General features: G+C 38.7%; 11 protein-coding genes across 28 annotated transcripts; 7 read left to right on the top strand and 4 right to left on the bottom strand.

The window, feature by feature from the left end:
* The first annotated feature begins 48,164 nt into the window (after positions 1 to 48,164).
* Positions 48,165 to 52,791, top strand: irx1a (iroquois homeobox 1a). The gene is made up of 4 exons (XM_041793854.1): positions 48,165 to 48,671; positions 49,862 to 50,969; positions 51,260 to 51,335; positions 52,355 to 52,791. Exons 1-4 carry the CDS (start codon positions 48,429 to 48,431, stop codon positions 52,428 to 52,430), a joined length of 1,503 nt encoding a protein of 500 aa, XP_041649788.1. The 5' UTR covers positions 48,165 to 48,428; the 3' UTR covers positions 52,431 to 52,791.
* Positions 52,792 to 362,660: 309,869 nt separating this feature from the next.
* On the top strand, positions 362,661 to 451,430 carry LOC121514073 (A disintegrin and metalloproteinase with thrombospondin motifs 16). Its single transcript, XM_041794151.1, has 24 exons — positions 362,661 to 362,750; positions 362,890 to 362,980; positions 367,292 to 367,635; positions 384,922 to 385,339; positions 389,873 to 390,075; positions 395,514 to 395,597; positions 396,368 to 396,527; positions 400,673 to 400,778; positions 403,898 to 404,035; positions 410,855 to 411,008; positions 416,804 to 416,899; positions 420,318 to 420,466; positions 421,860 to 422,032; positions 422,163 to 422,293; positions 422,569 to 422,692; positions 422,886 to 423,130; positions 423,296 to 423,431; positions 426,892 to 427,018; positions 446,206 to 446,410; positions 448,109 to 448,303; positions 448,431 to 448,487; positions 449,915 to 450,130; positions 451,045 to 451,192; positions 451,307 to 451,430. Exons 1-24 carry the CDS (start codon positions 362,661 to 362,663, stop codon positions 451,420 to 451,422), a joined length of 3,906 nt encoding a protein of 1,301 aa, XP_041650085.1. The 3' UTR covers positions 451,423 to 451,430.
* Positions 451,431 to 459,988: 8,558 nt separating this feature from the next.
* Positions 459,989 to 477,788, top strand: ice1 (KIAA0947-like (H. sapiens)). 2 transcript variants are annotated; one of them, XM_041793654.1, is made up of 20 exons: positions 459,989 to 460,190; positions 460,371 to 460,429; positions 465,467 to 465,578; positions 465,698 to 465,774; positions 465,856 to 465,893; positions 466,005 to 466,087; positions 466,187 to 466,263; positions 466,450 to 466,487; positions 466,610 to 466,692; positions 466,793 to 466,829; positions 467,805 to 467,861; positions 467,951 to 468,034; positions 468,761 to 469,122; positions 470,706 to 473,126; positions 473,853 to 474,021; positions 474,845 to 475,005; positions 475,845 to 476,035; positions 476,157 to 476,257; positions 476,357 to 476,455; positions 477,127 to 477,788. In XM_041793654.1, exons 1-20 carry the CDS (start codon positions 460,101 to 460,103, stop codon positions 477,306 to 477,308), a joined length of 4,521 nt encoding a protein of 1,506 aa, XP_041649588.1. In that variant the 5' UTR covers positions 459,989 to 460,100; the 3' UTR covers positions 477,309 to 477,788. The 2 variants fall into 2 exon arrangements, with proteins under 2 accessions (XP_041649588.1, XP_041649589.1); XM_041793655.1 differs by lacking the exons at positions 473,853 to 474,021; positions 474,845 to 475,005; positions 475,845 to 476,035; ... (1 more) ...; positions 476,357 to 476,455; positions 477,127 to 477,788 and adding an exon at positions 473,310 to 473,461.
* A 1,310-nt stretch (positions 477,789 to 479,098) lies between these two features.
* Positions 479,099 to 498,999, top strand: LOC121513726 (terminal nucleotidyltransferase 4A-like). Its single transcript, XM_041793663.1, has 12 exons — positions 479,099 to 480,026; positions 481,579 to 481,702; positions 484,797 to 484,843; positions 488,799 to 488,919; positions 489,057 to 489,164; positions 489,245 to 489,373; positions 492,975 to 493,188; positions 493,612 to 493,738; positions 493,923 to 494,026; positions 494,135 to 494,319; positions 494,517 to 494,654; positions 496,614 to 498,999. The coding sequence occupies exons 1-12, from the start codon at positions 479,335 to 479,337 to the stop codon at positions 497,052 to 497,054; spliced, it is 2,430 nt and encodes an 809-aa protein (XP_041649597.1). The 5' UTR covers positions 479,099 to 479,334; the 3' UTR covers positions 497,055 to 498,999.
* A 27,549-nt stretch (positions 499,000 to 526,548) lies between these two features.
* Positions 526,549 to 660,185, top strand: adcy2a (adenylate cyclase 2a). 5 transcript variants are annotated; one of them, XM_041793298.1, is made up of 26 exons: positions 526,549 to 526,663; positions 541,725 to 542,337; positions 551,106 to 551,303; positions 578,680 to 578,841; positions 602,231 to 602,380; positions 605,422 to 605,570; positions 605,789 to 605,900; positions 607,802 to 607,929; positions 610,274 to 610,432; positions 610,586 to 610,718; positions 610,804 to 610,980; positions 611,076 to 611,119; positions 611,297 to 611,377; positions 611,720 to 611,789; positions 612,025 to 612,122; positions 613,804 to 613,888; positions 619,300 to 619,437; positions 620,817 to 620,936; positions 621,040 to 621,224; positions 641,710 to 641,794; positions 647,653 to 647,811; positions 650,790 to 650,936; positions 651,190 to 651,300; positions 651,440 to 651,554; positions 657,622 to 657,746; positions 658,967 to 660,185. In XM_041793298.1, exons 2-26 carry the CDS (start codon positions 541,792 to 541,794, stop codon positions 659,117 to 659,119), a joined length of 3,630 nt encoding a protein of 1,209 aa, XP_041649232.1. In that variant the 5' UTR covers positions 526,549 to 526,663; positions 541,725 to 541,791; the 3' UTR covers positions 659,120 to 660,185. The 5 variants fall into 5 exon arrangements, with proteins under 5 accessions (XP_041649232.1, XP_041649231.1, XP_041649233.1 ...); XM_041793297.1 differs by having other exon boundaries at positions 541,667 to 542,337; XM_041793299.1 differs by lacking the exon at positions 641,710 to 641,794 and having other exon boundaries at positions 541,667 to 542,337; positions 647,670 to 647,811.
* A 3,153-nt stretch (positions 660,186 to 663,338) lies between these two features.
* Positions 663,339 to 836,300, bottom strand: dnah5 (dynein, axonemal, heavy chain 5). Its single transcript, XM_041793296.1, has 87 exons — positions 836,211 to 836,300; positions 820,541 to 820,675; positions 817,709 to 817,793; positions 817,313 to 817,482; positions 815,159 to 815,377; positions 814,803 to 814,940; positions 810,063 to 810,236; positions 809,727 to 809,840; positions 809,412 to 809,519; positions 808,792 to 808,914; positions 807,972 to 808,187; positions 806,583 to 806,690; positions 806,357 to 806,442; positions 805,310 to 805,517; positions 805,065 to 805,178; positions 804,676 to 804,882; positions 804,400 to 804,480; positions 802,935 to 803,025; positions 802,567 to 802,712; positions 801,954 to 802,131; positions 801,539 to 801,793; positions 800,026 to 800,222; positions 799,832 to 799,925; positions 798,354 to 798,496; positions 797,966 to 798,042; positions 797,760 to 797,884; positions 797,337 to 797,572; positions 796,783 to 797,001; positions 796,553 to 796,615; positions 794,497 to 794,735; positions 793,543 to 793,690; positions 793,368 to 793,460; positions 792,295 to 792,494; positions 791,948 to 792,101; positions 790,914 to 791,077; positions 790,571 to 790,727; positions 790,079 to 790,291; positions 789,236 to 789,460; positions 788,130 to 788,302; positions 783,731 to 783,801; positions 783,117 to 783,224; positions 782,689 to 782,876; positions 780,652 to 780,846; positions 779,967 to 780,101; positions 779,630 to 779,737; positions 778,064 to 778,217; positions 777,753 to 777,899; positions 772,064 to 772,305; positions 769,460 to 769,636; positions 768,652 to 768,856; positions 767,324 to 767,466; positions 765,206 to 765,340; positions 764,795 to 764,917; positions 764,282 to 764,495; positions 763,783 to 764,006; positions 760,580 to 760,778; positions 760,296 to 760,468; positions 759,146 to 759,276; positions 756,127 to 756,280; positions 742,578 to 742,845; positions 740,855 to 740,978; positions 740,367 to 740,474; positions 739,376 to 739,490; positions 738,904 to 739,080; positions 728,973 to 729,176; positions 724,961 to 725,140; positions 720,773 to 720,910; positions 718,409 to 718,544; positions 717,270 to 717,451; positions 716,889 to 717,023; positions 715,427 to 715,582; positions 710,403 to 710,585; positions 708,478 to 708,582; positions 706,599 to 706,737; positions 706,132 to 706,246; positions 701,640 to 701,830; positions 697,468 to 697,589; positions 692,032 to 692,181; positions 690,958 to 691,203; positions 690,496 to 690,715; positions 688,469 to 688,674; positions 683,818 to 684,021; positions 678,608 to 678,823; positions 675,491 to 675,703; positions 673,449 to 673,601; positions 666,052 to 666,283; positions 663,339 to 664,083 (listed from the first exon to the last, which is right to left on the bottom strand). The coding sequence occupies exons 1-87, from the start codon at positions 836,298 to 836,300 to the stop codon at positions 663,932 to 663,934; spliced, it is 13,962 nt and encodes a 4,653-aa protein (XP_041649230.1). The 3' UTR covers positions 663,339 to 663,931.
* A 392-nt stretch (positions 836,301 to 836,692) lies between these two features.
* On the top strand, positions 836,693 to 1,010,233 carry triob (trio Rho guanine nucleotide exchange factor b). Of its 4 annotated transcripts, none has more exons than XM_041793001.1 (61): positions 836,693 to 836,735; positions 858,267 to 858,320; positions 908,132 to 908,206; positions 910,697 to 910,811; positions 914,365 to 914,557; positions 915,663 to 915,767; positions 916,324 to 916,794; positions 917,749 to 917,871; positions 923,700 to 923,891; positions 928,528 to 928,659; positions 928,981 to 929,211; positions 930,661 to 930,783; positions 931,560 to 931,751; positions 934,990 to 935,159; positions 935,617 to 935,791; positions 944,291 to 944,486; positions 945,914 to 946,080; positions 949,262 to 949,381; positions 950,398 to 950,496; positions 950,585 to 950,677; positions 952,544 to 952,693; positions 952,805 to 952,919; positions 953,139 to 953,254; positions 956,127 to 956,249; positions 956,588 to 956,782; positions 957,188 to 957,303; positions 959,523 to 959,589; positions 960,141 to 960,250; positions 960,351 to 960,420; positions 960,674 to 960,763; positions 961,002 to 961,094; positions 961,238 to 961,349; positions 961,661 to 961,851; positions 966,862 to 966,963; positions 968,044 to 968,183; positions 968,433 to 968,532; positions 976,374 to 976,626; positions 990,873 to 991,159; positions 991,245 to 991,415; positions 992,949 to 993,044; positions 995,110 to 995,258; positions 995,433 to 995,499; positions 995,584 to 995,687; positions 995,863 to 995,932; positions 996,264 to 996,353; positions 996,446 to 996,538; positions 996,647 to 996,697; positions 996,866 to 996,943; positions 997,197 to 997,388; positions 997,571 to 997,748; positions 997,960 to 998,861; positions 999,836 to 1,000,086; positions 1,000,181 to 1,000,310; positions 1,000,424 to 1,000,451; positions 1,004,012 to 1,004,174; positions 1,005,450 to 1,005,571; positions 1,005,740 to 1,005,818; positions 1,006,237 to 1,006,437; positions 1,006,545 to 1,006,683; positions 1,006,824 to 1,007,010; positions 1,007,519 to 1,010,233. In XM_041793001.1, the coding sequence occupies exons 3-61, from the start codon at positions 908,152 to 908,154 to the stop codon at positions 1,007,920 to 1,007,922; spliced, it is 9,327 nt and encodes a 3,108-aa protein (XP_041648935.1). In that variant the 5' UTR covers positions 836,693 to 836,735; positions 858,267 to 858,320; positions 908,132 to 908,151; the 3' UTR covers positions 1,007,923 to 1,010,233. The 4 variants fall into 4 exon arrangements, with proteins under 4 accessions (XP_041648935.1, XP_041648934.1, XP_041648937.1 ...); XM_041793000.1 differs by lacking the exon at positions 836,693 to 836,735 and adding an exon at positions 839,076 to 839,316; XM_041793002.1 differs by lacking the exons at positions 836,693 to 836,735; positions 858,267 to 858,320; positions 908,132 to 908,206; positions 910,697 to 910,811 and adding an exon at positions 913,834 to 913,920.
* A 7,749-nt stretch (positions 1,010,234 to 1,017,982) lies between these two features.
* On the bottom strand, positions 1,017,983 to 1,026,313 carry cabz01093075.1 (C-C chemokine receptor type 5). 2 transcript variants are annotated; one of them, XM_041792802.1, is made up of 3 exons: positions 1,026,200 to 1,026,313; positions 1,024,382 to 1,024,485; positions 1,017,983 to 1,021,624 (listed from the first exon to the last, which is right to left on the bottom strand). In XM_041792802.1, exons 1-3 carry the CDS (start codon positions 1,026,275 to 1,026,277, stop codon positions 1,020,544 to 1,020,546), a joined length of 1,263 nt encoding a protein of 420 aa, XP_041648736.1. In that variant the 5' UTR covers positions 1,026,278 to 1,026,313; the 3' UTR covers positions 1,017,983 to 1,020,543. The 2 variants fall into 2 exon arrangements, with proteins under 2 accessions (XP_041648736.1, XP_041648737.1); XM_041792803.1 differs by having other exon boundaries at positions 1,024,382 to 1,024,463; positions 1,026,200 to 1,026,307.
* Positions 1,026,314 to 1,029,686: 3,373 nt separating this feature from the next.
* Positions 1,029,687 to 1,038,066, bottom strand: si:cabz01093077.1 (C-C chemokine receptor type 4). Of its 3 annotated transcripts, XM_041792852.1 has the most exons (5): positions 1,037,913 to 1,038,066; positions 1,037,223 to 1,037,289; positions 1,034,114 to 1,034,262; positions 1,033,852 to 1,034,024; positions 1,029,687 to 1,031,987 (listed from the first exon to the last, which is right to left on the bottom strand). In XM_041792852.1, the coding sequence occupies exons 3-5, from the start codon at positions 1,034,256 to 1,034,258 to the stop codon at positions 1,031,277 to 1,031,279; spliced, it is 1,029 nt and encodes a 342-aa protein (XP_041648786.1). In that variant the 5' UTR covers positions 1,034,259 to 1,034,262; positions 1,037,223 to 1,037,289; positions 1,037,913 to 1,038,066; the 3' UTR covers positions 1,029,687 to 1,031,276. The 3 variants fall into 3 exon arrangements, with proteins under 3 accessions (XP_041648786.1, XP_041648785.1, XP_041648784.1); XM_041792851.1 differs by lacking the exon at positions 1,037,223 to 1,037,289; XM_041792850.1 differs by lacking the exon at positions 1,037,913 to 1,038,066 and having other exon boundaries at positions 1,037,223 to 1,037,903.
* A 6,782-nt stretch (positions 1,038,067 to 1,044,848) lies between these two features.
* LOC121514058 (CX3C chemokine receptor 1-like) lies at positions 1,044,849 to 1,050,901 on the bottom strand. The gene is made up of 3 exons (XM_041794128.1): positions 1,050,814 to 1,050,901; positions 1,048,209 to 1,048,379; positions 1,044,849 to 1,046,032 (listed from the first exon to the last, which is right to left on the bottom strand). The coding sequence occupies exons 1-3, from the start codon at positions 1,050,818 to 1,050,820 to the stop codon at positions 1,045,140 to 1,045,142; spliced, it is 1,071 nt and encodes a 356-aa protein (XP_041650062.1). The 5' UTR covers positions 1,050,821 to 1,050,901; the 3' UTR covers positions 1,044,849 to 1,045,139.
* A 2,804-nt stretch (positions 1,050,902 to 1,053,705) lies between these two features.
* cobl (cordon-bleu WH2 repeat protein) lies at positions 1,053,706 to 1,152,800 on the top strand. 7 transcript variants are annotated; one of them, XM_041793256.1, is made up of 19 exons: positions 1,053,706 to 1,053,806; positions 1,054,054 to 1,054,179; positions 1,077,672 to 1,077,869; positions 1,083,155 to 1,083,365; positions 1,084,958 to 1,085,186; positions 1,087,093 to 1,087,137; positions 1,087,786 to 1,087,874; positions 1,088,235 to 1,088,303; positions 1,099,309 to 1,099,485; positions 1,123,254 to 1,123,860; positions 1,133,500 to 1,133,652; positions 1,139,889 to 1,140,201; positions 1,142,768 to 1,142,886; positions 1,143,080 to 1,143,271; positions 1,143,441 to 1,145,026; positions 1,145,124 to 1,145,357; positions 1,145,529 to 1,145,645; positions 1,149,110 to 1,149,412; positions 1,150,372 to 1,152,800. In XM_041793256.1, exons 2-19 carry the CDS (start codon positions 1,054,151 to 1,054,153, stop codon positions 1,150,447 to 1,150,449), a joined length of 4,749 nt encoding a protein of 1,582 aa, XP_041649190.1. In that variant the 5' UTR covers positions 1,053,706 to 1,053,806; positions 1,054,054 to 1,054,150; the 3' UTR covers positions 1,150,450 to 1,152,800. The 7 variants fall into 7 exon arrangements, with proteins under 7 accessions (XP_041649190.1, XP_041649189.1, XP_041649193.1 ...); XM_041793255.1 differs by having other exon boundaries at positions 1,053,722 to 1,053,941; XM_041793259.1 differs by lacking the exon at positions 1,087,093 to 1,087,137 and having other exon boundaries at positions 1,053,722 to 1,053,941.
* The last annotated feature ends 633 nt before the right edge of the window (positions 1,152,801 to 1,153,433 follow it).

Raw genomic sequence — 1,153,433 nt, 5'->3', positions numbered from 1 at the left:
TACAGGTGCAAGGCTCACAACAACAAGTCACCCTGCTGTTTAAAGCCGCTCCTAAGACCTTCTTCCACAACTTATAGCAATAGTAGCAATAATACATTAGAAATTGTTTTATTCATGGAAAACTTTGGATTAGATAAGGTTTTGCACACTATTATTTACAATGTTATTTTAAGGGATTTTAGGTGACACTTTTATGTGAATATATAACTTTTATGCTTGTGCCTGTAACAATTAGCACATTTATCTTTGTGCAGCAAGTTTTGTTGGAGGACTTACAGGACAAATATGTGTACTTATTAAAACATTCATAAAAAATCAAATTTGTTTTTAACCAGAAGTTTTAGGTTCAATCCTTAGCTCTGATGAGAGTTACTAAATATTTAAACCTTTTGAGGATGTTAATTCTCTAAATGCCAGTTGGGATGTCAATGATGTTTCTCTTTAAAACACAAAAAAAAGGAAAAAAGAAAAGACGGAGACAATTTCCACACAATTAATAATGGAGGATTTTTTTTCAAGTCCTGACACATATGTCAGAGATTTGTGATGAATTTGATTTTGTTGTGTTCTAAGTGCTTATGTAGTTTCTGTTTAAAATTTACAAACTTAATTCCAAAAAAGTTGGGGAACCATAATGTAAATAAAAACAGCAGGCAATTATCTGCAAATCTCATAAACTTGTATTTTATTCACAATGGGACATTAACAACATATCATATTATGTTGAAACAGAGACATTTTACCATTTATGGAAATATTAGTTGGAAGTGACTTTGACAGCAGCAGCACATCTCAAAAATGTATGGATGGGGAAACAGGGCAGTATTAAAGGAACATATAGAGAGGAAGAGTCTCTCAGAAGTAAAATTGGGCAGAGGTTCATCAATCTGTGAAAAACTGTGTCTAAAAATTTCAGACAATTTAAGAAAAAGTTCCTCAACATAAATTTGCAAATACTTTGAATACCCCACAACCTACAGTACATTTCCTCACCCAGGAATCTGAAGATTTTGGAAATTCTGTGGTCATGGGACAAGGCAAAAAGTCAATGTTGGACTCGTGATCTTCGGGCCTTAGGCATTAAAAACAGACATGATTCTGTACTTGAAATCACTGCATGGGCTTAGGAACACTTCCAGAAATCATAGTCTGTCAACACAGTTCATCATGTCATCCACAAATGCAAGTGAGAGCTGTATTATGCAAAGAAAAAGCCATATGTGAACATGATTCAGAAACAAAGCTGTTGTCTCTGGACCAAAGCTCATTGAAAATGGACTGATGCAAAATGGAAAACTGTTCTGTGGTCAGATGAATAAAAATGTAATATTCTTTTTGGAAACCACTGTGTCCTGTAGATTAAAGGGGAGAAGGACCATCCAACTTGTTATCAGCACACAGTTCAAAAGCCTCCAACTCTGATGGTATGGTAGTGCCAATGGCATGGGCAGCTTACACATCTGGAAAGGCGCTATCAACGCTGAAAAATATAACCAACATACACTCGCATGTCTCACAATGCCTCTTGTGAATAATCTGGCAAAGAAGACCCAGGATTGTTGAAAAGCTTAAATACTATGTCAGAAAAGAATTTTACAACACTGTTCTCCTAAAACTTTTGGTCTCCTCACTTCCTAGATGGTTAGGGACTGTTGGTAAAAGAAGAGGGGATGCTACACAATGGTAAACATGATGCTGTCCCTACATTTGCTGCCATTAAAATCAAACTAATATTTTTTAATGTGATTTTTTGACTTGACTTGAAAATCATTGCACTATGATTTTATGTAAATTTTTCACAGTACCCCAACTTTTTTGGAATTGGGGTTGTACTAGAAGTTTGGGCATTTATGGACCAAAAAAAAAAAAAAAACCTGCAAAAAAGACAGAGAAATGTCCTCTATTAAAAAGGGAGAACGACACTGAAAAGTTTCTGTTTAATAAAATTGTATTACAGCATTAGTCTTGTTTTTTAATAGCCATACTTCATAAACAAAGTGATTAATAGGCCCATTACTAAAGAATAAAATCAGAATTTCTAAATCTGTCAATGACATAAACCTCCTTACAAAACATAATGCTATTTGCAGCATTTAGATTGCAAAATAAAAAAAAAAAAAAAAAAAAGACTCATTTTGACAACAATTTCCATAACAATACCTCAGGATTAATCCTTCATGCTGAAATAGGTACGTCCTGTATAACGTTTTAGCTTGGACAAGTTATTTCTATGCTGCATGGCTGTCTGTAAATTAAGTGTTTGTATTTCTGCCTCATGTTAGTTTGTCTTCCTTTTGCATGTATACAACCTCCAAACATAAAATGCCCTCTTATGATTTTGTTTTACTTTTTGATGGCGCTCTTTTATCTTCCATAGACTTGCAGTCATTTCATCATTTTTTCTAAAGCAACGCGCTGCCAAGATCGCCGTGCAAATGAAAACACACATACCTGCTGTCCAGTGGGCTTTTGCCCTCACCCTGAGGCGATTTTGACCTCATCCCAACCACTTGCATAAACACAGAGCCCGATCAGGCTCGCATTGCGCACATTCTCTCAGTCCGGGGTGTGTGAGTTTCATTAAGTCCATGTTTGAATAGGCAAAATAGACTTTTTCCATCACTCCAAACATTGAGCTGTTAAGATAACAAAATGAGGTGAATGCTCCTCTTCTTTCTCACTGTAACATGAACTTTGGCACTGTAGTGGCAAGAGTGGGCTTCTCAAGTTCTACCTCATTTCCTGAAGTTGGAAGTTTGGTCATAGTATTTAGGAAGCACACAGTGTAAAGAAAAGCTAACAGGCTCTGGACGCCATAAAAGAGAAGTTTGTGATAGAAAGTTTGTTCATCCTGTTCTGTTCAGTGTGTTTCCCTCACCTTCCTGCTGAGAGTGTGTCACACTACATCGCCACTTCTTAAAGTAAACCTACAGAGGCTGTGCATCATTTTATCACCTCGGTGTTAGGTATGTACGCACTTCAAGTCGAATCAAAGGCTTTGCTTGTGTTTCAGTGGTGTGCAAGTTTCAGTGGGTAGAAATAAACCCTTAATAGGAAATCTCACACAATCTTGTAAGTGGGCTAAAGGACACGCAGCCTGAGAGAGGCGAGTTAGAAGTGAGGAAAAGAAGAAAAAAACAGCGTCTTTAAATGACTTCGATCTCTGGTGTGATGAATCACAGAGTTGCAAATCCCTTTTTAGCTAATTGCTACCAGCATGTGAGATTTCTCCCCTTCTCCTCCTCCGTGTTCAATATCAATTTTCAGGGCCGGCAGAGAGAGATAGCCCTGCTCTGTTCCCCTGAGTCTCGCCAGTGGCCTCGCTGATAAAAACTGCACTAACAGCACTTAGCCATTTCAGAGACTGGGGAAACAGACAACCACACACACAAGCACACACACAGACTCTCTTATTCACAGCTGTGTGCGGTAATGAAGGAGAAAAGATGGGCCAATCGAAGTGAAACAGGGAACAGGCTGGTGTCATCTGCTCTGTGACCTTCTGAGAAGACTGTGTGAGTGTGTGAGCGCTGCTCAAGAAGTCTGGAGGTCAGACCTGTGCTCACTGAAGGGAATTAACATTTGTCTGCCTCGCTAAGGACAGGCTGTCCCCCACGGAGGATGCAGGAAGTGTGTGCAGATTGGCGAGCTTTAGCCTGTTTTCATTTCGGGGTGCTTAATGGTCATGCACTGCCATTTTCTACTGTGCAATTAGAGCAGAAGACTGTGCATGTCAAATGTGTCCATTATACATTTTTTTTTATGGAAATTACATTCTAGATATTAAAAGTGTTTATTGTAATATTTAGAATAAAGGGAAATACGCTGATAGTCAGAAATGAAAGGAAGAAGATGCAATAAAAAACCTAATATTGGAAAGGCGGCATGCTTTTTAGTTGGTTATAATGAACTAAAACAGTCTAGAAATATGTGAAGCAGTAATATACATAGCACTAATGCATGTCTGTGTGTATGTAAGAGGTTTCAGCATCAGTTTGCCCTTGACCATGCTCAAGAGGAGAGGCGACACGGCACAACTCCCCTGACACCTCCTGCTCCACTCAGGCAGCTGCCTTCACAATTAAAGGAGCACCTCCACCTCAGAATCCATCATGGAAAAGTGTGAACCCGGTGTTATCCAGTCAATAACAATAGCCATGCACTTTACAAGAATGTGTGTCGGTGTGTACAATCCTGCGTGTAAGGGAGAGTGTAAACTAGAAACCTTCAAAATTGTCAAAGCCAAGGTGAATTGGTGCCCTGCAGAGGCTGATGAAAAATTGTTTATTTGAAATTACAATGTGGATTCAAAATTCCATATTCCTCTAAAGTTGTCTTACCTTGTGTTAAAGGGGCCTAACAGTGTGCTTTGTGGCCCCCAGACCGCCAGTTTACGATCACTGCAATACAGGCAAGGAAGAAAGGGTTCAAAACAGCTAGCTTTCTACCTTTGTTAACAGCATATCCAACAACAAACTGTCCACAAACTTGAGCTACATTGAACAGAGCATGGATTTGGCACTACCAGGCAGGGTAAAGATTGTTTAATGTCGATTTCTTCTGACTCTGACATTTCAGTTCCTGCAAGCAAGAGTCAAATTCAAGATTCAAGAAGTTTTCTGTCACACCTAATGTGATCACAAATGTGAAAAATCTTTTTTAGCTTGGCTTAAAGAGTATTTATTAAATATAATCATATAAAATACAACAGCAACAGAGTAAGCTGCAGTGAAAATAATGTTCAGCAGGAATGAAATGTGAAAAAAAATTTACATCAGAAAATATGTAGGAATATAAAGAAATACGCTTTTTAGCAATGCTGGAACTTTTTTAATGTGTGAAATCTGAATATTTGTTATGCTGATGATTTACCAGCATTGCTTGCAGAAAGTTCCCAAAGCTAGTCAGCCTTCTCTCTTTTAGTTTTGCCATCTATAGATGGGTCTTGAAAAGCTGTTTTAGCTTCCTCTGTATTGGTTTCTAGGGCTGTTAGTGTGATTCTAATTCAAATATAAAAACTAGTTGTGCTTTAAAATAACTGTTGACTGATTGTCACACTGTTCAGTAACTAGCAGAGTGAAACTGAAGGGGCTACATGGAGTGATATGAGAATGCAATTGGAGCAAACTGCTCCCTTTCTAGTCAATCTATGGGTTTCCACAGCATGTGCTGTGGTCCGTCTCTGGCACTTGCCTGAAGTTCCACTCTGCTCTGCTTTATGATACATGCCGAGTCTGTTTTGAGTGAAGCCTCCTTCCAGCATGCATCAATTTGTGCAGAGCAGACCCATACAGGCACACGGGACTGAACCGAGCATCTGGTCAGTTCCAAAATAAAACACCAGCAAATCAATGGAGCCACTATTTAAAGCAAAGCCATGGGGAAGATGGAACACTGCTGACAAGGACCCCATGTAAATTGCAGGTAAGACTGAAATTTCTAAATCAAAAGTGTATTTAATTTATTATTTGACTGAATCCTTTTTATCTGTTTTGTTTTTTTGACAAATATTAGGCTAAGGGTTGAACCCCTCTGACCTACAAATTGCTATACTAAAACTTCCCTGTGGTCCTTATTGCCTCTGTGTTGTAAAACACTCAATTTCTTATGTCACTGAGTAGTTGGGGTGGGCTCAAATTACAAATTAACATTATTTTACAGCTAGAAACCATAGTAGACACCACAATTTTCCTTTACCACCCTTTCATCCCATTCATGTTTTTGTTTCATCCTTTGCTAAGAGGCTTTTTTGGGGGGCTAAAGTCACCTACTCCCCTCCCTGATTATGCAAAAAGCTTTCAAAAGAGACGAGGTGGAGGGAGGTTTGAGAGATCTGTGGCCTTCGCACCCTGCTCTCTCTCACCCTGTCCTCTCTTCTTTACTCTAATCTGATTTCTAGCAGGCATCTTTGATCTCGGCCTGTGCCAGAGGAAAGCAAGCTGCCGGGGCCCTTGCCTCTACATATGAAGTGAGTATGGAGATTAGCAGCCTTCCCTTACAGCTTTAGTGGCTAATACCTGATTAGGGCCCAGAGTCAGCCAATTGTCTCAATGCTGGCTATCAATGCTAGTGCTGGCTCTGGGGTGAAGGCGGGGGATGGATGGATGGATAGATTGAGGAAGAAAGAGGGATGGAGTGGTAGTGGTGGTAATATCTGGTTGAGAGGGTTGGGATGAAGGTTGATTCCGTAATGGATACTTATTTTATCCCACCCCACTAAGAAGATTAGGCCTTGGGGTGTCATATTAGCCGTGCTCTCTGGGCCTTTGGTGGTCCATGCTGCCTTCTAATGGTGCTAGCTAGTCCATGTCACTGCTGGTTCCTTTCTTTTCTCCTTTTTTTCTTTCTTATGTTGTTGAATAGTGTTTTGAATTACTGTACAACCGGATCTCAAAGGCTCAGACTGTTAAATGCCTATCTTTCCCTTTTTGTAAGAGGCAAGGTATGATCTGCTGTAAAGCACAACATCTGTTTCAAGTTAGGGAGAAATCCACCCACCTTTCAAGGAATAAGCTTCACCATGCATGCTTTTTAACGGGAGATTGCAAGCCTCATTTGATGTATGAAGTGAGATGCAATGCAAGTCCACTTCAACTCCATCTGTTGATGCCTGCCAACAAATGACACAACACTTGGTTCGTTTTGCAAGTCTTGCTTGCTTTTTCTCTCCGCTGTACATTTTGTTTAGGGAGTGTTGTGTCTTGATTAATTAATGTTGTATCATTTATTCAAGACCAACACAATCTTGAGTGTTCTCTTACAGCGGAGTGCTCCGAGACATAGCTGGCAGAGAGGCTGAACAGGAGGCCATGAAAGTTTAAAAAATGTGTCGAGATGGGCTGTAGACATCTCGTTCCAGTAGAGGGTTGTTGCTCTCTCTCCATAACTCTCTATCTCTTTAAATCTGTCAGTTTAACAAAGACAGAGCAGACCTCTGAGAACGGCAAGCTCGGCCAATTAGAGCACTTGAGACAGGCAAATGCCTCTTTACTTTATATGTGGGGTTTGCAGCTCTGCTACAACTGGTGCAAATAATTGGTTATTAACACAATGGACGACTACGGAGGACAGTTTCTGAAGCATTTAAGCCTGTAGGAGAATTTGTCTAATTTGCAGTCACTTTTAAAGCATTATACACTTCAGTGGGGAGTTGAGAGCTTCTAATTTCTATAGCAACATGTCAAATTCTGCAGAAACAGTTATACTGCAATGACATATTTACCCTTTTTTCTATTATTCATAGCTGAAAAAGACCAAAAAGAAAAAAGTGCAACCCTATACAAACGCACAATGTTCTGAAAATAGGACATGAGCATTTTACAGGCATTGCATATTTTCTTTAAGCGAGCTACACTTGAGACAAAAGGTTGAAAGGGGCAGAGAGGAAGAGACAAAAACACAACATCAGTGGAGAGGTGAAGGAGGAGGATGATGAATAAGAAGAAGCTCCTCCAGTAAAGCCTCAAATGCCTCATTATCCTAAGAGCTGCATCTCCTTATGAGTATACTCTTTATCTACTTACCATCTCCTTCCTCTTTGTTCTGCAGTCCATGCCTCATAACACCTTTTAATCTTCCTGTGTGTGAAAGGTGGGGGCTAGATTGCATTCCTGCATGGTTGTGTGAGTGCGGCTTATTAGTGGCGTGCTGTTGAACCTCTGGATGGGAAATTAATAAGTAAAAGGTGGAGATTAGTTCCATGTGTGCGCTACTTTGTTTTTAGGGAAATTAGTGCCTGATGGACTTAACTGATGCAGATGATTAGTCGCTCATTATCTGAAGCCTTTATCTCAGCTGTGCTAGCCAAAGTAGCCTATTTGTCTGCTAACATTCTCCAGCTACCTGGTAGTTTAATGACAGAGGGTGTGAGATTAATTAACTAAAGAGTATAATCACATTTACTGAACTTCTTTAGGAGGTGGGATTGTTGTGTTTTTTCATGAAACATGTGGGCACTTGGGTGTTCTTAGATTATATTAATATGCATACCGACTGGAAATGCTCCATGTACACAGTTAATTCAAGCTATGGTTGTTATGACTGGGCTAGTTAATTGGATTTCTGTCCTTTTGCTGGTAAACAAGCACCAACATTGACTGACTGAAAGAGGTATATCTGACCCTGCAATGGTAGGTTGCAATAAGCCCCCTCTATGCTTGTTACTATTGAATGTTCTTATGTTAAGTCACTTAGTAAACAATTATCCACATGTTCCTTCCATACGCCTACTCCTTCCTAAGCTGACACAACATAAACTGTATCCTAGCCTGTCCAAAAAAGCATGGTTCTCCCTCTAGCACTCACCATGATTCATATTAACATTAGACTTCTTGGTGGAATCCTCTAATCAGAGCTGGACAGGCAATCTGGCATACTACATTTTCCAAGTGGGCTGATGCACTTTGGGGCAAATACAATTTATCTACCTTGTTTTCTTTTTTGCTAAGCACTGGCCGCTGCCCTGGCCCATTGGTGTTTTTGTTATAATGGCACTTTACTGATCCAATCAGATCTCCTAAAAATCTGTTCTTTGTGCACTGGGGCACAGTCATGTTTGAAGAGAAAAGGGCCTTCCCCAAACTGTTGCCATATATGGGGCTTTTCCATTACATGGTGCAGCACGGCTTGACTCGGCACAGCAGTCCAGAGCAGCAGGGGATTTGCTTTTCCACCACAACCGAGCTACCCATTTGAGGGCGTGTCTTGAGCGGATGATGCAGTGTTTTGAGCCCTTCTCGATCTCTCTACACTGTCTGGTCTGAATGACTTCACATCGTGTCAAAGCAAAAATCAAACTGTAGACTGACAGCGCTGCAAGCTGCTCTTTTTACATTCTCTCTCTCTCCCCCATCTCTCTCTCTCTCCGTGATCAATAAACAAATTATTAATTCGCGCTTTTCACCAAAAGGAGAGGATTTTCCTGCATATAATTTAAAGAACAGTCTCCTTATTTTTGAATTGAGCATCTCTAAAGAGCAGAAAATGAACACAATCATATTTTTGGAATGGGCAGTGACAACAGCATGCTTTACTGTCACCAGAATAAACTAAAGACAGACTCTGTCATGGGCTAAATGTTACAAACATCTCCAGCATTTTATTCTTTATAAGTCTAAAAGTCATTTGTCTATAAGAAGGGGACAGGGTCAAACTTTTATTATCAGCAGGTGTAGAAGTTAGTGTGAGAAGTCATGCACAACTGTCGGACCGTAGTATGCACAGAAATCTCAAGTTTAGGTTTTGGGTCATAAATATTTAAGTCATATAGTGAATACTGATACTGCTGTAAAAGAGTTATGGACAGCTGGAGCAGAGGCAGGGATAAAACGTAACTCCCCTTCTCCCCGTGGGGTGAAACGTTATCATGGAGGGGTTATCAGTAGCAGAGGGGGTAAACCCCCCAGCAAATCAGACCTCATGAAGCGCTTCGACGTCAGCGCAGCGCGCTTGAAGGTGGGGCTGGCCTGCATTTAAGCGCAGTTTGGCGTGGACCAGTGTGGCCAAATTGGTGATGGAAATGGAAATCAGCAGGGCTTGGTTTGGCTCAGTGCAGCCAAAACCCATAGTGGAAAAGCCCCAATAGTTCGAAGCATAGCATTGTCCAAAATGTCTTGGAATGCTGAAGCTATAACCCTGATAAATAGCCTCATACAATTATCCCTCTTACAACAAACTTCACTGTTGGCACAGTGCAGTCAGGCAGAGCAGCTGGAAAACACACAAAAGCCTGCTTGGCTTTCACGTGGAGTTTTTTGCCAACTCAAAGTGAGATTTTATGGGTTTTACTCTTAGGAGAGTCTTCCAACTAGCCACTCTGCCATAAAGCCCAGATCTGTGGAGGGCTGCAGTGATGGTTGTCCTTATGGAACTTTGTGGCGACTGTAGACATGTCAGTACACAACTTTTGTCATTTTTGAAAAGAAAACAACTCACTGCTGTTCTTTGTTCTGCCTTTAACAAAGAAATTTCATCAAGGTCTGATAAAACTGGCACTTTAGCAGCATCCACCCTAATGTCTCTTCCACCATAATTGCACCAGTCTCTTGTTGCTGCTTGCACATGTCATGACTCCGCCGTGCCAGAAAGTACTGCCCCTTGCCGCTGATTGGTCCTGTCACATTCTAACCGGGCCCATGATGGATTCACCAGTGAGAAACACGGAAACGGGTGTATCCATCTGCCATGCAAGGTTAGGTGGGCTCCAATCAAGGTGTAGAAACATCTCAGCAAAGGTCAAGAGAAATAGGAGGCACCTAAAGTGAGCTAAATTTTAAGTGTTTTTTCAAAGGGTCTAAATACAGTATGTCAATGTGAAATTTCAGGTTTTTTATTTTTCAGAAATTTGCAAAATTCCTGCAATTCTGTTTCTGCTTTGTCATTTGGGGTACTTAGTGTAGATTGATGATAATAAAATTGTCTTTTGCAGACTGTAGCATCAGGCTGCAACATGAAAAAACTGAACAAAGGGAAGGGGGTCTGAATACTTTCTGAATGCACTGTTTCCCTTGTAGGCTGCCATTTTTGTGAAATGAATTCTGGGTGGTGATTCAGTCAGGCTGCATTTTCTTCTCTTCACATTTATTGTAATGAACTCACCTGGATCTATATTAATTGTCTTTATTGTCCTCTTCACTAAAACCGGGCTCAGTTTTGAAGTCAAAGATGACGCAGGAAGGGTAATGATGTCAATTTGTGGCATTGTCCCTCTTTCTTTTGAGTTTCATTCCTTTTAAAACTACTTCTCATATAATTAAGTCAACATAGAGTTCCTTTAAACACATCAAACACCACAGGAAAATCTGGCAAGATAATCTTAAGCACCATCCAAATCAATGGGCTTCTGCTGTCTGTGATCACAAGAATCTAACCCAAAATTAGCATGGTTATCTTATTGTACGTGCCCCACTTTAGTGTGACTTTTATCATGTGAACATATATGTTAAGACTCCAGTATCTGAAAAACACAATAAATCAACTTCACACTACTGTATTAAAGGATTCACTCTTTTTGTCACCCTATCCGATTTCCATTTGGCAGCCCTTTAGCTGCCTAGCTAGTCTGCTGAAGAAAAACAAACTAAGCTTAACTCGGTATTGAACCCAGCTTTGTTGTCTTGAACTCCCCCCTCCCCAATCAGCAGTGGCCCGAGACCCATTTAGAGTCCCGAAGGAGAAGCCAAGTTAACGCCTCCGCTCCCCCATGGTCAGCTAATGAGAAGGGGCAGAATGTATCACCACAATCCTCTTTTCTCTCTGCCTCGCTCAGCCCTCTCAGAGCAGAATCGATCCTTGATGTCAAAGGCCTAACATTTCTGGCCTGCTCAGCCAGGAGTCCTGCACTCACCCCCTCCTCCCATTAGCACACTCTCAACACATCAGAGCATGAGTATGATAAAGATAATTAAGGCCATTTTCTCTCACTTTTACCCATTATTTTAGGTCAGACTACCTAAGAGTGCAGCTAACTCTAAGGCGTGCTAGATTTTACACATGTTGTACAGCAAAGGAGCCGTTCTTATCCATTTAGCTGCCGAGTGCCATTGATACCGCACAGGATGCAGCTGACACAGCCTTTGTTATTTTCAAACTCCATTAATAATCTATGATCTCCTTGTGCTCCTCGCCCCTAGAATGGTCGCAGGCTGTTTACATAAATTGACAAGGACGCCAAAAAAGCACGCTGTGATTTTTCAAAAGCATTTTAGCCCCCAGAAGACACGATAAAAATGGTATTTATTAATTGGATGCTATCCAGGCTATGTTTACGTATTTCATATTCATTTATTATGTTTTCCTTACCCGGCTATAGAACGGCATTTGACTGACACAAATACATTATTCTATTTGTGTGTTATGTCCCACGGGGCTTTTAATTATTTGTTTTTCTTGAGTGGGGAAGCTTAAAGGAAATACATCACAAGTCCAACACTCGAGGATGATGTCTGTTTTTTGGGGAGGGGGGTTGCCTCCTTTTATGCTTCCCTTTCCTTATCATCTCATGTTTGGATACCATGGTACAGTTGAATTCATTAATTAAATGCATGGATGATAAACAAGGCTCATAACAGTGGAGAGCATTTCAGTTTATCCTTTTAGGTCAGGTTGCAGTCTAATCATTCGTCGAAAGTGAAATACTCTGAGTTTTGTCAACAGCAGTCAGATTGAAATTCATTGTTTTGGAGACAAAATATGGAGCAAAAGAAATGAAAAGATTAAACAATCTATTTTGCCATTATTATCCTGAAATAATGAATTCACCACAGGAAAAATTGAGCTCTGTATTTAGCTGTCAAGACCATTTTGGGTGAAGGATGACTGACATTTTCCTGCAGCTGACAAGCAGTGATTTGACTCTTCATATTTACTCCATCACTTGACAGAGTGTGACTGAGATGATGCTTCATGTGCAGTATGTAAATGTACTCTTTATATAAGAAGAATGCAAGGACTGTCACTGATGCAGAAGAATTATTTCCTTACTTTATAGACCATAGAAAATCTAGATTTCTCTTTTTTGCAATGACAGAAAAAAGTATCATAAGTTAGATGTAACTTCAACACAAGAAACTCCAACTACACACATTCCGTTCATCTCCACTAAGGTAGTTGTAAACAGCATTCGGTACAGCAATTTCTGCAAGAGCTCCTGTTAACACCGGGCTTGTTCTTTCATTCGCCAAGGTTGGCGTGTCAAAAAAAGTGTGGGAAAGAATCTCCAATTTAGTGAGCACAACCTGAGTCATTATTAGAAATGACAGTTGAACCTGATGAAATTGTATTCCCAATTGGAAAACCAAATTGCTATCAGACCGACATGATTTCCTTGTGCTAGGACCATGCTAATTCTGCGTCAAAACATCGGTAAATGTATTTAAAAGCCATAATAGCATATTACCATGCAGTCCTCCATCGCCCTCATGCGTGGACCCCATTAATCTGGAACTTCGATTTGCATGTAAATGTGGTCAACTTTCATATCATCAAAATACATGAGTTCTACACCAACAGCAGGCCAGCGAGCCATGTTTGTGTTTGTGTGCAGGGAAAACCGGGCCTGCAAGCTTGTGCATGAATGCATGCATGTATATGCACATGCAATTATAGATTTATATTTATGTGTGTTTGCATGAGAGAATGTATATAAATGCAACTGTGCAGGTGTGCTTGTGCAAGAGTGTGTGTTCTATATTGGAGAGTTTGGGGTTGAAATAATGCATTGGGGTTTGATGTGCAATTACTGGCATATATTAGGGATTTGGAAGAGGTCAAACAAGCATGGCAGAGAGGGTGACGAGATATGAGGAGATAAAAAGAAAAGGCATTTCAATATTGAAAGTGTGAACCTGTGAGTATTTTTCAGTAAAGCAGCAAAGGAAAATATGCAGGGGTGTGGCTAGATTTTTCTGACACTGGAAGCTCAACTATAATACTAAGGGAATGATTAACATTGATGAAAATGTGGATGAATAGCATTTAACAATCATTCACCGTTTTAGTTGACTTAACATAATAATTATATTAACCACTGACATTCAGTAACTGTACTCAGGCCTGCACATAGAATTGGCTGTGCCCCTAATATACCTAGTGAGTGGGCCCTTCCCAGTTGGGATTTATTGATGATATCAATGCATTTGTGATGGAGCAGTAGCATTGGTGCTAGCACCCTGGCAAACAGTTACCTCATTTTGGAGCTGAAAAGTGTGTAAGGTTGTTACTTGGATCTAATGTTGAAATTATTTATTTGTGCCTCTTTTTAACGCCTTTTCACCACTGTTTCGCTCATTTATGCAACTTTTCCCACTTTTTGCAACAGTTAAACCATATTGGCCAATTTTTGCCCATTATCACTACTTTATCTGGCAATTTGTCCAACATTCTGCCAGTTTAAATCCATTTTTGATTTTTTTTTTTTTCCTTCTTGCTGCTTTTAAAACCTTCTGATACAATGACTGAGACTTAGGGCGCTTTCACGTTAGGCCCAGTTGTTTCGAACTACACTGCAGCACAATTCCTCCCCCTTCCTCCCGCTTGGCTTGCTTTCACACTAGCATCATCAATCCGTGCCCGGGCGTATGTATTCAGTCTGAAACAGCAGGTGGCTGATGTAACCGGTTTAAAACCCCGCCAAGGAGGAGAAAGAAGAAGAAGCTACCATGGAAACCGCTCGGGTCATGACCTGAGTGAAGATTGTTTTTGGTTTAACCTGGCAAAAAAGTCCATCCTGCAGCCATGGATGATTTAAAATCACTTTAAAAGATGCCAGCAATGTCGCTCTTTGTATCTGCACATCTATGTGCAGCTCAGAGGATTAAATGTGCTTGCGCTGTGCAGATACAGCTGTTTTTGAGGTGACAGGAGACTTTTATTGCCTTTGTACTTCCTCTCACTGACTCCAACTCGTGGTCATCTGTAGGGTGAGTCTCAACAAACCATTTATTTACTGGATTATGATGATTTCCGCCCTTTATTGCGGAAAAATGTGAATAAATTGCCGCACTGTGGAAAGAAGTTTAGTTTTTACGATGACGTCATGAAGCTGAAACAACGCTCTATCCTGTATCTGGGCGCGGATATATTCACATCTAATCCGAACTGTGCCGGAGTCCACTTGAATCACGCTCAAGACCACCTCCCAAAGTGGGCCTGGGCCCATTGCCCGAGCGCGGTTTGTTTGCATTCACACAAAACGAACCGAACTTTGGGCTTAAGTGCACTCGGATCTGGGACCAGAAAGCACCGTAAGAGATAGTTACTAAGTGATAGATACTGATGGAAAATTTAGAACAGGGAAAGAGAGAGTGACTGAACAATTAATGTATGGGGCAACAGCTATTAATGAGGCTGTTTAGGATTTTGGGATGGCAAATCTGATTTTGGGTAGGCCATAGTTGGCCCTGGTAATTGTATTTCTACTGACAAAATGTTTCACATTTATGCTGTCATTTTAATTTAGTCATGAAAAATCCTACCAACTGATAACTTTGTAAAAATGTTTGTTTACAGAATTGCCCACCAACGCTGCCTAGTCAAAACTAAGCACTGTAGTGTCAGGTACAGGCTTCATGTTTTGATGCTTTTTATTTTTAGCATTTGTTGTAGGATGATTACAAATGGGCCACAGGCTGCAGCAGTAGTTTGGACACCTCTGATATAGTTAATATGCTAAATATAAGACAGTCTTTTCAAACATTGGTGAGAGTCTTATGAAACAGTATGTGGCATGTCTGATGCTAAGCTGGCTGTTGGAAGGGAGAGTAATGCACAAGCACAAGCAAACAGTTGGCAAACAACAACCTTCCATGGCAGAACTTTTACAGTCATGTCAGTTAGGATGGTTCTTTGGCTTTTACAATGTCTTTGCTAGCATTGCCACTCTCCGTCTATAAATACATTTTGTCTATGAGGGTGTAGCATTAGCAATATGTGTGTTCCATGACAGTGCAGTTGCACAAAGTAACCTTAAGTGGTTGCCAAAGCACACCATGCCAAATTCAGTAATAATGCTTTGATTTTTTTCTAAGAGGTTATTTCAAATGGCAGGTTTTTACAACACAGCCCAACATCTTGGGCAGTTTGGAACCTATATCACACCTCTGACAAGACATGTAATTAAACATCATCAAGGTTTGTTGGGTTGCACCTGGGGTGGCCAATCAAATTTTAGGGCCCCTATGCCCATGCCTGACTTAAATGTGCCTAAGTCCAAGTGATGGTGTCAAATAGTGGGACTTTGTGAGCCTTACTTAGAAAAAACATGAACAGATCATAATGGCCACTGCTTTGTTTTGACAGTTTCATCATCATAAACAGTGAATAAAGGTTAAAAAAAAAGAGGATTATATGAATATTTCCAAATGTTTTCTTATGTCATATACTCCTAATTCTGTTTACAAGACAGTCACGTTGTGAGAACATAATCTTATATGATTTGTCACTGCAAATGTGTTACCAATGATGAGAAGGAAGTCATACAGCTATTTCTAGAAGATTTTGCAGGCATCACCTGTTGCTGGAAATGGAGCATCTGAGCCATTCTAATACCAACAATTAGCATACATCAGCCCATCATCTGCCTTACCAGATCAATCTGATTTTAAGCCTATTAAAGTAAAATTTTTGTGTTTTTAAGAGATTAAAAAAAAAAACCTCTCAGATTATTATAACGTTTTTTATTCATAACGTGGTATTACAATACTCCATTTTGAGTTGTTGCGTAGATGCTAACAAGAAAGGACAGTGCTCAGAGCAGCACCCTGGCATCTTGTAAACCTCTGATGTCAGTGCCTCGGGTGACGCCTTAGGAATGCTCCTAAAAACATCCTCCCTGGCCCTCCTTTCTCTCCTCGATTTCATTCTTCACATTCAGCTATTTGGCTGCGTAACAAATCTTTTACCTGTTCAGGTTTCCCACAGTGCCTACCATGAGGCCTCTGAGGTAATCCATCCTAGAGTGACACAGCACAGCCAAAATGCCTTCTGTCCGTATGCCTGGGAAAGGATGTAAAGATGGGACGATCATTGGGAAAAAGACAGAGTTAAGATTAAAAGTGGAATTAGGAGGCATGGGTGGCAGGAGGCATGGCAAGAGATGATGGTGAGAGGGGTCAGGTGGGTGGGGGGAGATGGCAGAGCTTTGCAGGAAGCTGTAATTGGTCCCTCTATTCGTGGATTCATCACTATTTCATGTGCTGTTTAACCTTTGTGAAGCCGACTTACCACAGGCTTCTCCAGCTGTTTGATTCAGTAAAGGAGGGAATGATTCATTTTATGATAGTTCTGTTTTAGAGCCAGATTGGTGTGCACAGAAAACGGCATTCAGAATGTAAAGAATTTAAACAAAACAAAACAAAAGATTAGAGTAAGTATTTTTTTCTGTGCTTAACAAATACAAATAAGTAAATAAATAAATAAAATACAGGTGTGATTAAATTGAGAAGAAGCGATTTCAGGGTCCAGACCAAATACATCTCTAACCTGAGGTGGCTGTGCATTGTTGAGGATAATGCCTTAAAATGCATATATGAAAAGCTAGCTCGTATTATAAGATCATAAATTTTGAAGGGAAGGCAAAGAAATGCACTGACAGTTGTACTTAGAGACATTTTGCTCTGTAAAGTGAATTTAGGGACAATTCTTTTTATTGCTTTTTATTGATGTGCAATCTTAGAATTAGAGCATTCACATGACAAACAAACATTCCTTGACAGGCCGAAGTGTGGTAAAATCTTTGTCCCTGAAGCTTGGCACAAGGATTCAGTTTTTAAACTTTTTTAGCGACCCCTGCTGCAATGGCCTGACAGATGTTAATGACAACTCTACTCTCATTTTATGCCAGATAACATGCCAGATAGCTTTGGGGCACACTCACACACTGAAATTTGTATTATGAACACACACCGTTCACACCCAAAGTTTATTCATTTATATTGTTTTGTCTAGTGTGAGTGCTCTGCGCCAAGCCGGCCCACAGACTTGTCCAGGCCCCTGAAAATCCCAGTGAATGGGCCCTCTCCTCTTGTGATATATCTGATATATCAATACATGTGTCTTGGATCAGTAGCGTTGGTGCTAGCGTTCTGGCTAACAGTTACTTCATTTTGGAGTTTTTTTCCCCATGTTTTTCCACTTAGATCCCATTGCAGCCAAGTTTTAACCACTAATCCCCATTTCCCCATCCATTTTTTGCCCCTTTTTGCCTTTCTTGACCCATTTTTCCCTCTTTTATCCCATTTTTGCTACTTCTTGACCATCTTCCACCATTTTCCCACCCAATTTTTGCCTTTCTTGAGCCATGTTTGCCTCGTTTCACCAATTATTGCCATTTTTCACCATTTTCCCATCCATTTTTCACCTTTTTTGACCCATTATTGCCTCTTTAAATTAATTTTGCCTTTTTCCCAATTCTTTCTTTATTTTTCCCTTAAAGTTATTTCAGTTCCCTCTGCTTTATTCTCTGGTATCCTGAGGTTTGTGCACATCATTGCTTAGCTGTGAAATCTGACATCACTTTCTAAATATTTAAGTCAATTTTCCCATACACAGTCTTAACATAGGAAAAAAAGGGGGAATTTCAGTTTGAGAAAGGGGGTTTACATTTAATTAGGCTACATTGTACTACAGCAAAAAAAAAAAAAAAAGTTTGTTTTTTGTTGTGGCGATAAGAGTGGTCATTATTAAGGTAAAACAATACAAATAAAATATGGTTATTGCAGCTTAACTTTGCAATGGACCCTGATTTTCTTGACTTGAATGGGCCCACTATCTGTCTGGGCCCCAGCTGAGTCCTAACATCATTCAAGTGAAGTCAGAACAGACTTAGAAAAATAGGGGCACATCAGAAAGGCATTCCTGATGTATTCATGATAATTTAAGATGCTGTACGATGGTTTAGAAAGGAAACAATGACCCAAAGCTGGGGACTCTGCTCATGGCTCTGCTCTAACTGTGTGTGTGTGCAGTCATAGAACCAAAATATCAAACTTACCAAATACCCATCCAAACAGTCAGGAGCAGCTGGTCGGGCTGTGGCCGGTGTCCCCCTGTACTCTCCATGACAAACAGCGTATGATAACGCCAAAAACAGGCACAACTTCCAAGTGAGTCGTGTGCTTCAAGATTTGTGTCTGAATCAGTTGAAAATCACAGAGCTTAACTCAGTCAAGTAACTGATGCTGGAGTGTTTGATAAAATAGAGTGTTATATAAAGTATAAATACAACCTGCACCTCCCTTTACAGATGTTGCTGAGATAATAATGATTTTTTTATTTTTTTAAGTCCAGTTTTCAGGGTGTAACACAAAGTTACTGTTAAATCTATTTAAGCATTCAATATATCATTAGCAGACAAACTGCACATGTGAAAAAAATGTGACAAATGACTTTTTTAAAATATATATTTTTGAGCTTTTATGCCTTTATTTAGAGAAGACAGTGGGTAGAGTTGGAAAGATTGGGGGAAAGACATGTGGGAAAGGACTTGAACCCAGGCTGCCCTCATACATGGAGTACAACCGAACTACTAGGCCATAAACTGAAAGCAATTCTTTTTGCTGTGGAAACACACCGTGAATGACATCCCTGGAGTTAAATGTTTAATTGTGTATCCAAGGCTGTTACATGAACTCTTCTAGAGCACATGTGTTCAGAAAAAGATGTTAGAAACTCTCAATTTCAACAGATAAAATCTTCCTTTGTTTGTTCAAAGTTATTGACTATTGAGCCTTCTTCTTTTTTGTATTCTTCTAATGATGCTCTGGAGGCTGTACACCTGTTGAACCTTCTACTTCTGCAATGTTTTCCCCACTTCTTTTCATGAGTGGTGCCAGCTACTGCTCAATGTGCTGACTCTTAATACTTGCACAACAGTAGTGGATGGAAACATGCTGAAATTTGCATTTTTTTGCCAGACATCTAAACTTTTTTTTTTTTTTTTTGTTTTTCAATTTTGCAATACATTTGAATAGAAACCCAACTGATATGCAAAAGAGATGTGTCTTTAGCAGTTATGTAGGGTTGACTTGGGCTGTGGTGGTGGGTCCTGGTGTGACAGCTTTCCACAAGGCCCTGAACTGCTGGCGTTACCCCTGTGCAGCATAGTCACTAGGACTATTGCAATTCATTGTACATTGGTTTTGATCAGTCCACTGCAGCCCTAAGTCTTCTTAATGGGGAAGAGACAACATGATCATATCACAAGTGTTTTAGCTTCCCTGTACTGGCTTCCTGTCAGCTTCAGGATCCAGTTTAAGAATATTGTACTGTTTTTTTAAAACATTGCATGGGCTAGCCCCACAACACTTGTCTGAGTTGTTGCACCATCATGCTCCAGTCAGAGCATCATCCAATAATCTTAGATGTTCCCAGGTGCAGTCTTAACATCCAACATGACAAAGCGTTTGCCATGGCTGCTCCAAGACTGTGGAACAGTTTACCTGAAAATCTGTAAGCCTGTGCAGCACTTTGGCCAACAGAGATTGTTTTAAAAATGCCATAAAAAAAATCCTTGACTTGACTTAACAAAGTTTAAATGGAGGAATTCTAATTTCTGCAATAGCCACTAGTTATCAAAGGCATTACCAAAATATGAATAATCATAAAAAAGAAAGGTTTCCCTTATGTTCAGTACAATTTGTTTTGAATAAGATTCAAATCTTACCAAAGATAACACTGCATATCTCAATAATAGTCTGTGATAAATGTTGATTTCTTTCAAAGATATCACTCCTCATAGATTCTACCCTACAGCATAAAAGATAGGGAAGGTAAAAAGAGAGTAGGAAGGAAACGATAGGGGCAGAGAGAGAGAGAGAGAGAGAGAGAGAGAGAGAGAGAACACCCACTAAGGAGGCAAAGCTACTTTCCATCATTATCCTGTAAAATATCATTTGATTGGCTGCTCGGTGGCAGGGGCCCCTGGTGGCTGCAGCTCTGTCGTCGGGCTAAGGAGGGAAACACACAGCTTTTCACTTTTTCTGTCAAAACTAGCTTTGCCCAAATGCTATCATTTTAAATGCCATGACAGTGGAAGGTGGAAGCAAGTGTGATGGGCCTAAGGGTATACATAGACCCCATATGCTAGTGACACTGATACAAGTGTAATTCTAGACTATTAGAGTGACACGGGAGATCCTCCCAACCCTGCGCCACACGCACAGGCACATGCACACACACAACCCAGAGCAGGAAGCAGCTGAAGGGGGGGGAACAGGCTGTCATGCCATGAAAATTTAAGAAATTCTTTAACCTGGCCTTGCCTGATCCCCCCTCCTTTGAATATTTTATAATGCCAAAATGATTTATTAACTTGAGACAGGTACAGCTCAGGAGGGCCAGGTAGAGCCACGGGGACAACAGCGGGGTAAGACCCACAGGGGCCGCATCGATCAAAAGACAGAGGGGGAAGAATCATTCCTACTTTATTTAACTGGAGATATTTTTAAATGATGCTCCATTTAAGGGTGGAAGAAAATACATTTTTTGCCCAGATATTTTATTATTTTTGACAAGGACTGCAGGTGCACATGGTCAGACTGTTTTTTTCTGTATGTTCCAATACATATAGCCATACCATTATGCCTGCAGCAATGTCGACAACAAAATCACAACATAAACCTGCAAATACACACTTTTAAAAATACACTTTAACCTCCCCCTTTCTCTGTGGATCTTTTTCTGAAAAATACAAAGCACACAGGGTACTTCTCAGCAGTGCTTTTGACAGGAAAACAAGGAAATAAAAGAATTTAAAACTCAATAATTAGTTGGATAAAGCACAAATTAATGATGAAATGAGGGGAAGAATCACATCATAGATCGGACAGTGTTGACAAGGGGTGTAACGGTATTTGTTGATGTTTGAATGAAGAAAGATGGTAAACACGGATGACAGCATTACCCACCAGTAGGTGGCAGTAACACTCGTAACTGTTAACTAACCATCAAACAAAGAAGAGGAAGAAACAGGCATAACAAAAAAAGTATTTCCTTTTCATTATATGTTGTATTCATTTTGTCATTCTCAGGAGATATTCCACTGTTAATTTCAATGTTGCTATTTATTTTACATTTTTTTAAATCATGTTTTTTTTTCTCTTTTTCTCATGTTTAATTCACCACAGGCTGCACCAACTATAATAGGCAGTTCTAAATAGCACAAGATAAATTTGACACCTTATGTTCCTGATTTTACCAATGAAACAAACCCAACCAAATCATGACACCAAAACCGAGGAACAAACGGATCCGTGACCTCTATGAACATTACACCCCTAGTGTTGACTGCTCAAATCTGGTTTCAGTTATTATATGTATATCATGAGAACAGTGTAAAAGTAAAAGCACTGGTCTATAAATCTACTCAAGTAAAAGTGAAAAGTAATTAATTTAAAGTTTACTTTAAGTACTGAGTAGCTACTCAGGTGGAGTTGTAGAGTAAAATATAAGAACAGATCTCCAACCAGGTTGCCCAAGGAAAGTCACACTTCTATGATAAAGAAAAAGCACAGCAAAATTGACAGTGTTCATTTAACTCATGTAGAGTTACATTTAACACTTTACAAGTGTATATATGGGTCAACACTACGTACAGTTAAATTACACTTTTAAAGTATCACTATTTTACAACACAACAGAGCTGTAGTCATTCCTGAAACTCTGTTGTAAGGTGGGTCTCTTATGACAAGAACAAAGCAGAGAGTCATATCTCATACCAAGGCAATGCATACTGATGCCTCGTGCGTGCTTTAGGAACGCCTAAAGTCACAGGCAGGAACTCTAACTCAGTGGATAACTTCAATCATGGTGCAAATGTATCACATCAAAAACAACAATCCATCAGAAACAACAGATCTCCAGCAGTGAACACTGTACAACAGGCAACATATAAAGACATCTAAACACGTATAAAACGCATCTAAACACTCCAAAAGCATCATGGGGAACTGTGCCCACACATTTACCCAGATAGCCTTGAGATCGCCATACTCCAGTTTTTTGCACAGCACAACAGCTGTTTTTAGATGTGATGTGGAGTCATTCTCTCTTTTTGCGCTACTGTGTAGTCAGCGTAGGTGGAAAAAGTACAAAAGTATAACACTAAAGTAAAAGTACAGTTACTCACTTACTTAAGGAGAAATAAAGTACTGATTTTAAAATGTTACCAAAAAAGTACAAAAAAAAACTGTTCAATAACAGCAAGTTGAGTAAAGTAAATAGTTACTTTCCACTCCTGAATGACTTTGGTGCAGGAGATTGGGGATTTGTATCCTGGTCTGGGCACAATCAATATGGTGCATTCATGTTGTAAAACAAGATTCTTAACTAAACTAAATCACATTGCAACTGCCATGTACATGACATACCATGTACAGTGCTTAACAAATTTATTAGACCACCTCCCAAAGTAAGGTTTATGCCACGGCTGTCCTAAATTAACAGCGCTGGTAATTACCAAAATCATTTATTATGTTTCTGCAATGATTAAAACACCAATATGTAGAAGCTCTTTAACCCCAATGATATTTTTATTGCTAAATATAATTTTTACTATCAATGAATTTTCAAATTTACTGATTTAAAAAAACATGAAAAAAAAATAGTAAAACACATTATTATTTCTTGATTAATATGTCAAATTATAGTTATTGACTTGCATTCCTGAACAGATAAATTAGTTTCAGTGCTTGGATGTTATGCTTGATTCATTTCTGACTTCTCAGAGAAGCCCAGTGAGCCGGCTCAAATTTGGGTATAAAAAGGTGAATTCAGTTTGAAATTCCTCATTCCTGTTCAAAATGGTAAAACGTGGAGAGCTGACTGAAAATGAAAGAGTCCGCATTAAAGCAATTCATGATGCTGGATGGTCCCTGAGACAAATAGGGAAAGACATAAAGTGTTCTCACAGCGTGGTCAAGTATGCTCTGGAATCAATTGCCAAGACTGGTACTTACAAAGTGCGCCAAGGAAGAGGCAGGAAACGAAAGTTAACTGAAGCAGATGTCAGACGCCTCAAGATTTGAAGTACCAGAGACAGAAGGAAGACCACTGCTGATCTTCAGGCAGAGATGAATACTTCTAGATCAGAGTCTGAGAAAGACTCCAGAATGACCATAAGCAGACGACTGACGGAACAAGGCTCAAAGGGAAGAATAGCTGCTAAGAAGCCATTATTGAGGCCTGCAAACATCCAGAAACGCCTCAGATTTGCCAGGGAGCACAAACACTGGTACTCTGGACGGTCAGCATCTCTTAGGTCAGCATCGTCGTGTTTATGTCTGCAGAAAAGCTGGAGAACGTTTTGATGCCAGATGCATTGCACCCACAGTGAAACACGGTGGAGATTCCATTATGGTATGGGATTCCATTTGTGGATACGGCGTGGGCGAATCAGTGAAAATCGATGGTATCATGAACAAGAACGTCTACCACAACATCTTAGTGCATCACGGAATCCCTTCTGGACTGAATCTGATTGGTCGTGGGTTTATATACCAACAAGACAATGACCCCAAGCATACTTCAAAGCTGTGCAGAGACTATTTGAGCAAGAAAAATGAATCTGGAGTACTGGAACTGATGGACTGGCCAAGTCAAAGTCGGATTTGAATCCTATTGAACAAATTTGGGATTTAGTAGATTCAAAGATTGATGGCACAAAAGTTTCATCTAAAGCAAGTCTGTGAGAACAGCTAGAAACTATTTGGAACTCGGTAACAAAAGAGACTGTGGAAACATACATTAAAACAATGGCAGCAAGAATGCAAGCTGCTATCAAGGCCAAAGGAGGCCATACAAAATGTGAAGTTTTTTGGTTATTATGTGTGAAAAAGGATATTTAGTTGTTTTAGTTTATTTGCCACATAAATAACAATAACATTTTTAGTTTTAAACATTTAAAGTTTTTGAAAGATTTCTAAAATATTTATGTTTTCTCATTTCTATGACAGGTGGTCTAATAAATTTGTCAAGCCCTGTACATTGCATATATCATTATCATGCATTGATATCATTATCAATACTTACAAGAGTTATGTGGAGTTTTATTGCAGTGCTTGTCTTGGTAGGTCAAAAATGTCTCCCTGGGGTGCTTTGAGTAGAACTACATTTAAAATATTCTAAATTTCTTCTTAACACTAAAACAAGATGTCATTAGCAGTAGTGACATCTAATGGCAGTTCATAGAGCATAGAGGACCTTCGCTGATACCATGCTTTGTCTTTTGGGGAGAAAACAAGGCATTAGCTATGGGCGGGGTTTAGTTGTACTATCCCATTACAATGGCTGCCTCCAGTGTGATTAGCTTGGATAACTACAGCATGATGGTAGTTTTTTCAGAACTGGATTATATTTCTGTGTCAAATAAGGAGAAAAACAACACTGAAAGCTTTTCATGATGAAAAGATGCTTGTTGCTCTTCTGTCAACCTGCTTCAGCATAACTTTTTGAATGTTACAGGGAGGGGTTAGTTGTACTGTGAGTGGTTGAATACAACAGCTGTTAGTGGAGTGAATAGCTCAGACATAGCGGTAGTTTTGTCAGAACTGAACATTTCTTTATTAAAACAACAGGAAAGAGCAACAATGAAAGCTTTTCATGAAGGACAAGAGGATTTCGCTCTGCTTCAGCATAGGTTTGCTGTTGTTATGGATGGGGTCTGCTGGTGCATCCGATGGCTGCTGCCGCGGTAGCTTTTAGCTCAGGTGCAGCTGTAGGAAAGAGGTAGTTCAATAGGTACTGGACACATTTTATTTGGAATTAAAAACTAAGAGTCACATGGAAAGCTTGTGCAGACAGAGACAATATTTTTTGCACGTGTACTGACCTGCCTTGAGATAAATTCATTAACTGAAGAGCACCACCGTTCACAACTACAGCAGCAATGGCCTGTCTGCTCAGGAGAAGCACATGTTTAGAACCTTACTTTGTCTTGTTGCTCTGATTGGCCCGTCACAAATGCGACAGATGGAATGTTTCTTCAGTTACCTTTTGAGAATTTTTTGGAAAGTTCTGCCCTTCCCAAACACTTTCTATGGGAGCTTTCCCCCCATAGGTGGAGCTACTCCTCTCCCCTGTCCTTGCATCACTCTGCCAAAACACACAATTCAGTCAGGCATTCAACAGGCATCCCAGGTAGTTGCGATCAGCCATATACTAGGTTTTAACCTTGTCTTGTTTCCTCTTAACTTTCTTTGTTGGATATTCATGCTATATTCTAGCTTTCATAATTCAAATCTCTGTCACCAGCAAGATCAGCTGACTTAGTAATTGGTTTCATGTATAATATCTATCACTCTCTCTATGGTTTGATATGAAAACAAACAGCCTAAAAAATTCTGCACAAGTCAACGCACACAGGCACAAACACACAGCTTGTTGACTTAATTTGCAGCCCGCTGTTTACTGTTTGCCATTTAGACTGATTGCCGATGTTTATGATACAATGTATCAAAGTCTGTCTGGGAATATTCACCCATAATTCCATCTCTCTTTATGGCTCATGATTGCCAGAGACACCGTTTGGCCAACAATGTCACAGAGGTCAGTGAGTGAGGGGTAGGGGGGGGGGTTCAGAGAAGAAATATAGCAGGCTGACACTCGATACCTCGGAGATGAAGAAGGAAAGACTAGCAGGAAGGATGAAAAGAATGTGATGGAGAAATAAAGATAGAAATAAAAGAGGGCATGGCGAAAGAATGAAACAAAAGAAATGACACAAGCAGAGAGATATAGAGCACCGTGAGCGAATAAATGAGAGAGAAAGTGAGAGGCATGGAGAGAGAGCGAGCAGTGAAGCAGATAGGGCCCATGGGAGCCAGTGAGAGAACAAAAGCAGGCCCTTCTGCTAATTGACTGCAGAATTAGCCCCATCTCCCCCAGTGGGACCGCGGTGAGGCAGTGGCAGATGGAGGCAGACTGGACACCGGAGCAGAAAAAAGGCCCGCAAAACCTGCCGTGAAGCTGCACACAATCGTGGGTCACAACACCGCAACACTGCAACACGTTCCTTGTTTAACAGGACATGGGCGAGCACGGAGAGGGGCTGGGGGGGGGTTAACAAAGGTCAAAGAGGAGGTTGGGGCGATACTGGACGAGTGAGGGGAGAGAGGGAGGAGTGTACAATAAGGGAGAATATTATTATGATTTCATGAATCCTTAGGGTGACTTTACACCCTTGAAGTATAATGGGCGATTTTAAGCAGTTCTTCCAAATAACAGTTCAAAAATGTGCACATAAGATGACATGTGATATTATTTTAATATATTATGATAAATAAAATCATTATTTAATGGTTTCTAAGAGGAACTGTCCAATTCATGTACTCTGGTAGACAATGTAACTAGGAATGTTACCTGTTTTTTTATCGAATTATCACTTAACAATGTTGATATGACTTGTCACAGTCCTTTTTTCTTTTTATGTAATGTGTGAACTTTGTTGGTTTCTTCAGTATTTAATAATGATAAACTTTTGGGGTAAACAGGTTTGCTACTCCATCACAAGAGGAATTTTTTTAGAATTTTTAACAGGCCAATACGTTGAACATTTACTTGTTAGTAAATGACCACAAAGTCTCAGAAATTACTTGTAAGTGCTGAATGTGTCTGTTGTGAAATTTACAGCAATTATACACAATTTCTAAAGGAAAAAAAAGGTTAAAATTGCCAAACCACATATAAAGATGATGACTGACTGTAACTTTTTTATGAAACATAAGGGGAATGTTTAAATTTGTTTGTGTGCTTTAAGTTTACCCAAACACTTTTTAAATTTATATATCTGTATAAAACTAGGCTTAACTCATAGAAAACTTCTAAAGAAAATCTTCCAATTAAGCTACAATTAATTGGGCTAAACCTTTAACTAACTGTTTACTTACCTACTTACCTACTTACCTTCTATCTATCTATCTATCTATCTATCTATCTATCTATCTATATATCTATCTATCATCTATCTATCTATCTATCTATCTATCTATCTATCTATCTATCTATCTATCTATCTATTTAATGCTCATTGCAAATGGCTGTGTGTTGCTTATTCCTAACAAAAAGTTCCTAAAGTTCCTAACAAGCTGCAACCATGGCCAATGGAGAGGGGAATAGTGGTACTAACTACACATGGTCCCATTGGGGAAGTGGCTTTTAATGGGGCCTGAAATAAATATATATATATATATATATATCGTTGTGATGTTTCTAACTAAGCCAGAGCAAAGTTAAAACTGGGTGAAAATAATGAGCATGACTCTTGACTCTTTCTCACTCTTAAAGTAATATGATAAGGCATTGGCTTTTTAATACTAATGATCAATATCAATAACAGATGTTACATCATTTTCAAATGCATGAAACTGGAATGTTTTGTGACCTTCGTGTATAGCTTTTATCAGCTGTAATAGAGCTGTGGTTATTTCCGGGTAGACTGAGGCTGTCATTGAGGGGCCCAATCTGTAACCTCATGGAGCCAAGACCTCCTGAAGACACCCCTGCTAGCAGCAACCATACATGGAACATTCGCTCAAATGTACTCATCATTATGAATACATTAATATTGCTTTTTTGTGCATGATGTTGTGTAATTTAACTTCTCAAAAATCACTTTATAGCCAGCTATCAGTCATAAATGATTAATTATTCATTCATGTCAAGTTTCAGAGCTTAAATAAGTTATTAAATTCGGAATCAATAACTCCACAGATGCCAGGTTTCCAAAAACCTGATAAAAGGATGGATGACAGCGCTACACCCAGACACTCTTTACGCTCACACTATCCTGCATAACCAAGTAGCCACTGTTACTATGAAGTTGAATTACATTGCTCAAAGCACTTTTTTTAAAGTGCCAAAAGCAGCCGTTGCTCTTTCTAGGGATTACTCTGAGGAATGTATTTACAGTCTCTTTCTCTCACAGAGAGCCTGTATGGAAATCAGAGGACTACAGACACCACTCATGGGCTGTTTTGAAATTCAAAGGAGGTGGGGAGTAAAACTATATTGTCCTTTTGAGGATGCGGGAGGATGCTTTCCATTCTGCGCTGCACCATGACTGTCATAGTAATCTGATATGACAAATTCACATACAGTGGATTAGCTGCCGGTGGTGAAAGCCAGAGCGGTTAATATTTGTTGATGTTGCTTTTATCCAGCAGGTCTGGTGTCCCTCCTGGGCTGTGGTTACCCCTGATGCTGAGGAGAGGAAAGAGAGAAGGAGAGGAAAAAGGAAAGGAATCTTTATTATCTGGCTACTAGGAGAAGTTAAAAAAAAATCCTGGGGCAACTGGGCCCGCTCATCACTTTGTATGCTGTCAAAATCTTTGATGTTCCCCGACTCTTGATGTCGCGGGCTATGAAAAATGCTTAGCTCAATTTAAGCCTCTCGCAAAAAAGGGCTAACAACTGTAATTAAATCATTAAATTCTTGTCTACGCTTCACAGAGCATAGAGAAAATTAACTTCCCACCAACCTCATTTTCTACTTGAACATGAAATAATGATTTTTTTTTTCTCAAGCTCATATAATTACAAAGCTAACATCTGATAGAGTCAGCATCCAGGGGGGATTATCACATGCATGAGTATTAGACCTCATTACCAGCTTGACTGCAAAATTATTACATCTTGTAATTGGATGGTGAGATTTATACACAGATTGGCCGGGTTTCTGTAAGATTGTAATTACAAGCTTCATTGGTTTGCTACTTATCGGAACTTCACAGAGAAAACAACTGGTAAAATGAAATGAGCATTTCATTAACCTATCGCCTTATCAGGGGAAAAACCTGTGTAACGTTCATGTATGCATTAACATAAATAGGATCATTCATTCTGCCGCCAGATAGCCTGGGCTGGAGTTTTATTTTTTTATTTTTTTCCAAGGCAATGAGGTTGGAGGGGAGGAAGGGGGGAGAAAAAAAAGGGGGTGGCGGTGCGGGTTTGATTGCAGGAGGGGAGGAGGTTGGTGGCGATATTCATTCATTTTCACAGAGTTTATTTAACCTTCATAATCCTGTGTTGATGGGAGACGGAGAGGAGGAAAAAAAGGGGGCACGGAGGGAAAGAGAGACGAGGGAGGGAGGGGGAAAGGCTGCCAGGGGTGAGTGGGAAAAAGGAAAAAATAATAATAAATTAGTTGTCCAACGTTACAAGGGATGAACTCAATATATCTATTACTTAAAGACTAACTGACTGTGAAAGTGCTCATTTCACGAGAGACGAGGCAGTGAGCTGCTGGGTACTCATGGGGCTCTGAGGCGGCTGCGGCTGCCCCCCCCCACCCCCTCCTTCTTTTCTCTCCCCCTTTCTCTCTCAGCTTTGAAGCCCCCCCTCCTTTCCCCTTTCACTGTTAACAAACTCTGGCCATGTTCCCCTCTTGCTCAAACACAACGGCAGGTGCAGATTGGATGCCCACATAAATAACCTCCTCACACAATGACACCAGGGGATCGATCCAGATTTTGATGGGTGCTGCTGCTCATACAAAAGGAGTGTGTGGTGAGCGGGAAATAAAAACAAATAGGGACGAGCAGGATGGGACAAGACGGAGGGGGGAAAAAAGGGGGTAACAAGAGTGATGGAGGAGGAAGAGGAAGAGGAGGGTGGGGGGGTGTAAAATGGTTCAATTACAAGGCGAACACTATTTCTCTCTTCTTAACAAGAGATTTCATGGTGTGGCCCGATGTTTGGTAGAAACAGCTGAGTGCCACTAATGCTAAAGCATTACACTCCACCAGATCAGCTGGCTCCCCCTTTTGAGATGGGAGACAGTTGTTATTGAACTTCATTGTCCAGATTGCTTTTCTTTCTCTCCCCTTTTTTTCAGCTGGGATCAATGATGCTTCAACAAGGGCGTGATGTAAAAGGGCGTGCTGCAACCTGCCACCCACTCTGAGTCACACTATCACGGGGATAGAAATCGAAGAGAGCACCCTTGTTTTTGATTTGTCCTTGTGTACGTTAACTGTTCACAGTATGTGCTGTCTTGTTTCTCCTGCAAACATACTAGCTGCCCACAAATGTAACACAAATCTACAGTTTTTTTTTTTTTTTTTTACAAAATGATCCCACAAACACAACATATACACATGTCAAGCAAATGTAATAGCAGTTGCCTACTGCACACATAATGAATACGAAAAGGAGAGGATTTCTGAGACGCAGATGGCCGGTGGTTAGATAACGCCCCATGTAAGCGAGTGGCTCAGGTTCAAGTCCAGCCTGCAGCTCCTTTCCTGCATGTCTCTCACCCACTCTCTCCTCTTTGTTTCCAACTTGATCCACTCTCCTTCTTTATGGAAATAAAGGCATAAAATAGCCCAAAATATATATCTTCAGATGGCCTAGTGGGTAGTTCGTGCCCCATGCACAGGAGCTGCCCAGTCTGGCCTGTGGCTCTTTCAGTGCATGTCCTTCCCCTCTCTCTCATCTTTGTTTCCTGCTCTACCCACAGTCTTATCTCTCTAATAAAGACAAAAAGCCCCAAAAGAAGTCTTAAAAAATAATCCAAAATTTCTAAAAATCTCTTTGCCTTTAAAAATCTTCATCATTTCCCACAAATGTAATATTTAGCCTTCATGAGAACTATATGTTTGTGGTCATTGATTTTTTTTTTTTTTTTTTTTTTTTTTTTTTGGCCTTTTACAACTGCCAGTGCAAGTCACCTTATGCTCAAGTAACATCAAAAAATGTACATGTGGCAATTTTTTGTTCACCATGAAACAGGAAGTAGTTTTTTTTACAGAGTCTTGAAACACTAGTACAGCCATAAATCTTAGCAGCGGACTGAGGAAATTATAAATAATGTGCAGAAACTCTGTTCACTCTGCCACTTTTATTGTTTAACAAACTAATGTCACATAGAAAAATGTTCGTATGGCAATTTTTGTTAGTCATGAAACAGGAAGTAGATTTTTCAGAGTCTAAAAATACTGGAAGAGCAATGAATCTTAACAGAATGGCCTAAAATGTGTCAAAATAGCACTCTGATAAAATCATAAATAATGGAAACACTTTTCACCCAGCCATTTGTATTGGTTGGCATTAACTTATCAAGACTTCTGTCTACTCAAAATTTGTTTTTAGTCTCAGGAAGTTTGCACCTTGTATGCCTAAGGCACAGTAACTTACTCGCCTGTACAGAAAAAAGTTGTATTTTTTTCAGTTCAGTATTAACTTTAAATTATTTATATTTGGATCAGGTGAATTCATGAAGAATTCCTTGGATTTGCAGAATTTTGATATTGATTCTCTCCTTTTCTCATTCAAAAATGTGCTAACATTCATGGCTCTACTAGTTTTTGAAGACTAGAAAGAAACATAATTTTTCATGGCAAACAAAAAATGTTTTTGATGTGACTTGAGCTGAAGCTGACTGAACCTTCTGGCAGAAGTTAAAGGCTACAACAAACAATGACCACAACTTTCATTTTTTATGCTCACATTACATTTGCTGAAAGATAATACAGTTTGAGAGACATTGGTTTGTACTCTCCTGGAAACATAATAAATCCCTGCAGATGTAATAGTTATTTCATTTGCAGTAGGAAACTGCTATTACACTTAAGGGAAATGTATTACATTTGTGGGATTATTATATGAAAAGCTGCAGATTTGTATTATGTTTGCAGTTTATTGTGTTTGTAGGCAGTTGTTATGTTTTCAGGTGTTATAAGTCTACAGCCAGTTTTGTTTTAATCTTTAATCAGTCTGCTTCAACATGTTTGAGGTGTTACATTTAAGAGGCTGTTAGTCCTCAGACTACTCGCACCTACCTTTCACACCTTTTCATTTTATTCACTCCACAATAGAGAGCTGGCAGTTAGCTAATGCCATTCATACACATCCATACACATCTTCACCCCACGGATGAAGTGCTGGGAGAAGTTATTAATACTGTCTTGTTAGGTTTCTTGCCCAGGGACACGCCAGAGCTGGGGATCAAACCCACAACCTTCACAATGTGGGAAAACTGACTCTACCTACTGAGCTACCTGTACATGTCAGTTGCTACATACAGCAGTGAATTCAGTACTTATGAACCATGCATGCAGCCAGATTTGCAGTTTTATAAACTTCTTAAAAGTCATTATTTTCAGATTTAGGTTAATGATTTGTTGTTTACAACTATGAAATTCAGCATTGACGTTTCACATACGCACCAAAATAAAAATTTTAAAAATCGTACATTTTCAGGGTGAGTTGTGTGTGTGGAAACAAATGGCCCAATTTTCACCATGATTATATTCAGCATTCTTCAAACTTATCTTTATAGTAAATGGTCTGCATGAGTAAGGCTCCCCTGATGGCACGTTTCCACGACTCTACAGTCCAATACAGTGAGTTTTACACTACTCCATGTGACACTTGGCATTGCAGCTTTTCAGTAATGGAAACCCATTCCGTAAAGGTCCTACTGCACAGTTTGTGTGCTTACATTAATGCCAGTGGAAGTTCAGAACTCTTCAGCTATGGAATCAGCAGAGTGTTGGTGACTTTTCCACATCATGCGCCTTAGCAGTCATTGACCCTGCACTGTGATTTTACTTGGTCTTTCACTTTGTGGCTGAGTTGCTGTTGTTCCTAAATGCTTCCGCTTTCTGATAATATCACTTACAGTTAACAGTGAAATATCCAGCAGGGATGAAATTTCACAAGCCATCTTATTGCAAAGGTTGTATCCATCCCAGTACCATGCTTGAAGTCACTGAGCTTTTCAAAACGACCCAGTCAGGATCACAAATGTATGCAAATGGAGACTGCGTGGCTAGATGCTTGATTTTATACACCTGTGGCAACGGGTCTGATTGAAACACCTGAATTCAGTGATTAACAGATGTGGCCATATGCTTTTGCCTATATGGTGACTTAAAATTCATTGCAATTTCACAAGAAAACTGGGCTAATGTAATGCCTCAATATTTTGTAAAGATTAAATCACACTAAAACGATTTAAATGAAAATATCTCAGAGCCAAAAGGTTGTATCTTTTCAAAAATTTGAAATTAAGTCAACAACAAAATAAAAGAAAAGAAAAGTGACAAAAAATGTCTGCTGTCACGGCAGATTAAGAAGGTCTGTGGTCCATCTTTTAAATAACCTCATTTATAACAGTGTAGTATGGATAGTGTGGGGCTGATAGAAAACATTAGGTCAAATCTTTTTTTTGCAACAATCTCCTAGCTTTAAAAAATAGAAACCCTCATCATCACTAGATAAATTATATATCTGGGGTTTTATGGTCTTTGTCACTGCCTGATTCGTTCCTCAGCTCATATCCAGCTCAGTCATGGTTGTCTAAACACAGAAAAAGAGGACCTCATGTAGTTTGTCCCTGCTCAGCTGCAAAGTGAAGATCTAATCTGTACCACAAAGAGCTAATCTACATCAATAACCTGTGAACCCCTTTGGAACCCTGTTTTTTTTAGGGTGTTTGCCCTCTAACACAAACCCTCCCCCTCACTGATCGCTGTGTTTATAACTCATTACTGCATAAGTGAATCTGACAGACCTCTGCTTTCATGTGTGACCTCGTAACACCAGAGGCTAGAGGGTGGGACTGATGGTTAGCCTGCTCATGAGCGGTGATGACTTCAGTCATGTGGATTTAAAGGGTAGTTTCTGGTCCCCAAATGTTTAGATTAAGACAAAATTCAGCTCAAGGAGGTAAAGCAAAATCTGTGCTAGTTGTTTATTTTTCATAGAATTAATATAAGTAAGGCGCATCTCATCCAAATTGTCCTATTTAAGAAAAATCTGGAAACTCAAGCTCATTTATCCTCTTCTTTTTGTAAGCCTGAGTGTTTAAAACCAGTTCAACACTCCAGGAAATGAAACCCCAAAGCAGCTAAAACAGAGCGAGTCTGATCAGTGATCAAGGTGATCGCAGTTTTGTGAGGAGTGAGAGGCCGATGGCGTCCCGGGGAGCATGTCCAGTTACATAAAAACAGCAGGTTTCAACTACTACCAATAGTTAGTACAAAGACTCAGCAAAGCCAAAAAAGCAGCACAACATGATAAGAGATGAAAGAAAAGCGCCTCATTAAAATTCCATTTGTCATGCTTTCGGTTGATCATTTATCTATAAGTCTTTCCTTTACACCACTATCAAAGGGTGTAATTTCAAAAGAATACTTCAGCGTACAAAAATCTTTTTTCCCCACCAAGGCCCTTCCTTAAAATTCAATTAACTGTGTAGATAAATAAACGTGGGAATTGTATCATCTGAAAGCAGATTTGCATGCTCTCTTTTTTTCAACCATTTCTGAGGCAGCAAATAAACATCTGAAATGGGAGACTTATGAATATTTCTAAGCTTGTGTTTCAATGTTTCAGTCCGCTTTATTCAGATTTAGCATAAAATCATGAGAAGACTTTGATACCGTTGTTCTCCAAAGTCCTTTTTCTATATATTACACGTTGCTGTACTTTGCATACATCTGCAGCTGAATGTATGAAGTATGCCACTAAATGTATGCATATATCCTCTCTCAGCTTATTGGCTCATTAAAAGTCTGTTGATTATTCAAAGGCAGCTAAATACCAGGTAATGGAATTATTTAGTGCTCTGCCAAAATGTGAGCCTCTGCTGAACGCTGACACCAGCACTTTTTGTGAATGTGTAGCAACAGGTTTGAAGAAGAAGAAAGGGCTGGTTTTACAATGGAGGCCAAAGTACTTAAAGCTCATCTGTTTATAAAACAGACAGGGTTTTATATTGATGTCTCTGTCTTAGTTACAAAGCAAACAAGACCAACAGCCAAAAGATTGTTCATTTCTAAATTGTTATTTTTAATGTCTAAAAATGCTGCAGGGTTGGTGTTACAGGACTGCACCCTGCAGAAAAAGATTTATTTACATTTTCCACAGCAAAGATTCTCAACAAGTGAAGCATTTTAAAAAAGCAGCATTACATGTTATTAAATAAATACCATTTTATCCCTAGGGGCAACCATAACCTAAGCACACAATGGTGAGTCCATTACCCAGCCCATCTACTCCCCCTGAATAACATCAGCCCATTCACAAAAATAGTAACATTAGCCATCACGGTGGCACACATCTAGCAAGTAATAATATGGACACTGTTGCTAACAAAGGACTCCTTTTGTTGATTAAGTTTTTATTTCCCTTCATTCAATGTGAACCTGAAATGCCAGATGGCCTGTTTCACATATCCATGTCATGGGATATGTTTCCCATCCTCATCAGGGCACCACCCTACAGAAAGCATTTGGGAAGGGCAGAACCTTCAGAGAAAGAGTGATGGGACAAATGTTCTGGCCAATCAGAGCAACAAAACATATGATGTAGTAGGTGTGTGCCACTGTGCATGCTGTTCTTGAGTCATATAATGCAGAAAATGAGTGAGTGTAGCTACGTAGATGACAAACATGGAATCCAGCCAATCTATTGGCCTAGCATGGTTAATTTAATGTATCTAGGTACTTTTAAAGGTCACATATTATGCCAAATACACTTTTTCAGGCTTTTCTAAGCACCGCCTCAAGGTTCAGTTGGCCCTCCCTGCTTGGAAGAAAGTTCCACCCACCTCTCCTGATCCTCCTCTCAGCTGGCAGCCACATCCATTTCCTTCAAGGGGCGTGGTCAGGGGCGGGGTCAGACAGCTCAGTAACGTTTAAAGGCACAGACACAGAAACAGCTCGTTCTAATCAGGGCTGAAACAGAGGGGTTTTTAGATATGCAAAAATCCAACACTGGAGTGTGATTCAGCAACAAACTTCATAGGCATGTTTTGGGGACCTCTGAGACCAATATACACATGTCTTAAAAGGGTTAAATATGTCCCCTTTAATAGGCATTACAATTACCCTAAATCTGAAAAGGGTTAACTTAAAGCATTGCGTTGTCAGTTGAAATACGGACTGCTTCTCTAAACTTTTGAAACAGCTTACAGCTGCCCATAAGGGGGCAAGAGATTTCTGTTGGGCTAAGAAAAATTTATGTAATTTTGACAAGGTTTTCTTTTGACCTTCCTACTTGCCATTTATAACCAGTAACAACAATACATATTTATTTCTATATAATACAGCCTGTTTGAAAATGTAAACCATATTTTCTTAAATTGATATGGGCTTTTTCATAACATTAAAATTGTGCAGAGGCCAATTTAATTTAACTGCTGGACTTTAAAGCCTATCCAGAACCCACAGAAAAGGCATGATGTGATGCTGTGAAAGAAAAGAGAAGAAAAAGAGGTAGCTAGTTTGGGCATTTGACTTGGAAAGTAACATGTTAACAAACTCCAAAAGCTGAATGAAGTTTGGCCGAGGAACTGATGTTAGCCAGGGGTGGATGTTAGCTCTACTGTTCCAGCAAATGTTATTATTCAGGAGCCCAGAGATTTATATGGGTGACACTGTGAAACTGATTTGATCTATTGAATTTAACATTCAAGTTAAAGCACTTAGTTAGTTTTACTTACTGAACTGAATGATTTATCTTGATGTATTTTATTTAAAGCTGCTCTAGGGAACTTTTATTATGTGTTGATTCTTGCGCTCCCTGTGAACAAAGCAGTACATGAAGTCTTCAAGCTGATGTGGTTTGGGACATTGGGTTTTCTGTCAAGGACTGTCACTGTGCTTTAGTGTAAAGGGATAGCTTGTTTTATTTCTAAGTTTAGTTGGTCCATACTAAGATGATGCCACCATGGAAGCTATTCATCATAGCTGCTGAGGCCATTTGTACAACAGGATTGAGCTAATTTTAAGTAAAAATGGAAAGTGAATGCCTAGCTCTTTATTTCTCAATCAGAAAGTCACCTTATTTGATATATTTTACCACATCACAGCACATATGTGTTAATCTGCTTGTAGCACACTGAACTGCTTACTTCAACATTGTTTTCAGTCATTCTGTTGTAAAATTAATTAAAATATACAGTGCAATCGGTCCAGTCTGCTACAATATATAGCATAGTTTAATGCTATGGCCCGATCTGGTGCATGACAGTTAAAACAGACATTAAAGTTAACTATAGAGATGATGTCAGCCTTCCTCCTGACGGTCTTGTGTACTGTTATTACACATACTGATGCACCAGTATTACATTCTCTCTGTTTAAAATCCAGTTAAGGACTCCTCTTGGTAGATTTAAGTTGCATTAACATTAAATACAAGAGTTAGTTCTGATACTTCAGGGAGATATATATATATATATATATATATATATATATATATATATATATATATATATATATATATATACACACATATATGTATGCTTAAAAGAACAAAGTTAAAGAACAGATGATTTAAAGCAGTCGGTCTCCTTACACTTTTTCAGTAGAGCTAACTTATCTGGTTTTACAGTGCAGAAACAGCTGTGTTGGCTGGATGTTTTTAAAAAAAAAAAACACATTTCATCTAAAAATGCTTTTGAATACTTTTATGTGTTCATGTGTTCTAAATAATAATCCTCTTAGGTTCAAACAGCAATGAAACACTTGACTAAACTGTTAAAACCTTTGATTGGCCAGTAAATACTTCATCCTCCTCTCCCTCCCTCTCCCCATCCCTCTGTCTCTCTCTGTCTCTCTCTCTCTCCCTCTCTCTCTCTCTCTCTCTCTCTCTCCCTCTCTGGCTAGCCATAGCTATTCATTAGCTGCAGCCCCTATGGCAATGAGAGTCTTTAACCTCCATTAGATCTAATGTTGATATGTTTCCCCAGCAAAGAGCCAAAACAATTAACACCCCTTCTCACATTTCTCTCCCCTCGGCCCCTAACCACATCAGAATCTGGGCCCACCCGTTCATTACCCACCCCTGAGAATGCCCTTGGGGAGGAGAAAAGTCAGATCCCTGGCTGTTGTCTTTTGTATGGTATGCAGTTAGAAGCCAAAATGAGTTAAAAGAAACTTGTCAACAATAATGAAGTGCCGTGTTTTCCCTTCAACTTTGTCTCAACGTGGTAGCAAGTGACACTTACTTAATCATGATAGATAACACCCACTGTGCTCTGCGTTTGTTCTTGTTTTTATATATCCATTATTTAATATATCATTATCCTATCAGGAACAGTAGTGATAGTAGTGCTTGTGCTGCAGCAGCCAGTCATTATTGAATTACAGAGTAGAACAGTGTGCTCTGAAGAGTGAGAGTAACATTCAATGTAGTTTGGACCTTTTCATCCCTTCACTCACTCTAAAAACTGTGGTTATGTGCAAAGTGTGCTGTTCTCAACTGTAGCCACTCATATTTACTGAATTAAAAGATGGCCAATTTGGTTGGAAACAGGACAAAACTGACCCCCTTTACTCAAATTTTACATGAGAATGTGGAGATTGTTAGTAATATTCCAAAGATTTTGAGAAATGAGCTTTACATTGGGAAAAGGCTTCCTTCCAGATAAACATTCAAAAATCACTGAAAACAGTTCCGTAACCCACCCCAACCCAACCCACCTGTTGAGAACCACTGCCACAGGTAGATTTTAGTAACTTAGTGATTGCAGTAACAAAATGGTCTCAAATGCTACAAATTTCTGCAGATCATTCACTTTCTAAATTTCTTTGGCTCTGTCTGTCGTTGTTTTTGTCCTCTACAGCATTGGTTCCAACCTGAAGTCTGGGACGTCCTGAGATGGCTCTAAAGATCTCAGGGCTTTATCTGCTCTGAGGTGGTCAAAAATTAGATTTGCACATATAAATAAAATTATGACAAACACATTTTTACTATTTTTACAAGCATCTTTTGATTGAAAAAAAAAAGGTAGAGAATTATTCATAGGGTTTTATCTATTAAATCATTTCAATCAATGCCACTTTTTAGGGGGGTTCCAAGTGAAAAAAAAAAAAAACAAAACAAACAAAAAAAAAACAAAAAAAAACATTGAGAACCACTGCTCCACAATGACTTTCTTTATAAGTGGAGGTCTCGATTTTTGTGGAATCACCATGTGTTGCTGGGATAAACACAGAAACTTGGGAGGAAGAGGGAGACAAAGTGAAAAATGAAAAAGAAAATGCTCACAATATTATCTTTGATTAGAGCATTTAAAATTATTTTAATACATTTTACAAATCACTGCATATGTTCATTTTTATGCAGCGTTTTATTCAAAAAATCAACATAAAGTTTATCTTCACCCTTTGTGTTGATTACTATTAAGACAGAAATGTTAAAAAACTGTTTCATGAAAAAATAAAACAGTGAATTGTTGATTGTTAGTAAAAAGAAAATAAGGAGACATTCATAAATTGTATATTTGATTCTTGATCTTCACCATCATATTGTGCTAGGATTTAAATCACTTGTGCAAGACTGGATCCTCTTCCAGAAACGCATAGAAACTAAAGCATAGTGTCACTTTTTAATGTTTTGGCACCAAAGATTCAAAGTGAGTCAGGGTGAAGTTGCTGGTATATAATAAAAACACTAACATAAACTTGGTTGCTTTATTAACATTTAAAGGAGCAGTGTGTTATATTAAGCCTAGCTGTATTTACTGGAACAAACTTTATAAAATGAAACATACCCAAACAACTTAGTGTTTAATCACCCGAATTTATAAATATATTTTTTATAAACTTAGAATAAGCCTCTTATTTATATCTTTCATGTTTCTACAGTACCACTGACGGGTCAGAATAACATAAACCCATTTTAAAAATTTCACTGTTTGCTATGGTTACCATCAGAAGTGAGCTTTGCAATCTGGAATCTGCCTTTTAGATGTCACTAATATTCCCCAATTTTAGATACTGCACTTTAAGTAAAACCACAATCTTTCCTCAACTTTCCAAAAACAGCATGCATAAGTCTAAAGATCAGGGGCAGAGCTAGAACTGCTACATAACAGTGCTTAGTCAAAAACTTAGCATAATCCAGGGGCATGTGTTTCTATTTTTTATGTATTTATTTATTTATTTTGCTTAAAGGAAGTTTAATGCACTGTTCCCAATGAATCTAAAATACAAATTTAGATTTAAAATGCAGGCAAAAATCATTTTGGCAAATATGAGGTGGTCTAATTTTTTAATTTCATCATGTCCTGATCATTCTGAAATCAAAATACAACACAGTGAAAGTTAAATTTTCCCATCTGCCACTGACTTTCAAGTTTAGGAATTAAGTGTAGAAATACAATTGGAACAACTCATTGAAAAAGGACATGAATGTAGGATATCAGGTATAGATGTATTTATGAAAATGCAGAAAAGTTTCATTTTTAATACAGTTCTTAAGTATTTTTATGCCACGAGTACGTGAGCTCCTAGAAGTTAACAAATAGTTTGATTCTTTTTTTTTTTTTTTTTTTTTTTTTTTTTATCGGCAACATGAATGAATTGTCTTTGTGGTGATCAGCAGGATCCACTTTTTTGCATTGATTTATCAGAACACTCAGCAGAAGCATTCCTCTTTCAAACCTGAGAGATCTGAGATCCTTGAGAAAACATCTGGGGCTAAAGCCCTGAGACCCCACCACCACCACCATGTAGAACTTTAAGTGACAACCTCAATCTGTAGTGGCAACAAATGCACAATGAAAGATGTAAAAAGGCAGGGTCAAAGCCTTATAGATGATGTATTCAGTGTTAACTAATGCTCAGCTGTTCCTTCACTAATGTTGAATTGCATGCAGTTGTAAATTGTTACCTAATGTTTTTATTTGATCAAAATAGAAATGTTGATTAATTTAAAAGTTTGTTTTGGATAGTTATCCTTCGACTCATCTTAAATTGCTTTTGGTATTATGTATTCACATGGTTAAATCTGACTAGAGTTGATGTTAGGTATAATTCAGGGGTGCCCTGTCCTTTCAAAAAAGCTTCAAAGTAAAGGATGATGGATTTATTGCACAAAGAAATTGATTGGACATGATACATTGTGAGAACAGCTGACTGATGCAGGAATATTTGCATAAAACTAAGAACAGCATGACTATTTATAAACTTCATATCCATTAGGAGCACAAGAGGACAAATATTCCTATGTTTTTCAAAATAAAAATCCTGGTCATCAGAATATAAATCATCATTATCATGTACTTGTTGAACTGAGAGAAACTGCACTGCAATGACAGCAAAGCACCTTTAAATTTAGCAACAATATGAGCTCTGAAGCTCTTTGTCACATCAACACTGGGGGAACAGCACCCCTCCAAGTGTTTAGCTGTCAAGTGCACAACGTCTTGACCTTCTAATACCCAGAATAGACCTCTTTTATTATCCAGGAAATTCCTAGTTTCCTTACCTATAGGTGTGGTGCAGTTGTCTGTGTATCAGATGTCTCACAGTAACACCAGTGGTCCTCTGACGCTAACCCAGAGCTAAATACTTTAGTTGCTCTGACGCAGTTCAGGGAGTTCTCTGGAAACCGTGCGTGAGTGTACATGTCTGCCATGTTAAAGGGAAGACGTCGAACAGTTGTGACGCTCCGTTGATATCAACGATATTCATCTAATCTCTTCAGGGGGAAAAGGAGTTTTGGTTTCAGCACTTAATTTGATAATCTGTGAGAAAAGCACAAAAGGGACATTCTGCACATTCTTAACCTTTCTTCAACTTTGGCACTCCCAGAGGCAGGAAAGGAGGATCTTTCAGCACAGTTATTAGTTCACAGAGACACCCCTGACCTCTGCGCTGGTAGCCAACTGTCAACAGAACCGCTGTTATTGTAACACAGGTTCAGTCTCTTTGACTTCTGCTGGACTCACTCAGTGTGGGCCTCATCATATACAGGCCTGGGCTCAAGTATGTAGAGGCTTTTAATTAGACTGAATCAGGTGTAAAGAATAGGACGGTATTTCCATTTGCCCTCCATAGAGTATCAGTTTGATTACATTTTAATGAATTTATCTTGGATGTTAAAGCTCAGCAGGCTTTTCACATGAAATTCTGTGACTGATATTTTATTTTAAAAAGATGATGTGAATATTTGATGCAACAATGAATATAACTTTGCTAATTTGCAGTAAAATTTAACATTTTTATGTACCTTAAGGGTTCTTTTGACTCTTTTAGAGCAAATGCACCACTTCTGTGTATATACCTTTGAAACCTGAGTGTGTTTTGGATGATCTTATAGTATTTAAAACATGTCACCAACTGCAACACAATTTTCCAAAAAACAGAAGTAGAAGAGAGATAGGATAAAGAAAAAATATCTGCTTTAGCCTCCTTAGCCACCACATGGGAAAGCTGGCAGACAGACAGTTTTTTAAACTTAAGCAGTGATCACTTTAGCACTACTGAAGCAGACTGCAGCAATATTTTAGACATCAAGTCGAGAGCAACAATTAATTTTGCATCGTGACGTGAGTGGGCATCCTCTAGACAGGGCTTCAGTGGATCAGAGACTTGTTTGGAAGAGGAGGAAAACATTGTTTTTTATGGTTTTTAAAATGTTAACTAAGGTAAGGGCAATAGCAGTTATTTAAGGTTAAAGCCAAGGGTTGAAGCATCCAAATGTTTTTATTTCATGTCTCTAATTGCTGATATGGTCAAGAAATAAAGACTTTAGTGAGTGCTAAATTAAGCGCAGTTTTGGAGAAAACTATGGTTTTGGAGGCTTTTCAAAAACACTTGGGTTTCAGAGGCTCTCTTTTAGGCAGCCCTATGTCTAAATAGGTTAATAAAAGACTTCAAGAACAGTTGTGAAATTAGTTGTGCACTTCTGCCATGTTGGCTTTAAGACTAACTTTTTACTGTTTTCATTCTGTTTTCTGTATTCAGAATAAGACATTCCTATTAATTGTGTTCCTTGATCATAACTGGGTAATTCAGTGTACTTAATTGCATATAATACAGTGTTTAATAAAGGCAGTGTTTCCCAAAGTGTGGGCTGGGACCCACTGTTGGACCATGGGGGTACTGCAGGCAGCCCGCTAGAGGCCTTTTACCTCCAGCAAAAACACTAAACATAATTTTGAAAATTAAAATAGAGTTTTAAATGAGTATAAAATACTCCATTAAATGTTAAAGAGCTTCTTTAAAGTCCGACACAGATTTGACTAATGTGTTACTTTTATATCTTTTGTTTTGTCTGATCTACATGACGGGTGTAACGGTTTGACTGGTGCTGAATTTACTGATGTTTCATTAAACATGCTAAGCTGAGTTTATGTTAAAGAGTTTATTGAATCATAACATACATTTGAAAAGATTAATATTACACTGTAAAATAAGATGACTTGAGACTTGTTTCCTCAAAAATAACAAGTGAACTGAACAGGACTTTTGTGAGTTCAGATTACTTGTTTTTTTCTAAAGTGCTGTAATTACATAAAGGCAATATTTTTGAGTAATAAGTACTGATGTAAACTTTTTTATTTTAAGTTTGCTATTCTAGTTTAAAATTTGGTATTTCAAGTGTTCAAAATTGAGATTTAAATCTTAATTTGAGTTTGCATGATTTGAGTGAAATGATCTACTTTGAGTGTACAATATTTCTAATTCTATCATTATAAAACACTAAAACCCTGATAAGTTCATAGAACTCCAATTACTATAACACATCTGAGTAGTACTCACTGAAAACAAGTTAGGAAAAAAAATTCCTTGAAGTTGCCATTCCATATAAGGTAAGCTAATGTAAACAGCCATATGCAACAATGGCTGTTAGGTGCATGTCAAGGGTCATCCTCCCATCGGCAGGACTTCTTTAATTGAGATGGTAACTTCACTAATGGTGCAAAAGGGTTTGATACCCAAAGGCATTCTGGGAAAACTACAAATTAAGGGGTGATAGTCCCATAATTTGAGTACAGTGATTAAAAAAAAGAAAATTTTTGAGTACTTTTAACTTAGACCAAAAAGTGTGCTCTATCAACTCATATTTGCTATTTAAACTAATAAAGTTGAAATAGCAAGTAAACCTTAGTGAATCAAGTTCTGTAGCTTTTATAGCCAAGGAGTAGCTACAAGTAACTTGTTTAGAATACGTTTAGATAGCAGGTTTTACAAAGCTGAGTTAGTTCAACTCAGTATTTCTGAATTGAATTGATGTTAGTTTTAACAGTGTAGAAAGGCAGGGGCGGATTTAGCAATTTTGGGGCCCTGGGTACACACAGGCATGGGGGCCTTCACATCCATTGTTCTCCCCCTTTTAAATTCTAATTTATCAAATAATGGCCTACTTGTAACTCGAAATATATTCAACCATAAAGGACTGTTTAGCAATGTTTTTGGATCAAAAGGCGGATGTTTATTTGTAAACTCTAAATGGACAAACCTGTGTTCCATTTTGGATTTTCTTTTTCTTTTTTGGTCACATTTTACCAACTAAAACCTCTCAAAATGTAGCCAAATATTTGATTATAAAATTTGTTCAAATGTATTTGTAAATATTTGTTAAAGTAACAAAGCTACACCAGATGACTTGGTTCTGGGGGGGGTTTAAAAATGAAAACGTAAGAAGAGTTGTCATAATTCACCAAAGTATTTACATTTTATTCACATTTTGTCATGTACAGCTGGTTTTATGTCACTATAACATGACTAGGGATATGTAATATTTTGTGCTTTTAATCTGTGTCTTCACCCTTTAAATCTTCAAACAGCCAGAATACAGGCCAGTGCTGGAGAAAGAGTTGAGTAAATAATTTTTTTATTTCTCTGCTTATGAAATAAAATAAAGAGATTAATACTTTGAGTTTCATGCTACGGTGAAGAAAGGAAGATTTCCAGGTGTCAAGCTGGGCTGCAGCACGTTTGACCTAAGAAAAGGCACAGAATTTTCTTTTCTACCTTGATCATTTGTAAATCTGTCCTGTAAGTGTTACTGAGAATATAGCTGTTAATTTTAAAAGCAATATAGCATCAAACAAAAGCTATTAGAGATTGAAATCTATCAGTTTACTACAATTTCACATCCTAAGAGATGAAGTTCTTGCAATAAAACACATAAATATAAAAACTGCATTGACACAGGGGTCTTAGTATTACATTTTCTTTCAGAAAGCATGTATTGAGAAAATAAAGGTATATCTGAATCCATCAGATAATGCAGAGTGTCACTCTTCTATTAAAAAGACTCTATCCAGTGTAGCTGAGTGAGTGATGAGAATGAGTCCATTAAAGCAGAGCAGCTTATGAAGAGCCTCCTGTAGATTTACATGATAAAACTCTCTCAGATACACGAGCAGCATAAAGCAGGGTTATTTCTTCTGCTTTATTTTCAATGAAATTAGTATCTAAGTTATGACTGTGTGCGCGTGCGTGGACATGACATGTGTATGTGTGCGTAAAGGCTCGTGAGTGCGTCATATGGCGACTTATGCGGATGGTGTGAGCCCATCTGTTTGGAGGAGAGAAAAAAAAAAACATTTGAAGAGAGAGCGTGTTGTGGACGAGTTTGAGAAAAAAAGGAGGGAATGGACGAGGAGAGGATCCGGAACAAAGTTTTTCCTCTCTCTCTCTTTCTCTCTCTCTCTCTCTCTCTCTCTCTCTGAGTGAGTGAGTTAAAGCTGAAGAGCTGCTTGTAGAGCTTGTGTGTGTAATGAGAGTTTAACAAGACCCAATAAATCAGTTAACCGTGCTGGTTTACTGCCCTCAACACGTGTCATTGTTTACCAAGAGTCAAATTTCTACGTTCGTAGTAAACGAAAATTAAAGAAAAAAAAAACAGCTTTTATTTTGAAGGAAAAAATAAGACAATCTAATTTAAAAGCTTGAATAATTACAAAATTAAATTTTCTTGTTGTTGCTTTTATTTGATTGTCTTTTATTTTTTTAAATAAACCCATAATTACTTGAATTAATATCAATAACCCGCTATCTTTCTTAACTTTAATGTTATCATCAGTCCTTTTAGGTCTTTTTTTCTTGTTCTCCTAACAATTCTCTTATTTTTCCTCACAGATATTTTCTCTCTTCTGTTTCCCAGCACCCCCCTCCTCCTCCTCCAGCACCCCCCCCCCACCCAGCCCAGCACGACCATCATATTTAGCCCCCTGCACACATTTCCAGCGGGTTATCACAATTGCCATTCCTCCCCTCCTTTCTGATGTGTTACCCAGATTACCATCAGTGCCCCTCAGATATTTTGAACAGATCCTCGGCGCGCGGCAATATCCACTCGGAGCCATCTGGTGCAGATCAAAATCTACTGACTTCTTGGGCTTCAGTCGTTAAGGCATTAAATCTAGATCTACAGAATCCCCCCCGTTGACTCGGGAGGTGGGCGATATAAGAATCAAATCAAATAAAAATAGAAGTGTTAAAACACGAAAAGCTCCCCCCAACCCCGTGAGCCACATGGCTGTGCGTGGACAGCTGAGGAAAGTGGAGGTTAAAGTCCGAGTCTTTTCTTTTTCTGACATGGAGAATGGATTGGAGGAGGTGACCAAAACTACAGCAGATTTTTTTTTTTTAATTCATTTTTTGTGCCATTACATATTTTTAAAAGCCTTTTTAAGAGAGAAAACAAAATCACAGATTTTTAAGTGTGTGCTTTTTAGGGGTGCGAAACATTTTTAAGTGAACAAGTTTCAAACTTCTGACGCAAAATTCCTCCTTTTTCCTTACATATTTAAAACATAAACTGTTAGAGAGAAAAACAAGAAAGTTAAATTTAATTAGGGGGCTGAAAATGTGCTTGGATGTTATTTTTTTTTTTTGTGGCGCGTGCAGGGACCTGCAGACTTCACAGCCCGGTGCCTCTCGGTGTTTGACTTGTCCCCTGGCTTTGCCTCATTCCTTTCCACTCAAAACAAGGAAAACGTGAAGTGGCTCTGTTGTTACAAAGGACAACAGCAATCTGGTTAAAGTCCACGCATACACACAAACAGACGCGCGCGCATGCAGATGGAAAGTGGGTGAGCAGAAGAAAAAAAAAAAAAAACAGAGAGAGGGAGAGGTAGAATTTGGCTGATTAAACCTTTATGAAGAAATCAAAGAACAGCCAAACAGAAGTCAATAAAAGCATACATAATTAATAAATGATGTGGAGAGATTTGTGCGCTTTTTTCTGGGGATGCTTTGACTTTTGGAGGGAAAAGGCGTAAAAAGTATTTGACGCAAATATAAATGGTAAAACGCAAATATTTTATTTAATCGTTTTCTTATTTTATTAAAATATTTGAATCAGAATTTCCAGCCATAAAAAGCACAATTAAAACAAGGTGAAATAGTGCGCAAGTTTGGGAACAATACACTGTAAAAGGAAGATCAAACTTTCAGAAAGGAAGGAGACACTTTAAAGTAAATGAATGCCTCAGAATTAAATAAAACGCACCAGCAGCCCGTGATAGCAAACACTAGCTCCTCTGCGGAGTTCTACTTTCCTCCATTAATTACAATTTAAATCTATTCAACCAAGTTCCTTCTTGTGACGGGTTTACTTCCCCCTGTGTCGGACAGCTGTAAAATCGTGTAGACAGGTTGTCATACAACAATCAAAGCCTTCGGTGAATGGACTCTAATGCTTGAACATTTAACATACAATAAGTCCAAACACTGAGGGAGAGAGAGAGAGAGAGAGGCAGAGTCAGAAAGAGAGAGAGAGTGAGGGAGAGAGAGAGGGTAAAGAGAGAGAGGGAGAGAGAGGCCCCAGCCAATGTGCTCACTCTATATTCACATTATCCACATTGCTCCAAACGAGGAGGAGCTTGCAGGCTCAAGTAGGGGATGCCAATCAAAGCATCAACTTCAAATTGTATCTGAGAGATCAGCCTGGAGACCTCAGGGCCAGGCGCGTCAGTCGGAGCGCAATTGTTGATCAGATCACATCCAGCGGACTTTGCGCGAGAGAAAAAAAAAAGAGAGAGGAAGCCGAGATTTAAGAGCGGATTGTTTTGACTGCACACAACTGTGTATGTCTGTAGTAGCTGTGACTTTGGCTTGAACACTTTCCCTTCACTCCTGATTCCCCTTGTTTTTTTCTTCTTCTTCTTTCTTCTCTCGCACACATTTTTTTTTTACGCACAGTTTGTCGGACGGTGCAGCTGTGCGCTGAATTCGGCGTTGGACATGTCTTTCCCGCAGCTAGGCTACCCGCAGTACCTAAGTGCCTCCCAGGCGGTGTACGGGAGCGACAGGCCGGGAGTGCTTACGCCTTCGTCCCGGGGAGGGAGCACCGAGATCGGGGGAAGTCCGTCTGCTACAGCAGCGGCGGTCACGTCGGTGTTGGGCATGTACGCCAACCCGTACGCACACAACTACAGCGCTTTCTTACCGTACACCAGCGCGGATCTGGCTCTTTTCTCACAAATGGTAAGGAGAAATGTTTTTTTTGTTTACATGGGAGTTGGGAAGACTGTTGTTTATGCTCCGTGTTTCCACTGCTGACTGAAAAAAAAAATGCAGGGCAGCTTGCTTTTGCTTGTGAAATCTTTTGAAATGCGCCATAGTTTCTCAGAGTCTCAAAATACTGCTTTATAAAGTGAAATAAACGCTTTAATTTCGCAAAATTGGTGCCAGATTGTTGGGCTCAGTAAAGGAGTTCGACTTGTGTTTATTAAAAAAAATAAGCTGTCTCAGGATTATTTATTATCCTGTGAAGGAAAATGTGTCGAAGTGATGTTTATAACACCATCAAAACGGTAAATTTCGCTTACTGTTGGCAAGATTTGAAGATATAAGGAAAAATAGACTGGCGTTTTGGAATGAGACGTGGAAGAAAAAGTCACTTTTCTTTTGCAACTTTGACCAGATTTTTCTCATAAGACTGTTAAAAATATTTTCTGTCGTGCGTAAACGCAGAATATAAATGCGCAGTGAATTTGGAATTTTTTTTACTGCAAAATCCTGTGAAGATATTTAGGAGATATAGACGAAGAATCGTCACAAATGTTTTGCCTCAAATACACCTGATAATAACAATAAAATTGCCCTGTGTTAATGTGTCTACCAGTGTGTGTATCAGAGATTCACTTCATGCGTAAAAGCTTCAAAATAAACCCCTTTATGGAGAAAAATCTCACAATATGCGTTTCAAAAACTGGTCGATGTGTTTTGATTGCTGTATCCAAAGCAAATGTAAGCGAGGAAGAAGGATTACTTTCGGCACTAAAGTGTGAGTGTGGCACGCTGGGAAAACTTCACTCAGGCCTTCAAAGTGCTCTGACAGACTTGAGGAGTGTGGAGAGGAGTTTGGCAGGTCCACGTGAAAGCTGTGGGGATTTGCATGTGCGTTCATAGTGATGCAACGAACTTTCTCTTATCCTGTTGACTTTATACGTTCCGTTATTAGGCTGTCATGTATGAAACATGTCTGCTAATAAAGTGGGCAGGTGCCGCAGGCCTAACTTTGCAACTTGAGGTGCAACTGAAAATCTTAAAGGCCACTTATTTTTCCTCCATTTACACAAAAAGCTTTCGAGCCACAAAATAAACATTGTTTTTATAATTCGGACATTTAAAGTAACTTAATTATATTTTAAATCTATCCTTTTATTTTGAAGGGATCCCAGTATGAGCTGAAGGACAGTCCTGGTGTCCATCCTGCCAGCTTTGCGGCCCACACCTCTCCGGCCTTCTATCCTTACGGTCAGTTTCAGTATGGGGACCCTGCCAGGCCCAAAAACGCCACCCGGGAGAGCACCAGCACCCTGAAGGCCTGGCTCAACGAGCACCGGAAGAACCCTTACCCCACCAAAGGCGAGAAGATCATGCTGGCCATCATCACCAAAATGACGCTGACGCAGGTCTCCACCTGGTTCGCCAACGCCAGGAGGAGGCTCAAGAAGGAGAACAAGGTGACCTGGGGCAGCAGGAGCAAAGAGGACGGGGAGGACGGGAACTTGTTCGGCAGCGGGGACGAGGGGGAGAAAAACGAAGATGAGGAGGAGATCGATTTGGAAAGCATTGATATCGACAAGATTGACGACAACGACGGGGATCAGAGCAACGAGGACGATGACGATAAATCCACGGAGGGGAGCAGGGAGCACAGGGGCGGTGTGGGTGCGGGGGGAGAGCTGGACAGCTTGGAGAGAAGACGGGCCTTCGCACTGCAGGCCCACGAGGTGTTTGACAAATCTAAGAGCACAATTTCACTTCACCCAGGGAGTAAGGAGAACTCAGACGGCAACAACAACACGACACGAGTTTTATCCCCGGATAGACCTGGGAGCTTTCCCCTCCCCTCCAACAATAAGCCCAAAATCTGGTCTTTAGCCGAGACTGCCACTAGCCCTGACAGCTCCTCTCAGAAACCCACGTCCCCTTGCGCGCCAACGGCCACCACGCACCCATCAGCGCCCCACCACCAGATCCAAACCCACCCAGCCTTCCTCCCCAGTCACGGACTGTACACCTGCCAGATTGGGAAGTTCCACAACTGGACAAACGGGGCTTTCCTGGGCCAGAACTCCCTTCTGAACGTGAGGTCTTTTCTGGGAGTAAACCAGCACCATCACCACCATCACCACAACCACCACGCGCCGGGACAGCAGCAGCAGCAGCAGCAACAACAACCGACGTCAGTGGTGGTGTCGCCGGTAGCAGCTGCAGCAGCACTCAGCAATGACAGCAAGGCCCCATCAGAGACCCACAGCCCCAAACACATAGGTAGGGGGGGAAGTCGTGCACGCGCGTAAATGTCATATACAGCTGTAAAAATGATACATAACTGAAATAACGAGCATGAAATTAAAGGTACAATTTAAGCCTGTTTATTTTATCATACACATTATCATCACAGATGATTGTGTGAAGGCAACACACTCTTTAAATCTTTGTGGTCACAAACAGCAATTATAAGGTTTTACATTTATGAATAATTATGTCAAAAAATAGCACAATATGGCTGCATTTTATTTACATTACAGTGCTAAGGAGTGATTTTATTTTCTTTTTAGAACATGAAAACGGTGTAAGGTCTGTTTCACCTCCAACACAGACCCTGAAGTCTTCCTTTCGACCCATCATCGACAGGTGAGACAATGTTCCTTTTATCCATTCACATATTAATTATTTATTCATCATTTATTTTGCATTTGCGGATTTTTGCTGGCTTATGTTGTTGTCCAATAGCCTAGAAACCCCAGCCTTGAATAAAAATCTAAACCTTTTTCATTTAGCCTTTTTTTAAGCTCAAAATAACTGAAATCAAAGCTGAACGTTTAGGAAGGCCCAGACACCATATATAAAAGTATAATACCTATAATTCCCAGCAAATAACTGTGGCTGAAAAGGATGCAAACTCCATCTTCATTTCTTATTAAATCCCAGCAGTTTATCTCTGGCATTATTATCTTTTTAATTCCACTTTTTCTATATCTAAAATAGCAAAAATAAGACTTCAAAATAAAACAAAGATAAATAAAACTCAGTTTGCTTTGTGGGTGACAGAGGTCTTGACTCTCATCCCACTCCCCCTTTAATTCCTCCCCTCTGGGGAGAGTGTGGCTACTTATCAAGTCACCGAGTAAAACGGGCTCTGTCTGGGCTGTGTGCTTTCCCTAAAGACCCCTGGGAGAGCCGGAGCCCAGGGGAGCGCTCTGAGCGAGGGCGAAAGAAGAAAGTTTACCTCACTTTAAAGCTTTAAAAATCCACATTTGTCCCTCTAGGAGTGTGGCATGAAGGTAAAAAGCTGTGTTATTGAAATTAAAAGGATATTATTTCAGTGTAAGTGTCGATAATTTACGTGCGTAAAAAGGCAAATCCTTTTTACGCACGTAAAAATATGATAGTTTTGTAAATTAATTAAGCTTACAACGATGTAATCACATTATTATAATCATTATTATTTCTATTATTATTATTTTTATTATCATTGTTGTTATTGTTATCATTATTATGGAATAGAGTGAGGGAGGGATTGGAGAGGGAGAGCTGCAGTCTGTTTCAAATCAAATCCGTTCAGCCTGCAGACACTTGAGATGCATATTGAGAGCCGCTGTCCAAACACTGCGGGGTTATTTATCTACCTCTCTGTATTATTCTTTATCCAGATCCTCTCTGCCTTCCAGCGCCAGGAGTCCGCAAGACGCCACGCAACGGGTCCTCACCGCTCTCTCCTCGGCTTGATCAACACACTTTTGTTTCGTGCTTGAAAAGAGTAAAAAAAACAAGAAAATAGAAAGATAAAGACTTTACACACCCTGAAAAAAGGACAATGCGGAATAATAATGCAGCGTAGCATTCAGTCGGTACAGAACAAATGGCGTAATTTGGTAATATCCTGTGGATGGATGGATTACTTCCTCTATTGTTGTGTAGCCTATAATCGCGCCTATAATGTTACTCTCTCTCTCTCCACTCTGCACAGGCAGGCTGGGACATTTTGGTAGGCTTTTTACTTTGTTATTATTATAATAATTATTATTATTTTGTCTCTATCTTGTGTTTTTGGTGTCTTTTCTTTAATGTAAATACCAAGTGATTTAAATTTGTAAATAGGAAGCGTTGAAGGAATTTGTCCAGATCGTATATTTTGCCTAATAAACTAAATGAAATTATAGAGAAACTCACGAGAATCATCAGCGTATTATTATTATTATTATTATTATTATTATTATTGGGGAAAGGGGCGAGTTTTTTTATTCCAAGAATGGTGAGAAATGCAGAACAAAAATATACATTGGCAGTCTGCACGCAGGCTTAATTTTATTCACGTTGTAGAGGGAAGCAGCGTGGATGCATTGAGGTGCTAATAAGTGTCCAGATGGTTGCTGGTGACAGAAAATGGACAGGAGCAGCTGGGAAGGTCATTAAGTAATAATATGGGAACGCCCAGTCCAAACAAAATCAAATGGTTAAAATCTAATCTGTCAGAGAGAGAAGTCGATTCGAAGATAAATTATTAATATTTTCGTTTTTTTTTTTTTTTTTTTGGAAGGGGGGAGAGAAAGGGGAAAGGAGGAGGTAGAGAGGGAGGAGGGGGCCCGTGTGGAGCAGGGTCAGTGTTTTGGGGTCCTGTCTGTTCCTGGCTGATAGTGATCATTAGCCTACAAAAGCAGCGTCTTTGCTCCTCAATCGGTGACCAAAAGCTAATATTGATTTAGCACAACAGCCTAATGGGGTTTGAACATAGCTAAGGGGGGTATAAAGTGTCATAATTAGTTGGGATGGGAAATTATGTCAGCATTTGCCCTTTTAATGTATTTTCAGGCCTCTAATTTTAATGAATGCTGCCGGAATACGTAACTTTTCTTTTTAATATTTCCATACTTTTATTGCCTCAGACTTATTGTGTTTTCATGTTTTGTTTTGTATTTTGGTACCTCCATACATTGTGATTTTCCCCTCAAATCTATCCTGGTATAATTCCAGTTTTATAATAATATTCCTTGTTTGAATTCGGACGTGTTTGTAAATGACAGTAGGCTGGGAAGTGAGCTGTTCCAGAGGATGAAATATTATTTAAGTGGCCTGAACCTGTAGAGTGGCATCTGTTTTGCAATATCACAGCGACCTCTATAGGCGAGTGATATATTGCCTGAGCTTAACACCCCTTTAAAAGAGCTGTAAATCACATTGAAATACTCGCACTATAACTGTATTATCACACAGACGCTGCACTATGCTTTATGGCTTGGTTTAAACGTTTCCACTCTATTGTTTTATCACGAATTGAATGAGGAAACAGATATAAAAGAAGAGAAATGTTTTATATATGGGAAAATTATGACAGCTGGTAAAAAAAAATGAAATTAAAGTAAAGCCTGGATATGTTTCGTTAGGGGCCAAATAATCAACCATTTTCCTGCAAAATATACATGTTTGTCTTTATTATATTCTGTTAATTTTGCGCATGTTCCAAATATCAAAATCACACAATTCCAGCTGATTACACGTTGTGCAAAGGGGCAAAATGATTTCTTTTTCCGAATATGTGTGAAGGGGGCAAAGGATGACGTCTTTACGCATAAATCAGTGTCACTTAATAGTCACTAAAGAGTCACGCAGTGGAGGAAAAATTAACAAAGGTCAGAGAAACTTTTGTAACCAGAACGGGGTCATTTTTGCTTCTGCAGCTCCATGCGCACAACTTTTACGCACAGCGCCCTTACGTCATATATTGAAAGTATCTTCTTCAGGCCCAAGTGTAGTAAAAGTAGAGAAAATATACGTCAATTTATGACGTTTTGGTGCCAACCATGAATGGTTAATATTTCTATAACAGCGCATATTTTCCTTATAACTTTATTGGTATAAAAAGTATAGATAAAACGTGTTCTAAAAATTTGGAAATGATTATATTGTGAGTTTCTCTCCTTCTGCAGTACATGCCTTGGCAGTAATGATCTTAATAGCGCTGTGTAAAAAGGGCAGGTGTGTAAATTTTCTCCCCCCCACCCTCCTCGCGCGCTCCATTTGCACATGACATCCTCTCACGAGCTGCTTTTGGGGCTAAAATTAAATAACCTCTCGGTGTCCCATTTATTCCTTTTGTACTCAAACAGCGTGAGGTGGGCGCAAAGGCGTTAGCTGCAGGCCATAATATTGTGTTCCCATAATATATACAAAATTATTCATTTAGTAAGTGGATGTACAGTGGATTGTCTAATGGGTAATGAGCAGAGTTGGAGCTGATAATTAGGCTGTCACTTGCAGCCATTTCTTCCCGGCATGCCCTGGGCCACTATGTAGGGGAGGGAGAGGAAATAAGGAGCATGAAATTAGAAAAAAAAAAGAAGAAAGATAAATGAATTAAATGTAAATATAGAGCGTAAGAATAATGCTCTTTGGGATTAAAGAGGTAAATACGTTTTAGTATCTGGTTTTTAACTAAGTAACCATTGTTAGGCGCAGTAAACACTGCTTATATTATGGTAATTGCACTAAAGTGAGATATGATTCAAATTAATAATTACAATACATTAGTGTTTAGTCATTGCCAGACTAAAAAGAGTTGCTTTGCTGTTAAAGAACAAAGAAGAAAATCCCAACTATTTCCGAAGACTGCAGCAGGAGTGCTGAAACCTTCTCGGGAAATATGTAAATTGTGTCTCTTGCAAAGACAATAAGTTGTTGACCCTAAAACAATTTAGCATTCTGTCGCAGGCTGTGGCCCCCCCATAATACCACCGCCTTTTGTTGGGTGAACAAGGCCCATCTCCCCCTGCAACTGAGACATGTCACACTGTGGCAATCCATTCATTTTAGTGCTGAATTGTGTGCCGTGACAGTTTGTGCGAGTGTGAGAGAGGTGACTGCATGGGGAGGAAAGTTTATCACTGTCTTGTCTTTTTTGGCAGAAGCAGTCTACTCGTACAACAGACTCGACCCCCTTGTTGTCCGACAACACAAATGTCTTTCCTCTCTCGCCTTTGCAACTCCCCCCCCTGTTTCCCTTCTCCGTTGTCTTTCCCCTCAAAGATGCCCGCCCATATCTGCACCCCTCTAATCCATTTATCTAGTTTCATGAGTGCAACGCTGGTCGAAAAACGATGACACAAAAGCTTGGCCTTGGCTCTCCTGGCCCCGGCTGAGAGAAACACACAACAACAAGCAACAACAAGTCAGCAGAGGCCGGCAGCGGCGGCCACAGCGGGGCCACCATGGAGTCCCCCCCTCGCTCCACCATGTTTAGCTGCTTCTTGTTTCAGACACACAATGGCAGTGAAAGGGACGGATGCCTTGGTCACAGGCTTTTCTTTCCGGGAGCGATAGGCTGCTGTACGACACGATTCTTGCCACAGGAAGAGGTTGGAGGATTCGGATGGGAAAAAGGGGGGAAAAAACTGGAGAGAGTGAAGGAGGGAGGCTCTCGGCACGGCTACACTCAAACACAAATAGCAACAAGGAGCTGCTACTCGCCTGACAACTGGCTGGCTGACTGACTTGCCGCCGGTTCAGCAACAACTCAGAACATACACTCAACAACCCATGCAGACCCCTGCTGACACAAAAACCTGGCCTGGCTCGGAGATAGACTCGAAATAAACACGGTCTCTCGCTCATGTTTGCCTGCTTTTCTTTCATTTGGCCACTCAAAGCGACATCCTCGCGTTTTGATCGGCAAAGAAAGACTGAAAGGGATAACAAATGCGAGGCGGGGAGAGCAGGCGAGTAAAGTTTTCTCTGTCTCAGTCGAACATTCTTTCAGACTCTGAGTGAAGAACACAAAAAAACACATTTTCACTCCTCCGCAAAGAGGACAATATGCTTATTTGGAGCTCTGTCAAAGTGAAGTTGCCAACTATTGGGGCACTAATTAGCTGGCCTAAATTGGAAATATTATCCTCAAATGTGATAGTTGAAATAGTCTATTTTAAGAGTCCTCGGCTGAACATGGAGGTTCATTATTATCTCCTTGTTTGCTACATGTTTGTTGATCAAAGTTATTTCCATGTGTCTGTTGTTGTTTAAAGGCCATTGACAGGGTCCATGCACATTCCCACTCCTCTTCAAACACTCTTGTTCTGGAGTTGTGCTTCTGTTTTCATTAATGACACCAACACCAATTAAAAGTGGGGTTCTCCACAAGTATCCGAACATAGCAGCTCTCCCAGAACACAACTATATTTAGTGGAGAATTCCACTCACAATGCGCGTGCTCACATTCCTGATGGAGGATCCGAAATATTTCGCCTTAATTATCCTCCAGTATGGATCATGTTCTTCAGGAGGGACTGGTAATGATGGGGGTATTTATAGTCATTCATTCTCTGCCTGTAATTATACACTCCTCAAAATTGGGGTTTTTACATTTGGCATGTGCTTGAAAACGTAAATTAGACAGACAGCACTGTTGTTGGGAACTCTTTGAAGTGAATCCCCAAACATGATTTGATGGAAAGTTTTATTCTCCTCCATACTTCTTCTTTGTTAGCAGAGTTACTTCCTAGTCAAACGCTGTGTCTCAGTAAGAGCTGCACAAATTTCTCTGCAGGAAAAGAAGTTTATTGCTACCTGCAATCTTTAAAAATTATTGTTTTTATTGCCTTCAAATACGAACCATTAGAGAGGGAAAATGAGCCGTGTTTACATTTCACCGCTGTGCCAAGCCATCCCTAAGTACAGGTATCATAACAGTGGGTTAGCTGACACTTATCTGAAGACAGTTGTGGCTGTGTTTGTATTTTCAATAATAAAATCCAGGCAGACATGGCAGGGAAGCCAAGGGCCTCGTGCCCTCTTTTTCCTCCCTGCACAGATATTTCCACAGCGACAGATAATAAAGTCTGATTTTTTTTTTTTTCCTGCCGTCTTTTCTGATGTGATGCCATTGTGGTTTGGGCTAATTCCAGGGGGCTGTACAAAGGGAAGCGCGGCCATCTGAAGTGTCACACTGCAGCTGTGGCTGAAGCACAGGAATTTCCATTTAGTAAGGGGGATGCTTTTCTCTCTCGCTCGCTCGCTCGCTCTCTGAACGCTCGCAGCACATGTGCAGTGCAGAAGGTGATATCAAATGCAGCTCACCATCTTCGGCCTTGCTAATGTGGAATCCTTTCTTTCTCTGTGACCAACTCTCTCTTTCTCCCACGTACTTTTTCACTGCGGTCAAAATGTCCAAAAGTGCCAAATCTGTGCAAAATGCATTTTTGTGTTTTTATTTTCACATTTTAACAACTATGGGGAGGGAGATGTAATGTCTAAAGTCCAATGTTTTTACTTTTTTTTTTAATTTATTCTAAATTGGGCAAGTTTAGGGGGCGTTGGCTTAAGAAATTATGATGTGAATAATTATAGTAGTGCTTCTTCACTAAATACTTTTTCTCCTATTATTGCAGTAAATTAGGCCTATATAATTCTTTCTCTCAACACTTAAAGACATGCCCGTTAAGGGAAAAGGCCTCAGCCCTCAGATCTCACCCTGCAAAATAAAATCATTTGAGCTTACTTTGAAAAAATGTGGAAATTTGTTGCCTCAAAATTATCAAGTAGACTTGGCTATTGAGATCAAATAGCTTATTTAAATATTACTTATTATTCCTGAGATTAAATAGGGATGCTAACTTTATTATTTTAAGTGTGTGATACGGGTTCAAATTTGATTAAAGTGTTCAAAACTAAGATTCACGTGCTTGTTTTCATGTAACTCTTAATCTTAAACATTTACCTTCACTCAGTTAGACCATCTTAAGTGACTACAAGTGACAATAACTGAAGGTGCAGGCTGAACCAGTAAGACTCCTTAAATGGTGTCCAGTATACAATCCATTCTGTATTGTGGTTGCTCCCCATAGGCTGTTCTCATCTAACTTAGTCAGTAACTTCACTCATGGTGCAGAGGGTCTAATGCCCAAGGGCATTCTGGGAAACTATGCAGAGTAAAGGATGATAGATAAATAGTTTGAGTACAATGACTAAACACTTAAATTGTTAGAGTACTGTTAGTTTCAAACTAAAAAAATGGGTTCAATCAACTCGGAAAATTAGAGTTGAAATAGCTGTTTCTGATTTTTAAGTAAACACAACTCAAAATTTTAGCCACCTTTTATTCTTCGGTTGCACAGTGCACCCAAAAACTACTTTTAGCATGATAAACTTTTTTTTTATATATTTATTTAGGAAGTAATGAACTTACCCTGAATCCTGATATGATATCAGTGGAAGACTAAGCAATTTTGGTGCCCAAGGTGAGCACAGGCATGGGGGCCCTCCTCATACCGTGCTCTTATCAGTGAAAGAGCCCCTTGTAACTTCTTTTAATCAGTCTTTACACAGCAAATGATGCAAAAAAAATTGTTAAACAAATATTTTGGGGTCAATATTTTGTTTAATGTTCTCTAGTTATGGCTGTGGTATTTAAGCTTAAAAATTCAATAGAGTCATTGCCACATGCTCTCTCACACTCATGTTGGAATGTCATGCCAAACGAACCAAAAATGACTGACAGTGTTTATGTACAAAAATATGCAGGTGGATTCTCTAAATGGACAGCACCTGGGTGAGTATGGATGATTTTATTGAGTGATGTGAAGATTGGTGTAGCCTCTCATTAGGAGATAAAAAAGAGGTTGGAACATATTGTTTGGGTTGCTAGTGAAATCATTGGTTTAAAATTACCTGAGCTGTCTTTAACTTTTTAGAAAAGGGTAAAATCTACAGCCCAGGACATCATGTAGTGTCCTGATCATCCTCTTCATGATGAATTTGAGCTCCTTCCCTCTAGTAGGAGATTTAGATTGCCAAAGGTGAAATCCAACAGGCTGAAAATTTGTTGAAAACTCCAGCCAATATACAACTAAATTTAAAAAATGAACAAATATGATGCACTTTATTTTTATCACAGATGTCTGAAGATGTCTTTTAATGATAGTTTTGCCTTCAGTTGTCCTTTGATGTATTTTTGTGTTGTGTGTCTGAATTTGTCTTATTGTGTCTCCAAGTTTAATGTTTTTACCTGGCTGCAGGGGACGATAAAGGTTTTTTTTTTTTTTATAAAGATTTATTTTTGGCCTTGATTTGATAGGACAGTGGATAGAGTTGGAAACAGGGAAGAGAGTGGGGAGAGACATGCAGGAAATAGTGCCACGGGCCGGATTCGAACCTGGGTCGCCTGTGCACATGGCGCGCGCCTTAACCACTCAACTACCCACGCGCCCAGGAAACGATAAAGTTGAGGTTAAAATGGACATAGAGCTATATGAATGCTGAGTTTGCATATTTATTCATGAAAAAACATCTTCTAGTTTGATTTTTTTTTTTCTTTTTGGTCATGTATTACCAAGTAAAATCTCTTAAAAAGTCGCAAACATTACTCAGCCAAAACAGACCACAGCAACATGTGGGTGTGCTTGTTTTGTTGCTTGGAGTCTCTGAGACACAGAGAGGGTCTTAAATACACGGCCCCTGTCAAATATGATGAACAGAAAACCAAGCACACAATATGTCGAATTGAAGATAAGCTGTGATTTGTAGTATCTTTTATTAATGATTTTTTGAGTTTGCATGTTTTGTGGACTAAATGTAGATGTTACTTTTGTTTGTTGGACCCTTACCTTCATCTGGACACCAGGAATAACAGGATTTGTACTGATTTTTGGACTAGATTGTGACAAAGAAGGCAGGCAGCACTCACTGTGAGTTTGATTGTTTTTCCTGTGTTGTCTTCGCACAAAAGTGGTGTAGTTTCTGTTTCTGTGTATCTGTGAGATGTTACAGCTGGATATTGTCAGGCCCCGTCCACAACGATATGTTGCTGTTTCGTTTTGACAAAGTTTTCCGTAAAGACGGGATCGTTTCATGAAATATTTTTTTTTGTGAGAGAAGCGCCATTTTCCATCTTAAACATGGTGTAAAAACTGAATATTTTGCAGAACAACATGAACAATCATAGACTTTCATTGGCTGTAAAGGCACATATTTAAAAGTAAGCCCCTTTATATTTTGAGCAGATGTCGGATCAGAAGTAGGCCCAGATAACTTAAACAACACTTCCAGAATTTTCCTCCAAACCTAAATTACCATCATCAATCAAGTCTAGCTTACCCAGGTTAGTGATACCAGCACCACCTCTCAGCTCCAGTTATCAATAATTTCCACAGAAAGGAAACATAAGCTGTATTACACCCTCCGTCCCCTCGCCCTGAGCAGACAATTACAATGTCAGAAGCTGTCACCCGGTGTACAGTAGCCAGTACATCCAGTGGCAGCTCACCTGCCAAAGCTGAAACAGAAGAAGACTAGAACAAGAACACAATGTGTTGGAACTATCACTTCACACACACGCAAACCTGAACTAAACAGAGCAGGCCCGGCCACCTCGCACTGATACCTTTCCCCTCTGATTGAACCGGAGGCTCTTTCTTCACGCACGTCGTTCCCCTGCACAGAGCCCCATGCTGTGTTAGTCGGGACACACTGAAGCTGGGAGGTTATCTGTGTCACATATTAACTACAGAACTATCCAATGTAGATAAAGACACTGATGTGGTATGAATATTTATGTTTGTCATGATGTGGCTGATTCTCTTTAATCTTTATGATATAAAAGTTTAGAGCAGGAACAGACTGGGGTCATAAAAAGGCCCTGCCACTGGCAACAGACCTGCCCTATTTCCTAAAAACTAACACCAACCTAAAAAGAGAAAAGACCAAACAAGGAACACAAAAGTCACATTAGTTATAATCACTACATTGGTCGGTGTATGCAGACAAAGTTAAATGTTATGGTCACATAAAAGAAATGCTCAGTGTAAACACAAGTAAAACAGTAATGTGTTGATCAAAACTTTGAAACACAAGTGTTGCCACATCAAACTCAACCCAATATATGTAAAAGGTACAAAAATTTTTATCACAATTCTTCAGTCTCAGAATGGATTTAATTTACTTTTCAATGCTTAAAATTATGTTTAAAATCTATGACAGGATTTAACACAATGTTGGTATTGGGATTTTTTTTAAGTTCACTTGTTAAAGCTGATCAAGTCTGCTGAATCTTTTAAACTTGGCTAAAATATCAGTCTGCATCATTTTATATATATCCTGGATTAAGGATTCTTTGACTTTTACGCTTCATACTGAGCATCTTGTAAAGTAGATAAAGCTGAGATTGGGCTTTCATTTCAGAAACAAGTGTTGTTTTTCTTTTGATGTAAAGAAAAGACTTGTTTCTGCCACTTTTATGGCTCTGATTGATTATGGTGATGTTGTACATATGCATACTTTGGTTTCAGGCTTATCTGTAATGGTGTCTTGTATGCCTCTTTGGCCGGCCATATTGTTTATGCATGGCACAGGGATAAAATCAAAAAATCAATCATATTTGTTGTACAAAGAAGCAGAAGATTTCCCCATTCTGAGAACAGTCAAAAAACAGATTCTTATGTATGCCGCCATTTTTGTGCAACACTCTTGGAGTAGTGATGTTGGACTATGTTAAGCTGTGAGTCACAAAGGACAGAAAGTTTGAACAACATTTGAAGAAAAACACTCTAAATCAATGGGTTAATAAGTAATATTAATTCGACATATTTTGGACTCTTAAAAAAGGAAGTATATTCTAAAATAACAACAATATGATATCAAAAGGTTTAATTTTGTTCTGCTGCATGTAATTTAAGCCTCCACAACAAATATTGTCTTTCTACCCCAAACTGACAAAAAAACTGGGATTATTCCTTTACATATTTACCTAGGTAGAGGGGCATTATTGGGATAATTATGTAAAGGATTGGGTTCCTGTTAAGCTCAGCTGATAAAGCATGCACAAAGGTGATGGTCCTTGTTGCAAAGGTTGCAAGGTGGACTCACAGACCTGATGTTATTTGTTGAATGTCGTCCCTCATTTTTTCCCCTACATAAGCTGTCTCTCTACAGCTTCCCCATAAAGAGAAATGCATTAAAACATGACAATTAAAATCTAGAGCAGTGGTTCTAGTGATGTGCGGATTGATACTGAAATAGCGATCCGTCCAATACCAGAGATTTATGTTCTAGAATCAATTCTCAAATAAAAATATTGATATTTTAATAAATTTGGGTAAATGTATAGTTTACCATTTACAGTAATACAGTGAAAAGTAACAATACTGTCACGTTTTTGTCGTAATGATTCCCAGTTGGTAGGAACTACATCTTCTTCCGCCGTCATGGTCATATGAGTAATACGGCTGTATTAAGAGCATCACAGGCTCACAGTGTGCTGCTCACTCACCCAGTCCAGTTGGCAATGATGGCCGAACGTAGGCGCAGTCACGTGTTGAGCTATTTCAGCTCCACAAACAGCAACGATGCAGCGTGTGATGTGTGTGGGAAGACAGTTAAGTATTGTGGCAACACCGCAAACTTTGATAAACATCTGAGAATAAACTGTAAAGTCCTTTGGTGCTGCAGGCAGGCACTATGGAATCCTATTCTATTCAAATGCACATTAATAAATATGGCTATTAAATTAGTAATGAAATAAATAAATACATGCCAAAACAAACAGCTGCATGAGTTCCACTTGAAGTAAAATTATATGTCCCTGAAATCACCTCTCATCCATTCAGTAGGCCTAGATTTAGTCAGGTAAGGTTACCTGTAGAGTAAAACATTTAAAGTGGATTGCATCAGCTAGGTGTTATCAAAATTTACAGAATGCTTGCAAAAAAACAGCCATTGTGGGATTTCTAAAACAAAAATACAACTGAAAAAAATCATTAAAAAGATACAGTAGTGTGACATTTATTTTATTTTAATTAATTTGTGTATTTTACTGGCAATTTCAATTTGAGTCGCGGTATGGGATCAGTATCTGCGATACCAGCCTTGCACATCACTATCTGGCACCAGGACCCAACACCTCGTCCTGCAGAAATATCAATTTCAAATCAAAATTGTTTTTAAAATTCTAACCACTCAAATTTATTTTATGAAAATGTCCCAGCTAATGCCATAAATGGGAAAAACAGCATAATTGAACATACAGACAGAAAAAAAAAATGTTTCAAAAGGTCAAAAGGACAAGCATGGATACACCTAATTTTACTCAATTTTTCCAAGAAAGCAGGGAAATTTGTAAATTATTGAGGACTGTCCTCACTGTATTGGGAAAACAAGCTTCGTTATCCGAAGAAAATAAGATAAATATGTAGAGTATCTTGAGACAAATATTGAAATCTACTTGTTTTCATATGAAAACTTTTGGGTCCCAACCCACCAGTTGAGAACCACTGATCTAGAGGATCGTAAGAATATTGACCACATTCATGCAAACATTGTCATTTAAATCCATCTAAGTTTAATACTCCCTTTTTCTTGTTTTCTAAAATTTCTATGATTTTAACTATTTCTTTAAACTTTTTTTCTGAAAATCTTGGCACACTTTGGAGGGGAAAAATGTTCAATTTGTCAGCAGCAGTACTGACACCCCAAACAAGGTCAACATGGATTACAAAGTTGTTTGGTGGGGAAAAAAAACTTATAAAGACAAAGAACTTTGAGTTGGCTGTCAACAAAACTATCCATCCATACAGATGTTGCATGTGTACAGCAGGCTTCAGATTTTAACATCTGTTTGATCACAGTTTATTAAATCACACTGTGGCTTTTAACTGCCTGAATAATGTATTCAAAGAGGAATCAGCACAGAGGACCTGTGGCCATACACAACCTCAAAGTGAAGAAAATAACATCGTGTTGTTGTAGCCACGATAGCAACTGTCTCAGGCACTGACATGCTATCCCTGTAATCCCTGTCGTCAAAGTAATATTCCAGCACGTGCACCTTTGTTTCTTTCCCAGAAATCTCATTCTGCATGCTGCTAAATGTCCTGAGATCAACATACCCTAATACTGAGATCCAAAAAACTCCTGGATGGGCATACAATATGTATGAGCTCTGTTATTGAGACCATGTGAATCACGCGAACAAAGCATTTTTTCATGGCAAATCATGTTCACATCAAAGTTTAAAAATACACATCCACATCTTGAGGAAATGCCATCACGTTTTCTCTGTGATCTGTCTGGGCACATCTGTGGCCAATACTGTGTAGCATGTGGTCAGCCCAGTTTCTGCTGCTTTATCTCTGCTTCAGTCTGCAGAAACAATGGCGGAGGACCCTCGGCTGCTTGTGTGCACTGCACATTCACGAACGTATGCAGCCATTTAGATATGGACATAGTGTTTGTACTCACAAACATGCAGATTATGGACATGTTTGGACATTTGTGCATACATGCATATGCAGTATGCGTGCAGCCATGCAACCAATACACAAAGGGATTTGTCAAATATTATCTAGCGTGCTGCTCAGTTAGCCACATATGTCTCCTGTATGTCACAACAGCAATGAACACTGGGATCTTCATGCAATGAGGTTAAAATTACACCTATCTCAGAATGAAGTGATGTATTCGTGCTATGTAACTTCTCTGGTTCTAATCACTACAAGTTTAATTCAATATTGCAGAATTTGCTTGCAACAAACTATGACTTAATTACATGGAATGGGTAAGTAATGGCTAAAAAAATCTTTTTCTGACCAAAGTTAGGAGTCTGCATCTGTATACACAGAGAAACCAATATATATGTGCCGGGTTTGAAAATTTCATAAGCCTGTCGATCCGTGCACAGCTTGTGTGTCCTTCCATCCCAGCAATTTGCAGCGTGTGCTGCTGGGCCTCTACGCTGGAAAAAAAACGGTATATGGTTCTTCGCCTTTTAACTAAGATTAGTACAGTTCTGATGCACTGCAGCTTTTAAAATATGTATCAAAGCTGTTCAAATGCCAGCAGTTGGTATGTGGCAGGCAGGGGTGGCGGTGGCTTGGACGACGATTGGAGTTATCCCAACTTCCAAGTCCTCAGCAGGCCAACCCCCTGCCTGTCGTTGGCTCGCCCACCATCGCAATCACTGCTTCTTCACATGAGGAAAAAGAGGTGGATGAGTGTAGTCAAGGAGGAAGAGATGGAGAGATAGAGGGGCAGAGAGGGGGATGAAGGCAGGAAGCATGGTGGCTCTATCTTGTCTCTGAGCAAGGTCTAGCCCCCTTGATTGCCCAGCTTGCCCTCCCTCCTTCTCTCTCTCTCTCTTTCGCTGTCTCCTTCCTCTCATCTCACTCTCCTTCCTTGGGAAAGCACTTGCTGAGAAAATCTTTATGAACTCCTGGGCCTGTCGGCGATGCTGGGGCTGCTTAAAAACCTGCCAGTTTAACAGCTGTGTGTATGGGCTCGGCCCCGGATAAAGCACTTGGAAGTGGCAAGGCTTACACCATAGGGTGAGTCTTTATGAGGGGCCCTCCTGTGTGGCGGCCGCTGCTGGGGCTGTTAATTGGCACACTCTGAAGTGCTGTATATCTGCCCTTCATAATCCAGACACAGGCGGGGGCAGCGGGGGAAACCAAACGTTTATCCAGCGCACAGGCCCCAAGCTCACTCTCTGGCCCCTCCACTCAACCAGTTGTTTTTACAGTGTACTTGTGCATGCATTATAGGACAGGCAAAATGTACCTATTTATTGCCTGCAACAAAATGTTAATAAAAAAAAAAATAAAAACCCTCTAACACATTTTGAAACTACTTCTTTTTATTGTTACAAAATAAAGAGAATAGGTCACTGCATTGCATTACTGTTAGATACCTATCAAATATGCACACATGGCTGCAAATAATAACCCACACATACTGTATACAGAGCCCTACAGCCTTGCGTTAAGCAGCTTGACCCTGGTGCACCATGGGAGCAAAGTAAACACACTGGTCCAGCTAAAGACCCCAGGATGCCATTTCCTCCTCAGCTGTGTTTTCTCTTGTGTGTGAGTGTGTTAGAGTCAGTTAGTGTAGCTGTGTCACCTGGTGCTGGTGTTAGTGGTGTTTACTGAGCCCTGCAGTGAGATCAAACAGTTCTTATGGCACCCTGATTAACATTCAAGCATGTTTCCTCTTGGAGCCACTCACAACATAAACTTTTAGACAGTAGATTTATGTAACCACCTAATTTCACAGGAAGACAGCAGTTGCCTGTTTTGACCAATAAAAATTTAGCAATCAGTAACTTTGTGACCTCATTCAACATGCACCATAGCTGTTTCCTTTCAGTAAAATCTTAAAGTCCCTCTGTTACTGTCCTTTTTCACCTACTGGCATGCACCTGAATGCAACATCAGGAAGCAATGTCAGACAGTCTTTTTTACTTTAGTTCATGTGTATGTGGAGTGAATTACTGCACCCAGGTGGAAGGGTAGAATAACATGATTTTTATGTTAAACTGGAAAAAGAAGCCTGTTCCCATCAGAAGAATGGAGTTATGCCATGATAAGGTCTACTAAAGTTAGAAGATAATGTCTCTGAGTGCATGTGAGTTGTCAATCAAGCATATCCTGAGCTCTAGCAGGAGTCTTTGTTTCACTGAGCAGTAAGGGACTCTAAAGGGATGATATAATTTGACTTGTTATAATGTTACTGTTCATTAGAAGTTAACCTGACACACCAGATGGACTGTTTCATATATCCATTGTATGCATATATTTCATATTCATCTGAAAACCAACCCATATAAAGTGGTTGGGAAGGGCAGGACTTTTCAAAAAATTCTCAGAAGGTAGTTGGATGAACATTCTGTCTCACATGGATTAAGAGCCAATCAGAGTGACAAGACAAAATGAGGTAGTCAGGCATGCACAGCTCCAGTTGTAACCCGAGCTTGACAGACAGGTGCTGCGGTAGTTGATGAACAGTAGAGCTTGTCGGTGGATAAAACTCGTGCCGAGGAGAAGTGCAAAAACATATTCTCTTCCAAGAGAAACTGTCAGTGTTGCTCTTTGTTAAATTAAAAAAAGAAGTGTTTCAGTTCTGATTAAACTGTTGCTATACTATAAATATCCAAGCTTAATGCTAAACCGGTGGCAGCCATTGCTACCCTAAACTAAATCCCGCCCATAGCTACTGCCTCATTCTCCTCAAATAACGCTGATTGGTAAGATCATGCATATCAGGAAAAACAAAGCCATGAGATCAAAGGAACTGCCACCAGAGCTCAGAGACAGGATTGTTGCAAGGCACAGATCAGGGGAAAGCAACACAAATTTCTGCTGCACTAATGGTTCCCAGGAGCACTTTGACCTCCATAATTCTTAAATGGAAGAAGTTTGGCACAGCAAGGATTCTTCCTAGAGCTGGTCACTCAGCCAACCTGAGCTGTCAGGGAAGAAGGGCCTTAGTAAGAGAGGTGACCAAGAACCCAATGGTCACTGTGACTGAGCTCTGGAGGTCCTGTGTGGAGATGGTACAAAGTTCCAGAGAGACAATAACATGGCAGCCATCCACTGATCTGGGTGTATGGCAGAGTGGCTAGACAGTAGCCTATCCTCAGTGCAAAACCCATAGGATTTTTTTTTCTTTTGAAAGATCTTCCCTTTCCAAACACCATGGGGTGTTGCCCAGATCGATGTGAAATCTATTCCATGCCGTGGGTATGTGAAAAAAGTCTACACCACTGGTGTGAGATTATGTATGAATTGACGGATGTACGTGTGAATAGTTAGAAAACACAAAATCATAATGCCATCAGTTCTCTGCTATCTACAGTAGGTCTACAGTGGACTGCATCCTGGCACTTCAGGTCCTCACTGAGCACTTCCAGATTTCAATAGAGGGTTGCTTCCAGCCTATGTCCACTTCCAGAAGGCTTTCGACTCGGTGAGTTGACTTGACGTTTGCTCATCCAGTTAATGTCTCCCTATATTCTGGTACAGAGTGTGGTGGCTCCATCCCCGACTTCCTCCCAGTTGATTCTGGGGTGAGGAAGGCTGCATCTCAGCCCCTACACTTTTCAGTACCTTTATGGACTGGATGATTGAGGGGGTAACAGGCACAGTGAACTGTGGAGTGTCATTTGGTGATGATGCTGTGATCCTTGCAGAGACTGTAGATGTCCTTGTGGGGGCTCTTAACTTGCTGAGTGAGGAGGCTCAAGTGTTGGGAATTCCTACCTCCTGGGCCTAACAAAGATTCTTGCATTTGAGGATGCCTCGGATGCTGCTTTCGAATCCGTGTCTGTGAATGTTGAGAGCGCAGAAGTTGTAAAGCAGTTCACCTACCTTGGCAGCATAATCAATCGATCTGATGACCGCGAGGCTGAGATCATCCGCAGACTTGGACTCCCGCATGGGGTGATGGGTTTGCAGGGCAAGACAGTGTGACGTTCTGGTATCTGAGCATACAGATTAAAGTCTGAGTCTTTAGGTCCTTAGTCTTTCCAGCCTTACTATGCTCTTTTTAGGCCTGGATGTTGATTGATGGCCAGAGACAGTGACTGGACTCCTTTGTGACAACTTCTCTTTGGTGTGTCTAATGCTGACATGTTAAGGAGAGCGAAGAGGGGAAGGATCAGCTGTTTAATACAGGAACATCAGCTGTGCTTTTACATGCACCTGGCACATTTTCCTAGGCCTGACACAGCTCAGCACATACTGGGTGCTCAGAACGTAGAAGGCTGGTCCAGACGCTGGAGGCGCCCATGTCCATCATGGAGGGGGCTGCTGGGAGGATACCTGGAGAGATGGGGCATGGGCCTGGTGCAGGCCTGGACAATGGCCATAAGGAGGCCAGAGCAGCACAAGACCAAGGTTGATGTGGCAAAGTGCCGAACCAGCACCATAGGTGACCTGAACTGACCTCTGCTATAAGAGTCATGGAGAGAAACATCTAAATACACGTAGTTCTGAATTAAAAACTGAGCATTCAACAAAACCATATTGCAACCTCCATCTCAACTACTAGCAAGGCTGAAATGGTAAGTTGGAAAGTTGGAGTAAAGATTTTTGAAGGAGGAATTGCTCCAACTAAAGGACAGGAATGTATAATAAAGATAGCAACGGCAAAGATCCTTTTAGCTGTATTATTTAAAATATGAATTAGTATGTAAATGTATTTTCCTGCTTTTCATAATGTGCTATGCAGAATTTTTTTGTAGTGTATCTCCCCAGAATCAGAAATCCTAAAAACTGTTGAAGTATAGTGTGTTTTTACAGAATTCCTTCCTCAGCAGCACTGCTAGCTAGCAGTCAAAATTAAATTGACATCACTTGCTCTGGGGTTATCTGATGGGCTAGATGGGGCTTCATATATAGGCCAAATGTTTGTATCTGAATGGGAACTCATGGTCCATGGATGTGTTTTTTCTTAACTGCATTACAATAGTCCTATGCCATGTTCTTGTTGCACATGTCTTAGGCACAGTGACAATAATAGAAAACATAATGACCGTGTTTTTAAAGGTATAGGGACCGCCAGCTTTTGTTATTGATGAAGCAAATACGAGAAAACAATTTGACTGTTTTACAGCTTTCTATTTAGGCCCAATCTTAGCACACAGTACATGAGAATATGCTTTCACCATGAAGTGAACTCTGTGTAAATATGGATTTGCTAAACCTGATGCAGCTGGAGGGGGAGAATGAACCCAAGTATAAAGCTGTTGAGCAGTAAGAGTTAAATCTGGGGTAAAACTGGGCCAAAAAGAAATGTTTTTGGCTAACCTAAACCCAGAGTTTTTCGTCACGGTTAAAGAAGAAAAAACTTCAGCTAAAAATGATAACTTACCGTAAATAAAATCATCTTATGAGCTGATTCCCAAACTGGGGAAGCTGAAACAGATGCTGATGCATTGCCACTGACTGAACTTCACCCAAACCCCGCACCCTTTCCATCTAACAAAGTAATGCTGTTCCCTCAGCTTAAATTCACTCACTTCGGCTTTTGTCGTTTCCTCATGTTCCATGTGTTGCTGGAGGTAAACAGGAAATAAACTTCATTTTTGCACATTACGAAGTTCATGTTGCATAATGTCTGATAGCTTTTCTGCAGCCTTCATTTCAGATCACCATCTACAAGCACTTTCAGTCTATTTTGCACAGTAGTGACGCCAGCAGGCATTCTGTGTCAGTTGGTGTCATTTTTTCCAAAGGGGAAATTTATCAATTTGGAATGAAAGGCTCCACTCATATATTTCATCTAAAAGTGACAATAGTGCTGAGTCAGACCTCTACGTCAGTTTAGCATAGGACATATTATGATGGTCTAAAATTAAACTTAAAAGCTGTTAAGTAAGAATTTTAAAGAAATATAAGTAATGCTGATATATCTACTTTTGAAATGTAATACAGATGTGGATTTGGGGTCATCTGGGTGTAACAGAGACTGTGATGGAGAAGAAGGCATAAAATGAGCCACAAAACCTTCTCATGAACCCCTGAACTCAGCAGATTTTACTCATATGACAAACTGATTTACTCGACTACTTCCCATTCCAACCTTTTCTTTTCTACACATGATGCACACATGAAAGAGCTATAGAAGCCAGACATCAGCACATACCAGCACATGACTTGTATGACAAGAGACAGCTGATGCTACAAGATGAAGAAAAACAGAGAAGATGTGTCGAAAGCAAAAAAGGGAAGAGGGACTCAAGTAAAGAAAAACTGGAAATCAGAAGAGGAAAAAGAGGATTAAATAATCATGAGATAATAGAAAAGATTTTTTAAAAATTGAAAAGGAAGTGTGGAGAGCAGGAAAGGACAGGAGAGAGAAAGGCATGAGAGCTTTGGAGTGGATGAGCAACTCATAAGGTTGCCAGATGAACTTCAGCTTAACCACAATCCTCAAAACGGAGACAAACATACACCAGTGTCTCCTGTATGCCTTCCACGGACGGCCCTAAATGATTGTAAACATTAGTTCTGGAGAAAAAGAGAAGGTTCCTCGGGGCCACTTCTGTGCATTGGATCGCAACGCCTCAGCAGTGGTAATCACCAACAGATAATGTTTGGTTTGTACAGACATTTCTGAGGACTGATTTCAACACTGATCGTGATGGCAGCATGCTTCAGAGTAGCTTTGGCAAACACAAATACTGTCTTTGTTAGTCTAGAACTTGGCTGACATCGGCCTCCGGTTGCTGGTGTGACTGCTGGTGTGTCTTACTGCTAGCTTACGTCCAAGGTTTAATGGCATAAACATAGAGAATGTGACAAATAGATGCTATTTCACCATGTCCTGGTTTGATAGAAACTGAAAGGACAGGTCAGCAAAAATCTGGTGGTAAATTTGGACATATTTTAAGATTAAAAACCTCTTCAAAGCAAAATTGCTGCTGTTACAGGACTGTAACTGTATGGGGATTTAGCCACTTAATAGCTAGACTTAAGTCAGCTATAAGTAATGCTAGAAGCATGCAAACAGAGTAGCCTTAAATTAGTCACCAAAGGTAATTTAGCTAAGAGTTTAAAATTAACCTGCAAGTATGAAGGAATGTTAACTATGGGAATAGCTACGTAGTGAGCCCAAGTGCTAACTTTGTATAGTTTAATATTCGGTGTGGTTTACATAACAGCATCAGACAGCAATCTTAACCTACAAGTGGTTGATGCAAAGTTGCAGAGATCATATTCACTAAATATTTTTTTCACATTTTTGTCATATTTGGGCAACCGATACTAGCCTACATCTGATACTAGATGCATTAGCATGAGCTAACAAATGCTAGCATGAGCCAAACTAAACTATAACTGTAGTTCAATAGTGGTAAATCCAGTGAGTTTATGGTAAATCTTGAAATGTGTTTGGTTTCACCCCAAAAACACAGATGAGGGCTGATCAGACGACTTCATTCCTGCATTAGCTAAGAGACTAACAATGCTAGTGTTATTGGAAGAAAGAAATATAGCAGGTTATAAAGAATTATAACAAGTTTTTGTGAACTTGTCTGTCAAAATAATAGACATGAGAGTCTTATCGGTAACTACAGGCTAACTAAATATATTGTTTTAATATGAGGCACGGTCAATTATCATTTCAGATTACACTACCACTTTAGATAAAGTTAATATTTAGCCACCTATGCTCAGTGCAGATAAGGTTAGACTTAGATAATGGAATAAATTTCAGGTTTTTAAAGATTTTTTTTCTTTTTCTTTTAATTAGAAAGTAAAATATGACTCACTGGACATGCACAAAAATGACTGCTTTTTAGTGGAATAAAATTTATTATTTGGCAAAACTAATTGTTCAGATGCATTCATATGCAAAAAGGCTTCAATTCACCACCACAAGGCATTTCTTGCTAGTTTCCCTCTGCCTCCAAAACGTTCATACGCATTGGTCACAGTTTGCTTACAGATTTTACCGTCAGGACTGTTTTGTTTAGATCCTGCGTAGGAAGTGGTGCACACATGCACACTACAAGCCCCATTGTGTGCATGTACAGAGTTTATTAATGAGTCTTTTTAAGCATTAAAATACAAATGATGAACATAGTAGAGCCTGAAAACGAGCCATTGTATGAGGTCAGTCTGTGTTGACATCACAAAGTGAAATATATCAATGTTAGACCCTTGGGTCAATATTTTTAAAGCCACAGATGGCTTCCTTCATACATGCCTACACAAATATGTTCGGTTTGTATAACTCTGAAAAGTCATAAATAAAAGTTAAATTTGTTTTGTCAAACAAAATCGGTTGTCAGATTTATTGCATAATTTATACACAAAGGATATTAGGTCATTTCAAAGGGAACTGACAAACCGGTTGTATTTTACTCCTTACTGAGTTGTAAAATTATGAAATTTGAGGTTAACATGCTGAAACTGTATAAAATGTCATTAACTATCATTAGTAGAATGAACAGGAAGTTATTGTGGATGGTAATGAATTAAAAATGTTATAAAATTTGATATTTTAAGCGTTCTAGACAGTCAGCCATTGCCATAGTTGTTTATATCTTAATGTTATTCTGGCCTTGAGGTTAGGTTTCTGAAGAACGCCACATTGCTCTGAACCAGCTAATTATTTACTCGACTTGACACCAAACAAATCCAACCTCTCTGAGTGTATGTTAAACAGGCCGCGGCTCTCTGCTGTTCCTCACAGATGAAACATTGCGTATGTCACACAGAGTGCGTCTCCCTTTGTGCCTTGTTTTCATCCCTGGAGGACTACTTTACTGTGTTTGAAGTCTCATTTATTTTACCTACGTATCAGCTTCACAATTGATTAGGCCTCTCGTACAAACACCCACAGCACTCTGTTGGTTTTTACATGGACGTCAGAGGTAAGCCCCCCCTCCCCCCCCCCCGCCTGAGCCATTTAAGACATAGCACGTCCTGACATTATTACCATTTCCAAGCTTCCCCAAAGGAATACAAGAGGAAACCAAATGTAAACAAAGCAGACATCTGAAAGGAGATATTTGATTCAAACTTTCACATCCTCTACTCTGAGGTTTGAAAATGGAAACCTGGAGTTTGTTTGGCTTTGAATCCCGTGGGATTGCGCACATTTGGCCCCTAAGTATTAATTGGTGAGCTAGCAGGATATCCACAGCTGTTTAAGTTCAATTTAAGACCCCAAGAACTAAACTTTAAATGTAATTTACACTATGGATAGTCTTTTTTTGCACATGGATCTTAAAGAACCTCTACAAGGATTTGAAAAGCAACCAGACCCAAAAATGACCGTCTGACCCCCAGTATGATTGAGATCCCCTTTCTGTAGAAACATTCAACTTCAATTAAACATCCGTCTAATTAAATTACACCCTTAACGTGTGACAGTGAACACGATCTCTCGTGTATTTTTCTTGTTTCCATTTATGTTATTTAGCCCACAGGTTTATTGTGCTAAGAAAAAACGCACTCAGAGAGCAGGATCAAGTTAGCATTAGAATTTGTCACTTATATTTACAAAAATAAGAGCACTTTTTATCAGGTTGACCTTGAGCCGGAGAATTAATATCATGAAGTATTCTCAAACGTCAACAAGTCAAGATTGGGACCGTCTGGAACAGTGGCCTGTCCAAACAATGAGAACATTGTTATTTTCGTAAACCTGTTGACACGAGTCACTGAGGAGCGTATTTTATGCCAGACAGCTGTTTGGACATGAACCCTGGGGCAAAGATGGGAACAAGAAAAGGAGAGAAACAAATGTGTGAAACCTCAATGTAGAGTGATTTCATTATCCAATATCCCATGCAGCGTACTGTAATCAAACAATTAAAAGGGAACAATGGGCTGTTTGACTACTGCTCTACCAGGCTGGTGGTGTCAGTAGTCACTTTGTCACATGTGGTATAAACAGAACAATTAGCGTTAATAAAGGATGTGATCTAGTTTCAGACTTTGAGCCTTTAAAGTGCATTGAAGTGGACTTTCACAAGGAATAAAAAGAAGGTGAAAGGTCTCAAGAAGGTCTCTAAGATCTGAAATCAGAAACCTGGTGTGCCAAATGTAAAACTGACAGCATAATCTTTCTTACAGCTTATTTTTCTTTTAAATCACAGTTTGATTTGATTTGATTTGAATTGAAGGTATTTTTTTATTCACAAAAAGGACGGTGCAATTTAAATAGATTCAGTACACAATATGAAGCTGTTGCATTGAGAGATTATAGCTTTTGCTAGTTTCCTACTCCTGTCTCTAGTTGGGCCATAACGGTGTATAAAAATGCACAAAATTCAGCAGCAAAGTACTTAACAAGATACAATACATACAAACACCTCAAAAACACAAAACATCAATTGTACAAACAATTACAAATAGGAAATCTGAATCGCAATAATCTAAAAATAAGCACAGCTCTAGTTAAGTAGTTTTATCTAGTACTTGACCTTTGTTGTAAATGATTTTAAATCTGTGGTTTAAGGCTGTCAAAAAAAAAAAAATCCTAGAATTTCTGTCAATCATGATAAACTGCATCCTGAGTCAATTTGGATTTTTCTGTTTTCTTAAACTTGGGGAAATTGACTTCCTGTTTGGATAAAACCTGCTTTTATATGTAGATTGAAAATAATAATGTGAATCAACTGTGGAAAAAGGAACTTGTTACTGATTGAAAAGGAAATACAGGTAAGAAGGTAAATGTTGCATAACTGAGCTGTCAGTGAGCTTTTTTTTTTTTTTTTTTTTTAGTGAAACAAGACATCAAGAAGAAGTGGTGGACTTACTTTCACTTTGGCTGTAGGGGGACTTAATCAAAGTGTGTTGAAAAAGACAATAATGCATGCAATTAATCAAGACTAAATACATTTAATGCACTAATTATAGATCTTAGTAAATTGTGATTAATGTGATTAATCCTGACAGCCCTACTGTGATTGGTTCTACTTCAATGCCATGGATTCCAGAGATTGCAGCAAAAAAGGGAGAAAGCTTCTTCTCCAAATGCAAACCTGTGATGTCGTAGGTCATAGTTTGTGCTGTATGTGCTGTGTATTTCTTAACAGACAGCTAAACGCTTTCCTAACTTCAAGACTCTGAAAACCTTGTCAACAGTTTTATTGAAGACATAGAAAAATGTGAAACAAAAACACAGAAAAGCACAAATGAGTCGTATGCTCACTTTAACGTGTACATAAGCTCAACATAAATATACATCACCATAAGAATTACATCTTTTTAACCTTACTGCATTTATAGCATTTTAATCTATTTGAATTCTTGTTTTTTTTTTTTTTTACTTCTTAACCATAATGAACTACAGAATGTATTTCTATTTGTTGTTGTGTCCTCCTGATAGCTAATGAACCATAATCCACCAAGCAAAAGGCATCTTAAATAACTGTGACATCAAACAAAATGAAATATTCCTCCTGAAAATACACCTCAGAGGATAAAGACTGTGATCTCACAAATTATACATACCCACTATGCTATTAAAAGCTTAAGACAAACGGCAGATGCTACAGGATTCTCACATGCCATGATACACCTCCATGTTGGCATTTTCTCAATAATTCCTGGTCTGGTCACATGACATCAATACCTGTGGCTGGTTTCCTGAGCTTCTTAAAGCAACAGCACAAAACAGAAACCTAACTTAAAACCAGTCTAGAATGGAACTTAATGTAGACAGTATGCACCCTAACATTTTATTTTTACTTTATTTTCTTGTGGTTTCCAGTAAATTTTGGTTGTTTCCTCTTGATCAGAGGTTCTTGGGACACAAAATGAGAATATGGAGCTTTTTGAAGAGTGTCACGAGTTGTAGAAAAAGTCTACGATGTAAAAGCTTGTACAGGTTACACTTAACTATATTCTATTTAACACAGGTTTCCTGTGACAAAATGTCAAGTTTGGTGTTTTCTAAAGATCTTGACACATTTTGTCATTATCTCAAGATTACAAATTTGGTTTTCTTATGATTATATGTCAGTTTGTATGGATTTCTAGAAATCAACCAAACTTCTCTTTTTTTTTTTTTCTTTTTCGAGGTTTGTGTTGGGATTCATTAGCAAGGAGAAGGTGGTGAGTCCTGAGGCTGGACCAGCTGATAGCCACTGCTCCAGATTTTGACTGAGGCTACATTCACACTGCAGTTTAAAGTGACTTGAATTAGATTTTTTTTTGCTCATGTGACGCGTATCTGACTTTTTCTGACAGCACCAACAGCGCAAGTCACATTGAATCTGCTGTAGACACTGTCAGAAAAAAATCAGATATGACACATATGAGCAACATGATCAGATTCAGGTCACCTCTAATTGGAGTGTGAACATATGTGGTACTAAACTAGACTCAGATCTGATGTTTTGGAATTTGACTGCACTGTGAACAGCCAAACAAAAAAAATTAGTTCAGAGAAAAAGATCAGAATTGAGTATATAATCCTGCCTCATTTATCTTGTCATCACAGCATTTCAGCCACTTCCTGGAAATCTCAAGAAATTAACTTGTCATTTTAAAACAATCTGGAAAACCAGCTTTGTTAGCTACCTGATAAAATAAGATTAAGAAGTCAAGAACTTGAGAAAGCAATAAATGTTATCAATTCAAAATTACAGATGCGCGATATTGGATTTTTGCTAATGTCCAATATGCTAATATTAAATCAATTTTAGCCAGTACTAATATTGATATTTAGATCTTAAACCACAGTTCTGAAAACACTATTTAAAAGTTTGAGGATGAACAAATTCACAAACGCCAATCTTTAAAACACACCTTTAAGTGTAAGGAATGATGATGAATAAAGAAAAGGACTTCAGATGATGTAGATCTGTTTATCCAAACTTAAAATCCACTATCTTATTTGCTCATTTACTATTTAGGGATGATATAGGCAGGTTTTTTCAACCAGGTTATCAGTTCTAAATATCAGCATTTTTCTTGCCTGCTGATACCGAAATCATGCAGATGATATTCCTTTAGGACTTCTTTATATTATCATCATTATTAATAACAATAAAAGTTGCTGCAAGACTATTTGCAAGTCCAGTCAATCAACTCATATTACTATAATATCATTTTCTCTACTTTGGCTCCCAGAAATTCTGGAAGCATTTTTAAATCTTTGTTTAGGTTCATAAATCTTTGTGTGATCAGATACTATGGTATATTACTGACCTGCTTCATCCCTACCTAACCAGCTGTTGGCACAGGTCCTTGACCAGGGTCTTTTATTTACCCACGTAAAATGTAACATGATCAAGCCTTTGAAATCATGGTCAGAACAATCTGGAAAACTCTTGTAATTGACATACACTCTTCAGCTGCGACCAAACCTTTAAAAGCATCAAGACAAAAAAAGGGAAGGGAGGAAGGAAGAAGAGACAAAAGGTAGTGAGGAGACAGTGGAAGGGGGGAGAATTTCACTGTGAAAGAAAGTGAGGGAGCTGCTGTGGACCCATCATGTTGCTTTTAGTTCAACACTTGCTTTGTTTGCCTTTAAAGAGAAAGAATGACAGAGAAAAAGACAAGAAAAGAAAGGAAAAAGGGTGAAGCTGTGGAAGAAGAAGAAAAGTAGAAAGTTGCACCCCTCCTGGCAGCCCAGCGCTGTCCGACAGACATGCTTTAGGCCTTGCATTGGTGGCATTCTGGTCGGGGATCAGGGCTGCATTCATCCGAGCATGCCACACTGAGTTTCTGTGGCCAATCCACGCTGGAGGCCCGAGGACAGGGAGTTTGTGCAGCTGAAAGCTTGGGACAACACAGCTCGACAGCATCACACACGCACACAAACACACACACAGCGAGAGAAAAGACAGGCTGGTTTCCCACAGGGCAGGGCTGAAAGCTACACCATGTTCAGCTGGTACAACATGATGAAAGTGAACTGGAACACATTGTGCTGGACTGCCACCGAAGGGACATCGCCTCGCCGGTGATCTTTTTTAAGCATGAAGCATATTTTGTGAGTCTGTGTGTAAACCCTGTAATGTCAACCGGAGCTGTTGGAAATCCTGCTGCCATGTAGCCATCAATCGATTACGTGACTTAAAGTTGTGAAGCAACTGTTGGGCAGTGAAAGATTTCTGTAAGTCTGCTGTAAGCAAGAGCCCATGCATCCATAAGTCGGACATTTTTACAGCAGTGAAGAGATTCAAATTGACTTTAACAGCGCTAACGTCATACAGAGAACAGATACAGCCAGCAGCTAGCTGTGCACATCCCTCACTCAAATGCAAACAACTTTGTGTCAGCCATGTTTGGAGCAAGATGCTCTGTTAGGGTCAAAGGCGACCTCTTGACATGGGGAGTTTATACATGCTAATGAGGGCTGCTCTCTAACCTCAGCACAAAGTGCATATGGTGGGCTGAAGGCTTGTGTTCATGTGGGATCAGCATGTCCATCATTGAGCTGAGTAGTGATGAGCTTTGAGGCAAAGATCCCGAAAACAAAAAAGCATAAAGATGAGGAGGAGGAGGGTGAATTGTGCTGTAATCAAAGGCATTACGTGATTTTTGAATTCCAAAATAAAAAATAGGTTGTTCAGTGTCGGGCAGTTTCAGATTAAACTGATCAAATGTACGTAACAAAAGTCTTAATTATGCTGTTTTCTTTTGCAAATGTATAGTGTTCTCATGCATCTAGACTGACTTTTATTCAAAGAGTAAACTTTCTTAGTTTCCCTTTCGTACGCAAGGACTCAAACGAGGAAAAGAAAGTAGTATGCTTTGGAAAAAGTTGCAGCTTTGAAAACTCACTTTTCTCAGCCCCAAACTTCTTATACATATTTGCAAGGAAATCAAAGCCTCTTTGTGGGGCTGGCCCTAATCCTTTCTCCGGCACATAAAGGATGTACCTTTAAACTGGCTTTCACTCCTCTGACAAGCGTGCAAATTGGTGAGAGGTAGGATGCCATCTCATTGACATTGTTTGTTAGAATAACACAGCGCAGGGGGAAAGGTCCCGTCTCAGGCATTCCACTGCAGCCCTCCCCTCTGTGAAGTCGCCTGATGAATTGTCACAAGCTTGTTATTTGCCATTAGTTTCGAGCATTTCTGCCTTCTGTTTGGCCCAACTAATTCAATCTTTTTCAGCAGGGTGATCTCACTGAATGCCCCAGGAGGCTTTGGGGAACTTTTCTACTTTTTTTCCACTTTTTTCTTCCTCTGTTGAGCCTTACCTGACCCAGTTTATACAGACACTTGTGCTACAATCTTATTTTTATCCTGGATTTTTACTGTTACTTAATTACAGATGCTAGATCAAATATTGTACATCTATTTTGTGGCTGTTGTGGCTTATGCATGATAAAAAAAAGTAAAGTTAAGACACTATAGGTAAGACTCCATTTCAAATTTTAACAGAGCACTAACAAGACAAAAAAACATTTTTCTTATGCAAACGTTTCAAGATATTGACATCAAAATACAATAATACAACAGTTAGAGAATCTATCAGTGATACACGGAGTTGAATTTTCACACATTTTTTACTACATTTTTCCAGAGCAAGGAAAAAACAGTTCCTCTTCATGCAGAATAATTAACACATTTAAAATGAACGAAAGAATAGAATAAAATCCCCAAAGTAGTATTTCTTTCATGAATATTGACCAATGCATGCTCCCGTAGCTGCTCTACAGCTGCATTAATTCTTGAATAATACCCCCTGATTTCACATCTCCCCTGTGACAGCCTCTTAAAAAGGACAGGAATATGTATGTTTACTCACAATGATCCACCCTAAAGGGCATCAATCAGAAGTCACATTGTAATAAGATCCAGAAGTGTGCTCAGATCAGAGCAGGCCACTGCTAACAGCCGTATCCTTTTGATAGCACTGTGACTAAGAGTTTAATTTGGGAGCAGCCATCACTTCAAAGGGAGATGTGAGTATTTTCCTGCTTATTTGCACCCCCAATGGGGCCTATACATTATAGCAGAAGCATGCCTGGGTCCTCCGCTCGTGCACTAATGCCATCCTGATTGCCTAATTTCTCATGTCAGCAACTTCTTCTGGGGAGCGAGAGGAGGACAATTAGGGGACAATTGAACATGATTGTGATGGGAGTGTTCTGTGCTGCAGCAGGCAGCCCGCAAGCCGCCCGCACTGTGGGCTGCTTTTGGTTAAGATGAAGATGCAGTTTTTTTTTTCAGACCGTGTTTTTCTCAAAGTTCATTCTCGGGACACATCAGGAAGTGAGTGTGATGGGCAGGCGGTGTAAGCAGTCACAGAGGGAACGCCACAACTTCAGGCTAATTAAAAACATTTAGACACCCAGAGCAAACGGGGGGGAATCATGGGTGGTTTGGTTTGTTTGACGATCCATGTGGCTTTGTGTATGCGTGTGTCACACCTTACATTTAACTCGTTTATTTGTAGAAATCATTCAGTGAATTTGCACATTACCAGAGATTGAATTCCTATAATTTATGTTATTACTGAGTACTCACTTCTTGCCAATTATTGCGTTGTAAATCTAACACTGCAGCTCATTCAAAAGCCATTTGATTTGATCTTTATTTATCTCATGACATGATCAGAGAAAAAAAGTTCACCAGGGTCAAATCAGAGTGGTGCTCATATGTTTAAGACGTTGTAGCATGTAGAAATCTTTGCTAATGTTCCATACGATTAAGTAAATTAACTACTAAACAAAGCAATCTGAATTTAACCCAGAAATAAACGTTAAATGGTGTTTATGCATACTGAATTCTGCATGTGTGTGGTTAAAGCAAAAATATGCTTACAATATTGCAGAACTACATTTTTTTTAGTTAAAAAAGATTAATTTTTTTCAGCCAATTTATAAATCTGTGCTCACCCACATCTAACAGATATATTTTGTAGTTTTTACTAAACTAACTAAAGCCAGGTTTATCTTTACCAGCCCATGCTAAAACAATTTATACAGTGATGCATCAGTAAGTATAAGTATAATTTCCTTGCGTTATTTTGCTATTCTTTATTCAGCATAAGATAAACAATTACTCATTTTTGGACATATTTCAATGCTGATGTTGTTCTCTCTATCTTTTAATTAACTCTTAAATGCAGGGATTCAGCTTGAAACACTTTGAAACTATTTATAAAGGACACAGTTTCTCCTTAATAAATAGTTGCAGTCCTATCTTTTGAACCTAACCTTTTGGGTAATTTCCTCTACTATATGACATGAAATATCCTTTAGAATTTAATGTTTTATTTGTCATAATCTTTTAATCTTTCAGGTTTAATATATGGCACATAAGTTTGACATTGTTGTGATTATTACTCATGCTTTATTGCAACTAGCATCTTGGAAATTAAAATGTAGTTACAAAATACCTGCCAGCAATCAATAGCTAACATGACAGAGTGCTACCACCTGAGTGAGGATGGCTAATATCTTAACCTGGTGCTTGATGCTCATCCTTATAATACTTACTACTCCCTGTTATTTCTGTGTCTGTTTACCTGCTGATGTATATTTTGGACGAAACCAACTAGAAGGAGAGGGAGGCACATATTTTTGGCATGGTAGTAAATATTACTAAGCTTTAGTTAAAGAGATATAGTTGTTTTTGAAGTTAGGTTGTATAAGGTATTTGGCAATGGTTGTGGCATTAGCCTCCAGAGATTTCAGTGAGCGTTGTCCCTTCACCCAGAAAGACTCTGTGTTTGGCAAGCTTCAGCTCCTAGCTACATGCTCTTCTGCCCAAGCTTATCTGATCAGCTGTTTGGGTCTGTGGGCTTCAACAGAGACAATAACAACCATCTAAGCTGAAACAAAACTAAAATAAGCTTCTTCAACTTGAATGACAATGATTGGATGTTTACTGTTCATATGAGATGTTCCTTTATGAGCCAGAGGGCACAAAGAAAATTGTGTAGATAAAGACTCAGCGGGAAGAAAGAGAGAGAAGAAAAAACTTGAGAAGGCTGATTAGCATGAGAGATTCCGAGTTACCTGGTGGTGTAGGTGTGGATACTATGAGGCCAAGCTTACAGACACAGAACTACTGCTGTCATAAGTGGGACGCAACATTCTTTAGGACTTTTCTGCTTGAGGATAGTGGCTCATAGATGCCTGCAGCCTGCATCACTACCCATCCAGAGTTCCCTGCCTCACTGAATACCAGTGTTTTACAGACCTTTTTCAACTTTCTGTAGATAAATTGGAAAAACTGGCCCCGACCAGAAGAACTGAATGGAAATTTGTCATTCAAGTAAGTTTATGGTTGTCACTTTATTCTTCTAATAGCTGATAAGAAGACAAACTACTGTCTGCACAATGTTTACTTTATGAAAAGAAAGCTTAAATAGAACATTTTTACTTCTACCTCGCTAAATTACATTGAACATCTGTACCTGTTCATAGTGTTGCCGTCTAGCCTCCCCATGTGTAAAGGAAAATTTACACTGAAATCTCAGGGGCTAATGCCACTACAATTGCCAAATACCTTGTGCAAGCCAACTATATAAATAATTGCTGAGGAAAAAAAAGACAAATACCCATCAGATCTCAAAAATCTAGTTCAAGTTATTTTTTTAGGGGTGCTGAGATGTTTTTAGGAGTTTTAGGGGGTCTAAAAGGGGCTAAAATAGCCTTTGTAGATCAAAAATAAAAAATATATATGCAGAAGACTCTTCATGGACAATGCATCAGACAGTCAACATGTAGGAAACATGTTAGGCTTTCAAGAAGGGGGGGTGAAGGAGAAGACCTGTCTAGTCCTGCCCCTTCCTTATAATATTTCCTTACTATAATATGAAACGTCTCCCTCAACACCTACATCAGCATATACATCTACATAGTAAACAATAAATAGGCTGCATATATGCTAGATGTAAAAGCACATGCATCAAACACTCAACAGCCAAAATACATCACTGTAGATTTAAACATTTCCAACAAGGTTAAGAGTGTCAAAATTACTTTATTTTAAAGTCCCAAAGATCACTGGCAGGATATCAGAGTATAAACACTTGTACAGATTCAATTCCCGAAAAGACAAATTTGATCTAGCGGGCTTACAAAGTAACCTAATGTGACTGTGGCTGCACGCTTTGATTAGTTAAGTGTAGTCATGTGGCAGGGGGAAAGAGAAACTGTCATGTGCTGTTTCAACCCAAGCCAAAAAGTTGGCCTATGGGTGTCTTCAAGTTTTGGAACATGTGGTTTTCTATAGAAGAAAACACTGTTCAGACTGTACTGTGGACCAAGTCTCTGCCAAAAAGACTTAAATCTACCAAGTTCAGGACTGTGGAAGTTAAGACAAGATGGATTAGGGTACTCTAAAGGCACTTTATTAAAGTGAGAGCTGAAGTGATACACTTAACTTTATAAGTGCTATCTCATTTCCAACATGTCAAAGCAGACAACAAATCCATTCCAATGTAGGGATCTCTGGTTTCACTGGTGCAGTACATCTTGGTTAGCAAAGTGATAAAATCCCTGTTAGCAATGCCAAAAACCACAGCATCAAAAAGCAGCTCAGAAAAGAATAAAAAAAAGTTAAGCTGAATATTTCTTGTCATAGCTCGACTGTGGCATTATCTGCTCTGGAGGCCGTGTATGCATTATCTTGTGTTATTGGACTATTTGTCATAAGAGAGCACTTCCCTTTGTTCAAACAAACCAGTCAGTGTTGCAGGTCTGGAGATTTATCTTACCTCTGCACAAATAAACCATAATGCTGACTAATAACTGGCCTGGAATGTGAGCAGAGCTTAACTCTCCACTCAGTGTGTTGTTAAGTGTAATGAATTTTACCGGCCCCTCTGTATACAATGCCAAGGGCTTGGTTTACTTTACTACACATGGCCGAGGCCTTTAACTGCACATTGACCCCAGAATGAGACAAAAGAATTCACCTAGGCATAAATAACAGATGTAATTAGCATCATGACAGAGTGGGCAGCTCATGAGAAGCCTTTTAAACTTTAAGTGTTGTGAAATGTCATGTTGAAGAGAACAAAATCAATGTTAAACAAGTACAACACATTTGCTGTATGATTAAAATAAATGATGAAGGTGATGAAGCAGATATAAGGGAACAGATTGAATGGGAAAAGTAAAGCACATTATGATGTGATTCTAAAATCCTAACCTTTTGAAATAAGGTTGTAAGATATCTTGAAAAAAAGTCTTGTTTATAGAAGGTGAAAGGATAAACTTCAATAGATATTAAAGCAAAATATTCATATTGGACATGAACATGTTCACAAAGTGGACTCCTCAAGATGACTGAAGTAGAGATGATAATTCAAGCTCAATGTGTGAGGTATATGTACCATGCTCTAAATTTACCATAATATCAATGAATCCAACATTCATGGTACCCCTAAAATAATCTATACTCTTGGGGAAAGGTTAACATGATGTTAAAGCGATACATACTGAATAGCTGACTACAGATGTAGTTTGGAGTTCATAGAATTGGATGTTGGATCAATTCAAGCCCAGACTTTGACAAGACCGCACCAAAACGTTCATTTTTTTTTCATGGATTTTTTTTAAGCCACTCAGAGGTGGACTTGCTTGTGTTCAGATGATTGTCCTGCTGCATAACCCAAGTGTGCTTGAGCTTGAGGACATGAAGTCATGGATGACATTCTCCTTCAGGATTTTCTGGTAGAGAGCAAAATTTATGGTTCCATCAATCACTGCAAGTCGTCCAGGTCCTGAAGCAACAAAGCAGCCCCGCCACCATGTTTGACTGTTGGTATGATGCTCTTTTTAGGGAATGCTGTGTTAGTTTTACTCCAGATGTAAAAGGACCCACACCTCGAAAAAGTTCAACTTTTGTCTCGTCAGTCCACAGAATATTTCCCTAAAAATTATGGAAGATAAACTTTTGTGTTCTTTTTGGTCATCTGTGGTTTTGGCCTTGGAACTCTCCAATGGATGCCATTTTCACCCAGTCTCTTTCTTATTGTTGAATCACCAACTCTGACCTTAACTGAGCCAAGCGAGGCCTGCTGGTCTTTAGATGTTGTTCTGGGTTCTGGATAAGTCCTCAATGCACTCTTGGTAGATCAGACACTCATGGGAATGTTCACTACTGTTCCAAGTTTGTGGGAAATAGCTCTCACCATGTTTCACTGGAGTCAAAATCCTTGGAAATGGATTTGTAACTCTTTCCAGACGGATCGATGTCAATGAATATTTTACGCTTGTTTCCCTTTCCTCGGATGATGCAGTGTGATGTGCTTTGTGAGGTCTTTTTATACTACTTGACTTTGTCAGACTGGTTCTGTTGAAATAATTCTTGATTTAACATACGTGGCAGTATCAAAACTGAGTGTGGCTTGGGGAATTGAACACAGCTTTCAAAAAAATGTGGTTGATTACAGTTAATTCATGATGTAACACATAGGGCCAGGTACGTTTTGATGTCTTTTTCCTCTAATAAATAAAATAATTTAAAAACTGCATTTGTATTTTCTTGGGTTATTTTTTACCAATAATGAAATGTGTTGGACGATCTAAAAAATTTAAGTGTGACAAATATGCATAAAAAGTTTAAATGAACTTTAAATTAGTTTTAACTTTTAATAAACAACAGTTCACATTCCAGTTATTTGTACATTTACACTGGGGTCAACATTTTATAATATATATCCTTTTCATTAATATTCTTGACTTCAATTGAATATTTTTTGTAAGTTTGAACGTCTGACAGTAGCTTAGACACATAAAATACTGGATTATCACATTGATGCTAACTTCAAGTTAATGTGACAGTGGATTATAAATTACTTTTTACAGTAAATGTAAATGGGAAACCATCTAATTACAACAAGAACCACACATTTTGAGTGAAAATAAGCAGAAAGAAGAAGCTGATTAATTATTGTTGATTTTAAAAATATATGTTATTTTTAGGTGGGAAAGGGTATGCAAAGATTTAGATCATACATTTATTGCGATAATTTGCACGTATTTTTATTGGGTTCTGCTGTTGAAATTATTTGTTCATGCTACTTTTTTATCCCAATTTTACACTTTGTCTGCCCATTTTGCCACTTCTTTTTGCCATTTTTACCTGCCTTTTGCCATGTTTAACCCAGATTTTGCTCTTTTTGACCATTTCTGTAACTTCCTACCACTTCTAACCAATTTTTACTGCTTTTTGCCCTTTTTTTCCCTGTTTCTGCCTCTTTTGGGGCAATTTTACCAATTTTTGTCACTTCTTTATGCCATTTTCACCCATTTTTGCTACTTTTCACCAATTTTGTCTCGCTTTACAAATATTTAAGTCTTTTCCATTAAACTTGTCTCAGTGTCTTCTGCTGTATTTTCTGGTATCCTGAAGTTTGTGCACATTATGGCCTATGAAGTCTGACATTACTTTGCTGATCATTTAGCTCAGTGTGCCCATCATCGTTAACATTACCAACTAGAAAGGCACTTGAAGAGCACAGACCTCCGCCATTAGCCCTATCTCTCAAGAGTGAAGAATCCTTAAAAACATTGCTGGATCCATCCCCATGTGCCCTGCACCACAGCATTCGCTGATTACTCCCTCCCAAGTGGGGTGGAAACATGGTGAGGCAAAGCATTGGCTTCCCTCTGTCATTGTGGAAGCATTGCCTGCTGGTGCCAACAGATGCACTGACAGTCTCACCCATGGTCTCACTGGACGACTGGAAGTCATGGCAGAGGGTAAATATTCCTCTATTCCTCCCAGCATTGTGAGTATTCTTGCTACAATTCGATGTCTTTTCCCTTTGTTACTCTCCGACTCGTCTCCTTGACCAGGCGTGTGTCTTCAAACTGTATAAACTCCAAAACTTTGAATAAAACACACCCAAACTGCTGCTGGGATTGAAGTTACTCATGTTCGCCATCACCTGGTGTAAAGTGGTAACAGCGCAGACCTCCACCATTAGCCGTATCTCCCAATAGAACAGAATCCTTAAAACAATTCCTGAATCCAGACGGTGATCCAGATCACTCCCAAAATCTAATCACTTCGTCCTTATGCCATTTCTGACATTTCCTGAAATTTTCATCAAAATCTGTCCACAACTTTTTGAGTTATGTTGCTAACAAACCAACAAACGAATAAACCCACCCGATCACATAACCTCCTTGGCAGAGGTAATAAAAATAATATGGTTTAAGAAAAGGGGTTTACATTTTTAAAAAGCTGTATCATACTACAGCATGAATAACTACTATTCACTTCTTGGTTTTTTTTTTTTTGTTTGTTTTTTTTTTAATAAGACTGATTATTATTTAGATTAAAAATAAAATATTATCACATCTGAACTTTATAGTGGACGACTTTGCTGACCTCCTTGGGCCCCCAGTTTGGCTGGGCCCCAGAAAGCTCTCCCCTTTATTCCCCCTTGACATGGACCATATAAATATTTTTAATTTTTTCATATTTCTTTGTAAAACTCGTCCTTAGTTTGAAATCTTTGGGTTCTTAAGATCAAGAGCAATTCAAAATACAATTCAGCAATTCACTGGTTTATTCTAGATTTTAAGTCTTAAGGAGTTGTAATGGTCTGTAGTGGGGTTATTTTTTTATTACTTAAGAATTTTTTTCTTGTTTAATTCATTTCCATAATTCATATGCTCCTAATCATTATCAGTGATTTAATTTCACTTTTAACACCCAAAAAGGGCATTTTGTCCATAAATAAGCAGGCAGAAAGGTTGATGCCACTCTGTGTTATGAGAAGAATAATAGCGGAGCGGCATGGCTGTCCCGCCTGTCTGTCGTTAACAGCAGAAGACACAGCAAGGCCACTCACTGCCTCAGCCGGCTGGAGCTGTCAGACTCTCCAGCTCGACAGCCCGAGTGATAAGACCACTTTAAAGGAGAAATATCCCCGTTTCCTCCCCTTTAAGAGGAAATCTGCTTAAAATACCATGACTGTCTTGTATATGGCTTATAGAGGGTGTGATCATTGGCAGCTGCTTTAGGAGTAATAAACTCAATACACTGTCTCCCCCTGGCATCAAAAACACGGTCTGTCACTGTTTTGCAGCCACATATCTGCCTTGATGCCCTCAACGCTGGATAAGGAAGCTTTACTGTAGCATATCATCTGCAAGTGGGCGATCAATACAATGAGAGCTGAAAAGTCATGTGACGATAACGTCCTTCATGGAGGGTTTCTCCTACATTTTTATATGGAAACCAGACTTTGTGAATACTAGCGACAAGTACTGAGACTGACAATGAGATCAAGGTGGAGAGGATCAGAACGGTATCAGGGGTGAAGTCTGAAGGACACTCGATAGGTTACAGTTTGAAAGAGTGTTTCCTGTCGTGGCAGTGTACAACTCCAGCTTAAGAAACACAGCCCCGACTCCCCTGAGCCCCTCCGTCTCACTCCAACCCCTCCGTGACCTAATTCCCCCGAGGTTTCCAACTGCCTGTCAAACTTTTGCACCAACTATCCAAATGGGGAAGGGGGTTTCTGCAGCGTGAATACCCTCTACGATCAGTCGAGTTGTGGGTATCTGTTTTGCTTGGAGTTGCAGAACTGAGGCAACATTCTGATGAGGACGTGTGGAGGTCAACACCTTGCTGAAAACAATGACAGATGCAGTAGCACGATAGAAATTCACCGTGGCATCCAGCCTCGGCTCCAACTGTCAGCGGCATCAGAGGGCATCAGGGGAGCCCTCTGCAAGAAAAAAAAAATGAGGAGAGAGGGGGGGAAATGAGGGGAAGCGAGAGGCAGCAGAGTTTGTAACAGTGTCTATTACGCTGCAGAAGAATTTGCCTGGGAGCTCGGCTTGACAGATTAGTCCAGCGCCCAGATGGGGCAGTGCATCGGTGAAACAAGAGCTACTTTTATGAGGTACGTAACACAAGCCCGGGGTAGCCGCGGCGAGGCCCAGTAAGCGATCCCTTGATGAAAGTGAGGGCAGTGCTCCACCTTTCATGTTTCCATAGGTTTTATTTGGAGCGCACACAGACGGGGCTGCAGACAGAAATGACAGACAATTAAGATCGCACAAAAGGCAAGGGAAATTCAGTATCGAGCTACATGACCCCTGCTCACCGGCAGTTTTTCAATGCATATGGCTGCCTTTTGTAATGAAATTCTTAGGGAAAACCTGTGTGAGAGAGACAGACAGAGAGAGAAGGAAAAGAGAGGCCTGAAGCTGAAGCGATGGCTAAAACATGCAGTTATATATACCTGGCAGATTCCACTTTCTAAACCCACCTTCATGCATCAAAGAGCCACAGCAATAGACGGGTGTGGGGATTAATGTGGAAATAAACCTTGGGCTTTCTACATATCAAAGACCAGATAAGCTTATGAAGTTTAATTCATATGTTTTATTCCGCTGAAAAACGGCCATTTGTGATGATGGCTGGGCTGTCCCGGCGGAATGATAGCATGCCGATAACGATCCGGCGCCAACACTTCAACTGAATCCATTTCTAAAGGAAGAGCGAACAGGTTTGAGAAATATAAATTAACCTCACCTTGCTGAGAGTGAGAAAAGGAGGCGGCGGAGGGGAGGGGATCTTCCCTTGAATGTCCACTGACAGGGATTTCTTCATCCCAATAACTAAGACATCTAGTTTGAGCCATAAAGGAGCGACACTGCAGACAGGCAAGTCTGTGGCTCTAGACAGAATAGAGCATTTTTTTTCTCCTGGTGGCAAGAGATGTCTAAATCTGGGAATGGATTTTATATTTCCAGCGTAATATCAAGGGCGAGCAGGTGAGCTTGCTGGGTTTTCATTCTGCAGACGCCTAATCTCAATCTCCCTGCACATGTGGATGAGGGAGTGGAGTCAGACAGCATTGAGGATGTGGAAGAATCAGAACAAACTTGGCATTTTTTTTATTAAGGTTTCAGATGATTACCCCAAACTACTGAAAAATAGGTATTACCTGTGCAGACAAGAAAGTTGAAATGCATGTTTTAATACATGCATTGCACCTGCATGTTTTAGCTTTGATTTCAAACATTTTACTACATACAAGGTATGGCTGTCAAACAATGAGACTGCACAAAGGATAAAACCATGTGGTGTACAGTCACACTGAACATTACATATTTTAAAGGCTTGGTATTGACACAAAACTGCTGTGAAATTTCCTGTATTTGACGTCTGTAGTTCAGTGCTAGCTATTGATTAAAGTGTAAATGATTTTGCTAAGACGTAGGAAAATGATTAGCTTAAAAGTTGAGCAATGCATACATTTTGGTGAAATTGTACCAAACATCAGCCCAGTCTTTTAGTACATTAACTGAGGTGTTTGAGGAACAATGCATGTCACATGCATGTGTGTCAGAATGGCACGAAAGATTTGAGAAAGCAGAGACGATGTCCAAGATGTTGAACATTCTGGGAGCCCATGCAAGGCCATCCATAAAAGGGGATAAAAGGGAGAGCTTCTGGAGCCCAGCCAAATGGGGGGCCCAGGGAGGTCAGTAAAATCAGGGTCCATTTTAATGTCAAGCTAATAAGCATGTTTCTTAACCACGGCAATCAAAGCAACAAATATTTTTGTATTAAGTTATACCATAGTATATAGCCTTCCACAAAACAAAAACTCCTTTATTGTAAATAATGACAAATAAGTTAAAACTAGCAAAAATGGGCAAAACAGATAGAGAAATATGGTTATCAAGTGGTGAAAAGGGGGTTAATAGAGACAATAGGTGGAAAGTAGCAAAAATGGGTTAGTAGTGGCAGAAACAGGGATAAAACATGGTGGAAAGAGTTTAAAATATTGCAAAATGGCTTATGTGGCAACAATTGGTTAAAAATTGAGATATTAATAGAAGCAACAACAAAAAAAGATCAGAAAGTGGACAAAATATGTCAAAAGATGTAAAAATGGCCAGCAAAATTAGTTAAAAGGGGTTTAAAAGTGACACTTGATTAAAGCTGGTAAACTTGGTGAGAAATGTAGTGAATGGGATTTTAAAAGTAGTAAATATAAGTTGAAAGTGGCAAAAAAGTCTTTAAAGTGGCACAAATGGGAGGGAAATGGTGATGAAAGGGGGTTGAAATGTGGCAAAAAGTTTCAAAAGTGATCAAAACTGATGAAAACTGGCAAACAACAGTGGCAAATCAATGGTTAAGAGGTTAAAAGGTGTTCTGACTCCTGAACAAAAGGAAAAACGCAACCAAAACCAAAGCAAGTCCAAATTCAAGACCATGTTGATTTTCTTTGACATTAACCCAGAGACAGATGTCGTATACAACAAGAAGAGGTGGTTTATCAAAAGTTAAATAAGTTTTGAACCATAAATTGTAGCCTTTTGTTTTTCATTTCCCCTGGAAGCTCGTTGTTCCACCGTTCTAATGATGGTCTCCATGCCTCCGAAGCTCTTACAGTAGCTTTTCTAGTGAGTCTGGAACTCTGGTGACTCTCCAGGGTCTTTAAAGATTAAATCCACACCAGTAACTCTGTTACTGGATGTCTTTTCATCCATTTTTTTACCCATACCCATATTTCTTTGGTTAGTTCAACATTAGCCACCATGTTGCGTTCCCAAAACAGATATCACATGGGTTGTGGCAACCAATGGCAGGCTGTTCCGTTGTCACGTCATGGTTTGCAGAACAACGCATGTATAAACACTTTGAAACTGAAGCAGAGAGCCAGATTGACTCATAATGGAGTGAGAAAGAGACAGACAGCCTGAGATGGGTCCCTCTGTTTGCAAAAAAACCTTTGTTATTATTGTTTACTCCGTGTCAAACATCTTTGAATTTAAATTTTTATTTTGCTTTTTTTGTGTGTGTTTATAGTCCCATAACTTAACTTTATAAAAATTTAAGTGACATTACAGCACACATATTCTCAAAGCCAAGCTGTTTAAGACAATAAGTCCAGGCGAGACAAAATAGTCAAAAAAAAACAAAAAACTTAGAGCTCAGAGGGTTTAGAGTATAATTTTGGAAGCATGGGTGGGTTCCAGAGGGGTCAGAGTTAAATCAACACCACTACAAACAACAGGACAAACCAGATGATCAGTGGAAAACCTGAATGCAGCAGTGTGTTGATGCAGAAGGGAAGTATATTGAGGGAGAGGGACTTGGAAAAATGTTCAATACAATTGTATTATAGCATTAGTCTTGTCTTTTAACAGCTATACCTTTTACACTGGTATTTCACCCATTTGCAACTGTGAGAAACAAGAGTCTCTTGTGGTTCCCCTCGCCATATGGTTTCATTTTCAGTGTATATATATTTTTAAAGAGCAGTGTAATGTAATGCCACATAACTACGTTGTACTCTGCTGTGGCTACATATGCCACTAACTTAATATTCGCCATGTAAAATGTAGAAGAACACTCAAACAAACACGACTGAACACATAAATAAAATAGCTCCAGTGCTTATCATGGAATTAGACCCACTTTTGGATTATCACCATGTACCGGTATTTGTTTTGTTTTTGTGAGGCTAAGAATGAAGAAACAAATTGATCATGTTTGAACAATGAAGCTAAGCCAGTTTTGTTACTACAAAAATACTGGGGGATCAGGTACAGGATGTTTCCCTGCAGAGCGGCCACCGCGGCTGGAGATATTTTTCTCATTCTGCATGCAAATTAGTACAAAATGTTCCTTTTGCGGCCACTTTTCAACAGCATGCTGAAACTCCATGAAAATGTTCCTTTATTTCATTCATTCATAGCAGAATTCCACCCAGGAGGTTTTTACAGGATTGTTCCCTTTAATGAGGCCCTGCGAAAGCTTATTTTCCCATCTGTGGCCTCTCTCATTCCCATTCAGTTAATCAAATTACACGGCATCTTTAATCTCGCCTTATGAGCCGGTATATTAACTTAAATTCTTCAAACCCTGCAGCAATGAGTGGGTGAGATTCAAAAGAGATCTATATATGCAGCGCAGGGAAATGCTGCATCTCCCTCTTTCTGACAGCCAGGCGCAGCGATGATGACACCTCTGATGTATTTTTCACCACAAACAGCACTCAAAATTGATATTTACTCTCAAATAGAAGAGTAAACACATTTCAAAATCACAATCAACAAATCTTTATTAATTTCCCCCCAAAAAGGCTGTGATGTTAGTGCATAAGCAGCATGCGTTCAGGGACTGCTCCAGCCCCATAGGGTGGAGTTATTAATGGATGCAACTGTTCTGCCAATCCGTTAATCGCAACCACGCTGAACCACATCGTATATCACACAGCCTCAGTCAGACAGCCAGCCAGCCGACTGATCAGTCAAGCAGCCAGGCTCTGAGGCAGCGAGCCAAACGGTGAATAAAGCAGCTGATCAGGCTGCAAGGCGGTCACTCAGTTAGGTAGCCATTCAGCCAGCAAGGTAGCCAAAGTGACAAAGTCAGCCCCAGTCAGCCAGCCAGTCTGCTCTAGAGAAAACAAGCAGTCTGCAATCTGTACGCCATAAACACAATGTGACACTTAGCACCGGGTTGAGAAAGATTTATCACACACATTCTTGGCTCTTCGGTTAATATACTGCACTGCTGTGACCCAACTTTCACTCCAGGGCTCTGCAGGCAACGAGCCCATGACACCTCCCTGCCCCCATGCCATTAACATCTCCCTCGTTCACTTACCAGAATACTTTCCAAATATCTTACAAGTAGTAAATCTGTTTTTGGGATTAATACTGAGCAGCATGGCATTTGAGCCCTCTCAAAGTAAATCTCTCCGAAGCACAAATAAGTAATGGTTTAAAGCTCGCCACTCTTGAAACAGTAGGTTGGCATTAACAGGGGAGTAGAAACAGGTTGAATGCATAGTTTGTCAAGTATGGAGGGCAGGCAGGGTCGTATTTCTGTGTTGTTATGGAGCTGGAGATTATTTTTAGGTGCACATATTAAAACGTTTATGTTTCACTGCAGCAAATGAAGCTGCATAGTCTTATTTGGTTGGACATCTGTAGAGCAAATGACGTCTGCTAGGGTTTCTTGTTTTAAACTTTAACACCTTTACAATCCTAGTGTGTGAATAAATCAACAAATACCAAATGTCAGCAGGCAGAAAATGATGACATGCCTTTCTAAACAGGATGCACAAAAGTTTGAAGAATCTGCTCTCAAAGAAATCTAAACTCAACCCCTCTGCTTTGCTCAAACTCAAATTTGTCCATGGAAGTGGCAGTTGTGTGACAGGTCAGTGTCATATATTTGAGAAACAGATTGTGAACACATGTTTGGGCCTTCTGTGTTCAAGAATTTGTCTCACGCTGGAATTTAAACAGCATATATATTTTACTAATTTTGGAGCCTTTCCAAAATAAGGACAGATCCCATTCCAAATATCGTTTCCCTTTCATTTTATTATTTGCATTTCCCTTCTCTTCCCTTGATCTATGATAGCTGCATGCTTTAGCTGCTTCAACTAGAATAATGTCAGTGTCCTGGAGAGACTTGGCATTTACAAGTGTCAACTGGTCCATGTAAAATACCAACATCTTCAGCTTGAAGGCAGCTGTGTTTATTCACTAAACTGAGCTATTTATAAAGGAATTAGAGACAATCACAAGTTAAATAACAATAAAAGTGTGTTTTTTTACATTTATGTATGATATGATCCCTATGTATTTGCAATGACAAATTCAAAATAAGTAAGGTACAGTGCATGTAAAAAATATTCACCCCCTTTGATGTGTTATCCTTTACTTGATCTTGTCAGTCAATCATGGTCAATATAATTTGGCTTTTTTGACTAAAAAACCCAAAACAAATACATCTCTTTAATGCCAAATTGAAAACACAATTCTACAAAGTAATGAATATTAAACAAATATATGTGAGATAAAATAAGTGACTGCATAAATGTTCACCCCCTTTAAAGTGACTGACTGAGTTCATCAGAGGTCCAGCCAGTTGGTGCTATAATCTCACAAAGTGTGAAACTGGAATCACCTGAGTGCAGTGAACGTGTCTCATGTGATTGTGATATAGAGACACCTGTGTCTAGAAGGTTCAGTCACTGGATAATCAGTATTCCTGGCAACCATTACACCATGAAGACAACAGAACACTCTGAGCAACTCAGAGAAAAGGTTATTAAAAAGTATTAGTCAGGGGATGGATACAAAAAAAAATCCAAGAAACTGAACATCTCCCAGAGTTTAGTTTAATCAGTCATCTAGAAATGGAAGGAATATGGCACATGTGTAAATCTGCCAAGATCAGGCCATCCTCACAAACTGGATGACCATGCTAAAAGGAGAGTAGGGAGAGAGGCCATCAAGATTTAAAATTTGTACCTTAATTAAATGGATACTTTAAGAATAGGGGGAGATGTTTGCTTGTAGAAATGTTAGAAATTGGGTTTTCTGTATTCTACATTTATCCTTGCCCTGAGAACAAAAGTATGAACCTTCTGTTTTGTCTGTGAAGTGGAATTTAAATTGCATTCAGTAGAAATCTCAAGCAGCTTCCTGTTTAATACCCAAACAACTGTGACAAGATCCTTCTGCAAACAGAAGACTGCTGTATCATAAGGGAAATAAAGGCGTAGATTCATTAGACAGCTTAGTGATGTTAAGATGATCGTTCAAACACTGCTCTACAGAAAAAAAGATCAGGTAAATGAGAGAAGCTTGTGCTTTGTAATGTTATTCATAAATAACAGGAAATTTGATTATACATTTAAAAGTACATCCTGTCACTTTGATAGTGGGGAACAGAATCAATTAAGTACATGCAGGGAGGAAAAGAGAGACTTGTAATGGCAATTAAAGGACAGTTTAAAAGGCACTTTTAATTTGAATTTCATAGTATCTGTTCTTCATTCCCGTTCCCAAATAATGCAGTATGTACATGACTAAATAGCATGACAATCAGAAAAAAACAGTAAAAATGACAGGACACACACATGGTATATGGTTAATGCTTTTAAAAAGTTGAAGTCGGATCACATCACACCAAAAACAACTAGGTTAGGTTTGGGAAAATGTCATGGATTGAGTAAGAATATTGATGTTGGTAAAATTACATATTTTGCTTTATATACACGATGGAACTTAAACCAAGTTTTGACCTATAAAGCAAACACAAATAAACTTGCAAAGCAAATGGATTGGCCAGATTACACATTTATCATCAAGCAAATTCATCTTGCAATGCTCCAATCTGCAACATTTGTGCAAGGTCTGAAAGTAAACCTAGCCAATCAGCATCATTTGGGGAGAATAAGGCAGGAGCTATGGGCAGGGTTTAGTTGTACTTGAAGCTGACGGCATTGATTGCTGACAGTGTATTAGCTTGGATGTAGTTACAGTTTAGTGACAGATTTATGGGATTTGGGCAACATTTCATTATTAAAACAAGAGCAAAGAGCCAAACTGAAAGCTTGTTATGACAGAGAGATTGTACTGCTGTTCTCCTTTTACTGATTGTTACAGGTGGGGTTTTTAGTTGTACTGTAAGCCAATTTATACAATGACTGCACCCAGGTAACGATTAGCTCAGATGCAGCTACAGTATAACGTCAGTTTAATCAGAGCTGGATTTATTTATTAAAACAAGAGCAAAGAGCCACCCCAGTAACTTCTCTTAGCAGGAATGTTTTCTCTGGACCAGCTTCTGCATGAATTAAATCCACCAACAAGCAGCATCATTCATAAACTAAAGCAACGCAAGCATGTAGAGCTCAGGTTAGTTCTGGAGCTGTGGATGACTACTACCTCATTTTGACTTGTTGCTCTGAGTAGCCCGCGATAATTGTGACAGAACATTCATCCAATCACCTTCTGAGAATTTTTGAGTAGTGAATTTCAGGGTAGGTGTCAGAAAAGTGATGACAGGCACGCTGCAGAAAATGCCTTAGTTTCTATTTTACATAGCCAAGATTCTTTAGGAAAAATATATTAAACTGTGAGCAACAGAGCAGGGTGAGACTTCTTTTCAAATAAAACTGCAACACAAAACCTGCAAAGAAACAGGAGTTGCTTAAATCGACACCTGCGTAAAGTTCCTCACATGTGCTTTGAACAATATACAACACATCTCATTTTTCCCCAAGTTCAACTTTGTTACATATAATACAATTCAATTATTAATTTTCTCTCCAGTTTAAATAAATCAGTAGACTAACACAACACTTGGGTATTAACCAGTTTGTGAGTATGAGACTGTGACAGAGAGGACTGAGCAGCTTGCTAAACTCAATGCTCCATACAAGACTGTTGACAGGCTGTAAATACACAGTTAGATTTGGTGTAGATGTTTAGTAGCACGATTGATTACTTAATATACTATAAAAGACACTAGCATGATCATCTTCACCTATGACAGAAACCAATAGGAGAAAAAGGTATTTTTGGCCTTTTTACTATTAGACCTCTTCAGATACTTGCCTTATCTTGTCTTTAATGTCTTCTAGAAACTCTCAAACACCCCTCTATGTGCCAGTCTGTGCCTCTGTGTCCAAAATATACCTTAACTCCTGTGTTGACCCGAGATTTGTTTCCCACAATGTCATTTGAGAGCAGCACGGAAAGAGTATCGCTGTGCTGTTGATACGACAAATATAGAGTGGAAGCTTGAGAACGTAGCACAAAGGTCAGCCAGAGTCCAACCGATAAGACAGTATACATCCAAAACCGACAAAGTGCTTTCAAGATGCCCTCTGTATGGCAACATGTTACCCAAGCTGGTGGGGATACAGTTTAGCTAATGCTAAGCTATTCTCCTGACTTCTGGGAAAACAAACATTAGTAATGTGATACTTTATTAGAGTCGCCTTGTTTACTTATCAGTTCTTGAGGGTCAGGAGGGCAGTTCTTGTTTTAATGACCTTTGAAAAATGTCATCCTCATGGAAGTCAACATAAGAGCTCACAGGATAGCTTAGCATTACCTTGACTGTGGAGCTAACAGCTTGGGAATCTTGTCTTTCCTGAGGGCATTTTGGTGTTACATCCATTGAAGGACAAATCTATTCAGACATTTTTATTCATCTGTTTTTCAGAGGTGACTCAAAATTGATAAAATATTAGACAGTTTGTTTGAATGAGCCTCATTTGACTGCAGATCTCAAAGTCAAACACACCTGCTATGAAACAAAGGACCACTCTATTCCAGCTAAATGTAGATTTGCCTTTTTTCTCAAAAAACAAAAAAGAATGTCTCATAGCCTATCTTGGTATAATACTAACGTTTTACTACTTACTGCAACACTTCTAAAATAACTATTGTGCTTTCAATCAATCTCCTCTGCAACAAATGGCCTATAAAAAGAATTCACTCCATTGGATATTTTACCCTTTTTTGACTTTACAAATCAATCACGTTTGATAAAATCTGGCTTTTCTGACAAGAAATAAAAAAAAAACATCTTTAATGACAAACTGAAAACAGATTTCTGCAAAGTAATGTCAATTGAATAAGAATATGTAATCTAAAATAAGTGACTGCACATCTAGACACTGCAAATTTCTAATCCATTCCTTTCTGCAAAACTGCCCAAGCTCTATCAGGTTGCTCAGGCATGAACAGCCCTTTCAAGTCCAGCCACAATTTCTCAGTTAGACTGAGGTCTGTACTTTGACTCAGCCACTCCAGAACATTCACCCTCCACACCTGATGAGAAGCATCCCCACAGCATAATGCTGCCACCACCGTGCTCTGCAGTGAGGATGATGTGTCTGTGGTGATGTTCAGTGTTTTATGTCCTCAAAACACAGCATCTTGTCTGATGGACAAAAAGCACCATTTTGGTCTAATCAAACCACAGACCTTTCTTCCACTTGACCATGGAGTCTCACCTTTTGCCAAACTAGTTGGGATTTCAATTTTCTTAAGGGTTTTCTTCAACAGTGGATTTCTCTTTGCCACTCTCCCATGGAGCTTTGACTGGTGCTTTGTTGAATGCAGAGTCTCTTCCTTCTCAGCTGCTGAAGCTTGTAACTCCTTCAGAGTCATCATAGGTGTCTTGGTGGCCTCTCTCACTAGTCTCCTTCTTGAACGGTCACTCAGTTTGTGAGGACGGCCTGATCTAGGCCTGATCTTACACATGTGCCATATTCCTTCCATTTCTGAGCCCTTGGCGATGTTCAGTGCTTTTCACTTTCCTTTTCTCTGAGTTGCTTGGAGTGTTGTTTTGTCCCCATGGTGTAATGATTGCCAGGAGTACTGATTAACCATTGACTGGACCTTCCAGACACAGGTGTCTTCAGACTGCAGTCACTTGAGAGACATTCACTGCACTCTCGCGATCCCCATTCCACTAATTGTGAGACTACTGGCACCAATTCGCAAGGGGGCGAATACTTTTCATAGGCACTGTACATGCAGGGACTTGGGAGGTTAAGTTAAGAGGGGCTATGTTGGTTTCTTAGCATGTCTACAGTCTGTAATGCTACAATTGTGTCAAATGATCAACAAATCAAAGTGACTATGCCATGACACCAGTCTCATTTGCACAATGAAAGTGGATTAAAAAAGTTCCTGCATTGCTTGAGCTGTAAAGAAATAAGACTATTTAGAGGTATTGTGTATTCCTTAAGTAAGGATGCTAATATTGGTTCCTTCACATTTAAAATAAAATGTAGCATTTGAAGAACAATTTTTCTAGTCTTTGTAGTGTGAAAGAGAGGTGCTACAACATGTCCATTTCTTTCAGCCGTCCCTGATTTGTAACCACATCTTTCCCAAACATCTTTATAAATAGCCATTTTGGATTAAGATCACTTTAAACTGAAAGAATGAAAAGAACATTTTGTTATTAAACCAAAAGAGAGCATGATTATTCCTCAGCTATTTCCATATAATAAAAAGAAAGAACAAAAGAGGGACTGTTTTCTGTCCATTGAAGATGCAGGAGAGCGAACAAAAGCTTCCCCAGGCAAACATATGGCAGTAGAGTGCCAGGATGGAAATTATGCCAGAATTATAATAATATTTGTGGCCAGGAGCCTTCAGAGTGCGTCTGATACAAAGCTGGTAAATAAATGTATTTCTCAGGTAGGAAAGCGCTGCGGTATTTATTTCATTCAAATGAGCCGTCGTACAGTTGCAGCCTCTCGTCTCATTTGTTCTTCATACAGTATGTTTGTACACACGCTGAGCTGGTCACCTGGCCCACAGGATTAGAATGCTAACCAGTTTACATTCTGCCCACAGCTTTTGAAATGATTCAATTTTCCTAATCTTGTTTAGCTTTAGAGTATGTGGCTTTGAGGCAATATGGCATCCTTTTTCAATCGTGGATGCTTTGAGGACATTTGCATATCTAAATTTTGTACTGAAATTCAGGACAGGCTCGGCTTTGCGGCCCTCTGAAAAAAAAGCTAAACCAAGAAGCAATGCCGGGTCAACCTGGAGGCTTAATATATGTTTGATGTGTAGAGATAGCCACCTGCTTTTTTCCTCTTACTCCAGTCTCAGAGAAATGCTAAACTGCCTCTTGATGTTAATGGGATAGTCTGCTATTCTTCATCATTCACATCCTCTGATGTAGAAAGGACATTGAGTTTATTCCTCCAAAATGGATGACATGAATAGTTCTTTTGGCTTGCAAGTTAAAAAAATGTTTGAGGTATTTTGCTTCTGTACTTGTTTTCCTTCTCTTTCCTTATCCATTTTAATGTGACTGGATGAGATTTCACAAACATTGAAAATACAATATTCTCCTTATTTTATAACCAGTGGTTGCTCTGCATGATCCAAAAATCTGTCTTTTTCTTTCACAAATCAATATAATACATGTGCCTTTTAGCAACCAAACTGTGCTGCAAAATTGCACACTCACGTCCTTCATTGGTTTTTACTCACAGTCCCAGGTTTCCTGCAATTACCTGCAAGAGTTAACGTGCACTGATCTGTAAAATAATTGTGAAGTGCTGAGAGGTTTTCCATTCCAAGTGCTCCCCAATGAATTGAGTGTTAAGTCCTCATGGCACGATGATGCCAGAGACATTTGTTCCTCAGATTTAGCCAGCAGGGTAGCAGCAGCAGACTAAATGAAAGCAGATTTCCTCCTTGTATTTGTGCAACTGCTTGGACATCAAGCTACAGCTATGCAGTGGAACTGAAGAGACTGTTGTGATCTAGTTTTGTAACATCACCAACTTTCAAGTGTCTTGTTAGTCTACTGATTCATTTAAACTGGAGAGAAAATGAATAAATGAATTGTATTATATATATATATATGTAACAAAGTTGAACTTGGGGAAAAAATGAGATGTGTTGTATATTGTTTAAAGCACATGTGAGGAACTTTATACTGTAATATTCTGATAATGAAAGGTTTCATCTGTGTCTATTATGGAGGATGACATAAGTCCACAGGAATGTCTAATATGATGGGTAATACACACTAAAATTTGTATTTTAGTAGAGCTGTCTTTGATTTTCTTGTGCGAATGTTGCATTTTTATAACAAAGCAGGTAAAGAATTTATGTAAAAGGTTAGTGCAAGGGTGGTCAAAATTTTTTTATCTTAAATCATGATAATTTCAGAATTTATATAGTTAACTGCAGTAATAGTAGTATAGTTTTTATTTAGTCATCACACAAAATCAAATTAATTTGCAATCCTGCTATAATATTCATTCTTGTTATATTGAGCAGTACTTTAATAGGTGCATAGACACAACAACAGCTAAATTAAATACATTTAAAGCCTCAAAAAATAAAAGAATAAATTTGAGACCTTATAATTTATAATATTTTGGGATGTATACAGTATTGCTGTGGATTATGAGATTTTTCTTAAAAAATGTTCAGTATGTTCTTTCTATGTTACCTTATCATCTATTACAACCCTGAGGAATATGGTCTCAAAAACTCTTTCAACGTCAACTACATAGATTTTTAGTTTAACATTACCATCGATTTAATTTAGATTTCCCAAAAACAAATAAATTCAGTTTTCTTGATATTGAGAGACAATTTGTTAACATCAAACAAATCTAAAGATTGTCCAGCTCCCCTTTAACCTGACTTCCTGTGGACACAGATGTGCCTTTATTTTGAAATTGGGTACTTATGTTACAATGAAGATTATATCACCAACTTAACCACAGAAAAAAGGAACTTGCTATGGATTGAAAATGACATATAGTAAAGCAGAAACATTTGATACCAAAAGGTTTAGATAGCATTTGACTTGTCCACTGAGCAGTCTGCTTTAAGAGAAATATGGCATTACAGAGTAGTAGTCTCCTTATTTCACATCATTGTGGCTGCAGGAAAATGTGGCTTGACCAAAGTCTACTGAATATACAATAGAGCAAGCAAATAATGCAAAAAATAATATTATGAATAATAATTACGAACCTTAATTGCATTTAGATAAATGTATTTAAGCTGACAGCCCTATTCAGTACCATTAAAAATAAATTTTGGGTGAATATTTTTTTCTATTTATGTTTTAAAGGCTACTCCATAAAATGGTGTAAACATGTTTTTATCAGCAAGGCTTCAGAGCTTTCCCTTCTGTAAAGGATGCACGTCACAGAATATGAATATTGTTTCCCAGGCTTTAAAATATGACATGAAAAAAGAGATTAATCCTCCTAATCCCAAAAGACCATCTTGATCTGGGAGCTTGGATGCTCACTGTGAATTGAGGTGGGGAAAAAAAAGTATTAAAAGGGACAAATATCGCTTCTCCATTCGCTGCGAGATGTATGTGATAAAGCGAAATGTCAGCAAAAATACTAAAGCCGTATGTCAGCAGAGCTGTCTGACAGACGGGAGGGAAGAGGTAAAAATGTTCTATCATGTCCGACAAGGTGTTCTTTTTGAGATTTAAAGATCACTGCACAACTTTAAACATGTTTGTCACTTTTTACTCTGACGCGGGGAACTATCACGGGCTTCACAAGAACTTTATCGGCTCAGGCTCAAGGTAAGGGAGAGGGAGAAAAAAAGTCCATTCCCATTTATCTTAGCCAGGTTCCCTTCAAAGGCAACAAATAAATTACAGTGTACATTTGATACAAATTGATTTCTTAACTCAAATAACAATGTTGTCCCCCCGGTCAGGGCCATGTGTCACTCAGTCGCCAGTCTGAGTGAAAGCCTCAATCTGTCTCTGTGATAGAAATAGGGCTGACACATCTCCACCAAGGAATGCTAATCACGCGGGCCTGGCCTGGCCCTTTGTGGGCAGGCCATGATAAGGAAAATCAGTTTCCCCTCCTGTCAGACAGTGGGGCCTGCGCCCTGATCGCTGTCTGGGAGGAAACAAGCCACGGGCCTGGAAGTTACTGTCCTGGTTGTTTTTGTTGTCTCGGTGTAGCTACATGACGGAGGAGAGAGAGAGAAAGAGACAAGAGCGGGGGAGGAATAGAAGGAAGGCAGGAGGTGACAGACAGGTGGATGGTGTACGAAAAAAAGTGAACGAGAATGAAAGAAAGGAGGTAGAGAGAAACAGAGGGAGAGAGGTGGAGAGATCAGGGCGGACACGGTGGTTTTTAAAGCCTCGGCGGCAGCTGTAGCATCTGCGATGGAGCTGGAGTGAACCCCACTGAATATCTTGAGCCGATCTTATCAGCAGCCGGGAGAAATGAGATATTGGCAGGAGCTGTTGAGTGCTCTCACAGCTGAGCAGGTTAATAGGGTTGGAAGGCAGGCCACAGGCTAATTGGATTTGCCGTGGCTTGATAAACAGTGGCAAGCCTTTTTTTGCCAGCCAAACATACAGGTCGACTTCGTCACCCCCACAACACTCCTAACACTGACACCCCCCTCCCAGCGTAAGCCCACTTCTCTCCCATAACCACAACAAGCTGAGAGAGAAGAGGGGAGCAGAATGAAGGCTATTTTCTTCTCCTTATTCCCAACAGGCCCGACTAGGAGGCTCTGTTTGTGTATCTGTGTGCATGTGCGCGTAAGAGTGTCTGTTCATGACGAAAGAGAGAGAGGAACGAGAGAAAGAGAGAGACTTGGCCATCTACTGATTTTAATCAAATACCATTTAACCTGTCTGACCTCCAAGAGTCATCACACATGGCCAGATCAAGCGGGGTTGTTCCTCTCTCTTGCTCAGCATTAGAGCAGCGGGTGTAAAGAGGTTCCTCTGTGTAGACTGTTATTTCAACACCTTTTTTTCTTCTAAAAGAAAGGCCGGTTCCCACATCATAGCCCTTTTATAATCTCGGATCATAACAAGTACTATTTTTTCGACAAGACCCAGTTGGAACATCATGTTTGAAGATGATTTTGGCCTCAAAAAGGACAAATAGCTGTCATAACGTTGAAGAAATTACTGATAAATAAATGCATTTGAAGATATATATTTTTTTGGAATTGCAAGTAATCTTGGAAAAAATGCCCTCTGTATTGTCAAAGTGAAACAGAATTCTACAAAAGTATGGCAATTAAATAAAAAAGTGGTTTCACAAATATTCACCCATCTTCAAAGTCACTGACCTAATTCAACAGAGGTCCAGCTAATTGGTGCTAGTACACTCATGATTAGTGAATTGAGGATCACCTGAGTGCAGGGGACGTGCCTCATGTTATTATAGAATAAAGACACCTGTGTCTGGAAGGTCCAGTCACTGGTTAATCAGTATTCCTGGGTACCATTACACAATAAGGACAAAAGAACACTCCTAGCAACTCAGAGAAAAGGTTATTGAACAGTTCAAGGGATGGATACAAAAAAATTCCAAGGTCCCACACATCACCTGGAGTTCAAGTTAATGCATCATCAAAAAAGGAATTTGGCACATATGAGAGACCATCCCCACCGTGAAGCATGGTGGTGGGAGCATCATGCTGTGGCGATGCTTCTCAGCAGCCAGACCTGGAAGGTTTGCAAAGGTAGAGGGTAAAATGAATGCAGCAAAATATGTGAGGACAATATTATTCAGTCTGCGAGAGAACTACTACTACATCTTGGGAGAAGATTAATTTCCCAGCAAGACAATAAGCCACAGCATACAGCAAAAGCTACACAGAAATGGAGGTGAACAGTTTTGCAAAGAAGATTGGATTAAAATTGCAGAGTCCAGATGTTCAAGCCTGATTGAGACCTATCCACACAGACTCAGTGCTGTGACTGCATCCAAAATTACACTATATTGCCAAAAGTATTCACTCACCCATCCAAATAATTGAAATCAGGTGTTCCAACCACATCCATGGCCACAGGTGTATAAAATCAAACACCTAGGCACACAGACTGTTTCTACAAACATTTGTGAAAGAATGAGTTGCTCTCAGTGAATTCCAGCGTGGTACTGTGATAGGATGCCACCTGTGCAACAAGTCCAGTCGTGAAATTTCCTCGCTCCTAAATATTCCACAGTCAACTGTCAGCGGTATTATAACAAAGTGGAAGCAATTGGGAATGACAGCATCTCAGCCATGAAGTGGTAGGCTACTTAAAATGATGGAGCAGGGTCAGAGGATGCTGAGGGGCATAGTGTGCGGAGGTCGGCAACTTTCTGCAGTCAATTGCTCCAAACTTCCAAACTTCATGTGGACTTCAGATTAGCTCAAGAACAGTGAGCAAAGAGCTTCATGGAATGGGTTTCCATGGCCAAGCAGCTGCATCCAAGCCATACATCACCAAGTGCAATGCAAAGTGTCGGATGCAGTGGTGTAAAGCACGCCACCACAGGATTCTGGAGCAGTGGAGACGTGTTCTCTGGAGTGACGAATCGCACTGCTCCATCTGGCAATCTGAAGGACGAGTCTGGGTTTGGCGGTTGTCAGGAGAACGTTGTCTGACTGCATTGTGCCAAGTGTAAAGTTTGGTGAAGGGGGGATTATGGTGTGAGGTCGTTTTTCAGGAGCTGGGCTTGGCCCCTTAGTGCCAGTAAAAGGAACTCTGAATGCTTCAGCATACCAGATGTTGGACATTTCCATGCTCCCAACTTTGTGGGACCAGTTTGGGGATGACCCCTTCCTGCTCCAACATGACTGTGCACCAGTGCACAAAACAAGGTCCATAAAGACATGGATGAGAGAGTTTGGTGTGGATGAACTTGACTAGTCTGCAAAGAGTCCTGACCTCAACCTGATAGAACACTTTGGGATGAATAAGAGCGGAGACTGAGAGCCAGGCCTTCTCGTCCAACATCAGTATGTGACCTCATAAATGTGCTTCTGGAAGAATGGTCAAAAATTCCCATAAACACACTCCTAAACCTTGTGGAAAGCCTTCCCAGAAGAGTTGAAGCTGTTATAGCTGCAAAGGGTGAGCCGATGTCATATTAAACTCTATGGATTAGGAATGGGATGCCACTTAAGTTCATATGCGAGTTAAGGCAGGTGAGAGAATACTTTTGACAATATAGTACATATCTGCTTCACCCCTTAAAGGCTCATATTTGATACATACTTTTATGATACCTCCATCTAATCAATATGATTAAAAGATTACTAAAACAATTCTGAATACAATCTGATGATAAAAATGCCCTCAAGTGCATTATCAGTTACCAAAAACATGTAATGTATAAAATGACAGTACAAAAAATATAAAAAAATAAATGTTAAATTTTATGGATATTTTGATTTTTTTTGGGGGGGGGGGGGGGGGATTTCAGTAGAAAGTGAAATAAACATTTCAGTTCCAAAAAATTAGAATTTTCTGGCTATAATTTGTGTATTCAGGCTTTAGAGGGTTAATTCTGACCTAAAAGGGGTTGAATTTTTATGCAGCCACTTATTTTAGACTACATAATTTTATTTTATTGACATTACTTTGTAGAAATCTGTTTTCATTTTCACATTAAATGTTTTTGTCAATAAAGCCAAATTATATTAATTTATAAAAGCAATAAAATGGTGAAACATCCAAGGAGGTGAATACTCTTTTGCACTGTATATTTCAACTGGAATTCCTTCAAGAAATACATGCATATAGTTTTTGACATCATTAAATTGACTTTTAGTTCTGAATTGACCACGTTTGACTCATCTAGCCCAGATTCTTCTCACGCGGAGGTGTTGTTTTTGTGTCCAAACAAGCGTTAGCAAACATATAAGTGATACCGAACAAATGATCCAGTCAGATTGTTTACATCCTCAACCCTTTTGCCCAGCGGGGAAGCTCACATCAAACACTACACTTCCCACTCTCCTGGTTAAAGGCCGTCCAATCAGCGATAGCAAAAAAAAAATCCATACATCTTGACTGTATCAGGCAGCGACTCCTCTCACTAACTTTTGTTCCCACACTTGTTTTGATCATATTCTAGTAGGTGGCCAGTGTTTGATTCTGTATGTTTGTGTGCTTTTGCCAATGTGCTGTGTACACTTCTTGCACTGAAGTGGGGAGTGGGTCTTCTGTGAGTGTGTGTGGGGGGAGAATTATTTGTACTCCAAGCGTATCCATCAAAATCTATTTACAAGGCGAGCGACTTTGAGGAGCAAGCGACACAGACAGATTCAATTTTTTCTTCTGCTTCTTCTTTTTTTTTAAAGGGAATAGTACCCACTGTGAAACACCCTGGGGTGTCACACTGTCCTCATTTATATAAACAGCCCCAACCGGTGGATAACTCCTCTGCATACTTGGGTGTAGCCAGATTGGCTTAGTTAGTGAGCACCCCACACAAGACAACCCAAGGAAAAAGTGTTTGGAAAATAGGAGGGGAGAAAGAGAGGACAGAACATCAGGCTGCCTCTGGATATCCATTTGCAGAAGAAAAAAAAAAGGGGGGGGGGGGACATCAAGGCCTCGGACAGCTTTGAAAGCAGAAACTAAAACAGTGATTGATGTGGAAAAGGATGTTGGACGTCAACCGTCGGACAGACTGCATTTGGTAAAAGTTCACAAATTTGCAGATAAGCCACAATGTAAACGTAGAGCGAACTAGCCAAAAGAATGCTAATGGCCCCTGGGGACAGGGAGCCCACTATCTGTTTTTAAAGTCCATTTTGGGACGGCTAGGTTTGAAACATGAGGCGGACAAGGTTAATTTTACAGTGTGTGTACATTCTGCAGGAAAAATTCTATCAGTGCTCTCAAAGGGGATAAGAGCACAGAAAACAGGTCTTTAGTTTGCTCCGAGGGGTCCTGCTAAATGGACACAGTCTTTTTGTTATTAGAGGAAGAGATACAAAGAAAGAGCAAAAGAAAGAGAGAAGATGGAGACATAAGAGAGGCAGACCCTTCCTTCATCTATTTATCTCAACCATTGTGGCTGATGGCGGGGTAAAGAGGGGGAGTTTGGCATGGAAACGTCTCACAGACTGAATTCATCAGCTCCTATAACTTCAACGTGCCCATAAAGAATTTATGAATCCTCGGATTGTAATCGGCTGCATCCATTTCCTGAAGAAGAAAGCACAACTGATGTCTGTTAAACAGCCCAGAGGGACTGACCTCCTCTCCCATCAGATGGGTACAGAGGAGGGACACACATAGGCATATTTAGACCCAGAAACTGTATATTCAGACTGTATAAACCCTTTAAACTCCTATAGGGAAGCTTGTACATATACACTCAAGAGGAGAGAACAAAAATATTTATAACTAGGCATGATGCTGGGGACTGATGTCCTTGTTGGTTAAAAATAAATCTAAGTTCAGATAATTCTACTGGTCTAGAACTCACTAAAAAACAGCTACACTTGAACTTAGTTTATTCAACATCACTCAGCATAGACTATCCAAGATCATATTGTGTGAAGCCCTTTTTCCTGCCTTTACTGGAGGAGAGAACAGTGGGTATAGAGTCAGAAACTCATGAGAGACAAGGTAGGTAATGACATGCAGGAAAAGAGCCAAAGGGGATATTGAACCCAGGCCGCTTGTTTGAAGGATAACAGCCTCTGTACGTCGAACAAGAGAATCCTCGGCTACTGGCACTCTTTGTACAACCCATTTAATTACACTTTGACAAAGTCTATCATAAGCACTATTTGCATGTGATTAATATTATTACATTCCACACAAAGTCTATTTTTTAGGTTTGGAACAAATTAAATAAACGTCAAAGTCTAGCTTATGGTCATACTGGAAGATGGACAAAGGTATTGCTAGCATAAAGTTATTCATCCTCTGGGTCACGGCCTTCTGTGGAGACAGTCAAGCATGCACAGAGTGCTAAGTGCAGTCTAGTTTGATTGAATAATGGCATTTTTGAGGTGTGTTAAGGCTCACGCATGCTCTATGTTTGAAACACATGCAGACAGAGCTTGCTGTTCATACATTTTGTCATTGTTTCGTGAGTTCTCGTGAAGGTTGTGAGTGCAGATCATACATTGCAATACCACCACCAATCATGGGGGCAGCATTGATCAATGTAGCCTAAAGTTCAGCCAGAGCAGAAAAAAATAACAAAGAAGAAAACATTTAAAAAAACAATGGCAGAATTTCAGCAAACTTTTTGATGAAACTGTGCTGTATCTTCTATGCATTGTTTGAAACTTCAAACATTGTACCGTTAGCTCACCTGGGTACAGAGACAAAATAATTGCATCAAAAGAGGACAGACAGAGCAGAAACCAGTGACATCTAGTAGATTCATTTTTTTTTCTTTTCTATATGTCACAAAACTGGCGTGCCATAAGTATGAGGGCAGTAACAGTTGAAATGTTTAAAATGCACAGATCGATTTTCACACGAACATAGAGCCTAAATGAGAATTTAGTGTGACTTTTCAGACTTAGTATTTTCAGTTGTATATGTTTACATGCCTTTAAATGTTTGGTATTTATTAACACAGCAATGCAAAGGAGAACATTTTGATAGGTAGCAAAAATTGACTGAACACCAGGAATTATTAAACTTTCTCAAAGAACCAAGCTTTTACTTTGAAAAGCAAAACCAGAAGTGTACTCATTCTGTTTATCTTGCCTGTAACATACCGTACCAGTATGGAAACATATTTTAAGCATGTGGCCGTTATTAGGGCCATCAAGAAACAGATCCAAACATATTCTACCAGTGTCGACCTACATATTTGCTACAAGGTAAATATAGCTCTCTGCACATCATTTTCCTGTCTATGTTGGCCATGAATCACACCAAACCCCCCAAAAAATAAAAGGTGAGCCCCCTATTCTAAGGATTGTGCATGTCTGAGATCAGTGCTCACACAGGCAGTCTCTAAGCATGAGTTGTTAACACGTTAATGAACTGAAGATCAAGAAGTGCATCTCACGTGAGTTCTATGGGCATTATGGGAAAACTCCCAAGAAATGTTTATCTTTTTCAAGCACGCTGATTTTCACAACTGGAATGTAATAGTACTTTATTTTGAACATGAAATATCTGATAATATGATTTATTTGATCTGTGTTAAAAATATATGCAACATGTACAATAAGTCAAACCTGAAATTAGATATATACACATGAACATGCAAATACAATATTCTTCAATTCATCTGTCTCCCTGTTTGTGCAGCAGTAAGTAGCAGATCATTAGCACCTTAAGTTGTTTTTGGTCCACTGTAACTCCTCCAGGTTTGGAATCAGTGTCTGCATGAAGTGGACTGAACACAAGCGCCTTATCTGGCGTTGTCTGTGTTTTCACAGCTGACCATTCCCTTCTTTTTTCCTGACTATCGTCTTTCAGGCTCTTCTCGGATTCCTTTCCTCACACATCAGAATGGAGACATTCATCTTAAGGATGACATCTGTGGTGAATTTCTCAATAACCTAATAGTCATTCGGCACAGGAGGGGCTGGGGAGGAGGTGGTGGGGGGGTTAGGATGGTGGGGAATAGGGGATTATGACATATAAAATGCTAAAACCCTGCAACGTGGGTGTGGGCTGGTTGCGCATAAAGTTCAAATTTGGTAATTCAAGCTAATGTGGTTTGTGGTCCTCTGGAGGCCGGACCATAATCCATGGCATGATACATTCAAGCCCAGATATGTAATACGTTTTACCAAGGCCATAGGTTCCATATAATATCATTAGCTTGCAGTTAACACAAGAATTCGCAGGAGAAGCATGTGCTTGTTTACTTTCCGCTCTAGAAAAGGCTGTTAAAGCCAAAAGTAACACCACGTTTTACACTGCAGGAACATGTGTCATGCACTGAAATGCTTGTGTTAGTCTTACTGTTATGGTTACACAGAAGATTGAATTTCTTTGCTTTTCTCACACCAGACCTACAGGAGTTTTTAGTGGGTTTTAAATCTAACATTGTCAAATTGTACAAATAAATTACAAATCCTCACTTTATGAGTCCTGATACAGTAAAAGGCCGCACCCTGACACCCTGTCAGACAACAGTGTTTTATGAGAACTATCTTTCTGCCCTTACACCTATGTGTGATTTGTATCTGCCATGATCCATACGGTGTGGATGATGTGCTTTGAAGAGAGCCATCAGTCAGTTAATCTAAAAGAAAATAGTAGCAGCAGATATCTCACTCTCTCCAAGACAAACCAGAGAAAAAGAGAGAAGGAGAGAGAGTGAAGGGTGGGATTCAAAGCGGAGCTCCTCTCAGAGATGGAGAGGTTGGTTTAGAGAAGAAGGAGGGGAGGATTAAGGCACTCCCTCGCTGTGGAGCCAGCTTTTATAAGGTACATCATATTACTGCAGCTTCACACTTCCATAGATATATCATCATCTGCCTCCCACCAAAGCCCGGCTGTTATGCCGGTGTATTCTGTCTCAAACAAGATTAATGCTTACACAGTCAGTGCGTGAGGAAACATGGTGACAGTAAGCTGACAGTACCTACTGTATGTAAAGCTTATGCTCAATGCAATATCTTGTTTAATGTATGACCCTGTGGAGATCAGACACTAATGCAACTCAACATCGGATCAGCTGCAATACAGAGTATCTCTTTTATAGGCTTGAAAGTTATAGGCAATTAATATATATATTTAAACCTTTTTTCTAAGCTTCCTTGTTTTTTTAGCTGATGATGTAACAGACTGAAAATAAAACTGCTCTATCTTTATGCTCTACAAAAGTATATGAGGCTATTGGCATAGAGAGAGGCAATGTTGTATAGTTAATCTAAATAGGCATTGGGTTAGGTGTCCAAAGAAAATGCTGTAAAATTGTCCTTTAAAACAATTAGTAGAGGACTGGTATTACCAGGGGACATGGACCATTTGTACCAGTGATTGGGCAAAAAAGTGTTCATACCTAATATTAATGATATTCACAATGTTCCTGGTTTTATATTTATATTATATTTATATTTTTATTTTGCTCTGTGTGGTGTGGAAAGGGGCTGAAAATTCTCAGAATGTGGTTTGGTGTCAATAAATTGTCTTCAGATATTAAGAAAATTATATGTATGGTTGTGGGAATCTGAAGAAAACTGATGGCAATACTGAATTCAAATTGTGTGACGGTATTTCAGCAGCATGAGAGAATCGGTTACTTTGGAAGCACCACAGAAGGGTTAGGGAATGGAAATTGCAGTCTCTTTTAAGTGATCCGGATCATTTGGCTGAGCTAAGTATGAAGATGAAGGCTGTCTAGGCTCCAAAAAAGTTCCTCATCTGGTACAATTTTGGCTACATATTTACCATTTGCCATCTGGCAAATGGTAAATATTTGGATTGGCATTTTTCACCAATTGTTTTGTTTTGATTCATGGAATTCTCCTGTAATTATTATCTGAAATATCCTGTCTCTCAAAACCCAGAAAAGGTAAAAAGTAGGGATGGGCGATACCAAATGTTTCAAATTTGATACAATACCAATACTTTTTGGTGTAATTTTACTGATACTGATAACGATACTTTTGAAGAGAGAATAAAATATTGAACTATCAATCTTTTAAAAGGTAAACATTTCAGGCAAATAAAATGATGTATTTCAGTCATTGAGAAACGTATTTACTTTCATGAAATTTAAATTAATAACTTACTTTTAAAATTTACTTCAATTTTACAACTTCCATCGAATTAAATTTTTTGTGCGAGCAGATAAAAAAAAAATTAAATAGATGAAAAAAATTTAGCACATAATTGATAATATATTCAAAATATCAACAATGTGAAAAATGCCACATTTCTTTTTTTTTTACAATTCAGATAGAGTAAATTAGAGAATTTAAGAAATACAATCAAAGATTTTTATGATGTGGCATTTACCTATGGTCTCAGAGTACCTTTAGTTATATTTTCATACAATTTTGAAATTGACTTGGAGGCCACATTGAGTGAGAAGGATGGCTGAGTTCATAATCATGCAAGATGAGCTGCTGAGATTTGTTACTTGTGTATGATTGGTCCCCAAAGACATATAGTGCGGTAGGGTAGACATGTCTGATTGGCCTGCAAAGTTATGTGCCCTGGACAAGCAGTAACGCAACACAGTATGGAGGAGAGAAAGGCAGGAAAGCACTTGGGAGAAGACATTTTTAAGTATTCATTTGGTATCGATACTTTGTTAGAGTAATTGATACCAAAAGAGTACTTTGTAAGTGTCAATATATCGATACTTCAGTAGATAACCTGACACGCCAAATCAACTGTTACGTGTTTCCATTGATAGGATATATTTCACATTCATCTGTGAAACCTCCTATACAAAGTATTTTTGAAAGGCAGGACTTTAAAACAAAATTCTCAGAAGGTGATTGGACAGACATTCTGTCTGTCACATTATTATGGGCCAATCAGACCAAACAAGACAAAATGAGGTGGTAGACATATGCAGCTACAGTAGTAACCTGGGCAGGCCAGGCACTTTTGTAGTTTTTGATTGCTGAATAAAACCCAAGCCAAAGCCAGAATGATGTCAAAGAATGATTTTTTTTTCCCTTTCCTTTTTTTTTTTTTCAAAAATCTTTAAGTTTCAATTTCCATTTGCTTTTGTCTTTAGTCTTTATAGTCCAATTACTTTTAAAAATTCAACTGACATTATTGCAGCCACACACATTCTCAAAGCCCACATTGTCCTGAAAAAATGGACATTCAAAGCTTAAATGTGCACCACAGGTTTTATGTTTTAAAGGATTTCTAAAACAATAAGTCCAGGTGCAACAATTGGGTTCAAATAGCTTAGGGCTCGAAGGATTAATAAAGAAATGTGGCCTTGTTCTGATAAAACCTCTGTTATATTATTGCTATATCCAAGCTAATCACTACGCTGGGAGCGGCCATTGTACATACCAGTTTATAGTACAACAAAACAGCACTCAAAGTGTTGCAAACCCATGCCGAAGGAGGTCAAGGGAAGAGTGAAAACATCTTTCCTGTCATAAAGAGTTTACATTGTGGTTCTTTGCAGCAGTGTGGCCCAGCTCTGATAAAACTGCTGCTATACTATAGCTACATCCAACCTAACTGTGTCACCAGCGGCAGCCATTGCTAACATTTTCCAGTACGGCAATCCCCACTAGTAGCTACCATCTCGCTCTCCTCAAATGAAGTCTGTTTTTAGTCAATCATCTCAGACTGCAAGATGCATCTGCCCAATGACAGACATAGAATCTTGGCCATTGCATCAGCTTTGCAAGATTAGAGGAAAGAGTCATATATGTTCAAAAATGCTAAGCAAAGAGAGCTTTTCTTTACAGTTCTCCATTGCAAAGACTCTAAATAAAAAAGTACAATTGTCTATCAGAAGAAATCGAATTAGATTAATTTTCAAGAAGCACCATGTATACATGTCAGTCAGAATTTACCTAAAAAAGAATAACCACTTTCTCCATAGGGGGCGCAGAAATCAGCAAAAACAATTCCTAAACACAGGACCTTAAAGATTGTGCACTTTTTTCCTGTGGGGCCTTTGATGGGAAAAATATAGTATAAAAACTGTGGACTTGCTTTGTGGCTACCCTGATATACTGCCATGTCTTCTGAAAAGTTATTGGATGCCCTTCACAAAAACATGGCCTGTAAAAAAGAGATCAAACTGAGTGTGAACTTTGCAGCACACTGGCCTTTAAATCTATTTACAGCAGGCTGCACAAAGTAGAATAAAGCACAGGTTGTATCCTGGACTTCACACACATTTCTGGAGTTCATCCCCCACCTGAATTGTAAAAGACCAGTCTTTATTTTGCACCAATTAAATAAAAAAAGAGAAAACCACCAAAGGTAACGTGTAAAAAAAGGAAATATATAGTCTTTCATGCCAAGTCAGTGTCCTAGAGTAAGATTAGTGCTGCTGTGAACATGTTTGACTCGTCAGTTCATTGCCTGCGGAGAGTCCCCGGGCTAAATCCATACTCTGAATCCAGGGCTGCCTTTAGAAGTAAGCCACGGAAATGATTAGTGCTGCTCAGCTGAAAGGCACAAAGGGGCCCGTTGGCCGGCCCTGAAAGTTTCAAAGTGAAACCGGTACACCTTGTGTCTGTGTTAATTGATCACAGGCACATTATCTTGCCTGTTCAAGGCTTAATTTGCCCTCTGAATCAACACCTTTTGTCGACTACTGCACTCATTTGTTGGAAGGGGAAAAAAGAATCACTGCAGCTTAATCATTCCAAGCAGGTGTGAGTCGCGGCCAATTTTCTGCTCCCTTTTGTCATTTAGTCTTCTTGTACAGGGTGTGTGTTTTTTAGAGCCCGTTTCATTACACAAAAAGGATTTTAGCTGCCTTTTTCAATGTGAAGAATGAGCATTAAAGGAGGCAAACAGGAATGGAACATGCTGCTGTAACAATATGCATTTGTTTTGCAATAAATGGAAACATTTTCCTGTATTTCTAGGAAGAATACAAGTTCTCATAAGTGTTAGAAGCAGACAAAACATCCAGATCCAGAATTGCAATAACTGCATATGTGTATGTGGATACATTTTTAAATAAGTGATGGGTGTAAATAACATGAAAGCATATTTCCCATACAACAAAATACCATCAGTATTTCAAGAAAAGGATTTTTTATTTAATCTAGGCTTTAGACAATCCATGCATCAGTGCCCCAGAAGATCAGGAATCCATGAATACATCAAGTCAGAAAAATAATATGAAAAAGAGCAGCGTAACTTAAGAATGAAGCGCTCATGTAGCGCCCTGACAGCTATAATACATTTATACATTATTTGCAGTGATACATCCCAAATCTATCCTTTGTCTGAGGCGTAAACAATGTTGAGTGCTCGTACATGATCCTTGTTTTTCAAAGCTTTTTCAAAAGGATGGGACTTATTTTCCTTTAAATTGAAATGATATTGTCACCTTAGAGGAATAGTGATAAAGTAGATATGATTTAGTAGTAATGACCCTGAAGAAAACAGCAGAAAATGCAAAGAAACTAAAAAGAGTGACACTAACCTGATGGAAATTAGGATCAAGTGACATGAAAAGTTTGCAATTATTAGCTTTTTTTACTGACTGTAGAAAAGAGGGTGTTTATTCCAATGCAAAGATCTTTGGGTGGCAAAATTTGACAAAGTGCCCTCTTAAGTGCCTTCTTTGTGGACAAAATTTGACACAGTACCCTCTTAAGTGTCCTCTAAATAGAAAGAAGTTGAAAAAGTACTCTGTTCAGTGCCCTCTATTTGGACAAAATTGACAACGTGCTCTCTTCAGGGTCATCTCTGGGGACAAATTTGACAAAATGGCCTCTTAAGTGCCCCCTTTGTGGACAAAATTTGACAGACAAAGTGCCCTCTTTAGGATCATCTTTTTGGATAAAATTTTCCTCCTGAGGGCCCTAAAAAAAGAAAGACATTGAAAAAGTGCCCTCTTATTGGACAATTTATGACCAAGTGCCTCTAGGTCCAGGGTTGCCTTCCATTGGACAGGGTGTTCTCTCTGGTAACGAAACCACATCTTAAAGTGGAGATATTCAATTATTGCTATAAAGTCCTTGGAATAAAGTTAATTTTCACTGACATCCTTCCTTGTGTATCTTTGTTAAACCAGTGGTTAATAATACTCCATATTGCCAAAAGTATTCACTCACCCATCTGAATAATTGAAATCAGGTGTTCCAATCATTTCCATGGCCACAGGTGTATAAAATCAAACACCTAGGCATGCAAAATGTTTCTACAAACATTTGTGAAAGAATGGGTCGCTCTCAGGAGCTCAGTGAATTCCAGCATGGTACTGTGATAGGATGCCACCTGTGCAACAAGTCCAGTCGTGAAATTTCCCTGCTCCTAAATATTCCACAGTCAACTGTCAGTGGTATTATAACAAAGTGGAAGCCATTGGGAACAACAGCAACTCAGCCACGAAGTGGTAAGCCACGTAAAATGACAGAGCAGGGTCAGCCGATGCTGAGTATAGTGCGCAGAGTTCGCCAACTTTCTGCAGTCACTATAAACCTCCAAATTTCATGTGGCCTTCAGATTAGCTCAAGAACAGTGTGTAGACAGCTTCATGGAATGGGTTTCCATGGCCGAGCAGCTGCATTCAAGTCATAAATCACCAAGTGCAATGCAAAGTGTCGGATGTAGTGGTGTAAAGCACTGGACTCTGGAGCAGTGGATACACGTTCTCTGGAGTGACGAATCGCACTTCTCCATCCGGCAATCTGATGGACAAGTCTGGATTTGGCAGTTGCCAGGAGAACAGTACTTGTCTGACTGCATTGAGCCAAGTGTAAGGTTTGGTGGAGGGGGGATTATGGTGTGGGGCTGTTTTACAGGAGCTGGGCTTGGCCCCTTAGTTCCAGTAAAAGGAACTCTGAATGCTTCAGCATACCAAGAGATGTTGGACATTTCCATGCTCCCAACTTTGTGGGACCAGTTTGGGGATGACCCCTTCCTGTTCCAACATGACTGTGCACCAGTGCATAAAGCAAGGTCCATAAATACATGGATGAGAGAGTTTGGTGTGGATGAACTTGACTGGTCTACACAGAGTCCTGACCTCAACCTGATAAACACTTTTGGGATGAATTAGAGTGGAGACTTAGAACCAGGCCTTCTTGTCCAACATCAGAGTGTGACCTCAAAAATGCACTTCTGGAAGAATGGTCAAAATCCTAACCAGGATTTCTGAATATTTCACTTAAACATAACTTTAAATGACAAAATTTCGAACGATGTATGTCCTACTGCACTACCATGCCTCTCAAACATCCTGAGTTCGCCACGTCATCATAACATTCCAGAACAAACTTTCAGACATCAAATCAAGTTTTTACAAAAAGACAGCATCGCCAATACACAGAAACATATTTTTAGAATTCTTCAGGGTGTATTCAGCTGAGGCAGCCTACTTTTACTTTTAAATTTTGTGGGGTGAATTCACTTCAACTCCACCTCTTTGCCTGATTCCTGCATGTCCTTACTGCAATAGAGCTGAATTCCCTTTACAAACACATTATATTAAAGACACATGTTTTCCCTCCATGTCTCAGAGGCCTTTGACAAGGTGTTAAATGTGTTTGAAAAAAGTGACTCGCGGTCGGATTCTATATGACACGGTTGGCTTACTACAGTCAGTGACTCATGCATCGGCTTTCAGATAAGGACGTTATCAACAAGGTGGTGTCTGTGCAATGAGGGTGATTAGGAGACATATAGTGCAAACACTTCCATTTTGACTTAGAAAAAAACCTCCAGCCGTTTGTAGCCACACAAATCTATCATAGGAAGGGATCAGCTGAGGGAAATGTGTATTTCATTTCAGTTGCTGTCCCTATTCTTAATGGGTAGCCATCCAGAGAGAATGAAATGATTGATTTTTGTCATCCTGAATGAGGATAAATGAATCCATGAGGAGGAGGTGGTGGAAGAGGAGTCGCAGGAGGAGGAAGAAGGTGGGGAGGGCTTAGCTTTCTTTGCACGTCTGGCTAGACAGAAACTCAGCAAACCTGTGCGGCTGAAACAGAGGAGGAGAGACCAGTGTGTATGTGCGTGTGTGCTCACTTATACTTCTCTTCTAAGGTTACCTAATGAAATATTGATGGGAGATGTGGGAAGTGCGGGGGCTGGGCTGGCTGGGGGTTGGGTGGGGGGTAGAAGCAGTGGAGGTGACGGTGGTGTTGGAACTGTAACTGCTGCTTCCTGTAGCTTGGGACATCTCTGTCACTCTGGATCTCAGGGAGACAGCCCTGCCCTAATTTAATCTGACTTTGAATGAGTCTGTATCACAGGAGGTAAAAAATGTGAACTTAAAGAGGAGCAGAGAGGGAGAGACGGACAGAGACAGAGAAAAGGCGGCGTTGAAATGCACCGCCACAACATTTCAAACGCATCACAATCAATATTTAACACCACCTGTCAGAAACGTCTAATATATACTTTTTAAATGTGACAGAACAATGAGCTCTGTGTATATACGACACAGCGCGGCTCAGGCTATTATAATGTTTGACTGATGTTATACTGCGAGCGTGACTCCGCTAATGGATCCAGATACATCCTGGGATTGTTTTCATGATGAGATGCAGCTTAGGAGTTTCTCAGGAAAAAGAAAGAGCGAGCTGTGAACTGCGTGACAGTGACGAGCTGCTGCGACATAATTACCTGCCTCTGACACCATTTAGTGTGTCCATCTCTGCACACAACCTGAGGCAGAGGTCTTTTAATAACTATCAGGAGGCATATTGTTTGAATCTAGAATGGCTTTAGCTTTGCTTTTCAGTACAAAGGTGGTTAAAGTGGATGTTAAGGCAATGAATTTCCTCAATAACGATCGCTTATAACCTGGCCTGCTCACAGCATCAGCTGGGCCCCTGAAAAACCCAGAGAATGGGCCCTCACCAGTTCTGATTTATCAATGTCAATGCAAATGTGCTGGATCAGAAGCACTGGTGTGGCTAACAGCATCCTCGTTTTGAAGCTGAAAAGTTTGTCAAGCTGTAATGGTGTTCTGGTGGTGAAATTATTTATTTGTATGATTTTTTAGCCTGTTTAACCACTATTTTTCCCCTATTTATGCCATTTTTTTTGCCAAATTTGACCCTTTGTGCCCATGTTTTCCACCTTTTTTGCAACTTGTGGCCCTTTTTGCTACTTTTAAACCATTTTTGCTACTTCATGCCTTTTTTCCACTTTTTGGCACTTTGTAATTATTTGTTCCCCTTTTTTGCTACTTCAAACCATTTTTTGTCATTTTTTGGCTACATGTGGCCCATTTTTGCTACCTCTTTTTCCTATTTTTCACCCATTTTTGCCACTTAATGCCCTTCTTGCCACTTTTGTGACACTATTGTCACTCTTTTTGCCCCATGTTATCCACTTTTCAACCATTTTAAAGCCATTTGATTGCTTTTTGTTTCACTTTTTGTCACTTGAACCCTATTTTTTTCCAATTTCCCCCCCCCCCTTTTTTTTTCTGTCTTTGCTATTTTTCCAACCAATTTCATACACTTTTCATCCATTTTTGCCTATTTTTGGCCATGTTTAATATATTTATGCAATTTTTCACCCATTTTCCAATGTCCCCTTTTCCACTTTTTTCAACTTTTCTTGACCCTTTTAACCCATTTTGTAAACTTATCATCCATTTTTCCACTGAATGTCCTTTTTTTATGCAATTTTTGTCACTTTTTCACATTTTTTTCCTTTTCTCGATTTTAACCCATTTTTTTTGTTATTTATTGATTGATTGATTGATTGATTGATTTATTGATTTATTTGCCCTTTTCACCCAACTTAAAATTTTAACATATTTTAACCACTTTTCTGCCATTTTCCTAGTTACGGCCTTTTTTTGCTACTTTTTTTTGTCTCTTGTAGACAATTTGTTTTACCATTTTTGCCACTCTTTTGTCTTTTTTTACACCCATTTTTATCTCTATTCAAAATTATTCAGTTCTTTGTCATTAAGGTTTTCCCAGTTCCTTCTTTAATTTCACGCATCCTGACATTTGTACAGCTTCGCTGCTGTCTGGCACTACTTTCTTTATTGTTTAGTTCACTATGCCCATGTAATTTGTTAATATTACTGATTTAAAGGAAATATCATTCAAGGAAAAGGGGTTTATATTTTTGAAAAGGCTATATTGTAGTACAGCATGCATAAATACAACTTTTGTGTGTGATAAGAGTTATTATTATTCAGGTTAAAATTAAGATATGGGTATCACAACTTAACCACAATGGGCCATATTTGCTGACCTGCAAAGGCCCCCAGTTTGTCTGGGCCCCAGAAACCTCTCCCCTTTATCTCCACTAATGAGTTATACAGACTGTTCTGGTATAGGTATATAAAGTGGAGATAATCTGATGAATATTTAAGTCTTTGAAATCATGCAAAAACTGTGCATCTAAAGAGAAACAACTGAGCTGTAAATATGGGTAAAACATGCTGTTTTGGCTCATTTCCAAACTAACTTAATTTCATCCACCAGATTCCCAGTTTGTTGTGTTTTTTTAAGCGTCATTTTTCATCCACTTCCTTGATTCCAATGTGTCTAAATAGCTGGATAAATGAGAGCGCATTTGCCAATAGTTTACGAGTTCCCTGAGCAGAGCTGGGAATAATTCACGCAGCTCCTGTGAGTTCAACCAAAGGATAAGGAGATGTTTTAATACGTTCAAAAATATGGCAAATTCTAGTACACAATCTCCACTGGAAATGAGATATTATTGACCATGGAGCCAAAAGAAAAAACATTCTGAATGACATCCACAATAATTACACAGCAAGTCACATGCAACTGCCAAACTAAATGAGACACATGCTCGTGAAATGCGAACATGGGGTTTTGATTTGTTTGGCACCCACAAATGCCAGGAAGTCATCTGAGTGCTCATCTTTGCAGCACAGATATCTGAATGTGCCAACCTGAGTGAAATTAGGTCTGCGGGGAATGAGTGTGATTTTTATCTTGTCCATCATTTTGTGTGTACCAAGCATTTGGAATAATCTGCTAAGAAAGTACTTCTTCCAATCTCAAGTGCTTCTCTATCTCAGCAAGCCAATCGCGGCTCCTTTTGAGCTTCTTTTCAAAATATATCAACACTTTCTTAGACTTTTCTACAAACCGATGCACAAGAAAAATGGAATTAATAGTTTATATTTATCAGGCTTCTTATCAGAGGGGCAAAATGTATTCAACAACAGTAAACGCGAGGTTTTCTGCCCGCTATCTCTGCTTACATGATGACGGCTAGCACGCGCTAATCTTGTAAAGTCAACCTTTTAAAAGGGAAGAGGCGATGGATGGGGCCGGGAGAAAAAGGGCTGGACAGACAGCTATGTACAGGATTGTATCCACGCTAGGAGCTGCCCCTGTCCATATCCAATGTAAGGTTATAGGAATATCATAATCCCTCCTCTGAGCTCCTTTGCGCCGAAGATGATGACTAAATTTCCAGTGTCTTATCACACACTCCCAGACTGGAACTAGTACAAGGGGTTCTGAGGAAGGAACCCAGCATGAAGAGTGCTGGGGATGAGATGATCAGATTAACGCTGGCTATTGGATTTGTTTGTGGTGGTTGCAATCGGAGCGAAGCAGGCGTTGTTCAAAATGCCCATGGAGATGCAAAGCCTCCACCGATCCTTTCACCCAGAGAAAAAAAAAAAAAAACTCTTCTTGGGGGTTTTCAGGAGTGTAACGTGGGGTGCTCCTGCAGGGGTAGGTGGGGGGTGAGTTGGGGGGGAAACAAATTTAACACTTCAGGGGCTTGGAGAAGGAAAGGGGGGTTGTGTATTTTATCAGGGTGGGTGGATGCTGGACTGCTTCACGCGGTGAGACAAGTGGGATTGACTGGCGGTATTCAGCAGGACGCGGCGCCGCTCGAGTGTCGACGGAAGAGGAGGAGGAGGAGGCAGTGGCGGTCGGCTCTTTTGGAAACCTCACCTGAGGCGCAGCGATGGCATTGTTGGAATCAGGAGCGTCTCCTACACCATGTGTGAGGGGCTGGATTTGGGGAGGAGACACCAGGCGGGTCTTAGAAATGCCTCCAAGGAAGACGGAAAAAGCAGGGAGGGTGGAGGAGAAGAGCTGATGTCGGGATGAGCTTCCCAAAAAGGCAGATAACAGCACAGGAAAATGTGTCATTGTTCAATTAGACAGAAAGGAGATCCAAGTAAAGGGATATTCCATATAGAGAATATGCCTTTAAGGTCTCAATGGTGGTATCAATCACTGTAATGACTGTCGGATAGATTCTTAATGATGATGAAGTAAATACTATACACTGTATTGAGGAATGGAGGCTATTTCAGGGGGAATTATTGCTGCACTGCTGGGAAGAAAAGACATATATCCAGCTGGATTCATTATAGAGGGAACAAATGCCTTTATTTTTATTTTTTTTATATTTTAAAGAATATATTTCCTGTTTTTTGGGGGGTTTGTTTTGTTTTTTTTAATTTAATTGCACATTTAGGGCTGCTTCAGTGTCGAATCACAGCTCCCCTAAGAACGGCAGGCTCTTAGGCTATTTTCCCACATGTTTAATTTCGTTAAGTGATGCAAAAGGATGTCAATACCGCTCTGTACCACTTACCTTGAATACCTCGTTTGGACGGCAGACAAAGATGCGGGCGGCTTTGCTTATATGACATAATACGGGCAGTGCACTTTGTACCCCTAAGCCGGGTCATTTCAATAGAGAGAAAGCCACTGAGTCAGCGCGGCGAGACAATGTCGATAAGGTAATGGCACAGATCAATAGCAAAGATTTGGGCCAGATCTTAATTAAAGAAACAACTGCTGATACAAATGATGTTTTCAATGTATTGATATGGCAGGGGGATGGTTGGAGAGGGTGTAGCGGAGCAGCTGATCAATGTACTTAACATTAGCATTCCTTTTCATCATGTACCAAGATCACTTAATTCTCCCTCTCCTCCTCTTCTTCTGTCACTCTCTCTCTCTTCCTGCTTTTCAGGACTGTCTGCAACCTGCGTCCCCTCCCCCACCTTCCTCACAAGGTGAACTTGAAGGTCTGCAAGGTTGTGCTTTTATGTGTCTCAACTTCCCATGGTCATTGTGTGTTAAACCAGAGGAAAATCAAAGATGCAGTTAAGACTGACAACAGGATTCTGGCATCAAGTGTATGAAAATCAATGGTCTTTCATATGGAGAAATACTCTTTCAATTACACAATGTTAATCTTTCAAGGAAAAAAAGCCATTCCTCTGTCTTCATTGTGCAGGTTAATGATGTCAAATCATTGAAAAGGGATTTCTGGATTAGTCATATGGAATTTTATCTTTTCTTTGTTTTGTTCCCTTGTGTATTGTTCTTTGGAAGAACAGGTTGAAAGGAGGAGCTTGTCATGACTTAGAAAAATGAACAAAAAAAACAACCCTCACATTGTAAATTCCTTATGCAAACACCAAGAGAGTCTCTGTTGTCTCCAGGCGACGGAGAAAAAAATAACAAAAATCTTCAGACCCCGTAGCCTCTTGTGAATGGTAAAACAATAATTATTAAAAGGGAAGCTGAATTGATGGATCCCATTAAAGCTAACAGAAAGTCTCCAGAGGCCTCGCAGCACAAACAGGCCAAAGTCAATAGTGTGATTCCCCAGGTATCCCTGACCAGGACCCAGTTTAAAGAGACATCAATCTAGCATGTCAGTTCCCAGCTAATGAAGCTACAGCCGATCAATATTCAGGATGCTACTACTACCGTAAATGAAGTACTAATGCTTGTAGAGATCGCACCATACAGGCTTCCCACAGAGAAGTTTCACCAGAACAGGATAAGTCAGTCAAAATAACAAGTTAAAATACAGCAATTTATTTATCTTAAGGTATAAAATGAAAATATTTCATTATCAGTGTTTATGTTTACAGACAAATCAAAAACTTATTCAAGAAAAATTCAAATAATTAGCAAAAAATGCTTTTTAGGTATTGGTTATTGTAATCAAAATCAGAATTTCTATGACTAATTATGTCACATTTTTAAACTCAATTATTTTTCATTTAAAACACTTTTTGTCTCTTTTTTTTTTTTTTGTAATGTCTTAAACCAGGGGTGTCAAACTCAATAACAGCAGGGTCCGGATTCTGGATTCAGGTCTAACCTGAGGGCCTAACAGGGTCACCTTTTAACCATAAACTGTCAACCTTATTTCACCAGTAATTAAATATGAAAAAACCCTTATGATGATGATAAATGATTTTTACCATTTAAAAAGTTGAAAAGATTAGTTTAAAGGCTGACAATCTGAGAAAAGTAAACTTATAAGTTCAAAAAGGTCAAAACATGAAATTGAAATTTTAAAAAAATAATGTTTTTAAGGGCAAATATATTAGAAAGAAAGTCAAAATCATGAGTTTAAAAGTTCAAAATATGAAATAAAATTTGTAATTATGAAATTAAAAGTCAAAATATGACTCAAAAGTTTAAATTGTGAGTCTAAAAGGTCAAACTGTTGGATTATGAAGTCAAAGTTTGGAGTTGAAAATATGAAATAGAATACAAACTAACTGGTTATAAAGATCAAAATCTAAATAAAAAAATCAGAATTATGAATCTTAAAATTCAAAATATTATATGAGAAGTCAAAATTATGAGTTGAAATGCTCAAAGTATGAAATTAAAAGTCAAATTGAAAATGTGAATTAAAACACAAATAAATATATTTTCCCACATTCCTGACTCCTTATCTAAATATTTTACTTCTTACTTTTACAGATTTTATGACTTTACAAGGATATCTTAAATCATCAAGGATATGTTTACATTTTTATCCTTGAGGAAATCTGCAGACTTCATACAGATGGGCCAGTTCTAACAGAAACCTTGTGAGAAATCCCGCAAGATAATCTTTAGGGCCAGATTTTACTGTTCCATGGGCCGGATTTGCCCCCTGGACCTTCAGTTTGACACCCCTGTCTTAAACTAACAGTAATTGAGCATATCTTTGGATATGTTTTTATTTTGGTAGAATACAAGGTGCTTCAGGTCAGGAGAAATTGTACTTAATCACAGAAAACTGCAGAAAACCAATAAAAAAGAAACCTGTTAAGGTCTGAAAATTAATCGATCAATCTAACTGTCTTTGTATAGCACTTTTAGTTTAATCCAGATAGAGCTGGGCCACACACACACACAAAAACATCTGCTTCAAAGGCTTCCAAGAGCACAGTGGCTTCCATTCAAAATGAAGGAGTTTGGCACAACCAAGACTCTTCCAAGTGCTGGTCACCTGGCCAACTGAGCAATCGAGGGAGAAGGGCCCTTTGCAAGAGAGGTGACCAAGAACCCCATGGTCGCTCTGACGGAGATCCTGAGTTTAGATGGGAAGGACAAACATCACTACAGCCCTCCACCAATCTGAGATATGGCAGAGTGGCTAGACAGCAGCCTCTCCTCAGTGCAAAACACATGAAGAAAAAAACACATGGAGTTTGCAAAAAAGCAGACTGTGAAAAACAAGATTTTCTGGTCTGATGAAACCAAGACTGAATTATAAGGCCTCAATTCTAAATCTTGAGGAAATCACCAGCCCAATACCATCCCAACAGCGAAGCATGGTGGTGGCAGCATCATGTTGTGGGGGTGCTTTTTAGCAGCAGGGACTCAGAGACTGGTCGGGGATGAGGGAGAGCTGATGGATCATAGTACAGAAATATCCTCAATGAAAACCCGTTCACCAGACCTCAAACTGGGACAAAGGTTCAGCATTCAACATGACAGTTACTCTAACCACACAGCCGAGATAACCCAGGAGTGGCTTAGGGACAACTATGAATGTCCTAGAGCAGCCCAGCCAGAGCCCTGACTTTGACCCTGTTGAATGTCTCTGGAAACACCTGAAAATGGCTGTCCACCTACAGTCCCCATACTATCTGACTGAGCTTTAGAGGTTTTGCAAAGAAGAATGGCAGAAAATCCCCCAATTCACTTGTGCAAAGCTTAGAATTAGATATGTTCAAAAATCTTGAGGCTATAAAAAGGTGCATCAACCAAGTACTGAGTAAAGAGTCTGAATACTTAAAAAAAATGTGTATGGTAGTTTAGAGTTTACCATCATTCTCTAAGCCTGGTTCCTGTTCACAGGCAAAAAAAAATGGGAAAAACAGACATGGTCTTAAATGACTAAGTTCCACTTTTAATATCTGTACAAAGATTACTGCAGTCATTATTTTGCAGTCAAATGCACTGCAGCAGATACTTTAGAAACATTAGGAAATATTTATGCACAGCAGAGAAAAGTTCATTCATCCACATTATGGGTTATATTTTGGGACATTTTCTTGGTTACCCAGTTTACTATTTATCCCCAAAAATAAAAAAGTCCATTTAAAACTCATACAAAGCCCACTTTAAAGGATTCATAATGTTAGCTGCATTTGGCAGGCTGCAAACTCAGAAATGTTTACACTGTTTTTCTCAACCTTCTCAGGCTTCTGCAGATCACTGTAAACATTTCGACCCACACGTGCGACCACTTAAGGTGAAAAACTGAAACATGAGATAAGCAAATGAATAATGTATAATTAGGAGCCTTGTTCTCCCAGTGTGACATGCACAGTCTGACAAAAGCACTGATTTTTTTTTTACATTCAGGTCTTATTTGAACCTTTTTTCTCTCATTCTTTTATTTTATGCATCACATGTTAATGCTACTGAAAGTTTTATCATTGCCTTCCATTATCCTAATGCATGTGATATGTGAAAGCTCCTTAAATCATGTATTAGGGCATTGTGCTATGTAAAACAGACAGTGAATTAGACTATTTTGGGGGCTAACAAGGGCATTTGCCTATGACTTCAGTTGATGCTTTCAAAGAGGACACAACAGAAAAGGTGTTTTCAGCAATGTGCTTTTCAGAGAACCAGATTTTCTTGGAAATAGACCTTATCTTTATTTTAATCAATATTTATTTAAATATTTAGTTAGTAGCGTTTGAATATGCCAATGTGCTATGTCAGGGAAAGTCCTTCATAGGTGTATCTGTTGGAGGTGTTGTAAATATAAAAAGATACGTGGACACGATTCACAAAAATCAAATGTTATTAAAGTTTTGATCAGGCCTACTGGGCCTTGTTGACAATGTTGGGATAAAAAGAAAAACACAAACATAGTTTTAGCTCAGGATTAGAATGACCAGATTTTAGATTCTGAACAGAGGAAAAATCTTTAAAAAATAGCCCATATCTAAGAGAGGGTGACAAAGTAAAGATCATAAATTATACATGGTTAATTTCCTGTTTATTGTGAGTTTATGCAGGTTTTTCACATATATATATATATATATATATATATATATATATATATATATATATATTTAAATAGTTTTCAATCAACAATTTAATTGAACTCCTCATAGTTTTTAAGATACCAATATTGCTATATTAAACAAAAAGTCACAATTTTCATTTTTCAGTTACGCGCAATAAATTTAAAATCAGAAACTGCAAGAAAACTAATAAATAATTAAAAATATATTTTTTAAAATCTTTAACAAATCCAAGACTGTGATTAAAAAAAATCCCCAGCCTCAGTTGTTTATGTTTAGTTTTATTTTATTTTATTTTATTTTATTTTATTTTATTTTATTTTATTTTAATTATTTATTATTATTTATTGTATGTTTTATAATAAAAAACAACAGTGACATCATGTAATCAAAGTGATATCTGAATGTCAAAATCCTTTAAAAAAAAAAAAAAAAAAACATTTGGTAGCTTTGATTGGGACTAAAATTAATTCAACCATTTAACCCAAACAAGTTGTTGTAAAATATAAACTTTAATATCATTTCTTTTTGAAAGTTGACATTTTTGGCCTTACTGACCCTAAAGTATAGTACATCATACACATTGTGTTATAGGCCCTTTATAAACCACTGGGAATTTCAAACTTTACCAAGAAAAAAAGTAACTGTTTTACTAAAAAAAATCATATGATTTGTATGCAGCACAGCTGAAACGATTGCAAAATAAGAAGTAAAAACTGACCCATCTGGACTGAGATGTCCTTGATGACACCAGTAAACCACTCTTCTGTTCCCTGAATGAATTTAGGTAATGAGAAAAAATGCTGTTAAGAGCAGCCTTTTTGGTTCACACCACAAGCTATTACTAAAGCACTGCATCCCTCATCATGTTAGAATCATCCACCAAAATAAAACCCACTTCAAAACAGTAAGTCAGCAATGGATTCAGCCACACTTTAACAGGGATGGAGTGAGTAACGCAACACAGAGGAAGTTCAGGCAACAGAACACACAGCTGATGGCTGAAACAATCACAGTCCATCACACGAAAGCAACACAAAACATGACTCAGATACAGCAACAGAACAGCAGCTTAGTAGCAGCTACTGCTTCCTTATTCAGTAGTCCTTGACATACAGTACTGTAAAAAGGTGTTTGCCTCCTTGCTCATTTTTTTTCCATATTTATCACAAAAATGTTTTAGATCGTCAAACTAATTTGAATATGAGACAAAAAGAACCCAGGTAAATACAAAAGTAACCATTTTTAAATTAAAATTTCATTAATTAAGGGGACAAGCTATCCAAACCTACCTGACCCTATGTGAAAAAGTAATTGCCCCCAAAACCTTATCACTGACTGTGCCACCCTTGATGACAACAGCTGCAAGCAAGCATTTTCAATAACTGGGATTGAGTCTTTCATATCACTGTGGAGGAATTTTGGCCCACTCATCTTAGCAGAATGGGTTCAATTCAGCCACATTGGAGTATTCTCTATGAACGTCCTGTTTAAGGTCACACCACATTGGTCATTGTCCTGCAGAACAACCCATGTGTGCTTGAGCTTTTGGTCACCAACTGATGGCTAGGCATTCTCCTTCAGGATTTTCTGGTAGACAGCAGAATTCATTGTTCCATCAGTCACAGCAAGTGGTCCAGGTCCTGAAGCAGCAAAGCTGCCCCAGACCATCACAACGCCACCACCATGTTTGACTGTTGGTATGATGGTTTTTAATATGAAATGCTGTGTTAGTTTTACGCCAGATATAACGGATGCAAAACTTTCAGAAATTTCAGTTTTTGTCTTGTCAGTCCACAGAATATTTTCCTTGGGGATCATCAAGATGTTTTTGTCAAATGTGAGAGGAGTCTTTGTGTTCTTTTTGGTCAGCAGTGGTTTTGGCCCTGGATGGCATTTTTGCTCAGTCTCTTCTTATCATTGAATCATGACCTCTGACCTTAACTGAGTCAAGTGAGGCCTGCGGGTCTTAGATGTTGTTCTGGGTTCTTTTGTGACCTCCTAGGTGAGTTGTTGATGCACTCTCGGAGTCATTTTTGTTGGCCCACCACTCCTGGGAAGTTTCACCATTGTTTCTCCATCGGTAGGTAATGGCTCTCACCGAAGTTTGCTGGAGTCTTAAAGCCTTAGAAATCAATTTGAAACTCTCTCCAGACTGAAAGATGTCAGTGTCTTTGGTTCTCAGCTGTTCCTGAATTTCTTCAGATGGTCTTCATTAAGTGTGACAAATATGCAAAATAAATAAATAATTAATTAATTAAAAAACAGAAGGGGGCAAATACTTCTCATTTTTCAATTAATGTATACATTTTAGAGCAAAAGTCTACATTTTGTACCTTAAATGACATTCTATTTCCATGCTTTTCTGATGGGCTTATATTTAAACCAAAAAGTTACACAAGAGATGCCCACCAGTGTAGCCAAACCAGGCTTAATATGACAAGAAAAAATAACTGATTTTTTTTTTACCTCTAAAAATGGTGAAAGAAAACTATATACTCCACCTGGGACATATATGAGTAAATAAATATTAATCAGGCTTATGCATCCTTATTATTTCCTAAAAGTGAATGTATAGATGTAGCAACATAAATATGGACTGCTGTCATAGTGAGTAAGAATATACTGAGAAAAGAAACAACACTTCAACATTTTCCCTTAAAGTGAATATTCTGCACAGAGTAACACAACAACAACAAGATTAAAGCATCACACTGTTATAAAGTAAACTGCATTGCTCACTAAAGCACTGACGGCAGTTCAGTGGATGTAGCAGCTCAATCATTACCAGCTAATAAGGGTGCTAGGTGTGGTCGAGGATTGACTGACACCCTAATACTGAAATAATTTCCACTTTTTCTCCACCTCCCCTCTCACAGGCAGGGAATTAGTATTATCACATCAAAGGCTTCCGTTAAAATGGGTATAAAAATCATTTAAACAGACAGTGGCGGTGATTATTCAAACTAGGTTATTTGCCAGGGTGTGTATGTAATATGGCACCGTCGTCAGGACAACTTCATTTCCCGCTAAATTGCTGTCTGTCACCAGAATAAGTAAATTTGCCACTGTTTTATCAGCATCATTGTGTCAAGTTAGGGGAATACATCAAACAGTCAATCTGATCAACAGGAAATGAACACACAGTGAATAATGCAATGACTGAAAGGAGAGCGGATTGGTCTGCTGATGTGCCCAATGTAAATTTCCCTCCATATTTTTTCTTTAAAGCTTAAAAAAACACTCATCTTTCACTGAAATGTTGGCTTATCATTGTTGCTTCCTTGACTGTATTTATTACCTGTTACCTCAGTGGGCTGACAGATAAATTGAAAATTTATAATGATTTTGAACCTAAATGTGCACAAACGTACGAGTTATCACAGATTTAAATAAGTGGAAGGTTGGCTGTGTGTGAGCATTTTGAGTCAGTGACCACAGGTAGTGTTTCTAATGCTTCTTTAATACTGGATTTCCTCAGTTTTCACCATTTAACATGTACATGTTATAAATATGAAAACAATCATTGAAGAGCCTTTACATCTGCAGATTAACTATTCAATATGTTCTCATTTTACAACCCTCATTTTGAAAAAGTTGGGGTGCTGTGTGAAATGCACATTAAACAGATTGCAATGATTAGCAAATCTCATAAAACCTTAACCTGACATGCCAGATGGATTTGTTTTACACATCCATCTGGAAAACCACTGCTAGACAGCGTCTGGGAAAGGGCAGAGACTTTGAAAACAGGATTGTCACATCTTTAGGGGCCAATCAGAGCAACAAAACATGTGACATCTAGCCACTATGGAGGTGCATGTGTGCCACTAGCGAGGAATAAACTCCATATAGAACAGCATAACTCAAACCATGGCGACTATAGACATGTCAGTACATGACTTTTGTCGTTTTTGAAAAACAACTCACTGCCGTTCTTTGTTCTTCTTTTAACGAAGAAATGTCATCAAGTTCTGATAAAACTGGCGCCTAATCTCTTCCGCCTTAACTGCATAGACTTCTTGTTGCTGCTTGCTTACGTCAGGACTCCACCGCAAACACTGCCCCTCATCGCTGATTGGTCCTGTCACTTTCTAACCGGGCCCAAACTGTTCAGACGGGAGCTTTGCAAGATGGATTCGCCAGTGAGAAACATGCAAATGGGCAGATCCGTCTGCTTTGCAGGGTTAATAAAACATTATTTTATTCACAATAGGACATAAACAACATATCAGATGTTGAGACATTTCACCATTTCATGAAGAAATTTTACCTCATTTTGAATTTGATTGCAGCAACACATCTCAAAAAAGTAGGGGCAGAACCATGTTGACTTCTTTTAACAACAGTCTGTAAAGTATGGGGAGTGAGGAGACCAGTTGCTGGAGTTTGTAGAGATGTATGTTGTTCCATTCGTAGGATTCTCGCTGTTCTATATTTCTGGGTCTTCTTTGCCAAATTTTTCCCTTTATGATGCCCCAAATGTTTTCTGTTGGTGAAAGGTCTGGATGGCAGGTAGGGTCTCCTCTCCTGTGAAGCCATGCTGTTGTGATGAATGTGGTATGTGGTTTAGCATTGTCTTGGTGAAATATGAAAGGTCTTTCCTGAAAGAAACATTGTCTGGATGGGATCATATGTTGCTCTTAAACTTTTATATTCTTTTCCGCATTGAAAGTGCCCCTCAAGAGGTGTGAGCTGCCCACGCCATGGGCACCAATGTAACCCCATACCATCAGAGATGCAGGCTTTTGAGATGTGCACTAAAAACAAGCTGGATGGTCCCTCTCTTCTTTAATCTGCCAGACACTGTGTCATTGGTTTCCAAAAGAATTTCACATTTTGATATTTTTGACCACAGAAAAGTTTTGCTTTTTGCCTGTGTCTGTGAGCTTTGGTCCAGAGAAGATGGTGGTGTCTCTGGATCATGTTGACACTGCTTCTTCTTTGCATGGTTCATCTTAAACTTGCATTTGTGGATGGCACTGTGAACTGTGTTGACAGACAATGATTTCTGAAAGTATTCCTGAGCCCATGCAGTGATTTCCAGTGCAGAATCATGCCTGTTTTAAATGCAGTACTGTCTGAGGGCCTGGAAGAGCATCCGATACTGATCTTGGACCTTGTCCCTTGCACACAATTATTCAAATCCTCTAAATCTTTGATGATATTATGCACCATAGATGGCGGGATATTCAAATATTCATTATTTTATGTTGAGGAACATTTTCCTGAAATGGTTCCCCAATTTCCCCAAAACAGTTGAACCTCTGCCAATCTTTACTTTATTACCACCTACTTTTCCAGCCTTTTGTTGCCCTGTCCCTACTTTTATTTAAAAAGTTTTGCTGCAATTAAATTTAAAATGAGCTAACATTTTGCGTGAAATGTCTCAGTTTCAACATGTTATTTTGTTTAAGTTTAACTGTGAATAAATTATTGGTTTATTAGATTTTCTGTTTTTATTTACATTTTAAGCAACACCCCACCTTTTTTTGGAATTGGGATGGTATATCAGTTGTTTTCCTATTGCCAAGTTTTCTTCATTTTAACCACTTTTACTCATAGCTGTGCCAAGATATAATCAGTTGATTATCCACACTTAATTGTGCTAAAACTGTCCATTGAAAATGACACAACAGCCACATGCAGCACTCATTGATCTATAAGAATAAAGTACAGTGCTAATGCCGTATCATGGCAGGAATGCCTAGAACTCAAACACATGGACTTTGTCAGATATATTTCTCTAATTTGAAAAAAGATAGAGTGCTTAACAAATTTATTAGACCACCACCCAAAGTAAGGTTTATGCCACAGCTGTCCTATTAACAGCACTGGTAATTACCAAAATCTTTTTTTTTTTTTTTTTTTTTTTTTGTTTCTGCAATGGTTAATACACCAATATGTAGAAGCTCTTTAACCCAAATGATATTTTTAATGCTAAAATATAATTATTGTTGTTATCCATGGATTTTCAAATGTACTGATTTACAAAACAAACTGAAAAAATAGTAAAGCACATTAATATTTCTTGATTAATATTTCAAATTATAGTTATTTACTTGCATTCCTGAACAGAAAAAAATAGTTTTAGTGGTTGAATGTTATGCTTGATTCATTTCTGACTTCTCAGAGAAGCCCAGTAAGCCGGTTCAAATTTGGGTATAAAAAGGTGAATTCAGTTTGAAATTCCTCATTCCTGTTCAAAATAGTAAAACATGGAGAGCTGACTGAAAATGAAACAGTCTGCATTAAAGCACTTCATGATGCTGGATGGTCTCTGAGACAAATATAACAGGTGGTCTAATAAACTTGTTAAGCACTGTATATCTATATTTTTTGTTCTATGTTAATCTATTCTACTCAGTTTTATCTGGTCAGTCAGTTAAGTTTCATAAATAAATGTTTTTCCATCAAGAAAACTTCAAGTCAGAGCTTTTAATGATGTCACACACACACATGGACCTAACCCCTGGTGGTCAAGATAGGAGCGTTGAAGAGTCTGCACTCTTGGTTGTCACCTGTTTTAGACAGTTTTAGTTTTTTTATTTATTTTTAAAAGAAAGAAAATTTCTGTTTAACTAATTAGGGGGCTAGCCTGGATTATAGTTTTACAGAACCCCATCAGAGACAGAAAACCAAATAGTAGTTCAATAATAACAATATACAATCAGCCTGCATATAATTCCTAGTAACGTCTCTGTCATTGCATCTATGTGTATACAGCAAAATGCCAAATATCTAATTGTATTTGAAGGAGAATATGTTAATTTAAGGTAAAAACAAGAAAGTGAAGTGTGCAAAAGTTCATTAACACAAATATGTTACATTTTCATCATCACCGGGTCATTCTCAGTCTACAGAACTGATTAAAAAAACTACCTTCCTAGCTGTTCTGCTTGGTTCTATTCAACATATAAATATCAGCTCAGTGGGATCCTCTAACCACAGGTTCCAACACGTTTAAATCACTTTCCTTTAACTAAAGAGAACATTGTGATACTTCCCAGAAGATTGGACGAGAAAGAGACGGAGGGAAAAAGAGGCAGAGTCAGAGAAAGAAAGAGAAAAAAAAGCACATAATGGAGTTTGGAGGTCTTTTGTGGAGCTGATATTGTCTCTTAGTTTGATGTTTGCCTGCAGGATAAAAAGCTCTCCTGTGGAGTAACAATATACACCAAAATAAAGAATTGAGCTTGAAAGAAAAAGGGACAACAGCAATAACGGAACAATGGTGCACAATGGCAGGTATTTAACTGCCCGAGGAGAAGAGGGATGGGTTTACGGTCATGTCTCCCAGAATAACGCCTCACAACTAAGGTCACAAGAAATGTTTCCTGGCTTTTCAGAAGCTGCCCAGATTCATTATATTTAGAGGGGATCGGGCCAGAGATTCATGAACGGCGGTTTAACCCCCCCAATTAGTCAAAGTCCCTCTGAGGCATTCTCCCTCCCGTGTTGATACATGAGGCTACGGTGACAAACGCACCCTGGGGTCAGGTGATCCAACTCCAAAGTGAGTTCAAAGCACTCTTGTTAAACTTGGAACACAATACCGTGCTGCCGAGGGTGTAGGTGCAACCGTGAACAGGCAGCAGGGGCCAGACGCTGAACCAGAGCACCTGAAGACTATAGAGAGGCATGGAGGAGGGCATCACATCACCGTTGTCCGCCATGTTTTAGTTGTTGATTATGTGAAAACAATAAGAAATGAGAGGTAAATACCACACTAAAGTAACACGTCATCAGCCTAAAATAGTTAAAAAATTATAATTTTTCCAAGGTAAGCATGGAAAAAGTGTTTATTAAGGCTCTATAGCATGTTATAGTGGTTAGTTTGGCCATACCTGATGCTACATAGTCAGAGTTAAAGTGACAAGATTGTTGCTAAGCGTTATTTACAATTCAACCATTTACTTAAGCTTTGTGCTACATCAGGGATGCTAACACTGTAGGTAATATAGAGTTTCGCGGTTATACTGTACCTTTAATCACAGATCATGTTTGAATTCCGGTCTTTGGTTCAAAAGTAGTGCACATTATTTGTTCCATCTTTTTGGAAAACTAAAACATGAATAACTTACTCATTCAAATCAGTTGGTTTAACAGACTTTCAAGTAAGTTTCTGTAATATTGCAACTATAATGATGTATATCATCCATGTAATTCATAGGTTAGGTCAAGCTAGACATGCCATGTAAAAAGAAATACAACATTCACAACAACTTCTTGTGCCCATTCTGTCTACATTGCAGCCTTTATGTGAACTTCTCCGACTGTAATGAATAGTGACTGTTTAAAGTTAGGAACATTAAATGTATATGAAATGGACATAGCCTATTATGCCTTATGAGGCCAAGTGTTGGCAGTTGCCATATTGGAAATGCTGTCTTCACTTCATTTTCAAACTAGAAACAGACAGAGTTGAATCAGAGGTGGGCCAAAGCTTCCAGGAAAACAGAAAGCACACACCCTCCTACCAGTCGACACTGCCATGCCCTGAAAAATGAAAATTTATGAGCAAGTCTTAGACTAAATAAAATTAAAACAGATGAACTCTATTTAGAAAAAAATCAGTGTGTATGAGTAAATGAAATGAAAGAGCTACTGGTACCAAATTACTGTTTTATAAACCAAACTGTGAACATAACTCCATTAGTGAAAATAGGCATTTGAACATGTCAAATCACATGGTTTTAGGAATTTTCGAGACAGCTTCAGGGTCTTAGATATTACCTATCATTTTTGTTGTTGTGTAATTCAGGCTGTCAAACAATTTATGTTCTATGTGCATTTATCCTTGGAGTTTCTGTAGTTAATCTTGACTGTTGCATGTTTAAATTTCACTTTATTTCCTTTCAAACTGATTTTTGTTTTTGACTGAGGGTGATTGACTTCCTGTTTGGACACAGCACAACCTAGCCATCAAGAGAGGATGCCACAAATGAAGCTGGATCCCAAAAGACTGCTGCCAACAGGAGGTCAAAACCTTTCTAACCACCTGTCCTTTATGCAAGAACATAAGAGACAAGCTTTTTTTTGTTTTTTTTTTTTTTACATTTACCAGCAAGAAATAATATTCAAAAAATTCAAACCTTTATTTATTCTATAACCATTCTTGACGAGACATTGAGGTTTCCCTCATTTCCAATGCTGTTGAGATTACAGGCACATTAAAACCACAGCACAATAAAACAAAGTACAGTATATAGAAACAATCACTGCGAACAACAACATCATTAGTGACAAAGGTAGAAGAATTTAAATCAGGTAAAGCAGTTGCACTGTGAAACACAGTGGCTGGAAATCAAAGTCCTAAACTCTGAAAGAGGGGGAAGAACGTCAGTTTTTAGAGTTTGTTGCAGGACGTTCCATGAGCTTGGAGCATAATAATATATCAGTATGAGCAAACAAAAGAAGCTTCCATGCCTACAAGGAAAGGAGCCTTCTCTGTAGCCGATCCCTCCCTCTGGAACCCACTACAAACACATATTCAAAACTGCATAGACTTAGACAGGCTTTTTAATGTGGGACTCTGATGTTGTTTTGTCATTTTTGTTTGTTTGTTTGTGTTGGTTTTACCTACCTTTAACCTTGCTCTTCAAGTGTTTTAAATTTTTTCTGCTTTGTACAGTGTCTTTGAGTTTTTATGAAAAATTATTTATAGACAATATGTATTATTATTGTTATTTGTTATTATTATTATTATTATTATTATTATTATTATTATTATTATTATTATTTTAAAGTACAACAGTGAGCAAATGCTACATAACATGCTGAAAGATACTAAGGGATTTCAGGTAGATCAAGGATAATGAACTAAAATTAACCATGAAAAAAATAACGTCATTGATTTTAAAGGAAATAAGCTAACAATAAAAAGGTGAATGTTTGATAACAGGATTCTGATGATTTTTTTTTTTTTTTTTTTAAGTAAAATGATACATCAAGGAGCAGCGGTGAACTTACACTCACCAGCCACTTTATTAGGTACACCTTGCTCGTACTAGGTTGGACCCTCTTTTGCCTTCATAACTGCCTTAATTCTTTATTTCATAGTTGCAACAAGGTGTTAGAAACATTCCTCAGGGATTTTGGTCCATATTGACATGAAAGCAACACAGAGTTGCTGCAGATTTTTCAGCTGAACATCCATGATGTGTTTCTCCCATTCCATCACATCCCAAAGATGTTCTACTGGATTGAGATCTGGTGACTTCGGAGCCATTAAAGTACAGTGAACTCATTGTCATGTTCAAGACACCAGTTTGAGATGATTTGAACTTTGTGGTATGATACATTGTCCTGCTGGAAGTAGCCATCAGAAGATGGGTACACTCTGGTCATAAAGGGATGGACATTGTCAGCTACAAAAAATTAATAGCATTCAATGCAACAATGGCAAGAAATTATCCCCCACACCATTACACTACCACCACAAACCTGGTGGTACAAAGCATGACGGAACCATGCTTTCATGTTGTTTACACCAAATTCTGACCCTTCTATCTAAATGCGGACATCAACAAGGAATTTTCATCCACACAACTGCCGCTCACTAGATATTTTTCTTTTTTTGTACCATTTTCTGTAAACCCTAGAGATGGTTGTGTGTGAAAATCCCAGTAGATCAGCAGTTTCTGAAATACTCAGACCAGCCCATCTGGCACCAACAGCCATGCCAAGTTCAAAGTCACTTAAATCCCTTTTCTTCACCATTCAGATGCTTGATTTGAACTTAAGCAAATCATCTTGACCACGTCTACATGCCTAAATGCATTAAGTTACCACCATGTGGTTGGCTGATTAGCTATTTGTTTTCACAAGCAATTGAACAGGTGTACATAATAAAGTGGCTGGTGAGTGTATTTTACATCACTGTGACTGCAGGGAGATGTTGCAGCAGCTTAACATAGGTGTGCTGAAAGGATTAATACAAACAAAAACATGCAAACTATGCAATTAATGGTATTTTAAAATCAATTTGCTAATTACAGTCAGCCCTCATTGTATTTGTATTTTTTTGGGGTTGATGACTCATGATTAGATCCAGCGTCACTGACATAAAGGGTGAATTAAAACCATTACATTGTTTTTTTCTACAAAAAATAAAACAACTTTTTGTATTCATTCTCTCTACCATTGTAGAATTTAGTGTGGATTTCTTTGATTTCAGAGCATACTAGTTGTAAAAACACTGGATATGATTTGAGAATTTTCTGATTTTTTCCTTTTTTCTTAATCTGCCAATTTTCTACCAAATATGTGCTGCTCGCTTTTAAAATGGCTACGGCGGTTTTCACACCTTATGGCCTAAATATAACAGTATTTTAAAAATGTTCTAAGGCAAAGCAGAGTGCATGCTTTAGTGCTTTTAAGGTACCACTAAGTGTCCCACTTTGTCATATACCATATAGGCGACCTTGGTGTACCGTGTTGTTGGCTAAATATGTGGCCTTTTTGCTCCCATCTCCCTCTGACAGAAAGATTAAACAATTCTTCACTTCCACTCGAGCTGGCCTCGGTCCACGTCCATTTTTTCTTCCCCATGATTGTCTAATAGAGTCGTCAGGAGAGTGGAGATTTTTGCCATTTAAAACTGCCTTTTTGTTTATCTAGATCTCAAAAGCTTTCTACTCATCAGTGAGTAATTTCAGACTGTTCCAAGATGATAGGTGAGTGAATAAGGAAACATCGCCTGAAGCAAATAAAGAAAGTGGAGGAAGAGGAAAATATAAATATATAAATATATAAAGGGACGCAGTGAAGAATGCAAGGAAGATAAATAAGACAGATACTTTGTTTCATTGTCAGTGGCACTCCGGGGTTATTTGAAGCACTTATTTATGCACTGTAAGCAGAACAATACCGGCGAGCAGAAATGATTAAATACAGACTCTTCAAGCAATAGACATCTCATTGTGGTGGGCCCCGGCTTGCCACTGGGCCAGCTTGATAAAAGCACTATGAGCTGATAGCTGATACAATTTGCCAGCCGATTTGAATGGGAGCGGGCTGGGAGGAAGGGCGCTGCGGCTCAGTTGGTCTGTCGCTGACAGCCTGTATAAGCTATAATAAAATCATTAGAATGTAAATGCTTTATTGCAAAATAAGAGCCTCAAGCTAGGGTGACATTATCTGCCGCCACCCGAATGAAAGCGCCGATTAGCATTCCCTGATTCAATGATAGAGGCAACTTATCTTTATTAAAATTTTTCAAATCGAGTCTTCATTTTTGCGTGATTGAGTTTTAAGCAAATGTAATATCCAGTTCAGTTTGTGTATGAGGGAGGGGCAGGGGAGGGCGGGGGGGGGGGCAGGATGCCCCAGAAATAATTAGTGTACACATTTCTTCCCTACATGTGTTTCATAACCAACAAATTGGATTTCATATTTGACGTGTCACTATCTAATACATTTGCATGAAAATATGGGAGCGAGTTTACAGAATAATTACTGAAAGTGTACACCTCTTTAACATGTGTCTCATAAAAAATGAAATTTGATTTGTTTGAATGTGACTATCACCGCGTTGCCAAATAATTGTCGGGGAATATGAGGGTGAGGCTGTGACTTGATTTAGACGTTCATATTCGTGACACGCACACATTTTCAGCTGAGTCTTTAAGCGGCCCGTTGCTTAGTAGGCAGACAGTCAATTCTTATGCAAATAGCCTGTGACTGAGTACGGGCTATAATATGCTGTAGATCAAATGTCACACTGAGAGTAAGAGTCTGTGTGATATAAAAATGGCTGACTTACACATTGTTCTGTAATATATGCTTCCTAATGTGTTCCTGTTTAATCTTTTAGATGTAATTCAAGCCAAAGTACAGATGTAAAGGAATGCCAGGGACACAATATAGATGTCCTCACAGTAGTGTGAAACATGTCATGACTCTGTTTCCATCCTTAACTCCTCCATCTGCAGCTCCTTTTTGCACTATACTGAGAAATTCTACAACTTCGGCCAGATTTTTTGATAAAAGATGACCTTGATTTCTCATGCAGATAAGAGAGAGTAGATCAAAATTAAATAGTTTGAATTTTCCAAATAAAAGACTTCCCTTTCCAGTTTCTCAATGTATTTTTTACTACTTAACACAGAAAATTCTACATAGAAAATCAAGCAGTCTTTCTATTATACTTTTTCAAGGGCAGCAATATTAAGGGTTGCATAGACAAGGAAATAAGACATAATGTGCACATTTAATGAATGTAATACAAAATAGATTCATAGTTTTACATCTCAGTAGACTCCTATTCCATCAAAGTTTAAGATACACCTACAGCTCTGAAAATGTTAAGAAACCACAGTAAAAATCTGTTTTTATCAGGTTTTATTTCATAAAGAATTGTGTTTGAATCAAAGTACCTATAGGTAACTTAAACTAATGAAATAATTCAAATGTTAAAATCATTATTCACCATCATAAATTGAAAGGAAAATAAAAAAAGGTTTTCCAAAGAAACTATTTTGCGTGTGTTTAAAAACTAACAAATTAAAATGAAAATAAAGACCAAATACCCACATTTTTTACACTAGCATAACTACTATTATTTTCTGCCACAGTGATTTACATTTTTGACTGCTTGATTATTCCAGTTAGAAATGGGTTATTGTCTTAAACATTACTTTTTTGTTTTTAAGAAAAAAGAAAAGGATACTAGGCCACTTTGGACTTAAAAAGAGGGGAAATGGAACACTGACTTATAGAGGAGCAGCATAAAGTCTGAGTGCACAAAGGTGCAAACAGTATGTGTTCACGCTTATTCAGAAGATCGACTTTAACTTGCGCTAGCATTAAAGTAAAAGCACTATTTATAAGACAAAAAGTCATAATTCCAAGATAGTAAATTTTAATTATGAGATTAGAAAATGGAACGTATGAGATAAAAAGACAGGATTATGAGATACACTTACTCATAATTTCATTTTTTATCTCATAATTATGACGTCCAATCATATGACTTTGAATCTTTATGCCTTTTATCTCGTGATTATGGCTTACTTTCCCATAATTATGAATTTTTTATCTCATATTTATGATTTCTTATTTCATAGTTATTACTTTTTATCATATAATTTTGACTTTTATCTCATAACTATGACTTCCTCCCCCTAATAATGACTTTCTTATTTCATAAATATGATTCTTATCTGATAGTTATAAAGTGTGTCTCATAATCCTGACTTTTTATCATTTAATTTTGACTTTATCTCATAGGTATGGCTTTTTAGCTCATAATTTCAATGTTATATCTCATAATTAAGACTTACTATCTTATAATTTCAATTTAGGATTTTTTTTTTTTTTTTTAAATAATGACCAAACTTTGATTTTGTTTCTTTTTAAAGTTGCAGAAATGGGCTTCCATACACCCTGACAAACATCACATATAACCCAAAAAAAAAACAAAAACAACAAAAAAAAAAAACACTAAAACTAACTCTAAAACTGATAAAAATTGTATCTAAATAGGTTTTAAAACATACAAATTAATTAAACCAACAAACCAGCATTCAAAACTAATGAAAACTAAACTTTAAATTGACAAAAAAAAAATAAATGAAATATGAATAAAAACAATGAACATTTTAACCTTGGTTTGTACCAATTTTCAAACAAAAAAAATTTCAGAATTCAATATTTCTTGGAATATTTCTGATTAGAAAATAAGACCTCAATACATCTTCAATCATGACATCTTCTATATCACATTGCTGTTGTTGATGTTCTGCCTCTTATGACACAAAGCAACAAGTAGCTCTGCTTTGATAGGTCAGGTGATCACCACATCAGTTGTTCATGAATGAGGTGTCCCTATGTTGAATTCAACAGACAATACATGAACATGGAGTAGAATGACTTCCATGCAGAGATTAGGATACAGCAGACATTTGGAGTGGTCTTTTCATTTATTAAGTGACCACTTACACAATTATATCACCAAATATTGATTTCTAAAAAAATAGTAATTTGGTATTTGAACAAGAACATAAACTTGTTTTTGTTGCATTCTTCCCAATGTAACTGCATCTTTATATTTCTTGACCAATTGCAAATGTCCAACTAAAACATTATTTTGGATTTGCAAAGATGTTTTACAAATTCATTTTATTCAATACAAACCTGTACATAAAAAGGCCTCAAGGGTGTTTGCAATGTTTTTCCCCAAAGCCATATTAGGAAAAGTAAAACAGTACTTATAATTCAATGTATTCAAGGTTGAATTTAGGTATTATCATAGGTCTGTGTTCTCCGTGTTGGTTCCATTGGCCATCCAAATCACAATAATATTTCAATATTTCATACAAAAACAATAAAACCATCAACCGTCTTCAAAAACAGAATTGTTGCATGTGAAATCAAGCATTTAACCATGATCTTTCTGGAGCCAGACCCTCACGTAGTCTTTATCCCTGTGAACTTGAGGACATGTCTCCTGGGCTCCTTGAAGCCTCGCCTGGCTCACTTTGAGCCCTTTAACCATCAGCTTTGTGCTGAAGAACACCGGTACAGCTGTGCGCTAACAGACCCAACAAAATGCCCTCCAAACTGACAAGACAATGTGTTGCTTTCAATCGCAGTCAATGTCAAGGGGTTTTTCCCACACACAACATCCAACATGCGTGCTTGTTGCAGTGGCATTGTTAAGGGCTCAGCATAGTCTTACACAATGCAGTTGTTATGGTGCACCCAGAGGATTTGTCGTGGAGTTCATGTGCCCCCTCTTATAGGAATCAGCAGGTCATACATCTTGTGGAGTAAATTCAAAATCCCAGACCTCTGCCCCATTCATCGAAGACAAAAAGAGGGGGGACACAAATTGGTCCGAAAACACAGTGTAAAAAGAAAAGCTTACATTAAGCTCAAGGGGACTCTAGGGACCGGGGGCCAATCGTTGCATGAGAAGAAGAATGGTGGCGGAGCCAGGAACCGGGCACCAGTAGATAAATCACTGCCATCATGCAGATTTACTGTGTTGGAGTGAAAAGATAAATGTGTAAAAGAGGTGTGTGTCAGAACCTGCGGTGCAGGGCCACACGGTAATGCTGGGTCAGTAATTGAACTTTGCTATAATTATCCTGAGGAGATAATATTAACTTATAGTCTTTGCGTGAGAAAGAAGCTGCTTCATAATTCATTTGCTGGATAGGGAGATGCTGCTGGATGGCTCTCACTGTCCCTCTCTCTCTTTTTCCCTCCGCCTGCATTGTGTTACTGAAATATGACGGCTCCATTTTTATCCTGTCACAATGACAACTGATGGGCTTATTTTCCTGTGGCCCCAGGGGATGATGAAATAGTAAGCAAACATTCTTTCTCAGGGGGAGAAGGGTGCTCCATCATAGTGGCTGGGGCCGCCACCGCTGCTTGTGTTGTGTGGCAATAACAGGAGGTTATGGGACACAATACACTCGGCCTCCTCCTCTCAATAGAGGGCCTGTGTGGTACACTGTTTCTTTTAGTGTCGCCTTTACACTTCACAATACTGACTCCCCTTCATAAAGCATTCTTGTTTGGTGAGTTTAACATTTTTTTCTTTGTATTTTTAAGTTGTGTCATGTCATGTTTAGCATCTGATAAATCATTACAGTGCGTCCATGTGGGTTTAAATGTTCGCTACATGTGTTGCAACAGATCTACATTACTCTTTGATTGCTTTTCTGTTTCACAACCTCCTTGTAAATTAGCAAGGTGTCATTTTCCCATGTTGAAATTGATGCCATAGCAAACACTAGCTGATTTATAGACAGGCATCTTGTAAAAACCTGACACCCAAGGGCCCATTATTTACACCAAGAAGCCCTCCCTCAGCCACAGCCGTAAGCGAAGGCACCAGGGCAAGGTTGCGACATTTACAATAGGTCAAAATAACACTGCCACTCGCCTCTCGCTGTCTGACAATATCCCATTCATCTCATTTGAATAACGAGCCATATTGATGGACATTAGCGGAGAAAATGAGGCTGCAGGCACCTGAGGGAGCTCAGCACTGTCAGCTCTTATTTTCCCCGCCAGTTTGTAAACCGGCTGTGTGAAGAAGCAGTGGTGGCAATAACAGCGATAAGAGCATTCCTCCAGCCGCCGTCGCCACTGCTACTCCAGAGTAAACACCATCAGACCCCAGTTTATCACCGTGCTAACTGGATTTAGACAAAGAGCTACAACAGCAGCTCGAGCAGATATCCGATGACGACAATCAAACATTATAACAGCTCTCATTGTGTGCACAGTCATTTCCATTATTGATATTCAAAGGCGTTATTTTGAATTATAAATACTCTAATCCTCATTACTCCGCCGCTCCGTCGGTGGGATATAGCCGCCTGCTGGAACACCCACCTTGGTGTCTTGTCAAGTCACAGCCAGCGGGGGCTTTGTCTGCGTTCTCTAAAGAGAAATGACAGTGTAATGTGATTTACAGGCGATCGCTTCGGCTCAATTAAATTAAGTCCCCAATAATCCGTGATGAATGCACACCTACGCCAGTCATTAGGATTCAAAACAAAATATGGGCTTATCGTATCAAGGCGCCATGGAAGGGGGAACACACCCTTTAATAGATGTGCTGATTCATTTAGTCATTTATATTGTTAAGCGTTTAATGTCTGCTGGCTGCTAATGATGAGTGAGCCTCTAAAGATGACTCTTTCCCAAATCTGAGGAAAAGAAAGACTGGGGGGGAAACCACCAACACAGAACACAGAGCGTGTCGAAAAGCAAGTTTAATTCATGGGATTTAGACTTAAATTCAATTTCACTTTGAAAAACATTTGAGAATTTACATAATCCTTAAAATGAAACCTAATAGATGTCACAAGAGAAGAGTTAGGCTCACTCTTTTCAGTTAGAAATAAGGGTGATTTTCAGTGAATGCCCAGCCACTGCATTTTGATTGACAGTGTCATATTTGTAAGAGGGTTATGAACCACAAAACAAGGGTTAAAGGGAAATTGACCCAGCAGTTGACGGGTGACTGATACATTGAGCTGGAGGTCTTTAATCTTGCTGCTGAGCTTACATGAAGCTTATATAACAAATTACAATGCCTACAGGGTAATACATCACCTGATGGATCTCCTTCTGCTCCTCTGCCTTCTCTCCTTCTCCTTTTCTGCCCATGAGAGAGCTGCTAGATTCACTGGAATATAGGTTACAGGTACTGTGTTCTCTGGATATGATCAAGACTGATGATGTGTCAAGGGGAGACTAAACTGTGTAGAAGTATTTAGAGAGCTAATGTTACTTTATACAAGGTACACACAGTTATCTGAGACTGGGGCATAAAAAATGCATGACTTTTCAAACAATTGTTATTTTTTGTACATCTTAACAAATGTTTCATTAAAACTTTACCTTAAGGTGGTGTTGGATGAGGTCAATGACAAAAAGAAAGTACATTGAACACAGGAGGGGCCAAGCTGAGAGATGGGTCGGTGTGCCAGCACGCAAGCTAGGCTATACAGGTGGGGACATTTGTAGCACATGACTTTACTCACTCTACAGGTATAGCATGCTACATTTTAAACATTAATAAAGCAGTTCAAGACATATCCTAACTTAACATTCAATAGCCAATTGTTAAATTCTGTCTTGGATTTATGCTCCTATATCGGTGTCACTCTGGTGGGATGGCACCTCCTTCAGCTTGTTTATGTGTCACTACAAGGCTTAAACACATTTCAAACTGTTTGTTTGTTTGTTTGTTTGTTTGTTTGTTTGTTTTGGTTTGTTTTGGTTTGTTTTTTTTACAAAAACAATCCGAAAAAATTTGGGAGTTGGGGCACTGTGTAAAATGCGAAGAAAAAAAATCCAGGCATCCAATATTGGATGCTTGTAATCTTTCACTTTCAGGCAACTCTGCATTCAAAACAGACATAGTTCTTTATTTGAAATCATAGCATGGGCTCAGGAACAATCCCAGAAATCCCTGAACGTCAACACAGTTCACTGTGTCATCAACAAATATAAGTTAGAGCTGTGTCATGCAAAAAAGAAGCCATATGTGAACAAAATTCGGAAATGCCACCATCTTCTCTGGACTTAAGCTGATTTAAAATTGGCTGAGGCAAAATGGAAAACCGTTCTGTGGTCAGATAAATCAAACTGAATGTGTCATGTTGGGATTTAAACTGATAAGTGCTGATCAGCAGCTGATCATACATACTGCAAAGCAGATACATTGAAGGAGACAGACTGACAACCACTGAATCAGTCGAGGTAGAAGACAAAGGAATGTTGTACACTTTTTCGTCCAAAAAGGAACATAGATGAGAAAATGCACTTGTGATATTTTTAGATATTTGGAAGTAGGTTTGACAAATTAGTTTGTCTTCTAGAGCCATTTATCCCACTACATACAATATACCTGTTGACATTACCCAGAGACCGGCTGTCACCTGATGCTACCCAGAGGACCAATCAGAGGGATTGCAGCCTGCATTGTTTCAGTATGTAGCTACGTTTTTGAGAAGGGGCATGTTAGGTTATCTGCAGGCTCAGGAAGAAAGGATCAGCCAATCACAGACATTACGATCGTGGGTGGTGTAGTGCTGTAGATTGAGATGGCAAATAAAACATGTTTTCCTTAAAACAACGACAGCATATCACCATTTCGCACTTAGGTGACTCGTGGTAAGTCTACCTTGAATAGTTATACTATTATGGCCAATAACCATATCCAAAATGCAGCACAGACTGATTTATGTTGTGGCTGATAAGGGACATTAGGAAGGGAGGAGTGGTTTGGGCTTATCCCCCCTCCCTCCCCACCTTTTCCATGAATTTTTAAAGGCATTTTCTGAAATTCCAGGTAAGATGCACTGAAACTCTGTGGTTTTGGTTATTCTTTATGTGCAACATCTACTGGACAACTACTCAAATGTTACATATACCTTTAAGGCAAAAAAAAAAAAAAAAAAAAAAATTTGGGTAGGTGAACACATTTTTTGAGAAAATTCTCATTGTTTTACTTCTCTAGATGTCATTTTCTTTGGCATTATTTCGCCACTGCAACAGTGGTGTAATTCTGCCTCTGTTGCATGCTTAAATCATTGGCACCTTAAAATAAAACTCCTTTAACTCCCTTGATCTCATTTCCATTTAAGGCACCTTTAAGGCAACCTATTTAAGGTTGCTAGCTTGAATCGGTTCTTTCAGTAGAGTATCTGCAAATGTTTCTGTCAATTTGCTTTGTCAAATTGCCAAATATTCCATTATGGGGAGCTTCAAAAGTCAATTATGTCTCAGTGGCACCAAAAGTCTTCTTAATCCCATGAGTTTTGGAGTCTTCTCTTTGGAATTTGTTTTTTTTCTTCCATATCTGCTACCTCAAACTGCACTGCTGCCCAAACACCATCTAAAAACCTCAAACTGACTTAAATTAGCCTAACAATGTTATAAAGGCTGTTTTGTACCATGTAGGCTTGCTCTGGTTCTATTCTAAACCAGGCATTATCAAGCGCACCAGGTCCCAACACCGTCATTTCCCCTCTGAATCCCTGGCATCAGACGCTGAGATATATATTCTTGATAACAGAGACCTTGTCTGCCTTAAACCTTGTCCTGGCTGCACCTGGAAAATGATAAAATGTATGACTTCTCAGATAAGCCCACAAGTAGAACAACACTGTCCAGGTGCAGATTATTGGCACGGTATAAGCCCTGTCTTGGTATGCAGAAGGAGGCAGATCCTTCCGATAGCTCTGCAGAAAGGGATTCAGCTTCAGCACCCCGGCTTTAGATGTATTCCGCTGTTCTGATCTCCTCAGACTAGTGTAAGGTCAGAAGTCAACGTAAGCGCTCCAGCACTTCAGCTGGAGATATACTGTCAGGATGTCAAGTTTTGATCACTGTTAATGCGGTTTTTCTCAAATATCACAAATGCCTGCACACTCTGAAAGTCTGTAATTACAAAAGAAACCCCTCTACACCCCGCTTTACAGAGAACAAGCTGTGCAGTGATTGCACCAGTAGAAAGGTTGGATCATACAGCGTACAAGTCAGAAGTTTAACTACACTCACAGCTCAACAAAGGTTAGAAAGTTACTTGTGGATGTGGAGACCTCAACTGCCACAATGCGAACTCCTGAAGCATCTTTAAACAGAGGTACTGATGTGGGATCATAACCTCTCATACAGTAATTGGCGGCCCTGGTTCAGGGGCATGCACGCAGTCAGCACTCCTACCGGCGAATAAAGCTGTCTGGAGCTGTTCTGGCAGGCTGACTAATCAGGCGTTACCCACAGCCAATCCAAGTGCATCTTAAAGTGGATGACAGAGACATCTTAAGTTTCCACTTACCTGGGGACAAAAGCAATCAATTTAAAACAGTGGTTTAAGCTGGTGAATGTGTAGCTGTATGTCAGATTTAAGAATGTGGTGAATACAGCAATTCTGAGTTCATTCACTCTAGGGAGAGAAATGTGTCCTATTAATCTTTTTTATTTAAATGATTATGGATATAAAAGCTAATGTAGCCCCAAATGAAACCCTTCAAATGAAAAAACACAACATTAACCATTAGTAAGGCATTGTCTCAGCATTAGTTAATACTAAATTTAACATTTTTAAAGCAGTGTTCCTTGTAAATATAATATAGTTTGCCTTTGAGACATTCATCCTGCATAAGTTTTACTCAGCTTCTTGTGACCACAGAGATTGAAAGCTTGCAGATTAGACACAGAGATCATTTGTAATTTACAAGTCCAAGAAAGTCTGGCTGCAGACCGTTCATCTCTGACAGCCACTCTCACAGACCATCTGAGACACAGTATATCTCAGAACAAAAATAAACGCTAAAATGTTTGAAATAAAATTGCATCTAACCTCCATTTAGGGTCAGTGTAAGCATTTAGATAAAAATTAGGATACCACAAGTTAAAAATTAGAAACCTGACCTGCAAAACATATAAAGTAAAAAAGAAATGTGCAGAAGAACATTAGTGGCTCATGTCGTTTGCCCTAAGCCCCTAATTAATAAAGCTGAAAAAGTCTGCTCACAGGAAAAAGCTCATCCTTCATGACAACGCTCCATCACAGGAAGCGTAGCTAATGTAGCTCCATAAGCTACATAGATAATGTAGCAACACATAGCTAACATAGCTAAAGCTATGCTTACATAGAAGCTATGCAAGCTACATATCTGTTACCTATGTAGCTAAGTTAGCTTTAGTTACCTTTGCTAAAGCCCAGGTTGCTTAAGCTAACTTAGCTTATGCTGCTACTTGGTGCTCTTATAGGAAAACATGGCTTAATTTTTTCTTTTTATGCAGATGACTTACAGCCCTACTAAAAAACCAAAGTCCACAGTTGCTACAAACACTATTCCACTGCCTCCAAGAAAAAAAGACTGGCTGGCTCAAAACTTTTTACTTCTAAATGAACAAAAAACTTAAGTAGTCCTGTCTGTCCCTTCTGACTCCACCAGTTCCCTACAGAAAGACCTTGGCCCACTATCATCCCCACTTCAACCATCTGCAAAAAATCTTGGCGTGATATTTGATTCTGCTTTTAAATTTGACAAACACATACATTCTGTGGTGAGAAGCTGCTTTTATTAATTACATTCCTTAGCAAAAGTGAAACCGTTTTTATCTTTTACAGACACTGAAAAATGTATCCACGCTTTTATAACATCACAGCTTGACTCCTCTATTTGCATTTACTTGCAAGTCATCTAAACAGGTTAGGCATACACAGGTTGTCCTTGTATCACATGGCAGTTTTTTAGATTTTTAAAGATTTAAGACCCACTGATGCCAAATTTATAAGACTGGAATATTCAAGATAAATATGCATTCAGCATGACTGTTTATGGCTTTAAAATGGCAACCTGTTCACACAATCTGATCTGATCCTTGTTTCACCTGGCCTCAGATCAGTTGACAGAGTCCAGAGAGGAGATTAGTGAGAGAAAGGAGGGAGGGATAGAGAGAGAGATAGAGGGATTCTGCAGAGATTTATTCCAGACTCCTGCGCTTTCATACTACTCATAGAGCTACAAACCTGCACTTGCTGAGTGAAAATTTGACTTTTAATCTTTGAGCCCCAATAGTCGATGTTCTGCATGCCCGTTCTCTCTGGTTCCCCCGACATCCGTGCACGCGTCATGAACGGGGCCATCTCCATGCGTAAATTTGATGCCTTTTAGCGCTGCACCAAGACAAAAATGCTGATCTCTCATGTCATAGGACAGTCTGTGTTCAGATTAGAATTAAATGTTCAGTTATAAAGAATCTGTTTGATTGTTATGAGGGAAATTTTACCATTTGACGAGACCTGGAGTTAAATATGTTACAGGATTTTTAAATGATGTCCCACTTTAACATAAGTGATCATGACATGATTGCACTTCTTGTTCACATAGAATTAAACAGTACGTTTGCACATTTAGTTGATATTAGTTTGGCATCACACATTTAATCTGGGATTAAATCAGGCTGGAGATTGAACTGAGTCACTTGCCAGAGGTGACATATGATATCTGCGTCTGTGGCTGACGGACAGTTACGTAAGGAAAGTATTTGCTATCCTGAGAGCAACTTCAATCCCCCCCAGGGATAGATATTTGGCTTTACAAGGCAAAAACGTCTAACATTCATTAAGGCCCAAGGAAGAAAACAGGAAAAACTGAGGTACAGACAGGGCCGGACTCTATGAGAGAGCCAAGTGCAGCTGAGCATGGTGGTTATGTTCTTCATCTTGTTAAATAAATAAATAAACAAAATAAATCCCTCTCCTTCAGTCTTATCATGCAGTCTCTATCAGCCCGTCTTTTGGACAGCGTGTTTGCTAAGCTGAGGTGAAGAAGCAGGTGGGCTGCTGTGCGCTCTGCTGTGTCTTGTACCCTGTTCCTCCCTGCTCTAAAGAGAGTCCAATGTTCCATATCTAACTCATTTATTGCATCCTTTTATGATCTTTCTTTGCTTTATTATAGAAAGATCAGGAAAATGAGTGAAAATTTGTATTTCAAACACCTAATTTAGTAAATATTGAAAATTAATATTTTTTTTAAAATGTCCATCTTTTACCCTAAACGTCTTGTATGGCACTGGCCGTAAATTTGACACCCCTTCTCTATATTCATTCAAGGCCCAGCTCAAAACCCACCTGTTTTCCTTGGCTTTTGATACTGCTTAAAGACTTCTCCAATCTGATCAACATTTTCCTCTCAGTGAATGTGTGCTCCGTGCCATGTTATTGTGTCATGTCTATGATCTCCTGCATTGTTTAGTTGTTTCTTATTATGCTTTAAGTGGAAAGCCCTTTGGTCAGCTGAGAGCCGTTTTAAACGTGCTGTATAAATAAAGTTTACTTATTTACTTACTAGATATAAGCAAAAGAGCTTCATAGCTAATGTAGCTATGTAACTAATGTAGCTAAAGCTGAGCTCATAAAGCACCTATGTAAACTATGTAGATCCATTATCTACGTAGCTTTTGCTAAAGCTCATGTTGCTGAAGCTTACTTACGGTAGCTACATTACGTTAATTCCATAGCAAGTGTAGCCTTTAGCTTCAGCTAAAGCTAACAAAGCTAAAGCGAGCCACAGTTCATGTAACTACCTCTAAAACAGGTCTGTACATTATTTAATCTTACAAAAGACCACTTACCCTTTTCTCTGTTTTACTTATGATATGGTTCAGTTTGTAATGTTTGCAATGTGGTTACTTTATGAATGTAACCGCCAATCTTTGTGTATGAATAAAGCTGAATTTTGAAAAAAATAAATAAATAAAACTGGAAATACTATGTAGCCTACAGGCAAATTATGGCATGTTCTTTCAGAGATTTACGGCGTCTGACATGAACGGTCTGTGAGAGTATCCATCAGAGATGTACAGTCTGCATTCATGAAAAACAATTAAAAGCTCAAGATGGGCAAAATGTGTGCTAATGTGTCTGAAATTTTGACAGATGCAATGTAAGGAAGGACACTCCAGGTCATGCTTTTTAGTCATGTCTAAATATTTGCAGGACATCTGCAGCTGCTGTTGCCTTGTTTGGTTGCTCTGAAGTTTCTGTACCATGTTTTGTGCAGCAAACTATCATGCTAGTATTAGTATGTTCATATGACGAGGAGAATAAATCTAAAGGAATTGAACACTACCAGCGCTCCATTTCTTTAAATGGGTTTAGGAACTTGGGAACTAGTGTCAGGAATATACCTTCAAAGACTCTGCATAGCCATACACATGGCTTTAGTAAAAGATTTGAAAGTATCTGGGGCCCAGTCATTGAACATCTCAGTTCCTCTGCTTCTTAAACCTAGTCCCTGTGGAGTAATATTAGTGACATTCTTTGCCATATGCCACGTTGAGGCTGAAGCGTTGAAATATTTATCACCACCAAGACTGGTTTTCTTCTTTTCTGTGGATTATCTTTGTCTGTTAGGTTTAAAGTTGTTTTGAGTCCTGTCTTTATGATAAAAATAAAATACAGAAAAGCACATGCTGTGGATCTAATAACATATTCTGTAACGCTAACTGCATGCTTGAATCATTATCTGTAAAATGTTGCAGAAACAGACATGTATCATTAAGTACAACTTCAAAATTACATTTTGTACCTCTGACATCTCAAATAACTTTTCTGTCACTGATGCATTTGTGAATTTATTAATGTTCAATCCATTCTTTATGAAGTGTGAAACTTATAACAAATGAATCATTCGTCAAAAATAAAAAATCCAAAGCTGGTTGAAAGTAACATCAGAATACATCTGTATTTATAGTTCATTCTAGTCAGAAATTGAAAATCAATTTCAATCACTTCATAATTTTATCAAAAGGCATAATTGGTTCCTCATAAGTATTGTATTCTAAAGGTATTCTGACATTTAACGACTGTAGATCTTCGTTCAGTGTTATAGATGATGAATGTGTGGAAATGTGCTCACCACATGAATGTCTGTGTCTCTTCCTGCCATTAAGGTTATTTAAGGATGCCAAATATCAATCTTAAGAAACGCTTTAAGATGGTTGTATTTCAAACCCCAGCTGTAAGATGAATATGGTGACAATTTTACACAGACCAATTCAAATAAGATCAATATTTCCATAATATACCAGCAATATTTGGACCCTCTGTGATTCTTCAATTCCGGGTTATGAAAGTGTAAAGGCACATGTGTTTATAATATGGCAGGTCAGAGAGTGTGCTCCAATGTGGTTGAGCCTTGTAAAAGTCAAAAGTGAAAAATGATCAATTATGAAACCTTCTCTACTCATAACTTCCAAAGTCAGCCAGTGCTTACACATCTAACTTAGTAACAGGACTGCGAAACATTTGTTTATTTTCTGAAACTTTTTACCTCCGCCAAGGAGGTTATGTGATCGGGTTCATTTGTTCGTTTTTTTGTTAGCAACATAACTCAAAAAGTTGTGGACAGATTTTGGTGAAATTTTCAAGAAATGTCAGAAATGGCATAAGGAAGAACTGAGTAGATTTTGGGAGTGATCCGGATCACTGTCTGGATTCAGGAATTTCTTAAAGGATTCTGTATTATTGGGAGATAGGGCTAATTTGGAGGTCTTTGCTGTTACCACTTTACACCAGGAGATGGCGGACATGAGTAACTTCAATCCCATTTGCATTTTGGGTGTGTTTCTATTCAAAGTTTTGGAGTTTATAGAGTTTGAAAGACACACGCCCGGTCAAGGAGACGAGTCGAAGCGTAACAGAGAGAAAGAGAGCGAATTGGAGCGAGAATGCGCACAATGCTGGGAGGAAAAGAGGAATATTCACCCTCTGCCATGACTTCCAGTCGTCCAGTGAGACCATGGGTGAGACTGTCAGTGCATCTGTTGGCACCAGCAGGCAATGCTTCCACCATGACAGTTCACCCATAACGCAGCTAATGCTTTGCCTCACCATGTTTCACCTCCACCGGGGGGGAAGTAATAGGTGAATACTGTGGCGGGGGGGCACATGGGGATAGTTCTAGGAATTTTTTAAAGGATTCTTAACTATTGAGAGATAGGGCTAGTGGTGGAGGTCTGCGCTCTCCGAGCGCCTTTCTAGTTTCCATCTATATTTCTGTCTTCACACTCTAGACTATAACACTAAAAGCTTTAGCCAGGGTAACTGATCAGATCAATTTTGATAATTTTCTTTTTAGTCATAACTCTTGTGATGAGGTTTATGTAGCAGACTGATATCAGTGCTGATAACTCTTTATGACATTCAAAAGAAAGCATTAACATACAGACTGAGCATTTCAACATTGTTATTTTTAATTTCTGAAACCTCTGAAACGTCAGAGGATGGGATTATCAGAATGATGCATACACAGTCTTTGTTTTAACATTTCCCACAGCAAAGATTTACAGGGAGTGATATATAATTGGAATGGAAAATGACAAAAATTAAAGACCACAAGGGTGCCTAAATCCAAGCTCCTCATAGGTCTTTACATATTTTTTTGTTTTATTTTATTATATATATTTGGCTCAGTTACAAAACTTCAAAACATAAAAATCAGGACAAGAACACAATTTCTATATAAAAAATAAAGAAAATAAAGGAAAAATATAAATTCAAAAATTCAAAAGATGTAGTTTCTGAGATGTTTCTTTCTCTCTAAATAATAATAAAAATAATAATAATAATAATAATTATATATATATATATTCTTCTTTTTCATTCAAATTTATTAATAAATTAAGTCTGGCAGTGACATTATGAAAAAATCACTCTTCAAACATTAAAGACTAAGAAACATTTCATAAATTAAACAGAAAAAGATCAGAGCTCTAATCTGGGATTAAATTATTCATAGAGTGGTTTTAGAAGCAGTAACATAAATGGTGGTTTGCATTAGCTTCTTTAGCTTTAGCTAAGACTAACATTGACTAACATTGTTATGCTAGCTACATAATTAACATTACTTTGTAAGCTAATGTAGCTACGTTTTCCTTAATAATGTGAACTTTAGCAAACATAGCTAATGCTTGCTACATAATTAGCATAACTACATAAGCTAATGTACCTAAGTTTGCTTTAGCAATGTGAGCTTTAGCAAACATAGCTTAAACTAACATAGCTAGGTAGATAACATAACTGCATAGCCTACATAGCTGCTTTGTGAGCTTAATTTTTGCCTTCAGCAAACATAACTTAGCTACGTAGAGAGCGTAGATATGTTGCTTACATAATTGCTTTATGAGCTTAGCTTTAGCTACATTGCTCCGTCGCTAACCATAAATAACGGAGCTATGTAAGCTACACTTGCTGTGTTAGTTTTTCATGGAGGACAAGCTTTTTTGCTGTAAGCAGACTGTTTCCTGGACTTTGTTAAATGTTTTGTAACCAGGTTTTGCATGCCAGGTCTTAACCACTTTTACTTTATGGATCCTAATCCTTACCCCAATCCAAAACAGAAGTTTATTTTATTTGGAAAGTTTTAGTGTGTATTTCCGTTCTGAGGTATATAGCATTTCAGATGAGCGATCTGTGAGAGTGGCCATCATAAATGAAGGGTCTGTATCCAAACTGTTTTGTTTCATTCTAAAGAAAACATGGAGCTTCAGGTAAGTCAAAGATCATGAACTAAAACATGGAAAAAGGAAACTTTTTGATAACACAAGGTACAGATGACTTCTGACTTGTCCTCTGAGCTGTCTGGTTTAAAGTGAAATAAAAAAACTAAAGCACTGTGGTCTACTTATTTCGCTTTACTGTGGCTGCAGGGAGATGATGCAGTGACTTATCCAAAGTGTGCTGAAAGGGACAATAAATTATGTGGTTTTGGAAAAATAATACATTGATAATGGACCATAACCAGATTGCTAATGCATAATGAAGAACAGGAATCAGAATTATGATCAGCTTTATTGGCCAGTTATGCTCTCAGAACAAAGAATCTGACTTGATCTTTAGTATAAAAATAAAAATAAAGATTAGTAAAAATAATCAAAAATTTTAATAAAAAAAATATGTACAATGTCGGATTAGACATTTTACTACCTTGCAAAAGTCAGTATGCATTAATGGTACAGTTGCAAAGAGTGCAAGGATGCTGAATAAACATAATTCAAGGTCAAAACAATATGATATGTAATGATGTGGCAGATTAGCATGAGATAAGCCAGTTTACATGAAACTACACATGTGTGTATGAGTTAAGGCAGCATTTATGTGCATAAATGTACAGTACAATCCCTGTTATCCAAGCGACAAATCACAGCATCAAATTGTGGCATGAATCAGGTGTCTTCTACCCTGGCTGCTGTTGTTAACCATTACCATACCTTTAAACCACAGTCCCTGAAGTAAAAAAAATACATAAAATTATTTGCAGATTATCATTCAAAGGTGAAACTGTCAAAAGACAAACACATAGCAACGCTCGACCACCAGTAAGTAGTAAAATATGTTGTGTTTCATTCCTCAAATATGTCTGTGTGTTGTGCATTTATGTATTTTAGTGTGCAGACAAAGCTCCACCATCTCTTGAAACCAAATCCCCCTCCCACCCAAGCATACGGATGCCCAGGACCATCTCTCTTACCCCCGTCTCTCAACAGCTTTTGAGAGGTCTAAGTATAAAATAGCGAGGTGCACTAACAGTATCTGTCCATTGCAGGATACATATAGAGGGTACGTGGGGAGGCTCAGGTAAGAACTTGCATCAATCTGTCACTCACTTCCCTCGGGGCGATAAGAGAAATTCCAACAGAGAGATAACGCTGGACATTCAACTTAATTCCGAAGGAGGAACTTTTCATCAGTGGGTCACATATTAGCTTTCAGAAAAACCGACTGCGGCTGGTTCCTTTTTTCCCCTCATCCTTTCTGCTTGCATTGCACAGCCCAGGCATGAGGATGACATTGTGAACTCGAGCGCTTACAATTCCACAGCAGACATGTACTTTTGAAAACTACTCTTCCTCTCTATTTTTCTATCACCATGTTTTCTCACTTGAAATAAACTTGTTAGATAACACAGTGACCAGGCCCTCAGCAGTATCTCCTGCGTGTTGGGCCAAAACATTACAAACAGAGTTAGAAGTTTTGAGGTCAACTGAATTCTCCTTCAGGCTCTGCTGGTTTTTTCTGTCGGGATTTTCTGCATCTGTTTGTCGATCTGAAATAACACGTTGCAGAACAGAAGTTGTTTTGATTGTCATTTCTGCAGACGAGAAATTGTTTTAGTCAGCTGCAGTAAATCCATGTCATTTTGCAAGCTGTGGGAGCTAAGGCGTGGTGTTTTTATAAAAACCAAATCCAGATTCCTGTAGAAGCAGTTGAAATGTAGCTTGCAGGAAAAAGGGGAGGATATTGGATCACTAATTTGGGCATACATGGCTTTGGTTAAAGTTCAAAATGTCAACTAAATTGATTTCATGAGGCACAGCTGGCAGCAAATTATGTGTTAATCATTCACAAATCCTCCTCAGTCATACACATTATCCCTGAAACATGGAAGTCCTCACAGCTGAGTGGCTGCTGAAGCATTTTAATTGTATATTATGTTTCATTCCATCAGTTTTCCCCTTCCTTTAATTTTTTAGCATTTAAGCCGAAATCATTAAGAAAACACATGCTATCCCATGAATGTAGCCCTGTTTTTTCATATTTGTTCCATAATGATAGAGCAAGCTTTGAAAAAGGTTATAAAATTCAGCTAAAACACATTACAGTACATGGTCTGTAAAATAGAATAATGCATTGGCTCTCAACCTTGATGGAAGAAGGAACCATATATGGTCACTTTGGTAGACTTCCTTGTGGCCTCCCCCCAAGGCCACCATAAAGGGAATAAAAGGAAGAGCTTTCTGGGGTTGAGCAAAATGGGGGCCCATTAAGGTCAGCAAAAATCATGGTCCGTTGTAAAGTTAGTCTGTGATAAACCTATTTTATATTTAACCTGAATAATTACCACTCTCATCAAAACAACAGAAAATGAATTTTATTTTTTTGTTTAAGCTGTTGTAAAAATATAACATTTTTAAAAAAAAAATGCAAACCCCTTTTCCTAAAATACAATTAACTTTTCATATGTAATGTTGACAGTGTGCATGGGCACATTAAATCATTTGGAAAATAATGTCAGATTTCATAGCTAAGCCATGATGTGCACAAGTGTCAGGATACCAGAGAATAAAGTAGAAGGATTTGAAACAAATTTACAGGAAAAACAAATAATTGAAAAAATAATGATAAAAATTGGAAAAGTGGATTTAATGAGCAAAAATAGGTGGGAAATGGTAAGAAGCAGTTAAAATAGGAAAAACTGGCTTAACATTGACAAAATGGGTGGCCAAAGTAGTGAAAGGGGTTAAAGCAGTAAAAATTGGTTAAAAGAGGCAAAAGTGAGTTTATTGGGAAACAAAATAAAGGCTAAATTTGGCAAAGTGGGTTAAAAGTGGCAAAATTGATGGAAAGAAGTGGTGAAAAGTGGTTTAAGACTGGCAGACATGGGTTAAAAGAGGCAAAAAAATAGGTTAAGAAAATAGGTTGAGTTACAAAAGGCAAGAAGGGATAGAAAATGGTGAAAAGCTGTTAAAAGGAGGAAAAGTGTTCAAAAGCAGTAAAAAATGGTTAAAAGTTGCAAAAGTGGGTTTAATGCAAAATGGCTGGAAAGAGTGATAAAAAAGGGGTTTTAATGTGGCAATAATAAATAATTTGAACATCAGAAGCCAATTAAACAGCTTCACACACTTTCAGCGCCAAAATGAGGTAACTGAAGCCAAGACCTTAGCACCCATTCTACTCATCCACCATGCATTGATATCAATAAATTACAACTGGGGAGGAACTGTATTTGGACATAAACCCATTTAGGGGGTGTAAAATGGTGTCTACATTAAAACATATGGCCAATTCATTTAGCAACCATACCAAGAGTATTTAAAAAAAAAAAAAAAAAACTGTGTATAAGATAATTTATAGCAATAGTTCTCAGCTGGTGGGTTGAGACAAAACAGCTGTTTCTGGTGGGTTGTGCAAATGCTTGGAAAAAAAAATTAAGCTAATGTATAGAAGGCCAAAGCCAAAATACATTCAAATGCTTTATTCTACTCTGATTTTCCATGATAATGAGTACATGTTAGTCTTTCTCTTAAGCTCTAAACCTGTTTAACTTTCTGAAAAGACAGAAATGGTTTCCATACTCTAACCAAAATTTGCACCTTATCATGGGAAATGGAATAAAATTCACTGTATGCATGCATATCAGTTTAGGGCTTCTATGATGGCATGCTTGTTCTGTCTCTTTCTTGGGTCCCATTGTTTTCCAAATAGGATACAAATTTCAAAATTCATTGTTAAACAAATTTTCAGAAATTTAGGGTGGCTATTGCTCATTCAGAAGTATTGCCAATATTCTTCAATTTCATACAATTTTCACTCATTTTTAAACCAGTTTTTCCACATTTTATTCCCTTTTCACCACTTTTGTCTAACACATTTTCTTCTCCACCCATACTCTCGCCATTATTAACCCATTTGGCTTCCTTTAAAAACCAATTCACCACCTATTTGCCCATTATTGTCACTTTTAAAGCCTTTTCACCACCTTGTTGGATCTTTCTTTGCCATTTTCTTCCTGTGTTGACCCATTTTTGCCATGACTGACCCCTTCTCAACTCTCTGCTCATTTTTGCCGATTTCAATTGCATTTTACTATTTGTCATGCCCATTTTTGCCCCTTTGAACACATTTTTGCCGTTTTAATAGATTTCTGCTATTTTAAAAATCAGAGTTACCACATTTCAACCCATTTCTTACTCATTTTTGAGAAAAGGGGTTTTTCATATTATCCAGTTAGATGTTGCCACAGATTTGTAAAACATTAAAGAGTGTTCCAGTGGTATTTTTTTTATAATTTATATAAATTTTAAGCAATAACTATTAAGATTGCTTTGATTTTTGGTCATTTCTAGGACCATATAACATTTTTATTATCTTTATGTAGTTTATAGCAATTTCTAAGATATATGGACCCTTTTTCTACTTAAATTCAGTCAATATCTGTGATTGTCTTCAATTTTCAAAATAAATACAGGGGCAGGAATGGTTTAAATAGTGGAATATATGTGATTTTAATCAGTTTTACGATGGTACATAAGTTTTCATTTTATTCAAATGACAAAACTAAGTTTTTATTTTTATTATTAGTCTCATCACTGCTAAAATTCACTTAGTTATTCAATATTTAGGATTATTGTAGCTTCCCTGTTGGACCTATAAGGTAAGACTGGTGGTACCACCATCACTTACACAGTATTCTGAATCAAATCCTGTCTTTTATTCATAAGAAGTCTGAGTCTGTAGGCAACCTCACCTCAGGAGACCTTGCAGCCATCTTGGATGGCTCTGTGAGGTTTGACCCATCCCTGTTCCATGTACCAAATTTTATGGAAAACCAGCATGTTGATGCATTTGGAGTGTTTTTATATAACTCAAAAATAATTATGTGTATAAAATAAATATTTTGCATTTAAATATCTTTAAAATTGTGTATATATATACTCATTTGACTTTTTATGTACTCATTTTCCATAAATAAAATCTTTATGCACACGCTTTATTTATTTATTTTTTTTTTTTTTTTTACCATAAACAGGAACAAAACCCTATATGGTCACTTTGTTGGCCTTGATTTCCATCATAATAACGTAAAATATTTAGAAAAGCTACAAAAGTTAAGAGAAAAAAAAAATCATGGGCTGTCCACCAATAATATTCTAGGGCTGAAGCTTTGGATTTCCAAGTATTTCAATGCACTATAGAGGGTTAACAAGAGAAATCCAGCCTGCAAAAGCCATGATTAGCATGTTTTTTCTGCACATATAAAGCAAAAGCATGCTTGGCATTTTATCCACCGTGGTAACAGATATCAAAAACATTCATCAATGCATCTCTGAGTATCCTTTAAGTCCATTTTGCTCGGAGGAAAGTAAAGCAGGGAAAGAAAACTGACATGGTCATGCAGAAGACAAGGCGTTCCATACAGAGACAATTGATTAGCTTCATGGCGCAGCTATAGCCCTTACTCAGCTGGGGTGGTGTGTAAGTGCTAGTCTGGCTGTTTTTTTAAGGGATCATATGGATCAATACGACATGGCACATTTAGGAGACCCCAACACCATACCTTGGGACTAGAGATGCAAGAATGGAGCCCCTCACTTGCACCTCCAGCCCTTTTCTTTTGCTGATTGGAGGAGGGGGGTTGGGATGGTGTGGTGACAATAATAACCAACCCGATACTCCTTATGTCCCTGTTCAAGTGCATGACCAACTGAAAGGATTTTTTATGAAGAATCTTTTATTTCTCTGTGGCACTTGTCTCTCAGATTTCTCTTCCCACAAAGGCAGTTTATTGTGATAAGAAGTCAGGTATGAAATATAAGTGTTGACCCACAGTTTAACGGCTGTTTTTTTGTTAGTTTTCTTTCCAGGCTTCAAACAATCAAGATGTCCCCCCTGCAAACAAAGACTTATGGGAAGGTGGGGAGGTGAGATAAACACAATTAAAGGTGACAGAGGAAATATAGTGTTGTTTAAGAGCCATCACTCAATATTATTTTGGGGAAAGGGGAAACAAACGGAGGATTTCATGTGATGCAATGCATCAGAGATCAGATTTCTTTATGAAATGTAGTGACTATATATGGTGGCATGTATACAAAACTTAAAAATCTATATCAGGGAATTTTTGACAGGGATTATGATGCCACATTAAGCAAAAACAAAAAAGGGAAAATTCAAAAGCACTCACCAAAATTTTTAATGTAAGCATAATTCCCTTTCAAGCTACTTTAGTGCATGCTGGGTCATCGAAATACAATGAATGCCTCATTTGTAGCACAAAACACAAAGGGGGTCCACAATTAAAGACCCATCTTGCTAGTAAAAGCTGCTGGGGGCCGGAATTAGAGGTTGCACAGGGGTAATACATTTTCATTGGGGTCACCACTTCTACAGAGGCCCCGCTAATATATTTCTTTATCTTTTCAACTGTGTTCAAAACAGCTGTTTGGGGCTGTAGCAGATAATTCAAGTAAAGGTTTTTTTTTCTTTTTTTCTGTCTAGCAGGGAGACAATGGAGAGCCATCGATTGGACGGGGGGGCTCAACATCCTGGCTTCTTGTCAGCTGAATAAAAAGACCATTACCCCTTCAGCTCCGGTTTGATATACACCACCAGGGAAGAAAGGAAAGTGGGACTTTTACTTCCCGTCCCATCAAGCCATATCTTCTTTTTTCTCTCCTTTGTCTCTCTTTATCCAGTTTATCCCATAATCATCGCAATCTTTTCTACATTACCAGGCGGAGTTTGTGAAACAATAGCGGGAGGCTAATAACTTCTCCACGAGTGGCAGTTTTTAGCCAAGGGGAAGAAAAGGGGAAGGACAGTGATGATGAAAGGACGGTGTCCTCAGTCAAAGGTCAGCCACTGTGATCTTTTTGTCGTTCCTTTTGGCCCCTTTCAAGGAAAGGCCGCTGTATTTCATTACCTCTGGAGGGAATTTAACCTATTTCAGAGGTTTCAAAGGCTTCAAGGAGCATTTTAACATGCAATTTTATTCATGTTATGTGTTTTATTTTTGGGTGGTTGGGTTTGTATTCCATAAAAATGTGTATTAAATCATAAGCTTTCCTGCATTTTCCAGCCAATAAGACAGTTTACCAAACTTTTAACTTCATCCATTAACCCTTGCATAATTTAGCAGCATTGCGATACCACAGATGTTTTAAATATCTAAGATTTGAGTTTCCACAAGTTTTTGGTTTCTTTGGAGATTTTCATGCTGCATTTAAAACGTCTCAGTCAGGCTATAAACATGCAAGTTTTTATTATTTTCCCAGAATGGTGAAAATAAATCATAACTCTCCATAAATTTCAACTTCAATGCTTATATTCTGCCTTTTAATTCTGCTTGGTGGAACAGTTATGAATCAAAATGCAGTGTTAGCCCCCTGTTCAGATATGGATCACGCCTCAGATTTAAGTTGATATGCCCCCCTCACTCTCCATCTCCTCCTTTGTCGCCAATTTGATTAATACACTCCAATTTTCTGAGAGATAGTTTTCTTACAAAGAAGAGATCCATTTCACCCGCAAGATCGAAAGTTAGAAGCTGCGGCATAATTGATGACCTCCCGGGACAAACGCTCTCATATTTATCACCACCTGACCTTTCCTCCACTCTCATCCATCATAAATTAAAGTTGTACAGCGGTGGCGTGGCCCTCACTCCTCTCTCAGCACAACCTTTTGTCCAGAGGTCCTCTCCTCCGCTTCATTTGGAGCTGTTGGAAGGAGCAGCTTTAAAACCTGCAGTTCAGCACCTCTGCTGTTCAGGGCAGATGGTCATCACTGAAAGCATCTGTCAAACTCAGGCCCCCTCACTAGTGGCCAACCGGCGTCTCCTTCCTCCCTTCTTCCTCCTTCCTTCTCCTCTCCTCAGCCCCTCTTGTCCTCTTACACCTTAGCTTTCTCTCTTTTTTACCTCCCCCTTCTGTCAGTGCAGTTTGTCACTCCATTATGCTCAGGTAGACATTCATTTTAGCTTTAATGCAAAATTATGCACTGCTGACTACGAATGGAAAATATGGAGTAACTCTCGTAACTTCACATTATATTATGTTGCATTATGTTACATTACTTTGCAATGCATTGCGATAGGTGCTTTAAGGTAAAGAAATTATCGGTCTAACAGTTTTTTAAAATTACCAACGCATGGCATTCCTGCTACTGCAGAGATGGGCATAAACAGCACCAATGTGCATTTAAACATTGCGTTTCCCTTCAAAAAATATGATGCCACCTTTATCAGAACAGAAATACTTGCTAAAACTTTCAAAACAAAATCAGATGAAACTGTCGGTTAGGTCAAGGTAAAGGTTAGGATACCAAAAATTTAAAAGTAAAAGACCTGACCTTCAAAATCAAGTTAAATGTTTAATAAAGCAATAAAAAGTTGGCTTATGGGAAAAATAAACAAAAAACTTTTCCTCCATGGAAACTTAGAACGTAGCAAACATAGCTTCTGTAACTCCAATAGCTGCGTAAGCTATCTAGATAACATAGCTTGTAGCAAATCTGGCGAAAGCTAAAGCCTACAAAGCCCATGGGCATCTATATGCATGATCTACATGCATTATGTAGCTATGTTCGTTTGAGCTACTTTTCCTAAAGCTCATGTTGCTAATGCTTAAGTTCCAAATCTTATGGATATCTATATAAATGGTGCAAGGTGCAAAACTATGAAGCTAATGTTAGCTATGTAAGCTATGTACTGACATTAGCTTTGTAGTTTGTAGCTACATTTGTTTCAGCTGCATATGCTCACGTTGCTAAAGCACACATTTGCTTAAGCTCATGTTGCTAAAGCTATATAGCTATGTAGTTAGCGTAGCTATGTTAGCTTTAGTTAAAGCTAACTAAATCAAGCCAGCATTCTTTTATCTACTTCTAAAATGGGTCTCTACATACTTCAACCACAGGTTAGAACTCTGGCCTTTATCTCTATTTTAATTATATAATTTTGCTTTGTCCGTTATGTTTGCAATGTGGTTATTTTATGAATGTAACTATCTGTTTATAAATAAAGTTGATTTAAAAAGAAAAATCTAAAACTGGAAATGCATTGTACCAGCAAAATACAGCACTTTTGTTTTAAGAGAAACAGCATGTAACAGTAAAGGTCTGAGGGTATCTGAGAGCTGTGGTCTGCAACCAGACTGTTTTTCACAAAATTGAAATGCCACTGTTGTTTTTATTTTTTATTTTGAGCTACCACCAATGAGCTAAGCTTACAAGGTTCAGCTACTCAGACTGAAATCCGATGGATGCTTCGCCAAATCTGGCCAACGGAGCATTGTATAAATCATTGGATTACACTACATCCAAGAAGTTAACTACAGCGTGTGCTAACTCAGTGGCAACTGACCGCAGGCCACAAACATAGTGGAAGACTTGGGTCTGAAGAGTTGGTACCCAGCCTGAGAGATCACCACAGATCTCAAGGGGGCACAAGGCCCTCCCTACTCTGAGAAAAGTGAAAATATGTTTGCCAAATTAACTAAAATCATAGTAAAACACATATTTGATAGTTTGTACATTAGACCTGTTTTCTTGGGGTTTTATCAATGAAACAAATGAGACCAGTGGTGTACCTTGCAGTTGCAAAGAAAGTAACTACAGCAAACATTTAGATTAATAAGTCTGAAAGTCAGGATCATAAAATACATCCTGTATGATTCTCAAATAAAGAATCTGTCGGGAATTGCTTCACATTGTAAATACGGACTTATGCATTTATTTTTTGCAGTGCAAAACAAAGGAATTCAAACATGCAGTGGAGAACAGTGGGATAAATTGTATTTTTCTTTTGAGACAATAATTTGACGATACAAGATGAGATTTTATTTACTCAAGAGCATATAATGCTCCTTAAGGTTAATTGTGTTACCTCTTATCCTGTTTCATCATGTTACTTATTTTCATCACTGTCCAACATTATCATGTTGTTTTCTTTTATCCTGCTGTGGAAACTTGAGTGCACTCATTCCTGCTATAAGTGTTACCTTGAGGGGTCATGAAGTCGTGATGCAATGGGTCAATAAAAAGCAGAAAAATCACTGAAGAAGGCAATATGTTATTGTTCCACAAACCACAGATAACTGGTACCAGGGACTCAATAATTTCCTAACACAATAAAGACAATGATATATTGCCATACTGATATTACTACATCTTTACACTGTCACATCTAAAATGCATGCACAAAATAGACTGAGCAAAGGCAAAGGTGAGGGAAAAGGAAGAAAAGCAGTTGAAATTCTATTTGGATTTAAGAGAAAAACATCAGCTAATGACCTAAATATTTTTTTAAATACTGTACCACATAAAGTTTCTGTTCTCTGAGTATATAGGTCACACAGCTGGTTCACTTTCCTACCATGTACCTTCAGCATCTGAGTCAAAATAACATGATCTCTCCTCTCCCTTTCTCGCCCACCACACATACACACCCCTACATAAGCCATCTCCTTACTAAAGGCACCTATTAATATTGATGAGAGGTAGGGCATTAATGTTAAAACTGAGCTTTGGGGCCGAGCCCTTATGACTCCACTGTAGTGATTAACACAAAGCAATGGAATAATTTATCATCTGCGCCATATTAACTGGGTGAATTTTCAAAATGTCCTATGAGAGGAGGTCAGTAATTACGGGCTAATATCTCTGCCAATTATGGATTTTATGTGTCCGGCTTAATGATGGGTAAAATCGCTACGGTATTGATATAGAAAACATACATTTAAAACATCTTGTCAGATCACCCCGGGTCACTTCAAATCATTAGTCTTTGCAGGGTTGTTGCTCTTTTGTGTTTCTATTATTGCTTGAAGATCTCAGGGACACTGAAGTCACGGGAAACTTCAGAGGATTCAGAGAAGAGCTGTTTCCCTTGTCATCTTTACTGCAAAAAATATATATATTCTGCAGATATAATTAATTTCCTCAAGGTTTGGTATAAAAGTTACTTATTTTTTCTCTTGTCGGTAACCTAACTTTGGATGATTTCTCCCTTCAAAGTCTGTATTCTCTTCAAATTAAGACAAACCCTGCAATCCTACAAAGCCACTCTCCAGCAGCCTTTGAAAGGGAGCAACTGAGGGAGAGAGGGAGCAATTCATATGTTTATACATTGTCATTCAGTGCATGACTACCCCGCACTCCCACCAGAGGCAGCCTACAAGTGACCCCTGAAAAGAGGGGGTCAGGGAGTAGGTCGTGCGGAATGGCCCGGCTGTTGGCTCCGACACTCTCTGACAGCTTTAAGTAGATCTCTTTTTAGCCATTTATTTGGAGAAGTCTGGGAGGAGAGAGAGAGAGAGAGAGAGAGCAGGATGAACAAGAGGAGAGCATGGCTCTCTCCTGAAAGGGAAAATAAGGATATGATACAAGAGCTGACTTTCTTTGAATGTCAGGTTCCTGGATCTAAGGCTTTTTCTCTGCAGTTCTCCTGCTAAATCTGATGCAGTAACTCCTTGCTTCTCTCTGCTTTTTTGGGAGCAATTTTGGTTCCAACCAGTGTGGCTCCTCGGTCACAAACTCTTTCCCAGGCTCCTGCGGTGCTCCTCAACATTGATCTCTTGTTGCTGAATTTGTCACAGTGTTATTGCCCTGCTGAGGCTTCTTTAAATGAGTGGTGGTGTCCACAGTGAATGAAGTGTTAATGTCTTTATGGATCGTTTCCACTTGTTCTCATGATTAGCAAAGTGTTTGCCCTTACCAGATGACTCCTCCCTCCTGATCCTCCTGTCAGAGCTCCCTCATTTATTACTGCTTCTGCCTCTATTCCCAAAAATCTGACTGGTTTACTTCTTTGAATAAATCCTGTGCTGAGATTGTGCTTAGAAGTGTACTTGTCCAATTTCAGGTCTTAAATTTTCACTTATTGCCAGCCATATTTACCTGTCATGTGTAGGATTTAGAAAAAAATGTATTTCATGATATAAAGCCTCAAAAGTTTGTCTAATCTTGCTTGTAACATGTAAAAATATCTGCCAATAAGGAAAGAAAACTGCATTTTTGTTCTGAAATGAGATTTACTAACTAATTAAGGGAGCGAGTCTCATTAGGAATAAGAACACATTTTTAGTTTTGAATAAAAAGTACTTGATCCCTTGAAGTATTTTTGTCATTGTATTGAAATTATTTGACTACTCCCACTTTAGAAATGTCTAAGCCTTTGTATTTTTGTTATACTTGGAGACCAATGAAAGATTGGTTTTGCAGTTTATAATAATCTGGACATTCCTGACATCTCACTATTTCTCTTCTAACTCGTGTACCTTCTTTGTTTGCACACAGCACTACAGTCTCATACCCTTAAGGTGGGCTCAGATTACACAATTATTTGGTCTTTCATGACGGCTCTGTGCCAGCCCACACTGATGTCACCACTGTCTCTGTGACAGGCTATTGCTCAGACAAGAAGGAAAAAAAAACAGGAAAAATGATTTTACTCTTCCAGATGTATCAAGAGGAGGACAATTTGGACCGGCTCTCTTTCAAATAGAACTGAAGGTATGAATGTTATAAAATGTCAAGGAAATCACTTTATGCACACAGAAATCTCTGGAGGAAGGAAAATTGAGGGCTTGTCTTATGTCACTGAAGTTCATGATAATACAAAAATAAGGGGAAATGCCCTTGTATTGGTAGGTGCCAGGATTCACGTTGCCGTCAGGTAAAGTTATTATGATGCAAGACAAACTTAGACACGCTGGTTTAGTTGAATAGTGATCGTGGGGCGTCTTGGACGAATTGTTGGTTCTGTCACACAACAAGATCATCGTTCCTGATGTGCATAAAATGTTGTGCATTGTATATTAGGAAAAAATGTGCGTATGAGCATTCAAGCAAGACATTCATTCAGCTTTTAACAACATGTCATTCATCTGATGTAGCATTTTAGAAACTCTCTTAATAACAAATTTAAGAAAAATCTTAAGATGAAAGTGAAGAAAGCTCAAACTAGGCCTCATCCATGGCCTGCACACTTAAGACAAATATGCATCATTTAAAAACCAGTTTAAATATTTCATGTTATGAGGTCTTAGATTCTCTAACATGTGTTATTTGTGCATGCTTTTAAAATGATTAAAAATCAATCTAAGAGCTTATAAAGCAGAGGTTAGATTTGTTTCCCACAGCTGTACTGTAGCTGTTCTCAGAAGAGTCCACTCCAGTACTCAGTGTCTTGTGCTGTATAATGCATTTTTATCTCCCCTGCACCAGCAGGCCATAGATTAGCATTATAGATTCTAATTTGAAGTCTTGTCACAGCTTCCCTTGTCTAGAATTGTAAGTGCAAGGGCTGCCATCTGCTTGCAATAATGAGCCTGACAACCCTGGTAAATGTGCTTTTTACTATCTTAATGGCTGGCGTATTGATCTTAATGGACGTAGCGTTGGCTTGTTCTATCAGTCAGAGGGAAACAGTGGGGCACGGTGAGCTAACACCACTCCGCATCTAACAGATTTGTTGCTCCTAGGCAGCCCTCATGGCCACTTCATTGATATCATTAAGTCGCCATATGTTTTGCTAATTCACCGCAGTTTTTCGGATGCCGTGCATAATAAGACACGCTCACCGTGAACTTGCTTCTGACACTGTGACAGGCCGTAAAGAATTCTGCTCTATCCCCTTCTCTCTCCTGTGATTGTGTGTGAGGGTCTGTGCAGAGGTGTGTGAATGTTTCCATGTGTATTTTTCACCCGTTAAGGTCCTTTTAAAGTTTGATTTATCCCCCCCTTCCCCACTTTTCACCTTAAATTCAAGCAAACATTTATGCATAATCAAGTTTTAAGTAATAAATGGGGGCATTTTCTATCCTTTTGGACATTTTGCATTTAACCAAAGTCTTGATATTTATTTTGTGACTCTACATCTTAAAAAAAAAAAAAAAAAACAACCCCAAAACCACAATGTAAAAAATTTAACATGCAATCAATGGAGCTACCAAGATTCCTCCATATTCATCCTGCACCCATTTGTAAGCTTCTATTCAACCCAGCATGTTTGAAGTGCTGGGAAAAGATTCATCACAAAGTCTCATTTGTAACATCATTGACATGGCAATAATGACCCTTTGGCAGTACAGAGTAATGGGTGGCTCTGATCTTTGACCCCGGCCAATGAACACATTTAGTTTAGGCTAGGGCTGGGTGATTTATTTGTGACAATATTATGGCTTCTGAAGTCGTAGAGCTGGACACATTGGACACTGAATGGGACAATCATTAACTAGGCAGGACACGGTTCACTTTTACTCTCATTCCGCTTTGTGAAGGTATTTAGATTTCTCTCACCTTGCAGATTGTTACTGCTTTATGGAGAGAAACTAATGGAACTACATTGCCTGTGGTCCAGATAACGTGTTCTTACTCTAAAGTTGAATGTTAAGAGATTTTTAAATGAATTAACAGAAAAGTGTGAAAAAAGGTGTGTACATTTCTTCAGGTTAGATGTCTACACCTTACTCTTTATTAAGAATTTGAGTTGGTGGAGGTGAGAATGCGATCAAAACCAAACAAGGACGAAACAAGGGAAATGGACTGAAAAGTGGTGCATTGAGGTTGAATGTGGACAGGTAAGTTTTAGAAAAGCATGGCACAGCATCATTATATCTGTAATCAAATGGGTTTGAAGAGTTTGACTAAGGTTAGCATCACAAGCACAAGCAGCTTCCACTCCTTGCAGGTTAACATCCACATACACTAAATGTGGTTGCATTCAGTCAAAACACCAGTTTAGCATGACATGCAACTGTATCCCCATTGTGGATCAAAATATTGCCAAACTGTACCTTTCTATGGCGAACTATTGTGTATTTCCATATTTGTACTTCACAGTGCAACACTGAGCCAGATGGCAGTAGCAGCTAACAAAGGGTGACGGTCAGAGGTGGGTAGTAACGCGTTACATTCACTCCGTTACATGTACTTGGGTAGTTTTTTTGAAAAATCCTGCTTCTGAGAGTAGTTGTTGAGCAGAGTACTTTTTACTTCTACTCCGTTACATTTGCGATTGAAAAACGATACTTCTACTCCATTACATTGGGCATGCACTACTTCTACTTGTCTATAACTTATTTTCATTAAGTATTTTTTACACTCAGCTGAGCTCTCGTGAGGCAACGTGAGGTAAAATCCTCAGCACCACAGAGTAAACAGAGGAGTGACCCCTCCCCCTTAACTATCAACAGTTGGAGATAATGGCTGAAGATGTACCCACTTTTTATTGTTTACCAGTGTTAATCTTTTTTTAAGTTTTGTTTGATCTTGGAAGATGCTATTTCATCTGCTCAGGAACTTATATGGTATGCATTGACAAGAAAAAGGACCCATACCATGACCTTATACATGTGGGCTTGTGTTAAAAATTAGGTATACATTTTTGGAAGACTGAATATTTGGTCATCCTAAACTAACAGGAGCTACAGTCCCAACTAGTAGATGTCTACGTACATCTCACATCTTTTGACCTACTTTTAAAGCCTACCTGAGCTTTTATCATGTCAGTGTCCTTGTGTAACAAGGAGCCCATCTCAGACAGAGTAGGATCCAAGGTGTAAAAATAGGGTGGTAAACAGAGAAAATATAGTATGGATTCTCAGAGAGAGAGAGCAGAGAGAAAGAGCAGAGAATGGGCTTCAGCATCCATAAACAAATCAACACATCTATCACCCAGGGCCTCCTGTAAGGGCCATTGGGTCACTGGTGTGTTTGCACCGATCCCATCACTCACTCAGAGTCGACAGGCCGGCCATTCCCAACCCACCACAGTCTGCTTTTCCAATCCAGTCAACAAAGGGCCGACCCTGGCACTGTCTGTTTAGCTAGAGGGGAAAACTGTCAGGAAAAGTAAGACGAATGAGCTGCCCTGATTGACTATTTCCTTAGATACTGAATCAATGGGCTTATTATCACCAGCAATTACAGTACTAATACAAACAGATGCTTGGGGAAAGACATCTGCTTAGAGAGATGAGACAACTAGATTTCCAGTCAATAGAGTGAAGAAAGCTGTGCTCTCTCTGGCCCTTAACAGAGGTATTTGTATTCATGTGAGACCCAGGAGCAAACATACAACAGTGCACACAAACACAGGCAGCACACAGACCTAGAAAGGCTTTGGTGGTATTTATTGCCACTGAAAAACAATTCATTTGGAAAAATAATGCTTTCAACACAAAGGCGCACAGAGGGTTATGTCCCATCCATTTACTGTTGGATAATGCAATTCTAAAGGGAAACTGATACACCATTGCTCTTTAAATAGGCTGTTTATGGAGGAATAGTGCTGCAATTTGCTTACAACACTGATTTAATGGTGATTTAGATTAAATAAATTCTGTGTTAGATTGTTGTGCTTTTGTTTGAGTTAATATATTGTTTGTTGGATAAATACAATCAGAAGAAATTGTAATTGGACCAGTGAGGCTAACAAATATTGTAAATTTACCAAGAAGTGTTAGACTATTTTATTTCTCAAGTTTACCACTTATTGTTGGAGTTTGGTGCTTTTTTTTTTTTTTCCTTTCTTCATTCTTATCCCGAACAGGCAAAGACAACATGATAAAACTGATGTTATTATTATTATTATTATTATTATTATTATTATTATTATTACATTTGTACATCTTAAACTGGTTAATTTAGTAGCAATGTATTATTTTTAAAACTAAAAATGTCCATCTTATTTTTGGATATTTTAATGCAGTTGTGATATAAATGGTTCTCATGCTGCAACCACTTTTATAGAAGCTCAATGAGGACATGCTTTCATACAATTAGGTTTTCCTTATTCTTTGTGATACAGAGTATATTCTAGTTGTTTTCCCCATATATGGACTGATCCATCCCATTTTCTTATTACAGTGACAGTTTCCCAGTGATAATAACCCAAGATGAGATATTTCCTCAAGATTAAGAGAAATTAACTTCAAGGGAAGAACTGAATTCTTATCGCAAGATAATGTTATACAAAAATCAAGATCTCGAAAAAACAGCCAAAATTACTCATAATGTTGAAGCAGATTTTTTTTTTTTTTTTTTTTTTTAACTTTTAGAGTAAAGAGCTCACCACAGCCACACCTCTCAACTAATGAAAGTGTTCTTCATCATTAACATCTCTTCTGCTTGTAAACCAAAGTACAAGGTGATCAGATGAAGTAACTTAGATGAGTTCGATCACGTAGGACCCCTGAAAAAAGGCTCAAAAAACGTACAATTTTGGGCAATGTATTCAAAATAGCAGATTTCCTGTTGGAGTTAGAGTGTCGAGTCAACAAACTTTTTCAATGACCTATACAAGCTGCACCCACTCACATAATTTCATAAATCTAGGCCAAAGTAAGTTTACTCTGAAAACTGTTAGGTGGCGCTATTAAAGCAATTATGAATGAGCATATATTAGAGACTAAAAAAATATCAAATTTCTCACAAGACTGGACCTGCAACTGCAAAATTGTACTTTTTTTTTTTTTTTTTAACGAATGTTAAGGGCCTCATTAGTCTATTCACTGATGGCAAATAGTTATATAAAAAAAAAAAAACCCTATCAGATACAGTTAGGTTCTTGAACCACTCGGGGCTTGGGTCTTAACTAATTCTGAGTAAAACTCCTCCATGAGTTTTGTATTTGAGATAATTTATTTGTGTCATCTGCAAATAATAATGGAGATAATGTACTGGATACAAATGCAATATTGTTTATGTAGATAAGGAACAATTATGCTCCCCACAAGGCATCATGGCTCTCTCAGATTCTATACCATTAAAGTTGACATACTGGTCAACTTTAAAGTGAACACACTTTAAAGCATGATTACCATTTCATTTTTATTGGTTTTGCAGTTGTATACTTCCGTAGATTTTATATAGGACTGTGTATTTCTTCAAATACTCCTGTGTGTACTGACTCTATTTTTTCAAGCTGACCTCTTTGTTTCCCAACAATACCTTTCTTAATCCAACAGTGGCAACATATTTGACCAGAAGACCCAACATGGCCGCCATGTCATGTCTTGTTGAAGGAGAATAAAAAGGCGACCTGCTCCGCTTCACTTCCTTATTATGATGTGATTCAGTCCACAGATCTCTACACAGAGCCCCGACAGAGACACAATCATTTTTAACACTTTCCTCTCTCTCCCATTATCTGCCTCCAACAAAAGCCTTGGCTCAACACCTCTCCTCCCATCGCCGCCACACTGAAACCAGTCTATGGAGTTTCAGAGGGGAGTGAGGCATATCATTGGAGCTCAGGCCACGCAAACAGCAAGAGGGCCCATTCAGAACGGGCTCTGATGGACGTGGTGCCACTTGAAGAGGATATGCCTGACTTGCCGGTCCCTGACAACCGTCTGTGTTTGCCAGGTGGAGCATTGAGGGGCCGTGCCGTCCCTTTTTGTCACGGTCTGCTCCGTTACCGTTTCCACGCTGCAGGGCCCTTGCTATATAAACCACCATGGCTAGCTCGTCGGCTAGCTGCACGCCTGAGCAGGTAGCCTCAGGAAGCTAGCCGTGCAGAAAGGTCCGTCCCCCTTTTCTCTCTTTCTACACCGATTCTCACATTTAATTATCTGATTTCTGCTCCTCCCGTGGCTGGGAGGAGAAAAGGATTGCTGCTCACGCCTTCTTGCTGTGGAGAGCTGTTGATTGTTCTTGCTAAAGCCCACAGTGGACTGAATGAAAGGACACCTTCTTGTTTCACATCACATATTAGACGGCTCCGCACAGGCCCAAGTGTTTGTGGGCACTGGACCTGTGTTTGGAGTCAATGAGGAGAGCATTTCAGGCGTGTCACCATAGAATTTCCTGGAGAAGGGGAAATCTTTATTTGAGATGTGTTGCTCTGGAAACAAGGCTTTACCTCCTCCTTCCCCCCCATTTATTGTGTTCTTCTCTGAACAGGGATACTGTTAGAAAAGTGGATATATAGACAACTGCAACATCTAATCAAAGGCGCAAATACAATCCCAATTCCAAAAAAATGGGGCACTGTGTAAATTGTAAATTAAAACAGAATCTAATGATTTTTAAATCTCTTAATCAAAATAGACATAAACAACACACCATTTCATAAAGTTATTTTATTCTTTTTGAATTCACAATTTTGCACATAGGACAAGGTCAAATGGTCAATATTGGATGCTCACCTAAGGCCCTTAGGTGGCACTGTGTTTAAAAAAAGGCCTGACTCTGCACTGGAAATCACTGCATGGGCTCAGGAGCACTTCTAGAAATCACTGTCTGTCAACACAGTTTACTGCGGCATCCACAAATGCCAGTTAAACATGTATCATGCAGAGAAGAAGCCAAATGCGAACCCCGTCCAGAAATTTTAGCGTGTAAGAGCTCATTAAGAATGGATTGAGGCAAAACAGAAAACTGTTCTGTGGTCAGATGAATCAGAATTTGAAATTCTTTCTGGAAACCACAGATGCCATCTTCTGGAGACTAAAGAGGAGAGGGGCCATCCAGCTTGTTGTCAGCACACAACTGAGGATGCATTCGTGCCTATGGCAAGGGTAGCTTTTGCACTATCAATGTTGAAAAGTATAAAGAGGTTTAAGAGCAATATGTTTTCCTGTCCAGAGAAGGTCTCTTTCTCCTCAACTATTTCTGCAAGACAATGCTAAACCACATACCGCATTAATCACAACAGCATGGCTTTGTAGTAGAAGAGTCTGAAGAGTCCATGTGCTGAAGTGGCCTGTCTACAGTAATGATAATAATAATAATAATAATAATAATAATAATAATAATAATAATGCATTTTATTTATAGGTGCCTTTCAAAGAGCTCAAGGTCCTCTTACAAGAAAAGGCTAAAACAAGAACAAAATCAATAAAATAAATCAGTTGATAAAATATTCACAAGTTACACAAGTTTGTAATAAGTTAAAACAATGTGTGAAACAGTGTAGGTTGGCTAAAACAAATCAGTCAGACAATATATGCCAGTTTGAGATGTACAGATGGACAGTCCAGATCTTTCACTGATAGAAAACATCTGGTACATCAAGGAATAAAAAAAATCCAGCAAAGAAGATCAAGGACTTTTGAGCAGCTAGGCTCATACATCAGACAAAAATGGGACAACATTCCTCTCCCAAAACTCCAGCAACTGATCTTCTCACTTCCAAGATGTTTACAGACTGTTGTTAAAAGAAGCGGGGATGTTACACAATGCTAACATGGCTCCACCCCTACTTTTTTGAGATGTGTTGCTGCCATCAAATTTAAAATGAGGTTATAATTTTCATTAAATATTAAAATGTCTCAGTTCCCACATCTTATGTTGTTTATGACCTATTAGAAGTGAAATATGGGTTTGTGAGATTTGCAAAATTGCATTTACATTTTACACAGCGCCCCAACTTTTTTAGAATTGGGTATCACAAAGAAAAGTGACAACTGGAGCCACTTACAGTTAAGCACATCACATTTTAATCCCAAATCCAGCCACTTTGTGCTCCATTTTTCACTACAGTATCTCCAATAGCCAAATCTCAGCATTTTCCATGGCTGTTTCACCATGTAGCCTCCTCATGTTGAACTAACCAGCCACCAGTAAATCACATGAATAGACCAGGAGGAAAATTAACCCCCTACTTATGTGGCGATTCCATTTGAAAATCACCTAATTATGTGATTATGTCATTAGGAATGGGGCAGTGTGTGTGTGCCTCTCAAAAGCCCCCGGTGAGTCTGTCTGTGAAATAAAAGACGTAAAAGGACCTTAAAGGTAATTAATCCATTTAACTCCCCAGCTCCAGCTCCACATGCCTCAGCAGACAACACAGCGGTCCCACAGAACGGGCTGAGCGGGAAAGAATGCCAGTGGATTGCTTTACAGGAGCAGGCCTTTGAAATATATACACAAATGACAAACGTGCCATTCTTCTGAAGCATGAAGCACATTGGGAAAGTCCATTTCCCAATCTCCCTCTTCTTTTCTTTTTCTGTGTTATAAGAGGCACACTTAGTTATGTGGCACCAATTATAGGTTAATGTACTGTACAGGGAATAAGGCAGAACAAGTGGCCAGACAATGTTTATGAAGGCATGCTGATTGCAACACAGCACAGATAGATTATTGTATACTGTGAAGCGAACTCTTTGTTTGCTCGGACTTACTGTAATCTAGCATTTAAACTTTAATGCAATTAGTTAATTAGCATTCAAATAGCTGGTTTAATGAAAGATAACATTTTCATGGACAGGCCATCAATGTGTGGGGGATAAATACACAGAGAGAGAAAAAAATAAATAAATAAATACTAACAGCATAAAAACAGAGTCCAGAAAAAATACAACTCATTGTAATACTGAAACAGTGGGTGACTCAGTATCGTCTGTCACAATAAAACAATATTTTAAGTTTGACTCCTGGTATTGTCTTTTAAATGCCACTTTTTTTTCTTCGCTGTCTCATAGGCTCTACTTCTGTTTCCTCATTGAGCCTTTTCCCCTTTGCAAAAAAAAAGTTTATTTCTCATTTTAACTGGTTTGTAGGCTTAATTTTTGTTTTCAATTTTCTTTTTTTTTTTGTAAATTTGAGTCCACACATACAAAAAGATCTCTTTACATCACACTCACTGCCATCTGTTTGTGAGATACAAAAATCTTCCACAAAATGTTTAATAACAAAAGAAACCCACTGGACTTTTGCTAAATACAAAATGAGGCTTAATTTTTTTGATATCATGTGACCAAGACAAACATCTTGACATGTGTCAAGAGGTCAACAGGCAGTGATAGAAGACATAGAGGTAAAAATCCATTCATTTTTCCACAAATATATCTTTCAGACTCTGATAGTCAATAAAACAGAAATAACGTTTTTTTTATTCTCTCTGCGGCCCGGTACCAAATGACCCATGGACTAGTACCAGTGGTCTGGGACCACTGATGTAGAGTGTACTACAGATGGCACTTTTTCAAAGTTTGTTTATTTAGAGCTGGGGTCACTAACTGGCAGACCGCGGTCCGGGTCCGGACGCCATCCAATACAAATCTGGATCCAGACCTACAATCATTAGAAAGATGAAGAGAGTAGACATAAAGACAAGTGAGAATCACAGAATTGGCCAATAAAAATGGAATCCACTATTTAATGCGGAAATCGCTGAAATTGAATGAATTTGTCAGAAATGCTGTGCTTTTTAGTGAGAAACGTATATCTGAGGAATATGTTCCAGGGAATAGTAAACCGTGGCACAACTTGTGCCTCACTTCACAAACACTCACCCCCCCCCCCCAAACAACACAAAGCATGTCAAAGCACCTGTACGAAACACCGACAAACATCACATAGAGTTGCACCTTCAAGAAAACTCATCCATGCTTCGAGTTATTTTACCTCACCACACCAGAGAGTCATGGAGAGAGAGAGAGGCATGTTTTTGCGTGAGCGGCACACAGCTGAAGTCACAACTTGAAGACCTACTCACCTCTCAGAGGCTTCAAACTCGAGTCGGACAAACTCAAAGTCCCGTAGTCTAAATAATGTTACATTCGAGTATCAGTTAGCTTAATAATTCCTCCCGTTGGTTGCTTAAGGAGCCAATACGTGTGCATTAATGTACTGCTCTGATATGAGGCAGACGGACAGACAGCGAGGATGGAGGAAGATGAGGAGAGAACCGTTACAGTCAGGAGTAAAAACACAGTGCAGCATCAAACTGTATGCACTGTTACAGCCTGACAGTAAAGAAACATTTAGGTAACAGGTTTACTTTTAACTATTTAATTTTAATGTGACCTTCTTTTTAAGTCACTCTCACTCTGTGTTTGAGAGAACAGAATGATATCTTCATTTAAATTATAAACATCAGTTAGAACGTGATTATACACATGGATGTGTCTTAAAATGTTGGAAATATCTGACTGTTACGCTGGTTATAGTTATTTTATATCAGGGTTATCCAAACTGTGGCTCCTGGGCCATCTGTGGCCCTTTTTTTAAATAAATGTAATTATATTTAATTAGTGAACATTTTATTTATTTACATAAACAGGACATTCTTTTTATGGTAAAATTAGTGGAAAGATTAAAAAACTGAATTCCAAAAAATTAAAACAGAATTTGACAAAAAAAAAAAACAAATCAAAACAAAACAAACAAACAAACAAACAAAAAAACGCATTTCATAGGGCCCTAAAGGAAAGATTCACAGACAGGGAAATGGGTGAGCTATAGACAGAGAAAATTTTCATATTTTATCAGCACAACAAGTCCCTGAAATCGCACCCAGATCCACATATCACACTTACTCAAGTTAGACATTATGATGTTCTGGACCTTTGGCTTAATACATTTTCTCTGACTGGACCTCTTTGAATTTTAGTTGATTACCCCGATTTAGAGGGTACTAAAGACGGCACCTTGTCATGGTTATCCCCCCCTCTGAATCCACCAGTGCTACCCAGGACTTTATCCTTGGTGGAAACACAGACAACACTGGGCCACAGGAAGTTCCTGGAACTAAAAGTTCTCAGTAATTCTTGTCAAAAAGCGCCTTAGGAGGCAGAATAGGATGGTGGTGAGGAAGCTAGAAAGACAAAAAGAGAGAGTGACCAAGTGTAAATAGAAGAAGGCAAACTAGAGTAAATATTTGACTAGCTTTTACATGCCGGCAGGAGCTTGGAAACAGAAGACTTCAAGTCCGACGCCAAGCCAAGCTGGCTATATTGCTCTTAGATAGGTGGATAATGCACATGCATACAGATGGCAAACAATGGCCTGTAGATCCTGGTAGCTATATTTGGCTTCTTAAAACACCTTTACTGAATTTGCCACACCATCAACAAATGCAGGTTGTCAAAAAGAAGGAAAGTGTGCAAAATGTTGATTTTATGAATTTTAGTGTGCACCAAAGTGTGCCAAACCCAACACTGAAAGTCAACATGTTACTTCAAATAGCTACATAAAAACATCCAACCTTTATAGGAGAGCAAATAAAATATGTAAAAAAAAGATCTGCAAAAATGATTGAGTACCATTTCATAACAAGAGAAGTCTTAAATTGTGTATTTGTAAATAAAATATAGACACACAATGCATGAAAGACATTGTAAAAAAAACTTTCAACATATTGAGATTGTATAGTTCTATTCAGTGTTAATATTTTACACAAAGAATTTAATAGAATGCTGTCTTTAAAAGTTGCATATCAAACCTTTTAGTTAGAACTCAAACAGCTATACATGTTGAAAACATGCATACCCCGAACTTTCATATACCTGATGTATAAAGCATGATATGAAATGAGAAGATTGCACTTATTTGAATAAAACAGCGTATTGAACCATTATCAACTTCAAATTAATCCATATAGGAATGCATAAATGCACCAAACCAGATTGCTGTATGCTTTATTACCATTTTTCTTTGCACTGGTTCTGTATAATGCAAGTAGAAAATACATTCTGGATATTGAATGGGGCTTGAATTTCCATAAAATGCATAAATAGTCAATATTTAATTCTCTAAATGCAACTGGTAGTTGCACTGCTGCCTGATTAATTAAAGAGAGCTGATTTATAGCGGGTCAGAGGACTGACTGTGCCCCTGTAAGGAAAATAATGATATAATGTAATAAACTACAAACAGTTATATATCGCCAACATCAATAGGATTTATGGCAGGTTGCAGTAAAATGTTGGTTGATAAATTTTAATGGTGCTTGTTATTAATAAGGTCTTGGAGGAGGATGGTGCAGAGTGTACAGTTTGATAATGATGTCAGTGAGTATTATAAGAAGAGGAAAGTTGTGAAACTTAATGCAGCAGCAATGCATTCATGATTATTTTGTAAATATTTAAACACTGAGTTAAAATGATAATATTGGCTATTTTCACTATCAAAATCTAGAATCCAGGTTATTAACTTCATATCAATGCGGTGTCCATTCAGCTGCAGTCCAGAAAGACACTGCTGCCATATAGTACAGTAAGCCATGTCTCCACTGAAGCCCCCATCCTGTGTGCTGTAATAACTCACTGGCTGTCCTTGTCAAACCACCTGGCCTGGAGATAAATATGTCATTCTTTATGGCCCCCATCAGAGTCCTGAACAGATTCATTTGAGAATAAAAACAGGATTCCCCCTACCACTAAATCCATCAGAGTGATGAACAGTCATTTAAAGTGAGTGCACAACTGTTGACATTTGACTTTATGTGTTCAGTAATTCTATTTGAAAAGACCCTCACTGTATGCCCTACACTTTTTATAGACAAGAGATGAAAACTTTGGTCCATTATATTAAGGCAGAAAAAGAATAAATGTACAGAAATGTTCACAAACAAAAGTGGGAAAACATTTTATTTTCAAATGAGTTTGCTAAGTAGAAAACTTTTGTTCATATGCATACTAAAGAGGATGTAAAAATCCAAATCCCAAAGGAAAAGTTAGAAGTGCACTGATGTGCAGTACTTAGCAATGATAAACCACCCCAACCACAGGCCTCGGGTGTCTGCAGGTGCATTTTAGAGCCAAGCTCCAACAGATTGGCAGAACAGTGTGGTGTAGGCCATTTGGCACAGACTACGGTTCACTTGTGCTCCATAGGGAGAGACTCCCTGACCTTATCCCTCACATTCTCTATACAGTGAAACACATGTATATGTCTTTGAAAAAAATCCCACGTTCCATCTCGACACTGTTTATGACTTTAACACACCTATAAGTAATGAGTTTTAGGTTTTTTTTCACTGCAAACATAGAAAATAAGTTTTATCTGTTATAATATAATCAGCTAATTGGCAACAAAATGTATGTATTCCAGATATAACTGGATGAACTGTTTTAATTATTATGAAGTATGAGAGAATTTCACAAACCATAGCTTCAGATCAGACCCCCCCCCCCCCCAAAAAAAAAAGAAGAAACTCAATAGCTTAACAGTATCATCTTTCAAAGGCTATTGGTGTTTGGATGCAAAACAATGGTCTATGGAAGTCTTCTTAACACTGACTAGGATAAACAACAGTACAACAAAGAGCAATGTGAACAGGGGAGATACTAAATGTAGATTTTATTAAAATAAAAAATTAACATTTTTACTAAAATAAAAAGATTTGAGGACAGTATTATCAACCTGAAACTATCTGTTTGGCATATTATCACAAAGGAACATAATTATTTCATTTCATAATTTATTATTAGTTGTATTAATATTAAGCATTTGCTAATTTAATGAATGACTAATTTTGGACTGGAGAAAACAATTGTAAGCTTTTATTGCACAAATTATAATTTTATCACAAAACAATTAGTATCTAGGATAAACATGATACGTGAAGGACTTTTTTTTTCTTATTTAATTTTGTAATTTTTTGTTAGTTTAGTAGGGATTGGTTAGGATGAGTTCAGTTTAGTTTAGTTTAGTTCAGATTTGTTAGTTAGGTTTGGTTAAGTTAAATTAGTTATGTTACGTTTATTTTAGTTAAGTTAAGTTTAGTTTATTTAGGTTTAGTATAATTTAGTTTGATTTAGTTAAGTTTTAGTGAATTTATTTAGTTAAATTTAGTGTAGTTAAGCTAGATATGTTTGGTTTAGTTAGGTCTAGATAAGTTTAAATTAGTTTATTTTGTTTAGTTTTATTTAGTTTAGTCAAGATTAGTTATCTGAAATGCATTTCAAATGGTTACAAAGCCATTTTTAAGGATTTGTGATTCCAGCGAACCACTGGAGAGCCATTATCCACAAATGGAGAAAACTTGGAACAGTGATGAACCATCTCAGGATTGGTCAGCCTACCAAACATACTTAAAAAATAGTCTGTGCAGTAGCTAGCTCATATTCAATTGGTGATATGACTCACCAGTTTTCAGGGAATGAAAAAATGCTTTTTTTTAAGTACTTTAACAGAGAATGGGAATAGTAAGCATTTTTTATTGGTTTAAAGTTTGTAAAAAAATAAAAATAAACTGATAGATGTAAATGGTGACCAATAGCACCGACTTGTGAGAAAAAATCTAAATAATGAAAAATTGAGATAAGAGGTTTTGGTCCATCACCAGTGATATATTAATGTCATCAGCAGGATCAGACAAGAATGATCTAATAGAGACTGTTAAGTTTTGAATTAAGTTCACAAATTTTGTTAATGTTCCTGTTCTCTCTCAGCCTAGCTTTTTCAAATCTTTACAAATCTCCAGCCTTTCTAAAAGCTCTTTAAAGTGCAATAGCCAGCTAAAGAGAGCCTAATGTGCAGAAAGGGGCAACTGTAAGACTGGCACTTTAGAAGGTGAATTGCCTGATGGCATCAAGTGGACAGACTGGCCAACATCTTGGTGTACTGGCACTAAGTTAGAGGTAAGGTAGAGTAGAGACATTTCTCATCTCACCCTGCAGTCTCTCTCTCTATTGCTAAATCGTTCTCTCTCTCTCTCTGACTCTCTCTTTAACTCCTTTTCACTCACATTCACCCTCCTGTCAATTCTGCTCCTCTTTCAATCTCCTCACCCACTCTCCTTCTCTAATACTCTGAAAACTACTCCCCCTGCACCTCATTCTCCTCCCCCCTGAACACTCTCTAGCATTTACCAGGCAACCCTAGTGACTGCTGGGCTGTAAAATGGCCATATGAGGGGAGAGAAAGAGTCTGAGAGAGAGGTGTTAGATTCTTGACAGCGGGGTCTCCCATTATCTCTGTAATCTGGTGATAATTAGAATTAGTGCTCGGGCACCCCCAGGGCGAGACTTTCAATGACTCACAATGTCTGCGAAGGACCTGGAGGTACAAACTCCCTGAAAAAACCCACACATACACACACACTAGAAATCCTTGACCTAACCCTGCCCACACTCACAGGCCCTCAAACCCTTTCTTTCTCTGTGCCAACTATTAAAACAATATCAAACCCCCTCATACGCCATGCCCCCCTTCAACACCCGAAAAAACACACACACACAAAGTGACAATCACGCCCTCCCCAGCTGCAACCCCCACTTCACCCCTCTTCCTCGCCCCTGGGCGGTGCACAGCTGAAGGTAACAGTGGGTCGCTGGCGTTGGTGGTGTGGAGCTGAGTCCTCACTGCCCATTAATCTGCCCTTAATTAGAATGCTCAATAGACTCCTAAAAGAGATGTTAGCTGCCTAATTATGCTATCAGCCAGCTCGCGTACTATTAAAGGGAATTGATAAGTGGATAGCAAGCAGTGAAAACTTGGAGCTGAGAGAGCAGGATGATAGTAACATCTCTGTCTTTTACACATTCCTGCTGTATTCTCCTGATATTTTGAAGTTACATGACTGTTATGATGATGATTTTTGATGCAATAGCTTAGCATCAGAAAATGTGCAAAACTGGACTATTGTTCAACATAGCATGCAGTCAACACCAAAGAGCAAGAGTATTGTAGGCAGGAGGATTAGCAAGTAAACAGTCTGTCACAAAGCATTTTAAAAGCCTAGGAATAAAAAATGAAATAAGTAAAACAGTGAGTTGCATAAACTCACAAGCTATGTGCAGAAAATGTGAAATTATTGTGCATTCATGGGCAGTTTTAACATTAGGTAAAAGTAGGCAGCTGCCTGGGGCCTCATGCTCTAAGTAGCCTCTAGAAATAGTTATTTTATATGTGCATCAAATATGTGGCCTACATTATTAAAAGCGATTTTTGTTGGTAGGAAATGATATCCAATCAAATAATCTAAATTATACTCAAAAAGTAAGGTATGAATGCTTTTTTAAAGTGATTACACTTTATCTAATTTAACTGTTTTAAACAGTAACTGATGCTACACTAAAAAAAAAAAAACTACCCAAATACACTGGGTATAGTATGCTGCAAGAAGTGTATCCATCATCGCTTGTTCTTTGCCTGACGCTGTTGTTGGATTATTGGTTTAACAGCAGGCATGGTATACCTTTTAAGCTGAATTCTCTAAATGTAATACTATGGTGTTATGTTCAGGAATCAGAGATTTGCACTAAAATTTTGATGCATGCTGCAGCATACCAGGGAGATTTCCCAAGTAATTCTTATCACAGTCAACTTAAATTTTAAATTTATCACACGTCACAAATCCACTCAATGCATGATAATATTATGTTAAAGTGCTCATTGAATATTTATTCTAAATATGGACATTTACAAAAGACATAAGGTGCAAGCAGTCACTGCATCAACAGTGATGTAAAAAACATAAATGCCACACCTGAATGCAGCAAAAATGTTTAAACACACAAAACTATTATTTATTGATTTACTTACTTATTATGATTAGTCTAATATGCCATCAGTGGCATAGCCTGATATCTGGCCGGTCAGGTCCAAGCTCTTAAATTCTAAGTTTCTCCTCCAATGTCCTCCTCTCAAAAAACCTTATTCTTTAACAATCGACTGTGTTTTCTTATTGCATTTTGCCAACTGTCTTCCTAGCATCTCTCCATGAGATAGACAACGAATGCAGGAGAGGTGCAGTTTCTGGCAGAAAGCCAGAGATGTACCGTGACGGTGTACGACTTCCTCTGTGTGTCTCAAATAACAGAGTGTATCTCTCTACTGCCACCTTTTGGCGTCTGGCGAGTGATTAGTGGTAATCCCTTTGGGGGCGCCGTCGTGTTGTGCCCACAGAGCTCCTATCTCTTGTTCTAAAGAGGAGCGAATGCGCATGCGCAGCTTATAACAAAGGTCTATGGAAGGCTGTGGGTGCAGGAGCCCTGCACCCCAGGGAGGAAATGAGTGAACAGGAAGTAAAGCAAATGGGTAGAATGTTTGTGATTTACTGATTTATTGCATATTACACATTTTAATCTCTTAATAAATCATATTTATAGAGTTCATGATAGAGTTGATCTATATTCATATAAATGTATTGACATTTAAAGAAAATGTTTAAAAAAATCTATTCAGTGATTGGAAGATCTGCCCTCTTTTTGTGGAGTGATTGGGGGGGGGCTAGCACCCCCTACTGACCAGCCGCCACTGCTACTCAGTTAGTGGCCTGGTCTATTCCTTTCAAAGAGCCGTTAAAAAAACTGGCTCATTTTATATTTTATTTTTTAAAAAGCTAGCCAGGGGTTAACTCATTTTATTCAGGACATAAACACTGGAAGGAATGATAGGGGACAATTTGAGTCAAAATTATTCAGACATAGACATCCCACAAATTTAAATTCTATTGGTGATAAAGTCACTGAAAACGTCTTAAAAAAATTTAGTAAGCAAGAGAAAAATATAGATACCAAATACTGCAGTAGATCTGTACTGTTAGTATTGCATACATGTATATAGTACACTTGAGTAATTTTAATGCAAATTTAGAGAAAACATTTCACACAAGAATATTTTGATAGAAAAACAATACTTTTACAAAACAATATTTCAAGTATTAGAACAATAGATAAAACTATAATAAATGAAATAAAAATGTACATACAGTCTACTAGGTCTACTAGTATTAACACTGCAATGGACTGGTGACATGTTGGAGTGCATATTGCTGCTTTGTAACAAAGCTAAACCCTGCAGAGGACTCCTGAACTGTCCTTGAGTGTATAATAGTCTCACTGTGGAGTAGCAAAGGAGGAGCTTATGTGTGCATCTGTGTGAAACATAGGGATAAAAAAAAGAACAACGACTCACAGTGTGACTCGGTTCCCGTCGTTCGAGTTAAAGAGCCGTTCAAAAGATTCAGATCATTCATGAACGCACATCTCTAGTGGAAATGGTGGTCACTTCCACATGGCGTGTGTGCTAGACTCAATTTAGGAGCCCTTCCTAGTTCAAGTTCCCATATCTATCTTTTTCTCACAGTGAGCTGTTCAGGCTTACCAGAATGGCAGCACCTCATTTAAGTGGAAAAGACGTACAAAATATTGTTTAGATCTAATGAGTGACAAACGCATCAGATAAAAGATCCCTTATGTCACAAAAAGAGTAACTGTTATTAATTTATATTAAGTTATAAGTTGTAAATTATATATCTATAGGAGGATATTTACCCAATTCATTTAAGAATATTATAGTAGTTAAATTTACACCAATTATTGGTTACAATTTTCACAGTTAAATTTAGTGCAAATCATTACCTCAATTTTACTGAGTCGATTTGATAGGTTGTTTTTATGGTGTTCATCGAAAATAAAATTTATTTGGGGTTGACTGATTATCAGGACCAATATTTAGCATTTGGCCGAATCCCTGTATTAGCATTTTATTTCCAATCCCTGATAAAAATTAATCAACGATAAAGCGTGCTGTGTCTTCCCCTCTGGCTTTGTTCACCCACCCACAACACTTTCTAATTCGCTAGCTGTCCCATAAACACTGGCAAATCAACACTGAGGCCTGGGTGCCACTGACACTGTGAGCGTATTGCATCACTTCCTGTTTTCCTGCTGCTGCTTTTTTTGCCATGTGCTTAATCTTGTGCTGACAGAGTTACTGCCAAATTGTTAATTTTGCTTTATTTTTAGGCAACTTTACTTTTGTCCTATCAAGTGCATTTTGTTTGAAGTAATACATTGTTTGCATGCCGGTTCTTAAGATTCAATTCTAAATACCATTATCTGTTGACCCGTACTATTAATAATTAAGAGGTATATTTTGAATGTAAATAAGGGACCAAAAGCGAATAAAATAGCATTACAGTAGATTTGGATTATCCAAAAAAAAAAAATCCCTGGCCTCAACAGCAAGGTCCAAACCCCTCAAAAAATGGCAACATCTTGTCATATCAAGCAAATTAGATGTTTCTAGATCCGTATAGACATATTGAAACAATGACCTTGTGGATTATAGTGTGGTAAAATGACATGAAATAAATGAAAACTGTGATTTGTGGCAGAAAAATGGACATTGCACCAATAGTGAGCATTCTGTACATTTTCTATTACTGTAAGTTACACCTGGCTTTAAAGATTTGTTAAACTATTAAGATGTGGTGAGTTTAAGTTATGATGCTCTAAGAGGCAATGGGTGAGCACTCTTCTGTATTTTGGCATTTATTTTTCAGATATGGGTATGTCCTTTGACTTTGTGACCTAAAAAAGATGCTTTAAATTATTTAGCTCATTCACAATGATTACTTTTAGCTAAATGAGTATAGGCCAGGGCGCCACCATCAAAATACAAGTAATTTTGAGAAGCATCTGGTGAAATTACACAACCTGCATGCATTTTAACAGTTTATGCAAAAATGTATTAATGCACCCTCACAATTACATGGTTGAACTCTCCAAAACACATAACAAGCATATGGGGAAAAAATACATACAAACCAGCAAGCAAAATATACAAAAAGGAAATTAATGCATTGTATGAACTTACAGTTGCATGAATAATAACAACCAAATGCATAAAAAAACTGAATTCCTAATGCAGTTGGCTAGTTCATGCAAACATTTTGTTGTGCATACTCCCAAATGCACACACCAAATATGAAGTTGCCAGATTTGATATCAAAAGTCCCTTTTAAGTCATCCCTAAAGTAATTCAGCAGATATAAATTTCATTTATTTTGGATGATTTTTGCAGAATGGCTTGGGCACAGAGGTATTACAGCAGTTTTCTGCATTACAAGTTTAGCTATTTTTGTAATAAATTAACTTGGATTTAAGGTTATCCCTCCTTAAATCCATTCAACCAACTTTATAAGAATAGGACAAATTTATTTCTAAAAGAAAAACCTGGATTGTGAGAATTATACTTATAAGATTAAGGAGGGATCTGTCAGAGCTCTTCCTAAGCACCATCCCCACAAGTAACATTTTACTTTTATTCTGCACAAAGAAATGAAAAACAATGTTTAAAAAAAGACCAAAGCCAATCACACAGAATTCACCATAAAAAGAACTGCTTGTTGATACTCAAGGTGTGGTCGGCGGGTTTAGGCCTGGCCACGGCCTTTAACCAGTGTTGTCTGCCATGAAATGTTGTTTTGGTGTCAGTCACAGCCAGTGTGACCCCCGCTGCCTCCACACAATACCTCCAGTCCCCCCACCCCAGCCCAGCGTGCAGCTCTTTCACTGAGCCTCAACGCGCATTCCAACCATTCACTTCCCCTGGAGACTCTCTTTCCCCCTGTCTCTCCCTCTCAGGCCGTCACTCGCTCCCCGTCTCTGTCTCTCCTCCTCTGTTTGTTTCCATCTCTTGGAAGCATTCAGAGCAGAGCAGCGCACAACTCGGCAGCACAGATCAGTGCAAAACCAGTATCACAGACCAGAGTCCTTTAAATAGAACAGGGAAGGATGGACTGTAAGGGGAGCAAACACATGACACAGACCATGAAATTCAGCTGCGGTAAAACCCTGTCCTTTTATTTTCACTTTATTTATGAAAAGAGCATTGACGTATGGAAAGTTGTCATGCAAGGGAATAATTTGTCCTTTAAAACAAACATCCTCCACTGAGAGGAACAAATAGATTTATACAATGAATGTAAAACACTTAAAATTACTGCAACCCCACCATGACTGCAGAGTAATACATCATCAGATGGGTCTTTTTTTTTGTTTTGTTTTTTTTTACAATGACAGAGATTGGCTGGGTGCAGAAGCAAAGTTGAATTTAGAGATATTTGTGAGCATCACTCAAAGAAAGGAGGTCAGAAATTTAAAGAAATCAACTGGTGCAATTCTATAGTACAAGACAGGAAATTACTTCCAAATTATTGCTCATAAATTTTATTAAATAATCTTTCATTCTCTAAAAATCCTTTAATTTTCAAAATAAACTCTTACATTTGGTCAAACCATTCCCAGGGATTTTCTGTGGCTTTCAGCAAAGAAGAAATATTTTCCATGTGTGCAATTCAAAATCTAATACAATCAATACAAACCCTGTTTGTAAGGAAGACCATTAAAGCCATTTTCAATGTCCAACAGACAATCAATTTACATGTTTGAAGAATCAAGTGCTGACCTAAACTAAAGTACGTCCAGGGAAGACCAGGTTACTATTGATTTAGCCCCTGATGAGCATGATGTCTGCTAGTTTTCCTGGATGGGCTTGTGGTTTAATGTGGACTCAAATTGACAAAATGGCCATTCAGTCAGGAGGGACAGCATTCTCTTTATTATGTTGATCGAGCATTAAAGTCAATACAACATAAATGTAGAAACAGTAAACAAAAAGCTAATGACCTGCTGCGTTTAGTGTTTCATTCATGCAGGATATCATTACATGCCTTACAAGGTTTGTCTATTTTTTGTATCTTATATGCTTGATGGGCTGTGAAGGATTATCACAGAAATAATATAATTATTTATTAACTGGACAGCTGTCAAAGGATACAAATTTGAAATTGGAGTAATCTCAGAATTTCAATCATAATGAATCTCCCTTCTGTGCCACATTTTGAAATTCCACTATTTTACATTTAAAACTTTTTTTGTGTCATGAAGGTTTTTGTTATTGTTAAATTAATTAGTTCGTTAATCAATGATTAACTGACTCCCTGTTTGGATACCCACCTGATTTAACTCTGAAATAAAACAAGGAACTTTTGGTGGATGTAAGATTGTGACATGAACTCAACTATGGAAAAAGGAACTTGTAACGGACTAAGAAGCAGAACAGGTGAAATGTAATGTAAATGTAAGGTGTAGATGATTTTGACTCGTCCGCTGAGCTGTCTGTGGGTTTTTGAAAACATTAACCCTTTTTAGGGCACTTATTGAAATGGTTGGAAATTCAAAATTCAAGCTTTTATTGGTGGACATCCAAATATGTTTTTTAACTTGTGTCACTTCTATTTGTTTGTTTGTTTGTTTTTTTTTTCATTATGACGGTGAGAATCAAGGTCAACAAAGTGACCATATATGGTTCATTGCCCTTTTATGGTAATCCAGTAAGTGTCTGCATATTAAAATAAACACATATAGTCTAATGAGTTTTTACTTGCATATATCTATATATTCTGACCTCTTTCAGACGCAAGACATGACTAGCTTCAGAATACTGTACAAGTAATGGTGGTAAAACCTGCTTTATCTAATAATTCCAACAAGAGGCTTAAAACAAACACAGGTATTGAATGAGTAAATTAATTTTAACAGTGATGAGGCTTACAATAAAAATATGAACTGACATTTGTCATTTAAGTTTAACAAAACTGTTATACTGTTGTAAAACTGAGTAAAATCACATATTCCCCCATTTACACCACTCATTTTCCTTTATAATTCCACCAGAAGACATAAAAAATGTCACAAGTATTTAATGTTTTACTGACTTTAAGCAGTAATAAGGCTCACGGTGTAAATAAAAACTGTTATAAACCACTTACATATATAAGAACTGTTAAAAGGTTATTAAACTGAGGAATCACACCTTTTTTCTATTTATAACTTGAGAATTTCTGAAAATTAGTAAAATTACCACTGCCTCACTCTGCTCTCTCTCCAATTTTTTAACTGTGGCAAAATCCAACTACACTTTTATCCTATATTACAATCAGTAATTGTTTCCAGAAAATACCCCCAGTATGGCTTGTTAGATGCGTTAGCCACATGATTGAACATAGACAACATCTTATACCACTAAACAGGTGTATGTCCAAATATGGTTCCTCCATTTTTCACCCTAAAATTTCTGTAATTGCTAGAAATAAAACAAGACTAACTATGACATTCAGCTCATCCTTATAATGTGTGAGTTTCATCATCTTATCATGGTGAGTTAAGCTGTTAGAGCCATTTGTTTGGGACTAAAAGAGATGTACAACTGCATGTTTTCAAGTTCTGGAGGAAACAGGAAGTTCGAGTTGAGTAGCAGTCGGCTTGGCTGCTGAGTCATATCAACTTTCTAAATCAGCGTGGTCACAGCGGTGGAGTTTTTTTGTTGAAACGTGTGCGATAACCTGATCACATCAGACAAAGGTGATAAACAGGAAACCAAACCTTAACCCAGCGCCTCTCCGTCCATTCAGAGACATACTTTTCTCACTTTCTCTCTGTCTCTCTCGCGCGCTGTTGTTTGGGGATCGATAGAGTCACCTTGGTTAGCTATTTGTAGCCTCACGGTTGGTGGGGTTATATGTGTGTGGGAGAGAGAGCGCTCCTGTGTGAGAGGTGGGATGGGTTGCATGTGTGTGTGTGTTATCTGTGTATGTGTGTGCATGTACAGGAAAAAAAGAGCACACAGGGTGTGAAGAAAGCCATGGGGATCAGCATTAGCTACAGAGCCCTTTTTGCTCCTCTTTAAACTTGATCAAAGGCAATAGTAGTTGAAGCCTATTAAGCACAACTCTCTCAAATGTGCAGGATAAGAACAGAGCATATTCAGAGGGGGCCCATATTTTGAAAAAAACAGAAACCAAAATGTATAGGGTTTTTTCAACATTAATACCTAAGAGTGAAAAAATAAAGAAGAAAGTTTTCAGGCCTGGATTCAAAGACACACCTTTGAAAACGTGAACGGCTTGATCCGCACTTGCTAACTGGTTTATCAAAATCACCACAGCTATTTGCTGTGGTTGTCTGAGCTTATAAAAATACTATTTCAACTTCAGGGAAATGTTTTTGATGGCTTTTCAGCTGTATTTTCTTATATCGTCCAGCAGATGCAGGCTGCTTTCTGCTTTGAGAGTTTATTTTTCCTGGTTTCCAACTCATATTGTTGAAACTTAATCACATTTCCTTGTGCTTTTTTTTCTCTTTTTGCTGCCTGAATTCGTTTTGTCCAAAAAAATACTCATGATAGGGTTTGAAAATACAGACAGAAAAAGGCAACTTAGTTAATATTTTATTTATGAAATGGGACTAAATTTGAGCATGAAACCTTAAATTAACCCCAAATCTTTACAGCCTTAGCTCCACACTGAATGATGCTTCAAAAAAGCAGGGTTTCCTCACTGCAATAAAAGCATCTTGAACTTTTGCATTCAGTGTGGTCAGGGGTCAAAGAGTGTGCTCAGATCACGGGGTGGTTTGCGGATGAAATAGATACACGTATTATGATTTCAATGACAGATTATGAATGGGCGAGCGGATGTTATGTTGAGAGCTAAATACTGAGTGGAGAGGTGAGGGGAGTTCCTCCTCGTGCCACTTATAGCCGCTGTGAGTGCGTGTGTGGTGCCTGGTTTCTCCCGTGCCTCGCGCAGTCCTCCAGAGGGATGAATTAGAATAAACATATATAATCAGATAATTGGCCATTCACCGCAGATCTCCACACACATTTGGTTGCACGCCTTGGGCTGGGAGAGCCAATGAAAGCAGATTAGCAGATGTTTAAAGACAGTAGGAAGGGTTGTGTTTATTTTTGTGTTCAGCCTAATTTAACCCCTTTGTGCCTATATTTTTCCTAATATTTTTATGCACAAAATTGTATGTGACAAAAAGTCATCTTTTCATCAAATCAGACCTGTAGGTGAATAAACTTCAAGAGAATTAATTTGTTTTTCAAAGGGCTTTAAGACATTTTTAGTTGAAGTTGAATCTTAAAAAATCTCTAAAAAATAATGTTACCTCAATCAATTAAAAAAATAAATATCATTTTGGTGTATTGAATTTAGGCATTCCTGGTCTCAGGCCACACTGTTATCTAAAAAGAGTCTTTTTTGTGGATTAGTTGATTGTTGCAGAGGGGTCATCTGTACACCAAGGTAGGCTACACCAAAGTAACCGGTTATGAAAACAGAGGATGATAACTGGAAGTATTCATAATAACAGGGTATTACTGAGTGTCATGTGACATGAAAATGCATAACTGTGCAAATTTTAGAGTCCTAAATTCACACAACATGTAAATGTGGACACCAAAAGAAGAATCTAAAAAATTACTTTGCCCTTTTCTCCTGATGTATAAAACACTAAAGGGTTAGCTCTGTCGTCACAGAGGAACGTCACTTCGTGAAAGTAACACATGTAGCACAATTGGATTTTTTTTCCTTTTTTATCAGAACTGAATTTCAAATCTAGACTTCTTAAACAACAGTGTCCTCCTGTGTTAGTCAGGATTTAGCCTCTCCGGTTTTAACAAACAGTGCAATGTAGTCAGTGGTAACGTTAGCATCTTCACCGCTAATAGTTTGCTAGCTAGTGGCTATCTACCACTAGCAATTTACCAGATTAGCCATGTAAGGTAATACTTGCCACATTTTTATTCCTGCATGCCCACACTCTTGACGTGTTAGCTAACAGCTATAAGCTAGCTGAAACTGCTGCTTCTCTCTGTGGCATCACCCAGGACAAATACAAGCCTGTACCAGTACCTTATAACACATGTATTTAGCACCTCATGAAGGGCTAAATTATTTCGATAACTTTGAGCCATCAATCTTGCACTGGAAATGAACAAGATGTGAGCAATCTTACTGCCTGTGTTTTCTTAGTGTTACTGACAGCATATTTGCCTTCCAGTTGCCACTTGGAAAAATGACTCCACACACAAAAAAAACTTAAATCTGAAGGCAAATGTGATCTGAGTATTTGTGTTATTAGGGTTGTTTTAGAGACTTTTGGTTAAGTTGATGTGTAATTATCAACCACAAAAACTTCATAATTTCATGAGAATGACCTTTTCACATGAAGGTTTTTCATTGTTCTAATCTTGATAAAATGGGTCATGAATTCAACAACATCATGTGACAGGAAGTACATACATTTTCATCAAGACTATTTACCTAGGTGTCTACTTGTATATCATTAAAAGAAAAAGCTTGCACAACAATAAGAAATGTATTTAAAGAAGGGAACTGACCATAATGAACTTTGGCAAGAATTGTTGCTAGTGGGCTTAAATGGGATAAGTCTGGACTTTGACTAGGCCACTCCAAAACCTTAATTTTGTGTTTTTTCTGTTGTTTTTTTTTTTGTTGTTTTTAGATGTTGTTCTGGGTCCTTTTTAACCTCCTGGATTAGTTATTGGAGTAATTTAAGCAGGCCGGCAACTCATGGGAAGTTTTCTCCATTTGTGGATAATGGCTCTCACAGTGGTTCTCCTTAGAAATGATTTTGTAACCCTTTTTAAACTTACAGACGTCACTCAAATTGTTTCTTATCTGAATGAAATTAAACTCAGCTTTCAAAAAATGTGGTTAATCACAGTTATTAAATGAGTTAGGGTCATGGTAATCTGATATGTAATCATCAACTACAAAAACTTCATGAGAAACTACATGAGAATAACATTTTCTTGGGAAGGTTTGTCACTGTTTTGACCTTGATAAAATGGGTCACGAATCCAACATCATATGACAGGAAGTACATTATTTTTCCTCAAGACTTTTAACCACGGTGTGTACTCACATATCATTGAAAGAAAAATCATTCACAACATTTAAATTGTATTTATAAAAGGGAAATAACAGTCACAAACTTCAGCAACTATGCTTGCTGGTGGGCTTAAATAGATTAGGGTTTGATTTTGATTCTTTTAAGACAGTGAGGATTTATTTAACACAAGGCTATTCATCTGGAGGTCTTTTTTTTTAGTTTTAAAAGTGATAAAGGAGATAAATCTGCTGATGAAGTTCCCCCTAATTCTGAATGTCAGCTACTTGTTCATTTTGAGAGGCCATCCTTTCATCAGCAGCAGCAAAGTAGTGCGTGATGTTGCCCTTTCCTCATCCCACCCCTGTCAAATTAATTAGTACCCATCATTAATTTGGCTCCAAAACTGGCTGTGACCTGCTTACCCAGCTCCACGTTGGTATCAAATCAGCCGTGTATACCTGTCAGATAAATTCTCATATCCTGTCCCATTTCTTATTCAGGAAATCTGTCAGCCTTCTTATACCCCCCCCCCCCCCCTCCCTACAATGAAAACAATCAAGCAGGAAGAGATTTGTCTTTGACAGTTATGACAAAGCAGAGGGGGTGCTCGTCGTCGGGGGTTTGCAAGGTGGAATGACTGCACCCCCTAAAGGTCTGCAGGGGAACTTCACACCAACCCCCACCTCCACCTTTTAAGCCAGAGAGGAAGACAGAGAGAGGGGCTGTTCGTGCCACCAAACATCCTCCTCTTCTCTCCTCTTCTCTTCTCTCGTCCGCCCGCCCGCTTATGATCCATTTTCCCCCAGATATGAGAAAGTTGCTCGCTCAGAGGAAGAAAGCAGTCAATCAATGCTACTGAAATAGCCGCACTCCATTAGCAGGCGGTAACAGGAGCTGTGCCCTTGCTTAGGGGACTTTGGCTCAGTCGGCTCCAGTCCCTGAGTCTCCCTCTCTCTCTCTCTCTCCCTCTTTCTGTCACAAACTCAAACAACATCCAGATAGTTTTACAGACATTATGGCATCGCTCTCATTTCCGCCTCTTTACTTCCTCTTACCTCAACACCCGCCACGACACTGCACCTTGTGTTGTTTTAAAAGCCTGTTTGCCCCCCACATCCAAACATCCTTGTCTTGCCGAGCCAGCTAAGCAGTCGGGTCGGTCGGTCGGTCAAGCCAGCCTGTCTCTAAAGACCTCTAATTGTATTAAAAGTACTCCCCTCTGCAGCCCTCTTACACCCCGATCTTTGTGTCTGCGAAAGCCGATACCTCAAAGCTCCTTTTGTTTTATAAGGGGGGTAAAATCGTTTGGGAGTGGGACCCCTGGATCTCCACCTGGCGTGCATGCCTCTCTCAACTGCAGATTATTACAAGGAACATCTGCTCGGGGGTCACCAGCAGTGTCAGTTGGCATGGAAAGATAGGCGGCGTGGATCATCTTCACGTAAGCCCTGCATACTACCCACTGTTTGAAGTGTACAGGACAGGATGGTTTCAGGAGCAGAGAAGGGGAAAGTTTGAATTTAAAAGAAGTCATACAGGATGAGGTGAATTATTAAGGGGTTAGGCGTGGATTAGGGTTAACCCTCTAATGTGGATTTGTAGCAAAGTGAAGAGCACACAACAAGCAGCGGAAAGAAAGAAAGAATTGGATATCACTGAAGCTGCGTCACAAGGGAGGGGTGTAAAGGAGGCCTAAATGTGGGAAAATCCGTCTTACAGGTTGTGAAATTTTTATTTGATTTGATTTTTTATGCCACAGTTTTATGAAATCAAAGCAATGAAACTGTATTCATCTCAGGTAGCAAGTCTGAGGCTCTTTCCTTAGGCGCACACATCCCACCCAAACCTCCCCCATCTCCTTCCACCCCCCCCCCCCCCCCCCTTCTCCTTCCTCTCCTCCCCTGTCCTGTCCTAACCCAAACTCAGCTGGATCGCCGCCGTGTGTAACGCTGTGTCAGGTGCTATTAGAGGCTGTTAGGTGGCAGCCTCCATCACTCTCTGCCTCTCCTCGCCGTGTCCACTCCAGGGGTGAGGCGGTGCAATTGCCTTACACACACGCACGACGCGCCGCACTGACAGGAAGGCCTGATTGGCAGTGACACGACCATGTTGCAGAGGGATGGTGCAGAAAAAGAGAGGGGAGAGAGGGGACCCAGGTGGTGTCGGAGCAGCTCCACAGGGTGTTACTCTATCTATCCAGCAGGACCCGGTGAGCTGATGGGAGAATCTGTGTGGCTGTTAGTGTGTGTGTGTGTCCCAGGTGTTCGCATGGTCACTTCCCCAGGTGCTCTGTTGGGACGTATTACATATACTGTACAATGACAGAGATGGCCCTGGATGGACTGGTTAGGGAAAAGGTAGTGTAAAACATGTGACAGGGAGAAGGATGTACTTGTCTGCTCGAGGAGAAATCTCCAGGGAGCTTGTAGATTATAAAAGATTGTGTTTGAAAGAGAAATGTAGAGCATTTTGGCTCAATATTTGCATTTTTCTATCTTCTAAAAGTTTATACAAGTTGGATTAGATACTTAAATAAGACCTGTGGTTAACTTTAATGGTTCAAACTGTATAAAATCAAAAATCTGAACTTAAGCAGCAGAAATAACTGGGATTTCATTCTTTTGCACGAAGATATCAAGATGCAGAAAAATGCATAATCAAAACAACTCAAAGGGTGCAATTCTTAGTGAAAATGAGAGCACATCTGAAGTAGTTTTGTATTATCTTGAACTAGAAAGAATAAATTAAAAATATAAAGTTTATTTTAGTAAGCATTCGTCATCATGGGATTTTTCAAGCTGCCTTAACTTGTGATAGCCTGCTCCTATGGATCTGCTTGACACACTATTTTTTATCAACCTTATCTTTATTACCACTGTTTGAATTATTTATCTTGGAAGTGCTTGATTCAAACTGCAAAATTTACATTATCAGCCCTTTTAACATTATCATTATTATAATATGTTGTTAATTCTAATATTAGAGCTGTTGACTTCAACTAATTTGGGATGCAACCATGCTTATAGTTCATGATATGATATGTATCTTAATACTGGGTTTTCTGAAGGGTTTTATCATAAATACAAGATAAGACAGATATTATCCAAACATAACATTAAACGACTAAGAATAGAGCAAAAGAATGAAAAAAAAAACAAAAAAAAAAACAAAACAAAAGAAAGACAAAAAAAGAACAAGACCCCCACCCCCCAAAGAAATGATAATGAATAAATATAAAATAAAAAAGTCATGGTTAACTTTATTATATTTTTAAATTATGTTTGTATTATTTAAGAAGGCATTGCTGGCATCAGGCCAAAATCTCCTATCTTCAAAAGAAAATGGGTTTAAAAAGTTGCACAAATATTTTAAACTTCAGAACCCAATAATAGCCTGACACACTTTTCAGTCCCAGAATAAAGTAACTGTTAGCCGGGACACATACTAGCACCAATGCTACTGATTCAGCACACACGCATTGTTACCTTGAATGAATCAAAAATGGGGAAGGCCCATTCTCTAGGTTTGTCAGAGGTGCAGGCAAATCTGGGCAGGCCTGCTGAAAAGTAAGAGGTAGCATCTTTTTGACAATTTTTTTTGTTTCAAATTTGTAAAACCTACAGGTAGATGTAAAGGGGGACCAATGGCACTGTGGAAAAAAATATGAAAAATGAGCTGATAAAAAAAAAAAAAAAATGGAGATAAGGTTTTGGCCTGATGACAGCAACACGAGGCTTGGGTGACGGTTAGTATAGCGGGCTCTCATAAGGCTACAGTCCTTAGTGACTGATCACAGGTCCTGATCCTGGTACTGTGTCTCTATGGCTGTCCTGTCCATTAGAGCAAATAAGCACCCAAAAATAACAATGATTAGAGATTCAGTTGCTGGATGTTCAAAAAAGTCTGGTTCTTTTGGAGGTTTCTGCCTTTGGAAAGAAAGTTTTTTCTTGCTATTGTTACTTGGCAAATGTAGCTAAGTGCTGTGCTCATGGTATAATCATGCTGGGTCTCTATTCATAATAAAACAAACAGTCATGTCTAGATTTTGTAAAGTGTGTTATGATAACATTTGTTCTCATCTGGTGCTTAACAAATAAAATGGAATGATTTTTCTTGAGAATGGGTTCTCAGAAATAGCTTTATAATATAGAAAGCAGTTGTTTAAAAAACATATGGTTTTAAAATGAAATATATATTACTTATTATTACTCTTTAATACCCTAAAACTGTGTCTTTTTAAGTCGATTCTTTACATTTTGCTATGGGGAACACTATAGGCAAATAAACAGCCATCTGCCTGACAGAAACCAGCGCTCCCTGCTTTGTGATGAAGAGAAATGAAAGGTTCAAGAGAGGAGTGAGCGTAAAGCCCCCCTCTGCGGGGCTGCCCTTGTCTTGCCTGATCCAATGTGTTGAAAAGTGACGGCAGCTCGCTGGCAACACGTCTCTGGTTTGTTTCAGCTGCTTTCTTATTACCTCCATCTGCTCACCGCGCATACACCTTGAACTTCCTGCAGAACTATTAAACAAATGTGGCTATTGATTCATCGGGTCATTTGATACCTTCATATCATGGCTCATAAATGACCTCCTGTGTGTTAGCGTTCACCCTTTTGATTGTTTAATTGCCCAAAATGCTACTTTTAATTAAAGGCTGTAAAAAGTACAATAAAACTGAATCACCTATGTCATGAATATTTGTAGGCTGTGATTCAGTCTTCTGCTATAAAGTGTGGGCAGTATTCCAGACTAACTACGGAGAGGCTGAAATGCTCCCACTGGTGTCATTTCTTTGACTTTTATTCCTACTAAGGGTATAATGTTGAGTGTGGTAATGTTGCACCGCTGACTCTTTGCAGATAAATACAAATTTTATAAGCATACAGGATATAAATGTAATATCTAACAATGTTTGGTGATAACATAAGCATTAGTTTCCAAGGTAAAAGTCATATAATAAGGTATCTGTCTTTTGCAGATAACATTCACAGCCTGGCCTATAACAAATGTTTTTTAGGTGACATACCGTGCCTATTAAAACTATTCACCCTGTTGAAGTTTTATCTTTATATTCATTTTAGATGGTTATTTTATCAACCATAGTCATTATAATTTGACCAAAATAATAATAATAATAATAATAATAATAATAATAATTTAATGTCAAAGCAAAAACAGATTTCTACAAAGTAATGTCAATTTAGAAAAAAAAAGGGGGAATGTAAAATAAATGACTGCATAAATATTCAACCCCCTTTTAAGTGACTGACCCAATTAGGTCCAGCCAATGCTAGTAGTCTCACAATTAGTGAAATGGGGATCTCCTGGATGCAGTGAATGTGTCTCAAGTGATTGTAGTATAAAGACAGCTGCGTCTGGAAAATCAAGTGACTGGTTAATCAGTATTCCTGGCTACCATTACACCATGAAGACAAAAGAACACTCCATGCAACTCAGAGAAAAAAAATTGTTGAAAAGAATAAGTCAGGGGATGTACTGAAACATGCAGCTAAAGCACTGAACATCCCTTGGAAGTCAGCAAAATCGGTCATCAAGAAATGGAAGGAATATGGCACATGTGTAAATCTGCCTGGGTCAGGCCATCCTCACAAACTGAGTGACTGTACAAGAAGGAGACTAGTGAGAGGGGTTACCACTACTTTGAAAGAGTTACAAGCTTTAGCAGCTGAAATGGGAGAGACTCTGCATACAACAACTGTTGCCCGGGTTCTTCACCAGCCAAAGCTTTATGGAAGAGTGGCAAAAAGAAAGCCACTGTTGAAGAAAACTCACTAAATCTCGACTAGAGTTAGCCAAAAAGCATGTGGGAAACTCCATGGTCAGGTGGAAGAAAGTTCTTTGGTCTGATGATAGGATGCTATCTTTGGCACCAAACATTGCACATCATCCCCACAGTGAAGCACAGTGGTGGCAGCATCGTGCTGTGGGGATGCTTCTCTGCAGCCGGTGCTAGAAGGCATGTAAAGGTAGAGGGTAAAATGAATGCAAGCAAAATATAGGGAAATCCATAATCTTATTCGGTCTGCAAGAGAACTTTGGCTTGGGCGATGATTCATTTTCCGATAAGACAATGTCCGGAAGCATTCAGCAAAAGCTACACGGGAATCGTTTAAAGGCAACAAGGTGAATGTTCTGGAGCAGTTCACGCTCGACCCCTGTGCAATTGGACAGAGCTTGAGCAGTTTTTCAAAGAAGACTGGAGTCAAATTGTAGTGTCCACATGTGCAAGCCTGACTGAGACCTGTCCACATAGACTCGGTGCTGTGATTGCAGCCAAATGTGCACCTCCTAAATACTAACTTGAAGGGAGTGAGTATTTATGCAGTCACCTATTTTACATTACATATTTCTATTTAATTGATACTACTTTGTAGAAATTTGAAATCTGACTTTAAAGATGTCTTTAAGAAAGCAAAAGAGTAAAAACGAGTCAAATAATTTTGACCATGATTCAATAAAAGGGTAAAACTTTCAAGGGGGTGAATACTTTGAAATGTCTGATGAAGAGCAGCAGTGCTTGAAACATCACTACTTTGGTGCAATAAATAATTTGTTTTTTTGGCTCCCTGCAGTGTGTGAGACGTATTTCTGTCCATTTGCTGAATAGCTCTTATAGCCACTGTGGGTTTGAAGGTGACATCTTAAAATGTAACGAGTATTTCTGCTTACTTCACTTCATGGATATTTTTCAAACATTTCACTCCGTGCACATCAAATTCCCCAAAAGCACAGCTCCACTAGTATTTCTACCAGCTCCAGCAGACATTGTGCATTGTACTCCATGTTTCTGGGGTCACCAACAAATAGGATCCATCACACAATAATACCTATACAAGTAATTGCCTTTCTTCAGGCTATAAGGCCCCGAGGTCCTCTTGTCCACTGAAAGCTTTGCTCATAAACTCCTGATTCTAAAATTTGATATTGTGGAGGCCCCGCTATTGTTGCTCGCACCAAAGCCCGGGCTGATACAGTGTTAGCGCCGGGGCTAAATCTCATGTTCTTCACATTGTATCTCATAACTGGGTTAGCCCTTTCAAAAACACAAGATGTTTTCACAACGCTCAGAGGAAGATGACTCATGGATCAAGTTTGACAAGGGGAATCATATCACAAAAAAACTGGTGAATAATTCTAACAAACGACAACAAACACTACACTACTCCTAGCACTGTTAACCTCTTGCCCTTTATCTCAAATTATCAACAGAAATAAAGATGCTCCAGGCCATCAGCACCCACTTATCCTCAGTGCAAAAATAGAAAAAAAATGTCCCAACCACAAAGAAGGAACTCCAACAAACAATAAAGACAATTTAACAGTAATGTTGAGTGTAATTTTTGGAATCAGACAGTGTGGTTTGTCATTTCTTATTTGATTGAGTCTCAGTAAACAACATTACGACCTTTGCTTATGTTTCAACATTGCCTTTGGCTATGTGCCGAATGCAGTCGACAAATCAGGGCTTATTTCATAAATGCATTTGCCGGGCCTGTAGCATCGGACAGCGGATGATCACATTTATTCAGGTATATGTGCTCCAATATAGCTGACATACTACGTGTCACACTGCGTGGTTTTTTCCTGTATTTGTAAAAGTATCTTACTTTGAGTTCTAACCATGTTCATACTAATGAAGGCATGTTGACTGAAGAAATGCAACCTTATAATTAGGCTTAATATATACAGCTCAATATCACCAAATGTCCTTACACCTAGAAGGCAGCAGCGAGTGTGTTTACATGACTCGTCCTCTTTGAAAAGGGACAGACCTTATTAGTGTTTGTTTGTCCGTCGCCTTGAACATTCCGGCAAATGACAAGGGAGTTCATTTTCTTACATCTCTGAGCCCAACATGAAAGAAGTCTCTGGTAATTAGTATATAGTGATTCATGAGTGTCAGTATCATAGCTTCTTCTGCTTTAATCAAATAGAAAATAGACCCTGTGTACATCCAGGGTGCAATTCCCACAAGAAGATGGTTTTGTAGATCTGTATTTCTCTACAGGACAGAATCTGAAAGCACAACAAGGTTTTGCTAAATTAATGAGTACATGGTGAATATTTGCCCTTTATCTTAAGCAGGGATGTTTTCAGTGAAGCCGCATGCTGTCCTTAGTTATATCTTCATTTGAAATGATGAAAAGGTATGCTGAGTTTGGTCAAATTTAATGAATCTTACTCTGCGGTAACTGTAATTAAAATACCTCAGTAAAAATTGCATGTTTATTTGCTCAAATTAAACCCATGGTCATACAATTCTATCTCCTTGCACAGTCAAAGTATACACACACTGTGAAAAAGTATTTTCCCCCTTGTGATTTTTTTGGTATATTTTCTGCACTCAATTGTTTTGTTTTTTTTTATCATAGAACACATTTTAATTTTTGACAAAGATAACCTAAGTAAATAAAAAATGCCATTTTTTAATGATGATTTCATTAAGTTAGGGAAAAAAAGACATCCAAACCTGCCCCAGTGTGGAAAAAAATGATTTCCTCCTAAACCTAATAACTGGTTGTGCCACCCTTGGCAGCAACAACTAAAATGAACTGTAATAAGGAGGTATTTGGCCCACACTTCTTTGCAGACTCGTTTAACTCAGTCACACTGGAGGGTTACTGAGCATGGATGGCCTGTTAGAGGTCATTCCACAGCATCTTAATTGGATGTAAGTCCAGACTTTGACGAGGCCACTCCAAAAAGCTATTTTTTTTTTTTTTTAAGCTTGTTTTTTTAATTTTATTTTATTTAAGTATTTAGATGTTGTTCTGGGTTGTTACGTGACCTACTAGATGAGTCGCTGATTTGTTCTTGGAGTTATTTTGGTAGGCCAGGCACTCCTGGGAAGGTTCACCACTGTTCTAAATTTTCTCCTTTTGTGGATAATGGCTCTCACCGTGGTTTGCTGCAATCCCAAAGCCTTAGAGTTGGCTATGTAACCCTTTCCATACTGATAGATGTCAATGATTTTGCTCCTCATTTACAAGTGGTTCAAAAAATGTGGTCAGTCACAGTTAATTTATGAGTTAGGCTTGGGAATGGGGAGTGAGGGAGGGTTACTTTTTCACACAGGGCCACGTAGGTTTTGACGGCTTTTTCCCCCTTAAAACCCTCTGAGCCTGGTGTTGTTGTATATGACAAAAAGTGACATGTGTTATTCAAAGTTAAGTCACGTTTGAACCATAAATCATAGCCCTCCACTGTGCTTATCTAATGACTATGCCTTCGTAGCTCTTACAGAAGGTTTTCTGGAACTAGGGTGACTTTCTGGGTTCTTTAAATATTAGATCCACACCAGTATATTGAGCATCTTTTTGTCCATTTTATAATCCATGTTTTGATTGTTCGCTACTGCTGAGTGCCATATTGTCTGTTTGTATCCCACAATGCATTGTGAATTGGCTGTGACAATAACCTGACAAGCCAGATGGATTTGTTTCACACATCCATCTGAAAAAGCTTCAATAGGAAACGTTTGAGAAAAGGCAGAGGGTTTTAAAAAACTCTAAGTATGATTGGGTAAATATTCTGTCACATCTCTACGGGCCAATCAGAGCAACACAACACGTGACAAAGCCACTATAAAGCTGCGCGTGCGCAGCTACTGACGAATAACACGAAACATGGTGACTATAGACATGCAAGGACTCAACTTTTGACGTTTTTGAAAAGAAAACAACTCAACTCTGTTCTTTGTTCTTCTTTTAAAGAATAAATGTCATCAAGTTGTGATAAAGCTGGCACTTAAGCAGCATCCACGCTAATCTCTTCCTCCATAACTGCACCAGCTCTTGCTGCTGCTTGTTTACGTCTCGACTCTGCTGCGCCTGAAAGTACTGCCCCTCGTCACTGATTGGTCCTGTCACTTTCTAACCGGGCCCAAATGGTTCAGATGGGAGCTTTGCAAGATGGATTCGCCAGTGAAAAACAAGGGCATACGGGCATATCCATCTGCTTTGCAAGGTTACTGTGACAACCAATGGCATTGTCATGTCATGCTTTGCCGAACAGCACATGTGCAAACTAGAGAAGAGAACCTGAATGATTCACAATAGAGAGAAAGTAACACAGAGAGGCTGTGATGTGTCCCTCTGTGTCTGCAGACAGGAAATGCTTTGAATAATGACTCAAAAGGAGCCAACTCCAAAAAGCACAAGGCATTTTTTTGTAAACAAGTGAACATTTTGAAGATTTTTTGTCACCAAAGGATTATTATTTCACTCTTTGGTCCCCAAGAGATAGGAGAACAAGTTTATGCAAGAACCCTTAATGTTTACTGTGCGAGATACTTAAGAATCTTTGTGTTTTTATCTACATTTAGTTTTTTCTTTTGTCTTTATAGTCCCATACCTTTTTTTTTTTTTTTAATCAAATGACATTGCTGCAGCAAACATGTTCTTAAAGCTCTGGTTTTCCTGAAAAGAGTTGTTTAGAGCTTGACTGTGCACCACAAGGTTGATGCTTTACAAGTTTTTCAGAAGAAAAAATCCAGGAGAGACACAACAGTTAAAAAATAACATAGGGTCCAGAGTGTAAATAAAGGAAATTGTCATTTAGAACTGCACTTGATTTTAACTTAAGGTATCTTGAATATTGAAGTTTGTGGGCAAATATGCAAAAAGGATAACAAATCAGGAAGGGGACACATACTTTTTTCTCAGCATTTTTCATATTTCTAAAAGCCTTCAATAAAGCCGAAAGAGGCCTATAAGAGGTAAACAGATCTATGCTAGCAAGATAGATAGGCACAAACACAAGCAATGCATGTGCACAAAAATCATTGCTAATTATTTCAAGCGACGCTCTGATCAATCCTTCATAACATAACATCATTTCCCATGTAGGTTCTCAGCTGCAATCTGATTCTGGTAATGTTTTTAAAGCTCTCATGCCTTTAGCTCTCCATCGGCATTATAGATTTTACCACACAGGGAAAATAAAGAGGACCAATTCTCTTTTAAAGGAGTGTTTCATAGCCCCATCTGATTAAATTGACAAAATATTCAATAAATTGCTTGTTAAAGGTAATCTAATAAGAAGCCATGCAGTGTTACCCAATAATCTCAACTAGCCTCATTGTTGAGCCTGCACAGCACGTATCAATTTAGCGTGATTTCATTGGAGTAAGACACTTTTGAATTCCAAAAACATTACTGAATCCATTCCTTCCTTTACATTTTCACGAGATTTTTAAGACAAGAGCAGGTAGATTGTATTAACACCTCAAGAAAATGGGTACTTCTGCACATTTGTGAACCCCACAGCTTCCTCCTGCCTGGATTTCTCAGAGGTGAAAGGTTTCAAATCCCTCTTTAGATGGGTTGATCTTCTCAGGCCCATCATGCCCCTTCATTGTGACAGGACTGGAAGCTAAGAGGCAGTCCAGGGCAGAACAAAGATAAAACAGAGGAATTAAAGAGGAAACCCGAACTCTACTTCTAGCATTTGTATAACTTACCCTATCTTACACCTGAGCATTAGGACAACTCAGTTTGTCTTTCTACTTAATGCCTTGTTTCCCATCGCTCTTCAGATCACTGCACTAAACCCCATCACAAAAACTGTCAGAAAATCATTCAAAGACTGCAGACAGAACGTTTTTATAGACCTGGAGAATTGCCATTTTCTTTATAAGCATAATCCATGTAGATTGACTCAGATAAATGTTTAAAATCCCTCCATTCTAAAATCCATTAAATGTAGTTTGAATGAATTATCATTGGAGTCACATTTGGGAAGCTGCCATACATTAAAACTATGTGTGATCTCAAAAATTCAACATAACTTGCAATAGGACACACAGTTCCTACAAAAAGTGTTCACCCCCTTGGATGTTTTACCCTTTTTATTTTAAAACCAATCATGGTCCATATAATTTGTAACCTTGCAAAGCAGATGGATACGCCCGTTTCTGTGTTTCTAACTGGCAAATCCATCTTGCAAAGCTCCATCTGAACCGTTTGGGCCTGGTTAGAAAGTGACAGGACCGATCAGCATCAAGGGACAGTACTTTCGGGTGCGGCAGAGTCGTGATGTAAGCAAGCAGCAACAAGAGGCCGGTGCAATTATGGTAGAAGGCAGTAGTGTGAGTGCAGCTAAAGCATTTTGTCTGATGATCAAAGTTATAGCAAAGTGTACCCCCAGTGTCAAGCAATCTAATTAGGAATACAGAAGAAAATAATAAAAAAGAAAAATGTTAAAAAACATATAATATCATGTATGTACAATGGGTCTAATGCAAAGCTATATGGATGTGCTGGATATGTGAGGTTTATTCTAAAAAGCTCAGTCTTTATTGACTGACCTTTATTGATTATTATATTGAGGGTTTAATGTCTTTATTTATCAGCAATATTCCTTTAACTAAGGAAATAAATAATCTTAATCACTAGTTTTTATTCTGGGTCAACATAGCAATATTTGATGATCCAAAATCAGGGTTTGCTTTTAGGTGTGGCTTTTTGTGACTGACAAATGGCTACCAAGGCCACCTGTCAACCAAAATAGGGACTTAATGATAGGAATCTGCAAAAATTGGTCACTTGTGGTTTCAAAAGAAATCAAGATGGGGATGGAGTATTTTTTAACTCAAGACCAGTAAATAATCTCTTGTTTACTGTTCTAACTGGATTAGGGCAGGGCTGTCCAGTTCACTTTTCTAGCAGGACAAAGAGTGTATCTGATGACAGTAAACCCGCTGAGCTGAGGGCAACCAGCAGGTCCCTGTAGAGAAAGCTGAGATTGACTGTTGGGGAGACCTGGGACACAACTCATCCCCTCAAGCAGTTGATCACAACACAAATGACAAATAATTGACTGGATGATGGATGATGAGATTAGATTTATGGGTTTAAACAAGGTCAAACATCTCACTCCCACCTGCTAAACCACAACACGGCTCCAAACGCTGGAATCAGAATTATGGTTATGTGCATGATAATTCTCCCATCATGGCCTTGGGAAGGTTGTTAAGGACTTGTGTGATATCCAATAGGTGTTGGGTTTAACAGCTGAGCCTAGTGGGTCAAAACACAAGGTCAGAGGAACAAGGAAAGGGATCTATTTACTGCTGCTGAGGTCTAGGCAAAGGATGTGGCTGGATAGCTTTTGTCTATGTTGTATGTTAATATTTTCACAATTGTACAAAAAAAAAAAAAATTGATATAAATAGTAACAAGGAAAGTTACTAACCATCCAGTAATGTCTGTTATCAAATGTATTTATTGGTCCTGATAATTATAATGTTAAAGTTAAAGAAAAAAAAAAGCAAAAATCACAAGTGATTAAACCAGACATATAGTTGTATGATATATAAAAGATATAAAATGATCCCTTTGCAGGTTTGCCTACAGAGACCTTGGTGCAACTTTTAATTCCTCCATACAGTCAAGTTTGATTGTCTTCTCTGTGTTTCTTTGCACGACTTTGGAGATAGAAACCCAATCATTGGTCGTATAAAGCAACAGAGGACAGATGTACTGATTTGTGCATCAGTGTTTAGTCAGTGCAGTTTATTGAATAACGCTGGTGTTGGATAAACTGGTGACACTCTGTTAAACATTCTACTATGTCACATCATGATTATAAGAAATTACAAGTGCCCCTGAAGACACTAAGGTTTCAATGAAAGCATTTGTAGGGTTACAGAGTATGTTTAAAGAGAAAAATGTTAGAAAAGAAAATAGGTGACTTTGCAGATGCCTGCTGAAAACAATAAATGTTAGGGGGTTGTTAATTGTCCTTTGTGACCCTGCAAAGACTGTAAATGTTTATTAAAATTAATTTGCAGTCAAATAAGCAGCATTTGGTGATAAATACTTTGAATTTTATGCTTTGCTTGTGGACTTTGTGGGCCTCATAAGATTTAAAGGTTTCTCTTTGGGCCATGGCATATTCAAGTTTGGGAAAGGAGGATCATGATCACATTTTAACTGAACTTATGACTGAGCTCACCTGCAGGCTTGGACCCGTACATGGGGTGATTGGTTCGCTGAGCAGGACAGTGTGGCATTCCCAATATCTGAGCATACATACAAAAGTCAGAGTCCTTCAGTCCTTGATCCTTTCATGCTTACTTTATTCTTGTGAGGCCTGGATATTGACTGATAGCCAGAAGCACAACTGGACTCCTTTGTGACAACTTCTCGTCAGTGCATTGTTGGGTATTGTTGGCAAGACCATGTCACGATAGCAAAGATAGGAAGGGTCAGCTGCTTGATGCAGGAATGACAGCTGCTTTTTAAGGGCACTTAGCATGCATTCCCAGATCCAGCTCATCGTATACTGGGTACCTAGGACCCAGTAGGCTGGTCAAGATGCAAGAGGCGACTGCGTGCATCGTGGAGGAGACAGCTGGGAGGATACCTAAAGAGATGGGGCATGGGCCTAGCGCAGGCCTGAAGGATAGCCATCAGAAGGCCAGAGCAGGGGCCAAGGTTGACCCAGCAAAGTGCCAAACTGGCATATGCTCCCATACCTGATCTGACCTGACATCCACAGCACTACCAGGGGTTCATGGCAGCTCTACTACCCACCCAGGTGGTACTCTAGGCTATGCTTACTCAACACATCCAACCCTTTACTCTGCCCTAAAGGTGGTGATGTTGTTATTCTTTCAACAGATTAATTTCCCTTGCCCCTGAAATTATACATAGCCTTATACAGTTACATATTTAGAAATATGAGCTTAATCATGGGAAAGATTAAGAAAAAAATGCCAAGGTGTCTTGAAGGAGTAAATGCAGTTCTCATGATCTTGTCAGTTGCACTCCATGTACTGTTTGTAAGCTACAGTACTTCAAGCTTGCAGTCTAGGTTCAAGTCTGGTCTGTGGCTACTTTCCCAGATGTTAGTTCTTAATCTCTCTCTTTATATATTTAACACCTAGATTTTGTATACTATGTCACTGTCCTTGGGCTTGAAGGCCCAAAAATAACTTTTTCAATACCTCTTGATGCATTGATGAGAAATACATCTCCTCAACTACAAGATACCATTAGGGTTCCTTTTCCATTTCCACTTCCTGTTCCATTTCTACGCAATACTGCCATGACCTGCTAATTGTGTATGGATTATTTATCCCTTTTGCTTATGATCTATCTCTTCTGACATCAAACACAGGAGAACTGGCTCTGAAACCTCATACTTACAATGCAATGAAAAAAAAATCTAATGACTTTATTCCAGATGCTACTGAAAGCTTAACAGAAAGAAAAAAATATTGCATACTTAAGTGGACATCAATGCGTTAGTCATAAAACAATTTCATTTGAAGACTTTTTGTGCAGCTCTTCAGTAAGGTCTAGTCAAATATTCTTCATAATTCCAATTTTAAAGTGGAGATGTCTCCATTTCATTTATTTATGAGGGAAATTTTCAGTGCTGATAAAACCTTCACTCAGAATGTGCTTTGTTTACTCTAAATGCCCCCGTCTCTGATCAGATCAATCATTTGGTCATGAACTCTTCACTTGAGTCACATAATGAAGGCCAACCTCTTTTATGGTCTATTTTTCAACACAAAATGGAGCTTGCACTGCTGTTTACTTTGCCGTTACCTCATGAAGAATAAATTACCCACTTTAGAGGTTCCCAAGTTCACTACTGGTGTGAAAAAAACAGGAGAAGTTTACTATTTATAGAAGGTAAGTGGTTAACTTTTATATGCACTTTGGTAGTTTTTGCACACTTCGTCTCCTTCATCCTCCACAGCTCGAGGACAAGGGAGCTGTTAACTGTTGAGAGCCAATAAAAGTGTTATTGCTGCTATCTTTAACATGCTGCGAACGAGGCGAGTCTTAAACAAACTACAGACTGCAGCAGAGGAATGATTAACTCTTGTATTTATAACGCTCACTGTGTAAAGCAGCCAACCATATTTTTCCAAATGGTTGAATTTTATTTATTAGACATAAATTTCCTAAGTCCTTGCCAATATATCCAACCTGCTGTCAGACACAGGATGAGATATATATTGTAAATGTGTTCTTTTCCTCCTAGGAAAGCTGAAAACATACTTTATCTCCTTGAAATCATAAAAGAAACATTTTTGTTTCAAAATGAAGATGTTAGGCCTTGTTTTGACAAACACTATTTTTCTGATATATGCAAAGGCTTCAAGAGCTGAGGTTAGAGTATCACCACGCTGTAAACACTGGTAGTTATCCAGACTCACACATATTATGCTAACTTTACTTGATAATGAAGTGTATGCATTTATTACCAGGTTTTATCAAGTAATGTTTAATTACAATGTGAAGGAAACCATTTAATTGTTGTTACAAGTAAAGTTAGCTTAAAGTAAACAAATAATTTCTACAGGCTGGGCTGCAAATTTTGTGATTCATACCACTGTCCAGTAGGTGGAGGTAACCAGGTTAAAGCAACACTCAAACAAGCAGGAAAAGAAGAAATTTCACTGTCTGAGCCTTCTGAGCATGTGCCAGAGCCAAGTTTGCTGCACTGTAAACAGAGGTGAGAACACAAATTTCTGTGATTTCAACTCTTGTGCAGATCTGTTGGGCCAGATGTCTGGAGCTTTGCGATATTATGCAAATCTCAAAAAAATGCATTTAACTTTGCACACATTTGGGCAGACCATGACAAACTTCTGTTTTGCTACTTTTGCTGTTCTTGATAAAGTAATAAAGAGGAGAAACTATGTATCCAATTACATTAACTTGTACTAGAGAAACCACACAGCTGCCCTGTACTTTAAGACCGAAGAGTTGAAAGTTATTTTAAAAATATATATATGAGTTGTATAAACTTAAAAATCCAAATAGTTATTTCAGCTCTATTTTTCTAATTTGATTGAACACATTTTTGGTTTAACATTTCTCCATCACCTTAAGTTTTTTTATTGTACTCAAATAATTTAACAATCATCCCTTGATCTGTAGAGTTTTCCCCAGAATGCCTTGGGCATTAGACACTTTTGCACCATGAGTGAAGTTGCCACTCAGTTAGAGAAATACCACCTGGGGGAGCAACCATAGTATAGTGAACATGATTGAAGAGGATTTCCTGGTTCAGTGAGGACCTTCCAATTGTTGTCACCAGTAGCACCTTAAGTTGGCCCAACTCTAGTGGCATAAATGTTCGAGGTTAAAGTATGTAATAAGGTAAAATTGCAGTGGAAAAACAACAGCTTTACAATAGTACTTAGACATACTGAATTGAGTTGGATAAAAAACAAGAATTCTTAAGTGTAGAAAGGTTTCTACAGTGTAGTGGAACTTCAAAAACTTGTTATTCTAACATAAATGTAAGAGTGAAATTAATTTGTATAACTAAAAATGGCTAACTCCCTGCAACATCTAGTTGATTTCACTTGAAATAGCCCGCTAATATGAAATGGGTATTACTTGCACTCTGCACTTGACAATTGGTCAACCACTTTTTTAATGCAATCAGTTGTTTTGGGTTTTTTTTAATACTTTAATATTACTTATAAATTACTTTACTAATTGGGTTTGACAGAGCTATTTCAGAAAGTAATATTGTAGCTGCATTTTGCAGACTCTGGTGTTAAAAGGTCTTTTTCTTAATATCCTGGCGCTAATGCTATACTCTCATACTGCCTCAACAATACTCCATTTCCTGTAAGTGAAAGCATGCTGCTTTCTGCATTAATAGAGACAAATATATTTGAGCTTGCATGACAAATATTCTGAAAAATACAAAGTTCAATAGAAAAACTCAGCACTGCTGCCCAAGCAAAACAAATGCAATGTTTGTAAAAGAGTTAGAGCAGTCAGTCCAGATGGTAACCTCTATGTTATGTTTACGAGTAGCCAGAGAATGAATACTTTACAGCAGACAGGTCATTACTTAAGTAGCCAGTGCACAGACTTTGCTTTTTGAGAATAATTTATCCAAGACCAAAGTAAATCAATGCATATTTAGAAAACATATGTTACTAGATTTGGACAAGCTGCAAAAGCCAGGCTCCATTAATAAATTGAGAATGCGGGGATTCATTACCGTATGGATTTTGAGAGCATATCCATGCAAATGACAAAGAAATGCAAATTGCACTGCATCATCAAACAGAGTGCTTAAAATAGATTGCTGCGAGGTAATCGCTGGGCATTGCACAAACATTTCCACTGGACTCTGCTGCTCTATCAATTCAAAAATCATAATGTCCGATATCTTAAACATGGGCATAGATTATGTCAGGGAATATCTATTTGATTTAGTTGTTGATCTAGAGCTGGAGAGGTAAGGAGAAGCCGCCTTCTCTGACAAATGGCATTTCAACTTCTAAGTGAAGATCTGAAATTGCTCTCCTTAATTGCCCTTTAAGACTGCAGCACCAATTATTAATCAATGGGTGTCAAGGGAGCCGGGCCCTCCCTGTATTTAAAGCAATAAATTGCTGAATTATATTCATATTTATTCTAAGTAGGTCTTCATTGTAATTGGCATGTTATTAGGCTGAAGGCTTTTAGTCTGTATCAAAGTAATTCAATTAAAAAAGTGAAATATAGATCTGTCTGGGATAAACAAACAAGCCAGCTGTAATATGACAGAAATGCAGTGAACGCTCTGGTTAAGTAGCTCATTATTTTTGCCCTTCCTTGAGGAAAATAGCTGCTTCAGGAGTAGCAGGCCGCTCTCCATTGTAGCAGCCAGGGACTATGGAAGCACCTCATCAATCCACTTATCCCTGTTCCGTTGGTTGGATAATCTGAGTGTCTGACACTAATGGTGAGGTTGCCTCACGACTGGGAAAATATACAGAGGAGCCAGCCGAACCCCCCTCCTCAGTTTTCTTCCTCTCTCGTCTTTAGACACACTCTTTCCCTCTGCCTCACACTCACACACACGTATGGAGGCAAACATGTAGTGTATACTCTGGCTCTCCCTCTCTTTTCCAATGTTCAGTCAAGAGGGTAATCCTAAGCTCCTTTACTTATCTCAGGGAGGAATTTCCAGCATTAGTCATGATAAGACACAGGTCCTCACTGATAAAGCAGAGGAAAAGCTTTCCAAAGCTAACTAAGGATGAGATACTTAGGGAATGCACTTTCTGCAGGAAACCTGCTGGATTTACTCTGACGCCTTTTGTCTATATTTCTTTTAAGGACACTAGAGCTCCTACAATAGTGTTTTACTGAAGAAAACAATCTTTACAGTGGTGAAAACATATTATCAAGTATTTTGTGGGTTTTTTAGTATCAAAAATGTAATGAAACACAAGAAGGTTGAACTTATACATGGCTTTGTCATATAGGGAAATAGAAAACACATCTTGATTCAAACTGAGCATTAGAGATGAGTCTCATGTCTGTAACAGTAGTGTTTGCTTTGGTTTCAAATCTCATGCGTTATATTTCTTGTGTATAATTAGGGGGTTTCAGGTCAAAGTGATTTACCACTTTGGAGAAAGTTTGGCTCATGTGAGGGTGGAGCGGCGCTCTGGGAGCTTGTGTGGTATAAAGATTTATCATTACTATGAACATTTTATAAGTGTCATGCCTTATCCAGAAACAACAACACAGGTATTTAACCTGTTCCTTGTCAAACCCTGCCTGGAAAACCTCCATTCTTCTTCAGGGAGAATGTGGACGTTTGTTTATTTTCAACTTTGGCTAATTGACTGAACTATCTTCTGACTGTTTTACAGTTGCAGCACTATAAGCACATGACTAAAATGAACCTCACAGGAACATTATCTGACGGATGGCGTGGGTTCAAATGGAGGTGACAGTCTATGAGCGTGGAGAAACTGAAACAGTGGGCCTACACAGCCCCCTCCCTCTCTGCACCCTGAATCCTGTGTTTAAGAAAGCAGCTCTGTCGCATTAATCTTTGGAAGCAAACTTGCGAAGCAATTTGTTGAAGGTCAGCAGAATATGTGATAAAAGTGTACTCTTGTTAAGCATCCATCACGGGCTGATTCGGATTTTGAGCAAAGATGTAGTGACAAAAATACACAATGGGTTCAGGGTAATAGGTTTAGGCAGGGATATTGGTTTGGGTAATACAGTTAATAGGTCCTTGGATCTGGGGGCTCTTTTAGGCAGATATGAGAAGCATCACCGGCTGTCATATTCTCCGATGAGAGAATGCATTAGAGCAAACTCTATTTAGTAAAAGACAATTCAATTACGGACTATTCAGAGACCCCCGATTATTTCCCTACGGGCATCGGCTCAGTCGAGGCAATATTCAGATTTCATTGTGTTTCCAAAGTGGGGAAATGTCAGTGGCTGGCTTCTGCAGTGGTTGAGGGGGGCCTGTATGGACATTTATATTTCATAGGTCAAACAAATGAAGACAGAATTTTCTTAATACCACCATAATGTACAGTAGCAATATGCTATGGACGCAGAGGTTACATTTATCTTACATCACAGAGGTTTTATGACATGGTTTGTTTTCATCAATGCATAAAAGAACCTTGCATTTTTATAAAGCATCCTTTACATATAAAAATGGAAGCCAACCACTTAATACAATGTTGATCAAATAAAAATGAAACAGTAGTAAATTAAGAGTCTGTGCCAATTAGCAATTTTTTGTACTGAAATACACAACAAGGCAAATTCAGCATAAACCATTATCAGTTTTAGCTTCTCTTTGTCTCTGCACTTATAGCACACTCAGTTGAAATGTCAATTCTCACCCTGCTCATTCAAAATCAAAAAGAGCTTGGACTTCAGATATCAGCTTTGTCATCAACAATAGAAGAGAGAAAGTAATATGACTCCTCTTCTCAAGGGTACAAATGTTCAGGTCTAGAGCCACTGCTAATGGCAGGAGACAATTTTTTTTTTTCACATTTCCTTGGTAGTGTCTCATAAATAGAGGGAAAATATGAAGCATTTAAGGCCTTTGCACACTGAGTCCATTTTTGTTGTCTGAATTTTTTCGCACTTTAAAAAAGAAAATCGAGCTCATGTTGTTCTAATAACGTTTGCGCACTGATGCCAAAATTTTTGTCCATCACAGTTTTTTGGGAACAGGTTCAATTTCATGTGAAATTTTGCATCAGTCCAAGTCATTTTTATGGGTGACTGATGATTCAAAACAGTGCCTGCTGCTTCCTCCTCACTTGCTCAACCCTGCAGGACCCTCCTCTCTCTCTCTCGAACCAAAACCTCACTACAAACACCAAAGTCTGCTCATTTATTCTGTGGATATCAACCATGGAAATATAACAGATAGATGGGTGAATGATGATTCAGATCAGCGCCTGTTGCTTTATTCTCTTTTGCTCGCTCAACCCTGCCCAACCCCTCCCTCTCTCTCTCTCTCGCACCAAACCTGACTTTAAACACTGTAGTTTGCCAGTGTATTATGTGGATATCAGCCATGAAAATATAACAGACAAGGGCATTAGTTGTAGCCTACACACAGGTCATAACAGATACAGAATTAAGAAGCTGCCCTCCATTTCTCCAACTTGGCTCAGTGCTATGACACATGAGCGTGTGCTGAATGAAGCTCTCTGTCAGGATGGATCCAGCGGGCCAAATTTTAAAATCAAGAAATGGAGCCAGGCCGGACATATTTGGTGCCCAGTAAGCAGCTGGTAATGTCAAATTTTGAACCAATATAGATAAGTTTGATAAAAAATATGCACTATATGCACTTTTTATTCATATTCTCCCTTTTAAATTAAGCAACATGACAAAAGCACATCAAAAAGTCCATATAAACACAACAACAGAATTGTATTTGAACATAACCTGACATAGTATAAATTTTTTTGCTAGAAATAAAATAAAATAAATAGAATGAAAAATAAAATGAAATTCTGCAAATTGTAATTCTGGTCACCCAGGAATATCCTTAAGTGAATCAAAACTAAATTTTCACAGTTGTGGCTACTGTTGAAAAGGACATGTTAATACTCGGTATCTTTGGGTACTTCTGTCAGCATTGATAACCACGCTTCAAAACAACGCAGTGCGTTGTTGCTAGGCTACGCAGAGTGTTGCATTCACAGTCTAAAATACTGTGGCGATTTATGAAAACTTGTGAAACAGGTAGCCCTCTGCATCTCTGGCATGACCACAGTCTGGGCCACTTGAGGGTTGGTCCAGGGCCGCAAGTGGCTTCCAGGCCATTAATTGAATAGGTCTGCCATAGCCTACAGAAAGAATTGGACAAACCCTATGTGACGTCAGCCGCTGCTTACAATAGGCGAACTCAAACAGCTCTTGAAGCCAATCCGCAGCGGCTTCCATACTGAAATTGCAGTCTCAACTGAACTTTGGATCAACTTAACGACCTGCCCACTAAGCGTGACTTCCTGTCAGCTAGCTGGCTAGCTAGCATTCTGGTTGACAGAAACGTAACTTCTGCCTATCAAGCTATCTGCCAATCAAATGAGACGCGCCAATCAGTCTGCAGTGAGGTTTTTCCTAAATATAATCTAAACGATTAGGTGTCCAGGCAGAACTTCTGTTGTTCCTGCAGCCAGCCTCAAATGGACAGTCGTTGTATTGCATTTTTTGCAGAAGACCAAAAATCATGGAATCATATAAAAACTAGAAAGGCACTCAGAGAGCGCAGACGTCCACCATTAGCCCTATCTCCCAATAGAAAAGAATCCTGTCGAAAATTCCTGGATCCAGATGGTGATCAGATCACTCCCAAAATCTAATTAGTTCTTCCTTATGCCATTTCTGACATTTCCTGAAAATTTCATCAAATCTGTCCATAAGTTTTTCAATTATGTTGCTAACAAACTAACTAACAAACCCACCTGATCACATAACCTCCTGGGCGAAGGTAATAATAACAAATCAACCTCAGAAAGCCACAGTAATCTGCTGTTGAACACATTTCATCATGAATTCGTAGTTTTTTGTTGTGATTATGTAATCTCAAACTGCTCAGGGCTGTGTAGCACTGTGCAGTGCTCAAGACATGCTTCTAGAGTGAGAGGTTGCTCGCCTTCAGTCTGAGAAAAAACGTTTGCAGGATGTGTGGAAATTGGAGGTAAGGGTCACTAAAAGGAGGTAGAGGTTAACTTTTGTAACATAACAACAGGAAGTTTCAGTGAAGCATGAAGTTACCTTTAACTCAAGCTGTTGGGACTGCTAGCTCTAAAGGAGCTATTTCTGGACAAAGGCCTTGTGCAGATCTTAGCAAACTCAGCAGACAAAAAATTAAATCTCCACTGATTGTGTCTTTCATATGTAAAAGAAGTTTTTATGAAAAACTCATTATCTTTTCTTTTGACAGTCAAAGAAATCTCAAGGCATGTTGGAAATCACTTCAGACGTTTTTCCTGCTGCAGAGGTTTTAGGTGTTAAAGATAGCACAATAGAAATGTGCTTTTAGTCTTGGTTGCTTTTCTAAGTCATTTAGAGGCATCAGTATTAATCTAAGTCTGTGTCATGACCAGCATTAAACTCCTCACAGGAGCTTTAAAGCAGCACTTGATCCAAATAAACTCCAGCGTATCAGTGTGGGTATGTTTCAATTAATATCTCCAAAAACGAGAAATGAACTGACATACCTCACTGTATACAGTTTACATTCTGCAAATTTACACCACATGACAGGTCGAGTTTACACCAAGCACATAAGCTGCACATATCAAGTGCAACCATACAGTATGATATATCCTCCATCATCAGGCAAGAGCGTATACGTTTATGTCATACACACACATGTTAGACATAACGTATGTCAGTGACTAGGCTCTACGCTTTAACGTTCTACTGTGTCAGTACATGAAGGCATATGTCTACATTGTACACACATATGTTTCACATATCATCAGACAGCCAGACTACACCTGTCTCTACATGAAACCAGACACCCCTGCACGCATCCAGGGCCTGTGCAGAGCAGTGACAATGCAACTGGGCCGCTGATAGTCATAAATCCAACCTCCTAAGGATATTACACAAGAAACTGAGATGCCAGCAAATCAATTCACAGTTTGGTAGCGGGCTCATAAAAGCGTCTTTACGAGCTCATCTAAATCTAATCAGCATGATTCCTATGTAAACAGAGACCTACAGTATTCCATGCAAAGGTACTTCCTGCAGATGACATTACAAACGGATCAGTCAAATAAACAAGCAGGCAATTGTTTAGCATTAGTGAATGTGAAATCTGATGCTTCATTGTGTTTTGTGCTGTTTTGACAGTTGCTAACTTTATTTTGACCAGATACTGACAGATCTCAGGGAGCACTGGGGAAACGATAACTTCTTAGGAAACGTCACAGTGTCTTTGCAATTAATGAAGCGTTTGAAGAGTTCTTCCTTGAGCGAGGAAAGGGCAGACGAGTTTTACCAGTGGAAAGAAAGCGAGGAAGATGTCTCAGTAGATTAATTCGTCGTAGTCGCAGCGGTGTTATTACCGGGAACAGCTCCAGGATTTCTATTTCACCATGAGAGAGCGTTGATGAAGTGCTCAGAGCTCCGGACATGAATCTCACCGTGCAACACAAGTTGGGCAGATTTTAACTGTGTACATTAGATATCTCCTCTGCAGACATATTGAATGACGAAAGACATGACATGATAGTGGCAGGCTACGAAGATTTATTCTGAAATCCAGCCATATCACATAACTGCTTTGAGGAGTGTAAACTTGCTTCCTGACTCCAGCTGACATTCACATTTAATCCAGCACTGAATCATGACCTTCCTGCTGCTCCGGCTCATCTGCACTGCAAAAATGCATGAATGCATTCAGACACCAGGTCAAATAACGTGTTTTTTTTTATTATTGCACAAATGCAAGCTTAATCATGATCAGCAGAGTGGCGACCGTCCGTCTGTGAGGTGTGCGATGTTAAAATATGCTGGCACTTCTATTCTTAAGCCCTCAATGACAGAAGGGACCTTGGTAACGAAGAGCGAATGTCCGTACTTGCATGCAGAACAAAGGAGCTTGATATCAGCACATTGCTTAGGCCAGGATTTCCACTGCCATGCGTCTCAGCGGGGTTAGCATTTTGCCTCCAACTGATTGGCTGGTCACTGCCCTTCTCAGGGAAAAGTGTGGGCGCTAAGTTGTCAGAGGAGAAAAAACTTTGACAATGTCCTTTCTCTTTTCCTCTCGCCACTCAGATCTTTGCTTGGCTGAGGCAAAGTTTGTCTGAACCTTTTGTCTGGGCAGAGGAGAGAGAGAGAGAGAGAGAGAGAGAAAAGGAGAGAAGAAGGGGGTAAAGGGGACACAACAGCGACCATATGTTCAATGTGACCCTCATTATTCTCAATTAGGGCAGCCATCCATGGAATGGTCTTGCTGATAACAGCCCATAACACCTTCAGTGGAATGGCGCACAATCTTCCAGTGGCACGATAGACAAGCAGGGTGGCAATCACGCTCATGCACGTCTTCATATATGTGTGTTTTAAGAGTGCATAGACGCCTTCTGTAAACTTACACGTCAAAGCATGCATACATTCACTCACGTTTGCAGCACATCCTTTCGAGATTTTTGTTGTGTGTTTGTGCATGAGGCACCCGTGGCGAGGTGGGAAGGGGGCTCCGCCAGCTTCTGGAAGGCTTACAGGGGGTGTTGCAGGGCCACAGCCTGGGTCTCCAGGACGTCTGGATGAGATGAGTTGATGGAGAGTAATGGGGTCACATTGAGCATCTGATGTAAAGGCTAACCTTATGTCTAACTGTTAATGATATTATGAATCTGGCACAGCAATCCCTCTTTCTCACTTAACAAGAACAATATTTTGACCGGGGAGGGGTGGGGGGGGGGAGAAATGAATATGTTCTGGTGTAATCCTTTTGTTCTTCACTGCTAACACTCTGTCGTTCTCTGTAGTCATTATCAGTGCAGCGCTGAGCTGAAGGTGACCCACAGTAAGAAGTTATTGAGCTCTCCTTCTCCCGTTTCTAAATGAAAACCACTTGATTAATTTGTCAAAGCTGCATAACTTATGTACTCGTTCATAACCACAAGTGTATGTATTTGCAATAAATTGTCATAAAACTGCATCTTATAAATAATCTGAACGTCCTTTTCAGTTTACACTCAGACTAAATGAACTTTCAGGCGGAGGGAAATGAATGAGGCTCATAGCAGTCATTTGTGACTATTTCCCTCCTGGCCTGCTTCCCAAGCTCTTACTGTAACCCAAGCAAGCAGTGACATCACCCTCATTCCTTCTGCCACTGAATTCACAACGGCTCAGGTGATTAAGTTCCCTATAAAGAGACGAGAGGCAGAGCAAGGCCGCGGCATTGAGCGGGCTCATTGATTAAAACCAAACGAGAGCCCTCGGTAAACTGCAGAGGTGGTAGCAGCGGGACTCACAGTTACTGGAAACCATCATCTGTCTTTTACCTCGTCCTCCTCTGACTGCTGTCTCTATTAGACTGCTGCTCTGTAGGTTTATACCTGACAGAAGCTATCATGACTTCTTTAGTCTTTTTGCATTAATGCTAACACTAAAGGCAATTTTATTTAAACCTCTAAAACAGGGGTGTCAAACTCAAGGCATGGGGGCCAAATCCGGCCCATGGTAAAGATCCCAAGATCTTTCTATTATAACTGGCCCATCGGTATGAGGTCTACAGATTTCCTCCAGCATAAATGTGCCGACTTGAACTTGATGATTTAAAATATCATTGTTAAATTATAAAATCTGAAAACATAAAGAAAGATTCCAAATTATTTAGACAAAAATTCAAGACGGTGGGAAAAGAAATATATACAGTGCTTAACAAATCTATTAGACCACCTGTCATATTTGTCTCAGAGACCATCCAGCATCATGAAGTTCTTTAATGTGGACTTTTTCATTTTCAGTGAGCTCTCCATGTTTTACCATTTTGAACAGGAATGAGGAATTTCAAACTAAATTCATTCAAATTTGAGCCGGCTCACTGGGCTTCTCTGAGAAGTCAGAAATTAATCAAGCATGACATTGAACCACTAAAACTCATTTTTCTGTTCAGGAATGGAAGTAAATAACTATAATTTGACATATTAATCAAGAAATATTAATGTGCTTTACTATTTTTTCAGTTTTTTTGTAAATCAGTAAATTTGAAAATTCATGGATAACAATAGTAAGATATTTTAGCATTAAAAATATCACTTGGGTTAAAGAGCTTCTACATATTGGTGTATCAACCATTGCAGAAACATAAAAAAATGATTTTGGCAATTACCAGTGCTGTTAGTTTATGGCAGCTGTGGCATAAACCTTACTTTGGTTAGGGTGGTCTAATAAATTTGTTAAGTACTGTATTTTCAATTTTGCATGTCAGTTCTTACTTAAACATATTATTTTGATTTATTTCATGTTTTGACCTTTTCACATCATATTTTGACCTTCAAGATTAACAATTTAAAATTCGTAGTCATAGTTTTACCTTTTAAACATTCTATCTCAAATATTTGCCTTTTAAAAACAGTATTGTGCCTTTTAATTGCTTGTTTTGACCATTTGAACTAATAATTTGGACATTTTATTTCAGACTTGGAGCATTTATACTTATCATTTTGACTTTGTTTAATCTCAGAATGATTAGTTATGAGTGTTATATTGTTTTTCATATTTTACTAATGGTGAAAATAAGGTAGACAGTATATGGTTAAATGTTGACCTTGTTAGGCTCTTAGGTTAGGCCTAAATTCAGAATCCGCTATTGACTTTGACACTTCTTGGCCTAAATAGTCCGGCCCTCAGGACGTCTCATTGGAGTAAATCTGGTCCCAGACCCAATATGAGTTTGACACCCCTGCTCTAAAACATCAACCATGTGGTGCATAGTCAAGCTTTAAACAACCTGGACTTTAAGAGTGTGCGTGCTGCAGTAATGTCACTTGAATTTCAAAAATGTTATGGGACAAGATTTTTAAGTGTGGCTCACAGCTTACGATAACGACTGAGATGTTTGTTACACAAACTTGTCCTCACATCTCTTTGGGACCAGAAAGTAAAAAAAAATATCATTCTGTGACAAAAAGTCTTACAAAAAACATCCATGTGCTTTTGGGAATTTTAGTCATTATTTAAGGCCTTTCCTGTCTGCGGTGACACAGAGGGCAACATCGTCGCCTCTATGTCACTTTCTCCATTATGAGTCATTTCGCCTTTCTGTTCCAGTTTCTAAAATTTCCACATGCAAAAACATGATGTCAAGCCTGCCGTGATGAAGGAACAACCTGCCATTGGTTGTCACAGCACAGTCACAATGCATTCTGGGATACAAACAGACAATATGGCAGTGAGCTAAGCAGTGAGCTGCAAGAACGATCAAAAAAAGGACTATAAGTTGATTAAAAAAATTGTTCAATATCAGAGTTTCTGGTTTGGATTTCACCTTTAAAGACCCCAGAAAGTCAAGTAAGTTCCAGGCTTCCTAGAAAATGTTCTGTAAGAGCAAAAAGGCGTGGATAGCGTCATCAGAATGGCAAGTGGAGGGCTTTCAGAGGAAAAAAGTAGTGGCTACGATTCTTTGTTAGAAAGTGATTTAACTTCAAATAACTCGTGTTTCTTTTTATGGTACAACAACGCCAATCTCAGAGATGGATGAATAACTAGACTGCACTTATGAGGATAAAACCACGTGGGTCACAGTGTTACATACCAAAGGATGGGCACAACTGCTGTAAGTTTCCAAAAAGTTGTCTTTAGTTCACTGCTAGCTACTGATTGACATGCACGTGTTTTTGCCAAGGTGTCAGAAAATGATTAGCTTAACAGTTGAGCTATGCATTAACCTGAATTTTTGGGTGAAATTGAACAAAAGTCCAATCTTTTGGTACAATAACTGAGGTGTATGGGGGACACTGCGTGTCACATGCACGCGTTTTTGAATTAAAGATTTTGTGAAAAGGGGGGCTGTCTAAGACGATGAATGTTCTGGGTGCCCTTGCACATCAGAGAACTTTTGAAAACATTCAACAAATTGAAAAGAAATGATCGACAACTCAGTACCAGAATGATAGCAGAAACGGTCTAGCAAATTTTGCATGAAATTTGAATGTGACAAAAGTAATTGCCAAAGTTGTCCTCATATTTCTAACTCCTGCTTAATAAGGAAAAATGCAAGTGGATCTGTGGAGATGTTTTGGAACAAATTGAAGGAAGCCCGTTTTTTTTGGAAAGTTGCTTACCTGTTATACTTATCATTTTCTGCATTTCAGTCAGTAGCTAGCAGTGAATTAAAGACGCCACTTATTGGAAACTTTCAGCAGTTGTAGCTTTAATACACTATATAACACTTGGTGTGACTGTATACCATGTGGTTTTATTCCATAAGCACAGTCTCATCATTTAATAGGCATACCTCGTAGTTCCCTCTGTTCTACTAAAAACACTACCCTTTGATCCCTGAAGCCCTATCATTTGAAACCGTTGCATGTCCACGATGACACTGAGGCACTTCTGTAACTGCGACATTGCAAAATTTACTATCCCATTATGTCTCTAGTTGATTATGTTTCCAAACTGCAAAGCTTGTGAAGCTTGAACTTTGAAATAACTGCATGTCTGCCTACATAGCCCTTGAAATGAAGCAGTGCTTGTATTTTGAAATATACAGTCCTGGAAGAGTCTGGATTCCCAAGATGTAGTAAAATAAGCACAATGTCAGGAGAAACAAATACATGGTGAGTTAATGATGTAGTCATGTGAGGTAGCACTGAATTTGGTTAATGCTGGGATGTCCAACTTTGAAGTTTACTTTAGCAGTCAGGGTTTTGATCATGTTGGTGATTTAGAAGCTCAGAAATGGCCTCCACATATTGCTTCAGTTCAGCTGCTTGAGGCCTGTTTGTTTTTCTTTGCTACTTTTTGATAGCAAAAATGTTGCCATTTATTTTGCTTTTGGAAAATTAATGCTTCCCTGTAAATAATATGTAAAGTGTACAGTCTAGACCTGCTCTTTCAGTAAACTGAAGTTGAGATGATATTTGTTTTGTATTGGCACAACTTAAAACTGATTGATTGATGTCTGGCTTGATTTCACTGTTGAACCACCATTGATTTTTTTCCATAATTTCAGCTGTAGCTACACTGTTGGAACTAATGGCCCCTCAATTAAATGCATCCTTGACCAAATATAACCATTCCTTCCCTTTTTATGCAGCAAAAAGGAAAATAAAATCATTAAATACATTGTAGTATCATGATCCAAATCATACTGTAGAATTTCAGGAGCTTGTTTTGATTTCCCAGAGTTCCTGGAGCCTGTGTTGCACTGGATTATATATAGATACAGCAGAGTGAAATGAAAACACGGCCCACTCAGCCATAATCAAGCCACAACCTCCTCCTCCTGTGTACACCTAAAACAGAACAAGCCCATACAAGTTTGAAATTGATGAGTGCGCCACTACAAGTTCATGACTTTGACCTCCAGGGTATTTGATCCCTTGACACAGAGTTTATTTTTCTAAAGCTACAGCTTGATATTCCAGCACTTAATTTAAGAGTGCAGTTAAATCACAGAAGCCATAATATGTCAGGCGATCCCACGACTGGGGGTAAAAAGAGAGTGAAAATGGGGAGGGGGAGGGAGGGAAAACAGTAAGTAATGAAAAAGCTATGATTGCTTTTCTGTCCCTCCAAATGACAGTTAGCACCTCAATGACCTGCTCGGGGCAGGGCCATCTAGAAATGACACGCTAAGGCACAACGTCATCTAACAGGGTAGTTACAAAAATCAATACAAAACCCATTTCAAAGATGCTCGGCGAGCCTGAGTGTGTGCGAGCCTGAGCGTGTGACAGAGAAGCAGAGAGAAGGACCTGCTGTTATGTTCATTTATTGAGTAGGCCTGAGGGGCAGAAAACAAACTTTTCTGATATACACATTACCTAGCAAGCAGAGGAATTCTGAAGGCTAAGCAATAACTGCATTCCCAGTCTATTACTTAAGTCATGAAGAGCCCCTCCACAGAAGGGGGTCCTTTCATTGCATGTCAAGTACGGCTTAATTCTAAAGCCGCTGCCGGCAGCCCTCTTCATTGTCACACTTTTAACTAAACTAGGTATTGGCCACTCGAAGAAGAATGACTCTTTGTCCGCTGGGGAATCGATAAGCAGTCTCTCTGACATTCACAGAGAACACATGTAAAACCAGGCGGCCTGGCCGTACGGCTATCTTGTCTTGTTGGGATACGGGCAAACATCATCATATATTATCCCCTTTGATTTGTTGTCAATACCCAATCACGGCAAAGAGGTGCAGATCTAGCGGAGCACAAAGACACTAAGGAGTGTAAAACAGACAAATGGGCAGGGGGGACATCAATCCGAAGGGCACGTCAGCCGTGCCCCTGATGAAATAGAGCGCCGTGTCGACGGCTGGAATTTATAGACAGTAACATGTGAAAGTGCTCACTCCTCACAGCCCCGAGAGAGGTCAATAGCCTGATGCCTCAGTCCAAATGGGCTTCTCATTAAGCCAGATCACTCAACAAGCTTTCTTTATCTTTTTGTTGTTTTTGTTGTTTGCACTGCAGGAAAGAATACAAAAAATGTTTGCTGTATCAAATCAAATTACTCTCCCCCTCATTTCTTTGATACTAGAGATAATTAGCCTTAGAGATAAGTACCCGAGTTAATTCTGCCCTCTGCACAGGATATACAGAGGACAGAAATGCATTAAAAAAATAAAAATAAAAATAAAAAAAAAACTAATTATGAAGACACTAGAGAGAAATTAGACATCATTTAACACCAAACTCTAAGGGAACGTCATATCCATACATAGCCATCTTTTATTTCAATATGACAAAGTGTGATATCAAAAACAAATTAAAAAGTCAACAGAAGCTACACTGTAGACAGCTGACAGATTAAATAAAAAGAGAAAAGAGTTGTCGTGATGAATGGTCACTGTGGATGAAAATGTTTTTTACAGACACTTTGCAGAGAGAAACAAATTGCAGGGAGACACAAATCAAATCATAAAAAATCAAAAATAGCATTAAACTGAGTCCACCACTGCTCCATAATGTCTGCCTGTCACTTCAAAAAACTCCCAGACAGTTCAGTGGGCAAGTCAGAAGTCATCTGCACTTTTTTTTAAAGCAAAAATGTACCTTTGTATCATTCCGTAATTTCCTTTACAATCCATAACAAGTTCTCTCTTTTCTTGTATTATAATCTTCAATCTACCTGAATTTTCTTTATTCCTTTAAAGTTAAAGCAGGTCTGTATCAAAATAGGAAGTCAACCACCCTTAGTTCAAGACATTAGAAAACTCAAAATGAAACAAAATGAAAAAAATGTGGATTTTCACTGTGACAAAAAGGAGACTGTGAATAACAACAGAAATTCTGAGATTAGTTACGATTTAAATTTTTTGACAGCTTTAAATGGTCAGTGGACTTGAGCTTGTAATTTTATAATTGTCTGACAACTCAAAGTGGTTTCACACCAACCCATTCACATCCTTTCAGTCCACATTCACATATGTATGGTGAAGGCTGCTATGGAGAAGTGGCCATCAGTAATCCCAATCAAATGCATCCATTCACATTTACACGCCACTGATGAAGAAGTGAGAGCAATTTAGGGACACACCCACGTAACTGCAGGAGCCGGGTATCAAACCCACAACCCTCTGATTACAAGATAGCCAACTACCTACTGAGTCAAAGTTGCCCCATAAATGAAATACAGCCCACATTAGGACATGAAGCTTGATCTTGATTGTACTGCACTTCTTGTTTCAACATTATGCATTGCTGTAGAGTCAATTCTTTAAACAAACATTTTGATAGGAGGAATTCATTGTGTTTTTTCTTGACCAAACTGGGACACCAACATAGGTAGGTGATAAAAATATTGACAACAAAAATGATAAGAATGTCTCGATTAATAATGTCCTGATGAATAAAGACAAAAAGATTGTGGCAGCACAAATAATGCCTCTTTGCTCCGCTATCTGTCCCGTCTCAAGACGCAGTTTACAAAGTCTATCATGTAAACAAGCGCTGCATGTTTGAATGTGGAGATGAGCCATTATCGCCCCTCCTCTTGGCTACATGGAGCATTGCTCTCGTCCTGGCCAGGGCCGGAAGAACTATAATCTGATTGGCCACCCATCCTTTTTTAAATCCTTAGAAATGATAGCCAGTATGGACAGTTATTTATCTTTTTTTCTTGGAGTATATTCAATTGCCAAGCAGATTTTCATTCACTCTGGATAAGTTTCCTAACCCGAACTTTAAAGCAATGCTTTCTAGTGTCTGGGCATTTGCCTGAAGGTACTGCAACTTAAATCTGAGATATCATGGTCCTTCTTGATCTTGCTGAAACTGGGATTCATACCCAAGCACTCCTGTACTGAAGTCAGTGATATAAATCCCAGAGTTATCCTGATTCGGTTAATTTAACTTAGTACTATTAGTGATGACTCATCTGCATTAACAGGATTATGTCAAGTATTATTATATTGTTTTGAAGAAGTCATAGTCTAAAGTTAGTCTACTGCAACATAAAGCAAATACACAGCACTTTATATTTCTATTTAACATCATTTTAATATCAACTTGAAGAGTCTGGTGTCTTGACGTCAGGTATCACTGCTGTGCATGTTTTTAATCCTGATCGCACTATTTATGTTGGGTTTAAAAGAGTGTGTTTTTTAGGGGGTTTTAAATGCACCATCTAATTGAAATTTGTTGCTTTAAATTGCATATGTTGCATAGCAAGTCAAAGAAATTTCTGCCATTGCATGCTTCTGTTAAAGTTGACTTGTCTGTGTGAAAACCAGGCCAAAAAACCCTGGGATTCATTTTCCCCATTTGAGAGAAACTTGGTTCAGCTCTGTTTGGAAATCCTGTCCATCTACAGTCAGGAGGAGACAAATACAGCAGCAGATGATTGAGAAGTGGGGTTTTGGGTCAGAGGGGTGCTGGATTCAACAAGGATATTCCTTCGGAAACACAATCAAATGGAGCTTTTACTTTGTGTCAGCTACATTTCCTGTGAGAAGTAACATCGCTCCAGATACTAGTGTTTCAGCCGGACTGCTGCTATACTTTACGTAGTTCCTCTAAATTACATACAATATGAAAAGGCTGGCCTCTCACTGATGGAGCTCAAACAATCTACGAGAAAACACTGGTATATCGTCCACACACACATATATATGCACACAGAAAATAAATTTAATGTTGTCACTTCCTTCAAAGGCGTCAATGTCAGCGGGGACCACCGGCGATTCAAAGTAATCGGGAAGCAACGTAACAAAAATAAATTTGGGCCTTGACACGCTGTTGGAAAAGAATAGCAATCAGCAAATTTAATGCATTTCTGATGTATATTTAAGGCTCTGACACCAGGCCGCAGATGTACATGTGTTGGGTTTCTATTTTGCAAAAGATATGGTTGGTGATAACCTATTATGGGACATCGTCAGCTTCCGCACTGCCTCAGCCCCGGATAGGAAAAATTCCATCACTTGCTCTATCCGGGAGATGTAATATCGAAACAAATTATGGCTGGAATTGAAAAGTCACAAGCTTATTCCGTCTTGATCAAACCACTGCCAAGAGGCTAAGTGCAGAAGTGGAGATACCCTCAAAATGCTTTTTTATTGAATTATCATCATTGACATATACAGCAATCCCAGTTCACAGCTTTAGAAGAGCATAAAAAATAGAATTTTTAAGGTGTAATTCAAAAAAGAAGAACAAACAAAAGTAAACAGGTGTTGTATTAATCAAGTTATGGTAAAGATTAATTCACTGTTGTGTTTCACAAACAGGATTTAATGTGACTTATTTAACAAGAAAACAGATTCATTCACAGAAATTAGAGTTAAGGTGAAAGACAGTCTTAACAGACCAAATCAGCAATGATAGACATTTCAGTCCCAATTTTATGGTTCATAAATGATGTTTCATCCACTCATAAACAATTTATAATTTTTGTAATATGCATGATGGTTGAATCAAAATTCTAATAACTCAACACATGTACTTATACAACAGCAAACACAAAGCACAAGGATTGCACTGATTTGATTGGACGTTTTGTTCTACAAAGTTAGCTGTCATTGAAGCTTGCCTCACTTAAGTACTGTTGGTCACTAGCACAACGTCCAGCCTGGAGCAGGGCTTCCCATTGGGGGGGGGGGGGTACTGGGCCCAGAAGATGAAGGGATCCTTATGGAAGCAGACCATAACCTTGTTATTTGTAAATATAAGCAAAAATGTCATTGAAACTAACTTCAAGTTTCCTTAGTCTACCAACTGTTGCTAATGTTAAATGTAACCAGTTTCATCATAGAATTAGTCTTTTCTTTTTTTATGTTTACATTGCCAAGAAGTAAGAATTGCAGTGGGTTTGCCACACATGTTAACTTAACTAATGTTATCTAATGTTATCTTTACTAATAAGGGTAAAAAACAGACTGCCTGTTCCTAAATAGACAGACATATTTGTTAATATAAGAGGGAGCATTTTCAAAGGTAAGACACATGAATTAATATGAAAAAAAGATAAGGGAGGTTTTCATTTGCTGGATCTTTCTAGGGCCTGGCCTGCACACACTGTTCTTTTCTGCTTGTTTTAATATGGCTTTTTACATCACCAGTTCCACCTTTTGGCGATTTAAAATGGCATGCCAGACAGACTTATTCTTTTAAATCCGTTGCATGGGAATTAATTCACATCCATCTGGGCAGCTGTCCATAGACTGTGCTAGGAATGGGAAAAATCTTTGGAAAAGAAGTGAGACATATGAGGTAATAGATATGCACAGCCCTAGTGAGTAAACTCCATAGTGTGAGCTCAACAGACAGCTGCTATCGCTGTTCAGTATCAGTGGAGGCAGTCAGTAAAACAAACTTATGCCAAAAACAGGTTGGGAGAAGAGCAAAAATATAGTTTCTGCACAGAAAAGCTTTCAGTGTGATTCTTAACTCTTCTGAGGTTAAGTGAGGCATGTATTGTGTCAGTATTGAAATTAACTCAACAGTGTTGTTTTTCTGCGCTTACCCAATCCATGTTTGTGCCAAACTGAAACGGTCTGTGCCTATAAGTGTTTTTTAAGGAGAACGAGACGGTAGCTACTGTTTTTGCCCTTCTGCCAACGAGCTTCAGCATAATTTTGTGATCATTGCAGGAGGGGGTTAGGTTGTAGCAATTAGCTCAGATGTAGCTGTAGAAAGGCAGCAGTTTAATCAGACTGTGGCCACATCTCTTTATTATAACAAAAGCAAAGAGCCACATCGAAAGCTTCCCTTGGCAGAGAAGAAGTTTTTGAATGTGTCCTTATAGGTTTTGGCATTCTAACCACTGACAAGCTCCACTTTTCATAAACTAATGTAGCGCTACCCTATACAACTCAGGTTAGTACTGGAGCTGCCTGACTATCTCATTTTGTCTTGTCTTCTGATTGGCCCCTCATGAATGTGACAGACAGACGTACGTCGTGTTGGGTTAATTGTGAGCCCCCTACCGGCAGTATTTGCATGTTGAAGAGATCTATCAAGAAAAGGACAAATGGCTTTCGTTAGACTGTTATTGAGTATATTGCACCTAAAAAATAAGCCTGTTGTTATTGCACATCAACACAACTTCTTCTGCCTGACTTCAGGTTGTAAGGATCAGTATTACACTACTATGATTATTGAATTGAAATTGAAAGAGAATTTCTGGCAGTTGATTTTTTTGTGCAGTCTGTGCACCACTCCAGAGCCACTGAAACCTGGCTGCAAGCTACAGGTTACTCAAAAGCAACATGCTGGAGACCCCGTGACTACAGGGAGGGATTTGGATCAATCCAACTGTACTTCTAATGTCTATCTGTCATTGTTTAGGCATCTGAAGTCAGACCCAACAAGAAGACAAGCCGTTAATGTGACCTAGCTCTGGCTGCACAGACAAATCTTATTCCATGAGATGTTGTTTGTAAGACGTAATGATCACATCTCAAAGTACACAGCCTTTGATTGGATGTCAAGAGTTAGTTCCAACAGCACCGATAATAAAAGCAGTCTCATCTTGGTTTTATAGTGTAGCATATTGAACCATCTGCCCTGCTCTACGGTGGCCTGGAGGGCACTTATTCTTCTCAGCAGTGATCAGTCCTGACACACCAGAGATCTCTGCAGAGACTCAGTTAAAGATTTTTATCATCATATCAAATCACTCACCAGTGCTTTCATTATAATTGACACATCTCGAACAGAGAATAAAGGCTGCTCTACATAATGCATAATTAGAAAGTTTTGTGACATTTTTTTGCATATGGTAATGTATGATAAGAGCAGATGTTAAAGAGAAAAGCCTTGGCGGGACATTAAAAGATCTCATAGAAGTTAGAAGATTATGGTCGGGTACAGTGACCGTTGACCTGGCTGGATCCCTCTAGATGGCTGAGCTGAAACGAAGGCTGGGGCCGGCAAATGGAGAGGCTGATTTACCCCCCTCCTGCTCCCCTCCGTCCTTGCCGAGACCTCGTTAACGACTTAGAAGAGCCATCAATATTTAACAAGTCTATGATTGAAATTTCAAATTCATCTCCTCAATGGTAAATCACAAAGGAGAGGGAGACGGGAGCGAGAGGAAGATGGGGGCAAGAGAGTCGCTTTTATCAGAGAGCTATTTTAAATAAAGACTGTGATTTAGTGAGGCCACACCAAGTCAATTAGGGGCAGAATATGTGAGCTCTGTTTAAGTAGTTACTGAATCACCATATTGGATCTGACTGTCTAACAATCACTCTGATATGAAAACACACTTTTCCCCCCAGTGGGAAACGAAGAGCGAGTGAGATACGGGAGTGATTTCCTCCTGTCATCTCTCTACAAGTCTTGTCCTCATTCCTCTCCCTCCCTCTGTCTGTCTGCGCTCCTTCTCCTTCATTCCCGCTGTCTGCTTTCCTTTTATGCATTTCTCAACCCCTGTGCCCTCTCCTGTTCATTCGACAGACTTGAGTCAGGGAGCAAGAGATAGCTTTACTATTTCATGAAGGTGTGAGGTTTCTCAGCCGAGCCAGAGTTTTTGGTGTCCGACAAAGTCTGCTCAATCGTTAGGAGACACTGAGACATGAGTCACATGTTAAAAATGGGATACTGTGTAATAGTCATCTTGTAAACAAATACCTGCTCAAAAATGCATTAAAATTGACCACTGATTTTCTGAGATGCTATTTATCTTAAAGGAATAAACTCTGTGCCTGTGATCTCAATTTTATCTAAAAATTGTGGCCTACTATTTGACTTGGTAAAAAAGTTACATTGGCCCATAATTGAAAAATGTCTAAAACGCGAAATACCTGCATTATAGATATATCACTAATTTACACTGGTGAGTTTCTGATTAAATATTGTTTATTTTTAAATGTTATTTCTGTATCGTACATTGTGTTAAGTATTTGATCTTTCCTTTAGGTATGGCTGAATAGATTTTTTGTCAAATATTCAATTTTTCTTCCCTGATGTGTTAAAAACTGTTGAGCTGGTCTTAGACAGTGCCCTGTATTGTAAGAGGGGAAAAACAGTCTGTCTGAAGACTGCAGATCTCATAAATCCACCATTGCAAATAGTGAGACAGTCTGTCAGAATGAAAATACATGGTACAACTTTCAAAATAAAATTGGATGAAATTCAAAGATAAGGATCAGGGTAAGAGTTAAGCTACCAATAGTTATAAAGTCAAAGACCTGACCTGCAAAACCTAATTCCAAATGTTAAATATAGCAGTAAACAGTCTGCTTTCAGGGAAAGAAGCTTATTCTCCATGAAAACACTAACCCAGCTTACATAGCTGAGGCTAAAGCAAAAAACACTACATTAGCTATGCTAGTAACATTAGCTATGTGAGCTACAGAGGTAGCATAACTATGTAGCTAAATCTAGGGCTAACTAAGCCATGTAGCTGACATAGCTAAATCTGATGCTAATTTAACAACATTAGCTATGTAAGCTACATTAGTAGCTACAGAATCTACATAGCTAAAGCTAATGCAAATAAGCTACATTAGCTACACTAGATTATGCTTAAGCTAGACCTGTTTTAGAAGTAATTACACAAATGGTGGCTCATTTTAGCTTTGTATTGTTAGCATTAGCTAAAGCTGCCATAGCTACATTGGCTTACATCTTATGCCTGACTAGTAGTAGCATTAACTACATAGCTAGTGAAGCTATGCTTTAGCTAAAGCCAAAGCTAAACTGTAAACCAAAACTGTAACAGGTGAAAGATATTAATTGATCTCAAACATCTGAATAAGATTGGAGGTAACAATTCCCTAGAACCTGTCCACTGGAGGGAATTCCCAAAACATATGTATAGATATACAAATTCGTTAGTTGTATGTGACCATTGTAGGTCACTATTTAAACGTTTAGCAACAATGTCTCATAAATTTCCTTGACAACAGCTGAGGAACGTAATTAACGGTAGAATTTCACTGAAAACTGATGCTAAACCTAACTTATTTTCACAAAAAATAAAATACTGATAGATAAAAATGTTTTGTGTCTTAAGGGACAAAATAATATAAATTTTTGTGTGTATTAAAACTTATTTTTGCAAAAAGATGATGGTCTCATGTCTTGTAATCCTCATAGGGGAAAAAAAGTTACTCCGTTTTGAATCCTTAACATATTCTCACAGATTTGGAAAAAAAAAAATCAAACAAAAAAGCATTAAAACAGTTTCTTTATGTTCCTGTGCTCCTCTCGTTTGTCCGTCATGTTTGACAGCAGCAACCATGATGCATTATGGTAAATATTGCTGGGCTAGTGGGCATCGCTTGCTCACCACTTTTCACAATGCATTGTGGGATAGAATGAGTGTACTATATAGTGAATAACAATGCTCACTCAGAATTCGGATGCATTCAGTGCACTATAGAGTACATAGGGAGTGATTTTGGACACAGCCTATGATTGTATCATTTTATGAATAAAGGACTGATCTATTTTTTAAGTCATAGGGTTATGCAGCCAAAGAAATGTATCATCTTTTCTGTAACACACAAATACATTTTGTGATTTATTACCAAACTATGGGTTGGCCAAAGTTTGCCCTACAGTAAAAGAAGAGGCTTACAACACAATGTGTGTCCTTAATTCTGTAATTGCTGTCCTCTCTCTGTGTGTGCTTCCCTCATGTGGTTTCCTGAAGTTAAACAGAGCTGCAGTAAAACCAGAAGAAATCACTTCCTGATGCAGCGCAGTCATCTTCCTCTGTGTATCAAAGACTAATTTTGTGGGAGTGCCCCCTTCGACATCCCATCCCTCCCCAGCCGTGTGTGGCTTTTGGTTCACTGGAGGTCAGGACGATCATTCACCCCAAGGCCTGAGGGCGCCCATATACTCTCCCCTTTATGACCACATAAAGAAAGCCGAGTGCTCAGGCGTGCCTGATTAGCTGCCCTAATATGCTATTTGTGACTAATTTCAGAGGCGCTCAGTCACAGGTGATGATCCCGGGCTGTAAATCTAACTCGGCCAGCCTTTGACGACGCGTTTGTGTGAGTGTTTGTGCTCGGTGTGCGTGTGAGTCCTCTCCCCCAGGATGCACAAGTCGGTCCCATGGTGAATATGCAAAGGCCATTTAGGTGAAAGGCAGAACATAAAAGTAATGGATGGTAGATGAAGCCATCTCAAGCTGACAAGTCAACTTGTGTATATCAGAGCGGAAGTGTGCGCATGTTTGCGAGAAATGCACTGGACCAGGGTGGCTTTGTTTTAGCACAATCATTACTCTTGGCCTGGAGCGCTGATACACTTTTACTGCAGAAATTTTGTGGTGTTACATTTGTTCATTTTATGTGCTGTACTGATTGACTAGTTCACACAATGCAAATCAGAAGAGTTAAATATAGTTAATGAGTGTCTTCAGGCTGAATCCAGGTGGAACAAACTGTTGTACACAAGAAGCAACACCTTTGAATGTCCTCCTACATAAGGGTATTTATTTTTTTCTCTCTCTAGACTAGAATACAGATTTTTTAATCAATTGGTTCAGTAACTCAACATAGTAGTAAATGAAGTAAATATTTGTTTCTCCTGAAATGATAAACTGCAATTTCTATTTAATAATTTAGGTTTTAATTCAAAATATTTATAAACACTCTGTAAAACTACACATTATCAATGTGTAATGTGTAAAAGTTTCATAGTAAAGCATTTCATACCTAACACATCACCCATAAATCATTATTGACTAGTTTATATTCCATTGATTAACACTAAAAACAGCGTTTATAAAAATCATAACAATGAGTGAAAATGGTTTATAAATTAAGCATTTATTACACTTTATTAATACTTTATTAATGCCAAAATGTGCAGTAATTATAGTGTTACCAACTACATAGACAAATTATTATTTCAGGGCCATAATAGATCACAGTATAGCTGCAGAGTATTCACATCTGATGGCCATCACAGACCATGCATCTGAGACGCCATGTATCTCAGAACAGAAATACACACTTAAACTTTTGAAATAAAATTGGATTAAAGTTCTATTTAGGATTAGGGTAGGGGTTAAGGTAATGGTTAGGATTTCAAAAGTAAAAACCTGACCTGCAAAACCTAAATACAAAACATAAATGTAACAGGAAAAAAGCGTGTCCTCCATGAAAGCATTCTTATTCATCCAGCCAGTGGTTCTCACATAGCTCTGCTGGATGCATATATTACGTAGATAATGGAGCTGCATCGCTAACAGAGCTAAAGGTATGCTAACAAAGCAGCTATAAGCTGCCTATCTATGTTATCTGTATAGCTAAGTTAGCTAGTTCACTATATTTGCCAAAGTTCATCTTGCTAAAGCTATGTAGCTATAGATAATGTAGCACATGAATAACATAGCAAAAGCGAAGTACAGCTACAGCATAAAGCAGCTATGTAAGCTATGAAAGTAGCTTTAGCTAAATTTTCTAAAGCTCATGTTGCTAAAGCTAAATTAGCTATAATGGTTTATGTTGTAAAATTATTTAGCTACTGTAGCTATGGTACCTTTAACAAAGCAAGAGCAAGACACCATTTGTGTAACTACATCTGAAATAGGGCTATACCTGATTTAATCCCTCGTACCGACAAATTACAGCACTTTTCTTCCTTCCTTCCAAGATATGAGACGTATGGTTAACAGCCAGACCCCTCTTCAGTAGGAAGTAACAAGACTTACTTGATTCAGTCATTTACTTATTTAAAATATGACAACAGTTTACAAGAGCTTGTGTTCCTTATCAACCCTTTAATCACTGCTTTTTTATTTATTTTTTGCAGTTTCCTACTATAAACGTAACACCTAAATATAATACGAATTTAAAGCCATTACAGTTGCAGGGATTTAAGTATCATTATCATTGGGCTGTAACCTCCTATCTCCAGATTCAGCACTTCTCAGGACACTTTCGCACTGAATGGTGATAGTAACTTTTTGATACTTTTTGTTGGTTTAATATGTGTAAAACCTACTGACAAATGTAAAGGGTGACCAATAGCTTTGTTTTATGGAGAGAAATAAAATAATGAGAAATGGGGTATGAGGTTATGGCCTGATTCCTGCAGTGTGTGGGACAGTGACAATATTTTACTTTCATAGTTGTAGTAGCTTCCCACAAATGTAATATGGCAATGAAAGTTCATCCTTATGGTCACTGTTGTTTGTTTCTTGTAAGTGTCAGTAGCATGGGCAATGTAGTTATTGTTGCATTCACTTTGTTCATACAAAGGCAAGTACAAGTTTTTAAAACATGCATGCAATTTTTAATAGAGATGCAAGAAAAACAAATAAAACACCTATGCATGTACTAAATGACCCTCCGGTTTCACAAAATATTAAAACATGGATACCAGTTATAAAAATGGCATAGGAAACACTGCATTAGTGTAAAAAAATACAACTGTACTGATGTCATCTCCTTAGTTCTGTGGGATTAGAGGTTAAATCACACTTCAAGACTGCAATATAAAGAAACTGCAACATGTTATTAATCTTTTTCTTTAGTTTGTTGGGAAGATTTTCAGCTAAGGGACATGTAACAATCCCCTGCATCTGTAATAGCCCTTAACATTGGCATCATCTAATGTATTTGTTGTAGGCATGTAGTATTAATATTTGCGGGTATTTTTTTTCTGACATTTATGCAATCGTTGCATTAAAAGTTGCAGGTCTATTTAACATTTATGGGCTGCTATACATGCTACAGCTCTGAAGTTGAGTTTGACAGAATAAGCAGTGAGAGGAGCTGCAAAACAAAATCCTATTGGAGTGTTTGCAGTGCCTGTTACTTTAGGAAAAAGTGAAGAAGAAAAAGCAGACAGAAGGAAAGCATGCATGTGTTTTTTGGAGGAGAGAGAGGGACAGTAGTGTGTATGCATGGATGCATGAGTGCCTTTCTGCATGTGTTTGTGTATTTCTCTGTGTGCATCTGCTCCAGTGACCTCTGTGCGGGCTGTGCCGTGTCCTCAGAGCTGACAGAGTCCTCTCAGCTCCGGGCTCCTCAGTGTTTAACACCCGGGGACTGTTCCCAAATGTGCAGCCTCAAACACCCCTTCCTTAATACTCGCTCACACATGCACACACAGCAGAACAGCGCTCCAGCTCCACAGAGGTGAAATCCACGGGTGGACGTGTGTGGGGATTGAGCTACACTCACCTCAAAGCCACATAAGCAAAAGGTTAACAGTTGTGCCAGATGTGAGGTCAGCAGCAGTAAGGAATCACATTATTTCTATATGAATGACAATGTTCAGCCTGGAGACATTTGGACTTGTATTTATTCAGTAAAGCTGACAAGAATATGGCACCCAAGACACTTCTCAGTGAATTGCTGATGTATGCAGCAACAGGGCTCAGACATTTACATATATCAGAAATCACTGGGAGGAATTATGGGTAAGAAAAATCACAAAACAGCCTTTTGAGAAGAATATTGGTGTTATATGCAGATGATGCATTATTGGTGAATTTTCAGCAACTTGAAACATCTGTGGGGATATTTTCAGAGCCAATCAAGCGATAAGAAAATGTGTTTTCCTTTGTGATGGACAGACTGGAACAACCACTTATTAAATTAAAGTGATAGATATGTCTTCCCTGTATTTCCATTAACAAAAGATTAAAATTTGAGAGATGTTTTTTGTCTGATTCTTGCAAATATTTATCAACCATCCATCCTCTCCTCTCCCCCACACCCCTGGGAAACGTTGCCCAAGCTGCTCGTAAACAAGCCAGTCTCACACAATTGAACAGGCGCGGTTAAAGAATAGTCCAAATAATAAGATGCAAGCCTCCAAGTCTGGTAAATCAGTGTAAAAAACACTCTTCCCTGCAGCCAAAATACTTCACCCTCCTGTCCCTGTTTTGAAATCATAAACAGCCCAGCGTCTCTCACCGATGGTAATGAAATGCAGAACAGCGCGTAAGAAAAATATCAAAACCTGCCTCGGCTTTGCACTTGAAAAAAAAAATGCAGACGGTCTCACGTAGCACAAACACAGGTTCTGTCTGACTCAAATTAGGGACATTAAAAATCACAGGCTGAGGACTCGCTAATTATTACAGCCCACTTACAAACAGAGACAGCCGAGCTAAGCGGCGAGCCACCGGCTGACTCCCAATGTCACTTTCTCTGGGTAACAAATATCTAAAGGTCAAAGAGTGTACTTCAGGGGAATAAGGAAAAGCTCAGCGGGGCTAAGTGGAGTGTGTCTGTGCATGTGTGTATCTTTGAAGGAATCTGGCCTCTCATGTCCTCTAAGACTATGCTGCCACCTGCAGATTCGGGTACGAACAAAGGCAAGGAGCTGCAGGAAGGGTAGTAAGTCATTCTACAAGAGTCATGCACCAATACAAAATAATCTGATCCTAATCTGACTGTTAGCTTTGGAAAGTTTCAGGTTGGATTCAAATCAAGAGGAGGAGTTTCATGTTGTGTGAGTCAAGTAAAACAGAGAAAAGAGAATCACCCTCTGATTAGCTCTACTTTACTCTGCTTTATGGTGTTGTCATTTTTGATATAATTTCCTCCTTTAATGCTGATTTCTTGTGGCTATGATTATGACCTGTGCTGAAGAACAGGAACCTTTTCTATCAGATTTTATCTGCAAAGCATGGGAGAAAAGGCAGAATACAACACCTGAAACTGAGCTGTAAAAGGAACATGCAACTTTGCAGGAATTCTACTGACCACACAACATTATTTCTGATGATTAGCCCTTTCTGTGCATGACTTGTGAGCACAAAAAATAATCAGTCAGTCACACTTGATGGTGTAATTAGGGCATCATTTGGTTGCAATGAAAGTTAGTCAAAACGAAAGGTGCAGCGTTATCTGCAGTGGCAATTTTAGAATTAGGTGCACTCAGCTCCTAAAGGCAGTGACATGTAGACATTTTTGCAAGTTTTCAGCAACTTGTTGAAAAAAAAAAATCACTGCTTTTATCAAAAATAAATAAATAATGAAAAGCGGAGATAGGAGGTTTTTGCTGGACAACAGTGATATAGCTGTTGTTCTGTAATGCGTCGGAGTGTTAAGCCACCTGAATGAGGGAGGGCTAATATCTTGAGCTGCTGCTGAATTGCTAATCACAGTAATTCATGTTCATACATTTTAAGGAGTTAATGCATTAATCACTTTGTCTACTCATTGCCATGTCATTTTCATGTCTGTGTCTGGGGGCAGCACATGACTTAAATCAAACTCAAGACCTACCTTTTATATCACCTTAATTTGTTTTAGTAATTTAAGTTTGACCTCATTCAATTTAGATTTCAGGATTAATTATTAGAAGTCGATTATCCTTTGTTCATGTTTTATTTTCTTAATTAAGCATCTTTCACTGATTTATCTTTGTGTTTTTATTCCATTTTAAGTATATTTTTGTTCTACTTTATAACATTTTAATTTCATTTTATTTTGTTTTATGTTACTTATACACTTTAACCTAGCCTCCAGTTTATCCTCATTATAAATCTCAAGGTAGTGTTTCCTCCGTACACAAATTCCTGCTTTTGTTGAGTCTTTTATTTATGACAGATTTGCCAGTGTTGTGTATGGTTTGGGTGGTGCGAGGTAAAGTCGTGTTCTCTTATTTCTTTGTCTGTCTGTAAATCACTTTGTGCTACATTGATGCGTATGAAAAGTGTTATATAAATAAAGTTTGATTGATTGATTGATTGAATTAAATGATTGCACCTGCCATTCTGGGTGTGATTTTGCACCTAAACAGCTGGAGTCAGGATCAAGAAAAACTCAAAGACACTCTTCTTAATGGTGAAAATGCCTTTACTGTATTTTCACGGTTAGGTCAGGTAGACCTAAAGCTCTACAAGATATTATAACCATTATGATGCATGAAAACCGTGCCATAGAATGCCTCAGACATAATCTAGTTTTGATTCCAAGAGGCAGTGTTTCTGACTATTTATTTATTGTTGTTTTTATTATTATTGTTATTGCCATTTTGTGGGCTCCTGCATGTTTTATTTATTTCTTTATTTTACTTATTTATTTATTCATTTATTTATTTATCTTGGACTTGATTCAATTTTGTTTATTTTTTTGGTTATGCTTTTATTGTGCAACTTTAACTGTATGTCTCATATTCACAATTATACATGCATTTCCTAAATTCATAAAAAAAACGCCAAACAAACCCTTAGGAATGTACAGATCTGTGCACAATACAAACAACAAACATTAAAAAAAGACTAAAACATGACATTCACATTTATCTTGGAGGTTTTTAACACATTATTATCATATTATAATATTAAATCAGCCCATGAGTCATTTGTACATCTCATAATCATCTACTGAGTACATTTCATATTTCAGGGATCAGGGATTCTTGCAAGCTACAAGAAAGTCGATTTATCAAAGAAAACTATGGGAAATTTTTTAGTTCTGATAGTTACTTAAAAAATGTACAGGGTTTGCCATCAATCAATTTATTTTGTATATACCAATATTATCAGATGGATTGAATCACATGTCCACTTTTTACTAACAGTGATGAAATTATCTGAAAAAAGTGCTTCTGAATGGCAACTTTTTACACATAACTGGCTGCAGGCAGATTGCTTTATCAATCAATCAGAGATGTGTTCATCTTTGGGATAGATAACAAAAATTAAGAGTAAAGACTGTTTTTGGCATTCGCTCTCACCAAATTTACAAACCTAGTGTAGATGGACTTATGATGACATCAGAATATGATCAATCTGTGTACTTACATAATTCATTAAAAATTTAAAGAAATTAAAAAAAGGAATTCCCAGTCAAAAATCTTAATGATTTCTGTTAAGTAATCAACAAATCCACAATGTATGGATGCCTTCCCATTTTAGAAATAAGTAGCATGTCTTAGTGTCTTATGTCCATAATGGACCTAAATGTTGAACTTGCATGCAGTGAATTAACCCGTCCCAAGCACCTGCTTATTGTCTCACAATCCATTCATTGTTGCAGAGGACAGCAAGACGTATGACCCTGCAGCAATTAAAATATTAGATATCAAAGTGTTCATGCCAGGGACTGTCAGGGAAATGTGATAGTGAGCATGAGTAACGACGGCACACATGACTTGTCATAAACAGAAAAAAAAGCGTAGGGGGTTACCTCCAATGCGAGCGTTCTGTATAACAATATTCAGTTGTCTAACAATGAACACAGCATATTTATTTTCTTTGTGTGTGCGTGTTTAAGGCCCCACATCCCACAAAGAGCGCTGAACTTTGCACTGACATTTGTACAGATGTGGTAAGGCTAGAAGGCACCCTGTAATTAAAGCACTCACCCTGAGAAAAAAGGTGTGATCTTCTGTCATATTTTGACAAGGCCCCGAGCACCGGGCAAAGCAATATAGTTACATGCTTGGTAGCAGCTGGAAGAAGAATGACTGTATGTTTGATTGCCTGATAGCCTGACTGTATCTCCCAGTTATTGTTAGTGGTGATAGCAATCAAAGTTGTGTGAGCACTCGCATTTTATGGAAATTTGTCAGCACATTTGACAAAAAGCTTTGAAGTATTTTATGTTCCTTTAAATTATGTTTTCTTGTGACAAAAGGGAGTCAAAGGAGTGATACTTAATTGCAAGATAATTAAATCCACATTTGATATAGATATTGTAGCCGAATCCATCTTTAAGTCGATGAAATTTATTTTGACTTGACTTCACTGCCTTGTAGAAACCTGAGACAGACACCATATATGCTCTGTCAGAATCATTAAGTCAACACGCCATCAGGTTCAACTCTGAGTCTCTCCCTCACAATTTGAGAATGATACAGTCTGACGTGGCTTGAACTTTGCGTCTGCCAGGAGCGGCTATTCTCTGTCGGCTTCGCCATTCTCCCATGGCTTTAAATATTGTAGGCATCTTGGGGATGTGGAGACACATTTGTCATCCGTGTTTGACAGGCTTGATGAAGGGGTTGTCTGTCAGTGTTTCACAAATCCGAGCAGACCACAAGCCCGCGGGTGGCACACAGACAGTCACGAGCAGTAGGGGGGGTTCCCTCCTCTCCTGGCTCACTGGGTAATTGTGATAATACTGGGATGGAAAATTATAGAGGGGTGAGTTAAGAAGATACTTGAGTTAAGTGCAAAGGCTTGACACAGTGAGGAGAGTGCGGGTGGTCTGAGACTTTGGGGGCAAGTTCTTACAGCTCAGTCTTATTTGCTGAGATAGTTGTAACACTTGCATGTACTTTAGTGTTAAATCAAATATGCCAACCTGCTCTGTTTTTTTGTCTTGTGTATAGTTAAGGAGAAGGTGCAATGTGCCTTCAGATTAGCAATGACTGGCATTGTTGCAATTCTTAACCATCAAGGATCCGAGAATTTGAGGTTGCACCCTTAGGTACTGGGTTACTTTGCATTCACTGCCCCCCAAAAAAACACAATTTCCAGCATTTTGCACAAAATCCTGAGATGATCCATCCCACTCAGCAGATAGCATAACAGTCCTAAAAACTAACTTCAGCTGGAAAGACACAACAAACACTTTCTCCCTCCCTCTTTCCCTCCCCCGCTCTGTCTCTGACATCGGGGTCAACCTAGCATATAATAGACAAACTTGGCAGTAATCTGGGGACTCTGAGAGAGGTCCGGGAGATTTATCAATCAACCGGCCACATTAAACGGATTTCCTAATGAAGTGAAGTCTTTACAGGGATTAATCCTCTACCACCTGCAAGGAGCCACCTGCTCGACCGCCATAATTGGCATGGATGGCACCGCCGCCATCAGCAGAAAGAGGAGAGGCGCAGAGAGAGAGAGAGAGAGGGAGTGAGAGCGAGAGAAAAGGGGTGAGAGAGACGACCGAGATGAACAGAGGGGGGTAGAGGGAGAGAAAGAGACGGACAGAGAGGAAACAAGTTGGAGAGAGGACAAAGAAGCGAGACATTGGGGTGTCAAACTCATGCAAATGATGACACTCAGTGTGTTGCGACGACACAACGAGGAGGGGAAATAAATAAAATATTTTTTTTTTAAAAAAGGAGACGAGACAGCGCCAGGTCTCTTATGACACGGCGATGAGCATCCAACCCTTAGTTTGTGCCAGTCTTGCAGCATTCCAAGACCTTGACAGCAGCTCCTCGCTACATCTTCCAGCTGTGTCAAATCTGCCTATGTGCTAATGAACGTGTCAGCACCCCGATCTTGTCATTGCTGTGTGCGTTTCAATTCACCTCTGAGCGCCCAAATTCTACCCCAGGTGTACCAGCTTACACATTACATTCAGCCGCAAGTATTTCTGCATGAATAATTACACATTCCCGGCCGTAAAGTTTGAATCCCAACTGGTGTCCTCATTATATTGCCAAACCTGGCTTTTTGATTGTGTCGCTGATCGCTTTGACTTGACCAGATTGGCGCTGTGCATGCAATATGGACACACATTTATCAAGTCTGTGGTAAGAATAACCAATCAGAAATTCTTTGTTTCGTTGTCCGAAACACTTGATTGATTGCAATTATATCAGAGACGCTCCATTGGTTCATGGGAAGCAGAATTCAAAATGTAAGAGTTTAGGGTCCAATTTCAAGAATCAAAGATGAAACTTGATTAATGGTGTCAAGCTGATGGCTGGGAGATTTTGAGTGTGACCAAAAGATGGTTAGTGTGAAACAAGGCCCACAGGTTATTAGGAAAAAGACTTGGATTAAAAGGAATTCTTGGATTGCGGTGGTAACAGTTATGAGGCCTGTGGCTAAAAAATCCATATGTCTATGCCGAAATGTGCATTGATACAGATGGTAGTGAATTAATATGGCCTCAAATGCTATTTTAGCTCTATTTTTCTGAGTTGATAATTACCATTTTTTGTAAAAATACTCAATCACTTAAAGATTGTTTTTGTCATCATACTCGAATTGTTTGACATTAAAACCTAATCTGCAGTTTTCCCAGACACTTTTCAACGCTTTTGCACCATGACTGAAGTTACCCACTCAGTAATAGAACTCCTGTCTGTGGAGAACATCTTCAACATAGATTATGTGCTGAACAGGGTGGGAAAGGACTTCCTAGTTCAGTGTACATCCTTCAGTCATTGTTACTTGTAGTCAAGTTAGACCAGTGGTTCCCAACCTTTTTTTCTCAGAGCCACCCCTATTTGTATCTAGGACAAGTTGAGCCCCCCACTGCTCTGTAATAACTTATTTCACATTTAAAACCTTAAGGTACAAAAGTCATTTGTACCTTATGTAATCAACCATTTACTTTTCCTTTCAGTCAAGATCTAGTTCTTATGGTCTATATCCAAACAGGAAGTCAGTAATCCTATAAAAACTGTAAAAATCCAATATGGAATAAAGATTATTTTCAATGCAAAATAGTACAATTTGAAAATGTAACGAGAAGCATATCAGTCACAATTAACTGTGGGATTTCACAGATTTATCACGTTTTTTAAAAAATGTACTTGGTGACAGTCCTAACTCTGACACGTGTCGTATCGTGAGGATGTGGAAAATACCCAGCTCCAACAGTTAAAGTTAGTCATGAATTTCATGTATCATCAAACATTCCTTGGTAACTTTGAGTAAACCAAGTGGCAAAGTAAAAGCTGTGAAAATACAAAACCAATTTAAAACATCAGCTAAAGAGCAGGCGATATTTTAGATGTCATTTTGTGATTAATGGTAATCACATACAAATATTTAACTGTTAAACCATAGCTGTGCCACATCAAGGTGTTTGCACATGTTTGGTTCTCCATCTGGAATACACTGGAAAAAGGTGATGACTCATAAAAATTGTGCAACCATGGCTCTTGGCAAGCTCTTGAGGAGATCAGTGTTTCAGATTAAGAAGAGTCTGAAGTAATGTAACATTTCTGATATCAGAAAGGGTCTCCAAGCTTAAGTCTACATACAAACATGTTTAAAATTATTTGAATAATGGCATATAGCATTATATTTATTACCCATATCTAGAGGAGTTTAGCAGCATCTATGAAAGAGTTTGTAAAGAATGTTGTACACTGTAAAATTGAACAAGTTCATACTACTCAAAGTTTTTGATGAAGCCTTTTAAGTTAAAGTAATGGAAATAAATTGTTAAGAGTAATCCTAGTTTAGTTAATAAAACTCAAAAAGTTAGTAGCAGCTGATTACCTAAAAATTTTAAGCTCCTGAAAAAAAGGCATTTGTTTCGTAACAGGTACTAAGCCATTTAAGTGACATCAACTCAGTTTTACTCACACATGTATGTTGGGTTAACTGGACTACACTGTGGAAACTTTCTTACGCATAAATTACTGTGAAATCAAACTTAAATATGTAAAAATTTGAGCCGGCTCACTGGGCTTCTCTGAGAAATCAGAAATTAATCAAGCATAACATTCAACCATTAAAACTCATTTTTCTGTTCAGGAATGCAAGTAAGTAACTATAATTTGACATATTAATCAGGAAATAATAATGTGCTTTAATATTTTTTCAGGTTTTTTTTTTTTTTTGTAAATGGGTGAAATAGCTTCTACATATTGGTGTATTAACTATTGCAGAGACATAAAAAATTATTTTGGTAATTACCAATGCTGTTAATTTAGGGCAGCTGTGGCATAAACCTTACTTTGGGTGGTGGTCTAAAAAATTTGTTAAGCACTGTATATTGTGGTTGCTCCCCAGCAGGGCTTCTCTAACTGTGTCAGTAACTTCATTCAGGGTGCAAAAGTGTCTCATGTCTGAGTGCATTATGGAAAACTCTACAGATTAGGGGGTGAACGTTGGATACTACATACATTTACCAAAAAAAAAAAAAAAAAAAAACTTTGTTAATTATGTACTGTTTACTTAAACTGAAAAAAAGTATTCTTTTGGATTTTTAAGTGAACACAACGTAATTTTTTAGCATCTTTTAGTGTTCGAACTTACAGTGAGAGATAAAAAGGTGCATTTGATACACAAAGTTTACTTCCACAAAGTCAGTTACATTTCACTGTTAATGTTTATGATGCTCCCTACAGGCGAGACTAGTCTGAGTGGGTAACTTCACTAATGGTGCAAATGTGTCTAATGCCCAAAAGCATTCTGGGAAAGCTCTGGAGATTGAGGGATGAATGTCAAATAATGTGAGTACAATGACAAAAAATACTTATAAAATTGAAATGTTTTGCAATGGCTTAAATTATACTTATTTTTCTGTTGTAGCACCTCATCCAGTTTAAGGCATTTCCAGCAACCAACAGAACATATCTAAATGGGAAACCATTGAATTATGGGTAATATTGGTGGCAAGTTTTGACAATAAGAAGGGTTCAAAGCTAAAATAAAGTCAAAATTTCAGATACAGTTCCATTGACTCAGTTACTTTGTGCCCATCATGTTTCTGATAGTTAAGTACAAAGCTAAATATAATGAGTGTTATTTTAAACATTGCCCCCACTTCATAAGGTTACAGACTGATGGAAGGCCTGTACTTTTCAGATAAATGTTGGGCTATAATTAATTCAAAGGGATTACCTAAGAGCTGGAATGCACTTCATCAATGCTTCCTCCAATTATACCTTTTCATTCAACTTCATAAATAAGATTATTTGTTTACTTTGGTCTTTTGTCTTGTTGTCTTATCACATAGCAGTAATTGAAAAAAAGGCCTTTCTTTTCTTCACAAAGGGTGTGCCGTAACTTCTTTAATCCAAAAACAAAGCCCAAACTCAGCACCTGTGCAAATATGTTCTAGTAGACAAAATCTGTTTGCCTTTTTTGCTATCACAGTAAAATGTTATGGCAAAACATGAAGGAAACAAAGAAAAATACTCTTGCACAAATGTGCAATGATTCTTTCTTTTAAATGTTTCATGGACCTTACTGTCCTGAGGCTTACAAAGCCCAATCACAGCACACTAGGTTTAAATACATGTCAGGAACATTTCAGTCATTAAGGTTGTCTGAAATGCTTGAAGTCTGTAAAGTTGATTTTTGAGCTTTTCATGCATCTGCAGGGATTTGTCGACCTCAGTCACCGCAGTCAGGTTAGTTACGACCTGTGTCGTACTTGATGACTGTGTAGCTGTGTTTCTGTGATTTCTGACTAATGATCAACTCTCCAGAGTCATAACTCCTGGGAAGAAAAGATGATTTTTATGGAGTCTGCCAAGGCACTGGGACTATTGGCACAGCTAGGGTGTCCCTCATTTGTTATGGAGCCATACCGCCACCTTGCCAAAAGAAGTGCCAGGCCAAGGACAAACTCCATGTGTGTGTGTGCTTGCAGTCTGACCCCCATCTCAGGACTGAAAACCTTGGTGACAAGCCATATTGGCATCCAAAAATATTCTAATGGATCTCTAAAGCAGAAATAGTCCGGGCACTTCGTGTTTGTTCTCAAAGACAAGCAGAACTCCTGCTACTATTGTTTCACTAGTTGAAACAATGTGATGAATTCAATCAAGTTTAATCTGTTTTTATCTGTTTTACCAGGCTGTACATAGCGAGTGGCCAAAATAATTCAGTGAGCATGTCCAACTTTTGTGTATTTGGATGACAGACCTCCTACATGTCCAACAGTAAAAACTAAAGTGGGCCGTGTAACCTACTTAGAGGAAGATGAAGTGCTTAATCTGCATGGAAGGCCCACTAGTTCTCCAAGAATTTGTGCCTTTTGGTGGAAAGTATTGAGTTTCAAGCATGGATGGCCTCTGAATTATTGAGTCATTTTGTAAAATATAATAAAATACAAGGTAAACATATATTTTTAGGTGGTACACAGGCTCAGACATACACAAACACACACTGAGCTTTATCCACCTTCTCCGTCTAACTCCTCAAGCTGTGTTGTTTTGAGTGAAAGAAGAACCGTCCCTAATCCACTTCACGGATCAGTTTCACAGAGACGGTAAAGCCATTCTCCCTCCGAGCTAAAGCAATTCAGATCAGACACCTTGATGTCTCAAAGAGCACACAGTGAGCTCTTGTTTTCTGTTTTGACTGCTGGGAATCCATACCAGACAGCACCCCTGATTCCAGCTCAAAGATAAAACTAATGAGGTTTTCATTCAAGTCCATTTTTATGACAATAACTGAGTCATCGCCAGACGTGGCTGTTTTCACGAGCAAGGAGATTCTATGATCCGCTAATCTAGGATTCGGGGGTGTTAGATTTCCAAAACTTAAAGGTGTAAGGCTGTACAGCATTTCAAACGAAGGGGATACTTCCTTTTTCTTTTATCATTACTTAGAAACAGTCTGTCAAAATGTAAGGAAGTGCTGCAAGAATGGGGAAAAACCATGTCTTGGCTTCCTCTGATTCTCCGTCAAGGATTCAATTTTTGTATTAACCATGCAAAGGCATCTCTAATTTACCACATTATGTCATTGTCTTTAGACACAGTAGAAGTTTAATTTGTTTTTGTCACCTTGAGAAACTCCTGTCACATGACAGCATTGCTAACACCATTCACTGTGAGGTGTCAGTTGCACTAATGAGTTCATTTGCAGCTAATACGGTAATAGTGGGGTAATTATGGGGATAAGCTTGCTGATGTGCCTTGATACCTACCCCAACACCAGAGAGATCTGTAGTCATGCCCAATGTTGCTAGTATTCCCACAACCCTTCATTCTTTGGTTGAACCACAAGGTGACACTTGAATTGTTGGCTGACTTAAACATCAGAGACGAAAGCTTAATCCTTGAACAATAACCCTGGATGTCTGGACAAAGACACTGTTTGTATAGACGTCTCAGCTCGGACACCTTAGCTAACCTTACACCAGGTGCCCTTAGGTGACTCTGTGTTGCTGGCAGCATTCCTGGCCGGAGAAAAGAGAAAACGCTTTATTTTCTTGCTAAAAGTATTAATCAGCAAGTAGCAGCAGCTATCAACAACACAACTTGTGCAGTAGATTTCATATCCACCAATGTTTTCAAACTCCAACACTGGCACAGCAACTGAATAAGACTACCTCTTCCTTTAAGAACTCCTGGAATAAACAGTGACATGACAGAGTCTGGTTTACTTTGTCCCAACTTTAGCGCAATGATTGTTTTGCCATTGTACAGGCTTTTCTCAAACTTGCACCCCCTCTGGCTGTTTCTATCTTTCCTCACTGACATCATGATCTAAGGTAAATGCTCCCAAAAGAAAAGGATTGGTCTTTGGATGTAACAAATGTGTGAAAAAGTTTGGGCTATAAAAAGCTGACGACATCATTTAGAAAAGAAATGTGTTTTTCTCCCAACCTTGCTCCTATCCAGAGGCTTAATAACTTGTGTGAACTAAGAGCCCACCTCTTGGGCAAAGGGTCACCCGTAAACATAAATAACAGATTGTAGAGGTGCTCTAGAGGGATGTAAAAGGCTCAGATAGAGCAAAAGTGTGGTATATAATAAACACCAGTGGCAGACTTAGTAATAATGAGGCCCAAGGTGAACACAGGCATGGGGGCCCTCCACATTCATTGCTCTCCCCTTTTTAAATCTTTATTTATCAATAAAAGATCTACTTGTTACTTCTTCTTTAATCAGCCTTCATACAGCAATGATGTAAGGCTGTCTCGATCTGGATTAGAAAAATAAATATATAAATAGTTAAACAAATGCACAGACTATAGAAACTGACAAGTAATTTTCTATATTTCTTTAGACCTTATTGTCTAATATAGTTCATTTTAAATTCCTTTTTACAGTCTTTCAATAATTTGTTGAATCTTCTTTAATTATAGTTGTGATATTTTAGCTTAGAAATTAATGGAGTCATCATCACATGCCGTCTCATATTGAAATTAAAATTTGATGCAACACAAACCAAAAGACTGTTTAGCAATGTTTTTTTTTATAATATCAAAATATCCAAGCTGATTTCAAAATGTCCTTTTGAGATCCTATATGGACATCTGGTAACCAAATTACATTATAGCCATATGAATAGTAGGTTTGCATATTCATTTTTAAAAAAGACAATTTACCACTCACATATATATATCTTCTATTTTGATTTTTTATTTCTTTTTAGTCATGTATTACCAGGTAAAATCTCTTTAAAGTTGGCCAACATAACTTAGCCAAAGCAGGCCCCAGGATCATGTGGGTGCACTTGTTGTGTTCCTTAGAGGCTACGAGACACGGAAAGGGTGAACTTTCTTAAATACACCGCCCCTGGCACACTATGTCACATTGGAAATAAGCAGTGATTTATAGTGTCCTTTTCAAGTTAGCGTGTTTACATGACTAAAAGAAGTTGTTAGTTTTGTTAGTAGAACCCTTACCTTTATCTGGAGACCAGAATACACAAGATTTGCAGGCAGCACACACCGGAGTTTGGTTTTTCATGTGTTTTCTACACAGTAAAGGTGAAGTTTCTGTGTCTGTGTGTCTGTGAGCTAACCGTGCAAAGCAGATGGATACGCCCGTTTCCATGTTTCTCACTGGCGAATCCATCTTGCAAAGCTCCCGTTTGAACTGTTTGGGCCTGGTCATAAAGTGACAGGACCAATCAGCGACAAGGGGCAGTGTTTTCAGGTGCTGTGGAGTCATGACGTTTGCAAGCAGCAACAAGAGGGCGGTGCAGATATGGGGGAAGACATTAGCATGGATGCTGCTAAAGCACCAGTTTTATCAGAACCTGACAAAGTTCTTTGTTAAAGGAAGAACAAAGAACAGCAGTGAGGTTTTTTTTGTTTTAAAAAACGACAAAGGTCGTGTACTGACATGTCTACAGTTGCCATGGTTCGCGTTATGCAGTTTTCTATGGAGCTTACACCTCGGTAGCGGCTATGTCACGTGTTTTGTTGCTCTGATTGGCCCATAAAGATGTGACGGTCAGAACGTTCATCCAATCACTCTTTCCGACCCATTTTTTAAAGCCCCTGCCCTTTCCCACAGGCTGTATATGAGAGGTTTTCCAGATGGATTAGTGAAACATCCATGTCAGGTTATCTGTAAGTGGTTATTGCTGGACTTAGTAAGAATCTTAACTTATAACATGAGTAAGTTGAGCCCTTAAAATTCCAAAAGGCCTCGATACCAGCTGGTGCAGGAGAAAGGGTTCAGTTTATTAGGGGTGGAAGTCACTAGTTGTGCCACATTACGATGTTATTATGATACTAATATTGCAATTTTAAACGCTTTGCAATACACCGAGTATTTCAGTATTTTAACTGCGTAACTCCACAAAGGAAAACTTTATCAAAAATGTTTCATCTTGTAAGAAAAGATTCTCAACCCACCGTAATCGGCCCTCATTTTTGTTGTTTTTCCACAATATTTTATTTCCATGTGGTACTCAAACCCCATGTGTTATGTCCATCTTGTTCGCGCCCCGCTTGCTAAAAATGAATATGAAAAAAAACCATGGCAGACATAAATCGATATATCGGCATGCAAAATATTGCGATACTGCTGTATTGATTTTCCCCTCACCCCTATCAATTATGTTTTCACAGAGGCCTTAGTAGTCAGGGACCCCAAGCTACCTTTGCCTGATGGTGAAGTCCACCTCTGATACACACAAAAAAGAGGTACAAACTCCAGAAAGGATAATCAGCCATGTACTTTTAGAGGCACTGTGACAGAATCCATCATTTTCCACTAATGTGTTTCCCCTGAGCTTTGGACCATCTACCATAAGTTGATATTGTGATATCATCCCCATTTTTTTCTCCTGTTCTTCCTCATAGCTGTGGTTGCATCAGCAAAGTGTCTCACGCACCTCTCAGAAGAAATAGAGTTGGTGTTACCGTTGAAGAAATTTCTGAAAACTCAATTACAGCCGGTCGGTCTCAGACGCTTGTGTGCACAAGTTTGAAAATCAGACCACCAGCGTGACGGCCCTTCACTGCAATCATGTCATCACATCAGTCCCTGAGAAGACAATTCAGCTGTCACTTTCCTTGTCACCCACTGGATTGCTGTGCTATATATTTCTTTGATGGAGTGCATTGATTTTCACAAAGTAAAACCCCTCAAAATTATTCAGTTCATGGCTCCAAGTTAATCAGAAGTCACGACAATGTCACTTCGGAGGAGTGCAAGTAATTATCAAAGCAAATCTTTGTTCTTCACAGTCAGTTTGTGTGGTATGCACCAGCGGCGTCTTACCACTAGGCCCCTCGCACCGTTAATGTTTCAAAGTAAGAATTCACCCCGTGCCCCAAATCAGAGGCCCAGTTAGCACTGACTTAAATCTTATGTAACTCTGGGCTTTTGACAGGCAGACACCTCTGCTGACTACAGATAGGTAATTTGTTTTGATCTGTGATTATACCCCTCGTGTTCAGAGGAAGATGTAAACCCTCTTGTGAAGCTGTTAGGCAAATCCTCACAATGTGGGGAGAAGTTGCCCCCAGGGGTCTCAAGTTTTCACCCTCCTTCTCCGTCTTCTTCTTTTCTCTCCGTCTCTCTTTCTTTTTTCTTTTTTTTCATCTCGTATGAGAGACAAAGCCTCCTGCCAAACACTCAAGCCCCCCAGGAGCTCATCATACAGAAAACTAGGGCTCCTCAGAGAACGGGGAGAACAAGCGAGAGAGAAAGGGGGAGGAAGGAGGGAGGGAGGGTGGATGGAGGGCTTGTGTAAAGGAAAGGTGGGAACAGGGTTTTAGTTTTAGTGTGAGTTTGTGTATGTGTTCTCTCCACATTGTTAATGACTGTTAAGAGTCTATCAGAGCCACGGGGCATTTTGCACATCCCACAAGCCTCCCTCCTTTGACTCCCTCCCTGCTACTCTCCTTAACACTGCCTTTTGTGGCCTGTGCCAGACATACCTGCAAAATTATCAACTAATTATCTACTAAATATGTTTGTTCATGTTGGTTGAACGGCTCACTTAATTGAAGGGGCGCTCTACCTTCCCTCTGCTCTTCCCCTCCTTCATGCCCTCTGAGTACAGGAGGTGGAAGGGGAGGGGGGTGCGGGCTTAGGAGAGTGGCTTATCTCCAAGAGCTCGTTATATTAATGCCAGTAATTATGTGTTTTGCTTACTTTTGATGTGCCTCTGTTCAAACGCGGAGAGTTAATAAGAGGATGACGGCAAATATGTCGGAGGGCCCTCTTGTGTTGTCTTTGGGATCTGGAAATTCCTGCATGTACTGGGTGAATGTGTGCGTGCTGGGAGTAGGAGCAAGGGGGCGAGGGTGGGAAGGTACCAAGGGGTGGCACCCGACTCACAAGAATGTCAGCGCACAGGTAGTGGCAGGAGCTTATGATCAAGTCTTTACTTCATATTTCTACTTCTGTTCCTCTAAGGCACACTGACATAAACGCGGCGCACCCCCAGCCAAAAATCCTGCTTTGGATCCCAAAATGGGTGGGCGGGGGGTGGCAGTGGTAAGGGGATTGTTTCAACTCTATTTAAGAGGGTTAGAAAGGGAGCTGCTTATTGCCAAGACGGGCACAGGTCTCCCTCGCTCTCCCCGAGGAGAGTGCTGGCATGAAGAGGCGCTCTCTAATGGAAAGAAACAATCGCTAATGAGGGAAATAAATAACAGGCTCATAAACCGAAGGGAGAGAAGGAGGAGGAGGAGGAGGGGGGTGGGAGGGGTGGGAGGATGAGGAGAAGAACAAACAGAGTAAAGTTAAATTTGAATGATGGTCATACCAACAGTCGTTACACAGGCGCATACACACAGCCAATGATGTTTAGCTGTCACTGCTAATGAGAGACTGTGTCTGTGATGTAAGGACAGGAGCTTGCTGATGGAGATTCAGACAGACAATTGAATAACATTATCTTCTCTGTCATTGTTCATTGTTTGTTTCTTTCTTCTGCCTCTTGTTTTTCCTCGCTTCAGTGCCGTGATTAATATGCCAAACAACTGAACCTTTCCATCTTCAGTTTTTTTCTTGGGCTTATACAGATTTTAGTCATGCATAATAGCAGAAATTTTGTGTCAAATAATAAGAAAATTACGTTTATTTATATTGAAAATAGGACACAATACTTAAGAACAAAGAGAGTGTTCACATTTCTTTCATTTTACTTTCATTAGAGATGATTCAAGTTGAGGTAGATAAAGTTTTATCATTGTCTGTTATGTCCTCTGGGTTGGACAAGCAATTGTCACTTTCACAAGTATGAAATGGACAAAGGAGAGAGTGCTATGTTGTGACAACAACTTTCCCTTTGGAAATATTGGATTTCCTTAAAAGCAGCATGTAGATTGAGTTGTCTGTGATGACTTTTAGCACTTTGGTCAAAGCCATCCCAAAAGGGAAAGAAAAAGCTCAGCTGCACTGGGGGAGCCAACCGAGGTTAGCAAAAATGGGATGCATGATTCTGGCAGATATTATCTTAAAAAGTCACTCATCAGTATTAGTGGATGTAACATTTTTGCCACTATTTACTAACCATATATCAGCTGTAAACATTGTTCTAAACCAGAAAAATAACAGCTGTATGTACAAATAAGATTTATTTTTAGGCAGGACTAACAGATGTACAATGCTGAACCCCCCCCATTTCTTTTTATTTGCAAATTTGTCACACCCTTGGCGGAGACAACTGCAAGCAAGAATATGCACTTACTGTAAATGGGTCTTTCACATCACAGTGGAGAAATTTTGACCCACTCTTCTATGCAGAATTATTTTAATTCAGCCACATTGGAGGATTTTCGAGCATGAACCACCTGTTCAAGGTCCTGCCACAGCATCTCAATTGGATTTAAGTCCTGACTTTGACTAGGCCGCTCTAGAACCTTCATTCTGCCATTCAGAGGTGGAGTTGCTGTTTTGTTTTGCACCATTGTCCTGCTGTATAACCCAAGAGCGCTTGAGCATGAGTTCATGTATAAATGGCTAGACATAATCCCTCAGGGTTTTCTGGTAGAGAGTGAAATTCATGGTTCCATCAATCACAGTTAATTGTCCAGGTCCTGAAGAAGCAAAGCAGGCATAGTTCATCACAATACCACCCCCAAGTTTGACTTTTGGTATTATGTTCTTTTTATGAACTGCTGTGTTGGTTTTATGCCAGATGTAACAGGCACACATCTCCAAAAAGTTCAATTTTAGTCTTGTCAGTCTACAGAATAATTTCTAAAAAATCTTAGGGAGAATCAAGAGGGTTTTTTGTCAAACGTGAGACAAGCCTTTGTGTTCGTTTTGGTCATGGTTTTCACCTTGCGTCTCTCTTTTTCTTACTGTTGCATCATAAACACTGACCTTAACTAAGTCAAGTGAGGCCTGCAGGTCTTGAGATGTTCTGTTTTTTTTGTTTTTAAATGACCTCCTGGATGAGTTGTCACTGTGTTCTTGGGGGATTTTGGTAGGCCAGCCACTCATGGCAAGGTTTACCACTGTTCCCAGTTTTCTCCATTTGTGGATAATGGCTCATCATGGTTCACAGGAATCCCAGAGCCTCAGAAATGGCCTTGTTTTTCAATAAAAAGGCATAGTTTATTTGACATTTATTTTAAAAAAAATCCCACAATTTTGTGAAACTGCAAACATGCATAAGTTGCATTACAGATATGCAGGACCCCAGAGATGTGTCATATGGTTGTATCAAAACTAAACTGTTGAGCCAGTAATGCTGGACTTTGCAGGACCATACCATGACCTTAACAAAAGTCAGGAAGCAATTAAAGTGAAAGGAAAAGAAGTGTCTAGTTAGAGCATTTCAGCCCAGCAATAATTTATCAAATATATTCAGTCAGCTCCAAAAATTGATTAGAGGCAGGCCAAGTGGGCTAACATTAGACTAGAAGTTAGCACTACTGTCAGTCAATTAAGTATGCAATGATATGATTGAATCACATTTTAAGAGGGCCCATTCACATCTTACAGTGGCCCTGGCCCTTTCTGCAAGTTGACTTAACTTTGCTCATCTGAGTTTAATTGCATTTGAGGATAAAGTTTCTATTATGCTCAAGAAAAAAAAATCATGCCAAATAGGCAGCGTCTTCTCTCTTGCTGACTGTAAACTTTGAAGCACATTTTGGCCTGCTCTGGTTTGGTTTCCCCAGAATTTGGAGAGCTGGGGAAATAACAGCCTCTTGATGCATATTTTTTTTGGAACCTATGTGCATCTTTTCCCTTTTTCATCTCCTTTTACCTGTCTCTGTCCCCCTGTGTCTCTTAGCTTTAAAAACCCACTACCTGCAACTGCAGAGGCGGAGACGGAAACTGGCAACATTCGCATTCCACCAGTGTTTTGACAACACATTTCACAAGAGGGATCTAAGGTGGTTTTAGAGTTTCTGTCTTCAGCATTTGATATCAAAGAATGATCCTTGCAATGGCAGAACACGCAGGACTCCATGGGATGGATTAACGCAACGTTAAAAGTAATCCCCAGAGTCAGACACTCCTTTTCAATCAAAAAGAAAGAAACAAAAAGACAACCGTGCTGAATGTCTTTATCCGAAAGCTGAGAGTTCCCACGCGCATCAGGAGCAGGATCCTCTTCCTGTATGAAATGTTTACACAGCTACTATTAAATAGGTTGACACTGGTGATGACAGGAGTAATAATTATTATTACATGCTTCACTGCCAGCCACTTCAAAGCTGAACAAGAGATTAAGTGAAGATTACTGTCTGTTGCACGGTTGTGTGGCCTTTGAGCTATAGTCTTTTTGTTCAACTCTTCAAATAAGCAGCCACTTCAAAAAAAGACATTGTTAATGGCTTATGGGCATATGTTTAGTTAGGAGGTCAGCCGTAATTCGTCAGTATGTTTAAGGCAAGTTAATTTCTATAAAGTAAATGAATGTGTTTGGCCTTTATCATGAGAATGACAGACTTTATCTGCTGAAAATGTGTAACTGTACATAATTACCATCAAATTTGGTGTATAATTGCCCAATCAGACAATGCACCTTTTTTTTCTTTTGTAATGGCATCTTCTTAGACTATGAAACAAAAATCGTGTTCTATAATGGCAAATAGACTGGCAACATCCATCCATACATTTTCTACACCGCTTGTCCTGTTAGGGGTTGCAGGGGGCTGGAGCCTATCCCAGTTGTCACTGAGCGAGAGGCAGGGTACACCCTGGACTGGTCACCAGACAATCGCAGGGCTGATATATAGACAGACAACCAGGCACGCTGATCGGCAACATTACAATTGTAATTCTGACCAATTATCATATGCTTTTATGGCTATCTGCGAGTTCATTGGTCATCAGGTGATAGGTGCCACAGAAATTCCTTCTTAATGCTAGTAATTCTAACAGTCTAGTACTGTGAGAAGAATTAAACCAAAAAGAAGAACACATCATGGACTTGTCCCTGTGTATCAATAAGAGGACAGTATGGACTAGCTATTCTTCAAGTAGAACTTCAGGTATGAATGTGGTAACATGTCAAGAAAATTAGCCCATGTAGCACAGTGTTATCACCTCTGTAAGTTAACACAAGGAGCACAGGAAGGAATAAAGATTGGTTGTACAAAACTGTACCAAGTCACTCTAGTAGATGAAAAAAAGATGGGGCGCAAATGCTGTCCTATTGGTGTCAGGATACATATCGTTGGTCAGGTTAGGGTGTCAAACAAGACAGAAGATGAAAAAAAAAAATTTGATGTGCCAGTCTTGTTGAGTCGTGGACATGGGGCATCCTCGACAAATCAATTATTATTTCACACTACAAAAGTGTTTATTGTTCCAGACATTCATATTCAAGCCAAGTGTTTGACACTGGGCTTTATCTGAACTTCACTGGTGATGCTGTAATCCTTGCAGAGACTGTAGATGTCCTTGTGGGGGCTCTCTTCACGTGCTAAGTGTGGAGGCAGAGGTGTTGGGAATACACGTCTCCTGGGCCAAAAGAAAGATTCAGACATTTGGAGATGGCTTGGATGCTGCCATCAAATCTGTGTATGTGGATGGTAAGAGAGTAAAAAGTTGTAGAGCAGTTCACCTACTTTGGCAGAGCAATCCATTGATCCACTGACTTAGAGGCTGGTATCAACAGCACTTTGACTTGCGCATGGGCTGATGGGTTCACCATGCGAGATAGTGTGGCGCTCCTGGTAAGTGAGCATGTGGATGAAAGTCAGAGCCTGTCTGTCCTTGGCCCTCCTGGTCTTGCTGTACTCTTTGGAGGCCTGGACATTTACTGATGGCCAGAGGTGGCAGCTGGACTCCTTTGTGACAACTTTTCTTCGGTGCATCTTCGGGGTATCATTGGCAAGGCTGTGTGTCGGCTTAGGTGCTCAGGAGAGCGGGTATGGGAAGCGTAAGCTGCTTGACACAGGAAAGACAGCTGTGCTTTTACGGGCACCTGGTGCGCTTTCTTAGGCCTGATCCAGCTTTCTGCATACTGGTTGCCCAGGACCTGGTGAGCTGGTCCAGATGCTAGGGGCAACTGGGTGCAGGGGCAGCTGGGTGGATACCTGGAGATATGGGCCGTGGGACTGATACTGGCCTAGACAATGGCCATCAGTAAGCCAGACCAAGGTTGACCAGCAAAGTGCCGAACCAGCAGTTCTCCTATGCCTGTCCTGACCTGAATGATAAATGAGAAGATTTGTCAATCTAAAAATGTTTATACATTAGAAATCCTCTTGATCTTTCTCTATCAGTAATAAGATACAGGACAGTGACAACCATTACATATGAAGACTGAAATACATTACAAATATCCCAAGCATGTGGGGCAGCAAAGCCATGTACAGCAAGAAAAGAACTGCAAGTAACTTAACAAAGGCCTACACCAAGTACCAGCATGCTCTGATCAAGGAAAGTGCTTAAACACAAGTTCCCTGACTGAGATATGGCATTTCAGTTCTGCTGATTAGCATATAATTCAGGATTATTTCCCTCTATGCTGATGATGGTGTGCTCTCTTCAATACCCAGTGCTGCCCTTCTCTGTTAACCTCTCTCTGATACCACACTGACTTTTAACACTGCCCCATTCTACACCAGCTAATGATGTAACAGCCTCCTTAAATATGTAAAGTATAAGACTTAATAAAACCCAGCAGTGTGATTATGTCTTAAGTCTTAAACCTCACTCCTGGATATGCAGTTCTACATGGTGATCCATTTTAAATCAGCCTCTTATCCACTGGAACAAGGGGAGGAAAGTTCATGTGTAAATTACTGGTGGAAGTTTTCTAATAAAAAGAGTGCACTCAATAGCACTTTTTCAACATTTTATGTGGAGATATCAAACACTCATTAAAATATAAGTAGGAAAGGGAAATGTCACACGTGTTAAAAGGCAATTAGTCTTCCTGTGCTATCACAGTGTTAATCAGAGTGATGAAAATGTTGATATGAAGCTCATTATCATGAATTCAATAGGAGGTATTGCTTTCATGAAAGATGAGACACAAGATGAATAATGAGGAAACCTGTGACTGTCTCACTGCAAAGCAATTTTGTCGAACATTTGATGATTTTTGATAAGATGAAACCAATGATATGTTCCTACAGGCGTGCTTTAAAGTAGGGAGTTTTTAATTGCAGGATAAACATATTTTTCTCAACTTTTTTCAAGTCAGCCAGTTCAACACATGAAAATAAACAAGCAAGCGAGTATCCAAAAATAATAATCTCACTTTTGGGCACTGATTTGGTCACAACAAGGGAAGACAGATCTCATTATCTCTGTCTGGAAATATAACTGAAGTGTTATCTTGAGACAACAGACAAACGGAGATGAGACACTTTTTTTTTTTTTTTTTTTAAATTTGAGTGCTTTTATACCAAAACACAAACAGGAGGGGAGAGACAAGAGAGGCAGAGGAAGACAGACGGAACAAAACAGACTAAGAGAAAGTGAGAGTGAGGGGGGAAAGCATAGCTAATGGCATTGGTATCAGATTTATTCCAAAGAGGCAGCACCAGAAGGAGGCAGGAAGGAAGGCTGGATGATTTCTTCGCCCCGTCTTCCCCTCTCCCTGATTATGAAAGGAGACATGGCACAAGGTCGAGGGTCAAGCCAAAGGAGACAGCATTGTGTAGAAACTGTCACGCACCGCCACCTATTTTGACATGCACAGACCCGTTTGTTGTCTGTCGTACATGCAAATTGGCGAGCCCGGGCTGTCATATAAAGGCAGGCAGATATGCGCCGGTCGAGGGAAAATGAGAGACCACCTGTAACCAAGAGAATGGGGAGTGATGGACAAGCATTCAGTCAGCTCTGCTCGTCATTTCCAGGCCCGCCATTCACCCATCAGTGGACTATCCCCCCTTCTGCGCCCTCCTCCTTCCGCCACCACCATCAATCCCATCCCCAGCGTGCACATATACATGTAAAAATCTATTCTTAATATTCAGATGCAGGAAGTGAAGGGAAATAAATATATACAACAGGAGGGGGTTGGTGGTGGTGATTTCAACCTGCTAGCTGCCTAATAGGATCCTGCATTCAGACAGCTGAGGGTCAGACCCAGATAATTAGTTGTCCAAAGAGGAAACATCACTCTCCCACAAGGAGTGGACAGGAGGGAGACAGTGGCCCTGTACGGTGGCCTTAATGCTCTGAATCCCGGGGAAGTCCACAATGTGTCAAGTAAATCCACATTACATTCTTTTGTCCCTAACAGGCTAAGTGCTACAGTATGCTAATGCTACATGTTGACAGAAACCGGACGTTAAGGATGGACATTAAGTTTATTCTCTTCATTACACAGAAAGACAGTGACATTGTAATCAGAATGACTTGTGTAGACAATTCCCGCTGTACACTTGACCAGATAATTAGCTGTCCAGTCAAGAGGGAACATCATCCTGAAAAGAGAGGCTGGACAGATAGCAAGGAAGGCAATGGACAAAAATCTTAAGATGGATACTTGGAAAAAGCCTGCTTGAGTTTTTGTTTATGTGTGTATAACAAATCTACCAATCAAAACTACATTTGATACATTACCCAATGCGTCTGGCGCTAATGACCACTTTTATGACTCATTAATGTTTCCTTTGGCTCCAGTGTAAGTGAGAATAAAGCAGGAATAAGGCAACACAAACAGTGAATCATCCACCTTAGTAGTTCTTTGTCCGGCACAAGTGAACAGAATGGGCTACTGACATCTCCCATGGAGCTTCTTTACCCACAAAGCCACCACTAAACAATGGACTTATTGGACACTGTGTGCTAAACATGCTACAAAACTGTCATAAAAGCACACAATTACAAAACAACAGGTTAGCATAGAAGCTAGCTGGCCAGCCTGTTAGTAGAGTATGGTGCCAGAGCTGTGCCAGGAAATAGCACATGAGTCTAAATGTGGCAGTATACATGAGTCTGTTCGTTATTTGTCAAATTAGCCTGGCATCATTAACCGGAGTTCTGCCGTTACTTTCTAAGCATCTTTACATACAGTCAGTGGTGCTGCTGATGTAAAATGACTCATGTTCTAGAGCAATTTATTATAAATATTGCTCATCACACTGGACCGTCTTTATGATGGTAATTAAACTAATACCGTAGCTTTTTTTTAATACCCCAATAGACGGTATTACTGTATTACTGCCCATTCCTAATAACTTTATCAGTTGTCTGGTTTAAGTGCTTAACTCAATAGCTAAATAGCTTACATCAGGGCCTCTAACTTGTGTTATGTTTTATTATGATGCCTTTATAGCATAAGGTTAAACTTTCAGTTAAAAAAAAAACAAAAACAAAAGGTCTCACACCATCAGTGCTCAGAGTGAACAACAGGCAATGGATAAATATAAAAACAAAATCTGATCTGATTACTGGAGCAATGTTTAGTGTAAAAGTCGTCATAGATTTATAGATTTTTTTATTTATTGAAAGTATAAGCATTGTGCAAGCCAGGCCTAAAATGCAGATTTTTTTTTTAAATTAAACTTATCATATCAAAAATTTTCTAAAGAGTCCCATTTGATTCAAATCAAATCTGACAGATTGGCTTTGATGTAGATGAAATAAGATGTGAAAGATAGCTTTCAAAAGTGTTTGATAAATTCAGTCTCTTTGTTTTGCAAAAGCACACTGTATGTGAACAAATAAATATAAAACACCAAATACTTTAATATATTAAAAGAAGGATTGGAATCAAGGATTGATTATTATAACAAAAAGTATATTTGCTCTTTCAGTTATTAAAAAAAACTCTCATCTACAAATGTCCATCATTGTAAGCATCCTGTTTCTGATTCATTAGGCATTGAATATCGAAGCATTTTTGTTTCAAGTATCATTCTAGTACTGGGTATTCTGATACTAAACTTGGTATCAAAATGTTAGTGTTGTGATAGCAGTGTGTATGTCAAGTGAAAAATTTCACATCAGAAACATGTACGTGATAAAGTCACATGATACATAGAAAACAGGCTCCTAAGTATGTTGGAAGTCCATGCTCCTTGTAAGTATGTAGTACACAAGTTTTAGTATGTAGTTGCAGTATTATGTAGTGTGTGCTTCTGGAAACATCCCTGACTGATAATAATGGAAAAGTATCAAAAAGAAAGCCCATACGAGTTCAGGTGTGTGCTGTGTTTTAAAGGTGGATATCTGAGACAGTAAACAGGATTCCTCTAATGACCTCAGCCCTTTTTAACTTTCCCATGTTGCAGATTAATACATGCTAGCCACAAAGTCTGCATGCACACACATGTAAATACTTTCCTTTGTAATCACACAGGCAAATTCAGAAACACACAGACACCACCTCTGATACTCGTGGTATGAGGTCATGTCTAATTTATTATGACATGTATTTGAAGAAAGGAGATGAAGAGGATTATTTTATTCCCTTAAGATTAAGTCACTTCTGCTTTTAGCTTCAAGAAGACAGGGTTTGTCTGACTGTACTCTTTTAGGCAATAAATCATTACCCATGTAGATGTCAGCTAATCACTGCTGTCTGCTGTTGTTAGTTCACCAGGTGAAACATATTTCTTTTGCCAAATGATCCATTAATATTAGGGGATTAGGTTTTTTTTCTGTTCTGATATGGGGCAGAAACTGTCCTCATTATATGTTTTAGTCCAGTCAAATGTATTCAAACGCCACCTTTATTACCCTGGAGGTGCTTTGCATAAATTGAATAAATCCAACGGATACTCTTCGAGAATCAAACATATCAAAGGTTTCCTGTCTTTGAAGTGGGGGTAGTCTCTAATTCCAAAACAGATTTTCATGATAAATAAATACATTATTTATGAATTGTGGGGTGTGGTGATGGTAGAAGAAGACCAAGAAGAAGACGAAGAAGAACAGGGGGGGATGAAAACAACGATAAAAATGCATAAAACATTTTACGCTGTGGAAATGTCAAGAGAGGCGAAATGACACACAGAGTGGCGCTTGCCGACCAACTGCCTGACTGATAAACAAACTGATTAGCATAAGCACATTGGAGCATATGTTGTGCTCATTTGCTTACACAAAGTCTCAATCAAAATAATACGCCGCACTCGACGCATGTCATAAAAGTCTTGAAATATGTTGATGGGAATGATGAAGATGGAGACATTTCAATTATTTCATTTCTGACAATTACACTGACAATGTGACAACCTCAACAAGCAGCGTGCAGCGTGGTGACTAATTGCCTTCAGGAAATTTATGGAAATGTGGGAATGAATAAAAACAAACCAACATGTTGACCAACTGGAGCTGGCATTCTTACATTACTGTATGTTGACATGTTGTCATAATAATACCCACACATAATTTTAGTATCTATTAACATGAAATGGGATTTGTAAATAGGAAAAAGAGACAAGAAGCACAGTATTTGTCTTGGTGAGTTTTCCTGCACAGTTCTTTTTGGTGCTGAATCTAATGTAGTTCCAGTCAAACCTGAACCAAATATGTAAGAAAGGAGGAACCTTTGGAGGGTAAAGGTCAGAAATAATGGTCGTCATCAGGATGCTGGTTGAGCTGTTGGACCTTAAAGAAAGCGTTATATAGTTCCTATGTCTGTGCCTTAATCTTAGTGTATTTGTTTTACCTTTTCTGGCATTAAAATGGTTTTGCTGAGGCACAGGTACCTAATGTAAAGATATGGATGTCAAAGGGGTAAGATGTAACAGCAGAACAAAGGTTGAGGTGAAACTAGAGGTTGGATCCCAATGTTAACCTGCCTGTGAAGTGTTGCAGAGTCAAATAGTTAATAACTGACCTATGGTTGAGTCTCACCCTTTGAGCTCACTCAGACAAACAACCAACAACTGGCAAAGGTGAAAAAAATTACCAAGTTGAAAAGGTGACATGAGCTAATTTTATGTTATGTTAACTAAACAACAAATTAAACCAATGTCAGTGAAGACAGAGTCGTGAGGTTTCTGGTCCACATTACCCCTTTACAGGGCAAGGAATCATATATGGTCACTTCAGTTGACTTTCTTTATGGCCTCCCCCAACTATCTGAGTAAAGCCAGAATGTTTTTTCTCAGCCAATCAGTGGAGATCAGTCAATGTCACATGTGCCATCAGACCATCAGCCCAGAGTGTCTCAAACTGTCTGTTTCATCCAGATCCTGAAAAATGATGTTTTACATTTCTTTAGTCCCAAATAAATGGCAGTAAACCCTAAATAACCATGATAAGATAATGAAACTTATACATTATAAAGGTGATTAGTAGCACTTAATGAAACAATAGGTTTTGTTTGCGTAGAATTTCTAATAATTACTGAAATTATAAAAGGATGTCTGTGTTAAAACATAAGGCCAACTCATCTAGCAACCATACAAAGGGGATTTTCTTGACAAATAATTTATTATATAATGGGATAATAGCACTCTTTAATGTAGTCAGATGTTATCAAAGGTTTGTAAAAGATATAAAGAGTGATCCAGTCATAAATTTTACTGATGTATAGACATTTTCAAGGAATAATTAATAAAATAGGTGTGATTTCTTGGTCAGTTTTATAAACTTTTAAACGTTTTTTTAATGCTTATGTGGTTTATATTAGTTTTTATATTTACTGCAAGCCTTATTTCCACATAAATTAATTAAGACATTTAATTGTTTTGTTTTTTTTACATTTTCTTGTGGAATTACAAAGAAAAATAAGAAGTATAAATAGACAGTTTAATGACATGCTGATTCTACTTAAATTAATTAATTAGTTATTGTTTTTATTGTGAGCCTCATCACTGATAAATTCATTTTGTTATTCAACATTTGTGTGTTTTATAGGTGTCCTATTGAAATTATAAGATCAAACTGGTTTTTCCAACATTACTTAAATAGTATTCTAGGCTAGTCACGTCCAGTCTCTAAAAGAGGTCAGAATTTAAAGACAATCTTACCACTTATTGTAAAATAAATATATTTTTTAAAACATTTTTTATTGTGCAAATAAATACTCAGACTCTTTTTATGTTTATATGCTATTATTAGCATCTGCATATGCATACATTTATATTTTATTGATTATTTTTGTTTGTTTATATATATATATATGTCACTTTTGCTTTTTCAAGAGAAGAAGTACTAGACAAATGAGAAAAGAAGGTCCCTTAAATTAATTCCTTCTACATTAACAATTGGTATTTACAGGTTTTCTTAAGAAAACATATTTTACAAAGTGCAGTGAAGTTCTGATGACAATCTACATTTCTTAAAGTTACAAGGAAAGGAAGTTCAATAGATTATGCCATATTTGGGGTTTTAGGGAACCTCTCCCAGAAAATTCGTGGTGCCAACAATTAATTTCTTTCATTGTAGTTTATTTTTATTTTTCAGTTTGCCATTAAAGTAAAGGGACACTTAATCATTTTAATATCCTCTAGTTTATGCATGAATATAATATTTTACATTCTAGCATGAATTGAAATCCATCATTCATACAATGGTCTGATGATGTCTGAAAGGTGAACTTTTAGATTACAGGATTATGGTCCATTTTTTCACAGGGCGTTCACTTAAAATTTTTGCACATTTTTGTTTGTGAGTCAACCCACCATTATGACCATTTAAGACCATCCACTGACATGGAGAACACATTTAAGGGATAAAGCTGCTTCTGTGACCTGTTGAATCCTGAATGTATGATGACGATGAACTTTAACCTACTTAGACTCTGTCTGAGTCACTATCTGTAGCGATAGCGTGTTTCTGTTTAATTGTTGTCAATTTATTATCAATATAAGTCTTTTCAAATCAGAGAGAGAGAGAGGGAAGAGAGAGAGAAAGCACCAAGACAGGATGTGAATCATGAAGCCTGACTGTGTTCTGTGAAACTGTCAGGTCAATCAGAGCAGTTTATGAAATTCTCTGAAGTCTGCAGACACAAACTGAGCGCTGTCTCACACCAGCAGATCATGCAGGCAGCGCGTAAATTCAGCGATCTGCATGGGTTCCACGGTGCAGGCATGGTGTCATATCTGCCATGGAGCCACAGGCAGTGGATGCGTAAAAAAGCAGGACGAGTAAGGAATTTTTTTGGATCAAATCACTCGGATAATTTGAGGAATCATTTCAGCGTTACATATTACTTGTTAAAAAATGTCTTTTCCATAAATACTATTCTAGGGCTTAAATTTTGAATTTCCAAGTATTTCAGTGAGTGCTCTATTCAGGGTTAGCATGATGGTGAAAACTGCAAATACAAAAAAAAACATTCATTGTCTGCTATTGTTACACAGGAACTGCATCCTACATTTACATGAAACAAAACTACAAATTATACAAATGTATTCTTGAAAGAAAAACATATACATATGTTGTTTTACTCCCTTATAATAACATCTAACTCAGTGGTCCTCAAATGGTGTGGTAAGGCCTTTAGTCAAGACTAGGTGTACCTTGGGAATCTGTACAACCCTACACAAAGAACTGTAATCAGACCTGCCTACAGATCTGACTGAGCCTCTGAAAAAACCCAGAGAATGGGTCCTCTCCAGCTGTGATTTGTTGATGTCAGTGCATGTGTGTTGGATCAGTAGCATTAGCACTAGCATCCTGGCTAACAGTTACCTCATTAATGGCTGAAAAGCATGGCAAGCTTTTATTGGGTTCGGGTGTTGAAATGATTTATTCATGCTACATTTAACCAAGTTAATCACGTTTTCCTTCCCATTTATGCCCCTTCTTTTGACACCTTTGACCCATTTTGCAGCTTTTGGCATTTTTGACATTTCTGTTTACTACTTTTGACACATTTTTGACACATTTTTGCTAGACTTTGCTCACTTTTGCTATTTTTTGGCCCTTTTTGCAATGTTTAACCCTTTTTTCACCTTTTGGACATTTTAAACATGATTTTGCCACTTTAAAACCTTTTTTGCCACCTTTTAAACCTTTTTTGTGCACTTTTGCTATTGTTTTACCATTTTTTCAAATATTTTTAACACTTTTAACCCCATTTTGCCACTTTTTTGCCACTTTCAACCCATTTGTACTGCCTTTTTTGTCATTTTTGTTCATTTTTTCTATTGTTTGGCCACTTTTTTGCCCAATCTTAACTTGACAATGGATCATGGTTTAGCTGACCTCCATGATCCCTTAGTTGGCTGCGCCCCAGAAAGATCTCCCCATTATCCCCCCTTATGGGTGGCCTTGACTGTAAAATTATGTAAAGAGTCTATTTTGTATCAATATGAATATGGTGTTCCTTGAGATTTTGGCTTAACATTAGGTGTGCCATGGGCAAAAACCATTTGAATTCACTGATCTAACTTACAGCAACGTTATGTTGCGAAGTTAGCTGCAAGATGATGTTATGCATGGTAACACAGTTTCCTATCTATAACACAGTTTCCTATCTATAACACAGTTTTCTATCTACATACAACATAAGCAAACAAGCATCAGCAACAAAATAAGCATGATCACATTGACCCCTATAGTAGAGTCCCAACAGCATGTGAGCAATGCAGCGATCGCTTAACATTTTTCCATAATCAATGTTCTATTTTCTTTTCTTTTGCTCACATTTGGATGGGCACAGAACAAGAGAAAAGGTTGATGAGAACCAGGGATGTCCGACAGGAATATTTTATGATTTTCTTTCATTTTTCTCACTTCATAGAGCTTTTTAGCTAGTTTTACAAGGTTGAGCTAGTTGTGCTTTAATAATATCCATGCCTGTGACTGAAATGGTTCTGACTAGTGTCAACACAGATGCAAAACTATTCAGCTCAAAGCTGTCAAAGGCATGTCAATACAAAGCGCCATTCTTCCGTTCTTCTGTATTCAAAAGAAAAGCACTGGATGTCATAGATACTATTTACAATTTTCTTGAGTCTTAATAGATGCAGAGTGGACAGCAAGCAATTTCAGACACTTGCATGTTGTTTGGACACAGAGTTACATGTGAGGTATCACTTTGCAGCAAACGTTGCTAACACTACATTGCCTTACATCACTGACAGTAATGTCTGCCACACAGCTAAATCCAGAAGAGACACTGTGGGGTTTAGGGACCAGAATTCAATCAACTTTATTGTCTAGCATCTTGGGATACAGTACCTCATATCAAGTGATGTAGTCCAAGGTATAACCAGTAGAGATGTAATGGTATTGTTAATTCTGTGGTATTGCAAAGTCAGAAGTGTCTCAATACCATCATGGACATGTGATGGTTTTAAAGGATAGGTCAAATAGTATAGTTTTTTGTCTTTTTGTTTTTTGTTTTTTTTTTGTTTGTTTTTTGTGGAGCATAGCGAAGGGAAATAAAAAATGGGAACTACAGTTACCATTGGCCCTTGCATACCCATCATCCTTTGCACTCCACTTGCTGGCTTGATCAAACAGCTCAAAATGATGGATGCTACTTGTGGTGAGGGAGAACTGAGTGATGCATTTTTGAGACTGTGGAGGTTTTTAAATGTGATGTGTGGGAGCGTTTTGGTTTTCCTGGTGTCAAGAAATAAGAAAGGACAAAAGGTGACGGACAAACAAAAACAATATGCAGACACTACCAGACTGACACACTTGATGGGAAATATGAGTAACACGATGAGCCACATGGCAAAGCCTCACCCCAGAAAGATTAGCAAAGATGCAAAGAGAAGAATCTGGCAAGGCCAAAAGACTCCTAAGGAAGCATTCACTATCCTACCTCCACACAACAGCACAAGGGTTGAACAAATCAAAAGGTGCATCTGTGAATTTATTGTCAAAGACCAACAGCTGTTTTCAGTGGTGGATTACCAAGATTTTAGAAATACACTGTAGCCAGAGTTTAAGTGTTTATTGTTAAGCATAATGTACACCTACAGCACCTTTATGCACATATTGTAATTTTCGAAGTGTTGTTGAATAAATGCCGACGTCACTTTTTCCAAGTCTTGTTGTTTATGGGGGGGTTTTAAAAAATACCATACCGTGGACTTGTTAGCGAGGTGTTATCATACCATGAGATTTTGATACCGTTACATCCTGAGCACCTAGGTAGAAGAAGTAGACCCACTTATTTTTCAGCATCCATAAAGTCTACCCGCTTCTTAATCCCCTCTCCTCGGATGGCAAAGACAAACAGTAATCTGAGTAAACAATTCCATTGCTTTGTAACACCTTACCCCCAACACTGGGGGTAAAATCTCCTCTTCCTTTTCTGTTGATTTCATAATGATCTGTGCCCCCTTATGCAGTAACGCCACTTCACCACTGCTTATATTAGTGCACATGCACATCATTTGACCATTTTCTAAGTCATAACTATATACATTTTGGTAAAACTGCAGGCAAAAACCAAGAAAGACTTTACGTCGGATGCCTGAATGCATTGCTGTAACTGGCTTATTGCATTGGAAAGCAGGGCTTACAAATAGGTCCAAAAAGCTTTGTGGTCATGTGATCAGGTGTGGTTGGCTGTACAGTATGTTTGCCTGACTTTTTCAATATGTGAAATGATTGTTTCTCCATGTCTTTACCCTCTGATGTAAAGCATACTGAGCTTTTTGTGACTTGCTCTGTAAATAAGATTGCTATTGCTACTGCTGTACACCAGTTAGTTTTTTCTTTATCAAAGGTGTATTTCAGGATGTGTTTCATCTGCATGTGCAAGTGTAATGACTGCATTTAGACTACATTACAAAATCTTCTTTCATGTTGTTCCGATTTCTTTTTATATATATGTACCTTCAAATCCAATTAAAAGAGAACAACTCTGATTGTGCCAGCAGAACATAGACATCAGCTTGTGCAGGCACAGTCCTTATTCCTGCTGTATAGACATATTACTGTATCAGAATTTTACAATCCCAAGTTGCTTGGAGCTATGTGATCATCATTTAAGAAGCCTGATTTTTTTCATCCCAAAGGAGCACAGAAAAAAGTACATTAGAAATATTACAAAAAAGATATTGGATGGAGTGAGGGGGATTAATCAATTAAAGCTTTGAGTAAATAACCACAAAGGGGGGAGCCCATCAGGGGTAAATAATGGAGGTTCTGCACCTACCCAAACGTTCATTTAACCTGTGAACCACAAGGTTATTTCTGTTAGAAATGACGTTAACACACACTCACACACGCACACATGCACTTAGACAAACACTCCAGCCTGGAGGAAGGATGATTTATGTGGGAAGATCAATCTTCATCATCTTGCCTCTCACCTTGGTCTCCATCAGTGTTAATTAAAGGAAGGTCAGTGTCACCCTCCCCGCTCCCCCCGACCAGCCCTCTTTTACATAATAAATCACTCCAGACACACAAAGGGGTCTGTTGACACAAACAGAATGCTTGGAGCTAACTAGCTAACTGCAGTTGGTTGGGCTGAGGAGTCAATTCAAAGGCTGCCATAAATAATAGTGAATGTCACAGTGTTGTGTCTTTGTCTGGGAACAGAGGCTGGAAGACAAAGATGGGTTGTTCTGGGACCAAAATAATCCATTATATATACAATATTTACAAGCATATCAAACATACACACTCCAGAGATTAGATGCAGAAACCTCTGGTTTAGCTCATTATGTGATGTCAGCCTTTCTTTTTAAAGCTCCCAAAAGGAACTTTTTGCTTGAGTGTGGATTTTGGCACCCCCCTCTGGACAAAGCATTACCTCTTATCCTCGCTAAATCCGTGGAAAAAGTCTGGCTGCAGAACATACATCTCTTACAGCCACTCTCACAGGCCCTCATCTGAGATGCCTTAAATATCAGACAGGAAATATGTGCTAAAACTTTCAAAATAAAATCTGATTAAACTTCTGTTTAGGGTAACAGTTAGGACACCGAAAGTTAAAAGTTAAACACCTGACATGGAAAACCTGATTACAAAACATTTATTAAAGCCGAGTAAACCATCTTCTCATGAGAAAAAAGCTCGTCCTCCATGAAAATATTCTAACACAGTAAGTATAGCTTATGGGGCTCTGTTAGCTGCTTAAGCTTCGTAGATAATGGGGCTACATAGCTTATATAGCTTAAGCTACAACATCTTTACCTGCTGAAGAAAGGGGTGCAACTGATATCTTTCTTGTCTTTACTCCAGGATGTTTAAAAAAGAAGCAGGCTGTGGTCTTTGTCTCTCTCAAAGCAGCAACTGTTACTTCTTACTCTCTACTAGCACTGCTCTGCCTAAAATCAGTTAAGTGTCTGAATAGACAAATTCTATTGTCACTGTAAACATTTCAGCTTCTCATTGGCATTAAAGAATTTCCATTTGAATAGCAAGATCAGGAAAAGCAGTGTATTGAGCAGTACCTTAACTCAGATGCCTCATAAATATAAGAGAAGCAGAACTTTACATCATTTTATTATCTATATTACCTATAGATAATAAAATGTTCACAATACCTGAAGCATCAAAATGAGCTTAAGAAAATGAAACTGTCATAACATAAATACAATTGTAACTCTGGTGGCTCAAACAAAGAGCTGACAGGTCCAGTAGAGAAGACAGGGAAGGATGTTGCATTTTTAAAATTTCAAAGTGGATTGTCTTCTTCATGAGCTGGCTTGTTGTCAGCATGTTTAACAGACACAGCATCCAAGAGCAGATATTTCTGCCTAATTTGTATACTCTGCATACGCATGTTACTCTAATGAACTCTTTTGTACTAATATACAGTGCTTAACAAATTTATTAGACCACCTGTCATATTTGTCTTAGAGACCATCCAGCATCATGAAGTGCTTTAATGCGAACTCTTTCATTTTCAGTGAGCTCTCCACATTTTACCATTTTGAATAGGAATGAGGGATTTCAAACTGAATTCACCCAAATTTGAGCTGGCTCACTCGGCTTCTCTGAGAAGTCAGAAATTAATCAAGCATAACATTCAACCACTAAAACTAATTTTTCTGTGCAAGTGAATAACTATAATTTGACATATTAATCAAGAAATAATAATGTGCTTTACTATTTTTTTTTCAGTTTTTTTGTAAATCAGTAAATTTCAAAATTCATGGATAATAATAATAATGATATTTTAGCATCAAAAATGTCATTTGGGTTAAAGAACTTCTACATATTGGTGTATTAACCATTGCAGAAACTTTGGTTAGGGTTAGGGTGGTCTAATAAATTTGTTAAGCAGTGTATCTATTTACTGTACTCAAATGCTGTTTATCTATTCACTGTCTCTCACACTGAAAGAAGGTTCTCTGCGGTAAAATGCCTCACTTAATGCACATTTGCATTAATCAGCTTTTTTTTAATTATCTTTTCTAATTTAGGTGTTTCACACATCCATCTGGTAAACCTCTAATACACAGCGTTTGGGAAAGGGCAGAGCCTTTGAAAAAAAAAACTTGGAGTGTGGCTGGATGAGCATTCTGTCTGTCACATCTTTATGGGCCAATCAGAGCAACAAAACACGTGACGTGGCCGCTAGTGAGCTGTGCCGCTATTGAGGAGTAAACTCCATAGAGAACTGCATAACGGGAACCATGGCGCCTGTAGACATGTCAGTACACCACATTTGTCATTTTTGAAAAGAAAACCACTCAATGCTGTCAAGTTTTGATAAAACTGGCACTTTAGCAGCATCCACGCAAATGTCTTCCACCATAACTACAGCGGCCTCTTGTTGCTGCTTGCTTACGTCACGACTTCGCCGTGCCCGAAAGTACTGCCCCTCATCGCTGATTGGTCCTGTCACTTTCTAACCGGGCCCAAACAGTTCAAATGGGAGCTTTGCAAAATGGATTCGCTGGTGAGAAACACATAAAAAGGTGTATCCGTCTGCTTTGCAAGGTTATAATTCCTGTACACTAAGAATAAAGTTAATCAGAGTCAAATTCCTTGTTGGGTAAGCATACTTGGCCAACGAAGCTGATTCTGATTCTAAATCCTGATTTTAAAACCTAATTTTGTATACGTAGAGTTGTTTTTCTTGACTGGTGATTAATAATAGCCTTCTGTCATACAACAAAGCTAAAATACATATGTTTTATCACCTGACTGAGGCTTTGAAAGATAACAGTATTGCCACTGTCATGTTAAAGCTGATTCTTTTGCTTTTCAGATGGTCCTAAAGAGGAACTGATGTTAATTTCCCTCTCATTCATCACCAAAACTCCTCACAGAGCTTTAAGTTCAATTTTTAAGGAAGCAACTTTTTAAGGTTCATGTCTCTTTGAATATTTTAAGATAATTTGGCTGAAAACAGCAAGGAAAAGTCTGCTGAAACTCACTAGTTGGTTGTGACCGTATGTCAACAAGTTTATCTAAAATCATCCGTGACTGAAAACAATAAAACCCCAAAGTAGTCATTATGCGGGTGACTTGCTGCACATGCTTCCATTCGTTATCCGCCCAGGACAGAATGTGAATGTGCAGCTGACTTAAAAAGAAATACCCATTTGCATGAAAACACCTCCCACCCCAAAACCAGTACAGAAGTGTGTGTCAGAGCGCTTTGGTCAGCCCCACATTGTCTACATCATTACTTTCTTGGAATCAATTTTCCAACCCCAAAAGAAACAAGAAACATATGCTTTGTATTGTGTACAATTTCCTAGGTTTTCTAGGTTACTGTCAGGCTTGCATAATGAGGGCCACGGCGCAGCAGAGTTTCCCTCTTATCACAAACTAGCATGCATGGCCCCGCTGCTCTCTCCTCAGTCATCAAGCAATTGATGTAATTGAACCAGCCCTTTGCTGTCAAGCAAGCAGCACGGCTCAATAGCATATGCTCTGAACACTCTGGACAATGAGAGCCACGCAGCCGGGCAGGAAGGCAGGCTGGCTCGTTGCTGTTCTGTCAATAAATTTCAATCCCACTAATTGTCTGGAATTCATTAAGCGAGCCTTTGAGACGACTCGGTCCCGTGGAAAACAGCACAACAATATGAGAGAAAAAGGCAAAGGAGGGTTTTGATGATGTTGTGGGGTGCGCTGTGCGGGTTGTGAACTGTTGTTTTGCATCCTGTTGGTGGTGTTTAAGTGGATTCAGTAAATGATGAGGGTATACTGAGATGGTATCATCTAAGTGAATGAAAATCTGTGTGTTAGGGAACATTTGTGCAGAGGAAACTTTGCTTGTTAAGTGATTAAAGACAAAGATACAGACCTGCTTATTATAATGCAGTATGATCTGATATAAGTGAATGAATAAATACTGAAACATTGAGCGGTTAAAGTGCTAACTTTTATTGCATATAGCACAACAGCCTTTCAGTATTTTTCCTATGATTAATGTATTATAACAAATTATATAATTGTGTTATTTTTTTACCCTTTTAATGAGGCCATGTCTATTGTAGTTTATTTTTTATATATATGCTGTTTTTAAGTATGTTTATTTTTTAAAATGTGGCAACTTGCATAAAGATTGTGTCTTAAATCATTTGCACAAAGAAGTCAGAGACAAACTTTAAGCATTTGCATGCAATCAAAACCAAAGAAGAATGAATAGCTACCTCAGTGAATGCAAATATATATGAATTGCCACAGGTATAAATTTATCATTGAAATTTCTCAATTTATACAATGGTTTCAGGAGTTTTTTTGCACATTTTTATTGGTTAGTCCTTAAACTTGCCAACTTGTTTTTCTTGGAGAGAAATAAGAAATTTTGACTTGCAGATTACAAAATTTAATTAATGTTTGTTAGTATTCATGTGCACCCAAAATCTGACTTGTTCCTGTCTAAATTATCAACCTGATGTGAAAAAGAAGCAGCAATTATCCAAGTCATTTCCCTCCTCTTCATCTGAAGTCACAATAACAAACAACTTCTTCCACCTGATTAGGACCGGGAGTCCTTGCCGCCCTCCAACAAAGTCCTCAACACCCCCCCCCCCCCCCCCCCACCCCCCACCCCCATATCTGCCTAAGTGACCAGTCTTGGGGTCAGGGGGTCTCCAGGAGCTGCCACTTCCCCTGTCACAGGAAACAAGCAGCAGGGAGGCGAGAAGGAGAAAGAGAGGAGAGGAGGGGAGGTGATATTCAAAACAAGACAATGACAAGGAGGTGCCTGGAATTAGCAGCTTCTTTCTGTCTCCGACACAAACACAGAGCAGGGCAGAGGTTTACGATGGATAATAACAGTGATGGAATAACGGCTAACAAACAGCTCATTGTGCAGCATTTAAAATTAAAGGTCTCGGAAAAATGACAGTTTTTGCAGATCTGCTGCTTGTTTGAGGTGTAGTCTATTTCCACTAAATGCAGCAATATAAACAAGCTCCTTCCTTGAAACACACATGTTGGCACACATATAGGAGGCCCCAGTGAGAGCAGAGTGTGTTATGGTTGAGTAAGCATGGAGCTACTGCTGCTGTTGAGCCCTGAGCTGCTACTCAGGAGGATCACTAGATCACATTATCAATCATACGGCGCTGTGCCATCACATGCAGTATACACACCGCGTGTGTGTGAGGGTCCTGCAGTTTTCTCTCCCTGTGTTTGTACAGTGCAATGCATGTTTCAAACCAATAAATAACAAGTCATACTTTATGTATGAATATTGTTTCATTTACTTGAATTACTACTATGAAAACAGTTTTAAGGTCATTTCTCTTTTTTATAGCCCTTTGAGGTTGTTGAGGCCAATTAGAAGCTTTTTTGGCCATTTTTGTTCTCTTTGTTTGATTATTTTGACTTGCAAAAGAATTTTGAAATTCTGATATCAGAACCTGTAACAGGTCTCTCCATACCTTTTTATTTAAATGGGGGGGGGGCAAAGTGCCCCACTGAAAACCATTACAACCATAATTTTGATCCCCCACCCATTGCAATAAAAGAAAAACATACATTTTACACTTCCTCTGTTTATCATCAAAAACTAGCCATTTTCCCACATTTGGCAAAACTGTATGTCTTTTTTCCTGGTTTCCTGTAGGGGCACTGTGGTCATTAAAAACAAAACAAAACAAAGCAAAATAAAAGAAAAAGACATGTATGAATAAATAATGTATATAAATCATGTTGTGTATTATTTACATATCCAAGGCTATGATTTTCCTCTTCAGGGATATCCAAGTTGCATGTAGTATATGGTCATAAAAAATATTTCTCTTTTGTGTTTGGGTTTTTTCCACTCAAAATGGCAACTGGTAGAATTACTGAAAAAATGATCAGGTCTGACCTTGATTGAAAATATTAAAAATAATAATAATAATAATAATAATAATTATATATATATATATATATAGTGCTATTTGTGTATGGAGTCCATTTTTGGTCATGGACACCGTGAGTGTAACAATTTATTGAAATCTTTAAATTAAAAACAAAACAAAAATCAAACTCGTCGCTCATTATTAACATATTAAAGGCTGTATTAATCGTTTTTAAGGAAACCCAACTTGCATGTAGGAATATGTTAAATTTTGTGTTTTTACAGTACAAACATCAGGGTTTGCTCTTAAAATGGCTGTAAGGGTTAAATAAAAAATATATATATATATATATATTCAATATTCGTGATCAGGTCTGATATTTATTCAAAAAATGGATGCAAAATAGTAGAAAAAATATTTAATGTATTATATTTGTATTGCTATTAATGGATGGTGTCCATTTTTGATCTTGAACACCCTTAATGTAACAATTTATTTAAATCTTAAATTTGAATAATAATAATAATAATACATGGAAAACAACGTTTTTGCTAATAATCAACATTTTAAAGAATGTGATAATCTTTAAAAGAAATCCTATTTGGAGCAGGTGGTATATGAGATTTTTTTCTGTTTTTTTAAGGTTACAAACATGAGGGTGTTGTGCACTTAAAATGGCAATTAAAAGGGTTAAATTTCTAAAAATTAATCATTATCTGATATTTTTGATCAGGTCTGATCTTGATTACAAAAATAAATGCAAAAAAAGTAAAACATTTGTATTGATACTAATGGATGGTGTCCTTTTTTGTCACAAACATCCTCAGTATAAAAACTTATTAAAATTTGAAAAACTGGTGGGAAAAAAGCTGAAAAATCAAAGCTGTCCCTCATTATTTACACCATCAGGGCTGTGATTATCCCCTTCAACAAAATCCAATTTGCATGAAGTTTAAGAAAAAAAAATAATTTTTATTATTTTTTTTTTTGTTTGTTTGTTTTGTTTTGTTTTGTTTTGTTTTTGGGTGGGGGGTGGGGGGTTCATTAACCATATCAGGAATTTTTGCACTTAAATTGGCATTGAAAGGGTTAGAGTTTAAGAGAATCAAACAAAATTTGATATTCGTGATTAGATCTGACCTTGATTAAAAACTAATGCAAAAAATACATATTTCTTATGGTAACTTTTTTACAGCTGTTAATAGACAGAATCCAGTTATTGGTCCTAACATCCACAGTGTAACAATGTTTTAAAATCTTGAAATAAAATACAAACAATAGTGCATAAAAATTAAAGTTTTTGCTCATAATCGGGATATTCAAGGCTGTGATTCCCTTCAATGAAAACTTTTTCTTTCTTTCTTTTTAATATATTACAAACATCCAGAATTTTTGCTCTTTATATAGAATTCAAACGGCAAATTTTTCCCAGAATTGGTATAAAATTGATACCTATGGTCAGGTCTGATTCTGTTTTAAAGACTAATTGAAATGAACTGGGGTAAAAATATTAAAGTACTGTTTTTTAATTGTGTATGTTGCTTTTTTTAATCACAAACACTCTCAGTGTAAGAAGGTCTTTCACAGCATCTGAGGGTTAAATCAAAAAGAGTATCAAATATCCTCGTGGTGGCACAGCAGGGCACTTACCATGTTTAAAAGCTTCAGTTTAGTGAAGCGGCTGTATCCACAGAACCACCGATTCTCCTCATGGGTACCAAAAACACCACTTAGAGTAGCGACACTGTCATCTCTTCATTGGTAAAAGAGGCTATCGTGGTTGGGTGAAATGAAAATAACTGTTATCAAGAAGCTTCCGCATGTGCAGGCTGCCACAGCAGAAAATGCTCCTTTGTGAGACGATAAGCTGACACATACAGTATGTGAGTGCAGTTCTAAAAGTTCTTTAAAATGCCATGCACCTAGTTATTTGGAAGGCCGGCCTGTCATTATGTTTGATGTTGGTGCATAGTCATGCTCTGCTCCTCCGACAGGCTTATTTGTCTTTATTTTATAGACAGTAAACTCAGAGTGTTCCAGTTTTTTTAAGGCCAAAGAGGAAAGATGGGAAAAGTGCAAATGCATGTAGGAAAAAAAGTCTTAAACCTGCACTGGTGTGAATTATAAAGCAAAAGATTTGTCTGATTATTGCATTGCTGAGTGTTGTAAATTAAAAATAAAGAACATCTTGTCTAGAGGAAATGTTTCCAAACCATCAGCATGTGCACACAGCATCTCAATAAATCACATGCTTTGTAATCTCAATGAGAAAACCAGAGGGAGTGTGTTAAATATAGTAGACAGTACAGCCAAGAATAATATTTGTTGTGTTTGATAGCCTCTGGTTGGAGTTTGAGCGTGCCTTTAAAACACAGCTTTGATGTGTTAACATTTTAAAATGTGGAGATTTCCAAAAAGACGATTGCCTTTAAAGTTATACAGTGAGAGTAAACTATGTTTTAATAATTCAGTACTTTTTTATTCCTTCTTGCAGCATTATTAAGCTTGAAAGTGCAACCTTTTCATTCATGTTAGTCCTGCAACAGATAATGAGCACATGTTGAGAAAGCACTGCAGAGAGAAAATCACTCAGTGTTTTATTTCTGCATACACACCTTAAACTATGCTGTGTATTTGTACCAAATCTGACCAGGAAAATATGGATTTGAATTTTATGCACAATCTGAAATAAACTCTGAAATATTTGCAGTTTTATGCAACATCTAAATTAGATTTTGCCATCTTACAACAGATTTTCTCACTTAAAATGCATCCTTTGGACTTTTTTAATACAGTTAGTCTGTTCCCAAGTACATGCAAGGAAAATGGCTTGGTGTTTTGGTGCAAAAGCAGTGTAAAGAAGTAAAATGCAATTCACAGCATTGCTTTTACCATTATGGAATCAGAAAGCTTAAATAGAACATTAAAATAAAAGTAACATAAATCTAAAGAACAAAAGGTGCAATGGTGAGCTGTACAGTTTGCAGGTTAAAGCAAGGCTGAGTACAGAATATCTTACAATACACACAGTTTACAGTTTAAACAGGGAAAACTCAAGGTTATGACCAATAAAAAAAAATCCTTCACTTCCACACACTTTGGTACAAAGATGGGGCGGCAGCTTCCAAGTTTCTAACACCACCACTGTCCTCTCTAACTCAAACATGCTACACATCCTCTTTAAACTGTAGATACTAAAAAGGGAAAAGGTGAGACAAAACTTTTACATCAACCTCTTTGTTAATCCAGAGCAAAGTGTACCTAGGACCCGCATGTTTACCCAAAACCCTGAGACTGCACTGCCCTCAAATGGCCCAACCAGGTCAATGCATACGACTCTTTCATCCGCTCCCTGCCTCCTCTCCTTACAGCTCCTCCAGGACAAAGAAGCATTAATTAAGAAGCAACCATGAGCAGCCGAGGAGCATAATACACACTCACACACAAAAAACACACACACAGAGACTGCAGAGACTCACAGCCATTCTCCACAGCTTCTGATAACTGTGAAATTCACTCCCTGTGCACAAAGACATGGCCGGGGAGGAAAATAATTTCAGTAATAGAGCTAATGGGTTTAAGTGAGACTGGAGAGCAGCCAAGAGCAGCTAAAGAGGAGGAGAGGGAGGAGAAGGAGAAGAAAGAGAGGAAGAAGACACAGCAGTGTGCACAGGCTAGGAGAAAGAGGATATTTTTTAAAAAGCAGAGTGTTTTTATGCAGTTGTTTCATGATTAGATTGTCGAGGAACAGAAGGGAACGCTCATTTTCTCCTGCGTGCCATGATACAGTTGCTGATAAGAGTCGCTGTGCGTGCACAATGGGAGGATTTGGAATGGTGGTTAATTTAATTGATAAAGGCAAACAATGGCACAATGCACGCAGACTGATTACATTTCTTTTTGTGTAATCACCATAGAGGGAGTTAAACAAAGCAAAGAGAAGCTTCCAGGCAATCTGCAGTGATTTTGAATGTGCTGTATCACTCTCGAATGAATAAACACATGAAAATGATCAGTACTGAAAGCAAACAAGGTCAATTCTAGTAGTCAAAATCACTCCCATCTCCATTTCTATACCTAAAAGTTGCTGCCAAACTACGAGAGTACCACATCAATGGCATGTAAATTGTTTCTGTGTTTTCAGCAACAAATTTGACTGCATAAGAGCCAAAAGTAAAAGCATGTAACCAAAGCAATAGGAAACTCCTTCATTTTAAACATCTCTTACTGATGGAAATCAAAACCAGGCATTATGATTACCAACAAGAGTCCTTTTCATTGCAGTTTCATTGATTTCTGAATGTATTTACACAAGGACTTGCGCAATACCAGAAGTATCAACTTCTACGTGATATTATAAGAATTAAACAAAACTGACACCAGTCTCAGCACCAAAGCAACAAAAAGAAGGCCTAGGCACCCAATTTTTAGTTATTTCTTTTTCTTAATTACCAGAATTTGCAGGAAAATTTCTGCACACTCTTTTCATTAAGCAAATCTGTTGGTTTCATTTAGATCAGTGGTTCTCGACTGGTTGGGCATCTGGACCCACTTCCACCCCCTCAAGAGAAATTGCAACCTCTTTTATTCAAATTTCCAACCACTAGAATTTATTCAATGGAAAATGTTGCAGTTTGGACCCCAGAGAGAACAAAACATAATTAAATAAGAGACAGGACACACAAAAATATGTTCACTTTTATTAAAGAAGGACATGCATGCATACATTGTAATTTATTCCATTTTTCACAGACGTAGACATTTGGTATTTCCGTGTTATCTTAGCCTTAGCTTTGATAGATATGTTGAAGTCTTGAATATATATATACATATACCACTATATGTAGCCTGATGCTACAATCCAAAGTCATTTTCATTCTCATTAATCTACACTCAGTACCCCATCATGAAAAAGTGAAAACAGGATTTTAGAAGTTGTTGCAAATGTGTTAAAACTTAAAAAATATCACACTGACATACATTTTCAGAAAATTTGCAATAACTCTTAAAATTTAATGTAGGTACTTTACATTTCTCTCAATCTTTGCTGATTTTTCCCACAACTCATTGGAGTCCATAAGATGTGAAAGCCTACTTGGAGCTGTGAGTTTTCATGTCTTTTGCACTGAGGAGAGGTTCTGTCTGGCCACTCTGCCATAAAGCCCAGACTGGTGGAGGGCTGCAGTGGTTGTCCTACTGGAACTTTGTCCCATCTCCACACAGAACCTCTGGAGCTCAGTCAGGGTAACCACTGGGTTCTTGTTCACCTTATTAAGGCCCCTCTCACCTGATTGCTCAGTTTGGCTGGGTGACCAGCTCTTGGAAGAGTCCTGGTTGTGCCAAAACATCTATCATTTGAGAACTACGGAGGCCACTGTGCTCTTTTGATCCTTCAGTGCAGCAGGTTTGGGTTGGGTATCATTCTTTAAAATGTCACTTCAATTTTTTTTAAAGTTATGGGACCATAAAGACAAAAGAAAAAAACTAAATGGAAATCATGTGTGACAGCCAGTAAACAATAATGTCTATTTATTTGTTTATATGTATATTTTTTGGAAAAACTTGTTCACCGATCTCTTGAAGAAAAAAGAATCACTCTGTGACAAAAGGTCTTTAAACACACACAGTTTTACTAAAAAGTCTCTTCTCTTTTTTTAATTGGCTGAATCTGAGCCATTATTTAAAGCAGTGCTGTCTGCAGAGACACAGAGGGACGCATCACAGTCTCTCTGTCTCTCTTTCTCTCCATTATGAGCCATTCGGGCCATCCGCACTGTTAAGACATGCACAGTTTTGCAGAGCATGACACAATGAGTGAACATCCTGTCATTGGTTGTCACAGTCCATATGACAACCACTGTAAGAAAACAATATTGTGGATAAATGATTGAAAAATTTATTAAAATTGGATAAAAAGACATTTAATATTGGCATTACTGGTGTTGAATAAATCTTTAAATGCCCCAGAAAGTTATAGAAGTTCCAGGCTGGCTAGAGAAGCGTCCATAAAGGCTAAGAAGTCATGGATAGCTGCAGATAAAACAAGTGCTGAGTTACTATTATATACCAACAATGTCATGCTGTCCTCATAAACACTTTACTCCTCATATTATTTTTTTCTCTGTTTCACATAACACTAATACTGCGTTCCTACTGGATCATTTTTTTCAACAAACAATTTCAGCTAAATGGCAAAAATAAAGTCACTGAAACAGAATGAGTGTAACTGATAATGAATTTGACAGTAACAAACTACTATTAAAATAGCTGTATGGTTTCACTTCCTTAAACTGGTGCTAATGTGATTGCATTAGGTGGGCTGCTTTCATTATATAAAGAGCCTGTGAGGACAGGAGTTAGCCAGCAGCTGCTGACTGCTACATCAAGAATTAACTGTCACGTCCTCAGCTCAGGCTGAAATGAAGAGAGGGCCAAATGAAACCTCTTTCCACCCTCTTCCTCTCCTCCTCTTTTTCCCCCCATCCAGCCAGCCAACCATCCCAGCATTAAGTGAGGCGAGCGACAGAGATATGAATGTGATATTCCCTCTGGTATTTTTAACCGCCGTATTGAATTCGTATAAAACACTTAAGGCTCCTCGGCTTCTGCCTGATGGGAGCCTCTCACAGGGCGATCTGGGAGAGTCTCTGGAGAGAGCTTCTCTGCTGCCACGAGAAATTCCTGTTTTCTCTCTTACACCATCCATCCCTCTCCATCTATCTCCGTCTTAACCCCCTTGCCTCTGCTCTTTGATGCATATATTTCATGAGGAGTACCCCCCACATGCCCCTCATTCATAAAAACCTAATGAAGTTAGAAGGAAAAGTCCATAAAAATCTCATTAGGGGTTCACCTCGTGATATTGGATACAAATCAAACTTAGAAGCCCTCCTGAGGATTGGTTAAATGAGAAGTGATAAGTAGTACTTCTTTGGAAAAAAAATGTTATCTTAAGACATGAGCTAGCAGGGTGGCTGGTTTGTGTCATGTTAATAGCGCAGAGGGACAGGATTAAAAAAAACACAAAAAGTGAGGAAGACAGAGTGCACAGTAAGTATGATATGACAGATTTAAATCAGCAGAGGGAGGATTTGGTGTTATTTACAAAATTTTCCTTTTAGTTTGTGTTAACTTTGGTGCCCCCTGTGGACAAAGCAGGAACTCAAAAAATCTTTTGCTGATTTTGTCAGATGTGGGAGTCATGTATAAAAAATATATCACTCATCAAAAACCATTGACATGGGGAATCTTGTTCAGAAACCACTTTAAACTTGTTCTTTATTATCTCAGACCCAAAGGTCCCCATCAGTTTGAATGTACATATTGAAATACAAACACAATAAAGGACAAAAGAAACAAAGGATGAAATTAAAGTTTGCAGATTTCCGGTGATAAAAACACAAAAGACATTTCTACGAATGTGTCCATTAACAAAAAGAAAACCTGAATCACTGATTGTGGGGAGTGCAAGCACCATTCTAATTTTATTTTCTCAGTCCAGAAATCAACACATAAATCTATACAGAAATGTCTCAGTGCAAGTAAAGTTTAGAGAAATTATTGGTGCCAAACATACAGTAGGACTAGCACTTGCTCATCTTGCTAATTTCAGAAATACTTTAAATGCATCTTTGTAGCTTTTTCATTCTAGCTTTACTGTAATTGATACACCAGAAAAAAACTGTTTCATATATCTACTGCATTATTTCATATTTATCTGGGAAACCTCCAATACAAAGTGTTTGGGAAGAGTAGGACTTTTCAAAAATTTATCAGAAGGTGGTTGGATGAATGTTCTGTCTGTCAGAATTATGGCTGGCCAATCAGGGCCACAAGACAAAAGGAGGTGGCAGGCATTTTCAGCTCCCGTGAGTAACATGAGTTATGTGGCAGGCTATTTAAATGGTGTTGCTTGTTGCAGGAGATGTGCAAGAATATCTTCTCTGCTAAGAGAAACTTTCAGTGTGACTCTTTGCTCTTGTTCTGAGTGGTTGAGGTCTATTAAACTGTCTCTATCTATAGTTACATCCAAGCTAATTGCTACCAGCTTACAGCACAACTCAATCCTCCTCCTGTGATGACTGCAAACTCATGCTGAAGCAGGTAAGCGGAAGAACGAAAATGTCTTTTCTGTCATGGAAAGCTTTCAATGCTGTTCTTTGCTCTTTATTTTAAAAAGAAATGCATTCCAATTTTGCTGAAACTGACACTATACCTAGGCTATATCTGCTGTATAGCTATATCTGAGCTAACTACTAGGCTAAGTGGCAGCCACAGGTCACAGTACAACTAAAATCCACCCGTAGCTAGCACCTCGTTCTCCTCAAATGACACTGATCAGCCCAAGCAGGGTTCAGTTCTGCAAAAACTTTGTTGACTGGAGCTTTTCAAGATGGATTTTGCCTGATGATAGACATCGTGTCTGGCTAGTCCATCTGCTCTGCAAGGTTACCACAAGTTAGCACTTTGACAATAATACTGACAGTGTTGTACTGTGACTTAAATCACTTTAAATTGAGAGACTGTGAGAGTCATTGAAACGATCTGTCCCAGTTGCAGTGGTGTGAATGTTGCAGAGCAACCTATCGTTAGCTGTTTCAACTTGACTTGTCATGAATCCTTGGTTTGAACTGGACTTTAATTTTATTGTCTGTTTTCTAGATTATTATAAAATAGCCACAAGAAAACAAGATACATTTGAGCTAACTTAAGAGTAAATTAATTCATTATAATGAGAACAAACATTGTGGATTTCTTTAAATAGATCAGAAATGACTAAAATTCCTCATTATCACTGGATAAATGGATGAATGTCTGCTTTGCTTTGGTCTTTAGTAAAATGAAGCACTCAACTTCCCATTCTTCTATTCAATCCTCACTCATTGTCTTTGAACCTAACCATAAGGGAGTAGACCTTCAATGACCTAAGTCTGACAGAGGAAGTACAGGGCATATTAGGCCTTACCATGAATAATGTAAAACCCTGAGAGACGCCTACACTGATCGAACACAACCTTATGAATTATACCTCGATGGGGTTTTCATATTTATTTCCAGGCACCGGCTGATTTCTCATGCTTGAGCGAGGCTTATCACTTAACAATCAATTATTAACATGTGTCAGAATAAGGAGTGCTATTACAGGGATTGAGATGCATGTTGTACACTGGCCAGAACTGACAACACTTCTTGTACTCATCGCTCTGCTGTCTGTTAGAAAGAGCTGGATTTTTAAGGTGGAAGCTGAAGTTTCTGCCTCTTAATTTGTGAATAATGCATCAGCCGGAATATGCATTATACTAAAAATGTACAAGGAAGCAGGATGGTACATTAAAAAGGTTTCTCTTTTGACATGCATGGTTTTTGCTTTCATTTGCAGGGGTATAACTTAATTTGGCTGATATGGGCTGAAGTAATTATGTTCTTTAAGTGATAAAAGTTTATCTTTCTCCATCTGTCATGATGATTAAAGTCTAAATTCAATTTTACTGAGTAAACAACACAAACTGCTGCAGGTTAAAGGTTGGGTAATCCACATATTACAGCTTTAAATTACATCAAATCAGCACTCAAACATAATGTATTTCACTGAACCTCCCTGATTAAGGTTAAAACTGCTTTGCCCTCACAGGAATATTAATAAGGCATGCAAGTCAGTCAAGAATATCATCATCACATACTCATGTCCATCAACAATGGTACAGATGTAAGCGGTGGTAAACCTGATGACCGTTAAACAAAAAGCACATTCATTATGCACACAGATCATCAGCTCATTTTGCGCTCATTTGCATACATCACGATCTCGTCTATTTGTATGGTAATCTGATGGTTGATGAAGACTGTGTATGTTTTGACTGGAGCTGCAGAAGGAACAAGAGATGGGAGTTAAAGCAAAAGTAGGTGGGTGTCTTAATGCAGGTTTTTGAATATGCAATGCGTGTCTGACCTCGAGGAGGCATGTAAGATTTATAAGTGGTCTGCAGCCGCCCTGATTGACTAAAACACAGGGGATCGTTTAGATAATGCATCCCCTCACAGAAGAATTCAACCACAGCTGAAGCTGCAGAGCTGCTGATACAATATCCAAAAAGTGCAATAAATAAGTTGTTCCTCTTCTTCTTTGCTTGATCTGTTTACTTTTGCTTGATCTGATGTCATATTTTTGTATGTGTGACCTGAAATCCAAGCGCACAAGAAGGAGGAGGAGGGAAGAAGGACCCTTACCTTCTTTTTTTTCTTCAATGGCAATCTGGGTACGAGAGATAACAGAGTGAAAAATGTTGGAAGCAATCCACTCTGCCTTGGAGTAAGACCTTTACGATTTCACCACTTCATTAGGAAGTGGCTAATCTCTCCGCTCGAGAGGCCCGATAAGGACTCGGCGCTAATGCAGGGGGAGTCAAAGTTCAAACAGCCTTCGATGTTTTGATGCTTAACTTACTAAAGTTCCTGTATGTTCATTAGACAGCTTTATCAGGGAACTCTTCTCTTACATTCGCCCAATACCCATCAAGATTGGGAGAGGTAGCGGTGGTGGGTGAGTGGAGGAGGGGACAAGGTGGAGAGCGGCGGAGGAGATAACAGATAGCACGGATAGCGGGCTCGTGTGGATGGAGGGATGGAGTGGAGGGAGAATAGAAGACGACTGGTCAGACCATCTTCTCCTCCAGAGCGCTCTCGCTATATCTCGATTAAGCCTTCAGCCCCGACTGGAGTGTAAGTGTAAATCCAATAGAGAGTGTGCGTTTGCTTCTGTGCATGAGTGTTTGTGTGTGAGCTCACATTTGCATGCATCTGTGTGTCAGGCCTTGATGTCCTTATGCAGTCACATCTCCATCCACGCGACAACAGCCCAGGCCCCTCCACTCATCAATTTTGCATTGCCATTTAAAAAAGCCTATCACAAGTTCCCCATCAGATTCACATCGGCCCCTGGCGCACATAAAAAGGCCTATTTATACTGATCCCCTCTCCCTGAAATTGTTTTTCAAAGGGAAGATATTAGTTTGTGCCCTTCTAGTATCAAAGGCTCGTCAGCGCTCCAGAGAGTCGACCACATATATCAAAGTAACACAGGAGCGAGAAGACACACTGAACACAGTGTGAGCGGGGGAGTTAAAAAAATAAAGATAACACATTTAGCATGAACTACTTTGGGATGTTTGGATGCTCTTATTTTTGTTTACTGAATCTGAGTTCTGTCACTTTGTGTCAGGCGACACCCAGGCTGCCTTTTAATTGGGTCTGACATGTTTCTCATCTTAGACTAACTTTACCGATGTACAAACATGCTGTTCAGCCTTCACAGAGGAAAGTCGAAAAAGATAGAGTACAAACTCCAGAGAGTGACAGAATCAAAGGTTACAAAATGTTCAGACATAGTGGAGTAGTACTGTGAGTCTGGGTGTAGTAGTAGGGGATAACTCTGAATTACAGGTGCATTTAGTGAAGTCATGGCTTTGTTTGGTCAATTAACTGAAACTATACAACAGTGAAGTACACTCAAGTAGTTTCTCTGTCTTGGGCAGTTTGCTTGGATAAATTGCATTACTCAATCAAGACCAGATTGTTACAGGTGGACCTAAGAAGGGCTCCATTTGTGTTGGATATTTTCATATTCATGGGGAGGATATCAGCGTTCATCTATGTACCTCTTCCTGAAATGATTAGTCAACTGATAAAGAAGCCAAGGTCCTTTTTAAGACAAAGTCCTGTAGTTCCCAGAATGGGAGGCTAGGGTCTGGTCTGTCTTGTGGCTCCTTTCCTCCATATCCATGTTTTGTCTGCTGTCTTAGCATCCTAAAAATATATAAATATATAAAGCCCAAAATTGAATAGAAAAGTTTCATTAACCAAAAAAGAACCATTTAATCAACATGATAATTTTATTATAAAAAATTCAGTAAATACATTCATTCACACATTTTGTGGCTTATAATGGTGAAATTATATGCCAAATAGCCAAATAAAAACAGGTCAGTTCAAACTAAAGATCACTTTTTTTTTCTTAAACTTCTTGCCATTAAAGATTATATAATAAAGTTAGAAAACTAAGGATGAAGGATATTATTGGCATGATATTGGTATCTGTCTGTAGTATTTCGAAAGGTTAATCATAAATTAATTATAATAGTTTTCAACCATTATAGTGGCTGTAAATATTGGCCAAATGTACAAATAAGTTTGTGACATATTAGACACAGCAACAAATCTGCATCAGGTGGCATCTTTTTCTTTGTCATCCTTAAAATTTGTTGTTTTAAGGACTGACGTCTGAAGTCTGATCTACATTCATAGTCCTTAAAGCAAACAGAGGGCATAACACTGAGTACTATGAGCCTCTATGGCAGGATCTCATTTCTATTTCATGGTGCTGGCAATTTATGGGAGAGAGAAATTAGTTTAATGTTTTACAAGTAAAACTCCTGTAAGGCATTTTTTACAGCATTGAAGCTGATGTGGTTAAGCTGCATGCTGAAGATGGCAGGCTCACTGCTGGCTGGAAGGATGGATGGAAACTGAGGATGCCCTATTTTTTGTGTGGCCAATCACCTAGAAGTGAGATCAACCAATTACTGATATCAATGATATCAGTAATTGCAGGTTTAGTGGAGGGTTAGTCTATTTAGCTTTGTAGTGCACTGGGCTCAGGACCTCCCAGTTGAAGACCATCCCAATAAAAGAAGCAAACAATTCATCATTATTCAGTCAACAACATGGTTTTACTGACTGTGTTCTGCAGAGCTGCTCAAAAACCCTGTAAGGAGAAATGCAACCCAGTGAGAACAACTGAAATCACAGTATAATGATTCATTCATTACATGTGTTTACTTGTGTGAATAACACAATAATTGATAGACTAAAAAGCATCATCTACTCAATAGTCTTTAAAAAGGAAGTAAGTCTCAGTATTTTAACTCAGTTACATCATGAAACTGATGCAGTTATTCTTTATTGCTGAGAAAATTAATTTCCCCTGCAAACAACTCTCCTTATTTAGGCTTCTCATGAAAACCCAGATTTCCTTTTCCTGAAGTTACATTTGATCACATCATGTGATTTGACCTTTGTCATTTTCCCAACTGGACTTTAAACATATCATATATTTTCTGCAAGCTAACATGCTAAAAGCTAATGTAAGTGATGTAACAGGCTTTAAAGTGCTAGTTTCAACACAAGATATAAGATTTTTTTTTTCTTTTTAAACTAAAGGAATAAAATAAAGATTGAGGGATTTTAACTCAGCTGTTTCAAGTGGAGGACTGAGCTGTAGCTGTTTGAGCAGCATGAGCAGCTTGACCTTGTGATTGGATTGGTGACTTGCAGCGTTTTTCCCATTTCCAGTCATCTATTATTAATACATATTGGTCAATCGTGATCAGCGGCCGATCAATTGGGAAAGCATAATGAAAACCAATGGTTAAATTCCTCTGTTGTAATGTTAGTGTCATGCAAAAGCTAAAAAACATAAACGTTTTCCTCCCGATTTTTTAAGAACCATCGCTATCAGTATTAGCGAATTCCATTGATACACATTCAAACTCCACTAATGCAGCAGGTTGAATGTCTTACACAGGAACACATCAACACAGTTGAATGAACTTGGGTTCAAACCTTGCTCAGAGAAAGGTAATCAAGCTTTAAAAATCACAACTTGGTCATAGTAACATGGAGACTATGTGGTATATTTCTACCAATTCTCACCCAGAGTAAAGCAGTGTGTTCATTTTAAGCAGTGTAAGGATTAAGTCGAACAAAACTAAACAAAAGTCTTTGTACATAAGACATTCAAAACACCTTTAACCATCAGTGCTTGGTGCATTGTATACAATATAAGACATAGCCACTTCATACATCAAGATTTTAGTGTTTGCTTTACATCTTCACTGTATGTACACAGTATCTTCAAATATTTTAGTATCAAAACCAGCAGCATAACATAACACTGAGCCACCCACTACTTGTTCTTCAGTGCAGGCTCCACAGATGGTGGTTTTGTTGGACTTTATTACTTCACAGACATCCACACAATACATCTTATAGCAGCGAGAAGTGAATGTGTCTAAGATGTTTTATTCTGACATTTCTCTCTACCTACACAGACTGTACCTCAGTGTATCTGTGAGCAGATAACAAATGAGGGTGCCAACTGGGCCACAAAATGCCGCAGAGATAATCTGCTATCAGTGAGCCTCACTGATCCCGGGGAAAAGAAATGGGGCTTAGAGGGCGAAGTGTCAACACCTTAGATATCTGTACATACTTAGCCCTGGAATCAAAGCTAAGGTGGCAGGGCCTGCTCACTGCTTAGCCTCATATCTCCACAACAGTGACATCCCTGCGCTACAAACCAAAGTGTCTCTTGACTTTCAACCCTGAGACGACAGCGAGTGTGGTTCGTTCAGCTGAGGTGTCTCTGAGTTGCAATAAATTCATAGAAGCCTAGAAATTAAGCTCAATATGAGAGCTTGTTCTTTACTGAATGTCATGATTGTGTTGCTTTTTATTCAAATTTGCAGTACACTTCAGGACAGACTGGATTGGCTTTTGACCTGACTGTGTTTCCTCTCTGACCTTGTTCCCCTTGTTTTTCATTTGTTGAGGCCAAAATCCAGTGACACAAAAACAGGAGGCTTAATACTTATATTAAACTTGAAAGAGACCCAAATATTTTTGCATAATTAGTTAATAATTATGCATTGTTTGCTTTCTGAAATGTCTCACAACAAAAGAGATCAGGAAAACCTTGAACTTTAAATCCATTGAAAGAAGAAAGGGAATATTTAACAAATACATAAAGAAATCAACATTAGTAAGTGCCTATTCTCGAAGCAAATAAATGTTAAGGGGATATAGTATATAACACTTATCACGGTGGATCCTGTTTTGCTGAAATCTCCCTGACACCACACATCAATGGGCCAGTCAGACACACAACATAGGGATCATTTACACCAAGCATTCATATCTTTTTTGAGAATTTGGCTTTTGAGTTGATTGGCATGTCCACACTTTGCATCACTAACATGTCATCATGACCTTTAAGAAGCATTAACTTCTGAAAATAATTGCCCATTTATCATTCTAGTGACTCTTGTGCTTACCTTGGTAAATTTACATCAGTCCAGTCTGGACATTGTTGTCTTCAATTGAGGGGTCAGTTGAATCTAATCTGCACCCCATAGTGTACCACCGTTTCCTTTAAAAGCATAAATAAAGCAAGAAAAGCTGTTAAAGAGACACCACTGTCGTCTTAGCTAGTGGCTAGGTTTTCTAACATGCCATGTACAGTGAAGTTGTGGTAGTACAATGATTGGGGGCATTTGGTATCAAATGATAACCTTTTAAAGCAGATGGAGTTGCCAGACTGTCATCAGAATTGAAAAGCTCCAATGGTAAATGGATTTGAGCTTGTGTAGTGCTTCTCATATCATCTGACTACTCATAGCACTTTTTAGACCCACCCATTCACACCCTTTCACTCCATTCACCCCTCATTCAGAGGTCGCTATGGAGAATTGTATTGGCTAATCCCATTCCATACCCATTTGCCCACCACCAATGAAAAAGTGGGAGCAAACTGGGATTAAGTGTCTTGACCAAGGACACACTGACATTTGACTGCGGGAGCTAGGGGTTGCAACCTTCAGATTGTGAGGCAACCGACGCTACCTACTGAGCCACACTCATCCCAAATCAACAATGTTTGAGCCAAAACAAAAAAAAAATGGTTTTGTCCAATCAATCTCATTTGAGGAGAATGGTGCGATAGCTACAGGCGAGGTTGACTTGTACTGTGAGTCAATAGCAATGGCTGCCACCAGTGTAGCATATAGCTCGGATGTAGTATACCAGTAGTTATGTCAGATTTCAACCACATTTCTTTATTAAATGAAGAGCAAAAAACAGCACTGAAAGCTTTTCATAATGGCAAAGATGTGTTCCCCCTTCTGCTGACTTATTTCTGTGTGAGTTTGGGTGGGGTTGACTTTTACAGAAAGCTAGCAATTGGCTTGGATATAGTTGTAGAAAAGCAGCAGTTTAATCAGACCTTGACCACATTTCTTTATTAAGACAAGAGCAAAGAACCATAACCAAACCCTATCTTAGCAGAGAAGATGTTTTTGCACATCTCCCAATAGGCTTCAGCATGAATTTTAGCAGTAGCACCAGCAGTGACGTTCACAGACTTTTTCAAGGGCAGGGGCGAAAAGAAAAAAGGGCACATACAGCGCGTTCTCGCCACTGAAGGGGGCACTAAGTTTGGTGTGTTTTCGAGGGCACTTTAGACATGTTTATACGTTATACAAATGGCACATTATATAGCCTTAAGACAGACTTAACTAGACAGACTACTCAAGTTAGTTTATAGTTAGGATCAGCATCCACAAGAACTGTGTAGATTCAACCTTGGACTGTGAAGAACACACAGAAATATATAAATAAATACCTAGGGGGTCTGGGGGTCTTTCTCCAGAAAATTTTCAATTAAGGAGATGCCATTTCCTGTATTCTAGTGCATTTTAACACCATATTAGCACCAGATAATCCCAACTGGTTCTGTGAGATATAGTTCTGGCCCAATATAGTTCAAAAAAGGACCCAACATAAAAGTCATTGCAACAGTAGTGTTTGCCAACCGGGAGGGCACTTAAGCACCCATTTTTACCACCCAAGAGGGCAGTGTATCATGTTTTAACCAGCCAAGAGGGCAATTAAGTGGGTTTTTTTCATCCAAGAGGGCAGTTGAGTGTTTTGCCAATGAGGAGGGTACTTTAACAAGCCTTTTTGCCACCCAAGTGGGCAGTTTATCATGTTTTAACCAGCCAAGGGGGCAGTTTAGTGTGTTTTTCCACCCAAGAGGGGAGTTTAGTGTGTTTTGCCAACCAGGAGGGCACTTTAGCACACGTTTTTCAACATTTGGGCCATGAGGGGGGCAACCCCCCCCCCCCGTGCACACCACTGAGCACCAGCCTGTATGGCTCATGTTAGCATTGAAGCTGGGCCTGTTTGCTGCCTCATTTTGTCTTGTACCTCTGTTTGGCCTGTCATAAATGTGACAGAATGTTTGTCCAATCAAACTCTGACAATTTCTTTAAGAGTCCTGCCCTTACACTTTTTATGGAAGGTTTCACAGCTAAATGTGAAATGTATATATCCATGATTTATGAAGCAGTCTTAAATAAATCAAATAAATAACCATTTGGGAGTCAGACACTGGCTCTACTGAGCTGAGCCATTTGATGTGGATCTTAACAAAGAGTGAGAGTTCTTCTCATTACAAACAAGGCTTGACAACACTTTTGTTACTAACATCTACCAGTTAACTAGTGCAGATTACATCAATTGATTAGGCACTCAATAACGCATGCCACAATGTCTGCATCACCAAACCAATCAGTCGGCAGCATCTGAGATTATTTTCATATGAAGTCTGAGCTTTTAGACATTAAATTCCTGACTACAATAGTTTGCATGCACATGCAGTGTTGTTAAAAGCTGCCATTGCAGTTCTATTGTTGCATTACAGTCTCAACAAACAGATTAGTAACATGTACAGCTTCACTGAACTTTTTGGACCAGATTGAGACAATCACTGTCATGCATCATTTATGCTGGCCTGACACCACTTGGTGCTTTCATTTAATCTGCTTAAATTTCTCCTGTGGTCCATACATGTACGTATCTGATATGTGCAGATATACATCCAATACGAATTTATGAAGACTCCCAGACAAACATCATCTACAGATTTATGCACATCTTCAAAGCAACACTCAAGTAATTCCACTAAATATTCACCCATATATAATACCGTATGAACCTCCACAACACTGCTCACTATCAGACGTTTTCAGACGGCCCCATACACACTATAGATAAACTCAGTGCTACCTCCACACGTCCTCCACCACCTTCAAATTGCAGCCCAGCAGCTCGATCTTTAGAAGTTCTCTTAATCAAAGTGCAGCTGTGAGGCTAATCAAAGGGCCCTAAATAACTCCATCTCCCAACACAGGCCATAGGAGGATTAAAAATCCACTAGCCAGAACTGGGTTTCTTCGATCTTGGGGCCGCTAACGCCTAATGAGAACTCCCCAAAGCCCAAGATCACAGCTGAGCTGCTGGGCGCAGCATGCTGAGGCCCCTCTTTAAATCCTAAAGAGATCCTATCAGGAGCAGATGAAAATAGATATTGCCCTCTCTGGGTGTCAGATGATTAAAAGAATGGCAGAGGATTATAGAGTCCAGTTTGGACGTTAGTTCTGGGAGGGGGAAAAAAGAAATTCAGAGTGCTCCTGTATTTGTGTGTTTTCTTTAACATGGCATTACAGCCCTCACAGATAAGGCTTGTCTGAGACCAAGGGTGAATGTAAAGGCAGAGCTTTATTATGCGGACTTAGAAGACCTACATTTGTTTACTTAGATCTCATAGGGATTACAGAAGTGTTTGCTGTGAGTCCATTAAACAGACAGGCTCTTTGTTCTGATGCAGGGCTTGATGACAGTTGAAGTATGTTTGTCTTCATTGAAGTACTATCTCCACATTACAATGCTTTACCTCAGCCTCTGATGAGTGGAGTTTTTCATTGGTATGCTTTGTACACTGGATAATTTCACATTATGCTGTATCATTCATTTGAAATGTTCAAGAATATATAGAGTAACCCCTATATTCAAGTTTGAATCTAACACCACAAAGCCTTCTCTCAGAGATTAATGGGCATTTTGCATCAGGCATGATTGTTTCTTCTATGTCCAAGCGCAATTGCTTCCCCATCCTCTCTCTCTGGCTGTAGTCTTTATACAACACTAGCCAAAAACTAGACAACTTTCAAATCTTAACTGCTTCTAAAGACATAGGAGACTAAAGACGAGTATAATTAGGGTTTGGGATTATGGAGAACCACAATCTGGAGAATTGACTTGGACTTGGAATTGGACTAACCCTAACCCTAGCCCTAGCCCTAACCCTACCCTACCCTAACTCTATTGTAACATACCTCAAATCAGGTCATGAACCCCAGTTATGGGGGGGGGGCACACCTGCATATGTATACAGGGTGCGTCTCACTTCTCTTATTATACGGCTTGAGTCTTTTGCTTGAGTCTTTTCCTTGAGTCTTAGTTCCGCCCACCAAAGACTCATGGATAGACCAAGGAATCGACAGGGAAGACTGAAGCCATAAGACCGACTATTAACGGTCCATGGGACGTCCTTACCTCTGCAGCGTCACTTGAAGCGACGTCAGTTTATGATGACGGTGCCGGCTGATCATCAATCAGCTGATCATCAATCAGCTGTTAGTAGGCAGAAACAGCTGATTGTGTCTCCATAAATTAACAGATGTCGGCATTTACAGGGATCAGAAAACACCTGCATGAAGAGAAACCTGCAGTAAACATCAGTAGTTTTAAAGGCTCATGAACTGATGGGCTGGGATTTTGAAGTGTTTGAAATAAGCATTTAAAGTGAAATATTGAGAATTTATTTGATTAACTTAATAATAAAGAGTGAATCAGTATAGAATTTGATTTGTTTTCTGATTCACCTTCAAACATCAAACAAAAAGCTCATAAAATCAACAGAATCAGATATAAATCTTCCCTTTCCCCCAAAAACCGACATCATTTAGAGGATTTTTTCTACATTTGGTCCATCATAACCTTGAATTAAGACAAAAGATAGTCATAGACAATTATTAAATTATTCTGTCCACCTGATTTAGACCAATTTTAGCCCAATAATAGTCGTTAAAAGTACGACCATACAGCAGCGTCTTTACAACGACATGAAAATTACATCTTTTCATCTTTTCACTTTTCTAGTAAATCTAGACGTTGTTTAGACAGAGTGGAGACGTTTTTAATGTCATTGCAACTATGTTTTGATATCAAAAAACATGCGGGCTCTTTCTACCTGCAAATCTTTATTACCAAATTATTAATTATCATAATTATTCAGTGTGAAGGCTAATGATCAACCCTGACGCTATCAGACTGATAGAAACTTTATTAATACCGCTATGATTTAAAAGTGTTTCTTCTTAAAATCAGACAGACTGCTGCTGTCTTATGTTAATTCTCTTCATAATCTAATAAACAGAAATTTCTAAATAGACTATAACACTTAGAAAAAAATATAGGTAAAGACGTTAAAAACGAAATGCTGTAAATTTCAGGTTGTTGAAAAGATGTCTCTATAAAGACCTCTCTAAAAGACGTCGCTACAATATTGTCATTTTTTAAAGACTATTATTGGGCTAAATTTGGACTAAATTAGACAGACGAAACATGGCTCACTTTCCTACGACTATCTTTTGTCTAAATTAAGGCTATGATGAACTGAATGTAGAATAAAATCCTCTAAATGTTGTCGGTGTTTGGTGGGAAAAGGAAGATTTATATCTGAATCTTTAGATTTTATGAGCTTGTAACACGTTTTATGTTTGAAGGTGAATCAGAAAACTAATCAAATATTAAACTCCACTGACTCACTCTTTGTTATTGATTTTATTATTTATTCTCAATATTTCACTGTAAATGCTTATTTCAAACACTTATTTTAAATCCCAGCCCATCAGTTATGGAGCCTTTTAAACTTCTGATGTTTATATTCTGTTTACAGTCCATTGAGTCCGTTTATTGTCTGTTATAAACTCTGTTTCTCCTCCATCATTTATCTCTGCTGGTCCTGTAAAGTTTCACTGACATCCACTGTGTAGCAGCGTCCAATCAGAGAGAGATATCCAATAAGGGGGCGGGCCTCTGAGTAAAAAGAGTTCCGGGAAGCCTGCTCTCATGTGTCTTTGCTCATCGGTCTTCAAATATCAGTCGGTCTTATGGCTTGAGTCTTAAAACCCTGTAAGGGCTTTGGGACAGCCGTCAAATTGGCGGATCGGAAACTACTTCCGGTTCGAGCGAATCCGTAGGATCTGAGACCGATCTATAAGCGACTTGGGATCCAGCCACAGTCAGATTCAGTAGCTGCACAAATCTGCCAGAAAGAAAAAAAAAGAAACAACCATGCAAACCACTGATATCATCAGCTGGGTGACATTAGTCTATGTTAAACAATGAAGTCCATCCTATGGATCTATGGATCTTTGTCTTATCTTTAAGACACCAACAACAGCCCTCTTTCTGCTTCCAAATCTGCAGCTCAAAGGATGAAGTATGCATGTTTTTTAAGAGATAGGAGGTATTTAGAATTGCTTTCACAACTCTACTCACTTTTGAGTACCCTGTACTCAAACATGGTTGTATTGACATCTCTTACAGTCAGTACTCAACATGGATCTTGCCCTAGATCAGTAGCTCCTAAAGCAAGGGTTAGGAGACACTGAAGGGGGGTTGCAGGATGCTTTCCAATAAACAAAGGGAAATTTAAAAGCATTTGAAATAGTATAATTTATTTTGAATTTTGAAAAAAAAAATCCTAACAATAAGTTCAATTAAAAATAAAACCAAGTCAATAAGTAAGATTTGTGCTTTAATATAAGTAATGTGCACAAAAACATCCTAAAATGCAAACCTGTGCATGATGCTTTGAACAATATAGATTTTGACCACCTCAAAGGATGATGAGGGTCCTTGGTCTTTGGGTGCTGCTACTCTGGGGGTCACAAACTGAAAAGTTTGGGAACCCCTGCCCTAGACCACCTCTTCAAGCAGACTCAGGAACCGTGTCCAAGTCCAGTTACTTGTTCACACTGATCAAATTAATTAGACTTGGGTTGGTCCCGATTGTGAAACTGCCCTCAAGTATGCATTTCTTTACCAATCATATCAAAAACTCTCCTGGTAAAGCATTTTTTCATGCAAATAAAAAAACAAACAGAAGAAAGTATTTGAACGGATACAGGTGGCTCCATCACTACTCCGTTTTCCCATTCAATTGTAAATAGAATATACAATGCATGCTTTTTGAGCATGCTGAGGGTTTCTTCCCCAGTAAATTTTAAAATGGTAGACTGTGCAAGTTATGTGTAATAAAATGAAATATCCAGCGATCCTTTACATTTCATTTTTATGTCCTGCTGCAAATGCATGATGTTTACATGCAAATAAAATAGATTTATTCTAACACTCATTTAGATGTAAAAACTAGTCATTTTAGACTATTTTGAGAGGGTAAAAACATATTGCACCCAATATTTTTTTTTCTTCTTTTTGTTTTGTTTTGTTTTTTTTTTTTTTGTTTAGTTTTTTTTGTTTGTTTGTTTGTTTGTTTGTTTTTTTTGTTTTGTTTTGTTTTGGGGTTTTTTTACCGCCATGATGACAGAAGGACTGTGCATCCCTAAGCGGACAAAGATCTATGCCTTTATTTTACTCCATTTTCTAAACAGTTTAAATTGTTTTCTCAAGATATTGACTTCTATATCTCATCATCTCAGAAAAACTTCTTTCTTTCTTTCTTTTTCTTTAATTTTTTAGATCACCAAAAACTATGCTGGGAAATCAGAATTTTTCATCTTGAGATAATACGATAAATAAGTTGATATACTGAAAAAACAACTGAAATGGACTTATAGAAAAATGATTGCAATTTATTCAATAGATGCACATCCTGTTAGTGCTTTCAAACATAATCTAACTTTTTTGCTGAACCAGAAAGTGTCAGCACTAAGTTTAGCAATATTTCAGACTCCTCCCTTAATAGGAGGCCACAGTTAAAAAAAAAAGATTGAAGAATCTATTTTTGGGGGTTTATTATGAATTGCATTCAGATCCCCTTACAGGTACTTTTCCATTTTTGGGCATCTTTTTATTTTCAACATGTATACAATCAGACCGACAAGACAACACGAAATGAAATACGCATCTTTCATGAGTTACATTAGTTTGTCAGGCAGACAACTTGAACAGTGGAGCTAGTAGACGGAAAAAAAATCCTGCTAAAGCTGGTCAGGACTCAAGAGAAGTGCAAAAACATCTTCTTCACCAGGAAAGGCTTTCAGTAGGTTTCTTTGCTTCTCTTTCAGACCAGATCTGATAAAAAACTGCCGCTGTGGCTACATTAAATCTCATTGCAACACCAGAGCCAATGTTCAGTATATACCAGCTTATAGTACCACTAAACCCCACCGGTAACTAAAGCAAACTCTGGTCCAGAGGAGAGTGAAAACATATTTTCCTCCAAGAGAAGCTTCCACTGCCTCTCTTTGCTCGTCTTTTCATAAGTAAATGTGGTCTAGTTCTGATAACACTGTCGCTATATTATAGCTACATCCATGTTTATTGCTACACTGGCAGTGGCCATTGCAACAGGCTTTCAGTGCAACTAAATCCCACCCATACCCACCGCCACATTCTCCTCAAATGGAGCTGATTGGTCTGGTCCATTCTCAGACCTGGCAAAATCATTTCAGACTGGAGCTTTGCAAGATGAATCTTCCTGATAACAGACATGGAATCTGAACAATCTATATGTTAAGCAAAATTGCAGACAATTTAAACTCAAACAAAATGTTTTTAAAAAGCACTGAGGATAAGTTCACAAATATGCTGTTGCAGTATGGAACCTGCATACACATATTTAACACAAAAACAGCAGCAAAGTTATCAAGAAATGAAATGAGTTGATAATTGATGGTAGATCTGTCTTACCATTGAAGGCTCAGTCCCTCTCTTTTCCAAGTCTGTTATCATGTTTGAATGTGTATTTCAAAGTCCAGAAACTGGTAAATAAAAAAGGATGTGCATTTTTTTAAAGGACATATATCTTTCTTGAATATTAACATTATGATAAACTGGTGCCTCAGGTGCACATTCGTGTATATGAATTAATATTTACATTATTGTGAATTATATAATTAGTCGTCTCCTTCCTCCTCTCTGCAGTAACACACACGCTGGCACACCATCTGCCTGTCGCTCTCCTCAGCCTGGAGGACCTGCATGCTCTAACTACACCAACACAGATCTGACAAGGTTGTGTGCACCTGTCATGTCCCACTCTCCTATAACTTTAACATGTTCATGTCTGGGCCTGGCAGGTCATTAGAATAAATGAGGTGGGCTTAGTGGACAGCCATGCCTCGTTCCTCTCCCTCTAATGGGAGCGGAGAAATCTGCAAACCAGTACATTACATTGACTGATGCTGAAGGCTCAAAGAAACTAGTTAAAGTGGACAATTAGAATTGCCAGGAGGGTTGGTAGGGGGGTGTATATCTCCCTGCCCAATCACATGAAGTGTCCCTTGTTATTTTAATAATTCAGACAGCAGCTAATTTTCTACAGCGCGACTGTGTCAAGGTAATGTGCAGCCCACATGTCTTAGATGTGTCACTTTGAACTTAGTCACTACAGCCTGGAAAGTAGTGCAGACAGGTTCTAACTGGGGAGACGCTATGGACTTTCAATTAAATCAAGAACGGTGGATGGTAGTGAGGGGGAGAAATGCAAAAGGAAGAGCTATGCATTATATGTACATTGGCTTTTCTCTTTTTCTTGATTTGACAGCACCCGTACATTTAGCACCAACAATATGTGGAACTGAACACACATAAGGGATAACTTGTATGAAATTTCCCCCCCTCCCGGGCCATATTCTGCCCTCAGTGCTTACACAGTTCAACAACAGACCTACACACATACCTTGATGCTCGAGTCTAAGGCTGTTAGACCCTCCACTCACATCTGAAGTGGCTTAGCACTAGTGCAAATCTCTCCAAACCAGACCCTGAGGACTCTATTTCATACTCGCAGCCCCGCTCTGCCTCTTCCTCTCCAATATGCCTGACCCAGACATCTGTGCTGCTTTCATCCACATTCCCATGGAAACTCATTTAGCCTAGCTAGAGGGAGAAGGCAGCCCTGGGTTCAATTGGCTGGATTTACACTTGAGATATTATTCATTACATTAGCTGCCATGCTGATCTCTTGCTCGGCTGTTCTCTCTCTCGCTCCTTCTCCCTCTTCTCTCTATCTCTCTCTCATTGTCTGCTGCCAGCCCTCTCAATATATTCCCTTTCTTAAAATTCATGGACTTCTCCTCAATACATACCTACATTTGGTTTTTCCCAGCTATTGTTACCCAGGCTTGTCTCATCTCATGGAAATTGCATTCTTGAATGTCAAGAGCAATATTCTCAAGGACAAATTAAAGCGACAGTACAAAGCTGCCGCATAACAAAGTAAAACTTGTCTTGGATTTTATTTGAACGTGTGCCGGCGATTTTTAACAATATGCAAATAGAGAGATTTCCCTTTTGTCTTGAAAAACAAATCAATAAAAAATAAGAATAATTGAAATGTCGACGCTTGTTAAGACAATTCAACATGGTGTACAGACAATGTAACAGTGAGAGGATTTTTTTATCTTCAAACGCCAATGTGTGGCTATCAGTACTGTGGAATGTAATGGCTAATTGTCCTTGCTGCTGCAGATTTTATGCTCTTTAAGCTTATTATACTACGGCTTGCCAGAGCCTCCTTCCTGCAGCGAGCTGATCCATAATGAGTGTGCATGTGTCTGTGTGCATATCAAAAGAGTAGAATCATTCCTCTTATTCATTTTTGTGCTTAATTCTCAGCCACTTTTTTTTCTTCTTCTCCACTACTAGCATATTTAATTATGTGGACAGTCCGTTGTACAGCAGCTGTCAGGATACATGTGGCTCACTAATGCACACTATGACTGGAAATAAAGATATAAGTCTAAATTGAGTGTTTTTATCTTTAACTGTGGGCAGCCTGTGATGAGAAATATTACTTTAATTTGACTCTGAATACAAGGTTCCTGCATAAAAATGTATAAATGAGCATAAATGTACTGATTAATACAAATCTGATTTACAAAAAAAGTTTGGGCATTTTGGAAAATGTGAGTAAAAACAAAATAATGTGATTCGAAAATTATTTTTAGTTTTCAGTTGATTTTAGTACAAAAACAAAATATTTAATCCTCAGACTGATAAACTGTATTGTTTTTTTTTAAATATGCCTATTCTGAATTTGATAAGTTGGGACGGGAACAAGAAATGACATGGAAAGTATCAAATACTCACAAAGCAGTTGAAAGTTTCCGCAGGTATGCAGGTTAATTGGTAGCTGATGGGACCATGACTGGGCATAAAGGAGGCTCTCTTGAAAAATTCAGTACTTCACAGTTAACAATGGAACAAGGTTCCCCACTTTTGTAAAGCCTTCATGCTCAAATAGTCCAAAAGTATAGGAGCAACATTCCTCAGCAAGTAATTGCAAGCAATGTAGAGATTTAGGGATGATCGATACGGGATTTTTGCCAGTATCTAATATGCCTATATTTACAAAACAATTTTAGCCAATAACTAAATCCATACTGATATTTAAAAGTACTTCAGACCTGAAACTTCAGTCCTTAAAACACACAATTTAAAGTTTGATAAAGAACAATTATTAAAAAAACTTAAGCGTAAGGAATTATGAAGCATAGAGATTAAGACTTAGGCTGAAGTAGGAATGCTGGTCCAGCCTGAAACAGCAACATTAACAGACAATATAGGCTGATTTTTACAGCCACAATATCAGCTGTAAATATCGGCAGAAATGTTCATATCTGCTGATCCTGATATTTGTCTTTTTGCATTATTATCTACTACCGATTTGTAGTGATAATATTGTTCTTCCCATCTGGGCCAAATCCGGCCCGTGGTACAGTTATACAGGGCCCACCAGATCGTATCAGATTCTTATTATAACAGGCCCACTTGTATGACGTCTGCAGATTTCCTCCATTTAAAAAGGTCAACTTAACCCTGATGATTTAAAATATCCTTAAATCAGAAACATGAGAATACGTTGAAAAGTTAAAACAATAAGATGAAAAGTCAGGGTCATGACGCAAAGTTATGGTTTTGACTTTTTATTTCATATTTTGACCTTTGAATTCACAATTTTGAATTTTTTCTCCCGTTTTGACCTTTTTAGTTCTGTATTTTGAATTTTACCCATCATTTGACCATATCTTCAAGTTTAAACTTTAAGTAATATTTTGACCTTTAAAACTCAAAATTTTAAAAACGTTCTCACACTTTGATGTTTTAAACTAATGATTGTGAAATTTATCTCTTATTTTGACCTTTAAAACTCATTGTTTCAATTTTTATCTCGTGTTTTGACCATTAAAAGTCTTGATTTCAACTTTCTATCTCATATATTTGCCTTCTAAAAACATTATTTTGACTCTAATTGCCATGTTTTGACCTTTTGAGTTAATAAGTTAGAATTTTTTATCTCAGATTTAAGCCTTTGAAGGTTTTTTCCCCACATAATTCATTGCTGGTGAGAGGTTGACAATAAATGGTTAAATGTTAACCCTGTTCGGCCCTCAGGGTTGGACCCAAATTCAGGATTCGGCCCCTGCTGTGATTAAGTTTGATATACCTGCAATAGAGATTTCACCATCTATAGTCCATAATATTATTAAAAAAACAGAAGTTATCTCTGCATGCACTACTGCATCATTCTGTGTCGGATATTACAATCTGGGCTCAGGAGAAGTTTGGAAAATCTCATAAAGTTAAAACTGCATCTACAAATGTAAGGTAAGCCTTTACCATGCAAATCAAAAGCCATACATCAACATCATTCATAAGTTCCTCTTACATCTTATCTCTTCTGAGCTCCTTTTTAGCTCATCTTAGATGGACCGACATGAGGTCAAAAAGTATGCTGTGGTCTGACAAGTCCACATCTCAGATTGTTTCTGGAAATAATGGCCATCCAGTCCTCCTGGCTACACTGTAAAAACAAATATGAGGGCCCAACATAGTTAAGTAACAAGTTTCACAGCTTTTTTGACTTAAGAGGTCAAACTCAATACTGCCTGTTGCCACTTAGTTGGCATAACATGCTCATAGCCAAAAATGTTGAGTTGGAATAAAACATTTTCCATTAAACACTGTATCTACATATTATATATATAAATACTGTATCTTTGTCTGCTCTGAGGTTGTCAGAATCAGATAAGTAAATATTAACCAAAATCATGGCAAAAATATTAATATAAAGCTTACAGAAAGGTGTATCACTAAGAAAAAATGTGCAGTGAAACAATAAAAGCTGATGTTGATTTTTGACAGCAATGCACCACTCGTTTTGGCAAACTTTTCTTTCATACATATAAGGAAGGCTTTGAAGGTAAAAGTTTGTGTACCGCTGATGTAGAAGATGTTGGCTTTTCACATCCTGGTCATTACAGTAAGACAATATGAAACCACAGTCTGCATAAGTTACAACAGCATGACATCGCAGCAAAAGAGCCCAGTATGAGACTGGCCTACATGTAGTCCAGATCTGTCTTGCAAGAAAAAAAAAAAAAAAAAAAAACAGTGTGGTGCAAAACATGACAACAGAAGCCCTGCACTGTTGAGTAACTTAAGATATACATCAAGCAAGAATGAGAATTAATTTTTCAAAATGTGTTCTGATTGATTCAGTTTACACAAAATCCCAACTTTTTTGGAGTTAGGTTTTGAAAATAACCTATCAATGTTTTGAGATTTTCACTTTCTGGTCAGACATAACCATGTGTAGACATTAAATATGTACATGTTTGTATGTTTGCACATCTTTGCTGTTTTACTGTACAGTGTATACTTACTTTTTTATCTCTGTTTTATGTGCACAGTCATAGCACACACATGTGAGTGTGTTTCTATCTTTATGTGCTTCTATGTGTCTGTGTGTGCACATACTTCTTTGTCACAGAGAGAAGGGGGGTGTATCCATCTCTCCCAGTCCATTTTTTGGAGATAATGACGGCCATTTCTTCTTCTCAGTGACTGATGACAGGCAGAACTAACCGCTAATGGCATGCCAGTGCTGGAGCGTGCCACTTATGTTATTTTTCCTGACAAGGCTCAGGGGAAGGCTTCATTTTTTTGACATTTGACCATGCAAATTCACTCCTGCTACATTATTCCACATTTACATCCATCTCTCTCACCCCCTCCCACCACCTCCCCCTCCTCCTTCTCTGTCTCCATCCACCTTAACCAACCCCACCTCTCTCTCTCTCTCTCCCTCTCTCTTCTTCCTTCAGAATCAGCTAGTGGTTGCAGACAGCAAAAGCCGCTGCTAATAAAGTGCCATGAAAAAAGTCACTTAAATATCAATACAAAAGAAATTCTGAATAAAGAGCCCAACTTTTTTTTCTCTTCGCAGTTTCTTTCTCCAACTAAGACCTTTTTTCAAAGCAAATGAGGCAGTCAAATGGAAAGCTGGTAAATGCAAAGTGATGTGGTAAATATGAGCGGTGCAGAGTGCAGTCAAGGTGAATATGAGCGCCACCAAATAATTCATCGACACAGGAAATTTCAATTTGTGTCTCCGTGTATTGTTCATTTCTGAGGAAAATCTCAGGTTTTAACAAAGCCTCGTGCTGCTGTACATCTCAGATGGAACTCATGATGTTGGAAACCACTCAGATGATTTGCAAGATTTATTATGAAACTTTTAAAAGGGGTGAATTATGAGGACAGTCTGGAGGAAAAGAGCCACTTTAGGTTATATCTGAAACAACATGTGAGGGTGAAAGCGCAAGAGCACCCAGTTCAGACCAAAGCAACGACAGAAATGGTAAAAACTTTTTCAGCTATTTTGATCCTTGGACAGATTGGTCTCGTATTTGTGCTGTAGAGCCTAATGGTACTTTCACACTACCCAAAGAAAATTGTCAAAATTGTTGTGCAGGGCTGTTCCTCTTAAAACACCTAAGTGAAGCTAAAGTGAGTGAACACATGTGGGTACTATTGATGAGATTTTGATGGAAACAAGCAGGCGAGGAAGATGATTTTATACCAACTGGTAAGAAACCAGTAGGATTGTTGTGTATTTGTTGAAGTTACTGGGTGGTTTTTCCATTTTTTTATTTGGTTTCACTTGACAGTAGTTATTTAGTTTGTATTTAGTTTTTCATTTTAGTTTGAGTCATTTTGTTAGTTTTATTTAACTGTAATATCATTGGTGCAAACCCACACCATTGAGGTTTAAGTCATTATGTATTTCAGCACATTCTGAGCAGTGAAGCCAAAGCGGCTGCTTGCAATGCACAATGAAAAGGGATGAATTTTCGATCATGTGAGGCCTAGTGTTGTGTGGGACAGTGGCAGCTACACTCACTTGCGGTAATGATGTTGCATGTCATAGCACTTAATACTGGTCGTATAAAGTCATCCTGGTGTATATTTCACAGACAACTTTTTATTTGAAAAAAATATTTATCAAAAGAAGAATCAGAATCAGCTTTACTGGCCAGGTATTTATGCACATACGAGGAATATGACTTGGTTAAACACTGCTCTCTTAGTACACAAGAATATACACTATATTGAGCTTTATAAGCTCCTTCAGTTGTCGGTGCAAGCTATTTTTAGATCGCTGCTGCCAAGTTCGGACCTGCTGTGCCAACTCAATGTAAGCAGACGGTATTCCGGCTTTCCCTCATCAAACTCATCAAATACACAATCCAACAACTCCAAAATGCTCTCGTGGACAAGTCGTGACCTGTACATTCACCACTCTATGAAATAATCATGGAACATAACGAGACAGAGATGTTTTAAGGCTAAATGCAAAGCCGGAACTACACTCCAGACATGGCTGCTGCACTGTGTCACTCCGCCCAGTGGTTTACTCAAGAAATAGTTCAGAGTATTTGCTTCATGTGTCGTAATGTTACATAAGTATATGTTATTATTTCATAACGTGGTGAATGTGCAGGTCACAACTTGTCCACGAGAGCATTTTGGAGTTGTTGGATTGTGTATTTGATGAGTTTGATGAGGGAAAGCTGGAATACCGTCTGCTTACATTGAGTTGGCACAGCAGGTCCGAAATCGGCAGCGGCGATCTAAAAATAGCTTGCACCAACAACTGAAGGTAACTAACCTATTACTAAGACTATAGGAATTATGGCAATGGGCAAATTTGCCAAAATGTTGAAGTATCCCTTTAATATAAAGGCAAAAACGGTTATAATTGCATCAAAAACAGCTTGTCCATCCTCCCCTTCCTCATTGTCCTTTAGTGACTTATCCAACCTCCTGAGAAGCCCCATCTGATGGGGAGCATGTTCTGCAAGGTGCAAGCCAAGTCAGGATGATCTCAGGGCTGGCCTTGCCAGAATTGTTCTCAAACTTTTTGAGAGTACATGTGTGAAAAAAGACTGGCAGTCTCCTTCACTCAACTGAGCCGGGACAGATGTTCTTTAATTTTCCTTTTGGATTTTATTCTCTTTCTCTACAGACTTTTTTGTCCTTGAAAATCACCATCAAACATTTTCCCTGTTCTGTTTGAAAAGACTGATTTTGTAACTACAGAATGTTCTTTCAGGAACTAAACATTCAGTTAAAAACATTTCATGAACATCATGTGCATCTACATCCACTAATAATCAGCCCTGTTATTTCTAAGCTATGTTTTTCCTCTCATAAGTTAGTGATACAAGACTGCACTCTTATTAATGCAACAACTTCATCTCCTCATGATTTAAAGAGCCATCATCTCCATGGGTGGTATTATTTCCTGAGTGTGCGTGTGTTTTTATTGTTCCTGTTTGCATATGCGTGCATGCATGCAGTCAGAAATTGTGTGTTTGTGCGTGCATGCTGGGAAATGAGTCTATACATGTGGGTGTGTGTGTAGGTGTGTGTGAGGGAGTGAAAGAAGCAGGGGGTTGATGGGTCTTGGTGGGTCAGCACACCTGCTGCGGCTACAAGCACTCTGGGACAGCTAATGTTCTCTGAGCTGACAGGAATCTCCCCCTCCACCCTCCACCGCTCCGACGGACGCCCGCCCCCCTCCTTCCCTCCCTTCTCCTTCCCCCTTTAGTTTGAGCTCAGATAGATTGCCCTTGTAACGGGGGCTAATAATGTGCCACGGAAGGCTTTTTAATGGGGAGGACTTTGATAGGTTTTCCAGGATGTGAAAAAGAGCCACACAAGAAGAAGACATATGCATGGCATGCACATGAAGAAGAGAACGGACACACACGTCGATGTGCTCGTGCACGTGTGTGAACCCACAAACTTAAACGTGCATGCACGCACAGAGTCTACCTGTCGGCTTGTTTTACCACATTATTATGGCTGGCAGGGGGTCTCTGGCCCTCTGCTGTTCTCCAAAGGCAGCCTGTAATGTGTCAAGAGAGAGAAAATGAGGAAGGAGGGAAGAGAGGGAGGAAAAGAAAGAGGAAGAGGAGGAGGAGGTAGACTGCCAGCTGACAATGAAATAAAGCCCATTAGAGAGAAGTGAAAGAACGCAGAGAAGGAAGTGACAGGCGGCCTGTTACACTCACAGCTTTACTGTCTTTAACTACTGTCAGCCCCACTGTGTGACAGCAGCTGCCATCGCTCACACTAACACACACATGAACAGTAAAGGCAGGCATACACTACACATATATGAGCATTCACACTCTCAAAGGTTTGCAATCATATATTTTCTACTTGTAATTATCTATAATGCAGGTCTGTGTGAATAAAGGAACACAAAGACACACATCCAGTATCAACACAGAATGTTTGAATGGAAACCGTCAGAGCTCAAACATCCAGAGATGATGGTTGTGTTTGTAAATATTCTCTGTTGGTCTGTTTGTTTTTTTTACTTCATGTGTACACTGCATGTTAAGGTGTATTTTTAGCATTGAGGATATAATGATGCTTTAAAGTAAAATCGATTAATTTAAAGAAACAATAAAAACACTTTAACTCTAAAGATGCACGAATAAAGCTCAAAAGATGTGCATGTGCTACACATCGTGACACTTTTCCATTCTAATCAAACTGAAATTTCTCTCTCTTCGTCCCTTTGTATGAATGTTTCCTTGAAGTTTGACAACCCCCAAAACCCGTGCATGAACTACAGATGGGAATTTTGTCTTTTTTGTAATCCCGATCATTTATTTCAGCACAGCATTAAGAATAGGCTCCTTTGGCTCCCCTACAGGGAAATGGTAACATTTTGGATTTGTCAAATCAAGCAATGCTTTAAGCTAAGATTAATATATGTCCATAAATTTTACCAAAAATATTCACTTTAAGCACCCTTAACATCATAATACCCAGAATAATTCAATTCATTATGCTGTTTGGTATAAAACAGAGGTGTCCAAACTATGGGTCAAATGCGACCCATGTTCAATTTTTGATCGACCGCAGCAAAAAGCTAAAAATAAAAAAGAGAGATGCCTCATACTAGAACATGAAGCTTGTGCTTAACTACATTGTACTTCTTAATTTTAGCATTAGACAGCTGAGACAAATTAAATCTGGGCAAAGGTATATGTATACTTAATAGCATCTGTGATATCAACAATAAAAATATAAGTTTCTAGCTTTAGATAAATACACCTAATTCTTAAGTCAAGAGGTTTCTTTTTCTTTCACAAGAATAATTTACGTTATATCAGCCAATCTTCCAAAATTCATTCAAATAACAAATCCTGATCTAGACATCAATGTCTACTGTGGTGCATTATCAGTATTTAAAGAATAGTGATCTTTTCAAACAATCAGGAATAGCTGAACTGTTGACTGAGGACTTGGCACTGATGGTGCAGAAGATTGGTGGATTTCAAATCAAGGGATATGTAGCCAGAATTTTCCCATGATGCTCTTGGAGTGTTTACATGTGTTTAAATGTTTACAGGTGGGTGAATATTTTACCTGCTGTACAGAAGTAACTGCTGACATTTCTTTGCTCATGTTTCTGATGGATTATTGTTGTTTTTGATGTTCAACACTTTTGCACCATGAGTAAAGAGAGAGCACTTCCTGACAATACACTTGACTGTTTGTATCAGTCTTATATTTGGAATTTAACGTTGTCTTTGATAATTTCAGTCACAATGTGAAATCAAGGAAGGTTTACAAGTACATATAGGTGTTTGCGGGTCATTGCTCAGCACACATAGTCCTGCGACAAATACGTTTTGATGGGGGGGAAAAAAAGCCATCAAAGATGATGGTATTACCCACCAATCTAGGTGGCAGTTATGCTAATACCTCTTTGCAAACCACTGTTAAACAACCAGCAAAGAAGAGGAAGAAGCAGGCACAACAACTCTTATTCCCCTCCTCTCCTCCTTGGCACTGTTTTTAAAGTCTCTGGATGTGAACCAGAGATTGTTGAAGACACTTGTCACAAGTCAATATCAAGTTCCACACAACCACCTGTTCCAGTCATCCCCTAAACATGCTTCCCATTTTACTCTTTAAAAGAGTCTTAAACAGCACAATATCAAAATAGAAATGTTGTTGTCATCTCTGAAACTGTGATGAATGAATAAACGCATCAGTTTCTGTGAATCCATTCCATAGGCTCACTTTAAGCTACAAATTCTTAGTTGTTAGCTCTTTGGAGGGTGTTGTAATATAATTTTTTTATCATTTTATTTTCCGCTGATACCTACATGGACTCAGTTTTTATCTAACTTAACCTTCCCACACAGGAAGTGACATCATACATGCCCAGCTGTGGCAGTGGGAGGCAGCTGTGGAGCTCCAGCTGCGTGAGGATCATCGGATGTGACTTTTTGATGATGTACTCAGCATTGCAGAGATTGTTCTCGATTGACCTCGTACTCAACGTGACATGGTTGCCCAATGCCCCGAGGGTGTGGATGGTCCTGAGAGTCCTCATCATACCAGTGAGGGATATAGTAGTCTGAGGACTGAAATGGATACTTGTAGTAGTGATGAGATAAAACAGAGAGTAACAAAGAGTAAAATCTTGGTAGCACAGCTTGTTTTTTATGTCTTTATGGCATCTTGAAGAATTACAGTTTTCACTCACTGTGAAAGGCTAAATTTGCAGAGGAAGTTGACAAACATATTTTTAAAAAATTATTATAACTTTAACGTAAATGATTTCTTTTACACAAGTGAGTGATTTTACTGAATTCATGATATTTCTGTTAAAAATGCCCATCTTGTTCCTCGATGAGCTGTTGGTGTCTGAGTTTTGATGTCCTGGTCGTCATTAAAACAAGTGAATACAGTGATGTGATGCCGGCCCTTTGGACATGAAATGGATGTCATGTAAAGGCAGATCTTACTAATGTTCCTGGCACCACGGTCATTCAAATGCATGTTTTAAAGAGACATGAGGCTGACCTGTCAGGAAAAATGGACTTTTAAATGATATGGGCAGAAGACTTGTAAAGCCAGGTCTCACTAATATTCTAAAATATTAATGTCAACCTCCATCAATGCATGAGTGGGAGATATTCTAATAGGTACTCAATTATTCATACCCATAAATAAAACCTGCTTACCTAGATTAGGACTAAAAACCCAGAATCTGATGGCTCATGAGGACAGGCTGATAATGTATGTATGCAGAGGTTTCTGATGTTCAGCTGTACCTGCACATTAACTTTAGCCCACAGTCTGAGAGGGAACACTGTCACCACTAAAAGTCTACTCATCAGATATATGCTCATTTAAGAGTCAAGGAACACTACTTTCAAGACCTTTAGGGTGCATAGTAAATGTATGGTGAATGCCATTTTGTTATACTGTCACACTATTACACCACAAGCTTCATGAGAAAACCATGTGACTTCAGTTACACCTGCACCTTCAGATTCATATGGAAATGTTTATCACATCATGGTATAATTTTTTAAAAGCAGTATGTTTTAAGAAGTTTAAGCCCTTAGCAGTAAAGATGTAACCTTGCAAAGCAGATTGATACGCCTGTTTCCTTGTTTCTCACTTGCAAATCCATCTTGCAAAGCTCCCATCTTAACCGTTTTGGGCACGGATAGAAAGTGACAAGACCAATCAGCGATGAGGGGCAGTACTTTCAGGCGCAGCAGAGTCATGACGTAAGCAAGCAGTAACAAGAGGCTGGTGCAATTATGGCGGAAGAGCTTAGTGTGGTTGCTGTTAAAGTGCCAGTTTTATCAGAACTTGACAACATTTCTTTGTTAAGAGAAGAACAAAGAACAGCAGTGAGTTGTTTTCTTTGAAAAACGCCAAAAGTCGTGTATTGACAAGTCTATAGTCACTGTGGTTCACATTATTCTTCGGTAGCTGCGCACACGCACCTTGGTCATGGCTACGTCACGTGTTTCGTTGCTCTGATTGGCCCGTAATGGGACAGACAGAACGTTCATCCAATCACACTCTGAGTTTTTTTTCAAATCCTCTGCCCTTTCCCAAACGCTTAGTATTGAAGGTTTTTCAGATGGATGTGTGAATCACATCCATCTGACATGTCAGATTAGAAAAGATAGGAGATAGTTAAAACAGCCTCAGGGTCTCTGGTGATTAAGTGGTTATGTCTGTGTCCCCCATGTAGAGCCTGTTGTTCATGGGTTGGAGTCTGGCCAGTAGCTCATGTCACTCTCTACTCTCTCTCAAATGCATGAGGGGAAATAATATTTTTCAGGAATGCTATGCACTCTTGGGCCATTATCCTACAAAGACACAGATTCCTATGGTAATGCTTGGGAAATGAGCACCGCTTTAGCAGCCAATGCCAATTTCCATTGTTTATTCCATACCATGACATGAACTGTTCCCAACTCAAGCCCCTAATGCAAGATGTTAGTGCCAGTGTCTGCAGCCGTTACTCTAGTACTGGCAGCACTCACAACTTCAGTTTTAGAGCGCTTCTCACTTGCATTTATTGTTGGTAGATTTACAAATGTTCACACCTGCTAATCATCTAAAGACATTTTACAAAGAAGGCAGGTCTTGATTGTCCTGTGCTGTGGCCTATTATAATAAAGACCAGTGCTAATCACCATTAGCACAGCACTAGCAGTATTTATTAAACCTTCCCTTTTATGGGCAGGAAAGGGACAGGAGAAACAACAAAACAACAAATGGCTGTCATGGCCATAAACTTATCCCTCATTTTGTGGGAAATTGCAGTGATAAGTATCTGTGACATTTTGGAATAGCTCTGTGCTCTTCTTCTTTTGGTCAAGAAAAATCACCATGGAAAAACTGCTTCGCACATCTAAACTCAAAACAAAAAGTTAGGCAATTTGTGTTTGGTACATTATTTCTTTTTTGTAACAATGCTTCTTGGTAATAAATCTTATACAGCTGGAAAGCCTGTTTATTACCCTTTTAAATGATGCCACATTTGTAGGGATCATGCATTTGTGGGATAAGCAGCAGAGCTGATTATGTGGGTTGCACCCATGAAAAATATGCCAAATCTTCTCTGCCAATGCTAAACAGCTTATTTTGCTGTTGCTATTGACTCTTGTTTTGAGCTTCTGGTACCCCCAGGTGCTGCCAGTCAGGTGCCTGATTGGCAGCACCTGTGAGCATGGGCCCTGCTACAGTCCATAATCTTTCAAGATGGCAACACTCGCCCCCACAGAGCGAGGTTTATCAGAGACTACCTCCAGAATTTGAGAGTGGAGAGGATGGAATGGCCTGACCTCAACCCCATTGAACACTTGTGGGATCAGCTTGGGTGTGCTGTTCGTGCCAGAGTGACCAATACCACCACGTCGTTTGACTTGCGACAAATGCTGGTTAAAGAATGGGATGCCATCCCACAGCAGTGTGTGACCAGTCTGGTGACCGGCATGAGGAGGAAGTGCCAGGTTGTTGTGGCTGTGTATGGTGCTTCCACGCTCTACTGAGGCTCCTGTTTTTTTTTAAATGAATAAATTGTTAAATTGTCAATATGTCTTATTTCTTCAGACTTCAATAATCCAATCCAACAAACACCCAACAAGAGTCAATGGCAGAATCAGCTGTTTGACATTGGCAGAGAAGATTTGGCACATTTTTCATGGGTGCAACCCACATACTCAGCTCTGCTGCTCATCCCACAAATGCATGATCCTTACAAATGTGGCATCATTTAAAAAGGTAATGAACAGGCTTTCCAATGGTATAAAATGTATTGCCATGAAGCATTGTTACAACAAAGAAATAATGTACCAAACACAAATTGCCTTACTTTTTGTTTGAAGTTTATTTCTTTAGATGGGTGCAAAGGGCGACACTAACCTCACAAAGCAGATGGATTGATCAGATCTTATGTCTGTCATCAGGCAGATCTATCTTGCAAAGCTCCAATCTGAAATGATTATGGCTGGTTTGAAAACGGTTCAAACCAGTCAGAATGAGACAGTAGAGTGTAGTTATACTGGAAGCTGATTGCAATGGCAGCTGCCAATGTGGCCATTAGCACGGCTGTAGCAATAGTACAGAGATAGTTTTATTAGAACTGGACTACATTCCTTCATTAAATAAAGAGTAAAGAACAACACTGAAAGCTTTTCATGATGGAAAAGATGTTTACACTTTTCTGCAGACCTGCAACAGCATGAGTTGTGATAGTTACGAAGAGGTTTAGTTGTGCTGTTTGCTCGTCTACACAATAGCTGCTTGTGTAACAATTATCTTCGATGTAGCAATAGTATAACAGCAGTTTCATCAGAACTGGACCACATTTCTTTATTCAAACAAAAGCAAAGAGACATATTGGAAGCTTTTTTTGGCGGAGAAAATGTTTATGCACTTTTTCTGACAAGCACTACCTTTCTTAAACTATGGCAGCGCCTGCCTGTTGAATTTAGCTTATAACTGGATCTGCTTATGCCTACTACCTCATTTTGTCTCATTGATCTGATTTGCCCAAAATGAATACGACAGAAAGTAGTGCTGAGTATTTCCCTCAGCATCACGATACAATATGTATCACAATACAGTGGCCACAATAAGATATGTATCATGATACACGTCAATTTGGGTTAATAAAGGTAGTAATAAACATGTCTTTTTGTAAAGGATCACAGACATATAGGTCAAAGGTTCTTACAATTTAAACACTTAAATTCAAATCCTCAGAGATCCAGGTAAATTAAAATAGTCTGTTTTAATCATAAATCTATTAACAAATACAAATACAGTAATATTGAACTACGTTTTAATTCATAGTTTTTTTTTATTATTTCATTTGTAAGAATGACTCTCTGCTTTACTTCTGCATAAAATGGCCCCGCCATATCTGTAATGAACAGACAAGTTATGATATATCAGCGTTACTCTCCCTCTTTAAGGAGTTTTCTGATGCCGATGTTATCAGTGTAGCTGTTCTCCTCATGTCTTTATAGATACAATAAAAGAGCTGCTTACGATCTCCTGATCCCATTTAGAAGTTGAGGGGAACTTTGAGTTTACAGCGTCATGCAATGCTGGTTGGGATGACACAAATTAGCTTGATGAAGACTGGTGTTCCTGCAGTGCCTAACCTTCTTCACAGCTTGTGTGACTCATGTCCAACTCCTGATTTTCTGCTGTTTGAAATACCTGAAATAATCCATTATCTTTGGTTTGAGCATGTTGGCTGTAGATAAACATTTTGATCGATGTTACCGGTCTGAGTACCAACTTGTTTAGGTTGGGTGAGGCATGCACTGCGTCATGTAGTCTTACAACTTTCGCCATCTGCTGTTTTCTTATTTGTTAACTGTATCATGTATGTTTTAAAACTGCCGTCACAGCATTTACAGCCATATTGATTCCATAGGATCTGTAACGATGTGTGTTTCAGCAGGGTACATGTGGCAACATATTGCCATATTGAGTTTTTGAGTTCAGTCCTAACAGACAGAACGTTCGTTCAGATTTTTTTGAAAAGTCCTGCCCTTCCAAGCATTTTATATGGGCGGTGAAATATATCCCATGCAAAGGATATACTGTATTAAACAATCTATCTGGCATTTCAGGTTAGAGCAAATGAACTGAAACTCCCACACACTGTCTAACTTGCAAAAAGTCATTTTTTTTGCCAGTTCCTGTACTAAACTGTTGCTGCTTCCAATACTACAATATACAAAAAAAAAACTCATGTCCACATTAATATGACAAACAGGGATATGATAAATCTAGCCATACCTGTAACTTCATTTATAGACAGAAAGATGCAGCATCTACAATAGAGATTTTTATATACATAATATTGTATAATTTAATAAATAAATGTACTCATAAAAACAACATCTGAATAATAAAATGGGTTCTGCATCATCTCTTAGAGGTCACGTTTACCCATAAAACACAGATGTGCACATAGAGACAGAAAAGTGTGAACATATTAACATTGAAATGTAATAATTTCTAAAATAAATGAGTCTAAAACACAGTCGTACACTAAAATGTACACATATATAACCAAGGTACAAAAAATACTGAAGCTTTTTATTAGCTTTCAATAAATATCCTCATATATTCATTAAAATCATATCATGGTGAAATGTATTAAGTCATAATACAATGTATTCTGCTTCATAAGGGACAGTAAAGGGTCCATATTCATTTGAAAAGAGCACAAACACTGTCTCCACTGTAATGCTCTACTAAAGTGACTTTCTTTCTTCACCATGTGGTTGTTTTTCCTCGATTGACACATCGTGTTTGTTTTATCCTCTGATCTGTCGGACCTCTTGTGAGAGAGAATTAACTGCTAATCAGTTTTAGTCGCAGGCTGTTAATATTTAATTGATTAAACAAACAGACACAAACAACTTAATGGGGAGTGTTATGATAATGTTTTGCATCCTCACTTACTTAAAATTCTGTCATGAAAAATGTAATTATTGTTGACAAAATTAATCACATTATAATTACGGCGTGGCGAAGCGCAAGAGTTGTGGAAGTAGGTTAAACACAAACACTTTTCTCAAAGTTGAAACATAAAAGTTGTATCCTCCTTAATAGTCACCAAGTCATGCCAGTTATGTGTGTCACATACAAGAAGTCTTATGTTGCATCACAGACAGATACATGAAAATTGGGTCATTGTTGGTGCAGAGTGTAAAAAGTGATAAATATCATCCAGCCACTTCACCAATGCAAAAACAATAGTTAGCCTGTCCAGTGTTTTTGCAACACCTGACCCAGCAACAAAAGAGAATTAAAAAAGGGTGGAAAGTTAGAGTAAAGGTTCTCCTAATCTCAAATAGAAGACTGGATGATTGTGTCAAACACTGAACCACATGTAAAGATATAAACATATCAACTTTTGTAGCCTTGTCATACCCTCTTGCCAGTTTTGGATGATGGATGCTCAATTAAGGTACCAAAACATGTTAATATGTAGTCATCCAGGCTAACTTTGAGGGAGGTTGGTATCACTAAAACTACACGCTCAACAGAGAAAAGGGCCTGCATTTGTTTCATAAACTGAACTGTATGGGCTCTAAACTTGACCATGTCACCTTTAATGGTCAGAAGCACTTTCAGTGCAGTCATAAGGTTGATAGGTTGAGGTTAAAAGTGCCTACATTGTTGTATATCATTTTCCAACAGCCTTGTTCCAATCAGAGCTCTGCTTACCTTTGACCTCTTTCTAAGTTCAGTATTCAGATTTTTATGTCTTTCTATTTTTTCCTTCTTTGCAGTGTTTTGGAGAGGGGTCAGGCTGCAGACCGTAGCTCTCAGACACCCCCTTTTGCAGGCCGTTATTCTGAGAAACTGCATCTGTTAGAAAAAAATACATGCTAAAACTTTCAAAATACAATTGGACTCAACTTTGATTAGGTAAGGATTAAGAAAAAAGTTTAGTCATCTCACTTTTGTAATTTGTTCAGGCATTTATTATGGCAGCATAGCATTGGCTGGCGTCAGACTCAGGCTGAATCACTCCTCGTAGATTTATTTTACATGCAGAATTTAGACGTAATAAGATAACATCATTAAACCCCATTTGGAGCCTACAGGTGGATGCTGGGGTGGAGGTGAGTTGAAAGCGAGAGCACAGTGCTGATCCAGGGCAAGACAGAGGAAGAGACTCCTGCAGTGTAGAAGTAGACTACTCAGGAGGATGTGAGTCTTTGTGGCAACATTTCGAAGCCATGTGCTTGGGAAGTATCAGCACTGGTATACATCTAGAACGTGCATGTATGGAGCCATGTGGTTATCACTAGCACACAGGGTCATAATTGAGATAATGTGTATTCTACATATCAAATTCAAAGTACTGACATTATTTATTGAGTATCTTTGTTGACCTCAAGAGAGCATAAGACACCACAGATTATGTCATTCTTTAAAAAAATACTTAGGAAATAGAGTATCAGAGGGGTGGCACTCCAGTCGATTGCAAGTTTATTAGAAAACAAAAAAACAGTTTGTTCAGGTAAGTACAAGAAAATCAAAAGCGTACAATATAAATAGTGATGTACCTCAGGGATCAGACCTCAACCCAAAATATTTTATTTCGAATGTAAATGTATCAAAGTCGGACATTATGTTTAAAATAAATGTTGAGAAAGTATCATGAAACATGTTACGTTTTGTTCTGTGTTGTGGTGATATGACCTTGATTTTTGTGATTTGGATGAATTCTAACTCATGAACTGATATCAGGATGCAAGAAGCCATTTTGTCCTGCAGCTCTTTATGTGAAATCTTTTATTAAGTATGTTTACAGTTTGTTGATTAATGTTTTGACAGGGCAGATAATATACGACTTTTCTTCTTTCTGCTACTTTTCATTCCAATAATTTACACTGTATTTAAACTCTTTTGTCTGGGTAATATAAGGGTATAGTCAGTGCAGAAAGGCTTTAGCAAAACAGAGTGATAGATCTCAAAATGAATGAGCAAACTAAATCTGGAGACATACTGTAATCAGAACCATTTTGTTCTCTGTATCTAAAGCTGCTGTGAAGAGACGATTCAAAGAGGATGCTGTTACAATCAGGGATCACTTGCAGAGAAATAACAGGCTGACATTATTGAAAAAACTGTGTGTGTTTAAGAGTTGTGATGAGACAGCACAGTAGGCCTGTGGAGAATCTGAGAGGATGAATCCAGTGATAATAAAGTCTTAAGCTTCGCTAAGGAACACAACCGTGAGTGTACGTCTGTGTTTAATGATCCCAAATTGTGTAATTAATTATGAGAAGAGGAGAGATTTCAATAAAGGCTGGAGATACATGCAGAATGAGAGGAAGAGAGATATAAAGATTGTTCCTCCTTGTGAGCAGTTCCTATCTTAATAAAGCAGCAGCAGAGTGAGAGATGAGCCTGCTGTGCCCTCCTGTGGTCACAGCTGTGAAATATCGCCTGTCCCACTTCTCTGTTCATGCCTGATTGGAGTCACTGTGGATTCTCTTATCTAATAATAGGGAATATCGTGGAGGTATACCAATTACTGTGTTTTACTACTTTAAGGTTAAAAAGCATCTGTTTAAATCAGTTTATAGTCACAAATCAGTAAAACAAGATGAGTATGATGTGTTAAGCAATACATGTTTATAATATATAAGTCACGTCTGTTCAAATGCACTGGTCTTTATGCAAAAAATAAAAATAAAAAAATAAGGCAGCTAGCCTGAAAACTGAGTTTTGATGGTCACTGTCACTCTAAAATGTGTTTTCTTCTAAAAATAACTTGCAATCAGTGAATTATATGGAAGCCATAAGTGGACAATCAACATTACATTTGATTTTGATGTTTTAGTTGTGTTGTTGTCATTTCTTAACCTTGTCATTTCTGAACAACCCTGCTTGTTTTCCAGGAAAATTAGATGATTTCTCAAGCTTGATAGAAAATGACTGACATTGACTTGTTTCCATGACAGGATTATAAAGAAGTGCAGCACTTGAGAAAATAAATATTTTATGGGTCATTATTGGAAAAAGTACCATTTTTGTATGCATAGCTTTTTCATCTGTCCTTAATGACATCATTATTACTCATAAATGTTATAAGTATGTCTTTCTTACACATGGAGGGAAACTAAATTTTCTAAAAAGCACAAACACCGTTTTTTTTACAATGTTGATTTTATTTTGTACAGATACTTACAGTTTTATTGCCCTTTTTCCATAATAGTATGAGTGTTTAATTGTGTTTTACAGCTTTTATGTTTGATTGTGAAGCATTTTGGACTACTTTTGTTGTTTGTGCCATAGACATGAAATCAAAGATTCAACTGGACTATAACTAATTAACCTGGCAAATACTAAGTGTCAGTTTTGTAGTCAACAACCACAGAAAGCTAAAAGTGGATCTCAAGTTAGCTGTGTAAGTCAGATGGCAGCCTAGAGTACATTTTTGGGCATTTTTAATTTATTTAAATTGTTACACTATTATCTATAGATCTAATGAGAACTGCAGTACTATGTTAATACAATAAAGTACTGTGGTTCTAGGACACGCCACCATTGATACAGACAAATCACAGCCCCAGTTTCCTACATTCTTTAAATATTAAAAAGCTTTGGAACAAACAAGCAACAGAACAAAGCTGAAGACATTTCTTTCAAAATGAAAGCCCATCATTGACTTTTTGTTGCATTTTTTTTACCCAGGCACACATATACTATCCACTGAAAATGGTTTTTCCACCCTCTTCCTATGCACCAGATGAGAACCAAGGGTGTGGTAAATATTTGAAGTTAGCAGAATAACATTTAAATCAAATTAAATCACTGCAATTACTTTACTATTTATGTTTATAATTGTAACATATATGCATAAGTTTCTATTTTATATCCCCTTGTCTTGTTGTGAACATTGGTTCCTGTTTGACACTGTTTCAGGAAGGACAGGTATAAGTGTGACAGTATGGAGCTGTAATTGGCATCGGGTCTATTCTCAGAACCCACCACCACCTCCTCAATGAGAAATCACAACCCAAATGCCTGAAAAAATTTAAACCATTCAGGCAGTGAAAATGTTGCCATTTGGACCTGAGATGGAGCAAGACAAGACTGAATAAAGAGACAGGACACAAAACATGTTACACAAGCCCCAGAAGACATGCTGCATGCGTCAGATTTCTCATACAAATGATACATGATAACATGCAAGTTTTGGTTGTTTTCTGGAGAATTTGAGAAATTATCATGGGAAAGTAAAGAGGGGTCTGGCTGCAGATCGTTAATCTCCGATGGCCACAAACGTTCACCTAAGACACAGTTTATCTCATAAAGGAAGTGTCGTAATTTGCCAGTATTATGTATTTCCAATTTTAGATTATCTTTTTTTTTTTCTTCAAATTTATTTATAAACAAAGTTACATTCATGAAATAACCACATTGCAAACATGACAGACAAAGAAATACTTCATATATCAGAGAGAAAGGTCAGAGGTCAAATCTGGTAATAAATTATATATAGACCTATTTTAGAAATAGTTACACAAACGGCGGTTTAATTTAGCTTCATTAGCTTTTGCTAAAGCTATTTAACAGTAATACATAGATTTAGCAATGTGAGCTTTTGCAAACATAGCTAGCGTAGCTACGTAGATTAGAGCTGCTTTGTGAGTGTGGCTTTAGCTATGTAGCACACAGCTCTGTTATCTATAGCTTAGTTAGCTTTAGCAATGTGAGCTTTAGCAAACATCGGTAAAGCTAACATTGCTTTGTAGTTAACGTAGCTACATAGCTTACATAGCTGCTTTGTGAGCTAGCTTTAGTTATGTAGCACAAGGCTCTGTTATCTAAAGCTCTGTTAGCTTAGGCAATGGGAGCTTTAGCGAACATAGCACAACCTAACTGAGCTTTGTAGATAGCAAGGTTACATAGCTTATGTAGCTTGAATAAAATATTTGTCACACCTGTTCAAATGCAGTGGTCTTGCATTCAAAAAATAAAACAAGATTAAAGCAGCTTGGCCAAACACTGAAGTTATGATGGGCAATGTCACTCTAAAATTTAATATTTCTCTGTGAGGTTAGCTTTAGCTATGTTATCTATGTAGCTTTTGCAGCTAATGGAGCTATGTAAGCCACACTTGCTGTGTGAGATTTAGAAAGTCTCTCTAAAGCTAACTTAGCTAAATCACTTACACACATAAATACCTAGTTTACATAGCTTACATAGCTGCTTTGTGAGCTTTGCTTAAGCTACATTAGTTACGTAGCTACATCAGCAACATTTGGCTGTTATCTATGTAGCTTATGCAGTTAACAGAGCTACATAAGCTATGTTTGCTACATTAGAATGTCATCACTGATGACAAGCTTTTTCCTAAGAGCAAATTGTTTATTTGCATTATTGAACATTTTGTAATCAGGTTTTGCAGGTCAGGCTTTTGTATTGAAACTTGTGTTATCCCAACTGTAACCTTAACCCTTACCATAACCCTAAATAGAAGTTTAATCCGATTTTATTTTGAAAGATTTAGCGTGTATTTCGGTTCCGAGCTACACAGGGTCTCAGATGAATAGTCTGTGAGAGTGTCTGTCAAAGATGAATGGTCTGCAGCTGAACTATCTTGAGAAAATGAGCTTTGTGATAAAGTGATAAATAAGTCAAGACCTCAAGAAAACAACTGAAATTCACTCTTTATCTTGGCAAAATTGATCTTCTTAGGGCCTCCATACATCATAGATTTTTTGCCACAGTTTTATTCCTCAAACACACAGTTGTGATCCACTGAAAAGAGCTATGTGGCCTACTTTTTTGTCCAGAGTCTCCGGTTAAGAACCAATGCTAAAGGGTGACTCTTGCAGCTTTAAGATGCCATAGCTGTGTCTTGCCATGATGGTGTAGTTTAGAGTCTAATAAAGAAGATGACCGTTGAAAGACAAAATGTAGCCAGCTCATTACCTACAGCAAAAATAACCATAGAAGGTTATATATGAAGAAGTTAAAATCATTATTATTACTAACATAGAGGAAAGTGTCCATAAAGACAATGACAAAGACAATTTACTGTAAATAAAACATATTTATCCTTCAAATGTTTGATTAATTTATACAGTATCCTATAAATCCACTTTGTTTCCTCTTCACTGTTTTCCAGTTGGATTAGGCTCCACAAGCTGTGGGCAATAAGCAAACAAGCCAGCCACAAACCAGGTCTTGGTATTTGTGAGACAAACAACCTTCTATTCAGTTTGTCAGACAGTCGACCAACAAGCCACCCAAAGAGACGTCTGAGCAGACAGTCAGAGTGACAGTCAGTCCACCAACAAGTCCATCAGACATTCAGCTAAACCTGCAGACAGTCAACAAACCAGTCAGCCCTCCATCAGGTTAACCAGTCAACATGCCAACACGTCTAATTTACCCGCCCACCAACCAGTCCAAACTTCACATAACCAGTCAATCAGGCAGACAGGAAACCAGTTAACCTCTGGCGATGAGTCAACCGCTCCGTCAGTTTAACCAGCACCCTGCCTGTCAGTGCAGCATAGTGTATATTTAGTATCACACACATGACCTTTCTCACTTCCACTGTGGAGGAGACGAATCATTAATATCTCCATCCGCCAGGGAAGAGACACAAACTGGAGATAAATAAATAAGGCTGAACCATTTAAGGATGGCCTCTTTGCACAAACATATGTGCAGTCGCATATGCACAAGGACACACACACACAGTATGGGAGCTGACATGTGCCCATCTCCTCTGTTCTGCCCTTGGAGAATCTAAATGCTAAATGTATGTGCATATTTTTTCATAGCAAGAGACATATTAGAATTTTTCCAACGACCCCCCTTCTACTTCATCCCCATCCGCTGTCTCCCATACGGACGACATGAAAGAGTCTGGAGCGCATAATGCTGCAGGAATTAAGGGATTCCTCGGTGGCCCTGAGTACCAGGGGCCATCGTAATGACGAGGAGGCTTAAGCGCTTTGTATCCTCCTTTTTACCCCGCTCCGTCTCGGGAAGCTTCCATTTTTCATATTTTTAAAGGCTGGTGCATCATTAAAAATTCATCTTAAGGTGAAGTAATGACCATGTGTTTGTTATTGAATCTGGCACATGTATTAGAACAGGAAAAGGATAGATTTGTTTAGAGTCTTTTCCATATTTAGCCCTTTTTTAAAACAAATTGGCTGTCATAGTATGCACAAAGGGCCAACCGCCAAAAAAGAAACAATTTCTGCACATTCCCCTGTGAGTTTACAGCAGATGATCTCACTCGTCTCTTTTATCTCTTCTTCTCCAATGATGCCTATTGATCCAGGTCAGAGGGAGCAGAGGGAAATTGATTGAGAAACTCTAGCATGGTGAAAGAGGAAGGATTCCCAGCAGGCCTTCTGACTGGTGTTGTGTGCTTCATATAGATCTCTGTCTCCATCAGGGGCCACTTACCATCTCACCACCACTGTCAAACATTATAACGTAGACAGACGTATGTGCTCTTCCAACCAGTTATCTAAAGAGGAAACAGATGAGTTAATCCACTGACGTGATGATTATCTTGAAGTTTTAGTCTCTGACAGAATGTATCTTGTGAATTTGTTGCCACTAAAAGATGCCAGCATACAATGTTTAATTGTGAATTATGGTTATTTGATTAAAAAAAAAATACCTTCAATTATGCAAATTCAAGATTTCCTTCATGAAATAGGTCATTACAGAATATATGAAACAGTGAATATGTTGTGGAAAGGCCATCATTTGAGTGACAATAACCTAATTTCTCACCATGAACAGAATGAAAAGATATCAACAGTGAGAGAATTTTTGAATGCCTTCAACCATGAGTTTAAATAACCTGCTGACATTTACACTAAATATCCACTAGAGGGAGACATCGGACTGTTTATAAGGAAAAAATAAAGCCTTGTCTAATATGAAATGCTGAATAAGTCTTCAGTCTGAAAGAATTGAATAGTTAAATGACCACAATTCTTTGTAGTCACATCTAAATTTGAAACACAATTATCTATTGCTAATACATTTCTCTGTGATAGTGCCAAGTCTGTTTGGGTGGGCTTTTAGTTTTTTGCATTTGTGATGTACTTAAAGGTGCAATGTGTACAATAGGGGAATATTGGCAACCTCCAACAGTCAGGTTCTAGATTGCAACATATTAACCCTCTTTAAGTAACTGTGGCAATCAGTAAAATAATAAAAAAAAATAGGTTTCCTTTTTTCCTCCTTTCTGTGGTACTGTAGAAACATGCAAGATGCAAAAATCCAAAATCCGATGTCAAACTGACAAACTGAAGGGGACTCTCTATGTATAAATTAACAGTGTATTCTAAGTGAAAGGAAAAAAGAAAATATGTTCAGGTGATTGAACACTAATTTGGATAGGTCTATTGACATGGATTATGTTTCATATTTACCAAATTTGTCTGACTAAATGCTGCAAGACTAAATACTTCGCACTGCACCTTGAAGGCTCTTTGATTCATGTGCAGTAATACTAGACTAAACCTTCTCATAAACTAGAGAGTGAATTCTTTCATTGCCCTGGTTCTGACCTTCATAAGATCCTTGTTTAATGTAAGTGAACTTTTAAGAAAACCTCACTTTTGAAAGAGCACCAACAAACAAAAACAACAAAAAATTCATGGACAGATACAGTATTTATGAGGTCAGGCACTGATGTTGGACGAGAAGGCCTGGTACACACCTTCTGTTCCAGTTCATCCCAAAGGTCCTCGATGAGACTGAGGTCAGGGCTTTGTGTTGGTCAATCAGTTTATTCCAAAATGGATTCATCAAACTGTCTTTAAAGTCCTTGTTTGTGCACTGGGTCACAGTCATTAGGGGCTCGGGGCAACAACACGGCTTGTATTGGAATAGCTGCCACAAAGTTGGAAGTGTAGCATTGTCCAAAAAGTCTTAGTAGGCTGAAGCATTAAGAGCCTGTGTCCAGCTTTTTTAGCACTGGCAGCACTTATTCTTAATTCAAAACAAATGCAGTTTTGAGCACTCTGCACATTGGGTGTAAAAAGCACCCTTGCCATGCCTTCAGTTGAAAACTGTTCAGTTTTTGGAACAGTGCTGCGCTCGTCATTGTAACTTTTTCCTAATGGCCAATCAGAATCAAGAAGGAGTGGGAGTTCTGATAATAGCATAAAAATCTGTGAAAGGAAAAAGCTGGCTATGGACACACAGTCTAAGATTGCCCTTCACTGGAGATAAAGCATACTATTATCCTTCCTCCACCAAATATTTTCAGTTGGTAGAATGCGGTCAGGCAGGTAATGTTCTCCCAGACTCGCAGATCTGAAAGCCAAACAGCAAAGTGTGACTCGTCACTCCACAGAAAACATATCCACTGCTCTACAGTCCAGTGTTGGTGTGCTTTACACCACTCCATCCGATGCTTGGCATTGGACTTGGTGATGTGAGGCTTGCATGGAGCTGCTCAGCCATAGAAACCCATGAAGCTCCCGCTGCACAGCGTTTGTGCTCACATTTATGCCAGTTGAAGTTTGGAACTCCCCCCTGCTATGGAATCAGCAGAGCATTGGCCAATGTTTTGCACCATGCACCTCAGCAGGTGTTGACCCCACTCTGTGATATTAAGTGGTCTTCCGCTTTGTGGCTGTTGTTTCTCATGGCTTCTACTTTCTAATAATATCACTCATGGCTAACTGTGGAATATCTAGCAGGGATGAAATTTCATAAACTGTGACACTGCAAAAGGTGGCATCCATCACTCCATCATATATTTATAGTTTATCTTTCATGTTACCCATATTGTACAAGTTCTGCATAGACACACAACCTAAAGAACTTTTGCTGGTGATTAAATCCATGCGCTCCATGAAAAGATGCTGTTACCTTGAAAGTGGCTGGGCACAGTTCAGATCCACTCTGTGGCTTCTTTCCTCCACGTCACTCCCCATTTCCTCAATCTGGCCTCCAGTGATGGTTAGTTGTGTAAAAACAGTGTAGCGGGGCAGATCAAATTCCTGTTTTGAGTTAAAGTTTTGGTGCTGTGAGGGGAAAAGTGAACCTCTCCAGGTGTCACATCCAGGCGACACTTGTCCTGATCAAAGCTGGAAGCTGCCTGACCCAGATTGTTCCCACACACTTACACACAGAGTACGCTCAAAGTATGTTAACACCAGTACAGTAGCACTAGCACATAAAGACAGTCAGGCGTGGACTTTAGCTCTCCCTCAACTGAGCACACGCACAATAGTGGCTGACTGTATAGGCCACACACACACATAGAAGAGGGATACCTTTAGAGAGAAAACCGGGGAAGCCTCAGGGAGGAGTGTTAATCCCCTTTGTTGTTATCAACGTTAATTGAAAGAATGAGCTCTATAATGTGGTCCCCTGCTGAGCGATTACTTAGCCAGACTACAACCCGGCACGTTTTCAAAAACACTTCCAGGAAAAACTCAATTACAGCTGTTCTCTGAACCATCACCTTTAATAAGGTGGTAAACCCCAAACTTCTGCTGGAGGATGATGTTTATATGGAGACACCGATCCGCTCAGCTGTGGGTGTTTTTTGTCATTTGAGAAACGAGAGAATTTAGAGCAGAAGAAAGATGGAGAAAAGGATAAAACAGAGAAATAGGAAACAGCAACTCACCTTTCTCTGGGACTGACCCGAGTTTCACAGGCTTCAGGGTCAAGCAGAGTTCATATATCATATATGAGCAATACACTCTCACCTAAGGTCATGTTTTCTTTAATTGATGTAGATCAGTGGTACGAGTATATTTACCCATAACTGTCATATCCTCCTAAGACCCTGGGTGTATATATGAGGACATTACATTTTGGATTAATAATGGTTTCTGCTATTAAAATTTTTTAGTCAATTGTCCAGAATTTCCATTGAAGTTTATGTAGTTTGCTTGAAATGCTGGGAGAGTTTGTTTGGAAATGTTATAGTATTTGTTTTGTAATTTTCATGTGAATTTGGGAGGTTTGTTTTGGGAATCTCTTTGGGAATTTTCAAGCAAGTTAAATTTTTTATGTATTTTCATGTAAATTAGGAAATTTATTTCCAATTTTTTGGAAATTTGATTGGTAATTCGATTCAGTTGATATGTTCAGGATTTTGTTTTTTTCGAGTTTGTATGGAAATGTTTTTTCATAGAAATTAGAAAAATTATTTTAGAGTATTTGGAAGTTTTACTGGACATTTGGCTTTCCTTTGAAATGTTCGAGACTTTTTCTGGAAATTTCTGGGGATTTGATGGATGTTTAGCAACATTTTCTACAATTTTCATGGAATTTTGAGGAATGCTTTTGCAATTACTGGGGAATTTGATGAAAAAAATTAGGAAGACTGCTTTAAAACTGCTTTAAAAAAAATTGTGAATTAGCTTGACATTTTTCAAGAATTTAAATTGATTTTTTGGGGGTAATTTTTTATTGGAATGTACAGTTTTAATGCTTAAGTTTCACAGAAGCATTTTTGCAAGCAATCTGACAAGTGATTCTTTCTTCTTTTTGCCTCATAACCTTGTCCTCTCATCTCGAAGAGTACCTGATCCTGGTTATAATGTTTTAAACATTTTTGACCCCATGTTACACTCACCGTCCTTGTACTGCATCCCTGCAAATCTGATTCAATGATTTTAAAGTGAGGGTGTGCACGCTCATATACATTTTCAGCTTATTTCTTCAGTATGCAGTAAAGTATTTAGAACTGTTTTTCCTACCTCATCATATATAAAAAGAGGAAAAATGTCCTGTTGCGTGACATTGTCATTTTCTTAAAATTCCAATGGTTTCTTTCGTGTGAAAATGCATTAAAAAAGGTGAACCTTCCTGGCATGTAATGATTGACGTTCAAAAGTGTCAGAGCAATTGTCCACATATTTCATACTTTAATGACCTGAGAAAGATTGCCCTGATATCCGCTCTGAGGCTTATATTTCTGTGGATGAAGCTTTATGTGCCTCCACAGGGAGCCTTATGTGGCTCCAGGGGGCTCTCAGTGTAAGACCAGCCCTTGACCAGCTGTTCACCAGATCTGGAGCAGAAATGGGAGGCATCTTCCTCCATGCAATTTTCACCTCATGGAGCAAGCATGTGTCACACAGAGGGAGAACAGCGGAGGGATTTCCCCCCATTCAGCTTTAATGGTTTTCTGGATTGCTCCGGCTTCCTTGGGGTTGTTTTATATTACCAACACGTTGACCTCCAGTTCCCCCCTGTGAGCTGTCAGTGGAGGAATCAGTTCCTACCCTGACCCAACCAATTAAATTAATAACAAAAACAGCTTAAGTAGGCTCAACTGCAATTAAACCTAAGGTCTTACATTTGGGCAATGTGAAAAAATATGAGCTTTTTTTTTTACTTTAATAGGTCATTCTTGAGACCTATTTCCTGTAAGCTTCTACATCCTCTAGTGGACAAAAAGTGTACAGCAACATGGCTATATGACCTTACTTCAGTCTGAACACAAATTAGCACATAAACACAAGCAAAAATACAGCTGAATATTCGTACCACTAATATGTGACTGATGATCAGAAGGCAGCAGCAGAGGGTTGACTTGCCCTTGATTTGGCTCACATATCCAAACCTCATCAATACCACATTACCCAGACTGCACTTAAATGTCAAAGTGGAAATGTTTGAGCTGATAAGTTTACAACAAGGCCATGTATCGAGCATTATCACTAATCTCCAGATTGCACATGCAAATGATATGCATATGCTGTGCACCCATGCATAACATCTAAGCAGTTGCCAGTCGTTCATCTTGTCAGACTTTTTTAAGTACAGCAGCTTTAATTATCCAACAATCACAGAATAATATTTTCTCCTTTGAAAGCTAAATTACAGCCTCCCCCCTCCTCTTTTTCAGACGTTATGGAATGCAGCACTGGCTCAATGTGTGTGCATTAAATGGCAGAATCAAGCTTACAAAGAGGGTCTGTCAGTCTTCAAACATTTGGCTCAGACTCTAGATATGTTACCGTCTTAATGAGGTTGATTGAAATGCACTCTTGGATTATCACGTAAAGCTTTCCACTCATTAGACAGAGCAGAGGTTGTTTGTTGCAGGATGAAAAGCATGAATGTGCTTCTACCAACCGAGTTTCCAGTCAGCCTCAGGAAAGAGGAAATCTAGCAGCAGGAAAACTTTCAAATACAGTAAACAAGATATAGATCTTTGTTATTTCAATTACCTATTCATTAACAACTAAATTGCAATAGAGTCACTGCAAAGGGAGCTGTAAGATTTGCACCAAGATTGAAAACACCAGCCCTGGTCTAACTATTTTGTTGATCATTGTAAAGCTTCTGAATTTTTCATGACAATAGCAATCATACATGCAACATACAGTTTGTATATGACTTTCACAATATACATAACTAAGCAGGGAGAAGAGAGTGAAGAAAAATAAATAGACAAAAATAAAACTCAGTGTCCTTTTCCTGAAATATATTAAAGTTGACTTGCAAGTCAGTATTAAGTAATTTGAGCATGTGGAATGAAAGAAGGGAGATTCAACCCTTTATTGCTGATTTTACAGCCCTCTTGTTCTATTTAAGTTTCAGTCATACAGTGCCTTTAAAAAGTATTAACCTCTTTGGATGTTTACTCTTATAGACTTTATAAATCAATCATCATCAATATAGAACATTATATTAAATAAAAATACATCAAGTAAAATAGGTGATTGCATAAATATTCACCCCCTTGAAAGTGACTGACCTAACTCAACAGAGGTCCAGCAAATTGGTGCTAGTAGTCTCAGAATTAGTAAAATGGGAATCACCTGAGTGCAGTGAATGTGTTTCAAGTGATTGTAGTATACAGACACCTGTGTCTGGAAGGTCCGGTCACTGGACAATCTGTATTCCTGGCTACCATTACACCATGAAGATAAAAGAACACTTAAATTAACTCAGAGAAAAGGTTATTTAAATTATAAGGGCGCTTTCACATTAGGCCCAGTTGTTTCGAACCGCGGCATGGCACGATCCCTCCCCCTCCCCCTTTCCCCCGCTGGCTTGCTTTCACACTAGCAACATCAAACCATGCCTGGGCCCACTTGCGTATTTACTCAGTCTGAAACAGCAGGTGGCGGTATGCATGTAGCTGGTTTACAACCCTGCCAAGGAGAAAAGAGAAGAAGAAGTTACCATGGCAACCACTGGGGTCATGACCTGAGCGAAGATTGTTTTTGTTTTGACCCGACAAAAAGTCCATCCTGCAGCAATAGATGATTTAAAATCAGAGGATTAAATGGGCTCGCGCTGCACAGATTCAGCGGTTATTGAGGTGACAGGAGACTCTTATTGCCTTGCACCTCCTCTCACTGACTCCAACTTGTGTCCATCTGTTAGGTGAATCACAACAGACTGTTTATTGACTGGATTCTGATGATTTCCACCCTTTATTGAGGAAAAATGTAAACAAACTCTCGCGCTGTGGAAAGCTTTTATGATGACGTCATACAGCTGATACGGCTCTCCAAGAGGGCCCAGGCCCGGTGCCCGGGCACGGTTCATTTGCATTCACACTACCAAAACAAACCAGCATCCTTTCGTTTAATATATTTGTAAAAATATTAAATTTAAAAGATTCTCTACTTCAGCTGCTATGATTACCATTATCAGCTCCCCCAAGATATTTATCATTACATTTGCTTATGGTAATATTGGAACGATGGGTCTGTTATCGTGCAGTACATCAGGGATTCCCAAAGTGGGGCTCATGGTCCCTAGGAGGAGCCGTAGATATGACAGTGGGGCACAGTAAGGCTAGAGTCAATAAAGGACATCTAGCCCTACTACCAAAGCATGGAGCATTTTTGAGTTGCCTTTTAAGCAGGGCTAACAATCAATCTACACCAGACATCAACATTTCTGAAACAAAGACAAGAAAAATATGATGAGTCACACCATATACCCTCAGTTTCAACTGCACACACAAGAAAGAGTCACACACCTTCCTTTTATTGCATCCTACCTGCTGTAGTCACAAACAAGACAATGTTGGGTCTTTTTAAATAATATAACAGAGTTGGTCCAGAGCTGCTAAACAAAGAAATTCTTCTCAGTAAAACTCTAGGCCTTTAATTTGAAACAGACACAGGAAGTGTTCTCATAATGAAGAAACAAGCAAGCAAAGGGGTGTAAATCAGAATCAGGGAGGCCTCAGGGTGACCAGATATCAGAGGGAGTAACATTTAAAGTCATTACTTTTGTACAAGTCTCTCTGCTTCGAATAAAATTCAATTTCCCTTAGGTAACAAAGATCATGGCCACACAATGTTTGTGTTCCTCTGAGTTATTCCCTAAAATCTTTACAGATGCTGTCTTAAACTGAGGTTACAAGTTATAGGGATGACAACAGTCCAGTCTGGCATGGGTTTTGGAAACTGTCGGCCCCCAAACATAATTTCTCCAATGTAGTGTGTCACAGTGAAAGTCAATAGAAGCCATGTCTTGGACGCCTCACAAACTCCCAACAAAAGTCCACCATGTTTGATTTACCAATGAGAGCACAGAGCTCTCTGCATGCGCTAAAGTCACAAATGTAAACAAATCAAACGGCAAGGTGAAGAAGGAATGATGAAGTTAGTGCTGTGAGATGTGACAGAGGAAACATTTGCCTTGCTCTGACAACAACATCCAGTACCTAAACTGGAGACTGCCACAATAAGAAATGTGGTCTGGTTGTTGGTTTGAATCGGAAGCCAAGTTTTACCAACCAAGCTTGTTTTTAAGAGTATTATAGAATGATTTTATCAAATCAGTCAGTCATCTTACTTCAGACAAACCTCACTTTGCTCCACAGGTGGTTGGATCAAGGCCCAGGAGGCATGGGAAGCATGACTGTTCCTACAAATGCATTGCAGTATAAAAAGTTAAGAAAATACTAATAAATGGGTAGAATAGTCAACTAAATGAAAGTAGTGTTATAAATTCATGCTGTGATCAATGGCAGAGAAAATACTTCCACATGTCACATCTTTTTTTTTTCTTTTTTTTTTTTGTGAACATGCCTGTTTAAAAATCTTAACAGTATCATGGTGGATCAGAGGCAATGTCAGTGTAAGTGCACTATAAAGAAAGATCAGGAGGGTGACAGAGTTTGTACCAGGTGTTACAGAAAACCAGAGATGTGAAACATCTGCTCTGGCCGTCTGATGATCAGTCATGGGTGGTAGCAACATCTTGTTTAAAACAATACAGATTCAAGTATAAGAGTCTGGCTGGAGTCCAAAAAAAAGAAAGAAAAAAAAAATAAAAGTTTCTAAAACATCTGAAATTATCATGTTTCTGAGCAAAATCAACATCTGACACCTTTTAAAAAAGAAAGCTCCACACTTAAAAAATCAACATCCTGAGCATCTACATGAACAAAGAGGGATTTGTTAAAACACTTGTTAGACAAAGACTTGTTTTTACATGTACAAAATGCCCTTGAAGCATTACAACAGTTGCTTCTCCGTGATTCTGTTCTGAATGAACAAATAAACATAGATATTTAGACAATTAACAATCGCCCATCTGTGAGAAAACATTTGGTAAGTGAAGTTTGAAATATTAGACACTTTTAAAACAGCAGTCCTCCTTCAGTACATCTGTCAAAGTTAATGCCCATATCAAAGCCACTCTCAAAGAGGGAAACAAAAGCACTTTTTAATAAGAAGCATAAAAACTTCTCTTCAAACAAGATGCTTGAGAAACTAAAGGAACACAGCCAACGCTTAAGGAATTCTGTCTAATTCTGTCTAAACTGTGGGAAAATCACAGAAGACATAGAAAACTTGTTGACCCATTGCTGAGACTGACTCCTAAACATTTTTAACAGCTTTATTTGCCAATAAGTGCAGACAAACAAACTTGTGCAAACAACCAAACAAACTTATTGCAAACTTATTACAAAATTATTGATAATAAACATAAAAAAGTTGAGGAAGAAATGCACATCAGAGCAAAAACCAAGCCATGAGGTCAAGAGACAGGATATTTGCAAGGCATGGGTCTTGGGAGGGCTTAAAAAAAGATTTCTGCTGCATTTAAGGTTCCCAAGAGCTCAGTGGCCTCCATAATTCTCAAATCAGGGGAGAAGGAGTAGGAAAGGTGACCTGGAACCCAATGGTCACTCTGACTGAGCTCCAGAGATCCTGTGTAAAGATGTTACTAAGTTCCAGTAGGACTTATGTCTAGATGGAAGCCTCTATTCAGTGCAAATCTGTATCTGAGAAATAAATAGAATAATTAATGATATCAAAAATTGCTCATTCGTGGATCTTAGTTGTTTTGCCTTGTCAGCACCAAGTGAAGAGATGGAACACTTTGCCTGACTTTGCCTCATATCATACACCCAGGCTATTTGTGTCTGCCAATAACAGTTTTCTAGGAGGAAAAATACTTTCCTTGATCCCTTGCCCAACAGTCTGGCAATTCATTTTAAATAGCGTTATTGTCATTGAATATTAAGATTGCGGACATCCCATTTTGCAGTAGTATTGGCAGCAGCAGGTGTTAGTGGAGCATCAGACTCCTCAGTGGAGTCACTTCCACTCTCATGGAGCACCATTCTAGTACAGGATTGTCCAGTAGAGGTTCATTCTTTACTCCAGTTTTACACCACCACAGCGAGTTCATAGGAATTTGTTCACACTCAAAAGTCATGGTACACAATGAGAAGGGCAGCATGGCAATGCATTTTTCAGATGCCATGGAGAAGACAGGAGGGCATGCTGGCAACTGATGACAAGTCCCAGAATGCTGAAAAAAATCCACAGTACACCAAGGGGTACAATTTAGAAGTGGCAGTACTGCACACTAGTGTAGTGGTTTTCAACATTTATTTGCCAAAGGCAAACCTAAGATCAAGCCAAAATCTCTACGCACACTATATCCATATCTAGCCTCTTCAAAACATGTTACAGTAAACTGAGGGTATAGTGTTAGTTCAGACAGGCCACAGAGTCAGACGCAGCCATATAACTGAGATCAGCTTATCTCACCCAAGTCCTCATCAGCTGACAGCAAGCTGATTCGCTTTCAAGCACACTATTGGCTCAATGCACTTATGCTGCCTTATTTAAACTTCTGTAGCCTGGAAATGCTTTGCTGCTCCTTCTGCAAGCCACTTTTTACAACACTCCTCCACCCCAGCTCCTCCTTTATTCTACCTTTTACTATATTAATGTCATTCTGTTGTCACTGATGCCTGCTCTGCTCTGCTCTGTAATTTTTGCTGCTTCTTTTTCTGCCACAGGCCCTCTTTATAGGCACAGGAAAGGCAGGAGCATGTGCTGTTCCTGCTTGATGCTTTTCACGTAGGCTCATAGAAGGGCAGGGCAACCCTGGAACAGCCAAATATGAATAACAGCAATAGGTTCATATTCATAACTGCTAATAAACAAAAACTATTTATGACTGCAAATCATGTGTGTTTCTTGACAAAGTGGTCTTGAATGAACTTAAGCTATGCCTTATTGTAGTAAGTACAGATGGTTGAACAAATTCCTTCGGCATACTAAGACTTGCCACTCTGCACTAGTGCATACCTGCCAGCTAAAGCACTAGTGCTTCATCTGTAGAGGAAAGTTTGCAACTTATAAACCACTTTAGATAACTTGTATTGTGACAGATTGTGCTGTGTGTGTCTGCTCAATAACAACAAGCCTCAAGCTCTGTCCACATCTGGAGACAAACCTATTTATCAGCCCAGTAATACTGTAATATTAGTATATACATAATAATATAAATTATAATCTGTAACCTACCAAAAGGCTGAATATATCAGTAAGACTGGAATCTCCTGACAGATCTAAATCATGCCTCTGTTGGAACTTACATATCCGCATTTGGTAGCTCAACATTGTGCATGGTGATTTAGGCTTTCATGCCTCTGCTGCAGCACACTCAGGGCAGCTGCTACCACAGGGGAGGCCATTTCCAATGAAAGGGATTAGTGAAAACCAGTTGCCAGTGGATAAATGAGAGCCATGGGAGCAAAAGGGGTCTCCCTGAAACGGCAAAGTACGCACAAAGCATGCAATTTACATTGGCACATGCTGGTACCATGAAACAGAGGACTGCATACCACATACAAGCACATCGATGCAGAGAGAGCTCTTGAAATTGTTTGGCTTAGTAAAAACCTCTCACTCCACATGTGGACAGGCTGTATTTTCTTTTCAATTAGCAATATTCTAACAACATTAGAGCACGCTTTGCAAGAAAAAGACACGATCATCCTTGACGGAGAGCAGAGGTGTTGTCTTTGCTCTGTTTTTGGTTGTAAGAAAATTACACAAGCATAAAAATATGTTGACAAAACTGGAACTTCTAAAGGAAGCACTGTTATTGATTTAGATTTGTGGTTATCTGAATTTAATCAAACTGATGATACTTATGCAGCTGTATGAGAACACATCAGAAAAATGTCAGTGATAATGCTGCTCTGTGTTTCATGTTCCACTGGAATGTAATCCACACTCTTGGACGCAGCAGAATATTTGGCCCATTATTGCTCATAATGATGAGAGCTGATCTATATCACAAAGAGATGAAGCACAAGTACAACTAGCATGTTCGTGATAAAGGCGTTTGTCCAATTTAGCTTTCGGATATATGATTAAAAAAGTAAGGTCACAGCTGTTTCTAAAGCAGTGATGTGGAAGCGACCCACATTAAACAGTGTTTGATACATAGCAGAGTACATATGTGCATGTTTGAGGATGGGTGGTGATGGCAAAGAGCAGATAATTCCACTTGTTTGCCGGAACATTTTAGCAACACTGTGGTTCATCACAGAACACAGGACAGATGTAGTCTCTGTCTTTCCTCCCTCCCTGACTCCTCCCCTTTTCCCAGCCATGCTAAAGGTCTAATTTTTCTCCCCTCTCCCATTCCTGAGTCCTCAGAGACAGACTATTCATGCCAGAGGACTGACATTTTCAGATAATGGCCTTTAAGTGGTCTGGGATACATAGACAAAGTGAGAAGTAATTCTGGACCGCCCACATGAAAATACTGTGTGCCTTTCACATGAGGACAGGCTCAAAGATTCTGCTTTAGTTGACTGACTGATTGTCTGGGTCTGGTCTGGTTTGAGTCTCAATGTTGATGTTTTCATTGTGGCAGTAAGTAATGAGAGTACTAGATGAGACCAACATTTACTCAGCCACTGAACAACACAGGCCAGACATCTTTAAACACAAATATTTTCCATTGGGATATTAAAAGTTAAGCGTTGTATAACTTGTTAAGGTGCTGATGAGAGACACATTTTCTGCTTTGGATTTAGCTTAGCTGTATGTAATTGGTGCTAATTGTGTGTAAACAAGCTATAATTGTACCTCATCTGAGCTTGGGGTGCCACAGATTGGGGATTTTTGACCCTTTTTACACAATGCATCAGCAGGGAAATATATCAATTTTGGGCATCCAGGTACTAATTATTAATCCTTAATGCTTTGTGTAGATGTACAATGATGTGCAAAGTTGTTGGCATGCAGAGCGCTAAAGATTCATACATTCAGAGAACAGCGGCGATATCCAGGCGACATCCTCATGGGCCGATGGGTTCACTGAGCAAGACGGTGTGGCATTTCTGCTATCTGAGCATTGAATCTTTCTCAGTCTTTTGGTCCTTGTCTTTCCAGTCTTACTCTTGAGGCCTGGATGTTGACTGAAGTCCAGAGGCACCAGCTGGACTCCTTTGTGACAACTTTTCTTCAGTGCATTTTTCGGCATCATTGGCAAGACTGTGGGTTAATGCAGACGTGCTCAGGAGAGTGGGTATGGGATGGGCCAGCTCACTGGATACTGGGTGCCCAGGATCCAGTAGGCTGGTCCGGATGCTGAGGGCGGCCATGTGCAGGAGGGGCCAACTGGGAGGATACCTAAAGTAATGAGGTTTGGGCCTGGGGCAGACCTGGACAATGGCCATCAGGAGGCCAGAACAGTTAAACGCCAAGGTTCACAATACGAAGTGCCAAACCAGCATGCTCCCACACCTGACCTTTCAGTGCTAAAGCAAATTGGATTCTGCAGTGATGGACTCTTTTTTAAAAATGTTTTTACGAAGTGGTTTACTGTGATTTATACACCTGCTTATCTGGATGTTTGTTTAAAAAAACTCCAGCAGTGAAAAAAAAAAATTCACATACATCACCTTGTCTTTCATTGGTATACAGGCCAGCTATGGCTGTTGTTTGGACTTGACCAGGAAGTAATCACACATTTTACAGAAAAATATTTTTAAAGAATTGGTAGAATTTGCCTGTTGCTTAGAATTTTTCTTGTAAATTTGGGGAATTAATTGGGAATTTGTGGTAATTTAATTGGATATTTCTAGTTAAAATTTCCCTCCAATTTATGGAAAAGTTAGTAATTTGTTTGGAAGTTTTGGAGAAATTGACATTAAAAATGTGTTTGGAATTTGCTTTAAAATTTTAAAAAGATTTCTTGAAAATTTTAAGTAATATTTAATTGAAATTTTGGGATTTTTTTTATTTTTATTTTACCAAAGTTTGGTAAAATAAAGTTTGGGGAGCTTTTGAAGGCATATCTGTGGATATTTTCTTTGTTTTTTTTTATATATATATAAAAATTAGGTATTTAAACAGAAATTTTTGGTAATGTGTAGGAATTTCAGGGATTTGGGTTTTTTTTATGTTTGGTAAATTTGGGTGGACAATCAATTTAAAAAGAAATTTTCAAAGAACTCCAGAACCTTTTGTGTAAATTCAGTTCATACCTGGCCTTAAGTTCTTGTGGTCCTCCATGGGAAAAACGTCAACACCATACATCTCTTTATTACCGACACCAGTTGGCCCATACCAACTGGCCAATGCAAAGCCGAAACGTATGGTCAAAAAAGCTACTCAGCAATGTGTTGTTTCAGCAGAAACAGTGTCCTCCAAAGATGTGTTGAGCTGTCTATGAGTTCATTTTGGAGCAGCAGAAAAACTGTTGTCTTGAAACTCCCTGACTCAAGTCAAGACAAGGTTTTATACTTACCAGGCCCTACTTTTACCAATAAATGGGAGAAACTAAAACTGCATTCCAAGTATAAGCTCAGGTCCCAGGAGGATAAACTGCATATAACAGAGTTTACCTTAAAAATGAGGGCAGGACTGCACATTTCCATAAGGTTATATCTTCATCTACAGAAGCTAAGTGACTGACAGCAATCTTAATGGTGGATACAGAGGGAGGATTCTTCCAGCACTCCTGCATAATACAACTCCTAAATCAAGGCAGAGCAGTACTGAGATTAACAACCAGCACTCTCAAGTTGCTAACAGAACTTGCAATTTAGGCACCTGTAATCTGACAGATTGATGTGTAACAGTGGGTCATCATGTCATGAAAGGATCCATAATTTAAAGGAAGCATAGATGAAAAGTTGAAGTAATAAATTCCTTGACACATCTGTGTCATGGCTATGGTGATATTTTATATTACTTTTGTCTCAGGCCTAAAAATTACCTGAGTGTCAGATGTGTCTCGCTTGTCAGCATCAGATCTCTGCCGTGTTTTATCTTTGACCCAGATCGAAGGGAGGAATGTAGTTTTTACTAGTGGAGACACGGATATGTAAACTCTCTTCACTGCGGGGTCAGAGAGCACGGCACATTCCAAGGGAGGACTTTTTTTTTAAAAGTCTTAGTGGTGACAGGAGCCATTAAAATATCCGCACTTTATGGGTGATGGCTTTATTGCTCATTACTTAACTGAACAAACTGTTTACTGAAATGAAGTAATTCAAAAGAGAGGCTTTCAGAGATTTTAAAGTGTGTTAAATTACCAAAAAAGAAAGATTTTTAATATTTTAGTATATTTAGGTGAGATTTAATAGCACTTCTATGAGAAGAAAAAAGGACTAACTTCTATATTTAGTTTTGGCCACAAAGCAAGCAGCATGCAGTCCACCCCACCTTTAATTAATCAAACTGATTTCTTATTCATTCACCCACTGCAGTTTTCACTCAAAGTTTTTTTCAGAGTGGGATGCTTCCTGACAAATATTTTCAGGTTCACTGACGCAGCCACTCAGGCGGCCATGACAGCTCCTGTCGACCAGCGTCTCAGGACCTTTGAACCTCACAACCAAAATAAGGCTTCAGATGTTCACCTCTCCTGTCACTGACGGCGACTCGCGCTGACGGAGGTGGTGACCTGTGATCATTGTCCGCTTCATGCAGGGTGTTGTTGTTGTTGTTGTCTCTCTAAAGTGTGAGTGTGTGTGTGAAAGATCAGTGACCCATGGGAGGATGCTGTTAGACGCTGCATGAACAACTGAGAAGAAGGTGTGGTCAGTTAAAGGCCTCTTTCCTGCTTGTTTGAACACAAGTGCACATAAATGCAAGAAGATTTAGTCTTTTAAGTCTTTTGTCCTATATTAACCTGGGAGAAGCTCAATTAAACAGGCGAGGATTATATGCCACAGTCAAAAGAAAATATCTGCTGTGTTTATTTTCATCCTATACAGTTAGTTCAACCACTGACTTTTCAAGACCTTAAGCTCTCAAGCTCCCTGAGGAGTTTTGGGCTTGTAATGTCATATACTGAAATTGTGTCAAATGTGTTTAGTTAAAACCCATGAAAGCAAAGACCATCAGCAACTAGACCAGTTATTTCTGTGTCCCTAACACCCTTAACTTTGCATAGCAAATGGATGGATACAACTGTTTTCTCACTGACAAATCCATCTTGCAAAGCTCCCGTCTGAACAGCTTGGGCCCGGTTAGAAAGTGACAACAAGGGGCAGTACTTTTGGGTACAGCGGAGCTGTGAAGTAAGAAAGTAGCGACAAGAGGCCGGTGCAATTATGGTAGAAGACATTAGCGTGGATGCTGCTAAAGTGCCAGTTTTATCAGAACTTGATGACATTACTTCATTAAAAGAAGAACAGAGAACAGCATTGAGTTATTTTCTTTTTAAAAATGACAAAAGTCGTGTACTGACATGTCTATAGTTGCCATGGTTCACGTTTTGAAGTTCTCTAAGGAGTTTACTCCTTGGAAGGGGCGCAGCTCGGTAGGTCACATGTTTTGTTGCTCTGATTGGCCCATAATGATGTGACAGACAGAACGTTCATCCAATCACCCCTTTGAGATTTTTTTCAAAGGCTCTCCCCTTTCCTAATCGCTGTCTATGAGTGGTTTCCCAGGTGGATGTGTGAAACACATCCACCTGACGTGCCAGGTTATAATGCCCTTGCAGTGGGAAAAATGTCATAATTAACAGCAAACTGCAGACTGCCTTTGAAAAAACAGGTTTTGTAGGTTACACATCTAAAATAAAGAAGGATGAAATTTTATTTTTCATAAATCAGCAAAGATTTCCATCTTGCCCACAGGAGGAACTAAAAGGAAGATAAGCATCACAAGAGCTTAAAGATCATAAAAACTAGGCCTGATTTATGCTTCTATTTTAATACCATACCATTCAATACCAGACCGTACATTACCATACCATACCATACCATACCGTACCATACCAAACCATTCCTTACAATATTAATAATATTATAATAAACTTTATTTGTATAGCACCTTTAAAAACAGAGGTTTAAAAAATGCTTTGACAATAAGCAGAATCAAAATCAGACAAAGCATCAACAAACAGCAAAACATCACAAGAAAGGCAAAACCCCAACAACAGAAGAATCCATGAAAAAAATCAGCCGGCAATGTAAGTCCAACATCATAAAGACCCAGTAGAACATTATAAGCATTGCACAAGCCCATATTGAACAAGATAGAATTAAATATTTTTTTATTTACAAAAAAACTCAATAAACTCAAGTCACAATGAGAAAAAATAAAATTATTTTAAAACAAATGGAGATAACATACAAATATGTAAAAGAGATGAGGTAGACACCACAAAGTCGTTGCACAAACCCTTCAGCCTCAAGAAATAATACATTTTAAACTGAGGTGGGCACAAACAACTTTTTAAACCAGTTCAGTTTATATTTCAGGGTAATCGTCTACTGGATGGTAAAAGTTCATACTCAGGGTAGAGGATGAGCAATAGCTCAGAGAAAACTTGCTGTACTAGTCTGACTGACTGTATGGACTGTAGGGAAAAGTTTTCAGCCCTCCTTGCAAACTTCATGGCGGTCTGCACCAGACAAGCATGTTCAGGCTTTAACTGAATAGATAGATTTCTCTACCAGGCTTACATCCTGTACTGGATTATGTTCTCCATAACAGCCTAATAAAACAAAACATGATTTTCTGATTGACACCTATTGAAGCCACATATGGCCTACGCCCTATTACACCATAGCCTGAGGCCCATGCACATAGCCAACATGCACCACCCCTAACTGCATATTACAATACAGCAAGCTCCATGATTGGTCCTCTGCCTCATCTGATACGTGGCCATACACTCAATCTCCTGCAGTGTAGCCCCTTTTCTTCTTAATAATAATGGCAGTTTAATCAACTGTTGCATAATATTTATTTGCTCCAGGTCCAAAAGACAATGCTTAGTTTCACCATATTTTTCTGACACACAAACAAGCTGGAAATGTGGAGATGAGACCAGGAACTGGCATAAAAATTGTTCATAGTGTTTTGATGGATTATTGAAAAGCATTGTGGACACACCACTGTACACGAACGGTGTGCTCATAAGTTGCAGTGTAGACTCAACTCAGAAACATAAACCATTTGTAGGACCACCTCATAATATATGATTAAAGTCAAAATGTGCTTAAAAGTACTCACAAAATTTGCTTCAGAGAGTAGATATAACTATTTCAATGGTCCTACATGAAAGTATGTCATCAACTTTTATTTGATAAGGCTTGAGTTTGTATTGTGACAATGACCGAGCCTCTATACACAGAAAAATTACATGAATACACATTTAAAACTAAAGTAAACTGTGATGGTAAATATTCATTACTTATCTTAGATATTCATACTTTAAAGAGGACTATGTGGGGACTGCATAAACTTATTTAATTAAAATAAGCAAACTATACCAAATATTTAACCCTAGTGAAGTTTTTTCATTGTCACTCTCCTTTCTTCTGACATTTTTTTGTTCAGTCTGTTTTCTCAACTTGATATTTTAAAACACCATTCTTTATGCTTCTGTTCTGAAAACCTTATCATCCATTGTTATGTCCTTGTTGGATATCTTCCAGGCTCCTTCATGCACTAATTTGTTGCAGAGTAAAGTATGTCTGTAAACATGCAGGTTTTGCTCTATTTTGTGCAGTAAGAAAAATTAAAGAATAACTAAAAGTTTAAACTCACTCTTGCAACCTTGCAAAACTCTTAATTCAATATTTGGTTCTGTTTTTTCTTAATTGAAGCTGTGGCTAGAGTAAAAAAATAAAAATACAGGCTTGGAGGATAATACCAGTCATTTAAGCTTCAGGCCACCAACAGACCTTTAGTGACTGTGCAGAGTGTGATGATACTCTTTCCACTTATTTCATTGGACTAAGTGGAAAAATACAAGTTCATATTCTGCACCATGCTAGAGAAGATTGGCCTTGTGCGTGTGCCTGTGTGAGTATCACTGGGTGGTCTGTGAGATTTCCATACTTTGATTATGCTTGGGAGGTGAGGCAGGTTGTTAGTTTGTTGACTGGTGGCAAATTTAAATCCGTCGGCCTGATTCCTCAGTGCAGATTTGAATCGTAGTGTTATTTACTTGTTATAACTCCAAATGCACAAATACCTTTATTAAATCAATATAACTGGTAAGTGTAAAGTTTACCAGCATGATGCTATGTATCAGAAATGTGATCCATTTGGAGATCACAGTGACATCTGCAAGTAATAAGTAGTGGTACAAGCTTGATCTCTAATCCTCAAGTTGAAGAAAATAATGTGTCAAATCTACTAGAATAAACAAACCTTTTAATTTAACCCTTTTAAGATGCATCCTAGGGATCTTTTATCCTTTTCTTGCCCCTATTTGAACCAAGAGACTCCACTGGTTGAGGGAAGGGTCTTGCTGCAGACCACAGCTCTCAGACGCCTCCTCTTGCAGACCATTACCGTGAAATTCTGGCTCTTTCAGGACGAAGTGACATAATTTGCTGGCACAACTTATTCCCTGTTTTAGATGTAGTTATGCCAGTGGTGACCTGCTTTCATCAGTGCTGGAAATATATTTTTAAATTCTACAGCAGTGATGTTAGCTTAAGCTATGTTAGCTATGTAGTTAACCTTACCACATAAGCCAATGTGGCTTCTTTTGCTTAAGCTTTAGCAACTTAAGCTGTAGTAAACATTGATAAATCTAAGATAGCTATGTAAGCTACAAAGGAAGTGTAGCTCTCCTAGCTTTAGTAAAAAAAAAAAGCACATGTTCACAGACATAATATGCAATAATATCATGTAGATAATGTCTATCGTATAATCTAATGTAACTAATGTAGCTTCCTTAGCTTTACCTATGTTGTCAATGTAGCTACATCACCTACATAGCTTATGTAGTCAATGTAGCTTCATTAGCTTTAGCCTTAGCTATGTAAGCTACAAGTGTTTTCATGGTTTCATGATCTTTAATTCAAAACAAGAAGTAAGCCACTGTGGTGGGCCAAGCTGAACGGTACATTAACTCAATCTGGAAATGTCTTATGGGGCCATACATTGCAGGGGGATGGTGTTATGCGTAATGGGAAGAACTTGGGTGATAAACCCAGCAACACAGAATATTTGCAGTCCATCACAAGTAAGCAGCACAAAACATGACTGAGGTACATAGACATGCACTGTTAAAAATATTTAAATAAATGACTTCTCTGGCGTTGAGTACTATTGGAAATAGTTGAAGTTTTAAGTAACCAACTAAAAAAATGTAACGCATGATTAGTAATGTATTGAATGTATTGAAAATCTCTTGTTTAATGGAGGGAGCTTTTCTAAATTGTGATCTGAGGAGCTGTGACAGTTTCTTGCTATGCACATCTTCATTAATATAAAAAAATTCCGATCCCCTTTCACAAATGACACGGCATTATTGATTATACAGAAGCTTCAATGACATTTTGTGAATTCAGTTTGACTCAGCAGGAATTTTGAGCACCCACACATGGCCTGCAGGTAAATGAGCAGTGTTGTAATTTTCCTCTTCTTTCTGCCAGCAGGTCCACTTCCACACCACAGTATGGACACTGGTGGGTTGTGTGGGTCAGAGACTTTGGCTGGACACCGGTTTCCTACTGAGTGAAACCCAACCACCAGTTTGCAGACATGCAAATGTCCAAGCACCGAGACAGAATCCCTTTCCAATGAGTCTGGCAGTGTAAAATGGAGTTACTGTGCAGGAAGGCTGCACTTGTGTTGAAACTGGCATGGTATTTATGGTAGATTTGTGCAAGATTCACACTTTTGGCAGTGCTGGTTTTGGATGGCAATTTATTGCACATTTAATACAGTTTTTGCTTATTAAAATGTGTTATTTTTTCCATCAAACATGGGTTGAAATCTCTTCAAATAGGCTACTTTTCATCCACCAATTCTGATTAAAAAAATGTGCAGTCTCTCTCTGCAGGCCAACATGAAGGCAGTTATTATAACAGTGCTGCTTACACAATAGAGGGGTTGTGAACTTTAGCAGGCTCTCACCCCTGCAGAGTGTCATAAGACTAGCCACTTTGTTTTTAGGTTTCACCCCTCCAGAGATGCTCTTTCTGCCCCAGCGACCACATACAGCTGACTACCAATAATTAGCGCAATTCCTCAGCCCTTCATTTTCACCCTGGACCTGCAAAGCCGGAGAGAGAGAGGGATGTTGTGTTAGAAAGAAGCTAATATTCTTTCTTTATCTTTAATATCAGGAGGAAGAATCTGTATATTTAAGATGTAGTTATGGGTTTCAGTGGTTAATCTCTTTGAATTAAAGTAAATAAAATATAATTATCCTCTTATTATCTGTAACCTTGACTGTTCACTTTTCTCATGTTGTGATTAAAGAACTTCATGCACTCAAAGCATAACCAGTGTTTTCATAAGACACTTGTTGCCGAAAATAATCCACATTTGATTGGATTAATAACTTGGACAGCGGTAGATCAACAAGATGATTACAACTATAAATCAGATTAATCAGCAATATGTCAGCCTCATGCAGAATTGTGTCCTGATGTGAACTACCACCACTCACATCATCAAACAAGATAAGAACAAGACCTCCCACAATGCAACAGGTCTCCGGCCAGCTGATGCAGAGCATTGACATCAGCACAATAACTGCACTAATCAGTGCACATAATGAAGACTAATGCCTGTGTCGCTCAGCCATGTCCAATATATTATCTAGTTGAGTGGAAGCTGTACAGTAACACAGTCCAAGGGCAACTTTTCACTGCAGCACTGAACCTGCAGGAGCAACAATCTGCTGATTTGTAGAAGACCAAAACTACCAGGCCTCAAACTGATATTAGGTTATTAACCTACAAATAGAGCTGACCTCATTTTAACAAACCTGCATTCCATTTGTTACAGGATTAACTTGTTTGGGTCTTGGGGAGGCCATTTTATTTTACAGAAACAGACAAGATACGTCAATGAAAAATTAAATGCATGGAATTTATTACTTCTTTTTATAAAGGAAAACTTTTGTTTTTTTTCCAGATTCACCAATCAGGTTCAAAGATGATCAGAAGGATTTTTTTTAGATTATTGAAGAGAAAGATCTTAGGACAGATCTTAGATCTTAGGGCAGTATAGAGTTAATAGAATGAGACACACAAACAGCTTTAATTCATATCAAGAAACATATTAGTAGTGATATTAATTATTTAGTACATACAACCTCAATTCCAAAAAAGCTGGGTCACTGTGTAAAATGTAAATATAAGTAGAATGCAATGACATATTGGATGTTTAGAGTGAGCCATTTTACCATTTCATGAAAAGAAATAACTTTTCAATTCATTTTGAATTTGATGGCAGCAACACATCTCAAAAAAGTAGGGACAGGGTCATGTTTGCCACTGTGTAACATTCACTCTTCTTTCAACTTTGTCTGCAAATGTTTAGGAATTAAGGAGAACATTTGCTGGAGTTTTGAGAGAGGAATGTTGTCCCATTCTTCTCTGATGTAGGATTCCAGCTCCTCAGTCGCCCCTTTCTTTCATTTGATGATGCACAAAATGTTTTCCATTGGTGAAAGGTCTAGCCTGATGGCAGGTCTGTTCAGCACTCAGTCTCCTCTGCTGCAAAGCCATGTTATTGTGATGGATGCTGTATGTGGTTTAGCATTATCTTGCTGAAATATGCAAGACCTTCTCTAAAACAAACTTTGTCTTGATGTAAGCATATGTTGCTCTAAAACCTCTATATACTTTTCAGCACTGATAGTGTCTTTCCAAATGTGTAAGCTGCCCACTACATGGGCACTAATGCAATTCTATACCATCAGAGATGCAGGCTTTTGAAGTGTGCACTGATAATAGGCAGAATTGTCCTTCTCATCTTTAGTCCACACAACACAACATCTGTGATTCCAAAAGAAATTTTACACAGAACAGTTTTCCATTTTTCCTCAGCCCCTTTTAAATTAGCTTTGAGCCAGAGAAGACACCAGTGGTTCTGGATTGTGTTCAAAAATGGCTTTTTCTTTACATGATACAGCTTTCACTTACTTTAACTTGCTTTAACTCTTTAACTTTAACCAGCCTTTTGTTGCACAGTCCCGACATTTTTGAGACATTTTGCCATCAAATTCAAAATGAGATAATATTTTTCATGAATTGTTTAAGTTCATCTGATATGTTGTCTATGTTATATTGTGAATAAAATGACATTTGCAAGCAATTGCATTCTGTTTTTTGTTTTTTGTATTTTACATAGCTCCCAAACTTTTTGGAATTAACACTAACGTACACTGATGTTCACAGATAACTGTCTTGGTACACCGTTTCACCTGCTTAACTAATGAAAATATTTAATCATCCAATCAGATGGCAGCAAAAAATACATAGCCATGAAGACTTAGTCAAGAAGTCAAGAAAGATGATTTTTAGTGACTTTGAACATGCCAAGGTCATTGGTGGTCTGGCAGTCTTCCATGTGGTTTACACCAAATTCTGACCCTATCATATGATGTTTACAGATTAAATCAAGACTCAGGCAATGTTTTTCCCAAATTTTATTGACCAATTCTGGGGAGCCATGTGTGAAGTGTAGCTTCAGTTTCCTAATCTAAGCTGACAGGAGTGACACCTGGTGGGTTCTTCTGCTCTTGTAGCCCATCTGCTCTAAAGTGACATGTGCATCCAGAGATGCTCCTCAGTACCCTGGATGGGTACATATGGGTGATTATTTGAGTTATTGTTGTATCAGCTCCAACTAGACTATTTTCTGTAAACTTGAGAGAGGATTGTCTCTGAAATCACAGTAGATCAGTAGTTTGTGAACTACTCCGATCAGGCCGTCTAGTGCTGAAAACCACTGCATGGTTAAAGTTACTTAAAAGACTTTTGTTCTCTATTCTGATTTTCACTTTGAATCTCAAAATATATAGCCTTGATAATGTCTATATTGCTAAATGTATTGGTTGCTGCCATGCAATTGACTAAATTGATAAATTGATCAGTGAGTGCATATATCTATCCTATTAAGGACCTTGAAAGTTGTGTGGTCTGGTTGCCTTTTCATTGTCTTTAGAACTGTTTTTATTGGTTTACAGACAGTAATATGGTTGTATTCTACAGTGTTCTAATCATTTTCATCATGCGTTTCTTATATTTAACCGAATTGTTGAGTGCTTTCTTTAAATGTATTTTTATTGTTTTATATTTGCTAAACTAACTAGTTTACCAATGTTTACACTATGGTAAACTATCCTGTTTTTAAAAGTATGTTGTGTGGATAAAGTGGATTGGATTGTGTTTTTGTTCTTTGTTATATTAAGAACAATAGAAAAGTGGTTGTAATGTTAATATTCATACCTGGCAAATAAATCTGTCCTGTTTTCCTGACTTTGTGTTAATGTTCTGACTGAGTTCCCTCTTTATCCAGCTCAGCTTCTGCCACACTCCTGAAACACCACGTGTAGCAAAGCACACTGCTTTGTTTAACCAATACAGATGGTAGAACATATTGTGGTTGTTACAGAAGATGATAATTTGGCACATTGAACCAGACTCACACGAAGAGTGGTTTGACTCTTGAACCCCAGCATATCACTGAACAAATGAGATACTGATACTTTAATTGTTTCGGATTCAGTACTAGAAGAGTTGTATCATTTGAAGAGTGAAATGTTAATGCAGTTTTATTTCTTTCATGATAACATGTCTCTGCTTACTACTGCACAGGACTAATATATCTACAGAGCCACAGGGACAGTCTGCAACAGTGTTAATGTTGACAGCTATTTTTAACTTTAGTCCCAGTCTTAGGGTCAATCCCTTTTATACCCCTTAACCCTTCATCTACCCCTTCCCCTTGCCCCTTAAAACAGAGTGGTAAGGGTAGGGGTGAAAACCTTCCCTTAAGAAACGTTGATCTTCTCCATTTAACTAATAACCCTCATTTACATGTGAAGATACCAAAAATACAATAAACTTCAATCCTCAGTGGCTAAAGCTTGATTATATGAGAAAATAAAAGTGATGTGTTTTCTATAATCATTACACCGAAAATATGTTTTTTTTATTTATTTATGCGCCTCCTTCATAGTCTGTTGTGCTATTTCGCAAATGAATGCATGGAGGGGAAATTTATCATAGCCCTTGGTTTCAATTGTGGTCCTGAAAAATCTTTGTGTCAAGGGCTACATAGCCCTACCCCTTGATTCAAAAGAGAATTTGGACACTACTTCACCTGATATGAGCGCGCAAAACCAAGGGGTAGGAAGATAAGGGCTCGGGGTAGAAATGGGAGTCACCCTTAGTATTTAGATGAGATGCATTTTTGTTTTGGTCACATTTAAGTAATTTCTACCATTTTTAGTTTTAGTCTAGTTTTACCCAAAAGACTCAAAAACATTTGAGTTTAGTTTTAGTCCATAAAAAGTCCTCACATTTTAGTCTTCACTCCAAGCATTTATTTTCTGGTCTAAATCTGGTACCAGGTCATGTTAGTGTGCTCTATGTACCCTGCCAGACCTGGGGTCCCTGCTTTCTACAGCTGAGAGGCAAAACAGATACAGATGCATTGTATTTTGACAGATTTACCCACAGTGGAGAAATATCATGGATTTCAAAAGTCTAATGAAAACAAAGTTACATTTTAATCGAGTTTTATCTTGACAAAAACTAAATTTACGTTTAGTCAGTTTCAGTTATCAAAGGTCTATTTTTGGCTTTTTTGGTCTTGATCTAGTCCCTCTTATGAAAAAAGGCTGTCATCGAATAATGTTAGTTATAGTTTTAGTTGATGAAATTAACACTGGTCTGTTAAACTGTCTCTTATTACTCTGATTGCTCAATTTACATAAACATAAAAGTTGGAGGCTTTTTTTTATTTGTAGCTCCAAAACTTTATTTTTTAATTGTTAAGCATAAAGTTTATTTATTACTATAAGCTCTATTATCTGGTCACTCAAATGAATTTTCTGGGAGAGAGGTGATATGATGAGAAGCTGTGTTTGTTATTGCATTTAAAGAGGGCTAGGTTGTGATTTATTTTGCTAGCTAACATTATGAACAGATGTGATAATCAGTCCATTCAGATATTATTCAACTCTCTATGGGATGCAGTATGATGCCAGGAAGAAAAAAATATTTGTGGTGTTTTTCTGTAATAAAATAGACCTGATAAACATAATTTAGAAAAAAAAAAATCAAAACAAAAAATTTTGAGGGTACTTTTTGGTTTGCGTTGCCTTAAGGCAACACTGTCCAATAATGGCACTGAATGAACAAGAAGGGATGTCATTTAAAATTTGAACAAAATTTGTTTCAAGAACACTGAAAATGCAAAGTAGTTGCAACAGGTTGCAATTCTTGTTTTTTTTTTTTTTTCTAAAAATGAAAACATATTTTATATATTATCAAATTATCAAGTTATTTTCACATTTCAGTGCAAAAATTCTACTTATTACACCTTTACTAAATTAAGTAAAATGAGACTAGGATAACTCCAATGCTTTTATTACGTTATTTAAAAGACAATTTATGATATTGTGATGGACATATACTTCTGTTTTGTCTTTTATTCAATTGTTTAACTTTTTTATGGAATTTGGTTGAAAATTTCAATATCTTCATGAGCCACGAAACTTATATGCTATGCATGACTTCAGAAAAGTAGAAGAAAGGTTTTTTTATTCATTTAAAAGATAAAATAAATGCATTATTCTGTTTTCAGTTAACAAGCTGCATACATTCATTAACTTTTTTTATGTCTTTTAGTATTAAGTTTCTCCATTCCAAAGATAGCAAAGCTTCATGGAGAAACTTAAACAAACACTCTTCTTCTCGAGTATAAAGTTATATAGATATATATGGATATCTGGGAAGATGTCCAGCAGTGGCTAAATGCCAGACTTCAGCTCCATCTGCAGGGGTTTAAAGGAAACAGTTGCTTCACCCTGAGCTGATAAATCCAAGGTGTGTGTGTAACACTCGATAAGGTCAAGATAATAACCATAAAGACTTCGGTATTCTTCGACAGCAGCGCAGACTTTCTGCAAAGACCAGACCAGAGCTTCAATCATCAGACGAGCTGCCAAGCCTCGTCTTCCCCCTCTCTTCACTCACCTTCATCTTCCTCTCCCACCTCCCTTCACTCTCGCTCCCTGTCAGCTCCCATCAGCCTCCCCTCTGTGATGCTCCAAGAGGAATTTTACAGCTCCTGTCAGCTTACCACTCACACACACAATCACAGGGACCAAAACAAAACACACACTCACAGGGATACGTGCATGTCCAGGTTCAATCTCACACTAACACACAGCGACACAGATGCACATAAATCAGTGAGGAGAACATGCAGGCAAACTCACATATGCTCACCACAAGTGTGCAGCTGAACAAGTGTATAGATAGTCACACATGTTGCCTTGATCAGTTTAATACAGCTCATAAAATGAGAGCGAACATTTAAATTCAAAGGCACAAACTGTCAGAGTCTAGTAACAAGTGGGCATTTCAGAAAACACAATTGAAGAGACTTCTACTCAACAATAGCCAAGATCAAAGGCTTTCATCAGCTGAAATGATATTCAGCATTTATATTAGTCTTTTGCATCTGCAACATGACTGTGCCAGAAAGTGCTTGACAAATGTTTTTTTAAATGCTAGAAATGGAAAAAGAGCAAAATGTGGCAAAACAAAATCGAACTATAAACTGTTAAACAAGTACTGCTCAAAAGTTCAAACACAGATATCAGCTGCAACAGAAAACAACCTCATCACCAGTGAACAGAAGTGCACCAGACTAAATCCTGACTTCTAAGTGAGTCATGTGCCTCAAAACTGGTGTCTGAATCAGCTGAAATTCACATGATATATGCCTGGCTTTTCCCAATTTTGGTTCCATCTGGTGGCACGCTGTTTTCTGGTGGCTTGACAGCCATTGCCTTTCTGCATATAGTGGAAGGGTAGAAAGGCAGGCTTCCTCATCCTACGCTCCCGTTTCTGCCCTGGACAGTCAAACAGCCAAACAACTTCTTCATTCTGGTTTGTTGGTGTCTTTGTTTTTTTTATTAAACTATGATCTGATGCAGCTTTACTTTCGGTCCTCCCATTGATTAAACAAACTGGCCACAACACAGTGCTTATCTTGCCATGTCCAATTAAGTTGTCATTTACACCTGGTCTGGATTCCAGGTTTATTTTCTAAAAAGTACATCATTGTTTTCTCTGAAAGCATTTTCATGACAACGGTCAGGTCAGGTCACCTGCCACTTTATTAGGTACCTGTTCAATCGTTTAAATGCCACAACCTACCTGAGTGTTGTTGCTGACTATGTCCATCCCTTTATGACCACAGTACACCCATTGTCTGATGGATACTTCCAGCAGGATAATGCACCATGTCACAAAGCTCAAATAGTTTCAAATTGGTTTCTTGAACATGGCAATGAGCTCTTTGTACTCCAATTGCTTCCACAGTCACCAGACCTCAATCCAATAGAGCACCTTTGGGATGTGGTGGAACGGGAGATTTTCATCATGGATGTGCAGCTGACAAATCTGCAGCAACTGTGTGATGTTATCATGCCAATCTGGACCAAAACATCTGAGGATTGTTTCCAACACCCTGTTGAGACTACGCCATAAGAAAGGCAATGGGAGTCCAACTGGGTATTAGCAAGGTGTGCCTAATAAAGAGAACGGTGAGTGTATGCCGGTTTAGCACTGTACTACTCTGGCCTTCTGATGACCATTGAACAGGCCTGGGCCAGGACCATGCCCCATCTCTCCAGGTATCGCTGACCCCCCCATGTTTTGCACCCAGCCACCCCCTCCCTCTGATTTCCACCCATTTGTTTAGATACCAGGATCGCCACACTGCCTTGCCTAGCAAACCTATCATCCTATGTGTGAGTCCAGGTCTGCTGTTGATCAAGTCAATGGATTATGTTGCCAAGATAGTCGAACTGTTCCACAGCTTTGAAAAGTTTAAGTTCAGTACAAAACATGGTGCGTTTTCTGTTCATCCACTGTGGCACAGTAGATAAAGATTTTTGGATTTTCAGGGTCAGATAGGTACGTATGGTATTCCAACAGAAGGAAGCCAAAATAGCAGAGCAGAACAGATCAATTATTTTGATTACTTCGCTGACTTCTGACTGTCAAACACACGTAATTGTGTATTAAGAACCGAATGGAACCACACAGCTTGGTGAAAATGCAGATATCATTTATGCACAGACATATGAGTGCCAATCTTGGCATGAAAGTAAATCTTCAACTCCACCTTTAAAATCCTCTTCCTCATACATCTGCAGCCATAAACTTGCACACAGATTAAAATTCCTGCTGACGTCTGTCAAAAAGAAAATGGTTTTATTGTATTCCTTACTTCTTCTGGACAGCATACACATCAAACTGTTCCTATAATGAAAAGCAGTGAAGCAGAATGTTTGCAGCTTGTCTGATGTGAACTGAAGCTCTGGTTGTGTGAGAAAACATGCATCAGTGTCAGTGGAAATACATGTGATAGAAAAAGCGCCCTTTATGCGCCGCTTCTTTGTCTTTGTGCATCCCCAGATGATTCTGAGGATGCAAACAGTGTGGCTGAAAGAGAGACAGGCGAGCAGACAGACAGACAGGCAGAGAGGCATACAGGAGCTCAGAGGTCAAATCACTCACGGCATCCAGCTCACTTCAGACCGCAGGGGGGTTTCTTTCTGCTCAACTTCTTCAAACAATACAGACTTCCATTTATGCTCTGTCCGCTGTACCTTCTCACCCCCTGCCTATACATACACACACAGTGAAACACACTGCTGTCAGAGTGTTTCATAGTCTGACAACACAACACTGTCACACTGTTTCAAAGTTCAAAGCTTTGGAAACTTTCCAGATCAGCTGTGTGCATTTGAAATGCTGACCAAACATTAAGATCTGACTCACAGAAACATGGGAGTGGTGTGTTTTCATTCGCATAGCAACCACAAAGGTGCACTGAGTATTGTGTTGCAGTGTGCGCTCACACTATGCATGTGTGTAAATGTAAGAGAAGACAGAGCAATATAACTGCAGCAGCAGCTGACACTGTAAAGTTTTGCTGAGCCTCCAAACATATGGTAGGAATTGTCTTCATGATGGTGTTTTATCGCTGATTAAATCCAGAATTGGCAAACTTAGGCAGAAATCTGGAAGAAAGTTTTGTATATGTATCAGTTTTAAAGACTCAGAGCATCTCAGGGTGACAGCGCTCTTACAGCCGTACATGTTTATCTGCATGAGTTGCATTCTTCAGTGCATTTGGTTCAGCTGTCTCTTTTATTTTATAAAAATGCATATAAGCTCTTGACACTTTGACCTGTATAACATGACACAGAACGTTTAGAAGATGCATCAAACACCATGCATAAAACCTATGGAGAGACTGTCGTAGTGCGCTGCAGTCCTGTCCCACTTGGGTTTTGTGTCTGCTCCTCTGGCATCCATTACAAACTGTAATTTATTTCAGAGGTTTTCTCTCATCACGTTTTTCTAAAATGTTGAAACAATTTATTTTTCTTGCATCCACTTGCTGCTCAACATTTTTTCAGCACCTCTACAACAGAGAAAGAAAGTTGTTGTTCAACTGGATGCACTAATGGCAGGCCTGCTCAGAGAATTGGCTGGGCCCCTAAAAAACCCAGTGAATGGGCCCTCCACAGATGATTTATTGATGATATCATGATGTGCATTGGATCAGTGGCATTGGTGCTAGCATGCATCCTGGCTAACAATCACCTCATTAAGGAGCTGAAAAGTATTACAAGCTATTATTGGTTTCTGCTGTTGAAATTATTTATTTGTGCCATTTTTAACCACTTTTTTCCGCTCATGTTTGCTTTTTTTAAGCTTTTAACCCATGTCTTCAGATTTTAACCATTTTTTGATACTTTTAACCAATGTTTTGCCACTTTTTAATGCCTTTTACACTACTTTATCCAGACATCTTGGCACTTTTTTCTACTTTTAACTTAATTTTACCCCTTTTTACCTCTTAAACACACATTTGTAACATTCCATCCATTTTACCCCTCTTGTTTAATCAATTTTTGCCACATTTTCATTAATTTCATCATTTCCCCCCATATTTTTGCCCCCTTTTCCACATTTTTGTAACCCATTTTTGCCACTTTTTAACCCCCTATACACTCCTTTACCCAGCCATTTTTGCAATTTTCTTGCCACTTTTTACCTCTGAAACACACATTTGCCTCTTTTTAAACTGATTTTTGCCCCATTTCGCCACCCATTTTTGCCCCTCCACCAATTTTTTTCCCACTTTTTACCTCTTTGACCCATTCTTCCACTTTTTTACCCATTTTTTTCCCTTTTTAAAACATTATTGTAGCAACCCATTTTTGCCCATTTTTTTTAACCCTTTTCACTACTTTATCAGGACACTTTTTACCCACTTTCTACCCACCCTAGCCCATTTATGCCATTTTGAAACACCTAAACATCTTCCCAACCATATTTTCCCCTTTGTTTTTTCTTTTTTGTATTTTTGTAACCTATTTTTACAACCTCTGTTTCAACCATTTTCACTTTTTCACTCAGCCATTTTGTCAATTTTTGGAGAAATTTAAAATTTGAGGTCTCTTCTATTTTTTATTTGCACCACGAGCCGTTATCTGTCCATCTAGACAGGAAAATGAAAAATACGGAACCATATTTACCTTGTTGTAGCAAATATTTAAATCCACATTGGAAGAATATGTTTGAAATCAGTTCCTTGATGAACAAGATAAAGGCCACAAGCTATAATGCGTCTCTTTAATAAAGTTGTTCCCCAAACTTCTACTCTTTATGAAGCTTCCTGTTTCCACATGGTCCAGGTAAAGATAACCACAGTTACAAAAGCACTTTCAGTTTGCACTTTTCAAAGTAAAACTTTAGCATTTCTTTGGAGAAACTCTGTTTGTATGAACATACTGCTTTTATTTTGAAAAGCTCTTGACATGTTTCCACTATACACTGAATCCGGTCACATGTAGGGAGTTTTAATGAGGTAAAACGTAGGAGGAATGACAGAGATTTGACACCAGGGAGACAAAAAGACAGAAAAACCGTCTGAAAAACGTTTACTGCTGGCAACGGTGAGGAGCTCATAGGGAGCGGAACTGTAACGTCACACTATCAGCACGGACCAAAACATGCCAGCCTCCTGGTGGGTTTATGAGCTCAAATTTACTCAAAATGCAGATATGTGGGGTATTTAGGGAGATTTTTAGTTCAATATTCATTTGAGAGATACAAATATCTGTCCTACAAGATTAACTTGTCTGATCATGCAGGGTTCCTTTTAACATAACCAAAAAAAGTAACTCTTTTTTAGAACAGGTGTTTACATTTTGAAAAAGGCTAGATTCTATTACAGCATGACTAAATAAAATCAATGTTTGTTGATTTAATAGGAATGGTTATTATTCAGGTTAAATATAAAATTTGCTTATCACAGATTAACTTTACAATGGACCATGATTTTGCTAACCTCCATGGGCCTCCCATTTGGCTGGGCCCCAGAAATCTCTCACTCTTATCCCTCCTTAAGGGTGACCTTGAATAACAGATCAGGAGACAAGCCTGGGTCATGTGTCTACTATCCCCTATGGGTGGTTGGTGTACTTTCCCAAGTACACCAAGACAGGAGTAAACAGCTCATTAATACTGTGAGGTGCAGCATCAAACATACGGCATCAAACAGACTTCTCATCCAAGAGGGGTTTGGCTGTAGGCTCTAGATCTTAGATGCCCCCCACTGCAGACCACTATTGTGAGATGCCACCTCTGTCAGAACAAAAGGGCATAATTTATGGCAGTGGTTTTCAAAATGTTTCGCCAAAGGTACACCTAATATCAAGCCAAAATGCTAGGGCGCATCACATTCATATCCATGCAGAATGACCACTGTAACACATGTCACAGTATCTTAAGTTATTTTAAGCTGTAGCAATAATGTAGTTATAAAAATTCCCAAGGCACACCAGTGTGCCTTGCCACACCATTTGAGACCCACTGATTTATGAGTACAACATATTTCTAGTTTTAAATTCAACTTGATTCACAAACAAAGCCTGTCAGTCAAATTCATGAAATAACCACATTGCAAACATTTCAGAATTAGCAACATTTCATAAATAAAACAAAAACAGGTAAGAGATCTAATCCAGGATTAAACTATGTATGGACCCATTTTAGAAGTAGTTACTCAAACAGTGGCTCACTCCAGCTTAGTTAGCCATGCTGGCTAACTTTAATTAGTGTTACTATGTAAGTCAATATACCTATGTTGGCTTAAGCAACATGAGCTTTAGCAGATGTAATTAAAGCTTACTGACTGTGAGGGTAATGTGGCTACAGAGCAAGTGTAGCTAACACTAAAGCAAATGTAGCATAAGCCAGTGTCTGAGAGCTGCTGTCAGCAGCCAGACTGTCTTGACTAATCCAGCCATCAAAATATTGTGCTAACCTGACATTACAGGACCACAACACTGATGATTCTCCTCCAGAGGTTCCTTTGTGCTCTACATTTGAAACACACATGGATACAGACAAATCTTTCTGTCCGTACTCTGCGTTAATTTTGTCGGTATTTCATTCATTCTCTGGAGGCTTACGGATACTGAGCAAACGGTGCATTACCACCACCAATCACGGTCATGGGCATTGTTGAGTAATATATCCAACAGCTCAAGCCAGAACAAAATGTCACAGCTTTATCAAACTTTGAAAGAAAATATTACTGAACTTTGCAAACAAATATACAATATGATTATGGCTTACCTGGGCTTACAGACAACTTCAAGAAAACTGGGTGACAGACGGAACATCAGCATAGAGTTTTAGAGCTCATAGATAGATAGATAGATAGATAGAAGAAAGCTATAAAAACACACCTATACAGCTAAGGGACACCTGTGGATCAGAGGCTGTGATCTACTACAAAGAATTGAACTTTATAGACCATCTCTTCCTGTATCACCTCTGATTCTTCTCTCTCTGACTCTGACTCCGTGCCAAGAAGATCACACCGTAAACCGTCACACATTCATTCCTTTCTCCTGCAACACAGCAGAAAACTCATCTGGTTTTCTTTTGGGGAGGATGAAATGCTCCAGAATATGAAACAAGCGCTCCCCCGATCCCTCTGGCTCCTACACTCTTCAAGCACTTCCATGAATGATTGTGGGGCGTTTAAAAATGTTGGCACGCAGCCTATCAGTGCAGCTGCAGAATAGGGGAGAGATGGGGAGAAAGACGAGTGGATTAAACAGGGGCAGAGGTTACATTTCAGGCCGTAATCCATCACAAATTACTGATTACCTGCTGCAGGGTGTAATCTCCAAGTCACGTTTGGGCTAGAGTTCAGCCTACTGGATTTAGGAAATGTTTGTCATTTCTGTAATTAATTTCTTGAAATGCATTATCAATTTAAAGTGACCTGATGTGGAACAAACATAACAAAAACTTTACATTGCTCTCAGCTCTCAGTGCATCTGAGGACAAATATCAATTGCATCATTTTCCTGCAAGCAAACATATAATTTAGCCATTTTTACCCCTGAATCAACCGTTTTCCTGCAACCTGAGAGATGCACCAACACAAGCCCCATCTCTCAGCACAGGTGTCAAATGTGATTGGCTACAGGCTGTACTTAACCTCCCTCCTAACCCACATCCCCCTCCTCAAAACACAAACATCCACACAGAGTCTTCAGTAGGCTTGTGTTCTTTACTCCCTCGTCAGACTCCAGAGGGAAACAGATTCGGACTCTGTGCGTCTTTCAGTCTTTAAGTCTGCTTCTGCCAAGTCGAGACGCAGCCTATTTAAAACAATCACATGATTTCACTGGGAGTCAAAATGGTCCGCGGGGGTCACTGTGGAGAGAGAGAGAGAGCGGCGGAGTGAGAGAGAGACTTTTGGATACTGATCGGACTGTCTGAATGGAAAAAAAGGGAATATGACTTATTGCCGGGAGAGGGGAATTGACTTCAAGCGATTTTACGCGTCGGGGAACCGCGCAAGGCAATGAATGGAAACCACAGTGGTACCAGTGGAGAAGAAAGCTGCATCTGAAGCTGGTTGATGTTTCATTCAGCACAAGTCCTGCTGCAGATTTGCTGCTGTTGGACAGGGGTATAAAACTTTTTTGACTACTTGCAAGTGAAGGGGTTGCTGGGGCTTTATCTCGTGCGTAAAGGTGATCCACGGAGATGGCTATCTTACGGATTTGTGCAGACTGGAGAAGCTTGACACGGATTTTGTTTGTATTTTACCTTTTTTGCTTTCTCACACCAAGCAAAGTAAGTCAACTGTTTTATTTTACATGAAAGCATACTGCACAAACGTGTCCGAAATATATGTATGAATCAAGTTAGCTTTATTTTCCAGAACATACTGAGCCATGGTGTAAATCTTCCCTCTTAAATCTCCCTCCTCCAGAGCGTGCGTTTGAGTAATGGTGCTGACAGAGTTGAATTCAAGCAAGAAGTATCAGCCCTGCTGCGATCTCTCAACTTACCTCAACATACAGGTATGTCAAGTGCTACACCTTTATCAATATTTTGCGCATGTGACGTCTTTTTTGTCCATATTTGTGCCAAGGGTCGCATTAAAATCCTTCTAATAAAGTTTGTTTTCCTGCAACAAGGAGCTTCCTTGTAAAACCATCCACTAAATACTTCCTGCAGCATCACACAGCGCTCACCTGCGCTCTGTTCTCCCTCTCTTCACCGCTAGGGGGCGACCTGCACCCTGACACAGAGCTATCAGTGTGTGCAGCAGCAGTGGAGCTCAAATTGGGTTCACAGGACAATTAAGGAAAGTTTTATTTGGCTGTTTCTGCAAGGAGCAGCATTAAATGAACTACATTTTGTGAGCCCCATGAGGAATAGCCCGTTTATGGGATAAAAATATCATCATGTGTCATTAATATAATTGCAGAATGGCACAATAAAAGTGGCTCTTTCATTTTAATACACTTAGATTTTTACAACTCACGGGGGAGTCCACATATCTTCAGTGAAGATACATTGAGTTTTCCGGAGTCAATACACTAATTAGTGCAAGCAGCTTGTGTGACACTTTCATCTGTTCTTTGTTTTGTGGATGTCACCCCATGTGGTGCTGAGTCAGCAACCGCTTTGGCTGTGCACTCCCTCTTTGTTTTAGCGTTTTTCCCCCTAAGTTACCATGAAAAGCACACAAATAAACAAATAAACAAACATCAAAACGCCCTTCTCTGCACATGTGGAGATGATATGAAGAAGGGGAAGCCCTTCCTTCTGTTTCAGATCATCTCACAGAGCTTTAACAGCTATCGCTCATGCTTAATGTGTTTAACATTCATAGACTAGGTGAGGAAAGAGTTCACATGTTCACTCTTTTGTTAAGGTTAAGCCTATAGGCATCCTCTGCTTAGACCCCCTATCAATGCTAATGGCACTCAGGAGCCACTAAACCAACAAACTACCCACTGCAAGATCTTGTCTCAGTTCATCAGACTAGATATGTGTGTGTGGGAGTGCACGCTCTGTTCCCGCAGACTCTTGTTTGTATACTGTCAGACGTGGGTCGCTGCAGCTGGGCTTTAAGTTAAGGCGGAACAAACACGGTGGACTAGGTGTAACTTTGTGCATATAACCATTCTGTGTCTGCACAGAAGAGGCTCCAGACTTGTAGAGTGTTTGCTCTTTGCGGTCCTGTAACTCTCCAAGAGTTTGCTTCCCTCCTTGACCACTCATGCTAAAAGCCATGCAGTCGTAATAATGCAAGCTGCTTTAAATAAACGCATCCACTAATAAGTGTATGTCATGTTGTGAGAAGGGGCAATTAGTCAGCCCCGAGATGCACCAAGTTCAGACCTCAGGCATTCACACTGCCAGTGATGACACACCGTCTATCACCCTGCATGTTTCTCCCTGCTCCTGCAAAACATGTCTGTCTCTGAGCTATATTTACTCATTATTCAGTGTTGCTCGAGCAGGTCATCATACTGTACAGTAACTGACACTGGCTCTCATTGACTCCAAGCCCAAGGTTACTTTTATTTCTGTGCACTCTAAGCTGAAATAGTGGTCATGCATTACTGCCGAGGCTGAGGATCTCTGTGATGGCCATTACAACACTGCAGCTAAAGCAGCAAACACAGCAGTGGCACAGTTGCATTTGTTGACTCGGAGGTTACTCTAGATCCAAAGTGTTTACTTGTGCATCATCTCTATTAACAAAGTTTGTTAGGCTTTGCGACTTTGAAGCTATTACAGCCTCTACTCTTCTTGGAAGGCTTTTCACAAGTTTCTGGAGTGATTCTGTGGGAATTTGTGCCCGTTTATTCTGTAGAAGTCAGGCACTGATGTTGGCCGAGAAGTTCTGGCTCACAATCTCCATTCCATTTCATCCCTAAGGCGCTTGATGGGGTTGAGGTTAGCGCTCTCTGCGGACCAGTCAAGTTCTTCCACATTAAACATTAATCAAATCATGTCTTTATAGTCCTCGCTTTGTGCACTGGGGCACAGTCACGTTGAAATAGAAAAGGGCCTTCTAAAAGATGTTGCCACAAAGTTGGAACCACAGCATTGTCCAAAATGTCTTGTTATGCTGAAGCATCAAGATTGCCCTTCACTAGAAATGTCTAGCCTAAACCCTGAAAAACAGCCCCATCCCATTTTACCTCCTCCACTAAACTTCTCAGTTGGCACAATCTCCCTGCAGCCAGCAAACCCAGACTTGTCCATGTGACTGCAAAACAGAGAAGCATGTTTCATAGCTATACAGAACATGTTTCCACTGCTCCACAGTCCAGTGTCAGTGTGCTTTACACCACTCCATCCATAGTGGACTTAGTGATGTGAGGCATCTATGCAGCTGCTTAGCCATGGAAACCCATTCCATGAAGCTCCCACCGCACAATTTTTGTTCTTGCATTAATGCCGGTGGAAGTCTGGAATCAGTTAAGCATTGGCAGTCTTTACCTACCATGCACCTTAGTAGTCGTTGACCCCACTCTAGGATTTTACATGGTCTTCTGCTTCATGGCTGAGTTGCTGTTGCTCCTAAATGCTTCAATTTTCTAATAATATCACTTACAGTTGACTTTGGAGCATCAGGCAAGGAATGAATTTCACAAAAGATAATTGCAAAGATGGCATCCATCAGAGTTGCACGGATGAAGTCACTGAGCTTTTCAGAATGAACCGTTTTGTTTCACAAATGTTTCCAAATGGAGACTGCATGGCCAGGCGCTTGATTTTGTACACCTGTGTAAACAGGTCTGATTGAAACGTTTGAATTAAATGGCTAACATTGGTGCTAAATACTTTTGTTCTGAATTTATTTGTTCAGAAAAGTATTAGTACAGGATGACTTTGTTTGGGATCCAGAGAGCCGCACATTCAAGACCCCCCCCCCCCCAAGTATGGACAAAAGTATGGGAAGTTTGGTCACCAGAAAAGAACCTGTTCACTTCCTGAGCACTGCTACAGTGCCCTTAAGCAACTGCTTGAGGCACTCACTCATGTGCAGGCCCCTCACTCTCCACAGGTGCATGTCAATAAGATCCTGTTTGTGCATGAGTATATTATGGGCATATGTTTGTTTAAGAAAACAGTGAAAAATACCAATGGCCCCAGGGGTTTATAAGCAATCACCAAAAACCTCTCCAGATATTTGGACTGTAAAAAATGGCTTACACACAGAATAGGGGGTCTTTGGCATGAAGTCCATTGTCACTTATTTGAATAACTCCTGGCTTGATCAGGAGTTATTCCCCCAGAAATATTTTTCACTTCCTTATAGGCTATTTCATCACAAGATAACACTGGCTCAAAGCTTATACTATGCATAATATGTAAAGGTTTTGATGGCTTATCAGACTCCTTTTACAATAAGTAAGATCACACCACAGTTAAATGTGCAACTTTACTTGTTCCTCCAAGCATCAGCTGAACAAAGCATAGTAAATGTGTTTGCACATGCAAGGGGCAATAATTGCCTAAACACTGCTGTGTTTTAAATGTACCAAATGTGTTGCCTTGCTTTTTAAATGGAATATATTTGCTAATGCGAGTCTTCTGCCTTTGCATGCAGAAGTATTTTCTCTTCTATTCCAAGTATAATGGCAAGATTCATGAGTTATATCAGTGGTCCATTTACTATAGTAGTCCATTCTCATTCAAAAGATAGACAAGTCCTTTTTTACTGTCATGATTTTCTCTGGAAAATCACTTTGAGTGCAGCCCATAGAGTCAGCTTTTCCTTTGTTTTTACCTGTGGGCGGAGGAAAGCCTGTTTGTGTCCATGGCCACAGCACCATCAGCCATTTAACAGATCTCAGAGGCTGGGCCCGTGACCTGCCACCATCTCCCTTTATGACCTGCAGTTATCCAGCCTGCAGCTGTAGTAAAACACGCAGGTCAAACATGATTCACTCTCCACGGAAAGACCTGTGGTGGAATCGTCTAAAAGCCTTCCTTTTCTTGTAACTCTTTCTTGACCCTGCCAGCAAAAGTATATGAGGCAGGTCAAGGAGAGCTTACAAAAGGATGGAGGGGGTTGTAGTTTTTTATTCAGTCAGTCAGTAATGTGCTCAAGGTAACAGCTGACTCAGCATGCAATATATCACTGTAAATGATGATGGCAGACTGAATTAGAAAGGGCGGACTACGGTGACCACAAGGACAATATGGCTTACATTTGCCAGGATGAAAATTGTCCATGACAGCAGCAGTGAAACTTCTCAGAGCAATGTCTCTGTCTGATGCTGTGTCCATATTTTACATATAGACTTTACCCAAAACCCAATAATCTCATTTTCTTCCCTTTTCCTTCCTCGTTTATCATCCAGAGTATGAGATCGTTTCTCCATATGAGGTCAACCACCAAGGTGTTTACATCTCTCATGAAGTCGCCCACCACCAACGACGAAGAAGGAGATCTTTGACCCCAGACACGCCCTCACCCAGCAGTGAGACAGTCCACTTCCGCCTGAGCGGTTTGGGCCAGGACTTCCACATGGAGCTGGAGGAAGCCTCAGAAAGCCTGATAGCACCTGGCTTCACCATCCAGGTCCTGGGAAAGAATGGCACCAAGAGCCTGAGGGCCTACCACCAGGATGACCTGTGCTTTTACCAGGGGTCACTGAAGTCAAGAGTCAACTCCTCGGTGGCACTGTCCACATGCATGGGGATGGTGAGTGTGAGCATGCTGGGAGTCGAGTTGTGGGAGGGTTTGGATCTGGTTTAGAGTGTGTTTTTGCATACAGGACTCCAGGGTAGGTTAATTTGGAAGTATGTATCCTGGACATTTTTATTTTATTTCAACATTGGCAGCATTGGGACTGAACCACCAAGTGAGTGCTGTAATTGCACCCAATGACCTAAAACAAATACTGAGCCTGGGAGCCAAACTTAAGAAAATTGGCTCATCCTGGGACCCCTGGTAATACAAACAAAGCATGAGTGTTTTTGTCATGCTCAGTCTCAGAGAAAGAGAAATAAAAAAAAAGGTCTATGAGTCATTTTGGATTTCAACTAAATCTATGAACACTGAACCAGTATGGTGGAAGTACATTGAAGTATTGCAATATGGGTTTGACAGATATAAGACAACCTATTTCAGCTCAGTGTTTATGAAGCTGTTTTTACACATCATTTGAGCTGGTGCATTGGCTGTGTGGTCTAATAACTTTTATTTAGGTTGACTCAAAAACTTATTTTCCAATCCATTCACAGAAGCGTCTCCCTCCCGTCTGTTGTGCATCATTTGTTCTGACTCATCCTGTCAGTGGAGCACTGTTGCCTAAATCAGCTAATGAAAAACAAATGAATGGAAAAGTTATGTCTATGAGCAGAAGTGAATTTCTGGCTAATTAGCCAGAAATTCTTCCAAAGAAAAGCATGCTAAAATAATATTTTGATGGTAATTCATCATTTTGTTTGGCATGCACCATCATCAAAATGATCAGAGGATATAACACAGATGGCAACATAAGAAGGAACTTATTATGCGCAAATTTAATATACAGAAAATGTAATTGAACTAAATTGTCTTGGATTTGTTAGCACGCTAGCTTTTAAGTTATGTCCTTGTTAGCATGATTTATATCAGTCTAAAGCTGTTAGATCTAGCATAACTTGATAAAGTGAAAGATTGATGATCCATAGGATTGAAGTTTGTGCAAGTGTGGATTTAGTAGGAGCCCAGGGGGGCCATGGCGTCTGTTGGAATCTGATTGGCCACTCAGTTGGCATCTCAAAATCTGTAATAATGATTGGGTGTTTGCCTTGTAAGAGAAGGGACTTGTGTTGAACTCAACTTTTTTTTGGTGTTGTAGCAGGCTGTTAGTGGCATAGTTCCTTTGTCATACAAAGTTCAAATTCAGAAAAATTGGGACACAGTGTAAAATGTGAAAAAGCAGAATAGAGGGATTTGTAAATACTTTCCAGCCTGTAGGAACCTTTTAAAGGCAAGACATTTAATGTTCAAATTGATAAACTTATTTATTTAAATATAAACACATTCTGATGCCACCAAATCATCCAAAAAAATTTTGAGGGGCAAAAAAGCTGTGGAACACTCAAAAACCACACCTGGAACATTCAACAGGCTTATTAGCAAGTGACAGTACCATGGGTACAAAAGGGTATAAAAGGATCACTCCTGAAAGGCTCAGTGTTTCACAGTTAGCAGTCATGCAAAGTTCTCTACATGCCAAAGACTGCATTGGTAAATATTCCAACAGTTCATGAAAAACATTGCTTGATGTGCAATGCAAGGAATTCAGAGATTTACACTCCACGGTCCACAATATCTCCAGAATTTTCAGAGAATATGGAAGAATTTGTGCATGTAAATTCCAAGGCCTAAAACCACCGGTAAATGTTACCTTCAATCCTCCAAGTGTCACTTCATTAACTTTCTGAGACCGGTATCATATGCGACAAGAAGTGACACAGTAAATATAAATGTGAATAACTTTTTAAACATAAATCTTGGCCACTGTTTTCCCTCTTATGCCTTCAAATTCTTTATGGAAGTATTTCTAACAATCCTGGAACTTGTGTAACTTTATGGGGTCTTTCAAGATTAAATTCACACCAGTAAATCCAACATTATACGTCTTTCATCCATTTTTTAAATCAATTTGTTGATTGTTTCTGCCAGTAGCGGCTAATGCTAAATGCCACTTTGAATCCCACAATGCTTTTTGATGCCGGTTGCAGGTACCAGACTGGCCTGCACCAGTTGAAAATGTATGGTGCATTATTTAGCTCAAAATACAACAGAAACTCCACACTGCTGAGCAACTTAGTCTGCAAGGAAAGCAACACTGGGGTTGTGCAGGGTGGGATCAACTTTCAGTCCCTTAATACAGGGGTTCCCAAACTTTTCAGGCCGGGACCCCCAAAATAATGGCGTTAGAGATCTGGGACCCCCACCTTCCCTTAAGGGGATAAAATGCACAGTGTTGCACATAGCATCACAAGTAAAACTTTGATTTAAGTCATTTTTATATAACTGTTGCCTCAATTTAAGCTGGAAAATCATTTATTAAAAAATTTTCGTTAAAATTGAAGTCTTTTCAACAATAATTTTTCTTATAGTAATATAAAAATGTATGATTATAAATCATATTGAACTTCTCTTTGTTTTTAGGAAAGCATCCCCCGACCCCCCAAAACTACTTCGCAAACCCCCCTGGGGGTCCTGACCCCCACTTTGGGAACCACTGCCTTAATAGATCATGTCTTCAGGCCCCAGAGACTTTGAGTGTTGTTAACATAGAGATACACCCCTGTCCCAACTTTTTTGGTCCATGCGTTGGACTTCGAATGTGTGCACGTGTCTCAGTTTGACTATAAAATATCTCATCTTTGTGCTGTATTCAGCTGGATATTGGTTGAAAAATAATTTGCTAATCCCTGTATTCTGTTTCTAGTCACATTTTACGCAACATCCCAACTTTTGTGGATTTGGGAGTTTGTAAATCATGATATATAGGACATGCGTTGTTTTGAGTTCTTGAGGAACTAATCCAAGAGTTTCTACTTTGTTGTATCCCTTTCATAAATCAGAGCCCCACTAAGCTTGCAATTTTTGGTTTTCTTTCTTTTATACTTTGAACATCACAACCATCCAGAAAAAGTCATGTATTGATAAAGTTTGGCTCAAACTGCTTGACTTAAGTGTATTCTGAGAACAATGTTGGCTGAGATCCAGTCCTTGCCTCGGTGGTCCTCCTCTTGTATATGCACATAAAGAAAACATTTTTGTAAGATTGGCACAAAGTGAGCCAAAGTGAAGTAGATCTACCCCAGTAAGACCCCGACTTCATAGTAGCCCTCTTAGCAGTCTGGACAAAACAAAAGACTTTATGAATGCACATTAATCCTTTCAGTTCTGGACACATTTTCACTGAGACCTCAACAATCAGAGGAGATGGAGTGCAGCAGCGGGGCAGGAGGAAAACAAACTCTATAATGTTGAGTCTTGAAAAGAGGTCTTGAAAACATTCAAGCCTGTGGTCATATAAACATTTAGCATCTGGAAGACCTTGTTAGAGCAGAAAAAGCGATGTAATAACTTAAATTAACTCTTTTTTTCACAATTTTATTACAAAAAATGCCTTAAAACCATTATGACCCCAATTTTAGCTGTTTTTTGGTGATTTTAGTAGTATTTTGGACTGTCTTTGTTGATGTGCTGTTTGTGGAGGACCACTGCTGTGTCTGAGAATTCCCCCCTTTAAATACAGTCAGAGAATGGCACATCTCCAGGGATGCTTCTCCTCCTTTTGTGTGTGTGTGTGAGAGAGAGGGTGTGTGCCTTTATGTGTGTGCATGTCTGCATCTCAGACCAGAGCCCAATAAAAGATTCAGCCAAAAGGTCCAGGGTTGCAGAGACTGTAAATGTGGTTCTCACGGCGTAGGCTGGCTAGGATGGACTGGGTCAGCACATCAATGAGAATCTGACTTTTTCTGATGGTAATGAGGGAAAACAAAGCTGACTTATCAGAAGACAAAAGCATGTAGTCTCCTTGGGAAAGCTAAAGATAGTTCAGAAATTATCTTTAATAACATGCTGAATTGCATATTTTTATTTATTTTGCCTGCATGACCACAAAACTCCCTGTAGACAAGTTTTTACTTTGGAATTTTGACTGTAATTGTGTTAGTGTTGCATGCACTGATAGGCACACTATATCTTCTTATTTGCTGCAAATGGTCCACACTGATGAGTCAAAATCAATGACAAAGTTCAGTAAGCCACCTGAGAGCTCACATGTGACCTTGCACTTTGGTCAGGCTTCTATTTGGCTGAGTTCAGGTAAATATTGACCAGAGGAAGAAGATCAAAACTTGTGGAGAGTTTCTTTACTCCAGCGTTAGGACAATACTAACCAGATCATCCCATTGCCAGACAAGTATGGCCATGTGTTTATTTGATAAGGTATTTGGATACATCAGAATAAACCAAAGGCTGATTACAATTATTAGCATTGAAATGTACTATATACTGTATAAAACATGGACAAAGTCTTGATGACATCACCCATGGGTTACTGAGGAGACTTTATGAAGCCCAAAGATGGGGATTGCCATATTGGAAATATTATATTAACCAAAGTTTTTGATCAATCTAGTAACAGTTGAAGTTGAGGAGTTGGAGCAGGCTTTAAGTCTCCTGGTAAACAGTTACAATGCAATGACCTGTCAGTCAACTCAGACATCATCCAGCTATGCAGAACTCTTAGCATTCAAATAGGTAGAGCCAGTTATCTTTCAACTGGAAGGTTTGATCCCCAGCTCCTGCAGTCAGATTTTGATGTGCCTCAAGACACTTAAATTGCTCCAAAACTGCTCCCACTCCTGCTACAGTAGCATGTGTATGTGTTTATAGAGTGCATTCACAAAGTATTCAGCCCCCTTCACTTTTTAAAATTCTGTTATGTAGCAGTCTTTTTTAGCCTCATACAGGTAAATCTACGTTCAGTAACCCATCATGACAGAATGAAAACAGATTTCTAGAATTTTTGCAAATTTATTAAAATGAAACTGAAATAGTACATTTACATAAGCATTCAGACCTTTTGCAAAATCACTTGGAATTTAGCTCAGGTGCTTCCCGTTTCTCTTGATCTTTGCTGAGATGTTTTTACACCTTGATTTGAGTCCACCTGTGGTAAACTGAATTGACTGGGCATGAATTGGAAAGGCACACACCTCTCTAAAGGAGGCAGCTGACAATGCATATCAGATCGACAATCAAGCCATTAAGTCAAAGGAACTGCCTGCAGAGCTCAGAGACAGGATTGTTGCAAGGCACGGCTCTGGGCAAGGCTACGAAAAAATGTTCTTATGCAAAGCCTTTGTTTTCTTAAAAACTTTAAATCTTTCAAGTCAACTCAAGACATGTCAAGGATTTCACTTATATTTTGAGAGATCTGTAGAGCCTTTATTCTCTCTTTTTTTTCCTTATGCGATGTAAGGAGAGGGATGTAGACATAAAGGATAAGGGTCATTCTTCTATCTGGCATTTCAAATGCTGAAAACCCTCTTGTAAAGAGTGTTATGTTGTAAAGCTTATGCATAAGTTGCCTTTTCAACTCCCCCTGTCCGGCAGCCCATATAGTGGCTATCCCCCTTTTAATGACAGTAAGGAGTTCAACCATAAAAATCTCCGTCTTTCAAGCAGGAACAGAAGAAACAGGCCAATCGCTCTGACTCTGTTCACCTGCCAAGGGGTTTGAAATCCACACAGTGACACACATGTGGAAGAGGAGATCATAAAGCAGCTCCTTCACTGTCGACTTTATGCTGCAGCCTAATCCTCTTTAGTCGGGCTTTTATGGGGGTGAGGGAGTTGAGGGGTGAGGAGAGTGCCATGCAGGCATTGAACTCAGGCAACATGAATCTTTTATTATTCCCATATAGGACGTCTTGTTTGATTTTTAGCCAAGCTTTAGCAGTGACCGTATCGGGCAATTGGACAACAATCTTAGTAGTGACTTTTACTGACAATATATTTCTCCAGTAGATAAAGTCAATTTGCTGATCCTGCAATTTCTCATTAAGTACACTGACCAGGTAAAATTTCAATCTGTCAGATACATGGCTCAGTACTGCATGTCCATGCAGGCTGAGTTATTCCTTGACTTTTAATCAGTTTTTAGCAGTTATCTTCTTTGTCTATTGTTACAAAATCAGAAGTCCCATAATAGAATTTGAACGTTTACAGAAAGGTTTGGCCTAAAAAAAAGTACAAGCATTATGAGTCTTAAGAGGATAGAGTCATTTAATTTACTGAATTCAGAACTTCTCAGTCAGAAAATATCCATTTTAATGCTTTGAATTGAGTAAATGCTCCTGGGAATTTTCCTTAAGCCTGCCACACACAAAAAGATTTTTCAGATCTTGACTGTTCTGTTTTTTCTTTTTTTTTTTTTTCTTGGTATATTTTTTTCAATTTTGAGAGACCCCACACATGGCAACAAAAAATCACAGTTCTACCATTTTGATTGGATCGTGTGTGGTGTTGAACAATCAACACAGCACACCACACAGTTACAGATTCTGTTCACTGACTCCCTGCCTGTCCTCAACTCTCAAAACTCCAAATATTGTGAGTGATGCAGCAATTTCAGTCCAGCTCCCTGCCTTTTCAGTTTGACTGTGGTATATTGTAAGTATACATTGTTAAACACTTGTTTAACAGTTGCTCCTCCATTTCTGACATTCATCTACCTTAATGCTTCACATTTACTATGGTTGACATGACTGTGTTTTTGTTGTACTTCCTCCTTTGGTCAGTTTGCTTCCTTATTGGCTGTTACTTTATTCCACATAACATTCCTGCTCATGCCTGCTCTGCTGTTCTCTGTTGGTTTCTGCTTGTAAATACTAAACTTAAATACTCAACATGTTTCATATTTACAATCCCTAATTGGAGTGTCCCAGATTGTCCATGTCAGTGAGGGAAAAAAATCACTCTTGACACACCACACACCACTAATCTTTTGTCAAATTCTACTGCCTAACCCCCCCCCCCATCAGCACCATTGAAACGATGTCAATTCATTATAGGGCATTTCAACATTGCAAAATCATCGTCTATACTACACTGATTCAACAACAGTTTTCAGTTTTCAAACACTGAAATGGGGTAACTGTAATTAAACATAGAAACAACATAGATTTTTCAACCTCAACCAAAGATTACCAATCTGACCAAAATCCAACATTGAATTAATGTCTTTTGCTATCTGGGTATGTCTACATTATTATTCTATTGTTGTTCATTTGATGCAAAGTGTTTTTGTTTAGAATCTTTAAAAATGTTTTTGCACTTATGATATTTATTCCAAAAGTAATTTAATGAGATCTTTAATATAGCACCATAGAACCCTAATCTCCTTTTATTTTATCTTGACATATTTTTAGTTTTACCCCCCTTTGACATTGACATGTTAGTAAGGTTAGACTGGTGATCAGTCAGTTCCTACCGTATGCACTTAGTTTCTTTAAAAATTTTCCTCTGTGCACAGATATACTGGTCTGATGCTTAGCTTTAATTTGTGACCATGTTAACTATGACTCACAGCTCACTTCATTTGTAGATATCGTCATCACAACAGCTTTTGAAAACAGGAGTCTATGCAAATAATCCCTCTGTCAAAATATACTCGTCAGATACTGTATGTAGTTATTGAAAAGCTCAACTACAAATGCAGCCATGGATGCATTTGACTTAAAGTTGCCAGTTTATACCGTCACTCACTGAACTGATACACTGATCATATTTCCATAAGCCACTGCTAAACTCCAACTTCTTAGAACTTATCTATCCCAGTTATTCTGACAGACATGTGTGTGGCCTTGAAGTGAATATGACAGACTGCACAGATGTGAATATTGTGGACTTTATTAATCAGTTTGCTTTATCAAACTTTCTATCATAGCTGTTCCTGCTGCTGTGTTCACAGATCCCCCCATCTCTACAAAGCCCCCACCACATGTGCGTACTAGGCCCAAGACTTGTGTCCATTACATAAGTTTTGAGGGCTTATACAGCTGACATGCCAACTGACATGTACTTAACAGCAAGCATATCTCTGGCCTAACACCTTGGCATCGATATCATTAGCATGTTAGCATTCTGAACACTGAAATCACTACTCACATTGCCCAGATGAAATCCACAAGCCAAACCAAATCAGTCTGACAAAGTTGTTCTCTTTAAGACCTTTTTTCCTTATGAAGTTGTACCAGAAAACAGTAATTTGCTCTATACAGTTAAAGCAACACTTTGCCTTACAGTAGATTATAGCTTTTCGTGCTTGCCCAAACAGACATAATCACCTCCTTATAGCTCAATGTAATTATTTTTTAATTTTGGCTCAGCAAATTTGCTTACTGTGTTTACGGTTTGATCATTAGGTATGTCATCTCATATTTGAATTGCTAATACATCAATTATTTCCTACTCAGAGCTTTTTGGGTTTACTCTACTTGATTTATAGCCATTAATCACATTATAAACCACTAGGGGTTTTTTATAGGACACACCAAGCACTGTTTGGCTCTATTTTTACATCTCAGTGTACTTCACTACCCCTCTTCACATACATGAGTGGCTGTTTGTCTTATCTAATTTTACCCAGACATCTAATGCGCACCTCTCTTTTGTACCAAAGGGAAATGCTTCATGTCCTCCCTCTACAAATCACTTGGAGGTCATGTGTTTTCCTCTTGTAAAAGGTCGGGTGTGTTTCTCGCCTCAGGCGGTGTAGTAGTAGTAATAATAGAATGAACACACTCGTCCCACCTCTGGGATTTCCAAGAATATATGAAGGATGGTTCATTGATGTGAGGAAGCTTTGAAAAACAGGCTGTGTGGTCCTAGCAGGGCGCTATCATCAATTTTCAAAACATATAGTTAGATGAATTAAATGATCTTAAGGGATTGTTAGTAGTTTTGTACAATCACTCAAAGTTTCTTATTCAGACAAAAGAGTTTTGGAAGGAGTATGTGCATATGTCTGAGACTTTGGAAAATATGTTGTCTCCAAATTGATATACATCCAGTTTGTGTAATGTGTGCACGGCCTGCCAACAGATGACTTAAGTACAGCTTGAAGTGAAACGCGTAATTGATTAAGGAATGGTGTCTAACACTGAGGTTCAGTGTCAGAGTATCATTCCCAGTTTTCCTATAAGTCCTGTCAACACTGAGCCGGATTTTGAAATCCTGCCTTTAGCTGCTGACTTTGTCCATCAGGGAAACGGTTTCAGTAAAGAGTTACGGCTGTTAGAGGAAACATTACTTGGGAAACTTTTAGATTGAGTTTCAACACTGTTGAGGATCTGATTTGTTTTCCTCAGGTTGTTTGTTTTGTTTTGGTTGCTAAACTTTTACCTTATGTTGCAAATTTTAGCATTTCATGTAGTAAACTGAGCTCTAAGATGGTTGGAACTGCATGAAAAGCAGGCAGAGATGAGGAAAAAAAAAACAAAGTAAGCACGAAAAAGGGAGGATTCAAACCCTAATGCTGCAGTAAAGTTTGATTTATCCTATGGAGTCACAAAGAAAGAGCACTCCACATAGCTCTATACAGTCAGGTGCACCTTGTAATGCACTGAAAGCCCCCCTCCCCTCCCCAGTTCCGTTTTCCTACCACTTTTTTCTCGGCTCCCCTCCCCCTCCCCCATTCCTGTCGCTGCCTGTCTGGATGCGTCTGACTCTTCAGAGTCCAGCTGTTTGCACCCTCCCAAGTAGTGTTTCAGCATTTTATGACTGCTATTTGCACCTCGTAGAGAGCACTGTGTAATCTGATGACTTTGGCTATTTAGGAAAGGCTCTAGCTGACCTAATCTCCTAACTTAGTGGTTTGCATGCACAGATACTGCAAGGAAGTAGCAGATACTTGGTGTTTCATGTCAGGCCAGATTTAAGCTAAAGGACTGTACAGAATTTACAGACTGAATGCATCATGAAGAGATTATCTGTGGTGTTTAAAGGCCGGTGCATGTTGGTTTGTTTAAGAAGTGTACATTTTGAAAAAAGCATATGCTTTTCTGTGCAGTCGACCACAAAGTAAAGTTTTTTCTGCACACCAGACAGTAAATTTGCATGCTTCAGAAGAACACAGAACCAAGGAGCAGAAGTTAAAATGTACAACATCTTTATTTAATATCTGAAACAAGGCACAAAGACAAACCAATACGGGCACTGGTGTATCTTGAGGTGGAATTTGATTCAGTTAGTATGACGGCAGACACAGATGCAACCAAAGGATGTTTAAAGAATGACTTTTGCTTGTTATGATGGAGCGTCAAACACAAACTAGCTCATCCTTTCCTTCACTCAGCAACAAAATGGCTTTGATTTACATGTGATCAACTCATAAAAAGTGCTGAAATCAGAAAAACCTTTATTTTGACAATACAGATCAATTGGGACATTTTGTAAATTGCTGAAAATGTGACGGTTTTCAAAGCATTGAACCTGTTTATTTTAGAGATGACCCGATCAGCATTTTTGGCCTCCGATCCAGAACAAAGACACTAACATTGCACGAAAACTTGAATATCAAATACAAAGCACTCTTGTTATAACAGTGATATTTCTTAACAGGAGCTGCTATTTCTTTACCCACTGTTACCTTAATATGAAGTACAGGTTCTTGGTTAGGAAAAACAGCATCTCACTTTTTTTGTGATCTTTTTTGCCTTATTGGATATTTATCTTTTCACCTGAAATCCAGAGTTTGTTGCTTCAGTGAAGCAGCCTTTCCCTCTGTCGCTAAAGTGAATTCACCGTATTCGTTGTATGTTTAATCTTGAGACGTCAGCTCAGGTCCATCCCTCCATATACGCAGACCACACATAGCGAGTGAGGCCTCATCACCTGGAGGGGCCTTACTTTGAACATTGTTTTCTTCTTCTTCTCTCCCTCTTCACATCAGGCTGCAAACTGTGCTCTGTTTATAACAGCTGACGTAAGTGATCAGCTGGATTGATCTGATTTCTTAACTAGAAAAGCACTCGGAGAGCGCAGACCTTTAAAAATTCCTGGATCCAGACAGTGATCCAGATCACTCCCAAAATCTAATCAGTTCTTCCTTTTGCCATTTCTGACATTTCCTGAAAATTTCATCAAAATCCGTCCACGACTTTTTGAGTTATGTTGCTAACAAACTAATAAAACAATTAACTAACAAGCCCTGCCGATCACATTACCTCCTTGGTGGAGGTAATTAATCCGATCTCAAATTAATTAAAAAATGCATATATTGGCTCCAATCTGTCACATGGGATTGGGACCCCCCCTGGTATATTTGATTGAAAATAGCAAAAACAAAACATATTGAATGTTGAAAGTGAGAAATTTCGGGGGGACTGAAAAGTAATATGCCCAATTTGATTTGGTGCCAGTCTCATTTTTCAAATAAGCTGGGACAGTGACAATAAAAAACCACACAAGTGTTGAAATGTTGGATAAGTCACATGTCGAAGTTGTGATGAACTACCACCATGTCAGTAACATACCCGGGTACAAATGTGCCTCTCAGAGAGGCTGATTATTTCTGATGTAAGGATGGGGAGGGGCTCAGCATTCTGTAAAGACTGTTGAAGAAAAGCATCGCTTTTTCTCATAAAGACACAGAATTGAGGTTATAAATATGGCTTTTCATTGTTTTGAAAACCATCACATTTCATTTTTCCCACATTTTTCTCTATGTCCCAGGTTTTTTGGAAGTGGGGTTTTAATTGCAGGTGCAATTAAAAAGAGATAGTTGACATTCTGCAGAGTATTACTTGCTTTTTATGCATGTTCATTGTACAGTCTGTGCTGACTATACTCACACTCCTCTAGTATGTAAGGAGTTGGCAGATGAACAGACATAAACATACATACTGTCACCATCTCAATGAAGCTCTTATTTTTCTAAGGGACTATGGAACTGGAAACCCATCAAAGACTCGTAAAGAGCTCCAGAACCCTTTCTGGTTGCAAACCAAACAATACATTTATATAAAACAGAGACAATTAATCAATTTTATGGTGAACATGATAAAAGGAAAAGAAAAAAGAACCAAAAAACAACAACATCGGCAACAGTTGCTAAAAGACAGACCAGGCTAGAGAAACTGTAGAATGTAAATATAGGCTCTGCTTAATGTGAAGTTATAGTAAGGCAGTGATCATCTTAGATGAGAAACACCCTCCTGATATTCAAGCTTGTTGTTGATCTTGAAGTTGGAATGTAAAACCCCTTTTTATTGCTCCATTTGTAGCTATTCATACAGTATTAGCTCTCCTTTTGAAACAGTAGTTTGTAAAATAACAGTATAAAACAGTAAATGTGATATAGGATAGCCATGTTCAAAACTTCCTGTAGTAACCTTTCCCAAACTTCAGTATGCTGCGGCCCAATCTGAGATCTGAAAATCCTCTGGTGTCCAACAAAACCCTCTTATAACTAAAACATGAGACTCAGATATTTTAATATATAATATTTTATTAACAGGTAATTTCATTGTAAATGCTTTGCTTTCAGATATATTAACATTACGTGGAAAGTGTTTGCTTTGTCACACTCCTCACAAATAGCATTAATGTCTTTGAAGACAATGATAAATTCTTAAATCAGGAAGCAAGCAGCATAGTAGAATTTTTAATGGAGTGCCACCAGTAATCTAACACCGGTTAAACCATGACATCGGTGTTTACATCAGACAAAATAAATGTTAAAAAGGTGACATGAGTTAAAACTTCTGGCTGTTCTGTCACTTCTGGGTCTAAAAAGGCATTATTAAATTATTTATGATCATTTAAAAACAATGTCGATTTTCAGATATCTTAAATGACCTCTCAAGGCCTGCCTACAGTACCTTTGGGGCCCACCAAAGGTATCTGAGAGGTATCTGGCGGAGACCTCTACAATGGGGTAATTCCACCGTGGGATGGGAAGTGACGTACTTCGAAGTAATGATGTGGCATACTAACCTAAGCTTTGTTGGGTTTTGCTTTAGTTTGTGGTGTGTTATTTTTTCATTTTATCCCTCTCCCCTTTACCCTAATCCTAACCATCTTTGGGTTTTTCTTAGTTTATGGTGTGTTAAATTCAAATCTACCCCATCAGTAAATTTTCAATTGCAATGATATTGCAAGTGGAAAATATACAGTGAAAAAATTTATCAGACCACCCTAACCCTAACCAAAGTAAGGTTTATGCCACAGTTGCCCTAAATTAACAGCATTGGTAATTACCAAAACCATTTTTTATGTTTCTGCAATGGTTAATACGCTAATATGTAGAAATTCTTTAACCCAAATGATATTTTTGATGCTAAAATACAATTATTATTGTTTTCCATGAATTTTCAAATTTACCTATTTACAAAAAAACTGAAAAAAAGAGTAAAGCACATTAATATTTCTTGATTAATATGTCAAATTATAGTTATTTACTGGCATTCCTGAACAGAAAAATTAGTTTTAGTGTTTGAATGTTATGCTTGATTCATTTCTGACTTCTCAGAGAAGCCCAGTGAGCCGGCTCAAATTTGGGGGAATTCAGTTTGAAATTCCTCATTCCTGTTCAAAATGGTAAAACGTGGAGATGAAAGAGTCTGCATTAAAGCACTTCATGATGCTGGATGGTCTTTGAGACAAATATGACAGGTGGTCTAATAAATTTTTTAAGCACTGTATATCCCTGAATATTTCCTGCTACATACTTATGCTAGCTCATCTCAACTACACAAAATTTCAGGTGTTTTTCTAGAGTTTGGTGCATGTGTGAAAACTCCTTTATTGTTGGTAATACATCTCTGGGTTGGAGAAATATCTGCTTTTTCTGATGACTGAATATCAACCAGATGATCTTGTTGAGTCCAGGCTCTTTAAAGAAATCAGAATTTGTCAGGTTCTGTAAAAACTCCCAGCCAAACAGACCAGTCCAAAGGCTGCAGGTGTAAGTCCTACGATCGTATCTTTCCAACACAGATTTCCTTTTTCTTTATCTTTCCCATCTTTATTTTTTGGAATGATCTGATGAAAAATAATCTCCATCATATAAACAACATGAAAAAGAAATCATTCATCTCTGCCAAAGTCCTGAAGTCTCCTTTGTCAATGTAAAAATCTCAAATCAGCAGAAATCTCTATGTCATCTATCACCTGGAGCTTCGCTGTAGCTCCACACTAATACCCTGAGAGCTTCACAGCCCCCAAAGCCACCCACCCAGACAGAACAAGCGCTTAGCATGAGACGATTGCAAGCTTGACAGCAGCACAGTTCAGGTCAGAGGCTTCACTGTGACTTGGAACAAAATTATGACAATCGGCTGTGATTACACAGCACCGGGGCGGGTGCCATAGGGATGACAGGATCACGCACTGGTTGTCACTTGTGATTGCAGCCAACGTTCCTGGCTGGAGCTCCCGGTGAGGATTATTCTTTGTCTGCTGGCAGGAAAGCTACAAGCTGCTGTGCACAAGAGAGCCCCTATTTTTTCTCTTTTGATTCTTCCACCCTTTAGAATTTCCTCTAAAATCTCTAAGTGTACATCAGGGAGCAAAACATATCCTCTAAAGCATATCACTTTAAGTATCTATTGTTTTGTTTTCCAAGTTTTTTTAACCTTTTTTAAGGGACCTAAAGAGTGTAATCAAGTCCATAAGTACTGGTCAAAAAAGTGCATTTCCGGCTGTATATATGTCTCCAAATATGTTTCCGCGACGCTCTTTGTGGTTATCTTTTGTCTGTCAAACACCACTTACTGTACGCTGGGAAATGATCATTATCTGACACAGAAACACCTGTAAATAACAACTGCTCTCCAGTGGTGTGAGGTAAGGGCATAAAAGTTAACAGCAGGATTGTTACAAGCCTTCCCAGTGACTGTAATGAAATCCTTCACACAACAGAAGTCGTATGGATGCATACTTTTTCATTTCTTTGTTCTCCATTAACCACAATAGAAAATATTGCAGGGTAAGGCTAAGACAGTCTGGCCTGTGCAGAATCAACAATGCACAAATACAACAGCATAATCCTCTTTATACTGTAATGTACAGCTTATGTAGTCTTTGTGGCTGCAGTGTACACATCTGTGTTGGCTTTTACTCTCAGACGTCATTCTAAGATTCAGAGCTTAATACAGTCACAACTCTTTCCAAGAACTCTGTTTTCCCTGCTTTTTTGATCCATGGTTGACAGGCTGGTGTAGAGGCCTGTGTTAGGAAGTGATGATGACGCGGGGAAAATCAGTAGTGAGGATCTTTAAAGCTACATCAATTACAGGCATCAGCTTGCACAAGAATGACTGTTTATAACAAGAAACATTCCCACAGGTATGCTCAATGCTTTATACTCTTAGGATATTCTCTTGCACACACAGTCTCTATTTTTCTAGCTACTCTAGCCACTTCTGCTACTGTCAGCCAGCAGACTGGATGAAGCTTTGAAGGACCTCACAACCAGCATAAAGTGACAAAAAGAGAGCAAGCATTATTTTTGCCAGGAGTTTTAACAGTCCAACTGTGTCTTGCCAGAGGACTGTCAACAGAGATGTGGTGCAAGTTTTGAGAGACGGACAAAGAAATGAGTTTCTGAATGGGCCGTATGGATGTAGGTTTATTAGACTGTCAGTCTTTCTCTTTATTCTTGAAAAAAGGAGAAAAAAGAGGGTGAAAAGGATCAACTGAAGAAACTTGTGCTGAACCTGTAGAGATTTATAATGGGCTTTCCCATGACTTATCCCCTACAATCAAAAGTATAAGGTACTTACGCTTAAAGAGGGGCCCAAACCCTTATGTGGCCTCCCACTACTGCACTACTGCAACATTATAACATCTGTCCTTTTAATTGTGTCACCTTTTCTTTCCAAATAACACCGCCACAATTCAAAAAACATTGGTGCATTGTGTAAAATCTAAATAAAAAAGAAGGCAACAATTTGCAAGGCTCGTAAACCCATATTTTATTCACAATAGAACATTAACAACATATTGCTGGTGTTGAGTCAAAACCTTGTATCTCCGTTTTTCATGGTTTTATTTCTTTTTTAAATCATTGCTATTGGTCACCCTTTACATCTCCAACTGGGTTTTGACTCATTTTAAAGCAATAAAAAGTGTCAAAAATAGGCTGAATGTGACCATTCAGTCTTAAGTTATTTGAAAATACAACATTTTCTTCATTTCCTGAAAAGTGATTGTTTTGGAGATACAAGCCCAATGCCCAATGCAAGCTATATCAGGTGCTGAAACTGAGACATTTTTATCATTTCATGAAAAATAGCTCATTTTGAGTTTCGTGGCAGCAGCTCATCTCAATAAAAGGAGGAACAGGGCGAAAATAGCTGGAAAAAATAAGTGGTACTGATAAGAAACAGCTAGAGGAGCATTGTGCAACTAATTAGGTTAATTGGCAGCAGGTCAGTAACATAAGTGGGTATGAAAAGAGCATTTTAGAGAGGTAGAATCTCTCAGAAGTAAAGATGGGCAGAGGATCACCAGTCTGTGAAAATCACAGTCTAAAAATTGTGGAACAGTTTCAAAAAAATATTCTTCAATGTAGAATTTCAAGGACTTTGAATATCCTACTATATATCATACAAAAATTCAGAGACTCTGGAGAAATCTCTGTGAGCAAGGGGCAAGGCTAAAGGTCACTTGGAGAGGTCACTGGAAATCACTGCATGGGCTCAGGAACACTCCTAGATCCAGGACTATTGAGGAGCTAGAATCCTTCATCAGACAAGCATGAGACAACATTCCTCTCCCAGGACTCCAGCAATTGGTCTCCTCACTTCCCAGACATTTACAGGCTGTTGTTAAAAGAAAAGGGGATGTCACACAATGGTAAACATGGCCCTGTCCCCACTTTTTTAAGATGATTTGCTGCCATTAAGTTCAAAATGAGTTAATGATTTCATGGAACGGTAAAATGTTTCAGTCTCATCTGATATGTTGTTCATGTTCTATTGTGAATAAAATATGCTATTCTTGTTGAATTTCTAGGACATTCAAAAAATTAAGAGGGCTGAAAATGCAACTATTTTCTCCTTTTCTTTGAACTCTTTCTATCTGACCAAAGTAAATTTAGATTTTCCTGAGATAACGTCTGACCCTGACCAGCTAAACAGATGTTGAACATGAAGAAAGACGGCTAGTAATTGAGCCACCCTGAAGTTTAGGGTCATGTACGCAGTGACCCATGGCTAAAATTTTGACTAATTACTGACAAAGACTGATTGCCAAATAGCTAGAAAGGGTTACTGTTTTGTGTGTTTGTAATATATGACCACAGCCTTAAGGCCAGTTTCCCCAGCAGAAAGAATTTATAACTACGACAATAAACTAAGACAATAAAGATTTTTATATGTGAAGTCTGGATACTCATATCCAGACTAGTTCGGTTAAAGGAAAGGATTAAGCTAATAACGCTTTCTGTTTTGCCTCTAGTCAGGTTTGATCAGAACACAAGATGCAGACTACTTCCTGAGACCTGTTCCCCGCAGCCTTGCCAAGACAGAGAACTTCACAGCCCCCTCCAGCCACCAGCCACACATCCTCTACAAGAGCGAGAGGACAGCCCCAGGAGAAAGGAGAGGTCATGAGCCTCAGGTGTCCCAGAAGAGATCCACAGATTTAACTTATCACAAATTACACGGACACGCCATCTCCAAGAGATCCACAAACTCAAGGACTGACCCAGACGACAACACGATTAATGGAGAGCAGCAAAAACACCAAAATGGCAACAACAATGACAACAGGCGTGGAGACCAGGTGGAACATCATCACAGAGGACACCACCATGAGAACAACTACAGACACGGGGAGAGGCAGAGGCAACACTTCTGTGGGAGAAGGAAGAAATGTATGTAAGGGCAATTTCTCATTCTAATCCACATGTAGAACATTTTCACAGTATATATCACTCCATCTAAGCCAGATGTTCTGTAATTTACCATTACAACAGGCAAAGTTTGTCCTGATTACTCTAGCAGGTATTGAAACACAAAGCAGAATCTCATTAGCTCACTGCATAATGAATTAAAAATACACATAAAGTTTCACTTTATTAGTTTCACTAATAAGCTGTTCTTTAATAACATGCATAACAAAAGAAGCAGGAGAATGTTTGGGTTGTGTAGCAAAGATGTGCACTAATTATAACACATTGTAATCTGTTGTTTTGTTATTGCTGTTTTCAATAATTTGGTCCTTGAATTGTTTTATTAAAACAAGGCACACCAAGGTTGAGATATTGAAATAAATATTACAACCCCAATTCCAAAAAAGTTGGGTTGCTGTGCTAGATATATATTAAAAAAGAATGCAGTGATTTTAAAATCTCATAAACCCATATTGCATTTATAATAGAACACAAATAACACATCAGATGTTGAAACTGAGGCATTTTACCATCTCATAAAGTTATTAGCTCATTTTGAATTTGATGGCAGCAACACACCTCAGAAAAGTAGGGACAGGGCGATGTTTACCATTGTGTAGCATCCCCTCTTTTAACAACAGTCTCCAGTTGCTGGAGTTTTGTGAGAGCATTGTTGTTTAATGCTTGTCTGATGAAGGATTACCCCTGATCAACAGTCCTGGGTCTTTTTTCCAGATCTTTCATTTTATGGTGCAACAGATGTTTTCTGTTGGTGGAAGGTCTGGAATTGCAGGCAGGCCAGTTCAACACCTGGACTCTCCTACTGTGAGGCCATGCTGTTGTGGTGGATGTAGTTTAGCATGGTCTTGCTGAAATATTCAAGGCCGTCTCTGAAACGCGTTGTCTGGATGGGAGCATATGTTGCTCTAAAACCTCTTTATACTTTTCAGCATTGATAGTGCCTTTCCAGATGTTTAGGCTGCCCATACCATGAGCAACAATGCAACCCCATACCATCAGAGATGCAGACTTTTGAACTGTGCACTGAACTCAAGCTGGATGGTCCATTTCCTCTTTAGTCTGCAGAATATCGCATCAAAAGTTTCAAAAGGGATTTCAACTTTCTATTCATCTGACCACAGAACAGTTTTCCATTATTCCTCAGTCCATTTCAAATGAGCTTTGTTCCAGAGAAGACAGGAAAATGTATTCTTAGCATGGATTTAACCTGCATGTGTGGATGACACAGTGAACAGTGTTGGCAGACAGTGATTTCTAGAGGGGTTTCTGGGCCAAACAGGGATTTCCACTTCAGAATCATGCTTTTTTTAATTCACTGCCGCCTGAGGTGCTGGAGCTCATGAGTATCCCATACTAGCCTTGGTTTTCACAGAATATTTTGATGATTTTCTGTACTATAGATAGTGGGATATTCAAAGTCTTCATGATATTACTTTGATTGGCATTTTTCTGAAATTCTTCCACAATATTTAGATGCAGTTTTCATATATTGGTGAACCTCTGTACCCAGTCATATTACTGAGCTGTTGCCAGTTAACCTAACTAGTTGCAGAATGCTTCTCTAGCTGTTTTTTATTGGTACCACTTACATTTCCAGCCTTTTGTTGCCCCATCCCTACTTTTTCAAGATTTGTTGCTGCTATCAAATTCAAAATTAGATAATATTTTTCATGAAATGTTAAAATGTCTCATTTTGAACATCTGATATGTTGTTTATGCTCTATTGTGAATAAATGTTGTATGGGTTAATGAGATTTGCAAATCCTTGCTTTCTTTTATTTCATTTTACTTTTTGCACAGCACCCCAACTTTTTTGGGACTAGGGTTGTGTAAGATACAAGTTCATATGATATCAATCTTGTTTTTAAAGCAGAAAAAAGCCTGGTTAACAGACTTTTTTCAGCACATGATCACAGTTGAGAAGGGTAAAAAGAAAAGAGTTGGCACCACATATGTCACCTGCCTCCAGATCAGCCAATAGAAAAATTAACTTGCAATAGCTGGGTTTTTACCTGTAGAGGGCGGTAAGCATTTTTAAAGCAGGATGCTAGATTTGGCCCCGAATTGATCAACAACACTTCTAATACCCATATACATTGGTTTTCAGCTGAAAAACATGGTCTTGGGTCTCTTTAACTCAGGAAGGTTTTATTACAGGGTTAATTTAATACACCTGTGTCTGGCAAGTGGGATACTTGCACTTGGATCTTTTTTCACTTCAACCCATAACATTTGGTAATGTAGTATGTATTTTCTTTTGAATATTATGGAGTCATATTTCCTTCAGCAGTTCCTCAAATAAAATTAATAGGCAACACTTAAATTATAAAGTTCCCATATAGATAGATGTCTCATGTTACACCCTTTAGGTGCTATCATCTCCAGATATAACCAAATTAGTCATTTGAGCTCAGAAGAAGTTAAGCCAGATTTGGAGGAATTATCACACCACTTACTGTGACATGGAGGAAAAACAAAGACTGACACAGAATAATAGTTAAATTTATTGACTTTTCCCATTAACTCTGCTGGCAATACACCTCTCAGTGTCTGGGTTGGTTGTTGTAAGTGGGAACACCATCATAAATATGTCACTATCTTTTATGACACTGCAGTGAGTATTAAAGTAAGACCAGCGAAGTTCATTGAGTACATAGAAAACGCAAGCAGTAAGAACAACATGTTGAATCATTTTATAACTTGACTTTAAACTTAAAGGAACCTGTTCAAGATGTGCTGACATTAATACTTTGTTACCTCCTGCTGTGGTAAATAGGACCAGTTATAAATCTCAATGTGTGTATAAACACTAGCATATCTACATGTTGGGTAAATTTCCCCTGAAGTTATCCTAAGGATGGTACCAATTCAAAGGAAGTTTTGACTTGTAACTCACGTGATACTAAAAGGTTTCCTCTGAAGTGGAGTCCTGTTGACATTTTTAAGGAAATTGGTGAAATAATGTGAGACAGGTTAAAAGAAATGTTTTACATTCACTTTACAATGAGAAAAATGTTTACTTTTAAGAAATTAAGATTGGTTAGCATTACCAGGGTCACAGGTGTCCCTTAAGAGTGATCCAGTACCAGCACTATCACCCCTGAGGACCCCAGCTGTGCATCCCCTGTGAAAACCCACTCATGTTTACATTCCCACAGGATGACATCACTGAACACCTGTGCTCAGTTTCAGACAAAAAGCACTTAAGCTGCTCACCTGCTTTCTTCCTGTGTAAGCAAACTTTCTTGTCTTTATCATAGCCAGGCAGTGATGGGTGAAAGTTTTGATAACTAAGGACAACAAAAATCAGAGATTCAAGCTGATTTTGTCACTTCAGCAAAGCTTTTAGGTTATGCTTGTCTTTGACTTGTGTGCACTACTGACGTCATGTTAAAGTGGACATGGCTGTGGGATGTTTTCCCAAAGGAGACGCAGCTTCAAAGGAGAGTTAAGAGCAGAACAGAGATGCACATTTGATTTATCTGACGCAAACCTTCACTTGAAGAGCTATCAAGTTTTCACACTGGGATTCAAAAAATCTTATCTAATCTATGACACACTGACATGCTTTTAGTCAGCTCTTAAAATCAATATTGATAACAGTTTGAAAAGTGCATTAAAACAAGAAAACTAATATTTGAATTACTGCTAATTGGGAATCTAGATAAGCCAATTTTCCCACATGATTTAGCATTTGTTTTGTCTGCACAACGTGAAATTAATCCAATGTTTTTGAAAAACTGCCATGGTTGCAAAGTTGATTTGCTCTAGCATGTATAGCTAAAAGATAAAGAAAATGTATACATTGCCTATAGAAGTATTCACCCCCTTGAATGTTAAGGTCACCATAATGCGGACTTATTAAGTCAAAAAGGGATCACATTCTATCATATATTTGTTATTCCAAGTCTTGAACAATTAAATTAAGCAGTTTAGCTCCTTTGTTGCAAACCAACATATGGATATATTAACAGGAAATAATATTAAATAGATTTGACTGTATGGGACACCCCTACAGCCATACTGAATTCATCCTTAACTCAATGGTTGCCGAGCACAAAGACTGCCAGGTAAAACAAAAGAAAAAGAAAAAAATGCATATGGTTTGCAGTATATCCATGACATCAGTTCATGAAAGAAATGGTGTAGTTAATCATCTATAATAGCTGTCTGCTTTTTGCCAGAATTACCAGCAGGCAAAGCTATTGGCTAAATGTTCTCTTCAAATATTGCACAACATAATAATGTGTGGGAAGGAAGTGTTGTATATTTATAATGGGGGCTCTGACTGATATTATATGCACAGTTGTTTTTTCTATAATTAATCACCTACAGCCCAACATATTGTAAAGCAGTTTGCTCTTAATCACTTTGACTCCATAGCCATGGTGTGATCCATAAAGTTCATTTAGCTTTGTTCAATAGTTACAGCACCTTTTTCCTTGGAGAAATAGTTAATTATTAATCAAATGTTCTATTTCCTGTTTTATTCAGACATGCCCAAACCTCCAGAGGGTGATGTTTTTATCCTGCCAGATGAGTACAAGTTCATCCCCAGGAACAAAAGAGCCGTGCTGATGAAGAACCAGGGTAACCAGAGGCTAAACGTTGAGATGCTGGTGGTAGTGGACAAAAAGATGATGGAGAGCCACGGCCATGAGAACATTACAACATATGTTCTTACTGTGCTTAACATGGTGAGGAAAGCCTGATTGTAAGTAGAGCTGGACATAATAAGAGCTGTCTGTTTTTGTGCTAATATGTTGCATGAGGCCTATAAGCCATTCTAGCAGCCTGGTCCTGTTGATAACTATATTTGACACAGAGGCTGCGTTAACGAAATATTCTCCGTCATTGATGGATTTTTTTGAAGGATGACGGAGAATTTTGAAGGCTGTCTGTCATTTTGACGGACTGGAATGATGAGGATGACCTTGCATTTCAGCGCACTCACACAGACAGATTCATAGACCTTTTCCATTTTGCGCACACTGTTAAGGAGGTTATTTAATCTATTAAAAAATCTTGTAGCCAGTGGGCTCTCTCACTGACCTCGACACCATAGATTAGTGAAAGCGTGTCAGTCTCTGTGCTGACAGCGCATTGAGAGGCTGCTGCAGGTGTCTCAGTACGTCAGAGAGGGATACAGGTCAGCATGCAGAGTTAAGGCCTTTGCACAATCAGTCTGTTTCATGCTGTTCTAATCATGTCTTCACACTGGCGCCGAAATTGTCGTTTTTTGTCATTCCTTTTTTCAGAACCGGTTCGATTTTATGCAAAATTTCATACCAGTCCAAGTCATTTAAAGAGGGGGTATTATACTTTCCCTATTTTTAAAATATAAATATAAAGTCACAATGTTTGGTGTCCATACTTCACGTCTGCAAATTTTCAAACCGCAAGATAAACGTATGTGGCAGTAATCTTGGAGTTAGAGTGTAAACTGATGAAAACGGTTTGTTGGAAATCTCTCCGAGATCTCTCAGAGACAAGATTTCGATGGAGCGAACTGATGAGGTCATCGCAATAGGATCTCATGAATAGTTTGTCTGTGCTTCCGGCAAAGTGGAACAGACCGCCCCCACAAGGCCTTTTAGCCATTTAGCCATTTAAGTAGCACAGTAATTAAACACTTACCAAACAGATACGTCCCGCTGTATCCTTCGCTGCTGCTGGTTTTCTTCCCCCCTCTCTCGCCAAACTATCAGGATCAGACTCCGGGTCTAACACACAGGAACGTATATCAAAATTCACTATATTTTACTCAGTCGAACCAGTTCATTCAAAGTTTACAAGTACTAGCTTAGTGTGAGAAACATGAGGAGTTTTTTTGTGCTGTAAACCATGTTAAGCTACTGCATGGGTATCAGAGAGATGGTGTAAAGCTTTGAAAAACGGCATAATACCCCCTCTTTAAATGCGTGATTGATGTTTCAAAACAGTTCCCACTGTTTCCACCTAGCTTGCTCATCCCTGCTCGACCCTCCCCTCTCTCTCTCTCTCACCAAAACCTCTCTTCAAACACCGTAGTTTGCCAGTTTATTACGTGGACATCAACCATGTAAATATAGCAGATAAAGGCATACGTTTGAAGCCTACTCACAGGTCATAACAGACTGAATTAAAAAGTTGTTCTCTATCTTCAACTTGTCTCAGCACTATGACGCATGAGCTGTGCTGTATGAAGCTCTCTGTCAGCATGGATGGATCCAGCAGGATTTTCAAGACGTGACAGAGACATAGGCTCGCAGTACGAAACAATTTTCCACATTCTAAAAATGTTCGCAGTCAAGGAAACTACAAACGCACCTGACTCAGTGTGCAAGATCTGAGTGTGTCACGTTTTTATCAGATTACGACTCCTGTGGAGAAGACAAAAATGTGCAGGGCTCCACAGTGCAGCCTTTTAACAACTTGTTATCAGCTATGGTCATCAAACTACAACATCTCGACATTAAAAATAATTTGAAAACTGTACGTGATATCTTAAATATCAAAATCACTTCATAGTTGCTTGCTTGAAGACGGGGATTGTGTTCCACCATCACTGTGTAAAAATGAGGAGTAAACGCTGTGCTGCTGTGTCTTTAATGGCATTTCTCTCAATTCCATTAAAAATGCGTAACCTCAAAGATTGTCCTATAAATATAAGTTGGGAAAGGGTGCTTCATTAATTAAACACTACTACTAAAGTCATATTGAATTATGTTATATTACAAATATTAAAGACAAAATTATAATGACGGATTGTAAAAATGGTATTGGTAATGGTAACAGAACTTTTGCGACCCTTTCCGTCAAAATGATGGACAACAAAAAAGTCCCGCACAACCTCTGATTTTACACTAATATAAAAATGTTTCCAACTTCATTTAATGACTAAATAACGTTTCAAAATTTACATGTTGTATCAAATGTGTATATTGTTACCAGTAGTATGCTAGCATGAAAAAGTCAGAAGAGAGAATGTTAGCTTGTGCAGCCCCAGAAAGTATGAAGCTAAACTGTCTACACTGGGGTAATAACACCAAACACAGAACAAAAAATCTACTTTATTGTAAAATATTAAATAGTTGAAATTATTGACTACAGTAAATAAGAGGATTACTTCTATTTGTGCCGGGACTTTGTTTTCTCTGTTTTTAGCTTTTAGCTAAATTTAGCTGTGTTTTTTATACCCCTCTAATGAGATTCTCCCGTTGGTCAAACCCAAAAGTAAGATGTTTTTCTACTTGCTGACTTTTAAAGTTCAGCTTCATGTAGGAAGTGAGAAAAGCCTGATTGTTAGTAGAGCTGGACAAAATGACAGCTTAAAAAAATAGGAATGTCTGTGTTGTGCTAGCACAGGTTAGCTCCTGGAAGCCCATAAGCCATGCTGGCAGCCCAGTCTTGATAATAACATTAGTCCCTCATATAAAAAAAAAACGTTTATGTTCCCCACTTCATTTTATGACTAAATACCTACTTTCTAAATTTGACGTATGCTAATTAAAGTGTCTGCACTGGGCTAATAACAGCAGACATACAACAAAAAATCAATACTTCATTGTAAGACATTGTATTGATAGTTGTCATTATTGACTGCAATAAATAAGATGATTACTTTGATATGTGCCAGGATTTTGTTTTCTCTGTTTTTACCATGCCAATGTTAGCATTTAGCTAAATTTAGCTGTGCTCTTTAGAACCCTTCGATGAGATGCTCCTGTGGCCTGAACCAAAAAGTAAGATATGTTTCTCTACTGGCTAACTTAAGCACTGTTTTATGGAAGAAAGAAGTGTCAGTGCATTAATTTAAAAATACACATAATTCTGAGAGGATCTAACAAAGTTCAGAAAAGCTATATGCCACTAAGTAAGTCTATTTTCTACCATGAAATGATGTTTTGGCATGTTATATGAAATTTAAGCATGACTTTAGAGGTGTTTGATAAAGTTTGTAAACATCAGTTAAAACTTCATATGGATGCTACGCACATTCACTGAAAGTTTACCAAAGCTCAGGTTTTGTGAGAAAGAGCATATCTAACACATGAAACTGATATCTATGTGAGATCACAGTCCTCCCCCCATCCCGCCCCTCTCAACTGATCTGCTTGCAAATTCCGTCACCCTCGTTTTGCTACTTAATGACTGACTGACAAATCCAAAGATAATCCATCTATTTTGAAAACATAGTCCCCTTTAGTAGACACCAAGCTAGAGCGGTCACAGCCCGCCTCGTAGGAGTCACCTAAATACGGTATGGAGTTTCACAGAAAACACCAAAGCCCCTTCCCCCTGCATGCCAGGTCTCATGGGTGTTAAAAGGCTTTTTAATATTTGCTGAGAATTAAATATGATAGCATTTGCTCTTTGCAACAGAAAATGCTTTGTGATTACTAATCTAACAAAAACACTTCACATTTTGTAACACAAAACACTGAAGCTCTATGGAAACTGGTGAATGTTATTTTTACAGGCCAATTAGAACAATCTGTTGAATTGTGCTTATCTGAAACTCTGTCAAACGCTGGCGTCCAGGAAATCTTAGCTTAAGTAAGTGGTTTTGATTGCCTCTTTGACCTCCAAATTTCGCTCCAATTCGTTAACAGACCACAGCCATGTATCTTCCCATGAGTCAGTGCAGAGGAAGACCAAACATCGGTAACATAAGGAACGAATGAGAGTGTTCCTGAAGAGAAAAAAAGGCTTAGTGAGTGGCACCTGAGGTATTCATAGGGCCCGAGAGAAAGACAGAGAGCGAACAAGAGCAATAAGATCAGGAGTCCACTTTCAAAGCCAAAACTGTTATGATTGATGGTCAGATATCCGTGTGAGTACGAGACGCTGAATTGGAAACAGCAGTTGTGGCTGTCAAACATCACTGATAGCATCAAAAGGGCTTAAAGGTGTTATTTCTACAGGAATGCCAAGGTGTGTTCACTCATATATTTGACACAAACCTCTCTATTGTATGTGTCCACATGGTGTAAGACGTTTTAGATTAGACAGGCTGTATTAAAGACATGAATGCATAACTTAAGTTATCTAAGCTTGACCACCTATTAAAAAATATTTTTAAAAAACAGCTCTCATTTTATATATTTTTATGGAATTCAAGAAACACAAAGAAAGTACGATTTGGAAACTTTTATCCAAAAGTCTGTTGTACATATTGGTTTCCAGCAATAGAGGAATCGTAAACATTTGTTTTTGTTGTTTAAGATTTATTTTTGGGCTTATTGTGCCTTTATTGATAGAGGAGGACAATGGATAGAGCCGGCAACAGGGTTGAGAGAGCAGGGAGAGACATGCAGGGAAGGGCACAGGCCAGATTTAAACTCGGGCTGCCCATGTACATGGGGCATGCCTTAAACCACATACCTTAGGCCATCTGCACGCTACATTATAAACATTTGTATGCAATGGTTTAAACTAACTTGTATGCTTTAAGAATTTTATCTCAGAAACTTCACATTGCTTGCTAGTGTTATTGTAATTCATACACAAAAACACATTACTTACCCGTGAGGATAGGTGCAACAGGAACTCAAGACAATACAGTTTAAAGACTGAGAACTGTGTCTGACTGAATTTTAAGATAAACCATAAAAATGTTTCTCATTACTTTTAGTCTCAGGATTCTTAAGACAGAAGCAAATATGGGATTCTATAATGAAGCTAGGCTTTTTGCATAATCCACCCTGCTAAAGTCTGATTAAAGAGTGCAGGGGGAGTTAGCATCTTCAGTTCTCCCACTAGATTTGTAGTTAATACAGATTACAACATTACAGTCTACAGTCATCGATGACATGACTTGGAAGTAGCGATAAAGAGATACAAGGTGCATGGAAGAGGTAGCTGGGGTGGAGGGGTTTGCAGCGGTCACACAGAAACAACTGACAGCGGAGGAGAGGAGAACAGATTTTAAAATATGATAGCAGTAGGATGAGAGAGGGACTTTTTTAAACAGATTTTGATATTTGAATGACATAACCTGTTTGTTTTACTCCAAAATAATACTTGAAATGTAGACAATCCAATCAAAAAGCTGTGTTGGACAAAAGGGAGGAAACACTCTCCTGAACTTCAGAATTAGGCTTCACAAAGTAAATGTGGACAAAAATAATAATTTTGCCTCTCTGTCTGCTAGGTGTCAAGCCTCTTCAAAGACGGTACAATCGGAGGGAACATCAACATTGTGATCGTGGGCCTTGTGCTTCTGGATGAAGAGCAGGTGACTATTACAAAGCCTTTAAGCATTATGAAGAAGAAGCAACTGAATGTCCAAAAAGGGGCCTTTTTAAACAGAAAAAATGCATTTATCTAAATATTTGTATTAGTTAACAGGCAGAATTCAGCCCTTTATATTTCTATGGTCTCTAAGTACAGTTAAGTGATAGTGGTGAAAGCTTGAGGGCATAGTAATACAGCTCATTTGTTTGTTTATTTGTTTCCATGCCCTGAAGGTCTAGATCTCCTTGTTCTTCCAGAGATTTTCCCGCGGTGATCCTAACTACTAAGGACTTTTACAGTGGTTAATTATAGGTTTAGCATTTCCTTGGGCCTTTGCCAGATAGAGTAGGGAAATTCTCGAGGAGTTCAGGAGAGGAAAGGACAGCTTTGGTTTAAGAGAAAAAAAAGGAACAAGAGGAGTTGAAACGGAAAGAAAGGGGGATAATGTCAGAGAAAAAAAGGAGGAATTCTGGTTTCCTTCCACCTGTGAAGTTAATAGATCTAGATCTTTCTTAAGAGGAAACTATCAGCTCAAGGAATGCCAAAATTTACAAAAATGTCCCACACTGTTGTCCTACTAGCAGAACACTTTATAAATGTCCCTGCTTAAATCTACATGTTGTCTTTAATATTAGTCTAAAGCAGACAGTTACAACATTTGATTTGACTGAGATTTTTGGGATTAAATTGATAGCATGCTGCCAAAGTACTTCCTTTAATAGAGAAAACATTGTCCCTCTGCCTGCCTCCTTTATCTGCTTTATCTCACAGGATGGCTTGGTGATCAACCACCATGCAGACCACACACTGAACAGCTTCTGCCATTGGCAGTCTACGCTCGGAGGCAGGGAGGGGCGGCACCACGACCACGCCATCCTCCTCACAGGACTCGACATCTGCTCATGGAAAAACGAACCCTGTGACACTCTCGGTAAATCTTCTCCTCCCTCTCAACATTAAAAAGATCCAAAATAATTCAAGGAAGATTAGAAATACTGATCCAAATTTTAGAAAAATGTCACAATTAATTTTTTTTTTCTCTCAATTTGTACTAAATACTTCAACTATAATAACAGTAATAATATTAATTTTTTTTTAATAGCACCTTTAAAACCACAGGCTTACACAGTGTTTTAGCATACAAGAAAAAGCAGCATTGAAACAGCAAGAGATGATAAAACAATAACCCAACTGAAAAAGTAATCCAACCATCACAGGAGCCTTAATGAGAACCATTTCAAGAACTCAGGCAACACAAGAACCTAGCAACATGAATGGAAACCAGGGGCGCTTGATGTAAGTTTATGTTGCAAGTAAACGAGACAAGAACAATGGAAAGAGATGAAATCAAATTAAAACACAGAGAGACAATACAGAAGTAAAGTGATGAGACGGCATGAGAGCAATAACAGAAGTTGAAAGAGTAAAAAGATATAAAGGCAGTAAAAAGAAGGTAAAGTAATGAGTAAGGTAGTAAAAACTATGGAAATTTAAATAAAACTACACAAGCTATGTTAGGAAATAAAAGCAGAGAACGGAGATGGGAGCATTAATAAAAATATAATGAAAGCCATAACAAACAAAAGCTTTAAAACAGAAGTTAAGCCAGATTTAAGCTTCTACCTCAAAGCTATGCCGTAGCCTAAACTGTAGACCCGCATAGCCCTTAACCCTTAACCCTAGGCAAGAGTCTTCACATGTAGTTGACCTGCACCTCCTTAAATGTATAACAATTTCAAAATGAAAAATACTTCAAGCTCTTTGATTGGTCTGCTGGTTATCATTGCTGACTGCCAATCTCCGAGTACATCTACAGGCATACTGTGTGTACTCTGGTGTGAGATAAATGACTGCAGACTGCAATACAACTTGTCAAGTTTACTATGAAAATATCAGTTGTTTATTTCTTCATCCATGTCTCTTAGTGGCTGAACGAGTACAAAGCATTTCCCCATCCACTGGTTTCCATTTCCTCCAATATCTCAACTCTGTTTTCTTTGCAGTAACTACTGCTCAATATTTATGAGCGAACATAATACACTTATTTTCGGTGGCCATGGTTTCTTTTGCACAATAAATCAGGAAATGTTGCAGTTGGACTGGAAACAGGCAAAAATTGCACTGAAGAATAGCAGAGTATCACAGAGTGGTGTAGCCCAGTGTGGCTTAGCTACAGTGTTAACTGAAAGCACATGTACAAACCAGGCTTAAAAGCAACAAAGGAAAGTAAAAATAAGTCAACTAAAATGAATTAGAAATATGAAGAATAAAGATTAAATAAAAAAAACTGCAAAAGTACTCAGAGAGTGCAGACCTCCACCATTAGCCCTAACTCCCAATAGTAAAGAATCCTTTAAAAAATTCCTGGAACCAGATGGTGATCTGGATCAGTCCCAAAATCTAATCAGTTCTTCCTTATGCCATTTCTGACATTTCCTGAAAATTTCATCAAAATCCATCCATAACTTTTTGGGTTATGTTGCTAACAAACTAACAAACAAACAAACAAACTCACCTGATCACATAACCCCCCTTTTGCAGCTATTACAGCCTCCACTCTTCTTGGAAGGCTTTCTCAAGATTTTGGCATGTTTCTGTTTGAATTATTGCCCATTCATTCTGTAGAGACTTTATGAGGTCAAGCACTGATGGTAGAAGAAGGCCTGCCAATCTCCATTCCAGTCCATCCCAAAGGTGTTCAGTGGGATTTAGGTCAGAGTTCTGTGCAGCCCAGTCAAGTTCTTCCACTTCAAACTCATCAAACCATTTCTTTACAGTCCTTGCTTTGTGCGCTAGGGTTCAGTCATGTTGGAAAGGAAAAAGGCCTTCCCCTTTGTTGCCACAAGGTTGGAAGCATAGCATTGTCCAAAATGTCTTGTTATGCTGAAGCATTGAGATTGCCCTTCAATAAGAGGCCCAGCCCAGACCCTGAAAAACAACCCTTTGCCATTTTCCTTTCCCACCAAACTTCCCAGTTGGCACACTGCAGTCAGGCAGGTACTGTTTCCCCAGCATCTGCCAAACCCAGACTTGCCCATCTGACTGCCAAACAGAAAAGTGTGATCTGTTACGCCACAGAACATGTCCACTGCTCCACTTTACACCACTCCGTCTGAAGTTTGACATTGGATTTGATGATGTGAGGATTGTATGCAGCTGCTCAGTCATGGAAACTTATTCCATAAAGCTCCCGCTGCACAGTTCTTGAGCTTATATTAATGCCAGAACTCTTCAGTTATGGAATCAAAAAGTGTTGGCAACTTTTACACAGTAGTCATTGACCCCTCTATTTGGTTTTATGTGGTTTTCCAGTTCCTTGCTGAGTTGCTGTTGCTCCTAAACGCTTCCAATTTCTAATAACATCAGTTACAGTTGACTGTCGAATATCCAGCAGGGATGAAATTCATGTAAATAACTGGTCTTATTGCAAAAGTGGCATCATTCACAGTACCACACTTGAAGTCACTGAGCACTCCAGAACGACCCATTTTGTATCACAATTGTTTGCATATGAAGACTGCATGGTTAGGCGCTTGATTTTGTACACCTGTGGCAACAGGTCTGATTGAAACACCAGAACTCAATAATTAACAGGCTTAGCCAAACATTTTTGTCCTTATAGTTCATTAGAATATAACAACTGTTATGCCATCTGCCCTTAGTATCTATTTGTTTATCATCCTTGATATATCTATTTAAGTGAGGTTTTTTTTACCTCTATTTCTGAAAAGATGGCTCTGTCCTCTGTCACACTGCACAACTGCTGGTTGCATCAGCCAGGCCAGATGTTTAAAAAGTGTGCATTTTTCGGATCAATTCAGCATTACAGTATATTTAGCTGATTTGAAAAAGGGTTACTGTAATGGCACAAAACATGAGCCAATTTGAAACATTCATTGGCTCATTGACTATAGAAAACCGTTCTATATAAAATAAAATGCTTCACTGCGGATGAAGCACCAAAAGAATACTCATACCACCACTGTAATCATGTTTTCACTTAAATCATTGAACATTCAGAGCCCTTTAGCTATCATCTGCACAGAACAGTCTCCTCTCCTTTAAACAAACACAGTCATTGTGACTGTACGCCATCGAACAAACTAACAACAGCTTGTTTGTGGTAATGACCATGCCAACACAGTGTTGTCTTCCCCACGGTGAGAAAAAACCTTCCTTAATGTGTTCCTGAGAAACACCGAGTGACGCACACTCAAACACACATGTGCAAGGAAGCACACACTTCCTTCAAACCCCAGACTTAAGTTTTGACTTCAAAGTGCTGAGGCTAGCATTAGCTGCAGTTCAAAGGTCTGTGAGTACATGTGTGAGTTGGTGTGTGCGCAGTCAAAAACGAGTACGCTCTGACTAAATCCCAAAGGTGCAATGCAAAACGAGCAGACATGCTACCAGTCAGTATATAACACAGTTTATTTGCATTACTGTAAAAGCCCTGTTCCTTAATGTTTTCCTCCATCTATCAAAAGCAGTGTAAAATATCAATGATCTACCTCTTTGCTGACACAAAAAACTAAACTAAATGTTCGTTCTCACAGTCAATCTGCCTGCTAATGTTTAAAATCCTCATACACATTAGTTATGTACATGGGAGCATTACTTTGGGGTTGTGCGCTCTGTAACACATGACTTAAAGCTGTAAAATAACAAAACACAAGACTAAATTCTCCTTCAGACACTGAGACAAAAACATTAAGGGCAGCCCCTATGGGTATTATCCTTTTTGATTGAGCCAGGGGGGCCGTGTGTGTAAAAGTGAGGAAGAAAGAGGCATAAAGGGAGCAGAACAGTAAAGGGAGTTTAATAGACAATGAGAGATATGAGGAAGAAGTGAAGACAGACTGAGAGTGTTTAAAAGTGAAGTCAAAGGTAGCAGGGGGATCCAGGAATGTTCCCACAGAAACTCATATTTAAACATATGGAGGAGGTTTAACCTAGTTATGCAGTGTTTGATATTTCTTAAGCACTCAGTCCAAAAGTAGTCATAGTAGATGAGATATCTGCAGTGACTGATGAAATAATTGAGGTTTGATGTTGTCTTTGTCTTTGGTTTTGCAGGATTCGCTCCAATTAGTGGGATGTGCAGCAAGTACCGGAGCTGTACCATCAATGAGGACACAGGCCTGGGTCTGGCATTCACCATTGCTCATGAGTCAGGACACAAGTAATGACTTCCAAACCTTGCATTATCTATTGTTACATGCACAATATCCATTCAGATCAATTATCATTATTATTAGAGCGTCTAACCTCACAGCTTACATGGATGATAAATATAGTAATCCAGCTAAGAGGTGGGCACACATGCAGCAAGTATTTCACCTCGATAAAAACATTTTGGCTCATTCACACTCCAAGCTTTTTTTTTTTCTCTGTCCATTCACATTGTTTTTCAAAATGCCCCCTGAATCAAACTCCACCGTTCATTCAGTGACTTCACAAACAAAAGTGTCCCAAATCTGATTGGAAAAACTCAGATTTCAATAAGCTTTATGCTTTTTAAACTATAATTAAAAAGTTAAATTTGAGTCAAAAACATTCACATTTTGCACACAGCGTGTGCTGTCCATGTTAATGCAAAATTGCATTAACATGGACAGTGTTGTCCCACCTCCACTGCTTGCTAAAAATTGAGGTTTTCCTTTTGTTTGTTTTGTGAATGAGCATAACTAACACTCTAGATGTTACTCCTCTGCTTCTCCCCTTGCTGAACACCAGAGATCTCATTCTCTTTTGCTCTTTAACTGGACTATGGATCATTTTTATTATAGCATTGCTGATCTCTATAAACTTGGGAGAACAGCTCGTATGTATTTGCCTTTCAATTACTGAGACATTAAAAAATCCAGAGTTTTTAGTTGTCTCTGAAAAATACATTTTGTCAACTCTGACCTATTTTGCTTTGCTTCTGCCATGTTTCCATCCATTTAGGCAGTAATAAAGCAGAAACCCTGGGGTGGGGTGGATATGCATAGAAAGACTAATTTTACCCAATTTAGGAAGAAATAAGCAGTACATAGGATTGCATAACTGAGCAAAGCTAATGGATTGACCAGATTCCACGTCTGTCGTCAGGTGGATCCATCTTACAAAGCTTCAAGCTGAAACTCTTATTTGCAGTCAAAGACTGACTGGACCAATCAGTGCAATTTGCGGAGAAAGCAGTGGTAGCTACAGGTGTGGTTTAGTTGTACTACTGGTAAACAATAGTGGCCAATGAAGAGATTAGCAGCTATGTGACAGTTTTATCAGACCTGGGCAACAGCTCCTTGTTAAAAGAAGGGAAAAGAACCAGACTGAAGTGTTCTTGGTGGAAAAGATGTTTTTGCTCTTTGCTCATCTGGCTTTGGAAAGAGCTTAATTCACCAAATGGCTCCACTGATAGCAAAGAATTCTGTGTTGATATGAGAGTGGCTGCCACCCAGTGTCCAAATCTGGGTCAAAAAAGCAACTGGAATTGTTTGATGCTTTGATTGACGTTTTGAGGTCTTGATTGAGGCTCAATCAAGTCCAGCTTCCCTTTTTGACAAAGTTTTGAACTATCATGACCTCAGTGAAAGAGAACCTAAACAGACACCTACTGTGTCATTGTCATTGTGATAGAAGGAGCATTTGTCCATTTGCTCTCCTTTTTTTAAAGTTTCAACATTTCCCAAATAGGGAAATGTGTTGATCTGGAAGTAAAAATCCCATTCATTTTTTCCATAGCAGATTTCCATAGCTACCTAAAAATAAAAGGATGGTATATGCTCCCGTAGAAGACAAAAGTTTTTAAGATATCTTCTTTTTAGGAAAAGCATAGTTTATTCACAAAGTCAGCCAATGATTCAACAGTACCCACAATACTACAGCGTGACAAGCGACGTATCTGAATGGTGGGGCAATGGAAATGTCTACCAAGCCCGTGAATGATGGCTGTCAGCTGGTGATACCGTCCATGCATACTGCTGTAGTATGAGGTGATATGTATGCAAACTACTATATATCAAGACATCATTTAAAATATAAGTACTACAATACAGATATGTGTACAGAAAGGGTACATTTCAAAGCTTTAAAAATTATTCTCATAATAAAAGAAATGGCAGTGGATTATAGGATACACAGTCTCCTCAGCCTTGCAAAAAAAAAGTATGTATATCCAGTCTTGTTGCTTTTCCTGTTCATCCATTTTCAAATGCCGTTTTTGCACCGATGTAAATGTTTTATAGAACAAATTTCAGTTGCCCGCAAAGCCCACAATGCATTGCGATTTTCCCACTCCACTACTTCACCCTTTCAAGCCCTATAGTTAGCTTTGTTCATGCATTAAACACACGTTGTAATAAGGATTTTGCTAAATGTCCATGGAGGATTTGAAAATTTTACTTCTGGAACCTGAGCTGCCAAAACAGTGGGCAGGTGCTGTTGAGCTCTATACTGTCTATGGGGAGTTGCCCAGATATGCGAAACAGTCTTTCTGGTATGTCAGGTAAGGGTTTACATGGATATTGGCAAAACACCACCCCACACAACTGGAAGTTACTTTTTGAATAGTCAGACTCAGACTGAAGTGTTAAAACGAAACTTTGGAATCAGTTCGTGCTATAATTCAGATTTTTAGTGGTACATGAAAACACAGGTGAAGCACATGCTCAACTGTTAGCTCCTCATTCAAAAGAAGAAATGCCTACAATTAAGAAACAGAAGCCTGTTTATGAAGCTGTAAGAATTCTTTATTAAATGTTATGGTAGATAATCGATAAGTAAAACAACAAATTTGTTTTGCCATAAAGGAACTGACCCTAAATGTAATTCACATTAAGATTGCATAAAACAGACTGGCAGGAAAACCCACTGACCAAAGTGGCAAAAGACAACTTCACAAGAAGCAAAATTCAGAAAAGTAATGGGAAGCTGAGGGGAGAGGCATCAGGCAGGATACCAGGGTCAGAGTTTTTAGAGGGCCTGGAGACAGAGACAGCTGACTCTTGTTCTCTAATTTGCACCAGAACAAACCAATCTGGAACCAGGGAGACAGAAAGACACAGAAACAGACGTCACCACCTCAGTGGTCCTGCAGGCACCACAAAGTACAAATTTCACATGCGTCAGTGAAGTTAAACCTATGTTTTCATGCATTTTCTTTGATCTCCTTTTGCAAAAAAATATATAGAATTTTAAAGTTTCCATTTACATACCCATAAAATGCAAAGTAATACAATGATAGCTTGCTATGATTTCTGTTTACTTACTCTTGCTATTGTAAAGCACATGCTAACGTTAATTTTCTTTGTTCCCCAGTTTTGGGATGGTCCATGATGGTGAAGGGAATGTTTGTAAGAAATCTGAGGGCAACATCATGTCTCCTACTTTAGCCGGTCACAATGGCGTCTTCTCCTGGTCTGCCTGCAGCCGACAGTACCTCAGCCGCTTCCTCAAGTAAGCAGCCACATTTCCTTTTACTGCAAAACTTCTTGTTGTGGTGACCACTGCTGAGAGATTGGATTTAAGAAGCTGGTGACTAAGAATGACATTAATGGGGACTTCTATTTGAAGTGTCCTATTAGGTTTACAGGACATAACATCACATCCACATGGCATATTGTTTAGTAATGAGCAAATCCTCATGCAAACTTTTCTTAAGTGCTCATGCAACAAAGACATAAAGCTCTGTATCAGTTTATACAACCAAATTATTAAAGCATGAGTACCCCCGAAGTGCCTTTAAACATGCATTGTGTTTATATTTCTCTACATGTGTTACTGATAGATGAACATGTGTTGTAGAAAAAACATGTCAGCAGGAGATGTATCAGCTACAAATACTGCTATGATCTAAAGAGTGCTGAGGGAAAAACTAAACTTGTGTAATAACTATTACAGCACAGGCTTTTTTTTCTAAATACAAGGAAAAACAAATCTAACGTGTGAGTGAGAGGCTGAAAAATAGAAGTGACAGTGCAAATAGATGATAGGAGCTGGACTGATGTCTTTCTGTAAGTGTTGTTTTACATGCTGCATGCTGTATGTTCAATATGTAAAGAAGGAAAGAATATGGCAGTGTGGAAAGTTTTGTGCATTCTCTTGCATGCAGCGTGCTAATGCAAGCGAAAATACAAGCATCACAGACACGGTGTCTGGCTGTGTTTCTATGTGTCTGTGCGTGTGTGTGTGTGTTTGTTTGAAACCAGACAATTGAGAGCCAGTACACTCCACTAAATTTACCAGTGTGTTAACCGATCTGTCAGGTCTCCCCTCTCAGAGTGGTGGAGACAGACAGTGTATTTCCTCGCTGAGTTATTAGAGCTGGGGTGACCTCACCCTTGTTAGGCCTGTCAGCCTTATATTAAACTCCCATCACCCCCTGAGGCCACGTGGAGGGGATCTCTGCACCACTGAAGCAACAAGGTCTTTGACTGTAATCACTGCATGTTAAAAAAAAAAAGCTGAAATGCTGCATGTTTTCTTAATTGCAATCAACAAAATGGTATAAAAACTAAATGTTTCCTGGCCAAGTGTATCTCAAGACTCCTAAATAATTCTGCATTTGTCTGCAATGGAGGAAAGTGTTGTGTTAGCCAAGTTTACATCACAAACTAACTCTCCTCGGCCAGCTATGATGTAGAGGTAGGAGCAAACACTGTATGTACACTCTGATGTTTTATCTGAGCTCTTTGTGCCTAACATAGATCTGCTACCTTCAGTAGAGCTTGAATCTCCTCCAAAGTTACTTGAAGTTGTGTTTTTTTTTGTGTGACCACTGGTGAAAGCCATTAAGGATGCGGTGATAAATGAAAATTTGACCCTCTTGACGGCCCATTTCTTTTCCCAGATTCTCAAACATGCTGTTTTTTCCACACCTGAAGCATTAGTTTCAGTGGTTTTGATTACAAAGGTTGTGCATTTCAAGAAAACTAACTCTTTGACGGTCACTGTCAATTATTTGAAGACAATTTAAAGATTCTGAATGAGGGACCAAGATGTACATCTAGGTTTTTTGCTTGATGCTAACACATAATGGAAACTGCCATGAATGGGCAAAAAGATTTAGTTTTGTTTGGTGCTAATTTTAACTCACAAAACTATTGATTTTCCTTGACTTTACAAAGTTAAATAGATCATTTAACTGATTAATTACAAAAAAAATCTGTCAATTTGTTTATCCATCCCTTCCTTCCACTTATCTGGGGTTGGTTCACGACAACAACAGGCAAAGAAAGTAAAACCAGGCATCCCTTTCCTCAGAGACATTTTCCAGATCCTCCAAGGGGTTCAGAGATGTTCCAAACCCAAATGGGATAAATAATTCCTCTCCGTCCAAGACAGTCTGGCAACAAATCATGCATCTCTCATGGCTACCCTCACAGACCATTCTTTTGAAACGCCATCTATGTCAAAACTGAAGTGCCATAATTTTCCAATAAAATGTATTTCAAGTTTTAGATTGAAAAAAAAGCTATGTTAGCTCTAGCTAGAGATAACATAGCTACGCTAGCTGTGTAAGTAATGTTTTCACATAAGCTAATGTGATTAGGTTAGCTTTAGCAATGTGTGCTTTAGCAAACTTAGCTAAAGCTAACGTAGCTATTTAGCTTACTTAGCTACTTTGTGAGCTTAGCTTTTGCTACGTTAACTTTAGGTATCCCAGCCCTTACCTTAACCCATACCCTAACCCTTAATGAAAGTTTAATCCAATTTTATTTTGAAAATTTTAGAGTGTATTGATACAGGTGTCTCAATACAAACAATGTTCCTCAAAAGGGGCCATCAGAGTTCAGCCAGACTCCTCTCGCAAGGTCTGCCCTTGGGTCTCCACTGAGTTGCACTAGCCTGAAAGACCTCCACACAGAGGTGACCAGGAGGCATCCTGACCAGATGCCTGAGCCACTTCAACTGACTCCTTTTAATGCAGGATGGTGGCTGTAGCCCACCAACTGGGCCCTCTTTTAAATTGAGATACTAGTTGCATGAAATGTTCAATTTTTTTTTTTTCTTTTAGCAATTGATGTCTGTTTAAGTATTTGAAAATCATTTTTCATCTCGAGTAGTGTATTATTAGCCAGCTAAGCAGTTAGATTCTGGTCCCTTTGTAATCAGCACCAAAATTACTGGTCAGTAAAGGTTATTGTTATTCAGTAGCAGCCACCTTCCACTATTAACCCTGTGGCTATTTATTAATAACTACTGCGATGCAGCCAACATATTCTATAACCCAATGTAAACAATGGTGAACTAATAGCAGTGATAGCATCTTTTAGAAAATGCAATTTAGCACTATTTTGATCTAGAAAGTGGGAATAAAGTTGTCTAGATGCTGTGTCAGGTTATACTCACATATAATCAATTTTCAGCTCAGGAATGTGGACATTAACCTGCAAAGATGCTTGAGGGCCAACAGTGCTAAAGTTTCTAACATTAATCACATTTTGTAAACCAACTTTGCACTGTTTTGGTGTGAAATTTTGTTTACTGTAGACTATAGTTGTCTTAACGCAACTAGATGTGAAATGATTTACCTAGGAATCTCCATATTAATTACCTTAGTTGAAAAGTTTCATGGGGTGCATTTGTCTATGACCAGTCATGTTTTTGAGGTATTTGATGAAGGCATAAGATCTTACCTTACTGTAAAGTTGTGGTGAAGAGCTTTTGATTTACAGGTTGATCTATGTTCCAACCCTCATAAATGGTCACGAGATTCTGGGTAGTGACTAAAAGAATGAGATCGTGGCTTGAAATGAGATTCCTCAGGAGGGTGCCTGCAGGCCCATGGGCTCAGCTTTAGAGATAGGGTAATGTGCTTGGACTTCCAGAGGGATCTCGAAGCAGAGCTGCTGCTCCTTCACATCCAAAGGAGCCAGTTGAGGTGGTTCAGGTATGACATCATGATGCCTCCTCCACCTGGCAGCACCTTGGAAATCCTCAGGAGGAGCTAAAAAATGTTGATGGGGAGAGAGATGTCTGGGTTGACTTACTTCACCTGCTGCCACCACGACCTGACCTCAGATAAGCAGAAGAAGATAGATGGATGGATGGATGGATAAAATCTGAATGTTTTGTGTATATTACAGCAAAAAACCCTCAAATTTATTTATAACTCTAAAAGGGACAGTGTGTTTGCAATTTATGATGCATGTCCAAAGTCCTAAGGTGATGAAATCTGATATTCTCCATGTTAGCTTTGTACTTCTAAGCTTCTTTCGTTGTCAGATATGTATAAACATAACTCTATTAGCTTCTTTGTCTATGCATGAACATGAAAGTGTTTTTGTCTGATTGTTATCAAATCTATGGACAGAACAGTCCGTGCTTTGCCTCATTACCTCTGTGTCTGGAAGAGATGAATCAGCAGATCTACCAGGAGTCCTTGAAAGAATGGGCGCCTGTTTTCTCATTTAATTTTATTTATTTATACCCAGCTGATGATAATCTTGTGGCATAAACTGCTTCCATCTTAAATTTTGGGAAAATGTTTTGTTCTCAGCCTCTTGCAGATCCATCAGTGAACACAAAAAGCTATTTTTTAAACACATCTGTCCCGAGGCTTTTCACATTAGCTACATTGGCCTTGTAAATTTATGAGTGACAGACTGTGCCTGCCGACAGGCCTTACTTGTGGCCCTGCTGATGTGTGAACACTGTAAAAGTAATGTATTTTTCAGAAACTTTATAATGGGAATAAAGTTGAATATCAGAATATTACACTTGCAGAACAGCCATTGTTCTGTGCAGACACAAAGGAGCTGTAAAGCTACAGAAAATCTCACAGACACACATAGACTCTGCTAAAGCAATCAGGACCACTCACTAACACAGTGAGCCCTTCCAACATATTTGCCTTTTCATGCTCTTTCCAGCATATTCTTGTATTAAATTCCCCAGACTACAGTGTATAAGCAGTAAAACATCTCTGTATAGTAACCAGTGATATCAGTTAACATTGGAAACCCCCCCGCTGGTGTTAGGATATGAGCGATAGGGATGAGGATTTTTTTTTATGTCTGTCGTAATTGAGTGTCTGATGCATTAAAAACCATTACTCCCAGGGCTCAAGTTTGGCAGCTTGTTATGTGTCCATGGAAACACTTTACAATCGTCTCCAAAATGGGAAACGATGAAGCAAAGTAGGACTGATGGAGCAAGCTCTGTGTGTAAATTATGAAGCTTTACATACTGGCTACCTCAGATTCAGACACTCAATCACATCTGTTTGACTTTTTAACATCTGCATGTACATTATATAGACAAAAGTATTTGGCCAAACCTGTGAATTATTGAATTTAGGTTTTTCAATCAGACCCCTTTCCACAGATTTAAAAAATAAAGCACCTAGCCATGCTGTCTCCATTTTCACACATTTGTGATACAAAATGGGTCGTTCTGAAGAGCTCTGTAACTTCAAAGGTATTGTGAAAGGATGGCACCTTAGCAATCAGATGGTTTGTTTCATCCCTGCTGGATATTTCAGAGTCAACTGTTAGTAATATTAATAATTGGGAGCATTTAGGAACAACAGCAACTCAGCCACAAAGCAGAAGACCATGTAAAGTCACAGAGCAGGGTCAAAAACTGATAGAGAACAGCTAAAGAGTTCTGAACATCCACTGTCATTAAAAACTGTGTGGCGAGAGCTTCATAGAGTGGGTTTGCATGTCTGAACAGCTGCACGCAGGCCTCACATCACCAAGTCCAATGCCAAGCATTGGATGGGAAGGTGTAGAGCACACCAACACTGGACTGTGGAGCAGTGGAAATGTGTTCTGTGGAGTGATGAATCCCACCTCTCTGTTCGGCTGCCAGTCCAGGTTTGGTAGATGCTGGGGGAACATTACCTGCCTGCATTATGCCAACTGTGAAGTTTGGTGGGAAAGGATAAAGGTATAGGGCTGTTTTTCAGGATTTGTGGGAGGCCCCTTATCCCCAGTGAAGGGCAATCTTAATGCTTCAGCATACCAAGACATTTTTCTTAAGTCTGGGAGCAAAGCGACTGGAGCCCATGATGGTCAAGCGGGCAGGTGGGACTGTAAGGTGGAGAGAGGAAGAGGACCTGAGAGTGCGAGGGGGTGCTGATGTGATGGAGGTCAGAAAGGTATGGAGGGGCGAGGTTATGGGTGGCTTTGAAGGTCAGGAGCAAAATCTTAAAGTTGATGCGGTAGCTGACCAGGATCCAGTGTAGCTGCTGAAGAACTGAAGTGACGTGACTGCTGGATGGGGTTCTGGAAATAATGCAGGTAGCAGAATTTTGGACTAACTGAAGTTTGTGGAGGGACTTCTGGGGAGACCAAAGAGGAGGGAGTTGCAATAGTCAATCCTGGAAGTGACCAGTGAATGAACTAAAATAGCAGCAGAGGTTGGAGTGAGGGAAGAGCGAAGGCAATTTATATTACGGAGATGGAAGTAAGCAGGCCTGGTAACATTACTGATGTGAGGTTGGAAAGAGAGTGTATTGTCGAGGATGACACCCAGACTCTTAACCTGAAGGAAGGGAGAAACTGTGGAACGACCAATTGTGAAGGAAAAACTGTCAGATTTGGTTAAAGTGGATTTAGTGCCAATAAGACGAACTTTGGTTTTGAGTTTTAGAAAGTTGGAGGAGAACCAGGATTTGATTTCCTGTAGGCATTCACAAATTTCAACAGAAAGCCTTCCAAGAGGAATGATTGGTGTTATAGCTATAAATTGGGGACAAACTCCTATTAAAGTACATGTATTTGATTGCAGTATCATTACAGTCCATGTTGGTGTAATGGTAAGGTGGCTGAATACTTTTGTCCTTATAGTGTATGTTTGACATCACCTGACTCATTAATTCTGATGTGCTTTAAAATTATACCGTCTTTTTTTAATTGATGGAGAGAACACTAAAAGCTTTGGAAAGTATTCTTTCATATTTTTAACTTAAGGCTGGTGCAAAAGACAGAGAGAGAGTACTGACTAAATGGTACAGACGCACTGAGAACATAGACCATGTTTGGCCTATGTGCAGGAGTTTCCCTGCACTTTTTGTTAGTTTTGTCAGAAATTACCTAATACTGGGTGCTAAGGATTCTTATTTCTTTTGTTGTGGTGCTAAAAAGGGTACTGATTATGTTTCATTTTCACTGCAATTGTATTCAAGTTGGAAAATGTGGTCTCTCCTCAGTCTGCTAACCCTCTTTTCGAACCTTATTTCTCCCCTGTGACTTTTGTGACTTTGTACTCTTAGTTTTCTACTCTTCTCCATTCATTCATCTTTTGTTCTCCATTCCTCTCCTGCAGTTCTGCACAGGCTCTGTGCCTATCAGATGAACCACGAGCAGTTAAGGAGTATCGGTACCCTGAGAAGCTGCCTGGCGAGCTGTACGACGCAGACACACAGTGTAAATGGCAATTTGGGGAGAAGGCAAAGCTCTGCACCCTGGACTTTAAGAAGGTAAAAAAAACTGATGTTGCATCAATTTTTCTATCCCACAGGCCACCATTCTGTAACTCATCCAGGGGTTTTCTAAGCAAAACCACTAAAACTAAACAGAAAGACACTGAAAGTGGGATCTGGGGAATGAGGCAGAGGAAAAGGAGAATGTAGGACAGAAGAAGGACAGGATTATATTGGTTGGGTTGCATGTCCTCATCTGGCCAAACACACAGACACGCATATGCAGGGATCTAATACACTTTCTCACACACACAAAATAAACATGATAGTTATACTGATGCCTATGAAATACTCACTGGGATGGATGACTAAATATAAAATGGACTGATGCCAATGGGAATCTCTGGTCATGGCTCTCCCATTGCCTCATTATAACTGATAGGAATCTTTGAAACTATTGACATTAGCACAGACACAGTTACATTACCATGTGACCCAGTTCTGGCATTTTAGGCTATTTATTAGTGAAGCAGAGAGAGGCATTGTTCACCTTTGTCAAATCTACTTTGTGGCTTTTTTATTATCATTACCAACCACTAACTGTCAAAAGGTCTTTCTGTTAGGTTTAGCAAAAAACAGTTTTGGTAATGGTTCAACAGCTATGTGGCATAGGACTCACACCCTAGGTTCTCTGAGAAAATGAACAAAAGTAAACAAAAGTACTGAAAATACCCTTAAATTTCAGGATGAGCTACATGTGTGAAAGAAAGGGGTGGGTTTACTAAGGACAACAGATTGAAGTAAGCCAGTGGCTATAATTTTGAATAGTGACTTTAAAGTTCTGTTCAAGTACTGTTCATTGATCTGCTTCCCCTTTCAGAGAAGCATTATCTATATCATTATTATTATTTTAACAAAACTTAAGTTGGAGTGAGATGAACTGTGAGCAAAGCAGAAAATTTTCAGGAAAATTAACTGCAAGTAAGCAGGCAGAAGCAAGCTTAAATTAATTTTTAAATATTGACATATTGGATATCTGCAATAATCCAATACTGTGCATCCCTCCTTTCAATGCTGGTGACAGGGTTTGTGTCTTCAGAGTGTTGCAGGAAGCAGCAGTGACCTATGTAGTTCTTTCAGGCTTCTCTGTTCATCAACATATTAGGAAAGCTATGGTGGCTGGTAAGGGAAAACGGCCTGCAAAAGCCAGAGGCATTCCAAATTAAACAAAACAGCTTCAATAAGAGGAACGCCTCAACTCTTCAATGAGAGGAACGCCTCAACTTTAGATATGCAATCAAAAGACTGAACGGACTTCAAAAAGAGAAACGCGGTGCACCTGAAAAAACACTTTCCAAGAATCAAAAACAACTTCATGAATGGCAAATGCGCTTCTAATACAGAAACTATTTCACACTAACAGCGATCCCAATCCTGCAAAAGCCATTTGCCCTTACTGGCCACCGTAGAAAGTGAATGATAGATTATGTGAAAAGTCCATTCAGCAACGTTAACATCAGCGCAGGTTTGACATTAGCTGTCACACACCAGTGATGTCAAACAAACACATTTTTCATCCCATTATTAGTCATTAACACTTTTTTCTTTTTACTGTGTATACATGCAATTACACATAGTATTGATACGAAGGCAAAACTACCATCATAACATCAGACACTCGATTGCCTCAACCCTCATTTCCACTTTTTATGTAACTGCTGTTTCAGACAGGCAAGTCAGGAAGATGTCAGGGGCAGCCTGCTGTAAGATTTTCCAGAAATTTGAGGAATGGGTGTGTGGAAATAGCTAATGCCTTATTTTTGCACCAACAGCTGTTTCCCTGAGCCACTAATATTGGCAAATGAGTTAACAGAGAATCAGTACTGGACTTCTTTGAAATAAGGACAGGCTGGAGAATGTATTTCTTCTTGCATTTCAGTGCAAGAGAGACTTAAATATGAGTGAAATTTTCTTTACTGTACTTGAAAAATTTAGATAAAAGAGAAAACTGCTGTGTCTTTGGTAACTAGAGTCCATCATGCTGTATTCATGTGCTTCAAGAGGTAGTGAGGCCAACAGTGGACACTGGTGGTGGTGGTGATGATGGATGCAGGGTAAGACAAGGTGACAGCACTGAAAAACTTTGGTGGAGGAGATTGAGGGATGCAGTGTGAGATGAACAGAGGACTAGACCAGATCCTGGTCATTTAGAATGGAGGTAGCTGAGGTGGAGGAGGGTTGCAGCATTCCGCTCAATTGACAGACTGACTGCAGAAGAGAGGAGAAGATATTTTACAATATGACCGCAGCAGGATAATTAGTCGATCAAGTTTATGGCAGAATCTGATAAATGTAGTACTTAAGACAGTAAACTGTAATAATCAGCTGATCACTATAGCAGGAAGTGAAATGGAACAGAGGAGACGGAAAGAAATGAACAAGTTGCAACTTTAACAAATGAATCAGTATAAAACTATCTTGATACTCAAAAAGGTCTATAAATAATCATCAATGTCTCCTAATTTGCTAAATAACACAGTTAAGGTTGAATTCAGAACCAGGAAAAGTGGGAATCTATCTCAGTATCCAGATTCCTAGGACTCCATTGGCATTAGACCCATTGTATAGCCATTCATGTAGCCTGATTTAAATTATATAGTTGATTTAAAGGGTGGGACATTTGATGAAATGCTCATCAGCTTTAAAGCTGATAGCTCAGGACTTTATTGTGTGGATTTCTAGTTGTATTAGGCCACTAGGGATTTAAACGTATTTGTTAATTCAACTATATTATTTCATTTACTTGCATAGAGAGATGAGCTAGGTATAGGAGATTTGGGTAGTTTGTATGGTGCAATAATGAACAGTTATTAAATGCCAAGACCTTCACACATTTTGCATGATTTGCATAGGCAGAGATGGGAAAGATGCCTAAAATGATTATCTGGTTTTGAACAGAATATCATCACATGGAATCCTCCTCAACCTTTTCCATTAAACATCGAAAAGCTTTCATGCATTATTTCAGCAAGAAGATATTTGAAAATTGCTCCCTTGTGATTTAGCTTTTGGTCTTTAACTCCCCTTTCTCATGCACCTGGTAGCAGCAAGGTGCACAGGACTCTAAAAAATCCCAGAGCAGCCGTCACGCTCACCATCTTTCCAGACACTTGTTGCTCATAAAGAACACTTCAAGAATCAGCCTCAGTGGTGTGATCCATCTTGTAATGAATTCATATTTCACAGAATGTTTTTTTGGCAGCTGTTGTCAAGATAAGGTGGAGCTTTAGAAGCAAAATGATACTCTCTGTGTGGTGTGTGGTTAGAGCTGGAATACACGAGCAAAAAGATATATTTGTGTGGCGTTTTCCCCACTCCTGTCTTCAACTTAGTCTCTATCTCACTCTGTCCATCAAATCTCTGAGTTTTTTCCTTCCATCACTCACTTTCTCTTTTCCTTTCCTCACTTAGTCTCTCACTAACATTTTTACTGCTAGAAAAAGACCTGAGCAAGCAAAACAGCTGGACAAATAGGCCTTGGGATGGATTCCATGGTGGCTCTTGGCAGGCAGAAGCTGAGGCCGAGGTGCCTGTCAGCATCTGCACCGCATTGTCAAAATCTGAAATACTCATTCAGATAGTAATAGAGTGGACATGTTAGAAAGCAGCCGGCAGTGTTTCTCAGACAATGTGCTCCCATCTGAATATTTTAGACCAACGCCGAGAAACACAGCCATGACATCATGAAGGTTTGGTTATACAGTTATGCACTTCTGATGTGAATAATTGCAAAGCATTATCTGTTTATTTTAATCACTTTATCCTGTGTGTTTCCCTTATTATTGTAATGTCAGGCAAAGGAAGTGCTGGAAAATGATTGCAACTGCTGTCATTTTATTCATCTGTCATCATATTACAGCAATGGGTGTGCATTTTTATGTTCATTCATGCATTTCATTGCCTCTGGGATAATGTCTTGGACCAAATTGCATGTTTTATTTCATCCTTTTTTTTCCAAAAATATAGTTATCCTAGCTACTGAAGCATAAATATTTGGTAGATACATCAGCGCTGCAAAGTGATTGCTTGCCAAAAGATCGTTAGTCAGACGATCTCTATTTCAACACGTTTCCATCAACATGTTTTAAACCCTCTCTTGTGGCCGATTATCATTGTAGGCATAATTTATCATCTGAACAATTGCTTGCTTTGTTTACAGCTGTTGAAAGATGGAAACTGAACATCCTGCTTCTGAAATTTGGAGCAGAAAGAAACATGTTTAGAATTACAGACTGTATAAAACATTGAAGAAGTCTCAGTGATTTCACCCATTGATTTAGGAATTTTTGAAGGCAATCAATAACAGTCACTATGGTAGCAATACTGTCTTAGACTAACTCTTGGTGTATTACCACCTTTCAGTCTCGTTTGGTTCAATAAAGTTTGGCACAGTTTGGTATAGTAAACCGTAAGCTGTCTTGCATTTCCACAGCCAGTGTCCGTCCAGCCTGGCTAATAGTGATAGAAATTCTGGCTTTTTTAGAGACTAGAACATTTTGACTCAGCTCAGTAAAAATAGACTACCCTTCTGCTCCCAAATGGCTCTTTATTCCAAGACAGTGTGGCTACAGCTTGTTCATTTCTGACAACCAGTCTCACGACTGTTCATCTAAGACCCCACATATCTCAAAATGGAAATACACGCTAAAACTTTCAAAATAAAATCAGATTAAACCTTTGTTTAGGGTTAGGGTAAGGGTTAAGGTAAGAGTAAGGATACAAAATGTTGAAAGTAAAAATCCTGATCCACAACACTTATTTACAAAACATTTAATAAAGCTGAGAAAACAGTCTGGTTACAGAAAAAAAATAATAATAATCCTCAATGAAAACATTCTAATGCAGCAAGCATAAATTGCTCCATTATCTGCATAAGCTATGAGATAATGGAGCTAAGTAGTTAAATCTAAGCTCAAAAGCAGCTACATAAGATACGCATCTAAGTTATCTGCATAGTTAGCTTTAGCTACATCTGTTAAAGCTGAGTTTGCTAAAGCTAACTTAGCTAGCAAAACTGCATAACTGCATAGCTAATGTAGCAAAAGCCAAGTTCACAAAACAGCTATATAAGATACATAGGTATGTTATCTAGCTACGTAGCAACACTCATGCTCATGCTGCGAAAGCTTACTTTGCTATAGATAATGGAGCTACGGAGCAAACATAGCTATTATTATTATAACTGGGGTCACATGGGAAGTGAAGTTTCTTTTAACCAATAAACTGACTTTACTGAAGCTTGCTCCACTATTTAGGGTTGGATAGATTTGCTTGGAACCCCAACACAAGGGAGCTTAAAAAAAAAAAAAAAAAAAAGTGGGATGGTATGGATTGATAATGTTGGTACCTTTTCTGACTTTCGTCAGTGGAAATGCAAATAATCACATGCCCTACTCAGCCAAACAGAACCAGATCACTTGCTGGAAACACAGCTTTTGAGTCTACCTAGAAAAAAAATCAAAAGATAGATCTAGGGAGGGCTTTAAGCTTCCTGGCAAACAGCTATAACACACCCAAGTGCCAGTCAGATCAGCCACACCCCTAACTATGCAGGACTCTTAGTCTTAATTTAACCAGAATGGAGGGGCTTCTATGTACTGGTCAGTTCAGTGTTGTAGTTCAGTGTTTGCCAATAAAGAAATGAGCCATTCAGTCCAAAACTATTGTTGGAACCGATGTGTATGGGATTTTTTTGGCTTGTGCTGACAGCCTCAAGTGGACACATAAGGCAGAGGTTGCCATTTTGTTTGCAAATGTAACAGCTTGTTTTTTTCTCTGTCTTGTTTTTCCAGGATATCTGCAAGGCTCTGTGGTGCCACCGTGTTGGAAGAAAGTGCGAGACCAAGTTCATGCCAGCTGCTGAAGGCTCTGCCTGCGGACCTGATATGGTGACTTAACATGTGCTGTCATGTGTGTTTGTGTGGGTATGAGATGGAGGGAGTTAGGTGATACTATCAGGAGCTTTGTCACATTTTTTATCCTCTGCCTTTGAGGCAACTCAAGTAGTCATACCAAACATGTTTCCAAAAGCTAGCAGGGACATGCTAGCTCTCTTTGGGATGTCATTAATCTTGTTTGGGGCTGAAAAAGGGAAAAAGGATCTCCACCTTTGATACGGTGGAATTATACCATCACTATGATTGAATTTGTTTTTGTGAAAAGAGCAAAATTGATTTTACAGTTGATTCTCCTTTGAGATATCTGTGTGCTGTTTAGTTAAATGTGGACAGCATGTGTTTTATTTTAATGCTGGTTGCCAGCAAACAGCTCCTTGGCAACATTTAACCAAATAAAACACAAATGAAAGACACCAAACAAGAGCCGTTTTTACAAACAGTTCTTTGCAGCTTCGGTGAAAATGTCCCCTACAGCAGACCGGCAAAATTCATACAAGAACATTGGAAGTGGCAGCTCTCAGATGCAGCACTAGACAGACGAAGTCAGTCAATTCAGAGTAGATTTCCCCTTTAAGGCTTCAGTTAGTGAGCTGGTTTTGTTTTCAAAGTGCTGCTGAGTATTATAAACCATGTGACATTTAGTTCAAGAGATTCCTCCTCATCCAGGGGTTACCACAGACCTCTGAGTGAGTGAATGCTCAACAAAACTGTTGAACAGGCCAAATTGATGGTTATATAATTACAAACGTGACATTTATTTGGTGTTTTAGGGTAATTTAATCCCCTTTCTTCTTTCTAGTACGGTCATTTTATAACAAAAGGCCTTGAACTGAGAGGCGCTGCACTTTTGTCAGCATCCCTTTGCACACTAAAGTCCCAAAGCAGGGCAATAAATCATAATGTTAGAGAGAAGTTTGGACTGACTGTATAACATTTTAAATTTCAGTTCATTTGAGTTCAGTGTCAGTAAAAGCTCTTTTTTTAAGGTAAAACTCTTTCTCTTCATTGGTGTACCTCAGGGAGCAGCTGCAATTGGTTTGTTGCTGACATGGCAAAAAAAAAAAAAAAAAAAGCCATTGGAGTTTGAGCCAAAAAGCAATCTGCGCTCTTTATTTATACTTTGTTTCTTTCACGTTCCTCTTTCAAGATGATTCTCCCCCAAGGCTCGGTCTCCTCTCACCCTCACTCCCCCAACAGCCCCTCGTGCACGTTTGCCTCTCAGTATACTGGACTTGCTGGTTTAATCCCGCCCTCTGCCTCCACGGGACAATTAAGTGAATGCAAACAATGACAGACCCACTGAGGAATCCGTGGCACTCAGCCGCAGGGGGAAAAACTGAGAGGAAATCAGCTGTTCTAGCTCTTTGTCAAGGACCACAAGATTAGTTACATGGGTGTGTGCATCTGTGTGTTCTAGTTGTCTTCGGCCTCATGTGCAGGCATGAATACACAGTAAGGACAGGAACAGCTGAATATATGTGGAATATGCCATCAATGCTAATGCATGACAGTGTGTGCTGGCGCGAGGTTCCTGAGATCACTGCAGGGCGAGCAGTGGAGCATATTGTGACTGATGTCATCTTGGCATGTACAAATCCAGTTCAATCCTGCGCCAGTAAAGAGCTTGTGACATAATGTTGCTTTAAGTGAGTCTAGATTTCATTTGTGTTCTCCTGTTACTTTCAGGAGTTTTGAGCAAAACACGTGACATGTTGGTCACTAAATGACTTAGCCTTTTTTTGTCTGCATACACAGTCAACAATGAGATGGAGGTGTGTGAGGATTGTGCGTCCTGAAGTACCTCCATCATCACATGCAGTAAACAGCAAGTTATTCGAATAAACTATATTTGAATGAGTTGACATTCAGTTTAAAATCTCTGCCTTGCCTGGTGGGAAACATTTGGTGATGGTCATGGGTGAGAAACCAAGTCTACCACAAAGAAGCTCCTCTCTGAAACAAAGCAGCTGCTGTCTTCATGTGTGTGGCTCCCTGCAGAACACCAATAAAAGTTTTCAGTGGCCCTAGTGTGGTGGAAAACTGCCTTTGGGTGAAAATTTCAAAAATATGGATGCCATAATGTGCCAATCTAATTCCTTCAAAAATGTGTTTTTTTAAACCAGTGCAAGGATAGTCAGCTAAATATTTTTATGGTCATATTTGTGTGATATTATGCATTAGAATGATTCAAATTAGCTCACAATAAAATCCAAAAGACACAATCTGTTGTTGAAAATCTATCAAAGGAAGAAACATGTCAACAGTCTGCCTGTTTGATGTTTTTAGAAAGTGACAGTTATTGTTTCAGTTGTCCTTTAATGTAGTCTTAAATTTATTTCAGCGATTCTATTGGCGGTGTTTCTATGTTTTATAGTTTTAAAGTACATGTACCCCAACCTATTAGAAAGATTTACTCCTAAGATGATCCTCCACCTAAAACAGAAGGTTAAAAGCAGAAACAAGCACTGTAGCTTAATGCAAACACATGTTTTATGTAATCTATATCCATCCATCCATTTTCTATACCGCTGATCCCATTTAGGGTCACAGGGAGAGGCCTCATGAGAGGCGAGTACACCCGGGACTGGTCACCAGTCAATCGCAGGGCTGACATATAGAGGCAGACAACCAGGCACGCTTGCATTCACACCTATGGCTAATTTAGAGTAATCAGTTTACCTAAGGAGCGTGTTTTTGGTGGTGGGAGGAAGCCGGAGTACCCGGAGAGAACCCACGCGTGCACAGGGAGAACATGCAAACTCCGCACAGGAAGGCCCTGACCGGGAAGTAAACCAGGGACCTTCTTGCTGTGAGGCAACGGTGCTAATGAAGAGGCAAATGTAATTTTTACAAGTGGAAGCTTGCAATGCAGTGTACAAAAAGATCCTTGGGACCTTTTCTCCATATTTGGTTTAGTTGTTTTTGCTGATGACAGCACAAGGTAGAGATGATCCGAAGAGCAACACAACAAGAGTTACATAGATTTTAAGGAATGTAACCAGGACTGCACTGTGAGCTTTTCTATGGACATTAAGCCTAAAAACTGTACCCAACAGACTTCTCCTATGGTGTGGCAGACAGTTGTCATAAAGAAAAAGAAGTCAACGATAGAGTCTGTGTATTTTTTACTTATGTGTGCATGTTATACCTGCTGACATTCCATTTCTCCTGGGTTTCTCTCATGTTTAAACCCCCCCTGTATGAATGTTTTCTTCCTATTGGCTGTGTGAATGCAGAGCTTATATTAGTTGTCTCAAAATAGTTCCCAAGCCCAAGAAGCACCCTGACCCAAACCTCCTGTATTTAGAAATCCAGATGTTGCCAGATTTGGTACAAGCCTGCCTTCCTTGTTTGTTTCCCTTTTGCTCAGTCATTATTCTTGCTCTCTGTCTCTCTCTCTCTATTCCAGTGGTGTCGTAGGGGCCAGTGTGTGAAACAGGGTGATGAGGGCCCAAGGCCACAGCATGGTCAGTGGTCAGAGTGGTCATCCTGGTCTGTCTGCTCACGAAGCTGTGAGAGTGGAGTCACATATCGAGAGAGGCAATGCAACAACCCAAGGTAACAACACACAAAAACAGCTTAGAAATGTAACCGAGCTAGAGGGTATTTGATTTTAACACATGCTATCTGCAATGAGAGTTTTTAAGACACATTTAAAACTTTAAATATTTTCAATTAGGCAATCAGAAAGCTCAAAACGCCTTAAGCTGACCGTTTGTTTTGTCATCATTATGTAACTGAAGAACATTATTTGAACCCTATCCACGATTTTACATTTGTTTTGTCTCTGCTGCAAGTTGCAGCACACAGAAGCATCACTGAGCGACGAGGCTTTGGTGGTCTACACTGTTTGTGATAACTTGACTCAAGGCCAAGAGTATATTAAGACACGTGATTGAAATAGTGAAGAAGGCTCACATGGGTACTTGCTTCATCACTTATCTGTTCACTTAGTCTGCTACTCATCAGTCACTCAGGATTATTTGCACAGCCAGTCGGTATGGGGGCCCTAACACGAATGCCGGGGCCCCTTCTTTATCATGTCATGCCAAGATCCTGACAAGTGGCGGGCTAAATTAGACAGAGAGTGATGAGCAGAAAGAGAGAGAGAGAGCTGTGTACAGATGGTGGTGCTATGAAGAAAAAGACAACTAGAAAGTGGGAAAAGGGGACAGGGGTGGGAGAGATGACAGGGATTTAAAACCAGAAAGATGAAATGAAGACAATCTGAAAGAGAGGTGACACTGTGATTGGAGGGCTTAGATAGGTGGGGTGGTTTAAAGAACATTGCCCTGGGATATACACCTGTGATTGAAGAGACATGTACACTGTCACATCACACATGGTCACATACATACCATACAGTACACTGACTTGTGATCGAATAGTGTTATTTTTTTACAGATATACCAGTTGAACTCAGGTCATATGCAACAAAAGGTTTACTTTATTCTAGTTCTGCCCTTAAAATGCTTCAATTAGCTTTCTGTATTTATGTGTTTCTAATGTAATTTTGCTAACATTGCATTTCATTTATATCTTTTTAATATGTATAATGTTGGCACCAGGAATAATAATCTTGTTTGTGGTGGCTGTTTTGAGTCATGTAGGTAGTATGGAGGAGGGGTTGACTCTGGGACACTAGAGCCCTGCTGAAATGTTTTGAGACTAACTGAATGAAACATTGTCTAATGCAGGTTCCCACTTGACTACTCTGCAGAATCCTGGCCTTCTGCTGTCCATTGGTCTGCATGGTTGACTTGAGGCAGCCAATACTCAAGGCATAATTGGGTTTAGAGATAGCTTCACTGAGTGTTTATCCTTTCAGTGGAGCACAAGCATCTTATGTCTACATCTAATTCAAGGCAAAAAAAATAATTTTGTTTGATGCTAACTATTAGGTTTGCGGTATTATTCAAGAGGTCTAAATATTTTCAATCCTTCTCTGCAGGCCTGCATTTGGAGGGAAGTTCTGTGAGGGTTCCTCAAAGTCATACAAACTGTGCAACACTCAGGATTGCCCCCCCAACACGACTGACTACAGAGCCCAGCAGTGTGCGGAGTTTAACAGCAAACAGTTCAGAGGATGGTTCTACACCTGGAGGCCATACGTGAGAGTGGATGGTATGACAAGCTTTTCCTCTTATTTCAAAACAGATCAAATTAAATTTAAAGAACCATTTTTAATGTCTTTTTAGATGAATAAAACATTTATTCTTGTTGTCTCTGGTCCCTGCGCTTCTGTCCCTCCCAGAACAAGACGTATGTAAGCTGTACTGCTTTGCTGAAGGTTATGATTTCTTCTTCGCCCTGGCGAGCAAAGTGAAGGACGGGACTCTGTGCTCACAGGACAGCTCTAATGTCTGTATTGATGGACTGTGTGAGGTAATACTTTGAAAGTTAGACAGGCATGAGTGTTTAGACTTGTGACTAAATAGTTGAGCTGTAAATTTTCAGAGGATTTCTCTCTAGAAAACATCAATAAATGCCCTCGCCTTGCTGTCACAACTTTTCTCTTTACGTCATAAGAAAGAACATGTCGACTTGTCACCACATAAGTGATTAACGATGGTAGTTTTCAACTGATGTAGCTCATTTAATTGTATGATTGAATGCTGAATTCAATGTATATTAAACTCCAATGATGTTTTTTCCCCTAGAGGGTGGGCTGTGACCGTGTGTTGGGCTCCACAGCTGTGCCAGATGCCTGTGGTGTATGTAAAGGCGACAACTCCACCTGCAAGATCTATAAAGGACAGTACACAAAGCAGCATTATACAAACCGTAAGTTTAGTGACTTTTTTTTTTAGGGGGGGATTTAATTCAAAGTATTTCTATCAGCTTCTAGTCGATTTTCTTATCTTAGGGTGCCATAATACATCGATTCATACTTTATTATTATCATGTGTTACTTGGTTAAAATTTGGACTGTTTTCAGCTTTTGGTGCTTGTTTTAAGTTGTTTACTCTTCTGTCAGAATACTACGGGGTGGTAACTATCCCAGCAGGTGCTCGTAGTATCCGTGTGGTGGAATTGAACACATCCAATTCCTACCTTGCTGTGAGGGACACACAACGCCGCTACCACCTCAATGGACAATGGACGGTGGACTGGCCAGGTAGACACCCAATCGCTGGAGCCATTTTTGAATATAAGAGACCCTACAACAGACCAGAGAGCCTCATATCAACTGGTCCCACCAATGAGACACTCGTCATAGAGGTAAAGTTAAAAAAAGGGGATTTTTTTGTAAGTATTGTTGCAAATACATATTTTTAACATCTTAAAACCTTTTTTCCTCTCATCCCTTTCATATCTATGTTTCAAGCACTTTAAAATCAATTAAATTTAATACCATAACCCTTATGCTTCTTGTTCCTCCTGTAGATCTTGTTGCAGGGCTGGAATCCAGGTGTACGTTGGGAATACACTTTGAGAAAAACAGATGAGCGAAAAAATCATATAAAACACAACTACACATGGGCCATCGTACGCTCCCAATGTTCAGCCACCTGTGCTGGAGGTGAGTGTACAAATGAATAAAATGCAGTGCTAAAAATTGGGGTCAAAATGTGATTGACCTTGATTGAGTTATTTGAACTAAATGAAAAAGGAAGGATCCCTCTCAGATCTTTAATCTGGTGCAGCATCTAAAGCTCAGTCTGACCTCTGTGATCTGTAATGAGGCTTTTAGCTGCAGGTTAAATGGAGAGGGGGAGCGTTCCCATCATTACTGAGGGGACATTAGTGGCTGTTGTTTGGGGACTGCTGGGACCTTTCCTTGTTCTAAGGGACACCTGCTATTACACACAAACACAAGCACAGATAGACTTAAGCAAGCAAGAATAAACATGCACGGCTTTGGCCAGTGGCCTCGTCTTATCAGAGGTCTTGTTTTCAAACTTGCACACACATACATGAAAAGGCTGGTGTAGTGACCTGTAGATGAAGGCATTTGCACGTGCATCTGTGTGTAGTTGTGTTATGTGAACAAAGCCCCCAGTGTAGAGTTCCTATTGATTGACACTGTGGGTTAAAGTTCCCCACCCTGGCCTGCTGCGGTCCAGCCTAACTACCTCCACCTCTTTGTGTCCTGATTGTAGGCCGTGATGGGTTGGGGGTCATTTGCTTTATTAAAGAGTGTGACTGACTAACCAGCCTGAATGAGTTTAAATTGACCATGCCTGAGGCCAAATACCAACCTGGGGATCTGTGAAGATGGGGTTCAAGTTTCACATGAATTAAACACTGTTCTGGATTTGGATTTGTGGACTTATTACCAACAGGAACATCAGGGCAGTTTGTTTATTAACCAATAAGAAGTAAATGAAAAATCTTAACTGTAAAACTGAAAGCAAATTAAAATCAAAACAAAAACCTTCTATTTAGATTTTTTAAGCAACAGAGACAAAATGATTTTAAAAAATGTTATATACAGTATGTATGCTTAACTGTCTAGTAGGTATTTAATCCTCTGAGATCGATGTTGTATACGACAAGAAGAGACACAGGTTAGAAAAAGTTAAGTAACTTTTGAACCATACATTGTAGCGACTTACTTTTTTCCCTCTAGAAGCCTTCCATTTTGCCAGTCCAGCGACACTATTGGTATTTCTTTAAAGCCCTTATGGATGCTTTTCTAGCAAGCCTGAAACTGGGGACTTTCCAGGATGAAATCTACCTCAGTAACTCCAACAATTAATAGTTTTTTATTCATTTTTTCAACTAATTTTTTTGATTGTTGCTGCAAGCAGCTAATGCTGTTCATCATATTGTCTGTTTTGTAACCCACAATGCACTGTGACTGGTACAGTGACAACCAATGGCAGGCTGTTCCTTTGTCCCCTCATACTTTGTCAAACAGTGCATGTATATCCTGGAAGACAGACAGAGGTCCTGAGACGTGGTCCTCCGTGTCACTGTCGACAGGAACTCCTTTGAATAATGGCACAAAAAACATAACACAGAGGCATAAGGTTTTTTTTTTTAATATATGAATATTTTGAAGACTTTTGTCAAAGAATGATTATTTTCATAAAAGCCTAAAACTCTATAATTGTTTACTGTGTCACACATGAAAATCTTTGACTTTTGATTTATGTTTAGGGTTTTCTTAAGTCGCTGCAGTCCCATAACTTTTTCAAATCCAAGTGACATCACTGCAGCACAAATATTCTTAAAAACAAGGTGTTCCTGAAAAAAATGATCAACGCTTGACTGTGCATCACAAGGTTGTTTTACAAGCTTTTTAAGACTGTAAGTCCTGGAGAGACAAAACATGGCTTAGAACTCAGAGGGTTATAGAAGATTTAAGCATGGAAACCAGCAACAGGCTGTTTCCACATCATAAAAAAGTGCCACACATTTACATCTTACAGGTGAGTGAGTGAACACCTGTATGAGCAAACACTTGATTAGAAAAAATTAGCTTGAAATACTTTGATCCAAGCAACAATGGTGTTGAAAGTTTCAACTACCCTTTTTGTTCAGCTGCTTTTTCCAAAGTCATACACTTTTTTGTCCAATAAATTTGTGCCAACTAACAGCTATCACACTCATGTAGCCACCCCTGATGGTCAAGAACGGCTTCGTACAGTTGTATACTATAAAGAAGTTGACAGTCTAGTTTGCTACCTACATGTTTTAGTCAGTTTTATTTATCTAATTATTGTAATAATAGAGGGCTGTTAATTGGATGCAGTAAGTGATGAGGTGACAAGCCCAGGATATACTTTTAAATCAGAGATATTCCTACTGTTTCACCTTTTATTCATGTATGAGTCTGGCTGTGTCATGAGAGTTGTTGTAAATATACCTGCCCATGTTTCTGGAGGATTCCACTGCAGGGCAAAGCAGAAAGCTCAGGACGTATACAACGTCCCACTGCTGGAGTCGTTCTTGAATACAAGAGTAGTTATAATAAATATCAGATCACCACAGACCAAACTTGCTGAATTGAATTTGTTTTTTTAACATTTTCTTCCTATCAGGGCCTTAGCAGTCCCAGTGTTTCAGTTTAATTAGTGATTGTGTTAACTGGTGACAACGTTTGTAGATGTCGTTGTTACAGTCCTAACAGATGTTTCTTGCTTGTTTTTTATTATAATGCCATACTATCCTTATCAGATATGTATTTAATGAGAAAAAAAAACAACTCTACAAACAGCCACAGACACACTTCACCAGACACAAATCCTCTGTTTGCACAGTAACTTGCTGAACTGTGACATTGATCTTGTTTTCATTATTTCAAAAGGTGTAAACACTGACCCATACAACAATTTTTTTTCTCATTCAACCGTATTTGACGGACATGTGTGTTTATTGCATCCAGTTTCTATTAATTTTTGAGGACTGCACAGTCAATGCAGGGGAAACATAGCATCCATGATGCATATGTGTATTCTCAGTTAGTATAAGAGTATAGTATATCTCTGGCCTTAAAAAACACCATCTGATAGAAAACCCAGAGAGGAGCAAATAGCAGATTAATGTTGTGTGATGTTCTGATGTCTCTGTAGGTTACCATAGTCAGTTGTGCTGCACAGTCTTTTCTCTAATGTCAGCTAACTGGCATTAAACTATTCTTTGATGATAAAGAATGTTTTGCCCTTCACTTCCCAAAAAGCAGCATCATTGATCCAAACACACTGAAAATACATAAAACTGTCTTTTGCTTTTGTAAACTTTCACCCTGGTTACAGTTTTAAGTAAATGATTGTCCTCTTCTGTAGATATACCATTATCTTAACATCACCAAAGCCATTTTTGCCCTCCAGGTCTCTATGCCAATTAATGTGAAAGCTGAGAATAATGGATGATGCCCCTCACTGTCTTTTCCATCATAAACCCATCATAAACTTGTGGCTTTGTTTTACTGTTATTATGTAGCAGAAAGATAGGCTGAATGAATCGTAAACCTAAATGAAATGATCCTTCAGTGATGTCCTTGAGATTAATATGTTGATTTATAACTCACACAGGTCACATGAACACCAAGTCAGCATGCTACAAAGACTTGCGAGTGCAGGTGAATACATCCTACTGCAATCCTCGATCGAGACCAGCCACTGGACTGATGCCCTGCAACACCCAACCCTGTCCTGCCAGGTAGGCCTATCGGCTCTCTTTTTTTGTCTGGTTTTCTTGAAATAGAAGTAATTATGCATATACATTAGTAACTATAGGTTTATAATGAAATTAAGGTATTTTTTGTTGCAGTTGGTTTTAAGCCATGAAAAGGTCTTGATTACAATTGAAGATTCTCATCAGCACCACAGCTGATTTTCATGAAATTTGGCACAGACATTGACATCCCTCTCTGGATGAATGCTTGTAACTTTGGAGTGTATACTTCTTTTCTGGTCAAAATTAAAGGCTAAATATTTTTTCTTATAACTAAACACCTACTGAAACACTGACCTTGAATCCCCCTCAGCTGTCCTAAGCAATGTTGAAATTCTTAACTAAACTAAGGCCCTGTTTAGAAAAGAAATATACTGTATTAACATTGATATGTCAACATTGTTATTTTGGCCATGTTTACATGCTGAAAGTAGTATGAAATCCCCAGACCACTGTGCCAAAGAAACAGCCTCACTGAGCCTCAGGCATGGCTGTCAACTGTGGTTGAGCTCTGAGTTTTTCTATCAAGACTCATTCAACTTAAACCTTTTCATGTCAGTGAGAAGTTGTGGCTTCAGACACTTTTGAGTGACCTCATCAATTTATCTGCACTCTTTTAGCATTCTCTCAATCTGGTAATCATTTAAAAAATGTATTTGAATGGTCTAGATATTTCTTGGTCATTTTCTGATAAAAACATGATGGACCATGTAAAACTTCAAGGTACATGAATTGTTCAATTATTTGGCTGACACACCCTGGACAGGCTGTAGGCCTGTAATGTTCTGTAGGCTTTGAGACAGCCAGAACATTGTAGGCTGTAATAGCTCTTACATTTTGTACATGCATGTTCATGTATGAAACTCAAGCCGTTTTTACACAGAGATTCTGTAATAAAGGCGAAAAGGAATGCCCGTCTCTGTTCCGCAACGAGCAATTCACACAAAGGTGTAACAGAGCTGTGCATGCCCGAGCTTACATACACACACCCTGGTGTCCCATAATCAGATGGCAGCCGCTGCCCGAGCTGCTGCTTTCAATGAAACTCGAAACTCTGGATTTGGTTCAAAACGTTGTATTTTCTAAATGAAGTACGGGGAAAATATCATGAGCATTCATTTGATCGATTAGATCCAATAGACTTTTTTTCCTCCATGTTTCTGAGTTGGAGGTCCGACTTTAAGCCGTGTCACAGTGAACATTTTTATGTCGGAGGTCAGAAACTTCAGAGTACCGAGCTCACTTGAACACATCATGGAACTTTTCAGACGCTGCTGTGAGCAGAGATGTGTCTGCTCTCTCCTCTCCTGTACAGAGTGTGATCAGGTCTCTAACCTCACAGTCTCTCCAGTTAATCCACACTATTCTTTGTTTTATCCCCCTGTTGTTTTCTCCAATGAAATGCCGCTCGATTAAACTGCACTAGTTTTTTAAATCTCCCGTTTATGGAGACAGCAGCACACACTCGCTGTTGCGGAATGCCGTGATGTCCTTTCACACTCGTTGCGGAAAAGTCTGTTACGGTTCTGATACTACCTCTCGATGTGGATCAGAGGTGGGGTGAGATTGACCCCCCCCCCATTGCGGAACGGTCGCTTCATACAGAACGGTGTTGTGGAACAAAGGCGTAACAGACACAGAAAAGAGAGGCAGTGTGAAAGTAGCTTTAAGGAGACCAGAGGTCACCAGCCAAAAATGATGATTCAGTGATTCAAGTTTACCATGCTAGCTGAAGGGTTATTTCCCCTTCTTAATCTCAATATCCCCCTCTCTGCATCTGTCCTTTCTGTGTCTCTCATCCAACTTCTCCATCTTGCTTTAGTCCTTTGTCTTCTTGCTCTGTCACCTTTTAACCTCCCCATCCCCCTTTGACTGCCATGTGTTGCTGGTCTGTAACACCTTCACATCTGTTCTGTAGTTTCTTGACATGCAGTGTTACAAAGAGCTGTTTATTAGTTGAATCAATTTTTCCGAGCTTCCCACACTATCTCCTCATAATAATACAAATGAAAGGTGTCAGGCAGCGCTGGCTGTATCCTACGCCCTTTCCCAGCTCAGTGAAGCACCTGTTCTCTGATGATGACATTTGCCTCTCATGTAATGAAAAAATAACTTATATTTTGGCCCAAACATGTGTTTGAGGGAATAATGGGGGAGTTCCAGTGGATATACTGTGCGTGTCTCGATCCAATTCAGTAAGATACCTCAGCAACTGTCAGGAAGAGTTAGCTTCTTTGTTTGTTCAATGCAGCAGGCTGAGAAATTGTAAATCTTTTACCTGTAGTGTCAAAGAGGATCCTAGGCTATGAAACACTACTTTTCTGGCTCTACAAGACCCATGTTTAGCTTTAGCATTTATGGTGAATGCTAAATGCACTGCAGAACCAGAATCAGAATCATCTGTATTGGACAAGTATGCTTTCATAACAAGTAGTTAGCTTTGCTCTCGGTGTATAGGGAATAAACATTAAATATAAAAAACTGATTCAACTGAAAAAAAGTTTTGAAAAAACTAAGATTTAAATATACAAAAGCTCTTGTTAGGTTTTTTTTTTCTAGAATTAAGTCTGTATTCATTAACAGTTTGGTTGCAAGATGTGCAAAAGATGCAAGAATGCTGTCTAGACATGATCAGAAGTATAAAATATGCAAGGATGCTGGCAGATTTAAATGAGGGAGAGAAGATAATTTAAGATAGTTAACATTATTTAGTGCAAATGTGCATGAGGTGAGCCTCAGTGAGCTTTCCTACAATTTTGGAGCTACAGTAAAGCCATAAAGCCGCATATACACTGTGCGATTTCAAGCTGACCATACAAGAGTCGTGGCAGATTGTCATCTCATACTGTACGACTGAATCATTTACAAGGCACGACCATCACGCATGAGTTGTGTGCTCACACTGTACAACCCGACGGTAGTGCACAACCTGAGTGCTCACACTGTGTGACTGAAGTCGGGTCAGACTGTGACAGAAATCTGCGGAGTTTCCTTTTTGAAAAGTCTCATGGTCTGAGGGTGAGGTGTTTCCAGTCATATTCTCTCTCTCTCCCCCTCTATCTCTCCTGCTTTCTCTCTCTCTCTCTCTCCCTCTCTCACTATCTCTCTCTGTCTCACACACAAACAGCATCACCTCTGTGTCAGCTGCAGGTCCGCAGTAGGAATATTTCCTGCTCGTTTATTTCCTTTATCATAGCGGGGTGCATCAGAAAGTGATTCCAGCCATTGTCATGGTAATTTAGGACGTTGTCTGACAATTTACAAAGGAAAACGATCACCAATCAAAGTTGTTTAATCTGCTCCCGTTTCCGCTCTCACTGTGAAATGTCAGTAGCATACGGCTAAAATATTAAACAAGCCAGAAATCTTTCTAACCAGTTGGAAGCAGGTCATGGGGTCGTAGTTGGGCTGTGACTGTTGTGTGGTCACCATATTGACTCTGTGACTGTTGAGTGGTCACCAGAGTGACGCTGTGACTGTTGAGTGGTCACCAGAGTGAAGCCGTGACTTTTGAGTGGCCATCAGAGTAACTTGGTGACTGTTGAGTGGTCACCAGAGTGACTCTGTGACTGTTGAGTGGTCACCATAGTGACTCTGTGACTGTTGAGTGGTCACCAGAGTGGCTCTGTGACTGTTGAGTGGTCATCAGAGTGACTCTGTGACTGTTGAGTGGTCACCAGAGTGACTCTGTGACTGTTGAGTGGTCACCAGAGTGACTCTGTCACTGTTGAGTGGTCACCATAATGACTCTGTGATTGTTGAGTGGTCACCATAGTGACGCTGTGACTGTTGAGTGGTCATCATAGTGACTCTGTGACTGTTGAGTGGTCATCAGTGTGACGCTGTGACTGTTGAGTGGTCATCATAGTGACTCTGTCACTGTTGAGTGGTCATCAGAGTGACGCTATGACTGTTGAGTGGTCATCATAGTGACTTTGTGACTGTTGAGTGGTCACCATAATGATTCTGTGACTGTTGATTGGTAATCATAGTGACTCTGTGACTGTTGAGTGGTCACCATAGTGACTCTGTGACTGTTGTGGTCACCAGAGTGACTCTGTGACTGTTGAGTGGTCACCATAATGACTCTGTTACTGTTGAGTGGTCACCATTGTGACACTGACTGTTGAGTTGTCACCATAGTAACTCTGTGACTGTTGAGTGGTTACCATACTGACTCTGTGACTGTTGAGTGGTCACCATACTGACTCTGTGACTGTTGAGTGGTCACCATAATGACTCTGTGACTGTTGAGTGGTAACCATAATGACTCTGTGACTGTTGAGTGGTCACCATGGTGACTCTGTGGCTGTTGAGTGGTCCCCATAGTGACTCTGTGACTGTTGAGTGGTCAGCAGACTGACTCTGTGACTGTTGAGTGGTCATCAGAGTGACTCTGTGACTGTTGAGTGGTCACCAGAGTGACTCTGTGACTGCTGAGTGGTCACCAGGGTGACTCTGTCACTGTTCAGTGGTCCTCAGAGTGACTCTGTGACTGTTGAGTGGTCATCATAGTGACTCTGTGACTGTTGAGTGGTCACCAGAGTGACACTGTGACTTTGTTACTGTTGAATGCAGGCTTAACTGATTGGGCATGTTGGCTCATCGAAACACAGGTATAAAGACGTATCATATTTTTTGTTGAATTTTCCCCTATTACATAGTTCACACTATAGTTCACACTATGTGACTATCCTGAATGCACAATAACCAGTTCAAGAACATGTTAAAGTTCACTTCATACTTTAACCAAGATGACTTTTCTTAACAACATTTAATGTCAGAGCCATCACTTTGAGTGACACTAACAAACTTACTATTCAAGACAGAAAAAGAGTGGGAGCAAGATCCACTAAAGCCTCTGTGGTTTCAGGGTGGGGTTCAGTGGGATCTTGGCTCAGCTCAGTTGGTTCGGTCTATACTCCTTACATACAAGGCTGAGGCAGATGATCAAAGATCAATGTGGTCCAATGCTACAAGTGGACATCATAGGGAGTGGTGAGCCTGTTGACAGTCGGGACATGTATGAACACACAGAGAAATAGAGACACAGTGGAAATATCCCTCCCCTGTCTGTGCTGCTCTGGACAGTGTCATGAAGGGTAAAACCCAGCCAGAAGACCAATCAGCTGAAGACACTCCTGGGATATCATTGGTTTTAATGACAGTGGAACTTTCCTCCAAAGCAAGGAAATACTTGAAACAACCACATGAAAGAGATAAATTATGTTTGTACATGTTGTGAAGCATTTATGAAAGGTTATCAGCCCCAGAACTTCCAAAAAATAATCAAATCTGTGCAACGAAAAACAGATATGCAGCATGTCATTCCTACAGCAGCTGTGGCTTCCCCTGAGTCAATTTTTGAAAGTGTATTTGTCATAATATCACGCAGACCTGTTCTCCTGGGCCTGTGTAACTCCTAAAAGAGAAGGTCAGCAGTACCATAAACAGAAACCGTGCAGAGACATTTTTTAAACACTGCTAACAAAGCAGGTAAAGAGGCTGGCATGGTGTCTCTGGCAGTGTGTTAGCAGGACAAACGTTATGTCAGCATAGAAGACATGAAGGTGTTTCTTTGGGAGGATGATCGTCTTACAAATGTACTGAGGGACCAAAGGGTTCTGCTGAGAAAGCTGGAGAGTATCTACAAATCAGATGAGAAGCCATCCAGAGCTTCTAACATTAACTCACACTGTAGCATCCATCAGCTAACACATAACAGAAGAAAAAGATATGAATGTTTTTAAACATAATTCTTTAACTTTAAAACACTGAAAAATGCTTTCAGACCCTCAAATGTATTACATGGAACTTTAAAGACAGTGTAGTAGTAGTATAAACAGTCTGACTGTCAGTACAAAGATGATTAGGCCACTATTTCCTTGAATTATTTGAGACCAAATCAAAAGTATGTTCTATTTAAGGGCCTGCACCATTCAAAATGTGCATTTGAAATCAGATTGACTGTTTCAAATGCTCCTCACAAATGCGGCTTTCTTTCCCTGTCCAACAAAGAATCAATTTGGTGCATCCTTTGTTTTAATGCACAGTAATTTTAGAAATAAATCCCTTAAAACTAAGTAACTGAGAGAGTCAATGCCATGGAAATGGTGCATCGTCTCCTTCAGTCGCAGTGGCATGAACTGGCAGCTGTTTAGAACATACAGAGCGTTGAAGTAGTTGTGAGTTTCAACTCATCTCATCATGAATCTTTGGTCTGAACAGGGCTTTACACATGAAATAAGCATGTATGAAACATGCTTTAGCTTCGAATGAAAAAAAAACATGCTTAAGAGAGTGTCTTCTCATCAATGAACACAGAGCTGACAACAACAAAACCAGAGGCCGTTTGAGGTCACTTTTGTACAGCCTTTACGAAACAAGAATTTGTTGGTATCCTGAAAAGTTAAATAACTAAAACTTTTTTATGTACTAAGCATCTTTCTGGCCCCCTGCAATCACCTAAAAAATCCCAGAGCTTGATAGACCTGCTAATACTTGCTAAGCTACAACTGGAAAATCAGTGTTTCGGCAAAGGTTTACAAACAATAAATCTACATCCTGTTTAATATCAAATCATGCCTAATACTTCTAGAAAGACTATGGCTGTAGTGACTTTATTGCTAACCATGCAAAAAATGTAGAACCTACTAGCAATAATGCAACATTGTCATACTTATGTAAACTTTAGTTATTAGTGCTGGAAAGAGCAGATCAAAAGATCCATCTGAAGAAGTTCTTGACCTCACTATTTCATGGAAGAATGTCAAAAACCATCCAAAAGATCTGTACTGGAGATTTAGAGTGTACATAGGAATAGAAGGATTTACAAGGAAGAGCTGGTTATAGTAAAATAGATGTCTGACTCCTTAGAATTAATAAGAGCATTGATCATGACAGTTTTGTCAGCTGTAGTTTAGGTGTCAGTTCCTTTGTGTCTCTATTTTGAGCATTTCAATGTAGATTCTTTGCAGTGGTCTGAAATATCAGCATAGTCCTTCCAAGTAAAGTGGACACTGCTGATAAGTTGTACATTGATCTACGAGGGGAGACTGGTTTAGATGAGACACTGATCTCATATAATCAGTGTTGCATGTGGATATCCACAAAAATTCTCACTTGTGACTTTGTCCCCTGCATGCAAAGGCTGTTTGGTTTTGTTGTGGCCAAGCCTAACATATGTTTAATTCTGTCATTACTGCTCCTCATTAAAGTTCAGTGCCAGAGACAGAAACAATACAGCCTTGTTGCATCTTTGTTCCTGGATATTAGAGCCTCTAGTGTTATGATTTACTTCACAAAAACAGAAGTTTGATGCTCTTGTCATCATGTTGCCAGAAGCAGAATGTCTGGCTATCAGCTGCTGTCTGGAAGACAAGCATAAACAAACACACAATTTTGCACAGCTGTCCTCTTTTGGACAATCCATTGAGTTTCATTTATTGCGGACAGCCAACTCAAACCATTACTTTATCTTGATTATAACAAATTTATGCCTAACACTAACCCTGCTTAAACTAAATGCACACCAAACCCCAAACATTAAACGCAAGACTTTAAGTTATGATATGCAGACAGGCTGTATATAGAATTTGATTGTACAATAACGTGGACAATCAAATTCTATATACAGCCTGTCTATATATAGAATTTGATTGTACAATAACGTGGACAAATCTACAGCTGCCTAGGAGTAAAGCCAAACTTTTGGAGCTGCCACCTGATGACTAGCTGCTGTAAATTCATGAATTCCTCCTCCTTCATGTTCACAGATGAGGACTTTAAAGTGTCTCACCTGCATCCCAACCAATACTATAATACAAACGCTGAAACTACAACAAATGCATGACAGATACATGTATTTATAAAGAAACACAAATCTTCAATCTCTTTCTCTTTATTGTCTTCTTTTATTTGTTTTAATATCTTTAATCTGTGTCCAAACACCTGCTGGAAAAATCTGCTGTTTCATAGAGACTTCAACATCATTCAGGGTACCAATATTATGTAATCACTGCTCCAATCGTGGAGAGCTGGTTATGTTACCATTTATCTCATGTTTTATAGTAACCAACAGCTGTTTCCGAAGGGACTTTTCCTCTGCAAAGCACTGTCAGTGCTTGCTCAGTTTGTGTTGTTTTGGAGCAGGTATCCTAGGAAAGTCCTGCATGATTACCACCGAGCCGTGTCATTGTCACTGACATAAAGTAATGATAGTGCTGACAGAAATATATAAATATATAAAGTCATAAGAAAAGGAAGCACTTTCTTCCAGAGCTTTGTTAGGTTAGACGTTTTAAGTAGTAATGGCATGATTGCTGTTCATTGTGTCATCATGTGTGGTAATGCACTGCAGTCATTCCTGCTACATTTCACTGGTATTTTCAATAAAATCTGATTCTGTGTAAGCATGGTGCAGCACTGCCAGCTTCACAGATTATCCCAACACAAGCCAAAAACTTCTGCTCTAATACAGTGAGGCACATAGAGTCATAGAAATGTTATGTTAGGATGGCTACCACTGTACTCCACCTACACACGCAACTATTAACTATATGGCTTTTAGCTGGAGTTATTACTGTTGCCATGGTGTTTTTGTACTCAACAACAAAACTTAAAAGTTGATCTATTATGCAGAATTAAGAGAAGACATAGAATAGAAAATCCATTACCACTATCTGTCAGCTGACAAAATAACAGTAGTTATAATAACAGTAAGTGAAATAACAGTAAGTGGAACAGCAGTTATTGTCTAAACTTTGACTTTCAACTTCATCACTTTTGAAAGTGAAAAGCAAAGAAAACCTTTTTTGACGACCATTATCTCGTAAATGTGGCCTACATGACTATGTTACTGTTCTTTTAAAGGCACTTACTACTAGAAAGTGACTCAAGTGTTATTTTATTTTATTTTTAAATTTTTGATTCTTTTAATACTCATATTAATGAACATGCAATAAATGGACAAAAGTATTTCAACGTCTGGCCATTACACCAACAGGGACTGTTGTGACATTGTATTGAAATATACAGTTGCAAGAAAAAGTATGTGAACCCTTTGGGATTTCTTGGATTCCTGCATAAATTGGTCATAAAATGTGTTCTGATCTTCATCTAAGTCACAACAATAGACTAACACAGTCTGCTTAAACTAATACCGCACAAAAAATAATATGTTTTAATGTTTTTTTTTAAAAAACATGTAAAATTTATGCAGAAATCCAAGAAATCCCAAAGGGTTCACAACTGTTTGTACTTTAATATAGAGTTGCCCCCCCTGCCCCCTTTCTGCAGCTATAACAATTAGAAAAGAGCCTACCCCAAACTGTTGCCACAAAGTTAGAAGCATAGCATTGTATAAAATGTCTTGGTATGTTGAGGCTTTAAAACTGGACTTCACTGGAGATAAGGGGCCTAGTCCAAACCCTGAAAAACAGCCTCATATCATTATCCCTCCTCCAGACAGGTAATGATCTCCTGGCATCCGCTAAACCCAGAATCACCCATCTGACTGCCAAACAAAAAAGCATGATTCGTCACTCCACAGAACAGATTTTCACTGGTCCATAGTCCAGTGTTGGTGTGCTTTACACCACTCCATCCAACATTTGGCATTGGACTTGGAGATGTGAGACTTGCATGCAGAAAACATTGCAATGCAAACAAAATAAGTTGAAATGCAAGTAAGGTTATCTTGTCAATTTAGCAGGATAGCTTTGGGTCGGCATTTTTGTAAAAACTCTAGAAAACATGCATGAGAGTATTAAGGACTTGATATTGGTTCGAGACTATTTAATATGCAATATTTCACTTTTTGAAGGGAAGCATGGCATTTTTCCCACCAGCAAGGAGGTCATGGCAGATTAAAGGTTGGGTATTAAACACAGTTTGACAGACTTTTAGATTTCCTGGAATATTAGTCAAAATTAAAATTCATGTTGTGTATAAGATGCCATAAAAGCACTCACAGTATCTCTTCTGTTTTTGTTAACGCAAATAAACCAGATGCATCATCAGATAATGGATGTGAAGCAAGGATTTAGAGCTTTATGTATCTATGTCATGCTTTTAGTGAAAAGTACAATAATGTTGCCCCTAATCAAAGGTCATAGCAGAGTCACGAAGGCATAAATTTAAGAGTCATGCTGGCATGCATTAATCAGCACCTCAGGAAACCTTTACTCACTGTTTTTGTGGGTGTTTTGTTCGACAAAACAAACAATTCAAGCTTTATCGGAAAGTTAGCATGTGTGATTACACTGCTATTATCTGGTGGTCAGAGACAATGACTGTTTTATCTCCAGGTTTCAGGCAGTACTTAACTGCTTACTCATCCATCAGGCAACTATAGGTAAAACAGATGCTTCATTTTCCCCTTAGCTTTACTGCACACTTCTCTGCAAATGCTACATTCTTTTTTCCCCTGTCTTACCAATAGTTATAGTCTGTCTCACTGTCTCTCATAGATGAAGCAGTGAGGTCAGCTGTGAGACCCTTCTGTCCCCCCTCCCAGACATGCAGACATACCCACTGCAAAGCAACAGCAAGCTAGCACATTAGACCTCCACTGCAGTGTCCATTACTGGGTTTCTTCAGCTGTAAACATAACCTTAGTGGCCTTGTTAGACACTTTGATGTGATGTCTTTTTTCTCTGTGGCATGTTCTACCCTGTCCCACACTCTCTCTGATATCCCAGAGTAGCCAGCAGAGGATATCTGTCACTCAGACTGTTGCACTCAGGTTGCAGCCCGTCCCATCTCTCAGCAGGGATTTGTCGTGCTGTGGTTTAATGATAAACATAACACACGCTCTGTCTGCTTGTTTGTCTGTCTGGCTGTCTGTATCATGTAAAAGTCATTTATAAATACACTCTAATTAACATTCCCTGCACACAGATACTCCCCTGATTCCTCCTCTTTATCGTATCTGAGATACTGATGCTCCTTTCTGATATTTCTTTCCACTTTGTTTTCTTTTCTCTCACTTTCTCTTTTGTCTGACATTCCAGCACTAGCAAAGCCACACACACACCACCCCTATCAGCATTTACTCACTAATGGATTTGTGTGTTTACTCTGAGATGAGGAAGCAGTGATAATAGTGGCTGTAAAGTAATCTCACAACTGTTAACACCCATCTCCCAGGCCTATCTCCTTCATTATCTGGAGCTGCTTTGGTGTGCATGTGTGCTTTGGTACATGTTAGCACAAGTATAAGTTATACAATCCAGGTCATAAAGCATTTAAGGAGCAACTTTGCAATTGCATTTTGTATTTAGTGGTATCTAATGGGTTTAAAGCATTTAAAAAATGAAATATTCTAGCAAACTTTTGAGAAAGAGAAAAAGGAAAGTAGTGGTTTTGATCAAGCATTGCAGGGGGCCATAGTTGGTTTCCCAACTTTTTTATGCAAATTTTCTAGAGTAGTCAGCATTAATGCAATAGTAGTGATAGATTATAGGAATTTTACTGTTCTCTTAGGATGCACTCACACTAGGCCATCTGCACCATGCCTGGGCCCGTTTCAGCCTAAAGTCCGGTACGTTTGGCCAGTGTGAGTGCAATCGTTCCATGCTTCAGCACGGCATGCTTCGCAGCCCAGGCACAGAAGGACGAGGTGGGCCTAGGCACGGCATGGATGCAAATGAAGGAGCACAAGTGCAGGAACGTGACGTAACGTGAAGTAACAACAAGAGGAAGCCGCTTGAGAGTGCAGAGAGCACACACAGCTGCATGCTAGAGACAGCAGGATCCCAGTCAAGTCCACATTTCTACCCAGTTTCTGGCAAAGTCAGGCTTTAATGACTGAGAGGTTTTTTAGTTGGTGAAATAAAGCTTCTTGACTGAGTCACAAGGCAAGGCAAGGCAAGTTTATTTGTATAGCACATTTCAGCAACAAGGCGATTCACTGTGCTTCACACAGGACATCACAAACAGCAGCTCACAGGATAACACACACCTTTCATACTCTGTACATAAAGGGGAGTGCCAAATACGCGGACAAGTGTGTGCCGGGGTTAATCTCATGGCTGATTTAACCTCTCTTATTAAAAAATTATAATGCCAAACTATCATCCACTGAATCAACTTACCTCTAATTCTATATCATGTCACCAAGAAGTAAAATTGTGATCTTGATCACTGACCTTTGAACATCGTTTATTAATCCTTAGGTGTTTTCACCTCCAACTCTCGTCAGAGGGTTAAAATGCTCTCATCACAGTGGAAAAAAACTTCTAACTGAACATTTTAATCCTGCTCTGGACACAGGCTGTCCTGTGACATGAGAGCTTGTTTGGTGCAGCAGGCATCCAGAATTATGCATAGAAATAGTACAGTTCATGACGCATAAAGGAATGCAAGGAGGGTTCAGATAGTATACGGACACGCAGAGGAATGACTGTAGGGGCTCATACAAGTTAAAAAGTCAGAATTTTATTCAGCAGAAGTACCTGGAACTCTGATCAGGCTCCAGATTAAATGATGTGAGCGATTATTCTCCGCTATGAACCTCTCTCTCTCTCTCTCTCTCTCTCTCTCTCTCTCTCTCATTCCTCACAGGGCTCTGTATAGTTAACGTATCTACTGATCCCAGGTCTACTGAAATAACTCCAGTGTCAGATCAGATATTGTATAAATCTGTTGCTATTTTACTGTCTGAAAAACAATACTTATGCATACCGAGTCATCAATACGCACAAATTCATCAGCGGTGGATGCTTCGTGTGATGACTTGGAGCGTGACGTATCTGTGCCTGGATACGTTGAGCAGTGTGAGTGCGGGCCAAAGGGGGGACAGGGGAGGGGGTCAACTGGGCTTCAGCACGGTTAGAATACAGCACGGTACGGATGGCCTAGTGTGAGTGCGCCCTTAGTTCCTTTTTAATCCATAACAAGTTCCCTTTTATGTGGATTGATTCCAAGAGCATAGGCTTAGAAAAAGTTTATCAAAACCCCTCTTTATCAAATCCCATTTTCACTTGTGAAACCCTCTCTCAATCAACCAAGATAAGGCTTTTGACTGTAATGCATAATCCTTCTTTCTGCAGTGTTTCTTCTTTCCATCTACAGTTAGTGGATGTCCTACATACAGCACTTTTAAAGCTCACTTAAAAGGATGACTAAAGTTGAACCAGATTTGCATTCACACATGATAGCACCTCTTTTCTGAAAGTATATTCATTGTTTGTCCCTTTTAATTTGCAATGTAGGAACAGCATATCTTACTTATTGATACTATGCTCTTTGTAAAAGTGTATATGTGTATTTATGCAGTCACGCAGTTGTATTTATGTCATATGTAGAGTAGGGGTGGAAATCACTAGTGGCTCCACGATACGATATTATCACTATACTTATGCCACAGTTCAATATTTTTGCAATTTTAAACATTTTGCAATACACAAAGTATTGCGATACCATATACTGAGTCACAGATGGGAACTCTTACTCAGTGGATAACGTCACCTATGGTGCCCAAGTGTCTCACATCAAGAACAACAACAATCTACCTAAAAAAAAAACACGTGACCAAAAACAAAAACCCAGCAGGGATCACTGCACAACAGACAATATCCAAACACTACTAAACACATATAGAACATATCTAAATTGCCCAAGGGCATGATGGGAAACTTCACCCACACATACCCCAAGATTTGACATCACAATGGGCAGAGCTTAGATCACTTGACTCTTGTTGTTCAGTAGAAAGGGAAATAAACATTTCAGTTCCCAAAAAACAGAATTTTCTGGCTAAAATTTGTGTTTTCAGGCTTTACGGGGTTAACCCTTAGATTGTTCAAGTTTTTGCTGTGTCAGACAGCTTTGGACATGTTATGTGGAATAATTCTCTTTTTATGTGCTACTCTCTGGTCAATAGAAGTGGAAAAAGTACTTAATTAAGAGTACAGATACATTGGTTAAAACTTACTTGAGTAGAAGTAAAAATACTGGTTCCGTAATGTGCTCAAAACAGTACCCAAACGCTATTCAATTATAGCATTTTGATTAAATGTAATTAGTGACTTTCCACTGCTGATAATTTGCTTGATTGTATGTCTTAATCGTGTCTTTGTAAGCATTGGCTTATATAAAGGACAAAAGATCATTTTTTGTCCACAGGGGATGCCAAAATTAGTACAGACTAAAATTTACAGAAACATTAAAAGTTTTTTTCAGATAAAATTATTTTAAGACATGAGAAAAGTAACCATCTTGTGAATTCTTGGTAGGTTTCATATCCCTCAAAGTTAAAGTCTGTCTTAAGATTTGAGTTTGAATATAAAAGAAACAAAATTTTCCAATAACAGTTTAAAATTACCACTGAACTAATGTTAGTAATCTATCCTTACTCAGTCCTGTCATGTTTAACTAGCATTATGCAGCTATATCTTTATTCCAGTGCAGCATGGTCTTATCTCAGATGTCATATTTAATGCTCATAACATAAGATATAATATAGTCAGAGTACTGCTATTGTGTTTCTGTGTGTTATAATGACTTCAGTTAGGTTTGTCCTGGAGTTCATTTTCTTGATGAAATCAGCCAAAACTGATTTAGTTATATCTTTGCCTTGTATCAACAACATTTTTATGAAGCTACACTGATGCATATTGCTGATGTCATGAGGCCTCATGTTCATTCATCCTCTACTTGTGAATGTGATATCTCAAGAATGCTTTGAAGAATTTTCTATAAACTTTGCATAAATGTCCAGTCTGACTCTAGGATAAAGTTAATTCATTTTGGAGGTACAAGGCTGAGGTCAAAACCCCCAGTCCTTCTTCTGACCCATCACAGTACTTCCAGGTAACTGTATACCTCACAGAAGCATATAACAATCTGGTGGTAGTTCTAGCTGAGCATGCATCAGTGTCGTACACTTTCTGCATGCATAAACTGAGCTGAAATGAAACATGTGCCTGAGAGATCTAAACATGCAAGAAGACTAGACAGTGTGACTGTGGTCAGTAGTCCATCTCTGCTGTCGTACTATTCTGAGGCTCTGCACTCATTTTATTTTGCTGTGTGTGCAACCACCAAGTTAATCCCAACAGGCATTACATCATGGAATAAGGTATTTGATGCCCACTCTAATTTAGAGCATGATATCATTCAGTCGCACAGATAGAAGCAGAGAAACGCCCAGACACTGACACACGTGAAAGCTCTCTCGTACACACACTCACAGAGCTCTGGCTATAAACAGTGATCAGAGGTTATTCATTGTCCCTGGTGAGGATCCAGGCAGCGTCATTTAGACCACAGAGGTGATCTGACACTCTGTCCACAGGATATCTGATCAGTCTTGCTCCTGATGCTTACTCACCCTCCAATAACACTTACAAATAAAAGTTGAGGCAAAGATCACAAGATGGGCTGTAACTTTAGAGGGTATTAGTCTGAGTAAGCTGGTGCCAGAGGGGTCATTACAGAGATAAATGTGTGGTACAAGTGCATGCCTCTTAGCATTAATTAAAGCTTGGATATGTCACCTTCATCATCAGCCACATTAAAAGCTATATTTTATCTTCTGTGAGGAAACTTATACCCAGTAAGTGACTTAGTAGTATAAGAGGGCCAATATAAGATTTGATTAAGTTTGTCAGTATGATTTCATACTATAGCAAGTACTGTAAACAACATAGATGTTCTTACATAATAAATCCACAGTATAAGCTAAGCACTCTCCACTTCATATGTTACATCATAGAAATTCTGCGCAGAAGTACATTACATCTCTTTAAGCCAATAATTCAACTGGTAGTATGAGTCAAATTTACCTCAGGTTTGATTCATATTTAAAAGGAAACATTACTGGCCTTTTGCTTGCAGGTTTTTTATCTGCATTATAACCAGTGTTGGGAAAGTTACTTAAAAATAGTAACTAGTTACAGTTGGTTACTGCTTGCAAAAACTAACTGAGTTAGTAACTGACTTACTGCTTTGTAAAAGTAACTAGTTACTTTGAAAAGTAACTCAGGAGTTACTTTTTTTGCTTCAATCCTCATTATTGTACACATCACATTAATTTGTGTTGTTGTGGCAGTGTGAGAGGAAATACCTCTAATGTCATATAACATTGTAGCCATTAATATAATGTTGGAATGTCGTGAAGCGGTAGAACACAGTAGAAATGTTTCTCAACTTTTGACAGTGTTAAAGCATTTTACACTGTTTAAGAAGTCTAAAACAGCTCTCTAAATGTCTTTCTGCATGGCGGTCCTGTCTCTCATCTTATCTTTTTTTCTTGTTATTTCTCTGAAGGCAGCAGACTCTACAGCTTATATCAGAAGCGTGTCTTTAACAACATACCTTGCTATCAGTCTGTTTAGTGCTTCCTTAGTGACACACTCTGCAGCTAGCGGTGATTTAAATCCAGCCTTGGTTGTTTGCATGGAGTGGCTCCATGAGCTGAGTTTTTGGTGATTTTAGCATCCGGCTCTCTGGAAATTAGTTTAGCTGAAGCGCGTTGTTTAACTTTGTACTTCGTAAAGTTAAAATTACTGTTCTTGGTTGTGGACAAGTTTACTTCCCTGTTCTTTTTCGTCCTTTATCCCTAGGAGGGAAAAGTAATGCTCGTATTTCCAAGACAGAGAGCTCACGCTCGAGTGCTCAGCCATGACATGTGTGCGCTCTTCAGAGCCTGTGTTTGTTTGTGTGTTTCTGCAGATGTGCTTACGGTCCTGTCAAGTCTGGCAAACTGGATGTTTACTAACCTTCATCAATGAGTTGTCGGTTGTAAAAGTAATGAGTAACATCTGATTTAAATTCCCAGTAACTGTAACAGTGTTATTAATTTAAAAAATACACCACTAGTTACCATAAAAAGTAACAGAGATAATGTAACGCGTTACTTAGTAACTTATTATTCCTAACACTGATTATTAACACTATAAGGGTACAAACATTGTATTGCATTGCTCTTATTCAAACTTGACTCTTGTGAATTCAAATAACTTTAATAACGTTAATTTTAAATGCGCTAAAGTTACACTGACTTGATATTTCTGAGTAATAAATACTGATGCTAACTTTATTATTTTAAGCGTGCTATACTAGTTTTAAATCTATTTTAAGTGTTCAAAACTGAGATTCAAATGTTAATGTGTGTTTGCAGTCAGTAAGCTAAATCATCTTTGAGTGTGAAATACTTCTAATTCAATAATTAATAGTACACTTTAAACCTCGATAAGGTCATAGAACTCAAAATATTAAAGATAATTGATTACCTTAAAAAATGTAAGTAGTACTCCTCCTTAGGCAGGACCTCACTGAGTCGGTAAATTCACTCATGATGCAAAAGGGTTTAATGCCCAAAGGCATTCTGGGAAAACTTTGCAGATTATTGGATGATAGTCAAATAATTTGAGTACAATGACGAAAAAACTACTGTTACTAACATTGTTTAAGTTCTGTTTACTTAAAACTAAGAATAAATTCTATCAACTCAGAAGTTTTTTTAAGTAACTGAATTTTTCGTCATCACTTGTTCAATAAATTTGTTCCCACTGTCCCATTACTGTTTCCTGTTAATGATTGGCCAACTTTTCCACCTGATAGTATAAAAAGCATTTTTTTCAGCGAATCTCATTCCTTTTCCCTTTTTTCTTTCTTTTTTTTTTTTTTTTTTTTTTTGCACCTTTTCCAGTCAGGTTTTTTTAACGCCGGAATTAAAAATGCACACAAAAACTGGTAGATGGAAACGACAACATTGCAAAACCCCACTAACCCTTTTATAGCTCAGTCTTGAAAATTCTGCCTTGTTCCCCAGACTTTCATCATCCTCCAACCAGAAGAAATCAACTTTAAAGTTGGAATTTTAACCAGAAAATACATCCCTTAGGTAATTGTTGATTGGACGGTAAAAAGAAAGTTAATCTCAACCTTGGTTTCATCAAACTCACACAACAAACAGACTTTGTCCTTGTCTGGAGTGCCATTTGCTGATCTCTAGGGCTAATGGTAAAGTTCCTGAGCATTAGTATGCCCAGAGGCCTTTTTTGTCTTTCAGTTAGATGATACTTATTTGTACATTGTATCTATTTTCTTTATCAGGCAATAAGTCACAAGTTTGGTTACATTAGGTATCAATAGCCCAGATTAATATCATCTGTATATTTACCTAATATCATCCTTTAATACCACAGTGTGTATCTTCATCCTGACAAATGATAACCCAGATGGATTTTCTCCATCCATATTTATTTAGATTCAATTCTCTGTGTATATTGCCTTTCAAAGATTTACACTTTTCACCATCTGCATGTAGCATTCCAAAGTAGGGACTCATAATTAATACAAATAAAGTTTAGACTGCTCATGTATACATCTCTTCATGCTGACAGTGTTGTTTTGGGGTTGTTTGGATGTTATACATTTTTGGGGTCTTTTAGGGTGAAGTATAGGGAGAGAATGACAGAGTGCATGATGAAGGATGGAGCTGTTTGTGTTTTGTGTCTGGGGTCACATGGGAAGGATACAGAGAGGGGATAGGAGGCTTAAGGATTAAGGCGGATGGACATGAGGTGAAAGGAAAAAGCTCTAAGACTAATGTAAACTGAAGTGTCCTAAACCAAGCACTCACAGGGTTAAAAGACTGTTTAAACAGACCTTTAATATGAAAGTGCTTATTATTAAGCTTTAAAAAGGCATGTTATAAAGTCACCTGCATATACAGGATTTGTGCAAAGTGTACAGCACATTCATGAAAATGAAAATGATACAGTTTGATAGGTTTGAGGGCCTGACTTTTGACAAGAAGGTGGATTAAAACTGCACAGTGAGGTTTGAGTTACAGTTTCCCCTTACAGTGGCTGACTTGCTCTGATTCAGTCAGCCCTGACCAAATTTCTAACACCATGAAGATTAGGCTTGCAACAATGTGACAACTCCAGGTCAGTAATATATGTTACTATAGGGAACTGATGATGCTTTTTCTCTGTTTTTGAAGACTTTATTTTGGGATGTTTTCCTGCTAACAATAGATAAATAAATGAGATTTAATGTTGTTTCTTCCCATCTTTGTACCACACAGAGACTCCCCTCTACATGCTATCTTTGTAGAGTGATCATGTCATTGTGAATTCCCGCAGACCTGACTGAAAAGTGATTGAGGAGCTGTGCCTGTTGACTCATTGGCCTTGTGCTGTGTCATGTTGTTCCAGCTGGTCTGTAGGAGAATGGGGGCTATGCAGCCAGAGCTGTGGAGGAGGGGAGCAGACACGACAGGTCCAGTGCATCCAGAGAACCAGCCAGACCAACGTAGACACACTGGCTGACTCTCACTGCGCCAAGCCCATTCCAGCCAGGAGTCAAACCTGCAACACACACAGCTGTCCCCCGGTTTGGACCAGTGGGCCGTGGTCACAGGTGAGAAAGTGATCTGCCACTACCAAGGAGAACTCTCACTGTGTTTTGATCAACAGAGGCAAGTGAAGGTGTAAAACTGTGGTAGTTCTGAGCCTCCAGGAAGTTATAAGTGCATCAGTTTATAAATTCATGAATTCAATATTCTTGACAATGCAGTTGTGTTTGAACTCTATTACTTCCCCTCAGATTTCTTGAAACGTACTTTATCAACCTTTTACATCAGTTAGCAATGTCGCATAATCGGAGGGTAAAAGAGAGGGGATGTTTTAAATTGCTGGCTTAAACATTAAAGGGTGCAGTAGTGATCCGTAGTACGCTTGAGCACGGTTCACCTCCTAGGCCCTGGCATGGATGGAAGAGGTGGGTTTTAGCACAATACGGTAGCTTATGCGCACAAGCACATGTCCGCAGCGTGGATGTTACATATAATCATTACGATCATTCATCTTCATACTCATTTAAACAGTGGCCAAGTGGCCATGTTGTGAACTGCATGTGTCATATTATGGCGTGATGACATATCCATGCTCAGTTGGGCTTGGAGCCGGGCTAATGCACCTTTTCTTACTACATTATTCCCTTCCAGTCAACTATCCTTGAATATGCTTTGATACAGCCTCCAAGAACAGCCTGCCCTTGAGCTGTTAACCATAATCCTGCTGATTCAAAAAGTCTTGAAATATTTCACTTTGTGTAAGATTAATCTAGAATATATAGAACGAATAATAAATGGCACTTGATAATGAGTTTTTCCAGTGCATTACATATCCACACTGAATGTGTAATGCATTATGCAGGGAAAAAAAAAGCCTAAAATATGTCAACTTCCTGTTATACTTTATAATAAAGCTGCAAAGAAATAAAGCATTTGTATCCATCACAATTGCAAAAACACCCATGACATGCCGTGAGGACTGGTAGTACTTCACAGCAGCATTTCAGAGCCACACCATTGCACTCAGCATAAAGAGCTTAACACTGTGTCATTCAGTGAACCCTGGTGTTGATCGCTTTACCACATTTTATGGCTGTGATCTCAGCACCTTTAAGCTCTGAATGTGCCCACAGACCTAATGTTTTGTTCTCTGTCCAATCCCTATACATTGTGCCTCACTGTGAAACTTATTTAACTGCCATTTCACCCCAAATATCCTCAACTGCCTGACACAAATGGTGTCCAGTTGACTTCCTCTCTGTGACTCTGAGGCACGGTGAAGTGCGTCACAGTCTCTGGTTTCTTGGCCGCCGTGCAACACTTTTAAGATTCTGATTCAGGCTGTGCCATAGGATTTTTATATAGGATTAGAATGAATATAAGGGGAATTATTTGACTACCCCAAAGGAATTATTAAGGAAGTAAAAGACAGTAAGTGACTGTGCAGAGAATTTGAAAATATGGTAGTTATGCCGAAATGCTTCCTGTGCAAGTTAAATCTTTGACCAGTGACATTTTTCCCTGCAAAAGTTCTTTAATAGCTACATAATGTCAGAGTAAATTAACTTTGACCAAGGCTTCAAGGAGAAATAAGGTCAACTATTTCTCTGGACCCTACATTGTATAGTTCTACTACAAATGAGCTTGAAGTATTTGACCCAAGTAGCCAACATTATAAAGAGCACTACAACAATGTGTGAAGTATGAGATTAAACTTGAAGAATGAAGGAAATTAATAATCAAAATGTTAATTTTTTTGGCAGTGTTCTCGTAAATGTGGAAACGGCCTGAGGAAGAGGACGGTTCTGTGTATGAGCACCAACCCTGGAGCTCAGAAACAAACACTTCCTGACAGTTTGTGTGCAGGCCTGCAGAAACCTGCAAGTCAAGAGTCCTGTTTCATCAAACGCTGCCAGAAACAACGCAAAGTCCAGTGGTTTGTCTCCACGTGGCAAGAGGTAATCCAAACTCTGTTGTTAAAAAATGACATCTAACTCATGCAGGATTTTATTATTTTTGGCCAGTTTAACTAAGATTCCTCTCTCTCAACTTCCTGTCTGTTTCTCTCCTTCTTTGATCATCCAGTGCTCAGTTACATGTGGTCATGGCAATCAGGCACGCTTCATCAAGTGTGCTGAGAAGGTGTGTATTATACAGTGTTTCTGTGTAGACCCAAGTGTCAGGGCCTGTAAATTAGTCAAATTGCCAGAACTCACTGTTTTAAGTTTTCTTTCTTCAATTTCCACCATTTTATATAAATTTAGTTTTTTGTTTTTTTGTTTTTTTTTTTACTGTAGTGTAGGTATGCAAAAATACCTAACAGCACAAGTAATAATCTATACAACTATGGGCATATTAAATTTACTCAAAAAAGTATATATATTTTGCAGTGCTCTTTTTCTTAAGCCAGAAGAGTCTGATTAAAGGGCGTTCTTAATTCATCCCACTTATTTAGGATAAGTTGGACCTGATAGGTATAAAACCTAGGCTCTTTTTTGGACAAGAAGCAGGTTTTACCTAAAATTTTAAAATTTATGCTATTATTCAATATTTTCTTAGTGTGTTTTGGCCAGGTGGTAGGGGGGTGTTCAGTCAGTAGGGTCAGGTATGAACTAAATATCCACTAAAAGTTCTGGAGGTCTCGAAAAATCCCTTTTCAAGTGGTCAGAGATTTCCAAAACATAAAAATACCACATTTTCCAAGACTTAGTCAAAAATTTCAGTTCAATTTCAAAGAACCCTTTAAAAAGAAACACAAAATATCCTAAAAACTTTCCCCGAAATTTTGAGTACTTTTCCGAAAAGCCTTGAGACATACATACAAGTTTCACCAAAAAACTCCATGAAAATTCCTGAAAGATTTCAGGTAAGCTCCCACAAATTTTAAAGCAAATGCCTCAAAATTATAGAGAAATTCCATGGAAAATTTCCTAACAAACTCCCCCAAACAACCGACATATTTTCTGAATATTCCATAAAAATTAAAGAAAATTTCAAAAGAAATTCCCCACCCTAATTTGAAATCAAATTTCCAAAACTTTAAATCTGAATTCCCCAAATTCCCAGGATTGGCTGGCTGCGCTAAGGGTTGGGTGGTCTAACATATTATCTTTACTCCTGGAGGTTAAATAGATATTATTATCAGAGATATGCCATAATCTATATAAATACATGTTATTCACTTATATGTGAACATAAACTTAATGCCACTCTTGCAGAAGTCCATAAGTCAGTGTCCTAGGTGCTCCCTAGTTCTAAGAAAAGATCAACGGTATTGTTTACTTACTAACTCTTGCTTAGAACAAGCTTACTGATAGACAGTTTATAAGGATGTGTCAGCTAGCTTCAGTTAAATAAAAAAAATGATATCTTATTTTTTGTTATTTAGTTAGTTTTAGTTAACTATAATAACTTTGCTGTGAGGTTGAGTGTACTGTTACCTTTTCACGGCACATATCAAAAATATAGTGAAACGAATGATATAGATGAGGTTATTTTGTTGTTGTTGTTGTTGTTGTTGTTGTTTTTGGCACTTGCCACTCATGTTTTTTTTAATCTGTATTATAAAGGACACTGCAGGAAAATACAGAGAGCTTGCTGCCAAGAAGTGCCACCATGTCCCCAAACCCATAGTGGAGCTCCAGAGGTCCTGCATCATGGCTGAGTGCCCCATCCGCACTACTCCACCAGTCCACCGATGGAGCACACAACATCGCACCTATCCACCTCAACCAATCCCACAGCCTTTGCCTCAGCCAAAGTGGCACTCGTCTCCCTGGTCTCAGGTATGTTAGCTCAAGACAAGATAGTTCAAAAAAATACAAGTCGCACTGAACTACTCTGTATTTTGTTCCCCTAATAGTCACTTTGTAAACCAATGAGCTCATGGGAAATGGGGATGGACAAGAATTTGTGGAGTAAGATGGGAGAGTGAGCTTCCCCTGAAAGAACACAATGGATTATGGTCCCCTACACTGTATTAAACAGGATTTGAAAAACCATTCAAAACAACTTAATTTTCAAAACATTCATGTCTCTAAACATATTCAACATTTTTGTTTACATATTTTTTAAATGTCTGATTTTCCAAGGCAGCTAATTGATTGGATTTGGCTGTATTGAACTCTGCTTCTATGGGGTTGATGCATGATTTGGGCTGTGGAGGGGAGATAGTGCAGGTTATCCTGAACCTTAAGCCTCACCTAGTACTTCAAAGACGTTGCCTTGGTATTTACAGCACTAAATGTCTCGATTGCTATTTATGTGACTGCAATTCCATTAACTTCCTGTCAAAACCTTTACTCACCAAACTTGGGTGATAAGGCCAGAGTTTACATTACCTCATCCTGTGATTAGCTGGCATCTCTGCAAATCACATACTGTGGGTGAGGGACATCGTTGCATCCAGTCCAGAAAAATCCAAAGTTCAAATAGTCCTGGTCATAATCCATTCATCACTGCTCAGTCCAGAATCTGTCTCCTCTTGTTCTGTAGGTATTAGAAATCTAAAAATGTATCAGTTTTGACAAACAAATTGCAAAAGTTATTTAAGCATATCTTTTTTATTTGTTTTCTCACACCTCACCTCCCTTTAAGTCCTCTAGTGCCCCCTGGAGGAGGCTTATTGCACACCTCGAAAATCACCAGTGTCAGGGGTTTAAGGTCCATCATCAATTTTCTGTTAATTTTTTCTTCACAGTGCACAGTAACATGTGGCGGAGGAGTGCAGGCCAGGACAGTCCAGTGTCTGGTCCAAGGAAAGCCCTTCTCTGGCTGTGCTCTCCATCTTAAACCCTCCATGTCCCAGGCCTGCAACACTAACTTCTGCCCACAGCCTGAGAAGAAAGGTACTCCAGCTCTGACACTATCTAACACCACTTAAATGCTTCCTCACACTAAAACAGTTTCTTGTCATCTATAGTCTTTAATCTTGGGTTAATTCTTCCTCCTTTTTCCTGCAGATGTTGCCTGTAGGGATTACTTCAACTGGTGTTACCTGGTGCCCCAGCATGGAGTCTGCAGCCACAAATTCTACGGCAAGCAGTGCTGCCAATCCTGTTCAAATTCAAACCTATAATCACGCAGAGGGAGTCTGTCTGAGGAGCAGTTACATGGACTAAAGACTTTGTTTGAAGCCAGGGCTTGACAAGACAGCGTTTATGCTTGAAGCGTGTGGCAAGCAATGAAAAACAAAGGACATTTCTTTGGAAGTGCAAAAACAAAGAGTTGCAATGCCCTTTCTTCTCCCTGCGATGCCGGACATCTGGATACAAGAGCATGATGCTGACAGCACTACACAAGAATGTGATCAGGACAGTACAAATACAGGAGAGACTTATGAGGAGGAACGGATAAAATGGGGATCTTGATTAAAGCAAAGAGGACTGACGGATCCAAAAGAAACAGAAAACCTGAAAAACAGCAGCTTTGTTTATATACAGTTTGTAATTAAACAGATCTTTCCCGGGACACCTAACTTCTTCCAGCCAATCAAAGGCCAAAGATGGCGGGCCACCAGAGAGAGCTTCACAATGTTCAGGCACTGCCACGCTAGAGCATGTGATCCATCCTGATCTGCACTGCAAATTCTGATCAATTGGAGATGATAATCCAAGGAGATTTCAAAGGAAGAGTTAAGACAGAATGAATTTATTCTTAATTCTCGATGATAAACAGGCTGGGAATAATCAAAGAGGGCTTCTTTAGAGCTGGACAATAATAGGAATCTTTGCGCTGTTATATAACAAAAGAAGAAAGAACTGAATGCATCAAATGTAGGAGAACTACTCTGAGACGGGTCAAGGCTATGTTAAACAACTTTCATACTCAGTGGTGCTACAACATCGAGGTTTTCACATCAGCAGTGTGAACTTGATATGTTTCAGGAAAGATCAATTGCATTGTGTGACCTGTGTACATTATTGTTTCTTTTATTTATTGGCTTTAAAATACAGCATTGCTGGAAGACTGTATTAATAAGCAGTGTAATTGTGTCTTTTATCACGTTAGACTGAGCTCCATACATTTTGTACTGTTAAGACTTAATGCTGACAACTGCACCTTTTACATTTTAAAAACATTTATTAAAGATAACCTGTGATCCCAAAAGCTCATTTATCAATATACACAGTGATTATTGATTGTTAGAGACATATTTGCCAAACAAATATGATCATGCTATTTGAGGAGTCACTGCCCAGTATTCTAACCACCAAACGTTTTCACACAGGCCATGTATGTGTTGCACTCATTGAGCTGGCACAAGAATAATGCAGTTTTCATTAAGGTTTCAAAGCAATGGAAGATAATGGCTCTTGCTACTCCATTATGATTTTTAAAGTGTAAGTGAAAAGCAATAAATAACTGTGCCATGTCAGCATCTCAGATGTGTCGTGTGTCCTGATTTCTAAATGTTTGGGTGAATGTGTTCCTAACAGGGTGATGTGAAACTTTAAAACCTCAATTACATACTTGTCGACAAAAGCTCAAAATAGATAGTTGATCCCTTTAATGATACTTTATTTGGCTATTGCAAAGGTAATTGAAAAAAAAGAATATTTATATATATATGTTTTTGTTTTGAGTTAACTTCAATCTGATTTTCTGCAAAACCAAGGTGTTACATTATTTCAAGTGAGCCCTAGTTCCACCTCCAAACTGAAGGCCAAGTTTCATATACGGGGGTATTTCAGAGACAGGCAGCGAAGTTGGCGTCCCAAGAAGAAGACAGTCTAGGAAGACTGTTTTCTCACCATGTCAGCACTTAGGAACTGTAGGCTGCCTTCTATCGGTTTGCATTCAAGGTTTGTAGGACGATATTGTCGATAACTGCCCTTCACCGACAGGAGCCTTTGCACTGGTGCCAGCAACACGCACTTTGGAACCTGAACATGTGGAGGAATATTATGTTTAGCCATAAAGCCATATTCTGGCTACATCAGTTTGATTGTAGGGTCCAAATGAGGAGAGAACACTTTAGTTATTGCTGCACCAATAGAGTACCATCTTTTGGTGGAGGCAGTGTGATGATGTGGGGCGGCATCCTCCTCACTAGAATAACGAGGCTTATCATTAGAGGCAATCTCAATGCAGAGAGATATCGAGATAAGATTCTGCAACCAGTGGCAATCCCACAGTCTGGGACTGACCTCTATCCTCCAAGATGACAACACTGACCCCCACAGAGAGGGTTTAACCTTGATGACCTCCACAATTTGGGAGGGGAGAAGATGGAATAGCCTGCCAGCATTCCTGACCTCAACCCCAATGAACACTTTTGGGATCAGCTTGGGAGTGCCAAGGTGACCAACACAACCCTATCCCACAGCAGTGTGGGACCGGGAGGAGGAGGTGCCAGGCTTTTGTGGCTGTGTATGGTTCTTCCACACACTACTGTGGCTCCTGTTTGTTAAATGAATAAATTGTTAAATTGCCAATATGTCTTGTTTCTTCAGACTTCAATCATCCAATCCATCAAACACCACCAAATAAGAGTCAATGGCAGAATAAGCTGTTTGGCATTGGCAAATTTTTCATGGGCACAACCCACATACTCAGCTCTGCTGCTCATCCCACAAATACATTTTCCTTTAAAACATGGCACCATTTTAAAGGGAAATAAACAGGCTTTCTAACGGTATAAGATTTATTGCCAAAAATCATTGTTACAAAAAAGAAATAATCTACCAAACACAAATTTCCTTACTTTTTGTGCTAAGTTTATATCGTGATTGCAAATATCATTATTGTCCACATTATTGTACATTTTTACTAAATCGTGCAGCACTAGTTAATGAGCAGTTTAACGGGTATACCTAATAAAGTGATCAGTGAGTGTATATAAATGAGCAGAGAATCTGAAGAGTTTATCTTCTAAGGTAAAGATTTGATTAACATTAAATGCTATACCCCAACAGAGAGAAAAAGGACTGGGTGTTAAAGAAATGACCCTGGCTGTAGTCTAAAGTACAAAGTTCTATTCTTTGCTATGTAACGTAGTGCAGCTCATAAACCAGCAGCCTGGCTAACTCTAATGCCAATATGGTATTAGCCGTTTCAACACCTATGACATACTGTGTCTGGGATTTACTCTTTAGTCATTTCTCAACAAGTCAAGGAGACACAGATGCCCAAAACAGGATTCCTATTGTCATAATCCCAGAGGCATAGCCTTCAGGCCAACAGAGAGAGACAGAGAGAGGAAAAGAGAAGAGTGTGAGAGGAAAAGAATGGTTGAAAGAGAAAAGGAGGGGGGAGCTGGTGCTGTCATCGAAAAAAATGCCCTGAGAAAGAGAGAGGTGTGTTTATAAAGAGAGAAAGGGGTTTTCCTCCTTGTCAACCACCCCTCTGGGGTTGATTCATTGTTGGTCAGCTGTGTGGCACTGCTTTACTCATGATGTCTAAGTATGTAGGTGCTGATTACTGTATAAATGTAGGCCAGGGCAAAATGTTTTTGTTGTTTTGATTTTTACATCAAGGAACTGTCTACAGTGTGAAAGCAGCCATGTGCCATACATTTTTATTTAGTCTGATTCCTATTACAGGGAGGCATTTCAGGTTCAAGGTTCTCAAAATTTGGGAAAAAAATCATGTTTTCATAAACTGTGGGGATCGTATTCTATGTATGTAGAAATCTTCTGATGATAATTGAAGCATAGAGATCCATTTAGAGCAATAAAGTACTAACTTTCCTCCATTCTCATTCATTCATAAAGGCCTAAAAGACGTCCCCTGCTCTCTGACCCCCAACAGACATTTGGGATCACGTGCTTGCAAATAATCTATTCGCTCCTCACCCCTTCCACATAGGCCTATTCCTAGGTTTTGCACATTCCCATCTCGGTAATGTGTCACATTTGTTGTTAAATTAATGAATTACAGTCCTTTAGATTTTGATAAAGCATTTTTAAAAATGCTTAAAAAAGAAATATCCAATATAGTTGTTGCATCTGTTCATTTAAATGCCATCAGTGACATACTTACTTAAAGGGTCATCCTATTTCGTAGGGGAAGATTTGACCTCTAGGGGGAAAGAGGTGCTTCAAAATGAGGGGTAAAAGTAAAAGAAATGGGACTGAGCAGGTTTCCCCATTTCATCCCAAATTTGCAGTTACACTGCAGTCTAACAAAATGTGTACATTTAACTAAACATATAATCAAAGGTTCATATTTTCTTTCTTTTCCCCATATCAAAATAAATCATATTTTACTTTTCAACCCCCTTTGTATAAAAAATAGTCACTAGGGGGGAGTGCAGATGGCCCAGCGGTTTAAGGCACCAACCATGTACGTGGGCGGCCCGGATTCATATCCGGCCTGTGGCCCTTTAACACATGTCTCTCCTGTTTCCAACTCCATCCACCGTCTTCCTCTATTGAATCAAGGCACGAAAAGCCCAAAAATACATCTTAAAAAAAAAAGGCAATCAGTTGTCAGTACTTTGAGTGAACCTTAAACGGATAATTTTTACTTTTACATGAGTAGATTTATAGAACAATTTACTTCTACTTAAGAAACTTTTAATCAAAATAACTTTTCTTTTCCTTGAGTACAATATTCCTGTGCTCATTCCACCCTGAAGCAAATTTCTCCCTCACTCTTATCACTTGTTTCAGCAGCTTGACAAAGAAACTAGATAAAATCCAACCACACACGAAGGCATGGATTAAGAGGAAGAAGCCCTCTTGTTTATACAAAGATAGCAATCAGACAAAGGCTTCCTGTAGATGACAAAGCTGATCGAGACAAATCTTGTAACATCTAAAGTGTTACCTAACTCATGTCAGGTAACAAAAGAGATGATCTGTCAGAGCAAGGCAGGAAGCGAGAAAGCATGCCCAGCACACCCCTTTTTCCACTTTAAAGAAACTATGCTATCTCTGACTGCATCTGTTTTCAAGACAGTTGGCTCTTAAGCCTCAAGGCTACATACATACGGTTCATCTGAAGTTACAGAGTTATTATCTTTCCATCAGGATGCACCTACAGCAGGCTGCAGCACTGTGTTACTTCCTCTGAGCTGTTGAAATCACAGAGACCCATTAAATTAATAAGGAACCACTCTGACGCAACATAAATTTAAGAGGAAGTCTGGATTTGATTATTCATCTGTTGATTCAAATAATTTATTTATTCATTGTAAAAACAAAGGAAATTACTTTCACATTGTAAAGTTTTAAATTATGCCTGATTTTTAAAATTTGTTTATCATCTCATCTTTGTTTTGGAATTGGAAATTCACAAAGTTTACAAATGTGTGTTTTCATGCCAAGTGCAATTAATGAGGCCTTTCAGTCTGTTATGTCATGGGTTATGCCTATGTCTGTAAAACAGTGCACTGTTAATATCTATACAACAGCACCCTCTGCTGGTGTTTTAGGCCTATAGAAATACACAATGCTGACAGATGAGGACAAAATCATTATCCCCCCTTAAGAAAATGTCCCATTTTTAGAATATTTCCCAAGTACTGTTAAACAGAGCAAGGAATTATGAGGACAACTTTTCCAGTCATCCTAGTTTTATTTTGTTTGTTTGTTTGTTTGTTTTTTATCTTATTTTATTTATTTATTTATTTATTTTATTTTATTAGTTTCAGAAACAAAATGATCTCTCAAAAAAATACTACCAGGGTCAGTATTAATAACCCCCTTTAGACCTGACTTTTTTTGTTGAGCCATATCACAAATCACTGTTGTGCAACAATGTGCTTTAACTTTGTAGTGCTCAAAGCTTGTAAAATCAAGTTAAAACTGAGGGTTATCTTCCAGTTCACACAGTCTAAAAACTTCACTGAGGGTTTAGGCAGTCACTTAAAAAAGCACTGTGGCAAAACTAAAAACAATCAGTTTAGACTTGAGAAAAAAAGTGTTAATGCTGACAAAGCAGGACGTCTCCTGCAGTTTCGTTTCACTCCACAAGATGGGGCTACAAGCAAATCTACTCAGACCTGTCCTGACTTCACATCACATTTGGTTGACTTAAAATCATTACAGCAGTATCAGTCACAGACAGGTATTTGTCAGTGAGTGTTTGGATAAAAGTAAACACACAAAGAAGTAAGCTTAATTTAATTAATACTGACCGTCATTTGTACCAATACATTGGAATCAGTCTGCATCACTCTTACAGGGCTTTATAGATCATATAATAAGTATGTTCTGAAGTGTCTTAAAACTAAAATTTATTATGAATTGAAGTCATTAGGGGTGTCCTGAGAGGCATCTGGCTGCTGACCTCTTAATTGGGACGTTTTGGGCTCATCTGTTGCAGACCTCTAAAATGGGGCAACACCGACCGTGGGGCAGGAGGGGATGTACCAAGGTTATAATAGTTTTGGATTTTTCATGAGTTTATATTTTTAATTTTCTTTACACTTTCTATGTTCGATTTCAGTTTAGTTTTTATTAGTTTTGACTGCTGGTTTGTTAGTTTATTTTTTATTTTGCAAAAAATGCTTAGTTTTATTTTAGTTTTTTTTTGTTTTAGTGTTAGTTTTAGTTTTTCACAAATAGATTTCGGGACTGGGTGAGCGTCATGCATTTTTAAAAAACATATTCAAACAGGCTATTCTTCACTTATCATTTTATTTACTTAATAATGATGTTTGAATACAACTCCATACATAAAACTACCACTGTGTGAAGTCTTGACCAATCAGATCAGGCAATTTTACCTTCCACAGACTTGTGTGTAGGTGCCAGTCAGTATGGTTGTGCCAAAGACAAAAAATGAGGATATTTTGTCTCCATATCTATTTTATTTTAGTTAGTTTTGTAAACGCACTATTAAGTTTTAGTTCGTTTTTTCTTTTTTTGTAAAGCTCAGTTTTAATTTAGTTTCAGTTAACTAAAATGATTTTTGAATTTTAGTTTTAGTTATTTAGTTAGTTTGAATTAACTATAACAACCTTGTGATGTACTAACTGTTGTTTGTTTTTTCTTAGTTTGTGGTGTGGTACTTTTAATTTTTTTCCCCTTCCCCCCTCCTCTTCCCCCAACCCTCCTTGGGTTTTCCTTAGTTTGTGGCTGTTCTCAGAGGCCATATCATATCACAATTGGCTTTGTAACCTTTAGCACAAAGGTATCTTGACTTACATTACATTCACATTCACATGCATTACATACCTTTATAATCGTATAACAATGTCCACTTCTTCTTAGCCACTGGGTGTATTCATTAAAAGGGCCCCCTATTTTCCTGAATACATCTTGTCTATTTTTCAATACAAAAATTAATTGCTTGTAATTAGCTGTTTTGGTTATTTCTCCCAGCCATTCACTAAATGGGATGACACTGTTTTAAATCTTTTTTATGTTGTGACATCCAAATTAATCTAGTAAATACAATTGAAGAGAAGGAAATGTTGGATTTACTGTCACTGGTGTTTCTCTAGCGGTATTTTGTTTGCCTTTGTCGAATACAATTCCTCACTTCTGATGTGAAACAGTGGCCTATTCATTTAATTTTGCTGCAAACAGAATGATCAATATTCAAAGGAATCTCTCTTAAGATGTCATGTTTTTTATAATGGTTTCTCTTTTTTTTCTTTTTGCAAATTCATGGTTGCTAAAACGAACCTTTACCATGACGTAACACTCAAAAGAAAGATTTGTAGATTAAATTCAAGTGATTCTACAGTTTATTTATTTATTTAGTTTAGTTTAGTTTTTTTGCATTCCCATGATTCTTCAGGGACTCTGGCAACATGTGACAAAGGATTGAGATACTTTTTTTTCATTTAAAAATCTTTAATATTGCTTTTGTTGTTTTTTTTTCCACTGGTTGTAACCAGTGAAATAATAAGGTGTGTGTGGCCTTTGAATAAATTCCAAAAAACATTACGCTTTCATTTATGCAAATGAACATAGCCAGAGTAATAATGTGGAATATACCAAAATCATCAAATTCCCATTAAAGCTTAAAACATTCTTTAATAACTTACCGATGTACTTCGTAATATTTTGAGGTGCCCATGAAATACACAACAGCTTATTATCAACATGTTCAGTCTTGAAGTCTCAGCGGTGCGTTTTATAAGGCTTTAAAATTTCGGTTTACAAAGCAGGGATATGAAACAAAAATAGGGATGAACACCGGACAGACAAATAACAACGCGCCAGGGATTTGATGAAACCAAAGTAAACAGAGTGACAATGACAATAATAGGTGGATCTAAAAGAAGAGGAAACAAATTAACAGTTGTCGTATATGACGTCAAACTAATATTTTTTAACTTGGAATACAGTGTTTACGGTCTCGCGACTTTTTCGTTGCAAGAGTCTGCTAAACCCCGACTACAGAGCTCTGCGGGTTTGGTTTTAAAAGTCTCTGCAGTGCTGGGCAAAACACTGCGGGCTGGAAATGAGTCACGTTTTTTAGGGACGTTATGACGTTAACGCCCCCATCAGCCATTGTACCTTGCCTGAAGAAAAATCTCATTAAACAAAAACATTATTTTTCTATCACTGTAAAATAAACGAATACACTTTTGAAGTCCACTCATACTCACAACTAATTCAGTACTTTCAGTTCTTCTATAAGACTGCCATGTAGAAAATTTTGTGTTATTTTGTGTACCGGCATTTCCCAGAGCTACCCTGTTGGGTCCTGACTGGGTCCTTCGTCAACGTGGGAGACACGAAAATGTGAAGTTGTTTTGAAGCTGTCTGGAATTTGCGTAATCGAGATGTGGGCTTTATTTTTGTTATTTGTGAAGAAGTAAGCATTTTGTTGATTTGTTTTTTATGTCTTACCATGATGCCAGGAGACAGCCAGTCCAAAACGGTGGCCATCGCCGCGGACGCGACTATTGGGAACTGTCAAAACTGCTCTGTTTTACACCAGGTCAGATCATTTTCTGGCTCAGAAGAGTCAGTAAAAAGTATTAATCTTTTCTTTTAAACTCTCTCCGATCAGTCTGTGTTCATGTCTAATAATTCACGTTTTATTTTTTCAACTAAAATGAATATGTTGGTCATCCTCGGGTTAACATTTGCGTTTGTTTTGTCCTGTCTTTTCCCACAGAGCCTGAACGAGTATGTGTCGTCTTTTCTGGCACTGAAACAGGAGATTGCTGTCTCAGCGTGAGTGTTAAAGAATAGGTTACCATGGTAATACATCTGCTCACATACCAGCACATACTTAAATTGTTCTGTGTTGGTTATCATCAGGACTTCGTCTCGTCACATATAAACCAAACTGGTGAACTTTTAGGATGCTGGTGGTAAAAGATCCTTTCTCTAGAGCTTGGAGCAGGTTGTGGATATCGGCTAGCTGATTGAAGGGCTTGAATATATGGGTGCAAAATGTCATTGTTTTTGATTCGCTTTGTGTCTTAAGTATGTTGTTTATGTGTGTATGCCACCGTGAAACTTGAAAAATTGAGCGAGATAAGTTAACCTAGGTATAAATACTCATAAATGTGTTTATGAGCTGTTTCAATTCATTGGGTGATCGCTGTAAAGCACTAGATCACTCTTTGTTGATTCTGACTTTTCAAGCAGGAGGAGACACTACTGCTGACTTTATAATTACAGATAATGCTGTAGTGAAAGAAAAGCCACAACACTCTGACGTGTGCCAAATTGCGATTACGGAACTTGTAGATAAGCATTCTCAACTTAAACATCAAGGAGAAATTGATAGATGGTATGATGAATTTTGTAAACTTGTAAATGATGCTATGGAGACTGGCAAAAGTTCTTTTACTAATAGGAGATGTGGTGTCAGAAAGAACAAGCCTTATTGGAACAGTCAACTGAAAATGTTGTGGGAGGAGATGAGCATGGCAGAGAAAAGATTTCTTATGTGTGATTGTACGGATATGAGAAAGCAGGAATTTAAATATGAGTTTAAGACCAAAAAGCACTTATTTGATAAAAAGAAAAAAAAAAACTTCAAGCTTGTAAGAGAAAATATCAGAGGGGGCCAGCATTAAAAATAGAGCGTTTGCGAACAGAGAATCCTCAGTTGTTCTGGAAAATGATAAATAATTTGGGTCCCAGGAAAATCAAAAAGGTACCAATGGAACTAGTTTTGGAAAATGGAACTTCTTTTTTTTTTAGACTGAATCTGTGCTAAAAAAGTGGGAAACTGATTTTGGTTCTTTATTTTCTGGAAGTTGTGGCTCAGTTGAGTGGGATGACACTTATTTTAAAAAGGTGGTGGATCTCAAAAATAACATAGAGGCTTCCATGCAACATAATTCTTACCCCTTTAACCAGTACTTAAATTCTCATATCACTTAGGGAGAAGTGAAAAGGGCAATTGAAGGATTTAAATCAAAGAAAGCTACTGGTTTTGATAACTTGTCAAATGAACTATTAAAATTACCTTCCCTATTTCCAGTTCTTTTTAATCTTTGCTTTGAGTATTGCCTGGTTCCCTCCTTTTGGCTTAAATCTATTATTAGCCTATCCCCAAGTCCCAAAATAATGACCCGAGAGTTCCTTTGAATTATTAGTCTCCTCAGTTGTGTTTATAAACTTTACTCTAGTGTTCTTAATGAGAGGTTGTACTGTTATTTAAAAGCATCTGATTTGTTGGCAGAAGAACAGAATGGATTCCAAAAGAAAGAGCTGTATTGATCACATAAATTCTTTATCCACAATAGTCTGTGCTAGAATACAAGATGGGAGGTCTACATTTTGTTGTTTTATAGATTTTCAGAAAGCCTTCGACTGTATTGATCATGAGCTTCTCAATTTCAAATTATTAAATGTAAGTATTGATGGAAAATTTTATAATTCTCTAAAAGCTATCTACCAAACCCAGTATCTTGTGTGCAGGTAAATGATTATAGAACAGGTTGGTCCTCAACACCTTTTGGTGTAAAACAGGGTGATGTGCTCTCTCCTGCACTGTTTGCAAACTATTTAAATTATTTGATCACCTAAATTAAACAAAGAGCAACTGATGTTCAAGTAGGTGAGCTAAAGGTAGCCACCCTGCTGTATGGAGATGATATAGTTCTCCTTGCAGAGACTGAAAATGACCTTCAGAATCTGTTAAATAGTGTTTACTGTTGGTGCAGTAAATGGAGATTAAAGATAAATAGAGATAAAACTCAGATTATGCATTTCAAGAAGAAGGGGCATTCACAAACTTAGTCTGAATTGTGTTTTGGTTCTACTCCGCTTTTATTTACTGAAAATTACAAGTATCTAGGATTAACTATTGATGAACATCTTACATGTGTAGAAGGAGTTAAACTTTTATCAGAATCTGCAGGTAGAGCTCTGGGAGCTGTCCTTAATAAAGTTAAACTTTGTCATGATCTTGGCTATAAAAGGTACACACAGCTGTATAAATCCTGTGTTTGTCCTATATTAGACTATGGTGCAGGGGTTTGGGGTTACCATAGTCTATCCAGATGTGAAGCAGTTCAGAATAGAGCTATTCGCTGCTTTCTGGGCGTACATAAAAATGCCCCAAAACTTGCATTCAACGGTGATATGGGTTGGGAAACTTATGCAGTGAGACATATGGGTGACATGGTGTGGCTTTGGAATAGATTGATCAATATGCCAGATAGCAGACTGACTAAACAAATAATTAACTGGGACATGTCCAGTAGTTACACCTGGGCAAGAGAAGTAGCAAAAATTTTTGATTAGGCTGGTCTCCAGTATATATATATAGGAATAAATTAAGGTGTCATGTCAACCAAATCAAATCAATACTTTTTGAGAAGTATAAACAAAATTGGGCTGAGGAAATTTTATGTAAACCTAAATTAAGCACTTATAATCTGGTTAAAAGAGTTTACAGTCCAGAGCTTTATGTTACTCTAAACCTAACTAGGGCTCACAGATCTGTCTGTGCTCAGCTCAGATGTGGCATCCTTCCTCTTGCTCTGGAAACAGGTTGCTTCCATGCTTGTACCTGAGGAGGAGCAAACGTGTGTGTTGTGTGATTTGGGTGAAGTTGAAAATGAAATGCACTTTTTAATTCTGTTGTCCTCTGTATCACAATCTAAGATGTCAGCTTTTCTGTAAAATGCCTGCAGAGTGTCCTGATTTGTTTCCTATGTCTGATGAAGAAAGACTCAAATTTTTGTTTACACACCAAGTGTTTCAACTTGCACAGTTTGTGCTGAATGCTTTTCAACAGCATAAGAGGACACTTTATATTTGACTAAAGCTGCTGTCTAATAACAAGTGTAAAGTCTAATTGCTAATGAGCAACATTTTGTCAACACTTGATTTGTTCCTGTCTGATATGTACTGTAATGAGTTGCTCTCATCTTTGCTTGATTGCTCTGATTTTGTATTTTAGTGTTTTGTAAGCCTGTGAGGGCTGGGCACCTCTTTTGGTGTATGGCACGATGAAATAATAATAAATTAAATCTAAATCTAATATACGTAATATAATGTGTATGATATGTAAGGTCAGCCTTTCATATTCAAAGACCAAAACATGTTAAAATGCATTAATAGTATTTCAAACAAATAACAAACAAACAAACAAACAAAGAAACAGGTAGCAGTGATAAATCTAATGTTTTCAAAAGTGCTGTAAGCCATTATAGTAAAATAATCTAATTAATTATTGGGTTTGTATTTAATTGATTAAAGTTAATCACATAGCTTATGTCAATAATTTGAGAAAGATTGCATTACTGATAGATTTAAAAATACTAGTAACATAACAATGTGAAAGGACGTATTTCTGAATGACATCAAACTTAACATTAGTTTTTGAAACAGAAAAGTTTAGAATAAGGAATGATTGTCCACTTATCAGGTAATCTAGGGTTGTGTTAATCCGTAGAATATAGATTTTATTCTTAGAACTGAAACAAATTAAGAGCACAGAATCCCTACATGTGCAATTGAAGTTACAAAGCTACTTTAGCCACTTCTGTGATGCCATCAGAGTGAGATTAATCAGCACACATTTTCAGTTGCATTTCCCCTCCTGTGATTAATTAACTCCTGTGATTACTAGTTTTTAAATTAGATATTTGGAACTGCAGTGCCCTTTAAAAACAGAAGCAACAACTGTAAACAACCATCAGTACCAAAGGGCTACTGCAGGAAACGGAATATGTGAAATAAAAGGGTAAAATAGTGTAAAAAAATTAATGTATAGAAATAAGGTCTGAATGCTTTAGGGAATTGGCTTAATTGCTCCTTTTCCCCCCACAATTTTGCAACTGCAATTTAATATGCTATATATTTTTATTCCTCATCTCATTTGACTTGTAGTGCAAATTTGATACGAACTGTTGCATTGAAGGGAACATATATTTTTAGCTATATCATTCTTATTTTTATTAAGAAAATCATCTACAAAAACAAGGAAAGTTGGATTTTTTGCTCACTATACTATAAAAAAAGGCTGGCTGCAACAATGTATTTAGAAATTTATAGAAAGGAAATTAATATCTACAAAAATCAACCTTTAAAAGCCCTTACAGATTAGTCTTTACTTGTAGTCCCAATGTTTTTCCCTTTTGAACTAATTTAATAAGCCATATTTTTACACTGGTGTGAATGTAACACACTCATATTAATGAACTATCAATATTTATTTAAAACACAATGATGAAAACACTGCCATACCTCAAATGCACAGTGGAGGAATATCATGGATTTGAACATCCTGCAGTCCAGCGCTAACATTTTAGTCTCATTTTAGTCTCCTTGATGAAAACTAAATTTACTCTGTGTTAGAGTTTTACCACCAAAAATTTATTTTAAGCTAGTTTCAGTCTCATCTTCCTCATGGAAAGAAAAAGATAGTTGACGAACATTTTTAGTCATAGTTTTAGTAGACAAATGTAACATGGATATAACATTTGAAGCAGCACCAGTCCTGTTACTAGATAGTCTTTCCTTGTTTTCCTGGCAGCTTCCTAAAACGATACAAGTGATTTTACAACCTACAGAAGTATGTAATGTATGTAAGGATTAATAAATCCAACACTTGATTGGTGTTGATTTTGATTGACTTGAAATTATATATACCTGTTATTATGCCCAAGGTTACTGTTTCACTATTAGAGATCATTTACACATGATGACACATCATTGTTTTTTGGGGAGAAATGCATTTAAGATATACACTATTTTCATGCTGTATGTGCTGATATTTGCTTTTATTTATTTTTCATACAGGGAGAAAACCCAGCTTCAACAGCAGCTGGAAGAGCTGCAGATCAAATTGCTCCTTCTAGAAAAAAAGGCTGCAGACTATGAATTTGTGCAGGCTGAACTAGAGGAAAAGAAGGTATGTCCTCTCTCAGTACACTCCTAGGTTTAGAATATTCTGTCTGTTGATGATAATACATCTGTCTCTCAATATAGCCTGCCTTGCTTACATTCACAGTATTTCTTTTTTCTACCCAGGGTGCCCTTCAGGCTTACGAACAGATGTCTGAAGAGATCAAGACTCTGAAGCAGGAAAACAGCAAGATGACAGCAGAGTAAGACAGAATTTATACTTGTGTATTAATTGTATCATCCTTGCAGTACAAAAATGTACTTAACTTGTTACTCTTCTTCAGGAACAAGAAGCTTGAAGACGAGCTTAATAACGTTAAAGGTAATTTTTATTTCCATGTTCTTAATTTTAACAGAGTTGCATTATTTGTTCATTACAAAAAAGTTTAAGATTTGTACATTTCAAAGTTTTGAAAGTTTTTTAAACTCTCAGAATTGACAGAAACACAGTCACTTGAAAATGCACAGCTGACGAGGGAAAAGGCTGCAGTTGAAAATGATTTACTGAAAGCACAGGTGAGCAGAAATTAGTTGTTTAATCTTATTAAAGTTGCATAAATGAAAATAAATGTACTCAAAAGCTTCTGAATAAAAAATTATGTTTTAACTCTCCAGACATCTCTGATGGAGTCTCAGGCACGAGCAGATCAAGTTGTAAAACTGATGGAGGAAAAGGCAGAAACAACTCTTATGTAAGCTCTCAAACCTGCTTTAAAGATGTTGTGTACTGAATGTCAGATGATGGACTGTCTTTCTTGCTGTGTGTATTTGTGTCTTAACAACATTTAAATTGCTTGTGCAACATAATTTGTTGTTTGTTGAGGGGATCATGTCAAGGTATTAACTGTGAACGCTTTCATTTTGTTGTCTCTCATCAGAAAGGAAACCCTTGAAAGTAAAGTACATGAATTGGAAGGTTGGTGTTAATTTATGTATTTTTTTTCTCATGCTGATAATTATGTCTTGAATCTGTGTTTGTGTGACTATGCTTATCTGGGTTTTAGAAAGAGTTACTGCATAACTGTCCCTTTTTTTCAGAATCAGTTTGCATACAAAACCAACAATTATCCCAAATCACTAAGGAGAAGATGCTGCTGCAGAGAAATGTTACTGACCTGCAGGTATTGTAGTGGCTCAATACAACAATAGCATATTTACACAAAACATTCTCACTACCCTTTTGTTTACCGTTATTTGTTTATGATGTCTGTTTATTTACAGTCAAGACTGATAAGACTGGAACGAGAGAGGAGTAAAGGTAAATAAGTAAAAGATACATTTATTAAAAGTGTTTGAATAAATGTTTATGTTGTAGTAAAATATGTGTTTTTGTAAAAACAGAAAAGCTGATTTAAAACAAAAAAATACATGTATTTAAATGGAGTTTTAAGGGTCCTGATATCCACCTTATTCCTAGCCCTTCCATGATACTTTGCATGAAAAGTGGGCGCGACTTCCAGTCCTTTCCTTCTAAACGGGACTTTTCATAGAAACGAGATTCTAATCCTGATTATTAGTGTGATTTTTAGATTTGAATACACCTCAATCTGGATAATATTGTCGTTCCTTCTCCCTTGATTGGAAAGGACAAAATGAAGAAATCTCCTCAGATAATGTACTCAAGTTTATTTAGCTAACTTTATTAGCTTAATATCCGTATTTGCATGGTAATAGTGAAATTGTTATTTCACCAACTCACCCCTGTTGAAATGTTGGAACTATATTGATATCCATGATTTAAATTGTCACCTCTTAAGTTTGTTAAATCTCAAATTTCTCAAATCTAGAAACAGGCCAATCTCAAATTTAACATCAATGATAAATAAGGTTCCAAAAATTCACATCCCTGATGCATTCAGACAGTGAACAGCTGTTTAAAACACAGTTAAAATCACAGATTTAGCTTTGTGTTGTTATTATTACCATGGACGAAGCAACAGGTAACAGGGGTGTTACAGGAAATATAATTTATACCTTTGAGCTTATAATTACATTCAACAGGATCTTTGATATTACAAAAGGAAGCAGAACTTTCTAAATTGAGGATTTTTTCCACCTCAAAACAACCAAGTTCCCCCCTACATTCATAGCTTCCCAGGAATAAGGTGGATAAAGGAAATGTTTAGCTTTACAACTGAGTTAATTAGTCGTTTGTGTAAACTCCAGCACAGTTTTGTCTTGGAAGTAAAAATAGAAATGTCTTACTCATAATTTTTAATGTGTTTTTTGCCAGACTATAGGAGCACATCTTCTCAAGCAAGTGTACTAGAGGAGCCTAAAGTTGACAGAGGTATGCACATTATTTTATTAATTGTATAATCCTGACAATTGATTTAGTTTAAACTTCAACTCTCTGTGATTGTGTGTCCTGGTTAACAGAAAAGATCCGCATGCTGCTAGAGGATTTGTGGGCCTGTGTAGAACCTCAGCAGCAAAACCCTGCAAACAGGTTGTACTTACCTGGTAAGGCATCACTCAGCCATATTTTGTGTGCAGTTATTGTTCAGCCAAGTTTCCACCAGACTGTCAAGTTTAGTTTGTTTTGGTGCAGTGTGTAATTATTTGACTTTCCACTGTCAAAAGTTGGGAAAGGTACCAAACTAGCTGATTTGTACTGCCATACTTTTTGGAACCCTTCTTTCGGGGTACCAAGCGTGCCTGTCCAATATTAAAGGGTGGAGCGAGACTCACTGCAGACTGCTGGTTGGTCAAGAGAAGCATCACCTCAAGTGCTACAAACAAAAGATGCCCCTTGGTTTGTACTGAGCTGAACAGTTTTTTTTCTGAGCCATCAGGATGCATCATTTAAGAACAAGAAGGTGTCTGAGAGCCAGCTCTTTCTTTCCATTTTACATTTTTGTTCTTGTTGTTTAATAGACATTTATTAAAAAAAAAACAATTGGCACCAAATGTAGAGCCAATTGGGAGCCAAAGGAGCTGCTGTTATTACTGAACTAATGGAAATTATTCCGATTTCTTAAAAGAGCCAGCATTTGCATTACTACAAAGCTGGGCAGATATTGGCTGTGGAAATGCAAGCAAGATCAGATTTTATTGTACCAAACCATGGCAAGCTGGTGGGAAGGTGCTGCTAGTGAATTTATTTTTTTGCTGTTTATTTCTGTTTATTTATTTTTTTATTTAACATGACTAAATACCAGAAATTATTTTCAATTATTTTATTTTCAGAGTCCTGTTCCCAGCAAGTTTTACCCTCCTCTCCTAAAAACAGACTTCGATGTAACTTGAACAGCACATCCCAATCCCCTGACAAGATCAGTGAATCCTGCAGCTCTCCAGTGAGGACAAAACCCCAGTATACACAGGTTCAACCTTCCCTTCAGTGTCAAAATACCATCAAGCATCCAGCCTGTCGGCAGCCAACAAGGGCCAAGAAGAAAACAGACACACCCAGAAAGGGCAAGCAGATGTCAGAGGAGCAGAAAACTGAAGAGTTCTCCACAAAGTTTGGCAGCTCCAACATCTCTTTAGAGGAGGTTATGTCTTTTTTCAAACCCATTCTTCCCTGCTTGTCACCACTACCAGATTTGGTAAGAACTCTGTTGTTTTATTCATAATTTTTCAATTGTTTTCTGACATGTGTTGCATGGTTTTATTTGTGTAATGAAGCTTTTGTGCTGTAATCTCTTCATGTGTATAGGATGCAATCTTACTCATAAGCATTGTGAATGAACAAGGTACTCACAGGCATATGCATGCATAGTTGTGCTGAATACAAGTTTAACACAAGGTGGTAATTTTATGTTATCATATTTTAAAGCTTCATTTGCTAGTTTTGTTTGTAGTTTAAATATATATTCATAATCCATTTAGCTAAACAAAATCACAGGTTTTAATGATATAACTCAATTTCAGTCATATTTATTGGATATGTACTGATTAATACAATGAGGACTGATACCTCTGTTTAATATAACAATTCAGCTGAAACTGATGCCAATACAGTTTTATTTTAATTAAGTCCTTTGGTTTACACTCCTAGTTTGTAACATTTTGTCTTGCTTTTTACTCTGAAATCAGACCAGAGTTTGACCATCAGGTCACTTTTTTATGCCCTGTAAAAATGTATTTGCTCAGCAGCTAGATATACCAGAGATGTGATGCGCTGTATGCTTCGGGTCATTGTCTTGTGGAAGATAAATCTTCTCCCATGCTGTCGTTCTTTTGCAGACTGAAAAAGATTGTCCTCCAGGATTTCCTATATTTTGTCCAACCATTTTACCCTCTACCTTTACAAGCCTTTCAGGGCCAACCAGTGGGAAGCACACGATGCTGCACAGCACGATGCTGCCACCACCATGCTTCACAGTGGGGATAGTGTGTTTGTGGTGATGTGCAGTGTTTGGTGGCCGATAAACATAGCATCTTTTTTTGGCCAGCAGCACAATTTTGATCTCATCAGACCAAAAAGCTAACTTTAACTTGACCTCCCACATGCCTTGTGGTGAACTCTAGTCAAGATTTGATATGAGTTTTCTTCAGCAGTGGTTTTCTCTTTGCCACTCTCCCATAAAGCTTTGACTGATGAAGAAGCTGGGCAACAGTTGTTGTATGCAGAGTCTCTCCAATCTCAGCTGCTGAAGCTTATAACTTCTTCAGAGTAGTCAAAGGTGTCTTGGTAGTCTCTCTCACCAGTCTCCCTCTTGCATGATCACTCCATTTGTGAGGATGGCCTGATCTAGGCAGATTTACACGTGTCATATTCCTTCCATTTCTTGATGATTGATTTAGCTTAACTCTGGGGGATGTTAAGTGCCTTCGATTTTTTTATCCATCCCCTGATTTATATTTTTCAATAACCTTTTCTCTGAGTTTCTTGGAGTGTTCTTTTGTCTTTGTGGTGTAATGGTAGCCAGGAATACTGATTAACCAGTGACTGGACCTTCCAGACACATTTAGGTGATCCTTAAAGTTAGAAAGTCTTACTTGTGACCATACCTGGGGAAATATTATATATAAGAATGTTAGTTAAGCACATTCTTGTCATCATTAGGCACTTGTAATTCAGTTTAACACCAGCATTGTTCTTGCCTTCAGGTCAGCTTGGTTCTTTTTCAAAGAACCATTGTAGTTATCTAACACTGAAAATCCTATCCCATTTTCTCCTTGCCAGGGCACAGAGATGGACTCTATGGAGACAGATGATGGAGAAAAACAAAACGACTCCAAAAAGTCTGATGACGCTGTTCATCTTGAAACAGTGGAATCTTCACTCAACACAACATCCGTCTCAGGCCTGTCGCCAAAGTCCTCTATTGCACAAATGGAGGACACTTTGGACTTGCCAACAGTCATAACACAGAAGACAGAATACATTTCCAGTGATAATGCCTCTAAAGACTTGGGACAAAGTGGACTGAGAGTCAACACTGAAATGGAGGATATAATTTGTATGAATAATGAAGAAACACAGCTTGAAGAAGACATGCAATCTTTGCAGGAGCCAGCAACTGATCTGTTAATATCTGTATCAGCCTCATCTGCTTCCTTTGTGTCAGAAACAACTGTTTCAGCTGAAGTTGTGTCACAAAATACTGATAGGCAAAAGGTATCCAGCAGTGAAACCCCCAACAGCAGAAGTTCCAATAGTTTGTCTGAAATGGAAAACGCAAAGGATGATAAGTCAGAGACTTTTATAAAAATGGACATAGACTTAAACCTGAGTGGTGTCACTGGTGCCAGAACAGAAAATTCTGAGAGTGGAGAGTTAACAGACAGAAATGATACAATTTTAATACCAAAGGAAGACGGAGATATTCAACGAGTTACTTCTCCTATTGTTGCCTCATTGTTTACAGAAAATATTCCAGAAACGGGAGAAGTTCAACAAGACTTTTTGGGTAGACAAGAAACCACAGTCCTCCATCCCAAAGAGAATAAAGAGTGCCTTGTTGAGGAGACATGTTTGTCAAGCAGCCCTGTCTCTAATAAAAATGCTGAAGAGGGACTAGAAAATGACGCAGCTGTCAAACTTCCAGTGGAGGAAGATAAAAATGAAGTGCAGGGAAAAATGAAGGAAGGGGATAATGAAACCACAAATGGGCATAATAAACTCCTGTCTCCTTGTACATCTTCACTGTTGAGGTTGGAATATGGAAAGTACCATCATGATAAGGAATCTAGTTGTAAGAGTTCTACAACTCCTTCAAAAAAGGATGCTAACTTGGACATTTTGGACACTAAACTGGCAGATCATGTGCCTTCTTTTTCAGATAACCAAGAGATGGTGGTCAGTTGTAAAACTTTGAAAGAAAACACTCATTCTGTATGCAGGGCTTCAAATCCTACATGTTTGTTTCCCACTCTCAAAGTGCAAGCCTTGGGAACTCACCCAAAAACAGAACAATTAGATGTAGGTGTGAACATTGAACCCAACTCAACAAACAAGAAATCTTTACAGTCTGAGCCCAATAAAGAGAAACAAAAAGTTATTGAAAACGCTAACGCCAGAGACTTGCCTGAGGACAGCATTGATGGAAGTAACCATGGAGTTAGGGAATGTAAATTGGGTGCTGCTGGTGCTCCTACCTCATTAAAACAAAGTGCAAATAGGCAAAGTAAATGTTCAGAGTCAAAGGAGCAGATTTGTCCAGTAGCAGGTTCAGACACAGATCTACCACCTGAATTCTTAGGCCAAGTTTTCACTGAAATGGGGCCTCCCCTTCCTCCTGTCCTCACTCCTGTGAGCACACCTCCAAAGGCGGGAAAATCAATAAATCCAAGGCAAGCCATCGGGAAGCTCTCTTTCCCCTCACCCATGGATCATTTAGCTTCACCTGGCACACCTGTTAAGGCCCAATTGACACCCAATAGTCAACAACATACTTCCTCATCTCTAAACAGTCCAGTCCGGCCAAGCGGTGTCCTCTCATCGCCACTTCAGTTCGGCTCAGCCACTCCAAAACACGCCGTGCCGGTCCCAGGTCGCCTTCCCAGGACAGCATTGAATCCCTCCACTCCACCTTCCTCCAGTCCATCCCAGGAGAACTCCATGAGGATCCTCGACACCATGTACCCGGATCTCTCAGCCAATGCCCGCACTCTGAGCATCCTCAGAGGGAACGTCGGCCTCACTATGTCTTCTTCAGAAAGTGGAACAGCTACTGTGGGTCAGATGTCTGGCTTTAAAACTATCAACTCCACTTCAACTGCTTTCACCAAGACTGAGACAAGAGGAGAAAAACGACTGGCTAGCAGTTTGCCCCAGCCTAAGAACAGAAAATGTCTCAGGCTGGATGATTGCTCTCCTGTCAGTCGAAAGCAGCTGCCTTCCTCATCTTCAACCAGCGGAGACGACATCACCTCACCACAGCCTCTAAAACGGCTCCACATTGAGACACCTCCTCCATCCATTGAAAGTGGGGCACCTACAGAAACAAATCTTATAGATAGCTTCTTAGAGAAAATAGAAAAGCAATGTTTTGATCTGCTACCTGTGCTCCAGAGCCATCTGTATGTTGGCAGTCTGCCCAAGAAACCTGTTTTAAGAGACGAGGAGAGGGAGGTTATCTCTGAGATCTGCAGAAGCAGTTCGGTGAGTAGTTTTCATTTCTTGAAAAAATATATTTTGGTGTTAGATATAATAAATTTCATTTTTCAATTCACATACATTTTATTGGTTAATGTTTCAAGTCACATGCGTTTTCATAGTTTTCAAGACAGTATAAGAAAATGACTTATCTAGGCTACTTAACATGTTTATCCTTCACTACTTTAGTGTACGAGGTATGGCTATTAAAGAAATGAGACTAGGCCTTCTTCAGACAGTTGTCTCGGGAACCTCTGTCGTTCTTTTCTTGGCTTCTGACACAAACTCGAAACCTGTTCCTTTGACCAGATTTGATCTTCAAAAAAAGGAAAAAGTCACAGTGCTAGATCAGGTAAATAGGGAGGGTGATCAGCCATCATTAAAAAACCTGGTTAGAGGTCATAATCTCTTGTTGTTTTTAACATGAACATGAAAGAAATATATTTTACTTTTTAACCCTACCCCCTAAGGTATTAAAGGAAGTACTTACTACCTAATCCTAATAAATAGTAAAGTCCAAATAAATAATTTTTTTTAATTTACTTAATTTATCAGTACAGTTTTTGTCAAGGAACTAATTATGTGAATTTCACAAAAATGGTCCAAATAACACATCTATTGTTTTTGTAGCCAAAAAATAGTGCATGTCTGTAGAACATCATTTTTGTTATTATTTTGCCCGTGTGAAAGACACTTAAATGCATGTGTTATTTTCCTCATGTTTCTCTCCAGCTTAAGGTAGAAGATCTGATTTCAGCCATCCTTAACAAACTAAAAACAGAGAAAAGAGATCTCAGCCCACACTTCATGCAGGCCCTGTGCAGAGTCCACACGGGGATCTGTCGACAGAAGAGGGACTGGGAGAAGGCTCACATCCTGGCCTACAGCATACTCACAGAAGGTAGACAGCTCCTAGGTTTTTCTTACCTTGTTGATGTCATGTAAGCTCCTTATCTCAAATGTAAAGTTTAAGTTTTTGCACCATGATGCACATAGATGTTCACATAAAGCCAATCTACCCTTATTATAATTCATTGTCAGATTTTTTTGTTTTTACCATAGACAAATAACCCCAAATAATGTGATGTAGGATTGAATGTCTCTGGGAAAAAGGCATTTTGATGTCTGTTCTTTCACATACATGTGTATATATATAATACCAGTGTATACTGTGATATAAAAATTATCCAAATAAATTAGGTGATTTTTTAAAAAATTTCTGTAGCTTGTATTATATGAGGGAAAGGGTTGTAGCATTAAGCAACATTGTTCATATTAAGTGCAATAAAGAAACTAATTACTACATCATCTGTATAGCTATAGCAATAGCTTTTGCAACATGTTTCTCTTCAATCCAAAATAAATCCCAAAACTGTTTGCCATCAAATTGGCACAGATTAACATGAATGTAACTGATGGATAGCTTTTTTATCTAACTGCATCTAACTGGAGTGAACACATGAACATTACTGTATACTCAGGACTTGACTCAGCACTGAAATTGTCAAATGCTTAGTGAGGAAACACTGCTCATAAAAGGACGTTTTCTATTTATTGCAGTAAATTTATGTTCTTGCAAAGTGTTTTCTAAAGTGCTCATACTGCAATAACAATATTAGTGCAATCTGCTGTTCAGCCTTCAGTGATGTTTGTCACCTTGGGCCCTGCTCAACCTCAAATTTGATGAACACTTTTTCTTTTGTATTGTGTCCTCCATCCTGCAGATTTTCCAGATGCTGCTAAGCTGATTTTGTTCATGGTGACTACATGGCCCACTGTTCTCTCACACAGCAGTTCTCTGTGCCAGGCCATACACACGGTCACTAAACTGAAGGCAGAAGAAAACCTCCTCAGCTGCCTCTCAGCCTTCCTCAGCTGGGATAAGGTGAAGTATTACAGAGCTTGTGTTATCTGTTTTGTTTGACTTGCATCATTTTCAATCTGAGTGTCTGGTCAGTCATCTGCATTTTACAATTTCTCTTCAAACTACACACCAGGCCTTTTTTCTTTATACTGTATCTAGATTCAAAACTGTCGGACACATGTTTACACGCTGTTAAAAAAGTAGAATTATCTTGTTCATCTAACTGAAACTGGACTTTTTAAAATGCATGCAAACATGTTAGTACCACTGAAACTGCTCTAAAATAAATTTCTTAACCGAGCAAACACACCGGGATGAAGTGGTTGGAGGTCAGTTTTCTCTAGCCTGTATACACCTCAATCAGACCAAGCTGGACTCGGCATTCTGTGCATGCTCCACATTTCCCATGCCAATTTTTGACCCAGAAGATGATGAGCATAAATGCATAGCTTAGCAGAAGTCACCATAAATGATGTGATTAGGATGCATTGCCTTTGTGCCAACGTAAAGCATTATTTACAAAATATGGGAAGCTGTAAAATTGCTTCATGTCTTCACCAATTGACATACAACCAGTTTACTACTTGCTAACTTGTTTTTAAGAGGAAGAAGGTCCATAGTACCTAACACCTAACATAGCAGAGGTGGACGTGTTTCTGTCTATGAATTAAATACTCTGTTGTGGATGGGATAAGGACAGAAGTCCAGTTACACTGCCTAATCGAGCTAGAAATGTCACTTAAATGTGCATGTAAGCATACTGACTGTCTTTATCACATCACCTCGTCTTTTCCATCTCTAGCCTTATTGAGCTAAGTAAGACAACCCTCTTAAAACTGTATCTCCCTTTATCACTGCAGAGTCCTCCATGTGACATTGATGAGCTGATCTCAAGAACACTGTCTGAAGTTAAATCTGGGTCGGGGCTGTCTTTCACCAAGCACAGCCGACACGGTGAAGACCTGGGGACGGAGGCCTGGGAACACATCTTCACCCTGCAACTCCTTTGTGCACACAAGAAATGGAAGTGGACCTATGAGAATGTGTTAAGGTATGTTTTTTTTAACAATTATTATGTCTAACAAAAGGTGTCTAACAAAACATGTAAAGAATCTTATGAAGTCATTCTTCATTGAGCACCCTATATAATTTAGTTAATTTTGTTTTGACAGAAAGGAGTTATGGCCATTAATGAATACTTGGGTGTTGCAGCCCAGAGATCAACAAGCACCTGTCTCTGATGTGACGGTCGCCAGTGTTCTTCGACTCATAGGTCTGTAGTTTTGTTCACTTACCTGTGTGTTAACTGTAATCTCAAGTTGTATGTAGTTTTAGGGAAAAGTAATTCAATGTCTTTTCTGTTTTGAAACAGGACGCCTCTGTCAACTGGGTATCAATGAGAGGAATGATACCTCTGTTGCTACTGTTGCTAATGTCATTTATACATTTGCAAGGCAAAGTAACCGTGAAGGTAAGAAATATGAGAAACTTTGGCGAATACAAAAAGATTCACTGAGCCAATAGCTGATACATAACCGCTTGTTTGCTGAGAGGGCTGCCGATTCCCCCCCCACACCTGTCTTTCAATAATCATATTAAAACACATTTTATGTGTATGCACACAATGACCTGTGGTTGTTGTTGCAGATTCTTATACACACATCTCAGCAGGGAACATTAGAATATATTTGAATGCTTGTATTTTAAAATTTCTGCCTAATAAAGTACACTCTATATTCTAATCTAAGCACAAAAAAAGTAAAGAAATTTGTGTTTGGCAGCTTATTTCTTTGTTGTAACAATGCGTCTTGGCAATAAATCTTATACTGTTGGAAAGCCTGTTATTTCTCTTTTAAATGGGGCCACATTTGTAAGGAGTATGCAGGAGCGGCATTTGGTGAATTTTTCATGGGCACAACCCACATCCTTGGGTCTGCTGCTCATCCCACAAATGCATCTTCCTTTCAAATGTGACATCGTTCAAAAGGGAAATAAACAGGCTTTCCAACAGTCTAAGATTTACTGCCAAGAAGCAATGTTATGACAAAGTAATCTACCAAACCCAAATTTACTTTCTGTTTGTACTGACTTTGGATGTATTTCTGTTCATGATTCTAACATATCCATGTGTTCTCTTTTCAGGTGTGCCATGGGAGGTCGAGTTAGCAGCCATCTACTGCATCTACGACCTCTCTCTCATCAGCCCCAAACAAGCCCTGGATACTCTTGCAGGATGGAGAGGGGACACGTCCCACAGCGTCCCTCCTGCTGTTATGAGCTGCATTAACCAGTTAGCCTCTGTCTGCAGGCAGATCAAGAGCTGAGAAAGACAAATGTGCATGCATGTCAGTCTACATGTTTCAAAGACTAAATGACTTCAAATCTCACTATGCATGGAAGATTAAATTAATGTGTTTACTTGTGAGCTACAATTAAGCACATTAAGGCTGCACATATCATGATCTGTTGTACTCAGGGTGTTTGGAGGTGTAGTATGACTTTAAAATTGAAATGAATCATTAGACAACTTTGAAACATCTTTTACATGCACTTCAAATGATGGTACTGCTATTTGTTTGTTTTTTTTTTGGGTAAATACTCAATTTTTAATGTTTGAGATATTTAAAATTAGTTTTTAACCATCAGCGCACTGTAATAGATGCACGGTTAAAGTGCCTGCCTCTTTGTTATACTCAGGTTGATCTGTAAAATATTGTTTAATATGTAAATGCCTGTTGTGCTGTAACTGGTGCTGTGTTGTAAATGTTCTTTCAAGAAATTGTGAATAGTATGTAATAAAAAAATACGACTACAAATTTGCTAAATGTTTCACAGTTTGTAATTTTAGAACTTATTTAATATTAAAATTAGACTTCATACGTGGTGCATTAAATCACTTCTATTTGACGCCATTCCTCACCTGACATAATGTTATCTATTAAGCCATGAAAATAAAATGTCCTCTGGGCTTTTGGATTTTGTACAATGAAATTGATCTGTAACTTTCAGCTATGGCATTATATCTTTTGTGGGTTCAAAATATTAAGAAGCGAGGCCCATTTATTAAGACTCACATTTTATAACACGGGAAACGAGAAAATTCGCGGAGGAGATGATACTGAACCAGCCAAATTTCTACAACTCTCACGTTTTGTAATGCCCGGTTTGAGGTTTATGAAGCGTTAACGCTGTATCTATCGTCGAACCATACAAATGATCCTATTTCCGGTAGGTGCTTTAAAAATAAAATACGACAACTACATCCAAAACATAATGGTAAATAATCCCTGATGAATGCCGTTAAACGGTTACCATGTAGACTGTCTTTTATAGACGTAAAATGACACAAAGTAGGAAGAATGACGACTTCGCCAGTCAAAAAACCGAGAGACAATCTAGAGCAAAATGTTTTTGGACAACATGTTGGTAAACATATTTGCTAACTGGGAGAATTGCAATCCTTTTAACAACCTATTATATCACCTAAGTAAAACAATCGTAAAATGATACATAAATATTGCTAAAGTGCAATGCCTCGATTTTGGTTCAGCCTGCCCATAAGGGGGGATAAAGAGGAGAGCTTTCTGGGGCCCAGCTAAATGGTGTGGGGGGGGGCATGAAGATAAGCATAATCATGGTCCATTGTGAGGTTAAGCTGTGCAGCAAAAAAAGTTGTGAAAAGGGGTCAAAAAGTGGTAAAATAAAAAGAGTTAAAGAGGCAAAATGGGTGACAATTGGTAAGAACTGGTTAAAAGTGTTTTAAAAAATGTGTTAAAAAGGGGAAAAAAGAGCACAGTTAAGTGGGCAGGAAATAGCTGTTAAAAGAGCTTAGAAAGTGGCAAAAATGGGTTAAAAATAGCAGATAGCAGAACAAGTGGTGAAAAGGGGTTACAAAGGGTCAAAACTTTATCTCATAATCGTGAAGTCTCATTATAAATGCCTTATTCGAATATTTTCTTTCATACGTGGCGCAAATTGAGTTTCATATCAATATCATTTATCGAGAGAATCTTTTTTTTAATAAACTTACTTCCGGTTTATGTGGCCTGTGCAAACCTGACTTGACGCCTGTGTGGTTCCTAAGGGGTGTGTTCAAAGATTTAAATCCCTCGGACATGCGTAGACGCTGATCCGTGCTGCTGGGTGCGCCATGTTGGCTGGCTTACACTGGGAGTGGAGTTAGGCAAGCTGCTTGAAAAACCAAACCAGTTTCCAGACATGAATTGCTTCGAGGATAGCGAGTAAACGTACGCGGTAGGATATATTCGTGTCCTGCAGTGCCAAGTGTTTATCTTGCCAAATTACTCAGCCATTTTCCCGTGCAGAGGTGTCTCGGTAAACTCGACTCTCATGGATCCCAGGACCGCTTGGATCCAACCGGAGCAGAAGGGACCTGCCAATTCCCTGTGGATGCACATTTGGGAAACCTCTCAGGGATTTGGAGCAAACTCTAGCATCGACAACCTCCTTCACTACCATCGTAACTTAGCAGCGCACAATGGCAACTCCACGGACACTCACGGTGACTACTGTAAAAACGTAGCAGCGCCAACAGGAGGTGTGTTTGGGAAACTAGCGAAGCGAGACGGCGGAGAGAGGGGAAGTGTCCGGAGGAAGGGCTCGTTGTCGCCGTCCTCCTCCTCTCTGGACTCGGAGGCCGAGAGCTCCTCTCCCTCCGGATCCTCTCTGCACATCGACAATTTAAACGTCGCAGAGGAGGCCCACCGCTTTTTCCACTACGGCGAGCACGAGTTGAACGAGAACAATCTCCGGCGGCAACACCCCCCTCCGCCTTTTCACGCTGTTCAGCAACACTGTCGCAGCATGCAACAACCCTTCAGCCACACCCCCAGTGGGATGAAAAATCAGCACGGGAATAAGCACCACCACCACCAGTCACACTCCTCCGGCCGCAGGAGGCATCTGAACAGGGCCAACACTTTCCACGGCATCAACCCCCTCTACTTCGGCAGTAATGGACACTTTGTAGACTCTACCTGTAGTCTGTGGAAAACCAGGCGATACAGCCCGGGAATCAATGGGTGAGGACATGTGGAGCCATTTTTAATATTCAGCCAAACACTCAATATTTCTTAAAGTCAGTCTTAGGTTCTTTAAGGGTGTCCCAGCCGGTCAAAACCAAAAAGTACATCTTGTACATATTTACTACCTTGAATTAGACCAGCACAACATAAATAATAGAAATGGGAATCTCTAAGTATCACACGATTTGATTCTAAATTGATTTTCGATTCAGATTTCCAGTTCACAACTCATCCGCTATTTCTTATGAAGAAGTGATCATTTCAGCCTCTACTCCAGTCTGAGAAGCTGTAAATTATCATTTGACATTAGCTTAGTAAAACGTGCTCAAGTGAATGCATTTTTATTATCTAATTCTTATTATAAAAGACTAATAGTTGGACTTAAATTGCAAAATAACTTGCTATGAATAAAAAAATATGGGCTTAAGCAGAAAACAATTTTTTTTTTCAGAAACTTGTCAGTGGAAAAAACTATCCCAAATCTAAAGCCTTCACTGTTAACGATCCTTTTGGAGAGCAAGTGTTATGTTTTAATAAGCGACCATGTTAATTGATGACTTTTCAGCTGAAAGTGGCAGCAGTTGCTTTTCTAACAATATTATTTAAACGCTGTATTTTATTTGTTATATATGCTAAGAAGATATGAATTTGATGAAAAACTAAACAAACTGTTTTTGTTTGGTTTTTTTAAGTTTTTTATATCTTTGGGGGCACAGATAACCTAGTGGTTAGCTTGGGCCTTGTGTATGCAAACAGCCATGGTACAAGTCCGTCCTGCAGCTCCTTTCCCTGCTTCTGACTCTCTCAGAGGTCCTCCTCTCTGGAAGTAAAGGCATAGAAAGCCCAAAAATATTTATTTTTAAAAAGATATCTGTTGTTATACACTGGACGTGGGGTCACCAGTTAACATGATCACTTGTTAAACTGTAACACCAGTCTTTTACGTGTAACAGACAATAGATCCTGTTATTTTTCTTGTTTAAAATCTAATTTTGATTGATTCTGAATCATAGAAGTTAATATGTGGAATACTGCCAGGAATTTATTTTTTCTAGCACCTCTCTTAAATATGAATAAGAACAGTCAGCATTTTCTTTTCATTGCTATGCACACTTGTAGTTTAAATCTTTAAAGCTCTGGTGAGGAATTTCAGTTTGTGTTGATTCTGGCTCCCCCTGTGGACGAAATAGTACCTTTTGTTTCTTCTGATTTTTGTCCTGTACATGTGCCTTTACCAGCAACTTAGATATGATGGAGGTTCCCAAACTTTTACCAGCTGATGACCCCCATTCCCTTTGTGTTTCCCTCATTTAGAGGCGACATTATTAATTTCAGCCTGTTTAATTACCATCTAAAAACTCTCAATGGTGCCTTAAATGATCCATAAATCTGGTATTTTATTGTGTTTCAAAGTTTATGTCTGTTTGAAGAAGTGTTGTTTAATCTTGACTCAGTCCTATCCATCCTGCATTTTAAATGCATCCAGTTATACTTTCCCATTTAATATCATTATGTCATAAGTTGTCTTGTTACTCTTGTTTCTTTATAGTCTTCATGAGGAAATTGTGGACTTTTTCAACTTCATGTCACCGCGACCAGAGGAGGAGGCCATGAGAAGAGATGTCGTGTACAGAATAGAAAGTGTCATAAAGGACCTGTGGCCCACAGCTCGGGTGAGTGTGCAGAGGCTTGGAGAGGGTAACTCAAGCTGTTTGTGAAACAAGTACTATACTTTGGTCTACACAATATGTTATCACCATGCCAAGGGCCTTTTTTTTTTTCTAGCCATTTGCCCTGTTCAATGCCCTTTTTTCTCGTCTTGCTATAGCCAGTCATTTTAGGAAATGAGGTATATATGGATCTTCTGAAATGGAAAGCAAAGTGCCCAATACCAAATCAGAATAAAGTCGAGCCAGGTCAGGCTGGTTCCACATATAGAAATGCAAATGGAGACACAAATTTCAGGGGCACCTTTGACCTTAGATCTTAGATTGGACAGGACATTTGTATTAAGGGCATCTTTCCATTGACACTCTGGATGTTGCTGTTCATAAAACAGAGTAACAACCAGCAATACCACTTTAAATCACACCTAAATCCAGAGTTAAATATTCACACACACACTAATATTTCATCGGTCTTGTAGTTATTGTATGACTGAGATTTCTAATGTTTTTATTTCTTGTATTTTCTTATTGTAATGCTCTTAAATAGTGCCTGTTGTCTTGAAGTTAGTGCACTATCTATTTGTGCTGTCAAAACATAAAACCTTTTGGACAACACTGTATGACAGAAAACAGTTAGGCAGATGTAATCATTCGTTCTGTCATTTTTAGTCTTACAGACATGCTAACATGAGTGACTTATTTTCCAGTGTATGCTGCCAAAATGTTTGTCACAGTGTACTTCTCTAACAAATTACACTTCTGGTTTACAGTGTAAACATTTTGAGCTAATCATGGCCCAGCGACGTCCCAGCAGGCCTCTCTCTTAGTACGAAATTTATCTTCTCTCCAAAGACCAATTTGTATAATTTTTCCAAGCTGTTGCATTGAAAATGGTTTATTTTTGTCACAGACTTTGATTCAAGAAATGAAAATAATGATATTCTTTATTAAAAGCACCATGTATAAGACAGTCTGTTAAGTTTAAGTCCTCCTGCTATACAGAAGACACTCATGCATCATGTTCTAACTATAACCTATATCTTGAATAGAAGTGTATTCTAAACATGGCCTAAAATGCCATTTAAACTCCTTCCATGTTATGCCTCTCGCAGCTTTGTGCAGAATTCAACATTTTTGCAGGCCAGTCTAGCTGCAGACCAAGGGTTGTAAGATGTCGATTATTAGTAGTGCATGTGACCAATAACCAATATTTGGAATTGATGTGCGTTTTTATGACAAACATAATGTACTTTATGTGGTAAAAGTAAAACTGCATGTTAAAAAAATTAAGAAAGAGGTCGTCTTCTCCTCCTCCTCTGTGTCAGAGCTGCTGTCAAATGTTTATGGTCAGCTGTGTGCTGGGATGGTTTGACTCAAGGGGTCACGGACATTTATTGAAACAATCCTGTGTATATGGAAAACTTTTCTAAATGAACCAGAAATGGATTGTTTTTTTTTGTCTCCATGTGGAGAAGGCCTCAGTATCGTATGAGAGTAGTTCTCCACTGCAACTGGTATATCTTCTAATTGTGTATTTGAACCAATGTCTTGCTTGTCATATGTCCAAAGTTGTTGAAAAAGCCTGAATTTTGGCATGACACTGCAGAAATGGCACACAAGATCTTCAATTGAACAGTCTGACACTCATTATGTAGGAAAATGCCTGTTTATTTATAATGCCTGCATAGCAAATGTTTGCATGGTCGCGTACAGGACAAATTGTCTACAGTTTGGATCATTTATGCACAAACTCTTATTAAACAGCCTATAACTTGAATACTGTATTACACCCTATTAAATAATGTTTCTTGTTAAAAAGAGAGTGGTGGGTAAAAATATTTCTGGCCAGTAGATTTTTGAATCAACTAGCCACAGTAGCAGGTAGAATAAAAAGTCATATTCCAACCCTCTTAGGCAAAAAAATAATCTATAGTAAAACTTCTTATTACAAACTTAAAGGTGACATATTTTACCCCTCTAAGACAAGTTTATATTGTTCTCAGTGGTCCCCAAAACATGTCTGTGAAGTTCATTGCTGTAAAATACTCCAGTACTGGATTTCTGCATGTCTAAAACCCCCCTGAATGAGCTGTTTCTGTGTCTGTGGCTTTAAATGGTAATTGGCTGTCTGACTCCACCCCTGACCACATCCCTCTCAGGAAATGGATGCAGCACTCCTGATGTTACAAACACTTTTATCCGAAGTTTAGGACCTGACTAGGATTCGACCCATCAACCTCCCAGACCATGGTCAGCAGGGTAACCCACTGAGCTATCCAGCATCTCATCTGATAGCTGAGAGGATCAGTAGAGGAGGGCGAAACTTTCCTCCAAGTGAGGGAGGGCCAACCAAACCTGGGGGTGGGTGCTAAGGCCCCTGGTGAGGTCACTAGATGTAAAATCTGAGAACGGCTTGTTTGAGCACACATTTTCTGAAAGGTAGAGAAAGAGAGGGGGAAGGGAATGGATTTTTCTGCTACTTGAGGGAATTGTGGACAAGCCAGGGACACACATTTTTGTTAGAAAAGCCTGAAAAAGTGATTTTTTTGCATAATATGTCCCCCTTAAAGCCTTTTTACACCAAAAGTGACTAACCTGACCTACACAACCTGATTACAAACATTTAATACAGCCAACTCAACTTAGCACGTACAGGAAAAAAAGCTCATCCTCTATGAACACTGTAACACAGCTAACATATCCACTGTTCATGTAACTACTTCTAAAACTGCAAATGCTGCGTACTGGAAAATTAGGCCTCCTCTCACCCTCTCAGAAATGAATGGGGGTCTGGAGATCTGATTTTCATGCCCATTTAGCTGAGGGAAACTGTTTTTTAGACCTTTATCCCCTCTTGCCTTTCTATATCTTTGGTGTATCATTTAAGTTGAGTTGGCAGTTTTTGAGGTCTTTATTTTGTTTCCATTAGCATCTTAAATAACACTGTAGAAGAAATAACAGAAGTCAGTAGTGAAGAAGTGTTGCTAAAACCCTGTTGCAACATTGCCGATGAATGAAAAAGGTTAAAATGATTATTGTAGGGATGATGAATTATGTCTTTAATCAGGCATGTAATCATTTCTCTTACTGTTCCTTGCAGGTGGAGATATTTGGCAGCTTCAGCACAGGACTTTATCTTCCAACAAGGTACATTTTATGTCTGTACCTCACACAGCCTGACCTTTACATGGGCCTCTGTTAAATGCCTCATTAACATGTCAGTTTCAGGGAGCTCTTTCTGTGTTGGGGCATGTTTGTGTTCATTTTTGTCATGGCTTCAGTAGGATGAAGTGTACATCATGTAACTGTGCGGTAGCATAACGACAATCCAGTGACTTTTATTTAGAAGTTATTACAGTCATGGTGTCTGTGTTTACAGTATGTCTAAAGGCTTGTTAAGAGGATTACAAGGTTTTAGAGCTGAACCATTTTGGAAAAAAGTGACTTTCAACATATACTGTGAAAAGACAAAACAAAAACTACATAATGTCAGCAGACTCATTAGGAGATTGTGTAACTGTATATCTCATTTTCTCTGTCACACCACTGAACCCAATACTAATGTTTTAAACTGGGTTAATCTCATTTAGATAAATTAAAGAAGCAAAAAATGTTTCCTCATATAAACCTATAGTAATAGTCACCTTATATTCTATAAAGTCAGACTTCTTAAGTATCAAACTGTGTGACAGCTTAGACCCTGTTTTTACATTCAATTAACTAGGATTAACATCTGTTTTTGGCTTTTATATCCCATTCAGCAATAAGTGCTGGTCTTTAATCTTCCAAACAGCCCTCTGACTTTTAATGTCTATTTAACAAACAAAAACAGAAAAAGGAAACCAGCCCTTAGACACATCACTTCTGGCTCATACTTCGTCTCTATTTGAGTTGTCATCTCGATCTAACCAGGGCCTCACAGGGTTTGATGAATAGTATACTACTGCATCCCTTTGAACGTAAAGTTACGTATGTAACCATGGTTCTGTGAATCCTGGATGACCACCACTTAGTCAGCCAATTCAGCCAAGCCAATTCTTGTGATCTTGCGAGAAGATTCAGTGGGAACTGATTCCCTGATGACACTGGAAGATACAGACTCTCCGGTCAGCAGGTGCCGCATGTGACTTTGTTGGTATAGCTCCTTGAGCTGCGCATGCACAATTTGTTATCCAGTGCTTGAAGCATCACCTCTGGCAGTCAGGAAAGATGAAATAGAAGTATGTTAATGACAAAATGAGGGAGAAAAGCTGTTAAAGATTCACTACTAGACTCTAAGCTTGTGGCTAATCTGCCCCATTTTTTAAAATTATTATTAGCAGCTTCCCCATGCAGGCATACCTACATCAAGTAAATGTGTGGGTTGTTATTTGCATGAGAGATGGACAAGTTAGAATTCTAAGCTGGTCGTCACTCAGGATGTATTGCAAGTGCATAGAGTTGACACACATAGTAAGTAGTCATTTTTGGGGGGGTATCTGAATGCCCAAAGCAGATGTTACTACAAAGAATAGCTATGAAAACCCTCTCTTATTCCATGAATGATTGGTAAGGCCTCTTAACAGTGTTCATTTTGACAGGTATTTTTCATTTTAGTCTCAGTATTAGTCTTTAGATTAAAATACATTTTTTGTAGTTTTAGTCACATTTTAGCCATTTATTCCCTTTAGGTTTAGTCTAGTTTTAGTCTACAAAAACGTAAAAACGTTTAGGGTCAGTTTTAGTCCATAAAAAGTCCTCACCTTTTAGCCCTTAGTTTTAGTTCAAGCATTTATTCTCTTGCCTAAATCTAGTACCAAACTATGTGTTACCTGAGATCCCTGCTTTCTACAGGTTAGAGGCAGAAGAGCTATAGATGTATTGCATTTTGACAAATTATATTTTAGACTTTTTTTTTTTTTTTTTAATGGAACATACTTTTTGTCCGTTTTAGTCATCAAAGATCTATTTTTGGCTTGTCTCAGTCTAGTCTTTCTCATGGAGAAAGTGTGCCAACGAACATCTTTTGTTATAGTTTTAGATCAAATCACCACTAATTCTGAGTAGACAAATGGGTCATTTCCACTGAGCGGTCCAGTTTAGTTTGTTTCAGCACAGTAAGTGTTTTGTTTATGTTTCCATAAAAGTTGGAAAGTGTCCAAGAGTCTGCTCTCTGTGGAGTGGGTGAAAACAGGAGAAAAACGGATAAATATCTGCTTAGATTAGGGAATTTTTGGACTCAACAGAGATCCATACTGTTTTCTGACGTTTATATAGACCTGATTTCATGTATACAAAACAGAGCCTGAAGGCACACATCAGCCTGGACCATCATTGGTTGATGTGAAACGTGGTTTTGTAATTGTGATGCTTTAGATCAGCTGTTTTTCTGTATTTCGGTGATTAATTTGCTTTTATTTACTGTAGGTCATCTGTTTAAAGATTGCTTAGTGGTCCCTGAATCTGTTGGCAAAAATTCTGTGTGTGTAAAATGAGATCAATGTAGCCCAGCTGTCTTCCTTTGTCTGGTTCTGTTTTAACACCTGTTAAACTTTCCCTTTATTTTTAATGTGACAAAATGACAGGGTACAACTCAACCTTTGTATCATCATCATATGATAGTGTAAGAAATCTTCACTTCATGTATCATTCATGGAAATAACTAGGGATGCAGGATATTGGATTTTTGCCATTATCCGATATGCCGATATTTTAAAACTCGTTTTGACTGATACCAATATTTAATTACATTTTTTCCACTGTAAAGAACACCAAGTTTATCCTGGACTATATATGTATATATTTGAATATTGGTAGTCTATTTTTTTGGAAACTGACAAAACATTTGATTTTCATCAGAAATGAAAGATGTTTTTTTTTTTTGTTGTTGTTGTTTTTTTACAAATACAGCCATACACTAATGAAAAACTTACAGTACTGTCTTTGGGTTACATGTGCATGACATGCTACATGTATTTTTAACAGTACAGCCAAAGTCATCTGCATGTTTGAGGGCTATAAAAAGCAGCAAAAATAACCTGCTGACACTGAGCTCCACAGTGCAAAAAAGAAATAGCTTATAAATTTAGACTGATTCTCCTAATTACTCAGCCAGTTGGCATGATGGCTCCCTGAGATACTCCTGACAAAGTGCTTTAAATAACAACAACAACAACAACAAAAAGACAGATTCTTAAATACAAAAAATCTAGCTATAGTTCAGAGCTTAACTATGATTTTACATTTTTTAGACTCAAGATGAACAAAAGAAATAAAACTTCAACTGAAGTAGTTCTCCTGATTCTGCTTTAAACAGGACTAACTAACTGAGCAACCAAGTTTAATGGGCATTTCACTGTAAACGGCTCTCTAACAGCCCAGTGACACCCACATCTCCAATGCTGGAGACACCTTCATGCACCTTCGAGTATGCATGGGAGACGGCACACAGAAGGCCGTCATTGCTTTTGCCATGTTTCACGCACTGTCATGTAGCACGACATGCACGTTCCGTATCACCGTATCAGACACCGTGGGCCTGTATGTGCAGCTATAAAACAATCTGTGGTCAAGTACTACTCCACCTTTGGTATTTTACTGTATGGTTGATCTCATCAAATTTGAATGTTAATGTTCTTTTAAGGTAAGAGGAAGGAGAATGGAGGGAGGCTTGGCTTTTATTCTTACTTATTAAGCTACTGTAATAGCCCAACTTCATCTAGTGTCTTTATTAACGTGCTGTTATGGCTCAAAACCTTTCTATTAACATATTCCATCAGCTGAGGGTCTGCACTGAACAACATTAACATGTTATTAAACTGATAGCACTTTTCAGCAGAAATTTCCTGCTTTCTTCCTACTGATTTTTGCCACTCAGTGGCTAGAACAGCAGAGACTTGTGCTGCCTGTGACGTCTCATGCATACGGTCCACCCACTAAGTGATGGTACAGGTGTCCGTGAAAACACAAACTGTTTTGAGGTTTATCATACCAAACTACTTTTTCCAACCAGATTACCTAGTGGAAATGCAGTTATATAGGACAGTGCTACCTTTGAAAGGGCTTTTAAGTATTTTAAAGGTACCATGCTCTTTAGATTTCTGTATTTATTTAATTTTCTCAGTGACATTGACCTGGTGGTGTTTGGAAAGTGGGACCACCCCCCTCTTCAGGAACTGGAACAAGCCCTGAAGAAACACAACGTGGCTGGCCCGTATCCCATCAAGGTCCTTGACAAAGCTACAGTAAGTCCAAAGAAGTGCAGCGTGGAGTTTTTTTACATTGTGTCCTTATGATTGAAAACTTAAACCATTAATCTGAGAGAATCACCAAATACTTCCCAATGATTCAGAGATGGGGTTTTTTTTTTACCTGTCTTCAGGTGCCAATTATTAAACTCACTGACCATGAGACAGAGGTGAAGGTGGACATCAGCTTTAATGTGGAGACTGCTGTGAAAGCAGCACAGTTCATCAAAAGCTATCTTAAGGCAAGTTCTAAAAACTGGAGTTTCTCGTCACAGATGTGCCATTTTTGTGTGTTTCTTATGAATATTTTTCTGTCTTGTAGAAGTACACAGTTCTGCCTCCTCTGATCTTCGTCCTGAAGCAGTTCCTTCTGCAGAGGGATCTGAATGAAGTGTTCACTGGAGGAATCAGCTCATACAGCCTAATACTAATGGCCATCAGCTTTCTGCAGGTATTAACCTGTCTATTCATGATGTGTGTTTTGTTAGTAAAGGCTTTCATGTTAATACAAGGCACAATTTAAAAATCTGTTAGGACAGTATGATTGGCTTCTTCCTCATATTTGTTCCTTAATCCATGCTCATTAATGTCATGCTACTTAAACTGAGATGGAATTTTTACTTTTTCTTAATATGCAAGTCATGTACATAAAACATTTGATTGGAAAACTGAAATTATGCAAGAAATATCATAGTTTAAGTCTTATATAATCATCAGTATCTGAGCAAATTACATTCAGTTTTAATAGCCTACTGATTAACCCACTGGAGTTGAAGAAATCAGTCAGTTCAGTGGCTCAGAATAAATTAGTCTTTTAGATAGAAACAATAGCCCAAAAGAAGAATGTCAAAAAAGGTTGTTACCTCCGTCAAGGAGGTTATGTGATCATCAGGGTTTTTTAGTTAGTTAGTTGGTTAGCAACATAACTCAAAAAGTTATGGACAGATTTTGATAAAATTTTCAGGAAATGTCAGAAATAGCATAAGGAAGAACTGATTAGATTTGGGAGTAATCAGAGCCACCGCCTGGATCCAGGAATTTTTTAAAGGGTTCTTTACTATTGGGAGATAGGGCTAATGGCGGAGGTCTGCGCTGTTACCACTTTACACCAGGAGATGGCGGACATGAGTAACTTCAATCCCAGCAGCGTTTGTGGGCGTGTTTCTATTCAAAGTTTTGGAGTTTATAGAGTTTGAAAGACACGCCTGGTCGAGGAGACGAGTCAAAGTGTAACAGTGAGAAAGACAGCGAATTGTAGCGAGAATGCTCACATTGCTGGGAGGAATAGAGGAATATTCACCCTCTGCCATGACTTCCAGTCGTCCAGTGAGACCATGGGTGAGACTGTCAGTGCATCTGTTGGCACCGGCAGGCAACGCTTCCGCCATGACATTCCACCCATAGCAAAGCCAATGCTTTGCCTCACTGTGTTTCCACCCCACTGGGGAGGGAGAAATCGGCAAATGCCATGGTGGGGGGCACATGGGGACGGATCCGGGAATTTTTTTAAAGGATTCTTCACTATTGGAAAATAGGGCTAATGGCGGAGGTCTGTGGTCTCTGAGTGCTTTTCTAGTTTTTCAGGGATTAAAAACTCTCCCCTGTGGTTGTTGTACTTTTTATCTTTACCAATTCAGATACAGAAATTCCACTGAAAGATTTTTGTTTTAACTGTAATTAAATAAGGGTTATTAGTTTTCATAAAAATAGAGTATCAGTTGACCCCTAATACAGAGGCTAGAGTCCTCAACATACCGGTCGTGGGAACAATTCCTGGTCTTTACACTGTTTGGTGTATGTCTTCCCCCACCACTGTCTTTCACTATATATCCTGTCTCTCTTCAGCTGTCCTATCTGAATAAAGGCAAAAAGCCCCCCCAATAACAGTCTTAAAAATCCTGCCACACTTAGAAAGTTCTCATTTATCACATTAAAATCTATTAGGAAACTAGGTTTGCTTTCACATCTGGATCTCTTGAAGAGGTTGCTCTGGAACAAGGTCCTGCTGTCATTTGGACAAATGTAACCACAAAAACACTGGACTCTATTTCAGAAAAAAAAAAAAACAACCAAGCTAAGATAACTTTGAAGAGTTAGTCTCGGTTTGCTTTCAGCTAAACCTTGATGCTTTTTGTTTGCAAAGAGAATGTAATCAACCCAGCAACAAATAACTGCTTGTCTCATCACACCCCAGCAGTTAGTAATGTAAGCAGGAACTGTACTGGGCAGTGTTTAATAAAATAATAGTCATTTGCAAATCAATAGGATCTCTGCACCACTTTTGGTGCTCGGCACTAATTAGTATAAGAATGGCGTTAACTAGTTTAAGGATGGTAACAGGCTAACTACTCACCGTCTCATCAGCAGAACATCATAGGACTCTACAACATCGACTGGTTCAGCACCTCTTTTAGTTCAGTGAGTTTTGTCCAGCTCATTGAACCTGGGGAATTTGTCCTTTTCATCACTAGAAGCTCCACCTTTGCCAAGCTACTCTCTATTTTTACTTACTGCTGTCAGTTTCTTTTTGGGCACTTTGTAGGTGTTATGGTTTAAAGAGTGACTGTGTTAACTGGTGACCATTAGCTGCCTTTGTCTGTGATTGCCGTAGTTGACAGATGTTAAAACCAGCAAGAGTACCCAATGAACGCCCTTTTGTTTATTGTGTCTTTATTATATAAAACTGGCTCATCAGATGTGTCTTTAACGAGAACTAAAAAACAACTTTTACAATGAACACCACTGAACATCAGCTAACGTGGTCAAATCCAAAACACTGGCAGAGCACTGAAAGCCCTTCTTGTTCAGGCACTGATTCACAAGTTAAATTCTCAGTTTTGGTGTGTGGTGTCAGATATTTGACAAATATGTTCATCTGCCCAAATGTCGATTTAGGCATTTGGTTTTCTCACAGATCCAAGACAATCTATGACGTATTTTGTTTATGGCTTAACTGGCTGACTAGTGTCTTGGAGGGGAAAAAAGAGCATGGCAGTGTGCACAGTTTGGAACAGCAGGCTGTGACGTAAAGACATAAGAACAGCCTGTTGTTGGTGTGCTTTGCTTGCTTCACGCTCTTGTACTTTGAAAACAAAACAGCCCAAGGAAAAAAAGCAATAATTATTATATCATCTGAAAAAGAACAAAGCAAACAGGCTATATGCATGAAAGGACCCTAAAGCAGTTACAATGGACCTGCAAACTCAGATAGTCCACCCTAAATTAGCAGGGTGATCTATTCATGCAGATTGATTTAAAGTACATGATGCATAATCAGAACTAGCTCTGGGCAATTAATCGAAAATTAGATTAAATAGCAGTATGGCCTGCTGCAAACTGCAGAAGTTGCAATATTTCTTTAACCTGAAATTTGTGTCAAAATACCAGTTTAAAACTTTTATTTGCAGCAGAGGTGTTATGCATTACATATGCAATCATTTAAGACCCCTTTTGTTAGAAAAGTCTACAAAAAATCTTTCTTCAATTTGTATATTTTTTGGATAAAATATGAAGATGACTAAAAAGTGAACAATCTTTTTAATACAACAATTCATATCCAATTTGCAAAACAAGTCAAAATCATCACAATTAGATATTTTTTCAAGATTGTTCAGCCCTAGTATTATCTAATATTGTGTTGGTTATAATATAGAGTAAGTTATTGCTTCTGTTTGTTGGAAAATACATGAGATGAGGAACTTAAGGAATAATCAAATAGCAAATCATAATCCCGATATTGGGGAAAAAAAATCACAGTTAGATTATTTTCCCAAATTGTTCAGCCCTAATTAGAACTGCATTAACAGTAATGCATTATTTACATCAATATAGGCAATGAGCCATGATTTATAGGGAGAAAACATGAAAGTCTATTTAAAATTAGACGTTGAGCAGTCTGATTTTGCTGGAATGCAATGATCCTTCTTTCAGATGTTTGACTAAAAGTCCTTGATAGGCTAACTAAACTTTACAGAAATGTGATCTCTTTGAAATGTTTTAATAGACATATTTAGTGAGTATAGATAACAAGTTTAACCTGTCCTGTTCAACAGTTACACCCTCGGATCGACACAAGACGCACCAACATCAACCTGGGCATCCTGCTCATCGAGTTCTTCGAGCTGTACGGCCGTGATTTCAACTACATGAAGACTGGCATCAGGGTGAAGAACGGAGGAGCTTACCTGTCCAAGGAGGAAATGCTTAAAGCCATGGGGAGTGGGAACAGACCCTCCATGCTGTGTATAGAAGATCCAATACAGCCAGGTCAGATTGTGCATCTGAACTGTTAGTATGAGGGAGATTGACATTGTAGAAGCTACCCAATCATGTTAGTAATATGGATATGGCTTTAAAGTAGAAGCTGTATAAAAACTGTTTACAGGGTGCATTGTTTAAAAAAGAGGATGCAATCAATGTCATTTCAGAATCTGCTGGTATTATTGCTGCTGTTACTTTTCTGAGTCAAGTCCTGCCAGATTCTTCCAGATTGACCTTCTCTTCTTATGTCCTTAGTTTGTGAAGTTTTGATTTATCTTGCATATCCCCTCTATAATTGAAAAGATCCAGCATTTTTATACCCACATGGCTGGTAATGGTGCACATTTCACTGGATTTTTATACTAGAGAAGTACACATTGTATTATCAATACTGATTTTCTTGCTGCTGTCATGTTATGATCTTTATAGGTAACGATGTGGGCAGGAGCTCATACGGTGTCCTGCAGGTGAAACAGGTGTTTGACTTTGCCTACATGGTCCTGAGTCATGGTGTGTCTCCTCTTGCACGCGCTTACCCCAACAAAGAGTATGACAGGTAGGTTTCCTCCATAATATTGTTTTTTTTAAAGGGGACAAAATCGTATATTGTGTTTTGACCAAAGCACAGCACAGACGTTTCAATACGACAACTTGTGTTAAAAGTGGACAAAGGGTATGACATTGTCCAAGCTTCATTTTTGCACTGACAGCACACCCACATTACCCTTTCTTTGTTGCAGTACCTTAGGCCGCATCATCAGAGTGAGCCCAGAGGTGTTGGCCTACAGGGACTGGACCATCAAGAAGTGGGGACTGAGGCAGTACGCCAAGCTTGAGAATCAGGGTAACTTTGTGGCCTCAGCTTCCCACAACATTGGTTGAATTGCCATTGATTCCTAATGCTCTGAAATCAGTTTGAATCTTTCTTATTTAACAGTAGCTTGTTTCCTAGATGTGGATACCTGTGGGCAGGACTTTTCCAGGCTGATGCTGGTTTCTGTGGAGGATCAGAGGGACACATCCTCCCCCCTCAGTGCCGACTCCCCCTCACCTTCTCCAGTCTTCCTCCCTAGCCCTCAGCACCACTCATCGTCGTCATCTGCATGCTCACTCTCCTCCTCCTCAGGGAGTGACATAGTAAGCACACAGGATCATTTTTGTCCTTTTATTTACCATCAGTGGTAGAAATAATGTTAAGAAGTCAAGGATGTATTGAATTGATTGACACGTACTCACAGTAGATAACTTAAATTGACACTACAGTCATTTGCCTTTGTTAAACTAATGAAGTATTTTTCTATCCATTTAAATACATAAAATTTACCTTTTTGCAGGAATCTGATTCTCCACCCAGCAGTAACACTGCTATCCAGCTCCACCCTCTCACTCTGGCCTCAGTCCAATCAGTAATCCAGATGACTGCTGACCTGAGGGCCACACAGCAGGCAGGCTTTATCCACACTACGCCTCAGGTAGCCCTGCTATATTTTGATTTTAAAGTTTGATGGAAAAAATGAAGATTTACTGAAATTTACACTGGAGCAGTTCCCCTGGAGCATTGGCCACATGATGTCCTCCTGGTTTTTAACAATATGCGGTGGAAAAAAGTTGCAATGATGCTGTTTGGCCTTTTTAACATTCAGTGACATGGATGCATGTCATTGCAATACAGCACTGTATCACAGTTAAGATCCCTTCAGTTATGGTCAAAACTGCAGATAAAACTGCACAAACTTATATCTTGCTGTAAAAACATCCTCTATACTCAAGACAGTTTTGCTGCAGACCTTTCTTCTCTGACGGCCACTCTTACAGACCATTCATCTGGGACGCCGTTTATCTCAGAACAAAAATACACTCTAGAACTTGTGAATTAAAATAAATTAAACTTCCAGTCATGGTAAGGGTTAAGGTAAGGATTAGGATACCAAAACTAAAATTCAAAAACCTGACCTGCAAAACCTAATTAAAAATATTTTAATAAAGCAGAGTAAACAGTTTACTTCGAGGGAAAAAGCTTTTTGTCCATGATAATATTCTAAAACATTGACTGTAAATTACTTAAACTGCAAAGATAACGTAGCTAAAGCTAAGCTCACAACATAGCTACTCATCTTGTGTAGCTGCTTTATCTTCACAAGTTGGCTTTAGCTATGTTCACTAAAGCCAACTTAGCTATAGATACATGGCTAGGTAGCTAACACTTTTGTTGCTGATGTAGCTAAAGCTAAGCTAGGAAAAGCAGCTATGTAAGCTATTCAGATACATTAGATCTATATAGCTACGTTAGTTTTAGCTAAGTCTGCTAAATTCATGTAGTCTAAGCTGGCTGTAACTGCACCTCTTAAAATGGCTCCTTTGCAAGCGCAATTTTGAATCCTTTGACTGAGCAGTTCTGGGACAAGATCATTCACACATTTAAAAGCTAGCTGAATAGACAAGAAATTAATGAAATCTTCAGAGCTTAATAATTTATACTTTTCTCGAGTCTTCAAATGGTGCCATTCATTGGCTCCAGAGTCTTTAAGGTTTGTATAAAGATAGCTGTTTTCATTGCAGATTGGGTGGTCTGATCCCAGAGAGTAACACACTATGAAAAGCATAATAAAATCACAGCATACATGACCAGTGGGGCAGCCTTTATTGGTAATCAAGTTCTTATAAGTCAAAAGTAGTTTAAGTTAGTCTTGATGATCTTGGATGCTTTTCTGATATGTGCTACAAATTTTAATTTCAAAGTTCAAGGTAACATGGATATTACATCTTCCACATACATTGGGCAGCATACTTTTTCACAGCTGTCTGGTAGCTTGTTTATTTTTTATGTAGAGGCAGAAGAGTATCTGTCCTAGAATGGAGCCTTGTAGGACACCCACCTTGGTTTTAAAAGGATCATAAATGAACTAGTCATTGAAACACATTGTATTTGGGATTCATGATGACGTTTACTAGCAGTTCTCTCACAAAACTTGTGCTCTGGTAACTGTGCAAAACGGCATACATTTAAGTCTCCTCCACCCACCCCCCCATCCCCAATTTTGCAATCACTGAACTAAACTTTGCAATCAGTCCTGCACAATGCATGATGGGCAGATGCGTCCATATGCCCTTTCTGTTTATATTATTGCTCCATTGCGATTTCTAAGCATGCTGAAGACTTAATTAGATATGGAAATTTTTTTCTTAAAAAAACTTGAAACAATACCCTTTTCTAAGGTGTGAGTAGGCCCAGGAGTGATTGTATTTCAAAGTGGACTGTGGTACATTGGAGTAGGGAATAGCTAAACTGTGATATAAATGTATGATGTATTTTTTAATTAGAGTCTACAGTGAGGAGTGAATGTCACAATTCCCATTTTATGTTCAACTAGTAGAAAGCCTCCCTTCAGCAGGGTCCTTTGATATACAATATGTCTCTTTTGTTTTTCTAGGTCCAGATGCCGCTCCCAGAGAACCTGGCCATCGCCTCACTCCCTGATTGCCAATTTTACCGCGAGAACCCGCCCTCCATCAGCGGCGTGCACCGTCACGCGCCCCAACCTGCACAAGTCTCCCAGCACACCAACTCCCCAAGCCCTCTTCCCAGCCCCCTCCACCAACTTCACCATCCTCAGGTTGGAGGACAGCAGAGCCACGCTTACACCACAAGATCCAACTCCCACGGCTCCCTAGAGCCACACAAAACTGGCTTTAAGCACAACCAAGGTGGCCCCCGAGGTCAAAACCACTCTCAAGGTAACTTCAGTCCCCAGCGGCAGTTCGCTCAGCAGGGTCACAATTCTGGGGCGGGTTTCAGGAACCAGCAGTACAACCAGAACACATGGAGGCGCAGGAAGAGGGACGATCCTCCTGTTCTCAACCAGAGCAGGTGAATGATGGACACTTGACAAGACTGGCATTGAATTTTGAGAAGCTGTGAATGAGACTTAAGACGCCTGTTCTCCAAAGACACCCACTTCATCTTGGAATCCAGAAGTCGATGACAGTTGTTGTGCAGGGTGTGGAAGTTGCATTTCTGCGCTAGCTCTGTTCAGGAGAGGTTAGACTTTAAACAACCTAAAACTGCATCACATTCAGTCTGACTGAATTTGGAAGCCTTTCCTCTACATTTGATGCAGACCAGCACAAACTCTGGCTTCATGGAGGAAGAACCGAGTCCCCTAACTGGATCTGTTCAGCAGCGTCCTCTTAAAGACTCTGGCTGGATGCGTAAAGAATATCAACTTCATACATAAAAAACATCTTGAAGTCAACATGATGTGCCATAGCACTGAACTGGTTAATCAAACCTGGTCTGTCTTGAAGATTTGACCCTCCCTGGGCTGTTTCCATCAGGTTTTAGGCTCATGCAACTCCTTTCTGGCTACGCTCTTTGATTCAGAGCTCTTACAGCTTGGACGATCACCTACAAATTGTACTCTGGACTGAAGCGAAGCACTACCTTTCTACCTATGCAGCGCAACGCTGACTCCATGTTTTCGGTGTGATGGCACAAAACGGACCTTGTCTCAAGTGCTTAAACTGTGATGACTTGTTTGAATGTACCCAGTGTTACTTTTTGTGTGTTGGTCATTTTCTTTTGTTCTCTTGTTTTTGTCACTGAGGGATATTTTTTCTTGTTCACATTGGCACTACTTTGTTTTCATAAACATTACCACCTTATTTTATGTTTGTTGCGTTCATGTGCAATAATGACTTGCTTTTATTTAATTTATTTCACATTTTTAGGTTTATTTTAGGGGTTCTCCCTAGGATAAGTTTGCTTTTTTTAATTTCTAGACTACATTGATCAGTGCAATAGATGGATTTAAGGGCCTTTGAAGGAATGTGTTTGTGTGTACAGCTTTCCAGCAGAAAAGGGCGCTGTGGTATTGCAACATGAGAAATGTGCCAAAAATCCTATGATGCCAACATTTTTCTCATGCTTAATTTACCATTGCAATATGATCACTTGAATTTTTGCCAACTGCCTGTCCAAATGTTTTTCCACCTTGTTCTCCTTTCAAAACAGTGTTATTTTCAGTAGTTATAGGGTGTAGTTTCTCCTGTCAGACACGGAGGAATGCATCTTTAAGCCGTTTTTTAGTCCACATCATTTCAATAATAGTTGGTGCTACTTATTACCAGCAAAGTGCTTGTGTTTTTGCCTTATCTCCTTTGGATTCTGTTGAAGCAACAGGTTTAACTGCCTTCTTAAATGACCAAATTTGCCCTTCTTCCTATACGTAGCCAGCTTTGTGTATTTGTTTCTGTGAGCACTGCCAGGTTTTACTTGGCTTTTATTTTCTACAAGCAGCTTCTAGGTGAATGCTCCAGGAGTAGGCTCCTACTGCAGTAAACGAATGTCAGCATGTCACATCTATTTTTTTTTTTTCTTAAGTTAAAGTGAGAGTTATAAACCGGTTGTACAAGAGATTTTCATTTCCTCTATTTAAAGACAAGACAAGGTTTTGAAGCTGAATTTACACAGCAATCCATAACAGAGCGTGGAATGTAAATGAGTTTTGGTAGAGCCATGAACAAAACCAAAATTTCATGAAGTCCTACATTTCAGAAGTCTGTCAGTATTAGACTCCCTTGCAAACCAGACTGATGATAACATGATGTTGTTACAGGGCTATCCCTTGTGTTTGCAGTGCGGCTTTAAGCCGTCCAGAGGATAATCGTTGGGTTGTTGCATCATATTGACACAAACCAAACCCCATGCTCATGTACGTCATTAAGGATGGGTTATGTGTAAATGACTGACATATAGATGTATACCTTGTTTTTTTATGTAAGTTTTTCTATTTTTTTAATAAACATTTTAAAACCTCACTCTGTTAAGTGTCTGCAATTTTTCTTTTATAATGTCCTTTTTAGTGGGGAAAATTACAGGTACAGGTCAAAAATAAGAATATTGTGAAAGTTAATTTTTCGTGTGATTTCCTTCAGAAAGTTAAATTTCCATATGTTCTAGATTCATCTCATGCAAAGTGAAATATTTCAAGACTGTTTTAAACTTGCTGATTGTGGCTTACAGCTCATGAAAATCAAAAATCGACTCTCTCAAAACATTAGAATATTGTGGAAAAGTCTAATTTGCAAAGGTTTTCTCTCACTCTGGTTCCCTACGTGCTACTACAATCATGAGGAAGACTGCTGACTTGAGAAATGCCCAGAAGACAATGAGGGTAAGCCACAGAAGGTCATTGCTGAAAGGACAGGCTGTTCTCAGAGGCTCAATCAAAGCATGTTTATGAAAAGTTGACTGGAAGGGAAAAGTGTGGTAAGAAAAGGTACACAAGCAACAGGAATGAGCGCAGCCTTTAGAGAACTGTCAAACAAAGCAGATTCAAGAACTTGGGCGAGCTTCACAAGGAGTGGACCGAGGCTGGAGTCAGTGTATCTGCAGCCACCCAGCATTAATGTAGTTGACTAAAACTATGACTCAAAAAGTTTCGTCTACCGCCTTTTTTTCCATGACAAAAACTAGACTAAGACTAACAAAAATAGATCTGTGATGACTAAAACTGGCACAGAGTAAGTTTAGTTTTCGTCAAGATGACTAAAACTAGACAAAAATGTAATGTAGTTTTCGCCGGATATTCAAAATCCATGACATTTCTCCACCGTGGGTAAATCAGTCAAAACACAATGCAGTTGTAGCAATTCTGCCTCTGAGCTTTAAAAAGAAGCGACCCCAGGTTTAGCAGAGTGCATAGAACGTAGTACCATGATTTGGTGCCAGATTTACGCAAGAAAATAAATGCTTGGACTGAAAGTAAAGACTAAAAATTGAGGACTTTTAAGAACCAAAACTAGACTAAAATGTTTTTGAGTTTTCATCTCCTAAAACTAGACTAAAACTAAAAAGGGTAGAAATGACTAAAATGTGACTAAAACTAAAAGACATTTCATCTAAGACGAAAATTAAATATAACTGCCAAAATTAACACTGCAGCCACCAGGCTTGCCCAGGAAATTGACTCTAAGTGTCATGTTCCTAGTGTGCTTCGAGCCAATCCTGTATCATAGAAGTCATAAGCTTCTCTCCTAAAAGTCTACACTTTAGTCATGTAATAGTTTTTATTTCAAATTCATTGTGGTGGAACAGCAGCAAATGATAAAAATGTGTCTCTGTTCATATACTTAGGACTATACTGTATGAGGTCAGCTAATCCGCATTTGGTAATCTTTAAAACTTTGCGCCTAGACCTGGTTGGTGTTATTCATTTTTCTTTGAAATGCCAGGGTAAAGGTTAGTTAGATATTCTGATTCTTAGGGGAAACAACAAATCTAGATTATAATTATCTGAATCAAACCCTTTTGAGCAATCAGACTCTGAGGATTTTGGTCTTTCTGCTGCATCACTAATGAAGTGTATTTAGAGACAGCCAAATTAAAAGAATGCCTCTCTTTTAGCACGCTTTACTCTGTTCAACACATTTGGGAAACTGAGGAACACACCCTGTTGTAATTCCACCTCTTTTCTGATGGTGGCACTGTTGCACCATTACTCAGCTTGTCCATCTTAAATCCATTGCCTTGTGCACAGTAAGCGGGGTGCAAAGAAGCGGTGCAAGACAGAGGAATAAGGCTTCAACCAAAATCCCTCCTCAGAGGGTTCGTAGCTGGAACCGTTGTCATTTTATTGCGATTAAAAGGAGGAGAAAAGTGTCCTCATGAGAACGCTTTTACCCTCTCCTGTCTAAAATAGCTGACTAAGGCTGTAGGAAATGAGATCCTGCCTCCTTGTTGTCATCCACTTTCTTGGGCCTGCTGTGATTGATGATTAAATAGCAGTGATACTTTGGCACAGGCTATAGTTTATAATATTATTAAAGGCTGCCTCTTTGTTCCTCAGGGATGTATTAAACAGATTAGATGGGCTGGGCTGCATTGATCCTTTGCTGAAAATCTGCAGATGCACATGTGACGTGCTGAGGGTCTTAATTCTTAGGACAGGGCTTTCAAGTGTTCAGATAAGAAATTTGTTTCCAACTGTGCACAGCAGCTGTCTGTATAATCTGTTATGTGTTATTTAGAGGCAGTTTGATGAGGTACGCAGGGCCCTCGAGGAAAAAGAAGTTGCAACCTCTTGCAGAAAAAGAGCTTATTTGGTACCACAGTAGACTTTAAAACCAGCAGCGAATATAAAATAGCAGAGAAATATACTCTTTTTAGGAAAAACATGAACACGTTGAAAAAATCTCCTCCTAAGTAAAGACGTCTCTTTGTAGTCCAACCTTCCTTCACATTTATGAAATATAACTTTCCATAACTTTCTCCATCTGAATCAATGCAATATAAATATTAGAAAGCCAGGCAGACTGAAATGGAAGGTTATTTAAGAGATCATTGTTTTTAATCCCACAAGTCTTTCAAAGAAAGTTCTCCTAAGAAAAGGTTAGTCATCTTACCTCCAGGCTGTTTGTGGCTGCCAGTGTCTTGCAAATAGAACATTTGCATCTCTGTCTCTTTAAATCCCACGCACAGGCCCTTCACTGGGTGATGCATATTAATATGTGGATGCAATTACTGTTTGCAAACAATGTTTTCAAATGACAGTCAGTGAATACCAGGACAGGGAGGATTTCAGCAAAGTTTGACATGCTATATTGTCAGGAGATTGCATTAATGAATACTTATGAATTCTCAGATTGGCAGACACTCTTGTAAATAAATGACATTTCAATGTCCTTAGTTTTTTTCTAAGGCTGTGACAGCATTGAATTTTTTATTGTTCAACTGTTGAGCACTGTGAGAATTCTCAGGGTTTATTAGCCTCAGTGTCTTAGCTATGAAAACAAGAAACTCAAATTTTATTGAGAATGGACGGTCAATAACAGAGGGAGAGTAATCCCTGTTTCATTGTTTAAAGGTCACATATTTTACCCTTTTAAGACAAGTTTATATTGGTCTCAGAGGTCCTCAAAACATGCCAAAGGACAAAGGAACTTTTTGAAGGTTGCTGAAAAACACTCCAGTGTTGGATTTTTGCATGTCTAAAAACCCCTCTGTTTCAGCCCTGTTCAGAACAAGCTGTTCCTGTGTCTGTGGCTTTAAATGTGAATGAGCTGTCTGACTACGCCCCTGACCACGCCCCGCTCAAGAAATGGATGTGGCTCTCCTGATCTTCCTCTCGGCTGTCAGCTGAGAGGCACATTGGGAGAGAATGGTGGAACTTTCTTCCAAGTGGGGAAGGCCAACCGAACCTGGGGACAGTGCTAACTCCCCACATGACATCATTAGGGGAGAATATGAGAATGGCTTGTTTGAGCATACTTTTTTTGAAAGGTGGAGAAAGACAGGGGATGGATTTTTCTGATTCTTGAGGGGCTTGTAGACAGGCCAGGGGCACATGTTTTTGTTAGAAAAGCTTGAAAAAGTGTATTTTACATAATATGAACCTTTTCTGTTTAAGTCAATCACTGTACAAATTAATAAATAATTTAACTTCTGCACATTAACTGTTAATTCAAGAAACATTATTTTTTATAAAGACATTTCCAGATATCAGGAAATCAAGTCAGATTCAAGAATGTGGAGGGTTGTCTGCCCGGCCCTGAACACACCTGAGCTCAACCAATCATCTACATTAAGCAGTGTGTGATCTTGTTAGTCCTTGGATTTGGGCCTGGAAATATCGGGTGCTGTTTGCTTTTTACAACCCCAATTCCAAAAAAGTTGGAGCACTGTGTGAAATGTGAATAAAAACAGAACGCAATGATTCTTAAATCTCATAAACCCACATTTTATTCACAATAGAACAGTGGTTCTCAACCTTTTCAACCCAAGACCTCCAAAACAAAGGTGCCAGAGACCGTGGACCCCCACTGTACCTGAAGGTGGTTGAACACAGCCATGCACAGTCAAGAATGTGCAGGCAAGGCTGTCAATAAGGGGGGATAAAAGAGAGAGGCCCAGCCAAACTGGGGGACCATGGAGGTCAGCAAAATCATGTTCAGTTGTAAAGTTACGCTGTATTATCCATATTTTATATTCAACCTGAATAATAACAACTCTTATCAAATAAACATCTTTTATTCTTTTGTGCCCTAGTTAACAGCCCTCTTAAAAATTTAAATCCCTTTTCTTAAAACATAATTAAAATGGGTTAAAAATGGAAAAAAAATTGGTGGGAAATGTGATAAAATGGGATTTTGAAAGCAGCAGAATTAGGTTAAACTGGCAAAAGTTATATAAATGTGGGAAAAAATAAGCAAAGAGTGGAAAAAATGGTTTTAAGTGGCAAATGCAGGCATAAAAAAGAGGTGAAAGGGGATTAAAAAGTGTCTGAAATAGGTTTAAAGTGGCAAAAATGGGTGGAAAATTTGGTGAAATGGGAAGAAAAACTGGTTAAAACTTGCAAAAAGGGTTAACCGAGGCAGAAAAACAGGCCAAAATTGGCAGAAATATGATAAACTGGCAAAAATGGACAAAACAAATAGCGAAATTAGGTTAAGATGGGCAAAAATGTGCATTAAAAGGTAATAATGCGTCAAAAGAGACATCAATAGGCGGAAAGTGGCATAAATTTGTTTGGAAGTGTCAGGGGTATTGGGTTTAAATGTACAAACGTGTTTTAATTGGCAAAAATGTGTTAAAATTGGAAAAAATGTGTTAAAATTGGAAAAAAATGGTGTAAAGTGGCAAATGTGTAATTTAAAAAATATTCTTTGTTTTTTTAAAGGCATCTGGAGATGCCCTTTCAGTTTCCCAAGACCCCCAAGGGGGTCTCGACCCCAACGCTGAGAATCACAGCTATAAAACATAAACAACAGATCAGATTCTAGCTGCTTACAGTCCTGGGTCTTCTTTGCCTGACTTTATATTTCATGGTGCTCCACATGTGTCACTTGGTGAAAGGTCTGTACTGACATCTGAGTATTTTAAGTACTTAAACAGTTTGTGAATAGTGTATTTATTTTTGTAATATGAGATGTAGCTCAGTTAACAGATGAAAAGGTGTAGATAAACTTTATGCTGTGCCCTGGTCTCTCCAAGGCAGATTAAAACATAGTCCAAACCATTTACATCTGGGAAAAAAAACCTGCAAATTAAAAATAAATAAATAAATAAATAAACAGGTGATTCAAGAAAATCCTGCAAAAGCTCACAACAAAAGTGACAACAGAAAGGCTGCAAAAAAAAGGAACATGATGCCGTTACCCCTTGATTGTTGCCACGAAGCACCTCAGGCTGGTTTCAAGAAATGGTGTTTTTTCAACCAATTACTCCTCAAGTCTGCCTTTCTGTCTTGATCTCCTGTTGTACCTTTCTCAGAAACACAGAGATGTGATCAAAGGTTCTCCTTTAGCTACTGACAGGTTCTGTCTGTTGTGCTTTCAGCTTTATGAAAGACCCATTTTTCATTATTATGCTTTTTACAGCAGGCAGCCATGTAGACAGATAATGAGATGGCATAGTGTACAAAGTAGATGTGACGTTGACAGACATTCTGTTTCTTCTACAGAATGACAAGAAAAATATATGATTTACTTTAGAAGAAAGCCAAAACACAGTGAGAGTGTTTTCAGAGCCCTGTGATTCTAGTGTTACATGTTGTGCTCCCTGCTTCTCTTTGGCAGAGGCAAGAAAAAGAAGTTACATCTGGCTCTGTCTTCTTTGTTTTTAAAGGTTCATAAGAAAAGTCACTATTGAAAAATCCTCAGTGTGATCTCAGTAACTTCTAAATTTGTTTGGTAATTAATTTTTGTCATTTGTACTCCCTTCATTTTAAAGTTGGTTAGAAACACTCCTGCTACAGTGTAAAAGTGTCCATAGAGTGCAGTAAAAAAGTATTTGCCCCTTCCTGAATTCTTATGTTTTTGCATATTTGTCACTCAAGTGTTTCAGATTATCAGACAAATTTTAATATGAGTGCATTAATATAGGATACAAAATGCATTTTTTAAATTGTTTAATCCATTAAGGAAAAACATCCAAACCTGCCTACCCCTACGTGAAAAAGTAATTGCCCCTTAAATTGAATTACTGACTTTGACTAGGCCACTCCAAAACCTTCATTTCATTTCATTTTCACTTGCTGGTGCATTTTGGATCATTGTCCTGCTGCATAACACAAGAGCTCTTGAGCTCTAGGTCACAAACTAAAGGCAGGACATTCTCCTTAAGGATTTTCTAGTAGAGAGCAGACTTCATGGTTTCATCAATTATGGCAAGTGGTCCAGGTCCTGAAGCAGAAAAGCAGAGCCAGATCATCACACTACGACCACCATGTTTGACTGTTGGTGTGATATTCTTTTTATGAAGTGCTGTGTTAGTTTTATGCCAGATGTAACATTACGTATACCTTCAAAAACATTCTTCGTCCTGTAAGTCTGCAGAGTATTTTCCCAAAAGTTTTGGGGATCACCAAGATGTTTCTGTTAAACGTGAGACGAGCCTTTGTGTTCTTTTTGGTCAGCGGTGGTTTTGGCCTTAAAACTCTCCCATGGATGCCATTTGTGCCCAGTGTCTTTCTTATTGTTGAATCATGAACACTGTCTCACAATCTTGGAGTAACTTCGGTAGCCTGGCCACTCCTGGGAAGGTTCACTACTGTTCCAAGTTTTCTCTGTTTGTGGATAATGGCTGTCACCGTGGTTTGCTGGAAATGGCTTTGCAGACTGATAGTTGTTCATGTTTTCGTTTCTCAACTGTCCTCAGATTTCTTCAGATGGGGACATGAAGTGTTGCTTTTTGAGATCTCTGTAGTTGATGTATAGATGTAGTATTGACATGGTCGAACAGTTTCCAACGGCACACCTACCTGCCTCTCAACTCAGCTCACCATTTCCAGAGTATCTTCTAAATCCTCTCTGCTGCACATCATTAAGTAGAATGTTGCATTTGTGTTCCTTGAATAGCAGAGGTATGACTCTCCTTACTCTGTCTCTAATTGACGTGGGCTCATTTCCTTTGCTGGTTGGTTAGGTAAGACTGTGGCATGAGCCAATTAGAGGCAAAGTATGGCAGGCCATACTTTGCAGATCCCTGGGATCTCTGGGATACCTAACAAGTTGTCATTCCAATCATTTATTTATTTATGTTGAATATATTATTTTAATAATTATATTTCCAGGTCACTGCTTAACACCACCTTGTGCTTTACACCACTCCATCTGACGCGTGGCATTGGACTTGGTGATGTGAGGCTTGCATGCAGCTGCTCGGCCATGGAAACCCATTCCATAAAGCTCCAGCCACAGTTATTGTGCTTACGTTAATATCAGCGTAAGTTTGGAACTCTTCAGGTATGAAATCATCAGACCATCACACCATGCGCTTTAGCAGTCATTTACCCCGCATTGTGATTTTACATGCCGTTCCACTTTATGGCTGAGTTGCTGTTTGTTCCTACACGCTTCCACTTTATAATTATATATCCAGAAAGGAAATTCCATGAACTGTCTTACTGCAAAGGTGGCATCCATCACAGTACCACCCTTGAAGTGACTGAGCTCTTCAGAATGTCACAAATTTTCAGAGATTGCATGGCTAGGTGTGTGATTTTATACACCTGTGGTAACGGGTCTGATTGAAACACCTGAATTCAATAATTAACAGGTGTGGCCAAATATATTTGTCCATATGGTGTATAGTAAAAACAAGAGTCTCTATATTTTATTGATCTGTGTGACTGGTATGTGCTTAAAATTAATAATCTTTTCAAGAAAGATTCGGTTGGCTGTCTACATGGAGACGAAAGGTAAGCATTTGCAGATTTTTTTCACTCTGGGACCTGGTTTCAAAAAGTAGCATTTACGGGCTCCCAAAACGTCGTTTTCGTGTGGATGTAACACTGATACGACAAAAAACTTTTGCATGTACTCCTGAATTTGTCTCCGTGTGGACGGGGCCTAATTTAAAGACCCTTGTAACACAAAAAGCAGACACATACATGCACTGTGGCTTATTATGTTTTTTGTTTTGTTTTGTTTTGTTTTGGGTTTTTTTTTACATTTCCTCAAATAGGAGGTATTCATTTTTATCTCCCATGGGTAAATATACAATAACAACTAAATGGAATATCACTGAAACATTTGAGACCACTCTCAAAGTTCACAACCTTGCTTGAAAAATCTTGCAAGGGGTCCTTACTTTTTTGGAATATTCTCAGAGCTGCTCTGAGGAAGGAGGGCAGAATCTGTTGTTTTTTTGAGAAGTGAGGATGCTTTCAAAGCTGTGATTCTCTGAGAGTTGTATCTGCGAAAATCCTAGTCCTGAATTTACTAGAAAAAACTTGATTTTTGTTTTCTTTAAAAGTTGTAAAGGAACACATACACAATCTTGAACTTTTACTGTTTTTGAAGGACACGTTAGCACCGAATCAAATGTTTCATAGTCACGAGTACTCGGGTATAGCTGGTTAGCGTGGTTCATGCATTAAAAGCGTTGTCATAAGGATTATTCTATTGAGGATTTGAATGGTGAATTTCACTTTTGGAACGAACACCACACTTAAAGTGATGGGGCACTGTTGAGCTCTATTTGTCTGGGTTTCTTTAAGGACTTTACTGACAGAAATTCCCTAAAGCAGCCTTTCCCAACTTCAGTATGCTAGGTTCCTTAAGCCCAAAATACACCAGCATTGGACTGTTGTATTTATGATTCACCTCAATTGCCTTCCCTAGTGCACACCTGTAGCAGCATGCCAACGGTCAAACTCCTCAGCCAGCTGCTGCATGGCCAAGTGCCTGATACCAGAGCCAAAAGCCTGCTTGGCGATCATCTCCCTGCCTCACTGCGTAAATAACAAGATAAGAGGAGCAGTAGCACTTCAAAATAAGTGTAAGATGTCGCTACATTTCTTTTGCTATGCTCTCAAACAGAGCTGCTACTACAGCAGCCGAGATTGACAAGCAGTAGCCTAAAGTACGGCATCCACATGTGTCTGGCCGCTGCCATTGTGGGTTTGTTCATAGGAAATGATGGAGGCGATCGTTTTGTCGCATGTCAAACAGGGCCAGTGTGTTTTTGGCTTTGGAGACCTAAACATCTTCTAAACACAGAATTTCAATGCCAGCGCTTGGCTTTCAGAGATATTATTACTTGGAAAGTAATTGGAAAGTAAAAAATACAATTAATGAACGACTGCTGCTTTTGTTTTGATCAGGCCTCTGCAAGTTTTTCTTACATTTTCTTAACTCTGCAAATGCACTTTGTTGGCCAGCAAACTGCTCCCAAGCAATTAAGCAATTTATCTGTCTCCAAAGTCAGATAAATTCCTTAAACAAGTGGCAAGTGGAATGTTTAATGTTGTAACCAGTGAATTAATCTCCAGTTAAACCCCACACAGGTTCCAGATCATCTAGCAGGAACTGATTTAATCAATAATTCTCTCTCTTCTTTCTGAATGTCATAGATTTATATTAATGTTTGACATGTTTTTATCATAAGTATATTTTCCTGGTTGTATTTGATGTTTTAATCATTAATATAAATGACGTTAGCCTCAGCTCAGTCCAACTTGTAACATGCAGGTATGCATATGTAACACCGTGTGCTGTTCATTTCCAAAGGTTTCTCACACACTTTACATCTCATCAACTCTAAAACAATCCCTGGTGCCTGACAAAACAAATATAAAGCTGGGCATCAGTTTATATGCATCAGGTTTTAAATATGTTGATTTTTTATTCACAAAGAGAGAAGTGTTTTCCCAAAGGGGGGTTTCTTTGAAAGGCAACGCTTTATGAATAAAGCAGCACTGTTTACTAGCTTTCATTTCTTTCTTTTATAATAGCATACATCTCACATAGGGTTGTAGTGAAATAACAAGTCCACAACAAATGATTGTAATATCTTCTTCATAAGTCAGCATGTTACGTAGATATGGTTCTTCTTGAATAGAGAGAGATTGGCTTGTCCCCTTGGTTTCATATGTATTTCTTTCCCAATAAAATTGTTGTGTGTTAGCATGATTGTTGGGTAAAAGTGTATTATCATTCTTGGTATATGATAATCTGTGGATAATTTACCTGATGTTTCCTCTGTTGGATGGGTGAGACAGATTGCCTTTGGAGTCACCTTATATAGGACAGCCTTCAACGCTTTGTTGTGGCATAATGCTCTCTATGAGCTGCAGCCTCTTAAACCTCTGATCTCCACCACATCACCAGCAATTAGGTTTTAGCGCTTGCATTGTTAACAGTGTATCTGGATGCATAAGATGGATCTCCATGAAGTTAACTGTGATTGGAAAATTACCTTTTTCCAGATCTACAGAGGGCTCCTTGCATTTATGTCCCTTCAAGAACATTTTAATCCAGCTGCAAAGAGTCGCAATTATTCTGAGCTTTGATACAACAAATCCACAGTGAATTCATGAATAATCTGACTACTTATTATCGTTAGATAATGAAAAGTTAGCTGGGTCGCTATCTGTCTTCAAGTTTGACATTGGAAGTTAAAAAAAAAACATCTTTGGGTCCACCTGTAGACCAATCCTGGTGCTCCAATTTCTTCTTTTCTTGGCCTAAATAATAAAAAAAGGCTTAGCACTTATTCAACGGATGCACTCACATTTTACACACTGGAATACCAAATATGAATTAGTTTTATAGAATTAGTTGATAGTGATCGTTTCTCAATGACAGTCAGAAAAGGGTGGAATGCCCTCTCCAGGCTGAGAATGAGATCCTGCCCCAAGTGGAGGAGTTCAAGTATCTGGGGGTCTTGTTCACAAGCACTATTCCCTCTAAGGGGTTTTACTGTGCAATTGCGCAATGCTCTCCACCTTTCTGTGCAGAAGAAAAAAAGAGGGCACTCAAATATCCCCGACAAGTTTTCACTGTTTTTTTGTTTTCTAATATGCTCTGTGATTAAAGGTGCATTAATGTGCAGACTAGCTGGCACTATAGCCTAGGGTTTCTACCTCCATGGGTGCCTCATACGTGAGAGATGTAGAGTGTGGCTACCACATAATTAAACAGCCGACACACTGATGGCAAGGCCTGATATTGACAGCAGTCGAATGTGGGTGGATTCCCACCACGTGGGGTTCCTCAGTGAGGCACTTTGGTGAGTTGAATTTATCAGTGTCACAAACCTCACCTCCCTCTAACCATGCTTGGCTCCTAGTGCCAGTGTGTGTGTGAAATGGATGCTTGTGTCAATAACTGATTTACACATAAAGGGAGGATTTTTTTTCCAAAATGACTGCCATGTGGCCGAGTCTATCGATGCGTCCGCCGCAGACACTTTTGGCTTCATGTCGTTGACACAACGACGCAAACACTAACACCACTCACAGACAAACACAAGCTAACATGTTGGTGGTGTAGACCTAATGCTTCTTGAACTTTTTCCTGCCATAAAGCTCCTCTCTGACCATAGCGCATAACATGCATCAATACTGTCTATATGAATAACCTCTCTCTCTTCTTCTCTCTGTCGTCTCTCCTCAGTGGCTGCAGACTGTTAAGTTATCGTTTTATTAACATTCCACTTCTATATTTTATCATGACGATGCACCCTAATGATTAAACATCAGTATATGAGCTCATTATCAAAACATTTGATAAGTGCTGGGTTGCAAGAAATATTATAGATTTACTGTATATTGATAATTGAACGATTAAAAACATCATAAAACCTCTTACATACTAATAACTGATTAGCAGGGCAGTGAGAAATAGAGGCAGACAGGAGCAAGGGACAAAACTTTTACAGGAGTTGAAAAGACTTCAGTAAAGCAGTAAATTTCTCTGTTTTACTGAAGACCATCTGATTACATCTCTCCCGCATGTTAACTTAATTTAACACATTCAAATAATCTGTTATTCAAATAAACAATTGTTAATAATTTTTAAAATTAAATGGATCCCCATTTTTATGTAAATACGAGACCTATAACAAAAGGGTTTAAGCCCTGATGTCTCTAACACTGTGATTTCTCTGTCGTGTGCTGTTTAACTTGTGCAGGTAGAAGTCCTTTAGGAGACCTGACTGTGATTAGGTTAATAAAGAATGAGAACAGAGCATGTGTTTTGTCTCATCATCATTAAGATTCCTGCCTTTTTATATGAAACTGCAAAATTTGTCAATGTCTGTTTTCACCTGAGGACAAATGCTTTTAAGTTAGAATCACAGTTTACTTTTAAATTTCAAAGGATTGTAAATCCTTGAAATGTAAACCTTGATAATGTTAAACAGGATTTCCAGACATCATAATTTTAGCTTGCTAAAACTGAGAGTGGCTCTTGAATTGAATTAATGAGTGAATGGTAAAATTCATGACTTGAACAGTGATTATTAATCATCATAGTTATAGTCATTTGTAATGTTATTTGGGGTTAGAGAGGTGATGCCATGGTGCTGCCATGTGCATATAGCATACGCGTCAGATGTCGCCCACAGTTGATGAAGTAGGCGCTCAGGGGAGTCGGATGTCTCCTCAGGAGTTTTTAAAATTAGAGGGAACATTGTTCACGAGTGAGGGAAGATTGGGTTAGGGGGATCGACAGGCAGATCTGTCTGTCGTGATGAAGAAAGAGTTAAGTCGAAAGGCGAAGCTCTTGATTTACCGGTCAAGCTACGTTCCTACCCTCACCCATGGTCATGAACTGTGGGCAGTGACCGAAAGAACGAGTTTGCGGATACAGGCGGATGAAATGAATTTCCTCTGCAGGGTGTCTGGGCCTCCCTGGTGAGGTGTTCCGGATAGGTCCCAGTGGGAGGAAGCCCTGGGGAAGAACCAGGGCACGCTGGAGAGACTTTACTGGAATGGGAATGCCTTGGGATCTCCCTGGGCTTCCCCGCTTAGGCTGCTGTCCCCACGACCCGACTTCAGATAAGTGGAAGAAGATGGATTAATGGATGGATGATAGTTTCTGTTGTGTGTTTGTTAGCCTTTAATTTTTTTCTCCTGAAAGACAAGACGTGAAGGAACCAAATGCATAACTGAAAAGGCTTGATCAATCTGGATGCGAGTGGTATAAAGTTCCATGAGATTTGATTTCCATCTTGTCCTTGCACTTGGTCTTTATGCTCATATAACACTGTTGGCCATAAAGTTGGAATTAAATATTTTTCACCTCATCTCACGTAGGTTTTGAACAATAAGACTAGGGTAAAGCTACATACTCTAATGTGGGCCATATTCCCTTCAATTTTTTTATTTTGCTGTGGGCCTGATACTATGGCTGATGGGCTGTGTTTGGCCCCCAGGCCATAGTTTTGACATCCCTGATATAGGGTATAACAAGCACTACAACAAATACACTTTATAGCTCATGATATAGAGACATAGCTAAAGAGTATGGCCAAGACCTGCTCTTTTTTTGTAAAGCATTTCGAGATGGCATTTGTCATGAATTGCCACCATGCAAATAAGGATTGATTGACTGGCACATATGTCAACCCATGTGGTCATCTACTGTGTCTTACAAAAATGTGATTTAAATTTATGCTGTTGTACAGTTCACTCCACAATGATATGTTGCCACAAAGAGTGCTGACTGACTGTGGTTTGTAATCCAGCCATATTTGGCATTATTGCTGGTTGTGAGGGGCTGATACACTACACTGAGACTTTACTAAAATAGCAGTGGAAGTTTAACGGTCATGCTGCCATATCCCAGGGTTGTTCACAACATCAGTGAACTATAAAAACAGAGGTGTTTAATGCAGCTGACTGCAGCCTCATCTAAATGCACGACCTTGGGTAAGATTAAAGGCATCACTGTGTGAAATAGAGGCAGTTCTCTGACGATATTTCTGTTTGACAACTGCGTTGAATAAGCCCTGCAGTGTTTGGATCCTGCAGGAGAGTGACAGGTAAATCGACTGTCGGATGATTAATTTTCCCTGGCAACAATCCAGATCTGCATCAAGTGTCACCGAGGAGGAGTTTTTCTGACAGCAGTGGATGACTTTTAATTGCTCAATTTTCATCTCTGCCTCTCTCTCACTGCAAAGGAGGCAGATTGAAAAGATAGAATAAATATATGGAAACGCTCATCAAACTACTGATTATGGATGGGAAGATAGGGCAGCTTTCAATGTCTGGAGGATACCAGGGAGAAGGTTATTAGGACTTCATAAGATCTATAATTGGTATCTATGAAATTTCTTTAAATTTATTAATCTACCTGTAACTCAGTGAGAGATTGAGTGTTTCAGGAAGACAGGAGAGAGGAAATATTTGTCTTTTAAATCCTTATTTTCTGGTTCTAAATGTGTTGGATACAGTTACAACACTGGTTGTGATTGCTGCTTGTTTGATTGTGTTTTATAGATGCTTTTAATCCTAATTGTTTTGTAATGTCTACCACATTTCACCATTTCATTGCCTTTCTAAATCACATTGAATTGCCGCTGTGTTTAAAATGCTCCGCATTAATAAAAGTGTGTACACTTAAAAGAATTAAACAGATTAAAGTAAGAAGTACACAGCTCTTCTATTTAGCTTCAGACTTGAGTAATTGGAAGTTCACGTCCTTTTAAAAGCAGATTTTGGCTGATACATGTGACAGTCTGAGCAAACAGATGACTCAGGCTTCTGCTAAGCTAAACTCCCTCACTTCTTCTCCTCAGAGCTGAACATGACAGCCAGAAGCTTTTAATAAGAACTTCCTCACATACCCGTGTCTATCACCTTCACTCAAACCTCTGAAGTGACGACAGTGTTTAATAACACACCTTGGTTCATTAACACGTTCAGCTTCACATGCAGTCCAGTCAGCTGTGTGCTGTATTTTGGGATATGTTAAAGTGTGTGCGTGTGTGTGTGTGTGTGTGGGGGTGTGTGTGTGTGTGTGTAAATGTTCCCATTCTCTCTTAATCGCTCTTTATATGCCCCATGTGCCATCAGCGGGCTTGCTGTCATATCGCCTGATTTTCATTTTCATTATTTGCTGATTTTGAGCCGTATGTTGGACTTTCTTCTTTGCCTTTGCGTGTGTCTTCCATTATCTCTTCATGGCTTTCACAGGGTGTCACACATGTATTGAACCACATATGCAACAGTTTCCCACTGCTGGGCACATTAGAGAAGATAAGAGGGTCTTAGTGGCCACCCATGTGATTTAGTCAGTTTTATTTTTGTTTTCATGAATAAAAGAGAGAGAACTTAAAGCACTTACCAATTCAGAGACAGGCCTTGGTTATACTTCTAGAGAGCCCCAAAAGAGGACAAAAACACAGAGATGAGCAAATAGTGGATTAATGCAGTTAGATGCTCCACTGTTCCTTTAAGGAAAAATACAGTACCACTGTAAAGGCTTCTCCGAATCCTGCCATCAAATAGTGTGTTAACCTGAGGCAGGGGTGCGCCTTAGCCCCTACACTCTTCAGTACCTGTTTGGACTGGATAAGGGGCAGGCAACAGTGCCGTGTCATTTGCTGATGATGCTGTGATCCTTGCAGAGACTGTAGATGTCCTTGTGGGGGCCCTTAACTTGCTGAGTTAGGAGGCTGAAACGTTGGGAATGCACGTCTCCTAAGCCAAAACAAAGATCCAGGCACTTGGGGATGCTTTGGATACTGCCATCAAATCTCTCTGTAAATGGAGAGAGTGTGGAAGTTGTAGAGCAGTTCACTTACTTTGGCTGTGCAATCTATCGATCAGCCTACTGCGAGGATGAGATCAACTGCAAACTTCAACTCGCGCATGGTGATGGGTTCGCTGAGTAAGACAGTGTGGCGTTCTCTGAGCATGCTGACAAAAGTCAGTCTCTTGGTCCTTGGCCCTTCCCGTCCTGCTTTACTCCTGTGAAGCCTGAATGTTGACTGATGGACTCCTTCGTTACAACTTCTCTTCAGCGCATTTTGGGTACCGTTGGAAAGACCGTGTGTCTAATGCTGACGTGCTCAGGAGAGCCATGATGGGAAGGGTCAGGGTAGCTTCACGGCAGCTTTGCTTTTATGGGCACCTGGAGCTGGGCCTGATCCAGCTTACCACATACTGGGTGCCCAGGACCCAGTGGGCTGGTCCAGACGCTGGGGGGCTACCACATGCATCGTGGGAGGACACCTGGAAAGGATGGCATGGGCCTGGAGCAGGCCTGGATGATGGCCATCCGGAGGCCAGAGCAGTACAGGACCAAGGTTGACTCAGGGAAGTGCTGGACTGGCATATGGACTTGGTAAATGGACTTGAGTTTGTAGTCAGATTTTGCATATAATCCACTAGTCATCAACAATTAGAGCTGTGAAAAAATATCGATACGGCAATATATCGTGATACTTTGACATCCAATACAATATCAATACTTCAACTCTTAATATCAATTTTTTGGTAAAAAATAAAAATTCATATTTTAGCCGAGTTGTTAGTAAAATACGACTTGCTCACACGTTTGTGTGAGCACAAACAGCGAGTTAAAAAAGAATATGCTGTTTGCAGGCTCTGTCTTGCTGCCGTGAAATATAGCGGGAACACCACCAGCGTATTGTGTGATTTACATATACATCATCTCTATATTTTTTTTAGTTAACTGTGTAGAATATCGCAATATATCACAATATCCTGATATATCATGATACTATCGTATCGTGACCCAAGTATTGTGATGCATATCGTATCATGAGGTTCTTGCCAGTACTCACCCCTATCAACAATAGGCATAAATGTTGCAAAGTAAATGTTTTAACAGCAAACAAACTTAGATATGACTTGGTTTTTAATATCTACAAGTAATTGCAAATCCTTTGATGCTATAAATCAAATGAAATGTAATAAACATCACAAGTAAAAAAGGGATACCTTTTTCACATTATCATGACCTTTTTGCCATGGAGTACAGAGAAATGGTAGAATTAAAAACAACATTGACGTTTGGAGTTATACAGGAATAAAAATACCAGTCCACTAATATATCACTATAACTGCAGGGAGTTTAATGAGTTTAATAAAATAGTTTAATTATGTGGTTCATCTCTAATGTTTCAAAGGAGACTTATTAAAGCTCAAGTTATTTTTAGAATCCTTCTAAGTATTAATAAGTTTATGCCAAGATAGGCTATGAGTCATGATTTATTTTGAGAAAACAGAAAAATCTATGTTAAATAAGAGAGTGAGCACCTCCATTAAGCTGGAATTGAATGATCCTAGTTTCAAAAGCGGGTGTTTGACTTTAAGACAGAAAGTTGAATGAGGCTCTTTTGAAACAAACGCCGCTGATGAGTATGTTTAATAGAACTGAATTAGAATTGAATTAATTGACTTTTATCTCTCAAACAATATGCCATCATGTCACACTGATATCTGCACACTGGTTTTTACTACCTGTGAACCCTCTGCAGAGTCTCCTCAGGTCTCCCCTCATCAGAGAGGAGAACATGTCGTGCTGCAGGGGCTACTGGAAAGATGAGTCTACCTGCACTTGAAACTTTCTCTCCAACCTACAAAAACTCAGGCTTGGGGACTGCTATGTAGGCCAAGACTTTGCTTCATAAAATCCGCCACATGGCTGATTCACATCATACTTTTTTTTTTTTTAATTAATTAAAAATCTCCTTCAGGACATCTAAACAATTATCAGTCAAATCAAATATGTCCCACAGAAAAATGGTGACTAGTTTGATATAGGATATGGTAATTGCTTTTGAATATATTTGTGTGCCCACATGCATCACACATGTACAGTATGTGTATATCAGTATCACATTTGGGCCACCTAGGTACACAAAGTCTAGACAAGCCCTTAAAAAGAGACCAAAAAACCTAGAGCTATGAGTATTAATCATGAACTAACATCCTAAATGTTGCGAGATACATATAACAACACAAATATGAATATAAAAAACAGAGGCATGCAGATTTTTTTTAAAGGACACTTAAGGAAATAAAATGTTTTAATGACATCATTTGGTATAATGTCCTTCGAACTGTGCCCTCTAAATGATGCTGAAAGCATCATGAAAGGTTTTCCATTAATTCAGCCTCCAGAGCACATTAAATGTGGAAAACATTACTAATGGAAAACTGTTTTGATTTCCACTGCCCTTATATCAACCTTTAATGTTTTTTTTTTTAATTCTGAAAATGATTAACAATTCAAACATAGACAAATGAAAGTCAGAGATGGGATATTGAAAACTAAAAAAAAAACATTAAATTATTTATGATAAAAAGCTGGCACTGTGTGGAGACTGTTGGTGGGCAAAGTCAGGGAGCAATCTTTTATAGATCAATGCAGATATGGATGATGTGTTTCAATGAATTTCAGTGGATATTCTTTTTTACTGCTTTTTAAAGCTTGCTTTTATTTTCCATTGTCAAACATTTAGATGGACTATAAAGTCAGATATGTTCTGTTTTATTTGCCACTGAACTGCATCCACCTGTACTTTGAAATCCTTTCACCGTTTTTAATGTAGCCCTCTTTAACAGTTGTGTGTATATTCACATATAATGGAAATTCCCTGTCATTTTCACCCATCATTAAACATTTATACACTGGATTTCCTACCTTTTTCTACTATTACAAGTCCTACCTGCCTCAATGCAGCATCTCATGCATGTACTGTGACCAAGGCTACCAATAGAGGGGGAAGTAAGGGGAAATCTTTCAGGGGCGCCACATCATGGAGGGGCCCATGGAGGTTAGTAAAGACATGGTCAATTCTAAATTTAAGCACTTAAAATATTATATTTTAAGCTTAAATGCCCACCATTACTTATTAAACTAACAAATATATACATTTTATCCATGGAATCACTCTCTTAGGGTAAATGTTGGCAGTTATTTCAGATTTAGTCTTAGTCTTTAGATAAAAAATGTTTGGCATTTTTAGTCACATTTTCATCCAATTTACTCTTTATAGTTTCAGTCAGGGTTAAGCCAATGAAAACTCAAAAACTTTTTAACCCAGTTTTATTCTGTAAAATGTTCTCAAATTCAAGTCTTAACTGTAAATCAAAAAATGTATTCTCTTTGAAATAATTTAATAGCTGAATAGAAAATTTTTTGTAAATAAGAAACACCCATATTATTGCATTTCAAAGGGATATTTTGGTATTTTTGAAGTTGTGTTTTATACTCTACTTGGCAATAGTATTGCCATTAGCCTCCATTGATATTGGTGTGCGTTATCCCTTTAAACAGGACTCTCTTGGAGAAGCTAGGCTACACAGCTTAGCGGAGGGGTACAGCTGCTCCGTGTAATATAGCAAGTTTTAAGTAAAAATTAGCCAAAAATCCATGCTGGCTCTATTGTAAGCTACATCGAACATTTTGAAGTGTTTTGTATTTCATCCAGAAAGCCTCTTTGTCTGACACTACTTTGCAATCAAGTTTCAGCTGCAAGCAGCGCGCTCTTCCACCTCAGCTGTCTGGGTCTTTGGGCTTCTTCAGGGAAACAAGCATCGAAGCTAAAGCAAAACTAAAATGAGTGATTTTGACTCAAGTGATGTTTACATGCTGTTTACTGTGGATGGGAGGGAATACTTTTATGAACCAGAGTGCACAGAGGAACTTCTACAAATGCAGATCCAGCAGAAAGAGAGAGGGGAGAGAAACTTAAGTGGTGAGCAGGAGAGATCCTGGTATCTGGCTGTATAGGTGTGTAAACTGGTAGTCCATGTCCACAAGAACAACTGTAATCAAGAGTGAGGTTAAGTTCCAACACTTCTTCAGGACATACGTCACGCTCACAAACACCTGCAGCCTGCATCACTCCCCATCCAGAGTTCCCTGCCTCACTTAAGGTGGGTGCTTCACTGACTTTTAACTTTCTGAAGATAGTAGGGAGAAACCAAGAGAAGCAGAAGGAAAATTTGTCATCCAGCTGTTCAGATGAGCCGAGGCAGAAGAGCACATAGCTGGTAGCCGAAGCTTACATTACAAAGTTGTGGCAAAAATCATAATCACAATTTAATATGAAACACAATTACTCATTTAATTGCATAATGTGTATTTATAACCCCTAGTCACTTTTCACACTTTGAAAAGCTCGCAATAATAAAAATAAATAAGTGGAAAAACATATATATATATATAATTTTTTATTTTTAATTTATTTATTTATTTTTAAATAGAAAATAATGCTATATGATAAAAATGAAGCACTGAGCTAGTCATCAAATTATGCTCTTACTATTAGCCAAACATTTTAGGTGTAAAATTACCTTAAAATATTTGCATAAAGCATCTTAAATACCTCAAATGTAAATTCAATGCAGATGACTTTTTTTTATCTGAATTATTCTTTCAAGGTGTGATTGAGTTACTGATTTAATCTATATCATAAATATCCTGCTAAGATGTTTTGTTCTTTCTTAAAGTGTACCTTCTTATAGCGCTTTAGGTCATGTAAGAATGAGCACTCTAAGTAAATGTTGCCACAGTAACTCGCATATCTGGGTGAAGGGTATATTGTATGTATGCATTGGAAAAATCTTTTATTCTGTTCCTTCAGAAAAAGGAGCTTACCATCAACCTGAAGCAATTACTGTCAGGGTAGAAATGCAGGAAATGTGATGAAGCTACTGAAGGACAGACTGGAGATAACACTAAAGAGCAGACATGAATGCTTCTATTATCTACAGGTAACATTACTTTAGACATGCAAATATGACCCATGAGTTCAGAGTATGTGTTTTTTTTTTTCAATCATGCAAGAGTCAAGCCACCTCAGGTGCTAGTTATTATTAGGGGATGCAGGGAGATTTGGGAGGAACTACTGTTGTTCCACATGAACTGTTAGCACAAACCTGAAGCCTGACAGTGGTGCGGTCTGTGAGTCAGGGTAGGGTTTATTGGAAGACCCTGGGAGAATTTAGTTGAGGAAGTAAAAAGCTCAGGTTTGCATATATTAGATAACTGAGGTTGGACAAAGACGATAAAAAGTTACCCCCAAAATCTACATACTCCGCCTGTGCTGCGACCTGGGTGCACACTGCTTTGCTTTGACTGAAGGTGAGCAACCATGCACAGTGTAAGCGTTTCTGGGTGAGTGCAGTAGAAAGTTAAAAGGTTCATGTTTGTTACAAAAGATGTGTGGTTTCATGTAAAATTGTTTGGTTTGCTTGCCCCGCCTCCAAACGCTCTGCGTGATGTCACAGCAATTTATCATCAATCAGGGATGCCCCGCAGATAAGTAGCAACCGCTGCACCAATTCTGAAATACCTGCCAGAGTCCCAACAGAAGAAAAAGAAACTTTGAGGTAGAAACAATAGCCAACTTTTGGACAGCCAAAGACACAAAACAGTGCTTACCGAAGCGCAGCTTTTTAAGATCATTGACTTAAAAAGGACACGGCATCAGCTCTAGACACGCCTTCCAACAGGTAGCTCAGTTGCAGGGGATAAACAAATCTTCTGCAACACTGGGCTGCCATGCCGAGTCAAACCAAGTAGAGCCAGCCGCTCAAATGAATGGAAAAGCCTCAAGTGCATACAGCCTAACCAATTTGTGTAAGCTCTAGCCTTAACAGACTTCTCACTGTAGCTCTAGCCAACTTTCCTTTTTCTCACAACTCTATAAAGACTTGTTCATCTTTTCATGATTTTGGCATCAGGAATAATTTGGTTTTGTATGATAGTTTGCTTGGCCTTTGTAATATCATGATCTCAATCGTGCCTCCTTCTCAGTGTTTCAGTTGTTGACCCTTCACTTGTGAGTAGTGTGGTTACCATGGTTGCCTTTTTCTTTGTATGTGGAGATGTAAGGAGGGCTCAATCCAGAACCCATCTACTCATCAAGCTCCTGCAGTATTTCAAGACTCAAGACTCAGTTTGGAAACCTGTTCCCCTGAACAATAAAATTCTTTCTTTGCTGTCCACACAATGAAATATAATATAAGTGAAATATATAATATGCAAGGGAAAGAAATACACATAATATAAAATATATATTTAATAAAAAAATATACATCTAAATATACAAAATCTGATAAAATACTAAAGGCACTTAAGCAGCATGTCAAGCTGAAAGTGATGTAGTGCAAGGCTGCATGTGCAGTACCTCTGCTGTATGTGCAGTGCCTCGGCAAGGTGCAATGTTGTGAAAATTGAGTTGTTACTGAAGGTTTGTATTTACAACAGTTTTGAGACTCCTATTTTTTTGTTTAGATGGCTGATGGCAGTGGGGAAGAAAGAGTTTCTGAGTCTGCTGGTCATGCATTTCACACTTCTGTACCTGCAGCCTGAGGGCAGAAGTGTGAATAGTCCATGCTGTGGGTGGGTGGGGTCCCTAAGGATGGTGGCAGCTCTCTTGTGGACTCTGCGGTTGTAGATGCTCTGCAGAGAGGGCAGTGGAGTCCTGGTGATCTTCTCTGCAGTCTTCACCACTCTCTGGTTTGCGGTCCAGAGCAGAAGTGCTGCCGTACCACACGGTGATGCAGCTGGTCAAGATGCTCTCAACAGTGCAGTTGTAGAAGTTGCTGAGGATCTTTGCTGACATCCCAAACCTCCTCAGCCTCATAATTTCCCATAAGAAAACAAAACAAAACATAATTTCACATCAGTCTTCCCCTGATTGTTCTGTTCCCCTCATGTTACTGTGTACCTGGCTTGAGATAACTGGCCAATGAGCTAAAGTTTGCACCCTCAGCCTTAGGATCATCACTCTACCTGGAGCTGTAAGTCTCGTCTTTTCTGTGGTTTAACTTTAAGTGTGAGTGAGAGTGTTTTTGACAGTGTTTGTATCTGAGACTGCATATGGGCAACTGAAATAAAGATCTGACTTCAACACCATGAGCAGGATTGTTACATGGAATGGAGCAATAGCCAGTCAGGGAGCAAGCTGACGGAGGTAGAGGCACAACAAACACATGCATGGCAATGGTGCATAAAATTAGAAGGGCATCAGAAATGGAGGAGCAACTTGTCAATTTGTGTCAACAACACAAGTTTTTTTTTTTCAACATGTAGCATAAAACATCAACAACAACACAAATTGAAAAGGAGAGGAGCTGAACAGACAGTGCTACAGCAATGGAGGAAGTAGGACGCTAACAGTTAGCTATGTTAGAGTTTTGAAAGAGGTGACTCCAGTTGATGGTGAATAAATCTGTGAGTGTGTTTTGTACTCTGTTAGAGATCTCATTTTACACTAACCTGACATGCTAAATGATAAAGCTAAATCTAAGCAGAAAGCTTTATGTACAGCAATCACTGCTACTGGCTTGCAAAACAACTAAACCCTACCCATAACCATTGTAACTCATGCAAAAGCAGGTTGAGAAAAGAGTGAAAATATATTTACATAGAGAAACGCTGTTTTGTGGCGTTTTTTTAGATAAAGAAATGTGGTCCAGTTAAGATAAAACTGGCGCTGTATCCAAGCTAATCCACATGAATGAGCTTTTATTGTCATTATACACAAGTACAATGAAATTTTGTGTGGCTTTCTCTTTGATTAAAAAAAGATGTAGTTAAGAATAAATACAATAAAATAAAAACAAAAACAGTGCAAAATATATACATTAAGGCTAAGTAAGTTAAAAATAGCTCAAATCAGGTAAAAGTGGCACCTTTTACATGCATGTTTAGAGCAGCATTGTCAAACGGATAAAGTGACTGAAATGGAAATAAAGTGAATGAGGCAAATGAACATATATTTCAATTTCTGAGTCCTAGTGCAATGTTATTGTTTCAGTTCTAATCTAATCTCATTGCTACTCCAGCAGTCATTGTAAATACCAGCTTACAGGACAGCTAAACCCCATCGGTAACTATTGCAATCTCATGCCAATGCAGGTAGGGAGAACAATCTTTACCGCAATGAAAAACGTTCACCGTAGTTCTTTGCTGTTTTTGAATAAATAAATGTGGTCCGGTCTATGTAAAACCGCCACTATACTATAGCTACATTGGTGAGAGCCATTGCTCACAGCTTCCAGTACAACTAAACCCCAACCATAACTACAGCCTTGTTCTCATTAAATGACGCTGATTGGTTGGGTCTGTTCTCAGGCCTGGCACAGTCATTTAAGATTGGTGCTTTGCAAGATAGAGCTGCCTGATGACAGACATGGAGTCTGGACAATCCATCTGCTTTGTAATTTGATTCCACACACTATGAATCTGTTAATTCTATCATTGTTATCACCAAAAATAACAATCAAAAGTCTTTTTGTGTGTACTTTTTGTGTGTGTGGCTTTGCACTACGTTCCAATTTATTAAATTGGAACCTTTGATTTTTAGTTTTTTCATGAAAAACTTATATTGAATTGCTTCTCCTGTCAGTTTACATCACTGACACCAATCTCAGACAGGTTTGGTCATTAGTTTGCCGGGTAAGCCTAATCAAAATGAAACTACCAAGGGAGGCTGTTCCACATTACTATGCAAGTCACAGGTTTCATGCAATAATGGCAAAAAGATACAGAAAAAGATATGAAACCACTGGATATATCAGGAAAAATTTAGAGAGATCATCGTACTGCAAAAAGATTTGCGTGTGATTCAGAGCATGGATGGGTTTGCTCACATAAAGGCATATTGAAGAGAGTTATATGAAGATTAATTTTCAAACAGTTTTATTTTACACTGGATGGTCCAGATGGATGGAGCTCTGGATGGTTGGTGGTTGGCCACCAAGGCAAGCAGGTGGTGGAGTAAGGTTTTGGGCTGGAATCATAAGAAGTGAGTTGTTTGGCTTTGTTAAGGGGCCTGAGGGTGTCTAAATGACCTCAGCAAAATATGGGGAGTAACAAATTGCCCATTTCCTGCCATGGTATAAAAAGAAGAGCCGTGCATGAGTAAAATAATTTTCATGCAAGACAACGCACCATCCTATGCTGCAAAAAATACCACTGAGGCCTTGGCTGCTCTGGGCATAAAAGGAGAAAGAATCATGGCGTGGCCACCATCATCCTCTGACCTCAACCCCACTTAGAACCTGTGGAGCATCCTTAAAAGGAGGCTCTGTGAGGGTGGACGGCAGTTTAACTCAGAACAGCAGCTCTGGGAGGCAATTCTGGCATCCTCAAAGGAAATGCAGGCAGAAATTATACATGGCCTTATAAGTTCAATGGATGAGAGTTGTTAAGGTGATATCAAAGAAGGGCTCCTATGTTCATATGTAACTTGATCTAAGGATATTTTTGATTGCAATAGCTATGAGAATAATTACCTCCTAATGCAAAAAACTACAACAGATTTCTGTTTTAAATCATTTTGAAATTATTGAGTGTTTTGAAACTTGGGCTTTGCATGATTAGTAAGAACACTGCATTTTAAGTTATTTTGCAAAAGAAAATATGTTATTGTTATCATTGGTAATTTTGTTTCATAAATTCCAGATTACAATGTAATTTTGGAGGGATAAAAAATCCTACTGACTGCCAACTATATAGACTGCATATGTTTAAAATAAAAAGGAGAATGACAAGGGAGATAAAGAGGTACTGTTGACAGAGAGAAAATATGGAGGAGACAGGCAGTAAATAAAGAGGGGTTTAAAGGGGGAAAATGCTCCAAAGGCCACCAGCTGATTGCCTCCTTTTGTGCTGTGTAACGCAATAAAAGGAAGATGTTGAAAGTGAAATAGAAAGTCCCATGACAACACTCCAGCTGTTCTCATTCTGTCAAGACACACCAACTTGCACACAAACACATACATAAACAGAGAGGAGCAGGTACTTCAGGCTGTCAAAACAACCTCTCAGTATTTCAGGGTGTCAGAGGCAATGAAGTGCACACATTCCCTCACTCGTTTTTTATTCATTTTCTTACTGCCATGTATTAATATTTGTTTATTATGATTCATATCAATGCTAAGCTTTGCCCTGCCACACCTGCTGGTGTAATCAATCCTCAGTGGGGGGCTGAACTGGAAGAAAATTGAACCTCTGATTAGTTGTTAGAGCATATTAGCAGATAAAAGGTGGATCAAGGTTAAGGCAGAATGTGTCACACTTTCTGAAATGACAGCTTTGAGAAACTGTGAATAATTGAAGTCATTTTCAGAGAGAAGCAGTGTGAAAATCATGGCAGCCAAGAGAAAAAAACAATCTCTCCTTCTAATTTAAAGCTTCTTTGATTCTTTCTTCATCAGTTTTGATTTTAAATACTTGCACCTTGCATATCTTACCATAGTGAATGAGATATAATTGAGATGTTACATGCAAATTGGAAGTCTTCTCTTCCTCTCCCTCTCTCTCATTCAGAGACCTTTTACTGATGAGGCAAAACGGGAAACCTAATTGGTTAGATCCTATCAGGGAACCACAGGTGTTAGAAATAAAAGAAAAGGAGAAGGTCAGTGAGTGCCTTGTTAGGTTTAAGGCTCCTGCTGTGCACATGTAGATGAGTTATGTCAAGGAAATTTGATGAGAAGATAATAAATGAAAGATTTTGAGTTTAGTTTAGTCATAAGACCTACTGTAGTTCAATGAATAGGTGGTGAGAGGTAAGAGACACAACTAACTACCTCCTTTGGAGTGAGTTTCTTTTAAGGCTCATGCAAATTAAATTAAGACTTTGAAGAGTAAGAAATTTAGCATGATGAAATTTCTGTTTGTCTGAGAATAAAATCGCCTTTTTTAAACAAAGTGTTGACCTCTCTCTAAAGGTTAGACATGCTATAAGTATAGAAATGAGGTTAAGTTAAAGGTTTGATTTAGGGATACGAAAAGCGGTTCTAAAACCACGAAATGAGAATTTTAATTTCAAAAATTGGCCTATGAATTACAGTGCCCATAAAAAGCATTCACCTCATTGGATGTTGTATCCTTTATTGATTTTATTGATCAGTCATGGTTGATCGTGATCAGCCCAGACCTCAATCCATTAGGGAATTTTTGGCTGGACTATAAAAGGACTGTTCTTCCCGATCCCTGTGCAACCTAACTGAGCTTGAGCAGTTTTGCAGAGAAGAATGGAGTCAAATTGCAGTGTTCAGATGTGCAAGCCTGACTGAGACCTATCAACGCAGACTCAATGCTGTGATTGCAGCAGAAGGTGCTTCTACTAAATACTGACTACTTAAAGGGGGTGAATATTTATGCAGTCACTTATTTTACCTTACATATTTTAATTAAATTTGCATGACTTTGTAGAAATCTGAGATTTTTTTTAAAGCCAAGTTATATTGACCATAATTGATTTATAACATCAAAATAGGAGGAATATAGATATAGTCTTTGTCCTGAGCAAACCCTGTGGTTCTTGCGTTTATAGGATGCCAAACTCATAAAGGACATGGGAATCCTGTATAATTCATGAAAATGTATGCTGGGTTATTTATTATTTTAATAGCTATTTGCTCCATATGACTCAAAGCGTGATGTATTACCTTGCTTGTTTAGGAAAATAAGTCATGCCTACATTATGCCTACATATGCCTTATTGTCTCTCTTTAACTTTAGTTCAAAGTTCAGCTTTGTGTCCAGGTGAGCCCGCCCTCTGCTGGACAGTTTTAGAAAATAAATCAGCAGGTCCTATCAAGTAACTTCAGCTTCACAGTAAAGGGCATTGAAAGCAGGCTGCTGGGCTTTCAAACTTTGTTTAGGGCTTAAGAGAGGAGGCTGCCCTCTGAACGTTAAGAGTCTGCGGGTGTTGACACAACTTGAAAGAAACACGACGGACAGAGCTCAGGTAAGAATTTCAAACGTCCATTATATATTATTGAGAAACTATTTCATTTAACATGTTGATATTTTTATGTTCCAGCATACTGCTCTTCATATATTATAGTGTGCTGTTCTACTTCTCAGTTTTTGTGCGTTTTAATCAAATAACTGACGCTAGCTTACCTCGCGTTTAAGCTAACAATTTAGCTGTTTGTTATCATAACAAGTTAGCCTATTCTTAAATATTCCTAAGACACTAAAAAGACAAGTGAGCTCCATAAGTTAATAATACACGGGGAATATACACAGTGCTATTAGTTTTAAATAACTTGGGAGCCATGGACAATATTAGTCATGGATAGGTAAGATATTTAGGCTATTTGTTCATTTAATGCACAGTAGTTTCAGTGTAGATGTAGCTGTCACATTCATTTAAATGGCAAAGCAGGCAGCATATAAAAGAGGTTCTGTCATGTCATGCTGTACATTTATTTAACACATTCACTGGTATTACACTGAAACGCAGTGTAATTTATCACTTTAGATAATTTTTGTATATTAGAGTCATGTTACCCAGGTGGGTGCAATTAGGTAATTAGCACAGAGCTTGTGTCTGAATCTGTCTGTGTTGAGTCTGTGTAATGAACACAGTTTCATCACTGTGCTTTGAAGACAGCTTGCAGTAGATATGAATGAATGTTTGAGTTTCGTGTTTTTGCCCTTAATTTGACATTTGAGTGTAATAAAGTGTATTGTTTTGTAGGGATTAGGGTTGTGAATGTCTCCTTCTCAAGATGATTAGATTAGAATCTCGATTCATAAGCTACGATTCAATTCAGTGTGGATTTATTAAAATACAGAACAAACTGATTATGGAATCAAAATAACTTTTTGCTTTAACAAAAATTAGAAAAAAGGAGGAAACAAGATAATATCATAACAATATAAATGTATATGAGCTTATTTATAAAAGAGACTAAATGCTAGGCCTCCTGTGCAAAACTTCTGAAATTATGTTTAAGAAAGTTTTCATCACACACATGCCAAGGTGTCTCACTTTGACCCTTAATTAGAACACTAATATTAAAATGAGTTTTTACTGGTACATACATTTTTGCCCTTGTACTTTTAACTTCCTTGGCATTATTGATCCGGATAAGAGTAAAATCCAAATATCAAAATTCCCCAAGAAGCACAGATCAAAACTAATTTGAAATCATAAGGAGATTTGAATGGACAGAGCTGAGCTCTGTGTGTCTGCTGCTACAGGAGAACAATGGGTCAAAATAGTATTGAAAACAGTAAAATCAAAGCAGCTGTCTAAACATTGAATTGTCTCTTTTCTTAATTCCTCTTAATGTGAGTATTTAGTCTACATGTTGCCGAAGCATTGTCATTAGGGATGCACCAATCCACTTTTCTTCAGTTCTGATCCGATTCCAATAAATATGTGCCGATACTGATTCTGATATTTATACAGTGCTTAACTAATTTTTTAGACCACCTGTCATATTTGTCTAAGAGACCATCCAGCATCATGAAGTGCTAAAATGCAGACTGTTTCATTCTCAGTGAGCTCTCCACGTTTTACCATTTTGAACAGGAATGAGGAATTTCAAACTGAATTCACCTTTTTATACCCAAATTTGAGCTGGCTCACTGGGCTTCTCTGAGAAGTCAGAAATTAATCAAGCATAACATTCAACCACTAAAACTCATTTTTCTGTTCAGGAATGCAAGTAAATAACTATAATTTGACATACTGATCAAGAAATATTAATGTCCTTTACCATTTTTTCAGTTTTTTGTAAATCAGTAAATTTGAAAATTCATGGATAATAATAATAATTATATTTTAGCATTAAATATATCATTTGGGTTAAAGAGCTTCTACATATTGGTGTATTAACCATTGCAGAAACATAAAAAATGATTTTGGTAATTACCAATGCTGTTAATTTAGGGCAGCTGTGGCATAAACCTTACTTTGGGTGGTGGTCTAATAAATTTGTTAAACACTGTATACACACAGTTATTATTGTTGTTGGTATAATGTGTGAGGTTACATGAGGCTGTAGTAAACCGACCAGCTCCTTTTATTAGAAAGCAAAACAGAAAATAAAAGAATTGAATTTAAATGTATTCCAAACGAATTTATTTGAACTACTACTAAAAAATAAATATCAACATTGTCCAAAAAGACAACAACTGAGTATAAGTTACAAACAACAATGCTTACCCTAAACAGCATAACTCAAGTAGGATTGTTGCAGAAGCAACTTTAAGGTTTTGACTTGTTTTGACTCTTCTAAATATAGATTTACATTTAATTGACTAGGTAATTATACCGCTAAGAACATCCTAACTAATACTAGCTCAGTTAGACACAGACTGTCTCGTGTTAGACTGTGGTGCATCCATGGTCTACCCCAAACTGTAGGATGGATTTGGATCGGTCACGTGGATCGGCACCGTCAGTCAGATATCCGATCTATTAATTACGTCTATATCGGACCCGATACCAATATTGGATCGGAATCTGTCCCATCCCTAATTGTCATCCCCTCTCTCTCTGTTTCTGAATGTTCTTGACTGTTTTTGTTCTTGAATAAATACACCTGTGATAAATTGATCTCTAGCCCGATGAAGTCGTCCCTGTTTAATATCAATCAGGACATATCAAGATACCCTGTGCCAGATGCGTTAAAGTATCCCCAGAACACACCCGAGCCTCCTCCATGTTTCCCAGGATGTACAGTGGTCTTTTCTCTATATGCTTTTTTCTTGCATCTGTGGATGTTCTTCGAGAAGCTTTGTGGCTTGTTGCCACTTTGGCGATGGATGGTGCATTCTTACACTGATGTACCTTGACCTTGGAGTTCACCTCTAGTCTCTTTGGAGGTTGTTCTGAGCTCTTTGGCTACTGTTAGTATTATCCATCCCTTCAATTTGTTGTCAAGTTTCTCTTGCATCCACATCCAGGGAGGTTGGCTACAGCCCTGTGGACCTCAAACTTCTGAATAATATGTGCGGCTGTTGTCACAGGAACAGCAAGCTTCTTGGAGATGGTCTTACAGCCTTCACCTTTAACATTCTAGTCTATAATTTGCTTTCTAATCCCCTGGGGCAACTGTCTTCTTAGCTTTTTGTGGTCCATGTTCAGTATAGTGCACACCATGATACTTGGTATATTTTTTTTTTTTTCAAATGGTCTGGTATTAGAATTCTCTGCTGTTCTGTACCTCTTTGCACATCATATGTGGCTCTGACATGACTGACAGAGCACATTTAGGACAGAGGATTACATTTTTATATGCATCCTTGCGAGACGGCACTGTGAGCAAGGAAAACAGGTCAGAAAGACGTGCCTGACCTATCCAAGCATGTGTGCAAAAGATGCTACAAAACAGTGTTGTGCAAGGAAGGAAACACTTCAAACCTCACCAGGCACCTCAATGACAAACATCCAGAGCTCACTAAAGAGTGCAAAACATGATAGGTGAGCACGCAAGCTAGCGGGTTAGGTAGCTTGAGTATTGCACTAGTATCGTTTCAGTTTCAAGTTTCATTTTAGTACACCTGGTATCGGTGTTGAAGTTAAAATTTTGGTATTGTGACAACACTAAAAACGGCACAGTGACTACTTTTCACCCTTTAAATAGGCAGACTGACTGATTACAAGTTTGAAGACACCTGTGATACTAATTACAAGACAATCCTTAGTTTAACATGACCCTATGGTCAAATTATTTTCAGTCTTTATAGTGGTGCCATCAGTGTCCAGGAAAGTTTTATTAGTTTGTTTTTTTAAAATGACTCTGCTGAACCAAAATCAAAGGCAATGTCTGATTTTCATAGTTAATTTTCATTAAATTTTTATAGTACTATTATTAGTTATTTCACTGACCATTGTGGGTTTTCTGTGTTTTATGGAAGGGTACCAACAATTTTGTCTTACTGAAAGCCATACTGAGAGCTTTTGTTGGCACAGAAGATGTTTTTGCTCTTCTCCCGACCAGCTGTGGCATGAGTTATATCCACCAACAAGATCTGCTGTTCATAAACTAAAGCAGTGTCTGCTTGTCGAGCTCAGGTTACTGAGGCTGCTCATGCCTAAGCTACCTCATTTTGTCTTGTAGCTCTGAACGGCCCTTAATGAATTTAATAGACTGAATGTATGGCCAATCATCTTCTAAGATTTTTTTAAAATCTTGCCTTTCCCAAATGCTTTGTATGGAAGCTTTCCTAGATGAAAGTAAAAATTTATCCCATGGTTCTCTTAAGAACCATCAACATATCATTCTTAGATGGTGCATGCTTCTGAGCTTAAAATACTAGAATTTTAATGATTTGCCTTTTTGCAGAGTAATGATTAATGTAACTTCTACTAGCAAGCACAAAAAATAGTCTGAGGAAATACATTCAGATAAAGGAAACTCCCCTGTCATCCTGATTGTGTCCCTCGTCAATAAAGAACTGCTGACGTGTGAGTTTTTCTTGGAAAAGTAAGTGACCCCCTTTGCTTTTTGGTAATGAGAAAACCATTGGAAGTGCATCACAGGATGTTGCTTAAAGGGGTTCCTTGCAGTGGAGCGTCCCCTGCAGAGAGTGCAGACAAATTGACTTGACAATGAAGAAAACAACAGTTATAGAGAGGAATACATTGATTTTTCCTACTACCCTGCCTCTTAAATGAGAATATAGTCCATTTTAGCCTGCTATAGCTTTAGCTTGAGGCAGTACACTGACAACTCAAGGCTGTAGGGCAATCATTGCAAGTGGAACAGCAGTATGTGTTTTTGTGAGCACTTATGTACAGTCCAATGTGTGGGAGTTGTACATAAAAACACTGTCTATAAAGAGTGCGTGCTTGTTTGTCTTGACCTCCACTTAACCCTGAATAGGTCAATATCTGCCAGCTGCTTCCCTACCTCTTGTGTGCACCACCGTGTTTGCATTCATCTCATGGCTTTTTGCCTCCCTCAGAGTTTTTTTTTTTTTTGAAACTGCTCTTGTCATCTTGGCTCTTAAGTGAGCAAACAACATCACATTTCATTATCCCCTTGTAAAAATGCAAAAATTTATGTTTTATTTAGCAATCATATAATATTCAAAATTGCTAACAGTTTCATACTGATATCTGACATAAATTCCTCAAAAAAGCTAACCGAAATTTGCAACAACCTGCATTATAGTTTTAGTTTTTAAAGGAACTCTTGACTTAATAAAGATTTGGCTGAAATTTAAGTAATGTGCCAGTGCAGCTGCCTACTGAAAAGTGTGCATGGTAGTGCAAACTGGACAGTGGGGGGTCTTTAGTCCCTGGCACTGATATTTTGGGGGTCAAAGGCTTAAAGTTTGGGAACCCCTGCTTTTACTGAGTATGTTTAATGTGTGTCCCCCAATGCTGCTAATCAACTAAGCTACATCTTATGGTTCCTTTAGGAAAAGCACTTTCAGAATAACATTTTTACCACCCCAGTTCCAAAAAGAAAAGGGGCACGTTGTGTAATTTAAATAAAAACGGAACACAATGCAACAAATCTCTTAAATCTTGACTTTATTTACAATAGAACATAAACAACATATCGGATGTTGACATAACTCATTTTAAATTTGTTGGCAGCAACACATCTCAAAATAGTAGGGACAGGGCCATGCTTACATTACCATTAGTCTGGAAACATCTTGGAAATGAGATCAGTTACTGAAGTTTTTGGAGAGGATTGCTGTTCCATTCTTGTTTGATTTTTCGTTTTATGATGTGCCAAATGTTTTCTGTTGCTGAAAGATCTGGGCTGCAGGAAGGCTAGTTCAGTAACATCGTCTCATTGAAATAAAGAAGGCCTTCCCTGCAGGAGATATGGTCTGAATCGGAGCATATGTTGCTCTATGAATAAATTATGGATTTATGAGATTTGCAAATTATTGCATTCTGTTTTAAGTTACATTTTACAGCACCCAGACTTTTTTTGGAATTGGGGTTGTGTTATAATGTATAGACATAGCAAATGGGCAACTGTACCTCTGCCTTTGAATGGGTTTACTCTATTGTCATTCCACAGACCAATTAACATACATAATTTATATATGTTCAACCTAATGACTGGGAAAACAGACATGATATAACCTTTACAGCTCTTTATTATGCTGACAATCTGACAGAGAAGAGGCATACAGTGTTAGGGACACCTGCTTCAATGAAAACAAGACATAGGCTCTTGAACTTACATTCTACTATAATATTGTCATTGTCCCTTTCTTCCAAAAATTATCAAAAAACAAGAAAAAAGCTGTCCTCTCTGCCACCTTGCTGTATTTACCTTCTGCCGGTATGCAGTTGCATGCTGACAAGTAGGAAAAAACAACAGAAAGGAGAAATTGTGAATATGCTTCTTTTTATTCCTGTGGGACAACAGGAAAAGGAAGCAGGATATTTTTTCTATTAATGGTTTAGTTTTTTTCAAAAGGAACTAAGTAACAGGTTACTGAATTGCAAAACCAACACTCTATATTTATCATTACAACAAATAAGAATCTAAGTCAGAATCTAAATCTAATTCAGTGGTTTCCAAAGTAGGGGTAAAAAAAGATAAATCAAATTAGCTCGGTTTAAGTAAAACCATAGTCAGTAGGGGAGATTTGTGCTGAAATGTAAGTAATGTGCCAGTGCAGCTGCCTACTGAAAAGTGTGCATGGTAGTGCAAACTGGACAGTGGGGGGTCTTTAGTCCCTGGCACTGATATTTTGGGGGTCAAAGGCTTAAAGTTTGGGAACCCCTGCTTTTACTGAGTATGTTTAATGTGTGTCCCCCAATGCTGCTAATCAACTAAGCTACATCTTATGGTTCCTTTAGGAAAAGCACTTTCAGAATAACATTTTTAAATTGCTTACAATTGGCGAGATGTTATGATACCTTATAGTGCAAAATAAGATTAATACAAATATGGAACATTTAAATCAAATTGACAGAAACATGTACTTTAACTACAGGACACCCTGCTAAATGTATTGTCTTATCAGTAACTATACAAGCTCAAAACAGTTTAATTTATATTCAAAGGAAATAAAGATCACATGGGCTCTGTGGTGGTGCAGTAGTGCTGTTGTCTCCCAACAGGAAGAATCCTGGTTCGAATACTGGTCAGACAGGGCCTGTCTCTGTGGAATCGCATGTGTGGGTTATTGAGCAAAGACATGCTTGGTAGGTTAATTGTAGACTCTAAATTGGCTTTAAGAATGCTCACATGCCTGCTTGTTCATCTCTGTAGTTCAGGCCTGTTACTGACGAGCAACCGGTTCAGGGTTTATCCCGCCTCTCGCCCAAGCTGCAACCTCCGGTCCTGAAAAATGACGCCAATGTGGAAGTGCAAAAAGTTGCAATACGGCCAGTGGCCACTTGAGGCTGGAACACTGGAAGTCCTGTCTGAACACCTGTTAAACAGATGTTTTACGCAAGAAATAAACTGGTTTACAGCCTGGTTCAAAAAACCAAATGTGTCTTATTAGCTAATGTCCTCATGTCCTCTCACTGTACGGGGGTGAATTTTTTTGTACCACGATCATTTCAATTATATTTAGGAAAAACCTCACTGCCAACTGATTGTCAGGTCTTCTTTCACTGACATATAGCTCGACAGGCAGAAGCTGTGTTTCTGTCAACGGGAATGTTAGCCTCAGCGGATTGGCTTCAAGAGCAGTTTGGCTCCGCCTATTGTAAGCTGATGTCACACAGGGTTTGTCCAACTCCTTCTAGAGTCTATGTTCTCGCCCAATGGCAGCTGTGACTGATTCCAGGCCCCACAACTCTAAATATAGTAAGCAGTGTAGGTAATGCATGGATGGATTTTACACATTATTAATTTTATAAAATGACTTTGTCACTTTATAAAATTAGAAATTCATAGAAAAAAACATTGCTTTTTTTCATTTTTTATTTGTTCAGATCATGGAAATGATTCACAACTCTTACTTTCAATGGCCAGAAAGGAGCAGAGAAGAAAAGATCTTATGATAAAACTGTTATGTGAACCCTGTTCTTTGATATTGTTTTGAGCTGAAAGTGTAGTGACTTTGATTTAAAGATTAACATAGAAATTATTTCTTAATTGTCCTGCAAACATGTATAATATCAAGGTTTAAGTTTCTGTTATCAGTTGATATTACTCCTTGAAACATGGAGTTAGGTAGCCCAAACAATATCAGACAAGTAAGCAGAGTATGTTTGCAATAATGAGAGCAGAAAAAAGACAGATTTGTTTAATGAAACACAAGTCTTTATATTCCTCTTAGGATTCACACCATGCCATCACAATAAGCTTTTAATTACACCCCATTTGTTTTCAGAATATAAATGCTGAGGGGAATAGAAAATTGAATATCAGATAAAAAGATCTCTGCTTGGTTTAGATATATGAATAACTTCCAAACAACATTAATGAATATGTTGAGTTGATATTGCAGTTTTTATTTGCAGACATTAAAATTTCTAACAATATTTCTAACCAATATTTGGCTATAAAAATCTGCCTGATATTGGCTGTATGAAAAAAATAAGTTAGTTGGAGCTGTAGTCTAGACCAATAGACCTACGTCAGCTGAAGACTTTTTCCTCTATTCATCATCATTCCCTGCACTTTGAATTGTGTTAAAGGACTGAAATTTGTTGATTTGCTTATCTGTAAACTTTAAATTGTGTGTTTTAATGACTGAAGTTTTAGGTCTGAACTACATTTAAATATTGGCATCAGTATTGGTATCGTTGAAAATCCATTATTATGCATCTCTAGTTACTAGTTACCTTCCTGGGTTAGGGTTAGGGTTAACCCTCCTGCCACAAGCCACTCACAAAGCATTCTGAGATTGCTCACAGCAGAATCAAGGAAAGACACTTTTAGCAGCTTTTCTCCCTCTTCATGTGACTTTTAGCCATGAAATGGTAACAGTGGTTTACTGGATTAACTGTTGGAAATGTCTTGGGGTATGTGTGTCTTCAACTAAAAACATATAAAACATAGGGTTAGTAATTTTTAAGTTAATGTAGACATTTCAGGTCAAAATTCTACAAATTTTCACTCTAAAGCTGCCCTGATCAACTCATTAAATCCATAATCTCATATTCAAAAATAATGATGGACAGAAGAGAAGATGAGAGACAGAAGATGAGAGGAGCAAAATGGAGTAAAGGTAGTATGTTTGCAGGCAGATTAAATGAAAATGAGGAAGAGGAAAGGAAATTTAAAAAGCACAATATAAAAGGAATTGGTTGGGCCTAAGCTGGAAAATGGTTTTAGGGGAAAATATTGGATTAGTTAGGGGATTCTGAAGCTGAGGTTTAGAGAAAAGTTGCTGAAAGCCTGAGTGAAGGAAAGAGGATTTCAGAGGAGAAAGTGAAAGGTTGGATTTTAGAGAAGATGGGGTCAGAGTGAAGGGTGTAAAGATGAAATGGAGGAACAGAAATAAAGGAAACTAGGTGAATATCGCAAGGGAAATGAGAAAGAGAGACAGAAAAGAGGTGAAGATGAAGGAAGACAGGAAGTGCTTAATGACATGTAGAGTGACAAAGATGAAGAAATAGAGAAAACAGCATGGTCCTGAGAGGAGGAAGTACATTGTTTTTACCGCTGTGCACCAATGCTTGTAATAAAACCATCACTAGCACTGCCATTATCTCCATCATCAACTGCACATGAAGGGAATCAATGGCATGTTTAAAAGCTGTTTACTGTATCATGCTTTGGCATCTGCTCTGAGCTCTGAATTATTCATAAAACCTACAAAATTGATACCCTTTTAGTTAAATCAGATTAAAAGAAGCTGTAATGGTCCCCATGGGTAAACAGGGTCTTTGTAGGGGCAAAGGACACCGATCAGATAGAGCATGAGTGATAAGAGGGAAATAAAAGCAGAAGGCATTAAGATAACAAATATTTGTGTAGTAGCAGGATTTTGTTGATCAGCAATTAAACAATTTCTGCAACTCAAACAAAGGGATTTTTGTGAAACTCTCTTTTTTCCACTTTGTTTCTGTAACATCACTTCTACTGTTTATGTATAATTTCAGGTGTGAAGCATTAACTTTTCTCTCTTTATGTGACACCAAATGCTGATTCTGAAAAGTAGGAAAACAAAGAAAAAAATGTCACATCAGCAAAATTTATAATTTAAAGGATCATTTTATTATCAGAAAGGAATAATAATATTCTGTGTTACTGGGTGATAAAATGGAAAAATTCACCCACATGCTCATCCTCGAACTATCTCAGCTCAAACATTGTTGGTGGATCTTTGGCTGACAGCTTGTAAGTGACTGTCCACCCACTTAATTATATGAATGAGTGCTGCTAAATAAAAGTGGTGCATGCTTCCACTCAAAAACACAAGAGACAACACTAACAAGTTTTGAAAACTATTTATAAGTACTAATATGCGCAATTATAGTTTGTTGCTTTGTGTTGTGTCATTTAAAAAAAAAAAAAAAAAAAAAAACAAGACTAGGTAAAAACCTAGTATCTGACTGACCGCAACTATCAGGGATGCCTGTTGAAATGTCTGACTAGCAGAGTGATTTTGTCATTATTATTAATTTTTTGTGAGCCAAATTTATTGTGGCAACTTAAATGTATAGCTACATGTCCCCCTCTCTCTCTCTGTCTCTCCTCTTAATAAAGCTCTTCTCAGTGTACATATGAAACCCTACAGAGACATGTGTCAGACTTCACTGAGAGAGACAGACAGTGTCACTGGAGATTAAATGTTTTTTTTTTTTTTGGCAGATACAAGTCTTTAATGGTAGTTAGTCTATACTGACAATAAAACACTAACTGTTAATGAACTGTTTATTCTAAAATAAAATAAAAACTGCAGCAGGTTTCATGAACATTTCTAATTCTCCTCAGACAGGTATGTAAAGGTCTTTATATGTGTAAAATTAAGCTTAATGTCTACTTTAGTGTTTCTATTGTTTTTTCATATCTATTAATTGTCTATAAACATCACATTTATCATATTCCCTGTAAATAAAGATGTCCCAACGTTTAAGTAGCGTTCCCTTAACAACGCAAATGCAGAGATTTTAACATTTATTTGTTCCCCATAATCATGTAGTATTAATGGAATATTTACCAATTTTTTTTATATATATATACATAGCACACACCCCTGGCTCACGCAGGCGACAAAGAGACACACAGCTGGAGCGCACACACACAGCTCTGATGCGTTGGTCCTCCAGGGTCAAAGAGGAGCTTTAAGAGAAGAAGGTTCTGCTGTTTGTCCTCCAGTATTCTGAAACTTTTCCCCCCAACAGATAGAAGCCTGAGGTCTACACTACCAACATGTTAGCGTGTGTTTCAGTGTAGGTGTGTGTGAGTGAGCATCGCGTTTGTGTGTGTGTCACTCTTATGCAGCATGAAATAAGAAGAGGAGAGAAGAGCAGCTGACACTGCTGCGAAAAAGGTGCATAAACGGTCAAGGAGAAAGGGACGATAGGAGAAAGAGTGACAGGGGAACAGGATATCATGATGGAAAAATTAAAAACCAAAGATTGTGCACGAGTCTCAAATCAAAAGTCCGAATCAAGTACAAGAATAGCAGTCCATCCCGGAGTAAACAGCAGCGGTCTTACAGCAACATCAAAGCTAACAGCTAACACTGGACAATATGGAGAAGCCCAACGCCATGATCGGAAAGCCATGTCGTAACAGACCACGAGTAGAGCGAGAACATTTTTTTTCTGTCACAGAAAACTTTCAATGTTGCTCCCTGCACTTATTTGGATGAGAAACATTGTCTGGTTCAGACGGAAGCGCTGCTGCAGCTCAGTCCCAGCTAATGACAGGCCTGCTAGAGTCATTAGCTGGGACACAACAACTCATTAGCTGTATACAACAACTAACCCTTTCCCTGTAACTATCACATAATCATGCCAATGCAGGGTGGCCGAAGAGCGACAACATTGTTTTCTGTTGCAGAAAGCTTTCCGTGTTGCTCTCAGTGCTAACTGTGATGAAGAAATGTGTTGGTCTGGCTAAGGCCAAGCTAACATTCGGCTAGCAGCCGTAAATACAAGCAAGACAAGCAACCCATTCCTCTTTAACTCTCACACACTCATGCTGAAGCGGGTTGGCAGAGGAGCAAAATCACTCTTTCTGTTACAGAAAGCTTTTAGTGTTGCTGTCTTTGCTGGTTTTAATAAAGAAATGTTCAGCTTTGACAAAATGCTGCTGTGACTTAGTCAGAGCTAATCGCTACAAGCGTTCACACGAGCGGTTATCATTTCCCCCTCAACTATCACATAATCATGCCAAAGCAGGTCAGCAGAAGAGTGAAAACATCTTTCCCAACACAAAAAACTTGGAGGGTTGTTTTAGTCTTTGTCATACAGCAATGTGGCCTAGGTTTGGTGAAAAAGAGGCTAAAGCTATATTTGAGTATTTACAGCAGTGGAGGTAGCCATTAGAGGGCTTTCAGTACAAGTAAACCCCGCCCATAGTGCAACTCTGTATGTATGGCTCTAGTTAACACAGTTGAGTAGGGGTGCGCGATAAGACGATCTCAGATCATGAAGAAATAGAATGTATTGGCGATCTGCTTAATCTGTTTTATCGTAGGATCGGCTCTACTACTTCTCGCTCTTTGATCCCCTCCTCTTCTCTCCTTCATTGTAAGCAGCAGGCAGGTGCCAGTGTGTCACGTTTATGTCACTGCTTATCACAGCCTTATTCAGAGCAGTAAATCAACGTATACACAACCTTTTTTTAAATAAAAATCAAAATTGCATTAAAATAACATACAGTCACTACTTAACTGCATAACCACATGTCTCAAAAATTCATCAATGTGTGTCATATTTATATTTTCTTTATTTGGCAGTCTGTAAACAAGCCTGAAGTAAATGTGATGTTAAATTGCATACTGTATGAACAGACTACTTGTTTAAAGCTTCAGCTGCAGGAATTCTTTCTAAAGACCATATACTTTAAAATGCAAATCAAAGTGTCAAAATGTGCTTAATAAACAGTAAAGTAGATTTTAAAACAGACGAAGACACACAATAATTCTAAAGTGGTGCAGAAAATTTAGAAGTTAGTTCCAGAAGACACAATAGATCAGAATGCAGGAAAATAAATGTTTGGAACTTAGGCTAAATATACTGTGGGATAAGACCTCTACATATATATATATATATATATATATATATATATATATATATATATATATATATATATTACAGTGCTTAACAAATTTATTAGACCACCCTAACCAAAGTAAGGTTTATGCCACAGCTGCCCTCACCAACAGCATTGAAAATGACCAAAATCATTTTTTATGTTTCTGCAATGGTTAATACACCAATATGTAGAAGCTCTTTAACCCAAATGATATTTTTAATGCTAAAATATAATTGTTATTGTTATCCATGACTTTTCAAATTGACTGATTTCCAAAAAAACTGAAAAAATAGTAAAGCACATAAATATTTCTTGATCAGTATGTCAAATTATAGTTATTTACTTGCATTCCTGAACAGAAAAATTAGTTTTAGTGGTAGATATGCTTCCCTATGTTCTAGACATCTAATACAAAGCTCGTCTGTATTGTTGAGCCGTGTGTCTGTCATCTTCCTCTTGGCAGCTCCTCAGAGATTACCTATGGACTTCAGGTCAGACCAGTTGGCTGACCAATCAAAAACAATAACACCATGGTCAGCAATCCAGTTTCTGGTAGTTTAGGCTTCATGTGGGTAGGTGCAAAGTCCTGCCAGAAAAGGAAACCAGAATCTAAAGCTTGTTAGCAGATGTAAGCATAAAGTGCTCTAAAATCTCCTGGTAGATTGGTAGACAACTTTGACTCTGGACTTGATAAATCACAGTGGACCAACAGCAGCAGATCATATAGCACCTCAAACCACCACTGACTGTGGAAATTGAAAACACTGGACCCAAGCACCTTGGAATCTTTGCCTCTCCGATCTTCCTCCAGACTCTGGGAAAAGATAGATAGATAGATAGATAGTCGTTTATTGTCATTGCATTGTAAAAAAACAGCGAATCACACTTATCACACTTTTCCCTTCCAACCAACTTTCCATAAATATACTTTGATACAGACTCTAAGAACTGCCCACCTTGTCAGCAGTGACCTTCTGTGGCTTACCCTCCTTGTGGAGGTTGTCAGTGATTGTCTTCTGTACATTTGTCAAGTCAGCAGTCTTCCCCATGATTGCGGTTGTGTGTACTGAACCAGAGTGAGAGGATTAAGGCTCTGGGAACCTTTCCAAATACACAATATTCAAATATTTTCCAATAATTTTTCCTTTCTTCGGAAAAAGTCTCATGAACCAAAAAAACTTAACAAAAATACTGCTCCAAATTAGTATCACCTGTGGGCCTCCTTATATGCTGAAACATGGTAGGTAATTTGCCCTTGGACTTGTTGCTGAACAAAATTGCTACAAACTGCTGACACTGTTGATTCCCTTGGGATTAAATACCAAGATGTCCTCTGTGATTTTTTTTAAAAAACTGTGAGAGGTCCCTAGGTAGTACTAATGCCCTGCAGATATGGCTTTAATTGAACTACGTTAAAAATGTTCATCAGACTTGATTACAGTTGAGGTTCTAGCCAAAGATTATGATGTATATCACATTTTCACATAAATGTAGACCTCCACTTTTTTGTGCACACATCACAAGTTCCCTTTAGACTCTTGACAATTATGTAGAACAAAGCTGTATGAGAATACGGAGAGAAACAGATGGGATAGATTGATTAAAGCAAAATGTTTCATCGTGTTGGTTGTGTAACTTTTGAGATTCATCATCCTTTTGGGATTGAGCTCAAACAGTTTTGGTAACCTTTGTTTCCTAGTTCTTAAATGGATATGTTGCATTAATAAACCCCGATGCATATTTCATTAATGGCATCATCATTTTCTCCTCTCTTCTGTCATTTTCTTGTCTCGCTCTCACTTGCTGACTTCTCGCTGCTGCTGCACATTTCTTTTCCTTCTTCCCCTCCCCCTTAGCCCTTTCTCCCTCCCCTTTCCCTTCACTTCCCTCCCACTTTTCTCTCTCACTCTAAAGAGCTCTCAGTCTCTGCACTCTCCTTCATTTCCCGCTTCAACATGTTGGCAGGAGGAGAAAGGGGAGGATGCTGCGCTCTACTCTCGGTGCGTTCCTGCCACCCCTCCGGTCAGCGCACGCTGCCTCTGACTCAGACTCAGCCTCAGCTTTCAGTTGTCTCCGCCTGAAGGACTTTAGAGAGGAGGTGGAGGAGGATCCAAAGGATACGCTGGAGATCAGGATCTCTCACGCCGGGGTCCCCAGAAACAACAACTGCAGGGGAGCAGAACGGATCCACTGCTCCCCATCTGTGGTGGAAACTACAAATACCTCAGCGGTGAACACCGCCTCTGCCCCCTGTAGTTTCTCTCCCTCCTTCTCCTCCTTCTCAACTCCAAGATCCATGTGGCAGGAGGCAATAAGGAGGAAGCGGTATCTCCTGGACCGGGCAGGGGGGTCTGGCGAAGGTGATAAAGGAGGAGGGGGAGGTCAGCAGAGGAGGAACAGGTCTCCGGATTGGCTGTATGAGTCCTACTACTGTATGAGCCAGCAGCATCCTCTGATTGTGTTCCTGCTGCTCATTGTGATGGGAGCCTGCCTGGCTCTGCTGACCGTGTTCTTTGCTTCAGGACTGGTAAGCTGCTTATTCACAACATTTATACTCACTCAAACGCACGCACACAGATGAATCATGAAATTTGAAGTACAAATCACAATATCTAAGTCCATTCATGCATATTACATGGATAAAAACCATAACATAATAATTTAACTTATTGTTTGTGGGTTTTAATCATGTGGGTATTATGTTGACAAAATTCATATCAAGTCTGAATAATGAGGACAGGTACTTCTGTACACATGTGGTGTACAAACACAAAGACAGTCACAAAAACTGTTGTGCAAATCGTGTGCACAAAGAAGTGCATATGTGTGCACTCTGACAGTCCTGTGGCTTATAAAGCAAAACACAACTCCCCTGCCTTTATGGGCTTACACACACACAAACAAGCATCCTGTACACACACTAAAGTATGCCTGTGCAACACCTATGAGCACACATAATGTCCCAGCATGCAGCCCTCATTGCAGCACTAATGTGAAGAGAAGAGTGAGATAAAGTGAGGGGGGAGGATAAGGGGCTTAGTTATTGTCTGTGCTCACGGTTGACTGAACGACAGAAAGGAGATCTGTTTCCCTCTGTCACTATTTTGACAGGGTTAACTTTGCTCTAAGAACCAGAAAGATCTGATGCAGTGAAGGCAAGTCAGTGTAAAGTAAAAAAGACATGCCAAACAGGGAAAAAAGCAAAACACTGTTTATCAGTGTACATGGTTTCTGGCTGCGTTTTAACTCGAGGACAATTAGTCTGACTATGTGAACATGTAAAAGGCACAATGATACATGATTATATGGATTTTGAAACTTTGACATTATTCTAGTGAACTTAAAAAACAGTCATAGGGGTTTTATATATCACAGTAACAAAAACACAAGTCCAAAGCCTCCAACACACTGTGCCACATGAATCTCATAAGACATCAAGTTCAGTGTTTGCAGACTGCACAATGACAACTCCCACTAAACACAGCTGAATCACACGTGAGACGCACACCAATACGCAAGATATAAACATCGCCAGTGTGCACCACATAAGTGTGCATCATCCATTTATGCTCCCAGTAAATAATGAAACAAAGCAACAACAAAGTTGTTACTTTTTAGAAAAACATCTGAGATCAATATTTTCCTCCTTGTTGGAATTCCACGCACCTCTGCGTTTTCTCCATTGTAATGCTAACTTGTTTGTTTGTTGAGTCACGTTTATCGCCATGTCATTTCTTGCGGCATTCCTATTGGTCGGATAGTTGATATAGGTTGTACCAGCAGTCACATTGTGAGATGGTCATTCTGTATTTCTGACACTGTCAAAATTTTTATCCCAGACTATCTTTGGTTGCAAGACTATGTCACTGGCCATCTGTCAATCTGTCTCACAGTGCAGCTTATGACCAAAGTTTTATTGCCACGACCAAAGATATCGCCACAATTGATCATCTTTTTTCCAGGACAGCCCAAAATCTAATAGGCTTTAAGCCTGGTATACACTGTGTGATTATGGGCTGTCCCTGAGAAAAGATGACTAATTGTGGCAATGTGTTTGGTTGTGGCTGTAAAACGGTGGTCCTACGTTGCACAATGAGACAAGTTGACAGGCAGCACCGTTCCTGCCCACATTGTACATAAGTAACAACATTAGATGAAAAGAAATTAAGATAACTGATACAAAACAAATTGTGACGAGGGTGAAGATTGGGGTGGCTTTTTGATCATAAGACAGTGGATTCCAAGCATTTTCTGCCGGGACCCCTTGGTAGATGAAAACACTTTGAAGCCCCATCACCATACTCATCAACTTATCAACATGTCGATATACACAGAACAACCTATCTCACACATGTAGGATGTCGCAGAGCGAAGGCTCATAGCTGTCTTTAACACCCACGGCTCTACAGGTGAAGCCAAGGGTGAGGTATGACTCGTCATATTTTCTTGTCTTTGTTTTAGTAGTTGTGACATGAGAGGTAGATTCATTGTAAGCCCTCCTGGAAGTCCTCTCACAAAATTTGCCATTCTTTGTTGTAAATGGAATTGGTGTAGATTGGTGTTTTTATTTAGCCTTGCCATGCTCCCCTTGACATTTCTTAAGGTCCCCCCTAGGGGTCCCGGACCTCACTTTGGGAATCACTGCCTAAACACAAGAGTTCAATCTTTGGAACATTATAATACTTTTAATCACCAAAATAATGAAAGTTGTATTACTTTGAAACTTGTATTATCAAAAATTATTTTTTATAGACCTTAATACTGAAAGAATCTTATTATTAAAGCTGATCGCTTTTTTGAAATGAGAAAGTGCTTCCCCATTCATTCCTTTTCTCCTCTAAGTCTGCTGTCAAGAGATTTACCAAAAACCCAAAGACTGAGACAAAAAGGGCCACAACACTAATCAACATGCACATCATAACATTCACCAGAATGATTCAGGAAAACATGTGCATTACAGCAACAAAACTGTGTGAAAAGCAGCTCTAGCATTTGCTTGGTCAGTTTGAAAATAAAACCAACAGATGGTGAGGTCACTAACATCAGCAGTTTGAGAGCCAGCATTGCATTTCCATGGTAGACAAAACAGACTCATTTATGCCTAATTAGTCAACAAATTAAGTCCTTTTTGAAAGAATTGCAAGTGACAACAATCTTTTTTATGAATCATATTTAATCTGGCAACTCTCTGAAATTTGATTGGATTTTAATTATCTCCCAAACACAGCTGTAATTTCATAATAGTAGTTTCTCATGCTTTTTCATGTAAAGAGTTGTTAAAGAGGTAATTTATCATGGTTTTGGCTCATTACCTAAGCATACATGATGTTTGTACACATCCATTTCCTCATTGAGAGTGTAATTTTGGATTTATTACAGGATCCAGCTGGAAGTATTTGTGTAGAAGCTGTTGTTAAATGGGAGAGTATAAGTTAACTAACAGCAGAAGCATTAAATATTGATGTAGAGTTAGGAATAGGATTGCTGCAGAGCTGCAAAGAAGGGCTTTAAAACCTTCTGTTTGGTATGAAATACTTTACTACTGATTCTGCACAGTCTGGAAATGTTTGTGTAGGCTCACAGTGAAAGAGCGTCCCAGTAAATGTCTCCTCCTGTCAACCCACTGCTCTTTCTGTTTGTCCTACATGCTTTATTCTTTTCCTCTATCCTTGTGCTGGATAGCCATGACTTTTACAACTCCCTTGCTTTTTTCCCTCTATCATCTCCTATTCCTCTACTCTCTCGTGTCTATGTCATCTCTCACCTCCTCATATCTCAGTCTCTCTCCCTCTCTTTTGTTTGTATCCTATCATCCCTCCATCCTGCTGGCTGGCTGACCTAAATCCTGCGCTGTTTTGGAGCTCTGCTCTGGGCGAGACAAACTCTGTTTCTCTCTGCAGCCACACACATCCTCTCCTGTCCCAGAACACTGACTGTGTGCATGAGAGCAGCAGAGGGGAGGTGGGGGTGGGGTGGGGGGGGGGGGGGGGCTTAGAGGGAGAACGAGAGAGTTGGAGAGGAGAGGAGGAGGATAAATGTAAAGTGAAGCATCATGCAATGAAGTGACATAAAAACATTTTGATGGGAAGGTCACTTCTGAAAGCGGCAATTTAATGAAATTATTCAGCGATGAGCACCTGCAACAAATAAGTACAACATATTATTTAGTTTAACAGTGTATAGGAAAGATAAGCGCCACTTGCTCAAAAGAGAAATAAGATATTCATTTATTTGGATTATGAATTTTGATTTTCACAATTAATATTAATATTTTAATATGTTTTTAGATGCTGTTTTTTAAATCTATTTTGTTAAGCACAGTGGTCTGAATTTTTATGTAAAATGTGCTTTATGCTAAAGTTATTACTGAAAAAACTTTAAGTAATGTAGGATGAAAACTTTTCTGATTTCATGTGTTTATGTCTTTTCTAGATTAGTTGGTTGTTCAGTCAAACTTACAGTTAAGTTTAAAGGGTTTTTTTGTATACCATGTGTGTGAATGTTATTGTTCTTTGACCTGCCTCAGAAAACAAGCAAGCAGGCATAACAATAGCAACTACTTGGTGCATGATCCCATCCTGTTTTATGCAGGACACTATGCCAGAGAACCTTTGTGTTACCAAATTGTTAATTACTATTTCGACTTGCCTGTTTTAATGTACGTCTTTCTTTTATGTGTCAGCTAATCTTTAAAGTGCTTTAATACGCTCACAGTATTAAATAAAGGTTGTGTGTTCCACTGACATGTGTCAACATGCTATTAGGTAGGAGAGAAACAGAAACAAAAGGCAACAATGGCAACAAAAGTGAAAAGAAAGCAATTTTTCCAGTAACATTACTTTCATGAAAAATATCATTAATAACAGATTGCTTAAATAGCAAAAATAATGTGTGTTATTGTGTACAAGTAAAAAGTGGTCAGAGTGCGCTAACAGATTACTGTGTAATGCATTACCCCCAACACTGGTTAAACAATAAAAGTTGGCATTTTGCTGGTTTTCACTCTCAACCTTCTTTCAGCCCTTCAGCTACATCACAGTGTTTTTTCCATGTTGCATGTTGACCTTGGTGTTGTGAATAATTCAACTAAAATATGAAAAAGTCATTGCTAATAAAAGCCTTACTGTTTTATCATTGTTTTGCATGCCTCTGTTCAGTAGAGTTTTGTTGCAGCTATGTAAAAGTTCTGTCTCAGGTAAAATTTCACATTAAAGCCGATGTGTTAACTAGTTGATGTGTAACTTAGGATGTGTTACATTGTGGTCGCACAATAGAGATTTGATTTTCATCCCATCAAGTAAAGTCCAGAGTAAGCAAATATTGTGTCTAAACACTTCACACTTCATGTTACCAGTCAGTGTTGAGCTTGTTTCTTAATGCAGTATTATACAGTGTTGCTTCTTGTGGTGGTAAAACTTCAACTATAATACAAGGGTTTTTTTTTTGATGGATGAAATTAGCCCCCCTCGTGGAACATGAAAGCAGGATTACAAAACCAAGTCATCATATACGTTTCATTTGCCAGCACCAAACAGCCAATAAAACCCTCTGGTCCTTCTTAACCTCTAAGTTATCCCACCTCTAAAATAATGACAATGATAATGATGACAAGTGTACGTTACAGAGGACTTCACACCTACTAGGAGCTAGGTGAGATTTCAAATTGTATCTTCTACTTAAATTAGAGCTGTTAAGGTGGTGCAACAACATTAATGTCACTAGTGCTTAAACCCTGTCCTTAATTAAGCATCTACTAAATTACACAGTAACACTGTAATTAGAAAATACATGAAAACTAGGCCACGTCTGAACTGTCATGTAGCTGGTACAATCCAGTGCTAGAGAAGAAACAAGGGAATTTTCGAGGGAGTTAAAAATAATGGTTGCATTGACCTGCATTCTCACCAATGCTTACTTCTTTTTTTTTATCCTACTAGAGGATTTTCAAACATTTCTAACTCTATCATGATGAAACTTTGGGGTTTATTTTGATAGAGGAATATCAGTGTATTTCACAGACTTCCTTGTGTGCCAGTAGGGATATTGTAGAATTCCTACATATCCATATCCTGACCATCCATATGACCCTTTTCCTTTCCTCTGTCACTCTACTGGGAGAATAATGATGGAATGAATCCTGGCAGAGGCAGGCAGTACAAACGACTCATTTCACTGCACAATCCTCCTACATCCACCTTGAAGGATCTCCTGAAATTTTTATTAGGACTTTCAGATCTAAGTGTGTTTCAGAAAGGCTGCAGCCAATACATTATAGATGTAACTTTAACCTTGCTGGTTAAAACTGGAGGCTTTTTAGGTTTTTTTCCCTCAATCTATAGGATTTTCTCTTGGAATAGAAGTGCTTTACAGTTATTTATTAAAAAGAGGGCAAGGGTCTCAGGTTTTAACAAAAAGTCGTTTGACCTTACCATCTATCGTCACACTTCTTACCTCAGATTTGATTTTTCTATCACTTTTAATAAATAAATGTAGCTCAAAGTGCTTAAAATAAAGAAAAAACTATTAGAAACCCATTCAACCTCCTGAATTCGTACATAAGGTTAAAATGCAAAATATAATACTAAAAGAAGATTCAACTAAACTGATAAACTAAGGAATTTCTGTCACAAACCACTGGAAGAAGAATTGAAATGTTGAAATTAAAAAGTCAATAATAAATACGAGGTAAATAACATAATGAAACACAAGATTATCCAGAGGAACAAAATTGAATAAAATAATCAAATGTTCAAAGGTATCTATCCAAGGATCTATCTCAAGATGAAAAAGGATAAGATAACTTAAGGTTCATAAGCAGATATGTTAAGAAGTGCTCTGTAACTTTAGTTAGATTCAAAGACCAGCATTGGAATCGTAGGCAATAACAGAGAAGTATTAACTTGCTGTTGGCAGTAGTATGCACACTGATTATTTTAAAAAATTTCAAATGGATATGGTTATAGACTGGTACTGTTGTGAAGCACAGGAATTTAGTGAAGATACAATGATTAAAGATGAGTTCTAACAGTATAAGTTGAACAGACTGACACATCCATGCCCTTTAACTCAGCCAACCAGATTTTGGTTGTGCTTCAATATCAGTGTATTCAGGGCATTCTGAGCAAATTTGCTGAAGATATGTTAAACGAGCTGAGAACAGTACATCTCACAGTACCAACTTCACTGATGTGCACATGGAGTTTGGGTCAGTCACGGCCATGCCCTCTGAGTTTTGAACACAAGAAAATAACTTTCTGTCACTGCAGGCTCTAACATTTCAGCTGAAAATGATGAACCCCTCAGGGGAGGTCAGTACTAGGAGGACCCCTGGAAAGCAGATGGATTGACAATAATCCATGTCTGTCAGGCAGATCCATCTTGCAAAGAATCTTGCAATTGAGGAGAACAAGGCGATAACTACTGGTGGGGTTAAGTTGTGCTGGACGCTGATAGCAATGGCTGCTGCAGGTGTAGCAGCTAGCTCTGATGTAGCTGTAGTATAGCTGCAGTTTCATCAGAACTGGACCATATTCCTTTATTGAATAAATAAAAATAAAGTGTAGACAGAGAAGACAGATAATATTTTTCGCTTTTCTCCTGAATTGGGCATGACTTTTTGATAGTTACAGGTGGGGTATAGCTGTACTGGAAGCCAGTATACAATGGCTGACACTGGTGTAGTAAAATTGCGCCTCATTTTTTTTTTTTTTAATTAAAACAAGAGCAAAGAGCCACACTGAAAGCTTCTCTTGGAAGAGAAGACATTTTCGTACTTCTCCAGACCTGCTTTGTCAGGAGTTTTATCCACCAACAGGCTCATAAACTATTGCATGCCAGTCTGTCAGGCTCAGGTTATTACCGGAGATGTGTTGGCCTTTTACCTTATTTTGTCAATCTGGTTAGCCACTAATGAACTTTACAGATATAATGATCGTCCAATCACATTCAGAGAAGTTTTTGAAAGCCCTGCCCTTCCCATACACTTTGTGTGGGAGATTTCCTAGATGAATGTGAAATAAATTGCATGCAATAGATATATGAAACACTATCTGGAAATAACTCAAAACACAGGGATTTTTTTCTAATTAATTCAAAGTTAGAGATTTCCTGTTGGAGTTGGAGGCTTTTTCCAAAAGGCTTTTTTTTGTAGAGATCAGCATGTCCCATAAGCTTGCCAAACTTTACACCTCTTGGTGAAAATAACCTCCATGGGGAGCATTATCTGACATTTCAATGGGGGTTGTAGAGTCATTTTGTAATTGTCAGTTAAGAAACCTCTAAAATCCACATTTTTCACCAATGTCAAACGTCACTTATCAAATTTCAGCCATGTTCATGCCGCCACAAACGGGATTTATGTGTGAGAAAGAATAATGACTCAGGATTCAGCGGGGTCCGCGCACACTCAGTGCTTAATCACTGAAACGTAATATTGAAATGGAGATAAATCAGTTGTGAAGTAGGTCTAGACTCTGCCTTTAGGTCTTGAGATAAGTTATAGTGTACATGTGGGGCTTAGGGTAATAAATACATATAAATATATATATTGTCAAAAATATGTAATATATAATATTCTAAAAACTGTTAGCTGTTATTTTGACTGTCTTTCTTGAGTTGTGCATATATATACTACATTACAGGCATAAAGCTGCAAATAAGATTTTCGAATAGGATGTCTAGTTAATTTAAAACATAATTCAGGTCATTAATAAGTCAGTGAAATCATTTAAATGTAATTTTTCACTTCCATTTCATCCTTATATTAGATTTTTATATTGTTTTTTCCATCTACTTTCTCTTTTCCCTCAGTGTCAGATTAAGGTACTATATAATTCTTTCCCTGCTGTTTTTGTCAGATTTTCTTGTTTCTCTAACAGAAATTTCAGGCAAAATTAAAGGGTATCTACGTCACCTTTATTTTTCCTTCCTTTCATTTTACACCTCGCAGAGATGCTTTCCTTGTAGTGACAAGTTTTAGTGTTTTTTAAAAAGTTGAATAATCAAGGGAGGATCAGTGTTATTCTCTTATTTCAAGTTGCGTGTCATGGTTATTTTCAGGTGAATAAGGAAGAGATAGAGCTGTGAGAAAGGCTTTTAACACAGTTAGGCTATTTCATGGACCCTTGAGAGGTCTCTGTCTTCACAGTGTGCTTCTTATTTATCTGACTTGCACAGACTTTGTCTATTCTCTTAGTAATGATCCCTTCCTTCTATGATAAATAACATAATATACTCCTTTTATCTTGAAAATCTGCCCAGATGTGTAACTATTTTTTACTCCTGTCCCTTTTCCAGAACGTGGAAGACCATGTGGCCTTCGTAATCACTGTGCCCACAGCTCTGGCTATTTTCTTTGCTGTGTTTGTTCTCGTCTGCATTGAGTCCATCTTCAAGAAGCTCCTGCATATCTTCTCCTTGGTCATCTGGGCCTGCTTGGTGGCCATGGGTTACCTTTTCATGTTCTCTGGTGGGATCGTGTGTCCATGGGATCAGGTAAGAGAAAGAGATGTATTCTCCTGGAAATGTCTTCATTCCAGTGAAAAGTAGACTATTGTCTCTGTCTTTTTGGATCACTGAGGATAATTTGTGGCTGAATGAAAATTGAATCCCAACTTTGAACAGTACACACTTCATTCATAGGTAGGACTGTCTTTAAAATGAATTACTTAATTGATAAACAAAACTTGGAGGCATATAAATAACACTGAGACAGAAATCTAGGCCAGTGGATTTGGGAGGTTGCTCATGCTTGTTGCTACTGCTGTTTTTATCTCGACTAAAAAGAGGTCTCCTGTGGTGAGTCACAACATCTTTTTAATTTTGTTGACTTTAGAGGTGCATGCTCTGTTAAATAAACCGTCTCATACCATTGTTATTTCAACATGGCATAACACATCTTAATAAGCGATGGTGGACTGTAACTTTAGTATTATTTATGGGGAAATGTACTCCTTTTACTCCCCTGCATTTGAAAGACAAATCTCCCAATTTAGACATCAATACATCTCTTTGAATATTCTTGTTTCTTCCTACTTTTTCTCATAAGTCAGCTAATGCATTAGTTTACACTGCTGGGGTGTTATGAAGTCCAGGTTGCTCTGATAACAGCCTTCAGCTCGTCTGTGTCTGAATCTTGTGTCTCTCATCTTCCTCTAAACATTTCCCCAGAGACTCTCTGGGGGGTTCAGGCCAGGTCAGTTGGCTGGCATAGTCGGCAAACCAGTTTCAGGTAACAGAGAAGCTGGAAAAGGAAATCAGTGTCTCCATGAAGACTCTCAGCAGATAGAAGCATGAAGTGATCAAAAATCTCTTGGTAGATGGCTAACAGCATTGACTCTGGAATTGATACAAGGAACACAACACTTGTAGCCCCTTTCCTGGACCCGTCTATGAATGGTGGCTCTTGATCCACTGACTCCAGCCTCAGTCCACTCCTTGTGAGTCTTCCATAAGCTTTCCATATGCTGTGTTTGACATTCCTCAGAAGGCTGAGCTCATACCTGTTGCCTGTGCACCTTTTGGTGAACAGTAAATGGACTTGAGCTTTTATAGTGATTTTCTAGTAGTCTGACTACTTAAAGCACTTTTTCACAGCAGGTTACACCTACCCATTCACACCCATTCATATGTTGATAGCAGAGGTTGGTATGGAGAGTTGGTCATCAGTATTAGGCAATCCCATTCAAATGCATCCATACACACATCCATGCCACCGTTGCAGCAGTGGGAGCAAATGTGGGTTAAGTTTTTTGCCCAAGGACGCATTGACATGTGGCTGTTACAGCTGGGGATTGGACCCATGACCTTCCTATTGGGAGACAAACACCTCTGTCTGCTTAGCCACAGTATTCTTACCACACCTTTTTCCTTCGGTCAACTTTCCAGATGCAGTGTATGCTTCTGTACAGCACTGTAGGAAATAACCTGCCCTTTCAGCAGTGACCTTCTGTGGCTTACCCTCCTTGTGGAGGGTGTCAGGGATTGTCGTCTGGACAACAGTCAAGTCAGCAGTCCCATGATTGTGGGTGTGTGAACTGAATTACAGTGTGAGAATAAGGCTCAGGAAACCTTTGTGGGTGTTTTGTGTTAATTAGCTGATTATAGCTCTTTTAAGGGCAGAATTAACTGACAATAGATTGGATTTTCACAGTATTCTAATATTTTGAATTACTCATCTTTATTTCATAAGCTATAATCCGTAATCCTCAAGATTAAACAAAAAATACCCCTGAGAAGATTATGCAAATCAGGTATCCTGACACAGACAGGCCTCAGGAAGACATTGTTAATCATATTCCTATGTACATTCAGATATTTGAATTGTAAAGATTTAGATGTCAAGGATCTAATATTTAACAGACCAAATGTAACAGTCAGATTTAGCAGAAACTACATATATATATATGTATTTAAATTTAATCCGGTTCTTTGTGATCTACACCTTTTTAAATTTATTGTAGGATGACTGTAAGGAAGGGTCTGAGTTAGGGGCTGACCAAGTCTCTTTAATCTATTATATATAATTATGATCTCATCAGATGTCTTTGTTTTCCTTCATCTAGGTTGTCCAAAGCTTGATCAAAACATGGTAACCAGACTTAATTAAGGCTGTTGAAGACGTCATCCTCCTCTGGAAGGCTTCTTCATCTCTTATACTGACTGGGATGAGAGTAAAATGTAAACCTTTCAATGCTAATGATCCAGATAGTCGCTTGAGAGTCATTGGTGAAGTTGTTGACCTAGTAACCAATCATGAATGTTCAGCATTATAGCTCAACCCCCATAGTTCCTTCTCATTTGAAAAGTACTAACCCCAAGCAGGGACTGTTCAAGGGCCGATTTCATTTTTCAACCCCAGAGCTCATTTTAGACCTTGGTTCCTGGAGTAGAAAAGCACAGGGTTCCTCAAAAGATTCCTAATTCCTGTAGTCAAAAAACCCCTTATGACTCAAGTAATGAAGAAGTTTTCTTTGTCCACTACTGACAATAAGTCTTAGTCCAAAAAAGATTTTCCTTTTTTTTCCAGAAACACAGTAGAGCCTGAGATTTGGGTGTTTCACTTGGGTCTGTGTGAGTTGGCTTCTGTGGATTGTTGAAGTGTACTGTATACAGCAACATGGTCTATGACTAAATCACATTTCTCCCCTTAACCCTCAATCTTAACCCTCAGTCTCAAATGCGCATTCCTGCAAAGTGTGCGGGCTGTTCCAATTCTCCTGAGAGTTGGCTTGAGGGGTGAGTTTGAGGGCGTTATCTCTCTCAATGTTGAGATGTTCCTGGACCTCCCTTTGTACTGAGGGTCATCACTCAAAGAAAGATGGCAGAGAATGCAGGGAAGAAATGGAGCTACAAATGTAAATTTCTGTGTTAATAGAGATCTAAAAATTATGAAAACCACTCCAGTATCTTAGTTTAATGGGATTTTATGGATTATTTGCCTTTTTTTAGTGTAAAATTTGCTTATATTTTTACAATCGTAAGCTGGTAACCGTGCCATCATGGAAAAGTCTACAAGTTACAACTAGGGTGGCCATGTGTCCGGCTTTAGGCCGTACAGTCCAGAGTTTTAATGCCTTGTCCGTGTCCGGTGCTGCCTCAAGTCGAACGCCTATTTGTCCTCCTTTTGGAGAATGTAACACAGCATATTGTTCATTGCTCTCTTTCTCTGCACATCAGTCCGGTGTTTGTATGTTAAATATAATCCTGGTAATGTAGGCTATATACAACATTGACCAAACAGAAACTTTACCTGGCCGTCACACATTAGTTATATATTTTTGGAGATCAGTACCATCCGTGATCAATAAAGTGCACGCAGTGTCCACTCGCTCTCCCTCTCTCTCTTTCTCTCTCTCTGTCCTGACACTAGCTGCACAGAAGCTTTCATCATGTCTGTCCCGTAAATTCACCCGTTATTCTGCAACCTCTCTTGTCAAACGTCAACTTCTATCATTGTTTAGTTTGTGAATTTATGATAAGACTCCATGAAGTTCCAACGCTGGTTCTGATCAGGAATGAACTGATGTTGTCAAACTTCCTCGCGAAGATCAGCTGTTTTGAGAACCAGATCGCAGGTGAAAATAAGTAAAGACAACCTATATTTTAAGGTGATTTAACAAAAGATGATAACACTGAAGCAGAAACATAGAGAGGAAGAGAAAGAGGCAAAACGGCTAAGCTGCTGTGTGTGAGGGAAGGGGACATGTGCAGGGGTGTGTGTGAGGGGGTGTAAGGGGGCAAGATCAGCTGATTTATATTATTTTTATTTTGAGGAGAAGACCCCAATAATACAGATAGCTAATACAGTGGGATTAATGTTATGATGAAAATAATTAACCCATTGTGACCACTGTTTTTAGACAGATGGGAATTAAAAATATCCTTATTATTGCAACAAAGATTAAGATCATTAAAATCAATGATGATTTTTTGCGAACCACGATCTGTGTCTTTTACATACAACTGACTCGAGCTAAATTGCAAAGACCTTATATTTCTTCTTATTATTGTAGTAATATAACCCTTATTTTAAGATACTTTTGAGTATTGTTAAGTGAGTGTGTTTTGGCGATAGTGGGGAGCCTCACATCAGAGTCTGCTGAGGGCCTTTGGCCAGGGGTGGTCCTGGATCAAATTGTCTTTCAATGAGTAGAGTATCTCGGAATCACTGTATCATGATACTATCAGTATCATGGACAAAATTGTAATGTAGTGGGGAATACACTATTTGTTGCGATATTCTTGCTTCACTAAGTGCTGCAAAGTGTCCTCCTTTGTGGTGCTGTGGTAATGGCCACCCTAGTTACAACTGGTGTTTCGCATTTGCTAATGGCCGTGTTATACGGTGCCTTTCAGCTGAATATGTCCATGGTTGTGGTGTTTATACATGTTATTTGGTTGAATGTTAATGCGTTCTTGTTCTTGTTCTTCTTCTTCCTCTGAATCGACAGACTACGCAGTTTTGGCACATCACTGCCCTCTACAGTCTGAAATCATAACCGCGATTAAGGGGTGTCCAATTTCTAAGTCACGAGATGGCCCTTACATTTTGTTTTGAGGGGCGAGTTAAGACTGAGGGTTGAGCTTGAGGATAAGATTGAGGGTTAAGGGAAGAAATCGGATTCAGCCTATGATGTGTGAAGTGGAGAGTTTTTCCTGTCTGTAGTTTGAGAGCAGTTGTAACGATCATGGATACATGTGGAACAAGAGATGGGGATTCAACTGGCCTGGAAAGAAATCTCCCTAAAGCTTTTGTTTCATCTCTTGTGGTATCTGACCTAAATTCAGAAATACTGCTTCTTTAAAGTTTTGATCAAACACAAGCTTGAGTGCTTTCTGACATCTCATCACTTATTTTCTTTCTTTTTTCCTCTGTGCCTCTGCTTAATTGAGTTTGGCATGTGAAAAGTTAATGGGATGAAAAAGACATTATTGAACTAAAAACAGTACAGTTACTGTACAGCATCGCAGCTCTCTGTCAAACCTCCTGGCTTGATTTGCTATTTAAAGCTACAGATCAGATCCTGTTGGAAGTATTCTTAAAATAATCACAATACTGTCCTGGACATATTGAAGTGTTCAGAACTATCACAGACCAGTACAAGCCACTGTTCAAATATCAATTATCTTGTTTTAGTAAGGCTTTCCTCCAAGCTTTTTGAAATTGATAGACATTTCACTGCAGTGTCTGGTCATTGAAGATGTCTTTTTTTTTCCGTCTTTTTTTCTGCCAGATAAGAGACTCAAACCATTTATCTATAGTCTAAGGGGGTGGAACAGCACTCACTTACAAACTCCAAAATGTAAAATGCAATATGTGAATCAAAACAGTAGTGATTTGCCAACCCTTTTCAACCAATATTTAACTTAATAAAGCATAAACACAAGATCTTTCATGTTAAAACTTTATTGTTATTGTTTTTTGAAATATACACACGTTCTGAATTTGATGCATGCAACATGTTACAAAAAAACAAAAAAGTTGAGACACGAGCAAGAAAAAGACTGGAAAAGTTGTGAAAAGTTCTACAAAACCCACAGGATAATTAGTAACAGAAAATAGGGCCATGACTGGGTATAAAAAGGTTAAAAAGAAGCCCTCCCGAAAGGCCCAGTTATCCACATTTAACAATGACATGAGTTTCCCACACTTAGTAAAAGACAGTGTTGGCAAATTGTCTGGCAGTTTATGAATTCTAGTCAATTTAAGAAACAGCAGAATAAGCTGTTTGGCATTGACGGAGAAGATTTGGCAAATTTTTCATGGGCTTAATCCACGTACGTAGCTCTGCTGCTCATCCCACAAATGCATGTTCCTTACAAATGTGGTACCATTTAAAATGGAAATAAACAGGCTTTCCAATGGTAAAAGATTTATTGCCAAAATGCATTGTTACAACAAAGAAATAATCTACCAAACACAAATTTCCCTAATTTTTGTGCTAAATTAGTAACAGTAGACCAGAACGCAGTAATGATTGGAGGTCAGAACACACCGTCTGCACTTCAATCAGGAGAAACTAGTGACTGTTTCAAAGTAGGGCTGAACGATTTGGAAAAATAATCTAATTGCGATTTTTTTACCCAATATTGCAATTGCAATTTAATGAGCGAATATTTCTTAATTTTCTCATATCATGTATTTTTCAACAAAAACAAGCAATGATTCATTCTATACTGTAACCAACACAATATTAGATTAAACTATGGCAGAATAATTTTAGAAAATTATCTAATTGTGATGATTTTTTACTAATTTTGCAAATTTAATATGAAGTGTTGTACCAAAGGTAATAAAAATTTGTATATAATTCTCATATTTAATAAGAACAACATACAGAAATGAAGAAAATAGGATTTTGTATGCTATTCTAAAAATATGGCACTAGAGTAATTGCATGATATGTAATGTATAACATCACTGCTACAAAAAAAGCGCTCCAAATTGGTATTTCGACACAAATTTCAGGTCAAAGAAATATTGCACCTTCTGCGCTTTGAAAATTGTAGCAGGCCATATTACAATTTAATCTAATTTGGGATTTATTGCCCAGCCCTATTTCGAAGATACGTTTATTTTAAATAGATGTGGAATTATTGCCAGAGTCTCTTTAATGCTTGAAATCTGATAGGGCATAGCCTGATCAAAGGTTGTCTGCCCTGAGCGCAGCAAGATCTATCCCCCCTTGGAGTCAGACTCCAAGGGGGGATAGTGGTGGTGGTGGTGGTGGTGGTGGTGTTGGCTTATGATGTCATCTGAGGCTGATTAGATGACAAAGATCAAACAGAATGGAGAATATACAGTAGTCTTCCTCACTGAACTTAGGCTAAGCTTCACTTCACTTCTACAACATTTCCTCTATGTTTCTGGGGAATCATTTATACACACAATTAATAGCAGGATTATACAGTAACTACATGTAAGGGTTAGTCTACATTAATCTACATGTCATATTATCCTATATGTGATTAATTGTGATTAATTAATCACAAAGCCTGTAGTTAATGGGATTATTTTTTTAATTGCCTGACAACACTTATTGAAAAATATTATATCTTGGTTGTCTCCCTTCTTTTTTAAGCTTTTGTAGGTCAATTGATGACATAGATCTGAGGGATGAACAGAAGTGGTGGTAAGTTGAGACGCAAAAAGATTATCTGAAAATATGTCCATGAAAGTTGATATGCCATCAAGCTGCTCCCGCACCTTTAGTTTTGTTGTTTTCCAATTTGCCATGTAAAAGGTGAACAGTTTGGGTCAATGAGTATGATAGCCTTCTCCAGAGAGATTAAAACACAATAATTAGTGCAAGAATGCAGACATATGGAGGATTGTTGCTGTTCGATTAGAAAGCAACAAGCAGATCATATATCAGACTCTCAGTGGTAGAAGAAGCAGTCAGCTGCTATGGTTGAAGCCAGGCAGATGTGTTGTGTGAAACTGCTGTAAATCAACTTGTGTGAATCAATCCATAATTCATTTATGCTTTTATCAAGCTCCATATGGTTAAATATGTCCTAAGTGTTTCAAACAAACAGCAGCGTCTTTTTTTGCTAGTGCCATATGCATCGTGCAGCATGGATCATTGAAAACAGCACAGTACATTAGGTCTTCATCATCTGAAAGCTGAAACGATATTGGCAAGAAGGATGTCTGTTGTGGCCTCATCTATCACAAAGAGGTAGCTAAAAATGCACTGATTCATATGCCAGTCCATTCATTGCTTTCCTCTGCTCACTAAAAATGTCAGACCATTGTGCCATTACGGCTCCCTGACTGCTGCATCTTAGCCAAATTAATTAAATACTCATCACAGGAGGCTTTATTATTGGTTTTCAGTGCGCTCAGTTTTTTAAGGGGATTGCTATCGTATTAAAGACAAGAGAAAAGAGTCACTAGAGTCTTGACATTATGCTACCTTACTTAAGAATAATCAGTATTTATTTTCTTTTTTTGTTGTTTTTTTTTGCAACGGGGGGAATGAATTAGTCAGCCCAAGGAATCAGTCAGCTAGCTGTTAGTCACATCTCCTCAAGCAGTCAGTGATTACAGAGCTTTAAATATTGTATATGTGCTTCTTCATTATCCAAAGCTTAAATTAAAAAAGTGTTAATATTCTGTTAGCCTTTGGCCAGATTTTAGGACTCATTTAGACACACAAGTCACCATTCTTACTAGAATTAGAAGAAGGAAGGGCTCAGGTTAAAATGTACTATTGGACTTCAAAATGACTTTCTTTTCCTCTATTCAGTTCCTTTATTTAAAAGCTCTCTTGCCTTATAGATCATAATGGCAGATAAGCTTCCTCTGTTAATTCTTTCCTTTATTATTTGTCCCCTTTTTATGACCCAAATATAAATGTGATTCAGCGTTTCTGAGGTTAAAAGTCTCAGTATTGTCTGGTCTCTTAAGCAACAAATGAAAAACATAATTTACTCCAAATCAATTCCGTTTTAAAAATGACAGAAAATGTCATTTTGGTACATGCCAGCACTTCCTGAAAATGACAGGAATAACTCTTTCAGACTTTGAATATTTTGAGGAGATGATAGTTATGGACAGCGATATGGTTGCATTGATTTAATATGTATGCAAGGGAAAATAGAGATGCAATAATTTGATTCAATAGAAACTTGAGTCATAATTAGATACTTACAAGACATACTTGAGACAGACAAGTATGACAACATAATTTAAAGTCTTTGAAAAAGAATCTCGCAGAATCATGATTTGTTCGTATCATTGTAAAGTTCTGCCAAGTATACAGTTATATTGATATTAGCCATCACCTTCTGATGTTACCTCACAGTAGAACAAGTTGTGTACAGTGCTGTGAATCGTAAACCATTTAAAAGATAATTTTTCAAAGAGTTATTTGCCACCATTGGAAAGGGGTTTTCTGTGTTTCTGAAGCAAAAATGCCAAAAATGTTTTTGCTCCAGAAAATGTGAAGAATTAACTTTGGATTTTTGACTGATTTCTAGACAACACGCTTTCAAAGGCATTACTTTAGATTCTAGAAATCAGTTTGATAATGATTATGACAGAAAAAAACAAAAGATGACCATCCTGATGATAATTTGCTTTTTTTTTTTTTTTTTTTTTTTACAATATCATCATTTAAAGACCATTCAGTTAGGGAATTAATTGAGAGGAACAATCTGCTAATATAATTTTTGAATAAATACTTCCAGTTATTATTGTGCTTTACAACCTTGGTAAAGCAAACTACATTTTCTGCACAAATTATCTTTAGAGAAGAATCGGAAAACACTACCCTCCTTGGATTAGAATTTATTTCGCTGCACTTGCTTATCAGCCAATTAAATAGAACCAAGACTTTGGATCTGTGGTCAGCTTGGTGTGACTGTGAAAGTTTTAAGTGGATGTCTGCTCCAGAAAAGAAGTGGAGGGAGGCAAAGTAAAACTCATAGTAATTAAATGCTCTCTCTGCTGTAGCGAGGAGGCAACCGTGAGCTATGGGGGAATGAAGCCGTGATTAGAGGGAGAGTTTCACACTCTCCAGTTGCCTCACCTGTCATATATACCCTTAAGCTCTTTAGGGATGATGCTCTCTATCACTTGTCATTCATTAAATTAAGTTGTTGCTAGTCAGTGGAGGAAAATACCAACACTTTACAAGTCTATATTGAACATGCAATTAATTGAAAATTAAAAAAAGTTAACTTCTTGACTTATGGTTAAGTTGCTAAGATACCAGTAATGTGCTTTAAATAACCATCTTACATTAACAATGTGGGCGTATTTTGATTGGAGGGAAAGTGGTCTGAAATCCAAGTGTAGAGAGCAAAGAAAAATGGAGAGAGGGCAATGGAGAATAAAGGACAAATTAAGATTTATGTCTGCATTAACTTTCCGAACATTTCTCTCATAGTAGATGCTCTTTACATTATATTTTTATATCTAAACAGCAGAAATAAACATTTTTATGCTCACCCTTCAGGTAAGAAATAAAGCTTTAATAAACTGCTTCAAAGTCACAAAGGTGGGCGCTTTGTAGCTGTTTGTGAGAAAACCTGGGTCTTTGTTTGATGGAAAGTTATGGAAGTACTGCCATCGTCTGACTTCATAATATCTCTTTATGCCGAGATCAGACTTGAAGATTTTTTCTCTGTTTCTATGGTCACTTTGTCGGGTTAAGGTGGCCGTACACGTAATGACTTTTCTTCCTTTCAAAACGACAAAAGTCGAAAGCCAGAATAAAACCATGGGAGTCTTGCTAAGGTCGCAGCTCACTCCCGTTGTCTCAGTCGTTAGGTATAAGGTGGTCATAAGACTCGATTTTAGCAGATTTAAGGCGGTCTTTATTCGGTCTTGACATTTCGCTAATATCAAGCATGTTTTATGTTGTCGTAAGTCTTAAGTCTGGTCTAATGCAAATTTTGTTTTTCAGGGAAATAACCATCATCCACAGCCAATGGAAGCCAGAGTTATGCGTGAGCATATTGATTCACCTCATTCTTCAAAATCTGAATGTGAATCTAGACCCGTTGAATGCCCACTCATAGCTCAAGAGATTAAAAAACTTTTCTGTTCAGAGCTGCAGTCAGATCTCTGCACCGCTGTGTTATTGTGCCTTGTCTGTCAATTCATTGCAGGCTGACGTGACGATAGATGATATGCTAGCTTGATTCTAATGCTAACAGCGGCTACTCACCTGGTTGCTGTTATTTCATGCAAGCATTTCTCTTTTTTCAGTTAGTTGTGCTAGCTGCTTTACAACACATCATGGAGGCAAGGATGTCATCAGCTCAACAGGCTTTCCCTCTTTCTTATTGTTTCATCTCACAGCCCCAACTTCATCACTCTTCTTGGTTTGTGTACAGCAGTGACTGCTGGCAAATATCACTGACATCCCGGAAAAATGGTAGCGGGCAGGACAAAATCAAACATGCTACACTTTCAATCAGGAGGTAGTGAGGTGTCTAAGACGTGACTTTGATTGTATTGTCGTTCACTGTGAAGGACTACATGCGATGAAAAGAGATTTTCAAGGCTGACAGGCACTGACTCTCAGATTGAACAATTGTCATGCTGAAAACGTGCAGTCTGACCTCAGCTTAAGGAACTGTGGGGGGAGATGTCACTAAGTCAACATGCTTTTTAGACTTTGGCTGCAATTAAAGGCGTGCTGACAAATACTCATTTTAGGCAATTATGAATGCCTTACACTGATTCAAAAAACAATAACAAGAAAAAATATACCTTAAAGGCAAGGGAAAATTATTGTACTCATGAATGGTATGGGAGACAGAGCAGAGTTAGATGAACTTCATTGTTTAATATTAAGTCTTACATGACCAGAATTCTGGTTTAAATTTTTTTCATTGACTTTCAAAGTTTACTTTATGTGTGCAAATAAGATTGGATTTTTTTCATAATTTGTGCATCCAAAGACCTACGGCATGCAGTCAAAACCATCTCCCTTTCATTACCTGTCTTCTGTTGTTTGATGATGTCTGAAGTGATCCATGGTGTTTACAGTAGTCTATTACTGCTGCTGTAAACATCCTACACAATGAAAATAACTGAAGCTCCAATGTTTGACATCCTCACAACGGGACAGTAAGAGAACATGTGATGTTTACATTACTATCTGCGCTGTCAGAAAAGTACACTTACAGATGAATAAAACACCACTGAGGCTTCAGTACTCCCTCGGCTATGTTGTTAACACCGGAGTTACTTTGTGTAAAGTACACTTTCTATTTTAAAATCTGAAATCAATTGGATGCTTATTCCCTCCCCACAAAGCCCTCTGTGTTGTTTGCTGAAGGTGTAGAGATTGGCTTATCTGTGTGCTCCAGCCTCCACCCCTCTGTAAGGGATGTCTTGACCCCTCCTCATCATCTCCTGCTCCTTTTTTTCTTTCTGTGTCCTCAGTCACACACATGCACAAATGCACTCACCCAATCCTTTTTGAGGTTACAGCCGGGCCTTAATAGGCTTTAGGACAGAAAAGATAGGGGAAAGAGGACGCCAGGGTGAAAGAGGCTTTCTGGGGTGGAGGAGTGAAAAGGAAGATGGTTGGCAAAAATAGAGTAAGAACTAGTGAGAGAAAAATTGGGAGAAGTTAAACTGCACTGAGAATTGAATACAAAGAAGCCTTCAAGCCATGGTCTTATGTCTTTGTTGCCAACCACCCTGGTCTTTTTTTGGATATCAAAGGTATAATGTGTAAATGTCTGAGCATTTTATGAGAAAAAGTCAATTAACATATAATTGATAAAAGTATTTGGCCACACCTGGTAGTGCTGAATTTAGGTGTCTCAATCAGGCCTGTTGCCACAGGTGTCCAGAATCAATCACCTAACCATGCAGTCTCCACTTGCAAACATTTGTGATACAAAATGGGTTGTTTTGAAGAGCTCAGTGACTTAAAGTGTGGTACTGTGATAGATGCTACCTTTGCATTAAGACGGTTTCATCTCTGTTGGATATTCCCCAGTCAACTGCAAGTGATATTGTTAGGAAGTGGAGGCGTTTAGGAACAACAGCAACTGAACTTCGACGCAGAATACCACGTAAAATCACAGAGCAGGTTAATGACTGCTAAGGTGCATGGGGTATAAATGTCAACAACACTTTAGCATTAACGTAAGCACAAAAACCGTGTGGCAGGTGCTTCATAGAATGTGTTTCCATTGCTGAGCAGCTGCGTGCAAACCTGACCACCAAGTCCAGTGTCAAATGTCGGATGTAAATGTGTTCTGTGAAGTGGCAAATCGCTCTTCTCTGTTTGGCAACCAGATGGGCAAGTCTGGGTTTGGCGATGCCATGAGATCATTACTTGCTTGACTGTATTTGGCCAAATGTGAAGTTTGGTGAAAGAGGGATAATAGTACTGGGCTGCTTGTCGGGTTTGGCTAGGATCCTTAGCTTGAGTGAAGGGTAATCATAATGCTTCAGCATATCAAGACATTTTGGTCAATGCTGCTTCCAACTTTGGGGCAGCAGTTTGGGGAAGGGCCTTTTCCATTCCAACAGGGCTGTGCCCCAGTGCACAAGGCAAGGTCTATAAAAAGATGGTTTGATGAGTTTGAAGTGGAAGAACTTGACTGGACTACACAGAGCCCTAACCTCAACTCCATCAAATACTTTTTGGAGGAACTGGAAAGGAAATGTGGAGGCTGTTATTGCTGCAAAAGGGGGCCCAACTCCATATTAAAGTACCTGTATTTGAATACATTGCCATTACAGCCCCTGTTGGTGTAATGGTCAGGTGGCCAAATACTTGTATTTTTAAGTATTCGGCAAGTGTATCTGGGGATAAGACTTCCTCAAAAGAGGGGAGAGTGAAACTCCCTCATGCCTTCATAAAGTTTCTTTCCTGCATGCATCTCTCCCTCTGTTATTGTTAGTCCTGCCACCATAGGGAAAGAGAGAGAGCCCTGCCTGACCTGCGCCAATGGGTCCATGGGCGTATTAATGCAGTGTCTTGGCAAAAGTACAGCTTAAAGGGAACCAACAGATCTTCCAGACAGAAGAAAAAACTTTACACAACTTAAAAGACATATAACAACCAAGTCATCTTTGAGAAGTACATTCCTGACTTAGGATTGATTGCACAATCATGTCTTCTTAAGGGTTTATCTGCAATGGTCTACTGCTTTCTCTCACAGAAACCTTAAAGTAAAGCAGAGTGGGAGGGGTGAAGGATGAAGGAGGCTCATAGTAAGGTGTAAAGGTCAAACCAGCCACACCACTGGCTGCCAGAAAAAAAAAATTTCATCTACTCTGACTCCAATTGTGAAAAGTGAAAACAAAATAGTCCTTGTGTCTGGTGCTGACATTTGGAGTCAGAGTAGACTCTGCCCCAGTGGGTTTGGCATCCCCTTTTGCTTACAAAACCATACATTTAATTCATAAAAAGACATCAGTGGTCCCTCAGGTCAGTACAGTCCAAGGCAGAACAGAATCTAGTGTCAGTGTAAAGCAGACACAGTTATGAAAAGGTTAATGACAGTATTCTTTGTGTTGTCAATCAATCATGGCATTTTACAACTTTACAATTAAAACTAAAACCTTGAAAAATAAACACTGAAAATGAATCAACACAAAAAGAATTATCAAATAATTAAAAGATAGAAACCATAATTGTGAAAAATGTATTTGACTTGTAGTTTGAGTGTGAACTTGAAAACATGCCCCATCAGTTAACGAGTTTAACGAGTTTCTGAGGAAGCGAGTCAGTAGAGGGAGCTCTAAATGTTTGGCTTCATTTTTTTTGGGCTGTGTATCGTCCATCTTTTTATACACTCCATGGCCAGACAAATTAAAGTAATTATAGTCAAAGACTTTCAGCCGAATGCTTCTTATCAGCCTAATTTAATCCTGCATCTTCATTATAAATCAACAGTCATTATTTGACTGTGATTACAGCTAGAAGGGAAAAAGTATGTTTTTCTTAAATAGCAGAAACACACATTGGAACAGACACACACATCACATTGTAAATCTAGCCTGTAAACTAATCCCTGCACAGACTGCAGACTAAAAGCCTGATGTAATCTGACACTCCATCACTATAATTTGCTTTATGAACCCTCTTTAGTGTCATTATCAGGGCATTGATTCATGGGGAGGAATAGGGTTTACTGTACCGTGATGGACAACAAAAAAAAGCCTCTTCCATTTAATTGTCTGAGAGGAGGGTCCTTGTGTGCTTTCCTTAACCCTGCTAAAGCATGCTCCTTGCTGTTTTATTACTACATCAAGTATCATTATGACCAAGATCACAGCTGGTGTCTCTCCCCTGCAGCCTCTCCATTATCCTCGGTACAGTTTCAACATTTAGCAGCAGCATTGAATTTCAGAGCGTTTAGGGGGAAATAATGCTCTCTGAACTGTAATCAAATTATGTGGCTGTGCTGGATGACATGTGACAGCAATGAGTGAGACTACCTCTTGGATGGAGAAGTGAATTTTTGTTTTATATTGCCTCTTCTGATGTAGTGGATTTAAGAAAAAGACTTACAGTTTCATTTAGAAATTTTCCACCTCTCTGGGACAAAACTTATTTCTTTGCTTATCTTCTAATTAACAAGGGCAATTAGTTTTTTTAAATGTCCTCCTGTATTTTAACTTTCATCAACATTTAACTGTGAACATAGGCATTAAAAGCTATTACAGGCATTAAAGAATTTCTGGCTTATTCTAGCCTGCTTCATCTGGTTTTGGCCTGGCGGCAGCTGTAACAAACATTAAAAATGACTGTATAGAATGAGTGAAATCATCAAACACCATTATCCTGATGTGAGTGACACAGTTACTTAATAGCTGGTGCCAAATGGTGATATTTTAAAATCTTCTTGGTCCAAACAGATTTACTTGACTCACAGACGGGGATAATGTCAATATGTGTGAATGAAGCATAATAAGATAGGGTGTCTGCTTATTCTTCTTTTTCAACTGTGCATCTTGTTCTGCAACTGTTTCTGCTACAGTTTCTTCTTCGACTTCGGTTTCTGCTTCTACTGCTACTGTTTCTTCTTGTAGCTCACTGTTTCTGCTTCTTCCTCTGCTACTTCAGCTCTGTATCTACTTCTAGCATTATTTCTGCTTCTTTTTGTGCTACTTCTGCTCCTTATATTCTTCCACAACTATTTCTGCTTCTGCTGCTTCTACTTCAGTTGTGTCTACTTTTTCATTGTATTCCACCTGTTTCATCGTATGATGATCATTAACATTTTCAGTGTTTTCCACTGCAATTCAACCCTCATCATTCACCTGCTTTTTCTGCAAATTATTTTTTTTAGTTTTTCTTCTTTTTCTTGTTCTCTAAGGTTTTTGCCACACATCTCCTCTTTCCCACTTTGTCGTACAGACACTGTTCAACTATCATTCTGTTCAGCTCCGGACAAGATGGCTGCGACATTTCACATTTCTTACTTTTACCATTTTTAAAATATTTGACTTTTCCTGTAAGAATGTTCCCATCCAAATGAATGGGAATTTTCTGCAAATTTGCACTTTCTTCAACTGGTCATAGCTTTGGCAAATCCTGTAATTTTCACTGTTTCACCATGAAATTCTTCTGCTTTTTCCTGATTTTTCAGCTATCTTTAAAAAAATGTTCTGCTGTCTATACTTTTTCAAAAATTGCACTTTTTCTAGATAAAATTTAACATTGTTTCAAATCTGAAAACTTTTCAAATCCTCTTAAACTCTGTCTACTTCAAAGGCTAATATCTTCAGCTCACTTTCACATACAGACTTTATTGTAGCTTTGAAATACAGAGTTACTCTTCAGCTATTTAAGAAATATTCACAATATTGACAGCTGAAAATTGCTCCGCTGAAAATTTCCCAAACAGATTGTAGGCTATTCAGTTTTTAATTTTTACCTGCTGTGCGAAACTTGAAAAGAGGTATTCTCTATTGTAATACAACTACTTTAGCAAAAAAAAAAAAGACCTTTAATTCAGCTACTTTATGATATCAGGTTATTTTTGGTCCTCATAATCTTATCTAACAATACTCCAAGAAATCCTAATTTGCATACTACAGTATAAAAATACTACTTGTATTTTCTTTTATTTCTGTCCTATTTTTGTGTTGCTATCAGCATAAAACATAGATAGATAGATAGATAGATAGATAGATAGATAGATAGATAGATAGGTCTTAGAAATATTAAATCTGTCAGAATTTCTTTGTATATCCCGTAAGAGGTGAAGACACCAAAACATAGTGACCTCACCTTTTTAGAAGTATGTTATTTTCCTCAGGTATTACAATATTGTGATCTATTTATATGTGATTCTCTTGCACTTTTTGAATGATCAAATAGGGATGCACAGTATTGCGTTTTTGACGATAGATAATATGCAGATAAATACAACATAATTGTTGGCTGATTCTGTTATTGATATTTAAAATTTCAATCTACAAAGCACACTGTAAAGTTTAAGGTTGAATAAAGAAACAAGCTTCAGTCCTGAGACCACTCTTTGAAGTTTGAGGAATGAGGATGAACAAAGAGAAGGACGTAAGTCTGTTGGTCCTGCCTTAAACTCCACCATCGTACTCTATCATATGCCTTTCAGTACAGCTGATAAGGCAGATTCTTACAACTGATTGACAGTCGTAGATAGTGGCAGACATTTTCTTATCTGCTAATACCAATAATTAACTTTCTAAGCTAATAAAGGTAGATTCCATTATCATGCCAAGAGTCTTGTGAATTCCTTTTATTAGGAAATAGTTTTATGGGGCACAGATGGCCTAGTGCAGTGGTAGGCAACTGGCAGCCCGTGGGCCAAAATTGACCCGCCGCCAATAATACCTGGCCCACCAGATGACATTGATTAAAAAACTGATATTTATATATATATATATATATAATGTGTGTGTGTGTATATATATATATATGTGTATATATATATGTATAACACATATATATGTGTGTGTGTGTATATATATATATATATGTGTGTATATATATATATATATACACACACATATATATGTGTATATATACATATATATAACATATATATATATGTGTGTGTATATATATATATATATATATATGTGTGTGTATATATATATATATATGTGTGTGTATATATATATATATATACATATATATGTATATATATCTATATACATATATATATGTGTCTATATATATATGCTATCATAAAAATGAAAATTCCACACAGATTTCAGAACATTTATTCAAAAGTCATGACAGAATCTGATAAAATAAAATAAAGCAGCATCTGCTTGACTTCACTGGCATGAGGTAGGAACTTAATTGGCACGTGTGCTCTGAGAAAAAGGAGAAAAAAGAAAAATTGCTCTCAAATAAATAAATAATAACAGCCTGTCACAAATTCATTGATTTTAAATAAATAACTTTATTTAATTACGTTTTTGTACAAGTTATATTAGTTTAGATGAGAGAAAAGGTATTTTTTTAGTAGGAAAGACAGGTTTTCCCCGATGAAGATGTAATTTTGGCCCCCCATTGAGTTGGTCAGAAAAAAATTTGTCTGAGGCCAAACTTAGTTGCTGACCCCTGGCCTAGTGGTTCAAGGCATGCTCCATGTTTACTGGTAGCCTGGGTTCAAGTCTTGCCTGTGGCTCAGTTATTGTTTACATAGAATCCCGTTGCATTGCATTGTGTTGTGTCATGTCGAGTTACATAGTATTGTTTTGTGTTGTATCTCATATTGTTTCATACTTCATTGTGTTGTATCCTATTGTATGGTATCATATTGCTTTAATAGTCATATTTACTTATCATACCATGAGTAATCCTTATTTTCATGCTGACAATGTGCTTTACTTTGTGGTTTATATAAAGGAATTACTGTTAATTTTAGCATGATGCATGACTCCTTGGGTGATTTAAAAGTCCTTATTGTAAAAACATCTTTGTTACAGTTATTTGACAATTGCTGATTCTATTTACAAGATTATTTTATTTCCAGGCCATCTGTCTTACAGTAGCAGTGTTTTTGGCATTGCTTCAGTATTATTGTGTGCACCTATGATTATCAATTAGGAGTATCATTGTTTTTAAAGCATTTCTGGCTCTGTAGGGGCTTACAGAGGTAAACAACAAGAAGCTCACTGAAAAAATGGCAAGTTCCTTTATATAAATTCTATACTACAACACCACCACTGGCACTCTAAGCCCAATCTGACCCAGAATCAGCAGAACTATAGCCACTGTTGTGTTAGCTTCTTGTCTCGCTGCCTTCAGGCCTTTTTTCTATTGTCACCCTTGTTTAGTTTTTTCACCTCTATCAGTGACCTGACACACCTCTCTACAGCTGCTTTAGTTGTGCCATTTGCTTCTCACTATAAATACATGACCCTGCCTTTTTTCCATTGTTAATGGTGGAAAAGGGCAATTGAATTGCTGACTTTTCTCCCTACATTTCTTTTCCTGCAACCTCTCCTCAGATAAAGCCTGAAACCTTTCCAGCTCTGCCTTTGTGTTTGCATTTGTATTCTTCCTCCTCCTGGCAGCATTACTGGGCCGTGACATTGTTAGAATAAAATAAGACCCTGCCCAATTAAAGCTTGGTCAGGCAGAGATTAGAAACAGTTCCTGAGTTGCGGTAATGCCACTGCAAGTCACCAGAGATCCTCACACAAGACTGGAGGAGTGCAAATTAATGAAACTTTATTTTTCACTTCTGCTTTCAAGCCACAGTTCACTAAGGGGCTTATGTTGTTCAACCCTGTTCCTCTATACCGTCATTTAGTTCTTCACAGTAAAGCTGCATAAATCCTACTCTTGACCGGTAGATACGGCTGTAGTTAGATTTAAAGTTCACTATTGTTTGATATTTGTGCAGGTTGTAAACTGGCAAGAGGTGCAAGTACGTTTCCATTTTTGTTGGCTCAAGTGTTTTGCAATTCCAGAGCTGCAAACAAACACTGATCATACAAGATACTCAAAATAATACTTTCTGCCAAGCTGAGGGGATTATTATTATTTGGGGCTTTTGGTTTTATGCAGCCATGTAAACAGCTTAAGTCAAAGTGAAAATTGAAATGCCAGTCTGTAGATTTATACAGATAATCTCCACTTATGAAAACAGGGACAGTTGTTGCACAGGTTTGGCTGTGCTGCACATTTTGTTGGATATGATGTTGTCATGACACAGAAAGTGTGGGAACAGCATTGAAGCTCTTGTATGCCAAAGAAAAAAATGTAATAGATTTAGATGGAAAATTTTTTTACTTTGTATTAAGGGAAACATTTTGTTACTGGATGCTTTTTCATCAGTGATAATGATAAAGAGGCTGTACTTATTACTTTCCTGACCTTTTGAAACACATTTACACATAACCACACTGATGGCAGAGAGTGCTATGTGAGGTACACACCACCGTTAGCTAATTCCATTTAAACACATTCACATAAATACTTCACAAAGATTCTCAGTACATTTAAGTGAGCTGAAATTATAAAGTCCAGCTTAACTTTTGAAATGCAAGGAAACATGTTAGTATGTCAAGTTTTGAAGTTTAACTAACACACCTTGATAATTTGGGTAGGGACTAATTAACTCTTGCATGTATACTCCTTGCCATTCAATTTTTTTTGCTTTAATTTTTGACATATTTATTATATTCTTAATTGTGAATTTTGATAGACTTGTACCTAAACTGTACTGTCTGTCTACGGAGTCTTGTTTTGCTCCTGCTTTTTGTAATGGTGCTGCTCTAAGTGAATTGAATTGCCCCCTTGGATGCAAAATCTCCAAATTTTACTGGGTTTTACAGTATTATCGCCAGGTGGGTAAAAGCCACATTAAACAAGCACTTGTCAGTGTGCATCCACAAGCACAGCGAGCAATGCTTCACCAAAATGCTTTGAGTCAATTCATATAACCTAGTATATGCAACGAGTCAAAATAATCACAATACCATATTGTTCCTAATTCTTTAGCCTTAGTTTAATCTACCAAATATTGTGTTTGTTATACCATTGGATGGTTTATTGCTTGTTTGATGGGAAATACATAAGATGAGGAAATGAAAAAAATATTAAATCAAGGTCACACTATTGATGGAAAAAAATCACAGTAAGATGATTTTCCTGAATTTTTCAGCCCTAATATTTAGTCATTATTTTTAAACTTTCTGTGAGTTTTCATATGTGTAGAGAGTTTTCATCGAGATCACCTAAATAACTAAGTACTAACTTAGCTCTAAACTGAGTGAGCCTTTCTTTTAAAAAGCCAGTTTTACTCATGCATTTTAGAGCACAAACCCATCAAATTTCCCTTCTTCTGTGACATTCAGTCTAAGGCCGGTGCTCCTGGCTGCAGTATACTCTACTATATGTTAGATTGAGTTTGTTGACCACCTGTCATTCTCTATATGGACTCATAATTTACATCTTGCTGAGACTGTTTTTACCTTGACTTCCATAGAGACTTGATACAGGTGACATGCTTGTGTGGTCTGTTAAAGAGGCAGGATGTATGTGATGTACATAAACATAATGAGCCGTGCATGATTGTATGTGTTATGCTGATGCTAATAATATCCCAAGCATAACATACACTGTATGCCAGTATTTTTCAGGAAATTCTTCATAACCCTTCGAGATGGTTCTCACATGGTCTTCTAACATAAAAGAAATCATTCACCTTTGGATGCAGCTTGCCAGTTTTGTTTTGAAAAAATAACAGTTCAAAATTCCTTATAAGCACTTTCTTCAGAGCAGCTTTGAAGGCTTTTGTGCTTAATAAGCTTTTAGATTTTTTTCTTGTTCTCTGTTCAAACTGCAGAAAATAAAAGCAGCAGCCATCACAACACTAAAGTTTCATTGTCACTCACAGATGGCGGTAATTTCTGTTTGATGTGATGTGTGGCACTTTGAAGACTTTGACATTCAGTCTGGTATTACTGGAGTGTTTGCTTTCAATTGACTTGATTGGATTGCCTTTTTTGAAGAAATGATGCACTCTGATAAAAAAAAGCTTTTATTTGTAGCTGCTGAGGCACATTAAGAAAAACATCATTAGTCCTGCACAGGGACCTTCAGAAAAACTTTTTTCAGCATTTTAACAGTAAAAAGAAGCTTTACAAGAGGAAGTACATGGCATGGATCATTAAGCTCTATGATAACTGCACACTTGACTGTTTTTTTATTTAATAAATCAGCTCTGTTTTATTTATTTCTGAAACAATGTCACAAAGAGGACACCAGAGTCAAATATACAACTTCTTCGGGTCAGTCAGAGCCCAGTATGCCATTTATACTATGTTTTTTCACAACCCAGTGATCAGTTTGTGTATTTGAATTGTGCTCTGATAAGTTCAGGAAACAATATGTGATGCAGCTACTAAATAGTCGGCACTGGGGCTGAAAAATACTGGGAAAAAATGGCATCATGATAGTTCTTCTCTGGGTAGTAATTGTTTTTCTCTAATAAAAATTACAATAAACCAGATAGTGAATGAAATGATAAAGTAATAATGAAGTGTATGTATACTTATGTACACTTATCAATGAATAAACAAGTAGGAATACAGACAACAGGTGGATGGAGGGACTAGTGTCTTCATGAACTGCACAAAAAAATGTCATCATCCCTTTTCTGCTGATGTTTAAAGTTTTGATTGTGCTGACCTTGCCAGCCAAATGAATGTTTCATGTGATTAAATTGAAGGCTCACGGTGTCAAGCTGTTGTGATTTTCACTCACTTCAGTGCTCACTTTACTTTTAATGGATCATAAAACAAGCACCAGGATGAGGTGCCACTGTTAGCAGGAATATACTCACGTAAGACTGGCCTAGTGAATAGTGTCTGTCTGGAGCTTCATGCAAGTGTATCTGTGATGGCAGCAGCAACCCATGTTACCCGAATGTACATGCAGGAGACACACAGACTCTGCATGAGTGTAGATCAGGGATGATTTTTATGCAGATAAGTCACAGAGATGAGAAAACTCATGGTTTCTGTTTACAACAACACAGAAGTGAAAGTCTGCCATGCTTCAAGTAACATGACTAGCATTGCACATCCTGTGATGTCACTATTGTGCATGTGTACATTGCCATTGCAGTTGTAAAACAATTTATCATTCAGCCCTAGCTGGCACAGTATTCTCTATTTCAAGCAAACTACATTGGACTTAGGGGTAAAGAAATGTAAGCTTAGTTTTTTGTTGTTTATGTTTTGGAAAATGTCACCACCAGGGGGCTCTCTTAAAATCTAAACAGAAAAAGGCAAGTGCAGACACTGTGCTCAGCTCCACCCATAGTTGCTTACTTCTCTCTTGTATAAAGATATATTTATGCCTTAATTTAGAGAGGAGGACAGTGGATAGACTTAGAAACAAGGCTAAGAGATTTGGGCAGGGACATGCCAGGAAGGAGACTTGTACCCAGGCTGCTTGCATACATGGGGCCATCTGCACCTGCGCTTCTCATTTTTAAATTTATGCTCTATTCAATTAAAAAAAACTACACTTGATAAGGGGTATTTCCTAAACAATAAACCAGCGTTTATGTCTCATTCGACAACTTCTGCATAATGAGGGAGAAAAGCTGTTAAAAGAGGTCTTGCTGGTTAATGCTGCAGGCATTCCCAGAATGCTTTGTGAGCAGCTTACTGCATTAAGTAGGAAGGCCACTTTTGTACCTTTCTCTCATTGTGGAGTTACAGGGTGAGCTTGGGCATGAGAATATGTGGTGGATGGCAGATAATAACGGTGGTCCATCACAAGTGAGCAGCACAAAACATAAATGATAGACAACAATAGTACAGCAGCTTCCAGTAACAGTTTACGTTTCCATGTAGCAGTCTTGACATTTCACAACAACAATAAACATATCCTGTCTGTCACAGTGGCTCTGTCATGGTGGCAGCTGTGACAAGACTAAAGGTTATGTAAGTACTTGACTGAAAATTTGTATATGGCATAGGAGTAGTCATTTTAAATCTACAGTCATCAGTAGTCTACACACTGTACTTTTATAGCCCTTTGTCTGATGATTAAAAATAAAAACAGGACTGTGAGGAGGTGAGAGATTATTTTTGTTCTGCTTCTGTCTTCATCCCCACTGTGCTGTAAATATCAAAGGACTACAGCTGTCCTCCAGTGGAAGTCCTGCTGGGAATGAGGGTCAGAGTGATATGTCAGGTTGTCAATACATTGAAGGGGTACTGTCATTGATTAAAATAAATAAATAAATAAAAATCATACTTTACAAGCTTGTGAATGACAGTCAGTCTCAGTGTGATGCATCAAAAAACATCATGAATGAAACATGGATTCATGTAACTGAACCAAGACATAACAGATCATACATTAATTTATTTTGACAATAAAATGGTTAATGATACTGATAGGGATTATGTATGTATTCTTACTTGAAGTTTCTCCTTTAAAAAGTTTTTCTTTGAAGTGCATCCCTTTTAAATGTAATCGAACACTTTTTAATTGTGTTCAACAGGTCAGTTCTAGAGGGGGCTAATAATTTAGACCCTGGTCATTTTTGTTATTTGTGAAACAAATTTGTTTCTGTGTCCAAAGTAAAATAATGTTAGCATCGAAAATAAACATATAACTTTTGGAAAATCTGTGTTTAAAAAATCCTTGCTCCATTTAACGGCACTTTGGAAATACTTGAAAATAATGAAATTTTTATGGAGGGCTAATAATGTTGTCCTCATCTGTATTTTCTTAGAGTTTGATCAATGAAACAATTCAAACTAAGGTTGATTTTTAACTTTTTCCATGTCATTAATGGGGCAGGGGTTGGTAAGTAGGGGGGTCTGGTGAAAAAAAGGTTGGGACCCACCGATCCAACAGCTAATGGGAGCTATGGGAAAAGGCCATCAACTGACTGATGGATTTGTAAATGCTTAATGCTAATTTTAACTCAGAAACTATTTAGGAGTGCACTGATCCACTTTTTTTCAGTTCCGATCTGATTCCAATAAATATGTATATATCTATATTTTTTAACAATTATTAATGTTGTTGGTATAATGTGTGAGGTTACATGAGGCTGTAGTAAACCACCCAGCTCATCTTATTACAAAGCAAAAAAAAAAAAAAAAGAATTGATTTTAAATGTATTCCAAACAAATTTATTTGAACTACTACTGAATATTTATTTACTAGTTGGTTAAACTAATTACCTATCATTTTTTATGAACACGAGCTTGAAATCCCTATCTGTAATGCTCTTTAATAAACCTTGCGCCTGTAAACCTGTAGCTTCAGTTAGGCCGCAGCCTTCCTCTCTGACCCTTCACAGGATGTAAACAATCAGAAGGTCATTGGTGGCTAACGGCCAACGGCTAAGCAGTTAGCGTAGGAAGACCGCGATATGACAGTTTTACAAAGGAGTAAATGGAAATAAAGTGGTATGTGGGCTGTCAAGGGTTAAGCTTACGTATGACTACTCACCCGAAGTGAAAAGAGGCCAAATATCAAAGCATGATACTAATCTGCAAAGAGGAACGAAGGCGCTAGCGATGCTAGCACTAGCTACACTGTATTATCATGCTAACGTCAAACTCACTCTTCTTTGTGTTCTCTCATCGTCAGACTAGTTTTGACTATTCTAAATATAGATTAACGTTTAATCGACCAGGTAATTATACCGCTAAGAACATACTAACTAATACTAGCTCAGTTACACACAGACTGTCTCGTGTTAGACTACGGTGCGTTCATGGTCTACCGCAAACTGTAGGTTGGATTTGGATCGGCGCCATCAGTCAGATATCCGATCTATTAATTACGTCCATATCGGACCCAATACCGATATTGGATCGGATCGGTCCCATCCCTAAAACTGTTTCCCTTGACAAAGCAAAATAAAATCTGTCTTTTAGTGAATCATTTACATAAAAATGTTAGGCTCAGTTAAGAGAACCAAAGTTGCACAACTGTAGTAACACTACAGTTGTACCTTGCATTGCTGCTTTTTTGTTATCTAAAGGTGGTCAACAAACAGCTTTCAAATGTGCTTTTCCCTCCATTTAAAAAAGTACAACATTACAACCAGGCACTGGAAAAAATAATGGAAAAATGAATAAATTGAGGTGAAATCAGATGAAACCTTATGATAAGATAAACCTTTATTGATCCCTCATTGGGGGAAATTTAGTTATTACAACAGCTTAATCCTTTTGATAAATAAGTAACTGTTTGAATATTTCAACATCATTGCCCATCCCTAATCTTAATCAGCTCATTACTCATTAATCATCTGTTTTTCACTGGTTGTAGGGCACTGATTTTGCCCTTTTAATCCCTTGAGTGAAATGGATCTGCGATCAGGAGGAGGCTAATGCCTAATTAGGTTGTTGAACAAGGCTGAGTAGAGGCGCACCAGGAAAAAGGATTGTAAATAGATTCATTTTTCTAGTGTTTCTTAAACCTTTGCAAGATTCTTAGAATTCAAATTAAATAAGTAAAACAGTATGCATTTTTTAAACTGTTTATGTGTATTTTTTGTTGTTGTCTGCAAATGAAGCTCTTTGGTTGGTCACTATATGTCCGCTTTGATTGGTCATCATTGTTATATCTATTTAATTGACTGCTTGGTAATGTTGTATTTTTTAGAGGATTTACACACAATAAGGGGTTAACTTTTTGTACACAAAGTTGACACCAAAGCATGTGCTTTATTGTTACAGTCTGCTCCTGATATGAATGTGCCCTGATTCATCATACAGGCTTTATGTAGCTTCTTAAAGTCAGGAGTAAACCTTTTTTAAATTCCATTAAAAATCATTTTGTAGCAATGGACAATTTTCTAATGGGCCTACTTTGGCCATTGTCAGGTTTTATCTTTGTCGGGTAAAAAAGATGTATGGTCCTTTTTTAGAAGTGGTTGGAAATTTTAAAAGGTTTGTTAATGACTCAGGCTAAAAGTCTTACCATCCATTATGGCTTGCTGTAATACTGCACTTCAATAAATTTAACTTTGTCTCCCAGACCTGAAGAATATTATATTTATATATTAAGTGTGAAGTTTTATCATACTCATTTGAACAAAACTTTCCCTCGACATAATTTTCTCAGTGGTCAGACACCATCCTTTAATAGTTGTCACCAATAGTGTGAACTTCTGTAGCTGGCTATGTAGAAAGAAGCTGTAGAGAAATATGTTTGTCACCAAAGCTCACACAGAGGCAGTACTGTGGGTCTCATTTTCACTTACTCCCTCCCTTTTGAGCTCCTTTCCTCTTTCCATCTCTCCCCCCTCCCCCATTACATCCTCACCCTGCTTTCCCACTGATACTGCAAATAACCCAAGAAAGGTTAACCGGCACCTGGCTGCAGCCTGTGAGAACACTGGCTTCTTTCTATCCATGCAGGACAGCAGATGAGCTGTTTTAACCCAACGGCACATGGTGCATGAAGGAGCTGTGTGTGTGTGTAGGGTGTGTTTTATGAATGTGTGGAGCCTGGGTAAAAAGGGAAGCGCTCTACTTGCTACATTACAGGTGTCAGGCTTGAAGTGTGAGGGCTGATTGTTAGCTTTTTCTGCTTGGTGCAATCAAGGTAGCTTATGTAAGTGGTAGATGCTGAGATTGTTAGGTTGGTTTTATTCTTAAACAAATTACAGAGACTTATGCTCAGTTGCACTATGAGGAATGTGTATTTTCCCTTCCTTTATTTTTTATTTTCATATTGTTTATTTTTCAGTGCAGAAATGAACTTCACTTAAGCATCTCAGTAGGGGCTGCTCAGACTCGGTCATGCTCTTTCTCTCCCCACAGGACTGTCAACACTGATTATTTCTGTCTGTATTTGCCTTTCTTCACTCTCAATCTTCTTCACTCTCTCTTTACCTCCTTCCCCTGCAGGTGCGTCATTAGTGTCTCTATTTCTCTCCGCAGGTGTCATTCTTCCTCTTCATTGTGTTTGTGGTTTATACCATGTTGCCGTTCTCAATGCGGGACGCCATCATCGCCAGCGTCCTGACCTCAGCCTCTCACACCATTGTGTTGAGCGTGTGCCTGTCCACCACAGCTGATCACATGGAGCCTGTAGTGTGGCAGGTAAGCTGATCTAATGCTACTGTAAATGCTATATTTAGTATGTAACCCAACAGAGATAATGTTGTGATCCTAAACTCATTTACAATTACAAAATTTATTTATTATCTCATTGGTATCATAAAGTAAATTCACACATATCACCATATAGAAAAAAAACCTGACTGAAAATACAAATGTTATTTTTTACACTTATTTGCTGTCTTGTTTTAAAGATTTTATATACACTCACCAGCCACTTTATTAGGTACACTTGTTAGATTGCTTGTTAACACAAATAGCTAATTAGCCAGTCACATGGCAGCAACTCATTAAGGCATGTAGATGTGGTCAAGACAACTTGCTGAAGTTCAGACCGAGCATCAGACGAAAGGGGATTTAAATGACTTTGAATGTGGCATGGTTGTTGGTCCCAGACGGGCTGGTCTGAGTTTTTCTGAAACTGCTGATCTACTGGGATTTTCACACACAGCCATCTCTAGGGTTTACAGAGAATGGTACGAAAAGAGAAAATAAACAGTGAGCAACAGTTGTGTGGGCGAAAATGCCTTGTTGAGGTAAGAGGAGAATGGGTAGACTGGTTTGAGATGATAGAAAAGCAACAGTAACTTGAATAAACACTCATTAAAACCAAGGTATGCAGTTACCATCTGTGAACACATTACATGTTGAACCTTGAAGCAGATGGGCTACAGTAGCAGAAGAATACTACCTCCAGCTGAGAACAGGAAACTGAGGCTACACATTGCATGGGCTCATCAAAATTAGACAATAGAAGATTGGAAAAATGTTGCCTGGTCTGATTAATCTTGATTTCAGCTGTGACATTCAGATGGTAGGGTCAGAATTTGTGGTAAACAACATGAAAGCATGGATCCATCCTGCCTTGTGTCAGTGATTAAAGCTGGTAGTAGTGGTGTAAAGATGTTGGAGATATTCTCTCGGCACACTTTGGGCCCCTTAGTACAAATTGAGCATCGTTTAAACACCACAGCCTATCTGAATATTGTTGCTGACCATGTCCATTCCTTTATGACCAGAGTGTACCCATCTTCTGATGGCTACTTCTGGTAGGATAATGCACCATGTTACAAAGCTCAGATCATCTCAAACTGGTTTCTTGAACATGACAATGAGTTCACTTGACTCAGATGGCCTCCACAGTAACCAGATCTCAGTGCAGTAGAGCACGGATGTGGTGGAACAGGAGATTCACATCATGGATGTTCAGCTTACAAATCTCATAGGACATTTTCCAACACCTTGTTGGAACTATGTTGGCAAATGACTATGTCGTCACCATCAAATATAAATTACGTGGAAATTTTAGTTTCAATTTCACTTTTCCCACTGTCTCCTAAATGCCTCTTTCACAGCAGACAGCACGCTCACCCTGTTCTCAACACATGCATGTTTTAGTATCAGAAGAGGAGGGAGGGAAGCATGAGAGAGTGGAAGGTGTAAACACACAGCCAAGTGAGTTGGTGGTGTGAAGACAAGTTTGATATAGAGATGTACGTTTTGGTTCTGTAGAAGAACAGAACTAAATCTGCCATCTGGCAATGGTTTGGATTTCAAAAGGAAGACAACAAACAAAACGTGGTAATCTGTAAAATATGCCACAAGATCATGCCAAGATTACGGGGGCAGTAATACAACACATCGACATGAAACATGCCCCCAGTAAGAGTAGTTCAAAAGCCAGGACTCTCATAAAGACACTAGACCCAAAGTAAGACTAGCCTTGGCACAAATTTTTTGTTGAAAAGTCCCTGCCACTTGTCCATGTCAGTAAGAGAAAAATTGGCCCAGTAACAAATGTGACCTGCTTCTTCATAACTATGAATCTGTGGTCTCAGCCTAACAGTGCATTGCATACCACAACTGGAAGTTAAAAAGATTATACCTCCACATCAGCTTTTTTTTTTCACAATGTTAAAAAATAAAGAATACTGTGATATTAGTTTTAAGCCATGATGCTCAACTTTCAACTATGAAAAATGGAGTGCATGATATGAAAAAAAGGTTGTTGAATAGGATTAATTTGAATTTATTGCCAGAGCTTTCTGATTTCTCCATCTGAGCTTGAAGACTCACAAAACTCAGAAACAAACAAAACAAACAAAAAAAGAAATTCAAAGCTCTGATCTTTTTTAAAACTAAAAAGGTAGCTACACAATAGATGGTCTTCACCCCCCTTCCCAGTGGTCGGGGTTATGTGGCCTGATTTGAGGCTTGGCACATCCAGTTTTGTGTAAATAATCCTCAAGTTTGCTGTGTCAGTACAATTATTTAATTGCTCCTAATTGAGTCAGAGCCTTCAGATCTATAACTGTAAATATAAAACATTTTAGATTTATATGATTTGAGACTGGGTTGCCCTCGACAGAATATCTGCTATATTATAATAGGAAAGTGTAGCCATTATTCTCCCCTTCTGTTTTGTTTGTTTTTTAGATTAAATCTTAATTAAATGTTTTTTTTTCTTTTCAGTCATTCACTGTTGCTTTATTATGTTCACAAAGCAATCATTTCCAAGCATTTTAAGCACACAGTCTGTATTTTTAGCAAACAAACAAACGTGACCTTTAGACTAAAACTACATGCAGAGCAGGTGAGCGATGGAAATTCTAATGTGTTTTTCCCTGACTATTAAAAGGTCACCCTCTTTCCAGCAATATTTCTGTTTCAGGCACAAAATGTTCAGGCAGTTGGCATATTATTATGAAAGAAAAAGGAAAACAGTATCAGAAAAGCAATTATTTGGAAAATAAGGACTTTAATTTATTTGGGCTTTTTCATATCTGATTTCAAATGTCAGTGATTTCTAAAACACCTATGGCTAACTCTAACAAAGGCAAACAGAAAATAACGTTCATTTAATGAACAAACAGAGATGCCTTTTATTACCTACAATCAGAGATTTGCAAGATCAGGATTTAATCTAACATTTTTAGAGCTTTATCATAACAGCCTTTTAGCATAAAAAATTACCAGTAGTTTTTATCTGGCTTTTTCTTTATTTTAGTGACTCTCTGAATGAAAACAGCTTCTCTTTATAGAGAGATTTGTGTGTATTTCAGTGTTGTTACATTGCTGTTGCTACACATGAGTGTATTCATCTTAAATGTTATTCATCTTAATGATGCAATTTTAACCTTGCATTTTATCTGTCACTGAGGATCTTTGTAAAAAAAATCTCTGGATGGTTAAACACTGTAACACGCATTTATCTCCAAACATTAGGGCAACAGTAACCCATGTTATATCTCTAAGAGATTAGAGGAACATTCCTCACCCTCAATAACAGGAAAACAAAATTTTTTCCTTTAACCCTTAAGAGATCTAAGATACATTTTGTGCCATTCAGGTTTTTTTTTTTATTTCCCAGCCATTTTGGCTGTGTTCAATGAATAAAGCTCAAATTTGTCAGACGATATTTATTTAAAGTACAAAACTGTCATTTCAGTTCCTTAAATTGCCTAAAATGGCTAAGCTACAAAAAACAACACATTTGATCCTAGTCACAAAAAATGTCCCATTTAAAGCTATTGAAAATTCCATATTTAATCCCACATTTATCTAAATATAAATTAATGTTTTCCTTTATGTTAAGATTTCATTTTGGACTGCTACCTTTCAGTTTTAAATGTTTATATTTGTCCGTCAGGTGGCACTTTTTTCCACGTTCACAAGCTTTTTGCTGTTTTCTGCAGGGGTGCCTTGCTACTGAAATGATAAGTGCGTGTTACTATTGATGTTGGATGATGGTATGTAAAAAAATAGTGTTTGTGCGTGTGTGTGTGGGGGGGGGTGCATTTTATTTGAGTTTTTGTGGTTTTGTTGTATAACAAATAGTGGAGTTATGTAAACATACTGGCCTTTAAAGGGTTAAAATCCCCAAAACATAATTAAATGGTTGATATTTAAATTTCAGGCTGAAGTCATTTTAAAAGATTGACTCATTAAAAGTGGAAAAAAATATTAATATATTATTTTTACATCAGTTTTTGGGAAGTGGACAATTTTGTAACCTTGCAAAGCAGATGGATACACCTGTTTCTGTGTTTGTCACTGGTGAATCTATCTTGCAAAGCTCCCGTCTGAACTGTTTGGGCCCGGTTAGAAAGTGACAGGACCAATCAGTGTCAAGGGGCAGCACTTTCGGGGTCGTGACATAAGCAAGCAGCAACAAGAGGTCGGTGCAGTTATGGCGGACATTAGTGTGGATGCTGCTAAAGCGCCAGTTTCATCAGAACTTGACGACATTTCTTTGTTAAAAGAAGAACAAAGAACAGCATTGAGTTGTTTTCTTTTCACAAATGACAAAAGTCATGCGCTGACATGTCTATAGTCGTCATGGTTCGCCTTATGCAGTCCTTATGGAGTTTGCTCTTTCGGTCGCGGCTTCTTCACGTGTTTTGTTGCTCTGAGTGGCCCGTACAATTGTGACAGACAGAACGCTCATCCAGTCACTCTCCAAGTTTTTTTTCAAAGGCTCTGCCCCTTTCCAAACACTCTCTATGAGAGGTTTACCAGATGGATGTATGAAACAAATCCATCTGGCATGCCAGGTTAATTTTTTTTTAATCTTAGGGGCAAATGCATTAGAATATTAAAGAAACTCTTAAGGGTAAAAATTGTAATTTTAAATATTTTTTGGACTTACTAAATATTGCATAAAATGCCAGAGCCACTAAATCTCTCCTATTATTCAAACAAGTCAAGATTTGAGTACGATATCTTTATGCTTTTTATATTTCTGACTCTTTAACCTTCATAAATTTCACTCCACTTTGAGCTCAGCTTTAATGGCCTGTTATTTGGACTCCTATTTTTCATTCATGTGTAGCATTAGCTGCAGAAAGACATCTGTTTATCCTGGGGCTTTATGCTACATGCTCACTATCTGCCAGCTCCTCTCAAGCATCAGGAGCGTGTCTGTCTGTGTGATTACTGTAAAAAATTTTCAGGCAAGGAAGGTCTGTCTTGGATAGCATCACCAGTGAAAGGGAAAAGGATGTTGACAATTACATTTTCTGGATTCTTTGGAAATCAATGAGAACTATTATTCAGTTTGTTTGTTGTATGACAGAAGGCTTTGTTATTAACTACCAGGCAGAACTTCAGCAATGAAAAAAATATTTAAGTATAGAAAATTAAGTTTCACAATCATGATAAATAAGTCAGTCATATCTGCTTTAGGATGCTGTAGGCGTGCTGGTTAAATGTGCCAAAACCATGCCCACTCATGAGAGAGATGACCTTCTCTAAGATAATAGTAAAAAAAAATTACCTGAATGAAGGTCTCATCTCAGTATTCACTTTCTACAGTATGAACTGTAAACTAAACAAAACTGAATATGGCTGGTGGCTACTTTCCAATGAAGGCACAGGCATAAGCAAATATCAGACTGTATGATGAATAAATGTTCAGTGCTTATGTATCATTGTGGTGTCAGGGGTAAGAATAAATCATTAGCAGCATGCGTTACTGAGCTTTTGTACCCCCCCCCCCCAAAAAAAAAAAAAAAAAAAACAAGCCCTAAAGTGGTTAAACTTTCTAAAAGTCTAAATTCAAACTTCAGTAACACATAGCTCTGTCTTTTCATATTTTTAAAGCGACTTCATTTCAGCATACCATGGCATTAATTTCTGATTTTCATTACAGGGACTTAAACTGAATTATTTGGTTATCAACTAAATATACTTTTGCCATAACATATCTTAGCTAAACAAAACCACAAGGGTGTTTTTTGCATGTGCTATTATGCTTTAATTTTTCATGAACTTGAACAGAGTACATGAGATAAGGTGTGTTTGATAAGTGCTACCCACCACACACTATGAAACATGACAGGAAAAAATCAAGCCCATGAGAATTTCACCATCTATACTGCAGGGGGCTGGAGCCGATCTGAGCTGTCACTGAATGAGAGACATGGTCACCAGCCAATCACAGGGCTGACATTTAGAGACAATCAGTCTTACTCACACCTTGGGGGAATTAAAAGTCACCAGTTAACCTACAGGCATGCATTTGATCTGTGGGAGGAAGCTGGAGTACCCAGAAGACCCATGCATGCAAGGGGAGAAAAGCCCAGTGTGACCAGGATCAGAACCAGGAACCCTCTTACTGTTTGGAGACAGCATTAACCACTGCTCCACTGTGCAGAAAAGGGAACAACATGGATTAAAAAAAAACACCCCAGGCATTTATGTAAGGAGGAAAACAGTGATAGTAAGTAGATAACTTTAAAGGGCACCTAGTCTTAAACTCATAAAGTACATTGAGGAAATGAATCAATAAACCAGGAGAAGACAAAGACATCAGTTTCTGAGGGTGTTGGTCGTTTTTTTTTTTTTTTTTTTTTACTAACTCATTAATTTGGTATTTTTAATTTCCATCACAGTCTGTGTGAACTACTACGTGGTTGTAAGTAGACAGATTGTTGCTCAATCTGCAGTTAAGATTGCATGCAGGGCTGGATGTGACATTGCCAAAGAGTGAGATGCCCACCAGTGAACACAGACTGGGCCAAATCCTGGCTGCGTTATGTGTTGTTAACAGTGTTTTAGTGTTGTCTTCATGATGATGTTCTCCAGCATTTTCTTGCCTATGCACAAGGCCAAGTTGTATTTGTGGTTATGATGATGGCAGGAAAAAAATAAGGCTTAGAATATTCATACAGTTCAGAATGTGGGCTAAAAACCCAACCATGCAGCCTTAATAGATATTTCTTTACACCCTCTCTCAGATATTTTTACTTGATTTTTTTCCTCTGTACTAATAATAATGATAATTACTGTCAAAGGCTGTTTTCTTTATTATTTTTGCACCTGCCACCTCATTGGTGATGTTCATACAGTGTGTCATGGAAACCACATCGTCAGTGGCTTGTTCATTGTTCAGAGGAATATTGGATTTTATAACCTGATGCTTACCGACCTTAACATCTGAAGTGATGGGTCGCTTGTTCTCATTACAGATTGACATTTGCCTAAAGCAGCAAGAAAGATCAAGTAAAGGTTCAAGGTTCCTAGTAGGTTTTAGTAGATTTGTCTATAGGGCATAGAATCACAGATTTGGTTTCTCTAATTGCAGTCACATATAAATGATAGTGAATACTGAGAATCCATGGCCTTAATTGGACTCTACATCGCTGGAAATGTATAACTTAACTTTCAGCCTGCTGGTATTAGTCGCAAGTAGATCATAAAGGTATCCACAGTTTATGACTAAGAATAATTATTCATAGAGTACCATTTATTGCATTTGAAATGAATAAACTGCAAAGGTCAGAATTGATAAAAAAAATAAATAAGAAATTATTCCATGTACATCTTACACATTGAATGGACTGCTGGATGTGACTAATATGCCCTTTCAACATGTGCTTATGAATCACATTTCATAAAGTTATTACAATATTAAACTTAGAATATTTTTATCATAACATAGCATCATGATGGCATTTCCCTCTATTTATGATAAGACACTTTTAAAGCTAAGATTAAAACACAAGTTTCTTCCATATCTTTCCCTCATATGTTCCAGGCTCTCTCCCCTTGCTCAAACACAAACCACTTAGAGATCATAACTAATAGCTTATGAATGATATATTCCAAGTAATATGAAAGCAATCATTTTATGAAGCTTTATTTGATCTGTGTCTTTGAGCTCAAGGGTTGTATTTCCACTCTGCTTTAGGTCTAATCTGATGAGAGGCCATTTTCTTTGCATGTTGTCATGGAGCTAGAGGAGGGTAAAGTGTTTTTCTGTAAGACTGTGTGTGCTGCTCAATGGGTGTTAGAGAGAGAGTTGGAACAGCATCAGGTTTAGTACATTTTACACACACATGGAATTTGTCCCGTTTTTGGCGCCAGAAAACAAAGATATGATATTGTATATTGGATGATGTAAGGCCAGGGATGCTAGCACTACTATAGTTAGCCACATTCTAGAAACAAACATTGCATTGTTTGCTAGACTTTAAGGCAGCTGAATAAACACAATTATAATGGGGGGGGGGGGGGTCAATTTATTTATGGGAGCATGCCTATTTCTACTATAGTAGGTGGTGATACGCCCCCTATCAGCTAGTTACTGTGGATCTTCCTCTTGATTGTGCTAACAAGCTGGCAAGAAGCTAACTGGATGTATACTGACTACATTACAGCTCTTTAAATTCCATACACTCTTTGCTTTACTTTTGGTAGATGAGATGAACACAGTACCTCTAGCTTAAGGTGATATCCAAAAGCAAATGACAACAAGACTCCCGCTACACTTAGCATTTTAACCATTCAACTCTCAGGTCAAACCGCAGCACAGCGACTGTGGAACATACTCAGAGCATGTAGTCCAGTCTAATCTGATTGGTGTATACATGTATGAGTAAATCAATGTCCAGCTGCAGTATCTAGGTGTACTAAGCCCGGCACAGACATTAAAAGATCGATTTTGAAGAAGTGAGAGACCCCACACATAACAAGAAACAATCAGATTTTACCCTTTTGTTTTTTGGAGTGCAATGAGATGGCAAACAGCACACTACACACTAACAGATTTTTCATCAACAACCAGAGTCTCCTCTGTAGCTGCCAGCTGCCTGCTACATCCATACATTTACATTGAAACAACAGTTGTCAATTTCATTGTGGCATCTATTACTGGACACGCTGTATAAACAGTCGTGTTGTTGCCACAGGTCAACAAGTTGGTCCTCCATTTCTGACATCCATCTAAACTTTATGTTTCATGTTTACTCTTGTTGCCATGGCTGTGTTTGTTGTGCTTCCTCCTTTGGTCAAATAAACACTTTATTCACCTCACAGAGACTGCACAAGTTACCGGCAGCAGCAGCTCATCATTTCATCAGCTCCGTTTCTTCATAGGCTCTCTCACGAACAGTTTTAAAGAGTCCAGGGCATCTTTGTGATCTATTATAACTTCCTGTTTGCTATTTTTTTCTGTAAGGAGAGCTGCTGCTGCTACTGTCTGCGCAATATTGATCTTGCGAGATTGAATTTTCCGCGACGAGATATCTCGTGGCATTTTGATCTCTCAAGATCTCGTGGCACAAGATCTCATCACACCCCTACATATTAATGATGAAAAGAATGGTGGATTATTGTTTTCTCAGTTAACCATTTCTCAGAGGTGTTTTTCAGGCAGAAGGTGTTCGTGCATTCATTCTCCTGTTTTTCTCTGACATTATGCTAACCTTTGTGTCTTGACTAGCTCTGGCTTGATGTTGTTTTTTAAGAAAAGAGTAGTGACGTTGGGTGAGAGGAATTAAAGGCTGTCATAGGGTATCTAAAGGACAGCAGCTTTAAAAACTGTTGTTACTTCTGTCTATTAAACATCTGGAAATAGGCACGATTGATAGAGTCATAGCATGGAATATTTTGATAAGTCAGATTGTAGTTCATTAACTTTTTTAAACAGATACAGAGCTATGGTTGGGAAATAATGGGATAATTTGGACCCTTGTTGGCTCTGGGAAAAATACAGTATATTTGCTCACATTGCTCACACACAGTATGGTAAGCAGTAGGGCTGAAATGATTCCTTGAATTATCTGAGTGATTCGATTCAAAAAATTCCTTGAGGCAAATTATCTGCTTCGAGGCTTTGCTTAAATCACTCATGTATCCATAGATGCCCATGTTGTAGGCTTGGACTTCACGCTGTGTGTTGCATGGTGTGCTGTGTTTTGCACGGACGGCTATTTGTGTGGCATGATGCACTTGTTTTTGCTGTTACTATAACGTAACATGCATGATGTGAGGTGTGAAAATCCCGAGGGAAGAGAAGTTGATGCAGTGATGTTTACAGGTACTCGTCCTGTGTTTATACGAATCCACTGCCTGTGGCTTCATGGCAGATATGGCACGGTGCCTGAACCGGTGAACCTACAAAGATCTCCAAGTTTACTCGCTGCCTGCATGACTCACTGGTGTGAGACAGCGCTCAGTTTGTGTCTGCAGACATCAGGGAAAATCATAAACTTCTCTGATTGACCTGACGGTTTAACAGAACATATTGATAAGACTTAAATTGATAACAAAGTGACACTAATTAAATAGAAGCACGCTGTTGCCACAGACAGACTGAGACAGAGACTAAATAGGTTAAAGTTCATCATTATATAGTCAGGATTCAACAGGTCATAGAAGCAGGGTTATCCCTTAAAATGTGTTCTCCATGTCGGTGGCTGCTCTTAAATGGTCATATTTTATAATGGGTTGACCCACAAACAAAAATGTTCAAAAATTAAAAGTGAACACCCTGTGAAAAAAATAGACCATATTCCTGTAATCTAAAGGTTCACCTTTCAGACATCATCAGACCACTGTGTGAATGATGGAGTTTTATTCTTGCTATAATGTGAAATATTACATTCGTGCATAAAATAGAGAATTTTGCTAAAACCCCAAATTTGGCATAATCTAATGTAATTATTTAACTTTCTTTCCTTGTAACTTTAAGAAATGTAAATTGTCATCAGAACTTCATTGCACTTTGTAAAATATATTTTCTTTAGAAAACCTGTAAATACCAATATTTGATGTAGAAGTAGTTTATTTGAGGGGCCCAGCTTCTTTTCTCATTTGTCTTGGACTACTTCTCCTGAAAAAGCAAAAGTGAGTGATTAAAAAAAAATGCAATATCTCTTATTAGAGTACTCAATTAATTGCCAGAAGAATCGATAAAAATACTCAATTACAAAAAGAATCGATTACTTCAGCCCTAGTAAGCAGTCTGAATAGTTCCCCTCCATGTTTTTGGCCGTTGCTGTACCTAAATATGTATCTAAATGTCAAATGTAATGAGAAATGTGTAGTGTCACCAGAGCAAAACCTTTTTCTGGTAAATTCTTATATTTGAGTCTTAGAGCTGCTATTTTGAAGTTGAAATGTGAGTAAAAAATCTCTCTGAATACGTTTGTCATTATGGTCTCTCCTAGTAGGGGATATGAAGGTCACTGGTCCAGACACTGCAATCTGCTGATAAAGGTTATACAGAAACACTGGGCTTTTTCACAAACTGCTGTGGTTTGGAGGGACCTATGTGTTAAAAAATTGCAATAAAAAATACAGTTTTGCTCTGTCTTGAAGCTTCAGGGACCTAACAGCCTGTCAGTAAGGTACAACTACCCACTTACATCAATAATCACTTTTATGGCTGCACAGTTAGTTGAGGTTTACTTGTTACTTGGATATAAGAATTTGCAGTGACCACAACACAAAAGTCTCAATATATATCTCATAATCAAAAAACACAATTATTTCAATTCTTTCCTGCTCAGTATATTTTAATCATTGGGTGGTGGCCTGAATATACTGACAATACTTTCACACTATTTTGAGGCAGTCAGATGAAGCATCAATTCAGTAGTAAAAAAAAATGTTTATTAAATTTATGTAGGACTCAAGAGGGAAATATTGCAAACCCAAGTTTTGTGTATGAAAAATTAAAAACATTAGATGTAACAGACAATGGACATCTTTAATCACACTTCGTATCCAAATAAACTTAGCACAAAAAGTTAGGAAGTTTGTATTTGGTAGATTGTTTCTTTGTTGTAACAATGCTTCTTGGCAATAAATCTTATACTGTTGGAAAGCCTGTTTATTTCCCTTTTAAATGTTTTTGTACATTTGTAAGGCACATGCATTTGTGGGATGAGCAGCAGAGCTGAGTACAGGTGCATCTCAAAAAATTAGAATATCATGAAAATGTTCAATATTTTTTGTCACTCTTTTCTGAAAGTGAAACCCATATATTAGATAGACTTGTTATGCATAAAGTGAAATATTTCAAGCCTTTATTTCTTGAAATGTTGATAATTATGACTTACAGATAAGAAAACCCAAAATTCAGAATTAGAAAGTGACAGGACCAATCAGCGAGGCCAGTGCAATTACGGTGGAAGAGTCTAGCGTGGATGCTGCTAAAGCACCAGTTTTATCAGAACTTTATGACATTTCTTCGTTAAAAGAAGAACCAAGAACAGCAGTGAGTTTTTTTCTTTTCAACAACGACAAAAGTCATGTTCTGACATGTCTACAGTCGCCATGGTTCGCGTTATTCCTCGGTAGCTGCAGACGCGCACCTCGGATGCGGCTACGTCACGTGTTTTGTTGCTCTAAGTGGCCCGTAAAGATGTGATGGACAGAACGTTCATCAAATCACACTCCGAGTGTTTTTTTCAAAGCCTCTGCCCTTTCACAAATGCTCAGTATTGAAGGTTTTCCAAATGGATGTGTGAAACAAATTCAAATGATGTGTCAGGTTATGTAAAACAGTTGCTTTAATCACCGTTTAGTTACACCTTTGTCCACAAGAGGACTAGTCCTTATTTGTAAATCCTTATTTGTAAATGTAAACATCGACACTCATGTCCATCATTTCAGTGCTATACTAACTACTTTAAGTGAGAGACGTGCTGACATCTCCACCTCATAGAGTGCATTAAACTTTAAAGTGATGCCTTGTTGGAGTCACAATGAAGCAGCTGATTTATTGAGGATACTTCTGAACTGGATTCATAGAGCATCTTTAATTCCACTCTATGTCACATAGTGTGTGTACAATCTGCATTATATTAAAGAAGCATCTTTTGATAGTTGAACACAGCATTGATTTACAGCAGTTAGCTGGCATGTTTTATCAAACAAAGTGATTTTTTGTCACTTCTTTGATGTTGAACTCATCAGTTTTGTAGAATTGTGTTTCATGTAACAACATCTTCTTTCAGACAAAAACACGTCCACTTGTATCCTTTGTTGGTAATTGTCAAGTGTTAATGATCAATAATTCATCACAACACTCACTATTTAAACTTTTTTTCTTCTCACAGACTGGCAGTGGTGGCAGGGGCTGAATAATAAACGTGTACTTGTTTGAGGGGAAGTCAGGCATCATTTGAATCCAAATGAAGAGTTTAACTTTAGCAGACTTATAAAACTCTGTTGTTACTTTCAAATTTGTCTTCTTTCATTGGAAAATGTATTTTAGAGTCAAAAGACCAAATCATTTCTTCAAATGCCATCAATAATTTAAGCCTTCCAGCTACATTTTTCTATAATTGAATGTAGAATTTGATTTTTTTGGTGACAGAGCACAGTTTGTCTTCCATGAGAGGTTGTTGTTGTTGTTGTTGTTGTTGTACTGAAAAAAATGATGCAAGCCTTGATCTCTAATGTTAATGTCATTTCTTTGACTTGTCCTGTTAATTTACAGTTCTGTCTTTGAAGAGGTGGATATGTCTGCATATCTACAGGAATGCTTTATGCAGTAATATTAACTCAATGAAAGAGGCGCTCCTGATTAAGTTTGAAGAAAAACAGCTTGAAAATGGAAGAAAATAAAAAGTGAGTCCCATTTTATTTTTCACTGTACAAAATATGCATACCAGAGAGGTATTGCTTCATGAAATGGCTTTAAAACCCTGAAATTTTGCCATCGCCTCGTGAGCAAAAACTGGAATGGCTGTAAAAATTTTGCACACTTATCTTGGTGATTGTATGTAGGGCACAATAATAAAATAGAAACATCAAACTGCCTTTTACTGACTCTTAAGAGCAGTAAGGGCACCAAATGTAAGGCCTACGTTTTAGCATAATAACAGCACTGTTATCTGCCAAGTCCGCAACAAGAGGTGAGGAACTTCAAGAACAAGTTGAAAGCCTGAGCTCACATTACACACTACTCAGAGTTAAAATAAGTGGAACAGACAACTGCTGATGTTTACATTAATGAGCCAATAGTGGACATACAACTGTGGGCCAATCCTGATAGATTTCATCTTGCTTCATTTAATGTGCACTTCTGTCTTGAAAAACTGTTTTATGACAGTTATCCCAGACAAGGATACCTTTTTTAAAAGGTTATGGGGTCTTTCGTTGTGACCATCCCAGAAAAGGGGTAGGCATAGCTATTTATGTTAAAAACAAGTTTAATGTGTTGCTAGTATCCTCTCTGTCTATTAGTAAGCAATTTGAACTTCTTGCTTTACAGCTTACATTTTCTCAGGGACAGCCCCTCATAATCATGGGTTGCTGTAGGCCACCCTCAGCCTGCACTGAGGCCCTCACCTCCCTGTCCAGCTATATTGCTAAGTTTAATTCAAGTGAACTTATTCTGGTTGGTGATTTAAATGCTGATTGGCTGACCTCTTATTCTGATAATCTGAAATCTGTCTGTGATTCTTTTAACTTAACACAATTAATAAATAGTCCAACCCGCCCGAACTCAGAGTATGGACAAGATCGTCCTTAATTGATTTGATCTTGACAAACGTCCCCCACAAGTTTTCCAATGTGGGTGTTTTGCAAATGATCTAAGTGATCATTGTGCCATTGTAGCAGTTAGAAATCCTAAACTCCCTAAGAATAAGCCTCTGTTACTTGTTAAGAGAGATTTTAAATATTTTAATGAACAGGCTTTTTTTTCGTGATCTAGCTTATATTGAATGGAGCAGAGTTTGTCTCACTGATGATGTAGAGCTGGCCTGGAAGTACTTTTATGATGAATTCACAGTATTTGTTAATAAGCACGCTCCCTTCCACAAACTTAGGGTCAAAGGGCGCAACAATCCCTGATTTTCCTCTGAAATTGGAAATCTCCTTAAAGAAAGAGATGCTGCTTGGGCTTGGGCAAGAAAAACTAAAACTGAGGTTAACTGGCTTCATTTTTGTCAACTTCACAATATGTGCACCTCCTTAATTAAGAGAGCCAAATCTGAGTTCTATTTGTCTGAAACCTCCAAAAATCAAAATGACCTGAAGAAATTTTGGAAAGTGGTGAAATCCCCCTCGGGCACAGTGTTGACTGGTGAATCCCCAAATTTTTTTACTGACTGAAAAGTCTGAAATGTTGAATTATTTTAATGAACATCTTATCTCAGCAGGATACTTATTTGAATTATTGAACCCTGATCTAACAAAGTCTGTTTCTTAAAGCGATATAGAGATTGTCAACAGACCTAAAGATTGTACTTTTGATTTTTCACTTGTATCTGCCTTTGAGGTTTGGGGAGTTCTTAGGAATCTGGATTCCAGAAAAGCTGCAGGTCCTGACAAACTTGACCCATTTTTTCTAAAACTGGCAGCCAATTTCATTGCAGAGCCCCTATCTTACATTTTTAATTTAAGTCTCATGACTAACAAATCCCTAAAATTTGGAAGTCTGCCTTTGTACTTCCCCTCCTAAAAGGAGGTAAACCGTCTTAAGTAAACGATTACAGGCCAATTTCTAAATTGTGTGTATTGGCTTAAATGTTTGAAAGGCTCGTCAGTGATCAGCTGAAGGACTTTTTAGATATGAATAACATTTTATCATCATTTTTGTCTGGTTTTAGAAAGCGGCACAGCTGCTCTTAAAGGAATACTTCAACATTTTGGCAAATTTGTCCATTGCCATAATGCCTGTAGTCTGAGTAATAGGTTCGTTACCTTTAGTTGTCCGTGCAAGCTGTTGGCAAGCTGTGCCAACTCAATTGAGACAGACGGTATTTTTGGCTTTCCCTTATCAAACTCATCAAATACACAATCCAACAACTCCAAAACGCTCTCGTGGACAAGTTGTGACTTGCACATTCATCACGCTATGAAATAACCATGGAACGATACGAGACGGAGATGTTTTAAAGCTAAATGCAAAGCCGGAACTACACTCCAGACATGGCTGCTGCACTGTGTCACTCCGCCCAGTGGTTTACTCAGAAAGTAGTTCTGAGTATTTGCTTCATATGTCGTAATGTTACATAATTATACGTTATTATTTCATAGCGTGGTGAATGTACAGGTCACAACTTGTCCACGAGAGCATTTTGGAGTTGTTAGATTGTGTATTTGATGAGTTTGATGAGGGAAAGCCAAAAATACCATCTGTCTCAATTGAGTTGGCACAGCAGCTCCAAACTCGGCAGTGCTGATCTAAAAATAGCTTGCACAGACAACTAAAGGTAACGAACCTATTACTAAGACTACAGGGATTATGGCAATGGGCAAATTTGCCAAAATGTTGAAGTATCCCTTTAAAGTCTTCAGTGATTTTATCCAAGCCCTGGACAATAAGAAATACTGTGTGGCTCTTTTTATAGACTTGTCAAAGGCGTTTGACACTGTAGACTTTGGTTTGCTGTTAAGTGTACTTCAGCATATTGGCCTGTCAAACCAAGCAGCATCCTGGTTTGCAAACTATCTGGATGGTGGATCACAATGTGTCCAGATGGCTGGTTCTACTGCTAACTTTGTGGAGGTTTCTAAAGGTGTGCCTCAAGGTTTGGTCTTAGGACCTATTTTATTCTCTGTTTATATTAATAACTTGTGTAATAACTTGTCAAATGCCTCTTATCATTTTTATGCAGATGACACTGTTATTTATTGTTCTTCAACATCAATTATCCAGGCTTTTGAGATTTTACAGTCTGCTTTAAATGTTGTCCAATCTCTGAGTGCTCGCAGGTACTGGATGACTCTAATTTATAAGGCTCTTCTTGGCTTAGCTCCTTCTTATTTATGTGTTCTTCTTCAAATAATTGAAAGTCACTATTCCTTGCGCTCTTGCAACGTTGTTCATCTGCTTGTTCCTCATATCAGGACTGAATTGGGGAAAAAGGCATTCAGTTTTGCTGCCACCTCAGCATGGAATACTCTCCAGATTGTCTGAACTAATTTCACTTGGAGTGATATGTTCAGTCTTAAATGATAAACATTGTGAGACCACGGAACAGTGGCTGTGTTTATAAATTTGTTTCATTTTCCAGCACTTAATCTGCAAATACCTAGATGCACTTTCAAACGTACTGTTTGTTTTAACTTATTGTTGTAATCTGGCACTGAAATGTATTATTTATTATGACGTGTGCTGCTGACCTCTTGGCCAGGTCAACCTTGTAAAAGAGATCTCGATCTCAATGGATTTTTTATCTGGTTAAATAAAGGTTGAATAAAAATAAAAACAAAATAAAACAAGATCCAGCATCTGTGTTAATTTTTAAACTAGTGTCATTTTTCAACAGGTGACCATATTAACTGGTGGCTTTCCTTCAAATGCATCTTTGGTTGTCAGAACAACAAGCCACTTAGTCTTCATTAAATAAAAAATTGCTAAGTAAACATTTGACATAATAAAAAATGTTCAGTTTTTAACATCTGTTGTTACGATAACCCCCAGAAAGTCACCAGGTAAAACAATCGCTTGTTTAACCATAACACCTACTCTTCTACAGTGTTGTTAACAGTGAAAGCTTTATGATAACTTTTTCACTCTGAAGTTTTGGATTAAGTCTTAGATTTCTGTCTTAAGTTAAATTTTTTTCTTTTTATGAAAATATTTTGCAGTTCAAGCACAAAAATGTCATTTTTGTTTCAGTTTTTCCACTTCACATTCACAGCTGATCAGCTGCTGAAAATGCAACACGCTTTTTTGTGCTTTTGTAAATCAAATAATAATTTGTTGCTCCTGGATGCACACTGGACGTTGAAATAAGCACCTTTTTCTAACAAATAGGAAATGTGTTCTTAATCTTGAATATGTTTAAGTTGAATTTTGAGGATCCCCAGAGTTGAAATCAAAATCCAGCTCAATAACGACATACTGAAAGATTGAAATCCTCCAAACACTGATCTACCGGATATGTGACCTACTATACTATAACTATAATAGCCCACACAGCATGAGCTCTCTGATTCAGATAATCCCAGAATTCACCACTGGCAGCTCTAAGCCCTTTAGAGGCCATCCTCACGTAACCTCATTGTTATCTGTAATTGGGCAGCAGTGAGGTATATGATTCACACAGCCAGCTGATCTACACCGCTGACCTTTGAGATGGCCCCGATCTCTGCCAGTGTCTTGTCTAACAGATGTCAGTGAATAGAGAGACAACCCAGGTTGTAGAGACTGCAATGTGACCAGCAGTTATGTAAAAACCTCATACTTTAAAGGTAGCTGTTTTTTTTCTGATTAGATAACAATAAATGGTATGAATGATTTTTGCAGGACAAGGGAAAAGCATTAGTAGCTGCCTAAAAAAGACAATCTGCTGACACGCACACATTCATCTTTTTATGGTGGGGTCAAGTACACACATTTCAAAGGGAAATCATTTTTTTACATGGTGTATTAGATCCAGTTTTAGAGATGGAACTTTATAAAAGGGGCAAGTTGCTTGTCAATCTAACCAGAGGAGGACTTCCTTTTTTTTCCCCTTTGATCTCACAGGCATCAAAATAATAATACGTTGTGTCAGTCACAGGAATTGAGGTTTAACATTATCTTTCAGTTGTCTAGTGCATCAAAGTTCAGAAGAATTGGTGGCTGAATGGCTTTTAAATTATTTGATGTTTTAAAGTTATTTTAAGGGATATTATACAATATTGCACACATGCATGTGCAGCTAAAACCCCTCTCGAAGGCAGTTTACAAAGGCCTGGTAAATCTCCTTGGACTTGCTTTCAGTCATCGTGTACTTTTCTGAAGCCTCTGCTCTGAACACTTCTCTGTAGCACAAAGTTCAGACTGTTCTGTCAGACTTTCTGTACAAAAAAAGCATTCAAGATTAAATCCAGGCTCAGTAATGTAATACATCTAATATGGAAAAAAAAATGTAGCGTGTCCTCTAAAGTTCAGAATAAGAATAAATTCAGTGGGTATGAAGAGCTGTTTTTATCCCAGATATAATGAATATGTGCCTGCATAAACACACTACTACACACTATGTCCTCTGCCTGTGATGACTGCTAAAGTGAAAATATATAGGAGACGCAAATGTTCTTTGTTTGACTAATAGTAAAGGAAAGCAGCGTACAGCTGCATTAAATTTCCTTTTGTATCTTTTTTGAATGTGAAGAAAAAAAGGAATATCATGAAAAAGTTCAAAAAGTGAAGCTTATTTTTATTCAACATTGATCTCATACAGAGTTAAATACTTCAGGACTTTTTTTTTTAAAGCTTGATTATTACAGCTTACAGCTTACAAAAATCAGTATCTCAAAATATTGGAATTTCACTAAACATTGATCCAAAAAAAGATTTAGAATATAGGAAATGCTGACCTTTATGCTCATTTATTAATTTAGTAATTGGTTGGAGCTTCTTTTGCACAAATTACATGGCATGGAGCTGATCAGTCTGTGGCACTGCTGGGGTGGTATGAAGCAGAGATTGCTCTGATATCAGCCTTCAGCTTGTCTGTATTATTGTGTCTGGTGTCTCTCATCTTCCTCTTGACATTTCCACAGAGATTCTCTACAGGGCCCAGGTCAGGCCAGTTGGCTGGCCAATCAGACACATGTACACCGTGGTCAGCAACCAGTTTCTGGTACTTTTGGCTTCCCTGCCACATCCTGCTTGAAACAGAAATCTATGTCTCCATAAATCTCCTCAACAGATGGAAGCGTGAAGTGCTCTAAAATCTAGTAGCTGTCTAAGAGCATTGAGTCTGGACTTGATAAAACATGGTGGACCAACACTAGCAGATGACATGACACCTCAAACCATCACTGACTATGGAAACTGAAAACACTGGACTTCAAGCACCTGGATTCAGTGCCTCTCTGATCTTTCTCCAGACTCTGGGACCTAGATTTCCAAATGAAATGCTACATTTACTTTAATCTGAAAACTTTGGACCATTGAGCAATGGTCCAGTTCTTTTTCTCCTTAACTCAGGTGAAATGCTGTTTGATAATTCAGGCTGATTGACATTAGGAACAGAAGTTTAGCCACAGACCACGGTGGACTTAACATTTTAACCTATCTCTAATATGACTTATGTCAGTGCATATTTTTAATCTTTATGTGAAACATCAGCTGTCTTTAATTCTGACTTGTGCAAAAAAAACAGACCCCCAAACATCTCCATTTGTTAAGCATAACAGCCTGTTATCATTTGTTTTGATGTCTGATTTGACATGCGTCAGCTGGATTCTTTATCTGATTGAAATGTCAGATTTGACCACTTGTCAAGATACTTTAATTCATATCAGGGGGAAAATGCAAGTCAGTTGTTTGTGTATGTTGTACTTACAAATGTTTAACAAATAAATAACAGTTGTAGAGTCAGAATAGTTCTTTGTTTTTTGATGTAAACATGAGTGATGTCAGTTAGAATTAGTTATATCTTTGCTCACTACATGTTAACCTCTCATGCCCCCAGGTGTGCATAAATACATCGAATAACCTTTTTTAAAATCAACAATTAAAAAAAAAAAGATCAGTTCTTATCGGTTATTGGCCATCAGGAGCAGGAAATTATCGATTATCGGTATTGGTTCAAAAAAAAAAAAAAAAAACACCTATTGTGCATCACTACTTCCGTGGCTTACCCTCCTTGTGAAGGATGACTGTCTTCTGGACATTTGCCATGTAAGCAGTTTTCACCATGACTGCAGTCATGTAAACCAAACCAGAATCTAATAAAGAATGCTCAGGAAATCTTTGCAAATTGGTCTTTGCTACAATATTCAAAAATTTTAGATAGTGGAATTTTGAGTAGTTGCTGTAATCAACATGATTAAAACAAAAATGTCCTGAAATGATTCCCTTTGAGATTAATCAAGAATATGTGACAGTTTAAATTTATTTAGATTTATTTCTAAAAGTCTGATGTAAATCTTTGAATGTAAATGCAACCATCTTGGCAACCACTGCTAAAATTATGTCATTAACGTTAATCTAATGCTTCTCTTAACCTTTATTCAGTTCTGGAAGAAAGGCAGTTTTGTACTATGTTCTGCGGTGTGTCTGATTTTTCACATTGACTAAATATTTGTTTTGTCTTTGCACAAAGGTCACAAGCTTACTCCCCTGATGCTGAAGTGAAAATTGTATAGGCATTTTAAATCAAAGCATAGCAGATTGCTATTGTGATGATAAGGTCACCATAATGTTTAAGAGACTAAGACTGTTAGTGAATGTTATTTGTGAGAATGAGACAAGGCTGGCAAGTATGAGTGGGGATGAGACTGTGAATTAAAAGAGCGTGAAGTAGAGGGAGGAAGTATGGTTTTAAAAATTGAGAGACATTACCATTAAATTGTTGCTTTATACTGCGGCTATTGAACTCAAGGTTCTTGGGGTTTTATACATCTAACTATCTGCACTAGATCCCATTCAGTCATAATAGCTCCTCTAATGGAGCTTCCTGTGTAGCGCTGCTATAGGGTATGCATAAAAATGTGAATGAAAATAAAATACTGGAAATAAAAAAATAAACGTAATGGACTGTATTTCTCATATACTGCAATTTGTACTAGGGTGCAAGAGCACTGGTTTGAGTTAGCATTTATCCTTATATGTCATATTTAACTACTCAACAGTCTGTTTTGTATTATCTGCTATTACAGTGAGAGGGTGATGCATGAAAGGGAGAATGAATGTAGTGAGTCACATGCAAGGGTGATAAAATGGGCGTCCTTTGGTGATTCTCATTGGGTGTAAGCTTATCTGTTACTTCTGACGACACTGATCTGTAGGTGTCGCATGTCTTAAGAAGACATTGATTCTTTTTTTTAACATTGTACAAAGAGTGTTTCCTTTTCCAGCCTGGAAATTTGAAAACAAGAGTGAAAATGTACTGTTAAACTTGTGTTCCCATAGGGCTGTAGTGCTATGTCAATACTGGAACTACTTTAGGTATGAATTGTTACAACTGATGGGGCTGAAAATATTTAATTTTGCCTGAGAGTGATGTTAGAATAAAGTGAGAATAAGCAGAAACACATGAAGGACCTCCCTCAGTACAGTTATGATTTAGTACATGTCAGGCCCAGTTTCACATTTCTACAATAGGATGCACAGACACTTGTTTGAAGAGGAAGTATTTGCAAGAACGACAGAAATTGCAAATCATGCTTGAAATGAAGTTACATCCATTCTTTGTAAAAATAATGATATTGAGACGACTAGCAGCATTTGTAAACTTAGCAGAAAAAATAAGGAAATGTGTGTTTAGTATCATTTCTTTGTTGTAATAATGTTTCTTTGCTATAAATCTTGAAATGTCTGTTTATTTCCCTTTTAAATGGTGCCACATTTGTATGAAAACATACATTTGTGGGATGAGAAGCACAGCTGAGTACGTATGTGGGTTGCACCCATGAAACAACTTCTGCTGTTGCTTTTGGCTCTTGTTTTGAGCTTCTGGTGAAATTCTGCAACCAGTGGCAACCCATATCTCCACAGTCTGGGACCAAACTCTATCCTCCAAGATGATGAAACTCACCCCCACACAACAGGGTTTATCAGAGACTACAGGGAAATACAGCTTTCTTTTACAGACAAAAGACATGCTCACTAGGTTAACTGATGTCTTTAAACTGCCCAAAGGAGTGGATGTGAGACTGCTTGTCTCCAGTGTTAGCCCTGTGATTGACTTGCAACCCGTCCAGAGTGGCCTATGACCCAATTACACCTGTCATTGGCAATTACACTGGTGATCCCAAATTGAATAAATGGTGTAGATGATGGATGGATACCAAAGTGTACAATTAAAATCATTACAAGTTATCCTTTATAGTATTTGCAATTAATAATGTTGTAATTACAGTAGTAAGACTATAATTAACTGATCAACATCAGCTCCTTCACCTAAGCCATGGTCAAATAGAGCCTGTAGAAGGATGTGGTGTTTGTCTTAATTACACTCATTAACAAACAGACAGGCCTTGTTGTCTGTGATGATCTTGAAGTTCAGGGAAAATCCATAGAGAAGAGGTGCTTATGCAACCTGTTTTTTTTTTTTTTAATCTTCCACAGAGTAAGGGGAAGGTTGATGAAGCCACAAAAAACAGATGTAGGGAATACACAAGATCATTTTAGCCTTTAAATTGTCATGTAGGGGAAGTGTAGCGTTTGCACACATCTAAGTCTGTTATATTTCCACTTCGGTGTACTTTTCATTTGTTAGACCATCTGTCAGTGTAATCTCTTTACTTTTATTGTTGAAATTCACAAGGAAATGAATTAAGCCAGATTTGTATGAATGGTGCATTGCCTCTGTGGTAAATTGTGCTCAGCATTGGCCTTTATGCAGAATCTTGATTTCAAGGTGAAGCACTTCTGGCAAAAGTTTGAACATAACTGTTTTTCATATACCTTCAGTTACCTTGTTCACATACATTATAGCTTGAATATTTCACAATTTTCATATCTTAAGAACACAACTAGATTAGGCCCTGCTCTTTAATTTGTACGGTGAAGGAGTCTTTAAACTGGCCACTGCAGATGTTTTCCTGATGCAGCGTTTTGCAGTGCTTGTCAGGGCTTTTAAATGCAGATGTGACAGCTATGCATTATATATTTGACTTTAAAGTTATTTTGTTCTGCTGGTTTAACATGTTCTTCTATTTTGTCTGTCTTTTTCCTTCATAGATTTTGGCAAATATCATCATCTTCATGTGTGGCAACATGGCGGGGGCTTACCACAAGCACCTCATGGAGTTGGCCCTTAAACAGACCTATCAGGACACCTGCAACTGCATCAAGTCCCCAATTAAACTAGAGTTTGAGAAGAGACAGCAGGTAAAGTTGCAATGAGTCTTAACGACCATAGAGACTGTTGAAGTCAGACACAAAAGGCAGTGATTGGGTACATGGAGTACTGTTGCCGGTGATGATGATGGTGTTGATTATAATAATGATGGGGAGTGAAAATGTCTACAAATGAGGATTGGTTTATGTAAGATGAATGAGAAGTGTGTAGAGGGAATAGGGATGATGATTATGATGAATAAATTAAAGAGGCATAATGGTTCACACAGGATTTGAGGAATACTTAATCCATGCAAACATAAGTTTTTTAGGCCTCTGCACCAGCAACAACCAAGGACAGAGACATCATGCTATAGGGGTGTCCATCAAAACAGGATGTCAAAGGTCATAGGGCAAATGTCAAGGTCATTTGGCTTATGTTTATCATACTTGTGCAAAATGCATGAAAACCTGTTTGGAGTTTGGTTTGGGAAGGAAATGAGTCCACAAAGGTTTCATGCGCAGAGTTTTGTTTTTGTGGTAATTGTTAATGACCTTGGTTACTGTGATGAGTCCCTGAAGCCTCCTGCAAGATCTAAATCCTGTGCAGTAAAAGCTCTTAAGCATCCTGTTACTGCTGAGGGAATTTGTGCCATTAATTCACAAGAAATAACATATGGCATTCATTTCTTATTTAGTTCAAGCTTTCTAGGATCTAATCTTCAGTATTTTATGTTTTTATGCTTCAGCCATTTTAATGAAATTATATGAGCTTTGTTCCTTCTCAAAAATGTCACTGGAACATGTTTTACAAACGGCATGTCACTAATTATTTCCAGATATAGTGTAAGACTCCCATAATGTGGACATTTTCTTTCACATTTGACCATGAGATGGGAGCAGCAGTAGCTCAGTCCTGACTAAGACTTGGGTTTGAATTAAGGCAGGGCAGTTAATCAAAATTTAGATTAAACCACCAGTAGAAATATTGCAACTTTCAAACTGCAGAAGGAGCAATATTTTTTTAACCTGATTTTTTTTCCTTTTTTTTGTTACGTCCTAGACATCAAACAAACAATCAAGTGTCAGTTTGCAAAAAATCCTACTTTAATTATTTTTGTATGTTTTGTTATTAAAAGTGAGAATGATATAAAAATGATAACGATAACAATAATAATAATAATAATTCATACTTAAATGTCATCAGTTCAATTCAAAGAGCATAACATTGTGTCAAAATTGGTTCGATAGCAGAAGTACAACTTTACCCAGCCCCAAAACGCTCAGGCTCCTCCTAAATCAGTTGATGTTTTACTTCTTTCTGACGTCAGTTCAATCAGTAGAGACAAGGAAGTAATTCAAGCTAACATGTATTTTACATTGATGTATTGCTGAACAATATTTACTTTAAATGAATGTGATAATGATTTACTGTCAGAGTCTTTTGTGCCAGGGCATAGCGTGCTTGAAGAGTGTCTGAGTAGCAGCATTATCTATCCCCCAGTGGAGTCCAGACTCCAGTGGTGGATGTGTTAGCTGATGATGTCATCTGGGGGTGAAGAGGGGAAAGTTGATCAAACTGTGAAGATTACAGTTGACCAGATAAGTGGAGATGTGGCTCACCAACCTGCCAAGACTGAGGTTAATGGATGATGATGATGTCAACTTGACGATGTCAACAAATTTCCTTTCTCTTTGTTCTCGTTTTTTTTCCCCCCCATAACATGTTTCTTTGCAACATGTTTTCTCTAGTTCTTAGAGCTTTTTTGGCCTTTTACACGTGTGAATTTGTCATTTCCAAATTGATGATGTTTTAAATGATGTACCTATCAACAGCCCTTCCACTGGCTGTTTTTCTCTTGCTGTTTTGAAAGTTTGAACTCTAATGGCAGTACAGTAATTGCAGGTGAAATGAGATTGCTGTTTACTGTTCCAGCATAAACTAGCTTTTGTAATACAGCTCTCCCAGTTGTAGCTTTTGGCAACTTGAGGATGAAACCAGCTGTTGTTGTGAACAACCAGGCTCGGGGTGGAGCTGGTTATCCCTTTGGGTGAATCCAGCTCGTGTTGTTAGAGCTGTCATGAGTGGAGCTCAAAATGCCTCTGGTGGAGCGTTCACTGCACCCCTGGAGAGCTGCAGCAGCTTGCGACAGATGGAGGAAACTGTGCAGAGATACGTTCCTCTAAGGCACTCCTAATGTATGCTATTTGCTGCATGCTTTTATCCAAAGTGCTCTGCAGTACAGCAAGTGCATACATTTTCAGTATGAGTGGTTCAAGGAGGGATTTGTGGATTCATCATGAACCCAAAGCTCTGCCAATGGTAGCAACCTCCACAGACCTACTTATGTACAACTCTATGAGCCCCAGGAGAGCAGAGGACATATTATTAATGGTGCAAAAAGTTCAGGTTGAGATTGGTTTAATTAAATATTTCCTCCATTCCTAAACTTCGAACCACAAGAGACATTTGTGTGCTACTTATCATGCTGGTTGCATGATACCTGTAATCTCTCTGAGAAAAACACTCAGAAAGTTAAGGTTTCCAAAAGAAAATATGGTGAGTCTGTTTCTGCTAGTCTTCACTAAGATAACGAGTTGTGTAATACTTTATTTCAAGTTAAGAATTCAGCCTCACTCAGTGTAGTGTCCAATTAACCTTGACTTAGTACTTGAAACTTTATTTGAAGCTTGTGACACACTGTTGAAAGTTCTGTCTTTTCTCATCATTAAAGTTTTACTCTTAATGAAGAAAAAATCAGTTTGCTAAAGTTGTTTTTTTCATTGACATGACTTAGTTTTAGGTCATTTTACAATTACATAATTTCCCAAACTTTGTGTCTATAGCTTGTTTCATTAGTTAGGCGTTGCCCTTTTTGCACTTGCATTTATTCACATGACGAGTAACTGAGGTACATATAATTATCAAAACTCTTGAGCAGTTAATCAAAAAAAAAATGGCTAAAACTGTTAAACTAACTGTTGAGTGCCTTTTGAATGCCATCTGAAAAAGCATATTTTATTGTGCTGTATATTCTCGTTGATAATGCTAAACCTGCCTGCTTATTTTCCTTTGTCTTGATTTCCATTAGGAGCGTCTCCTGCTGTCTCTGCTGCCAGCTCACATCGCTCGGGTGATGAAAGCTGAAATCATCCAGAGACTTAAGGGTCCTAACTTTGGCCAGATTGAGAACACAAACAATTTTCACAACCTCTATGTCCAGAGGCATACTAACGTCAGGCATGTATTTATTCTTCTTCCAAACACTACGTTGTATTCGCAAAGCAAATATGATGCTGAGAGGATCACTTTATGTGCCTGAATGCACATATTTTAACATAAAGCTGCTTTAATTTTATCAATGATTTTAAAGGCTACAGTTGTTTGAAGTAAAAAATTAACTTTATATACAACTGTACTGTCATGCACTGTCTAATGTATATTTTTCTTGTCTCTAGTATCCTGTATGCTGATATTGTGGGATTTACTCGGCTGGCCAGTGACTGCTCACCTGGAGAGCTGGTGCACATGCTGAATGAGCTGTTTGGCAAATTTGATCAAATTGCCAAGGTAAACAATTCAGTACTTGACTCTGTGACTGCACCAACAAAATGATTGATTGTTTCTTGTGTTTTTTGTCAGAGGCTGGACATCACAACATCATTTATGATCACATACAATATGTTTTTGATCATATTTCTCATGTTTGGAGCTTGTTTAGCTCAGTTGGTGGAGCAGGCACCAATGAACAGAGGCTTTAGTCCCTGACACACTGGTTGCGGGATCAATTCCTGGTCTTGGGGCATGTTTGTCTTCCCCCCTTCTCTCTTCCATATTTCCAATCTCTCTACAGCTGTCCTGTGAAAAAAATTGCAAAATGACCGAAAAATAATCTTTAGAAAAAAATTAAAAATAAATCTCATATGTCTTTTGTTGTTGCTTTATGATGTGGTTATTATGTGCTTGTGTACAAGTGGTTATGTATTACTAGGCTTTGTGCAGTGATACACTATATGGTCAAAAGTATTAGGCCGCACCTATTAATTTTTTTATTTCAGGTGTTGCAATCAGACCTTTTGCCAAAGGTATATAAAATCAACCACCTAGCCATGCATTTGAAAACATTTGTGATACACAATGAGTCATTTTTAAGAGATCAGTGACTTCAAGTGTGGTACTCTGATGGATGCCACCTTTGCAATAAGATGGTTGGGGAAATTTTCTCCCTGCTAGATATTCCACAGTCAACTGTAAGTAATATCATGAGAAAGTGGAAGTGTTTAAGAACAACAGCAACTCAGCCATGAAGCAGAAGACCACGTAAAATCACAGAGTGGGGTCAACGACTGCTAAGGTATGGTGCATAAAGGTCACCAACACTCTACTGATTCCATGGCTGACAGTTCTGAATGGGTTCACTGAATGGGTTTCAGTGGCCAAGCAGCTGCATGCAAGCCTTATATTACCAAGTCCAATGCCAAGTGTCGGGCAGAGAGGTGAAAAGCACACCAACACTGGACTGTGGAGCGGTGGAAACGTGTTCTGTAGTGTAATGCTTCTCTGTCAAATTGGGGAGTCTGGGTTTTGCAGGTGCCAGGAGGACGTTACCTGTCTGACTGCATTGTCCCAACTGTGAAGTTTCGTGGAGGAGGGATAATGGCATAGGGCTGTTTTTCGGGCTTGATCCCTTATCTCCAGTGAAGGGCTATCTTAATGCTTCAGCATACCAAAGCTATGCTTCTAACTTTGTGGCAACAGTTTGCAAAAGGCCCTTTTCTATTCCAACACCACTGTGCAAAAAGAAAGGACTCTACAGACATGGTTTGATGAGTCCAATGTGGAAGAACTTGACTGGCCTGCACAGTGCCCTGACCTCAATCCCATCGAGCACCCTTGGGATGAACTGGAATGAGGTTGTGAGCCAGGCTTTCTCGTCCAACATTGGGGCTTGAATGAATGGGCACGAATTCTAAAATCTGTGGAAAGCCTTCCAGGAAGAGTGGAGGCTGTTACAGCTGCCAAAGAAGGGCCAACTCCATAATAAAGTACATGTATTTGAAAACAATGTCATTACAGTCCTCTTTGGTTAAACGGGCAGGTGGCCGAATGCTTTTGTCCATACAGTGTATTTGCAGTAGAGATTTTATACAGTGTTTTTGGCCAAATCTGAAAACTTTTCTTTCTTTTTTCCAGCTTACTTTGAACCTGTGCGTATTATTTCAGCCTCTTCTCTTGTCATCATAAACTAAAAAAATGATCAAAGAGCCTTCAATTTTCTTCTCATAGTTAGAATAATAAACTATAGCAAAGTGTAGCTATGAGGCATGTTGAACGTAAGAGAAATCAAAGAGTTGGATTTTCATATAAAGAGTCATTATGTGATTATATTAAAAAAGCTTCAAGAACCATCTATCAAAGGGACCTATGTTTGACCCTCTATATCTGATTCTGTTTCAACTTTCTATTGGTAGGAAAATGAATGTATGCGGATCAAAATCCTTGGTGACTGTTACTACTGTGTCTCCGGTCTGCCAGAGTCCCTGACGAATCATGCCAAGAACTGTGTGAAAATGGGGCTGGACATGTGTGAGGCCATTAAGTGAGTAGCAGTCACATAACAGGTTGATATTAAATGACAATGTCAATTCTGAATCACTTACATGATCAGACAAGTCAATCTTATTGGATAGATATTTGTATCTCTTGTATTGGAAAAAAAAAACTTCATAGATATCTGTATTTTGTGTAAATTTTAAGTTATAAACCACCAGGAGCCCAACATGTTTTGGTCCACAGTAGCTGGCCACAGCACTCCTCGGCCCGTACTTCTAAAATTTGTACCCAGTGTATAAATAGTTGTGGTAATGTTTTTGCAAGCATTACCATTACTGGTTCCAAAACACATAAAAACATCTGACCTGAAATTAAATTAGATTGTTATTTAATGAGTAGGGAACATTGATAGCAGTGGTTTATTTGCAATATTGCTAACCATAGTCAATATAAACAGAACAACAGGCTTCAACCCCTTCCTGTTACCAATATTAAGCCAAAATATCCTTGCATAAGGCATGCCATATTTTGCATTTCCAGCCATAGCCTGGTTGCTGGAAGTGGCTTGACATTGTGCTGCATCTGGTGACAAAAAAACACATATTACTAACCAGGCAAAAGGAAACAATCTCTCAGGTTGGTAAAGTCTAAAGCAGAGCGAATTCTTGTGTTAATCTGAAGCAGACACCCTGGGCCGTAGAAGTTTACAAGGTTGACTCTTGTGTTGGTGTGTGATGTGTTCCCTGTTGCTGCTATCTGCTACTTGATTTCAGTTATGAAGTATAGTAAAATTTAAGGGGGTAGGATTAGATAAGTTTATACTTCTTCCTACTCCTTTTCGCTTATGTAAACTGAGATGCTTAAGAATTTGCAGATGCAAGTTACTGTTTTGTTTTCTTTTCCTTTCTTGATGCTCACTTTTTTGTATTTTTTTTTTAACTGTTTTTAAATTTGTCATTTACTTGATTGAAGTAAAAGTATCAATCAGTCAACAGGCCAGTGTGTTATCAACTACAAGACCAAATTTCAGTCAAAAAAGATGTCTAGGTTTATTAAAATTAAGCTTAAAAAACAAACAAACAAACAAAAAAAAACAATAAAACAGCAAAATCTGCTCCAGGATGGTGTGAGCATGACGGTTGATTGAGCCAAAGCCACACCCGCTCATGAGAAATACAGTCCTCTCAACCTTTAAAAAATGCTACAACCTGACTGGAGGAATCATCTGTCTGATCCTTGTATCTAATTTTCTGAGTTAAATTATGTCTTTCTCCCATTTATGAAACATTTTTGTTGTTAAGTTACTGCTGAAACATTCAATTTCAACATTTAGCCTTCCCCTTGACCTTTTATTGACCTCTTTTAGAGCACAGCTGCCCGGCTCTGTGCCAGAGCAGAGACAAAGTCCATTTTCTGGCTCAACAATGGGGATGATTCCCCATTGAGGGCCGATGACATGGCCCGTCCACATATTGCCTTTCCCAAATTAAACCCAGCCAGGAAAGAGGTGAAAAACTTTCTCATGGTCCAAACCCAAAATTCAGTCACACATAGATCTCAGTGTTTTCACATGTTTAAAGTAAACTTACTCCAACATAACTAGTGTGTTAAGACACACATTTTGGATTTAACTTTACAGGGCCTTTAAAATTAAATTTCTACTTGAAGAGGAGTTGAACAGAAATCAATGGCGTAATATCTAGTCAAGAATCCAGGCTTGAGAAAAAGTGTTCCATGTTTGATCTGTGAACATTGAGAGGGCAGGGTTTATGATCTGTACTACAGCCAGTCAGTAGGTTGGGCTCTAAATATTTTGGCTTCACTTACAGTGAAGAGTGGTAATGTTCATTCTTTATACAATCAATGATGCAGACACATGAAACCTAATGCTTGAGTTACTTTGTACTCACATGTCTAATTACACTTCTGGAGGTTTAAGGTACTACTTTTGACTACCTACATTTCAGAAGTTGTTTGGGTGTGCCTTTAAACACAGATCGTTTTGACTGAGGCAGCTCTTATCTTATTGATAAAGAGTACCTCCAGACCCTTAGCTCAGAATTTAAAACTTTTGATTGACAATTAAGCTGCTTTAAATGTGGGGAAGTAAGTATGAGGTCTCATTGCAGTTTTAAAAAAGAAAAAAGGAGGAGGCTGATACACAATTAGTAGAGAGACAGTTGCATTAAATTAAGGTTTGATTTAATAAATTCTGAGGTAAGATTAGCACTTTTGTTAAAAGCCTTTGAATATCCCAAATCCTTTTTTCAAGTGTTTTTACTGTCTGCATTCTTCATATTTATTAGGCTTATGTCCTCTTTTCTAACAAGATGTAATGTGGCTTTTTAGTTTCTTCACATTACTCAGAGTTGTTTCTTGGTGTCTGACAGGAAAGTACGAGATGCTACAGGGGTTGACATTAACATGCGAGTAGGTGTGCATTCTGGGAACGTACTGTGCGGTGTGATTGGACTTCAGAAATGGCAGTATGACGTTTGGTCACACGATGTCACACTGGCCAATCATATGGAGGCTGGAGGTGTACCAGGGTGAGATAACCTGAAGTAAACTAAAAGACTGCTGTTTGAATTTGGTCACTGTGACATGTATTTCCTTTGTGATACATTGAGTCCTCATTAAACTTGATCTGCATCTATTTTGTCAATTTCAGCTATTAGTTATATAAAACTTTTCATTTCCAGGCGAGTCCATATCACCTCAGTTACACTGGAACACCTGAATGGCGCCTATAAGGTGGAAGACGGGGAGGGACAAGATAGAGACCTCTACCTGAAGGAGCATAGAGTGATCACTTACCTTGTTATCAACCCAAAGGTGTCATGAGTTACATACAACAAAAAAGATCATAGCTTTTTTGAAAAAACACAGAAATAATGACAGTATATGCTTGTTTGTCCAGGTGGAGCGTAGGAGTCCACAGCATCATTACAGACCCAGACACACGCGTGACGATGCAAAGATGAGGGCGTCTGTCAGGATGACCCGCTACCTGGAGTCCTGGGGGGCAGCCAAGCCCTTTGCCAACCTGCACCACAGAGATAGCATGACTAATGAGAACGGGAAGATCAGCACTGCTGTGTGTGATATTTTCCAAACATATGTTATGATGTTGTTTATGGGGAAGCTCAGCTAAAGCATGTAACCTGGTCTCTCCTCTTGCTCTGTGTGCAGGATGTGCCGATGGGGCAGTATCACTTCCAGAGGAGATCAGAAAGGCAAGTGCTCATGTTTTAGCTCTTGCTCAACCTTCTTTGAGCAGGATTATCCCTATCTCATAACAGCACAGAGACCCAAGACAAGATGTTCAATAAGTATAGACTCCTGCCAAAGCTTTGAGGTGAGTGTGCAATATAATGTAAACCTAAGAATAACTTTCATCCTTGAAATTATAGGACAAAGTCTCAGAAGAAACGTTTCGAAGAGGAACTTAATGAGAGGATGATCCGGACCTTTGATGGAATAAATGCACAAAAGTAAGAGTCATTTATAAATTCCAACAATGTATTAATTTGTCATGCATTAAAAAGCCAGGTATATACACAAAGTTTGAAAAGTATAGGAACTGGTAGCAGCCTTGAGATGTGTGTTGGGTTTGAAATTCAGCCATTGAAATGTTGCATACCTTACAATGAAAGGAAAGATGTATTAAATATCGTCCTTTTCCTGACCTCGTTGAACATTCCTAGCATGTACATCAATATTTACCTCCAATGTCATGTATTAACACATTTGTTTTACCTTTGAGAAGTGGCTGAGCCCCCCCCCCCGTGTCTGCTCTTTAAAAATATACTATTAATGTGTCTTTATGCTTCCAGACAGTGGCTCAAGTCCGAGGACATCCAGAGAATATCTTTATTCTTTCACAACAAATCCTTGGAGAAAGAGGTAAGAAGTGGTAGAAATAAATTGGCAGGCATCTTTCCTCCCTCAGTGGGAATACTTGAGTAGCTGTATGAAAGATAATCACAGAACATCTTTGCTTCTCTGCATTTCCTTGAACTCTTAAATTAAAGAGAATCTTGTGTTGTCAGAGTGCACATCTGAGGAGTTTTTGAAGGAGCTTTGGTGCCCATTTTAAAAAGCTGTGTGTTCAAACTTGACCTTCTTTTTTTCCTTTCAGTACAGAGCAACAACTTTACCGGCCTTCAAGTACTATGTCACCTGCGCCTGTTTGATCTTCTTCTGCATTTTTATTGTGCAGATTCTCGTCCTTCCAAAGTATGTGGGCTTTCTTTCAAAATTTTATAAGACTAATAATATTTTGAACAAATTAGTTGGTGTTGGTGTTGTAAATCCTGTGTAATACATAAACCCCCAATTCCAAAAAGCCAGGACGTTGTGTAAAATGTGACATAAAAACAATCACAAATCCCTTTCAACATCCATTGAATTAATTACAATAAAAGACAAGATGTTTAATCTCATTAACTTTATTTTTTTAATTATACACATATCCTGAATTTGTTACCTAAAATGCATTCCAAAAAGTTGGGACAAGGTCAAGAAAAGCCTGGGAAACTTGAATGCTTAAAAACACCTGGAACATTCCAGGTGAGAAGGTTTACTAGTAACAGGTGGCTGTACCATAATCTGGTCTTAAAGGTGCACTTCTGAAGGGCTTAGTTGCAATTAACAGCTATTGAGAATTCACCTTATCAACATAAGGAACACTTCCAAAAACCATTGCTCATTCAGAAATACTCTTGTCATATATTAAGCCATTTTACTGCAAAAGGGTTGTACAATTTTACTTCAATGAGAAGGCTCTGCTCAAAAAATGCTCCCTGGCTGGTCAAGCAGCATGCTTTGACTTTCCAGGAAGTGCATAGCTTGAAACCCCCATGTGGATGGGAACGTATATGACTGCGTAATGAATATAATCAAAATAGTATGAATGAATATGATGGTGCAACAAGCTTTATGCTATAAGGGAGGTCATGCATGACTACCATGTCATGCATGACTGTCATGCAAAGCTAAAGCCATATATTAACAACATCCAGAAGCACTGCTGACTTTTCTGGGCCCAAGGTCATCTGAGATGGACTTACCTAAATTTGAAAAGTGTGGTGTGGACCGACGAGTCCACATTTCAAATTGTTTTTTGAAATAATGGCTGCCAAGTCCTTCAGACTAAGAGGACCGTCCATTTTTTTCTTTTCAACCTAAAATTCCAAAAGTCAGTGTCTGTGGTGGCATGGGGGTGTATTAGTGGCCGTGGCATGGGTCACTTGCACATCTGTAGAAGCACCATTGATATTGAGAAGTACATACAGGTTTTGGAACAACACAGGCTTCCATCCAGACATGGATTTTTAGGGATGTCCTCATTCATATCAGCAGAACAGTACCCAGCCACTTCCTATATGAGTTACAACAGATACTAGACTAGATGCATGCAGTCCAGACCCATGTCCCACTTAAAATGTATGCTGTACTGTGAAGCACAAAATAGAACAAAGGATGATCATCAAACAAAACTGGGAGATAAATACTAATTTCATTTGGTCAACAATTCATGTCTTCAGTCCACAGTTACCAACAGTGTTTTAAGAGTAAAAGGTGATGTAACACAGTGGCAACCATGTTCCTGTCCCAACTTTTTTTTAACATATTGCAGGTATCAAATTCAGCATGTGTGTATATTTAAAAAAAGAAAACCCAACAAAGTCTATCAGTTTCAACATTAGGTATCTTGACTTGTTTTGTATCCAATTGAATGCAGCCTGAAAAGGAGTTGAAAATTACTGTATTCTCTTTTTACTCAAATTTTGAACAATGTCCCAACTTTTTTGGAGTTGGGGTTTGACTCACATTACATATGAGTTTTTTTGCTACTCCAACTGATATGTAACTTAAGCAAACTAAATCTTTGTGTCATTTTAAATGCATGTTTTAGGACAACTGTCTTGGGAATATCATTTGGAATGGCTTTTCTCATCCTTTCCTTGATCCTCTTCATCTGTTTCATTGGACATTTCTTGGTGAGTAAATTCATTCAGTTCAAGCATCTTTTTCTGAACATTTTGAATTTATCTAAGCCTGTATTTAATCTCAAAATGCGCATGCTCACTTGTGTGCTTAATGTTTGTCTTAATGTCTTACCGAAGGCACAGGAGTGGTCCGAATGCCCCTGTGGTCAGCTTTACAGCTTATTAAATGCCCTTGTTGTTACTTGAAGTGTCCCTTAAATTCATTCAAGTGCCATTCTGACAAAATTTAATCCTGAGTGCATTAAACAGGAAAGCTTAGGAAAGTTTTCTGCAAACCACTGTTTTAATACATGCTTCAGGAGACAACTATCCTTAGACATGCATAGATTTACAAATAAAGGCTCTAATGATATAATATTTTTCTACAACTTAACCTTGCAAACTTTGCACATTTTTTAAACAAGATCAAAGAACCACACCGTAAGTTTGTCTCAGCAGAGAAGATGTGTCCTGAAGGCTTTGGCATCAATTTTATTTACAGAGAAGCTCCGTCATTAACAATCTATGGCAGCGGTAGCCTGTCAGCTCAAGAGTAGCACATGCTCAGAGCGTTATTTTGTCATCGCTCTGAATGGGCCATCATAAATGTGACAGACAGAACCTTCCTCCAATCACCTTCTGAGTTTTTTTTAAAAGCCCTACTTTCCAAACGCTTTCTATGGGATACATTTGGGACACAGTATTTCTGGCATGTCAGGTTATTGCAGGGAGGTAATTTATTTCAAAACATAGCAACTACAGATATTTGCAGGGCTCTCTAATAGTATACTTCCTATTTGTTCCTTATACACATTTCAAAACAATGTATGCCTTTGAATTCCATCTTCATAATGTGCTGTGACTCCATGTTTAATAGAATATATGCAAAAACAGAGATTAAGGGAGGAAATGATCAAAATATTAACCTTAAGGATTCTCTTAAAGTTTATAACCAGGAGAAGTCAGGAAAATTCTGCCAGTGTTTTCTTCTCATTTTCTTTCTTTTGGCATTATAAAAACATGTTAGATTGACTCTGAACTGTGTTTGCTATGGATGTTGCCCAAGGCATTAAAATCAAAAGACAACACTTCAAGGGTAAAGTTGACACTCCTCTCACTGCCTTTTTGTTAAATTCAAAAGGCAATATTTTGTTCATGTCACTGTCCCCTTGTTCCAGCTAATGCAGCCAGTCTTTGCAACTTTCTCTATAGCTTTTTTCTTTTTATAAAGCAGAAGCAGCCCAAAGTTCAAAGATCCTTTGTGAATAGGAACATTACAAGCTATAGTGGAAAAGTGTAACTCAATGGGTCTTAGTTTCACGAGCACATTCTGTTTGGAAATTCAGCACCAGAGATGATGAACAACGGAAAATGGTAAAAGGACTTGAGTTTGTACCACGCTTTTTTAGTTTTCTGACCACTTAAAGAGCTTTAACACTGCAGGCCACACACTCATTCACTGATGGAGAATGTTGCTGTATAGAGAGGGCAGAAGTATTAACTAATCTCATTCTTATAGATCCATACACATTCACATGGCATCAGTGCAGCAGTGGGAGCAAATTAGGGTTCAGTGTCTTGCCAAAGGACACATTGACATGTGACTGTAGGAGCTGGGGCTCTAGCAGAACACTTTCTGGTTGAGAGATGACCAACTCTACTCTACTCTACTCTACTGAGCCACAATCCATTTTAGAGCTGTTCAAACAGAAGTACAGTGTACTCATTGTTGTTTGGCCTACCCCCAATCTCCACATAGTCCGTCGGGGCAGTGTTGTGTCTGAGCTGCACACTCCAGAGCAAATCCCTGACTTTCTAGTCAGCCTTAGGGTTTCCACTGCACGCGCCATTATTAATCTTCAGGGCATTCAAGGATTGTAGCCATTCCTCAAGATTGTGCCAAGTCTACTTTCAGTGTAGCCTGCTGCCAGCACTCATCGCAAACAGTACAGAGCAGATCTACCGAAACAGGAAGACACACAGGAAAGCACAGAGCACCTGGTCAATTTCAAAATAAAACACCAAGTATAGTGGACTGCTAGTAAGTATGCACTGCAGGTTGGAGCAAATCCTTTCAGAACAGAAGTTGCAGACACACTTCCTGTGGTAATTGTGGGTTAGACCTGATGTTTGACATCAAAGACCGGACTCGAGGTTTCTCAGAGAAACCCACTGTAGCACACTTGTTTTATTTACTGTCATAATATTAGACTTTCATAGCATTTCTTTAAAAAAAAAAGGTCACTCTTGATGCAAATGATTTGATGGCTTTAAGGATCAAACATTATTTGATTAATTAACTTGCATATTCAGCTGGTCCTTCGACTGTATAACTTTACATATTCCACTTCCAATCCAGACAGGTTCTCCTGCTGTGTCTTTTAATTCTTCCCTTTCTATCACTTCATGCATATCATTATGTGCTGGTCTAGAGGTGAAATTGCAAACAAATTGTGTCCCACTGGCTCTACATTTCAACAATAATTCTGCTGGTGCATGATACATTCTGCCATGCCTAATTTATTGCATTGTAATGTGGACCCCTGAGCTATTCAAATGTCACATCCACTCAGGCCCACATGCTCAGAAATTGCTCTGATTGCTCTGAATCAAGCAAACAATTCGGGCTGTTGGCAACAGGCCGAGGTCATGTTCGCTGCAGTCCGGAAGATATCAGTTTTGAATTGAGAGAAACGTGGAATATAAACTTGTTAAAACCATAACGTGTTGGCTGTCAAGTTATATAGCTGTGTCAAAATGAAGGGTGTGAGTACACAGCATTTACTTGGCAACTCAAGCTCAGTTGTTAGTATGATTGTAAAGTAGGAGGTGGAGGCTGAATAACAATCTTTATTTTTTAAAAAGTCACAAAATCAACAATGTAATTGGATGTTTTATTCAAGGGGTCTAAACTGGTAGGTAGGGATCCAAATGTAGGTCACAGTCGTTTTCAGTGGGTGGTGAACAATCGGCAAGTTACTGAAAAATAGTTACTTGTTATTACTGCTACAGTTAAAAAGTAAAGGAGTTACAAGCTGACTTATTGTAAAAGTAACAGAGGCTTTCCTTTTTTGGCTTTAATACTTATTATTGTACACTTCACATTAATTAGTTTGGTTTTGACAGGGAAAGACGGAATATAATTTCATATATTGTAGTCATAACCATCATGGTGGAAAGCGGTGAAACAATAGAACACAGTTGAAATGTTTTAAAACTTTAAAGTCAAGCATTTCCACACTCTTTAAAAGGAATAACGTATATTGCAATGACTGTGTTCAAATTAAATCACAGTTACACTCTAAATGTCTTTCTGCGTGGTTGTTTGGATGGAGAGGCTCCTCCTTGGTCTGCCGAGCTAACCAGAGCTGCACTTGGGTGACCAGGCTCTCTGGGAACTAGTTTAGCTGAAGCGTTTTTTTTGGCGGGGTGCTTAGTGAGGTTAGAATTACTGTGCTTGGTGGTGGGCAAAGTTTTTTTCCTTTTCTTTTTTGTCATTTCTCTTGAGGAGGTAAAAATAATGCTGGTATTTCAAAGACGGAAAGCACATGCTTAGCCATAATGTGTAAATATGTGCATTTTCGTCTGTTGCTATTTTCCCAGGGTGCTACTGTACTTTAACCTTACATGCCAGATGGATTTGTGTCACAAATCCATTTGGAAAACCTTCAATACTAAGCGTTTGTGAAAGGGCAGAGGCTTTGAAAAAACACCAGGGGTGTGATTGGATGAATGTTCTGTCACATCTTTACGGGCCAATCAGAGCAACAAAACATGTGGCGTAGCAGCAACAGAGTTACGCAGCTACCAAGGAATAACACGAACCATGGCGACTATAGACATGTCATTACACAGCTTTTGTCTTTTTCGAAAAGAAAACAACTCACTGCTGTTCTTTGTTCTTCTTTTATCGAAGAAATGTGAAGTTCTGATAAAACTGTCGCCTTAGCAGCATCCATGCTAAACTCTTCTGCCATAATTGCACCGGCCTCTTGTTGCTGCTTGCTTACGTCACAACTCCGCCATGCCTGAAAGTACTGCCCCTCGTTGCTGATTGGTCCTGTCACTTTCTAACTGGGCCCAAATGGTTCAGATGGAACAACAGTTCCTTGTACAAAAGTTCAAACGGAACTTTGCAAGATGGAATCACCCATGGGAAACAAGAAAACGGACGTATCCATCTGCTTTGCAAGGTTAACTGTGCTTATGTTGGCATCATGTCATCCGTAATGAGTGCTTTTCATCCTCTGTTATTGTAACAGTGTTAATGACTTTAGAAAGAAACACATGACACTAGTAACCATAAAAAGAGCTATTGTAACATGCAACTGTAACGCAATACTCCGAACACTGGGGGTGTTGGGAATAGAAATAAACACACTGTGGCAGAAAGTCTAAGAGTGTTCTTCCATCTATCCATCCGGTATCTACACGGCTTATCATGTTCAGGGTGCAGGAGGTTGGAGCCTATCCCAGCTGCCATTGGGCGATTGACAGGGTACACCCTGGGCTGGTCACCAGTCAATCACAGGGCTGACTTGAAGAGACAAAAAAGCAGGCATCTCACTCTCACACCTGCAGCCAATTAATAGTCACTTATTATCCTAATGAGCATGTCTTTGGTGATTGGAGGAAGCAGGCATACCCGAGGGGAACCCATGCATGCATGTGGAGAACATGCAAACTCCACACAGACTCTCTATTGTCATGATAATGAGTCAATTTTGGTTGTTTTCTAACGTTCATGACTTATTTATTACCTTCATGGGAAACCTGGATTTGTTATGATATGAAAGCAGCTAAATTTTGTTTGCTATCACAGTAAATGGGGTAAAATAAAATGCTGCCACACATATTCTCCCCGCTCCGTTTTATTAATGGGCTTTTAAACAGGTTTGTTTTATCCTTAAGTGGTTGAAAATGTTCATAAATTTGAAAGGAAAGTTACAATTTCACATAAATAAGGTGGTGTAGTGCCCTGTAGTGCACTAGTTTGTTGGATTCTGTTTGTACTGTTGCTTGCATAATTTTACAGATAACTGAATCAGCTGTATTGGTCTTTTTGTGGTTCTGTTATTTCATGCAGTCTGTAGAATAATAATGCACCATTAAGTTGATAGAAAAAAATTTTTTATGGTTCTGTGACTTTGGAAGCTGAGGCAATTTGGGGGTTTATCAGTAAAGATGCTGCAACATGAGCACTCGTTTAATTAACTTCACAATAAATGCTATAAATTAACATATCAACTCTGAAGTCACTGTGTATGTACACATCATCTGTCTTTTTTGATATTATGTAATTCACATGTGCATTTTTGTGCTTGAATCTGACTGTAGCCTATTATATCTCAGTCCTGTTGTTCTACCTTGACTCACACATTTTTGTGTCTTTGGTTGTTACGTGCATTTGTGTGTCCCTGCAGCACTGCAGTAAAAGCGCCTCCACTTCTTGGATGTGGCTGCTGAGGTCATCAGTCATTATTGCCAACAAGCCATGGCCCCGCATCACTCTCACCATGACAACCACTGCTCTAATACTCATAATGGCAGTCTTCAACATGGTAAGCTTTTATGTGCAGGGAGGGAGGGAGAGAGGGGCGCCAATTAGGCTTAATAAGGAGTGAAGAGCTACTACCTTTAAGATGTCACTTGTATTGTTTATAACTGCAGAGTAATTGGATTGTAGGAATGCACCATGGTGTCACACTGGAACAAGAAATGGCATCTATTGATGTAACTGAAGAGAAGCTTGGAGTTTTAGAGGTTTCACGACAGCACATAAGCCCAGCTGTTATTATTAGTCTGAATTTAGGTCTGTCCTGAGAGCCTGAGGGTCCACATTTAACCATAAACTGTCGACCTTGTTTTCAACAGTAATAAATTATTGGGGGAGGGGCGAGTTGATGTGGGCTGAATGTAACTGTACCACGGGCTGGATTTGATCCCCGGGCCTTGACCTCTGTTGTGTAACATCATATCTAAACTGGACTACTTGACCCTACCTAACTCATCTGACTGCCTAGAACTGAAATTTTTGCCTTAAGCTTTTTTGCCACAAACATGACAATCCCATGATACTCTACTATTAATTTTCTTGGACTACATTAAGACGATTTATCACACCACCTTACCTCATTCATCTCATAGTTACTTTTGCTGACGTCCATGTTATGGGATGATATGTTTCTTTTTCTCCTTTTTTGATATCGGTATTAATGAGTGGAACCTCTGATTTTTAAGCTTTAAATTGAATTTGAATTAAATTTTAATGTATTTTTTATCTCTAGGCTTTTGATTTGTTTTGTGTGTAAAGCTTCAAACAAACTAGATATTTCCATACTAATGCAACAGCTGGAAAACATTTGTATACCCTTTGGCTAATTCAAAGATTAAGGTTTCCCTGCATTCCTGTGCCAACTCTATTTACATATTGTGATAAGAGACTCCTTTTTATATGCAGCACCTTCTGATCAATTTTAAGTGTATTTTGTTTTTCTGTGGAGGGAGGAACAGATCAAATTAAAAGGCTTGGTTAAAGGTGAAATAGAACCCAGAGGCTTGTGGTGAAGTTGTGTGATAAAGCATGGTGTCAGGACCTTGGTTTAGTGCGTACAAATCGATTCCAGAGATTATAATCTTGTTTTGAGGCTGATGCGGGTCACTAGCTCTGGGCAGTTGAACCACATTAACTAGGCTTTGCTCGGTGGGGCAGCCAACTCTCATTTTATCCTGCAGGTTCACTTTTAAGGACATTATTGAATGGTCTTCACTATTGACCTTTCTAACAAGACTATTTTCCTGCGGCAAGTACAATGTAGTTGAGACATTTTTTCTCATGTGGATATGCAGGCGAGCAGATGGGCAAAGTGTGTTTAAATTTGCATATGAATAGTGTGGATTGTTTGATGCAGTCAGTTAAATTTTGTTGATTTTTTTTCAGTTCTTCTTGGAGGAAGATTTGCTGCCTCGTGTTCCTGTTTACAATTCATCCAATGAAACCCTGTTTTACCCAAGTGGACAACTAATCACCTTCACAGGAAGAAACAATTTCTACCTTCCTGTAAGTGAAGATTAAGATAATCACTATCACATTTCCTAATGAATTCATAATCACCTTTTTTATTAATCAACCAACCAGACTGTCTCTTCTTCTGTGTGTCTAGTATTTAATTTACAGTTGCATTCTGGGTCTCATCTCATGCTCTGTTTTCCTGCGGATAAACTACGAGCTGAAGATGATCATCATGTTGACAGCAGTGGTGGTTTACAACATCATTATTCTACAAACACATGCCTCCCTGCTGGATGAATACAGCAGATTTCTCTACAAGACTGAGAGCCTGGACAGGTAGGTGCACAGTGGCAAAAGCAAAACAGCTTAAAGAGCTTGACAGAGGGATTTAGAGAGTCATGGTGTGTGAAAAGAGAGCGTTCATGTCGACTGAGAGGAGTGGAGAAAGTCATGTTGTGATTAATATCATAAGAAAAAACAAAATGCCATAGAGAGGGAGAATATTTGGAGGTAAAAAAGAAATAAAAATGTCTTGAGGTCTTCTTCCAGTCAAGCAAGTCAGGAATAGCTTCAAATGGAGGCACCCAGGGTACATCATTTACAGGTGCCATGACCACTTAAACTGGCTTCTCTCAATGTCAGTTTCTTCCCCTTAGCCCTCTCTTACAATCCACATGTTTGTAGTCAAACACAGCACCTATAGAAGAAGGTAAGAAGGTAAAGAAATTGTGCAGTGGGCCATGCTTCAGCAAACCATCGATTGCTTCTCAAAGCAGGCCAGCTTGACATGCCTTTAAATGATGCATTCAGACTTTCTATTAGACTTGTAAACATGGCTCTTATATATAGCAGTAAAGATGTTTTTAAAGTGGATGTTTGTTCTCTTTTTTTAATTTTGGCATATGAATATGTAGATGTATAGCATTTACCAATGTACTGTTGATGCAGAACAGCAGTTTAACACTGTAACATGAAACATATCAAGTCACAGTACTCTTCTGTCTGTAATGGACTTAAGCTTGTACAGTGCTTTTCTAGGTGTCTGGCCACTCAAAGCACGTTTACACCACAGGTCACACATACCCATTCACACCATATTCACTTCATATTTCATACAATGATGGTAGAGAGATGACATCAGTATTAGCTAATCTAATTCATATGCATCTATACACATTTACATTCCTGCAACACAGCAATGTGGAGCAAACTGGGGTTAAGTGTCCTGCCCAAGAAAAAATAAACATGTGACTGTGGAAGCAAGGAATCAAACCCACAACCTTTTGTTTTTGCAGGTATCTTAAAGGGAAATTTTGGGATTTTTAAAGTCGGGTCGTATGAGGTACTTGACTATAGTAGTGGCATTAGCCTCCAGTGATTTCTGTGAAAGTCGATCCTGTGGTTATTAGGAGCTCAGAGAGATCCGCGGCATAGTGGCTGTAGATGGGAACGTTTTATCTGCGTAGTTTAACAAGCTTTACATAAAAATAGGCCAAGGAAATATGTTGGCTCGCCTGTACGCTGTGTCGAAAATGTTCAAAGCACCTAATTTCTCCCCAAAAAAACCCTCTGTGTCAGTCTTCTTCTGCCACGCACTGATCTTCTGATCAGTTGTGTATGTCTGCAGGCTTCTATAGGGATAATAACACCACATCAAGCTAAAACAAAGATGCTATGAGCAATTTCAACTCGAGTGATGATGATGTGCCATCTACCGTGGATCTCTGCTCTCTCTTTTAGCTCGCTGACACTCCATGTGTATTCTTCGGTATACTCAGGTTCATACAAATATCCTCTTGTATCCACAATAAACGGCATCGGAGAATGTAGTGAATGCAGAGTGCAGCCTGGGTGGTCTTTCTGTATCCGTATGCGGTTCAAACATAGAGCATGCAATGGGGACACAATCTACAGTGTAGTATAGCTAGTAATCAGTATTAGGGATACTGATAACCTTGAAACTGATGGATTGGCCAGGTTCCATGACTGTCTTTAGGCAGATCCATATTGAAAAGCTCAAATCTGAGTCTCAGATGTGCTGGATCTAAGAATGGACTGAAGCATGCATTGTCATTTGAGAAGAACAAGACAGTGGCTATGGGTGGGGTTTAGTTTTACTGCAAGCTGGTATCCAACACCAACTGGTTAAATTCAATTCAACTTTATTTGTATAGCACATTTCATGCAGGTGTAAACTCAATGTGCTTTACAGAAGATTAAAAACAAACAGAAAAAACAATCAGCAATTCAAGCAACCCCCTCAAGTTTTTAACAGGTTCTGCCCTTCCCAAACACTTTCAGTGGACAGTTGCACAGACAAACTATATGTTGAAAATGTGAAACGGTCCATTTAGTGTTTCAGGTTTGGATACTAATGTGTTTTTAAATAAGAAATGTTCCATTAGGAGCAGAGAATACACAGTATATGGATGGGTGGATAGGTGGATGGCTGAACCAAGGATTGCTAGGGTTGTCCATTACTAGTCAGAGACTGTTGCTGGAGAACATAGTAAAAAATTGTAAAAACAAGTGTTGAGATTCAGTGACAGAGATTTTTTTTTGTTTTTAGCAGTGTTACCGGCATGTTTGTTGTATGATGTTCCTTTTTTTACAGCCTGTGGTTTGTTGCTGCAGAAACTGTGAATCAAGTGGATGAGAAGTGGAGAACTCATTCATTTGAAAATGATTGACCAAGTTAAATGCTGTATTTAGTTAGTAATAGCGAAAGAGCATGTTGCACATCCAGCTGATGTCTGCCCTATATTCTGTTACTGAGAGTGCTGTGAAGTTTGGTGGCTCCACCATGGACTTCCTCCCTGTTGATTCTGGGGTGAGACAGGGGTGCATCTTAGCCCCTACGCTCTCCAGTACCTGTATGGACTGGATAATGGGGCAGGTAACAGGGACAGTGAACTGTATAGTATCATTCAACAATGTCCAGATCACTGATCTTGACTCTGGCGATGATGCTGTGATCCTTGTGGAGACTGTAGATGTCCTTGTGAGGGCTCTTAAATTGCTGATTGAGGAGGCTGAAGTGTTGGGAATGCACTTCACCTGGGCAGAAGATCCAGGCATTTGGGAATGCTTTGGATGCAGCAGTGAAATCTGTGTCTGTGACTGGTGAGAGTGTGGAAGTTAGAGCAGTTCACCTACCTTGGAAGCGTAATCCATCGATCCGCCTACTGTGAGGCTTAGATCAACTGCAGGCTTGTACTCGCACACTGGTTGATGGGTTCCCTGAGGAAGGCAGTGTGGCATTCCTGGTATCTGAGCATACGGATGAAAGTCGGCATCTGTCGGTCTTTGGTAATTCCGCCTCACTACACCCTTGTAAGGCATGGACGTTAACTGATGGCAATCTGGCTGGACTCTTTGAAACTACTTCTCTTCTGCACATCTTTGGGTACCGTTGGCAAGACCATGTGTCTAATGCTGACCTGCTCAAGAGGGCGGGGGTTGGGAAGGGTCAGCTGCTTGATACGGGAACACATATGCTGCCATACCTGCCCTGACCTGACCTGACCTTACCTGTTGCATATAGAGATTATGACCTGACGTCACTTTCAGTTCACAACATGCCTGATTGGCAAAACCTTCTGAAACCCAACTGTCTGCTTAATGGGGATCATATGAACAGGGGAAAACAGACTGCTACCTTTTTGAAGGTTAAACCAAAGACACAGGACAGTTGAGATTGATATGTGGTCATAAATCAAGTTTCCTGACATTTATATGGACCTGATTTCAAGTTCATTAGTAATACATGTGAAACTGAAGCAGTTTTGGCATATGACTGTTTTTTCTTAGGATTTCTATGGTCCATTTGCTTCAGGATGTTACTTAAAATGAGACTGGCTTACCCAGGTATTCTTTCTTAAACTAGCTTGATCTTAAAAATCATTTAATTATCATTTCCGTCTGTGTCATTTTAATGTGACGATAACACATAGAATTTTCATATTATGTCAGTATGTATACTGTTGTTTGGTTGAAACCTTTACTTAATAAAAATTATGTGGAAATAACTCAAGATTGACCAAATACACTGCCTGGCCAAAAAAACAGTCACCACCAAAAAAAGGTCACACACTCTAATATTTCGTCGGACCGCCTTTGGCTTTGATTACAGCACGCATTCGCTGTGGCATTGTTTCGATAAGCTTCTGCAATGTCACAGGATTTATTTCCATCCGGTGTTGCATTAATTTTAATATTGATGATGGGAGAGTCTGACCACTGCGCAAAGCCTTCTCCAGCACATCCCAAAGATTCCCAATGGGGTTAAGGTCTGGACTCTGTGGTGGCCAATCCATGTGTGAAAATGATGTCTCATGCTCCCTGAACCACTCTTTCACAATTTGAGCCCGATGAATCCTGGCATTGTCATCTTGGAATATGCCCATGCCATTAGGGAAGAAAAAATCCATTGATGGAATAACCTGGTCATTCAGTATATTCAGGTAGTCAGCTCACCTCATTCTTTGTGCACATAATGTTGCTGAACCTAGACCTGACCAACTGCAGCAACCTATTACCTATTTGCTTAGTTAAATCCAAGTGGTGACTTTTTTTTTGGCCTGGCAGTGTATAAATCCAGATAAATGAGAAAGGCTACTTTAATTGATATGTGATAAATATCAGTGGACTCTAGTATTCTTTTCTCTTGCTATAAAACAAGCTGTGTTAATTGGACATTGCTAAATTATATGCACAGCTATGAAAAAAAATTGCTGTCCTTGAATGCCTTTTCACCTGAGATATTATTTCACTGTATGCTTCCTCTGCTGACATTTAAGGTCTTAATTGTGGAGGGTTTAGATTTATCACTAACTGAATCCTTAGAGGCTCTGTAATGTGATGCATACAGTATGGTGACCACTGTGACAGCATGGCTTTGTCTTAGTTTTATTTATGTAATGTGACTGTAAATATATTCCATCAGCTGAGGATACCATACTGACCATGGTGAATACCGTTAAGTTATAATTATGAAAAAGACAGCACTTTACAGCCGAAATAAACCCATTTTCTGCTTGTTCCCTAATGATTTCTATGGCCAGTATTCACTTTCTGCTCATCAGTGGCTGGAATAGCAGTGACTCACACTGTTATGAATACCCTCCGTACAAAGAAATGGGTACATGGTTTGGCTCTTTTTTTCATTCAACTATACAACTTGAATAATGTCTTTAAAAAAGGAACAGAAAAAGCTTGACTGGTCCTCTAAATATTGGTTGCTCACGTCGAATGTTATTACTGTTTTTACATAAATAAGGGTCAGTCTAATGTTTTGTTTGTTAGAACACCAAACGTTCCTATTGCCATCAAACATCTGATTAGTTTGTACCAACAGTGAACAAAACCATTCATAATCACCCTGACAGCAACGTGCCTGAACTTCGTCAGTAGCGAGGTCAAATCAGGCTTCATCATGTCAGAGCTTTCCCTCCAGCTTTGGTGGAAAGAGAGGACGCTTATTTTCTATAAGGTCAATGAAATGTCAGGGTCACATTACAGTCTGCTCTGAAGGATGATGTTTGAGCAGCTGGAACATTTCAGTCACACAATACAAAAAATTCAGTTAGTTACACTGAGAGTCAGACCGAATGATCTCAAAAATTGATTGTGGGAGTTGAAGTCAAAGTCATGTGCTGTAAATATCCGATTTAATCTCTGGATGGTCCTTTTTTTCTGGCAAATGTACTGTGTTGATTCTATATGGTGAGTTAATATTAACTGTGAAAAATTTAAAAATATAGTTTCTTTCCTAATTGTTAAACACAAATTGAATCAGCTCACATGTGAGCTTTGTCAGTCACCCATGCTGTGGTAACCAATAAGTAAAAGAAATTTAAAGCAAGAAGTATGGCATTTAATACACATATTTATCATTTCCTTCCTGATGTTGAACACAGGCCCTAAATTATTTAGAAAGGATACTGTTCAGGACCCAGTATTGTCTGTGTAAATTTAGGACCTGTTGTGTTCTTATGCTTGTTTTGTGTTACAGACTCCCTAATTTGTCTTATTTGTGATCCTGCTTATTGTCACCAAATTTGTAAACCTCTGTTTTTAAGGGCAACGCAAGGAAAGTTTTATTATTATTATTATTAGTAGTAGTAGTAGTAGTAGTAGTAGTAGTAGTAGTAGTAGTAGTAGTAGTAGTAGTAGTAGTAGTAGTAGTAGTAGTAGTAGTAGTAGTAGTAGAAGTAGTAGTAGTAGTAGTAGTAGTAGTAGTAGTAGTAGAAGTAGTTTTATTATAAATGGTTGATTTAGCCCTTTGATTCATAAAATGACACCAGTATGGCGATTAAAGTAGAGCCTTCTATTGGATTTTTTTAATGTGTCTGTTGAAAGGGTATAAGTTAATCTCAAACTAAATTGTACACACACTATATTTTGAATAAGACTTCACTAACAAGCTTTTACAAATAAAAATAGATAATATATAAATCATGGAATAACAGCCTTGCCCTTAGCTGTGCTTACATACTCAAAGCTGGAAATAGTTTAAGTCTTGGAGCACCATGGTGCTTGGCAATGTTGCTTCTCCTGGTCCTCCTCCTGCTGTATCTGAACCAATAGAAATAAAAAAAAGGCTGGGACTTCTGATATCAACTTGTTTAAACACAAAAAGAGAATGATCCTTTGCCTTGAATAGTTCAGAAAACACATTTTTTGGCTGACTGCTGGGGTCAGCCCTACACGTGGGTCTGTATGTGACTGAGAGAGTGAGTGACAATACTTTGAAAGCTGTACATACAGAGTTGTGCTATGGGCGGGGTTTAGTTCTACTAAAAGCCGTTTATAATGGCTGCCTCCTGCAGTGATTACCTCAGATGTAGATTTAGCATAGCATCAGTTTTACTAGAACTGGACCACATTTCTGTATGAAATAAAGAATTAAAACTACACCAGAAGCTTTTTTATTTTGTAAAAGATGTTTTCGCTCTTCTTCCGACCTGCTTTGGCATGAGTATGTGATAGTTACGGAGGAAAGGGTTGTTGTTTACAATGGCTGCTAGCAGAGTGATAAGTTTGGACTTGGCCACAGCAACAGTTTTTTTTCAGAAATAGACAACTTGTATTTATTAAAACAAGGATAGAGAGCAATGCTAAAAGCTTTTCATGACAGAAAAGATGTTGTTGCTCTTCTCTATGTCTGCTTTGATATGGCTTTCCGATTATTCCGGGTGAGGTTTGCCTGTGTGTCCAATGGCTGCTGTTGTTATGAATGTGACGGAACGTTCCTCCAATCACCTTTCGAGAATTTTTTGAAAAGTCTTGCCTTTTCCAAATGCTTTCTATGGGAGCTTTCCCAGCTGAATGTGAAATATATTCATGCAGTAGATATATGGAAAATTCTGCTGACAGGGCTTTGTGTTTTCAATGTTTGGGATCCTTCAGTTCTCAACCAACAGACATAAAGGACAGCACAATTACACACCCCAAAAGCCAGTCACTCTGCTAGAATATACAATTCAGTCAGGCATTTAAACAGGCATCCCAGAAAGTTGTCAGCATTCTAGCACCAATGCTACTGATCCAACAAACATGCACTGATATCATCAATAAATCACACTGGGGAGGGGCCATTCTTTGTTTCTTCAGGGGCCCAGACAATTCTGTGGGTGGGCCTCTCCCTGACTGCAGCTGTGCAGCATGCAGAAGGAAGTAGGCAACAGGAGAATGTTTATCGTATCCCACTATTTTTCAGCCTATTGCAACCACATTAGGGCTGTCACGATATCAGACTTTCACTTCATGATTATCGTGGGCAAAAAATGTCACGATAACGATATTATCACGATATCATTAAAAGTTTAAATAATAATGGGACAATCAATTAAATGTATCTTTAACTTTATTTAGGTTGTGTTCTCTCTTTTGGCAGATGAATTACACTCAAAATACCTGTCTAAGGAGGTACTGAGACAATATGAAAACAGTAACTGTACAACTGCATATAAAAAGTGCAATTACACTCAATAGCTAATTAAAAGGTAACCAAATGAACTGATAAACAGAAAATCCACAAGATGCAACATCTGCTATGATGACAGTATTAACTGAAAGAAAATCATTTGTGGATAGCAAGGGACACAGCATTTGTGTGCAACTGAAGAGTGACAGCTAATAACTATGGAATAATCCAATGTCTACTGAACAATCCCTGGAATATTTTTCTTTTTCTGTTTCCATTCTCTGCCTATGGTAGATTTTTATGAAGGAAAACAAGCATGTTAAGTTTATCAGGTTTCAATCTGGACTGAAACACTGTCTGAATATTCCCTGAAGAACTGAAAAGTCTTTCAGTTGAAACACTGGTGGCAGGAACACAAAGGACCTTCCTTGCCAGTTTTGCCAACCTTGGAAACTCACTCATTAGCTTTCCACCATTGCAATGGGTCTTTCTCTACAGGAATGGTGGGCAGGGATGTGTATGTAGAAACTTCAAGGACTGCAGTTTGTCTCAGTTTCTGCTGATTGTTCCTTCCGCTGCTGTGTTTTCTTTGAGATCATTTTGAGAATACCTGACAAGCCCTTTGAGGGCTCAGAGCTGCAGACCTCTGTGTTCTCCTCATCACGCTCTCCTCTGGCAGAAGACTCCTGGTGTGATAGTGAACAAGAGCTTCCTTCACTAGTAGCAATCTGCTGCTCTAGCTGGCTTTTGGTTGCAGTAATCACATCAGCGTCTTCTTCTGTGAAGGTCAGCTTGAAGCGTGGGTCCAGTACACAAGCCATATTCATCACTGTAGATGACACAAACACAAAAACAGATATTAGAAACTCAAGACTAGTAGAGTTTGAATAGCATTTTTAAAAACTAATATGGAAATCCTTGGTGCATAAGTTAATTATGAGGATTTCATTTCAGGTTTTTAGCAAATACTGTGGTACTAGCCAACTCACTTGTAGCCATGTCCAAATCTTCATACCGCTCTTCTAAGTTCTGGCGGATGACACATTTCATACTCTTCATCAGGCTGCTGTCATCATCCTCCTCGGCCAAGATGGATGCCGTCAGATGCAGAAGGACAGGTCTCAGGGAGGAGATTGTGATACATGTCTCTGCAGCCAGGGAATCAGTGAAGGTTCGGAGTGGCTTCAGGACCTTACATGCATCCTCAAGAGTAGAGATGTAGGACCCCTTCAGCACAAGGTGCCTGGTATTTCTGTCCCCCACAAGAGTAGCTGCCACTGCAGTATGTTGTTCAACAAACCTGCAAACATTACATTAAATTAAGAAAAAAATCAATAATTCCTCTTCAACACAACACCTGGTTAACAATGTGCAGTAAATGCTTTACTCTGTAGCGTGTTGAAGATTGTCGAATGAAAAAGTGCATTATGAGTGAAATGTATTATTATTATTATTATTATTATTATTATTATGTCAGTACGGCAAGTGAGTGTAGTGGATGAAAAGGCACAGAAAAAACTATTTACTAAATAATTATACAATAATTTACTGCCTTTAATTGGCACATGGCATGTTTATATTGACAGACACAATAGTTTTGATTGAAGAATATTATCAGAATATTATCATGTTCAAACCTACCTTGACACCATGTCATATGTAGACCCCTATCTTGTAACGTCTTGGATTAAGGTATGTTGAGGCAAATTAAGCTCTGCCTGTTTCTTTGCCAGCTCCCTCCTTCTCTTCCATGAGTGGTTGAATCCTTGGACCACACTCCTGCATGCCTTCACAGCAGCTTCTAGTTGGTTAATCTTCAGAGCCTTTCCAAGTGCAAGATTTAAATTATGCCCAAAGCAGCTGATCCAATGGGATGGGAGAGATTTAAACGCAGCCTTCATGTTGGTGGCATTGTCGGTCATAACACACACTACTGCTCTTTGGTCAATCCCCCATTCTTTGATTAGATTATTAAAGGCCTGTTTGATGTTTTCTGCAATGTGGTCGTCAGGTAGGAAAGCTGTCTCCTGACATACAGCCTTCATTTCCCACGCCGGTGTTATGAAGTGTGCAGTTAAGCTCATGTAGGGGTGGCCTGTATTACTGGTCCACAGATCTGTTGTAAAAGCAACATGTTGTGCCTTTGCCAGAGAGCTGACAACGTCAGCTTTAACTTTCAGGTACATGTTGGGGATTTCTTTTTCAGAACGCTGTTGTCTTCTTGGGATTTTGTATTTAGGAGCTACAGTATTCATCAGTATTTTGAACCCTGGCCTCTCAACTGTTCTAAAGGGCATCATGTCCTTTGCGATGAAGTAAGCCAATGATTTAGTGATGGCTTCATCCTGACATGCATTAGCCATGTCTGCCGTCCTTTTCTTCTCCACTGACTGAAACAGTGTTAGCTGACCAGAAGCGGGGACTCTCTGTCGCTTTTGTGAGCTTGCCGAACAAATTACCGGAGGAGAGAAAACACTATAAACTCCAATTATAACTTAAAAAAAAGAATTAAGACCTGACTGTAGCATTAACTTTCCCTATTCACACAACTCTCTCTGCTGTAGCAAAATCTTCAGGGTGATGAAGACAAAGGTGGGAAAACAGGTTTGTGGTATTCCCCCCTTTAGCTGGTACTTCAGCTCGGCATTTTTTGCAAACTGGCTTGTTGTCAATCTTCCCTACTTCCACTTTTCAGAACCTGAAAAACTCCCATGCTGGCGAGTTAACTCTTTTAGAGTTAGGATAGCTGTCGTTGTCGGCTACCACTGACATGTTTACAATCACTCGTAACGCTCATTACCTGGGAGCCACGTTGGCTAGGTGCCATGCTGGCTCATGCAGCTGCTGTGTCTTCTTCTCTTTGTTTTTGGCCGGTGGCAACCAGCGTTAAGGTGTATTACCGCCACCTACTGTGTTGGAGTGTGGACCAGCATAACTACCCAGTGCCAAGTGGCACTAGATCATTTACACAATACTATCATATGCACATGCAAGGTCTTTACAACAGGAAAAAACAACAAGGCAAGTCTGACAAGTTTTGTTTCTGCAGACAAGCTCTGATGGAAAAACAGAATAATATCTACTACTTAATACTAAATGGCGAGACAAGTACAGTTTCATAAATAATTATTTCAACAGAAAAAGCGGGTTTTTGTGTTGTGAAAGGTAGTTTGCTGAGAATGGCTGAATAAATTGTCCCTGATGCTGAAACACGGCAGATTTGACTGACAGCTGCAGCTCAGAGAGAGGGTGAGGAAGAGAGATGCTCTCCGTCAATGGGCGATTGTACGTGCTTTTCTGCAGCTGATTCTTTTTTAATCATTTAGATTAATAGGTTGTTTGCACTCACATGATTTTCTTGGCCCGGTTTAGCACAAGGCACTGTTTTTCATTTTTGATGTATTCCATGACACTTTTGTTTCCCCTTTACCGCTGGAACAACACCCGGTCTGAATCTCTATTAATGGCCTATATAATGATGTGTTTTCTCCTGCGGGACGGGAGAAGACACAAAATCAATGCATCCCTATTATTATGCAGGCATGAATTCTCAGGGTTTTGCGGGTGCGGGCGGAAGTGGACATACACATTGTGGGTGCGGGCTGGAGTGTAACACACATTGTGGGAGTGGGCAGTAATGGTCAGAAATTCAGCAGGAGGGGGCAGGAGCAGGATGAAGAAAACAGTACTGCGCAGGACTCTACTTGGAGGCGATCAGCCAGTGGCACTGCTCAGGTGTATTGAAAGCCCAGGTTGCTTTGATAGCAGCCTCAGGTCATCTGCATTGTTGGGTCTGGTGTCTCTCATCTTCCTCTTGATAATACCCCATAGATTCTCTATGGGGTTCAGGTCAGGCCAGTTTTCTGGCCAATCAATCACAGTAACACCATGGTCATTGAACCAGCTTTTGGTACCTTTGGCAGTGTGGGCAGGTGTCAAGTCCTGCTGGAAAATGAAATCATCATCTCCATAAAGCTTGTCAGCAGAAGGAAGCATGAAGTGCTCTAAAATTTCCTGGTAGATGGCTGCGTTGACTGTGGACTTCAGAAAATACAGTGGACCAACACCAGCAGATGCCATGGCAGACCAAATCATCACTGACTGTGGAAACTTCTCGTTGGACTTCAAGCAACGTGGATTCAGTGCCTCTCCATTCTTCCTCCAGACTCTGGGACCTTGATTTCCAAATGACACGCAAAATTTACTTTCATCTGAAAAGAGGACTTTGGACCACTGAGCAACAGTCTAGTTCTTTTTCTCCACAACCCAGGTAAGACGCTACTGACGTTGTCTCTGGCTCAGGAGTGGCATGACACGAGGAATGCAACATTTGTAGCCCATGTGTAGGATTCGTCTGTGCGTAGTGGCTCTTGATGCACTGACTCCAGCCTCAATCCACTCCTTGTGAAGCTCCCCCAAATTCTTGAGTGGCTTTTGCTCAACAGTCCTCTCTAGGCTGTGGTTATCCCTTATGCTGGCGCACCTTTTCCTACCATACTTTTCCTTCCACTCAACTTTCTATGAATATGCTTGGATACAGCACTTTGTGAACAACCAGCTTCTTTAGCAATGACCTTTTGTGGCTTACCCTCCTTGTGAAGGGTGTCAGTGACTGTCTTCTGGACATCTGTCAAGTCTGCAGTCTTCCCCATGATTGTGTAACCTATAAACCCAGGTTGTTTTGGTTGCAGGTGTTTTGAGTTAATTAGCTGATTAGGGTGTGACACCATAACTTTGCAATATTGAACTTTTCCACAATATTCTAATTTTCTGAGACACTGAATTTTGGGTTTTCATTTCTGTAAGCCATAACCATCAAAATTTCAAGAAATAAAGGCTTGAAATATTTCACTCTATGTGTAACAAGTCTATTTAATATGAGTTTCACTTTCAGAAAAGAGTGACAAAAAATATTGAACTTTTTCATGATATTCTCATTTTTTGAGATGTACCTGTACTCTCACATGCAAACATTATTCTTATCTCACACTTTAACATTTTAATCAAGGGACCAGCAATTTCTTGCCTGCTGAAAGTGCATTTTTTCGCAGGTTCCGTGGAACTTGAAAAGCTCGAGTACACATTCAGAAAACAGTATTAGCATGCATGGTTCTATGCCCATCAGAAGTTTCCATGAACATGTTGCTCTACACATTGTACAATAATTCATCCAAACTGACCCAACTTGCTTCTCCCTCTGATTCATCCCCTTTTTATTTCCACATTTTCATAGCCTTCATAGCCAGCAGCTCAGGAAATTAGCTCCTTAACAAGTATGGGCAGCATAATGAGGTAATAAGGAATGAAATCAGTTTCTTTGAGACTGTAGAGAGAAATCTGTCCCAAAAATTTGTGCTCATTATATGAGCAGAGAGCAAGTAAGGCCACACGGAGAAAGACAACTCAGGGGAAGTAATCCTCAGGGCCTGTGTGGACGATGTGGTTTTATTATCTGTACTTCAGACAATTTTATAAATGATAAGACAGGAAAGTGTGTCCCAAAATATTGTGTATATTTCCTTTTTAATGTAATTCTTCTATGAAATTGATTTTCTAAATTTCTCTTTAAAGTTTGCAGCCAGAAAGTGGATGAGAACAACTGCAGAAAAATACAAAACGTAAGGTTACATATGTAACCATGGTTATATGAATCCTGGATGACTACCAGAGGCGGTGCTTCAAGCACTGGATAACACATCGCGCATGCGCAGGTTGAGTAGGTATACCAACAAAGTCACGTGTGACACCTGTTGATCCGGACAGCCTATATATTCTGGTGTCATCAGGGAATCAGTTCCTACGGAATCTTCTCGCAAGGACACAAGGATTCTGAGTGACTAAGGGCTCTGGCGGTCATCCAGGGTTCATAGAACCATGGATACATACGTAACCTTACGTTCTGTTTTATCCTTCCTGACTCCCAGAGGTGGTGCTTCAAGCACTGGATGACCTATACCACCATGGTCATGAGGAATCCAATATGTACCAACTTACTGCATGGAAGCAGCAGAGTCCGGGGATGGGGGTGGGGATGTTCACTTTGTAGAACCTCGTGAGTGTGTTTGGAGTCGCCTGCGAGGCTGCCGCACAAATGGCCTTCAAGGATACCCCTGTCATGGCCGCCCATGAGGTGGATATACCCCTCGTGGGGTCGCACCGCACACCAGTTGGCTGACCATCTGCCTGATATGCCTTGTTAATAATGTCCACATCTGGTGGGACAAGCGTTGCTTGGAGACAGCACTACTTCTCTTAGGACCACTATAACAGACGAACAGTTGGTCCAATGTACGTATGCTAGCTGGTACGTATGCTAGTATGTATGCTATTAATATATGCTCTCAAGGCACAAACCGGGCACAACAATGCTGGCCTGTCATTATCTTTCCCTGGTGGGGGATCAAAACATGTAAGCTGTATTGGTTCATCGAGGTTTGCCCTGTACAATACCTTGAGCAGGAAAGCCGCATGTGGCCACAAGGTGACCCCACAATCATCTGGGTGCCACCTCAGACATGTAGGGCTGACAGACAGGGCATGGAGCTCCCCGACACGCTTTGCTGTAATAAAGGCAACGAGGAAGGCTGTCTTCGCCAATAACCAACTTAGATCTGCCTGTGCCAAAGGCTCAAAAGGAAGCAAACACAGACGGTCAAGTACGAGGGCCAGGTCCCAAGTTGGCACTCTAGGAGCTCATGGGGGACAGAGCCGGATAGCTCCCTTCATAAAAAGTATAACTAACCAGTGGCAACCAATTGTGCTGTTGTCGACTAGAGCATGATTAGAGGAAATGCTAGCTACATGTACTGAGGGTAGATGGGGAACAGCCAGAATCCAAGAGGTATTGTAAGAACTCCAGCGTTCTGGGTCTACATGGTTGTCTGCACACCACGCCAAAAACAGCCACCACCTGTTCTCATACTGTAAGCGGGTAGATGGGGCTCTGGCGTTCAGGACTGTCTTATGGACAGAAACCGGGCAGCGTGTCAAGATTGGGTTGGGCCCTGCAGCGGCCAGACCCACAGCTGAAGGCGTTGAGGGTTGGGATGCCAGATCTGACCCCCCATCTGTGACAGGAGATCCTGTCTGTTCAGGAGGTGCCATGGCAGGCTGCAACAGAGTCTGCACAGTAGTGGGAACAATGATCTCCCTGGCCAGAAAGGGGACACCTGGAGCACCCTGTGGCCCTCCATGTGAACCCTGTTAAACACTGCCTGAATCAAAGGGAGTGGAGGAAAGGCATACAGGAGACCTTTGGCCAGTCGTTTGCCAGGGCATCCTGCCCCAGAGGACTGGACTCTTCCCTGCAAGGGGGGGCATTGGGTTGTGGCTTCTGAGGCAAAAAGATCTACCTCTGCCTTGCTGAAGAGACCACCACCTGTGGGTGAAGATGCCACTCCCCTGGGGAAGGCTTGCAACTGCAACTTGGTTTCGCTTTCCAGGCAAGTACATCGCCCTTAGGCTGGCTAGGTGCTGCCCAAGTCAGGAGGTCCTGGGTCACCCGCAGTAACGAGTGGACCTGGTGTCCCCTTGATGGTTGATGTGCGATACTGCCGTGACATTGTCCAAGCGCACAAAGGCATGCTTCCCCTTGAGGAATGGCAAGAAGTGTCTTAATACCAGATGCACAGCCTGCAGCCCGAGCACACTGACATGGTCTGAACAGGCTTGAACAGGCCACTTTCCCTGGGCTGTTCCGTTTTGCCAAACTGTACCCCAGCCTGTGAGGGAGGCATCTATCAGGACAGTTTCGCGCCGGGCCGCAAACAAGCCCACAGTTACACCTTTCTGCAAAAATGACATCCGTCTCCGTGGGGCCAGAGCAAAGAGGTACTGCCGAGACATTATGATTGGTCTGTGTCTGTGCAACCATGTGTCTGGATCAGGGGTGCCCAAATTCTTTTCAGTGAAGGGCCAAAAATGAATTGGGGTGGAGAGTCGTGGGCCAAAACTAAACATTCATGTTGCAGTGCATGAAATTAAATGTGACTATAGCATAACTGTACAAAATAATAACTCATACAAAGTAATTTTGAAAATGAATAACACTATTCTTTATTGTGTTTCACAGCATGAAATTACTTAACATCCATATGGCACAAATACTAATTGGGCATACCGCCCTGAAATCAATTTCAGTAAAAAAGTACTCATGTTCCCAACTATTTTTAAACTTTCTCTTATCAGTATGCCACTGCCTCACATGCTCCATCTCTGCCATGACCCCAGCATCTTTTCACTGACTCACTCTCTGGTCATGGGCTTCCAGATCTGAGCTGACAGGAGCTCAACAGTGCCACCCTACCCCCGATGTAACACAATGTTAATTTGTGGTCAGGAGAGGAAGTGCAACAATTAATAAATAATGAGAGAAATATTTAGACTGCTGGCAGTGGGGAAATAATAATTAAGAAAAAAAATTTGAACGTGGGCAGCAGGCCAAAAATAACAGCTGGTGAGGCAAAGTGGGCCCGCGGGCCCCAAATTGGACAGCCCTGGTCTAGATGGAAGCTGTTGAGCCACCTTTGGAGGGGGCCCAGCGACAGTAAACCCAAAGGCATGACTGTTGAAGCTGCTGTCAACTTCCCCAGCCAGAGGAATTTCACATATGGGAGCTTCCTGGCCCCTCGCAAGAGGGAGGGGCAAATGTCCCAAAATATCTACCCGCCTGCAGACTGGCATGCCTTCATCAAAACTGTATGCAGATCCACACCGAGAAATGTGATGGTCTGAGAAGGAACAAGGCAGCTTTTCTTGTAGTTTACCCTGAGGCCCAGCTGGGCAATTTGAGAAAGTAGAGCTGCTGTGTCCTTGGATAACTGCGACTGGGACAGTGCACACACCAGCCAGTCATCAAGGTAGGGAAAGGCTTTCATGCCTTTTACCTCTGCAGTGCTGGACATATGAAAGGGCATTACCCTAGACCACCGTCCTCCTTTGTTACTAGAAAATCGATTGAGTAGTAGACCACAGGGTCTACGGGCTCGATGGCACCTTTGACCAAGAAGGCAGAGAGCTCTAAGGGCCAGGGCTTTTGCCAGGTCTTGTATGATGGTCATTTTGACCTGGCCAAGGGCTGAGGGCCAGTGTTGGAACTGTCGTCTGTACCCCTAGGCTAGGATGGAAATCACCCAGGGGTCTGGTGTTAAGCTCAGTAACTGAGCTGCTCTTGGGAAAAGCAGCCGAGGGCCGGCCCCAAGGCCTGAGTGTCTGCCCCCCAGCCTCTAGGGCCTCCAGGGGGGTGGGAATTTGCACCCGAGGTCTCACTGGTGGGAGCAGTGGACTGAAAGCAGCACTGGGGGGCAGTGGAAACACCCCTGGGCCATTGGTGGGGAGGCATATTCCTCAATCCAGAAAGCTGCTTCCTGGTCTTTCTAGCCTGGACAGTCCACTCTAAAGCCTCTATAGCAGCTGAGCCAAACAGCTCTCCAGGCTCCACTGGGACACTGTCGAGGGTCCTCCTGCTTGCTTCTTTGAGGGGTGTCTATGCCAGCCAAACTTGGGCGGGCCTGGACAAGGGTGGGCATTGTCCGTCCCAGCTTCTTTGTCATCAGTGTGAAAGCCTGTAGTGATTCATCACTGAGGCTGTGTGCTGTGGCATCCAACTGAACCTCCTTTAGGGTGACAAAGAGGGCAAGCATAAGGTGGGACATGAGGTTTCCTATTCGTCCCATTCGAGCTGCTGCATCATAAGATCTTGACAGGACATCATTGGTTACCCCACACTGAGGGCATGGACAACATGCATCCTGCCTAAGGGCCTTATCTGGCAATACAATGAGGGCCACAGTGGTCTGTTTTATAGCTGGCATGTGATGCAGCCCATACTTGGCTGCATCCTGCATGGCTGCAAGAGCTCAGCCATCTGATGTAGCATGGGAAAGTGCTCTTGGATGTCTCCAACATGCATGCAACTCCTTCAGGTACTCCTCAGAGGGAGGCACAGCGAAGGTCTTTGGGGCCGTGCTGCTTCTAAAGAATGCACTGGCTACTGGTGGCTTTACTTTGGGAAGGTCCAGCTGTAGGTGTGCAAGGGCCGTATGAACGATGGCCCCTATAGAGTCATCCTTAGAACCTCACCAAGAATGGGTCGAGAGAGAGGACCCACCAAGCTGGGAGAGAGGAAGCGTGAGCCCACCTTCATGAGCTGGTTCTAAGGGGCAAATCCTCCAATAAATGGGTAATCAGATGCTGGTAGTTGGCCCAAGCAAAAGTGCTAGCCAACTATGCCACTATACTAGGAAGGACACTGCCTTCACCAGTCAAAGGTATGTAGATTAAATCCCCAATTTACAAATTATTTGTTACAAAACAAATAGAGTTGGTTTCAGCGAAATCACTACTGCCACTAGAAGAAAAAAGGTCAGAAGTAAGGCTGGAATGGGAGTGTAAACACTGCCTTAGGAGTTGAGGGTATATACAGAAAAAAACCCTAGTTACAAGTGTTAGGAAATAGAGTTGGCTTCAGCAAAAACACCATTGCCACTTAACTAGAAAAAAAGCTCAGAAGTAAGGCTGGAATGGGAGTGAACACGCTTGCTTCCTATTCAAGGGTATACAGATATAATTGTTACAAAATAGAGCCGGCTTCAGCAAAAACACTATTGCCACTCAAAAAAAATATGTCAGAAGTAAAGCTAGAATTGGAGGGAAAACGCTTGCTTCCTAGTCAAGGGTATGTACAGAAATCAGCTATAATTGTTATAAAATAGAGCTGGCTTCAGCGAAAACACTATTTCCACTTAAAGAAAAAAAAAGTCATGAGTAAGGCTGGGATGTGTGCGGAATCATCACACTCACAGCCAAACTAGCAGCTGTGTGCTCAAGTTGAACCAACTGGAGTGGACACACCTACCGATAATCAAACTGCTTACACCTGCATCGGGAGCGGGAGTGAACACACTGTCTTCACCGACAAAGGGTACACAAAATAAACTCAGGAAGCCACAGTGCTACTGTGGTAATACAGGCTAACACGGCTAAACAGCACAATATACTAAACGCTGGAAAATATCCAAGATATACTCAAATAATAAACTGTTTAGCTTATAATGATTCAAAATGAAAAATGGTGCTAAAGACGGCAGCACGGTGCAACCAGGTTGCTACCTCTATAACAGAAAGCTATCGTTTTAGCTCGGCGGGCACGCCTCACCTAACACCACAATAACAGACACTGTTATTCTGCTGCTGTGGGTGAAAGCAGATTCAAAAGATAGCCGAAAGGCTAAGCTGTCGCAGCCCTTGGAGGGCAACTGAAGACGCAGCTCCGACCACAGTGGTCACAGAAGATGTAGGGGAACTGATTCCCTGATGACACTGGAAGATATAGATTGTCCAGGTCAGCAGGTGTCACACATGACTTTGTTGGTATAGGTACTCGACCTGCACATGCGCGATGTGTTATCCAGTGCTTGAAGCACCGTCGCTGGCAATCAGGAAGGATGAAGTAGAGTCTAAAGTTGCTCTGTGAACTGCAAACTATGAAATAAGTCTTTTGGCAGCACCTTTTGTGGTTTTACTGGAATAATAAAGAGATTTTCTGCTTCACTGCTGGAAGCCATGGTGGCAAATTGAAGTCTTTACAGGTGTTTTATTCAAAATAAAACTTTTTAAAGCCCGCAGCAACAACCATAATTTATTGATAACTTTTAAAAAGCATCACCAGATGGTCAGTTCATCTACTCAGATCTGAAATGTGTTATTTCTAGCACAGGAAATGCAATTCACTTTGTGGTGATTGACTCAGCTGTTCAGAGAAATTCAAATAACATAATATTTTAAAGGATTTGTCCATCCAGTAAGCCAACACATTTCAATGGATTTCTGTCATTAGCACATTTTTGCAAGATTGACAAATTCTAAAGGTTTGGCGATTTCTGTCGCTGAAAAACATCCAGTCACTATGAAGAGTGTTTAATCTGAGCTGAAATTTTGCTGCATGTTTTTGTGCTTCTGTCTTCTATAAAACTGTCCGTCCTCTGTCATTTTTCATTGATTCTCTGCACTGAATCGATTGGATAATGAACCAGGCGGGTGCAGAACTTGCAGGCTGTTTCCTCAGTTGTCTGCTGAGCTCTGCCCTAGATAAGAGTCCATTAATATGCAAAATGTGCTCGCAGAAATGAGGCTGCATCAGTCCTGTTTGAGTCTTATCAAAAAAGGGACGGCCAGACTGCACTATTCTTATAAAAAATCAGTTTCATTGTAGGCATACGTTATGTATGATGTAAGAGGGACTACAGCTCCTATACAGTGTGTTTTGGACTTCAAGTGCAACTCTTGAATATATTTTCACACATAAAGCAGCCAAATGTGTGTATGCATGCACATGAGAATTATTAGGGCTCCCTAAATTAGGATAATGATGGTGGAAACATATTGAGAGTATATTTGCGATAAGAAATAGCGTGGCATTTTTAGAAATTCAGACAAAAGGGAGCACAGTAGTAGAAAAAATGTTGTGAAAAGTGACTGTACTTATATTAGTGATGTGTTACAACATAAATATGTTGATGTACACACTGAATCTGCTGATCATGAGCACTATCTTGTTGTTTGTATCATCTTGAAAAACGCCTCTTGTAAATGAACTTCGGCTGGCAGTGAAGCTCTGCCACCAGGCGTGCAGAGAGTAAACAAGCTCTTGTCACACTAAAGCAGAAGTGACAGTTTAAAGGGAGAGACAGCTTGGAATAAAATGCTCTGCTAACCAATCGTGTGACACATGTCAAAGACGACTGATAGCAATCTGAATTTTTAATTAAATGCTATCCGTCTCTGTCTTTTACCTTTTTCACCCTCTTTTCTCTACTCTTTATCTTTTCTCTCTGTATCTCTGTCGTAATCTTTCCTGTCTTCTCTTTATTCTCTCCTTTATCTCTACCCTTCAAGACCAGGAGTTCTCAAAAACCTGAAGACCATGGGCTCTATCTCCCTCTTTATCTTCTTCATCACTCTGCTTGTGCTCGCCCGACAGGTAAGTCCACTCTGTAATTGTTTGAGTGACGTTATCGTCTGCCCTGTCTACATTCACACTACCACACAAAGAATGCAGTGTCCAGCTAACATAAATATCAGCATCCAAATATAGTTTCTTTAATTTTTCATGCTCTTTCACATTGTGTCTGAACTGAGAGACTAGTTTTCCCATGCACTCTAGTTTTTTATGTTTTGTCAGTTTGTTTGCGTTTTAATTAGACAGCATAGTGTAATACCCAACCTTTATCTTCTGTATACCTCTCATACAAACATCAGTCTTTTGAGTGTCCACTTAAGGCTGGCTAATGTATTGATACCAACCCTCAATTCCAAAAAAGTTGGGACACTGTGTAAAATGTGAATTAAAACAAATACAGTAAATACCTTTCAGCCTATACTAAGTGAAATACAGCATTAAGTTATTAGAAGATATTTAATATTCAATCTGATCTTTTTTTTAATGCAAATTCTGGCTTTGATGCCTGCAATATGCTCCAAAAAAAGTTGGGACAGAAGCATGTTGACCGCTGTTTACTCACCTGTTCTTTTATAACACTCTTTAAGACTTCAATTATTGCAGAGTGCTTCTTGACATTGACTAGATGAAAAAAGCAGGGACATCCCTGAAAAATATGTCATCTGAATGGAAGCATTAATTGTTCCAAAATCTGTATGTACATCTCGGTTTTAACGGTGTATTCACAGATGTGCAAGTGACCTATGCCATGGGCTTGAGTACACCCCCACACCATCACACATGCAGGCTTTTGACTTCAGCTGGCCACACACTTCATGATTTTAGGCCAGATTTTCCTCTCCTGATAATTGTGGAGGCGTATCCTGAGTGGAGACTCATCGCAGATGATTATTTGTCTAAATAATCCTCAAGTTTGTGGTGGCAATACAATTATTTTGCTGCTTCAAATCCTGTCATAACATCCCAGACCCCAAAACGTAAATATCAAACACCTTTGATATTTACAATTCTAGTTCGTAAGGCCTCCGATGAAATACCCACAACAACCAATGAGAGAGAGCAGATTGAGTAGCATCACAAGCCGTATGTTATATACTTCTATGACATCCAGCTGATGATATCAATAGTTATCCATGTTTGTTATTCTCCTGAAGCCACATTTGATCACACAAGAGTCTGTAAATCCCATGTGTGTGGAGTCCTCACAGTGAGGCCATTGACAGGTCAGCAGGTGTTTGGTCTCCAGTCGTCTGATGGTCTGGCTGAGTTGTCTAGTTTGTGAACTCAGATGATTTAAGATGAAAATTTGTTTGAAATTGCTCTTATGTCTGTGGTCTACATGTTTTTAAAATCCTTTAATATGTGAAAATCGTCTAGTGTAACACTAACCCTAGGGTTGGTAGCAATCTGATACTGGATGGCCCTATCCTCAGTAGCTTTGAGGACTCAATGGCTATTATTTCTGAATCTGAAATATGAATTTCTGAAATAAGGACTCATGAGACCACAGTACACTTTAACACAGTACAACTGAAAGGGTTGACATACTGCAGCTCTTTGGGAGGTTGAAGGCCCACCCCATCTCCATCTATTTATCTGTTTCTAGATTGGCCAAAAGTCAGGTTAAGTTGGGGTTTCCAATTTGACAACTGCCATCACTTGGCTTGATAACACCTCTTAAGAAGCCACTGGGGGACATCAGTGATACAACATCCATGTCAACAGTCAGTGCTCTCACATCCTTGCTGTTGAGGCACTCCATGCGGTCTCTCTAACCCCTCTAGTGGTCTCACAGATGAGCACAATTGACTTTGATGGATGGCAGTGCAGCTTGGCATTGCTACTGGATCATTGAGGTCATTGATGAGTATTTTTCCTATGCGTCATGAGAGCTGGCTTTTAGAGGCTTAATGTAAATACAAACAAAATTGGACTCTTGGCACTCCTTCCTCCATTCCTCTCTCTGTAAACTCTATATTACCTCTGAGCTTTGGGCCAAAGTGTAGCACATCCCATTCATCTTCTAGATGGAAATCCACCCTGCGCAGCTGATGCACTCAGCAGAGAAGGCAAAGCTTTTCGGCTGCTGTGCCACACAGTGCAGAAGAGGCATCATGGGAGCAGTTTGTCTGGCCTCCCTTAAGCTGCTCTGGGCCAGTGATTTAAATCATGAAAGCTTTGAGCTTCCTGGGTGGACTGAGATTTAGTGGTCAGGAGATCCAGGGACCAGAGACCAGTCATTCTGGGAAGTTGTGTGGCTCTAAGTCCAGTTATTTTGGGGTTTATGTTACACTAAGGGGTGATTACTGAAGTGACTGAGAACTTGGGCACAATGGTCTGAAGCTACAGTACAGCTGCTATACTAAAATCAACTGTATATATTTAGAGTAAAGGAACATTTTAAGTATCTTATTACTACAGAAAGACACTTGGGAAACTAAAACTAGAATACCGGCCATAACTTCATCATAGAGAATATCGTAGTGTTGTTTAGCAGTTGGATTTACACTTATTCTTAACTTCATTAGGTGCATTTGTTCAACTGTTTATTAACATAATCAACTAATCACATGACAGAAACCATTTCATTCAGGCATGTAGACAGGAGCAAGATGTTCTGCTGAAGTTCAAATTAAGCATCAAAATGAGGAAGAAGGGTGATTTAAGTGACTATGGACATGCCATGGTTGTTGTTCTGGCAGGCTTTCCTGATTTGACCCCACCTTTGGTTTTGGTAGCAGAACAGAAGACTTATCACACCATGCAATATATTACCAATCTTCCATTGCCCAGTACTGGTGTGTGCTTTTTTTGTTAGCTGTTATTGGCTTATAGCAGTAGCACCCGAAGTGGTCTTCCTCTACTGTAGCACATCTGCTTTAAGGTGCAGCACGTGGCATTTAGAGTGGGGACGTTAGACTACAGTAAAATATTGTGATAATTCGTGGTACAATACTTTATTGATTTTAAAATGCAGTAATGAGGTTTTGTCAATTAATCATTGACTTTGTTGGTGCAGTAGTTTTGTGATGTAATTCAACCTTCAAACCACATATATAAACATATAGGTATGTATGTTTGTGTGAGTGAGTGTGTGTGTGTATATGTATGTATATATATAATTTTTTTATTTCAATTCATCTCACAACATTGATAGTTAACTCATGTTTAATCGCAAATTAGTCATGCCATTTTTATCCGTTGCAAATGTACCATACAGGAATATTTCAATATCTCAACATTTAAATACCCCTATCAACAAAAATGCTTTCTTTTTGCAAATGTTTGTTCATGGCAACAACCCAAAACAATGATAGAAATGTAAAAAATTTCCTAAATGAAGCTCAAAGATACTGAATGCTCAAAAAATAGACTGAGAGATAAACATGATAAACTCAAGTCAACAAGAGACAACAGATGCGAATACTGACCTTAATTTAACATTACTGAAAATACTGCAATGTAGTGTCCAATTTCCGACTTCTATGCTGTGATAATTTTATATAAAAGATATTTTTTCAGATTTTCCTAAATAGTCAATGCAAATGACAGTATAATTTTCAAGTTACCAACCATTAGAGCATAATTCAAATTTTATTGAACAAACCTTTTTCAAAAATTAAAAAAACTCAAAATGCACTGTTCCACATTGTTATGCACAACAGAGTTTCAAACATTTTATAGGATGTAAAGAACTGAAAATGGTCATTTGTTGAATTTGCAGCATTAGGAGGTCATATTTACTGAAATCAAAAGCTGTTTCAATCAAAAACGTCTAAAGTTACATGCTAACATAGGACCCCTTCTTTGATATCACCTTCACAATTCTTGCATTCTTGAACTTGTGAGTTTTTGGAGAGTTTCTACGTGAATTTTTTTGCAAGATGTCAGAATAGCCTCCCAGAGCTGCTGTTTAGATGTGAACTGCCTCCCAATCTTATAGATCTTTTGCTTGAGGATGCTCCAAAGGTTCTCAACAGGGTTGAGGTCAGGGGAGGATGGCGGCCACACCACGAGTTTCTCTCCTTATATGCCCATAGCAGCCAATGACACAGAGGTATTCTTTGCAGGACAGGATAGTGCATTGTCATGCATGAAGATAATTTTGCTACGGAAGGCCCGGATCTTATTTTTGTACCATGGAAGAAAGTGGTCAGTCAGAAACTCTATGTACTTTGCCGAGGTCATTTTCACACCTTCAGGGACTCTAAAGGGGCCTACCAGCTCTCTGTTCATGATTCAGGCCCAGAACCTGACTTCACCACCTCCTTGCTGACGTCGCAGCCTTGTTGGGACATAGTGGACATCCACCAATCATCTACTACAGGATTTACTGGATCCACTACTGGCCGAGTAGTAGGTTTAAGCATGACTGTAAGCCCCCAGAGGATCCTATGCCTGTCAACAAGACATTTTGGCAAAGAGAACTGCTGCTCACTGGATATTTGCATTTTTTTTCACATACTCTGTAAACCCTAGAGATGGCTGTGTGTAACATACCTAGCAGCCCTGGGGTTTGTGACATACTCTCTTCTGGAAAAAAATAGGAGATTGTTAAAACACTGGCTGGGCAGATGAATCATGATTACTGCTTTGTCATTCTGATTGTAGGATCAGAATTTGGCATAAACAAAATTATTGAATGTTCAAAATCCCTTATATTGCTTTTCTTCCCAAATCTGGTGCTCAGTTTGAACTTCAGCACATCATCTTGCCCCTGTCTATATGCCTAAAATGTGTTGGTTTCTGTCATGTGATTGGCTGATTAGATATTTGCATGAATGAACACTTGAACACATGTTCCTAGTAATGTGATTAGTGAGTGTATGACTGTGCATGCTCCCTTATTTGTATGTATTAGAACAGACTTACGCAGGCTGACTCTGCAACACTCTGTCAGCTAAAGGAGACATGGGGAGGACAGTATTTCTGTTTTATATCAGAGCTTATCAGTTAATGGCCAGCAGCTGATCCCTCCCCCCTGCTGTGTATTAAAATAACATGATGGCATCTGTACACATTTCTAAATGCTGTCTGTATGCATCTTGTGCTTCTGCTAAACTGATAACACACCAACAAATAAATTAATTGGATATTTCAGCTGGAGCGACAGCTGGGACAATTTTTGCATCCCATTACACTGAACATATGTGCTGTATGCATTATTTAGTGGGTTGTAAGTAGATGAATGTGGTAGTTTTCTACAACTGTAGACTGTGATGAGAACTTATGCTGCTGTCAAACGTTAGGGCCTGGTGTTCCAGCAAGAGGAAAATGTGATATTACACTTCCTCTGTGTATTAAATGCAGTTAAATTTAGATTAAATCCACAAATCTGGACTTGAATATGACGCAGATTGAGTAGATAATAAATGTGTTTACATGACAAATTACTGATGTACCCAGCTCATAAAAAGGGACCATGTGCATCCAATTTTATATGAATATGAAAACATTTATTAAAATCTACCCAGCATGAGTCACCCAGATTTGCTGTCTACAAAGACACTTTGTCTTTGTTTCTCAGTCTGATGTAAGAAGTCCTTCCCCTTATTTCACATCATATCACGTTCTCTGCTTGATGGATGTTCTACAGTCTTCATCCGGAAATATTCTTTATTTAGTGCTTTTCAAATCAGGTTACATGAATTGTATTTATGGTATAACCAGAGTGACATTTATTCACTGAATGACTGCTTTATGCAAGTTTTATGAATGTTCCTGCAAATGCAATCCAATTTTCCTTTTCTTCTGAATGTTTTTTTTGTGTCTTTTAAACCTTCATGCTTGTACCTGTGTCTCTATTTTCTGTGTCTTGATGGAAGCAAGCTGTACAGCTGTACCTTCAGTCTCTTCACCTCTGTGTCCTCTTGTAACAGAATGAATATTACTGTAGGTTAGACTTCCTGTGGAAGAACAAGTTCAAGAAGGAGTGTGAGGAAATCGAGACGATGGAGAACCTCAACCGGGTTTTATTGGAGAACGTTCTCCCTGCACATGTCGCAGAGCATTTCTTGGCAAGGAACTGGAAGAATGAGGTAGATATTTATCCTGTTTTTGTAATTATAAAGGTGTGATGTGACACACAGATGCAGTACAGATGTGTCATAGAGGTAACCCATGACATTATTCATTCATTACATCTGCTGAGGTAATGCAAGACAAGCTTCACAAAAATGCCGTTCAAAGTAAATACAGTAGCACTGAGATGTTCCATTAGTCATTTCATGTCTTTAGTTCCTTGCTGCTTTTAAAAGCACCACGCAAAAGTCTTTGGCAACCATTCAGTTTTTTTTAATGAAAGTTATTGTAGTTCATCTCTGACTGTGCAAGTACAATGGATTGCCCAGATTTCATGTCTGTCATCAGGTTCATGTATCTTGCAAAACTTGAATCTAAAACATTTGAGACCAGTTTAAGATTGAATGGACTAATCAGTGTCATTTTTAGAAGAATCAAGCAGTAGCTTCAGTTGAGGTTTCATTGCACTGTGGGCCAGTAAACCATAGCAACCAGTGAAGAGAGTAGCTTGGACGTAGTCATAGTGCATACACAGTTTAATCAGAACTAGAAAACATTTCTCTCTCAACAGAAGAGCAAAGATCTGTACTGAAAGCTCTTCTCAGTGGAAGAGATGTTTTTGCTGGCTCTTCTGATAGCGAATGACAACAATGGCAGCCTGTCAATTTGGGTTGTGTAATTTTCTCCTTGGGGAGGCGTGTGTGTACTTCGACATATGTTTCATTGCTCTGATTGGCCCGTAATAAATGCAACAGACAAACCTTTCCTCCTTCCTTTAAAGGCTCTGCCCTTCTCAAACACCAACTAAAGACTGATTCCCAGATGACTGTGAAATGTATCCCATGCAAAGGACGTGTGAAACGGTGTAATTTCATCCAGAAAGCAACTGATTGGGAATGTTTTGATTGTCCAGTGATCAGGAGTACAAAGGTCTAAAGCAATGAAATCATATTTATAGAGGCCAAGTAGTTGGTACAAGAAGAATAGTCATAGACATCAATAAAGAGCAAACCTGAACATTAAAGATGTAGTATGGGATCATCGGGGCAGAGAAATAAATTGAAGGCAGTCTTAATCCTGAAGGGGGAACTGAAGGTAGATATTATATTTATATGATATATGAAGATTACTGAAGAAAGCTTCAAGACAGTCTCTCTAATCAAGGTGTTTGCTAAACACAAAGGCAGGTCCCACTAGCTGCCGACTTTTGTCTGCACAGTTAATTTTATTCTGAAATTAGATTTTTCACAAGTAATTGTACAGTACTTCCTGTATTGTTTGGCTTAATGTTATTGAAGAGGCTGGGTAATAAATATATGTGGATGACATTAACTCTGTTAAAACTACAAAGCTAAACATGGTCAAATACTTCTGCACAGTTCTGTAGGTAGATTTTTTAATCACTCTAAAGCCGCCTTCTTATTGATATTGTAGGGAAATGTGCCACATTCATGCAGCACCACATAAAAGTGTATCACATCACAATATTTTGTTTTTAAGGTAGTTTCTAAAGATGTGAGACCACACCTGTCACCTGAGAAAGTGAGCCATTTGTGATTCAATGTACTTTATGCGGTGTCTGGCTTTATGTGGATCATGTTTCACCTACCTAATGTACCTATAACCACCCTCCTTCAATACGGATGTGATGGGACAAACAGAGATTTTGTTTGTCTTACACAATTGAGAAACATGTTCAACAGTTTCTACAGGAAAAATTAACCTGAGTAAAACAAAAGATGATGTGAAAAATACACTCAATTTGCTAATGGTGAATTTAATGTTGCCACTGTTTTCAAATGAAGCTTGAACATTTAGTTTTTGATTAAACCCATCATAATTTTGTTACAGAACCTGGCTTTTCATGTGGAATTAAAATGATTAATTACTTTAAATAATGAAAGAAGATCAGGAGACACAGTGAAAGGGAATCTGCTTACTTACTTGTGAGACTTTCTCATTTATCATTGCAAACACCCTTTTTTTTTAATCCCCTGAGAGCCTCTCTACTGTGAGAGTGAGAGTTTTTCATCTTTTAAAGTTTAGAGGACATGGTGCGCTGGAGGTTAAAGGAGTTAAAATAAAAATGCTGCTTTTGCTGCAAATTTCCTGAATAAAGAGTCAGCAGATGACTCTATTCTGCAGTTGAACAGATTCCAGGAGAAGCTGAAGCTCACAGATTTTAAACTAACTTAAGTGGATGATTTGCCCTCATTGGTTTTTCTGTTGGTCTTATAGCACAGTCTGAGTCTATAGTCCTACCTCATGACTTTGTTCAAAGGAACCTTGTGTTGGGCCATAATGATATATCTTTTGTTGCTGAAGACTGGCACAGGCAAATGTTTTTGCATTAAATGAATTGTTGTCGAATTTAATGTACTGATGTATGTAGACCTGCACAGCGGCACAAGGATTAGCACAGCACCACCATTCAATCTGAGGGCTTGTTTTCCCCCAAATGGGAGCACAGTCACATTGGAAAGTGGGAAGTGACATTGCACTGCTCTTATCAATTGACTGGCAACCAGTCCAGGGTGTACCCCGCCTCTCGCCAAATGACAGCTGGGATAGGCTCCAGCCCCCAGTGGCCCTGAACAAAATAAGCAGTGTAGAAAATGGATGGATGAATGTAGACCTGATAGAAAATGCAGGGGTGCCTTGCTTCCCCTTTAGGATGGAGTTAACACATCCTTGAGCTGACGTTGGGTCCGCGGCTGTCTTTTGGTTTGATAGCATGTTAACCTACTCAGCAGTGACTTTGTTAGAAGATTTCAGTAAGTAGCCACTACTTAGTATGGCTGTCAGCATTAATGCATTCATCAAGAATAATTAACAATAATTGTTCTTTGTGTGCTTGAAGTAAAACATTTTTAAATATCATCCGTGTTTCATCCAAGAAGAGAAATCAGCCAGTAATCTTTTGTTGTTGTTGTTCTGGTTTTGCTGCCATCCAACGCTGACATCTGTAATTTGTCTCCTGCTTTTTGTCCCACAGGATCTCTATCACCAGTCCTACGACCTGGTTTGTGTCATGTTCGCCTCGATCCCAGACTTTAAAGAGTTTTACACCGAATCTGACGTCAACAAAGAAGGGTTGGAGTGCCTCAGGCTGCTCAATGAAATCATCGCTGATTTTGATGAGGTAAAGAACACACTGCTGCAGCCTTCACAACCTCCTACACATGCACCACAAATTTTAAAAGCAAACCAGAATATCTTTCAAGCCCAGCGCGACTGAACTCCTTGAACTATTTGTCTCGTATGCACATTGCAACCCTCTGGGATCTTACCTTGATTCTGTTGGAAGCGTTCAGTGGTGGATGTTCAGGAGGGAAACAAGAGTAATGCATTTAACATATCCATAAACTGTTGTGTGTTTTTATTTTTGTGTGAAGCTGCTTTCCAAACCTAAATTCAGCGGTGTGGAAAAGATCAAGACCATCGGCAGCACTTACATGGCTGCCACTGGACTGAATGCATCACCTGGGCCTGAGTACACATCACAGGTAGAATTGTTACATCAACATTTTACTACAACATTAACTTTACATTAAATATTACAACCAATGTGTAATATCTGTGCAGTAAAACCCCATTATACATATAGTTGTTGGTGCTAATGTTGTGTTATTTATTCTTTCCCAGGAGCGTGACAGGCAGTATATGCACATAGGGACCATGGTAGAGTTTGCATTTGCCTTGGTGGGGAAGCTTGATGTTATCAACAAACACTCCTTCAATGACTTCAAACTACGAGTTGGTAAGTTGCACAAAAAGACATTTGTGCTCGTACAAATGTACTGTGAACCAGTACAAATACTTTAGGCTTAGGTATTGGTGCTTTCTTAATTACGAATATAGTCGGCATCAAAGGGAACACCTAGAAAATGTCAGTGGCCTTATGGTGATATTGATTACCTTTTCCAGCAGCACTTGGCACCTGCCCACAGTGAAACCAAAACTACCAGAAACTGGTTTGCTGTCCATGGTGTTACTGTGTTTAAATGGCCAGCCAACTAGTCTGATCTGAACCCTGTAGATAATCTGTGGGGTTAAGGTCAAGGAGAAGAAGAGACTCAACAATACAGACAAGCTGAAGGCTGCTATCAGAGCTACCTGGGCTTCATAACACCCCAGCAGTGCCACAGACAGATAGGCTCCATGCCATGTCTCATAGATGCAGTAATTTGTGCAAAAGTAGATCCAACTAATTACTTAGTGCATAAATGAGAATAATTTAACAAAAAGTCAACATTTCTGTAACATAAATAAATTTATGGATGGATTTTGTGTGACATTCTCATATTTTTAGATAGTGGATTTTGTTAGCTATAAGCTGTAATTATCGTCATATAAACAAAAACTGTCTTGAAACATTTCACTCTGTATGAGATGTATCTAGAATAAAGAGAAGTTTCACTTCTTGAATTAAATCACATGAAAAATGAACTTTTTCATATTCTAATTTTTAAAATGCCTCAGTTTGTTCAGCGATGCTTCCTTAGAGGTCTAAGAAAGGGCCGTCTATTGAGACATCTTAATAGTACTTTATCTGACTGTGCTGATTGATAGTCAAAGCATTTCAGGCTGATTTGGAGGCACTTCAGATATTGGTATCACTACGTAAATATCTTCCTGATATATCCATCGCATCTTATCAGGAATAAATCTCACAGCTGGGGTTTTGGTCCATCTTTAACGAGGACAACATGCATGCTCAGTGGATGCAGCCTTCGTGCATCCACTGTAGATTTCTGTTCTATTTTTAGAGCACTTGTGCACTGTGGGAGGGACTTCTTGATAAGAACAAAGAGGATGTGTACACACCTTAATAATAAGAAAATGAAACTAAACAGCATGTATAGTCATGGCAACACAACAGCAGCAGATTGAGAGAGACAGAGACCAAGCTGAAGGAGCTTTGAAGAGAGAGCTGCATGAGGTGAGAGTCGAAGTTCGATACCTTCAACCTGTCTGTAAAGATCTCAGCATGAGCTGCTCCATTAACTCAGCTGTGTGGGTGTGTGTGACTGTTGATCCCTGCTGCTTCCAGGCAGGCTTAAAATGCTCCATCAGAGAGGGATACAAGTTCTCACCCGCTGGGACAGGACAAAACCAGCAGCTGTGTTCCTGTGTGCGTCTGTTCACTTGTGTAGATTGTAATTTCCAGGAATCTGGAGATTGACTGAGACGTCAGAGTGGAAAAAGCGCTCATCTGAGTGCTGTGCTGTGAAAAGCACCGGAGTCTGCTCTGCAGAGGTGCTAGGAGGGCTTGGGATCAAGAGTTCATCTGCATTTAGCTTCCAATTCATCACATGTTCTGTTGAAATCCAGTGAAAAGCTTTGTTTATTCTTAAAGTAGTTGGACTTTTACTAAAGGCCTTGCCTGCTTTATTTTTGAATAAATTTTCATTAGAAACCAGAACAAAACACATCACATTTACTTATCCTTTGTGCTAGCAAAAAAAAAAAAAAAAAAAAAAAACTGCCTAGAAATACTGCCATTTAAGGAAAAATCTAAATATTGCAAAAAATGTAAACCCTTGGATGGGGTGAGAAACGTTGGCACATTGGTAAAAAGGAAAGTTGTGGCTTTCTGCTTTGAAAACACATTTGATGGATTATGATATCTCTGGAGTAACATACTTTAGGAATTAGCATCTATACCTTCAGTATTACTAGAACTTTTCCAACAGCACATAGGTCTAGAAAAAAATGATGAAAACTCCTTTTCCACCTTCATTTAGTTTATCTCTTCTTTAGCTTACAGTATATACGTAGGGTCGATTTAAAAAGTCCAAACATCTACTCCCCAAGTCTCCCCATCCGCTATTGCTTGACCTAGATAAAAACATCACAGAGTCAAGGAAAGGTGCAAGTGAGAGGATGGAGGAAAGTGATGAGGCAATCTGACTCATCCAGAGTATTCTACGTGTTGTTTGAGGCAGCAGATGACACTTGACAACTTCTGAGATAAATATGAGCTCAATAAGGTTTCTACAGGTCATGATTGTCTCCTCAGGACAGACAGTAAACAATGAACCGTGGGTCATATTTTCTTCTCTCTCTTTGAAAAGGATTGCCCAGTGTACCCTATGCAAAAGGAGATAATAAAGGCCAAAATGAAGCTCCTTCTCTTATCTTTTAGAGAAACTGAACAGTTCTTACCATGACTGAAACTCAACAACATCCAGGTCAATCTACTTTCTATCCACTTTTCCTTGACCTCAGTTAAAAGTGTCAGCGTCAAGGAAAAGTGTGAATTATAGAAAATGAAAAGAGAACCACAGTGATGAGGGAATCTGACTGATCTGACACAGAACCATATGTTACAGATGTGAGTTTACTATATAAAAACTACAATATACTATTAATGGACTACAGATTTTGTCTGAGGTAGCATTTCCACTAGACTTTTTTGTCCCCGGTCAAGATGACTGGCAGTCCTCAAGAATTTGGGCCATTTAGAACAACTACCGGACATTTGCTTTTGTTTTGCTGCATTAACAGCAGCAAAACACATAAATCTGGTATTGTGTGATACATTGATACACACGTCTGTGCTAAATGGGAGAGAGGACACGTTTTTATTTCCAGAGCTGACCCAAAACCGAGACAGTAGAAACCAATCCAACAGTAAACCTGACTAATTATTACCCCATTATTAAAAACTGGTAGACATGTGATTAGACACTAGAAACGACTGCACACAGACTTTCTCTCATTTTTCTTTGTGTAAGTGGTTTAAAGTATCAAAATGAAGGCTGCGCGCTTTTCCTTACACACGCAGTCAGATACACAATATACGCCCACGTTAAACTCATAAACAGTTAGCGTCACATTAGCACCGTTAGCCTGTTAGCTCATTGGCCGCTAAGTTCTTTGTAGCTTACATCAGCAAAATACAATCCTCCACCGATAACAACGAAGCATCCAAACACATAACAAAAGTGCTTTCTTAACTGGACACTGCGTTAGAACTCTATATTTCAAATGAAAAATGAGTCTTACCATCAGTTGCTAATACCAGTCCCCATGATGATATCACTGTAACCTCCAATAAACCAGTAAATCCAACCATCCTGGTTTATTTGGACTAGTCCCGAAAAGATAAAAGCTGCAAAGCAGATAGTCGGTCAAAACCTCCTCTAATTAACAGCTTATCCAAGACTACTTCTGCTAATTAGCCAGTGTAGGCCTCTCTCTGCTGCTGCATCGGTGTTCCAGATGCTCAGCTGTACCGTTCCCTTTGACTCAGCCTCTTCATTACTCACAGCGATGACATACTCAAAATCCCTCCATACCGCTGATGATATTAAGCCTTTGGTTAACCAGGAAAACCTCACTTAGATTAAAATTGTGCTTTATGCGAAAGCTCTGGTCAAACTTTTCCTGCAGAGCATAGACTGTTGCAGAGTCTCCAGCAGTAATGAGCAGGCACAGTAGAGAGATAGATTCGCTTTGACGTCATTGTGCATACATAATTAGTCATGTGCTTGCCATCTGAGGAGATAAACAATCCCAGCACCGCAGGACAGTAGATGTAGTAAGATTAGGCAACTTTTAGTTTATATTAATGCATTCTCGCAACATATCTTCTAGGTTACACAAAATATAATGTGCAAGTATTCAGTATTTACTTATCTGGTCATTTGCATGTTTTCTGCCGGACATTTTGACCGGTTATATTTTTATCTGCCGGACTTCCGCCCTTTTTACCAGCCAATGACCGGCAATTACCGGCTAACGGAAACTCGGGTCTGGGGTGTTCTTATTGTTTAATGCAGTGAATAATATGTCTAAACATCTGTAAGAAAAATGAAATCATTAAGGTTTTTATGAACATCAGGGCGGAGCAGCTTTTAGCTGCTTGACAGTCTGAACCTTACTCCATAACTAAGCTACGATTTAATGAACAATATTTAATTTCCCCTTTTTTAAACTGTTTTTGTGTCCTCTTGTTTTATCCCTATTATTTTTATCTGTATTTTTTCTTATTTTGCATATATGTCACACTTTGATGTTTCAGATCATCAAAGAAATTTTAATATTAGACAAAAATAACCAGAATTAATACAAAATGCAGTTTTTAACTGATCGTTTTTGTTTATTAAGGGGAAAAAAAGCCATCCAACTCACCTGACCACATGGGAAAAAGTAACTGCCCCCTAAACCTTATGACTGGTTGGCCCACTCTTGGCAAAAATGTTTTAATTCAGCCACACTCTAGGGATTTAAAGCAAGAATTTAAGGTCATGCCACAGCTTCTCAATACAGTTTAAGTCCAGACTTTGCTAAGACCACTCCAAAACTTTAATCTTTTTAAGCCATCCAGAGGTGGACTTGCTAGGCTGTCTTGGATCATTGTCCTGCAGCATAACCCAAGTTAGCTTGAGCAGATGGACATTCTCCTTCAGGATTTTCTGGTAGAGAGCAGAATTAATTGTTTCATCAATTATGGCAAGTCATCCAGAATAGAAGCAGCAAAGCAGTCCCAGATCATCACATTGCCACCACCACGTTAGACTATCAGTATGTTTAATGATCTTTTTTTACAAAATGCTGTGTTAGTTTTACGCTACATGTAAAGGGGCAAAAACCTTCCTAAAGTCCACACACTTTTTCCCAAAAGTCTTGAGGATCATGAAGATGCTTTTTGGCAAATGTGAGAGGAGCCTTTGTGTTCTTTTTGGTCAGCAGCGGTTTGGCCAGTGTCTTTCTTATTGTTGAATCATGAACACTGACCTTAACTGTGTCAGATGAGGCCTGCAGGTCTTTTGAAGTTGTCCTGGGTTCTTTTGGGACCTCCTGAATGAGTCGTCAATGCCCTCTTGAGTAATTTTGGTAGGCTTGCCCCTCCAGGGAATGTTCACCAGTGTTCTAAGTTTTCTCAATTTGTGGATAATGGCTCTCATTTTGGTTTGCTGGAGTCCAAAGCCCCCTAGAAATGAACTTGTAACCATTTGTAATCTGATAGACGTCAATGACTTTGTTTATCATCTTTGATCTCTTAGCCTGCTTCACTTTGTCAGACAGGTTCTTTTTAAGTGATTTATTGATTCAAAATTCAAGTGATTTCTGGCAGTTATCAGGCCTGGGTGGGGCTAGTAAAATTGAACATAGCTTTAAAAAAATGCAGTTATTAACAGTTAGTTCATGATTTAACAAGGGGGACAATAACTTGTTCACATAGGGCCAGGTAGGTTTGGATGGCATTTTTCCCTTAAAAATGAACTCACCTTTTAAAAACTGCATTTTGTACTTGGGTTATCTTTGTCTAATATTAAAGACTACACTGGTTCTGTCTGATTTCTGGCTCATTGTTAATATGTAAAGCACTTTGAACTTAAGATAAGCACTGTTAACAGATAATTATTTTCCCTATATCTTATTTTATTAACTATAATGAAAAAATAGCTAATAATCACCTTTCAGCTTTAAAATCTTTAATGTCATCCAGACATCAGAAATCCCTCTAAAACTGTCTGAGATTTCTCCTAATTACCAACTCCTGCATGAGCAGCTGATTCTTAATACCTGAAAACAGAAGAGGATTGAAACATGGATAAACTCACCAATTTCTAATAATTATGTCAACCTTATGTCAAAAATATGTAAACAGATGTTATAGGGAGTTCCAAAACAATGTTTAATCAATTAACTGCATCCCACCGTTTTGAAAAACATAACAAGTAGTAGAAGTGGCAACTATGTCTTGTGTGCTCTAAATACTCACAAAGATAAAAACACGGGAGTAAAGAGGCTAACCAAGCAAATCTGGTTCAATCCATCTGAAATGTCACTGATGTTTTGTTGTACTTTGTCAGGTATTAACCATGGTCCAGTGATAGCCGGAGTCATTGGAGCCCAGAAACCTCAGTATGATATTTGGGGTAACACAGTGAATGTAGCAAGCAGGATGGACAGCACTGGAGTCCTGGGGAAAATACAGGTGAGGGAAAGATGCATCCAGTTACACTCCTAATGCATTTCTAATAATCAAACCTCTCATACATATTTTACCAGTGGCTACAAATCACTAAGTCCCTGTTTGAATAAGGTCTGTGTAATTCCTAAAGATGGAAACTGTAGTTTTTAAGGATTCACTTTTAAGCTACATTTCCTTATAAATTATTTTTGACTGATTATTGACTTCAGAGAGAATGAATGCCACAGACAGGGCAGGAAAGTATTAACCAACAATATGTGTGAGCTTTCTTTGTTTTCATGGGATTTATTTAAAAAAAGGGATGGATGATCATACCAAAATAACCACTGTCTTATTGTTTGATGCATTTAAGAAGTCTCTTTATGTGTACCCTTCAAACATCAGGCTCTTTGAAGCTGGCAGTCTGTTAAAAGCAGCCTCATTTTTCTATTTTCATATGTAGATGTCTTAAATGTCAGCTAAGATGAATCTCTTCTTCTCTCTGCTTGTGCTGTTTTTGGCAGCAGAGACATTACATTAACTCAGCATCATGTGAAATCTTCCAATCATTCCCTCCCTGCCTGAGCTCTGATAAGAAATAATGGGTTTTCACCTGCATGGCGAGTGTCTGAGGGAATCATTCAGTCTTCAGAGGGATGGATTACACCTCACAGCCCAGACATGTTTGATAGAGACATCTGCTTCCAATGGCATCCTGAGATTGGTTTGATATATTTAAGATTTGCAAGATTTTTCCAAGGTTGCATGCAGATGTTTCTCATCTTGTGTGAATTTTTCTGCCTGATTTTGAGGACATTTTCATTCAGTGTTGTTTTTAAATTCACCTGCAGCTCTACCTCTTTCTCTGAATGCCTCTGAGCAGTTTTATTTTATGGATGAGCCTTGTTTACAATCCATAACAGTGTTGGGAAATAAAAAAGAAATTGTAGGTGATCACAGCTCTACTTGAAAACAACTTTTAAGATCTGCTGTGTAAGGCTCGGGTTTTGAAAACACCATTTCTGCAAGTCAAATTCAGATTATTGCTGCTGAAACACAGCAGAAGATTGGTAATTCAAAACAGCAGGCCAAGAAAACAAGAGTGTGTTACATAAAAGTTAATGGTCGGCAGATTCTTCTCAGCTCCTGGAGATGTTTTCTCTTTGTAGAGCTGAGTGATTTTGCCAGCAGGAATGTTACTGAGTCATATAAAATGAGTAAAAGCATCTGATTTCTCCCTGCAGGTGACGGAGGAAACGAGTCGCATCCTCCTGACCCTGGGATACATGTGCTCTTGTAGAGGCATCATCAACGTCAAGGGCAAAGGAGAGCTCAAGACGTACTTTGTGCACACAGAGATGAGCCGCTCACTGTCCCAGGGAAATGTAATGCCGTAAGACGGACTCAGAATATGCTGAATATATGCAGAAACTACTGTCACATGGAGGAGATTTGATCTCCTCTGTGTTATTTTTACAGAGACAAAATGTGAGGATTGAAGAATTCAGGTCTGGTTTTAATGTTACATTGCAAGTTATTAATGCCACAGCTGTAGAATACATTTAGTCACTTATGTTTCTGTAAGTGTAGCATGTACAGCAAGTAGGCAATAACCCCTGAAATATATTGTGATGTGAATGTTGGATCCAGAAAAGCCACACTGATACAAACTGAGTCAGAGAGAGGAATCTGAATTGTTCTAGATCCTGTTCTTAGAGGCTTGTGATGCTAACTTGATCTTTGAAGTCTCCTTTAGCCAGTAACAACAACAGAGTGATTACTTCACAGGAAACAGATCATTTTGGATGTAAAATAAAACAAAGTGGCAAATTTTTTTAAACATCCAGAAGACAAAAATCTCAGAGTAAACATTGGAAATACAAAAACCCAACATGCAGCTGTCAACATAAGAGTAAGTTTGAATGTTACAGAATATAGCAGATGAAACATGACATCTGCTACAACCATTGTTGAAAAGACAAAGGCGGTTCTTGTTTAATGAAATGGCCGGTGGACAAGGAGCAACACATTTGTGTACATAACTCCATCGACCTTGTTAGAAGCACCAAGTTTTGGATGTAATTTACAGGCAGAAAAGCATAAAAAACATTATCTATGAATATATTGTGATATTCATACAGGGCCGATTTCCCCTCGACTATCTTTGCACTTTTATCATCTTGTCTTCATGGCATATGTCTGATTCTGCAGAGTGGATCATATCTGAGCCATTAGGATGTAAAAGTCAAGTTTGGACTGTAACTACTGCATCAGAAAGTGATGAAGATGATAGAGGGTGAAGATTTTTATTGGGAACCCAGAGCCTGATCTGTGTACAGGGTAGCTTTAGAGTGCTCATGGTATGGTGGTTTTGTAACAAAAGAAAATACTACCAAAAAAGTGTTTTGATGTTTTGATGCCATTGTTTTTGTAAAAACTTCATTAAAATTTCTATGTATTTCACTTTTTAGGAGTCTTACTGTTTTTTTCTGCAAGGTTCTTCATTTTAAAGCTCACGCTAAATGAATATAATTAGGCTGTGCTGTAAGGGTCTTAAGTTTGACAATAGATTGAGGGGCAGTGAGGTTATCGCTGCACAATGGATTGAAGCTCTCAATCTGCACAAAGTGGTCTCTATGATGCTGCAATTAAAAACACTCCCATTTTAATTGAACTCTCTTTTTCTGCCCACCATAACCTGTGAAAAATTGTTTTTTGAACCTAGGCAATTTTAATGGGGAAACTGGTTTATAACGGCATCCAAACCATGACAAAATCTTCCATTAAGAAAGTCAAACTGAGTTTCCAACACCTTGTACAAAAAGCCAAATGTATTTATGTACATGAACAGCAGAAAAATTATAATCTTTGATTACAGATAAATGTGTTCTGCTTTGCAAGAAATTCTTAAATGTAGATGTCTTATTGTTTCTGTGAAACTTTGTTTTTATTCTTTAAAAAAAAAGCAAATGTGAGTAAAAAAATAAGCTTAGTTTATTAACCCATAAATATTTTCATTACTTTAAAACAGTGGTTACCAACCTGAGTCCAGGCAACCCTATGGGGGGTGCCAAAGATCTCAGAAAGGGTGCAAGACCTTGTCTGCTCTGACATTGTCCAAATTACTTGTACATATTTTTTTCAGGGACAGTATCTTAGTAATTGTATCTGGCAAAAGGTCCCATTAAGAAGTTAATGCAGTTAATTTGTATTTCTGCATCAAATCAGCTGTATTACATGAGTTTTTATTATGTTATTAAGAGAAAAATACAATAGGCTCTATTATCAGTATTTTTTTCATTGAATCATACTGAACTGCTGCAAAAAAGGGATGTCAAGCTCATTTTGGGTCAGGGCCAAATTTGCTTCAATGAAATGTCCTGTGGGCTGGGCAATTTTTTAGCAACATCTATACAACCAAAGACTGATAAATAGGCTGCTGTAATGTTTATAAAGAGAAATGATCCAATATTAGATGCATGTACTATTTAATGAGTGCTGCATATTTGCACACAAAAAGGTTAATCAGGTACATTAGAAAGAGAATTTACCTGCAGTTAATCTAAACAGGTCAGGCAAAAGTATACTGTCCTTGTAACATATGACAATTTTTACAGACTTTAACGTTTTTAAGACCCACTGATGATGAATTTACAATACTGAAATATTCATTATAAATACACATTCACTGGACTGTTTATGGATTTCAAACAGCAACATGTCGTCCACAATATCTGATATGACCCTGAGATTATTTCACCTGATCTGGGATCAGTGCACAGAGTCCAGAGAGGAGACCAGTGAGAGAAAGCAGCGAAAGAGAGAAAGACAGAGACGAGGACCCTGTGAGAGTCACCGCGTTGTGTATCACAGCTTATATAGATGCAAACCCTCACCTGCTGAGTGAAAACTTGACTTATAAGCACATGTCTGAGCCCCTAGAGTCCTTCCTCTCCATGTCCACTCTATCTAAATCCCTTTGACATCCTCCTGACGCGTGATGAATTGGGGCATCTCCGTGCATATTTTGGCACTGCGCTAAGATCAAACATGCAACCTCTCATGCTATAGGACAGCCTGTGCCCAGACTAGGAATGAATGTTCAGTTATTAAGCCATTTTAACCGTTATGAGAGGAATTTCTACCATTTAATGAGAGCTGGAGTTAAATACACCACAGGATTTATAAACTACGTCCTGTTTAAACTTAAGTGATCAAGACCATAATTTCACTTCTTTATGACATAAAATTAATCATATGTAAATAGAATTAGTTGATATTAGTTTGGCATTACAGATTTATTATAATGTGGGATTAAATCAGGCTGGAGATTGAACTGAGTTGCTCACCAAAGCAAGATACGATGTCCACGTTTGTGGTTGAGGACAATTATGCAGAGGAAGTATTTGTTATCCTGAGAGCAGCTATTTTAATCCCACTCAGGGGAAGAAGTTTGGTTCTACAAGGCAAAAACCTCTGGATTTGAAATTTGTTAAAACCCTTGTGCAAGAAACTAGTCAGAGGTGTGGACAGGACAAGACTCACTGAGAGAGCAGAGGTGATGCTGCAGTTGCGCTCTGCTGTGCGCTCTGCTGTGTCTTTTTTTACGATATTCCTCCCTGCTCTAAATGTTAAACTATGAAACATTTTCTTTGTCCTGGGGAGTGGCAAAAACACAAGTGACCTATAATTGTAGAAAAAAAAAACCTAGGCAAATTCTTGAGCCCATGGGCTCACACTAGCAGTATGGGTTCATGTACATTTAAGACATTACAAGTAAAACAATTTGAAGTTTTTTCTCTCATAAGTTTTTAACTTTTAAACCTGACAACTAGTTTAAAGTATTTTCTCTTGAAAATTAAAAGATCCTATTTATTATTATTTATTTTCAAGAGTGAATACATCTTTGTAATAATGGATAGTTATTTTGTCAAGAATGAGTGCATGTAGGCATATTACATTGGGATTTTGACAGTGAACCCAGTTGAAATAAATGTGTACTTTTCCAAGTGGGTCATGGGGGGGCTGAGGAAAAAAGGTTAGGAAACACTACTTTAAAACGTTGCTTATGTTGTAATTCTTTGTTTAGGTCACTAAATTAAGTGTTTCTATAGAGTTCACAAAATATGTTTGTTTGTCTAATGAAAAGTATCTCTGGTAGTTAGACTAAAATCCATGTGACCCTCTCTGTAACTTATGTTGCCCATCGTTGCTGTATGGCTCTGAAGATGAAGACATAATCTTGTATGCTGTCAACTTCATTTTAAAGAAACATGGTTTATTCTCAGTCTTGGGTAAAAGTACTACACAGCCTACAATCCTAAAGTATCACAGCAACAACTCTGATTGGCAGAGCCTGCCATAATTTGCAATTTCCAGTATCTGCTGCTATTATTAAAGGTAATGGTCATGGTAAAAAGTGGTCAAATTTGTTAGTTCTGCACTGATTAAATCTGGCAGCAGATACAGTATATCACCTCCCACCAGGTCATCAAATACAAAAATTCAATTGCAATGATTGTCTTTCCACCTGTAGAGGACAGAAGCTATGCATATTTCTAACAAAAATATAATCTTTTAATACTTTGTGGTCAAATGTTGAGATTTGGACCCTAACTGAGCAACAGTAATACTAAATAACTTCATATGTCTTTTCTGAAAAAAAAAAAAAAAAGTGGTCTGAGAGGGTAATTTCTCCTTATATGTAGTGCACACTTGACGTAGCAGTAAAATAGAAATGAGCTCAAAGCAAAACTTTGAAAAAAAAAAAAAAAGGAATTTCTTGTCATCCAACTCAAAAAGAGTCCAATGCAGCAAAAGAGGCATCAGAAATGTAAGGCAGACCTACAGCTATAAATGTTTCCTTCAATCCCATGTAAAAATAAAACATAGTTAAATTTAGTAAATCCTCTTTCTACCATTTTACCTGTCACAACAATGACAAATGACTTCCTGGCTCTAATCTGGATTGGACTGTTGGCGCGTCTGTTAATCTGCTTTGTCCTTCTACATGATCTCATCAAATTTTGTACCAGAGGCAAACAGCAGTGTTGTTTACAGAAGCTTTGTCCCATTGTCCATGACCCTACTACACTCTCACCAACAATCTGCTGTAGGCTCAGTGACAGCAGCCTGTCCTGTTTGCTTTAGGACATTAGCAAGTGGCTGAAAGCAATTTAATAATGGCTAACCCCCCGAACTTGACGCAATCACTTGACGTCACACAGGAGAGCCACGCCTCGAAGGATCCAGTGTTCTGGAGAAAGTGACGTCTTCAGGTCTACAGCTGCGATGTAATTCATGTCCGTCCTCACCGGCTTCTTGTAGATGGGACAGGAGTAGAGGCGGGAATCCTTCACACCTAAAACATAAGGTAGCAACAAGTGTCACAGACACAGCTGAGAGAGACATGAATTAAAACTTCACGGTTGCGTGATGGGAGGTTAAATTCATCTGGTTTTCCAACAGAAGGAAGTATTACCATTGAAGGGACTGAAATATTTATAAAATATCCACCTTATTCCTGCTACAGCTGTAGGACAAAAAAAAAACATCAGCAGTTGTTTTTAAAGGAATTCATCATCAGTTTAAATAACACTACATTTTTAATCAGGTGTTCAACTAATTTATACCATAAGTCATAAATTGCATTCTCTGACTGATATAATTATCATTAATAGTTATCTCGTTTCATTGTCATCCTAGCTGCTGATGCTAACATTACATTGCACTGTTTTCTACCAATCATGATTGTTATTGATAATTCTTCACATATTACATATTACATCATTATTGATGTTTTCAGCTATATCCTACAAAATGGAAGATACATCAGTGGTTATGGTAGCCATAAATTTGTCTCTCATTTGCTGTTTTGTTGTTTCTCTTGTCCCTCTCTTCCTGCTTCTCCCACACCTCTACCCCCGTCAAACCCCAGCTAGCTTTGGCAGATGGGTCTGGTTCGGTTCAAGGTTCCTGCCTGTTAAAGGGGAGGTTTTCCTCACCACTGTAACAAGGCTAAATACTGCTAGTGTGAGCTCACGGAAAATATTAGGTCTTTATAATAATAATAAAAATAATACATCTAAAAGTATGGTCTAGACCTGCCCTCTTTTAAAGTGTCTTGAGATCATTTAGGTTGTTAATTGCCACTGTAGAAATGGATTGATTGATTTATAATAGAAGATTTTATGGCAGAGCTGTTGTACTGGATTGCATCAGACTGCAGGATTGTCCCAAATCGTGGACCTTTTTTGGAGTTCGTCTCCTCATTTTTTGAATGCATTTTTAGGTTCAAATAATCTGATGTAGGTTGTGTACAGGTGGTCATGTTAGAGCCAAAGGATGCAATTTCTATGAACCAAGGCAGGCGCAACAGCAGCTCCAACAGTTTGATGAAAATGAAAAGAAAGGGTGAAAAACAGCTGCCTTAATTATCTCCTGATTAAAATCATAATTATTCACCTGTATATACCAAGTCGATAGTTTCATAAAACCAGGGAAAATCCAGCTGGGCTAAAAAAAAGCTTTTCTGAAGTGTACTTGAATCAGAGCAATCACTTCCTCGGATTAGCAGAACATAAGTTTATTTTCCGTCATTTCCACAGCACTGCCTCACTGTGAAGGCGGTGTAGTTAGGTGGTAGCCTGTCAGTGATAACATGCTCAAGTGGAGTGTTTTTCAAAAGCCCCACATCAGTGGGAAAAAAACAATCCTTTTCACAAGCAACAGCCTGACTGACGAGTTACTCTGAGAGATGATACACGCAGGAAGAACACTCATCCATTTGAAAGGAGTCACCGTTGGATGGAGAGGTTTCACAGACTTTCACATGTAGCTACACACATGTAAAAGACACACATATTTCCCAAGCAGCGAGCTATCTCTGTGGGAGAGGCTGGGAGGGTACCTGATGTAAACAAACTGCATTATAGCTATCATTGAATCAGTAATTCATTTCCTGGGCAGTCTTGCTTACAGGCATCCACTAGAGTCCATCTCTCTGCTTCCTGTCTGAATGTAGTTTGAGCTTTTTCAGAACAAACACAGCACCATATACTGCTGGTGATCTATTCCCAGACAAAATAAAGAGCACTTAGCCTGCTTGACATTTAAATGTTACATCCATACATTGAGAGAGACTGCGTGGGTGTTAAATGTTGAGGACGGACAGACTGAGACAGACAAAGATTTAACAGATTGATTCTGATGGGAGCAAACAAGAATGAATACTCTGAATTGGCAGATTACAGTTTAAATGAGGACATCTCAGACTCACAGTGTTAACATTCTACCAAAAAAATATTTAATCTCAAATAAGAAATCTCACCATTATTTTCAGCATACATCCTGATAACAGGCATCATCTCAAAGAGGACTTTGGGCTTTGAGTCAACAAGTTTGCAGCCTCTGCGGTCCCAGCCAGCCCCCTCCAGGTAGAGGCCGTACACATACACTCCTTCAGCAGGAGGCTGGGTGATGTCATCCTTCATCCACCGTGTCACATCGTTGCAAAGCACCATGCGGTCCAGAGCCCAGCCTTTGTTTGCCCGAGTGATCTCCTGAAAAAGCAATAAAAATCAACAGGTTATGGCAGTGAAGTGGGCAGCGTGACCTAGCAGTACACAGGAGCTGACATTTTGCAGAGTTTCCCTTAAAAAAAAATCAATAGTGATAACTGGGCTGTAATAGAGGTACAATAAAAAGCACTGTGCAGGGCAGAGAAGTGCACTCTGTGGATGTAGTGTAGTGAAGGTGGAGAAAATAAAACTGGTATGCTTCAAAAAGGGTAAAGAAATCAGAGTGCAAAATAAATAAAATGTGAATGTAGAATCCTTTTGCTCATCTTTTCCTTATTTTAAAGTAGAAAAAATAATAGATAAAGATCATACTGGTCAAGAGAGAAGGATAAGAGATGGCAAGGCCAGACAAGCTGAGGGGCAGTGCAACACCTTAGGCAGAAAAAAAAACGACAGCTAAAATTGAAATCTAACACAGTGCTATAGCAAATCATAAATTCAGTGCAAACAAACATGCGTCCACTGAATTTCCTCTGTATGACAGTCACACATATAAGCACAGAAACAGACTGAAATGATACAAGAAGAAGGCACCAATCCACTGCTGAATTATTTCCTCTTCCTTTGACTAAGAAAGCAAAGTAAAATTGTATTCTTGCTGTGGGAAACTACAGCACCTGCACTACTGCATCTACCCTGGGGTCTTTCTCTGAGCTCATTGTCAGAGTTAGAGTAAATGATGAGCAGACATCAGATCTGGGTAACTGGCAGATTCAGTTAAAAAGATTCAACTAACAAAGGCCACCCTGAAAAACAGCCCCATACCAGTCAGTAAAATGCAGTCAGGCAGGTGTTGTTCTCCCTGCATCCACCAAACGCTGACTTGCCTAACTGGCTACCAAACGGAGAAGCAGGATTCGTCACTCCACAGAACATGTTTCAACCGCTCCACAGTCCAGTGTCAGTGCGCTTTACACCACTCCATCTGACACTTGGCATTTGACTTTAGAGCTACTGAAAACTATGGAAGGATTTTGAACTAGTTTATTACCAGGTAATAAAGAAGCTGAATCAAAGGGAACTGTAGAAAGCTGAGAGGCATAAACACTGATGCAGCAGCCAGGGCCTAGCAGAGAGGCAAGGATCATTAGGGCGAGAGCACCATATCACTTCCCCAAAGTTGGGTGTTCATGCTTGGGATGGTTTTTAATTATTTATTTATTTTTTATTTATTTTATCATTTAAAAGGGACAGTGCACATTAATGTACAAACGTATGGGGTACATACTGTAAATGCGCCAGAGTAAGCCGAAATGCTAATTTGCATCTGTTGTCCCTGGGCAGGTCACAAAATTAATCAAACATTAAATTCATAAGACTAAACAAATATTAATTCATAAGGCCTAAAATTCATGAATACAATACAATCAATCAATCCAAAATACAAAGTGCTAGAGTTAAAGTGCAAGAGTTAGAATGCTGGAGTAAAAGTATTTCAGTTAAAATGCATACTGCCAGTATGAATTATTTGTAGAAATACAGAAAATCAGTAAAGAGAATCTCCATTCATTAAAACATTCACATTCACATACACAAAAAAATCAACGAGATACAAAATACAGTACATGTATACATGCATTTGTATCTGTACACCATAGACAGTCTATTTAACTGTGAGAACAGGTTTGGTTGGTTATAAGCCAGTTTTTGAGATGAGATTTGAAGGAAGTGAGAGTGGTGATGGTGATGTCCTGGCTAATAAGCAGCAGCAGTGTGGGAAGAGCTATTGATCAGAGGAGGACTGTACTATGATGGTTAGATTTACTGTTTATGACGCGGTTACAGTTGAGATCATCAGTTTATAAGGACTAATATGGGACAATTGATGCTAAGACTCAATTTTTCAGTTGTAATGCAGAGTTTAATGTGGTATCTATATGGTTAGTTATTTGCTTGGAGGATTCGTTGGTATTGTCAGTGGAGGATGGCATTTAACTGTTGTTAGCTAATAAGTTATGGTAGCAGCTAGTGTGCTAATAGGCTAACTTAGAGCTAATGGTGCTAATGTGAAGCTAAGTCCTGCTGTTGTTTATGTGTTAACCCTTGAAAGCCTGATAACTCAAATAAAAGCCAGAAATTAAAAAAAATGGAACTGTGATGTTTATTTAACCTTAATACAAAAAAAAAGAAAAATTGCTTTATAGTGCCCCAGTGGCAAGAGTGTTGGTTAACGGTTGTGCCTCTGATGCCTTTAAAATGGGACAAGGAACGTAGCAGGGATGCCCCCTGTCCCTGCTCCTATTCGCATTGGCTATCGAACCGCGTGCAGAGGCTATAAGGTGCTCTAAAGATATCTCTGGTGTAAGCCTTGCTGGAACTGTTCATAAGCTAGCCTTATATGCTGATGATGTCATCCTCTTTATGACTTAGCCTGAAACGTCTATTCCTGCCCTTGTTAAAATTATAGATGCATTTGGCAGCTTCTCTGGTTATAGAATTAATTATGACAAATCTGAAGCTTTGCCTTTGGGGGACTTCGGGGACAAAAGTACCTTGTTGAACTTTCCATTTAAGTGGTCTGATTCTGGCTTTACATACTTAGGTGTCAGAGTCTCAGCCAATTTAGGTAATTTGTTCAAACTGAATTTTCTTCCCATTATCTCTGCAATTAAAAGTGATCTTCTCAGGTGGTTTGACCTCCTTCTCTCTTGGTTTGGTAGAGTCAGTTTATTTAAAATGAACATTCTCCCTAGAATCCTGTACCCATTGCAAATGCTCCCACTGAGGATCAATAAATCAGTATTTACTGACATTGATAGAGCTATTTTGAAATTTATTTGGCCTGGGAAAAAAATCACGTCTCAGTCTTAAAACACTGCAGTTGCCAAGAGAGAGAGGTGGTTTGTCAATTCCAGACTTAATTTTTTTTAATTTCCACATGTGTATAGTGTCAGATTGGCTGAGACATTTTCTTGATTCCAAGCAGGAGACCCATATTGACACCTGGCACTGCCCCTCTTTATCTTTAATTGGTCTCATCACAAATAAATCATCTCTTCTTCCAGCTGAGGTACAAAGCAGCCCAATTTTAATTAATACAATTAAAACCTGGGAGAGGATTGTCAAATTTATTCAGAGAAAGGGGTCCTCGTCTGTTTTACAACCTATCTTCCACAACCTGGCTTTCCCTCCTGGTTTGGGTGGAAACATTTTCCTACATTGGTATGATTGTGGTGTTAGGATTGTTGGAGATCTGTTTGAAGCTGATAAGTTATTATCATTTGAACAAGTCTTTATGCAACAGGCTAACAGAAAGTCAGTACAGAATCCTTCACAGATTGCAACGTACACCCCAATCCTTTAATACCTTTTACCCTGAGATGTCTCCCCTTTGCATAAAGTGTAAGAAAGAGGTTGGTTCTTACATTCATTGTTTCTGGAACTGTCCTGGGGTATATAATTTTGGGTAAAGGTTTCACAGGAATTAAATCTTATTTTTAGTAAGACAATACAGGTAAATTCTAGTTTGTTTCTTCTAAACATAGCAAGTGAGGAACTCTGTTTGACAAATGTCCAACATAAACTTTTGAGCAAACTTACTGTCTTAGCAAGAAGATTTGTTTTATTTCAGTGGATTAAACCTAGACCGCCAGCTATCAATCAGTGGCATGGGGAAATTCTTAAAGTTTTGCCAATGGAGCATTTAAGCTCAAGGCTGAAGGGAATGAGAAGTCTTTTGACAAGCTTTGGTGGCCCGTTCTTGACTACCTTCTGGACTGCATAACAGACTTACTAAAGAAAAGATGTTGTGATGTAAACTGGCGCCCCTCATGTGTTCTTCAGAATCCTTAAGATTCTCTAATGTGTATCTTATTTTAATGTTATTTTATTGTGCTTTATTACCTTTCCTGCATTGTGGATTCACTGAACTACATTTGATATCCAATCACAGTGATATAGAAATGTCTATGTAGAACCTCCTGTACATGTACATCATGCTTGTTATAGGGACATTTTGACCATCTCTTGTTTTATTTTGTCTGTATTGTCTGATCCCACATGGTTGTACCCTGCTTGTTCCAGTACTTACTGTCATGTGCTTTTCTTTTTCATTTTTTGGTTTTCTGTTTTTCCTCTTAAATGTTCAAAAATTCAGTAAAACATGTTAAAAAAAAAAAAAAGAAAAATTGCCTTAAAATTTCACATAAATATTTTTTGTATCATATTTGATGTATTGGGCATTTCTAGCGATTGGTAATCAACTGGAGGGCATTTTTATCATTTATCAGATCATATACTAAAGCGTTCTAGGACATTATTATATAATATTAATTATTATAATTATAGACAGAGGTCTCACAAAACTGTGTATCAAATAAGATACAATATGCTTTAAAGAGGTAAACGTAGGTGTATACTGTAAAACCGACTGCATGTGTGTAAGGAACAGCTCACAATTTTCATTATGTTTGTTTAAACATATAAAAGAATGTCTTTCCGCAGTCATTTATGAGTTCTTGTAATGTTTAATCTGTATCAGGCAGGCTGTATTAACAATGTAACAGTTACATTACTCATTACATTACTCATTACATTACTCATTGGGTCACGTTTGGTAAGAAAAATGTGTCCTTAGGTCTGTTTTAGCACCGGTTTGAAGCAGTGTTTCTGTTTTTATATGTTTTATTGCTGTTAAATGCAGGTTATTGGTTAAATTTGACTTTCTAAAGCAAATGCCTGGTAGCTGTTCTAAATGGCTGGAATTCTTGAGGACTGCCAGTTTTGGACAGAGACAATAAAGTCTAGTGGAAATTTTCCATAAGCACAGCACTAAGCAACATTCAGCAGATTTACAGTGGCAAGGGAAACCTTTCTGTTGACAGGCACAGAGATTATTGCAGATATCTGTAAACTGTTTCATTGTCATCCAAAAGCACATTACAAACTTTCATAACCTGTCTTTTTCCGTAAAAGATTGCAGCTAAGGGTTAGCTCATCACAATTCACAGTAGAATTGAGTCTTCACAGAGAACTCTTTGATCACTAACCAGTTTAAATCCTTTACTTCTTGCTATTTGTGAAGGATTAATTAAAGTTTTTGTCAAAATGTGGCTTTTTACACTGCGTTCCACATTATTATGCAAATGATATTTTTCTCTGATTTTCCTAAATATCAATGCAATTGACAGAATATTTTTCAAGTCATCAGCCATTAGAGCATAATGTATTTGAACAAACTTCAAAATGATAACAGTTATTTCTTTTTAAATAAAAACCTCAAAATGCACTGTTCCACATTATAAAGCAGGCCACAGGTTTCAAGCAATATGGGAAAGAAAAAGGATCCCTCTGCTGCCAAAAAGTGTCAAATAGTGTAATGCCTTGGACAAGGAATGAAAACATTATATATTTAATGAAAAATTAAGCAGGATCATCGTACTTTTAAGAAATTTGTGGCTGATTCAGAACACAGACAGGTTTGTGCATTTAAAGGCATAATGAGGAAGGTTTCTGCCAGACAAATTTATCGGATTAAGACAGCAGCTGCTAAAATGCCATTACAAAGCAGCAAACAGGTATTTGAAGCTGCTGGTGCTAGAGTCCCACTAACCTCAAGGTGTAGGATCCTCCAGAGGCTTGCGGTCGTGAATAAACCTACTATCTGACTGCCCTATCCAGTGCTCACAAGCAGAAATGGTTGCAGTGGGCCCAGAAATACATGAAGACTCATTTTCAAACAGTCTTGTTGACTGATGAGTGCCGTGCAACCCTGGATGGTCCAGATGGAGGAGTAATGGATGATTGGTGGATGGCTACCATGTCCCAACAAGGCTGTGACATCAGCAAGGAGGTGGCAGAGTCATGTTCTGGGCTGGATTCATGGGGAGAGAGCTGGCAGGCCCCTTTAGGGTCCCTGAAGGTGTGAAAATGACCTCGGCAAAGTATATAGAGTTTCTGACTGACCACTTTCTTCCATGGTACAAAAAGAAGAACTGTGCCTTCTGTAGCAAAATTATCTTCATGCATGACAATGCACCATCTTGTGCTGCAAAGAATACCTCTGTGTCATTGGCTGCCATGGGCATAAAAGGAGGGAAACTCATGGTGTGTCCCTCATCCTCCCCTGACCTCAACCCTATTGAGAACCTTTGGAGCATCCTCAAGCAAAAGATTTATGAGGGTGGGAGGCAGTTCAGATCAAAACAGCAGCTCTGGGAGGATATTCTGACATCTTGTAAAGAAATTCAAGCAGAAACTCTCCAAAAACTCACAAATTCAATGGATAAAAGAATAGTGAAGGTGATATCAAAGAAGTGCTCCTATGTTAACATGTCCTATTATGATGTTTTTGATTGAAATAGCTTTGATTTAAGTAAATATGACCTCCTAATATTGCAAATTCAACACATAACCATTTTCAGGTCTTTACAACCTACAAAATGTTTTAAAACTTTGTTTTGCCTAATAATGTGAAACAGTGCATTTTGAGGTTTTTATTAAAAAAAAAATGGTTATCATTATGAAGTTTGTTCAAAACTATTTGAATCATGCTCTAACTGCTGATAACTTGAAAAATATTCTGTCATTTGCATTAATATTTCAGAAAATCATAAAATATCATTTGCATAATAAGGTGGAATGCGGTGTATGTATTTGGTTAAGGAAACGTATCACAAGGTTGATCATGGACGAATCACAATCCTTTAAATGCCAGCCTCATTTTGATGCAGTCCACTGGTAGAACCAGTAATACAGCAAGTACTACCAGTAGTTTCTTACTTTTGTTAGTAATTGGCACTTTACCACTAAAGACTGCCTGAATGAGTTGTATTTTAAAGCCCAGCAGTTGTTTTATAATCATTGCATGTCATCTTATTGTCACTTCTTTTCACGGTTTTATCTGAATCTAGAATTACTACAGGGTTTTATAATTTAGATAATTATTAAAATCGAAAAGCAAGCCTCTACCATTAGGGCATGACTCGATTGCAGGATCAAGCAGGGCTAAACATTCAGATTACATCCCTGTGCAGTAATAAATCCCCCACAGTAATACAAATTGGAATAAAGGGAAATGTGGGTGTGTGTGTGAGTGTCAGTGAGTGAGTGAGCGAGTATGGCAGAGTGCCCGTGCCTCCCTCTGTGTACCATCTGCTCTCCTCCCCAGCGGTAGGTAAGTATTCAGGTAGCCTGATACGCTGTGTACCTGTCTCATGGCTGTTAGGAAGCCCTGCGGGTTGAAGAAGCCTGTCATCCAGAAGCAGTTGGGCCGCCCCTCAAAGATCCAAGACTGGAACTGCCGGTTTCGCTCGAGCAACTCTGTGAACCAGAACCCCAGGGTGCTGGAGGCCCACGATGCCTGAAAAACAAACAACAACATGAACAAAACATTACAATGAGACACAGAGAGCTGTCATCTGGATGGATCATTGATGACAACCGCGAGGTGTGAAACGAATAAAAACAATTTGAAAATGGATAGTAAGCCATTGGGTGGCAAGAGGAAAATAAACAACTCAGTAAGAAGGAATAACATCTGAATCACAGCCAGAAAATAATTCAAGTCTCAGATACCCTCATACTGTAATATTAAAAAAAAAAAAAAGAAACATGACTTTAGTATCAAATATGGGATTTGTTTTTATCCATCACCAAAACAGGTTCATGTGTTGTGAATAAAACTTTAGGATAAGGTGAATGAATGCAGTTAAAGTAAGAGAGGGCTAAACAAGAAAATACAAGCTGAATGATGAGGCAAGACAGAAGCATGGAATAACAGAGATCCTTGATGATTTAAAAAGAACAATTCTGTTCTTATTGGGAAGGTCACTTTTCTTATTTTAAAACTGCAAATCAGTGTCTAAAAACTAACAAAAGGTAAAAACTTTTGCAGAGAGAATTACCTGTTTTTGTTTTGATGTGTTCAAAGTCAAAGAAATTTAAATCTGTGAATGAATCCAGACAGTATGGTTGCAGAGCATTTCATTTCTGATAGCCACTCTCACAGAATGTTCATCTGAGGCACGATTTATCCCAGAACCGAAATACAAGCCAAAACTTTTGACATAAAATTAGATTAAACTTCTGTTTATGGTTAGGGTAGGGCTGTGGTAACAGTTAGGATAGCAAAAGTTTAAAACCTGACACACAAAACCAGATTAATAAGCAGAGTAACCAGTCTTTTCACAGAAAAAAAAAAGTTCGTCCTACATGAAAACATTCTGATGCAAATGTAGCTTATGTACTTCCGTTAGCCATGTAAGCTATATACATAACATCTGGTAGCTAACGGAGCTAAAGCTAAGCTCATAAAGCAGTTCTGAAAGCTATGTATCTACATTATCTGCGTAGCTAAGTTATATTTAGCTATGTTTGCTAAAGCTCACATTGCTAAAGCTAACTTAGCTATAGAAAACAGAGCTACATAGCTATCATGGCTAAAGCTAAGCTCACAAAGCAGTTTTATAAGCTATGTAGGTACGTTATTCATTGCTACAGTTAACTTAGCTACATTGGTTCATGATGCAACATTTACTAAATAGCTAGTGTAGCTATGTTAGCTTAAGCTAACAAAGCTCAAAAGAGGCACCGTTCATGTACTTCTAAAATGGGTCTAATGCATGATTTTATCCCGGATTAGACCCCTGACCATTTTATCTACTTTATTTCATGAACAGTTTCTTAGTTTGCTACATGGTTATTTCATGAATGTAACTTCCAGACTTTGTGAATGAATAAAGTTGAATTTAGAATAACAAATGAATACGTTATACCTGCAAATTACAAAACTTGCAGCTGTGTTGCTCGCTTTGTACAGTCTGTTTAGCTGTATGGGGTTTGTGCACCTACTCGAAACACTACGGTAATTGAGTTGTCAGCCTGTGGTTATCTGTTGTGGGACAAACTCACACCTCTCTGCATTACGTCACTCGCATTTGTTCTCGTCACTGAGGAGTGCTTCCAGTCAAACCAACGCTTTGCAAAGTTAATTTACTGAACAGTAACAGTAAACCCTATTTATTTAAATGTAATACTTTGACTTGACAAGGGAGAAAAGTGGTTAAAAGTAACCCCCCCATTCAGTCAGTGTTGTTATGTATACCAGGACATTCTGATCAGAGTAGCAGTCTGTTGCAAAGCAAGATGAATGAGATGCAGTATCAATCTTATCAGGCCTTATGCAGTGTGTGACAGTAGCAGCTGCAAGCACTTGCAGTAATGACAGACAGTACAACCCCTTCTACCAACCTTCTTCCAGCGTGCAGGAATACGTGCATCATACATGCAGTCCAGGGCATCTCGCAGGTTCTCACTCATGATGATGGTTCCATCAATCGCCAGCTTAAGGTCAGTCAACGTGTTCCTCACCAGAACGATGACCCTCTGCATCCGATCGATCTCCTGACGCAGGAAGATGTTCATGGGCTGGAAAGGACCCATCTTCTGGAGGCGCTCTTTCACCTGGTTCAGTTTGATTTAAACAGAGACATAGCCACAAATCAAAACAAAAAATATATACTTTTTAGTAATTTTGCATATCTAGTTTGGTTGCAATGGCATGATCCCAAATGCCAGTTGGGCATCAGGATAGCCATAGGAATGAACGAGAGTGGAGGAGAGTTAGTACTTTACAGCCCTAAAATTCACACCTGTATTCTACAATTACCATTGGGAAATTACTACATACATTCAGTACAATCCCTACTGTTACGGCCTCTGATAAGGCAGAGTCAGTTTTTTGGGTGAATGCTCTGTTTTTGTTTGGGTCTTCTCTCACCCTGATTGGTCTGCCACACCTCCCCCGCTTCATTCTGCCACACCTCAGGAGTCTGCAGCAGCTGAGGCTGATCTGGCTCATCTGAGAGTTTACAAAAGACACCCAAGCCAGAGCCTCAGTCTCTCACTCCACTCCTGAGCCATGATGATGCTGTGTGTGTGCCTGTTGTTATAAGCTTGCTTCTGTTGGTACTTTATGAAGATCAAACCGTTTTAGTTTAACACAGACGAAGGGTAGGGGAATCTCTGCCATTTTTGTAAGATTTTGGTTTTCTTCTGTTTTGTGGTTAGTCAGGGAGTTTAGGATTGTATTTTAATTTTGGTACAGATAGTTAAGTTATTCTTTTGTAGTTAGATTTGGGGGTTTTTGATTGTTAATTTGGCCTTTGAGTTCCCTGAAGTCAGTACTTTCATTTGAGATTTTAATTAGTCAATTCTTTGTTAGCAAACTTTTGTCCAATGTCTAATTTTGTTATTACCTACTTTCATTGTAAATAAATCTTTGAAATTCTTGCTGTTCTAGTTTGGGATTTTTTGTTATTTACTCTTGGTTAATTTTAAAACTTATTATGCTACTCCTTTTAGTTACCCCTAGATTGTAAAAAGGTCGTAACACCTACACTTACAAAAAAAGTGATATTTACCACAGTTTAACAGATTTACCTGGCGTGGAGGGGATCAGTAAAACAAATTACTCAGTACTGAAGACCTCCTAGCATCCAGTGCAGTCTAGCCAGATTAAAGGAGACAAATGTCTAGAGGAGTCTTGTACTGAGCTGAGAGGTTAGCCGAGCCCCTTAACATATAAAAAAATCCCACTTTAATCACAAGCATGCTTTTAATTGAAATGGGGATATACAATCAACTGAATAAATCTTATGATGTGAGCGACAGAATAATGAAGAGCTGTTTATGAACAAGCCTCTGCTACGAAATGTCTCTTTAGTTTTACGCAGTACTTGGCTCCCGTTTGAGTGCTTGTTTCCTTTCCTTCATCATTTTTTGTTATCTAATCCACATTCAAAAAGCCAAACTGGTACCAAATGAAGAGCCAGTTCAGAGCCAAACAACCAGCTCTACTGAGCTGAGCCAAATGATTTGGACCTCTTCAAAGAGACAGATTTCACAGCACCCGGCACCCGGACATCAGCTGAGGAAACATGGGAAGATCAGAGTTTAATGTGCTAAAACATGATAAAACAGTACTGAATTGAACCGGACCACTTTGTAGGATGGACCATATACAGGCGTTGTGTGATAGCACTCATCCGGAATTAAGACAGAGGATTTCATTCCTTTTTATTGCAATTTCTCTGCAACTTTTTCAATTTAAAAAGATACATATTTTTGCCTGAATATTTCACTACTATTGGGACACAAAAGTTGCTTAAGAATTAAGCATGTCTATATTTTTGCACTTTGAACACTTGGCACAGTGGTAAACAGCTGTCTCTATGCAGAAATCACCTCTTGCCCCTGAGGGGAGTTTTCTGCTGCTGTGTGACATCATCAGCAAAGAACCTATTTGAGTATTTGGGTATCTACCAACCCACAAAATGTGAAATAAGCCAACTAAGTCCTTAGGTCAGGGTCTGCCTGTATCTGAAGACATGAAGTCTAGTGGTTGATACATATTATATTTTGACCAAAGCAGAACACAGATGTTTTATTAAGACCACAGGGGACTGTGAAACACACGCATGTCACCTTAAAAGTAAGATAAACTCCTCATAAATCCATAAAGCATAAAGAGAAGTATGCAAGCTCAAAACAGAGTTGTTCTGTGGTGTGGACAATGATGTTCAGCAGCGGGAAACACAGCTGGAATAATTTCTGATCTGCATATGAGCTTCTTTAAATACACTTCTGACTGACTTATTTGCTACTCTGGAGCTGTTGTATAAGCTTGTGTTTCTTTCTGGATCATGAAAAAATGCAGGTTATGTACTTCAGGTAGAAACAGACCACAATATGTTTCTATAGTTACTGCTATTTGCAAGAAAGAGAAAAGAACACTGTTATTTTTAAACAGCACAGGGTTTATCACTGGTTTTGCAAATAAAAATGTGTTAATACAAATCTATCATGATCTGCACTGAGATACAGTGAAAGGCTAAGATAGGTTTGTATCTATTCCACATGCATCAAATGTAAAAAATCTGTTTGTTCTTTTCTAAAATTTCCTATTATTTGAATACAAATTTTTAGTGGAATACCAAGTTTTTTTTCCCTTTTAGATACTATAAAGGCAGAAAACACAAAGACAAATGTTATAAGTGTGACACACAGTGTCTATGAAAAGTTTTACACTCTCCCCAAAAAGCCACATTCTAATCTCACCTTTTCACCAGCATCATAAAAAGAGAGAAAGCCTAAAATAAAGAAAGCCAGCTGTACTTGGCTCCATTCACACCCCTTTATATTTTTAGCCCTCTTTCCTCTCCATCCCCATCTTTACTGCACACAACCTTTCATCACCTCAGCCACACACATCCCACCTTTCTGACTCCACCACATTGCACATGATGCTCAAACAAACCTGGGGCTATAAATGGTGCACACCCTGAGACATAGAGCACACAAGCTTACTTCAAAAGGCACATAGTTGGGAGGCAGTTTCTCCAGCATGTCGTCAGCCAGCCTCGACACCACAGCCTCTCTAGTTTCTCCTCCCCCTGATGAGCTGTCTTTGGGCTGAATGCTGAGGATAGTGTCCAGTACGTCTTTGGCCAGCTTGCTCTGATAGGTAATGTCAGCATTCGGGTGGAGACCAAACACCTCAGGAGTGTCATACGCTGGCAGACCCTGTCAGAGAAAACAGGTGCAGTTATTTAACAGGCTGTCACTTTTGTCTGGAGGGCACATGTGAAATATGTTTGGCTATAAAAGCCAAGATGTGTTCTTGCTATGCTCTGAACAATTGCTGGAAGAGATCCTAAGAGCCCCTGTGCAGCGGCTCCATGTCAAACTGAGCCCAAAGGAATAAGCAGACAAAATATATGGCTGAAACAGTCTCCAAACAATGTTAACATGTTTGTGCCAAAATAATTGTTATCTATTTCTCTGTGTTGAAGTTTTTGTCTTTGCTCAGCCAGTGTTGCTCTGACAGCCAAGTGTCTCCTTCTGATACAAACAGTGTCACCAGCTGCTTCTTCTCAGCCTCCAGCAAAGAGTGTTGCCATGAGGGTGTAACACGTGGGAGATTCACGCCATCTCTCCATCCTCAGTGCATGCATACATGACACTTGAGTACAGGGGAAGGAGCAGCTTAACACCCTCAAACACGGCCATTTGTGCTCAGAACCAAGCCAAGATCCTACTGATTTAATGCTCTAAAGGCCATACTAGCTTTCATATGTGGCTATATACCATATAAATGACAGACAACACTAATACAAACACTAATACTTTGTTGTGCTTTAAAAGGAACGTTTGTGTTGTGATTTCTCAAATCACAGAGACAGAAGTGAAAGTTTGCTCTAGAGCCAAGTTGTTCTTTGCATTTGGTGGTGCAAGCAGTCGAATGGCTGTAAACTCTCCCTGCTGCACCAAAAGCCCCACCACGTCAGATAGGCCTAAACCTGCCTTTATTGCCAGCTACAATGTGTGCTCAGTGCATCTCGGATCTTTGGGAAGCATTTTACAAAGATCAATGGCTAAGTCATGGTTATGTATCTGACATTATCATGTACTGTGCAAACACCAGCATGCTCCATTCTTTGATTATCTCTGACAGACAATCAGCAAAGTATGTCTCTGTGGCATCATACATGTACACAGCACTCAGGTCTTCAGCTTTAATGTAGCATCAGCATAATGAGCAGTTACTGTAATATAGAGCACTATGATGGAGGACGTCCATAGATGTTGTTAGCAACAAATTAGTCTTGTTTCATACGGGCTGTCACATCGATCTTTAATAGTATTACAGTCTATAGTAAGACAGAACAACATATCCAAGCTAACAAATGAGTGATCTGCTGCTGTCTTTTCTCCATTACAGCAGAGGGTTTAGTCACTGATTTCCTGCGGGGGTCACTCCTTGGCTAGTGTCAGTAGGGGCTGTTTCCAACATGTACGTATGGCGCCTGAATTTCTGTTGTATTTTAAGAAAGATTTGCACATTTAGCAAGTTTCACAAGCACTGGTTGCATTTTTAATGAAGTATTTCCACACATCTGATGCACTGGTACTGCTGTTCTGCAGTGACATACTTTGACTCACCTGCTGTCTTCTTTTGTCCATGTTATTAATCCCTAATTACATAATAAGCAACTAGTCAATATCAAGCATTACATTAAACGGCTTGGCTCAACTTGGTCTGGCTCGCTGCTTGCTTTTTCACCACAAACAAGCTACAAGTCACTTATACTGCACTTGCTGAGAGTACTGTACGATTTCAGTACTACTATTCTACTACTGCAGGCCTTACTAGCTCTAGGTAATAAATTAATTCACATAAGTTGTTACATAGAAAAGACTGTCTCTATCATGGGCTAAATGTTTCAAACATCTGCAGCGTTTAACTGAAAATACAAAATCTGGAACTTATTTAAGGGGAAAGGGTTAAACTTTACAAAGTTGTACTCCTGGCACTGTGCCTGGTCCGTCCTCATCTTACTCGCCAGTGTGAGAACCCAGGCCGTGTGAGACTCTCGGGCTGTAGCATGAGCACATAATCTAGGCTCTGTGTCATTAACGTTTCAATTGCACAGTGAATGCTGAGATTAAACCACCACTGTTAAAAAGTAGGATGCAGTTAGCCCAAGCAGATGAGGTGATAAAACATAACTCCCCCCCCACCCCCCACCCCCCAAAAATGAAAATTTATCATCAGAGGGCGGGATGTCAGAAGCAGAGGCAGGGAATTCTCCCTGGCAAATCACACCCTGCAAACAGCTTTGATGTCACTGCAGCATGCTTGGATGCTGGGCGGGTGCGTCTTGGCCTTGCTTCAGGGCAGAAACATTCTCGGCATGGCCTAAAGTCATAAAGGAAAAGCCCATGAGACTGCATCTATCAGTTCATAATAAAAATTAGTAGGGATGCATCGATACCGATCCTGGTATCGGGTATCAGCCCGATCCAGCCCCTCAAAGCTGGATCGGGTATCGGTGGGAAAGGGCCAATCCGTGGTGCCGATCTAGGCAACCAGCTCTAAGCCTTTTTTACAAGGTTGTTTGCACTATTTTCTCACAGAATTGTCATGTTGTTTACAGTATGTGGTTAAAAACACTTGTGTAATACAGTTTTGTACTGGAATGTTACCTCTGATGCACTTTCTTTGTTTTTTTTTGCTGCATTACCAGTCTACAGGGTATAAAAGTTTACAATTGAATAGTAATTTCTGTAAGTTAATAAATATCAACTTCAGTAATCTGTATGTACTCATTTTTTGCTTTTTACTCAAAACAATTACCAGTCTTATCTTACAGTAGGGCATGCAGGTTACTCTTTTAACACTGGTATTGGATCAGTATCGGTATCGGTCGCTACCCAAAGCCTAGGTATCGGAATCGGTATTGGGACCAGAAAAGGTGGATCGGTGCACCCCTAATAATTAGTAGTAATTGCAGACCATCCCCCACCTTCAGCTCACCTGCTACCTGCTTATCTTCACTGCCAATGCTGAAAACTGGCAATCACACATGCTGCCTTGATACTTACAGTGCTAAATGCTTTGGATGCTTTTTTCTGTGACTGTTCCTAAACTTCCAGTCTAAAACACCTGTAGTTTGGTCACCAGACTTGGGTGCTTAATCTCAACATGATGCTGGAGATTACATGGCCTCATGCTGTTGTTAGCTGACACATCTTTGGAAATAACATACCGTGGCCATGGAGTATCATCAAGACCAGTCCAGGAAAATCTAAACTTTAAATTGTTTTGATCGTGCTTCTTTTTTCTGTTCGATCCAGAATCTGCCTCACCTTTCTGTTGTTACGAAACATCTATCCATTTTACCCTGCACACTGCAGAAGTTAGTGAAGCCACAGCCTTGCCTTGGGTTTATGTTTTCTCACACCCTGCCTCCCTTGAAGTCTTATGGAGATCCCCAGGGAGTCCTGTCTCACACTTTGAAAACCACCAGACCAGTCTTAGCAACTCCTGTTAGTTTCTGGCTTTTACTGGGAACCTTTTACCCCTCTCTGCATCGTTTTCTGTCGCCTCTCCATTATCAGATTCTAGAAATTTTTCTACTTTATTCACTGCTGAGAAATGATGCACATTTAATCACTCTCTGCTCTCTGTGGTAGTCAATAACATATTTACAGCAGTCAGCAGTAAGCAATGTTATTGCCAGCACCAATGTGGTTTATAAGCTCTTCTAAATGTCAGATGACTGCACTGAAATCCATGTCCATAAACAGCATTGAAAGCACATAAAACAGCTCATATTACGGTTTATTCACTCCAAAGAACTTCTCGGATTGTTGGTGTAAGATGGCCATTGATTGATGAGGACATTTTGGGGTAAGACTTTAACATCTAGGCTGTGGTTATCAACTGCTGTAGTCACAGGACCCACCATTGTCTCTTTAATAACAATCCTCCAGTGTTAAATCTGTAAAAAATGTAAACAAACGTATTTTGTAATTCCTGCACATGGCTTGGTTGTGATAACAATGCTGTGTAGTTTATGCTTGGGTAAGTCAAATGTCATATGTGTTGGTTTGTGTTGAAAACACCTAAATTGCTTTTAACACATCAAGAATGGTGTATTGGTGTGAAACTGCACTTAGCACATAAAAATGACAAAAACAGAGGAGGGTTCACATTTGCACATCTACATGTTTTAGTAAACTCTGCTTTGTTTCTCCTCAGCTAAATGTTTTTTTTGTATTATCTTTTTGCATTTTCTTCTTTGCTGATGAAGAGTAAGTCACAGTTTGCACTGGGGAAATAAAGACAATTGTGATTTATGTCATCATTGCCTAGTTTATCCCTCAAACATCCACCAAACTGTGAATTCATGTAGAGTCAAACATCAGGATTAACTCTGGACAACACAAAGAAAAATGGGAGGTGATGAACAGGAGTCACGCTGTGTTCTTTACAGAAAAGGCTGTCCCTCGCTGTGGTCATTTCGGGATTTTTGGCTTGTTCCCATCTGGCTTCATTTCATTTTGGAATGCACACCCTCACACAAAAACACAGGGCAAGTCCATATTCACTTGTAAATTTTGTCAATTTGGATTTAGAATGAATATCTGTGTGTGTTCATGTGTGCACAGTCTGTGTTTATGAATGTGTGCATTTGCTTTCCAAGGCTGTGCTCTCTATTTGATAGGAGGTGCAGAGGAATAAGCTTGCTGAGCCTGGCAGCCCTGAGCATCCATCATAATGAAACTAGCTTTAATGAAACTAGCTCAGGAACTGCCCCCCAGATACAAACACACATACACCCAAACAGGCATAGACACAGACACACCCAGTTAGGCATAGAAGCTCTCTAATAAATCATACATAATCTGTAATGAAATGAGAATGCATGCATTTTATCTAGAGTCACACATGGTCGCCTGTATCTGGACATGATAACAGGGCAATGTGTCTACATCCTGTAGGACCATTATAGCTTAAATTCTGCTCTTCTCAGTGTTTGTGATGCCACTGAGAGCTGTCATCATAGAAAAAAACTGAGCAAACAGCAACATTACATGACATGAGGGGAATCAAACATTTGTAAAGACAGTGTAAACATGAAAACCACATCCTCGGGAGATGTTTTTGTAGCAGCAGTAATGTGAATGCCTTAAAATTTGTTGCATTAAACAGTTGTAGTTTTGTGACTCACCTGGATGTATGTCAAATAGTGGTCCACACTGGAACATTTGGGGATGCTGTAACCCTTGTAGAAGTTGAAGGTTGGTCCAAACATCTCCTCGCTGAACCACACTTTAGCAAAGGTGTTTAACAACCGCTTGTCGTAGTCATCAGTCACACGACCGCCATACTGAATCTCGCCGATCATGTATCGCACTGTGTTCCACGACACACCCTGAGGACATATGAAAGTGTGATACAAGATAACAGCTGTTGACCAAACCAGACAAAATGGTCAATTTCAAAGCCTTATTTAACCCCCAGCATTTGTAGAAATATAAAAGAATGTTGTTAACAAATTCAACATATCAGATTATTTTTGTTTAGCATGTTTATCAAGATTGAGTCACATATTTTTTAGATACAAAATTATTCTTGTGGCTGGAAAGAATATTATTAGCTAATTTGGATAAATCAACATTTTTTAATGTTTAATTTTGGCATTCAAGCCTTTATTGGGAAGAAGAAAACAGTGAGAGTTGGAAACTGAGGAGAGAGGAGGGGAATGATACATGGGAAAAGAGCCACAGGCAAGGCTGGTACCCAGGCTTTGTGCATGGGCTGTACAGACAAAACCACTAGGCTGCCTTATTAAGGACCTGTAACCAAAGCTACAGTTGTTATTTTGTGTTGGCAGTGTTCATTCAACAAAGCAGATGGATTGGCAGGAGTCCAATCAGCCTCATCTGAGGAGAATAAAGCTGTAGCTATGGGCAGGGTTTAGCTGTACTAGAAAAGGATGGCCCATCAATTGTAAGGCTGCCACTGGTGTAGCAAGTAGCTCAGATGAAGCAGTTTCTTTACATTTCTTAAATGTAAACAAGAGCAAAGAGCCACAGTGAAAGCGTCCTCAATGAATGTTCCTCTTCAGACCCGCTTTGGCATGAGTTTTCAATAGTTATGGGTGGAGTTAAGTTGAACTGTAAGCTGGTGTATATAATGGCTGCTACCAATATAGCAATTAGCTCAGATGAAGCTGTAGAAAAGTGGTAGTCAAGTCAGACCGCAACTACATTGTTTCATTAAAACAAGAGCAAAGAGTCACACTGAAACCTTCTCTTGGCAGAGAAGATGTTTTTGCATATTTCCCGATTGACTTGGGCATGAATTTTAGCCACTGACAAGCCTTGCTGTTCGTAGCTATAGCGCTACCCTGTCTAGTTCAGGACAGTAGTGGAGCTGTGTGTGTCTATTACCTCGTTTTGTCTTGTCACTCTGATTGGCCCATCATGACTGGGACAGACAGAACAGTCCAATCACCTTCCAATCATTTTATAAAAAGTCATGCCATTCCCAAGGGCTTTGTACAGGAGGGTTCACGCATGAATGTGAGATTTATCCATGTAATGGATATATGAAACAATGTATCTGGTGTGTCATTGTAAAGCAAAACCCTAAATGTCAGCTGTTTTGTTGCTGTGCTAACAGCGCTCTCTTTCAAAATAGTACAACATTTTTGAAACAGTGCTGCATCAGTGTCACCTTTTCCTCACTGCTCAATCAAAATTGCAGAAAGGGCAGGAATTCTGATTTCATCTTTGTCAACAACAAAACAGCAGAGGAGACTTGTCTTTCTGAGGGAAGATTTCCAGGTCTACCTCTGCTGCTAAGAAAAGAGCAGAAGGCAACTTTGTAACTTGGTAACAATAAATGCCAGCGAGAGGCACTCTGAAACTGAGGGTTTTGGTGCTGCCAGTGCATAAAGCATTGCCTATGAACAATATATGATTAAATCTTAGAATAGATTAGAAATGATGCAAGATCTCTCTTAAATGTTACCATGACGCCACATTACGCGAACTAAACAATCCCCACATCTGACATACTACAACTTGGTTTATCAGACCATTAGCTGATAAAGAATATAATGTTAATCATTTATATCACAGATTTTCTTTTTCAAGAGATTTAAAGAAAAATGGTGTGATCCCTAGATAGCAAACACAACCTGCTGTGAAATTATTCAACAAGACATAACCCAAAACAACTACTAGAAAATGGTTAAGGGTAGAATCACCCAGCACTCAGGAATGGAGTGATATTGTGTATGAAATACACACTATGGAAAATTAATATTTTTCCATTTTATTTGATCTGGACTAACTGGACTGATTACATAAAACCTGTAAGATCTGATTTTATTTGATTTGGCCTTTTATATTTGATAATTTGCTTTCCTCATGCCTATTTGATAAACTGATTTATGTTTTTTTTTAATGCATGATCTCTGGACATTCACAAGGAGCGACCCCCCAGTTCTGTTGGTAGAGATAACGGAATATTTTTTTTAATTATATGAAACCAATCAATCAACACTGAAAAAGTACAACACTGCTGTTGTTGGGTTGATGTAATTTTTTGTTTTATACATGCTAAAATTATTGATTTGTTCAGTAAATCTAAATCTTCTAAATTATCTTAATGGTTGAACCTATATTTTTTTATTTAAACTGGCAGCTGGACACCAAATTAAATTTTGTCATTGGATCAATGTATTTTTATTGCATTAAGCCTGTTGTGTGCATGCACATTCATAACAACGTCCCTTAAGTCCTGAGTGGATTCAAAAAACACTTGATGCAAAAGCAGCCGTCACTTTCTGAGTGGCTCTCCCTCTACGCTCCAGCACAGGCATCCAGCAAAACGACTTCGACTGAGAAGAAAGTGGTAACGGAAAGTTGGTAACGGAAAGGAAAAACATAAGCTTTGTGTGCAGTTGAATTAATCCAAATATAATTTATCCTTAGCCCTCATGACTCCCTCTAAGAGATTGCGCTTATTACTGAGGTTTATCTCCAGAGGTTACAAATATGACAGCCCAAGTTCAGAGACTGTCAGCTTCTAGTTTTCTGAGATGTTCTTGTTCTTACATGGTTGCAATTTCACTGCAGAATTTAAAAGGGGGCTTATTTTGCAAAAATCACTTTTTCAGGTTTGTCTAACAAAAATATGTGAATTCTCTTGATCTTCCTCTCAACTGGTAGCAGGGATGCTGGATAGTTCAGTTGGTTATCCTGCTGACTTTTGACTGGGAGATTGATGGTTCAAATCCCAGTCAGGCCCTAAACTTTGGATAGAAGTGCCTGAAACATAGGAGAGGAGAGCGACATCCATTTCCTGCAAGAATCCTATACTACTGTTTTTTCAGCAATAAACTTCACAGGCATGTTTTGGGGATCTCTGAGACCAATATAAACGTGTCTTAAAGGGCAAAACATGTCCCGTTTAATACATTTCTGCTTTCCCATTGGGCCAAAGTAGCAGGAGTTTTCAGGAAAAATGTGTTGAGTTGACTTTCAAGACTAGGGAGGCACGGTGGCACAGGGGTTAGCACAGTTTTCTGTGCGGAGTTCACATGTTCCCCCTGTGCACGCGTGGGGTCTCTCCGGGTACTCCGGCCTCCTCTGACCTCCAAAGAAAATGCTCATTAGGTTAATCGGTGACTCTAAATTGGCTGGAATAGGCTAAAGCCCCCCCACCGCCACCTGCAACCCCACAATGGGGTAAGCGGTATAGAAAATGGATGGATAAAGGATTGAGTGCTGTATTCTCTACTTAAAGAATTTTTTAGAAAATTTAATTTGCTTTACTTTACATTTGAAATAAAAACAACTATTATTTCTTAATTGAAACAACCTAAAAAATTACATTTCTACAACCTTTATAAAATGGTTGTATGAACTTAAACATTTTCAGTTCAAATGAGTGGAATATTTATAATGGGTGATAAATGAAACATTTACTTTTAGTTCAGGACAATGCAAAATAATTAGGTTTCCTCAACCTTCAGACATAGTTTCTATGAAGTCAAAAAATATAGATTTATCTGATTTAAAACAAATGTAACTGATTCAATTAAAAATGTTTCGTGTGATTGTTTACTTCATTTTTTTTAAGTTCAACCAATGTTTTACTTTTTCGGTGAATTGATCTTTGTTTGTATTGTGCCAAGTCATAACCAAAGTTATCTCAAGACTCTTAAAAAAAAGACAGGTCTAGACCAAACCCTATGTTGTGGCCTACTGTAATAGACCAGTGGTAATCATTTAATATATAATAAAGACGATACCCTATTATAAGACAAAACAGCATTAATCACCATGAGCACAGCACTAGCCGTATTTAGCTCCATTATAGTGGCAAAATAAACTTTCCCTAACTATAAAGTAGGACTGTCGAGCAGACCAGGCTCATGTTGACAGCTCTCTGCTGAAGCTGCACTGAGGTTGGAAAGGACTAGAAGGAGGGGTAGGGGTGGAGAAAAGTAGGACGAGGAGGGGGGAAGTGAAACAATAAATAAATAAATAAATAAAAGACAAATTCATGGCAGTTGTGACCATGAACTTACCTCCCAAATACTTTTGGACTTAAAGTAACAGTCCTTCCTAATTTTCACCGGGAAAGGGGTGGCCAGATAACGGATAAAGAAGTTAAAAGGAAGCCAGGGAAGTCTGTAATGCTTTATGCAATGGGAATTGTAATATCTTGCTTTTCAGAATAATAAGAAAAGCCATCACACAGCGTTTCAAATCATCATCACTGTAATCACTGGCTGCTATCATTGCTGGTTGCTGTTAAATATCTGTTCAGAGGACCCTATTTGAGTTTGCTGAGTTTCTCACCTTTTTAATGTCCATGTCATCGAGATGGTTCTGGACAAATTGGACAGTAGCGTTGAAGTCGGCCTGGTTGAACTCATAGGGGATGTTCCATCCCAGTGGCCCATATTTCCTCCTCTCCTGAACTGTGCTGTGGAGAAACGCCACCCCATACAGCATCGGCTTCCACTGCACCATGTTACTGACATCAAGAAGGTCCTGGTTTATTCCTGGTGAGAGGGAACATGGATGAACATAGGAGCAGCTCAGTTAAACAGGAGTATGTACATAAGTATAAGCTACAGGCATTTACTTTTGTCCCATCAGTTTCTGAGTTCAATATTTGGAGCAGGAATTTTCTCAGCTCGTGTTTATTGCTGGTTCAACTATCGCAAACTCCAGATAAAGAAGAATTTCCCTTTGTAAAAACAAGATAAAATATTAAGCATAAGACAAAAACAAGGCCCTAAGCTGAAAACTATTATTATGGATATACTAATCTTGTTTACATACTTCTTACAGAGGCTCCTTGAATAAATAAGCCTTTAAGATGCCATATTTTCCCTTAAGCCATTCATAAAGATGTTTGAACATTTAAAGCTTAGCAAATAGCAAGCTGACACTTTATTTCCTGCTTTTTTTTCCACATGTAATTTCTCCAAAGGCTGCTATATACCCTTATGAAGTTTGGAGGATAACAAGATATAAAACAAACTTCTATAAAGTTAAAGACATGATAGAAAATATCAGCACAAAGTTTAAACAGAATCATCTGTGTTATAGCTAGCTCTCATGCTTGAGGTCCAGCATCTTCCACATCTTGTAGGTTAACACACTTGCATTACTGCAGATTTGTTAAAATGTAATAATGAGCGAGGATTCAAGAGCTGGAAGTTAATCTGAACCTAGACTCTCAACTTGTCCTTATGGAACCTTGTATACCCAGTTTCCATGCAAGACAGGAAAAGACGGCTGCTTTATGCATAATAAATATTCTTCTCTTCCACCCTCTATGGGATCTGAATAAAAACACAAACTATGCGCTTTGACTTGTTTAAAATTTCATGAACCGTATAGGCTTTGGTACTTGTGTTTAAAAACACTGAATTAAGCAGTAAACAGCTGTTCACTGTATTTCTCCTGAAGCTCTCACCCTTGTGAAACTTGAACACATTTCATTAGTTATTGATAATGTGACACACTGAAGGACTAAGCTGTTTACACAAATATACTTGTATTTTCCGGGTGATTATGTGTAATTTTCCTTTATTTCACTAAAAGAGACAAACACCCCTCTGGTGCGATAAAAAATGATGTTGCGTTATATGTTAAAAAGACTGAGGGGAATATTTTTTATCTCAGGGTCATCCCAGGTCACCACTGCCCTGTGGTCATTCACAGTGAACCCACCACACAGGTCTGAACATAGGTTTAATCTGAGTAACAGCTAATATCAGATGTGCCAGGGGGGCCATGCAATAGTTAGGATGTTGCTGCTGCCAGATGTAGAAGTGGAAAACTGTAACATGGAATTGCTGCTGTTAAGGCATACTCTATACCATTGAGTGTTTAGTAAGATCTCTATTATAGATTTATTTAAATCAGGACAGACAAAGTTCCAAGACAAGACAAAATTCCCTACAGTCACAGACCACTAACTTTGCAAAGCAGATTGATTTGCCAAACTCCAATCTACAGTAAGTGTGCTGAATCAAATGCTGTTTGGACCAATTAGTGTCATTTGAGGAGAATGGGGCGGTAGCTATGGGCGAGGTTTAGTTGTACTAGCCATTTGAAATAGCTGCCTCCAGTGTAGTGATGCTATGTTGTAGCTACAACATAGCATCAGTTTTATCAGAACTGGACCACCTTTCTGTATGAAATAAAGAGTAAAAGCAACACTAATACCTTTTCATGATGGAAAACGTGTTTTTGCTCTTCTGCCAACCTGGTGTCACAGAAACATGGCCACCATAGAAATAAGGTTGTGTCTTCACTTTTGATTTGTCTTTTTTTTAATTCTATTAAACAATAAAATAAACCTGCCACACCTCCATAGGTCCTCCTTAGCCCCGCCTTGAGACCCTGTGGTGGTTCATTAGTGAACTTGATTGACATCTGCAGAAGAGTGATGGGGAAGTGTTTGTGGACTTCCGTGGTCATCCAAAGACGGAAACTGTCGTGGACAAATTCTGCCTCTGTCACTGTGTCCATTAGTTCGTCCATGAAGTCCAGGCCCAGGTGGCAATTCTGGAGCAAGGCCCAGCCACCCTGAGAAAAAACAATAACACAAGCATACAAGAGTTTATAAAACTATCCATAACTGGGGAAGCAAAGTGATGATGTGTTCAAGATCTCTGTGACCTTACAGACAGGGAGCCCCTTCAGAGGGAACAAACATATACTCAAAGCACAATTTTGAAGAGTCTTGTTTGAGTCACAAAGGATACAACTGTTCAACTGCTTTGTCAGATGAAGCAAAAAATAGCAGTAACGTCACATAAGTGACTCACGTTAGCCATGGTCTGCTGCAGGAGTTTGCGGGCGTGGACCTCTTGTCCTTGTCCCATAGAAACATATCGAGTCTCAATCTTCAGCCTCTTCCCCTGCGCAATAATGGAGTCAGTTGGATCAGAGCCCATTGACAGGAAGCAGATGAGGGGTGTTCGTGGGTCTGATTCCTCCCACGTCCTCTCCAAGTCAAGAATCACGCCTTCGGTGTATTTCTCGCCCATTGCATCCGTAATATATTTGCGGGCCTAGAGGAGAAAGGGAAAGTAATGAGGCAGAATAGATGTGTTTGTTTACTGCCACATAACTTCAAGGCTTAGAAAAATTATTCAGAGAACTTGCTCAATATTACAAGCCAAGTTAAAAGTAAACACTGGAATAAATTTACTTTATGGAAGACTGGGAAACGAGCAGATACTCTAAAGGATTTTTTTCACAGTATTTTTTCCAGTAAACAGTAAACACTGATGCCCAAGGTCAGACAAAAAAAAGTGTTGGACTGTTTTTGAGTGCAGCTAAATGAAGTCCACTTTATGCTTGTCTGTAGTGGTTCAAAACACTACCCATCACAAAGAAGTGAATGCCCCCATTATACTCTGAATGTCGATAGCCAGGCTCAGGCAGTAAGCCTCACAGTGATATAGACATTTCACTTAATGTATTCCACCTCTCCCTTCAAGAAATAGACTCTGCCACAGGAGATATGACTGTGGAGACATTTTTTTTTTAACTTGACCAACCAACCTCGTTAATACAAGTATGTTTAGGAGGCAGCTTTTCTTTTCAAGCCCTGAAACTTTTCATCAGTTAAGAATATGCTGATTTAAGCTAATCCTCTAAAATTTTCCTCATGGTAATTCATCAAAAATTTGTATTTATGTGAGCCAGTCAGCATCATATGGGTACAAAAACATTATGAAGCAAACAAGCAACAATGTGATCCGACTTACAATAAGCATTCTGTCCATGATGAAACTGTATTTTGATGAAACTCTCCTGTGAAATATACTTGGATTTTAAGCTACCAGTATGTTGTCTTTGGACTTGGTAATGATAACACAGGTGTCTTTTCTCACCTGCGCAATTGTCCTGTCAGGGCACCAGCAGCGTATGAGGAGCAGGCGTCTAAAACAGTCCAGAGCCTGGTCATAGGAGTTTGGGATCACCTCTTCCTCTGGAGCTTCTTTATCGAACCATGTCTTCCACAGTTTCTCATTACGATTGATCTGAAAGAAATATTTAAATGATCTTATTCAGAAACACAAAGATATCAAAAAGGACCTTTTACCACGACACTGGACAGAAAATGCTCCTGCTACATGAGAGAAATCAGTACTTCTAGTAGACACACAGAAACATGCAGAATTAAAGATCAGTGGACCCGATCAGTCAATCAGTCGTAAAGAAAAAAATAACAACATTTAAAGACCTAAAGAAGCAAAAGTTTTTATGTGCTGCCTTCCTGAAAAACATATCAACTCATCATTAAAATCCTTTAAAACTCAGACCTTATTTTTCTGCAGTATGACTGGGTTCTTGTTTTTAGCTGAGCAGTAAATTTACTTTACAATACAGAAAATGGCCTCTGTCAATATGTTATCAAACAATATCTGTTTAATGTGGTACAACAATGCCGACTAATGCAAATCATGTACAGCATCATTTACCTCAGATATTGATAAACATGGGATCATTAATCAACGCTGGCACAACTCTGTTCCTCATATTGCCTACACAGCAGTTTTTATTGATTCCATGTAAACAACATGAGCTTTCGACATGTGGCATGAATGCGAAAACAGAATGACATTACAGCCTGTTAATCACTGGATTTGTATGCACACAGGAACGCAGTAAACCAGATTACAGGGATAAATCAGGTTAAAACAGGCAATCAGAGATTGTGTTTTCGGTACATGCACTGTAATAACCTGAAAACTGTTTAACTTTATGCAGCAGGCAGTGTTCCAATTTAAGTGTGCTGATGATACAAGATTCATGCTAACTTCATGAGGTGTTGTTTTCTTTAACTGGACTGAGGACAGATGTTTTAAGGGAGGTCATGTGTTGTTCCCTAATGCACGAAGCTACAGCTAGAATTTTTTCTCTGAGATACAGTGCCAAAAAAATTTCCACCACCTTTCATGTTTTGCCCTTTTGTTGACTTTAAAAAATCAGTCATGGTCAACATAATTTGGCCTTTTACATAAAAATATGTGAAGTAAAATGAGTGACTGCATAAATATTCACCACCTTCAGTATTCAGCAGAAGCACCTTTGGCTGCAATCACAGCAGTGAGTCTCTGTGGATAGATATCAGGCTTGCACATCTGGACACTGCAATTTTACTCCATTCTTTTTTACAAAACTGCTCAAGCTCTGTCCAGTTACACGGGAATCGGCATGAACAGCCCTTTTTACGTCCAGCCACAAATTCTCTATTGGATTGAGGTCTGGGCTTTGACTTGGCCACTCAAGAATATTCACTGAATAAACGGACTGAATAAGAATGTCCTTGAGGATTTTCCTGTATTTTACTGCATTTATTACCCTCTACCTTTAAAGCCTTCCAGGGCTGGCTGATGAGATGATGCTGATGCTGCCACCAAAGCGGGGATGGTGTGTTTGCAGTGATGTGCAGTGTTTAGTGTCTGCCAAACATGTCCGATGGCCAAAAAGCCCCATTTTGATCTGACCAGACCAAAAAACTTTTTCCTACTAGACCATGGAGTCTCCCACATGCTTTTTGTGGAAACTCTAGTGGAGGTATAATTTAAGTTTTCTTCAACAGTTGCTGAATGACCTTCAAACTCCTGCTAGATTTGGAAACAGAAAGAGATTAAAATTCATCTGTCATAAGGGCATCAGCAGGTGTAATTCAGATGAACTTCAGCACCTGTTTGTATAAGTGTGTAAGCATGTGTGAGCATGTGTGCTACAGGAGGCTGAGAGCAACTCAGATGGTGTCAATCTTTGGACTTAATAAAATCATGACAATCAAAAAATCAGGGAGATTTTCTGCACTTGTTTCCATTAAATTTGCAAATATTCTGTGGGTGGTTATTTGATAGCCTCAGAAGGTGATTTAGTGTGTCGATTATAGTCATTAATCAACATTTTTGGGAGCATTGCTTTACAACTAGTGATTAAAAAGGCATGTTACTACAAACACCTCCAACAGTGGCTTCTGTAATATCTACTTCTTCTGGAGAGTGTTACAACCACCTGCTTTACATTCATTGAGTTAAACATATTATCCGCTAAGAGCTGCTTATGGGTGTCTGTTAGCCTCTGAGCAGCCCAACTCAAGAATTTAAGAGGTTCAGTGCTTTGCTGAAGAGCACATTACCAGTAGTCACAGATAGAGGAGATTCACATTGCAAATTTCTTAGCCAGTGTGGGAATTTTAAAAACTTCTTAAACCTTATGGCTCAAATGGCTTCCTCTAATATGTTGTGTGTGAGTTACATGCATGAAATAAGTTGCGTCTGCTTTACATATGTGTATAGTTTAAAGTGTGTAGACAGTTTCGCCTTTATTTTATAGTTCAATTGACACGACAGATAACTGTAAACCCAACACTTCTTGTTAATCATCCACAGTAAATCACTCTGTTAAGGACTACGAGGCTACACACCAAAACGAGTGTGTGTGCAAACACTGAGCCAAAAGTAATCGACTTGAAGTTCCTCCAAACCAAGCTCATTTCACACAGCACTGAGTTTTCCCCCAATTGAAGCCACCAAACTGTTACTGACTCATGAGGGTGTACGTATATTTGTGTGTGACTGACAGTCTGTCAGGGAGTGTGTGTCTGTATTAAAAAGACACTTGAAGAGACAAATGATGAGACTGATATTGGCATGCTAACTAGAGAAAAGGAAAGTTTTTAAAAATATCTGATAAGCACCTAGAGACTGCTGAAGCGTAGTATATGTGTGCCTGTATGTGTTTGTAAGAAAAACAAAGGAGACAGATGAGCACTGTCATCTGCAGACTTACTGCATAGAAGTGCTAGTGGACAAAAGCCCTCCAGACCAAAATAAAGCAATGATATACTGTATCTGTCAGTACACAAGTCATACACCACTGTGTGCAGGGGTGGGTTCATTAATTTGGAGGCCTTATGCCAGGTGTACACCGTGCAATTTTTCTGCGATTCAGCCACAATTTTAGAATCACATGACTCACTGTGAAGTCGGGCTGACTTTCAGTTGGGTCATCGTTTGTTGTGCTGTGTACAGGAGGGTAACACAGCCGACCACGGCCCAACTACGACCTGACGACCTGCTCCAGACTGGTCGGGAGGATTTCTGGCATGTTTGATATTTTGATTGAACGACTCCAGACACTTCACAGTGAGAGCAGAAACACGAGCAGAATAAACAACTTTGGGGGATTGTTTTCCTTTGTAAACGGTCAGACAATGTCCTAAGTTACCATGACAACCTCTGGAATGACTTTCTAATGCACCCCGCTATTCCTGAAATATTCCTGTCTGCAGACCTGCAGCTGACACAGAGTTGATGCTGTTTGTGTGTTTGGGACAGAGAGAGGCAGCAGGAGAGGGAGAGAGAGAGAGCAGGAGAGATAGAGGGGGGAGAGAGAGAGAATATGAGTGGAGACACTTCACCCTGAGTGTGTGAGACTTTTAAAAAGGAAACTCAGCAAGTTTCTGTCACAGTCCATCCCAACTTCAGTCGCACAGTGTGAGCACTCAGGTCTTGCATGACCATCTGATCGTACAGTGTGAGCACAAAACTCGTGCATGATGGTCGTGCATTGTAAGCGATTCAGTCGCACAGTATAAGATGACATTCTGCCAAGACCGTTGCATGGTCGGCTTGAAATCGCACAGTGTAAACCCGGCTCTGGGCAAACACCAATATGAGGCCCCTTCCCCACTAAGCAAAAATCAATCATAGCAAGTATTCAAAATATTTCAAAGCATCTAACATTAAAGCAATGTAGCATTTTAAAGCAATAAATAAAGAGCTGTAATTACGCGTCGTTTTTACAGCCTACAAGTTGAAAAGGGTTTTGATATTTGATAAGGCAGAAGTACTCTGACAGGTCAGTTTTATCAGTAGGACATGCAGTAATCCCTAGAGTTAGTTTGAAAAATAACACTATCCAACACAGCTCATATTTGATGCACAGCGAGGCCTGCACACAGAATGACTAGGCCCTGAAAAGCCCAGAGAATGGTCCCTCCCCACTGGTGATTTGTCAATGATATCAATGCGTATGTGTTGGATTAGTAGCAGTTTCCTCTATTTGGAGCTGAAAAGTGTGGCAAGTTATTATTGGGTTCTGATGTTGATTCTTTTTGACCACTTTTTAACTGCTTTTCACCATGTTTTTTGCTCGTTTTTGCCACCTTTTAACCTCGTTGTTGTATGTTATCATTTTTCAATCTATATTTACTGCTTTATCTGGCCATTTTTGCAACTTTTTCACGTCTTTTAACCCCATTTTTATTTCTTTTGCCAATTTTTGCCTCTTTAACCGCCTTGTGCTACAATTTCTGCATCACTTTTTTAAACAGTTTTTCACCATTTACCACCCATTTTTGTACCCTATATTTGCCTCTTTTAACCCTTTCTACTACCTTATCTGTTTTATCCAATTTTTTACTTTATCTGACCACGTTTGCCCCTTTTTTGCTGGTTTCAACCCATATTTTCCTTCTTGCCTATTTTTGCCTATTAACCAATTTTTCTGCTTTTACATAATTTTTCTACCACTTTTTCACTCCTTTTCTCAATTTTACACCCATTTTTGCCACTTTTTCCACCCCTTTGTTGTACAATACTATTTTTCAAGCCCTTTTTACTACTTTAGCTGACTATTTTTGCATCTTTTCACCCATTTTCATTTTTTTCACATTCTTGCCTGTTCAACCCATGTTTACCACTTAATCACAATTTTTCCACCACTTTTTATTCACTTTTGCCATTTTCCACCTATTTCTGTAACCCATTTTTACCCCTTTCATACTCATTTAACCACTTTTTTGCCACTTTTAACCCATAATTGCCATTATTTTTGCAACTATTTCATTATTTTTCCCTGTAAGTTGTCTCAGTTTCTCCTACTTTATTTTCTGGCATCCTGACGTTTGTGCATATCATGCTTAGCCAAGATGTCTGACATTACTTTTCTAATGATTTAGTTCAGTGTACCCATCCGCACTGTGAATATTACAAATATAAGGTAAGAAAACAGGGTTACATTAAAACAAAAAGGCTATATTGTACTATGGCTTGAATAAATAAAATTACTTTTTGTTACTTGAATAAGAGCAGTTACTATTCAGGTTAATGGACATCTCCATGCCCCCCTCCCCCCTGGCTTGGCTCCAGAAAGCTCTCCCCTTTATCCCCCCTCATGGGCGGTCTTGTGCACACTTGTGGACCACAACTGTGGTCCCTTGGCCAAGACCACTGGGAATAACCTTCCTTTACCTAATTATTAAAGCTCTTATGAGTATGTGTCTGTGTGTGATATACCTGCTCTAGTATATCAGAGAACTGCCACAGTTTGCTGAGCTCTACAAGGTTGAGCCAGGTCATGTCAAGGATCCATTTAGCTGGTTTCTGAGGGCAGGCCTTCAGGTCCAGAGATGCACCTCCTGGAAGGCACAAACCAAACAACTTAAACAACACACAGAAACAGGAAGACTAATGTAGGACAGAAAAGTTAACATATAATTAGATACAAATATACAATATATGAATAAATATAGACAGTGATCAATGCGGATAAATGCTCCCAGTATATCTAAACAAAAAAACACTCAAAAGCAAACATGAAGTCTGTGTTCATGTTCAGCAGGTTGGAGCGGACAGATGGCTAAGCTGTGTGCACTCAGCAGACTCTGTTCTGGCCTTGCCAGTAGTCATAGCTTGCTTTTATCCCTGCAGAGAGGACTCTACAGCTCTGAGTTTCGAGAACCAACACGATACCAATATGTTCTGAAATATTTGGGGTAAATAAATGGTTTTGTAAAATGTATCAAACAACCTGGAATTAGAGAGGCATGGCTGTACAACTGCCTCTTTTATTATTAAAGTTTTAGTTTCAAGTGCTGTCTTAGTGTGACAGATATCAGGTATGCCAGTTTTTCCTCTGCCTGCCATTGGCTTAGAAGCATTACATATTCTGAGCATTCTGACAACAACAAACCAGCCTCAGAAGATGAGGCATAGACTGGTTAAAAATAAAACAAAAGGAAATACTTCCCTTCCAAATATTGAACTTAAACTTTTGCCTTTAAGTGTCCTTTATTTCTAGTATTTCTTTCACTTACATTTTTTTTAACTGAGTTGTCTATGCTTAAGGAGAACTTTCAGATTTGAGGAAGTGGTCTGAGTGGCAGACTGGATTGGTGTTTCCCTTTCTGTACCTCTTTTATCGGCTAATTGCACTGTTGAACCTATTCGTTTTTATTCCAGTGTGAAAACAGGAGATACAAATCAGATTTTGCCCTTATCTTGGAACAGTTCACTTATTCTTTACCTGTTGTAAAGTCACAGGTGGTCAAATGTGTGTTTGCTTCCTTACATCTACACAGACCTTGTGTGGCCTATGACTATGCCCAATGTGGAGTCCTGTGGGGGTCCCTGTTCCTGTTGTGTGTTGGGTTCTGTTGGGTTTACCTATTTCCATGACTGCCCTCAGGCAGATCTATCTTGCAAAGCTTTGGGTCTGAAACATTTTTCCAGAGAATGAATGGACCAACCTGTGTCATTTGAGGAGAACGAGAGCCACAGGCGTGGTTTAGGTGTACTGTAAGCCTTTGACCAATGACTGATGGTGAAGAGATTAGCTCGGATGTAGCCATAGAGGCAGTTTTAGCAGAGCTGTACAGTATTTCTTTGTTAAAAGAAGAGCAAAGAACTACACCGAAAGCTTTTTTTGGAGGCCAATTATGATTTACTTGTGACGATAACACCTGCCTGTTGGGCTGTATGTTTTGTTGATCTGATTGGCTGAGAATATTTAAAAAGTTCTGCCCTTCCCAGACTGAATAATTCAACTGATATTTGAACAGTCTTTCTGGTGAGTCAGGTTATGCAGCTTGATGAAAACCTGCTGAGGCGATATGGGTAACTAATGAAGATGATCAATGACTGAAAGATCTCACCTGAGAATGCCAAAGAAGCTGATAAATGCTGTGTGAAAATGGGATTTCTGAACCTACTTTCTTATCCTGTCTCTGAAATCCAGTCCAGTCGTGGAAGAAAATAGATGGATGAATGGAAAGGAATATTTGACATGGACTAGCTCAAAATATATCACTATGTGTAGGATGGCAGTAAAGTATAAAGATAATAAAGTTAATACATAAAACAAGAAAGAAATGCACTATGAGTCATTTTGACAGTAAGACATTAAGAAAAACCCCGACATCTAGAGAGAATAACAACAGCAAGGGCTCACTTCGCTTCCCATGGAGATGAACTGATAGCTAGAGATAACTTACTGCCAGCGTGGCTAGTCATTAATTTTTTTCATTTGCCAAACAATTTCAGAAAAAAAAGATAACTCTGAAACATTATTACATATCAGAGATATGTAATAATGTAATAGAAAACTTTCTAAAAGCACCCAGTGTAGCCAAAGAAAGAGGTCCAGGCTGGTTGAGGCTTATGAATAAGCTAATCAGCACATAAATTCACAGAGAAAAGCTAAGACTGGCTAGACACAATGAGAATCTGACAGATTTTTCAACTGCCAAGAGTTTTTTAACACTATATCTTTGGATGAAAATCCACAATCAATACACTTGCCCATTCTCATCAGATCACACAGCTGCATCGAATAGAAAACTATTGATGTGGTGAGCCACTTTAATAACCCTTTGAATTTTGTGCTCACAAAGCACAGCGACAAATCCTCTCATTCTTACCACAACAAAAAAGTCAATAAATTCTTCAACCTTTTCCTCAGTTATGGAGAAATCCTACTTCTGAGAGTAGTTATTGAGCAGAGTACTTTTTATTCCTACTCCATTACATTTGTGATTAAAAAACTATACTTTTACTCCGCTACATCAAGCAATACACTGGTCGCTACTTTTACTTGTCAATAATTTATTTTCATTGAGTATTTTTTTACTCTCAGCTGAGCTCTCACAGCAGCATGAGGTAAAATCCCCAGCTCCACAGACTAAACAGAGGATTGACTCCTCCCCCCTTAACCATCAACTCTTGCCTTTCAAACGGCGAGGAACAACAACCACATAATACACTGCCTATTGTGTCTACTTAAATGGTGGAAATCTCAAACTTAAAAAATAGCACATCAAATCTTAACGCCCGTTTAAGACTGGGAGCGTGACACGCGTCTTGACTGCGACACGCGTGGATTTTCAGTTTGATTGCATGTTAACAAGTCAGGGCTTACAGACTGCCTGCATGTGCCCAGCGTCTCCCATGGCTGATAACGCCAGGTTCAGGCGCGGAGAGTTGAGAGATTCAAAGTCTCGCCTATTTTTTCCATGCGCCGCATGTGGCTGTGGGCCATATTAGACAGGAAAATGATAAATGGAGAGCCATATTCACATCGTTGTGGCAAATATGCACATAGAATATGTTTACAATGTGTTTCTTGATAACCCTGAGGAAGGCCACAAGCTTAAATGTGCCTGTTTGATAAAGTTGATGTCTAAAGAGCAACTAGTGAAGCTTTATGTCTCCAGACTGGGTGAATATGTCACAGGAAAGATAAACACCGTATGAACGCTTTTCTGGTTTGTGCTTTTCAAAGTCGAAACCCAGTTTAGCATTTCTATAGAGAAACTCCATTCACTTGTACAGAATGCTTTTATTTTGAATAGTTTCTGACAAACTTCCACTGTACACTTAATCAAGTCACTTTTAGGGGGGTTTATTGAGGTAAAACTTATGAAGAAGGACAGGGCTTTGAGAGCAGGGAGATGCGGCTGACATGCAGAAAAACTCACACCCTGTGTGAAAGCTGCAACGGCAGGAACTGGAGCAGAAAAACACGCTCCCAGTCTGAAACGGGCGTTAAGAAAGCACGGTATGGTAAGTAAGCTATACAAGCCAATGACTGCACTGCTGGTTAGCTAAACGTATAAGCTCAAATCTCTGTTTTAACTTGTAGACTGCAAAGACACAGCTGTGTCAGTGATAAATGATGCCACCTGTCCAACTGCCTCTGCAACTCTGCCACAAATGTAATTTTACACAGCGTTATTTAACGTAACACTGTAGGTGATACTATTATCATGTGCATGTGGCATATCTCTTTTACTTTAAACCTAACATGGTTATAATGTGGGGCTAGTGAACCAAAAATGTGTTTGGTTTAATAAGTTTCATAAGTGGTATTTTTTTTTATGCACTCTCAAGTTAGTCCTGATGTCCAAATGTGCAATTCATTAAAATAAGTTGTTCTTTAACATGATTGGTTGCATTTCTTAGTGATATTACTCATATGGTGTTTCTACAGAAGCAAATAAGATATATTACTCTTGTGATGTAGCGAATAATTGAATGCACATGATCCATTTCACAAATTGATTTTTTTAAACTATGTTTAACACTCTGACAATGGCACTCTTCATGTGGCAAGTTGAAAAATGAATCCATGCTCTTACAAGCAAACAAGACAAAAAAAGAAAATGAAGCTTTTGTTCACATGTTCCTCTTACCTTTAATGAGCGTGAGGAACTCCTCATGCTTGACCCTGTTGCTCTGCATGTCAATCTTGAGCGTTAGCAGCAGAGTGAAGAGGAACTTGTGCTCCTCGTACAGGCCCCGTGCTGCATACTTATACACCTCAAAGGTCATAAACTCTATGATGTTGGCAATACGTTTGCTGGTGATGGGGCTCTTGGAAGACCTGTTGAAACAGATTTTAATTCATGTTATAGTTTCATCAAATCTGCAGCCTATTAGCTCCTTAAGGCTGCTGCGATAAGTTCACAAGGTTCAAATTCATTATTGACTTGTACAAACCAGATATAAAGTATGGATCACAGCACAGTCAGACTGGTTAACCCTAATGATCACAGGACCTGTGATTCTTATTGGCTTGTATGGAAACAGCAATGATTGCGATGTCAGGATGCTTCCAACAGTGAATTATATGAACCCTTCTCCAAGCCATCAGGAATATTGGAAATATCGACATAATTAGGTGTTTGGTAATATCAATTAGTATATCAATTGGTAGCCTTGGATAAATTGACTGTGACTGTATTTGATCTTTGCCTGAGGCACTCTAAACACTCTGCCCAATACATAAACAGCAGAGAGGAAAGACTTCAAGTATTGATGTTCAACCTTGATATCAACTATGACTCATAGCTTCCAGTGTTTACAGAAACAGCTAAAAATAATTTCTGAATTCAGCTACATGTGTAGTGAGGGATAGAACAACAACACATCTGCTACATTGACTCACCAATGCTCAGGAGCAATACTGACAGGTGAATTTAAGAACAGCCATTAAGGAATCAATACAAAACACACACTTACCAGAAGAAATAGGCTTTTTCTCCCCATGTAAACACTGAATTACTGATTTATACATGAAAGACCTTTTTAAAAGGTCACAGTAAATTGATTTTAAAGCTGTCAAGACATTCTCAAACTTTTCAAGTACCTTTAAGCTGTGGTAAAAACAAAACAAAACAAAAAAAATGCAGTCACAATTTAGTCTAAACAGATTTTTTTTTCACTGAAAAGGTACATGGCTGTCCAGCCAAGGCTCATTAAAACAGCTCCTAACATGTTTTCAACCCTAAGCAGGGTCACATCTGCTCAGACTGACCGACTCAGAGGGGCCAGGAAAGACCCAGGTGGGCTGGTCGTTTCTTGGCATGAAAGACACAGACATATAGCTCTATTTATCAGGAGAGTAATGTGTAAAAATTGAAGCACTTTCAAGCGCTGTATCTGAAATCTAATCACTGTTCACACATGGAAAACACAAGCATTTTCAACTATTTTAAGCACCATATAAATCCTGTACATGAACAGTGCATTTAGTACACAGTTAAACTGATACATTTGAAGACATTCAACCAGATTAACCTGCAACAAAACAACCTTTGAGAGGATTATGATAGTGAAAATGTGTTGATACAACTCTATGTTGACACTTCAGGCTATACTATCTCTATTTCCAGTTCTTTTCAATCTTTTCACAGTTTATTTTGAGTATGGCCTTGTTCCCTCCATGTGGCATTAATATATAATCAAACCTATCCTAAAGTCCTAAAATAATGACCTGAGAGTTCCTTTGAACTAAGGGGGATAAGCCTACTCAGTTGTGTTTATAAACTCTAGCCCAGCTTTCTTAATGACAGATTGTACTGTTACTTGGATGCATCTTATTTGTTGGCAGAAGAACAGTATAGATTCTGAAAGAAAAGAGCTTGTCTTATTCACATATTTTATTACCCACAATGGTTCATGTTAGACTATAAAAAGGGAGGTCTGCTTTTGGTAGTTTTATAGATTTGACTGTACTGATCATGAGCTTCTGAATTTCAAAAAAATTAAATGCAGGTATTGATGGAAATTTTTATAATTCTCTAAAACGTGTATACCAGAATCCAGTATTATCATGTGTGCAGGTGAATGTTCCTAACACCATATAGAATAAAACAGGGGGATGTGCTCTCTCCTACACAGTTTAAAATCTATATAAATGATGTGATCATTGAAATTAAACAATCTGCTGCTGGTGATCGAGTTGGTGAGTTAAAGGCAGCCACCCTGCTGTATGCAGACGATATAGTCCTCCTTGCAGAGACTGAAAATGACCTTCAGAGTCTGCTGAATGAATCTACTGTTAGTGCAGTACATTGAGATTAAAGATAAGTAGAGATAAAACTCAGATTATGTATTTCAGGAAGAAGGGACAGTCACAAACTAAGTTTGGATTTTTGGTTCCACTCTCCTTTCATTTGCTGAGAAACATCAAGGACTGACTATTGATGAGCACCTTACATTTGATGAAGGAGCAAAAGTTTGATCAGAATCTGCAGGTAGAGCTCTGGGAGCTGTCCTTAATAAAGTTCAACTTTGTTGTGATCTTTTATATAAAACAGCTTTATAAAACCTGTTTGTCCTACATATTAGACTATGGAGCAGGGGTTTGGGTTTATTGTTGTCAATCCAGATGAAAGTTCAGAATAGAGCTATTAGCTCTTTCCTGGGTGTGCATACAAATGCCCCAAAACTTGCATTAAATGGTGATTTGGGTTGGGAACCATGTGGAGTGAGATTTACACCCACAAAGCTCCACTTGATCTAACACTGGACTAGCGCTGTCTACAGAACCATGACAGCACCAAATTATGATTGACACAAACACAATTTGTCACCTTCAGTTATGATCAAAATAAACTGTGTAAACAAATGATGCATGGCTTATTGCTTTATGTAACGTATACTTGTAAACATTCATTTTATACACTGGTATTTCATTTAAAAGGTAATATAAAATTTTCAGGGCTTTTATTTTATATTAGACCAGTGGTCCCGTGTAAAGGGCCCCCATCATGATTAGCCTCTGGTGGAATGCACATAACAAAAAAATGCCCTATTTCCCAATTTTCACAAACAATCAATAATCTTTTTTTTTTTTTTTTTTTAATCATATTAGTCAGTGCTTTTATGCAATCGTATTGTGTCCAAGACAATTATGGTAGTAGTAAACACATTTTTTTTTACAAATTGTTCTGTCATTCATTCATTACATGAAATGTCTCTTCTTTTAACTGTAAGATTGGCATGGGTTTTGATGGTTTTTTACTAATTACATCAAAAGGAAATATTACATTCAGACTATATTGTTTTTAACATACACCAATAAGAGATTATCTTTTTGATAGTCAGTAGTTTTATGATAGGCTTACTGGTGTCTATTGTAACTGTAGTTGTATTGTCGTCATTACACATGTTTTAATTATGTTTTAACATCTTGAATGTTGATCCTGTTTGCACTTTTATCATTGTAATCTACATTGATTTTTAGTGTGTGCCTTTGTGGACCAGAGTAGTTGTTACTTTGGTCATGACTTATGGGGCTCAAAATAAATAAATAATTAAACAAATAAAGGCGATGTAGGATTTTTATGACAAAAAATGTGTTGTTGGTTAATTTTAATTTATATTCTGTATTCTTTCTCCCTAGCATACCCTGGCAACCTCCTTGGAGGTTAGGCCCCCATTTGAAAAAGGCACTTTATTACGTAGCAAAGTTCTGGCGTTTCAAAGAGGTTTGAATCATTTATTACTTGCAGAAAGTCTTAAATTTGTACCAACACAGATGTAAACACTTTTGAGAGGAGCAGGACTTAAATGAAATCCTATGATTATGTGTTTTCATTCCTTCCCTTTTCCCTTATCGACTGATTTAAATGTGAGTAAAATTAAAGGATATTAGTTGGAGAATTGAATTAGTTGTTTTTTTCTCAGCTTTCTCTATTAACTTCATAGTTGATCTTACGTTGGAGAAGGTTGGTGACTAATATTGTACATAATAAGACAGTGATAGGAATAGGGAAGCAGATGACCTGGTGGTTAGGTCTTCACCCATGTACATGGGTGGCCCAGGTTCAAGTCCGGCCAGTGGCTCCTGTCTCGCATGTCACTCCCGAATCTCTCATCACTGATTCTTACTCTATCTACTGTCGTCCTCTATGAATAAAGGCATAAAAAGCCCAATTAAGAAATAAATAAATAAATCTTTAAAAGTGATGGGGATAATGTCTCATTAACTTGTTTATAGTATATTCCTCCCATTTCTTTACCAAATACCATACCTTCTCAGCAATTGGAATTTTTCAAACACCAAAATCTTTTTCCTATAGACACTGTGCTAAATGTGTCACATGTATTAATATTAACAAGAGAGAAGAGCTTTCAAAGCCTTCAAAACATAAATTGGAACTCTTGCTGTAAAACACTTAAATAATATAGATAAGGCTATCTGATAGAAACCTGAGAATGTTTTGGGCTTCTGGGACACTGACATTTTGGTAAAGGCTGATAGATAATAGAATTTAGTCACTTAAGCAACCCAAAAGAAAACAAACAAATGATTGATTTGTTGGGCAGAGTCATGTAAGTGTATGTAAAGCAACACAGAAGAAATCAACTCATAAGAGATCAACAAAATATTCTCACCTAGCCAGAGAAAGGTCAAAAAGTCCCAGGAACTGTCTCAGAGAGGTCTGATACATGACGTTCACCATACTCATCTCAGTGATCAGGAAGTACAGGATGCTGCCCCTAGTGGCAACTGAAAACACACAAAGACGAAGGTTACAACAGCAAGAGAAGACTAAGTGCTTGAGCAGCTAGCAAATGTTTGTTGAAAGAAGCATCTGTCGATTCAGTATCCTCTAATGATACACCAATTTCTCAAGTCTTGTGGCCTTATAGTAAATAAACTGGCTTGTATGGAGTAAGGATGATGATCATCATTATTATGATGGTGAAATTGCTGAATGGGTCTTTAGTAACTTTTCCAGACTTTCTGAGTTCATCACTACTTGAGCTGAGGAACTGAAAATGAACTTTTTCTGGGAGACTAAATCTTGGAAGGCCCTTTATATCCAGCAAACAAAAGTGAGCCAGTTGTTGTGCCCTACCAGGCCTGTACTCCTCTCTGGCAGCATTGATCTGAACCTCGGTCTCTGCAGCAATCTGTAGTTTCTGAGTGACCTCTTCAGCTGTGCGCTTAGTGTTGCCAAGAACAAGAATCAGACTCTCGTCATCCACCAGTGAACCCTGCAAAGAGACATTTTAACCAGGGTAAGTCAGAAAGTGAAAGTAAAATTACAAATGTCATTATTATGACAATTAAATTCAGAATGAGGCACATGGCTGCTACAGAGGTACACGTGTGTAGCATCTGTTCCCTCACCAAAATCATGCAACTTTGCTGGAAGCAAGGATTTTAATATTGATGGGCATAAAAGATGACAATTGTAATAGACAGTCATTATTTCTTTATTGATTTTCTCTTTCTTTAACAAAAGAAGGAACACATTGAAAATAAAAGTCATTAGAAATTTGATAGAGAAAACAAAAGTTGTTATATATCTACACTGAATATTATAATACAGTACTGTGTAGTGGTGTAAAGATAATCTGATATGGATCGGTTAATCGATCTTGACGTCAGTGGTCCGAGTGCATCGGTCCGCGGAGCCCTGGATCTGTAAAAATGCTGCGCGAACCAATCTTTGGACCTGTTTTAACGTTAGAGATCGGCTCTTCTTCTTCTTCTTGTTCAACAGCAGGTGGAATCCAACGTTAAAGGTGCATTACCAGCACCTACTATGCAGGAGTGTGGGCCAGAGGTCCTTATTCCCATTAGGAAAATAAGTACATAATATTTACTTTAAACTAAATTCTGTTCATTAAATCTGCTTGTCTTAGGAATTCAAAAACTGCTTTATATTCTCCTTTTCCCAGACTAAATTAATTCTTAAGGTTAAGCACTCTCATTCCACTTTTCTGTAGTTTCCCTAAAAGTATTTCTCTTTGAGTATTATACTCCTACAATAATATATATGTTTCACTGTTTCTTCCTCGACTCCACAGTCACGTTTCCCAGTTGGATGTTTTCCTGTTAAATGCATGGTTCTATTAAATCCTGTGTGACCTAGTCTTAACCTTGATACAACTGTTTAGAGATCGGTTCATTTAGGCTCTGCAGCGTCTGTAATCTCGGGCGACCCGCGGTGACCTTTTACCTTTTACCTTTCTGCACCTCAGGAAAAAGTCATATGGACTTTATATGAAGGAAGAATAACTTTCCAAATGTCTGCTAGTCCTTGCCCATCTATGCTTTGGAGAAAAGCGATCAAGAACTACGGCAGCCCAAATCTCACCTGTTGAGACAGCGGAGCTAAAGTGTAGCTAAGATGCTTACGCTAAATGCAGCACAAACAGACGCGGAAATAAACACTTTTCTGAGTTAAAACTCAGAAGAAGTCTTCAGTTATCACTGTAACAGCAGCCCCTTTATTCACGGGGTTTACAACCATAACCTGTTGTGGGGAGTGATTGATTTGGTGACATAATACATCTGAGCCCACTGATATGATATTAAACAGAGAGGACTTCACTGAGCTGAAGATCAGCTGTTGTCCAGTGAATTAATTCAAGCATGAAAACAATCAAGAATGGTCAGATACACAGAGATAAGAAATAACGATGTTTTTGCGACATGTAGACTGGATACTCACATTAAGAGGAATTATGAAAGGAAAAAATGTATAGAAAGCTGTTTTAATTTGACTGTTTTCAATATTATTTTAACCCCTTGTTCTCCTGTACTAGCAGACACACAGAGCTCTGTCTATCCAAATCTCCTTGTGATTTAAATTCATTTTAATTTGTGCTTCTTGGGAAAATTTGATATTAAGTTTGTACTGTTATTGGGATTATGAATGCACAGTGCTGTATGTGCAAAATATAAAAATGTTCTCCTATGTCTCAGTTTTTAAAGCATTTTCTTGCCTGTGTGCTGGTTAGTCGATAGAGGAGGTTGTCCTCTAGCTCCTTCATCTTCCTCTTGTTAGATGTCACATCTTCCAAGAGATCAGTCCTCTCCTTCTCCAGTTCCTGGTGTATTAAACACAAACAAACCCATTCAGACAAAAAGGTTAAAAGGCTTAAGGATGGTCCAAGATGAAAGGCCAGGGGATCATTAAAATTAAAAAGCCTTTCCCTCAGAGGGCATTGATTTCAGTCAGTCAGTGACTCACCTTTAAGATTATGAGATGTTGACATTTTGGCCTGACTGTGGGGAAAGATGAAAATTATGTACATACTGGTTTCATTATTCATCAGTCTTGGTGTCAGTGGATCTATCGCTCTACCAGATCGGCCAGCTAGCACCATAAATCTTTACATGATGCTGTTAGCATGTTAAAAACTACAGAATAGGATTAAGGCCACAGGTGAAGGAAGAATAATGCTGGGCACTTCCAGATTAAAGTTGAAATGACAAGAATAAAGGTGAAATTTCAAAAACAGAATCTTTTTCTTTTGGCTCTTAAACACTGTCTACAACCAACTCTCTGTTATGGTAAGTTTTGACTCTATTTTCAAAATTCTGACTTTTTTCTTGAAATTGTATTTTGCCTTCTTGAAATGTCAGACTTTTTATTTGTCATTTCGACTTTAATCTTGAAGCGCCCAGCATTATTTTTTATTTTATTTTATTTTTATCACAGTTTTTTATCACAGTTTTTTATCACAGTTCTTTTTTGTGATCATTAAAACAGCCAACAAAGTTCTCATGAGCTCACTGAATCTCAAGGAAATGTGGTAATTTCTTAAATTCCTTCATGTCATGATCAGCTATTCTTGTGGGATGATGGCCTTCTTGCTGCAGCATTAATATTTTCACCAACAGTCTTTCTCAGGATCAAGTATCTGCTGACTTAGGTGTTTGTGTCTTCATATGGAATTAAATCCTGCAATCGCAGTTTTTGGTCTGGTTGCTGTATTTGTTTTGACTCCATCTATAAACCTCCTAGTTTATCACCAGACAGTTATTGCTTGCTAGAAAGCGAAATGAGGCACAAAATATGGAAAGATGGAGGCCTGTATTTAAATATTCTCCAAGGGCTTATCAAGAAACTATAGAGCTTGAAGCAATGTGCAAATATCTGGAGGCACTGCAAATCCCTCCTGTGGGAACGTTATAAAATTGTAAGTACATGGAAAATTCTGCAAAAATTAAGTCAAATATGCAGTCATGGTATAAACTTAGAGCTATTATGGTGACCAACTTGCTTGAGAGCAACCCCATGGGCCTTTCTCAAACCACTATCTACACCAAGGCATGTACTACATACTTCTGCTTCTACTGTCACACAGAGGGTCTGCCACATTGAGGGCTGTCCAAGTGCAGGGTGAGAGTGGGTTGTTACACCCTCCAGCTGCAAGTCCATACTGATGTTGAGTTTGCTGAACAGGTATACCTATTTTCATACCTGTACATGAAAATCTATGTTATTACCCTCACAAGCTTAAATGCCTTTAAATAAGACAGAAACAGTATCACACAGATTCAAAAATCCATAAGTACCAATTTTGTTGTCAGGACCTACATTAGTAACGACTTTCCATTGAAACAAGTGTTTATTTGATTTCAGAGTGTTTTATGTTTGCAGGGACTAATTGAAATGTTAAATCTTAGAATGTTGTAAAATACTGTGTATCGGGGGATATTATCTCATATTGTGGGGTCTGCCAAACAGTATTTATGTAGAAGAACAATTATTTGACAGATATAAAACCATGGTTTCATTAAGTTTCTGTCCCCAAACTCCCCACCTTCAGAGGGTACGTGTCTCAGCTGTGAGTGTGGCATCACAAAGAGCCCACTCTGCACAGTAGTGAGTGAGGAGCATGTGGATTTAGAAAAGCCCTACCTGTTTTTCTGTGAGGATGACCCTGCCCAGCAGCTGGTCCTCCAGTCCTCTCATCGTGACGGTGAAGTCGATGATGGACGTGCGGGCACTGATCTCAGGAGTGTAAGCTGGGTTTGGCAGCTTGGTGGTCACATACAGCCTGAAACCCTTCATCACATCCACCTCTTTGTCACCCAGTTTCACCTGCCCAAAAAATAACAAAACACATATTGTGGGAACAAGGTTCCTTTTTATCTGCAATTTGAATGAAAGTTGATAATGTCTTGACATTCTTGATTCATTACACATAAAGTGAAATATTTGCAGCTTTTTATTGTTTTAATCTTGTTGATTACAGCATACAGCTCATAAAAATAAAAAATCATGCATTCTAAAATATTGAAATATTACAAATCATAAATTGTTAATAATGCCGAAATGTATTATATATAGTAAACACGGGCATCTACCAGTAGATTTCAGAGCGCTTCATTCTCTAAAATCTATCAACTCCTGCTAGGACTTGGCATCTGCACACAGGGCCAAAACCACTTGTGACTGGTTTGCTGACCATGTTGTTTCTGTTTTTGGTTGGACAGTCAGCTAGCCCTGACCTGAACCTTACAGAGAATTTAGCGGGGCATATTAAAAGGAAGATGAGAAACAGCAGAAATGAAGGCCGATATCGAAGCAACCTGGGCTTCCACAACACATTGGTAGAGCTACAAGGTGATGGTCTCCATGCCATTGAGGCAGTAATTCATATAAAAGGAGCCCCATCTAAAACTGAATGCATAAATGAACAAACTTTCCAGAACATTTCTATGTTACAAATTTTTATTTCCCTCATGTCATACATGTGAAACTGGATATTTTATATTCAGAAATGATCATCAAGACTAAAACTAAAAAGGATTGAAAATTATAGCAATACTGTTTGCACATCGACTAGAGGTATGAAAAGGTGTTAAGACACATTTGTGCTTGTCAAGACCCAAGTAAACAACTTTACAAAGAATTTAAAGTAACACATAAACGCTAGGGGTTTAACGATCCACGATGCATATCAATACATTGATTGGTTGTTTAATATTCCAATTAGAGCGATAGAATGTCAAAGTATTGAACTACACTGTCACCTTGAAGCTATACGCTTTAATTTTGAAATTCCTCCTGCACACCTGTTGACAGTTTCCACCCAACTGCGCTCCTCAACAAGCTTGCAATAGCAGCAGCAAAAATAAAGAGGATATCCTCTCCTCTCCTGGCTTTGTGGACATATTTCGGACAGAGACTACTGCAAGGAGGGCCTCTCACCTTATTTTGCCGCCTATGTTTGCATTTTTATCCATATTCAACCGCACATGTGATCGTTTAACAAACCACTCTCCCCTCTTAATGGCTAAAGTAACGCGAGTGTTGTCTGATACAGGCTCTGCAGATAAATGGAGAAGGAAAAGTCTGCTGTTTCATGCCCCCATTGATACATTGATTGAAGTCTGCTGTCTCATGTTAGACTTATAATAAAAGTATCAGCTGTCCAAACTCAAAATGGTTCAAACTGGACAGCTGCTCTCTTTGTATCCACTCTCTTTCTCTCTTGCTGAGGCTATAATAAAAATATAAAACTTTGTCCAAACCCATCCATTCATCAAAACAAGATTGCTGTAAGTAATAAAAATGTAAATTCATCACTTTAACATCATATACCACAGATTTAATCTCATTAAAATCTCATGTCTTACAAAACTATAAATGAACTATATGCCATATTAATAGGCCTGCATGTTAAGTGTGAAGGGCTGCTATAGAGCAGAAATAACAACTCAACTCCACATGTGAGAAAATGTGGTCAAGAAAAAAAACCTAAAATAGGAATATAGAGGCCAAAAGACATGATCATGATTATGAAATTTTTCAGAAAAAGTACATATTGGTGCTTTAGAGTGGTGAGAATACTTGAGGAATAAATAAAAAATGTTAGTGCTTAAAACAATGATATAAAATCATGTTTTGTCATTATGCAATCATTATGAAAATAGGTTAATTACATCCCTAACATACACCTAATTTATAGCAAGAACCAACCAGGAAAGATCTTGCTGGCAAAAGTGGTAAAGGTTTCCTCTTTGCAGGTGCTTTGCAGGTACAGTAGCTGAGAAACACTTCTTGTGTGCACATGTGTTGTGTGTATGTGTTCTTGGATGTGTATATGTGTTTTCTCTGATCAGCGTTTAATTACTCATGGCAGTATAACTTCTAATTACCCATCTGCCAGTTTGTCCCTGGAGCTGTCAGCTGCAAACACCTTCACTTACTTATCACACTAGTATATTAATAGGAATTAAGCTTTCCAGGAGAGGGTGGAGGGAGAGACAGGGTGTAGACACCTCTAATCAGGCCTCTCATTAGACAGTCCAGAGAATACTGTGTGGCTGTATTTTTTGCATATAGCACGTGATTACTTGCAATCATAACAGTGTGTGAGTACGCTTGATGTGAGTGTTGATGAGTGCATGTGTGTTTACTTGATGCATATGTGAGACAGAGGGAGGCAGCTGCAGAGTCAGCTGCTGAATAACCAGCATCAACTGAGTCGAGAGGCGATAATTAGTGAGAGAGAGATGCAAGGAAGCAGACTTTCGCTGTGGCTCCTTCACAACCATTTTCCTATGGTAAGTTGTTTTGTATGGCTGTTTATAAGAGCGTTTCCACCAAGCAGTCTGGAATTGTTCAGTAAAATCTGGCTTGGCTTGATGTAATAAATACTGATCATGATTGCGTTTCCACAGCCACAGTCCATCTAACCTTGCCTGAAAAAGAGATTTTTAATCTCAATAATGCATTCATGATAAAAAAAAAAAGTTAAATACATATAAAATAAGGATTCCAGGCTGTTTTACACATCTGAAACATTTGGCACTACTTAGTGATAAGAGGTGGTCTTTCTGCTCCCCAACAGCTCTTCATCTGGTATCATTTTGGCTATCTTTTGTCTATAAAACCAAAACTGGAAAGAGGGAACTAACTCTCAAACTTGAGCCAATTCCTCTTGCTCACATGAAATAGCCAGCTCTTAGAACCTTGAATTGAGTTGTTATTTCAGTCTAACAAGTATTCGAGTATTCCACAAGGTTTATTGGCTTAATAGTACGCAACCATTTTTTCTAAAAGTATGTTTCAGGGTTCTTACATATCTTCAAAAATCAAATTTAAGACTTTGTAAGAGCTGAACTGAGAAAATGAACACCACTTTTTGCACGGTAAACAGTCAAAAACCAAAGGCATGAGATTTCTCAGTACACCAGACCAGGGCTGACTTATCTGAATAAATGAACTGTTTATGAAATGTCAAATGGTATAGGAAAAAACAATTTTTCTGGTCATAAACACCCAAATTTGATGGTTTCTGGCACATTTCATTCCTCCATTTTATTATTATCAAGTTTATTTATATTTATATCAATAAAGCTGTATAGCTCATTACAAAACATGGTGCATTCTGTGTTTGTCCATCCTTACTTTTGTTGTATGGGAAGTGAAGATTTGTTAAACTAATCAACAGTCTAACTCTCCTACCCCAACAGAAGAGTGCTAAAGAAGGTAGGACAATACTGACTGGGCTTTATGTTATATTTCCCAAGTTTCAACAGTGGAAACATAATTGCAAACTGAACCAGACTGCTTGGTGGAAACACAGCTTGTTACTAAGTTAGAACCATGATGAATATATGAATCCAATATTCCTGTGATGTATAAAAAAATAACTGAAGTCTATGGAAGAAGTCTTGATGGATAGTTTTCATTAAAAGAAATACTTTTCTGACTGAACTGTGTTTCAAAGACGAGCCATTCTCAGAAGTAAGTTAGCAGAAAGATTAATTTAGAGTTTAGAGTTGTCACACAAAATCCTTCTTTTTTCTCCTCACATCCTGAAATTTAATCTCAAGCTTGAATCAGGGATTTCATTTTGGGTTATAAAATGAAGAAAGAACCTGTTCAGAACTTTTCAAAAGTAAAAATACTCATCTTTAAGGGTGCATCACAGGATTTTTTTTTCATTGCGATAGAGAGAACCGTATTGTGCACAGTTTATCTGAAAAAAGGGCAAAAATGAATGGGGGAAAAAGCACACGTAAAATATATTTGGCAGCATGAGCAATATCTGCTCATAAATGATTGGATTTCACTTTAAGGGAGAAAGAAAAGTTGTTTCTTGAAGGAAGTGAGGAAGTGACCTCCTTAGTGGGACAAACTCTAATTGTGAACACATTAATCAAGACTCCCAAGGTTAAAAGTTTACAAGAATAATATTACCCAACTGATTTATTTACATAATAAACAAGTCACTATCATAATTGTCTTGTCAATTCTTTTTGAAATTACTTTAAAAGATAGTTAGTAATGCTGCTTTTAAAGACTGATTAACATGTGTATCTCTTTGTATATATCACATTCATGTGAGATTAAACAAAAGTCCAATAGGCCGCTTGTATAAAACCCCCCTTGGATGTTTTACCCTTTTATTGATTTTATTAATCAATCATGGTCCATATAATTGGCTTTTTTGAGAAAAGATTACACTCTTTAATCTTAAAGTGAAAACAGATTTCTACAAAATAACATCAACTGAACAAAAATATGTAAGGTAAAATAAGTGACTTCATAAAGATTCAACCCCTTTAATGTGACTGACCTAATTCAACAGAAGTCAAGTCAAGTCAAGTCAATAACATCAATAAAAGGGTAAAACATCCAAGGGGGTGAATACTTTACAGGCACTGTAAAAAGAAACAGATACGGAATCCTTATAGGCATCATGAGAGTTCTACCTACCTCACCCTTGACTTGTCCGCCTATATCAATTTAACTTTCCATTGACACATATAGAATCATTTTAACATTTTAATCATTAATCTAAATGCCTTTAATGTGCTATTTTTTATTCCTTCAAGTCTTTTTGTGACAGAAAACAACATTACAGAGAAAAACAACACAAAAACAGGGACTGTGTTTTCACCAGAGGGTTATTTTGGTTGTTTTACCTTGTAAGTGGAGCCAGTCTTGATGAAGTTTTTTTCCAGGATGTTATCAAGCGCAGGGTCCAACTCCTCCCCCACATCCTCAATCAAAAGGGGGCGCCCAAGAGACAAACTGTCCTCCAGGTGATTTTTGAAGTACTTATGGTTTAGTGAGGTGATCTGGAAGAAGAACAAAGTGCCTCTTACCTAAATAACTGACATTAAAATGTATGACTACATCCACAGGAAATCTTTGTGGCATGTTTCCAATGGACTAAGGAGAACATTTCTATTGCAGATAATAAGAATGTTTTAATTCAGTCAAATGAATGAATGACACACATTTGATTTTCTCCTAAGTTCTCCTGAGACTCAAAGGCCAACCTCTGTCTGGGACTTTTGAGTCGTCACATGTATAACACATCATTTTTAAAGATGATTCATTTTTAGAGGGGTTATAAAAATAGATTTGGTTGTTTTGATGAGGTCACTTATGCAAGTGTTAAGCCTACTGCTTGGTAAAATGCATCCCCTAGATTATCATAATAGCAGTGAAGAATGCGTTTACTCAGCTCAGAGATTAGCACTAATAGGGCCACTGACCCCGGCTGGTCTGATAACTTCTGCAGACCTTTGCAGAGCAGAGCAGCATGTTGTTCATGAAAGGATTTAGGGCAAAAATTACACTGCAGGGGCTAAGCACTAGAACTGATGTCACTCCATGTGGAGTTTTTAGAGGGTCATCGAAACCTAAGAATAAGAAGAAAAAGCTATGGAAGATACATGAAAATGCATATTGAACATTACAATAATAGCAGTATAAGGGCATGCTTACATAGCCCCTTTTTTATGCTGGCAGTACTAATTTTTAGTACAAAACAAAATTAATCATTGTTTTCAGTGCTCAGCATCCTAAAAACAGCGCAGCTCAACTCAACTTTTGAAAATATGCCACATCTATCAATATCAATTTTCCCTCAGTGACCAGTCAGAGTCAACAAGCAGCAATCTGACTGGTCTTTTTGATGGTACATGTTCAAACTGCACAGCTGCTGCCAATGCCAGTGCTTTACATTGTTTACATTGCTTTTATTTCTGGTTAATGTTTCTTGAAAAACTTTTAAGTATAAAGAGCTTTTTTAAACAGACTTAACAGATTTTACCAAGGGGGCAGAAGTCAACTTTTGTAACCCCGCTACAATACACAATGGTGGAAAGTGCTCTAAAACAGAAGTTAAAGGGGCTATACATAAAAACAGCAGCTATGGACTATCCTGTCTTACTCATGTGATGAACTGATTAGATATTGGACATACAAGGTCAGGGTCCCTAATTTTTCACCCACCACTGTGCTTTTTTCTGTTCAGCAGTTGTATACAGTGCAGAAGCATACAACTACCAGGCATAAGTAAAAGAGTAGCAGCCAACAAGTGCTCTTTATGCTCAAATCTACAGAAAACAAAAGGAGAAAAAAGAAAATACAAACCTGCAGCTCATTTCTGGCCTCTTTGTTCTTGATCCAGATTTTCCCTTGTGTCTGGGGGTCAATAAGCAGAGGAAAGCGTGCAGCTTTGGTCACGATGATGCCATTCTGAATAGACAGGTCATCACTGGGGAGTCCCTGTGATAGAGAAGACAAAAAATAATGTATAATGTTCAAGCTTGACAACTATTTAATTTTAAATCAACTAATTTTCTGTGCTTTTTTAAGGTATTATGACTAACTCCATTATCTGTAATTCACAAGCCAGGATTTTGACCTCTTAGAGAGAAGCACTTTTCGGAGTTGTATCATGTATTCAGAGGTAAAGGTGATATTTGTTTACATTTCAAATCCACTGGTGATTCAGTTGCAGAGATCACTGACCTGTAGGTTCCACTCACTGACAGTGGGTGCATCAATGAGCAGCTCGATCAGGTTGAGGTTGTTTCCAAATGGGATGTGACGCTGCTTCAATTCTCGCTGCCAGTCACTTAGAAGGAGATTACGAAACTCCTGATTGAAGGGGCCAGAGTAAGAGAGGAACGCTGTGGCCAAGAGAACATCACCTGGATCAAGAAGAAGAGCTTATTTACCAAGTAGGGTAACAGTTCAATTAAAGACCCTGTAAAGTGAAAATAAATCTGTATTCAGGTTTGCTGTATAACAGGTCACTGTGTTATGAACCCCTAAATCAAATTTCAGTCAGTTGAAACATCTCTACGTTTATGAAATTCAGTTTCAAAATCATGAAAATGAGGAAGTAAAATCTGCTCCAGGATGGTGTGGGTGTGTCTGTTGAATGAGCTGAAGCCACGCCCACTCAGGAGAAAAAACAATCTTCTCAGATTTAAAACCTGATGCAATCTGAATGTTGACCTTATGATCAGAGTGCAGCTTCCTGGCTCTGTGCCAGAGAAGAGACAAAGTCCAATGTTGGTTCAAATCTCTGTTATGATGCTTTAAATGATCCATAACCCACTGTGGCTGATAGATTTGGCAAATTTACCTCAGAATGAACAAAAAACAGCATTTAACTGACTGTTAACTTTCAATAAAGGCAGTGACATCAGCTAACAATAGACTGTACTGAGATGAACTTCTCTGTGACTTTTATATTGTAGTGTTAGAGGGGCGGAGTCTTGTATATTTGCATATTTGCCCTGCCCAAATTAAACCCAGCCAGGAAAGAGGTGAAAAACTTTGCTCTAAATCCAGAATTGAGTCACATGAAGATCTCAGTGTTTTCACATGTTTACAGCAACCTTGCTCCAACATATCTCACGTGTTAAGACACACATTTTGGATTTAACTTTACAGGGTCTTTAAAGAAAGAAATACTTGTGTAATCAGGAGATGGGCCATGCTGTGGCAGGCTACATTAAAATAATAATAAGTAAAAGGATTTTAAAAATTTGTGAGTAGATATTTTGCTTTCTTTTTTCATGGGAATGTCTGCAGAAACAATTCTTGTATGCTCTATCATTTCTACAAACAGAGAAAGCTGAAGCCAGCTTTAAACCCACCAACAAGCCGTTTGGTTTGTGCTGCAAACTCTTTGCTCTGCTCCGTCCATCTCTCCTTCTCCCCAGCGAGGCCACTGATGAGACTCGAGGCCGTCTGCATCTTGTGTCTGCAGCGCTCAGCGTCCTCCAGCAGCGTCTGATAATGGAGAAGGGCAGGTCAGCTGGGGGATGAGTCTGTTTGGTCATCCTTCAGTTCCTTTATCAAACTTTCATTCAGCCATGATTATTTGGAAAAACATATTTACTCATTCCTATATAAAATACGCTCGTGGACAAAGTGACTCATTTAGTTAGTTTGTCTGTAAGCATAAGTAAAAAAAAAACTTGCAGTTCACCTGGTGTAGCTGGTTAAGAATAGGCTTTGGACTCCTGTGACCCTTTCCTTTCCTTTCACTTTCTCAAAATTACACACAATATTAAAAATACCTAAAGGTCAACTGCATCTTTAAACCGTTTATTACCAATACCTTATCAGCTGCTCACAAGCAATAATCAGACCTTTTGCCCAGAAGCAATAACGTGTGTTTCATCAATAAAGACTGTCTGCTACAGGCATTCTCTTAATTAAGAAGCACATCAAAGTCAACAGCAATTGTGCGAGCCTCAAACACTCTTTCAGCAAACCCTCTCAATCTTGCTTTTGGCCCCTGGAGATGAAAAGCCGGTCTTAATCACTAAATTATAGAACGCGTTGGCCAGGGCTGACCAGTTTTCCTAATCAGGGAGTGTTGGTGCACATGTCGTTCCATTTATACACTGTTATTTCTGACAGAACAGGCAGTTCTGTTAAATAACAGAGAGCAGATGTTCTAACAAAGGTGTTAAACAATTAACTCTGTGTTCTTGATTAATTACATTAATTAGAAAAATGGCATAATTCTGTATGAGTCATAACCTGTTTCAGATCATAGCAGATAAGATCATTTAGGGCAGAATCAAGCTAATTAAGTCAATATCTCTTTTAATCTGTGTGTGTGCGTGTGTGTATGTATGGGAGGGGGGGGGGACTTTGCCCTGATTCAAAAGGACAGCTGAAGAGAGACAGAGGATACGGGGAAAGACAATGGAGGAATGCATGCACCAAAAATGCACCGTGAATCAATACTGTTATGGACTATAGTGCTGTTTCTGCTCTTTTAAACTGCTTTTCACTATATTTTACCATCCCATGATTTGCCCCTTTTTGATTTTCTTAGCCCATTTTTACTGCAATACAACTTTTGTCAAATCCGCAGCCTCACGTCATCCATCCAGCTGGCAAGGGAGCGGGACCTGGGAGAAAGATGCTTGGTAGGGCAGGTTTTATGTGGGGTCACTCTTAACCTAGCCTGCAGCCAGGGTTGTTTGCCCCGCTTCTGCCTTCTCGCACAATGCCGTCTCTGCCTCCTCCCCACTGGCTGTAGGAGTCGTGCTGCTCTGCCCCTTCTTCTTTCTGTCTCCAAGCGCCCCATTCTCCGGATAATCGCCGTCAGGAAAGATGTCGGGAAAGAAACTCCGTGGGCACGCTGTCAGTTTTGGTGTAAGAGTAGGGCTTTGTTTTGCTGCTAGTGATGGCACGCTGGGCCGCTACGTTCGTACACGCCGCCCCATGCTACCTCAGTAGACAGCATTCAGTAGTCTCCTGTTGATCAGGCAGTGTTCCGTGGCAGTTGCTGGCAGTGGTTGTTAGCTTTTAAGCTAGCCAGGAGTTGTAGCTGAGACTGAGGTCTTCTTTTCCTCTTTTTGGGTTTTTCTTGATGGAAATTTCCCATTCTTTCTCTCAAAGGTGTCCTGGACATTCCATCTCTGTTCATAGGCTTCAACAAATGTTGTCAACTTAATTGTGAAAAACACTACAAGTCCAAGATATACTGTAACTCAAGAGTGCATCTTTCTTGCTGCACAGACTGGCAGTAAATGACGTACTCTAACGCGTTAGTTTAAGAAGTAGGTAACACATAAGAAAGTATTGTAAGTAGTATAACAAATTACTTTTCTCAGTGTGTAACGCAGTCATCTAACAGGTTCATTTCAAAAGTACCCAACACCCAACACTGTTACAAAGGGGCACCAATAAGTAATTTTAACATCCAGAGCCAATAGAAGTTTGATACATTCCAGCTCCAAACTGAAGTAATTGTTAGCCAGGATGCTAGCACCAATGCCACAGATCCAAAACAAATGCATTGAAATTTTCAATAAATCAGAACTGTGGAGGGCCCATTCTCCAGGTCCATCAGGGGCCAAGATAAATCTGTAGGCAGGCCTGGTTAGAAGACCAGATGATCTGGCTCTTACTACTGAGGCCCTTTTGGTAAGATGAAACATGAGTTTGATTTAAAACAAACTAACAAAAAAAAAAAAAAGTAATGCAGAGCTATTGACCTGTTTTTCCATCATGGCCTTCTCATACTCCCCTTGAACCACATCCAGCTCTGCCTGTTTGGCATCCAGCTCAGCCTGAGCTTTCTGAAGGTCCACGTTAGCGATGGCCAGACGATTCTGTTGCACTGCCAAGTTTGCCTGAAAAACAGAGAGGATAAAAAGAGGGAGACAGAGGGATCTGTAATGCCTTGATTGGACATAACAAGCCCTCTCAGGTCATGGTCAGTTCTCCTGTGAGAGTGCTTAGAAAAACAGACGGGCAGAGAGAAGGCCAAACAGAAGACAAAGCAGCTTCATAAAGAGAGGAGAATTTGAAAGAAAAAGGGCAAGAAATGAAAAGGGCAGAAAAGAGCATTGAAACAGTAAATACGAACAGTTTTCCTCATGTGGAGGATAAAACAGATATTCTTAATACATAAAACTAATCAAGAGCCTTTTTGGCCTTATTATGCCATGTAGCACTAAATAACATATTAAAGAGGATCAGTAGAATGTTAATCCTTTTAGCAAGGTTTTAGATATGTAGAATACATCACAGGTGCACCAACAATGACTTAATGCTGCAGCTTTACAAGAAAGGTTTAGTGGATGACAAGAAACCTAAAAAAAAAAACAGAAAAGGAGGGTTCATGAGAAGGACGAGAGAGAAAGAAAGGGAGCCTGAGGAGGACAAAGAAAAAGCAGGCAGGAGATTTTTTGTGGAGCCAGGACAGAGTAGAAAGTTATATGAATGGTTTAGGGACAGAGATTAAGAGAAAAGTTGTAAGTCTAAGCTTGTTTGTGTTCGGGTGGCCTGGGGAGGAGAGAGTCTGGAGTATTCATTTAATATTTATTGACACCTGAGAGGAACAGTCCAGCCTTTCTGTCTGCTCGACTGTATCTCTGGCTGGACGTCTTGTTGGCGGGCTTACGGGGAAGCCACCGCTGAGCTGGAAACCAGAAAATCAATTTGCCTGGCTGTGTTCCTCACTAAAGCAAAAAGGTCATGATCAAAGAAGAGAGGCAGGGAGTTCTCATAGAAAGAAACAGAATGAGTGTGAAAGCGAGAGAAAGAAAATGAGAGATTAAGAAGGGAGACGAAGAATGGCAGTGAGAGAGGGGAGAGGTGAAAGTAGGAAGTTTGAGAGAGGGACATGGGTGATTAGATAAGAGAAACAGGGGTCAGAAGAGACATAAAAGTGCAGACCAAATAGAAAAAATTAGATGTAGCGGAGGGCAAAAGTAGGAGAAAAATGGCACCTGGCGACGTGAGAAGGACAGGAAATTACAAAAATATAACACAATGACAGGAAATTTCTGTGAGCAAAATCTAAAATCAAACTGACCATGAGAAGTAAATTTTCAAAATAATCTTCCCTACACTCTAAGACCAAACAAGAAAAAGTTGTCAAAAAAAGAGTTATGTTAATTTAAAAATCCATAATAAGGTCTAGTTTTCTGAGTTGATTGAACACTTTTTTAGCTTCAAGTGAACAGTACTCGATCACCCAAAGTATTTTTCATCATTGTGCTCAAATTGTAGTCAAATGCCTTTAGACATTGGACACGAGAAGAGAAGTCCTGCTCATGGGGAAGAACTTCAACATAGCAAGAGTGATGAACTGAGCTGCAAAAGAAAAAACTTTATGGGTCAAAGTGTACCTTTCAGTCTTTGTTGCTTGTAGTCAATCAAATGATCTTATTTTGATTGGCGTGATTGCTCAAGATCAGAATATGTGAAAGGCACATGGGAAAACTGCAGTGGATGAGAAACAGGTTAACTATATATTTTAGATTGAATCATACTCTGTAATTTATTTCCATTATTTTAAACTTTCTTGTAATCAGTTATGACAAATATTTTGAGTATTCTCAAGTTGCTTGGTTTTACAGTGTAGGGCTGGCAAACAATTACATTTTTTAGTTGCAGTTAATCTCATAATTTTTGTAGTTAATCATGATTAATCTCCTTTTTGTCACATTTTGAGATTCCATTCTTTTAAGCTGATTTTGTTTCATTTGGGATTTTGTTCTATCTTAAAGTAAGGGTCACTGACTCCCTGTTTGGATACAGACTTTTTTAAATGAGGTCTTCAATGATAAAAATAATGAAATAACAGTTTCAAATATCAGGTTATTTTTATTGATATAGCGATATATGTATACCCTTTTTCTAATCCTAGAATTTCCCAGCCAACCTTGAACAAATCTCAACATAGCATTAGTTCGCTTAAGTGCACTAATAAGCGCCTGTTCTGCCGTTTTCACCACGGGCTTAAGCATTACATTACTTTTTAACTGATGGGTCCTACTACAAAGTTTGGGAGCACTTTTCATAGCCTATCTGAGCAGGTAGAGTCTGTCTGGAGTTTGAGGATAGCTGTTACTACTAATATGGCCTAGCTGCAGAGTTGACAGAGACCCCTCTCCTCCTCCCCTGAGGCTGACAGTCAAATGTACAACATTAAGGTTTAATTTGATTCACAAAACCAGAGCACCTGTGTTTTAATAAATCATTGTAAGTTTATAAAGGGCTGGTGAGATTTCCTGATGAAAGGTGGAGTATTAGAATTTCTTTACTTTGGCTCAGCTTTAAGAGTTGTTTAAATCCTGTTTTCTCAACAGCTTATATGGTTGTTGATTGGCTGCTTTAAAAATAATTCTTATCACTTTTGTCCTCTCAGAAACTGCCAGAAAGAGGCTGTTAAACATCCAAACCTGTTCTCCTGGTCACAGTGACCCTCATGTTTGTGTGGTGCCATTTTAAATGTTTTAACCGATCTGCTGGATGCGCTGTGAGCGCTGTACCTGAATAATGTCCAAACTACTTTTCTTTTCATCTTTGTCCACTGTATTTCTGTGGGAAACAAAGTGTATCCCCAACAGGACACTTTTTATCTGGGAGTATCCAGGCTGTTGTGATCATTTGCTGTGGTTGTGTGATTGCCAGGACGCTGTGGGTTGTGCTTGTTTTCCTGTCCGTATGGAGCTTCGCTCCACATACATATTCGTTTGGTTCACTTCTGTAGTGTACAGAATGGCCCGTACCAAACGGTTACGGTACAAATACAAGTACCCTGTAGTTAATAGTAAAATGTTTGATAATAGAGGGTACAGATGACTTTTGACTTGTCCACTGAGCTGTCTATGATTGTTTTTTACACTGAAATGAGACATTAAGGAGTAGTGGTGCACGTATTTTACTTCATTGTGGCTGCAGGAAGATGTTGCAGTTGTTTAACTTAAAAGTGTGCTGAAAGAAACATTAAAACATGCTGATATGGACGTTAATTTATTGCAATTAATGCAAAATTAAATGTGAAGACAAAGACACACCGGTCTAATGGATTTAAACTCATCCTGGATATTCACTCACAGTTTTCCTTTGACTTCGGAATAATATTATTCCAACATTTGCTGAAGTAAGACCCAGGTTATTATGTTCAGTGATATGTCTCAAAGAAAACTAAAAAAATGACTAATTTCAGGTAAAGATGGATAAGTTATGATCATATAACAGGTCTTCTGATAATTTCCAACAAACAGCAACCATACGCCTTTGTGATCAGGACAGTTAATCCTGTCAGGACTCTGTGGATAGTGACTGACTGCTGGGTTCAATTTGTATATGAAAAAGCTGTGGGATCCTTTATGTTTTGTCCTATAAATTAAATTCAAATAGGCCCTGGGAACTTGACTTGAAATGATCCTCTTCTTACTTCTTTGTGCTCATGATGAGCGATAGAAGCACCATTCCCTCTGTGTCTGTGAATTTTTTGTAGCACTTGTATCGCCTGAACCTATCAGCAAAATGCTGCTGCCAAAGTGTGAGAATATGAATAAATCCGTTTCATATCAGAGACCGTGTGTTGCAGCCTGTAGCTTTTCTGCATAAAAATAACCTCTTTTCTCTAACGTAAGTATTTCTTATTCATCACAGGGGAAAGTGTTGAGCCATGGACTCAGTGAGTGAGAGAACAACTTTGTCTGTGTGCACTGTTATTTGTGTTTATGAAAGGTGTATCGAAGTTATTGTGTATAAAATAGAAAACTAAAGAGGCTGTCATATGTCTACCTGTGATTGAGTCACATTCAATCACAACTCTTCCCTTGACCTTTTTCTTATTCTCTTCTTCATTATGTTCACAAACATTACAGCTTAATCTTTCTGCTGAACCAAGGTGCTATATGCGCTACACTTTATGTTACCTTCAAGGGTAAGACTTCCTTGTTGATGGAGAAGAAAGAGGCCATAGCTTTTGTCCATGATGCAAGGCCGGCCACATTGCCACAAACCCTCTTGGCTGTCTCAATGTTGTAGTCGGGCATGTCAAAATAAGGCTGCAGCAGCTCCACCATTTCCTCATTAATGGTGTCTTTGGGGAATTGCTGCAAGGGAGAGAGAAGGAAGACAGGGGAAAGTAGGGATGATTAGAGAAAGATGATTTAAAAACTAAAAAACAAGACTCATTTCAGGCAGTTTGCAAAGCATACAGTTATATATAAAAGGTTATTGTTTTAGAAAGCATTATGTCGCTGTTATTTGAAAACTGAAAATGTCATGCTGTATGAAATGAAAGAAAAAACAAAAACAGATGTCGCTATGATTAAAGGAAAAAAATAAAAAATCTGGAAAATAACATGGGTATTGAAAGTCTGTGAGAGAAATGAAATACAACAGACAAGAAAGAAGATCGGGACAATGACAAAGATGAAGCAGACCTGCTGTGGGTGCAGAAATGAAAGACAGAAACTAACAACGCCAGACGAAGAACATTTGGAAGAGTGAAAAAGAAATAGGCTGTTTGTTTTGGAAACCTTGCCTTTGTTTTATGGTTGTGCAAGGTAAAGCAAAGGCTTTCAGTGAAGCTTGAACAATGACAGAAAAATATTGAAAAGATGATGAGAGAGATGGGTATACTGATTTTTTTATTCTGTCACAAATGTTCCCCCCACTTATTGTTAAAAGTTGATGCAATTCCAGGAAACTTGTTGACTGTTATGAATTTCAGTTCCAGAATAAAAACCCAGTTCCATCGGATTTCTTCACACAGTGCCTTTTTAGACACTGTCATGATTTAATCTCTCCATACTTGCCTCCAAGTAGGGCTGTGCAGTAAATCACAATGTCATTAGTATCACAGTATGGCTATTCACAATAAATACAGTGCAAAAGTCAGAATTTATTGTGATAAATAAGGAAAACTAGAGCAAACAAGCAATGCCCTCCTCTCACCTTGCATGCATACATTTCACCTTTAGGATGGAGGCCGGGTTTAATAGCTGTGCTTTAAAACAATTTTGTATCTATCATCAGAAATGCACAATATTGTTAACATGAAATCAGTACTAACAGTTAAGCTTAAAGTCCCTGTTAACCAATATAAAGTACATATAATTTAGGTTTGTTGTAAAACAGTCCACTGTGTTACGAACCACTAGACCAAATTTCAGTCATGCCAGAAACATCTCTAAGTATACTGTGCCGAAGCCACAAGTATACAATAAATATGATCCTCTCAAATAAAAAAAAAATTATTCAAAATAACAGGAGGAAACATCTGCTATGCTGCTATGTTAAAACTCTTTTTTACGCCACCAGAGAAACAATCACATTTTTGTTGTGACAGGCGGTTTAAAGCTAAAAAGTCTCAGTTTCATGTCTTCCTCCGTTATTTAACTCTTCGAGTATTCCTATATCTCATTTTCTGAGTTACGCATATGAGGTTATGTCTCTCTCCTGTTTATGAGACGTCTTTTGTTGTTTAGTTGCTGCTAAAAACATTACATTTCCTGATGTTGCTCTTCAAAATAAAAGTCTTCAATTAGTGGTGGGGAGTAAACCGGTATTATTACTGTCACAGGTAAAATTTCTGATGATTTTTTCCATTTCCATGGAATGGATCTTTGCAACAGCGCCATCGCCGGTGTAAATGCCCAACTTGTGCGGTGATGCAGTCACGAGACATATCCGCTTCCACAGCTGGCAGAGAGAGTGATTTGTGACGGAGTGCTCAGGCTGAGTCCTGTCCATTTGAACGTTTACCTTTAGTGTTACGTGTAGTCAGGTAACTAAACGAATGCCACCCACTCTTGTCATTGTAACTAAGCATGGTTATCAGGCAAAACGTGATCTTTCCTCTCAGAGTTTGACGGCTGTAATAACCAAAGCAAAGTCAGCATGCCATCTCTTTCAGCTTGCCTGGGGCTTTACAACAAGCTGAGTACTGCTATGGCTGGTCCCAGTGCTTCAGCTGTTCATCTTACAACAGCTTAAACAACTGTTTAAAGGTCTGTTTTAACTTATACTTTCTTTTATAAGTCTATAATGAGATCCAGTCTGCAACATTAAGTGAGGTCAGAGAAGCTGCTTTAAACTAGCTGCATAAACTCACCGAAACAGCAGCCGAGCTAAGCTAAATCAATGATAAACACACTACTTTCGTCTCTTCACAGCAAACGTCTGCAGCAGTTTTTTTTCGGGAACGCTTTTATTACGACCGCTCTCATCAGGAACATGCTCAAGTCATTAGCAGGATAAAGATGAAACGTAAAACTCTGAGCACAGTTAGAAGTAAACATAGATGTTTTTTAAAAAGTCATTTTATTCTGTGCCCCAGTGCTTAGACATAATTTGAGTTTGTCATCAAAGGCTTCTTTTGAGCGGAGAAGGGGGTTTATAACACTTGAATTTGGATTTAAACATTTTCTCTCTTTAATTTTGTAATACGCGATATAATACCATTACCGTCAGAGGCAAGAAAAATACCGTGATATGATACAGTATTGAGGCCATATTGCCCAGGCCTCTCTTCAATTATAATTAGCATTGGAGACTTTTATTCTGACAAACTTGGCTGGAACAGTGCATGTCTATCATCACATTTTACTAAACTTTAGCATTACAATGCTGAAAGAGAAGAAGGATTAACTGTTGCTGCTTTGAGAGAGACAAAGCCACAGTGGGCTTCTTTAAATGATCAAGGACTAAAGACAAGTGAAATATGGATTACAAAAGACCTTCAGGTCCTGCAGGTAAAATGTGTGTTCCTGCTTGTTCAAGTGAAAAATAGACAAGCACTCCAGCAATTACTTTCCAGGGAGGGTTAACTCAGTGCCACATGACACCACAGGGAGCTTTATTTGCCCTATCCAAATAAAACTAAGTTTGAAAAGAGGTGAAAAACTTTAAAACGGTCTACATCCAAAACTCTGTCACACATAGATCTCAATGTTTTCACATGTTTCTAGCAACCTTATTCCAACATATCTAGTGTGTTTAGGCACAAACTTTGGACTTCACTTCACTTTACAAGGACTTTAAAAAGTCAAGGGCATAGACTTAGCTCTGTGGGAAGAGCAGGTGCCCATATACATAGGCAACAGCCCTTGCCCTACTTTCTGTCTTTGCAGTACTGATTTTGCTCTTAAAACTATTGAAGACTGGTTTGACTGTTACTGTTTAAACTAAATTTGACATATAATGTACATGTACTCATAAGACTTCCTTTTTTTTTATTTCTGAATGTCTATATTTAAAAAACCTATCATTTATTACAGAATTCAATGTTGTGTGTCTTTATTTATGTCTTTTTCACAAGTCGACTGTCACAATAAGAGTAACAGCTCAACTGCAGTACAAAAGAAACTTGGTGTTCTTTTAAAAAGGCTCATATTTTATCCCTTTAAGACAAGTTAGGTCTGGGAAGTTTGTTGCTGAAAAAACTCCAATATTGGATTTTTGCATGTCTACAGTATATATATATCTATTTCAGTCCTGCTCAGAACAAGCTGTTTCTGTAATTTTACAATTCAATGGCTGAGGCACCTGTACCATCTTAACATAATAAAGATTGCTACTGAAGTTGTGTGCTATATATTTCTCTCACAAAGATCTACTTGTGTAATAATACAACAATAAAACTTCACACTTCATATTTGCGATTTAACTGTACATCACAAAATACTGAGACAAACTTTACCTCACTATTTCTATGGCAGATTCACATTTTGTGCTGGATTTTGTCATATATATATATATATATATATATATATATATATATATATATATATATATATATATATATATATATGTCTATAACTCCATAACCCTCTAGGATATCTCCAAGAGGATTTGAATGAGGGCTTTGTGAGCAAGCTCTCTGCAGCACCCATACTTGCCTCCATCTCAGCTGCATAAATGTGATAGTAGGATCTGTACCTGCAGACTTCCTAAGAAGTTTCCTGCTGTCATTAGCTTGAGGGACTCCTGCCAGGATGGCGTATTACAGTTCTTCTCTGGGTCGATCTTCACTGTGTTGACCCGCCTCTGGAAGAGGAGCAGCACGCAGTCCATGATCCGCATGATGAGGTGAGGGGGGCGGCCGAGTGTTCGAACAGTGGCAATATCAGATGGCTTGATTGTCTAGGGAGGAGAAAAGAAATATTGGAGAATAATTTCATAGCAGAGGCATAGCAGAAAGAGAGATCATATTACACCGGTTTTAAGGTCTCTGCATTGGCTACCGTCTGTTTCAGAATAGATTTTAAGATTCTTTTACTGGTTTTTAAAGCTTTTTATGGTCTTGTCCATTCTTATTTATCTGATTTGCGTTTACCTTATTAGCCAAGAAGAGCACTCAGGTTTTCAGGAAATTCTCTGTTAACAGTACCTCTTTTACGGTGAGACATCTTTTTATTACTACAGCCCCCATCTGTGGAACAGCTGACCTGAAGACCTGAGGGCTGCGCCTACTGTTAATAATTTTAAAAGCAAAGTCAAGACTAACCTTTTAAGCCTGGCTTTTAGGTTAAATTTAGTTTATCATCTTAATTTTGTTTGTATTTTAGGTTTTATCTACTACATCTTAATTTTAGGATTGCCTTATGGTAGTTTATCCTCTTATCCTCTTATAAATTTATCAAGCTCTTTTTTTTTTTTTTTTTTTTACTTATTTTATACAGTTTTATGGAGCTATATTTTGTTTTGATTCTTATTTTGGTATCCTCTCATTCTATCTTTTATTTCATTTACCGTCACTTTGTTTTAAGATTCTAGCCTAACCTCTAGTGTTTCCTCATTGTGAATTTGAAGATAGTGTTTCCTCGGTGTGCACATTCCTGTTTGTAAGGACTTCATTATTTATAGCATAGCTGCTAATGCTGCATATGGACTACAGATTGGGGAGGTTAATTTAATTACTAAAAGTTAATTTTCTGTTTTATGTAAAGCACTTTGTGCTACATTTCAATGTATGAAAAGCATTACACAAATAAAGTTTGTTTGATTGATTGACTGACTGATTGATTGATTGATTGATTGATTGATTTATTAATTGATAGATTGATTGAGCTTGTGTAAAGTAAAATCATGCAAAATATAGATTAGCATTTGACATGTTCTATGTGCTTTTACAAAAAAGGTCAGATCACTAAGACATGACTTTTGTGGCAGACCACAGAGAAGAATATATTCAGTGCTGGAGTATTCAGGTGACACCCAACCAGAGGCACTGACAGAGAGATCCCAGGGGGATATAAAGAAAGTATGAGGACTGCAAATATAACCCTGGCACAATGAGAGGAATTCTGAAGAGAGGGGGAAGAGAGAATAACATCAAGGGACTGATTAAAAAGTAAGACAGCAACAGAGTAAAGAAAATGTCCCAGTGTGAGTTGTTTGGCTGCTTCAAAAGCCCCTCTCTCTGCTCATCTCATCTTATTTCCTCTTTGCACTTTCCTCCTCTCTGCTCTCCTCTCCCTGCTCCATTTCCACTGTGTTTTATCAGCTCCAGAGTGGTGTGAAATTCTCACCAGAGAATCAGCCAGGAGACACTCTGGATTATCTTATTCTTCCACTGACTCCTCTCCCCTGCACTGCTTTTTGTGAACAGATATTTACAACAAAATATATTTACACTGTAGTGGATCTTTTTGCACAAAACATTAAATAGGCCTCATATGCATTCGGGCCCTTGTTGAAAAGATAAAGTCAAACCAATATTCTTTATTGTTAGCTATCGTTTCCCATATGGCCTATACAATGATCAAAATGCCTGATCATCTAAGGATGGCCCAAGGGTTTCCTATTTGGAAATATTTGGTTTCAATCTGTAGCAGTAAGATGAAAAATTCTAATCAGTGGCTTGCTGTAGGTAGATATCTGTACGCAACCAAGTACCCAGGAGGACAGCTTTAATTACAACACAGCTCCAGGTCCCCGAGCACCATGCTAACTTTAGACACACCCACTGTTACATACATACACACACCAGGATGGGAAAGGCTGTCGGCAAAACCTAAATGCAGCTACGCACTGCACATCATAGAGTGCTCTAAGTGGTAGCCTGAAGCAACACAAAGTGAAGGAGCAAGATAAACATTGGCAAGGGAGACATAAAGCCACACACAGGAGGAGAGCAAGAAAGTGCTCCAACAAATATCAGACTGACAATTTTGAACCCTCGGGCTATGTTTCAAGGCAAAATGAATGCTTGGACTAACATTTTACAAGGGGAGTAGTGAACATAGGGAGTTGTACCACAAGGTACTGGGGTCTTCAATGAAATTGATCATTCTCAGTAGGACAGGAACATGAAAATGTAATCATTTGACTATTACTAGTCCAAATTCTGAGAATAACTTGATTTTAATTCATAACTCTTCTGAAAGATGAAGTTCTTATTATCCCCAATTAAGTTATGTTGAAAGTGATGTTATCATCCCCACAGCGAGGAGTCTTAAAAGAAGTTTTATAACTGGCCATACAAAAACTTCCCCAGGCTTTTGGGTTTGAACAAAATCTTTTAAATAAGGATGAATGACTGAGTGGTTTGAAGTGTGTTTTATTCACTGCATAAAGAAAGAAATGGACTGTGATATTTAATTGCTGATAGATAGTGCTGTTGTTGTAACTGCTGATCAACCTTCATAGCCCTTTGAGAAGATAATAATTGCAGTGTATTTTAGACAGTAGTACCTTCATTCATGTTAAAAGGATATCTGACTTTTTGAAGTTGGGTTGTACAGGCAATAGTAGTGCCATTAGCTTCCAGAGATTTCAGTGTGCACTTCTCCTTTAATAAGAAACCACTATGAGAAATAAGGTTATGTAGCACCATTCAGAGGTATAAATTCTCCATGTTATCAGCGATTTGAGGTAAAATTGGGCCAGAAAACAATGCTGGCTAAATCATACACTATATCAGGCATTTTTGTAGTGTTTTTTTTCACCCAGAAAGCCGCAGTGTTAGGCATTATTCTGCAATTCGGGCTTCTGCTACTGTGCTCTTCCACCATTGTGTATCTGATCAGCTGTTTGGGTCCGCGGCAGAGAAAGCAACACTAAACTGAGGTCAAACAACTTCCTTCAGCTGAGTTTTGCATTTCAACAAAACACACTCTGAAATCTCTGGAAGCTAATGGCACTACTATTGCCAAATGCCTTATACAACCCAGTTTCAGAAAATCAAAGATATCCCTTTAATACTTTACATAGTGGATATTAGAGCCTTAGATGAGGTGCCTCAGCATGCCTAAATTTAACCTCAGCACCCCTGCTGTTATTTCAGGGGTGCTGAGGTAAAATTTAGCACCCCTGAAATAACAGCAGGGGCATTTCTTAACCAGATTTTATATCTGACAGGTATTTTATTTCTTTTTGAATCTATTTTTATTTCCTAGCTATTAATTGGCATTAAGCATAAGAAATAATCCCACCTATGTCAAACTTCTGTGCCAAACAGCCTGAAAAAGGCTACTCCCCTTTCCTCTCCCTTCAGTTGGTTTAATCCAAAAGCAAGACTCAGACCAGCAGGTAAATACATGGACGGGGACATGATAGGAAGTAGTGAGTTTCTAAAGTAATGAAAGCATTAACTAATGAAAACCTGTAAAGATTAAATATAATGGGTTAAAAATTAAGCTCCAGCTAGAGCCTTCAGGTGGTTTAGTGCTCAAGTTAGTGCTAACCCTAACCCCTGCTTAACATTAGTTAGCTTTGTATAACATAACATCCAGTTTAATAATGATTAGTAGAGCTCAGAGCTGTGTGAACTCTATGTTCTATTTCATCCTTCCTGACCGCCAGAGGCGGTGCTTCAAGCACTGGATAACACATCGCGCATGCGCAGGTCGAGTAGCTATACCAACAAAGTCACGTGTGACACCTGCTGACCCTGATAGCCTATATCTTCCGGTGTCATCAGGGAATCAGTTCCTTCACATCTTCTCGCTCGCAGATGTCGGACTAAGAAGTAGCTAAAGAAGCAGCTGTCGCTGGGAGCCCTGTGACTGTTGTGGTCGGAGCTGCGTTTCCAGTCGCCCTCCAAGGGCTGCGACAGCTTAGCCTTTCGGCTACGTGTTGAATCGCCAAAACTACGGTGTGTCTCTCCTGACGCGTGAGTATTGGCTTTGTTTTTCCTGGCTGGTGGTGTGCTCTCGCCCACAGTAGCGGAATAATAGTGTTTATGTTTGTCGTGGTGTTAGGCGAAGTGTGTCCGCTGAGCTAACACAATAGCTTTGCTATAGAGGTAGCAACCTGGTTGCACCGTGCTGCGGTTATTAGCAGCTTTTTTCAATTGATTATCCTGGATATTTTCCAGCGTTTTGTGTTTGGGCTATCAAGCCATGTTAGCTGCGGTAGCACCGTAACCGGGTGGCTGCTGGTATTTCTGTTATGTAACCTTTTGTCGGTGAAGGCAGTGCGTTCGCTCCCGCTCCCGACACAGGCATAAACAGTGTTTATTCATCGGTAGGTGTGTGTCCAGCTAGGTCAACGCTAGCACACAGCTTCCAGTTGCGGCAAGTGCGGTGTTTCCGCGCACATCCCAGTGTTACTCTTAATATATTTTCTTTGAGTGGCAAACAGTGTGTTCGCTGAAGCCAACTCCATTTGTAACAATTATAACTGATTTACATGTTTTTTGTTTTTTTTTGTAATTGGAAGCAAGCGTCTTCGCTCTAAGTCCAACTTTAATTATGACATAATCAATTTTCTTTGAGTGGCAATAGTGTTTTCGCTTAAGCCAACCCTATTTTGTAATAATTGTAATTTGGAATTTTCTTGATTATACCCTCATCCGTTAAGGCAGCGTTTTTGGTTCCCTTCCGGCCTTAATTATGACCGTTATTTCTTGAGTGGCAGTAGTGTTCTCAGCTGAAGCCTACTCCATTTATATTGCAACAAATAATTACTAATTGGGATTTGGTAACGCCCTTGACTGGTGAAGGCAGTGTTTTCGCTCCCACTCCCAGCATTGGCACCTCTAGTAATTGCAGTGCTCACGCTTCCTCTCTCCCAGCTTGGTGGGTTCTCTGCTTATGCTGACAACTACCACGATGTTGGGCAGTCATTGCTGTACTGCTTGTATGGCTACTATGCAGCCCGAAGACGGCCACGATCTTTGTCCCTCCTGCCTCGGACTCGAGCATTTGAGGGAGGGCTTGTCTGAGGATCCCTGCATGAACTGCAGCTACCTGCCTAGGGCAGTGAGGGCTGCCAGGCTGGCTGAGGTGGAGCAACTCCTGGGCGGTGTAGCTTCACCAGACCAGTTATCTCCTCCACAGTTGACCCCAGCTCAAAGGGTGACCCCAGCCCAACCTGTTCGGCCGAAATGTCGGGCTGCAGAAGCCGGTGGCTCCTCTTCAAGGAAGAAGGCCAAGGAGTCCAAACTTGTTTCTAAGGTGGACCAGCTATCTACAGAGCTTCAGCAGATAAAGGCTGCTTTTCTGTCCTTCCAGGCCGATACGAGCAAGAGTGGTGGGGTCTCGCCCACTACTTCAGAGGCCAATATGGTTCCAGAGGAGGATATCCTCTCGATGGCAGCATCTGCCACAGAGTTCAGGGAGTTCGGGGGGGATTCATTCTCCCATGACATCCCTTCTCAGGTGTCTCTTGCTGGCTCCCGTTCCTCGACCCACAGCTCTGGGCGGGGATCTGAGGAGGACTCTATGGGGGCCATCATTCAAATGGCTCTTGCACGCCTACAGCTGGACCTTCCCAAAGTAAAGCCACCAATAACCAGTGCTTTCTTTAGACGCAGCACAGCCCCAACGACCTTCGCTGTGCCTCCCTCAGAGGAGTACCTGAAGGAGCTGCATGCATGTTGGAGAGATTCAAGAGCACTCTCCCATGCTACATCAGATGGCCGAGCTCTTGCAGCCATGCAGGATGCAGCCAAGTACGGGTTGGGTCACATGCCAGCTATAGAACCGACCATTGCGGCTCTCATTGTATCACCAGATGAGGCCCTTAGGCAGGATGCACGGTGTCCATGCCCTCAGTGTAGGGTAACGGATGATTTCCTGTCAAGATCCTATGATGCAGCAGCTCGAATGGGGCGGATAGGAAACTCCATGTCCCACCTTATGCTTGCCCTCTCTGCCTCCCTACAGGAGGCTCAGTTGGATGCTACAGTACACAGCCTCAGTGATGCATCACTGCAAGCTTTCGCACTGATGACAAGGGAGTTGGGACGGGTGATGTCCACCCTGGTCCAGGCCCGCCGCCAAGTTTGGCTGGCACAGTCACCCCTCACAGAAGCAAGCAGGCGGACCCTCCGCAGGGTTCCAGTGGAGCCTGGGGAACTGTTTGGGTCAGCCGCTATAGAGGCTCTAGAGCGGACTGTCCAGGCTAGTCAGACCAGACAGCAGCTCTCTGGACTAAGGAATGTGCCTCCCTGCCAACGGCCCAGGGGTGTTTCTACTGCCCCCCAGCGCCGCTTTCAGTCCACTGCTACCACCAGAGGCCACCTGAGGCAGCAGCAGTCATCACAGCACCCTGGCCGACGCCCCGCCAAGGGCTTTCAGGCCCCTGACTGCTTGCCCCCGAGGCAGTTTCGCACCTCAGGTGCAAATTCCGGCCCCCCCGGAGGCCCTAGAGGCCGGGGGGGGGGGCAGACACTGAGACCTTGGGGCCGACCGTCAGCTGCTTTTCTCAAGAGCAGCTCAGTTACTGGGCTGCTTCAACACCGGACCCCTGGGTGATTTCCACCCTAGCCCAGGGGTACAGACTGCAGTTCCGACGCCGGCCCCCAACCATTGGCCGGGTGAAAATGACCATCATACGAGACCCGGTCAAAGCCTTGGTCCTCAACCAAGAGCTTTTGACCCTCTTGGTCAAAGGTGCCATCGAGCCTGTAGACCCTGTGGCCCAGCCCGGGGGCTACTATTCAATTTATTTTCTAGTCACAAAGAAGGACGGCGGTCTACGTCCAGTCCTGGACTTACGGGGACTCAACAGATTCATGAAGGTAATGCCCTTTCATATGCTCAGCACCGCCGAGGTATTGCGCAGTGTAGACAAAGGGGAATGGTTTACATCAATCGACCTGAAAGACGCCTACTTTCATGTTCCCATTTTTCCCCCTCACAGACAGTTTCTCCGTTTTGCCTTTCAGGGCTGCCATTTTCAGTTCAGGGTTCTCCCTTTCAGTCTCTCCCTTTCCCCACGTGTGTTTACCAGGTGTCCGTCCCTACTTGGACGACTGGCTGGTGTGTGCACCGTCCCAGTCACAGGTATCCCAGGACACAGCAGGTCTACTTTCACACATGGCCCGACTGGGCCTCAGGGTAAACTACAAGAAAAGCCGCCTCATCCCTTCCCAGACCATCACATTTCTCGGCGTGGATCTGGATACAGTTTTGATGAAGGCATGTCCATCCCGCAGACGGGTAGACGATATTCTGGGACTGTTGCCCCTCTTCCAAGGGAGCAGGAGGCTCCCATATGTGAAATTCCTCCAGCTTCTGGGGAAGTTGACAGCGGCTTCAACAGTCGTGCCTTTGGGTCTACTGTTGCTGCGCCCCCTCCAAAGGTGGCTCAACAGCTTCCATTTAGATGCACAGTCACACAGATCAATCATAGTGTATCAGCAATGCCTCCTTGCTCTAGCCCCATAGAGAAGGAGGTCCTTTTTGCAGAAAGGTGTAACGATGGGCTCGCGAAACCATAACGACAGACGCCTCCCTCGTAGGCTGGGGTGCAGTTTGGCAAAACCGAACAGCTCAGGGACAGTGGCCTGTTCAAGCCTGTTCAGACCATGTCAATGTGCTCGAGCTGCGGGCTGTGCATCTGGAATTAAGACACTTTCTGCCATTCCTCAAGGGGAAGCATGTCCTTGTGCGCCTAGACAATGTCACAGCAGTATCGCACATAAACCATCAAGGGGGCACCAGGTCCGCACGCTTACTGCAGGTGACCCGGGACCTCCTGACTTGGGCAGCCCCACACCTAGCCAGCCTAAGGGCGATGTACTTGCCTGGAAAGCGAAACCAGGTTGCAGACTTCCTGTCACGAGACACGCCTTCCGCAGGGGAGTGGCGTCTTCACCCACAGGTGGTGCTCATCGTCTGGGGTCTCTTCGGCAAGGCAGAGGTAGATCTGTTTGCCTCAGAAGCCACAACTCATTGCCCCCTCTGGTTTTCTTGCAGGGAAGAGTCCAGTCCTCTGGGGCAGGACGCCCTGGCAAACGACTGGCCAAGGGGTCTCCTGTATGCCTTTCCTCCACTCCCTCTGATTCAGGCGGTGCTACACAGGGTTCTCATGGAGGGCCACAGGGTGCTCCTGGTGGCCCCCTTCTGGCCAGGGAGATCATGGTTCCCACTACTGCACAGACTCTGTTGCAGCCCATCATGGCGCCTCCCAGACAGGCAGGATCTCCTGTCACAGATGGGGGGTCAGATTTGGCATCCCAACCCTCAACGCCTTCAGCTGTGGGTCTGGCCACTGCAGGGCCCAACCCAATGCTGACACGCTGCTCAGCTTCTGTCCGTAAGACAGTCCTGAATGCCAGAGCCCCATCTACCCGCTTACAGTATGAGAACAGGTGGCGGCTGTTTTCAGTGTGGTGTGCAGACAACCAGGTAGACCCAGAATGCTGCAGGAAGGATGAAATAGAACGTAAGGTTACGTATGTAACCATGGTTCTATGAATCCTGGATGACTGCCAGAGCACTCAGTCACTCGGAATCCTTGTGAGCTCGCGAGAAGATTCTGTAGGAACTGATTCCCTGATGACACCGGAAGATATAGGCTATCTGGGTCAGCAGGTGTCACACGTGACTTTGTTGGTATAGCTACTCGACCTGCGCATGCGCGATGTGTTATCCAGTGCTTGAAGCACCGCCTCTGGCGGTCATCCAGGATTCATAGAACCATGGTTACATACGTAACCTTACGTTTCTGTCGTTAACTGATGCTGTTTTCCTTGGCCTACCTGTTTGAGGTCTGTAACTGAGTGCACCAGTGGTTTCTTTCTTCTTCAGGAAAGTCAAAATGGTTGTACTGGCCACTGGCTCTGATTGATTTTCCATCTTCTCTCAGCTTCACAATCGCTTGTTTTTCACCCAGAGACAGTTCCCTGGTTTTCATGTTGGCTTCACCTTTAACTATAAATGCGGTATAACCCCAAATCTGAACCTAAGCATAGACATTCAGCAATTATTGTTTTAATAATCTGTGTAATAGGACACACCTCGGCAACAAAACCCACCTGTCAGTCACATGTTCCAATACTTTTGTTCACATGAAAAATGAGTTTGTTCAAACAAAATGTGCTATCTTCTAAGTTGTGTATCAGATCCAAATGTAAATACCTGGAAATAAAAGCTAAAATGTTGATCTTTTGTCTCATATTCATGTTTTGATGCCAAACCCAAATGTTTTCAGTCTGCAGCAAAAATAAAAGAAGTGAACTGGCTGTTCCAATACTTTTGGAGGGGGGTCTATGTTTTGTGGGGTGAAACTTGTGTTACTTTGTTTTGCTGTTCTTCATTTAACAAAGTGTATATGTAGAAAAGTACGACTTGTTCATCGACAGCAGTGTTTTGGTGGGTTCACTGAATATTTAGTAGCTTAGCAACCCAAAAGTTTTGATTCTAAAATTGCTCTCAGATTAATTGGTGCCAATTCAGTGGAAAACCTGTTTTCGGTAAAGTAAGTATGCACTCATTTTTTTTAACACACTTAATTTTGTTAACAATCCTAACAAAGCAAATTTTTCACATATAAATCAGGCGTAATACACAGACCGATATGTCTAATCACAAATTGAGTCAAAGCAGGAAAGATGCTAACAGATAAACACTTTTTGTGTAATCTACACCTAAATCTGTCCACATAAGAAATTAATTTCTGTCTCCAAGTTTCCTACCTGTAGTGCGGCCTCTGCTTCCTCCAGAGCTGGCCGTGCAGCCTCGAGTTTCTCCTCAGCGATGGCCTTGTCAGCTGAGATGCTGTCTACAATGGCCTGTGCCTTGTCTTTCACTTTCTGCACCTCAACCTTCACTCTCTCTGCTGCCTGGGCTTTAACAGTGACCTCCTTCAACACCTGGGTTTATGAACACACATAAACATGGACATACATCTATATAGCTCCAACCTTCAAAACTTTTTCAAAATGTAAAACGTCATGTCTTTTTTTCAGTTAAAATGTCTGCAAAAACTTCTAGATAAAAAAGTACAGTCATCTGAGCCATACAAAGAAAATAACAAGAAGATAAATAAGCACTAAAAAACATGATGATGGTTAGACTAATACTATACACAGCAGTAGAACACAAAGCTTGAGGTTCAATAAAAATGCAGCATTGATAAAAATAATTAAAAAACTGTGTGACACCAACCATATCAGCCTTATCATTGGCAACCTGAAGCTCCTTCTCTTTCACCTCCAACTCTTTGCTGAGCGCTGCTACAGACTCTGATGCTTCTTTAAGCTTTTGGAGACCAGTGTTCATCCTAAACAGGAGAAATATTACATATTGAGATGAGCTGTGTGTAGATCTGACTTATTTTGTGCATTTTACTAGTGCGTCACAGACATCAGCACTTCTACACCTGTGCTCATGTTTGTTGTAAATACCAACAAACCTTGAGGATTACCTAAATATTATTATTAAAATCAGTCGCATGCCAGATTGGCGTTTTATTAAACAGGAAAAGAGATTTTCATCCTGAGTCAGCTTGTTGCATGTGTCTGATTAGAATTTAAAATGTCATGTTACTCCTTAAAGAGGCACCAAAAAAAAAAAAACAACTTTGGAGGCTCTGGGGGCTGCTGATAAGCAGGTATGAGTTTAAACTTGGAAAAGCAAAGCAGAGAATTATTAGAGATATGTGATGCATTCAAATGATGTAGTTTATCTTGTTTTCTAGAAAAATGACTCAGAACTGATGGTCTGCACTGGCTCCTTTGACGTAAGCTCTCTTCATTAGGATGCATCCCGAATGTCCCTCACTCTTTGTGCCATTAAGGAGTCAATAAGTATTGACTGAGACGGAGGCTAGTCTGTGTCACAGCTCTTTGAAAAATCTGCCTGTGAAAGCAGCTGTTATGTTTGAGAAAATGCACTAATCATGCTCAGGGATCGATGCTTTGCTCATCATTGGCCATCCAAAGTGACAGAGAAGACTAACAAGATGCTGAAGGTATAGTGTAGCATATTTAGGTACCCTCTACATATGCTACGCTTTATATACATCAACCCTATCAATAAGACATAAAATGTAGGAAATGTGTGGAAAGCTGGAAAAAGAGCCATTTCAAATTCTGCATTTTAACATTGAAATCAGAAGTAAAGCAAATACTTAATCCAATTCTTTACATGTGCTTACCTGTTAGCCAGCATCTGAACTTCAGAGCGCTTCTCTTTATAGATGCTCTTGTAGCCCTGGATGAAGGAGAGGTAGGACTTTGGGGTGACATGAGTGGAGCGTCTGTATCTAGAATTGACAAAATATCAACCAATTAAGTCATTGTTATGCATTTTTATGCATTTATAATTTATAAACAGCATTTATTTACTGTTATGCACAAAGATTTCCTGAATTAATGGAGCTGCCCTAAAATTAGACTCAAAGAATAATTTGACGTCTCTCCTGAATTTCCCATAATCTTTCAAACAGCTCTAATAAAGTCCTAAGCTGCCCCTAAAAATATATAATTTTAAAAAAGACGACAGTGATGGTGATGACTATATTTCAAAGGCTATATTTCTGCACTTCTATTCAAATTAGAAATGCCTAAAATAAGTAGAGTAACATATTGGATTACGGTGGAATCATGCCTCTACAGGCACTAAGTTAGTCTGCTTAATAAATACCTCTGGAAGTAGTCCACACATTTCTCTGCTACACCATCCTGGAAGGAACCCATACACTGGACGACCTCGTTTTTAACCTGAGCTGAGCACTCAATGTCATAGACTGAGAGAAAATGCTCTGACACTGAAGTTAAAGACAGAAAAATGGAGAGGGAAAAAAAAGCAGATTTAATGCAGTCAGCGGGAGATACAATCCAACAATACAGTTAAATTCAGGAGTGTAAAGAAACTAATTACATTTACTAAGATTACTGTAGCTGAGTAGTGTTTTTGGCTACGTGCACATTTTGAAGTCAGTACTTTCACTTCTACATGAGTAAGTTTTCACAGAAGGTACTGTACTTTTGAGTACAATACTATTGCACTTTTCCACCTCTGTTGACTACACAGTAGCACACAGAGAGAGAATGATTCAACATCACATCCCAAAACAGCAAAAAATAGAGTGTTGCTATCTCAGTGTTAAACACTGCTACTGTAGTTCTCCATCATGCCCTTGGGCACAGTGTTTAGATGTGTTTTACATGTGTTCAGATGTTGCCTGTTGTACAGTGATCCCTACCGGGGTTCTTTTGCTCATTTTCCAGTGGATTGTTGTTGTTTTTGATGTGAGTCACATTTGCACATTTGACTTAAGTTATTCACTGAGTTAGGAGAGAGTGACTTCAGGTGCAGACACATAGTGCACATTATCATCAGTGTAAATTGCAATGAGACTGACTCTGCTTCATTCTTGCCAGAGGAAACCCATCTTGCGACAGATTTCAGAAGTTACAGCAGCTTTGTCATATTGTTAAATAACTAACACAAAAGTGTAGTTTAACTATGTATGTGGACCATATAAACACTTTTAATATGTTCTATATGAGTTTAATTAACACTGTCATTTTTACCATGTATCATATTCTTTTATGTAGGTGTGACTTTACCTGAACTGCCTGGTTGGAGATCTTTCATCTATTTGTTCATACCAGAAAGATCATATTTTACTGTGCAGCTACTACACTCACTTTTACTTTAACTTGAGTACAATAATTGTATACTTTTTTCCACCACTGGTGAAAATGCAGACACCAAAGCTCTGTTTGAAATAAACTGTCTGCTGAAATGAAAAGTCTGTAAACCTGGGTCTTCAGGTGAGATTTTAAAAGCAGAAACATTGTCTGATGACTGTTCCTGAACTGAGGTGCCTTTACAACAAAAGCTCCTTTGTCCACAGACGTGATTCAGGAATGGTAACCAGGCAAAAAGCAGCTGATCTAAGGGGCCTTCCTGGGCAGTAAGTAGTTATATGCTTACTTAAATATTAAGGTGCAATACCACATAAAGCTTTTTAATCTATAAGTCACATTTTTAAAATGGATTCTGAAAAGAATAGAATACATTCGAAAAGATCTCATTATTTTTCTAAGTATATTCAGGAATTTCTAAACAACACAATCTGTTGAACTGACATGTCTACGGCTGCTACTTCCTTATCAAAATTATGATTTGAAAAGTTTTTTTGTTCAGACATTTGGTTAATTAGAAAGCACAAGGGACATCTGCTCAGCAGCCTGACTGACTGGGTGAGAGATTAGAGTCATCATATCCTCATTTGGTCACATTTTTGGTCCAAAAATAGCAGCCACTACCAGTAAAAAGTCAGGCTGAGACAAATTCTGGGAGAAAATTGTCACTATTGGATCATGTAAAAAGAGAGAAAACATTATCTGAAACTTACCTGCAACAAGAGCATCTTTAGGCCACCTGCTGAACCAGTCCATGGTGCATCCAGATATCAGTGCCGGGAACTTAAGTGCTCTATTACGGAACTTTTCTCCGACAGGTGAGAAGCACAGAACAACGTGGAGATTGTGTCGGACTCGTGACATAAAGTACTCGTACAGGTTTTCATTGGTCGGTAGTCGCCTGGGAAACTCCCGCTTCATAACAGGAATGAGATCGCTCAGGATCTCATCGATCTCATCACGGGCAAATAGGTTGGACACCTGAGGACAGGAACACATATAAACATTAGTGAATATCTGTTTTAGTCAACCCAGTGATCAGACAGTCAAATAAAGGAAGTTTAAGCAAAAAAGAAACTAATCATACTCCTCTGAACCAGAACCACACTAATCAAAGTTTCTTTTTTACAACCAGGGTAAAGAAAAAGGCATTTTATGAATGAAACCCTCTTTCCACATTGGCTAAAGAGCAGCATTTCATTGAGGCCATATAAACACCAAAGATAACCAAAGATAACAAGAGCAAACATTTGAAAGTTTATCTAGAAGTTTGACTGATAAATACTTCCACAGAACATTTATTTAAAACAGACTGAATATTCCAAAGTACCTTGATTTGTGAGGACAACAAACATGAAAAATCCAGGACCAAAACTGTTAAAGCCCCAATTGTTCTAAAATAACAAATGAACCACTGCATCAGCTGGAGGGGGTTTTCAACCCATATCATGGTGTTTTATTGCAGCCAAGTAATACATTGGTTAGCAGGTCCCCAAACAGCTGAGCAGAGCTCTGCCAGAATTCTATACAAATACACCCAGACCTACTGGGAGAAGCTGTTGAATTTGCTTTGCTGAATTTGGATGTGGATGTCAATCAACTTATTTAAAACAGTCAGCCAATTAGTGTAAAATATATTTTGTACATCATAGTTGTCTACTGTCTATTTTCGGATACCATTCTGGTCTAGTAAGGGTAGATTTTAAAAAAGCATGTTTTTGCAACTAATGTACAGACTGAAAAGTGTCATATGAAATAGCCTTTAGTTCTCCCAGCATCATGGACATCAAATGATATGGCTGGCAGAAAGAACAAATTATTTTCCAGATTTACTGAGCATCAACCCAGCAAGACAAAACAAGCAACAACTACAAGTATTTTTAACATTATACGTAAATCTTAATCTGAGATGGAGCTTTCAGAGCAGAAATTCTTTACATCTCCTATCCATATATCTAATCTCTATCTTTAGGGTGGGATGTAAGTGCTAAATAACACTGAACTGGGATTTCTAATGCAAATCACTTTTAAACCAAGATTTAAAAAAAAAAAAAAAAAGAAAATCTGTCCTTGAGGCTCGTGGAAAACATTTCTGTCAAGAGGAAAAAAATGTCCTGATTAAAAAGTGTAGCAAAAAAAAAAAAAAAAGACACAATCACCTTGAATTTAGCAGAATGAAAGCATACTTTGGATTTAACAGACTTGATGACATTTTTTTTCACTGAATTCTAAACTTTCCAATATCTACCACTAACTTCTGTCATTTGTGTAAGTGTTTGATTTCTTTCTTTTTTTGCTACATTACATCATGGCTGATGCAGAAAACAGACCTAAGTGGCATGTAGCTGTATGATAAATCCAAATTTGTTGTTTAGAGTAAGCAGTCTATCTAATTTACAGGGACTAGGAGTAAGGTAGTTTTGGCTGGCAACAGGAGTTAATTTATACTTCTTGACATTTAGTATTGAAAATTTCCAACTGGTTTGGCACAGTTGAATTAATCAGATGACTAAAATGTAGCCAGATTTTGCTCTGATAGCATCACCGTCCCCTGTTTTTTCAATCATGAATGTCAGGGATGGGGAAACACTTACGCTGTGTCACATAAGCACAACCGTGATTTGACAAACCTGGCATGACAAAATTCTTCAGGAATCTTCTGTTTAGTTTGACACCCTGACTTGATGTCAGCATGTAGCCTTACACTGGCCAGTAGGATAACATTTGGAACTTTAGAGAGAAAACTTCTGCCTTTTTCAGTGTTTTATTCAAGGAAGTAGCCCAACATCATTTGAACAGAAAGTTGATGAGAAATAATGGAGACACTTCGGCAAAACAGAGGGTACTGGGTGACAGCACCCACAGTTTAGTATTGTGTCTTCTGCCAAGGACAAAAACCCTGGAAAATACATAACTGGTGATGAAACCGGAACTAGGCTACTTATTTGTTCCATATATTTATATCTGTTTGCTAATGTTACCCCATTCATTTTGGAAAAAAATGACATTATTTTCTGTTTGTTCTTCCTGTGTTTACTTCACCTGCTGCAGGGAGTGAAAAAAAAAATCCCCCTGAAATAGCACATTGACTTTGTCTAGGTCTGACCTCATGGACTGTGTTGGTTCATGTTTTTTTTCTCTAATTGCTTTTCACTAAATCTGTTGTTAACAGGTGACAAAGAGCAAATAATGTTGACGAGGGAGAGCGAGTGAGGCAGAATTTTGCTACGTGGTTAGAAACAGTGAGTGTAACATCTGCTGGGTTGCTCTCATATAAACAATAACCTCACACCAATAGCTTCCCCCTCCTTTTATTCTCCTCTTTTTCACTGTCTGTCACTTTCCCCATCATTGCAACACTTCTGCAATACAACTCTCTCATTCCACTAAACACAAAGAAAACACGCACCTTCACACAAACAACACCTTGATCCAATCTCTCCCCTGGTCCCCACCTCTATTTACAACCATCGGTAAAGCAGCTGCTCCTTAAAATGTTATTAAGAAAAGGGGGGAGAGGTGGAAGGCAGAGTAGATAGGGATGTGATCATAATGAGGCTGGGAGAGCCGCAAAACAAAGGTAGATTAGAAAAGGGAGCAGGCAGATGGAGGGCCGACGAAGACAAAATAGGGAAAGAGGTAAATAAGGAGAAGTAAAGGCAATGTCAAATGAGGGAAAATTAAGTGTAAATTAGGTACCAAAAAGGGTAAAGTAAGAGGAAATCAAATCATTGAAAATGTAACTGCACATAAAGGCTGTTTATTTCCACACTGTTTATTTCAGGGTAGTAATCTTAAATAACAGGAAATTGATAGAGACAAAATACAAACAGAAGGGAAGAAAAAGGGACTGCTTCAAAAGTAATATCTCAAGATTGGATTTATTTGATTGGTCAGAAGAGAAAGAGGAAAAGATTGCATGTAAACACGTAAACATGAAAATGGGGAAAAAACAAAACATTATACAGTATGTTAGAGATGCTTCTGCTTTCTTACAGTAGGTGGCGCATTAGCAAAAATATGTAATAAACATTTAAATACACCATTAGTAATACAGAGGGGCAGACCCTAATCATATGAGATCTGATGCAAGTGATAAATGATAAATTATTTACCAATAAAAAAATGGCCCACTTGTGTCACTTCCTGTTGCCAGTAGGGGTGCTACATCAAAACAATGAAATTAACCTTTGAATAATGTAGATGTGCAGACCTCCATCCTACATGTGAAATTTGAAGGCAATCAAATGATTTATATGAGAGTTGCACATACTTCCTGTCAAAGTGGTGTTATGATACTGTTTGAGGGAATTAGTCTGGTGTTAGTGTCTTGTAGCAGTTGGTGTGGTTGGTAGGCGGAGAGAAGCAGGGTCATTACTGATGTCACACAGTAGGGGGTGTGGTGGCTCTGACTTATCAGCCTCTATGAGGTACACCTGTGGAGGTGGGGGAGAAGGCTGAGGAGTAATGGACGTACATCATTACTGGACGGACAACTACGAGAGCAGGCTGGCTGCACGAGACTGCCAAAGTTGGCTGACCGAGAGCGAGCTGGTCACGGCATACACGGTGTATCAGAGCAGTAAGTCATCCAAACACAAACCCCATTGACAGGGGGAGTTTTACATTCACCGAGGGATATTCAGGTAACAAGTATCATGTAGGGCAAGGTATTCGGTTAGGGGTTCTATAGCTCTGGAGTCAGGTTATATTAGTTGTTAGTGTAGCAACAAAACAGTGGCAAGATATGGAAATGCTCGCCGTTGCCAGTGAGACATCCTTCAATGAAACAAGTCTGTGTTGTGGCCAGTTATTGAGGCAGAAACTTCTCATACTTATGTCAGGCAGGAAGCTCCGACAAGAAGGCAGCCGCCATTTTCTGAAGCTACAGCGGCTTCTAGTGGCGGGAGACTTCATTAGGGTTTAAAAAAGCATTAACTCAAGTTTTCAAGGCTGTGTAAAAAATGATTGTGGTAAGTAAAGACACCGAAATCTTGTGCCCACATAACCTGTAAAATGTGTTATTAAGCACTTTTCTTGGACAAATTAGTGATAAAATTCTCTGTAAGGAATTTATTCTAGATTTTACCAATATTCCCTAACTAAAGGACTTCAGATATAAAATGTTGGCATCTGAGTAAAAAGAAGCCCTTTAAATAATAATTTAAAATAACTTGACTGAACATAGCCAACAGACAGAAGTGAAAAGCAGAAGAATAAGCTTTTTAATCAGCTCAAATCAGAGTTTTCTGAATGGTTCTTGCACTCAGCAGACTATGGTTCTCCAACTATCAGCAGATATTAGGGTAAAAAAATCTTTCCTGTATTGGCAGATATGAAAAGATATATATCAGCTGTAAATAATAATGGCTGTCATGTATGATTAAGTTTGTGGAGTTTTAGGCAGGACCAACAGACTTATGTCAGCTGAAGTATTTTCCTCTATGAACTTGATATTTACTGTATATACAGGTACATCTCAAAAAATTAGAATATCACGAAAAAGTTCAATATTTTTATCACTCATTTTAGAAAGTCAAACCCATGTATTGTATAGACTCATTACACAGAGAGTGAAATATTTTAAGCCTTTATTTCTAAAAATGTTGATGATTATTGCTTACAGATAATAAAAACCCAAAATTCAGTGTCTCAGAAAATTAGAATATTACATAAGATCAATAAAAAAGGATTGTTTTAAACATAAATCTCAGACTTCTGAAAAGTATGTTCATTTCTATGCATCAATACTTGGTTGGGCCTCCTTTTGCATGAAATACTGCATCAATGTGGCGTGGCATGGAGGCGATTAGCCAGTGGCACTGCTCAGGTGCAATCGAAGCCCAGGTTGCTTTGATAGTGGCCTTCAGGTCATCTGCATTGTTGTGTCTGGTGTCTCTCATCTTCCTCTTGACGATACCCCATAGACTCCAAGCAACGTGGATCCTGTGCCTCTCCACTCTTCCTCCAGATTCTGGGACCTTGATTTCCAAACAACATGCAAAATGTACTTTCATCTGAAAAGAGGACTTTGGACCACTGAGCAACAGTCCAGTTCTTCTTCTCCACAGCCCAGGTAAGACGCTTCTGACGTCTCTGGTTCAGGAGTGGCATGACACAAGGAATGCGACATTTGTAGCCCATATCTAGGATTCGTCTGTGTGTAGTGGCTCTTGATGACTGGTTCCAGCCTCAGTCCACTCCTTGTGAAGCTCCCACAAACTCTTGAATAGATTTTGCTTGACAATCCTCTCTAGGCTGTGGTTATCCCTTATGCTGGTGCACCTTTTCCTACCACACTTTTTTTTCCACTCAACTTTCTATGAATATGCTTGGATACACTCTGTGAACAACCAGCTTCTTTAGCAATCACCTTTTGTGGCTTACCCTCCTTGTGGAGGGTGTCAGTGACTGTCTTCTGGACATCTGTCAAGTCTGCAGTCTTCCCCATGATTGTGTAGCCTACAAACCCAGACTGAGAGACCATTTAAAGGCTCAGGAAACCTTTGCAGGTGTTTGGAGTTAATTAGCTGATTAGAATGTGACATCATGATTTTCCAATATTGAACTTTTTCACAATACTTAATTTTCTGACACTGAATTTTGGATTTTCATTATCTGTAAGCCAAAATCATCAACATTTCAAGAAATAAAGGCTTGAAATATTTCACTCTATGTGTAATGAGTCTATATAATATATGGGTATGACTTTCTGAAATGAGTGACAAAAATATTGAACTTTGTCATGATATTCTAATTTTTTGAAATGTACCTGTATATATATGTCGATAGAAAAAGCCTTAATATCTGCCTATAATTAATTTCTTCTTCTTTTCCTTGCTAGTGCCCTCTCATAGTCATCTATGGGTGAGGTAACATGAATCTAGACATTAAGGAGGATGACACAGAGTAGCTAAAGGTCAAAGCAATCAAGATGAAGAAAATCAGTGCTGGAGAGAAAATCAGAAAAGATACAGGAGAAAGACTCGTCTGAAGAGGTGTAAAAGAGTCATGGGGCAAATGAATGACTAGTGGAAAAAGGAAACTTGACAAAGGGTGAGAGGAAGTGAAGAAGACAAAGAGGACAATAATGAGGAGGAGGGTAACAAATAGAGAAGATAGTTCAATAGGAAAAAGGGAGGAAATAAGCAGAGAGAAACTAAACAGTGACTGGACAAGAAAAGGATGAGTGGTAGAAGAAAAAAAAATAGACGTCAGAGTGAAAGGGGAGGAAGAGGAGAGTAAAGACGCATCGTAAAGAGAAGCTGGTATTAGAAATACTTCACACCATAAGGGAACAGGATCAGGTATGATGCATAGTTTGTAGGAGTGCAGCAGAGATAAGTGCACACATCCACGTTTGACCTTGAGGCTCCATGCTGTAAATGCTTCTGTGGAAGTGTAATACAGAGAAAAGCCATTATGCCTCAAATCGGTTTCTTCTGACAGTTACAGCCTCAATTCATTAACTGCTAAATGATTGGAAAATAATTGTGAACTGCAATCATATTGACAGAGAAAATTCAATTTGCTTTTTACTTTGATTGAATGGAGATAAACTGAACTGCTTATTAGCCAGCAGATAGAGACTACGTGGTTCTCACTTCTCTGGATCTGCTCTTGCTGCTTTAGTTTTATTATCGTGAAATGTTTATTTACTTGAAGGATGAATGCCAGCTGCTGGTTTAAGCAGCACAACAAAAGACTAACTGAAGTTTCTGTGATGTACATACTTGGTGGTTTCAAGGCAAGTGTCAGTGCAGCAGCCTTGTGTATTCACTGTGGGTTTTCCTTATTATGAAGGGTTTGTGTTTACTCTCAAACTGCTGCAAAACATAGATGTGTCAGTGCTTTCATTAAAGTATAATGAACCAGAGAAACACAACAACAGAAAGATAGAAGAGACAACAGAATGTGCGTCTTCCAAGATCTATTTCAATTGTTACTTTTTTATTGTCATTAAGGATTTGGAGTTGTTTTTCATCCACTCCATGTTGTAAAATACAATGAAATGCCAGAATGGATAACAAATACATCTATATTTATTGGGACCTTTATGTGAGTTCAGCTGGACTGAGAAATTAGAATTGGAAACACCATTCCACAGTAATAATGTGTTATTTTGCATGATCATGGCAAAGAAAAGGCTCCAACTGTGCTTAGCACAAGTCTCTATTTGGCCAATACGGTACAGTTATTTCAACAAAATTTAAAAATATCACACCATTGGAAGTTTGAGCACAGAATCTTGTTTTCAGATGTCTGCTGTCTATTGCTCTCTTCCATTGACACTCATAGGCTCAACTCATTCACCCTGTACAGTGCACTCACTGTATCCCACAATGCATCATGAAAAGTTGTAAAGAACCAATAGTCGCAACATTTACCATCATGTATTAAAGGCTCAAAGCTTAAACAAGCAGAACATGACGCTTGACTTCTCTCATATGTACATGACAGACGGATGTGAAAAGCACAGTAATCATAAATATAGAACACAGAAACAAAGAGAAGTTCATATTTGAGGATTTTTTAAAGCTGAAATCTATAATCTGTTTTTAAAATAGGTTCAAAGGAATAACTTTTTTTTTTCTAAATTTCTCTTTATGATGATTACAAACATAAGACCGTAAGTGTCATGCACAAATAAGGGTAAACATATTGGGGATACATTTGAAAATGTATCATATATTGTGAATTACAGTTACCTGACATGCCAGATAGACTATATCCACTGCATTTATATATTTCACATTCATCTGGGAAAACTTCCATGGAAAGCATTGTGGAAGGGCAGGACTTTTCCTAAAATTTTCAGTAAGTGATTGGACAAACTTTCTGTCTGTCATATTCATTACAGATCAATCAGAGCAACAGGACAAAATGACATACACATGCTCAGCTTCAGTACAAATGTTCCTGTAGTACATGAAGAGTGGAACATGGTGTGGAGAAAACTTATGCTCAGGTCAGCCTGGAGAAGAGCAAAAATGTCTTCTGCAGCATGAGAAGATTAGAGTGTGGCTTTTTGCCCTTATTTTAATAAAGAAGTGTGGCACAGTTCTGATAAATCTGCTGTTTTTCTACAGCTATGTCAGAGCGAATTGCTTCAGTGGTAGCAGCTATTGTGGCTGCAGTACAACGTAACCTGAAACAATTGGAAACCCATGCTGAAGCAGGTCCAGAAAAGAACTCAAACATCTTTTGTCATGTAAAGCTTTCAGTGTGGCTCTGTGCGCTTGTTTTAATAAAGAAATGTGGCACAATTCTGATAAAACAGCTACCATGGCAACACAGGAGCTAATCCAGTAGCAGCCATACTGGTTCACACTGTAACAACTAGGGCTGAATGATTTGGGAAAATAATGTAATTGCAAATTTCTCCAAATATTGTGATTGTGAAGTTCCTCAATTTATGTAGTTCTGAAACCAACAATCAATAAATCATTTTATAGTAAAACAAACACAATACTTGGTAGATTAAACTAAGGCTGATTAATTTTGAGAAAATATCTAGCTAAGATCATTCTTACTCGTATTGCTAATTCAACACGAATTGTTGTATTGAAGGAAATGACTAATACATGTTTTTCTCATTAGTAATGACAAACACAAAAAAACAATGAAAGTAGGAACTTTTACATAATGTTACAGAAAAAAACTCTGCAATTTGATAATAGCAGTGATTTAATCTAAATTTTGATAAGTTGCCCAGACCTAATGACAACCCTTCACCTCTTCTGTAACTCTTGCAAACTCATGCAGAAGCAGCTCGGCAGTAGAGCGAAAACACCTTACCCCTCATGAAAAGCTTTAAATGCTGTTCTTTGCTCTATATTTCATGAAAAAAATGGTATAGTGGTGATAAAACTGCCTCTATACTAAAGCTACATTCAAACTAATTGTAATGCTGGTGGCAGCCATTACTAACAGCTTCCAGTACAATTTAACCTCACCCTTAGCTTCCCCCTCATGCTCCTCAAACGATGCTGACAAACAGTGCAGACAGGAGATCGATTTGCCTGATGACAGACATAGATTCTGGTGAATCTATGTGCTTAGCAAGGTTAAAATTTTAGTGAAATTCTATTGTTATTTTCAATCCCCAGATGATGTCATGATATCTGTGAGCGTTGTTGCTACATGTTTTAATTGTGTGACAAGGATAACATCATTGTCCGGGGCTGGAGTAGTGACCAAAATCGTGTTTGGGCATTATACAACCAATTACAGGCAACTCACTATATAGGGAATAGGAAGCAAGGAATGGCCGTGTTATTTTGGACAAAGTCATTGTCTCACATAAATAGTGAAACAGGACAGAAGGGGTGGGGGAAGTGTGGAAACGGATGTGAGGGGAGAGAGTCTGAAAATCTGCTCAGACCGTTGCCTAATAATAACCTTGCAAAGCAGATGGATACGCCCGTTTCCATGTTTCTCACTGGCGAATCCATCTTGCAAAGCTCCTCGATAAGGGTGCACCTCGGTAGTGGCTACGCCATGTGTTTCGTTGCTCTGATTGGCCACTAAAGATGTGACAGACAGAACGTTCACCCAATCTCCCTCCAAGTTTTTTTCAAAGGCTCTACCCTTTCCCAAACGCTGTCTATGAGAGGTTTACCAGATGGATGTGTGAAACAAATCCATCTTGCGAGTCAGGTGAGCCTAATAAGTCTTTCAGAGTGAAAATGGTAAGGGTTATTCAGCCGTCATTAGTCTAACTTTACTGAACAGGTTCAAGGACCAAGGACATCCTCTTTATAATTTTAACGATAACTTTTAAAGCACTTTCTGGTCTTGCCCCCATGTATATCGCTGATCTCCTCTTTTCCCTTATGAACCTTGCTGAACTATGAGGTCCTCAGCCAAGGGTCTGCTAACTGTTCCACCATCCAGGCTGAGGACCAAGGAAACCCTGTCCGTCAAAGTCAGGGCCCTCACTCCCTGGAACAGTCTGTCTATGGAGATCAGACTGGCAAGTTCCCTATCCCCCCTTAAGTCTCTCTTTAAAATACATTTTTATAAGTGTTATTTTTCTGCGTTTGAGTTTTAACCCAATTTATCTTATCTTATGGATTTTTCAACAGGATCTAACAGGTTTTAACTTGGTTTTAACCTTTTTTTTAATCTATATTGTATTTTATTGAGCTTTGACCAAAATCTTCCTGACTGATTGTTCTGTTGTTTTTGTTAGTAGTAAGAGTGGTAGTAATATTGGTATTAGTATTAGTAGAAGTAGTATTACTATTATACCAAGTCAAAGAGATATTAACCCTCAGCACCCTAAGCTATTTTTTACCATTTTGTCTCACCTGGACCTATTGTCTTGAAAAAGCTTGTAAAACATCAACCCTGTGATGCACAGTCAAGCTTTAAACATCCTTTTTTTCAGGACAACCTGAGCATTTAGAGTATGTATGCTACAGCAATGTCACCGCAATATTAGAAGAAATTAAGGGACTTAAAAGACAAAATAAAAGTGAACAATAATCATTCTGTGACAAAAAGCCTCAAAATATTCATATACAAAAAATCCCCGCGCTTTTTAAATGTCCCGTTTATGAGCCATTATTCAAGGCAGTTCCTATCAGCAGAGACACAGATTGCCACATCACAGGCTCTCTGTCTATCTTTCTCTCCATTACGAGCAATAAAGGCCATCTCCTCCAGGTTCTAAGTGTGTAGACACAGATTATTTGGCAAAGCCTGATGCGATGATGGAACAACCAGCTATTTGTTGTCACAGCCCATTTGATATCCACTGTGGGAAAAAAATATGGTGGCTAATGCTAAGCTAGCAGCAGAAACGATGAAAATGGATTAGAATGGATAAAAAAAATACATTCAACAGTAGTTACTGGTGTGGATTTAATCTTTAAAGACCCCGGAAAGTAACCCAATTTCCAGGTTTGCAAGAAAAACTTCTGTAAGGGCTACAAAGGCACGGATAGCATCATTATAACAGCATAACGGTATTATGGTTCAAAGGTTATGTAACTTTAAATAACCTGTGCCTCTTCTTGCCTTATACGACATCAGTGTCAGACAGTTAAATCTAGAAACTAGGTCAAGCATTAACTTATAAACACATATATGGCTAAACTTGAAAAACATAGATTGGTCTGTCATCAGATCTTGCAGAGCTTCAAGCTGATAACCTATGCTTGTTCCCAGTCAGAATATGATCAGACCAATCAATGTCATTTTAGGAAAAGATGCAGTTGCTGTTGATGGGGTTTGGTTGTATTGCTAACTCTGAAATACGGTGATGGGTAAATACATTTGCATGAATACAGCTATAGTGGCAGTTTTACCAGAACTGGGCAACATTTCTTTAGTTCAAAAAGAGCAAAGAACTGCACTGAAAGCTTTTCTTGGCTGAGCAGATGTTTTTGCTCTTCTCCTAACCGGCCTTAACAAGAGTTTAATTTACTAACTGGCTCCACGGATAGTAAAGAAACAAGTGTTGACATAACCTGCCTATCAAGCTTGGGTTACATAGTTTAGTCCGGGGAACAGCAACACACCTCTACAACATCCCATTTTATGTTGCTCTGACTGGATGTTAGTCTAATCCCCCTCAGTTGGATGTGAAATAAATACCATGCCACGGGTATGTTAAGAACTCTATGTAGTATGTTAAGCTAGTAGATTATTGAAATATCCACTAAACTGAACCGTCTCCTGCATACTGCAGATAACTTTGGTCACTGTCTTCCCGAGAAAGCTTTTAAATTTAATTTTTAAATCTTTTTCTTACCTGCCAGCACAAAATTCAGCAGCTTAAAGTGGGAGTATTATGCCTTTTTTCAAGGCTTTACACCATCTCTCTGATACCCTCATAGTAGCATTACATGGTTTACAGCTCAAAAAAAACTCTTGTTTCTCACACTGGCATCCTAAAAAAACCTTTATTTTAACCTCCGTCTGAAATGCTTTGTTTTCGCTGCAGTCTCTTTAACCCCCCCCCCCACAGACCTGCTTTCCTCCGATTGGCCAATTTTTCTGGAGGCTGACCAGCAGCAGGACTCAATGTTTTGTGCCCGTCCCCTCCAATGTGGCTAATATTGTTATGCTAGTAGTTGAAAACTTTGAATGAACCGGTCTGACTGAGTAAAATATGGCGAATTTTGATATATGTCTGTACGTGTTAGACCTGGAGTCTAACCCTGATAGTTTGGAGAGAGAGGGGGAAGAAAACCAACAGCAGCAAAGGATAGAGCAGGAAGTATCTGTTTGGTAAGTGTTTAATTACTGTGTTGCTAAATGGCTAAATGGCTAAAAGGCTTTGTGGGGGCGGTCTGTTCCACTTTGCCAGCAGCACAGACAAACCACAAACCAGTCAGGAGATCCTATTGCGATGACCTCATCAGTTTGCTCCATTGAAATCTCGTCTTGGGAGAATCTCAAAGAGATTTTCAACAAACCGTTTTCATCAGTTTACGCGTTAATTCCAAGATTACTGCCGCATACGTTTATCTTGCGGTTTGAAAATTTGCATACGTCAAGTATGGACACCCAACATTGTGACTTTATATTTATGTTTTAAAAATTGGAAAAGTATAATACCCCCTTTTTAATGAACTGGCATGTTATTAACCTGATACGTCAGATGGATGTGTTTCACACATGTGTTTCACACATCCATCTGGAAAACCTTCAATACTAATACTAACTAACTAACACTGGGAAAGGAGAGAGCCTTTGAAAAAAACTTGGAGTGTAATTCAATGAACGTTCTGTCACATCTTTACGGCCAATCAGAGCAACAAAACATGTGACATAGCCACAACCGAGGTACGTGTGCGAAGCCACTTGAGGACTAAAGCAAACCATGGCGACTATAGACATGTCAGTACATGGCTTCTGTTGTTTTTGAAAAGAAAACAACTCACTGCTGTTCTTTGTTCTAATTTTAACGAAGAAATGTCATCAAGTTCTGATAACACTGGCGCTTTAGCAGCAACACTAATTGCACCGACCTCTTGTTGCTGCTTGCTTATGCCACGACTACGCCACACCTGAAAGTACTGCCCCTCGTCGCTGACTGGTCCTGTCACTTTCTAACTGGGCCCAAACAGTTCAGATGGGAGCTTTGCAAGATGGATTCGCCAGTAAAAAAAAAACAACAAAAAAAAAACCATAAGGAAACGGGCGAATCCATCTGCTTTGCAAGGTCAGCATGTTATATCATCGAGTTTTTAAGCTTTTTTTCACTTTTTCCAGTGCTTCAACATCTTTGCACAAGAACAGAAATCTCACCTCTCCAGATGACAGGACGTTATTCATGTATTCAAGGAAGGGCTCGTCTTTGATTTCGTTGTCAGTAAAGATGAAGCTGATGCCTTTTCCTTGTTGGCCAGCTGTTCTGTACAAACCCTTCAGGTCATCCATCAGGTTGGCTGTGTTGTACGTGCTGCCAAAGAACAGAACCCATAAAATAATTACATATCTTCATGACTTAAGTCTAGACATACATTTAAATGTTTGATCTGAATTTCTAAATGCAGCTGATGGTAATGGTAAAAAGAAGTAAAAACAAACTGATTTCAGGCTTTGACGACATTTAAAAAATAGTGTCCTTGTTCTTTGTTTTTAAATGCGCTTTTATTAGTTTTTGGTGAGTTGTTTTTGTGCGTAAAATTGACTGAATCCTAGAGAAACCAAACCAAAAACAAGCAAAACAAAGAAAGGTGAAGATAAATTGGTGGAATTAATTGCTTATTAGCAGTTAGAAATTGAATGCAAAAGTTAACTTTGAAACTTTTTGGTTCTCTCTTAATCTGTCGGTTTGAAGGGTCATTAAAAAAAATCGACTGCAGAGAATGTCAAATTTTACATAACAAAAAGGCATAGTGTCCTTGACGTCTGTTTCTATGAAAATAAAAAGAAAATAAAGCATTAGCAGATAATAAAACTGAAGATGTATCTTTTCCCTAGAGAGGGCTGTGAAATGGAGAGAAGAAACACATGGCTCATACATACTGATAAATAGAATCTGTTAGGGAAAAAAGCAGGGACTATGACAGCAACAAATGCAACTGAGACTGAGAGAGACATTTGACAAGTTGGGAGAGCGACTGAAATACAAACGATGGCCCACTCAAACGCGTTTCTTTTACATTTCAAGTAATCCCGTTATTAGTTACATTTTCATAAAGGTAATCCATTACTGAAAGGAAAATACCCAATTTTCTTTCTCTTCCGTGGCTTCAAAAACAGAGAAAGAAAACAAAAGGAAGCATCTGCACTGTTTGTCCTTCATTGTTTCCTGTATGCATGGAAGGTAAACATCAAATGGCTACCTCCGGTCCTGAAAAATGAAGCTAATGTGGAGGTGCAAAAAATTGCAATGTGGCGAGTGTCCACTTGAAACTGGCTGCAGGAACACCGGAAATCCGATCTGAACACATGTTAAAAAGCTGTTTTATACACAAGAAATAAAGTGGTTTACAGCCTGGTTCAAAAAACCAAACGTGTCTCATTACCCATGCCGATGAAATCAGCAGGGGGTTATGTAAAGGGTTCCGTATCTTTGTTTGTACTGGTACAAGATAACTCAAGAACGGAAAGTCGGATCTTCACCAAACTTTCAGGGAATATTGGGATAGTGACAGGGAAGAATCGATTAGATTTAGGTGATGATCCGTGCACCCGTTCAGTTTTTCTCGGACTTCAACATTTTGAACACCATAGTAATCAATGGGAGCGTGAGTTCCTCGGTGGCGCTGATTAGGCGTGGGTCCGCCATTCTAGTTAGCTAATGTCTTCATGTCCTCACATTGTAAAGGAGTTGAATTTTTTTTTTACCACAATCGTTTTGATTATATTGAGGACAAACCTCACTGTGCACTACTTAGATAACGTACCTACGTAGTTGACATAGCTGCTTTGTGAGCCAAGCTTCAGCTAGATTAGCTACGAATCTCTGTTATCTGAAGCTTAGTCAGCTTTAGCGATGAGAAATTTAGCTTACATAGATAATTCTTACTTTGCTACGTATATAATGAAGATATGTAGCTTATGTAGCTGCTTTACAAGCTTAGCTTAAGCTATGTAAGCTTTTCCACTCTGTTATCTATAAAGCTTACACAGCTAAGCTTTGCTTGCTGCGTTGATAATGTTTTCATGGAGAGGAGTAGCTTTTTTTTACTGTAAGCAGACTGAGTATTTGGCTTTATTAGATGTTTTGTAATCAGGTTTTGCTGGTCAGGCTTTTAACTTTTGGTATCCTAACCCTTAACATTACCCTAAACGGAAATTTAATCTGATTTTATTTTGAACTTTTAGTGTGTATTTTCATTCTGAGATATATATGACATCTTAAAAAAACACAGTAGCCAAATTTGAGTAAATTCCTAAACAGTATTGAAATATCAAATTCACAAAAATGACCTGGACAGGCAGACATACAGATATAGGTTTGTACAGTCATCCTTAAAACATACGGACTCTGGAGACATAAAACAAGTCTGGCATAGAATTATTTAATAATTAGTAACATGAAAAAAATGAGTCAAGCTTGAAAAAATTCTGCACACAAGTTATTGTGTGCAGAATTTTAAATAACAATACTGATCTGTTTTATGTTGCTGAATAGCCTCGCAGTCATGTTGCACATCGTATGTACATAGTAGAAATAGTCCTCAGAAAGAGCAACATACTGTAGGTTTGACCACAACCGCTCACTTAACTCAGTCTTTCTCTATTCTCTCGTCTCTGTTTCTTTCTCTATTTACTGTCCTACTACACAGAAAAGGCATAAAGGTCCCCAAAATATTTTCAAATCTGTATTAACCAGTCTGTATTGGACTAAAAAATAATTATGTTACAGACAGAAGACAAAAAACCTTAACTGGTATTATTCTACAGTGCTCCTTTTTCAAATGCAGTAGAACATATTTTGGTGGCTGATTTACATAAAAACTTAAATCCTCCAAAACAGCTGAATTGTTTCTTACATCTGAAAATCAAAAGATTTAATGTTCACAGAACATCTGTGTGGGGTTGTTTTCATGTTGATGTCAGAGAGAAACAAAGAACCTGTCCATCATCTTTTGTTACAGCCTTCACTAAATGAGGACAGTCTTAGTAAATGCATACTGTACGCCTTGAATGACCATAATTAGAAAAGAATCTGCTTATACACAGTCATATTAATTCATACAATGAGAAACAAGGTGCTTCTTTATCATCTTTTAATTAGCATCGAGCATAAGAAATAACTGTTGAATGTGTCTTTCTGACAGTGTGATTTTTGTCTCTTAAATGGAAGCATTACCGTGTCAGAGTTATCTGGAAGATCTTGTATCCAGCTATGAATGATGCCAGTCTGGTCAGGCTCTGTTTACCTGACCCCCCAACACCAACCAACAGTGCATTTCCTCCAGGTGTCCGAATTATCCTTGAAACCTACAACAAAAAAGACAAACATACAGTGCTTAACAAATTTATTAGACCACCGCCCACAGTAAGGTTTATGCCACAGTTGCTCTAAATTAACAGCATTGGTAATTACCAAAATCATTTTTATGTTTCTGCAATGGTTAATACACCAATATGTAGAAGCTCTTTAACTGAAATTATATTTTTAATGCTAAAATATTATTATTGTTGTTATCCATGAATTTTCAAATTTACTGATTTACAAAAAAAACTGAAAAATAGTAAAGCACATTATTAGTTCTCGATTAATATGTCAAATTATAGTTATTTACTTGCATTCCTGAACAGAAAAACAAGTTTTAGTGGTTGAATGTTATGCTTGATTCATTTCTGACTTTTCAGAGAGGTCCAGTGAGCTGGTTTAAAATGTGGGTATAAAAAGGTGAATTCAGTTTGAAATTCCTTATTCCTGTTCAAAATGGTAAAACATGGAGAGCTCACTGAAAATGAAAGAGTCCGCATTAAAACACTTCATGATGCAGCTGTGGCATAAACCTTACTTTGGGTGGTGGTCTAATAAATTTGTTAAGCACTGTATATATTAGACTGGGATTAACTAAGGATTGACAAATAGAGAAATTTGAGAAAATAAAAAGGGGATTTGTATGAGGGAAAGAGCATGAGAGCATGAAAGCTTGGATTTAAAGTGCCACAAGTTAAGTACTATGAAAGTCAAACTTTTAAGAGTTTCTAGGGACATCAAGGCTGTGTGAGCACATCTTACAGCTTTCAAATGCAGGAAGCTTGACCATTCAATTACGTAAGAATCTAACATTTCACAGAGATAAGACTTCAATTAAATGCCAATGTTGAACTTTCAGAAGTTTAAACATTTAACATTTAGATTTCTTGCATGTCTACTATCTTAAATTTGAAAACATTAAACTTTGATTCTTTTCCTCAACAGCAAACTATCTCTGCTAACATGACAATATACTTCTTTTAATTATTCTAATCTGAATGATTGATTAAAAAGCACCTTGTACCTTAACAAGATGGATCATGGCGTCCTGAAAGAAGACCATGTCCATGCCCATCCCCCTGATGCTCTCATTGTAGTGGCTCAGAAACATGTTCAGACGCTCCTTCAAACTCTCAAATGACTCTGTAGGCTCGTACACTTTTGGCAAATCAAAGTCTGAATCTTCAGGCTCTTCTCCTGTGAAGAAACAATGTTTGACATTTAAGTCATTACAGTGCAGATTTAGGCCGCTGTTATTTATAAAATAAAAAAACACAGCAGCAGTGCTGAATTGCTCCAGCGCTGTACCTGTAGCTTCAGGGGCGTCTCGTAGAAAGTCAACAAAGTATCTATCTTGTCCAACATCAACAAGATTCTTGTATTTTACTCCGAGTTCCTCGTTGACTAGCTTTGCCAAGGCCTGATCGAACCACTCCACGTCTTCAGGCATGGTGAATCGGTCAGCTATCACACGTTTGCACTCGTGCTTCCACAACTCCAGTAGCACCTAGAAATTATGTTACTGGGCTTTTTAGTAAAAATTAGGTTTTTGCAAATGAAATCATCTTTTTCATCATTATCGCAAATAGAAATACTTAATTTTGCACATACAGCAACCTGATCATGATTTAACACTCTCCCACTCTATTCTAGTGTAATCTTATTTCTAGCCTTGTTTGTGTAGTTGTAGTCAGAGTAAAGTTGGAAGTCTCAGCAGAGATGTTAAACATCTTTTCCAGGACTCAGGGCAGCCTGAGGTAGCGATATATTTCACTGTACTCAATTATTCAGTGAGGCCACAGACCAACAGAGAGATGACCACATCAGCAGGAATAGAGCTTGCAGTGGTAGGAGTCCTTTCTTCCTTGCCAACAATCATGTCTCTCACTCTTCTATATCGTAAATATGTAAGAGTAAAAGACATTAATACTTAATGCACCATGCGGTCATAAAGAAGGTCCACTGAAAGGCTCTCTACTCCACTCTAGTCTGCCACTCACTCCTCTGCACCACAATGTACTAAAGAAGAGTAGAGAAACCAGACAACTGGGAGACATAACATTTAAGTAAACATACTGTACAACACAGTACTGTAAAAGCTGAATTAACATTCACGTGTCTTCTTTGAAGGAAGGCTGGCAGATGTAAAATGCTTAGAGAAAATGTTTGAGTTTGGTTTAAATGGGCCATTAGAGGATTTTATACAGTGCCCATCAGTGCAGTATAATCTAAACCTGTTCATACCAATCTCATCATACAGTAGTTAACCAAAACAAACAAAATAATCAAAACACATTGTCACACATTGTTGTAGGAATCCTTCACTGAGAAACCATGGTTTATTTGCTATTTTGTCAGTTGTAGTCACCTGTGCTGTGTAAACATGTCTGAAGGTGGCTCTGTCTCCATGTAGCCAGCATCACATGCCAGGTGGGCCGTATGATGCTTTGTTAAAGCTCGACAAAAAAGTGTGTGTGGACTCAGACTCTAGTGCAACTCGAGTCCTGATTTGGAGGACTCGTGACTCGACTTGGACTCGAGGGCTGATGACTAGGACTTTGACTCGGACTTGAGCCTTTACTGCATCAGGACTCGAGGATGTAGAGGCAGACTCGAACCTTTTTTGCTGAAGACTGTTTTATTCTGTAATATTTGTTGTTTTTGTATGAGAAACCCCTCATAACTGATCAGTGTTCACGCAGCACTCTCTGTGCGTTCACCTGCATGTGTGTTCACGTGTGTCTAACCTGCTGTCTTTGAAAACAACCAGAGGAGAGAGAGCAGGATGACCAGGCAAGCCTGGGTGACAGAGAGAGGAGTGAATAGGTTGATAGGTAGCTTAGACTTGTGGCTCTTCTCTGTCGGTACTCCCACAGTAATCTACAAGAAATTAAACTAACATGCAGCCAGCCTACCTTTGAATCACAGAAAATCTACATCAGCTGCTCAGACAAACGTAAATCTGACATCTCCTCCAAAGAGATATGAGAATAAAGACTCTCTGTACTTAAATGATTATTATGCATGAACTAGTGGCTTTTCTTCATCATTTTCTGAAGTTCATGTTCTCTCCTGTTCTTTGGGTTTCATGTTTTCAGGTACAATATTTTAGTAACTGTATCCGGTCCAGAGTCCCATTAAGAAGCTAATGCAGTTAATTTGTATTTCTGCATCACATCAGCTGTATTATATGGGTTTTTATTATGTTATATAGAAAAAAATACAACAGGCTCTATTTTCAGTATGTTTTTCATCTGAATCGTACTGTACTGCAGCAAAACAAGGGTGTCAAGCTCACTTTGGGTTGGGGGTATTGCTTCAATGAGATGTCCTGTGGGCTGGGCAATTTTTTAGCAACATCTATACAACCAAAGACTGATATAAAGGCTGCTGTAATGTTTATAAACAGAAATGATCCAATTTTAGATGCAGATACCATTTTATGAGTGCTGCATGTTTGCACACAATAGGGTTAATTAGCTACTTTAGAAAGAGAATTTACCTGCAGGTAATCTAAACAGGTCAGGCAAAAATATACTGTCCTTGTAACATATGACAATTTTTACAGATTTTAACGTTTTTAAGACTCACTGATGATGAATTTACAATACTGAAATATTCATTATAAATATACATTCAGCGTGGCTGTTTATGGATTAAAAATAGCAACCTGTCATCCACAATATCTGATCTGACCCTGAGATTATTTCACCTGACCTGGGATCAGTGGACAGATTCCAGAGAGGGGACCAGTGAGAGAAAGGAGCGAAAGAGAGAGATACAGAGATGAGGATCCTGTGAGATTTATCGCACTGTTGTACTTCTTATAAAGCTGCAAACCCTCACCTGCTGAGTGAAAACTTGACTTATAAGCACATGTCTGAGCCCCTAGAGTTGTGACTTGAACACTAGGGACTCAGGACTCGACTCAGCCTCGAGGTTTGATGACTTGACTACAAACCTGCATGTTACATATGCACCTGTGTAAAGAGACACTGAGCTCATATGCAGTTATTGGGGAAAAAGGCTCCTCTTTCTACGCAAATTGGCCTTCAGCATCTGATGATGATGACGGTAGTAGCATGGCATGAATAGAGTAAAGTTAAGCCTATTGTCTGTAAGAGCTGATGGAAGAACACTGCAGTTTTTATGATGGAAAAACTTTCCAGAGATCAGGAAATAATTTCACCTCAGGATGCCTTTAACGTAAATGATGAAAAAATGATGTATGAATAAGGCCAGTAAACGTTATTTTGACATTGCTATAACTAAGCCACAATCAGGAGTTAAATCAGTCTAAGACTCCCAGCTTTCTCTTTTTAAAATTTTTTTTTATTTTTCAGCAATGCGTACCTTGACTGAAATTATGTTAATACCCATTATTTCGTCCCAAAGCCCTATTTACCCTGTAAATGATTAAGTTTTAATAAGACTAAATTTACCAACGACAATGTTCTTACTTAACTGCACAACAGTATGAATTAAAAAAAAAAACACCCTGATCTTCTCACCTGGACAGAGTTGATCACCTCAGCGTTAGTGTAGAGCATGCCTTGCCATATCCTTGATAAATCCCTCAGGTTGAAGATGTAGTGAAACTTTGCAGGAGTTGGAAGCATCTTCGTCTTCGTCAACTGCCAGAGATGGCGGGTCAGAGACACCAAGCGGGGTATGGTGTTTCGAACTTCAGGAGAGAAACCTCGGCGTGCACAGAAGTGACCCTCACCAATCACACCTTTATTGATAGGTTGAAGTCCAGATAGTCATCAAAATAAACACAGGAATATGATTATTCATTAATGCCAGTATTACATTGTGAGATGTAAAGCATAAGGCATTAGCCAAGACATTCAATCTTAATTTAATTAATCAGTTCTTTACAGTAGTGCTTAAAAATTACATAAAAATATTGAATTAATCTATTCCATTAAATTCTCTTTTATCTCTTCATTTAGGTCCAACTAAACTAAATACACATTAACAGTAATACCACTCCACCCATTTACTCACCAAATATCTTGTCAATGGAGGTATTAGAAGGCAGGGTGCAGTTAAAGATGGAGAACTGCCTTTTCAGTCTCTGTGGGATATCATTTCTGCCTCCTCCTGGATGGATCATAGCCGCCAGAAACTGGATATCTACAATATTGGTGAACTCTCCCGGTTTCTCCAGATTATAGAAACCATTTTGCTCCATCAGCTGTCTGACAATCTCATTAGTTACCTAAGATAAAGAACAGTACATATGTTTAATCGAAGAAGATTTGTTTGGAAGTGGTTTTAAACTCAGACTTCTTCTTACTTCTGAAAACAGCTTATTTTGGAGCAGTTAATCAGACAACCAACATGTGCAGTATTCATTTAGATTAATAGGAACAAATTATTACTGGAACATTAACTGAAATTATCTGTCATGGCATTTTGAACCACACCAGCTATGTATTTGTGTTGAATTAAGGTACATATTTAAGGATCATTTTAGTCATTTTATCTTCAAGTGCTTAAACAATTACAAGACTTGACCTGGTCTCCCCATTCATTGATGACAGGCATGTTTATATCATCAATAAAAATGGACATTTTCTTCCCAGCAGGAGGGCCATAAGTGGTTCCCATCCTCTTATCCACATAGCTCTCCACTGTCCTCTGAGAGAAACACACAAGGAGCAAAATTATTTTGGTGATGAAATCTGAGGAAGGAAGCTATTAGAGCTGGATCCATATGTTCTCATTTCACATGGAACTCATCAATAACCTAGTGAACATTTTCAGCTTACATATGTTCAGGGAAGGAATTTCATAGTCTACACATGCTTAGTATCATCAAGTCACATAAAAGATTACCAATGACAAGTTAACAGAGATTTAGAATAACCTTCTTCTGGTGAAACAGGGAAGAATAGGACAGGAAGCTGTAAATATGCTGTGCACTACCTGGAACATGAGAGGTGTGGTGGCAGAGGAGAAGTTGAGGCTCTTGCCTATGTGGGTCTCAGGATCATATTTTGACATGTAGCCTTTGATGATGACAGTCTTGGCAGTTCCCTGCTCTCCAATCAGCAGAACAGCCTAGGAAAATTTGAGACTTTTTTATTACAGTGTTGGGATTTGATTGTTGGAAAAACTAATTATTGGCTAATATTCAGTTTTATAGAGGAATCTTTGAGCATTGATTTGTTACTATGGCATAACAAAGGACATCATGTTATTGCAAAAGAATAATACAGACAAGGTTTAGAAGAGACAAAGAGAACAGAAAATGACAATTTTCAGCCCTACAGCATCCCTTACGTTAGGCAGCTCGAAGAAATAATGCATTTCCCTCTATAAGTCAAAGATTAGTTGCTTTTTTACCATTGCTAAAGACAACAACAAAAGGCTACTTCTGATTAATTTGCAGAAGGTAACCACTGAAAAATGCAATGCATTTTATCTAAGACCATAGCTGTTGTTGTTTCTTCTCAATGATAGCAGACTAAAGAGATGAAATTAATCAAAATCACTGCTACTTTAGCTTCATGCATTGTTTGTGTACCAGCAATATAAACCATTGATTACATGGACCTTTGTCACAGATTAACATAATGAAACAATGTGATTGTTTTCTGATTGTTACAATTATGAACTCAGTTAAGGTTCATTAACCACTGCAAACAACAAATACAGCCAACCTGTTAAAATTAAATGGGACTGAAGAGGCTTAGAAAAAGCCTAAAAGCTAATTAAATTTCACCTGAACACAAAGAAGCTTCTCATTCTTCTCTGTGGCGTTATGAATTTGAATGACTCTTACGTACATGCATAAACAAATACACACACACACACACAGGCTGTATGATAAATGTCGTGTGGTGATACATTTGATGGGCTTTTGAGCAGTGCATCGACCGGCAGTATTTAAACTGGTCCTTTAGAGGAACCACTCTGCATCCAGTAAGGCTGCCATGTTATCGATCTGAAGTGTGCGCCAGCCTGTGTCCACTCAGCTGTACTGAGCAATAGATGAAGCATTATACATTGAATACAGGAGAGGTTAAATGGGCATCATCCTTTCTAAAACTCTTGTCATAAATGTCCAAGACTCTATAAAGAGGAGCATGTGTAAACCTGATGTTCCTTTAGACGTTTCCTTTACACCATCAACACACGGGTAAGGTTACCATCAATAAACCACTATCCTATCAATATATCAGATGACACATTTGACCCATATCAATTTATTATAAGTAAGCACAAATGAGTGAGAGATTGAAAATAGCAGCAGTATTATAAATATTCAGTTTTTTTCCACAGTTTTTCTTCTGTAAGATTTTGGAGCCGTATAGAGAAGAATGAATCATGAAACATGGGACGTAAAGTTAAACTGTCCGTTGTGCCAATAGGTGGTATGCACTTACCTGAGGGGTAGGTCATCTGTTCCACAAGATGCAACTCCATCAACAGTTTTTAAAAACTTATATTAACCCTTTCTATGGGATATGCAGATGAAGTCAGCCAGTACCGCTAAATTGGTCTGTAATTTTTTTAAAAGCTTCCTGCAGGGGGAATTCACTGCTGGACAGAGCTCATAAGGGTTTCCCTCTTTATCTGTTTAACATTACCCAGAACAGTTACTCCACATTCTTGGATCCTGTCGGATAATAGTGGGCTATTTGATCATTATTTTTCAAATTATCTCTAAACAAAGGAAGAAAAAGAGCGCATATGTACCATTGCACACAGAGGGAGAGGAAACACATAACTTCATTTGATCCTGATGTAACACAGTCCACAAGTGTAGTGTGAAAACTGTGTCGTTGTACTGTGCTTGTGTGTGCATGCTGGCAAGTGCTTTTACCAACTTGCTTCTTGTAAAATGTAATTTTTAAACACCTTGGGGTAATGTATACTCAAGAAAAATTCTGGGAAGATTTAACAGTATTAAAACATGGATACTTCCAATCACAATTCAAGATTCGACTGGAGTTTTTAAATTTGACTGGCATGATACAGGCACTGTAAACAGGCATTGCACATATACAGTATAAGTTTGTGTTTTCTTTTAATTCCCACCTTGCCCTGCTTGGCGATGGTCTGAATCAAGAAGTCTGTTCTAACATTGTCCACATTGGGGACCAGGATGGAGCTGTATTCTGGGGTTATTTCAGATGGATAAACATACTCCTCCACCCTGGTGTTCCAGTGGACCCACTGACCTGGATGAAGAATAAATGAAGAAAGAATAAGGAATCAGTGATTTAGAGATAGGTACAAAATACAGCAGTGACACCTCTAAAATGACATTAAGCTATAAACATAAATCTGCATAACAGGGAACAATCTGGTAAACATAAAGCTCAGAAAACAAGTCCATTGCAAAAACACATTACTAGTTCTACTATTTAAATGGTTCGTGTTTTAATAAAATTCCATTTCTCCAAATGTCCAGATATAATACTCTCATTTAGATCTCTTAAAAAATTTGAGAGCACTCCAAATTTTCCCAAAATCAGCATTCCTACATGCACTGAAGCCATTCTGTTTAAATGTGAGTGGAATTTGATGCAGCTACATCTCATTCTACTTGACATGACCAAGGCTTAAAGCCACACCACCCTGAGCATGCCCAATCTCGTTCACTCTTGTCGATCTCAGACTGGTTAGTACTTTGATGGGTGACCCCCTGGGATAAGCAGGTGCTGTAAAGCTCAGGGCAGATGTGGCTCAGCTGGTAGAGTCGGTCATCTCAAATCAGTCAGAAGGTTGAGGAGTCCGTCCCCAGCTCCTGCAGTCACGTGTCAATGTTTTCAGCATGTGAATGTGTTTGCAAAAGAATTGGATTAGTTGATACTTATGGCAACTCTGCGTAACATTCATTGCCATCAGTGTGTAAATTTGGTGTGAATGGGTAAAAAGGGTAAGTGTGAAATGCAGTTTGAGTGGTCAGATAACTAGAAAAGCAATACACAAGCTTAAGTCCTTTATGCTGAGAGCATAAGTTAAAATACTTGTATCCTATTGTTTAAAAATGAATATGATGTTGTTTTCCTAGCTTTGGTTGTTTTATGTGGTCTGCGACAAATACTCAATATGTGTTTATGTTTTTGCAGATGATACCTAGATGAGAATATTTTATATAGGAGTTTGAAAGCAGGGTGTAATGTTGTCACAATAAAACAAAAAAACATTCTGCTTATCCAGTTGCATATATAGAAGTAGAAGAATTTAAGAACACATAGTTTTTGTGTGGTCCTTCAATTTTTTTTTACAGAGTTGTACATCTGTTGCAAAGTGAAACATGGTGCTGAATGCTTCTGTCTACAAGGAATAGTCTTGATATTTCTTCTGATATTTCTGCATCTTATCTTCAGGTTAACATCTGTTTATTAATATATGCATACCATCTGCTGTGACATGGTAGTCAAACATGGTGTCCTCACTCTCAGGAGAAATATTTGGCAGATTCAGACAGATACTGCTGTTCCCTCTGAGCCAGACCTCCATCTTTCTGCGATCATCTAATTCAAGTAAGGCTCCATTGCTCCACATCAGGGCAAAGACGTACAACCGCTCCAGGTGCTCTCTGGATAACTCACCATAGTGTTCCTGTAAAATAACAGCTTCTTTAGATCAAGGACTTTTAAAAATACAAATACACAATAAAAAGGGGTGGGAGTGGGGTGTGTGATTAAAACTAAAATGTACATTTGCCATCAAAATCATCAAAAGCCATCGTAATATAAAATCAACAAGGAGAAAAACAACTGTCCCATGCCAACAGTTCATTAAAATATTATTTAATATGTTGGCATAATAAAGTCATAATTAGTCCATTTGGCAGTATCAAAGCTTGTTTAGCTCTGCTTGTGCTGTCAGTTTGGCTTTGCTTTTAGAAATATATAAGAGATGAACCTAGATCTTTCTGTTTGTAATTCTGAAGGCTGGAGAAAATAGCTCTTTTATTCTTCCAGTAATTTATACTGAGCTTACATCTGTGTGATGGATAGCATTTTTAATACTCAAGTTCATCCTTTGGCAGGCTCTTGTGGGTCTTTCTTGGAACAGCAAATGATTGATAATACCTTCTATCCATATCAATTCCCCTCATTACTCAGGAGCATATATTTGGTAGTACATATGTAGCTCTCTTAAAACCAACAAGTGCTGTCTGAGTCTTTTCCTCTGATTCCATGAAAGTTGCAACCTTACCTTTGGTGGTATTAGCCCCTGCAGCATGTTAATGCATTGCATGATGACAAATGCTTCTAGCATGTCCATCTTAAACTCAAGTGACTGCATACTGAAGCGGAAGAGCTCAGAAAATGAAGATGAGAAAAGTTCCCGCAGCGTCTCGGCTTCCTGAGGGGAGCGTTTCATCAACCAGGCCTGACAGCAACAACCAAAAAATGAAGTTAGAAAGCCTGTCTTACATTAGTTTCACAGCACAGTGCATGTTTAACTGAAGAATATCACAGGTTGAACGATGTTTACCTTCAGATGCAGTAAAAATGTCAGCTATGCTACACTAAGATAACAAATCTTTATTGGTCTTATGAAATTAACAAGTCATTCAGTATCCGGGAAAAATATTTTTTTGTCAGTTTCATCCATTGGTAATGCTTCATTACAGCGTCCAGGGATAATCATGAACTAATGTTTTAAAAAAGCTTAAATTCATAAAGTATAAGTAATGCATCTGTATCAAAAGTATCTCATGTCTGACTTTATATATTAGTCAATGCATACATACAGGTGTTTGAACCATTATAGTTCATAAGGTATCAATGATGGTCATAGTTTATTGGTAGGTAAATCTCCAGCTACTGTTTTTCATGGCCAAAGTCATGGATTACTCATGGATTACAGAGCACTGCCCACCCATTTTCGAAAGAAAGAGTGCCAGATGATTTATCAGGCCTATTGTTTTGGCTAATGCCATTTAGTATTCAAAATTTTGAGAGGCAGGGTACACCTTAGCCTGGGCGCCAGGCAATCGCAGGGCTGACATATAGAGACAGACAACCTGGCGCGCTCACACTCACAACCAATTTTAGAGTCACCAATTCACCTAATGAGCATGTTTTTAGTGATGGGAGGAAGCCGGAGTACCCGGAGAGAACCCACACATGCACTGGGAGAACATGCAAACTCTGCACAGAAAGGCCCTGACCGGGAAGCGAACCAGAGACCTTCTTGCTGTAAGGCAACAGAGCTAATGCCTGCGCCGCCGTGCAGCCCTGTTCAATATTCATGATTGGAAATCCTGTTGTGTGGGTGGAACACCACAGACAGCCAAGCAGGCATGAGCAGGATTATAGAGCAAGCTGGCCAAAGAAGGAAGCACAACAAACACAGCCATGGCAAAGATAGTAAATGTGAAGCATAAAGTGGGATGAACGTCAGAATGGAGGAACACATGTGTTTATATTGCTTGTTCTGTAAAACAAATCACAATCCAGCTGACAAATATAGAAGCTGGCCCAAAAAAGCCAGCACAATAGATGTACTATTAAAGCTTCTTTCAACACTGAGTTTGTTTACTCTGAAGTTGTATTTCTCACAAAAGATTTTGTTTTAAGAGTGTTAATTTAGGATGTTGGTGAATGAGTCAGTTAGTGTGTGGTGTTGTTACTACTTTATCAGTGAGCATTCACTGCCCAATTTCTTCAGAATTTTAATTCTCTAGTTTTATTAATCGTTCCTTATTCTTAAACTAATTTACAACTTTGGTCTGCTCACCTCAGGTTTATTATCCTTGCACATATCTACCCCAGCTCGTATACAGTCTCTCCTACTCTTTCTACCTGTCTCTGTGATCTTAACTCTATCTCAGCAGCAATTGATCAATTTCTTTATTAACCACTTGTAGGTGTTTCTTAAGTCCTCTTTGTAATCTGCTTGAGGATGAACCTTGTTCGCCAGTACAACATGCATCCGAAGTGCATGGAGAAAAGGGAGATAATGGATGAGTTAACTGATCGTGGATGGCAAATATGTCAGTAACTACACCTGGATGGGCTATGTAGTGATACGTTGCAACCTGTGGGAAAAAAATTAATCCTATGTTGTCAATAGTCTCCTCTGGTGTTCACTCACAACTACCCAAAGCCATGTGTGTGTTACATGCAAATGAGAGGGAGAGAGAGCAAGCTGCTGCTAATAATGCTCTGATATAGTTTCCTTATCATTCATTTTGAAATGTTTGCTTTCATGACATCACAGGGCACTAAAAATCATTCTAGTTTTATAATTTATGAAGGATTTTTCACGCAGTGTGAGAGCAAAACTTGTGGGAATTTAATATTTTGTATGTGATTCCTGCAATTCTATGCCAATATTCAGGAGAAATTAAATAAAATTGAAAATAAATTATAATTGTTAAACAGGAAGAAGCCTGCAACGTGTAACAATGTGGACCTCTGGTAGTGAGAAAAAACAAAAATAATGTGGCCCTTTCAGTAACCAAAGTTGCCCATCCCTGTTTAAATTAATAGGTTCATCACAATAAAGCTGATAACTCCTACAATATTAACATGAGATATTGTGGTTTTTCCCTGTTTCCTTCTGTAATTTTTAAAAATAAAACATAAAAGAAAGCTTGTATAATTTTGCTTTTTTTTTTCAATTATGTAAATTGTAATTTTAATTTACTTTGTATATGTAAAACAACAGGGCCATTAATCAGTCTCCCCCAGCACCAGCTTTGAAAAATATTTGTCTCATGGTCTCTTCCAGCATGCATGTCCATTGGGATCATGATGGGTTCTTCACAGGAGAAAAAAAAAAACATATTTTGTCATTCAGATGCGTTACCTCAAGTATTGGACTCCAATTAAGCACTGAGGAGCTCATGAACACCATGCCGTTACGTGAGACAGTAGCTGGAGAGGCATTGTCAATGTTGTGTGGCTCAAAAACGACTTTACAGTTAGGAGCCATTGGTATGCGGTCTCCATTTGCCAGAGTAAGAGTTCTGTTGTCATCCAAAACAGAGTTCAGGTTCTCAATCCAGATGGCATCGACTGGTCCATCCAGGACGATCCAGATGTGCTCTCCTGAGGGAGAAAACAGAGTATCTGTTAACATGAACAAGGACATGACATAGTGGGAGTCATGCTCACACTCATGATTTGCATGACTGAAGGACAAAAAGACCTTTGAGTTAGCATTTACTGCAAATAACAAGGCAGACAAACTTTGAAAAACACAATGCAAATGAACTTCTGAGTCAGCCTAGACAGGAATTCAATATATCTGCTCACATATTCTGGTTTTAAAACACAAAAATGACCCCAAATATTATTTTCAAAGAATGCCAGAAATGAAATCATTGGTATTTCTTTGCCATTATAAACCTTTTACCTCCTCTCTGAAGAAAGCAGCAAACACCAGAACAATACAAAACATCCAAAGATATGATGGGAATATTAAAATATCATTTTTTTTCTCTTAAGTTTATTTTTGGGCATTTTGTGCCTTCATTTGATAGAGGAGAGGACAGTGGATAGAGTCAGAAACAGGGAAGAGAGCGAGGAGAGACATGCGGTAAAGGGCCTCAGCCCGGATTCAAACCCGGGCCGCCCGCGTACATGGGGCACGCACCACCTGCGCCCCTTAAAATAACATTTATACAAGAAACAACCCAATTAAGCCCACTTTGGCTTTCAAATTTAAATCTTACTCTTCAAAGTCAGAAAACAATTCATATGTTGGTCAGACCAGTGTGCATGTTTGGTCTCATGAAGATATTTAATGTTACTCTGTGGTGAGGTAACGCTCTGGTCTTCAACGAAGGGACTCAGTGTTGAAAGAGTCTGAGTAATCAGTTGTCATACAGTTTAATCATTAGCAATCAGACGCAGTTCTACACAGCTATCATTCAAGTATTATGGGCTTTGGATGCTGTTGTCTCATGAGGAAAGCACAGCCTATTTTCTTTGTAGAAAACCTCACTCTGTCAAGACTCAACAGCATCAGTTTTTTCAGCTTATTGCTCAGAGCAACAAGCTGCTTAAGAGAACAGTATCAACAGCATGCAGCTGTAAAAGGCAATAAACAAACATACTTACGGCTCAAAGGTATTCCTAACAGGATGAGAACATACACTGAACACATCAGATGCATATCTTAACACTTGAAAGCAGGAACATGTGATATATATTCATAAATTCACACATATTTTTAATGAACAGTGTGGGATTAGCACTGAGGAGAGAGATAAAACAGCTTTTGGTGCTGCTTTGAACTATGGATGCAGTGATGTCCCAAGACATTTAAAGTTCACTCCAACGGCATAACATTCTGGTCCCAGAGATCCCTCGGTAAAGAGAAAAACCTCGATTACAGAGCACTAATGAATCATCTAAGGAATCAAAAAGACTTTCCTCTCATTTTTTCCTCTCTTCCTCTTATATAATCTAAAAAGAGAATACACCGATAAATGTTGCTTTATTTGTTCATTTGAAGTTAAGCTCTTTTAACATCCTACTACAAATGTGAAATTTAAAGACATTTAGGTATATCTCAAAATGTTTTTAGAAAGCATGTAGAATTTTCATTTTAGCCTAAAACCCAAAACAGTTGCTTGAATTTTGCATGTTATGTATGAATGCAATGACTTTAATCTGCAACAAGTGTTCATTCATTTACTATACTACTATACTTGTTAGGGCTACAATGGTACAACAATATCTACTTTTATTTTAGGCTCTCAGACCTGCTTATGGTTTTTATTTGTAAAAAATAAAATAAGAAAATTGCATTTTTGCGCAGTGGTGCTGCCTACAACCAAAAAAGTCTTTGATAAATAAAACTTTACGAAATGAGTTACACAACATATAAGGGACATACATCCTTATTTTAATTGATATTGATACCCTTATCAATATTATAACAACCAAAGTCTTTTTGACTTATGTGGGGGATATGTGACAGTCCTGTCTTTCATTATAAAACATTAAATAAACTAGGGCAGTCAAGATTAATCACATTAATCATGATTAACTACAATCTAAAATTAGTGCAGTACATTTTCTTAATTATGATTAATTGCGTGTTTTAATATCCCTTTCAACAAACTTTGGTTAAGCCACTACTGCATCTCCCTGGAGCCACAGTGATGTTAAATAAGTCTACTACTGCTCCTTGATGTTGCATTTACTTTAAAAAACTGAAACAACTTAGTCAAAAATCATCTAAACCTTGTTTCATCAAAGATTTACCTTTTTAATGTTCACTTTTGTCCTTTAAATCAATAACAAGTTTCTTTTTCCATGGATAAGTTCAAGTTAAAAGTTTCAATCTACTTCTTTCTACCTTCAAACTGTAAGTCAATAAAGTGGTGCAGGAAGCAGTCCTAAAATGCAGAAGTGAGTTAGCATTTTAGCACTTCTGGTTCCCTCGTCTGAGAGGCTATGGGATTTTTGATGTAGTTTTTGGTTAAATGCCTGAAACAAGGTATGTGGTGCACACAGGCTCAAGAGATTTTAAGCATTTTTTTACAGCATAAAATACTTTTGAAAAGTGCCCCACCTTTTAATTGTATGTCTTTTCAAGTCTAGATAAAGATGGTTGGTAAAGGACAGCTAACCAGGACTACAGTGTTTGTTGGGACAATACATGTCATAACCCCAAGTGTGGCAAATATTGTAGTTCAATAAAGCATGGCATTAACTTTTTACTTTTGTCAGATATATTTACGAAGCAAATGCTTATATTATCCGGGTTCCAGGTTTTGCCAACAAAATTACGTAATGACTGCACCACTCTATTACCCTAAGTTTAAGATAGCAGAAAATAAAAAAGTGACACAAAAAAAGTTAAAAAGCAAAATAATGGAATTACAATGCAATAAAAAGTGTGCAATTATTAACAAAAGAAATCCTGTGATTAATTGAAAAAAAAAAGATCAAATTGGACTACTTCTTATCTACTGTTACAGCCATCTAACTTGAGGGCACTTTTAACAGCTGACCTGAGCAGATGAGGAGGATAACTGTCTCATAGCTGAAGCTAATGCTACATTGTAAGACCAAACAGTTATAGGTTGTTAAAAGAAATGAATTCTGTTAACTTAAAAATCTGAAATAACTGTTTCAGCTCTATTTTGCTGAGTTGATTAAACACATCTTTAGTTTTAGGAATACAGTACTCAATCATTTTAAGTATTTTTTGTGATTATACTTAAACTATTTGTCCAACATCCAATAATCTGAGTATTCCCAGAATGCCTTTGGGCATTGTTAGAATTCTTTTTCCTAGTAACAATGATGTTAACAATGATTGGTGAGATTTCAAATACTTTAACAAATTGAGTTGTTAGCAATGTACCTGATCCCCGCTAAATAATGTCTGTGCATGGTGTGCAGATAGTCGAGTGGTTAAGGGTGCACACCATGTACGCGGGCGGCCGGAGTTCAAATCCGACCTGCAGCCCTTTGGCTCATGTCTCTCCCCAATCTCATCCCTGATTCCTAGTCTATCCACTGTCCTCCTCTATCTAATAAAGGCACGAAAAAGCCCGTAAACAAATCCTTAAAAAAATCATAATAATAATAATGTCTGTGCTATAGGGACAATTAAAAAACCAGTACCGAAATGGTACTGGTGCCAACACATCTGATACCCTGCCACCAAATGAAAGGCAAGAAACACATTATGGAATCTGTGTAATTTATGTTTTAAGTTACACCAGTTTTCTTTTACAATGTTACAATGTTACAATGTCATTTAGCAGACGCTTTTCTCCAAAGCGACGTACATTTGAGAGCAAGAACAACACAAGCAATGATCTAGACAAGAAGAAACAACATCAGTAAGTGCCATCAAGTGCTTCAGCTCCAATTGGACACAAGTGCTGCCATGTAGAGTTTAAGGCAGAGTACCTAAAATATACGTTGTTGTTTTTGTGGAGTTTTTGTGTTTTTTTTTTTTTTTTGTTATTAGACAGCAACAATGAATCAAGGAAAATGTGGGATCACTAATCGCCATCCATTAGACTTCACAACAACTATTTACCAAGTACCAAGTGCTGGATCATTCCCAAAGAGCTGGGCAAAGAAATCCCAGAAGTAGAGCAGGACAGTGCAAGCTAACTATAGTTGGGAAACTCATTCAACCACTGGGGACAGTAGTGGAGAATAGTCTGGCTGAGACTCAATCTACTACTGGGGACAACAGTAGAGAATTGCCTAGCTAAGTGCAAAATGTTCTCTGAAGAGCTGGGTCTTTAGCCTTCTCTTGAAAGTAGAGAGGGAGTCTGTAGATCAAATGGAGTTGGGTAATTCATTCCACCATTTAGGGACAACAGAGGAGAAGAGTCGAGCTAGTGACTTAGGAGCATGATATGCTGGAAGTACCAGGCGCCTTTCGCTGGCTGAGCGTAGTGGGCGAGAAGGGGTGTAGACCTGGATGAGGGACTCCAGGTAAACAGGAGCAGTTTTAGTTACTGCTTTGTAAGCAATGATTAGAGTTTTGAATTTAATGCGAGCTGCAACTGGAAGCCAGTATAGAGAGATTAAAAGAGGCGTGACATGAGCTCTCTTGGGTTGGTTGAAGACCAGACGTGCTGCTGCGTTCTGGATCAACTGCAGAGGTAGAACTGTGCATGCAGGGAGGCATGAGTTAATGAGTTACAGTAGTCAATACGTGATATTATAAGAGCCTGTACCAGGAGTTGTGTAGCATGCTCTGTCAAGTAGGGTCTGATCCTCTTGATGTTGTAGAGGGTGAAACGGCAGGACCAAGCAATCGAGGCCACATGGACCTTGAAGGTTAGCTGGTCATCAATCATGACACCCAGATTCCTGGCTGACTTAGTGGGCAAGAGATTATTTGATCAAAGCTGGATACTGATCTGCGGTTCCACAGTGGGACTAGCTGGGATGATAATGAGCTCAGTTTTGGGCAGTTTGAGCTGAAGGTGACATTCCCTCATCCATTTAGAAATATCAGCAAGGCAGGATGAGATCCGAGCTGAGACAGTTGTGTCATCTGGTGGAAAGGACAGGAATAGCTGTGTGTCGTCTGCATAGCAGTTTAAATCCCATGTTTGACTGGCACCTTACAAGATATATTTTTGCAAAATATTTATGATACCCAGACAGTTTTTGTTCTCCTACTAACTTTCAACACACATTTGTTTTCCCTCAATAGTATCGATTCAGGCACCATTTAGGCACTAGCACCACAGAAAAAATATCAATTCAGCACCGGTATCAGAAAAAACCCAAACAATACCCAACCCTAGTTTGTGCACTACTTTTTCCACTTGTCTTTGTCCACCCATCGGCTTCACAATAGCAGGGAATAATTAAGCTTTCGCAATCTTAGTTCTGTATGTATTTTATTTTGCACATGTCTGCACTGCACCAGAAGTTCTGCTCCAAATCAGTTCAGCACAAATGAGTGTACCTTTACATCACTAATCTTTGTTCTATTGGCATTGCAAGCTTTGCTAATTTTCAAAAAAAAAAGGAACCAGTAAATGAGTGTCTCTTCTTACCTTTCTTTGCTCTCAGTGTTTTTCTCCAAAGAGTCGAGAAGATGCCATCAGTCCAGTCATTTGTGGCCACGTCAAGTCTACCAAACATCTGAGGGGCTGTGATAGCTTTGGGGTTCATGCGCATCTCTTTGTGAGGCTGACCACACTCTGAGAGGAAAACAAAGATATGAGAGGTGTTGCTTCATGCTTATGGCAAAAAGATTTTTTTTTCTGTCTAAAACACTTTAGACACAAGTTTTACCTTCAGTCATTCATCAAAGTTTGTGTAACTTTTTCTTTGAACATGGATCCTTCACATGCAAAAAGCATACCTGTCATAGCTCTCATCAGTGTGTGTATACAGGTTGTCTTTCCGGCTCCACTGGGCCCCAGAGCCATCATGCCATGCCGGACCCTCTGTGTCTCAAACAGCTGGATGACCTTAAGCTTCCAGGGAGGGTGACTGATCAGGCCAGCATCTTCAACCTGATGGTGGTATAATGTTAGTTTACACGTTTGATTTTAAGTTAGCTATACTTAGCAGAATAGCACTGTTGCATGGTCTCAGTGGTGTAGTGGTGCATGCAGAAGTGAGTATACTCTTTTATATACACAGTACTGTGCAGAACTTTTAAGTATGTTTGGGTCAAGAATGGAGGTTGAAAAAGAGCATGTAATGGCGAGTAAGCCCGCCTGAGGCTACCATTGGACAGGAGGAAGGATTTGCATAACCCCAGTCATGCTCTGGATGTCCTTGTATGTCCTTGAATATTACCAAAAATATCTGTTGAAAGACATGACAAAGTCCACACCTTTGGGTGGAGTACAGGGAAGTTGTGGTGAGTAAGCATGGCCTAGGGTACCATCTGGGCAGGTAGTAGGGCTTCCAAGAGCCCCTAGTTGTGCTGTGGATCTCCCAAGGGGCAGAAAACTGCTTGTGGTCAATAAGTGTATCACCAGGAGTGACAAGGCCCAGACAAATTAAATGCTGTCAAGTTTGACTTTAGCTGCAAAGCGAAGCACATGTCCTGACACGTACTGAGCTTGACTCTGGCCAAAAGCCTGCCCCTCTAGTCCAGGGTTGTGTCACATCGAGCTCGGTGATGAATCCTTAGCACCCTACATGCCTAAAACTTATGCACATGACTGTGAATATTTGTATCCTTTTTTGGGGTATACTCTTTATCTAGTGGTGGATATACTCTGTGGAGACAAAAAATAATGGGTATATTCTCTATACCTATGTATACCCTGCACTACATCACTGAATGTTCTGTGTTATAATGTAAGACTACTAAAAGAGCTGCATTTTCTAAATTATAGACATGTTACCAACACGTGCAAAAATTGGTTTTGGTGTGCTCCTTGAAATCCAACTGATCTCTTTCTCATTCTGCAGCTCTCTTCCCTTGGGTGTACTGACGTGAGTACAGCTATCCCATGTTTTACAATACATTAAAAAATGGTATAAAGTGATGCCACAACAATTTGTTATGAGAGTGCAGTATAACTTACTGCAGAGATTAAGGCAAATTTACACCCCAAATTTACACCCCAAAGACATAAAGCAGTGCTGTGCTTTAAAGACCTATTATATCTCTTTCTATTTTCTCTCCACTGTGAATGCCACTAACCTGTGTTAGGTCCTTGACAAATAATAAACGACACCATTTGTATCCTTTGGGCTCAATATCTTGAGGCGTTTAAAAGTGACATGATAGATACAGTGGTCACACAATTCATTAGTCTTCTGCCCGATTCATTTCTTGCCATTTACCCTTTCCTCTGTCTCTCTTCACTCTCTTCTCTTTCCTTCCATCCCTCTATCCTACATTTATTCTCCCTGCTTTTTCACTCTCCCTGTAAAACAAACAAACTTAGCCCTCACTCCCTCCTACCTGTCTGTCGATGGCAGCCTCCAGTTCGGGGTAGCCAGCTTTGTCAAGTTGGATGCCGGGGAAGAGATCCTCAATCAAGCTCAGGAAGAGTGGCTCATCTTCATCGATCTAACAAACACATAAGACTCAAGTTGTTCCAAATCCCACACATAGCAGCTGAGGATGAGTCTGCTCAATCTGTTTTTGATTCAGTTCTTTCATTTTTATAAAGTACAACTTTGTTGGTCTGCAAATGGATTTAATGGGCATGCAAATATAAAAGAGAGAATATTTAAATTTTCTTATTTGCAATATTCTTTCAGATAATATTGTGTGTTTTCCTGTATTCCAGACTCACCAGTTTAGATAAGTTCATGTCTCTAAGGACCCTCATAACAATGGTGGACTCTGTGTCACTAGGGTTGGCTCTCTTGGCTGCTCCAAGTGTTCGAAGCACCGACAGGATGTTTCGTAGGCCGAAGTCATAGTGAACCTGTGAACAATCACAAATTGAATTTCAGATTTTAACAAAAAAGAAGTCTCTTCAGTGCTCTTTAGAAAAGGCCCAGAGAGGTCTAAAAGATGATTTCATCCAAAGAAGAAACTGGAGCACACAAGTCTTGTCTAGCAATTTAATAATATGAAAAGGCCCAAAGGTTTGACATACTCTCTGTCTTTCCTGTGAGACAGAGTCCATTGAATCATCTTTAGAATTTCAGATTTAGCATAAAATTACTTACTGCTTCTACCCTCATTATCAACCTCTTAATCATTTACTGTATATCAGTTAGTATATCTCAACAGATTACATAACAGTTTGGGTGACTTACACATAAAAATGAACCAAATTGCATACAAAATAAGCTTTTTATGCCTTTGCCTCAATTATTTTCATTGCACCTTGGGTTTATGTGTAATATCTTCCACCATCAATACAAATCAATCAAATACCAAACATAGAAAAAAAGAGAAATATAATCAAAGGCTTTAGTGTTAAACAAAAAATCTCTCAGCTATTTATCTTTTTCAATGTTTTCCTTTACCTGTTTGGAGAGTTGCTCCTCACACAGCTTGTAAAGTGTAAAGAACTTGCGGGCCAGCTCTATGTTGTCTATGAACCCACAACTGGCCAGTTTAACTCTGATGATAATCTGACGGTCAGGAACCATCATGGCCACAGAGCGAAAGTTTATTTTCAGGTTTTCAGGAAGCTCTTGACGACCTGCATAGCCTGGATTCTGATTATGTGACAAAAGAAAAAGACATATTGGGATTTCACATGGGCCAAACAAACAAGTGATATAAATTCAATCAAATAGGGTGGCAAATTAGTGAGTGGCATTATCACTGATGAATACCAAAAAGTTTATATGGAAAAGTCATACAGCAGGATGATTGCTCAGGAGAAAGAGTACTAGAATATTGCATTCAAGTAAAAGTACAATTAATTTGATATGAATTTATTACAATAGAAGTAACACAACTAGTCTATAATTCTACTCAAGAAAAAGAAATTCATAAACAGTTCACCTAAAGTACTGAGTAGTTACTTCTACATATGATCTTTCCTTTATTCTTGCAAAAACATTGAGAATGTGTATCCCCAACCAGGTTGTTTATGTTAATGGCCACCTCTATTGTTACTGCTAGTAAATGGACTTGGACTTAAGCTTGTATTGTGCTTTTCTAGACATCTACTCAAAGGGCTTTTACACCTCAGGTCACATCTACCCATTCACACCCTTTTGCTCAATTCACTCTACATTTACACACTGAGGGCAGAGGGTGCTATGGAGAACTGGCCATCAGTATTAGTTTATTCCTCTGAGATGTGTCCATTCACATTTCACATTCACAAACTGGGATTATGTGTCTAGCCCAAGGGCACATCAACACGTGACTGCAGGAGCAGATAATTGAACCCACGACCTTCTGATTGTTGGAGGACAAACTCTGCTGGTCCACAGTCACTCCAACACACATAGACAATTATTTTCAGTTACTGTGAGGATTTCTTGGCAGTAATGAGATTTGAACCTTGTTTCAGTTTTTTTCCCCGGTTGTGGGACTTACCAGCCAGCTGCTTAACTGAATGAGCCAATGAGTGCAATTAAACAGCAAATTTTTGATGTAATGTGAATCAGTCACTTGTGTAAGAGAAAACACTGCCAGATTCCGGTACAATTGACAGGAAGTTGGGATCTCCTTTTTATGCCTTATCAATTTTTACCTTTTTTACTTAGTAACAGACGTTTTGTAAAATACAGTCAAATATCAGACTTCCCAGAAAATTAAGAAAAAGTAATATCACAGTTTTTTAAAACTACTCGTAAAAGTACAGAAAATATCTCATTTACAGTAACATGAGTCAATGTAATGAGTTAGTTTCCACCCCTGCAACAACGAATGTATTTTTTACAAGCTATTACTTACACAGTTTTTCAAAAGGCCATGCATGGTGCCTTTTATTTGATTTTAATCGCTACGCACAAAGTAAAACACACAATCTAAAGTTAATACTAGTACATCATTAAGGTTGGTAGAAAGCACACTCCTACAGCTAGTTAAGTCCCTACAGACACAGCTCAGGCCCTCTTCTCAACAGAGCCTGCTTTTAATTACTGTCTCTATATGTATGTGTAGACCGACACATCAGAATACACAGAAGCTTATAAAGGGAAAGAGAGAAAGATCTCTGACCCTGCTTCCCAAACGGGAGAATTATTGCACTGTTCTCTGTTTAATGACTTGCCTTGGGATATCGACTGTAACAAAGAGATAAAGTGATTAAGCTGTTACTGTATGAAGCTTACAATAATGAATACTAGCTAATATGATTAATAGGAGTGAGGGTGGTTTGTTTAATTTATTGATAAAACTGTCTTGTAAAATAAGACACTTAGCTCCCCTTATGAACTGTTATCACACTGTGTTTTCTGAAACAGGAATACCATACTCAAATGATAAGATTATTCTCCACAACCATAAAAATAAATGATCTAACTTGATTTGGCACAACATGATGAGCCCTGTAATCTGAAATCTAAAGTCTGACATAGTAATTGTTTTGTGTCACTGACCATGGTGAGGAAGATGCCAAACTCTGGGTTCATATCCACATTGTCTCCATCAGTGAAGACAAAGTTTTTGCGGCGTTCTTTCTTGCAGGTGAGAACTATTGCAATCTGCTGCGCTGCCACCGACAACACTGGGAGGTCAATGCGGTTGAACTCATCAAAACAGCCCCAAGAACCAGACTGAGCCAGACCTGAAGATCAGACACATGCAACGTCATTGTCCCTGCTGCAAATTAATTACAAACATGATTTAAAAAGAATCAACTAAACAATTTTCTCTACTCTGTATACTCTGAATTCATAAAAATGTACTGTATATCTCTGATGCTAAAAACCTCATCAAATCCCTCCACATTTTCATTCTTCGCACTGCTTAATTCACAGTGGATTTACAAGGGCAAGTTGATTTTTTTACTCTTTGAGAGTCTTACCTTTGAATATTCTTCCAAGTCCTCTGAAGTCCATCTGATCAGAGCAGTTGAAGACCACAACATACTTCCCGAGACAGCGGCCCATGTCTTTTGTAGTTTCTGTCTTACCTGACAACAAAGAGGACAACAACAAATTCAGTCCAATTATTTTTTTGTCTGACAGAAAACTAAAAAAAAAATTGCGCAACCTAACTCTTTCCAGAAACTCTTCTACAGTTTGTCAAAGACCAAGTACTCATTTACAACTTCTTCCCAGGAAGAAGACAATCACTATCATGTAAATGGTCCTGACATAGTTTTTGATTTTCCTTGTTTGATAAAATCAGCATTCAAAGAAACAGTCAATATATCAACAATCACTCAGTCTTAATGATATAGTGCCAATTCATAACAAATATCTCAGGAAACTTTACAAAAAAGCATGTCTAGACCACACTCTTATTATATTGACAACAAGAAGCCAAAATAAATCCACTATGAGAAAAAAAATTGGCAACATTTAGCAAAGCTACAGTGGTATGAAAAAAACTTCCTTTAAACACGCAAAATGCTTAAGCAGAACCAGAAACGTGTTCAGTTTTCTTCAAGGCAATGATTTTAGCTCTTAGTCCTACCTGTTCCAGCAGGACCAGCAGGGGCTCCACCCATACTCATACCTAGAGCTTGGGCCAGGGTGATGTAGCACCTGAGAAAACATACAAAGGAAGACAGTTAAAGTAGACACATCATGATTTTACACATTTATTTAGGTATGAGGGGTATCTACTGTTGGGAGCAGCCATGTAGGAAACAAAGACTTAGCCTACATGACAATGTGAAAGCCTGAATTTAAGCAGATCAAAGAGCCTTAAAACAGATGGACTCATCTTCCTGGTAGCCCTTGCAGCACTTCACATTAAGGTGTAAAAAGGACACATTGGAAGAGACAGAGGGAAACCTACAGGGGCCCTTATCATGTGGCACAAGTAAAAGAAAAAAAAAAGGTCTTAAGACCCTTCGCCCATTGCCTCCCCATTGCCTGCAGCAGGGGACCTCACCACAGCAACAACCTTCCACTGTGTACTTCATGGTTCCTGCTTCACCTAAAAGTTTGGCACAGTCAGCTGGCCAAGCGCAAATAGTTTTCTTTCATTTCTTCCTTGTCTGTCATCCAGACAGGAGTGCTGCAGAAAGCCCAATGGTATCCAAAGAAGGACATACAACTCTTATTCCATCACCAGATGGACAATACAATCCCTGCTCTTGTCCTAAAGTTGATTCCTGTGCATTGACTTCTCACTTGCTGGAGATGGACCCAAACCACAGAAGAAACAATAATGGACTCACCTCTCGTCACTCCTGGATCTAGTTGGACATCAGACTCTAACCACACACCATGATCACAATTAAGTCTTGGTTTGGGCAGATATGGCTGGTGGAATCATTTCATGTGCATTTAGTGAAAGCTGCTGATTTTTGTACTTATTTTCTCTCTTTATGTGTTGATTTATTTTGCTGTCTATTCATATCCAGTGCAGTGCCTTTACTGAATCATTATAATAATACCTGCCCCACACCTGCTAACCCCAACCATACATACAGGATGAGAAGAACCTCATTTGTATTTAAAGAGACGCACCATAACCGAGAGTTCTGAGAAAGGCTGGTTAGAGCTGTTTTACACAGGGTCAAAAATCTCCTCTAGTGCTTGATCCATATCATATTTTTGACCAAAATACAGGACAGGCTTTTCATTTAGACAACGGCAAAAATTATGTTTTTTTCCTGTAGTTTAATCCAAAATGGAACTTGTGCATATTATCAATTCATTACACTTAAAGTGAAATATTTCACAACTTTTTGTAATTACCCATATCTTGATGATTAAGGTTTACAACTCGGTAAAGTTGCAAATGCAGTATCTCAAAATATTCACATACTGCATGAAACCAATACAAAGGATTTATAATCCAGAAATGTCAGTCTTGTGAAAAGTTTGTTCATTTTTAGCCTTTAGTACTGGTTCACGTCTCCTCTTGCATGAATTACTGCATCAATGCAGTGCAGCATGGGGGCAATCAGCAAGTGGCACTGCTGGGGTGTTGTGGGAGCCCAGGTTGCTTTGATCGCAGTTTTCAGCTCTGGTGTCTCATCTTCCTCAATCAGGTCAGTAGACTGGCCAACCCAACACAGTAACACCATGGTCAGCAAACTAGATTGAAATCAGTATCTCCACAAAGCTTTTCTGCAGACAAAAGCATGAGGTTCTCTACAATTTCCTGGTAGATGGCTGCTTTAACTCTATAACAGATATTTCAATTATAAATACATTTTTAATTGGTCTTATGTAATATCTGAATATTCTGAGACACATGATTTTGATTTTCATAACCTTAAGTAGAAACCATTAAGATAAAAAAGGCTTGAAATATATCCTTTTATGGACAATGCATGCAGAATAAGTGACAGTTTCAATTTTTGATTAAACTATGTTGGAAACATGCTTTTCTGTAAGATTCTATTTTCGAATGTACCTGCATCACTTTTCTTTTTTTCTTTGGAATAAACCACGGCACTGTTTTTTTCAAAGTTTGTGGAAGCTTGTTTTCTTGTCAGTTTTGTCCCTGTCTGCCCTCATGTAACGCCAGCTCCACCTTTCTTTGTTTCCTGATCTGGTTCAGTAGCAGAGAGTGTAAAGGTCAGACAATGTGAGAGAGTAGGAGTAAAGACAGTGAGTGACAAAAGGGGGAAAACAGGGACTGAAGAGAAAGATTCAGGCACTGTATAAGGGTTAGAAAGTAGTTGATGAGAATATCAGAGCGGTCTTAGTGCCTCAGGCCGTAAGGACAGCGTGCCACTTCTTTGGAGAGCTGATGTCTGATGTCTGCTGGTCGCTCCCTCCCTGCCGCTGTCTCTTCTAATCTCCCTCGTATCGTCTTTTTCTCCCCTCTAAGTCCTCTCATATTTCTCTCTCCATGTCTGTTCGTGTGACACTTGCTGTTAGTGGACTTTTGCCTGTCCCCCACCCTGATTGTCTTTCTCTGTCTCTGTCAGTCATATCTTCTATCAGTAACAGAGGTGAGGATCATCCTTAGAGTGCCTACTCCTCCAAATCTTATTTCTTCAGTTCCCTATTTCACTGTCATCTTTCTCTGTAAGAGACTGGCAAAAACAGGGCTATTATGAGCTATTATATATGCAATGGGAGAATATTTCGACTACATTACAGAAAAACAGCTACCAGCATGTATCTTGAGCAGTTTTAGAAAAAACCTTGTTGTCTCTATGAGCAATTTTTTATTTTTTTCTACTCTAGAGAAAACTTAAATTCTAGATTAGTGTGTATCATGATAAAAAGTGACTATAGCCATGGTGTACATACATTAAAAAGGCAGTATAAGACTGCTGACTTGGCTACAAAGGCCGTTTTTAAGTAAGATTTCAGCTAATTTCAGATTGAATTGATCTTGTTCGAGCTGTGTGTTTAAAATGAAAAGTGTTTAATAATTTAAACCTGAACCTAATGCTCTAAATTGTTGAAAGTGTTTTGTTGCATGCAAATTTGACACATTTTGGATTGCAGGAGACAAAAGGCACAAGTATAATTAAGTTTGTGCTATGAGATTAAATTACTGTCTAATTAATACAAAGTACTTGAAGTAACAGCACTGCACTTCTTAATGTCACTTCTCTCTTTTTTTCTGGTCAAGCCAAAGCAAAACAGGGCAGTCAATTTTTATCTATTTAACACAGAAAATATGTATGACTAAGTTTTTTTGTCTTTTTTTTGCACAAACTTCTTGCATCTCTTTAATACCAAAAAATTGAAAAATAATCATTCTTTGACAAAAAAAATCTTCAAAACTCCACTAACTTAATTGTTCATACAGCCAAAATTTACAGGTGGTATAGGCAGATTTGTATAACCAAAATATCTGTTGTAAATATCAGCTGAAATGATCTTATCTGCCAATACGATGGTTCACCTAGTAAGCTTATACCTGCTGATACCAATATCATGTAGGTAAAATCATTTATCTCTACTCGCCACGTGCTAGTATGTAATCAACAGAAGTGGAGAAAATACAAGACTATTGTACTCAAGTAAAAGCACAGTTACTCTGGTTAAATCTTACTTAAGTCAAAGTAAAATTATTTCCAAAATGTACTCAAAAAGTATAAGTACACGACTAAATCAGCTGGCTGGATGGCTCAGTGGTTTACATTGCTGACTATGGCATAGGAAATAGGGGGTTCAAATCCCAGTCAGAGCACGAATGTCTAGGTAGGGTCCCTAACGCCAGCAGCACCTGTCCCAAATGTAAGTTGCTGTGGATAAAAGTGTCTGCTAAATGACATTGTAAATAGTAATCTGAGTACATGTAATTAGTTATTTGCAACCTCATGGCACAAGTCTGTCAACATAAATGTAATAAGCTAGGAGTGGACTAGGATTAAAAACAACTCTGACTGCTGAACTCCTGTGTGTAAAGTGTTTGACTGCTAACAGTCCCAGACTGATTAAACTCCTTTATAAGTCAGACAGAGGCAGATTTGTTTGTTTTGATTCCTCGACAGTTTGCTTATATATACTGCAATGCAGATACCACCTACTCTCAAAAGACACTATTTTTTCCACTTTAACTGGATGCGGCTAACTGCACCATTGTTTATGAAATACATGTTTTTTGCCATTAGGCTGATGTGTGTAAAATGGCCCATTTTCCCCAAACGTTTCCCTGCATTGCATTTAAGGGTGAAAGTATTCATTTGCATATGTTTTGTGTTCAAGGTTTATACTCTAGAGTGTCTTTTTAGGTAATTTAGAAAGGTTTATTGGGTGCAAAACACATGCAATGTTTTCGTGAATCAGGCCCTGACAGTATTATTACCAATGAGTGACATTTTAAAATGTTGAATACTTGAAAATGTGTTATTTAACCATTACATGTAACAGAAAACATTTTTCCACCTATTATTTTTCTTTCAGTGAGTGAATGCGCATGTGTGTGTGCCTTTTTTTTAAGGCTCTACCTGTCAGTCAATGGCGTAATGACAAGTCTTTCAGTGCATCCCAAGAATTCATTCTGGTACACAAAGCCCACATCCGTGATGTTGATGATCATCTTGTCTGCGTCCTCATTGAAGTAGAAACGACACTGCTTCAGCCACTCAAAGTCGTTGGGGCTTTTGACATGGAGTCGGCACTGGAGTGGGAGAGAGGGTGAGGATAAAGGTGAGGAGAGACCCAAGGAAGAGAATAGAAGAGGAGCACACAGAAGAAAGACAAAGGATAAAAGGAAGGGGGAAGAGAGATGATGATGAGTGTAGAATGGGAAATCGAAGGACATCATTTAAGAGGTGATGTGAGGTAAGACATAAAAGCAACAGGAAAGGAGGAAGGTGCTTTAAAAAGGCAGGATACATAAGGGGGTTCATGAGGTGACAGGAAGGATACATGACAAAGGTGGAAATGGGGAGAAATGCAGGCAAGTGAGGATGAAAAAAAAGCAAGGGGGCATGAGAAGAAAATTATGTGGAAGTAGGCAAAGAAGGTAGTGAAGGGAGGAGGGCAATAAGTAAAAAAAGAGCAAAATTATGCAGGAGGAAAAAATAAGCTGGACTGAGGGAGAGGAAACAAAAAGAAAAAATTTAAAGAAAAGGTTTAAGATAAAGATGAAAGCTAGAAGCTGTTTGCACGACATTTGTGGAAGAGAGATATGATGCAAGAAGAATAACTGAGTAAGAAAGTAAGGAATAAAATATTGATGAAAAAACACATTGAAATGGAGCTACTTCACACCTGTGCTGTTCACCTTGGACACTAGTCAGGCAATTTATTCTGTGAGTAGAGACTTCAAAGCCAGTCCTTTTTCTGGATTTCAATACCACTTGGCTGCCCATGTTAATGCTTAAAGACTTTACAAGATAGAACTGATTCTTTGTAAAATTCATTACATATTACAACACCTCAGTCCTTGGATACTAAAAGTTAAAGCAGCTTCAACAAAAGGACCAGCATCTTTAAGCTTAGCTGATTTAAAAAAACAATAAACAGAGGTTGCTTGGTTGAATGGTACATTGTAAGTCAGTATACCAAGCATTTATTTACAGTGTTTGAGGATTAACACTACACTCACCAAGTCATCAAATATGTCCCTCTGGTGGACATGGATAGTGATGAGGGTCTCATATTTTGTCCTCTCCACAGTCTCCAGGTCTCTGGTGGTCATGTCAATCAATGTGTTGAGGAGATCTAGGAACAGTTGGTTGGTTTTTGCCATAATACGACGATCATATCTGGCATTGCTCAGAGCCTCTTCAGAGTCCCTCGTCCATATCATCTGAATACCAAGCAAGCCCACCTGAATAAAGGGAAATTTGATTCTGTAATCATATGACTAGAATATCTGTATAAGGCAAACATATTAAAATAATAGCTTCTCCTAGCTTTTTAACACCTTTATGTTCTACGTATTCATGAATAAATCACAGATCCAATGTCATACCTTGGTCTGTTTATTTAGCCCTTTGTTCTCAGTTCAGTACCTTCTCAATAGGGCTTAACAATTAAAAAAAAATCTAATTGCAATTATTTTGACTCATTGAAATTTTTGTTTAGGAATTGTTGTATTGGAGAAAATGATCGTGTTTATGTTTATGTTATTTCCCTAAGAAAACCATGTAGAAATAGGGAGAAAAATTAAATGAAGAATGTGGGATTTACTGCAAAAACTTACACTTGAATGTTTGTGTGATGTGTAAGGAGTAAAGCTCTGCTGCGAATAAATCAGTAAATAAATAAATAAACTGGTATTTTGACAAACATTTCAGGTTAAAGAAATATTGCACCCTCTGCGACTTGAAAATTGCAGTAGGACATGTTGTGTTTGAATCAAAATTTTGATTAAATGCTCAGCCTACATCATTACTCACTTTCTATTATTGCTTTCTTTTCTCTTTTTAATCAAACTTTGTTCTACCTGAGCCGGGAAAGAGTTCAGGAAGTCGATGAGCTGGAATCCAGAGTCTTGGATTGCCAGGGCAGCCTGTCGGATAACCAGGTGCAAAGATCTCTGGGATTCGTTAAGCAGAGCATTGAGCCAAACCTCCACATTTCCCTCTGCTATGACGGGACGTTCCAGCTCCACAGTCTCCCCCTCTCGAGATGACACCGCCAGAATACGATCATATATCTGACAAAGCCAACATGTTTTAACATTTACAATGACAAATTATTCTAATTCAGTTGCAAAGTAGGGTCAATAAAATAATGCTAAATCAAAATAAAATCTCATCTAAATAATTCATATGAATCAATTCAGTATTACAGCTTTGTGTTTTGTTATCAATACAAAAATCTCATGCCAGAGGGTCTGTGGGAAGCCATTGCACTCTATTGCATCGCATTGCAACATTAAGTTGTCTAGCAAGGTTTTTCATATATACAATCCCAACACTTCACGGAAATTCACCTTTTCATGAAACTTGACACATTTGATGTTGTCGAAGACATTGAGAAGATGAGCCTGGATAGTGTGGGAGTCAGAGGCCTGACCGAGGATCTCCAACAGAGCTGGATCCGACACAAAGAAAAAACGAGGGAACAGCAGACGCTTCTTCTCCAGGTAGCTGTTGGACATCATAAAAAATGTTATCCACAACACCTCATACCAGTACAAACAAAACACAAACTAGACAGATGTCTTACAGGAGGGTTGCTTTTGTACTAGTTTGTAAAAGGACTCTTCCTGTTAAACAATGCAATCCAACAGCTTACACTTCAAATTGATTTGGACCGTGGTTCTCTGTACTCACCCTGTAAGTGACTTCTGACAGATCTCAAGCTGTTCAAGGAGGTGAGGGAGCAGCTGTCCCATAGTCTCATCTCCCACACATGACTGTACTACATTGGGCATCTCATGGGCTCGCATCATGATCTTCACCCAGGATTTGTCAATGTTAGAGAACCGCTTTGCTTCCTTAAAACAGATCAGGTACCTGATAAGCTGGGTTGTAGACAGGTCTCAAACACTGAAAGACTTGCAAGGACATTAATGGAATTGAAAAAACTACTATTCCTCTGTGGAAATGGTAGTTTAATATTTGGTGGCTTTAACATGTCCAGAAACTAGTAATCCTGGGAAGTTATATCAGTAGTTGCAAAAATAATATTTCATGGACCTCAGTTAGGAATGTCTTATAATGATGCCATAGCCCTCCTTTAAAACTTTCTAAAAGGCTCAACAAGCTCTTCCAAAAAGCGTTTTGCAACCACACCTGGACTCCAAAAGGAGATCTGCCATTTTTAATTAAATTAATAGAATTAGTGTGTTTTGCCAATTTCCAAGGGCCACGTTTTGTTCTGTTTTTTCCTTGGATATTTATCTGATCAAATCTTGTTTGGTAAACAGCTTAAAGAAACCATAATATCCAAAAGCTCTGAAATGTGTGTGTGAAACTTGAAGGCCATGGCACTAAAAAGTCCTCAAAGTTTAGATTTGCAATGAAACAGGAAGTAGTTTAAACTTAACAGTATATATTCCAACCTTAGCCCTGTTTCCAAGGTATGCTGAAAGTCCTGACCTGAATACATGCATTATAATATACAGTACATGTAAACTGATATGCTAGAGCAGGGGTGTCAAACTCAAGGCCCAGGGGTCAAATCTGGCGCACGGTACATTTATGCCCTGCCAGCAAGATCATAGCATATTTCTATTACAACTGGCCCACAAGTATGAGGTCTGCAGACTTAACCATGATGATTTCTAATATCTTTGATAAGTCATAAAATATCATCTCACTAGAATCTTAAAAATAAAACATCTAATTCATGAGGAAGGATCTACCTTAGGCAGCTGTTTAGCGATGTCTCCACCCACAAACACAGCCTCCAGGTAGATCCAGAGGTTTTGGACAGTCATCCAGTTTTCTATAATGTCAGTTGTGTTGGAAAGATTCTGAACCCACTTCTGGATCTGGGATTTAAACGGGGTGTTGTACCTGGAAAAAATAAAGTTCAAACAACATACAAGCTTTACATTATAGCACAGACAGTGACAGCTTAGATTGCTGGAGCATAGTGCTAAGACGTGGGGGAATCTCCTCTTGGCTGTGCTCCATTGCATGTCAATGTGATGCCACTTACAAAAATCCTAATAAAGATTAATGCTGTGTTGATTCAAAATTTACATACCTGTTGCTCATAAGAGACCCCAGCATCATCAGGCTGTCCTCCATGCTGGTGATGATCTCTGATGTGCTGTCTCCTCTCAGTAGCAGCTCTCCACGAGTCTTAAAGTTGGCAAATGTAAATGTCTTGTTGTCCCACTCAGCAATCACCTGCTTCAGCTTCTGCTCAATATCCCGCTCTTTCACTGCACTGATACAGATATCCTGTGTAGAAAGAAAACAATATAGTAAACTAATATTATTATATGGGCAACAGAATGTGCGTACATAAAGTAAACATAATTTGAAGCAACAAAAAAGCACTTTGGAATTAAATAGGAGCAATGAATTTCTACAAGAAAGGGAACCAAAAAAATCTAAAAGAATAAACATTTTATACATAATTTACAGTGCTGAGCAGGGCTTTCAGGCATGTTATGACTGAAACTTGAGGCTAAAGTAAGACAAAGATGTGGCAAGTAAGCTTGCCAGAGGACACCATCAGGAGGATTAACACAACCCTGGCCATACTCTGGATGTCCTTGCATTTTGGGGCATAGGAAAATTATCTGTTTAAATATAATAAAAACAGTCCACAACTTCAGGATGGAGTAAGTGGAAGTGGTAATAAAGCCTAGGGTTCTATCCAGGTGGGTAGTAGGGTCACCACAAGCCTCTTGTTGTGCTGTGGATGTCCCAAGGGCACAAAAACCACTGGTGGTCTCTGGGTGTATTGCCAGGGATGAATAGGTCCAGATAAAAGAGATGCCATCAAACTTGACCTTGGCTTTCCCGTCCCCCCCAGGTTGTGGCATATCCAGTCTCATGACAAATCCTTTATGCACATGACTGTACATAATGCATTTTCTTAACTATATAGAAGGAATGCTATTATTCTGCATAAAATGAATCTAAAACACATATCAAGAGTCAAGACCTAAGCACACCTAGTTTTTAGAATGGGATCAGGGCATCATGCACCTCTGTTACACTGTATGATAAAAAGTTTTTGTTCAGTATTTGAAGGAAAGTATCACTATTACCAGACGCTTTCAGTATGTTTTTGCATTGCATAGGTAGCCTTTTCTTCACACTTACCTCAATTTCTTCTTTAAACTTGAGCAGAGGAGCCTCCATGATGTTACGTAATTTGAATGTATCACTTTCCACCTCAAAGGTATGCCCGGTGACCTTGACAAACAATAAGATAGACTTTGTTTGTTCATGCGGAGACAGCTGGTAACAGGCATATTGATGGATTTGTTTAACTAACCTCTGTTATTCTCTTCCAGTGGCGAGTCATCATGGCCTTGTTTGTCATGAGCTCCAGCAGGGGGCAGCACTCACTGAATTCATCTATTGTCTTCTTCAGGTCCAGGAAAGCCTGCCACTCTTTCAGAGCACGAGGCAGTTTGCGACATCTACATTTTAAGGATACAGTACATGATCTGTTGGGAGTCATCTTTAAAGGCATACAAGTCATATAGAGACTGCCTAAAAGAATACTAAACTACTAAAACTGACAGGAAGCATTATAGCCATGTGTTGTTTTTTCTCCTCCTTCAACATGTACCCATCATTACTGTGCACTTCTTACTCACAGGTTTTTAGACTTTTTTCAATAGAGGGGAGACTTGTTAATAACTACTTTTTCATCAAAAACCTAGAAGATATGATTGGCTTATCCTCTTTCCCCTTCAATTTCCCTTGGACACATGCACAATGAAATACCTAAGCAGAGGACAGGGCACAAAGATAACTGCGAACGGAAATGGTGAGGTTGATATCCTCTGGAGCATTCAAGCAAAGAATGAAAAACTTTTTTGAGCTGGAAGGACATCGTTATCAGGCATGGAGAGGGTTTGATAATGAGGAGGAGGATGGAAAGAAAAAAAAAACATTTTTATTTTTCACTGAAGGCTGTCTCTGGACTTGATGTTCACTCTGGAAACTTGATGACCTGAATATCTTGTGAAAAACAGTTTTACATCAAATCATTTAAACATTAGTGAGCTCTTTGGTTTACTTTTGTATAATGTTTGGTATTTCCTGGCAGTGCCACTCTTACTTATTCAAATTAAAGGGATCATGCAGAGTTGTTTTGTTTATTTCACTCGAAAGCATTTTGTTTCATTGATATCTAATAAATGTGCTGACTCTTTTCATTTCCATTTAACTTTGTAAAGTTGTTATTTTTTGTATAAGTTCAGTACATGAACAAACTAACCTTGTCTGAAAGTCCAGAAGCTCATTATTTATTTTCTCGATGTGGATGTCAGCCCAGAGGATGTCATAGTAGCCATTGACTGTTTCGATGACATTGTTGTAAAGACCATACAACTTCTGCAGCAGAGTCAGCTGCTTTCTGATCTCCAACAGCTGAGGATGCTGGGTAACAGGAAGTCCAAACAATTCTTCTCCACCTGTGTATGTGATGTATTTCCTGAAGAGGTTGTCAAATCGGTTCTAGAAAGGAGAAGAATGGCAAAGGTTTACCTTAAATGCAGTACAGTACTTAAATTTCAAATATACTGTACAGTATGTCTCTGTAGTTTCTCATTCATCCAGATCATGGTAATCCAGATCTTTGTCCAAAGATAGGCAACTGGACTTGATAAAGTATACATACTGTAAGTTAACTGTCTAACAAAGCATGCACATTTTCAGCATTTGCACATTTGAAGTAAAACATTGTTTGAGATGTGAGAAAGGTTTTGAAGACTTGCAAGCAGTAAGTCAAGCATCATAAACAAAAAAATAAGATGATAAACTCAAGAGCAAAAACTATCAGAATATTATTTACCTGTTACATAATTTTAAAAAACCCTTTAATCAAGCTGTTCTGGATTGGACTAAAGAAACGTCTTTAGCAAATATTTAAAAAAAATTTCACATGCAAAATACCCTTTTTCAGGCTTTTTAACAAAAATATGTGCCCCTTTCACCTTTCAAAAAATGTGTGCTGAAACAAGCCATTCTCAGGTTTTCCCCTCATGATGTCATGTGGGGAGTTAGAACTGGCAGGTTAAAGTGGCCCTCCTGGCCCGGAAGAAAATCCCGCTGCCCTCTCCTGATCCTCCTCTCAGCTGGGAGGAGGAAAAGGAGAACCACATCCATGAAGTCGCATCCATTTCCTGAGAGGGGCGGAGTCAGACAGCTCAGTAACATTTAAAGTAGTGCTGTCAAATGGTTAAAATTTTTAATCAGATTAATCACAGGGTTGCTGTGGATTAATTTTGATTAATTATGATTAAATATCACTCATTTTTAATCTATATTAATCGAGTTTCATTTTGCATAACCAAACAGACTCAATCTCAGATGAACGTATGCTTCGCGTTAATGTGGTATTTTAAGCTGGAAGTGTTTCGGTGAAAAGAAAACTTCTTCCTGCAGATTGTGCATAATACTTTATGTCGTTGACTGTTGTGTCTTGTTTTTTTTGGACTCAAATTTCCCATCAGGAGGGCCAACGTGCTGTTTAGTGTCTTACATTTTGAGTTGGTTGGTCACTATCGGATCCCATTTGCGCATGCGCGGCAGCATGCTGGACGGTAACCCTACTTGGACACACTACCTAAAATGCATTGCCACAGACTTTTCAGGGATTTTGAGTCATTCTGCACTGTAGATGGGTTAATTGCGTTAAAATTTTTAATCAGATTAATCATGATGATGGAAAATTCTGCATTAACGCACCAATTTTGACAGCCCTAATTTAAAGTCACAGACACAAAAATGGTTCGTTCTCAGCAGGGCAGAAACAGGGTTATTTTAGACATGCAAAAATCTAATACTAGAGTTTTTTTCAGCAACAAACTTCCCAGACATGTTCTGGGGACCTCTGAGACCAATATAAAGTTGTCTTAAAAGGGTCAGTATATGACCTTTAGGATTGCTCTTCACTGGAGATAAGGGGCCTAGCACAAACCAGAACAGCCCCAGACCATTATCCCTCTTTCACTAAACTTCACAGTTGGCTCCATGCAGTCATGGAGGTAGTTCTCCCACCATCCACCAAACCCAGACTTGCCAGTCTGACTGCCAAACAGATTATTAGTACTTTTATTATTAAGTACTTGTGTTTTTATTGTTTGTTTTTTTATCTCCTTCTCCTCTATTCCTGTAAAAGTGTTTGGTTTTGGTTAAAAAAAAAAGACAGATGCTAAAGTAAAAAAGACGGCAAAATCCAGACGATCTGTACTGTATACTGTCTCAAGAAAAGAAAAAAAACAAATTAAAATTTTCCCCCATTTAAGTGGAAGATTAAATGAACAACAAACCTGGAACATGATGAGTCTATCACTGGCATCCTGAGGAGCAAGTCCAGAAGCCATGGGACCATCCTGGAGCAGAGGGGAAAAAGAAAAGTTTATAGGTCATCTCGATCCGTCTGAGTTCTTCCCTTGTCTTTCCCTTGGAATGCTGCTGGTGGTGTCAAAGACTGCCCAAGTAATTGTTGTTTGATACAGATAATCCTATTTTAATAATTTTCAGTCGTTTTCACCTTTACCTTCTCATAGTCCTGGTAAAAGTGTTGACAGTCTTCCAGGAAGGTCTCCACATTGCTGATGAGCTCCCCTCTGAAGTTGGGCTGCAAGGCCACCAGCTCATTCTGCACCTCTGCGCTCCTTGACAGCAGCTTCTCCCATGTGTAGCGCAGAGTATCCACTTTCTCTGCCTCCTCTTTTGCTACTGACAGCTGATATTTATGTAGCATGGCATAGGACTCCTGTGGCAAGGTGACAAGATATTGAGTCTTTTGTCTAGATTTTAGCAAAAATTTCATCACTCATGCTTCATATCTCTGGCAACTGATCAAAGATTTATTTCAGCTTTGATTTCCTACTCTTGTTTGGACATTTAGCCTTACACCAAATGTAAACACTTAAATAGGCATCATTAAAATTTAATGTAGGCTTCATCTATACATAGAAAACCCTCTCATTATACTGAAATGTTCAGTTGTTCACTAGCGAAAGCTGTTCCTGCTGTGATCATGCTGTGTGTTTGAGTAAGTGGTCAGTTACCACCATGCTGTATGAAAGACTTCCTGTTGTGATTTACCTCTATGGGACCAACTTGAAAATCAATGGATATTTGATGTTCTCTGATCTCCTTTAGTGCTGCCATGGTGATGCGGATGTCATCCAGATCTTTGATCTGCCGATTCAATTTCTTTCCTGCTTCATCAACAAAGGCAAAGATCTGCTCCATCTCTGAGCGGTACTTCCTGTTACAGTACAGTCCGTAGTCAACCATCCAGTTCTTGGTTTCAGCTGTGAGGGATATTTTCAGGTCAGCTGGTAGAGAGACAAAATAGAGAGAATGAATCAGCTATTGATTTTCTGTTTTATGTTGGTGTTGTTCTCAATAGTGTTAAAGAGGAACTCCTAAAGTGCTGTTTTATCACAACAAGACTGTGATGATGCCTTTCGTTCTAAAGACATGTGGTGGCAGTCTCAGCAGAAAATGAAACTAAAATCTAACCTGTGAAAAGAGCCAAAGCTCCTACAGTGATGTACTCTGGTTCAGAGTTTATTTCCAGCTCCAGGTCTCGATAAAAAAGGATCTGGCTTTCAAACTCTGACAGTAAGGGGCTGCCCTGAATGAATCTGTTGAAAAACACAAAGATTCAGATCTCAGTGGAAGAAAATCACATGTGTTCAGTATATCAGTCCTTGAGGCTGTCATACTTCCGCATAGTGTCATCACGGTCTTTTCTCCAGATGTCATGGTAGCGGCTGAAACGGTTCAGAGCGGTCAGCACCTCCTGCACGACAACACAGGACAACAGGTGTTCCAAGAGACAAACTGTGAGGCTTTACATTTTTACAATTCAGATTTTTTTTTAATAAGAAGATGGGTTGATTCCTTACTGAGGCCATTAAAATACAGAAATGAAACATAAATTCAGATATTTAATGATGCAGTAATTTTCTTGGTCAATTTATAGTGAAAATACCTAAATCAAAATGAAACCAAAAACAATATAAAAGTTAGAAAAAAAGCAGATTCAGTGTATTATAAAAACAGATACACTTATACATTTATGTTTTGTTCCCTCTATTCAAAGCCATGTACCTTTTTGGTGGAGCTGATGGAGGTGCTAAGAACAGACACCAGCTTGGCGATCTCCTTGTTGTCAGCCACGCTCTTGTAGTAGTTTCTAGCTTGAAATGGGATGGCTTGGATCACAGATGCTGAAATGTCTGAAGTGCTGCCATCTGGGTAAAAAAGTTTATAGGACAAGGCATGAAATAACGCGGTTAGAAAGAAAATAATTAAACACTGATTTTTCATTGTGCATCTGTATCATGTTTTGGGTTGTCTGTCTGTCCAGCGTCCCTCTGTCTATGCAATTCTTGTGAACATGTTATCTTAAGTACCCTTTGAGGGATTGTCTTTAAACTTTTCACAAATGCCCACTCTGACTTAAAAGGATATATTGTTGTTCTTAAGTTGGGTTATATGAGATACTTGGAAATAGTAGTGGCATCCAGAGATTTGAGTGTGCATTGCCCCTTTAAGCAGGACACATTGTGGGTACCAGATAGGAAGCTAGACTACACAGTGATGGAGATGAATACACTTGCTTTGTGCAATTTATGGAGTTTTAGGTAAAAGTGGTCCAGAGAACAATGTTGGCTCAATTGTACACTCTTTCAAAAAATTTGAAGCATTTAATTTTTCACCCAGAAAGCCTCTGTGGTCAAAAGGCATCACTTGCTTGAGGACGTGATATTTGAAAATGCTTTGAGGGTTTGTTTTTTTTTTAATTGCACAAATATCTGCTATAACTCAAGAATGAACTGGTCAAAGGTCAAAGTCTCTGGGCCTCATGTTCAACCTTTGCTTGGCAATGCATTATCTAAAGAAAGCTTTAGGGAACTTGTGTGAATGTCTACTCTCACTGTTTACAGTCAAGGCCATTAGGCTTCATATTCATCCCCAACTTACAAGATTTGTATGTACCACATTACCACAGAAACCACCTCAGCCCTTCATCTTGACCCACTATCGCACTTCTATTGTGTAAATCATGGAGGCATATTATCGCCATTTATCCTGACAAGGATTTCATGTGTCTAATTCGAATTTAAACACTGTGCAAGTTTTAATTTCCATGTAATATGTACATCTGGTTCAGGTTCAAATTCAGCTTACTGTCTAAAAGTCTGAACTCCTTTCAGTACATAAAATATACAGCAAGTTTCAAAACATTACCTCCATGTAAGTCATGAAGCACTATAGGGATACTCTGTCAAACTGGGGGCTTTTAAATCATCTTCTGCTGAAATATCTCTCTCCCTAACGCACTGACATATCCATGTAATTTCCCTCAACACAATTTTATTTGCTCCTATTCAGATGTGTCTTTGCTCTGCTGAGCTATGAAATGAGGAGATCTGATTATCCAGTGACTGAGGTGCACTAACTAATGATCCGTGTCTGCACATGGAAAACAAATTTGGATAAATCTCTCTGAGGCCAAAAAATAAGCAATCTGTTGAGATTTTAATTCCTAAAGAGCAAGGTGCAGATTCTAAATCCTCCCATACCAGCCAGGCTTCTGTATGTTGTAGCTCCATCTTCTGATTCACTCTCGGAGCTTTCCTGTTTCAGCGCTGCAATACGTCTTTCATTCATTTTTTTCTGTGAGAGAAAAAAAAAAAGTAAAGAGTTTTTTGGTAGATATCAGACAACTTAACGATCAATAAAAATATAAATTCTTAATTTTTTCAGATGAACATACCTTTGAGATCCTTTCCTTGCTCCACTGGCTGACTCCTTTGCTGACACTGACTATGCACTCTACTGCTCTATTTAGAGCCTGTTGAACCTCCTCAAGCGCTGGAACCATAGCAATGTTAGGGATGGAGAGAGTCACATTGACTTTGAAGATTGCCTGATGACCGATACTTCTGCCAAATCTGGATGAGTCGCCCTCAGCTGTGAGAGATGAAGGCAGGAGAGGATTCAAAGACTGGCATTTGAAAAGCTTAAAAGAGATAACATGATTTACTAAATCTCAAAAGCCAGTAAATACAGTATCCAACTGAGGTGCTAAAGAAAGAAAATCTTAAGATTCATTAGTTAAATGGTTTGTAAATGTCAAATAAATGGAGCAATGCCTGCAAACTAGTTCAGACAATTGGAGCTGTGCTGATTTTACACATGAGCCCAGACACCAAACACGAACATGCTCTGCTGCTGCAACAAATATTTTGAATGATAACAAATGAAGTTGTCTGACTGCTCGAATAAAAGAGAGAATATTCTTATAATATATGGCAAATTAATTGATTGTAAGATTTCATGAAAATTAAATATCACTACAAATACACTTTTGTGTTTACTTAGATGATGACCAGCCATAGAGAAAAATATGATGGTGCAAAAACAATATTGGACAGAGGACATAGATTGGTTCATACATCAGTTTTTGGGTCAAAGTTCTTTACAGATTTGGTTCATGAATGAAAATGGAACATTAAGTTCCAGATTTATAATCCTAGGTTTCTCAAATTTATTATTATTATTTTTATTATTGTCATTATTTTCATTATAACATTGTACTTTGTTTCGTCTAGTGTTATTTAGAACTTTGTGATAATTGTTTCAGCCTTTGATGTATTAAACCTGAGACAAAAAGAGGAAACTATAAGAAAATATATAAATTAAAAAACAACAAAGAAATAAATAGGCTAATATCCATATATGGATGGATGGATGGATGGATAGATGGACATGTCCTCTGATTGTAATATCTGATCTTTTGTTCCAATAGAGACAAACATTATTTGGCATCACAAATATTCCAAAATTACTATCCTTGGTCTTGCATCATTCTTCATGTTTGGCTTGATGCATCTTCTTTACTGCTGTGGTATGGTAAAATTTGATTATTTTTTCAGCCCAATTTGTTCCCAAAGGAAGTCAAATAACCTTCAACTCTGAACTCCAATCTGTTTTGCTGTCTCTACATAAAGAAAAATGTGAAAATGAACAGCCACAACGGGATTAATTATTGACTTTACCTGAAATAAAGGAAAAAGTAAAACTGGACTGGCAAAGCAAAGAGACTGCTGACCACTAAGGATAGGAAAGGCATGTTTTCAATTAGGGGGTATTGTACTTTAACATCTTTTTATAAGTCATGGATTAAGATGACCAAAACAAGGAACAGGATTTTGTTTAGAAATATTTCGTATTATCTAAGAGAAGACAAAGCTTAGAAAGGAGTAAAACGGTTATACAACATTTACCCAAGAAATGCACAAGTGAGGAGGTGTGGATGCGCTTGCGTAACATCTCCAGGGTGTTGCGTGTCAATCTGAGCAAAGCATCAACATTGCGGTGGTTGAAGTGGGAGAGAAGCTGTTGGGCTTCCTCCTCCATCACCTCCATCAGGTCTCTCTTCTTCTTCTTTCTCATCAAGGGAGAGGAAGGTCCAACGCTGGCAGGCGGAATCAGGGTGTTTCTAGAGAAGAGACGGCCCTCGGAGCGGCCTTCATCGTCACCTAAAATACAAAGAGATGTGATTAAGCAAAAACAGATTTTTTTTAAACCTACTATTCAAAAAAGAAAGCAGATGGGAATAAAAGTTAAACTGTGTTGAGAAACTCTGACCCCTAATTATATCTTTATCTATTAGATCTATGTGGAAAAATGTCAGTATACCTTCACTGTCAATGTGATCTAATGTCTTGCTCTCAGCACAGCTTTCTTCTTCAGTCTTTTCCACCTCTCCTTTCTGATTGTGGTCAAACTCCAGCAGCATGTTGATCAGTTCATTTGCAGCCTCTTCCACCAGTAAGCTCTTGGTGTGGAGACTCTGGGCTTGTCTTATGCATAAGTCCTGTATGCATATATAGAAACAACATGTAAATGGCCATGTGGGGGGCTGAATCATAACTTGACTTACTGGATTTCAGCAGAGCTGCCTCAGCAATAATCAAACTTGTATGGATTTTTTTTAGATGTAAAGGGTAAAGCACTTACAGTGTAACAACATTAACATAACAAGAACACTTGTAATTTATTTTCAATTTACTGTATTTCATTCCTCCATAAAACTGTAATGAGGTTATGTGAGCATCAGATCAAATGATGTCATGCTCTGTTAATGTCTGTGATTTCTAGCCAGTACTGGACATCAGGGAGCATGGGTCAAGATATTCTGTCTGCAGTGAATATATTCACATAAAAATCTGGTGATAAACATCCATTTTTGTGATGATCTACTTCCTCTTTGGTACGTGCACAATTTCATGTCGAATATCTTTTCATTTACCTTGGTGGTCTGAACAAACTCCTCACAAGTGACAGGTTCATCCTCTGGTAAAATGCACAGAGTGGATTCACTCATCTCCTGCAGCACTGCATCAATCCTAAATTCCACCAAGTCGTTCACCCTGTCCATCAACAGCTCCAGGTCGGCTGGAGGCAAGAGAACAAGAAAAAGAGTAGGAGGTGAAAGAGGGGACATATTCACAAAATAATACGCAACAATGTCAGACTTTCTGGTACATAGCAAGGGGCATAAAATATGTGAGTAACACAAAACAGCAAGCACATAGTCAGATGCTGCCAGTGCTGAGTTGCAGAGTGTCCAACATGTCAGCTTTTGAATCATTGATCTTGTTGTAATTTTTTGCTTACCTAAAGCCTTGTCGATGCAGCAGAGGTACTTATCAATGTTCAGAGATGTCCAGTTGAGGGATGTTAAACCTGGTTGTATCGCCTCATCCACCTGTCAATACAATGATGTATAATGATGCACTTTCTGCAGGAGCTGCTCTGCAAAGTCAAGCTCATTTTGTCATACATTCACATCTTAAATGCTGGTTTTAAATACTCACTTAAAATATTTATTCTTAGGGTATCATGTCCAGTAACAATATACAGCTGATGCCATACAATATGTAGCCTAATATCCTAATAATATCATAATTTATAATATCTCACATAATATGTGGGATGACTTAATTACAAAATATCAGTTTTTTGGGATGAATCACACTTTTTATAGCATTTTAGAAATATACTATATCACATTTTAAACTGTTTTGTTCTCATTTTGGATTTTACAGTCTAAAACTAAGGATAATTGACTTTTTGTTTGGATATAGATCTGTTTTTAGATGTAGAAATTGAAGATTTTAAAATGAACTTAACAACAGAAAAATAAACTTGTTATGGACTGAAATGAAATAAGAGAACATGTAAAAAAGGTTCTGAGTTTTTAATTAAAATAAGACATTACGGAGTAGTGGTGGACTCATTTAACATCTCTGAGGCTGCAGGGCGCTGCTGACATGCCTTAACTACAATGTGATGAAAGGAATACTAAAGCATGCGATTAATCATGATTTAAAAAAAATGCACTAATTGTTGAACTTAGTTAATCGCAATTAACACCATTGATCTGGACAGCCGCACTGTACATCTAAGTTTGACAACATCAGAGCAGACAGGGCCCCAGACCCCAGGTTGGGAACCACTGGTCTAAAATGGCAAACATGTATATGTTCAAGGCCATATAAACACACAAGATAATGCTACAACACCTTGCAGAGGCAAACCCACGGTGAAGGCTGCTTTGTTTTGCTTTTCTCAATCAAGCAACACATCATGCAGCCTGTTGTTGAGGAATGGCGCATGTAAGTACGTCTCTTCTGAGAAAACACATGACGGTTTCTGATGATCAGTTCTCATTAGTTTGCATTACTTTTATGTAAGAAGCTGCACCAGAGCAAACCTCAGCTTCCATTCTGCTGCATTCAAAACCTGCTGTGGTCTAAACTGATGATTGGAAAGAAAATGTAGTTTTATTATATCCCTAATAGATTAAATCTTCATGTAATGGTAATTAAAAAAAAAAAGTTATATTATAAAAAAATATATATATTTTTTTTTGCTTAAAAGCAAAATATATTATCCCCAAGAAATCGTGAAGTTATTTGATATCTTAATAATCATTACAGCTTAAATCTTGATAAAAAAATCCTAAATGTATTGTATAATTAAAAAGAATAAATACCACTTTCAAATACATATTTAAATACCAGGCAGTGTATAGGCTTCTGATTTAATGCATTTTTCCTGCATCATAATGACATCTTACCTTTGCTACGTGTGGCATGGCTAGTTGCTCAAAGGCACTCTGAATCTTGGCCCGCACTCTGGTGTTCTCACTCAACATTAGCTGGAAGGGAAAAGATCTTTTAACATTTTAACAGTTATTGCAATTACTTATGGCTGTACTGAATGTAGTTTGCTTAGTGGTTTAGATTTTGGAGGCTTTCTACCACAAACATGATGTGAATTTCAGTCGATTTCCCCTGATATTGCTTAAATATCTAAATATTATCAGTTGTGTAAATTGTAGTGTAATATTCACCTGTAATTTGTTGTAGTTCTTTTTGAGGGTTTCCTGTTTCTGCTGCAAAAGAGCAGCAAAAGGTGGGATGTCCAAATTCATCCTGGTCATGCAGTTTGCCTCTCTGATCTGGGTCAGAATCTCTGGGTCAAAGTTGACGAACAGCTCCTTTGTCTGCGGAGACCTGACCAGAAGAGAGGCCTGCAGGCCCACCCGGGCATCCTCCATCTGCACAGAAGGTATCAAGGTGAGATGAAGTAGTTAGGTAAGGGTTAAGGCAAATGGAAGAGGGAAAATAAAGCAGATAAAAACAGCACAACTACTTAAGATGATAAGACATACGAGGCTGTACTTTACCTCATTCTATTACAACACCCCAAGTCAAAATTGTATGTCGTGTCTCTTTGTACCTTCGTCATCCAGCTGTGATGATAAAGCATCTCGTATTCCAGCAGGACTCTTGCTACTCTGTTATAATTCTTGATGATTCTCTTGGCCTCCAGTGTGGAAAGAACTCCTGGTTGCTAAACAGGGTGAGATCAAAACTGTCTTACTTACAAAAAAAGGTGCCCTGACATTTTTTTGTAACTCAACAAAACAAAAACCAGCAGCCACTGCCAAATTTCAATGCAGGGAGGCAGAAATTTAAAATTACCTTCTGAAAGAGATCCATGGGACCCTGGATCCTGCTATACAGCTGTCGAGTCCACATGATACGTCCTGACACAGGGGGCATGTCCCGGCCAATGGGGGGGTCCAATTTCTGTTTCATGTAGATGCGGGAGACCATTTCAATGTCCCGGCCATAGTTCTGCAGAATACGCTGATAAGTTTCGTCAATGCCAAGGTCTGGAATGCCTAGTCTGTTGTAAATGAAAATACAATGAGTGTTTGAATGGAAAAAACAACAAAAACAAATGGGATATGATTGAAGTTAAATTAAGCTTAGCATTGCATGCATGCTTTACTCAGTTTAGATGGCACAGGGTAGCCCTGTGACACAATGAAACAAACCAGGCTTGACAAGGCATTCTGAGCATGCTCTACCGACGCTATGGCAGACTTTGACTCAGAGGTTGAACAGCATACGTGCTGAGCACAGTAGGTGTCCTGTTATCATCATTACCATAAGCAAGATGTATGGAGTTCATCTCATGTGCATTAAAAGTAAAGCACAGAGTGTACAAACTGTACAGAGCTGTAAAATTGTTCCTTTTTGATTGACATACGACTAGTTAACTCCTTGTTCTCTTGTTAGCGAGGTCAATAAGAAGACGGTAGTGTCTTTCCAAAAGAGGGCATAACACCACTTGCCATGGTGGAGGAAGACATACTCCCATCAATAAATCACTTACCTTGCTTTGCATGTTTACTGGGGCAATGACAGTAGTCCAGTAAAATGGACTAATTGAGCTACAACTGTTGTTCAAATTACAGTCCATGTAACTGTACTGATTGAGGCAATATGCACAAAATACGAGCCAAAATGGAAAACCTGCTTTAAATACAGTCAATAATGTTACTGGTTACATTTATGGAAAATGAGAAGAAATTTTCAAAAGTTTTTCTCTGTATACATCTTTGGATTATAAACTTCTTTGAATCTGAACTGGCTGGGAGGATAATGAGTTGACTGTTTTCAGACTATGGCTCCATCGAAATTAAACATGGGGTTAAAAGAAGTGTTGAACACATGGATTACCTTTCAAATTTCTGCAGCACATTTAGAGCTCTCTCTGTATTTTGAATCGTTTCAAATGTGCTATCCATGAAACCCTTCAGCTGGCTCTGAAGGCACACAAATAAAAAAAGAGGCCTCACAAACATCTCATAGGCATTTGGGTTAAAACAAGATGAGCCACAGGCATTTACATTTATTGCTTCATTTTGCCCTTTCATGACAGTCATGCCTGCAATTTTTAACTTACATGAAGCTCAGCAGTGCTTTTGCAGAATTCCTCATAGTCAATGTCAAAGTCAGTTCGCCTCTGGTCTAGGAAACTGTAGTGTTTTTTCTTCATGTTCAGCACAATAGCCTGTCATAGAGGGAAAAAGAAATCTAGAAAGACTTGCATAAACAACCATGTGTTTATTTTTTTAGTTTTATTAACTTGAACGCTTCTATAAAAGCTGCAGACATGACCTGGGAAGTGCTGCAATTTCACTGTAATCCTACTTCCTTTGTCAATGCTTTAGGGGGGCATCGCACTTATCAAGTACCAAAAAGGAACCCAGTGCACAATTTTAGTGACTGTAACACCTCATCTTTAAGCTTACTGAAACTGCTGTGTACGTTGCAGTGCATGAATAGCCAACTTCTACTCTGAGAGAAGTCTTCAATCAATTTAATTCAGCTTCGTTTGTTTAGTAAGAACTATGCTGACTACAGCAGCAACTATTCTATAGTTTATGATGGATGGACGGACAGATAAATAAAAAGAGCAACTTATATAACCAGCAAAATGAAGTTGGTCTTTGTGTCTGTACCATGCTGTTAGTGATGTAATATTGTTAATATGTTTTACAAGCCATGGTTACATTTCATGTCATTGACACTTCTGTCAATTTTACCACTGCAACTATGAAAAATGGGTCATGCAAATTTTAAAACTATGGACAGACATTACCTCCCATTTTCCCTGCATTTCTGCAGTCTGAGGATCCAAGGAAGCAGAAACAAACAGACAATTCACATCAATAAACTCTCAAGGGAAGACACAGATCAGAAAAAGTGATGCAATTCAAGAAATTCAAGTGTTACACGTACAAGTAGATTACGTACATAAATAGTTCTACATAACCAAATTCCACAACGAGAAAACCAAGGAGAACATGAGTAACCTGGCATTTTCATACTTAAAGTACGTGAAGTCAGCAGCAGTTTTGTTAAAAAAAAAAAAAAACGTTGCTTTTTGTCATACATCTTCCCAGAAGACACATACCTGTTGTAGAAATCAGGGCAGATATTGGCTGATACTGACGTTAAGCCAATGCATCTGTGCATCCCTACCTTCTAGTTCTTCATATATTCTATTCAGTAATACGTTTTCATTCAATAACAAATTTTAGTTTATTGAAGAAACTAAATGTTTAGGAATTTTTAGAAATAACAGATACTCAATATTTTCTCTGCATCATCTTAGCACACTTTATCAGCTAAATATATTACTGCTGATTAGTTCCAACATTACTGAATGAAAGGCTCAGCATAAAGATAATGCTATTAATCGGTAAGTAAATGTCTCTTTGTCTGTTAAAAAAAATTATACAATTTGATCAAATGTCATGAGAACAGCTAGCTATAAAAATGCACTCACTTGAAACCTAGTGGCCATCGTCTCCAGTCCTTCTATCTTTGAGTCCTGCAGGGATGAATAGGTGGAGATGGTACTGAACATTTCCAGGATCTTGTTAAGACGCCGCTGAAATGTGTCAAACTTCCCAAAAATGTAAACTTCACCAAAGTCAAACTGCCTCTCTGTAGGAGTTTTCTCCAGCTTCTCCTTGGTTTTGCGGAAATATCTCTGGTACTCCTAGAGGACATGAAACCCATTACCCTTCTTTTCATCTACCCATTATATAAATGTGGAAATTAGTATTGAAAGTAACTTTGCCCAAATCAATATTTTTATATCATGGTAACAGGAATGTTAAAATCAGCTACTAAAGTCTCATGTTCATTTCAGACAACTCATGGATCTGACTTTCAACACAACATCTAATGATTGGCACATTATCTAGATCGGTGGTTCTCATCTGGTTGGTCGGGACCCAAAATTGGGTCACTGAACCCTTATCAATGGCTTGCAAATGTATATGAAAAGAAAATTAAGCCAAAATGTCCATGAAACTCTTGTAACACCTGCTGGTTTAGTCATGCCTCTTTAATTCCTCAAATTATTAGAGCTTGGGTTGCAATTTGTCACTGAGATGTTGATGGTGGGTCCTGAGGTTCAACCAGTTGTGAACCACTGATGTGGATGAAAATGTTTCCAAATACAAAGAAATGCTAATGACATTAAGAAAACAACATAGCTGCAGAGAAACAAGAGTTTATAATAATTCAAGCATGAAAAAGAAGAGAGAAATCGTTTGCAAATAATATTGCATGTTCTAACATTAGGTGGATTCCCGTACCTGGTTAAGGTGGATGGCAGCTTTAATTTTGTCAACAACCACCTCCTGAGGCTGGTCCCATATTGAATTTGAGCCATTATTGGTGATGTAGGCCTTGCAGGCAGTGATCATCTGGTTTGTCACCTGAAGATATCAATAGTATGGTCAAATAAGAAAGGTACCTTTCAAGATTTTGTGGCTCCAGCAACATGTCACAATACATAGTGCTAAAATAGGAGGAAAATAGCACTCAAATGAGCAAGGCTAGTGAAAGTTTCATTTCTAATGCTGGGATGTGATGGGTTCAAGTGATTCTACAAGCTATTTGGTTTCCTTCAGATCAATACATTCATTTATTCTGGGCATTTGATGATAACAGTTAACACTTTACAGAGATATGCATGCATGTGTCTTTTGTTTCACTTTGAATAAGTAACAATTCCCACAACAAAAAGTAGGGATGCAGGATACTGGATCTTTGCCAAGATTTCCAAATTCATTCCAGATGTATCAATACCAATGCTTAGTTCAGACCTGACACTTAAGCTCTTAAGACACATAACCCTAACCCTGGCATCCATGAAACATGAAAGAGACATCTTTACTGAAATTGCCTTGTGCAAACTAGCGTCCAACCTTACCTTATCAAAAAGCAGTGTAATCTTTTCTGATGTGTTGTAGTAGCGAGAAATACTGTGAATCATCCTGATGGCATTGATCAGACCAGGGATTGCATCCACCATTGATACCTGATGTAAAGAAGAAATTATTGCTTGTGAACATTTTTATAAGTCATATTTATTGCAGGCGCTTTCACAAGAGCATTAACAGTATTTGCATAAAGCTGTTTTTATTTTACTTTGGTACAGTTTAAGATAGAGACAGTACATTTCATAAAATGAAAGAAACAGATCCCTTCATGCTCGAAATTAGATGAAAGACTTCTTTTTTCTTACAGGGTCGCTGTTGTAGAGAGGGTCACAAAACTTCTCCAGACTGTAGAGGTACTTGACATTGTCTTTAGCCTCGTTGGCTGCATCAGTAATCCTGGCATCCAGTTCCCGCCATGACTAGACAGAACAAGCTCTTACTGCTTTTAATTTAGACTATGGCACAAAAATTTTTACAGCCACACACATTTTACATACTTGAGGCATCCTAGAACTATACAAGGGGCAATTTTTAAAGAAGTATGAGGTCAGATCATTTTAAATAGTGTCCTTTGAGGCCACATAAACAGACATGTATTGCACATGTGGTACACACAGTCACCATCGTGTGATTCATCTCACCTTAATGAGTTTGGATTTGGCCAACAAGAGCACACCAAGTACAGCCTTGACACCAGGGCTCTTGAGCTGGTCCAGTAGGTAATTAAAACGTGACATTCGTCTTTTCCAGTGCTCCAATTCAGCTCGAGGACCAAGGTCATCAGCTTTTCTAAGCTGATCACTTTCAGCAAGAACCTGAAAAACAGAGGCAGAGCTTCTATCTGCTTTCTGTTTAGGCAAAACTGCAGTGCCTTCTGATTCTCCTTGATTCACATACACAATGCTTAACACCCAATGCAAGGTTTACGCCAACAGCTCTAAATAAACAGCACTGGCATTTCTTATGTTTCTGTAATGGTTAATACATCAGTATGTAGAAGCTCTTGAACCATAATGATATTTTAATGCTAAAATATACAGTAATCATTATTGTTATACCCAGAAAAAAATAAAGCACATAATTATTTCTTGATTAAGACGTCAAATTAAAAATATTTACTTGCATTCCTGAACAGAAAATTTTGTTTTTATGGTTGAATGTTCTGCTCAATTAATTTCAGACTTCTCAGAGAAGCCCAGAGAGCCGGCTCAAATTTAGGTATAAAAAGGTGAATTCAATTTGAAATTCCTCATTCCTGTTCAAAATGGTTAAGCATCCAGAGCTCACTGGAAAAGAAAGAGTCCACAATGAAGCACTTCATGATGCTGGATGGTCTCTGAGACAAATAAAGAAAGACATTAAGTGTTTTCACAGTGTGGTAAAGAATGCTTTGGAGTCAACTGTCAAGACTGGTTCTTACAAAATGAGCCAATGAAGAGGCAGGAAACGAAAGTTAACTGAAGCAGAGGTCAGACACCTCAAAATTTTCAGTACTACAGACGGAAGGAAGACCACTGCTTCTTCAGGCAGAGATGAATGCTTCTAGATAAGAATCTGAGAAAGTCTCCAGAATGACCACAAGCAGACAACTAAGGGAACAAGGCTTAAAGGGAAGAAAAGCTGCTAAGAAGACATTGTTGAGGCCTACAAACATTCAGAAATGCCTCAGATTTGCCAGGGAGTGTCTGGAAGAAGGTATTTTTGGACGGACAAGTCCATCACAACATCTTAGTCCATGCAGGCAACAACTTTTTTGCTCAATAGCCATGGTGGTCATTGGTTTTGCTTACCTAATAGACACTTGGTATTTCCATTAGCCACAATTTTGCTGTTTGGAAACTATGTGCTACATGCCAAATTTGGTATGTATGGTAAGACATGACACACACGCTCTATTTTCTCTCATCAATATGATTGATATCTGTTCTCCTCTTAGTAAAGCACATCCCCCCTGTACATAAGAAACAGCACTCTATAGACATGTTTCAAACTTTGCTGTTAGAGACAGTCATCTAAAAGTCAGTAACAACTGTCCTTCTGTCTCTGTTTCTCACTGCCTCGGTGAACTTATTTAAAGTTTCAGAGTGTCTATTATCTTCATAATTATTGATATACAGCAATTCTGTAATATACCCCACATATAAAAACATGGCAAAGGTGTAATAACATTTAAATAATGTGCACATATGCAGAAGTTTTATCATTTAGGTCACCCTCAACAAACAAACAATATAAAGGGAATATTAATCAAACAATATTTAGACAGACAGAACACCCTGGCTGCACGGGTGACAGAGACACACAGCTGAAGCACACACACAAACAGTGCTGACATGCTGATCCTCCATAGACAGAGAGGAGCTTTAAGGCAGAAGGAGGAAGTTCTGGTCTGTGTCTATCCTCCAACATTCTGAAACGTTTTCCCTAAATACATAGAAGCCTTCGGCTATATTACCAATACATCAACGCCCGTGTGTTATGTATGTGTGTGAGTGTGGCATTTGTGTGTCATTGTCTTACAGCATGAAAGCCCTTGGTGCTGTGTAAAAATGCACAACGGATGGTGAGACCAGACTCTTTGCTGTTATTCTGGGGGGAAATTTGAGCCTTGTATTTGCCAAACGGCCACACTGCAACAAGCATCTGAATCATAAGGGCTAACAGACAAGCATGGTCAGAGCGAAGCATAAGTTGTGACACTGATAAATTCAACCCGCCATTGTGGCTAGTTAGGGTCACTCTGTTACCCAACACGGCTGAAATCTACCTGCATTTGGCTTGTTGGCGGGTGTAAATATCAAGCCCTTGTTGTGGTTTTATATACCAGCAAAACAATGACCCTGAGCATATTCACAGCTGTGCAGAGACTATTTGACCAAGGAAAAGGAATCTGGAGTACTGGAACTGGCCAAGTCAAGGTCGGTTCGAATCCTGTTGAACAAATTTGGATTTAGTCAATTCAAAGATTGATCGCACAAAAGTTTTATCGTAAGCAAGTCTGTGGAAACAGCTAGAAACTACACTCCTGATCAAAATTTTAAGACCAGTTAAAAAATTGCAAGAATTTGCATCTTGAAGGTTCTAAGTAGAGCCTCAAAATGCAAAAAGAAGAAATGAAATGAGACAAAAAACATTGAGTTAAGGGTTTATTGAAAATAACAATTAAACTGAAATAGGCTGTTCATCAGCTGATCAAAAGTTTAAGACCACAGCCTTTAAAAGCCACAATCTACACAAAATGTGGATTCAGTGTCATTTATTGTCAGGTATTCACACTGTCATGACCTTCTGATGGCAAAGGCAAAAAAGCGTTCTGTTTTTGAACGTGGTCGGATTGTTGAGCTGCATAAGCGAAGCCTCTCGTAATGCATCATCACTGCTGAGGTTAGATGCAGTAAGACAGTCATTCTGAATTTCTTGAAAGATCCTGAGGGTTATGGAACAAAAAAGTCAAGCGGTAGACCCAAAAAAAATGTCACCAGCAGTGAGCCAGAGGATCCGATTGGCTGTCCATCAAGACATGGGATGATCCTCGACCCAAATTAAGGCTGTTACCGGTGCCGACTGCAGCCCAATAACCATCAGACGGCATCTGCGAGGGAAGAGCTTATAAAACAAAAAATGTCTTCAAAGGCCTTGTCTCCTAACCTTGCAAAGCAGATGGATATGCCCATTTCCTTGTTTCTCACTGGTGAATCCTTCTTGCAAAGCTCCCATCTGAACTGTTTGGGCCCGGTTAGAAAGTGACAGGACCAATCAGCATCGAGGGGCAGTACTTTTAGGCATGGCAGAGTTTTTATCAGAACTTGACGACATTACCTCGTTAAAAGAAGAACAAAGAATAGCAGTGAGTTGTTTTCTTTTCAAAAACGACAAAAGTCAAGTACTTACATGTCTATAGTCACCATGTTTCACATTATTCCTCAGTAGCTGCGCACGCTGCTACGTCACGTGTTTTGTTGCTCTGACTGGCCCGTAGAGATATGATAGACGGAACGTTCATCCAATCATACTCAGAGGTTTTTTTTTCAAAGCCTCTGCCTTTTCTCAAACGTTTCCTATTGTGTGGAGATGCTGCAGCGGGCATCCCTCATGACTGAGGGCCCTCGTCTGTGTAGTAATGACTGGGTTTTTCAACAGGACAATGCTGCAGTTCACAATGCCCACCTGACAAAGGACTTCTTCCAGGGGAATAATGTCACTCTGTTGGATCATCAAGCGTGTTCCCCTGATCTAAATCCAGTTGAGAAGATTTGGGGATGGATGGCAAAAGAAGTTTACAAAATCGACATCAGTTCCATACATTGGATGCCCTTTGTCAAGCCATCTTCACCACTTTGAGCAACGTTCACGCTAGCCTCCTAGAAAAACACTCGCATCAAGCATGCCTAAACTAATTTTTGAAGTGATCAACAAGAACGGTGGAGCTACTCATTACTGAGTCCTTTTGTAAAACTTTTATTTCTGTTTTGAGGGGGGTTTTGTGTTTTTTCAGCTGTGGTCTTAAACTTTTGATCAGCTGATGAACAGCCTATTTCAGTTTAAGTGTTGTTTTTAATAAATTGTTCTCTCACATTTTTTAAGTCTTACTCCCATTTCTTCTTTTTGCATTTTGAAGCTTAGAACCTCCTTAGGATCCAACAGTGCAAAATGCAAATTCTTGCAATTTTTTAACTGGTCTTAAAATTTTGATCATGAGTGTATTTGAAACTCAACAACAAAAGAGACTGTTGAAAAGTACATCAAAAACAATGCCAATAAGAAAACAAGCTGTTATCAAGGCTAAAGGAGACCATATAAAATATTATTTTATTATGTTTAAAAAAAGATTATTTAGTTGTTTCAGTTTGTAATTTGATAAATATCAGTAATATTTTCAGTTTTACAAAAGTTTTTGAAAGATCTCTAAAATATTTATGTTTTCTTGTTTTTATGCCAGGTGGTCTAATAAATTTGTCAAGTACTGCATATGTTATTGTGCTTGCTTTTAAACTTACCCAAACAGACCTTGAATCAATTTTGAGTATCCAGAGTAAAAAAAAAAATATGTAAAATATGGAACAATATTAATAGTTTTGTGCTGTTAAAAAAACTAACAACAACCTTTCCTGAATAAGTAAATGAGTAACTAAAGTCACCAGCTGGATAGCTACACAACATTTGAGAATGAACATGAATTTTAAACACTAATTGCTTAACATTATTAAATATTTAAGGCATATGGAGTATATGTTTCTAAATCTCTTTAACCTCTCCTTATACAAAAATCAAATCTGGCAAAACGTTATGTTGGAGAGTGTATGCAGAGTTCTAAAAACCGAGTTTTAACAGAAAGTTTGAGTCTGAAAAAAACATTTTCCCCGTCATCAAACATGTCTCACCTGTTCTATCTGTTTGATCCATATCTTCATGCAGGCCTCTATCTTCTCTGTGGTCTCTGAGCTGTTTGCTACCGTCATGTAGTCTGAGGGTGTTTTAAGTGCCCGCAGGTCAAAGGTTTCACACTCTGTCAGGGTTACCTAGAGACAATGGTTTATTTTTGATGATGTCTATGCATAAAATAGATTCAAACAACTAAACAAAAGATCCTATTTCAACCCTCTTTGTTAGTTGTCTTGCTGCTTTAATGATACTCATTACCCTAAACACATTTAGACATGTCTTTTTTTTTTTTTTTTTACTTTTTACTGTTGTATTTTTTTGTTAATTATCCCCATTTTTGCTTTCTGCTCCTTACCTTTTCTTGCAGACTCTCCTGAGCTCCAACCAGAACAGCAACAAAGCTTTCCAATGATGCTATGAAGTCTTGTTTGACCACCTTGGCCTGAGGACTGTCCAGTTCTCCCCAACCATGGTTCATCTTCCTCAGCGTGGGAATGAAGATGTCTGAGAGTAACTGCTCCACACTCTTTAAAAGACCCCCCTCTGCTGTGTCCAACATGTTAAAATTTACATCCTAAAAGACAAAAGTGCACACAAGCCTGAAGAAATAATGCTATTTCAGTGTAACTAATTTACAGCAACATTTTTGTGAAAATAAGAGCCAAAACTTGATGCTTATATGTACTTTTATAAAATCTTCCCCATGCACATCAACCATGATAATTATTTTTTTTTGTTGTTTTTTCCTGGTGCATTTTCATCAAAATTACTGGGAAACTTTAGTCCTAGGAACTTCTCTACAAGAAGAGAAGTTCCTGTGGTCCTATTTTAGCTGTGTTTTCCCTGGGAAGATTATGCAAATCAGGCATCATGAAATAACCAGGTTTCAGGAAGACAAAGTAAATCATTATAGTTATCAAATCATCTGTTGAAAGAGAGTGAGATGTCAAGGCTCTAACATGTAACACACCAAATGCAGTTTTGAGTTGTTTTCAGTAGGTATTTTTACAAAGGTATTGTAGTTTTGATTTTTATTATCCAAATATACATCGGAAAAAATGTGATTGAAATTATGATTTAAATCACACTTTTTCCCATGCATATTTGGATGTACTGCAACTAAAGCTCTGAGTCGGGTGACATTCACATTCTCTATAACCTATAATATACTTATGATCCTATCAAATAAGTGCTCAGTTTTCCAGTTCATGGTTTTCCAAAGTTGGATCTAAAGGGGGTAACTGAACTTGGTTAAGATTCATGAGGACATTTCACTTCTCCTCTGAAAGACTTCTTCATTTCTAATTGACTGGGGCCAGAGAGAAATGTAAATGTAAGCCTTGGTCGACCATTTGAATGCAAATGATCTAGATGGTCACCTGAGGCCTTGAGTGTTGTTGGTAGAGTCGTTTGTCCAATACTAGTCAACAACATTCAGCACTTGCAGTCCCATCCCCCATTGTTCCTATGACTGCCTACCTACCTCCTATGACTACTGCTGAGCAGAGACTCTACAAGCAGTAGACTTTTCTTCCCAGAACTAATTTTGTAGGTCATTTTCTACCAGGTGGTCTCGTTCAGTTTGGTATGGCACAGTACACGGTTGTTTGCATTTCCATCATCAAAAGTTGAAAAGGGTCCCAAATAACTGACCCACACCATTCCACTTTTTTTGCACTCCTCTGTAGGGATGCCAAGCTTACCCTACTACACACAAAGAATAGAGGGTTTGCACTGATATCACATTTAGTGCAAGACACAACTCTTCAGCTGGGCTGCAAAACAGGGCTGTCTGCTCTATGAGTAGTGGGTGAAAACAGGAGAAAAAACAGACTAGTATTTGCTTCAGTTAGGGATATTTAGACTCGACAGATCAGCTCAGTTCATCAGTGAAAAATGACAGCACTTTTCAGCAGAAATAGAGCCGTTTACTGCTTACTCCCTACGGATTTGTCACCAGCTCATCGTCTCTGACACTCAGTGGCTGGAGCAGCAGAGACTCACGCTGCCTGTGACGTCATACACATGCATACCCCCTTCAGCCCACCCTTCAAGTAAGGGAACGGGTGTCTGGAAATGCAAACTATTTTTGGGTTTACCATACCATACCACAAAAACTGTACTCAATCAAAGTGGGCCCCCTGGTGGAAACGCTTGCTTTAGACCCTTGTTCCTCGGGCCGAAAAGCACAAGGTTCCTCCAAAGGTTCCTATCCTGGGGAAAGCTCCTGCCGTCAAAAAGCACCTCTAGATTCCTGTAACACTTATACTTAGTAAACATACATATACACTGTCTAGTTTCCCCCCAGCCCCTCAGTAATACAATGTTTAGTTTTACTTTTTTTATTTCAAAATAAATTTGGCTTTTGACGTAAATTTGTCAACTTACAGTATTTTCCAAAAAATATCGATAACATAATGATAATTGGTTAACAATAAACATTATTAAATAATCCTGGAACCAGCATTTTTTCGTTCTCTATGTTTCAAAGAGTTACAAAGTGACTCACTCTGTGTATGTTCTCAGAGGTAATCGTCTTGAAAGTGTTGGCTCTGGTGAAAAACACACATACTCCAGTCAGAGCCACATCCTTTCCATCTGTCACAAATACTTTAGGCTTTTTGTTGTGGCCAGACCGATGGGCAACAGGCTGAGAGGGTGCAGAGGCCGCTGCTGCTGCTGAAACAAAAAAGAAAAATGGACATAGCTCTGTATCATCATGAGGATTTCTCACAGTGATCCAGATAGCGGGGGAGTGAATTCGGTTATGCTGTATGTGGACATATCAGTTACTGTACTGCCATAGCTGCTGTCATCAAGATAGGGGCAGAAAATCTTAGTGATGCATTATAAATGATTAAACCAGCCTATACATTCAATTAATTGCCATGGTTCGACTTGATACCTGCTTCAGGAGGCTCTGTGTCCTGATAGTAGAACATGAGGTGTGGAAGACCCTCAGCCACAAAGAACTGCTCCATGCGGTCAATCTAAGAAGCATGAAAATAAATGTTTTTAGTACAGACAAACAGACAGCCTCTGTGAGGAACTTTAAACATACATTAATTTAAGCAACCTCTGACCTTCTGAACATGTTCTAAATAAGAAACCTCATCCTGCTTTCTGTGAATGATCTAATCTTTCTCTTGTTGCGAATCCTGGACAAATAGGCTGCTTTAGCAAAACAATCAACATCCAAATAATCAGTCTTCACGCTGATGCACTCATCTTCTTTTTAAGGTCATGAGAAGACATTATCAACTTCCTGGTTCATAACTAGCTAAAGACTACCCAGAGAGATTTAAGGAAAGAGAGCCAATTTGGCATTTAGGGTTAATTTAGGGTGAACAGTGCAGGCATCATCTAAACTAAAACAGTTACACTAATCTTAACAATAATAAATGACTTTAATCATTCTGCACCACCTCAAAATAATTGAGTAAAATGTTTCTGAGAGTAAAAAATAAAATTACTGTATTTTTTGTAAATAATAATCAGTGTACTATGCTGCCTTAAAGTTGTCTCTGGTCTAGGTTTTTAACACGTCACTGGGATTTATGGTTGGTCTTCCTCATACAACAGAATATTGGTACCTCTTTATTTATAAAGCCATTTTACATGAACTGCCTGGTTATTCAAGTTCTCTTCTGTCTCCGAAATCTGCTGGTAGCTGTAACCTTTGTTCTCATGGATTTGTTATTATTATTATGAAACTCGCTCTGTCTTTACTTAAAGAGTTTTGAATGTTTTTTGTGCCATCATCTTGGTCTGAGCTACAGGTTATCTTAATCTTGAGTGTTATATGAGCCTGGGAGATTTTTACTGATTTACTTCAGAAAGTTAAGTTTTCCTATATTCATGATTCATCTGAAACAAAGTGAAAAATTTCAAGACTTCTTGTTGTTTTAATCTTGAAGATTACAGCTTACAACTCACGAAAATCAAAAATCCACTACCTCAAAATATTAAAATATTATGGGGAAAGTCTAATTTGTAAGGTTTCCTGAACCTTCATTTTCTCACTCTGGTTCAGTACAAACAAACACAATCATGGGGAAGACTGCCGACTTACTAGAAAAGGAGATGTCAGCACTCCTTTGACACACAACACTGAAGAAGACCACGAGTGAAAACTCGTCTGTTGTGCCTTGCCTAAATAAAACTACCTAAAAGGACATTTGTGAGTGCTGACGTCTCCTTTTCTAGTAAGTCTTTTTTGTCGTGCACCTTGAGGAGTTTATTGTTTGGAAGGTGCTCCTTTTTTCACTTTTTTTGAAAACTGGCCACTTGACATATGTTTAGAAGACAAACTCTGACACCCTACACAAGGAGGGCAAGCCACAGAAGGTCCATACTTAATGGGCAGGCTTTTCTCAGAGGCTGTAATAAAGCAAATTTACGGAAAGTTGACTGAAAAGTTCAGTAAGAAAAGGTGCACAAGTAACAGGGTTGAGCTAAGCCTTCAGGGGGGGTTTCAAACAAGGCAGATTTAAGAACTTAAAAGAGTTTGGGATCTCATCAGGGCTAAGGAGAAAAAGAACTGCTCCGTAGCTCAGTAGTCCAACATCCTGTTTTCAGATGAAAGGAAATTTTGAGTTTATTTTAAAAATCAATGTCCCAGAGTCTAGAGGAAGATCTGAGAGGCGTAGAAGCGAAGGCGCTTGAAGTCCAGTGTTTTCAGTAACCACGTTCAGTGATGGTTTGAGGTACTACAGTGCTGTGAAAAAGTATTTGCCCCCTTTCTGATTCCTGACTTTTTTGCATATTTATCTGAAACATTTAAGTATGATAAATATGCAAAAAAAAACAGGAATCAGAAAGGGGGCAAGTACTTTTTCATGACACTGTGTCTTTTGCTGCTATTAATCCACAGTGCTTTATCAAGTTCAGAGTCAACACTGTCAACCGTCTACCTGGAGATTTAAGAGCACTTCATGGTTCTATCTGCTAAGAAGTTTCATGGAGATACTGATTTCTTTTTCCAGCAGGACTTGGCACCTGCACACAGTGAAGCAAAAACCTGAACCCCATATAGAATCTCTGGAAATGTCAAGAGGGAGATGAGAGACACCAGACTCAATCATACAGACAAGCTGAAGGCTGCTATCAGAGCAACCTGAGCCTCATAACACCCCAGCATTGCCGCAGACTGATTGGCTCCATGCCATGTTGCATTGATGCAAAAGAAGCTTCAACCAATGAATGGAGGCATAAATGAATATAATTCTTCAAAAGTTGAACATCTCTGTATTATAAATCCTTTTTTGGGCTGTTGTTTTGAGATATTGTAATATTTTGAGATAGTGGATTTTTTTATTTGTGTGAGCTGTGAACTGTAATCCTCAAGATTAAAACAAAAGAAGTCCTGAAATATTTGACTTTGTAATAATGAATCTAAAATAAATAGAAGTTTCACTTCTTGAATTAAATCACAAAGAGAATAAAAATGATCATTTTCATGATATTATATTTTTTATGGATGTACCTATATGCATGTTTTACTGCTGAATGCTGCTGATTTGATATAACCTTTGTTTGTTATGGTCTGTTGTTTGTCACGTGTGGAGGTTCTCATGCTGCTGTCTTGGCCAGGACTCCACTGTTAAATACATTTTTGTATCGTAATGGGAAAACTGTTAAAATTAAGGCTAAATGATCCAAAAGTCAGTTTGAAGATTGCTATCAATCTCTTAAAAAGACTGACAATTTTGCTAGATAATGTTAAAGAACAGGATACCTGATTCCCTTCAAGGATGGCATCCTCCACATCTGCTTTCTCCAGTCCCAGGCATGAAGCCACGATGCTGAGCACATAGTCATGTCTTCCATCCAGCTGGGCCCGCTTGGCTTCACGCTCCTCTTTCAACTTTTGCTGAATAAAATGTACAGCAAATTTAAATCAAGACCAGAATCATGCTCTCAAAGATAATAAACACGTAGCATTCAATTTCTCTAGAGATTTCTCTAACAAGAAAACTAACATTTGCACTTAACAAAATTAAAGCCTTAAGAGCTCAGCTTTGGGACTGATGATTAGAATAAAAATCACATAAATTATTCCTTCACATTTCCAAAACATCAGAAAGCCACTCAAACATATCTCACATACTTTGTTTATCCTGATAAGGCTTTTGATAACAGATGATTGAAGCTCTCCAGTGGTTTTACACTTCTTCTCTGTCATTATAAGAAAAAATTCTCAAAGAACCATGGTTTAGTCTAATGTGTGAATGTCCTTCAAGGGCTGCAGATGCATCTCTCCATTATTCGTCCTTCTACTCATTAGGAGTGCTTCAGTGTCTCTCGAGCACCTACCCAAAGTTTTCAAAATTCCTGTTTCCTAGAATAATTAAACCCCACAGTCAATTTACAACAGACCATGACGTTTAGGATCGGGACAGTGTCATCAGCCACAATGGGTTGCCAGGTTACGCTGCTCAGTAACACAGGAACAAGGTTAGCCAATAAATTACATGAAACCTTGTGTCTCACAGTGTGCCAGCTGCAGGGTGCATTTAAATTCTCTCATTTCCCCTTCCTTTAGTCTGACTAGAGTTTAAACACAGGTGACAGAAATAGCTTGTCTCTGGCTTTAAATACTTTTCTGCATTGACGTCAAGACAGCAAGACACCTTTTAAAGCTGCTCTTTGACAGAAAAGCAGGAAACGTGATGGCAATGTCACAAAAAACAACTCTGACAATATCTTTTTATACTTAAGCATTATGACAATCATTAACAACTGGATTAAACTTTAACTCTGCAAATGAAACAGAGCGTGATCACATTTCTCTATGATCATGTTCTCCAGTTCTCTCATCTCTCTGCCTTGAGTTAAAAGTACACATGCACATAAACATACACAACATAGAACAGTGATACTATTAGCATTTGCCTTTTTTTACCACCCTCAACTGATTGTGTGTTGTGAGCGCTAGAGAAAGACCATTTTATACATACAAGCACCCTGCCTCAGACCATGTGGACTGGGTGAATAGAGTGACATGTTTGAGATTAGATAGAAACACACCTGAATAAAGCCTTAGAAAGGAACATTCAGAGACGATGTCAGACCCAAAAGACAGTAGCAAGGATTAGACAGACATGGGGCACTGGAGGATGATTAGAATATGTAGACAGCTACACACAAGGTGCATTAAACACAAGACAGCAATCAGTCCTCTGACTGGCATTGATGGAAAAAAGTATAGAAAAGAAGTGAGAGGGAAGTAAGAGAAACAAAAAGGAGAGGTATTAAAAAATGTAGAGGGGAACAGAAAAAGGAGAGGGTGGGATTTGATATAAAGACAGAAAAAAAGATCCTACTCCAGATTAGTGTAGGTAAAAGTTAAAGTATTGAATTTTGTTAGTTAAAGCCAGGTGGTTGGCCACGGGGCAAGAGACATGGAGCATGTCAGCAACATCACAAGCAGTGTACAGTGCCTATAGTATTCACCCCTTGGATTTTTTAGCTTTTAATTGCTACCTTCGCCAAGGAGGTTATGTGATCGGGTGGATTTGTTCGTTTGTTAGCAACATAACTCAAAAAGTCATGGACAGATTTTCATGAAATTTTCTGGAAATGTCAGAAATGGCATGTGGAAGAACTGATTAGATTTTGGGACTGATCCGGATCACCGTCTGGATCCAGGAATTTTTTTTAAAGGATTCTGTACTATTGGGAGATAGGGCTAATGACAGAGGTCTGCACTGTTACCACTTTACACCAGGAGATGGCGGACATGAGTAACTTATTCAAAGTTTTGGAGTTTATAGAGTTTGAAAGACGCACGCCTGGTCAAAGAGACGAGTCGGAGCGTAACAGAGAGAAAAGACAGCAAACTGTAGTGAGAATACTCACAATGCTGGGAGGAATAAAGGAATATGCACCCTCTGCCATGACTTCCACACGTAGTAAAGCCAATGCTTTGCCTCACCCTGTCTCCACTCCACCAGGGAGGGAGTAATTGGCGAGTTACATTTTGGGAGTGATCCAGATCACCGTCTGGATCCAGGAATGTTTTTAAAGGATTCTTCACTATTGGGATATAGGGCTAATGGCGGAGGTCTGCGCTCTGAGTACTTTTGTAGTTCTAATAAATCAATCAGGGTCGATACAATCTTTTTTAAATAAAAAATGACTAAAACCTCTTGTCAAGATGAAAACAGATTTCTACAGTAATGTCAATTAAATAAAAATAAGTAATGCAAAATAAGCGACCGCATAAAAGTTACAGTTTGTTTTTGAGTTTGATAAAATGATTTTGTGTTCTGGGAAATATATTTTTTGCATTTTTCACAGCACAGAGTCTGTTTGGATAGGTCTCAATCAAGCTTGCACATCTGGACACTGCAATTTTACTCCATTCTTCTTTGCAAAACTACTCTGTCAGGTTCCACGACGATTGGGTGTGAACAGCCCTTTTCATGTTCAGCCACAAATTCTCTTTTGGATTGAGGTCTGGGTTTTGACTCACCCACTACAGAACATTCACTTTGTTGTCTTTAAACAATTTCTTTGCAGCTTTTACTGCTTCATGGCATGGTCTTGCTTAAAAATAACACTCCTCCCAAGCCGTCCTCTTGCAGACTGAAAAAGATTGTCCTTTATGATTTTCCTGTATTTCGCTGAATTGATTTTACCCTCTACCTTTACAAGCCTTCCAGAGGCAGCTGCTGAGAAGCAACCCCACAGCATGATGATGCCACCGCTGTGCTTCACAATGGAGGGTGTGTTTGTGGTGATGTGTAGTATTTTGTGTCCCCCAAACATAGCATATTGTCAGATGGCGTCTGGAGTCCATGGAGTCTCCCACATGCCTTTTGGCAAACTCTTTTTGAGTTTGAGTTTTCTCCAACAGTGGCTTTCTCTTTGCCACTCTTCCATTAGCTGTTACTGGTGCAGAAACCAGGCAACAGTTGTTGTATGCTGAGTCTCTCCCATCTCAGCTGTTGAAGCTTGTAACTCCTTCAGAGTAGTCATAGGTGTCTTGGTGGCTTCTCTGCAAAGCCACTCAGTTTGTTAGGATTGCCTGATCTATGCAGTTTTACACACGTGCCATATTCATTCAATTTCTCGATAATGGATTTAATTGAACTCCAGTGGATGGTTGGTGCCTTGGATTTTTTTGTATCCATCCCCTGACTTAAACTTTTCAATAGCCTTTATCTGAGTTGTTTGGGGTGTTCTTTTGTCCTCATGGTGTAATGGTAGCCAGGAATACTGATACTGATTAACCTTCCAGACACGGGTGTCTTTATACTACAATCACTTGAAACACATTCACTGCACTTAGCTGATTCCCATTTCACTAATGGTGAGACTACTAGGGCCATTGGTCTGGACCTCTGTTGAATTAGGTCAATTACTTTAAAGGGGTGAATATCTATACAATAATTTATTTTAAATAACATATCTTTATTTAATAATTAATTAATAAATTAGATATTAAAAGGGTCTTTTTGTATTTTTATTTGTCAAAAAGCCCAATTATATTGACAATGATTAGGTTACAAAATCAACAAAAGGACAAAATGGTGATGACATTTTATAGGCACTGTATTTCAGTGAGGTTAGACAGGAACACATTAACCCTTCAGCAGCTTGAAAACAGTGCAAAAAAACAAACAAACAAACATAAGAATTCAGTGTCATTTAATAAGAAAAAAAAGCAAGTAAGATATTTTTTAAAGACTTTCACTCAGGACCATATGCAGTAAAAATGTAACCTTCCCAGAAATAAGAATAACATTTGCCACGCACCAACCACTCTCCAGAAAGTGGCTGCAAGTAATAGTTTACTTCAGTGAATACTTCAGAGTTGCACGGGACAGCAAAAGTAGTTGTTTAAAATTCATAGTTCTGTGCTCATCAATATTTTCTTTTATGCAAAGAAATTTGAAGTTTGACCTGCAGCCGGTGCTGCAGCACTCCACTCCCATACAGCATTTCTTACACACAAGGACCAAGCAACAACCTCTGCTGTCAAAAATGAAACAAATGCCGAAGTGCAAAAAATAGCTATTTCTTGAGTGTCTGCTTGAGGCTGGCTTCATATTGCACTTGCAATTTGAGTTTAAAAATTGCATTTAAATATTTTTCATTAGAATCGTTCTTCCCTAGTTTGATGTATTCAATATTGTGCCAATTAAATTATAGAATGATTTATTGGAAAGAGAGTTCCACATCATATTAGGAACTTTAAAAAATTGCATAGTACATAGCAGGTAGCAGCTGCTCTACTTGTCTGTTTAAGCCTGACATAAGAAACTAAGTTTACAATAATTTACTCACAATCCAGGGAAACAAAGATGAAAATCTGTTAAAAGTAAATAGTCAAGCTTTGTCAGGTCTGTCCTGGAGTTTGGTTCAGTCCTTTGTGATGCGTTTGAGGCTGTGAGGGAATGTAGCTGCTAACTGCCTTTCAACACAACACATAACAATATCAAGCAGGTTCGTGGCTAAAGCTTTATAACACGTTTTATTTAGATTATTAGCTGCACTTTTATACAGATATTTGTTTATGAATAATCATCTGAAGAGTACCATTAGAGGGAGCTGCTTTGTTGGACTGGAAAATTTAAGCCATATACACCAAAACCAACTGATATGGGATTAGTCCATACAGTTTGATCTACAAATCTACCAAAAATGGAAACTGGAAGACTTAACATCATAGAAATCCCAACCCCAATCTGTCAATAGAAATTACTCCACTATGGGGCTCTGCCAGTGAGTCAAAACAAGTCTCTTGAAGTCTCTGGAGATCCACAGATACACACTCACATCGCAAGTCGACCATAAAAAGTCATGCCAAGCTATCAGTTGCTGGGCGACCAAGCATTTCACGCCTTCTCCTTACCTTTACATGTGTGAATGACAGAGTCAGCCTTCAGCTCAGAGACAAACAATGTGGATACACAATGTGGTAAGGTTATGAGTATTCAAACATGCAGACTAACATCCCTAAATGCAATATGCAAACACACAGTAAATAGAATACCACAGAGTATACCACAGAAGGCTGCACTGAAGACCAATGTTATAATCCCAAAAATATTATAACTTTCAGAACTTTCAGAAGCAAACAAAGCCAAATATTGGGATTAGCTATGGTTGGACTGTGAATCTAACAAATAGTTACTTTAGCTCTTACAAATAACTTCTGAATAAAATGCAAGACAGCTTATCAGGAATATATTCCATCTTCAATTAAAAGCACAACTTCAGAATGTCTCACCTCCGTAGAGACCTCAAGAAGAACACAGAAAAGCACAGTGTATTTCAATTCAAGTCTGATGGGAGAACACAGACTTCAACACAGACTCTCCATGAAGTTATACAGGTACTTCTGTCCTTCTCATTTCACTCAGGTAAATAAAACATGCTGTCAGAACCAGTGCTTGGTATAATCACAACAGAAAACCACAGTGCTTTCTCTTACCTTGATAACTCTGGAAACTGTTTGTTTCCAAAGCTGCTTTCTGAACACCTGTGACATGACAGCTCCTTGCTTCTTCAACTCCAAAGACTCAGTATCTTCTCTAAAGCCGGCTATCACCTCCTCATCTACATACACACAGGGGAGCTGGATACTCTCATCCTCTGAGGGACTACAGCCCTATCAAGTTGTCAGTCATGACCACTCAGTCAGGTGAGCCCAAGCTATACCTGCTTTATGTTTAATGGATGCTCCTGTCAACAGGGAATAAGTTTTCACAGCCAACAGGATGGGCATGATCCCTTGTGAAGTCTTCAATTTATCTGAAAGATGTGACATTTAGTCAGCTGTACATATAGAATATCATATGCTTAACTGTCCAACAAGAAACAAGGATGCATCATTTCTATAGCAAAATTTAAATGTAAAGTGATTTAATTCCTAAGTTACTTTATATTAAATATGTCTCCACATGGACAGTATTGCAAGTAAACTGTTTTTTCTGTATCTTTATCATAATGACAATGTGTAACATTCTGCTGTATGACTTCCGCATGAGGTCAATTCATCACTGATTCCCTTTAATAAAGATGCTGCATGTATGTTTCTCACCATCACCATTATAGCATGACAGTGAAATTTCACAGCACCTAAACACTTAGGTACTTTACTTGCTCAGTTTTGTTAGAACTAGAAGTGGAAAAAAGTACCCAACTATTGTACTTAAGTAACAGTATAGGTACTCTGGTTAAAAATTTCTTAAGTACAAGTAAAAGTATTTGTCTGTAAAGTAAAAGTAAAAAGTACCTTATTTAAAGTACTGAGTTGCTTCTGAGGAGTTTTATAGTAAAATACAATCTTTCCTTAGAACAACACAAGAATAGATCTCCAACCAGGCTGTTCAGGTAAAGTGACACCTCTTTAATAAAGTTGAATAGAGTTAAATTCAACCATTTACGTTTTTACATTAGTCAACACTACATATAGTTAAACTACACTTTTGAAAGTATTAAATAGCAAAGAGTCAACCTCATAGCAAGGCAATTAAGACTGATGCAGAACATGCTCTAAGCATCCCTTAGGAACACCTAAAGTCACAGGTGCCAACTGTAACTCAGTGGGTAACTTCATTTGTGGTGCAAATGTGTTTCACATAAAAAATACAACAATCCACCGAAATATGACCTACATGCACTGCTTACATGCACAGCTGATGGAGGAGACAGAAATTTAAAGAGGCTTAAGATTCCATGTGAAAAATAAAATATTGGTGTAACTATTTCTAAAATCTACAGCAAGGTTCTGTCTGATAAAATGTTATACCTTGAACAAATATTTGTTGGCGATTATAGCCTATCCACACAAGATTTACATCCCCTGAATCACATTTGCAATATCCAACACCAGCTGACTGTGATTTGATGAACTGAATAGCAGCCAGGACTGTCCCATTACCTAAAACTGACTTGCTGTGTTGCAAATCTTTAGACTGAACTGGACTACAGACTAAGCTGACACGTCAGATGGATTTGTTTCACAAATCCATCTGTGAAACCTCTCATACACAGCATTTGGGAAAGGGCAGAGCCTTTGAAAGAAAAAAAAGCTCGGAGGATGACTGGATGAATGTTCTGTCTGTCACATCTTTATGGGCCAAGAGCAATAAAACATGTGACATTACCTCTACCGAGGTGTAAACTCCATACAAAACTGCATAACGAGAACCATGGCAACTGTAGACATGTCAGTACATGACTTTTGTCATTTTTAAAAGAAAACAACTCAATGCTGTTCTTTGTTCTTATTTTAACAAAGGAATGTCGTCAATTTCTGATAAAACTGAGGATTTAGCAGCATCCAATTACTGCCCCTCATTGCTGATTGGTCCTGTCACTTTCTGACCGGGCCCAAACAGTTCAGACGGGAGCTTTGCAAGATGGATTCGCCAGTGAGAAACATGGAAATGGGCGTATCCATCTGCTTTGCAAGGTTAGCTACAGACTGTGATAATAGGAAAATACTTTAAAACTGCGTATCCCAAGGTATGATCTACTCTTCCAGACATTTGAAGGTGAAACATTGTTTTAAAATAGAAAATACCACATTCCCAACTTTGCAATACTAATACTGTTTTCAGGATGTGTTAGCATCAAGCTAATGTACAAAGATGTGTATCCGTGTCTGTCTGTTGGGAAATGCCACCCAACTTTTATTAAATGTAAACAAGCAAGTGCAACTAAACTGAATGCTCAATTCTAGATCAATTCTTCACTCAAGAGTAGAATACAAATTAAAACAACAAAAGACAATGCTTTTACAAAAAAAAAACTCCCTTATGTCAGGACAACTGTGGGATTCAGTCAATACTACTGCTGTGAATGGTAGAGAAATGGTTTTATCTGCATGAGCAGCCATTACACAGCTCCCCTGTCTAGTCATTCATTCTGAATTTCCAACATTTGATGACACAGTATCATAAGCTTGCAAAATGCCAAAAAGCAGGATTTATAACAGATCTGAACACACCTTATTTCCTACTAGTGATTTCATTTCTCTTACCTTCACACAGTCACATCTTGAACTATTTAAAATCTGTAACAATGCCTAAAGAGAAGTCAAATACAAATTCAACCCAGAGCTTCACCCTTTACATTTTAATAACACTAAATGCATCAAATGTATAATTCATGGTTGTTTTTCTCTGAGCTGCAGTACAGAGCTGTTTAGAGCTCTATCTCGCTCTCATATTAAACAGGCAGACCAAGGTTACTTTAGATCAAATAAGTTGTTATTACTTTAGGAGGAAGTTTTATAACCTCCAGCATATAAAACATATTTTAAAGTAGGCTTCATAGTCAGAAGTAAAACACCTGTTTATCCAAGTGGCTGATGTGAACTCTCCACATTCACACATCAGCTGTTTACTGAATCCAAACACATTAATGATGAATTACATTTGGCCAATGTAGATAGTCAAGAAGCCAGGTTGGTTGTAACTCCAGAACTCTTGGGTCACCTTACCTTGTTTTGATAGTCTGGTTTAAAATGCAGCATCGTGGTCGGCCCTTCAGTCTGACACTTCTTTTCAGGTCATTCCTCCCTCTTAATAGGCTTTTCTTTTCATGACATCAGAGAATTACAGCTTCAAACAATGAAGACAAGACAAGGAGCAAACGGCTTTGCCACAGTATGTGAGCATTCAACCTTCTTATTAGCCATATGAGAAAGGTTACTGCCCTGAAATTATGAGAGGGTTGCTCCTAAAAGGGGACCGCTGCTAACCACATAATGCGGTGTTGGATGACCACCTGTCTGCCAAGTAATCATCAAGGTCCTGCTATCACCTTACAACTCTATTGTAACAATGGGATGGGACAGCGACGTGGGTGGTGGGGGGTGGAAAAGCTGTGATGGATTAAAAAACAGCAGAGGCAGCAACACTTTTACTCCTCACGACATGGATCGACAACACATGTACCAAAATGCATAAACAACAATGAACAAGCCAAGCGTTCTAGTGTATTAGAAAATAACTATGAGGCAAAATATGTGCACAACTCTTAAAGGTCACCAGGATTCACACACCTCTTTAGATACTGTTTACATGACACTGTATGCAAACTAAACCATTGTAGTGAGATGGTGCTAGCTTTGAGAGTAAGAATATAAAGGAAATGCCTGGCAAAAAAGAGCACTGTGCTTTTATCTTTTTTTTTTTCCAGCATGGTATTATAAAAGGTATGATAACTGCGCATTGGGTATATTTGGGTAGCTTCTCCTCCATTTTCCATAAAAAGATAAAGAATTAATATATATAAAAGGAGGACTAAGTTAGACTTGGTTTGATACTTAGGGCTGTCAAAAGTTTAAAATTTTTGATTGTGATTAATCTCGCAATTTCTGTAGTCAATCACGTTTAATCACACCCTTTTAATCACATTTGCTTGTTTTTTTTTTTGCATTTTGAACTAGTTTTGTGCCATTATGGATTTCTCTACTGTCTTGAACTAAGAATAACTGGCTTTATGTCTAAATCCAGACCTGTTTTAGAGGCAGATCAAAGATTATAACATGAACTTAACCACAGAAAAATGAACTTGTTATGGATTGAAAATTATGTAAGAGAGCACTAAAAGGTTCAGACGACTTCTGACTTGTACATTGGACTGTCTGTCAGGTTTTTCAGCGGTGGACTTATTTTACGTCACTGTAGCTGCAGGGAGACACTGAGGTGGATTAACCAAATTGTAGTGAAAGGGACAATAAAGCATGCAATTAATCATGGTTAACCCTTAGAGGGCCACTGACTTTTTTTTTTCATTTTGCTAATTTTCTTTTGACAAAATAAACCACTCAGAAAATGTATACCCTGCTCATGTTTGGTCTTATCTTTTTCGGCAATACCTCAACTTTATGAAATGAAAAATATTTTGTTAAGTTTAATTTACTGTGTTAGATATAGGGCCTCCAAAAAACACAACACCCCACAAAAATAGATTTAAAATGCTGCACGTGCGCAGCTACTGAGGAACAACGAGAAACATGACGACTATGGACATGTAAGTACTTGACTTTTGTTGTTTTTTTAAAAAGAAAACAACTTACTGCTGTTCTTTGTTCTTCTTTAACAAAGAAATGTCCTCAAGTTCTGATAAAACTGGCGTTTTAGCAGCCTCCACGCTAGTTTCTTCCTCCATAACTGTACCAGCTCTTGCTGCTGCTTGTTAACGTCACGACTCTGCTGTACCTCAAAGTACTGGCCCTCGTCACTGATTGGTCCTGTCCCTTTCTAACCGGACCCAAACGGTTCAGATGGGAGCTTTGCAAGATGGATTTGCCAGTGAAAAACAAGGAAACGGGCGTATCCATCTGCTCTGCAAGGTTAGCCATCAGCCATGTCCTCCTGTAAACCTTGACTGCAAATGTGTGGAGGATAACCTAGGGTTCCTAAATGCTGACAGGGTAAGGAAACGTTCTTCTTGGGGTGTCGTCTTCTTGGGATGCCCACTTTGTGGCCTGTCTCTGACATCTCTCATAATATGGATCTTGGCCTTCAGTTTGGAGTTCGTACCAGGGCTCACTCCAACTTTGAGCATTGGTTTTGAGCAGAGATGTCCCAATCCCGATCATATGTATCCAATCAAAGCCGATACAAGCATTTTTAATTCACTGGAGATCGGCAATTTGATCTGATCAGCCCAGCCAATGATTTAAAGTGTAAGTGAACCACTGGCTCAGAGCTAACTCCGCCCACCTTCGTAATTTAAAAAATGCACAGAAAGTGGGCAGTTTGGTTCTGAGAGGAGGGAGGGGAGAACGACAGGGCTTTTCAGATGAGGCGGGTGACAGTGATGTGACAGTGATGTCCCATTGTCAGAGAGAGACACAGACAGAGTCCCACAGCACTGCTGCCTCATAGCGATCTTTTAAAGTGGAGGAGTTTTCCCCTCTAGAGTCCCCTGAAGCAGGCTGTGGAATGGTGGTGGACCGTGGTGGTTCTGAGCACTACCTGTTTGGTCCATTGGCTCCAGCAGCAGCGTTACTATAGCTGGAGCTCTCTGAGCCGAAACAGTGCAGGTGCAGGCAGGAGAGGATGGGAGTGGTCTCTGAATGGTAAAGTCAGTTAGAGGCGGTAACGTTCTACCTTTTATATAGAGTTTGTTATAGTAGGTTTCTACGTCACATACACCCCACCTTTTCAGAAAAGATTTTTCAAGGCAGATGTCCGTTTGAGCTAATTAAAAGCCGTAAAATCTGGATTTTTATCAGTTTGGTGCAAATTTCAGCTATAACATCAGCACTGATGTGTTTTATTATAGTTCACCCAGATACCTCAGTGTACGGTTGAAAAAAAAATGTTAAAGTGTTCACTACCTCTTTAAGTCAGCTGTTGTAAACAGAGCACATTGGAAAAGTCTAAAACATGAGAGTGAAAACAGTCCAGTTGTCACTAGTAGCATCTGTAATACGACAGTTTCAAGAGGTGGTAGCAGCAGTTAACACTACAAATTTGATCTGTCGTCTCCGAACTAAACATACAGGGGAATACGTTGACTTCACTATAGCAACAGGCAGCTTCACAGAAGTAACAACTTCTGGACTTTAAGAGAACAGAGAAGTACCCTCGAGAGAGTGATAAGGCAAAAAAAGATAACAGAAAAAGTGGTCAATTTCATCGCTTTGGACAACCATCCCATCTCCATGGTGGAGAATTTGGGTTTTTGTCACCTTCTTGAGCTTTTAGACCCACGCTGCCGTCTCGACATTACATTACTGACACTGCCTTAATGGAGCTGTACAACAACGTATGTGACAGCATACTAGAAAATTTAAAAAGCAACTTCGTTGCCGTTAGCTGGCGGTATTGCAATTTTTTGCACTTCTGCATTGGCTTCATTTTTCAGGACCGGAGGTTGCCACTTGAATTAAAGTGAGGGAAGAAAAAGTGATGCTGCAGCTGAAGTTGCACTTAAAAAATTGCACTGTAATATTAGGAGTGCCTTGTATTTGTCATTTGGGTTTTATTTCTTTGTGTTTTGGTTTATGTCTCAGATAAAGCTGCTACATTTTAATAGGAATTGTTGTTTTGAATCTGTACGATTCATATGTTTTTGATCCCATTCAAGTTAAACTGTTTTGACTTCAGTTTTTGTTGTGACTAATACAGTCAAGTTAATGTGCAACTTTATTTATTTGTTGACAGATAATTAAAGTGAAACAAAGCTAATACACCATTTTGAGTAGAAATGTGATTTTGTTTCTTACAACAATGTTGGCTGTACTAAGTTAAATGGAATAAGTTTGAGACTTCTAGTAGTTATTCTGTTTACCTCAGTTATTTTGTAAATAAAAACAATTGAAACTCTAAGTAACTATCGGATCAGGACTCGGTATATTCAATATAAAAAAATAGGACTGGGATCGGAGGCCAAAAGTGCTGATTGGGACAACCCTAGTTTTGCACTGCCCTATGGCCCTGTCCATATCAGTCAAACGTGGCAGTCTTGATGCAGACACCTCACCACCACAGCTGAGCCCATGCTCACAGGTGCTGACAATCAGGTGGCAACAGGGACCTGATTGTCAGGACCTGGGGGTACCAAAAGCTCAAAGCAAGAGTCAATAGCAACAGAAAAATTAGCTGTTTGGCATTGGCAGGGAAGATCTGGCAAATTTTCATGGGTGCAACTCAGATACTCAGCTCTGCTGCTCATCCCAGAAATGCATGTTCCTCACAAACATGGCACCATTTAAAAGGGAAATAAACTTTCCAGCTGTATAAGATTTATGCCCAAGAAGCATTGTTTCAACCAAGCAATAATCTACCAAACACACATTTCCTTTTTTTGGTGCAATCTTTGTAAAATCCATATATTTACCACCTACTCAAAAGGAAGTAGAATAGCTGTCAGTAATAATGTGACAATTAAGATCTGGTAGAAGAATAACATTTTTAAGGCTTTCACTAATTTTATAATACAGAGAAGCAAATTGAGCATTGAAGCCTCTTTTTGACATATTGAAGCATCAATTTGCAATGCAAAATAATAGTAAAATGCAAATTAAAAACAATAATTCATTCAATTCCAGTAGGGAAACCCTTATCATTCCACCAGTTAACACAACCACATACACACAAACACAAACACAGACCTCCCACCAATTAATAATCCATTAGCTTTTACTGTGGCACCCTGCAGATGAGAAGCACAGCTCTCTCATCAAGGATCTGACAGACGGTTTGATATTGAAGGAATGATTGCGAAGCTTTGCATTTAAAAGCAGTTGGGCCATCAATTTTTCACTGGTTTTCTAAGCTGTACTGTCTGGTTTTGAGCTGCCATGAAACAGGAGAGTGACGGTAAATTATAAATGAAGGGGTGGTGAGATCTGAGAGAGAAAGACATAGAGAGGGAGCAAGGCAGAGATAGGTCCAATGTTCTCCCAGAGGATGCTCACGCTGACAGACCTGGAAAGCTTAACAAATCTGTCTTAAAACTAGACCAAGTTGTAGCACACGATTTCTCAGTGGCAGGAAAGCTCACAGGACTAGTGTTGACTGGCAATATTTCTTCTTTAAAACTCCTTATTGCTTCTAACCACTCCTGGGTTCAGTGACTGAATGAAATCAAATAACTTGTCAATGCTTGTGGCAGTCTTGGTCTGGATTTCCTTTTATTCATCTTAAACCTGTTACTGTTAAGAAGGTGAAGCAGAGTGCATCAATACTGTATTGATCCCTATATGCAGGCCATGCTAATCTGAATCCATCCCATGTGGACAAAGTATTTATACAAGATGAATATCAGTAACAACCTGACAAATCTTAAAAGACCAAAATGATCTGGTAATTTCAGTAAATTGTGGATTTCCCTCAATAAATTATCTTGAGTAGGGTGGGGGTTGACCTTACCAAAGACTTTGTACAAACATCAATTATCAAACCTTTGCAAACATTTTAGGACAAACATATCCATGTTAATATGTATTCCCACTATGATGCTAGATGATATTCTATTTAAATTGCAGGAAACTGAATCAGTTTGAACCAATATAACTTAAATGTATTGGATTTCAACACACTCAACTCTTGCAATTGATAGGAAGGGGGAAAAAATATAGAAAACATTTTTATAGACACCAAATTAAAAGGAATCTGGTGTATAACATTACAGAACATCATTCAGCCTTCCTTGCTGAACATTAAAGAAACGATGCACCACCATCTAGTGGACTGATGCTCATAGTGCAACCACAGGTACAGCAGAACAGTAGATGGTGCTGTAACTATGTTTGAGTACTACTGAGAGGCCAGAAGTCTAATACTGCAGTGGTTCTCAAAGCAATTATGAAAAAGGGCTCAGGGGTTTCTTGAGTTGAAAATTAAATGCAAATTAATTCCATCGGTCCCCTTTTTCCATGTAAAAGCTGTGCAACAAAACCACTTAATGTAATTGGTCTGTGGCAATAACAAATTAATTTTGAGAAAGGGAGAACCTCTCGCACATTCATGTGATAGAATTAAGTGCCACTTTGACCACCATCTAACCTTAAAATGTGTCTATAAATTATAATTTTATAGAGTTATGGGTTTATTTTTAATGCACTGTCCTTGCTTAGAGGTGCAAAATGAAAACATTTAATACTGACTTCAAGAGGCAGTTATATAAGGCCTCTGATAGCTGAATTTTTAAAAATTTTATGACATCATCTACTTCTTCTATCTGAGCAAGACAAAAAAGGGAGGAAAGAAATGAAGATGTTTTTGGTATGACAGAAAATGGGCTCAAAACATATGCAAGTGTACACTATAATGAACAACCCTATATTATAAAATCAAAATACTGTCTTAAGGGTGATTGACTCCCTGTTGGAGACAGGCCTGCTTTTATAAGTATGCTGAAGATTATGACACCAAGAAAAAAAACAACATGTTATAAACTGAAAAGAAAATGAGAGGACAGTTGAAAAGGTAAAGCTGCAGATGACTTCTGACCTGACTGTGAATTTAAAATGAATCATTGAGGAGCAGTGGACTTATTTTACATCACTGTGGCTGCAGAGATTTTGCAGTGGCTTAACCAAAGTGTGTTAAATAAAGCATGTGATTAATTGCAATTTTTAAAAAGTAATAATAATATATGGATTTATATAGCACCTTTCAAGGAACCCAAGGACGCTTTACAAGAACACGTAAGACATGGACATACAACATAGTGCATTAATTGTGGATTGTAGTTAATATGAATAATATTCACAGCCCTAATATTGATGCTATAAAACACTAACAGCAGTGCTTGCACAATCCTGGTGATGAAGGATTGAAAGCTGATGAATTGGTAGGCCTGAACTTTATGTTTATCATGTTTCATGTTTTTCTACTCTCAGAAATCCATAGAGCTTTTAAAAAGTGTTGTGGTTTTCATGACAAACATAACATGATTGTAATAAGAATTTGAAACCAAACCTGCAGCTCCTTGTAAGACTCCCCTGGCAAAGACAGCTGGCTGGGTCTGCTCCTGTAGCTGACTTTGGCTAGTCGAGAGCTGAAGGACATGGCTCGAACATTCCTTTATTCAGGAGCCTCCTCTACAACAAAACTTTAGATCTCAAATTTTCCAAAAATGATCGTCGAAGTTTTCCTTGTATGCAGAAATGAGACGCTGAGATTTTTTTGGTCCTTCAACTCGTTTTCCCCGGGCTAACTGTGAATGTTGTGTGTGGTTTCCGTGGTAACGAGGCAGTTTGTCAAACGGGACAGGGCAGGGGGTTGTGGACATGTCCCGAATGAGGACAAAGTACTCACCAAGTACATTTAAAAATATAAAAACATATATTTACAAAATACGCCAAAGTCTCGACTGGTAGACACGACCCTCTACTTGCGTACCACGTAAACTAGTAGAAGTACGCACGTGCTCTTGGAAGGATAAATTAAACACGGAAACCAAAGACTCGAGGTGACCCTTACTCAACACCGTGCTATACACCGGTAAGCTCCTTATGAGGGAATGATCGTTTGAAAACGGCTGGCCAAAAAAATAGCTTAAACCGTTCTGTGTAGACGGCTGGCAAGCTTCATCATGGAAAAAAACTACGTTCTAGCATCGAGCTGTTTCAGACGTACCTAGATAGGCTACTTATTAAGCTAGCAACAGCAACAAACGGCGTTATGAACTTTAGGAAATGGTGGAATAGTCTTCGGTACACGGAGTAGCCCACCCATGCTTCAAACAATGTTTGTTATCCTTTATTTTAAAACTTTAAAAGTAAAAAAAAAGGAAGAGGTTACTTTCCGGGAAAATGGGTAGTCCTAAGATAGCATCTTAGCTAACATTTTTTAAATAATTTTTCTTACGAACATTACGAGCAAAACTGTATTGACCTGACATCACAAGGTATCCTAGAAGAGGTTGGAAAGTACAGCACTGTTGTACTCCAGTAAAAGCACAGTTACTTTGGTTAAAATTTACTTCAGTACAACTAGCCAACTGGTCTATAAATCTACTCAAGTAAAATTAAAAAGAAGGGCAGTTAAGATTAATTGCTTTAATCGTGATTAACTACAATCCACAGCTAGTGTACTGTTATATTTAATATTGATCAATCACATGCTTGATGGTCCCTCTAAACACCTTTGTTTAGCCATGTCAGCATCTACCTGCAGCCACAATGGTGTAAAATAAGTTCACCACTATTCCTTAATGTCTCATTTCACTTCAAAACAACTCACAAAGAGCTCAGTCGACAAGTCAAAAGTCATCTAAACCTTGTTTTGTCAGACATTTTAACTTGTGTTTGTCCCTTAATTCCAGTTACAACCCATCACAAGTTCTTTTTTTCTGGTGAGAAAATACATGTCATAATCTTCCATCTACCTGTAAAAGCATGTCAGTATCTAAACAGTCAGTTACTCTCAGTTTAAAGGTACAGTGTGTAAAAATGGGACTATCAACATCTAACAGTCAATTCTGGAGTGTGATGCTCATTTCTCTGGTGATAACTGTGGGAACCAGTGAAGTTTAAAAATCAATACATGCTTAACTGCTATTTGGTTCCTTCTATGGTGCCATAGAAACAGGCAAAATGCAAAAATCCAAGATGGCAGCGTCCTTGGAGGGGACCCTCCCTATGTATGAATAAAAGGCTTATTCTGAGTTAGTTTAAAACATAAATTTAAAAAATGTGTTATCAGATGTCAACACTAATTTAGATCAATCTACTTATAAATGTTATGTTTCATTTTAAACAAGCTTGTTTTGCTAAATGCTACTAGGCTAAATATTACACACTACCTTTAAGACTGTTGAAAAATCCAAATGACACAAGAACAATTTTAAGAGCAAAATAGTGGAATTTTGAAATGCAATTACGATTTTTTTACGATTTTTTCTTACTGTATAATCGTTAAAATCAATCAGGCAAATAAATCAACTGCTAAACAAAAGTTGTTGTTATATTTTGTCATCATACCATTTACAGGCCAGTGCAAAGTTGCTCTTCTCCCCAGAGAAATAAGCAGATAAAATCACTAGATGGCAGCAGTGCACTGTTCTTGGTGAGGAGATGCAGATTTGCAGCTGTCAGGGAGAACTGGGTTAGATTTGTGGGGCAAATGACCTCATACTTGAGCATCATCTTCATCACTTGGAGATGAAGAGTGGATTAAATAATCTTACCCCCTTGTTGTCATGCTCACCCTGTCATCCGCTTAAAACACGATTAGTCATTACTGCTAAAAGCAACAGTTAAGCTATGAACAACTAACAGTTATGCAGTATGCCGCTCTGATGTTGAAATAATAGGATGCAACACCACAGAAGAATGACCTCATGTGGATAGGTTATTAAACTCACGTTTCTGCAAGAAGTGCATTTTTAGAAGGGGGGACATGAAAAGTACATCGTGCATCTCGACTACTACTACAATGTGAGACAAAAGCAGAGAAGGTGTGTGTCGTTATGACATCTCCCACACATCTGGGCTTTAGCTGCTGTAGCATAAAATCATGAAGAATGACTCCCACGCAGCCCGCATCAGCACCGCAGTGAGTGACGCTGTGGGCTGCTGGTGTGCCGTGGCGCACACTAATTTTGGGTGGCGCACAATGCACCAAAACCCCCCGAAACGGAATCCCAGGATATCCCACCCCCACCCACCGACGGAATAGCCCTCCTCCCTCAACCCTCGTCCCCTCCCTCTTTTACCTCCGCCTTCTCTCACTATCACCCCCCCTTCCTCCTCCTCCTCCTCCTCCTCTTCCCTCTCCTCGTCCTCTCCCTCACGTCCCAACTCGGGAGCGCCGCCGATCGGTCGCCAGGATTTTCCCTTCTCGGCCAAAATGGAGGAGGAGGTCTCTCGCTTAATGAAGGGAGCACAGATTGTATGACCGGATCTGCTTCAATGAAAGGCTCTAGGATCCGTTTCTGCTGATAAATTATCATTACAAGAATTAAACCCTTTGAGGATATCCATCGCTATTTCCGCGCAAGCGACCACAACCATGAGCGCAGGAGAGGGACTAGATGAGGCTGCGAAGGACGCAGCAGACATAGCGGCGTTTTTCAAATCCGGTAAGTCGGGAAGGGGCGAGTCTGGCTCAGGCAGAGCTACAGTGGAGCTGTCGGTGGGATCACTGGTGGTATAGCACATTGTTGCAAAAAAAAAAAAAGACCAAAACCACTAACAGAGATTCATGGGCGAGCTGCGTGCTGCGCCTCGGACGTGCTGAGGAGATGATGCGCACAGCTTGTACTCATTACCCACATTTTGGTCCATTAGCTTGTCATTCCACAGCATTTGGTGACAACAGCTCGCATAGCACCTCCTGAGATATGTGTTTTTGATTATTGGGCAGTGACCCCATTTTAGGATGGACCAAGCAGGCTGCAAGGTGTGGATGGTTTCTTCTCGACCAGCCCGTGCCGAGTATTTCGACGTTACAGGCTGGATACATCACGAACCTCTTGGATGTGTGTCGAAGATTGTCATTTTTAATTCCTGGCCTAAGAGGCGTGTTGATTTAAAAGTCGTATTAACAAACATGGTATTTTGCATGAGGTTCCCCTCATCTGATAGACAGATAGAGGCTAGGCCATGGAAGCATATGTGGGCAATAGGTTGCACTCTGCTGGGCCTGGCATCAACCTAATAAATAGGGATAGGCCTGCCCACCTTATCACTCTGCATCCAAAACATAAACACCTTAAATAGGTCCTAGGGGGCAGCAGTGGTGCCTGATATCAGCTGAGTAAGAACAATGTGGTTTGTTTTTGATAAACATAATTTTATGATTGTGGGTGCAGGGTGCCATTTATACTTGCTGCATGAACATTAAGGGAGAGGATAATTCACAGGACAGAAGTTGTAATGGTATGCTGAGTACCCCATTTCTGTAGCAAAATACATTTTTACAGTGTAATGTAAGATATTTCCAGGTGTTCCCCACCAATTGTGTTGTATTTAAGCCTCCTCATGTGTATAAAATGCATGAATTTGAAACAATGTATAGCAGGGTTTGGAGCTAAAACTTTTCAACACAGTGCCTTAAGTTTTATGGTTATTTTTCTCTCTAAAACCCTTTTGAATATTAATCCACACCCATGCTCTGACAGCGCACAGTCTTTATAAAATACCTGTCTTTTAACCAATCTGACACTAGATCTGGCGCTAGATTGCCGGGGAGTGTTCTTTAAGCTTTGGGAAGACAGGTTTTAATACCTAAGTTGAGTGTTAGGAAAGATGTTGCCACCATTAGCGTGGGACCACCTCTGATACACACCAGAAGAAGCAGCTGTCTCTCACTCCCTCTCTCAGCTGTTTCTCCCTGTGACACCTGGTGCCTAGGGGTCTGCTGTTCAACATCTCCATAGATTGCACACAAACACAGGCGGCATTAGCACACATCCACCTAAGTGCACATGGCTCAATAAAAAGCAGCAGACATGTGCTTGCATGTCTAAAAAATACACATAAACCTAATACTGTTTAATGCACTCTATAAACCGCATACTTTCTCCTGGATTTCTTCTGCCAGTCAAACGGTTAGAAATGTTGTCAGAACGGATTGTGTTCAAATGCTACAGTCTCTCCTTACGGTTGGTTGGATGCCTGCCAATGTATTTTCCTATAGCTGTGTTGTATCAGGCTGGAAAGTTGGCTCACAATGAAGTTGGACTGCTTGGATGTTTATATAGCGGCAAATGCAGTTCATACAGTATTCATGACAGAGACAGAAATAGGTGATGGCTTCAGGGAACTCTTATAAGAGACTATTATGAAGAAAAAGCTTGACAAAAAAGTTTGTGTGGTCCTCTTGGTGCTAAGAAGGTTATGCCAAATAACTGCGTTTTGCAGAGAGGAGGTAATTGTTTTTAAAGTTCTTTAAAAGCCCTTTCATTGGCTCAAACTATACAGCTTTTGTTCATGTACTTTGCAAACTTAATATCTTCATTGCTTTTGGTTTCTGTTTATCCATCCAGAATTGGTAACAATACAGTTCTTGCATTAATTGGTTCCTTACCCTATTTAAATGTTTATTAGTCACATATGTACATCTGCAACTTTTCCAAAAAGAGCTTTGGTTTCCCAGTCATTAATCCATTTATATATGCACAGTATACTCATATCGTTCTCGTATTTTTCTCTCTGAACACCACTACTAGTGACCTTCCTGCAGAAGGCCTTGGCTGTCTAATTGCTGCCAGTTTGTTGCATGCTGAAATCTGGGCTCACAGCTGCTCACCCCACTTGATCCCAAGCACTTTATTTCTAGGGCTCAGAGTATTTGTTTTTGGTCTTTCTGGGGCTCTTGATGCACTTTGGTGCGACATTTAGTCAGTGAAGGCAATAAAACAGCAGAACAAGACTTTAAGTGACTTATTATTTGTACGAGCAGCTAAATCACTGGCTAAGAGCCTGGCTTTATTCGCAGCTAGCTTAGTGACTGGCTGGATACCTGGATGTTTGAGTTTGTAGCTGAAAAGACAGCTGACATTTTGGATAATTAAACTGATCTTTTACTATCAAAGCACCAGGTGTTTCATTGGCCTAGTTTTAGTTTCCACTCTAGTTTTTTAAATATCACTTCATCTGAATAGATGATATCATAGTGGAATATTCTCCATGTTTCTCTCTTCTTGCTCTGCTTGGTTTTTGTCAGTGAGCAGGTGGAGCCCCATCTCTGAGTCCCACCTTGATGCTTTGTATGCCTTCTCAGCCACTGAGACACTCTCCCAGGTTGCTCATGCCCTGGCTTAGTCTAATCCCAAAATGGGTGCAAGTGGTCAAAGATCACAAGTATCCATCCACTCTCTTGAATGTCAGAACACTTTTCATGTAATAAATTTTCACATTGGATCAGGACCTCTGTTTTAAAGAGGGGGAACATCCCTTTAACAACTATGCTTTTATATTTTATATAAGGCTTCAGAAGTTCAGTTTTAGACCAGAAATATTCTAGTGACAGTAACACTTTGTTTCTTGTTTTGACTTTAATCAAGCATCTCCACAATGAGACATCACAGCCCAATAATAAACAGCTGATTACTTTGAGCCCATGCAAGCCTGGCCGGCAGCGCGTCCCCTGTGAGCTGGAGATACTGGGTAATTTGGTATCAAGGCAAGTTGCTCATAACTAGAGATTTGTCTAGTTGCAAAACAAGTTTTACTCTGAGGTAGTCTGGAAGTTCTGACCAATTTTTAAAAAGTATTTTCCAACTGCACTGGCAGAGCGCAATAACTGATTAAATTTAGGTAGTTTGCCAGACTATTGTGGTGATTTTTTAGTCCTGTGTGAATTGGTTCATTAACTACCTATTTCTATCCTTTGCAGATCCTCTCCAAATATGTTTAGTTTGTTAAGCTTGAGGAGTAGATAGTGAGGATAGCTTAATGTGTTTCATTTCTTTGTTAAACAATTATTGTGTAATTTTATTTATAAAGGCACAGCTTCTACTTTGCATCAAAGAAGATTACATAGAGAGCTTCATCTATGATTTGACTTTACTGACTTCTCTTTGAAACAAACCAATATTGTGTTCATGACAAATATATAGTTTTCTGATCTTGGTTCCCTATTTCCACGTATTTCCCAAATCTCTAAAGAGAGGGAACTAGGGCGCTCAGATGGCCTGGTTGGGTCTTGAGTGGGCGGCTCAGGTCTGACCTGTGGCTCCTTTCCCGCATGTCTTTCCCCGACTCCCTCATCCCTGTTTCTGATTTATCTGTTGTCCTCCTCTATAAAAGGCATGAAAAGTCCAAATATATATGTACTGTATATAAAAAAGAGAGAAAACTTGATGGTCTAGAGCTGGATGAATTTGTAGGTCTCTCAAAAGTAACTACACCCCTGGAATTTTTCCAGAAAATACACCATTTCTCCCAGAAATTGTTGCAATTACCAATGTTTTTGGTATACACATGTTTATTTCATTTATGTGCATTGGAACAACACAAAAAAAAAAACCAGAAGAACAAGCCAAAACTGACATAATTTTACACAAAAATCAAAAAATGGGCCAGACAAAATTATTGGCACCCTTTTAAAACTGTGGGTAAATCATTTTATTTCAAGTATGTGATGCTCATTTAAACTCACCTGTGGCAGTAACAGGTGCTGGCAATACAGAAGTCACACCTGAAGCAAGTTAGAATGTATAAAAGTTGACTCAACCTTTGTGTGTGTCACATCAAGCATGGAGAAGAGAAAGAAGAGCCAAGAATTGTCTTACCATCTCCGGAGATCTTAAAATTCCATTGTCCACTGTAAGTAATATCAAGAAGTATATAACCCATGGAACTGTGGCTAATCTCCCTGGATGTGGATGAAAAAGAAAAACTGACAAAAGAATGCAACACAGGATAGTTGGAAATGGTGGATAAACATCCTCAGTCAACTTCACACAAATTCAGGCTGTCCTGCAGACTCAGGGTGCAAAAGTGTCAGCTCGGACCATACATCGTCACCTGAATGAGATGAAGCGCTATGGCAGGAGACCAAGGAGAACCCCTCTGCTGACAAAGAGACTGGAGTTTGCAAAAATGTACCTGAGTAAGCCTTAATCCTTCTGGGAGAACATAATGTGGAGGCCTACAAATGAGGCCTACAAAGAAAAGAACACAGCACCTACAGTCAAACATGGTGGAGGTTCAAAGATGTTTTGGGGTTGTTTTGCTGCCTCTGGCACTGGGTGCCTTGACTGTGTGCAAGGAATCATGAAATCTGGAGACTTTCAAAAGATTTTGGGACGCAGTGTAGGGCCTAGTGTCAGAAAGCTGGGTCTGCAACAGGGGTCATGGGTGTCCCAGCAGGACAATGACCTGAAACGTACCTCAAATAGCACCAAGAAATGGTTGGAGATAAAGTGCTGGAGAGTTCTGAAATGGCAAGCAATGAGTCTGGATCTAAATCCCACTGAACACCTATGAAGAGATCTCAAAACTGCTGTTGCAAGAAGGCACCCTTCAAATCTGAGAGACCTGGAGCACTTTGCAAAAGAAGAGTGGTCCAAAATTCCAGTTGCGAGGCGTAAAAAGCTTGTTGATGGTTATAGGAAGCCATTGGTTTCTAGGTTATTTTTTCCAAGGGTGTGCAACCAAATATTAAGATGATGGTGCCATCAATTTTGTCTAGCCCATTTTTAAAATTTTGTGTAAAATTATGTCAATTTTGGCTTTTTTCTTCTGCTTTTTTGTGTCGTTCCAATGCACATAAATGAAATAAACACGTGTATAGCAAAAACATTTGTAATTGCAACCATTTCTGGGAGAAACAGTGTATTTTCTGGAAAAATTCCAGGGGTGTAATTACTTTTGTCCATGACTGTATCTCTAGATCAGTCTCACTCATATGTAATGACCGGTTATAGAGAGCAATCTTAGCAAAACTAAAAATAACATTTTGAACTCTTGGTGTACTTTTGCAAGTCATTAATTTATAGATGATCTCTTGAGTGATGTCTAATGAAGTTACCGGGCTTGTGCAAATGGCATTACAGCACCAAACTGCACTCTGAAACTCAATTGACATAAAAGCAAGACGTTCTGTATGCTTGAATGAGATTAAAAAATGTTGAATCAATTTGCTTATGAGCCGTATGCCCAGTCGAAACTACACAGGTCACAGTGGTCATCCTTCATCACAAACATGGAGTATAAGGTTTTGCTGCAAAGATCTTCTGTTTGCTGTGAAACTGGCTCCTATTCTGTTCATTACTAATGCAGGCCAGCTTTCAACTATACATGTGTGAGTGTCTTGGCAGTCTGCGTTGTTAAATAATTGATTTTTTTATGCTGGAAGAATAATTGATAGGCAGGGGCATAAGTGTCTACTTCTGCTCTGTCATTGTAGTTCTGTTCAGAGGAATTGTAGAAGACTTGCAAATGTAGAGACAGGTTGGGAATTTCCTACATTTGTTTTTTTTTTTGTTTTGTGCGGTACAAATTGTAAGTAATAGCTAGTTTGAATACACATGCTCAATTTAGACTGAAAGCATATACCCCCCCCCCCCCCAAAAAAAAAAGCTCCAACACAATCATAGGTATATGTAGATTTTTTTCTAGTGTGATTTTTACATCAAAATGACTACCACTATATTGTTACTTAGTTGAATATTTACTTTGCCTGATTTTTGTAGTTGTTGTGTCTGCCATGTTGGCTCTGTCATGGCTGCCTCCATAAGACACATCTCATAATGTGTTTATTTTTGCCATGGAAAATATATTTTACATTACAGACTGTCATAAGATGGCATGCATTTGGTACTTGAAGCTGCTGTTCTGTTGCTGTATCTCATTCATGGTTTGTGCTGCTCTGAGGTCTAAGCACTCGCTGGCGGGTTTTCCCTTTGTTTTACGTCAGGAATGCGGTTTCAACAATTGTGTGGATCTTATCTTACACCTTGGCCCTTATTTCCCACGTGATTCTCAGCCAAAGTTTCAGGACCAATAAGAGTCAAATGGGCACATGTTGTCACCTCTCACTGTGCATCACTGGATGAACCCTTTGTCTGTCAACCTTTGCCAACCAACTGACACTGTGGAATCCCTAAGGCCCTTCCTATCACGGTTTTTGCAGGAGAGGTGAGGCGAGAGACCATAACAAGGGGAGAAAATTAGGCCTGTTGATCTCTGATGATGGCGGAGAGACATGTTTTCTGTACTTATCTATTATTTTATTCATATATTCCACTACTTTTGTGAAGTTAAGACTTTGGTAAATCTATTTCCAGTACCAAAACAATTAGTCCTCACGAGTAAAGGTTTGTTTTCACAAGAGATTCAAAAATCGGATTTCAAAAATTGGTTTTGAAAATTCAGCATTTGGGCTAAAATAACACTTTTAAATAACACAGTCTTCTCGGACAAAAATGGGCCTCAGTATGCACAAATCTGAGATTATCCTGAAAATGTTGATATAAAACACTTGGGTAATGTGTTATTTTTAAGTACCTTAAAAGGTGAGTTAAGAAATGATGGGAAAATCAAGGAAATTCCTGTATACTTCAAAGGGGTAAGCTCAGTTCAGACCAAAGATTTGCAATGCAGCAAGTGAGTTTTATAGCATCGCTGGGAACAGTTGCAGCTATCTGAACTGAGTCAGCACAGCTCACATCAGACCATCTGATGATGTTACAATTCAGTTAGTCTGAATCTGACATAGCAAACAGCTGTTTTTGACATCCAAGCAGATAAATGTGAAATGGGAAAAAAATCTACAAATGGGCTACAAATGCCAAAAATATTAGTTCAAAGTGGAATATCTATCATTAGATAAAAGTAAGGATGTATCTCTGCCGTATTTTTCCAGACCATGTATGAATATTTACATTTGGGTGCTCACCAATACCAAATACAAATATTAGTACTTCATAATACCACAACTGTTTTAAAGATTATTTTGAAAGATTGTTTTATTTTTCACCAGATGTTTCTTATCCCTCCTCTTGACATTTTTCAATAAATAGTATTAGTTCTATACTTTTTTCATCCTGATATCCAGGAGTCTCCAATATCTGCTGTGATTTATGTGTATGAGTACAAGTATTTAGGCTTGGTATCAGCAGTGATATTTGATACTGGTATCTGTGCATCCTTAGATACAACTACATGGTGAATTTTGGTTTTTTTTTTGTTTTTTTGTACTTTTCACACAGAAACGTATGCCTGATTGCACTCTTGCCCCATCCATCAGCTATGCACATGAAAAATTCAAGGCTGTAGCAGCTAAACTTGTCAGTGAAAAATATTATTCTCAGCACAGCCAGCAGATATCTTAGTTATAACATGGCTGAGTTAGCAAACCATTTTTGTGTTTATATGTGCTGCCATCCTATGATGGTGATGACAAAGAAATAAGTCACAAGCAAGAATCATACAAGCTATTGTAAGGCAATATCAAGATGATAAAGATAGTCAGTGGGCAATACTGTCATTCTTATAGAGACAGATTTATTAAGAAATAGATCAATTTAAACAGAATGACTGCAAACGTAATTGCAATGGAAGTAATGCATTGTCTCTTTCAGTTGCAGCAGTGTGATCTGATAGGTTTTAAGAATGTTTCAGGTGGTTGCAAGAATTTACAAGTTATAACTCTTCTTTGTAGCAGCACATTTTATAGCTCAAGCTCCCACTGTTGCGCATAAATCCATCCTCATAACATTGTAGCCTCACTGAACATTTCCAAGTCACATAGAGGTGATGCTCAGCTTCGCCCACCTCCACTGCTTACTTGTTATTTTAAATCTTAAACAAAAACTGAACTCCATAAGGTGTATTTGCCTAGCGGAAACTACCATTTTGGCTTAATGGGAAAATTCCATATAAGGGGAAAGCTGTAGCATGCATGTAGCTTGCAACTTAAACCAGGAACCACTATTAACCACTTTTCTCCCTCATTAAGTGAATTTCATCCAAGTACATTCTGTTGAGTCAATTCACCCTAGTCCTCAATTCAAAACGAGCAGTAAACTGCACAGGTGAGTGGAGCTGAGTAGCTTGTTTTGATTGAGAACATCCTAGAATTTACATGATGTGAGTTTAATGTTTCACACCTTTTTATCTTTATTGTGTAGTGTGTTGTTCAGTGCATCCAACTGTAAGTATAGAACTGAGACATCTGCATCAACCTATGCCAGTATTGACAAAGCAGTGAGCATCTCTTTCTGTCTCCAGAGTGAACCCAGTGACTTGTGCCAGCACTTTCTGTCATGAGAGCCAATTCACCGAGCAGTGATTCTTCATCTTCCTTTAGCAAAGTCAGAGTCAATGAAAACAAAATGACCTAATGTTGTCTTGCATACTCAAGCAGAAATCTTATATAATCATGCAGATGAGGAAGAGGGCTTAAACAGGACGTGCATTTGTCATGGAGTGCACAGGGGTGTATGGTAAACAAACAGGCTGGAGGGAGCCAGATGTGTGCTGAGGGAAATAATGTCTGAAAAGTAAATGGGAAGTATGGGATAAAGGAGAGAGAGTGAGATTCAAAAAGAAAGGACATGACATACTTAGAGGGACAAACAAGCCTTCACTCATCAAATTATAGAGCTGAGGTTTGGGTGGAGCACTCCCTGCAAAATGTAGGCTACTCCGCTTTCCATGGGGCTGAGACCTTTCAGTTGAACCCAGGGGCAGCCTAATTGGCAGTTGGTCAGAGTTAAAGAGTATAAGCTCAGATTGGCAATGCCTGTGCTGCTCAACCGCTCGGGTCTGCATGCTCAGGGGGCTATCTCACATGTACAACTGAAGGAGAAATGGAGCTATTTTGAAAGACATTAAAATCTGTGACCTGCAGTTATACAAAAAATATGTAATGTTTATCCTCATGATATTATGGATACAGTATAGTCTCTTGAACTCATGCATAGCATCATTAAGATCAGAGGGGTGCAGAATAAGCCTATCAGTAGCCTAGCCTATCAAAATTATAATATGGCCAAATGCAACTTCATATTATATGCAAGATTCTCACCGTAAAACTACAAAGACACCAAGTAATAAGACTGGGAAATTAAACAACATGTAGGCTAAATCGCAATATGGCACACTGCAATATTGAAATCACAGAATGTGTAATAATTCTTTAACCTCAAATGTGTATCAAAGTGCCAGTTTAATATGCTGTTTTTTTTTGTTTTTTTTTTGTAGAATAGGCTAGATGTTGTGCTTTACATCATGCAAACATGCAAGTACCAGTTCTTTCTAGAATGCTTTACAGAAGTTCCTACTTTTCTTATTTTCATATGGGCTGTTTTGCTCAGAAATGCAATTGGCATAAAAACAGCCATATCTTTCAATACAACAGTTCTTATCACATTTGCAATGTGAGTCAAAATAATCACAATAAGGTTTTTTTTTTTTTTTCTAATAGCCCTATACCCAGTATGAAGTGATACATGTTTTTATTACCAAAATTTGCAGGACACTAGCATCACCATCATATATGCAATTTAGACAGTGGAAGATCTTTCTCTCCTGGCAGCTTTGTGTTTAAAAATCTGACTGAAGCTCTGCGGTTTTTATAAAGCTTTGGTACTTCTTATGTTGATCACAACAATAGTGGTGATTGTTTTGTTTAAGAACAAGTGCTGCACAATTAATCTAATCGCAATAACAATGGTAATCACAATCACAGTTGTGATGTCAGGCTGTGCAACTGCATAATACCATAAAAGACTGCAACTATTTTTGTACTGAGTAGTACTTGAAAGGTTTACAAAAATGCCTGCAGAGAAGCCTTTAAGTTTACAATAGTGACACTAGTGCCAGTCATGACAGTGTGTTCTATGCACCCTGCCAAACCTGGGGTCCCTGCTTTCTACAGCTGAGAGGCAGAATAGCTACAGATGCATTGCATTTTGACAGATTTGCCCACAGTGGAAAAATGTCATGGATTTTTAATGTCTGACAAAAATAAATTACATCTATTCTAGTTTTAGTCATGTTGATGAAAACTAAACTTACTCAAAGATTAAGAGATTAGCGTGAAAGCTGCTAAAGCGGCAGTTTTATCAGAACTTCATTTCTTCATTAAAAGAAGAAGAAAGAACAGCATTGAGTTTCTTTTCAAAAATGACAAAAACACGTCTACAGTCGCCACGGTTTGCCTCATGTAGCTCTGTATGGAATCTACTCTTTCGGCAGGGGCACAGCTCACTAGCGGCTACGTCACATGTGTTGCTCTGATTGGCCCTTAAAGATGTGACAGACAGAACTTTCATCGAATCACCCTCTGAGTTTTTTTCAAAGGCTCTACTTTTTCCCAAACACTGTGTATGAGAGGTTTTCCAGATGGATGTCTGCAAATCCAGAAAAAATTCAAAGTGATAGAATCTACAACAGTTTGACACACATTTTATGCCTTCAGTCAAGAATGCATACTGTGAAAATGTGTGCTACATGATATGAACTTTTGTTAACTTTGACTACACTGTTACATATGGGAAATTTAAAGTCTTATTAATTATATCTTTATCCAGTATGGTTGATAATCAACACTCTAATGTTGGGAATCCAGCAGAATGCATTTAACTCAGCTCTGAGTGTTGCTGCCTTGTCTGAAGGTTCTCACAAGAACCAATACGGCATCTGCAAAATCAATCAATATGTCATAAAATCTTGGGATTCAGCTGGGCTCATGGCTAATAAGCAGTTAGGGTCCGTATTAAAATTGAGCCATCCCAGTACAGTTCACAGTATGTGAGTAAGAGAGGCACTTTTCTCTTCTTCTTCTCTCGAGTTTATATAAAAAGCCTGCTGTATGCTCACAATAAGGACTAGATGTAAGGATGCCTGTTATGGCCCGTTAACAGGGAACTTTTATGGAGAATACAATCAAGAAGGTAGCATAGTGAGGAAATTACCAATTTTATTGCCCAACCATTCTGATCTCATCAGAGGTGAGCGACCTTTTCAGGAATAATAATACACTCACAGACATGTAACCCCTCTATCTCACCAAATTATTGATCTTTGTAAAATGTCATGTACATCTGGACTGAGGGTCATTTCGAAGATGCAGAGATAAGGACCAGGCTGATGTTTTTTTTTTTCTCCCTATAAAGTTGGCCTTATACATTAGCTTGTCGGCCATTTTTTAGACAGTTTCAACATAATTTAGTGACCTACATTGGCATATTTTAATGATTTATTCCTCAGCCATCATGGTAGTTATCATTTCAATGCTGTGAGATATGTGCCGTTAGCCTTATGTCAATGATCAAAAATTCCAATAGGTTGATAATATGTTTGTAGGATGCTAAGTGTAGCCTGTGGGACAGCTTCATTACACACAGAGGTATAAATCACTGCATCCCACCCACATTGCCCAAGGCTCTGGAAGCACGATGAAGGGGGATGGAGGACAGGGGTGAATGAATGAGGGATGAAGGCATAGGAGGTCATAAAAATAGGTTGTGGGCTGGTCTCTGTGTCTCCTGCAAATCCCCGATCTGATAAGAGACAAATCTCAGTCGCTCGTGTGCAGACTCCCACTCATTTTATCCTTTTTTTATTCCTTCCTTTCAACGCCTCCTCCGCTCCTCTCCTACTCAGCTCTCCATCATTACCTCATAGCCTGGCTCTGCACAAGAATGTCATATACTCAAATAATGATCCTGTTTTGTATTAGATGGCTCTCTGTTAATGATGTTCAGCAAAATGCATGCCCTTCTTGTCTTGTACCTTGAGTAAATTAGACATCCAAATGAGATTAAATTTAACTGACAGACTTTAACTTTAAGGTAGAGGTGTCAGATATCAGCTGTCCAGTACTGGCTCAAATCAGTGAAATTGATTTTGTTGGCAAAAGGGCTGACTATGTGTTGATCTATTTAGTCTTCTTGACATGTACTTGATGTTATAGATATTGCATGAATATCTTAACTGGCAAGTTGGAACAAGGGGGCAGAAATGTCAGCATCATTACCAGGAATTTTTGGCCCTACAAGCTCTATAACTCAACTAAACAAACCTATATGAAGGTAGGATTTCAGGCTGTAGCTGAAGCAACATAGGTATGCTCTTCCAGAAGCATCACACCAAATAACGTGTAGGGTCAACATGTCAGGGAAATTTTCCAACCAGTTAACGAGATCAGGACAACACTGGAGTAAGAAAATACGTCAGATGATTAGCAACCAATGATGGCACTCATATGCAGAGCGCTCACTTTGATCTTGAAGCTAAAATCTTATCGATGAATCTGTTGTCTTGTCAGTAAACTTCTTTACATTTTATTGGATGACCTCACCTTACTTTCACTGTGAAATGGGAAATCTAGCTTCTACCACTCTGTACTGCATCCCTGATGCTGCTACTTTGAGGAGCAGATGCTTTCAGTTAATAATTGGAGCATTCACTGCCAGACTATTAATAACATGCAAAACGAAACAACAATGATAATTTAAGTAATGAAATCAATGTGTTATCCCTCTTTAACGCGGTATTGTGTAATATTAATAACACAGACTCCATGGCAAATGCTAAAACACATTTCAATTGACATGAGGCTAGTTCTTCTCAAAAATAAATCTGCCATGCTTGCTTCTTTTTCTTTCCAAAGTAGGGGAATCAATACTGGAAAGGAGGCATAAAGTGCAGTATTTAAACATGACTGATAAGTTTGCAGTATCAGTTTCCATTAACATATATTTTTGTATGAAAAAGATGTTTACCAGAGTTTTGCTGCATTCCTACTTCATCCGTCTTTGACCTTTCTCCTCTCTCCACATGCCCCCAAAGCAGATGTTTCCCCTCCCAGTCTCTTCCCCTATCTTCTCTCCCCTTCCCTGCAGCTTAGACCAAGGAAACATCTGGATCTGGTGTCTGAAGTCACAGGCCTCCCACAATGCTTTGTGTCTCCCGTTTTTAAGAATAACACTAAAAAAGTTCCCCCCAGAGTTTTGATGCTCAGGTTTTACAAACTTCTCATCCAGGAGGGGTGTAGTGTCAGTAAGTCAACAGACAGGATGTGTTTAATTCATTCATTCATGAATCACTTGCCAGAGTGTGTAAGAGTGTGTCAACACACTTAAACGAATTAAATTTTCTGCATTACTTTTATCTTTGTAGCTTTTTAATTTGGGGAAATTTCCTCCAAATGCGGTATAAAGTTTCTATAAAATAATTTCTCTCATGGATAGTAGCACACTTGTTCTTGACCAGCTGCATCTTTGCAACTTCAAATACCAGACTGACACTCTCTGAAATGCTTGTCTTTTATTATGCAACGTTTTAGGTTTTTAGCCACCAAGTTATAATGCTTGAACAACAAAAACCTGAAAAAGCAGAGCCCAGAGTAAGCTTTGGTTAAATGAAAGCCCACTCTACAGTGCGTGTGTTTGCATACATGTGTCAGCTTGTGTGCTGCCTGAGACTGCTTGTCTTCTGTCAACAGCTGTGCTCAGTCTGTCCAACAGAAACTGTGTAGTCGCTCTGTAGCATTCCCCTTTGCTTTGAAGACAGCAGCACACTCTGATCCCTGTCGTGTGAACAGTGCCAGCCCAGTGCTCCTCTGGCTTAGGAGGGCTAAACTGCCGCTCGGCCTCTCTGGCTCCAGATAAAATAGGTTGAGGATCAAACTTAACACCCCATGCTACTGTATTGGCTGGCACAGGTTATCATTAAAGCAGTTCTGTCTGAAAAGAAACACAGCCAATCTGCTCTTTGAGAGGCTTTATTTGGTTGAACATGCAAGCAATGAAGGTTAGAATCTGGGGTCAAATGTGGCCTGTGGTCCATTTTTGATTGGCTTGCAGCAAATTCTAAAAATCAAATGAAATATAGCCAACATCAGATGATGAAGCTGCTTGACTGTATTGTACGTAGAGACTCAATAGTCCCACTGTGTTTATGCTGTAAACAAACATTTTGACAAAGAGAATTCATTGAAGTATTTTTCTTCATGACTATATAAAGATGACATTATAGGTGGTGAACATACTGACACCCAGAATAGCATCGATATCTTGATTCATAATGCCTGATGAATAATGCCATAAGGATTACAACAGCAAACAGCAGCACAAACCACACTTTAAAGCTCCATTATGTTCTCTCTTAAGGTCTGAGTTACAAAGCATATAGCATATTCTGATCAAATTTGGCAACTTCATGCTATTTACTTTTCTGATTGTGCAGCTGGGCTGTCAGTGTCTCTCCTCTCTGCTGGATGTAGTGTTTTTTTCACCCTGACCAGGGGCAGATCCAGTGTTAGCTGGTGCAGACTAGGGGGTGCCCTGAAATCTGTGTGGCCACCCCAAAATCTTCAAAAATAGTCCAATTCAAAGCTGTGATATTTAGCTCGCAATGTGAATTGACAGATGTGGGCACATATCGTTTTGAATGTCTCAAGGCGTAAAGACATCAGATCTCCTTTACAATGCAGACACAGGAATAAACTGCAAAGACAGTCTATCTGTCTTGTTAGCCATTTATGGAAAGATGTGCGGTATGCTTTTTTCTTTAAGCATACTTGGTAACTTTATCTTAACCTACACTGAATTAGTTTAGCTATCTTTAGTACATAAAAGGTGAGGTATTTTAAAGCAGCCAAGAAAGCCTTTTTATGTGTGGCCCTAAGTGAAAAAGTTTGGACACCTCCACACTGAAGGTTTAAACATCAAAGTAAAGGCCATGACTTAAATGTTTCACAATTTTAAGATTAAGCAGTGAGTGCACGATTTAACTCTAACTGAAGATGTCTTTTATCTTCAGCTAGAGTTGAATTTCTTTAATTTATAAACATTCCTGATTAGTAACCTGTCCCAGTTTTCTTGCAGAACATTCTGCATAAAGGGGTATTCCACAGTTTTCCTAAAGCGGAATAGCCTCCTTACGTTTTTCCCTCGTTGAAACTCCAGGAAGATTTTCAGTTTTAATCATACCATCAGAAGAATTTGAGTGCTTTACCCATACTTTACCCTCACTTCTAGGGTAGGATGTCACGACATTTATTGGACTGGAGCTATAGAGTGAAGTGCTGAGGCTACATGACCCTGCAAACAGATTTTAAGTGGCACACTTTAAACTGAGTGTTATAGGAAATCACCCAGAATGCTTGCTAATCATCAGCAGTTATGTGTAATGATAAAAAGGACGGTGCCACCAGATAGCATAGTGCTGTCAACACTAAATAGAAGTCTGTAGGCCATTTCTAGCCCACCACTGCACGTCATCTGGCCTGAGCTAAATCCTGTGAGTATACCAAGTTAAAAGTAATATAAATTCCCCCAATCCAAAATCTAAACCACTACTGCCAATAAGAATAAAATGTAGAGTACTTTTTTATTTTTTTTAAAGAAACAGTATCTGAAAATAGGAATATTTGATTTGTGCAGTGGGTGGAAAAATTGGCTTGGCATTCTTTACATTATTTTGGGAACCCTTAAGCAGTTTTACCTTTCAAATGTTTGTATGTAAACTTGTATGTAAAAATATGTTTGGTAGATTATTTCTTTGTTGTAACAATATGTATTGGCAATAAATCTTATACTGTCTGATAGCCTCTTTATGTTCCTTTTTAATGGTGCCACATTTGTAATGCATTTGTGGGATGAGCTGTTGTGAGGCTGTTGTGGCTGTGTATGGTTCTTCTGCACACTACTGAGGCTCCTGTTTGTTAAATAAATTATTAACAGTTAAATTGCCAATGTCTTGTTTCTTCAGACTTCAATCATCCAATCCACCATGCAACAGTCAACAGCAGAATAAGCTGTTTTGAATTGGCAGAGAAGATTTGGCAAATTTTTCTATGGTCGCAACCCACATACTCAGCTCTGCTGCTCATCCTACAAATGCATGTTCCTTACAAATGTGGCGTTATTTGAGAGGGAAATAAATCGACTTTCCAATGGTGTTAAATTTTTCAAGAAGCGTTGTTCCAACAAAGAAATCTGCCAAATGAAAATTTCCTTACTTGTTATCCTAAGTTTACTTTTTATGATTTAAAATGAAAGCTATCCCATTAGTCCTGGTTTGGTTCTCTCAGCCTATACAGGAAGAAAAAAAATAAGACAATGCTTTATTGCCCATTTAAGAAGACCTTTTTATATAACAAGCCCATATATGAGCTCATAAGTCCTCTTATCATAGTCATATAAGACATGCCATAGAAACAACATAAGATACATTAATGAAATCACAGACTGTAAGTATGTAAATAATAGAGCTGTGAAAAAATATCGATATGGCAATATAATCGCGATACTTTGACAACCGATACAATATCGATACTTCAACTCTTAATATCGATTTTTTGGTAAAAAATAAACATTCATATTTTAGCCGAGTTGTTCGTAAAATACAACTTGCTCACATGTTTGTGTGAGCACAAACAGCAAGTTAAAGAAAGGAAATGCCGTTTGCAGGCTCTGTTGTGCTGCTGTGAAATATAGCGGGAACACCACCAATGCATTGTGTGACTTATATATACATCATCTCTATCTTTTTCTTAGTTAACTGTGTAGAATATCGCAATATATCACAATATCATGATATCCTGATATATCGTGATACTATCATATCGTGACCCAAGTATCGTGATGCGTATCGTATCGTGAGGTTCTTGCCAGTACTCACCCTTAGTAAATAATGCAAGTGGATTGAGTGCTAGTATGTATAGATGCCCACTGTCCATTTATCAGAGAAGGAAGATTTCCATCACCCATAGTCCACATAGACATGCTCCTTTGTTATCCAGATAAAAGACAAACACAATAGCTCCAAATCATGAAAAAGTTCCTAGCAAACAAACAAAAAACACACAAGCTTGCCAGAGCCGGGTTTTGAGTCATGAACTGGGAGGCACCTTCACTGTGACTATGTGGATTACTTCTGCTTTTCCTCTCCATCACTTTCTGTCTCCTGTCCTCATAACCTCTGCATGGTACCTTATTTTCACCTCTGGTCTTTAAAGGTGACATGCTGCTGAACAATCTGTTCAGAGAGTAACTAACCATCATCTGTAATTCAACCTCCTTTTAAAGACTTTGCTGGAGATTTTAACACACCTTGCAATCAGAGGAGAGATGCCAAACACATGTAAGGTCCTGACATTTCTGTAAGAGGATGAGCTCTTTCACTCAACCAAACACACTTTATCCACTCTTCACTGTATAAAATGGGTGTGAACAGGTGCCTCCTGTAATCCCTGTTAGGCAGCAACATATGCCAGGCTGTTCTTTTCAGACGAGCAGCCAGCAGAAGTCAAAGCGGGGAAGAGCTAAGCTGCCCTTCCTTTCCTCTCTGTTATCTCAGGCCACTATAATGTCCTACTGATGAGTGACCCAGAAAGGACTTTTTCAGTCTGCTGCCAGATACAAAGTGTGCGTAAACCCAAATTAAGTATCTGGGCAGTCTTTGAGATCAGGGTGTAAGTTAAGGTCGTCACAAGAGATCTCTGCCCACATCATCTCCTAATACCAAGAAAAAACTCAAATGTAGTTGGTTGAGTTATTAATTTTGGATGAATTTTCTAAATATAAGATATGAATCATTGATGTAAGGATTAGTAAAAGCCCATTTTAAAGATTTTATTAAATCAACAGTGCTGAGGTGATCCTTATGCTAGAAATAAGAAATTTGTAACTTTATTTCAATTTTGAGAGATTTGTGTCCACATTCAGTATCATAAACTATTATAACTATCATGAAAGATTATATTTTATATAAGTCTAGCTAAATATCTTCTTAAATTTTTATGAAGTGGTTGTATCCCATGCCCATACTAAAACTAAAGGTACACCTCTGTGTCTGACTCCCATCCTCAGTGTCATCCAGCAAGCCATCCCCTTATCCCTTATCCCTGTTTCCAACTTCTCTGACCATCCAGCCAATCAAGAAAGGCACAAAAAGCTCTAAAATAATGCAAAATAACGATAAATAAAACCTGATTCAAGGGCAACACTGAAGCCATTACTCTTAACATTTAATCCACCCCATGATGAATCCTAGAGCATTACTGTGATGCAAAAATCTATCATACTGTGCGTCTTTAAATGATTCACTCCCTTATCAGCTGGTGTGCTCAGTCACACATGAATGCGTGAGGGTGTGTGTTTGTGACAGAGTGTGAGAGCACAGAAGAGAGATTAAGTGAAGACGGATCTATTATCTTGATCTATACAGACACTTTGACTTGTATGTTGAGCCCCCAGTTTGTCCTCTCTAGCTTATGTTAACCCATGTTCAGCCTATGTTCATTAATGCTTGCATGTGAGTGTACGCCTACAGTGTGTGGGTGTGCACATGCATCTGTATGCAGCATGTTTAAGCTGTTTAGTCTCAGGGAGGGACTTTTCAGATTCCTGGATCAAAGAGCTGCTCTCTCTGTCTCTCTCATTTGAACCCTGTAATCATAAAGCTCAAAGTACTGACAGTAAAACATCCTAAAGGCTGTGGTGCTGCTCTAGTGGGCCACATGACAGTATCCTGACTTTTTATTTCCTTCAATAAACTTCCTCTAATTTCTTTTTTTTTCTCTCTCTCTCTCTCTCTGTCTCTCTCTCTCTCTCTCTTTTAGACTGCTCCCTTCCAAAATGTGAATCCAAACTGGACGGTCCAGGTCAAACCTCAGGTAAGCGTGATTATCACACAGTCTTGGGGAACCAGAGAGATTTTCCTCTGGATGTAGCACGCGATCTGTTTATTGCCCATGCTTAAAAGTACTATCAATATGCCTTACCGCTCATCTCAGAGATTACTTAAATGGGTTGCTCTTGTAGAAATTTGAAATATAATTTCCTATTTGAGACGTGAGCATTCAGTTAAAGCTGGGAACCAAGCGTTTATGTTTGAAGATGAGATTCAAGCTCCATGTAGGCCAGCTGTATCTTTGCCTCATGCAGCAGATGATTAAAACACTCTTTATTTCTCCTTGGAGGAAACTGTAGCTCATGTACTGGAAACCTCAGAATAAAGAGCATTGTGTAAGCAAAGTAGTAGTCATTAAAGAACAACTACAATGGCTACTAGTGGCTGGCAGCTGCTTCACAGGTCAGATGGAGTTGACTGGGATTGTAGACCTGAGCTGATAAAACGATTCTTCAACCAACTCATAATTTACAACCAAAGGGATCTGGATTTGACCGTTGTGTTGGCTAGTTAAACTTCAGCGCATTGTCTTGACCTTGGCTATTTGATGTTTGCTTTAATGAGCAGTTGAACTGGAATACCCAATAATGTGATCAGTGGACATATGTTACATTTCAACAGTTCTCTCTCTCTCTATTAATCAGATCACCTTTTGGTTAAAAATATGGCAGATCATTTGAAGCGTTCTTAAAGCACCTGTACTTTCAATGTTATTAATAATTAGAATTAAGGAGAGTGCATTGAAAATATCAAATTATCAACTATTTTGACAACATTAGAGCAATGCATGAGTCAAAGGGGCTTAACAGCCAGTGCATAAGAGGATGACAGTCAAAATGCTCAGTTAAAGTGAAATGTTATGTTTCATCAGTGACATCAAATCCCATTAAACTTGAGCTTCTTTGTAGCTTCAGCCAGAAACCGTGACTTGTGGGCTAACATCCCCGATACCCCAGGTCATCCATACTTACTATAAGTACTCCACTTTCCCCAGGCTGATTTGTTTTTGGGATATAAACAGGCCAGTTAAGTGGTCCATGTAAGGAAATGCCTTCAGATGATCCTAAATGACTGGCTCAACATCCTTCCCATAGATTATTCAACTAAATCTGTCTTGGGCTGAATGCATTGTAAGTGTTTGAAGCTTTTCCATGAAATTCTGAATTAAATTGGAAAGCTTGGTGTAATCTATGTCAGGGGCAGAGAGTACATTGAGTTATGATTCTTAAAGTGAGCACATAAAGTGTTTTTAAAGATATTATGTGAGCATTAGTATTAAAGTGTGGCAGGAGGAGGGAGTCGGGGATGGATGAATCGCACAGTAAAAAACATCATCACTGGATTGTGTTTCCCTCTGTAAGCCTCGTGTGTTTGACACACTTCTGACCTGATGTTTCCCAATTGGGTCATTCAGGGATGAACATTTTAAAAGACTGTTTTCAATCGACGGCTTGGCCTATTATTACCATTTGCCAGAATTTGAATGTGTGTTAATGGGAAATGGTTGGGATGTGCCAGACAAATCCTTTGCACAGGCCTTTTGCCCAACAACCCTTGAGGCACACTCGCAAAAATGAGAGCTACAGTGGTGTCTATTAGTATTTCTGTGTGAATCAGTCAGAAATTCATGAGCTGTTCTCAGTGAATCAGAGGTAATCAGGTTGCTTTGGACATTTATGGCTGATTGTTCATTTTCAACTACTCTGAACTAAATTAACTTGCTGTCGAATTAAGGGTCAGCTAAACAAATTGCCTCAAGTGTTTTGTTAAAGTATAACATGAAATTGCAGGTGTGCAAAATCTCTGAAAAATGGAGGTTATTACATCTTGCACTTATTCTAGCTGATGTGGCGTTTTCTGTAGATGGAGTGCTGTTGACACGATGGCAAAATATTAGTAATTCCTCCCCCTTTCTGAGTGAATATTTATGGACATGTGCGTTTTTCTCTGGGCGTGTGAGTCTGTTAGTGCATGAGTGTATTCTAAGAAAGGCTGACTAAACACTCTAATATATGCACAGATTTTTTAGCTATTTTAGTCTCTTAGTGTGAAAGCATGTATTATTATTTTTTGCCTTCTGCCAACCATGCACTCTGTGTCTTTTCAGATTTTTTCCTCCCTCTGTCTCTGTAATAGCTACATCTTTTTCTCAATAATGTTGAAATTTTGGTCCTGTGTCAGTGAGATTTGCTGATTTTGGATGTCTTTGTTGCTTCCTTTTAAAGGATTTGATGCAACTTTAGCTGATTCCTTCCTGTTTGTTCTTCCAAAGATAGCTTGATTGGCCAGCATGCTTTAGAAATGAAAGATGGGGAAACTTAAGACCAAAAAACATTGATATATATATATGGTCCAAGTCCAGGCACTTAAAATGGATTGAAAAATATCAAAGGCGTGTTACTCATAGGGCCACAAACATTTAAGTGCATCGTACTGAGCATTAGTGGTTTGATGGATACCAGAAGCACTCTCGCTGTCTTTTTCTTCTTTTTCACGTTTTTATTAGAAATACTGGGCTTTTTCTGAGCTTGGTCCTGTTATCTTCAGTCTCACGGACTTAAAGCTATATGTAGAGAAAATGCCTGGTATATGAGAGCTGATATGTTAGCAATAATGTATGACACGTCTTCACCACATAGAAAATAATGGATGAGACGAGGTAGATGAAACTGAGGTAGAGTTGGCAGAGTGGTATTACGTAACCAAGTCATATCAGTTGGTTTAACCATAAATCATAAATCATCATCACTGTTTCTATGGAAACTTGCAGCCTAATTTAGGCTGAGAAAAGGTTTAGACCAGAGATAACACCATCTGAATCTTTGGCCAAAAGAAGGCTACAGAAGGCAGTACTCGATAAAATGCCCAGAATAAGGACAGAACAAGCCATTTCTACAGAAGATATGGCGTCTCTCTTTTTCAATTTTTAGACCACAATTTCTTCAAGTCATGGAAAACAGTAAAAGCTGTGAAATTAAATTGTACTTTTTTGTCTCTAAAGTGATTTACAGATTTTCACTTATCTGTTGACTACTTCTTGGTAGTTTAGTCATTATTGCAATAAGAGCATTTGCAATATACCGATCTCTAACGCCTGAATAAGTTATAAAATAATTCTTTATAAACCAGCAATGCTTCTAAATTTTGCCTGTTGGATGGAGGCATAATGACCAGATCAATTGGTGCCAGTTTAGGCAGGCACATTCCATGGTTTTAAGCCAGACTGTTGGCTAGATTTACCCCCTCAGGGGGATCTGTCCTAAGTTCAGGTTTGTCACAAATGATAATTTATCCAAAAAATCCTCAAGCCAAGTGTGTGTGGTGTCCACATGATCACTGCTGTAATAATAATAATAATAATAATAATAATAATAATAATAATAATATTTTGAATTTATATAGCGCCTCTCGGGAAACCCAAGGATGCTTTACAGGAACACATTAGTGTCACTAATTATTGTGTCAGAGCCTCCTTGGACTCAAATTGTAATCCAAACACGTTTGATATTTCACAGCAAACAATCAGAGTGAAAGGGTGAAACTATAACCTACCCCCATCTGAGCCGGGATTTCATCTGATACTTTTCCTTGTCTTTTTATTTTAGCTGCAACTGTAACCCATGCCAGGACTGCCTGGGATTTGGATCATCCTCCATGTTTGTTTTTTTTTCGAGAAACGTGTTTCTATTTGGCTGGTACCTATTTTTCAAAATGTAGGCTTATTTAACGCTTCGAGATGCTGGAGGCTTTTGAAAAATACGCTGCAACAAAGACGTGAGGGTGCTGAATTTTAAGTAAATCATAAATAAAGTATGACTTGTGCACGCGGAAAAAAGAGGGATAGTTGGCATAGTGCTGTGTTTGCCATAATGCCACAGCAAGTGGATGTGTAAAAAAATGCAGGACAATTGCCCGTGCATCATCTTCTTTTTTCCCTCATGATTTTCACACAGCAAATTACTGAATTACTGAATTGCACACATATTAATGAAAGTATGAATGTTTGTTTTGAATCTTACTTGCCCATACATTTGTTTATTTCTTTCTTTATTCTTTTGTATTGTAATAAATGTAATGAATGTAATCGGCTAAATAAGGAATAATGACTAAATCATTATTATCTCTCATCCCAGTTTATGGTGTTTGATCAGAGTCCAGACAGAATTAGGATAGATTGTTTGAAACCTTTTAGCCTTAGAGTCGTGCTGATTGATGCCTGCATGTCTCTAGACTCATCCCTGTTTAAACTTTAACCTTTGTACCAACATAAATCCTCTTCTCTTTACCAATCTGTCGGCACTCACCTGTTCCTTTCATGTTACACAGTGCCACACACAGGCCTGGACACATCCTGCAACACGAGCACTTTCACTTCAACAGAAACTTTCCTGTCAAACTTTCTTTGTCACTCCTCTAGGTTTGACCAGAACTCTGCATTATTTAATTCCATCTTTAGGCTTTATGAACAATGAAAAATGAAAAAGCACCATTCTAAATAACCAACCCAATATAAGGATTAGTCATGCAGTTATATACCTTGCACCCATTCTTTACAAGGCATGTGTTTGAAAGTGACAAAATACAAACTCCTACAAGACACTTAACTGAAAACTCACAAGTGTCCCAAAAACACGTTTGTCCCACATATGGATTTCCCGACTCATCATGCTCAGAGTAAATAGTTGGACTGTTCCCTGATATGCTCTGGCTCTCTGTCCAAGATAATCTGCTACAGTAGCCAACTGCCTGTTCAATCAGGATGATCTCTGGTAGGATCTTTTGCTGTACTAATATTATTCAGCATGCATAGTGTGGTGAATTAGATTGTAGGATTTTCAGTCCTTGTTTTGGGCCTGAAAATAGATGAATATATGAAATTGAAACGAGAGAAAGCAAAGGATTTAGAGTCCTCTCCTCTCCTCTCCTCTTATCCATATGTTTCTGTTCAGTTTAATTCAGCTGTGAACTCAATCTCTCATCTCTGCCCCTACCGAGCTCGCTGTGTGGTTCCTATTGAATTGGGCTTTGAATGCTAACCATGTGCTCTGCGGGTATGAGCAGGCAGGCATACTCACTCAGTCATACACACATGCATAGCAGCACGCACACACACGCTTTAAGCAGCAGAGGAAGTGGTTTTCTCTGGAGTTCATTGGGTATTTTTTTTAATTCTCCCCTGCAGAGGCCAGGGTGGGGAAGACTAAACTCTATTTGGTGTGATTCTGAATGTGGTCTTGTGTATTTGACTAAATTTGTTTACTCATTCATGATTTCCCTCTTTTCTCTCTTGTTCAGGTGTTTCTTTATTTGCTCCAGTGCTTTTTCTTCTCTTCTTATGTACTGCCAAATTATTTTTGAGATAAACATGGACTTGTATGTTCAGACATGTATTCAGAGAGATATAAAATGGACCTCAGTGGTGCAGCAAGATGCTGAAAACCAGGCTGGAGAAAGGACTGAAGTCTACAGCCCATTGTGTGTATGTTCAGCATCACAGCTTAGCAAAAAGATTGTCTGAACTTCATTTGAACTAAGCATGCATTAAAAAAACATGATTTTCCTGTAATTTGCATACATGCCTGCTATCAGAGACATGACTTACATTTCTTTGATTGGAGGCATGATTATGCACAGATGCTGACCATCTATCTACCAATGTTTACAAAAGCGTGTGCACTTCCTTTACTCCTGATAAAATTCAGTGATGCTTGTGTTGCTGCACTGTGGGTTAGCACTGTACTATAATACAATATGATACAACACAGTATGATGCGATATATCCAGGTGATCTCATGTATTGGACCTGAGCAGATATAAGCATTTTTTCATTGATCGTGCAACAGAATACAGTGACTTCACCATAGCAACAGAGAAGAAGATTGCTACACTGAAGCATCAAACTCTGGACTTTCAGAGGAAAGATAAATACCCTTGAGAGAGTGATAAGGAAAAAAAAAGATGACAGAAGAGGTGATGGAGATGCTGGTTTTCCTAAACAAGAACCATTTTAAGGTAACAGTAGGTAAAGAAATGAGAATGAGGGAGGACAAACTCCTGTAGCAGCTCCAGTTATGCTTTAGAAATGTCACTGTAATATCAAGTGTGCCTTGTATTTGAAATCCAGGCTTTCCAGAATTTTCCCTCTGGGGATCAGTAAAGTCTTACCTTATCTTACTGTAATGGTAGTCAGTGTTTTGGTCCATGTCTCAGATTAAGCTGCTACATTTTGACAGGGATTGTTGTTTTGAATCTGTCTTATTCATTTGTTTTTGATTCTGTGCTTATTCAACTCAAACTGTTAACACCACTAAAGTGGAGTTTAGATGGTTTGAGTTCATTTTTGAGTTCAGTTTTTTGTTGTCACTAACATACTCAAGTGAAATACACCGGTAGTATTTTTTTTTTTAATTTCTTCAAATGATTTGTTATTGTGACTATTGAGGCTGTTTACATCACTGTTAAGTGGAACTGAGGTTATTTGAATTCACTTTTTTTAAATACACGTGTGCTTTCTGACTGCTCTGGTCAAGCTGTTTTGACCATTCATGTAGATTTTTTATTCTTGTCTGAGTTAATATAAACACTGCACTTAGGCAATATATAACTTTATTTTTTACTTATTATCAAAGTGAAACAGAGCTATCACACCATTCTGAGAAGAAATTTGGTTGTATGTGTTTTACAACAATGTTGATTGTACTAAGTTAAATGGAATAAGCTTGAGACATCTATTAGTCATTCTGTGTTTGTTATTTTTGTAAGCAAAAAACAAATTTTTATGTAGGCAAATATGAGTATCGGATCAGCACTCAGAATCTGTTGACACTTAATATTGAAATATCAGATCGGGATCTGAGCCTAAAATGCTGATTGAGACATCCCTAGATGCAACAAAATATAGTATGATACGATATAACACGGTTCAGTGCAATACAATACCATATGATAGGATGGGATACGATATAACACAATCAGATACAATACTATACAATGCAGTACAATACAATATGATACAACACAATAGGATGTGATACAGTGCTGTACAGTACTACATAGTATGATACCGTGTCAACATGATAAGATACAAAATAATATGATAGGAAATGATACAAGACAATAAGATACAATAAAATAGGATTTGATCCATTTGGTTACAATAAGATCTGATAGTATACAATACCATTTGACATGATTCAAACATTTGACATAATAAAACATGATAATGTAAAATGTGATATGAGCAACTCAGAGGTTTGGTGAGTTGGTGATTTTTTTTGTAGAAAGAAAATTTGATCATGAAAGCATTTTACACTCTGATAGCAGGTAATACATTTAACACTCCCATAGTGTAAAAACAACTCCTGCAGTGCAGTATCAAGTTTGACCAAGCATTTCATGTGGCTCAGGTGACATGGTTTGACGCCTTGTCTACCAGCATACTTAAACATTTAACAGAATCTTTAAGTAGTTAGGTGGTAACCAAAATGGCAGGGAAAGAGCATACTTAAAAAAAAGTCAATATTGATATTTGGCACTGGGGTTCAGTAGCTGTAACACAATTAGGGCGGCTCTTTGCACCTTGTAGGCACCAGGTCTTGAAGGAAGATTTAAGGTATATAGTGACAGATGAACCTTGAGAATACATTGTGTGTTTGTTGTTGATGAACAGGCCCATTATAAAGAGTCTGGTGTGTTCTCCAGCTGCATGACAGCCTCTTTAGTTCGTATCTCATCTTGGTATACCTTTTTTCTCTCATTTGTTATTAGATTGCAACAGTTTCTATCATAGTGGAAAGATATGGGTTTAGAAGTGTTCAAACGATCAAACGCTTTATGATTGCTACAATTTTCCAAAACTGTCCTCTGAGTTAAACTCTAAGGTGAGGTTCTTTCTCTCCCTCTTTCTGACTCCCACACACTCACACATAATCGCGTACACAAAGTGGATCGGATGAAAGAGAGGAAAGCCAGTTAGACGCCCTGTGGTGTCTAACATGGAGACAGCTGGACTGTGTTTGTGTCATGTTTGTGTGCACCTTTGTGTGTGTCTCTTCGCATGCAGTTCATTTGGAAGTGCATGCCTGTGTGCATCCTGACCTCTAGTTTGTGCGTAAGTGTTTGTGTGTATGTGTTTGTGCAGACGGCCTTAATTGGATCATGCTGCGGAACACTGGCTGTGTTGGTTTTAGAGAGAGCACAGCTTGCATCCTCCTGTCACAGGATATCAACATAATGATATCTGTTAAAGGCCCGGCTATATTTCCCAGGGCCGCAAATGACAAGACAATTGAATCCAAAAAGAGCTGTTGGAAGACATTTGGAAAAGTTTTGTACTCCTTACAACATGCCGATTTAATCAAAAGGAGTTTATTAATGTAATATTTTCATTTGAAAAAAAAAAATACCCAGACACATTCTTGAACACGTGTACTCCAAAATAATGACTGTTGGACTCAACTTTAAATTGTTTTAGTGCTGTACATGAAACAGTTCCAACTGTTTTACTAGAGATGTTAATATCTGAATTGAAAACTGAGCAATCCAACAAAATAAATACTTTTCAGTGATGAAAAGTTGTTTTCCTGCCCATTTTGTTCCATAGCTACAAATCTCCTGTACATGTGTCTGCATTGTCTTAAAGCTGCTGTGAGGAGATTGAGCTGGTTATGAAACAAACCAAGATTACCACTGGAGCTTCAGTATGACCTGCAAACCAGACCATCAGAAACAAGACTAGTTAATTCTGTTTAATACTTTAAACTGCTACAGCAGGGTAGGTGTCAGCTGAAGTGATCAACAGCAGACTACTTTAACAGACTTTTGTTCTTTGTTCTGTTAAGGTATTTTCTACATATTTTTGGGATCTTTTTGTGTCAGCCCTTGCTCACAAATAGATTTATACAAGCATGAAAAGAAGCAAAATTAATATGGTAAAGTTACATTTTTATGTAGTCTGACACAAACTTAAGGGCTCGCTTAAGGCATAGATTTAGGTGATAATGTAGGGTGCCAAGCTGCAGAGCAGGGATTCCCAAACTTTCAGCTGGTGACCCCCAAAATAACAGCATCAGAGATTGGGTACCCCAACCTTTCTAACAACATTTTTACAATAATATATAAAACGTATGATTTTAACTCATTTTAAATTTCTGGTTTTTTTTTTGTTTTTTTTGAAAAGCATCCCACGACCCTCCTTCACTGTCTTGCGACCCCCCTGGGGGTCCTGACTGCCACTTTGGAAACCACTGCTGTAGAGGACACTGGCGTAAGCCCAGAACATTGTGAGAAAAGCCGGAAACTTATTATAAAACATCCATGAGCCTCCTAGAAGAGGAGAAAATGTCAGAGTTGTCAAATCCTTGTGAAAAAAACCCTTCATGCTTTCTGATTGTAAGCATCAGTAATGGTAAGAAGTTAGATGTAGAAGTAAATTTGAGAATGTCAATTAATGGCGTTGCTTAGTTTCTTCATCATGATTATAGGCACATATGTAGTGCCTGAATAGAATAAAGATAGTGGCAGATGAACAAAGGAGAAAGGAAGTGAGATCAGAAGACAATGAGAATTAAAAAGTGAAGATAATGTTGATTAAACCGTCCAAACTTTTGTGTGATTGCAGTTAAACCATTAATAATAGGTAAGATAAACGTACGCATATGCATTTATGTGCCTGTATTTTATTATATTAGGAGCCCACAAAGCATGAAATGTCAACAAAATAGTGATTGATTATTAAAAAAATTCAGCTCCACAACTGTAGTAACCCAGAATTAAACTGAAATATCAGATAGCATATAAATATGCTGAAATGGAATGTAATTAAGGCAATATTAAGTTTACTTGGCTGAAAAACTGCATGGGGTGCGGGGATAATCCTGTCTCAGGTGCTAAAATACTCAGGGCCATCCCTGTTCACAGCCATAGAAGGCATTAAACAACCATTTGGCATCAAATAACTACAGTGCTCTACTATATTATACTATGTGTTACACAGAAACAGAATCTAAATATCACATAACTGACAGTTAGGCCTTATGTTTAGTTATGCTAACATTACCCAAGCATGCAACACCTGAACATTGAAGGGATATAACGACACTTCTCTAAATTATTAGTTTCACTAATCATGCTTTTTCTCATGTATATGCATAGTTGAACACTGGCCCTCATTGTAAAATCACACACATAAATACATGATTATCCCTCTAAATTGTATATTTTTGGCAACATTTCTTAAAGGACTTCTCCAAAGTCAGATTTTTATATTTCTTTGTCATGTCTTGTGTAGTGTTTTCATCTGAATCTTCTATTTCTGCAAGGAAAAAAGTGAAGGATTTTTTTGCATGCAACATTTGGAAGCATATCAGTAAGCAGAGCTCATTTTCAGCATCCATGTCTCCATTTTTTCCTCTTCTCCTCATCCCTCTCTTCTCCACATCATCAGCCTCCTCCCCTCCTCCATCCCTCACATCATTCCCACATCATCATCATCTTTGTCCTCTCTCCCTCTCCGACCCTGATCTTTTCCTGGAGAGCACTGATGCATAGGGAAGCAAGGTTCCGCTCCATCACCCGTCCAATCGCCGTCAACCTCTCCCCCATACGTCAGCCAATCGCTTGTTAGAGAAAGTCATTGGGGGTGGAGCTTAGCATTAAAGGTGGGGCGGGGGATGTTGTGTGTGCGTGCTGGTCGCTCCTTGACTCGAGGGACATAAAGGATGCTTGGCTGCTTTAGGGACAGGGAGAATATCACCATAACGCTTCTCTTCAATGGATGTGCTCGCAGGTTTTGATGGCTGTTCTGCAGATGGAGCAATACTAATGAACGCTTTTTAATTATACATTTAACAGAACAGTAGAGTGTACGTTTGCTTCTTTTATGGGATTATCATGTTACTGCAAATACAGTAATAATGTAGACATTTGTCTTAAAAAATGATATCATAAATGTTTGGTATGCAGCAACAATGCGCTGCTTTCCCATTTTTCCTTAAGAATTGGCATAATTTGGCTTCTTGGTTTTATGATGCAGGGATGTAGTTTCAGTGTTAAAATGATGGCTGTTGACAAAAGGTGACACCTACTGAAGGTGTTTACTTGAGGCAGTGTTGATACTGGAGGCAAACACAGGAGGAGGAAACCTGTGTGCACTTTTCTGAGAAGCAAAACCCATCCCTCGTTCTCTCTCATGTATGGATGAAAACTTACCTTCACTGTCATGCTGCATGATCTTTTGGTCAGCTGTCTTTTTTGGCTGCAGAGGAGGTAGAGAAGAGCTGAAGACATGTCCATGCAGATCCTTTCTGCTGAACAGTGTAAGTATTCATCATTTTCAAAGCAAGACTGAGTAATTTAACATTTCAGGGACAACAGTTTTCTGTAAGGGTCTGATTGTGCGTGTACATTATCAATCGCCTGCATTTAGTAGTGGGCGGTAAATCTGTATGTATTGTCACTGGTATAATTTCCACCACAAACGTGTTGTTTCCTCTCCAAGTCTTATGTCAGTAATAACTGCAACAAAATTTAATGTCCTGACCTCAGAGGGCGTCTCTGTTGGCCTGTTTGGAGCTATGACAAAAGCTGTGTGCTGCAATGGATCAACACAGTTTTTCTTGAGCCCAGTGCTGCAGTGATTCATATCATAACAGCTTAAACAACTGCAGAGGTTCCCAATCTTTTTGCCTAGGCCTCCCACACACACACACACACACACTTAACTACAAAAAATTAAGCCCCCCAGGACCCACTTGGAAAAATTAAATAGCAACTTTTTATTGACAAAATCCCAACATAATAGGCCTTCATTCATACATTGTTGCTAAAATTCTGATGTATAAGCAATCAATTATGACGAGAGCATGTTAGAGCCACTTTAAAGGATAAAAAACAGTGAAGAGGATCTGTTATTTTCAAAAATAGACTCAAAATTCTCAAGTTTGAATAGTCAGAACTCTACAAAAAAATACTAATTTTTGACTTTGAAAGTCATAAATGTAAATGGGCTAAGTTTTTAAGATTGAAAAGCCAAAAATCAAAACACTTTTTCAGTGTTTTTTTTCTTTTTTTTTTTTGTACATTTTTGACTTTACGCTGTCGTAACTTTTGCCATAGAAAAATGGAAAATGTTCGGAGTTTCTGTTGTTATAATTGAAGACTTTCCAACTTGGGAATTACAAGTGTTTTTTCCCCTCCAAAACTCAGATTTTGGTTTCTAGTAAATGTAAAACTTTATTATGTCAAAATGTATGCCCTTTTTCTCAAAAATTTACAGATTCTCTTGTTTTTTTAATCTTTTAGGGTGGCCCCAATACACTGTCGTACATTGTGTTTCAAATCAAGAAACATAATGTTTAGGGTCCATGATGACCCAAAGAAGCAGGCTGTGGTGACTGAACACAGTACATACAGTACTACAAACACAGTATCTCCACTGGCCAGTATCCCTGCTAAAGCTCAGTTAAGTCAGTTATAAAAAGTTATTCTAACAAGTTCTTTACAATTAAAATCCACTTTATTCATTTTGTAAGAGTGCTTTTATTGTAAATGTCCCCATCAGGAAATATGGTGTTGTCAGCAGAAGCTTGAGACGTCTCAGCAGGGAAGAAATGAAACTTAAACCACAGGTGTGGTCACATAGAATTGAACAAACTGATAGACTTATAAAAGTAGGTTGGAGTCTTTTAATCTTGAAATACCTGGATAAAATACCATTACTGCACGGAGCAAAGGGAAAAAAAAGGTGGTATGAATATTAGGCAATATCTCCCGGTTCCACCTGCATTATTGCAGTCTTTAACTACCTGCACTGTAAAACACTGCTCTATACTCAGGACTACTTCAACAGCATCACAACTTTCTATTGTTGGTCTGTAAGCTAACTAATGAATGCTTCTGAGTCATGGTCTCACTTCTCCTGCTAAAGTTTATGTTTACACGGTGGAGAGGAGATAGACCCACTGGGGAGCTGAGCAGCAGAACTATCAATGAGGGGGCTCGCATCCCATTGCCAGTGCTTCTTCTTGCTCAGAAAGCCTTCCTTCAAAAATACATCCCAGAGTGGAGATCTGAACCTTCATTGACCGTTGTGACTCCTTCTGACCCACAGTTTGTAATTCTGATGGCAACATTCAAAATTAGCAACATTTGCGTCAAAGCTAGCCTATTGAACTTTAGCTGAGCAGCAGCCACTGTGGCTGTGTTAGTCACTCACTGTACTGTGATGCTGGCTCAAGAAGAGAGGAGTCATGATGTCAGCTGAAATATTTGGCAATGTTAGATAAGGGTGAGAATCTTTCAGTATCTCATGATGCAATTCAATTTTGATTCTCAGAGTCTCGCAATACAGTCCATAATTGTTAATGAAGAGGTTCATATTCAAAGATATTCTTCAGTCTGTTGTTTCCTTCATTATTTAAGTGTTAAACATTATTTGACATTCAAAAGCACAGCAAAATGTCTTCAAGAATGTTCCGATTTTAGGTTTGTAATGTTCTTGTCAAAATGTACCCAATGCAAATGTAAATATGTGGATGAAACTGTAATTTAATGCGCCACTCCTACACAGCATTAGGCTCACTGTCACTTAGAAGAAGCCTTTGATTTTGTACAAGACACTGTGCTTGAGTTAAAGTTGGTTTTAATTGTTATAAAACCAATCTCATGATGTTTTCAGACAAGTTGCTGAACCTGCCTTTTGTTACCACGTATCAGAGGAGTCCCTGACTTATTATGATTACCTTAGTTTCTTGACTGATGAGTTGCTGTCGTTTAAACTTCATATTAAGTTAGGTTACTTGTCAAGAGGTTGAAGTTGCTGTCGTTTAAACTCATATTAAGTTAGGTTACTTGTCAAGAGGTTGAAGTTGCAGCTGGGTTTTTATTTCAGAAAAACTGACAAAAATACCGACTTGTTGCTACCACTTTTATGCTTCTGATTAATAATGGTGATGTTTTATGTATGCATGCATCCTCTCAAGGCCTTAAATCTGTAGATACAGTGTACCATGGGACACTGAGGGTCATTACCAATCTTCAGTCATTAACTCATCATAGCATTTTGTATGATCGAGTTGGGTGGCCATCATTATTAAAGAGTAGGCTAAAATCATTGGCGTGCCTTTATTTATAAGGCTATTTTCAGTCTGCTTCCATCATACTTGTGTGATTTTATTGATGTGAAAAAATCTGAAAGCCACAGCCTTCACTCTGTGCCTCAGTCACAAAACTTATTTTTGCTATCTGTGCCATTGAAATGGGTAAAAGGGATTTCAGGTATGCTGCTGCTGCTGCTGCTCCTGGAATCCGTTACGTCTTTGGGAGCTAGTCTCTTTAAATATTTTGAAAAGTAGATTGAAGTCATTGGATGATGATGTTTAAGGTTGTGGATGTTTTTGATAAATGAATTTAAGCTCTGTGACTCAGGATCAGTTGATCCGTGTTTGTAATTGCTATGTTTCATGTCTGTGACTGTTAAATGTGCTGCTGCCTGTCTTGGCTGGGACACTGGTAAATAAGATTCAAGATCTCACTGAGGTTTCTCTGGTTAAATAAATTTAAATAAATAAATAATACAAAAATAAGTTTGAGTCAGAAACTTGAAGAAAAAACACGATTATAAATCTGAAGGCTTCATTGTTGAAAATGCCGTGGGAGTTCAGGCCTTTTAGAACATAATGAATCTTGTTATTTTTATCATCAGTGATGGCTTGTGCATTGGCCAGCAGTTGTTTGCTGTTGTTCCACTTATTTAACTCCATGTGGTGAATAATTTGAACTTATACATTAGTAATGTTGCTGAAGTATTTGATTTTGCAGACCTTCATAATGAATATGTTTGGTCAAGCTTTCTTATACTAGAGGGTTTGTAGAATCCAAAGAGTGCAAAACACGGAACGGGATAAATGTCTTTCTGCTCCATTAACAGAACAGACTGGTACTACGTTAGTGTGTCGGACACAATCGTACTCTGGTGACGCTGAAAGCTAATGCAGTGTTCGGCAGGAGGGTTTGCAAGCCAGGACCAACACCCCCCTGCTGCATTGTGTGCTGAGGAAGGTGGAGAGGGTGCATTGAAGAAAGTGCCAGCTGTGAATTTGCCATGCTCAAACTGGCTGTTGCATAAACTCAAGATGAAACAAAGTCTATTTTTGAAAATCTTTTTTTTTTTTTTTTTTGTATTGATTCAGAGTTTTAGAAATTAATGATTTTTTTTCTTCCAAAACACCTCTTAGTCAGATTCAGAACAAAATCTTTTGACTTATTGCCATCATTAGCAATTACTAGCTAATGTAAGCTGCTGGTCACACCATGGCATTTAAGGATATCAAGTTCACTCACTGGCCACTTTATTAGGTACACCTTACTATAACCAGGTTGAACTCCCTTTTGCCTTCAGAACTGCCTTAATTAGTTTCAACAAGGGGTTGGAACATTCCTCAGATATTTTGGTCCATATTGACATGATAGCATCACACAGTTGCTGCACATTTGTCGGCTGCCCATCCATGATGCAGATCTCCCGTTCCACCACACCCCAAAGTTACTCTATTGGATTGAGATCTGATGACTGTGGAGGCCTTGGAGTACAATGATCTCATTGTCACGTTCAAGAAACCTATTTGAGATGATTTGAGCTTTGTGGCATGGTGCATTATCTTGCTGGAAGTAGCCATCAAAAGTGAGAATTGTAGTCTCAGTTTCCTGTTCTCAGTGGACAAGAGTGGCACCTGCTGTGGTCTTCTGCTGCTGTAGCCCATCTTCTTCAAAGTTTGATGTGCTCTGCATTCAGAGATGGTATTCTGCATACCTTGGTTGTAGCGGGTGGTTATTTGAGTTACTGTTGCCTTTCTATGATCTCCAACCAGTCTGCCCAGTCTCTCTTGACCTCAACAAGGCATTTTCACCCACACAACTGCCACTCACTGGATATTTTCCCTTTTTTGAGCCATTCTCTATAAACCCTAGAGATGGTTGTGTGTGAAAATCCCAGTAGATCAGCAGTTTCTGAAATACTCAGACCAGTCTGTCTGGCACCAACAACCATGACACGTTCAAAGTCACTTAAATCCCCTTTGTTCCCTATTCTGATGCTCAGTTTGAACTTCAGCAAGTTGTCTTGACTACGTCTACAATACATGCTCGAATGCATTGAGTTGCTGTCATTTGGTTGGTTGTAGAGCTATTTGTGTTAAAAATCAATTGAACAGGTGTACCTAATAAAGTGGCTGGTGATTGTAAATGTAAAATAGACTCTCATTGCTTTGGTTTTTTTCTACATGAAATGGACAATTGCATGTCAGTGATTTATGGACATTCATCTTTGTATCTTACTCCACTCAGTGGAAAACATGCTATCGGGTTTAGCACCATATTTTTCTAACAACCAAGCATACATTTTCTTGATATTTTCTGGTTCTGCCTACTTGAAAGGATAATTTTTCTCTAATTGTGCTGAAAATGCTCAAAAATGTATCATCTAAGATTACCCTCTAATCCACAGTTTATTATTCTTCATGTGATACAGCTCATTTAATCTCATCAGTCAGGGGGCAAATACAATCATGCAGGATGCTCAAATGGATCGTTTGATTATAAGCAGATTAGGTTACGTGATATTTATAAATTGACCAGCTGCTCTATTCAAATGTTTAAATTAGCTGAGATAGATCACACCTTGTGTAAGCCCTTATAATTGCAGAGTCTAAAATTACACTAGTTCTCCGTTATCCTATCTCTTATAACTTTATGTAATTTATGAGCAGTGGATGAGTTTTGCAATTTTCTGTGGCAGTTATTGTCCATTGAATTGATCATTAATAGTTGATCTGGTTTGTGATGGAGATATTCAAATGAAGAAGATGAGGAGTTTGTCTTGTACAGGGCATTTGTTTTGCCCCCTTATAGAGGATGCATGAAATGAAGGTTGAAGAGGATAATCAAAAGTGAAACCTCCCTGTTTGTTCCAAAGCTTCTCCCTGTATCACACTGTAACCTTTGCTTCTTCATTCTAAGATTCAATGAGTAATTGGCTCATTCATTTGTTCTCAGTTGTTCAATTAGTCGTTAATTTGAGTGTTGGAGCTGACTTGGCCTTTCTCGTAGCATGATGTTCACTTTGGCACACTCTCCTGTGTGGATTATTGTCAAATTAATCCCATTTTCACCAGGAAAAGGGAGGTTTTGTTTTACAGAAATAGTCTTTTTCTATCGTTTATAGTTAGCTGATTGTTTTAAAGAGGTGAAATGAGAAAAATACATTCCAGTGAGATACTTTTTGATATTGTGTTGGACAGGTAAATATTTCTGTCCTTGTGTCATCCTGTAGTAAACACATTGTACACATGTAAACTACATTTGTTATTCTTTAAGACATGACTATCCTAATTGAAAGCACTTCCTGTATTTATAAGATTAGCGGGAAACCCTTTTAGTCATGTCCTGTTTCCAGGATTCCATCTTAAGCTGTTAATAGAGAAATTAATCAGACTATAACTTTTAAAACGCCCTATTGTACAATCTGTTTGCTTTTCTAACCTTCCAGTGGTATGATCTTGTCCTGTGTGGGTCTCTCTCTTTGAACTCCCCCCTCGTGTGGACAGTGAGAAAACGCCTCTTTGCTCTGAAAAAGTGTAGTGACCCATAAGAGGTTAATATTTAAACAGCCTGTCAATGTGGATTCATCTGCAGCTGGATGATGGGAAGACGAGGGTCAGGAATGTTGAGAAAGCATTTGGAGTCCTTTTGCCTGTCTCTCGTTTTGCTAATTGCAGATGAGAAGAGTTAAAACAATGCCCACATAACTCCACATTAAAATGCAGCTTTAAATGCACTATTAATCATGCCGTAATGTCAACATGAAAAATCACTACTTTGAGAAGAAGAAAAGTAATTCATTTTGCAGCTGATTGCAGTGTATATATCATATTTCTTTTGTATATTTATCTTTTTATTTTCAGCTGACAACTCACCTGCAGCATGGCAGACTGTTTAAAAAAGTGAAACAGCCTCATTTGTCTGGAGAATGCTGACTGAAGCCTTGGGCTGAAATGAATTATTTCCTTCAGCTGATGTTAATGAGGTTTCTCAGTAAAAGTTATGGACTTTATTGTGAGTGGTGACGTTTTTAGTATTTACTTTGGGTTTGCAGCAATTGCTTTTTTTTTGTGCGGTTGAGTGGGCCACTTCTTTGTTTGTGCGATATTAATAATGGTCAGCCACATAATCACAGAATCTCTTTACTCTCTATTTTCTATTTCTGTTATTGTCCTTTAGCTTCATTGCTGATACAAGAAAGACATTTTAAATTGATAAGTTGTCAGTGTTTGAAACCTGATTTCTCTAAGCAGACAAAATAGCTGAGATGACTCAATTTCTGAGGAAATTGATCTCTTCTGGTTTGAATACTTTTTTGTTATTGTTTTATTTTTTTAAAAAAAGATTTATTTGTGGGGCTTTATTAGATAAAGGAAGGACAGTGGATAGACTTGGAAACAGGGAAGAGAGTGGGGAGAGACATGCAGTAAAGGGCCACAGGCCAGATTCGGACCCGGGCAGCCCACGTACATGGGTAGCGCCTTAAACCACTAGACCATCTGCGCCCCTTAATTTTTTTTTATTTATTTATTTATTTATTTTAATTTAACCAGCAAAGGCTCATTAAGATCAAGAGTCTCATTAGCTTAGTGCTAAAGCCAACATGCCTGAAAAGGCTATCAAAAATTTCATTGAATCTATAGAACAGTAGTTTATGTCTTCTAACACAGGGGTTCTCAAAGTTTTCAGCCCATTCAGCACCAGAGACTGGGACCCCTAATGACCATGGAGGTGGTTAAAGCATACAACATTTAGGCGCAATTCTCACTTAACTCCGTTAAACATCATTTTTTTAAGGACAACCTAGCTTTAAAAATATGTTTGCTCTAGTAATGTGATGTGAATTTTAAAAACGTTACAGGGCTATAAAGACCAAACAAAAAACTACGTTGAAATTAAATCTCAAAGATTTTTTGCGCAGACTTGTTCTCCCATCTCTTGGGAACCAAAAACTGAAAAGATAAGCATTCTGTGAGAAAAAGTTCTCAAAATATTTCCATATTTACAAGAAAATATCATTATGCTTCTTTGTATTAGCTCTCTTTGTGCCATAATCAAAGCTGTTCATGTCTGCAGTGACACAGAGGGCCACATCGCAGGCTCTCTTTCTCTTCCTTATGAGCTACTCATGCTGTCTACTGCATAGGTTGCACTGCAGTTTGACAAAACATCATGACAGAACAGCCTGCCACCGGCCATTACAAAGCATTCTGGGACACAAGATGGTTAGAATTAGCGGGTAGCAGAAGAAACAGTCAAAAATGGATTTAGAAAAATTGCTTAAAAGATGCTCAATGTCAGATTTACTAGTGTGGGTTTGGTTAAGTGGTTTAGGAAACAAAGAGGGTTTATGGTTCAAAAGTTATTTAACTTTCCATAACCAGTGTCAATCCTTTTCTAAACAACAACGTCAGTCTGAGAGTGGCCAGTCTCTGTGATCTTATTTTAATTGAACCCATTTTAAGGATATGTTTTACAAAAGTGGATAAAATATACCAAGAGGATCTGCCGCAGACCTCTGTGGTGGGGCGTTTTGGGTTTAACTGTTGCAGACCTCTGCAGTGGGCCAGCCTCGACCATGGGGCGGGAAATGACGTACATTACCCAAGTTTGAACCAGAATGATGCAAATGACTTATATTTTCTGCTCACTGTCAGACGTTACAGTAAGTGGCTATTTTTTAACAACATCCTGATTTTAGGAATAAAAAGGGAAGATGTACTCAGGAGGATGCATTTTAATTTAACATGCCACAAACTAAGATAATGTGAGATATTTCTTTATTAGTCCCACAAGGAGAAGTCCAAATTTACAGCAGGAAGGAGAACCCAAACAGGGTTAGGGTTAGGCACTGAAAACCCTAAAGGTTAGGTTTAGGCTAAAGGGGAGGGGCAGAGAGATAAAATAATGATGAATACTTAAATGGTGTCTGAAAAATCATGTTAATAGGGCTGATCATAAAGGTAAACTAAATATATCCCACAATCCCTTTAGGCTCTGTGTCAGATGCATTCATGTAGCAGTAGCTTGTCCTATCCCTATCCCTAAGTCTATAAACTCATCATCACCTGCTTAAACTCTTTGAATTTCATGTCACCAGATTCAAAACAATTTTCGGTTTAGCACCACATGACCCAGTGTAACAAATTTCATTCATCACAGGTAACCCTTCTGTTTTGTCTCTTAAATACACAGTAAAGGATATTTGGAGCAAATCCCTGAAGTATCACTGTGAGGGCATTAGTTACAGCTGACCAGAAGGAATCCAAGCATCCCTACAGACAGTGTAATAGGTCGCCTCTTTAACTACAGCTGCCCCAGCAGTCTGAAAAGGATGCGTTCATTTGGTTATGTTTAACAGGAGTGACACATGCCCTATATCAGTGTGTTGTGTTTTGTTGTCAATGAAAAGCTTTTAATTATGCTGATAAGGGGATGTAGTGACCCCTAGTGTGTCAGACAAAAAGTGCAGGGAGTTGATGCAGGGCCTCCTCTCACTTTCTCTCTCCCTCCTCTGTATTTTGTGTGAATTTTATTTACACTGCATCAACTCTAAAAGTATGTTTGAGATTGTATGTGATCACATTTTAAGAAACTTAACATGTATATTTGACTCGCTTCATTTGCAGCTATTTTTACTATTTACATGCAGTTCAGACCTTATTATATCTGGAATTGCCATGTCCAGGCAGCTGCTTTAATCAATTTTATTTTTTTCCCCACTAGAAGTTAGACTTTTTAAGCTTTGAGGGGTTTTTCTTTTTTTTTTTTTGCATTATGGGTTATATACTTCTTTGTAGTTTTCATAGAGAATCATGAGGATGCAAACAGGAAGTACAACATGATAATATATGGTTTCCCATGCATTTACAGTTTGGGTGGAGCCAAGATTTTCAGTGTGGTTCTTTGTTATTTTTTCAGAGTTTTAGCCCCAAAATCATAAAAAGCCTATAATTAAATGGCTTTAAGAGAGAATCCTAAATTTGGAGCAGACTAACTTGAAGTAATGTTTGTTTCTTGTTTTTTTTTTTCTCTGTCTCCAGTATTTCCCTCTTTTTTATCACCTCTGTCTCATTCAGCACCATGTTTTTTTCACTTTTAGAGGATGGTTAGAGACAGAGACACTTGGGAGCCTCAACAAAATATGAAAATAACTAGATGAGATTAGATTTGGAACATCTCAGCGGTCTAAATTGGTGTGAAATATTTCTCTCTGTAGAAACACTGTTGTAAATCAACTAGCAAGTTCCAAACATACTCCCACAAGTAAGAACGACTTATTAACTTCTTAGGTTCTTATCTGAAGAATGCAAAACATACATTTATGCATATGGGACTAAGTATTTTCTTCAGTGTGTTGGCTTTACAGAGTAACCACTGACCAGTCTTTTGGTGTGTTTGTGCATGTGTGTTTATGAGCATGTCGGCCAGATATTCCATCCTATAGTCCTGTGACTCCCTGTTTGCACAAGCCAGTTGTTTTCAAGGCTGTAATAACAGTGGAGAGCCATGGGATCCACGAGCAGCATCCTGGCTCATGCTCCGGAGTCAAGGCCTGTAGTTCTCTGCTGTGTGTGTTTGTGTGCATTCAGCAGGACATAGTCTGGTCATTGTTGAAGAGAAGTGCAGTGAAAATAAATTCACAGAGGGATGGAGGAGAGGGATGAAGGCGGAAAGGAGAAATGGCAGTAGCCTCTTTCACACATGCACTATTGAAAATGAAAATGACTTATGTTGACACACAGCCAAGGTCAACTCGACAGCATCTCTTTTGCCAGGGCGTTTCCACCCCTGGTAATGCACCCTGAGACCACCTGTGGTTTTGAGGCCCTTGTCATCCACAGCATGACCACAGGCTTGTGGTAACCCCACTACCCTTGGGAATGGTACCCTAATCTAGCATTTCCTAATCCTTTCTTCTGGTGCACTTTTTACAAGGTTCAAGCCATCGTGACCCAACAAATTTTTGTTTTCTTCTGAAGGCTGGTGCTAGCTTTAATGAAGGAAATTCCAGACTACATCTGGTCTTGACCTGGCACTGAAGAAGCCACTTTACCTCCGTTACATAGGCCTTCTTCAAATGCTTTACCTCTTGGGCCCTCAGTAGCTGTCTGGTCTGGAACAATGCAATACAATGTGCCAACTTTTTATATGAAAAAATAGGTATTAAAAATGCTGCTTATACACTGGATTTTACAGTATATGTGCTGTACACACAATACTTTAACTTCCGCTGCATCCGTTTTATGTCATACTTCAATGTCCATGCCTCTGTCTGATGAAAATCTCCCACTTTGAGGGACCTGGTGTGAAAGGGCATTTCAGGAGGTAACATCAAATTTCACAGAAATTTGCCAGAGATTACATGTGATACTGGGATTGTTCATACCAGTACAGCAAGAGACAAGATACAAAGGGATAGAGGAAATGAGGATGATTGGAAGTTGTTGTTAAGAACAACATGTGAAATGAGAGGAAATGAGGAAACCAGAGAATAGAGGGAGTTAGAGGGAGAGAAACTGACAGAATAGCAGAGGATGACACTTCTATGTAATAAAACAGTAATTTGCTGTAACTACCAAAGCTCTGTGTCTGTGTGTGTCTTCCTCTGGGAACTGGCTCGGACTGCTGAGCTTGTAAACAGGAACTACCCTGATTTTAGCAAGCTGGAAGCCCTGCAGGTGCACACACTGTCACAATAAAGACAATCAGATCCAGCTGTAATGGTTTTAATGTGTTTGTGTGATTTGTTGATGTAGAAACTAAAGAGTTTGCTTCCTTGTTTATGGTTCAACACTGAGGAGAATTCATTACACATTTTGCTTATTTAAAGCTTTGTTTTTCTTCCTTTTTAAACAAACAGTAATTGACACAGGAAGAAGCAGAGACTGCTGGGTTATGTTGTTCTGCTTTACCATCATGTTTTTGTTTTCTCTTTGTTTACCATAGATGTGTTTACAGAGCATCCTGTTCTGCTGCTTAAATTGACAAGCAGATCTAAAATGCAGACTCCAGCTTTCATTACGGCGCTTCTGTTAATGTCTGCATTTTTAGTTAATCATATGTTAAAGTATGGTCTCTGAGGTTGGTAAGAATCCTATTATCAGAGCTCAGCTGGTGCTCTGCTAGTGCTGCAGTCAGCTGAGGTCCTGATTTAGCTGACACGTCAGGTCTGCTGTGAGGGGGTGGGATTTTTATTTATTTATTTATTTTCAATAAGTGTTGTAACTTCATAGAACAACAGTGCACATGCTGCATTTACTCCTTTAATTGCTTAGCATGAAAGCATCAGCTAGCCTACATAAGACTGATCTCCTTTGCATTGGCTTTTCAGGAATGTTTTCCAAGAAGTTTCGCTTATCTTATGTGTTTTGTTTTGTTTTTATCATCAAGTAAGTTCATTGAGAGGGGACATTCGGTAGGAACCCCTTACATCAGCATTTTTTGACATTTTTTTTGTTATGATCTGGGTTTTGAAGCACAAGCAGCATTACGACATGCTTTTATCTTTGTCTATAGTCCTTCTTCATCTCATGTATTTTCCAACACAAATAAGCAATAATTCATTCTATACTATAACCAACACAATATTAGATTAAACTAGGGCAGAACAATTTCGAAAAAATATCTAAATGTGATGATTTTGACTAATTTGCAAATTGGATATGAACTGTTATATTAAAGGAATGATAATTTTAATATAATTCTCATATTTAACAAGAAAAACATAAAAAAAACGAAGAAAATAAGATACACTATTGTACACTATTCTCAAAATATGCAATAGAATGATTGCATGATAGATAATGCAGAACTTCTCTGCTGCGAAAAAGTTTAAAACTGCTATTTTGACACAAATTTCAGGAAAAAAAAAAAGATATTGCACCATCTGCAATTTGAGAATTGTAGCAGGCCATATTGGGATTTAATCTTATTTGTGATTAATTGCCCAGCCCTAATGTGTATTTTCCAGGTTTCTCCTATTTTTTTTATTTATTTATTTATTTTTGGGACAGGCAGTAGTGACAGTTACAGTTTGTTACATCTTGTGTTCTCTGAAACTGCCTCTGGTAGTTATTATGATCTGTAGAAAATTGAACATTGAAAAGAAAATTGTAAAACTAAACCATGCAAAGTAAAAGCCACACAGAAATGTAAACTATTTCCTGATTGAAATTAAAAGCAACATAGAATATGTTTATCCTGGAGCAATATATAATTTTTATAAATTGTGTGCTCACGTAGTTGTTAAAGAACAGTTGGTGGAGGGGTTATAAATGCTACATCACTGCTCATGTGAGCCAGTAATGTACCGCGTGCTAGTTTCTGTAAACACAGGAAGTGGCATTACAGTGAGATCTTAGCACTTTGAATACACAATTGAAGCCAGCCTCCTCTACTGTCATATATCTACCATAGCCTGGGTATTGATATTGAAATCACTATGATCAAATGAAGCTCAGTGTTATGTCATGCAGGATAGGTCTAGAGTCCAATTATCACCTCCCAGCTCCCACAGCCAATCACAGCTCTTTCTCTCAACATAGCTGTCCATTTAAATATGATGTACTTTTCACTAATCCCTGATGCACCACGCTGCTGCTGATACTGGCAAAGGTCCCCCACCCTAGCTGCCTCCTTTATAGCATAAAGCTTGTTGCAACCTCATGTCCGGTTTCATCACTATGGATTATATCCTTTTCAACTATTTTTTCAATTTATTGGATTTAATACACACTGTCATAAATTTGTCTATCCATCTGGAGGTTTCTAGCAATGCACTCCCTAGAAAGTCAAAGCATGCTGCTTGGCCAACACAGGGAGCGTCTTTTGAGCAGAGCCATCTCCACCAAAGAAAAGCTTTACATCTATTTTGCAATAAAATGGTCATGTAAATGATAAGAGTGCTCCTTTTTTAAGATGGAACAGAGAAGCTGGGGTGAGGTAAGACACTTGCTGGTCTCTGGTCTCATCCTTAGAGAGTTTTGTTGTTCGTGCTTCTTCTTCGTTTGCTGTTTACTAGACCCAAACGCCATTGCCCCACCATGTAAACTGAACTTTAGGCTTGGCAAGGCACATTTATATATATAGAGCACCATCCATGCATAAAGCATCTCCAAAGTGCTTCAGAATCATAGTATTAAAAACATCATAATGCAAATATAAGGCACTAAAAACAAAACATACTAAAATAACCATTGATTTAAAAAAAAAAAAAAACTATTTTCTTACCTTTAATTTGTTGAATGCAAACAACACTCCTGCTTGAGTGTTCTCCTTCGCTATCTTTTTGACAAGCAAATAGTTAAAAAGTCTTTTAAGTCATTTCGACAGTTGCCCATATTGGTTTGGTGCAGTACCTCAAATGCTCAAAGTTTTTTTTTTTAGCCTTAAATTCTTAATTTCATATCCGGCGTTTGACCTCACAACTGTACTTTCAAAGTTTAAAAATGGATACTATTGATTTGAAAAATTGAGATATGTGGCCCTCATAATAAGAAAAACTGATTTTAGAAGTCATTTGATACCTTTTTTATTCACAATATCAAACCTGAAACAAAGACAACCACTAAATTAGCTTAACACCTGCAGATGTCCTAAGCAGTCTTTTAGGCAGTATTGAATATGTTCACTGATCCTGGTATCTGTATCAGAACAACTCTAATTGAAACATATCTTCCCTTTCTTTATCTCATCATCTCTCACTCTGAGTGACATCATCGGTTTAACTCCCATCTGCTCTGGGCCACAACTGTCTGAAACGACTGAAGGACAGCTGACGTGGTGTTGTCTCCAGCACTATTTCTCCTTGCTATTTCCTTTGCTGTCGTCTTTTCTTCTGGGGGCAGTAAGCACAGTGCTCTCTCTCTCTCCCTCTCTCTTTCTCTCTCTCTCTCTCTCTCTCTCTCTCTCTCTGTCCTCTCTGCCCCCCGCCTGTCAAGTGTTATTTGGTGCTCTGTGGTTTATAGGCATGGTTTTGTTGTGCGGCGGGACAATCGGAGCTCGGCGTGGATAGAGGAAGCTGATAAATAGTGTTCCCTGAACCGTACAAAGGGTTCCTCCTCTCTACTTCATTGATGTGTTGATGCGACTCAGCCGGTTGCCCACTGAGTCTGTATACTGTACACTGTTGTGGGCTTACCAGCAGACAGATGCACACGGGCGCACAACTCTGAAAAGGGCTCTTTTATAGTGTCGATCCCTCTCACACTCGCTATCTTGTGGTCTCTCTCCCCCTCTTTGCTGCAGTAACAGAGCAAGATGCAACAGTCAGACAGTGTGTAAAGGTCAAAGAAAAGCCAAAATGGTGTGTCTAAAAGGAGACCGAAGTCATTTTTATGGAAAATAAGATTTGAAGTAAACTGAAGAAACAAAAGAAAAGAAGAGAAAATAAAGATTGGTTTTAAATAAAGGTCAGCATTCAGGCTATAAGGGGGGAATGAGTGATCACAATTATGTTTACATTCAGTTAGAATAAGCTTAATTACTGTGTTGGTCTAACTTAAACTGAAGTTTTAAGAGATAATGCAGCTGGGAGTTGATTTACTCTTCAATGTATAGTAGAGTTGCATCCTCATTATCCTCTCTGAATAAGTTGGACTCAGTGCACCATGCTGAGTTGCGATTTGTCTGTAGTCTGGGTTTCACACCTTTCATTGAGTCTTCCAGAGGAAGTTGGTCCTGGTTATGTTATACAACAGAAGGATGGGGCAGTGGTTTAGCTTTCGGCACGTGAACTGCCTTCATATTAATGTCCTCTACCAACTCCAAAACCTGCTGATGGATGTAACCTTCGTTCTCATGGATTCAGCATGTATGGAATTCCTCAGACTTGCTCTGTCTTTGGTTAAAGAGCTTATAATGTTTTTGCTCCATCATTGTGGTCTGAGCTGGGATCACCTTAAACTTGAGTGTTGTTTTAGTGTGAAAGATTTTAAAACCAGAATTAGGGAGCACCTGACCAGTGTATGCATGTGATTAATGTGTCTGATCTGTGAGTTGATGTAACCATTGTTTATATAGTCTGTTGTTTGTCATGTGTGAAACTTCTTATGCTGCTGTTAAAAAGAGACTGTGTCTCAATGTGAATACTCCTGGTATTTAGGAATAAAAATAAAATTTGGATGCCTTTGGAGCACAGATCTGGCTCGTTGCTGAACATACAGAGCGTTGGGTTTGTAATGATACCAGATTTGGAAACTTTGATATGGATTTAGTAAAAATCAAAAGATATGCAACCACTGCAACCAAAATAGAAGTCCAAGCCACATTATACTGGGTGATATCCTCTTTTAAATTACTGAAACATCCAAAAAATAAAATCCTTTCTCCTGTTAAAATTGCTTAAATTTGTTGATAATTGTGTGATAGAATCAAAATGATCAAAGTTTCACGGTCTCACAAGACATCTACTACCAAAACTACTTGACCTACTACGCTCTCCCTCATTACTTCATATCTCTCTATTACGGCTGACTGCCCTCACCGCAGCATGACTCTTCTCAGAGGTGACAATCCCACTCAGTTATTTATTCCAGCAGGATCATTCAGATATGTGACCTGGCCCGCTTACACACAGGAGGGCAGGCTCCACTATTAGCTCCCACACTCAAGAGAAGGCGGTCAACTTTCACGCACAGGGACAAGACATGAACCAATGTTACACAGCTCTTCTCAGTTTATTTTGATAAAGAATTATCCAGTATCAGAGGACGAATTTTACACTCAAGTCTCAGACACCTGAATACTTTCCCAGTGGCATTATATGCCTTAGGATCGTTGCTTTTTCGAGGCTTGTTTCCGGTCACGTCGGTACAGTTTGGACTGTTATCTGTGACACAAAACATGGCTGGTCTGACCATGTTGTTCCGTCTGCATTACATGGCTTTTCTCAGGGCCAGGAAGGGTCGGCTGACTCTGGAGCCATGGAGTCAGACAGTTAACAAAGTCGGTATGTGGTCTGAGAAAGTGTTAATTCTCTGAAAAATATGAACTTCAACCACTTTTTGTGCTATTGTTGTTAATCCAGATGCTTACACATGATATGTTTATCTGTTTAATAAGGCTTTCATTTCAGTGGTATTGCATGTTAATCACTTGAGCTTCACTTGCTGTATCATGACTTCAGTTGGCCTTGCTTTTGAGCCATATTTCTTATAAATCCATTTTTCGAGCTTGTCTGAGCTTTCCTCACAATTTGGAAAAATAACGTTAATCCCCCTTGACTTTTCCTTTGAGAGGCAACAAAGAAGCTTAATTTGTGTCGAGGAGTAAACAGAGAATGAGCTCTTTGTTTGGTTTCCTCTGCTGAAAAGATGTTGGCTCCAAATCAAGAAACTGTTTTGTAAAAAGGGAGGGACACAAGTGTTTGATTCAAATTTAGCCATGCTCATAAAAGGGTGAAAAAACACTGACAAGTTTGGTCTGAGTGAATTAAAGCACAGATGACGATTGTTCTGACGTAGATAGATGTCAAGGTTTTTATTAGGGTCAAAGACGAGACCAAGCATGAAAATTCATGAATGAACTAAAGTGGTTCCCAAACTTGGGTACAGGCACGGGACAAAATAAAAAAGTGGTTGAATCTTCAACTTTATAGTCTGTTTCATAAAAAGTTGGGACACTGCAAATGTAAATAAAAACAAATGCGATGATTTGAAAAATTGAATTTATACTATTGTGTAGAAAATAGCATGAAACTGATAAGTTTTCTTGTTTTTGGACAAGTAAATGCTATTTTTTATTTACTTTTTTGTCACTTATACCTGTCAAAAAAGTTGGGACATTAGTGGCAAACAAAGACAAGTTGTTATATATCCCAAAAAACCCATCTGGTTGCAAAGAGGTGATAACCAGTCATAGCCTAAGTGTTTCTTTGTGTGTGTGTGTGTGTGTGGGTGTGTGTGGGTGTGTGTGTGTGTGTGTGTGTGTGTGTGTGTGTTGCATCAAATTCAAAATGGGCATTCAGTAAGACTTTTTGTTTCAGCAGTTGCATTTTTTCAAAATGTTATAGGTACTAAATGTTTTGCTACTCATCAAAGTTTAATTTTGTTTAAATTTAACACAATGTCCCAACATTTTTGTGAGCAGAGCTGTAAAAATGTAGTGTTATATGTAAAGAAAACAACAGAAATACTTCATTAAGTGTCATTGTTTTGAGATAAACGCTCACTGTGCTTTTAAATCCTTAAACTAGTAAGTAGTACATTATTTACATTAAGGGTCCTTTAAGTGCCCTCTTCTAAAAGCTCACAGTCAGCGTCTGATCATTAGTCAGAGAAATGGACATTTTATTTTTATTTGATTATTTTTGTCAGTAACACCTTTCAAAGTAAGTTAGTACAGTGGCAGCAACAAGAAGGATAAATGGGTCATTCTGAAAGAAAACACCTGGTTGCAAAAGATGGTAAAACAATTCTGTCCCAAGTTTTTTTTTTTTTAAATGTGTTCATGGCATCTAATTCAAAATGGGAATTACATTAGAAAAATCTAGTTATTTAAACATTTGCCTTTATAAAATTATATGACTAGTTCTGTGTTTTGCAAGTCCTCATATTTAGATTTTTTATTTTACAGTGCCTCAACATTTTTGTGAGCAGGGCTGTCAAAATGTATACGAGAAGAAAACAACATAAATGCAGTTTTTAGTTGCACTATCTTGAGATAAACACTCACTGTCCCTTTAAATGCTTAAAGTAGGACATTATTTACATTAAGGTCCTTTAAGTTCCCCCATGTAAAAGCTCATAGACACTGTCTGAGCTTTAGTCAGAGAGAAGATTACAACCAATCATTATTAAAGCCTATTTCACCCACAAATCCACCAGCGACAACTGTTTGGCTGGCTTAACTTTATTTCCTTCCTGTGAGTAGCTAGCCAGCCGCACATGGGAGAAACTGTTTAATGCAAATCAGCGCTTGTTACTAAATCTTGTTTTGGGGAGGGGTTAGTGACACGGGGGGACATGGTGGAAAAAAGAAGCCAGTTGGTGAAGGCAGAAAGGAGCTGGCAGACCCTTTGGCTTTCTGCAGCTCGGTGGGTGGCAGGGCGTTGGCCAATATATGGCAAAGCTGTTCTTCAGTTTCCTCTTCGCTATACAACAATGGTCCGGTTTGAGAGCTGGAATAGGAATTGGAATGATAACCTGGTTTGGAGCCATGCAGGGTGTAATGTGGTCGTAGATTGATTGGGATGGTGCAGAGCTAGTTTTGGTTCATTATGGCAGTGTTGGATAACCACAGCTGGCAGTATGCTCAGGCTGGAAAAACCCTCATCAGACTCTCAGGTACAGTATCTTTTATCATTTTCTGCTGTCTTTATCCTAAATATGATTATTCTGATTTACAAGTGCTAATAAGGCAACAAAAATGGCTGCATTAGAAAGGTTACATTTCTGGTAGAAGCAATATTTGTTGAGGGATTTTTGAAATTCAGTTATGGCCGTGATATTATGAATTTGTTGAATTTTGATATAATAGTTATAATGAAGAATGTCATTGTAGTCTTTTTGAACACATATTTTAGATATTATTTGTGCCAAACTGTGTGGTGTTTTTGATGTATGTAAGCAGTATCTTCATCATACTGCTGCAAAGTGATTAAAAACAGCTTCATTTGTAATGCAAATTAGGGATAATTTCCCTCGTTGACAGAGAAAGTATTCATCCCTCAACTAAAAATAACAAATCACAGCTTGTGTGTTCCTAGATAGAGCTGTCATTGTGGTTGTATTGCAGAATGTCTGCAAAAAAATATCATCACGAGGCAGCTTTAAACATGTGCACATTAAATATTCATTTGTATCGAGTAAAATGTATTTTTCTATTTGTAGAATTAAGATATTTTGCCCTAGTTTTTGTAGTTGTAGTAAATGTAGTTGATAACAAAATCAAGACTACAACCTCTGTCTGTGTGTTGAGGTTCAAGACTCCATCTTACACTCAGGAGAACAAATGCAAACTGTTACAAGAAAGTTTGAATTTTAAAATCCTCAAAGCAATGCAGCTGCATTATATCTGTTCTCAGGTGTAAATTATATTAGGAAGACCTCAAAACAGTGCAGACAAACAAAAAAGTTCTCTTAAAAAGCAATGCTCAGAGAATTTATTATTTTTGTTTGACTGTGCTGCAATTAGTGTTATTTTGCATACAAGCCTGCTTGTTTTTATCAGTCAATATTGCTTTTGCAGAGATGCTGCTTCTTCCCCTGTGTGATTTATTTTAAACATGATCTTTTTGGCTATTTGCCTTTACCTAATCTCTCTGAAGAGAGAAAAGAAATGGAAAAGAAAGAGGGGGAAGACATGCACCAAACAGAACCGGCATTAGGATTTAAACCTGCAACCAGTGTGTCCATAACTGCATATGGGCGCCTGCTTTACCAGCAATTAAAGTGGTACCCTTGCCTCTGCCATTTTGACAGAATAGTGCAGCTGCTACAGACTGGTGCAGACCTTAACAATGTAAGACTGTAGTTTAATGAGAGTTATTTCATGTACAATTACTGGGCTAAGAAAGGTGATTCATACTGCTAATTCTGGTTAGAGAATTTTGAGATAATCAACGTGCATCTGTGAACATACTATCTTTCCATACACTAAACTGCTCAAGCTTTAAGCTGTTTTAGGTTTAGTATTTTGGTCGTTGTACTCAGCATATGTTTTGCTACACAGCCACAGTAAATTTTAGTCATTAAAGGTTATACACAGAAAAGTAATGATGGACATACTGTGCAGCTTATTACTGACAACTAAGGTAATGCTATTGCAAAATACAATGACCATCTTTAACAGTCTGTAAGCCTGCTAACTGAGCTACATTGGAGCCAGTGTAATTCAGTGTAAGGCATCATTTCAGAAAGCTGGCTTTTAGAACAGAACAGAAGGGCACAATGTAAGACTTGAAAGTCAGTAAAGCCTTAACCTTACCATGCAAGTAGCAGAAATATCCTAAAAACCACCACTCAACAGAAATGGCTCAGCTTCCTTTTCATCCTCTCTTGCTCCAGCGCTAAGACGTGGTGCCAGCGGGGGTAATGAATGCAGATGTCTGAGGAGATGACGGCTGTGAGGAGATTAGGAGAAATAGTACCATTTGTCATGAGAGTGCTGCAGAATGAGATCACATTTAGGCAATCTAAGTGAGGATTTATTACAAGGCTGGCATACCTGGGATGAAACTTTAACACCCGGATTTGAATTGGAGTGGTAGACTGCTTTTCATTGATAATTTTTACTCTTGAGGCAGATGTACCCTTTGTCTTTATGCAAGACCTTTTTTACTTTTATAGAAAGACCAATACAGCGTTTTTATAAGGCACACAACAGCTAAAGTAACAATAAAAGAGGCTCTCAAAGTGCGTAGTTGCACTGTAAGAGCAATGAAAGCCTGTCATCCAGTTTCTGGTGCAGACTTGGAAAAACTCAAGAATCTTTGAGCTCAGATCAGACCAAAAATTCCCAGCAAGATGAGCTGAAACTTGCAACTGTTTGCAACATTCTGAAAGCCTGTATTTTTACACTACTTCTACTGGGGTAAACAATTCTCTGGGCTTCAGTTTCCACTTCTGCTTTTCATGCCAACATTGTAGTTGCATACCTTGTAGCATATTTATACATTATATATATATATATATATATATATATATATATATATATATATATATATATAAAGGGGCAGTGAAGATGCGTAACTTAAGAGTTGCAATTCTGCTTTTGCCCTAAAAGCAAAAACTTAAAAAGCAAGAGGATCCAGACTTCCAAGCTGTCCATGAGTGCTTCAGTGGGACACCAGTTTACGACATGAGTTTCACACAACTGTAAAATTCTTCTGGTCCTGTTGCATCACAAATCTTTGGTCTGAACTGGGCTTTACAGAAACTTTGGATGGTTCAGCCCTTCTATAGACCATCTATTAACAGTCTTGTTTATTGCTGAATGGATTTAGAATAAGGTAAGTTGATAACGTTGATAAAAGAGAAGTGCTTTCAATAAAAAGGACACTGATCCAGTCTTCTGTTGCTGTCACATTTTCATCCTTTCACCTTTAACAACAAAAAAGACTGCATTAAGGGCTCACAAGTGACACAGAGGGTTGCCAATAGTGAGGCCTGGGGAACACTAAGTATGTCAGAAGTCAATAGAGTCAACAGAGAGGGAGGGAAAGAGACACTCAGGGTGGTAAGATGTCCCATGTGAGAGGAGAAACGAAGAAAAAAAGAGGAGATTTGTAAATCTTCCACAGAGGTGAGGTTGTTATCCGGGCTCACTGGAGTGTGAACAGAATAGAGAAACAGCTGTAGCACCATAATAAGAACACACACTGTACTTATAGTCTGTCAGGATTTTTTTACAACCTTTAAGAGATTACATATGAAACAGCTACACAGACAGTCGCACGCATTTTTGCATTGGTGCAGTGTGCATTTGTCCCAGGGCTTTCTTAGTGTTGTGTGTGGAGTTTTCTTTTTAGACGTGGTAGTTACTGCTTTCCATGCATGCACATGTCACAACACTAATAGTGTGATTGTGAGAGCACAGATGTGAGCACAGTAGTTCGTTGTACAGCATTGAAACTGCTTTATGTTCCTTGATATGCGGCAAAAACTGCTCAGAGGAGGAAACTTTGTCTGGCCTAAGACTGCTGACTATTGTTTCTCTTTGCATCGCCCCGTAGATGCTCACACAACGCTTAGAATAAGAGTTATAGTTAGGGTATGAGATTGTTTTTTCTGAAAGGGGATTTACACATGATTTACAGAGCTTCACTTCACCCTGTTCTCAGGGATGAGTTCTCACCATGTGGAGAATAAAAAACTACACTGATGTATGAAAATATTGTTTTAGTTTCCTCTACTGTAGTATATGTTTATTTTTAAGGATGGGATCGTTGGACTCAGCTCTTTCTTGGGATGGTTCATTTTCAGTTACTTCAGAACTCAGTAGTTGATCGAAGAATGGAGATCTGCAGACTCTAATGTGGCAATATTGAAAACACTGGCAATTTGGACATCAGTTAAGCTGGGGCAGTATGGTAAAGCAGACGCCTCATTTGCTGAATATTCTTGACACTCTGGCTGCAGGTTTGACTCCTGGCCTCAGCACTTTGATGCATTACTACCCCGCCATATTCCCTTCTCTCTTCAAAATTCCCATTAACAAAGGCAAAGACACCAAAAGCAATCTCAAAACAGTTTCTAATATAATAATAATAATTCAAAAGGACTAATGTTTAAGGCCAGAGATAAACTTATTGGTTCACCTTGCATCAGGCCTGCTGGCAGACTTGGCTAGCCCCAGACAACCCCAGAGAATGGGCCCTCTCCAGTTGTGATTTATTGGTTGTATCAATGCATGTTGCATCAGCAGTGTTGGGTAGCGTTACTTTTGAAACTAACTCGTTAGATTACTGTGTTACATACTGAGAAAAGTAATTTGTTACGTTACTGCGTTACCTACTTCTAAAACTAACACGTTAGAGTACTTTTGCATTACTAAATATTAAAACTCTTTAGCATATCATTCCACTCTGTGGCTGTAAAAACGACGGATAACAACCACACGTCTGCATTTAAATGTACAGACTGTAATGGCAATGTACAGCCTAATTTACAGCCATAATCTGTGTTTCTGCAGCCTGATAACACCACTAACAGACAGGAAAACCTTTACAGCTCTTTAACATGCTCACAATCTGTCAACAAGCTGAGCAGAAGACAGACAGAATCTCTCCATCGCTGTGCGTAATAACCGTGCGTAACTGGAATGGCTGAACAGCTCATTGAATGAAAGCAAACGAAGCTTTTAAACTTCCACCAGGATGGTGTTCTTGTCCCTTTCATCCAAAAATCCATCATAATGGGGATAATTCCACAGTGGCCTGCTGTCCTCTCTGTTATCTCGTTGGCTAAACGAGCTAATAATGTGTGTGTAATGGAACAGAATGTTTACCTTCCGCTGGCACGTGCCAACGTGACTACAGGAAGAGAGAAGGACAAACAGACCAGATGCTTAAAGAAGCTTCCTTTTTTTCTATCTCTTTTCTAAAGCCATGGAAGAGAGAGGACATTTGGGATTTTTCTTTCAATAACGGATTACTTTTATGAAAATGTAACTAATAACGGGATTACTTGAATTGTACAACTAACGTGTTATGTTACTCATTACTCCAAAAAAGTACTCTAACAGATTACTTTGTAATGCGTTAACCCCAACACTGTGCATCAGTAGCATTGGTGCTAGCATCCTGGCTAAAGGTTACTTCATTTTGGAGTTGTGTGAGGCTATTATTAGGGTTCTGATTTTGAACTAATTTGTGTCACTTTTTAACCACTTTTAATAAGCTTTTCTGTCCAATTTTGCCACTATTATCTGTCTTTTTTAAATCAATTTTTGCCCTTTTTATCTGTATTTTCGACTTCGGACCAAATTTTTGCAAGTTTTAACCAGCTTTCATCACTTTTCTCTGCCCATGTTTGCCTCTTCTGACCCATTTTTTTCCCTTTAAAAGCCATTTTTGCCTATTTTTACCTATTTTTGCCACTTTTTAATCCCATTGCAGCACTTTTTCCACCCATTTCTGCCACTTTAAACTTGTTTTTTTTTCCAATTTTTCATGAATTTTTCCTATTTTTATCACTTATTCCCATCTTAACCCATTTCTGATACTTTAAAACCTGATTTCACCACCTTTTCTTCCATTTTTGCCACTTGCAAACTGTTTTCCCAGTTTAAACCAATTTTTGCCACTTAATTTGCCTATTTTTGGCATTTTTACATATGTTTGCCACTTGTTACCCCTTTTTGGCAGTTTTCCTCCCTGTTTGCTACTTTTATTCCCATTTTTGACAATTTTGACCCATTTCTTCTGTTTGAATATCTGATTTTACCTGCTCATCCAACCATGTTTGCCACGTTTAACCCATTCTACCTGAGTTTAAGAAAAGGGGTTTAACACTTTTAAGAAGGCTTTATACTACTGCTTAATCAAGTGAAAAAAGTTAGCTGTTGCTTTGAAAAGAGTGGTTATCAGTCAGGTAAAAATCATATATATAGTTATCACAGTTTAATGTAACAGTGGAGCATGATTTTGATGACCTCCATGGGCCCCTAGTTTGGCAGGGCCCCAGAAAGCTCTTCCCTTTATCCCCCTTCCTCCCTTATGAGCGGCCTTGCCTTGTGCCCATGTATGCATCTGGCTGTGTCATAAGCAAATTTGTAAATACTGGTCTCTACACGAGACGCTTAGTAAAGCTCTTGAGGGTACTCAAGAGAGCTCAGGCTATACAACTGTCATATGGGGACTTAAACTACAAACAATGTCACTCAAGATGGTAAATATAATTTTAATTTTGACATCAGAACTAACAGCAACATCAGTAATCAATGGTAAATTCAGATCAGCTCAGGCTGACAGGTGATTAGAGGACACTGTACTTTGTTTCACCATTTTCATCCATGCAGCTATAATAGCTTCCACTCTTCTTAGAAGGCTTTCCACAAGATTTTTGCAGGTTTTTGAGAATTTGTGCTCATTCATTCTGTAGAGTAATTATGAGGTCAGGCACTGACGAGAAGTCCTGGCTTGCAATTTCCGTTCCAGTTCATCCAAAAGGTACTCGGTGGGCTGGAGATGGTGACTGTTATGTATAGGAGACAAAATGTGTTTTCCTGGATGAAAGTCATTGGCTCTTACCAGCAACCCAAGAAATTTCCCCTCTTCATACTGTGTTACCATACTTTGCCACTTCACAAGTAAAAGCTAAAGTAAAACATCCAGAAATGATTGTAGACGGGAACATGCACCATCATAATTTGATGCACTGAGCCACAGACCAAGCTGCCATATATGACAACCTAAGAGAGAGAACAGGCAGGAAGAAAAATATAATATTTCTTCAGTTGTGGTAGAAAATTGTTTAGTCTGAAGGCGCCATGTTGCAGTTATAGATCGAACATTTAAGCGTGGTGCCAGAGCCGTACCATGAGATTAGCTTTTGTTTCCTACCCGTCCCATTTGTTATGACTTATTCATACCCCTTTTCTGCTGTGCTTAGGGGTTATATCCAGGTCGAGGGGTTGCGGTAGGAGCAAAGTGTTATTTTTACTGTAAGCCACACTGTAACAACAATATGAGAAACCCGATGAAAGCTGAGCTCACCACAGTCCCCAGGCCCCCTGCCAGCTCAGGCTGAAGGTCAAAGAAGTGGAGTAGAGTAGACGCTGCTAGAAGTGGCTTTGTATCAGAGGGAAGGGGATGGAAAGAGGATGAGTGTGATTGGAAGATAGGAAAATAAATAAATGAAAAGGTTATAGGAGAAGGAGAGATAAAGACATGGAGAGAGAGGCAGAACAAGAGAGAAAGAGCTGGAAGTTGTTTATCTTATCTCTGATGTTGCACCGGGGCAACAGACACTTGATGTTATTCTAGTCAGGGCTGTCACACAAGAGACGTGACAAACAGCCTGTAAAAAGCCCACGGTATAGACCAGGATAAACATGCATCACCTACAACATGTAGGGTAACAGCAGCCTGGTAGCTTTACACACCAGGGGGTTGAGCAGAAATAGAAGACAACATGGGATCTTCATGTGACGGATGCATGGTGAGAGTGTAGGCAGATAAAAATAAGCTGAGGTTCAACTTTTCCACAGGTTACAGTGTTCCAAATATTGCCAATAATTTGCAACTTAGACCGTGTGAAAGAGTTTGCCTTCAAATTCTGATAACCAAAACAATAAATTAGCCTATATGAGATGTTAAGGACTTATTTTATTAATGCCATAGTATTACACAAGATTATTTTCTATTAATATTTCTAATAAGATAATGGCTTTAATCTAACAAAAGAAAATAGAAGAAATAAAATTATAGTTGTAACAAATGTTCAAAATTGAACTTTTTATACATTTTTTCCTAAAATCTTGTTTTTTTCATACGTACTTGTTTCTTCTTAGTGTATTATTACTTATTTATATTCATTTTATCACTTTTTATATTTTTGATAACTTTATTTCTCACTACTGCTTTATTTACACTGTTAAACTTCCATTGAGGATAAATAAGTATCTAGTTCTTGTTCTTGTTTAGGAGAAAACCCCCATGCAGAGATCACATTAAAGTGAAAAAGTTTTCTCTTACATAAATGTAACTTTCTGCATTCTTAACTCTTGAGTATTTTTACACAATAGCTGCTGGCTTGTGTCAAATTCACAGGCGATTTTGGATGTTTTTATCCCAGAAACCTGGCACATCGTGCTTCCTACCAAATCTGTCAAACAAAGTTAGCTCCAAAAAAGCTGAAGTTTAAAACTTGAACACCACCACAAACCAGAAAGGCTCCTTTTTTTCCCAAACACCATCTGTAGACTGTCAGTTGTGGTAGACAGTCATGGCCTCAAAGTTTCCTGGAAAAGTGTTACCCGTGTTACCTTCCTCACAGGGGGATATTGATTTTGTATTGTGCTGAAGTGAATTCCCTCCATGAGATATCTCTCGCCCCGCTTCTTGCCTGGTTTCTGTCAAGTTTTACCCAAAAAGCTGCAAAAGTGGCACATGGTTCTCTCTGAGGGATCGCTATTCTTAGAAACTTGCAAAAGATTTCATTCACACTGCTTCACAGTGAAACACAGGTCACTTCATATACAGACACACCAGTTACAGTTAAAAAGGAGCTGTGTACATGTGTGAAACTATCAAAGACATGCACCACAGTAATGACTAAACAAAGCTTCTCCATTTCTAAGCTGTTAATAAAATCACTGCTCATTTGAGCCAGTCTGATCTGTGCCAGAGCGAGCCAAACCAGGCTGAACAGTTTGACAAATGCCTCCCGATTGTCTCTTTTCACTGAAACTCGGAGCAGTTCACATCCTGGGCTCTGACCCAGAACTGCAGTCTGAATGAGCCATCTAAAATCACATGCTCTTTAAATCTTTCTTCATAGCAGACACTAAATCTAAAACAGCTTACATTTAAACCGCTACCATTAAATATAAATGGTGGGAATCAGTTTGTTGCAGCTGAAAAATATAAAATGCATAGCGACTACTGCTCTCAATCTGTAGGGCTTCATCCCCAGCAGCAGGTTTTCATGTTAACAGTGTTGTGCTTAGGTGGACAGCACTACAACTGGGAAACTGCACAGAATTTTCTGCATTATTATGTACCAGCCCTGGTCTGTTCTGCCGCAGCGACTAGCTTGTAATTGCTCTGAGTTTGAGGTTATGAGGTTATGAGCCAGAGGATTGGCATCACGCTGCGTGCCAGGCTGTGCAGATGCACCATGTACAGTCTAGCCTGTGGTCAGAAGGATTGGAAATAAAAGGATTGGCACAGTGCACTGAGGCCGTCTTCTTGTGGAAAGACGACACAAATACGCAACTGTGTTCATTTTTGAGTTATAAGATGGTTTCACTAGGCTTAAAGGTGAGGAAAGTTATTGTGCTGGTCCTTTAACATGCTACAATCTTGGTCAGCTTTTCCCCATTCTGATCTAAACTTAGCATGCTCATTACTCCTAATTAAATCCCTCTACAAACAAGTCTGTCGCCCATTTTGGTTCCTAAAGGGTGTAGGATGTTTTCAGTCTGTGGTGTGAAAAGTTGGTACGAGGCAGAGACAGAACTTGTTATGTAGTGGTGGATGCAGACCAGCATGTGAGCGTTCCCAGTCGGGAGTCAGGACGGCTAAAAGGAAATGGATTGGCACACTTTCTGCGTGTTGTCCTGTCACACTCTCTGACACACAGCCATGTGAATTTAAGGAATAAGAGCACAATCTTCATGGAGAGACAAGAAGAAGGGTCGAGTGGGGCAAATCTGCATCGCTGCCTTGTCTGTGTGTGTTTTTCTAAATTCACACAGAGCAACAGGAGGGAAACTGCTGTGTAATCACTGCTGGAGCTGCAAGTGAAATATTTTCACAGGGAGTCTGAAGTCACGCTTTGCAGAAACACAGACTGAGAAATTATTTTTAAACGAAGCATGAAACTGTTCAGTCTTATGTAAAGGCTCTGTCATTCTGAAAGCTACAATTATGTGTCTTCACCTCTGTGTTCAGTGGTTTTGTGGTTGTTACAGAGACCCCAAAGGGACTGGCCTACCTTTGACCTGTATAAAAACAATCTATTAAACATGCTAGCTGTGTCTCAATCCAGGGGCATCATCCTTCAAGGACTCAGCCTTTATAGGCTGTTGAGACCACTCAGGCCACCTAAAACAATACAATCCAGTTCATGGAGGAGTCCCTATTTGCGTCACTAGCTGTACCCTCCCTCCCTGACCCATGTCACCTAGCAATATCACCAGCTGCACAGGCAGTAGCTAACATGATAACATCATACAACTTCATCTAATTTGTGGGAAAATTTGACATTTGAAGATGCCTTTTGTTTGTTATGATGAGTATTGGTAGCTATTTAGTTAAAACTCATTACTTGTGCTTGATAGCCTGAAGTCATTGTAGGCCACTTGAGTGTTTGAATTGACCTACTATGAATTCTGGGATATATAGTAGGTCCACAAAGGATGCACCTCCTTTAATGGCTAAAAGGAAGATAGATTTATCAGCCACATCTGAAGGAGCCTTTGAATGGGACTATCTTTGACACGCTGCTGTAATGTAATCAGTCTTCAAATGCGTCCTTAGAGGGATGCATCCCCTGATTTGTTACATAGCTGATTAAACAAACTTTAATTTCCACCTTAAGCAAATGGCAATTCCTGCTTTATGCTCAGAGTCATATAAATTATGAATGATGACCATAGATGGCAGTTTTGCTCATCTGCTCCTGTGTTTTTCACATCAATTTAGCCTGTCTTTCAGGAGAGAGTTACATTTCTTTTTGGTTATTTTCTTGCAGTATTAATTGTTTTTAGGATATTAAACTCTTGCTGTGTTTCTGTTTAATGGAAAATACTTTAACTAGGTGAAATATAAATTTGATAAGAGAAAAACTGGCTGAATTCCCATGGCAATGCAAGTGTAGATTTGTTGCACTTAGAGCTGCATGTCCGGCGAGATTTAGTGTATGCAATGCATCATTAGTTGTCAAGCCAGCCAAAACACAAATACTACACAAAATACTAATTGCTAAATCTTCATTTCTTTGATGAATACATTCACTGGAAGTCTCCACTGTGAAATCTGCAGAAGGAAGGTGCATGTGCATGTGTTGTGCCTGCATGCATTTGCGTAATATCTGCATAGCTCGTGTTATAATGATGCACTACCTGCCATGTGTGCAGCTGGTGCTCCTTTGTAGTCATCACCTTTACTTTGTGTATACACAAGGACAAGTGGTGCACTTTTTTGACCAAGAACAAGTGCATCTCCGCTTTCTACCTTTAATCTTCATTTTCCTGCTTTGAACCTTTGATTAGAAGAATAACAATTACAAGAAGAGCTCAGGGTGAAGAAGCGCTTATTTCATGGACCAACACGATGCATTTCGCCTCATTTTACAGCCCTGAGTGCAGGCTGCCAGTAAAATGGATTGCTCTCATTATGAGTGTGTTATGAACAAGCAGCCTGTGATTGAAAAGCTTTATTTCATGCTCGGCAGACTTGTAAATGAGGGGTTGTGTGTAGTGAAGAGAGGAGAGTGTCATGTGCGGCTGTGTGAGTGTGTGCAGCGAGGGGCAATGATAGGGTCTCATGAATCAGTGTGTAGACTAATTCTTTATTTCCAAGGGATATTGTATGGGGTTATTGCTGTATATAAACATGACAAAAATAAGGAAGGCATCACAGTTGTGTGTGTATTTACAGCACTGTGACCTCTGTGCTGAAGATCACCAAAGAAGTCAATCACACTGAAAGCAACTTTCTCTCCATTGTGGCTTTTCTTTTCTTGCTCTACATTTTGTTTTAACTTCACATAGGGCTCAGCTGTAAGTAAAGCAATTCAAGAAAATATTCAGTATTTGATTGTTGATACTACCGCATGTGGTCAAAATTACACATATAAAAAAAACTCAGTGTTAGTTCATGCTGGACACGGTAGTCATATGCCCTGTCGTAATCAGCTGATGGCCAGCTGATCCCAATTATCACCTCCCAGCTCCCACGGCCAATCACAGCTCTTTGTCTTAACACTGTGCTGTGTTTAAATATGACATGCTTTTCATTAATCCCTGTTTGCATTAACGCTGATGCACAACACTGCTGCTGCTGCTGCTGCTGCTGGCAAAGTTTAGCCTTCTCCACCCTAGCCTTCTCTTTTATAGCATAAAGCATGTTGCACCCTCATATCCAGAATCCTGCTACTATGTATGGCTTTTGAACTAATTTGATTGTATTCAATGCACATTGTCATAAATGTATCTTTCCATATATGGCTTTCTAGCTATGTGCTCCATGAAAAGTCAGCTAACTAAGGTAGCATCTTTTGGGCAGAGCCTTCTCTGGCAAATAAAACTGTGTATCCATTTTGCAATTAAATGGTAAAATGTATGACAAGGGTGTTACTGACTGAAATGCTGTTTAGACGATTTTTGGTTAAGAATGTAACTAGAGACATGATTTTTTTTTTTGGGGGGGGGGGTTGTACTTATTTTGACACTTTAAATCATTTACATGACATAAATGTTATCATCTTATTTTGCATGATAAACAAGAACTGACAAAATGTTCTTCACAGGGACTGTATTTAATATTTCCACTTTTTTATTGCATATGAAGTTCAATTTATGTTTTAATTACATTTTATGTACTGTAATATAGTAGTTTTCTTTAAAGTTAGATGAAAAAATGGAAATATTGATTAAATCAATAACCGCAGTTTTAAAAATATAATAATACCCCATGAATCATGACTTCTACATGGTGATACATATTGTTATTCAAAATGTATGCTACTACTAGCCATCAACAATATTTTTTGCCTCTGTTTGGAAAGCACAGGTCAGTAGCATGGGGAATCAAGGAGAGAACGTGGGGAATGACATGTGTGCAAGGGGCCACATGTCAGACTTGAACCCAGGTCGCCCACTTGAAAGGTTAGTTACTGTGCACAAGGCACAACCTGACTGCAAAGCCATTGGCACCCTACTCTTTCCAATTTTCAGCCTGATCTTGACATCCATTGTTGCAGAATTAAAATATGCAACTTTCATCGCAGCTACATCTGTTTCTAGCTGACTGCAGCCCTCCACATAAACCCAGAGTGCGTGCATTTCCATCTTTCTGCCAGACTTGGTTAAGTGTGATATTTAAAAAGGTGACCAACTGCAGTTTGAGCAGACCTGCAGCAGAGAGGTCAGTGCTGACTGTGAGCCTGCTCCAGTGTTTTACATAAAGCACCACTGTGAGGAATGTGTCTGGGCACACTTCACAGGAAATGCACAAAAACATGTGCTCACACTCAAAGTGCCAGAGGAGTATTTCTGCTCTTTTTTAGGCCCTGTATCTCTGATGCTCATATACACGCACTGATTCACTCTTTGAAGATGAAGCTATGAAGTCCATGGCTTTGTTTCCTTTTTCAACTACTGCCAGTTTATCAGTGTGTGAGATAGAGATAGAGGATGGCTGGATGGGAAACAAGAGCAGCAGGTTATAAAGATACAGCCAGCAAAGAGGGAAATGATAAAACAGGGAGTGTATATTGTAGTGACTGAGCTTTTCTCCCTCCCGTTACCAGTCGTGAAAAGAGAATAAGGCCATTATTGCTTCCTCAGTCCCATCTTGTCTCAGTTGGTTGTGACATTTTCCGTGAGTCAGGTTTAGTCCGGTGCGGCCGCTTCCCACAGTGAGCTAATGTGCTGTCATCCCGGCCTGACTGCTGCTCCTAACTCCCTCAGAGCGGGGATGAAATCGATATTACAGGAGCCATTAGGACCTGTAGGAGTTATTTAGCTGTCTCTTTCTGCAGTCTCCTCTGTCTGTATCATTATCCGGCTCACTGTACTCTGCTGTTTCATCTGAATCTGTATCAGCCTCTGCTTCTCTGCTCTGTCATTTCACATCACACACTTTGTACTTCTCCATTTCAGTTTGTCTTTGATCCACAATCTGTGCATCCAACTTCAACTGGCTGTGTGTTTCATATGTTTGATTTCTATAATGCAACTTGTTAGAAACCTGGAGAGAGGAGTTCCATATTTTTGATAAATATCTTTAGGAAATGCTTTCATTTTACTAGATTTCTCTTGCTTGTATCAAGCACTGGGAAAAATTATTTTCAGAGCAGATACTTCAATCAAATAGCAGCTTCAGCAAGAAGCCATGATCCCATTTCAGGCTGTATTCTGAAGTTAATTCAAATCATGACTGTTTTATTTAACAGCTTGGTTTGCACGATCCAGCACACAACAATCTAACAAAGATTCACTTATCTTCAAATTTATTTTCTAGTCAATAGAGGGGTTTCCATCCAAAAGTATCACACAATTGAAATGGCTTTTTAGAAATTCTGCTCGAGAAAATGCAAATTTCGGTGTGTTTGCACACAGTAGTGTGATGCGAGTATTGGGAGTCAACAGGTCAAGCAGTAGGTGGTATAACAAATGAATAAAAACACTAAAGAACAAGAGGGCACAGCACCATGTTGCATTGTGGATCGATGACTGAATTTTGGAAGCTAAGAAATAAACAAAATGAAGGATTTTACCCATGGAATAGGAGATTATAGATTAACTTAATGTGCACTTGGAAGATTTCTAGGAACAGCTTACTGAAATGTGATAATCCAGAGATGCCATTGTTTAAGCTGCAAAGACTTGATGTTGATGGTGGGGAGGTGGTGGAAGTACTCCATACTTTAAAAGGTCAGCAGCAATGACTGGCTAACAATGGGAGTGGAGCAGGGCTATCGCATGAAACGCAAACAGCTGATGATTACATGAAAATGCGAGCGCATACGAAACCAGCCTGCATGATATTCTTTTCTTGACTAAACAAGCTATGTTTCAATAAGAATATGCTCACGTCAATGCTCCTTTTATTCTTTGTGTGCAAGTCCTTCCTTAAGTATGTTTGTATCTGACTGCCGCATCAGAGACAAACCGAAGAAAGATTTAAGCAAGGCTAATACCTTTGAACCATTATTTTTATTGACATGTCTCTATAAAATAATCCTACAGTTTAAGGTCACTTCTCAAATTTAGCAAGCAGCTGTAACTCAGACATCTTTGATGCATGATGAATGAAACAGTTAACACCTGTTGAGAGTGCCTGACATCATGCTGAGTTTGACCTCTGGGCAGCCGTTTGATGTCCATGCCCATGTTGATTATTACATCTTCATGGATGTAACGCTGCATGAACACATTAAATCAATCCCTGAGTCTGACCTTACGTGACTGGCTGCCATGAATGGAGAAATATGAAAGGCTCTTAAATCAAGGTAATAGTGATGAAACTTTGGCTGGTGACTGGTGTCAAAACCCCCATGCACTTACACAAAGATAGGGAAGTTCACTTTGTCAATGCAAGATTGATAATTTGTGTGTAAAACAACATAAAACCCCTAAATTGTTGATGACATATGACACAGTATGTAAACTCTGCCATGGTGGAGCATTCAATTCAAAACAAAAGTGGACGAGCAGATTTGTGCTGCCCCAGTGCTTATATGCGTAAGCACTGGTATTCAATAAAACCTGGAGTTCAATGAAAGAACGCCCTCCAGAAGTTTTATTTACCAAACAGTAAACAATTACTTTTGTTTTTTTTTCGAGGATGAGTTTCACATAATTAGGGAAAGAGCAGTTACTGCTGCTTTAACTACTAACAAAGCATTTTGGGATCTATGGCAGAGCAAACCAGCACAACCTCTTTTAACTGTTTTCTTTCTCATTTTGTGAAATTCATTCACAAAACACAATGCACACATGGCAGCTCTTATTAAAAGGAATTAGCAATTTGAAGTAGCAAGTGAGAAGTGGAATAGGGTGGGGCTGGGTGGAGCTGAACTGAGCAACATGTCTCTATTTAGCTTGGAAAAGGCACTATAATGGGTGTAGGAGGTTAGTTATATTTTACAGGGGGAGTTTGGTCAACAGAAAGAACAGCCATAACCTGACACGCTAGATAGACTGTTTCAAATCCATTGCATAGAAATATTTAACTTCTGGGAAACCTCTGGAAAATATGTATAACACAGGAGTAGTCATTTTTTTTGTAAATATAGATGTTCTTCACATAATAGTTTTGTACCTTTAAAAAAGACTAAGACAGTATCAGAGGAAAACTAGTGCTAAGGCATGTATCAGTTAGCATCATTAAAATGATAAAAGATCATCAAACTGAATCAAACACAAATAATAATTTCAATCTCATGTGTGATACGTTGTTATGTGCAGTGGTTATCTTCATGCAAATGAGAGTACGTGTTCCTAATATTTATGGTGTGTGTTTGTGTGAGGGTTTGTGTATGTGTGTGTAAATGTGAAAGAGATGACTCACAGCTTCAGTGAGAGATATTTGATGACGTCACCAGCTGAGTGCGTCTGCAGAGAAACCACCCCCCCTCTACACCAACACCACCTCCACACTGACATGCACTCATACTCGGTAATCAATCAAAGCTGTCAATAACATGACTGATGTGTAGAGCTTTCAGATATCGATTATCCTGCTTCCCACTGCCCACAGTCTTTCATTTTAGCCTGACAGAGAATTAGTCGTGAGAATGTAGAATGAAGCCCTTATAGTTATCATCTGATGCATCATTTTGTGGAAATATAAAGAGGAAAAATGGCCATGATATTTGACTGTATCACACATTTGTCTGGCTGATTCAGTTGTCTTCATGACTGACTGCTCTGACACACCAAAGAGATAAAAGTCAGTTGGTGTGAGAGTGTGTTTCAGTGTGTTTGTGGACATCTGTGTTGAATAGCTCCATCTTGCTTCCTGGTACTAACCAGTTTGCCATCTGTTGAGGAGGCGAGGCAAAAATGTTGACATTTGATGAACATACAATAACAGAGCTGGCGAGAGCAACATCATCCTACCAGGGTTAACTCTTATATCAACAAAAAGAATACATCAGCAGTCACCATGATCAAACTGGGAGAGAGGGTCAGAAGACTTAAAATACTGGGAAGGGTGAAATGTATAAAAACACTTAGATCATGCGTTATTGCTTTGATGTGCACACTGTTGCATTTAAATTGGGACCACTTTGTTAAGAAACATACATAATTTGCATGTTATAAATATTTCTCATTCATTTTGCACTTACTGCTATTTTTTATATCTGGCGGTGTGGCTGTTCTGACCTGGGATCCTCCTGCCCTTCCACAAGCCTATTAGGATAGCATCAAGCAGGAACAGCACATGTTCTTGCCTTTCCTGTGCCTAAAAGGAAAACCTCAGGCAGAGAGAGAAGTAGCAAAAAACCTAGAGCAGAGCAGGCATCAGTGACAGCGGAATTACACTGATTGAGTCAGAAGCAAAATAATGGAGTAGCTGGGGTGGAGGAGGGGTTGCAAGAGCATGCAGAGGAAGCAGAAAAGAATAGGCAGGCTTGAGCAGCTTTAATAGGGCAGCATGAGTGCAGTTAGCCAGTAGCATGCTTAGAAACAAATCAGTTGGCTGATGAGGACTTGCGTGAGATCAGCTGATCTTAATTATATGGCAGTACTTGACACCATGGCCTGCCTAAACTAATATCGTATGCTTATTTATTAAATGATTGTTTCCTGACTTGCCGTTATTGTAACTAGACTTATGAATTCACTCACCTGCCCTCTGCTCCTTTGTTTCCTGATGTGATGACGGTTTGAGAATTTGCTGAAAGTTTTATTAGCCACTTTTTTAGAGCTGGACAGGATGGAATTGTCAAAACTGCATTCCCACTGCAGCCAGTCACTGTATGTAAAAAGTGGATGTCAGGTGGATCCTTCCTCCGCTTTTCCCCCCTCTCCTGCTAACAAAACACACATTTATCTTACCGATAAAACAGCAGTTACCCCTCTGGCTGGTACGGTCCACAGTGGAATTAAGTGTCAGTTTTAAGAAGAAACTCACAGTTATAAGGTGTTTTTAAATACCAGCTCCAGAAATTTTCAGGCAGACTGCCATTGAAATTGTCCTGAGTTTGTTGTTCACATATACAGCTCACAGCCAGACTGAGTCTCTGTGGCAAAGGGATGCTGGAGGTCTGAGACTGTCTATAGTCTTCTACTGGTTGTAGGATGTAAATGTCAAAATGTCTTTCTGCTCCCCAATTTTACACAGAAAGGTCTGGGTACAATTCTGCTGTTTGTGTTCAAACAATTATGCAGCTCACCCAGGAAAGTTCATGCTACTCTGAGGAGTTTTTTTTTTGCAGATGTGAGTAGGGTTATAGAAAGTTCAAGGGCTCTTATGATAGTGTTCATTATATTTCCTCTGTCACAGGGACCACACCTCTAATAGAGCTGTCAATCATGGCTTTTTACATCTTTACAACATCCAGTAACATATCAGCATTAGGTATGATAGTTACCCATTGTGTCTGAGTGGGATTACTGCCCCCTCTCCTCTCCTCTGCCCTGCTGGTCTGCTTTCACATTTGTAACATCATGCCATGCCTGGAAACATTTTTATTGTATATAGTCCAATGCACTAGATGGTGGTATTTATGTTGTTGCTTTGTAAATCTGAAGAAAAAAGAAAGAAAAAAAAGTAAACCTGCCAGTCACGCACTTCATCAACTGGATTTTGTTAGTTTATGTTCCATGTAGACAATGGAAACCCTCCTGTTACTGTAGATATTTCTTTTAATTAACCCTATTAACCCTTCTTTCTGACAAGTATGCAGTACTTGGACATGTTTGCATTCACATCTCCCATGGTGCTTGAGTACACATGAATCTTGTATTCTCACATTGTTCCAGTTCAATGTGCTTCAAATTTCAAACTTCTCAGAAAAATGAACACACAGGCATCAAATACCACGCTAAGGACTAACTTACCAACTAACTATCCAAAACTAGGGTCAGTTGATACTGGTTTTTCAGGCCCAGTATTAACATTAATAGTTCATGAGACCAACAACTGATATTTGGAACTGACATACATAGATTAGGGAATAAAAAGTGGACCTAATGTGGAAAAGTAAAATTGAATGATCAAAAAAATGGAAGAAAGTAAACTTTAGCCCTGACCCTATCAGCATGAGAAATGGCTTGAAACAACATGGTAGCGGCAGGAAACAGGAAGTGATTCCATATGCTCAAAGTGTCTGTTGCACCCATGCTTAAGTGTTGACTGGCCTCAATAGTCTGTCGACCCCTAACCAAAACCATGTTGGAGAAGAAAGTGTTTGACTTCTTGAGTTTGATTTTACATTTTTATCAATTTCCCATCTGGAAGCAAACTTTATAAACTACATTTCAGACCATAAGAGCATCTCCGAATGTTTTAACCTTACTTTTAGGAAGCTGCCATGTCCATCTTTAACAGTCTATCATCCATGCATCAACGTTGATGTTGTACACAATAAAATCATAAAAGATTCGCTCACCATGTTTTTAATTCTCAATACAGGATCCCTACAGTGTCATAGGGATCAGAAAGCATCATTAGCAATTTAGACCAAGTCACCTCAGAATGAATAAATCACAGTCTGATGGCCAAATGAGTGAGAAAATAAATACAAAGACTGGTTGTATTATTTACACTCTCCTGTTTTAACATTTTTTGTCTTGCCTGAGTTTTTTCAAAGATCCTCCTGCAGTGCTGACTTCCTGTATGTCTCTGTGTTTCAGGGTTTCATCGCAATGAGGATATGAAGGCCATCGATGTTCTTCCCATCCTCAAGGAGAAAGTCGCCTTCCTCTCAGGTCAGTTTCAATACCATTGTTTGGCATTTATCTAAAATTATGAAGCATAGTGTGAGATACAGCTGCACAATTATGGAATTTCAATTGTGATCATGATATTTACCACACTAGGATCAAAATGGCTGCCAGTTATTCACCTTTTAAATACATGTTAAAAACTTGACATGGTCATCTATTGCAGTGGTTCCCGACCTTTTTTTCCTCGGGGCGTCCCCTACTCAAATCTAAGAAAGAGTTAATTGCTTTCATTAACAAAAACCCAGCATAATAGGCCTTCATACACTTGTTCTTGAAAAAAGGTCTATGTATAAACTTAAAAATAATAATAATAATAATCAAGAGTATCTATCAATCATCAAGAAAAAACTAAAAATTCTCAGTTTTAAAAAGTTGCTCATTTACCAGAATTGTTTTTTTTTTTTTTTTTTACCTTAAAAGTTGTAAAGGTATATGTGACCCAAAATGAAGGATTTTGGGGATCATAAAGTCAAAATCCAACCACTGCTTTCAGTTTGGTTTCTTGAATTTTTTTTAATTCGCACTGTTGTAAATTAACAATTTTAAATTTGAGCCTCCTTACCTTGGAATCTTCTTTTTTTGTTGTTGTTGTTGTAAAGCATTGGGCCCCCAGGCCATAGTTTGGAAAATCCTGAACTAAAATGTTAAGTACTATTTGATAAATATCCATTCTTAGATAAGTATTGATAGTGAACACCAGGTCTAATTCTTTGACATTCATTCCTTACTTTATGTATCTTTCATTAAAAAAATTGTGTAGCCTATCAGTGGAGCAGTGGCTGTATTTTGGGCCTTGCTGCTGTTATATATGTAGGGGACCAAATGTGAGGGAAGATATTAGGGGCTAAAATGCCAAGGCAGAAGGTTAGTGGCTTGGTTTAAGGGTTTCAAAATAAAAGTTATAATTAAAACATTGCCCTTTATATTGAAAAAGAAATATTGTGATAAATAATCAGATGTGAAATTAATATAAACATCAATTTAGTCTTTTTTTTTCAATGAAGAGGAAATGGAGGGCACAAAATAAGAGAGGCTGTTTACCTTTCTTTTTAAATTGGATTTTGTGTTGGAGGACTCTGGAATGCTTTGAAATGACAAACATGGAAATCTATTTTTGAAACTGCATTCATAAAAAACACTCAAATGATGTTAGCGTTTGAAGAGTCTTATATTGGCCTTGATCTTTGATAAAGCTGCCTGGGTTTAAACTAATCTCTTCACTTGTTGAAGGAGCTCTTTTATTATTATGTTGCTGCAGAGGCCTTGAATGGGAGTGTGTTTTGCATCATTCACTTATTGTACTGTTTCCATGCTAATGCAGGACAACTTTACCAGAAGAGACTCGATTACTCTTGTCACCTAAATGTCAGAACACGACAGCTATTCATTTTTTCGTTAAAGCGAAAAATTCTCTGGGTTGGTAAAAGTTCACTTATTTCTCCCCCATTACTATTAACCAAAGGAGGAGTGCAATCATTACAATCCAGTCTGAGAGTGTTTTTCTCTTTTCATCAATAATTAGTGCACTCTTACTGGGAGGCTGTTACGACTAGCCTCATCACTGTGAGACAAATTTGTGCTCTGACGTTTAAATGACTCAGTGGAGTCATGACTAACTACAAACTCGCAGATTGTACCAACTCATATTAGCTTCTGACATCAGAGAACTACTTAATGTATTTAGTATCTTTTTGGGCTCATATTTTTAAAGTAATGTGCAAGAGTCAAAAGTAAGTAATTACATTTACTCAAATTACTGTAATTGAGTAGTTTTTTGGGGTAGTTGTACCTTTATAAAAATCAGTACTTTTACTTCTACCCAAGTACATTTTTAACCAGAGTGATTGTATTTTACTTGAGTATAATACTCTTGTCCTTTTTGTACATCTGTTGACTACACAGTAGCACATAGAGAGAGAATGAATCCACATCACAATACAAAACTCCTCACTTTTGCACCATGAGTGAAGTTATCCACTGAGTTGGAGTTCATGCCTGTGACTTTAGGGCCTTTTAAAGGACACATAATGTGTAGCTATTCCTCATTAGTACTTTTTTAGGGTTGATGCTCTGCTTTTTTCGTGCTAGAGGAGAACCACCTTGCCACAGATTTTTAAGAGTTACTGCAGCTCTGTCATTTTGTAAAATAAGTAATTAACATGTTTGAAAGTGTAGTTTTACTGTATGTAATGTGGACAAACACTCTTTTAAAGCATTAAATTTAACCGTATGAGTTTAATTAACACTGTTAATTTTGCTGTGTATTTGAGGTTTGACTTAGCTGATCAGCCTGGATGAGATCTATTCTCCTGTTGTTAGTCCCAGTAAAGAAAGATCATATTTTGTACAACTCCTCAGTCAGTACACAGTACTTAAAGTAAACTTTAAACTAGATACTTTTACTTTTATTTGAGTATATTTATAGTATACATAGTTTAATATGATGTCTTTTTGTCTTGTTTGCACTTAAAGGTGGCAGAGACAGACGCGGAGGCCCCGTTCTCACCTTTCCAGCAAGAAGCAACCACGACAGAATACGACCTGAAGACCTGCGCAGGCTCATCGCGTACCTGGCTACGATTCCCAGGTTGGAAATGTTCTCACATACACCGGGTTTCAGTGAAGGATTTAAACTTCTTACATGCACATATGCTGACTTAAAGAACCTTTACTTGATCCTGTAGGTTAATTTGAACCAGGCTCCTGCTCTTGGTCTTTCATGCAGTCACACCCGCGCTCTTCTCATCAATTTCTCTGTGTCAGACTTTCCCACCTTGCTTGGATTTTTAAAGGCTGAAGCATAACCTGAGGCTACAGAGAGCTGGGATGGTTTTATTTTGGATTCTCTGTGAAGATTCAACCCCCCTCTTCCCTTCCACCCCCTCTCATTTCCTCCAAACTTTCAAGAAAAGCTTCACCTCTTTTATGTGGGTTACCACTGTGTAGTAGTAACTTTCACCTCTCTCGCTCTGCTATTGATACTGTCTTGTTATAGTGTCCTGCACATTGCCTCTTCTTTTCCTCCTCTTTTCTTGTTTCCCTTTTTGCATTGTTATTGTATAAACTTGAGTCTGAAAGCTGCTGCAGGAAGCGTGTCACCACAGGATGCGGTTATACTTGCTCTGATGTTCTGTTCAGGCAAATATTCAAGTCTTGCAGCACCTTCCCTACACGTTTACGGCTCTGCTCCAGGCGGTTCTGTATGGAGTCAGTTGCGATTAGTAGTAAGAAAAGCTTGCCTTCCTCTGTACTGCTGCTTCTAATCTTCTCTGTGCTCAGTTTTTCTATTGCTTGCCGGTCAGTGCTTTTAAGTCTTTTTCGCTGTAGAGTTTGGAGATTTGTCTTCAGGCATGGGGCGGTGCAGATCAGTTACTGCAGAAATTGAGTCCAGGTTTCTTCAGTGCTCCCTAAGGGTGTTCTGGGATGTCCAGGGCAAACGAAAGTACTCAACATCTGTGTGTATTTCAGTCAGCAGGAGTCAGTGTGATGCGCATATTGTCTAGAATACATTGTTTGCAAAACTGGGTAGAAAATCCTAATGAGGCGATCATGCCTGATGAAGCCATCCGCCCGTTATCTATATCACTGAGGCTTACAGTGTTACATTGTTGCTGTCTCTGAGTGAGCTGTTCCACCTGAACATTGAAGGACAGACTACTGTTGACATGGCATTCTCTTTACAGCACATAGTTTGTGTTTTTGCGTGTTTTTTTGGACAAATAGGTTTTAGAATATGTAGCATGTGTGGATGGGATTAATTTTGGAAACAGGAGAAAAAATTTCATTTTCAAAGATAACCCCCTACATGTTGAGTTAGCCAGACTTTCATAGCTGCACCTGCATCTACAGAAATGTAGTCATTAGCCAGAGTGCCCCATTTTGTGTATGGGGAGAACATAGAAACTCCATTCAAAGAGGCCCTGTCTGACTAGCATTCAAACTAGGAATGTCTTTGCTGTAAGGCAACAGGGTTAAATCTGGCTCACACTACAGGATAATGGTGCTGATTTGGGCCAGATTCCCCCCTTCAGAAGACCAAAGTCAGCAAAGGCCCAATGATTGGATGGTTCTATAGGTTGTCTTGACAGATTTTCCTCTGGCGTGTTTTAAATGATCTTTTCCTAATTGATTTACTCAGAAGCCACTTTGACTTGAGATTTTAAGTTTTTAATATGTTCAGTATTTACCATCAGTAACTCTATTGTGCAAGGGGAACAGCCGAGCAGGCATTAGTAATACTGCAAAGTGGAACGGGGTATTAGCCCAGGAAGCAAACTGACTGAAGAGGAAGCACAACATACACAGCCATGGTAGTGATAGTAAACATGAAGTATACAGTTAGATAAATTTTTCATTTGTGGCGACAACATGAGGGTTCATGCAGTGTGTTCTGTAACATATACCTGATCAAACTGACAGGCAGAGAACCTGGACTGAATTTACTACCCAAATGGATAGATCTCTTGTCGGCCACTCTCGCAGACCGGTCAGCTCAGTCTCTGTATATCTCAGAAAGAAAGTACCATAATTTGCCAATACAACTTATTTCCACTATTAGATTTTATTTTAATTCAACTTTATTCATAAATGAAGTTAGGCAGGTATATTCATGAAATAACCACATTGCAAACATTAGACTAAGCAACATCTCAGAAATAAAACAGATAAAAAGGGCAGAGGTCTAATCCAGGATTTAATTATGTACAATCCCATTTTAAAGTAGTTAAGCGAGTGGTGGCTCGCTTTAGCTATGCTAGCTTTAACTAAAGCTAGCATAGCTACGCTAGCTATGCCATTTTACAACATACACCAGTGTAGCTAAGTCTGTTTAGCAAGTGAGAATTGGAAACATAGCTAAAGCGAATGTAGCTACAGATGTAATTTATCTATGTAGCCTACATAACTTCTTTGTAGGTTTAGCTACATAAGCTATGTAGCTACATTAGCTGTGTAGCTATGTATCTTACACAGCTCACGGAGCTACGTAAGCTCTGCTGGCTTCTTTGGACTCTTTTTTGCTTTTGGTATCCTGTCACCATAACCCTTACCCTAATCCTTAAAGGAAGTTTAATCTGATTTTATTTTAAAAGTTTTAGCATGTATTTCCGTTCTGAGCTACATGGCGTCTCAGACTGACTCTGTAAGAGCAGCTGTCAAAGATAAACGTCCTGCAGCCAGACTGTCCTGAGTGGATGTGGCAGGGGGCTAACAGCTGGCTGCATTTAGCTGGTTTACTCTAAAGTCCTGTTTGACCTCATAACATTTTGAGTTCGGAGGGAGGAGAGTCTGGTTGTTGATGAACAGAATCTGTTAGAATTTGTACTGTGTGGTGTATTGACTTTCTCATTTATCAGAGGAAACCAATTATTCAGTTTTAGACTCAGAAGGAACCAACTGTCACTTACTCAGAAGGAGGTCAGGTTCTTCTCTTCTTCTTTTGTCTAAATATTTCTCCTGTCTTTGCTTCATCTCTCTCTCCCTCTCTCTCCCTTCTCTCTCACTCTCTCTCTCCCTCCTCTCCGCTCTGTTTTTCTCTTCCCATTTGGCCGCCGATCTGTTTTCAGAGAGTGAGGTCAGAGTGAGTTAGAGCGGCAGGGCCTGTGTCTGTTTCTGTCTCCTAGTTAGACACATTCAGATTAAAGCCTTTAACACTCAGAAACAACCTTTTATGGACTTAAACAGCAGCAGGACTCCTGGTAAGCAGCAGTGGAAATTTCAACGCTTGAATGTTTTAACTACTTTTTTCCTTCGCCAGATGCTCTGGAGGTTTGCATGGGATCTTTTGACTTTAAATCTTTTTGGCACGGCTGCAGTTAAAACAGATCCTTTACAGAATTTACAATTACTTTTTTTTCTTTCCCTGTGTATTTTGGCTTTATAGTCTATTTCTGTTACTGTAGTGGCAATGATAATGTGATTCAATAGTTTGAGACTCACTCTTTAAATGAAATGTAAGTTTTTGCTGCTTCCTATCAATGAATCTGATTATTTTTTCTCTTTGTTGTCACTTTCTGTCATCTTTTGGAGGTTCTCTGATGCTTCGGTCTTTACATGATTTAAGAAATGCAAAGGACGTACATCTTCTTCAATGCAAATTAGCATTTTAGTGAAGGATTTGTCTTTTTTTGTGCTTTCTGCAGTGAGGAGGTCGCCCGACATGGCTTTACAGTCATCGTGGACATGCGTGGTTCTAAGTGGGACAGCATCAAACCTCTGCTGAAGATCCTTCAGGAGTCTTTTCCTTCTTGTATTCACGTTGCCCTCATCATAAAGCCGGACAACTTCTGGCAGAAGCAAAGGACAAATTTCGGCAGCTCCAAGTTTGAATTTGAGGCAAGTGCTATGCTGCATATTTAGATTACATGACAGCTCTTCCTATAAGTGAGGGCTTTGTTGCTGCAGATGCTGTGTATAAACCATGTCTGACTATTTTAAGCATATGTTTTTTAATAATGTCATGGAGATATTGGCAAATGCTGATAATATCAGTATGAATTAAGATTTGTTATAAGCTATTAGAGTTCTTCGCAGCTGAGTATAGTAATCAGTGCTAATCTATCAGCTCTAATTTGACTGCTGCTCAGTGACAGTGGCTCTGTTCTGTCCCGTGTGGGCATGTGGTGCTGGTATATTTAGTCCTGACCCAGTTACTATGGAAACTGGGATATATGGGACATGGTGAAGCATCTCATCTCAGCAGTGAGTTGTGTTTGGACAAGCCACTTTGGTTTTGTATAATGTCAAACATGTAGTGTGTTCGATTAAGACAAAATGATAAACAGAGGGTCACTTACATGTGGCTGCAAAGGTAGGGGAAAGCCAAACTTATAAAGATGTTTTCTTTTCTTGTGAAGTTTTCACAACTGCTGCTCATTATGCAGCAAAACAACATGATGTTTTTATAGCGTAGGGTCACATCTCCACCTTCAACTACTCCTCTGAGTGTGTTCCAGTTTAAAAGATGCTTCATAAAATCTGAAGCACCAAATGGGAGAGCACACAAGCAGACTCCTGCTTCAAATCTGACCGTTTATTTTATCGTGTTTACCTTACTCCAGTGGACCTCATCAGTTTCTGTTTTTGCTTCCTAAGAGTTTATATCTTTGTATCTCCATCTTATGAATGATAATAGGACGGCTGCTTAAAATGTCTGGAATGTTTTTCTTTTTTATCTGTCATTCCACCTATCTAAACAGTGAAAGTGTGGTGCCACTGACACTGCACATTCTTCTCGTAATCTGGGTGTAGCAGCAGGAAATATTTTGACAAGTTATCATATGATTACTTTGGGATATTGAGACAATGATGATGGTGATGATAACTATATTGTAGTAGCCTTTCACCCTCTTATACTCCTTTCCCAATCTTTTTTACCCCTTTTTTCCCTTGTGTTGTTCTTTCTGATTACAACTGTGCAATTTTTCCCTACCTGTTTCAGACGGTGATGGTGTCCCTAGAGGGTTTATCCAAGATTGTGGACCCATCACAGCTAACAGCTGACTTTGAGGGCAGCTTAGAGTACAATCATGATGACTGGATTGAGGTTTGGACCCCTTGTTTCTTAATTCTTTCTTCTCTTGTCTTTTCTCTGTATCTGTAGTTCTTAACTGGTCAGGCATCAGGACCCACCACCACTTTCGTAGGAGAAACCAGAACCAAATTTAACATTTTTTCTAACCATTTCTATTACTTAATGAAAAATGTGGCAGTTTGGACCTCAAATGGAACAAAACATAATTATTTAAAGAGACAGGGCAAAACAAATGTGTTTAAAAGGCACATCATAATCACATCATTATCTTGGGAAATCCAACACATTATCCAAAGAAAAGGAGATATATAAGTAGAAATCTTGAGACAAATACTGAAATTTACTCGTCATCACCCCCAATGGGGCACCTAGACCCCAGGTTGGGAACCACTGTACTATACAGTGTGATACAAAAGAAACCAGCCTTTGTCTTGAGGCTGAATGAACAAATTGCTGCTCCCAGCACGAGTATATCACCAGGTCTTATCTTATGCAAATATTTCTTTTGGTGAAATTCAGCAGTGTTTCCTTTTTGGCGATGACAAGTCATTTTTAACTCTCCCTTCAGGTTCGGCTGTCTTTTGAGACCTTTGCCAGCGACGCAGTGCGGGCACTGTCACGCCTGGAGGAGCTCCAGGACACCTTGTCCCAGCGTGATCTCCCGCGGGATCTGGAGGGAGCTCGGAGGCTCATGGAGGAGCATGCAGCACTGAAGAAAAGGGCCACAAAGGCATCAGTAGAGGAGCTGGATGTGCAGGGACGCCGGCTGCTACAGAGGCTACAGGCACAGACTGCAGGTGGTGGAGGTAGCAGTGAAAGCGGGTACGGTAACCGCACAGGTGGAGCCAGTGGGGATTCAAACGACCATCATCACGGCTTCCACACGCATGCAGACGCACACAACCTGGTAGCTAAGGTGACAGGTTTGTTGGATAAGCTGCATGGGACTCGACAGAATTTGCAGCAGCTGTGGCACATGAGGAAGCTGAAGCTGGACCAGTGTTTCCAGCTGCGTCTATTCGAACAAGACGCGGAGAAGGTTAATGTGCATTTCATTTTTATTACATTCCATCCTTAATGCTACACATGTGATCACTCAAACCATGAGTAGGATAGGCTTGATTGTTTCTTTTCTGCAGCATAAAATGCATGCCCCCTTGGTGCTTTTATCTTAAAATATAGAAATGTGCAGTTAATTTTGTTAAACGTGCAGGTATTTGAGCCCGTGCAGGAACTTAACCTTTGCATGAGCATGCATGCATGCTGGTATTTGCAGGATATTTAAAAAACATTACATTAATCCAAATGTTCAAGTCCTCAGATCAACTTTCATCCCTATGTAGGCCAGATTAGCAGAGCAGTTTGTATTCATTTGTATTTCAAGCTTAAAGGACGAGGTGCATTGACTGACTGAAAGAGTTGTCCAATGCTACAAAATGTGCAGCCTCTTGAAAATAGAAGTTCTTGTGTTTATGGCTCTAGATTCTTAATTTTTATGCTTCTTTTGTTGATGCAAAATTTGGTAGTGTGCACTTTCTTGTTTGTTCTGGATGACTTCTTTGTTTCTTGGTGAGATACTTGAGCTGTTTCTTTCTGTGCAAAAGGTAAGCGTGAGGATGAATGTGTGTGAGTGTGGGCCTGTATGTCATCACTGTTTCAGGAGAGTGTGAGTTTGCGTGTCTAAAGCTGGGAAATGCAGCGATATGAGCCATTCAAGAGCTAGAGGCTAATGCTGAGGCTTGCTATGGAAAGTGTTAGCGCTTTGATTGCACTCTTTTTTCCCTTATGTGCTGAGAGAGAAGCATAGAAAAAATAGACACACAAAAAAAATAGTGAGGCAGAAGTCGATGCAGAACTGAAAGATGTTTATTAGCAGCCCATATCTTATGTTTCACTGCTGCTGCGGTGAGTGAAAAGAAGATGGAAAGACTCTTTTCATTTGTAGGGAATCCTATAAAGCTAACTGCATTTTCTCCCTCTCTCCTTGGTGTAGATGTTCGACTGGATCATGCACAACAAGGGGCTTTTCCTTACCAGTTACACTGAGATTGGAGGGAACCACCAGCATGCCGTGGAGCTGCAGACCCAGCACAACCACTTTGCTATGAACTGCATGGTAAGATGTTGCTTTTGTCTCTCATGCACAGACACAGGCGATGCAGTCGCAAACTATCATCATTACTGTCATTCACAGCTACAAGCCAAGGCCTCCCACCCCTTTACAATCACCATACACCTCTTCTTTTCAAAGCCTTTATCCCAAATCCTCCTCTTCTTTTGGCTGTGGACTGATATTTTCCATCCTGCTACTTTTCTTTTCATATTATTCTGCTGTTTTCCACTCTGCCTCACAACTGTCCACCCCCCTTCCCTCTCTTGTCATGTCTTGTCACACTGCTGTTCCCATAATTGACCCATATTGCCTCCCTGCCCCTCCCAAAGCTGTGTGCTGCCCTCTGCTGCTGTGCTCCACCGCCCTCCATGCCCTCCCTCTCCTCACTGTAATGTGTGGAGCACTGCTGCTGACTTAAAATAGCTGTGGACATTTATTCTGTATCGACTCTGCAGTGTTACAAGCTCTGCTCTTCTACTTTCTTTAACCCTTTATAGGCCTACTGCCCATTAAAAATGCTTATCTTGACTCCTGACCCCTTATTCAAGCTAATTTTACGCTTAAAATTTCAAGTTTTATATCACAATTCATTACATCGCATTAAAACACTGGTTTATATGTAATCAAGCATCATTTTGAATCAAGCTTGTACTGATTGATATCTATCAGAGATTTTATAGTTGCTTTTGTGCCTGGCAAGCTGATAACATGGGCTAAAATTGCCCTCAAATCAAAAAGAGTTAAATGACTCTCCCCATCAAACAGCTGATCTTGTTATTGTGAGAAAAATGTAGCCAGGGGAGAGCAGAGACCATGGCTCGAACACAGTGTCACAAATCACTGCTGTTACAAACTATGTGCACTGACTGGTCTCATCATGGGGGCCCAGGGGCCGCTGCTTCAGTCACGTCCCAGAGCCAGTTGTGTCAACACTGTGGGCAGAGATGAACCAACAACCACTGAGACAACAGAAGTAGAAAAGACCGATAGAGCTGCAGCATAAACTCACACATATATCGACAACCTACCACACACACAAATGCAGTTGGGTACACACAGAGTGACCACCGCCCCCTCCACCCATTCTTCCACAGGAAGCAGTGTTTCCCCTTCCTGTTGCCTGCATTGCTGAGTGGAAACACACAGAGTTAGGGTGTGTGTTATTACATAAAGACAAACTACAATACAATCACCATACACAGTACAGCCATTTTCCACGCATGCAAAAGCATCGGTATCACCAGATTAAAAGATGTGATTGTTGTCATCATTATTCTCGAAGTGTTAAAATGGTGAGGATTTCCGCCGGCATAGAAATCTGTTAGCATCATCATCTAAAAGTTGTTTAAATAGCAAGTTTGACTAGCATGTTAATAATCACTGTTTGCACCAAAGTGAGTAATATTCTGTTATGCTCAGTTCAATGGATGGCGTTGTGTTCTTGCCATGCCCCCTATAGGAAGCACCTCACAAAAGCACCTTGGTAAAGAAGATGTTTTCTAATCACCTTGTCTGAGAAGTTCATCATGAAAAAGGAAATTGTGCTGTTGTGCCATCAAATAGAAATAATTAAACAAAACTGGTTAATTTGTATTTTATCAAACACATAAAATAAATGAAAACTTCCTACCAACTTTAGCAAGAAAACACAAAGTGATTTAGTATGTGTTGTGGTTCATTAGAGGAGGCAGATAAATTGATAGGTACATCTTTATGGTGTTTTTTTTAAATGTAGGCCAAGTTCTTGCACATTTAGTAATTAACATTTATTTAATTACATCCTTTAAACTACCTTTAATGAAGTTATACACGCTGGTATACTGTAAATGATTTAAAAGCAGGAATTAAAGATTCAATTAGTAGAAATTTCAAATTGAAATGTCAACATTTATCAAAAAAATGACTGCACCTGTTATATAAATACTTTTCTAGTTGAGCACTTTCATTACTAGAAATATTTCCATCAAAATTCAAAGCAACAATACCCAAGATGTTAATGGTTGCAGTGGAAAAAGTGGATGTTATATTAAAGACTGCGACATAAGGACACTGTTACTCCTAGAAGCTGCTGTTCGGTTGCTGTACCTCTTTCAGAATTGGCTTTATTGGCCGTGTAGGCTTACACAACAAGGAATTTGAGTCCGTTTAGTTTTTTTTAGCTCAAAGTACGGGAATATGTTCAACCTCTTGTTAAGTATTATTTTGTAGTATATATATATATATATATATATATATATATATATATATGTCCTTGTGCATTGACAGTATAGTTGCAAGATTTGAAAAGGGTGCGAGGATGCTGACTAGACATTATCAGAAGTATAAAACATGGAAGGATGTGGGCTATCTTACAGCATTTGAGTGAAGAGATAAAATACTTGCAGCATTTGAGCATGGTAAATAGATTCAATCTGTAATTAGTTCAGTAAGTCGATTAAATGTGCAACTATGCATATGAGTAGAGGAATTTTAACACATATAGCCTTCTTATAGCATTTAAGTTACAGTGAATAAACAGACTAAATTTGTAATTGGCATGGTGAGCAGACACAACTCTGCAGATTCTAGTTATTTTTTAATGATCAGTCAATTTGACAAAAACTACTCTGCTCAGGTACATCGCATCATTTTCATCTCATAGTTGAATTTCACATGAAAGAGAAAAGTTGTTGAATGTTGATTTTTCTGGATTGTGCTGCAAGCATTTCAAGAATGCTTTGGCATTAGCTCATGGCTGGTATAGAGACTGCCATGAAGTATGGTGGCTCCACCTCTAACTTCTCCCAGTTGATTCTGGGTTGAGGCAGGGGTGTGTCTTAGCCCTAAAGCTCTTCAATACCAGTACGGGCTGGGTAATTGGGCAACAGGGGCAGCAGACTGTGGAGTGTTATTTGGTGATGTCTAGATCCCTGATCTGGACTTTGCTGATGATGCCATGATTCTTGCAGAGACAGTAGATGTCCTTGTGGGGGTCCTTATCTTACTGAGTGAGGAGGCTGAAACATTGGGAATGCACGTCCCCTGGGCTGAAACAAAAATCCAGACATTTGGGGATGCCTTGGATGCTGCCATCAAATTTGTGTCTTTGAATAGTGAGAGTGTAGAAGTTGTAGAGCAGTTCACCTACCTTGGCAGTGTAATACACCAATCTGCTGACTGCAAGGCTGAGCTTAACCACAGAATTTGTATTGCCCATGGGGTGATGGGTTCACTAAGCAAGACATTATGCAGTATCTAAGTATGCAGACAGGAGTCTTTCAGCCCTTGGTTCTCCTGGACTGCTTTGTGAAAATCTCTCTCCAGCGCATCTTTGGGTATCATTGGCAAGACCGTGTGTCTAGTGTTGACGAAGCTGCCTGATATGAGAGCCATGTGCCCCTATACCTGTCATGACCTGACAAACCAGGAAGACCAGGTTTACACCCCCCCCCCCCCCCCTGTGAAATTCGTCCATTAATTGAAAACAATAGTTTGGTAAATACACCTTATAGAGTACAGTTTTTTAACCAAGTTCTAAATGCAAAACAAGAAGTAGGCAATGAAGGTGAGCATGGCTGAGTGGCTTTTTAATTTTGCATTTATTCCTTGTTGTTTCAACTCACATGGATAGTTACTCCTGCAAATCCAAGAGACATATATACCATTTTTCTTCCAATTTTTGTGAATCAGTCATGAATTGTTTGAGGAAAATTAAGTTGTAAAATGATATTATTCACTGAAATAATCTAGACTTCTTTCTGGGTTTGTTTAGTATTTTTCTGAAACAACAAATTCACTTGAAAATGCTTGGTTATGGCAAGGAAAATGTATTACATCATAAAGCCATTCAGTTATCTGCTATCCCTCACTGGTTTTCTGACAGGAGTAACCCTTGTAACCCACAAGTTGGACATGCGGCAGGCATCAAGTGCTTAGCGAGGATGTAACTACCTTGTCTCCCCCCCCCCGTTTTTAAGACAAGAGGTGTGTCAAGTCCTGCTGTTGTGGTGTTGTTTACATCTTGTTCTGCATTCATTCACAAAGCAAATACTAATGTGGCCTATTTGTTCTCCTCCTCTGTAGATTGATTGATTTCTGGGTCAACAGAGTCGTCCTCCTTTTCTTCCACTCTCTTCCTCTCTGTCTGCCTACCTCCTTCACTTTCTCTCTCTGTTTCTTTCTCTTTTGCCCCTTGCCCTCATCAGGTTTGAATTAGGAATACCCTTTACTATCTCTACTTGCCCCTCCCCCTTTTCTGTCCGTCAGTTTTGGATTAAGTCTTTACCACCCAGTGTGTTCGAGCACTCCAGCCTGCGCTATTTAATGTCCTGCAGATGGCTTGCACACCCTCAGGCTGATTGGTTGTGGCTGGGCGTGTGCTCTCCTTCAGATTTTTTTTTGGTGCATATGTCATTTACAAAAAAATATCCCGGTTTCCTGTGGCTTAATACCCCATAAGATCTGTAACAGCTTAGAGATATTTTTGCTGTTATGTTTAATTTGTGCCTTTGTACTATTTATAATAGGATTACTGTAGCTGGAGTGTGCACTGCTGTTCTTTTCTGTATCACAGATTACCTACTGCTGTGTATTCAAGAGCAGTTGGACTGCAATGTTTTCATATTAGCCATGAAGTAGAGAATACCCCCGTCAATAATCCTCAGGTCAACATCAGACTTAGTATTAACTATTTGAATGCCTATTGTAAGAATGTCTTGATTTTTTGGACAGTGGGAACCCCCTCTAACAGTATCCAAGTAAAAACAAAGCCAGAAAATCCTCATTTTAAAATTGAACACCATGTGAAAGAAAATATCAAAGCTTTTCTGGTTCAAATTTACCTATCCAGTGTCTGTGATTTAGATTAAATCCAAATTTTGTTTCCAGGATTGACCCTTCATCTTTTGGAGGACTGTAGTTGATGATCAGTTCATCCTTTTTCTCTGTAGTAATTGAAAGATGCACACTAAGAGCCATAATAGGCTCCAGGAGCAGTAATTAAATAGAATAATAACAGGCTGTTAACACAGTTGTTAATTAGCGTTTGCTGATCCATGCCTATCTACACAAAACAGCTTGGAGCCCATGTATTATAAAAGACTTAAAGATTAAGAGCTTTTTGTTCATTATTAATATGAGGTATGGCTCCACAGTAGATGACTCTTTAATGTCCATACTTGTAACACAGGTAGAGCTGTTGACTATATTTTCTATTTACTAACTGTAGTTCTTAATATCGCCATGGTTGTTATTACTCAAAATCCCACTTTAATTGCTATGTTGATTTAAAAAATTAAATTTCATGCTTTTTTGCCCCAAAGTGAAACAACAGCCATACTTTGACTCACAGACTCTCTTCAGAATTACCATTTCATAATATTAAACAGCAAAAACATTGTTTATATGAGTTAATAAGGTCTCAGGATGAGTAGGATGAGTTTAGTGGTTAATGCTATTTTCACAGGTACATGGCAGTACTGGTGTGTTGACATTTTTGTATGTAGCTCCTAGATTCAGCTTTGTAAAAAATAAGGTATAAAAGATGGCTGAGGTGTATAAAGGAGCAAAGAGCAACAAGACAAATCAATGAAAAACTCTCTACAAAGAGTATCAAATGTACAAAGAACAAATATAATCATACACTTATAGTGGGGAAAGTCCTCGTGTTTCCTTATATACAAATATATAAGGAAACACTGAATATAACAGTAACAGCTATGTAAGAATGTTACAGCCATAATTTACTCTACCTGTCTAGAATAAGGGTTAGGTTTAGTTAAACTGGTTAAAAACAAATACTTTTAAAATGTATTTAAATTTTTCTACATCTGTCTTTTTTTCTCTTTTCACAGAATGTTTATGTGAACATCAACCGGATCATGTCGGTAGGAAATCGCCTCCTAGAGTCAGGCCACTACGCCTCCCAGCAGATCCAGCAGATCTCAGGTCAGCTGGAGCAGGAGTGGAAAGCCTTCGCTGCTGCATTGGATGAACGCAGCACCTTGTTGGAGATGTCTGCCAGCTTCCACCAGAAAGCAGACCAGGTACTGGTAGACATGTATGGCGTATTTCCCCCAAGTGGTCCAGTTCAGTTTCAGAAGCTATTAATTGCATTTCCACCATCAAAAAGGTGTCAAAATTACCAATCTGTACCATCCTACTGTTGTGGAACCTCTCTGTTGGGGTGACAAATTACCTAGCCGACTTTGTAGGGTAGAGCTAGACACACTGTATCTGTCTAAATCATGATGGCTCAGCAGAAATAATGGACCAACACAATAACCTTGTATGTGCTTTGAGAAGCACAAAATGTGCCATCTTCTTAAATTAAAGAATTGCCATTTGCCAAGAAGAAAGAACACAAAATCTGTGATGTCCTCCATTGTTTTATTTTTAACTGTATTGCATTCTTCTTCACTATGTAACTGGCAGGTAGCACTGTACTGCACATGTCTCACATAGCTTACATGGCTGTCTCCACCTGGCTCATATCCTGGCCTACCAAGTAAGGGTTCAGTCAGCTTTAGAACCAAGCAAGATCAGGGTTTAAAATGCAAGACTGTACCGAACCAAACCGGTCTGATGTTGTCATGAAATTACTGGAGGAAACATAACAAACCACTTATGTGGAGATATAATCATTTATGCACCCTAAGCTTTCATGTTTTTGTGGTTTTTACAAACATATAGAGAGATTGTTTTTATAGAAATGCAGCTTTCGAGTGAGAAAATAAGGAAACAAATATTTCTGCTTCACAACATTTTACAAGAGCTAGGAGTGCTTTATTCCTAATAGACCTGAGAGACCATTTAAATGATCAATACTGCTTTCCATTGTTTTGCTTACTATGCACTAACAATACATTAGTTAGTTGTTGACACCTTTTGTTTGCTGAGTGGCTTCTTTTTGTTACAGTCTTTAGTGTTAAAGACCTTATTGTGATTTCCTTACTGTCCTTGTTACTTTTAAGTTGTTGTTATGAATGAGCAGAGCATTGTTACCGTCAAAACTCTGTGTTTCCATCAGTTTGTGGAAGATGTCTTCTCTTTGTTACTCATATTTGATAGAGATACTATAGTGAAAAACTCATCTTTTCATGCAGAACCTAGAGCTAAAAATATAATTTCTCATTCCTCTCCTTGTTGTAACAGAAAATAAACTTTCAGTCATTTCTTTCTCTGGTTTTTGAAGAGCTCAAAGCTTTATACTGTTGATCTCTCTTTTGAATGTTCCCTTATTCTCACTTCAACCTTTCTCTTTCTCTGTCCCAGTCAGCCTTCTTGTATCCAAGCATAACAGTTTGGTTGCCAAATCTTTATGTAGAGTTAGTTGGGCTGGCTATCAGTATGTAGTCTTCTGCAGAGTCACTGTTTTTTCTTTGTTTTTATTGGCTGACGGAAAGAGGGTTCAAACTGGAGACTCCTTACATGTAAGAGCATTGGCCCATGGTAGTAAAAACAAGTCCAGCGCTTCTACAATATTAAGTTTTGAGGTATAAACTCTTCCCTCCAAAAGTATTGGAACAGTGAGGCCAATTCCTTTATTTTTGCTGTTGACTGAAAACATTTGGGTTTAACTTGAAAAGATGAATATGAGACATGAGATCAACATTTCAGCTTTTATTTCCAGGTTTTTGCATCTGGCCCTGATACAACTTAGATAATAGCACCTTTTATTTGAACCCACCCATTTTTCATACAAGCAAAAGTATTGGAACATGTTACTGACAGGTGTGTTTTGATGCCCAGGTGTGTCCTATTACAATGATTCTTCAAACAATAAGTTGCGATGAATGTCTACAGTCAGTTCCAGATTTAGGTTTTGCCTGTGCAGACTGCTTCTATAGTTAGATCTGTAACCAACATGAAAACCAGAGAGCTGACTGTGGGTGAAAAACAAGCGATTGTGAAGCTGAGAGAAGATGGAAAATCAATCAGAGCCATTTCATAAACATTGGCCATAGCCAATGCAACCATTTGGAGCGTCCTGAAGAAGAAAGAAACCACTGGTGTGCTCAGTAACAGACGCTGAATGCGTAACCAAGAAAAACAGCATCAGTTGTTGACAGAAACATTGCAAAAGCTGTAAAGAAAGACCCTAAAACAAGTGTTAGTGACATCAGTAACAACCTCCAGAGGGCAGGAGTGAAGGTATCACCATCTACTGTTCACAGAAGACTTCATGAACAAAAGTACAGAGGCTACACCAGAAGATGCAGACCACTGATTAGCAATAAGTATAGGAAGGTCAGGCTTGAATTTGCCAAGAATTACGTAGACGGGCCTCAAAACTTCTGGAACAAAGTTTGGACTGATAAGACAAAGATGAACCTTTACCAAAGTGAACAACAGTAGCGTGAAAGTGAAACTGAACAACAGTAGCATTGACATTATTCAGCAGGTGTGTCGCTGACAGCACATTGTCCAGCGGATCAATTAAAGCATTTGAAAAGGAACCACTCAAACAAGAACGTCACTGTAACAAGGAGGAACAACAAAAAGGTCATGAATACATGATTTATTATAACAATGCTGCTCTGGTTTTGTGAATCAAATTCATTCTAAATGCGTACCTTCAACTGTCAGCCTCAGAGGTAGGGGAGAGAGGACTCCATCATGTCAGCAGCTGTGTCATATGTAAAGTTGTCCTCAGATTTCACACAGCTCCTACTGTTTTATCTGCCGAGATGGGCTGTGAACAGTTCTCCCAAACTTTGTAGTAGGTCCCACTGGTTTAAAAAGTTATCCAGTTCTGGCGCGCCGGTGGTCGAGTGGTTGGGGCGCACGCCGTATGCGCAGGCGACCCGGGTTCGGGTCCGGCCCATGGCACTGTTTCCTGCGTGTCTCTCCCCGCTCTCCTCCCCATTTCTGATTCTATCCACTGTCCTATCTAATAAAGGCAAAAAAGGCCAAAAATAAATCTTTAAAAAAAAAAAAAAAAAAGTTATCCAGTTCTGAAGTCTGTGTTGAAATCAGCAGGATAGACGCTAATTTACATACTTAACAAGCTGTCTTACGGTGGTGTGTATTGATATATATATATATATATATATATATATATATATATATATATATATATATATATATATATATATATATATATATATACACATACATAATATACACAATGTATCAATTAAAATAATCTGGTTATTCAATTATGTATTTATTTATTTATATTTTTATTCATTAAAGACCTTTTGGAAGGAGGTTGCAGCATTATTTATATTTTAAATATAATTTATTCAACCTAATTAATTTGATATCATTTAATTTTGAAAAAAATTCTGTTACTTATTTGCTTTAAATACCGTACTGAAAATATACTGAACCGTGCCTTCAAAACCAAGGTACGCACAGAACTGAAATTTTTCTGTACCGTTACACCCCTACTCAGAACACACTGCCAAAACAAGAAAGGAGCTCATCAGGGGCAGTAAGTGGAAGGTTTTAAACTGGCCACGTCAATCTTCAGACTTAAACCCTATAGAGCATTTGACCAGTTAGTGAGGAGACTGAACAAGTAACCCCCCTGAAAAAACAACGACTGAAAGAGGCTGTGGCGAATGACTGGAAATGAATCACAGAAGAATAATGCAAAAGTTTGGTGGGTCACAGGCTTGATGCAGTTGTTGCAAGCAAAAGATTTGCAACTAAATATTGAGTCTGTTCCAGTACTTTTGCTCACAAAAAATGTGATGTTCCTTAACAAATACTGTCTTTTAAGTTGTGTATCAGATTCAGATGCCAACACCTGGGAAAAAAAGGCTGAAATGTTGATCTCCTGTCTCATATTAATCTTTTCAAGTCAAACCCAAATGTTTTCAGTCTACAGCAAAAATAAAGGAAATGGCCGCACTGTTTCAATACTTTAGCAGGGAAGTGTATATTACGACTGTGGACTCACGACTGTGCTGTTTTGACTTTAGGTGGAACAAAACACATGGATGAACAAAAAGACAGGACTGAAAAAACGCATCATTACAGAAGCCCTAGAAAGACATCCATGCATATGTTTTATTTTACTGCATATTTTGCTTAGATCTCAAGAACTGAGCACATTATTATGGGAAACCAATATTATTTTTCAAATATTATGAGATAAATAATTCAAGATATTAAGGAAATAACCAAAATGTACTCATTATCAGTGCAAAATGGAGTGAAACAAGATATATAGATGTATATCTGCTTGGGCTTTTGCACTTTTTGGGCACATGCTTGAAACCTAATTTTAGGTCCGAACCCACCAGTTGAGAACCTCTGTATTACATACATCAAACCAGTTGTCAATACACTGTAAAATTATTCTCAAACTAATCCTGTTTTGAAATAACAGCAGAGGAAAAGTCAAGGATTCAAACTAAAATTCTGGTGTTAAATGATCGTTAATTTCTTATGTTGCCAGAGTTTATATTGCTTTTCTATTAAATAATTATCATTGTATGCAGCAATGTGTGTTCAGTAGCTGTGTATTGTAGTGTGCCATAAAGATAAACAACAACAACAGATAAACTGTTAAACTTAATGTAGTTGTTCACAACTCCCTCTATTATGTACATCCAGATAAAAAAAAAAAGTGTTTGAATATGTATATGCACAAGTCTTTATAACACTGTCTGTATATTTACACACAGCAGATATGTTATGTAATATTTGTGTTGTGTTTTTTCTGTGCAGTACATGGGTAAAGTGGAGCCGTGGTGTAAGGCATGTGGTGAAGGAGAGCTGCCCTCTGAACTCCAGGATCTGGAGGACACAATCCACCATCACCAGGGATTATACGAGCACATCACCACTGCATACTCTGAGGTCAGTATGAGCACACACAAACATGCACACCAGTGCTGCATTTGTACATGTTAGCATGCAAAAGGAAACGCAAAGATTAAAACCACCTTCAAAGAACAGATATAGGACTATTAATGTATTGACAATGTATGCAGTAGATAGGTTAAATATCCCTCTAATATTACTCTACCATCACCCATCAATTAAAGACATAAATGAATGGCATGTTATTACTGACGCAAAAAAAGACAGAGAACATTTTCCCCCCAAATAAAATAACTGTAATGTATTTGTTGTTTGGTGATTGTTCTTATACAGGATACTTTGCCTCTTCATTTACAGGTAAGCCAGGATGGGAAGTCTCTTTTGGACAAACTGCAACGACCTTTGACACCGGGAAGTGCAGATTCTCTGATGGCCTCAGCAAACTACTCCAAAGCTGTGCACCACGTTTTGGACATCATCCACGAGGTGCTGCATCACCAGAGGCAGCTGGAGAACATCTGGCAGCATCGCAAAGTCCGCCTGCACCAGCGGCTGCAGCTGTGTGTGTTTCAGCAGGACGTACAGCAAGTAAGAGACACATAAACACAACAACAATGCAATGCCAACAATGATCATACTGGAAGCTCTGTGGGCTTCAGCAGGTTTGATGAACACTAGCAGATACTCACAGAACAAGAGAAGATAATAAAAACAGTAATATTTATTTTTTCCTCTGTTAAATTTGAGTATACTGCATATTAAGGAAATGAAGTCCTATATTTAAAATCTCAGTAAACTCTTTAACATTCCCTTCTCAAGAAGCCTTTCCTTGTTTCACTTCAACTTCTCTTTACCTTTTTTCCCCTTAAGATTAGTTTTTTACAGGCTTCTCATTAGATTCCAACAAATCTGTAAATTTGTTTCCTCCATTCATACATGAGCCAATCAAGGTGCTCTACAGTTAAAAACCAGAGCATAAAGAATAAACAGGACATTTTAAAATGCCAATAAGCAAAAATAAGACATTAAGATATAATTAAACAGTGTATAAAATGGCTTGGTAAGCTACTGAAAACAAATTTACAAGCTGCTGGTAGCCTGCTGCTGACTTATTTGAGGCTCTTGATGTAGATTATCCAAGAAGATTAAAAAAAAGAGGAAACTATTGTACTATACAAATAATAGGCAAAGTGCACAGCTATTCCGATACTGTATATGAAGATCCAATATAATCAGCACCAGCTTCTTCAAAGCATTCTTACACTTCCTCCTGGGCTTTCAGAGTGCGACTGTCTGGATGGCAGAGCCCTTAGATCAAAACTACTGAGTTGGTGTAAAGTGTCGTCTCTGTGTTCTTCACCCTCTGGGCACGAGCTCATCTCTCCCTCTCTCCCCCTCTCACTCTTCCTCCTTGCTGTATCTCTTTGCACTCTGCCATTGCCCTCTTCCATCCGCTCTTTCATTACCCTTTTCTCCTGGTAGTGGTTTCCATGGTGATGCAATTTACTGTCACATAAAGTGTCGAGGGCATTGTGCATGTGTTCATAGTGTTCGTCCCATCAAAATATTCTCTGAGAGACCTTGAAAACATCATGCAAATCCTTTTCATTACCCCACATGGAAACAGTATGGCCATCTGTTTAAAAGATAATAAGATAATTATGGACAAAGATTTATATCTAATCTCAACCACAGTGGAAATGTTGACACCTAGCACTGCTCTCGATTTCTTATTAGGCAAACCTATTTGTCCACACTCATGTAATTTATACATGACAGAAGGCAGAGAGACGAAAGAGGAAAGAACAAGGGGATGAGCAGAGGGAGAGAGTGAAGCGACAGGGGCAAAGGAGAAAAAGATGGCCTTTATAAACTACTGTGACTTTAATGTGATCTCAGCACGGCCAGTCCAGTCAACAGTACCCCCTACTGTTTGAAAATATACACTGCAGTCATGGTTTGCCTTAAACTCTGTGGAACTGTGCGTTTTAAACTACAAGTACTGAATGCTTTTTTTGTTTTTGTGTGTGTTTCAAGGTGCTGGACTGGATAGAGAATCATGGCGAGGCCTTTCTCAGTAAACACACTGGAGTTGGGAAATCTTTACACAGAGCCAGAGCTCTGCAGAAGAGACATGAGGACTTTGAGGAGGTTGCACAGGTAAGTTAAAATACAATGCATGTGAATAAAAATTTAAAGTCTCATAGCAGAAGCAGTTCTTTACTTTTTAATGTTTTATTTAGTTTGTAACATGAATGTTTTACCCTACACAAATAAGAAACCACAAAACAAGTTGATAATATACATCAGTATAAGATAAGTTAAGTGATGTTTCAGGGGATATACAGTCCTGAGCAGAAGTTTTAGGCATTCACCACAGGGCCCAACGTGCCATACCCCGGGGCTAGAGAGGGGGTTTTGGAGGTGGCCAGAGTCAAGCTCTGTGGCCGAGTCAACCCTTAGGCAGGCTTACCCGCGACATCTGTGCCTTACTTTAAAATCAGTTTTTGGCCCAAACATGCCCAAAACTTCTGCACAGTACTAAATAAGCTTAAATTATGATCCAGAGACCATTATAAAAAATGATGTAAATATAGCACATATTTAGCTGTTAAAGTTGAATCTTTATCAGTTTTGTTATTCATTAACTTTTTTTTAAACCTGGCAGGATTAGATCTCCTTTCATTAGTGTCTTGGCTGAGACAGGCAGTAGCACAGTGAACAAAGTTTTGAAAACAAGTAACCATACACAAAAAAAAAAATATATATATAATTTGAAGTTTATAAACCACAAATGTTGGTTAAAAAATCACCCACAATTATATATAAATCAGACTTAACACCTGCAACCAGACATGTCTGCCTCCCAGTCATGTATTATCTATGTATAAGATACAAGGCTCTTAATTGAACTCTCCTTTATGTTAATATTTCAGAACACCTACACCAATGCTGACAAGTTGCTGGAGGCAGCAGAGCAGCTGGCACAGACCGGAGAGTGTGACCCAGAGGAAATATACCAGGCTGCCCACCAGTTAGAGGATCGTATCCAGGACTTTGTGAGACGTGTTGAGCAGCGTAAAGTCCTGCTGGACATGTCTGTTGCTTTCCACACACATGTTAAAGAGGTGTGTATTCTCTCTCCTCTCCTCTATGAAACCCTCATAAGCCCTTGTTATTGCATTGATTTGACTGCTGAAGCTAAATCTCATGTCAGTTATACTGTATAAAGAAAAGAGCTGAAAAGGCAGAGGGTAACTGGGCTATTGATCTTTCTATTTCAATGTTACAATAAAAGAAAAAGCCTTGCCACGTCTATTTGCCATCATCACTTAACCCATTGCTCTTTTTTTGCTGTTGCCTCTATTTGGCAATGGCATAAAGTTTCTGTAGAGCTATAACTGCTTAAATAACAGCAGCTTTGTCTGTAAGGACTTGGGCTGGGAACTTAAGGGTTCAAGTCCCAGTCAGGCGATGTCTAGAAATTGATCTGGAGGCTGGAGAGGTGCCACTTTACTTCTTGCAGAGATGCCCTTGAGCACGGCACCAAACCCCTAACTGCTCAGGTAGCCATTTTTTTGTGAGCAGCAGCCCTTACTCAGATATCTTTCAATAAATGCATGTCCTCAGGATCCTGATTGTACATATAATTAGCACTTGTCAACAACAATGTAAAAGTTATATTCTGTCTTCTTCTTAAAAGAGGATTTTCTGGTAAAATTTTTTTTACACAGATCAGTCTATTACAAACATGCTATGAATAAGAAAGTTACCTAAGAGCTGAATCAGAGTCATTACATAGTGAGTAACCGCTGTTTTCTATGCTTGGCCTTTTGCAAGAACATTTTTGAGTCACAGTCATATCCACATGAGTGAATAATTTATTATTTTATTAGGAGCAAATTAGAGAAGAAATGCCAACAGATTTGCAGAACTTCTTTTTATTATCATTATAACAATATTAATAATATAATTATTATTATCATTATTATTAGTAGTAGTGTTATTAAGCCTTTTCGATATAGAGAAAACAATTCCCCTTATATTCAACATTTCCAGTGCTATGATTGTTTTAATATGCTGAATATATCTACACAAGAAATTCCCAAGAGTTTGCTTTTGAGATGATTGCCTTCATTTGAGAGAGAGGTGTGTTTGAGCTTGCTCTTTTCAGTCATTATGTTCCCTCTGTGCAAACATCTGTGCTTTCCTTTTCTTCTGCAGTGGGCTTATGTTTACACTAATTAAAGACAACATGGCTCAGTCTCCCTCACTGTGATAATAAGAATCATGCCTTTAATTTCCACCTCTTATTACCTTAAAAGTAAATCAAGAACATGCAAACTACACATAACTGGGCACTGATCTGTGGCAAGGTGGTGCTGAACCGCTCCCTTTACTCTCACATTGTAAGGGCAATGTGAGAGTCATACACAACCTTCGACTGTTAGAATGAACCCCTTCTCATTGACACATCACCGTGCTTTGCATGTGTTAACACTACATCCTGTTTACATGGAAGACTCGTAGAGTTGGTCAGAGCTGTGTAGTTATTAATGAAGCTAGTCTTTTATGTCCATATGGACTCATCTCCTTCATCCCATCTGTCAGCTCACACTCATGCAGGTCACTGTGTGTATGTGTGAGCCTTCATGCAAGTGTCTGTCCATGTCCATGCATGTTTTTCTGTGTGTGTGTTTGAAATCTTGGTGGAAAACTTTTGGATGCAGTCCATCATGTTGAAAGGCCACAAACAGATTACTGTGGAGACAAAGCATGAGCCTTAGTAGAGAGGACAGATTTATCTGTACTGATTGGTGTCACTTTCTCTTTAATTTCTCATCTATTATTAATTAATTATCTGTTAGTAAATCCACCTATGATAATCATTTTTTGAAAGTTGTTCTTTCAAAATTCGATTTATTTTGATCTATTAATCAGAAGAAAGAAAACTGCTAATAAACATGTATGCTGATTAATTGCACTCTAAGGTCATCATGCAGCTGCCTGTGGTAGCTACAGTGCTTAACAAATTTATTAGACCACCTGTCATATCTGTCTCAAAGACCATCCATCATCATGAAGTGCTTTAATGCGGACTCTATCATTTTCAATGAGCTCTCCACGTTTTACCATTTTGAACAGGAATGAGAGATTTCAAACTGAATTCACCCAAATTTGAGCTGGCCCACTGAGCTTCTCTGAGAAGTCAGAAATGAATCAAGCATAACATTCAACCACTAAAACTCATTTTTCTGTCCAGAAAATGCAAGTCAATAACTATAATTTGACATATTAATCAAGAAATATTAATGTGCTTTACTATTTTTCAGTTTTTTTGTAAATCAGTCAATTTGAAAATTCATGGATAACAATAATAATTATATTTTAGCAATAAAAATATCATTTTGGTTAAAGAGCTTCTACATATTGGTGTATTAACCATTGCAGAAACATAAAAAATGATTTTGGTAATTACCAATGCTGTTCATTTAGGGCAGCTGTGGCATAAACCTTATTTTGGTTAGGGTTAGGGTGGTCTAATAAATTTGTTAAGCACTATAGAGAAATTTGAACAAGTGCCAAAAATTCCCTTTGATCTTAATTTTTAATGCCATAAGCATGAATAAGGCTAATATCAACATAATTTCATCTTGAAGCGATTAGTGAAATTGGGAGAGAAATCTATCCAAAGCTCCATTTTCTTTAAATTAAGATATTGATACAATTTGGTGATTTTATCACATGATGACAGCATATTGTCTTGTCTATCTTTGTCACACCCCTAGTGTGACAAAAGCTCAGATTTCTACTATTAAATAGAGCTTGTCCAGTATTATCTAAGATAATCTGCCATTTTCAACAACAGCTCATCCTGCAGATTTAAGTGCCAAAATAAGTCTTATGTGCTCCTGCATGTTAGATATGATGTAACATACAGCATGTTTTTAATGCATGGTGCTAACAATAGCATGTTTTGGAGCAGGCAGCGTGGGTGTTAGACAAAGCTTGGGTGCCAGGGTCTCTCTCCTGCAGCCTGGATGCCGTGCCAGGGCTTTATGTGCTGAGCCAACTCACCCAGATGGCTAATCTGTTACAAAGATGACCATTCATAAAAAAGGGGAAAAACAGCCTTGAGCAGAAGCGGTTGGATTTGTTTTTTCTCCTATCATTGTTTTTTGGCAGCTCTCACGTCGATCCTTATTCCTGTTTTTATCTCTCAGTGTATCTGCCCCGCCTCTTTCAGCATGTGTTCATAACAGAGCTGTTTAGTTGCTTCCTGCTTTTTTTCCCCCCGATCTGGGAGGAGTACACAACAAGATGCTGCTTTTTAACTGGCTTGCCTGTCTTGTCTATCACTTTTAGCTCTGGACGTGGTTGGAGGAGCTTCAGAAAGAACTCCTGGATGATGTGTACGCCGAGTCGGTGGAAGCAGTGCAGGACCTGATCAAACGATTCGGGCAGCAGCAGCAGACCACCCTGCAGGCCACTGTCAATGTCATCAAGGAAGGGGAGGACCTCATACAGCAGCTCAGGTGAAAACAAATAAACCATCCTAAGCTAATTCTGCATTTATGACAAGGTTATGAGCACTGTTTTGGAACATAATACTGGTTAATTTTGTATCTTCAGTTTTATCTTTATGAGTTTACAGTGGCAACAAGAAAGAGCTCATGTATCACTAAAAATAACAACTTTGTAAATACCACAACATAAGAATGCAAATCCTAAGGCTGCTGTGATTTGACATTTTTTCTGCAATCATTGGACAGTCATGTGGTTTTGAGGTCAAATGAGGAGAAAAACAAAGCAAAAGAGAATAAAAAAAGGATTTTGTTTAACTGGCTAAGTAAACTCTGCAAAGTTAAAAAGTCAAAAGATTTGTTTTTTTCTTAAAGTTGCACTCACCACAAGCACTGGGAGCCACATCACTAACTGACCACATATCCACTGCTATGGTTACTTCCCTAAATTTGACCTTCTCTTCCACAGGGACTCGGCCATCTCGAGCAACAAGACTCCACACAACAGCAGCATGGCGCACATCGAGAGCGTGCTGCAGCAGCTGGACGAGGCGCAGGGCCAGATGGAGGAGCTGTTCCAGGAGAGGAAGATCAAACTGGAGCTCTTCCTCCAGCTTCGTATCTTTGAGAGGGACGCCATCGATGTGAGTAGGCGAGATACGGAGGCTGGATGCATGATGAATATTTATTTTTGTTTTATCCTTAAATAAGTGAAAAATTAAAAGTGAAGACAGTATTTCTGCTGACATTTAATATAAAGGAGAAGTTTAAGGTAATTAAGGTATAACAAAGCAAAACATGAGTGGATGTGAAGGAATCTGCAGTTGAACATGATAAGGGGCAGTAATTGATTTAGTATTTAAAGGAAAATGGATCTGGGACAGTATAATTATATTGTGGGCCCATTAAGCTGTGATATCATCTTGCTGTGACTTTGTTGCTTGTTTTTTTTTTCAGAAAAGATCAGTTAGATTTGGCCAGAATAAAAGACTGCTGCACTGCAGAAGTGGAGATTCCAACTCAACTCACATCAACTCTCTCTCATGTGTTTCATTCAAAAAGTATTTAGTTCCACTTGACACATCTCCTAAACTGACTCATTTGAATTTGTCTCCCCTCCTTCAAACAGTATTTGGCACTGCTGCATCCACTAAATCCTCAGTGTCCAACTGTGAGAGTGAATGTTTCTCTCAGCTGGTGCTCTGATATGATGCAGCTTTTTTTAAATATTATTTTAGCTTTAGTCGTGATGTTTATCGTGGCTGTTGGTTCAGATTTGTTGTTGCTTTGTAATGTTGACAGATGAATCAGGCGCAGTCCCTTTGGAGGCAGAAGCTTAGAGCTGAGATTCAGGGTTGTATGCATGTGGATATGGATGTCTGGTTAGGAAAATGGTTTTCAATAATTATCAAATCATTTTGTGATATAAAAAGAAGCTTTTTAAATGATGCTAGCAGCCAGGCTCTAAGGGTTGCATTGTCAGTGTTCCAGATTTACAGTAAGTTTGTTCAGGTAAACACTAAAATGTTATCTGAGGGATAATCATGTACTTGGTGCAGATGAACACCACATGTTGATCAGAGGATTTATCTTAATTTACCAAATTATCTGTGTGTGTTTGCTGCATGGTGGTGCAGTGGTTAGGACTGTCGCCTTGCAGTAACAAGGCTCTTTGTTCGAATCCCTATTTGACAGGGCTTCTGTGTGTAGTTTGCATTTTCTCCCTGTGCGTGCGTATGTTTTTTTTTGGGGGGGGGTATTCCATCTTACAGTCCAAAGAAGGGGTTGTGCGTGGTTAAATTTTCTTTAGCAAATTAGCCAGCGCAAGATTTACGAGTCATTTAAATTAAATCCCTATATTTTTTGGAACAGCTTGAATCCTAGTCTATAATGCTCTTTTAAACTGTAATGAACCCCACTCCACTAGAATCCACTGTAACTTCAGTTAATGGCTGCTGTTTTTTGTCTGAGCTTTCCCCCGGCACTTCACTGGACATAAATGTGAGAGTTAGCGCGTTGTAGGAACAGTGCGGTGTGACAGTTTTTTAAGTAATAAATCAACATAAAGTGGAGAAAGACTAAGGCTAGCCAAAAATAGATCTTTGGTGACTAAAACTGACTCAAGTTAGTTTAGTTTTCATCAAGATGACTAAAATGAGACGAAAATGTAATTTAGTTTTTGTCAGGCATTCAAAAACCATGAAATTTCTTCACTATGGGTATATTTATCAAAATTCAATGCATCTATGGCTCTTCTGCCTCTCAGCTGTAGAAAGCAGGGACCCCAGTTTGGCAGGGTGTATTGAACACACTACCATGATTTGGTACCAGATTTCAGGCGAGAGAATGAATGCTTGGACTAAAAGTTGAGACTAAGTGTGAGGACTTTTTATGGACTAAAACTAGTCAAAAAAAAAAAAAAAGTTTCTGTCGGCTAAAACTGGACTAAAACTATAAAGGGCAGAATTAACTTAAATGTTACTGAAACTAAAAGGCATTAATCTAAAGACTAAAACTGAGACTAAAATTAAAAAAACAGGTGTCATAATTAAAACTGCTGCTGTGCTGATTGCCACACCTTCTCTGCCTCCACATTGCCTCTACATCACATGTGTATACTGCATCTTGTGCCCATGTTGCATTTTTGAGGACTTACACCGCTGACGTGTGCACCGCTAGCATGCCAAACTGGCGTAGGGGATGGCAGCCGATATGTCCACATACAGTGCTTAACAAATTTATTAGACCACCTGTCATATTTGTCTCAAAGACCATCCAGCATCATGAAGTGCTTTAATGTGGACTCTTTCATTTTCAGTGAGCTCTCCACGTTTTACCATTTTGAACAGGAATGAGGGATTTCAAACTGAATTCACCCAAATTTGAGCCGGCTCACTGGGCTTCTCTGAGAAGTCAGAAATGAATCAAGCATAACACTCAATCACTAAAACTAATTTTTCTGTTCAGGAATGCAAGTAAGTAACTGTAATTTGAAATATTAATCAAGAAATATTAATGTGCTTTACTTATTTTTTCAGTTTTTTTTTGTAAATCAGTAAATTTGAAAATTCATGGATAACAATAATAATTATATTTTAGCAATAAAAATATCATTTTAGTTAAAGAGTTTCTACGTATTGGTGTATTAGCCATTGCAGAAATATAAAAATGATTTTGGTAATTACCAATGCTGTTAATTTAGGGCAGCTGTGGCATAAACCTTATTTTGGTTAGGGTTAGGGTGGTCTAATAAATTTGTTAAGCACTGTATGTCGAAGTATTTCTCCACTCGTAGGTGTGGATGTGAGCATGAAGATTTTTCTGTCTCTGAATTTAGCCGGTTAATTAACTGTTGATGACCAGTCCAGGGTGTACACTGCCTCTTTCATAGTGGCAGCTGGGATTGGCTCAAGCTCCAAGTATTGTAGGTAATAAATGGATGCATTTACCTGCATTGTGACCTGTAGGTTAGTGTCAAACGCAAACTTTGAAAAATATGTGAATTTCAGCAGGATGGATGAGACTTTCTAAAGATTCTTGGGCACCACAGGCTGACGAACCTAAGACTTTGTTGATTTGGTCTTTTCTTTAGTCACTACATTGTTCACATGTAGTCTAATTGTTTGGAATATTTCCTAATGGTTTGTTTTAATATTTATTGCAGACCCTCTCAATGATCTGTAATCTCCTAACCCTTAAACTTCTCTTATTGCCTTTAGCGTGTAAAAGTTATCTCATGCTTTGGTTATTACTTGCAATAATAATGACATTTCCATCAAGCTTAGTTGTTCTTTCAGCCTGATACTTACATAACATGTTGTTGTATGATTTTAAAGTAGAATTAGTTGGCACTAAGCTAAACACACAATGTGTTTCTTCTGTTTCATTAATTTAAGGGTTCAATATTCATGTTAGAATTAGTTGACTGTTGTTACTCCTGTTGAACCAGTTTTAAGTGACATATCATTGTTAATATGTTTTTAATAATAACCAACACACTAGCTTTGCCTTGCCATTGCTGCTATGTCAGATGGGCTTTTAAAACACAAGAAAGTTAGATTATTTGGAAAATCTAAAAACTCTTTCTTCAACCTAACATAAAACTCCATAAAATGTCCAAAACGTGCAGACTGCACATGCATAGAAGTATTATCTATGGTAAATGATTCCTCCTCCAGAGTATGCTGAAAGAAGTTCGCGGTTGGTTTTTAATCTTTTGTGTCTGCATTGTAAGCCCAAAAAGAACAGATAAGTCTCACATTAGCTCTGCATGTCAAGTCAGAGAACGATTGGTGACTCTGCTAATCTCTCGTGTTGTACACTGGAGTCTGCCCTCACACACATACACAGAGGATTAATATGACACAGCGCTGGAGCACGAAGGGGTGGAGGAGGCATTTATTCCCTCCATTCCCTGCCCTAACTCACACAGGCACAGTGACACTCCCTCCTTGCCTTTACTGGGGGTGTGTTTTTGAGGTGAGTGCATGTGTTGAAGCGAGGGATCGAGTCTTCTCACAATGCTTTCTTCTCTGAAAATAAGTCGCATATCATTGCACATCACAGGGAATAAAATAGGTGGTCAAAGAGGAGACTTATCTCCTCTGTTAGTTCATTTTCACAGAGCTGGTAGCTGAGGGAGATGGTCTTTTTGCACACAGAGGGCATTTTACTCAACTGTAAGAGGAGAGGAGAGCAGAGTGCAAGTGAATCTTTGGTAAGTTTTTACCTTGTTGCCAAATTCACTGAATTACCATGTTGGTTCAAGGGGGGTTTATTTTTCTTCAGTGAGGGTGCTTGATAAGAATACTTTGTCTGCTAGCCAAGAAAGTCATGTTTCTTTGCACCAGAGATTATGTCGCAAAGGTATTTGTGTGAATCCCAAATCGGAGAGTCTCTTCTCTGAATGCTTTTCTGACTAGGAGAGTTTAATCTATTTTTCAATTAGCATATTCAATACAGAGGCACACAAAAAGCCTCCAAATAAAAAAAGCCATCTTAAATGCTTATTTCTCTTTATGGCTGAACATTAAAGAAGACAAGGGATTCGTGATCAATTTTACCTAAGATTAAAAAGTCCCATTGTTTGTGTCCATGACCCAACGACTAAATGAATAGAGCTTTGGGGAGAAGATCATTGATTTTATGTGTTTAATGTTTGTGTTGTTTGTTTCAAAGGAGTGCTCAGCAGGTCTATTACTGCCTCACTGCTATACCAGTTAAATAAGTGTAGCACCTCTTTTGAGCATAACATGGTTGTTCACCTAACTTAAAGAAGAGGTAAAAATAAAGCTTTGATCACAGAGAAATCCATGGGACTTTATTTAGACATCCTGAATTATTGGGAGTATATCTTGTAGATGTTTTGACCCAGTGTAAACACACAGAGTGATAGAGGAGAAAGATAAGCTTTACTTAACAAGTTTGCTGCTAGATATGTAAACTTTATGCAGGGGGTCCAGTTTGTAACAATAACCACCATTTATCATTCAAATTATGTTTGTGTTTTTGGGAAAGTTCTATACTGTAGCCATTCTTGTAGTTTGATAGTTTTCTACTGTTTTCAGTAAAGCTAGCTATTTAGGTTAATGACCACAGGCTGCATATAATGTCAGATGAAGCCTGAGATATGTCAGCCATTCAATTATTGAAGTTGGAGCTGTCTGCCATTTTGAAAACGCTGTCTCAAAATTATTCAAGATCAACTAACAAAAAACAAAGAGGTGGAGCTAAATTGGGTTGAAAAACAGTAACTATGTGGCAGTGGTTCTCCACGTGGATTGACAGGACCCCCCTCGGGGGCAGTGAGATACCTTAACCCTTCAGGGTCCCTCCAGAAACTAAAGACCTCTGGGATCCAAACATGTCCCTTCAGAAAAATTGCCATAAAAATCATATAAATCAATATTTTTTCCACTTTCAAAGCTTAAATCACTTAATCCGCTTCAGCATTAATCAGAACTATAGAATTTTTATTGATTTTTTAAAATATATTTTACATTTTAATTTCATTTGTATAATAATAGCAACTCCTGTTTTAACAAGAAGAATGCAAAATATAAATTATGAATCACAGAGTGGAACTTTGGGGTGAAGTTTTATTGTCTTGTATATCTCAATAAATTAAGACAACACTGATTGTCTTGCATTATTTTTGGAGCAGTACAAGTTTATATCAAAAACTCACTCTTTGGACCCTTGAAACCAAAAATGCTAATGCTAAATGCTAAAAAAAAATCATATGAATTAACATTTTTTTCCTCTTTTAAATCTTAAATCTTTCAATAATCTTCGGTCCTAATCCGAACTATAACGTTTTTTTGTTTGTTTGTTTGTTTTTTAAATTTTGATATATATCAAAGGACCCAATTTTGTCCCAGGGCCCCCAGAGGGTTAAAAAAAAGATTATTTTTAAATGATTTGAAATTGTATAGTTTTCCCATCTTTATAAAAATAAATGCATGAAATCAGTTAACTGTTAAATTAAAACTTGGTCACTTGGTGACATTAATACTGAAATCAAAGCAATGTTAAACAAACTCCCTAAACTGTAAGTCTGCACATGACTTTTCCTGAATATGCATGGCTGTATTCAGCTATGCTTCAACCTTGTTCAGGTAGAGTGAGGGTCCCCAGTCTTTGGCACCTTTTCTTTTGGGGTCACAAGCTGAAAAGTTTGAGAACCCCCTGCTTTATAATAGCTCGCGATCATATCAGCCATACCCCCAATTATGCATGCATCATATCCTTCTTCAGCTGATATGGATGAGGTATTTAAAAAAATCCTCCCTGTAAAGTGTGTGCCCATAGAGACAGGAACTGGTCTCACCAAACTGGGCTTAAAAATTAGGCTGAAAGCATAATTTTTTCTACCAGATGTTAAAATTAGCATTTTAAAATCTGGTGTATATGCTACTGCTGGTGCTTCTGCAGCCAGCCTCCAGTGGACATGCAAGGAACTGCAGTTGTTCTGCACTTGGATGTGGGCTTCACTTAAACACCAGCTGTATAATAATAGCTGATACCGTTGCATCACATTAGATATTTTGAATTGTAGGAATACTTTGCAGGAAATCATTTCCTGGTCCTTTTGATATTTGTTGATCCATTCATTTCTGAGTTTCAGTTCCTCTGCTATACACTCCCTCTAAAAGTAACCCTTAGTTACCCACTTCTGGTGGTTGGATTTTAACCTTTTAAGAGATATATTAATTGTTTTATTTTGTGTTGTTTTGAGCTATTTTAATGGACTCCCTGCTCCTCATTGTGAAAAGGTTTGAACTTAGCACAGTTTAGAGTACTTCTCCTGCTTCTTTTAATTACTCTGGGTTGGCAACTATTTACTGGTACTAACTAAATGTTACCCATGAAAAAAGCAAAGCCTGAAGAAAACTAAATTCTGAATTGCTTAGTTTTTGCAGTTTTCTGTAATGCATACTTAGATAGTGACATCCGAAGTAGCTTGTCTTTGGCATATCTTTTTTCTTGTCAAGATAATCAGTTTCTCTTTTTGAATCTTCCAGTCAAACATTTTCTTTTCCATATTATCTTCAACAAGGCAACAAATACAGACAAGTGCTCATCTTTTCTTTGCCAAATTTTTTTGTTGTCCCTTTTGTGTTCCGTCCAACATCTACCCACTGAACATTCTTTCCTAATGCCTTTAACGTAATTTCTGTCACCTTAAATTCTGTCTTGTGCACACTATATCATCCTCTGTCCACAGGAGAACAGCTGACAAACAGCTCTTCTTCATTTTCATCCATGCTCATAGATCAAACTTTACCATTTATGAGTTACTGCTGGACACATTCCTGTTATTTTCATGTAAATCTCAGAGACACTAGGAAATATGGTAACGCCAAATGTTTCAGATGGTCACGTTCTTTACATGGTTCATAAGGTCAAAGAGCAGCTGGATACGAAGCTCACTGAGAGTTCAAACCGTTTGGGAACTTGAAACTTTCTCCTGTGACACTGAAGTTACATGACTAGCTTCTTCAGTGAGAATTCTGAGCTTCACTGTTGCAATCTGATCTATTTTGTTTCATGAATCATGTTGTGGCCTCGTGAGTCTAAATGTCAATCTTCTATCTGGCATAGAGACATCATTTTACACAGTAACACCAAGTCCTCAATAAAAGCCAGTGACGCAGCCCAGACACATCATGCTCTTGTGGAGCTCCACCAGAATTATTAAACATCTGACAGGGCTTTTTCATGCCTCAATATTAATTATTGATACAATTGTTATAAGTCTGACATATTCATTCACGTCAAGTTTGAAAAATGGCAATAGTTTAATGGTAGTAACAAAATAGTATACTTTTACCATAAAACTTTCCATTACACAGAAAAGCTCATAAAAGTCATATACTGAGTTTCATTATATCAAAACAAACTGATACATGTAATCAGGTCTTAAGTGTTGCAGTGAAAAAGATAAAAGCTTGTTTACTTCAAACCGCCGGTCAATCCGTCTGCTTTGCAAGGTTACCAGGAAATATAAGGAAACATGATTTTTTTAATTCACTAAGAAAAATTAAGAAAGTGTGCTTAACACCAGTTCCAGGTCTATCTCTTTAAATGAACTATTAACAGTAGTCCAGCATGCCCCCGAGCAACTTGCTGGTTAGAAAAAAATATAGACTGTATCTTCTCAGCTTGCTTTAAAAAAAAGAATGAAAAAAAAAATCAACATTGACAGCTATAGCTGCATGGTGCCAGGATCAAGGTGCCTCCGGCATCATGATTCAGCCTGTGTGGGCTGTCAGAGACAAGCGCTGACACCTCAGTACATCTGCTTTACCAACCATGCATCAGCACTGTAATATGTTATTTATTATTATGACTGCCAGCTTAGGGTTACAGCAGTTTAACTGTCTGACTAGATAATCAAGAATTCTATTAATCATGAAATTATATGGACAGGAAAATGTCTGTGCTTTATTCAGGGATCTCACACATACGTTTAAACCATCTTTTTCTCCCTACCTCTCATTCAGACCATCAAGTGTGAGCAGAACTACAGATTTCTTTGTGTGGTATTATTTATGAACGAGTCAAAGATCTTTTTTATCATATCCCCTCCCTTTCTGTGAGTTCACCAGTCTCTAACTCTTTTTGCCTGTATCTCCTCTCAGATCATCTCCGACCTGGAGTCATGGAACGAGGAACTAACCCAGCAGATGAGTGACTTTGACACAGAGGACTTGACACTAGCAGAGCAGAGGCTACAGCATCATGCAGACAAGGCACTCACCATGAACAACCTCACCTTTGACGTCATCCACCAGGGACAAGAGCTGCTTCAGTATGTCACAGAGGTGCAGGCGTCAGGTAAGTGCAAGTAAACAAAACACTGGCCAAACAAGGGCTGTTCCTTTTCATAACAAACTATATTATAATGTCTTCTTCTGTACAATATCTTTATTTTATTGTGAAAATGTTGGTAAAGAGGCACCACATGTATCTGTGGTCAGTTCTCTGTATGTTCTGGTAAATAGCTGTGACTGTAATAAGATGTCAGATGGACTTTAATTAGTAATGGAAAATGACAATGTTGCTAGTTTTAATTTTGCATGAAGCATTTAAAGTAAAGGCAGCAACTGTGTACTGAGAAACAAAACATTTCCTACGATGTTACTACATGCACATATCCTGACGGAAGAACTGTTTATGTGACAAGTTAAAAAGACATGAGGATGGATGCTGGATAAGTCAGGACTGAATGAATGGCAACAAAATTGGGATGAAATAGAAATGTGGGTTGAAAGGAAAGAGGAGGAGGGAATGGGAGACACATCTGCTTTGACCAAGCAGATTTTGCCTCTTAATCCACAAGAGTCATGTTCACTGTCGAGTTAAACCATTGAAGCACACGCACAAACTCTACGCACACACTCACAGAAGTGCATGTTTTAAGGAAACCCCGCCTCCTGTATTGTTTTAATGTTCTACTGCTGAGATTGTCACAGAACAAATCCAACTGAAGTCATGCAAAAATCTGCAGTCAGATAGTCACTCTGCATGGCTGAAGGCTGCATGGCTTTTTTTAAAGAGCGCAGACATGAGACCACTACCTCTGAAGCCCACGTCAGGACTTTTACTCAACCAAGGCAACGTTTGTGGCTAGTATCTTCATTGGCACACAATGCTGTTATGGAACGCAGGACTAAAATGTGAGTAAAGAATTGGAGAGACTAAGCCAGTGAAAGATTTTTTCTGAAGGATTTATGCAGAAAAAATCTTTCAGATCAAATTTGATCAGCTTCCATAAGATGAGCATTTCAATTTCTGCAAGGCGCTATGTTATAAAAATGTAAGCTGCCTTTGCAATCTTCCAATAACATTTCAAAACTGAAATCTTTATCCATCCAGGTGTTACTAATCTTTAAAATGCAGGTAACACAGAGTGCATTCATAGAAAGCATATTTTATACCTGTCCTTTTACTTCCGTGTAGATTGCATAGATTCAGCTTATGACGGTGATGTGTGCAGAATATTAAACAGCTTTTTTATTCATTTCAGTTACCTCTATCAGCAACAAAAAGGGACTTTGAAGATAAAAAGCTTCAAAGAAGGCCATTAAACTGTACTATAAACATATTTGCAATATCATTACTGATCTATACTCTGTCCTTTTATACATATTGCTTTATTTTGACTTATCTTCCGAGATAAGTCAAGTAAGAGTCTGATCCTGAAAAGACTTAAAGAAAATTCAATCAGTAAATTAGGGGTACTTTTATGTTTTTGTGTTTAGGTGTGGAGCTGTTATGCGACCGAGATGTGGACATGGCCACGCGGGTCCAGGACCTGCTCGAGTTTCTCCACGAGAAGCAGCAGGAGCTGGACCTGGCAGCTGAGCAGCACAGGAGACATCTGGAGCAGTGTGTCCAACTAAGACATCTGCAAGCTGAAGTCAAGCAGGTATGTACTCTTACAGGACAATATGAGAGTTTAGCTGGGACAGAAAACTTTACAGCAGTGATCAGATAATACAGGTCAATACAGAAGCTTTTTCTTCTACTATGACAGACTAATCCTGCTATTAAACTAAAAAGGTACTAAGTGGAGCATACTGCTTTTTTAATTTAACACACTTTGTTTTCAATGACGAGATAGTCAAGTAGAAATAGAGCTCATATTGTGCTTACATATGAAAAACCACATGCTTTGTTACTGAAAAAAAAATCTTAATTCCTTTTTCCCCTGAGGCCAGAATTTATTCGATATGTTGAAAGTAACTCCAACAATTGATTGCAAGCACACCACAATGTTACCACAGAGTGTGCAGAACAGTTAACAACCTGTAGATTATGTTCCGTCTGCACGACATGTCATGTGTCAATAGTATTTCTACCTCTTCTTTTTCTCATTACCTGGGTTTTTCCTCTGTATGTATTCCTCTGGCACTTAAGGGAATAGTCGGTGTGATACTCTATGATTGAATGTTCAGCCAAGGTTTAAAAAGAGGGGGAGTGGCCCAGAAATTCAGGGCAAAAGAAGATAAATGGGCCAGACAGAATCTGGCATGAGAGGGAGGAAAAGAGATTTCTGAGCTTATGTTGCGTCAGTGAAAAAAAGAAGAGCCGTCAGCCAGGGATTCTCTCCCAATATTCATTCAGTCGATGAATACATTCATAGCAAAAAAAACAAGTTTGGAGTTGCAATGAAGCTCACTGATCTTTTACAGCACAACATAAACAAACATAGAGACAATTTTCATAGCTAGGCCTATAATCATGGTGACATTTCCGAATAAGATAGGCGTTATGGTTAAAGTTGCTCAAAAATGTATCAAAAATTGCGCCAAGGTGGAGACAGAAGTAAAATAGAGACGAAATTAAAATTAAATATACTCAGTTTGCCATGGCAGACTGTATGATGATAGTGTAACTGCAGGGTGATGCTCTTGTGTCTGTCTACAGAGAGACAGTGTTGTATGAGCTGAAATGGACTGAAAACAATCAGAATTCTCTCAGACTATCTGCTTTGAAAGAAATGAAACACTCACAAAGACTTTGGGAAAAGATATTTAAGTAATGCAACCTATATCTTTTGATGTGCAGTTAATGTAAATAAAGCTCTACTCTTTCCTTCGCTTTTCTCACAAAAAATGTTTTTGAAAGCTTTTGCACAATATCCTTTGACATAACCACCCTGTTTACAAAAGTTAGACAATCACAATTTGGTATTTTTAAGATGATAGTCTACTCATTTTTTTTTTTGACAACAGCAATCTTCCATCCCAATTTGTTTTTTGAATTTTATTTGTAAAGGCAAGGAAACGTGCACAATAACAAACCTAAATGTTGAAATGTGATTCACTATACAAGAGTTAGCTTGAAGCTGATTTACAGCTTCAGTGTGATCAGAATTGTTTTCTGTTCAGATTTTATGCAGTGATGCTCTTTGTGAGTCAGGATTAAGGTGAGACTAGGGGTGCTAGTTATTGTAATCAAACACAAGTATTAACTTTTTCCCTAGCACTTTAAAAATAAGAGTCTCCACATTTCCTTAACAAACATGCAAATGATAGAACTGAGCAGGCAAACAAGAACCCAAGCAACACAGCCAGGCACAATAAACAAGACAATAAAAAGATCTATCAATACAAAGATAGACCAAGATTACAAAAGATGTATAAGCTAAAAACACAGCAGAGAGAAATCAGAGAACACATGGTAAATGTAATTAAATCAGTAAAGGAAAAAAGTAACATAACAAACTGTTATAATGAAACAGAAGATGGAAAACAGGAAATAAAAGTAAGTACAAGTGGAATTATAAACCAGTGGTTCTCAAATGGTCTAGCCTCATGGCCCACTGCTTCCTTCTTAATAAGAAATTTTGACCCAGATTTATAAATTTCAGCCACTCAAATTTAATCAATGACAGATGATGCAGTTTGGCCTTTAGATGGAGAAAAACATAATTTTTTAAAAACATTTTTGTTGTTCATAGGGAGCTCAGAGAGTGAACACATTATCATTGGAAACAAGATGAGTAGAGATCTGAAGAAAACAGAACAATTTATCACGGCAAAACAGAGTAAAATAAATCAAATGGCTGTATGTCTGCTTAGGGCTTCTGTACGTCATAGACTTTTGCCCTCATTTTTTCCCCAGGCACCCATCACAACCCACTAAAAACATCCAACCACACGCTGAGAACCATTGCTCTAAATTATGTTAAAATCATGAACCACTACTCTAATTAATCACTGCTCTTTCTTAAGTATTGTTAAGAAATTGAGTTTGATCATCCCGGTAAAGTTCTCCTGATCTTCATACCTGCCTGCCTGGAAACATTTAGAGTGCAATGGAAACACTGGCCTGCAAAGAAAGAGTCAGACTTGTGTTGCATCACCACTTTTACAGCCTTGCTTTAGTCGCAGTTCAGCCCATCTCCCACACAGCAGGTGTGCATGCTGAGTCAGAGAGAGGGAGGGGGTGTATTTGTGACAGACTGTGTTTAACATAGCCTTTGGCTAAAACTAGGCCAACAAACTATGAGCAAATGGGATTTAGTGTGAATCTAGGAGTATGTGTGTGTGTGTGTGTGTGCCAGGCAGTGTGTGTCGTAGTTGAAGAGATTATCTACAAAGAGGAGAAGTGACTAAAAAAAGATTTGACTAGGTAGTAAAATGTGAATGAGAAAGGTAAGATTTTAGGGACAGGGAAAGGTACAAAGAGAGGGTACATGGGAAGGTGGTGCCATGTTGGAGAAGTAATTCATAAAAACATAAAAGTAGAGGCAAATAAATAACAAAAAATTAGGTAGAGAATGCTGGAGGATTAACAGAGAAAATAAAGACAAAATAATAAAGTTTGAACCCAGTAATAAAGGGAACAATTTAAGCCTTTTTTCATGTTATTGTCTACTCTGTTGAGTTTATTTAATTTCTTTAGTATTAATTTTGGGCCTTTTGCCTGTATATGGAGAAGACAGGACGAATGAAATCAAGGAGTGTGAGGAATAAGCCTCAGGTAGCACTGGAATCCTGCGTTCACATGGAAGACCAACTTCCACACACAGACCATGACCTAACCCCATGTTTTCATTTACTAAAGTCTTTTTGTGTCTATGTGTTTTCTTTGTGTTTTAGGTGCTGGGTTGGATCCGTAACGGCGAGTCCATGCTGAACGCTGGTCTGATCACAGCCAGTTCGTTACAAGAAGCAGAGCAGCTGCAGAAGGAACATGAACAATTCCAACATGCAATAGAGGTACAGTTGAGGGGAAATATGTATTTTATTCCTTTTCTTGCTTTTCCATTCAGCCTCTTTATTCATGAAAATTTTCTGGGCAGCATGTTTTCTGCACTTTCACTGTTTTTTGTCTTGTGCCTCTTTGTCCTCATACATATTCAACTCCTATTCAACTCTGCCTTTCCTCTCATCATGTTTGTGTTCCTACTTTATTTTTCACCTTCCTTTCTCTCTCCTTTTTGCTGCTTCTGTATCTCCTCTGCTCCATTCAACTTTTTGCCTTCTAAATCTCGTCTCCAGCTTCATCGTATGCGTCTCGATCGTCTCCCCTTCTCCTTACAAGTCGCACATGAAATGGAATTATGAATAACTAATATCTGCACCTCTCTCTTTCTTCTCCCTCTGCTCACCTTCTTCTTTATTTCCTTTATCTCTTTACTACTGATTATGCAGGGGTGAATTTTCTTTGAACTCTATCTCACTTGGCTCATTTTAATGCAGGCCTGTACCTGACCTACTTCTACGAAGCGTGCACACGCACACACAAAGATGCACACTCACAAGAATGCTTCGTTTATGATTATTACCAGTGTGGGACTTGAATTTTAATGCTCATGCCATAACTGCACTCCCAGTGTGGTGAGAAATGAGCAAGGGATATGGAAAGAGCAACTGCATTATCATATGATGCTGCCTTTTTCTTTATCTCCTTCTATTCCTCCTCCCCTTCGTCCAGCAGGGAGCACAAGTTGTCCTTTAGGCTAACAGCTATGACACAAAAATCACCAGATAGTGTTCTTTTTTATCGCATTTCCTCTCCAAAATGCCCACTTCAGGGCAATCTTTATGACAGAGCTATAATCAGACACTACTTTTATTTATTTAGCCTTTCCTTCACCCTCCACCAAACTGGCCTGCAGGGACAACAGACAGCTGGGCTTCTGTTTTCAAAGCAATCACTGTGATGTATAGAGATTCATAAAACTCATGAATTTCATTGTTTTTTTTTATCTCCCCCCTTATCCCCCACACAGAAAACCCATCAGAGTGCACTGCAGGTACAGCAGAAGGCTGAGGCCTTACTCCAGGCAAACCACTATGACATGGATATGATCAGGGACTGCGCAGAAAAGGTACACATCATTTACAATTTTTACAAATATATGAAGAGAAATAAGGGTGGTGTGGTTGCAGAAGCTGACGTTTTTGTTTGATTTGAAGGTGGCAGACCACTGGCAGCAGCTGATGCTGAAGATGGAGGACAGACTCAAGCTGGTTAATGCTTCTGTGGCTTTCTACAAGACCTCTGAACAGGTACACTTTAACTTATTTTGTAGCTGAAGATGTCAGCAGATAGCAAAGTTTGCTAAATGAGGCTGACCATACACAACATGATTTTGAGCCCCACTTTTGCCTCCTCTTGGGGCATATTTAGGATTCAAGGTCGTAATACCTTTGACAGAATACCCATAACAACCAATGAAAGCAAGCAGACCAGATTGCATCACCAAACGGATGTTATGTACTTTTATCGGTCACAAACTTAAACCTAGATATACCTTTTTTTCAGATAAGATATTTCCTGTACTCTGTTTTTTACATGTTGCTGCAACTGAAATATTTGTCTGACCTGACATGCCAGATCGGCTGTTTCAAATATCCATTTCATGGATATATTTCACACTCACCTGGGAAAGCTCCCATAGAAGTTGTTTGGGAAGGGTGGGACTTTTCATAAAATTCTAAAACTTGACTGGAGGACCGTTCTGTCTAACAGGCTACCACTGCCATAGATTGTTAATGGCATGGAGAAGCACGTGAATGAAATTGAAGCCAAGGCTGGTTGAGAGACATGCAAAAATGTTTTCTCTGCCAAGACAAGCTTTCGACGGGGCTGTTTGCTCTTGTTTTAAAAAGAAATGTGGTCCAGTTTTGATTAAACTGCCGCTTTCCTATAGCTACCTCCAAGCTGATCACTACTGCAGCAACAGCCATCGGATACACTGGCAAACTCAACTTGTAAGGATCACAAACCTATGCAGAAGAAAACTCGAAGAACAGAGAAAATGTCTTTTCTGTTATGAAAAGCTTCCAGTGTTGCTTTCTGCCCCTGTTTTATTAAATGAATGTCGTACAGTTCAGACCAAACTGCCTCTGTGGATAAGTCAAGCTAATCAGTCCACTAGCAGTCATTGTATACAACCACTCACACAACAACTGACCCTTTCCCCTGTAACTCTCCCAAACTCATGCTGAAGCAGGTCAGCATAAGAGTGAAAACATTCTTTCCCGTCAAGAAAAGCTTTTAGTGTTGTTTTTATTCTTTATGCAGAAACATGGTCCAGTTCTGGTAAGGCTGATGCAATACTAAAGCTATATCTGAGCTAATGAGTTAATGTGAGGACTACAGATGGAAATTAGCCTTATGCTAAATCTGGTGCAGCCATCTTTTTATTTTTTTAAATAATTAATGACACTGCACATTGTCCTGGAAAATAAATAAACTGAAACTGAAACTGAGCTAATCACCACTGGAAGCAGCCATTGCAAACAACTTTAAGTACCTCATTCTCCTCAAATTACACTGATTGGTCCAAACAGACCACAAATTTTGTGGATAGGAGCTTTTTAAAATGAATTCGCCTGATGACAGGGATGAAGTCTGGCAAATCCATCTGCTTTGCAAGGTTAATATTTGTCAGGAGTCAGGACTGCCAGCTAAGCATTTCAATCAACCTGTTTCATCCATGTTTGTTTTACTTTTATTCTAACAAGATTTTGCTAGATCTCTTCTGTTGTGAACTTCACTGTGAGATTGTTACTACAGATGGCCTATATGATATGATTTGATACAATGCGATACACATTGTCTTGAACTTTAAGCACTTCACATATTCATTTGCCTCCAAAGTTGTACTAATAAATACATGAATAGATTAAACAAACAACAATCTATATGTAAACATGGAAGCACACAATTTTGTAACACATGAATAACTTACAGCATATGACACACATGATGTGAATTACCTTCCCCTCTGTGAACATCAACACACCTGGAAAGACTTTGCCTGCAGTATAAGAGCTGGAGTAAAATATTACCTACAAAGCAGTCTGGATTAGAAAAAGGTCAGTGTTGCCTTAAACAAGACTTTAAATATTGTATTATCTGTGTCTCAGGTGTGCAGTGTGTTAGAAAGCCTGGAGCAGGAGTATAAGAGAGAAGAAGACTGGTGTGGTGGTGCTGATAAACTGGGCCCCAACAGTGAGTCAGATCACGTCACTCCCATGATCAGCAAACATCTGGAGCAGAAAGAGGCTTTCCTCAAGGTGATAAACTATTTTCTGTTCATAGTGAACATGATTCTAGGCTGATTTTCTTATTTTTGTTTTACTACTGAAGCTGTTGGTAACATCTGTTCTCTTTGTGCTCATTTTCAGGCTTGTACGTTAGCGAGACGTAATGCTGATGTCTTCTTGAAGTACCTGCACAGGAACAGTGTCAACATGCCTGGCATGTTGTCCCATGTCAAAGCTCCAGAGACTCAGGTTAAGAGTAAGTACATGACTTATTGTCACCTTTTTCTTTTCTGCCTCTTACAATGACAAAAATATTCCCTGCCTTTTTACCAGCTAACTTATCCTTTTCCATTTACTTATTTATTGTCTTATTTTACTCACAGAACTACCCATTGAAGCGGCCTTAATGTTACTGTTTAATACAGACACACTAAAATACAAGTCTAAAAATACTTCTATTCTACTGTTTCATCAGATATATTGAATGAGTTGCTGCAGAGAGAGAACAGAGTGCTCCACTTCTGGACGATGAGGAAACGGAGGCTGGATCAGTGCCAGCAATATGTAGTGTTTGAACGCAGTGCAAAACAGGTGTGTGCTTGTTATTGTGTGTACTGTATATTTATGAATGTAGCTCTGAAATATGGCTGAGCAGAGTGGCCTGCATCATTCAACTGACTACACACAAAATAAGCAGAAATGAACCCTATGTTATTGATCAAAGGGCTCCTGATAGAACTGGATAGAAATAAGCACAACAGTCTTGTGTCAGGTAGCAAACGGCTGCAAATTCAAACTTTATTTGTCTCTCATTTTAGACCCAGTCAGTATTCTTTGTTTTCTTAGTAATGATACATTTCAAATATACTGGAAATGATGTAAGCTGGCAGATATTCACAGCAATGACAGTCTTGAAGACAGCTATCATTATGTGGCCGAGTAAACTTTAAACACCATGTTTATTACAGACTATTGCCAAACATAAGTCTACAACCTCTCATTTTTGCCCTCTAGTAGGAGTGAACATCTTAAATCCTGGGATTTCCATCTGTATTTTCACAGAGAGTTGTGAACTTCTATCATAAGCTTATAATAAAAAGACCATTCTGAATTTCTCAATCAAAAAAATGTTTAATAAGAATGTTTTTGTTAGTAAAATAGCAGTCTGATTGACAGAGTTTTGCCTTTTCTCTTTAAAAGAGCAGGAAAAATCTTACATTTCAAAGATTCTGAGATCTGAAGTGTTTTATTTAAATATAACTCAGACTGCTGGGAACTATTTATTTCAAAGAATTTGCAATCTGCTGCACTTAAGCTCTTAGCTCTTGTGTGCTGATCTAAGGCTGTTAGAAAATAAGTGCAATGCTCCCTCTAGTGGTGTATGCATGACACAGCACAGGCACACTGCAGAGCACTCAGCTAATAAAATCAGATGACATCATGGATGTTTCTAGGACAAGGCTATTCTGGGGCAATCCAGGTTTTATCCCCAGGGCCAAAATGCTCTCTGGTGTTACGGTTTGACTGGACCAGTTCTTCCACTGCTGGTTATAAAGCACACAGCCAGAAGGATATTGGATATTGAACAGCAGATATGTCTGAACAAGTAAAGTTTGTCATAGATCACATCATATCATATATGCATATTATGTTTGGTTTTAGACAAATTCATTTATTCCAGAGGGCAATTTGGTTTTTAAAGTGTTCACAGATCAAATATGATTTCACAAACCAAGTAAATTGCTGCATAAAAAATTAGCACATGGTCAGAGATGCAACGAGACACAGTGGCACCCTCGTGAGTCCTCCTGCAGAATGACACACAGAAGGGCTAGGTAAAGATTAAAATGCACAGTTTAAGATGTTTAAACAACAAGAATAAATAAAAAGATAATCAAGGATTAAATAGTTAAGTTATCATGATAATGTACAGGTATATACAGGCTACACGCTTGACAAGTATAAACTCCTATGTGATTAAAGACACAGAATGCAAGAAAAATGCATTGGTATGTTCAATGAAGTGTTTATGTAACTGCTGCCAAGCTTTAACTACCTGATAGCAGAAAGATACTGATGACATCCGTCATAAAAAAAACTTATTCCATTATGTACAATTTAAAATGTCACTGACTATCAGAGGGGAAGGTGTGCTGTTCATGCATTACCAGTCTGGGACTAAGATGCAAGGAAAGTGTGCAAGTGTAGGATGCATGGATGCAACCATAGAAACTGGGACTTACTCTCTTTAAGTCAATTTATGCTAAAGAGAGATTCTAAGGTTTTGATTGTCCTTTGACCCTAGTTTTATTTAGTTTCAAAGCTATAGCCTCCTCAAAAACATAATTAAGCTTTGATATGGAGTGCATACATGTTGTGAGGAAAAGATTTTTGATAATGTCTTGCTAAGACATTTGTTGTTTCAATTAGCTTATCCTTGAAGGTCAGGAACCCCAGTCCAAGTCATAATTTGCTAAAAATGATGAAAATTTGAGCAAAAAGGTGAAATGTAATGAAGCCTGGTGTTAGTTCACGCAGGACACAGAAGTCATAGGCCAAGTCGTGATCAGATCGGCTGATCGTGACCTGACAGCAAGCTGATCTTAGTTATCACCTCCCAGCTCCCACAGTCAGTCACACATCTTTCTCTCAACACAGCGGTGTATTTAAGTATGACTTACTTCTCACTAATCCCTGCGAGCATTAATGCAAGAAAGGATTCACCACGCTGCTACTGCTGCTGGAAAAGCATAACCTCCTCCACCCCAACCAACTCCTTTATAGCATAAAGTTTATTGCACCCTCAAATTCAGATTCATACTACCATGGATTAAGTGCTTTCTGAACTAATTTTATTATATTCAGTATGCATTGTCATAAATGTATCTATCCATAGGGGGGTTTCTAGCTATGCACTCCCTGGAAGGTCAAAGCATATTGTCTGACTAACCCGTGGAGCATCTCTTGAGCAGAGCCTTCTCCGCCAAGTAAAACTGAGCATCCATTTTTGCAATAAAATGGTAAAATGTATGACGAGTGTTCCTGACTGAACTATGGAAAATGTCACTCATTAATACTTACTTAGTTCAGATTTTTTTCAAACAAAATGTGTTTGTCTTGATATGAGAAGGTTAAATGTATATTTAGATAAATATTTTAATGATAGGAGCTTCGTAGGTCAACATTGACTTATAGCTAATTAGCTATTGTTTCCCATGCCTGATGTAAAGAGAGTGAGGTCCTCTTTGTAGGCAGCCTTGGTTCTAATCTGAGATGAGGCTTCTTTCTATCAATGTCTGGCTTTGGTTTTACCTGTATTACAATTTTGAGAGTGTGAAGGTTTGTATTGCACCATCTTTTCCCAGGCCTCTTGATTTTTATTGTTAATAGAGCCTGTGTGTAACTGTGCCACTAAAATCCCTGCCGTGCTAACATACTCACTTATGATTGGTTGTATACTCAGGCCCTGGAGTGGATCCATGACACTGGGGAATTTTACCTGTCCACACACACATCCACTGGCTCCAGCATTCATCACACACAGGAGCTGCTAAAAGAGCATGAAGACTTCCAGATCACAGCAAAGGTATGTGTGTTTGTTTATTCGTTAATCTTTTACTGTGTTAAAGGAGGCTGATGTGGTATAAACTGTATGTGTGCCTGTTGCTCGCCTTGTTTTGTTTAGTTTGCACAGTGCTGCGCTCTGCTGTGAGGCCCATTCCCAGGGTGCTGTATTGTCCTCATTGCTGTGTCACTGTTATTGTGTAAGAGAAAAAAGCTATTGTGTCCACCAAGCAACACACCGGTTCCTAACCCTCTCTCCCTCTCTCCCTCCCTGTACGTGTCTCTCTTATCTACCTGTCCTCCACTGGCTCTGCCACTCTTCTCTCTTCGTACCCTCCCTAAATGTGTCTCTATTGACAGCAAACCAAAGAGCGAGTGAAGCTGTTGATCCAGCTGGCGGATGGGTTTTGTGACAAGGGCCACGCCCATGCCCTGGAGATAAAGAAATGGGTGTCCTCGGTGGACAAGCGCTACAGGGATTTTTCGCTCCGCATGGACAAATACCGAACCAGCCTGGAAACGGCGCTCGGCATTTCTTCGGACTCAAACAAGGCTGTAAGTGCAAATCACTGTTGATAAACATTATTTTCCCTGCTGTTATATGTATATTTGTTATCTTCTCATTTTTTTTAATCTTAGTTTTTTCTTTAATTAAAAAGACAAAAGAGAGAGAAATGCATGTAACCTTATACTCTAGCCTTTCTAGTTTAAAGTTTTTGCATCTTTAATGTACAAAATAAATCGTACAAACGACTTTAATCTGATCATAGCCTCAGCTTTCACCCATTTGTCAGATGTAGAAAGATGTTGCATAACTTTATGTTTATATTTGAGCTCCATATCCCAAGAGTATGTGTTAATGAACAGGTGCTAACAGAAAACAAATACACGGTCTTGTCGAGCAGTGGACAAATACAATGCATGGCACAAGCAACATAAAAGCCTCTGTCTCTTTTTCAGAGTAAAGAGTTGCAACTGGACATCATCCCAGCCAGTGCTCCAGGGTCAGAGGTCAAGCTGAGGGATGCTGCTCATGAACTCAATGAGGAAAAGAGGAAGTCAGCACGAAGGAAAGAGTAAGTCTTAAGCGCTGAGTCAGATCAAAACATGGACATACAGTATCAGAGTAAGAGTTATACACCCCAACAAAAGCAGCAGGAGTGGTTTTGGTAACTTGGAGGCCATTTCCCATTTAGCTTAAAGCAATCATAATAAAAGAAGCAAACATTTTGAATCATCCCTCATCATCTCTTGTTAAAAAATCCCTAAAACTTTTGAACACCTTTTAGAAGAGTATCATAACTCAAACTCACTCAGCTAAATATTCCAACATGTTACATATTCTTAAATTTTCTTTTCAAACAAGTGGATTGTTATCTGTTCATCTGACACAACTCATAATTGTTCATATATTGCAGCCATTTTATCACAAAGTAATCCAATAATTCATTTTTCTAAAATATGCTTTATATAAAGACGTTCTGTGTTGTGTGAGGGGCTTGAAACTTGATGTTTGGGCAAGAAGTCCTCCTTTGGGTCTTTTTTTGGATCATAAAACTATTTCAATGCTATTTTTTTTAACTATTGGCCCCTTATTAACATTCAGAATGCATATCTTTTTCCACAAAAATTAGATTCAAACATAAAGTTGATGCAGTGATTATTTCTTAAGGCCTCTTGATGATGGAGGCCTCAGGCTGCCTGCCTTTGCCTAATGGTTAAACCGCCTATGATGGGTGGTTTTCATATTGGAAATATTGGAAATGAGTCCAAATAACTTCTAGGTAATCTATGTGCAGGCAAAAAGATAGAGTAGATATAAACTGAGTTGATTTCTTGGTCCCTGAAACCTGCCAGTGGAGCTCAGCCAAGTCATTGTGCAGCTAGCAAGTTAGAAGAAAAAAATAATGAAATTTTTGTTCAAAAAATGTGTACCCAAAATAATCGAATCAACTAGTACACAGCCTTTAACACTAAAGCAATGAACTTACAGGACCCAAACCTATGTACCAAGGTTATAATTGTGTTGAATTTTTCATTAGTTTTTATATTTATTTACATTTAACCTTTTGTTTTAAATTTTAAATTAGTTTTACTGCTGGTTTCCTAGTTCAGTTAAGTTTTTGTTTTTCAAAAATGCTTCGTTTTAGTTTATTTTTGATTAATTTGAGTGTTAGTTTTAGTTTTTTCTGCAATGTTAGACACCAGCCAGGGATGAGACCCATCTCAATCTGCTGCTTTCAGAGACTAAAACTAAGGAGATTTTGTATCTTATTTTATTTGATTTACTTTTGTAAGCACAGAATTAAGATTGAGAAAGTTTTCACGTTTTTTCTAAAACTTAGTTTTTATTTAGCTTCACTTAGGGAAAATAATTTTTTCATTTTAGTTTTAATTATTCAGTTTGTTTAAAGGAAGGAATAATTGAATGAATCAATTATTGTCATTGTCCCTAAAAACAAAATCAGTAAGGCAACTCCTGAGCCATATAGTGTAAACAAGTACAAAGTAAATATGTTTAAATAAGAATGAAGTACCTGCTTTAGTCAACTATAATAACCTTGCTTTGTAAACATATTATTCCTGCTGTAAAAATAGACATTTTGATTTTAGACTTAAAGGGCTTCTTGGGTTTTAGAGCAAGCATCAAGTGGACGTTCTAAGAACTGCTGTTTTTTTCACTTGTGCATTGGCTCCATTTTTCAACACTAGAGGCTGCTGCTTGGTTATGTGTGACAAATTTTCTTATACAGGCCTGGAAAACAATGCCTGAATGAATCTTTCAGTAATGTCCTGCAAACATGTGATAACATATTTTTCCATCTCATTTACATTTTAAAGCTGTTGCCTGCACTTATTTCAAAATGTCTAGATTGGTGTTAATGTGGAGTTTATTGTTAAATTACCCAAGAGAACATGGACACAGCAAACACTGAAATCTTTAACTCTAATCGAGCATGTAAATACATGGAGATGGAATTGATGGTGCATGTAGTGTGTTATTACAAGATGTAAGTGTTGCTAATTCTATATAGATTAGTGGTGATATGTTTGAATAAAATCATGAGGGAAATTCATACCAGAGTGAGCCTGTAAAAAGAACACTTTCATCAGCTTTTAGTGTGCAGTTAAATGATTTTAATGCTTTTATAAAGAGTGAGAATAGATTTAACTTGAATCTTTCTTATTTGTTTGGCTAAAAGAGTTGCTTGGATGAATTTGAAGCCGTGATTGTGCTGTTACACAAACTAATCTTGTTCATTAGAATAATTATTCAATGTGTTTGTTCTTTCAGATTTATAATGGCTGAGCTGATTCAAACAGAGAAAGCTTATGTCAGAGACCTGCGGGAGTGTATGGATGTAAGTATTAAAACACATGCACACTTTTTAACCTTGAAAACTTTTTTACAAAGTAACATTTCTTTTGCTATGACTATTTTAAATGCTATCTTTATAAAAACTAGTTTTTTGTAGAACTGACCCTTGACTGTTTTTGTTAATGTGACATTTTACTTTTGTCAGCTTAAGTAATATTTTGTATTACACACAAAGTGCCTGATGATGTTACGCTTAAAGGTTTTTAAAAGAGATCAAGGCCAAAAATTCTACCAAAATGTCAGGCATGGTCATGTCTCATGCGACACATACAAGTGACATCACATCCAGTCTTGAGAGTGGAGCTGGCCCCACAGTGGAGGCTGGGATGGTAGAGCCAAGAGTGGAGGTCTGCAGCTAGACCCCCTTTTTGTTGTAATTTCTCTTTTTAAGTCAGTAACCTTGATTATTTGTGCTTGTCTCAGTTACATCAGTTATATGATTAAATGATCCACTAAATGTAATTGTAACATACTCTTCCATTAATACAATTTTAAAGTTTATTTATGTATTATATTGTGCTCTGTGTTTTGCAGACATACCTGTGGGAGATGACCAGCGGTGTGGAGGAGATTCCTCCTGGTATTGTCAACAAAGAGCACATCATCTTTGGAAACATGCAGGACCTCTATGAGTTTCACCACAAGTCAGTAAAGCAATGAGCAACTACATCTTAAAATGTCTGAAAATACACACAATTTGTGAAACCTAAATTTTTTCTTTGAAATTATTTTGTCTCTGCACAGTATCTTCCTAAAGGAGTTAGAGAAGTATGAGCAGCTTCCTGAGGATGTTGGCCATTGTTTTGTGACTTGGGTAAGAAGTTATGACCGTAATATTTTAGGGTGTTTTTTAATGTGTTCCTGAGCTGGGATGCATTTACAAATTTGTCAAACTTTCGTGCCTTATTTGTTTTCAGAAGCACTTTTTCTATGTTTAGGTCCATTTAAAATACATCAAAGCTTGCACAATTATGTATGTCTCAAGAATATCATAATTTTGCCTTAATGTTTTCATAAGTACCTTGATATCTTGTTTGTAAAGCAGAGATGTGTTTTTTCCTGCCCAGGCTGATAAGTTCCAGATGTATGTCAACTACTGTAAGAACAAACCTGACTCCACTCAGCTCATCCTGGAACATGCTGGACCATACTTTGATGTAAGTCAACACCAGTGATTCTTGATGTCTAGTAAGTTATGGATAATTAATGTCTTACTTCCAGGGACTAGACAATAAGAATTTTGATGTTAAGATATATTTAATCTTTGAAATATTTGGAATGAAAATGGGTGTTAGAAAAGGATTTTTCTGTTTTATTTGTGTATGTGTGTGAGGGGATCTCAAGGTTCTTCTGTATAGTCCATGACCCATGTCGTTCTCTCTTTATGCCTAATAGGAAATCCAGCAAAGACATCGCCTTGCCAACTCCATCTCTTCATACTTGATCAAACCTGTCCAGAGAATCACAAAATACCAGCTCCTTCTTAAGGTAGTGCATGCCTTTAAGACAACTTATGATAAGTAAAATTGGTCGATCGTTAAATATTAAGTTCAGTTCAGAAACTCAACTTTTAATACTATGTTTAACTTTGAGTTAATGTGTTTGAATCTGTTTGTTTGCATGTGTTGTAGGAGTTGTTGACATGCTGTGAGGAGGGTAAAGGTGAGATCAAGGATGGCCTTGAAGTGATGCTCAGTGTCCCGAAGAGAGCCAACGATGCCATGCACCTCTCTATGCTGGACGGTGAGTATAATCACTCTCACTTATGCCTCACAATGATTGTTGATTGTCATCGTAAAACTAATCAATCAATGTGTGCTGAGGGTCTGATGATTCCAAATGAACTTTCACTTTGCTTTTGTAAATGTTACCACGTCACTCTCTTTCATTTCTGTCTGCACAAATTACTCAGCTATGAGTCAGCAATAACTTCATTCAGCCTCCCTCCAAAAACCACCCACTGACATGTTTGTACACATTGTACAAAAATTGCAGTGTGTACAGTATAAACCCCGCTAAATTACTCTTTTCCTCTTCTCTCTAAACATCCTCAGGGTTTGATGGGAACATCGATTCCCAGGGGGAGTTGATTCTCCAGGAGTCCTTCCAGGTTTGGGATCCAAAGACTCTGATCCGAAAGGGTCGGGACAGACACCTCTTTCTCTTTGAGATGTCCTTGGTCTTCAGCAAGGAAGTCAAAGACTCCAACGGCCGCAGCAAATACCTATACAAGAGCAAGCTCTTTGTAAGTATTGTGTGCTTCATCAAACTACTGTTAACACATTTTGTATTTCAATTTACCCCTTTAGAATGCTGGGAAGCTTTGATTTATCACAGTGTTAAAACAATCAGTAATCACATGAGGACACCAGTGCATTGTGTATGTACACCTATTATTATAGTGCATTGATTGTCAGTTGATCCTAAAGTTATTCTGATTCCCCCAACCACTACCAACCCCCCATGCACCACCCGCATCAACACATAAGCATACAGTGTATGGATATGCTAAGAAAAACCTACCTTACATACGTAGGATGTGGCAAAAGGGAGGATTGTGCTTCTCTCCTTAATATTCCCACTGTGTAACTGAGGGTGAGATATGACACGTCAAATTTTTGTCTTTTTGCTTGTAGTTGGGATGTCTGGTTTAGATCTATTGTTAGCCCTGCATTTACCTGCAAGTCCAATGACAAAATTTGCCATGCAGAACGTGCATGCATGCATTGTTTTTCTGCAACCTAGCTGACTCCCCATGACCCCAGTTTGGGAATCACTGGTTCAAGGAGTAGTTTATATGTTGCATAAACACACACACACACACACATATATATATATATATATATATATATACAGTTGCAAGAAAAAGTGTGTGAACCCTTTGGGAGTTCTTGGATTTCTGCATAAATTGGTCATAAAATGTTTTCTGATCTTCATCTAAGCCACAACAATAGACAAACACAGTCTGCTTAAACTAATACCGCACAAAAAATGATATGTTTTCATGTTTTTATTGAACAAAACATGTAAACATTCACAGTGCAGGGTGGAAAAAGTATGTGAACCCCTAGGCTAATGACTAATTGACCCTCCTTTGGCAGCAATAACCTCAACCAAATATTTCCTGTAGATGCAGCTCAGATCTGCACAATGGTCAGGAGGAATTTTGGACCATTCCTCTTTACAAAACTGTTTCAGTGCAGCAATATTATTGGGATGCCTGGTGTGAATCGCTCTCTTGAGTTCATGCCACAGCATCTCAGTCGGGTCAGGACTCTGACTGGGTCACTCCAGAAGGTGTATTTTCTTCTGTTGAAGCCATTCTGTTGTTGATTTACTTTTATGCTTTGGGTCGTTGTCCTGTTGCATCACCCATCCTCTGCTGGTGAACAGAAGTTCTTAAGTTTTCCTGCAAAATGTCTTGATAAACTTGGGAATTCATTTTTCCGTCAATGAGATTTCTGTAAGTCTTTAGCTGACACTCTAGTATTCTTCTTCACCTCACTGAGCATTCTGCGCTGTCCTCTTACAGTCATCTTTACAGGACAACCACGCCTAGGGAGAGGAGCAACAGTGCTGAACTTTGTCCATTTGTAGAGAGGCTGTCTTACCATGGACACATGAACATCAAGGCTTTTAGAGATACCAGCTCCAACTTCATGTAACTCAATAATTCTTGATCGTAGGTCTTCTGAGAGCTCTTTTGTGCCAGGCATGGTTCGCATCAGGCAATGTGTCTTGAGAACATCAAACTTTAAACTGGTGTGCGTTTTTTTAAAGGGCAGGGCAGCTTTAACCAACACACCCATTCTCATCACATTGATTGGACTCCAGGTTGGCTGACTCCTGGCTCCAATTAGCTCTTGGAGAAGTCATTAGCCTAGGGGTTCACATACTTTTTCCACCCTGCACCCTTCACCCTGGGAGCCAGGAAGATGCCCTCTGATCAAGTTGGGCAGTGTCACAGGGCTGTCACAAAGTTTGTTGTAAAAGTTCTGCATCCTTTTGCAGCTTTTGAATCACCATGGTTTAGGGAAATAATAAAGGCCCTAAATTCACATTACACTCCTCCCTGCAATGCTGTTTTATCTAACACTCTCATCCCTGCATGGTATGAAGTGGAGAAGCAGAATGTCATAACAGAGCTGGCAACTGTGGAAAAGGTAGCTATCACAAGTGATGGGTGGACAAGCTTAGCACAGGACCACTACATTACTGTGACAACCCAATTCTGCAGCCAAGGCAAACTCCTCCAAAAGGTTCTACAAACCAAAACTGTCTACCAGTCACAGACAGGAAAGGCAGTGGCAGTGGAGATTGGGGAGGTGTTAGAGGAGTTTAACAGTCCTCAAACTTGGATGCTTTGCTCACACACTCGGTTTGGCAGCATAGAAGGTCTACAGCCTTGCCATAGTGACTAAGTGGGCAGCAAAACTTCGAGCTGTCATTGTGTGGATGAAGCGATCTACAATGGCCAAGACAGTGCTGAAAGACAAGCAGCTTCTCCTCAAAATTCTGTAGCACACTATGATACTGGATGTGAAAACCAGGTGGAATTCTCTCTTCCTGATGGTTGAGAGATTTCTTGAATGGTATCCGGCTCTTCAAGCTGCAGTGCTGGATCCACGGCTCAGAAAGCCAATGCACAGGGAAAAACTGGACAGGATCACAGATGAGGACTTCATTAAAGCAGGGGAGTTCATAAGGGGCATAGAGGTCCTGTACACTTCCACACTATTTATATCCGGAAAAAAAGTTCTACCTGTGGTCAGATCTTCCCAATACTCGACGAACTGAAGACCCACTTCACAGTTCAGAAAGGGGACTCTTCATTTGTAGCTAGTGTTAAACAAGTGGTTTGGGCTGACCTTTCTGGGCGTTACCAGGAGGAGAAAGTCCAGGAGTTCCTTGAAGAGGTGACTACAATTGACCCCAGATTCAAATCTAAAAGTGACAGAGACTCCACCTGGAACCATTTGCAAGAGGCAGTTATTATGGCGACCCAAACTACACGAGCAGAAGTGGTCCCACTCCCCAACCTCGGAGAGGACAGTGACACAACCCAGAAAGCAGAGTGTGATGGTGATGGCACATTAATTTTAGATGAGGAAGAAGAGAACCCCCCAGTTGAAGCCACTGCAGTCACTTCACTGCAACCAAAGACAGCCTTGGAGGAGCTATTTGCTGAGGAGGAGCAGGAGAGGCAGACCATCTAAATGAACAAACAAATCACTGTCAAACAGCAAGTCCAACACGAAATACAGGTCTACAGAAGCCTAAATCGCATTCCCATGGCAGATGACCCTGTTTTCTGGTGGTGGACAAAGAAAAATACCCTGCTCTTGCTGGCTGAACTCTCTCGAAGCTACCTCTGTGTTCAAGCCTCATCCACCCCTTCAGAGAGAGTGTTTTCCACTGTAGGGGACACCATCAACCAAGAGCAGTCAAAGATTATGCCTGACAAGACCGACATGCTTATCTTTCTGCAGAAAAATCCCAATTAGTAGCAGAACATTATTTATTTAATTATTATCTATTTTCTTTGTTGTGGGGGACAAGTATTGTATTGACAGCTGCAAATATATGCCCCCTTCTCTCAGTTAAACTGTATGTGAAAGGGTTCCTGTCACATCAGCTGTGTTTACTAAGGCTAGAAATGTTTCTTTCTGTTCAGATTCAGATTCAACAATTGTTAAGCAATAAAAGCAAAGCAAGTTCTTTTTTAAATTTGTCATCTAGTTTTTTTTTCTGAGAAGGAACAGAAAAGTATCGATAGTGGTATCAATAAGGACTCAAATCGTTAAGGAGTATCAATAAGGGTATCAGTATCAATAAAAATTAACGATCCCTATCCCTAGTCAGAGTTGGATGATACGGAAGGACATGGTTTTGAAGTTTCACCCTTTCTGTTAACCAAAACACAGATTCACTTTATCACTGAAATGAAAATATCCCTGAGGCTGGTATAGCCCATTGTAGCCCAGATTCTTGTGCAAGTTTAAAACAAACTTGAGCCTGTAAACTCTTTTCTTATTGTTAGTGTTTATTCCTTTTATACCATCAAATAACTAATTAGAACATTTTCAGACTAATAAATTCTTAGACATGAATCAGCCTGATAAATGCTGATGCCCTCAACCCTCTAAAGATGGTGTTGTCCTATATGACAAAAGAGGCACATGTTATTCAAATTTAAATAACTTTTGAACCATAAATTGTAGGCTCTCATTGGTTTTGTCTTCTGCCTTCCATGATTTTTTTGGGGGAAAAAAAAGAAATCCACACACCATTAACTCAGAGTTTGGATGTCTTTTTATCCATTTATGTCCAATTTTTCAATTGATCCTGGAGCTAGTAAGTTAGCCTGCAGCCATATCGTCTGTTTGTATCCTAGAATGCATTGTGACTGGGCTGTGACAACCAGTGGCATCATGCTTTGCTAAACAGCGCATGTTCAAAGACAGAAAATGATAGAGAGAGTCTGAGTGACTAATAATAGAGAGAAATAGACACAGAGAGGCTGTGATGTGTCCCTCAGAGTCACTGCAGACAGGAACTGCTTTAAATACTTATTCAAATCCCCAAAAACATGAGGACTTTTTGTAAATGTGTGAATATTTTGAAGGCTTTTGTCCCAGAATGATTATTTTTCAATTCTTTGGTCCCAAAGAGGTGGAAGAACAAGTTTGTGCAAAAAAACCTTAATCATTAATGTTTACAGTTTTAAATACATGGTGATCTTCGATTTTTAATTTCAATTCAAATTTTCCTTTGGCATTTTTGCAATAAAAGTGACATTGCTGCAAAACACAAATCTAAAAGCCCAAGTTGGTGATGTTTAGAGCTTGACTGTGCACCACAGCTCTTTTAGACATAATGTCCAGGCAAGGCACAATGGTTACATAAATAGTTTAAGGCTCTGACAGTTAAAGACAGAATTTCTTTTTTACTATTTAAAGGGCTATACTTTCACCTATGCTCCATCTGTTAACATTGGAAAGGCCAAGACAACAAGTCCATAGGGGGAGCTTAAAATACTTTTTCCCTTCTTTTGGAGCTGTCATGTTGTACACCTTTTTATTGTCTATTCTATTTACTGGACCATGATATGGCTTTGAAGTGTGAACTGGGTTGTTTGAGCACTGATCCTTGATTTATAAGAGCTAATTTAGCTGAAAGACCTCCATGACACTCGTGTTTAATTTTCTCACAAATTGTTTGCTTGTGTTTCCTGACATCTTTCTCCTCTCCACAGACATCTGAGCTCGGAGTGACCGAACATGTGGAGGGCGATCCTTGTAAGTTTGCCCTGTGGGTGGGCAGGACCCCAACCTCAGACAACAAGATCGTCCTCAAGGTATCAAGATGTTGATGACTTAAAAATACTTGTAATTTCAAACTGTTTTCTTCCTCTTCAAATTTTTCAACAACAATCTAATATAAACAGTCAAGTAAGAACTGAGAATAAAAATAATTTCTTCCTGTAAGGTGCTTTACTTCCTCTTCCGGCTGTGTGCTGAGTGTAAGACAGATTCCCATATGATTTCGTCAACTCACACGTAAAGAAGACGAGTCACTCCGTGTCTATAGTCCACCCACTCTAAATCCCCCATAGTTCCTTCTGTTCAGCCAAGAAAGTTGGCTCCCTGTCGGGGGTTTGAGTGTTACTTTCTGCTACTTATTCACTCATCACACAGAAACATTAGCATAGCAGTCGATAGGTCAGAATCCACACTCACAGAAAACTTGGTAGCTCTCACACTGTGAGTCAGAAGAAATGTTTTATGCCGCCTGTGTGTTTCTGTGTGTTGTGCTGAGTTTGTTTTTCAGCTTAACTAAGAGAAAGACTTGCCAATCTTTCTGCATGTGTTACGATGTGTGAAGAGTGCTGTACAGCTATCTGTCTTCTTACATAACCTCTGATGACCATCTTAAACTGTGTCTTATGTAACTTTGTGCCACAGCAGCCCTGGTGCTGCTGGTTGCTAAGTGAAGGAGGAAGATGAGAGACAGACGAGAGCAATCATACGCTTAATACCTGTCACACCATTTCAGTGACGTTACCTAAACCCAGTCTGACAGAGTGTTATCTATAGTCTGTACAGTGGGGGATACGCTGCTGTTGTCATTTCATTTTTAGTCTAAATATGGATATGTGAGTCAGTAACAAGATTGCGGGGATCAAAGCACTCAGGTGGGATCAGAACGGACTATATAATTGCCAAATTGAACCTGATATGGTGTGATGGGCCAACAATTCATTTGCTAGGGTCAAGTGAAACAGGGCAGAACACTTCATTTTTCTCTCTTCTTCACATCTCTTGTTGCTGGATTAATGTGCAGTCTGATTTTGAGTATAAGAAGCAGAAATGCATGGATTTAAACCAGCTCTACATAGAAATACATAAATACTTACCAATCATCTGTTGTGTCCCAGGCTTCAAGTATTGAGAACAAGCAGGACTGGATCAAACACATTCGGGAGGTCATCCAGGAGCGAACTGTTCACCTACGTGGAGCTCTAAAGGAGCCCATCCATATCCCTAAAGCGACAACAACCAAACATAAAGGCAGACGGTGAGTGGACACTGTGTTACACTTAGATGAAGTTTCATAGATTAAAAAAATCAGTATTAATCATGTCAGAAAATGTAAGAAATATTCAACATTTCAATTTCTATATATTAAAAAGTAGAAGAAGAATAGTTTTTTTTTACTTAACAGCAGCTGACATTCCCAGTTACTGATGAATAAAATTTTAATTATTGTGAGCAAGTGCATGATAATGTGAATGAGTAATGATGTAATATTAATGTTTGCCTGCAGGGATGGAGAGGAGCTGGACAGCCAGGGAGATGCTAGCAGCCAGCCTGACACCATCTCAATTGCCTCCCGAACATCTCAGAACACACTGGACAGTGACAAGGTAGGAACATACTCTTTCTAGATGTTGTCCCCAAAATGTATCATTTGGCACCAAAGTGATGCATGAAACTGGCAGTTTGACACAATGAAAAGGTGTTTTCACGCTCACCACAAATGAAACTAGAATGGCCGTCTGAGGCGGCAGTCCCATGCCTAAGCAGCGCCACCGAGGAACTCACCCTCCCATTGATTACTATGGTGTTCAAAATTTGAAGTGCGAGAAAAACCGGACGGGTGCACGGATCATCAACAATATCTAAATGATTCCTTCCTGTCACTATCCCAATATTCCCTGAAAGTTTGGTGAAGATCCGACTTTCCGTTCTTGAGTTATCTTGTACACATACAAACAAACAAACAAAGAAACAAACAAAGATACGGAACCCTTTACATAACCTCCTACTGATTGGGTAAATATTTATGTGTCTGCAAACAGGTTTTTATGTGCTGGGAGCAACCACAACCTCAGGTTTGGAGTACTTCTCACTGGTTTTCACTTATTGTTGCTAGGTTAGATTGGGAAGTTAACTTCTGCTTCCTTCAGAAGTTACCATACAGCTTGTTAAATAGCTCTATGGGCTTAACATTTCCTTTATCAAGGAAATGCCACTGCAGACATAGCAGTAATGGAAAAGAATCATGGCACAAGCAGCAGTTAAGATCGGATTAGTTTTATGTTCTACCGTTGTAACTGGTATTATAAGTCCCACCCCCACCCCCTTGATTTTTTTGAGTCAGTTAGGAAGACGTGGCATAAATGAGTGCTGCACTGTTTCAAAAGTTAAAATTTATAAAACTGAGAGCACTTTGACCACAATGAGAAAACAGTGGACACTGGGAGCATTTTTAAATGTATTTATTCAAATTTATTTATCTAGGAAAACCTCATTTAGTGTAAGAATCTCATTAACAAGAGTGTCCAGACCAAGACGGACAGCAGCGTTATTTACAAAGACACAGACATAAAAAGCAGGGCAGTTGCAATCACAGAAAGAAACAAATCTAGATCTAGTCATAGAGCAGAAAGTCATCAGTAAAAACATCTACAACTCAGTGCATCTTCCTTTAATGCCTTCAATCTACCTTTGAAAAGATTTAAAGAGACCAGCTCCTCATACTTGTCATATACCTCCTGGCTACAGGAGCAGCATACTTGAAACTCCTTTTACCCATTTTAAGATGGGCTATGGAAACAGATGGCAAAGTAAATTTTGTGACTGAGCAAAGACTGTAGTTTCCACCATTTTTCACATGAATTAAATCACACAAGAAAGATGGATTCAGATTTAGCATGGCCTTACAAATAAGGATATTGTAATGTTTTAGCCTACGCGTGGTCATTAAAGGTCACCCAACTCTGTCTTATAGATACAATGATGGATTCAGGACTTAAGATTTGTTAAAAACTTCAGTGCCCCATCATATACAGTATCCAAAGATTTAAGGCAGAAAAGATACATGCAGCTAGAGAACAAAACCATAATCAAGCGGCTGCATTAAAGTGGCAGAAACAAGACTTTTCTTTGCATCAAAAGAAAGACAATACTTTTTTCTGAAATAAAAAACCTTCAAAGCTCCAAATTCAGGGTACTAATTGCTACATAGGTTTTTGAAAATTGGATGCTACCGCAACAACAAAAAGGTGGTCAGAGCTCTTAAAATTCTAATAGGAGCTAGAAGTTAATACGGTTATTTTTCCATTGGCTTTCCCATTACAAAAATTACAGGTTTGGATTTATCCGCCGTTCTGTCCAGAGGTCATCACCAGTGTAGAGAGGTGAGATTATCCTCTCTGTGCTTACAAAGCTGCTCCTTTTGTCACTGTTCCAAATTATTTTGCTTTTTTCTGCATTTTATGTTGATTACAGCTTAAAACACTACCCAGACTGGTAGGAAGCATTCTGATTTAGTGGTTAGCATTTGCTTCCACAACGCAAGACAGTCCTAGGTTTGAATGTGATGTCTGTTTTGGGCCTCTCTGTGTAAAGATTGAATGTTTAATGTTTAGTGGCGATCAGCTACCTATCAAAGTGCTAAGATATGAGCATTAGGTTAAGAAGTGACTCTAAATTGCCCTTAGGTTTGTATGTCAATGAATGTGAAAGAGGTTGGATTTATGGTTTAATGTATAAATGGATGGCTGAGTGGATGGATGCATTTATGGATTGATAATGGTTATTTAAATGGATGGAGAAATGTCAACAGACTACATTTGGAAATAAAATCGGAGTGTAGACAATTCTTTTAGGTTTTGTCGATGCTACTTTGAGTACCTTTAGTGAATTAAATTGAAATAAGTAGTTTTTATTTTTTTAAAGCCTATTTTGAAAATCCACCATGAATCATTCTATCAGTGTGAGACTGTTACCATAATTGCGACAACACCCTATAATCTGCAAAGGTTCCAATAGAAAACATGCTGCTCAGCTGATCAACAGAACAACCAGGCAATTTGAATTATCACAGCAGCAACAGTAGAAAGCCTTATTTTCACATCAGGGGTGGGCAACTGCTGGCCTGGGGCCATGCACAGCCCACTCCTCACTCACTGCTACCCACAATTCAATTTCAGATACCAAAAAATTAACAGATGAAGGAAACATGCCAAAAATTACTATGAAATCATAGAAAACAGAAATATTGCTATAATAATCTTTGATATCTGATTGATGTTCATTTCTTTGCAAGAAATTACAAGTATAATTCTCTGTATTTGTTTCTGTAAAACTCTTTTCTGACGCATTATTTAATGCATATGAAAAAAAATGTATAATACACTTCAATAACCAGTCAGCAGTTTGTTAGGTGCAGTTTTGCAGCAGGAGCACACAAAAGACAAGGTACACAAAGACGACAACAGCAGTGAATTAAGATCTAATTAAAAGGCCTTAAAGTCAGACATAATAAAAATGACACAATATAAGAAACACCATACACATACGCAAAATACATAAAAGATCAGCCCAGAGCTCATACTGAAATGGAAAAATTACTAGCAAGCAATGCAAAAGTGTAATGTGCAACCTAAGGGCTAACTGCCGTTAAGTAAATAAATTGCAATGGGGATTAATAAGACCTGCAGTCTTTTTGTCTTCCTCACAGAAGCCCTGAAACAAAGGTCTGAGTGCAGAAGCCCAAACTCACTCAGGGCATTAGCCCTCCTCAGGACCTGTTTATTACAAATGGACATTACCCCGGCCTGCTGACTTCCTGAGATTTTTCCAGTAGTTTTTACAAGACTACCATGACAATTCCTATTCACCAAGTTTAGGTTTCCAAATCCTGCAACGATACAAATGGTTAAAACAGATTCAAACTTCTGTGAAAGAGAGTCCTGGTCTCAGAAGAAACATGGAAAGTTTTTGTCTTCCTCAAAAAGAACAACCTTAGCTGAACTTTTTTGTCTCTTTTGTAATAGTAACATGGCGTTCAAAACACAGTTTATTATTAAGAACAACACCCAGATATTTGTTGCTCTCCGCCATGTTAATATCAGCACCTTTGATAACAGTTGTGAGTGGAAAGGGAGGAGACTTCCTAAAATCAGTAATCATGGCTTTAGTTTTTTACACATTCAACTCAAGAGAAGACTCATTACACAAAGCCACAAAGTCATCTACAACAGACCCATGGTCCTGCTCATCCCTCTGAAAAAGACTAACAATAACTGTACCATCAGCATAGCCCATAAATTCTGATGAGAGCTGTATATTTTTTCCCTCTTTTAAGATTATGAGTGATTAAAATTGTCTAAACTATTTGGCCCTCTGATGGAGCAAATTAAATCAAAGTGGCCCTTGTAAATGAAGTTGTCTATCCCTGCTTTACATTATCACTGAAGAGTGTAATTGAAGGGGGGTAGGACATGTGTATCGTCTTTTTTTTTTTTTTACATTTTATTTATAGCATTTTAAATAGAGCAATGCCAAATTAACCTGACATGCCAGGTGGGAAACCTCCCATAGACAGTGTTTGGGAAACGACGGAGCCTTTGAAAAAAAAAACAGAGGGTGATTGGATGAACATTCTGTCTGTCACATCTTTACGGGCCAATCAGAGCAACAAAATGCATGGCGTCGTAGCCCCTATGGAGGAGTGAACTCCAGAGCTGCCTAACGTGAACTATGGTGACCGTGGATATTTCAGTACACGACTTTTGACATTTTTGAAAAGAAAAGAACTCAGTGCTGTTCTTGGTTCTTTTTTTAATGAAGAAATGTCGTCAAGTTCTGATAAAACATCAGACAACAAAATATAGCAGCATCTACGCTAATCTCTTCCGCCGTAATTGCACAGGCCTCTTGTTGCTACTTGCTTATGTCACGACTCTGCGGCACCCAAAAATACTGCCTCTTACTCCTGATTGGTCCTGTCACTTTCTTACAAGGCCCAATCTGTTCAGATTTAAGCTTTGCAAGGTGGATTTGCCAGTGAGAAACACGGAAATGGGTGAATCCATCTACTTTGCAAGGTTAACGTCAAGTACAGTTAACAAAAAAGAACAGATAAATACAAAAGTCAGGTGTCTCCAAAACTTTTCAAGTCATATGAAATAGGTCATTTGTCTTAGCTTTTGAAAAGATCTGTTATATGGTAGACCCAACACAGAGCTGTTGCACAAACTTGAGTGCACCGATGGCTGTTTTTTTATCGCTCTCTGTGCTCTATTCTCTCTTTTTCTTCTGGTCTTGCGCTCCTGAACCAAAATACCATCACTCATGTTCGCGCTCAGCTCACATGCTCTGATTCTGACATCATTCAGTTGCACATTAACGTCATTTTCAGAGCTGTAAACTCGTTCCTCAAGTTGTTTCCTGTCAAAGTGTTTGAGGGAAAATACTGACAGAAATGTACAGCACTGTGTGTATTTTCATGAGTGCAACCATGTGTGTATTTGTTTATGTGTGCATGTAAAAGAGAGAGAGAGAGAAAGTCTGAGCTAACTGGAAACATGGACAGTCGTCCGTGGTTATATCTGGTAATAGCAGCACAGAAGGCCTGTCCTCCTACGCTCAGTATGAGCAACTGTAAAGCTAACACACACGCACATAGACACGCATAGATGAAAATATTCCCATACTTTTATGCCACTAATTATACACCGTAGCTGTGTGCTCTTACGTGAGGTCTTAATTTTCTCACTTGAATTGGACTTTCCCCAACACAGCCTCAAAAAGAGAAATTTACTTAAACTTGTTCAATGTTGCTTTTGAGGCAACTGTGCGCACAAAGATGAGTGCGCTGGTTGTTCCACTTAACATAAAACCACATTTCATTCAGTGTGTCAAAACTATCACAGACACTGATTCATTTATCAGAGCCCCCTTAGTTAACGATAGAAAACACTCATAAAAATTCAAAACACACTCACAAAATTAGCATCCTGACTTTTTGAATGCTCCTCTCTATCTTTCTTTATGTGTGGATGGTCTATGAGACCGCTCATTCAGGAGCCAGTGACAGTGCTGTGTTTGTGTTTTTGTGTGTATGTCCGGTTCCTGTGTGCAGCTCTGCTTCAGTGACTGACTTGTGTGTCCGCGGCTTCAGCCTCCCACGCTCTCTTCTCAGAGGATGCTCGTCTGAATGCCAGACAGGAGAGCACAGTTTGAAGTCCTTGCTGCCATTGATCTCACACCTGCTTCATAGGCTGAAATATACAGGATTTTTTTTTCTTTAAAAATTCTCCTTTGAATTTTGTTGTTTGATTTTCCAAACTTAAGTTAAAAGAAAAGGATGGATTAAATGTTCCGCTACGGGGAGGAGACACCCAACAGGGAACCATTTAACCTTCAATAGTCTAATTGTGAGCACCCACAGAGGAGCGCTGTGGATGGCGGTGACTTTTCTCCCAGCCTTTGGATGCTCTAATGGATCGGCACTGTAATTATCTGGGGCTCATGCTCATCTAGTGAGCATCTTCTTCATTGCAATTAAGGACGATTTCAGAGGATAGCTGTAGAAATCAGCCTGCCATAGAGTTTTCTATCTGCTTGGTATTTCTCTCAAAATGAGGGAGTGGAGAACAATGGAGAGGCTGGTGGAGAGGAGCTCGCATCCCGTTTCTCAGCTCCTCAGCTCTCTGGCTTTACCGCACTACCAAAGGGTATGTTGCAAAGAAGAGGTTTGGTGGTACTTTTGTGACAATTACCCTGCAGCTTTGACATGATAATAGCAAAGTATTTCATTTGTAAAGGAATTGGGAGACATGCAACACCACTTTGGTTTAAACTCTTTATATAAGGAAAGCTTGTCAAATTCAAGCATGATAAAGATTTAAGAGCAAAAAATGACTGATTTGTCCTCTGAGGAAACGTAAAAACATGAAATTGATTTGTATCTTTTGCCATTCAAGGTAAATTAGGGCTAATTATATGAATTTACAGAGTTCTAAAAGAATGATTTGATTACCAAATATGTTACCATTCAATTTGTAATATTTCTGTCTCTTTTCTTGTAAGTAGAGTACATTTTTATTAGCAAGTGAAGTATTGATTGCAGCAAGCAGCTGCATTTTCAGTGGCATGTTGAAGAGAATTGTACTTGAGACGACCAGCGAGCAAAACAACTTGTTCCACTTGTGCTATCTGCATGTGAAAAGATGATCAGAGTCACATTGTCATAGTGACGTTTTGTTCAGTTGTGCTAGAATGAGTCACCATCATCATTTTATGTGTACCTTTACTTTACATGACTGCAGGACAACTTGCTGCAAAATGATTTGTGGGAACCTTTTCCTTTTGTACTGAGAGCAATTTAGTGATTTCATAAGAAATTTCAATGAATCAACATCCTTGTTTGCACCAGCTTATAGTTCCAGGCACTACTTACTTTTAGTGATGAGCAGAGGCCATCATAAGACTCTTTTATTTTATGTATCTGTTTAAAGAACGAGGCGGACATGCATACTTATCCTTTTTAAGAGGATTTTTATTTGGCCTTGATCATTTTACTTAGAATTTACCAGCAGTTTATTAATACATTCATATGATTTTTAGTTTGCTTTTGTGTGTAAAAATCTAATGTGATTTTATATTTATTTACACATAAACTTTATATTTAACTTGATAATCAAGTTTTTAGCATGTAAGGCTTGATTTTTGACACTAGAAACTCAAAAATGTCAAGTTTTCAAGTGTCAATCATAAGTTTACAGAAGTGTAAAGTGAAAAAAATTATAAGAAACCAAACTGAAAACAGGAGTTGGATTTTTGACTGTATAGTCTCAAAAATTATGTGTTTTGGTTTACATACATGTACAACTCTCAAAGTTAAGAAAATAATCGTTTCTTGTAAATGAAACTTTTTAAACTTGAGAGTTTTTTAACATTTTTTATTTGTTTTTTTTTTTTTTTTCTAGAGTGGCCTAATACACTGTTTAATAATGGATAGTCTAAACATAGATCTTTTGTCAAAAACAAGTGTATATAGGTGTATTATGATAGGATTTTGTCAAGAAAAACAATTCAAATTGATTTAGAATTTTTCCGATTGGGTCATGGGGTCTTAGGTTTTCGCAGATATGAGTAGGGGGGCCCGAAGGAAAAGAGGCTGGGAAAAACACTGGTTTAGATGACTGCAATGCACTTTATGTCAGAGTTAATCATGCACCCCTTGCACGTTTACAGGTGGTCCACAATGCCTCTGCTCGTCTTTAAAAGGTACTTGAAAGCGTGACCACATTACCACGATCCTGGTCTCTGTCCACTGGTTCCTCACTCATTTGAAAATAAATTTAAAGCTTTTATTATTAGATTTTTAATCTTTAAACAGATCCGATTTGGCAATGAGATAAGCATCATTATGTTTTGATTGACATTTTCTCTCTTCTACTTCTTATTTCAGCTGTCCGGTGGCTGTGAGCTGACGGTGGTGATCCATGACTTTGTGGCCAGTAACGGTGGCAGCAGCGGGGAGCTGACAGTACGTCGAGGACAGACTGTGGAGGTTCTGGAGCGACTCCATGACAAGCCAGACTGGTGCCTGGTGCGGACCACAGACCGCTCCCCGGCCCAAGAGGGGATTGTACCCTGCTCCATGCTCTGTATCGCTCACTCCAGGTCCTCCATGGAGATGGAGGGGCTCTTCAACCACAAAGGTAGGAGCAGGACGTTTCTTTGATTTTTCATACCCGCTCTGACAGCCTACATAAGGTTTGTTCTCTCATAGTGAGGCATGTCTTCGGAACATAAGGAGAGACAACTGGATTTAAACACGTCTGAAAATCTTCTTTTCACAACCAACAACATCACACACATCTTATCCATGCACATAAACACATTAGGGAGTGTTAACAGGATGTATTACTTGTTTGCAAATATACCATTGATGTGTTGTCAAGTCTGATTTTCTCACCAAACAGCTGCTTTGGAAAGCACCATCATGTATTTCTATGTGTTGCTATGCAACTGTGAAGAGCCCACAGGAAGCTCTTCTTTAATTATCTTAAATAATTTCAACCCTTCAATTCTCCACCACTTATATTTTTTTTCACAGACATGCAACAGCAAGCCCCTCTTTTGTCAGAAACTTGAAACGTTGCATGACCTTACAAAAGTTCAAACATGGAGGTTATGATGTCAGGATTTAAGTAAGACAGATAAAATTCCCTAGGTTATTTCCAGGAATTCTTTTGAATAATGTCCTGCCAGAAAATAATACACTGTAATTACCTACCACGCCAATCATTTAAAATTTGGGAGTTTTCTGCTCACAAACAGACATGCTATCCAGGTGTACATGTTTGGAATATAAGATAAAAACATACAAAAACAGTGATCCCAAAGTTAACCAAGCCTACATCTATAACGGGCACGTGCCTGTTAAAGCTAGTATGACATACATGCCAACACACTCATTTCTATAAGATGCCTCATTTGACCTGATATAATTCATGATAAAGTTTCTGTTATTTTCTCACAATAATGCTCTGAAACTTTTGTTGCAGAGAGAAAATATCTTGTCTACAATTTGCACGCAAAAGGCAAAAAAAAAAACCTCTAGTTTGACATTAAATTTAGAAAGTTAAACAAGCTGACACTCATAATGTATTGATGGTGAATAACGGAGAGGTGTGTTTATTAATAATATGAACTGCTGTGTGCAGTATCAGGAAGCAGGCTGACTTCTAAGTACAGGGATTGTGGCGGATTCTTTTATTGTTTTTTATCTCTAAGTAATCGATCCATTCTTTGATGTAACAACATCTACCAACTTATTGTATGACATTCCACTTAACTGATGCATTCAAGGAGGACCACAGCCTTTTTCTTCTACTTCCCATTCACTTATGTCTTCACCTGGGCCATTTGAGGCATATGTGTAAACTTTAGAGGCAGTGATTCTTAAATGGTTTAGCCTTGTGACCCACCAACAACTGACAAATCGCAACCCAAATGTTGCAGTTTCGACCTGGGATTAAATGAAACATGTCAGAAAAGTAGCTATCCAATATGCTTTCCATTACTGGGCCCTAAACCACTACTTGACAACCATGACTCTAGATAAATATTATGTAAAATGTACAGGGCAGTTCATCAAGTTTCAGTCTTAGTTACGATCTTGGCTTTCCACAATCAGGAAAATAAGATGATAGAGATTACAAGTGACTGTGCCACATTCTTTGCTGCACTGTTTTTCTTTAAATTATCATTACTATTGAATAATATTGTTTTAGATATTTCATACTTCTGACTTTTATTGTTTTCACTTATTGCTTGTTTGTCAGAGTGTTAAGAAGTGGTGCAGTCTGTTTCCACAGCCTCCATTTTTTCTAGAGTTGCAAGATATTATCATCGGTATTGGTAGATGTTCGCTTAAAAAGTAAGTGATAGATATCAGCAGATAGGAAACATTTCTGCCAATACTTAGAACCAATATTTTGGCCCTTTAAATCTGCCTGTGTCAGCTGGAAATATTGACCGTTCACACAAACAAGTGGAGTTTTGGGCTGGACAAACAGACCAACAGCAGCTAAAGTTTTTCTTTCTTTGTCATCATTCCTTACACTTTGAAGTTGTTTTAAGAAAGGAAATCTGTTAATTTGCTCATCCCCAAACATGAAATTGTGTTTTAAAGATTGAAGTTTTAGGTCTGAACTAAATTTTGGTGTCGAACCCAGCATAGACTAAAATTGATTTGTAAATTTTGGCATATTGGATATCAGCAAAAATCCAGTGTCATGCATCCCTAGTATTTTCCACTGGCAGTATTTATTTCAAGTACAAAATCAATGCTGTCCAACTTCTTCAACGCTAAGCATCCTGAGTGAAAAAGCACTCCCAGTTTAAAAGGGTTCAACTTTTGGAACAGCTCTGGACACAGGCCCTAAGACTCATCTGCATTTGATGCCAGTATTGTATAACCTGACATGCCAGATAGACAGTTTCACATATCTATTACATAGATATATAACACATTAATCTGGGGAACCATCCATAGAGTTTGGAAAGGGCAGGACTTTTCAAAAAATCTCAGAAGGTGATTGGACGAATGTTCTGCCTGTTACGGTCATTACGGGCCAATCAGAACGACAAGACAAAACAAGGTAGTTGGCATGCACAGTTACCTTGAAAGGCGCTGCCATAATTTCTGAACGGTGGGGTTTGTTAATGGATAAATCTCATGCCAAGACCAAGTGGGAAAAGTGCAAAAACATCTTCTCTGCCAAGAAAAGCTTTTTGCCCTTGTTTTAATAATGAAATGTGGCCCAGTTCTGATAAAACTGCCGCTAGAACTGCATCCAAGCCATGTATTTAACTAACCCCTGCCTGTAACAGTTGCAAACTCACGCCAAATCAGGTCAGGAGAAGAGCAAAAACATCTTTTCTGTCATGAAAAGTTTTAAGCGTGGGTTCTTTCTCTCCATTTATTTTAAAAATCTGAACCTGGCATAATCGTTTCAGACTAGAGCTTTGTGAGATGGATATGCCTGATGGCAGACATGGAATCTGAACAATCCATCTGCTTTGCAAGGTTAGATGTTGAAAAATGAATGAGGCATCATGTTAACTGTGAATATAATATCATTCAATTAATGTTTTTTTAAGTCGTTGCCACGATTTGGCAGCCCCTCCATACATAAATATCATTGTCATTTTTCCTCTGACAATATTTAGGAAACATAATGTAACCAGTGCTAAAACACCAAACACAGAATAAATGCAGAGGAAATTAAGAGGACAGGACTCTATACTCATACCTGACCCTCCTTTGACACTCTGTCTGTTGGAGTTATGAGCTGCTGTCATCATGTCTGCTCGTGTCTCTGCCTCTTTAATCTGTTCAAGTGGGAGACTGCTGCAATGCTTGTTTCTATGGTAATATAACATACACAGATTTTTGTTGGCAGCCTCTTTGTTGCCATCATGAAAAAGGCCTGCATTTGTATTTAAAATTACAGGATACATGGACTGAACATAAAGGAAGTCACAGCTTTGGATGTGAGTGATTTATGCAAACAGAGCAGGAAGACGGGTAGAATTTCCCTGTTGCTTATTTTACCACAGCTTTACTGTTTCTCTTTTCTGTTTGCTTACAGAAGCTCTTGTTTTTATCTGGCTTTCCTCCGTCTCTTGGTTGCGCGTAACCCGCCCTCAGTGTTTGTATCTGTGAGTGTGTTTGGGTGGCCAGAGGGAGTGATGAAAAGGAGCTTCTCACTGCAGGGGTTGCTGCGGTTAAAAAAGAAAGGCTGTTGCTGAGGAGGAGGAGGAAGAAGACAAGGATGACGAGAAAACATCTTTGCTACTTTGTCCGCTTTTGTGTGCCGACCATGAGGGCCACTTTGTCCAGAGTTGTGGAAGGGTGACGGGTTTAAAAGATTAGAGTTCTCTGGGAAGTCGCCTCTTTTCCTGCTGTGTCTCATAGGCAGGAATAATTGACTGTTGGGGGGCTGATGTTTCTGTCGGGAATAACTAGAGTCGAATTGTTTTGTAAGAGTGGGATTAGCCTGCAAAGCATAAAGGAGGCAGCTGGTTTTCTGCTCTTTTTGTATGACTTTTTAAAGTCAGTCACAATTGGTATGTGTTCTGTGTTTCCTGTGTTGTTAAAATAGCTGCAGAAACATGTGCAAACCTTCACATTCTAGTTAATTTTAGTGTAAGTTTACAGCATTCCCCTCTGCACTAATTACATTATTGGAATTCCCCTTTTTAAAAGAATGCAGGTTGATTCTCAGAGCATCTATGAAAAAGTACAAGAATTTACTGAATAAATGACAGTGCCATTGTTGAAAAAAAAAGGCTTTAAGGAGCAGAAAATAAGTGCAGGCTTACAAGTTTGTGCGCGCTCAGGACAGTGTGTTTACCCCAGGGGGACACACCAACACTCACTCATGGTTAAACAGGGCGATCTTTGTGCATCTGGTCTGCACAGCTTCTCTAGACTGCACAGTGTGAGTTGAAAATGTAGCAAAATTGAATTAAATATATTTAGCAGCGGTCACAAAAGTCTTACAAAACCCTCAAGGGATGTTCTGAAACCTTGAAAATCAGCACATTTTTTCACTAACCATATTTTTTCCCCTTTGTTATGCTTGTCTCCTGTCTTGTATTTCATAACCGAGTCTATATTTGTTCAGAGCATACCGCACAACGTGTATGCATCCTAATGTCTGTAAAATATGCACCCGCCCACACAAACTGAGTGGGTGCTCCTACAAAGGGTAATACGGTAGATGCGCTGCATGTTTACAGACATCCCGTTGGAACGGGAGCGGCACAGTGGAGGCTTGCCCAATATCCTCACGGCAGCCCACTCACAGGCGAGGGAGGGACACAGGGAGGAAGGGAGATACAAAGAGAGAGAGAGAGAGAGTGAGCTGCTGCATTTGACTTTTTCCTTTTCCTCACACTGGACTTCACACCTTCCCTCTGGATTTTAAGTAACAGAGAACATGAGGAATGATTTTTTCTTTAACTGCACGCAGTTTAGAAACAATGTTGGACTTTGTATAGGGATTTAAAGTCTCATATCTGTGGAGATGGTTTAAAGGGGTATTTCAGGTTTTGAGATTGTGATTATTTGCTTGACATGGCCCGTGGAATTGAGTCTTTAGTGTCTTTAAACCCATTCTACACCATGGATTCAGCACAGAGAGGACACTCTGACAACTGCAAGTTCTGGCTGCTGGACTTGGGTAGGTGCACTGGTCATGTCTGAAGCATGAGTGACAGCATAATACACAGGGCATGAACCTTTTTTCTGTTGTTATGCCTATCTAAGCAGGCATTTTTCTTTTATAGGGTATGTTTTGCTTGACAAAAGATATGCCTTATTTTGTATTCTTCACCAGAGTTTGATTTAGAGATTGTATTTAATCCATGAAATTCAGTTTTTATTTGTAATGTAAGGAAAACTGCAGCTCCAGGTGTTTTAGTACTGTATAGCGGGAAAAATCTGTAAAGTTGAGGAAGGGAAATACCATAACTGACAAGCTAATCTTGTTTACCAGTTTAGTCGTGCATGATGTTCAAGATGTTAATGAAGGCTGCTCTTGTGGTTGTATAACAAAGTGATGCTGTATGTCTTCTAAAGGCATGCAGGGACAAAAATATCACAGTTTCAAGTGGTGCAAAGACTAGAAAAATTAATTCAGCTCTTTGACTGCTTGTCCTTGTGTGTTGTTGATTCCACATCAGCTATTTTCTAATGGGTGGGATGTAGAAGGCATTCACTAATCAAGTGTGGATTATGTTGTGGCATTATGATGGTGAAAGTAATTTAGTGAATGCATCATTATTTGATGAGATATTAAATCTGATGAAATCACAATGACAAGATTATGTCTTTGTGCCTATCTATGTCAGGTCAGGGGGGTTCTGCACAGATGGGCAGATCTCAGGAGGGAACAAAATAATGAGAATTCCCTCTTTTTCTGTGTCAATAGTCATGAACAGCCTGATAAAGTTTTTTCCTAGAATGTGTAGCTAATGGTCTGTAAATACTCTCCCATCCCATCTCCACGCCCTGCCTAACTATGACTGTTGGTGGCAAACCCTCTTCAGCATTGTCCACATTTTTACAAATCAGCTAGTAGCCAAACCCCCGGGAGCTTTCCCGCACGCTGCACCTCCACCCCTTGAAGCCACTCGTCTCCAACCGCACCGACTGATGTTTGTGTGTGTTCGGATCCCCTCTCTGGGGTAAGATAAGACCGCAGGAAAGATGCTCCCCTGGTGACACCTCTGGAATCCCAGGCATGCCTCGGTGGAGCTGCGCAGACTTTCAGGATCACTTTAGTTGTACCACAGCACCTCCCCTCCCCTCCCCTCCTATTCTGAGACTCTGGCACAGACACACTAAGTTGTAAATCTGACATGTTCTTTGCAGTAGCATGAATGAGGAGTGACTGAGTTATGATGGCATGTCGGCAGCTTGCAGATAAATTAGCAAACATCTGAGGATGCAATGGAGAGCATCTGTCAGACTCTTGGTGGGTTTATTCTCAGAAATACCAGCCCACAGAGTTAAAGTGAGAGGATATTATCACTTATGGTTGGTATCATTGCTGACTCATTTATTCTGAAGCAGATGGCAGAGGCTGTTAACAGAAATTTTGTTATTTGAATGCCCGATTTGTTGCATACAATGTGCAGTTGCTTTGCCCTGTGCAATATCAAGATACTTAAGTGTATGGCTTCTCTAACCATCACAGCTCTCTTAATGTTGCTCTCTTTTGAGTCTATTGATTACATTACCAGGAGGAAAACATGTTGCTTTTGACACTGAAGATTGTCCAGATTTCCAGTACATTTATAGTTTTTTGCCATCATGTATTTTAAAACAGCTCAGTATCTGAAAAAACACTGCAGATCTTTCCTCAAATTTTGAATCAACAGCAATCAATAAGGAAAGAAAGAAAGCACCAGTGATTTTTATTCCCAGGTTGGGAAACACTGACATTGGTCAAGATTGTTTTGTGTTGAATTTACCTTTACATCTCTTACAAACAGGAAGAGAGCAGAGGAGGTGACACTTTCTGAATTCCACAAAATCACTGACTTTTTTGTATTTTTGTGCAATTTTTAAAGCTATATTTTTAGCCTTTTTGGGTCTGTGTTTAGAGAGGAGGACAGTGGATAGACCACTAGGCCATCTACGCCTTATTGTGCTATTTAAATCCTGTGCAGTAGTTGTTAAGCAAACTTTTGTAATTTAAAACAAAGGTGCCAGGTATTGTATACCAAGGATTTAGATCTGTAGCTGTGCTGTTGAAACAGGTTGGAAGTGGCTTAATTTACTAGGATTTACAAGTATCTTTCAAATTTTAAAACTTTGATGTCATTACAACCCTGGTTAGGATTGTTAAATACCTGGGGCTTAACCCCAAACTAAGGAGGTTATATGCAGACCATCCAGCATCATGAAGTGTTTTAATGCTGACTCTTTCATTTTCAGTGAGCTCTCCACGTTTAAGCATTTTGAACAGGAATGAGGAGTTTCAAACTGAATTCACCTTTTTATACCCAAATTTGAGCCGGCTCACTGGGCTTCTCTGAGAAGTCAGAAATTAATCCAGCATAACATTCAACCACTGAAACTCATTTTTCTGTTCAGGAATGCAAGTAAATAACTATAATTTGACATATTATTCAAGATATTACAATGTGCTTTACTATTTTTTCAGTTTTTTTGTAAATCAGTAAATTTGAAAATTCATGGATAATAATAATAATTATATTTTAGCATTAAAAATATCATTTGGGTTAAAGAGCTTCTACATATTGTGTATTAACCATTGCAGAAACATTAAAAAATGGTTTTGGTTTTATCAGTTTTCACCACTGCTGTTAATTTGGGGCAGCTGTGGCATAAACCTTACTTCGGGTGGTGGTCTAATAAATTTGTTAAGCACTGTATGTATGTATAATTGTGTTCAAAATTCTGTCATGGTTTTGAAACTATAAACAACATGATGCTGGTTTGCAGTTTTCACCTCTGCCACCAAAAAAGGAAGAGACTGTGATATTTATCTCTTAAACTTAAATGTAGGGAAGGAATGTAGTGTAAAACAGGATTGCACAGATGCATTAGTGTAACATTGTTAGCAGTTAATATTAGCCCTTTTGACAAACATCAGCAGTGATGCTGCCATGAACTGATGTCAGTAGTAGGTGTTAATCTGTTGTGTCTTATTAGTTTCATGCTGGCTTTTAGCACATCTTACTGCTGATTTAGAGATTACATTTATTATTGGGCACAAGCTGTGACCTTGTTTACAGTCTCAATGCAGAAATTGTTGAAATCTAGGACACTGCTAAATAGTACATTTTAAACGACAATGTGTAAATGAACTTTTAGACGTTAGAACAGTTTGACTGTGTCAGTTCAGCTGCAAGAATGTCATATCCATGTTGTGATCACCAGGACCCATTTGTCTATTAACTATTTCTTTTTGCATGTATGGATCATAACGCTCAGCAACAGCATATATTTTACTGACCTTAAAGATTCTAGGCATCTGAGAAAACATCCTGGGCTAAAGCCTTATAAGCCGCCCCCTGGCTCCACAAATGGCCCTGACTGACACTAGTTTACTTACTTACCCTACAGCCAATTTATATTGACACGAGATACAAATGTAAATATCATAGAGGTTTTGGAATCAGTCTAGTCTCTTGGAGCTTGGAAGCACTTTACCAAAATGTTTTTATTCTCATTGCTTACTTTTAACTCGGTGCCAACATATGGCCTCTGTTTAGTATCTACATTTGGGATTTTGCATTTGTATTACAAGCTTTATAGTTGTTAACAGAAGTTAAACCTATTCCGAATGTACTGTTTCAGCTCAGATAATTGCTCACTTCCCTTGACTTTTTGAAGCAGTCGTCTTGATGCGTTTCTTTGAACAAATTGTACAGTCAGTGCAGTTTTACTTGAACTCAAAGGTCCATTTCTACGACTCAAATATAATTCTTCAACAAAAAAACAATGTGTAGGACAAAGTCCAATGAGTCACCACTGCAAACAAACTTTGTGTCTCCCTGTTTTTGTTTCCCATGAGTGTTAGCCCGACCAGCTGTTCATGAGGTGTCTCCACAATGAAAGAAACCCTGCAGGGCATGGGGCAAAAGTCAAGCCCTGTGTGTGTGTGCATGTGTTTGTAGGGTTATTTTCTACTGAGGAGGAATGTGTCAAGGCTGCTGACCCTGTGTTTCATTTATTTACACCCCTCTTAGCGCGACATCTTCGGTCCAATCAGAATGTTGATAGGAGTGGATGCTAATCTAACCATCAGAGTGTGAACATTGTAGCCATGACTCTCACACAACTCATGCTTTATTTTATTTTCATGCCAGTTAACGCACATACAGCCAACCCAGTCTGATTGATCATATGCTAAATATACAAAATTTGCTGATCTTAGTTTGTTATTATTATTATGTCATCATTATTATTATTATTTGTTATTTATTTATTTGAATACATTTTAGTGGATGGAAGCATTTATTTCTCACCAGAAACCCAGTTGGTGTCAACAACATTGTAAAATATTTGTCTCCTTAACTCGCTCTCGGGCCTTTGATATAAAATATGAGGCGTACTTGCTAACAGCATGTTAACATGTTAGGTCATGACCCCAGTGTGGCTCCGGTCTGTTTGTTCTACATGAGAAGTCCTGACCTCTGTGTCTGGCTTCGTGGTTTGCACCACTTAAGTGTTTACACTCTGTACACAACTAAGTGTCCACAACCAATGCTGTCTTTCATTTATAGTATTTTATATTGCAGATATGAACCTGGCTTAAGTGATCACCAACAGTTATTTACTTTTTGAACTTAAAAATATCCTTTCAGATATCTAAAATAGTGGTTCTCAGCCGTTTGTGCTCCTGGACCCACCATTAAATGAAAATTGTGACCTAAGTTTATTTTAATTGTTGTAACCCCTCAAATTTGTGTTATGAATATTTTGCTGTTTTGGCCTTAGAACAAAGCATAAGACTGAACAAAGAGAAAGGACAATTTAAGAAGTTTTAAAAAAACACACCATGACAAAAGTCCAGGGAGAACAAGCATGCATGCATTTATTTTACTCCATTTTCCAGTAAAAGTGAGCAATTCTGGTAATTTCTTGACTGATTACCTTGTTATCTTTGGAAAGCCAACTTTGTCATTCAAACCAGGGGATTCAACATTATTTATTTATTTATTTAATGTTTATTTGTATAGGGACAAGTATGAAGCAAGTAAATCATTGCCACACACTATAGCATTTGTAGCCTGAGCTAATTTGCAATGCCCATCCCTAGGTGGGCTTTTAAAATACATAAAATTCCCAAATACACAACATTAAAACATTAAAAGGCAACAAATTCACACAAAACAAGCACAATATTACAGAGACAAAACACAAAGACATAAAATACATAATCACACAATGGCATAAAGTTTGAAAGGAAGTGCATAATCATCCATGACTGCAAGACTGAGTCCTCTTTGAAAACCACTTCAGTCCAAGTTTAAGATGATCCCAGTCTGGATCCCAGTTTGAGCTCTGCTGGTAAAGCGTTCCACATTTTGACCCCTGAACAGAGAATGCTGTTTGTCCCAGTGAGGATGTAGGAAATGGTACATTACAGTCTCCATGAGACGCTCCACGTGTTACAGAGCCAGAAACTCTGAGAGGAACAATGAGGTGACTGAGCACCTGGGGGGCCTGATTATTTAAACATTTATGAATTAGTTTTAGGTTAGCAAACTTAGTAAAATTATCAAAACTTAACTTATTCAACTTTATAACTTTTCACTTTTTATGGAGTAACATAAAGAGACCAAATAATACACCCTGGGTTAGACAACGGCTTGTTGTATTTCCTCTAGAGAGAGTGACATTATAAAACAAAAACAGGATCTTTTTGAAAAATATGGGGTCCATTTATCGTCTGTATTATTTATGTCTTTTTCTTTATTTCCATATATTTCTTTACTTACTATTTATGTGTACATTAATCTGTATGGTACGTAGTTTCTATATAATTGAGCGTAGATGAGGGCTTTTTTTAAGTGGCACTCATGCTTATTAATATTCTGTTTTGTTACCTAAATATGCAAAAATAATGCATGCAATAAATATATATTTATTTAGAACAAAAGCTTTGACATACAAGGAAATAGAAAAAAAATAAGTCCTTATGATGGGATAATGGAGTTAAATAGAATTTGTATCCACTTAATTCTTCTGTACATTTTTGGTTTAGACACTCATTCACAATCCTCTGATCCAGAACTGCTTATCAAACATTGCACAAATTCAAACAAAGCCAGTGTTTTTTCTGGTCAAGAAATGTATCATTAAATGTATAATAAGCTTGTTTCATCTAATTCACAGGAAAACTGTATTGCACTAAGCACAGGCTGCAAAAGTACTGGACAAAGCCCGAGTGACATTGGCCTTTTGGTTACTTACAATGACTTTGTTGTGTGTTTTTAAGATACATTTTGGGACTTTTTTCACCTTTATTTAGAGGGGAGGACAGTACATAGAGTTGGAAATAGGGATGGGAGAGTTGGAGTGAGATATATGGGAAAGAAGCCACAGGCTGGACTCGACACAGGCCGCCCGCGTATATGGGATGCAAGCTAACCTCTAGGCCATCTGTGCCCCTGACAGGGGCTTTGAATCCACAGCATTTTACATATTAAAAATGCATTCTATAAATAACTTAGGATCAGTTCAGTAACAGACAGAGAAGATAAGATTGGTCTGAAGCCTCGAAAAAAAAAAAAAAGCTCCTTGCTGGTTTGCCACCATTTTCAGCAACATCCTACTCTTCCTACAGCCAAAACTGGACAATTCATATAAAGAATTCACTCTAATTACAGTTGGCCCATAAGACATAAACTATTCCAATTAGAAATGGTCTTTTGAAGCAGGCTGTTAATGCTGTATTTCTGCAGAAAAAAAAGCTGTAAAAACCTGCATTTTTCTGCTGTTAAAACCTGCATTGTAACATGGGGTGTGTATATTTGACTTCCAGTGCTTCTGCAGCCAGCCTTGAGTGAAGTCTCAAGGAACTGCAGTTTTTTGCACCTCCACAATGGGGCCAATGTTTAAACACAGAGGCTGCTGCTTAATTTTGAGGTGTAAAGGGCAGAAAAAAAGGGCCTGACTGGCTTTTAATAAGTTAAACCATCTGCAAATGCAGACAGAAAAGATACTTGTTGAGTGCCTTGCATTGAACTGTACTAATTTAGATACAGACATGTCAAGATCTGAATTTTTGCAAAGATTTTTAGCTGTATCTTTTTGCCTAAGCTTTCCAAAGAATTTTGCTTTCTTTCTTGCATCTTGTTCCTGGAAAAAAAATCTTAAAAGTTTTTGCATTCCTAAGAACTAACTGTAATAAACACAGTTTTTCCTGTATCATCAGATTTACTGCTTCACATAAGCTCTGTGATCACACCCATGACTAAAACATTCCAGGACAGTATCGTAACAAATGAAAGTGTCTCTGGTTTTCATTTGGTTCTGCAGGGGAGATGGCGGATGCAGGTAACTTGCACACTTTCTCTAAATCTTTTCTAAACAGTGAGTTTGCATGCAGAGATTTGTGCCGACAAAAGAGGTTATCTGCTATCAATTTACCCTTAAGCAAGATGACAACCCCTCCACACCTCCTGCCTTTAAATTTGCCCTCTAGGTGGGATTTATAGATCTAGATCAGCTCATGCTTGAGAGATAAATTTGACTTTCTGTCTGGTTTAAACTAAATTGCAGAATGAAAACAGGATAAAGAAGATGTGTTCTCGCCTGCTCTGCCTTCACTTTATTGTCTGCCTGACTCATGGCTCAGAAATCTTACAGGAGGCAGCTGAAAGATCAGAATCGGTGGAAGATCATGACTTATCGCTCAGGTTATTTTGTAGATATCTCTTAATGACCTTAGCTTTGTCAGGCTGAGATGGTGAGAGGAGTGTCAGAGAAAAAAACGCTTGGTGATGTGGGAGAAGCTTGTTATTCTTGGAGCTGTTCTTTGTTCTTCCCTTGCATGCGATGTGAGAACACATGCTTCATATCAGCACGGCGCAGTAAAAATAAGTCTCCCACAGCCTGAATGACGTTCACATGCAGATGCATACATTCAGGCATTGTGTAAAAGTGTCCAATGAGGGAAGGACAGATTTCCACACCTGCCATTTATAAGAGCCATTCAGCTTGGTCACATGTTTAATGCTCAGCAGCTGCATCTTTTTTTAACACTTGACTAGCTTAATGATGCCAAGGCTGAAGCATGAATGTCTCAAAACTTTTGTCGAGCTACAGCACAAGAACCAAAAACACAGAAAGCCTCACCTTGTATTCAGACTTTAGTTACAGGAACTACACGGTGCCAGATCCACCCGGCCTGTTCGATGGCCACGTCTGGCCCATGTATTTGAAACACAAGAATAACATGACTTCCTCTGGAAGTTATGTTGTAATCACAAAAACATTGTCTCCTACACCAAGAAACAATTTCCTGCTTTACTTCAACCTTAGCTTTTATCAGCTTTGTATTAAAGTGACAAAAACATCATTTTACGAGTAAATAAAGTGGCCTTGGTGGGAACAGATAGTCAGAAAAGCTTTGGATTTTTCTTTTACCTAGCTCACTTGAATCGGCAATAAAGTGAGGGAAAGCTCTTAAATGTTGCTGCTATCTTTCATTACATTGTGGAGTGTTACAGGAGGTGAAAGGTCTTGTTACAGCAATGCCTTGTGGTGTCAGATTAGGGATCATGTTGTAGTGTGACAGCACCAAGTGGAATCCAGCCTTAACCCTATCAGTCTCTTCACTCAGCTTGTTAAGCCTTTGAAAGGATTTGTTGCTTCATTCTTTGGATTTTAGCTGCATTTTAATGATGTTTACATAAAACTAACAAGATATGTAAGACAAATTGAATAGAAAAATGAGTAAGGTAAAAATGTTTTGAGTAGACAGGTGTGAAAGAGAGGTGAAGGTATTTTAGAAGTTTTCAGACAAAGTCTCAATTATCTTTGCATCATTTTAGTAGTCAGAGAGGAGCGTTCCTCCTACATATTCCCAAAGGAGCCACCATCGCTGTGAGGAGGAGGCCAGGCTGCCCACTGCATATAAAACATGCAAACACACAACAAACAAACAAAGACAAACACATTTGTATCATGTAGCATATCTGTCCTTGGTGTTCTAGCCCTCTAGACAATGCATATTCATACATACATACACGTTGACTGTTGTTTCTTCAGGATTAATATGAGACTAAAGGAGTGGGCCTATCTTAAATTCTTTTCTTTGCTGACACAGCCCTTTTACCTTTTCAGATTTGCCTCAATACCTTTGTTATTAATGCTATTATTCTCATCCTTTGTGTTTCTCCTTAGACACCTTATCTGTATCCAGTAACGACGCCCTTCAACCAGGCTCCAGCCAAACCCTTGGTCCCCACAGCTCGCCAGGCCCAAAACGTCCAGGGAACACCTTGAGAAAGTGGCTAACCAGCCCTGTACGGCGGCTCAGCTCTGGCAAAGCTGATGGCCACGTCAAGAAGCTCGCCCACAAGCACAAGAAGAACCGTGAGGGCACGAGGAAGAACATGGACACCATACCAGGCTCGCAGAAAGATTCTGACGACAGCGCTGCCACACCGCAGGACGAGACCCTGGAGGAGGTAAGAACTGTTTAAACAGAGGATAACTACACCAAAAAATTAAATGGCGCACTTTTGTTCTAACAGCTGCTCTCTTTGTCTCCAGCGTATGCGTAATGAGGGTCTGAGCAGTGGCACCCTGTCCAAGTCTTCCTCATCAGGCATGCAGAGCTGCGGCGAGGAGGAAGGAGAGGAAGGGGCTGATGCTGTTCCTCTACCTCCCCCGATGGCCATCCAGCAGCACAGTCTGCTGCAGCCTGACTCCCAGGATGACAAGGTGGGTCACACAGGGCGATCTACAAAAATGAAGACATGAAAATAAAAGTTTAGAGTTTGCTTTCAAAATAAATAAAGGTTTATTATATTATGAAAGTATCAATACACAGTCACAGAAAATGGTTAAATGAAAAGACCCATGGTACCAGCCAAGATGTGTAGGTGTTCAGGTTTCAACATTCAAACTTTTTTACAAAAACTTCTTTTTGTGTTGGTTTTCTAGTATTACTATTGGCGACTATGCAGACATGTATTCATATATTTTTTCTAAGATTTCTTGAAATAAGGGTTAGTTTTGGGTTGTTTCCTTTAACATTTTAGCTTATCCAGTATCCCCAGAGCTGCAAACAAACATAGGAAAATACTTAACACAGCTCATTAGTGTGGAAAATTATAGCATGGCATTTTATGATTTGGTCTCTCATAGAGATTGGCCTTTTGACTGTTCAGTTATTGCAAGAAAGCATTTTTTTTCTCTTGACATAAAGTGCCAAATAAATCCATCATAAAGTGAAGATATCTGATAGAACAGCAGAAATCAACTCGCTATCATGGAAAAATATGATTGTAAATAAGATGAACTGGTGCATGTCCACACTGGGCTTCTGTAGATATGTGTAATGTTGGTTCTAACAATGTGGATACAGGCAAACACAAGATAGAGTGATCTTGAGGAAAATTTCCCAGAGATCTAAAAACTATAACTTGGATTTAGTATGATAATCAAAAATCATCTACTTTACTCAATTGCATATTTATGATCATAGTAACAATAATGTCTATAAAAGTCTAACTTTGGCACTAATAACTTCTTTTCTTCTCTTATTTTCTTGATGGTTGCATGTTCCTACCTTCAGCATTATGTTGATTTCTGTTCTGCTTCTCTTCTTTCCCAGTTTCCCTATCTCTCCATGTAAATCCACATCACCATCTTCTCTTCGGATCCTTCTTTATTTCACTTTTTTCTTGCCTTTTATGTCTTCTGTCTTTCACCAACTAACTGTCCTTACCTTGAAGTGTGATTGTGCTGTTGCTGAAGTGAATACTCCATTTATATGTAACAAGGTGTGAACTTGGATCAGGGGATCCTTTGCCTGCCACTATACTCAGACTGGGCTCTTCTGCTGAGGCAAACTTTGTCTTTAATGGAGTATCGAGCAACACTGTTTGCTGTATATATAAGTTGTTTGACCAATCAGGATGCTCATGCTTGAAGAGCAGTCCAAACCTAAAGCTTGCCCTTAAACCTAAACCTCCCTCATAACCCCTGTCCACCTGACACCAGCCTGTGATTGGCTCCAACTTGGCCCCTAATTAACCCATTTATCAGGGAGATCACACTCACCACGTCCTTATTTGGACATGTGGAATATCGAGGTCCAAACTCAACAATGGTGAGCCTGATCGCATATACAGATAGAGCCATTGAAAATGTATGACTCTTGTATGCATTGAGCACTGCCAAGATTTACATTTGGCATGTTTTAAATCATAACCATTAACCTTCCCAATATATTTTCTTTCCCTTTTTCAGTCTGCATCTCGTCTGTCCGCTCGTCCCAGCAGTTCAGAGACTCCCAGTGCTGCTGAACTGGTCAGTGCCATTGAAGAGCTAGTGAAGAGCAAGATGGTGAGACAGAAATTAAGCACAAAACTCACAAGTACAATGACAAAGAAATGTGGCAATTTTTTATGCAGAACTCTGATAGAATTACATAAACACACACAAACAGTCTTTCCTGGTGTTGTTGACAGGGAATGGTATCATGGCATACTAGTCAGCTGTCAGAGCTGTGACTCACTAAGCCGGCTGTCTGCTCCTCCAACAAATGGTCACTTCACTCCACAACCAATATCCTTAAACACACATAGTGGCCTACATTCACTGCAGACAAAATAAGGATAATAACAGCATCATTAAGAGGCATCCAGGCTCTTTTTGATCTAAAAGAAAACAACCAAAACACAATGCTGATTTAGAAAAGATCCTAACGTGGACACTTTATGCCAGTGATTCCAAAAGGGTGAGCTGCCACCCCCTGGTGGACATTACAAATACTGCAAGTGGGCAGCAAGAGGTCATTTATCAGTCAAGAAATCAATAAGATTTTATAAGTACAGCACTTTTCATGCAGAAACAGTGCAAGAACATATATTTACAGAAACTCAATAAAACAATACAACCACCTCCTCCCCTACAATCCACATTTAAGGTTAAAAAAAAAATAAAGAATGCTATGAATAAGAGTTGATTAAAAAAATTAACTGAAAACTACGAAAACACAATAATGAATTCTAAATGATGAAATAAAGGTAATTAAATGTTAAAATTCAAAACATGAACATAAAATATGATGGTGGTAACAATACTCAAATGTTGAATTTGAATGTGATGTAATATTTATGTAATATAAGGAAAATCAAACCATGTTGACAACATTAAGTTACTGAAACATTGCCAGTGAGTTTGTACAGTTCAGTTATTCACTGTTCTTTATGTAGAATATAGAAATATTTATACATTTAAATCTGTTATCTCTTATAGTCCTTATTACATACTAATACAATAGTTCTTGATAATGCTAATAACTGATTGATTAATGTTGGTTTTGGTCTTGACTTTGGCTGCTTGGTGCTGCAATGGTTAGCACCGTTGCCTCACAGCAAAATGTTTCCTTGTTCAAACATATACATTTTTTTCATGTGGCAATGTCATAAAGGACTTAAAACTCAACTTGGACTCAAACACCAATGATTTGTGACTTAACCTGGACTCGAACCCTTTGGCTTGAGAATACTTGAGATTTGACATGGGGTTTTTCAAAAAGTGCATTTAATCAATTCATTTGAAAAAAAAAAAAAAAAACGTATGACATTTCAGTTTGCACAGTGAACAGTCAAGGCTAATATTTGTTGCAAGGCAGTTCTTTAGATAACATTAGAATAGCAGTGACCTTTTATGCTTGCAAGTTAGGTTGGTGAGGTTGGAAATTACAGTGATTAAGTAAAGCAGAACATTAAGGAAAATGTAATCAACATTACCTCATTTGGCAAACAATGCTAACAACTTGTTTAGGACTACAGCATTCAAAGTTTAAGACTTTGTACTTGACTCTGGACTTGCCAGTGTTTAACTGGGACATGACTTGGGTCTTGAGACCAAAGACATGAGACTTACTTGTAAGTCAAAGAAATAACTTTGTCCCACCTCTTAATGTGCATATCTTTCTCTTGATACTGCCTGAGTGTCATCATGATCTTGTAGCTTTTATTAATGTTATATATTAATAGTAATAATTAAAATTTTCTATTCCTGCTTACTTTATCATGCTTATGTGAAACTGTTTCTTATAAAACAACTTTTCAGGATGGCGTAGCACTTGTAAATATCCACAGCTTTCTAATAACAATATTACATGCTCATACTGATTTAAGTTAAATACCTCATCTTTTACCTCCATTTGGTTTCCACTGAAATTGATTCATATCTTATGATATTTGTCATTCATTTTACATTAATATAACTGTTAATATGTGTGTTCATGTTTCTAGATTCTTTCATGTCTCTTTTTTTTTGTCATCTGATAAAAAAAGTTTGTGAATGGCTGCCCTATACATTAACATACACAAACACTCTGTGACACTCTTTTTCTGTAACTCATCATTGTCCTGTTTCTTCCCCTCCTGTTTTTCAGTCTCTGGAGGATCGTCCCAGCTCGCTGTCAGTTGAGCAGGGCGACAGCAGCTCTCCCTCCCTCAACCCCTCAGACAACTCCCTCCTCTCCTCCTCCTCACCCATCGATGAAGTGGATGAGCGCAAGTCTGGCTTCCTCAAGAGAAGACAGTGAGTTATAAGCCAGTGTCTTGTTTGTGTGTTCATAAACAAAACCTGCTCAACTTCAATCAATCACGTTTCCTGTCATTTTTGTGCTTATATGGAGTACTTCTAAAGTTCATCCGCAGCCAAGTGCATTATGTTTGTATCACACAGTGACAACCTCTGTTTTGTGTCTCTCAGTTATGTGCTTCTGGAGCTGGTGGAGACAGAGAGAGACTATGTCAGAGATCTGGGATCAGTGGTGGAGGTAAAAATATCTCAGAAGATTGCTACGGTTATTTTATCAGTTTTGGTAAAGGTAATACAAATGTGTCAATTTTCCTCTCCCCAGGGTTACATGAGCAGGATGAAAGAAGAGGGAGTTCCAGATGACATGAGAGGAAAAGATAAAATCGTCTTTGGAAACATCCATCAGATCTATGACTGGCACAAAGAGTACGCACGCGGTTTATCTCACTTAACAAAGCCTCCAAATTCCACTACAAATATTTGTACAAGTGCATAATCGCCCCAGGGTGAAAATAAACAGCAAGAAATTTAGAAAAACAGTCTGTACAGTGTTTCTCTGCAGGCTAAATGATTTGTTTTTTTAATATTTATTTGTCCACAGTTTCTTCCTGGCAGAGCTTGAAAAGTGTTTGGAGGATCCAGACAGGCTGGCTCCTTTATTCATCAAACAGGTGAGGAGCCTGTTCACGTTTTTGCTTCATGTTTTCTGCTCAGCAGTGGATTAGCGAACACATTTACCAACTTCTGAAAAGAAAATTCACTGAGGCATGTCATATTTCTTTGGCTACCTGTTGGTGCGGTGGTTAGTGCTGTCGTCTCACAGCAACAAGGTTCCTGGCTGAAATCAAGAAGTTGCCTGTTCTCCCCATACATGCATGGGTTCTGTCCCGCCTCTCGCTCATACAGAAAAAGCAGTATAGATAATGGACTGATGGAAAGTCTGATAATACATTTCTTGCTTCTTAATACTTCCTGTGCATTCTGTCTATGGTCTAATTGCAGGAGAGGAGATTGCACATGTACATCGTATATTGCCAAAACAAACCTAAATCTGAGCATATTGTGTCGGAGTACATCGACACCTACTTTGAAGTAAGAGATCATTTTACACCCACCTAAACCTAGAGATCTGTTTCTTTGTCAAACCATCTAAGTAATAAAATTATTTTTTGATCTTTTACCAGGACTTAAAGCAGCGATTGGGCCACAGATTACAGATCACTGACCTGCTGATCAAGCCTGTCCAACGTATAATGAAGTACCAATTATTACTGAAGGTAAATCCACCATGGGCTTTGCTTTGAAAGCATTTGGACACAGGAAAGACAATACTTAAATTACGGCACTGATCCTAACAATCAATACTTTTCTTGACATTTAATCAGGATCTTTACAAAGTTTCTAAGAAGGCTGGAGTGGATACAACAGAGCTGGAGGTAATGTAACATCCAGGCTTTCTCATAAAACTATTCACATTTTTTACAGTACTTGTGTGAGCACTTGAGCTTGATACCTGAGTCTGAAGTCACAATACACACATTAACTTGTCTGTCGTGCAGTGAATTTGCCACTTAAAGTTTGTTTGTTCATATGTTCTGCTTTAGAAAGCTGTGGAGGTGATGTGCGTGGTCCCCAAGCGCTGCAATGACATGATGAATGTTGGACGACTTCAAGGTTTTGAAGTAAGACTACGATTGTGTCTTTCTGTCTGTTCATTTTTGGACAAATATACAAAATATAGAAAATGACTATTCAGAAATCAGTACGTAACTTCCATGAACTGCCACTAGGTGTTAGTGTTGACTCATTTTCTTTATAGACAGTATATTAGTTCTACTATTAAACATTGCTTTGTCTTTGCTTTTAAAATACAAGCCATGTAAGTTTGAATAAAAGTTAAAGAGCTTTCTTGCCACATTTCCTTCATCTTTGCAGGGTAAAATTGTAGCTCAGGGCAGATTGCTCCTACAAGACACCTTCATGGTCTCTGACCAGGATGGAGGACTTCTGTCAAGGATGAAGGAGAGGAGAGTGTTCTTGTTTGAGCAGATAGTCATCTTCAGCGAGCCTCTAGACAAGAAGAAGGGCTTCTCTACTCCTGGCTACCTCTTCAAGAACAGCATCAAGGTAGTTTAGCTCAAAAAATCGCAGAAAGCCCCACTATCATGATTTCCCTTTAGTTTTGTAGGAATAGCCACAGACTGCTTCCACACATTTTTGCATCTCTCTTCACAACTTTTGTTTGCTCTGCCACTTTTCTCCTTCCTCACTCTACCATTTTCTTCTTTCTTGTTCCTTTCTCTGTCTAGGTGAGCTGGCTGGGTTTAGAAGAAAATACTGAAGACCCCTGCAAGTTTACACTCACCTCTAGATCATCTAGTGGCAACCTGGAGAGGTACACCCTGCATTCAACCAGCCCCGGCGTCAGTCAAGTCTGGGTCCACCAAGTCAGCCAGATATTGGAAAACCAGCGCAATTTCCTCAATGGTAAGAGATGGAATTGCACGCAACAGCGCCATCATATTTTATGATTATTATCTTTTTAACTGATTATTAAAAAGGACAATAATGGTGTTCAATTCAATAACAATATTTAATGATGATAATAATAATGATTATTTGGTAATAATAATTCCTTTGTCTCAGTAAATTTTAGTTTTGTGCTAAGTTTAATCCGCCCCCTCGTCCTCTCCCACAGCTCTGACGTCCCCCATAGAGTACCAGAGGAACCACGTTGGTGGTAGCGGTCCAGGCGCTCCACCCAGCAGTAGCAGCAGTAGTACAGGAGGCCTGCCAGGAGGAAGCAGCTCCAACAGCACCTCCAACATGGGTGGTGGAGGAGGCGGCGGTGGCTCTGGAGGTTCGGGAAATGGCTCCTCCTCCCTGTGTGGCCCTCGCTCCCGACCTTCCCGCATCCCTCAGCCATCCTCACGCCTCCCCCAGCCCGTCCACCACCACCACCCGCCGGGTCCTGAGGGGCCCGACAGGTCAGCAGGTATGTGGTCACCCTGCCACCCTCAGTCCACCCTCCATCCCTCTAATCCCTTCTCAGACAGCAGCATAAACGGGGAGCTGTTAGCCTCAGAGGTGCCAAAGATGAGGAGACTGGATGGTCCTCATGGGAATAACAGTAATAACAGTAACAGGCCATCAGAAAGCATTGACGGCTGTGTCAGACCGAGTTTTGGAGGCTTTGAGGAAGCTCAGAAACATCCAACAGCTGGGATACCACAGATGGCTGTGGCTCCTCTCAATTTACCCCTAAAAAGCCCTCGAGTTGGGACGGTCTCCCCTCTGATTTCACCGCAGTCCCCAGTAGGAGGGGGAGGAGTAAAGGAGCCACTTATCCCCTCCAGCCCTGCTCACAAAAGCACCCCATTCTGGGCAATGGTCCCCCCCTCTCCCGCCAGCCGGCCTGGCTCCTTCTCCTATCCCAGCGACACCACCGGTGGTACTGGAGGCGGCGGGGACTCTTTGGGCAGAGGAAGTCATGGGACGCCCTCTCATCACCGCCACTCCACTCACAGTAAGGACATAGACCGAATGAGCACCTGCTCCTCCACCAGCGAGCAGTCCATACACTCCACCCAGAGCAACGGGGTAAGATGCCAAATTGAGACCAAGGCTTCAGCGAGGCCTCACTAAACACTAACCCCGCCCTCGCTGACAGGCTGTCAAACTGTCAGTCATCCTGCCGCTGCCTCTGAGAATGGCTTGTACCTGCAACGACTACCACGCTGGAGATTAACGGCTTTCTGAGTGCACTAACTTCACCGACAGTGTGTGTGTGAAAGGGAAATTTCTGGATCTTCAGGAATGTACTAACAGTGTGGATCTGACTTGTAAACAATCGTTGTTTCTGCTTTCTTTGCTACATCTCTGAGCTTCTGTATGTTTGCTTCTTTACTTCAGCTGTCAGACACTAACAGTTACCAAATAATAGAAAACAACAACTCTCCTCTTAAAGTATTTCCATTTTTACTCCTGTTAGATTTTTTTCTCATGTGATAACCTATAATTGCTGGTCAGACTTACAGCTCAGGATCTCTAAAACAAATTGCTGTTTTGGGAGCATGAAGTGTGAAGTTTGCAGTTGTCACACCTGTGCCCACAAAGGCTGCTCTGTGCTTCTCTTCAGCCTTTTCAGTGTCCTCTGGCTGATCACGTGTGTTCTTTGAAACTGTTTCTCACTACAACTTCACTCTTTACCTGGAAATAAAGTTCCTATTTTTGTCTTTTTCCTATATGTCATCACTTCTGCTACTTCTGTGTCATAGTGTAGCTGAAACTAACTCTTACATCATGTCTGCTCTTACCAGTGAAAACCTAAACATCACCAATGTTGAAAGCATGGTGCTTTCTTTGCTGCATGCTTCACAATATTAGCAAGGTTATTTGTGTTAATGTACCATCAATCAAATCAACTGTTTGATTGGTGTGAAGCTAATAAGACACTTATGTACTTCTCTTTTAAGGAATTAATATGCATGTGTATTTCATTTATAAACCATGTAGGTTTGCCTTCTTTTTTAAGTCTTATATCAAAGTTTTTAAATATTCGTCTTGTCCCACAGAGTGAAAGCAGTAGCAGCAGCAGTGTGTCCACCATGTTGGTGACCCAGGACTATGTGGCAGTGAAGGAGGATGAGATCAGTGTTGTGCAGGGTGAGGTTGTCCAAATGCTAGCCAGCAACCAGCAGAACATGTTCCTGGTGTACCGGGCAGCCAATGAGCACTGTCCCGCCGCTGAGGGCTGGATCCCTGGCTATGTATTAGGACACACCTCGTCCTCCATCACACCTGAAATCCCGGAAGGAACCATCAAGTAAGAGCAGAATATATTTTCTCTTGTTAAAAAAACAGTGTAGAATTAACAATGATTTTCACTTAAAAACTGGCCCTGTCTGTTTTTGTTTAAGAAAATCCTTATCATGGCACACAGCCCTTCGTATCCGTCGAAAGTCTGAGAAAAGAGACAAAGAGGGCAGGAAGATGGAGAATGGTTATCGCAAGTCTCAGGATGGCCTGGCCAACAAAGTCTCTGTCAAGGTAGAGTGGGGCCAACTTTTACTAACTCAGATAGGCAAATTATCTCTTTATTCTTGCTCTTTATTTGAATTGATGCATCAACAGTTCGATTTGTCTTTGCATCTCTGTTACAGCTCTTGAATCCCAACTTCATCCACGATGGTACGTAGACTTTTTTTTCTTTCAGTGAAAGAGTGAGAGTGTATGAGTGTGAATTTAAATATGAATAAGGAAACATACACCTTTGTACTGATGCACTCCTGAAAATGCATGCAGCCTGCCCTGGATGTCTTCCTGTGTTTCCTGCTCACACTTCATTCACAGTGTGGAGTTTTTATTGTTAGGTGGAAAAGGAGGAGGTCTCTGTAAGCAGAGACATGGCACTATGATGTCAGTTTCTTGCTTTAAATCAATGCTACATGTAATTGGGCATATTCATAGCACAAACAAAAGAGCAGGAAAGAACAAACTATTGCTTAAAAACATAATGCAGCAGTTTCATCTCATGCATTAGACTGCACCAGTCGCAGGATACATTATTACCCAGGGTGAATTCTCCTGAATATTTCTCGGTGGCAATATATCATCTCAATATGATTTTCGGTAAAGTTTTTTAAATGTCCGGTTAAGATCCTGATTGTTTCTACGCACAGATGCAACTAACCCCAAAACTTTTAGGCACATTTTCAAAGCTTTGCATTAAGCCAGTTTCAGACTGGATGCGTGAGACATGCGTCTTGTACAGGTGTAATACACACGCCTGATACACACATCTCATTCATGGCGAATCTAGAGATAAGACTTTTTGTTTTGTTCAGTTATCAGCTAAAATGGGCAGGAAAATGATAAATAGGGTGCCATATTTACCTTGTTGTATATATATTTATACACTATTTTGCCAAAAGTAAACGCCCCCACCGCCACACCATTATCCCCCCTCTACCAAACTTTACACCAGGCACAGTGCAGTCAGACAAGTACCGTTCTCCTGGCAACCGCCAAACCCAGACTCGTCCATCAGATTACCAGATGGAGAAGCGCGATTCGTCACTCCAGAGACCATGTCTCCACTGCTCTAGAGTCCCGTGGCGGTGTGCTTTAGACGCCTGCATCTGACGCTTTGCATTACATTTGGTGATGTATGGCTTGGATGCAGCTGCTCGGCCATGGAAACCTATTCCATGAAGCTCTGCGCACTGTTCTTGAGCTAATCTGAAGGCCACATAAAGATTGGAGGTCTGTAGCGATTGATTCTGCTGAAAGTTGACAACCAGTCATCTGTGCACTATGCGCCTCAGCATCCGCTGACCCCGCTCCGTCATTTTACGTGGCCTAACACTTCATGGCTGAGTTGCTGTCGTTCCCAATCGCTTCCACTTTGTTATAATACCACTGAGAGTTGACTGTAGAATATTTAGGAACGAGGAAATGTCACGACTGGACTTGTTGCACAGGTGGCATCCTACCACAGTACCACGCTGGAATTCACTGAGCGCCTGAGAGCGACCCATTCTTTCACAAATGTTTGCAGTCTGCATGACTAGGTGCTTGATTTTATACACCTGTGGCCATGGAAGTTATTGAATGCCTGATTTCAATTATTTTGGTGGGTGAGTGAATACTTTTGGCAATATAGTGTATGTACAGCCACATCAGTAGAATATATGTGTAATCTGTTTGTTGTTGATTAAGACAACCCGATGAAGGCCACAAGCTAAAAATGAGTCTGTTTAATAAAACTGGTCTCTAAACTTCTGCTAATTGTGAAACTTTCTGTTTACACACCAGTACAAAATGTCACAGGAAAGATACAGTCAGTATGACTACATTTCTGGTTTGTGCTTTTCAAGGTAAAAGCCTGGTTTAGCATTTCTATGAAGACCATACACTGGATCAAGGGATCAAGTCCCTTGTAGGGACGTTTATTTAAGTCAAACTAAAGAAGATGACCGGGCTTTAACAGCAGGGAGATGCAGCCAACACGTAGCACAATCACGCCTAGTGTGAATGCCGCACTGGGAAGAGCCAGAGCAGACGTGTGCAGCACATTAGCACAGCAAAACACATAGCCAGGTCTGAAACGGCGATAAGTATGCATTGTATTGTAACACTTTATATTAAGGCCTTTGTAATAAGCTGTAGTTAAGTGTTAAGAAGCAACTTCTGAGACCTTATAAAATGCTCATGCATGTATGTATTACCTGGATATTTCCATATACTGTGTAGTAGAGTACTCCCTTTCTTTTGAATCAACAAAATCAATCAGTGAGTCATTACTTGTATAGTGCCAGTTCATAAGTTATGTTAAGACGCTTTACAAATAGGGCAGGTCTAGACCATGATACTTTATTATGTATTATTTTAAAGACTTAATGTTAATCACCATGAGCTCAGCACTTGCAACATTTAGCATCATTACAGTGTCGAGGAAAACTTTTGGGGAGAAAGAGTCTAATGTTGACAGCCATCTGCTGAAGCCATGCTGGATTTCGAAACAATTGCATCTTATTACATCAGACAAAATATAATACTGTGTTAACGACTTTGAAAATACTCAATACCCCTTGCTACATTTGAATAAACAAAACTTACTGTTTTGTATCCAAAATTATAAATTATGTTTGTTTTACTATGTTACACATTTCTGTTGATTTCACAGAAAACGGTATAATCAGTCATGAATTAGATGATGATACCTATGTAATACTGTGGAAACAAGACTTCCTTTTGCAGTTCAGTAAACCGGTAGTATATATTAACAGTTTCTTAGTTAAGTCATAGAACTCACAAGGCACAAATTTGTGTTGATTTCACAGAAACAGAGGTAGCTGATAAATAAGGGTTCCTCTTTTTAAAGCCACTTTCCTACTTAAGATTCAGTGACTGCAGAGTAGCATTGTAAGCTGTTGATAAGTACATTATACATGATTTACTAATCTTAATAAGGCATTAATATTAACCTACTTAATTCATTAAACATTTACTAATATTGATAAGAGGTCTTTAAATTGTTAACAAATTTCTATAATGTGTTAATAATAATCTAACATACTATAATAACTATAGATTTGTACAATTATTAACACTCACTTTTAAAAAGTTTCTAATAATTTCTTACAGGGGAGCTAATAAGAAGTCAAAAATGTGTTATGGCTGTAATTAACTCTAACATAGTCTTAATAATGTTAATAAGCATTTTAAAATTCTTTAAGCTTCAGTTAACATACATTTTTTATGACGTCTTACAGGTGTTTGCAAGTTGATATTGATTATATTGAATATTCAATAATAAACCCATATGTAGTCTAATTTATGTTGGTGTATATAAATGCCAATAAAAGCCTGGGTCTGATAAGCAATGATAAATGTCTAGAGTATGTTTTATTATCAATTAACTAAGACTTTATATATGTTTAATAGCAAATTTCAAGGTCTTATAAGTGGCTAATTAACTATTAATTACCACATATTTCAAGAATCTTAAAATAAAGTGTTTATTTGTGCTGTAACAAAAAAATGAACATAAACTTAAAAAGTGTTATAAATTTTTGCTGAAATATTCATACTCTTAGGGTCTAAAAAGCTTTACATTTTGGAAACAATAACAGTCAAAACATAGTGTGTGCAGGACTTTCTAAGCTTTTGGTATTAAATGTGAACTGGCAATGGAAGAAGTGGATTTTATTCACATCACTTCTTTCATTTGTGTGGTTTCTTTTCAGCTCCTCCAGAGTTTCTCATCCCTGTCAGCGATGTAGCATGTGAGAGTGGCGACAGTGTTACCCTGAGGTGTAGAGTGTGCGGTCGACCAAGGGCCACCGTCATCTGGCGGGGACCTGACAACAACACTCTGAACAACAACGGACACTACAGCATCACTTACAGGTAACAGTGTATCTCCACCTCAGGCTTCTGTGAGGACATTTAAGTTGGCTTTAGTGCCCAAGCAGAAAAAAATAAACCCTTGTGTTTTTACTGATTTTTGTTCTTCACATGTCTGAGTATTGTTCTGAAGAAAAAAAATCATCCCACCCAATTTAATTTAATTAAAATTTTTTTGCTCATAATGAATCTTTGCCATAAAGAATCAAAATTTATTCAAAATTTGCCTGTTGAATAAAAGTGTAGATATATTTTTTAAATCTTTATATGAACAACTTTAATGACACAGAGAAGTAAAAGGGAACTAAGTGACCTAATTATCTTTTTAAATGTAAAGCATAAGGGTTATGGGATATTAAACATTGATTATAGAAAATATTGAGCAAAGCTTGAGTGACATCAGCCAACCCAATCCACAATGGCTGGTAGGTCTGAAACCTTCTGCAACAGCTACAATATGCTGGCTTGCAGTAATAACAGCCAAGCTTCCAATGACAAGTAACTCATGTCTTTCTTGAAACCAAAGCAGACGAGTTAAAAGAAAGACAAAAAAATACTCTCTATACAATGTTTGCCCATAAATGCATGAACTATTCTGAGCAAAATAGCTTTTTAAGCCAGGCTGGAGTGAGAATCTAAAAATAATCTAAAAAGAAATATGAATATTTCATTACTTTTTGTTTACTTTCCTCATTCAGCAAAGCTTGTTAGCTCATTTTAAGGTGGAGATAGTTGTGCATTAACAGTATCCAGTAAAAATGTCTAAGTGTTTGATTCTCTGAATTGTGTAACCTTTCAGCTTAAAGGTGTCAAAGGCTTGTCATTGCAAAGTTCCACATTTCCATTTATCTGCGTTCAAAATGAAAGGGCTTTTTAACCAATGCAGTCTGAACAGTGAACATAATTTGTCACACTTGCATGCAGTAAGGATGTGGTGCAATAATTCAGCAGCCAGCCTAAGTTGGAAAAACAAAAGCTACCGTGCAAATAGAATCATGTAGAATATATATATATATATATATATATATATATATATATATATATATATATATGTATATACTAACTTTATAGAACTGTGCTGTTTTATGATTATGTACTGTATGTTATACATTTTATACACTGTGATAACTCCAGCTTTATTCACATGGTGCTGGAACTATGTGCATTGTCCCTATATGAGTAAATAAATCTATATCACAAAATATAAAATGGCAAAAGCCTAATGCCTGCATCTTGTTTGATGATTTCTGTCTCCCTGCCCTCTTCTCTTTTTGACAGTGAGACAGAAGAAGCAGTTCTTCGTATCCTGGGAGTGACTGTAGAGGACAGCGGTGTTTACAGCTGTGTTGCCACGAATGTAGCTGGCACTGTCACCTCCTCCGCCAGCCTCAGAGTTTCAGGTAAGAATCCTAAAGCCCTTTTTATTGTGCATTTGCGAGTGATCTTTAGATATGTTTTATGTAAAGTTCATTTTATGGTTACTATGGGACATTTAACCCTTTAATTTGTTTTGAACGAAATAATTCAGCAGACAAACAAACTATATATGTAACTCTGTACCTTCACAGGAACTCCTGATGATGGCAGTGAAGCCCTTTGGAAGAACAGCTTTGAGTCCCATTACACTGAGATCACTGAGCTAGGACGGTAAGGATAGGATTTTGTGATAAAGCCCCATTTTAGTTTGATTCTGTGGTGTTTCTTCAACCACATCAAGCTGATAGATGCTCATTATATCTGACTTAATTTTTGCATCTCTAAAAATAGTAGTGACATAGTTGTTTGATAGAGATAAGGGGTTTATTTATGAATAGGATCTATTATTTCTCAGTTACTGACTGCTGTGTTGCTCCCTTAATTATATAGACATCTATTTATGACATACTCAAAAAACACAAGTGCCTATATCATCCAATGCTTAATTTGCCAATAAATATAGTCCAAGGAGATAAACTACAGGTCGAATGTTAGATTTACGGCAACAGGTCAATACATTTTGTCATTATATTGAAGAACTAAGGTATATATGAAGTATTCATATATTCCGCTGACCTCTTCCTTGTAGTGGCCGTTTCTCTGTGACTAAGCGGTGTGACCAGAGAGGGAGTAAACGAACAGTCGCAGCGAAACACGTCAACAAGAAACTGCTGCGGCGAGAGCAGGTGCTGCAGGAGATCAGACTCCTGCAGACTCTGGACCATCCCAACCTGGTCAGTATGCTGGACACGTATGAGACGACCAACAGCTACGTGATCATACTAGAGATGTAAGTTCACACATGTTTCCATGCAAATGTCTTGATTGACGAATAAAGTTCAGCCTTGTGACTTTTAAGTCCTTCATGATAAATCTACTGTGTGATTCTGTTTGCAGGGCAGACCAGGGGCGTTTCCTGGACTACATCGTGAGCTGGGGCAACTTGACGGAGGAGAAGGTGGCTCTGTACCTGCGAGATATTCTGGAGGCTCTCCACTACTTGCACAGCTGGAGGATAGCACACCTGGATGTCAAAGTAAGTGTTCACTTATCACACTAGAGCCAAATAATAAGTAAATTTATTTAATTAATGTAGTTATAAGGTAAAAATTGCAAAATTTCCAGTTCCATTTTTCTGGGTTTAACAACACTGTCTGCATTTCTTGTCTTCTGCAGCCTGAGAACATCGTGGTGGAGCATGCGTCTTCCCAGCCCGTGATCAAGCTAACAGACTTTGGTGATGCTGCTCAGCTGAACCCTTCCTCCTCCTACATTCATACTCTCCTGGGGAGCCCAGAGTTCTCCGCTCCTGAGCTGGTCCTGGGTCAACCTGCCTCGCTCTTGTCTGACCTCTGGAGCTTAGGTCTATAACATTTTTTTTTTTTAATCAAAAATGTATACGAAGCATTTTCAGTAACCATGGGTGGATGATACATAGACTCCTTAATCTCGTTTAATTGCACTGTTTCAATACAATGGGTTGGCGTTTTAATGTCACAATGTCCAATATATTTATGTGATAAAAAGACAGGAGCATGTCTAAGAAACACACATGACAAAAATAACCTCTAGCTGATGCTTGTAGTAATAGTGTTATAAAACTCAACTTCTCTTTGACACAAGTAGTGGGGGCTACAGAGAAAAATGTTTGGGAACCACTGCCATAGTAGAATATCAAAATAAGACATGCACATCCCTTAGTGGGTGTCTTTACACCTGGAAGCTCTTGTTAAATGATTAATTTAACAACAAGAAGTGATTTTTCATGCCAAGATGCTCTCCCCCAGACAGCATGTTGGCATCAAACATTGCTTCTTGTAAACCAATCTAATCACTGATCAGTCTGCTGGCTTTTCACTGTGTGGTTACAGGAGTGGTGACCTACGTCATACTGAGTGGCGCCTCTCCCTTTCTGGATGAGAGTTTGGAGGAAACGTGCCTGAACATCTGTCGCCTGGACTTCAGCTTCCCCGAGGACTACTTCCAGGGTGTGAGCTCAGCCGCCAAAGACTTTGTGTGCCTGCTGCTCCAGGGCGAGCCGGAGCGACGGCCCTCTGCAGCCTGCTGCCTGCAGGAGCCCTGGCTCCAGCCTCAAGGCGTGATGAACAGAGAAACCTTAAATCACACGCAGCCTCCATCTCCCAGCCGTCACACCACACATCTGGACACCTCCAGACTCATTTCCTTCATCGAGAGACGGAAACACCAGAATGACGTCCGGCCTGTTGGCACCATAAAGGCCTTTCTTCACAGCCGCCTGCTCAACCACATGTAAAAAACATGTAGAAGAAATAACTGCCTGTCCAGCAGTTATGGTGGATGAGTAACAAAGTTTGGTTCAGATGAGCTGTGTAAAAACCCTCCTAGGAGGGGCACCAGCAACATTTCCACTATGATCACCTTTTCCCTCACTAAGCCACTAAAGTCCTGCTGCTGCTGACTGATTGACCTCTGCTGACAAACCCTCTGACTCTCCTCATCCCCTTAACCCCATGGCATATTGTCTTTATGCCCGCACAACAAATGAATTGCTGGAATCTGTTTGAGATTTCAAACTTTGACTTAGCAGGGAGAAACTGAGCTTTCTCAACCATCCAGCGTGAGCGAGTCTTGCGTTTGGGACAGTATTAAACAGAGAAAAATAGAATACTGTAAAATAAGAGTACTTCAGGCTGCTTTTGGTTGAACATATGAAAATGTTTTTTTGTAACGAGAGATTACTTTTTGTAAATGAAACTATGTACAGTGAGGAAACAGAGAACTGTCTTTATTCATACCTTTTGGAAAACAAAGGTAAGTAGGTAGAGCGAAAACAAAAGAAGGGCGAGCAAAGTGGCACCCGTCAGCAGGGTCCACTTCTTTCTGGAACTTATTGAAGACCAAAACCATGTTTTCCAGAAACACGTTGTAGTTACATTCAGTGCAATAGTTTGCTTATCCTTATGCCCCATTCAGTTTGAAAGGAGAAATCATTTCAGTTTTTGACACAAAGAGAAACTTGAACAAGCTTCACAGCTAATGGGAAAAAAGCTTCTCAGATTCCTATCTGCATCCGCCTTATTTGTAAATAACGTATTCCTGCCTTTCATTCTCACTTTGAAGAATTGATCTCAAATGAACAAAAGCTATTCCATTCGCCGAGTATTAGTGAGTCCATGCAGTCGCTCCCTGCGGACCCTCAGCAGCTGGATCTCACCTTGAACAAAACGCTACTAGAAATGCACTCGTGTTTTGCATTGACCCCCATGTGCAATGTTGCAGCTTTAACATTTATGCAACTATTTATGAAGACTTGTGTTGTAGCCGTATTTTTAAAAAGGCATGTACGTACCTGGTACTGCGATAGATGTCTGTATTGTGTTAACTCTTATGTATTAAGTTCAGTATTAATATCTGCAAAAACCCCCAGACAAGAGGAGGGATTAATGTATAAAAAATGTGTATCTATAAAATATAGGCACTTATGCTTTCATTTGTCATGTTCTTATTTTCTGTAACAATACCAAAGTTGACTTTGCTTTCTTTTCCTTCTTAAATGTGTTTTTTTTTTTTTTTTCTCACGTTAAGTTATAAAAACCACTCTGAACCATGACATATAAGTGTTTACAAAGGTTCAGTCTGGCTTTATTTATTCTTCTTGTAATAAGAAATTGTTTGGTGGTTTATTGCTAAAAAAACCTAATATTTCACTTGTATTTTTTTCAAGCTGTGCACAAAAGTGGTTTGCTGTGTGAGTTTGTTTGGCTTTTATAGGTAGATTCTGGTGTATGTCGCTAGATTTTTTAGTACCTAAGTTTGACGTCATAAGGCAAATTTTATCAACATTTTTACCTAGATTTAGGTCTTGAGAATATCTCTTATTGTGGCCCATTCACCATGGACTTCACTTGATTGGAGATTTCCATGTTAAAGGAGATACCCAAAGTTTTGTACCACCAATAGTTCAAATATTTCCCCTTAAAAACACACTCGGCATCAACAGGTAGCCACCATAAAAAGGATAGCTTTTCAGTTTTAATATGAAGTAGTTGATGTTAGAAGTGAAGAAGATTGTTCTTTTTTTAAAGTGCTGGTTGAACGCTTCAAACTAGAGAGGTGGATGTTTTTTATTTTATTTTGCAGATTTGAAAAGGTTAATGTCCGACAACCTTATTTAAAGAAGTCAATAACATGTTGAGTTCAATGCCGTGTGTTAGTCTGTATAGTCTTAGTCTCATTTTGTCTCATTTTTATTTATTGTTGTGGATCTGGCTTTTCCCAAAATCATGCTTTTACTTACTCAGTCTTATTCTGTTCAGGCATCTTCATGAAAGAATATGATGTAAGTAATCAAATGCTTTTGGGAAACCCTGCCTACATGTGATGTAAAGATGTACAGAGAGGGTTGAGCAGTTTGCCCACACCCAGGATGTAAACCTCATGTCATATTTTAAATACACATAGAACAAGACTGCAGCAATGTCATTTTGAATGTCTTATTATGACTTATTTTTACTTTTGCATGTATATTTCTTTGTACAGAAGATTGTGTTTACATGTTACTAAGTGTTGTAAATATTTTATTTTGTCCTCGGTTATTTTGCCATTAAACGTACAAGGAACTACTGTCTCTCAGATCCTGTGTGCACATTTACACACAAACACCCACACGTCGCGTCCAGAAACTTTTGTTGTTCATTTCATAATCTGAAGGTGGTTGGGCAAGCTGATTTTTCTTTCCAGGCATAAGTAGGAAGGGAAAACCCCTGATTGGTTTAACAGTTTATCAAATTGGAAGAGAAAAGCAACAATAAATGACTGATCTTACACTGGATTAGTCATTTTTCTCATTGATAATTCATCTCAAAAGTTAGCTTAAAACAGCACTAAAGGAGCCGGTACTCTTTGTTATATTATTTACAGAAAAGAAATGTGTCCCCAATGTGGAAGCACAGAGGCAAGAAAAACTTTTAAAATAAAAAGCAGAACAGCTGAAAACAACGTTAAAAAATGTGTAATATTAGTAATAACAGCATAATAGTGATATGAGTATGACTTTCAGTGACAACTCTTATAGTTGAGTTTTCTTAGAAGACATGAAGATTAAAGCAAAGTAACATGCAAACGGAAAGAGAGAGAAAAGGAGCTCAGTGTGACAGGTCTTTCAGCAGTCTAAGCGTAACCAGGAGGTAGTCTAGCCTTAACTGGGAGTTTACCTAACACACATAAATGAGTCAGAGTTCATGCTTGTGACTTCAGGTGCTCCTACAGCAGTGGTTCTTACCTGGTGGGTTAGAACCCAAAAGAGGGTCGTGGAGCTGTTTCAGAGGGTTCCAGACGTGTGTAAAAAAACATGATTTCAAAAAGTCTATGAGGCATTGAAGTCCTTAGGAGACAAACATCTATACATTATATTTCATCCTTTTTTTTAATCACAATAATGTGTCAATTTAAATGTTTTCTAAATATCTTAACAGATTTATCTCCTTTTCTTGCCATAACAAAGCTAGTTTTCCAATGTTGGTGATGTTATTCCTCAAGATCTCTGAAAATATTGCCCAAAAATGTACAAATTATTGTGGGAAATGGGGTGAAAACAAATTAGAGAAAGAAAATCAAACAAATGAGCTTAAATCTTGTTTCTGGGTTCCCCTCCAAAATTCATGAAATAAACAAACAAAAAAAACTTTTTTTCTGTTAAAAATTAAAAACAAAGAAACTTTGTGCTGTGTCTTTTTTGCTTTTGTTATTTACACCAACAAATTAGACAGCATACCTTGGTCCAGTAGGATACTCTAAGTCTAAAAAATAAGACTTCTTCTTGTAGTCATGTGAAAAGACTGTGATGTATCAGATATTTAGACTAATGACTGGAAAACTCCGCTTCCTGCGATAAAACCATGCTGGGCTTAAAAAACAAGAATGAGTGTGAACAGTTACTGTCTCTGATAAAGATGTGTACAAGTGATAACCTATACAAAATCCTTTGGTGGGGGTGTCACTGATCTTATCTCTAATGCAGACAGCCTTTGTGCCTAATTCTCTACATCACTGATACACCACATAAACTCCCCGCCTACCAAATCCATATCTAATGCCAGTAAATGCTCAAATATCTTAAAAGAGAAAAATTACCAGAGTCTTTAGTCCTTTTGTTTGTGTTACTTTAGAAACCAAATTAGATCGTAAATGATGCTAATCTACCATAGGTAAGGCTTTTATATCATGTGACGGAACAGATTCATGCCTTGATTAATTTGTTGTTGTTCAAAAAGAGCACACTTTACCTTCAGGTTATCTGCAGCATCAAGTCTGCACATGTTTTTGAGGCACGGCAACATAATCAGGTGTCAAATCTACCTCGTTTTTTTAGCAGCAAATACTTTGCATGAAACCACAGAGGATGTATGTGTTGAATCCCACCAGGGTAAATTTTGATCTTAATCTCATGCAAGAGCTGTCAGGTGTGAAGGTGTTGCATGCCGGCAAAGTGTGTCACTTCTGTTTTTCATGTTATGTTTGTGTCACGTAGTTTACCTCGCCTACCTACAGCAGCATGATATTTTCATTAATTGATTTCCTGGTGATGTTTATTTCTTAGTGACCAGACAATTCCCCACTTTATGTGACAGCTCATTCGCTGCAGCTTCTGGGTAACCTTCGGTGTCCTTCACCCACTGATTTTAGCATTCAGTCATAAAGAAACCCCCATTTGACACTTACTTTCATGGTGAAAACAAATGAAAGTCAAATGACCAATTTATCTACTTTTTAGCTGCCTCTATTAGTAAAACGTTGACTTTCTACTGTTGAAAGATTCTTAGAAAGCTAAGGGTTCACAGAGACCTGACAATGATCATCACACAAGATTTGGCCCTTACAGACTTGCAGCAATGTACTTTCAGACCACTAGATGGCCCTATTGAGCTGATGTGCATTTCATCATTTGATGATGGCACATGCAAAATAAGTGTATAATAAAATTAGCATGGGGGATATGTGAGTAAAATAGCCCTATGTGTATTAGTAAAGCAAATTAAAACAGTGATCTTTGCATAAGCTCCTCATACATTTGCAAGTGAAGTCAGAAAACTAGAAATCAGATTACTAAGGGAACACATTTTTACAATTAAGCACATAATTACCATAGTGGTTAATGTTTCATGTTGGACAATGATGTTCTCTGTTTTAATAAATGGGTCTGCTTCATGTCTTGGAGCAAAGCAACCATGCACCATGTACTTTTTGGGTGCAAATTTGAAAAAAAAATTACATTTTTTTTTTTTTGATACAAACTTAAAGGTGCACCACATCTCTGTAAAAATAAAAGCTGGAAACATCTCAAGCCCCCTGAAAATATCAGGGCAAGTCCTGCCTCTCTTACAGCTAAGTTTCAGAAGAGATGACATTTTTCTTTAAGTGGAAATATGATTCATTGAAATTAAGAGGCCCTCCTCCTTACTTCTTGTGCAATTGCAGTTCTTGGTATTTCAGTTTGTGTTAGTCACATAGATTTCAATACTTCAGCTTGCCTGTATTTTTCATACATCTCTGTTTATAATTTGTTAGAGCCTCCTTTTTTTTGTTAATTGGCAATTTTTTAATCCTGAATAGAAGATTTGTCCTTTTCTCTTAACTGTGAGCTCATTTTCTCCTCAATGATCTTCAGACAGGAACACTTACATCACAGATTTATTGGAAAATGGATACAGAGTTTTGCTCAGGAATGCAGGCTCTGCTAAAAAGATTCTCTCTAGGTTAACAATGCAGCATGCTCTGACTATCCAGGGAATGAGTGCTGAATGCCAGGATTCAACAAAGGCCAGAAAGGAGGAGGCTGGGGTGGTGGAGGCACAGCTTTGCCAGCAGCTGTGTACTGTTATCAGCTCTGATGGAGCAGCAATGAGAAAGAGGAATGTCATACTTAATGGACAGAAAGAGCTGTGATTGGTTTAGAGATTTGGAGCCAGCTGATTGGAGGTTGGTTTATGACTGCTATGCTCTACATGAACTAACACGATGTTTAAAAAAGACACTTACAGTGACATGAAAAAGTGTTTGCCCCTGTTCTGGTTCCTGAGGTTTTGCATATTTATCACGCTAAGATGTTTTGGATCATCAAACCAATTTTAATATCTTACAAAGACAACCCAAGTAAATACAAAATGTAGTGGCTGAATGAGTATTTACTTTTTTAAAGAGGGAAAAAAAAATCCAAACCTATCTGGCCCTATGTGAAAAAGTAATTGCCCCCTGAACCTAACAACTTGTGCCACTCTTGGCAGCAGTAACTGAAATCAAACATTTGTGATAACTGGTGATGAGTCTTTAGCATCACTGTGGAGGAATTTTGGCCCACTCTTCTTCACAGAATTGTTTTAACTCTGCCATATTGGAGGATTTTCAAGCATGAACTGCCTGTTTAAAGCCCCACCACAGCATCCCAACTGAATTTAAGTCTGGACCCTGACTTGGCAACTCCAAAACCTTAATTTTGTTTTAGTTTTTCTTGAGCCATTCAGAGGTGGACTTCCTGGTATATTTTGGGTCGTTGTCCTGCTGCATAACCCAAGAGCGCTTGAGCTCGAGGGCATGAATTGATGGCAGGACATTTGCCTTCAGGATTTTCTGGTAGACAGCAGAATTCATCGTTCGATCAATCACAGCAACTGGTCCAGGTCCTGAAGCAGCAAAGCAGCCCCAGACCATCACACTGCCACCAGCATGTTTGACTGTTGGCATTATTATCTTAATGTTTTAATTGTTTTAATCAAATGCTGTGTTATTTTTACTCCAGATGTAACGGGCCACACACCTTCCAAAAAGTTCAACTGTTGTCTGGTCAGTCCACTGAATATTTCTCCAAAAGTCTCAGGGATCATCAAGATGTTTCTTGGCAAATGTGAGACAGCCCTTAGTGTTCTTTTTTTGTCAGCAGTGGTTTTGGCCTTGGAACTCTCCCATGGATGCCATTTTTGCCCAGTGTCTTTCTTATGGTTGAGTCATGAACTCTGACCTTAACTGAGGCCAGTGAGGCCTGCAGGTCTTTGGATGTAGTTCTGGGTCCTTTTGTGACCTCCTGGATGAGTCGTCATTGCTTGGATGGAGTCCCAAAGCCTTGGAAATGGCTTTGTAACCTTTTCCAGACTGATAGATTTAACCTCTTTGTTTCTCATTTGTTCTTGAATTTCTTTGGATCATGGCATGATACATTTCTTTTTGAGATCTTGTAGCCTACTTCACTCTGTCTGACAGCTTCTATTTAAGGGATTTCTTGATTCAACAAGTGTTAATATCTCAGGGTCAAACACTGCAGAGATGACTTTAACTCCCAAAATGTCACTTAAACTCTATGAGTAAAATGATCTTCAGTGCTGGAGTTATTCGACATTGTTTATCCACCAGTGTTAGTATCAGTGTTCAGCTAATCTAAGCTCCGCCCACTGTGAATTCAAATCTGGGGAGATGAGTAGGCGGAGTTCCCCATCATTCCCGAGGGTGTATATGAGTTCAGATGTGAGCTGTTGAGTTTGGATGTGAGATCTGCACAGTACATAAAGTAAACTTTGAATGAATTATTATCAACTTTTACTTGAGTAGATTTAGAGAACAGTTCTTTTACTTTAACTTAAGTCACTTTCAACCAGAGTAAATGTGCCTTTGGTAGAGTCCAATAGTCATGTTCTTTTTCCAAGCCTGGTTTTTATGTTTTGCTGTTGTGTATACATCTGCATGTCAAAGCACTTTGTAAAACCCTGATTTTTCTTCATTCTTTTATTTATTTATCTATTTTATTTAATTAGTTGATAAGCCTTAATCACTGCACTGGTGGTCCATGCCAGTTCCCAGCACTAAATATTTTGTTATATGTTTTTATTTTAATGATTATTTCTGTTTATTATTTCAGGTATTTGTTACCCACTAAGGTTTCATGTCACACATGAAAAAATTATTGTGCTGCACCAGTTGATTGGGTGCCTATTAGAAATTTCTGTTTGTGGTCCGTGAAGACCCCAGCCAGTCCGTCCAGGTGCACATTTGTTTATTTATGTTGTGGCACCTTTTCAGCTATTTTCATCCACATGTTATTCTTACTTTATATTCGTCATTATTAATAGTATTTATTTTACCAGTTTTATATATATTTTGTCTCAGATTCAGAGTGAACTACTTTTCTGCATATGGACAACAGATCTTGTATTATGTCATATGACTGTTTTTTATGTATGTCGGAAAATCTGTTCAGTGCTGCTGTCTTGGCCAGGATACTCTTGAAAAAGAGATTTTTAATCTCAATGAGGTTTTATCCTGGTAAAATAAATAAGTAAACAATACTCCAAGTTTTTGTTGTAATGAGTGTGTATAAATATTGGAAATATGCAGCCATATTTTTTTAATCAAGGTAAATTTTTATTCATAACCACTCAAGTCCATAACAAAGTGAGTTAGTGGCTGAAAACGTCCCAACTGGACCTAAAGTTTCATGTCATTACTGAAGGGTCCACCTGGATCCCAGTTCTTCCTCGAACATCTGACACTAAATGAAATTACTGATGTATACTAAATTAAAAGTAAGGCTGCAGATTTATTTTTTCTTAATGAAAATTAATATTTAAAGACAGCTGCTCAGGAGGTGTAAGACTTTGAAGAAAAGCAGGATGAGAAATATTGTTCAGTGTTTAAATGACCAGGCTTAATGCAGAAAAAACAACAGGGTGGATTAACAAAATGGCTCAGTTTATTGTATCATTTGCATTTACATCAAGCAGATTCAGTCTGAGGTAAAAATCCCCTCCCTTTAACCATCTGCATCTTGACAATAAAACAAGTAGTAAAATACATGCATGAATATATATATGTATATATATATATATATATATAATTTATATTGTAAAAAATATATCAAATGTAAAATAAGGAAGGTACATGTCAATATAAAATTGGAGTACAGTAGCCTACATCAAATCACAGAAAAATAGAAGAACTAACAATATATTGCTCGCTATAATACATAAATATTTGATATAAAATCATCATTGTAAAAAAATAAAAAATGTACATATTTTTCTAAAGTTCTCTATCCAGTTCTCCCAACCTTTACAGAGTCTAATACATGATAACTACAAAAACTTTTAAATGTCATCTTATTTTTGATAAAATGAACTCCCTGCCTGCAGACATGGCAGGGTCCCTGAACGACCCCATATGTGCAGATTTGGTGCTAGCCCCCAGGCTGCCACCACCAGCCTGGGGGCTAGCAACAAACCCCGCCCCCAACCCCAGCAACCCTCACTCCACCACTATCCCACCCAGTACCCCCACCCTCTTCCCCACTCTGTAGTCCAAACCTTGGCAGATGTGTCATATATAATAAATTCCTTACACACAGGAACGTGCGCACTGTGGAAACACTATCTTAAACTTTAGAATGAGGAAATACTGGAGGTTTGGTTAAAATCTTAAAACAAAGCGACGGTAAATGAAATAAAAACAGAATAAGAGGATACTAAAATAAGAATAAAAACAATAAAATATACATCAATAAAACTGTGTAAAATAAGTATAAAACACAAAAGAGGACTCGATAAAGTTATGGTAAGAGGATAAACTACTGAAAGGCAGTTCTGAAAATTAAAACATGAGATAAAACCTAAAAGACAGACAAAATTAAGATGACAAACCAAATTTTACTTAAAAGCCGGGCTAAAAAGGTAGGTGTTGAGTTTGTTTTTAAAAACATTAATATTAGGTGCAGCCCTCAGGTCTTCAGGTAAGCTGTTCCACAGACGGGGTCCATAGTGATACAAAGATGCCTCACCGTAAGTTTTAGTTCTGGTTTTGGGTACTGTTAACAGAGAACTTCCTGAAGACCTGAGGGCTCTACTGGGCTCATAGGTTAAAAGCAAATCTGATAAATAAGAAGGGGCAAGACCATTAAGACCTTTAAAAACCAATGAAAGAACCTTAAAATCTATTCTAAAAGAGACGGGTAGCCAACGCAGAGACCTTAAATCGGTGTAATGTGACCTCTCTTCCTGGTCCTTGTCAGCGTTCTTGCAGCTGAGTTCTGGAGCAGCTGGAGATGTGAGATTTTCTTTTTGGGGAGACCAGAAAGGAGAGCATTACAGTAATCAGTTCTACAGTTGATAAAAGCATGGATTAATGTCTCTGCATTGGCTTAAGAGAGAAATAGTCGTACTCGGCCTATATTCTTTTAATGATAAAATGCTTTCTTGGTGATATTGCGAATATGTGGTTCAAAACAAAAACATATGTGGTTATGTTTTTGATCAACTTCGGGCCTCCATATATTTGGGCCCCAGAGGCCCCCACACACACACACATCTTTGGCTGTTACAAATATCCTGTCTATAATATTGTTGTCCAAGCAAGAATAGAGAGCAGAATATAGATTTCAAGTTTTGACATATGCATTTTCAACAAAAGACTTAAAACATTAGAAATACAAAAGTTATCAAGTGACTGTTTTTCTTTGAACTTCAAAGGTTGTGCAAGTTTTAACAGGTGCTATTGCTAAAAAAAAAAAAAAAAAAGCTGCAGTTACATTTTGTACATCTAACAGAGTGTGCAAAGGTTATGCATGGGTTTCCTCTTCCGCTTTCAGGTTGTGGGTTTTCAGGGTGAAGTTGCCTGCAAACCTGCTGCATGCTCTGAAACGCATTATAGAAACATTTACAGCTGCCTTGTGAGCAATGAAAGAGATTCAATGTGACAAAATGGACATGTGCATATTTATTTAATGATGCTTCCCATTATTTAATGCTGATCAAGTTAGGCATAAGCTAGTTGCACTATTACTGCTGTGTCTTTTAGCACCAGATCCTTATTTAAGGTGCTTAGGCAGCACTTTGACAGCTGATACATTTAACACACTGTCTTTCTAAGCTTCTGCTAACAGCTGGTGCACATCTGTGTCATTATAAACTCCCCTGGAAATTCAAATTGTGTTAACTAGATTCAAATGCATTTAGATCTCACAGAAACTTCAAATGCATTTGGATTTTTTCTCTTCAAGTTTGTGTCTCTCAACCTAAAATAAACCCAGATGAACCTTCTTTGAGCTCTTGTAACAGATTCTACATAAAGATGTAGAATCAGAGACTGCTGGGTCAGGATATTTCACTATGTGGTGCTCTGGTTTCCATTTTTAGTACATTTGACGTCTGAGCTGTATTTACCGATCATGTTATGGCAGGCTTTGGGGATATATCTTTTCTCTATCTCACTTTTTTCTTCATCTACCTCCTTTTTCTGCTCTCTCTCCCATCTCTTCAGCATATTGCTCTTCTCTTTTTCTGTATCTCTCTCCTCTTTCTGCATTTCCATCTTCTGTCTCTTTCTACTTCTCTCTCTTCTGTCCTTCTCTATATATTAGTTCTCTGTTTCTGCATCTTTGACTGCTCTTTTTCTGCATCCCCCTCTCCTATTTCTATATTTTCATCTTCTGTCTCTTCCTACATCTCACTCTTCTCTCTTCCTGCATCTGTCTTTTTTTCTGCATCCTCCTCATTGCTACTTTGCATCTCTCTTTGCATCCCTCTCTCCTTTCTTCCTACATCTTTCCCATCTCTTTCTGCATCTTTGTCTCCTCTGTTCTCTATCTCCCTCTTCTCTGTTTTTCTGTTTCCTTCTGGTTTCATTCTGCATCTTCTTCTCCCTTTTCTGTATTTTAATCCTCTGTCTCTATCTGCTTCTCCCTCTCTTGTCTACATCTCCCCCATCTCTTCTTGCATCTCCCTCTTCTCTATTTTGCATCACCCTCCTCTCTCTTTCTGCATCTCCCTATTCTTTTGTTGTATTTCCACTCTTCTGTCTCCTTCTGCTTCTTCCTCTCCTGACTTTTTACATCTATCACTTTTCTCTTCATGCATCTTTGTCTTCTCTAGCTCCATTTCTACCTCTTCTCTGTTTCTGCATCTTTGTCTCCTCTTTTTCTGCATCGGTCTTCTCTTTTAACTGTATTTCTCTCCTCTCTGTTCTGCATCTCCATCCTCTCTCCCTCTGCTTCTCTCCCTTCTCTCTTCCTCAGCTATCTCTTAGCTCTTTCTGCATTTGCCTCTATATATATTCAACCCCAGTATAGCTTTGGCAGATGGCCGGTCAACTTGGGTCGGTTTTTTTAAAAAATGATTCCTATCTGGTAAAAGGAAGTTTTCCCTTGCCAGAGAAACTGTGGTAAACATTGCTTGGAGCTCAGCTCACGGGGGATTAATGTTGGGTCTTTGTGAAAATCCTGACAAAGAGTAGTCTAGAGCTGCCTTCTTCATAAAGTGTCTTGAGAGATTGAGCCACAGATTGAACCTCATGGATTTATTGACTGAATTGAGCCACAGACTTGACCAAGCTTGTATTTTACATTTACCTAACTTGATCATAATGTTGCTTCTTTGGCAAGTTTCATATCCCTTTATTGTAAGTTGGATTTTTCTGACTCATTGAGCGCTGTAGCTGCAGTATAACTAAGATCCCGTGGTCTGAAAGGTGGAATGATCTGCTATGTAATGTCATGGACAAAGAAATGACGTCTTTTATATTGTAGATGTAAATGCCACGTGGAAAAGGAAGTCTTGCTAGTCTGTTTTCTGAGGCATACATCATCTTTTTGATGATAATAGATGGCTGACGATGGCTGCCAAAACAGACTTGTCTGTAAAGAATAATTACGCTTTTTTTTTTTTTTAACCCCTGTTATTTGGTAAAGTGCCAAACTTAAAACTTGCACACCCAGCAACTTAAAACTGTAAGAATCAATATCTTAAAATGTCCCAAAAACTGAAGAGGCATTGCCTTCATCAACTTCTTTTTGACTTCAACAGAAATGTCATTGTGGGCATGCCCATACAGGAAATAACACTAGGAACACAATATAAAACCACCTTTGCCGCATTCATCCTCTTCACACAGCAGTGCTCCTCTCATCCAGGCTGGTGGTCTGAGAGTACGCTGATCCACTTCTGTCCTGAGGCAGATACACCTTGATGGCCTGACACAGTCTGCAGGGAGTCCTGTTGACCAGCTTCAGCAGGTGCCTCCTGAATTTCTCCCCAACAAACACATACAGGAATGGGTTGAGGCAGCTGTGGGAGTAAGCCACGGCCTCGGTGGCTTGCAGGGCTATGAGGATGGCTTGGCTGCTCTCACATCCCGCATAAATATGGAGATACTCCAGGGCTCTGAATAAGGCTGTGATGTTGTAGGGCACCCAGCAGCAGAAGAAAACTGCCACCACGATGACGACTAAACGGATGGCCGGCTTCTTGGAGGAGCGGCTGTTCAGCAGCCTCCAGATGATCTGAGAGTAGCAGAAAACCATCATGATGAAAGGGATTAAAAGGCCTAAAATGTTCATTTTGAGGAGGCTGAACACCCTCCAGAAGTGATATGTATCCGTGCTGGATTCATCTGAAGAACTTGTTGGAAAATCTGGGTAGCAGTACGTCATATTGTGTACATCATGCTGCAGTTTGAGGTAGATGAGCTCAGGGAAAGATGCCAAAACTCCAGCCAGCCATGTAACACCAGCTGCAATCATTCCAAACGACCTCGTCCGTGCTCTCATAGCGTAAACAGCGTGCACTATCGCCAAGTATCGGTCGATGCTCATGAGACTGATGAAGAAGATCCCACAGTAGAAAGCGATGTAATAAATACTCAGAACACCTTTGCACATGAGTTCTCCAAACTGCCACTGGTCCCGGGCTTGGTGAGCGAGGAAGGGAAGGGAACAAACCAGGAGAAGGTCAGCGACAGCCAGGTTCAGGAGGCATACGTCGGTCATGCTGCGCAGACGAACACCACAGACAATGACCCAGATGACCAGAGAGTTACCCACAAGGCCAACGATGAAGAATATGGAGTACAGGATGGGAAGAAAAGTGGCGGCATGTCGCCCATAACGGCAAGGCTCAAAGGTGTCAGGAGGGTAGTCATAACTGGGGTATTCAGTGAAGTTGTCAAAGAAGGATGCTGTGGTGGAGCTGAGGAGAAACACATACAGATGAAACAGAATGATTCAGATCACTGCTATATTTCAGACAACAGGATGTATTAAAAGTTGTAATTGTAATCTATATATCAGTGAACGTGTAACATGTCTTTGCCTTGTATGTGAGCTGTAGACTTTAAGGTACTACTGGATTCAAATGATCCCAAATCTCCATAATCACTATTTTTGTGCCTTTCACCAGTTTCCTACCCAATTTCAGGCTTCTATTTTTAACACTTAAAAAATTTTCTGTCACTTTCCCCCCCTACTTTGAACTTCCTGTCAATGTTTTTGCATTTTTTTTTTTTTTTTTTTGCCAGTAGGGACCATTTTTTGCCTGTTTTTATAACTTTTTGGACACATTTTGCCCATTTTCTAGACCGTATAATCAAGAAATTTCTGGGTTCAAATGATCCCTAATCTTTATTATTTCTATCTTTCCCTTTTCACCATTTTCAGCTCTTTTTTGACATTCAAACTTTTTGTAACCACTTTGAACTTTCTGGCAGTTTTTGCCACTTTTTGCCCATTTTCTAATATTTTTTGCCTGTTTTCATCACTTTTTGACATCATTTTACCCATTCTGTCAACTCTAGACTGTATATTTCAGTTATTTCTGGGTTAAAACCATCCCTAATATTTCCTATCACTACTTTGTGCCTATTTTTTGACATTTTCCTACCAATTTTCATCCTTTTTCTTTACATTTAACATTTTTCTCCACTTTTTCCCCCACTTTGAACTTTCTTCCAAAATTTGTTGCCACTTTTGCCCTATTTTCACAATTTTCTTTGCCTGTTTTCATCTTTTTGGTGTAATTTTGCCAGCTTTATACTGTATAAACAAGTTATTACTGGGTTCAAATGATCCCTAATATGTATTGTCACTACTTTTTGCCTGTTTTCACCATTTTCCTATCCATTTAGCCCTTTTTTAACACGTAAAAACTGAAAATCTTAAAATGCAACCCCACTCTGAACTTTTGTTTTGTTTTGTGATTTTTTGCCCATTGCCACTATTTTTTTTTTTTTTTTTTGCCCGTTTTTATCTCTCTTTGGCCACATTTTGCCCATTTTGTAGACTGTATAATCAAGATGTATTTGCCCATTATGATCACTTTTTAGCAAGTTTCAACCATTTCACATTTGCTTTGAACAATGAAGCAGCGGCACACACAATGAATGCTAGCCAATTTTAATTCCAACAGGTTGCATGTACAGTTGGCACACAGCTAATATTAGAATTGTAGGTAAATATCTCTGAAAGTTTTACTCCAATTCATACAGGATTAAACACCCAGACATCCTGCGCCATAATTACAAATTACCAGATGTCCCAAGGTAATACTTGTCCCGTGTCAATAGGGCTTATGACACCAGATTTATGGAACATATCTGATAGTAAAGAGAGTGGCTCTGTTGACAGATGCAGCTCATGCAGTTTTTTTTTTTTTTTTTTATACCAGATTAGCAGGGAAGAGGATGATCAGTCTGCTGCTTCAAACTGAACTCAGAATCTGCTCTGCTGTGGACAACTACAAGTGGACATTACACCAGTACAATTTATTTGACCCTGTTTTCCTGACTACAAGTGATTCTGGGTGTAGATATCAGATCTGCTCGGGTTCCTGCTTCTGATCGTGACAGAACACAGCATGACTGAGTGTCACTTAATGACGTCAGGACATTATGGAAGTGGTTTTTGCAGCGGTTTTTGCTGCATCAGAGCATTACTGCACTATTGTTTTATATGCTCCTCATGTTTTGTTGCTACTTAATAGATTTTTCTGTTTGTGTAGCTCAAGTATGGGGCTCAGCCCTTCCTGTCTAACAAAATAAAGATGAGACAATAAATTACAATGGCGTGTGCAGTTTTAAAATGTTGGTAGGACCTAGAGAAGCAAACCCAAACACTTGCTAGGAAATGAATTATAATTCTAAAAGTGCTTATTTTTCAATATTTTCGAAGTACTGCAGCAGCATCCTCCACTCACTTCAGTATACAGGAAATAACTGACAGGCATCACAGCAGGCCACCTAAATTTGCTGCACATAGTTAAAGAAATAGATTGTTCTTTCAGTCAAATGACCACTCATGTGGTGATAAATCTGCAGGTTTTTGAAGGTAAATCTTTTGTTTGTTTGTACCTATGCATATATATCTACGTTGTTTACATGTTTTATGGTTGTAAAACAAATTTCCCCTTTAGGACAATGAAGTAAAGCTGAAGTAGAAGTTGAGTCAGCTAGTATGAGGAACCAGACTGATTGTTACAGCTACAGTAAAACTTTCAAATCTTTCCAGTGATGCATTACAACAATAACTCAAAGATTTTTTTTTCTTTTTTGTTTTTACAAAATGTGTTCACACTGCCAAGAATGTGGGTGGATGTTTCCCGGACCGCCTCTAAATGTTGTCTCTTTATGCGTCTGAGTTGCGCTAATCCTGTACTAAAGGCTGCCAACCTGAGATCAGATCTCCTAGAACATGCGAACAACTCCATGAAACAGAGCCAAAAATGGACTACAGTGCCAAACATATGTGAAGCAACACGACTAATGCATGTCAGTTGAACAAACACTCTGGGAGAAGGATGCCAGACTGGAAACCGGAGTGTTCAGCTATCTGATCAAATCCTAAACTAGGTCATGAATGAACAAAAACAACACAAGTGAAAACAGATGAGGACAGCAAAGCATGGACTGACAGAAGCAGTGATATAGGTGTGATGATGACAGTTAGGTCTTACCTTATGTTGTCAAGAGATGAGTTCACACTTGAACCATCAAAGGCACTCGAAGCAGAGAAGGCTGCAGCCATGGCTATCTGAGCTGGGAAGTTAGAAAGCATGACCTAATTTATACAAGAAAAGGGTAAAAGAATCTGCCCACAGTAAAAAGACAGCTATTGCTACTCAGTTACTGCCTGAGTAACCTGAACAATGACTAGATCTGTTTGTGCAGTCCTGACGTAAGTAAAAAGAGGAAAAATAACAAGGCTTTTGGGTCTTTAACTCATTGAGTGCCACTGACATAAATACGTATAGGGCTGGCACTCAGTGAGTTAATGTCTTCAGCACATTTCCAACATTTAAGATGATTAAACTAAAAAGGGCTTACAGCATGTTTTATCAGTGAGCTGATGTTGAGAATTTTGCATATAAAGAGTTGCGCACTAGATTACATTTTTCAGACTATTAAATTGAAAACATGCACATTAGATCAGGTTTGCTTGTTTCAGATTCAACCAGTTGTAAGATGCTCTACACCCACACTGGTAAAAGGGTTTTGTTGTTTTAGCACGTACCAGTGTTCAGTTGTTTCCTCTAAAGCCCAAATGATGGTAAGATATGTAGAAATAAATGTTATTCTAAAATTAAAACCATAGTTCTAACTCTTTTTTTTCTTCATGTTTCATGATCAACTTTTTGCTTACATTGCATTCCTATTATTAAGAAAAACTAAGGTGGCCATCCAGTGTTAACTTTTGGAGCTATTTTTAATGTTTTGGTCGTAGTTTTGGTCTTTCAATGAAATGGATTTTAGTTTTAGTCACATTTAAGTAATTTCTATACTTTTTAGTTTCAGTCTAGTTTTAGTCCATAAAAAGTCCTCACATTTTAGTCTTTACTGTTAGTCCAAGCATTTATCTTTTTGCCTTAATCTGGTACCAAGTCAGTGTGTTCAAACCTGGGGTCCCTGCTCTCTACAGCTGAGAGACAGAATAGCTACAGCTGCCTTGTTTTTGGACAGATTTACCCACAGTGGAGAAATAGGGATTTTGAATGTCCAACGAAAACTACATTACACTTTAGTTTTAGTCATCTTGACAAAAACTCAACTTACATTTAGTCAGTTTTAGTCATCACAGATCTATTTTTGCTAGTCTCAGTCTAGTTTTTGTCATGGAAAAAAAGCCAGTTGACGAATTTTTTTAGTCACAGTTTTAGTCAATGAAATTAACACTGTGACCATCAACACAACTCACATAGTATGCATGTCAGCGATAGAGCATTTATAACTAAATAGGATAAGAGTTAAAGGCAAAAAGAGACTAAACCCAGCCGCCAGTTCCAGGCCACTACTCAGAGATCAACCTAAAAGGTTTTTAAGATCTACAGAAAGGAGCAGCCACATCTTTACTAAGGTGTTTTGGCTCCATTCACCAGGGCCGTAAAATGCTCTAGATACACAGTGACCAGGAATTTTAACAACCATGCATGGAAAGAAGGTGAGTGCAGAGTTTCCAGCAATTAGTGTCTTGCTGCTGTAAGACCAGCTAGTAGCAGCCTTTATGGTTTCCTGTCAAGCCTATGTTTGAAAGATTTTTTTAAATAAGTGTAATGGACCACATAGATTAACTGATCTTAAAATCTCTAAAAGACACCTGCTCTACTACCTTTGTTTTTGTTGGACTGAAAGATTGGAGACAACAATTCCAAGAATGTGGACAGATAATGGCCTCATCATGCTAAAAATAACTATCAATTTTACTGTCTGGCTGAAATAAATACACCAGGTGAGTCACAGAACATCATTTGCATGTACAAGGGAAAAATATTACCTACCAGTGCTGCTGACAAGAAAGGTGATGATTCCGGGTGAAGGGACACTGAGGTGGACGGCTGATTCAGAGTATTGATCATTCATATGAAGGCAACTTGCCAAGTCGTGTGAAAGGCTTGGCAAAATGAGCAATAAAGAGGATGTTCCTCTCAGCCCCTTACCCTGCATTGGGTGGGCTTGTGGGGTAGCAGATGACACTTGTGGGGTTTGTAACTTCCTGTCAGGCTTTCACAATGCTGCTCTTACAACAGCAGACACCTAGAACCGCAAGTTTTAAAAGCTGCAAAGTGACTCAAACCAAACCCGCAGGCAAGCATCAACAGCTGGATGCTTGCAAAGCTCTTTATACATGGTATTTGCTCTGATGTTTAAAGGAACACAAAGTTGTCAGCACTAGACTGTTGATAAATGGAAAACTTTTTAGAAATCTATATGTCTGTGCATGGAAATATTCTGATGTCAGGCGTCAGACGATAAGGAGTTCTGACCAAAACAAGTATCAGAATCATAACTTTTTTGCATTTTTATAATATAGACTTTAAAGACTTTTTCTCTATCTAATATGACATCTGAAAAAAAAAACAGAAATAGGGGGGTAAGATGAATCAAACAGTGAACTGAGTCTGCAATCAGTCGGTGCATGAAGGATTGTAGCCTCCATACATGGACACCTGCTCTACTACCTTAGTTTTTGTTGTACTGAAAGACTGGAGACAAAAAATTCAAGAATCTGGCAACCTGAGAAGCATAATGGGTAAAAGTACCATTAGCCATCAATGAAAAAGGATTCTGCTCTACACATTATCAGTCCTAAAGAATGACAAGCTTCCTAGAAATATCCCCTGAGGTACACCTCAATCTCACACGTGGTGATTCAGTGAACTGACAAGATGCTATGCACACAAACACACGACATACACACAGTGACTATAAAAGCATTAAATCCCTTGGTTTTTCCCTTTTAATGATTTTATACATCAGTCACTGTTTTTGACAGAAAAAAATGCAAACCTTTAATGTCAAATTGAAAACAAATTTCTACAGAGTAATGACAGTTAAATAAAATGCCCAAAACTGACCTAATTTAAAAGAGGTCCAGCCAATTAGTAGTAGTAGTCTCACAGTTACTGAAATTGGGATCACCTAAGTGCAGTGAATGTGTCTCAAGCGATCGTAGTATAAAGACACCTGAGTCTGAAAGGTCCAGGCCCTGGTGAAACAGCATTTCTGGCTACCATTGAACCATGAGGACAAAGGAACACCCCAAGCAACTCAGGGAAAAGATATTGAAAAGAATAAATCAGAGGATAGATTAAAAAAAAAATCCAAGTCATTGAACATACCCATGTATGTAGGCCACCAAGACACTTATGACTACTCTTAAGGATTTACAAGCTTCAGCAACTGAGATGAGAGAGATGTTGCATACTGTTGCCAGTCAAAGCTTTATGGGAGATTGGCAAAGAGAAAGGCACTGTTGAAGAAAACTCAGATTAAATCTGGACTAGTTGCCAAAGCTTTGGGAGACTCCATGGTCAAATGGAAGAAAGTTCTTTAGTCTGATGAGACCAAAATTGTGCTTTTTGGCAGTCAGACAATACGCTATGTTTAGCAGACACCAACCACTACACATCACCACAAACACACCATCCCCACTGCACAACACAGTGATGGCAGCATCATGTGGTGGGTATGCTCGTCTGCAAATCTTAAAGGCTTGAAAGGTAGAGGGTAAAATAAATGTGGCAAAATACAGGAAATCCGGGAGGACAAACTTATTCAGCCTGCAAGAGAACTACGGCTTGGGAACATTTATTATTCAGCAAGACAATGGCCTGAAGCATACAGTAAAAGCTACACAGAAATGGTTTAAAGACAACAAGGTGAATGTTCTGGAATGGCCGAGTCAAAGCCCAGACCTCAGTCTAATAGGAAATCTGTGACGAGACTTCAAAGGGGCTGTTCACGCCTGATGAGCTTGAGCATTTTTGCAAAGAAGAATGGAGTAAGATTGCAGTGTCAAGATGTGCAAGCCTGACTGAGACACCTTCACATAGATTCAGTGCTGTGATTGCAGACAAATGTGCATCTTCTAAATACTGACATGAAGGGGGTGAATATTTATGCAGTCGCCTATTTTACCTTACATATTTTTTATGGAATTAACATTACTTTATAGAAATTTTTTTCACTTTGGCATAAAAGAGGGTTTTTTTGTACAATTGTGCTGTCTCAAAGCCTGATTGTATTGACTATGATTGAGTTATAAAATCCACAAAAGGGTAAAACATCCAAGGGGGTGAATGCTTTTTATATGCACTGTACACAACAGAAGAAAGTTTCAAACACAAAGATCAATGCTCAGGAAGTAATAAACCTAACCAATCCAAAAGAATGAAGACAAAATCAAGTTTAACTCAGTTTATTTTGCACTACAAATACAAGTCACAAGAGCAAATGTTAAACAAATAAAACATTTTTTTTTCATTGAGGCACTTTTTTTCCCCACTTTTGTTACTTTTCACACATTTTGGATATCTTTTATGCCCCTTTTGGCCAATATTAACACATTTGTATCTTTGCCACTTTCTGCCACTTTATACCCATATTTTCTGCTTTTCAACCACTGCACTAACTTTGCAAAGCAGATGGATATGCCCGTTTCCTTGTTTTTCACTGGCAAATCCATCTTGCAAAGCTCCCATCTGAACTGTTTGGGCCCAGTTAGAAAGTGACAGGACCAATCAGCAATGAGGGGCAGCACTTTCAGGCGCAGCAGAGTCGTGACGTTAACAAGCAGCAGCAACAGCTGTGCAGTTATGGAGGAAGAGATTAGCGTGGATGCTGCTAAAGCGTCAGTTTTATCAGAATTTGATGATATGTCTTTGTTAAAAGAAGAACAAAAAACAGCAGTGAGTTGTTTTCTTTTCAAAATGACAAAGTCGAGTACTTACATGTCTATAGTCGCCATGTTTGTGTTATTTTTCAGTAGCTGTGCACGCGCAACTCGATAGCAGCTACGTCATGTGTTTTGTTGCTCTCATTGGTCTGTAGAGATGTGACGGACAGAACATTCATCCAATCACCCTCTGAGTTTTTTTCAAAGACTGCCTTTTCTCAAATGTTTCCTATTGAAGCTTTTTGCATGGCGTGTCAGGCTACCACTGCGCTACATTTGAAAATTAAAAAAAAAAAAAAAAAGCCACTTAACACCAATTTTTGCTGCTTTTTCCCTTTTTTTGTTCCACTTTGCAACTTTATAACCAATTTAACCCATTTTGTTGCATTTCAATCATTTTTTGCCGCTTGTCCATTTTAACCTGTTTTTATTGCTTTACAACAATTTAGATACTTTTTGCCCAATTCAACCAATTTTTGTGGCATTTCACCCATTTTCCCCACCTCTTTTTGCAACCTTTGTCCAATTCTTTCTGCTTTTCACCCATTTTTGCCACTTCTTCCCACTGTTTACTCATTTTGCTTTTTAAAATCAATTTTGCCACTTTTTTCTTCGACTTCTAGCCCATTTGTGTTGATTTTCACCCAATTTATCTACATTTTGCTCATTTAAATCCATTTTTGTTGCTTTAAACTATTTTCTCCACCTCCCATTGTCATTCTTAATCCCCTTTTGCTTCATTTTACCCATTTTTTGCCACTGAAGATCAATTTCCACGTCTTTTAACCAATTTGTGCCACTTTAAATCCATCTGTTGTTTTTACCCTTTTCCCCATCTCTTTTTTTGCTGCTTTTAACCCATTTTTTCACACTTTAGCTTTCTTTTCACAATTATCCTTTTTTTAATTTAACTTGTCTCAGTGTCTTCATTTTCTGGCATAACGATGATTCTGCACCAAGGCTTAGCTCTAAAGTCTGGCATTTGTGCCCATACACTTTGTTAACATCACCCATGAAAAACTTCTATTTCTATTGTTTTTATCTCTATTTGATGCTATTCTAAAGAGGGGGATACCTTTTGAAAAAAAATCTATATTGTACTACAGCCCAAAAAATTAAATTCATTTTTACTCTTAAGAATAAGAGTGGTTATTTTTTGGACTGAAAATAAAATATGGTTACCACAGCTTAACTTTTACAATAGACCATGATTTTGCTGACTTCCATGGGACCCCAGTTTGGAAACTCTCCCTTCTATACTCTGTTATGGGTGGCCTTGGCGTAATGTACCTGCAAAGTTTTATACATTTTTGAACATATTAAAGCTCTCAAAAGTCCACTGAATGGCAGAAATAACATCCAATAATTTACAATCACAAAGTTGGTATGAAACGAAAAGAAACACAAGGACTGAGAAATAACAAAATAAAACAGGAGACAATTCAAAATCAAAACATGACCATAAGACAATAAACACAGGGAGTCAGAAACACAAGGGAAGAAAAAGTCGAATTCAGTGGGGTACACAAAGTAAACTTAGGGCTGTGGTTAAAACACTTTAAATCTAAATCAAGACTGTCAAAGTCAAGACACTGACCACTGCAGAGAGTGAATAATAAAACAGGAAAAACACAAGACCTGAATTTAGAAAGAATTACAAAGAAACCATGAAGAAGACAGAAAACACAATAAACTAGAATAAAACACTTTCAAATAACAAACAGACCACACATGACAACTTTATAAGATAAAATCTACAATGATTGACAAAGCGTTAATATATTTTTCATATAAATCTCTTTGGTATCAAAATACAACATCCCTTCAAAAAACTGACACTCTTGAGGTTCAGAGCTCTTAGAAGGACAAACCACATGCCATCCAGGCTGGGTAACTCATTTTCAATGCTGACTGCGATGCAGGCGTTTGAAGTGCAAAACCTGGTCTGTGCAATATCAGTATCCAGTGTGGGCCCTTGGGCAAGATCCTTTACACCATGATCACCTGTCTATGTCTCAGATGTTTGTCGCTTTGGACAAAAGCATCTGCAAAATGACACTGTAACATGCACCATACACATGCCAACATTTGACTATCTTTGTATCTCTTTAATGAACAACAAAGGCAACATAATCATATTTACATGCAACAACCCAAGGCCAGCCAGGTGTTTGTCATCACTAATACTCTGACCTCACAGGTGTGTTTGATGTCTCTTTCTCTGTGGTGTCTTTGGTGCTGGGAGTCATTCCTCTCCATTGCCTCAACCCCAGGCACCTTGTTAGCATGGTGCACAGGGACTTTCTAAACTTCTCCCCTACAAAGGCATAGATGATTGGGTTGACACAGCAGTGACACAGCGCAATGATCTCAGCAAAACCCATGGCGCTGCTGATAGCTGTCGAGGCCTTGCAGGTGTTTAGAACTTTGAGCAGCTCCAGCGTCTGAAGGAAAACTGTGACATTGTAAGGGACCCAGCATACCACAAACAGACACACTATGGCAAAGATCAGCCTCACAGCTTTCTCCTTTTTGGAGTTCCTGGCCTTGGATAGAACAAGGAGAATTTTCATGTAGCAGAAGATCATGATGGGGAGGCAAAGAAAGAGCCCGACCAAGTTCTCACTCCAGTTTCTCTGCATCTTCCAGAAAAACTGCCAGTCTTCTGGATACAGTGGCTGGCACTGAGAGCGGTTCTCTTCATCCGTCTCCAAGGAGGCGAACACCACCTGAGGGATGGCCATGACGATGGAGATTATCCAGATGACGATGCTGGCTGTGATACCGAAGCGAAGCGTTCGGGCTCGCATGGCTGCAACTGCGTGGACGATGGCTAGGTAGCGATCCACGCTCATGAGAGTCACAAACAAAGTGCCACTGTAGAAACCCAGCTGTATGGAGGAACAGAAGAAGAACAAAGTCAGGACGTAATGTGACAGCAAGAGGCGCTGTTTGCCTGTAGGAAGGGAGGGAACTGTTTGGGACCCCAGGCTAATATGGAAACCAAAATGATGAAATTTAAGGAACAGCATGGCAAAAGGGGGGCTTAAGATGTGCAAAGTTTACAGTGGTAGTGGGAAACCTTCACTGCTGCGCTGCCAAGATACAACAATGGGAGTTAATGTAATTAAGCCAATTTTGTACTTAATACATAACTTCCATGGATTTCATCATGACAGATAAGCAGTGAGAGTCAATACACAGTTCTGACAGTCTTAAGACTAGAGACAGTAGCGCCATTTAAAAACCCACCAGCTGATCGAGCAATTGACCTTAGGTGTCTGTTCGATTTGGCCCTCCTGACATAAGTAAACCTCATCCCTCAAGGCAGAAATCTAAACTCTGCATGCAGAGAGTCTCAACTTGAACAACATGGCCAAGATCATTCAAGTCAGTGCCAACAATCTTTCTGCAGAGTTTAACAATATTTCCCAGCCTGTTTTTTTATCATGTGAGATCACCATACCAATAGATCAGCACAAAGGAATAATGGACTCAATAAAATACGAGAAAAAGATTTGAAATATTTAAAGTCCCTGTAAAGTGGGGAACAGTGTTTATGGTTTGAGGTATAACATGCCACAGTGTTATGAACCAGTCGGCCAAATTTCATTCATGAAAAAAATCTTTAAGTTTATGAAATTTAGCTTCAAAATCATGAAAAAATGAGGCAATAGTATGTGCTCTAGGACTGTGTAGGCGTGTCGTTGAAGCCACTCCCACTCACAAAAGATATGATGGCTTAAAAAAAAAAAAAAAGCGACATCATGAATGGAGGAACCATCTGTCTGCCAAGCTACTATGTTGCATTGCATCATCCTGTTTTTAACATCCCAGCTGAGTTATGTGAAGTTGTTTCTCTTCCATTTATGAGAAGTTTTGTTGTTAAGTTGCAGCTAAAAACACTCAATTTCTTAATACTGCTCTTCAAAATATAAGTCTTCAAAGATGATAACCATTTGGGGCCTTTTATTGTGACAAACTTGGAAGGAATAGAACATGCCTATCAGCAGATACTTCCCTCAAATTTAGCATCACCACACAGACATAAGCGATTGAACTGAGGCTGCTTTGAGAGAGTCAAAGCCACAGTCTGCTTCTTTTAATTATCCAGGAATAAAGACAAGAGAAATATGGATTAAAACACACCTTCAGCAGGTAAGATGTTTGTTCCTGCTTCACCTTGTTCAAGCGAAAAATAGACAAGTACTCCAGCAATCAGCTTTCCCCTTGATCTTATGGTTAATTATGACCAGCGCAGCCTGGCTTCTTTAATGAAGGCACAGACACCAGCTAACAGCATATTATATAGAAAAATAACTGTTTGTGGTTTTTTATAGCTGTAGCAGGTGGGGTAATTCCCTAAAGTGCCCCATGGACTCATGGGTCCCTATATTTGTCCTGCCTGAATTAAACCTAGCTACGAAAATGGTGAAAAACTTTTTAACAGTCTATTCAAAATTCAGCCCACATAGATCTCGGTGTTTTCACGTTTTCTCCAAAATAACTTGTAGGGACTTTAAAAGAGATTTATCAATGTTAACATCAAGAGGTGTTCATCAAGCACTTCTGAGTTCCCTCTGGATGATCTGACTTACACATAGAGACCAGAGTCAGGAGCAAAGGTGATTCTACTCAGTTTAACTTTGGTCCTGAAATAGAAGTCTAAATTTGTCCGGTATGAGGATTTGCTCTGATTATTTTTTTCTTTTGTGATTGAACTGTTATGAATAAATAAAGTAGGTTTGGACCCACCTGATAGATTCCTGTCATCATTTTGCATGATGTGAGGCTCTGGGAGTTGTAAGCCCAGTGTGGCAGGGAAACAGCCAGTATGAGGTCAGAAAAAGAGAGGCTGAGGAGGCACACATCCGTCATACTCTTCAGCTTTATATATCTCAGAAGAACCCAGATAACAGTGCTGTTACCTGTGAAAACAATGGTATAATAGAATATTTGCTTTATCCTTTAAAAGCTAAGGTCCACACATTTGGGAATCAAGTTTTTAAAGACTTACCTAGCAGACCCAGGCAAAACAGCACATAGCAAAGGATCAGCATGGCTCTGGCAGACAACTCTGGACTGGAGTCCTGATCACAGCTGGTGGAGTTATAATCATACTGGTAGTTGTAAAAATACGATTCATTCTCTGGTTCGCTCATGTTGCTGTTAGGGATAGAACAGAAAATGAAGTGGTTGGTTTTGAATCAAGCTTACAGCATGTAAAGGAAGATCATGAAAAACCACTATTATGAAATGCATGATAAATTATACCCACAAAGGGAGGAAGGACTCATATGCCAATATTCTAAACAGGAAAGATGAGTCAGCTGATTGTTAAGTTTTGATTAACAACAGCTGACAAATTTACAGGCAGTCACAAACAGGGTACTGAATGCAACTAAGAAAAGATGTCTGATATTTAAGTGATAAGGAACTAAGAAAGAAGAGGGCCATTTCAGTAGGTGAAAGTGAGGACAATCAGTCTGGAAAATGGTAAAAAAAAAACATAGTTTTGAGGAAGTAAGAATGCAGACAGGACAGAGATGCAGAACGATGCAGGTGCAAAACACTTAGAGCTGTGGTTCTTTGATGGTCTAACCTCAAGACCCACCACCTGTTAAATCAGAAATCTGACCCAGATGTGGAGCAAACTTTCCACCACTCCCCCCTTAGATGTAAGGAAACATACAGCTGTGCAAGGGACACATGTTTAATAAATAAATAGATGTGGGGAAAACTCTTCATGACGGTCAATTTGAATCTTTTACGCAGTTAAATTCCAAGTTTAATCGTCAAATTCAAATTTTTTTGATAGACATTACATTAAGCAAAAACATCCAGAATTTAAACTCTTTCCTGAGTCTAATTCCTTTTTTGAGAAACTCTTGTTCCCTACAGGCTCCAAATATCTTATGTCAAAAGTTGTGGATTGTTTTACTATTTCAGTTTCTTCTAATTATGTCAAGGAGCCCGGGTCAGGGGCTTGAATGTAGAAATCTCTAGAGAGTTCAAGAGTGGTTTGCTTGTAGACCATACATCTCTCACTTACACAAACCTTTCACCTGAGACGGTGTATATCTCAGAACTCATCTAAAACTTGTTAAATAAAATCAGATTTAACTTCTGTTTAGGGTTAGGGTTAAGGTATTGGTTAGAATACAAAGACAAAAGTTAGCAGAACCTGATTTACATTTAATAAAGCTGAGTAACAGTCTGCTTACAGGAAAAAAGCTGTTCACCATGAAAACACTCTAATGCAACAACTGTAGCTAATGCAGCTCCAGTAGCTGTGTAACCAAGGTAGATAACTGAGCTACATAGCTAAAGCTAAGCTCACAAAGCAGCTATGTAAACTATGTATCAATTAAGTTAGCTTTAGCTAAATTTGCTAAAACTCATGTTGCTAAAGCTAATTTAGCTACACTGGCTTATGTAATAACGTGGTAACATAGCTAGCATAGCTATTATAGCTTTAGCTAAAACTAACTTGGCTAAAGTGAGCCATCATTGGTGTAACTACTTCTAAAATGGGTCTATGTATAATTTAATCCCATGTTAGGCCTCTGACCTTTTTCTCTGTTTTATTTATGACATTCATCTCAGTCTGCAATGTTTGCAATGTGATTATGTCATGAATGTTACTGCCAGACTTTGTTTATGAAAGAAGTTGAATTTTTGAAAAACATCTAAAACTAGAGCTTCATTGAACTGGGAAATTACGGCACTTCCTTTCTAAGATATTTACGGCGTCTCAGTTGAACAGTCTGTGAGAGTGGCCATCAGAGATAAATGGTCGGAGGCAATGGGCCTCTTTCACCAATATCTTTAGGTTTAAAGTTAGCTCAGACTGTATGACTGATACATTTATGAAGCACCACCTTTGCACATGATTTAAGTGCTCTCACTGTACTGTCTGATGCTCTTGCATGACCTCAGATCTTTTTTATGAGTTTTCCCTGTTCTCTGTAACTCTTGGATGTTAAGTTTTGAGTGTTTGTCAAAAGTCTATTCCAGAAACATTTAGTCCCAGCTTAGCCATCTTTGGATGTGGCGGCTGGAGCCAATTCCAGCTGTTACTGGGTAAAAGGCAGTGGACAAACAACCAAGAACACTCACAACTAAAGTCAGTTTGAAGTCTTTGATTAACCTAACAAATACATCCTTGGTCTGTAAGAGAAAGCTGGAGCACCCGCAGAGGACCCACGCTTGCATGGGAAGAACTTTGCACAGAAAGGCCCTGCCCTGCTGGGATTCAAGCCAGTAAGCTTTTTGGTGTAAGTCACCAGTAACTAACCTTGGATCCAAGTTTACAAAATTAAGGGATATTAAACAAGGCTTCTGTAGTTTTTCATTTTCTTGTACTATAACAAAACAAAAAAAAAAATCTTGAAAACAGACTCTGGTCTGTAGGGAATGCTATACCCCAACCCTCCAACAAAGAGAAGCACTGCTTAGCCCTGAGAAATAAACAGTGGTTTTGGAGATCCTGAAATACAACTGGTCTTAAAAGGTTCTCACTCACACAGTTCATGGTAAGTCAAACTTAAATCTAAAAATTTTGATTGATGTACCCTGAAACTATTCAGCTCCTGAAACTCTAAGGAGATTAACCTTGAATTTCCCTCAGGATTAATAGCTATCTATTTTATTTCAATTGTTGCTTTATGGTCATCTGACTACTCACCAATCGATGTTTGATCCTGTCTAGTAAAGAGCCCATCAGTTTTAACCAGTGCCATTCATACACATGTCATTGATTCAGCTGTGGCAGCAGTTTAAGGGTTCAGTGTCTTGTCCTAGGGCAAGGTGATATGCGACTACACAAGCTGGGGTATTGAGCCCCCAGCCTTTTGCTTGAGAGACAACCAACTCTGCCACTGAACCAGAGCTGCCCCCAGTCAAGTGTCTTTTATGAGGGCTTTGAAAACCACCTTCTTAACTCTGACATCATAGATAAATGCAAAAGTTTGAATTGAACAACACTCAAAGTTACTGATCAAAATTAAAAGTACTACTTTTTCTGAATAGATGACTCATTTTCCCATTGACTCTTGTTCTTCTTGAATTTGCCTCAATTGAGCCAAGAATACTGAATATAAACCAATAAAAGAACCGTTACTTACTTTATCCTTGTTCTTGAAATGCTGAGAAAAATAACCTTCAAGAGAGTTGAAATGGACAGATCAAATCCTGGAGAAGCAAAGAAAGACGACTTGTATGTTTTTCTTCTTTTCATATCATGACTGGCACAATCTTCCACACCATCATGATAAGTCTGAGAAACCAATACTTAACAGAGATAGAACTAAATGTTAAAAACAAGGCTTGAAGGAAAGCTTGTAAAAGTGAGGAAATCTAGAGATATTGGTGGAATTTCCTGCCCTTTAGGCTGACTTTCAGATCACCGTTTAATGACTCACGCCTGACTGCAACTTAAAAAAAATCCCAAAATCTACCATTAAAACTTCGGAGGATTTGCTTCATTGCCTGTGTCTCTTAGAGTGTACTGTGATGTCAGAGCAACATTTGTAACAACTCTCACAGGTGTAGACATAAATATAAGATACTCGTCTGTCTATGAATATTACACACTTCCTCCTGGGCTGACCATAATCAAATAGATGTGATCTTTAAACCGCATCTTAAACCTATTCATCTGCAGAGCCACCAGCTGTGACGCCCATATAGACCCCTAACTTCCTGTGGCTGATGACACTGACTTGCAAAGAGTTGTGTTTACAGCTGTAGGATGATGCCGATGAAGTACATCTAGTAAACAGTATTCAAAACATTTAAAATGTAAATGTTCTTACTTCATTGTCTTCTGAATCAGTGCTCCTGTGGCGCATCAAGCTTGCATGTCATCCTGTCTACATGATCTGCTCACTTTTTGTGTCAAATCCTGTTGAAGGACTCATTTCTGGTAAGGTGAGATCGGAGTCGCACTGTTTCCTCCCTAAACCTGTACAGAGGTGCTGTTGTGGTTTCTCAGAAATGTCCCTTTCTATGCAAACATGTGGCAGGAAACCAGCACAGGGGAATTAAATTTGAATGAGGAGCTATTCTCTTTTTCTTTGTTCTTTTCAACTCAATGTTTCAGTGACATGAGCTTTTGAAAACAACTTTCAGCCTATCAGGATTACGATGAGAACATCAATGCCTTTGCTTAGTTTTGATATGAAATAGGTACGACTTTAGTATCTTACAAATTGTCTGTGAAACAAAGTCAAATGACAACTTATTTACTGAACATTTTAAAAAACGTAATGACTGTATAGAGCTATTATATCATAAATACTGCACATAGTCATCTGCTTTTCAGTTGTTTCAAACTTTATTTCATATAAGCAAAGAAATATTAAGCTTTGAATTTGTGCTTCTGTTGAATAAAGAAATATAATGCAGGATCAACATTAGATACAAGATATAAAAACTGTTATGCTCTCTATCAAACTACAACAAAACTTAAAAAAAAACATGATAAAGCTGGAGTATTTCATTGTTTATGCATCAAGACAGTAGTACTAAAAATAAGAATATCACAAAAAGGTTACTTTTTTACTGTGATTTAATTCAAAAAGTAATAATTCTTGATTCATCTCATTCAAAGTGAAATATTCCAAGACTTTGTTTTAAACTTGATGATTACAGCTCACAGCTCATGAAAATCAAAATTCATTACCTCAAAATATTAGAAAATCACAAAACATTGGTCCAAAAACAGGATTTATTGTACAGTAAAGTCAACCTCCTATAAAATTGTGTCCATTTATCTACTGGGTCTTGCTCCTTTTGCACGACTTACTGCATTAATGTGGCATAGAGCCAATCAGTCCGTGGCACTGCTGGGTTGTCATGAAATCCTGGTTGCTCAGATAGCCTTCAGTTTGTCTGTATTGTTGAATCTGGTCCCTCTCATCTTCCTCTTGATATTTCACCAGAGATTCGCTATTGGGTTCAGGTCAGGCCAGCTGGCTGGCCAGTCAAAAACTGTAACACCATGGTCAGCAAACCAGTTTCTGGTAGTTTGGACTTCACTGTGGGCAGGTGCCAAGTGCTGCTGGAAAAGGAAATCAGCATCTCCATAAAACTTCTCAGCAGATGGTGGCATTAAGTTCTCTAAAATCTCCTGGTAGATGGCTGACAGTGTTGACTCTGGACTTGATAAACCAAAGGAGACCAACAGCAGCAGATGACATTGCACCTCAAACCATCACTGACTGTGGAAACTGAAAACACTGGACTTCACCTTGGATTCTGTGCCTCTTCCTCTAGATTCTGGGACCTTAATTTCCAAATTAAATGCTGAATTCACTTTCATCTAAAAACTGGACTTTGGACCACTGAGCAGCAGTCCAGTTCTTTTCCTCATTAGCCCCGGTGAAACGTGAATGACATTGTCTCTGGTTTAAGAGCACTCAACATGACACATGTGGCTCATTTCCTGGAACCGTCTGAGTGTGGTGGCTCAGTCCTCTCCTTGTGAGGCTCCCCTAAGTTCTTGAATCTGCTTTGTTTGACAATCATCTGAAGACTGAGCTCATCCCTGTTGGTTATGCACCTTTTCTTAGCACACTTTCCCCTTCCAGACAACTTTACATGAATATGCTTTGATACAGACTCTGAGAACAGCCTGCTCCTCAGCAGTGACCTTCTGTGGCTTATCCTCCTTGTGAAGGATGTTGATGATTGTCTTCTGAATATTTGTCAAGTCAGCAGTCTTCGCCATGATTGCAGTTGTGTGTGATGAACCAGAGTGAGAGAATGAAGGCTCAGGAAACCTTTGCCAATTTGATTTTTCCACAATATTTCAAGATTTCGAGACAGCGGATTTTGGATTTTCGGGAGCTGTAAACCGTAATCATCAAGATTAAAACAAAAAGTCTTGGAATGATTCATTTTTGTATGAGATGAATCCACAATATATAAAGTTGAACTATTTTAATTAAATCACAGGAAAAATAACTTTTTCATGATATTATTATTTTTTGAGATGCACTAGTACTCAAGCCCACTTTATTAGGTACACCAATTCAACTGCTCATTAAAACAAAAATCTACTTAGCCAATCATATGGCAGCAACCAAGTTTAGGCAAGTTTGCATGGACAATGATCTACTGAAGATCAAACTGAGCATCAGAATGGGGAAGAAATGGGATTTAAATGAATTTCAGTGTGCCGTGGATGTTGGTAGTTTGTTAGGCTACTAGTCTCTTACACTCATGCTCTTTACTCCAAAATCTAACCCTAATGGTGCAGTAAAATTCAATACTTTATCAGATCCGGCATTGTGTGTTGTAGCCTCAGTTTCCTGTTCTTAGCCGCCAGTAGTGGCGCCTGGTTTTATCTCCTCTACTGTAGCTCTTGTGCTTCATGGCTTAATGTGTTGTGCTTTCAGAGATGCCCAACAAGTGGTTATCTGAGTTACTGTTGCCTTTCCATCAGCTCAAACCAACCTCCTCTTACTTCTGCCATCTGTGGCCACTCACTGGATTATTTCTCTTTTTTGACCATCCTCTGTTAGCAAAAGCTTTTCATGTGAGAAAGTCCTAGAATCAGCAGTTTGTGTAATACCCAGACCAACCCATCTGGCATCCACAAACACTTTTCTTCCCCATTCTGATGCTTCAGCACATTGTTGTCAACATGAACACCCGTCTTAATATCTTGGTTGCAGTCGTGTGATGGCTGATTAGATATTTGCACTGATTGGCAGCTGATCAGGTGCACCCAATGAAGTGATCAGTAGGTGCATCAGGCAAAATCTATATTCAGTAAACGTAAAAAAAAAAAAAAAAAAAGAAAATTTTAAGAAAACACAAATTGTAAATACAGAATACATCACATAAACTGTACGTAGAAAAATGAGTTAAAACATTGAGGAAATAAAACAGGATGACACAAACGTATTTTTGATAAGTTTGCTATAACAGCACACTAAATTCTGTTTACACAAGGTGCTAAACAACCCTTTCCTTAACGTTTATATTTGAAACTTTGAGTCATCATTTCCCTTCAAAGCTGCAACGTTATAAAAACAATCCTGAGGGTATTTTTCCTCCTCTAAAATTGTGCAGCTTTTAAGCAAAATACTGTAGGGGTGTGTTTTTTACCAATGTGTAGCCTCATCACCAAAAGTGTGAATGTGTGAAAAGGAATAAGTGCAGTGACATGTTCTGTAGAGACTAGCAAGCATTGTGGTTACAGCCTGGTGCAAACGAGAGCAACAAAGTTTCAGTTACCTTTTTTTTCACCCCTTTAAGCACTGTGAGGTTTCCATTTATGTCAGCAGGAAGAGAAGGGGCATTATGTAGCACTAGAACAATAGTAGAAGTGAGACAGAAGGTGATGATGCACGTCAGATCACCCTGAACAATCACAACTGCAAAATATATACAGTGCTTAACAAATTTATTAAACCACCTGTCATATTTGTCTCAAAGACCATCTAAAATCATGAAGTGCTTTAATGCGAATTTCGTTTCTACCTTGTCACTGAAATCTGAGCAGTGGGTGTATAAGCTGTGTGTTTGATAGAGGAAAGCCAGAGTGAGGGCTATCTGAATAAAGCCTTAGTTCAGAGCAGTACTAGCCCATAATTAAGTCTGGACACAGAAAGAAACTTCCCCCTCTCCTCAGAGACTAAATGAGTACTGATCTCGCAAAGTGTGTTACGTAAAATATAACAAAAAATTGCGCTACTAGCTTCAGTACTTCAAGCATAATCAAGGTCTTTTAAGAGCACATTTTAAAGTCCTTTTTAGAAAGAAATTATTTTGGTGAATTCCTCTGGCTTGTATTTCTTTTAGTTTTTGCTCTTTGGTTTGAGTTAAACAGTGTTTCTCAGCAGTGTTGGAAAAATGGATGGAAAAAGAATATTGCCAATATGTTCCATGTGTATCGCAATATATAGTTTTACAAATTAGATTGCCTTCATGAGCTTTTTAAGTGATTGAGTCATCAGAAGAAACAAACGCTCTTGTCTCCTTAAGGGCTTCTTTTAACTTGACTGCCATGGACAGGAAAAATAATCAAAGTTGCATTGATACTATGATAAAATGTATGTTTTCCACCTAATTTTATTTCTTGCTGTTAAAGGAAACTAAAATTGGGACATTAAAACTATTTACAGTGCTTAGCAAATTTATAAGACTATCTGTCATATTTGTCTCAGAGACAATCCAGCATCATGAAGTGCTTTAATGCGGACTCTTTCATTTTCAGTGAGCTCTCCGCGTTTTACCATTTTGAACAGGAATAAGGAATTTCAAACTGGATTCACCCAAATTTGAGCCGGCTCACTGGGCTTCTCTGAGGAGTCAGAAATTAATCAAGCATAACATTCAACCACTAAAACTCATTTTCTGTCCAGGAATGCAAGTAAATAACTATAATTTGACATATTAATCAAGAAATATTAATGTGATTTACTATTTTTTTAGTTTTTTTGTAAATCAGTACATTTGAAAATTCATGGATAACAATAATAATTATATTTTAGCATTAAAAATATCATTTGGGTTAAAGAGCTTCTACATATTGGTGTATTAACCATTGCAGATACATAAAAATGATTTTGGTAATTACATTGCTGTTCATTTAGGGCAGCTGTGGCATAAACCTTACTTTGGTTAGGGTGGTCTAATAAATTTGTTAAGCACTGTATATCCAAAGAAGGGTGTGTTTTATCACCATGCTTTAGTTGATACAGTAGGTGGAAAAAGTCGAACTTAAAGGGGACATATTATGAAAAAATCACAAACAAAAATATGTGCCCCTGGCCTGTCCACAATCCCATCAAGTACCAGAAAAATCCATTCCCTCTCCCACCCTCTTTCTCCACCTTTCAGGAAATGTGTGCTGATACAAGCCGTTCTCAGATTTTATACCTAGTGACCTCACATGGGGTGTAAGCACCTGCCCCCAGGTTATGGTTGGCCCTCCCCCACTTGGAGAAAGGTTACATCCTCCTCTACTGATCCTGTCAGTTTTCAGCCGAGATGCTGGATACTCAGTGGGTTACCCTGCAGACTGCAGTCTGGGAGAACAGTGGTTCAAATCCCAGTCAGGTCCCACTTTGGATAAAAGTGTCTGTAACATCAGGAGTGCTGCATTCATTTCCTGCATCCATTTAAAACCACAAAAACAGCTTGTTCTGAGCAGGGCTGAAACAGAGGGATTTTTAGACATGCAAAAATCCAATACTGGAGTGTTTTTCAGCAATACACGTCACAGGCATGTTTTGGGGACCCCTGAGAACAATATAAACTTGTCTTAAAAGGGTAAAATATGTCCCCTTTAAAAGAGAAACTTTGCAAGCTATATTAAGACAAACTATCCATACAAGCCATAGGGGAATTCTATCACAGTTATCACACATGCACTCTTGCACATCTCAGGGTGGTCTGTTCCTGAAATTTCCCAAAGTTGCTATTTTCATATCTCTAACAGAGTGAAATATAACAAGCACATCAGAGCAACAGGACAAAATAGAGTAGCAAGCATGTGCAGCTCAAGTAGAAACCTGAGCCTGTAGTTTATGAAAAATGGAGCCCTGTTTGGATAAAACTCATGCCGTGGCAGGTTGGGGAAAAGTGCAAAAATATCTTTTCTACTAAGAGAAGCTTTCAGTGTGGCTCTTTGTGCTTGTTTTAATAAAGAAATGTGGTCTAGTTCTGATGAAACTGATGCTTTACAATGGCTACATCTGAGCCCCCAAGGTAACCACAGTTAAAATATACAGTAAAGCATAAGCCACATGTTCTTACACGGGCCATTTTTCATTTCTATTTCAGAATTTGCTGCGGGCCACTTAAAAATGGGCCAATGGCCACTTTTGGCTCCCACCCCTGGCCCAGAGGCAGAAGATCTAGAGTTTTTGTTAAATCACAACTTTACTTAGAATAAGACTGAATCTGATGACAGGACAACAAAACCAGCGTAATGATGAAAAGGGAAAATTGAGAGGGACGGACTTTTAGTGATGTTAGCTGTAGGATTGTTGAGCTACTATCAGAGTTTAGCATTGCCAGCTAGCTGTGTGGTTATGGTAATAACATCATCACTACAGGATGGAGGAATACTCTTCTTCAAATAAGGTGAGTGATGAAAACATTCCCTTATCTCTATGTGGCTATGTGGCTTTACTATCTACTGTATTAAACTGACTATTTGGTTGTGTGTAAATACTTTCCGGTGAGGCTGTGATGCTTGTTTGGATTAACCTGCTGTGATAATTAGCTTGCTGGAATAATTATATTATTGTGGGTGTTTGCTTGCAGAAATGAAGAGACTTGGGTTAAGTTACCTGAATTGGTGAGACTGTGACTGCTTATAGCCCTTGTGCAGTTATTTTTCAGGGTAATATTCTGCCTGGTTTTGAGTTTGTTGAGTGCTGACGTGGGGTTTGTGGGTTTGATTGCTTTCATATAACTTACTGACCAGGAAAGATAGTGAGAGAGAGAGAGATAACATATTATGCTGGTGTCAAAAGCACAATCTGGAGTGCTTTACAAGCTTTACAATTGTTTGACTGTGTAAAAAAAAAAGAGCTAAAGTAATGGGGGAGATCTATTGTGGTAGAACTTATGAAGACAGACAAGGCTTTGACAGCAGGGAGAAATAGCCAAAAAAACGCAGCACACATGAACGCACCACAGATGTCTCACAGCAAACATGCACCCAGTCTTTCAGGGATGTAAGAGTGGAAAAGAATATACTGCAGAGCATTAGCAAGTATGAGGCAGCTCTAACACCTGCAGGACCACACTGGCTGCTCACTGGTCGTGAGATACAAACATCAACAACGCCTCACTAACTTACGATACATTTTCCGGAATATTTCCTGCTGCATACTAATATCAGCTCACATCAATTTCACATGGACATTTTGTCAAGGAGCTGAAAGGAAAAACCCCAGATAAAGTCTGGGTGAAATGTGTGTATTTATATTCAAACACCCCAAAGATAGTGGGAAATTTTCATTTGTTTCATATGCAGGAATACGCCCTTTGAACAGCTAACATTCATCCTCCTCTTTCTACTTAACAAGAGTGGAGACGACCTCCGATGACCTGGTGCTGTTCCTGAATGAGCTATCTGGATCATTCCAAGTAGAGGACAGAGAAATCCATGGGACGCACTTTTTAAGCAGCTGTAATACCCGCCTCATGAACTTCTGTCCCACAAAGGCATAAATGATGGGGTTCAGGCAGCAGTGAGTGTAAGCTAATGTCTCCGTCACTGTTACTGCGAGCCTTACATTCTCCTCCACCTCGCACACGTCACCGGGCAGTACAGACTTTAAAAATTTTAGGAAGAGGGAAATGTTGTACGGGGTCCAGAAAACAAAAAAGACCACCATGATGGAAATGATGAGTTTGACCACACGGTGCTTCTTTGTGGTCTTCATCTTCATCAGTATGGGGATGATCCTGGAGTAGCAACCAATCATGACCAAAAAAGGGATAAGAAGCCCCAGAATGTTCGTGGTGAAGATGTTATAATGCTTCCAAGCATCCATCTCTGGGTCGTAGTAACACATAACCTCCTGGGACCCGTTCACCTTTGTGAACATAAAAACAGGCAGAGAGACACCCAAACTCAGCATCCAGACAGCCATGCTCAGAGCGACACCTGCCCTCGAGGTGCGATATCGAAGCATTTTGTGAGCATAAATGATGGCTATGTAGCGGTCAATGCTCATGACCACCATGAAGAAGGTGCTGCAGAAGAAGCCGGTACTGTGCAAGCCTGAGATGAAAGCACACATGAAACTCCCGAAGGTCCACTGACCAACCCTTGAGGAGTGAGCGTAGAAAGGGAGCGTGAGGACAAAGAGGATGTCGGAGAGAGCCAGGTTGAAGAGGCAGATGTCCGTCAGGTTGATCTGGTTTCGGTATATCACCAGGACACACACCACCAGGCTGTTACCTTTGGAGAGAAAGAAATATGCATGCACATAAGTTATAATGAGAAGGGGAAACTTTGTCCCAGAATGTTTTCATGGGTGCATGGTTGGCCCTTAGGCCACCCATAAGTGGGGATAAAGGGGAGAGCTCTCTAGGGACCAGCCAAATTTGAGGCCCATGGAGGTCCACAAAATCCCAGTCCACTGTAAATTTATTCCATGATAACGATATTTTATGTTTTTAACATGAAAAATGACCACTCTTAACAAAGCAACAAAAAGAAAAATTATTCATTATACTGTAGTAAAATATTGCCTTTTTAAAGATACAGTATACACCTTTTTCTATAAACACAGTTATCTTTTTATAGAAGCTGTTGACAATCTAGATGGCATAATGAAACAAATGATTAGGAAAGTAATGTCAGACTTCAAAGCAAGGGCATTATGTACACAAACATAAGGATTCCAGAAAAACACATAGAAAACTATAGCAACATAAATGAGAAACAATGACAACATTGTGAAAAAAAAATGCAAATGTAAACTAGCAAAGAAGCAGCAAAAATGGGTAAAGATTAATGGAAAGTGGCAAAAATAGGTGAAAAAAAGAGCAAACATAACATAAAAGTGCCAAAAGAAGTTGCACAAATGGGTAAAAAGGTGGCAAAAATGTACAAAAATAGTGGTAAATGGAATAAAATTGCCATAAAGAAGTCACAAAAACAGGTACAAAGTGGTAAGTGGCAAAAGTCGGCAGAAAGCAGCAAAAATGGGTAAAAGTGGCAAGTATAGGCAGAGAGTAGCAAAATATGGTTTAAAGTGGAAAATGGGGAAAAGCTACAGAAATGGGATATAATTACTGAGAAGAAGTCACGAAAATGGGTGAAAAGTGGCAAAGTTGCTGCACAAATGGTCAAAAATAAAACTAGATGGAATGAAAATGGCAAAAATTGGTTATAAGTGGCAAAATTGGGTAATAAGCAGCAAAATAAAAGTGCTAAGAAGAAGTTGCAAAAATGGGTAAAAAGTGGCAAAATATTTTCAAAAATTGTAAAAAATTACTGGGGAAAATGGAATAAAAGTACCAAAAAGTAGTTGTCAAATGGCAACAAACAGCCAAAAATAGATAAAAGTAGCAAAAATAGGCAGTTAAAGTGGTGAAAATGGGTTAAAAAGTAGCAAGAATAAATAATTCCAAAATCAAAATCCAGTGATGGACGCTAGCACCACTTCCACTGATCCAACAGTCATACATTGACATCATCAGTTAATTTCAACTAGCAAGGGCCAGTCTCATGGTTTTTCAGGGACCCAGCCCAATCTGTGGGCGGGCCTGGTTGGCTCCAGAAAAAAACATCTTATCATGCCGAATAGGGGTGATTTTTTTATTTATTTTTTTTTTTTTTAGATTTTTAAACTTCAGTACAATTCTAATACAAATCACAGGATACCAATTTCAGCACCACAGAAAAAAGAAGTCCTATGAACCCAATATTATATTCAGTATATTTTGTGTTTAAATACCAACAAGTGTAAGCAAACGCTATCATTTATAAAGACAGTGCTGTCTTAATAAGTGGCAGCTTTTTTCTAAAAATACGGCAAAAGCTCTGGTAATTTATCAGTGGTGCAGTGGTACCTGGAGTAATGGCTATGCTCTTAAATTTGCTCCAAAATCTCCACCTGCGAAAGGAGAAAATGCTCTTATTCATAAGCAACAACATGGGTCTTAGCTTCTTTCATATTGTCACTTAACTTCTGCTTCATGTCTTCAGGAAGTAATGATGTCTATGGCGTCATTATTAGCCACAGAGGGAGAGTAATGAAACTACATAACACATTTTGAGTGAAATATTCCTCATATTAACAGTGCATTTAGAAAGTGTTCAGACTTCCTTCACTTTCTCAATTTTGTAAGATTCTGATACCTTGGGGATTGTGGACAGGCCAGGGGCACATATTTTTGTTAGAAAAGCCCGAAAAAGTGTATTTTTCATAACATGTGACCTTTTGAGAATATTAGTTAAATATGATGCATTTCAAGTGAAATGTTTGTTAATGGACAGTGCTTTTCAAGCTGCATCTTGAGTCTAAAACAAAACAGCTAAATAGCAAAATGCTCATACTCAAATGTCTCTCTCACTCCTTCCCTCTTCTGTCACTCTCTCACACACATACACACAATGAAATACATACCTATGAAGCCAAGAATGAAGACCACGCTGTAGAAAGTGGGCAGAAACACCTTCCCAAAACTCCACAACTCCCCAAATTCACAAGGACTAGAGTCCTCGTGGTTCCCACTATAATAATCTGAGTACGGATCCCATGTGGTAGGGGTTATGTTCTCTGCAAAACCTGCAAAACCTGCAAACAGTTTTGTTAAATTAAGCATTACTGACTTGTATTTCACATTTCCAATATTGCATCTAAACAGCCTTGTTTCTGGTTCTTAAAGCTGAACATTTAAATAGGATGTTGTTTACATACAGACTTTCTTCCAGTGAAAGTTATGCCATGGAAATACACAATACTGTTTTGAAATGTCATTTTCTGTCTATTTGTGTGCACCATGTAAGGGAAATTCAATTAAACTCCACAGTTTGGTTGTGACAGTATACAAAAATAAAGTTTCATCACTTCTACTCGGTAAGTCAGCCTTCAGTGCCATCGATAATGAAAGTTATATTGCCTCCTGCTGGTGTTCTCTGCAGCAAACTCGACGTTCTATTTTTAATAACGGTGGTGATACAGTATAACACAGTAAAGATGAAGTTTAAGTTTCTATCCGGACAATGAAGAACTATCACAATAGTTTGATAAAAAATTTTACTTGAAAGTTGTTTTTGCTTGCATGTTACCATGACAACAGTACCGAGGCAACTGTACTTACATAATCTGCATCATTTATAACATCATGAGTTTTTGATTTATAGATGGCAGGAAGTAATTGTGGTCTGGTTGTCAGACATTATAATGTCAACAGTTTGTGCAAAAGACATGATTACAGATTCTTTTTAGAGTTTTTTTTTTTTAAACGCCTTTAATGTTGTTTACTGTAAAGCACTTTGGATCAACTGTGTTGTGTGTAAAGTGCTATATAAATAAAGATGATTTGATTTTGATTTGATTTTTGAGATTGAACATTTTTGATGGATATGGTGCATTTAAATAAAAAATCTTTAAAAACACAACAGATTAAAAGAACATGGATGTTTTGTTGTAAAATTGCAGATTTAACTAGCTCCCCCTCTAACTCTGCTCATGTTAATAAGCATATGTAATAAGCATATGTAATATATATACATATATATATACAGTGCTTAACAAATTAATTAGACCACCCTAACCAAAGTAAGGTTTATGCCACAGCTGCCCTAAATGAACAACATTGGTAATTACCCAAATCATTTTTTATGTTTCTGCAATGGTTAATACACCAATATGTAGAAGCTCTTTAACAAAAATGATATTTTTATTGCTAAAATATAATAATTATTATTTACAGAAAAAACTGAAAAATAGTAAAGCACATTATTATTTCTTGATTAATATGTCAAATTATAGTTATTTACTTGCATTCCTGAACAGAAAATGAGTTTTAGTGGTTGAATGTTATGCTTGATTAATTTCTGACTTCTCAGAGAAGTCCAGTGAGCCGGCTCAAATTTGGATGAATTCAGTTTGAAATTCCTCATTCCTGTTCAAAATGGTAAAATGTAGAGAGCTCACTGAAAATGAAAGAGTCCGCATTAAAGCACTGTATACAGTGCTTAACAAATTTATAAGACCATCTGTCTTATTTGTCTCAGTGACCATCCAGCATCATGAAGTGCAGGTGGTGCCCCTTCATAGGCAGCAGCCCTCATTCTGACAACTCTCCTTTAATGCATGGTTATAGGATCCTGTTTATGCATGTATTTCAGCTGATGAGTGTATAGATGTTAAGCAAAAGAGCATGATGTGTTGGGATAATGAATTGCCATCTAGCCCTATCTCATTCTGTAAGGTTTAAGGTTTTATTTCTGCTGTTTGACTGTATTCTTAAGCAATATTTCACATTCAGATAACATCCCCTGACTTTTGGGATGTTTCCCTAGATATTCAGAAATCACATCAGGTGAGCTGCATGTTTGAAGGCTTATTATTGATGAGGTGGCATGCCACAATCATCATCCTTGAGTGCAGGAGTACAGGACAGTATTAACAGAAAGGAGCTGCAGATCAATGTTGAAACAGTACAATATAAAGCTTACTTTTAACATGAGACATTGCACTTTATCAGTATATTTACAGGAGATGTGTGCTAGTAAAAGTGCCTCACATGCAAAGGTGGTGGTTATAAATAAACTTTTTAAAAAGAACGGGGACAAAGCAGTGCAAATGTATTTGAGTGACTGCAACTATACCAGGGTTGCCCACCTCAGTGTTGCCTATTTGTAAAGAATTATTTTCCACTATCTTCCTCTTAAATGTTCTTTTGCTATAGTTTGTGTCGATTCTTAGGAAATTAAGTATCCGAGACAGAATATTACAATATGGAAAAAAACAAAACCCAAGGAGGCACTGGTAGACCATCTTGTAAAGTTATATTGCTAATATTTCATTCTTCCTCACTACATTTTTTTCATCCAACATAATAAAATGAACATTTATAGCACTTCTATGTCAAAAAGCAGAAATTCAAGCCATGCTGGCAAAGTCTTACTGTCTAGGTTTATAGAACTATCACACTTAACCATCTCTAAGGAATCAAATACTGTATACGTAAAAAAGAGTGCGGTTTGTAAAATGTATTCACCTGCCATGCTTTTTCTCTGTAATGTCTTCAGGGAGCTGCACCTCGGGGTCCTTGTTTCCTCTTATTGTGTGTGGGTCTCTAGTTGTGAAGTCTTAGAATAAACTATGATGGGTGATCTGTGAGAATGCCGGCAGTCAATGATCACAGAAAGAATGAGAAGTACACAGCTTCCTGTACGTCCCCTAAGTGTGACTGAAAAGATCCTTATCAGCAGCAAAAGTTCACAGCTGTTTTATGTTCTCAGGCAAACACATCAAACAAAATGTGGTAAAATGGTATCATACGTAAAATAACTAAAGCTTTCAATAAAAAGGTTAACACTGTCCTTAATATATAACTATTGTATTGCTGTGTGAAAGATGGAAATCTTCAAAATGATCTGAGCAATGATGCTGATTAATTTATGGTTGAGGGGATAGTTTTATCTGTGAATTATCTAATTTTTACTATTTATTTGTTACTATTATGGCTGTCCTAAGGGATGTTTGGAGGCCCCAGGAAACATGATGCTTCCTTCCTTACATTGCTAAAAGCAATCAAAACAAGAGAAAAAAAATAAGAACGCATATCATTTCAGACAACAGAGCCCCAGAACAAAAGTACAGACCTAAATCAGAATTACCCAGCAACCCAAAAATACTCATCAGCTCTTAAATGAACACCATAAGTCAAACTCAACTCAGATAAATGTTTTAACATCTCTTTAGAGCCAAGTGTAACTTACATAAATAAGAAAATTATGCTCACTGTTGTTGCAATATCTGTTCTCCTGCATCAGGTTATATGTTTTCATTTACTGTACGCCATTTTATGACACAAGCGTATCTGGGGTTTCTTTTTCATTTGCCTGTGTTTTACAGTGGTTGCTCTGTTGGATAGTTGTTGGATGTTCTGTCAAGGCACACTTTAAAAGAATGAAAAATTTCAAGTCATTCCAGTCAGCATGTATTGATTAAAAACAACAACAAAAAAAATCTCTATGCATGACACATTATTCATGTAGTGAAAGAATTAACAACATAAACCTTTAAGGTAGTGATTTTCAACTGGTGGGTGAGGACCCAGAAATGGGTCGAGAGTTGTTTTCGCTTGGTTATAGGTGTACATCATATTTGATGCACATGACTATACCCTTGAAAAAGAGGTTTTTAATCTCAATGGGATTCTCCTGGTTAAATAAAGGTTAAAAAAAAGAAAAAAAAAATGTCTTGAGAATCCTTGGAGCAAGAGGCAATTGCTGAATAAAAAAAAACATATTTTTCAGCATTAGGTTATTCTTATTATTATTACTATTCCTGTTTTGTGTTAATTGGGCAGCTCATAATTACAGCATGGTCTTTTAGTGACCTCTTGTGGTTGAGAAACAGGTAGTGCAGGGAGCACAAAGCATGCCGGGAGAAACATGCTGAAAGTAAGATTTGAATCTCATAATTGAATTTCAACGAGACATTGTGCATAAAACTGTTAGACTGATAAATCTCACTTTTTGACGTTGTTTATGCCTACTTAAAGGCAGTCATTATCAACTCGTACAATGATTATTATTATGGGAAAAACAACATCAACGACGACAATGAGAATATATTATTAACAATCGCTAACATCTCCTTAATGTAATTTATTTTACTTTATAGTCAGTTCCGAAGATAGATTTTCAGAGACACATTTTGTTATTGTTGCTGTGTTTTCGAGGTGCACTTGTATTTGTTGCCGTCGCTCTCCAGCTGGCGCTCACTGAATTCCCAATGAGGATGATTGACGTGAGATCTGCTGACGAAGGCGGGATGAAGAGAAATTGCGTCAAGAGGGACATGCGCAGCGGCAGGAGACCGGAAACCCTGTACTATTGCCTTCAAAATAAGAGATTGATTTAGAACCACATACAAAAATGGCCTGAAACTGACTTGAAAAGCTCAGATTCAATGTGACTTGCGCTGTTCACACAATCAGAAAAAACAGGTACTAGTCACATGTGAGGAAAAATAAAAACAAAACAAAACAAAACAAAACAAAAAAAAAAAACTGATTCAAGTCCCTTTTAACTGCAGTGTGAACATAGCCTAAGTATATGTATTGTTCAAAATAACTTTAATGTCTCTCTGAGCTGCCTTAATTTTATCTTTTATATATACACTGCTTAACAAATTTATTAGACCACCCTAACCCTAACCAAAATAAGGTTTATGCCACAGCTGCCCTAAATGAACAGCACTGGTAATTACCCAAATCATTTTTCATGTTTCTCCAATGGTTAATACACCAATATGTAGAAGCTCTTTTACCCAAATGATATTTTTAATGCTAAAATATAATTATTATTGTTATCCATGAATTTTTTAAATTTACTAATTTACAAAAAAACTGAAAAATAGTAAAGCACATTAAAATTTCTTGATTAGTATGTCAAATTATAGTTATTTACTTGCATTCCTGAACAGAAAAAAAAAAAAGAGTTTTAGTGGTTGAATGTTATGCTTCATTCATTTCTGACTTCTCAGAGAAGTCCAGTGAGCTGGCTCAAATTTGGGTATAAAAAGGTAAATCCAGTTTGAAATCTCTCATTCCTGTTCAAAATGGTAAAACGTGGAGAGCTCACTGAAAATGAAAGAGTCCGCATTAAAGCACTTCATGATCCTGGATGGTCTCTGAGATAAATATGACAGGTGGTCTAATAAATTGTTAAGCACTGTATATATGATAAAATTATAAATATAAAATGTCTAATTCCTTTTATTAATCTAAGCGTGCGCTTGTGTCAGTCCATCAAAGTAGGCATGTTAAAAGTTGAGAGAAATACAGTTGAGAAAACATACTCTGAACGCTCGTTTACCTGATTGCTGAGCTCTTATTTTGAAACACAGTACCGGATACATATTTATTCAGTTAACCTGACGATGCTCCAGGGAAATTCAGCCGGGGGATACGAAGATTACATTCTGTGGATTTGACAACTAAGTCAATGAGAATGACTCGGTTAAAGCGTTTTGATTAAAGTAAGTTGTACTTTCAGTTACTTAAAGCTTAACGGTTTTTGTGTCGTACTTTGGTGACGTTAACGGACACTTCGCGGTATTCGTGGTTCATGTCACTGTGACTGTCATCTCTGCGCAAAGTCGCTTGTTGGACCTGTACGTTGATATAAAAATATTACCTTTTACCTCATGAATGCCGTATTTTTTGAAGTGTTATGTCAGAAAACTCGACGATAGTTCAATATTTTTTTCACGTTTTGATGTGCAGGTGAAAGCCTTATGGATATTCGCCGAGTCTGAGAGCAACGGCGGATTTTGGGAACCCATCTTCAGCCGAAGTTGGATATCGTTTGTTAATCACTGCAATGACTGAGGCTTCAAAACCGCCATCTGGGTAAGTTATTCCACATCAAATACACATTTTAAAGGACTTAAACCATCATGTATTCAGTTTTCTGTAAAATTAAACAACCTATTTTGATAATAAGTTGAATTCCAGTGGGAAAACCTAATGTGTTCAGCTTCTAAAAAAACTGCGCAATATAAACCGTTGCTTGAGTAATTAAATATAGAAGTACTGTTGATAAGTTTTCTAAAATGACTGCTGCGTTTCTGAGCCAAATAGAGCCAATAGCGTCTTTGCGTGTCATTTTATACCTGTCGTAAGCAGATAACTAGTTTCATTAGTCGGTGGAGCGGCTGCATTGTTATGAACCTCTACAGCAACGGTTTGAAAGCATTTTGTATCCTTTAGTCAGAAGTGACAACAGAGAGAGTTCCAGCAGAGGGATCAGCCTGCTCTCCATTTACCTTCAGCTTTTTATCTCTCGCTGACATATAGTGTGAACAGTACTTGACTAAAGCATAGTGCAACATAGTAGTTTGTTGATAGTTTAGAAACAGAATGACATGGCCTTTATCGTTGTGAAAGGAGCAACTGCTGCTGTCATATGAGAGAAGCTATGCTTTTAGTTGTGTTGTTTGGGGCGTGGCTGAAGCATCAGTAGTAGGATGTGCTATCACCTTAGTCGTATATTTTCAATTGGACACTAAAAAGAAGTTATAAAATAAACTAGAAAACTATAAAATAGAAGTTATAAAATAAACTTTAACTGCTTGAGCCATTTAGCTGTTTTAGTTTCAGGGTGCTGGGGAGCTTAAGTGCAATTTTAAAGTAACACCTGCTGTGGTAAATGCTATTAGAAGAGATTTTGTTCACACCAGTGGACACAATACAGGTTATAGCTGCTTTATTAGAGCAAAACTCATAATCACAATTGTTCAGATGGATAACAATCAGAACAAGATTACCTGTTGATTTACACCATCTGCATCTCTTGTAGCAGTGCCTTGAGGGGAAGCCATAACTGTAATTGATTGTGAGTCATTTTGCATTTTTCCAAGTTCAACTCATCAAAACTGTTTTGGCTCTCCTGCCAGCGTGCTTCTCGTTGCTTCCTCTATGGATGCTCTCTGGATAGCAATGGCATATTGTCAGCTAGGGATGCAATTAATAACTATTCCTATAGTCGACTAGTCCAGACCACTGATCGATTAGTCGACTAGTCGGAAGCTGCAGTGCGGGATCCCTTGATGACTTTGACAGCTGTATTTTTTTTCCACTGACAGCTGAAAAAAGAGCTTTGACATACTTACAAACATTTATGAACTAAATATAATACAATAAGTCAGAGTTCTTCATAAAAATATATTTAATAACACTTTATTGCTTATACTATTAAAATTTAATTTCAAGCAATATTTTTGTCTTGGCTTTCCCCATAGTTAGTATTGAAGTAAGTTAGAATGATTTTCTTTTGCAAATGTAAGCCTAATTATTGTATTCTTGTATGTTGTTAGAGTTCGCTCCACTGTTTATGTGTTGACAAGTAGTGAAAGCAATGGCGTGCATCACTCCCTATGTAACATGCTAACATCAGAGGTAGAAAATGGGATGAGGAAAGAAAAAGCCTCCGTAATGTTATTCAATTGAGTTAGAAGTATAAAGGGAGAGGTGCCAGGTTCTGTCTGCAGCATTGTGGAGTTACATTAATGTTAAAAGCTAGGATGACATTGCCAGTGGATGACATTACAGTCAAGAGTGAAATATTCCCAGACTTTTAAAGTTTTAGGATGTGCAGATGTTGCATCAGGCATTTCTTTTTTTTTTTCTTTCTTTCTTTTTTTTTTTTTCAAGACTAATTTTCAAGCCTTTTTCATGCCTTTATTTGATAAAGGAAAGATAGTGGATAGACTTGGAAACAGGGAAGAGAGTGGGGAGAGACAAGCGGTAAAGGGCCAGAGGCTGGATTTGAACCTGGCTGCTCGCGTACATAGGTAGCGCCTTAAGCTACTTGACCAACTGCGCGCCCGGGTGCCGCCATTTCTCTCTGTATTTCTTTTCCCATCTATCGCTATTGAGCATGTGCAACTCTCAACAAAGGTAGTATGAATGACAGATGGCTCACTCCCAAGCATCTCAGCTTGAGAAAACCAGGTTTTCAAACACAATAGCAACATGCGGATGCAGCATGGATCATCAACAATAATATTTTTTGGTTTGGTCGTTGCATCCTATTGTCAGCATGATATCAGTTTCTGCAGATATGAAAATTTATGGTAATATTTAAAACTGATATATTGGCTTGAATATCAGCCATTGGCTGCAGCTGTTGACCGTATCTAGTTAAGTTTGTGGAGTTTTGGGTGGGACTAACAAACTTTTTCTTTGTTCATTCTCATTCCTTAAACTTTAAAGTGTGTTTCAAAAGACTACAATCTTTCGTCCGAACTACATATATACATCAGTATTGATATCGGTACAGGCTTAAATTAATTAGGAAATACTGGCATATGATATTGGCTAAAATCCAGTATTGTGCATCCCTAGCTCCCTGACTCCTCACTTAGATTAAAACGAGAAGTAATCTGATTGGAGGGGCAGAGCACATGCTGTGCCGTTAAGGAAGAGGAGAGTTTACACCATTTACCGCTTATCAGAAGAACAATGGACAAAACGAGCACAGCATGTTGCACAGAAATTCTCCATTCTCAATTACCTTTTTTTCATAATCATGGAAGGCTTAAATCATTACTGAAATGAACACTTGATTAATTGCCCAGCACTAACAGCGGTGCAACCCAGATATTCATGTTTCTTACAAATGTGGCACCATTTACAAGAAAAATAAACAAGCTTTCCAACGGTATAAGATTTATTGCCAAGAAGCATTGTTACAACAAAGAAATAATCTTCCAAACACAAATTTCCTTACTTTTTGGGCTAGGTTTATATTGAAGACAATGCATTTTCTCCATTTTATTTTAAAGAGATTAACCCTTCCTCTGCAGCACCTCACTGTTAAATAAGTAGCCAGCTGGAGGGTCTGAAAGCATGAGCTCTTCTCTGACCTTAACATGGTTGACACAGACGGACAGGAATCTTTTCTTTGCACACAAACATTTTTGCAGAAGTTAGAGCTTCTAAAATGTACAGGGATTGTGAGTCACAACTTGTTGGTCAACCAATTAAGTCCACAGTAGGAAAAAAGTAGCCAGCTATGATTAGGTGATTCACCCGCTGTTCATTTGACAGACACTTGTGGAAAAGCCCTATATAGCCCCTCAAAGGGTTGAGTATATTTCCTTGAAGGCATAAAAGTTGACAGGAGGTAGTCTTATTTCCTTACCTATTTCTACATGTACTGCTTCTCAAAATATTTTCAGTGTTCAACACTTCCAAAGACAATGTCTTGTAGCTCCAGTATTTGTATTGCATTTGGGAGGAATTGGGAAGGCTTTTTCTCAGTATTTCTATCTCAAATTTGTATTAACTTTTATACTTAAATGATAGAAAGTTCTATTATTGTTTAGAAAGGTTGGCAGCAACCTTGAGTGGTTTCTATTTTTTAAATCTGTACTATCAAGAGACTGTAAGGGTTTTTTTGGTCTTGACTAGTTTATATACAGTACAAGCAAAAACTTACCACTGTACTTATGGGTTTTTTATAGCTCACAATCAGGTAAGATAATGTGCTACATGGATGCTAATTATACCAATAGCAGTGCTATAAAGCTAAAGATGCAACTTCATCCATTCTTAAGCAAGCATGTTATTGTTACTTAAAGAAAATTTCTGTCATTGTCAAGCACTCGTACCTTTATTGTCTAATGCTAGTTGTTAGTTGTTGTCTAAACTTCTCCATCTATAATGCAGGTGTGTGGTAAAGGCTCAGCGGAAGTACTGCACAGACACAAAGTGAAACATGGTAGTTCTTCACAGGCAACATGAGAAGGGCGTGATGCTGTTAGAGTGTTGAGGGGGTGATTTAACAATCAGTCTGATCTTTCAGCCAAAGGTTTTTTTTTACACCAGAACCTTTAAAACACGGTGATTTTAAACAGGCAAGGCGAGCTCTTTGGCCTTAATTACAAAGTAGACTGCCTGGTCTATGGGTCATCTGGCGAAGGAGCCAAAATACCTTCTTTATCTGGTCTGTGTGTGACATTTCTGTTCATATATATCACCATGACAACTCCCTTTGTGTTGGGATCTCTCTTTCGTCATCACACAGGGATTAGCTACTTTACTACATAGCTCTAATGAAAGACAGCTCATAAATGACATCAGCACACACAGACTTGAACACACAGCACAGTCACTGAGCAGACAATTAAAGAAGGAAGAGATGGCTCTTTTCATTTCTACCTTGTCACTGAAATCTGAGCAGTGGGTGTATAAGCTGTGTGTTTGATAGAGAAAAGCCAGAGTGAGGGCTATCTGAATAAAGCCTTAGTTCAGAGCAGTACTAGCCCATAATTAAGTCTGGACACAGAAAGAAACTTCCCCCTCTCCTCAGAGACTAAATGAGTACTGATCTCGCAAAGTGTGTTACGTAAAATATAACAAAAAATTTGGCTACTAGCTTCAGTACTTCAAGCATAATCAAGGTCTTTTAAGAGCACATTTTAAAGTCCTTTTTAGAAAGAAATTATTTTGGTGAATTCCTCTGGCTTGTATTTCTTTTAGTTTTTGCTCTTTGGTTTGAGTTAAACTGTGTTTCTCAGCAGTGTTGGAAAAAATGGATGGAAAAAGAATATTGCCAATATGTTCCATGTGTATCGCAATATATAGTTTTACAAATTAGATTGCCTTCATGAGCTTTTTAAGTGATTGAGTCATCAGAAGAAACAAACGCTCTTGTCCCCTTAAGGGCTTCTTTTAACTTGACTGCCAGGGACAGGAAAAATAATCAAGGTTGCATCGATACTATGATAAAATGTATGTTTTCCACCTAATTTTATTTCTTGCTGTTACAGGAAACTAAAATTGGGACATTAAGACTATTTACATTATATATGTTAAGATAAGTTGGGTTAGGTCAGGTCAGGCAAGGCCACCCATAAGGGAGGATTAAAGGGAGAGCCTTCTGGGGCCCAGTCAAATGGGGGGCCCATGGACACCAGGAAAATCATGCTCCATTGTAAAGTGTTTTTTTGATAACCATATTTCATATTTAGCTGGAATAGTAACACTTACCAAAGCAACACAAATGAATTGTATTTATTTACACTGTAGTAAAGTGTAGCCTTTTTCAAAATGCAAACCTCTATCTTTCTTTCTCTTTATCTCTTGTGAGCTGCTGTGTTTTTTATATATTTTTATTTATTCTCCCATACAGCACTTTGGTCAACTGTGGTTGTTTTTAAAGTGCTTAACAAATAAAGTTGGATTGGATTGGATTAAAACAGAATGACCTTTTTGCTAATGTTAACAATGTGGATGTGCACATAAACCACTTGGAAAGTTTTGCCTGACTTCATAGCTAAGCCATGATGTCCACAAACATAAAAATGTCAGAAAACAAAAAAGGAGCTGAGACATCTTTAAGGGACAACTAGTTAAATAATTGCACAATTGGGTTAAAAGTGGCAAAAAATTACGTGGCAAAGTGGTGAAGTGGGGTTAAAGAGTAGCAAAAATGGGTTAAGAGTTGCAGAAATGTTGCAAAAATTGGCCAGATAAAGCAGTGGAATGGAGCCAAAGGGTAACACAAATGTGCGAAAAATGGGTCAAAAAGGATCAAACAGTATCAAAAATGGGATAAAAATGGCAAAAATGGCCAGATAAATTAGTGAAAGGGGGTTAAAGAGTAGCTAAAATGATTGAATTAAGTAGTGAAAAGCGGTTAAAGAATGGCAAAAATTGGTTAAAATGTTGAAAAAAATGAGTCAAAGGGGAAAAAGTTGTATATATGAGCAAAATAGTGGTGAAAAGGGGTTAAAAAAGTGGCACAAATAAATTATTTTAACATCAGAACCTAATGACAGCTTGACACACTTAAAATGAAGCAACTGGTAAATGGGACACTAGCACCAATGCTGCTGATCCAAAACACATGCATTGATTCCATCACTAAATCACAGCTGAAGAGGGCCCATTCACTGGGTTTGTCAGGGCCCAGCCTTTTGTGTGGGCAGGCCAGGGTCAGGTTAGGTTGTTAGGTAAAGTTAGGTTAGGTCAGTTTAGTTTAGGTTAGGCTATTTTCCTATAACTATCTACTGTGCTGAGATGTTGGTCTAAAAGGTTTAAGTTATTCAGTTACTGTTATTATAGTTATCATCCACATCAATCTTAATGGGCACACATTAACACACGTTTTTTACTGTATGTCTGCCTATATTCCTGTTTGTATTAGGGCTGGTCAATTAATTGCAAATTAGATAAAATTGCAGTATGACTTGCTGCAATTTTCAAATCGCAGACAGTGCAATATTTTTTATCTTAAAATGTGTTTTGATACCATTTTTTGCAGCAGAGATTTCATGCTCTATACATTGTGCATACATACAGGTGTCTTTTTTCGAAATAATGTACTAAAATCAAACTTTTCCTGATCATGTATAAAAAACCACAGCATAAAAAAACCTCATCACTCACATTCTGAGTTTTTCTGCCATCTGCCTTGTTGTTGGTAGGTCATGAATTTAATTTGAAATGCATCTCTTGTTCGTGCATTTTAATCTGGTTTTGTGTTATTTAGTTATGAAACACAAATTTCAGAAGACCAGGATGGCAGATTTTACAGAGAAATAAAGACCTAGATTAAACTTCCAGTTATTTGTTGGCCACCCACTGCCCTAATTTTGTGAATGATCTATTTGCATACCATTGTGCATTCATGAGCACTGTATATGAGGGGGAAATCAACTCTATTTGCTAACTGTGCTGCTCATGCTCTTGAATTTGAAACTGTGCCTAGTGGACTAGAATGTCAGTTTGCATGGCATTTGAGTGCCATGTGTGTCTGTCAGTCCATACAGTTTCTTAAAATACTTGCATAAGTACACTAAAGTATTGTAAATATAACCAAGTCTTCTCCTGCTTCAGTCATAAATAGAGGAAGATTTAACGACCGTTATACAAAAGCTCCACACCCTTCACATCCTTCACAAAATCTCCTTTGCTTAGAACTTTAAGGTTGATGTGGTCAGCCACCAGCTCAGCACTGCTGACTAAGGGAGTTCCCTCCTTTTCCTCCCTTACTTCAGAGCTGTACTGTATTTACTTTAGGCAACGTGGAACATGTTTAAGTGTATGTGGCCACATCTGGAGTTATTTTTATAATGGGTTAAATATAACTTGTAAGAAAGCTGAGATAGGCCAGAGAGTGGGAGTGTTTGAGGCTATGCGTCTTTGGCAGCAGTACAGTATGTATCTGGTAATATCTGTGTCCATGTCACATGCAGCGATGTTTTAAATAGAAGGGTGTGGATGCAATGCTTCCATGAGCTTGTTCTGCAAGGATAGGAGCTTGACCAAAGTACATGTTAAATCTAAAGCATACTGTATAACCTTTAAACAGTTAATTCATTTAATAAGGAGTCAGGAAAGCAGAAGTAGACTGGTAGATTAAAACATAATATCTTTGGGGAACTTGTCACCATAATACACACAACATGAAGCACTTCTTTTCTTAATCAAGTGCTTTAAGTGCTTTCCTTAATCACATTTTACTAGAAGCTTTAATTACAATACAGCTATACTGTGGTTATTATTAGGGGTTATAAACCCAGGCACAGCAGGAAGCAATTAAGAGGCTGTCTGAGCAGAAATCAAAGCAGCACTCTATCTCTGAATACATTTACTCCATAGCCGTGCCACAATACACCCAAAACATTTAAAACATCTAGACTAGCTGTATTTATAGACTGTCTTTAGGTCAAACTCTCCAACCTTTTTGTCTCCTGTATGCCAACCTCCATCACAGATGAAAGAAAGCACTTCTTAAACACCCAAGTAAGCCTGTATCAGTTTAATAGAGTGTATCTGTCTGTTCTCTTCTTATGCAGCTGTTATAGGCTACTCAGATTTATTTCTGGAGGACAGCAGTCATACGTTAGTCTCTGTGGTATGTGGGTTTGTCAGGGAGGAAGACAGACGGATTGCATGTGTGTGTGCAGGCTGGACTGACTCCTCTTACACCAACTGCTGTGCCATGCCAGTAAAACCCCCTGATAAGGCTGAGGTGGTAAAGTGTATGCTCTCTTGCAGAAGTTTTGATAGATTTCAGAGTCTCGTAACCTCTTAATACTGCTACTTGTGCAACAACTTTGTGTCACCTTGTTACAGGTGTCCTTTTTTAAAGATTTTTTTTTAGGCCTTTTCGTGCTTTTATTAGATAGAGGAGGACAGTGGATAGACTCGGAAACAGGGAAGAGAATGGGGAGAGAATGGGGAGAGACATGTGGTGGAGAGCCACAGGCTGGATTCGAACCCGGGCTGCCTGCATACATGGTGCGCGTCTTAAACCACTTGACCATCTGTGTGCCCACAGGTGTCCTGTTTTAGGAAGTTACTGGAGGCTTTGACTGGGACGTAAGGCAACTTCAAAAATAATGGTTGCATTTCGTTCCTATCTTTTCAGTGTTGTATGATGAAATGCTACTAAGAAACACTAATATTAATATAAATGGACAGTGTAGACTGGTGGTTTTAACCTTTTTTTTTTTTTTTTTTGCTCAATGCACACCTAAGATGAAGCAAAAATTTCAGTGCACACCATATGATATTAGGGATGGCATGATTACCTGTTTTCACGATTAATTGCGGTGTTAAACTTTACGATTAGTTAATCGTAACGTTTCCCAAATACCGTCAATTTCCAGAAAAGATTATGCCGGGAACCATATTGGTATGACAGCGCAACTCGCCCAGAACGAAAACAAAGTTACACAACAACCGCATGTCATCGCCTCCTGTTGCTTCCTGTAGTTGCAGGTGGAGGCATGTCGCAGTCCCAAACAAGCTACAGCATGGAAGAGGAAGAGCTGTTCCCTCGGAATAAACACTTGAAGTCAGCCGTGTGGGACTTTTTGGGATTAAAAAAAAAAAATGACCAGGGTGGCTCACATATCCCTCACTTCAGCTGCTTCAGGACAGTTCTCTTCTTCAGCTGCTCAGATAAATGCTGATAAATGCTCCAAAACTTTGAGCAAGTCCTGTTTGTTAACAGTATTAATCCAGTGTAGAAATCTGCAGTGGAATCATCAGAATTGAAGTTAATTGGCGAACTTAACGAGCTGAAGACAAAAATATGATGCGTTCAGGAAACCTCAGTAAATTGGACAACTTTATTATATATGTTATGATATTCCTTTCCTCTTGGAAATTGTGATAAACCTCACATAACATGGTTATGGTTGGTTGTTGTTTGGTTAAGTACGGCCTCCGTCCATACAATGCGAATCACATACACAGCGACTCCCACTGGCCAGAAGGTGAATCGATTCAGAGGATTTGCTGAATCGATATTGAATTTGGGGGGAAAATATTGCGATGCATCGATTAATCGATATTTTTACCCACCCCTACCCTATATGATATAGTAGGTATGGCACATCCATATCTATACAAACTTGCCTATTTATAACATGATCGAGTAAATCAACTGTATAGCATTAGTTCAGGCAGGCCACAGAGTCAGGCACTGCTATATAATTGAGATCAGCTGATCTCATGAAAGCTCTCATCAGCTGATGGCCAGCTGATTTGCTTTTATACACGCTATTGGCTAATCGCACTCATAATGCCATATTTAATTTGCTCTAACCTGACTATGCTTTGCGGCTCCCTCTCCAGTCCACTTTTTACAACCCTTCTCCACCCCAGCTTCTCCTTCCCAGAACAGCCACGTATATATCAGCAAAAGTGTAAATTTACAACTGCTACTAAAGAAAAAGTAATTATGACAGCTAGGGGTGTGACGAGACATTTATCCCACGAGACGAGAGGAGACAAGATTTGGGCCCACGAGACAAGATGAGATTTTTTTTAATTTTGGAAAAAAAATATATGAGTAGAAAATATGTCCTTCATACGGCTGAAAGTCATTATCACGAAGCATTCAGGTCTATTAAGAAATGTTTAAACTAACTCCTCTTGTACTGAACAGGCTATCAATGCTTACACACAGTTTGTCCTGTCCAACTCTGACTCAAACTGTACATTTTAATGCTCTTCAGATCAAACCTTTTACTTTAACATTCTACCACACCTTTATTTTACTACACTATGCACCCATTGCTTCAATTATAATAATAATAATAATAATAATAATAATAAAAGCATTTAGATTATTTTGAAAGTAATTTATTTACAACAGACCTAAATATAAAGAGCTGCATCAGTAAAATCAAACTATTTCTCATCCTCTTTAAGTACATCTATATTTAGATGAGCGTGTGTGTTAATGTGTGAGCGTTGGTGAGCAAGTGCGTGTCTCTGCTCTGTCTGCGGTCAGAAAACACACAGGGTGCGTTTAACTGGAGCTAGAACTTATAATGATAATAATATATTTATATATATATATATATATATAGCACTTATCAAAACACATTTTTGGGACAAATTAAAAAAAAGGAACAAACAACAGTAAAAAAAAAAGACAGGATGAATACACATGATAAAATACAACAAAGATTATAGGGAGGATTGGGAGATAGATACAGTTTAAATAAAGCCCAAGATTAACAAGGATTTTCAATTATAAAAGCCTTTCTATATAAGTTTTAAGCTTAGATTTTGAAAATCTAGTGAGTGTGTCAGCCTTATATCCTCTGGCAGGCAGTTCCAGAGTTTAGGGGCTCAAGTGGCAAATGCCCAGTCACCTTTCATAGCCAGTCTGGACCTGGGAACAGCAAATGAAAGTGCTATTAGGATCTTAAATTACAATTTCGGGTGTAGTTAAGAGTTAAGAGCTCAGTGATATAGGGAGGGGCCAGATGGTGCTGTGCTTTAAATATCAATAAAAAGATTTTAAAATCAATTCTATATTTTATGGGCAACCAATGGAGAGAAGACAGGATTGGGGTGATGTCGGACCTACTTGATTGACTTCTAGTCGTTTTTCTTTTAAAACCCCCTCAGTCTTTGCAATCCTAATGACAATATTCAAGATGGAATTCAAGTTAAGCCTTTTTGCTTCTTCATGTTACACATCAATGCTAGTATTGTCATCATTGTTCACCATTATCAAAAAGCTGATGTATATCTGGTATCATCAATTAAATGCTCGTTAGCTAGTCTACAGTACCTAACAGCTGATTCAGAGAAGATGCTTTTTGTTGGGAAGAACAAACCCTAAATTTCTTGGCTGCAGTATGAAACTCTTACATCAGCTCAGTGAAAGATCAGCAACATGCAGTTTTTAAGCTATGATCTAGGGATATTACTTAACAAGGACAGTTAACAGTGACTGAAAGACATCAAATCTCCTTGCTTATTTGGAAAACATACAAAAGGAATTATGACACTAAACATGAGGATTGGTCCTGATTTTCATATTGGTTACTTCTGTTATTTTTAAACCAAAGGCTCCTAGTGTCTGAACCCTATGTCTTTCTGCTAATTCCAACATGTAACGTAGGTGTTTTTCTTCTTGTGTCTCCAGCTGGAGCTCCCCCCGCCTCTCTAATTGGACAAGCAGCTTAGGGAATAGAGAACAGACTAATTATTACTTCCTGTTGCTCTGTCTCTACATTCCTTCTCTCCCTCTATTCTTCTCTGATGTTTGACTCCCTCCCAAGGCAGGGCAATATTCAGTTTTTGACATCTCAATATATTTTCAATTAAGCTATTGAGTAAGACAGTAACATTCATATCAGTATAGCTTCTGTTGATTGAAAAAAAAAAATAAATGCCTGGCCAAATGCTCAGTATAAACATTGTTTACTTACCACTGACAGTAATATTAGGGATGCACAATACTATCAACATGAGAAAGGTAGCAGCAGTCTAAAGCTTTAAAAGTAAACTACTGGTATTAGCAGCGGATATGAAGATTTTGGTTGATTTAACCAGCCAGTAGATCTAATGGCAGAATGTAGGAAGTTTGTGCAGTAAAGCTGAATCAACAAACCTAATGAATAGTTGTATCTTTATTATTCTCAGTTCTTTTTGTTTTTATGTCTTTTTAAAAAAATCATTCTGATAATTCCTTTAAGAAAGGCTGCATTTTTTTTTTGTTTTGTTTTTTGGACTCATCCAGCCCTACTCCCTCAGCTTATTTACCCTTTTAAATTCTTTTTCCTTCTAAATCTGGAGCCGCATGAGGTTCTGTGTCACCTTAGGGTTCTTCATCTTCTTTTTTTCCCCAACCTTCATTATCTGTCTTTCCCTTTACCTCTCTGTTCTCTCTGTTTTTCCTGTGCTGTGGGCCTGTTTGCCACCCATGAGCTGCATGTTTACTACAGCTGGTGCACAGCTTTTAACTTTGTACTCCAATTAAAACAGTAGTTGTGAGAATAAACTATTGATTTAGCAATCCTCTGTAATGATGCCCAATTAGTAGGCTAATAGATATGAGCTCCAAAAGTATTAAGAACATTGCTTCAGTATAAATGTTGGTAAAAATTTCCCATGCTTTCCATACTTTATGATTCCACTTAAACTATCTTAAATACTAAAATTCTGGCATTGTACCAACTCTGTTCAGTAGAGTATGACTTTGACACAAGCATTATGAACTTTGCAGTTTTTCCATTAATTTAGGGAGTACCAAGCTAGAAATGTCTAGTAATGTCAGCTAAATCCTGGTAAGCTATGAACAGCTTGAGATGACTGAGTTGAAATATGGCTTGTTACAACTGAGAGGAAAAGAGTTATTTACTTTGGCCAACTTTAACAGATGTATTGCTCATAGTTGTTGTCTTGGAACATGTCTGGTGTGAACACAAACAGCACGCTGCTTTGTCAGTGGTCACAAGAGGACGAGATGACTGTGATGTGATGTGTCACGTTGGGAGAAGAGAGGACAGGGGAGGATAGTGTGGGGTGGGGTGGGGTGCTATTAGAGTAAGTGGATTTTTGTCCTCTAAGTAGCTGTGAAACAGACACTCCTAGATCACTGGTTCAGACCTAACCGGAGGTCATTTCAATACATCCTGAATCCAAACCCTGTTAGTTACTGTAGGGGAAGGAGCTATAATTGATCCCAATGAGACACAATTCATTTAGCTACTGAGACGTGGTGTTAGTTTTATCTCTCATGGGTCATTATGTTACTGTTGGTGACTCTGCTCCTTTGAACAGATTAACCAAGCTCTTACCATTTGTTTTTTATAGAGATGGAGGTCATTCCTTGATAATTAAATAACAAGGATTTTATCAAATCCAGTAAAACACCAGAAGAATGATCAACATGTTTTATTTTAGGCTTTGAACTTTCAATAAAAAGTCCTCAAAAGCAGCCAAACTATACTGGTAGTGTTTGTTGTTGTTACTTTCATATGTTCTGGACTTTAATGCCATGCTTGTATTGATTTTCTTGGATGAAACACAAGTCAGACAGTTCTTCCCAGAGCTACAACAGTAGTTAAGCCTCTTGTGATCTTAATTCTGTTTACTTCCACCTTGTAAAAAGGCAGGAAGATAGTTACTAAAAGAGGCACGTACTAGAGAGATACATTGATTGGCCTTTTGGCCACATGCCTTTGAGTGAGGTAAAGCACTACTCTGTGTATCATTGATTTCAAGTCTTTTGGTGTGTTGAATGAGACATTTGGTCAACCTGCTGTTGAGTATATGAGGAGCTTTGCTGAGAGTTATGGCTGGTTGTAATTGTAGAGCGTTGAGAGCAGACCTGAAATAATAATAGAAAACTTAAATGCCAACTGTGCTGTGTCATGCTGTGTCTGCAACATATAGTCAAGATGACTATCTCTATACAATAAAGTTCAATTTTTTACATTTATTTTGCTCCTAGTCAGTCACTGAGGTCCCCCCTCAGAGCACTTCCCCATACCTATACTCTCACACTGAGGGATTGACAGTGACCGACAGTATTTTCCTCACTGCTACACTGTAAAACCCAATTAGTAAACCTTACTTAAAAAATCCTGCAAACTGATTGTCTTTAAAAACAACGTAAGAATAACTTTTTACCTCAGTACAGTAAACCAGATATCGTGTGTTGCATTTACAAAAGCTTTTAAGTGTTATGCACTTTATCTTGAATTTGGATAGCTTCAAGTATTTTATAATTTACAATTGATAAACTAAGTAAGATGTACAAATGACTAAGTGAAGAGTACAAAAAAAAACTATTTCATACTAGTAGGCAGTTTCAAGTGAAACTAACTACTTGTAGTTGGTAGGCTGCTCAGCCATTTTAAGTTATATCAACTCAATTTTACTTGTAGTTTGAAGTCGGGTAAATTTAACTTTTTTTTTAAGTTAAAGTGCACTTTAGAAACTTTCCTATACTTAAAAATTATTTTTAAATCCAAATCACAACAACCATAAAAGTTCCTTATGTCCTTTATCCTCTGTAATTTTCCCCATACTTTTCTTACATAACTTAAATCTTGAACATTTATGCCACTAAAGCTGGGGCAACTTAAATGACTACTACAGAAAATAACTGAAAGGTGCACACTGAACCAGGAAGTCTTCTTCTATCATGGTCAGTATACCATCCATTGTGATTGTGGTTGCTCTCCACTGGGACTTCTCTGAGTGAGACTTCACTCATGGTGCACAATGCCCGAAGGCTTTCCAGGGAAAACTCTGCAAATTAAGGCATGATTGTCAAATAATTTCAGTACATTTACAAAAGTAATTGAAGTGATTGAGTACTGTTTACTTAAAACTAAAAATGTGTTTATTAACAAAAAAATATCGATATGAAAAAGCTATTTTGGATTTTCAAGTTAATGCACCACTTTTTTAACAACCTTTAACTCTTTGGTCTTACAGAGCAGGACAGTTGTGTTTTCTCAAGTACAAGTTAGCCTAATAATAAGACGCATGGGTCCTCCTCTCTACTACTTTATCAAGAACAGCCAAAATAGGAAAACAGAAGTTTGCCATACTCTGCCCACATGTGTGCAGATATAAATACATTTTTTTTTTTAGGATGTCTACAATATTACAAAACTGCAGACTTCTTACAATCAGAGCAAAGATGCAGTTCCAGGCCTTATAATACCTAGACCATACCTTTTAATTTAAAAAATATCATTAGAGCTGCACAAAAGTTGAAATCACAAGTTTTTGTGTTTTCCTCACCTCTTTTTACAGTGCAGCAAACTTGGCTTAGGCACATGCTCAGACAGCCCAGACTGGGAAATTTCTTCTTTTTCTGCTTGCTTGAGTGTTGCTTTAACCTTTTTACCTCCACCGACTGGATATTGGTGTAAATCAGCAAATTCAATCCATCCCTTAGATGTTACTTGTTTATTTAAAGTTGACTTTACGTGAAACAACAATTAATTGGTTTTCTTCACCCTGCAATAAACATTACTTGACAAAACCTAGTAGGAAGTACATATACAAATATCAAATTCAGTTAACTTAATTTGTGTGGGTCTGGATAGCTATCAGGGTTTACAGTGAGACTTATGCAGAAGCAGTTAATTCTAAATGTACAACAAAAGTGCGTTATTACTTGTTGGTCTACAGGGAAAAGTCTCTGCCTGTAATCAAGTGACTAATCAACTGCTTGGCAGATGGTTTATGTTCCTGGAAAACCCTAGCTGTTTCAGTATTGGTGGTTCTCTTTTTTAGACTACTGCCATTTATGAAATAAGGAAACTAAACATTAGGAGAAATTTGTCTGAAAAATGTTGTTTTTTGAATGTATGTTTTCGCAATTCCTGCTTCGTATTGCTCTGTTTTTAGAATCTGACTGTCTGTATAAAGTGAGCATGTTGTGAACTGTATGGGGTATATGAATGACAAGAGTAAGAGTGGCTTTTTCATTCAGCCAGATTGCTCCACACAGGTTTATAGTGGGGTTTTTAAGCACATGGCTGTAATATGAGCACTAAGGCATATGCTGAAGTACGAAACTGTGTGCCTGGCAACTGCAAACAGATGCTCTACTGGGCTCATATGTCTCTAAAACTCACTCCACAAACAGAAACAGTTTTGAATTCTTACTGTGTTTCTGCCTATTTATGTTTCTTTTTCCCTGAATAACTCAGTATTGTTGTGTTTGGGTCTCAAATCCATAGCTGCCACTAAACTGAAGACTGCACTCTTGCACAGTCAAGTGGTGTAAATATAGGTTGCCATGGGGACACCATGACACCAAGTGGGTATGCTGGCTTTGTAGCAGGGCAGTGTTAGTGAGTCTGAGTGGCTTAGGGTCCAGGATGTGCTGCTTTTAAACTCAGTCCACTGAACAACAGGAGGTTAAAACTCAAGTGTGCACACAGACAAGTGTGTGGTGAAGACAATGAGGCTCTCATGTGTGTATGTGCTATATGTATGTGAGCTTAAAGCATGCTTACATCATGCTTGCATATTAGTCCTGTATGATATAAGAACAATTTCAGTGTGCAATATAACATTGATTAATCCTGCCATAGCTTTATGCAGAAGCCTTCATCCAACTTGTAAAACAAATGCACACAAAGCAAGATAGCATTGTTTGTTTACACAAAACCAATTCTATGGGTTATCATGGCAAATTTAGACTTTTACATTATGTTTATTGGTAATTTAAATATTGCAATAATGATGAATTTATTGTGAAGCCCTTTAAGGCTTTTACAACAGAAAACTTTGGATTTCAAGTTGTGAATTTCTGTCTGAAACAATATACACATCTTTTCTGTTAGAAGTTTCAAAAAATGTAAACCAATATATATATATTCAATTAATTTTCAAATTCAAAATTAACTGTGGCTGTTTGGTGGTATTTTTAGATGCAAAGTAGGGTTTGACAAAACTACGTTTAAGGCATTTACACTCCTGCTTTGATTGCATACCTGGAGGTCTATTTTGGAGGACTGTTCCAATCTGAAACACCAGGCTTTTTCTTCTTTTAAGTAAATGATGGGCAGACTTTGGCCTGTGTTTGTGGTAGTTATGTGGACATACAGCCTCCGTTGTATTTATAAAATATATAAATTTAGCACAAAAAGTAAGGAAATTTGTGTTTGCTACATTATTTCTGTGTTGTCACAATGCTTCTTGGTTATAAATCTTATACCATTGGAAGGCCTGTTTCCCTTTTGAAATGTTCCACGTTTGTAAGAAACGTGCATTCGAGCAGCAGTGCTGAGTATGTGGACTGCACCAATGAAATTTTGCCAACTCTTCTTGGCCAATGCAAAACAGCTTATTCTGCCACTGGCAAAGTCTGAAGAAACAAGACATATTGGTAATTAAACAATTTATTTCATTAAACTAACAGGAGCCTCAGTAGCGTGTGGAAGAACCATATATAGCCACAACAGCTCCTCCAACGGCTCCTCCTCCTCCTCATGCTGGTCACCAACCTGGTCATGAACTGCTGTGGGATGGCATCCCATTCTTCAACCAGCATTTGTTGCAAGTCAGCCAGTGTGGTTGTGTTGGTCACTCTGGTACAAACAGCACGCCGAAGCTAATCCCACAAGTGTTCAGTGGGGTTGAGGTAGGGCTGGGCCATTATGGCAAAAATCATAATCACTATTCATTGGACTCTTTTCCTCGATTATGGTTAATGAATGATTATTCCATCTTCCACTCGGTTTGTGCTGTAAATAATAGCTAAATTTTAAAACAAATAATTGAAATGTTGTATATTTTAAAGTTTAATGCACCAATTTTGTGTGCTTCCAGAACAAAATTATGTGGCTTTTTCTATAAAATTCCATTCTCTTTAAACAGTTTTGTGCCCTTCTAGTAATTAAATCAGACTGGTGCTGATTCCAGTTTGACTGGCCATTTTCAAATGAATTTTCCTGGTCTGAACTCCTGATAAAGATTGAAGATTAAACAAATTTTCTTTCCTTAAAAACTGTCATTGACATTAGATACTCACATTGACATGAGTTACAATTAAGCATCAACAAGGATAATATACCAAAAACTGCCACAGACTGTTGTTTTTTTAGAAAAATTAACCTTTATCTGAAAAAAGTCACAAAAATGAGCATTCCTTTTAATGATCATATTCCTTGTTGCAATCATAAAGATAATATTTTAAGTTTTTGTCTGTCTATTATTTAAAAAAAAAAATCCTTTATCACAGAGATTGATTATTTTAATCATAGCTTAATTGATGCTATCGATTTTATTGGTGTTTTCCACAAAATTAAACTGACACAAACTTGTCTTGCCTCCCCCCTGCACACCCCCTCCTTTCCTCATAGGATACACACACACCAGCTCACCTGTTTCTCACCTGTTCTGCTTACTTTCTCTCCCTAACTGTGTTTCTGCTTTAATGTTATCATCAGTAGCCTTTTCGTATTAAATCACCTTTCAACATATGTTGTCATTATTTGTTTTTGCCCTGAGTTGATTTAAAACAGCTGATCTGCAAGAGGAAGTTTGATGTTTATTAATTCACGATGAGAACCAGCGCGGTAACTTGATGGAGTTTCTTCATAAATTCACAAACTAAACAATGGCAGAAGTTGAGGTTTAACAGGAGAGGATGCGTTTACAGCAGAGACCTGATGAAAGAGTCTCTGTGCAGAGAGAGAGATGCAGAGGGAACGACCACTGCACACTTATTGATTGATCACGGATGGCACTGATCTCCATAGCTTGATATCTCTGGGGTTAATTTACTAATGTGTGACGCCCAGGTAGGATTATGTTTGGTCAACACTGTATACGTATTACCTTGATCATACAAACACTGGCCTGATGTGCAGAGAGAGAGAGAGGAATGCTCAAAGTGAGCCCCTCCTCGCCACCCCGCAGTTTGAGTTTTTCTCCGTAGCGCTTTCATGTAGCACTGGATGGGGTGGTTTCACGTGACCGCCTCTTACGTAATGTGCTTCTATGGTGCATTAATAGAGAGATTTACGAGGGGACAAAACCAAACTAACCAACACAGCAGGTTTATGTCGGTTATTGGCTCTAAATGTCGGTTTTGAGTATTTTTCAAGTAATCGCCCAGCACTAGATTGAGGTCAGGACTGCTGGCAGGTCATTCCATCCTCTCCACTCCCAAATTCTGGAGGTAGTCTCTGATAAACCCAGCTGTGTGATGGCGAGCATTATTGTCTTAGAGGATGGAATTCAGTTGCAGAATCTCATCTTTATATCTCTCTGCACTGAGATTGCCCCCAATGATGAGGCCTCATTTTTCCAGTGAGGGAGATGCCGCCCCACACCATCACACTGCCTCCACCAAGAATTGTTACTCTATCAGTGCAGCAATCAGCATAGCATTCTCCGCGTATTGTCCACACTTTGATGCTATGATCCAACTGGTCTAGGCAAGATCTGGACTCATTGCTGAACATACCGTTTCTCCACATGTTCAGGTTAGTGTATGGAACTTGGCCTTCAGTTTAGAGATGGTACACTCCCTGGGCTCACTGCAAATGGTTTGATTTTGGCGAACACCAGCTTGGTATGCTGATTTTTGGTGCTGATTTTTGGCACCTGCTTGTCAGCACCTTGGGGTACTAGAGGCTCAAAACAAGAGTGAATAGCAACAGCAAAATAAGCTGTTTGGCATCGGCAGAGAAGATTTGGCAAATTTTTCTTGGGGACAACCCACATACTTCTAAAGTTCAATCTCACAGATCAGAGAAGACATTCCTTTTATATGGTTGAATTTCACAAACTAATGATTTACTGTTGGCATTTTTTCTATCAGACCAGAACTTTTTGAAATCTAGTGTTTGAGGTTATTATTTTCCCACAAATCCAAAACTTTGTCACAGTAATTTTAGGTCAGTCAGCATTCTGATTTCTGCCAATTAATCTGCTCCATTCCCAGTTGGTTGTCTCCATTAGGGGATAGTAGCTCGTTGTTTTAAAGATCTTATTTTGTGCTGCTGAACAGACTGAATATCCTTGTCTCTGACTGAAGACACATCTGGCTGTTTGTCTTCTTGGTGACTGTCTCTTTCCCTGACAAGATGACTGTTCGTTGCTCTGTCTGCTGTCTGAAATACAAGTTTAATTTACTCACACCAGCAGCAGACGGTGCATGGAGTGACCAGTCTCTCTGTCTACGTTTTTCCCATACAGTCCCAATTATAACCTTCTGTACTGTTGTACTGAAGGTATCAGTAGCAGACTGATGGATCACTTTTACCATCATGAAATACTGACTAAAACCTAGAGGAAGACAGGAAAACATGATATAGAAGGAAGTGATGAATGTATGATTACTTTTAAGATGAACATGCAGAAAGTACTTTAACACATAATACCAGACCATTTATAAGTGGTATGTGGTGGTGCTACTAACAGAGCCCAGGAGGAGAAAACTAATATTTTCCATATTTTTAAAAGACTTTGCTGAGTGAGAACTTTCTAGTTTTCCATGGCTGGGATGAATAAGTCACTGACAGTTATTTGCTTCAGGAAAACTAAGAAACTGTGTATGCACTGAGTTATGTAATTTTGCAGCTCCTACAACAGTTATAATTGTGACATTCGTGGATTTATGTTGCACATTTACGTGCCATGTTTGCAGCAATTTCGCTGAATCATCAGTTTTTAAAGCATGCTAGTTCTGACACAATTAACATCTTGTCCTGTCTTTCCTGTTTTTCTGTCTCAGCAATAACACAGGTCTTCATCTATGTAAAACACAACCAACCAAATATATACACAAACTCAGTTCTTCCCCAACTTCCATGCTTGTATTATGCAAGCTAGCATAATACATTATTAATTTTTACTGAGAGCAAAGCTAAGGTGTTAGCAGTTTGCCCTTCCCAGCCACCAGCATTCATTGGAATATATTCAAATTGTATCTCTTGCTTATCTCCTTGTCAAAATAATTTTACTATTTACTAGACACTGTATTTTATTTAGCCATAACCCTTGCTTAGACTCTTACCTTGTTCAGTTAGTAATTCTAACCTCTCTCATATAATGGGCAGCCAGTCAGTGAGAATCACAGGCTTAGCTCACTTTAATTTCCTCCTCTGGCTGCTCACATGTTGTTTTGGATGATTTTCCACAGACCACAGGAGCCTGCAGTGCCTCTGGCCTTTTATGATTAATTCAGTGTCTTTTTGTGTCTGATAATAAATTATGAAATGTTTATAACCTTCGATTTGGTTTAAGCAAACAACTGTCCCTACTGAAAATAACACATTTAATAGAGCATAGTGAAAGAAATACATCCTTTTCAATGCTGTTTAGTCAAGTGAAAAGAACGGAGTGGTTCTGAAAGGTCCATTAGTAACCTTTTATAAAGTGTGTGTATGTGAGCCCATTTGTAACTCAGTCCCTGTCTCAGCCCAGCACTTACCACACTCCTGTGCCGGAGCAGGGTTTCCTGCTCTTCCTTACTCTCTCACTCCCTCTCTCTCTGTGTTCATGCTTGCCCATTCTAACTCTGTGGGAGACGAGGCTTTTCCGAAAGGAGTCTTTGTGCAAGTAAGAGAGAGGGAAAGTGAGAGAGAGGGAGAGTGAATCGTTACGGTGAGAGCGGGAAGGAGAGACGGATACTAGCTGACTGTGTTAAACCTGGCCGAGGCCCAGTCCCACAGCTCCACAGAGCCCACTTCTGTTTACCTTCAGACCACAGACTACACAGAAAAACTTCTCACTTTTAAAAGTGTCTGAGCGGCTCCTAATAACTGTTATGTATATGCTGTGTTTTGAAATAGTCAGAAGACCTAGCGATTAGACTCCACATAGGTTATGACTAATGCTTCTAATCTTTAAGTAAAGTCTGTCCCTCCAAAAATGTGCCCATTAAAAACCACTTTCAGCATTGCATAATGAGTCACTGACACTATGGATCTTGCTGGTGAGAGTCAGTTGATATCCGACTCAGCTGTTAATTGTTAACCTCAGCCAGGTTAGAGTCCGCTCACTCTGCTATGTTCACGTGAATTATTCTTCTGTTGTGCTCTTTTTGCCTTTAAGCTAGACAGGAGTACTTTGAAGGATACAGGATTATACACACACATTGTCTCTGAGCGTACGCAAACCTTGGAACTAGATCTATAAACAGTCTCACTTTTGGAACACTTAATCAACACAAGGACTGTTTTTTGACGTGAGTGGGATGTTTTCTTTTTGTTATCTTTGGCTAATATTTGTGCTGCACTGACAAAGAAAGAATTGGTGCTGAAATGTGTGGCATTGAGTAGCTATGTGTCATTGTTCACAGAGTGTAGTGTTTGATTTCTTTCTAATCAGCTGTCTCCGTTAAGCTAAGTACAGTTTATACTGAGGAAAGGTCAATTGTGCAGATAGCAGCATCTTTTCACCAGCATGTCATTGACATCTGCCACAGCTCCACCCATGGGAGCTGTGTTTTAATATGGTGGCATTGTTCTTCTTCCTCTGGTTATCAAACAGTTAATGTCAAAATACTTAATAATGCACTGTCAAAAACCTGGATAATGGGATATAACAAATATTATCCTTTAATATATCTGCTTTAAAAAGATTTCTAAACTGTTATAAACATGTACAGCTCAATCAGACTGTAAACACTTGACTGTTTTGTGAGAGTTTCAAAGATTTATTGTTAGACTTTTATACCTTTATTCAGATAGGGCAGTGGATAGAGTCAAAAACTGAAGAGGCAATGGAGAGTTACATACAGGGAGGAGCCACAGGTTGTATTTAAACCCTGACTGCTGCAGGGATAACAGCCTTCACATGGGGTGCAAAGACATAGAAATTAGACTACCTTTGCTCCCAAAATATATTTTAACAAAATGTTCATGCGTGGAATGAAATTTTGACAGTAGTAGGGTTTTGAAAACGGAGGAACCTTTTAGATTATTTTCCCTCCGAAAGGTTTTAGAAAGCATTTTCTGTGGACACTATTTTTCTTCAAGTGTGAGTGAATGCCTCAGAGGCATATATTCAAAAGAGGAGGAATTAATAACACAGGTTTTTTAAAACACTACAGTATAATAGGAGTGTCATTAACAACTGCTCAGGCTGGATCCTCTTGTCAAGAAAGGGGTTCTCTCAGCATATCTGTGGACTGTTATATAATCCAACAAGGAGAAAAGAGTATGTCACAAACAGAAACAGAGACAGATATCAGTATTCAGGCTGTTCCTGAGATTTAGGCATTCAGTTGTGTATATCAGGCTTTGCTGTGTCAGACTGAACTCAAGAAAAATGAAGATCCCTAAAATTAACAAATAATCTGTAAATTTTTCTTTTGTATTAGACTTTATTTAGTGAAGAAAAATAGCTCTGGATTGAAAACTGTTTAACTAATAAAGCATTACATTGTTCCATTAACCTGCACCATGTAGGTTATCAGTGATTAATGTGATAACTGAGTGATCTATGGACTATTAATGTGAAACTGAAATTCAGCATGGGATTGTTTACAAATGTTTTGTGCTTTAGTCCTGTAAGAAAACTCTAAATGAATGTTAAAGGTAAGGAATGGTTCTAAAAATATTGTCTGACCTGTCACTATTCTGCTCCAGGAGGAGAATGAAGGCACGTGCCCCACCTCCGCCACCGCAGGCCCCTCAACCTGCTCCACGCCATATCTTCAGAAACACTGTACCTGATGGGGGAGGGACATCAGGCATGGATGCCAAGGAGAACATGTTGAGGCCAACTGTGGGTTTTCGGCTAACACTACCACAGGGATTTCAGACCTCTGTAACTGAGGATGGCAGGTGAGGGGATGAACACATTTACTCTGAATGCATCCCTCCCATTACGCTGTTCTTGTTCAGCTTTCCCTAGAGTTCAGTTTAGTTTATTTGGTCATTATAAAAAATACGAACAGCGAGAGGAGGTTAGAAGCCTCAAGGGGTTAATAAAGATACCTCCCCTCTGACAATAACAAGTTGTTCTGGGCAGCAATGCAGATTAGATAAAAACGAAGAACAACAATATACTGCAGTAACAAGACATTAAAAATTTCAGTAAGATACAAGAAGTGTTAAATGTCTTTGTTAAATTAGTTTCCATGCTTCTCGAGTGATGATACTGTAGAGGCTGATTGTAGAGCTTGGTAGCTTATTTGAAAGAGAAGCCCCTCTGTATTTCAATGTGTACTGATTAGGGGAATCTTGACAGAATGGAAGGTGAAAATCTTAAAAAGTCTTCTATAATATGAATTAATATCTGCTAACAAGGGCTTGGCAGCTTTTTAAATACAGAGGTTTGCTATATTTTCATATTTGAAAAATATAGAGGAGCAGAGGAGTTATTTATTTTAGCACATGTGATCATTTTCAAAAACTTTCCCGGATTGGCAGATCTAATCTAGGTAAGTAGGACATTTGACGGCCCACACAGTGAAACAGTACATAATGTAAGGATAGATAACACATGAAAAGAATGAATTGTCAAGGAACAACTTTAATTAAAATTAGCGCTGTCAATTGATTAAAAAAATTAATCAAGTTAATCACATCACTATGCTGTGATAAATCATGATAAATAAGCATTTCTTTAGTTGTAGTAATTTTAAGATTTTTAAGCATTTTCATTATCAAGTGTTTATTTTCATTATTTTTTACTTTATGTACAGCCCTTTGAAGTGCTTTTTACTAAAAAAAAAAATTATTATTATTATTATTATTATTATTATTATTATCTATAAATTAAAATTTACAATACTACCATTTACTTGTATATTTGGTTGAGATAAATTAGTACAAGTATGGTGTTTAAATGAAGAAATATTAAACAAACTAGAGTTTTTGAACTTATTTGTGGTTTGTAAATCAGAGTGTCTTAATTCACTGAGCAGTAATATTTATAAACTGCAAACGAGCCCAGTAAACAAACACATCAGGTACTAAATACTGTATGCTTTAACGGGAGAAATTAAATCTGCTGTTACCCAGAGGTAGCTGTGTTTGCTGACTGATGTCCAGTGGTCTTTGTCAGTGTAATAAATGTAGCTCGGGACAGCTGCTCCTCTTACTTGCCTTTTTAGCTGTCATACAGTTCACAGATTCTTGTGACAGTAGTTCTCGTAGGTGTTCTGTGGTACGAGTCAACGAAGGCGACCCTGATGACGTCTTGAATCCCCTTGTCATTAATGATGTTGATGGACTGCAGCCTCTGCTGACCCATTAGAGATTGCATTAATCAGCTTAGATGTTGTCGTTTTGGGGACAAATCCAGGTCTGCTGGACTGCGCTGGTGTAGCTTGGCGTTATGGCTTGATCCTGTGTTGTTGTTAACGTCTTTGCTAACATTAGCAACAACGCGTTTTGCCTGGAGGTGGTACTTCAGACTCATTGTGCTTCGGCGTAAAGACAGTTCATCACCACAATATGTACACACTTTTTGTTTCATCCAGACTTCCATAAGGCAGCTATTTAAATCAAAATTTGCCATGAAGCAGACCTGGGTCTGTCTCCTCACTCATCACTGCTGGCTGTGTTTGACCCGCCTTTAACCTTTTCACCCCAGGGATGTAAACATCCGTGCAGGAGGACTACGGGAGGAAATTGTGGTCAAACTTAGTCATATGATTAAATTGTGCTATTATTTTTTAACGCGTTAAGATTTCCAGATTAATCATGAGTGTTAATGCGTTTATATTAACAGGCCTAATTACAATATCTATTGATTTCATTGTTCTCTTGCCCCCAAATTCAGTATGGTTCTACTTTCATGATGATTTTTCATCAACAGTGACTCCTGGGAATTTGATGTAATGGACTTCAGTTATTTGAATATTAGCTAAGATAACCTTTACATTTGTTAGATAATATCATAGAATTAGAATTGTTTATATTGAGTGAAATTTGACTTTAGAATGTGTCAGAACCTCTTGCTCTGAAAACTGATTTCAAAAGTTAAAAAAAAAAAGACATCAATATTTACGTCAAGTTATTTTAGTAGATCTCAGCTCTCGCTTATCTCAACAAAACAAAACAAATTTACTGGCATGATTTTGACCTCATTTGCCGGTAGCCGGACAAACAGTATGAGACCTGTTTGTTGCCTCTGTCTGTGTTTGGGTTGCTGTGCCAGAGAGGCCATGTAAAGGGGTCCCAATCCCAGTCTCAGCACAAGCTTTGTCTCTGAGAGCTGACGGATGAAGGCTGACCTGCTATCGTCTGTTTCCCTAATGAGGCTCTCAGAAAATTAGGGATTCCTCCAGAGTGCAGAACAATTAGATTCTTCTGTATGCAAGGAAGAATCTCTGATGGGAGCTTTATTTATCTGGCAGAATGCAATAAAAATAATGTATTCATAGTGTAGGAGCCAAAACAGGGTCTGATTTTATGTTAAATAAAGTTTCTGACAAAAGAATGATATTTTTGGTGTTAAATTGTGGCTTTTAGCCATGCTTACAGACAGTTCTCTTAATACCTCTGATCAACAACACTAACAGAATGATTTTACAGGTCATACAGTTATAGATAAGATAAGGCTGAGGTGTCATTTTGTAATCAGCATAGACACCAAAACCAAGTTTAGTTACATAATAATAGTACCTTTATGTAATGGATGTATAAACGACTAAATGATGCCATATCTATATTTACTGAAGTCACACTTTTTTTCCTTGTGGCATAATTGTCAGTGCCTACTGTAAATCTATAGATCTGTTAATAGTACAACACAGTACCACAGAGCATCAGGACAGGTGGATCACAGAAGCTTACTCTTGTGTCTTTTCTATTTGTGTAAAGACTAAATTCAACAGCCTCTGGCTAAGCGTCTACCAAAAATATAAGGTGTTTTTGAGCTAAGCAAAATTATTTTTGTCAATTCATTAGTAACATAGGTCAAAAGACTATAACCCCAGTTCCAAAAAAGCCGGGGCGTTATGTAATATGTAAAATAAAAACAGAATGCAATAAAGTGAATTCTCATAAACCCATAGTTTATTCACAATAGAACACCAAAAAACATACCAAATGTTGATAGTGAGACATTTTACCATTGCATAAAAAATATTAGCTCATTTTGTACTGATGGCAGCAACACCTCTCAAAAAGTAAGGACAGGAGGACCATGTTTACCATTGTGCAGCATCCCCTCTGCTTCAGACAAAAGTCTGTAAATGTATGGGAAGTGAGGCAACCAGTTGCTGGAGTTTTGGGAGATTAATGTTTTCCCATTCTTGTCTGATATAAGTTTAGCTGCTTAACAGTCCTGGGCCTACTTTGGCAAATTGTAAAGCCATGTAGTTGTGATTGATGTGGTATGTGGTTTAGCATTGTCAAGATTGAAGCGTATGGTGCTTCAAAATCTCTATATACTTTTCAGCATTGATAGTGCTTTTTAAGATGTGTAAGGTGCCCTCAACCCCATACCATCAGAGATGCAGGCTTTTGAACTGTGTGCTGATAACAAGCTGGATGGTCCCTCTCCTCTTTGGTCTGCAGGACACAGCATCTGTGGTTTCCAAAAAGAATTTCAAAGTATGATTCATCTGACCACAGAACAGTATTCCGTTTGCGTCAGTCCATTTCAAATGAACTTTGGCCCAGAGAAGACTACGTCATTTCTGAATTGCTTTCTCATATGGCTCATTCTCTGCAGGATACAGCTCTGACTTTCATTTGTGGATGGCATGGCAAATTGTGTTGACAGACGATGCTTTAAAGAAGTGTACCTGAGTCCATGCAGTGATTTCCAGTACAGAATCATGCCTGTTTTTAATGCAGTGCTGCCTGAGGGCCTGAATGTTACAAGCATCCAATATTGACTCCCAGCGTTGTACCTTGTGCACAGAGATTTCTCCAGATTTTCTGAATCTTTGATGAAACTATGTACTGTATATGGAGGAATAATCAAAGTTGACCATTTTTTTCTGAAATTGTTCCACAGCTTTTAGATACAGCTTTTTGCAGATTGGTGGATCTTTGCCTGTCTTTCCTTCTGTGAGAGTCTGCCTTGCTAACATGCTCCTTTCATACCCAGTCATGTTAGTGAGCTGTTCCCAATATACCTAATTATTTGCAAAATGCTCCTCCAGCTGTTTCTCATGAATACCACTTACTTTTCCAGCCTTTTGTTGTCCTGTTCCTACCTTCTTTAGATATATTGCTGCCATCAAATTCAAAATTAGCTAATATTTTTCACATATCATGTTTTATGAGCAACATGTAATAAGCTGTTCTATACTACATCACATCACTATTTGAAAATTCACCTCAACTGAACCAGGATATTACACAGTAAAATGTATCCTGTATTCAAAAGAGCATTGTGAACATTAGTTTCTAATTGTGCTTGAGTGGTGAGGTGTTTTTTACTGAATGTGCAATCTACAAAGTCCTCTCTAAAAGCACACAGAGCATGGGAATACCGGAACTTTTGATTGCAGACTGTGGTTTTAGTTGTAGACTGCATCTATGTGTGTTGCTGATTGTCAATGGTACCCTTTGTAGCAGTATCTCTCAGTTCTGTCATCTGATCTGGCTGTTCCCAGAAAACATTGGAGACTGTCTCTTGGTTTCTTTATCTGAGGATTGACAGGTTGTACTGTGGGCCTCCTCATCAGCTACACCCCCAAAACACACACATAAACAGACACACAAAGCAACAAAGCAGACTCTAGTATGTCTTTGATGGAGTGATGGACAGAAGTAGTCTGTTGCATAAACAGGTACTCTACAATTTACCAGTTTCAGTCAAAATCAGTGTAATTGCTTTTAAATCTACACAGTACGTCCTAAATTTTAACAGCTTTGTGTATAAATTCTTACCCTTGTGTCAGTCAGTTAGCTATTAGCTAGCTATGCTAATTGCATCAGGTGCGAGTGTGTCTTGTTTTATTGTATGAAGTAATTATTACTCTCTACCGATGATAAAGCAAAGTAGGCTTTGTAACTCTACCCTCTCCTGCCTCCCTTTAATTCTCCCTCACTCTTCTTCTCCTCCACTCATCCTTTCTTCCAAACTCTCTTCCTCCCTCCTCCCCTCTCTCTTTCACTTTCTCTCTCTCCCCCCTTCCTCCCTCTCCTTCTTGCTCTTGCAGTAAGGCGCTGATGGACCTGCTGGTTGAGCTGTGCAGCCGCTACCACCTTAACCCCGCACTGCACACGCTGGAGCTGCTGTCCCCAGAGGGCCACACTTTGGGGTTCAAGCCCAACACACTGCTGGGCTCCCTCAACGTGGCCTGCATCCTCATAAAGGAGAAAGTGTGGGAGGAGAAAGTGGTGCGCAGGCCGGCGCCCAAAGTGCCAGAGGTGAGGAACAGACTGAAACTGTGACTTCATGTCATGTGTGCTTTCTATTTAGAGTGTTAGGCATGACTCTGCATATTTCTGCAGCAATTCAAATTGGCTGACATATGTAACTGAATGATAAGAGTTCTCATGATAAAAAAAAATTTGAAAAACAAATTATTTCACAGCCATCTTTGTTTTGTTGTAACATAGACTAATGTCATGTAGAATAACATTGAAAAGCTGATGTAATAAATGTTGTAGTCTTGCAGTTCATGCATAGCTGCTTACGCTGTAGCTTTATGTAATGTTGGTCCCTCCCTCCTCTACCTTTTTACCTGTGACCACTGGCAGAAAGCAAGGCCAGTGAAACCTGTAAGAGCCAAGTCAAAGGTAGGCAGTCAGTTGGCATTAAACTGGCCTAGCATGATATTGGGGTCACTTTTTGACACTGGGTTTACAGTCTGAGTGTGCCTCCTTGTCTTCATCACCTGTATTCCTCTTTGACTAATTGTCATCTCTTTTTTTACAGCTCACTTGCCTATATGGACTTCTTTCTACCCAGCATTTGTCTTTTCCTGTCTCCCCTTTTCTCTGCCTCTCCTCTGTTCTCCTCCTACAGTTTGAATATTTGATGAGTGCCTTACCTTTAGTTACCATGCATTATTTCTCTGCTCCTCTCAGGGCTCACTGGCTGCTCTCTCCCTTTGACCCCACCTGGCCTCAGGCCAGAGACTGACACTATTTCAGACAATACTGTCAGTCATTGCTCCTCTCTGTTAACCCTATATTTTTGTTTTACTTCAATTCTTAAATTCCTTTAGACCAAATGAACAAACATACTTTCAGAGGTAATATCTTCTACCACATTCCTTAAAATACAAAAGCCACTCAAGCTACTGGGTGAAGAGCCATTCGTATTTCTCAGGCTCTTGACTTCTGAGTGGGGTGTGTTTTTATAGAGGCTGATGTGAACTATGTAGTGATAAAGATATCTGCAGACAGCTGTCTCTTCTCAACAACAGAACACTATGTTGTGTTGTAGTTTTAACAGCCTCCATATACAGACATCTGAGAACATATGATTATATGTACACATATACACTGGGATAATCATCTTTAGTCTATTAAAATGTTCTTTTGGCTGTCAGCAGCCAAAGTCTAACTTTAAGTTAGTCATTGTTGAGTTTCCTTCCTTTTTCCAGCTCCTCTACTCTCATGTTTTACATTTCACAATTTTGTGGTTACTTAATGTAAAAATACTACTTTTAATAACCTGGCCATTGCTCATTCTTTTATTATCAGTGCTCACCTGTCATTAAATAAACTTTACATTTTTGATCTTTTACCTAAAATAATCTTAAATAATATATTTTGAGTTTTGGTAGGTGATATGATAATGATTGTCACCTTTTTGTCAGTCAGTAGGCTTTTGTTGTTATTGTCTTACTTCTACAGGCCCAGCATCTTTCCTCTTTGCATGTCATCGTGATGTTTCACAGTTATCTCCGGGATCACTTTGCTCAGTATCCACAGGAGTGTGCAGATGTTACTCTCCCCCCATGTCAAAAAGAGTCTCATTTATTTCCACTACTCTCCCTTCTCTACATCAGAAAACAGTGCGTTTGATGGTGAACTACCACGGCACCCAGAAGGCAGTGGTGCGGGTCAACCCGTTGGTACCACTCCAGGCTCTGATACCGGTCATCTGTGAAAAGTGTGAGTTTGACCCGGCACATGTCCTCCTTCTGAAGGACAGCATCAGTCGCCACGAGCTGCCTCTGAACAAATCTCTGACAGAACTGGGGATCAAGGAGCTCTACGTTCACGATCAAAGTCTAGGTAAACCTTCACTGCTTTGTTCTATTGATGAGATTTTCTGGTTTGGTTTAATAACTTTTGAATGACTGAAGTTCTGAAAAAGAGACAGTGTTAACGGAAAATTAGTTTTAAAAATAGATTTGAAAAAAAAAAACTTGTTTTCAGTGAGTAAAGATTAATTAAGCCCATTCTTGGGTTATTGTCTGTGAAAGTTGGGGATTATGTAAGCAAGCTAATTAAGGATTTTAAAAGTCATTAATGATACTGATGCATGCCTGGGCTTGCCCAGCCATTGTTATGTAATATCTGCTGTGTGCCTGTGAATAAATGGGCGAGAAAAGAAACTACTATGGCACATGCTGTAATTCAATTCAATTTCCTTTGTATGAATGCTTATATTATATATGTATAAATCTTCTGTTTTAACCAATCTATCTTATCCATACTTTTTAAAATGTTTATTTGTGTTTATCAACTTTTCGTTTTTGCCTCAATGCTTGAATATCCCCTCGAAGTTTCAATAAATGATCATAGGCTAGAAGAAACAAAGGGCGACTGATGAAAAGTCATTTTTTCTTACTTTTAAAGTCTTTTTTTTTTTTTTTTTTTTAAAGTTTGGTATAATGTGCATCAAAACATGCAGGGCAAATTATAAACAACACTACATAAAGAAGATATGCCTGCACACTTGCTGAATGCCACTAAAATCTTAAATAAACCACAACATTTCAAACTGAGGTCTTCTACAGGTAATACTTTTTTACATTACCTGTTGAAAAGTAATTCAGTGAAGTTCTGGTGACACTGAATAAATTGTATCTGGAGCAATTAAAAAGGCTTTGTTCTGAAATATTCTATATGATCAAAATAAGCATCCTATAATGTACAGTATCTTGTAAGTTCTGTTATTCTCTGTTATATGAGATGAGTTTAGGGTCTGTAAAGTTAAAGCAAACACTGATTTGCACTAAGAGGTTTAATTATCATATTCTAATCCTTATAACTACCTTGGGGACAGTCCAACATGAGACAATGAGCCTCCAAACACATTTTTGAGCTCAAGTGGGCATGTAGGACAAGAGTGTGTTTGATTTACTGATACTGAGTCTCAGACTGCACTCTGACTTTTCATATTGTTTTTCATATCATTTCAACCTCAATGAGCAAATTCATACAGAAACAGATTGTTTAACGTTTATGGTTTTTTATTGGCTTATTGACATTGGGGGATGAAAGACATGACGTAAACAGGAAGCTTTTCAAAGTATGGATTGCATATGAAATCTTCAAAGTAGCTCATTAAAATGCTTCAAGGGTAATGGTCCACAAAACCAACATTACATTTTGTTCCACTGTAGAGCATGACTAGTATGTTGATATTTGTTAAAAAAAATGTTAAATGCCATTAGCCACTCTGACAACATAGCTTTAGCAAAACTATGGGCTTGTCTAGTATTTTGTATACAAATTAACTTTCCCAAAGCATTTTGTTCTCTCAAAATACAGTCATAATCCTTAATCTATCTTAGGAAGCTGAATTATGGTCTAGGACTCGATGTTATGGGTCATTACCGTAGTTACAGTACACACCCACTGCTATTTATATTTATTGTTCCTGTACTGGAGAGTGATCACAGAGGAAAGACAGTTTTATGGTCTTGAATGTTATGAGTATGAACATTTTAAGCTTTTTGTAAATTTTATGGTCAGGTACTATGCCATGGTTTTATTTTAATTTTCAGCATTGCATCAACTAAGGAAAATCTTAAAAAATATGAATTATTTTATCATCAATTTTCTCCTTTACATTTGATGGTATCACCTGTTTTGATGTTACAGAGGTAGAAACATTACATACTCTATGTTTTTGTGCAGGTCATTAGGCATTTAATGATTTTTTGTTTTTATACCTTGTGATATTTTTCAGTTCTCCAGCCTAAAATGGCTTCTGCCCCTGCTCTAAACTACTCAGGTATAAGAGTCTTAGTGTTTATCTGAGTGTTGCTGGTTTCAAATGAAACTCTCTAACCCAACATGCTGCTGTTGCTTATTAACCCTGCTATTTTTGTTTGACAGGCACTTTGGCTTTTAGTCATAATAATTTTTAATTTTGTTTTAACATTCTTAATCCCTGACGGTTTAAAATTTACTCCTGTAACCCTAGTTTTCCTCAGCTTTTCTTTTAATCCACATGATAATATCTATCAAACATTGTCATTCATTAATTTAGCCTCTCTCTCTGTGCTAAAGCCAACATCACAGCTCATACTTACCTGTTGCTTTGTAGGTGAAAGTTTAGATTGGGTTGATATTTGAGAAAAATACAGCTCTACTGCCCTCTGCTGCCCAAATGCAGTACTGTAAAACAGGTTGAGCATATCCTGAAAGTACCGCACAGCTTTAAAATTAATAAGAGGAATGCACATGAGATTTTATTTCTAATAGTCACCATTACACTATTTTTTTAACTTAACTAACATTTGCAGACATGATCATTTGTCACTACCTGCTCTGGAATTCATTGATTATTTCAGGATAAAATTGATTCAGTAACTTTTCCTGAACATAATCATATGTTTGCTTTCCTCTTTCTTTTACTCCTCTTTGCTGTCTGTTGTAGACTCCATCCGTTCCAGCACTACCAGTTTGGGTAAGGCAGAAAAGAAAGGCCTCCTAGGTATCTTCCAGTTCAGCCGGAGAAAAAACAAGGTAAGAATCTACATCTCTGTTACTGTTAATTGTTCTTATTTTGATGTTGGTTTCATTCAGAAGGTTGTTCCTTGTAGTTGAAGTATAATGATGTTTAGTTCTCAGTGTCATTTAATGGTGAAACAAACAAAAAAGGAATTTTTTATTAGACGCTGTTAAGTCATCATAGCTGTTGAAAGTGTAGCTAAGACTCATTTGTATATGTGCAACAAATTTACATAGTGGATGTTGTGAAACAATTGACAGACTAACCTTGAGCGCTGCATGCCAGTTATACTAACTGAGATTGACAGCTGAAGCAAAATAAATGCATGCCTGAATTGTTGAATGCTGCATGTTTGCTGTGCCCCCCTTTTACAGACAGAGACATCTATGGACATGGATGACTGTGATGATAAAATATCCCAAAATACAGACTCTCAATCTAATGTAAGTATGTTGACACTGTGACAATGCCCAAATGTGATGCATAAAGTCAAACTGAGTCCTATTTTAAATAATCCCTGATGCAGTCATAACAGAAACACCTATATAACAGCACAAACAAAAAACAAACCTCAAGCATCACCACAGGATTGCATCAACTCTTCTTTAAAGCTTTCTTTACAAGCTGAACAAATGTCAAACTTATTGCAGGTCGTAGGCATGATTGAGGGGTTCTTGTTTTTTTTTTGCCTATTTCTTATGTGGCTGTTGTACCACATGCACTTTAAAGTTGTATTGATAACCTGCAGCAAAAAGTGTTTACTGCTTAAACCTTGACATGTTCTCCGTTGTAACAAAGGACAAATTTTTACTGAGGACCTGATTCAAAATAACCTTGCAGAGCAGATGGATTTGCCAGTCTGTCATCAGAAAATGGATGTATGAAACGGTCTATGTGGTGTGTCAAGATAGACTTAAAAAAGGGACCACATGGCTTTTCCACCAACCACACCTGTGGTAAGGAATCAAAAGGACAATACAATTCAAAACACACACAAATGCTTAAGTACACCCCTTAAAGCACTGCAAAGCAAACTGTGTTTGTGTGCCATTGTTATTTTTGGGTTTTTAAATGAGCCATTATGCAGTCATCTAAGAAGAAATTGGCCCCTTTCTATGCAACTCAACCTCAATGCAAAAATGCAACACTGACAATCTAGACTACTAATTCAGGTAGACACACATGTTTAGTGGAGCATTAACCATCTGTTGAGACTATGTATTTTGAAGACTCAGTCTTTTTGTAAGAGACATAACACACATACTTTCCAGTAATCAGAAAATAATTATAAAGTAGGGCAGTATAGAATTTAGATTTTTGGATTTTTAGATTTTATTGATATTAGGGCTGTCAATAGATTAAAATTTTTAATCATGATTAATCTCACAAATTCCATAGTTAACTCGCGATTAATCGCATATTAATCGCACTTTTTTGTCTATTCTAAATGTACCTTACAGTTCTATTTCTCAAGATTTAAATACCCTTATCAACACAAGTGGACAAAAATGCTTTCTTTATGCAAATGTTTGTTTATGTCAACAACTCAACAACAACAGATAAAGTCCAGAAAGTTCTCTAGTCTGAGCTCAAAGTTTCTGAACGCTGAAAAAAATATGCTGAGAGCATAACATGGTAAACTCAAGCCACAAAAAATGGAGGTACTGACCTTAATGTAACATTACTGAATAATACCACAATGTAGAGTCAAACTTTAGACTTCTAGAAGTTAACACCTCTGTTCTTAGCAGCTGAACACCAAACAACAGATCTCATCATCACAAGTGGACATAAAGAATTCAAGTCTCTACTGAGAGCTCAGCAGTAAGGCACAGATACATCTAATGGTGTTTCACTGTTCTGATGTGAGTAAGGTGGACACATCTGCCTTGCTCAAGAGAAAAAGCAAGTATTTACTTAAAAAATGTCTGCTATTATTATCATATTTTTACTTTCAAACTAAAAAATGTAGTAGGTTTTTTTAAGTGGACCAGTCAACAGGTGATAGCGCAGCTGTGATGTCGGTTCATGACAGATATAATAGCCTAAATAAATGAATAAATCATACTGGCCCAAAAGTGCATCGGCACACCGGGAAATGTCCGGTATGCCATATAGCCAGTCCATCCCTGCAGAGTTGTCTGAGTGTCTCCATTTTAAACAAATCCAGCATGGCGAGGGGGGCGGCTCTCTGCATTAGCGGTGAGCATGGCTAGCAAGTGGTGCGGGCTAATAAGACTCTACGAACTTCCTGTAACTCCGTTCATGTCGACAGTAGGAGAAAATAACCTCAGTTTTATCTGACATGATCTGAAAACTGAACCCGTCATTCAGAAGTCTCTGTCCTTTATCCATTTCTACTCGCTTGTACCGCATCACGACGGTGCCACTTCCTGGTCTGGCAAACTACGGGATGGATCAAGGGTCATACAGAACGCACATGTGTTAATCGTGCGACAAAAAATTTAGTGCCGTTAAAAGTAATTTGAGTTAACGCGATATTAACACGTTAACTTTGACAGCCCTAATTGATATCAATGCTATTATTGATTCTGTTCCATTCCTTATCAATTTCCTTATCGATTCCTTCCTGTGATTTTTTTTTTTAAAGTAGACTATATGGGTTTCACTACTGACAACTTAAATTTTATCAAGTCGTTTTCTTTCTAAACTCTGAATAAGATGCATGCTACCTTCAGTGAGAGTCACTGCAAATCACACCTTAATTACTGGCTATAATAAACAGTTCTGATAACTTAAAATGTTAAACATCAACTATTTAAGAGGAGAACATACTAAAATATACATTTTTTTGTAGGAAATGTCTAAATTTAAACAAACTGCTGTCTGGATCTTCAGTCTCTGAACTTGAATTAGAATACAATAGTATACAACTCATTTTCTTTAAAAGATAAAACCTTGAAATAAATATCCAACTACTCTCTGGATCCTAGATCTGTTGACCTATAAAATAAATTGAAATCTTTTACTAAATTAACAGTTCTTGTGCAAAAAGATGTATGCCTTGCATAAAATCACTGTTTGACAGATGTTGCACATGGGGCTGTTCATGTCATTTTTGCAAAATGAAACCATACTATGGACCGCTTAAGCCTGTTTTTGTGACTGTCGGCCATGTTTACTTCCTCCACTTCTCTGTTCTTGTTCGCGCTAACTGCCTCTCATAAGATTGTTTCCAAGGCTTGTGGAAGTAAGGCATTGAGAATTATTAAGATTCAATGTAAATTATGTCAATGAGTTGAACTAATTAGAACTGGTTCTTGATTCCCGTCCCTACTAGGCAGTTAATCGACATTAAGATTAAATTGCAATATGGCCTGCTGTAATTTTCAAATTGCAGAAGGTGCAATATTTCTTTAAACTAAAACGGGTTTAAATATACAGGTTTAAAACTTTTTACAATTTACAAAAAATCTGCCTTCCCTCATTTTTATGTATGTTTTTCTGTCTTAGTTGTATCTAATACTGTGCTGGTTATATCTTGATTTATTGCTTGTGTACATTAAATAAGGAACTAAAAAAAAAACACACATAACCACATTGCAAACTTGGGAAAATAAATTGCAATTAAGTTATTTTCCCAAATTGTTCAGCACTAGTACAAATTAGAAATAAATAATATGTAAACAGAGTCTGTAAACATGACTTTGGCATCACTTTTTTAATATAACCAGGGGTAAAATCAGTTTGGGGTTTTCAGAGGCTTGACACTTTATCCATATGTGGAGACTGTCTTAAGTCTTTACAGAGGCCGAGGATGCAAGTTATTTTTTCTTCAATTTGTCCTTGCTTACACCAGTTGGGTAACCTGACACGCTAGATGGATTTGTTTCACACATCCACCTGGGAAAGCTTCAATAGGAAACGTTTGGGAAAAGGCAGAGTCTTAGAAAAAAAAACTCAGAGTGTGACTGGATGAACGTTCTGTTGGTCACATCTCTATGGGCCAATCAGAGCGACAAAACACGTGACGTAGCTGCTATCGAGCTGTGCATGCGCAGCTACCAAGGAATAACGCGAAACATGGTGACTATAGACATATAAGTACTCGACTTTTGTCGTTTTTGAAAAGAAAACAACTCACTGCTATTCTTTGTTCTTCTTTTAACGAAGACATGTCATCAGGTTCTGACAAAACTGGCCCTTTAGCAGCATTCAGGCTAGGCTCTTCCACCATAATTGCGCCGGCCTCTTGCTGCTACTTGTTTACGTCACGATTTCACCACGCCTGAAAGTACTGCCCCTCGTCGCTGATTGGTCCTGTCACTTTCTAACAGGGCCCAAACAGTTCAGATGGGAGCTCTGCAAGATGGATTTGCCAATGAAAAACAAGGAAACAGGCGTATCCATCTGCATTGCAAGTTATAATTTATATGGTAAAACTCATACTCCATTCTGGCAACACAACGGACTTGAAGAAGTTTTCCCTCCCAGTTCCTCATCTTGATAAAGACAGACTGCCTAGTCAGCATGAGAGCTTCTCATGCTTTAACCCCTTAAAGCCTATTGTATCATATTTGATACATACTTTTATGATACCTCTATCTAATCAATATGATCAAAAAAATTACTTAAAAATCTTTGAATACAATCTGAAAAATGCCCTCAAGTAGATTATCAGTCGCTAAAAATGCCTAATGTATCAAATGTGATACAAAAATATATATGTTAACTTTTATGGCATATTTTCACTTTTTGGATTTTGGTAGAAGGTAAAATAAACATTTTCTGGCTAATATTAGAGTTATCCGGCTTTAAAGGGTTAAAAGTGCAAACTGTTTTTCCCCATGCAGATGCAAAATGAGCTGTCTACACAGAGCATGTTTGTGCCTCAGTATCATTAATGCTATATACTTTGTGAGTTAGAGCTTGTAATGCCGCTGCAACCCATTCTTGGTGAATAAGGCCCCGATTGTCTTTTTTTTTTCTTTTTTTTTTTTTTTTTTTTGCTGCATACCAATAACACATAAGCAAAAAAAATGGACTTGGCCTCACAGACATGACTTTTGAGTTTGTTTGCAGATAATGAAAATTCAAATTTTTACCAGAATATATCTGCAGTTTTTCTCTTATAAATAATTTTGTGGATTGAGCTAGAATAAGTCCAGTGTTTTATAAGTAAGTATTTATAGATGTTGAACAGTACTAGTGATTTTCAAAATGATATTTCTAATATTTGTACCTTCTTGATAATAGATGAACTAATTGTTTAAAAAGAAAGCAGTAGTTCAATAACAACTATTTGTAAGATTTCAGTTCTAAATTTATAGTCTTCTCTGGTTTTTCTGTGTGTCCCTATCCCCATCATTTCCAACCCCCAGAGATGGTGAATGTAACATTATGAGCAGTATTGAGTCACAGAAGTAACATTATTTGCCAGTTCCTCAAGATGATCTACTTTAAGCTCACGGCAATATTCCAAGAACAGGACGTTGTTGCTTTTAACACGTGGAGGTTGATTTGTGGTCATGTGTGCTGATGACCACAAGGGGGCAGCAACTGTCTCTGTTAGTCAACATTCTGTTAACAGTGAGCTTATATGTGTTTAAAGGGTAGTGTCAACAGCTCTGAATGTACTATTGCACCAATCTGCTATTCTTACCTACAAATAAGAAATAAGTAGACTTTATTGATGTCGAAATATTTAAATGGCTGTGGCCATTATTAAACTGGATTTCCCTAGACAGTTTGTGCCAAAAGGAGCAAATGTGAATCAGTTGAAAAAGAGGAAAAGAAGTTTAAATGATGGAGGGAGTGGTTTTTATTTTTTCTTTCCAAAATATTAACTCCCCACAACCGCTCCAGTGTGTCTGAGAGTCCATTGATGATAACCAGCTGTACCCTCAGATGCTGCATTAAGCAGCTCTCTACCTGTTATACCCATAACTCAATCACATTGATTAGATTTTGAAGCCATGAACCTCAGTTCAGCAGCAGCCGCTGTGGCTCACCTCAGATCAATATGGTGTTAGATTGTGTTAGCTGGAAAAACAGTGCTGGGTTCATTCTGGTTCAAACTGAGTTTTTTGTCTACTTCTCCACCCTTCTTCTTTGTTTTCAGTGTTTTCTTTAAAATCATGTCAACACAAAATCTATTTTGTTGTCACAACTATCAACCTTTTCTGTAACATTAAGGGTTTTTTTTGGTTGTCTTTCTCATGCTCTGCCTCAGATGTTTCTGACTGCACTTTTTCCATATAAATGATGAATTACCATTTAAAAGACAGGGGAATGAAAGAGAACAATATGACAGCAAAACATGAATTAAACAGTCAAACTAAAATATACACTGAGATATGGCTTTGACATTTAATTTTGGAATTTGTTTCTAACAACCGAATAATTTTTTAAAGCTAAAGCTAATGCATATTTGTTTACACCGCTGGTTATCAGCCATGTTTAACTTTCCTTTGGCTTTAGTGTAGCACAGCTCTCTTTGCTGTTATTATTGTGTTTCAGCCATGGACCGTTATCAGACCTCACACACAAAACATATACACATAGACACACAATGTTATCAGGCTGAAGGCATCAGATTACTCTACCTTGGCTACATTAGCACTAAAAGCCTTGCCTCCTATCTCTAATTGTTCATTAGAGGGCTGAACTACTGTGTGTTTGTGAGATGTGTGCGTATTGTGTTGTCTTAAACAGCTAAGAAAGCATCAGGTCAGAGCAGAGCTGGTACTGAAACAAGTATGGACAGTGTGGCTGATTTTCCCTATGTTTTCCGCCTTTTAAAGACATAAAGAACCATGTTTTTAGCTGTTGAAAAGCTGATCACCTTTAATCAGCACTCAGAAATTTGAGCCCACTCAGGGAAGTTTACTCCAAGCCTTGCAATCACAGCAATGACTTAAAGTTACTGAATCAGAAATTCAGGAGCCCCAAATAATCATACCTTAAGGCTCCTGTACCTTTACATGCAATTGTTTCCACCATAAACATTGATTGTGCTTATAAAACATCTATCTGCCAAACTGGTAGTTTTGCAGAATTGTTTGTGGTTCAGATGATTACAGTTTAATGGTGTTCCATGGAACTTATTTTAGCTATGATTAGGGAAGGACGACATTATCAGCATGATATCGCTATCAGCAGATATTAAATTAAAATTGGAAATATAGGTATTCCTGCCTGTATCAGCTGGATATACTGGCTGTACAAAAAAATAAGTTAGTGGTTTTAGGCTGGACCAACAGACCTACTTTAGCTGAAGTCTTTTTCTTTGTTTATTATAATTCCTTACACTGTCAAGTGTTTTTCAAAGGACTGAAATTGGTTAATTTATCTATCCTTAAAGTTTAAATTCTGAGTTTTCGGGAATGAAGTTTTAGGTCTGAAGCACATTTAAATACCTCTGTCGGCTAAAACTTATTTGTAAATATTAGATTATCAGATATCGCAAAAATTCCAATATCATGCATCCCTAGTTATGATAAATAGTTTCATTTTCTTGTGTCTGTCTTTAAAGAATAATTTGATTATGAAAACTTTTCTTAGTATTTATGACATTTCTACAGTGATTTAAATTTTACTCAGGGTTGTCTCCATGCATTGTGGTCTGTTTTAATCACTGGTATTTCTCTTCAAAGTGTAATGGAGAGTTTTTAGCAAGTAGAAACTCCCAAAGTAAACAAATATGTAGTCAATTTGGAAGTGCAGAAATAAAGCAGTTCTTCAAGTGTCCACTAGAGACTGGCTGCAGAAGCACCAGGTGTCACATACACACTTGATGTTAAAATGTCAAATTTCAAGGTAGAAGTAAACATGTTTAGAGCCTAGTTTGGTTGACAATTTGGGTCAGATTAGTTCATGTCTATATGGGCACAAACTGTACTGGTGATTTTTTTTTAATAATATGTTTTGTTGTTTTGTGAAGGAAATAAGTTATGCATAATTGACCTCCCTCTAAGCCCTGTCCCTGCAGCTTACTCAGACAAACAGTCGACAAGATGACCATATTAATCCTAATGGTTTCCAGTTTGGTGGGCTTTAACAACAACCTATTGCTACAGATAACTCTGATGTCAAAAAACAAAAATCCAAGTTGAAAAGACAAAATGGAGAGCCAGCATTAAGGTGAAGATAGCCATAAGGTTAGAGATGATAAATCATCTAATGTCAACATAATTTAGCAGAATTAGCTGAAAGCTAATGTTATACATGATTCTATCGACATATAGTTTGAAGTGATGTTTACTTGTTTCTTTGATGCACACTTTGCTAACACCGTGTTGTCAACAAGGATGTAGGCATCTTTGTTGATCTTGTTTACACTGAGTTGACTGTCTGTCACATAGCTGAAACTTTGCTGTTTACATGAGGTTTAGGTAACATAATGACATACACTTCATTCTCTTGCCTCTAGCCTAGTTAGTACTTTACATTTCAGTGAAAAAGTGGGAAAATACTTTTCTGTAGAGGTCTATGAGCCTACTGTCTGAGTGTGCTGTGTAGCTACAAGAAATGTGATTGGCTCTTGGCATAGGGAGGTAGGGGCTTAGTGATAAGTTATTTAGAGAAAGTGTCATCAACTACATATGTACAAGGGCCAGCTTGTTCCTTAACAGCCACTTTAGGGGCCAAAGTTTCAAATAATATTTTTGAAAAGGTTTAATCAAGTTCTTTTTTTTGCTGAAATATATATTTTTTCAATATTTTTGGAATATTGGTCATTTTAAAGCTCTAACCGTGAGAACAGTCCCTAAATCCCAGCCAGCCAGTGATTGAGATATTTTAGCTAAATGTTGTGGCTGTCATGCTGTGACACCGATATGCTGTTTTGTTATTACCCATGCAGAAAAACTGCACCCCCAAAACGCTTGAAGACAAGAGTTGACACAGAAAATGACAATTTTTGTTTTTTTAATTAAGAATGGACCGACATGTTTAACATGAATTACATTTAAAAGTAACGGCTGACAGTTGGATTTATAAAGAATGGATGAAACATAAGTTATTCCTTATTAAATTGTTTCAATTTCAATTGTTGTTGGAGTTATTTTAATAGCTTTAGGGAGTTTATAAAAAAAAATCCCTGATACCCTTAAATACCACAACATATTTTTTCCTCTGCATATGTTCTGAATTTGATCATGTTCTGGGGGCCATGTAGGAAGATGTGGGGGTCCTGATGTGGCTGTTGGGCCACTAGTTGGTGATCACAAATTTAGGGGCTGATATTATTGCAAGCAGGGGTGTTGTAGATCTTTGACAAGCCACTTGATACTCGTCTTAACTGTACCTCAGTTGACTGAAAATCAGATTGAGGATGAGTTTCAACATGGGAACGGCCATGGATTGGCTTCAAAAGATAGCTTTAGTAGCATAATGTAATTGATAAGTATAAGAATTGATGTCTGTGTCTGTGATATTGCCACTTGTTTTAAGTGTCAGACTTTGCATTGAATTTCTTAAACACTGCTCCTAAATCCAAGCAGAGCTAAAACACCACTGTTGTTTTTGGGTATGAAATATAAGAGTACACATTTCTAACCTGTCCAGTCAGCATTGATGTTTTGTGTGATCAGAGATTTAACAGAACTTTCCACTAGAAAGGGCAGTGAAGTATCACCTTTCAGCCATTTGTAATTGCCTTCATACACCTAAAAATTGATCTTTTATGTCTTTAATTAATCTCGCTCGTGTATTTAGTCTAACTTAACTAAGTCCTTTGAACGTAAAGTAAAACTGTGTGGTAGTTGTTCAGTTACAGCTTCTTTATTGAGTGAAGGTGTAGGTGATATTGGTAGAATTTAAAGTCCTACCACTTACTTTGATATGATTAGAAGGGAAAGAATCTGACATTTGCTTGAGAAATGTGACTTTTATTTTTAAACATGCAGTTGCATGCTTTGTTTCTTGTAGAAACAGCCCTTTAAATACTTGAAAAGATTGTTAAATCTTTTATCATGTTCCTTTACAGTTACACCTTTCCTAATAATCAGCAAAGCATGATTTTGGTTTCCCCTAGGAGTTGCAGTACAGTTTACACACTTCCAGTTTTCAGTGTTTTGACAGATTTCAGACTGTTTCTCTGAGGAGGGAGCAGAAGAGAGCAGGTGAAGGAGTCAGACAGAGTTCATGTGAATTTTCTGCTTTGAACATTATATTTTTGAGGGGGAAAAAATCGAGCTTCAGTTTTAAAAAACAGAAATCACATCAATCCTTCACTGCCAGCCTCTCTCTTTTATTCTGTTGGCCTCCATCTGCCATCTAACCTAACTCCCCCCTTGCCCCGTTGATATTCTTGTCAGTCACACAGCATGGGGAAAGTAGGACTGAATGGGTGTTTATTCCATATCACACTTTCTTTGCTGTAAGCTAAGGGTGAACTTAGTTGAACGATCTAAAAAAACACAAATAAACTTAGTGTTACCTCAACTTTAGTCACTATTTGTTCGATAGATACCTTAGTGGTAATGGTTTTTGAATTTATTATTCTGGTTTGTACTTTCAGTCATGCTTATAAATAAGATGTAAGGCCAGTGATGATATTCCCACTTAATGGCTTTTCCTGTATATTAAAAACAGAAACATCTTATATGGCAAAAGGTTCCTTGAAAATAAGATCCTTTATTCTGTGATTATAAGATAACAATTAATTTGAAACAAATTTCACATATGTAAAAGAAACTGCAGACATTCTTATTGTACTTTTCCCCTCAAGGACATTTTTTCAGAAAGCCTGTTCTTTTCCCAAACCTCCCAAATGAGATGTCCAAACCCTGGGTCCAATTATTTCTAATGACCTGAACTTTACAGTTCTTTTTGCACTGCTTTAATTCTGTATCCAGGCATTGTCTGAACCCATCAATTAATCTGCTTTCAAACACTTTTATTTTCTTAAATCATGGGGGTGTGAGTGATTTTGGTTCCCTTATTGAGCCAAGGTTCTGTACCAAGCTGAGCCACGGGGAGATTCAGATTTTCAGGAGCACTTTGGACTCTCTTTGATCAGATATTGAAAACCATTTCTGTTCTAATGTTTTTGTCAGGAGCAGCCGCCCTTTGAAAATGCAGCTGTGGTTGAACTTGGTCAAGTAGATGCAGAGATAATTGTTGTGACTGAGGAATGAAACATACATTCTGAATTGCACTGATTGCATGCATACTCTATGCATGTTTGTATTTTGAATTAGATACACTCTGAAGGGAGAAGATTCTTAGATATATAAAATAGATGATTAAAAAACAAAGTTCGAAATGCTTGATGCTTCAGACAGCTTTGACAAACAAAAATCACTACAGGATGGTCTAAATATTAATATACTGTGTGGTTCAGCATCAAAATGATCAGTTTGTAAACCAGTGACTCAGCAGTCAAAAGCAGCCTCAAAGTTGTCTTACTCGTATTGTTCATTTCTTGTTCCATCGCTCACATTTTACTGACCTCATCATCTTTGCTGTTTTCATCACCCACAGGGTCTGTCCACAGTGTCAGGGGTAGTAGAAGATCGGCCCACTACCTTAGGCCAGTCTCAGTCCGTTATGAACATACTCCAGACATCTCCTAAGGCAGAGACAAAGAAGAGGAGGGCTCCTGCACTGCCTGGGGCCCCAACACCCACCATGGGACTCGCCAGCTTTGAGAGCTACCAGGTGAGCAGATGAAAGAGCTGAATTTCTTTCTGTTAGTCAGGTTTAGACAAAGTGATGAAAAGATACAAACAACAAACAGAGCATTCATTTTTAATTTAAACTTTTCACTTCATAAGATAACGGCTCCTGCTAAAATCCAGTTGTGTAAAGCACAAACTCAAATCTGCAGGGCACACGCAAAATCTCACAAAGTTTTTCATTATGAAATTGAAAATGTAAAATCCTGAACTCTGTCATTGACCTGAAGTGGCACCTCTGTAAGGTACAATCACTGTGTGCTGTCATTCCTGTGGGTGTTTTGACCTGAGTTTTAGCTCCTTCAGGTCACAGTGCTCTGTATTGTCTACTTGAGCTCCCTGCCGTCTTATTATAGTGTTAAAACAACATGCTGGGAAATGTTGTTTGATGACCAGCATCCGTCCTATCTCCCTCTGATAATAAGTTGTGTTTATTCTTAGAAACTGGTGTCCTTGATGGATGTTATCAGGAGCAAATTTTCTTCTCAGGACAGCATGAAGAACAATATTTTCCTCTTTAGCTGAATTAACAGCACTGGAGAGAGCATGGAGGAACAGAAAACATGTATGAAACGGCAAAGTGCTGCAAAGAAAGTCACAGTGTTCTGGAAAAGATTGTTCAAGTTTAGCATTTGAAGCACAAAAGATTGACAGTGATTAACCTTATCATATCTCCCTATCTAAAGGTTTTTTCCTTTATTTCAGAGTATGTTAGATAGTATTGTAACAACCAATATGCCTTTTTAAATCAATTTAATGTAAGTTTATAGTGTGTCAGCTAAAACTCAATGTGTGTTTATCCTTGGTTAATGTAGTCTAAAAATAATCACAGATTTCTTTTTAAGTTTATTTTGGGATCTTTTGCTTTTGTTTAAAGAGTAGGCCATAAGTTAGAGTCAGAAGCAGGGATGAGAGGGTGGGAGAGGAGCACTCAATACAACTGTGAAAGAATCATAACAAAATAATAATTAACAATTCTACAAACTGGTACATTGATTCTAATTGGAGGCATCATATAAATAGTAAATTGTGACTAGAATTGAATTTTAATAGCTTTTTACTTGTCATCTGAAGGTCACACTTACCCATTCACACCACTTTCAAATACTGATGGTGAAGGCTGCTCTTTAAAGTGTTTATTGGTATTAACTAGGGCTGTGGTCAACAAAAGAGAAAACATGATATACCTAATCACACCCATGCACCTAGGATTGGGCGGTATCCTTTCCCCAAACTTTCCCCAAATTTTACCAGTCTTACTAACCTGACATGCCAGATGGATTTGTTTCACACATCCATCTGGGAAACCACTGATAGACTGCGTTTGGGAAAGGGCAGAGCCTTTTAAAAAAAATACTTTGAGGGTGATTGGATGAACATTCTGTCTGTCACATCTTTACGGGCCAATCTGAGCAACAAAATACATGACATCATCACCGCTACCGAGGAATGAACCCGATACAGAACAGCATAATGCGAACCATGGCAGCTATAGACATGTCAGTACATGACTTATGTCATTTTGAATAGAAAACAACTCACTGCTGTTCTTTGTTCTTCTTTTAACAAAGAAATGTCGTCAAGTTCTAAGCTTTAGCAGCATCTGCGCTAATCTCTTCTGCCATAACAGCCCCGGACTCTTGTTGCTGCTTGCTTACATCACGACTCCACCGTGCCCCTTGTCGCTGATTGGTCCTGTCACTTTCTAACTGGGCCCAAACGGTTCAGATGGGAGCTTTGCAAGATGGATTTGCCAGTGAGAAACATGGAAACAGGCAGATCTATCTGCTTTGCAAGGTTACAGCATTATCACCACATGCAAACACACACCAGCAGTGTGCAGCTCTGCAGGTGCTTTATTAAGTCTTTTAACAAAATGCTTAGAGTCTTAAAAAGAATGACGTTAATTACAGGGGCACTGGATGTGATTTATTGTTCAAACATTGTTTTTAAAACTTCACATGCAAGCAGAGTTAGGTCAGGACAGATGATAAAATGATCATTTACCTTTCTTCCTCTCTCGCTCTGTGTAAAAAATCCTGTGCACTCTTATCCCCCACAGATAAAAAGAAATATGCCATCATCCACACTAATTTCATACAGTATCTAGGAATTTAAAGTATGTGCGTGTGCTTTTATGCAGATAAAGATGGGCCATCTGACCAATCGAGTGGAAGGTGTCTTGTGTAGATCACATATCAATGAGCGGGGCTAATTTAACAGTTTGACTTTAGAGAAGACCCGGTGTGATTCCAGCACCATGCCATATATCCATTTGCCAGTATACATATGTGCATGTACGTCATTTGCCAAATTTGGCCTGAAATCATCAGCAGGATTTCATTTATCATGTTGGAAGCATCTTCACACACAGGCAGTGGTGCTGCTGGTGGATAAGGATACATATTGTAATGGCATTTATTACAAACATGCGCTCATTATATAGCACCAACTTCATGATGGTAATTAAAGCAATACCATGGCCATTGTTTAATACCCCAGGATACGGTGTTACTGTATTACCACCCATATGCACCATTGATTGGTTTTTGAATGAAAAAAAAAACCTCTACATTACATATAGATCAGCCTAATCAATGACTGTTCTTTTTGAACCCTCCAAATAAACTTAAAATGAACATTATGCCATTTGGCCGCATGATAATCATTTTAACTTCATTATGTTGTACTGGAATAACAACTGACTCAGAGCCGACTAGCATGCACCAGCCTATCCTCGTATCGCAGAACAATAACTACACAAAAGACGTCAGATAATTCTTCATTGTTGTTGTATAACAACAACGGTAACAGGACCCTGTTGTTCCAGCCTGTGCTGTGTCATTTCTGAACATGAACACCAGACAGAATGCAACGTAGGTTTGTTTACAGAGGTAAACTGAAAATGAGTTCATTGGTTGGAGTTCAGAGAAAAACTTCAGGGACCATAAGAAATTACTTTTTCTCTCCTCTGCTCTCTGTCTGAAACAGACACTGAGGTTAATATGTGCATTTAAATGTGATGCTAAAGGGACCTTTCAGCACATTTATTATATATATTATTATATATTTTCACAGTTATTTGAAGAGTAACCACACTGAAACAACATGAAATAAAATATTATTACTCTTTGTCACTGCTTTGTCTAGCTAGATCTCCCATCACTGTGAGTTCCCTCTCTCACTCCCTCTGCTGTTCACTCTCTTTCTCTTTCTGGCATTGTCTGCCTTGTGAGATTTTGATCCAACTAAAGCTCATCAATTAACTGATTGACCAGCTGACTGGAGGGTGCTAGCCCTAGTAACTACTCCAGGGGTGATAGTGTTCTGGCACTGCGCCGGAATTTCAGCATAGCGGCGTTTGACTGCTGTGAAAAAAACTACTTTTGAGAGCTTGTTTATGCGGGACAGCCTGACGTCAAGTCCTGAGTCAATAAAGATAACTGACACTGTCCATCAACCACACTAGGCCTACTAGCGAAAGGAGGAGGATTGGAATTGTGACGCTATAAAAACAAGAATCAACAGAAGCATGTTCATTTGTAGTTCTACACATATTAAAGTTCTTTTAACTCACTTTTTTCTCTCTCTCTCATGACGTTTTTCCTCTCTCCTGCAGCGTCCATTACAGTTAAATGCATACTGCTGAGTATGCAAATTAGGCGGTTACATCATTTCGTGACCATTAACTTTTACTATATTGCAGTCAGATCCAGTACTTTTGTCGCTATTGGCCTTCCTATGTATACATCCCCCACCCGGGAAAAAGTTCCAGCTCATATTTTTTTTCACCATCAGCCATGCTACTCTCATTTAACATGTTCATATCCATTAACAGTACATGGCACTGAAGCAGTAGTGGGAAAAATTTGGGGTTGAATTTCTCCAGTGAAATTGTATCAGGTAGCTACAGGAGCTGGGGATCAAGGCTCTGACCTTCCAGTTAAGAAATGACTATCACTGAGTGAGTCTGTCGTCTCAGCCACAGCTGTCCCGTCTACATCCACATAAGATGATTCTTTAAATTAAAGGGGACATATTATGCAAAAATCCCTTTTTCAGGCTTTTCTAACACAAATATGTGCCCCTGGCCTGTTCACAATCCCCTCAAGTACCAGAAAAATCCATTCCCTCTCCCCCTCTCTTCCCACCTTTCAGAAAGTGTGTGCTGAAACAAGCCAATCTCAGATTTTACATCTAGAGACCTCACCAGGGGCCTAAACACCCACCCCAGGTTTGGTTGGCCCTCCCCCACTTAGAGGAAAGTTCTGCCCTCCTCTGCTGCAGCATCCAGCATCTCACCTACCAGCTGAGATGCTGGATAGCTCAGTTGGTTACATTGGCATTGAGTCAACTTTTATACATTCTAACTGGCTTCAGGTGGGATTTCTATATTGCCAGCACCTGTTACTTGCCACAGGTGAGTTTAAATGAGCGTCACATGCTTGAAATAAAACAATTTACCCAAAGTTTCAAAGGGTGCCAATAATTTTGTCCCGCCCATTTTTTATTTTTGTGCAAAATTATGTCAATTTTGTTTTTTTCTTCTGTTTTTTGTGTTGTTCCAATGCACATAAATGAAATAAACATGTGTATACCAAAAACATTTGTAATTGCAACAATTTCTGGGAGAAATGGTGTATTTTCTGGAAAAATTCCAGAGGTGCAAATACTCGTCCATGACTGTAGAAGTCTTTCATATTATTTTAGCAGTGCAATATGTATCCATATAAGAGCTTCCTCTTGCTGCATGGATTGTTTTTAGTGTTGCAGATTGTTGTTGCACAGTCAGACAGTAATTTTTCAGCCCACCTGTTAGATTAGGAGTTACACTAGACACCAGTGCTGAAATTGTGAGACACTACTGAGAGTCACAAGGCCGCCTCCATAGAACAGAAGTCTGGAAGGTCATCTGAGGCAGGATGATGGCTAGGCTAATAATAGATTTCTCCCTCTCTCTCTTGTGTCTTCTCTGAACTGTTACCAAGTCTCATGTATATTCATGCACGTCCACATATTGCAAGGTTATACAGGGGTGCAGGACACTCGCTCCTCTCTCCTTCAAACCCACAACCCTCCAGTATGTTGACTCCAGACATGTTCGCCTCCTACTTCACTGACAAGGTTTGTGCCATCAGCAACCAATTCTCTGAGCCTGTCCAACTCAGTTTTCTGCCACCAGCTAGTGATGCATCACTTAGCTCATTCTCTCCACTAAGTGAGAGCGAGGTCACCAGGCTTCTGCTTGACTCTAAGCCCACAACCTGTCCCCTCGATCCGATACCATCACATCTCTTGCAGGCGATTGAGCCCACAATCAGCCCTGCTGTGAGTTGTATCATTAACTCCTCTCTGTCCACAGGTGTTTTCCCAGCTGCTTTCAAGCAAGCGCGGGTTACACCACTGCTCAAAAAACCCACTCTCAACCCAGCCCTGGTTGAAAATTACAGGCCGGTCTCACTTCTCCCATTCCTATCAAAAATACTGGAGCGCACAGTCTTCAACCAGCTCTCAGAATATTTGCAGAACAATGATCTACTTGATCAGAATCAGTCTGGCTTTAGGCGGGGCCACTCTACTGAAACTGCACTTTTGTCGGTAACGGAATCACTTCGCTTGGCCAGAGCAGCTGGTCAGTCCTCAGTTCTCTTACTGCTGGATCTGTCTGCTGCCTTTGACACAGTAAACCACCAAATCCTCCTCTCCACACTCTCTTCACTTGGTATCTCAGGATCTGCCCTACAGTGGTTTAAGTCCTACCTCACAGGGAGATCTTTTAGAGTATCATGGAAGGGAGGAGTGTCTAAACTGCATGGCTTATCAACAGGGGTGCCTCAAGGGTCTGTGCTTGGTCCCCTACTTTTCTCAATATACACCACCTCACTTGGTGCAATCATCCGCTCCCATGGCTTTTCTTATCACTGCTATGCAGACGACACACAGCTATTCCTGTCCTTTCCACCTGATGACACAACTGTCTCAGCTCGGATCTCATCCTGCCTTGCTGATATTTCTAAATGGATGAGGGAACGTCACCTTCAGCTCAACCTGCCCAAAACTGAGCTCATTATCATCCCAGCCAGTCCCACTATGGAACCGCAGATCAATATCCAGCTTGGATCAAATAATCTCTTGCCCACTAAGACAGCCCGGAATCTGGGTGTCATGATTGATGACCAGCTAACCTTCAAGCTCCATGTGGCCTCGATTGCTCGGTCCTGCCGTTTCGCCCTCTACAACATCAAGAGGATCAGACCCTACTTGACAGAGCATGCTACACAACTCCTAGTACAGGCTCTTATAATATCACGTGTTGACTACTGTAACTCATTACTGGCAGGCCTACCTGCATGCACAGTTATACCTCTGCAGTTGATCCAGAACGCAGCAGCACGTCTGGTCTTCAACCAACCCAAGAGAGCTCATGTCACGCCTCTTTTAATCTCTCTACACTGGCTTCCAGTTGCAGCTCGCATTAAATTCAAAACTCTAATCATTGCTTACAAAGCAGTAACTAAAACTGCTCCTGTTTACCTGGAGTCCCTCATCCAGGTCTACACCCCTTCTCGCCCACTACGCTCAGCCAGCGAAAGGCGCCTGGTACTTCCAGCACATCATGCTCCTAAATCACTAGCTCGACTCTTCTCCTCTGTTGTCCCTAAATGGTGGAATGAATTACCCAACTCCATTCGATCTACAGACTCCCTGTCTACTTTCAAGAGAAGGCTAAAGACCCAGCTCTTCAGAGAACACTTTGCACTTAGCTAGGCAATTCTCTACTGTTGTCCCCAGTAGTAGACTGAGTCTCAGCCAGACTATTCTCCACTGCTGTCCCCAGTGGTTGAATGAGTTTCCCAACTATAGTTAGCTCGCACTGTCCTGCTCTACTTCTGGGATTTCTTTGCCCAGCTCTTTGGGAATGATCCAGCACTTGGTACTTGGTAAATAGTTGTTGTGAAGCCTAATGAATGGCGATTAGTGATCCCACATTTTCCTTGATTCATTGTTGATGTCTAAAAACAAACAAAAAAAAAAATAAAAACATAAAAACAAAAAAAAACAAAAAAAAAACAACAAAACAAAAAAAAACTACATAAACAACGTATATTTTAGGTACTCTGCCTTAAACTCTACACGGCAGCACTTGCGTCCAATTGAACCTGAAGCACTTGATGGCGCTTACTGATGTTGTTTCTTCTTGTCTAGATCATTGCTTGTGTTGTTCTTGCTCTCAAATGTACGTCGCTTTGGAGAAAAGCGTCTGCTAAATGACATTGTAACATTGTAACATTGTAACCTCTCCTGTTTCACCCATCTGCTTTCGAGGGCTGATTTTTGATAAAGATGTATCCTTAAAGGAATAACAGTGTTGCAATAGGCCTAAAAATACAAAAAAATAACTGTCATAATAAAGATTTTGAAGAACTGTTGAAAGTGATATAAGGTTGTTGTCTGGTAAGGACGACATAAGTGATTTGCAGGCGTCATCTAAGGACAGATTAGCAGTAGCCTAGCTTGTGTTTATTGTGTGCGTGTGATTAGAAAGGATTTAATTTCATTGAAGTGAAGGGTGTCATAGAAGCCAGGTCTTATCAGGAGGCTTTCTCAGGGGCATTGGCATTAAAGAGCTGTGCATGACTTGGATCAGTTGAACAATTGTACATGTCAAAACAAATCAAATCACAATCAAAGTCTAAGTTGTACTTCCAAATTTGCATGTAATTTGGCGTCGTGGAGAGTTGCCAGGGGCAGTATTAACCTACACTAAGAGACATGTTTGCATGTCAGTTAAGGAGTGCATCCTTTTTAAAAAGTTCAAGCTCAAGGGAAAACAGATGTCACGCAATACTCTCAAAAAATCATAGTGCAGATACAGGTTTGTCAACCAGGGATGGGCTGGAAGTGGGCCATCTTGCCTCGCAGAGCTCACACATGATTTATAACCTATCATTTGTTTTTCTTGTATACTTATATTTATTGGGTTTTGCTGACTCAGGCTTGTCTTGCACTAGATACACTTTCGCAATTCTGCCTCATGCAGTGACAGCCACCTTGAGCTTATGTAGAGACTGTGTACATTTTATAAGAGATATATATGTGTTTGAGTGTATGAGAGTGTAGGAACATGATAGCTAAGTTATCTGAGGACAGCTCTCGACTGTCCTCATTAGAGAGACCCTACTCGGTGCAGAATGAGCTTAGGCAGACAAGCATATGTGACTTACAAGACAAAGTAATAGACATAAGCTGTCATGATGAGAAGATTGTTTTAACAAAGCTAGATACCAAAAATAGCCTCAGGAGAGGCAGGGATCACTCAGTGGTCATTTGAATAACAAGAGAAACAGATGGATTAATGTCACTCTTATAATTAGCAGGGACCTAATCCCTTCAGAGTTATTCTAGAACCAATGGTAAATTATTGGGCCATCAACTTATACATCAAGACATGTATAAGTATGTGCACAAGTATTTATTTATGTATGCATGCATTTATTTATTCATTTATATATTTATTTATTTAACATTTCACTGTCTGTCTTATGTAGTCTTCCATGCTGTTAGGTTTGGACCCCCCCCCCTTAAAAAATTAAATAATCATTCAGACATTGCATTTTGTATGTACTTGGGTTTTTCTTTGTGAAATAAAAAAATTAGTTTGATGATCTGAAACAATTAAGTGATAAATATGCAAAAAAGTCAGGAATCAGAGAGGAGGCAAATACTTTTTCATGGCCCTGTACAAAGGAGCCAATATTCAAACTTGAACCCAGATTGCTGTTGTTGAGGAAAATCATCTTTGTAACTAAACGTTTTTTGTTCTTATTTTAATGTTGGTAGTCAGGTTTTATACACTTTTAACTAACTGTTGATCAATCAGTCTTTATTTGTATAGCACCAGTTCATAACAAATGTTATCTTAAGACACTTTTTAAAGAACTTAGATCTAAGCATCACGATGAGTAAGAAAGATCTATGGCTGTTTTGGCCATTCATCTATATTCCTGTTTTCTTCCATATGTCAATAAGAATTGTAACAGTACACAGCATTAGCAGCAATAACCATGTATGATAAAAGACTGACCATATTAATGTTATCATAAACAACTATGATGAAATGGAGAAAATAATTACAGCAGAACAAGTTTGGCAGTTGTTTGATTCACTTCAACAAGAATCTACATAACGTAAAACCTAAATATAGAACTTTATGTAAAACATCTGTTAACACTTGACCTAGTGGTATCATTATGCATGTTCTCTTAAGACTTAAATGCTGTTTTTTGTTGGGATCATTTTTCTAAACTAACTTTGACACAATTTTTTTTACCAGCATTTCTGATGAAAATGATTTTTTCCAGGTACTGCTTAGAAAGCAGTTGGTTTTCTTGTTTGGGATTACCGTAGAGTTGTTTAGTTATTCAAACAAAAAATAATTGTGATAGGAAGTGACTTTCATTTCATTTATTTGTGCATTTTATCCTTTTTTTTACACCGCATGGATTCATGTCATCAAGGTGTTGACATAACAAGCCTGACACCTCATTTCAAGATCGTGTTTCATTTACAGTAATGGAAGTCGTTCTCTGACCTTTTTGATGTCGGATGGAAACGTTTCTATATACAGCAGTGAGAATGAGAATGAGAATAGCAACAGCACTAAAAACAGATGACACAGTCTTCCTGGAGGGGTGTAAAGTCGTATTTCACTGTAAGGGAATCAGATGCTTGTGCATGCTGTAGCCGTCTTTGAGGAAGAGAAAGTTTACAGCTTTGTTTCTTCAGCTGAATTGTCAACAGTCTGTGTATGAGAGCTGCAGTGAATTAAATGATGTTTTGGAACATAGTGTTCAGGGAAACACAGCAGTGATAGGCTATCTGTTATTGTGGTTTGGAAAGGAAGGAGTTCTGAGAAGTTCTGAGCTTTGTGCTTCACTGCACAGCAACAGAAGGTGCTTTTTCAGTGCTTTTCTGCCCATATTTGTAGGTGAAGGAGGACTGAAAGATAAACACAGAGCAGCTGAACCAATGAATAAGAGGGAGGATTAACAGCAAAAGAGAGGAACTGAGTCACTTAGAAGGTCATGGACAGAAGCAGAAAGTGAACGTAAGGTAAAATGAGGTCTTGTGTGGTTTTGCAGGCTTAACATGTGTGTGTTTAGGTTGTGCAACATTAGCAATGCATTAGTTTTGGGATCATATTTCCAAAAGCCAGGACAGCATGAAATCTCGTTGGCACACCCTTACCTTGCAGGAGGAGGACTAAACAAGGGAAAAGTTCAACAGAGGACAAGCTGCATTTAAAGGCAGAAGGTGGAAAACGAATGAGAAGTTTGCAGATATTCTCAGAAGTATTCCTTACAACTAAATATAGACTCTCAGTTTTATTGCACTTTAACTGCTCCCATATTTCATTTCAACTGAAATATGTGGACTCACGACAAAATGGCTATATTTGAGAGAAAGTTTTCCAAAACATCAAAGCAAAAAATGGTCAGCTTACTGAAGAAAAAAAAAATACCTGCCCAGGAATTCAGTGGCTTGCAGGGTTTTGTTTGACAACATGCAAAGAAATGTAAAAAGAAATTGATTCATAATGCAGCCAATCAACAAAGCCAAATAATTCATATTGCATCTGCTTGCCGAGGAAGTGGGCCCTGAGGTGGGAATTTCACTGTGATGACTGCCTCACAGCTGGTAGGAAACAAATGAAGTACGGTTGCAGAAACAATGCTGCAAGTGTGTGAGATTAAAGCTGTCGAGGGAAAACCGGTCATCAGATCAGACAAAGAGTTTCCTCAGAGGATTGTGACATTGTTATGAGATTGCTGATTAGATTTTAAACAGGGCTGTTTGCAACACTAGGGCAGACGTCTAGTTTGATAAACTCCTCAGTATGGTTTCTATTTGGTCCAAATGACTTATTCTTGTGTCCCATACAACTGTCTGCACATCTTAGTGCAGATTTATATATTTGAACTCTATGTATGCAGGGGAAGGTTTTAGTCAAACAACATCACTGCTCCTGTTTCTTCCTAAAACAGTCCTCACATGTTCACACGTCACCTCATGAATTAATTTTTGTATTTCTATCAGTGAAGCTTCCTGATTGATCTAGCTGGCTACTTTTTTCCTCCTGATGATCCGTCACTCTGTAAAAATGAGAAAGTTGGCAGCAGAGGGAGGTTTGTTTTCCACAGCCATCCATCAGTCCCATAGTCTTCATCAATGGTTGCTTACTTTAATCGCACTAATGCACTGCTCTGGTTAATCAGCGAGACAGAGCACAGGTTGCCAACAGATCTGTGATCACTTATGCATTTTCCTGTAAATGTTATTGTTTTGCATGTTTTGCTATCCCTCTGCTTATTTCTTGCTCTCCCTTGGTATCACATTTTCTTTTCTTCCACACCCTTTGTTTTGGCCCTTTAACAACGCTTGTCATCTGGTCACTGCTTCACCCGGTGAATACATCCCCCTTTTAACTACATAAACAAAGACCGTCAGCCATATTTTTGAAAGGTTTAATTGCATTTAGTCCCTGTTGCATTGTGGTTAAATAGGATTAGCTTCATTTGGATAAGAACCTGTGAAAGAACAAGGGAGGAAAACAAGGGAGGGTGAAAGAAAAGCAGTAAAAAGACAAAAAAAGGAAGGTAATCTGGGTGTTCCTGATGTGAGATGTCAACTGAGGTTTGGATCGACGTAGAGAGGGATGTTTACTCGTTTGCCACATGTTCCACAGTATCTGTCCACATAATCTGAGGGAACAAAAACACTTCTTTCTGAATCAGTTGGAAGCAAAGGAAAGATGGCTTCTTCTGCCAAAACAAACAGGCAACCCTTCGCCTGTTTTCCTCTCATCCTCCATCCTATGTTTTTATTAAATTAAGCTACAGCTGAAAACAGCAGGCCGTGTACATTTCATATACATCTGGAAAGGGAATTTGATGTAAGATATTATATATATATATATATATATATATATATATATATATATATATATATATGTATGTATATACTGTGCTTAACAAATTTATTAGACCACCACCCAAAGTAAGGTTTATGCCTCAGTTGCCCTAAATTAACAGCACTGGTAATGATCAAAATCATTTTTTATGTTCTTGCAATGGTTAATACACCAATATGTAGAAGCTCTTTAACCGAAATGATATTTTTAATGCTAGAATATCATTTTTATTGTTATCCATGAATTTTCACATTTACTGATTTAAAAAAAACTGAAAAAAATAGTAAAGCACATTATTATTTCTTGATCAATATGTCAAATTATAGTTATTTACTTGCATTCCTGAACAGAAAAAATAGTTTCAGTGGTTGAATGTTATGCTTCATTCATTTCTGACTTCTCAGAGAAGCCCAGTGAGCCGGCTAAAATTTGGGTATAAAAAGGTCAATTCAGTTTGAAATTCCTCATTCTTGTTCAAAATGGTAAAATGTGGAGAGCTCACTGAAAATGAGAGAGTCCGCATTAAAGCACTTCATGATGCTGGATGGTCTCTGAGACAGGTGGTCTAACAAATTTGTTAAGCACTGTATATATTAACAATGCTATAATGTATAAACACATCAGAACTACTACATACTGCAGAATCATTATCATTGTATTAATTATTACCGGACCACTTTTGTTTTCCATGTTGTTTTAGTTTTATTTAGTTTTCACTGCTGGTTTGTTAGTTTAGTGTTAGTGTTAGTTTTTCTGTAGAATGGGATACATGTTGGGGGTGAAACCCAAAAGGGCCAGAAAAAGTAACCAACATACAATTTTAGAAATGCATTCAGATCCTCATTTTATTTATTCAAATCTTACATTTGAATACAACTCAAGACCCATTGTCTTGCCATTGTGTCAGTGGGTGCATGATGTGAGGCTGGTGTGTCGAGTAGAGCATGGCTAAAGGTAGCACCTAGCTGCGCCAGCATTTTGCTGTCTTTGCAGATTAATATTGTGCTTAATTTGGTTAAAGTATAACCATCAACAGCCTACATACAACTTTATTTCCATTTTGTATCTCTGCCCTACCATGCTGTTCCTATGACATGTTTCTCATGTTTATATTTGCCGAAGTGCTGTGAGGAAAGCTCTGACAGGAAGGCAATGGCTATTGACTGAAGCTACAGCTGCTTAGGGCTGGGCGATATATAGAGTATACTCGATGTATCCCGGCTTTTGTCCCCCAGGAAGAGGAAGGTTAACACAGCAGCGTGGCTAGTTAGCGGGGAGTTAGCTGACTTTAGAGACAGAAACAACGCTGGATCTGCAGCGTTGAGCAGTCGTTCAACTTTGAAAAGGAAGAAGTAGAACTCACGTGGTATTCATTAAAATACGCCGCAAGATGACTCCGAGATAACGGCGGCAGTATCACAACACGTCGCTAAAGACATGAGCCCAGTGTTGTTGAAAAGACACTTAACCTAGAATACAAGATTTGCCTGGGTGCGAGCATTTTGCTGAAAACTCCCTGCCAGAGTCCTACAGGTCAGAGAGAAGACGGCCCAGCAACGGACAAATGTGATCCAGATCTCCACAACAACGGAGACTTATCTCAGCCTTACAGTTCAAAACAATGACAACGAGTAAAATGTTCCCGCCTCCAGACAAGCTTTTTCCCCCATGATCACACAGGAGAGTTTCTTGGAAAGGTCTAAAGACACTCTCATGTTATGAACTTGTCAGAAACTGGTCCAGCATTCATCAGCACAGATAATGGACTAATATAATCACAGCTGGGAGCCTGAATGGAGGACTCGACTGCGGGATTTTGGCCATTTACTGCATGCAGGATTGGTGAGTTTTGTGTAGGTTTGATTCACACTTGATGAGGGAAATAATCATTTTATAGTCAGCAATAGTAAACATAATGCATAAAACATTTCAGGACTTTCCATACACTGTAAAATACCAAGTGTTTCATAATTTATGTATTTTTGATTTATTAGTAAAAGATCGAATGAAGTCCTTTTCAAAATAAAACTGCTAAATTTGACTTTATATTGATTTTTACTTTCTACAAACAGTTTTATTAAAAATCCAATAGAACAGTTTATTTTTATCACCAAACTAGTGTCATTTGGGGCTGAATTAAACATTATACAGCTGCTGAGAGGCCATTTCAAAATATCGCGATATATATCGTGTATCGGGATATAGCAAAAGTATTTCGGGATATCGATTTTAGGCCATATCGCCCAGTCCTACAGCAGCTACTAGTGGTTGAGGCTTCATTACAGTTTCAAAGAATGTTTGACTGGAATGTCAGGTTAGTGTTCATATCAAAAGATAGTATAGCTGTCTCGTAAATGTTGCACCACCTAATTTGATACTTGAATTTAACTGTTTCACCAGCAAACTGTGCATCACTAGTGTTAAGTATTGACCAATCAAAACAGGCCAGGCTTGAGTGTACATGTCAGTTAGTATGCCACTGTCAAAGACTTAAAGTAAGCATACTTTGCCTAAATTTTTTTGTTGATTTTGTAAACACACAAAACAGTCGTAGTTGGTTTTCATTTTTTTGTAAAAGTCTAATTTTTATTCTAGATTCAGTTATTTTGAAAGATACTTATAGTTTTAGTTATTTTGTTAGTTTTAGTTAACATTAAAGAGGGGGTATTATACTTTTCCGATTTTTAAAACATAAAAATACTCCACGAATGCAAATTTTCAAACCGCAAGATAAATGTATTTGGCAGAAATCTTGGAATTAGTGTGTAAACTGATAAAAAGGGTTCTTTGAATATCTCTCCGAGATTCTCCTAAGACGAGATTTCGATGGAGCAAACTGATGAGGTCATTGCAGTATTATCTCCTGACTGGTTCGTGGTCCGTCTGTGCTGCCGGCAAAGCGGAACAGACCGCCCTCACAAGGCCTCTTAGCCATTTAGCCATTGAAACACAGTAATTAAACACTTACCAAACAGATACGTCCTGCTCTGTCCTTCGCTGCTGCTGTACACGTATGAACGTATATCAAAATTTGCCATATTTTACTCAGTCAGACCGGTTCATTCAAAGTTTTCAACTACTAGCATAACAACATTAGCCACATGAGAGGGTGCGGGCACAAAACATTAAGTCCTGCCGCCTGCCAGCCTCCAGGAAAATCGGTCAGTCGGAGGAAAGCAGGTCCGTGGAGCGGGGGGGAGTTAAAGAGACAGCAGCGACAACAAAGCATTTCAGATGGAGGTTAAAATAAGGGTTTTTCAGGACGCCAGTGTGAGAAACATGAGGAGTTTTTCAAGCTGTAAACCATGTAAAGCTACTACGTGGGTATCAGAAAGATGGTGTAAAGCCTTGAAAAAACATATAATACCCCCACTTCAATAACCTTGACTGGGGGTATTAGTGTTGCTATAGGTGTTGGCAATTATGTTTGATGGCCCCTATGGACCATGTGGGATGATATGTAACTTTGTGAGTGTGAGTGTCAATTAACTTATAGTATAGCTTTTGACACACATTTTAAATCTTTTAAAAATCTTTAACCTAACCTTTTCCTGTTATCAAATCTCTGCGTGTTACACACAGGCTTTCTACCAACATAGATCATATTTATATGTATGGGTTAACCTGCATACTTTTATGTTTTCCTGGCATTGTGGTTGTAATGTAAGTGTACTGGGAATAACTGTAAATAACTGTAAGCCCCTCTATTTTTATGCACTGACCTTGAGGATTGTGAAAGTGTGAGTTAGGGGCCTGGAATAGGGGGACACGTCACCCTGTCATGCTATGAATGTAAGACAGGATCTATTTGCACTTGAAGCTGTCAAAACATCTTGTGTATGAAACCAGCCAGGACAGATGGGGCACACAAATGAAGCGTGTGCGTGCTTGTGTCAACCTTAGACCAACTGTGGCTGCATCAGAATGTGTGGTTGAGTTTGTGTATGTAATTGGCTGTGGTCGGTGTTGTCTGTGTGCTGAAATTTGTCTTTAAATGTGAAGAATGAAAGCAAATGATGGATATATTTTGAAAGCCAGACTCTTTTATTTTGAGGGTTAGAGTAAGATAGAAATGATACAAACTTCATTGTACATGTAGTATACTAGTGTTATCAGGTCACCTCTTCTTGCATTTTTTGAAAAAGTGCCAACAGTATGGATGTAAAAGCTATGGCTGTTTCTTTCAATTTTTGCCGTTGTGTCCCATTCAAGTATCTAATTAGTTAAAGCAAGATACATCCAGTATTTTCTGATTATATCCAGCCTAATGTAGTAATTTAGTTGGTAAATACATATCAAGAAACAGAGGAACTTTACTGTAAGTCCACTTGTATTTGCAAGAATACCTTGCTGCTTTATAGCTGCATAAACCTTAGGCACTGCAGTTTCTGTAATGAACCAGGAAGTGGGGATTTAACAGCGTTACTCACACTCAATAAGCAACTGCATGAAGCTTCATTATCAACTACTGTAGGGCCCAAGTCTTGCTTGTGATCTTGTGATCCTGATTAGGTGTGGATGTGACAGCATACATTAACACAGTGTAGCAGAGCCAATCTGTTGATTGGCCTGGTGACGATTGGTGTTACTGCAGAATTTTACCTTGTTTTTTGCACAACTTGCTTATTGCATGGCTCATGTCCCACTACAGACTTTCTGTTGTTTGAAGAAGCCTGAAATAATCCAGTATCTGTATTCTGTCTCGCTGGCAGAAGATGGACACTCTCATGCATGCATGTTACCGGTAACTTGTTTTGGTTGGAGGTGTACGCTGCATCGTTCAGTTTAGCATCTGCTGCCATTTGTTGGCTTTATGTTTGTTAATTGTGCCAGCACTGGCGTCACAGCATTTACAGCTATGTCAGTTGCGTAACATTGGCATCTATATACATATCGGTAAGGAGCATGTGAGAATACCTTCTTGACTTAGAAGCCAGGTTACAAAGCAGCCAAATCATGCATGACTACTAACTCTACACTGAAAAGACTTCTATAAAAGGTTGGATTGCTTTGTTGTTGTTAGGGGACATTAGCATCCTTGTACAAATACTACAATGGTGCTTACTTGACCAATTATACCTCATAGCGGAAAAATTAATTTATTCTTCAATACAGCATGCATCACAGAAAAGGGAATTTTGAGGCAATTGGGGCTTTTCCGCTACAGCTTTTTGCTGCACTGAGCCAAACCAAGCCGTGCTGATTTGCATTTTCATCACAAGTTTGGCCCTGCTCAGCAGGCCAGCCCCACCTTCAAGCGTGCCACACTGACGTCGTAGCACTTCGCAGGGACCGATTTACTGGGGACGTTTACCACCTCTGCTACTGATAACCCCTCCATGATAACTTTTCATCCCACATGGAGACGGGGGAGATACGTTTTATCCCTTCCTCTGCTCCAGCTGTCCATAACTCTATTACAGCGGTGTCAGCATTCACTGATTTAATATTTATGACACAAGACCAAAAATTGAGATTTTCGTGCATTCTAGGCCTGATAGTTGCGCACGGCTTCTTACACTGACAAGTGGGATCAGGAAAGACCAGGCGCAGATCCAGGTATACACCTTTTCTGCACCTACTAATAACAACAGTTTGACCCTTTCCGCTTCTTATAGACAAATGAATTCTAGACTTTAAAAAAATAAAATGCTGGAGATGTTTGAAACATTTAGCCCATGACTGAGTCAGTCTTTTAATTTATTCTGGTGCAAGTAAAGCATGCCGTTCTCACTGCCCAATCCAAAAATATGATTGTGTTAATTTTCTGCTCTTTAGAGACCCACAAATCAATAATAAGGAGACTGTTGTTTAACTTATATGCAGGAAAGTTCTCTCCTTTGATGATAAGTGTGAATTATTGTTCATTTACTGGTTGCGGATAGAGGGAGAGGGAGACGGGGAGAGACAGAGGGTGAGAGAGAATGTGAAAAGAGCAGCTTGCAGCGCTGTCGGTCTACAGTTTGATTTTTGCTTTGAAACGATGTAAAGTCATTCAGACCACACAGCGAAGAGAGATCAAGGCGGGCTGAAAACACTGCGTCATCAGCTCTAGACGCGCCCTCAAATGGGTAGCTCAGTTGTGGTGGAGAAAGCAAATCCCCAGCTGCGCTGGGCGGCCGTGCAGAGTCAAGCCGAGCCACTCCATGTAATGGAAAAGCCCCAAATGTTGAGGAAACAAATAAGTCCTATGTTGGCCCTATGATGAGGGCAGTTTAGTGTATCTGTGTAATTCTTTAAATGTTTTCCACTTCTTGCAAAACTAAATAGCTGTGTGGGAGTAAACTGGTACCCATGTTCTGTCCGATTTTGTGGATAGAGCTTTATAGCTTGATCTATTCCTAGCTAAATGCTGTGTTGCCTATAGAAAGCTTACCATACCATACTGCTTAGTCATTACAAACAAAATTACCCCTCTGTTGCTTACACCACTGTAACAAATATACTCTTCTTAACCAAGATCCAGCACTTACTGTCTGCAGTACATAAACATGTCCATAAAAATATGTAAAAGTGTAGAAAAACATGAAATGTTAGTGGGTTAGTAGGACAAAGTGGACCACAATGGAACTGGGTCAGTCGTGCATCTCCTTATCCTCAGCTAGCCTCTTCTTTGACCCCCCTGCTCACCACACATTGTTCAAACTTTTTACACAAAACTGTTTTCATCACGTATGCCACATGCCCTCACATGTTCATTATAACACACACAGACACTCTACAAGCAAACTGTCTTCCAGCCTACTGTTAGGATGTTTTTGACCTCGATGCCCTCACAGCGTTGAGACAGTTCGGCTGCTATTATTATCACTGGCACGCACACACACACACACACACAGATACACAACATACATCTGTGTGCAAACATGCATACATGAATGTACTCATGCATGTTGACATGCGCACACACATACCCCCCCCCACACACACACACACACACACTCCATTTCACATTCCACATTAGCGCTGTAATGCTGCTCTGTCTCGAAGCCCCTCACCCATCAAGAGTCCTTCGAAACAACTGATGAATGGTCACGCAACAGGTTGAAGCCTACATGGGTGGCCCTATCTGATCAACATGCTCCAACATGGGGCCCTTTGCCTCTCAAGCATGAAATGGAAAATTTAATGAACACACCAGACTGTCCTGGCATGGCCTTCTGTGTGCTTTGTATGAAGGAGCACTCCCTTTAAAATGTACCCTCATCCACGCTTGAGCTTTAAAGAGCCCTCTAACTGTGTGCCTTTGCAAACCCAAACTAGAAAAATCAAGCTGTGTTAAAACAAAGAAACATGTTTTGGGGAGATAATTACTGCTTGTTCAGGATGCAGACATGGTGATTGGTGTAGCGCTCTGTCCTGATGTCTGATGTATTAATTTAAATAGATTGAAAGTCCTGTTTATGGGAAGACAACAATGGCTGCAATCAAGTTCTGTGGTCTGCTTTAGTTTTTTTGATTTTTTTGTGATACAATCAGGGAAGTTGGTTTATCAGACGGTGGCTAATGACAGCCTTGAATCCTTTCCTAATCAACAGACTTCTGATGACATACTGTTGCTCTGTCTTGAAGTGAATACTTAGATAAACAGAAAGGTATTCTTTTGTTTTCCTCTTTACATAATCAATATTATTATCATTAAGGATGCATGAGATGTTTTCTCAATCTAATATGCCAATTATTTTCAAGCTCATTTTGATAGTTGAAATACACATCCTTTTCTTTTTATTGTTAGGAACACAAAGTGTCTCCTGTGCGAACAGAGTGAGCCAAATGGAGCTGAGAGAGGAGCAGCATAGTAGAGACAGTCTGGGGCTTCATTCAAAATATGAAGAGATCATGGAGCTCCATTGAGTATGTGGTGGCCTAGGCAACATCCTATGTCCGGTTGTACAGTTGCACATTTTGCAAGTATTTAAGGCCAATAAATGATACTGCCCATATGTATGGCTGATATATCAGCAGAAAAGCTCACATCTGCCAATCCTGATATTTACCTTTTTAAGCTAATATCTGTTGATACAGTTATCATGCCAATAAAATTATGCATCTCGAATTATCATTATTTAAACAATCCTTGAATTTGGCTCAGCTCAGTGCTTGCCTTTTAATCCTTGTGTCCTTTACCTTGAAATATCTACTTTATGATTATTATTCAGTTATTATTTAATCAACCTTTAAAGCTCAAGAGTCACTGAAGGCGAGCCCACATTTTCAATGATGTGGAAAACATAAAATAACTCCATGACATAGTACATCAAAATAAACACAAGATTCTTTTGCCCAAAAAAAGGAAAAGCATTCAGTGTGTGTTGATCCTGCAATCCAACATAAAACTATGTAGACAGTGAGAGACATCAGCACAGTTATCAAGAGAGCACCTCCACTAACAGTGTTTCATCAGCTTTGGCCCACAAAACCCCAGCTTGACAGTTAGCTCCTGGCGTCCCACAGCCACCCCCTCTGTTTTACCTCTCACCGACCATAACACCCACCCGCAGAAATTCAGTGTGCTGCTACATTGTTATGTAGTGTTTGAGATAAAGCAATATAAATGCTTTATAGGTGTACTATGTATATTAATTACACTGAAAGGGCCTTCTTTAGAATTTAAAATGGAACAGAACTTGTTTCTGTCATGGATGCTGACATGACAGAGCCACTGTGACAGAAACAGCTTGTTTATTGTTGTGGAAACACTGGATATTACATAAGACTGTTATATAATGCAGTGAAAACTGCTGTTTTTTTTTTTTTTTACATTTATTTAACGTTTATTTAACATGGACTTACAGTAGCACTGATGCTGTGACAATAAATTCTGCACAGGCCCCAGATGCACTGCTGTTAGTTCTAACATGAAACACTTGTCTACGGGAAGCTTTTAGAGGTTAGAATCAGATATAAAGCATAAAGCATGTTAACTTTTCCAAAGTTTTGCACCTGTAACAGAAGACTGATTAACCAAAAGAGTTTGTGGGCACTGGGATGTGATGGTTAACATTTACTGACACCCTTGTGTTGACTCCATTAGCATCATGACATCTTGTAAACAATTTCCCCAAATTAAGATAGAGCCATACTGCAAACATTTTAAAAATCAACTTTAGATTTCAGTTGTAAATGAAGCTTTCAAAAGCTGGACATATTGCAGTATCTCATGCAGGTTTTGTGCACCTTACTTGTAGTGTGAGGGGGAAAAATTGATACAGCACAGTATTCTGATATTTTGCTTGGCAATATTGTATCAGTTAATGTCCGCCAATTATCGATTTTTTTTCTTATTACTTTCTAATATGAACCCCCCAGCTCACTACTTGTTTTGAGCTCTGTCTGATAAAAAATGAAATTATTTTGGTTTTATGGGTGATTTCACCATAATAAGCATGAAAAGCTTTTAAAAGCTCCCTCGGTATGTGAAATTCATCATTGAAGACAAAATATTGATTTGCTGTTTAAACACCTCATGGGGTGTAGTTTTTGTTGAAAAAGAGTCCTGAATTCAAATGAGAAGTAGCAGCAGAGGAGGGCAGAGCTGAGCAGTGCATGCCTTCTTGTCATCTTTGGTTATTGTTTTGATTGAATGTTACATTGCCACCAGAATTTAAATACTGTGCATTTATTGTCCAAACTAAGTGACTGTCAAATAGGAGCGTCAAACAGTAACTAACTAGAATGTGTTAAACAGAGATCTTTTAGATTAGTTTAGTAAGGAGGTGCTTTTCAGTGGCATGTTGCCAAATAAGGATAGTTAAAGAGTATATTTCCAAACAGATTGAGGTTTGTTTGCCAGAAATGTGAGATCTATGAAAGAACTACTCTTTGCTGAGCCCATCACCTACTTACACAACTTTGCTTTTATTTCACTTGACTATGTTTCTGCTTGTGATTTGATGCAACATGACTTCAGTGTACTTACAGTGTCAGGACTTGATGCTTTGCCTGTCCTTTGCTTTGTTGTGACTTGACTTTTAATGTCATGACACACAGTTGACTTTAGACACGAGTAAAAACAGCCAAAACTTGCCTCTGGCTCAAAGCTAATTCATGTGAAGCTGTTAGGAAAAAAAGGTTATCTTTTCTTCAGTGATTTTCTTGTGAAAAACACAGCTGCAGATGTAAAATCAGAGAACAACACACATAAACACAGTGTATACATAATCATATTACATAGTCAGCTTAACTTAATGTACAGTGTGACCTTGAATGTGGTATAATACAGAGTCTTGGCTTCAGTCTCTAACCATCTTAAGTACATGCTGCGTTCCCAGTCTTGGCGCCAATAAGCCCATGAGAGCAGCACACACTTAACCCTGCAACCCTTAACAACTCCCTAATCCATACAACCAGGCTGGGCCTGTGATATGATATACACAGTTTCTTCTCATGTGTGTTGAGTTGCGAGTTTATTTGAGAGTGTGTGCATGTTTATAGAGTCACAAGATATGTGTATTAGTGTGTTTGTCATGGCCACAGTGCTTTTTCTTACATAGCAGGGCTCGGCTACAGTCTTATGTTTCACTCTGCAGGGAATGCACATACAAGCACACATCTATTTTCTTGGGCAAGTCAGTCATCCATTTCAACTTCAACTTTGGCCCACATCCACTGGTGTGCTTGTATTCATGTATGTATGGATGCCAGAGAGGGAGAGAAGCAGGAGACCAGTGAAAAGAAAGACAACCAGTTGGGGGGGCCATTTGGATTTCCATAGCATGCCATGCACTGAGTTCACTGAGTTCACATGTGTGAACCCAGTTTGTCTGCAGTAAGACAAGGTGGCCTGATCTCTCACTCTTGTCCTGCTGCATGATGCAACACTACACGCAGCTCCGGGCATGTTCTCTGTTGAGTTTCAGAGTGAGGAAAAGTTGAGCACTGCAGCCATAATTTGGATTTTTAAGAAATAAGGACATCTGCACTGTTGAAACCTGCCCATGGCACTTTTAAATTGATTCTTAGAAAACTGACTAACACAGAGTGAGATCAGCTTGCACAGGAGGGTGTGAATGGTCTCATCTCCCTGTGGAATAAAACTGAGAATTTCCCTCTAATTAGTTTGTAAATGATTCATAGTTTATCCCATCTGCCTTCTTTTTTTATTCATTCCTGCTTTTTAAAGTATTAATGTTATGAAACAGCCGTTGACAGATTTCTGTCAAACGCTGAATGACACATGATATCATTTTACTTCTTCCCCATCATTACCTTCTTACCTAAGTGACTACAGTCTTTCCTTGCCAATACTTGTGTCTGATGTGAGTTGACGGTGTAGCAGAGTTAAAACTTGACAGGTTCTTGTTTTGTGTTTGCACACATACTGAAGAAATTACATCATTTTACTAATAAGTGCTGCAACTTGGCTGTCACTTCAACACTGAAGTTTTCACTGATTCATCTGCAAGTAAATGAACAGGATAGTGTAAACTTTGAATAAAATGTATTTCAACAATATGAGAAAATAAAACAGAGCAAAATACACAAACAGTAATGGTATGTGCTATCACAAAATCACTGCATCACTGTATCATTGCCAGACGTTATATGTCATGTTGTAGGACAATTTAAAAGGAATGTTGGCACTCGGATGGTTTGGAGGACTCAGACGCCTGCCAGAACTCCACTTGATTTAATTACTCAGTAGTAAACTCAACGTCAGTCCTTGAAGACAGGCTGATTTATGCTAAGACCACACACACAAGCACGCAGGCACATGCACAATGTGCTCACATTAATTAACTTTCTACTGTCTCCCTCTTTTTCTGCTTATTTTCTATCAGATGGGCCTCGGCTCAGAAAGCCAGCAGAGGAAAAGAAAAGCTCCAGCCCCTCCTCCCACCCCAGCCTCCATCACCCCAGGCCCTGAGGACACTTCACCCTATGCAGCTCCCACCCCCAACAGCCCTGCTACTGAAACACCAACCCCAGTCATACACATGAAGGTGGAACAGTCAGCTGCCACCTCTGCTGCTACTGTGGTAACACAAACAGTAAAAACAGCCCCCATGAAAACAGCAGAACCATCTCTGCCTGTGTTCACTGACACCCCAATTGCCAGCTCCCCAACCCCGAGCAGCAGCACCACAGATAGTCAAGCAGTCCAGGATTCAAGTTCAGAACTCAGCCACAGCCTTGATGACTCAGATGCTGACCTGGACCAGGCTGGCTCCCTCAGCACCCTCACTAGCAGCACAGTGAGCGGGTCCGTGCAGGTCCAGCCTGCTGCAAAAAGCACCAGCAGTAAGATGGAAGAGTCGGAAACTACCAGCAGTGTGACTGGCAAATTAAATGAAGAGGCTACATCAGCCAGCAGCTCCAGGTCTGAGACTGAGTCTGCCCTGAACCTGAAACTGGATGAAGTTGAAAATCAGAGACACAGCGCAATGGGTAAATATCTTTGAAATAGAAACCACCCAGAAAACAGCGCCTTACACAAATTCAGTAGAACAAACTGGTATAGATTTTGGTGAAAAACAGCACCAAATTAAAAACATAGAATTTCAGATAAAGAAATCTTTATACTCTTTAATCCCTCAAAGCCAGTTGTATCATATTTGATACATACTTTTATGATACCTCTCTCTAATCAACATGATCAATAAATTAATAAAAAACACTTCCGAATACAATATGATACATGATAAAAATACCCTCATTATCAGTTACCAAAAACGCCTAATGTATCAAATGAGATACAAAAAATATATACAGTGCTTAAAAAATTTATTAGACAATGCTAGCCCTAACCAAAATAAGGTGTATGCCACAGCTGCCCTAAATGAACAGCACTGGTAATTACCAAAATCATTTTTTATGTTTCTGCGATGGTTAATACACCAATATGTGGAAGCTCTTTAACCCAAATGATATTTTTAATGCTGAAATATAATTATTATGGTTATCCATGAATTTTCACATTTACTGATTTACAAAAAAACTGACAAAATAGTAAAGCACATTATTATTTCTTGATTAATATTGTCTCATGTCTCATAAACTTGTCTCATGTTGGAGCTGAAAAGTGTGTCAAGGAATTATTGGGTTTCAGTGTTCTCTGGTATTATGAGTTCCACTTTTGTTATCCCTTGTCACAACTTCTTCTATCAGTTTTTGACACCTTTTTAAACCAATTTTTGCCTCTTCTTTGCCACTATTTGCCAAAAGTTAATTTTCCCTCAAAAGGCATCTTTCTGACAAATGTAATGGTTTTAGAAAAGGTGAGAGCTTCTAAAAAATATGGGAGAAGTTGGTCTCAACTGGTTTGTCAAACTATAGTTGGTCAGCAATTGGAAAAAGTAGCCAGCTGTGATTAAGTGAATATTTTGGGCACACCAGCTTCTGAGCTGTTAATCCAATAAGTTCAACTAGTTTTAATATGCAGGAGTCCTCCTTTAGAAGTATTAAACAAATACAGTGCTTAACAAATTTATTAGGTCACCACACAAAGTAAGGTTTATGCCACAGCTGCCCTAAATCAACAGCACTGGTAATGACCAAAATCATTTTTTATGTTTCTGCAATGGTTAATACACCAATATGTAGAAGCTCTTTAACCCAAATGATATTTTTAATGCTAAAATATAATAATTATTGCTATCCATGAATTTTCACATTTACTATTTTACAAAAAAACTGAAAAAATAGTAAAGCACATTATTATTTCTTGATCAATATGTCAAATTATAGTTATTTACTTGCATTCCTGAACAGAAAAATGAGTTTCAGTGGTTGAATGTTATGCTTGATTCATTTCTGGCTTCTCAGAAAAGCCCAGTGAGCCGGCTCAAATTTGGGTAGAAAAAAGTTCAGTTGAAATTCCTCATTCCTGTTCAAAATGGTAAAATGTTTTAAGTTTTAGTTTTTAGTTTTAAACAAGTTTTTGAAAGATTTCTAAAATATTTATGTTTTCTTGTTTTTATGGTTGGTGGTCCAATAAATTTAAGCACTGTATGTTTGAAAGTTAGTTTATGTATCTAGTTTTGACTTAATGCAAAGGTTCAGGTTTTATGGGGGGCCATAATAATATAATGATTATAATATAATATAATATTTTATAATAAATACAGGAATGAAATAAGAAATAAAATAATTAATAAAACATAATTATATAATGTTTATATTTATAGTTATACTTCTCAAAGAAAGTGAACTCTGCTGTTGATCCCCGAACTCTTCAAATGATGGAACACATTTTCTCTGTATTTCAGAAGTTGCATGTAGAGCTTTTTCCTTTTAGAGTGACTGGATGTCTGCCCCTGAGAGATGAGCTGTCACACTGCTTTAACATCTGAAACTTAAACTGTCAACAATGACGTACTTAACCTGGTGAAAGTGTGTGTGTGTAAGTGTGTGTGGGTACGTCATGCCTGAAGTACAAGAACTAGTGGAGCTAGTTTTCACCATAAGTCATGAGACAATGCAGTCCTTGTCTTTCGCCTACGCTTATCACTCCCCTACTTTTGTCTTATCTTTCTTTCCCTCTTTCTCTCTTTCATATGCATGAAACCGCTTGCACCAACCTTCAAAGCTGGCAGATGCAAAGACAGACAGATCCATCATAGATTTAAACAGTTTCTACTTGAACTTTAGCTGGCCTTGTATTGATCTTTATATAACCTCGATCTTTCCCTGTAGCAGCGTGAGATTGCAGCGTAGGGCCGTCGTGTCTGACGGGGGCAGAGATTAGAGAGCCGCAGACCTCTGAAACAAAGGATGAGAAAGGTGACGGTAGCAGAATGGAGTTCAGAGGAAGGAGCATGGGAAGGTTTTGGCAGCCGTATGATGAGGAGGCAAGGTGGAAACAAGAGGACTATGGGGATTTAAGGAAAGGAGAATGATGGACAGGCAGATAAAAGGAAGCGAAAGGATGAAGTATGAGGAGGATAGTGCCTTAGTCAGGATATAACAGATGGCAGTGGGATCATTAATAAATGTATAGGCCCTGCTACTTCCTTCTCTCTGTCCCGACACTGCTGACAGTGCTTCATCTTCCCTCTTCTCTTTTGCTTTGATTTTTTTCCTGTTTTCTATCTTCCTTTCCTGTCTTGACATTGTTTAAAATGTAGATTTATTGTAAAACATCTCATCCAACAGCTTTATTCTCTTCAACAAACTATTTTGTCCTCCCTACACCATCAACTTCGCATATGACTATAATACAAGATAGTCTTCAGTGAAGCCTTATGTCATCAGCCTTTTACATAAGTGAGCAGTTTGTGTCATGGCAGTCAATAAACAGCTGGTATACATGTTAAGGCTCGGCAGCTACAACCAAAACACACAGTATAGGGTGGTGCCTTCATGCATGTACAGGCAGGGACAGAAATGTACACACATTGCATTTATTAGGTTTAAGTCAGCCTGTCATTTCTATAGGTTTAATTTAGTCTTTAATTTATCTTGGTTGAATTTAGCCTTTCATTTGGGCAAAATTGATGTGTATATAAAAGTGTAAACCTTGCCATTTCATCTTGGAAAGTTTTGTGATGATGATGTCAAATTCTATAAAAACAGCTTAACTTGGAGTAGTTTTTTTTTTTTCATCTTGGATTTATACCATAGTTAAAAAGACCTGTGCTCTGATTGTGCAGGCATGGGTGTATTAGTCTATAAGGGCCATGTGTTAGGCAGGAGGGACTAAATAAGGAAATTCAATGCAAAATTTCATCAAAGGAACATGTATATGTCTCATGTTTAAGACTTTAAATGGAGATCATCTATAAAATTTAATAAATGGTGTTCCTTCAATTCCACATCCTTTATTGGCGGATACTGGCAAAGTGATAGAAAGATAGAAACGTGTGTCAAGATTAAGCATGACATTGAATAGCAGAACTTCTTGGGCATATGAGTTTTGTTTCTTTTATTGCATTCGCACAAACACAGTCTTGAGAGTTTCTCCAAATTTTCAGGGCGAGCTGCTTACGTGAATACAGACGACCAAATTGCTCACCTAGATATTATCTGGAATTTTCCTGCCAGCCTCTTAGGAAGGGCATGTGACCAGATGTTTGAGCTCAGCGGGATATAGTGTTCAGGAAGATTCAATGTGAGCAAATGATGAGTTATATCCTGTTATCGACTGCAAGTACAGTCTCCATGCATGCTCTGTGCAGTGGTTCCCAACCTGGGGAGCCACTGTTCTTGTGTTCACTAGCATGATCTTTTCTGCCCTTTTGTTGAGAAGGTCATATGTTGAAGAACCGTTAGCCTTGATATGTGTCATCGTGGTGTCTGGATCTGTTGCTTTGTCTAGCATTTCTGTGTTCTGTGTAATTTTTTATGTCATTCCACCTCCCACCCAACCCCAACTAGGAATAGTCTCCTGCTATGAGGTGCAAGGTGCAGCCTAACTGATATTTAAGTGCATGTGTTAAAACAGCTCATCTGAGATAATTTATGCCAGCCTTTATAAGAAACAGAGCCACTGCATTCAATATTAAGATTATTACCCTAAAATTTATTCATAGATCATTTCAGGGCTCAAAGGCTAGAACTGGAAGATTCTTCCATTTACCACTTGTATGTGTGTATTTGTGTCTCTGTGCTCCACAGCTGTCAAGGTTATGATGCTGTTGTTTATCATCTAAGCCCTGCATGCTGTTTCACTTCCTCCCTGTTGTTGACAACAGAGTACACAGAAAAAGCAGCACGTTGACAGCACCTGCTAACTAAGACCCTGCACACTGATGCATAGCTAGTCATATAAGGACATAAAGGTGGCTGTATTTCAACAGTGATGTTGTATGGTAGTTTTAAAGCATATGCCTTTACAACAGCATTTTATCCAAACTGATTTTTTCATTTTTTATCATTTCACACTTATTTTAACATCAACCATCTGCCATGTTTCACATCTAAAGGTCTTCATATATTAGACATCTTTATTCAAATACTCTTAACCTGACAAACCAAATGACTTTCACATCCATTGCATTAATATATTTCACTCCCATCTGGAAAACCTCCCATAGAAAGTATTTAGTATTTAGTACTTTTATAAAATATCTTTGAAGGTGATTGGAGGAACATTTTGTCCGTCACATTCATGACAGGCCAATCAGAGCAGCCATACAAAATGAGGTTGTACGCATGCACTTCTCCTTAGCTGACTGGCTGCTGCTGCTGTAGTTTGTAAACGGTGTAGCTTGAATAAAATTCATGCCAAGGCCGGTTGGGAGATATGCAAAAACAACCTCTCTGCCAAGACAACTTTTTAAGTGTGGCTCTTTGCTCTTGTTTTACAAGAGAAATGTGGTCCAGTTCCAAATAAACTAACACTTTCATCCAGCTACAGTGCCATTAAAAACTATTTGCCCCCTTTCTGAATCCTGAGATTTTTGCATTTTTATCACACTTAAATGCTTTGGATCATCAAACCAATTTTGTGTTTCACAAAGACAACTCAAGTAAATACAAAATTCAGTGTCTGGATGATTATTTATTTTTTTAAGGGGGGAAAAATCCAAACCTATCTGGCCCTGTGTGAAAAAGTAATTGCCCCCCCTTGTTAAATCATGAATTAACTGTGATTTACCACAGTTTTTGGAAAGCTGAGTTCAGTTTCACTTGCCACACTCAGGCTTGATTACCACCAGATTTGTTGAATCAAGAAATCTCTTAAATAGAAGCTGTCAGACAAAGTGAAGTAGGCTACAAGATCTCAAAAAGAAACACATCATGCCACGATCCAATTAATTTCAAGAACAAATAAGAAACAAAGTAATTGAAATCTATTAGTCTGGAAAGGTTACAAAGCCATTTCCAAGGCTTTGGGACTCTAGCGAACTACGGTCAGAGCCATTATCTGCAAATGGAGAAAACTGGGAACAGTGGTGAACCTTCCCAGGAGCGGTTGGCCAACCAAAATGACACCAAGAGTGCAACGACGACTCATCCAGGAGGTCACAACAGAACCCAAAACGACATCCACCAAACTGCAGGCCTCACTGGCCTCAGTTAAGGTCAGAGTTCATGACTCAACCCTAAGGAAGACATTGGGCAAAAATGGCATCCATGGGAGAGTTCCAAGGCCAAAACCCCAAGACTTTTGGAGAAATATTCTGTGGACAGACGAGACAAAAGTTGAACTTTTTGGAAGGTGTGTGGCCCGTTACATCTGGAGTAAAAATAACACAGCATTTGATTAAAACAATTAAAACATTAAGATAATAATGCCAACAGTCAAACATGGTGGTCAAACCACTTGCTGTGATTGATGGAACAATGAATTCTGCTGTCTACCACAAAATCCTGAAGGCAAACGCCCGGCCATCAGTTTCATGTCCTCAAGCTCAAGCGCTCTTGGGTTATGCAGCAGGACAATGACCCGAACTACACCAGCAAGTCCACCTCTGAATGGCTCAAAAGAAAAAAAAATGAAGGTTTTGGAGTGGTCAAGTCAAAGTCTGGACTTAAATCCAATTGAGATGGTGTGATGTGACCTTAAACAGGCAGTTCATAATCGAAAACCTTCCGATATGGCTGAGTTAAAACAATTCTGTGAACAAGAGTGGGCCAAAAATCCTCCACAGCGATGTGAAAGACTCCTCACCTGTTATTGCAAATGTTTCATTTCAGTTATTGCTACCATGGGTGGCACAAGAAGTTATTAGGTTCAGGAGGGCAATTACTTTTTTCCCCCTTTAAAAAAGTAACTAATCATTCAGCCACTGCATTTTGTATACTTGGTTGTCTTTGTGAAATAAAAAAATTGGTTTGATGATCTAAAACTTTTAAGTGTGATAAATATGCAAAAAAGTCAGGAATCAGAAAGGAGGCAAATACTTTCTCACGGCACTGTACATTTGAGCATCCACAGCGGCAGCCATTGGATACAGGGCGATCGTAATGATCCCAAACCCATACAAAAGCAGGCTTTGAGAACAGCAAAAAACCATCTTCTCTGTCATGAAAAGCCTTCAGTGTGGCTCTCTGCTCTTGTTTTAATAATGCGCCTGGGGGCGCACACACACTAGACCATCTGTACCGTACCTGGGCCCTTTTCAGCCTAAAGTCCGGAACGTTTGGCCAGTGTGAGTGCAATCGTTTTGTGCTTTGGCACGGCACACTTTGCGGCCTCAGCACAGAAGGACGAGGTGGACGTAGGCAAGGCACGGATGCAAATGAAGGAGCACAAGCGCAGGAATGTGACGTAGCGTGAAGTAACAACAAGAGGAAGCCGCTTGAGAGCGCAGAGAGCACACACAGCCACATGCTAGAGACAGCAGGATCCCAGTCCAGTCCACATTTCTACCCAGTTTATGGCAAAGTCAGGCTTTAATGAGGTTTTTTAGTTGGTGAAATAAAGCTTCTTTCCTTGATTGAGTCACAAACAGCAGCACACAGGATAACACACACCTTTCATCCTCTGTACATAAAGGGGAGTGCCAGATACGCGGACAAGAGTGTGCCAGGGTTGATCTCAAGGCTGATTTAACTTCTCTTATAATAAAATTATACTGCCAAACTATCATCCACTGACTTAACTTACCTCTAATTCTATATCATGTCACCAAGAAGCGAAAGTGGGATCTTGATCGCTGACGTTTGAACGGATTATTGTTTATTAATCCTTAGGTGTTTTCACCTCTTATCAGAGGGTTAAAATGCTCTCTCTTATTTTTGGCCTTTTTGCCTTTATTTGATAGGACAGTGGACAGAGTCGGAAACAGGGGAGAGAGCGGGGAGAGACATGCAGGAAATAGTGCCACGGGCCGGATTTGAACCCGGGTCACCTGCGTATATGGCGTATATGTCTTAACCACTCGACTACTGGCGCGCTGGATAAAAAAACTTTTAACTGAACATTTTAATCCTGCTCTGGACACAGGCTGTCCTGTGACATGAGAGCTTGTTTGGTGCAGCAGGCATCCAGAATTACGCATAGAAATAGTACAGTTCATGAAGCATAAAGGAATGCAAGGGGGGTTCAGATAGTATACGGACACGCAGAGGAATGACTGTAGGGGCTCATACAAGTTAAAAAGTCAGGGTTTTATTCAGCAGAAGTGCCTGGAACTCTGATCAAGCTCCAGATTATATGATGTGAGCAATAACTCTCCACTATGAACCACTTTCTCTCTCTCTCTCTCCTCACTGGGCTCTGTATAGTTAACGTAGCTACTGATCCCGGTTCAGCTGAGATAACTCGGGTGTCAGATCAGATATTGTATAAATCTTTTGCTATTTTATAGCCTAAAAATCAATACTTATACACACTGAGTCATCAACATGTACAAATTCATCAGCGGTGGATGCTTCATGTGATGACGCTGGAGCGTTACGTATGCGTGCCCAGGCCTGGACGTGTTGAGCAGTGTGTGTGTGGGCCAAAGGGGAGCCAGGGGAGGGGGTCAATTGGGCTTCAGCACGGTTAGAATATGGCACGGTACGGATGGCCTAGTGTGAGTGCGCCCTAAATATGCACCTTTGGCTACATCTGAGCTAATCACTCCACTCGGTCGGCAGAAGAGTGAAAACAACTTTTCCCTCATGACAAAGCCTTCAGAGTTGTTTTAACACTTTTTTCTTTTCAGAAACGTGGTCCATTTCTGATAAAACTACAGCTCTACTATGGCTAAGTCTGAGCTAATCACGGCACTAGAGAAAGCCAATGCTATCAGCTGTCTATATAACTAAACCAGCCAGCTGCTACCGCCTCATTCTCCTCAAATGACACTGATTGGTTCGAACACTTTTCATGACAGAGTTGGAGTCTGGCAAGTCTATCTGCTTTTCATGGTTCTAACTTTATAGAGGCAGTCAATTTTCACTTTTTAGTCTGGTCAGTTAGACCTCTGTTTTCACAAGATAAGGAGTTGTGTATGGGTGTTAAACATAATTGGATTTGGCCTTGCATGTCGCATATGAAGATCAGCATATTATGATCACTGACTGATGTAACCTGCAGCTCTGTATGCAAACCTTCAACCAGTTTCACATCAACAAACCATCAGCTGTAGCTCATATATCTGCCTTAACTATAGAACTCAAAATGCATTATTGGGTTATGAAATAACTTCACCAAAGAATTTCTGACTTATTTACTGAAACTGGAAAAAAAAAACATTATTTCCCCTGCCAGCAGCTTTTTTAAAACAGACAAATATATATATATATAAACAAATGACTAAATCTAGTCACATATAATAATAGCATCACACACACAGTTACTGTGCAATAGGAAGTGAATGGTTAATGACAGAATAGATTGAAAGTTACAGATTTAAGTTACATGTCGGTCTTTTGGATCATGTCACTGGAAATCAGTGCCCAGATATACAATCTGTGAATCCTTTTCTAAAATCTGTTCAAGAAGCTAAATAACTTTGCCCCAGAATGCCTGTGATTGTTCTGCTGAAAATTATTTTTTTATTCTGGAAGTGTCTGAGCAATAAGTATTAAAGTAGATCCCCATTATTCTGACCAAATTCCTTGAGTTTATGAGAGATTTTAAACCCTTTTCTCTCTTAGTGTACATAGCTTTCATTTTTTCTCTGTCAGCTAATGTACGAACCATCTTTCCAGGCTTAAATCTGTGGGTCTGTAAGGGCCAAATAAGATAAGTAGTTCAGGTTTTTACTTTTCCTTGTACTTGAAACTTCAGCCCATCATTTGCTAAAATTTGAATGCCAAGGCTGTACATGACTTGATCATAAAATTCCACTGCAGCAGTAGTAAATACACAGATATGAATGTACTTTAAACTCTAGAGAAGCTTAACATACAACAACATTTAGACACTGATAACACTTTTTTTCTCAACAAACAAAGGAAGAGGTCCTATCCACTGAAACTTAAACTTCATCAATAGAAAATTCAAGGATGAAGTCCCTGATTAAATAATAACTGAAGCACAAACAGGTGCTGTGAGAATAAATAAAAAACAAAGATCTGGGAGTTTACATCAGGTTTTCTGTGTGTCTCTCTCAATTTGACACAATGTTCACATGAAAGCAGTTTGTCTTCATTTTTCCAAACATAACCATCAGTGCTCGCCCTGCCTGCATGCTGTTTCTTTTACAGGTTCTTCTGATCGACCTGCGCCACCCAAACCACGCCGTTACCCAGCGCGGGAGTCCCCCCAGCTTGTCCTCCCCCCTTCCCCGTCCCCCCCTCCCAATGAGCCCACAGAAATCACCTCCCCAGAGAGTCCTGTGGAGGAAGCAGCTCCCCAGTGTAGGTTCCAGATGGACTGCCTCTCCTCTTTTTCACACTTTCTCTCTTTTTCTCTCCTAGAAGCTGCTCTCCTGATTTTCTAACTTTTTCCCCCAATCTGAATTGTTTTTATGTAACTGTCATACAGGCAAACCTTTTCATGTGGATGTGTGTTTGTATAAATGCTGCACTCTGTCCTCACATGCGTTCCATGGACCTGGGCAGCTGAGCTGTTAGGTGATACCACCTCCATGTGAGGTCAAGGTGCTTCATATCTATAAATGTCAGACTGTAAGCCATGTTATTTCTTCTAAGTCCAAAAGGCCAGGGCCGGGGTCAACACCAATCAACTTGAGTGCTCTTTAAACAGTACGTGCTGGTATATTAGATACAATGGAAGACATTGTTGAGTGATGTATTGTATGTGAGACAGTTTTTGTTTCTGAATCTCTTCTTGCTTATGTTGTCATCTATTTCCCTCTTTGCTTGGAGGTTTTTCTCTTGGTGCTCTTTTCTTTGCTATCTTTGCCATGTGCAGTCATGATATATCCATCTGAAATCTCATCTCTTCTTTCTTTTCTTTTCTCCCCACCCCACACCCTGCTTTCTGTAGTGTATTGCTGTGGGCCTGTGCGTCTGCGCTCCAAAAAATCCTGAAGTCTTCTTGACTCCTGCACCTCAAAATCCTTTACATCAGCCCTCCTTTACTTTGTCCCACCCTCCTGATATCTGCTGGACCTTCCTCTTCATGTTCACAAGCCTTGTGGCATTCTTTAAAAACATTTTCTACTTTCTTCTACACTCTTGTGTTTGTTTCCAAGGTTTTTTTTTTTCTATCATAATTCTGATCAAATCATTTTGCTTTCACTTGGTGCCACGGTCCTTGTGATGGTCTGGGTTTAATTCTGTTAAGGACACAAAATACTGCAAGTGAAAGCAAGTCATGCTCTCCAATTTCACCCTTGATGCAATTATTATTCTCTCTCTCTCTCTCTCGCTCTCTCTCTCTCCCTCTCTCTTTCTCTCTCTTTTTGTTGCAAATTTATGTATATACTATTGGTGGTTTTGCTTTTCAGCTTAATCCACATTTTTTTATTGATTAGGAATGAGATCAGAGCTAAGTTAAAAATGGATGCACAGAATGTGGTCAGAGGACTACCGAGTGACAGATGAGCTAAACCCTGGATGTATCAGTTGCAGTGTGATTGATGAGTGACCCGATGAGGGGAGGCTATGAGGCAAGGCCATTTGATATCTATCAGCCAATATTTTAGAGATGTGATATCTTTGGATCAATAGCTGGACAGCATATGTTTGTCTCTCTGTGCCTAAGGTTGTGGCCTGACTTAGAAATCTGAGACCTAGAATGCATGCTGCCTTTAGCAATTTTTTGAGAGAGGGTGATCTATCAATGACATTTTGCTTTTGGATGGTGGTGTTTTAAGAAGAATAACAAATGTAGACCTCTTCTCATGCAAAACTCATTGTAGTCTACATACAAGAGAATGATGCCACAAGCCTGTTTAAGACCTGTTGTCATCGTTGTGAATTATTAAACCTCGCATGAAAACTTTAAGGCTTGTACTTAAATTACGAGATGCCACTTCTTTTGTGACCTCTTTTTGCAAAAAGAAGGTGTGCTGTTTGGATCAAGCCAAAAAATAAGTGTATTGTTTTAATCCAGGGGTGTCAAACTCAATCACAGCAGGGGCCGGATTCTGGATTCAGGACTAACCTGCGGGCCTAACAGGGTCGCCTTTTTAACCATAAACAGACAACCCCATTCCACTAGTAATAAAATCTTAGAACTGATGATAAATGCAATGTGAGAAAAGTAAATTTATTAGTTCAAAAAAGTCAAAACATGAAATTGAAATTGAAAAATAATGCTTTTTAAAGGCAAATATATTACAAAGAAAGTCAAAATCATGGGTTTAAAAGGTCAAAATATGAAATAAAATTTGTAATCATGAAATTAAAAGTCAAAATATGATTCTAAATTTTAAATTGTGTGTAAAAGATCAAACTATGGGATTATGAAGTCAAAGTCTGAGGTTAAAAATATGAGGAAAAATACAAAATAATTGAATAAAAAGGTCAAAATATCACTCAAAAATTAGAATTATGAATCTTAAAGCTCAAGATATTATATAAGAAGTCAAATTATGAGTTGAAATGCTCAAAGTATGAAATTAAAAGTCAAATCCTAAATTTGAGTCCTGATTGTGAGATGCAAAATTGAAAATGTGAGATTAAAACACAAATTAATTTCTTCCTGATTTCTTATCTGAATATTTTACTCCTTATTTTTTCAGATATTATGACTTAACAAGGAAATCTTAAATCATCAAGGATAAGTTCACATATTTATACTTGAAGAAATCTGTATACTGATGGGCCACTTATAACAGATATATGAGATCACCTGTGGGCTGGATTTAACTGTTCCACGGGGCACATTTGGCCCCGGGCCTTGAGTTTGACACCTGTGTTTTTATCTTTAGTTGATAACTAAGAAGCTTTTATGGCAAGATAGTGTCATTTGGCACTAAACATTTACATTATGAGCACTAAAAGGAGCCTCACATGTTAAGAAATTCGGACCTTATTGAATTAACATTGGCATAATTTACATACAGTACTGTGCAGAACTTTTTTTCATGTTTGGGCCAAATTTTGAGGCTGAAGTAAGGCGATGTGGTGAGTAAGCCACCTGAGTGCACCATCGAACAAGAAGAAGGATTTACACAACCCCCCGCCATGCTCTGGATGTCCTTGCATGTAACATGCATGGGAAAATAATACGTTAAAAAAATAACAAAGTCCACACCTTCAGGGTGGAGAAAGGGGTGGACGTGGCGAGTAAGCACAGCCTAGTGCAGGCTGGCCTACAGAAATGGCTTGGTCCCTGAATAGGATAGTCAACTGGCCCTCCCTAGATATGATTCAATCACAGCATATGTGAGTCAGACAAGTAGCATTGATGACAGTATCCTGGCTAAAGGCCTGTGTTCACTGAGTCAGTTTTATTTTGTCTGAATTTTTCACCAATATAAAAGAAAATCGATCTCATGTTCTAATCATGTTTGAACACTGACACAAAAACTTTCATCTGTTTTTTTTTTTTCTTTTTTTTTTTGGAACAGGTTCAATTATATGCACATTTCTCATCAGTCCAAGTCATTTAGATGGGTGATTAATGAAGATCAACTCCCACTGCTTCCTTCTCGCTCGCTCACTTGTCCCCCTCAACCCACTCTCCCTCTCACACAGTGAACCCTCACTTAAAACACTGTGATTTGCCCGTGTATTATATGAATATTTACCAAGGAAATATAACAGATAAGGCATACATTTTTAGCCTGCTTACAGGTCGTAACAGAGACTGTATTAAAACGGCTAAAACTGTGTGCCTTTATCTGTTATATTTCCATGGTTGTTGTAGTTGTGCTCCAATGTGGCACAGCGCTACAATGTATGAATATGTGCTGGCTGAAGCTCTCTGTTGAATTGAATGGATCCAGAGTGATTTTAAAGAAGAGACAGAGCCAAAGACTCACAGTACAAAACAATTTGCCACATTTATGAATTTTTACAGTCAAGGAAAATAGAAATTCAGCGGACTGTGTAGTGTTCAAGCACCAGACTTTTTGTTTGGATTATTGATCCAAAAAAAAATGCATCTGAAAGTAACAGACCCAGTGTGTAAAGACCTAAACACTTGTCTCATGTTGGAGCTGAAAAGTGTGTCAAGGAATTATTGGGGTTCAGTGTTCTCTGGTATTATGAGTTCCACTTTTGTCATCCCTTGTCACAACTTCTTCTATCAGTTTTTTACACATTTTTAAACCAATTTTTGCCTCTTTTTTTGCCACTATTTGCCAAAAAGTTAATTTTCCCTCAAAAGGCATCTTTCTGAAAAATGTAATGATTTTAGCAAAGGTGAGAGCTTCTAAAAAATATGGAAGAAGTTGGTCTCAACTGGTTTGTCAAACTATAGTTGGTCAGCAACTGGAAAAAGTAGCCAGCTGTGATTAAGTGAATATTTTGGGCACACCAGCTTCTGAGCTGTTAATCCAATAAGTTCAACTAGTTTTAATATGCAGGAGTCCTCCTTTAGAAGTATTAAACAAATACAGTGCTTAACAAATTTATTAGACCACCACCCAAAGTAAGGTTTGTGCCACAGCTGCCCTAAATGAACAGCACTGGTAATCATTTTTTATGTTTCTGCAATGGTTAATACACCAATATGTAGAAGCTCTTTAACCCAAATGATATTTTAATGCTAAAATATAATTATTAATGTTGTCAATGAATTTTCAAATTTACTAATTTACAAAAAAACTGAAAAATAGTAATGCATGTTGTTATTTCTTGACCAATATGTCAAATTATAGTTATTTACTTGCATTCCTGAACAGAAAAAAATGAGTTTTAGTGGTTGAATGTTGTGCTTGATTCATTTCTGACTTCTCAGAGAAGCCCAGTGAGCGGTTAAAATTTGGGTATAAAAAGGTGAATTCAGTTTTAAATTCCTCATTCCTGTTCAAAATGGTAAAACGTGGAGAGCTCACTGAAAATGAAAGAGTCCACATTAAAGCACTTCATGATGCAGCTGCAACCTTACTTTGAGTGGTGGTCTAATAAATTTGTTAAGCACTGTATGTCTGTATGCAGTTTCCTAAGTCAAGACGAATATTTCCCAGTTTTAAACATAGTTCTGTACCAAATGAATGCAGCTATTATTGTTTCACAGAATCAGTAGAGAAGTTGATTGTGGTTGGTTTTTAGATGTGGTTGCAGCAATTTGCAAGGACGGTCTGATTACAACTCACACTAAACCATTTTTTTTTTTGGTCAAATTTAATTTATCCCCTGCAAATTCAAAAGTGATTGAGTTATGTTAGAAATATGCGGCCTACTTAGGGAATATGAACTGGTTTAGCCTTTAGAGTTCTGAAGAGATTATTTGTCTGTAATGCCAATCTTTGTTGTGATTGAAAACTGAATATCTGTTTGAAAGACATTTTTCTGAATAAAACAGTTGAGGACTGGAACAAGATTCAAGGACTTTGGTTTGGGAATGTGCATGGATTGCTGTTGTTACATTCTGACTTCTACACATCAGTATTGATTTGACACTTTTGTTTGGCTTTAACTGACGCATGTGCTCAAGGTCAGACTGAGTTGGAAGTTTTTCAACCATGAGAGGATGTTTGCTTTTGTTTTTTTATCTATGTGCGAAAGTATTAGAGTAATGGACAGTGTGTTTATATGTGCATTTGTGCATGTGTATGTGTCAGTGAGTACGTGTGGATTGTAGCTGTAGCTGGCATGACTAAGCAGTTGCTGGGAAGGAGCTGGGAGGACAGCCTCGTGAGTCATCACCACATCTCCTGGAACTGACTGTGCTCTCCACACCATTAGGACCAGGCCCAAAACTGCCAAGCCTAGTTCACACATCACACACACATAAGAAGACATATTGATGCACAAATCATGCCTGAATACATACACAGCCTCACAGACACCTGGTGTTGGAAACTCACTGTTTAACTCATTTTTAAAGAATCCCTTGTTCATTTCTCAGCAATGTTCCCACTGGCCTGACTACTGAAACCTAACAAATGATACATTAATTTTTATTCTGTTGGCCCAGAGTTCAATGAGATCAGTAACAGACTAAACAAATTCCCCAAAGCCCATGGGACTGACCAGAGCATGACTGTATTAAAGAGATAAGAGGGTATGAAGCACATCTATCTCTCACTTGAACCAAAAACAGAACTGTATAAATCTAATTAAAAGGATTTGTTTACAGTAAGTCCACCCACACATCATTAAAGCAGTTTGATCAAGCCTCGGGAGGTTTGAAGCTCATGTGTTTATATTTGGCTTAAGTTTTCTGGGTTGTGTTTGCGTGGTGTCAGATTGAATGCTCAAACTAATATACATACTTAAATAGTTCATGTTTTTTTCCTTTGCTTGCATCTTTTTCTCTGCATTCTCACTTTGCATATTGTGTTTCCTTCCAAACAAAAGCAATCTTCATGATTTGTTGTGATATTTCGAGGGCATCTTTGGAAGGTTTCCTTTCACATTAATGCATGGCATGAAAAAATGCCCTTAAACTCTGCTGGGCACAACAATTAACCATTGAAACCATTTGACTTGGAAGTTGTTGCTAACAGTGGCTAACAGTCTTAAGTTCAGCGATAACACTCAATGCTAATATTTCCTCTGTCTTCTTCCAGCATGGCTCCACTCAATGCAGAGTGAAATTGCAGGCAGCCAGAAACCAGAACCTGAAACACCCGAGGAGGAAACCATGTCTCTGGGCAGCAGCAGCGGTGGCAGCAGCCTGCCTGACCAGGGTTACGCCGCCTCAGAGGGCATGGCTGAGGGTGAGGACTCTGGCATGATCAGCTCTCCATCAGACACCCAACCCACATCTCCAGATGGGAGTTTGTCTCTGGATGGAAGCAGGGGTGAAAGACTGCTGGGACCAGTGCGAGACAACTCCAGTGACAGCGATGAGGGGTGTGCCACCTGGGGATCAAGACACAGGTAAGATAGATGGATGGATGGATGCACTTTAAACTCAGTGTTGAATAAATGGATCAAAAATAAGCATGAAAAAAAATTCTATAAACACTGGGCTTGTTGCAGTAAGTATACAGAAAAAGACTGTAAACATTATTGCTTGGAGGTAGATGTTTATGTGTGCATGAAAATGTGAAAAGGAGAAGCCATGGAAACACTGAAGCTGTGGTGAAACTAATGTGATGTTTTGAAATTAAAATAATGGAAGACTTAGCATGTGAAGCACATTAAAGGTATAGTTCAGGTGCTGTGGTTTTATGTGCATTATATCCAGTAGCTAACAGTCAGCATGATTCATTTTTGGATAGGCCACATAGAGGACCTACACGGAAGCTAAGCTATGTACTGCTGCAGATGGGGCAGGAAAAACATCTGCTCAAGCCATTAAAACAGGTCATACATGGAAAAAATGGGGCTTTCATTGCCGTTTAAAAAAATAAGATCAATGTCAGAATTTCTGTCATTGCTAAGATTAATTAAGATTAATATGACATTTTTGAAATTCCACTGTTTTGCATTTAAAAATGCTTTTGTTTCATTGAGGTTTTTCGTACTGTCTCAGGCTGGCTACACACTAATCAATTTTTAAAAATTACATATTATGCAAAATACACTTCTTCAGGATTAGGTTAGCACCGCCCCCAGGTTTTGGTTGGCCCTCCCCACTTCGAGGAAAGTTCTGCCCTCTTCTCCTGCCAGCTGAGAGGAGGATCAGGAGAGTCACATCCATTAAGTCACATCCATGTCTTGAGAGGGGTGTGGTCAGGGGCGGAGACAGACAGCTCAGTAACATTTAAAGCCACAGACACAGAAACAGCTCGTTCTGAGCAGAGCTGAAACAGCGGGGTTTTTAGACATGCAAAAATCCAATACTGGAGTGTTCTTTCAGCAACGAACTTCACAGGCATATTTTGGGAACCTCTGAGACCAATATAAACTTGTTTTAAAAGGGTAAAATATGTGACCTTTAAGCCTGATTTGAGGCCAGATTTATATTCCCCGGTCAATGGTGGGGGCATATCCTGAGTGGAGGCTCATCACAAACTATTACTTGTCTGAATAATCCTGAAGTGTGTTGTGCCAACACAATTATTTTACTGCTCCAAATCACATTGTAGCCTCCCAGACCTTGAATCGTAAGTTTAAAGTTTTTAGTAAGTCTCAATATCAATTACAATTATGATTTTTGTCTTAATCAAGCAACCCTACAGGTACTGACTGTTTTCTACTGTGTACAGTGAACTGGCTGTTGTTAAGTACAACCCCACTTAAAAAAGGGAGAACTATCCCTTTAATACATCTGCACTTACCCCAAGAGAAAAAAAAAAAGATCCGTAGTGTTTACCTTCATCCTTTATCCTTCATCTTTCTGGCTACATACCTCCCGGTATTTGCTTTTTGCTGACTCTTACAATATTATACCCCAGATCATTGCATGGCTGTCGCATTTTATTTTAAAATAAATTTGTGTTGGGTTCTTGTTTTTTTGAAGGGAATGTGCCATTGACTCTGATGCTGATTTGAAATGGCTTAACCACTAATGACTTATATCACCAATTTAAAAAAAAAAAAAAAGTTCTTTGCGTAATTGCACTGAACATTCAGGTTAAGTATAACACCTGTTTCTTCACCTGAAGAGCAGCCCATCACTGTTTGAGCCAAAAGTCTCTCCACAGTTTTAACAATGCCAGCAGTTAGAACCAGAAGCAGCCGCCACCATGTGTTATATTTGAGTCGTAGCCACAGCTGGCACCCTAAGACTTCAGCTCTGGGCTTACATAGTTGTGGTTTTCAGCCCTTAATCAAAAGCCTTTTTGGAAAATGAATGCTGGCCTCTATCACTTTTCACTTTTTAAGTTGTGAAATGTGTACCATAATGTGCCTAGGCCAGGATCTTGATCAATGCTCTGACTCAGACAGATTTTATGAATCCAGGGCCTGGGCTGGTGCTGTTGGCTGCTCAGTTTTCCAGGAAAGCAGTGTAACCCCATTTTCTCAGAACTGTTGAGGAAAAGGAGGACCAGTCCAAGTCTCTCAGAAGACAAATTCTATTTGGTTTGGCCTTCTTGTAGCAATTTGTTATGGCTAATACGCTAGTAACTCATGGGAATGCTCTGTTGAACCCTTGAAGTGAAGGAAGTTTGAGCTGTGGTTATTATACTCAAACAGCTACGTGTTTGAAAGCCAGCAGGCTCCAATGAAAATAGAAGTTCTACTTTAAATAAGAAGAAAATATTTAAAGCTAGCGGATTTGTTTTCTTCTTCTGCTGACCTTCATTTAGCCTTCTGGTTTCTGTGGCAGATTAGTAACGGGAAGTCTGCTGAGTGTAACAACAGCATCAAACAAGCAGTTAATAACAGCAGCTGCTTGGTGGTAACTGTTAAAATATGGAGTCATGGGGATTTAAGTTTTACGGCTGCCTTTATTCACCAATCTCTGTTTTTCATTTGAAATGTTACCAAACTCTGCGTGTGATTTTACATGTGTGTGGATTTCTCATTAAAACATATATTGATGTCCCTTCCTCAGACACAATGACAGCAGCAAAAAGACAAAGACTGGAAAGATAAAAGATAGCTTTGAAGATGACTCTGAAGTTACAGCTGAACTCCATCAAACTTTGGCAGATTTTGAAGCAGACCTTGCAGGTAAGAGGGGAAAAATAGGCCACTATTCAAACAAAATCTGAAAACTTCATGTCAGGTTTCTTAGATGTTTTATTTAGTTGTCAAACTATTTTGTTCCAGCTCAGGGTAGCCATGGTACCGCACTTAATAATTCCATTGAGCCTTCAGTACTAACGGTTTTATATTAACTCCTTGTTCTGTCCCCATTTTCTAGCCCACATAGATATATCTTCAGTGAAGAAGACTTCCTATACAATGTCCACTGACAGTAATGAGGTTCCTGTGTCTGTGGTAGACATGGATGTGCCAGTCACAGCCATAGACGAAGTCCTTGAGGACTTTGAATACAAGACTGAAGAAAAAGAAGCAAAGTCACTCACCAGGACCAAGTCAACAGAAAGCAAAGGTACAAAGAGAAAATAGCTTATAATGTAAATTTAATCATATGGAAGTTTGGACTTGTTCTTTAAAGATTTGTAATGTTTTTCCTTGTGTGACCATGAATTCAGCCACAGTAGTACACTTATCTTCTTTATATTTATTATGAATTGATATCTTTCCGTATCTCATCCCAGGATTTTGTCATGGACCCAGTGCTGAGTCACAGAACAAAAACAACAATGCTTGTACAGCAGCTGACAGTAATAAAAGCAGCAGTGCAGATACCAAGCAGGCAATTCAAAATGAGCAGAAGAAGACAACACAAGAGAACAAGTCTAAAAAGGCTGCAAAGACACAAGAGACAACAAATAAAGAGGCACGCATCGCTGACACAAACAAGGTCAAAGAGGATAAACATCAAACAACATCAGTTGTAAAATCTAATGTTGACACACTGAAACTCAGCGAGAACACTGATCCTGCAAAAAGTAACACTCAGTCTCTTCATGACAACAAACCTGTTCTTCCACCAAACACTCAGAGAGCTACTGACAGAGATGAAGAGATGCACAGAGTCCTCCAAAATAACTCCACCCCAAATACATCATATGGTAAAATCACTCGCAGTGTGACATCACGCTTTGGTATGAACACTTTCACCGTGGTTCCTCCCAAGCCTCCGGTTATCCATGCTGCAGGAGACCCAGCTGCCTCTTTAACTGTCGGTGCCATCAAGATTGACGATCAAGGAAACATGGTGAAGCCGGGCACCATCCCCCGGAACAAATTTGGCAGTTCATCAGAGTTGGGCATTAATGGCAGTGAGAGGTCTCCACTTCTTGGAAAAGCCAAAGCTTTTTGGAGCTCGAATGAGAGACAAGAGAGCGCTGTTCCCATCAACAAAGGTGTCATTGATAAAGCTAAGGAGAGCAATGATGTCCTTAAAAGTTCTACTGCAATATCAGACAGTACACTGAAGATCAAGTACACTAAAGAAGACCTAAAAATGACACAGACTCAGCTTAGTAAACCTGTAGAGAGCACTCAGCTGAAAGAGATCATTAAAGAAGAAGTTCAAGAACCGACAAAGGATATCAGTGTTGTCAAAGAGGAGCAGGTAGAGCTGGAGAGTAAGATTTCACTGTCCAAAGGTCTGCAGCCAACTATTAAACCTGCCATTCCCCCTCCTATTATTCCTGACCTGAAGAAAGATTTATCCTTTCTCAAAGCATCCAGACGAACCTCCAGCCAATACGTTGTATCTGCTATAAATAGATACACCCAAAAGACCCCAGTTAAACCCAGCTTCACCCCCAACATACATGACTCTTCTGCCTCTCTGAAAACACAGACGTTTGGATTCCAAAGGTCAGGCCGCTCCATACAAGTCAATCCACAACTGTCTTCCCAGACATCATTGTCAGAAAACAAGGAAAATGAATCTGCCTCCAAATTTCCCGGTCCGAAAAGGTCCATCAGCTACCCAGAGTACATATCAGACAGACAGAAAGATTTTGAAGAAGTGAGAGTGGACAGGGAAGGATTTCGAAGCTGTGTTGGATCCACCAAAGGAATATCTCTTACACTGGAAACAGAAACAACCAAGAATATGCTCATCCAGTCTAGTGGCCCCACCCAAATAAATGTGACGGCCAATAATGAAACAGATGATATAAAACATGTTCGTCCTAGAAGTCCCAGCCCTGCACAAAGGAGTCCTGTACGCTCATCTGCCAAACCACCAACAGCACCCAAGACCGTTTCCCAATTTCCACCACATGTGAGTAAAACTTGTATCATTGATATCTCACATTATGAGCCTCTTAATAAATACACACTTTATAAATAGGTACTTACTACTCCACATCTGTCTTCAGAACACAAAGGACATGATGAAGACGACAAACCCCTTAACGCCTGATGTGAAACCACAACCCTCTGAAACAGTAACAGACAGTGCTGCAGCACCTCTGCCTCCATCACTGACACTGTTCGGGCCGGTTAAAAAGTTCAAACCTGTGATCTGTCGATCTGTTGAGAAAGAGACGACTCTGCACAGCAGCCTGATGGAAGCGATCCAGACAGGCGGGGGCAGGGAACGACTCAAGAAGGTCAGTTAAGATAAAAAACTGTGTGCAGAATAGGTAGATTAACAAATAGATAAGAAGAAAATAGCAATCTGGAAAGTTATACAGTAGCCCTTAATCCTCTGCCAGTCATAGAATTTCAGTTTGCTTTGAAATCAAGAGAGGAATTATTTTCCTCTTATTATGTCTTCATAGATAACCACTTCCAGTCAGAGCGCCACGAAGAAAGCCTCTTATGCTGAGGAGGAGAATGAGAGGTCTGCTCTTCTGGCTGCCATCAGAGCTTCAAGTAACTCAGGAAGGTTGAAGAAGGTAAAGAGCTCATTTCACTATCTTTTCAAGACTTCCAATATGGTAAGGTGGTAAGACCTTACCTTAATGTTGGATGTTGGATTTTTGTCCAGATCCTATACGCTGATATTCTGAACTCTTTTTTGCTGATACTGATATTGATACCACTATAAACACACCTTTTTACAATGTAATGGCCACCAAGTCTCAAGAAAGGATACTCTTATTGTGACAGTCTGCTTGTTGAGAAACAGACATAAAACAAAAAAAACATTTGTTTCCTCCATATTTTATCTGTGTTTATGTAATCTGTTTTTTTAAGCTCTGTAGCAACTAGGTGTCAGACAGTGAGCTCTGTAGAGTGCTGAATAATAAATAAGACCAGTTTTTATGGAGTTCTTACCTTTTATTACAATTTATTTTGTTTATTTAACATGTTCATCCGTCATCCACATAAATCCTACTGGAATACGAACATCCTTAAATGAATGTTAGTTTGATATTTCAACACTTAAAAAAATACTTGTCTCTTTTGGCTGAGTTGGCTTATTTTATTCAGATATTCATGTTACCCAAAATACAGATCCTACCACCTATGTTTATCAAGCAAAAAAATTGGCCTGGATTTAGAGCAAAACTAAGCATAATATGCAGTGCTTAAAATTTTTGTAGCTGCACCTTTAGTTAAACTTTCATTTCTCTCCTCCTAAGGTGTTTCAAGCTGTTATTTACAACACCACATTTTCTGATGTGGATGTGAACAATATAAGCACTTGAGGAAAATAACCACTACAGACTATTATTGTGAAGAACTTGTTGTTAATAGCTTGTCTATGGTTGATTTATCTTAGCTTTAATGGAAGTGCTTGCAAGTGTACAGAGCTATAGTTAATAGCTGCTCATCTGACCTCGTCCACTTCCTTGAGTCATTATGTACTAAAAACAAAAAAGCCCTGAGTTAAAACACACCTTTAAACAGTTTTAATATGAATCACTGCAGTTTAGGGCTCAAGACAAACCAAACTGATCCACTGCAACAGGCCTTTGTTAAATCCACAGACAGGATGACAGGGACGCTTTGCAAAGTGAGCTCACTTGCTGCATGTTGCAATTAGTATACACATTAAACATGGAGAAAGATGAACACACATTTTATCTGATGACTGTGCTGCATGTTGGGTGACTTTTGCTTATTACCTGGCTGCTCTTTAGTGTCGGAGTGAAACATGCTTGTAACCGGACTCAGGCTGAGCAGTATATTAATTCTAAGGGTCCTGAATCAATTCAAAATCTCAAAAAATTTATATTTTTAAACATACTTTATTACATCCTGAGTGAATTTTCAACAGTAGACACACTGCTAGTATTTTCCTCCGTGTGCTGTCTAAGCTGAAGGAGGTATGTCGCTCATTAGCTGCACTGTTAGCTTTAGCAGCACACTCAATGTTGGTAATGTTTACATTGTTGTGTCTGACACACTTACGTACTGCCTGCACTGTCTTTGAAGCCCTAAGTAACTCAGCCTGGCCTGTTTTTATAAGAAAAGTCTTGAGACTCTCTGTAGTTTCTACAATCCCAGGTAAGAGACAGCCTGACCTGACGTAATTGATAAGTGTGCTTCCTTAATGTAGCCTACATCAGGAACAAATTATATGTCTGAGTTCACATCATACAAACACGTTCATCACCCAGAGTAAAAACAAGAACAACTGCTGACTGACATGAACAACAAAAATAACAGGATCTATCGTGTGTTTCATGTTAGAGATTGGTGCCATTGTTGAACAAGTAACCCTAACTCATGTTATCTGTTGACTATTACGGATATCGAAAAGCCCACAAATTTTATTCACATTAAATTATTTTGCAATTCAAGTAGGGATGCTCAACATTGGGTTTTTGTCAATATTTAATATGCCGATATTTACAAAATAATTTTAGCCGGTAACAATATTGATACTGATATTTAAATGTATTTCAGACCTTAAAAATTAGTTCTTTTGACACACAATTATAAGTTTGAGGATGAACCTACCAAAAATTTAATTCCTTAATACAAACTTTAAAGTGTAAGGAAGGATGATAATAAAGGAAAAATACCTAAGCTGACATAGGTCTGTTAGTCCACTAACTCATTAGTTCCTTTGGCTAATATTTACAGCTGATGAAGGAGTTTTATAGCCAAAATATTAGTTGTAAATACTGGCAGAAATTTTCATATCTGCCGATAACAATATACCAATAATGTTGTGCATTCCCGAAGTATAAGCACAAATGAAAACAAATGTTTTCTTTATAATTGTAATGAGGTGCTAAAAAAACGCTACAAAGATGCTTAAAAGCATTAAGTTGCACACATTATACAAAGCTTTTTAATGTCAAATAATAATTTATAGCCTCCTAATGCACAGCAGACTGGAGAGATGCCAAATTTATCACATTTCATAAGAAATGAGGGATGTGATGATTGGGAATCAATTTGAATTGAAAATTGATTCTGATTCTAATCGTGAGGTACCTAAAGATTCACATCTCTATCAGTCATGACTCCTATATTGCACAACAACACAATGCATACATTTAGATTTGCAATGACAGTTTTGCCAAAATACGTTCTGATGACAGTATACGGTTTTACTGTCCACCACTAGTTCAAATACTCAGAGGTCTCCGAAGGTTGAATCCTGCTGGCTTTGGTGGACCACCAAAGCACCACTGTCAGCTTTTAAAAAATAGGTGAAACATGTATAAAAACATGGATTATGACCAAATTACTGAAGAAATAAAGGTTTTCTTCTTGACTTCTTCTGCACTTACTTTTTAGTGTAATTTAACAAGAAACTTTTATAAAGATGCATGCATGGCTGTGTACTCTTAGTTTCTGCAAATACATGGAAGCAAGTGTACTTATTGAACTTCTTCTTTGCATATAAATGAGATTACAACAAAATCTCAGGGCTTATTTGTTTTTTGTATTGTTAGCTAGTTAGCATCTCAAAGAACCGTGCATGAACCAATTTATGCAAGCAGCCGTGTTTATTTCCATGTCTCTGTGTGACTGTGAGCTGTGGTTTGCTGTCATGTAAGGACCCATGTGGAATGAAAGGGGCAGACGTGCTGCTGCAGCTGAAACATCTGCGGTTCTATTCTGGAGGTTCCTTACCAGAACTGGAATCTCAGGAATGCTGCATGACTAAATCTGCCTCAAAAACGCTGTGCTTCTCCAGAAGAAAAGGGGGGATAGATAAATAAAACTGCACAATGGATTTCATAAAAAGATATCAGAAAGTGTCATGTAAGTGTGAAAAACAAACTGAAAGAAAGAATTAGAACAGATAAGACTGTGTTAAGGGTAAAGAGTATCTTTGTATGTACTTCAGAAGCTAGGAGTGTGAGTTCAAAAACACATATGGGAGAGCAGCTGGCCTCCTGAATGTGTTTGTGTGTCTAGAGTTACCTTTGTCCCTCTCCTTTGTGTCCTGCAGACCAAATCTGAGGCAGCTGATGAGCTTGAGAAATTCAGGAAGGCGTCTGAGGACGAGAGAAGCGCTGGTCCTCCCTCCTCCTCTCCAACCTGCACTTCTCCTCCTGTCTTCACCCCACCACCCCCACTGACGCCACCACCAGCGCCCATGCTAGCACCTCCACCACCTCCCCCTGTCCTGCTCCAGGGGAAGCCAAGCACTGGGGCACATCCCAGTGCAAACGCCCTCATGGACGCTGCCTCGGCCAGGGAGGCGATGCTGGAGGCTATTCGCTCTGGTTCTGCTGCTGAGAGGCTAAAAAAGGTACCAAGACAGATACAACAGCACTTTCTCAAACCACCAATTATTATCAACTCTGTATTACAACTGTTGTATTTTTAATTCTACTGATGCTTCATGAAAACACATTCATAAGGATAGAGCTACACTTGAACTTCACATATGCCCATTCAGTTGAAACTGCTTTTCAAGTGTCCGTCTGATCTGTTCTATCAAAGTTCTGCAAAGCAGTGTAGAATGAAAAATAAAACAAAGACTGAGCAAATTAAAATTTACCAATTTCACAGCAAGTGAAGAATCTCTGAATAGTTTGATTTTCTTGTTTTTTTGCATGAGGTTTGGTTCTCAAAACAGCATAAATTCACCCACAGAGACTCTTATCAAAGAAGAGAGGGAGACTAATAACAGAGACGGACATGAAAATATGCAGAGAAAGGCAAGAGAGCCAGGAAAAGCAAGAATAAAATATGCGATTTGAACCAGTGTCCTCCTCCTCTCCTTTGCTTTGGTCTTGTTTCTCACGTCTTGCCTGATTTGAAGACATCATTGGCAGAACAAAGCTCTCCTGCCGTGCAGCAGCCCAGGAACTGAAAATGAATCGCAGATTGTTACTCATTCATAGATTCCTCTGACAAGCATACTGTGCTGCTCTGTCAATATTTTCATGAAGATAAAGTTCATTTTCAGGTCAGCAGCTGTGTTAAATCATAGCTGCCAGAAACGTTAGTGTGTCATTTAAAACAGAAAAGCAACAACAAAGAGTGAATATATTTTTACATGAAGAAAATTATTGTCTTTAATCCAAAGCTTCTACAAACCTTTCTTCTGTCTAAAATCTTGCCATTTTAGCAGTTTTTTTCTTCTTGTGTCCTGTTAGACTCAACAAACCGGATATATTCTATCCAGCATGCCATGAACTATCACTACTGTCATTACCAAAGTAGAGAACTACAAACATGACATGTTATGTCTCTTTTAACTAGGTCGCTGTGCCCACAAAGACAGTCAAAGTGAACGGCCGACTGGGAACAATCCAAGCAGGCTCCTCAACACTCCCTTAGCAGTGAGAAGAGGAAGACCACATTACTGCAACAAGGAATTAGTGATAACATTAATGTCACTTTCAGATTTTCAACCTCATACAAAAGACATTTACTTGCATTTTGAGATTTTTTTTAAGGTTTTAATGAGTTTTTTTTTATTATACCACAAATTAAGAAGAATCAAAAGAGAAAGTGAATCATTTACACATTTTTTACACAAGATTGGTCAAAGACTGATGTTTGGCCTTGCTTAATTTAATCCACTAATCCATAAGGACATGGTGAAATGTTAAAAGTCTTCTTTCGGGGGGGTGTTGCTCTCTTAGTAGCCAAAAATCTGAAACATCTGTGTCCTGGGTGAAAATTTGCTGCTCAACTTGCCTCTAACAAAAGCTTGCTGGAGAATTTCAATGTCCATCTTTATGACATATAACACAATTGTAAACATATCTTGCCATCTGTACTTGAATTTTAACTGGAATGATGTACAAAATGCGTGCCAATGAAAGAAATGAGGAAGGCTTATGATACTTTCACATCTTTTTTTAAGTTAAGGATGCCTTATACTGTTGCTCCTTCAGTGTTATGTAAATGATGTTTGTTGTAAAAACTCTTTATGGGGTGCAATACGTTTGATCTTTGAGTACCTCTTAAGAGAGATGGATGGTTTTTTTCTAAGTGTATTATTTTATCATAACCTGCTTCATGATGCCAACTTCTACCATTCTATATTCTGAAGAGGAGTGAGAAGATGGTGACTCACAAGTGCCTGCTAGCTCAATGTGCAACTGCTATGGCTTCTAACGTTTAATTTTGCTGGTGTTTGAAGTCTTTTCAGGCACGGTCAGTGCCTTGCAGAAATGTCTGCTTGTACAGAAAAAAGACTGGCAGTGCCTTTTATGTTGGACATGTTAGAATGACCAATATGAACCTTCCTGTTGTTTTTTTTTTATACATTTCAGTTTTTTGAAGATTATGAGTGGTGAATGACACCATGAGTAAAGAGTTTAGTTTAGTAATGTATAAGTCACTACCAATGTGGAGTGTCTACATTATACAACAAGAAGTTGTAGGTTTTCAGTGGCCTTGATTTCAGGAAGTGGCAGTACTTTAAGATCCTCCGTAGTTAAAGTTTACAATGTGGTCCAGGTAGGTGTCATCATATCAGAAACTTTAACTTTGATTCAGTGCAGGTAAAAATTAAAGACAATGATACCTGTTTGATACCACAGCCAGAAAAATACAAGTCGTATCAGTCAAAGATGCGTTATTTCTTTCTTTGATGAAGAATAGTTGCAAATGGAAGCACCATTAACATTCCAAGAGTGGAACCAGAGGAAGCCAGGGCCGTCCAGGACCTCCTCATATCTGATTGGCCACCCCAAAATCCTTTGGCTATTTGCCTTGTCAGCTATTAACTAGCCATGTTAGCATATCCAGTCTTAACCTACATTAGACTGGTTTTACTAAATTAGATATAAGTGTGAGGTATTTTGAAAGTAACTCCACCATTCATATGTATTTTTGTATGTGGCCCCCAATGGAAAAAGTTTGGACACCCCTGCACTATGCTATTGCTACAGCCGAGCTAATCGCTACACTAGTCTCCATTGCTAACAGGCTTGCAGCTACCGCCTTGTTATCCTCAAATGGGTCTGAGTGGTCAGGATAAAATCATTTCATATTGGAGCTTTACAAGATGAATCTGCCTGATGACAGACATGGGATCTGTCCTATCCTTCGGCTTTTCATTGTCAGGAAAACTCAAAACTGCATTCCCGTCAGCAGTGTAAAGGAACTGAAACGGTGCCAGTGTGTTTGTGCAATTTAGGCAGTGCTTCCTCTCTCTTTTCCATTGAATGGATCATTGACAGGAACACATGACGTGGTATCAAACAGTATCAACAACCTGTAATGTGGGGCAGCAAAGGTGCATTAAAAGAGAGTGGGTCACTTCTAGTTTAATTATTGTTAAATTATCTTTAGAATGAAGAAAACATATCCAGATGTTAATACACGCTGCTGTGGACTGTGTGTTTTTTTAAGTAAAAGAGCTCAATTAATAGTTATATGAAGATATATATTATAATAATTTATGTTCAGTTTCAACACTCAAAAAAATGTTTTATCCTGAGAAAAAGAAAGCATTTCTGTTTGTTTTTATTTGTATTATTAGAAGAGATTATTTCATTTCTGCTTGGTGTTTTCACCTTCATACACTAGCCTACAGCACATTGTAGCTTTGTATAGTTTTGTAAAGAAAGATTTGATATAAGTCTTTGCAAGAGAGCTGGCACTGCTAGTGTGATTGTTTTATAAGCTAATGCTTTCAAAGTTTAAAGTGCACATTGTTTTCTTTTTTTTTTGGGGGGGGGGGTTGCACAGTTGTTTTTGTCTACCTGACTTTTGATTCAATAAATAATTTTGTAATCAAAATTTCTTGCAGCTGATTTTTTCTACTCTAGGACTCTGCTGTGAGTTTGTGAACCTTGCCCTGGAAAGCATCATGTGTATAGCGTTTCCCAGCGCTGCACTCTGCGGTCACTGCTGTCCTCATGAAATATATTGTAGCCTCTCTCCCTCTCTCCCTGTTTTACCCACACCACAGATGAGCTACTATTCCAGGCAGCAGATCATGGTCCTGACTCATCACTACGTGGTCACATGAAATGACTTTCAACCTGCATTCCTGATTCCTGAAACACCAGTCACTGCGCCCCTCCAGCTTCTAGGCGCTACTAAATGATGCAAACACCCACATCAGTTGCAAAATCACATGGAAAAACACAGTGATCATAAACAAAGCAGTGGAGGAAATGTAGCTTTATTTGTTGCTCTTTTAGCGTGCATCTATGCAATCAAGACTGCATAAAACACTTTTTATGGAGTCATTCATCATAAAAAACATTGTTCTGTTGTAACAGCTGTCTTCTTTATAACTTTAGGATGGTCCATAAGAAAACTTCACTTTTATCCTCTTGTTTCAGGAATTTAATGGACAG

Source organism: Cheilinus undulatus, linkage group 8 (assembly GCF_018320785.1).
Source record: "Cheilinus undulatus linkage group 8, ASM1832078v1, whole genome shotgun sequence".
Lineage (NCBI taxonomy): Eukaryota > Metazoa > Chordata > Actinopteri > Labriformes > Labridae > Cheilinus > Cheilinus undulatus.
Note: the sequence above shows the minus strand (reverse complement) of the source record. Positions and strands in the feature narration are given on the sequence as shown.

Coding starts and splice junctions, on each gene's coding strand:
- irx1a (XM_041793854.1), top strand. CDS start 48,429: ATGTCTTTCCCGCAGCTAGGCTACCCGCAGTACCTAAGTGCCTCCCAG. Junction 50,970..51,259: donor CCACAGCCCCAAACACATAG/GTAGGGGGGGAA, acceptor TTTTCTTTTTAG/AACATGAAAACGGTGTAAGG. Junction 51,336..52,354: donor TTTCGACCCATCATCGACAG/GTGAGACAATGT, acceptor TTCTTTATCCAG/ATCCTCTCTGCCTTCCAGCG.
- LOC121514073 (XM_041794151.1), top strand. CDS start 362,661: ATGGCTATCTTACGGATTTGTGCAGACTGGAGAAGCTTGACACGGATT. Junction 395,598..396,367: donor TGCTTCTGGATGAAGAGCAG/GTGACTATTACA, acceptor TTTATCTCACAG/GATGGCTTGGTGATCAACCA. Junction 422,693..422,885: donor AAAGCAGCATTATACAAACC/GTAAGTTTAGTG, acceptor CTCTTCTGTCAG/AATACTACGGGGTGGTAACT.
- ice1 (XM_041793654.1), top strand. CDS start 460,101: ATGATGCCAGGAGACAGCCAGTCCAAAACGGTGGCCATCGCCGCGGAC. Junction 460,430..465,466: donor CAGGAGATTGCTGTCTCAGC/GTGAGTGTTAAA, acceptor TTTTTCATACAG/GGAGAAAACCCAGCTTCAAC. Junction 476,456..477,126: donor AAGGCAAAGTAACCGTGAAG/GTAAGAAATATG, acceptor TTCTCTTTTCAG/GTGTGCCATGGGAGGTCGAG.
- LOC121513726 (XM_041793663.1), top strand. CDS start 479,335: ATGGATCCCAGGACCGCTTGGATCCAACCGGAGCAGAAGGGACCTGCC. Junction 484,844..488,798: donor GGACTTTATCTTCCAACAAG/GTACATTTTATG, acceptor TAATTTTCTCAG/TGACATTGACCTGGTGGTGT. Junction 494,655..496,613: donor TTATCCACACTACGCCTCAG/GTAGCCCTGCTA, acceptor TTGTTTTTCTAG/GTCCAGATGCCGCTCCCAGA.
- adcy2a (XM_041793298.1), top strand. CDS start 541,792: ATGCTGCGCTCTACTCTCGGTGCGTTCCTGCCACCCCTCCGGTCAGCG. Junction 551,304..578,679: donor TCGTGTGTCCATGGGATCAG/GTAAGAGAAAGA, acceptor TTCTCTCCGCAG/GTGTCATTCTTCCTCTTCAT. Junction 605,901..607,801: donor AATTTGATCAAATTGCCAAG/GTAAACAATTCA, acceptor TTCTATTGGTAG/GAAAATGAATGTATGCGGAT.
- dnah5 (XM_041793296.1), bottom strand. CDS start 836,300: ATGTCCTTCAGCTCTCGACTAGCCAAAGTCAGCTACAGGAGCAGACCC. Junction 710,586..715,426: donor AGACTGGCTCCACTTACAAG/GTAAAACAACCA, acceptor TTTTTTGGGCAG/GTGAAACTGGGTGACAAAGA. Junction 675,704..678,607: donor CCAACTATGTGCCTTTTGAA/GTAAGCTTGTGT, acceptor AAACTGAACCAG/GTGAAAGAGCGCCTCCAGAA.
- triob (XM_041793000.1), top strand. CDS start 839,247: ATGAGCGCAGGAGAGGGACTAGATGAGGCTGCGAAGGACGCAGCAGAC. Junction 996,354..996,445: donor ACATCGACACCTACTTTGAA/GTAAGAGATCAT, acceptor ATCTTTTACCAG/GACTTAAAGCAGCGATTGGG. Junction 1,000,087..1,000,180: donor ATCCCGGAAGGAACCATCAA/GTAAGAGCAGAA, acceptor TTTTTGTTTAAG/AAAATCCTTATCATGGCACA.
- cabz01093075.1 (XM_041792802.1), bottom strand. CDS start 1,026,277: ATGATCAATACTCTGAATCAGCCGTCCACCTCAGTGTCCCTTCACCCG. Junction 1,024,486..1,026,199: donor CTTTCTTGTCAGCAGCACTG/GTAGGTAATATT, acceptor TGTATAAATTAG/GTCATGCTTTCTAACTTCCC. Junction 1,021,625..1,024,381: donor TCATCTCTTGACAACATAAG/GTAAGACCTAAC, acceptor GTTTCTCCTCAG/CTCCACCACAGCATCCTTCT.
- si:cabz01093077.1 (XM_041792850.1), bottom strand. CDS start 1,037,335: ATGAAAAGAAGAAAAACATACAAGTCGTCTTTCTTTGCTTCTCCAGGA. Junction 1,034,263..1,037,222: donor ATTTCAAGAACAAGGATAAA/GTAAGTAACGGT, acceptor TATCCCTAACAG/CAACATGAGCGAACCAGAGA. Junction 1,031,988..1,033,851: donor TGATGACAGGAATCTATCAG/GTGGGTCCAAAC, acceptor TCCTCCATACAG/CTGGGTTTCTACAGTGGCAC.
- LOC121514058 (XM_041794128.1), bottom strand. Junction 1,046,033..1,048,208: donor CTTCATTCTTGGCTTCATAG/GTATGTATTTCA, acceptor TTCTCTCCAAAG/GTAACAGCCTGGTGGTGTGT.
- cobl (XM_041793256.1), top strand. CDS start 1,054,151: ATGACTGAGGCTTCAAAACCGCCATCTGG. Junction 1,143,272..1,143,440: donor CAAGTCAACAGAAAGCAAAG/GTACAAAGAGAA, acceptor ATCTCATCCCAG/GATTTTGTCATGGACCCAGT. Junction 1,145,027..1,145,123: donor TTTCCCAATTTCCACCACAT/GTGAGTAAAACT, acceptor ATCTGTCTTCAG/AACACAAAGGACATGATGAA.